We start from the raw sequence: 1,137,345 nt of genomic DNA, 5'->3' as shown, positions 1-1,137,345 counted from the left end.
AAGCACTTGACAAGTGTTGACTAATCCCTTCTTTGAAACTCTCTTCTCACGTAACCTCTTTGTCAATTCACTTTTCTGGCTGTTCTCTTGTCCCTTGGACCTGGTCCCTCTTTCTCCTCCCACCTGATAAACATGAGTCCTTCTGGAGTTAAGTTCTGGTCTTCCCTTCTGTTTTTATACTCTATCCTGACGGAACTCATGTACCCCCTCAGCATCACTTGAACTCATCTTTGTGTAAAGAACTCCTGGACCATATTTTTGTTCATGAGCATTCTACAGAGCTTCAGACTTACATTTCCACTTTCTTGAGCTATAAATCCACGTGGATATTCTATATGTTTGAAGACAATGGAATAATGTGGTGGTTTAAAACAAGAAAAAGCTTTGGGGTTAGATCTGTGTTGGGGTCCCATTTCCACTACTTAACTAGGTATTAGTAACTTAATCTACCTACACTGAGTTTCTTTCCATGCCCAAGAATATCTCCTGTGCTGGCCATTATCAAGATTAAAGGAGATAATGCATGTAAGGTGCCTAACACATGAGCTTAATGAATGGCTTCTTTCTTCTGCATTCTCCATCTCAGTTTATAATGTCCCAGTGCTCTCAGTCACTGATTTAACTACAACTTCCTCTTGCTGCCACCGCATCCAGTTGGTCACCAGATCCTACTGACTGTTCCTCTATAATATCTCTCCTCTAATCCCTCCCTGCCTTTTACTATTTCCTCTGCCACTGCCCAGCCTGGTCTCCTGCCAGGCTTATTACCCTATGTTTCTAACTACATCCTTGCCATGACAATCATTCTCCTCGAGTCCAGAGTTAATAATATTACTCCCCTGCTCCAAATCCCTAAATAGTTCCTCAGAACTTTAGAAAAAATTTATCTCATTGGTCTGGTATTTCGTGCCTTTCAAGCAATGAAACAAACTGGCCTTTCTATCTTCAGCCAGTACACCCCACAAACCCATGCATAAGCCACGCCAAGCAAACCCAATACATTGTCACCTGTCTTTGGTTTTGTTCATGCTATTTCCTAAGCTTGAAATGCCCATTCTCTGTCCCCACTTGACCTATCGAAATTTCTAACTCTCTCAAACAGATATTTGTACATCCATGTTTATAGCTGCATATTCACAATAGCCAAAAGGTGGAAACAGCACAAATGGCCATCAACAGATGAATAAACAAAATGTGGTGTATACGTGCAATGGGAATATTATGTAGCCTTATAAAAGGAAGGAAATTCTGACACATGCTATAATATGGGTGAATCTTGAAGACATTATGCTAAGTGAAATCAGCCAGTCACAAAAGGACAAATATCGTAGGATTACACTTATCTGAGGTACCCAGAGGAATCAAATTCCACAGAGACTGAAAGCAGAATGATGGTTGTCAGGGACTATGGGAGGGGAAAATTGGGAGTTGTCATTTAATGGTACAGTTTCAGTTTTGTAAGATGAAAAACGTTTTGGAGATGGATAGTGGTGACAGTTTTTTGGCAACAATGCAAATGTACTTAATGCCACATAACCGTACATTTATTTATTTATTTATTTATTTATTTTTAATTTTTTTTTGCGGTACGCGGGCCTCTCACTGTTGTGGCCTCTCCCATTGCGGAGCACAGGCTCTGGACACGCAGGCTCAGCGGCCATGGCTCACGGGCCTAGCCTCTCCGTGGCATGTGGGATCTTCCCGGACCAGGGCACGAACCCGTGTCCCCTGCATCGGCAGGCGGACTCTCAACCACTGCACCACCAGGGAAGCCCATTTGTATTTATTTATTTTTTTCCATACATTTAAAAATGGTTAAAATGGTCAATTTTATGTTATGTATATTTTACCTCAATTAAAATTTTTTCCTAACTCATCTTAAGTTACATATATTAAGTACCAGGGACTGTGCTAGGCACCTGGAATACAAACAAACAAACAGATAAATAATAAAGTGCTACCTGTCCCAGAAGGGCATATAATTGAGAAGGCCTCAAATTCTGCCTCTACCGTGAAAAACTCCAGGTCATTACACTTGAAATTTAAAGCTTTCTTCTGTCTCTACCTATTTTAGCACTTGTCACATCCATCCTGCTCTATATTATATCTGGTCCTCGTAAACGTTTGTCTCTCTTTTGAGATAATAAAATGCCCTAAGGTCAGGAGCTCTATCTTATCTATTCATTTTTTAAATCTATCATAGCACTTAATACAGTTCATTGCACATAACGGGGGCTCAATAAATACTTGTGGAGTAGAACAGAATGGAAGGGAAGTTAAATTCAGCCATCAGTGATGTTTCAGGCCGAAAAGGACACCATCTCATAGACAGGCCTTCCTCAAGAGGGGCATACTGACCAATAACATACTCTAACACGAAGATCAAAGGAGAGCCCTGCCTCTGTAACACAACTACATCACTCAGTACCAGGTACTTACAGCTGTTCTGGATTCCATTTATGATCCTCAGTAAAGGGGCTATCATCTCACATTTGAATGAATTTTCTAAAATTTCAAATTTAAAGCCATGGTTTAAACATAGATGGATGGACTTAGGCGCTGTCTGGCATGTTTACTGTCAGAACTGTGAACCGATCATTGAGAGTTTTGTGAAAAGAGGTATAGCCACTAACAGGTGGTTTCCCTTCCTGACCCACTGGAGTTTGGACGAGTCCATCTGACAGCTGGTTTGGTTTTGAGTAATGGCAATAATAATCAGCACAAACAGCACTTAGGAATCTACAACTTTCTATCTTCTGATAACCCTTGAATTATAAATCATCCAGGTAGCATCAGACACTTAAGGCTATTTTCTTGAGTACTAGGAAAATTTTCCCTTCATCAAGATGGGATTTCTCTTTTCATCTTCAGGAGCAGAGTTCTCTGTTTTACTGTCTAGATGAGACTTAGGTCCCCCGGTGCTTAATAATTATGCCTAATAATTTACTGAGTGGTTACTGTGTGCTAAGAACTGTGCAAGGCACTTTCCTTGTATTATCTCAGTCTTCTGGCAATGCTATGAGATAGCAAGGTGGGTTTCTTTTTTTGTGACTACCCCAGATTCTTTTCCTCTTCTTTCATTGATAGCACCAACTTTCCCTTTAGGGAGCTTGCAGACTCATTCCATGTGGCCTCATGTACCTGTCAAGTCCACCGCTTCCTAACACCAAGGAATGGGTGGGTGATGGAAATGAGGCCATTTAGACTCTGTCAGGAGTGTTGATTATTGATTCGTGGGCCGAGTGACAAGAGTAGCTGGCTGTACGTGAGTTATTTCAGAGTGCACTCCCCCAAATTCCTGAATATCCACAGAGTAGCCCCAGTGCCTGTTTTTCCCCAGGTCTGATCACTTAGCTTTTCCTTCAACTTTTCGACATACTAAATTTTGTTCTAATAAATTCTGCTTTTTAAAAAAATCTAATTTTAGCCAGAATCAGTTGTTGGTAACCTGAAAATCTGCCTCGTAAGTTAGTATATTTGTTTCTATTGCTGTGTAACAAAGTATACCACACTTAGGTGCTGACAAATACACACGTTTATGCTCTCACAGTATCTATGGGTCAGGGCTCCAGGCATAGCTAAACTGGGTCCTCAGCTCAGGGTCTCACAGGCTGCAGTCAAGGTGACAGCCAGGGCTAAGTTCTCATGTGAGGTTTGGAGGTTTCTTCAGAGCTCACGTGGTTGTTGGCAGAATTCTTCTCCTTGTGGTTGTAGGACTGAAGTCCCTTTTTCTTGCTGATTGTCTGCTGAGGCTGCCTATCGTCAACTCCAGAGGCCCCTGCAGTTCTTTGCCACATCCATAGACCTCTCACAACAGGAGAGTTTGCTTCTTCAATCCTGGCAAGATTAAAGAAGCAAACATTGAATATCTCTCTCACTTTGAATGTCTCCCTTCAGGGAGGCCCTGGACCCTCCTTTAAAAGGCTTACCTGATTAAGTCAGGTCCACCCAGGATAATCACCCTTTTGATTAACTCAAAGTCAGATGATTAAAACCTTAATTACATCTGAAAAATCCCTCTCTTTTGTCACGTAACATAATCTAATCACTAGAGTAAAATCCCACACATTCACCCCACAGTCAAGCAGAGGTGATTAGACAAAGAATACACACTAGCTGGGGGGAAACTTGGGGGCCAGCTTATAATTCTACCTAACACAGATACCTACTCTTATTATCCCCATTTTACAGATGAATAAACTAAGGTTTAGAGATGTAAGTCATTGGTCAAGATGACAAACTTCTAAATGTTAATGTCAAGTTTTGAACTAGGCTGATGGCCAGTGTTTAAGCTAACTCATGGTATTATTGAAATGATTTTTATTTCCTTCAACTAAATCTTCTTGTGCTTGCAAAAACTTTTCTGTATTTTTAAGAGTTTGTCTAGCTTTTTCCACCTTTTCTGAATACTCTCGTTCTCTACATCACATGTCTGAATAGACAATGGGGGCAAGTCACTACAGAGATACTAAGGCATTTGACATCTTTAGAACAATATCATATGTGAGTCATCATGCTAGACAGCATGAGAAAACCCAAGATGGACCCCCAAGAAACCCATTTTCTGTCAGAAGATACAAGATCAGTCAAAAAAGTATGAATACATGTGGGAAAATAGTAAAAGAGTGCACAGAAGAGGGAATAATGAATTCTAACTGGAATGAAAGGATGAGAGAAGTTTTATCAAAGAAAATGAATAGGATCTTGCCTTATAGGAAAGTGAGGAGGTGGCAGGGAACAGGGGGAAGAAGCTTCCTGAAGCTCCAACCTCTCATGAGTTCCTCCTCACTTGATCCTTGCTCAGGTAAGTAGACACAAAAGAAGTCTTTTCAGAATTAAAAATATGGTAATGTTACCCCACATCTTGAGATTCTGCTTTCTCTGGTTGACCTAAGGTAGTTTAGAAACCAAGGAAAATAAATCAATTTTGATCAAAATATAGGAAAATAATCTCACACTAAATAATATCATCTAAAGCATGTTTTCACTGGGCTATTAATGTCTATATTATACCAGCTTATTGACTGTACTTTTCTTATGTGATTTATCCTATTACTTTTTGGAGAATCCATTTTTTTCTCTTAGGCCCAAGGTGCCACTGATGGCCAATAAGGCAAATAGCACTAATATCACTAGGGAAGGTACAGAAAACAGAAGAGAAAATAGCATTCTAAATTACATCAAACCATAGTATATCTATACCAGAAATACTATGTGTATTTGTTTTGCTAGAAATTTTATATGAAACAGTAAAACAAATGATGTGAAAATAGGGCTGTTTAAAGTAGTTGCTAGGATACTGGGGACTTTTAAATTAAAATTTCCATATATCAAGAGCCCATATTTCAGCTAAATTTGTCCTTCTATTTATTGAACAAATATTTATTGAGTATCTACTATAAGCCAGGTAATATACTAGGTTCTGGGAGTAAAACACATTAAATAAAACAAATATCATCACTCTCCTTAGGATGTAAAATATAGTGGAGATGTTATCAATAAATGGGCAATTATAATACATCACAATATATTCTAGAGAAATACTAGTGGCAAAAGTACAAAAATAAAGAAATATTGTAGAGAGTACAAGATGCTTTGGGAATAGGAAGGAAAATAATTTTGTTGATTTTAAGGGAACCTTGTGAGGTTTTCTGGAAGAGGTGGCATTTAAGTTGATATGTGAAGATAAAATGGGAGAATATGGGACACCAGATAGTCAGCCAAAGATCAATGAGTACCAAAAAATTGTGAAGCTTATCTGGGGACAGGGAGGAGGTAACGAAGGACTTTCTTTAAATTTATTTGAAAATGTTAAGATTAAAAAAAATCCTCCTACACAAAGATGCTTCATTATATCACTTACCAGCCCAAATCTATGAGCTATACACACTTACCTGCAACATCTAGGCAAGAACTTATCTTGCTTCTCTGTAACAGTCTTTGCCTGGACTTCATCTCCACTAGGCTCTGAAATCTTGCTTCTGCAATGACGAGCACCATCTCCTTCACTGGCCACTGTGAACTTGGAATTTACAAATGCTGCAACCTTGTGCTCATTGGTGCAGTCAGTCCCAGCTGCTTCATGGCCTCCAGCAAAAGAACAAATCATTCCAACTATAGACCAAACAAATGCCAAAACTTATAACTTCTCCAAAATTACATCCATGATATAGAACATTTATGGACAATCAACAATATGCCTTATATATTACAATAGATTTTATAGCTTTCTTAATTTTTATTTTTTAAAGTCAATTTTTGCTCCAAAACTTGTAAATTACATGTATGTATGTATGTACATACCATTCAACTCTGCTATACTCGCCTGACCACAATGTACATATAACATTGATGTTCTCTATTTTCATAAAGCTGTAATAGATTACTATTAAAGATTACTTGCTTTTTTGGTTAAAAAAAAGCATGAGCTTATAAGTTTTGTAACATATATCAAAATTACATATGCACTTGAATATTTGGCCAGCATTTCTACTCTCTCCTACAGAGCTTCCCACATGTGTGTGGCATGACATAGGTACAAGGTTTTCATTGTGGCATCATCTCTAAGAACAAAATAACTAAAAATTCATCAATATAAGACTAGGTTTTAAAATTATGGCAAATTCTTACAAGGAGATAACATGTAGCCATAAAAAGAATATCTATATGTCCTGATAATGGAATGATTCTGAAGACATGTTGTTAAGTTCAGAAAGCAAGGTGCAGGATCAGTGAGCATAGGATGTTTTGTATAAGAACAGGAGAATACATAAAGAACATATATATATATATATATATATATATACATGTATATTTAATATATGTTGCTACAGATGGCATGTTAGTGTCCCCCTAAAAGTTATATGTTGATCCCCAGTATGATGGCATTAGGAGATGGGGCCTTAGGGAGGTGATTAGGTCCTGAGGGCAGAGCTCTCACGAATGAGATTAGTGACCTTAAAAATGAGACTCTGGGGAGCTCTCTTGCCCCTTCCATCATGTGAAAACACAGCAATAATGAACCCATTACATGGTAACAGAAATATCATATTTTTATTAAAAATAGCTGGGTTTTTCAAAATAAAAAGTTAAGAGTGGCATATTTTTGCAAATCTCTTGAATGTCTGGCTTACTAGAAGACATTTGGATTCTCATATCTGCTTCTGTATTCAATCTGTTGTGATATGTTGTTCTGGCTGAAGTATAAGAAGAAAATATGGTTTCACACAGTTAAGAGGTTGGAAAACAGAAGTATTTCAAAAGGCTTTTTAGATGATTGTAGCTATTCTTCTTTGCTATTACGCCAAAACTCAACAATAGTTTTTTAAAGGTTAACTGCAATGTAGTGTCTGAAACTATCAAAGAGCTATTCATACCCAGTTACATTAAAATCCACTGGTCTGCCTTGCACTTTGAATACTTCTTTTATCCCTGCATGAGTTTTTAAGATCATGCATTGGTCATTTGGGAAATATTGGTCCATTGAGTTATATATATCTTCTAAAGGCTAACACATCTCATTTTATAACAAACATCAAAAAATTGCATTTGCTGTATCACCACCAATTTCATCAGAAAAGTTTTTAGATACTGTGAAGTTATTGAGCTCACACTGGTGGATACAAGTTTTCCAAAATTCTAATTTTTAGTTAAAAGCTCAAATTTTATAATTTGCGGCTTATACTGTCATTTGCTTTTCTTGAATTAACTGGCACATTTTGTTCATTTGTAAGAAAATGTTTCCAAAACAATTGCATGAATCACCATAGTTTGCCTGTCATTCTCTCAAGTAAAAATGGTGTTCCATGAAAAATGCAGCTTTGGGTTTGCAACTCAAACGACCATGCAAGTGCATTCCCTTGAGACAACCTGGTACTTTGGTATGCAGAGAAAGTGTTTCATGTGTACTTCCCTTTGCATCAGACAGAATATTAAAAAGGCACTCAAGAGTCAAGATTTAATAAAATTATTAGCTTTTCCCTGCTTCGTCAAGGACATTCTTAAGTGAAATTTGAATGTTTTTAGCTGTGAATACATGGTAGGGAAGAATACAATGACTCCTAGTACAGTTTAGTGCTACTGTCTTGACTCATGTCAAGGTGCCAGTGGTCTTATCCACCACTGCTTTTCCATCACCGGGGAAAATGTCAACAGTAAACATGGCAAATGTGCCTCATTATCATTATAAAAATAGTTCTGATCTCACAGACCCTCAATGCACCTTGGAAACCCACAGGGGTCAGTGGATCACAGTTTGAAAAATATTAGCATAAGCAATTTCTGGATTAATAAATTAGAAACTGGTAACATTATTTTCCTTCATTGAGGAGCATTGTATAATTGGGGGACAGGTGTGGGTGGAAGACGTTTCACTGTATACCCTTTTTACTTTCTGAATTTGAACCAAGGGAATGTATTAGTCATTCCAAGATAAATGTAGAAATGATTTTAAAGAGCATAAGAAACTTGAAAGCTGGACAAAGGAAAGTAAGGTGACAACTTGTATTTATACAAGGATAATATTCCGCATGGCTGCATACCTGCAAAGCATCTGGCTGGTATAAAACTCAGATGATTTTAGAACCATGGCTCACAAGGAGGCTTAGCCTAGAGTCATTGGTTAGGCTCACAAACTGCTAATCGGCCCAGTAGTTCAGGCATGGAGAGTAAGCAGAGGACTTGAATAAATCACATTATAATTTTATAATAATAAAACTCAGGGAGAAAAGTCAGAAAGCTATATGTTACTGCAAAAATTAAGGACATTTGGGGCTTCCTTGGTGGCGCAGTGGTTGAGAGTCCGCCTGCTGATGCAGGGGATGCGGGTTCGTGCCCCGGTCTGGGAAGATCCCACATGCCGCGGAGCGGCTGGGCCCGTGAGCCATGGCCGCTGAGCCTGCACGTCCGGAGCCTGTGCTCCGCAACGAGAGAGGCCACAACAGTGAGAGGCCCACGTATCGCAAAAAAAAAAAAAAAAAAAAAAAAAAAATTAAGGACATTCAATAGTCCCTGATTACCATTGACTTCTTTCCCCAGCAGTCCCATCCCTACTCCTAAGCAATAAGTCTACATGACAAAGGTAAGTGCTGGTCACGTGGAAGGAGCGGCCCTTTTCTATAAACTAACCATCATGTTTACGTGTATCCTAATCTTGGCCTACCCAACCCACCTTGCCCTTCTATCATCTAAAGCAACAGTCATACACTCAGATGCCCAGAGGTTCCCAACAGGTAATGAGTCAGGCAGGCCAAGAAGAAGAAATCCACTGCCCTCTGTCTTGTACATTTCCACTTCTGGTAGGAAATGTTCCTCTTGACTCTACGATATGAAAAACAAAAGTTCAGGTATGACAGCACATGGGAACCAACAGCTGGCCTCCGTGTCGGGAGGATGATAACTGGCGGGACCCTGGTGAAGCGGAGCGCACGGGCCTGTGTCAAGAGGACGCCTGCTGCCCGGCTCTTCTTAGCAGCTTTGGATCTGGTGTTGCCATTGGACATATACACTTGGTGTGATTGTCATCTCTCTCATTTTACAAGAAAAGAGAAAAATCTGGATGCTTTATGGGATATTTTCTAAGTTTTGAAAATAGGGAACTAACTGAAAAAAATCTTTTAAATGACTGCATGCAGGCAAAGAGCATCTTGGCCAAAGAAAATGTGCCTGTGGGCTGATTTCATAATATAGGCTTATAGCTTATATCTCTGATCTAAATTAACTTTCTAATATCTTTGTGAATGCCATCTGGGCCCAAAGAAGGTTCCATTGCAGCTGATCTGTTTCTCTTCATCAGGCAGCTCATTCTAGCTAAGGGTAACTCCCCAGTGAAGGGAAAAAAAAAAAAAAACTACCGACAAAGACAGTTTGGTGGTACACTAAATTAAAAAGGCTCAACATCCTGATAGGTTTGCATCTCACCTGAGTGATCTTGAGAACTCTACTTGCATCAGAGGAGCGGAGCTCCATTTTGCTATCTGTGTCGCTAATGAGAGATAAGAGCTCAGACAGCCACACAGATACACTGCTCTGTAGGCACAATACTAGCCCATCACAAGAAATATTCCTATATAAAAACCCTGATCTTTCAGTCTCAGTCAGTGTTAAGGAAGGCTATCCTAGGGAAGTCAACCAATGCCTAGAGGCCCAGCACTTGGTCAGTATCCAGGGCTCCCAGCAGTGTGGTCCAGTGATAGGAGAGAGACTTCTTAACCAAAACAATTTGATATATATCTTGGCATGAGATGCATACCCACAAATTCTGTGCTTCTGCATCTGGGGTCACTGTGGCCCACTAAAAACATTTAAAATAATCTTCTGGAATTTCTGATGACTGTACCTTTGGCATATTAACATCCAAAACACAAACACTGACGTCATGTGCATATATGCAGGGTAGATTTAACGGTCCAGAATAATTGTTTCAAGTCCTCTTGACAACCCCCTCCAAGCACCTCTGGGATAACATCATCATGTCTTTTATCATTGGCTGCTCTCCTTTTCCTTACTAAGGTACAAAATTGTCTTGGTGGAAGTATATGCCCTCACCAAAATGACATGTATTATCTTTACATGAGAGGACAATGCAGAAGTATTTTACCTACACAGACTGTCAACTACTTCATCTATCTATTCTAGAAAGAAAATTCTGTTCAAACCCTTCCATCCGTATGTATCTATCTATCTACAGCAAATCACAGACCATTAGCCAGGCAGAAGAAATCTTACAAAACTCATCTTCCTAACAATATATCTGGTCTACCACACTTGCTCTGTGCAGAACTCTTTACAACTCTCCACCAAAAGCACTCTCCTCCACAGTAACAATTTCTACTCCTGTTACTTCCTTACCTCACCATCTTTCCAGCAACTGCTGAGTGCATGAAATCACTCCAAGCCACCCAAGAAGAGGTACAAGACTTGCTGGAACATGAGAAGGAACAAAACCCAAAAGCAATGGACCTAGAAGACAAAATCAGAATCAGAGATACCATCTGGCAATCTTCTTAATGCATTCATACTCCCTGGCTTTATAGACTTGCTAGAAGACTGTTTCTCAGGACTGCCAAAGTAAGGAAAGCAATGATCACACCTCAAATTCTGATGAGAATAATTACATAAGGAAGTCTCAGCCCTGGGAAACTTCTGATTTATTTGTTGAACTTGAAAGTATAAAAATGAATAGTCTAATATCGAGGCAAAAAACCAAATCACGTACAAAAGAAAAAAAAGAAACAGGTTGGCATCACATTCTTTTCCACAGCAGTACTCAATGCCAAAGAAATGATAGAGAAATGTGAAAAAGAGTTCTGAAGTAAAGAAAGTAGGACCGAAGAACATTTTCCCAGGCACGGTGTCATGTAAGTGAAAACAAACATACTTTAAAAAGAAAGAGCACAGGGAATATAACACACTGAGATTTTCTTGTAAAGTAAAATATATTTGACGACAAAAATCCAGCTGATTAAGAAATGAATCAAAATTAAAAACTGGGGGGCTTCCCTGGTGGCGCAGTGGTTGAGAGTCCACCTGCCGATGCAGGGGACGCGGGTTCGTGCCCCAGTCCGGGAAGATCCCATGTGCCGTGGAGCGGCTGGGCCCGTGAGCCATGGCTGCTGAGCCTGCGCGTCCGGAGCCTGTGCTCCACAATAGGAGAGGCCACAACAGTGAGAGGCCCGCGTACCACACACACACACACAAAATTTAAAACTGGGAAATGGATAAGTGGTAGCAAAAATAAAAAAACAAACACATGAGCAATTAAGCCATTTCCAAATAGACTACTAGAAAATACAGAATACAACTGTAATAAATCTTGACAGTATAAAAATAAAACAACTCAAACAAGGCAAAATTGAGAGGGGTATGAGACAACAAGCATAAGAGGGCTGCAGTTCTCATCTTTCATAGCAGTGAGTCAACTGACACTGTCTAAAACCAAAACATTCGATTGAAACAAGGAACACAACAATTTCAATCTCTTATTTTTTAACAAATTCGTTTTTAACCTAAGAGAGTCTTTTTTAAAAAAGGAAATAATGTATTTTGTGATGAAGAAACATATTTGAAGTCCACAAATTCCTTTATTTTTTTCTCTCAATGAAAATTAAAGCTATTATTTTTATTTTTAAAATGAGATCATTTAACAAAAGTCCATTCATCCATCCATCCAATCAATTATCCTTATCACATGCATTCTGGATGAATGTTGATATCTTGAGTGGTGCAATGTGGCAGCCCAGATGCTTTCATCTGTATACATGTGTATATATTTTCTACACATCTACCATGTGTGGAACGACGGTTAGAATGATGTCCTCCCTAGTGTTAACGGTATTTCTTGGGGGTAGGACTTGAAGTGATTGTTTCAACTTTCTCTTTTGCATTTTTCAATATTGCTGAAAAATTTTAAAGCATCTATTCTTTTTACAAAAAAAATCTTTCTTTAAATAAAAACAAAGAAATACAATTTGAAGCGAACAATTAACCTTGAATACTTCCCCATGTAAAGCAATCATTCAGAACCTATGTTTGTTTTCACCCCCTTGCTTCAATTTGATCTCCCCAGCTACAAACTTTTGACCCTGCAGTACCAATTTTGAGCCCACCACTCTCCTCTCTATCCCCCTTATTTGGAACCTAACTTTCTCCTCTGGATTCCTATTCATTCTCCAAGTGTCCTGGAGGAAGTATGCTGCGGTTTTTGCTGCCTAAAGACTTCTGCAAGTCTGATATCACAGTATGTAGTGAATGTTGTTATTTTACTCAGAAATTAAGAGGGCCCTAGGATTTTAATTAATTCTTACCATTTTGTAATATTACATAAAATTAGAAAGTTTTATTTTAAATTGGCTATCCAGGATCTGAACTCCTGCCTTTATGTGGGAAGTTCTCCAAGCTATGATCCTCTGTTCCATGTGCACATGGATGCTGAGAAGTCCAGAGCGTGCTCTCACAGCACCTCCATCTCACACACACCCAGACGTACATTCTTCCAGTCATTTGAACCAGCCTGAGACTTCAGTGGGGTGAGTAAGGCAATGAAACAGGGTGAGTGGAGAATTTATTTTAGCGACAGCAGCCACAGCAACAGTCACTAGAAGCAGCATCGATTGCAGCATCGTGCCTTGTGCTGGTGGAGACAGGTGGGTGAGCTGCAGCCTCCATTGTTCAGCCGTGGCCGTGATTCTAGCTGCTTAGCCTTCCTGTGTTCCTGCCTGTTTTCAAAGCCTGGCATTTTAGTCTTCCTGGAAATTCTCTGGGCTTTCCAACAACCTTTCAATAGATTCCTTTTCTGTTCCAATCAGCCTGTGTCTGTGTCTATCACCTGCAATTAAAAACTTTGACCTATGCTGTACTTACACTATGATTCTACGTACTTGTATTTTTTTTTTTTTTTTTTTTTTGGTACGCGGGCCTCTCACTGTTGTGGCCTCTCCCGTTGAGGAGCACAGGCTCCGGACGCGCAGGCTCAGTGGCCATGGCTCACGGGCCCAGCCGCTCCGCGGCATGTGGGATCTTCTCGGACCAGGACACGAACAAGTGTCCCCTGCATCGGCAGGCAGACTCTCAACCACTGCGCCACCAGGGAAGCCCACGTACTTGTATTTTAAATTATTGATATGGGACCTCCAGACTTAAATTCAAATTTGGATACTCGTCTGTATTGCTAATTCTACCTAGGCTCTTGACAACCCTGTTTATTTAACAAGGGACTCCTCCGTTTTCATTTCCTAGTAATACGTTCAACAGATAGTCATTATGCTTAACATTGTGCTGAAATCTGGGGATTAAAAAGAAAAACAAGACAGTATGTTTACCATCAAGGAATTCAAAGTCTAATACGGAAGCTAGACAAGAAAATGACAAGGTGGTAAATAGTGGAACAGGGAAAGGCACAGGGTGTTATAGAAATACAAAAGAGGAGCCCAGGAGAGTAGTACCGGAAGAGTCAGCAAACTCTATCCCATGAAGGTATCCTGAGGGAAAAATAGAAGGGAGCCAGCTGAAAGGGCACAGGCAAATGACAGTAAAGATATGACACCATGTAGTTTATTCAAGAAGCCTCACGCTATTTGGCTTTCTAAAATGATAGGTGTTCGGGGTGTGTCTGTGGGCTATGTTTCTGGGTGTGTCTGTGGGTTATGTTTCTCAATCTTGCGTGATCAGAAGAATCACCCAGGGCTTGTTAAATATTGGATATCTAGCCTCTTCCTCCAGGGAATCTGATTTAGTAGGTCTGGAGTGGGGCCCCAGGTGACTCACATAAAAGGGAAGCTTTGTCAGGAGGAATGAGGCTGGAGGCAAAACTCATGGGACTTTGTATGCTTGAAAGTTTGAATTTTATCCTAATGGCAAAGTGAAGCCACTAAAAGATTTTAAGCAGAGTGGTGATAAGATCATATTTGCACTTTAGAAAGTTCATTCAAGCAGCAGTAAAGAACTGGAAGAAAGCTGAGATTAGCAGTCAGGAAATTCGTGGCAAGAAGACCAGTTAGGTTATTAAAAGTACTCTGGTTGAGAGATAATATGGATCTGAACGAAGGCTGTCATCTGTAAAGCAGAAAGAATCAATAGCATACAGTTTAGTGTAGCTGACTTAGTTGCTGTTGGCTGTGGGTGTGGGTCAAACATGGTGTCTAGGCTTGGGACTTGTATACTTATATAGGTAGGGGTGAAGTTCACCTGGATGAGACAGAGAAGAGAAACCCAAAAAATTAAAAATTGATGAGTTCAGTTTTGGCCATGTTGAATTTGAAGTGCACATGGCATGACAGCCAAATATCTTTGGGATCTTATGTACACGAGTCTGGATCACAGAACATGGATAGGAAGAGAAGGTATAGATTGGCTGTCCGTCAGACATAGGTGGAAGTTATGTCATGGTGCCATTAAAAAAAACTGGTATGAAGCCACTGGTAATCTGGCCATAAAGGCCCACTTCAAGTTGCACACATGGCAGGGAATTGATCTCAATATTCCATTCATCTGGAGACTTAAAAGAAGTGAAGACTCCTGGGTCCCAGTGGCTGAGGTCTAAGGTAGAACCCCCAAATCTGCATTTTTGTAAAGAAGCTTCCTAAGTGATTCCCATGAGTAACTGGGTGTGAGAACGACTATACAGGGCAGTAGTTCCCAAATTTACTGTGCATTAGAATAATGTGGTGAGCTTTTTAAAGTCCCACCCTCGTACCAATTAAATCAGCATGTCTGGGTGGGGACCAGGTGACAAGATTTTTTAAGATCCCTAGGTGACTCAATGTGTTGTAAAATCTGGGAACTACTGATATAGATTACTGATAACTAGATTGGGCCAGATGAAGTGTTTGTACATAGTAGTCAAAAGCAGGGCAGTCATAGGTCTAGGCATGAATACAGTCAAGGAGCAGAGTCCAGATCAGAGCTGAAGTCAGGACCAATCATTGGGTCTGCCGAGAAGAGGAGATAAGTCGACCCATGTGACCTTCTCAGAAATGGGTTTAGAGCCCTAGTTCTAACTTTAATGAGGTTCTATGAATAAAAACAGTGAAATAAAGAGATCCAGGTCCTCTTATTTCTGTGAACTGACAGTTGAAAGATTCTAAGTAAATTTATTTGAGATTTTAGGTAGCAACAGAAGGAGAATTAAAGAATGCTGAGCAAACCTTGAGGAACATGGTCCCTTAACAGGCAAGCAAAGGAGCAGATAGTACTACTTAAGGGGAATGGGAAGGCAAGTCAGAGGCGTAGGAGGAAAATCAGTAAGAGTAATAATGCAGAAGTTGATGGCAGAGAGGACTTCAAGGAGGGAATAATCAACAGTGTGGAATGCTACAGAAAGAAGTGTTAGGAAAACTGGAAAATGGCAATTGGACGTATCTCTCCATTCATCTTTGAAAACTACTGGAGGGTAGGATGCTATTTCTCTTGCAACCTGATTGATAGCCACTATCCTAACCTCATGACTGCTGCATTCTTGAGCTAGGAAGGGAAAAGTACTCTTCCAGTGCAAAGCTCATTATCATCATCCTTTCTCAAGCCCACATTGCACAAGAAGGATCTCATTTCTAACAGAAGCATCTCGAAACAGGCCTCTAAAATAATCCAAAGGAAAGGAATAAAAGGCTGCCTGTGAGCTCTGACTAAAAGGAGTAAAGTGCTTTAGAGAGGTGAAGGCTGAGAGGGCTGTGATTGAGGCATCCGATTAGTCATCAAGTCTTTCTCTATTCTACCTCTGCACCGCATCTCATTTCCATAAACTTATTCCCTGCTCACTTCCATTAGCCTTGTCCAGTCCCCCGTATACAGCTCGCTTACTGGTCACTGTGCTTCCAGAGTCTGGCTCATCCAATCCATCCCTCACACTGACCGCACTCACGCAGCTCTCTCCTCTTCAGGTGCCCTTTCCTCATCCTATTCCTTCCCACAACAAACCAGCCATGGACTTGGGCTCTGAGATTGCCTTGGTTTGTGTCCCTGTTCTGCCACTTATCTGTCACTGTGACCTTAAGCAAATAACTTAAGCCCTCTGTGCCTTATTTTTATCACCTGTAACAGGGGTAATAGTAGTTCTTACTTCACAGGAACGTTATGAGAATTAAAAGAGCTGTGCATGTACGGTGTATGGTTAACAGCTGTGTAACATTATTAATCTTGCTCAGATTCTGATTTCTTATCTATAAAATGTCTGTGAAAATCTTATCTACCTCAATAGTTACAGAGATTAAATTAGAAAATGCACTTAAGGTAAATCAGCATAGTTCCTGGTACCATCAACAAATGGTAGCTGTTATGGTTTTTAAATCCCAAGTAAAATGGCACCTGTACCATGAAGGTTTCCATAATCCCAGGGGAAATAAATCATTTCTTCCTCCATGCTCTGCTCTTTATTTTAATTTTTTTTTTTTTTTAAATAAATTTATTTATTTATTTTTGGCTGTGTTGGGTCTTCGTTTCTGTGCAAGGGCTTTCTCTAATTGTGGCAAGCGGGGGCCACTCTTCATTGCAGTGCGCGGGCCTCTCACTATCGCAGCCTCTGTTGTTGCAGAGCACAGGCTCCAGACGCGCAGGCTCAGTAGTTGTGGCTCACGGGCCTAGTTGCTCCGCGGCATGTGGGATCTTCCCAGACCAGGGCTCGAACCCGTGTCCCCTGCATTAGCAGGCATATTCTCAACCACTGCGCCACCAGGGAAGCCCTATTTTAATTTTAGCATGGCAATTATTTCCCTCTCTTTTGTGCTCTTTTTCTTTTCTATTCTTTCCTGTATTGTTATCACTTATTTACATCTTCCTCCTTCCCCCCACCAGATTATTAGACTGAGGGCAGAGACTAAGAACCATCTCTGTAATTGTTGTGTAATACCATGTAATACCATGCCATGATTTTCAAATTCACATAGTAGGCTCTAATTTACTGGTAGCTGAATGACTTTACTGACATTTTTATATTGGGCTTTTTTTTTCTTTTAAATATATATAGTAAATTTTAATGAGACTTGGTACAGATGCAATGAAAATATGGGAAAACTGTAAATTGGAGTGTAAATTGGAGCAATCTTTTGGAAGAAAATATGGCAACCAGAGTTTCCAAAAATAGGGTACTGGATAGAGTATACTGATACAATGGAATAATGTGGAATATTATCAAAGCTATATTAAAAATGTGTATCTATACATATACATATTTGCTAAAGATCACTAAAATGTATCATAAACATTAAAAAGGTATAAAACTATGTAAATTGTATGCTCTCTTTTGTGTAAAATTAAAATAAAGATAGATGTGAATTTATGCAGATTTATGCTTTTTAAAATTAGGAAGTATAATAAGCAATTGTTCACTTGGAGAGTGATGGTAGGGGAAAGACGGAAATGAGGTCTTTCACTTTTCGTTTTGTGACTTTCTGCACTGTTTAAATTTTATAACCTCATACATGCATTATTCCTTATTAAAGTGTTGATGAGAAGGGAGATTAGGGTCTACCCCTTTTTGGTTGTTTTATTCTTTGTACTTCAGTGTATTTTTTAAAATGTATTGCAAAAATTTCCTCCATATTAAGTGTTTTTCAAACCGTACTTTAATAGTTGTGTGACACTCCAGCATGTGATATATATCATGATTCATTAACCCTTTCAGTTGAGTATTTAAGTTGTTTATGTTTTGGCGGTTATAATACTCAAACGAGTATTTGATTATTCTTAGTTCTGGACACAGAACTGCTGAGGCGGTAGCAATATTTTGTCATTGACAACCCTTCTAGGGACAGTCGGTCTTAGGACACTCTCCAGGATGCCTTGAAGGGCTTACTATGCAATTCTGGAATTACCGATAGAAATTTAGAAGAGCTGAAGTGCTCCACACAATAGAGAAGAATTGTGAACCCCCAGAGGCAATGGCAGGTCAGGGAGAGGGGGTTGGGGACTGGGGGCAGAGAATAAGACAGAGAAATAAGATGTGAGACTGCGCTCCAAGGACACGACCCCTCCCTCTGAGTGGATTTCTTTTGGAGACTTGTGAAGAAGCCGAATTGTTGGAAAGAAACAAAGACAGCATACAAACACAGGAGCCTAAGGCCGATTATACTGCAGAGCATGAACCTGGGAATTAACAGGAACCATGGGAAGGACCTGAAGTTTCATCAGTCAGGGGACTGCGGATGGAGTCAAATATAACTAACTGGCTTTCTCAGTGGCAAGACTTTCCACCCCCTCTTTATAGCACACCCCCCTCCTCTGAGGACCTCTGTGTTATTGGCATAATAAAATCTTGTGATTCATAGAACCAAATTGCCTCCTGAAGAGGATGTACACGTTATGCTTTCACCAGATGTGGAGGAGTAGGCCTGATTCACCCCACCATCACCAACAGTGGGTATTATAGCTTATAAATCTTTAACAATTTAACAGAAAAAAAGGTGTTCTCATTGTTTTGTTTACATGACTTTGCCTTTTGGAAAGGTTAACTTTTTTTCATATTCATCCCATTTCTTGGATAAAATACAAACGATCAAACAGGACCTTCTTTATCATCCCACAATGATATAATCATAGCTACCACCTATACAGCACTTGGTAGGTGCCAGATATTCTTAAAGTGCTCTTATAAATGTTAGCTCACTTAAAATTCACAAATCTGGGCTTCCCTGGTGGCGCAGTGGTTGAGAGTCCGCCTGCCGATGCAGGGGACACGGGTTCGTGCCCGGGTCCGGGAAGATCCCACATGCCGCGGAGCAGCTGGACCCGTGAGCCATGGCCGCTGAGCCTGCGCGTCTGGAGCCTGTGCTCCAGGAGAGGCCACAACAGTGAGAGGCCCATGTACCAAAAAAAAAAAAAATTCACAAATCTATGACATAGGTAATACTTCCCATCCATTTCACAGATGAAGAAATTGAAGTCCAGAAAGCAGAATTTGATCAAGCTAGTAAGTGGAAGGAGTTGGATTTGAACCTGGTTTCATAGTCTGGCTTCTAAACTTTCCACCATACTACCTCTTTTTCCTTCATGCATCTTCTACAAACCTATCTGCATTGTCATCCTTCCACTGCTTTCAGCCTTTGAAAAGTGTCAGAGAACAACCTTCCATTCTCCTTTGGATTACATCACTCCTCACCATCTAAGAATTCTCATTCGTCAGTTCTCTCCTGTCTTGTTCATCTTCGACCTCCCTTCAGCCCTGATATTACTCATTCTAAAAAATAAAAATGGAAACAAAACAGTCACACTAAGAAGCAAGCAAACAACAAAACCTGGCAAGCCTATATTTCCTTTCAACTACCAGAGCTTTTTCTCTCTAATCTTGTCCACTCAGAGACTCAACGTTGCACCCTCCATTACTTCTCAGCACATTCCAACCTTGCTTCAACCAGCCCACTGAAACTACGTTTGCCAAGTGTAGCAGTAACGTTAGATTTTCCAAATCCTTCTTTCACTTAATCTGTATTTGATACAGTTAACCATCTCCCTCTTTGGGATATGCTACACTCTGGTTTTCATTCTATCTCTTCCATCTCTTCTGAGTCTTCTTTGTAAGCAACTCTTCCTATGCCTAATCTCTAAATCTTAACTTTCCTGAAAATTTAGACCTGTGATTTCTTTTCTTCTCACTGTACATACTATCTCAAGGTGACCACATCCAGTCTCGTGGTTTTAAATATTATCTCTCTGGTGATGTCTCTCTAACTTGTCTTACATGCCAGCTCCACTGGGATGTATATCAGGAATCTCTAATTTAACCTATCAAAATTGAATTTTTTATTTTCTTCCCAAATCAGAGAACTTCTTCCTTACCCTCTAAACCTGGTACATTCCATGAGGTCAGGGACCAAGACTGTTTTGATCATCACTTTATACTTAGAACTTGGCATAGCTATTTATACATAGAGGGTGCTCAAAAAATATTTAATGAGTGAATGAATAAAAATTTTGTTTTTGTTTGAGATGATAATTCAGAAACCAAACTTATTTACCTATAGGCCTATAACTGATTAATAATGTACATTCAGAATTAGTGGAAAAAAATAATATATGAATGAATGATTTTGAAAATCAGAAAAAAACTTTAGATATTTTTCCATACCTAGGTCTTAGAGTTGAAAGGAAATATAGTTCAAATCTCTTGCTCTGTAGATGAGGAAACTAACATAGTTTACTTGCCCAGTATGACATCAGTTTTGCCAGAGCTGAAGCAGGACCCTACAATCTTATTACCATGCAGAATACTGCAAGATGTTTCAAAATTGTGTATAAATTCACTATACTACATTTGTGTGTGTGTATATACATTCATACAATTAGTGTGTATATAAATATATATATATATATATATATCACTAACTAAAAACATTTTAGTTATTCCCTATCAACCCCCTCCCCAACAGTAACCCCAGAGACTAGAAAAGTGCCTGACACAATGGGTGGTCAATAGATATTGTTGACTAAGTGACCTGTGGTCTTTTAAACTTAGTGACAACTAAAATAAACCATATATTTTTTCCTTTATAAACACAGTCACCTATTTTTTTAACAAACATTCCAGAATGCATAGTATGAGAAGTATACATGAGATTATAGGTTCAATGGAACATTTGGAATTAGGCTTGTTTTTAAAAATCTAGGACCTGTGGGGCTTCCCTGGTGGCACAGTGGTTAAGAATCCACCTGCCAATGCAGGGCACACAGGTTCGATCCTTGGTCCGGGAAGATCCCACATGCCGCAGAGCAACTAAGCCTGTGTGCCACAACTACTGAAGCCTGCGCACCGAGCCCATGCTCTGCAACAAGAGAAGCCACCGCAATGAGAAGCCCGCTCACCGCAACCAGAGAAAGCCCTCACACAGAACAAAGACCCAACGCAGCCAAAAATAAAATAAATAAATTTATTTAAAAAAATCTAGGACCTGTGATTCTTCTATAAAAGGGGGCAACCATTTCTTTCCAGTTTCCTATCTGTGCCAGGTACTTTACACACCACGTCTTGTTTACTTCTGGCAGCCCAGCAAGACAGGTATTACAGCCATTTTAATGGCAGGAGAGAGCAACTCCAAAAGAACAAGGGATTTATCAAGAGATATATACTAAATATCAGATGGGATTTAAATCCAAATCTGAAGCCATGGCATAAGCTTTTTCCCTCTGATGAGCTATGTTTTCCAAAACAGTAAGAAGGAAGTGTTATTTTCCCAAGGACTAGACTACGGAGTTCAACCTAATTTTGTGTAGCACAGGGCAGAAGGAGGAGTAGAATTAAACTGATTTCTTTCTTTCAAAGTGAAAATATATATAAACATATACATATAAAAAAACTTAAAGTTCATATAACTAAATTCTAACTTATGTTGTAATGTTTTGATTCAAGTTTATTGAGGATAATTTACATGAAATAAAATGCATTCATCTTAAGTTTACAGTTTTAATGAGTTTGACAAATGTGCATACCTTTTAGTCATCACCCAAATCAAAAAATATAATATTTCTATCACACATAAAGTTTCATCACCTCTTACTTCCTGACCCCAGGCAACCACTGACATGCTTTCCGTCATTTTAGATTAGTTTTGCCTAGTCTAAAATTTTATATAAATGACATATTTTGTGTTTGGCTTTTATTACTCAGCAAAATGTTTTTGTATGTTTTATATGCATATATATTGCAGTTATCAGTAGTTCACTTCTTCTTAAAGGCAGGACCTAATTTTTTTTTTTTTGTCCGATCTGTCAGTATCTTTCTTTTAATTGGGGGTGCTTAGGCTCCAATTAACATTTTTTTAATTTAAATTTATTGATTTTCTTTTATTGATTTTATTTTTGGCTGCGTTGGGTCTTAGTTGCTACATGCAGGCTTTTCTCTGGTTGCAGAGAGCGGCGGCCACTCTCGTTGTGGTGCGCAGGCTTCTCATTGCAGTGGCTTCTCTTGTTATGGAGCATGGGCTCTAGACGCGTGGGCTTCAGTAGTTGTGGCTTGCAGGATCTAGAGCACAGGCTAAGTAGTTGTGGCACATGGGCTTAGCTGCTCCACTGTATGTGGGATCTTCCCAGACCAGGGCTTGAACCCGTGTCCCCTGCATTGGCAGGCAGATTCTTAACCACTGCACCACCAGGGAAGCCCTCCAATTAACATTTAATACAATTACTGATACAGATGGACTTAGTCAGCCAGCTTATTGTTTTCTGTTTCTTTTCTCACTGTTATTTTGTCCCGCTCTTCCCTCTTTCCTGCCTGATTTTGGATTATTTCACTATTTTTTTCAGTATTCCATTTTATCTACTGGTTTTTAAGACACACTTTTTTCATTTTTTTAAGGAATTGACCTAGGAATTACTCTATCTACTTATCTATCACCTTTCACAGTCTATCTAAAGCTAATATGACACTAACAGTTTCATGTAAAATATAAAAACCTTTCAACAATATAGACTGCTTACTCTCCCCCTGCCATCCTTATGTTAGAGATATCATTATATTCATATACATTGAAAACAATGCATGAGAATATTATAATTTTGCTTTAAAAAGTCGTATGTATTTTAAAACACTCAAGAGGGGAAAAAAGACTCATATTTATTCATATATTTAGCATTTCTGATGTTTGTTATTTGATCTGAAATCAAAATTTCCTTCTAGCACCATTCGCTTCAGCCTGGAGGCCTTCTTTTAGCATTTTTTATAGTGTAGGGCTGTTGGCAAGAAATTATTTTAGTTTTCTTTATATGAAAATGTCTTTATCTTGCCTTAATTCTGAGGGATATTTTGGCTGGATATAAAACTCTGGGTTGATAAATTTTTTCCTTTCAGCACTTCAAAGATGTTGTTTCACGTCATCTGGCCTCCATGGTTTCTGATGATAAATCTGCAGTCATTCAAATCATTGCTACTCTGTATGAGTCCTTTTTTTATAACTATTCTTAAGATTTAAAAAAAAATCTTTAGTCTTTCTGCAGTTTATGATTTGTCCAGCCATGGTTTTCATTTTTTTTTCTTTTTAAAAAAAATTATAGAGTTTTTAAAGGTTACTTTCCATTTGCAGTTATTACAAAACATTGGCTATATTCCCTGTGTTGTGCAATACATCCCTGAGACTACATTACATCCAAAAGTTTGTACCTGCCACTCCCCCACCCCTGTATTACATCCCCCATTGGTAACCACTAGTGTGTTCTCTGTATCTGTGAGCCTGCTTCTTTTTTGTTATACTCACTAGTTTGTTGTAGTTTTTAGATTCAACATATAAGTGATATCATACAGTATTTGCCTTTCTCTGACTATTTCACCCAGCATAATGCCCTCCAACTCCATCCATGTTGCTGCAAATGGCAAAATTTCATTCTTTTTTATGGCTGAGTAGTATTCCATCTTCTTTATCCATTCATCTGTTGATGGACACTTAGGTTGCTTCCATGTCTTGGCAATAATAAATAATGATTCTATGAACATTGGGTGCATATATCTTTTTGAATTAGTACTTTTGTGTTTTTTTGGATATATGCCCAGCATTGTTAGGTCATATGGTGGTTTTAGTTTTAGTTTTTTTGAGAAACCTCCATACTGTTTTCCACAGTGGCTGCACCAACTTACATTCTCACCAACAGTGTAGGAGTGTTCCCTTTTCTCCACATCATTGCCAATATTTGTTATTTTTGTTCTTAGCCATGATTTTCTTTGAAGTTATGCTGTTTGGAGTTCTCTGAGCTTCTTGAATCTGTTAATTTATCTCTTCCACAAAATTTACGTTATTTTTGACAATTATTGCTTCAAATATTTTTCTGTCCCAATCTTTTATTCTTCTTGGATTCCAATTACATGACATTAGACTGTGATATTTTCCCACAGTTTCCTGAAGCTCTTTCTTTTTAAACTTTTTTCTCTTTGTTCTTCATGTTAGAAAATTTCTATTGATCTGATTTAAAGTTCACTAGCTCTTTTTTTTTTTTTTTTGGTCATCTATATTCTGCTATTGAGTCTATCCAGTGAAAATTTTATTTCCATTGTTATATGTTTCAATTCTAAAACTTTCCATTTTATTATTTTTTGTAATATATTTCTCTACTGAGATTTTCTTTATTTCATTCATTTCAGGTGTGTTCATCTTTACCTCATTGAAAATTATAATAGCTATTAGTAAAGTCCTTATCTGATAACTTTGATAACTTGATAATTTTAAAGTTGGCATCTGTGGATTGTCTTTTCCCCTGAGCATGGTTCATATTTTCCTAGTTACTTTTATGACAAGTAATTTTGGATTGTATCCTGGATGTTGTAACTTGTATGATGTCTAGATTTGGGGTTCTATTATAATTCTCCGGGAAATATTGACGTTTTTGTTTTAGCAGGCAATTAACCCAGTTGGGTTCATGGTAACCTTTTTAATCTTCTTTGAGTGGTGGAACAAATCTCAATTTATTTCTCTGAGCTTCTGTGGTGAGGTTTTGAGTCTGTTCCATGTATACATGGTTCTGGGGATTGGCAGAGTCTTTGTGCATGTTCATAAGCAAAATTAGATGACTCCCTCTGCTCCAGCTCTCTCTTGTTTAAAAGTTTTCTTCACTCTGCAGCTTGCTTAGCCTACTTTCCATATTTCCTTTACCAAGAAGTATGTCAGGGTTTCTCTAGGAAATCCAGCTACTCACACTATTGCATGACTCTGAGTCTATCTTGGGAAAGCTGCAAACAACACCAATAACAAAAGCAACAATAACTGCAACTGCCACAGTAAACTCACCCCCAAAACCATAGTGAACTCCCCACCCCATGCCAGTCACTTCTGTAAGTTTGATTCTTCTCCATTATCTGCCTGCTTTTTTTATTCAGCTCTTCAGAGTTCTCAGACACTTGTTTTTAATATTTTGTTTATGTTTTATTATTATGGGAAGAATGGATTTTAAGGGAGCTTATATTGTCTTAGCAGAATTGGAAGTGATTTTAATGATGTTTTTTGAGGATCAGAAGATTTTAGTTTTAATGAAGTTTAAATTATTTTGTGGTTAGTGGGTTTTGTGTCATGTAAATGATACCTTTGCCTATCCCAAGATCATGAAGACTTTCACTTATGTTTTCCTTCATAAGTTTTATGCTTTTGGGTTTTCCTATGATCTATTCCAAGTTAATATCTGTGTGTGTTAGAAGATAAGATCAAGGTTAATATTTTTCCACCTGGATTTTCAATTTTTTCAACACCATTTCCTGAAAAGATTATTCTTTCTCCACTGAACTACTTTTAGGAACTACTTTAGGACCTTATCAAGTAATCAGATATGTACAGATCTCCTTCTGGACTCTATCTTCTGTTCTGCTAAACTATACCTCAAACGTTACACAAATCCTCCCTATTTTGATTAATTTAGCTATTAAATCTTGAAACCAGAAAGTAAAAACCCTTTATTTTTCTTTTTCATATTATTTTGGTTACTCTCAGTCCTTTGTATCTTCATACAAATTTTAGAATTAGCTTATCAAACTAATATATTATTGATCAACAATGGCAAGAGTGCAGAGCTTTGCCTTGTCCATGATTTTAGAAGAAAGGCATTCAGTCTTTTAGCATATTATATGCTACTAGCTGTAGCGTTTTTATGGGAACTTTTTATTAATTTTAAGAAGGTCCCTCTCATTTCTAACTTGCCAAGAGTTTTGTTTTTCCTAATAAAATGGGTGTTGAATTTTGCCAAATGCCTCTCTGCATCCATTGATCTGATCATATATTTTTTTTTCTTGTTTATTTTGTTAATGTGGTGAATTATCCTGACTGAATTTTGAATATTAAACCAGCCTTGCGTTCCTGAGATAACCTGTAATTTGTGAAGTGATGTATTATTATGTTATGTATTTTTTTTGACTTGCTAATATTTTTACTAAAGATTTTAATTCTTATTTTTTGGCTTATGCTTACTAGGAATATCAGTGTGTAGTTTTCTTTTCTGATAATATCTTTGGTTCAGTGTCAGGGAAATGCTGTGCTCATAATATGAGTTGAGATGTGGTCCTTCCTCTTTGTTTATTGAAAAACTTTGTCTACAATTATATTATTTCTTTTTAAATGTTTAAATATTTGATAGGATTTACCAGTGAAGCTATCTGGCCCAGAGTTTTTGCTGAAAATTTTGAAATTATTGTTTGATATCTTTAACAAATAGGGAACTCTTTAGAATTTCTATTTCTTCTTGAGTCAGATTTGGCAATTTGTATTTTTCATGGAATTCATTCATTGTATGTCATTATTAAATTTATTCTCTTAAGATTGCTCATAATATTCCCTTAAGATTTTTAAAATATCTGTGGGATCTGTAATGATTTTCTCTCTTTTATTTCTGATATTGGTAATTTTAATTTATATTGTGATTTCTCTTATTTTCTTGTTCAGTCTAAGTAGCTGTTTATAAATTTTATTGGTCTTTTTAAAGTACTAACTTTTGTTTCATTAATTTTCTTTGTTGTTTGATCACTGGTGTCTGCTCTGATCATGACTGATATTCCTTCCTGCTAATTTACTCTTGATTTAATTGACTCTTCCTCTAGTTTTTCAGGATAAAAGCTTAGATAATCAATACTAGAGCTTTTTTTCTTTTCTGGCATGTGCTTTTAACGTTATTTCTCTCTTTCTAAGCACCATTTTAGCTGCATTCTTTAAATCTTGTTTGTTGTATTTACATTTAAAAAATTCAGTTAAAATATATTTTAATTTCTCTTGTGATTTATTTTTGACCATGGGTTATTTGTGCGTTATTTCCAAAAATTTGGAATTTTCAACACATTTCTGTTACTGGTTTCTAATTTAATCTCATTACTGTTAGAGAACATATCATGTATGCTTTTTAAAAATTTTTTATTGAGATATAATTGACATATAACATTGTGTAAGTTTAAGGTTTACAGCATGTTGATGTGATAAACATATATTGCAAAGTGATTACCATTACCACCATAGTGTTAGTTAACATACTATGTATGTTCTCAGTCTATTTAAATATATAGAAACTTTTTTTTTTTTTTTTTTTTTGCGGTATGCGGGCCTCTCACTGCTGTGGCCTCTCCCATTGCGGAGCACAGGCTCCGGACGCGCAGGCTCAGCGGCCATGGCTCACGGGCCCAACCGCTCTGTGGCATGTGGGATCCTCCCAGACCAGGGCATGAACCCGTGTCCCCTGCATTGGCAGGCGGACTCTCAGCCACTGCGCCACCAGGGAAGCCCCTAGAAACTTTTTTTTAATGTGTGTATACACTAAACTTTTTTAGTGTATCATCTATTTTAATAAGTATTTCTTGGGCTTTTACTTTATCATTTAGGAACACTGAAAATGAGAAAAGGACTTTTATATTTATTGGCAAATTCACAATTTCTATTGCTCTTCATTCCTTTGTATAAGTTTTCTTTGGTGTTAAATAAATATTCTAAGTTGCTATCTCCTTTACTTAGCTGTCTTTTTCTCAAATCCTTTGTCCATTTAAAAACTTGAGTTGATTACCTTTTTATTATTACTTGTAAATGTTATTTATAGATGCTGACTATCAATCTTTTATATGCTTTGCAAATATTTTTCCCCCAGTTTGTTACTTGCCTATTTATTTTTACAATGTCTTTTGACAAACAGTAATTTTTAACTTGGTCATTTTTTTCTTTTATGCTTATTGCTTCCTATGGCCTAATAAAACTTTGTGTACCACCAAATCACAAAGATATTGTTATATGTTTTCCTCTAAAAGCATTATGGATTTGATTTTTATGTGTAGGTCTATGACCCATCTTGAGTTCATTTTTGTATATGGTGTGAGATTGATGACTAGTTTTAATTTTGCTTATATTTTTAATTTCTAGAAATTCTATTTGTCCTTCTTTGAATCTGAAATATCATTTATTATAACTTTATCTTCTTTATTCATACTCTAAGCCTTTTAAAAATTTCTTTAAGCATAGTGAGCATTGTTATTTTATACTGTGTGATAATTCTAATATCTGAAGTCTTTGTGCATCTGTTTCTGTTGTTTGTTTTTTCTGTTGGTTCTCAGTCACAGAGCTTCATTTCCTTATATTCCTCTTTATTATTTATTATGTGTTGAACATTATATTTGCAAAATCTTTGTGGAAATAATCTGAGACCTGTACCTTCTTCTAGAGGATTTACATTTGCTTCTATCAGACACTTGGGGGCACTGCCAGACTAGGGCTGTATTCAACCACTTCGAGTAATTTTAATTTGAGCTTGAAGTCTATTTCAGAGTTTTGTTTTGTTTTGTTTTAATTTCTGGTTCACCCTTACCTTGATGGTGTAGCCCCGTGAAGTGCCAGCTTATTGTAGGAAGAACGCCTATCTTGGATGAGTTATAGGTTTTGATTTCCTTTCCCCTCACCCTATGAGTTGTCAAAACTAAGCTTCTACCTTCAAGAATCAGAAAATGCCCTAAAGGCCAAGGCACTTTTGAGTTAATGGGACTAATCTTGGTTCTTATTTCTTTCAGTTTGGGCCTAGAAATTTTTTACTGTCTCATCATGTCTTCTATGCTTTCAGGGAGATATTTTTTACATTTTATCCAAGCTCTTTAGTTATTTCCATCAGGAGTTGATCCGGGTTCATCTGAATAGCACATTCTGCAATTGCTAGCTGACAAAATATTTTCCCCCAAATGATTAACCACTTAGTCAATAACATTTGTTGAAAAATGTATCCTTTCCACACAGGTTTCAAATGTCACATTTATGTTTTACTCAACAAACACATTGGTCTATTTCTGACCCTTTTCTCTGTTCCAATCGTTTCTCAGTATTCCCAGTGGAGACATGACAAGGTGTCTCCTATCCCAACTTCCTTTCTTGGCCTTCTTTAACTAATAGACTAGATTTTTCAGGTGATAGAAAAGTACTTGCCTCAAATATTGGTCTAAGACACGCTCATGTATTCCTCAGGGGAATGCAAAATAGTACAAGCTTTGTAGAGGAGAATCTGGCCTCATCTAAAAAATCAAAAACAAAAACAACTTCTTATGCATTTCTGCTTTGATGCAGAAATACCATTTCTAGGAATTTACCCCAAAGTTACACCTCAAAATATCAAAAATTTATGAGTACAATATTACTTGTTGCAACACTGTCTGTAATTGGAAAATACTGAAATGACCTAAATGACCATACAGAGAAAATGGTTGAATAAACTATCATACATCCACACAATGGAGAACTGTGAAGCTGTAAAGAAGAGTGAGGAAGAGCCCTATGAACCTATATAAATTTCTATGAAACACAGTTAAATGAAAAATGCAAAGTGCAAGAGAGTTTGTATAGTATACTACCTTTTGTATAAGAAGAAAAATAACATACATATATCTGCTTATTTTTTCAACAAGAAACACTGAAAGAATAAACCATAAACTTATAAAATTGGTTTTCTTTAGAGGTTGATAGGAATAGGGTAAGCCATTCAATATTTTAAATATTCAAAAGATAAAATTAAACTTAAAAGGACAAAAAAGTAAATCCCTAATTAGTATGTAAACAGAAACAAATAAGCCTAAATATAAACCAAAATAATAAAATAATCACACAGAAAAAACCCCCATAATTCAAGTAACTTTGAACACAGTACTCTATACATCTTCAATAGGACATGGTCTATTGAAAAAAGGACTGTAAAGAATTTTAGAACTTTACTCAGTAACTAGTTTGTTACTGTTAGTGGCATTAGTGTGTCAATTATAAAACTACATTGCATGTATTTATAAGATACAGCAAATAAGTAAAGATATTCATTTTGTTGGTTACCAGGGTTCTCACTGTGGGAGGAGGGAGATATAAAGAATGATATTGGGGAAGGGGAGAAACAGGATAAGTACACCGTCTCAGAGTATTTCCCCATAGAATACTTATTAATTACAAAGGGGAGGAATAATAACTTTACATGGAGAAACTGACAGATACCACTTTAAGAGATCAAAGTCCACATCACCAATATCAGGAGAAACTGATACCATGTGCCCTATGATACAAAGCACTGGAAAGAAGATAATATAATTTCTGTGATATTTCTGTCAAGAATGTCTAACCTTCATCTAATAATAAGGAAACATCAGACATACTCAAATTGAGGAACAATGTATAAAACAACTAATGCATATTCTTCAAAAATATCAGTGTTGTGAAATATAAAGAGAGATGGAAAGCCCGCTCCAGATTAAAGAATAAAGAGACATTATAACCAAATACCATTCATGATCCTATATCAGATCCTGGGTAAGGGGAAAAAAACTGGACTAATTAAATACTGACTGTATATTACAAAATGAAATTTATTTCTGTTAAATTTCCTCTATTTTATAAACAAACTGAACCATGATAATAGATGATATTGTTCTTGTTTTTAAGTTATGCAAATTGAAATATTTAGGGGTAAAGGGGTATGATATCTGTATCTTACTCTCAAATGATTCCAATAATAATAATAAACTGTGTATAATATATATGTATATATTCATATAATGCATATATAAATGTACATACAGACATATATGGAAAGTGTACATGTGCTACAGCAAATGTGAGAAAATGTTAACATGGGAAGCTGAGGTTTTTAAAATGTAGGCATAAGAATCTGAGAGTTTGGCATGGCAATCAGATTTGGGCTTTGAATCTTTAGTTTATGAAGAAAATGCCTTACTGCTTCAAGGTAGTCTGTTAGCATACCATCTAGGGGATGATCACGTAGAACCCAGAGGAGGCAGACCTCTGGTTGGTATATGAAAGCATGGTACAGATATTATTTTAAGAGACTGGTCAAAACGGGCTTATGATCAGGAAAAAAACATATTAAATCTTCAAGGATATATAATTTCAAACTCATCAAATGGGCAATCATTAAAAATCTTCAATTCAAAGGACTGAGGAAATGAAAACTCGTAAAATGGTAAATTGGTATAATTTCCAATGGTGACTTGGAAATTAAACTAGTTATTCATCGTATGTATCATTCTGAGTCAAAACAGGGTACCGAAACCACATAAATATTTGAACAGGAGAAGTTTAATATAAAGAATTGCTACTCCGAGATTGGTTCAAGATGGTGGAGTAGAAGGAGGTGTGGGCACTTCCTCTTGCGAGAGCACCAGAAGCACAACTAACTGCTTAACAATCATCAACAGGAAGACACTGGAACTCACCAGAAAAGATATCCCCCATTCAAAGACAAAGGAGAAGCTGCAATGAGATGGTAGGAGGGGCGCAATCACAATAAAATCAAATCCCATAACCGCTAGGTGGGTGACTCACAAACTGGAGAACACTTATACCACAGAAGTCCACCCACTGGAGTGAAGGTTCTGAACCCCACATCAGGCTTCCCAACCTGGGGGTCCGGCAATGGGAGGAGGAATTCCCAGAGAATCAGACTTTGAAGGCTAACAGGATTTGATTGCAGGACTTCGACAGGACTAGGGAAACAGAGACTCCACTCTTGGAGGGCACACACAAAGTAGTGTGTGCATCAGGACCCAGGGGAAGGAGCAGTGACCCCATAGGAGACTGATCCAGACCTACCTGCTAGTGCTGGAGGGTCTACTGCAGAGGCAGGGGGTGGCTGTGGCTCAGCACAGGGACATGGACACTGGTAGCAGAAGTTCTGGGAAGTACCCCTTGGCATGAGCCCTCCCAGAGTCTGCCATTAGCCCCACCAAAGAGCCAGGTAGGCCACAGTGCTGGGTCACCTCAGGACAAACAACCAACAGGGAGGGAACCCAGCCCCACCCATCAGCAGACAAGCATATTAAAGTTTTACTGAGCTCTGCCCACCAGAGCAACACCCAGCTCTACCCACCACCAGTCCCTCCCATCAGGGAACTTGAACAAGCTGCTTAGATAGCCTCATCCACCAGAGGGCAGACAGCAGAAGCAAGAAGAACTACAATGTGTAGCCTATGGAATGAAAACCACATTCACAGAAAGATACACAAAATCAAAAGGCAGAGGACTATGTACCAGATGAAGGAACAAGATTAAACTCCAGAAAAACAACTAAATGAAGTGGAGATAGGTAAGCTTCCAGAAAAAGAATTCAGAATAATGATAGTGAAGATGATCTAGGACCTCGGAAAAAGAATGGAGACAAAGATCAAGAAGATGCAAGAAATGTTTAACAAACACTTAGAAGAATTAAAGAACAAACACCTAGCAGAATTAAAGAACAAACAAACAGAGATGAACAAAATAATAACTGAAATGAAAAATACACTAGAAGGAATCAATAGCAGAATAACTGAGGCAGAAGAACGGATAAGTGACCTGGAAGACAGAATGGTGAAATTCACTGCTGCAGAATAGAATAAAGAAAAAAGAATGAAAAGAAATGAAGACAGCCTAAGAGACCTCTGGGACAATATTAAATGCACCAAGATTTGCATTACAGGGGTGCCAGAAGGAGAAGAGAGACAGAAAGGACCCAAGAAAATATTTGAAGATATTATAGTTGAAAACTTCCCTAACATGGGAAAGGAAATAGCCACCCAGGAAGCGCAGAGAGCCCCAGGCAGGATAAACCCAAGGAGAAACACGCCGAGACACATAGTAATCAAATTGACAAAACTTAAAGACAAAGAAAAATTATTGAAAGCAACAAGGGAAAAATGACAAGTAACATACAAGGGAACTCCCATAAGGTTAACAGCTGATTTCTCAGCAGAAACTCTACAAGCCGGAAGGGAGTGGCACAATATATATAAGGTGATGAAAGGGAAGAACCTACAACCAAGATTATTCTACCTGGCAAGGATCCCATTCAGATTTGACAGAGAAATCAAAAGCTTTACAGACAAGCTAAAGCTATGAGAATTCAGCACCACCAAACCAGCTCTACAACAAATGCTAAAGGAACTTCACTAAGTGGGAAACCCAAGAGAAGAAAAGGACCTACAAAAAGAAACCCAAAACAATTAAGAAAATGGTACTAGGAACATACATATTGATAATCACTTTAAATGTAAATGGATTAAATGCTCCAACCAAAAGACACAGACTGGCTGAATGGATACAAAAGCAAGACCCATATATATGCTGTCTACAAGAGACCCACTTCAGACTTAGGAACACATACAGACTGAAAGTGAAGGGATGGAAAAAGATATTCCATGCAAATCAAAAGAAAGCTGAAGTAGCAATATTCATATCAGATAAAATAGACTCTTTGACATAAATCACAGCAAGATCTTTTTTGACCCACCTCCTAGAGTAATGGAAATAAAAACAGAAATAAACAAATGGGACTGAATGAAACTTAAAAGCTTTTGCACAGCAAAGGAGACTACAAATAAGACGAAAAGACAACCCGCAGAATGGGAGAAAATATTTGCCAACGAATCAATGGACAAAGGATTAATCTCCAAAATATATAAACAGCTCATGTAGCTCACTATTAAAAAGCAAGCAGCCCAATCATAAAATGGGTAGAAGACCTAAATAGACATCTCTCTAAAGAAGACATACAGATGGCCAAGATGCACATGAAAAGCTGCTCAACATCACTAATTATTAGAAAAATGCAAATCAAAACTGCAGTGAGGTATCACCTCACACCAGTTAGAATGGGCATCATCAGAAAATCTACAAACAACAAATGCTAGAGAGGGTGTGGAGAAAAGGGAACCCTCTTGCACTGTTGGTGGGAATGTAAATTGATACAGCCACTATGGAGAACAGTATGGAAGTTCCTTAAAAAACTAAAAATAGAATTACCATATGATCCAGTAATCCTACTACTGGGTATATACCCAGAGAAAACCATAATTCAAAAAGACACATGCACCCCAATGTTCATTGCAGCGCTATTTACAATAGCCAGGTCATGGAAGCAACCTAAATGCCCATCAACAAAGGAATGGATAAAGAAGATGTGGTACATATATACAATGGAATATTACTCAGCCATAAAAAGGAACGAAATTGGGTCATTTGTAGAGATGTGGATGGACCTAAAGACTGTCATACAGAGTGAAGTAAGTCAGAGAGAGAGAAACAAATATCGTATATTAACGCATATATGTGGAATCTAGAAAAATGGTACAGATGAACCGGTTTGCAAGGCAGAAAGAGACACAGATGTAGAGAACAAACGTATGGACACCAAGGGGGGAAAGTAGGTGGGGGTTGAACTGGGAGATTGGGATTGACATATATACATTAATATGTATAAGCTACTTAACTAATTTTTTGAAAAAAGAATTGTTACTCCAATTCTCTGTTAGAATTAATAAGGGATTGGTAGTGAGTCTAAGGAACACAGGGAGAGCAGATGTAAGGAGTAGCCACTACCCTTGGGGCTGAGACACATGCCCAAGGGAGAGCTCACACCCCTTAAAGCTGAGATCTAGACCATGTTGGAGAGGGCTCAGCATGGCTGACTGGATGGATGAGAACTCACATGATGCCAGGCCAGTGGAACTTGCTGGAAACTCGCCCTCTGGAACTTGCCAGAAATCCACCCTTGAGAGTGCTGAGGAAAGCTGGTCATAGGAAAGTGTCTCACCAGAGGCACTTTGCAGCAAAACCACCTGAGGGGTCTTCCAGGGGCAGCTGCTGGCCACTAGGTGCTGCAGGCTCCCATGCATTGCAAAAGTCTGGTGCGGGAGAAGCTCTGCACGCTGCAGAAGCCACGCGCTGCGGAAGCTGCCCGTGCTTTAGGAAGCTGTCCACACAGTAGCAGCTTGCGAAGCTGTCACACCAGAACCAGGAAGCAAACCCCTTTCCTCCTGCAATGCCTCTCCATCATGCTCCTCTGACATAACATTGTAGCACCTGGCAAAGGAAGGGTATTTAAAGGGCCTGGCTCCATTTTCACGGAGCTGGCAAAAAGGATGAATTTGGAGTTACACGATAATAAATAAGCTGACAAGATTATACCTAGAAGTGTTTCACGTGTGTATGTCATACTATTAGGAAAGAATTCTACAGAAAGGAATGATCTCATCTGCTTGCTGGGTCTGGTTAGCAGGAACTATGGGACAGTCTCTTCAGGGCACCAATGTATGAGAAATTGGCATCATAAGTCCTTAAGTTACTTCACCCAAGAGCCAAACTCCTGGGAGAGAATGGCCTAGCTTGAGTCAGGTGCCTACCTTTTGGTCAGGGTATCATGATATTCATGGTCCCACCAAAATTGCAATAAATGGGCCAAGAGCAAGTTTCCCCCAACTGTCTCCCCCTCCCCCAACCAGTCGGAGGTGTAGTTATGGGAAAATGCCATAGATGCTGGGTAATGAAAACAGGTGCCTTCAAGAGCAGGGGCTGGCAAACTACAGCCTATGTGTCATATCTGGTTTGCCACATATTTTTGTATGACCTGTGAGCTAAGAAGGGTTTCCACATTTTTAAATGGCTGAAAAAAAAACTCCAAAAGAATGACAATATTTTGTGACATACGAAAATTATATATATTCAAATTTTAGTGTCCATAAGTCCAGGCATACCTCATTTTACTTAGTTTCACTTTATCGCATTTCACAGATACTGTGGGGTTTTTTTGTTTGTTTTGTTTTGTTGATACTGTGTTTTTTTATAAAGTAAAGGTTTGTGGCAACCGTGCACTGTCTGATGACAGTTAACATTTTTTAGCAATAAAGCTTTTTTTTTTTGCGGTACGCGGGCCTCTCACTGTTGTGGCCTCTCCCATTGCGGAGCACAGGCTCCGGACGCGCAGGCTCAGCGGCCATGGCTCACGGGCCCAGCCACTCCGCGGCACGTGGGATCTTCCCGGACTGGGGCACGAACCCTTGTCCCGTGCATCGGCAGGCGGACTCCCAACCACTGCGCCACCAGGGAAGCCCTAAACATAACTTTTATATGTACTGGGAGACCAAAAATTTTGTGTGACTCACTTTATTGAGATATTCACTTTATTGCAATGGCCTTGGTGGTCTGGAACCGAACCCGCAATATCTCTGAGGTATACCTGTGAAGTTTTATTGGAACATAGGTGTATTTCTTTAAGTATTATCTATGGCTTTGTGCTTTCATGTTACAACGGCAGAGTTGTGTAGCCATGACAGCCCCTGTACGGCCCCCCGAGCCTAAAATATTTATAGTCTGGTCCTTTATAGAAAAATTTCCACACGTTACTCTAGTGTCTTTCTACTCAAAGTGTGATGTGGAAACTGGTATGCAGAGTATCAGGTCACACTCCAGATCCACTCAGTCGAAATCCACACTCTTACAGGATTCCCAGGTGATACGTATGCACACTGAAGTCAGAGAAGCACTGCCTTAGAGAAGATAAATTTGATTTTGGGGTGGGGCCTGTTTTGTTACTGTGTTTGTTATTGTGTTTATCAATAGCCAATATATGTGAGGGCTTGTGCTTCACAGTCATTGTTAATTAGGCTCTTTTCTATTTTCACACATCACCAATATGTTAAATCTACCCTAGATAATAGAGGTTTATGGTAAGGATACCCAGGAAGCAAGGAAGAGCAAGATACTAGTTCACCTGGCCTCAGGAAGATCTGCGGGAGCCATTCACTAGAGTTAAAGATCCAACAGTAGCCCTAGTGGTCACAGGAAGCTCTGGCGATCGAAAAGCTGTCGCAGATTGACAAGATGCTTAAGCCTCAACTACTCCATCACCCTCTCGACCTTTGGGTTTCTGCTTACTCAGAATTTCTACAATCTTTTACTTCTGACCATCTGTAGGGGTCCCAGAGGGGTCTAGGTATTTTAAGTAATAGAATAGAATTGGATAGAAAATAGTATGTATTATATATAAAAAGAATAAGATAAGGACTAGTTTCATGGAATTTTGCCGGTGTGTGTGTGTGTCTGTGTGTGTGTGTGTGTTCTGGGTCACCAGGTAAAACATATTTCTACTATAGTCAAGATGTTTGAAAGCCCTAAGAGACCATCAAGACTAATTCCAAAAGGCTCTACATCTCATCACACAGCCAAGCTCTTGAGATCATCCCTTATTTTTTCTGGGATTCTTACCTACATACAACGCTCTATTTGGTCCAGTTTTGCACCCCCTTGCAGGTCCACCGACCCATTTTACCCTCCAATACCCATAGCATGTCATCAGTTAAGTACTGTATGTCTTTGAACTCTTCTCTGAACCTTCTTTCTATCACTGTAGCCTGACTCTTCCTTGAGGACTCAGATTCCCCAAAAACCCTAAAACAAGTGATGATTGTTTATTCTCCTGTATTCCACAGATCATGTGGTCTTGAGGTAGGGTCAAGCATCCCACATCCTTGCTTCCCACTGCCATTTCTGGAAAAAAAAAAAAAAAACCTGTTCCTTAAAACAAATAAGCAGAAATACCCAAAAAAGCCTATTTTGGGCGAGACATATGCCATCTGATTCAGGGTTATTATACAGTGTTGTGCAGACAGAACCTACACAAGGCTGGAGGACGATGGCTATGGCCAGAGGAAGGGCACCATTTTTAATTTGCACAGAGACATAAACCATTTGCTAAGCCCAGTTTCAGCAAAGCCGCATTTATCAACAGGGTGATTTTCTAATTTCTGTGAAGGCACCCACTATATGGACTAGCAGCCATCCTGATAGACCACATCAGCTCATTATTGTAGACATCTATAGTATTTCCTTCACTCACTGGAAATTTTATCCCTGAATTATTACCTTTCTCACTACCAATACTGTAGTCATCATTCTTAGTAATATCAGTACCCATATAGGAAACAACTACCCATAATGTGACCACTTCCAAAATTTCAATTTCAGATATCTTGCTGTTAAACCACTCCCTGACACCTTTCTAGACCACACCCTTTGGTATGTCTATTTCAACAATTCTTCAAGCCCACCAAGATCTCCCTTCAGTATCCACACCTTGGATAAAACCTCAATTCCTAGTGAAATCTGATTTTCTGTTTTTTTCTTGTTTTTCATCCTAGATGCTGAAAGTGGCTAAAGGAAAACTGAGTGACTATACAGACTGTTGGCACGTTGTATCATATCTCAAAAAATTCAAATATTCTCCCAATATGATTTTGCAATGTTATTACATTTCCTTGATCTCTTTACTCCCTAAGACATCTATTTCATGCCTTCTCTTCTGTCTTTAAACCTCCAAAATATCTTCCCCATTTTCATCCTTAGCCTATGACTTTGCTTTATGTTTTATCCAGCAGGTATGTCCTCATTATCCCTTCACCAACCTACATTTCAAGGACTGTGGATGGTCTGAGATCTTACTCTACTTGTAAGCTAACAAGTTAGCTTACCACAGTGCCATGAACATCAGCAGAAGACACATGACTCCTCGTCAGAGACAAAGAGCTTTATTACTCATAGCATGGCAAACAACATGTGCATCAGCATATTTACTCTCAGTTCCCTCTGTCCCATGTCCCTCACACATGAGCCCAGATGGATGCTTGTGCATGCTATTGGTTGTGTTACAGGAGAGGAGCCCTCAGACTAGGGACCCATATCTTTTATAATAGGCAGGAAGCTGGCCTACGTTTTTCTCCAGAGGCAGACAATATCACTATTTTCCAAGGCTGTTCATTATACCAACACCCTTGAAAAGATATCTGGAAACAAACAAGTCAGTGCCTCTGTCTGCAAAATGTGCAAAACCATGAGCAACTCATGAATTGTCTCCTAATACTACTTAGTTCTGGACCATAGTCACTTTCCTGTCTATGCTCTCTAAAGCTTCTCTACAAGTTCTCCCCTTACAGAGGGAATCCCATCTCTTTTGCCTGCTCCTTGAGGTCTCTCTTTCAAGTCCTTTTCTCTACAGGATCATTCACATCAACTAAATGACGTAATAATTCCTATAATTTTTTAAAAAAGAGAAAGAAAAAAAAACAACTCTTGACTTCATGTCTTCCTCCAACATCTGCCTCGTTTCTCTTCTCTTCCTCAAAAAGTCATATATACTATCTCTTTCCTCAGTCTCATTTTCTTCACCTTCCACCTCTCATTTTATATTGAATCTACCCTAGTCAAGTTGTGCTCCCACCTCTCCACTGAAACTGTTCTTGTCAAAGCCATCAATGAGGGACTTTCCTGGTGGCACAGTGGTTAAGAATCTGCTTTCCAATGCAGGGGACACAGGCTCGATCCCTGGTCCAGGAAGATCCCACCTGCCATGGAGCAACTAAGCCCGTGTGCCACAACTACTGAGCCTGTGCTCTAGAGCCCAAGAGCCACAACTACTGAGCCTGTGTGACACAACTACTGAAGCCCGTGCTCCCCAACAAAAGAGAAGCCATCACAATGAGAAGCCCACACACTGCAACGTAGAGTAGCCCCCGCTCACTGCAACTAGAGAAAGCCTGTGCGCAGCAATGAAGACCCAACCCAGCCAAAAATAAATAAATTAAATAAATAAATATTTTTTTTAAAAAGCCATCAATGACCTCCACATTGCTTAATCCAATGGTCAATTCTGAAGTCTTATTTTAACTGACCTCTCAGCAACATTTGACACAGCTAATTAGTCTTGGTCTTCTTGAAACACTTTCTTCACTAATCCTCCTAATTTACCCTCCACATCACTGTCCGTCTGCCTCTCTTTAGTCTCCTTTATTCACTCCCATTGTGATCTCATCCTATGTGATGACTTTAAATACCATCCATACTCTGATGACTCCTAAGTGTATTTCTACTGCCTTACTCTCTTCCCAACCAAATATTCTTATATATGACTGTGTACTTACCTTTTTCTCTTAGATGCTTAAGTTTAACAGGTTCAAAAGTCAAAATTTTAATCTACTAATTCCCTCCCTGACACGCTCTATAGATCTTAATTCTCCTACAGTCTTGCCTATTTCAATAAGGTCACCACCATTGACAAGGTGTTCCCACCAAAAACCTTGGAGCCTTCCCTGATTCCTTCTTTTCCTCACATCCCCATATATAATCCATCAACAAATCCTATGGATTTTACCTCCTAAATGTATTCAAAATCCACCATCTCCACAAACATTCTATTACAAGCCGCCGTCATGTCTTCCATGAATCGACTTCTAACTTGCCCCCTATTCTATTCTCCATGCAGTATTCAGAGTGATAAAAATCCCCAGTGGCTTTCCATCACATTTAGAATAAACCCCAGGTCCTTGCCATGGTCTACAAGGACTTCCGTAACGTACACCCCACCAGCACCTCTCTGACTTCACTCTCCCCCTTCCTCACTACTTTCCAGCTACATAAAACTCTCCCGGATTCCTCAAACACTTCACACATGCTCTCCACATAGAACCTTCGCTTTTGAAGTTCCTTTAATGTGGAAAAGCCCTCCCCTGGATAACTGCATGACTCACTTTCTCACTTCTTTCAGATTTCTGCTCAAACGTCTCTTTAATAGAAAGCACTTCCTTGAACACCACATCCCAAAATAGCATAATCTGCCCATTACTCTCTATCCCCTCATCTGCTTTATTTCTCTTTGTGGCACTTAGCACTGACATTATATAGCTACTGAATTTCAGTGACTCTGAGATGTTATCAGTTGAAACATGTGCCATTATTTTATATACCCATCGAGAAAGAGAAGTTCTGACAAATAAAATCACATCATCTTTCTTATCACTTAGAATTTTTGTTTTATACTCATTGGAAATGATCTTTTAGACTTATTTAGACATGTTTCGTTTTTTAAAAAATCATATATCCTTTATACACGGAAAGGAAACTATAAGCAAAATAAATCAATTAAATTATATCTAAGACATCTTTACATTCAGAATTTAATATTCTGATATATTCTTCAACTCATACTCAATGTCACTGTTTTTCCACACACTATCTCACTAATAAAATGCAACACAGCTTCATCCACTTGTGGGTGTCTTCCTTTCCTAGGACCCATAAAGTAAGAAATATGGAATTGTGGTCATCCTTCAAATAATGTTACTTGCTTCTCTAATATCAAATTTATGTCTCATTGCTCTATTCCTGAGCCTGGCTGTCTACACAATAACTTTTCTTTTTCAGCTATATAAGAATACCACATTTTGAAGACATTTTCAGTATTTAAAGTACGTACATACAGTACCAACAATGCACATAATTCAGTTGTGTTTATAGTTCTAAACAGGTAACTAAGTTCACACAGGAAAACGACTCTGTGACTGCTCTCTGTCCAACTGTGGTTATAAGATGCCAATGACTGTAAAACGCATTCCATTTTCAGAAATTTTAAAATTTGACAAAAATACATGTCTTCAAATCAATTAAATATAACACATGTTTGTCTCTCCCACCAGAATATGAGTACGAGGAGGGCAGGAAATAGTTTGGTGTTGTTCACTGATTACATTCTCATCATCTAGAAGAGTATTTAGAAAATAGCAGAAGCTCGAGAAGTGTCTGTTGAATAAATGGATAAACTTCTGCCTCCACTACTAAAAAAGGTAGTATTTTACATTTAAAATCCCCAAGACAGAGGATTCAATTGACTTAGTCACCATCCAACCTCAGGTACCCCTGCTGGGGGGACATCTACTTCTAGGCACCTCACAGATCGCTGATGAACCATCTAGTCATTCACATATGTAGATGGCCATCACTGACACAGTCACCCACCTTAGAACCTTGTCTGCATTAACCATGGCTTGCAGCGGAAACCTAGAAAAAGACAGAAAATTCAGCCCTTAGAAATTTGTGAGATTTCATTACAACTGTGAAGCCTCCCATAAGGTCCATGTAAGGCAAGTACTTCAAAGCCTCAAAGAAAAGTACAGAACAGCTGGAAAGCACCTCATCTGGTCTGCCTGATGACATTTGTTTTTTCATTTAATCCCCACAACAACCATCTGAAGGAAAATTCTTTTCAACATTTTAGAGATAAGAAAATTAAATTAATAAAATGAATAGGCCTCTTATTCAAAGCCGCACAGTGGCATATTTAATGCAGCGTGTGTGTATTTCTACTTCGTGATGCATCTTCCAGGTGCCAAGCATTGGGCTGAGGGATTTAATGGTGAATAAAAGCAACTGTGGATCCTGAGCTCATGGAACTTAGAGACATTGATCAAGGGAAACTCAGTCCCCATACTCCATGTGCAACAAATACCAGAGTTCTCTAAATCTACTTAATTCTGACTGCAAGCATCTAGCCTACATTTCAGTGTCTCTTTTCCTGCCTACACACACTCATAGCCTAAGCTGTACAAAGGTGTTGGGGAATAAGGTTACACCAAAGCATGTGGAAGCCCTTGCGGTCATCAGACTGTACTGGTTTTTGTTCAAGATATTCATTATCCCTTGTTCATATGGTCCTCTTCTGTCCAAAAGTTCTACATTTATCAAAGTGGAAGCACAGGGATCTTTGTCTAAGCTAGAAACCCATGCCTGGATCCCTCCTCCTGAGGTATAACATGCAGCCACCCTTCTTCAGACCCTCACCACCCCTGACACTGTCAGGGACCCACAGCCCCTCTCTCATTCACAATCTATAGAACTCCCTCTTCTTCTTGTCAGTCTCTCAAAATCACTTTTCTCCCCTGTAGCCACACTGCAAAAGCCTTTCACTGGGCATTACCAAAAAAATGTCGACCTCAGGCATCTTTTGCCAAAATCTCTGATCAAGGAATTAAAAAGCCTGGCTACTTGCATGAAGTAGTGTAAGAGAATACAGGTGAACAAATAAATTGGCAGTATATTGGCAAGACATTATTCTGCCTGTCTTCTCACCCAGTTGTCTCCCAAGATATGACCCAGGTCCCTGTTCCAAATTGGGTTCTTCACATTGTCATGCACAAAGTGACACTTGCCTTGAGACTAAGCACTTGATTTTATTCCTAGCTGCTCAGGGACTATGCCTCCCCTGTCCGGCTGTTTTACTTTCCTGTAGAGTGCAGGTATCTCCAGGCCCAGAGTTATGTAATAATGTGAGAGGAGGAAGGCCAGAGGTACAAGGATTATCTGTGACTTCCTATAATTCTCAAATATTAAATTATGTTTACTATAAGCCTTATAAAGGTGGAAAATGACATATATTTTCATTTCATTTAATTTATATACAGTAGTTCCCGCCTTATCTGTAGGGCATACTTTCTAAGACCCCCAGTGGATGCCTGAAACTGCAGATAGTACTGAAAACTCTCTATATACTATGTTTTTTCCTTTACATACATACATACCTATGATAAAGTTTAGTTTATAATTAGTCACAGAAAGAGATTAACAATAATAACTTAAAATAGAACAATTATAACAATATACTGTAATGACGGTTATGTGAATGTTGGGTGGTCTCTCTTTCAAAAAATCTTATTGTACAAATTTAATGCCTTTTCCATCTTAAATAAGCACTTGTTACTCACTGTGGCCATTTCTTTTGCAGTTTGAGATATGACAGCAAAACTAGCAGTAATTTCTTTTACCTTCTTCACCATTTCACGGATAGAAGATTCATTCTTACTGTAGAGTTCAGCAATCTCAGCAAAAGATTTCTTTTCTTTCCTTATAAAGTCAAGAACTGTCACCTTTTCACTTAAAGGAAGCACCTTATGCCTTCTCTTTGGCGTATCTGAATTGCCAGCATCACTACTCTTGGGTTTTGGGGCCGTTATTAAGTACAATAAGGGTGACTTGAACACAAGCACTGTTGATACCAAGACAGCTGAACTGGTAACGGAGGTGGAGGTGGCTACTACGGGACTAACAGGAGGAACACGCCGGACTAAAGGGTGATTCGCTTCCTGGGCGGGACATAGCAAGACCGCGCGAGATTTCAGCACGCTATTCAGAACGGCGCGCAGTTTAAGACTCATGAGTTGTTCATTTCTGCAGTTTTCCATTTCATATTTTCAGACTGCAGTTGACCGTGGGTAAATGAAATCGTGGAAAGCGGAACAGCAGATAAGGAGGGACTTCTCTACTGCCTGATTCCAAGAGGAATGTAAGGCAGCTAAGGAATCTAAGGAAGATATTTAATGACAAACGTTGAAACAAAAGGGGTTGCTCCTTAACCTGAAAATTCAGTTTAGCAGAGTGGTTCATTCAAAATGTTCCAGTTAGGCAAGACTTAATTATGTTTGTATTTACTAATACAACATTTGCTCTTACTCATGCAGTGAAGAGAGTTCTTGAATGATTTGTCAAGCTAGAGAGAAAAAAAGGTTTTGTTTTTGGTGTTTTTTTTTGCAACAAGGTAATTTGTGTTTTCCAGTTACTTTTCTAAATTTTCAGACATTTACTAAGACACAAAAACTATGAGTGGAGAGGGAAGGTAGGCAATGTAAGTAACATGTTTTAAAATATATTATCTGGGCCGTCTTTTAGAACAATATAAACTAAAACACTCTACTTCATGTGGAGAGAATTGGTGCTAACAAGTTTTTTAAAAAGTCTTAGTTTTGGCTGAGGTAACAGACCAACAACAAAACAGTGGTTTCTAAAATCTTTGATGTTCTAAGGAAGGGGAGGTGCTAGACCACCCCTATAAAAACAGATTACTTAAACCCCTATTTCATTACCCACCAGAAGGCATAAACTTCTTGAAGTTAAAGATGCAAAGAGAGGGCTTTCCTGGTGGCACAGTGGTTGAGAGTCCGCCTGCCGATGCAGGAGACATGGGTTCGTGCCCCGGTCTGGGAGGATCCCACTTGCTGCGGAGCGGCTGGGCCCGTGAGCCATGGCCGCTGGGCCTGCGCGTCCGGAGCCTGTGCTCTGCAGCGGTAGAGGCCACAGCAATGAGAGGCCCGTGTACCGCTAAAAAAAAAAAAAAAAAAAAAAAAAAAAAGGGAAGATGCAAAGAGAGAGAGAGAGAATTTCTTTGGAGAATGTTGTTTCAATCTTTGGGGTTTCCCTGATCACACCTTGTGAGAGAGGGAAATGGTGCCTTGTCATTCTCCTGTTACCTTTAGCCAAGCTAAAGAGGGGGCTTTAAGGGAACCACTCAGAGAAGCTGACCTATGCTTTCCGAAGGTGAGGAGCATGAAGGCTGGTGGAGAAGGTGTACCTAGAGCAGCCCAAGCTGGCCAAGAAAGAGGGGGAAAGAGCTGTACTGGGAATTTCCTGTTTTTTCAGCAATAGTGGACACGGATTCATAAGTGGACTACATTTAGGCCATGTGGGAGGAAGCTAGCTTAGACACTTGTTGAATCAGTTTCAATAGCACTGCCTGGAAAGGAGTTCTGGTGATATGCTGGGACTAATGGACGAAGCATATGTAGCCTACAGGATTAGAGGCACTGCCTGTATCTGGGTGACTGCAGGGGAGGCCTCCAGTAAGAAGTGTCTTCAAGGAATCCAGGGAATCACCCCATTAGAAGATGTTGTGGTTTGAATGTTTGTGTCCACCCTGAAATTTATATGTTGAAATCCTTATGCACACCGTGTTGATATTAAAAGGTGGGACATTTGGGAGGTGCTAGGTCCTGAGAGTAGAGTATTCATGAATGGAATTAGTGCCCTTATGAAAGAAACCCCCTCAGAGCTCCCTAGCCAGGTTTATCCACGTTGTTGCATGCGGCAGAATGTACTCTCGTTTTTGAGGGTGCCAAATAATATTTCATCATATATACCACATTTTCTTTACCTCTTCATCTGTCGATAGACAGTTGTGTGCTTTTCATAAATTGCTTACTGTGAATAGTGCTGCAATGAACATGAAATTGCAGATATCTCTTTGAGATCCTGATTTCAGTTCTTTTGGATAGATGCCCAGGAATAGGATTGTTGAATCATATGGTAGTTCTATTTTTAATTTTTGGAGGAATCTCTATACTGTTTCTGTAGTTGCTGCACCATTTTACATTCTCACCAACAGTGCAAGAGGGTTCTAGTTTCTCCACATCCTCACCAGCACCTTTTTGTTTTTTACAATAGCCATGCTAACATTTTGCTAAGAGAAATAAGCCACATATATAATGACAAATATTGCATGATTCCATTTATATGAGGAAGCTAAAATAGGCAAATTCATAGAAGCAGAGAATAGAAAGTGCCTGTAGTGAACATACTGTATTGTGCACTAAAAATTGGCTAAGTGGGTAGATCTCATGTTAGGTGTTCTTACCCCCCCACCACACACACACAGCATGAGGGGGGGATGAGAAAACTTTTTCAGGTGATGAATATGTTTATTACCTTTATTGTGGTATATGCATATATCCAAACTCCTCAAATTGTACATATTAAATATGTCTGGGGGCTTTGTATATCAATTAGAACTCAATAAAGATATTTTTTTTAAAAAAGAGGCATACTTAGTGTGAACTCTGCAGACTAATAGGTCACATCCTAATCCCATGCTCCTTTTCATTCATACCAGAGATCTGACATTATCTCCTGGAAACAATGTCAAAGAGCCTTGAATGACAATGTAACTGTATAATTACTTTCCTTTGTCCTTTTTCCAAGTTAAATGTTTTAGGAGGCTTAGGCTTTTTCCTACACGTATTTCTGTCTTTTGTAGTCCCCATCTTCATACCGTTTGCCACCACAACCTAAAATTTAGATAAATTGTGTTTTTTAAAAAATTCTTTAGTTTTTAGAGCAGTTTTAGGGTCACGGTAAAATTGAGCAGAGAGTGCCCGTATACTCCCTGAGAATAATACATATATAATTTTGTTATGTGTGTGTGTGTGTGTGTGTGTGTGTGTGTGTATATATGTATATATATATATATATGTATATATATATATATATAATTTTGTTATGTATACTTTACCACTATGGTACAGTACAAAACAAAAGTTACAATTTTAAGCATTTTTAGGTGTACAGTTCAGTGGCATTAAGTACATTCACATTGTTGTGCAAACTGTCACCATCATACATCTCCAGCATTTTCCATCATCCATCTCCAGCATTTTCCATCATCCTAAACTGAAACTCTGCCCATTAAACAACTCCCCATTCTCTCCTCCCCCCAGTCATGGTAACCACTATCCTACTTTCTATCTGTATTAGTTTGACTACTCTAGGTATCTCATATAAGTGGAATTATACAATATTTGTCCTCTTGTGTCTGGCTTTTTCACTTAGTACAATGTTTTCAAGATTCATCTGTGTTGTAGCATGTGTCAGAATTTCCTTCTTTTTTAAGGCTGAATAATATACCATTATGTATATGTGCCACATTTTGTTTATAAATTCATCTGACGGTAGACATTTGGGTTTTTTCCACCTTTGGGCTGTTGTGAATAAATTTTGTCACTTTGAGAGTCTTCCACTGACTACTTCCTTCCAAATAACACCTTCCTTAACACTTTCATCCCTCACTATGCCTATTACTGGGCTAGCTTTGGGCTTACTTTGGAATACTTATCACCACGTGACACTTATTAGCTCTTTATTCAGAAACTTTCAATGTTTTCTTAGCTCATCCAGAGTAAAAAATCCAAAGCTTTACTTTCCCCATAAGACTGTCCACGGTGGGATTTCAGAAGAAAGTTAATGTGTCCACAATGACAGCCATCCAAAGTTTCCCTTTATTCTTCATTGTCTGGAAAGGAGTTGTTTGCTACTTTTTAATGACAGAAAGATTCTTCTCTGCCTCACACCCTTTGATGGTTTCTCCTGCTTCTTAGATCTCACAGCCTGATCAGCATGAGTGCTGAGGAAACCCAAGACCACAATCAAGGAAACAACTCACTGTAGGGTACGTTTACTGTTGAGAATCAAATTAGTAGTGCAGAAAATCTACTGGGAAAATGTGTCAGAACACAGAGCAAAATACAAAGAGGTGGAATTAATGAGGGAAAAAAAAACCAGGAGGACAGATCCAGGAAACCCAATAAAGGATTAATTCAACATGTGGGACTTCTGGAACTCAGAAGGAGGCAAATTGGAAGTAGAAATTAAATTATGAGATAAAATTTCCCTGAGCAGCAAGAGACTGGAGGTACAAATTAACAAGGTTTACCAAATTTTAGGAATTTGGTAAACCTTTCACTTCTAACCATGTTGGATTCAGAGGAACTATGTTTACCTTCTCACATTAAATAACTAGAAAACCAGACAATGTATATGCAAACATTATCACTGAGAAAAAAGGAATCAAATGACATGAGCTCTATAAATGTCCCCACTTACATAGTCTGAATATCATATTGAAATTCCTGGAATTTAAGAACAAACAATTACAAGAGAGAGAACAGAACATGTGGGAGAGTGAGAAAATAAAAGCATTCTAATTCCCAGGTATGGGAAGGAGATAAATAAATAAACAAAATATATAGGATTAGAGAGAGTTGTTATATTCTCATGATCGGTAAATATGGATTTAGCTATAGGCTTAATCACCAGCAGAATTTAAAGAAGAGAAGAAATTCTAAATTACCAAATTTGAAAAAGCAATAAAGAAAATTGTGGGGCTTCCCTAGTGGCACAGTGGTTGGGAGTCCGCCTGCCGATGCAGGGGTCATGGGTTCGTGACCCGGTCTGGGAAGATCCCACATGCTGCAGAGCGGCTGGGCCCGTGAGCCATGGCCGCTGAGCCTGCGCATATGGAGCCTGTGCTCCGCAACGGGAGAGGCCACAACAGTGAGAGGCCCGCGTACCGCAAAAAAAAAAAAAAAAAAGAAGATTGTGACATTGTCAGACTAGGTAATAAAGAGAGGAAACAATGACAACAATGTAAAATATCCAGAAAATGTATAATATAATGGAAGGAACACCAATTCTCACTAAATTTTTTATCATGGCCATATTAAAAATAATTTTAAAATGAAACTCATCTAAAACAGTTGCAAAGAAACATTGAAAATGAAAATTAAGATATGTGCAAAGATATAGCAGGTAAATACAAACAGAATGCAGGTGTGAAAATATCAATATACAACAAAACCAAAAACATTAAACATAAATGAGTCATTATTTTTTTTCTTAAACATCTTTAATGGAGTATAATTGCTTTATAATGGTGTGTTAGTTTCTGCTTTATAACAAAGTGAATCAGCTATACATATACATATATCCCCATATCTCCTCCCTCTTGCATCTCCCTCCCACCCTCCGTATCCCACCCCTCTAGGTGGTCACAAAGCACCGAGCTGATCTCCCTGTGCTATGTGGCTGCTTCCCACTAGCTAGCTGTTTTACATTTGGTAGTGTATATATGTCCATGCCACTCTCTCACTTTGTCCCAGCTTACCCTTCCCCCCCCGTGTCCTCAAGTCCATTCTCTACATCTATGTCTTTATTCCTGTCCTGCCCCTAGGTTCTTCAGAAGCTTTTTTTTTTTTTTTTTAGATTCCATATATATGTGTTAGCATACGGTATTTGTGAGTCATTATTTAATGGTGAGAGATACAATTCACCTAGACTCAGGAAAGTTTTGTCCCATAATTTATGCATAATTTATGCACAAAATAACATATCCATCAATACATAAAAAGGTTTTTAAGTACAACTAGATATTTAAAGAAATATAGTGGAAGAATTTAATATACCTTTTCTAGAATGTGATGGTTCAAGTAGATAAATAATAAGTAAAGACATAGATTATTTTAATAATACAATCAACAAGCTATAAAAAAACGATGTCTTACATCAGAGAACATATATTCTCTGCTTAGATCCATGGAATATGTATAAAAATTAATCATGTTCTTGGCCACAAAGGAAACAATAAATTCTATAAAGTAGAGATTATATAGACTACATTTTCCGATAATAATTTAACACAGAGAAAATAATAAATCATCATCAAAAAATTTAACTCCTTGGAAATGAAAATGTGTTATTTAAAAAAAAAAAAACCCTAAATAAAAGAGGAAATCTTAACCAAGGGGGAAGAAAATGATCTAAAAAGAAAAGAAAATGAGAACCCATAATACCAAAACCTATAGAACACAGTTAAGACAAAAGAAATGTTATAGTCTTAGAGGCTTTTATTAAAAATAAAAAGAAAGATTAAAAATAAATAAGAAAAGCATCCAACTTATATGAGAACAACAAAAGAGCCTGAAAGAAAGCAGGAGGATTCCAAATTCCATGAGAGCAGGAACTTTCTTTTGCTTATTTCCACAAAATGTTCACTTACTTAGAATAGCACTCAGTAATTATCTGTGATATCAATAGAAAGAATAAATAAAAACAAAAGCTTGTGTTTTGTAAAAACCAGTCAATAAATAGTAGGTAAGTGCAAATTAGGACAAAAGGGATAAAATAAATTGTGCAAAATTAAGAATGACAAAGAAGATATAATTAGATAGGGATACAATTTAAATGATTATAAAAGAATATTATGTGCAATTCTTTGGTAATGAACTTGAAAATCTAGAGAAACTAGATGATTTCCTGGAAAAAATATAACTACAGAAATAGCAGAAAGAGGCTTATTTTTTATGCTTTCTTCATGGGCACTGAGACTTCTTGTTATTAGGTTGAGACCATAAGACTGAGATCCAGTCAAAGGAGTGAGAACACAAGTGAGGTAAGCACTTTCAGGGTCTGGCACCTAAAAATATCCTGCTCATTCCTCTAGTCCTTTTATCTGATGATTTTAGAAGACACATATTCCATATAGCATAGCTGCAAGCTGAAAGATGGCTCTCTGCCGTCTCAAACTATGATGTGAGCCAGAATAAACTTTTAGCATGTTAAGCTTCTGATATTTAGTGTTTTGTTACTGCAGTGTACCATAGCCTATTCTGACTAATACATTTACCATACTTGACCAAGAAGTAATAGAAACTTGAACAGAAGAAAACCCTTGTAAGCATTTGGAAAGATAATAAAACTTAACCACTTGAAAAAGCACTGGATCCATATTGATTTTCAACTAATAGTAACAGTTAATAAAACAAATATTTAATCTTAATACTAATAATTATTTTGGTATTAATACGATTTAATTTACTTAATATTTATTTTAATATTAGCATTCGTAAGTACAGGCATATCTCGTTTTATTGCACTTCGCTTTATTGCACTTCACAGATACTGCAGTTTTTACAAACTGAAGGCTTGTGGCTACCCTGCCTCGAGCAAATCTATTGGTGCCATTCTTTCAACAGCTTTTGCTCACTTTGTGTCTCTGTCTCACATTTTGGTAATTCTCGAAATATTTCACACTTTTGCATTATTATTGTATTTGTTATGGTGATCTGTAATCAGTGATCCTTGATGCTACTACTATGATTCATGGAAGGCTCAGATAATGCTTAGCATCTTTTAGCAATAAAGTATTTCTTAACCAGGGTACTTTTTTTTAAGACATAATGCTATTTCACACTTAATAGAGTATGGTAGAGTGTAAGCATAACTTTTATATGTACTGGTAAACCAAAACATTTGTGTGACTCACTTTATTGCAATATTTGCTCTATTGTGGTGGTCTGGAACAGAACCCATGATATCTCGGAGGTATGCCTGTACTAATCTTTTTTATTTTTAAATTTAATTTAATGTTTAAATTTTTAAATTAATTTTATTAGAGTACAGTTGATTTACAGTATCATGCTAGCCTCTGGTGCACAGCTAAGTGAACCAGCCATACACATACATATATCCACCCTTTCTCAGATTCTCTTCCCACATATGTGACCACAGAGTATTGAGTATAGTTCCCTGTGCTATACAGTAGGTCCTTGTTGGTTATCTATTTTAAATATAGTAGTGTGTATATTTCAATCCCAATCTCCCAATTTACTCCTTCCCCCACCCCCCTGCCTGTACTAATCTTATTTTAACAATGCCAACTCATATAAAGGAAAGCTTCTCAGTTCATTTTATGAAACTAATTTAAGCTTAACACCAATACCCAATACAGATAATAGAGCAACAGGAACAAAAGTCATATAGGCCAAATTTATTAATGAATGTCGATGCAAATTTTCTAAATAAATGATTAACAAATGAAACAGCAGAACATCAAAAAGAATGCTACACAACCAAGCAGTTTGTTCCAGGAATGTGTGAATGATTCAAAACGAAATTTTTCAGTATAATCACTACATCAATACATCAATAACTTAAAGGAGAAAAGCCATGAATACATCACAGATGCTAAAAGTGTTTTAATAAAGAACTTCCTAATTTTAAGTGTAAAGTGGGAATTTTTAAAGTTACTGAAATATTATAAAGGTTACTTACCAAAACAAACACGACTGTCATCTTAATCATGAAATATTGATGGTAGTTGAAAAAATTGGCAATATTGTAGAAATAATCTTAATCCAAAGGCCAGTTCCTCCATAATCAATAAATAGTCTCTAAAAGTTAAAAAGCTCAACTAGCAAAGATTCTTAATGTGGTACTCCCTAGGACAAAGACTATGCATACTTTATATATCCTAAATGTATTACTTTTACAGCTTTCAAACATATGTAATTTGTATCCCCTTCAAATTGCCTTTTTCAAATTTCCTAACTTTTGGTAAGGTCCATCTTCCCTGTCCCTTGGGAGCTTTAGGCATTTATCACATGTTATCACATGAAACTGTTGAGTCAGGCTTGATTCCTTGACATATACAAAACATCATTTTCATATTCCAGCTTAATTGAGAAATACAAAACAGCTTAATACATTAATAGCTAAAATACACAGCCTCTATTTTATAAATAAAGGATTGAGAAGATTAGCATAAATAAAGACACAATTTAATTCTCTCATTATTTTTCATTGCTCTAGACATTTTAGTTGTTGGATCTCTCGTACGAATGTATTTAAACAAATGGGCTCCATGACTATTTTTGTGAGTTCCACAGGAGACAAATGGAATTTTATGAGTAAAACACAACATGTGAACAGAAGTTATTTATTATACTTTTGTTTTCCTAGATTAATAAAAATATTTAATCATGGTCCTACAAGTGTTTTTAGAGAAGTATAAAATCATATAGAGTATCTGACCTAAAAGGGAATGGAGATATACCCAATATTTTTCTGATAACAGTAAGAAAAGAAAATATGCACTTGCTTCAGAGTAAAATTTCTTAGAGCAATCCTCAGGCCTTCTCTGAGCTAGAAACATGGAAGTTTCACTACATTCACTACAATGTTCTTCAGGCAAGCTCAGTCATATCTAAATCTCAGTGATAGAAACACTTAATCTTACACTGACACCATCACAATCTACACACAAAACACAAAAGAGAAAAATTGAAATCACCTATAACAGTAAGCACCAATAACATTTGGGTTTATTTTCTTTGGATACACACACACACACACACACACACACACACAATGAGTTTCCTCAAACTACCCCAATCTGGGGTTGAATATAGGATCACTTCAGCAGTGTTACCTCTGTTTTGCTGCCTTGTGAAAGAGCAAGACCCCAGACCCTTGGAAAATCTTGCCTTGGTCCCAGTGTGTGTCTATGGTTTCCAGAGGGTGTCACACAGGTGTCCAGCTGCCTGCCCAGGCAGCTCCCACATGGCAGGCCCCAGGCCTCAGTGCTGTTTCTGCGGTGCCTAGCTGCTTTTTACTATCAAGAATTGCCCTGACACACTGAAGCCTTCAAAACTCCAAGCCAGGTGCAGGCCAGTAGAAAGGCATTAAAGAAAGCGCCCTTCACATTTTATCTTACCTCTGTTGTGGGCACACTGAAAGTGCCTCGGGTGCTCCCCAATCTTCGCAAGGTCTTTACTTAAGAAGATCCTCCCACCTTTGCATAGAGTCCTCTGTCTCCCAAGACAAGCTCCAAGTCCATGGAGATGGAACTTGGGCAGATACAAGGCAGACACCCCTGGGCTCAGAATTACTGAAGCCTCTCACCCCAAGGCTTTGTCTTACAGTCAAATATGTTTTTCACAACTCCCTTTTCACTTAGAATGAATTATTTTCTAGGAGGTTCCTTCATTCCCCCAAGCAAACTGAAAGAAGCCCAGAAGGCCACCCACCAGTTCCTTAAGCCTGCCTAGACTTGCTTACATCTCAGAAGGTGACACACAATCCTGGACCAAAACAGCCCTCATACTGCATTCACGCTCAGATTCCATTTATTGTTTTTAAAAGTGGGATCATGCTTATATGCACAGTCTTTACCTTGCTTTTTAAAATTTAATACTATGTGACCCATGTTTTCTATGTCATTAAAAATTTTTTCAGTTCTACATAGAATTCTGTTTTATGAACAAGCCATCATACATTTAACTAAATTCCAATTGCGAGACATGGAAGTTTCCAGTTTTCCTGTAAAATGTAATTGCAATGAGCATCCTTTAATAAAAATTCTTTGTGTTTCTGTGTGGTTATTTCTACAGAATAAACAGCAACAAATGGAAATATTTTGTCTTGATCTGTACACCTAGTTGCCTTCCAGAAAGTTTGAAATAATTTTTATTTCCAGAAGTGTGAAAGAGTATCTAATACACTATGCTTTAGCCAACACTGATCACTATGTTTAATTAATTAATTAATTTAATTAATGTTTTAATTTTTTCCAATGTGCTAGAAAAAAGTATCTTCTCTAAATTTATATTTCTTTTAATGTTGAAACTTTTAAAAACAAGTTTCAACATTTTCCCGTGTAGGTATTGGTCAGTTTTATTTTTTTCTTTTGTTAAAAAACATGTGGGGCTTCCCTGGTGGTGCAGTGGTTGAGAGTCCGCCTGCCGATGCAGGGGACACGGGTTCGTGCCCCGGTCCGGGAGGATCCCACATGCCGCGGAGCAGCTGGGCCCGTGAGCCATGGCCGCTGAGCTTGCGCATCCGGAGCCTGTGCTCCGCAACGGGAGAGGCCACAACAGTGAGAGGCCCGCGTACCGCAAAACAAAAAAAAACCATGTTTTTGCACTTTTTAAAAAAACATTGTCTCCAATTTCTCCATTGTTCTCCAGAACAGTTAAAAAAATTATTTAAATATAAGGGAAAATAAAGATGCACATAATTAAGTAAAGACTATCTTATTCACCCGTTTATGCTTTACCTGGTTTAAGAAATAAAAAATTAACAGTAGAGTTATGTCCTCATGAACCCCTCTTGATCACATTCCTCTCCTTCTTGACCCCTCACCCCAACCCAGAGGTAGGGTTTACACACACACACACACACATACACACACACACACATGTGGATACATGCCCCAAATTCATACATTTACATATTCATGTAACATATTTTAAATATTATCATTTTCATAAACAGTATTGCACCTTATATATTCTTCTTGTTATTGAAAATTTCAAATAGCATATAAAGGTTGTTAGAATAAGGAGCCCATCATGCCTCTTCAACAATTATCAAGTCATTACAAATTTTACTTCAGTTATACCCCCGAACCACCCACCCCTCCCCTGGATTATTCTGAAGCAAATCTCAGACATCTGCAAATGTCTCACAATGTATCTTTAAAACGTAAGGACTCTTTCAAAAACACACATACAATATCACTGTCATACATAAAAAAGTCAACAATAATTTTTTTTTTTTTAAGTTTATTTATTCATTTTTTTAATTAGTTTCTGCTTTATAACAAAGTGAATCAGTCATACATATACATCTGTTCCCACATCCCTTCCCTCATGCATCTCCCTCCCTCCCACCCTCCCCATCCCACCCCTCCAGGCGGTCACAAAGCACCGAGCTGATCTCCCTGTGCTCTGCGGCTGCTTCCCACTATCTATCTACCTGACGTTTGGTAGTGTATACACGTCCATGCCTCTCTTTCGCCTTGTCACAGCCCACCCTTCCCCCTCCCCATATCCTCAAGTCCATTCTCAAGTAGGTCTGCGTCTTCATTCCCGTTTTGCCCCTAGGTTCTTCATGACATTTTTTTTTTAAATTCCGTATATATGTGTTAGCATACGGTATTTGTCTTTCTCTTTCTGACTAACTTCACTCTGTATGACAGACTCTAGGTCTATCCACCTCATTACAAATAGCTCAGTTTCGTTTCTTTTTATGGCTGAGTAATATTCCATTGTATATATGTGCCACATCTTCTTTATCCATTCATCCGATGATGGACACTTAGGTTGTTTCCAGCTCCGGGCTATTGTGAATAGAGCTGCAATGAACATTTTGGTACATGTCTCTTTTGGAATTATGGTTTTCTCAGGGTATATGCCCAGTAGTGGGATTGCTGGGTCATATGGTAGTTCTATTTGTAGTTTTTTAAGGAACCTCCATACCGTTCTCCATAGTGGCTGTACCAATTCACATTCCCACCAGCAGTGCAAGAGTGTTCCCTTTTCTCCACACCCTCTCCAGCATTTATTGTTTCTAGATTTCTCTTTTTTTTTTTTTTTAATTAGTTTCTGCTTTATAACAAAGTGAATCAGTCATACATATACATCTGTTCCCACATCCCTTCCCTCATGCATCTCCCTCCCTCCCACCCTTCCCATCCCACCCCTCCAGGCGGTCACAAAGCACCGAGCTGATCTCCCTGTGCTCTGCGGCTGCTTCCCACTATCTATCTACCTTACGTTTGGTAGTGTATATATGTCCATGCCTCTCTTTCGCTTTGTCACAGCTTACCCTTCCCCCTCCCCATATCCTCAAGTCCATTCTCAAGTAGGTCTGTGTCTTTATTCTCGTTTTGCCCCTAGGTTCTTCATGACATTTTTTTTTTAAATTCCGTATATATGTGTTAGCATACGGTATTTGTCTTTCTCTTTCTGACTAACTTCACTCTGTATGACAGACTCTAGGTCTATCCACCTCATTACAAATAGCTCAGTTTCGTTTCTTTTTATGGCTGAGTAATATTCCATTGTATATATGTGCCACATCTTCTTTATCCATTCATCCGATGATGGACACTTAGGTTGTTTCCAGCTCCGGGCTATTGTGAATAGAGCTGCAATGAACATTTTGGTACATGTCTCTTTTGGAATTATGGTTTTCTCAGGGTATATGCCCAGTAGTGGGATTGCTGGGTCATATGGTAGTTCTATTTGTAGTTTTTTAAGGAACCTCCATACCGTTCTCCATAGTGGCTGTACCAATTCACATTCCCACCAGCAGTGCAAGAGTGTTCCCTTTTCTCCACACCCTCTCCAGCATTTATTGTTTCTAGATTCCTTGATGATGGCCATTCTGACTGGTGTGAGATGATATCTCATTGTAGTTTTGATTTGCATTTCTCTAATGATTAATGATGTTGAGCATTCTTTCATGTGTTTGTTGGCAGTCTGTATATCTTCTTTGGAGAAATGCCTATTTAAGTCTTCTGCCCATTTTTGGATTGGGTTGTCTGTTTTTTTGCTATTGAGCTGCATGAGCTGTTTATAAATTTTGGAGATTAATCCTTTGTCAGTTGCTTCATTTGCAAATATTTTCTCCCATTCTGAGGGTTGCCTTTTGGTCTTCTTTATGGTTTCCTTTGCTGTGCAAAAGCTTTGAAGTTTCATTAGGTCCCATTTGTTTATCTTTGTTTTTATTTCCATTTCTCTAGGAGGTGGGTCCAAAAGGATCTTGCTGTGATTTATGTCATAGAGTGTTCTACCTATGTTTTCCTCTAAGAGTTTGATAGTTTCTGGCCTTACATTTAAGTCTTTAATCCATTTTGAGCTTATTTTTGTGTATGGTGCTAGGGAATGATCTAATCTCAAACTTTTACATGTCCCTGTCCAGTTTTCCCAGCACCACTTATTGAAGAGGCTGTCCTTTCTCCACTGTACATTCCTGCCTCCTTTATCAAAGATAAGTTGGCCATATGTGCGTGGGTTTATCTCTGGGCTTTCTATCCTGATCCACTGATCTATCTTTCTGTTTTTATGCCAGTACCACACTGTCTTCATTACTGTAGCTTTGTAGTATAGTCTGAAGTCAGGGAGCCTGATTCCTCCAGCTCCGTTTTTCGTTCTCAAGATTGCTTTAGCTATTCGGGGCCTTTTGTTTTTCCAAACAAATTTTGAAATTTTTTGTTCTAGTTCTGTGAAAAATGCCATTGGTAGTTTGATAGGGATTGCATTGAATCTGTAGATTGCTTTCGGTAGTAGAGTCATTTTCACAATATTGATTCTTCCAATCCAGGAGCATGGTATATCTCTCCATCTATTTGTATCATCTTTAATTTCTTTCATCAGTGTCTTATAGTTTTCTGCATACAGGTCTTTTGTCTCCTTAGGTAGGTTTATTCCTAGATATTTTATTCTTTTTGTTGCGATGGTAAATGGGAGTGTTTTCTTGATTTCATTTTCAGATTTTTCATCATTAGTGTATAGGAATGCCAGAGATTTCTGTACATTAATTTTATATCCTGCTACTTTACCAAATTCATTGATTAGCTCTAGTAGTTTTTCGGTAGCATCTTTAGGATTCTCTATGTATAGTATCATGTCATCTGCAAACAGTGACAGCTTTACTTCTTCCTTTCCAATTTGGATTCCTTTTATTTCCTTTTCTTCTCTGATTGCTGTGGCTAAAACTTCCAAAACTATGTTGAATAAGAGTGGTGAGAGTGGGCAGCCTTGTCTTGTTCCTGATCTTAGTGGAAATGGTTTCAGTTTTTCACCATTGAGGACAATGTTGGCTGTGGGTTTGTCATATATGGCCTTTATTATGTTGAGGAAAGATCCCTCTATACCTACTTTCTGCAGGGTTTTTATCATAAATGGGTGTTGAATTTTGTCGAAAGCTTTCTCTGCATCTATTGAGATGATCATATGGTTTTTCTCCTTCAACTTGTTAATATGGTGTATTACATTGATTGATTTGCGTATATTGAAGAATCCTTGCATTCCTGGGATAAACCCCACTTGATCATGGTGTATGATCCTTTTAATGTGCTCTTGGATTCTGTTTGCTAGTATTTTGTTGAGGATTTTTGCATCTATGTTCATCAGTGATATTGGCCTGTAGTTTTCTTTCTTTGTGACATCCTTGCCTGGTTTTGGTATCAAGGTGATGTCGGCCTCGTAGAATGAGTTTGGGAGTGTTCCTCCCTCTGCTATATTTTGGAAGAGTTTGAGAAGGATAGGTGTTAGCTCTTCTCTAAATGTTTGATAGAATTCACCTGTGAAGCCATCTGGTCCTGGGCTTTTGTTTGATGGAAGATTTTTAATCACAGTTTCAATTTCAGTGCTTGTGATTGGTCTATTCATATTTTCTGTTTCTTCCTGATTCAGTCTTGGCAGGTTGTGCATTTCTAAGAATGTGTCCATTTCTTCCAGGTTGTCCATTTTATTGGAATAGAGTTGCTTATAGTAATCTCTCATAATCTTTTGTATTTCTGCAGTGTCAGTTGTTACTTCTCCTTTTTCATTTCTAATTCTATTGATTTGAGTCTTCTCCCTTTTTTTCTTGATGAGTCTGGCTAATGGTTTGTCAATTTTGTTTATCTTCTCAAAGAACCAGCTTTTAGTTTGGTTGATCTTTGCTATCGTTTCCTTCATTTCTTTTTCATTTATTTCTGATCTGATCTTTATGATTTCTTTCCTTCTGCTAGCTTTGGGGTATTTTTGTTCTTCTTTCTCTAATTGCTTTAGGTGCAGGGTCAGGTTGTTTACTCGAAATGCTTCCTGTTTCTTAAGGTGGGATTGTATTGCTATAAACTTCCCCCTTAGAACTGCTTTTGCTGCATCCCATAGGTTTTGGGTCGTCGTGTCTCCATTGTCATTTGTTTCTAGGTATTTTTTAATTTCCTCTTTGATTTCTTCAGTGATCACTTCGTTATTGAGTAGTGTATTGTTTAGCCTCCATGTGTTTGTATTTTTTACACATCTTTTCCTGTAATTGATGTCTAGTCTCATAGCATTGTGGTCGGAGAAGATACTTGATACAATTTCAATTTTCTTAAAATTACCGAGGCTTGATTTGTGACCCAAGATATGATCTATCCTGGAGAATGTTCCATGAGCACTTGAGAAAAATGTGTATTCTGTTGTTTTTGGATGGAATGTCCTATAAATATCAACTAAGTCCATCTCGTTTAATGTATCATTTAAAGCTTGTGTTTCCTTATTTATTTTCATTTTGGATGATCTGTCCATTGGTGAAAGTGGGGTGTTAAAGTCCCCTACTATGAGTGTGTTACTGTCGATTTCCCCTTTTATGGCTGTTAGTATTTGCCTTATGTATTGAGGTGCTCCTATGTTGGGTGCATAAATATTTACAATTGTTATATCTTCTTCTTGGATCGATCCCTTTATCGTTATGTAGTGTCCTTCCTTGTCTCTTCTAATAGTCTTTATTTTAAAGTCTATTTTGTCTGATATAAGAATTGCTACTCCAGCTTTCTTTTGATTTCCATTTGCATGGAATATCTTTTTCCATCCCTTTACTTTCAATCTGTATGTGTCTCTAGGTCTGAAGTGGGTCTCTTGTAGACAGCATATATATGGGTCTTGTTTTTGTATCCATTCAGCCACTCTGTGTCTTTTGGTGGGAGCATTTAGTCCATTTACATTTAAGGTAATTATTGATATGTATGTTCCTATTCCCATTTCCTTAATTGCTTTGGGTTCGTTATTGTAGGTATATTCCTTCTGTTGTGTTTCTTGCCTAGAGAAGTTCCTTTAGCATTTGTTGTAAAGCTGGTTTGGTGGTGCTGAACTCTCTCAGCTTTTGCTTGTCTGTAAAGGTTTTAATTTCTCCATCAAATCTGAATGAGATCCTTGCTGGGTAGAGTAATCTAGGTTGCAGGTTTCTCTCCTTCATCACTTTAATTATGTCCTGCCACTCCCTTCTGGCTTGTAGGGTTTCTGCTGAGAGATCAGCTGTTAACCTTATGGGGATTCCCTTGTGTGTTATTTGTTGTTTTTGCCTTGCTGCTTTTAATATGATTTCTTTGTGTTTAATTTTTGACAGTTTGATTAATATGTGTCTTGGTGTATTTCTCCTTGGATTTATTCTGTATGGGACTCTCTGTGCCTCCTGGACTTGATTAACTATTTCCTTTCCCAAATTAGGGAAGTTTTCAACTATAATCTCTTCAAATATTTTCTCAGTCCCTTTCTTTTTCTCTTCTTCTTCTGGAACCCCTATAATTCGAATGTTGGTGCGTTTAATGTTGTCCCAGAGATCTCTGAGACTCTCCTCTGTTCTTTTCATTCTTTTTTCTTTATTTTGCTCTGCATCAGTTATTTCCACTATTTTATCTTCCACCTCACTTATCCGTTCTTCTGCCTCAGTTATTCTGCTATTGATCCCATCTAGAGTATTTTTCATTTCATTTATTGTGTTTTTAATCGATGCTTGATTCATCTTTAGTTCTTCTAGGTCCTTGTTAACTGTTTCTTGCATGTTGTCTATTCTATTTCCAAGATTATGGATCATGGAAATAGAATCTTGGATCAGCTTTACTATCATTATTCTGAATTCTTTTTCAGGTAGACTGCCTATTACCTCTTCATTTGTTAGGTCTGGTAGGTGTTTATCTTGCTCCTTCACCTGCTGTGTGTTTTTCTGCCTTCTCATTTTGCTTATGTTACTGTGTTTGGGGTCTCCTTTTTGCCGGCTGCAGATTCGTAGTTCCCGTTGTTTTTGGTGTCTGACCCCAGTGGCTAAGGTTGTTTCAGTAGGTTGGGTAGGCTTCCTGGTGGGGGGGACTAATTCCTGTGCTCTGGTGGTTGAGGCTCGATCTTGTCTTTCTGGTGGACAGGTCCACGTCTGGTGGTGTGTTTTGGGGTGCCTATGGCCTTATTATGTTTTTAGGTAGCCTCTCTGCTAATGAGTGGGGTTGTGTTCCTGCCTTGCTAGTTGCTTGGCATAGGGTGACCTGCACTGTAGCTTGCTGGTCGTTGACTGAAGCTGGGTGCTGGTGTTGGGATGGAGATCTCTGGGAGATTTTCGCTGCTTGATATTATGTGGAGCTGGGAGGTCTGTTGTGGACCCGTGTCCTGAAGTTGGCTCTCCCACTTCAGAGGCACAGCACTGGCTCCTGGCTGCAGCACCAAGAGCCTTTCATCCACCCGGCTCAGAGTAACAGGGAGAAAAAGTAGAAAGAAAGAATTAGTAGAAGAAAGAAAGAGAGAGGGAAAGAAAGGAAGAAGGGAAGAAAGGAAGGAAGGAAGGAAGGAAGGAAGAAAGGAGGGAGGGAGGGAGGGAGGAAGGATGGAAAGAAAGGAGGGAGGGAGGGAGAAAGGAAAGGAAGAAAGACAGGAGGGAGGGAGGAAGGAAAGAAAAAGAAAGTGGAAAGAAGAAGGGTGGGAGGGAGGAAAGAAAAAGAAAGAAGGAAAGGAGGAGCGGAGGGAGGGAGGGAGGAAGGGAGAGTAGGAAAAAAAGAAAGAGCAGGTAAAGTAAAATAGAATAAAGTATGAAATATAGTAGCGTTATTAAAATTAGAAAGTAATTATTGAAAAAAAAAAAAAAAAACCGGACCGATAGAACCCTGAGACATATGGTGGAAGCAAAGCTATACAGAGAGAATCTTACACAGAAGATTACACATACACATTCACAAAAAGAGAGCAGGGGGAAAAATCAAAAATCTTGCTCTCCAAGTCCACCTCCTCAATTTGGGATAATTCGTTGTAAAAAGAGGAAAAGGGCGAGAAGTCTGAAATCTTGCTCTCTAAGTCCACCTCCTTAATTTGGAATAATTCGTTGTAAAAAGAGGAAAAGGGGGGAAAGTCTTAAATCTTGTCCTCAAAGTCCACTTCCTCAATTTGGGATGATTCGCTGTCCATTCATGCACTCCACAGACGCAGGGCACATCAAATGGACCGTGGAGCTTTAATCCGCTGCCTCCGAGGCTGCACAGAATTTCCCTGCCTCTGCTCTCACAGCTCCCGGGTCTCAGCCTTGGACCTGGCCCCGCCTCTGCGCGTAGGTCGCCGGAGGGCGTCCGTTCTTCGCTCAGACAGGACGGGTTTAAAGGAGCCGCTGATTCGGGGGCTCTGGCTCACTCAGGCAGAGGGGAGGGAGGGGCGCGCAGTGTGGGGCGGGCCTGCGGCGGCAGAGGCCGGCGTGACGTTGCAGCAGCCCGTGGCGCTCCGTGCGCTTTCCCGGGAAAGCCGTCCCCGGGTCTCGGGGACCCCAGCAGTGGCGGGGTGCACAGGCCCCCCGGAAGGCGGGGCGGACAGTGACCCGCGCTCGCACACAGGCCCCGCGGCGGCGGCGGCGGCGGCGGCGGCGGCGGCCCACGCCCGTCTCCGAGGTCCGTGCCTTACCCGCGGCTCGTGCCTGTCACCGGCGCTTCCCCAAGCAGCCCTCTTAATGCCCTCTCCTCGCGCACCAGGAAACAAAAGGGAAAAAAGTCTCTTGCCTCTTCAGCAGCTCCAGACCCTTTCCCCGGACTCCCTCCGGGCTAGCCGTGGTGCACTAACTCCTTCAGGCTCTCTTCCTGCCGCCAGCCCCAGTCCTCTCCCTGCGCTCCGACTGAAAGCCGATACCCGAGCCTCAGCTCCCAGCCCCGCCCGCCACGGCGGCCGAGCAGACAAGCCTCTCGGGCTGGTGTGTGCCTGAGGGCACCGGTCCTCTGTGCCAGAATCTCTCCGCTTTGCCCTCCGCACCCCTGTTGCTGTGCTCTCCTCCGCTACTCCGAAGCTTTCCCCCTCCGCCACCTGCAGTCTCCGCCCGCGAAGGGGCTTGTAGTGTGTAGAAACCTTCCCCCCTTCACGGCTCCCTCCCACTGGTGCAGGTCCCGTCCCTATCCTATTGTCTCTGTTTATTCTTTTTTTCTTTTGCCCTACCCAGGTATGTGGGGAGCTTCTTGCCTTTTGGGGGGTCTGAGGTCTTCTGTCAGCGTTCAGTAGGTGTTCTGTAGGAGTTGTTCCACGTGTAGATGAATTTCTGATGTATCTGTGGGGAGGAAGGTGATCTCCGCGTCTTACTCTTCCGCCATCTTCCTCCGGGGTCCTGAAGCATGTCCTTGCCTCCTATCACACTGGAATCCCATCAAGCCTTCAGGCTTCCTACCAGCTTACAGGATGGAATCTGCTGGCGTCTCCCCGCTTTTCCCCTCCATTAATGGCAGGGTCCCAATGTGTACTTGCGACCCATGCTTTTCTCAAACCAGTGCTTCTCCCGTTTAGCGCGCGCCAACCCCCCTCGCGGGCTCCTTGCCAACAATAATTATTTTTATCAGAAAACATCAAGTATTCCAATTTCCAGTTACCTTATACTTCTTTTTTTTTAGTTTCTTTATTGGAATCAAGATCAAGATAAAATCCACACATTGTGATTGGTTTCATTCATATTCTTTTATTCATTTTTATATTGGTGTTTTAATCCTTTTCATTGATTTTTAAGAATTGCTTATATAGTACACATATTTCCCTGCTACACTGTTAATACTAATGTGCTGTTTGCCTTTACATTTCCTTAAGTTTTTGATTTGTAGAAGTTATTTTAAAACTTTTGATGGTCAACTCAACTTCTCCCTTTTTGAGGTGTTTCTTAGGAAGACCCTTTTCACCCCAATATCAGATTTTCATCTATGCTTTGTGCTGATATTTTAATTTTTGTTTGTACATTTAACTCTATATCCAGAACTTAAAATTATGTTTAGTATATTATGAATTAGTGCTGCAACAGGACGATTTCCAAAATAGCATCTTTGTAGGGACATCCTCAATTTTCAGATGAGGAAACTGAATCTCGGAGGTATTTTTTACAGAGCCAAATAAAACCTACTCCAGCTTTCTTTTGATTTCCATTTGCATGGAATATCTTTTTTCCATCCCCTCACTTTCAGTCTGTTTGTGTCCCTAGGTCTGAAGTGGGTCTCCTGTAGACAGCATATATACAGGTCTTGTTTTTGTATCCATTCAGCCAGTCTATGTCTTTTGGTTGGAGCATTTAATCCATTTACATTTAAGGTAGTTATCGGTATGTATGCTCCTATTACCATTTTTTTAATTGTTTTGGGTTTGTTTTTGTAGGTCTTTTCCTTCTCTTGTGTTTCCTGCCTAGAGAAATTCCTTTACCATTTGTTGTAAAGCTCTGAGCTATAGTGATTTCAAAAGCAATTTGCTTGAGGTGAACCTCAAACACTCCATCCCAGAAGAAAAGATTATTTTCCAGAACAAGAATATAGTTTTTATCCAGAAAACTGAAGGAATATTCCTGTGTTCTATATCAGGGTTTGTAATAGAGACAAATACAAAACACATAACTTTTTTCCACTATTTGGTAAAACAGAAGAAAAGTCTCTCAAAAATGTAGTTAATAATACTAAGCCTAACTCTTAGTGCTTACAACATGCCAAGTACTATTCTGAGGGTTTACAAGCACTAATTCACCAGAGTCTCACAGAGCCTCACAGTACCTCTGTGATGTATGTTTTCTTTGAAATCCCCAATTTACAGGTGAGGAAACTGAAGCATGGAGAAAATAAGTAACTTACACAAGGTTTATTAAGAGATGGCAAGCAGTAGAGCTAGGATTTAAATTTTGGCAGCCTGGTTTTAGAATCTGCACAACCTGCTTATTATAGTAATTGTAATATGTGGTCCCAAGGCAGTGGTCACAGGTGCTAATCTGGCAGGAATAGTCTTTGGAGCAATCTTGAGTTCTCCATGCCTGGCAGACGTATTTAGTGGTACCAGCCAGGAAGGCATATTCTGATTTCAAACAATGCTATGTCCTCCAACTGCCTGACTGTCTACACCCACACCCTTGACTCTTAGAACATATATATATATATATATATATATATATATATATATATATATATATATATATATATATATAATTCAAGGACACATCTGACAACCTCTAGAGAAAGTAGATCTCTAAAGAAAACAATTAGAACATGAGACCTTTAGCTACAAGAGTAGTTAAATAATGAGAGCAAGAGTGAGCGAGAAAGAGAAGAGAGAGTAACACATGAAGTTGACAGTTTTATTGTTACCCCTAGGATACAAGGCTTATTATAGGCAATGAACTATATTGGCTTACAGTTTGAATTTTAGTTTGATCAAAAGCAGATATTTTCTCAAGCAACCCCAGCCACAGCCTTTTTGGCGGAAAGACCAAATGGCTGGCTACTCATGTACCGTTGAATGTCTGAGTATGTTTGGACAACTGAGTGCAATAGGAAAAAAGTCACAAGTCAGCCTTTTTTGCTCCTGTATCAGCAGAAGAAATGAGCTTACATAATGCGCCCTTGAGATCGATAGGAAGAGCCCAAGTTACAAAGCTGCAGCCCAAGGCCCCATTTTGCATTGTCCCTCTATGGAGCTGCTAGACTTAAAAAAAGAGAGAGAGAGATTAGTCACCAAGAGGAGAGAGAAAGCAGTTATATTTTGTAGAATGTTCTAACCACGGATGCCAGGTAGTGCCCACTGAGTTTCAAGTTTGGACTAAATTACACATTTCAGAAGGACCCTCTTCCCTCCCAAGCCTGTGGCTTAATTATCTGGAGGAAGCTATGGCTGCTAAAAGCCACAGAGACTGTGATCCATTTATGCATCAAATTCCAACCTGCCATTTCATATTGAGGTAGCAAAGCAGTTTCAATGCTGGGACCTCCACAATTTTGTGCACAAATATAGCCAGATATAAGGTGAAGGTAGTGGGGGAGGGATATGGCATCAGATAGCATCTTATCCTTTTTATAAGAGTGTTCTGGGAAACTTGAGGAAACCACTTAATTTCTCTGGGTCTTGGCTCCTTACACACACACACAGGATAGTTTAACGAGACGTTAATTCATGTCTAGTCTCACTGATGTAGAATATTCAAAGGAATAAATGGGTAATTTCCAAGTACTTAATGCCAACATTTTGTGTTCTGAGTTTGTTGCACAAGGAGAAATAAATAGCTTTTCTATGTCTTAGAAGTCTTCCTAAAAATATCTCCACTTGGATCTTTGGTGGGAGGTAGTTGGTTCTGCCCAAAATATGGGAGTTGTGGTGGGTGGGAAAGGATGGGCTCTAATGCTTGGACATGAGGGCAATGGATGGTTGGGGGAATGACTCAGTCCTGGGGCAGGGTTGGATTCCCAGAGACTTAGAAGGTAGAGGAGTAGTGACACCTCAAAGTGGCGAAGATCCGTATTCTGTCACTACATGGCCCAGGATGTAGCAGAGCCAGCATGTTGATTCCTGGGCCTGAACACTAACGGCTGTGCCTTCAGGACCAAAGCAAGCACCACAGTGGTTAGGGGCAGCATAGAGGGAGAGGATGTGGAGAGCAGCAGAATGATCCAATTTTGATACAACATATGGTCAGTGAATATCTTAAAGGGTTATTAATCAGGTATTAATCAGGTTTCTCCAGGGGGCAGTGAAACACACACACACACACACACACACTCATATGATTATAGTGGCTGGAAAGTTTGAAATCTGTAGAGCAATACAACAACCCGGAAATTCAGGGAAGACTTGGTGTTGCAGTCTTGAGTCAGAAATCTTCAGTCTGGAAACTCAGACAGGATTCCTATGTTGCAGTCTTTATAGGCACAGTTACTGCTTCTTCAGGAAACCTCAGTTATTGTTCAGCTGATTGGATGAGGCCCACCGACATTTTGGAGAGTGATCTGCTTTACTCAAAGTTTACTGATTTATATATTAATCACATCTAAAAAAAAAAAACGCTTTGTAGCAAGATCTATTCTGGTGCTTGGCAAAACAACTGGGCATCATAGCTTAGCCAGATTGACAAAGTAACCATCACATGGAAGATTATGATGGAAGGCCAGAAGTCCTCCCCCAATGTTCCCTGTTCTGTGTGTGACCCTGAATCAAGGAAGGGGTCAGCACTCCAAATGATAAAGAATAGATTTTCAACAATCCTAACAGGTTTAGGGCTTAGAAAGATTTGATTGGACTTGGAAAAATTAAGAAATTTTATTTTTTTCTTATGTACAAGGGTCATGGAGCAAATCCACAATAGTTATACACGTATGATGGAACTGAAAGATCTTCAAGGTAACTTCCATCTATAAACATCCCATGATTTCATGATGTTATGCTGCTCTGACAAGCCTGAGATATTCTATTAGGTTGTTCTGCTTTCTGTAGCAGTATTTTCCATTTAAATTGGAATTACATATCCTATTTTCAAGAAAATAGTTGTTCATTTTTTCAGGCACAACCATTCTAAGTAGAGACTGGTGAAAGCCAATTCTTAAAATAATTTAAAATGTTATTGGCAGCTCTTTACTTAATATGAAGTAGATATATTCAATTTTGTCAGAACGTGCAACCTGAAAACACTCCAGATTTCTCATAATAGTAAGAGGAAATTACTGCATATATCAATTAAAATTTTATTCATAAGATAATAAGCCTTTTCATGAACAATCTCAGTAGGGCCTTATTTATATCATGTGATGTGGTAATAATCCATTAATTCCCATTCTGTGGTAACAATCACCTTCATATTAATCTGCAAAAAGAAAGTTAAGCACAAACTTCTAACTCACAAAATTTATATCTATAGTTTATGTTACAAGAAAATAAGAAAACATGAATTACAACAAAAGCAAACAAAAATATTTTTGCTAAGTCCAGGTTATCATCCACATAAGGCATATAAATAGCACAATCCTTGGCAAGACAAATAATATGTATTTACCTATGGTCAGATGTTGGTGAACAAATGGATTCAGCTATTAGGTTCAAAGATCCGTGGTTATTATTTTGCTGGAACAAAATAGAAAAGGACAATTTTACCCTTCTGTGGAAAGAAACAATCTTGTTCTAGGAAACCAGTGGCTTGCCAATTCACAGTTCTCCTCAACTCTGACGTTAAATTTTAAAACAACAAACAAACAAGCCCTACACACCTACACACTCCACCAATCCACACACCCACACACAGAGTCTAATCAACATCTCTTTCCTTTGGAAAAGCACTAAAGGCCAGAAATGCTAATAAAGTTTACAACATAATGGTATGATCTGCGCTTCAGTTTATTACTCTAATAAGGGACACAAGAGCAAAGGAAGGAGGGGTGAAGCTATTCAAGCTGGTGCCCTAGAGTGGTAATGTAAGAAGAGATGCTTATGTTAGTTGTGAGACAGGGTGACAGTTTCTGCCATTGTCAACTAAAATCAGACTTCTTTCCACTTGCCTTTGTCTAAGCGATTGGAAGAACAGCATTAACAAGGGAAACCCCTTGTCTTAGTCTTGCCTCTGTCTGTGTCAATCTGCACCTAATGCTCCTCCTAATCCTCTTGAATCTCTGTATTTTTGGTTTGTGTGTAAAATAATTTATTCAGGTCTCCATTTAACCGATGTTTCTAGAATGTTTACTGTGATGGAGGCGATGCTATGTACTAGGGAAACAAACAGCACATAGAGGGACACCCTCTTTTTTCTCACAAACAGTGACTTCAACAACAGTAACTCAGGTTTAACTACTGAAACAATAGAGGAAATGCAGAGTGACATGAGAGTCTAATTCATTCCTTATTTTGTTCATCAAGTTATTTACTTATTGAAACTATCCTCTTTAGTTCAGTGTAAACAAATTTAAAAGTAGAGACAGGCGAAAAATGGTGGAAGAGTGCACGTGTATACCTTCTTCCTCACTCCCAATCCCTTAAGGAAATGACAGAAAAGATTTCATTTGTTTGTTTCTCAAGAATAAATCTATATCAGTGCTGGAAAATGAGAAAGGATGTCCAGAAAAATTAAAGTTCTAGGAAGATAAATAGAAACAAAATGGAATCAGGTTGATGAAGAAACAAGGTTAGAGGAAACCTCAGGCTAAAACACGGGGAAGAGAATATTTTACAGTGTTGAAGGAATTTCAGTGATTTTTCCATGCTCAGAGTCAACACATTCTTGAAATAGCTAGGCTAGTTGGGCACCTTCTTTCTCTCTCCCTTCCCACTTATTCTGAGTGGCAGGGATTAGCAGTGTTTGTCCCTGGATAAAATCAGAAAAACTCTCTCTGGAGGATGAATAATCTGCCACAGGAGGACAAGCGTTTCTCAGAGAATTGCCTGCCTCAGAGAAGCCGAGCAGAGCTTGGGGGACTCCTTTGGAACTTTACCACAGATGCAAAGGGAAGAAAAAGGAAACGTGTCTAATGACGCTCATGGGACCCACCCTAAATTAAATCTCTCTTAATTTTGGTAACAGGAAGGGAGAGCTCATCAGCTTCCCTAGCTTCTTCTTGCCTAGAATGACACATGGCAGTTGGAGTGCCCTGCCAACTTCACACAGAACACAAGTCTCCTCTTTGGAGAAGGACTTATAGTTGGGGAAGTAAAGCAACGCAATGCAGAGGGGATCTTAGCCAGTTGCTTAGTTACTAGTTAACAAATCTTTGTCATGTCTGATTAAGACAAAAGTGAAAAGACAAAATTACCAACATAAGAAATGAGTAAGGATGACTTTTATACAGTAAATTTGAAAATCTAGATCAAAGGGAAGGTTTTCTAGAAAATACAAATGGTTATATTGGACTGGAGAGGAAGTAGAAAACCTGGACAGACCAATAACCATAGAAGAAATTGGAAGGAGTCAAAGATCAATCTTAGAAAGGCACCAGTCTCAGATGGTTTTACAGGTGAGTTTTTCCAATCCTACTATGGGCATTTTTCCACATTTATCTCTACATTTAATACAATTCCATTAAAAATTCCTACAGAAAGTTGGAAGAAAATTAGGAAAACATCCAAAAAGATTCCTTATGTAATTTAACTGAAGATATTTAAATTTATCTGTAACAGAAAATTTGAAAAGGGAAAAATTGAAAAAAGAACAGACATATCAAAACATAATGTAAAGTTATGGTAGGTGAAACAGTATAGCATTATCAAAATAATAGAAAGGGGTGAGTAGAAAACAAGATCTGGGAACAGACCAATTAGGTATAAGAATTTAACTTATAGGAAAGATAGATTTTCAAATCAGTGGGTAATTATTAATCAATTCCATAATTGATAGGACAATTGGTTATTCATAATAGAGCTAGCTCTCAACATACAACATAGACATATACAAATAATTCTAGATGGTTTTAAAAGTTAAACCTTTAAAAATATATCAATGTATTTATAAAGCAGATAATTTTTTTATAGTCTTGGTGTGGTAAAGAACTTCCAAAACAATGCACAATATCTAGAAGCCATAAAGGAAAAGACTAACAGTGTTGACTGCTTAAAAATTAAAACTTCATATGATAGATAAAGATGCCATGACTAAAGTTAAATCTGGGAGTTATCTGCAAAATGTATAATGACAGATGAATAAATTGCTCCTACAAATTGATTTTTTAAAATAGGGTAAAACCTCCAAGAGAAAAAAAAAGAAATATAAATGACAAATGAACAAATAAAGAGATGCCCATGCTCACTAATGAGGAGGGAAACACAAATTACAACAAGAAAAAGAATTTTTTTTTTTACTTTTCACATTGGCAAAAATTAAAAAGGATTATTGATATCCAGGGTTGGCAAGGTTGTGTGGAAACAAACATTGCATGTGGAATGGAGTTAAATTATTGCAGCTTTTTCTGAAGGACTCTTTTGTAATATTTCTGTTTCTTTAATATAGAAAAAATATCCTCACATGAGCATGAAGAAATATATACAGATATATTCATTGCAATATTTTTTAATAGTGAAAAGACTGTAAATAAAAATTTACCAATAGTTCAATTATGATACATCTATAATATGGAATGCTACACAGAACTTGATAAGTCTGTATGTAGTGATGTGGAACTATTTGTAACATATATCTGTAAATTGAAAAAAGTAAAGTTCCATTTAATCCTTACACTTTGATCCCAATTATGTTAAAAGAAAAAAATCCCAACCTATATATTTCTGTATGAATGTGTATATGTACATAGAAAAAAAATCCAGAAAGATATGTAACACGTTGTTAATGGTAATTTTGAGAAAGCAAGTTGGATTGTGATAGCAGGAGGGTGTTGAAAGGGTATTCTATTTTTTTTTCACTGTGCATATATATTTTTAAATAATGTTTTGTTAATTAATATATTTTTAAATAATGAGTATACATTTATGCATTAATTCAAGTTGCAAAGCAATATATATAACCATGATACTAGTAAAATAAAAAATAATAATTCAGGAGTTGTGTGAAACAGAACTTTGACTTTTTCATCCATATGATCTGTATTACTAGAATTTTTTTACAATAAAAATGCATTCATGTATTACTTGTATACTTTTAAAACTTAACTCATTAAAATATATAACCTTAATATATCAATACAAGATATATAGTTAAGTGACAGAACAAAAACAAATTGCAGAACAATACTTAACAGTAAGATTTCCCCAAAGGAAAAGTTCTGCAAGTTTATACATCAGATACAAGGAAAATGTATTTGTGCACTATTATCATAATTCTCAAAAAAGAAGAAAAATAGTAAAAAGAAAATCATACTTTGTACAAATTCAGAACCTATTGTTTAGCTACCTGGTTGCAGTGGGCAAAATTATAAGCATCGTCTAGCCCCTGCCCCAGTAATCAGAGGGGATTCAGAGCTTTTTCCAAGTTGACTCTGTACCCTGGTCACAGCTGATGGGCACAGAATTTGGGACCTGAGTCAAGCTGAGACAATTACCTAGTGTTTCAGTCAGTTTGGCCTGTTATAACAAAATATCATAGGGTAGGTGGCTGAAACAACAAACATTTATTTCCCTCAGTTTTGGAGGCTGAGAAGTCCAAGATCAAGGAACCAGCAGATCCCATGTCTGGTGAGAGTCCGCTTCCTGGTTTGCAAATGGCCATCTTCTCATTGTATCCTCTCAAGGCTGAGAGCAGAGGCAAGCTCCATGGTGTCTCTTCATATAAGGGCACTAATGCCATATGAGGGCTCCACCCTCATGACCTATTCACCTCCCAAAGGCCCCATCTCCAAATACTATCACAATGGGGACTAGAGTTTTGAGTTATGAATTTTGGGGGCACACAAACATTCAGTCCCTAGCACCTGATGAATGGGACTGAGAGAGAATCCACTTCTCCATGTGGCTGAACCTGTGTGTATTTTCCTGTGGGTTTTGGAGCTGCAGGCATCATCCATCTTCTCTCACCCTGTGGACTGTGGAGCAGAGGTTGCTCAGTGGAGAAAGAAGCACGAATCAGGTGGCAGAGAGATGCTGAAATGAGACTTCTGGGAAAGACGAGGACTTCCTACATTTCCACAAATCTTCGCAGTTCTGGTTTCCAAAGTTCTTGGTCCTCAACTGCATTTCTCCTCTTGGGTTGAGGTCTTTGCTAACTTATTGTAAATTTCTCTTCCTCGCTGCTATTTGCAATCAGAGGAAGGCAATGTCATCATTTCCCTGTCTGACCATTTACATTCCAGTAAATTGGGTTTGTCAGATTTTCTGGTCCCTATGCTGTATCTATCCTATATAGATATAATCTGCTATTTGATACTATTTCAAAGTCGAAATAATGGAATCAGAGATATATTTAAAATGAAAAATGTCCATGTGCAGGGCATTTTCTGGCTATCATTTTCTTCCTTGTGTGCCAAAGTATTAAACAATATTTAAAATTTTACACTATAGTCTTCCTGGGAGATTACTATAAATGCTGAAATACAAGGCAATGTCCCTCCCCCGCTAAGGTCTCTTTCAGAAGTTAGCTGTTTTATGATTGAGTTTCTACAAGAGTTCTCAGTTACACTATTCTAGACACACACACACAAAACGTGTTTGGTGAGGGTGAATTAGTCTGAAACATTGATCAATCAATTTTGGATGCTTATAGAAATCACCTGATAAAATCAGTAAAAAAGGACATAAAGAAATTTAACATTCTTTTAGTCATTATTTTCTGAGCAGGGGGTGGAGTGTGACTTCACAGTTGCAAGTTTTAGGTTAATGTGGACAAGACTTTAAAAAAATAACTTAAACAGGAAGTATGTGATTACATTGTGGATGCCATTGCAAACCTACTACTTACAAAACAAATTTAAAAACTAATTAATGACATGGGAAAAAATAAAAAATAAAGGATACAAAATTAAATTTATAATCTGATACAAAATTTTAAAAACATTTAAAAATAAAACTTACAAGAAAGATTGCAAATATTAGTCTGCAAACAAATATTAATTAATCTGAAATTAATTCTTCTTTAGATTTTTTCAATTTATTTACAGAAAGCATGTATTGCTTTTGTAATCAGCAGTTAATTATAAAGCATTAACATAAACTTCTTGAAAATATGATTCTAATGGAGATTTCTGTGTACCTGATGGGATTAATGTATAACTTTCATACAGCTACAAACATGCTTTTATTTATGAATTTGAATTAAATATTGAAAGTTATCTGCTTTATCTTCTGTTAGATATCTCCTGTTACCATGGGAACATTCAGGTTAATAGCAATGTTACAGAAAAATAATCTGTCCTAAAAATAATAATAATAATAATAATAATCTGTACTTAATCCACATGTTAAGCTTCATTTTTTAAGAAGATTGACATAGTATTTAAAATGTTTCAGCATACTTTGCAATTCTATACAACACAAAGTATTATTATTAAAATTGAGTCATCACTGGTATTTTCAGAAGTTATGGCATACTAAGTGAATGCTTAATAACTTAATTGGTCAGCAACTTGTTTGTATTTGTATGCCTAATGTAATTGTATTTTTCAAAATAAACTGAGTAGTTTATCTGTATTTAATTCAGATTAAGGTGATTTCAAAAATAAATAGAAAAAACTAATTTCTTTCTGAATTACTTATTTCATATTAAAGTGGTTTAAAAATTAAGTAAAACAAATTTGAGGGGAAACCATATAGGCTTAAAATCAAACCAGATTTTTGAAATTGGTTTAGGGATCAGATATATTTTGTTGTTGTCACTTAATGGAAGGAAAAAAAAAAAAGACTGAATCATGTTCTAGATCAACTGTGTCCTCTCCAAAATGATGGGGACAATGTGGTGAAGCATACAGTAGATGCTCAATAGAGGCTGGGTAGTGAGCAACCTGAAATGTCTATAGGTTGCTGCGATCATCCATTCAGTTCTCATGACTGTGTCTATGTTCATAGTGGCCCTTCAGCCTGGAATACCTTCTCCCACCTTCTTGCCCCTCCTCCAAGTTACCCCCATCTCTCAATTCCTCTAGATCACTTCTTTATTCTCCAGGAGGTCCTCTCCCTTTGAAGGTCCCTTCTTCTAAAACCCTATGCTTACCTTTTCCCTGATACTTAGGTCATGTGATAATTTTAATACAGCTATTTCAACCCCCCAAGGGACAGTGGGCACAGAGGAGAACACAGTATAAGATCTTGGTCCCATTATGCATGGGAGTGTCAAGAGAGCAACTTCTATGTGCTCCAGGTATCTGACCTTTCAATGGGGATGTCTTGACAGTCATTTTGATGCAGCCATTTTGAGGCAGCCACTAGGATGCAGCGGTTTTGACTTCAGTCTTTGAAACAGTCCCTTGGGTGCAATGTGTTCCAAGCCAGGAACATTTTGATGAGACATTTAGATGAAGCTTTATCTCAGTTTTTTCTTTTTAACAATCTGTGTTACTAGGTAATGATAAAAATAAGCCACTTCATGCTATCCTTGTAAAAACTCATCTCATTTTTCCCTCTACGATAGGGCATAGTCTGTGATGGAGGAAGGCCAGAGATGAAAGGGGAACTGGGCTGGGACCGCTGGCGGAAGCACGGTCACACAGTCTTGTTTCCTGCACTCGCTCATCTCAGAAAAGACCATCAATCATTCCAAGCAATGTGTCTACTCATCTCTGAGAATTCCCTTGCATCTTGAATGAGCTGCATAAAATGTTCTCATCTCTCCCTTAAAGTTAAAGACATCAGGGAGAAGAGTATTTGGTCCACATATATGATCCTCATTCTTTGGACTGGACAGCACAATAATGCTCAATTTCTGACATTCCTCTCAGTAATACTAATAAAGCATAATTTCTATTGTAACAATTTATTATTAATCATAAATTTGCATTATTATTTCCTTAGAAGTTAACCCAATTCTATCATATTATAGGGAAAAAATTTTTTTCATTTATCAAAATAATACAAACGGGCTTCCCTGGTGGCACAGTGGTTGAGAGTCCGCCTGCCCAAGCAGGAGACACGGGTTCGTGTCCCGGTCCAGGAAGATCCCACATGCCATGGAGCAGCTGGGCCCGTGAACCATGGCCGCTGAGCCTGCGCGTCCAGAGCCTGTGCTCTGAAACGGGAGAGGCCACAACAGTGAGAGGCCCGCGTACCACAAAAATAAATAAAGTAAGAAAGAAAGAAAGTAATACAAACCTGTAAACATTCAAATTATACTCAATGAAGTGGAAAACGTAAATCTCATAATCTTGGTGAGCCTCGGGAGCAGAGTAAGGTTTAGGGGTGTTACATGCACTGCTTGGAAAAACAAACAACAAGCAACAAAACCATGATTTCATAGCTCTTCTAGGGCCAACCAAAAGTGTCCTCTGAATCAAAGCAACCTTTAAGCTGTATCAACATATCCAGCTTCATGAACAGTTCCCATGAAGATTCTAGACTCTTCTCTTGCTGCACTCCGCCCGTCCCCCTATACCTCTGCCCTTTGTCATTGTCCTTGGCTTCTGAAGTTACCAGGGTATGTCTCACCTTAGGGCAGCTGGTGTCCCAGATGAGAACAATGGTGTCAATGTTGAGATGCTACCTTTCAGGGCTCCCGACTCCATCTCAAGGAGCATTGCTGGGTTCCCTCTCCCAGACACCAGGTCACCTGTGGCCACTCAAAGGACCTAAGAAGCCCTGTGTGTGCTCCCCATTCCTTCCTTCTTCACTGCTTCTACTTGTCTCACAGAGCCCTTTAGAAAAACAGCTTCTTCGGCTTCTGACTGCTGTTCCTCTCTCCTTAAGACTCCAGAAAGAGTGCAGATAATCATTACAGAGAGAGAGGGGCTCTGGAGCATACTGCATGGGCTTACATCCTGGCTATGACACTTGGGGCTGTGTGATCTTAGTTAAGTTCATTAATCTCTCTGTGCTTCTGCTTCCTCGTCTGCAAGATGGAAATAGGAGTTACAGCGCCGGCTGCAACCACAGAGTCTGTCTCAGTGTGCTAGTTGTTGGGATGGGCTCTTGTGAAAAATAAACCAATTAAGACCACACAGAGTCCCTAGAACAGTGTCCAGACGTGGGCAAACACTTAATAAATGTGAATTAATATTTTATTATTATTATTTATTATTATTATTTTTGTGGTACGTGGGCCTCTCACCGTTGTGCCCTCTCCCGCTGGGGAGCACAGGCTCCGGATGCGCAGGCTCAGCGGCCATGGCTCACGGGCCCAGCCACTCCACGGCATGTGGGATCCTCCCGGACTGGGGCACGAACCCGTGTCCCCTGCATTGGCAGGCGGACTCTCAACCACTGCACCACCAGGGAAGCCCGTTAATTATTATTTTAAAAGGAAAAAAAGAAAGAAGCTAGTGACCAGCGACAAGACTCCAGGTTGTCCCAGTTCTCACCTATCAAATTTGTTGTGCACCTGCGCACAACACGTGGTCCCAACAGGCTACCTTATATAATGAGACATCAGCCCGGATCCAGGTTTTATGTTTTCCTCTCCTCAACCAGGGCCATCCTGATACATTATTCAGTTTCTTTTTATATCTCCCCTGCTAATCACCGAAAGTGCAATCTACCTTTCCCATCCATGTTTCCCCAGCACCGCGGTGGCAATGGACACATAGCAGTGCTGAAAAGTAGATGAATGAATGGGTGGATGGATGGTGGTGGTGGTGTTTATATCGAAGCCATGAGTGCTGCCTCATATACCTTCATCCAAGACTGCTCTGTTCCTGAAGTATATTTACATGAATTTCATTTTACGAAAATTGTACTGAATCTAGAGTAGAATTAAAATAAAACATACAAGAGAATCTTCTTTTAAATGAGAAACTGGAAGGAGGAATATAAGGAAGATAAAGAATAAAAATGCACATGTTTTCCCCAGAAAGACTGAACACCCAATGAATACTTTTTCCTCTTTACGGTTTTGTTTCAACGTCATTATCCCACCATTTAGAGGATATGATGACTTATGGTCTTAAAATGAAACAGTATATCACTTAAGTCTTATTTTCATGAAGATATTTTCTTCTAATTAAATTCAATACCATCCACTAGAAGAATAGTTATTCAACATGATACATAGAAACGCTTTTCCATGTAACAGAGAGCTCAGATAAAGGGTTCATGTTTTTACTGTGAATCAAGGAAAAACACACTCTGGTTTTATAGGCTTTCTATAGGCAAGCATCTTCTCTTAAATGAACAGTTTGGGCCTTATTTCACCAAGTGGAAGAGAAGCCTAAATCTGATTAGTTTACCATGGCTCATGATGAAACATAATCAGAGGGATGAAAATGGTTTTCAGTGAAAAAGATAGCGACCACCGTTCTTTTAATTAGCGGCACTGAAGCCCTCCCAAACAAAGCAGGCAAATTAAATAAATAAATAAATAAATGAAAAAGAAAAAACCCTTAGACACGCTTAAATTATTGATGGTAGGCCTCAACATGTTCTAGGAGTCTCTTTAATTTATTCAGCTAACGTTTAGGAAACCCGTGGATTGTGTCACGCACAAGCTAAGCCCTGGAAATGTAAAGATGTTGGAGAGAACACACAGGTGCTACTTTCAAGCAAATCACAGTCTAGTAATTTTGGCACATTTCTTCTAGAAATGTGATCCAATAAGAAACCTAAAGGGAAACACCTGTATGCAAATATACACATAGCTCTGTTTACTCACTACAGAAACGTATCTGTCGGCTGCTGATTTAGTCAAAAGTAACGTAGTGAGAAAAATTGCATACGTAATTTATAATTTTTTCTCCAGAAAGCTTCTATCCTGAATTCGTATCTGAGAGTGACAAACTCTACAGATAGTGATGGAGTAGTGTTAACAGTAGCAATCATCTAAAACAATAGTTAGCCAGAGTGAAACAAGTCTTGTTATCCAAACTCATCCTTAAATTTTCAAAGCTTTTTAAAAAATCATCTCAATTTTAAGATGATTAAGACATGGAGAAGGAACTATTTATGTAAAAACATATAGAGGAAAGATTCAAAGATTCAAAGATTGGGATTGACATATATACACTACTGATCCTATGTATAAAATAGATAACTAATGAGAACCTACTGTATAGCACAGGGAACTCTACTCAATGCTCTGTGGTGATCTAAATGAGAAGGAAATCCCAAAAAATGGGATATATGTATATGTGTAGCTGATTCACTTTGCTGTACAGTGTAAACTAACACAATATTGTAAAGCAACTATACTCCAATTTAAAAAAAAACAGAAAAAAGTCATCTCAATTTTAAGATGATTAAGACATGGAGAGGAACTATTTATGTAAAAACATATAGAGAAAAGATTCAAAGTCAAAAAAAGTCACATCTAGTGCCCAGATCTTGGTTTCTAATAACTTTCTCTAATTTAAAGGACCAGGAACTCCTGGGAGAGATGGCTGATTCTAACACCGGGGCAGGAAATATACAGGATGAACTTGGAGCATGTTGTAGTGCCAGAAAGTAAGGAAGTGTTTCAGAAAAATAAAAAAATGTTTTTTTTGTGTGTCAAAGAGACACAGAAGCCAACCTGAAGGCACTCGCAATGGCCAAAACTGGAACAATGCGAGCATCAGAATAGATAACAAAGTATTGGATTATAACCCAAATATAAAATAAATACCCATGAGTCCCTATGAAATAAATAAATGTCTGACAAATAAACAAATGGAAGAGAATAGACAAACATCTCATATAGAAGAATTCCAAATAATTTGTGTTCATAATTACCACTTAAACAGGCTAAGTATTAACTCCCTACCCTGTAAGTATGGGCTCTGCATGGTGACTTCCTTCCAAAGAATACTGTACGGAAAGAGAGGGAAAGTATAACTTTACAGTGAAGAAATCTGTTAAACACCACTTTGGCCAGGTGATCAAGGTCAACATCAACAGTGATAAGTTATGTGGATAGTATGTACCCTTGATGTGATATTATGAGGATGACACTTTCCCTTTGTTGTCTTCCTCTCAAAAAACCATAACCTCATTTTAATCATGAGAAAAACATCAGACAAACCCAAATTGAGGAACGGTTAACAAGATACCTAACCAGGGGCTTCCCTGGTGGTGCAGTGGTTGAGAGTCCGCCTGCCAATGCAGGGGACACGGGTTCGTGCCCCGGTCCGGGAGGATCCCACATGCCGCGGAGTGGCTGGGCCCGTGAGCCATGGCCGCTGGGCCTGCGCGTCCGGGGCCTGTGCTCCACAACGGGAGAGGCCACAGCAGTGAGAGGCCCGCGTACCACAAAAAAAAAAATAAATAAAATAAAAAAAGATACCTAACCAGTATTCTTTAAAACCATCAAAGTCTTCAAAAACAAGGGAAATGTGAGAAATTGTCACAGCCAAGAGGAGCGTAAAAAGATGTGATGTCTCAATGTAATATGAAGTCCTGGATGGGATCCTGGAACAGAAAAAGGACATTAGGTGAAAACTAAGGAAACTTGCATAAGGTATGGACTTTAGTTAGTAATAATGTATCAGTGTTTGCTTTTAGATTCTGACAAATGTACCAGAGTAAAGCAAGATATTAATGGAGGAAGCTGAATACAGGGTACATGGGAATACTCTGTCCTATCTTTGCAACTTTCCTGTGAATCTGAAACTATTCTAAAATTTTAAATGTACCGTAAAATAAAAATCAAATACCTAAAGTCAGTAAAGAGTTGACACAATTATTTTCAATCAATAGTAATAGATCCATAAGTGCTAGAACAAGTAATAAAAATTGACATTATCCTTTATTCTATTTACCATCTCATTACTGGATTGTGTAATGTGCTTCAGTTTAGCGTACGTCCCAAATATTTTGAAAACTAAATGATAATACAGAATTCTAATACAGTGACTTGTATCTTTGTACCTAAGTCTTCCCCCCATTTTTCTGGTCCCCCCCCTCCCGATTTCAGGGACTTTAGACATTTTGAAAAAGTTCTCTAGTCATATAGATGCTAAAGCTACTGAATATCTTAATTTAAAATACACTTTCATAGCATGAATAATTTTCTCTGATTATTGTATTTTTTCCCTGTTTTCTCATGTGATTGACTACTATGGTATGGTATAGAAAGAATGTTAGAGGTCAAAACCACTCTGACTATAAAGAATGTGGTCACATTTTATGCAGACTTGAAATAGTGCAGAATAAGCACGTTAATGAGGTGCCAATTCATGTGCAAAATTTGAAATGATGTTAATTCCTCAGATTAGAAATCGATGAAGAATCATAATTCGAAAGCTGATGAATCAAATGCATTTTAAACTGTGTTTACATTACTCCCACATGGTGGCGCCACATCAGCAGGTGTAAAGCCTTGGCAAACCCTGAATTAGTCTTGAACTGACCGACTTTTGAGTTACATGACTTCATCAGGAACACAGCCTATAATCTAATTCTAGCCTTCATTTTTACAAATGAGATAACTAGAGTCCAGAAAGGCAAATTACTCCCCCAAGTTCGCACAGCTGTATACTACTGAGCCGGGAATAGAATAGAATGTACTTTCCATTACTTGGTTCTGTATCATGTATACATATATTCACCTGCAGATTAATTTCTACAACAAAATTTTGTGGGGGAAATGTACTTCTTAATGTCATTATAAAGTACATGCATGTAAATAAATGTCCAAAATATATTTACTAAAATCTTGACTAAGTACCATTATACTTCTTTAGGTTCCTGAAAGTTTCTATACTGTGGCTTTTGCTTAGCAAAGCTTTTGCTAATGCAAGGTAATTTAGGAGCCACTAAAAGAATGAATTAGAACTATGCAAACTAACTTGGAGAGATTTTCTCAAAGTATTGTCAAATGAAAATATTAAAAAAATATATTAGCTTAATCCTACTTTTATAAACCAAATAATAATAAAAATTAAAATACCTCATATGGTATGTATATAAATATACATGTCTGAAAATTATGTCGGTATAGAATTATTTGAATACAGTGAAAAATGTGGATGCTATATAAAGTCTTTAATATGAATTACCTTTGCAGGGAAAAGAAAGTGACTCACATGAGGGGAAAGTAGAAGAGAATGAAGAGAACATCAAACAAAAACAAAAAAAAATTTAGCACAAAATTCTTATATATGGTCACATTTATGCATTTATATAAAATTATATTTATGTGAATATACGTATAAATATATACACTTAAATACTTTGTTTTAGAATAAACAAAAGTTACTTTAAATAAGGAAAAAGAAAAATGAACATCTGGAAAAACTTTTATGATAAAAATGACAGCTAAGATAGCTAATATCCTAAAAAATAAAATAAAAAACCTCCTACAAAGCATGAAAAATAAAACAAAAACAATACCCGAATAGAAAAGTTGATAACCTAATACCTAAGACCACAAGAAAGCCATTTACATAAAAGAAAAATACAAATGCTTTTACATAAAAATGCTTATTCCCATTTGTAATCAGGGAAATGCAAATGAAAACCACAATGAAATTTTGGTTCAAATTCATCATATTGGCAAAAAATTTATATATCCTAATGCCACATTTTGGCAAGAATGAAAAACAACAGGAACTCTTCTATACTGCTGATGGGAGTATAAATTGGGGCAATCACTTCCAAAGCAATCTGGCAACGTGTAAAGTTGCAGATGCCAAACACTATGGCAGATCCACTCCCAGGTCTGTATATGCCGTTACATGTGGATGAAGAGACATTTACAAGAATGGTTATAGCAGGATTGTCTGAAAGAGCAACAACTGGAGAAAAATGTAAATGAACATCAATAGTAAAATAAATTGTGATGTATTTATTCAATGGAGTACTAAGCACGAAGATAAATGAATGGATTTGAGCTCCATAGATGTCATGAATGCTTTCTCACAAAATAATGTTGAGGATAAAAAACACACTGCAGGGGACTACATGCAGATAATACTGTATGACATTTAAAAACATGCAAACAAATTATATACACATACATGTAGTTTGGGAGCACATAAATGAGTTGTAAGACATTAAAAACACTAAATTCAGGGCAGCAAATGCTGCTGAAAAGAAGAAATAGGGAAATTCATCTAGAGAAAGGCACACAGTGGTCTTCATCTGATTGATGATGTATTTTTTAAAGCCAAATGGGATGTGCTTATGTTATTTTTTATTATCATTATATTTATATTTCTTATGTTTATAAGTATTTTACTAATCATATTCATATTACTTATTAATATTACTTCACAGTATTTTTAGTACTCAACTCCCTCATAAGAGGCGTACTTATTAAGATGACACTGAGAAACTATTTTTCACTTATCACAATAATAAAAATAAGCATTTTGATAATACATTGTCCTGGAAAGGGTGCAGGGGCACTAGTACTTTCAGGAACTGTTGGGAGAATACATTTGTAAAACTTCTATCTGTGAAACAATTTGACAATATTTAGCAAAATTAAGGGCATATACATACCATTTGACCTAACTCATTCACTGTTAGGAATGTATTCTTTAGATACACTCAGGAAAGTACACAAGGACATGTACACAGAGCTATCCATTGCCTCACTGTGACAGCAAATGGCTAGAGACAACCCGAACAACCTTCAGAAGAGGCTGGTTAGAAAAAATGATTCATCTAAACAAAGGATATTATGCAGGAGATGAAAAAGAATGAGGAACCACTGTATAAACTGATGTGGAATAGTGCCTAGGATAAATAGTAATGGGGTGGGGGGAAGAGAAGTAAAGAACATCTCTCTGGTAATCTACCTTTTGGTAACACTGGTGGTCTCTACTACTTGAAACTGGGGCTTGGGGACAGACAGGAGACACGGATTTTTCAATATTTCCATTCGTGTTTTGAATCTTGCATCTCACGTGTGTATTACCATCAAACTTCAAAAGGTTCAGAAGCACAAAATTTTTTTAAAAAGATTAAAAATGAAAGTAAAAACAAGAGACACCACTCATCCACTTCATTTCAAAGACAGCAATGGCACTTAAATTTTAATACTATAATGAAGGGGCATCACATGTTTTATATCCAAGGCCTAAGGCTTCAATTAATTTAGAGTAAATAAGTAACAAAAGGAGGAAAGCTTCCTTAAAAAGTGGCATTGGTTGGCAAGCACCAGGCCCAAGGGAGGAATCTCTTACAAAAACAGCAGACTTTCAACTCCTTCTCAGAAGGGAGTAGGGATCATAACTTTAATAATTCAGGCATAAACTTTAGTAATTTGAGGTCCTGCTATCGGAGTTTTAGAACCAATTAATTAAGCTAAATATCTGCTGTTTTGAAAAGACTTAACATCAACTTACAAATAAGCACAAAATACACCATGATTCAGTGAATTAAAAATATGTAAGAAAATGAGGCATATATACATGTATTTTTTAAAACTTTAAAAATATTTATTTCTATACCATTTTAGAGGTTACTTTCCACTTACTAAAAAATATTGGCTATCTTCCCTGTGTTGTACAACACATCCGTGAGCCTATCTTACACCCAACACTTTGTACCTCTCACTCCCCTACCCCTATATTGCCCCACACACACTGGGTAACCATTAGTGTGTTCTCTGTATCTGTGAGTCTGCTTCTTTTATGCTATATTCACTAGTTTGTTATATTTTTTAGAGTCCACATATAAGTGATATCATACAGTATTTGTCTTTCTCTGTCCGACTTATTTCACTTAGTATAATGCCCTCAAGTCCATCCATGTTGCTGCAAATGGCAAAATTTCATTGTTTTTTTATGCCTTAGTATTCCACTGTGTGTGTATATATATATCATATATGTATGTGATATATATATACACACATATATATATGTATATATCACATTTTCTTTATCCATTCATTTTTTGATGGACACTTGGGTTGCTTCCATGTCTTGGCTATTGTAAATAATGCTGCTATGAACATTGGGGTGTATGTATCTTATCGAATTAGTGTTTTTGGTATTTTCAGATATATACCCAGGAGTGGAATGGCCAGGTCATATGGTAGTTCTATTTTTATTATTCTTTTATTTCTTCTTATAGTTCTTGTTCATTTTTCAAGGTGATTCTTCCCAAGAATATTTTTCACTTTAAAAGAATCACAGCTTTAAAATAAAAAGCTTTAGAAATAAATGCATTAAGAAACAGAGAGAATAATAGAAATATTAAGTAAATCTAAAAGTTGATTATTTGGAAGCAAGAAAAGAAAACAATAAAATAAAGAGGACATTAGCTAATACAACTAAGATAAGGGGAGAAATACACCATTAGGAAAGAAAATGGGAAAGTAATTCAAATAACTGTAAGGAGTTATTTTGCTCAGCTGTATGAAAAATAATTTGAAAACCTCTGAGAGACAGATTAATCTATAGGAAAATATAAATTATTAAAACTAACCACAGAAGAGGTAGAAAATATAAATAAAAACAGAAAATGTAAAAAGAGCCATCTTCTTCTCACTCTCCTCCCCCAAATCGTGCAAGGCCCAGGTATTTCATCAGGGTATTTTCTGAAACTTTAAAGAACAGAGAACTCCAATCTAATTAAACTGTTCCAGAATACAGACAAATTGGGAAAACTTCAAAATTCTTTACAAGAAACAAGGATACTATTATGGCCAAAACCTGACAGAGATACTAATGGAAAACAACAGATCTATTTCACTTATCAGAACTGATTTTTTTTAATTCTAAAAAGTTAGTAAGTAAAATTGATCATTTTAAAAAATAGTAGTAGATCTTGACTAAATATGAATCACATCAGAAACATAAGAATGTTTCAGTATGAGCAAATCTAATAATATATTTCATTATATTGATAAATCAAATGAGAAAAATAATATACTCATCTTCACAGATGCTGAAAAAATATTTGATAAAATGTTAACATTTGTGATAAAAAATTCTTAATAAAATAAGATGATACATTAATTATTTTTTACTTGATAATAAGATAATTCAGCAAAGTCCCTGGGACATATCCTTTCTATAGACAAAGAGTAACCAGTTTGAAAATGTAATAGATAAAATGCAATAGCAACAAAAACATAGAACAGAATACTTGAGAATAGACTTAATAAGAAATGTGCAAAACTCTGTAAGGGCAAGTTTAAAATGCTACTAAAGGACCAAAAAGGCAGAAAGATGCACAAAGTGTACTCTAGTCTTAAAGAGAAAGACATATTATAAATATCACTATTGTGTTGAAAGTAATCTATCATTTTTTCATGATCTCAATTATATACCAATAAATCTTTTTAACTAAACAAGCTATTAAACATCATATGTGAAGATAAGTATATGAAAATAATTAGGAAAATTTTGTGAAAAAAAAATCAGCCTTGGGGTAAGATTACCTACCAATTATAGTAATTAAAATAGTGTTGTACTGCCACATGTACACACAAAGAGACCAATGAATCCCCAAATAAAATTCAGTAAGTGATAGGAGGTGAGAATTCACATCACTGGGGAAAATTAGAATGTTCAATAAATAATTCTGGGATAACTGATATTTGAAAAAATGTAGTTGAATTTTCACCCCACCCCTTACATCAAAATAAATTTCAAAATGGGTCAAATATTCATAAATTAAAATAAAACTGTGACATTATTATAAGAAAATGGGAGGCATTTTATGTAAACTCAGAGAAGAGAAAAACCTGCATGTCAAAATTTCTTTAGCCAAAATTCAAAGATATATACAAACTAGGAGAAAATACTTGTGTCATGTTATAGACAGAACGTTAATAGCTTCACATTTAAAAAGTTGCTACAAATGAATCATTTAAAAAGACCTTTAAACACACAAGAAAACAGAAACAGTCCAGTAATGAAAAAGAAAATACTTACAACTATTAAAATGTGAAAAGAAGTTCAATACCACCAAAAGAAACTTGCCAGTTGAAATGAACGTGAGCTGTTTCTCATCATATTTCACCCTTATTCTGTGCAAGATCAACATATTTGATAATACACAGTTTTGGCAAGCGTGTGGAGAAACCCATACACTGTTGTACAGACTCTCTGGAGGCTCTAGCATCCATTAAAATAAAAAATTTGCATGCTCCTTGGTACATAATTTTCATTTCCAATAATTATTTTTACAGGTATATTTGCATATGGGGACAAAGAAATATGTAAAAAGATAGTCACTGCAGCATTGTTTTTATCAGCAAAAGTCTGGAAACAGCCAAAATGTCTAACACAGGTGGACTGTTCAATAAATTGTGATACCAGAGTTCAATGAATATTTTAACAGAATGAGGCAACTCTATGTTCGTTATGAAATGGTCCACAAAATACATTGTTACAATTTGTGTTGAAAAAAGTTTAATTCATATATGTAAATAAATTTGTATAGGAGATCATATACTCCTAGACTACCTCTGGAAGTCTTCAAAAGAAACTGGTATCAGTCATAGCCTTTGGAGGAATTTTGAGAGGCCAGGGGTTCGTGTCAGATGGAGAATTGTCTTTTATATATTATTTGGTATCTTTTGAATTTTGTACTATGTGTATGAATTGCATATTCAAAAATTAATGAACAGTAGATTTTTCAACGTACTCAAGACCAGATAGGATTAGTATTGATTAGTAGAAGATTTTTTTCTAATCTCCTTATATCAAAGCACACATGGTTTACTGTCTACTTTATTTAGATCCTGAGGAGTTAGTATCAGGAATAAGACTAGAATTATAGTACAAATAAGCATTGGGGAAAAATGTCAACTAGGAAAGGGCTTTGGAAATTCTGGAGATCCGCACATTGTTAGCTGTCATTATCGCCATTATCCTTCTTTAATAAAATACTTGATGGCTTTTATTATGTAACTTTAAAAAAGGAAACCCGTTCCCATGTTTTCTGAACTCTTGAGTTATCTGATTCCAGGCAATTGTGGTTTTAAGTGCTAACTGAATTTTCTTCCTCAGACCACATTAAGAAATCAGCAAAACCAGTCATCAGTAGATTCAGAAGGCTAGGAAGATAGTGGGGCATCTAAAAATCATGTCAGATGAGAAATGACTGAAGAAAATTACTTTTTTTCTGTATAGTTTTAGAGGAAAGAACTAGGATCAGTGAGTGTGGTTATAGGAAGCTGACTCTGACTTACTGTAAGATAGACATTTCCAGTGATGAGAACAATTTGAAAATATACTGGGCTCTTTTATCATTACTTGAGTTCGTTCCCTCTCTAGAAATGCTCAGACAACATTATAGCAAGAAATCCCATGCACTTTATCAGTATCGCCAGTCCACAATACAATTGTGTCTTTGAGCAAGACTTTAAAAAGAAAGTCCACTCCCTGCCCAATGTTTCTTACTCTATTACCTCATTTTCCAGGTCAAGGTATCCAGAATTATGACAGTTCAGCAATGAAGCAAATGTTTATCTCTTGTAAATTTAATTTACTCCTTTGACCTAAAAGATGCCTGGATAATGCTGTTATTGACACCCTAGAAGTTCAAAGATGTGGTCAGCACTATTTGTTATTTTTATGCTATGACCAAACTTCCTGAGGTTAATGGGCTTAGAAGACAGGGCATCATTTACCTAAACTTATTTAGCAAAAATAAGAAAGAAAAAAGTGGGGGTGTTAAAGTTTATTCCCATTTGAAATTTGTTTAATAGATAATCTTTTCATTCACTGTTTAGCTACACTCACAAAGGAAGAATGTCCCGAAGGTCCACATTTATAACTTAGTCTTGCCTCAGGTATGATCTCTATCTACTTACAAGAAAATCCAGACAGAATATCTTCACATTATTCTCTGAAGATCAATAACCTGACTCACCATATCTCATAAAACTGTCTCTCCTATGTACTTTACTTATTTTGGCTATGACATCACTTTTCTTCCAGATGTCTAGGCTTTAAATCTAAACTTCCATATAGCCAGTTGTCAAGCTAACGATGAACCACAATTGATAAGATATATTTTGAGGCATCTGACGCTTTCCCCCCAATCCATCACAACTACCATGATCCCTATCCTGTACCTGTTACTGATTCCTAGTCCACCCTGGCACTGACCTCAGTTGTTTAGAGAGACGTGGCCCACCCTCATCAAGGACAGCCCAGGCACAGATTAGCCAGAGATGTGGGGAGAAAAAAACATCTGGGCCAATCAGCCATCACTTGCAGGAATTTTAGAACTAGAAAACCAACAGACTATTGCCAATTAGCTAGGGAAGCAGCAGCTGAGGGCTCACATGGAAGAGTTAGGGCTGTAGAATTCTGAGGCGTACGTGCAAGTTAAAGTTATTAGCTGGAAAACTCTGGGCAAGTACAGGAAGATGATCAAAAAGGCTGGAGAAGGAAGCAGACCTGCAGAGAGATGCAGAGGCAAGCAATGAGGTATCTCTTCAGACCCATGAAGAGCAGCCTTGGGACAAAGGTGGGTTTCCAACTCTAACTTCTAGAAGACCTATCTGAATTAATTATAGCTCTCGGCCCCCGGAGGAAGATGGCGGAAGAGTAAGACGCGGAGATCACCTTCCTCCCCACAGATACATCAGAAATTCATCTACACGTGGAACAACTCCTACAGAACACCTACTGAACGCTGACAGAAGACCTCAGACCCCCCAAAAGGGAAGAAGCTCCCCACATACCTGGGTAGGGCAAAAGAAAAAAAGAATAAACAGAGACAATAGGATAGGGACGGGACCTGCACCAGTGGGAGGGAGCCGTGAAGGGGGGAAGGTTTCTACACACTACAAGCCCCTTCGCGGGCGGAGACTGCAGGTGGCGGAGGGGGAAAGCTTCGGAGTAGCGGAGGAGAGCACAGCAACAGGGGTGCGGAGGGCAAAGCGGAGAGATTCTGGCACAGAGGACCGGTGCCCTCAGGCACACACCAGCCCGAGAGGCTTGTCTGCTCGGCCGCCGTGGCGGGCGGGGCTGGGAGCTGAGGCTCGGGTATCGGCTTTCAGTCGGAGCGCAGGGAGAGGACTGGGGCTGGCGGCAGGAAGAGAGCCTGAAGGGGTTAGTGCACCACGGCTAGCCCGGAGGGAGTCCGGGGAAAGGGTCTGGAGCTGCTGAAGAGGCAAGAGACTTTTTTCCCTTTTGTTTCCTGGTGCGCGAGGAGAGGGCATTAAGAGGGCTGCTTGGGGAAGCGCCGGAGACAAGCACGAGCCGCGGGTAAGGCACGGACCTCGGAGACGGGCGTGGGCCGCCGCCGCCGCCGCCGCCGCCGCCGCCACCGCCGCCCGCCGCGGCCCGCCGCCGCCGCCGCTGCCGCCGCCGCCGCGGGGCCTGTGTGCGAGCGCGGGTCACTGTCCGCCCCGCCTTCCGGGGGGCCTGTGCACCCCGCCACTGCCGGGGTCCCCGAGACCCGGGGACGGCGTTCCCCGGAAAGCGCACGGAGCGCCACGGGCTGCTGCAACGTCACGCCGGCCTCTGCCGCCGCAGGCCCGCCCCACACTGCGCGCCCCTCCCTCCCCTCTGCCTGAGTGAGCCAGAGCCCCCGAATCAGCGGCTCCTTTAAACCCGTCCTGTCTGAGCGAAGAACGGACGCCCTCCGGCGACCTACGCGCAGAGGCGGGGCCAGGTCCAAGGCTGAGACCCGGGAGCTGTGAGAGCAGGGGCAGGGAAATCTCTCTGTGCAGCCTCGGAGGCAGCGGATTAAAGCTCCACGGTCCATTTGATGTGCCCTGCGTCTGTGGAGTGCATGAATGGACAGCGAATCATCCCAAATTGAGGAAGGGGACTTTGAGGACAAGATTTAAGACTTTCCCCCCTTTTCCTCTTTTTACAACGAATTATTCCAAATTAAGGAGGTGGACTTAGCAAGATTTCAGACTTCTCGCCCTTTTCCTCTTTTTACAACGAATTATCCCAAATTGAGGAGGTGGACTTGGAGAGCAAGATTTTTGATTTTTCCCCCTGCTCTCTTTTTGTGAATGTGTATGTGTAATCTTCTGTGTAAGATTCTCTCTGTATAGCTTTGCTTCCACCATATGTCCCAGGGTTCTATCGGTCCGTTTTTTTTTTTTTTCAATAATTACTTTCTAATTTTAATAACGCTACTATATTTCATACTTTATTCTATTTTACTTTACCTGCTCTTTCTTTTTTTCCTACTCTCCCTTCCTCCCTCCCTCCCTCCGCTCCTCCTTTCCTTCTTTCTTTTTCTTTCCTCCTTCCCACCCTTCTTCTTTCCACTTTCTTTTTCTTTCCTTCCTCCCTCCCTCCTGTCTTTCTTCCTTTCCTTCCTCCCTCCCTCCCTCCTTTCTTTCCTTCTTTCTTTCCATCCTTCCTCCCTCCCTCCCTCCTTTCTTTCTTCCTTCCTTCCTTCCTTCCTTTCTTCCCTTCTTCCTTTCTTTCCCTCTCTCTTTCTTTCTTCTACTAATTCTTTCTTTCTACTTTTTCTCCCTGTTATTCTGAGCCGGGTGGATGAAAGGCTCTTGGTGCTGCAGCCAGGAGCCAGTGCTGTGCCTCTGAAGTGGGAGAGCCAACTTCAGGACACGGGTCCACAAGAGACCTCCCAGCTCCACATAATATCAAGCAGCGAAAATCTCCCAGAGATCTCCATCCCAACACCAGCACCCAGCTTCAGTCAACGACCAGCAAGCTACAGTGCGGGTCACCCTATGCCAAGCAACTAGCAAGGCAGGAACACAACCCCACCCATTAGCAGAGAGGCTACCTAAAAACATAATAAGGCCATAGGCACCCCAAAACACACCACCAGACGTGGACCTGTCCACCAGAAAGACAAGATCGAGCCTCAACCACCAGAGCACAGGAATTAGTCCCCCCCACCAGGAAGCCTACACAACCTACTGAAACAACCTTAGCCACTGGGGTCAGACACCAAAAACAACGGGAACTACGAATCTGCAGCCGGCAAAAAGGAGACCCCAAACACAGTAACATAAGCAAAATGAGAAGGCAGAAAAACACACAGCAGGTGAAGGAGCAAGATAAACACCTACCAGACCTAACAAATGAAGAGGTAATAGGCAGTCTACCTGAAAAAGAATTCAGAATAATGATAGTAAAGCTGATCCAAGATTCTATTTCCAAGATCCATAATCTTGGAAATAGAATAGACAACATGCAAGAAACAGTTAACAAGGACCTAGAAGAACTAAAGATGAATCAAGCATCGATTAAAAACACAATAAATGAAATGAAAAATACTCTAGATGGGATCAGTAGCAGAATAACTGAGGCAGAAGAACGGATAAGTGAGGTGGAAGATAAAATAGTGGAAATAACTGATGCAGAGCAAAATAAAGAAAAAAGAATGAAAAGAACAGAGGACAGTCTCAGAGACCTCTGGGACAACATTAAACGCACCAACATTCGAATTATAGGGGTTCCAGAAGAAGAAGAGAAAAAGAAAGGGACTGAGAAAATATTTGAAGAGATTATAGTTGAAAACTTCCCCAATATGGGAAAGGAAATAGTTAATCAAGTCCAGGAGGCACAGAGAGTCCCATACAGAATAAATCCAAGGAGAAATACACCAAGACACATATTAATCAAACTGTCAAAAATTAAACACAAAGAAATCATATTAAAAGCAGCAAGGCAAAAACAACAAATAACACACAAGGGAATCCCCATCAGGTTAACAGCTGATCTCTCAGCAGAAACCCTACAAGCCAGAAGGGAGTGGCAGGACATAATTAAAGTGATGAAGGAGAGAAACCTGCAACCTAGATTACTCTACCCAGCAAGGATCTCATTCAGATTTGATGGAGAAATTAAAACCTTTACAGACAAGCAAAAGCTGAGAGAGTTCAGCACCACCAAACCAGCTTTACAACAAATGCTAAAGGAACTTCTCTAGGCAAGAAACACAACAGAAGGAATATACCTACAATAACGAACCCAAAGCAATTAAGGAAATGGGAATAGGAACATACATATCAATAATTACCTTAAATGTAAATGGACTAAATGCTCCCACCAAAAGACACAGAGTGGCTGAATGGATACAAAAACAAGACCCATATATATGCTGTCTACAAGAGACACACTTCAGACCTAGAGACACATACAGATTGAAAGTAAAGGGATGGAAAAAGATATTCCATGCAAATGGAAATCAAAAGAAAGCTGGAGTAGCAATTCTTATATCAGACAAAATAGACTTTAAAATAAAGACTATTAGAAGAGACAAGGAAGGACACTACATAACAATAAAGGGATCGATCCAAGAAGAAGATATAACAATTGTAAATATTTATGCACCCAACATAGGAGCACCTCAATACATAAGGCAAATACTAACAGCCATAAAAGGGGAAATCGACAGTAACACACTCATAGTAGGGGACTTTAACACCCCACTTTCACCAATGGACAGATCATCCAAAATGAAAATAAATAAGGAAACACAAGCTTTAAATGATACATTAAACGAGATGGACTTAGTTGATATTTATAGGACATTCCATCCAAAAACAACAGAATACACATTTTTCTCAAGTGCTCATGGAACATTCTCCAGGATAGATCATATCTTGGGTCACAAATCAAGCCTCGGTAATTTTAAGAAAATTGAAATTGTATCAAGTATCTTCTCCGACCACAATGCTATGAGACTAGACATCAATTACAGGAAAAGATGTGTAAAAAATACAAACACATGGAGGCTAAACAATACACTACTCAATAACGAAGTGATCACTGAAGAAATCAAAGAGGAAATTAAAAAATACCTAGAAACAAATGACAATGGAGACACGACGACCCAAAACCTATGGGATGCAGCAAAAGCAGTTCTAAGGGGGAAGTTTATAGCAATACAATCCCACCTTAAGAAACAGGAAGCATTTCGAGTAAACAACCTGACCCTGCACCTAAAGCAATTAGAGAAAGAAGAACAAAAATACCCCAAAGCTAGCAGAAGGAAAGAAATCATAAAGATCAGATCAGAAATAAATGAAAAAGAAATGAAGGAAACGATAGCAAAGATCAACCAAACTAAAAGCTGGTTCTTTGAGAAGATAAACAAAATTGACAAACCATTAGCCAGACTCATCAAGAAAAAAAGGGAGAAGACTCAAATCAATAGAATTAGAAATGAAAAAGGAGAAGTAACAACTGACACTGCAGAAATACAAAAGATTATGAGAGATTACTATAAGCAACTCTATTCCAATAAAATGGACAACCTGGAAGAAATGGACACATTCTTAGAAATGCACAACCTGCCAAGACTGACTCAGGAAGAAATAGAAAATATGAATAGACCAATCACAAGCACTGAAATTGAAACTGTGATTAAAAATCTTCCATCAAACAAAAGCCCAGGACCAGATGGCTTCACAGGTGAATTCTATCAAACATTTAGAGAAGAGCTAACACCTATCCTTCTCAAACTCTTCCAAAATATAGCAGAGGGAGGAACACTCCCAAACTCATTCTACGAGGCCGACATCACCTTGATACCAAAACCAGGCAAGGATGTCACAAAGAAAGAAAACTACAGGCCAATATCACTGATGAACATAGATGCAAAAATCCTCAACAAAATACTAGCAAACAGAATCCAACAGCACATTAAAAGGATCATACACCATGATCAAGTGGGGTTTATCCCAGGAATGCAAGGATTCTTCAATATACGCAAATCAATCAATGTAATACACCATATTAACAAGTTGAAGGAGAAAAACCATATGATCATCTCAATAGATGCAGAGAAAGCTTTCGACAAAATTCAATACCCATTTATGATAAAAACCCTGCAGAAAGTAGGTATAGAGGGATCTTTCCTCAACAAAATAAAGGCCATATATGACAAACCCACAGCCAACATTGTCCTCAATGGTGAAAAACTGAAACCATTTCCACTAAGATCAGGAACAAGACAAGGCTGCCCACTCTCACCACTCTTATTCAACATAGTTTTGGAAGTTTTAGCCACAGCAATCAGAGAAGAAAAGGAAATAAAAGGAATCCAAATTGGAAAAGAAGAAGTAAAGCTGTCACTGTTTGCTGATGACATGATACTATACATAGAGAATCCTAAAGATGCTACCGAAAAACTACTAGAGCTAATCAATGAATTTGGTAAAGTAGCAGGATATAAAATTAATGTACAGAAATCTCTGGCATTCCTGTACACTAATGATGAAAAATCTGAAAATGAAATCAAGAAAACACTCCCATTTACCATCGCAACAAAAAGAATAAAATATCTAGGAATAAACCTACCTAAGGAGACAAAAGACCTGTATGCAGAAAACTATAAGACACTGATGAAAGAAATTAAAGATGATACAAATAGATGGAGAGATATACCATGCTCCTGGATTGGAAGAATCAATATTGTGAAAATGACTCTACTACCCAAAGCAATCTACAGATTCAATGCAATCCCTATCAAACTACCAATGGCATTTTTCACAGAACTAGAACAAAAAATTTCAAAATTTGTTTGGAAAAACAAAAGGCCCCGAATAGCTAAAGCAATCTTGAGAACGAAAAACGGAGCTGGAGGAACCAGGCTCCCAGACTTCAGACTATACTACAAAGCTACAGTAATTAAGACAGTCTGGTACTGGCATAAAAACAGAAAGATAGATCAGTGGATCAGGATAGAAAGCCCAGAGATAAACCCACGCACATATGGCCAACTTATCTTTGATAAAGGAGCCAGGAATGTACAGTGGAGAAAGGACAGCCTCTTCAATAAGTGGTGCTGGGAAAACTGGACAGGGACATGTAAAAGTTTGAGATTAGATCATTCCCTAGCACCATACACAAAAATAAGCTCAAAATGGATTCGACTTAAATGTAAGGCCAGAAACTATCAAACTCTTAGAGGAAAACATAGGTAGAACACTCTATGACATAAATCACAGCAAGATCCTTTTGGACCCACCTCCTAGAGAAATGGAAATAAAAACAAAGATAAACAAGTGGGACCTAATGAAACTTCAAAGCTTTTGCACAGCAAAGGAAACCATAAACAAGACCAAAAGACAACCCTCAGAATGGGAGAAAATATTTGCAAATGAAGCAACTGACAAAGGATTAATCTCCAAAATTTATAAACAGCTCATGCAGCTCAATAGCAAAAAAACAGACAACCCAATCCAAAAATGGGCAGAAGACTTAAATAGGCATTTCTCCAAAGAAGATATACAGACTGCCAACAAACACATGAAAGAATACTCAACATCATTAATCATTAGAGAAATGCAAATCAAAACTACAATGAGATATCATCTCACACCAGTCAGAATGGCCATCATCAAGAAATCTAGAAACAATAAATGCTGGAGAGGGTGTGGAGAAAAGGGAACACTCTTGCACTGCTGGTGGGAATGTGAATTGGTACAGCCACTATGGAGAACGGTATGGAGGTTCCTTAAAAAACTACAAATAGAACTACCATATGACCCAGCAATCCCACTACTGGGCATATACCCTGAGAAAACCATAATTCCAAAAGAGACATGTACCAAAATGTTCATTGCAGCTCTATTCACAATAGCCCGGAGCTGGAAACAACCTAAGTGTCCATCATCGGATGAATGGATAAAGAAGATGTGGCACATATATACAATGGAATATTACTCAGCCATAAAAAGAAACGAAACTGAGCTATTTGTAATGAGGTGGATAGACCTAGAGTCTGTCATACAGAGTGAAGTTAGTCAGAAAGAGAAAGACAAATACCGTATGCTAACACATATATACGGAATTTAAAAAAAAAAAATGTCATGAAGAACCTAGGGGCAAAACGGGAATAAAGACACAGACCTACTTGAGAATGGACTTGAGGATATGGGGAGGGGGAAGGGTCAGCTGTGACAAAGCGAAAGAGAGGCATGGACATATATACACTACCAAACGTAAGGTAGATAGAGAGTGGGAAGCAGCCGCAGAGCGCGGGGAGGTCAGCTCGGTGCTTTGTGACCGCCGGGAGGGGTGGGATGGGGAGGGTTGGAGGGAGGGAGATGCATGAGGGAAGGGATGTGGGAACAGATGTATATGTATGACTGATTCACTTTGTTATAAAGCAGAAACTAATTAAAAATTAAATAAATAAACTTTACTTTAAAAAAAAAATTATAGCTCTCTTCTTGAATTCTCAGCAAATGTTTGTATGCCTTCAAATACTCCTGCCCACCTTTGTTTTGGCTAGCTTAAATGGCTCTCTCCTCCTAGCAACCCAAAGAGTCCTAATTAAAACAATTTCTTTCACAGCTATCCCAACATTTCCTTTCTATGGCCATCACTCTAAGCCATCATGATCTTTTGTTTCACCAAAACTATTGTAATAACCTCAACACTATTCTCCTAAAGACTAACAAAACTTTTTGCATCCATTTCCCTGTTTCCCACCTCCAGGTTGATCTTCTAAAAGCCCAATTCCAATCACATCACTCCCTTGATCAGAAACCTTCCATGACTCTGTAGCACCTAGCAAATGAAGCAGAAAATACTATTATTAGCTGTCCCATCTGTAGTTTTGTCTTCCACTACTTGTTAATACTCTTTCCTGCTCTCATTTGATTATCTGTTTTTGGTGTCTGGACAACGAAAGTACACTATTGTGGGTCTGGTCCACTTTATAAGATATACATCTGTTCATTGTGTTCCATGGCCTACAGAAGTCTCTCATATTATTCTCTGCTTTTCAAGAGTACAGTGATATATTTCATGATTTCAAATGGCATAATATTTACATATCTTCTGTCTAAGTCACTGCTCTTAAAAAGAAGTGCCCAAAATCTTTAAGTAACACTTGACTAGAAAATAATAAAATCTTTTTTGATTAGCTATTTGAAAGTTATCTGTCAGTAAAATCCATCCTAAATTTTGCCTTTTCTTTGAGATTTTCCAGATTCATGAAGTTATGAAGTTGGATTTCTCTATCTACTAAATTCCAGTGTCTCTTCATCTCCTATGACACATTCCTCCTTACCTTATGCTTATTTTCACACTCATCCTAGCTTTCTTCTTAGATTGTAACCTCTTTGAAGGCAGGCCTTTTGTTTAATTCACATTAGTGGCCCCCAAAGTACCTAACATAGTTCTTTGTCCATAATAGTAGTTCAATAAATAATTTGTGTTTAATTTTTTTAAACCTACACTGATCAAATAAATATAAGTCTGAGGAGTACACAGTCAGTAACAAAGTTGATGCATCTACATCTCTAGGGATTAAAATCTACTACTTAACAGAATGAACACACCAACTAATGTCAATTAGAGCACAGTGTTTTCTAAGTATGGCCAAGCCTTTAAATGGTATGGAGAAAAATTATTTGGCTTATCAAATCATTTTAATCATATTCTTCAAAGCATTGTAGAGTACTTGAGGGCAGGACAGAGATTCCTTCTGCCATCAGATGTCTTTCTGCTTGACTGAACTGCACCTGTGGTCCTTGAAGAATACCTTACACATTGGGGATTCTTCTAAAATGAGAGTAAACGAATTACTATAAAAAAGGTATACAGCACTGGAGCCTGCAGGCTATTTGGTGGGGCTAATGGCAGACTCTGGGAGGGCTTACACCAAGGAGTACTTCCCAGAACTTCTATTGCCAATGTCCCTGTCCCCACAGTGAGCCACAGCTGTCCCCCACTTCTGCAGGAGAACTTCCAACACCAGCAGCTATGTGACTGACAGGGGTTTGTTGCTCCAGCCTGGTGTCAGGCCTGAGCTTCCAAGGTAGGAGTGCTGTGTCAGGACATTGGACCCCCAGAGACCTCCTGGCCCCATGTAATATCAATAGGTGAGAGCTCTCCCAGAGATCTCTGTCTCAACACAAAGATGCAGCTCCACCCAAAGGCCAGCAAGCTCCAGGGCTGGACGCCCCATGCCAAACAACTAGCAAGACAGGAACACAACCTAACCCATTAGCAGAGATGCTGCCTAAAATCATGATAAGGTCACAGACACCCCAAAACATACCACTGGATGTGGCCCTGCCCACCAGAAAGATAAGATCCAGCCCCACCCACCAGAACACAAGCTCCAGTCTCTTCCACCAGGAAGCCTACACAAGCCACTGAACCAACTTCACCCACTGGGGGCAGACACCATAAACAATGGGAACTACGAATCTGCAGCCTGTGAATAGGAGACCCCAAACACAGTAGGTTTAAAAAAATGAGAAGACAAAGAAATATGCAGAGGAAGGAGCAAGGTAAAAACCCACCAGAACAAACAAATGAAGAGGAAATATGCAGTCTACCAGAAAAAGAATTCAGAGTAGTGATAGTAAAGATGATCTGGAATCTTGGAAATAGAAGGGAGAAAATACAAGAAATGTTTAACAAGGACCTAGAAGAGCTAAAGAGCAAACAAACAATGACAAACAACATAATAAATGAAATTAAAAATTCTCTAGAAGGAATCAATGGCAGAAAAACTGAAGCAGAAGAATGGATAAGTAACCTGGAGGATAAAATAGTGGAGATAACTACCGCAGATCAGAATAAAGAAAAAAGAATGGAAAGAATTGAGGACAGTTTCAGAGACCTCTGGGACAACATAAAATGCACCAACATTCCAATTATAGGGGCCCCAGAAGAAGAGAAAAAGAAAGGGTCTGAGAAAATATTTGAAGAGATTATACTTGAAAACTTCCCTAACATGGGAAAGGAAATAGCAAATCAAATCCAGGAAGTGCAGAGAGTCCCATATAGGATAAGTGCAAGGAGAAACACGCCAAGACACATATTAATCAAACTACCAAAAATTAAGTACAAAGAAAAAATATTAAAAGCAGTAAGGGGGGGCTTCACTGGTGGCGCAGTGGTTGAGAGTCCACCTGCCGATGCAGGGGACATGGGTTCATGCCCCAGTCCGGGAAGATCCTACATGGCGCGGAGCAGCTGGGCCTGTGAGCCATGGCTGCTGAGCCTGCAAGTCCGGAGCCTGTGCTCCACAATGGGAGAGGCCACAACAGTGAGAGGTCCGTGTACCGCAAAAAAAAAAAAAAAAAAAAAAAAAGCAGTAAGGGAATAACATACAAGGGAATCCCCATAAGATTAACAGCTAATCTTTCAGCAGAAACTGCAAGCCAGAATGGAGTGGAAGGACATATGTAAAGTGATGAAAGGGAAAAACCTACAACCAAGATTGATTACTCTACCTAGCAAGCATCTCATTCAGATTCAACAGAGGAATTAAAACCTTTACAGACAAACACAAATTAAGAGAATTCAGCACCACCACACCAGTTGTACAACAAGTGCTAAAGGAACTTCCCTAGGCAGGAAACACAAGAGAAGGAAAAGACCTACAAAAACAAACCCAAACCAATTAAGAAAATGGTAATAGGAACATACATATCAATAATTACCTTAAATGTAAATGGATTAAATGCTCCAACCAAAAGATATAGACTGTCTGAATGGATACAAAAAAAAGACCCATAAATATGCTGTCTACAATGACCCACTTCAGACCCAGGGACACACAGAAACTGAAAGTGAGGGGATGGAAAAAGATATTCCAAGCAAATGGATATCAAAAGAAAGTTGGAGTAGCAATTCTCATATCAGACAAAATAGACTTTAAAATAAAGACTATTACAAGAGACAAAGAAGGACACTACATAATGATCAAAGGATCAATCCAAGAAGAAGATATAACAATTGTAAATCTTTATGCACCTAACATAGGAGCACCTCAATATGTAAGGCAAATGCTAACAGCCATAAAAGGGGAATTCGACAGTAACACAGTCATAGTAGGGGACTTTTACAGCCCACTTTCACCAGTGGACAGATCATCCAAAATGAACATCAATCAGAAAACCCAAGCTTTAAATGACACATTAGACAAGATGGACTTAATTGATATTTATAGGACATTCCATCCATAAAAAACAGAATATACTTTCTTCTCAAGTGCTCATGGAACATTCTCTAGAATAGATCATATCATGGGTCACATATCAAAAGCCCAGGACCAGATGGCTTCACAGAAGAATTCTATCCAACATTTAGAGAAGAGCTAACACCTATCCTTCTCAAACTCTTCCAAAATATAGCACAAGGAGGAACACTCCCACACTCATTCTACAAGGCCACCATCATCCTGATACCAAAACCAAAGATGTCACAAAGAAAGAAAACTACAGGCCAATATCACTGATTAACATGCAGGCGAAAATCCTCAACAAAATACTAGCAAACAGAATCCAACAGCACATTAAAAGGATCATACACCATGAGCAAGTGGGATTTATCCCAGGAATGCAAGGATTCTTCAATATATGCAAATCAATCAATGTGATACACCATATTAACAAATTGAAGGATACAAACCATATGATCATCTCAACAGATGCAGAAAAAGCTTTCGACAAAATTCAACACCCATATATGATAAAAGCCTTCCAGAAAGTAGGCATAGAGGGAACCTACCTCAACATAATAAAGGCCATATATGACAAACCCACAGCCAACATCATTCACAATGGTGAAAATCCGAAACCATTTCCCCTAGATCAGGAACAAAATAAGGTTGCCCACTCTTAGCACTATTATTCAACATACTTTTGGAAGTTTTAGTAATCAGAGAAGAAAAGAAGAAAAAGAAATAAAAGGAATCCAAGTTGGAAAAGAAGTAAAACTGTCACTGTTTGCAGATGACATGATACTATACATACAGAGTCCTAAAGACCCTACCAGAAAACTACTAGAGCTAATCAATGAATTTGGTTAAGTAGCAGGATACAAAATTAATGCACAGAAATCTCTTGCATTCCTATACACTAATGATGAAAAATCTGAAAGTGAAATTAAGGAAACACTCCCATTTACCACTGCAACAAAAATTATAAAATACCTAGGAATAAACCTACCTAGGGAGAGAAAAGACCTGTATGCAGAAAACTATAAGACACTGATGAAAGAAATTAAAGATGATACAAACAGATGGAAAGATATACCATGTTCTTGGATTGGAAGAATCAACATTGTGAAAATGACTATACTACCCAAAGCAATCTACAGATTCAATGCAATGACTATCAAACTACCAATGGCATTTTTTACAGAACTAGAACAAAAAATTTCACAATTTGTATGGAAACACAAAAGACCCCAAATAGCCAAAGCAATCTTGAAAAAGAAAAACGGAGCTGGAGGAATCAGGCTCCCAGATTTCAGACTATACTATAATGCTACCAAGACAGCATGGTACTGGCACAAAAACAGAAATATAGATCAAGGGAACAAGATAGAAAACCCACAGATAAACCCACGTACCTATGGTTACCTTATTTTTGATAAAGGAGGCAAGAATATACCATGGAGAAAAGACAGCCTCTTCAATAAGTGGTGCTGGGAAAACTAGACAGCTACATGTAAAAGAATGAAATTAGAACACTCCCTAACACCATACACAAACATAAACTCAAAATGGATTAAAAACCTAAATGTAATGCCAGACACTCTAAAACTCTTAGAGGAAAACATAGGCAGAACACTCTATGACATAACTCACAGCAAGAGCCTTTTTGACCCACTTCCTAGAGAAATGGAAATAAAACCAAAAATAAGCAAATGGGACCTAATGAAACTTAAAACATTTTGCACAGCAAAGAAACCATAAAAGAGACAAAAAGACAACCCTCAGAATGGGAGAGAATATTTAAAACGAAGCAAATGACAAAGGATTAATCTCCAAAATTTACAAGCAGCTCATGCATCTCAATATCAATAAAACAAAACAACCCAATCCAAAAATGGGCAGAAGACCTAGAGAGACGTTTCTCCAAAGAAAGCATACAGATTGCCAACAAACACATGAAAGAATGCTCAACATAACTAATCATTAGAGAAATGCAAATCAAAACTACAATGAGGTATCACCTCACACCAGTCAGAATGGCTATCATCAAAAAATCTACAAACAGTAAATGCTGGAGATGGTGTGGCGAAATGGGAACCCTCTTGCAGTGTTGGTGGGAATGTAAATTGATATAGCCACTATGGAGAACAGTATGGAGGTTCCTCAAAAAACTACAAATAGAATTACCATATGACACAGCAATCCCACTACTGGGCATATACCCTGAGAAAACCATAATTCAAAAAGAGTCATGCACCATAATGTTCATTGCAGCTCTATTTACAATAGCCAGGACATGGAAGCAATGTAAGTGTCCATTGACAGATAGATGAATGGATAAAAAGATGTGGCACATATATACAACGGAATATTACTCAGCCATAAAAAGAGATAAAATTGAGCTATTTGTAGTGAGGTGGATGGACCTAGGGACTGTCATACAGAGTGAAGTCAGAAAGAGAAAAACAAATACCATATGCTAAAACATATATATGGAACCTAAAAAAGAAAAAGTTTTAATGAACCTAGTGGCAGTGCAGGAATAAAGACGCAGACGCATAGAATGGACTTGAAGATGGGGAGGGGGAAGGGGAACATGGGGAGGGGGAAGGGTAAGCTGGGACAAAGTGAGAGAGTAGCATTGACATATGTACACTACCAAATGTAAAATAGATAGCTAGTCGGAAGCAGCCCCATAGCACAGGGAGATCAGCTCGGTGCTGTGTGACGATCTAGAGGGGTGGGATAGGGAGGGTGGGAGGGAGACACTAGAGAGAGGGGATATGGGGATATATATATACACATATAGCTGATTCACTTTGTTATACAGCAGAAACTAACACAACATTGTAAAGCAATTATACTACAGTAAAGATGTTTGAAAAAGAAAAAGCATAGTAACTGTCAGGAAATGCGTATAGTAGATTTCAAAGAATATGATCTGATCAACAGAGCTAAAGATAAGTTCCGTATCTCCACTCAAACCTTTGCAGAAAGTGCCCTCGTTCACCGACTCCAGAATATTTGCATTTTGCATGCCAACAGACCCCTTTCTTTTGTGCCTGCCAATTAGAACAGTGACTTCTTGGCCATAGAAATATTTGTAATTTTGCACCATTTAAAAATATTTATTACCTAGCAACTGTTTACAAAGCATTGGGTTAGATCCTGTGCAGAATACAAAACATTCAAGATATCTGCTGTGTGCTGAAGAAAGGTGGAGTCTAATTGGGGAAACCAAATATAGGGAGCTGAAAAGATTGTATTATAACATAGCTGTATGATTGTTCTACCTATCTATTACTGCAAAATAAACCACCTGTTATATGAATAAGCCAAAGACGACCCCTGTATATTGGCCCCTATGTTGTTTACTTCCTCACAGTAGGCTGACCATTAGCTCAAAGCCTGCTGGCACTAAACTCAAATTTTACACATCAATTAAAAATGATGTAGCCCAAATGAGCATAGTTTTAGCCATTTAGAGCCTGCTGATTGGCATAAAATCCATGAACTGCACCCAATATCCGCTAACCATATATAAGACAAGGCAAGGGGCTATAAAAGAGCCCAAGCTATTACTGCCCTTGTGAGCAGCTCACAACATTACTTAAAAGTGTAAGCCTGCTCTCTGATTTCCCTGTCCCCTAGAATTTCCTGTGTCCTCTTTTCCTTCTGAGTGGTGGCTTCATACCAGCTGCCAGTGGAAGGTCCCCTGCCCTGAGGGACTTACACCACAGTTTGTCAAAACACTCCCCCCACTCCAAATAAAGCTTGTGTGTGCTATTGCCACCACATGGTCTTGTTTCCTTCTTGATGAGCCCTGAAATTCTCAAACGCACTACACTACCCCAAAATGCAATGGTTTAAAAGAACAACATTTGACTCAATCTGCAACTTGGATACAGTGTAGTGGGGTGGCTTCTCCCTGACATACTTGGCACCAACTGGAGGCTGCCAACCACAGGTCCCCTTGCAAGATGGATTCTTAATTCACATGATTCTGTTCTTCTCTCTCTTTTTCTACATGTTGTAGCTCATCCTCTAGTGCTCTGCCACGTGGATTGGGCTACTTTACCTCAGGGCAGTCTCAGGATCGTCAGTCTTGTTACATGGTGGCTGGCTTCCCTAAAACAAGCGCTGGAAGAGGCCCAGGAGAAAGCTACAAGGCTTCTTCGGACCCGGCCTCGGGATTCCCAGAATGACACTCAAGCACATTCTGTTTGTCAAACAAGTCATTAAGGACACCTCCAAATCAAGGAGAGGAGAATTAGACTCTACTTCTCAAAGGAAGAAGTAGCAAAGAATTTGCTGCCATCTTGAGTCCACCACTGATTATTTATGTATTAATGTACAGTAATACAAACAAGAATTGCTTACATTCGTACCCATTCCTACACAGCCTGTGGGCCAAATCTGGCCCATTTTGCTTGTTTTTATAAGTAAAGTTTTATTGGGACACATCCACACTCATTTGTTTACATATTCTCTATGGCTGTTTTTGTGCTACAGCCACATAGTTGAGTAGTCCAAATCAAGACCCTGAAACTTGCACAGTCTGAGATCTAGGCCTTCACAGGATTGCTAACTCTTATTTTAACATGTAGTTATGTCCTGCTAATGCATGGTTTGAATTGTCTTTTTTTTTTTTTCAGGCTGCACCGTGTGGCATGAAGGATCTTAATTCCCCAACCAGGGATGGAACCCGTGCCCCCTGCATTGGGAGTGTGGAGTCTTAACCACTGGACCACCAGGTAAGTCCCTGAATTGCTTTTTAAAAGTGTACTTGTTACTTACAGAAACTCCTTAGGAAAGGTCAATGACAAACCTGTAACTTCCACACTGCCGGAGGTGCACACAGAGCTACTGTCTGGGAAAGCAGTGAGTCAGTTTTATCTGTCATCAACAGATAGTGTCAACAGTTGTGCTTGTCCCTTTAGTCTTGACTACTCTCCTTGTGAGTTTACTGTGTGTTTGCTGAATGTTTGTTTAAAATGTTTTCAATCAGCATTTACCATATCATGATCAATGAGCGCAAAAAAGAATTGTGTTAAAAGTGTAAGTAACAAGCTGTACACCAGAAATTAATACAACATTGTAAATCAACTATACTCCAATAAAAAATTTTTTAAAAAGTGTAAGTAACAAAAGTGACATGTTTAGGACAAAAAGTAAAAATAATTTTAAAAGGAAAAGTGATATGAAAATGCATTTGCTATCTGTGCATATGGAATAAATCATTAGAAAGATATATTCTGAGGAAATAAGAGTGAATATTGCAACATGCGAAAAGTGTGTTGCTCTGTGATTGGCAATAACCAGCAGGCAAAGTGTAAGGATGGCACAATGAAAAAACACAGGTGAGGCTAAAGGAGCCATCTCGGAGCCTTGTATCTGTTAGCCTAAAGTTTATTCTGGACATGATTTCTAGAGTTTGAAAATTTGAAGGCCAGCTAAGCACAGTGAAAAGAATGGTCTTCAAACTTTGATGAAAGATATATTCCCATAGGTGCAAACCCCCACTGAAATCTGCACAATGTCAAAGTGAGGAGAGGGGTGAACATCACAAAAGCAATTCCCTACATTGGCAGAGATCAACAAAGGGGAAAGTTTCCCACTTCAGCAGACTTTCTGGGTATTCAAAACTGTTTTTTTTTTTTTTTTTTAAAGCTATCTGACAGTATGAATGGGGTCAAGGAGGAAGAAAGAATGCCTACTTTCAAGCTACGAAGAAGCAACCAGCTCTCGTTTGGTGAAAATCTTTCCATGAACTAAGATGCTTTTTAGGACAAACCTGATATTCAATATTTTGAAAATATTTTCTGAATTTCATGTCCTGTAGTTGAAACAAACAAGGAAACAGACAAGCAAAACAGCACCCACACTCAAATGTATGATATATCACATTTTGACCCAGTGACTTCTAAACACATTAACTTTCACTGCAAACTTTGGAGTAAATTTTTGATATAATTTGTGATTTGTTGTAATTTTATTTTTTTTAGGCTCTTTGCTTTCTTTCTTTTTTAACATCTTTATTGGAGTATTATTGCTTTACAATGGTGTGTAAGTTTCTGCTTTATAACAAAGTGAATCAGCTATACATATACATATATCCCCATATACCCTCCCTCTTGCATCTCCCTTCCACCCTCCATATCCCACCCCTCTAGGTGGTCACAAAGCATGAAGCTGATCTCCCTGGGTTAGGTAGCTGCTTCCCACTAACTATCTATTTTACATTTGGTAGTGTATATGTGTCTATGCCACTATCTCACTTCATCTCAGGTTACCCTTCCCCCTCACCATGTCCTCAAGTCCATTCTCTACATTTGTGTCTTTATTGCCATCCTGGGCCTAGGTTCTTCAGAAGCTTTTTTTTTTTTTTCAATTCCATAAATACGTGTTAGCATATGGTATTTGTTTTTCTCTTTCTGACTTACTTCACTCTGTATGACAGTCTCTAGGCCCATCCACCTCACTAGAAATAATTCAATTTCATTTCTTTTTATGGCTGAGTAATATTCCATTGTATATATGTGCCACATCTTCTTTATCCATTCATCTATCGATGGACACTTAGGTTGCTTCTATGTCCTGGCTACTGTAAATAGAGCTGCAATGAACACTGTGGTACATGACTCTTTTTGAATTATGGTTTTCTCAGGGTATATGCCCAGGGTATATGCCCAGTAGTGCGATTGCTGGGTTGTATGGTAGTTCTATTTTGAATTTTTTGAGGAACCTCTATACTGTTCTCCATAGTGACTGTATCAATTTACATTCCCACCAACACTGCAAGAGGGTTCCCATTTCTCCACACCATCTCCAGCATTTATTGTTTGTAGATTTTTGGATGACGGCCATTCTGACTGGTGTGAGGTGATACCTCATTGTAGTTTTGACTTGCATTTCTCTAATGATTAGACATGTTGAGCATTCTTTCATGTGTTTGCTGGCAATCTGCATATCTTCTTTGGAGAAATGTCTGTTTAGGTCTTCTGACCATTTTTGGATTGGGTTGTTTGTTTTTTTGCTATTAACCTGCATGAACTCCTTGTAAATTTTGGAGATTAAATCCTTTGTCAGTTGCTTCATTTGCAAATATTTTATCCCATTCTGAGGGTTATCTTTACGTTTCTTTTATGGTTTCCTTTGATGTGTAAAAGCTTTTAAGTTTCATTAGGTCCCATATGTTTATTTTTGTTTTTATTTCCATTTCTGTAGGAGGTGGGTCAAAAAGGCTCTTGCTGTGATTTATGTCATAGAGTGTTCTGCCTATGTTTTCCTCTAAGAGTTTTAGAGTGTCTGGCTTTACGTTTAGGTCCTTAATCCATTTTGACTTTATGTTTGTGTATGGTGTTAGGGAGTGTTCTAATTTCATTCTTTTGCATGTAGCTGTCCAGTTTTCCCAGCACCACTTATTGAAGACACTGTCTTTTCTCCATTGTATATTCTTGCCTCCTTTATCAAAAATAAGGTAACCATAGGCACATGGGTTTGTCTGTGGGCTTTCTATCTTGTTCCATTGATCTATATTTCTGTTTCTGTGCCAGTACCATGCTGTCTTGATTACTGTAGCTTTATAGTATAGTCTGAAGTCTGGGAGCCTGATTCCTCCAGCTCCATTTTCCTTTCTCAGGATTGCTTTGGCTATTTGGGGTCTTTTGTGTTTCCATACAGATTGTGAAATTTTCTCTTCTAGTTCTGTAAAAAATGCCATTGGTGTTTGATAGGGATTGCATTGAAGCTGTAGATTGCTTTGGGTAGTATAGTCATTTTCACAATGTTGATTCTTCCAATCCAAAAACATGGTGTATCTCTCCATCTGTTTGTATCATCTTTAATTTAATTCATCAGTGTCTTATAGTTTTCTGCATACAGGTCTTTTGTTTCCCTAGGTAGGTTTATTCCTAGGTATTTTATTCTTTTTGTTGCAGTGGTAAATGGGAGTGTTTCCTTAATTTCACTTTCAGATTTTTCATCATTAGTGTATAGGAATGCAAGAGATTTCTGTGCATTAATTTTGTATCCTGCTACTTCACCAAATTCATTGATTAGCTCTAGTAGTTTTCTGGTAGAGTCTTTAGGACTTTGTATGTATAGTATCATGTCATCTGCAAACAGTGACAGTTTTACTTCTTCTTTTCCGACTTGGATTCCTTTTATTTCTTTTTCTTCTCTGATTACTGTGGCTAAAACTTCCAAAAGTATGTTGAAGAGTGGGCAACCTTATTTTGTTCCTGATCTAGGGGAAATGGTTTCGGATTTTCACCATTGTGAATGATGTTGGCTGTGGGTTTGTCATATATGGCCTTTATTATGTTGAGGTAGGTTCCCTCTATGCCTACTTTCTGGAGGGTTTTTATCATAAATGGGTGTTGAATTTTGTTGAAAGCTTCTTCTGCATCTATTGAGTTGATCGTATGGTTTGTATCCTTCAATTTGTTAATATGGTGTATCACATTGATTGATTTGCATATATTGAAGAATACTTGCATTCCTGAGATAAACCCCACTCGATCATGGTGTATGATCCTTTTAATGTGCTGTTGGATTCTGTTTGCTAGTATTTTGTTGAGGATTTTCGCCTGCATGTTAATCAGTGATATTGGCCTGTAGTTTTCTTTCTTTGTGACATCTTTGTCTGGTTTTGGTATTAGGGTGATGGTGACCTCATAGAATGAGTGTGGGAGTGTTCCTTCTTCTGCTATATTTTGGAAGAGTTTGAGAAGGATAGGTGTTAGCTCTTCTCTAAATGTTGGATAGAATTCTTCTGTGAAGCCATCTGGTCCTGGGCTTTTGTTTGTTGGAAGAAATTTAATCACAGTTTCAATTTCACTGCTTGTGATTGGTCTGTTTGTATTTTCTATTTCTTCCTGGTTCAGTCTTGGAAGGTTGTGCTTTTCTAAAAATTTATCCATTTCTTCCAGGTTGTCCATTTTATTGGCATACAGTTGTTTGTAGTAATCTCTCAAGATCCTTTGTATTTCTGTAGTGTCAGTTGTTACTTCTCCTTTTTCATTTCTAGTTCTATTGATTTGAGTCTTCTCCCTTATTTTCTTGATGAGTCTGGCTAGTGGTTTATCAATTTTGTTTATCTTCTCAAAGAACCAGCTTTTAGTTTGATTGATCTTTGCTATTGTGTCCTTCACGTCTCTTTTATTTATTTGATATGATTTTTATGATTTCTTTCCTTCTGCTAACTTTGGGTGTTTTTTGTTCTTCTTTCTCTAATTGCTTTAGGTGTATGGTTAGATTGTTTGTTTGAGATGTTTCTTGTTTCTTGAGGTAGGGCTGTATTGCTATAAACTTCCCTCTTAGAACTGCTTTTCCTGCATCCCATAGGTTTTGGGTCATCGTGTTTTCATTGTCCTTTTTTTCTAGGTATTTTTTGATTTCCTCTTTGATTTCTTCAGTGATCTCTTGGTTATTAAGTAGTGTGTTGTTTAGCCTCCATGTGTTTGTATTTTTTACAAAAAAATGTGTTTGTATTTTTTTTCCCTGTAATTGACATCAAGTCTCATAGGGTTGTGGTTGGAAAATATACTTGATACGATTTCGATTTTCTTAAATTTACCAAGGCTTGATTTGTCACCCAAGATATGATCTATCCTGGAGAATGTTCCATGAGCACTTGAGAAGAAAGTGTATTCTGCTGTTTGGGGATGGAATGTCCTAAAAATATCAATTAAATCCATCTTTTTTAATGTATCATTTAAAGCTTGAGTTTCCTTATTTATTTTCATTTTGGATGATCTGTCTGTTAGTGAAAGTGGTGTGTTGAAGTCCCATACTATGATTGTGTTACTGTCAATTTCCCCTTTTATGGCTGTTAGTATTTGCCTTATGTATTGAGGTGCTCCTATGTTGGGTGATTAAATATTTACAATTGTTATATCTTCTTCTTGGATTGATCCCTTGATCATTATGTAGTGTCCTTCTTTGCTTCTTGTAATAGTCTTTATTTTAAAGTCTATTTTGTCTCATATGAGAACTGCTACTCATATGAGAATTGCTACTTTCTTTTGATTTCCATTTGCATGGAATATCTTTTTCCATCCCCACACTTTCAGTCTGTATGTGTCCCTAGGTCTGAAGTGGGCCTCTTGTAGATAGCATATATACAGGTCGCCAGTCGTCTTTTGGTTGGACCATTTAATGCTTTTACATTTAAGGTAATTATCTATATGTATCTTCCTATTTCCATTTTCTTAATTGTTTTGGGTTTGTTTTTGTAGGTCTTTTCCTTCTCTTGTGTTTCCTGCCTAGAGAAGTCCTTTTCGTATTTGTTGTAAAGCTGGTTTGGTGGTGCTTTTGCTTGTCTGTAAAGGTTTTAAATTCTCTGTCAAATCTCAATCAGATCCTTGCTGGGTAGAGTAATCTTCGTTGTAGGTTTTTCCCTTTCATCACTTTAAATATGTCCTGCCACTCCCTTCTGGCTTGCAGAGTTTTTGCTGAAAGCCAGCTGTTAACCTTATGTGGATTCCCTTGTATGTAATTTGTTGCTTTTCCCTTGCTGCTTTTAATATTTTTTCTTTGTATTTAACTTTTGATAGTTGGATTAACATGTGTCTTGGCGTGTTTCTCCTTAGATTTATCCTGTATGGCACTCTCTGAGCTTCCTGGACTTGATTAACTATTTCCTTTCCCATATTAGGGAAGTTTTCAACTATAATCTCTTCAAATATTTTCTCAGTCCCTTTCTTTTTCTCTTCTTCTTCTGGAACCCCTATAATTTGAATGTTGGTGCATTTAATGTTGTCCCAGAGATCTCTGAGACTGTCCTCAATTCTTTCCATTATTTTTTTCTTTATTCTGCTCTGCAGTAGTTATCTCCACTATTTTATCCTCCAGGTCACTTATCCATTCTTCTGCCTCAGTTATTCTGCCATTGATTCCTTCTAGAGAATTTTTAATTTTATTTATTGTGTTGTTCGTCATTGTCTGTTTGCTCTTTAGTTCTTCTAGGTCCCTGTTAAACGTTTCTTGTATTTTTTTCAATTCTATTTCCAAGATTTTGGATCATCTTTACTATCATTACTCTGAATTCTTTTGCAGGTAGACTGCCTATTTCCTCTTCATTTGTTTGGTCTGGTGGGTTTTTACCTTGCGTCTTCATCTGCTGTGTCTTTCTCTGTCTTCTCATTTTTTTTAACTTACTGTGTTTTGGGTCTCCTTTTCACAAGCTGCACGTTCATAGTTCCCATTGTTTTTGGTGTCTGCCCCCAGTGGCTAAGGTTGGTTCAGTGGGTTGTGTAGGCTTCCTGGTAGAGGGGACTAGTGCCTGTGCTCTGGTGGATGAGGCTGGATCTTGTCTTTCTGGTGGGCAGGACCGCATCTGGTGGTGTGTTTTCAGGTGTCTGTGACCTTATTATGATTTTAGGCAGCCTCTCTGCTAATGGGTGGGGTTGTGTTACTGTGTTCCTAGTTGTTTGGCATAGGGTGTCCAGCACTGTAGCTTGCTGATTGTTGAGTGGAGCTGGGTCTTAGCATTGAGATGGAGATCTCTGAGAGATTTTCACTGTTTGATATTATGTGGAGCTGGGAGGTCTCTGGTGGACCAATGTCCTGAATTTGGCTCTCCCACCTCAGAGGCATAGGCCTGACACCTGGCCAGAGCACCAAAACCCTGTCAGCCACACGGCTCAGAAGAAAAAGGAGAAAAAAAGGAAGAAAGAAAAATATAAAAGTTATTAAAATAAAAAATATTAAAAATTTAAAAATTAAAATGTAATAAAAAAATGAAAAGAAAGAAGGAGCAGCCAATCCAAAAAACAAATCCACAAATGATAACAAGTGGTAAAAACTATACTTAAAAAAAAAAAAAAAAAAAAGGGAAAAGGAAAAAACGGACAGGCAGAACCCTAGGACAAATGGTAAAAGCAAAGCTATACAGACAAAATCACACAAAGAGGCGTACACATACACACTCACAAAAAGAGAAAAAGGAAAAAAAAAAAATATATATATATATATATATATATATCATTGCTCCCAAAGTCCACCTCCTCAATTTGATATGATTCGTTGTCTATTCAGGTATTCCACAGATGCAGGGAACCTGAGGTTGATTGTGGAGATTTAATCCGCTGCTCCTGAGGCTGCTGGGAGAGATTTCCCTTTCTCTTCTTTGTTCGCACAGCTCCCGGGGCTCAGCTTTGGATTTGGCTCCGCCTCCGCGTGTAGGTTGCCTGAGGGCATCTGTTCTTCGCTCAGAAAGGATGGGGTTAAAGGAGCAGCTGATTCGGGGGCTCTGGCTCACTCAGGCCGGGGGGAGGGAAGGGTACGGATGCGGGGCGAGCCTGCGGCGGCAGCGGCCGGCGTGACGTTGCACCAGCCCGAGGCGCGCCGTGCGCCCTCCCGGGGAAGTTTTCCCTGGATCCCGGGACCCTGGCAGTGACAGGCTGCACAGGCTCCCGGGAGGGGAGGTGTGGATAGTGACCTGTGCTTGCACATAGGCTTCTTGGTGGCGGCAGCAGCAACCTTAGCGTCTCATGCCCGTCTCTGGGATCCATGCTGATAGCCTCAGCTCACGCCCGTCTCTGTAGCTCGTTTAGACGGTGCTCTGAATCCCCTCTCCTTGTGCACCCTGAAACAATGGTCTCTTGCCTCTTCGGCAGGTCCAGACCTTTTCCTGGACTCCCTCCCGGCTAGTTGTGGCGCACTAGCCCCTTCAGGCTGTGATCACACAGCCAACCCCAGTCCTCTCCCTGGGGTCCGACTTCCGAAGCCCAAGCCTTAGCTCCCAGCCCCCGCCCGTCCTGGCGGGTGAGCAGACAAGCCTCTCGGGCTGGTGAGTGCCGGTCGGCACCGATCCTCTGTGCGGCAATCTCTCCGCTTTGCCCTCCGCACCCCTGTGGCTGCGCTCGCCTCCGCGGCTCCGAAGCTTCCCCCCGCCACTCCCCGTCTCCTCCAGTGAAGGGGCTTCCTAGTGTGTGGAAACTTTTCCTCCTTCACAGCTCCCTGCCAGTGGTACAGGTCCCGTCTGTATTCTTTTTTTTTTTTTAATTTTTTTTTTAATGTATTTATTTATTTTGGCTGTGTTGGGTCTTTGTTGCTGCGCACAGGCTCTCTCTCGTTGAGGCGAGCGGGGGCCACTCTTCGTTGAGGTTTGTAGGCTTCTCACTGCAGTGGCTTCTCTTGCTATGGAGCACGGGCTCTAGGCGCGCAGGCTCCAGTAGTTGTGGCACATGGGCTTAGTTGCTCCATGGCATGTGGGATCTCCCCAGACCAGGGCTTAAACCCGTGTCCCTTGCATTAGCAGGCGGATTCTTAACCACTGCGCCACCAGGGAAGCCCCCGTCTGTATTCTTTTGCCTGTTTCTTCTTTTTTCTTTTGCTCTACCCAGGTACATGGGGAACTTCTTGCCTTTTGGGAAGTCTGAGGTCTTCTGCCAGCATTCAGTAGGTGTTCTGTAGGCATTGTTCCAAAAGTAGATGTATTTCTGATGTATTTGTGGAGAGGAAGGAGATCTCCACGTCTTACTCTTCTGCCATCTTGAAGGTCTCTCAATTCGTTGTTATTAAAAAGACTTTTATTAACAGAATCTACCTTTTTTTATATAAATTGACATTTTTCTCGGTTTGATGCAACCAAAATAAACTACAGAAATATTTTGAAATCTGAAGACTTTCAGTGTCAACCATAACACTCAGACTTTCTTTTTGTGTGCATCAAAATAGCCTCATGGTTTTTTTTGAATGACTTTACCATAAGTTCTCATAAAATATTATCATTATCTTTTTTTTAACATGGGGATTCCACATAATGTTTCCTTTGGGGAAAAGGTGTTCTACTATTTAAAGGCTTAAAAATCATGACTACAAATTACAGAAACTGTTGAAGATTTTTGAGCAGGAAAGTTACATAATGAAAGTGGTGTTTTGGGAATATATTAATCTGGTTCTATGTCAGATGGATTGCCCAGAGACCAGTTAAAAAGATACTGTGAACAGCGTCCTGTGAAAATAACCATTATAATACAATAGAAAATTGAACTGAGACCTTTTATATCTATTGGAAATCATGAGAGGAATAAAACAAAGTGGTTGAAATATTATGTTTACATACCAAATAGGCATACTGAAAGGCTTTTTCACCCTTAAGCTCTATGACTTCCTTTATTTTTACTTCAAATAAAAAATGTAAAGCAAGGAAAGAATTATACTGCAGAAAGTGTTCAGATAGATTCCTAATAAAGGGAAAAAGGACTTAGCAATTGTTACCCTACTTCATCTAAAATGCCTCCGGTTGGTTGAAGAGCCCTGACTAGATATGAGAGCTTCTTTGAACTTTTTCCTTTTTTTATACAGCAGGTTCTTATTAGTCATCCATTTTATACACATCAGTGTATACATGTCAATCCCAATCGCCCAATTCATCACACCACCATCCCCACCCCCTGCCGCTTTCCGCCCTTGTTGTTCATACATTTGTTCTCTAACATCTGTGTCTCAATTTCTGCCCTGCAAACCGGTACATCTGTACCATTTTTCTAGGCTCCACATATATGCATTAATATACGATATTTGTTTTTCTCCAGATATGAGAGCTTCTTTGAACTTTTAACAATGAAATTCTCCCCGGCTCCATTTTTAACCTCAAAAGTATTTTTTCTTGACTTTATAAAATTATTTTCAAAAATAATAAATATTCAAATATTCGATGTAGAAAAATTATAGAAATACATAGAAGCAAGCAAAAAATAAAATTACTTGTAAATTTACAGTCTAGATAGGATGGGTTTGGAAACCTATATGCTTTTTAGTATATAGTCTTTTCAATATTATTCTATATAAATACATATGAATAAGGAAATAAGGTTCAAGTAAAATAGGATTATACTCTACGTTCTGCTAAATGTTCCAGGGAAACAATTGGCAACCAGGGAATAATTATTTGATAATTATCAATGCACACAAATCTAACGTGATTTTAAGCAGACTATCTTGGAATTTAAATTTAGCTCAAATTATTGTCATAAGATGTGTATGATCTCCAAAATAAAATAAATTTCATTTGTAACTAATCATAGATTTTGAAGTTAAGTGTTTACAAACACCAATCCCTTTTTAACCTCAACACTGGCTTGGCCCCAATGTAACCAGAATTTGGTATCACAGGGTCCATCTGAGCATCTCACCACAGTGGAACGGAAATGGAGTTCCAATAGAGTATGTCTGTTTCCTCCCCCCAGATCATCACTAGTCCGTATTTCCAATTGCTGGTTTCAGCCAGGCATATTTTTGCTGTCTCAAATCGGTGTCTTCTCCCACATTGCCCCCTCCTTGGTCACAGTAATCAAAACTTTGTTTCTCTCCATCCCATTATTCTGATTACCGATACTCCTACCACATGAAGCTACTGAACTCCTAGTGATTCAGTGACTGGCTCAAAGCACATGATCAGTTACTGGCAGATCCAGGGCTTGACTCCTTGCTCCTGCATCTTTCTCCTGGCGTATGTTCAAGGGCTCTCACCACCACACCAATACCTTATATACTAAAGGGCCAACAATACAAATCCTGGAAATCCTCATTAACACAGTTCCACCTACAGCACTGATTTTGTGACATAAGACCTGATGACTGTGTGTGGCAAAGATACAGATTACATTAAAAAAATACCAAAGCTCTTTTGCGTGATTCAAAATAGCACATTATCTCTGTGAATTAAAACCAGACTATACTAGCCAACATCATTTTTTCAATCATCAGCTTGGCAATAATCAAAAAGTTGAACAACATTCTGCTTCCTAGGCTATGGGGTGATAGGTATTTTCATACACTGCTAGCTGAAGGACACAAGATACAACCCCCATAAAGGACATTTTGACAGTATTTTTAATAGTTACAAATGTATTTACCCTTTGACCCAGCAATCTTACTTCTGGGAATGTATCTTACTGACACATCTGCACACATCAAAATGATTTATGTCCAAGGTTATTCAATATTGCTTTGTTTGTAAAAGGAAAAGATTGGAAACAACCCAAGTTATCTATCAGCAGAGGAATGGTTAATTAAACTATGGCACACACACACAATGGAATATTAGGTATCTGTAAAAAACAACGAGGAAGGAGGAGATGCACTGGTAAAGAAAGATATCCAGGAGATATTGTTAAGTGTAAAACTCAAGGTACAGAAGAGGGCCACATTTTATATAAGAAATGGAAGAAATAATATCAGCAGTTGATACAGGTAGTTAACCATGGGGGTGGGGGGGCACTGGGGGGTAGAGTGTGAGGCAGATGATAAGGTGGTAAAAAATCTCAGCGTACACTTTGTTAAACTTTTCTTTCTTCATTTTTAAAACTCATTTGAATGTATTACCTATTAAAAATAAAAACTAAACACATTTTTGGTTTCATTGTTTTAGTTCAATGCAAGATCAGGAAGAGTCCCCTAATTTTTTTCTGGTTTAATCACTTTGAATAAGAACATTGAGGTATCTTCTTAGGTGAGCTTTCCTGGTACAAGAAAAAGGTAAAGAAAAGTATTAAATCAATGTACTGATAAATTCCCATGAAAATCATTTAGTAGTTTGCTGCTTTATGACATTAAGAATCTAAGAAAATCCTAAGCTACTCTTGACTTTTCTCACTTTTCTGTCTTTTCTGAAAAGAGTGGTAGGTCATCAAAGCTTCCCTACTCCAAATACACCTATGTTATGTCTTAAAAGGAGAAGGCAAAACTATTTAAACTTTGATATGGATAATCATTATTTTAGCAAATACCACAAAATAAGCAGGAAACTGTGACGTGATTAAGCTGAGATGCAGAGAATTGTCAGATATATAAGAATTTGTTTCTAAAAAGCTTGTTTATGCATCAGAGTAAAGTAGTAGCAATTTGAATAAAATAGATGGTTCAGATAAAACAGACATAATTCATTAACCCGACAGGATAATTTTCAAATTGACATTTTACATGTGACTACATTGATATGTTTTGCCTCTCACGGTAAGATTTTTCTAGTAGAATTATGAGTCCTGCTTCAAAGTAAGATTTCTATAATAAAATTGAAGCAGGGAAACACAGAGACATTAGACTGGAGATAGCATTAATGTTATATTTTCAGAATTATACATTATTATTAGACATATTATTATTTAAAAATGAAATGGAATGACCTATATGCAAAAAGAATCTAGCCCGGAGATGGAAGCAACCTAACTGTCCATCATCGGATGAATGGATAAAGAAGATGTGGCACATATATACAATGGAATATTACTCAGCCATAAAAAGAAATGAAATTGAGCTATTTGTAATGAGGTGGATAGACCTAGAGTCTGTCATACAGAGTGAAGTAAGTCAGAAAGAGAAAGACAAATACTGTATGCTAACACATATATATGGAATTTAAGAAAAAAATGTCATGAAGAACATAGGGGTAAGACAGGAATAAAGACACAGACCTACTAGAGAATGGACTTGAGGATATGAGGAGGGGGAAGGGTAAGCTGTGACAAAGTGAAAGAGCGGCATGGACATATATACACTACCAAACGTAAGGTAGATAGCTAGTGGGAAGCAGCTGCATAGCACAGGGAGATCAGCTCGGTGCTTTGCGACCACCTGGAGGGGTGGGATAGGGAGGGTGGGAGGGAGACGCAAAAGGGAGGGGATATGGAAACATATGTATATGTATAACTGATTAAATTTGTTATAAAGCAAAAAATTAAAAAAAATTGAAAAAAAATCTTTATTGATATAAAAGTTTAAAAGAAAAAAAAAGAATCTAAAAAAGAGTGGATATATGTATATGAATAACTGATTCACTTTGCTGTACAGCAGAAAGTAACACAACCTTGTATATCAACTATACTCCAACAAAAAAATGAACACTAGCTGTGTAATTCTTCAAAGGTCACTTAACCATCTCTGAGCCTCAGTTTCCTTACTTGTTCATGGGATGATAGTAACACTTTGTTCATAGGGTGCTGTAAGGAATAAATGAGATAATGTATTTGAAGTGGTGCTCAGACCATGCCTGCCTGGCATACTGTAAGTGCTCACTAAGTGGGAGCTATTATTTTCATCTTATTTGAATGTCAACAATCCTATAAGATGGAATGTATTAGTTTTTACCATTTAGTCATATGTACGTATTACTAAACATATATGTATATATATATATAATTTATGATATCATGACATTATTGTTCTAATAACATAGAATAATACTTATAATTTGATAATTGTAAGATCAGGATATGAAATTTAATGAATACTATGATAAAAATGCCTAATAAAATAACAGCAAGAAATATATAAGCATATGAACAGTGGAAATATTAGAGTAAAAACTATTAGTTATTATCCTTTTATTTTCTCTACTTCCTAAGTGTTTTGTAACATTTTTATAACTTTATAATGACAATAAAGGTAAACACAATGAAGTTGGTGGGGGCAGAAATAAAGAAAATAAATTGTCAGAAAAAGAAATACCTTGATTCAGGTTATAACTGAGTGTCAAAACTCCACCCCACCCCAAAACAAATATCCTACATATACTACCACAGCTGAGAGTAAACCCTTTAGGTTTGGGTACATAAAATGTACTTCTAGGGCGAGAGAGTGACTACATCAGAAAATGCAAGGGAATATATAGTAGGAAGAAAGAAAAAAATTTACTATGTGTCAGATACTGCCAGTTGCCTACCCAACCTCTTCTCTTTAGTGATAGAACCCCAATTATGTCATGATGGCAATGTAGTGTTAAAAAATACCTGCCTAGATTCCCTTGCAGCAAGGGCTGGCCATGTGTCTCACTTTATACAATGAAGTATAATCAGAAGTCATTTGGAGAGACTCAGTGAGCCTGCTCTCTTGGCTTTCTGCCCCCTCCTCCTTCATCCCGCTGGCTATGCAGATATGTTGCCTGGTCACAGCAATCATTTTGCAATTGTGTTTATTAAAGTTACAAGCTAAGTATGGCAGGACAAAACGTTTAAGTTTGGGTCCCTGTCAGCCTCATCAAGCAATTGTACCTTCCTGGACCAACCTTCTTGTTAGGTGAGAAAACTGAGTTCCTGAATGTGAAAGCTACCACGAGAATGTCCTGCTTTTTGCAGACAAATAAATACTAATTGATACACATGAATTTCCAAGGATCAGAGGGAAAGACATCCTTTTGGGGGCGGGGCATAGTTGCTTTACAATTTTATGTTAGTTTCTGCTGTACAACGAAATGAATCAAATATATGTATACATATATCCCCTCCCTCTTGAAACTTCCTCCCACCCCACCCCCCATCCTACCCATCTAGGTCACCACAGAGCATCGAGCTGAGCTCCCTGTGCTGTACGGCAGGTTCCCACTAGCTATCTATTTTACACGTGGTAGTGTATATATGTCAATCCTAATCTCCCAATTCACCCTCCTCCCGTGTCCACACATCTGTTTTCTAGGTCTGCGTCTTTATTCCTGCCCTCCAAATTGGCTCATCAGTATCATTTTTCTAGATTCCACATAAATGCGTTAACATACAATATTTGTTTTTCTCTTTCTGACTTACTTCACTCTGTATGACAGACTCTAGGTCCATCCACATCTTTGCAAATGACCCAATTTCGTTCCTTTTTATGGCTGCAAACCCTCTTGCACTATTGGTGGGAATGTATATCGATACAGCCACTATGGAGAACAGTATGGAGGTTCCTTTGAAAACTAAAAGTAGAACTACCATATGACCCAGCAATCCCACTTCTGGGCATATACCCAGAGAAAACCATAATTCAAAAAGACACATGCACCCCAATGTTCATTGCAGCACTATTCACAATAGCCAGGACATGGAAGCAACCTAAATATCATGGACAGATGAATGGATAAAGGAGATGTGGTACATTATGCAATGGAAGACATCCTTTTTTGAACCATGGCTTACAAGAGGCAGAGTCAGAATTCAGATGAAACTTGAAATAGGCAACACTACCTCTACTTTTTCAACAGGCAGCCTTTCAGGTGTGTGTGGGCTGTTTCTGCAATGTCATCCAGGACCCACTGTATTTGTGATCTTTTTTTTTTAATGTAGAAAAGCATACGTTAGAAAGGCCCTTATGTGACATACATTCTTTAACACCCTGAGTCTTGGTTTCAGTGCAGCCCTTGGATTGTGTGTGTGAATGTTAATCAGCCATGACTTGGGTTGCTTCAGGCAGAGGATGGTGTTCCACGGTGTAACACAGGAAGTAACACAGAATCAGTGATTTTTGCCAACAGGAAGACATACTTTCAAGGAATATTCTACCTGGAAGCTTTCTTCTTCCCCCCAAAATTTAGACTGGGCTATCAACACCCCCCACTACAACAGAACAGAGGTAGCTCAAAGAAAACCCCCAAAGAAAGAAGTCATTCCTGAATATAAGGAAACTGTGACCCACCTGTTACAGAGGGACATCCTTCTGTTTCAGTAGAGTTAGCATTAGTGTTGGTGTGAGGCTGTTGTGAGCAATTACGTGGTAAGTGAGAGTTAGAACTCACTCACATCCAGGTGTACCTGACTCCCATGCTCCCACCACTATACACCATGGCTTCATTCTCCAACTGTTGACTAGGTTAAGGGTGAATCTCAAGCAGTTGTAGATAACAGATGAAGAATTGTTGGCCCAGCAATAGGATATGGCCATCCAACACAGACCTGAGGTCTAGAACACCCTCCCTTCAGCACAGCAGAGCACATAGAGAACCAAGGTGTCACACAGAGTCATATCCAGACCAGTGGATAATGAAGGACCACAAACTGCATTAGGAGAAATCTCACGCATCAGAGCTGCCCTGTCTCCCCCCTCTTCCCATAGGTATGCATTCTCTGAGTTTGATCAAGTCATGATTGCTTAGCAAGAGAGACAAGAACGAGAATAACAAGCACAATCCTTTGCACAGAAATAAATGAACATGCACAGACAGCTCAACTGGAGAGGCATCATCTGATGTGGTAATGGGGGAGCCTCACATCATTTACCAGTCAGGGTCCTGGCAGGTAATAGATCGCACAATCACACTGAGTCATTTGCAGAGAGTTTAATAAAGGGACTATAGGCAAAGATGTGGGCAAGGTTTAGGAAAAACAGGAAGGGATGGAACAACGGCCTGAAACTTAAAGAAATCAGGAGCCTTCCACATTCCAGGTCTAAAGGGACAAGGGGAGACAGTACTCTGGACGTAAGTGTGAACTTCCTGACAGGACCTAACTCCTTTGGGGGGAGAAAGGCACTTGTTTGAGACAACCTGGTAGCTAGCAACTTGAGACAACTTAGTAGCTAGAGACAGGGAATAAATACCATGATTTCCCTTTTCTCTTACTCTTGATTTCCTGCTGTTATTTCCAGCTTCTTGGGGCACAAAACATGGTGGAGAAAGGTGGAGTGTTATTCTTGAAGGACAAGCAGAAGACATCTGGTATATTCCAAATGGTTCTAATGAAGAGACTTTTAATTAGAACAATTACAGAGATTTCAGCAAGGTTAAGAGACATAAGACAGATGTTAGAGCAGCCAGGAACCAGCAACATTACCACCCCTAGAACTGAAGAAAACTTTTCCACAGTCACATAAACACACACTCCAATTTCCCTTGGTTTCATATCTCTCTCCAGCTATGGCTATCTCTTTTTGCCCCTTCCCATCAAACTTCTTAAGAACGTTTTCTTTACCCCCAGTTTCCATTTCCTTTGCCACCACTCACTCCTTAATGCTTTCACCCATAAAATTGATCAATACTCTTCTTGCTAATATCTTTATGTCACAAATGCAGAGGACACCCATTAATCTCAGGGTTTGGGGTTACTATATGGCTGTAGTGATTGATCCTGACTATCAAGGACTGCTCTACTACACCACAGATGTAACAAAGAGTATGTCTAGAATGCAGGAGATCCTCCAGGGATGCCTCTTAGTACTTCCATATCCTGTGATTAAGTCAATGGAAAACTACATTGACCCACAATACAGGCTGGGCTACTGATGGCCCAGACCCTTTAGGAATGAAGGTTTGAGTCACTCTGCCAGGCAAGGAGCCATGCCCATCCGAGGTGCTTGCTGAGGGCAAAAGGGAGAGAGAATGGGTATCAGAAGAAGGTAGTTATACCTACCAGCCACGACCATGTGACAGGTGCAGAAACAAGGATTGTAGTAGTTTTAAGTATTTCTTCCTTACTTTAATTTTTTTCTTTCCCTGTAGCACTCCCCTGTCATCTAAAATAAGATGTGTTGATAGTAATTAAGCTTACATCTCAGTACTAAATTATAGAATTTCAAAGGGAGGGTGTGGCTCAGCTAGAAGAGGTATGAGTATCACTGAAAGAGGGAGAAAGGGCTCTGCATCAACTTTTGGGAAAAAGAGCCCACATGTCTTTTTGTTGCATGGAGAATATTTGCATCAGGTTAGTCAGAAGCATGGTTTTGTTATTGTCTTTATTTGTAAGATAAGTATGATAAAACGAGATATGTATGTATGCCACTTTGGTAAAGGGTAGATTGTGGTAGCTTTGTACACTTTTTTTTTTTTTTTATGGCTGTGTTGGGTCTTCGTTTCTGTGCGAGGGCTTTCTCTAGTTGTGGCAAGCGGGGGCCGCTCTTCATTGCGGTGCGCGGGCCTCTCACTGTCGCTGCCTCTCTTGTAACGGAGCACAGGCTCCAGAGGCGCAGGCTCAGTAATTGTGGCTCATGGGCCCAGTTGTTCCGCGGCATGTGGGATCTTCCCAGACCAGGGCTTGAACCCGTGCCCCCTGCATTGGCAGGCAGATTCTCACCACTGTGCCAACAGGGAAGCCCGCTTTGTACACTTTTAACTACATTTCTCAGAATTCCCTTTTTTGTGTGGTTCTGATTTAGCATTGTCCATAAGAAGACCTTGCATGAGATTTGGAGGGTAGATGTGAAGTTGCAGCTATTTGTAAGGTCCGTGGTGCTGGGTAACAGGCATTGTGGCAATTCACACACATTGTTACTGCTCTGCTAACTCACCTTGTTGGTATAAGACAACACTTGGACCTGTTGCCCTTTCATCTCCTGCCAGCTCTCCTCCTTCATCATCTCCAAGTCCTAGCCAAATGCATGTACAGCTCCATGGTGAAGGGGCTAGCTTCTCTTGCTGGTCTCCCATCATACTGAGATTGGAGGTGGTAAGAAACAGACTCAGGTTCTGGTTTGCTACTGTCCATATCTTTCTTTCCTGATTGCTGGACTGGCTGACCTAAAACAATTTTTGGCTTAATACTAGACCCAGAGGCAATGGCCTGCAATTATGGGAGCTCTACCAGCTCCCATAATTGCATAAGACATAATCCCCATAATAAATCACTCAGAGTGGCTCTGATTCTCTGGTGAAGCCTAGAACCATATACCCTATATACTTGGGCATTTTAAAAAAATTCAGAAACAATCATTCAAAGTATTTAGTTGACATGTATCTTTATTTATTTATTATTTATATATTTATTTATTTATGGCTGCGTTGGGTCTTCATTGCTGTGCATGGGCTTCTCATTGTGGTGGCTTCTCTTGTTGTGGAGCACGGGCTCCAGGCACACGGGCTTCAGTAGTTGTGGCGTGCAGGCTCAGTAGTTGTGGCTTACAGGCTCTAGAGCACAGGCTCAGTAGTTGTGGCGCACAGGCTGTTGCTCCACAGCATGTGGGATCTTCCCAGACCAGGGATCAAACTTGTGTCCCCTGAATTGGCAGGTGGATTCTTAACCACTGCATCACCAGGGAAGTCCCAACAAGTATCTTTAGTCTCATCAGTCTAAAGCAGCAGTTCTCCAGTTCTCTTTTTTTATTTTGGTCTTTCATGATATTGACATTTTTGAAGAACGTGGGCCAACTGTTTTGTAAATCTTTAACTTGGTTAGGTTATTCTTTCCTCATGAGTAGATTTTGGTTAAAGTTTTTGGCAGATGTACTGGATGAAAGGTACTGTTCTCTGCTCAGTGCTCACCTCAGGACACACTTGATCTGATGTCTCATTATTGATGATGTTAAGTTTGATTGCCTCATTAAGGTGATGTCTGCCAGATTTCACCTTTGAAAAGGTACCTTTTTCCTTCGAAATTAATAAATAACCTAGTGGATGACATTATAAGATTGTATGAACAACCTGTTCCCTATAATCTTTCACCTAATGATTTTAGCATCCATTAATGATCAATTATTACTATAGAGGTTGCAAAACAGTGATTTGAAATTCCATCATTCATTTTTTATTAGGTGGCATTCTTTTGTGAAGAGCTTTCCATTCTCCCCATCCTCCTTTTAATGTTTTTGCTATCAGCATGAACTCATGGATTCTTTTTTTTTTAATGCCATCCATTATAGTCCATTATGTCATTTTTCATTTTGTGCTCAAATTATCAAAAATTTAACCAGTAGGTGTTCCTTCAGGAAGCAGTTGTGTTCAATGATGTTCTAAAAGTTTCTTTGAGAGAGTGTATACATCTTTTAATATATTTAATTCTAAATACTTCCATTTTTGTATTATTTAAGTGATATATTTTAATTTCACTTTGGTATGATTATTGCAGATATATAGTTATATAGCACACAATTTTGCATATATATTCATCATTCTACATTCTATTATTAATTTTAATAATTTGTATCCAGATGATTTTGACTTTCTGTTTACCCAACTATATTTTCTGAAAATGACAGTGATGTTAGTTCTTTCTAATACTTATACATTTAATTTCATTTTTGTCTACTTGTACTGGTTAAGATCTCTAATAAAATGCTGAAAAGAAGTGCTAGCAGGCATTCTCATCGAATTTCCAATATTAAAGAGAAAGATATTAACCTTCCATGATTAGGAATTTTTGCTGTAGGGTTTGGTAGATACCCTCTGTTGGATTAGTGATTTTCACTTCTATTACTAGTTTGTCAGGACAATATTTTTTTAAATTAAAAATGGATGTTGAATTTAATTAAACATTTTTAATCTGTTGAAATGGTCATGAGATTTTTATCCTTCAATCTGTTGTTTGTGATAAATTGCATTAATTTACTTCCTAGTGTTAAACAAGTCCAACTTTAGTGGGTTAAGCCTAACTTATTCATATCTGTTACCTTTTTAAAGATTTTGTAACTATGTTCGTGAGCGGAATTGACCTTTAATTTTCCTTTCTGGTAGTGTGCTGGTCTGGTTTTTCTATGAAGGTTATGTTAGCCTACTAAAATGATTTGGGGAATCTTTTTCATACATAAAATTATGTTTAAGAAGATAAGGACTTTGAATATTTGATAGAACTCACATTTGGAGTCATACAGATCTGGGGATTTTTTGGTGTGGAAAATTCTTTAGTGATTCAAATTCCTTAGAAGAACTATATGAGAACTATTTTAGTTTTCTATTTCTTCTCTAGTCAATTTTGATAAGATGCATTTTTTCTAGGAATTTGTCTAAAATTTCAAATTTATCAGCATAAAATTGTTTATATTTTCTTATTAACCTTTTAATACATCTAGTAATATGTCCCTCTTCATTCCTGATAGTAATAATTTTGTTTTTTGTTTTTTGTTTTGTTTTGTTTTGTTTTTGCGGTACGCGGGCCTCTCACTGTTGTGGCCTCTCCTGCTGCGGAGCATAGGCTCCGGATGCGCAGGCCCAGTGGCCATGGTTCATGGGCCCAGCCACCCCGCGGCATGTGGGATCTTCCTGGACTGGGGCACGAACCCGTGTCCCCTGCATCGGCAGGCGGACTCCCAACCACTGTGCCACCAGGGAAGCCCCATTCCTGATAGTAATAATTTAATTCCCTCTCTCTTTCTGTCACACACACACACACACACACACACACACACACACACACACATTCAGTAATAACCGAATTTTGACAGTTTAATTAAACTTCTTGAAGAAACAACTTTTGGCAGAGTTTGTCCTCTTTATTGCATTTTCTATTTAATTAATTTCTGATCTTATCTTTATTATTTTCTTCCTCTTTTGAATTTATTTTGCTGGGTTTTTTCTATCTTCTTGTAATAGATTCTTAATTCATTAAATTTCAGCCCCTATTTTTCTAATATACACATTTAATGATGTTATACATTTTCTTCTAAGAACTACTTTACATTCTATAAGAATTAATTAGAAGTGACCCATGGGTTTGTTTGAAGCATATTTCTTAATTTATAAGCATGGGAATATTTCAAATACTCTTTAAAAAATGATTCCTAGTTTAACTGGATGTGATCAGAAAATGTACTTTTAATTATTTCAGTCCTTTGAAATGCGATGAAACTTATTTATGGCTCAATATATGGTCAATTTTTGAAAATATTTCATTTGTTCTTAAAAAGACTGTATTAAACAATGGTTGAATTTGTGTCTTAGGTCAATTTTACTAATCTTATGTTCCAAGTCTTATATAATCATATTTGTATTTTTTATCAATTGCTGAGAGAAGTGTGTTAAAATCATATGGTATAATTGTTGATTTCTCTTTTTATTTCATTTAGTTATTGTTTTTGAATAATAGAGTTTGAAGCACTATTATTAGGTGAAGACAAATATAAAATTGTTATATCATCCTGGTAAGTGAAACCTCTTAATAAATATGAAGTAGTGATCTTTTCTCTAGTTTTGCTTTAAAATTTGTATTATAAATGCTTCCATGGTATTTCTTTTTGCATCCCTTCATTTTCAATCTTTTGTATACATATGAGTTATGTTTTTTACCAACATCATGCACTTGTATTTTTTATTCTTTCTGACAATCTCTGTCCTTTAAATGGCTCACGTAGTCTACTTACATTTGATATAACTACTGTAGATATACCTGGTATAAACTTAGCATCTTATTTTGTACTTTCTATTTGTCTCACATATTGTGTTTACTTTCCTTTTCTCTGTTTTCTTGAAATTGATTGTGTGGGAATGTGTATTTAAATCACTTTGTACTCTTTTTTGTAACTTGAGATTTATTCACCCTTTTCTTTTAGTGGTTACCTCAGAAATTTTAAACTGTGTATTTAAAATCAACAAAAAAGTAATCACTATTTTTACCCTCCTTACAGACAATATAAGATCCTTAGAACATTTTAAACTCAGTTTACTTCATCCTGATTCACATATTTCAGTTGTCATTTTTTTTACATTTACCTTTAGAAATTCCACTATTATTATTATTATTACAGTTATACTTTCAATGCTCATGTAGATTTATTCACATATTTACCATTATCTACATTCTTCATTCTTTTCAGTACCTAGGCCTACTTTCCTTATGCTGAAGTACATCCTTTAGAATTTTCTTTAGCAAATGTATACTGGTAGCAAGCTTGCACTGCATTTGTCTGAAAATGAACTTATTTTGCCTTTGCTCTTAAAAATCTATTTTCATTGGGCTTAAGTTGGTAGTCACTTTCTTTCAGCATATTGAAAATATCATTTCAATATTTTTCAGCTTCTGTTAATACTATTGAAAAATCAGTCTACCATTGATCTTTTGAAAATAACCTAACTGTATTGGGTTTAATGGTGTTTCTTAAAGGTTCATGTTCATCCAGAACCTCAAAATCTGACCTTATTTGGAAAGACTGTTTTGCAGTTGTAATAAATTCAGGATCTCAAGACAAAATCATCCTATATTTGGGATGGACCCTAAATCTGGTGACTTTTGCCCTTAGAAGAAGAGGAGAGGACACACAGAGCCACAGAGAGGCAGATGCCATGTGAAGCAGGAGGCAAAGATTGGAGTGATGCAGCTCCAAGCCAAGGAATGCCACAAATTGCTAGCTACCTCAGGGAGCTAGGAGAAGGGCACCAAACAACTTCTTTCTTGGTGCTTCGAGAAAAAAGTCAACCCTGCCAACACCTTAATTTCAGACTTCTGGTCTCCAGAATTTTTGGAACTGTGATGGAATAAATTTTTGTTGTTTTAAGCCACTCAGTTTGTGTCAATGTGTTATGGCAGCCCTAAGAAAACTAATATGCTTTTATCTTTATGATTGCTTTAAGAATTATTTTTCTTTGTCTTCGGTATTCTGCAGCTTCACTGTGTTATATCTAACTGTGGGCTTCTTTTGATTTATCCTGCTTGGAATTTATTGAGTTACTTCTCAGGGTTCCCATTTTTTATTTGGTTTTGGTCTGGAAGTTTCGTATTCAGTTATTGTCCTTTCAGCTTTAAAGAGATTTTAAAAGATTTTTTTTTCTAGATGTTTTGACTGTTTTTAGTGGGAGATTTGGTGTAATTATGGAAGAAAAGTCTGCCAGAGTGATATTTTAATAACCAAATCAGATCATGTCAATATTCTGCTTAATAGTCTCTAATGGCTACTTATTATGTTTATGCTCAAACCCCAAATCCCACCCCAGACCCTGGTGATCATGGTGGGGTCAAGTTCTTCCTTCTCCTCCTGGAACATTCTCTCCCCGGCAAGCTCTGCTCCCTGCCATGTTCCTGCAATATCTGCAGTGTGGCTGCAGAGGCTGTTCCCACTGTAGGGAATCATTTCTGTTCTCTCTGTTATTATTTTCCCAGCTAAATCTTAATCATATTTCATTTTTTAATATTAGGATTCCAGGAAAAACAAAAGCTTTTATCAAAGGAATTAAGAATAACTGGTAGAGTTAATATCACTTCAGAAAAGTTTCTCTATCTCTCACATCATGCCATGCAAATATAATTGTTTCTACCTCATTCAGTAAGTTAATTTCAACACATATTTATTGAGCACCTCTATATAACAAGTATTGTGCAGGACCTGGGGGTTCAAAGATGAATACAAAATGATTCTTTCATTTCAAGGGCTTCACAGTTTGTTGGGAAAGACAGATGATAAGCAAATAATTTTAATAACTTTTTGTTTGATAAAGGTCTGCAGAGAGAGTTATGGATGCCCAGGAGAGGGGAAATTAGCCAAGCTTGGAGTTTTAGGGAAGAATTTCTCAATACCTTTCCACTAGGTCCTGTGCAGTCAACATCCCTGGAGTCTAGAGAAGAGTTTGTTCTGACTATACTGGGTAGCAGGAAAGGTAATTTTAGAACTAAAGATGGTTTTCTCCTTTGGCAAGAACATAATCATTTATATTACTTAATTTAGCCAAGAGCTTTCTTTTTACACACAATAACTAATGAGTTGTCCATCCTGTCTCAACAGAGCAACTTGTAAAATAATGATATTATTAGGTCTATTGACTGGAAAGCAGACTTTGAGAAACTTGTAAAGCAAAGTCCCCTCCATCTATCTCAGAAAAGAATTACTCTGCTGACAATAGACCACTGATCTTCAAATTGGAGTTTGTGTGCACCTGGGAGCACCTGGAAACTTTCCAAGGCCCAGGAATAGAACTGTGATTTTTAAGGAAATCAGTTTCCAGATCTTCAACTTCCATATGTATGCTCTCCAAAAACTCTGCTAAAACTGTCTTCTGTGCTTTCCCATTTTCCATGTCTCCTTTTATCATCCCCTTCTCACACTTTCTGAAAGAAAAGGACTTAACCTTTCCTGAATTGAATTTTGCTCTATTTTATTTTTCTTGGCTGAAAAACTTCACCAATAGAAAAGGAAGGGACAATTCCAAATATTGGTGAAAAGGTGAATAACTCAAATTATTGGTTAACAAATCTGTCTAAATAGGAGTTTCCTTAAAAATTTTGTTTCATCAAAATTAAATGAGACTCTAACAGAGTTCCTAATCAATAGATCATTAAAAAGTAATTTTTGATGATAGATCACTATGGATACAGTATTTGTTATGTAACTCACAAGTTCAAAGAATTGAATAACAGGGCCATAACAAATTCCCTTCCAGTTCTGTCTACTTACTTAACTGAACTGTGTTTCTCAGTGCTTACATCTATAAAAATGAAAACTGGAAATATAAATTTTCTGTTTTAATAATAAGTAATATTCATACATATATATGACCTCATTTATCTCATTAAAAGATGTATTTCTGATAAATTTTTAATGTTTAATGCATATTTATCAAAATTTATAGTAAATGTTGTTTTGATCATTTGAACACTAATAATCAGAATTATAACTCAATCCAGATGGAATTTTTAACACTTAGAGTTTCTGTTCACAAAATTTTAAAATACTAACTGTACACATAAAGTGTTATAGACTAATAAAAGGATTCCAAGTATAAATATGCATCATAAATATATATGTTAAAGTTCTCATGAGGGAATTAGAAATATGTTTTGGAAGAGAAAAAGGAAAAATAACTAGATCTCTTACATTTAAGGAACACTTGTTTATTTTTTTTACATTTATATGGGTAGACAAAATTGCTTTGGTAAAAAATATTCCAATTAAAAGAGCAAAGTAACTGTTTTATTTTAAAAGGTTAGTGATCTCATATGAATACTATATCCTCTGCACTTCTGAAAAACTTTTTTTTTAAATTATTTTATTTATTTTTGGCTACATTGGGTCTTTGTTGCTGCACACGGGCTTTCTCTAGTTGTGGCAAGCAGGGGCCACTCTTCGTTCAGTGCGCGGTCCTATTGTGGTGGCTCCTCTTGTTGCAGAGCACAGGCTCTAGGTACGCGGGCTCAGTAGTTGTGGCTCGCGGGCTCTATAGCACAGGCTCAGCAGTTGTGGCACACGGGCTGAGTTGCTCCGTGGCATGTGGGATCTTCCCGGACCCGGGCTTGAACCCATGTCCCCTGCATTGGCAGGCAGATTCTTAACCACTGAGCCACCAGGGAAGCCCTGTCTTGTACATTTGAAAGTAGCTAAGAGAGTAGATCTTAAAAGTTCTCATCACAAGAAAAAAAAATTGTTAACAATGTATGGTGATGGATGTTAGCTAGACTTACTGTGGTGATCATTTTACCATACATACAAATATTGAATCATTATGTTGTACACTTGAAACCATAATGTTGTATGTCAATTATATCTCAGTTAAAAATGAAAATAAAAATAAAGTAGAAGAAAAACTGAAAAAAAGAGAGGAGGGAGAAAATGTTCACTCTCTTGATAGTGTTTATGGTTTTTAGCAGGATATGCACATGGGGAAACTTGTCAAAATGGATACTTTAAGTATACACAGTTTATTGTATGACAATTATATCTCCATAAAGCTGCTAAAAAGAAAACTAAATAAAAACTTATTGACTAAATAAATAAATGTGGTTGAGAGGATAGAAATATTTTCAAAATTGGCTAAGGACGTCCATGAGCAAAATCTTTGAAGTCCCTGGAGTAAAGGATGCCTCCTGACATGTTCCCTGCTTCACCTTGAGAAATTCAAGCTTTCCAGGTACTGAAACTAGGTGCTGTATACAGTTCTCATCTTTTTAATATCTGAAAGCTCTTTCGGTTAATAAAATGAAGTGTTTCTGCTTGTCTTTATACTAAGTATCAAATCCTGGAGGAAACAGACAGGAAGGTCAAGGGAACCATTTTTTCGAGAACGTGTAACTCAGATCGAGTTTATATTTTAGTATGTGCTTATTTCTGTGACTTAGAAATAAAAGACAATCAATACGTTCTTTAAATCTACTCTATTGTTCTAGGCTGAAAATATTTAATGCTACAAATATATCTGCACTTTAAATTACTCTTAGTGGTAATGCAGGTAAGACCTCACAAATATCAGTGTTTAAGGGAAATAGAAATTTAAAATGGAGCAAAGGATTATTTGGAGAAATGTCTATTTATGTCTTCTGCCCATTTTTTGATTGGGTTGTTTGTTTTTTTGTTATTGAGTCTAATAATTCATTTTTATTGTATTTCCTGAAAGTATTAGCCCATGACCCATTAGGGGGAAAAACACACCAAAAAGAAGGTCCTTAGCCCCAAATGATTTGAGAATCACTGAATTAAGAGATTTTCTGAGCCTCAGTCTCCTCTCCTATGAAATAGGAATCTCAATACTTTAGAAATATATTGTATGATTAAATAAAATCATAAGTAAAACCTTCTTAGACTATAGTAGTCATTCAATAAATGAAAGCTCTTTTTGTACATACATTTAGACTATTTTAATAATGATATCTAACCACTATGATGCAATGTACTGTTCTATATTCCTTATATTTATTAACTCATTTAATTCTCCAAGCCCTATGAGAAGGGTAATGTTATTGGCTTATAGGTGAAGAGACTGAGGCCCAAAGTCATTGTAATAGTCGGTTTTCACTAGGTAATGCTGTGATAACAAACAACCTCAAAATTTCAGTAGCTTAAACAATACCTACTTATATCTCACTAATATTATATTCTGCCAGAATATAGCCATTTTCCTTAGCTCTTTTTATGAGTCTTCTCAGTCCAGACCCTAGGCTGAAGGAGTAGCCAGTTCTTACTGAGGACACATCATTTTCTTGGTAGAGGGAAAGATCAAGAGAAATGGTGGAAACCTACAACAGCTTTTAAAGCTGCTTGCTAGATATGGTATATATCATGTTTCCTCACATTCATGGTCAATCCCAAGATCAACAGTGTGAGGAATATATTATCCTCTTACAGGAAGGGGAAATTATTATTTGGGAAGAATAATACAATCTACCACAAGTTATACAACTTGTAGGCAGTTGTGCTAATATCCAAACCTGACAGTCTAGCACCAGAGTCTGCATTCTTCAGCATAACATATTTCTTATTTCTAAGAGGGTCAAATCAAATGGAAAAATAAAAACCCTAGGAGCACTTTTCTCCTTCTATATTCAACATGTTATAGAAACTGATAACCATATAGAATACATGAAGCCAGACAAGAAGCCCTAAGACAAGTTCAAGGTCACTCAGGGCTATAGTGTTTTATCATCAATGTATCTTCAACCATAGAGAAGTGCCTTACTTGGAGAGCACAGATAAGGTAACAGTATACGTCCATGTGCCAATTCTGCAACAATGACAAATGTTAGGTTTTAAGACCAAATATCTGCTATCTTCATTGTTCAAAAAAAAAAAGATTTCACTTAAGACAAAAGTAAGCTCAATGTCTCACCAAGTGCATTTGTCACTCTTTGTACCATTAGGCTTATGCTTCCTTAATACATAGATGATATTGTATTAACCAGATATTTTGCAGTCTAGTGTAATATGCATATATGATATAGTATATTTATAATTTTCTCTTTTGTATAATTCTATGTGTAGATTGTTTGCCACCTCGTGGCAGTTGTTTTCAATTCAAACATTAATATTCATGGCCAATTTTAATTAGTTGGGCAATGTGCTTTTTTTTTTTTAAGGAAAGATCTCAAAGTCATAAAATGCTTAAAAATGTTGACAATGACATTATTCTGCTCTAGCAAACTTTAAAAAATACCTTGCAAATTTGGTTCATATTTAATCCTTGACAATGACAGATGAGGCAGTGTATTCAGAAGTCATTTCCTGTTGCAAGAAGAATGTAGAGAATGATAAAATGAACATTTCAATTTCTAATAAATAATACTAAGATGTTCTTTGGACGTGGTGGTTTTCTGTTTTGCATTCAACATTGCTTAGCAAAATATACACACACAGTTGCAAAATTCATTGATTTATCACATGCACATTTTGGCCTATGTAACTCTAAGGATTTAATCATTGCTCCTGGTGGTCATGTTTAAACTTTTAATATATTATTAAAAGTTTTTATGCAGTCAAAATCTCATACAATCCTGGGCATCAGGGTTAGAATAATTTTCAAAAAATTGCAAATAAACATAAGATATTAATTCACATCAATCAGACTAGCAAAAGTTAGTATCTGGTTAGTGAAAAATGTTGGTCATTGCTGGTAGAAATGAGGATCAGTGCAGACATTCAAGCCAGCAATATGACAACACTTAAGTATATGTTTATTCTAGCTTTTGCACAGCAAAGGAAACCATAAACAAAAAGAAAAAAAAACCCTACAGACCCTAAGAAAATGTTTGTAAACAATGTGACTGACAAGGGATTTCCAAAATATACAAACAGCTCATAAACTCAATAACAAAACAACCCAATCAAAAAATGGGCAGAAGACCTAAATAGACATTTCTCCAAAAAAGACATCCAGATGGCCAATAAGCACATGAAAAGATGCTCAACATCACTATTAGAGAAATGCAAATCAAAACTACAATGAAGTATTACCTCATACGAGTCAAAATGGCCATCATTGAAAAGTCTACAAACAATAAATGCCAGAGAGGATATGAAGCAAAGGGAATCCTCCTACACTGTTGGTAGACATATAAATTGATGCAGCCACTATGGAAAACAGTACAGAGGCTCCTTCAAAAACTAAAAATAGAGTTACCATGTGATCCAGCAATCCCATTCCTGGGCATATATCCAGAGAAAATTCTGACTCAGTAAGATACATGCACCCCAATGATCATAGCAGCACTATTGACAATAACCAAGACATGGAAGCAACCTAAATGTCCATCGACAAATGAATGGATGAAGATGATGTGGCATATATATGCAATGGAATACTACTTAGCCATAAAAAGAATGAACTAATGCCATTTGCAGCAACGTGGATGGACCTAAAGATTTTCATACTAAGTGAAGTCAGACAGAGAAAGACAAGTAAATACCATATGACACCGTTTAAATGTGCAATCTCAAATATGATACAAATGAACTTATTCACAAAACAGGAACATACTCACAGACATAGAAAACAAATTTATGGTTACCAAAGGGGAAAGGGGGTGGAGGAGGGATAAATTAGGAGTTTGGGATTAGCAGATACAGACTACTACATATAAAATAGATAAACAACAAGGTCCTACTATATAGCACAGAGAACTGCATTTAATCTATTTAAGTAGAATAGAATAGCTGGGAAAGGAGATGGAATTGGGAAATGGATATAAAAGGGAACAGGTGAAGGGATGAATTAATAACTCAACTAATAGGAAAGGGCTTGCAGGGATCAGTGATGATAATGTGCCTTAAACTGAGAACAAGTGATGATGAAGATCAACTCAGTCTCTGAACATGAGGTCAAAATAATAATGATGCTTGTGTCAAATTTAAGATCAAATTTAAAAGTAGTTGTTTAAAAAACAAAATTTTCTCTTCTAAGCCAAGGAGATATTTCTCTCAAGTAGAAGTGATATTTATTTTGGCTGGATGATTTTTGTTTTGGGTTAATTGTAGACACCTGAAGCTATTTATATTTTAAGTTCACTGGGCATTGAGATTTTGAATATAGTTATTAAATGAACAAAGTTTTGAGCTTAAGGGTAACAGTCTGATACAAACACTTGGTGGGGTACAGTGGGAAGAGAATAAAAGGGAACAGAGATAAAAAATAGAGATATTTAAGGAGAGAAATAGTTTAGGTCAGCATTTCTCAAAATTTGAGAGTCCTCTCTCAAGTGGAAAACCAATGCTGGGCTCACTCTATAGAAAAAGATGGTGTTGTCAGAACTGCATTTACTCTCCGCTTTGCAGACTCACAGGGAACAGGAGCACATTAAAGCTGCAAAGACATCCTGTGTCAAACAAATAAACCTGTTGACTTCACCTAACTTAGTGCTTCTCAGACCTACTTGACTAAGTCATCTCTGTTTCTACGAAAGAAAGCCATTAACATCTGCCAAATGTGCCTTTCATGGCCACTTGGGAAAACACTAGCTTAAGCAAACTCCTTACCACTATCCCTTCATTTTAACCTATATTTTCCATTTCACCAGTCTTTGTAATGCTTGTAACTTATACCGGTTTCCTTAAAAATACACACACACAATGGTAAAAGTACATGCTTATTGAAAAATGTTAAACAATAGAGAAGTAGATTTTGTCTCAAAAATGAGATCATACCATACATCCGGAGCTGTATTTCCCTTTTTCCGTTCAGTAGTAGATCCTTGCCAGTATATTCACACCACGTATTTGTGCTTTTTTAACAGCCACAGAATATTCCAGAGTAGGGATGTAAATGACCCGAGGGCAGGTTTTAGTACCACGACGGGGAAACGGGGCAAACCCAGCTCACACAGATAGCCCTTTAGGGTAGAGACCCGGCGAAAGCTGCATCAGGCTAAGGGACATGTGGCCCTGGACAGCGAGAGAGAGTCACGAGGCAGCTTTAAACAGGAGACGGGGGGAGGGTAAAGCTGTGAAAAAGGCTGTGAAATGAGAAGCCATGGATGTTAGGAGTAGACCAGGGAGGAAAATGATACATGTATAGAAGCAAAACAATATTAAATATAGTTTTTGAATATTTGCAATATACCAGGTACTAGGCTAGGTGCTTTACATATATATTTTTTCTTCAATCTTCAGCACTACCCCCTCAACCACATCTTGTGAGATAGGTATTAATATCTCCATTATACCTGTGAGGAAACCAAAGATTCGAAAATTCAAGCAAGTTGGTGGAGGTCGTGATGCTAGCAAATGGCAGGCAGAGGTGACTCCCGAGTCTGTCCGACTTGAGCAGGCAGGACCCCACTTGTTACCGCATAGCTCAGCACACACACCAGGGGAGAGAGGCTTTGACTGCTCCTTCTTGGTGGGGAGGGACTGGAGCCACCGCTCAGGACCGAACACAAGATGCGGGTGAGGGGTGTTAATATCAAGGTGGGAAAAATGCCTCGATGCCTCTTTTCCTGCGCCTAGAGGTGGTTTTCTAATCTCTTTCCTTCCAGAGCCAGCTGAAGAATGTTACAAAACCACATGGCTTGAAACTCTTTATACTCACATTATTCCAGTGTCTTCTCTACACTCCCTCACCAGCTTTCTCACCCTTACGCAGAAAATAGTCACCGGCCCTCTACTTCAGGAGGGGACTTTCCCTTCTCTAGCTTCCCACCGCGTGGAGCTCTCTCAGCTGCACCATCGGGACGGCCTCTAAGCATCTTCATCTCATTAAACGGTGAGTTCCTGGAGAGCAGAAAGAGCGACCTACTTTCTGCACATAGGTGCAGTGCTTCACCTTGCCCGGCTTGGCACAGTGAGTGGCACAAGGGCAGGGGCTCAGAAATGATTGTTGAATGGACGGTAAGACACCCGGCCACATTCAAGGGGGGAGGGGAAACAGGTGTGTGACATGCGCTTCCTTGGTTTCCATGGGAATGACATGAATGGCAAAGGCAAAATGATAGGAATGGACATAATGCTAAGATGATTCTCCAGGAAAGCAGCTAGAACGTGTGCAGCTCACTTTACAAAGTGAAAGAAAAATAACTGAATTTGTCTATTTTCAAATGTTTTACTCAATGTTAGCCATCAATAGGTCAGGTATAAAGTAAAAGTGCAACCATATATCCTTTATATATACATATACATAACATGCATTTGTACACATATACACATACAAATACATATGCATATACATTTAATCTTACAAATGTAATAACTATATATAAATATCCATATGTAGGGCTTCCCTGGTGGCGCAGTGGTTGAGAGTCCGCCTGCCAATGCGGGGGGACACAGGTTCGTGCCCCGGTCCGGGAGGATCCCACATGCCACGGAACGGCTGGGCCCGTGAGCCATGGCTGCTGAGCCTGCGCGTCTGGAGCCTGTGCTCCGCAATGGGAAAGGCCACAACAGAGAGGGGCCCGCGTACCGCAAAAAAAAAAAAAAAAAAAAAAAAAAAATCTATATGTAAACATCTATATAAAATATACTTTATAGGCCTCTAAGAAGCTTAATCATCTGTGTAGAAAAATCTAGCTCTAACTAGTATATACAGTTATAGTCATTGACATATCATGGTTTTATTTTATGAAACACTTCATCAAAAATTAGTCCCTTCCATATTGAGGGAAGATTTCCCACATTGGTGACTCATGCTACTTTGGTTTTATAACCTTTTGAGTAATATGATAATAGTAATGCTTACTTTGTATGTGCCTCTACAGACCTCTGAAAATCACCTAGGCAGTGTGGAACAGCAAATAGAGGCTTTTGAATTTTAATTCCAGCTATACTACTTCTGAAGTATGTGCATTTGGGTAAGTGCTAAGCTTTCATCTCTCTCTGTGTAAAGTATCTACCTTAAAACAGCCATTTTGAGGATTAAAGCAGGTAATCAACCAAAGAACCATACTACGCTCTCAAATGTTAGAGGTATTTCTATCCTCCTGCTTTTCTTCTCAATGACAATGAAAGTGTTAGGAACTAGGCATTGACATTCAATTAAGTTAAACCACATGGATTCATATATTTTGGCCTATTTTTATTGATTAGCAAAGTGAAGCTAAGATCGGTTGCCCAATTAGATGGTCTGTGTTGAAGTCAAGACTTGAATTCGTGTTTATTGTCGAGGGTCTTCTGTGCTGTATACTCTGACATTCAGCCTGCCCTGTGAGGAGAGGCGAGGAGAGATGAAAGCAAGAAGCATTTTGAGCCTTGACATCTCACAACATCTTTGGGGGTAGATCATATTGTGTAGATGATAAAAGCGAGGCACAGAGAAGTCAAGTTAACTTGCCCGAGATTATAACAAAGTTGGAAAGCACAGTGGATAAAATTGGAAAGCCAGTTTTTTATATTCCAGAACTCTCTGTGACTTCCTGTTATTGTTGTGACTTGTTTGACTTCCTATGGTTTGTATGCTGTAGCGATTTGCAACAATCCAGGGAAGATAAATTGAAGGCCTATCTGTGCCAACCTCCAAATATTTCAATTCAACCAACACTTCCTGAGCCCAAACAGCAAATGTTAACTCTCATTGTTTCCTCCATTCTACTCAATGTTCCCCTTACTCTTCTTCCTGATTACTGAAAATCTACCACTGGAAATTTAAACTTTGGATTAATGGTTAGCTCCTTGTTAAAATGCAGACATTTTTTCCCACATCAGTATCTATGTTTTTTTCCCACCGTATCAGTAAATTTGTGCCTTAAAGTGAATTAGCTTGCCAGATCCTTGCCTGCATTTTTATAATGACAAGAAAGGAATGCCACAGGCCAGTAAAAAATGAAAAGGAAGGTTGTGGAAACATTGTACAGGTCTGCCTCAAAGGACACCCTGACTTGATTCTCTGCTCAACTAGGCCTGTGTCCCATAAAACATTTCGGGAAAGGATGTGGTGTGTGTACTTGGTAGAACATTGTGCAGTTGTTAAAATCATATTTTCAAAGAAAATTTAATGAAATGATAGAACACTCCTAATTATCTCATTAACTGAAAAGAATAGAAACAAAAAATTGTGTTTACCACATGATCGTAATTTTGTAACATATGTGCATGTGTGTGCACATGTGTGTCTGGGCATGTGAGTGTATGTGAACATGTGTGTGTGTGTGTGTGTTAGTATTTTGGCTGAGTCAGAGATGAGACGATGTGAGCTTGGCTTGCAGTGTTCAACCCACCAACACCTGGCAGAAGTCCTCTGTGAGTTCAGGGCAAACCAGTCTTCTGCCTGTCATGAAATCTTCCAGGAGCTGTTGCTGATGAAATAGGAATAAAAGAACTCAAAACTGTGCAGATGGGTGAAGATTAAAGGGCTCTGAGACCATCTACCTCCTTTCCATATCCCAGAGGTAAACTCAACATTTCTTGGGGTGGCTTCCAGAAATGTATCCTCATGCAAGTATGGATCCCACCCCTATCATTTTTTTTAGATATATGGAATTATACTGTTCTGCATCATTTTACTTTCTACTACATGGACTCATGGACTTTAATTTTTCATATCAGTATTTGTTTTACTTCACAAAAATTTATATAATGCTTTCCATGTGCCAAGCCATCACCTAAGCAGTTTGCAAACACTGAATCATTTAATCCTCATAACAACCTATGAGATGGGTACTGTTCTTGTGTCCATTTCACAGACAAGCAAAGTGAGACATATAGAGATTATGATACCTGCTATAGATAACTTCAGCTGTAAGTGGTGGGGCCAGGTTTCAAACCCAGGTATGGTTCCAGAGTCTGCACTGAGGCTCCAGAATCTATTTCTAATCACTAAGCTAAGCCTCTGTTTGGTATGCACAGTGTATATAAATCTTGGTGTATATATAGATGTCATCCTTCTTAACAACTGGGTGATATTTCATTGCATGAACAACCACAATCTATAAATCTAATCTCCTATTTATAAGTAGTTGAGTTGTTTTCAGATTTTTATTATTATAAAAAGTGTTACCAAAAAATCATTGCATTTATCATCTATCTCTGTATAAACGTGCAACATAGCCTCAGGATAAATCGTTGGCAATGATGTTACAAAATCAAAAGGCAAATTGCTTAAACATTTGATAAATAATGCCAAATTATTTCAGAAAAATTTGTTATCAATCTTTCTCTTATTAACAGTCTATGAGGGACTTCCCTGGTGGCGCAGTGGTTAAGAATCCGCCTGCCAATGCAGGGGACACGGGTTTGAGCCCTGGTCCAGGAAGATCCCACATGCCGTGGAGCAACTAAGCCTGTGCGCCACAACTACTGAGTCTGCGCTCTAGAGCTTGAGAACCAAAACTACTCAGCCCATGTGCCACAACTACTGGAGCCCGCGTGCCTAGAGCCTGTGCTCCGCAACAAAGAGAAGCCACTGCACCGCAACAAATAGTCCTCATGTGACGCAACTAGAGAAAGCCCGCGTGCAGCAACGAAGACCCAACACAGCCAAAAATAAATTAATAAATAAATAAATTTATTTTAAAAAATTCTATGAGAATGCTTATTTTCTTCTCACCCAAATGCTTTGGTTGCCAGTTTATCAACAAGGAAGGTGGAAGCTGAGATTGGTTTCTCACTATTTGTACTTGCATTTAAAAAATTACAAGTGAGCTGGGCATATTTTGTATGTTTATTGAACAGATAATATTTTTCTTTCTATGAACTGCCTTTTATGCATTTTATCCTTTGCCAATTTCTCCAGTAAGTTCTTTTCTTATTGAGTATCAACTGCTTTTTGTTTTTGAAGGCTATTAGCCTTTGTCTGTCATACATAGTGCATATATATTTACCCAGGTTGGAGGAAATCAGTGTCAGCCAAGTGAACATTGTGGAATTAGTAGTTTGAACACTTCCAGCAACATGGCATCAAGATGGGCAGTAACACATAATGAAGAAGTCATGGTGGCCCCCAGCATGTAAAAGTGCAGAGCTGAATATGTGCAGCAAGGCATCATGCCCAACCCTCCCAGAAATTCCCAGAGGGGCTATGTCAGAGGTTCATCTCAGGAAAAGATTGAGTTTCCAACTAATCAAGTACGTTGAAAGAGGTTTACGTACACTGAACATAGAAGGGTTTCTAATAAATGTGAAACTTGTTCTCAATGGTAGCACAGAGCAGTGGCAAGACACATACTTTCAAGTCAGTCTGCCTAGGCTGAAACAAGAGCTTAAATATTATTAGCTCTGGGCCAGTTATATAGTCTCTCTGTGTCTGTTTCTTCACTCATGGTGGGTGGGCGGAGGGTAGTTCCCACCCCTAGATGTGAAGATGATGTGATAGTGTATGGGAACTGCCCAGGTCAGGGCCTGTACCTTGGGAGTACTCAGTAAAGGATGGCAGATGGCAGCAGGGGAGGCCAAGAGGTCCATCTGATGCATATTCTTCATGGAGACAAGGTATTAAGGAGAATGACACCAAAAGGTTAAAAGCAGGTGTCTCCGGCTACTGGGATTGTAGGAATTCCATTTTCTTTTTTTTAACTTGTCTGCATTTTCATTAATGAATAAACACATACTTTTATCATCTGCATAAAATATTACTTTTAATAACCTTTTCCCTCCCAGTAGACTTTGTTTATTGATGACAATCAACTCTGATTCCTACCATGTTCCTCAGATTTATCAATCATATCTAGCTAGCTAGCTGCCTCTCCAGCCATGACTTTTGTCTACAAATAATTTATTAAATTCTAAACTGAAAACAGGTCCAGGGGAGGAAATAAGAGAATACAATGAAAAATACATGTAAGTATGTCCTAAGATCCAACAGAGCTGTTATATTTTGAGAACAGTTTTGGCTCGGAGCTTCCAGGAAGACAAAGCAAAAAAGAAAAAAAGAAAAAGATTTTATTGTCTTTAGAGGAGAAAAAAAAAAAAAAGTTCCCTGGGGAACTTTTCCCAGTTGAAGAGGTAGTAGGAGATAAAGCAGTCACTATTTTCAGAAATGGCAGTTCATACTAGTATTTCTTGAAATGTCTCTCAGTGGAAAGCAAAGTAACAACAAAACCCAGTTAAGACCATTTTGTAAGTCAATAAAATAGCATGGCCCAAGAACATGGCTTTTGGATAGTCAGAAATGATTAGAATTAGACTATATAGTGACATGGAGACATTGCTTGTCCTTCAAAGAAACCCACATAATTAGCATATTGCAACTCCTTCACTAGAATGCTCTCATCTTTCTACTCTTGAGATATTGGCTTGAACCATAAATTTCATATATGTATGAATTATCTTGAGAACAAAATTATATTTTCTATTTTTGTTTTGTTATACCACACATAATACATTCAGCAATTTATATCTCACAAACTGCTTTGATCCAGCATCATATATATATATTCCTTTTCATCTTTAGCTGTTGATATATGAATTTCAAACATAGTTTATTTTTAAATTTACTTTTGATAGAATCAATTTGACGGTTTGAATCACATAAAGCTTTATGAGAAAATGTTACAGGTAAGGTCCTTTTATTGCATGAAATTCAGAAACGCTTTACTATCAAAAATTGGGATTGAAATGTTCCTTTAACTTACGTCTTTTAATCACTTTGCATATTTAGAAAACACTTCAAATTGATGAGGTGCTGTCCTCATCAGATGTTTGATGTTAAAATTTAGTCATTGCTCTGATTTCCCTACATTGTGTGTTTTAAATCTGAAATTTAAAATAATCCCCAAGTTTACTTAGATATGATAAGAAGGGAGTTAAAAATACACAAAATCACCCCTTTTTACTTCCAGTTTGAAGCAAATAATCGTAAATTACAACTACTTCAGTAACTCACCTAAATAATGAACATTACAATATTTTGAAGAAAAATCTATTCTTTCCTAACCAAGTAGGGGCAGGGAGGATTGATTTTTTTCCAGGAATGGTTTTATTTTTTTATCTTGTTGATATAAATCCAAGAAAGACCACAACTTCCTAAAATACCGCAAATTTGGGAGAGTGACAGATTTATCTTTTTATCTCTGGTATAATTAGATAGATAATGATAGAAGATAGATAGAGGTGAAAGAAAGATGAAAGAAAGAAAGAGAAAGAAAGAAAGAAAGAAAGAAAGAAAGAAAGAAAGAAAGAAAGAAAGAAAGAAAGAAAGGAAGAAAGAAAGAAAAAACAGATTTCTTTTGTATCTATTTTATTAGTTGCCACTCTTCCAACAACTCGAATAATGGAGCCTTTTAACGCCTTATGTTACGGTTTTCTTTTTTTCCAAATAGGTCTTTAACCTGCTCTCTAAAATGTAGAAAGAAAGTTACAACAATGTACTACACCTAGTAAATACTTATTAGGTTTGTTAGTGCCTTGTATTGTTTTAACGTATTTCCTCTTGACGTGGAAGACTATTCGACCATCAAAATACTATAACCTGTGCAGGGCCATATCTGAATTTATATTGACAGCTTGTTATTTAAGTTGACTTTTATCACATGAGAACTGAAGTAATTTAAGATGTGGCATTAAATGTTAGATACTAATACAAGTTCTTTTTACATTAATAAAATTTCTTTTTACACTAAAGCCTTGCTTCTTAGTCCAAGTGCCCTCTGAGAACAGCTGAGGGACCCCTTCAGGGTGAATCATGTTGTAATGAGGCTTCTCTGCCTTTCTGACAACTAACCTCCCTTGGAGGCTGACCCAAATGTAGTCACATAATATTAAATTTCACTGTAGTAGATTGTGTAGTCTAAATTGTTATTAACAAAATGTCTGATATGAATCAAAGTAATTTTTTAAAACTAAGGTACAAATTTTAGGCTCTCCTGAAATTTGAAGCATATTTTAAAAGCTAATTGAATAGTTGTATCATTAATACAACCAACTTTTCAGTGTTTTTCTGAAAGCAGCTCTGAAACAAAACAAAGATGAAATGAAGGCCTCTCTAAGTAGAAAAAGTTAGAAAATGAAGCAAATTTAACGAGACATAAACAAATCATTACTGCTAGTAAAGATACCAAGCTAGACTAAATAGCGCTCAACTAGATGCAATAAAAACATTAGTCCAAATAATTCCTAAACTAGATGGATTGAAGGGTCTTATATAATAAATTTCTACCACACTATGATGAGTATATACTATTGACAGCTAACGGTTAGTGGGTGCTTGCCAGATGACACACAAGAACCATATCATTGAATTCTCACGTAAACTCTCAGAGGTAGATGCTATTATATTCATGTTTTACGGGTGAGGAGACTGACATACAGAGAGGTTAAGCAAATTTCCCAAAGTTATGTGGTTATTAAGTGGTATACAGCCAGGATTTGAACCTGTAATCAGGCATCGTCGTCAAATATCTTAATCACCATATAGGCTAACCTGGCTCCTATCTATATTAATTAGTGGTATTTGCTTGCTGTAAACATAAGTTACTACATGACAAACTAAGTAACTGTGGACCAGAAAGGTTAAGGGAATCATCCCAAGTCTTTTGATTAGTTAGTAGCAAAGCCAAGCATCCTGGTTTCCCTGTTCAGTGTGTTCCTCAAAACTGTGCTGCCTCCCAGTTATATGATATGTGAAGAAAGCCAGAAAGTAAATTTAGAAAGATAATCTGTAAAATGACCACAGAATAATTAAACATCACCAAAGTGATTCAATCGTTTCAATTTACATTGGCTGTCTGGGTGCTTCCCCACGCCCACCAATCCGCACCCCGGTTTTCTATTCATCAGGGCATTTTTAAAAGTCTCAAGATACTGATATGACTGAATTTCTTAGACATGTGTAATTCTGCCACAGTCCTGAGTTATGGCCATGGAGCGGACACAGTTGCAGCTCACTCCTGAATGATTTTATTAGAAGCATGTTATTGTTTGGATCACAGATTAAGAAGGTAGGAGGAGCCTTCTGAGCTATTCATCTGACATCTTTTATTAATTTTAAATTAACCTAGAAATTAAAGTGAGTTGCTCTTATTAGAAAGAAAAATTGGTTTAGTAATTATCTGAATAGTCACTGGCTTGTGTTTTATTCTCAGATCATGGCTTGCGTTGCTTATATAACCTTCAGAAAGTCGATAAATCTCTCCCGGTCTAAAGATAAAAATTATGAAGCTTAATTTCATCCTGCTTTCTGCCACTTAGCACTGCCCAACAGTTCTCCTGTGTGTAATGTGTTCCCCTTATCAGATGATATGGGATAAGCAGAGAAATCTGAGGAAGCATGATTGCACACAAGTTTAGCTGGGCTTTCCCTTTCCACCCCAAATTCTAGGCCTTGGGTACTGTCCCTTTAAGACCCACTGAGGCACAATTACAAACAATGGGGCTGAGACCTTGAAAAAAGACCCACCTTGCTACATTGCTGGTTATCAGTCACATAATCTTTCTATGATTATATGATTATGATCTAGATTTAAATGTGCAAACCCATAGGCCTAGCAATTCCACTTTTAGTAAGTCACCATATACAAAGATTTATTCACAATCATAAAAGAATTCATATCACAGCACCACTTAAAATAGTACAAGAGCAACAATTCCAACCAAATCTGTATATGGTAAAAGTCTAGCAATAAAGGATTTAAGTAAAATGATACTTACATACTATGCAGTATTTTATAGTCATTTTAAATATAGTTGTTGGCACATGAAAATGGCAATAAATAGTTCACAAAATATCATCTCTATTTTTAAAAATGTTATATTAATACTCTGAAATTTAATGAAGATTACAGTTGAGGGGTAAAATTATTGGTAGACTTTACTTCCTTCTTTGTGAATTTCCATATTCCCTTAATTTTCCTAAGTGAATTTGACATATTTCCCACTCTCATCTCTAAGTACTAACTGAGTTACCACTAAATTCGGTTCACTTCTTGTCTAGATTCCCATCCTGGCCAGGTGCTACTGCCACGACATCTGTCATAGGTAATGGTGACCCATCACTCTTTCCTGCTCTCAGTTTGGCTTGTTTTGTTTGGGTTTGGTTTTGGTTGCCATTGTTTTGTCAATGTTCTCTTGGTAAGGTCTACGGGAAGGCCTGATTGAAAGCTTTTTTCCTTTCAGTAATTCTTGAGCATCTTACTCACCACTGTGAGTTAAGTGATTAATAATTTATCCAAAGCAAAACTTTGGAGTAACAGAAAACAGGAGAAATCTTTCTCAATCAATATTACTAATGTTATGTATGTCAGAGTACATCATGTCACAGGGATGATCAGGCCTGTGAATGAATATTTATATAAATATTGACAAAGAAAGCGGTGTGTATAACATGATGACTTTCTCCGAAGTCTCCTTCTTACATAATAAATGTGCTCCCCAAACTAAGCAAGCATAAACAACAAATTGTGACCTTGTAATTGCAAGAAGGGACAAAAAGCTTCTTACAAGACAAATATCCATTTGTAAAGTTTCTGACTGATAAGTTGAAGTCTCACATATACTAAACATTTAATGTCTTAGAGAAGGGTATAGGAGAGCTCTCTTGGAGGAAACTGTTTATCTGAAGAGCTTCAGTTTTGCATGGGTTCAGTTTCATGCAATCAGGTTTCACTTCCTGTAATAGATTGTTATTTTTTTAACCCATGATGAAAAAACTATGTCAGTTTATATCATAGCAATTTGTTCAAGCTAGCCTAATTTAATTAACATGTCAGACCTGATCACACCTGGGGTTTTTATGCAGAACTTCAGATCATCCAGGAATGTCATTGCTATGTGCAAACATAAATGTCCTGTGTTGGCACAAAACTTTCTATGTAAATTTGTATATAGTCAACTGTGCTCAAGAGCTATTATGATTGAATTTCACAAGAACACCAGGCTGGAAATGCAAATACAGAACTTGTGGACTTATTTATGGAACACCTGTCTGCAATGTGGCTGTCTCCAACAGTATTATTGAATGGTTCTTTTCATAAATTTTGAATATGCTCAACTCTGTAAGATAGTATCTATTATAAATTCAGTAGTAATTTGGGCTCATTTATTTCCAGGTAGTTTTCAAATGCTTCAAATTTGGTAAAACTCAAAAGAACTTCACCAAACATCCCCTACTCCCACCCATCTGGAAATACTCTTACCTCGAAGGGTAACTGAATCCTTCTACAGATACTTGCTAAATTTGTAATCAAGTTATCAGGGTGTTGTTTTATCTGCACTATTTAATTTCTAAGAAGCTGCAGAACTTATTTCTCAAACTGCTGCTGCTGTTTCTCCTCCTCTTCTTCTTTCAAATTACTGGAAAGATGTTCTCCCCAGTGCTAGGCAAAGCAAAATCTGGAGAGATCTGGAAAATTTGCTTTATTCCAAACTTAGATTCCATGAGGCTTTAAATGGGCCTAAATTTGGTCAAACCTGTTCTCTCATTCCTACCGTCAGCTTGTTTCAGAGTCATCTGGACTTGATTTTCAGAGAAGAACCTGGAGATCAAAGTTCAGCTGCACAACTAATGGTCAACCCAGTGCTTTACAGGGTTGAGCATATGCATGTGTGGGGTGTGTGTGTGTGTGTGTGTGTGTGTGTGTACATGCTAGGATGTGTCTTTAAATCAAAAACAAACTATACATTAAAACTAGTGATTATTCAAATCAAGTTTTAAGGCTCCTATCCCACCTTCCCTACTAACTCTGGGTTTGTACTGGAAGGAACAGTGGAAAACTGTCAGGAAATGGGTCTAAATGTTCCAAAAGTTTTTTTGGAACTATTTTTTAAGGCAGCAATCTATGCAGAGTCATTCCTTTCTGTAATTTCTTGGTCAAAGCACCAATACCTTTACTGGCCTAAGTTACTTTTGAAAAGAGGATGACAAAAATCATTTTTTCACAGCTGCTTTTGCAGTACTATGTATATAGCAGTTATTCAAGAAATTTTAGTAAAATGAATGCTTGGCTAAATGAATGAATGATCTTGTCTAAAAAGATACTTGGAATTTTTTGTGATTAGTACAATTTTGTATTCTTGTATATAATTAGACATTTTCATTTTAAAAATAAAATTTTATTTAAAATTTTGAAAAATTATACAAAATATTTTCCAAATTATATTACTGATTGCTACAAGTGATTCATTTTCCTTAACTTTAGTCATGGAAAATATGTTTTTTGGTCCTTGGGCATCCTCTAAGCATATTATCTACCCAAAATGCTAATATTTAATGATATTTGCATTAGCAAGCCTCCAAAATGGCCCACAATCATCCACATCCTCTGGTATTCACATCCTTGGGTCCTCTTCTCTTACAGTGAATCCAGGCTGGCCCTGTATCACCAACAGAGTTCAGAAGTGACAGTGTATAACTCTCAAGGTTGTCTGATCTCTTGGATCACTCACTCTGGGGGAAGCTAGCCACATATTATGAGGACACCAAAGCAGCCCTGTGGAGAGGCCCATATGGAGAGGAACTAAAGCACCTGATCAACTTGTCACACCTGTGAGGGAGTCACCTTGGAAGTAGGCCCTCAAGCCACAGTCAAGCCTTCAGATGACTGTTGCCCCAATCTGACTCCAGTTACAAAAGAGCTCTAAGTGAGGTCTAACCAACAGTGCCTTTCTTGAATTACTGACCTAGAATTTGTGAGCATAATAAATCATTATTTTATGCCATTAACTTTTGTGGTAATCTGTTATACTGTCATAGTAACTGGAACAATATTTAAATGTATACATAGTCAGCAAATTTATAGATTTTTTTTCTCACTTTTAAGAGTATAGAAAATCAATAGAAATTCTAAGATCAAGCACGCACTTTAATCTTCCAACAATCTTCTATCAAATTTCCTTCTTAGAAAAGTTTCTATAGGAAATGTATTCAATTCTGGACCATTTAAATTCCTGGATGGGCTTTTCTAACCTTTAACTGCTTTGGTGGACTTGTATCTTATCCCTCTCTGAAGACATGCCCCTTTTTCCATCAATATCTATTGACGTCCTTGGGTTTGATGAACTACATCTATTGAGTGAATGAATAAACAGATTAGTGGATAATGGGTGATAATATATAAACCAATGAGCAGATTTGGGTTCCTAATATGTGTCAGGTACTGTGTTAAATGTTTCACATATTATGTTCCATGTTTCCACTTCCATTACCCTTTTGTATATGTGCAGTCATTTTTGCAGTATTTCACATGCATTTTACCTTTCCAATAATCCAATGTATTCAGGGAACAAAAAGGACTCTCATGGACAAAGGGAGTTTGTTAGCATTTAGAATCTCCCTGACATGATTTTCTTTTTAAGGATGTAATCAGCTTTTGGTTTGTGGAAAGAAAATCTGAGAACTACCCATTAACCAATAGCTTCCACTTCCCCAAGAGACACAGGCTCCTTCTCTCAAAGAGCTTCATGCTTATGAGGAGACTGACAATCAACAACCAAAAGGAAAATTAGTACAGAGCGATGACTTCCATGCAGAGATGCAAAAGAAGAGAGATGGCTGCGTTAGAGGACGGATAGCCTAAGATCTGAAAAAAAATGTTGGCATTAGTGACAAAAAGCATGGATCTTTTTAAAGTGATATCTTGAGACAAAGATGGATATAATTAAGCATGCTGAAAGCAACAAGTTTTAGCCTCAATGGTTTCTCAATGAAATCTAAAGCAGTCAACGGTGTATTCAACATTGAGAATACAAGAAAATTAAAGATTGTATAAAATGGATTAATGTACTGTTGAAAATTCCTTCCGAGAAAAAAGAGGAAAAGAAAACATTACAGGCAGAAGGAGCACAGGCCACAAGGTAGGAAAGAGCTTGGCATATTGGGGACAAAATGAAGACCAACAGGAAAGAGAAGAGTGCACAAGGATGGTGTAAGATGAGGTCAGAGAGGTAGACTGGCCCAGTCAGGGAGGCCTTTGTGCAACAGAATAAGAAATCAGAATCTTTTTTCTAAAAACAATGAAAAGCCAATGAGGACATTTAAGCCAATGACATATTTCTAAAATATCCTTCTGGCTGCTCTGTGGTAAATGGGATACTCTGCCGGGGGGGGGGTAAAAATCAAAGCAGGGGTTGTTAGGAGACTCATACAGCAGGATTGGGAGGGATGATGGTGGCTTGACCGTGGAGGCTGTAACACAGAGGAAAAGAAGTTGATCTATGCGAGGCATGCTTTGGAAGAAGATTCTGAGGAACTAGCTGATGGATTGCATGTGGGGGTCTACTGCTGCCTGCCAAACCTCAGCTGTTTTGGCACCGTCACCTTACTGGCCTCTACAGCACTGTTTGTACAATCATTTAAAGCTTCACTGACCTTTCCCTTATTATTTTATAAAATAAAAATTGGAAAAAATGAAAAATGTTGCTATTACTGATAAAAAGCATGCATCTTTTTAATGTGATATCTCAAGATCAAGATGGATATCATTAGGCATGCTGACAGTAAAAAGTTTTACTCTCAACTGGTTTCTCAATGAAACCTAAAGCAGTCAACAGTGTATTCAACGGTGAGGAATACAAAAAAATTAAAGATTTTATGAAGTGGATTAATGTATTGTTGAAAATTGTTTCCAAAAGAAAAGGGACACTTGTACTTTTTTGACCTCTCTATCATGTTTAAGTCTATTGCTCAACATTTGTACATTCTTGATAGCATTCATGTTCTCATGCTTTCAAATGTATATAGCCCTTTAGTAAATATCACATCCTAGTAAAAGACTATATATATTGACTATTACCCAAATACATTTATTCATGTATTAAAACATACTGAGCTTCTGCCTTGTCCTGGGCACTTTTCTATGTACTTCAGTTATAGAAATGAATAAACGAGGTCAAACACAGTCTTTGCCTTCATGGGGCTTGTAATCTATAGGATATAAAAATAAGTAAACAGGCAATCACAATGGAAAGTGACAAGAGCCATGATGGGCAATGTTCAGGTTGCCGTAGGAACACAGGTAGAAGCACAAACTAAGAAGGTGGGCAACTTGGGGTAGGAGACAGTATTGGAAAATCCCCCTAGAGGAGGTGACCTCCAGGCTGAAACCCCAGTTCTCATCAGTAAGAACTAGTCACCTCCCTAAGAATGAGCCCAGCCATTCATTCAGCAGCCACAACTCAATGTAGCATCTTCTCTTCCCTTAACATGGCACATGCAGGAAATCATGTTAGACACTTCTAACATGGGAAAGAGACAAAAATTGTATTTATTTTTAAAAACAGGCCCTGGAAAGAAAGTCAATTGTCAAGGCTAAAGATGGAGATGCAGATGAAGCAAACTGGTATAAGAAATTCATGGCTTTTAGCCAAGACAGAGAAATCTCTGCTATATTGAAAAGTGGTATATTGGGGTTCACAATGGCTCTGCTCTACAAGGCAACTGAGTTTCCTGTTGCACTCTACATGGAAACACATAAAAGCAGACTGTAAAACAGATTCAGAAAGTACCAGAAACAGTAAAATGTACTTATCAAGTGAGAGAGATAAATCTCTATGTGTCTGAAAAGGTACATAGATGTTCACTTGTGGGTTTGCTTTTGTTTTGTGGGAAAATAGTATATTATGGTAGAATTTGCAAATTTTGACATTCACAGAGGGCTCAGGCTCTCCTCCTTGGAACCAAAAGGCCTTTATCCTCTTCAACTGGATATGATATTTTCTCTAAAGAAAGACTTATAGAAACCCAGCATTTGCATCTTTGGTCTCTCTTCCATCTTCTGAGGGAATCTACCTACTTTTGCATTGTTTGTCATCTCCAAGTTCCCCTTCCCTGCATATGATATGATATTACTAGAGCTAAGAAGCCAGAGGGACTGACTTTCAAATATGTCAAATGTTATTTATACAACTAATTTAGTTTCCCTAAGTAATAATGTACACACCCAGCAGGATCTGCTCTGTAAATGACTCCCCAGTTCACGTTGGATCCCACTTAAAAGCTGCCCTTATTACTAGCTTATTAGTCAGAAAGTGAAGAGCTTATGATAGATTTTATTATGCTCACAAGAGCTTTCCTTCTGGGGAGTTAGAACCCATCTGCAAAGTAAGAAAAAGTGAGTGTACTTACCCGGGGTCAAGAGCAAATCTGGAGGAAGTAAAGGTTTCTAATGTCCTTGCTTGTTTCCATGGTGTAAATTTAAATTTTAGGTCCGTGGATTAAATACTACAAAGATTATCATCCTTTCTGGTCTCCATATCCATAAAAGCTCTCACTATGCATTCTATTCCTCTTCTTTACCTCTCTTTACAACTAAACATTGAATATTTAGAAAATGTCTGTCTTTATATAGTAGTTACTTCTTAAGCTATTATATGAATGTAGTTATTGAACAGGATCTTATATGAGTCCTGTATGAATGGGATGTTAGGATTTGATCCTCCAGAAAAAGGCATGGGGAAAAAAATGTTACACTAAGAACTTTGATAAGGCTGAAAAATATTTAATACAATGAAAACAACAGAACTGAGATTTTGTAATGTATTTTCCTCGTAAATCATTTTGTTGATGACTTTAAATGCTTATAAAGCAACTTGACGCTTATTCTGACTTGTTAAAGTGCCAAAGTTTATATAAATCTGGCTCTGTCTTACCTGATATTAGAAGTGCCAGAAGGCTCTTAACAGCGACCTCAGCCACAGAGTATCAGTTTACCGACATGCTGTGTAAGAAAAAACCAAAAAAAACCAAATAAACAAAAAGCTAGTAATGCATACAAACAGGCATTACTGTGTGTTTTTCTTAAAATAATATTTTAGTCATTGTTGTTGTGGTTCTTAATTTCCTTTAGGTGAGTGAGAAAAATGGCCAGCAAATAACACATTCCCTCCACAGCCTCAGCTTGTGCTCTGGCTATATCTGTGGGCCTAGAGCATTTGTAGTCTGCAGAACTATTGCTCCTGTTTGATTGAGATTTGTTCTTAAACACCCATAGCCTGATCTCTTAAAAAGCTGGTGCTTATCTGCAGAGCTTGCTAGTTGCTGTACAAGCAGTATCCCATGTCTTCGTTAAATTACAGTTAGGTCATTTTTTTTCTTTCCTTTTCTTTTTTTTTTATAGTAGTGCAGTTTATAAAAATGAAAGAATTTGGCACTGTTTTGTGTCTACCAAAGCACCTCAGATTATTTCTCGAATGTTTTTGGTTGGATAAAATCTCAAATGTATCTTGCCAAGTGCCCTTTTCTCCATGACTTCCAAATTCATGCAAATTTCAGGGAAAATTTAATCCGTATGTTTCTGATTCATTCACTCTTAACTCATCATACTGTTGTTTTCAAAAAACAATTTTATGTCCAAGAAACTCTAGGGGCATTTTTTTTATATATATAATCTGTTTTTAGTCAAATTTCTCCCCAATTGGAGCGTGGAAGTTGTGTATTTTCAAGTATTAAGTATTGAACTTGAACTTCCATCCACTCCTATTTTAACTTCAAATTATTCTTGTAAGAGGTAAGTTGCAATCAGAATATGGAGAATGTGAAATGACTGCACATTTCTGCCAGCAGCTGCCTTGCCAGAACCGAGGCTGACTCAATCAGCCAGAGCCTGCTGAACAAAGCCAAGTTCACCCCTTAAGTCTCAGGCGAACTTCCCTCTGCTGAGTCACCCCTTAAAGAGTTGCACTTGTGGATCTGAACCTGCCATTTTGTAAAAAGTGCAAGCTTAGGCACGTCTGAACCCTTTTGGAACAATGGAGTATCACACTTGGTAACCATTATCTCTGGAAGGGGGAAAAAGTCTTTCTATAAATCATGTACTCTGCATCTACCACAGTATTGTTTGTTTACTTTTTTACACACCATTTTAGGGTCATCAAATCACACTACAGAGGACTTTAGGTTTCATGCAAAAACACCAAAATGCTGAACACATTAACAAGTAAATAACAAATACATGTTTATGCATTGGCTTCTAGTTGAAGCAATCTGGTTGGCATTTTCTCAAGGGAGTTATTTAAATTTTAAATGGAACAACATTTCATTTAGATTTCTGCAAATATGCGAGGGCACAGAAGTAATTTATATGTACATGAAACTCTTCACTGAAGCACCTGGGTACTTGACAATAATTAAAATACAAAGTAGACTTATTAACTTTTCCTTTTAACTTTCTACCTTTTTGCTTCTTCGGGGAGAGTGAAAGGAAATTTCTAGAGTAATCTGTCAAGTACCTAGAGGTCCTTTTTCCTACCACCACATAATGCCTGATGGCAATTTGCTCCTACATCTCTTTCTGTTGCATCCTTCAAAAGCCCTGCTCTGATCTTCCCTTATACACTCATTGTCTATTTTCAGAATCAGGGTTTTTATTTCTTAAGCTATCAGTCCCTTTTCCCCAACTGCCAGAGACTGAACATTTATTTCACTTTAATGTCAGCAATATAATTAAGGAAACAGATGATAGAGGGTATAAAAATGATGGAAAGTGCTATAAATAGAAATTTCCACAACATAGTTTTAACAATGACCCGGGCATGGATAATTCCCATACTTATATTGTTGGCCTCAGACCTCCACCCTTACCTCCATCATCATTAATTGCCTATGAGGACATGACTTACATAAGTGGTTCTCAAAGTGCAGTACCCAGAAACACAAACACTGGGTTCATCCCCAACCTGTGGAATCAGAAACTCTGGGAGTGGGTCCCGGCAATCTGTGTTTTATTAGCAAGACTTCCATGTGATTCTGAAGCTTGCTGAAGTCTGAACTGGCCCTGAAACTTAATGTGTTGAATCCAACAGTTTGCTTCTCATCTCCTATTTTCTTAACCTCACCATTTTTATCAATAGTACCACAATCACCTTAATTTGTTGCCATCAAAATCTTGAAGTCATTTTTACTTTTTCATTTTGCCTTCTTTTCTAGTCCTCTATCATGAAGACGGCCCGCTTCTGTACCCAAGGTGTTTTTAAAAATCTATTCCTTCTCACTTATTCTAGGCCCACAAAAATCAAATCCCAAGCCTTCTCCAACAAGCTAACCAACATCCTCTGTGGTCTTTTACTCTATAGTGCTATTAAAATAATCTTCCTCAGATGATGATTTCATCTGTCACATCACTGCTCAAGAACACGGCTATTTTATTTTGAACCCAAATACAATTCTCTTGTCTGTCTTTTGAGGGCTCCACCAATAAGCGGTCCTCCACTACCTTAGTCTCATTGCTCAGTTTCTAGCAAAGCAGATCTCACTGGCTTGTTCTCACTTCCCTTGTGCTTTACATTTCTCTTATCTGGAATGCTCTCCCTCTCTTTCCCACCACTCTGTGCTCTGTTCGTATTGGAAATCCAATTCGCATTCTTTGAAACAGGACCCTAACTTTATCATTCAGTGTTTATTTTTACTCTGTGATCATTGTGTTAAATTTGCCCTAACTTGTATGTTTCTTTCCCAGGCATTGCTTCAAATTGATATGATGTATATACTCTTCAGCTCTTTTCTATAACCTCTTCATGTTTTTCCACCCTGTACTGCTCATTTCAGGCCCAGAACTGTGGCTAACTGGATTAAAAGTAGGTAAAGTGAGATACTAAAACTCAAGTGTCCACATTTGCAGTTATTAGTAGCCCTGGCTTAGGTTCATGGGAGGGAGCATGAAAGTTACCATCTAATAAGGGTTTAAATATTCATAACTAATTGCCCATGCCAACTGTTTTTGATTCTGTGCCATTACTGTTTAGATGTACTGTCCCTTATTGTGACTTTATCTTTCAAGACACAATTTATTACTCCATAAATCTGAAACAATGAAATCAGTGTGTACTTATATGTGTAGATATATATTTTCTTTTCAACATGGACCCAAACCTAAAGGAAACTCCATTAAGGCTATAAACAGAAAAAATTCACCTCAGTTTTGATGGGTATTTCCATGGCTTCCTGAAATAAAATAGAGCCTGTTTGTTCTTAATATTTTTTATGATTTAGTGATATCCTGTAGAGTACTATATTTTAATTTCAAAGAGGCAGTGAACAACAGATGTGGTAGAAGGCCAGGAAAGGGATAAATGGGTTAAAAGAAGCAGTCAAAACTAAAAATATACAGCACCGGGCTTCCAAAGCAAAGCCAACTATAATAAGAGGAACAGAAAGCATTAGTGGGAACCGGTTTCATTCAACCCTGGCACAAGAGGCAAAGAATTTTACTTTTTACTTCTTACAGATAATTTGACTTTGTTAAAGCACACCTTTATCTTCATATCATTTAAAATTTTATTTGGAGTTCTATCATCAACACCAATCTTCAGATTCTTATGATTAAATTTGTACATCTCCGTAGTTTGTTAGCTATAGATCCAAAAATCTAAAATGTTCTGAAAGCTAATTATTTTTCCAACTCTTACGGTGGTAGAAAATTACCTGACCTGAATTAATTTGGTGGCAAAACCTTACCTGAACTGACATAAAATTATTTACTTTTTATTTATCCCGCTTGAAGTGAATATTCATACATTTTGCTGCTCAAACAATGCATTTGAATACAGAGTGAAGTTCCAGTCCTCTTGGGAGTGTGATGTAATATATTATATGGATACTATTATCTGCCTAAAATTCAAATTTTTCTAGATTTGGAAACATATCTGGCCCCAGAGACTTAGGATTGGTGATTGCGGACCTGAACTAATTTTCTCTTCTGAATTTCTCCTCTGATTTTCTCAGGAAGAAGTTTTAAATTATTTACTATTATCTTGAGAATATCTCTTTAATACCTTGGTTTTTTTTTAATGTCTCTGCTATGAAGGAAGTAGCTAAATTAAGTTTTAACAAAGAAGAACTCTGGATACAAGTTATACAAAGGGACTAAAAACACTTTAAAACAAGATCAAATGACAAGGGGCACAATTTAGAACCCAAGAGTGTAAAGAGTTTTCCATATTTTATTTCTTAACTTCCATATGGGTGTGCTGAATGAAAAGAAATATACATATGCAGATGTACATATATACACACATACATATACACATACAATAGATACACATGCATATATTTTATCAATCTAATGGCAAACTTGAAAAACAGAATTAGAGCTATTAAATGTGTGTGTATGTGCATCTATATAATGCCATATTCTCACAATAGATCGTATCAGTAGTTCAAATAAAAGATATTTATTGTTGCAAATGCAACCACACACACACACACTTTCCATACAATGTACTCTATTGGTCACTTAATTTTTCTAGTATAGTTGTAAAAAATTAGTACTTTTCAATATTTTATCCAGTGGGATGGTTATAATAAAATTAGTATTGGCTCCCAATGTATAGTGCCAACTTCCTGAGGGGATAGGTTTGGGGTGGATACTACTGAACTAAATAATTCCGATGGAGTCTGAGTTGTACACAAAACATTCTGAATGTGTTGGGAGAAGAGCAAGTGAGCACAGGGCCTTTGCTCTGCACTGGGTTATGACTCCCTGCCCTCTTTAGGGAGAAAGGCTGGCCCGCTGCTGTTACAAACAGGGCAAAGCTCTGGATTCAAAGAGTGAATCAACATTTACTGAAGGTCCACCATTTGTCAAAATCTGAAGCAGACACTGGGAGCTGTTACAAAGTTACCAGCAGGCAGAAGAGCCTTTCTCTGCAAGAACTCACAATGTATGTAGAGATGCAGGGCAGCCACATATTAAAGGAATTACCTAAGGCATATTAATAAGAGAGCACTGATAGTGTTATTAATATGCATTACGAGAGTCAAACTTGAAACATTTCCAGAAGAAAAATATCAAGTACTGGGCTTGCTAAAGATCCTCTTTTCACCTTTACCAGAACCATACCCTTATGTATGGGGATACGTATTGCATAATGTGTCTATACAGAGGTTAAGAAGATACCGTAATGGGAAAAAAGACTACAGAACACAGTTGAATTCCCATCTACAAGTGAGCGCCAATCAAAAGATGGGGGGATGAAACGTGGTAAATGCAGGACTGGTCCTGGAGCTTTGGGGAACAGAGAGACATAGAGTTCCAGTACTGACTGCATCTTGGCAGTTCTTAAAAACATTTCACTGACTGTATAAAAGCCATTATTTTGGAGCATAAAAATCCTTCTGCTCCCAACAGAAAGTGAGAATTTTTATACTGCTTTGTCATGATGTGAAAGGGAGTAATGATTTCTTTCTCCATCAGTCTCTGATCTTTGCAAATGAAACAGAGAGGACAGGTCATGCTTTAACATGGATGGCAGCAGCCGCCTCTGGAATCAACCTCAGGACTTCCTAAGTGAAAAGCCAAGTCTCTAAGTATGAGACAGTAATTACTCTCACGGCCAGGGAGAATTTCAAGTCCCTACGTATTTGCAGCACTGTCTAAAAACAATCGACTCCCCTTTCAAACTCGACCAAACTACTAATGGTATGAGAACTCAGTCGCCTAATAAAGATGTTCATTTCGGCACTCAGCAGCTTATGCGTGGCTCACAGATGGCTTCTGTCTCATTTTTTGTGTAATCCAATCATCCTGAACTACTGAGTCTCACAGTCTTCAGGAGTAATTGCAAAGCTCACCGTGACAACTGTCTCTTCTTCCAGATGTCGTCGATGTAAGGAGTGTGGCTTTCACCACCTCTTTGACATAGAATGTGTACATGGCTCTCCAGGTCAGAGTGGCACCCAGCAAGGTAAAGAGAAATGACTTCTTTGCATTGCCTTTGAGTTACTGCCTAACGCTGGTATGAGCAAATATGTTCTATAAATGGCCTCTCTGTCTGTAGGCAACTTGTTTCACTTTTGGCTGGGTACCATGCAGAAAACATTCTGCAGTACTGCTCGCATTGTGTGGTAATGGTGGCAATATAGAGGCACCGATGCCCAAGAAAAAATTCAAAAACATTTAAATAGGGGCTGTTTCGGAGGTACCAGTTTACTCACAGGCAAACTTTCTAGTATTAACACCTGCACTTCTGCTATCATTTTCTGAAATCATGACAGTTTGTCCTCAGTCTTTTTTTGGCAGGGGTTGGCTTTTACTTTTCCAACTTCTAAAGGATACAAGATTTTAAAGGCAAAATATTAAAACATTTTAAGCTGTAGGTTTGTAATTTTCTTTTTCCCTTGAGGCTGGTGTTAATAGTTGTGTTTTATTTCAGTATAAAAATGCCCCTTTAAAACAAAATCAAAGCACCTAAAACAAGGAAATATGCAAAGCCTCAAAACAGCTGTGTAAATTCACATAGGCTTTGGGCCTATAAACATTCAGCCTTAAGGGAATGACACTCTGGAAAGTCTGATTTTTACTTAAAAATTGAATTATGATTATGAATTAGTGCTACATTCATTTTAGTAAAATATCAGCACTGTGTGTATTTCCTTAAGCTTTTTCTGCTTACTGCCATCATCATAACATAGATCATCAGTAAGAAATGTTAAGTGTGGCAACAGCTAAGAAAAATTTTCTACATCAGTAAAAACAATATTTTAGGCAAAGTATTTTTTAAAAACTTATTTTAAGAGGATTTTAAACTGTTCATAATTTATGCATAGTTTTGGATTTGAACTAGCCATAATAACTGCTGTAGAGATAAAAATTAAGACAATATCCTTTCCCTTAAGTAGCTTACATAAAGAATGAAGACTCTATATTTAGTCTGGGCTTACACACACACACACACACACACACACACTCTCTCTCTCTCTCTCTCTCTCTCTCTCTCTCTCTCCAGTGGAAATATCCAGGTAATTGCTGCAGTTCTTCACTCTTTTAGAATCCCAAAGCTTTATATGTAGAATCACGGCCTTAGAACATTAAACCAATAGTGAATACGTTCAAAATGGGAGAGTTGTTGAAAATCCGAATTCTCATGATAGATTCCTGTAAATTATGAGTTAACTTTTCTTAAGTCCTTGTTCACTGTCAATATTATCAGCACAGGAATTACTGATATGCTCATAAATTAATAGTAATAGCAAAAGTGACCTTCATCTAAAGAGAATTCCAAATCTCAACAGACATTTATGGAGTGCATGCAATGTGCCAAGCATTGGGCTAATTAAATCCCTCCTATCTCTACACTTTAAATGAGAGAAAAGCTGACTCAAGGGAAAGAGTTATGGCCAAAGGCCATTTAATTAATTTGCTGTCTGGGGAAATAGCACAGGAACTGGGAAGAAAGCCCAGGTATGAGAACTGCTAAGTTGTTGTTCAGGATACAACACATTGTTTTTCAGGACTCCAGTGGAAGACACATTTCAAAACTATATTCAGCTAATATAAAACTACAGTTCTAAAACAAATGTTGCACGTAAAAAATCTCAGAGGCACAACACATGCCTGCATTTCTTTATGGTTGTTGACCTCAATTGGAGAATTTCATCCCTACAGACATTTTCAGAGTGAACTACCATCAGTAGGCTGGATACTGTACTTTGATACTACAGGCAAGAGAGAAATCTCATGATTTCTCTAGGAATTTTCCAAAGAACCAAGCAGCAGGCTTTCACATGGGGACAAGTTATTACCTGTTGAGCACATATAGTACTTAATGCTAGGAATCTTACTTGTGTTCTGAATACAAAACCCCTATGAGATTTTACCTATATTTTACAGATGAGTAGAACAAAACAGAGTAACTGGAGTAACAATGTTACATACGTGCCAGTGAGAAACTGGAAAAGAACCCAGGTGTATTTGATCCTAGAGTCTACTGCTTCCCACTGAAGTGGGCTTTCACTGTTTTTCTTTTTTCCTTTTCTTCATTCATTATTATTCAAAATATATTTCTTGAACACTTACCAAGGGCTAAGCAATATTTTGTGGCTGAAGGATCAAACACGATTAAATTGGTGTCTCTGTCTTTGGGAGTCTAGAGACATGGTCACCTCCATAAATAAGTATGCTACAACACGTAATCAAGTCTGTAAGACATATGCATAATGCTATGAATGTAAAAGAAATAAGGAGGGGACTTCCCTGATGGCACCGTGGTTAAGAACCCGCCTGCCAATGCAGGGGCACGGGTTTGATCCCTGGTCCGGGAAGATCCCACATACTGCGGAGCAACTAAGCCCGTGCTCTACAGCTACTGAGCCTGCACTCTAGAGCCCGCAAGCCACAACTACTGAGCCCGTGTGCTTCAACTACTGAAGCCCGCGCACCTAGAGCCCATGCTCCCCAATAAGAGAAGCCACCGCAGTGAGAAGTCCGCGCACCACAACAAAGAGTAGCCCCTGCTCACCGCAACTGGAGAAAGCCCGCGCGCAGCAACAAAGACCCAATGCAGGAATGAAGACCCAACGCAGGCAAAAATAATAAATAAATAAATTTTAAAAAATAAATAAATAATTAAGGAGGGATTGATTCTGTCCTTGAGTGAAGGGTGGAGTGTGAATATGATATATGAGCGAGACCCTGAAGAATACATAAGACATTTGCTCTGTAAAGCTGTTAGTTGGTTGGAACATTCTGCTTTGCAGAATCACATAACATCTTCCAGTTTTCATAGAATAAATGGGGAAGGTTATTATAAAAGGACTAGGCCCAGTTTTCACAAGGGAATCCTCCTAAATCTGCAAAGATGGTATACTCTCAACTTACTTAAATTATTTCTGAGTATAGGAAAAGAAGAAAAGCCACAAGATAAACCTTATAAAGATAGCACAAAAAATAAACTATAGATCAATCTCACTTATGAGTATGGAAGTAAAAATCTAAATAACATATGAGCAAGTAGAATCCAAGAATTCATCATAAAAATTAAATAGCATGACCAGGTGATATTATTCCAAAAATCTAAGAGGAAAATCATATGATCATCTTCACAGATGTTAAAGTGGCCTTTGACAAAAATTAACAACCATTCCTGATTATCAAAACATTGAATAAAATGTTGAATACGAGCTGAACAATTTCTTTAGTGTTAATATATGATTATAATTACACACACACACACACACACACACACACACAATGTAGTCCTAAAGTCAGTATGTTACTTACTAGCGAAGACTAGAGGCATTCACATTAAGGCCAAAAACAAGGCATGGATACCCACTAACTCCACTACTATTTAAAAATACATTAGAGGTGGGGCTTCCCTGGTGGCGCAGTGGTTGAGAGTCTGCCTGCCGATGCAGGGGACAAGGGTTCGTGCCCCGGTCCAGGAGGATCCCACATGCCGCGGAGCAGCTGGGCCCGTGAGCCATGGCCGCTGAGCCTGCGCGTCCGGAGCCTGTGCTCCGCCACGGGAGAAGCCACAACAGTGAGAGGCCCGCGTACCGCAATAAATAAATAAATAAATAAAAATATATTAGAGGTGGCTGGTGTGTGTGTGTATGGCGGGGGCGGGGAATCAGTGCACCGCTTTGGTGGACACCCGAGCCCTGGGTGGGGCTGCTTCCCAGGCGGCTCGTAGGCTTCCAGCAAGGAAGGAGGAGGAAGAGAACAGGACCAACCTCTGCGCCTTTGTAGGAGCCGCGACTCCCGCCTGGCTGCGTGCTCTCTCGGCTCCGTTCCGACCCTCCTTCCTCCAGCGGCCTGAAGGCGGTGCCCTGGGCCTTGCGTACCTTTTACACGCGGTAAACAGACGCTCGGAGCGCAGGTCAGCCAAGGTCACGCCCCGACCAGGGCCAAACGAATGGGGAGTCCACTAAGCTTGAAGACCCCGCCCCGGTCCCGCACAGTGCACAGGGTGGGCGGGCTACCGTGAGCGGGAAGCTGGTGAGTGGGTGAGCTTCGGGCTGCCAGCCACTGGGACCCTCGTCCTACTAGCCTCCGGGCCCGGATGTAGAGGATGCTGTCGTCCTAGGACTTTTTGCCTTCCGCTCTCTCTGCCCTAGAGTTTGGGATACTGAGAGGTGAGTCATTCTTGGCCCTTGGTCCTCCTTAATCGAGACCAGGGATTGTGTGGAGCGCTTCTAATTTCTGGAACCGTACAGTAGGATGAGGTAAGGAAGGGTTTCCAGGCACAAGAACTAGCATGTGCCTATGCTTGGATAACCGCAAGTCTAACTGTGTCTCTTGGGACCACAGAGCAGGTGGGCGGGCATCAGCTGTGGAATGGCACCTGAGGAGCTGGGCCTTCTGAAGGTGGTGGGAGCCATAGAAAGTTTATTACTGAGGAGGGAGGGGGCCCAACTCAGGTCTTTACAGGCTCTCTCTGGCTGCAGAGAGGAAAACAGACTGTGGGAGTGAGAGCTGATTGTTTCCCTAGTGTGCACTCAGCCATTTTTTCCTCTAACAAAATTCAGTGATGCATATTTTATTTTTACTTTTTTCTGGATTTAATTTGCTATATATTTTGTTAAGAATTTTTTCACCTGTATTAATTAGGACTATAGTCCTGTAATTACTATTTTTTGATTTCATTAAAATTTTATATCAGTAAATAAATAATAATAAATAAAAGTGTAGTAGCGGCACTAGTCAATGCAATCAGACTCAAATAAACAATAGAGCCACGAGAATTGGAATAGAAGTGAAACTATCTCTATTTACACATGATATTGCAGTATATTTGGAAAAATACAAGACTGAAAACACTAATATAATTTTTAGAAAGTCAGTAAAAGTAACAGAATATTAAACTAAAAACAAACATCATAAGCCTTTTTATACACAAACAGTAGCTGATTAGGTGATGTAACAGAAGATAAACTTCAGTTTACATTAGTAGCAAAAAGAGAATTCATTTGAGAATAACTTAATAGAAAATGTGTAAAATCTATGTGAGGAAAAATTAAAATACTTTAGAAAAATATAAAAGAATTTGCATAAATTTGGGGATTTTTCTCGTTTTTGGATAGCATGAGTAAACATTATAAAGCTATCATTTATTCCCACCTTATTAATAAATCTAGCATGATCGTAATAAGAAAAACAAAAGATTACTTTATGTAGCTATTCAAGTAGATTTTTGAAGTTTATATGGAAAAATAAACATAAAAATAGCCATGAGAGCCCTAAAAAATGAACAATGAGGGATGAATTTATTAAAACATACTATCAGCTTCTGTAATTAAAACTGTGATAGTGATCCTTGAATAGATAGAAAGAGAAAGTAATGGGAAAGAACAGAAAGCTCACAGGCAGATGAAAAATCGCATGGAAATATAGTAATGAAAAAGGCAGTATCTCATTGGAATGTCAGATTGTGAGGGAAAGCAAAGAAGTACAAAGAAAATGATGGGGATACATAAAATGAACACTGGAGATATAGGTGCTCAAAGTGGTCAAATTTGGGACAATTTTAGCATCAACAAAAATCATGGTATTAATGCATTTTAACATACTGAAAATATAAAAAAGAACATGTTGCCAAAAATAGATGAATAATAAATACATAAGTTCAAGGGTAAGAAGGGAAATTACAGACAAGTGTGTACTAATATGTAGAGGAAAAAATAAAATGAGAAAATCACCATTTACAACACCAGTGTAAATAATTGATTCAGACAAGGTCTGTCAATGGATGTGAAAACCTAAGGGGTAAAAAGTTTTGAAGAAGCAGAGCATTCACATAGTCTCAAGTGCGGCCTTGCAGATGACTTATCAACTGCAAAAGATTAACTGTACAATTAAAATAGGGAGATCTGGCAGGCATCACCTTTACCAAGTGACCAAATTGACCACCACTAATAATGAGACAAAGCAATATTATGTATCTCCTCATGAGACACTTGGGAAATACACAATGTTACCTGTGTAGAATTCTTCCCCAGAGACTCTAATCATGAGGAAACTATCAGACAAATTCAGAATATGACACTAAAGAGCTATGGCAACCAAATGTAACATGTGAAAATTTAATTGATTCTAGGTTCTTCAGGTTTTGAGGACAATTGAAGAAAGTTCAATGTGGACTCTATATGAATCACATTTTGTATCCATGTAAAATTTCTTGTGTATGATAATAGTTTTGTGGCTACATAGGAAATGTCCTTGCTCATCTGAGAGTTTGGGAAAAAAATACTTAAATTCTTTGAAAATTTTATTTTTACTTTTTACCATTGAGAAATAAAAGTTCCAATTTCACTTTACCCTTTCATATTAGACCTAGTCATCTTTTTTTTTTTTTTTTGTGAGAGGCCAGGTATTTTTTCTTTATTTTTTTATTTTTATTTTATTTTATTTTTTTTATTAGTTTCTGCTTTATAACAAAGTGAATCAGTCATACATATACATCTGTTCCCACATCCCTTCCCCCATGCATCTCCCTCCCTCCCACCCTCCCCATCCCACCCCTCCCCTCCAGGCGGTCACAAAGCACCGAGCTGATCTCCCTGTGCTCTGCGGCTGCTTCCCACTATCTATCTACCTTACGTTTGGTAGTGTATATATGTCCATGCCTCTCTTTCGCTTTGTCACAGCTTATCCTTCCCACTCCCCATATCCTCAAGTCAATTCTCAAGTAAGTCTGTGTCTTTATTCCCGTTTTACCCCTAGGTTCTTCATGACATTTTTTTTTTAAATTCCGTATATATGTGTTAGCATACGGTATTTGTCTTTCTCTTTCTGACTTACTTCACTCTATATGACAGACTCTAGGTCTATCCACCTCATTACAAATAGCTCAGTTTCGTTTCTTTTTATGGCTGAGTAATATTCCATTGTATATATGTGCCACATCTTCTTTATCCATTCATCCGATGATGGACACTTAGGTTGTTTTCAGCTCCGGGCTATTGTGAATAGAGCTGCAATGAACATTTTGGTACGTGTCTCTTTTTGAATTATGGTCTTCTCAGGGTATATGCCTAGTAGTGGGATTGCTGGGTCATATGGTAGTTCTATTTGTAGTTTTTTAAGGAACCTCCATACTGTTCTCCATAGTGGCTGTACCAATTCACATTCCCACCAGCAGTGCAAGAGTGTTCCCTTTTCTCCACACCCTCTCCAGCATTTATTGTTTCTAGATTTCTTGATGATGGCCATTCTGACTGGTGTGAGATGATATCTCATTGTAGTTTTGATTTGCATTTCTCTAATGATTAATGATGTTGAGCATTCTTTCATGTGTTTGTTGGCAGTCTAGTCATCTTTTTTGCAAAGGCTGTAGTTAAGTTTTGAGCCATTTAAAGGGGAAAATATGAATATTAATATAAAAAAGATTTATTTTGAAAATATATTTTTGTGTGAAACACAAAATACCTTGGTATAATATAGTTTGAGATCTGTGTGCATAGTTGAATGTTGCGCTACACCCCAGTATCTATTGTTTAGCATCTGAAATATCCCTATCAGGAATCTGCACTTGAAGAGATTATCAGGCAGTTCAAAAATTACTATTAAAACCTATCCCAAAGACTTTGTTAATGAACATAAGAACAAGTTATTTTTTTCCACTGGTGAAATGAGTGTTGTCAAAATATGCAAAATTGAACAGGCCTCGCTATCCTTACCTGAACAAGGTAATGGAATCTGGGAAGCTCAGTAACCTAAATACCATCAGAGAAGCACCAAGATCTAGAGCTCCATGTTCTTGCATTGTACCCCTACTTCCTGGAGGAATCTGTCAACTGATCTGGCCAGGGTAGGTATTCTGGCTTCAAGATGTCACTGTGACTGCCTCAGAGTAAACCTGACAAACCCAGGGTGTTTGTCAAAAGAGACAGAGAGTGGAACTTCCCCAAGTTTTCAAAACAGGTTGCATAAATATTTTTTGTTTGTTTGCTAATAAATGCCAGTATATTTGGCACAGTTTTAAGAAGGACTTGATATTATTGTAACCTACAGAAATCTGTGTTTTTTCTTTCATTAGAAATTTATGAAATACAGAAAAGGGAGAAGGGAATACCCATGATTTCCACATCTAAAGACAAACACTATTAAGACATTCACGTTTCCTGGGCCTCCCTGGTGGCGCAGTGGTTGAGAGTCCGCCTGCCGATGCAGGGGATACGGGTTCGTGCCCCGGTCTGGGAGGATCCCATATGCCGCGGAGTGGCTGGGCCCGTGAGCCATGGCCGCTGGGCCTGCGCGTCCGGAGCCTGTGCTCCGCAACGGGAGAGGCCACAGCAGTGAGAGGCCCACATACCGCAAAAAGAAAAAAAAAAAAAAAAAGTCATTCACGTTTCCTATCAGATTTATAGTTTTTAGATACTGAATTGAGGATATGGGAGAGAGGCCTAAAGCCTCCACTGACTTCCAATCACTGTAAGCTACAGATGTTGACCAGAGGAACTGATAGCAATTTGTTGTTGAATAGCAATTTAACCTAGATTTGTTTGAATCATGAATTATGGGGGTTTTTTTGGTTTTTTTGCTTCATGTTATTGTTTTCCAAATTTTCCACAATGACTCTTAGGTTGACGGTCAGATTTGTTTATATTTTTACCAAATACTTTGGGGACTGCATTAATGAATGTATATTATTTAAATAATCGCTAGAATTTAGAAAATCAAAGAGGCAGCTGGGGCCTCTTTAGTATTTTAGAACTTTTTGAACTTTAGAAGCTAGGAAAGAAGTTGTGAAGGCCTGAATTGACTGAAAACTGCTAGCCAGTACATGAAAACAAGAGAATTTACTTCAGCTTCCCCTACACCCCCAGAACTACCTCAATCTTGATAACCAACACTATCATATAGTTTTTTAAAAGTCTATATCTAACCTTGTTTTCCAGATGTTTGTCTTACTAATAGTTTAACAGCAGCAAATACATGAGAGGCCTGCTGGTTACTCTGCCTATTTCTGGGAAGTATTCTAGGTACTGTCCCCATTTGTGGGGTACCTTTTACATAGGTTGCCAGGCTTCATATGACGTGAACTCTATAATTGGACATGCCTGTTTGCTTTAGAGAAGTTCATTTGACTCAAAGACAGCCCCATCCACAGCCCAGCCAACTACCCACTATCCGTCAGCACCTGCTGATAATGCTCAATCCAACCAGGCTGCCATATATCAGATAGTGATTGGTTTATCTAGTCAAATTCTCTCTCTCTTTTTTTTTTTTTTTGGTATTCATGAGAGGGAGTTGATTAGTTGAGAGAAGCGTTAAAAGGAAAAACACAGAGAGAAACAGAGACCAGAAGAGTTTAGTCCTAAGCATGTATTGGGTCTCCAGTGCCACTGTGTGCTTATCTTCTGAGTCGCTATAGGTCCTGAATGGTGGCAAAGTATAGTTGAGCAGCTACTAAAAGTTTTCTCAATTGATTCTGAAATTTTTTCAATTATCACCATTAAGAGGGCATGCTCTTTCTGTTCCCTACAACTAGAGAAAGAGCATAATGAACATATTGAAATTTGAAATATAATTTAAAATACTACCCTACAAATAATATTTATATAGCTTGCAGCATCTGCCGTAGTTGTTGATATGATGACTAGTCTGATGCTTTCTTTAGTTCTTCAGTGGGGATGGGGATGATCTCTCCCCTACAGAATTTTAAATGCACTTAAATGACGCCTGTATAGTTAAGAGTTAGAATTATCCTTCAAGATTAGGAATTCTTAATCTGGGATCCACAGTGGGCTTCTGAGGTTCTTAACAACATTGAATTTGCACACATTTTTGTGTGTGTATACGTGAGCATATCTATTTTTCTGTATAGTCCATAGTTTACATTAGCTCTTCAACAAGATAATGAGCAAAAAAGGGTTAAAAACACCACCACCTAATTTTACAGATAAAAATATCACTCTGAGTAATTTGCCACAATCTAGCAATCTGTAACTGCTAGAGACTAGGTTTCTTTCATTCTTTCATTTAAAATGTATAAAATACAGTAATAAAAGAAGAAATGTTTTTACCATGTAAAGACAAACACCATTCAGACTTTTTATTTCTTACCAGAAATATATATTTGGGCTCAGAATCACAGTATGTATTTTGAAAATACATATTGATATGTTGCTTTCTAATAGACTTGCACTAAATTCCACTCACATCAGCAGTCTAGAACAGTGAAGATTTTATTCACCAGAACAAGTTATTCTTTTTCAAAAAAGAAAACTATTTTGGCTGACTTGGTAGGAGCTCAGTATCGTCTCATTGTTTTAGTGTGCGTTTCTTTATTATTAGTGAAGTAAAAGATTTTATTCTTTTATTTCCATTGGAAATTTGTCTCTTGTCCATCTTGTCCATTTACCTCAGGAACCCAGTTTTCTTAGCTGTCCATCCAATTCCCATTAAGAAATCCTGCCTCAGGAGGAAACTACAGGAGAAAGCTAGGTTTCTATTTATCACCTGGACTCGTTCCTACGTCCTCAGTAGATCTTTGCATTGGGATCATCTGAGAGATTTGTTAAAATGCAAACACCTGGGTCCTATCCACTATCTACAGAAGCCGAATATATAAGGTATGGAGTATGAAGAATTTGTACTTTTCACGTGCAAACACTTTGTATTTCTCAAGAACAATAAAATTTGAGGACCACTTAAAGGACAGGTAGGCTGATATTAAATATGAAGAATGTGGACCATTATGATTCTTACAGTCTATATCTTTATGAAACCTAGGTTATCTCTCTTCTGTGAGGTAGTTTTCCCCTTATAATCATAACCATAAAGTTTAAAGTTTAATTTCTGCCTCAGAGTTAATAAACTTGGTATAAAATCGCAACTCTTGGGCTTCCCTGGTGGTACAGTGGTTGGGAGTCCGCCTGCCGATGCAGGGGACACGGGTTCGTGCCCCGGTCCAGGAAGATCCCACATGCCACAGAGTGGCTGGGCCCATGAGCCATGGCTGCTGAGCCTGCGCATCCGGAGCCTGTGCTCCGCAGCGGAAGAGGCCACAGCAGTGAGAGGCCTGCGTACCGCAAAAAAAAAAAAAAAAAATCGCAACTCTACCAGTGACCAGCTTTGTGAATATCCTTAATTTCTCTGAACCTCTCTTTATCTATAAGATTATAATCCTACCTCGTGTTTATTTTGAAGGGTGAGCTAATCTGTACAGTACAAGTATACTTTAAATGGTCATATAAATGTTGGATATATTTGCTTGTTCTAATTGTTTACTGTATGATAATTTTGTCTGCCTCACTTCCTTTGTAATGCCAGAATGTCTGAAACAGCTTTGGGCACAATATCAACACTTGATAATTATCTGCTGATTGATTACTATCTCGTTGTACTCAATGATTGCTGTTATACGAGGCGGTGTTCTTTGCGGTCTGGGCTCTGATTAATAATAATGGATACTCCTTAAACAACTCGTGTGCAGACTGAAAGTCAGCCATGTTTCTATTAACCCTAAGACAGTAATGAGTCATTCAGTTCATTTCCTTGAGTACCTACTATGTGCCAGGAACCATGGCAAACACTAAAAATACATTAATGAGCATAATGGACACATCCCTTCCCTCCCAATCCCTCCTAGATGAAATGGGGTATCGTAGAGCAATTAGGTATCATATCTTTTAGCAATTCCTTGAAGAAATTCCATAAAACAGCATGTGGAAGACATCCCATCAGAGTGTTATCAAATGAACAATAAGAGAAATTTAAGAGACAAATGAAGAGAAGAGTGAAAGGTGGCTATCAATCGGAAGGATGGAATGAGTAGGTTTTCTGTTTTGAATTATTCCCAGTCAAAGCAGTATAGGATCTGGCAAGACAGTTGAGTGAGTTATGCAGTTAGAGCACTCAGGCTCCACTAAAGTCCTCAGGGAGCCACCTGCACATACTCATACTCTGCCTGGTCCCAGTCTAGTCCTTACAAAGACACTGGTCCTGGCCTGGCAGGATTCTGAAACCTCAAATGAATACAACTTTCCTCTGATAAATCTCCAGTTACAATCAATTGCTACCCATATTCACACTAATGAGGGCTATGTTAGGGACAAAAGAGTGTTAGAGAGCACCCAACAGAGAAGAATAAGCCAGGGAAAGCTTTTTGGAGGAATTGACAAGATGAGTGGGAGTTAGCTTTCCAAAGAGAGGAGGAGTTAATTTTAGACAAGGGGATATCATTGGACTTCCCTAGGAACAGAAAGTATTAATACTTAAGTATGGCTAGAGTGCCAAAGAGGAGGTGAACATAAAGCAAACAGCAGTACCTAAGAGTGACCTTCACAAAGGTACAAGACAATATTGAGAAATGTGTGTGTGTATGTGTGTGTGTGTGTGTGTGTGAAACTGAAGAATTAGGTTTGCTGTAGTAGGAATGCAACCAAAAGGAAGATACAATGTTTAGCTAAATGCCTCCTCATTGCCTTGGAGAATCCAACAGAACGACATGCCCTCCAGTCCCTGGGACTTTGCTGAGTCTGTGGAACTGCCCAGTGACCCTCTTCCCCACGTCTCAATGGTCCAGAGTACATACTCATAAACCCCCTGAAACCGTGGTGTCCTTGACCCCAGAGGGGCACACAAGGCAAAGTGCCAGCATTTTCTTTCTTACCATAAATTATGGATAAGACTTCCTATTGGGCATTGTTGTTGTGAGGATTAAAGGAAACGAGGTTTGCAAAGCCGCTAGCTCGGCTCCTGGCACATATAGATATTAAACAAGGGTGACCTCCTACACCATCCCCTAGGGAACAGGGATGTTCCTCAAATTTTTTATTAATAAAATCATATTTTAAGAGTCTGTATAGGGCCTCCCTGGTGGCGCAGTGGTTGAGAGTCCGCCTGCCAATGCAGGGGACACGGGTTTGTGCCCCGGTCCGGGAAGATCCCACATGCCGCGGAGCGGCTGGGCCTGTGAGCCATGGCCGCTGAGCCTGCACGTCCGGAGCCTGTGCTCCGCAACGGGAGAGGCCACAACAGTGAGAGGCCCGCGTACCGCAAAAAAAAAAAAAAAAAAAAAAGTCTGTATAGATGTTCACTGGTTAAATAAATTTATTGAGAACTTTTTACAAAATTATTATTAAAAAATAAGTCTATTAATGCAAATGTAAAAATAGAATGAATTCCATTTATCCATCACCTAGCTTCACAATTATCAACCAAATTCAATCTCGTTACATCTACATCCCCACCTATTCTCCCATCTTTTACTTTGAGGCTAACTCGGAAATCATATTATTTCATCTGCAAGTATTTCTGTATATACCTCTAAAAATAAGGACTCAAAAAACAATCACAGGGCTTCCCTGGTGGCGCAGTGGTTTGGAGTCCGCCTGCCGATGCAGGGGACATGGGTTCGTGCCCCGGTCCGGGAAGATCCCACATGCCGCGGAGCAGCTGGGCCCATGAGCCATGGCCGCTGAGCCTGCGCGTCCGGAGCCTGTGCTCCGCAACGAGAGAGGCCACAACAGTGAGAGGCCCGCATACCGCAAAAAAAACCAAAAAAACAAAAAAAATAATCACAATACCATGATAACACCTTAAAATATTAACAAGAATTCTTTAACATTATCAAATATCCAGTCAACTTCAACTAGCCAAAAGTCACATAAATATATTTTTAATAGTTTGATTCAGGATCCAAATATATATTTTAAAAGAATAAATAAAAATTTTGGCACTAGCTATATATTGAGACTGCTACAAATTCTGGTTCTTATATATTGGATTTTCCTAAAGTGCACTAATAATATTTGTATCAGAATGAAGTTATGTGTTCAGTCATTTGGGCAGCACTATTAAGTGCCTTTCCTTTGGTAATTCAATACCATTTTTTCCCTAACCCACCTCTGGCACTAAATAATGGTATGACCTTGGGCCATTCACTCAACCTATCCAAGTCTCAGTTTCCATAATTTTAAAAAGAAAGTGTTGAACTAGAATTGATTATTCAACATGCTTTTATTTCAAGCCTACCATGTGGAAGGCAGGACAGCCCAGGGTGAAGAGAGTTCTGATATCCAGCAAATCTGGACTGGAGCCCTGACACATACAGGCTACATGAGCTGGGATAAATTTAACCTCTCTTTGCCTCAGTTTCTAAATCTGTGAAATACAGATGATAGTTACCCAAATCCATAATGGTGGGGTAGGGGGAGGGGTGGATAAAATGAGAAAATATGGGTACAGTGCTTGGCCCATAATAATCCCACAATAAATAGTAAGTGTAGTTAGACTCTCAAGTGTTTGGGGCAGGGTTGAGGGATAAGGCTGGAAGGAAAGGCAGTAGTTAGAGCCACATTGTCTAATACAGTTCCAACTGGCTACACATCGCTATGGAGCACTTGAAAAGTGACTAGTTCAAGTTGAGATGTGTTGTAAGTAAAATCCACTCCGGGATTCTAAGATGTACTGTGAACAAATAAATATCTCAATAATAACTTTTAATATTTAAAATATGTTGAAATTATATGTTGGATATATTGGGTTAAATAAAATGTTATTAAGATTAGTTCCATCCTTTTTTATTACTTTTATGAAAGTGGCTAATAGAAACATTTAAATGACATACATGTGGCTTGCATTGTAAATATCTATTTATTGATGGAATACGTATGATTTATTTATAGAAATCTGTTGGACAGAATGGGGCTAGATCCACTGCCCCTCTCCCTTAACCTCCACAACTTGTTAATTCTGTTTCCTCACTAGCTCGCACATTTGTCTTCTTCTCCATATCCACCCCCTGGCTTAGAGTATTACAAACACATTTACTTTATTTTATGTTTTGCATTTTTAATCGAGATATAATTGGCATACAACGCTGTGTTAGTTTAAGGGGCACAACAAGTTGATTTGATATATACTGCAATATGATTACCACCGGAGCATTAGCTAACACCTCTATCATGTCACAAAGTTACCATTTCTTTCAGTGCTTAATGGCTCCTCTCCAGTCTATACTGCTCCTTCTTAAATCTTTCACAGTCTCCCCTTGGCCTTCAGAGACATTGGAAATTCCTCATCACAGCATAAAATTCCCTTCATGATCTGACCCCAACTCTTTAAACTCTCTCCCTACCCTCCCCACCACCACCTCTTTGCAGTTACTTCTCCTGCCTCAAGCAAAACCCCTCACCCTCATCCCAGCATAATTGTGAAGCGTTAGAGAGCAGGCTTTGAATCCCAGCTCTGCAATTTACTGACAAACTTTGAAAAAGTAACTAGACCTCTCTGAGCCTCATGATTCTTCTCTCTCTAAAAAAAATAATAATAATAGACTTGAACTCAATGAATAGACTTGCCTTTCAGAATTTTTATTAGGATTACGTGAGAATGCATAGATGGTGCCAGGTACATAGCAAGCCCTCAATGAACGTTACTGCTGAACATTTTTTCCTTGAGAAGTATTCCTTGCCACCCCGCCTCCACACATACTAGTCTCTCCCTGGGGTTTCCACAGTACTCTGTACACTCCTCACCCCCCAACTTTTCTCTCAGTGTTTTAGCTGTTCACCATTCTTGCCTCTAGATCAGTGGTCCTCAAAGCTTCATCCTAGAAGCAGCAGCACTAGCATCCCCTGGGAAGTTGTTAGAAATGCAAATTCCTGGAGCTCACCCCAGAACTACCGACTCAGAAACTCTGGGGCTAGGGCCCAGAAATCTGTTTTGACAGGCCCTCAAGGTGAGTCTGATATTTATACATTTGAAAAACACTGCTACACTGGGTATGTATGCCTAGGACCACATCCAATTCATCTTACATTGCCACCCAGTCCAGTGACTATTTGTCAAATGAAAAAATGGATGAATGAATCCTGATGACAGGGTGAAGCCATCGAAGGATAGCCAGCAGGGGAATGTTATGGTCTGATTGCCTTTTAGAAAGTTACTTTTGTAGGCTGTGCAGAGTACAGATTATAGGCAGAAGTAACCAGAGGCAATTGAATTTGCTTATAGGAAAATTATGATTTGAAAATCTAGATTTATTATTCAGGCAGAAAAAATAATTATTTACAAAAAGAGTGCCTTGTTTTACAAAATATTCCTTTCAAAACAATTTTTAAATGCATTATTATATCATTCTATTTATATGTAGTGTTTTATAAATTTGTTGGGAAAAGTAGGTATATCTATATGTTGAATTTGTCAATAAATACGTTCTCCCACAAATTATGATTTCATTAAAAAAAATAGTTCCAAATATCTTACACATACTTAGTATTTGTGGGTTTTCAAAGTATGTAGCACAATCCTCTGCTTGGATTATGAAAGCAAAATTCTATAGCAAGTGAGTATATTTAAAAATTAAAATGTTATTTAAATTTCAGTATTAACATAGAAATAAGAATAGTTTCATGTTTGTTTGACCATATATTAGTATAGAGATTATGTATTATTTATCTTATTTTGCATGGAAATGCAGTAAGCAATCATCTAGAAATATTTCAACTAGAGGCTATTAATGCCCAAATTAAAAGAAAAACAAATTGATATTAATGTACAGAATAAAGAGTAAAGCAAACCAAAGACGTGTGACCCTCCAGAAAATTTTAAGGCTGCAAAAGACCCAAGGTTGCTCCCTGTCATAATACCATATTCCTTCAGCAGATTCTCATCTCAATAATTGGGCAGGAATTCATCCAACTTAAATATGGGCACAGTATCTGGACTTTCAACTCAGGTAAAGCTTTCATATTTTCTCTTGACCTCTAAATCATCTTCTCTACAGGTGAGGGCTTTTTGTTATTTCCATTTTGATTCCTCTGCCTGAAGGACACTGTTAGTTGCCCACCCCACAGCAGACCCCTCTCTTCTTTCTTCTTTGCTAAAAAAACTAATTTTTATTGTATTAAGGCAGTAGGTGCCTATCTCTGAGAGCAAAGTTCCCATGTTCGAAGCCTATCATGGTAAACTGCTTTTCTCTTTGCCTGTAGTAGTTCAGGAAGTGAGCACATGACGAAGTGGAGGTCACTGAGACATCATGGAACATCTGATGGGGGCTTCTAGGAAAGATTTTTTATCCTCTAATGAAAGAGAGCTGTGGGAAGAAGGTCTCCTTTACACTCATTCTTTTACGTCTTCCCTTAAAAAGCGTTGTGTCAGCTATCATGAAACCACAAGGCTATACAGGTCTTAAAAAATAAATGGGGTATTGTTTAAGGGTACACATTTACAGCTAATAGTAAATAAGTCCTAGAGATCTAATGTGCAGGATAGTGAATATAAAATCATATTGTATTATCATTGTCATACTTGAAGAGACCAGATATTAATTATTCCAGCAACACACACAGAACTGATAATTATCTAACATGATAGAGGTGCTAATTATCACTACAATGGCAATAACATTACAGTATAAAAGTGTATCAAATCAACACGTATACACCTTAAATGTACACACGGTTAAATGTCAAATATATTTCAAGAAAAATAATAGTAAAATAAATTTTAAAAGGAAAGAATGAGGATAAGAGGAGACTAAGGATCATGAGGGAGGAAGGAATAGGGACAAGGAGTGGGAAATACTAAAGAGCAAAGGGAGGATGAGAATGATGGGCAGAGAGAGAAGGGACTTGCTGAGCAAAGGGGAGTCTACAGGCAAAGGGTAGGAGGGGCTAAGAATGACGTGGGGATGGGGAGAGTGGGAGTGGGATTCTGAAGGTCTCAGAACCCTGGAGTCTGGGTTTCTTATGACCCTCTTAGGCCTAAGAGACAACCCATTTTTAGATAGTTGGAAGAAGTGAGTCCTTGGTAAATCTGTAAATTTAGTCCATTCAGCCAGTTGGTTGTGGTGTACTCTGTGCTAACTTTCTTCTCTTCTGGCCTTTAGTGGAGGGCTCCTTCTGTACCCCGGCCAATTAAAAGACTTGGTAAAGTTGGTAAATTGGTTATTCAGAGAAAATGAATAATCATAAAGTGTTGACTAAACAAGATGACTTTTTAAAAGATTCAAAAGGAAAAAGAATAAACGGAAAAATTCTGATGTGAAATGCTAACATATTATATTCACAAGACTGTATTTTAAAAGATTAATAGTGAGGTCCAGCACATTTTCAATTGCTCATTGGCTTTTAAAATGTTTATTCACATGAACTGCCTATTTATATACTTTGTCACTTTTTTCATTGGTTTGTCTTTTTTATATTCGTATGTGTTTATATATTGTATTGAATAGATAGCAGTCCTTTGCCTGTGATATATGTTGCAGATATTTTCTCCTGTTCTGCTTCTTGGCATTTAAGCCTTAAATTCTTTTGAGGTTTATTTTGCTGTCTCATGCAAGACTGGAATCTAATGGGATTTTCTATCTAGAAGTTAAACAATTTTCACAACACTATTTGTTGAATAATTCCTCCATTCCCCATTCATCTGCGAGGTCTCCTTCTTAAGTCTCATATGTGGTAAGATACATTTCAGGACCATCTATTGTGTTTTAGTCAATTACTCTGTAAATTCTTGCACAGGAGTTTAACTGTTGCTGTGTAATTTTATGTTTATACTTTTCAAAATTTCTTAGCCGTTCTCATATTTTTACTATCATGGCAGCTGAGAGTTAGAATCATTTGGTCAAGTAAAAATATAAATATTGGCACTTAGGAACTTTGTTGTGGTAGATGGAGAGCAGGTGGTGTGGATTTATGTACTGCATTAATCCTTGCTACAGATATGTACTATGCCAGCCTCTCCCATCAGCAACACTTTCATTGTGTACTTTGAAGTCCTTCCTACCCCGTGGGTCTCCAAGCAAAACAAGCCTAGCCAACGCTATCTAGCAGTCATTCATCGTCTTTTGTTTGTCAGACTCATTACCAACAACCATGTGAAAAAGCCCAGGCTCTTGGAGCTCACCCCTGTGTTCTTTTCAGGTTGTTTTGCAGAACCTTCTCATATGTGTCATCCTCTTCTACACTGTGTATTACGTGGCTCTGGGCATGTACTGGGTGATGCTCAAGTAAGTATCACATAGCCTTCAAGCAATTCAAAAGTTCAGATCCAATATGAAAGGAGTTCATACTGAATACTCAACATGTCTTTATAGAATAAATGATGCAAACTTTTTTAATGGTATATTTTCTTAATTTTTTTAAAGTAAAATAAGCAAATGTGTCACCTTTGAAAATGGTAAAAGTAACAATCATGAAATGGAGTGAATAGAACCAGGCAGGATTGTTCCTCTTACCTCTGGAGGATGATCATAGAAAGAAAGTGAAGCTATTACTCCCTGGGCTGATGTTGAATCAGAGGACGTTCGAACCAGAAGGGAATTTAGAGATAATCTACATCCAATTTAAATATTTTCTGATATATATTGGAAATAGCTTTGGACTGCGAGTCAAGAGATCTGCATTCCGGCCCAGGTTCTTACTAATTTCCTGGATTATCATGACTAAGCCAGAGAGCTTCTCTTACTTCAGTTATCTTCATTTGTCAAATGAAGGTAATAATCCAAAAGAGGGTTATCATGAGGACAAAGTAATATGTGTATTTTTAAAGATATTTTTATGTAAGTGTGAGGCATGTTTACAGGTAATTTTTCTTGTCTTGCTATGGTTGAATTTTATCTTTACAAATTTAGCTTGCCAATATGTTGATTTCCTTGCAATACATTATGTATAGCTTCAAAAAGTTTCCTAGAAGTCGATTGTTTATACAATTGAATTTTATTGTGTAAGCAAGGAATTGGGGCCTTTCAATTTCAATGTGCAAGTTAGGGCCCAGAAATGATGATACTGACTTTCGCAATGGGAATAATGTTATGAAGCTTGCTTGCAGGCAAACCCACTGAGGAGGAGTCTGGTTTTCACCCACAGTTTCAGCTATTGCCTGGGACTGGAGATGGCGAAGACAGTACCCGGAGCAGGGGGGGGGCTGAGAATATTCAGGGTTCTCTGAACATGGGATTTCAAGGGTTTGTAGTTAATGGGAATCAGAGGTGAGGAATTTGAAGTAATCAGGCCTTAAAGCTCCAGGAGGCAGCTGACTGACCAGCTGCATGCAACTACAAACTCAGGCAAAGTAGGAGATATGCAGTTTACAGATTCAGATTTAATTTTCATTTTCCTCCATTCTTAAATCGTTTTTTTTTAATTGAAGTATATAAAGTTGATTCACAATGTTGTGTTAGCTTCTTGTGTACAGCAAAGTGATTCAGATATTTTTTTTTCAAATACTTTTCCAATATAGGTTATGACAAGATATTGAATTTAGTTCCCTGTGCTATACAGTAGTAGGTCCTTGTTGTTTATTTTATATATAGTGTGTGTATCTGCTAATCCCAAGCTCCCAATTTATCCCTCCCCCACACTTTCCCCTTTGGTACCTATAAATTTGTTTTCTATGTCTGTGTAGACTCAGATTTTAGAAAAGGAAGGGATCTCAGAGATCAATTGCTTCAAGTTATAGATAAGAAACTGAAGCCCAGAGAGGTTAAGCAACCTGCCCAAGTTCATAGTTAACAGCACTGTCAGGATTAGAACCCGGGTCCTGTTGCTTCCCAGTCTATGCCCTCATCACAGTGTTAGTTTTTTTCTCCCACATTTGATAGAAGGTCCCTCCAAGACTACAGCTGAGACCTCAAATACAATGAAGTCCACTTGGAGAACAAAGTAGACTAAATTGGACAAAGAAGACAATGTGGATAAAAAGGTTATTTGGCTGCCATTCAGGTCGGCCAGTTTTCAAATGTGCCACAAAGTGATTAAAGCTGATGACTTACCCTTGTGTGGGAAGACTCGACGTGCAAAACCTTGACGTGCAAAGTTATGAACTGCCTCCTCCAGAGTAAACTATGTTCATTTGTAACATCTTCAGGGTGTATGAGTTGGATGTCCTGGCACCATCTGATTTCAAAACAAATTCCTCATGGCTCAACACAAATTATAAAGGTAATTGGTTTTAGTTTTTCATCTTTGTTAGTGAACTAAATGCCTCCAAAAATCAAAATAGTTTTTGTTTTATAAAAATTTTAAAAATATCAGGCCTTCTTCTCAGCCATCTGTATCCTATATCTGACTCCAAAAATGTGGAAATGTGCCATCAAAAATTTTTAAGTGACTATTCCTAAAAGATGGAATAGGATGAAATAAGTGGGTAGTTTTACTATATGAATTTTTATTTGGTGATATTATGGGTAAATTTTTGGTGCATTAAATATTTTTCAAAGGAAAGGAGGAAGAATGGCTTAATATACTGATGTAGAAAGATATTTGTGAGATATGAAATGGAAAATGAAGACAAGACAGTTCGTATAGTATAATTATTCATTTTTGTAGAGTAGAGTAAAATACATCATGTCAGTGGTAAGAAATCTGGAGAATTATGCAACAAACTGTTATCTCCCAGCTGGAATGACAGAGGACTTTCATTTTCTGCTTTGTATATTTCTGCTTAGTTTGTTTTTTTTTTTCCTTCCCCAAAATAGTATAAAACTTGTTGCAAAGGAAAAATGATAAGAAAGAATATACTAGGAAAAAATTAATCTCTTTTAAATTTACCATTTTTGTTGAAGAAATAATTATTCTTAACATTCCATTAAATTTCTTCCCACCTTTTTAAAAATAAATTGTGGATTCTTCAAACCGTGCAATTCTTTAGAAAACCACTGGGCATCATTTTTTGGAACAAATATACAAATATACAAAAATTGCCTGAAGCCAAATGTGACTTGTATAGGAAACTTGGTCAGCTAAACCTACTGAATTTAAATTAAAAGCTTCAGGACAGCCTCCTCAAATGGGTAACCTTGTTTTGTGCCATTATTGATTCAATTTGGGATAGACAAAGAGTATGTTAGGACAAGAAACTTTCATTCTAATGAGATACAAGAGTTCTAACATTCTATCTTAAATTCCTCTTCATGCATTTCCCTATTGAAGATTGAATTAACTTTTTTCTCTCAAGCCTATTCACAAATGATAAAGAAATAGTCACAGGAAAGAGTTAAGTATGGGCTGTGTGTGTGTTTGGGGTAGGGGGACAGATTTAAAATCCAACTGTTATTATTTAACTCTTGCCTTTGAGTCAGTCAATGAAAGATAGGACAATGACACAGGCTTATTGGAGAAAGCTGTGTTTTGACATAGCAGAGATTAGTGAAGATCCTCAGCATGCCTGGCGCAGTTTATGTGGTTCTTTCCTCTCTCAAAACAACTAAAATTTGTACAAAGATATCAATAAACCCTTAGCCTATTAGATCTTTAGTTTTGGGCTGGAAGAGATAAGTGCCATAACTCTTCAAAGTTATTACTTTGGGAATCCAGACTTGTTTAATCTTGGAGATAAAATGTAAGAGTAATCTCAAAGCCTTGGGCATGTATTGAGGGTCAGGGCTCTTGTCTGTTTCAACAATTTTGTTACCCAGGAAATCAGGCTTAGCAAGGACACTGGGAAGTATGAGTCCAGTGAAGACATTTGACTACTAATATCTTTCCCGTGCATCACAGAGAATAGATTAAAAACTGCTTTCATCTTAAAATAAAATCCTCTTGACAATTTTTTGAGGTAGATGAGATAGTACTCCATTTCCCAATGTATAGAGGAAGAATCAGACTAACCCAAAGGTTAAAATCCTGCTCAAGGTCATATCACTCTTAAGCTGTAAGGTGAGACTAGAACACTGGTGTCCTGACTTCAAATTTTGTACTATGTCCTTTAAATCATGCTGTCTCTCATATCATAGACAAAGCATAGTGCTTCTCTGTCAATATATGCAAATACAGCTTGTTCAAGACTTGTTCGCTATCTCTAAGCAGCTGCAAGTTAACCTATAAAATCTGTAAATACTGGTAAAAGAGGCATCTCTATTTCCCTATAATAACATGGAAGCTCTGTAAACCACTGGTGGAAGCAGGAGTGGAAATGTGAGGGGAAGAGCTGGTGTCGATATGATACCGCCATATAGTTCCTTCCACAGCCTTGATTTTAGAGGGCAGACATATTGAAATTGTATTTCCATACGGTAGAAAAGGAGCTAGTATGAGTTCTCCATTCAACTTTTGAAACCTGTTGAGTTGAGTTAAATAGAATTGAAGAGGAATAAGTGTGAGGTCTTGTAAATGGCTGGCACCTGACACATGCTTACTTGCTTCATGTCTTGCTCACCCACTAGGCAATTGCTGGCATGCCATTCATAAATTACTTATGCACAATAAAACATAATGTGACTATTTTACTTTTTGCTTGAAAAAATATGGAGTTTGCCTGCCTAGATTGATCAATTCCTAAATTATATGAACATACCAATCATTTGCTGTGTTTTAAAAGGAAAGAAAGGTAATTTTTATGGAAAGTGATATCATTATAAAGGGACCTTGGTGGTATATCACATATATTTGTCATTTTAAAGTTTGATGGATCTTATCTTTGGAACCACCATAGTCTTAAAGATCCATATCAAAGTACAGGACTCTTCACATGTTCAAGGCTCTTAGAGATCTGTGGCACTGACCTGTAAATAACTAACTCTTTATACATGTTCAGGGACGGCACTCTGAAACAACTGGTGGATTTAGAAGGGTACCTCCATTCACATGAGTCATTTATGAGACGTTCTTTCATCCGTGGTTATCCGTTATGTTTTCCAGATGACTATCTGAACATACCACTTTGTTACAAAGACACAAAGGAACTCATTTCCAATTTAGGCAATAACTGGTACCAAAGAAACGTTATTGTTCAATAAACTCTTAACATTTTTTTCTGAAAACCCAGAGCTGAATTTTTCATTAGTTTTTAATATATCTTCAAATGAGATTTGCAATCTAGTTACGGATCGGCATGCATTGATTACATTGTAACTTTTCTTTATTGTATTTTACCTTCTAAAATGCTAAGTATAAAGAATATAAAACAGAAATTATGTACTGTTATTTTTCTGTAAGTTCAACAATTATTCAGAGATGGAATATTTAAAAAGTTCTTATTCAAATATGAGGAATGTTAAGAGATGGAACATTAAACATTTCTTATGAAAATATTTTTGCAGAATAGGTTGTTGTGGTTCTGTTATTAATTGTATTCAGAATTATTAGTTGCTCTAATCCCAAATAATTCTATTCTTCCTTTTATTGAACTTCTTTTAGTCTCATCAGAGGTCACCTACTTTGTTTTTGCGGATTGCTTTTTGTTCTGGTGGTAGAAGAATGGGTTTGGGATTATGGTATTTCAGTAACTATTTTTCATGTTGCCATCACTTCAACTGGTAAGCAAAATAAAAGAAAGGAAACAAAATGTATTCAATCTGGATGTTATATCTAAATCGATTCATAAGAGTAGAAGTTTGTTGTATGCGTGTACTCAATCTGGATGTTGTACCTAAATCGATTCATAAGAGTAGAACTTTGTTGTATGCATAGTGTCCTCTGATGGCTAAGTAATAAAAACGAAAGATGAAAGTTCTTCACCTACTCCCCTCACTCCTTCTCCCCCACCAAGTTCTTCTACCATTTCCTCAGAGAGGTTTTAATTAGCTACATCTTCCAATTCAAAAGTGTACTGAAATGTAGCAGTTTACTATTCTCCTTTCTCATTCAACTCATCATCAGTTGTACAGGGTTTGCCTCTGTTAGAATACTTTCCCTCCAAATCCTTTCTTGAGGCAGAAATTGGCCAAAGACTGGGAACTGGGACCTGAGGAAACGTGTATTTACAGGCTTGCAAACTTCCCAACAACTATTTTAACAAGAATATCAGGTTCTAAGACTAAAGCATTTTTGTTTCTACTTGCGATCTTTGGAGTCAGAATAAGATGGATTCAAATTGCAGTCCTACTTTCTTTATCAGTTGTGTAGTCTAAGGCAAGGCACAGCATCCCTCCCATTAGTTACCTCCTCTACAAACTGAGGCATACCTAGTGAAGTTTCAGTGAGAGTGAGAAAGTGTCTGACACGGTGTCTAGCCTGTAATAATTACTGACTAACAGGTAGTTTCATCCATTCCTTTATCCATTTATTCAAAATTTACCCTTCTATTGTCACTTTTTCTCTCTTACTGAATTCCATTATTAAAAAAAAATACTAGTCAAACTATAGGTGGTAATCAAGCACAAGTTATAATTCAAAGTTATTATTTATTAACTACTTAAATATCACTCATATTTTCAGTGCCTTGATCTATTGATGGGTATAATCAGTCTCCAACTTAAGAACACACAGTTTTCAAATGAATTGCCACGTCTCAATATCAATGCTATTAGAAAATACTGGTGTATCAATCTCCTTAGCATCAATTTCCTCAGACGCAAACACTTTTAGTAGCTTGGAGAACCACTTAACCCCATCTCAAATTCTCTGTTTTACTTTGGGGCTTAAGTATTCCTGGGAGACAGCCATGGGATATTTGCAAAAAGGTTTGGGAGCCTACTGTGGCTCAGTCTTCAAGGTCAAGATAGGCAGTAGGTTTTCTGGGTCCAGAAAAGTTACAAGTTGGTCGTCTAACACCTGGCACATAGAAAACGCTTAACAAATATTGCTCAATAGATCTGATATCAGAGTGAAGTCGCTGAGAGCTCCAAAGAGAGCCAGGTACGGAGGATTCAGGGCGGTGTTAGGATTATTCCTGCTGCATGTTACTTCAAGTCGACTTTGTGAGCTGATCTGAGAACCTGACAATTCATGACCTCATTCCTAGGAGAGTAGTTTCAAATACCTGACTTAACAAATGACCTTTCCAGACAATGACTTAGGTACAACTTTGGATCTACTTGATTTCATGAATATGGGTAAGATTTCTCTTTGTTATGGAGATATGATTTGACCAAACATAAGTATTTCTTCATGAGTAAAACAATAATATATGTTTCGAAAACGAACAAGACTTTTTTTTCTATTGCAGTTATATTGGAATTCCCTTTGACATCACATTGGTGGGCTGCTTTAGGTATATATATATATATATATATATATATATATATATATGAGATCCATGTGTTATACATAAATATGTATATATGATACTTATTTAATATAAATATATATTTATATATAAACTGGGGGCATAAAAATATTTTTATGTGGGTCAGATAATTGGGCCAGAAGACTACTCAAGGGTTTTATCATTCTAAAATTATAGAGAATAAAACACTGGATATATATTTGTGACATATTCTTTTGGTTCTCTTTCTACATGAATAGTATTACTGTCTTTATAGTAGTACAAGAAGAAGGGAAACTATTTTATCTCATTAATTCTTTTCTGTCCACCAGTTGAACAACTGAATTCATCAATCACATATGTAGTAAGAAAATTAACCAAGTGAAAGTAGGCTTTTCTAAAGCTTTTTCTTTAGATTAAGCCAGACACTGACCACAAAATATTTTTAGATTTCCTCTTTTCAGTAAACTTGGCAGTAGTTTTTATCTAATTATTGTCATGCTTAGTAATGGAAATGTAGCACTTTACCACATTCTTTTCCTAAAGTCGAGTTATCTGTTTTTAGTACCAGTATTATTTATATTACTTACTAGCACCCTTCACTCGAGTTTAATTCTCCACTTACCTTGCATATTCATAATTCTCCAGTATTGTTTAGTGCCTACAGAAAACACTTGTGAAAGTAGATGTTTTATTTTGCATAAGCCTTCCCAAGAGGTTGACTTTTAATAAATCAGAAAAATGATACTAATGAAATGCTTTATGAGCCCAAGTGGAAATCATCTTTTCTCTATGAAAAACAAGAACTTCTCTCTTTTGAGTTTTATTTACAATACCACAAAATTTATTGAGGCCTAGCCAACTAAGTCACATATCAAATGCAACCCTGATGACAAGGCGAGTCAACTTTGGCATAATGAAATAGCTAATAGAATTTGCTAAAATAGTTGGGTAACAATTTCAGTTTCAATAATCAAGTTTGGATTCCTCAGAGGACAGTTGCCAAATGATATCTGAGGTAGCCGCCTTTGATTTTTTTTTGAGTTAACAATTTAAAAATAAGAGAATAGTGGCTAAACATCTTGGAAATTCTATCTTGTGGTCTCACATTGGATGTGCGTCTTTGTGTGAGGAAGTGGACCTGTCAGGCCTGATTCACTAAGGGCTCTTACCTCAGGGACTTTTATCTTTCATGGGAGTTATGCAGTTACTACCATGCAAGGAGCGACAGATTTATGGAAACCCTGTAAGTCCTGACTAATATTTTAAAGCAAACAAGAATCATTGGGCCAATGAAATCAGAGCTAAAGGCATTTTTATAAAACCAAATAGCTCAGGTAGGTGGAATTCTTGTTTTCAAAATCTTTTTGATACTCAAAAATATTTTCCACATTGGTAAGCATGTTTTCCTTTTATAATTAGAGGGGGAAAATACCTTATAAAGAATAATTTAAAATAGCAACAACACAAACAAATGGCAGGTCTCAGGAGCTAAAAGAATTGAAAATTGTAAATTCCTTGGCATGTGCTTTGACTCCTTGCCTTTGAATTTCTGAGTTTTAAGAGCTCCTTACTATTAATTTGAGAGAACCATGCACCTACTCCCGAAGGAAGTTTTGAATTTCAATAATTTACCAGCACAGAATATATACCTACTCTCTTTTGGCTGAATCTATAAACTCCTCTATTTCAAATGCTATGTCAGTTTCAGGAACATTATTTTAGTCATGACGATTGTTCTTATTCATAATCTCACCAATGAATTATTCATTATTAGTAGTTAACCAAAACTTCCCTTTCATTATTTGCAGGATTTGGCTTAATTTCAATGATATGTGGAGGCCAGACTTTAGCATACTCTTTGTCCAAAGATAATCTTATCTATCCAGATCTGGATGATATTTAACAGAAGAGCTGATTCTGTCTATGTTATACATACATTGTATCCAAGCTAAATTGTATTTTTTGTTCATACCTATATTCAAGGTTGAATTTATTCTGGATACTTTTTAACTATAAAGAGAAACAAGAGGAATTAATGGAGAGCAGAAGGATCCTAGTAAAGAATTCATGAGCAAAGTCATAAAATACAGTGTATCCCAAAGTGTGTTCCATAGAACCCTAGTTCTAAACAATGTTGGTAGTGCCATGTAAAGTAAAAGTTATATGTCTAAGTATTTTAGTAAAACAGACTTATTTATTTAGGACTTCTTAGAATCTTTAACATACTATTGTGAACGTGTCATCTCTGAGCAGTAGTATACCTCATGCGCCGTTTCTCAAAACATATTTGACCAGAGACACACTTTAGAAAATGGATGTATCGTGTAGAAACTATAACATAGAAAAGGGCAGATTCAAAACTACTGCAAACCCCTGTAACCAGAATTAGATTTTATTATTGTCCCAGAGTATTTGTTAGAGCATGTCTTATGAAATTATTGCCTTTTAAAAAATATTAGTATCTATGTCTTTCCTTATATTATGGTGTTTTAACATAGTATTTCTTAAAATTTAATGTGCACTCGAATCACCTGGGGACTTTGTTACAATGTGGATTTTGGTTTAGAAGGGCTGGAGTGGAGCCTGAAATGATGTATTTCTAACAGTTCCTGGGAAATGCCTGTGCTGCTGGTCCACGGACCACACTTTAACTAGCAAGGTCTAAGTGGTTGGAGTGATATATTTTTTAAGGTTGTATAGCTCTGTACTGCCAGTCCTATGTTTTTTATATCATGGTTATTCAATAAATGCCTGTTGAACGATGTTAAAACTGAGGTGAGTTAAATTTATATAACTGTCTTAAATATTTCCCACTTTTAAATATAGTTAAAATATCTCCAGATATAAAAGAAATGCACAGCATGGTTACAACTAAAATATAAGTATAGGAAAAACAACAGGAAAGTGCAACTCTCCCTTCCCCTCCCACCCTACACACAGACGTTCCCACAGAAATATTTTGGGAAACGGTTAGAAACTATCTCTAGAATTTTTTCCAAAATGAATCTTTTTATCCTAAAAGTCTATTTCTCCATAAAGACATGCATTCAACCACTAAGAAACATTATGCTAATTGTATGTATTCCAGGTAACCTTCCAAAAACTACTTTGTGTTGATCAGTTACTGGTTAGATAATTTAAGCTTCTCGTGCACATGTAAGTATGAAAATAATGGTGCTGTCTCCCTTGCTTCTGTCTCACATTTACTTATTCACACAGACTTTTGTTTTCCATCCATTATTCCCATTTTTCCTGTTAATTTCCTTCAAAATGTTTGGTTATAGAAGTATCAAAATCTGTAACTCATTTAAATCAGCCAAAGGACTGTAAATTTCAATTACCAGTAATGATTTTTTTCATCTTTAAAGGAAGGCAGGATAGGATAGCTAGGAAATGGTCAGCATTATGATATTTCATTCCCTGATTAGAAACCCATCGACAAGCGCAAAGAGTGTCTTGTTAGTGATACAAAAAACTGAATCTTGCTCTGTGAAAAATGCAAGTATCGAACAAACCACAAATACACTGATGAAAAAGACTGCCCCATATTAGCTCACACTTGGAAGAAATTTACAGAAACATTAAAACTGCCTAAGTAAATTTGATAATTAAAAAAGATTTGGTTGATTAAGCACTTTTTAATATAATGAGAATTAAGTTACACTAGTAAATTAGAATGAGAATGTCTCCAGATTCAGAGGACCTTAATATCTTGTCATTCTGTAGAGTAGCTTAATTAGCATGTTTATTTCTAGGATTAGGAATCCATCTGCTCAGGTAATTACTATTATATTAATCTTTCTCTCTTTTTTTTTCTCCTGATCACAAGAATAATCTGTGGTTTTCTTTTTTTACTCATTAAAATGATTCTCATTATCTATTTGACAACACCACTTAACACACAAAAATTAAAAATACAATTAGGATGCGTATTTTAGTTAAAAATACTAAATGCATCTGACATATCAACTAAATATTCACTTTAGTTTTTATTGCTTTATACTATATATAAATTTCTCAAAGGTCAAGAGTCATGCTCATTTACTTCTCCAGTGTTCCACATAGAATCATAAGTTGGTAGAATCCTATCTTATATTTTGATGCATATTTTTCAGGCAAGACTGATACTATTTTCATATTTTAAATGCAATATTTTCTTATAACATTTTCATAAATATGCTCTGAAGTTATACCATGGTGATATCTTATAAATTAATTCACATATTTTAAAATAATGTTTTACTTAAAAGAATTATTTCTTAAATGAATGAAACTATCTTTACTTTTGCTGACAGTGATCCCAAAATATATATGAGGACTAGTTTCACATCTGCAATCTAAAGATTAAACTCCTATCTAAAATTGTATGGGTTTTGTTCAACTGATTTACCTTAGTAGCTGAACTGATAAATTCAAAAGCTGTTTGGTATCACTGTAAAGCTGCAGAGATTATCCTATAGAAGTGAGAACACATATACTGTATGATAGAGAATTTTATAACAAACATCTTAAGGTAAAATAAGGGCACTTCCTAAAGTTGTTGCTTCATAAACTTTATATACCTGGATTGCCAGGTAAATAAATCTATAACAAAAGCATCCATAGATGCTTTTTGTAAAAATTATCAGAAAAGAGAGGAAATATAGTTTGGTTCATATGAAGATAATGTATTCTTCTATAGATTTCTACTGCAGAAAAAGGTCTCATAAAAGATGTAACATTGGGGAATATTCCACATTTTTAATAGAGGACAATACAGTTATAACTTTTCCAAGTACTATGCCTTAACTTAACGTTAGCTCTTTCGTTTCGATTTTCCTTTATTCTATTTAATAGAATTTTATGAGACTAGATATCAATTACAGGAAAAGATCTGTAACAAATACAAACACATGGAGGCTAAACAATACACTACTTAATAACGAAGTGATCACTGAAGAAATCAAAGAGGAAATCAAAAAATACCTAGAAACAAATGACAATGGAGACACGATGACCCAAAACCAATGGGATGCAGCAAAAGCAGTTCTAAGAGGGAAGTTTATAGCAATACAATCCCACCTTAAGAAACAGGAAACATCTCGAATAAACAACCTGACCTTGTACCTAAAGCAATTGGAGAAAGAAAAAAAAATCCCCAAAGTTAGCAGAAGGAAAGAAATCATAAAAATCAGATCAGAAATAAATGAAAAAGAAATGAAGGAAACGATAGCAAAGATCAATAAAACTAAAAGCTGGTTCTTTGAGATGATAAACAAAATTGATAAACCATTAGCCAGACTCATCAAGAAAAAAAGGGAGAAGACTCAAATCAACAGAATTAGAAATGAAAAAGGAGAAGTAACAACTGACACTGCAGAAATACAAAAGATCATGAGAGATTACTACAAGCAACTCTATGCCAATAAAATGGACAACCTGGAAGAAATGGACAAATTCTTAGAAATGCACAACCTGCCAAGACTGAATCAGGAAGAAATAGAAAATATGAACAGACCAATCACAAGCACTGAAATTGAAACTGTGATAAAAAATCTTCCAACAAACAAAAGCCCAGGACCAGATGGCTTCACAGGTGAATTCTATCAAGCATTTAGAGAAGAGCTAACACCTATCCTTCTCAAACTCTTCCAAAATATAGCAGAGGGAGGAACACTCCCAAACTCATTCTACGAGGCCACCATCACCTTGATACCAAAACCAGACAAGGATGTCACAAAGAAAGAAAACTACAGGCCAATATCACTGATGAACATAGATGCAAAAATCTTCAACAAAATACTAGCAAACAGAATCCAACAGCACATTAAAAGGATCATACACCATGATCAAGTGGGGTTTATTCCAGGAATGCAAGGATTCTTCAATATATGCAAATCAGTCAACGTGATACACCATATTAACAAATTGAAGGAGAAAAACCATATGATCATCTCAATAGATGCAGAGAAAGCTTTCGACAAAATTCAACACCCATTTATGATAAAAACCCTGCAGAAAGTAGGCATAGAGGGAACTTTCCTCAACATAATAAAGGCCATATATGACAAGCCCACAGCCAGCATCGTCCTCAGTGGTGAAAAACTGAAACCATTTCCACTAAGATCAGGAACAAGACAAGGTTGCCCACTCTCACCACTCTTATTCAACATAGTTTTGGAAGTTTTAGCCACAGCAATCAGAGAAGAAAAGGAAATAAAAGGAATCCAAATCGGAAAAGAAGAAGTAAAGCTGTCACTGTTTGCAGATGACATGATACTATACATAGAGAATCCTAAAGATGCTACCAGAAAACTAATAGAGCTAATCAATGAATTTGGTAAAGTCGCAGGATACAAAATTAATGCACAGAAATCTCTGGTATTCCTATATACTAATGATGAAAAATCTGAAAGTGAAATCAAGAAAACACTCCCATTTACCATTGCAACAAAAAGAATAAAATATCTAGGAATAAACCTATTCCACATTTTTAATAGAGGACAATACCGTTATAACTTTTCCAAGTACTATGCCTTAACTTAACGTTAGCTCTTTCGTTTCGATTTTCCTTTATTCTATTTAAATGTTACTGATAGTTTAGTAAAACTATCTCTAACCAAATCTTCTTTAAAAACAGAAATAATTACCATCTGACATTCTTCTTGGTGAAGAATATTCACCCTTCCCCATGTGCTCAATACTTCAAACAGGAAGGAAATATTATTCCAATAACTATCTTAAATGACAACTGCACAAAATATCGGTTTATTAATCTAGCCAGTATTTTCAGAGCTGGTATCATATTTGGTTGATTATCACAATAATATGTTTAAACATGTTGCTTATGGCTGTATATATCTCTATAATATAAATGCATTACAACTTATAACCATTTCTGTTTATTGATGCTTAAGTTTTGTATAATTTTTTCTCACATTAAGTAGGTAGACATTAGATAGCTCTTCAGATTCTCAGATAAAATGGATCACTAGAAGTGAAATTATTATGCCATATGGTATCAATATCTTTTAATTATTGAAAAATATTTCCAAATTGCTGTCTATAATGTTTGACCCAAAGTATTCACCCAACAAAAGTATGAGAGTACCCATTTTACCATACCCTCCAACACTAAGAACTATCATTTTTACACTATTAATATGCATCTATTAAAATGATAATTTTGTAGCACGTATCAACTCCTAGGCACTAGGAGTGTTCAAGTGTAACATAGGTAAAGCATCATACCTAGCAGTTGTTCTATCTCTAACTAGCTGTTGTTGGGTAGATGTTTCTGGGTAGGGCATTAAAGGGTAAGGGATTTAAGCTATTTGAAAGCAGGGATATGGTTTTGTTCAATGCTATATATCCAGCTCCTAGAACAGTGTCTGGGTTGTATCAGACATATCAGATGCACAATCAAATGAGGAGGAAAAGCAAATACATTTTTTTTTTCTTGCTTCAAAGCAGTTGGCTACACTCCTTCAAATTAGTCACACATCGGAAGACTCCCCTGGCACACCTGGAAAGGGATTGATTGTTGTACTGATCCAACCAAAGTCTTCAGTATCATAAGGAAAAGAGGAAGCATAGATTGCCCCTGGAGAAAGAGGATACCCAGTAACAAGGTAGTAAAATGTTAAACTGCATATAATTGGACACATTGTACCTTCGTCATACTCATGTTGAGAGCAGACTCAGCAAAAACATTTTCAACTCCCAAAGCACTGGTGAGTAATGCATATTTTACATGAGATTTTTAGTGGAGATAGAGGAGAGGGTTGCATTGCACTCACCACAGCACACTTATCTCCTTATCTCCTCACTAGACATCCTGGCTTTCTTCTCTAGCTGCTGCCACCAGCCGGGTCTCTGTTCTCTTCCTCACTTTCTCTCCAAACAGCCTCTAAAAATACCCTATATGTTCCCAGCAAATCAGATTCTGACCACAGCTAATATATACTAGTAATCTAAACAAAATCCTTAAATTGCCTGAAGGACACCCATTCTTTGTTCTCCAATTATGTCCCTTCAGGGTATCACCCTAACCTATCCCAAATGACTTTCCAAAAATATTTACCTCATCAAAAGATATCTAGTCTCTTCTCAGAGCTAAATTTTGCCACTGGAATGGAAATAACTTTTTGTATGTTCTAGAGCATTTCTATCCAATAGAACTTTCTGCAATGATGAAAGTGTTTTGTATCTGTGCTGTCCTATACAGTAGCCACTAGCTATATGTGGCTATTGAGCTCTTCAAATGTGGCTACCATGACTGAGGAACTGAATTTTAATTTAACGTTAATTAATTTAAATTTAAAACTAGCGGCTACTGTATTGGACAATAGGGGAGGATCTCATTCACCAGGGAAGAATGGTACCACCTGCAGTTATTATAATTCAGCCCATCAGGCTGAGTTCAAGGCTGAGTTACTTAGTGCAAAAAGATCCACCCTCAAGGAAAGGAAAAAGTGCATAGAAAACCCAGAGATTGTCATCCCGGCCATGATGCATAAAGGCTGTGTGTACATTGTCTAGTAATGCACAATGTGTTGGTGTCTTATTTTTTTCACATAAAAAAATGTAACTTCTATCTTAGAGCTATGACTGAAACTTGATTTATCTTCCCTTCACGAGTGTCTAGTATCAACAGATCTTAAATGTGAAAATGTGCTAGTCATGCTTTAAAAAAAAAAGAAAAGAAAATTTTAATCTTGAAACCTAGCCAAAATTTTGCTCATGGGACTCTGAGAGGGTACTTAGTAGTTGGATATGGCATTAGAATATTTAATTCATTAAAATGGACGATGAGTCATGAAGGTGTTTCACAGTGTAGGGTTTTTTTGTTTGTTTGTTTGTTTGCTTTTTTCAGTACGCAGGCCTCTCACTGCTGCGGCCTCTCCCGCTGCGGAGCACAGGTTCCGGACGCGCAGGCTCCGGACGCGCAGGCTCAGCGGCCATGGCTCACGGGCCCAGCCGCTCCGCGGCATGCGGGATCCTCTCAGACCGCGGCACGAACCCGCGTCCCCTGCATCGGCAGGCGGACCCCCAACCACTGCGCCACCAGGGAAGCCCCAGTGTAGGGTTTTAATAGAAATTAGCTAATAGAAGAATACTGAGGCAATTAGTGGCATAACAAATTATATTGCAGATACTATTTGGGGGACTTGTCAAAGATGGCTTGAGATTAGAAAATTTCAAGTTGAAAGTGCAGGTGACAATACTAAACGTTGTCAAGGATGTGGTGAAAAGAGATTGCTCAAACACTACTGATAGGAATTAAATAGGCACAACCTCTTTGGGAAGCAATATCTAGGAAGTGTGCCTGTGTGAGATCCAATAACCCGGCAAGTTAAGTTGCATGTGGATACCTAGAGAAACTCATGTACAAGAACAAGTGTACTAAATTATACACTGCAACATTGTTCATAATAAAGTAGAAGAAACATAAATGTCCATCAATGAGTATTGATTTTTTTTAAAAATTATTAAATGGTGAAATACTATGTAGCCCTTTAAAGAAACTAATAAGAGTTTGATAAGTGAACATGATAGATCTCAAAAATGTTTGTGAAAATAATAAAAATACATGTTGATTCCCTTGTATAGATTTTTAACATGCACACAAATATTACTACATATTATATATGGGTGCATATATATATATGACAGGAATGATGTAGTGATTCACATCAAATTCAGGATACCAATTGCCTGGACATAGGGTCATGGTGTCTAGGAATGGAACACAGAAAGATTAGTTTAAGTATTGGGCATGTTAATTTTGAGCTAAAAATAGGATTTTCAAGCAAAAATATTCATTTGGAAGTTGGACATATGAAACTCTCAGGCAGCCTATTCCAAAGAGCACTTCTAACATGTTGTGAACCTAAAGTTAATGAGTGATCAAACTGTTATAATAAAAAGACAATTTGCAGATGTCTATCATAATTTGAAAACTTACTAAGGTCATAAATTCATTGAAGATTCTAATCCTTAGGAATTTCAGTTCCAAATGTAGAAAATATTGTAGTACAAATAAGATAAATTATATATAATATTGTTTAAAATAAGCATAGGTGAGATTCATTTTCTGAAGTGCAAACATCATCACATGATTCTTTTTTGCTGTGAGGATTAATGCGCTGTTGACCAGTGTACTTTTTTCTATAAAGTCAGTCTTAAACACACTTCCAATTTTTACAGGATATTTTTGTATAATAAGAAGGTGTAATAATTTTTAAGCTCAGCTATTTTTCTTACCACTTATAAAATCCAAACAATCTGATTTGATAATTATGTGAAAGTTGAACTCACTGTGTTCATTTTTCTTTTTTGTGTTTTTATTTATATAGTGAAAAGGACAAGAAGTGGTGCAAAGTTTTGATTTTGTCATTTGGACCGGTAATTCATTTTTGTAGTTATTAACTGATGTTTTACCTACAAATGAGTCCTGCTAGTCACAAGGGAAATGGTCTCTGAGAAATATTGGACTAGCACCTGGTTGATGCTCAAAAAAGATTTTTTGAGTTGAGTGAGTGAATAAATTGTCATTTGTAGAAGACTACTAGAAAAATAAATCTAAGGCCATATTAATGGTAGTTCAGTTCTATAGTTTTTCTGTATGAATAACTATGTATCAGTGGCATTGTAGATGCTCAGTAAGTGTGTACTGAATGAATAAATGAATGGATACGTTGTGCTATGTTTATATTTTTCATAAAAGCTCAATTAATGATTTTTTAGCCCACCTCTTTACTACCAATGAGGTACATCAGATATATATAGCACTACCTAAATTATATCAGTTAGGACCTTTGATTGAAAATGACAGAAACTGATCTTAAGAATAAAGGCATTTATTGACTTATGTGTTTGAAAAATCCAGATCTATGTTGGTTTCAAGTGAGGTATAAAATGACAGCTCAAAATTTGGTTTGTTTCTATTTTCCAATCTGCTCCCTTGTATAGGTTTATTCCCAGCAGGTTTCACCTTTTGTTTGGTTGCTCATGTTCCTTGTTAGGCCCACTGGGAAAAAGCAAGGATGCCTCTTTCCCAGAAGCCTCCAGTCTTATTAGCTCACTCTGGGCCCTGAGCCAATCACTGTGGCCAGAGCAATGTGATGTACTGACTGGCCTGAGACAATCTGAGCTCTCCCTTTCTGGAGGGTAGGAGGGTGGAAGAGATTGCCAGCTTCCCTTGAAACTCATGAGCTACTTGAAGGAAGTAGAACATAAGAATAAAAATTGGGTTTCTGTCAGTAAGAAGCCTGAACAGCAAATGTGTACTCTACCTATCAAAAGGAGCTACTGTTTCAATAGTGGTGCTGGGAAGACTGGACAGCTACATGTAAAAGAATGAAATTAGAACACTACCTAACACCATACATAAAAATAAACTCCAAATGGATTGAAGACCCAAATGTAAGACCAGACACTGTAAAACTCTTAGAGGAAAACATAGGAAAAACACTCTTTGACATAAACCACAGCAAAATCTTTTCTGACCCACGTCCTAGAGTAATGAAAATAAAAACAAAAAGAATCAAATGGGACGTAATTAAACTAAAGAGCTTTTGCACAGCAAAGGAAACCATAAGACGAAAAGACAACCCTCAGAATGGGGGGAAATATTTGCAAGTGAAACAACAGACAAAGGATTAATCTCCAAAATATACAAACAGCTCATGGAGCTCAATATCAAAAAAACAAACAACCCAATTAAAAAGTGGGCAGAAGACCTAAATAGACATTTCACCAAAGAAGACATACAGATGGCCAAGAGGCACATGAAAAGATGCTCAACATCACTAATTATTAGAGAAATGCAAATCAAAACTACAATGAGGTATCACCTCACACTGGTCAGAATGACCATTATCTAAAAATCTAGAAACAATAAATGCTGGAAAGGATGTGGTGAAAAGAGAACCCTCCTGCACTGTTGGTGGGAATGTAAATTGATACAACCACTAAGGAGAACAGTATGGAGGTTCCTTAAAAAACTAAAAATAGAACTACCATATGACCCAGCAATCCCACTACTGGACATATTCCCTGAGGAAACCATAATTCAAAAAGAGACATGCACCCCAATGTTCATTGAAGCACTATTTACAATAGCCAAGGCATGGAAGCAACCTAAATGTCCGTCTACAGATGAATGGATAAAGAAGATGTGGCACATATATACAATGGAATATTACTCAGCCATAAAAAGAAATGAAATTGAGTTATTTGCAGTGAGGTGGATGGACCTAGAGTCTGTCATACAGGGTGAAGTAAGTCAGAAAGAGAAAAACAAATACCATATGCTAACACATATATATGGAATCTAAAAAAAAAAAAGGTCAGAAGAACCTAGGGGCAAGACAGGAATAAAGATGCAGACCTACTAGAGAATGGACTTGAGGATATGCGGAGGGGGAAGGGTAAGCTGGGACAAAGTGAGAGAGTGGCTTGGAGATATATACACTACCAAATGTAAAATAGCTAGCTAGTGGGAAGCAGCCGCATAGCACAGGGAGATCAGCTCGGTGCTTTGTGATGACCTAGAGGGGTGGGATAGAGAGGGTGGTAGTGAGGCTCAAGAGGGAGGGGATATGGGGATATATGTATGCATATGGCTGATTCACTTTGTTGTACAGCAGAAACTAACTCAACATTGTGAAGCAATTATACTCCAATAAAGATGTATTAAAAATATTCAGATCAAAGTTTTAAATTTTCTTAATAAAAAATTCTTAAATTATTTAAAAAAGGGGGCTTCCCTGGTGGCGCAGTGGTTGAGAGTCCGCCTGCCGATGCAGGGGACACAGGTTCGTGACCCGGTCCGGGAAGATCCCACATGCCGCGGGGCGGCTGGGCCCGTGAGCCATGGCCGCTGAGCCTGTGCATCCGGAGCCTGTGCATCTGGAGCCTGTGCTCCGCAACGGGAGAGGCCAAAACAGTGAGAGGCCCGCATACCAAAAAAAAAAAAAAAGAGCTACTGTTTATTTGTAAAGAAAAACATAAATGAAACAACGAATGGACAATATGGTATTATACAAAACAACACTACACATTGGTAATAATTATTTAATTATATACACAAAAAGAATAGAGGAACAGAAGGAAGTGCAAAAGAAACAAAAATTTATTGTGGCTTTGTATCACCAGAAACTGCCCCAAATATATATCAACTGTTCCCAGTTCTGTGCTGGGCTCGGTCACTTACTTGTGAAGTCATTGCCCTCTCTGACCTTAAGATGCAAATAACACCAATCTGTGTTCCCTAAAGAATCAAATTAATTCATATACGTAAAAGTGTCAACTGTATATCACTACTGTATATCATGAAATTAGTAAATTTTAAAATCATGAGCTTTAAATCTTTACGTATGCTCTTCCCTTTACCTGGAATATTTACTTCTTAGTTGAGTAAAATCCTATTCCTTATTTGAAACTGAACTAAAGGATAATTTCTATGAAACCTTCTTAGGTATCTGTCCCTTTTCCAATTGAGGCAGATTTATTTACCCATTCTGCCACACATTTTTTTCTTACCTAAATTGTAATAATTAACAAATAACTAGTGATGTGCTATTTGTAAAGCATTTCCAAGTCCATCAACTCAATTGATTTCACAACTTCCTGGGAAGGACATATTGTAACTGTTCTCATTCTATGCTAAAGAGCTGAAAATCACTATCAAAACTTCAGATATCACACGGTTCCAATGCTCCACTGTTAACATGTTACAGAGCACTGAAAATGAAGGAAAACATCCTAATAGTTTATGAAGCAAGTATAACAATACTTAACCCTGTTAAAGACTGTACAAAAGGGGAAAATTGCAGCTCAATGTCACTTATGAATATTGATACAAAAGTGGTACATATTAGCAAAAGAATCTATTCCACTTTTTATAGACTACAGCATGACCAAGTAAGATTTATTTCAGGAATGCAAGGTTACTTCAAAAGTAGAAAAATTAATTACTATAATATGCCATGTTAAAAACTGTAAGAAGAAAAATCGTATACATGATTATCTCCATCAATGCTGGGAAAAAATGCTCTTGAGAAAAGTCAACACCCTTTCCTGATAAAAATGCTTAAGATTATAATAACTGCTACTTTCTTAACATGACAAAATGTACATTCCTTAGTTCTAAAGCCAGTATCTTACTTAATGGCAAGACACTAAAGAAGAGGAACAAAGCAAAAGTTGGTCGTTGTTTCCATTACCATCAACATTGTACTGGCCATGTCACCAAGCAATTAGACAGAAGAAATCAGAGGCATAGGAACTGGAAAAGAAGAAGGAGAATTACCTCTATTTGCAGACGTTATGATCTTATACTTGGAAAGCCCTAGAGAATCGATGATAAAACTCAAACAAAGTATTGTAGCAGGCCTTAAAACTAACATGTAGAAATCAATAGCAGTTAGTTACAAAGTGATAACAGAGAACACAATGGTATAAAAAACCCCATTTACATTAGCAACAAAGAAGATAAAGTACCGGGAGTGGCCAAGCTGGCAGAGTGGGAAGACCCTGAGCTCCACATCCTCCCACAGGCACGCCAAAACTGCAATTATTTACAGAGTGACTAGTGATGAGAACAGCCTGAAGACTAGCCGAAAACATCCTCTACAACTAAGCATATAAAGAAGGAACTCCAATGAGATGGGTATGAGAAGAGAGATGAGGTACAGTCAAGACCCACGTCCCCGGGTGGGTGACCCACAAATGGGAGGATAGTTACAATCGCAGAGGTTCTCCCCAAGCAACAAGGGGTCTGAGCTCCGCATCAGCTTCCTCAGCCTGGGGGTACTGCACTGGAAAGATGAGCGCCCAGAGCGTTTGGCTTTGAAGGCAGTGGGGACTTACTTTCAGGAGAACCAGAGGGATGTAGGAAATGGAGACTCCACTTTTAAAGGGCTCACACAAAATCTCACACACTCTAAGACCTCGGGCAGATGCAGTAGTTTAAAAGGAGCCTGGGTCAGACCCACTTGCTGATCTGGGACACCCCCCCCCCCCCAGAGAGGCAGGAGGCAACTGGAACTCACCCTGGGGACACAGACAATGGTGGCAGCCATTTTGGGGAACTTGTTCTACCATTTTGGAATCCTCCCTCTAGCTTATTAGTGCCAGGATCTGGCCCTGCCCACTTTCCAGTTGGCAGCAGTTTTGGGATACCCCAGACCAAGTAGCTAAAGTAGCTAGCTGGACAGGGACCACCCATCAGCGGACCAGCTGCCCTGTTATCTCCTGAGCCCCCAGCCACCCCAGGACCCAGCCCCACCTACCAGTGGGCTGGCATTAGCCCTGGGACCCTGCTGCCAGCTTTTCGGACCTAGCCCTACCCACCATCAGGCTGATGCCAGCCCTGGGAACTCCAGACCCTGCAACCAGAGACCCCAGGACAAAGGTCCACTGACCAGTAGGCTGACAGTAGCCCCAGGACTCAGCTTCACCCACCAGTGGGTGGGCACCAGTCCTGGCACTACAGTGACCCACAGCTAGCCATTTTTCTATAAGTCTGGTATGTCAAAATAGAGAAAAATTATTTTTAAAAAAAGAGAGAGAGAGATGGAGAATCCGAGAATTTAAGTGACTTGTCCATACAAAAGAGGCAAAGAAGGTGTCTGGGGTTCAAACTCCTGCTGTTTTCACCACACCTCCCTCTCTCCATGATAACTTTTTCGCATTGTAGTAATGTATGTTTAGAAGAGGGAATGATTCCTAGAGAACTTTCTTGAACACTTCTATGAGTCCTGCTTGGATTCTAAGGCAACCAGCACAGGAGGCAGTCGAGTGGCCTGTACTAGAGACACTGTCTTGGCAGCATGACTTGGCATCTATGAACTTGTCTAGCTGTCCAAGATACAATGTCTAATAAGGAACAGTTGGACTGTCATTCTTCTCTCTAAGAACTCTGATCTGCTAGAAGTACCTACCTCTGATCAGGAGTAATATCCACTCATGGTCATGATGGTGGCAGTGCCTTGATTGAAGAAGAGTTCCAGATAATGGTTAGGGGTAGAATGACATGGTTCATCTGTAGGTAGAGAGGAATAGCAAAGATTGACAGGTTGGCAGGCAGTTTGAGCTCAGGCTGCGCCCCAGTGCTATTTGGGAACCAGAATACAAACCAAGAACCCCAGGCTGAGGAAGGTGTCCCCCTTCTGTGCTTCCTGTGCAATTTCTCATAATTGTACTTGCCACATTGCACTGCAGGTGTCAGTGTATACACTTGTCTTGTACACACGATTCAAGCAACTTAAAGGCAGAGTCTGTGTCGTTCATTGGACAAAAATCTATTGAGATCTGCACTGTGCCAGGCACTGTTTTCGGTGCTGGGAATAATACATCAATGAACAATTTTTAGACAAAAATCTGCATCCTTATGAAATGTACTTTCAACATCACATATCAGCACCTAGAACAGTACCTGGAACATAGTAGGTGCTCAGCAATAAACGAGAAGATGCTCAGTTATAATGGGAGTTGTGGTGCTTAGCATCATGGACATTTAGGGATCTGTGGATCTCAAATCGGACACCTTGGAAACTAGGCATAGGTCAGAAGACTAATTCCAGTCCCCACTCCGGAGGTGATGCAGTTCCTGGGTCTGATATACTTGTAATTGCCTCTGAATCTGGAAGCTGAGTGTCTAGAGAATGAAATTTTTACCACCAGTAGTTGGGCAGAGCTCCAAGAAAAAAGGAATTGAGGGACAGTACTCAATATATAATAGGATTGCTGTAGTTTGCAGAGTTGAATGTGAAGGACAGGAGGGGATTTTCAAAAACATATGGTCAGTCCTTTCCTCCTCCATTCCCCCCCGCCATGTTATTTTTTACTCTCCCTTGCAATAGCTGCTGTGTTCATTTCAGTCATACCTATGACAGGGATCTCACAATTTACTGATGCAAGCATTCCATTCTGAGGAGTTGTCATCATTAACAAATTCCTCCTAAACTCAAGCCAAACTTAATCTTCCTCTAGTTTCCTCATTGGTCCTGTTTCTGTCCTTGGAGACAACTCAAGAATTCTAATTGCTCTTTCTTATAATTTAGATATCAGAAAATCATTCTCTAATAGGTGAAGATGAGACTAAATTTTCTCTTTATGAAAACATAAATGTATCCATCCTTTCCTCCTTTCCTTCTCTTGTAATGGAGCAAGTTTCCTTTCCCACCTCTGTGGTTCACCCTTCCACTTTTCCTCTGAATTTCATCCCTTCCCACTGGACTCAGTTCCCAGTTATTTTTCAGCCTATTCAGGTCACACTTCCGCCCGCATCACACTCTTGAAACTAGTCTAGGGAAACTCAAGACCTCCTTCAGTCGTACACTCAAGAGACATTTTTAGTGATGGTTTTATTTCAGCCCTCCATGGCATGGCATGGCATAGTATGGCAGAGGCACTGCTGATCACGTCCTCACACTTGGCTGCCTTTTCTGTTCCTTCCCCAGCAGCTCCTCTTCAGCCTCATGGGGGCACCTCTTCTTTTAGTCCTTGCGTCAGTATTGACTTCTTCAGGGTCCTGTCCTACACCCTCTTCCCACTCTACACTCTCTCCCTGGGGGATTTTATTCTCTTGCCTCACTTTGCTTCACACTTAATGAGTATAAGCTAATGACTCATAAATATCTCTCTTCCAAATTACTTTCTGGGGCTCCAGATCTATTTATGCACCTATTTTTTAGACCTCTCCAAGAGAACACCCTACGAGTGCTCAAACTCAACACTTGCAAGATGGAAGCCTCCTGTGTTCCTTGTCAAGCCAGGAATCCAGGTGTCATTCTGGATTCCTCTCTCTTCTTGCCATCCCCTGCCCCACAGATCCACTCATCACCAGCCCTATCAAGCATGGGAGCTAAACATCTCGTCAGGCCATTCCACCACGATGGCTCTAGCTTTGATTCCTGCAATAGCCTCCAATGTTTTTTCTTCTCATTTGTCCTCCACTTTCTGTTACAGAGCAATTCTTGTAAATGTGAATGGGGCTTCACCCAAGACCTACTGGGGTGTCTCTGCCTGGACAGGAGAATAAAGAGAAAATGCCTTCCTAAGAACAGCAGTACCCCTTAAGACCTTCAGCCTCATTTCCTTCCATTTTTCCATAGCATTTTGTGCTTTATCCATGGTAGTTTCCCAAACGTATCCTAATGTCTCACTTCTAGGTCTTTAGAAATGATGTTCCTTCTACCAGAATGATTCTCAACAAGCCATGCCTCTTATCTTTACCCCACCCCTTCCTAGGCAGCTACGAAGGCTTCTCCTTACTCTGCTTGGTCTGAGCTTGGATGTTCCTTCAGAAAGATTTCTTTTATGCCCTCCTCATATCAGATCACTGACAGTATCCCTTCTGTGTATCCACACAGTTCCCTAGTCTTTTGCCATCAGAGCATCTGTCACATTCCGTTGGAAGTGGCTATTTTCCTTAGCATTCTATAACCTGTGAGGGCAGGAATAAGTCTTCCTTGTTTATAGCTGTGTTCTGGAGTCTAGTACATTAGTGACCTTAAATAGGTACTGATAATTACTACTAATTGAAAAATACATTTTTTAAAGATCCAATTTATGAACACATTCTCAAATCTCAGAGGAAAGCTTATTAAATTTTCTAAAGGAGTAGTTTTCAATTTACTTCTTGGAACACTGAGGTTTCCATGAAGATGCTTAAGGACTATGACAGTGGGAGAACAGGGGAGGTGGAGTGGCCAGCTCAACTTTTTACTGCTTTGTGTACTAAAGGATTTTTGGTTTTCTAAAGCTATGCTCTCATATATTCCAATACAGGGTATGTGCTTATATAGCTGAATCCTCATTTGGGATACGTGGTTGATGTATTAGTTTCCTGTTACTGCTGTAACAAATTACCAGAAACTTAGTGGTTTAAAACAACACAAATTCATTATCTTGGTTCTGGAGGTGAGAAGTCTGAGATGAGTCTCACTGGACATCTTTGGAGGGCCATTGTTCAGTCTATTATAGATGGACTTCCTCTAAATGGATATGCACACGTGCATCTTCTGGATTGTACATTGTCAGAAAGATGAAAGTCTACATCTTTCAGAAATTATCAAAGAAAGTCATGGGCCCTGCTAAAACATAAGTCACATCTCTAGTGAATTTAACTTAAAGAATCTATTTCAAATAATTTATTTACATACACGTTTTTCAGGACCATGTCCAAGTGCATAATATACTACTAGAGTAAATCAGTGTAAACTTTTGGGAAGGTAATTTGGAAAAAAGTATCAAAGTAGAAAACACATGTATACTTCAATTCAGAAATTCTACTGCTAGGACTTTTTCTTACAGACATAATACTAAAATCAAAAACTGCAAAAGAAGATCAGTTATATGACTCATAGTACACTTATACAATGAGACATGACAGTTATTATAAAGAATGAGGGTAATATATAGGTGTGCATAGAGAAAGACACTCAAGATAAGTTAAATGACAAAAGAGCAAGACAGGGTGCAAAGTCTGATCTGTCTGTGTAGTTTCAGAAAGGATTGTATATATTATGCTGGTTCCCAAACTAATCTGGAGGCAGAACACAAGAGAAACCATTAATAGAGAGGGGGGATGGCAGAGGCAAGGAAAGAAGGCTCTTCAATTTATGCTTCTCCACCAACTAAATTTTCTTTTGTGGGTATGTATTACTTTATTTCATAAAGGAAGGTCAGAGGCAGTTAATACTAATAAATGATAATAACAGTGGAATCAGTAATAATGTTGCCAAGCTTGTCTATGTGCTTCACACAGTTATAAGCGCCATACACAGATCATTTTATCTAATTCTCACACCTCTATGAGATAGGAATCATTATTATACCCACGTGGCAGATGAGGAAATTCAGGCTCATGCAGATTAAGAAAATTGTTCAATGTCACACAGCTAGTAAAGGGAGAGCTCAGACTGAACTGAGGTCTATACGATGTAAACCAGTGCTCTCAACTGTTGCCCCTGTTTTCACTTTCTTGCTTACAGTTTTTCATGTTAAAATAAAAATCCTATTAAGTATTATCACATATGTTTTAACACAGGTAAAAACTTTCTCAAATGTCAAAATTAAAAACTATCCTTTTCCCTAACATGTTGGACATCAAAACAGAAATCACTGTATCACAAAGACCCCAGATTTTTGAGGCTTAATTATGTTCAAAATGTGAAAAATATTTGAAAATTTTTAATAAGAAGCATTACTCAAAATGACAACATGGATAAACAGTTATAAGAAGGACAATACAAAGAAATAAAGAGGGGGAGAAATGTAAACAGGGAGAAGAATAGAAAAAGAATAAGAAAATTTAAGAGATTGTACTAACACTGGTGATTTACAGCTTTAAGGAAATGCGTTATAAAAGTAGTCTAGGCTATCATTTCTGACAGCTGTAATTTTTTTCCATTATATTCACTAAAGAAATACTCTATTTCCATTACAGACAGAATGAGGTTGGGGTGTTTTTCAATGAGAAGATGATGCCACTAAGTCGTAGACAGCATGCTTTATTACAATTGCTTCCACCCACCAGCACCACTATCACTTTTTAGGGAAAATAATAACGAAAATAAATAAGCAACTCATTACCACTCCAGATTTGCATATAATCAAAAATAATTTGCCCAAACCTTTTCCAGGTGAAATTTTTAACTATCTCTGCCCATTCTATTTAATGTTTCATGAAGTTTCCAGTGTGAGCCAGTGTTTAGAGATCATTTTACTTACATGTGCCCTTCCTTTCTGATTTCTTCTACCCTGGCTGAATCTCTTAGGTTAATTTGCTTGGATTGTTGCTTTCCAAATGATCCCAGCGGGGTTTTACGGGTGGTTATCAGGTAGTTCTCCGGAGTCCCTTGGTTAAATTAAGTCTACGGGTGGTTAAGTTAATGGGTTCTGATTTAACAGTTGTTGACTAGTCTCTAGTCTATGGTTAACTACTAAACAGTCTGTGGGAAGAAAACAAATGGTGACCCATATACCACATAACTCAACATTTAAACAATAAAATCTATCAAACTGTTAAATAAAATATGTTTATCCCCCATCTTGACAAAAATATCTTAACAATAAGATTTTTACAAACATGTGAAATGTGGTTTTTATATACCTGAAGAGAACAAGATTTCAAGAAAATGTAACTTTATTATTATTGTACAAGTTCGGGTGCTTCATTGATTGAACTGGTGATATTTCAGTGAGTAATGAAATGGAGATTCTCCATAATTATAAATTATTATATAATTATTCCATACAATTTATTTTTCATGTCTTTATTTCAGGAAGAAAAATGCCAATTATGTTGTTAAAATCAGGATTTTCTTACAATTTGTGTTCTCCTAACAGTAATGTCAAATTGAGTCACTGCAGTTCCATGACTACATTTAATTAATTTAAATTTGGAGAAACTACCCAGCTGAAAAGTAGCAAAAAAAAAAAAATTAATAAAATTTACAATATACATACTTAAGAATGAAACAAAAATATTATAAAATTTAAACATTATTAAAGAAAATTTTATGAAATATTTCATTTTCATCATATAACTTATGCAATGACTTTCACCATCTCTTATAGTAATATTTTCATTAAATCTTAATTTATATATAATTGCTGAGATTTTATTTGATTTGTTCAAAGTAAATCTAATAAAAAATAATTTTATTTCATTTTCAACATTTTGGTCAGTAATTAAATCTTTATTTAGTAAAGAATTTATAATGTCCTGTTTGCAAATTTTATGTGGGTCATTGCCAATAAAATCTCACTTTTATTTTGAGTTTTTAAAAATTTAAGCAATCTGCCTCTTTGAACATTTTCTTTTTTTATTATTTTTAAATTTGTTTTTGGCTGCATTGGGTCTTCATTGCTGCACACAGACTTTCTCCAGTTGTGGTGAGCAAGGACTACTCTTCGTTGCGGTGCGTGGGCTTATTGCGGTGGCTTCTCTTGTTGTGGAGCATGGGCTCTAGGCGCGTGGGCTTCAGTAGTTGTGGAGTGTGGGCTCAGTAGTTGTGGCTCACGGGCTCTAGAGCGCAGGCTCAGTAGTTGTGGCACATGGTCTTAGTTGCTCTGTGGCATGTGGGATCTCCCAGGCCCAGGGCTCAAACGTGTCTCCTGCATTGGCAGGCAGATTTTTAACCACTGCACCACCAGGGAAGTCCCTGAACATTTTCTATTTCTTTATGCTTTTCACCTTTTTCTCCCTAAGTTCTACTTTTGTATTTTCTATTTCTAGCATACTAGAAACATAAACTCATTCTCGCTAGCCTAAAGGATTAAGAAATAAAATGTCATTATATTCAAACTAAACTCAGCTTGACCTGTTTTCATTAAAAGTGGAAATTAAAATTTTGTCTATATGTTTTCAAAAATGTTATGTTATAAGGTATTCAAAATGGCATATAAAGACTAAAATGCAATATAAAATTATAATGATTAATACAAAGTTTAGTATAAAATTATTTAAATGAGCCTGAAATTATTTATTTGGGGGAAAATTAATAAAATCGCATTTAATACTTTCACAAAAACCAAATTATTTGCAATTTCAGCTTTTAATATTCAGCTAGTCATCATTTAAAAAATTTAGATTATGCTTTACTCATGTTCTGTCTAGACTTATGTATATGTAGATATAGATATGTACACAAACAAATATAAGAGTGATATCGACTGTTTAATACTGCAAAATGTTCCCTGGGTGCCACATGCAATAGCGAATGTAGAAGATGAGGAAAGCAAGAGCATGGATGCTTGATACCACTGGGAAAGGCTATTTCATTCTGCAAGAGTCTAATGAAATAATCTTATTTGAGAGGAAGGATTTAACAAATTGGTTAATTTGCCTTTTCTATTTTCTACCTGCTTCCACATACAAAATCCTCCCCGCACTCAGAAGCAGTGTCAACGACACGACCCACAAACTTTGACAGCATTCAGTGGTAGCCAGCATTTGTCTAGAGGATATAGGAAAAGAAATGTGCAGTGTTTCTCTGAGGATGAAAAGTGTTACTTCCAAGAGCAGATGTTTAGGATTATGGGTTCTACCATGTCAGCACTGAGTGCTGCACAGATGGCAAGTGACAGAAGTGCCCACGCGCTCGTTCACAGAAATTTGTGAAGTGCCAGGCCGAGGCCTTTCTTGCCCAAGTCCTAGGGGAGGATGGCTGGGAATCCTGTGCCCATGGGCTGACCCAACCGTCACTGTGTCCCTAGGGCCTTTGTCAGTGCTGCTGCCCCCAGAGGTACACCAATCATCACGTAGAAAGTGTTTAGTACCAGACGCGATGACATGAGTAGCTCTTTCATAGTGAAAAGGGCTTGACTGGGTTTACATGTGTCTCTGACACACCAGAAATCATGCTTTTTCTATTATGGTAACAGTCTGTCTGCTGTTTCCTGCTGAGAGACCTCGGACAAATTAGTAATGCTCCAGTCTTGGTTTCCTCAGCTATAAAATGAGTTCAGTAAAACTACTTCCTAGAGTTGTTGTGATTAGATTCGTTGATGAATAATAAATTGTCCATTGCCTCATTAATACCTATTTTTATTACTCCCAATATAGAATGTATCCCTCCACTCTCCACCCCACTGTTCACCCAATAAACTCCATCAATTCTCCCTGAAATACCCTCAGATAAGAAAACTAGATGGGTTATTTTCTAAAGAAAGAAATCCTATGCCCAAAAATGTCACTCGGTTTCTCCCAACTCTGTAGGAAACAGTGACTGCCATTCTATGTCAATCCTAGACAAACTCAGCTTTCCCTCCCTGCCTGCACCCATGCTATCCCCTCACTGCTTGAGCAACTTCTTCAACTCTGCAGGGTACACCCATTTAAATTCCTGGACACAACCTGATCTAGGCCCTCAAGCCCACCGAACAATCCAGTGTTATTTCATGTGCTAGCCCAGTGACTGTTTCAGGTCTTGCCTGCCTCACTCAAATGTTCCACATCTCCTATTCTCAGCAGATGACCCTGCTTCTCATTTCACAGTGAAAATAAATTCGTAAGATAGGAACTCTCTCAACCAAGCCTATAAAGTCAATTTCACTGTATCCATCGACATGGCCACCTTCTCTCTTCCTATTTAAGGGCACTTCTCCACTGTGCTCCTGATCCCATTTTCCTCAGTCCCTTGTGGATTTCCCATGATAAATTATTAGACTTCTCTACTTCAATTTCTCCCTTTTCACTAGGTTCTTTTCATCAGTATTTATTTATACTCATGCTTCTCTTTTCTTAAACTGAAAAAAGAAAAAGAAACTTTCCCTAGACCCGTGGCCTGGTAGCTTCTATGTGATCTCTCCTCTTCTACAAACTCTACTTCTTGAATGATTTGTCTCCATTTATTGTCTCAGTTTCTCCAACCCCCACACATTTTCCAAGCCATTTCTACCAGGTTTCACTTCACTAAAACTGCTCTCACCAACTTCTTCAAGGTCAGCCAACTTTTCAAGGTGTTGATTGACCTTGGGCAGTGTTAATATTGTGGATTCCTTTCTGCTTCTGGGAACACAGTCTTCTAGTGACTGTCATGGCTTTTCCTTTCCTTTTTTTTTTTTTTTTTTTCTCTATATACCCAACAGTTTCTTCTCTGTCTCCCCTGCTGGCTCCTCCTCTGCTCACAGTTGTGAGGCACGTAAGGTAACTCTTCTAGATACTTTCTCCATTTACCCCTCACACTCTGACATGGCAAACTTACCCACTTCCACTCACAAGACAGAACACTGTCAGGGGCAATCCAGACCATCTTAGGAAGGGAAATTATTGGCTCACATAAGTGGGGAATTCAGAGAATGAAACTTGGCTCAATCCAAGAAGGTGACTAATCATAGTAAGAATCTGTCCTGTTTTCTCTGTCCCTTAGCCCTGCTTTACACCATGTTGTCTTCATTCTCAGCCAGGCTCTCTCCCTGAACAGCCAAGAGAGCCACAGGCAGCTCCAGACTTTCCTGGCCCAGAATTCTAGAAGGAAAAAGATGAACATTCTTCTCATATCCATTCCCACTTTTTCTAAAAGGCGTCTGATAAACTCACCTCAGTTTACATGTTCATCCTGAACCAAGCACTGTGGCCATAGTGAGGGGGTGTTTAGAGGGTCAATCGGGGTCCCATCCTTGCAGTGGCAGTAGAGCAGAGTGAGTCCCAGCCAAGACACATGAATGTCCTCACAGGAACTCTGAGGAAGGGAAGGAGTTATTGGGCAAGGAAACAAAATACATATCCATGGCCTTATTTATCACTTTTTAATCAATTTTTTGGTCTATCATTCCTAGCTTAATTATGGGTCTTGAGCTCTAGAACTTCATACCTAACAACCTCTCAGGCCTACCTCTTTTGGGGAAATGTATAGGCAAATTAAACGAAACAGTTCTAAAAGTGAACTCAGTATTTTCTCCCCTAAAATTTGCTCCTCCCCCTCAATCCTCTCCTTCAGCAAATGGCACCACCATCTATCCACTCGCTCAAGCCAGATACCTAGTGTTCATCCTGGATGCCTCATGCTCTCCAGCTGGATATCCATATCTAGCTTATTTTCAGATGCTGTAACTTAAATAGTTTATCTGTTGAAATCATATCAAAGCATCTTTTCTGACCACAATGGCAGAAATCAATTAAATAGTTCATCTGTCCACTTCTTTCAATTTCCTCTACCATGATCCTGATTCAAGACATCATCATTTTTGCATAGACTTCAAAAAACGTTTTCTAAATGATATGCCATTTTTGGCTCCTTTTTACCCCCCGCCCTTTTTAAATTTAAAAAATGTTGAAGTTATACATGTACATAAAGTAGCAAAAGATTTCACAAAATTTGTTATGAAAAACAACACTAGTCCCCTACTCATCCTTCCTTCATTTCCCTAGAGGGAGCAACCAACAACAATTTTAGCTGATCATTTAGGTATTTACCTACTAAATAATAAGCTGTATTGCTACTTTTTGATGTTTTCAATTTTAGGCGTTTCCTACTGACTTTCCCCTGGAAACGGTGAGGACTTTCTTCCCTTCTCTCTCTCTCTCTCTCTCTCTCTCTCTCTCTCTCTCTCTCTCTCTCTATATATATATATATATATATATATATATATATATATATGTGCCTGTGTCATCCCCCTTTTATCCAGTATAGTTGTTTCATAATTTTGGCTTGATACGTTGGATTGACATTCAATGTTGTACATTATTAAAACTACATAAAACTATTCACAGCTGAAGATATTAATGATAGGGTTTTTTTTTCTTATTCCTACTTAATATAGCTCTTTCCTAAGTGGCTTCTTTCTGTTTTTCTTTTTTCTTTTCTTTCTTTTTTTTGGGGAGGGTCTATATCTTTCATAGTAGAGGCTCTTCTGAGATGCCTGTTAATGCCTGCTTGTCCATGCGTATTGAAAAGGGAGGGATGATTGGAAGCTCTGGGTCCGTGAGTGGGGCTTGTTATCTGTGAGATTCACTGTCAGGTGATCTGAGTGGGCCATTTAATTGTGGAGTCACTGATGTTGGTATTTTTAGGACTTTCCCCTGGGCCTGGGAATTTTCCCAAAGGAAACCATTCCGCTTTCCTGCCGTAGGAAGAAAGGCAGGCCTGGCTTTCAGCATCCTAGGAGTGGAGAATAAAGTCTCCAGGTTTCAGTATCCAGTCTGCTTACATCTTTTAATTGGCCCATTTTTTGTAGGTCAGGCCTTCTTCCAGACACCCATGCCTGGGTGTCTCCCAGTCAGAAAACTCTCCAGAGATCAAGCCTGTAGTCTTTTCCTGGGTGGGTGAGAAACAGTTGCCCAGCTACGTGAAGTGGAGGAGTGGATTTGATGGCCTCTTAAATAGATGTTAGACTAGTCCTTCAGTTTATTGAAGGAACAAATGCCACTTGCAGTTAGGGAAAGTACAGCAAAGGGCTAGCCTGAACTGGGAGGGGTAACCCTGAGGAGAACATAATAAATCAAGACAAACTTATGACAGCAAAATATAAAGGTGTGCCAAAGTTCTGAGTCAGGAGAGACGAAACTGATTGAGAAACACAGGGACAAAGTTACAGGATGAATAGCAAGTTTGTCAGATGGGGAGAGAGAATGTCCTAAGACTCAAGATGCAGAATGGGTTAAGTATTTGCATTCTGCTGCAAGAAGGGTCATATATCTACTTTGGAGGAGTATGTGATAGTTATAGATTGTGTCTACAGCCTGTTTTACATTCGGGGTTTTTAATAAATTGTAGTATTATATCATTTTTAGTTAAGATGTTACCCTATTCATATTTTTTTTTGGAAATGAGCATATTTTTATATTACAACCAAGAGGAACACATCTGGAAAGTATTTATGAAGGGAGATATGTGCTTCTGGAAACAGATACTAATAATACATTTTAGTGGGAACTCATGGACATCTGTATCTGAAATGAATCATGGTGCTTCTTTTCCTATGTGTTGTATCTCCATTGCAGATTCAAACCCCAGGCAGGGAAAGGCTAGATAGTTTGGGTTTCAGTGCCCACCAAAAAAAGGTAGTTCCCCAAATAATAATAATAATAACAACAACAACAAAAACAATAGTAATAGTAATCATAATATGCACCCTAATGCTCCATACATGGATTCACACCTAAAAATGTAACATCAATAAAATGTAAATAAAAAATAAAAATGTAAATTAAAAAAAAGTGCTACAACTGTGTTTTCTTTTAGATGGGAATTCTCTTAATTACTACTAGAAACTCTGAGTCATCTCAAGCCAGTGTTTCTGTGCTTTATTTGCAAGTCATATTCTAGATAATAGTTCTCAAGGGCCTGAAGGAAATGTATTTGTGAAATTCACTCTCCTTCCCTGATGTTACACGACATTAGATGGGAAGGACACCCTAAATGGTTTCCTAAGGCACCAGAAAACTCTCACCTGTAGGCGCAGGGAAATTCTTCACATAGGACCTTGCGCCACCTCAGTTTGAGGGCAATTTGTCTTTGGACTCATAGCCATAAAACATCGGTTGCTATTTTCTTATACTATATTACTTTAGCATGATGAGCCAATGCCTTCTTTACCATTTAGCACATAATGCCTTAATAAATAATTATCTTATTTCACCTACTTTAGAGAAGTTTATTTAAATATCTGTTAATGAATAGAAATGTGATAATTTTGTAAGTGTTCAATAAATCAGTTATAATACTTATTTCAGCCAAACAAAAAATCATAGAAGTCAAATTACATATTTTATTTTTAAAAGGAAAAATGCCAGGTCCTGATGGTGTTGAGGGCCAGTACACTATCTCCATTCTCGACTTTAGCTGCAATTGTTGTCATCTATATCTAAGTTCTACTCTTTTAAAATTTATATCAATTTTATTAATAAAAATAATTGGGTTTTACTGAATTTTATGAGTTTTTAATACATTTATTATACATTTCTGATTTTTACACCCAGACACCACTGACCCCTTCTATGAAAACAGAAGAAAGCTATATAATCAGGAATAGCATTCTTTTGTCAGACGATATAAATGTATTTTTAAGATCTTGTTACATATTTCCTTCTTAATCGTTAGAAAGATGGCACCCATTTACATTACCATCAGCCACAAAAGCATTTACCCTTTTCCTTGCAGCCCTGCCAACACTGAGCTAAATCATTTTTATGTCTCTAAGAAGTGATGAACAGTAAACATCCAGAACCATTAATTTACATAAAAGACCTTCAAATTTCTATGCCAGTTTTCTTGTTGGAATTAAGATCTCTTAATACAGGATTTTGCCTGAGAAGAATTCAAGTTATTTACACAATTATACCACTCTGACCATTTCTGTATTCACTGTTTTCTTTAAAAGAAACCATTTGCAAAAATTCTAGATTACTACATTGTTTATTAACATTTTCTCAGGTTTTTAGTCTTTTCACATGAACCATTTATTGGCCAAGTTGTATAATTTTGTCCTCATCTGAAGCTATTAAAATACCTTCAAGATTAATATCAAAATATTTTTAGAGTTTGCAAAGATGTGGACAAATTAATGTGCTTTAATACCACCTTAAAAAAGAAAAGGTTTTCTTAAAATAGGGCAGTAACTGAAAATCTTTTTGATACAAAATTATAGAAATGATAAATAAAAGATAGCAAACATCATTTTAACATACACAGCTATACCCACAAGAAAGTGAGGGAAGTCTCCAGAGGACAAAAAGGAAAGGAAGGAAACAATACAAAAAGAATGTAAGTTGATACTTCAGCTTTCTTAGAGGGATATGTGAATCCTGATGAACCAGAGGCTTGGAAATTAACTGAGCATAAATCCATGCTGATATGGCATGTAGGGAAGTGAGCCTACAAAAAGATAAGAAGTTAGAAATTATATACACATATGGGAAAGGGTAGACTAAAAGTTATCTGTCCCTAACATAGGTAGGTGACAATGAAAATTTTTGGTCTCAGCCAAGGCTCTAGTTGAAAATAGTTAATAATTCCTTGTAAATTTATAATCATGGACCTGATCACACAATTTTGAGGTTTAACTTGACATCATCTCTGTAGTCTGGGAACTACATACCAATAAATTAACATAAATATGCTCCTAGATTTGTTATAATCCTAGGATAACTGAAATCAAATCACATATGATTGCCATACATAAATCCTGGGAAGATAAGCTCACATTCTAAAATTATAAGACACACATGGGAAAAGTCTACCATGAAAAAGATCAGCAGAGAAAAAAGATATGACTAGACCTCACCCCCAAGAACAGGATTATCAGACACAAGAATAAAATAAACATGTTAAATGATTAAAGCAGTATAAACTAAACAAACAAGAACATGAGAAAGATATGTTACTATGAAAATTGCCAAGCAAATTTTGAAAATAAAAAATAAATTTGTAAAAAGAAATATGTAGTCACTAGAATTTAATAGTTATTGAATATATTAAACATAAGATTATATGAACATAGAATGTTAGTGAATTGGTAGATTTTAATAAGAAAATTATCCTGAGGGCAACACGATAAAAAATAATGTGAAAGAGAAATGAACAGACATGAAGGATAGAATGAGGAGGTTCAACATATGTGTAACTGGTACACCATGGGAAGACATTAGTGAGAATAGAAGAGAGGCAAATTTTTTAAATGATATGAACATGGAACCCTTTAGAATTTAATAAAGGTAGGAATCTAGATTCAAAGTCAAATCAAGTAATCAGGAGGATAACAAAACTACATACTTAAACTACTGAATCTCAGAAATAAAAAGAAGATATTAAGCAATGGGGCACAAAAAAACCCAGACTTATAAATAGCATCAATAACAGCAAGAAGACAATGGAATAATGTAGTCAAAATGTTCAGAAAAAAATAACTGAGAACCTAGATTTTATACCCAGATAAACTATCATTTAAATATGGTCTATTAGGATAATCAAGAGGAAATTTAGTTAACAAATACTGCTGAATGAACTATTAAGGAAAGTACTACAGGGAGAAGAGTAATTGCAGAAAGAAATGAGAGGCAAGAAGGAAAAAAACTTTTTTACATATTGGTAAATCTTAAAAAGTGGAGATTGAATATAAAAAAGAATAAGAAATATGATGACCAATTCGTAGCTATAAAACCAAGGTGATACGAATATACTGGGCAATATTAGCATGTAAGATATGAGGTGGATTGTTGTAGTTAAATCATTTTTCAGAAGGAGGAAAGAATAAGTTTTAAAAGTATTTTTAATATTTATTTTTAATTTACACAACAAATTCACTCTATTTGCTGTATATTATGAGTTTTGACAAACACACGGAGTCATGCAGCCAAACTACCATCAAGGTGGAACAGAAGATTTCCATTTCTCAAAAAATTCCATCATGACCCTCCTTTGTAGTCCATTCTTCCCCATACTTCTAAGCACTGGCAACCATAGATCTGTTCACCATCCCTGTAGTTTTGCCTCTTCCAGACTTCCATATAAATGGAATCACAGAGAATGTACCCTATTGAGTATGTAACATATACAATTGAGATTCATCCACATTGTTGCATACATCATTCTTCCAGTATTTTTTATTCCTGAGTAGTAGTTTTGATAATTCCAACATCTGGTTGACTCAGGGTTGGCATCTGTTGATTATCTTTTCCGTTAAGTATTGGTCATATTTTTCTGGTATTTTTTGTAAATTCAAATGTACCATGGGCATTTTGAATATTATGTTGTGAGAATTTGGGTCCTGTTAAAATACTGTGGAGAATGTTGACTGATGTTAGCAATCAGGCAACATTCAAACGGAAAGTTCTATCTTCCAATCAGTTGACTATGGTTGCATTGTCAGTTGAATTTTCAAAGCTTTGTTATGCTGTGTTGTATCTGAACTGCACATGCACCTCTCATGGGCCATTCTTGGAATTGTGTACTGTTTTATATTATAGTTAAGTTCTCAAACTCTTTGCCATGCTTCTTTTTCCTGTTCTGTACATGCACAGATCAGGTGTAAGCTTGGTTTGTGTCAGGTCACACATATAATTAGGGAGTCCCCTTCCCCAGCTCTCTCATTTCAGGGATTTCTCCCATATTCTCAGGCTCCTAAGGTCCCCCTCTCTCAGTTCCTTTGGCCAGAAAAGATGGCTCTACTAGGCTTCTACCAAGACAATCACATGTTTGTTTTATTTTTTGTCCTTTGAACTATTATTGGAATAAAACATATTTCATAATATTGACCTATTTTTGTATTCATCCAATGAACTCTACCTGGTCATAATATTTTATAGCATTAATACAGTTAAATTCTACATGTTAATATTTTCTTTAGGATTCTTGCATTAATATTTTCTCTCAATACACACACACAAATTGCTATGGATTGAAAATGCACCCCCAAAATTCATATGTCTAAGCACCAACTCTCAGTATGATGGTATTTGAAGATGAGGCCTTTGGAAAGTAATTAGGGTAGGGCCCTCATGATGAGATTAGTGCCCTTATAACAAGAGACACCAGAGAACTTGCTCTCTCTATCATGTGAGAACACAGTGAGAAGGTGGCCATCTGCAAGCTAGGATGAGAGCCCTCACCAAAACCTGACCATGCTGGCACCCTGATCTCTGCCTTCTAGCCTCCTGTTAGTTAAGCATCCAGTCTATGGTATTTTGTTATGGCAGTATGAGCTGACTAATATACACATCCTATTGGTTCTGTTTCTCTGGGGAACACTGACTGATACAGATGACTTCCTTCTTTCTCTATGCTCTGAAACAATTTAAATTACATTGAAATTCTCTGTGTTCTGAAAATTTGAAAAAAAAATCATCCAAAAAACCACTTTTTATTTGGGGTTTCTCTGATTACTTCTGGGGTTTCTTATGTGGCTGTTCATCTGTTTAGGTTTTATATCTCTTCTGGAGTCAATTATTTTTAAATTTCTGTAAAATCTATTTCACTCAGGTTTTCAAATTTGTTTGCATAGTTATGGAAAACATTGTCGTATAATATCTTATGCTTTCTTTTCAATTGTGGTTATTTCTGTCATTACTTTACCCCTTCAAAATGAGTGTATCACAGTGTGATTTCTAAATAATTTCAACTTGCATCTCTGTTCCTGCTCTTCATATCTTTGGTTTACCCCAGATGACATTTTTCAAACCTTAATGATGTTACTGTCCTTCCTCCAAGGCTGTTGGTATACTTTTTGCTATCGTTTAGTAATTTTTGTGTTTCAAATTAAGTTTTGTACCTCTGTTCCTATGCAGCTATATTTCTCCAGAAATTTCTTTTGTTTCCTTCATTTTTTCCCCATTTTTTTCATGTGTGTTTGTTTCTTAGCATATTAGCTACCAATTTGTTTTTTAAAGGTGAATGGTTTTCATCTTTTTAGCAGCCTATATATTCATTTAATAAAACAAGGTAATAGAACCTGTGAAGGCTGACCTTGATCCTCTAACCACTTAACATATTCAGAATAGTTAACACTACTTTATAGTCAATATTAATCAATATTATTATTATAGAATATTCAGCATATTCCTAAATAAAAAATAATTAAAATTTTTGCTTAGTATTAAATATCTCAGATTAGAGAATCTTTGTGTAGTAGAGACTGCTAACTTTCCCTCAGTATCTCTTCTTCCTTTTTTTAATAATAAAAACCCCTATCAGTTAGAGGTTACATGTCCCATTTTAACTTGCAGTAAATTGTGCCCACGTGACTATGTTTTAGCCAATGGGATTGAGTGGAAGTGCAACCTCAACATCATTTCCTGCAAAGGGAATTAATTACCCTCTGCTTTCTTCCTTTTTTTATGTGGGCTGGAACTGAGAGGTGCTGCTCAAGGCAAAACTAGCATAGAGTGTCTTTGTTGAAATTTAAAAAGATGACCACTCCAGGAAGATAAAGATGTCCTTGCTTTGCCATTGGATTTGATTAAAACACTCACTTTGGACAGATGATTCACAACTTCAGACAAACTCATGACCAAAGCTACCGTTTCTTCCCCTTATCCCTAAGCCAATGCTACAGCAGAGTTTGGGCTAAATTTTGCCAGTGAGCTGTCTTCTACCATGGGGACAAGAAGACACTCTAAGGAATGCCCAAGCAACAAGAAAGCAGAAAACTGAGTCCCTGGAAGACTTTATGAAGCAGAGCCTAACTCACAGATGTGACATGAGAAAGAAATCGATTTATATCTTTTTTGAGCCACTGTATTTTGGGGTCTTATTGTTGTAGTAGCTAAGCCTATACTTTATACTTTGATTTCTTTTCTTCATGAAGTATTGATTTGATACTTGATATCGACTAAATAAATTCATCTCTTTATTCAACTACCAAACTCATTCACCAAGAGATGAAATTCAGTCTTTGTCAGAATGTCACAGAAATGCATCTCGTGGATGCATAGTGAAGCACACACCTCCTGTTATGTATCCGAGTCGTTTTTATTTTGTTTTGTTTTTTCATTTTACTAAAATCTATGTGAAATGGGCATCATTCAGCTTACTAGGATAGTTGCTTTTTTTTTTCTCAATGTATTTCTGAGCAGAATATTCTTCCTCTCAAAAGAAGGGAGGATTTTTTGCCCTAGTGATTCATGGAGGATTTCCAGTCAGTCAACCCCAAGCAAAATTCCAAGGGACTACAAAAAGTTCATTTTTAGAAAATAGTGACTCTACAAATGTACAGTGTGTCAATTGCCACTGTTGCAATTTTCCTTCTTTGTGCAAATGATGAAAATAACAGAAATAACTCCCTTCATGCCAACTAAATTTGGGCACACCTAGGGCTTGCAGACCAAGTGAGTTCTTTCAGTTCAGGATGCAATAGTTATGTACATGCAGTACCACATTTTCATAAATGTTTGTTAAATACATAGTATGAGCCAAACACTATGCTACACATAAAATATAAAGATTACCCTTACCTTTGAAACACATATCATCTGCTAGTGGAAGAGATGAGTAAAGAGATAATTTTAATATAAAGTAGTTATTTTGACAAAAGCACTGTACCTGTCAGTTATTAATTTATTGCCTCTCGGCTCCAAATCCGTCGTTCTTTGCCTGCTTGTGATACTGAAATCTTTCTTTCCAGATGGCGTGATGTTAAGCTTTGTCAGTAGAGGGCGCTGGAGGGACACTGCAGGAGGTAGGGATGCCTCTTCCTGGTTCCTGTGTGCATTCCAGCATTCGTGCTCCTGCAATGCTCGGCTAACGTGCAGGATGTTCAGGGGAGCTCACCTTCAGTGAGTTTCAGCCACACCCCTGTAGAAGTCTTTTCAGTGAGTTCCAAAACTGCCCCAACAGGATTTCCAGCAGTAAGTGCAGCAGTACCCCCCAAGGCAGTTTGCAGGTGAGTTCTGGAGTCATCTTAGCTGAGTTCACACATCTTCCCATCTCCAGGCAGCAGCATCTGGAGAGTTCTACAGTCACTCCAGCTTCACATCAGTAAGTTCAGTGGCACATCCTCACGGCTGGATTCAGCTGGGTTCTGTGGGTGCCCAGAGAGTTCAACAAAACCTTTTTTTTTAAAAAAAAAACATTGTATTGGGGTATAATTGATATACAATGTTGTGTTAGTTTCAGGTGTACAGCAAAGTGAATCTGTTATACAAACACATATATCCACTCTTTTTTAGATTCTTTCAACAATACCTCTTGCACGTGACTCCCTGGCAAGTTTTCAGCGAGTCCAGCCAGCTTCCCAGCCAGTACAACAGCGGCTTCCACAGGCAGCCTCCCAGCAAATCTCATCAGCACCTCAGCAGGCAATGTCCTACCAACTAGCCTCAGCCCACTAGCATCACTGCAGAAGCCTTCTACCTTGTGAGTCACAGCCCTCCACAGTCCATGCCTGCAAGCCTCAGCTTGCTGACTGTGGACCAGTACTGTAAACTTCTCCACCATCCAGTGGGCAGCAACCACTTCAAAGAGGGCTGGGTCCCAGCCCTGGGGAGAGCCTCCTTCCTTGGATACTTCTTCAGCCTTGGGGTATTCTTTAGAGTTCTCTTTATTCCCTTTTGGTAGTTTTCTCTGAAAATAGTTAATAATTCTTTATATTAAGCTGTCTCTTTTCAAATTGCTCTGGGGTTTCCGTCTCCTTGCCGGGCTCTGACTTATAAACACTATTATTATATCTTACCCATAAATACACTGATTGACTCCAACAATGATACATAGCAATTCTTGCTGATACTGAATAAAGCTCATCTTTGCTGGAGAAATATCTGGCAGTCCGTTTGTTTTAGGTCAACACATATCACCTGAAAATGAATGCTGAGAAAATAGTGTATCATACAAGAGAAAATTATTTTCCCTGTCAAGAACTGAAGTACATTATAAATTTAACTCAAAAGCTTGATAATCCACTGGCCTTGGGGATTAAGTTTGTGGAAAATGGAGTATTAAACAGCCAATGCTCAACTTTACTGCCTGACACTGAAGTTTCAGAATAGAACTTCTGTGTGGAAACACACAGGCCCACAGGAGTGAGACGGAATTAATTCTTTTTAAAATTATTTTTTAAAAATTCTTTAAAAAATATGAATCATGGAATAGCACTTTACATCTTCCAGAAGCAAGTTCTCATGGAATTGAGGAGGGTATTATCCCTATTGCTTTTGTAAGGAGTTACTAATACAAAAGTTTGAGGTCACACATTCCAGAATTCAGCTCAGTAACACAGCAAATTTCCACTTGGATCCTACAATGTGAAACATACAGTGGGACACAAAGACGAATCCAATTCCTGCCTTTAAGGAGTTTATCATCAGCAAGGAAGAGACTCACGTATACGACAAATAGAACTTAGGAGAAAATGCAGGATGAAGGCAGAGTGGACTGTGGGATAGCAAAGGATATAGTTAGAGCAAGGAGTCCAGCTCAGCCAGAATGTAAAATGCATGGCAGAGTATAATGGGAGGCAAAGGTACAAACACAAATGGGTCAGGAGAAAGTTCTCAAGTGCTATGCTAAGACATTGAGTTAATTCATGGACTTCCCTGGTGGCACAGTGGTTAAGAATCTGCCTGCCAATGCAGGAGACAGGTTTAATCCCTGGTCCGGGAAGATCCCATATGCCAGCGGAGCATCTAAGCCCGTGCACCACAACTACTGAGCCTGCACTCTAGAGCCCGTGAACCACAACTACTGAGCCCATGTGCCACAACTACTGAAGCACGCGTGCCTAGAGCCCGTGCTCTGCAACAAGAGGAGCCACCGCAGTGAGAAGCCCACGCACCACAACAATGAATAGTCCCCGCTTGCCGCAACTAGAGAAAGCCTGCGTGCGGCAACGAAGACCCAGTGCAGCCAAAAATAAAATAATAAATAAATAAATTTATTTAAAAAAAGAAATTGAGTTAATTCTTAATCATTTTAACATTTTGATTAAGAAAGTGAAAAAAGCTTATCTCAAGAGGCTTTTGACTGCAAAGAAAACCCTATTTATTTATTTGCTGCATTGGGTCTTCGTTGCTGCACACGGGCTTTCTCTAGCTGTGGCGAGCAGGGACAACTCTTCGTTGCGGTGCTCGGCCTTCTCATTGTGGTGGCTTCTCTTGTTGCGGAGCACGGGCTCTAGAGTGCAGGCTCAGCAGTTGTGGCACACAGGCTTAGCTGCTTCGTGGCATGTGGGATCTTCCTGGACCAGGGATTTAACCCGTGTCCCTGCATTGGCAGGTGGATTCTTAACCACTGTGTCACCAGGAAAGTTCCAGGAAAACCCAATTTAAAGTGACTTTAATCAGGTTTCATTAGCTCACGTTCCAAAAAGTGAGGTAAGGTAGGCATCTCGGTAAATGCGTCAATTCAATGATATTCACCAAAGACCCAGGTTTTCCATCTCCGCTCCTCACTTTGTACAATGTTGGCTTTTTTTTTTTTTGCGCTACGCGGGCCTCTCACTGCCGTGGCCTTTCCCGTTGTGGAGCACAGGCTCCGGACACACAGACTCAGTGGCCATGGCTCACGGGCCCAGCCGCTCTGTGGCATGTAGCATCTTCCCGGACCGGGGCACGAACCCGTATTCCCTGAGTTGGCAGGCGGACTCTCAACCACTACGCCACCAGGGAAGCCCCAATGTTGGCTTCTTTAAAAGGCTGATCTTCTCAAGGTGGAGTCCTTCTGCTTCCTTTTGGGCTCTGCTATCTTAACAGGGCATGAGGCCTCCGGAGGAGTGGCTGAAATCTCCACTGGTGAAGCACTGATGAACTTTGACACTTGATGGTCAGACTTCAAACCTAGCTCCACCTATTAGCTCTATTATCTTGAGCTCTCAAAGCCTTGGTTTCATCATCAGACGTGATAATATTCTATCCATATCCATGACCAATTATTGTTTGTGCCTGTTTGTTTGTTTTTTTTTCTTTTTTTGCGGTACACGGGCCTCTCACTGTTGTGGCCTCTCCCGTTGCGGAGCACAGGCTCTGGACACACAGGCTCAGCAGCCATGGCTCACGGGCCCAGCTGCTCCGCGGCATGTGGGATCTTCCCAGAACAGGGCACAAACCGGTGTCCCCTGCATCGGCAGGCGGACTCTCAACCACTGCGCCACCAGGGAAGCCCTGTGCCTGTTTTCTTTTGATGTCAGCAAACGTATTATACACTGTAAATTCAAAGTATAAAATTGTGATAAGTGCTATTAAAAGATGCTTCCTGTGGCAATGAAATGCAGTGTGTGTAAAGAATTTAGCTGTGCCTGGCAGAGAATAAGGTGCCAAAGAAATGATAGCTATGATTTTGTCATCAAAACAGAAATTCTTGGCTTTGATGATTTGGACATCCTGGGTAACCTTTGAGAACCAGCTTTACTGCAATTAATGAATAGCAAAAATTTGTAGGAGGTGAATGAGGGCAATGGTATAAGGAATCTCTGCTATGAAATAAAATGAGTGGGTCCAAAGGGCCTATGGCAAGGGCAGATGTGCTTCCCTTTCTGTTTCTATTTCTATTCGGGACAGAGATGCAGGGATTAAAGACCGTCTGTTTGCTCCACCCTGATTATTTGTACTTATTTATACTTATCAGGTTTGTACGAAAAGGTCTGCATCTTCCTTGCCAGTCATGAAATATTTGATTTGGTTTTATTGAAAATTTTATTTTTCCATCTGGAATCACTTCCCCTAGGAAATGTCCCTAAATTAACTCCACCAATTTTCTAATTGGTCACTCCAATTAGGACTCCCACCTGTGCCTTAATCTAAACTGTAAACAAGTGAAAACCAGTAATTGTGCAGATGTATACAATTGTATAGCCACTGTTGTCTGTATGCTTAAGGAATTCACAGCTGGTGGTAGGTGGGACCTGATTTAGTTAAAGACAATCCAGAAAGTGTAATGATGAAAGTGTGCTCTGGAGAGGCATGGGGGAGGGGAGCCAGGAAGGGCTCTGGATTCCAGCAGCACCTGAGTCTTCAAGGGAGTGTGGAGGGTAGTCAGAGGATGGAGGAAGAGAGGGAGAGGAAGAGGAAGGGAAAGAGGGAGAGAGACAGATATGGGGTGCTGGGGAGAGAAAGAACTTTCCTGACCTAAGGGACTGGATCAACGGGCCAAGGTGGCACCTGGTAAGGATTCAAGAAACACCTGACTCGTAGCTCACCCATGTTTCCTGTCTGGACTCTCACAGGCCCAGCTTTCAGGCTATAACTCCATTTCAGCCATGAAATCCTCTTGGATTCATCCTCCACGGACTTGGGAGAATTGACTTGCTAGAAGTTTTTCAAAATGAAATAAGTGTGTTATCTGCAAACCATGGAGAGTCAGTGTCCCTGATTTCAACAGTAGCAGAGAGAACATGCTCTGGATTTGCCTCACCTTGGCAAAGAGCATCTTAGGAGGGCTGCAGGAGAGGAAAAGGGTATGGACACACACACAGCACACAAAAATGAAAATCCTATTTAAAAGCCAATTTGCTTACGCACTGGACACTTATGACAAAAAAGGAGCGTCATTGGGCCCCAAATGCAAAGCTGAGGTCAAGTTAGAATTAAGGTTCCTATCGTAATTCAAGAATTTCAGGCTTCCTGTAAATGCTATTTACAGATTAGCTAACAAACCCACAGTTCACTGTCACACGAGCATTTATGAGCACTTGCCATTCACCAAGCTCAGGAAGGATTTGGCTTTACGATTCACGAATAAGCAAGGTTCGTGCTTCCACTGAGCTTGCCATCTGAAAGATTTAAATTTCAAAATGTTATAATAATATAAGTTAACATTTAAAGTTTGAAAATTCCACAGTTTTATAAAAGACTTGTTTTTCTTAATTATCTCTAGGCGAATTTCACTTGTGTAGAGATCAATTAACTCATAGCACTTTGCTGGTCTTTCAAATATTGGCAAATCCATACCTAATTTTTGAGCTACAGCGATTTGCTGAGATTAAAACCCTTTCACTACCTAGACCACATACTTGACCCCAGAGTCAACTTAATTGTGCAGGGAGAGAGTTAAAGACGAAACATTACTGATAGCATTCAAACACCTCCATCAACCTATCAATCAAAAATATTTGCTAAGCGCAGTGCGATGTTCTTTTTTTTTTTTTTTTTTTGGAAGGGGGAAGGTGGGGAGGAGGTCATCTCCCTGTTCTAGAAATTACCTCCACTAAATCTCACCGTCGGCCCATCTCTCGGTTCTCCCTTTCTCAGATCAGGAAAACAAGTTACCACGTGCAAGGCCTAGTCGGAGCCTAGGCAGCAGAGCATGCTCAGTAGCTGGGACCGCTCTGCGCTCACAGCCGCGTTTGGCTCGCGCTGGGCTGGGGGAAGCGTGGGGGCTGTTGCCGCAGCTGATCCTTGCTCCTGGAAAGCTGACCTTCTCTGCCCAATAAAGTGCGGCTGTCCGAGCCTCAGCTGCGACCGCGCAGCCGCGGGCTCCCTGGGAGTCCTGGCCGCAGACGCTCTGCCGGCTCAGCAGCGCTGGTCTCGTGCTCCTGGTTCTTGTGCCCGCGCTTCAGCCCGATGCTTCTAGCAGCTGCTGGATGGTTGAGCAGAAATGACAGGCTGTGGTTCACGGTGAAGGGAGAGTGAGAGCTGCTTCCCTTCGGAGCCAGAGAGAGGAGGTGTGTCGGGGCACCAGCGCCCTGGGAAGATTCTCGCCGCGGCTCAACATCCTCGCTTCCTTTTACACTTCTTGCCATCCAGGCGTTCCGTGCTCTTGACCTGGGAAAGATGGTTATAATAGTAACGAAGCTGGTGCACTGCTTTCATCTCAGGTAAGGAGAGTAGCTTTTCTCTTTCCACTGCATTTAGTATTAGCTCCGAAACCCACAGCTGGGAAAGGTCTTTTAACTACTAGCCTTGTTCTTACGTTACAAGTTTGTTTTTAACGAAGTCTGGGAAAAAAGAGTTTTTGTGTGATTTAAAAAAATCTTTTCGGGTTGAGGTTGAAAATAAGCGTTAGTGTTCTTTCTTACCTCTGTTATTCTTGACCCTGTCCCTGACCTGTTGGTAAAATTTAAGCCTCTATTTGCAAGATGAGGTTAAGGGTACTTTTTTTTTTTCCTTTTAAAGGTGCCTGGGATATTCTAGGGAAGGGTACTTTCCATATAGGCAAACGGATATTTTAATTGGTAGTCTTTTCGGGATGATTATGATTTCAGTTACAGCCAAGAGAGAATAATTAATAATATTAAAATTGAACATCAACTTTGATCAGCATTGAACTTAAGCTGACTAGAGGAAATATTCATACTATGCACAGTCACCTGGTTATTTGTAAAAACAAAACAAGGGGTTTTGGGGTTTACGCTTGAGAAATAAATAGGAGCCACAAATTTAAAGAAAAACAAAAACTTAGCCCCCCTCCTATTTTTTGAGTGTTGAGCAGGAGAGCGTCTCTACAGAATCGTCAGTTCAAAAGTTAAGAAACGTTTTCAAAGTGTAGCTTTGTGGTTGCAAATTAACATTTTTGCTGGAAACCGTGGAGCCAACATCTTCAGATGGCTCTTCATATAAAGAAAAAATAGAGGAGGTTTTCAAATGTAAACCCAAAACATTCAAATGAATGTATTTAACTCAGTGCTACCAAAGAAAAACTATCCAAAATGCCATGTAATAATAGCTAGTTTCAATTTATGTTAATTTAGCTGGAGGTTTTGAGAGAAAGGATCACTTTTCCAAGTCAATCCCAAATAAGTTAATAGTAGGTCTACAAGTTTTGCCTAACATTTAGCAATTATAATCAAATTGGGCAGAAGAATGTTTTCCTTATAATCTGGTGTCAGATTTCTTTATTTCCTGCTTAATCTAAAGATAAACTTATTAATAACAATTCATTTAAAACAGTATATGCTATTTTTCTAAGACATCAAAGGGCTTTTTCTTATCAAAACTAAAACCCCCAAATTACAAATCTTGCAGTGATAAAGAGGAAGAAAAGACAAGGAAATACTTGATATTGAGTGGTAAATGCTTAACTGAAAAATAGTTGGAATCTCTGGACAGATTATTGCTTATAAAGTCTTCTTTTTAACATAGCTTAGCGTTTGTGATGCATTCCCTTGTGGGCCCACTTAACTTTGAACAAGTAAGCAGCCTCTAGGAAGAAAGGGTGAGGATTCAGGCTTGGGCAGAGCTAAAAATTTCTATTTCTAGTTTATTCTCTAGGGACACGAACTCAGCTGCATTCAGTCAACTGACTTTGTTCTGCAGATGGAACCAGGTTCTTTAAAGTCTCATTATGAGCCTGGGAGCTGGGAGAAATCCATTCCTTCCTCCCATTTTGGTGTGAATATCCTGACTGTATGCATTCCTAGCACCCCAAGTTCTGAGCTCTCAGCTGACCTGTGACAAGACATAATCTACCTGGGAACTCTGATGGTGATAGTCTGGTTTCTGACCTTTAGCTGTTCACGCTAGCTGAGTTTGCAGATCCTCAACCCAGGGGTCCCTCGGTGGAATTAACATAAGAAGCACCATTTTTAGAAGCTCCCAAGGACCCAGGATTTTACTGAGAAAAACTGTCTCCTAAGGCCTACCGCTGTTCTTGGTCTGTTTCAATGGATGGTTTCTGGGAAGTCCCCCCTCCCCCATTATCAGCAGTGACTAATCCTGTTTCAGTTACACATTTAAGTTTGTTCTAATGCTAAGAACCCCAATCAGCAGCTGCCTAGAATGATGCCTTAATGATCGAACACTTTGAAGAAGAAGAAAGCAGGAGAAAAGTCATTCCAACGTTTGGATTTTGAGGAATAAGGAGACAGTTCTGTTCCTTTCTCCGCTTCTCTCCCCTCGCATCCAATTATGACACACAATAAGGAGTAAAAGTCTCTTGAGTGCAAAGTGAGGATGGTGCTGGGGCCATGGCACCCTCTGTGTCTGTCACTATCCTGTCCCAGCCCCACTATCCACCGCTGGTGTTTCTTCATATGAGATAGAAAAAAAAAAAAATTGTGAGTTTTACAAACCGCCTTAGAGTGAGTTGGTCTGTGAAGCAAATGCTTGAAATAGAATAAATTTCATTTTCCCTTTTAACAGTTGAATAGTTCTAGAACTTCAGTCCTAATACGTATGTTTCCTTGTCTTTTCCTTTATTAAGGAAGAACATATGTCTGCCTCTGTTTCTACGACTGTTTTTGAGGTAGAATCAACTGGTGTTTAGGATTAGAGCATGGCTCAGCTGTAGTTCATTCTCAAAGCCTAGATCAGTATATACCCCACATGTTTTTCATTAGAGGGACTACATGATCAGAAATGTTTTATTTTAATAATAATACAGAACTTTTCCATCTATCCCCCATCAGATTTTTTGTAGCAGTCTAAAAAGAGCTAATCAACTATCTTGTATAGCATAAAAGGTGTTAGTCCTGGTCATTGGTTACTTTTGATTTAATAAATGAATTCCATTAATTAGGATGACTCTTAGCTTTGGTTTTAGCATCTTAAGGAGAGGAAAATAGTACCTATACAGAACTAGAAATACTCAAACATTAACTGGAGTCTGGGCAAGAAGCCAGAAATATCAAACTTCTGGAGTCGATATATTCGTGTCCAAAATTCCAGGGATTCTGTGTCGTCTTCAAGGGCATAGTTAGTTTTCAGCCCAGCCAGCAGCTTTCAGATTGTCACTTCTAGAAATTCAATTTCGGAACATAGGTACCTCCTAAGGTTTGAGGGTAATATTGTTTCTCTGTGACATATTTTTCTGCGGAGTTGCTCAGCAATGTGGGGGGAGGACGGGCAGGGAGGAGGTAAGCGGGGAGTCTCTGCTGATATCTTTGCAAAGGTGCAAGCCTAGTTGGCCTCTGAATATCTGCATTTCTTGGAACAAATCAGTCTATTTTCCACTCCTCCTCCATCTTTAAGTTGCTTATATTATTGTGTTTGAATGTCTTGGCTTTTATCAATTTTTAAAAAGTTGTAAGCTGTTGCAGAGTTAACCTGATGAACCTCTTAGAAACCTTCAGTTCTAAGAAGTCACCCAATAAAGGCATTCAAAAGAAGAGATGTAACTAAATCCCCATTTTCTGCTTCTACTACTGTATATCACACAAACTGGCAGTGGTGATGCCATGGCATGCTGAGAAGGAAAATGCACAATCTTAATCACTTCCTCAAGCACATTATAAAATAAACTTGAAGGCAATGTTCAGATAAAAACTTTCCAGCTGATAACTTTTTTCCCCTCCCTTACGAAAGGTTTATTGATCACCTATATGATGAGTGATACTCAAGATACTCACGTGATACTCATGTCCCCAAAGATAGTAAATCATAATCCCACCACCCAAACTTAATCACTTTAATATTTTTGGTATTTGTGCAATGGAAAACTTAGAAAATACAGGGACCTGTCCCCAGAAAAAATAAAATATTCCATAATCTTATCACTTAAATTTACAGATAATATTTTTGGTATCCTATGAACTCTTTTTGAAGCCAATATATTATTTTTAGAAAACTAGTTTATTCTGGATATGCTGGCAAAAACATCTCTTTGAGCAAATGTCTGCTTTAAGTCTGGATGGAAAAACAAGTTCACGTGCCACAGGGTCACCTTATTAATTCATTAAATATTTTCCTGCACATCAGGGACTGGGACTTTATGACCTGTGGTGTATGCTCTCTGAATAAACTGTCTCCTCCCACATCCCACATGTGTACCACTACATTCCTTGGGGTTAGCAAGGCTGCATTTGACCCTCCAACCTAATATGTGCATTGTATTATTCACTATACCTGCTTTTACAAAGACTTGGATACTAGATCTCTCTTGTGTCATTTTTGGAGTCTTTCACTAAGGATAGCCCAGTGAAAGGCTAAAACTGATAGGCTTGCCCTGGCCTGGAGAGGACCTAGAGAAACCCTGGGTCTGGGAGGACCAAACATTTATTTTTTCTAAGTTTTGCCCTTAGGCCTTCAACTTTACAGAGGTACTTATCAGTAAGGGAAGAACTGGGCTTCCTCCAGGCAGTGGACACATGAAAGGGAGAGATCTTGCAGTGGTCTCCAGTGGATCCCTGAGAAATGTGCTCATTGCACCTCTTACTCTGGTTTCAGAATACATTTTATAGGTGTGTCATATCTCGGTTATTAAAACTATTAGTACTTTTTGTTTGCATTGTATTTTCAAACTTTCAGAGTGCTGTCCTATAGGTTACTCTATTAAATAAACATTTGAGGACTATACTTCTTTATCTTATCCCAAACACCTGAAATTCAACATAGACACAACAGACTAATGTTTATCTTTTCATTCCAAGCTTGCTTCTCCTGCTGTAATTCCTGTCTTTATCTGGTCTAAAGTCTCCCGAATGAGAAAGGGGAGAATCTCCTTTAGCTCTTTCTTCTCCATCTGATTGGAAATAATGTCTAGGCAAGTTCAGAAAAGCCTCTCAAATCTTTTCCTCCCATCCATTCTACTGGTCTCTGTTTTGGTTCAGTCAACTCCTTCCATCTTTCCCTGGGTCTGTTAAGCATTCTCCTGTAATACTCCCCTCTTTGGTCCTCTGTGCAGCCAGAGTGATCTATTGGGGCTTTTTTAAAATGTAGGTGTTTGACCATGATGGTTTCCAGATTGTATGATACAGTGCTACATATCCGGATCATCTGTGAATTTCTCAGACATACAAGGTACATCTCAGTTTGCCTTTATTTTCTAAGTTTGTCTCCTTCCCTTTCTCATTGTTTTACCCCCATAGTCTGGCAATGTTGATCTTTTCTTTTGATTCTTTAATGTGTTAATCTTGAGCCTTATACCTCCGCACCTGCTGTGTTCTCTACTGCAGTATCTTTCTCCTTTCTCTCCAAGTGGTGTATCCTATTCATTCCTGAAGTTCCAGACCAGTTTATCTGTTTCTTAGCTTCTTCTGAAACATCTTAGCTTCTCCTGAAACAATCTGATTAATAGTAAAGCCGTTTCTTGTTTTTCAGTAGCCACTCAATTAATGGTAGTTTATTCATTTCGTGTTAATACATAATATATATTGTGTGCATTCCACTTGCCAGATACTACATAAGTTCTTGAAGATACAGGAATGAAAAAAGATATGGACTTGCTCTCCATGAATATACAGTCTAATGGCAAGACACCTCCGAAGTGAGAGACTCGACAGGGTCAAAGCAGGATGCTGTTTGGGGTCATTATTACTATTGTTGTTACAGAGTTTGGTCCTTCTTTAGACCGGGCTTCTTTCTTCAGCCCTGTAGGCAATTAGTCCACTTAATCCTGAAACCGTTTGCAGAGGTCAGTGAATTAAAGGGCCAGATAGTGTGACTTATTGGAATAGAACCATCATGATTGGAACAATATAGTATCAGATGTCTCACTGGCATTATTTTTACATTCTAAGATTGCTCAACCAGTAGTCCTATCAGATCTCTTTTCTCATTACCTGCATAGGGAATACTGTTTTTATTTATTTGTTTTAATAGACTTCCTTTTAGAGTACTTTTAGGTTCATAGCAAAATTGAGATGATGATACAGCCATTTATTTCCCATGTACTTCCTGCCCTGACACATACACAGCCTCTCCCATTATCAACATCCCCCATCAGAGTGATACATTTGTTACAATCGATGAACCTACATTGATACATCATAATCACCCAGAGTCCATACTTTACAACAGAGTTCACTCTTGGTGTTCTACTTTCTATGGGTTTGGACAATGTCTAATGACACATATCTTATTATGATATCATACAGATTATTTTTGCAACCCTAAAAGTACTCTGTGCTCTGCTTATTCATCCCTTTCTTCCCTCCCACCAACCCCTGGCAACCACTGATGCTTTTACTCTCTCCAGAATTTTGCCTCTTCCAGAATGTCATATAGTTGGAATCATATAGAATGTAGTCTTTTCAGATTGGCTTCTTTCATTTAGTCATATGCATTTGTTTCCCATTGTCTTTTCATGACCTAACAGCTCATTCTTTTTAGTGATGAATAATATTCCATTGTCTGGCTGTACCATAGTGCATTGTTTCTTTCTAATTATTTTTATTTTTTTCTTCTGTTGGACTTGAGTCTCTGGGGGCGAGGGCTTTGATGTTTGGTTCCAGGCACATAGTATGCACCTAATTAATGGTTACTGTGTGAATAAGTGATAAGCACAACACTTTCCTCTTTCTCTCCTTTTCCTCATAGTCTGTCCTTCACCTGAAAGCAGCTTTCAGACTGGATAAGTTTGTGTTCTTGGGAGAGAGTGCATTTCATTCTGTTTTTTCTCACCTAGTCTGCCATCACTTCTTAAACCCAGCAGTCAGCAAAGTACAGCTCTTGGGCCAAATCTGGCCTGACACCCGTTTTTGTAAATAAAGTTTTAATGAAACCCAACCACACCCATTCATTTGTGTATTGTGAATGGCAGAGGAGTGGTTGAGACAGAGACCATTTGACCTGCTGTGCAAAAAACACTTACTATCTGGCCTTTATAGCAAAAGTTCTCTGACCTCTGTGCTCACCCGGGAAGGAGCTGGTGGCTGAGATCAGGGTGGCAAAAGTGATTGCTTGTAGGAACTTTTCCAAAGTATCAGCTGTTAGATCTTCATATGGAGTACTATGTTTCTGAGATATATTTCGACTTGTGTGCTGAATGTAGAAACTGTTAAAGAAAAGAAGTCTGGTGATAGGTCTGGTAGCTTTTAGTAATCACAAGACAGGTGGTTTTGACCTAAGCAATTTTTGGATTAAACAGCTATCCTTAAACTTTAACATGAATCAGAATCACCTGGAGGGCTTGTTAAACTGCAGAGTGTTTCCCCTCCCCCAGTGAATTCCTAATTGAGTAGGTCTGGGTGATGTTCCAGAAACTGCGATGAAACAGGTGCCCAGATGTTGCTAATGCTGCTGGTCTGGGGACCATACTTGGAGAACCATTAGTTTAGAGCGATATGGTTCTGAGCCTTAGTTGCATCTCAGAACCACTTAGGGAGTTTAGAGATTTTTATCTTAAAAATAAAACATGCTTGGGCCTCACCCCAGACTTAGCAAGTCAGAATTTCCAGAGCTGGTCTGTATTTCAAAAAGAATAATTCTGAAGACTACTTAATCGTCTTTCTTTTAGAACTGTCACCTGGGCTTTGCTGGTTAAGGTGTACATGAGGTGTTTTGATAATAACATAAACTTATTTGACAGTAAGTTTAAAACAGCAATTAGGTATAGATGTTACATTCTTGGTTTTAAGTAAAACCATAAACTGGAATGTTGTATATGTATTACATTTGTCAGTGGACTGCAGAAAAACTATAGTCCAAAATGTACACTGAATTCAGCAAAATTCTTTTTTTCTTAGTAAATTTGGAAAGTATTTGTAAATTTTGTTTTTTCACTGTGTAAAATTAATTGTAATTCTATACTTGATAATCTCCCTTTTCACTTTTCTTAAAAGTGAGTGGGGATAACCAGCAAGGACCTACTGTATAGCACAGAGAACTATACTCAATATTTTAATAACCTATAAGGGAAAAGAATCTGAATATATATATATATATATATATGAAACACTTTGTATATAAAACTGAGTCACTTTGCTGTACACCTGAAACTAACACAACATTGTAAATCAACTAATACTTCAATTTTGCGTGGGGAGTCCTGAACAGCTCACATTCTGCCATTCATTCCATGGTTTCACCGTAGCAAATTTGAATGTTCAAGCGCCTTCTAAAAATGGCTAGAAAAAAGCACAAGAGAGGTCTCCTTTCCTGGCTTTTCCTCCTCTGTCTTCAGAGAGAAAACATCCCTTACCATCTAGGTAGGTATCTTTTAAACAAAATAAAGCCTTGTTGCTCTGTACGTGCTTTTGTTTAGAGATTTCGATTCCCGTCTACTGCCATTTCCGCATACTCTAGAGCTGTGTTCATTTTAATTTTGTTGATTGTTATTTGTAATGTTCTGAAGCTGAGTATTATGTCAGAATACAAATAAGGCAAAACAACCATGAAATAGTAAATGTCTAAGAACCACATCTTTGGCACTTTGGCTGCTAATGTAGTAGCCTCGACAATCAGGAGTCACACAAAGAACTCTTAAGCCCTGTGTTTAGGAAGGGCGAGCATTTCAGTCATGCTTTTGGCCTGCACTTAAAAAAAAAAAAATTCTTTGACCTTAAAAGGATAGGAATAAATACCAAGATTTGGATTTATAGATCCCCAAATACATACAACAAAATAGCCATCAACTTCATTTTTTTTAATTGAAGTATAGTTGATTCACAGTGTTGTACCAATTTCTGCTGTACAGCAAATTGACTCAGTTATACACATATATACATTCTTTTTTTTATTCTTTTCCATTACGGTTTATCACAGGATACTGAATACATTTTCCAGTGCTATACATTAGGACCTTGTTGTTTATCCATTCTAAATGTAATAGTTTGCATCTACCAACCCCAAACTCCCAGTCCATCCCTCTCCCTACTCGCCCCCTGGCAACCACAAGTCTGATCTCTATGTCTATGAGTTTGTTTCTGTTTTGTAGGTAGGTTCATTTGTGCCATATTTTAGATTCCACATATAAGTGATATCATATGGTATTTGTTTTTCTCGAAAGGGAAAGGGAAATAAAAGAAAATAATAAGTCAGAAATGACTTATTTCACTTAGTATGATAATCTCTAGTTGCATCCATGTTGCTGCAAATGGCATTATTTCATTTTTATGGCTGAGTGGTATTCCATTGTATGTGCATATATATATATATATATATATATATATATATACCCCACATCTTCTTTATCCATTCATCTGTCGATGAATGGATAAATAATTTTTTTCTGTTGATGGACATTTAGGTTGTTTCCATGTTTTGGCTATTGTGAACAGTGCTGCTATGAACATAAGGATGCATGTATCTTTTTTTTTTTTTTTTTTTTTTTTGCAGTATGTGGGCCTCTCACTGTTGTGGCCTCTCCCGTTGCGGAGCACAGGCTCCGAACGCGCAGGCTCAACGGCCATGGCTCATGGGCCCAGGCACTCCGCAGCATGTGGGATCTTCCTGGACTGGGGCACGAACCCGTGTCCCCTGCATCGGCAGGTGGACTCTCAACCACTGCGCCCCCAGGGAAGTCCCGCATGTATCTTTTTGAATTATAGTTTTGTCTGGGTGCAGTCAACTTCCTAAATTACATAATTCTATATTATGGAATCATGATGATTACTAACATGAAGTGTCAGAATATGAATTTGACAAATGGCTTAGCAAGAATCATGTTCTGAGGTATGGAAGAGCTCATTTATTAAGGGCATTTGGATTAATTCAAGTTTGAAGTCAACTGTCTTAAGTGAAAATTTTCACACTTCCTTTTTTCATTTCATTAGAAGATTAGGATACTTAGGAACCATTGTGAGTTGCGTAGAAATGAAGAATTTTTAGTCTTTCCTTTCCGTGAACCCATAGATGTCACTTGCTTATGCCTCAATCAGCTGTACAAAGCGGGCTTTTATTTGTAAGGACTCATTGTTACAGCCTCTAGTATCCAGGAAAACCCCAAAGTGATAAAGAATGTTAATTCATTATTCTGTGTTGTTCTTATTTAACCACAGTCATTGGAAGAACAAGGGCTAGTTATTCAACTAGAAAAGTTGATTGAAATAGAGACTCTTAATGATAATAACTTTTCTTAATGATGATGATTTTTTTATTACCTCATTACTTTTTGCCTTTTTGAACTTCATTTCTCAAGTGGAAATGTTCCAGATTCCTGCTTTATACGTAAGCAGAGCCACTGTCATGGGCGTAGCTGAGGGCTCTCCTTGTTTTGAGAGCAAAACAAAGTACTTCTTGTTGCTTTTTGTCCTTGTTCATAGGAACGTTGTTTAGGTCAGTCGGCTCCCAAAATGAACATGCTTTGCCCACGCTTCGATGGGCCCTGTGCTTGGTTTAATGCTCTGCTGTCACCGTCCTGAAGTGCTTCATATTTTCTGAGCAAGAGGCCCCATGTTTTTATTTTGCACTGGATCCCACAACTAACGTAGTCAGTCCTGGCAACAGGAACTGTATCTTATTCATCTTTTATTTCCTGCAGATTTTCAGCATTGTGCTGGATGCACAGATGAGTAAATGAATGAATGAATGAGTGCTCCCTTTGTTCTGAGAAGAAAACAAAGTAGTTCTTGTTCCTTTTTGCATTGCTGATAGGAATGTGGTTTAGGTAAGTCGGTTCCCAAAGTGAATCAGCTTCAGATGTTGTGAGGGGGATGTTTGAGGGGTTGGCAGAAGTGGCAGTAGTGAATAAACTTTTAAAGAATACAGATTCTCTGGCCTCACTCTTCATCTTCCTGAATCAAAATTTCCTGAGAATAAAGGCCAGGAATCTGTGCATTTAAAAAACTCCTCAGGTCCTCTCATACCTGGCCTGGGCTGTGCTCTTCTCCCAAGGCTCTGCAAGGCCTGTAGGTCTGTGCCCAGTCGTGGATGTGGGTTTCTGGTTTGTCAAGGCTGTCAAGAAAAAGGCCTGTTTCAAGTGACATCAAGTATCAGTACAATTTAGGAGACAGTGGAGGATAAACCAGGCTAAGAATTAGCATGACACACCTAAGCTCAGGATGATACTGTGTGATAGCAGCAGGGCTACCATTTGTCCCATTGCTTACTCCCCCACTGGAAGGGGCATGAGAGTCTGTGTAGTTTATGCTCACCAGCTCCCAAAGCATGAGGTGAAGGTTGGCATTACAAACCATGCCGTAGTGTAAAGGACCAGCCTGCTACAGCCTGCTGGCCTTCTCTCAGGTTTGGCAAGATGAGATCTACTTCCAAGTAGAGGTAACCAGGTGAATGCAGTATGGAAAGGCCAAAGAAATGGTCGGTCTAGTGCCTTCATGTGCAATTTGGACGTGGGCCTGCCCAGAAGTACTGTAGCTCTGGGGAAGGGGTTGTAGGGATGGAGCAGAGGGTGTCTAAAGGGAGCTGTGGATGTAGGCTGGTCCATCCCTCACAGTATTAAATGATTCCCAGGTTTTTATTGAGAAGGCAAGGCTTCAGTGCAAGAGTGCATCTTGTGGATGTCGTGATCAGAATGGGGCAGATGGGCTTCCCTGGTGGCGCAGTGGTTAAGAATCCACCAGCCAATGCAGGGGACACGGGTTCGAGCCCTGGTCCCAGAAGATCCCACATGCCACGGAGCAACTAAGCCCGTGCACCACAACTACTGAGCCCGTGTGCCCCAACTACTGAAGCCCATGCACCTAGAGCCCGTCCTCCACAACAAGAGAAGCCACCGCAATGAGAAATCCGCGCACGGCAACAGAGTAGACCCCGCTCGCCGCAACTAGAGAAAAGCTCGTGCGCAGCAGCAAAGACCTAACGCAGCCAAAAAATAAATAAGTAAATAAATTTAGAATGGGACAGATGATGTGCATCTCGTAATGAAAGATGAAGTTGCTTACAAGACACAAGTCTCTCAATACATAAAGAACCTTGTAACTCCAGACGTGATGGAGATGTACAAAGCTCATGTTGCTGAACGAGAACATCTAGTCTATGAAAACTCCTAAGAAAGAAGTTTCAAGAGGAGAGGTAAAAGGTGAAGTGTCTCCTGCCCAGGAGGAAAGTGGTGCCCTTTAAGAGCAAGAATCCTCAGAACTCAGGGGAGACCCTTAACAGCTCAACATCAAACCGTCCCTGTCTGCCCTTGACTATGAAGAGTTTTCAGATTAAGAGATACTTCTTAGCTGAGGCAGGAGGAGATTTGGTTATAGTGGGTGGAGCGGTGGACAAGACAACAACTAACAGCAAGGGATTAGGGATAAAAATTATCCAGAAAGAGAAAGTCATTTTTCAACTACCTGCATAATTTATTTTTATTACTTAGTAAGTATATTTTCCCAGCACCTATTTTGTGTCAGATACTATTTCAGGCACTAAGATACAGGAGTGAGAAGAAGGGTTAATTCTTGATGTCATGGAACCTGAATTTTGATGGGGTAAGAGAGACAGTTACTAAACATGTCAGCGTTATGAGTGCTGTAAAGAGCAAGTGAATGGTGTGGGTGGAAGCCTATGGACCTCACGATGGGTGGGCAGGGATGTGGGTGTGTCCTCCTCTCCCTTCCATGCCAAATGTAGCTGCTACACTAATGTGTTAACTTATCAAGAGCTCAGTTCCCTTATCTTAGGAACTAAGATGGAATTCGCCTTCAGGCCATTGAACAGTTTCGTTGTACAGGATGATTTATGGGGGTTTAGACTGACTTTAGTGCTGTCTTGTCATGTCAGTACTATGGTAACAAGTACCTTTCCAGTTGTTGGATGTGTGTTAATTGAGTGCTAAGAATGAAAAAGTGAACTAATATTACTGTCTTCCTTTTTCTAATAAATATGTCTGGCTGACTTGAGGAAAATAAAAACAAAATGCCAAGCAGGTGATGTTTTTGTCTGCTAATATTTAGGCTGACCTTTGGCAGATTTCTCTCGTTTTATACTTACTGAAATACAGAAATTGAGACTGGCCAATGAGTAAATAGTTAAAGTGATGACATTTTTAACATTAAATATTTAAGTATTATAGGCTAAGAGAAGAATATGTAGAATTAATCAACAAGCGAGTTTTATAATATTGGGTATTTTTGTTATAGATTTAAAACATTGTATACTTTTATTGAGAAGTTAGACCCCGTGGGATGATTTTTTTTCTTTACTCTAGACTTGTAGAAAATTTAAGCATCATTAAAATGACCAAATAAAATTAATAGGTACATAAGAAGAGATATTTTTTAGAGCTCTTGAATAGAGAATTAGATAATACCAAAGCAAACTTTTGTTTATATGTAGATAATTTACTTATAATTTTAAAAATTATAGATGATATGGATGATTTATAATTTTTAAAACACTAAATAATTAGAGAATCCAACAGAAAAATCATAAGTAGATGTATTTTAAATTTTTAAAAAATCCCTAGATTTACCAACAAGATTCATGAAGTGGAAATATTTGTTTTAAATTCTACAGTTTTTAGTATCTTAGACCATCTGATCTGATCTAATCACTCTCATTTTATATCTAGGGAAAGCTGAGACTTAGGTTAAACAATTTAGGATCTGGGGACTATTTCACTTTGAAGTGTTTACAGGACATGGTTTCAACCATTTGTAAGTGGAGAGGCCATTTAATATAGTAGTTATAAACATTCCTGGATTGGGATTCTGGTTATTGTTGTTGTTTTTTCATACATGCTAGCTCTGTGAACTTGGATAAGTTACTTAATTTCTCTAAGGCTTCAGTTCCTCATCTGTAGAGTTGGGAAAAATGGGGCATGCCCTCCTTCCTTGGGATTAGGTGACAGGACGACCACAAGCACACAGCACAGTACGGGGCTTAGAGAAAGAAATCAGGGGAAATTGTTGTTTTTGGTTAAACTAAAACAGAAATACTTTTATCCAAAAGGATCTTTCCGAAAGGTGACATTTTAAAACAATATATATTAGAAACACCTAAAATTAGACGTTTTCCTAGTTCTTTCTGATTAAGGAAATCAGCTGTTATATTGTAGCAATCTTTTTCTTGAAACTTTAGGTTTATTTGAATATCAGTTAGTAGATCTACAAGTGTTATTAGTACTCAGGCCAAGTGGTTGACTTTTGCTTTAAATTACAGCTAATACTTAAATAACAGAAATTATATGGCATTTGCTATGTGCCAGGTACATATATCAACATATTTAATCCCCACAAAGAAACCCCAATGAGATAGGTAATTATCACGATGCCTATGTGACAGATGTTGAAACTTCACCACAGAGAAGTCAAGCGGGAAGTCTAGGGTCACTGGGCTCTGTGTGGAGAAGCTGGGGTTTGAGCCCCACCTATTGGCACTAGAGTCACTACTCTCACCCATCACACTGTGAGCACATCACAGGAGGAGGATTGCTAGTAAGGAGAAAGCAAGGGTACTCCAGTTATTGTACAAATCTGTGTTTGATTTGCCCAGGTGGGTTCTTATCCAACCAAGTATTGACTTCCGAGAACTCCATTCTGTGGGGATACTCATACAGTGTTAAAAGTGGCTGCCATTAATTGACTGCTTACACAGATCATAAACTCTAATAGGGACTTTACATATTTCTTTTTTTAAATCCATAACAGCCCCCTGAGATAGATATGATGATGATACATGTGATGATGCCCATTTTACAGATGATGAAACAGAGTCTGAGTGAAGTATATAACTTTCTCCAAATCACAGCTATCTGTCTCACTCCAAAGCCACTGTAATACTTAAGTTTCCGTGATGAATATTGTGTATACCTCAGTTCTATGTCCCTAAAACTGTTAGTAAATGATGATGATTATGAACAGTAAATAGAGTAAGTCAACAGGGTGTTATGGAGAATGTCCCCCACTATCCCAGAATAATATATAATCCTATATCTAAGGATATTCAGTAATTATCTGTGTTACCTCCAGAAAGCAATGAGTCGGCTTCATATGAAAAATGAGGGCAGGGCTTTGGACTAGCCGATCTCTTTCCAGAGTAAGCCTTTCATCTTCCCAGCCAGGATGAGAATTTAGCTAAATATTCCCTTAAGTAACACTAGATGGCGCATGAGAACAAAAGAGTTGGGAGCCATTTATAGGATGCATGTAATCCTTGTTTTGAAATAGAACAGAATTTATTTTCTGAAGTGAATCATTGATGATTTCAGTCTACCGATACCTAATGTAAGGAACACCTGACCTGATATTCTGCCAATATAACACTCTACCTTGTCTACAATTTGGAGTAGAACTTTGATAAATCTAAGCAGAAAGCCAATTCTTTATTTTCGGCAGAACATTAACCAAACAGATCTCCTGGCATTATTTCTATAAAGTAATTCTGGCCCTACCATAGCAAATTAAAGTAAATTGAATATCTGAAAGAGATGATACACTCAAGGAATATTCCTATGAGCTCTATAAAATGAATTTTTATGCTTTCTTGGACATTGCAATGTATGTTACCAGGAATGCAGGTTTGTGACATTATGCAAGACACAAAGAAAATAGCCAAAAAGGGTGCACATTTATTCTCTAGAGGTATTTGTTTTTAGGTCAGGAAACTTCCATACTTTGGGCTCTATTAACTCAATTTATTTATTTTCAACTATTACTCATAATCTTTTTTTTTTAATTTCTTTTTCTGGTCATTGTGCTTTCTTTGAGGAGTTACAGAGCCTAGTGAGACAGAGTAAAGCAAAAGGTCGAAAACAAAGGAAAGAAACTACAAGGGTGGAGACAAAGGATTCAGTATTCAGATGAGAAGCTCTAATGCAACCCAGGTCAATATAATTTCACATCATTTTCTGAATGTCTCTGAAAAAATAAAGCATGGATAGATGTGTTAGTTTAAGCCCAGTACTTTCAAATTTAAAAAAAAAATTGAAAGCGACACACTAGCCGATGTTAATTTTTAAAAACAGCTTTCCAGGAGAGAAGAAAATAGCATCCTTAAGGAAATGCCTCATGAGTATCTTAGCTCTTCACAACTGCATAAACCATTAAGAGCTAACCAGCTGATGTAAAGACAGATCAGTTGTTTTGAAGCAAGTTTAAGAGTTAATTGATTGAGTGCTTACTGTGTGCTTAACATTTACTGCTGTTTATTTGTATTATCTCATTTAATTTTCCCAACTGTTCTTTGAGGGGGGATTCATTTATTATCCTCACTTTGGGGATGAAAAGACTGAGGCTTAAGGGGGTAAGGTAATAAGCCCAGGGTCTTGTGGTTACTGATGGGAGGAGCCTGGTCTGTCTGATTCTTAAGGTCCAACTTTGTGCTTCCCTGGGTGGTGCAGTGGTTAAGGATCCACCTGCCAATGCAGGGGACACGAGTTCGATCCCTGGTCCGGGAAGATCCCATGTGATGTGAAGCAACTAAGCCCATGCGCCACAACTACTGAGCCTGCGCGCCACAACTACTGAAGCCAGTGCGCCTAGAGCCCGTGCTCCACAACAAGAGGAGTCACCGCAACCAAGAGTAGCCCCCGCTCACCACAACTAGAGAAAGCCTGCACGCAACAAGGAAGACCCAACACAGCCAAAACTAAATAAATAAAATAAATAAATTTATATATATATAAAAATGATAGATACAAGTATATAAAATCAGTGCATGAACATGACTTGATAAATTAAGTAGACTTAATTTCAATATTGTAATAAGAGGGACCAATTCAAATTCTCACCATTTGTTTCATACTCACACTTCACGGGCATTTACGATCTCTCAAAACTAATCAGTTTTGTGCAAGTAAACCATGTTTCTTTTAAAAAGACTTGTGCACTTGCCCAGGCTCAAAGATACTAAAATCTAGCACATAAAGCCCATTAGTAGAGGTAGAAATATAGGCAATATGCTACTACAGCAACAACCATCAATTACAGTTAAGAATTTTTCTGTAACAACCAAATGGATAAATATTGTAACAACTCAAGTATTACTGAGCAAAGTGCATTTCTACAGTATTCAGTGTTGCTATTCAGTTTCTAACTTAAAACAGCCTATGGTAACTGGTAGCAAAGAAAGTCCTTGCAATAGACTGCCTCTGCTTGGGAACTTACGATGTAATTATTGCATGCTGCTAATATACCATCTAAACATGTTAGTATGGTCTTCCCTTGAGAATAGTGTGGCATGAGAGCCAGACTTAAGCCATATTGTGAATTAATTGAAATATTCTTTAGATATCCTCTCCATGTTCTCTTCTTTCTCAGTCATACTCCAGTGTCTGCACCACCCCCCCGGCACAGGCCCACTGTTTCCCAGAGAAGCTTGGGCACCATGGGTCACTTAAAAGCTATTTCACCAGTGATTATGACCCCTTGCAGGTAACATGATGCTTGAACTCAGGTTCTAATGTTACTAGCCAGATAAAGTGAACTTCCTTTTGATGTTTAGGGGCTGCTTTCTTGGATTTGAACACAGTTCATTTTATTTTATTTATTTTAAATGAAAGACTTATTTTATTTTATTATTTATTTATTTAATTTATTTTTGGCCGTGTTGGGTCTTCGTTGCTGAGCGCAGGCTTTCTCTGGCTGCAGCAAGCGGGGGCTACTCTTCATTGCGGTGGTGCACGGGCCTCTCATTGCGGTGGCTTCTCTTGTTGAGGAGCACGAGCTCTAGGGCGTGCGGGCTTCAGTAGTTGTGGTGTGCGGGCTCAGTAGTTGTGGGTCGGGGGCTTAGTTGCTCTGCGGCATGTGGGATCTTCCCAGATCAGGGCTCGAACCTGTGTCCCCTGCATTGGCAGGCGGATCCTTAACCACGGCGCCACCAGGGAAGCCCACACTGTTCATTTTATTCAACTCCAAAATTGTATGCAATTCTCATGTATTGGTGATTAACCTAATTTTGAGAGGATGAGATAAATATAAAAAATCTCAGGAAGGAAAATATATTTTGCTTAGGCTCCCAGATCACCCATGATATGGCAGCAGAGGCATGCCCACCAACATGCTGGCCTTGTGTCTAAGAAAGTTATCCATAAATTAAAGTTTTTTAGTAACTTAGGGGGTGAATGGGTGGAAGATTATTATGAAATATGTTATTTTGGCACAAGCTTAAGGGAGGCCTCGGAGAACAGGATGTGGTTCATTGTATGCTAAATCTGCTTTGAGATTAGCTAGGTGAAATCATGCAAGTCTCTCAACCTCTGTAGTCTCAGAACCTCGTCTGTAAAAGGTGAGATGTGGGGTTTGATGTGCTTAACATCTTTCTAAGCTCTAACCTTCTAGGATTTTTTTAGGCTCCACACTTGAAGAGAGTAATCAAAAGTAGGGCACGCGATTTTAATCAAAGCCCCAAATTATTTCAGGACAGTGTTGTTATAATTAATATTCAGAAGTTCTTAGAGATACTTAGATGAAAGCTCAAAAGGAAAAATGATCATGGTTTAGCAAATTCAATGAGTAATTAATTGCAGATGACTAACGCTCTCCCTCCCACTCTCCTTCCCCTTCAGGGGCACAGGAATAGGATAAGCAATAAAAGTGACTCAAATTCTTCCTGGCATGCCTGAAAGAGCCGAAGGAAATTTCTGACATGATTTAGCATGTGTAGTCTTCTATCCTTGTTAATTATTGTGAAATAGAATCTGCTTAATATCTAACAGTCCTTCTAACCTCATTTGTAATTCTGAACAGTCTAATAACATCCTTTGTCAACAGTGTCAAACAACCACAAATTTCATTTCACAGAGAAGTTGGTAGTACTCCATCTCTCCTGCTTCCTCAGTTCTTTATGGCGTCTGTATGATCTCACTTTTATGTGGAATCTAAAAAAGATGGAACTCATAGAAACAGACCAGATTTGTGGTTGTCGGAGGTGAGGGAAATGGGGGAAGGGGGTCAAAAGGTACTAACTTCCCGGTATAAGATAAGTAAGTCCTAGAGATGTAATGTGCAGTGTGGGGGCTATACTTAATAATACTGTATTGTATATTTTAAAGTTGCTAGGAGAGTAGATCTTAAAAGTTCTCATCTTAAGAAAAAAATTGTAACTGTGTGAGGCAGTGGATGTTAACTTATTATGGTGATCATTTACTGTATATACGTGTATCAAATCATTATGTTGTATACCGTAAACTAATACAATGTTGTATGTCGGTTCTATCTCAATAAAACCAGGGACAAATTAGAGCAGTTGTTTGCTCAGTCTGATAACAATGTGATCTTCTTTTTCTAATGGGGGTGCTAGACAATGACAACAAAAATTCACACTTAATGCCAGTAAATGTTTTAAGTAGAGCAGCATCGTCATAGGCCGGATCAGTGGGTCCAAAATGGAAACTAGAATGAGAGGGGATTGGACTAGAAGAGGTCTTAGCAGTTATTTGTTCATCTTTCTTTTCTTTTCACATATAAGGAAACTAAAACCAGAGAAGTTAGGCATTTGTTTATGGTCACATGAGGTTGGTGTTAGAGCCAGAACGAGAACCTGGGATTCCTGACACCAAAGCTGATAATTCCCCTTCCACACTATATTGACTGTCTTTGCAGTAACTGGATATAGAGAAGGAAAATGGAAAGCAGATGATTTGCAAACTGTTTAATCCTGCTGAACTAGATGATTTTCGTGTTTGATTGCTGCTTTCAAAACCATAAGACTTAAAGGTCTGGTTTTGTGCATTACAGTATGTATAGCATCTGAGTAATCTAATTATTACTTTCAGGAGAAACGATGTATGGAATTAACCATAGTTTCTTCCTCGTGAGAAATAATTGCATTTTTAGACTTAGAATACTTGATGTGGACATTAATATTAAATAGAGTAATAACTTCTAGTGATACATTTGTGTGGTATGTGTGTTTGTGTGTAAGTGAAAGTAAAACCAAATGAATTATTAAGACAGCATGAGGACAGCCATGAAGTGAGACAGGCAGCCTCAGTGTCAGGACTCTAGCATAAGCCAAAGGCAGCAGTGTTGAGATGCACTCCGATTTCTACCTCCAGGCAACTTTTAATAAAACAGGAAACAGCGTCCGTTATAGTCTGGTATGAACTATAGGACCACATGAGGAAGGTTTCTTCTTAAACACCATGTTTTTAACTCAGAGTGGATGGATGAGTTTTTGCAGTGGACCTGGTGAATTGGTGTCAGTCTGCAGTAGCGTGAGAATACTCTATTTTTATCTCTCAAATCATCCTGGGGAAATTTATAGACAAACAGTTCTAGATCCCAACCAAGGTGATGGAACCACTGCAAGGTAAACCTCATCTTATGGAATCTACCTTAAAGGTAGATTTTCATTAACTAAGCAATTAGCAAAAAATGGAAGATTGGAGGATTCATGTCCCTGTCTTGGACACATTGTACCTGCTCTTACCTGGAATCCAGGAGGTTCCAGATGTGTCTGAATTCCAGTTTTACCACTTACTCTCCTTATAGAAATACCCATGTGTTTGGTAACTTCTGTGAGCCTGAATTGCCCCTACGTATGGGTTAGCATTAGGTAGAGTACCTGATGCACACCATAAATGTAAACCTGTCTAATGAATAATTGAATTAGTAGAGAAGAAAGAATAGACTGTGTAGAGGATGGCCTTTTTTTTTTTTTTAAGCAGTACTGAAGTCTAAGGAATGAGCATTATTGGGAAAGGGAAAATGTTGGAAAAAATCATTCAAAAATATATGAATGTTCACCTCTCAAGATCTCCCAAGAATTGCTGGAACATAGTAAGAAGAGCTGGATTCTTTCAGGTCCCAGATCTTGTTGAATTATTAGTTTGCGCTGTAGCAAAGTTATAATTTCTTTTTCAAGAATTTGTTCCCTATGAAATTTTTCCTTACGTTAAGCAGACTTTCTTAAAAAATCAGGATTTCTTTAGGATTTTTTCCCCCTTGTATATTTGGGACTATATCATTGGAACTTAAAGTCCCCTAACCCTTGCAATTAACACCTTCCAAACTGATGTCCCCTATCTATGGAGAAACCAAAGGCTAATGTGTTGTCCTTACAAATAAACCATAACCTGTGACATGCATTGCTTGAATGAAGCACTGGCCCAGAGTTAAATATTGAAAATCCACCAGTAGGCAGGCTGACTAGGAATTATAAGTAGGTCTGCGGGACATAGATATATAAAAGGTGATGCTAATTTTCTATTAAAACAGTGCAGACAAAGATGGAGAAGAAAGTATGGAAGTAAGGCCAAGTGTTGCCAACTGAGAGTATGAGGTTTGAAAACAGCAGATCCTTTGACTCCCTGAAGAATGAAACTTTTGGTTATAGAAACTGGGTGGAGCACAGGTGTTTCACTGCAGTCACTCCCCTCTTGTGTAAGAGCAGGTCATCAAGGATCAAAAGTCATTTTCATGCAATGTCTAGTCATTGATTTTTCCCTAAAATTAGTCCCATGGTCTCTTTTCTCTTTTTAATAGTAAAAAAAATCCAAAATGAAAAAACTAGTTTCATTTTTCTTGTGATTATGTAAAATACTGCTCATTGTAAAATATTCAAACGTAAAGAAATGTATGAAAGCTAAATTTGTTTCAAGATAACCACCATTACTATTTGAATGACCATACTTTCATGATTCTCTTTATATCTGACGTTATTTGTTGTGTAACTTTTTTCTCATGGACAATCTTTTTTCCCTCACCTCTCCCCCAAGCCGTAACTGCTTTCGAAACAAAATAGTACAAAAACAGGAAACCCGTATTTACAACCTGCTGTGTACCTTTCCATATCTGTCGTCATGCTCATCTAATCATATAGAAACATAATGGGCATAATGTATTTTGAAGTGTATTATTTTATAAAAAATAAAAATCTTGTAATCCTAGAGCTTAAAACCTCTCCAGACATGAGTGTAGAATGCTAGATTTTTATACATTTCTCTCGAATTTTTTATAGTTGCCTCACTTGCACCCAATTCAACAGCATTTTTCTTGGCAATTTGCCTTTATAAAAGATTCCCAAGGCTTTCAACTTAGTTTTCATAGAAACAATTATTTTTGAACTCATATTTTGTCAGTTTGAATAATATATAGTTAAATTACTTAATATAATAGGTCCAATTAGCCTGAATAGCTTCCTTATTCTTAGTAAACATATATCATTCAAATGGTGAGAGAAGAGCTCCGTCAGCACAGACAGAAGCTTACAAGTTTCAAACATTCTGCTTCTACCAGTGGGTTTTACATAGACCTGGGAGAACTCCTATTCTCCCAACATGTTTGGCTTTTGCTGAAATGACAAGAGACCCTATATGCTATTCTGTGTCTCCCTCCTAACCCTCACCCCTCTGGTATTATCCAGAGGTTGTTTTAAATTTGTGATTATATGAACAAGATTTGTTGAGAACAACCAAACACACTCTATTTACTATTTTCACATACTTTAAATAATACAGTGTTCTTTAAATAATGTATAATGATCTGATACCAGTAACCAATTTCTCTTCACTTATGTTTTGATGATAAACCTTATTCAGTGGATCATATATTACAGTTGAATCTCTTGCATGTTTCATAATTTTCTAATAAGATCTAATCTTTCCCTTGGTGTATGTCACTCACTGAATCAGAGTCCTTATGATCTAGTCTGAGTCTTTGGCTATGGCAAATGAGCCTCTTCTCCTACCTCCCAAAATAGCTTGAAGCTTTACTGCAAAGTAACTTCATACCCATTATTTTGTGGATTATCCAGTCTAGAAATTACAATTAAAGTGGCAGGCCAGGGGTGCCAGTGTCTGGAATTGGGTCATCTAGAAGGTAGGCTGGTTGGTATCTAAATCTGGCATGTCAGAAGTGAAGTTCGGGGGAATTGGGCTAAGTTGTGAGGGACAGGCTGGGACACTGTCAACTCCAAGAAATCAACAGAAGGATGAGTCAGAAATTCGAGTTTAGAATCCTGTGGAGGGACAGTCATGGACCCAGGCAAAGAAAACTGCACAGTGAGGAAGCTAGACGATCATTTTAATGAGTCCATTTTGTCAGAATCTAAACACTCGGCCTTAGTAGTAAATCAAGTAGCAGCGAAATAACGGCATTTGGTCCTTTATTCATTTGGAGAAAATCATGCCCTCATAATGAATGACAGGGCATGGCAAATCATGCAGAATTGTTTAAATAGATTTTACTTTATACTCCTCTCCTTAGTCATTTAGGTACCAGCAGAATTTAGCTATTTGGTCCAAATCTTTACAGGAAAAGGAAGCAAGAAACGGAAGTGAGAGGTGTGTTGATGTCCGTTAATGTCTCTGTAGCTCGACTGTTTAGTAATTGCTCAGTGGGGTAAAGAGGAAGGAGCTGATGGCTGCTCAGCCCCACTCACTCATTCTAGATAAACTGGCTTCTTCTAATTTATGATCCTGGATTATCTGTCTACAAAAAGTAAGGGGAAAAAAAATAGATCCATTAACTCGGTGTAGCCTTTAACAGATCGTGGGGTAAAGTTTAAAAGTACAAAAATTCCTGGCCTTAGTTTCAATAAAAATAAGGTGATAGAAAATACTACATTTATTGTCTCCTGCCAAATCATGATAGTAAATGGATAATACTTTTTTCTTTATCTTTTTCACATTTGATTAACAAAAACAATAGCTATAAGATAAAAACAGAGAAAATTGTAGGAGGATTTTTTTGTGTTTGTTTTAGAAAGTTGTTATTAATGCTGTTTATGCTATGCTGTACCTGTTTCTAGGAAAGTATCTTTTCTGTTTTAGGTATTAATTTCTTCTTCTTTGATCATTTTTCATCATAGTTACATGCTGCCTTACTTACAAGGGAAACCTGGAAAATCTTAGTTAAGCCAATTAAAAAAATGCTTTAATTTTTAGGGTGAAAAAGATAAAAGTACCAGAATGTACTGGTCCATGTATTTATAAGTCATGTGAATGATGGATCAAGTTCAAATGTAATTGGTTGTTTGGCATATCTTATGAATACCAGAGCTTTTGATTGAGGATCTGGAATAAAGAAGCAGCTTGCCTATAAAGTTACGACAACAGATTATTCTAAAACAAACCAGAAATGTTGTCCCCTTTGAAGAAAATTTATGAGGAGTAAACGCCTTAGGGATCTGTTGTTACAAGCATCTCTCATGGATCAAAGTCCACTAGGAACCCCTCTACTGGGATATCTTTAGGAATAGGCTTATGAGCTACATAAAAACCTCTCTCTCACAGACAGTTCTTATGTGGTATGAGAATGTGTTTTATTGTAAAACCAGTTAACTAACTTTATAGTCACTTGTGAGCTGTAAGCTGTCCCTTGCAATTTAAGTGGTACTAATGGGGATGTAATTTGCAGCAATGCTTCTCTATTATCTCTAATTAAGGGGCTCTTTTTGTTTCAATTTCATAATGAGAACACGTGTCTTTTATAACTTTTTCACTTGCTTACTTTTTATTATGCTCAGTTTTGTTTTCAGTTTCAGCTCAGCACATTTTAAAATTGCTGGTCTGTTCAAAGAAATTGGTTAAAAACGATTGTAGGTACTGTATTACTCTACTGTGCCTCCCCCCACCCCCCAGCAATCAGAAAAAAAACAAACCTTCTAAATGTTTCTTGTTTCCATTTGCTTTTTTAAAATTGTGGCAAAATATACATAATATAATATTTATCATTTTAAACATTTTTAAGTGTACAATTCAGGGGCATTAAGTCCATTTGCTTTTTCACCTGGTAACAAATGGGGAAATCTGGAGTCATTCAGAAATACACTTTTAGTAAGAATTCTAATACCATAGATTTGTGGATAAAATAAGAAAATGGGTATCTTAATTTAATGGCTATTCCGTTTTGGCTCACCTCACTGAGAAGTGCTTATATTATTTATTCATTCATTTAATCATTATTTGTTAAGAATCTCCCATCTGCCAGTCTACCTTAGTGCAAGACCAAAAGGAAAAAGTCCTACCCTCCAGAGATCTCACTTAGACCTGTGTGTAGGGAGTCACAGAAGAAGACAATCATAATATATTGAGGAAACGTCTAGAATGGAGAAGGTTGGAATGTAAATAGAAGCCCTAGAGGCAGGTTTGCTCAAGCTTTCCCAGCAGAGCAGGTTTTACTCTAATGTAAAGAATGAGTAGGCACTGACCAGCTAGGGAGGCCAAAGACAGCAGGGTATTTATGCTGAGGAAATAGCATGTGCCACGGCATGGAGCCCGCAAGCCACCAGCATGTCTACGGGGATGGCAGTGGGCTTGCTGTGGTGGCAGACGGGTGTGTCTGTGGCAGAACGTAGACGTAGGATTACAGGGCTGATGGGGACCGTCATGAAGGGCGCTGATCAGCTGATCTGCTGGTGTTTCCAAAGAGTGGTCTTAGTTTGAGATGTTCTTAGTTGTTACTTGAGTTGAGAGTAGAAGGAGAGGGGCTTAGGTAGCTAAATCAGTTTGGGAAATGTTCAGTAAAAAACAAGGTTTTTGTTTTCCATTTTAGGACTTAGAGTATTACTTTACTATGTGAATTCTGATTTTCCTAGGGTAAGAAATGGCATGGCCTGTTTCCTAAATACACAGACCATAGAACAACTGACCTCTCCCCAACCCTTCATTGGGAAATGCTGCTGTAGTCCTTGGGGACCCATTAGAACACTTCATTAGTTAGACTGAATCTGTTTCCACCCCACTTTCTCTGTAAGGCTATGGATCCTTTATGTATTGACTGTTTCCAGAAACCAGTGACTAAAATCAGGGATGCTCAAGGCTAAACACACCCATCAGACTTAGTTATATTTTTCAATGTGATTGAAATGTACTTTATAATTGTTGCACAGATCCATATTCCCTTCATTTCTTGAAAAAAGTCATCAAAAAATGTCTCAGTTGAGTTTCTTGTTTTATTGTTCATTTTGTTTTTTAATGAAAGATGAATTGATTAGAATGGAATATTTTCTATGTTAAAGTGATCCTAGAATTTATGCTTAGAAACTCCTTGTTAAGTTGGACACAGCTCAGTAGTAGAACAAATGAGTTATTTAGCCAATATAAAAAGAAAATATTCTCTGTGGTTGGATTATGGATAATTAATTTTTTTGTGCTATTTGGAATTTCTACATTTTCTACAATGAACAGTTACTGCATGTGTATTAATACACATTAAGCTGTAATAAAAACTAGAAGTCAACAAGGAGTGTAGGGCTTCCCTGGTGGCGCAGTGCTTGGGAGTCCACCTGCCGATGTGGGGGACACGGGTTCGTGCCCCGGTCTGGGAAGATCCCGCGTGCCACGGAGCGGCTGGGCCCGTGAGCCATGGCCACTCAGTCTGCGCGTCCAGAGCCTGTGCTCCGCAACGGGAGAGGCCACAACAGTGAGAGGCCCGCATACCGCAAAAAAACAAAACAAAAGAAAACAAGGAGTGTATCTGCAAGGTTGCCATTCAGATTATGTCACTAGTCATATATTTTACTTTGATCAAAAGAAGTTTGCAATCACAGTATGTTATTCATTTTACTCTTTATCACACAGTGTTTTATTTACTGCTTTATCTTCAGTACCTGATAGTAGACTTTCTTACGAAAATGCTGCAGGTTTTTTTCCTTTAACTTTTTAAGGCATAATTTATCTATGGCAAAATGTAAATGTGTTAAGTGCACAGCTTGATGAATGTATACACATGTATACATACACCTGTGTACCCATCAATCTGGATCAAGATAAAGTATATACCCATCATCCCGGAAAGTTCCCCTGTGCCCTTTTCAGATCCTGGTCCCATATCCCTGCTATTCTGACTTCTATCGCCATATATTATTTTTGTCTATTATTAAACTTTATTTAAAATGAAATACACGTATGCTTTTGTGTCTGACTTGTTTTCTGTATCTGACTTTTTTTTGTTTTTTGTATCTGGCTGGTATATGTTGCTTTTGAGATTCACCTGTATTGTTTCATGTATCAATAGCTAAATTTTTTTTTTTTTTTTTTTTTTTTTTTTTTACTGTTCATCATATGGAAATACCACAGTTTGTCCATTTTTCTGTAACTGGGCATTTGGATGGTTTCCAGGTTTCGGCTTATATAAATAAAATGAGGGTCTCATCTAGATTTAGATTATTCAAGAAAGAAAAAAGACAATCAAAAGGAAATATCAGAGGCAAAATTTTTTTTCATTCACTCAGCTGATTTCTCAAGGATGAATGTAGTTTTAGAGGATATGGTTTTTTGGATACAAAGTGAATTATGTAATTTCAACAAATATTTTTTGAGAAACTATTTTCATACTGCATGAAAACTTTATACAAATTTATTGTCTAGTATAGATAAGGCTAGTATACCAAACATCCATAATGTAAAATGCATGATAAATGCAATAAAAGAAACATATTCCGTTAAGGATTTAGAGAAGGAAACAGTCATATTTCTTAAGAAAATGGTTATATCATTTACTAAGATAGTGAAATTGGGGGAAAATGGGGAATAGGGAGAAGATTATTAATTTGTTTTTATTATAAAATAGAGTGAGAAAGAGCAAGAGTGAGGTGGGGGAAGAAGAAAACATAAGAATAAGAATTGAGTAAACAGGAGTTAGTGAGCTAGAGGTGAGAACAGCATCATAGCACTTTCTGAAAGGTTGATCTCTGATTGGACTATCTGAAGCAGAGGTTCTTAGCATATGGTCCAGAAACCTGAACCCTTTAATGGATGGAATTCAGTGTGTCTGTGAACATGGACAGAAAAATTACAAATTTATTTTCACTAATGTCTCACTGAAATTGAATGATATTTTAAAATTTTATTTATTACTTTATATATTTTATTTTTGGCTGTGTTGTGTCTTCGTTGCTGCACGGGGGCTTTCTCTAGTTGCGGTGAGCGGGGGCTACTCTTCATTGTGGTGCGCGGGCTTGTCATTGCAGTGGCTTCTCTTGTTGCGGAGCACGGGCTCTAGGCATGCGGGCTTCAGTAGTTGTGGCGTATAGGCTCAGTAGTTGTGGCTCGTGGGCTCCAGAGCACAGGCTCAGTAGTTATGGCACACGGGCTTAGTTGCTCTGCGGCATGTGGGATCTTCCTGGACCAGGGCTCGAACCCGTGTCTCATGCATTGGCAGGTGGATTCTTAACCACTGCGCCACCAGGGAAGTCCGAATGATTCTTTTAATTAAGAATGGAAGTAATAAATTATAGTAGTGTTAGTAGAACCTATTATTTTGTCACCAGTAGATATGGCAGGTATTTTCATATCACATAACTGTTGCAAATATCTTAAAGCTTTTTGTGCTTATCATTACTTTTAAATTATGGAGATTGTAAGAACCATCATTAGATCTTGTTATTGAATGCACTGGTAAAGAAACAACTGTTACAATATCACAATTGTTTTTAACATTTTGATAATGATATTTTAAAGGGATTGATTTCATTTGTTATCCTGTTTATTTTATGTATTTGGAAACATTATTCTGAGACAGTATCCAGAGATTTCATCATACTGACAGAGGGGTTCAAGGGTACAAAGTTTGAGGACCTCTGATTCAGAGACCGTTCCTTGTGGGTCCTTAGAGGCCATTGTACTTTCAGAGCCTAATTTACTCTAAATGACACTCATGGAAGACTGAAGTAAAGATCAGAATGCTAGTTCATTAATTTGCAATAAGGGATAACTACCATGTAAAATTTACAGGGTTACAAGGAGAAATGGACAAATCTACAACCATTGTGGGAGATTTTAACCTATCTCTCTGGGTAACTAATAGAATAAGCAGAGAGAGAAAAAACAAAAACAAACCAGAAAACTGAGTAAAAATGTAGAGACTTTGAACAGCATGATTAACAAACCTGCCTGAATAAGCATATATGGTGCCCAGCAACAACAGCATACACCTTCTTCTCAGCATATGCAAAACATTTGTTAAAACTGACTATATACTGGGTAAAGGAGACGTTTCAACAAATTTCAAAGGATTGAAATCCTACAGAGTAAGTTCTCTGATCACAATTCAAATAAGCTAGAAATTAACAACAAGAAAGGGAACCCTCTTACACTGTTGGTGGGAATATAAATTGATATAGCCACTATGGAGAACAGTATGGAGGTTCCTTAAAAAACTAAAAATAGAATTACCGTATGATCTAGCAATCCCACTACTGGGCATATATCCAGAGAAAACCATAATTCAAAAAGATACATGCACCCCAGTGTTCATTGCATCACTATTTACAATAGCCAGGTCATGGAAGCAACCTAAATGCCCATCAGCAGACAAATAGATAAAGAAGTTGTGGTACATATGTACAATGGAATATTACTCAGGAATGAAATTGGGTCATTTGTAGAGACGTGGATGAATCTAGAGACTGTCATACAGAGTGAAGTAAGTCAGAAAGAGAAAAACAAATATCACATATTGACGCATGTATGTGGAACCTAGAAAACTGGTACAGTTGAACCGGTTTATAGGGCAGAAATTGAGACACAGATGTAGAGAACAAATGTATGGACACAAGTGGGGAAAGCAGCGGCAGGTGGTGGTGGTGGTGTGATGAACTGGGAGATTGGGATTGACATGTATGCACTGATGGGTATAAAATGGATGACTAATAAGAACCTGCTGTATAAAAAATAAATAAAATTAAATTGAAAAAACCTAGAAAAATCCCTATGGTTGGAAATAAATATACTTCTAATTAATTCTTGGATCTAATCTAAAATCAGGTAATACTTTGTACTGAATAATAATAAAAATACTGCATATTACTATTTGTGAGATGCAGTTAAACCTAAGGCCTGTTTAGAAGGCAACGTATGGCTTGGTATGCATATATTAGAAGAAAGTCTGAATTTCAATGAACTAAGCATCCCATGTGAGATACTGGAAAAAGACTAGCAAATTTAGCCTAAAAACATACAAGAAAAAATAGAGGATAGCAGAAATTAATGACATAAAATATAAAAATACAATAAAGAAAAATCATATATCCTAAAGCAGATTCTTTAAAGGACAAGTGAAATGGATAACCTCTTGGTGAGTCTAAGATTAAGAAAAGAGAAGGCACAAATAATCAATAGCAAAGAAAACATGACATAACTATAAATCTTAAAGGTATTATAAATATAAGGGGATATCATGAATAACAGTATACAAATTGAAAATTATACAAATTTGAAAATTTAGTTGAAATTAACATATTCCTAGTAAATGTAACTTCACAAAAGAAATAGGATATTGTCATCATCCTATAATTATTAAGTAAGTTGAATTTGCAACTAAAACCTTTACACAAAGTATACCTTTAGCCCAGATAGCTTCACTGATGAATTCTACAAAACACTAAGAACAATTCTCGTGTAATTTTTTTTCTTAACTCTTGCGACAGTAGAAAAGGAGGGAACACGATATTTTTTATTAGATCAGAATTACCTTGATATCAAATGCTGAGAAGTCTATTACAAGAAATTGATATGATAATTTCTTTGCTTTTCTTTGTAGAATTGCCACCTAAGCACATGTGATAGTTTTCTACTGTGACTGTAACTAATTACAATGAGTTTAGTGGCTTAAAACAATACAGATTTATTATCTTACAGTTCTGTAGGTTAGAAATCCAATACAGGTCTCACTAGCTTACAGTCAGTGTGTTAGTAGCTACATTGCTTTCCCAAGCTCTAGGGGAGAAACTGTATTTTCCAGCTTCTAGAGGCTGTCAGCATTCCTTAGCTCTTGGCCCTGTTCCTGCTCCTCCAAAGCCGGTCAACAACAGCAATAGAATCGTTATCCACTGGTCATTCTGACCTCCTCTTATGCCTCCTTCTTCCACTGTTAAGGACCTTTGTGGCTCCAGTGGGCCTACCTAGATAATCAAGGATATTCTCCGTATTTGAAGGTCAGCTGATTAGCAAATTTAATTCCATCTGCAGCCTTAATTTCCCTTTGCCGTGTAATGTAACATATTCCCAGATTCCAAAGATTAGGACACAGACTTGAGGAGGAAGACATTCTTCTACCCACCACCGCATACATTCTTATCTGATTTATGACATTCCATGCAAACATCCTTGACAAAAATGCTAGCACACCAAGTCTGGCAACATATGAAAAGGACAATGTGTAACAATCAAGTTGGGCTTACTCTAGAGATGTAACATTGGTTTACCATTTAAAAACAGTCAATCATTATAACTTACTACATTAACAGGAAAAAGGAGAAAAATTATTTGTCTATATTTGATAAAACTCAACTCTATGATTTTAAAAGTTTTTTTCACCTAGCAGAGTCCGGATGACTGACCATACCAAGTGTTGACAATAGTGTGGAACAGTGGGAACTCACCTGTACTGCTTAGGGAAGGTAGAGGTAGAAGACCTTCGGTGAACTGTTTGTTTGACATTATCTAAGTTGAAGATATGCATGTCCGTGACCCAGAAAAATATACAAAACAAAAATCTATTCCTCTGATTTATCACAATGCAAACATTCAAGTAACCACTGCCGTGGTTAATAAATAGGATACTGCCAGCCCCCAGAAACCCTGAGCCCTTTCCTTCTCACTCACCACCCGCTACTTGCTAAACTTATATGATAACCAATTCATTGCTTTTTTTGGGGGTAGAACTGCCATCTAAGCACACATCCTTAAAACCATGGTACAGTTTTACCTTTTCTTCTGAACTTTCTATGAATGTAAAGATGCAATATGTATTCTGTACTGCCTGGCTTTTTTTTTTTTTTTTTGCTTATCAGTTATGTTCACCAGATTCATCCACATTGTTCAAATAAGTGTAGTTTATTCATTTTCATTGATGTATAGTGTTCCATTTTATGGAGAAGCATAATTTATCCACTCTACTGTAAATAGAAGTTAGGGCTGTTTTCAATTTTTACCCATACAAATAATGTCTACGGATATTCTCGTATGTCTCCTGGTTCACTTGTGAACACATTTCAATTGAGTATATTTTTCTTCTTGTGTATTATATTTGACTTGTTACAGGAACTGGAGTTTTTAGTAGACATGATCAATTCATACTCTGTAAAGTCAACTCAGAAACCATTTAACTGGCATGTTATTAGGGATCAGTGACACAGAAATAGGAAATTCTTGAAAGTCTGATTAACACAGTATCTCCTGGTCAGACCAACATGTGAAGCCATGCGAAACGGTTCGTCAGCAAAAACAAGGGGTGCTAGAAGCATTAGGCTCGGGATGTCTCTCTATGTGATGAGGTCTAGCCAACCTCCATGGTCAGTTGGTAAGCCTCTAGGCCCCCTGAATATCATTTGGATAGAAACTGCCATTTCCTATGCATCTGTCAGCTCCACCTGCTTTGCTCAAGCCTCTCCTCTCTCACTGCTTTGATCATTCTTTAGATATGTTAATAGGATTATAAATTTGTCCCACTGGCAGGGTCCTGCTGTCCTGAGGTTACTTTGGATCAGCAGACTTCTTATTGCTGTCATTTTTTAAAGTCCTTTGAGATACCTTTCTGTAATCTACAAAGACTGATAGCATTGGCACATGGAGTTAAGATGTTGAAGGGATGCCCAAAAGAGATAGATATCCAGCAGTAGCCAGAATGCAAGACTGGCATATTAAAATGGAGAGAAATTGAGACTAGAAATCAAGACTGCATGTCATCTCTACAGAAGTGATGATTTAATTTTTAGAGTAGAATGGCTACAACATGGATTTTCTATCAGTGTCTTTAACTTTTTAAAATCATAATCTTAGTTTGACAGAAAAACAATTTGCCATCTAAAACTTTTATATTTGAGAATGGATTATTCTAATATTGTTTCCATGAAATTTTTTGTTGGTTATGGATGTTTTAAAACATTTTTCATTAACACTGTCAAATTATAGTGTAAACTGTTTGAAATCACTGAAATTATTTTAGTGTCTAGGGGACTCAGAATTTTACTAGTTCTTTTGAAGGACACTGCCTTGAATATGGGGAGGGGGGAGAAGACCGAAAGTACCCAGAGTATAATTTTAGAATTTTATTTTATTATAAAAGTTGAATTCTGAGTCTACTTTTGGCCCTACTCTACCATTAGTAATAGTATATCAAAATACAGCTAAAATGTTGATGTATTCCACATTGAATGAGTGAGTTTGAGATCTATGTTTTCATTCACATATTCTCTTATTCTGAAAATCTCCATTTTATTCTTGAGCAGTGCCAGAAAAATCCATATATTATAGACAGTCTCTCAGTAATCACATTCATTCTAGTTCTGTCATCTAGAGCAACACAAAATTCATTCTCTGTTCAATAAACTTTCAAATATTTGGAGTTATGTAATTTGAGCTATAAGAACATTTAGCGGTCGTCCCAACTCTTGTTTTGCAGATGACAGAAGAGTGATGCACTGAGATGATATTTTACCTAAAATCATATTCTCAGGTGGTGGCACCCAACTGCTGCCAGAACCCCAGCCTCTACAATAGAGGCTGGGCTGTAGTCTCTTACACTGAGGCCATTGTAGCAGACTGAATAAGGTGTTAGGCTTTAAATGTAAGGCAGACCTGCAGATTGGTTTTACCTTCCCCATTGTCAACTAATAATCTTGGGTGAGTATTTCCAGTCTTTGGTTTCTTTGTCTGTAAAATATAATATTACTTACCTCAAATGGTGGTTGTAAGGATTAAATGAGATAATGCACATAAATTATTTAGCACAATGCCTGGTGTATAATAAACATTTGGTAAATGCCATTATTATTTTTTTGTTTTATTGAGATATAATTGACATATAGCATTGTGGAAGTTTAAGGTGTACAGCGTAATGACTGCTGTTTCTGGATGTTTCTGTCCTTCTGAGGACAAGCATTCCTATTTCCTTCCACATTTTCTCGTATGATCTATTTTGGGAATTTCATACCATCCCAATCCTCTCTAGATACACATTTTTCTTGAAATGTGATATTAGAGCTTAAAACAAAAACAAATATTTAGCTCAGGGACAGAGCATGATGTATCTGTCTTTAAGTCTTTAAGCTACTAGCAATGATTTTAAAATATTTTAGAACAATGAAAATTATAACTCACTTGTAAAATTCTCTGGAGTCACCTACATTTCCCAGTGTATGCTTTTCCTTTCTCCACTTGCATTTTTCTTTTTCTTCTTTTCATGGTCCTCATAAAGGAAAACAAACACATCATGCTCTGGTCAAAAAAAAAAAAAAAAAAAGAAAGAAAGAAAAAGAAAAACATGGAGCCATACAAGTATTAATGTCCTGAGAAATGGAGTAAAAAGAATCAAAGAAAAAAAATTTGTCAACATTTTTTTAAGTCTATTCATGGGTGACATTAGCCATGATTTTGTGTCTTTCTCATTCTGGACAGGGTACTTTCCAGATCTGTCTATCTCATTATTCCCACTACCTTAGTGTCAATATTTTGTTTGATTAGTGGTAAATACTAGTTATATTTTCCAATTATGGCTGTTTTAGATGAATGTGAGATGTGCTTATTAAATAATGTGATTCCTCCTAAAACTTCTAGGTAAAACTTCATCTGAGGATAATGATTTTGTGTAGGTGTTAATTCCATGGGATGTATGGAGTGGATTGTAACTTGTGTATCTTTCCAATTGACTCCAGAATGTAAAACTGCCCTTCGAATTTGCCCCAGAAATTGATGATCATTCTAATTTGATAGACCATGTACATCCTGTAAATGGGAGTTCACATGCTTCTTCAGAGCATAGAGGCTGAGATGTCTAGTTAGTCACTCTCCTCACCTACAGAATTGTTACTTTGTGTCAGGCGTCTCTTGGAGGCTGGGCATCCAAGACAAGAAGAGGAGTTAGTTCAGAGATGGACAGGTCTGGAAGTAACTCAGAGCCTCTAAGCAGCCTCACTTGGAATATGCCCGCTCTGTAGTCATTGCTGCTACAGGTTCTGTTCCCAATAACCTGACCTTGAACTTCCTTAGGTGACACGGATGAATATTCTTTATGCTTGTTGTATTCTGTGTGCTTGATGTTGTATCATCATTGTTATTTTCAGAAGCAACATGATGGTAGTAGTTGAGAACTGGACTACTGGTTAGAGAGCAAGTTCCACTTCTGGCTACTTGACTGTGAAACATCTGATAAGTTAACTGACTTTTCTGTTCCTGCTCTTCTTTGAAATGAGGGCAATCATACTTCTCTTAGAGGCTGCACAGCCTGGTCTTTAAATATCTGAACTGTGGAGCAAAGTGCGTGGGTTTGAACACCACCAGTTTAATCACTTAAGAGATCTGTGTGGTTTTAGGCACATTGTTTACCCTTGCATGATGGATAAAAGGGAGATTAAAGAGACCAGTTATCTCATACCATTATATGAGGATTAAGCACTTTACGTATATTAACTAACTTAGAACAGTGTCTGGTACACAGTTATCACTCAAACACTAACCATTGTTCTTTTCAATGGTAGTGCCTCTCAGAGACAAAAGAAGATGGTGGATGAGAAAGGGGCTTTGAGTACTGAAGCTTTTGCTTTTATATTGGTATCTGGCCAACTAGATTGTGGGCTCCTTGAGGCCAGGAGCTGGGCTGTGTCTGTGCCACACGGGCACCCAGTACACTGGTGGCCATGAAGAGATGGGCACGCAGGTGAGCGTTTCCTAAATGGACCAAAGACAAATACCCAACCGTCCTTTATCAGATGTTTTTGCTTAAGGGCTGAATGTTTGAAATTTTAATGTAAAATGTATTATTTTTTTCTGAACCCCTGAAATTGCTTTTATTGATGGCTGTCACGGTATGCTCATTTTCCCTTATTTTGACTAATCATTGATGCGCTTCTTGCCAAATTTATGAAGTATTTATCTGGCTTGTCTCTGCGTAACTTGTGAACTACCAGCAAGGCTTTGTGACTCTCCTTGGTGAGTTGTAGCCCTGCTACTAAGCCTCAATCCCGCAGTCTCTTCTGTGCAGTGTAAGATTACTCGGACATACCATGGTTGAGAAGAATCGTGGAGTAATGGAAGGAGTATGCACTGATGATGATGAACCAGGTCTGGGTGAGACCTGGTTTTGAATTCATGGCCACCTTTTGGTTGTGGAGTCTGAAGCCAGTTAAAATGGTGTTACTGATATTTAGGCCAGTCACATTGTTTGGGGCTGATTAAATGTAATGGTAGGCTTCCCTGGTGGTGCAGTGGTTGAGAGTGCGCCTGCCGATGCAGGGGACGCGGGTTCGTGCCCCGGTCCGGGAAGATCCCACATGCCGTGGAGCGGCTAGGCCCGTCTGGAGCCTGTGCTCCGCAACGGGAGAGGCCACAACAGTGAGAGGCCTGCGTACCGCAAAAAAAAAAAAAAAAAGTAATGGTATATATGAAGTACCTAACGCAGTACCTGGCAAAAAACACACATTAAATACTATTTTCCTTCTGCTTTAGAACTTAACCTGATGTCACCCAAACTTGCTTTGCTGATGATAAAGAATTCATTTGTTTCCGTTTGTCCTTCTGTGCTTCCAAGCTTCCTGTGCTGCTGAGGGAAGATTTTTGTCTTTTAGCCAGCAGGTGGCAATCAAATTAAAGCTAAAAGTTCACCTCATTTTGGTAACTGGTAAGAATATTGCCTCTTCATATTAATGCTTAATGGAAATGACATGTGGATGGAAAACATTTGGCTCTGGAGTCACTCCTGGTGAAGGCATTTTTAACGCGAGGCCCCAGATCTACAAGAATCGTTTTCTTAAGGCTGCTTTTGATTTGAGTACCAGAGTACTACGGGCATACATCTCCTCAGAGGCTTGTCAGAGGAATCATCCAGATTTATGCAATATTGTGTTGAAAATAATGAATCTGTTCACTCGATTTGGCAGTTTAAAAAGCAGAGTAAAAAACAAAGCCATCAACTGATAAAATAGAGCGGTTGTAAGAAGTCTATTTCATTTTATTTTTAATCTAGTTTTATGTGAATTTTGGGGAGTTTGCCCACTGAATTTCTGTGATTTTTAAATAAAGCACACCTTTTGACTAAAAAGACATGAAAAGGTATAAGCAGGATAGAACCCTTTGTAAATCCTGCCTTTGGGTCTTTGTTTTGTTTTACCTATAAAGTGGGGGTAAAATTGTCATCACATATTGTTGGAAGGATTAAAGTAGAGGATGTATGAAAAGCGCTTAGTAGGGTGCATGGCACACAGTAAGCAAGCATAATAAGTGGTACTACTGGGAATTCCCTGGTGGTCCGGTGGTTAGGACTTGGTGCTTTCACTGCAGGGGCCCAGGTTTGATCTCTGGTCGGGAGTGAACTAAGATCCCGCAAACCTTGAAGCGTGGCCAAAAAAAAAGGTACTATTTAGATGATTTATGCCATTATCACAGAATCACTAAAGGTAGAAGGGATCTGCAGCCCCCTGTGATCTAACTAACCTCTTCTTTATACGGTGAGGAAACTGAGGCATAGAAAATGTACCATGCACAAAGTCACAGAGATAATTAGCATTAACATCAGTTCTGGAAACCAGATCTCCTGAAGGCACTGTTTTTAACACTGATCGCTAGGTGAGTCATTAGCTCGTTCCGCCTGGACATGGATGCTGTAGAGAATGGCTGTCTAGGATTAGTTACTTCTTTTCTAGGGATTGTGGGCAGGGTAGTGGGCATGGCAGATGCTGTGATGGACTGCCTTTAGAAGAGAGGTCATGATCAAAGCACTGTCACGTGATACATGCTGCTGCTATCCTTTGAGATAAAGTTGACTCTAAACAGTAAGATAAACCCCTAATACCAGCTTCCTTTTCCAAAGCAAGTCCCTGCTGTGCCCGCTTTCTCTCAACAGGAAGACCAGACGTACTGGCCATTGTCTTTGATGCATGTTCAGCATCCTGGGATTGTCAGGAATGTCTAAGTGTCACCACCACCACCTGTGCTCCAGGAAAAAGAGTTAGTAACACTAGTGGCTAAAGCTGCTATCCTGTGGCTCCCCTTAATGATTTGCAGTTTCCTGTAAAAGGTGTTTCAAGCAGTAGACAGAGGGGCAAGACATCTGCCCCTTTATTTAGCTTGCTGCTCGCCACTCTTAGCCATCTAGTATCTCTAGAGGTCAGGGATTTGGGGACACTGTGGCTTGAATCAGTTGGTAGCTGTCACCATCGTATCCGTGTAACCTGCCAATGTGGGAAGTGTGATCCGTCACACTGTCGGCGAAGTTCACGACATGATGGACCCTAGACCAGTCGTGTCGGGGCTGGAGGGAGCACAGAGGTCCCCACGTGCCATGCAACCCTTCGTTTTCTAAATCAGAAAATTCAGCAGGACTTCCCTGGGCTGTCACATCCAGAATGACTGCAATTGTTTCTCCTTCCTTTTTTTTTTTTTCCCACCAGTCCCTATGCCTGGCAAAGATAATACTTTGGGCATCTTAATTCTAGTTGGAGATGTTCAAAACCCAACCAAAACGTAAATGATGGTGCTTCAAAGCTGGCAGTAAGGGGCTTACGTACTCTGTCATGCACTTGGATATATTCTGTAGTGGACTTGTTTCTTCCTTTTCCCTGACACTTGTCCCATTTCAGGGCTGTCCCTCACTCAGGTTTTTGTTAAACTGACAGAGCTTGGATTTACCACATTTCCTGAGACCATTCACATCAAAAATCACACCAAGACCACAGGGGAACAATTAAAAGAAAATCTGAAACCCATGGGGATGTTACAGTTATAAGTAGAAGAGAGATTTGGGTGGGTAGCATACAGTTACCTTCTCAGAGATGCTCAACTCAGAATACCAAATGGATTGCTGCCCCTGATCCCTATAGACCTGAGGAGAGGATCCTGACTAGGGTAGTGTTTCTAGGCCAGATTCATGAGGCAAGAATGCATGAAGGATGTTTCTGGCTTGGGAATAATTTGAAATAGCTAAGTTAACAACATCTCTAATGTCTAGGCTTTATAAAGCAAAGGTCTTCTAAAATTAGATACTTGTAATTTATAATTAGGCTTAATTATAGTTGTTGATTAGTGATGCCAGTGGTAGTTTAGTGCTGTGGGGGAATTACAGACTTTGTGCTCTTCTCTTGATGCGTTTTTCTTATGTATCCCGTTGCTCAGTAAGATAAAGACAGATTGAGACTTGACAAATTAGTCAATTCTAGTATGATAGTGATTCTGGTTTCTTTAGGAAAGGGGAGGTGAAAGAACAGAGTGAAAATGATGATTTTTCCTTCCTATTTCAGAATGCGTAGTTGACACTGCTTCACAGGTGATATAGGGTTGTATTAACAATGATTGATTCAGTAGAATAGCTTATTCTCACCACAGCATCTGTCTTATCAGCCAAGAAACTGTTCTAGCAGGGATCCAGATCTACTGCATTTCTCAATTACACTGTTCCTAGGGTTTGCACTGACCTATCCATCCTCGTCTGTGGGGAAGCAGGACTCTTGAGGCTTTTGAGTCCTTAGCCAGACCAGTGGCTTTGACATGGGTACTTCGGCATATTCAGTCAATAAATACTAATGAGTGACTGTGTCCAGACATTATATTGAAAGTATAGAGATGTTTATAACTTTTTGCCCTCAAGGACCATATAATCTTATAGAGTCTTCGTGTGTGTTGCGTGTGTGTGTGTGTGTGTGTGTGTGTGTGTGTGTGTGTGTTGGGAGTGGGGGGAAAGGGGGAGTTACCAGGAATAACTTCAGTATAACAGGATGAGAGTTAGAATAGAGGACCAAGCATATTCTATGGGAACATGTTATTGGTGAAATTATCACATGTTGAAGTGTTGTTCATACTTTAGTAATTCAGCCTTTCTTTAGAATGTCCAAGGGAGATCTAAGTTAATGCCTAGAACTTCCTTGTGAGAAATAAAGGCTTTCACTCTTTAAAATGCTTGGCAAGTATGTGTCTTAATGGTACACATTTAACTAAAATGCCTGGAAAAAACAGCCTCAGATCCCTCTTATAGTGGGACGGGGTACAGAGAGTAAAGGAAAGTAAGCAAGTAGGGCAAATGCTTTGCTACATAGCGGACTCTGATCCAGGGGGATTTAGTTATTGGCACCAAGTATTATCTCACTGTAAGAGTAAGTCACCTTTGGAACAATGCTTTGTTATGAACCTAGAATTCATTATAATAAGATTCCAATGACTATATTATAACTTTAACACATACAAAGGCTGAGAAATATTAGTAGCTTAACTTTTCCCTGGAAAGAATAAGACTTGCTCGCTACAGAGGGAATGTGTACAGCACTTGTATGATGAAATATTGGACTATGGTATTTCTCTTTCCAATGAAAATAAATGTGAGGGCATCTTGTCTATTTAATTGTAAGACATAATAGTGTTCAGGGTACTATAGCTCTGGTACTATGCTCTGCTGCTAGTAACTTGTGCTCCAGGTTTCCATTAATGACACAACAATGCTCAAACTGACACAACACAAATCTGCTTGAGATTGGAACTTCTAACTGCACCATGATATTCCTTTTGGCAGATGCCATGAGCAATATGCCTTAGTATAAAAAGAGTGTGTGATTGATTTAAAGTCAGGAGACATGGGCTCAAATGTGAACCCTGGTGGTTTTCTCTCTTGTAAATTCCTTACTCTTCCTAACTAATCTTTCAGTTGCCTCATTTGTCAAACAGAGACAAAGAAATGAGGATTAAATGAGAAGGAGTAAAATAGCACAGAGCAGCATATAATTGGCATTTAATAAATGCATTTTTTTTTAGCTGGGGTAATCTAAGAATTTGCGCCCACTAGCTTTTTGTAAGTTCCTTATTTCATTCTTATTTATCAATTTATTACCATCAAGTACTACAGTGCCTGGCACTAGTAAGTGCATGGCAAAAGTATTTGCCAAATGAATAAACTGATGAATATCCAATGAATATAGTCTCACAGAAAAATAAACCAAGGAACTGACAATAATTTTGCCATGAGTGATCCTTTTTTTTTTCCATCCCCACCCCACCGGGGTTTTCCCCGCTTGGTGTCTATACGTTTGTTCTCTACATCTGTGTCTATTTCTGCCCTGCAAACTGGTTCATCTGTACCATTTTTCTAGGTTCCACATACATGCGTTAATATACGATATTTGTTTTTCTCTTTCTGACTTACTTCACTCTGTATGACAGTCTTTAGATCCATCCACGTCTCAACAAATGACCCAATTTCGTTCCTTTTTAAGGCTGAATAATATTCCATTGTATATATGTACCACATCTTCTTTATCCATTCATCTGTCGATGGGCATTTAGGTTGCTTCCATGACCTGGCTATTGTAAACAGTGCTGCAATGAACATTGGGGTGCATGTGTCTTTTTAAATTATGGTTTTCTCTGGGTATATGCCCAGTAGTGGGATTGCTGGGTCATATGGTAATTCTATTTTTAGTTTTCTAAGGAACCTCCATACTGTTCTCCATAGTGACTGTATCAATTTACATTCCCACCAACAGTGTAAGAGGGTTCCTTTTCTCCACAACCTCTCCAGCATTTGTTGTTTGTAGATTTTCTGATGATGCCCATTTTAACTGGTGTGAGGTGATACCTCATTGTAGTTTTGATTTGCATTTTCTCTGATAATTAGAGATGTTGAGCAGCTTTTCATGTGCTTCTTGGCCATCTGTATATCTTCTTTGGAAAAATGTCTGTTTAGGTCTTCTGCCCATTTTTGGATTGGGTTGTTTCTTTCTTTAATATTGAGCTGCATGAGCTGTTTATATGTATTGGAGATTAATCCTTTGTCTGTTGATTCGTTTGCAAATATTTTCTCCCATTCTGAGGGTTGTCTTTTCGTCTTGTTTATGGTTTCCTTTGCTGTGCAAAAGCTTTGAAGTTTCATTAGGTCCCATTTGTTTAGTTTTGTTTTTATTTCCATTACTCTAGGAGGTGGCTCAAAAAAGGTCTTGCTGTGATGTATGTCAAAGAGTGTTCTTCCTATGTTTTCCTCGAAGAGTTTTATAGTGTCCGGTCTTACATTTAGGTCTTGAATCCATTTTGAGTTTATTTTTGTGTATGGTGTTAGGGAGTGTTCTAATTTCATTCTTTTCCATGTAGCTGTCCAGTTTTCCCAGCATCACTTATTGAAGAGACTGTCTTTTCTCCATTGTATATCTTTGCCTCCTTTGTCATAGATTAGTTGACCATAGGTGCGTGGGTTTATCTCTGGGCTTTCTATCTTGTTCCATTGATCTATGTTTCTGTTTTTGTGCCAGTACCATATTGTCTTGATTACTGTAGCTTTGCAGTATAGTCTGAAGTCAGGGAGTCTGATTCCTCCAGGTCCGTTTTTTTCCCTCAAGACTGCTTTGGCTATTCGGGGTCTTTTGTGTCTCCATACAAATTTTAAGATGATTTGTTCTAGTTCTGTAAAAAAATGCCATTGGTAATTTGATAGGGATTACGTTGAATCTGTAGACTGATTTGGGTAGTATAGTCATTTTCACAATATTGATTCTTCCAATCCAAGAACATGGTATATCTCTCCATCTGTTGGTATCATCTTTAATTTCTTTCATCAGTGTCTTATAGTTTTCTGCATACAGGTCTTTTGTCTCCCTAGGTAGGTTTATTCCTAGGTATGTTATTCTTTTTGTTGCAGTGGCAAATGGGAGTGTTTCCATAATTTCTCTTTCAGATTTTTCATCATTAGTGTATAGGAATGCAAGAGATTTCTGTGCATTAATTTTGTATCCTGCAACTTTACCAAATTCATTGATTAGCTCTAGTAGTTTCCTGGTGGCATTTTTAGGATTCTCTATGTATAGTATCATGTCATCTGCAAACAGTGACAGTTTTACTTCTTCTTTTCCAAATTGTTTTCCTTTTTTTTTCTTTTTCTTCTCTGATTGCTGTGGCTAGGACTTCCAAAGCTATGTTGAATAATAGTGGTGAGAGTGGACATCCTTGTCTCGTTCCTGATCTTAGAGGAAATGCTTTCAGTTTTTCACCATTGAGAAGGAAGATTGCTGTGGGTTTGTCATATATGGCCTTTGTTATGTTGAGGTAGGTTCCCTCTATGCCCACTTTCTGGAGAGTTTTTATCATAAATGTGTGTTGAATTTTGTCAAAAGCTTTTTGTGCATCTATTGAGATGATCATATGGTTTTTATTCTTCAGTTTGTTAATATGGTGTATCACATTGCTTGATTTGCGAATATTGAAGAAGCCTTGCAACCCTGGGATAAATTCCACTTGATCATGGTGTATGATCCTTTTAATGTGTTGTTGGATTCTGTTTGCTAGTATTTCTTTGAGGATTTTTGCATCTATATTCATGAGTGATATTGGTCTGTAATTTTCTATTTTTGTAGTATCTTTTTCTGGTTTTTGTAACAGGGTGATCGTGGCCTCATAGAATGAGTTTGCAATTTTTGGAAGAGTTTGAGAAGGATGGGTGTTAGCTCTTCTCTAAATGTTTGATAGAATTCGCCTGTGAAGCCATCTGGTCCTGGACTTTTGTTTGTTGGAAGATTTTTAATCACAGTTTCAATTTCATTACTTGTGATTGGTCTGTTCATCTTTTCTGTTTCTTCCTGGTTCAGTCTTGGAAGTTTGTACGTTTCTAAGAATTTGTCCATTTCTTCCAGGTTGTCCATTTTATTGGCATAGAGTTGCTTGTAGTAGTCTCATAGGATGCTTTGTATTTCTGCCTTGTCTGTTGTAACTTCTCCTTTTTCACGTCTAATTTTATTGATTTGAGTCCTCCCCTCTTTTTCTTGATGAGTCTGGCTAATGGTTTATCAATTTTGTTTATCTTCTCAAAGAACCAGCTTTTAGTTTTATTGATCTTTGCTATTGTTTTCTTTGTTTCTATTTCATCTATTTCTGCTCTCATCTTTATGATTTCTTTCCTTCTGTTAACTTTGGGTTTTGTTTGTTCTTCTTTCTCTAGTTCCTTTAGGTGTAATGTTGGATTGTTTTTTTGAGTTTTTTTTTGTTTCTTGAGGTAGGCTTGTATAGCTGTGAACTTCCCTCTTAGAACTGCTTTTACTGCATCCCATAGGTTTTGGATCATCGTGTTTTCATTGTCATTTGTCTCTGGGTATTTTTTGATTTCCTCTTTGATTTCTTCAGTGATCTCTTGGTTATTTAGTAACGTATTGTTTAGCCTCCATGTGTTTGTGTTTTTTACATTTTTTTCCCTGTAATTGATTTCTAGTCTCATAGCGTTGTGGTCAGAAAAGATGCTTGATATGATATCAGTTTTCTTAAGTTTACTGTGGCTTGATTTGTGACCCAAGATGTGATCTATCCTGGAGAATGTTCCATGTGCATTTGAGAAGAAAGTGTAATCAGCCATTTTTGGATGGAATGTCCTATAAATATCAATTAAATCTATCTGGTCTATTGTGTCATTGAAAGCTTCTGTTTCCTTATTTATTCTCTGTTTGGATGATCTGTCCATTGGTGTAAGTGAGGTGTTAAAGTCCCACAGTATTATTGTGTTACTGTTGATTTCCTCTTTTATAGCTGTTAGCAGTTGCCTTATGTATTGTGGTTCTCCTATGTTGGGTGCATATATATTTATAATTGTTATATCTTCTTCTTGGATTGATCCCTTGATCATTATGTAGTGTCCTTCCTTGTCTCTTGTAACATTCTTTATTTTAAAGTCTTTTATCTGATATGAGTATAGCTACTCCCACTTTCTTTTGATTTCCATTTGCATGGAATATCTTTTTCCATCCCCTCACTTTCAGTCTGTATGTGTCCCTAGGTCTGAAGTGGGTCTCTTGTAGACAGCATATATATGGGTCTTGTTTTTGTATTCATTCAGCAAGCCTGTGTCTTTTGGTTGGAGCATTTAATCCATTCACGTTTAAGGTAATTATCGATATGTATGTTCCTATTACCAGTTTCTTAATTGTTTTGGGTTTTTTTGTAGGTCCTTTTCTTCTCTTGTGATTCCCACTTAGAGAAGTTCCTTTAGCATTTGTTGTTGAGCTGGTTTGGTGGTGCTGAATTCTCTTAGCTTTTGCTTGTCTGTAAAGCTTTTGATTTCTCCAAGGAATCTGAATGAGATCCTTGCTGGGTAGGGTAATCTTGGTTGTAGATTCTTCCCTTTCACCACTTTAAGTATATCATGCCACTCCCTTCTGGCTTGTAGAGTTTCTGCTGAGAAATCAGCTGTTAGCCTTATGGGAGTTCCCTTGTATGTTATTTGTCATTTTTCCATTGCTGCTTTCAGTAATTTTTCTTTGTCTTTAATTTTTTGCCAATTTGATTACGATGTGTCTCGGCGTGTTTCTCCTTGGGTTTATCCTGTATGGGACTCGCCGTGCCTCCTGGACTTGGGTGGCTATTTCCTTTCCCACGTTAGGGAAGTTTTCGACTACAATCTCTTCACATATTTTCTCTGGTCCTTTCTCTCTCTCTTCTCCTTCTGGAACCCCTACAATGCGAATGTTGTTGAGTTTAATGTTGTCCCAGAGGTCTCTTAGGCTGTCTTCATTTCTTTTCTTTCTTTTTTCTTTAGTCTGTTCTGCAGCAGTGAATTCCACCATTCTGTGTTCTAGGTCGCTTATCCGTTCTTCTGCCTCAGTTATTCTGCTATTGATTCCTTCTAGTGTATTTTTCATTTCAGTTATTATATTGTTCATCTCTGTGTGTTTGTTCTTTAATTCTTCTAGGTCTTGGTTAAACGTTTCTTGCATCTTCTCGATCTTTGCCTCCATTCTTTTTCCAAGCTCCTGGATCATCTTCACTATCATTATTCTGAATTCTTTTTCTGGATGGTTGCCTATCTCCACTTCATTTAGTTGTTTTTCTGGGGTTTTATCTTGTTCCCTCATCTGGTACATAGCCCTCTGCCTTTTCATCTTGTCTGTCTTTCTGTGAATGTGGTTTTTGTTCCACAGGCTGCAGGATTGTGCCATGAGTGATCTTTTAGGGCCAATCTAGTGACCCTGACATTAATTCAGGAAGTGAATAGTTAAGAGAGAATTCCGCAACTATCACAAGGTAGTTAGTTAGATTAAAAAAAATTAAATCTTTCCATTTGCAACAACATGGATGAACCTGGAGGGCATTATGCTAAGTGAAATAAGTCAGACAGAGAAAGACCAATACTGTATGTTATCATTTTTATGACAACATCTAAAAAACAAAACAAACAAATATAACAAAACCGAAATAGGCTCACAGATACAGAGAACAAAGTAGTGGTTCCAGGAGAGAGAGGGGGTAGAGGGAGGGGTGATGAAATAGGTGAAGGGGATTAAGAGGAACAAACTGCTATTTATAAAATAGATGAGTCACAAGGTTGTAATGTACAGCACAGGAAGTATAGCCAATAGTTTATCATAACTTTGGTGTATAATCAAAATATTGAATCACTATATTGTATACCTGAAACTAATATAATATTGTAAGTCAACTATACTTCAATTTAAAAAAAGGTAGTTAGGAATTTTCTTCTTATATTAATTAATTTAACGTTTGCTCTATCAATTAACAGGACAGGTAATTGACTTTGGTGTTAAGAAAGGAATGACTTTGTTTCTACCCAAAATCTGTCAGGCTACAATAAGTTCACTGGCTGGTTTGAAACGGAAATCTGAAAGGAAGTAAACGGTGTCCAGGACTTCCCTAGTGGTCCAGTTGTTAGCACTCAGTGCTTTCACTGTGGTGGCCTGGGTTCAATCCCTGGTTGGGGAACTAAGATTTGCAAGCCGCACAGTGCAGCCAAAAAAAAAAAAAAAAAGTTAGCTATGTCCTTGCCATATTACCCAGGGCACATCAGGTGGTTTCCAGGACTTCCCTGGGGGTTCATGCACACTCCTAGAGAACAGGGAACCTTGTTCCAACAGGACTGACTCAGTGACAATGCTGCGGTGTGGGTCAACCAAAAGATGATCCCAAAGCCTTTCCAGGAGCCCCAAAACCAAACCAGCAACATGATAGGTGTAGGAGGTGACATACAAAGTCTGGAAGACTCCAGGGCAGGTTGGGGCAGGTTCCAATTAAACCATGCCCCATTGCAAGGACTTCTGTGCCACTCTGAAAGGCCACAAGTCTTCTTTTTAAAGATGAAGAAGGATAAACAGATAACTCCGACTCTAGATTTCTTTATTTGGTTTTCATATTAAAGTTGGGAGCTTTGCATTTGAAGTCAGTCATTTGTAAGAGAGACAAGAGGTAACCACTGCAACTAACCAGCCTTTGTGTTCTGTAGAAGAGACTGAGGACTTGTCTCTGGAAGAACTGACTACTCCTTGCTTTGTGTTGCCTCCTGCCTTTGCAGTCTTCTGTCCTCATACCCAGAGCACTTACTTGATTGATATTTTTGTTGTTGTTGTTAACATTGATATTTTCTAGTAACACATTTGGTGACTTGATTGTTAGTTTTTGATAACATGGTCTTGAGAGTTGAGGCAGTGTTAAGCACATAGTAGTTAAATAAATATGTAATTTATTGACTGAATAATTGTTATCAGTATCATTAAAGTTTTGAAATACTTGGCAAATCTTAAAAGAATCAAATATGTGACCTTTTTGGTGTAATTAAAAAAATAGTTCTGTGAAGTTGGGTCATTTGTAAAGATGTGGATGGACCTAGAGACTGAGTGAAGTAAGCCAGAAAAAGAAAAACAAATATCGTATATTAACGCATATATGTGGAATCTAGAAAAGTGGTACAGATGAACCGGTTTACAAGGCAGAAATAGACACACAGATGTAGAGAACAAACGTATGGACACCAAGGGGGGAAAGTGGGCCGGGGGCAGGGGTTCGGTGGAGGGGGGGCAGTGGCAGGATTAAAAAAAAAAAGGAAAAATGGTTCTACTTGGTCGTTCTATTTCTGTACTTTATTCTAAGCTGTATATTTGTTTCATTTCATTCACATTTGAGTATCTCTGAAATTCTGATGCAGCTTACAATTGGTTTTCATAATATTATTGGCAGTTTTTTTCTTTACTAGTGATTTGCAAAATAATGAATGATGAATCTAAAAAGGAATATACTTCTTAGATTCAGTAAACTATAAAAATAATATATAAACTCACCTTAATAATGCATGTGCTGCCATATGCTCAAGATAGAATAATGGAAAAATGGGAAGAGTATGGATTTTATGTCAAAGGAATTTTATTGTGAATCCTGGCTTTGCCTTTTTAAAAAATCTGAGCAAAGAGTTTGCCCTGACATTAATCATTGAGTTGCAGTCTTCTCATCTGTGTGATGGGAGTAATGCATTCATAATTAAGGTTCTGTGCTAAATATATATTCAATGAGCAAATTTAGCAAATTCTTTCTTTTTTTCTCTCAACCTCCTCCACCAGCTTATTTGTGCTTTAGAACATCCCTGTCAGGTAGGAACATGTAACTTCCATTTAACTGGTTCAGAGACACAGGCTTAGCAGCATAAGTGAGTTAAAAGAAAGACCTTGGAGCCTTTGATTTCCCACTATCCCTCAGTGCTCCATCCGACTTCTCACAGGTGACTATCCACATAGGTGAGAGCTTAGCTACTTTTTTGATCAATTTCCTTAGACAGCCTGGGTAACAGTTTTTACACAATACCTTAATAACAATATCACACACAACTTCCTTTTTGGAAAGGATTTTACCTCTTACCCTCATCCTGTAAACAAGGATGGGCCTCTATTTAAATAAAAGGAAAAGGAAGAGGGAAAAGGATATTATATCACCTGGCCTAGCAATTTTTGAGCCAGATGTTTTCCTCATCTCATTGTTCACAGAAAATTGGTTCAAGATGGTATAAACCACATATGCAAAAATTCTGTGATTCATAAATCAATTCACAGTATTTTTTTGTTTGGATAGAGCAAACCTATGAGGATAGATTGAAATTAAAGATCAGTACTAGAACCTCAGGGCTTGGTGCAAAACCCAAAGCAAGTTATCAGGACTGTACTATGATAGACCAATAGACTAATAGCCAATGGATATTAGACCTTCAGGTCTTAAAGATCCAGGGTGGAATCACTGGTAGGTGCTGTGGAAATTGCTTTTATATTTTCTCAGTTTGGTCTGAAAAATTTCAGTTATAAGATTTTTTTTTTTAGCCTCAGCATTTCCTTTTCTATTTGGTTAATCACATTTTTAATTATGCCGCAAATGGATCAAATAACAAGGAAATTGACTTAGTTCAGTAATAAAATGTTATCAAACCAAAATGAAAAGAATGTTGTGAGTGCCTTTTGTTTGAAATTGCAGTCAGGTTTCTGAGTGAGCCTAGACTGCTTCCAGACTCTACCAAGGGCTAGCTCTGTGACTTGGGACACAGCTCTGATGCATCTTAAACTTTTAGTGCCCCTGTGTATAAGATGGCAGATTAAGAGAGAACATCTTTTTTTTTTTTTTTTTTTTTGTGGTATGCGGGCCTCTCACTGCTGTGTCCCCTCCCGTCGCGGAGCACAGGCTCACGGGCCCAGGTGCTCCGCGGCATGTGGGATCTTCCCGGACCAGGGCACAAACCCGTGTCCCCGGCATCAGCAGGCGGACTCTCAACCACTGCGCCACCAGGGAAGCCCAAGAGAGAACATATTTGAAAGGGCCTAACAAGTACCTGAAACTTGATAGTTGCTCAGAAAATTCACCTTTCCCATCTTTCTTCTTCTCTTCCTTTTTAATCCCTCACTCTTGATTGAAAACTTTCATTGTCTGAAACAGTTTTGAAGTTTAACGGAGCTAAGTGGACTCCCATTGTGGAAGCTGAGCATCATTGAGAAATGGGTAAATGCTGCTACTCACCAATGAGGCAGGCACAGGAAAAACCCTTTGGGCAACGAGGGGAGAGCGGGAGAGCTGGCCAGAGCCCCAAAACTTTCCCTCACCTCCCAGCTGCCACCAGGTACTTCATAATTGCATGTTACCCAAGGCCTTCCTGCTGTGGGGACATGTCAGAGCTGTCCTCTAAACAACTTTGTTTTTAACCATTTGTATCTAACATCTAGTCTCCATTCATCTAGACTAGAACCCATAGGGTAGTTTGGGACCCCTTCCTCTTCCATTCCCACTTCCACGTATCCACTGGTTCCTGATTCTACTGCTGCAGTATCTGTGCATTGCCACTGCTATAGGTGGAACGGGTTAAGAAAGAAGATAAAGAACGGATAGGTCTGCCACTGCTGTAATACTACAGCACCCTCCTAACTGATAAGCTCTGCTATAATGACCTAGTGGATCTCTCTCCATCTTTTTCTTCCCATTCCTGCTATTTACAGCTACCATAATGTTCTTCCTTCTAGTATAGGTGATTTCGATACTCTCAGTAAACTTTGATTAATCCCCACTGCCTATGGGATATAGACTAACTAGTTTCAAGGTACTGGAAGTCCCTAAACATCTGGTGGGAATTTATATATTTTTATGTTTAATCTTCCTATCCTGTCTCCCTTTTCCCATTTGCATTCTCTTCACAGCACTCGGGCTATGAACACACCTTGACTTTGTACAAGCAGCCATCCAGGACCTGTGCCTTCGCCTCTTTTGTTCTATCTCTTTGTAAAAAGCCATGTTTTAACCCACCCTAATTCATTGTTATTACCTGATGTGTGTTTAATACTATTTTCTTTGATTGTAAAATAATCAATGTTTAATAAAGAAAGCTTGGGGGAAAATTACATGTGCACATTAATTGTGCCCTCTTCTTTGAAACCTTAATATATCTTAGAATTATTTACCTCCTATGAGTTGTTCCCTTAGCATTTGGGTATGCTTTATTTTTGCATTTACTATACAGTACACATTTGTCCATCCTAGCTAAAAATGAACTCCTGGGGGCTGGGTTGTGTCTGACTCATTTATACCTCTCTTAGGTTATCTATTTGAAGGCAGCCAGTGTCTATGCAGTATAACCCCGCATGTGACTTTAGTGGTGAAACCATGGGCTGTTGGAGAATTACATTTCTTTTAGAGGCAGGCCTGCTAGTCTTCTTCAAAGTACCCCAGCAGGCCATTGCTGGTGTCTAGTACCTGCTCTTGGGACATTTGAGGAGTCTCTGTTGGGCTCATTTTGTGCCTCTAGTTCACATGGAGGTGGTAGAATGTCTGCTCTGGATTAAAACCTTTGAAAAAGTCTTTTTAAGTGTTTGATGGTACCTCTATCAAGTTTCTTTTTGTTATCCTCTAATATATGAATGCTTATAACAGACTGCATGGCAATCTCTCTTGAAAGAAGACAAATCCTAGAAGGCTCTAACCATTTCGCTTTGTTTTCTCTAAGTGTTTACTTGTTTACCACAGCTTTATTTTGATGATCTTTGCAGGTATTACTTTTTTTTTTTTTTTTTTTTTTTTTTTTCTTTTTGCGGTATGCGGGCCTCTCACTGTTGTGGCCTCTCCCGTTGCGGAGCACAGGCTCCGGATGCGCAGGCCCAGCGGCCATGGCTCACGGGCCCAGCCGCTCCGCGGCATATGGGATCCTCCCAGACCGGGGCACGAACCCGTATCCCCTGCATCGGCAGGCGGACTCTCAACCACTGCGCCACCAGGGAGGCCCCGCAGGTATTACTTTTGAGAGGGGTAGACTGGCAGTAAGGAGAATTCTGATACGTCTCATTTTTGTTACCAAAATGTGACTCTGTTGCCTCGACTTGAATGCTTGATAACTTACAGTGGTAGAAATTTCAAGAACATCACAGAGTGTGATTTAAACTCAAGTCTTGGAAGGTTATATTCAGCTCCTGGAAAAATAAAAAAAAAAATTACTTCTGTTTAAGAGGAAGAGGCAGTGTGATATAGGGTGTGTTAGAAAGAATAACCTACCTTTGTCACACTCTCTTCCTGCTTTTCTTCTGGCATGCCAATTTGTGATAAAAGCTGTTCTTCATGAATATATGCAGTCTACAGTGTTTGTGGGCATTTGATATATATGTAAAATGTATTGTGACATACTTGGAAGGATGATGACTGGAGGGAATTTTATTATATTTATTGTTACTTATTAATCCATAACTGCAGGAATGTGACATATCTAATATTAAACATATAATTTCACTTTTGGGAAAGAAAGAATATGTATCTTACATACTTTTAAAGAAAAATACAAAAATGAAATATACTTAGCAGGAAGACAGGTTGACGATGGAAAATAATGTCTTTTCTACTTTATGTAGTGGAATTCAAATTTTTTCACTATTTGAATTGTAGAGAACCTTCTGGATTTTGGGGGGTGGGCAGGTGGGATAGAAATTTTAAAGACATTATTTAGGAGTGATTCACAAGAACCAGATGTCAGTTCTTATAATCAACATTTTGATTGAGCCAGGAACTGTGTGTTGAGGCAGTATCTGAACTTGAGCAGTTTATACTGTAAGAAAGTACATATTCTGGTGGCAGGATATGGTGTTTTTCTCAATTGTTAGAGTCCTGAGTCTGTAACCATCTGCCTGACAGCTTTTGCCTAACCTTTTGTTCCATAGCAGCTGCTTTTATAACAGAAGTAGTTTGTAGTAGCTATAGATAACCTCTGGACAACCTCAACACTGTAATTTTGAGTCTGTTTTAAAATTTCAGAAAGCCCAAATCCCCATGATTATAGCTATGTTCTTTGAGCCTTTGTAACAAGTCAGCTAGCCAAATTATTAAATAGAATGAAGGCAAATAACTCTCTTAGATATTTTCAGAGCATATTTCAGGAGCACAAACAATTTGGGGCTAGGATATTATGTGAGTAGCGCTTTCTCAATTAGCATTTGGATGAAAATCATTTATAGTAATGTCTAGAGCAATGGTTCTTCATCTTTTTTGGAGGCATATTGAGAATTCTGGAGGCATATGGACTCTGGTTCCAAAAAAAAAAAAATCAGTATACACAATTATACTACAGTTGTTTTAAATAATTTACTTATTTCATTGGAAATTTATTCTTTCACAGCGAAATAAATTTCCAATGAAATAAGCAAATTATAACCAACGAAGCAAATTCATTAAACCCAATGAAGTCAGTATATTATACCATAATTTTGCAGAGACAGAATGCTTTATTTCAATGATTCTAGATTGCATTAAGTATAAAACAAATCAAGTTAATAGTTTTTTTCTTTTTTTTGGAAATAAATGTCTTGTCATCATATAAAAAGTCTGATTTCAAGGTAATACTAATTTAAAAAATGTTAAAATCTGTTCCTTAAAATTGAGGGAATATGGTCTAAACTTTTTTTAACCAGGAACTATGAGTCACTTATTTGAAAAAAAATTAATGGTTACTTCCATGAAGCAAAAACAAAATCGCAACTGGTCAAACAAGAAACAAAGCAAATTCTTTCCAAAATAAATTTTAATAAAAAGACTGCTTTTCTACAAAGTAATGCACATAATTTCTTTTATATATAATTCCTTTGATTTTATTTTGATAACAATTCCTGAAAACTCTGGTTCTCAAAGGCATGTGGTAGCAGCATAGAAAATTAGAATTCATATAACTTGCTTTGCTGGACACAGGCCTATCAAGACAGGCCTATCAAGAATCCTCTGAGACCCTGAGTTGAAGTCGTGTTAGGAAGTCAAGAATTGTTAACTCTCTGATTCATCTGAGTAGAAGTAACTTGAAAAAGAGTTCCCTGAGATTTTTGCTTGTAGAGAAATTGAGAAGTTGTTGTCCTTCTCTATATCAGCATTCAATTATGGCATTCAAAAATTTGTCTAGTATTTCAATTTCTGACTCTGTGGACATGGTGGCTACTTGTCCAAAACAGCTCTGCTTGTTCTACAGCTTTAAAAAGGAAAATATTTGCTCATTCAGCTGACCAGAAGTAATTACTTTTAAATGAGCCAAACTCCTTGACTAAATTCCTCTATGAGATTATCTTGAGGGTTTTCCTTTTCTCTTAAAACAAAACAAAACAAAGAAAAACTTCCCCATGAAATACAGTCAAACATATCTAGACATTTTGCGGAAAACTAGTGAAGCCCTGTGTAATCAAAAGGATGGTAATATTTTTCTATTATTTCTTGACACCCCCTTTTGAAAAGTTAGTGGGCAATGTCCACGCTCTGGTGATGTGGGCAATTTACATGGTTCTAGAATAGTTTTTGCCACCATTGTGTGCACATGTAGAGAGCACTAATCCATATTGACATATGAATCTAATTTCTTCACCCCAGAAAGCAAAACCAGGGGTGTTGCCCAACATTCTATGTGCTCCTTCTGTAAACTGATCAATAGGAGTTTTTTTTTTTTTTTTTTTTTGCGGTACACGGGCCTCACCCTGTTGTGGCCTCTCCCGTTGTGGAGCACAGGCTCCAGACGTGCAGGCTCAGCGGCCATGGTTCACGGGCCCAGCCGCTCCACGGCATGTGGGATCTTCCCGGACCGGGGCTCGAACCCGTGTCCCCTGCCTTGGCAGGTGGACTCTCAACCACTGTGCCACCACGGAAGCCCAGGACTTTTTTTTCCAGTAAAATTATGCTTTACCATTTTTGGAGATATTTCTAACCTTAGAAATTTCCCAAAGGGCTTACAAAATAGAAAATTCTTCTTGGATAGCATCTATCTGTGCAGTTTTAGCAAGTATTTTGGTCAATAAAGAGAATATAACTACTCCAGGACCTACTCTAAAACTTTAAGAAATAAAATTAAAACTTAGTAATTTTAGTTAAAATAAAAACTAAAACTTCAGTAGAACTATAGTGCTTTCCTTAGATATTCAGCTTCCCGAAGTCTTCCCCAATCATTAGGACTTCTTTTACTTGACAAGGAGATAAACATTCTTTGTAATCTACTTCAGGACAAGGCTTTTGTACTGGGGCAAGTCTAAGTACTGCTATACTTCTAGATATTTCAAATTGAGTCTTGTTAATAAGCAAAATACTACCTTGCCAGAGTGTACCTACCTCCAGAATACACTTCACTCTTCTTGACTTGGTGCTCCTAAATGCAAGTGTTTGCAACACGGGTCCCACTGTATTCAGTAATGAAGAGAAAACCAAAGGAAAGTTTAGGGTCATTGCTTTTACTTATTGTGGCTAATTTCCAGTTGAGGCTAGTTTTGACGTGAGGTGGATCTACCATGAAGCTAAATGAAGTTAAACCTCCAGTCCTGCCCTTGCAAACCCCCTTCCAAAGCCCCGTGTCTAAGAAATTCTATAACTTTAGGGCCTATAAACCTAGATCTGTCTTTGCCTTAAATAATTTATTTAATTAAAAGATAAAGGATGTTTATAATCATAACGGCCAGAGGACTTTCTATCAGCGGAAACAATTTTAGATATGATAGTATAATGGTGATGACCTTGTACGGTAGGATGTATACTGTGTCACAGTCCTCTAGTAATTTGGCATAAAAAAGAAGTTTCAAAGTACCAGGAAAAAACTAGTATGTTTGAGTCTGCCTGAACGTTCCTCTCCACAGCATTGCATTTACATCAGTATTCCATTTGGTTAAACACTTCACATGTGCTGTAGATGATTTTACCTGCTTAATTATCCATGTGGACTTTTTCATAAACAAAATAGAGTCAGTTCCAGGACACCTGTGACCTTTACAGTGTTTAAGCCCTCAGGCTCAATGGTCATATAAACTCAGGTTTACATGTCGTAGTTCGGCCACCTACTAGTGGGGTGACCTCACAGTTCTCATCTCTAAAGTGGGCAGAATTCTAATATTTATCTCTCAGGCTTGTTGTGACAATTAAATGAGAGACTGTGTGTACCACGTCTAGCAAAGAGCAAGCATTCGAGCGTTACGTGGTATTATTTATTGGTAGTAAACTCTTAACTGTAGGATCTTTTCCAGATGTTTGCCAAGAAGCCTAAATTAGCCTCTGGCAGTAGCAGTTAGAAATCATTCCAGGAATGGCTCGTATTTTCTCCCTGGAGGAATAGTTAAGAAAATAACTTTGAGAATAACGCAGAAATTTTTAGAGCTGTCCAGAGAGAGGGAAAAGGCTTTTTCCTTGTTGCTCCAGAGACAGAATTAGTAATAATAAAGGCAGTTTCCAAGGGAGTAAGTTTACATTCTGTGTACAGAATAATTCTCCGTCACAGCTCCTTAGTACAGAATTGGCTTCCTTGCAAGCTCATAGAATTATTCCTACAAAAGCTTGATATCACATCAGGTAGGAGGTATTAGAACACTCCCTCTTCATTAGTCAATGCTGCTGTATGAATCTAGGTTTTATCACCTATGTAAATCTTTAACTTCACAGTTGATGATTAAGTTATCCAAGTTCTTGTTATATTATTGTAAGTTGAGTTTAACTTGGCAGATTGAAAGGTCAGTTTTCACATTGCACTGTGTCCCTATACAGGCTTCCAATGATCTTATAGTGTTTGAGTATAAGCATTCGCCTTAGTTAATTCCATTTAAAGTGACAGAAACCAATTAAGAAAATATTAGATAAATATGTTCATCTGTTGCAGTTTTGGTACCCTGCAAATATGATTCCATACTACTAAGTAGGCTCCTAAATCAAAATATGAAAACTAGTTAATACATTCTGTGATACTACTAGCTCTGAGGCTAAGAATTTGTTTTCCATTATTTTTGAACATGGCTGTCAAATTATCTGAGGCTGCAGTGCTATCTCCATCCTATTTTTAACAACGGATTTGGGTATGTAAATTACAGCTTCCTTTTTCCTCCCTGGGTCGTCCAGTTAGTCCCATTTGAAGGGAATGAATGAAATGAATGTTTAAACTGTCTTGATGTTGTTAATTTCTTTGTGAGACGTTTCATAACAGGAAAGTCTTTGGCATGCAGTGAGGGGCTTGGAATATTAACATCTTCAAGGACATTAGGTTCTCAGTGTTTGTTTAAAGTGGTTGCAGAAGAGAGTAAAATAATACCTTTTTTTTTGTTTTTTTTCATAAAATGTATCTATGAGGAAGGGTATGAGGGACAGACTAGCAAATTCTTGGTAGGGTTTTAGGTTTGAAACAGGAGTAGCCTTTCAAGAAAGCACTTAAAAAATAAATTTAGATATTTTATTTAATTTTGGCTGCATTGGGTTTTTGTCACCGTGCGTGGGCTTTCTCTAGTTGCAGCGAGCGGGAGCTGCTCTTCGTTGCGGTGCACAGGCTTCTCATTGCAGTGGCTTCTCTTGTTGCGAAGCGCGGGCTCTAGGCGCACGGGCTTCAGTAGTTGTGGCTTGTGGGCTCAGTAGTTGTGGCTCGCAGGCTCTAGAGCTCAGGTTCAGTAGTTGTGGCGCACGGACTTAGTTGCACCGCGGCATGTGGGATCCTTCCGGACCAGGGCTCGAACCCGTGTTCCCTGCATTGGCAGGCGGACTCTTAACCACTGCGCCACCAGGGAAGACCCTCAAGAAAGCATTTTGGTAGTAAGGTTTGTGTCCGTGATGGTCATAAGAAAATTCTGAAAGTGGTTTTTCATCTATTGAATACTTGAGCCTATATTTGAAGCTAAGTACACCAGGGTACAAGCCTGCCAGCTGTCTCCCTGTGACAGGCAACATTCTCAGACCAGTAACAACTGGGCTTATTAGGAGGAAAGGAGGAGGAGTCCAGAGGATTTCCATGTACCTGAAAGTTAAATTAGCAGGATTCAAATTTTATGTACCAAGCTATGTAAATCAATTTGTGCCACATTTTATTTTATGCCTCACAAAAATTAAAAAGCTTGGCTACTATGAACCCAAATATTACTTTTTTTTTTTTTTTTTGCGGTATGCGGGCCTCTCACTGCTGTGGCCCCTCCCGCCGCGGAGCACAGGCTCCGGACGCGCAGGCCCAGCGGCCATGGCCCACGGGCCCAGCCGCTCCGCGGCATGTGGGATCCTCCCGGAGCGGGGCACGAACCCGTGTCCCCTGCATTGGCAGGCAGACTCTCAACCACTGCACCACCAGGGAAGCCCCCAAATATTACTTTGAGCTAGTAAAATAGTTTCATTTTGATTTACACATTGTGATTTGTTTGTTCTTAAACAAATGGAGAGACTATAGCAGGCAAAGATATAACTTAATCATCATTTTGGTTAAGACTGGACAAAAGCTCCCTGTATCATAAATTTGTCTCATGAGAGCTGGCAGTGCTCATGGCTGTCAATGGGCATGTGTGACACTGACTGAGGATATAGCAAAGGAAGAAGGAAAAATAGAAAAATAAAGAAGATAAAAAGGAAGTCCAGGGAAGTAAGGGAAAGGATGGTGGGATGGAGAGAAAAACAGAGAAGAGTTTTTAAAAGCTAGAATGTATGGCCTCCCAGTAATTGTAGAAGGTAGTGATTCTTGGTTTTGTTTTGTTTTTTTAAATCTCAGAGCAGCTACGTAAAAAAGAAGGGTGAATGTGAGAATATTAATCATTTTTCCACATAAAGACATTAAAAAGAAATCATACACTCCAGTCAACTTACCTTTTGCCTCTCTTCCTGTGCTTTTCATCTTGCCTGCACTGGTAAGCATCGCATCATAGGGTCATACTGGTATGTCCGTGGGGATCACTTGTCTAATGTTACCAATTTAACTAAAAAATAAATTACTGTACTTTCTAAGGACACATTAAATTCATTCAGTTCTTTACCAATCAGCATTCACTGAACACCCACTATGTGGAAGGTGAAGGTAAGTTAGATGTGGAAGGCCCAGAAAGGAATGACAGGGAGACCAGAGAGAATGGTGTCTGGCAGAAGAGATGGAGAGACTTGCGTGGGTAAGGGAGCCAGAATGTTCAGTACTGTACACAAAGGTTTGGAACTGGTTCTGTTAGCAGTGGGGAACCAGTGGAAGTTTTATGGGGAGACATCAGTAGGGCTGTGCTTGGGTGTGCTAATAATGTGCCATGTAATTTAGAGGAGGAAGCAAGAAAATGAGTTAAAGGGTTGTTGTAAGATTGGAGTTAAGATCTAATTACAGGGTACAGAGAGGATTTAGGTAGTGGGGACAGAAAGGAGACAGTGGGTAGAGCCCAGTGGAGGTATTAGTTGATACGCAAAGGTTGACCAACTAATTGTGGAGTGTGGAGGGAGGAAGCTGTAATAAACTCTTTTTTAGGAAGACTTGTAAATGGGAGTTCACAGCAGATACCAAAGGGGATTTAAAAAAAATAATTTTTTGATACTTTAAGAGTGTGTAAGTATGAATAAAGTCTTTATTTCTCATGATCATTTTAAATAATAAAAAAGTACAAACAGTATGTTTATGGAATGATGATGTTGAAAACTTATTTATGAGGAAATTTAGATACAAATACTGATAGACCGTAAAAACCAACAACAAAAACCACTTCCATTCAGGCTACTAGATACATAGAGGAGTGTAGAATTTTTTAGAGGAGAAAGGACAGAAACACCTCTTATATTTTTCTTAACTTTTGCACTTGTTTCCTTATCTACAGGACAAAGAACAGGATGGTGGTTAAAAAGAATGGAATTTAGCCTAGAATTCTGAGCAAATCTAGCTTCTGGCACAGAACAATTGTGTTATCTTAGACAAGGTACTTAATCTGCCCCTCAGCCTCACTTTCCTGCAGATGAGAATGATACCCGTGTTATAAGGTGTGTTTGTGTGTGAGAGAAACAGATGGAGGGGGGGGAGGGGGAGAGGAAGAAGGAGGGAAGAGGGAAGGAAGAGAGAGAGAGAGAGAATTGAACTGAATTGAATGAGACAATACATGTAAAACACCTGTCATAGAGACAGCCTGGCATATAGTAAGTGCTCAACAAATAATAGTAAGTACTTTTTTTTTTTTTAATTCTCAGCAGTGCCATTTAACGGTTTTGGTAGATGGGTCTCTTTTTGGTACTGAAGGGTATTCTGTTAAAACAAAAGGTAAACTTGGCATTTGCTATGTGAAAGAAGATGGTATTCTAGGTACACATCTTTTTCATGAAGACGTTTTAAACTCAACACAACAGGTAGCCTTTCTCTCTCTCTCTCTTTTTTTTTTTAAAAAAATATTTGTTTATTTAGGCTGTGCCGGGTCTTCCTTGCAGAACGCAGGCTTAGTTGTGGTATGTGGGATCTTAGTTCCCTGGCCAGGGATTGAACCTGGGCCCCTGGCCTTGGGAGCTCGGAGTTCTAACCACTGGACCACCAGGGAAGTCCCCAGGAAGCCTTTCTTGTCACCTGTATGGCACAATTTTGCTGGGCAGGTTGATTGGGTTTTGCTATGGTTAATTTTAACGCTGACCTTGAAGGGGCTAAGAAGAGCCCTTACTCCCGTTACATGAAGTAGCAGAAATTACCAGATGGAAACAGGAATTAAGAAGGGAAAAAAAGACTCTGCAGTAATTCATTGTTTCCTAACCAAGACGGCTTGTGCTTACAACGTTGAGAGGCGGCTACAACGTGGCTGTTTAATCAGATCAGAATAACTCGGGGGTGGGAGCAACTAGTACCCCCGCCACCCCCCACCCCTTAACTGCAGCCTTTCGGACTGGGGCTGTCCCCGGGCTGCGGCCACGTTCTGAGTCACCGGCCTCCCCCTTGGAGAGTCGGCGGCCCCGCCCCTCCCTTGTGAATCGCTGGCCTTGGTGGGAGGAGCCGGCCGATGCTAATGAGCCGAGTTGCCGGGAGAGCCAGGAACTTCTTTCCCCTCCTGTGTCAGGATCGCAGAAATTATGCCCCTTCTCTCACCATGAGCTGGCTCTCCAGTTCCCAGGGAGTTGTGCTCACTGCCTACCACCCCAGCGGCAAGGACCAGGCCCTGGGGGGGAACCATGGCAAGGGAGGGGAGGAAGCCACCACGAGGTAAGCCCGGGCACCTGAAAGCTAGAGAACAAAACAAAGCCCTCTTACCTGCTCCGGGGAAAAAAGTGACAGGGAAGTTAGTGTGGGGAGAAAGGAACCAAAAGCCACAGGTCGCGCCTAACCTCGTGCAGTAGCAGAAATCTTTGGCTGGGGTTTTCTGTACTTTGCACCTCACCTAACCCTGAAACCGCCTCTGCGATGATTGGTGAAGACTGGTGAAGACGGATAGGAAGGAACTGGGGCGATGGCTGTCAGGCTCCTTGCTCAGCAGGTGCATTTGCAAATGCTGAAAGATCAAATAACTATATTTGAAACACTTCCTGTGAGATGGAATTCTTGAATGGGCTCAAGGCCCAGCCACTGGAACTGCTGCTTGGGAACGGCGCCAACAAGCAGGAGGGCTGTTCGCTGTATTCTACAATCTGCTGTTGTTACAGTGTGATTCTTTCCCCCCTTCTTCTGGCTGAAAGCAAACTTCTTAGGCAGAAAGCCCAAGACACTGGCCTGGGGCAGTAGGTTTCACATTCTTTGGCGTATGGAGATTGTTTTGTTGGTGGGGGAGCTTTCAAAAAGGTTTTGTCAGGAAGTAGTACTCTGCTGCTAGAGTGACCTGTGGTTAATGCTAAATCACTTTATAGGCGGACAGGGCGAATGTTCTATAGACCACTGAGGCGCAAAGAGTACCGTCTATCTGTGTACTTTGTTCTGTTTTTCCAAGCCTTTTTTTTTTTTTTTTTTTTTACCCCCTTCCGTTCCTTAATGACCTTCTCACTAGCTGAACATTTTTACCTCCTGTCTTAGATGTAAATTGTAAATATTGGCCTAGAAGCTTGCAAACAGCAAATGCTAACCTAATAGGGTAGGATACTAAATTAGTTATCAGTAAGCACATTTCCTCCTTGATGTTTAATGTGATAATAAAACTTTCTTTGTTCTTTGTGACTTACGCTTATGCCTTAAGCTGGAATAATGCCTTCTTTCATTTGTTTTAAAATCCCCAGATGTGGAGGAGGGGAATAAAAATCAAAGGAATGGCTGTAATACTCTGCGCTAGATTCCCAGGCTGACCAGAATTTTTCCTCACATTGCAACCACCATATGTATTCCATTGACTTAATTCATTTCCAAAGATAAAAGGGATTTGCTGCTTGTGCTTTAGATGTGTTATTTTATTTTGTGTGAGAGGTCATAAAGTGTTTTCATCCATTTTTCTGTAGCACACTAATGAGATAGTAACCTTCAGCAGTAAGCAGACTGCAACGCCAACCCCTTACTGTCTGTAACTTGGACTCCACTTGATGGTCAAAATGGCCAGAATTGTGCAGGCTTAGCACATTCTCCAGAGACTTTACTCTGGGATGGCCTGAGGATCTGAGCTGAATTTTGGATCTTGATTGTGAGAGTGCAAAGAACCTTAGGGACTTTGAGTCCTGACCTCTCCTTTTTACCTTGAGGACTCAAACCCCAGGGATTAGGTTGCTGCAAGGTCTGTTGTCGTAGGGCTTTGCCTGGGTCTGCATATTGAGATGTGGAGCCTTTATCCGATGTTTGCGGTTTTGCAGCCTGTTGTGGGTGGCCTATACTTGAGTGGGTTGAGAGAACAAAAGAGAGGAACAGGTCATTCTCAACCTTGGCCAGAGCAGGATCATTCTCAACCTAGGCTAGCGCAAAATCGAGAGGGTGTAGGGTGGGCAGCTGCTCATACAGTGAGCGCACTCCATGGAGTGGTAGCGCCAGACCTGTTCCCAAGTGCCTCCCCCACTGGCTGCCATATTGCTTGCCCTACTGGCCTCAAATTCCTACCACTGAATTAGAGTCCTAGGCTGGAGAAGATGGGAGCCTTGGTTTGAGGGCTGGGGCGGAAGGAGAGAAAAGGGACAGTCCTTATTGGCTTTTACCCTTAAGCATGGAATCATTTATCAGATAAGCTTAGTGTTGCTTTGGGAGGCACCTTCTTTAGCCTGGAGAGGTTGAGATATTGCTATTGGGGTGGGAGGGGGATGGTGGTGGGAGGAGGGATTTGAGGGTGGGATGGGATCAGGAGCCATCCTTTAAAGATGGTGGTGAGGGGGCGGGGCACAGGGCTTTGGCTCTGGCCCGAGGTTGTCAGCTTGTACTTGAAGCATTGGCAAGCTGCCCTGAGGTGCAAGTTTTGGTGGTTGATGCCTATTTTAAAAAGCTCTTCAGAAGTCAAAACCAAACCAAAACAAACAAATTGTGAAAAAGAGACAAAAGTTAGACTCTTGTGTTCCCATCCACCTATTTAGCAGTTGTTGAAGGGAGCGCAGAAGTCTAATTTGGCTTACTGTAAGACTTTGTCTCCTAAATAATATGTACTTTGATGAACTACTTAATCAAGTGTTTAGTTCAATAAGATGAACTCAAGTATATGCCATTTGAAAAGTATAAAGGATTATGTATATGATTTAGGATATTTATAGAAAGCATTTGAGTTTTAGCCTTGTGTTACCAGGTCCTTTTTTTAATTGTTGTTTTGGTCTTTGGGGAAGCTGCGATAGTAGGGAATTAATATTTTTGTAGGTTATCTGTTAGTCTACAATTCCCTCCATTCCATTCCATTATCCCTCTTTATCAGGACACATTCATTGGATACCTGATTAAGGAATTCTTCCTACTCATGGTTAGACCCTCTCAAATATTTACAGAATTCTGTTTTCAATTTTTTTGGTTATATTTCTTCTTGAAAACATTAGGATTTGAAGAAATATGCTAACATTAGTTGCTCTGACTGACTTGTGCATAGTCAAATGTTTCCAGAGGAAACCACTTTTTATGAGTAGCTATATTTATAAGACTTTATTTACTTGTTAGTTTTCAAGTAGGTTTCTTACTGTTTGCTTTTGCAAAGCAGTTTTTCAAAGAATACTGCATTTTGTCTCTTCTTACTGTTTTCCCTTGACTTTCCGGTCATTTTAAGAAAAACTATTCTGTTTGCTTCCTATCAGTTTTTGCTAATATTTGATAAATATTAATGTCAAATGGTATTTTTCTTCTCATTAACCCTTTTAACTCTAGTTTCGTCTGAGCTGTTTTTATGTCTTCTATGAGTTAAATGTATAGCATTCATCCTGTAAGATCTTGTTTTGTTGACCCCATTTGCCATTGGTGTTGGGCAAGCAGAACCAAGAGGCTTGGTTTATGTCATGATGACATAAACCCTGAAAATCTGGGCTCGGGGGCCAGCCTGCGTGGGGTCACATCCCGATTGATTGTCCCACTCATTCTCAGTGTGGCCTTGGAAGGGTTATTTAAATCTCTACCTGTAAATTGAACTTCCTATTAGTGCTCACTTCACTGAGAGGATTAAGTGGGATGATCCATGTGAAGCCCATAGAACAGTGCCTGGTTTATGGCTAGCTGCTGCTTGCTCTCACACTACATACAGAAAAGGAAAACTTATCGAGCTTTGTGGCATATCACATGTTCTTCCTCATTCCAGAAGCCTTTTCACAAATATCATTTTGTCACGTGTTAAGAAACATGGGCATGATCCTTATGCTTAACTAAAAATGGCGTAACTGAAAATTAACCATTATGTAAAAGTTCAGGCCTGGAAGAGGGCTGCCATCTTCTAATGTCTTTCTTTTACGTGAATTTACAACATTAAAGAAAAAAACCTGTGTACTGTATCATGAATAGAGTTCTTTCCTTCTGAATTTGTGTGTTATCTGAAATTATATATATTTTTGGTGAAGGAAGGATGGCAAAGAGTTGTTATATTGCAATTATGTCATAAGTGAACGACTGTTTCTTTTTATTTTTGCTAGCCTTATCATTGAAGGCGTGATTCGTCGTTCTAATTTTGCAGGAGTTAGTGACCAAATGCATTTTTAACCTGTCCATATGGATAATTGTTTTCTAGATCAATCTAGTCCTCCATGTGCTGGCATAAGAGTACTTTCTAAAAACAGATTTTCTTTACCGTGTCGTTTAGAAGCCCTATTCATAATTTTCTCTTGAATTGTTAAAAGACACACCCAGTATTCTAACTGGGCAGGTCTTACCTTTATTTAGAGTTATGTGATATTTGCCTTTTAACCACCCTCATCTGTGAGGCGTGTGATTTTTGTGGGCCTGTTTAAAGTTATCTTCATGGGACTTATATTAGGTGTATGCCTTTCAAGTATAAGGATTTATAAATCTCAAGAACCCCACCTTCTTAAAAACCAAAAAACCTGCTGAAAACTTGCCTTGTCTTCCACAGTACACTTACTTCTTTTATCATCCACCTTTGTTTTTCTTTTCTAATGGGGGCTAATGCTTATTTGAAGGTTTATGATTGCTCTTTTGGTGTTTTAAGTTCTTAGTACTTGTCTTGTTTTTGAGAGTGTTGCAGCATGACGAACTCACAAAAATTGATGCGTTTAACAATGCACATGATGGCTTCTGGATTGCCTGGTAATTAGGCCTAAAGGGTTTTTAATAATTGGTCCACCAAAATGAATTATTTTTTTCTCTTGTTTTAAAATTCCTCATTATCTGTACACCTGAGTATCATTTACAGGCTAGAAAAAGGACCCAGCATCCTAGAGGCCAAGGCCACACTTGTGTCAAGTGGAAGTTCCCTGTGCTCCATGGTCATGGATCTGTGAGATCTCACTCCCTTTGGTGGCCTTTGCTCTCCTACATCTTCTTGATTTGAATGCTGCCCAAAGGTCCTGAGAAGCCTCTCTACTTGTCACCCTTGTGGTGTCCCTGTGAGAGAGCTTGGAACAGCAGAAACTTGAGGCCTCCAGGCTGTTGCTTGGGTGGTGATGGGGTAAAGGATGGGGGTGGGCGGAGTTAGCAGCATGGTCTCCAAGCTTGGTCTGGGGAAGCAGGTGTGCTAGGCCGGGTGTGATGCCAGTCCTTTCCTGAACTCTCGCCTTTAGGTGATTACTGTCCTGACCTAAACCTTTCATTTCATACAGATACTCCGAGATGAAATGGTGTGTTGTCAAAGTTTTAGTCAGTATTGATCTTTAATGACTTTGTTTTACTTTTGATAAGAGGAGACAGAAAATAAGAAGTTTTCTTATTTGAGGAGAGTGGGGATAAGTAAAGGTGTTGGGGGTGCATTAGGGCAGAGGGAGCAGAAGGGATGATGTCTGGATAATTCTGAAGACAAATTCTTTTTTTCTTTTTTTTTGGTGGTACGCGGGCCTCTCACTACTGTGGCCTCTCCCGTTGCGGAGCACGGGCTCCGGACGCGCAGGCTCAGCGGCCATGGCTCACGGGCCCAGCCGCTCCGCGGCATGTGGGATCTTCCCGGACCGGGGCACGAACCCGTGTCCCTTGCATTGGCAGGCGGGCTCTCAACCACTGCGCCACCAGGGAAGCCCAGACACATTCTTTTGACTTCTGTGTTTGTTTCTGTGAGCTGGCCAAGTTTATCCCTTTTTTTTTGCAAGAAGTAAACAGAAACCATGGAGATCTGTGTGGCCAGTTACTACATCTGGAGTCTTTACTCAAGCCTGCTAAGTGTCTGAATTTTTGTGTTGGAAAAAATTGTGAAACGTCATCCCTTTGACACATGCTCTTTCGGTAGTTGCTTTTGCAAAGAACACTTGTGTCTTTAGGGAAAATGAGGTTTATTACAGGCATCTGGGTCATAAGGAAAAGACCATATCCCCTGTCTTCTTCCCTCAGGACTGGTCACATGGCATGTTGCTCTCTTTTTGGGACTCTGTTCTTTTCTGTCCACTGGCTTTATAATCTCATTTCGAGCTTGAGCTTGGCTCTCAACGGATGCCCCACCCTTGTCGCCCTCTATCATCTTACATCTTATAGCAAACGGACGGACTAATTTCAAATTTTTGAAAGGGGATCAGGTTTGCCCAGTTAATTTTTTTGAACTGTCCCAGGAAGCCTATGATTTGACCCTTTGGGGTTTTTTTTAGAGAAGCAGATTCTGTAGGCAGGGCAGTTTCCCTCCAAAGGCAATGTGGCATCTTCGTTAAGCTCTTCAGAACTTATTTGATTCCTCATCTATGAAATGAGTGTAATAATGCTCAGCTTCACAAGGTAAATTTTAAAGATCCAATGTGTAGCTTTTGAAAGTATTCAAAAAAATGTGAACATCAGGCATATTATTACTAAATCCTTTTCAGTACCATATCTTACCTTTTCCCTGGACATCTTGCTGAACCAGGATTGTCACATCGGACTTTTGGGTTTAATTTGCGCTTTCCTTTTATGCTGCGCATTAAAATGTAAGTTCCTTGAGGATGGAGATCTTGCCTTAGTTTGTCTCTTTACCTGGGTTTAGCAAAGTGCTTGACCTACTCTAGGCAGGTAATAAAAGTTTGAATGAATGAGTGTGAGAGGGAGTAGGGTGCAGTGATTACACCTACTTTGTGTGATCACTTTGGAACTGGACTTTCTGGGTCAGAGTCCTGGTACTGTCATTTAATAGCTGTGTGATCTTGGGCAAGTTATTTAATGTCATAGAGCCTCAGTTTTTTCTTTTCCTTCTGCAAACTGGGCATAGTAATACCTAACTCAAGAGTTATTATGAGGATTGAATGAGCTAGTATATGTAACGTACTTAAAAAAGTGCTTGACATAAAGCACTGTGATTGTCTGTGATGATGCAGGGCCGTCAAAGACCTGTGGGCGAATTAATTTGGAAATACTGTTCGAAAGCATGTTTGAAATTGATTTGTAAGTGGTTCGGAAAAGAATGCTTGCTTTAATACACATGCAGTATAACTTCTTAATTTGAAAAATAATATTTGTGGAATAAGTTTAAGATATTTATAAAAATATCTCAGGTTGGGGCTTCCCTGGTGGTGCAGTGGTTGAGAGTCCGCCTGCCAATGCAGGGGACATGGGTTCGTGCCCTGGTCCGGGAAGATCCCACATGCCGCGGAGCGGCTGGGCCTGTGAGCCATGGCCGCTGAGCCTGCGCATCTGGAGCCCGTGCTCCGCAACGGGAGAGGCCACAGCAGTGAGAGGCCCACGTACTGCAAAAAACAAAAAACTCAGATTATATTAATGTTAATAACTATTAAGAATACCAAAACAGTATCTCAAAAAGGGCTTAAAGGTATTGAACCCCTGTTAGGCACAGGTGACTGTTTTAAACAGCTTTTTGTAGTTTGGGTGGATATAAATTTCTAAATCGTTTGTTACTCTTAATAAGATGGAAAAGTATCTTGTTTAGAGCAAGGAAAAGTTATTTGCTCGTGTTCCTCAAAGACCGAATTGACTTTAGGTTATTTGAATACTTGTAGGTAAAAGTACTAGTATATCACCATACCTAAAAATTTTTGAAGACAGCATAATTTTTACGCTTTTTCTCCCTTAAAATATATTTGTGTCGTTTCTGAACAACTCTCTCTCTCTTTTTTTTTTGCCCACGCACTGCAGCTTTTGGGATCTTAGTTCCCTGACCAGGGGTTGAAACTGGTTGGGAAACTGCCCCCTGCAGTGGAAGCGTGGAGTCCTAACCACTGGACAACCAGGGAAGTCCCTGAACATCTCTTGATCTTATAACCTAAAAGTGATGTTTCACGGAGCAGAGCTAAGCTGAGGGTGTGATATCCATGGTCCAGATCACCACCCAGTTCCCCCTGAGCCCCATCCCCTTTCTCATGTAGTGCACACATTTAAAGACTATACTGTTGGTTTTTCTCTTCATCTTTATTATACATAATACATTAACTTTAAATGCCTACTGTGCACTGGGCCTAGGCTAGGAAACTCTGTCCCCTTAGCCAGTTCTTCTCAAATCCCTCTCATACCTGCCTTTCAAATTGCTATTAGCTCAGTAGCTCCTGCTTATGAATGGCTCACAGGATCAGGCTGTTTTGCTTCCACCTCTAAGAGACTGGGGACTTTTTTGGTGGGAGTGGGAGTAACTGGAAGAAAGAAAGAGATAGTGAACTGGAAGGAGGAGGGAGATGTATGCCAGCGAGCAATGCAGAAGCCATTTTCCATAGAGGGAAAAACAGCATACGTGGTAATCAAATCCCAGAGAACTGTAAATTCTCCAGTCGTGCCATTCTCTGGATTCGCAGAGTTCTTTTCACCTGCTGGAAAACTCAAAGCACCATATATTTGTGGCATTGTTGTTATGGGAGAATGTGTCCTGAGTTCCCAGCAACAGGTTTTGAAATACATTTTTCAAACCTAAATAAAATTTTCAAGTAACTTGGGGGTGACTGTTCTCTGTTGCCTCTTAGGATCTTTGTGAATTGAGACGTGACAGTGATGCTGTTTTCTGCTGCCTTTAGTTTCGTCTTACTCTAGTACGGTGTCCTTCTCAAGGTACATGGGAGCCCTGCACATGCTGATACGATATGTCTTTCCACAGCCCCTGAACATGTGCCTGTCTTCCATTAGGCGGTATGCACTTGTCTAAGTTTGTCATTTATTTGGAAGATTTAGGAACATGGAAATTGATATATGTTCTTGTGACACTAGTTGAATTAGATTAGAACTGTAAAATGTAATTAACTTAATAAACTGGGAAATGCTTTAACATCATGCTGCTGTGAAACTGAAGCTGTGTAGAAAAATATTGGAATTCACACTAACAAGAATTTTTGAAGTTTGGGTGGGTTGGCTGTAGAGATCTGGTTTATCTCTGAATGCTAACGTCTGTCAGATATCATCTATATTTTGAGAAAAAGAGTAAGAATTATTTATTGTTGATGAGCAGCATAAAATTGAAATCCTACCTAAAACGAGATTTGGGTAACTCAGAAAGGCATTAAAAATATGTAAATGTAGAATGTCTTAAAATTTAAATTATTTAAAAGAATCCTAACATGTATTTTAATAAACAACTGTGAAGATTTTTTGCTGGGTGTATATGATAAGCCTAGAATAAAATAAATGTAAGGATTCCTGCCCTGAAGGAGCTTGCATTATAATACAGATGGATTCTGAAAGAATGTTTTCAGTATCATATTTAGGAAGCCATGGCATGGTTCCCTCTTTTGAGGTATAAAACTTTAAAATAATTTGTTATTGAATAATTAAGATTTGGTTTGAGTAAGAAAAGGTGAGCTGGCAACTGAAAGTTGAAAGGAACTTTGGCTATTTATAGGTGGTCTAGAAACATGTAACTCGATCAGCTTATTCTATAATTAATGTTTTGACTAGAGTTACTAAGTGTGTGTCTTTTCATTTCTCTCTGGTCCAAATAATACTGTCAAAGCTATGGCCCGTCATCTTGATAGAAGTTATTTAGATCAAGGTAGAAGTAAATTTGTATGATGTCTTTATTTATTTTTAAGTAAATCATTGATTGTTATTTTTAAAATTTATTATTGAAAATGGGGATATATATATATATGCTTCAGTATATCCAGGCTAAAATTCTTTTGATTTATGGCATTTTTGAATCATTCTGGATCATAGTGTAACTATATAATGTCATCAGACTGGATATATTTAGGTAATTGTATATGTGTATTAATCCCTTGCTCCCATTTTTTAGAGAAAGGTTTCTATACTTAAGGATCAATAGGAGCCTGGCAGGTTATATAATACGTGAAGTGGATGATGGGAAAGTGCAGGCCTCAGAAGAATGTGGGTTTTGTGAGAAAATGTTAGCTAGAATTTTAAAAATACTGAGTAAGCCCCCCCAAATCCTGTCTGCAAGTTCGATCTGGCCCAGGTACCACCATTTGTGACCCCTATCCTGAAGGTCAAGGTGATTGTTTCAGTTGGCTGTTGCTGTGTAACATACCACCCAAAACTTAGTGACTTAAAATAACAATTTTCTCTCTTGATTCTGGAGGATCACAGTCAAGTTCTTTCTTGGGGTCCATCAAGCAAGATGGGCTGAGGCATGGGGATCATCAGAGGCTTCTTCATGCACAGGTTTGACACCTGGGCTGGTGGGTCATCTTTCTCCTTGTGCAGCTTCGCCACATGACTAGCTTGGGCTTCCTCATAGCATGGCAGAATCACAGTAGTCAGACTTCCTATATTCGTGCTGGCTTACCCTGGAGCGAGCGTTCTAAGAAGTCTAGGTGGAACCTGCCAGGCTTCTTGGGGCTTGGCCTCAGAAGTTACTCAGTGCCACTTGGCCATACTCTGTTGGCCAGTTAATCATAGCCCAGCTCAAATTGAAGAGCATGGAGGAAAAGGCTTCACCTCTCAGTGAGGGAATGGCTTACACAGCTTGGTAAAGAGGTCATCTTTGGCAGTAAGCTACTCAGTTATCATTCCAGTCTCTCTGTATCTGGTCTTATTGCCAACTCCTGTATTCTGGTCTTATTGCCAACTCCTCTTAGACAGAAACCTCTCTTCCCTGGAGTTTGACTTTAAAATTCTCCACTAGTACGTGGACACATCCTATGTGCGTTTATCCTTCTGCCTTGCCTTATTAGACAAGTTTATATTGTAGAAATTTTTCTATTTACTAAGAACATAAATGCCTCAAGGGTGGGCTTGATTTTTTTTTTAATCCTAAGCACTAGATGGATTCATTCAATACCCTGTATATAATAGGAATTCAACTATATTTGTGCATTGATGGATATTTTATATTTTGGAACGGTTGGGTTTTATGTTTGCGGGACAATTTAGTATAGAGCCTTTTTTTCTTTCCACCAGAAACAAACAAAAAAAACTTGATTCTCAGAAACGTTTTTCACAAAAGTGCTAAATTTGAATTTGATTTTAGGCACAAGTGAATTTGAATTTGGAAAGAATAGAGTCCTGAGAAATTAGATCTTCCTTGTATAGAACATGTTCCCTCACTTCGATAGCAGCAGAGTTGCCAAAGGCCCTTGTTTGTTTACATCCAGTGATATTTACTCTAAGGGACTATTGGACACAGATGTAGTATTTTGGAGTACGTAATATTTTTGAGATCACATAGTACATACGGAAAACATCCCAGAGGCTATATAAAAATTAATTGCCAGTATTTGAGTTGCTTGCTTTTTCTACTCCCAGAACGTTAGTTAAATTTAGCAGTCGTCCAATAATTCTTATCATTGCGCCTTAGCATACCTAAATAGCATCACTGTAGGGTATCCTTTCTCTCTTGTTTAGAGACATTGCTTTACTATACCAATTACTTAAATGGATTTGTCTCTTGCCATACTTCCTTCAAAGCAAAGAGGAAAATAAGTGGCTAGGACACCCTCTGAACTCTGGGTGGAGGCGGGGGGAGTGTTTTTCCCTTAAAGGAGGGAAATTTTTTAAAAATAGTACTTGAAGATTAGAACATGTATATATTTCTTTAAAAATACTTTGTATCTCCAGCTTAGAGCTGCCACTGTTTTTGTGAGAACCTGCTGCATAAATTTTAGTTATTTGTCTATAGCAATGATGGTCATGTTTTATTCATCAGATCACTTAATTCCCAAGATTTTAAGGTCATTTAAGAAACACGTTTACATCAATTTTCCCGTCCCTATACTATTGATCGGAAATCATATCATCTCCATTTTGCAGGTAAAGGAAAGAGACTAATCCCTTTTGAGCTTAGTTTGAAGTTTGAAGCTTGAAAGCCAAGGCCAGGCTATGTGTCTTTAAAATGAAAGGCTTGTTCTAATAGCTTTTTACACATTTCAGGAGAGACTAATACTTTGTTAATCTGCCTAAAGCAAAAATTCTTTAATAAATAAGTCAAAGGAATAGAGCTCTATTTCCCAAATTGTGTGTGGAATATTGTTACTAGGTGTTCTGTTGAAAAGGAGTTTCGTGGTCTAATATTTTAGTGTAAATAAAGTTTACTGCAAGGCTCCTTGTAGCATATAGTATTTTAGCTAGTATTTATGAATTGCTAAAAAAAAACTGGTAGCAAGAAGCATATTTTAAATATTCTAAAGTTATTTGACCTAGGAGCCTTTTTTATTTTTTTAATAACACTTGTTACCAATGTTCCAGAGAACACAATTTGTGAAATCCCAAAATATTGCTGTTTCTTTAAAAGTGGAAAAATGTTCAAAAATTGTATACTTTGGAGTTAGGGACATATTTTGGGCTTTTTCTGTTGTGTTGGCAGTAGTGGTAGTAATAGGTTTTTAAAAATTACCCTTCTTCTGTGGCCACTATCTGTTTTATTGATACAAGCATACCTGTAAAAATCTCCCCTTGGTGAACATATTTCCACAGTAAGAATGTTTATTGCTTTTTAATACCCAAGCTTTATAGAATATACGTCTTTTAATACAACATTTTTTAACTCATGTTTTTATAGGGAAAATTTATACGTATGCCTCCAAACCCAATAACGACATTTTAAACACAAATGTGGGGGAAATAGCTCGAGTTCCATTTTTAGTATAATGCGGACATCTTGAAAAACATACCCAGTGTCAATCAAGAGGATATATGCCATGTCACTGCCTGGAAACAATACTTAATCTTACTAATGGTTTGATCTTCAGTAAACAGCACTTAAGCATTTTACATTCAACATGATAGTTTGTTACTTGTGTATTGGAGTATTGCTGTGTGTTTTGTTTTGGAAAACGGGTTGAGGGTCTGGGGTAGATGTGTTATATGTTATTTTTTCTACTTGAAAGAAGAGGACAACGCCAGTCTTTTTTTCAGGGAAGGATTGGTGCCGCTAAATTAGAGAGGCTATCTTAACTTATTTAACAACCCAAGCAGGTAGGTGATATTACTCCCAGTTTACAAATGGAGAAATGGAGGTGGGGAGTGGTAGAGAACCTCACTTGAGGGCCTAGAGCTAAGTGGCAGGACTGGGATTTGAACCTGGGCAATCTGCTATCAGGGTCTTCACCACTGTGCTGTTCATAGAAATTATTTGTTTCCAACTTTTGTAAGCTGAATATGGTTTCTAGAAGTATATGCAGAGCAAGTTAAATTACAACAGAATGTTTGGTTGTCTGGTAGTTTTTGTGTGTGTTTATATATATTTATATAACAAAACTCTGCTCTCTTCATATTGAGAGAAGCTTCTATGAATCTGGATTCTCAGCAATTCACTTAGGAGTAAAATAGGTACTTTGGGAGATAACCTTAACTACTTTCAAACCCCAAGATACCATTTACTGCAATGAAGTAGTAAATAGTTTTACTAAATTCTGCCACTTAAGCAGATAATTTTGTGTGGCCTTGAGGTATCTCCTGGCATTTTATGGTCAGCTATTCATGTAACTGGGGCAAATGGTATCACAGAGGAAAAGAAAAACAAATATTTATTGAGCACTCTCTGTGTTCAAAGCCCTTTAAAATGGACTTCGTTTAATCTTCATAAGGTGAGAATTACCATCCACATCTTAAGGAAGAGAAAGCTCACGTACACAGAATAACTGGTCTGAGATCATACAGCTTGTATGTAGATCAATTCTGATTTGAACCTTGGTCATTTTCATCCTACTGACTGGTATAGAATAAGGGCCATTATCATTTTTCTCCCTTCCAAACACATGTGTCTGAATGACAGTGGGGCCTCAGTTCAAGGGCAGGGTGTGTTCTGTGGCAGGCCCTGATCTGGGTCTTTCACAGCAGCAGTCTGGACATGCCATGATGCATGGGGGCTGCAGGAGCCATGGGGAAGTAAAGGAGAAAGCCCCAGGCCGGGACCTCTCTTCTCTCTCCATCAGTAGGCATTTGTAAACTGGAGACTCTCTTCACATGCATTGAAAATCTCCCAGCACCAGCATGACACAGTAATAAGATGTACCTTTAAAATACTACCACGAAGACTTCCTTGACGGTGCAGTGGTTAAGAATCTGCCTGCCAATGCAGGGGACACGGGTTCGAGCCCTTGTCCGGGAAGATCCCACATGCCACAGAGCAACTAAGCCCTTGTGCCGCAACTACCGAGCCTGCGTTCTAGAGCCCGTGAGCCACAACTACTGAGCCCGTGTGCCTAGAGCCCATGCTCCACAACAAGAGAAGCCGCCGCAATGAGAAGTCCGCACACCGCCACGAAGAGCAGCCCCCCACTTGCCGCAACTAGAGAAAGCTGGCGCGCAGCAACGAAGACCCAACGCAGCCAAAAATAAATAAATAAAAATTAAATTAAAAATAAGTGAGTTAATAAAATACAGCCACCATCACGACTGTCATTGCTATTAGGTGGTTGTATTTTTCTATAAGGGCTCAATAATCAGATTTTCCTTAGTGCTAGAAAAGTAAGACAGTAAGACAGCTGTGAGGCTACATTGTCTCCAGGTCTTCCCCAACAATCTAGGTGGTCTCAATACCCTTTCTGTCACATGAGAATTTTCCACTGAAATCCAAACGAGCCATTTTCTTTAGCTGGGAAAGTGTGGAAATGTCGCAGTTGCTAATGAACAGCTCCTTTTCACTTAGTAAAGTCATCCAAACACTTCAGGGGGCTGCAAGGACATTAAAGTCTTGGCCTACCACAGACCCAAAAGTCTCAAAATAAAATGACCTATTTGGTGTGTCAAAAGCGCTTTTGATTAAATTACTGGAAATAAGGTGGTGAGGGCTGGCTGACTGGACAGCATATACTTAGAACTACTAGCCATGGACATTTTTTGTAGGAAATAGATTTTCTTAGTTTATAACTACTAACCAAGTGATCAACGCAACCACAGCTCTTTCTGGAGCTTCTCCACGTTTAGGCAAAGTAATTTGAAACTTGTCTGAAAGCCAAAGGTTGGGGATTACCTTATTCTTGGTCCTAAACCTAGACCTGTTCTATAAATAGATTTTGATTTCCAGGCCAAGCTGTCCCTGCATGACATGTCCCCATAAATGTCCTGTTGCCACAAATTGCTAATCTTAGCAAAAACAGAATTCTTTGTCCACTCAGAGCTTTCCTAGGATGCCATCTCAGTGCTGCTTTACCACATAGGAAAGCATGCACACATCACCGAAAGAAATCGATTTGTCTCCTAAGATTCTCTGCCTTTTAAAGCTGTCAATACTTGACATTATACCCTTTCTCTGTACCCAGGCAAATGGTTTGCATGGAGCGGTCTTCCAAAGCAGCCAAGTCTGCAGACCCAGTGCAGGGAGGAGAGGGAAGGAAAATACGAACACTGTGCTGCTGAGGATACCAAGCATGATGGGATAGTCTTGAGAAAGGGGCCTGCTCAGGCAAGCTTAGCTCCATGGGCAACCTGCCTCTTTGGGGGAGAAGGAAGGAAGGAAGGGAGCATGCATTTTGAAAAGAGTAAACCATTTCACGGTGTGAAAATTTGACAGAGGAGCCCAGGCTGCCCAGCCCTTGTCTCAGGCTAGTGGGTCCAGAGGCCTCAGGCTAGCGAAGGAGGGGTGCCCTGGGTTTTAGGGTCAAGAACAGAAAACTGGGCCTAGGCCTGGAAGAGGAGGAGAGCAGTTATGGAAGTAAGGGGCGATTGCTCCTGGGGCCTTACAGAGGTGCTGACTGGCAATAGAGCTGGCCTGCAGGAGCAGCCAAGAACCCAGAAGGCCACGTGGGCTGACCAGGAGTGAGAGCATTAGGCTGCTGGGCAGAGCAGTTACCAGGGCTCTTGGCCACAGGGAAGTGTGTATGCAGCCTCTCAGCAGCCTTTTGGGCAGAAAACATTCGACAATGGGCAGGAGAAGATTCCTGCAGTGACATGGGCCAGGTATTCACCAGAGACTATTTATTTGTGCCTTTGTAGGGTAATTCACATCTCCTCAATTATGCTTCCTGGGGACGTGGCCAGGGAAGCGTCTCTTCAGGTATACCTTTTATTTTTAATTGATAGTACTGAAATTTTAAACTATGTCATAACATTTTGTTCTGTGAAACATTAGCCAGTCAGTTTTAAAGCTTGGAGAGAGTTGGTCTTTAAATTTCCACCTGGAATCCTAATAGTCCAAGCATCTTGAAGAAGTGATCGAAAGAGTGAATTTCATTAGGACAAACTAGCTTCCTGAGCAAAATGTTAAAATGCACAAAATTCATTGAAGGTTAGATAGATCTTTCCATGGAGATGGCTAAAGCAAAGATCTGCCTGACTGTATCTGCCCGCCCTGCTCACATCCCTATCTGCTTGCTCTTTAAGAGGAGTTCCCCAGGCTTCTAAGGACCCCATGCTGATAAGAGATGTGGCCGAAGTCTCTTTAAGGATGTAGTCCTTTGTCAAGGACTAGTTTAGGGAAAGTTTTAGTGTATTTGTATTGCAGGTGACCATTTCTGGGTCATGGACTCCCTCCTCTCTCCCTCACACACTCGCTACTTCTTTCCTCATCTCATTTTTATTAATGAACTAAATTAAGGATTAAATCACCTGTTAAATTGTGAGGATTTTGTGCACTGCTGTAACATGCCTTATGTTACTCATCAAAGAACAGCTTAAACTGAGCCCCATCTATAAATGACCAAGATGTAATGCAATTGTTACACTGCATTTTCGTGTACCGCTAGCATCTTTCTTCTGTCATTCAAGTAATTTGTATTGCAAAAATGATGATAGCATTGAAGTGAATTTACAATTTCAGAGATTTTAAGAAAATGTCCAAATATTGTGAAGCATATAAGATTTATTTGATCTCTCATGAATCTTCTAACTTGCAACGTATGTTTTTAAGCTCATGAAATAATAGCATGCAAAGTTTTCCTTCTTTTTCAGAGGAATATTAAATGCTACACATCTACATAATGCTGTGTTATTGATATATCTCCTGGGACTTCCCTGGGGTTCCGGGGTTAAGACCCTGAGCTTCCATTGGAGGGATGCGAGTTCGATCCCTGGTCAGGGAACTAAGATCCCAGATGTTGTGTGGCGTGGCCAAAAAAAAAAAAAAGAGAAAGAAAAGAAAGATATATATCCTCTTCTCTATGCATGAGCATTTTTTAAAATATATAGACTTATTTATTTATTTTTGGCTGCATTGGGTCTTCGTTGCTGCTTGTGGGCTTTCTCTAGCTGCGGCGAGCGGGGGCTACTCTTTGTTGCAGTGCGTGGGCTTCTCATTGCGGTGGCTTCTCTTGTTGCGGAGCACGGGCTGTAGGCATGCGGGCTCAGTAGTTGTGGCTGGTGGGCTCTAGAGTGCAGGCTCAGTAGTTGTGGTGCACAGGCTTAGTTGCTCCGCGGCACGTGAGATCTTCCTGGGCGAGGGCTCGAACCTGTGTCCCCTGCACTGGCAGGCAGATTCTTAACCAGTGTGCCACCAGGGAAGTCCCTATGCGTGAGCATTTTAAAGTGTTTATACTATTTAATATTTTATTTGCATTACATTGTGGATAAAAAGTAAATAAGGACTATATTAATTATTTGTTTGAAAGCAAACCTTATCTGTAGATTCTAAAATTATACTTGTGAGTAATGTAAACAATCAACTGTTTCTTTACTGTCTGAATTATCATCATTTTATTATATTTAGAACATGAATTCTTTTACACTTGGAGAATTTTATATGCTGTATGTAATGACAGGTGATTTGAGCCGAGGGTAAAATCTACCACTTTTGCTCAATCCACGGCAGATATTTAAGAGTTTTCCATTTTAAGTATAACATTTACAGGAATATATCTGATAAACATGTATTTAGTTCAGGAGTGATTGTATGCATTTTAATGGCATGTACCACTTTAGACATTGCACGTATATGAAGATAATATTAGTGTTTCATGAATTAATCATTTGGTTAATTTTTACTTATAATTTCCATATCAGTCATTTCACATACACACATACACATGGGTTTACGTGGGCAGGAAATTTGTATTGATTTTGTGATTAATAAAATGTTATTAGGGGTTTCCTTGGTGACACAGTGGTTAAGAATCCGCCTGCCAATGCAGGGAACACGGGTTTGAGCCCTGGTCCGGGAAGATCCCACATGCCGTGGAGCAACTAAGCCCATGTGCCACAACTACTGAGCCTGCACTCTAGAGCCCGCAACCCACAACTACTGAGCCCGCGTGCCGCAACTGCTGAAGCCCACCCGCCTAGAGCCTGTGTTCCACAACAAGAGAAGCCACCACAATGAGAAGCCCGCGCACCTTAATGAAGAGTAGCCCCCACTCACTGCAACTAGAGAAAACCTGTGGACAGCAACGAAGACCCAACGCAACCAAAAGTAAATAAATAAAATTTATTTTAAAAAAGTAAAAAAATAAATAAAATAAAATGTTACTAATTGGACTGTTTAGCCAAAGCAGTCTGGTATGTTTGCTTATTAGCATTAGATTCATAATTTAAACTTATGAAATTATTTTAAAAACAGAAATTAACTGGCCCCCTTTTAAAATTAAATGGCAAGTTGACTTAAATGGTCAAAACTTCTTTGTAGTTTCAGAATTCAGAATGAAAATATGAAGGCTGGGATGACAGGAGTGAGGGAGGTAGAAAAAGAATTGTTTTTCCAGGGATGCTGTTTTCTCAGGTCCTCACAAAAAGCAAATGGAAAAATGTATGCTTTTTCCAAGTGATGAAGAAGAGGAATAGAAAGATGTCTGTATGTATATATTTTGCCTTCACACTTGCACTGATTTCTGAAGTTACTCCAAAAGGACATCTTAATGCAAAATAATGTGTAAGTGGATTATCATTCCTGTATCTTTTATGGAAGTACTCTGGTGAACGTTTCAAATGCAAAAACAATAGCTGCCCATTTCTCCTTCCTGGGAGGAAGCTCCTATCTTCATCTGAGAGGAGACTTGTTGCCTTTCACTGCCAGGTTTCTCCTTGTCTTTCATGCTAGAGATTGATAAATTGGTCCTAAGCTGCTGATGAGGCCTCAGAGGTCTGGCTGGGGAGCTATCATTAGCGATAACAACTAATAATTCCTCTAGAAATTTAAAATTAGCCCCCTTGGTTGTGTTTGTTCAATAAATTTTAGACAAAGAAGGGTAACAGCAAGTATATTTTTGGATGTTGAAGAATTAGAACCTGCATCTTCTTGGCCTTGTGACATTGAGATCCTCAAGGAGATAGAAGGAAAATAGAAATTTTTATATTAGACAGTACTTAGATGCAGCACACTTAGAATCAGTTTCCTGAATCTCCAAAAGATGGAATCATTGTCACTGGTAGCAGCTCTGTTTGTTTTCATCACCCAGTGTAGCAGCTGTCCATGAGGAGACATCTTTAAAAACAAAAACAAAAATCCGTACTATGTTAACTCTTCTATGAAGTTTGTTGAGCAGGTACTGTGTTCTGTCCTATGCTGGGTACGCTGTGCTATTCAGAGATAAACCCCTGTTGCGGAGTTTTCAAATTTCTGCTAAGGATGACGAGCTGTGTCACATGTTACCATCCCTATAGGAAGTTACAATCACTATAATAGAGGTTAAAACAAACAAACAAACCAATAACCCTGCTATGGATGCCTGCAGAGGAAGGACATCTTACATTCAACTAAGGATGCAAGAGAGTTTCAGGTTTCATCTTGTTGGAGTGGTTGGGTAGGATTTGGCTTTGGGGGAAGATAGTAAATGTATTATGAGGAGAAGGAGGTTCCGATGGGCGATAGTTCTATGAGGATTCTAGTTTGGCTAGAGGACAGGAGGTGAAAGGAAAAGCAAGACAGGGAGGTTGAGGCCAATTTGTGGCAAGCCTTAAAGGTCAACCTTGACTGGGGAGCTGGGATTACTTTCAGTCAGTGGCTGTGTGTAACCTGCCCACTTTTCAGAATAGCCAACTGCTCCAATATGGCCCCTTGGTTCCCTTGAGCTGGGACAGATGTAATGGAATGGCATTGTGGTGAAAAGAGGGAGCTCTGGATTGTGAGACAGCGTGGTTTCATACCTGGAACCCATCCCTTACTAATTATGTGACCTTGGGCAAGTTAACTAAGCCTCGCTGTGTTTCACTGGCGGTATGAGGATTAGATGAGGTAAACCACAGAAAGCACACAGACTCATTGCAAGTAACTGGGAAAAAAAAAGAAAAAGTTTGGTCGCTACTGTACCTCTTATGGCATCTTAGACAGTCTCCTCTCCTGTCTGTCCTATTATGAGCGTAGCTCACAATAAGTCTGTCAGTGAATCCAGAGAGAGACAAAATATGATGAGGAGATGGGGAAATGGTCAACACAGGTAAGATGTAGGTAAGAAGAAAGTATGGCATTTTGTATGAACTATAAGTAGTTACCTTTAGGTTCATTTCCTGTAGTGAAGTCTGACTTCCTAGAACAAAGATGCTTGCCTGTCTCCTTCCCATATTCAGGGAAGAGAATGAAAGAAGTATCCTCAGGCTAGGGCTGCTTTGGTGGGCTTTGAGCTTGAGCTCAAAGGTCCTGGTGAGTCCTACTTGGTGCCTGAGTAGAAGATAGAGGTTATGGCTTGTCAGCCCTAGACAATCAGAAAACACTTTCTTGACTGTGGGATAAGGTCTCAGCTACAAGCTCTGTCAGTAGGTCCTCAGACCCCTAGTATTTCCAGAACTAACATTTGTAGTGTCTGTCGCTTGCAGTAACTTGGATAGTTGGAAACTGTGGTTGTTTAGAGTTTCTCTGAGATCCATGAACCGGAGTTGCAAGTCCTGAAGGTATGGTGTGTAGAAGCCAGGCTCTAACAAGAGTGGGGAATACCTGCCCGGCACCTGCAGCCAATTGTCCTGAAGTGATGAAGCTGTGTGCTTATAAAGAATAGTTTTTTAGGGAGGCAGTTTAGTGAAAGTTGACATGGTGACTCCCCTGACTTCTGAAAGAAATGTGAATATGGAGAAAGCCAGCAGCCTGTATAAATATTTCTGTGGTTGCAATTCTGAGGATTTTGGAAGCGTTCAGCTCATATCCAGGTGGTTGGCTTCCTTAGTATCCCAGGGAAGAGGCTGAGCTTGGAAGACACTAGCTCCCTGTGAGGGGCCAAGGGAATTCTGCATAAGCCTCTGGCACTTATTAGCTTAGCTGACAGGGAACCTGTGGCCTGGCGTCTTATTGGTGGAGTGCCAGGCTAGAAGCTACTGTCATTGGCCAGATTTTGAGGTGGGGTGGGCTTTCTAGGGCTCCCTGATAATCACGTGTGGACTGCTCAGGGAGCCTTGTGTGAATGGCTGAGAAGAGACAAGCTCACTAGGAGATGAGCAGGCCAGGCTGCAGAGGGCAAGTGCAAATGACAGACAGAACCAACCACTGGTAGTGGGGTTTGGCTCTAGTGGGAGTTAGTATTTCAGTTTGTGAGGGCACTTAATACACAAATGGACAAGATTCATTATCTAGAGAGGTGACTTGAAGAAATACTCAAGAGTTGAATTCTGAGTGGCTGCATTGCTCTGCAGGAGACCTAGTTATTATAGCTTTTTGTAAAATATATGTTTACTTAATTTTCCTTTAGCACAGACTTTTTTTTTTTTTTTTTTTTTAAACAGTGAGTCAACTTGTTTTTCATTTTGAAAGTTGTTGCCAGCATACTGGATTGTTGAGTCAAAGACGTTTCCTTGGTTTCCTAGGGAAAGGCTTGAGCAGGGAAGAGCATGAAACAGTGGGGAGGAAAACATCTCGGCCTCTCACTCTTGGGTTACTGTTATTTTTGAGGAACTCTAGTATGGGCTCTATTAATCTTTGTATATAGATCAGGGAGGGAATGAGAGGAAGTGGGAAGGAAAAAAGCAACTTTGTATTTTTGAATATGGCCTAACTGTATCAAAGGATCACCAACATGGTTAGCACAGTTTAAGGTTGCATATAAGTATAATTCTTGAGAAGGCTGAGCTTTTTCAACATATTTCAATAATATTTATTATGAAAAATGAATAATAGCGAACCTTCCCACGGTGCCCTGTGTTTGCCTAGTGCTGCCCTATCTACTTTACAATATCCTATATGTGAATGTTGACTCCTCTGTACTTCACAGTACTGTGAGGGTCTGTATAATTTTGTCTCTATTTTACAATGGAAGAAGCTGAGGCACAGAGGCTCAGAAACTTGCTCGAGATGACACGCTAGGAAAGTAGTAGAGCAGAGCTGGGTGCAAAACATCCTGGCAGTCTGCTTTCCAGAGTTTGTTCTCTTAGTGACTGCACGATGTCCAACTGTCCACAGACTGAGTTTGAGGCAGGAATGATGACTATTCTCTAGTCCCTTGCATACTGGGTTTGCCCAATTTACTTTGGAAGTACCCATTCTATTTCTTTATGACCATAAAGTGCCTTATTTAATACTAGAAAATCTTAGTGCTGATATCCTCTGTACTTCTAAGAAGTACTTTTTACAGATCTCAGTAAAAAATGCCTGTCAATAGTAGCTCTTGGCATTGGCAGGCATTAGGTTGAATATTAGGCTGACATTTCTTGGCTTTCATGATGAGCTTTGGCTGAAGTGAGACCAATCTATGTGATATATGTTAAATATGAAAGTCACCAGATGGCAGGATGATCCACCGTTGGGTATGTGAGTATGATGGGTGTGTGAGTGATAATTTGGAGTTCCCCTAGTATGCTAAAACCTCCATAATGCTTCAAGTAGGTGGACACGTTTTGTGTGTGTTGCATGTGTGGCCATGAAGCTTATAAAGTAACACAGTATGCTAACATGCTCAGTTACAAAACCTCAAAAATTCTTCCAACAAAATAGCATTCTCCTTAGAGGAAACTTGGAAAGATAAATAAGAGTGCAAAGAAGGAAATAAAGGTCACTTATACAAGTACTCCAGAGCCAGCCACTATTGAAACTTACTTTCCCTCTTTTTTTTCTTTTCCCCCTACACATGCATTCCTAGACATGCTCTCTTAAAGCAGCAGTTTGGGTCATTAACATGTTGTTATTCTCCCAGTTAAATTTTAACCAAGGTGTAGAACACAGGACGTTTCGCACATGCATTTTTGCCGGAGAAACCACAGCTATGTGACTATTTATAGTGTTTCTTAGCTAGCTCATGCATCATTTCCTCTGGTACTTCCTCAGTGTCTCTGGCAGTCCTGCTGCTGGTCTGTCTGTTCTCCACTCGTGACATCTGAGTCATCACTGACATCCCTCTCCCCAGGCTCCCTCATGGAGCCTGTTATTGAGCTTGGTTATTTTTCTTCTCCCTGAAATTTCTCAGATCTGTACTTTATTTTTCAACTGCAACCGTTTCAATGCTGTCCAGTGCCTGTTTCTTGGCCTCAAGCTGCTTCTCTTTTCAGTCCACACTTTAAAGTAATTTTCTCATGCTGTTTTCTCAGCATCCTGTTCTTAGCAAAACTCCCACATGATAACACCTCTCTATTAGTTTCTGGTTGTCTCTACATCGTTTCCAGATTCTCAGTGACATCCTCCTTCACCTCATCCACTCCGTGCCAGGTAAAGACACACCTTGGTCCTTTGTTATTGCATTCTTCAAGGTAAACTGTGCTGGCCCTAGTGAAAATTGTGAAATAAGCAGTTTTTGCCATTTCCAACCTCTATTCTCCATTACATTTCTGACCCACAAAGGTTTTTCTTTCCTCCTATTTGCCTTTTGGTTTTTCTTCTTGTTCTATAATTCACACTTCTAGTCAGATATGAAAGGATCTGATATTGGTGGTTGATACTTGAATGAATGTGATCACATATTCTTTTATGTGATCAAGTGTCTTTAATGAAATAAAGCTAGTGCAAGTAGATATAGTTTATTAAAAAAATGTCCTTGGCTAATAAAATTTTGCAACTCTGTGTTGATACTCTCCACCCCAAATTAAAAACAAAATTTTTTTTCTAGTATACAAGTCTGGGAATAGCTACTTTAAGCTATAGCAGTAAAAAAGAAAAGAAGCGGAAGGGGGAGAGATAAAGAAATAAGACAGCCAGTAAGAGATAATAATATTAGCAAGCTGTGTCCTTTGATAAAAGTGCATTATTATGAGTATGTTTTTCTTTGATAAAAATGCATGACGTGTTCTAATTAAAAAACACATTCTCTTTGTGTTTTATTGTGTAGTCCCTCATTTCTTTCTTTTTTTTTAAACATCTTTATTGGAGTATAATTGCTTTACAATGGTCCTTTCTTCTCAGCTACATGTGTATATTTATTGTATCCATCTTAGAATAATAACCATAACAGCATTGAGTCTGTTTTCTTTATCCCTGAATATCAACGTCTAGTTAAGGCCAGGCATTCTGTGTACAGTCAATAAATGATTGCTGATTATACGACAGTGTTTTGGGACAAAATAATCTTTCTTTGTATCTCCAGTGTTTTAGTTTATTTTTACCCAACAGAATGAAAGGATTTGACTCTGTAACACCCGTATCAGAAATCCGTGTTTCAACAACTACCTACAAAAAATGACACCCAGTTGATCACGAGGAGATTTCATTTGCAACCTGTATTGGCAGCAGCTAGGGGTTGATCCCTCTTGTTCTGATACTTGACTTTAAGACCTCATCTTTTGCTTTGGGGACTGGGCTTAAAAGGGAGCTAGCCTGAGACCAGATGACATGTGCTTCAGCGACTATGTCAGTATGCTGGCTTGGCAAAGAGAAATTGCATGGGTGGCTTTATATTCCAAAGCTGGAGCTATCTCTTCTGTGTCCCTGGCATGCCTTCATACTCATAGACACCAATATTGTCCTTTCCTTGGTTCAGCCAAAACTGGGGAAGTGGGGAGAGGGGTGGAAGGACTTTTGTTTAGAAAGTATGTTGGGGGTTGAGGCAATGTCTGCTTTCAAATCCTGGATCTTCAGTGACCCTTTCTTTTAAACATTCTACAATTCTATAATTATGGTGTGCTCTATCGGTACAATTGTTGCATTATACATTTAATAAGTTAAAATGATTTCTATAAGAGAATATAGGTTTTTCATTGTAGTGGAAGGAGATTGTATGATAAGACAGTGGAGGAGAAACAATAGATGTATTATGTAGCTGCCTGGAACATCTACTTCCTGAAGGCAAGCCAGTAAATGAGGAAGGATAACAGATTGCCAACCCATGGGCTTGCCCACTATGCTCTTGGAAAACAAGAAGGTGAAATTCAATATTTTATGTCTTTGGATTGTCCCACAGTGATTGCCCTGCATCAGACAACACTTGACTAATAAATATCCTCTGGGTTTTAGTTTGTTATTCATTTTACATTTGCTTTCATGTTGTTGTATTTTAAGCCAGTGCAACAATGAAATGAATTGTTTTATTTATTCTGTTTATAAAAGCAATGTTAATAGCTCAAATAAAATGAAAATATGTTTGTAATGGCATCATAGCCTATAAGGTGGTGTTTTTATTTTTGCTCCAGAGGCTAAGGATTGTATTTATACACTAGTGCAGATCTGGAGTGAGAAGCAAGTAGGTGGAGCTTGTATATAAGCAATTGTGGTTCATGTTAAATTTTCTACATCAGGATGTTTTCATTTTTAGAGGCCACCCTTATTTATTAACAGTATTAAGAAATACTTCTGAAGAAAAAAAATAACAAAGCAAAACAGAAAATATAAAAACAAACAAAAAGAAATACTTATGAGTAAGAATTTTAGCTAAGGATCACTGCTTAGCGGACTCTGGAAGAGTAGAAATTCTCCATATCCAGGTCACTAGAGAATGAGACAAGTCAGGATTATGATGGTCTATCATATGGTTCTACTCAAATAGCTTGGTCAGGAAAGCAATGATGTGGCCTGTCTGTTATTGCAACTGCTGAAGTGCAAAAGGCAGAAAGGTTCCTCAGTGATTTGACTGGAAATCTTCAGTTTCTCTGGACCATTCTTCTTGTCCATACAGTTTTGGCCTTAGACTTCTCAGCGTCCCTAGTCAAGACTTACTTTTGTAATTAGGGAAAAGTTACAAAGTAGATTGTCCCCAGAGTGAATTGCCATGCCACTTTTCCCATTCTAGAGACTAGAAAGGTTCCAGCTCCAGAGTTCCACCAGACCAGGCTTTGGCTTTGCCCAGGTTCACCTCTGGTCCTACAGACTCCTGAGAACCGGCCCTGTGTTGGGTTGCCTTACTGAACTTTTTTGGGCTCTTTCTTCCCATACTCAATGTAGTGAAAAATCAAGCCAGGTCCTGAAATGGGTAAGTGAAAGGTACAGGAGCTGTTTTGTAAGGATATTTGAGGTTATGGCTGAGGAGGCAGAAGAGAGGAAAAACACACTAATATTACTTTCGATTTGTATGGTGCTTTCTAATCTGATTTAATTAAATTCTCACCATACACACATAGATGTAGCAGAAGAGTAAACCATCTTCATTTAAGGACCTGTACAGAAGCAGGTAAACTTGTTATCTAGATGTGTTTGGAGCAGATCTGTAAATGCTCTGGTTTAGTCAAGTTGGCTTTGTTTCTTGTTGTGCTTTTTCACTCTTAGGCTTTCTAGGTAGGTGTGGTAGTCTGATAATGGCTCCTGAAGATTTATGGTCTTAATTTCTGGAATCTGTGAATTTTTAAAAAAATATTTATTTATTTATTTGGCTGCACCAGGTCTTAGTTGTGGCAGGTGGGCTCCTTAGTTGCAGCAGGCAGGCTCCTTAGTTGCGGCACATGGGCTCCTTAGTTGTGGCATGCATGTGGGATCTAGTTCCCTGACCAGGGATTGAACCCGGGCCCCCTGCATTGGGAGTGTGGAGTCTTAACCACTGTGCCACCAGGGAAGTCCCAGGAATCTGTGAATCTTAATCTGTGAATCTTCTTTAGGAAAAGGGTCTTTGCAGATGCAATTAAGTGAAGGATCTTGAGATGGGAGATTATCCCAGATTATTCAGTTGGGCCCCAAATGCAATCACAGTCATCCTTATGAAAGACAGAGGGAGATTTCATGCACACACACACACACACACACACACACACACACACACACGGCATGTGAAAATGGAGGCAGAGATTGGAGTCAACAAGGCCACGAGCAAAGGAATGCTTGTCCCAACAGATGCTGGAAGAGGGGAGGAATGGATCCCCTAGAGGCTCTGGTGGGAGTTCGTCTCCATTGACACCTTGACCCCAGTGATCCTGATTTTGAACTTCTAGCCTCTAGAATTATGAGAGAATAAATTGCTATTACTTTAAGCCACCAAGTTTGTAGTAATTAGCAGCCACAAGAAACTAATACAGTAGGGAAAGGACATAAAAATGAAATGGAAAGCAACTCGGTCAGGACTATACCATCAAATTTAATTTTTAGAAAGGATCCCCTTTTATTACTTATGCATAATATACACTTTGAATGCAAACCTGGTCTAGTTTATTTTAATCCTGCTCATCCAATTAGCTTTGCAAAAGCAGTGCCCTAATTGTGTCATGCTTGCTCGTCTGTATTCCCAACATGACTATCAATTTGGGATCCTCTTTGGCTTGTTTATAATTATTTCCACATTGCTTAACACATAGTAGTTTCTTAGTAAATATTTTCCAAATGAGTACATGCTTAAGTATGAGTATTTTTCTAATTAGGGCTCCAGTCTTTTCTGGCTATATTTCTCCACCTCCTTCCCTCTCTCCTTCTCTCTCTCTCCCCCCCCCCGGATATGTGTGTGTGTGTGTGTTGTGTGTGTTGTGTGTATTCTTACCAGGAAAAAAAAAAAGCAAGTTGGGGAGATATAAATAATGAATAATAACTACAGTTTCCCTTATGAATAATAACTGTCCAGATGACAGATGGCACTGGAATAGACTGATTGTACAATATTAATTGGAACGTTTTGTTTCATCTTTAGGAGAAGGAGGCAAATTAGGACAAATCAAATGTATATTAAGGATTTATTTTTAAAATATACTTTAAAGTATATTTTTAGGACCAGTATAGGTAAAACCCCATGTATCCTATGCCTGCAGCATTCTGCATAAGCAATGAATATTCAGAATAATGTCAGTGAGGCACTGTTCTTTCCAAGATAGGATGGTTTTAAAACATTTAAAAATAAGCATTGAAACAAAGGTTTAGAGTAAAACTGTTGTACTAAGTTGAAATTAAAAATTAACTTGGTGAATTCTGAAACATTGCCCATCATCTGAAAATAGTTTTCTGCTTATAAATTGTTGAATTTCATACTCAGGACCACATCCTGTCTAAGATGATCAAGTGGACTAGATGATTGATTTTGTTTCCTCAAATTTTATTGCAAAAAATTTAAGCACTTAGAACTGTTTTAAAATGGATGAGGATACACATAAATCTTACATCCGGATTCAAAGTTTTAATTTAAAAAAGTTTAAAATTCCAAAGCTCAGGCCGCACTCCAGACTAATTAAATCTCAATCCCTGGATGGCTCAGAGATGCCAATAATTTTTTTTTTTAAGCTCCCAGGTGATTCCAATGTGCAGACAAGTTTGAAAACTACTGTAAGATAATTATAGTCTAATATATGATCTACATTAAGGTTTCCACAGTGTTTCCCTGGATGCCCTGTTAAGCTGTTTTTGTTTCTAAACTATGATGTATTTGGTTTCAGTGTCTCTGCAAGGACAGGAATTTTTGTCTGTTCTGTTCATTGTATCCCCAGTGCCTGGAAGGAAGACTGGGCAGAATAGGTCATTGAGAAATATTTGTAGATTGCATGAGCTTAATCCATGGCTCCTGTGTTTGGCTGGGCATCCGTTGAGTGTGTTGTATATGACGGAGCGATGTCTTTACCTGTCTGGTTTTGCTTGAGCAAAAATGTGTCACACTGGATTTAGAAAAAGATTAATGGACCCATCTGGGTCCCTGGGGTTCAGTGGGGCACAGTTTGAAAAAAACCCCAGCTGCCCCTCCGTCAGGGTGAGTTCATATCCTTGTATGCACACAATCACCTTTCTTTCTTTCTTTTTCTTTTTTTCCTGTACCAATGGGTTTAATTCATCTTTGTGAAAACTTGAAGCAAACATGGTAAAGAAAACATGGATGGCACTCAGTACCCAAGTTTTATTTTTGACCTTTCAGCTATTGCTATCTTGCATTCCCTTTTCCCTTCACGCATTAAAATTACTCATAGATTTGATGGTGGTAGTATTACTGTGTGGGAAGCTTAAATTCTGGCTGATGGTAAAAGTGGTGAAATTTGGAAGCATAGGGTTTTGCAAGGGCAGGGAGAACATGATGATACTTGGAAGAAGCTACTTGTGAATGGCATTAATAACAGACAAGAAGATCGGGGATGTGTGTCCAGGGAAAAAGCCAGTGAACTTTTTAATGTACTCCTAGTGGTAACAAAATTCTAAGAAATATTTTTTAACCATTGTTATTTGTGTCTGCTATGGTGTGTTCCCCAAGCATCAGCGTTCAATTTTAGGACAGCTCCGGGAGTTTGACAAATAGCACATCAAAGTCTAATCTAACCAAGAGGTAGAATCTAACTGGCTTGAAAATGGTACCTTATTTCTTTTAGAGCCAGAATTCTAAGTTGTCATGCTTCACGAAAGTAAGAGTTCACCAAGCTGCCTAAAACTAGCTACTTATAATCATAAGCAAGTATGATTTTTATGAACAACACCCAAAAAGCAGTGAAGACTATATGTCAACAAAAGTAACTTTTTATTTGAACTTGAGCTTTGGCACTAGGACCCTGACACTCTCTTAATTTGCAGTTTTATTTTATTTTATTTTTTGCCCACAACTAGCGGCACGTGGGAATCTTAGTTCCCTGACCATGGATTGAACCCATGCCCTCTGCACTGGAAGTGCGTGGTCTTAATCACTGGACCACCGGGGAAGTCCCTTAATTTGCAGTTTTAGATCTTGCCTTGAGATTTACTTATTTAGGTTCAACAATATAAAAATTCAATGGTGTTATTCTCTCTGAATATCCTGTTTTCCTTTTTTTTTTTTTTGGAAAAATGTATAAGCAACTCTTCATCTGTTTTCAGATAAATCACTGATTCTTAGATGATTGTCGAGAATAATACTTTTACCTTGTAATCACAGATTTTTGTGTTTAAGGGAATTCAGGTGTCATTTGGTCTAAACTCTTTCTTTTACACATGAGGAGATGGAGGTCAGGAGAGGTAAACCCGCAGCCAGCTGGTGATGGAACCAAGAACAGAACCTAGAATCACTGATGGATGTTCAGTGGATGCTGAAGGTTTCCAGCTGATGGTGGAAGGAACAGAGCCTGGAATCCCTGATGAACTTTGTTAAGTGCCTGCTGCAAGCACTTTGTTTCCCATGCGTTTGAAAGAGTATTATTGCAACAGTCTAATATTGAAGTTCTACAAAGTGTAGCATTTATATTGTAGCATTTATATATGGATGGGTAGAATGTTTCCATTCCATCTTCATGAAGGATGGAAAAGGAATGTTTTTAGTGTGAGCTCTAACAGTAGAGATGCTAAGGGTATGGAAGGTCATAAACCGTGCAGTGTGCATGGCACACACACCCCTTCTTAGAGGGTCATTGGTTGGTTTTGGATAGTTTGGTGGTTTCATATACTTGTGAAAATTCAATGACTAATACCTTTAGCTGTATTTAATGGATTACTCAGTGATGTAGGTGCTATGGTGTTATTTGACCTGTTGCCCCCTCTGCAGTTCATGGGGGTCATTTAACCTTTATGAGTGGTCAAAAAGCAAAAGTAACAGTCCTTACCACTTTCACTTGTAAGAAGACGTTGACTGCGGTTGCCACAGATTTATTACTTTCCTCTCTACTACCGGGACACTGACCAACTGCGTCAGATGTGAGGACGTTTGGCCACATCTGCTCTCCCCATTCTCTCCCACTTTTCTTACCATTCTGTAGCCTCTTCTGGAAGATAGCCAGGAAAGAGTCAGAGTTGAGTACTTGATGTTGTAGGTCAAGTGCTTGATCCCAATGACACTAACCAGGGTTTTTTCAGTGGCTCTGCTTTACATTTTCTGCAGAAATAAGAGCTGGCATTTAAAATGATCCCTGGCCACTTATTGGTCAGTCCTTCCACGGGATCCAGTTGCTCCTCTGGTTGTGGGCAGGCATGAGCAGAGTGGGGTGGAGTAGGGCGATGTGAGGTGACTCTTGGTTGAAGGTGGAGTGGGAGTTGGGCTGGAATTGAGAGCTGTTGGATTGGCAGCATGGGTAGGCAAGGGACAGAGGGAGGGGAATTGATTACATTGCCTTGTCCAAGGAACAAGGGGTGGGGAAAAGCAGCTGAGTCTCTGTTTCTTATTCTTTCTGAAATACTTTCTCATATCTCTTATGGCTTTGAACCAAGGCTGTTTCCTTGGTTATAGATTGATTTCTGAGAAGTAGGACAGAGGGCAGGTGATTGTGCTATAAGAGATGCTCCAGAGAGAAATGCCAGTCTTTTTAGATGTCTGTGTAAAATATTTGTGTGGATTTTCTAGATTATAACACCAGATATCGGAATGCCAAAGCTGCTCGAACAGCCATTCTCATGGTAGATGTGGAAAGTGAGTTCCAGAAGAATGTATCTGGTTAGTGTCAGACTGAACGAACCTTCATTGTGCCACTCAGCCTCTTACTTAGAGGTTGTAAGGTGAAGGTGTTAGCCACCCGAGTGAGCCGAAGGTGGGTTGCCTGGCATCCAGATCCAGCTCCCCAACCTGTGGTGTCATCTTGTCAAGTTACTTAGCCGCTTTGTCCCTGTGTTTCTCAACTGACAAATCAGTAGCTAAGGTTGTTGTGAGGAGTAAATGCACAAACACCTGTGCAGATGTTTAAACAAGTTCCTGGCTGATGGTGTTGGCTCAGTGAGTGCGAGCTACTGGGATTGTTGTTACTGTTATTCCTTATTGGCTATTTGGCTCTCTTACTAGCAATTTTGTCACCATTTTAAAAATGAAAAGTAGAAGCGACATCTTATGAAAATAAAACTTATGAATTATTTATAGATTCAGTTGGCCACACATAATATGTGATAATGAGCCAATGTTATAAACAAAAAGGATTCATAGTTTAGGTCTAGGCAGTGCCTCTACTGAGGGCCAGCTATGTGTGTGTGTGTGTATACACATATATGTATGTATGTATATGTATATATACATATATAAATGTGTGTGTATATATATATGTACACACACATATGTATGTGTATGTATATATACATATATAAATACATATATTTAAGAAGAATATTTTCTTCATTTAGGCATGTTATAGAAAAATGTCAATATTTTTCTTTTGTAATTTCCTAGAACCATAAGACTTAAAAACTTAAACAGATACTTTGTTCACATTCTCTACTCCCTTGATTTACAAGGAAGGAAGTAGGCCAGAGACAGATGTGCCATATTCAAGATTACATAGTTAATAATACAGGCAGGCAGGCAGTTTCTGGCCTCTCTCCTTTAAGTCATAGACATGTGTTACAGATCTTCATGTGTATCACTTGCCTAGCTAATATCTTACACTGCTTCCATATTGAATGGTTGTAATAATGAGAATTTTACTGAACACTTTTCATAGAGATAAAAACAATTAATTGAAATTTTTGGACAGTTTATAAAATACTTCAATAAGGTATATTTCCTTAATGATGAAGGAGAGATGAAAAGCTTGAGGCAGAGTTGGGAACAAGCTAAAAACAGACCAGTGACTAACAGCTTTTTCAAAGAGAGGAATGTGTGTGTGTGTGTGTGTGTGTGTGTGAATTACTCTATGGGTCTAGAGATTAAGACACTGAGCCAGTATCTTTGAAACCTTTCCCTATTTTGTCATTCAGGTGAATGGCTTTGGGAGAATATCTGCTTCCTCTTTCCACATTTTGATTGTGTTTAAAATAGAGTATAAAGTAATTTCAAAGGACAGAAGTTTTTCAAAGGATAGAAACATCAGATTTTCAAGGCTGATGAAGTGCATTCAGTACAGTAGTGTGTACCTGCAGGTGTGAAATGAGTTGGTATTCTGGATTCTGACTCGGTCTTCTCTTCAGATACCATTAAAAAGAGTCAAAGATAACATTAAAAAGAGTCAACTGGTGGTACATTAATGTAAATGAAGCAGATAGTAAAAATAAGTGTATGAAAAGAATATAAATAATCTAATCTGATGATTTAAGACATTTACCACCCAAAAGTGAATTTACCACCTAAATGATTGAGGACTGAGAAATTGCAGGACGACAGATAACATGAATCTGAAGACTGTGTGAATCATTGCTGACTAATTAACAGTAGTTCAGACATATAAGGCACACTTCAGAAGTGTAAGAAATGATTTCAAATTAAATATTGTGATTTTTAGTTACTCTGTCCTTTTATATAGTCATAAAAAAAATGAAAACCACTTGTAAAGTACACCTGATTTGAAACCGAAATGCTATAAAACTTAAAAAGCTTCATTTGAGATGTTTATTTGGTTGCCCCATTTAAGGCTTTTTGGCGGGGCTAGAAAGCAAACTGGAGATGGTTATTGACTGAAAAAAACCTGAAATGAACAAGGGAAATAGGAACTGGATATTTGCATTAAATTTCCATTTAGTATGAAAATATGTTGCAAATAAAACATTTTCATTTTTAAGTACTGAATGAATGACAATATGAAGCATAGTAGAATTATCCTTCTAACATTTGTCCAAGAGCATGTTTTTCAATATTATCAAAAGCATGTTTGTAAATATTATCAAATTACTCACTGGACAGGAAGGGAGAGGCCTGAGTTGCAGCCTTGTCTGTAACCAGTTACATGACCAGAGACTCTTTCCTTGCTTCTCTGAATTTCAGTTCGTTCATCTGTAAAGTAAAATGATTTGGCTAGGTCATCTAAATATGTCTTTCATTTCTGTAAATCTATCATTGTTAATAATTTGAGAATTCAAAGATCAATATGGGCCAAGAGCTTGAAAGCTTTGCTGAGGATATTAACAGGAACCAGATTTTGGAGGAAAGATAAAACTTGGTTTTTCAGAAAGAAGGCAGTCCACTTGGACATGCAGCATGAACAGAGACGTGATTGGAAGGGGCATCTTCATAATTTACTGCCTGATTATTATAAAAGCAGAATAGGTGGATTGAATCAAGGATTGACTCAGCAGATTTGGAGCAGCCATTGAAAGAACTTTTTAAGCAGCTAGAAGAAACTACATTGAATAGAATTATATTGTAGCTGATGAATATGAAATAACACAGGTCTGCTTAGATATGGAATTTAACATACTTACACTTCTGTGCAGCAAGGATTAAGGAAAAAGCTGACAGTGGGGCATTAAACCAAGACTTAACAGATGTGTGATGGGCAGTGCTGAGGGAGCAGTGTCGAAAATGTTCTGGTTGCTGAGAGAATGAGGTGTGTGGATGGAGGGACTGACATAATGGGCTGGTTGGGAACTGGAAGGTCCCAAAGACAGTCAGGAGGTTGGTTATGGTCAAAGAAGGGGAACACTGAGCATGTTCCTTGTGATGTGAGTTAATAAGACTCAGACTGTGACCATGCTAATGAGACTTGATGTGCACTGGGAAAAAGCATACACGATTTAGGAAGAATGCAAGAGGTGTGGGGTCAGAGTAACACAGATGTTTCAATTCTAAGGGTGATGATTGCAGAGGGCAGGGGTGAAAAATCTGAGCTAGGAGTGTCAGCGGCAGGGGTTTTGTGTGTGTGTGTGTGTGTGTGTGTGTATTATGAGTCTCATTTCTTTTTTTTAAATTATTTTTTCTTATTAGTCATCAATTTTATACACATCAGTGTATACATGTCAATCCCAATCTCCCAATTCATCCCACCACCACCACAACCACCACCCCCTACCGCTTTCCCCGCTTGGTGTCTATACGTTTGTTCTCTACATCTGTGTCTATTTCTGCCCTGCAAACCGGATCATCTGTACGATTTTTCTAGGTTCCACATATATACGTTAATATACGATATTTGTTTTTCTCTTTCTGACTTACTTCACTCTGTATGACAGTCTCTAGATGCATCCACGTCTCTACAAATGACCCAAGTTTATTCCTGTTTATGGCTGAGTAATATTCCATTGTATATATGTACCACATCTTCTTTATCCATTCGTCTGTCAATGGGCATTTAGGTTGCTTCCATGTCCTGGCTATTGTAAATATTGCTGCAATGAACATTGGGGTGCATGTGTCTCTTTGAATTATGGTTTTCTCTGGGTATATGCCCAGTAATGGGATTGCTGGGTCATATGGTAATTCTATTTTTAGTTCTTTAAGGAACCTCCATACTGTTCTCCATAGTGGCTGTATCAATTTACATTCCCACCAACAGTGCAAGAGGGTTCCCTTTTCTCCACACCCTCTCTAGCATTTGTTGTTTGGAGATTTTCTGATGATGCCCATTCTAACTGGTGTGAGGTGATACCTCATTGTAGTTTTGATTTCCATTTCTCTAATAATTAGTGATGTTGAGCAGCTTTTCATGTGCATCTTGGCCATCTGTATGTCTTCTTTGGAAAAATGTCTATTTAGGTCTTCTGCCCATTTTTGGATTGGGTTGTTTCTTTCTTTAATATTGAGCTGCATGAGCTGTTTATATGTTTTAGAGATTAATCCTTTGTCTGATGATTCATTTGCAAATATTTTCTCCCATTCTGAGGGCTGTCTTTTGGTCTTGTTTATGGTTTCCTTTGCTGTGCAAAAGCTTTGAAGTTTCATTAGGTCCCATTTTTTAATTTTTGTTTTTATTTCCATTACTCTAGGAGGTGGATCAAAACAGATTTGCTGTGATTTATGTCAAAGAGTGTTCTTCCTATGTTTTCCTCTAAGAGTTTTATAGCGCCCGGTCTTAAATTTAGGTCTTGAATCCATTTTGAGTTTATTTTTGTGTATGGAGTTAGGGAGTGTAGCTGTCCAGTTTTCCCAGCACCATTTATTGAAGAGACTGTCTTTTCTCCATTGTATATCCTTGCCTCCTTTGTCATAGATTACTTGACCATAGGTGCATGTATTTATCTCTGGGCTTTCTGTCCTGTTCCACTGATCTATATTTCTGTTTTTGTTCCAGTACCATATTGTCTTGATTTTGTAGTATAGTCTGAAGTCAGGGAGTCTGATTCCTCCAGCTCTGTTTTTTTTTCCCTCAAGACTGATTTTGACTCTTCGGGATCTTTTGTGTCCCCATACAAATTTAAAAATTTTTTGTTCTAGTTCTGTAAAAACTGCCATTGGTAATTTGATAGGGATTGTGTTGAATCTGTAGATTGCTTTGGGTAGTAGAGTCATTTTCGCTATATTGATTCTTCCAATCCAAGAACATGGTATATCTCTCCATCTGTTGGTATCATCTTTAATTTCTTTCATCAGTGTCTTATAGTTTTCTGCATACAGGTCCTTTGTCTCCCTAGGTAGGCTTATTCCTAGGTATTTTATTCTTTTTGTTGCAGTGATAAATGGGAGTGTTTCCTTAGTTTCTCTTTTAGATTTTTCATCATTAGTTTATAGGAATACAAGAGATTTCTGTGCATTAATTTTGTATCCTGCAACTTTACCAAATTCATTGACTAGCTCTAGTACTTTTCTGGTATCATCTTTAGGATTCTGTATGTATAGTATCGTGTCATCAGCAAACAGTGACAGCTTTACTTCTTCTTTTCCAATTTGTATTCCTTTTATTTCTTTTTCTTCTCTGATTGCCATGGCTAGGACTTCCAAAACTATGTTGAATAATAGTGGTGAGAGTGGGCATCCTTGTCTCATTCCTGATCTTAGAGGAAATGCTTTCAGTTTTTCACCATTGAGAAGGAAGATTGCTGTGGGTTTGTCATATATGGCCTTTGTTATGTTGAAGTAGTTTCCCTCTATGCCCATTTTCTGGAGAGTTTTTATCATAAATGGGTGTTGAATTTTGTTCAAAAGCTTTTTCTGCATCTATTGAGATGATCATATGGTTTTTATTCTTCCATTTGTTAATATGGTTTATCACATTGATTGATTTGCATATATTGAAGAATCCTTGCATCTCTGGGATAAATCCCACTTGATCATGGTGTATGATCCTTTTAATGTGCTGTTGGATTCTGTTTGCTAGTATTTCATTGAGGATTTTTGCATCTATATTCATGAGTGATATTGGTCTGTAATTTTCTATTTTTGTAGTATCTTTTTCTGGTTTTTGTAACAGGGTGATCGTGGCCTCATAGAATGAGTTTGCAATTTTTGGAAGAGTTTGAGAAGGATGGGTGTTAGCTCTTCTCTCAATGTTTGATAGAATTCGCCTGTGAAGCCATCTGGTCCTGGACTTTTGTTTGTTGGAAGATTTTTAATCACAGTTTCAATTTCATTACTTGTGATTGGTCTGTTCATCTTTTCTGTTTCTTCCTGGTTCAGTCTTGGAAGGTTATACGTTTCTAAGAATTTGTCCATTTCTTCCAGGTTGTCCATTTTATTGGCATAGAGTTGCTTGTAGTAGTCTCATAGGATGCTTTGTATTTCTGCCTTGTCTGTTGTAACTTCTCCTTTTTCACGTCTAATTTTATTGATTTGAGTCCTCCCCTCTTTTTCTTGATGAGTCTGGCTAATGGTTTATCAATTTTGTTTATCTTCTCAAAGAACCAGCTTTTAGTTTTATTGATCTTTGCTATTGTTTTCTTTGTTTCTATTTCATCTATTTCTGCTCTCATCTTTATGATTTCTTTCCTTCTGTTAACTTTGGGTTTTGTTTGTTCTTCTTTCTCTAGTTCCTTTAGGTGTAATGTTAGATTGTTTTTTTGAGTTTTTTTTTTTGTTTCTTGAGGTAGGCTTGTATAGCTGTGAACTTCCCTCTTAGAACTGCTTTTACTGCATCCCATAGGTTTTGGATCATCGTGTTTTCATTGTCATTTGTCTCTGGGTATTTTTTGATTTCCTCTTTGATTTCTTCAGTGATCTCTTGGTTATTTAGTAACGTATTGTTTAGCCTCCATGTGTTTGTGTTTTTTACATTTTTTTCCCTGTAATTGATTTCTAGTCTCATAGCGTTGTGGTCAGAAAAGATGCTTGATATGATATCAGTTTTCTTAAGTTTACTGTGGCTTGATTTGTGACCCAAGATGTGATCTATCCTGGAGAATGTTCCATGCGCATTTGAGAAGAAAGTGTAATCAGCCGTTTTTGGATGGAATGTCCTATAAATATCAATTAAATCTATCTGGTCTATTGTGTCATTGAAAGCTTCTGTTTCCTTATTTATTTTCTGTTTGGATGATCTGTCCATTGGTGTAAGTGAGGTGTTAAAGTCCCCCACTATTATTGTGTTACTGTTGATTTCCTCTTTTATAGCTGTTAGCAGTTGCCTTATGTATTGAGGTTCTCCTGTGTTGGGTGCATATATATTTATAATTGTTATATCTTCTTCTTGGATTGATCCCTTGATCATTACATAATGTCCTTCCTTGTCTCTTGTAACATTCTTTATTTTAAAGTCTATTTTATATGGTATGAGTATTGCTATTCCAGCTTTCTTTTGATCTCCATTTGCGCGGAATATCTTTTTCCATCCCCTCACTTTCAGTCTGTATATGTCCCTAGGTCTGAAGTGGGTCTCTTGTAGACAGCATATATATGGGTCTTGTTTTTGTATCCATTCAGTAAGCCTGTGTCTTTTGGAGCATTTAATCCATTCACGTTTAAGGTAATTATTGATATGTATGTTCCTATTAACATTTTCTTAATTGTTTGGGGTTTGTTTTTGTAGGTTCTTTTCTTCTCTTGTGATTCCCACCTAGAGAAGTTCCTTTAGCATTTGTTGTTGAGCTGGTTTGGTGGTGCTGAATTCTCTTAGCTTTTGCTTGTCTGCAAAGCTTTTGATTTCTCCAAGGAATCTGAATGAGATCCTTGCTGGGTAGGGTAATCTTGTTTGTAGGTTCTTCCCTTTCATCACTTTAGGTATATCATGCCACTCCCTTCTGGCTTGTAGAGTTTCTGCTGAGAAATCAGCCATTAACCTTGTGGGAGTTCCCTTGTGTTTTAGTTGTCATTTTTCCCTTGCTACTTTCAATAATTTTTCTTTGTCTTTAATTTTTGCCAATTTGATTACTGTGTGTTTCGGCGTGTTTCTCCTTGGGTTTATCCTGTATGGGACTCACTGTGCTTCCTGGACTTGGGTGGCTATTTCCTTTCCCATGTTAGGGAAGTTTTCAACTATAATCTCTTCAAATATTTTCTTGGGTCCTTTCTCTCTCTTCTCCTTCTGGGACCCCTATAATGTGAATGTTGTTGCATTTAATGTTGTCCCAGAGGTCTCTTAGGCCGTCTTCATTTCTTTTCATTCTTTTTTCTTTATTCCATTCTGCAGCAGTGAATTCTACCATTGTGTCTTCCAGGTCAGTTTTCTGTTCTTCTGCCTGAGTTATTCTGCTGTTGATTCCTTCCAGTGTATTTTTCATTTCAGTTATTGCGTTGTTCATCTGTGTTTGTTCTTTAATTCTTCTAGATCTTTGTTAAACATTTCTCGCGTCTTCTCGATCTTTGCCTCCATTATTTTTCCGAGGTCCTGGATCATCTTCACTCTCATTATTCTGAATTCTTTTTCTGGAAGATTGCCTATCTCCATTTCATTTAGTTGTTTTACTGGGGTTTTATCTTGTTCCTTCATCTGGTATATAGCTCTCTGCCTTTTCATCTTGTCTGTCTTTCTGTGAATGTGGTTTTTGTTCAACAGGCTGCACGATTGTAGTTCTTCTTGCTTCTGCTGATGAGTCTCATTTCTGAAACCAGCTTTGTCATTGTCAGTAACCTGCTGGGAGTGTAATCACTTAACCTCTCAGGGCCTCTGTATTGTCAAAGGCAAAATGAGGGGGAACAGTAGAACTGCGTCAGTACTTCTCAGTGGGGGCAGTATTGCCCTCTTAAGGGCATTTTGCAGGTTTGTGAGGGTGTTTTATGTTGTCTCATTGTTTGTGGGGCAGATTCCAGTTGTGTCAGACGTCATACAGTTTCAGGACAGTCCTACCAAACGAGGAATTATGTGGTGTCTGTCATTCCTTTAGAATGACCCAGTTGGCGTTTCTGAAGGATGTCATGTAAAAAAGTCTCATCTCTGCTTATCTTAGAAGAGTGAGTGGCTTAGTAGTCCACAGCAGAGTGGAGCAGTGGGGGGAGGGCATGAAAAAGTAGAAATTATAACTTCACACTCATTGTTTCTAGCTGCATCTGGATGATCCTCCTTTTGATGGGAAGTAGGTGGTATAGGAGGCTTTTCAAACAATTTAGCTACCCACCAATGTGTCCCTCTCTTCTAGAAGTTTATTTTGTTATAAAATTATGACATAGTGCCTTCACCCATCATTCGTGTGAAGGTCCTCTATCAGAACACAAGAAAAATTGACCCATGATGCGCAGCCTTCCTTTTTATTTCAATGAGTGCAATGTTGCCACTTCAGTTTTTAATTGGAGAGTAGCTCTATCTTCCACTTGTAAGCTTGTCTAATATATTAAAGCATATAGAAAATATTAAAACTGAAGTGATTATAGACATCTGCCATATGAGAAAATATGAATGTCAAAATAGTGAGACATCCTTTAAAATGTAATGTGGGATTTCTTAGGTTTACATATTTTTAAAAATTTTTTTAAAGTTGGTTTTAGACCAGAGAAAGTTTGAATTTAACGTCCAATATTAATGCTCGCTATGGGCACAAATGAAATTCTGAGGGCATATTTTGGAGTCAAATTGAAGGGGAATTTTAATAAAAACTGTCCTTATTTCAGCCTAGAAAAAGGTGCTTTATTGGAAGCATTATTGCTTAAGGAGAAAAATTAGACAAAGTTTGAAAGAGAGATGTAAAATCAAGTGAAAAATCAAGTTGTTAATGTCACTTCTATTTGTGGTGCGTAATGGGGATTGAGACTAAAATTTTGGTGAGATATTGAATACGTTTGGTATAACTTTAATAATATTTGTTCAGTCTAGAAATTTTAGTTAATATTGGAAAACACAAATAAAAAAGCCCAATAAATTGCCTGTGAAACCAGTGCCTGAAGATAGTTACGGTAACATTTTGGTGCATATTATTTTAGTCGTTTTTTTTTTTATTGCTATTTATAAACTGCCAGTAAACATGAAGCCCAGTAGATGGGCTCCCAGGGGAGAGGAAAGATTGGACCCTGCTCTCCAGGAGCCCACAGCTTGTACTGCAGCCCCTAGTGTGATTGCTTTATTACTCTGGACTTGAGACACTCGCAGTGGTGGTGGTGGTGGTGGTGGTGATGCTATTTGTGGAATCATAGTCGTCATTTCTTGAGTATCTACTCTGTAGTATTCGGCCCTTTATGTAAGTTATTTCCAATCCTTATAATCGTCCTGCAAAGTAGGTATTGTTATTTCATTTTACAGATAAGGAAAGGGATGTTCCAAAAGGTTAGGTGGTTTGGCCAAGGCTCTACATGCAGTGAGTGGCAGGGTTTAGACTCAAAGCCTTCATTTGTCTCTGCAGTGCCAGACTCTCAGGGCAGGGGTCCCATCAGAGTTGAGTACTGCATTATTTGCTGCTGGGCCTTAGGGAAGGTAGGGAGGGTGTGAGGTTGGGTGGGGACTATGCAGATGAGGCTCTTGGGGCGGGAAAGGTGCCTGGGCTGAGGTGGGCTTGGCAAGCCAGTACTGTTCGGATGGGTTGGGTCCTTGATGACAGAAGTGGGAGATGGGCCTGAGGCCAGGTGGGGAAGACAGATGCGGCAGAGCTCAGAGGGTCTTGAGTGACAGTCTGGAGGGCCTGGGGACCTGATGAACCGGGCTGCTCCTGTACTGACTGATTTTATGGTTTACAAAGAGATTTAAAGGAGAATTTGGAGGTGATGAGACCTGTTGAATTCACAGAAGGTTTTTGTTTATTTATTGGTGAATATTTGGATAAAGTGATGGTTGGGGACTAATGGATAAAGGTGCTGCTAGATTTACACTTGCACATGCAGTGATAACCTTCTTCAGTAAAAAAGGTGGTTCTGAAATAAATGACCGCTGAAAACAGTGGGTTGATACCACGTCCTGGCTTGGGAAGCACGATTCTCTGTTTCTAGTAAAAGACTGTTAGAATGAGGGAAAATGAATAGAAGGAAAACCAAGTAAGCTTGTCACACAATGATAATTCCAAAAGGAAGGAAGGTAGTGACAAGGGAACTTTAAATATCTGTGGTATTCGTAAGTTGTGGACTTGCTTGAATTCCTAGGGTGCATATGAAGTACATTGGAGAAAAGAGATGGGCACTGTTCTGAGCCTCTTTCGTCATATTTCGTTTTTACTTCTTTTTGATAGATGTGCATGCCCTTCATTCGTCTTGATGGAAAGGATACCCCTGACGCTTTTCCATTGTTTCCATTGTTCTATCATCTCACCACCCTCCTCTCCCTTCTTGTTTCCAACTCGTTCACACTCGCATATTTCTGACTGCCTGCTAACCTTCCTTCTCTTGGCTGAGAGCCCAGGCAGCATTATCAGCCTCCCCGGCTTCGCCAGGAGCCTGCCGGGAACCACTGAGGTTCTTGTCAGCTTCTCTTGCCCTTCACATATGTATTGCCTTCTGCTTGGCTGATCCTGACCAGGGGATAACAGCCTATACCGTGCTAGATACTCTGGATCTCAATAACTGTTTCCTGAAGGAGTTCATTACTCACTGGGAGAAGAGAACCCTTCATGGGAGGACTTCCTCTTTAGGTATCTCTGGATTCAAAAAAATATCTATATATGTATATTTTTCATTTCTTTTTCTGTAGAGCTGGTTGATGCCTGACTCAATATTGTAGGCTTATAATTATTTTAAATTTATAAGTGTTCTGTGCAGAAAGCATTTGTTAAAAGACATATTAAGACTTTCGGCTTATGGGCCAAATAGGGTTGTAGTTCAATTCTGTCTATCCCTGAACAGTATTAAGAGATATTAGAGTTCTGGGCTTCCCTGGTGGCACAGTGGTTAAGAATCCGCCTGCCAGTGCAGGGGACATGGGTTCGAGCCCTGGTCCACGAAGATCCCACATGCTGTGGAGCAACTAAGTCTGTGCTCCACAGCTGCTGAGCCTGTGCTCTAGAGCCCACAAGCCACAACTACTGAGCCCATGCACCTAGAGCTGGTGCTCCACCACAAGAGAAGCCACTGCAGTGAGAAGCCCGTGCACCGCAATGAAGAGTAGCTGCTGCTCACCACGACTAGAGAAAGCCCGTGCGCAGCAACGAAGACCCAATGCAGTCAAAAATAAATAAATAAAATAAATTAAGAAAAAACAAAAAAGGAGATATCAGAGCTCTGAAAACGTCACCATGAGTTTTGAAAACACTGAGCAGTAGTGCCCACAAGATGGGGATGTTATTCCATGGCGGTGGCGGGGGGGTGGGGGGTGAAACAGCTTTTATTTTTTCTTGGTAAAATTGGGGTAGTGTGGGATTCCCCACTTTTTGAAATAGGAAGATAGTGGGTTTTTTTAAATCTGAAAATAAGGAACAATAATGATTCTATAAGATGATTATTTTAATTTGTAAGTGCTTCAATATTTTGTGAAATTTGTTGGCACTGGTAACTTTCCCCATTCTATATGGGAGTTTGAATCTGTTTTTCTTAACAAAGGAATATTTGTAGATGAATTAGGTATTTGACCTGCAATATAAAAACTATGTGTCATCCCAGATTTAAGGGAAAAGGTATTAAGCATTGGCAAAGAACAGGAAATAGGCTTCTAACAGGTAGGGGAGAAAAGGATGGTGTTCCCTGTCAACAAGGAATTATAACCCCATTTGTGGGTTGAGATATACACACATGAAATGATTAGTGAACCAGGCAGTGTTATTTATAACCGTATATGCATTTGTTTTTAATCTCTACCCTGTGGATTCCGCAAAGGATTTGTGTCTGTTTGTATATGAGTATGTATAGACAGTGTGTAAATCAGTTGTAATGAGGTAGGTGTCTTGTAAGAGAATTAGCGGGAGAAGGGAGGAAGCAGGCATTGGAGTCGGTGGGGAGGCTTCCCAGAGCAGGGAGCTCCCAGGATGGGGCTGAACTGCCTAGAGAGGGCTGGGGCCTTCTTGGTGAGGGAAGACACATGAGCAAGCTAGTAGATGCTCCAACAGATATATATACAGGTGACCCTTGAACAACACAAGTTTGAATTGTGTGGGTGGATTTTTTCAGTGGTAAATACTACCTGATCTGCAGTTGGTTGAATCCAAAGAAACAGAACCATGGTTACGGAGGAACCACAGATATGGAGGGCTGACTATAAGCTGTACACAGATTTTTGATTGCACGGAGGATCGGCAGCCCTAACCCCTGCTGTTGTTCAAGGGTCAACTGTACAGTAGTAGTGGTGCGGTTGGACACCTGTCATTCTTTTGGCTGCCTGGCATCTGAGTTCCTGTCTGGTTTGGGAAATTCTTTGCTTTCTGAGCTTTGCTTGGAGGCAGAGCCCTCCTCTCACTGAAAAATAGGGCAGTGCCTAGTGCTGCAGGCCTTGGTGGTGTGAGCTGCGTGGTCTGTTCTTGCACAGTGTCCCTGGGCCACTCCATGGCATGATTTGGGGCATTATTCCTGGCTGTTGGTCATTCTGGGAGCCACCTACTGGGTGACTTTTAATAAAATTCTCTTCTGCTTTGTCAGAGTTGATGTCTGTAACTTGCAATCGGAAGCCCAGATAGAAATATGCACACATCATTGGGCACTTCCCTTTGTGCCAAGAGAGTTTCATGTGTTTTATGGACATTCAAGTCTCACCACAACTCTGGAAGGAGATAATGTTGGTCCCCAATTATAGCTGAAAAATTTGAGATTCAGAGAGGCTAAGTAACTTGACCAAGGTCACAAGTCAAGGTAACAAGCAGAGAGCTGGGATGTGATCCAGGCTTTTCTGACACAGAGACAGATCTCAACCTTTGTGATCTGTCTCCCACCCTCTGAGGAAAGCAGATCATAACCACTAACTACCTGTATGTATTTTGGAGTACTCTGTTATGAAAAGATTTTCCTCAAAGCACAGTTGAGGAAGGATTTGTCTCTCTTACCTGAGTATCAAAAATAGGATTTGACAGGTATGGATTATCATTGGTTAGAACATGGGATTAGAAGTGAGGTTTTCTCACCCTTGGTCTGCTTTGCTTTGAGATGTTTGGGCAGAGGGCAGACAGGAGATCCTGAAGAGCACACATGTTTGGAGGAGGGACATAGGGAGGGAAGGGGTGGAAAGGACAGAAGCTTATCTCAAAGACTCTGTTAGGAGTACTGCTTGTCACATCTTTAAATTTTTATAACTGCTGGATATTCTGCTGGAACAACCTATACCCAGATATCTGCATGGCTAAACCTCCTCTACCCCCCACTTATTTCAGGTCTCTGTTCAAGTGTCTTATCAGAGAGATCTTTTCCTCCCATCTCTAATAATCTGACCTCCCCTCCCTCATCCTTTTAACCCACTTAATTTATTTTCATAGCACTTCTCATCACCTGGCAGATTACACATATTTTTATTTTCTTTCTCCTAACTGCTAAAATGTAAACTCCATGAGAGCAGGGTCTTTGTTTTGCTCACTGCTGGATCTCCAGAATTTAGAAGGTACCTGACATATAGTAGGTGCTCAATAAATCATTTTGAGTAAATGAATGAATGTGAGGAAACTGAGGCTTTGAGAGCTTTATATAACTGACCTAGGATCTCATGGAAAATGATGGAACCGTGTATTAAATTCTCGTCTGTGTGACTCCTGAAATCCCTCATGTTCCTTCGTTTGCTAATGACTTTTGCTAATCTGGGAAGATGCCTATATTTGTACATGATTGAGGAAAGAGACATTGCACAGGATTTTGTAGTTAGCAAAGAAAATCTTAAGTAGGTAGCCAACTTTCCTTTTTACAAATGAAGAAATGACCATGATCCATTGAGAGTTGGTGACATGATCAAAGTAATTCCACTATTTACTGATGGAGAAAGACCAGAATCAAGATACCCAATCTCCTTGTTCAGTCCTATCCCCCTACACCCGCCTGCAGCATTCACTTTCTTTTTGATAAAGTGAGCCCTATCTTGATGCAAAATTCAGATATCATTCATTGGTGATGGGTGTGAAATAGTGGGTCATGTTAATATAATGCCATAATATTAACGCAGTAAAGCAGATACCCACAGGGACCAGCAGAAAGCATAACAGTCAAGTGGGACCGGTGGGAACTATGGCAAACTGCCTGCCCAGAGAAACATGTTATAAGAGAAAAAGGTGGTGAACCAATCTAAACATGTTTGAAACACCCTGCTGGCCAAACAAAACATTTCTGCCAGCCAGATCTAGCCTGCAGGCTCCCGGTTTGTGACTGCTGAAGTTTTAGCGTAAGCAGCTCTTTTCTTTCCAAAGGAGTAAGTTTCAATAAGTGGGGCGATGTCGGAGAATATGTGAAGTGGTGTCACTGTGGTTAATTGTTCTCTAGCCTAGCCAAAGGATCAGTGGGTTGGGCCGTCAAAGTTCACAGAGGGAAAATAATTATCAATAAAGGAGTAGTTATGGCCCGTCTTTATTACCCTGGTGATAAAGTTGAAGAGTAATGTGTTTTCTCTGTCATAATACCATCTGTCCTAATGGAAGGTACTTGGTTATGCTATTTACTGATTGAGAATCAGGAAATCTTCTTAGTGATTTGGCAGGGCTGTGAACTAGTAGCTGTATGTCACTGGGCAGATCACCCAGTTTTCTACTTTTTCTATTCAGTATTCATGTCTGAATAATTAAGGGCTGGACTTTATAAGGCCTAGGAAACAAAGAATTCAGAAGATTTCATGCAGGACTTCAACGCAGTTCTTTATCTTTGTCTCTAAAACAAACAAAAAACAACAACAGCAACAAAAACCAGTGTTGTCAGAGAGAAGAGAGACGAGAGACAGGGATTGGATGGTTTGTATATATCGCTTATGTCTTTAAGCACACTGATAACAGCAGGGGATTTGCTGTGGTTCCTCTCACTTGCCAGGTGTGAAGCTCAAACAGGTTGAGAATGATATGACTTGGTGATCTGTAGGATCATTTCAGCTCTAAACTCCATCATAACTTGAATTAATGTTCCTGAGGACAGGTTTCAAAGGCTTCTACCATGTAGAGCATGGGTTCTGGAGCCACATGGCCTAGGTTGCAATTTCTCTAAGCCTCAGTTTCCTCATCCTTAAAACGGGGATAATGTGATTACCTCATAGTCTTGCTGTTGTGATCATTGTTCTGGCAAATTATCAAATGCTCCTTTTATTCTTACCATGGAGCAACTGTATGGTGTAGATAATAAAAATCAAATTTAATTAACATTTACATTTGAAATAAAGCATAAGAATTTCCCCCTTGGGGTTTTCCTGGTGGCGCAGTGGTTGAGAGTCCTCCTGCTGATGCAGGGGACACGGGTTCGTGCCCCGGTCCGGGAGGATCCCACATGCTGTGGAGCGGCTGTGTCCGTGGGCCGTGGCCGCTGAGGCTGTGCGTCCAGAGCCTGTGCTCCACAATGGGAGAGGCCACAACAGTGAGAGGCCCGAAAAAAAAAAAAAAAAAAGAATTTCCCCCTTTTCCCAGCAGATTTAGGGCTTTTACATTTCTTGGTAGAAACTGAGATGTGTTGGAATTAAAAGTTGGCAAGGTTATTTGAACCTTGATATGAGGGCAGTGTGGGTATGAGCTCCCGGTATTCGATTGGTACCCATTGATTAAGGCGCAGGTAAAGATGAATGAATCTTGTATAAGATGGGTGTAGGTCCTGATGTTAACAAAAGAGTTAACTTTTGGACGTGTGGCTGGGTAGATGTGCCTGTGACCCCTTGTACAGTGAAACGGAAAGAAGGCTTGCACATGTGGATTTGGTATCCATCACAAAGGAGATCATCTGATGCAACTTTGCAGTGAAGGGATGAGTTTATTACAGGAGAAGATGTTTTAGTAGCTTTCACGTGCTAATGTGAAGGGCCTCTGCACTGGAAGAACAAATACACCTCTCCAGATCCATACTGGAGCGTAATTAAGGCAAGAAGATGACAATAGACAAATTGCCTCTACTTCAAAAGGAGAGTGTGGGTTTACACTGAGTATTTGTTCCACGGAGCCAAGAAGCAGGCATCGTGCCCTGAGGGTCCTTCACATCGGGCTGCCCTGGCTACTGAAAGAGCATCCTGTCCTCATCTGCTGCACTTTCATCTTCTGCCATGTTTGTATTCATGTGCACCGTCCCCCACGTAAAAGCACAGCTTGTTATTCCCGGCTTTGCTTCTGTGACCTGAGGTAAAACCAGATTAGAAAAATATATATATTTGTAAGGCTTTTATGTGGAATGGTAGTTATGCACCCTGGTTTTGAATCGTTTGGCATCTAGCAAGAAGCCTTCAGAGGGTCTTCCGCCTCGGAGCAGCAGCCTGAACTGGGTTTGAGAGGGACTCTCTTTGGTTGCGGGCCTGGGTATGTGGCAACACCAGGCAGCGACGTCAGCGTCGCCTGGGAAACAGAGGACACAGCAGACCACGTGGTGGACTTGAAATCAGCTCTAAACAGCTGTTGGATTCTGAACAAAACTTCAGGAAACTTGTTTGCTGGGTGAGCTGGTGGGATGAGGCAGTTGGCATGGGCGGAGGGTGGGGAACGGAGCGTTCCTCATCCTGTTGTCAGGGAGTGCTTGGAAGCAACCAATGAATCTCACCTTCCTACTTAGCCAGGCACAGCTGGAAAGCTCCTTGGAAAAGAGTAGCTTATTCTCAAGCCCCCTCATTACACAGCTGAGGAGACCGTGGCAAGTAGAGGGGAGATGCCCTGCCTGGTGTGAGGCCAGCCTAGAATCCAGGCCTTCTGCTCTGTCCCAGGTTCCGGTTACCTCTGCCCCGGCAAGCAGTGGCCCCAAAGTTTCCAGTGAATTCTGCTTCCACTCACGTCAAATTTGTTTCGCAACATCCCTGAATATTAAGGAACATCAGTGCGAATTTATCTGAATCATACATAGAAGTTCTTTATAGCTTTACTGTGGATTCACCATTGCGGATCTTTCGTTGTTTTTAAAGGTTTTGTTTCCTTTTTCTCTTCTTCCTCTTCTTCTTGAAGGTTCAGTTTTTATTTAATGTACTTAACAAGAGAGAACCATTGTTTACCTTTATGGTAATTATTTTAATTCCAAATGTACAGCGTCATCCTCACCACACAGGACTCTTATCCTGTTTAAAGTTCTTTGTTTTCTGAGAGTAAAGCTCTCTTTCACTCCCATAGTCTAACTCTCATCTGTATGCTGATGACTTCTAAAATTATCCTGCCTTCAGTCAGTACCTCTTTCATGAGCTACTAATCTAGATTTTCAAATACTTTCAGCAGTTCTCTTCTAATTTGAATGTGCAAAAGGGTCACCTGGGAACCTTGGTAAAATGTGCATTGGGATTCAGCAGGCCTGGGATAGGGTCTGAGATTCTGCCTTTCCGACAAGCTTGATGCCACTGCTGCTAGTCCCAGGAACACACTTTATACCCAAAGGGTCATTGATTCAGGCACAGAGGTAAAGACAAATGAATCTTGTATAAGGTGGGTGTGAGCTCTAGGTATACAATGTCACCCAAGGGTCTCTAACATAGTTCAGATTTAGCAGGTCCAAACTGAACTCATCACATTTTCTGTCCAACCTGCTCTGTGTTCTCTATTCCCGCCCTCAGTTAATGATTGTCATCTGTCCATCCAAGAACAAACTGTAGAATCATCTTGGTTTCTCCTTTGTCCTCCATCCTCTTTATCTGACTGGTCACCAAGGTCATTTGAGTCTACTTGAGAAAAGCTTCTTAAATTTGTCCTTTGGCTTCTGTTTCTATCAGTGCCCTCTGGATTCAGAGCCTTATCATCTCTTGGAATCCCCTCACTCCAGAGCATCACAGCTTCAGGCTGTCTTACTATTTATTCTTCTTAAAAGTATGTTTCTGGGCTTCCCTGGTGGTGCAGTGGTTGAGAGTCCGCCTGCCGATGCAGGGGACACTAGTTCGTGCCCCGGTCCGGGAAGATCCCACATGCCGCGGAGCGGCTGGGCCCGTGAGCCATGGCCGCTGAGCCATGAGAGGCCTGCGTACCGCAAAAAAAAAAGTATGTTTCTTCAACACTAATTTGGAGTGACATTTGCTTGTTTAAAACCTTCCCCTGTCGCATTCCAAGTGGTTCAATATGACAGGCAAGGTCCAGCACAGTTTGGTTCCCTGCAATGTCTACCACCATCTCCCCCTGCCCCGAGCTGGTGGCAGTTCCCTGGAAGTCAATATAATCTGTCTATATCAATCCACTCACAGTCCCCCAGGCTCACTGTGTATCTTTGCTCATATGGTTGCCACTGCCTTGAATGCCTTTCTCATCGCGATCTACCTAGCAGAATCCTGCTCAGCCTTCAAGCTCCAGCTCTTACCACTCTTCTATGAAGTCTTGACCAAGTCTCCTCCTTAGAGCTTGTGACTTTTCTGATCTCTGCTTCCATAGCAGTTACCACTTGAAATATTGTTTTGGAGTACATTGCACAGGTCTTTGTTGCCTACTAAGTCCTAGGCCTACCTTGTCTGAAATACATCTACATTCCATAGTTTAACATAGTGTGGAATAAAATAGGTTTTCCCTAAATGTTTGCTGAGTCACTGAAAAAGCAAATATCCTGTAGACAGACATGAAATTTTGCATGTTGGAAGTAGGAGGGAATTACATCACTCATACATATTGGGCTGTTTGAGGAGAACCTGCCTGATGCCTCATTCTTCTGTAGCTGTGCTGTCAGTACAGTAGCCACCAGCCATCTGTGGCGACTGAGCACTTGAAATGTGGTTGGTCCAAACTGAGCTGTGATACAGGCATAAGTTACAGGATTTTGAAGACTTAGAATGAAAAAAAAGCAAAAGATCTCATTAACAGTTTTTATGTTGATTACATGTTGCAATGATAATATTTTGGGTATATTGGGTTAAATAAAGTATACCATTAAAATTATTTTTACCTGTTTCTTTTTGCTTTTTTAATGTGGCCACTAGAAAAATTTAAACTACCACTGCGGCTTGCCTTTTATTTCAATTAGATAGCACTGTTGTAAAATAACAATCTATTGTCGCATTCAGAACAGCTCAGGAAGGTTTCCTGCCGCCCCCTCCCCCCGATTGTGCTTTTTATTTTTTATTTTTTTTAAACATCTTTATTGGAGTATAATTGCTTTACAATGGTGTGTTAGGTTCTGCTTTATAGCAAAGTGAATCAGCTATACATATACATATATCCCCATATCTCCTCCCTCTTGCGTCTTTAAATATTAAAAAGCACCAATTGTGCTTTTTAATATTCTGTCAAGTATTTAATATTTATGGTTAAGTTTTCAATTATGAATTATTGATTTAAAAATAAAATCTTTTTTATGAAACTACTACCACTGAGTTCAGTTTTCCAAGTTGTAGTGTCTTTTGAGATGATTCTTTTGATTCTTACTGAGCTACTAAACTTAACCTCAGCAACTTTACCATATCTCACCTATGTTAATGTCACCAATCAATAAAAACTCAGAATGTTTATTTATTTATTTACCATGATCTATGGAGTAATAAGAAGTGGAAAATGAGAAAGTTTATTATAAAATTTGTAATCCTCGTCTTTAACCCTACTGCCTGCATAGTTTCTCAATACTTTTGCTGGTTCAAAATCACATCCCTTACCATCATAAAAACCTTCTGCTTAATTAATTTTTCAGTGTTTAAAGCTTAAGGATTCCATAAAAAATTTTTTTTTTTAACTTGAGATGCCTAAAGCACTTGTTTTTCTAATTTTCTGTAGCCATAGAATCCTTTTCTAGTACATTCTTAAATGGATCTCCAAATAACGTATTTATCAAAGTTTCTATGGTTGAGGGGAGGGGTAACTGGGGAAACCGGAGAGGCCCTTTTCCATCACCTTAGTTTCTCCTTCTTTAAAAAAATGCAACTCTGGAATTTCCCTGGTGGTCTAGTGGTTAGGATTTGGCACTTTCACTCGGGTTCAATCCCTGGTCAGCAAACTGAGATCCCGCAAGCTGCAAGGTGTGGCCAAAAAAACAAACAAACAAAAAAAAGGCAACTCCAAGGCAAAGTGGCTGGCTAAATTAAGACATTATACATGAAAAAGCGGTGTGAACAGATGAATAGATTAAAATTATGTAATTTTAAGAATTGGAAGAGATGAGGTATTCTTCTTGTTATAGGGTGAATTTTATGTGATGCTTACACAGTGAACAGTAGGGCTGGAGATAGGCCAACTTCTTCTGTCTTCCAATAGAATCTCCTTTTCTATGCTACCCTGTGATAATAACCTAAGAAATACTCATTCCTGGGACATTAGTATGGCCAAACAGTGATGATAGCACCTGAGGTGGAGGGTAGGAACCTGTTGGAGATAAAGTGAGGGCATATATACCATGATTTCATGGAGCGGTAGCCCAAAGTGAGGATTAGGTGACCGCTTAGGAGGTAGCTGGTAAATGTCAGTCTCTCTTCCCTCTGTACTCATTCCATAGCTTCTTGCAATTCACTGATTAGCGTTTAAAATGGAGCAATGAATTATGCAAAAGCTGTTTCTGCAGGAGGGACTGTCTTGCAGCCTAATGCAGCACAGATGGAAAGATCCTCTTTTAATCATTGTTCCCACAACACTTGGAAGCTTTTTGAGGAATAAGGACTCAGAAGTGGAAGTGAATGGGCTTCAACAGTAAATGAATTCCTTCTGCAGAGAGGAACTGAAATGTATTTATGATGCAGAAGGTTGCCCTGTGTTTGGATGCTCATCCTTGTCATCTGAGATTCATGCTTAGAAGCCAAACGTCTCTTGAAATACTTGGGTTCGAGATGCTTCCACTGGAGGAATTACTTCTGCCCAGGCTGGCCCAACATGTATTATTATTTTTCTTCAGAAATGGTGGCGAGTATTTAAATGCCAATTCACTCCGTTCATGAAAATATGCAAATTACCTCTCTTTTTTCTGATCCTTAGTTACTACCGAAGAGACTGAATTAGTTAGCATCCCCTTACTTTTATTAGCATAATATTAATGCAAATCATTAGCAAAGGCTTTTTTAAAAAGAAAGCAAAACCATCCATGGGAAGCAATTCACATGTAAAGCAACAGTGTTTAAGTCCTCAGTGAGGAAGAAGAAACATTTATGATTAGGTTTCTAACTTTGGTTCTGTGCCAGGGGCCACCCACTGCAGCCCAAACAGGTACTTGCTTCTAAAATCAGCATCACCTTGGAGGTTTCACTTGCAGAGCAAGAACCAATTGGAAAAAGCCCAAAGGGAAAATTTCAGAACAAAGGTGATGCACAGTTACCTGTATTATGATTCAGATGCCATTAAGAATGTGTACTATAGAGTATATTTCTAAGACACTGCTTTTTAACATATAGGAGGAAAAAGTAAATGAATGTTTTTCATTGGCCAATTCAAGATATGGTAAAAGACCGACTTAAAACTATTCCCAGCAAAGGGGTTAATATAAAGAGGACACTGATTAATTCCTTTGCTCAGAGGAAATGGGCTTAAATTAGAGGGAAGTAAAGTTGAATCAAATAACAGGAAGACATTGTTTGCTCTGGGGAGAGCTTTATAAAATTAGAATGAGGTATAGCAAGAGCCTGGACTCTCCCTTCTTACCTCCTCTTACTGTGTTACAAACATTTTGTACACTCTCTGGCAACTGTGTCTCCCTGTGTCTAACTGGAGTGAGCACTACAGCACCTGCTGTCTGCACCAGTCATTTGCATGGAGCCAGTGCTGCCCTAGATTGTTGATTTCCTACGTGTTTTACCTCTTCTCATACCATGTAAACTCTCAGGGATCAGAGTTGAGGCCCTGTGCTGCTTTGGATACCAACATGTATAGTACCTTGCAATTAATGAGGAGCCAGTATTTGTTGAATGAATATATGAATCACAACTTGGTTATCTGTTTATTATTTTCAAGCAAGAACCTAAGCTCTGTAGCATCATTCCACCAAAACACTGAAGTGTTGACTTCATCCCAATTCCACTGTTTTTTCCAGTGTCCACTTCATTACTTGAAATGGAAAAACATACCTCATTATGTAGGTTAATTTCATTGTTAAACTATAACCACAATGATTTTTTAAAAACTAAAATTTAAGTAGGAAATTCTGCCCAATATCGTAATGAAGACTGAGGATTAAATGTAGACACTGTTGTTCAGTGGAACTTTCTATTCACAAAGCTATTGGATTAAGAAATTTATATTCCTGTATTAGATTGGTTGGCATATGCTTAGAGTTTCACAATATTTCTAATAAAAGCGGCATATTTTACTTTATTGAACCAGCTTCAGCAAAACTAAAGTCCTTTATGAGGTGGGAACCCTTAAGAGTTGGCCCTCAAACACCTGAGTTGAAAAAGAAAAACAAAGAACAAGAAAAAGTTCTAAGTCTTGGATCTTTACTGTGGAGTATCTGACAACCTAGGTCTTTCTGACAACTTACCCTGACAAGATAGTAAAGGAAGTTCATCTTTTTTAAAACAATTTTTTATTATTTTATTATTTTTAAAAACATCTTTATTGGAGTATAATTGCTTTACAGTGTTGTGTTAGTTTCTGCTGTATAGCAAATAAAGGAAGTTCATCTTTGATCCCACCATCCTGCGTGGCTACCATGCCCTTGGTGCCCTGAACAAATACCACCTTCTGCCTTAGGGGCACTACATCCTCTTAGTCCTTTCATCTTCTCCTTGTAGTACTTACTCAGATGCTGCTCTGGTCTCAAGAGGCTCTGTTCTCTAGTCAGTGGCCCAATGGCTAATCTCTTCTGCAGTGTTAGCTTCCTGAGACAACAACTCTTTCTTCCACCTCTTCTTTCCTGGCAAGGAAGGGCATGGGTAACACACTTGGCTGGGATGTGAGTTCCTGGGAGCCTTGGCCAGTTCAGAATGTGGGAGTCAGGAAGGCAACTCAGCAGGTGACCTTTGGGAAAGAATTAGATATCACTCTGTCTGGATTGTTTCTTTGTTGGGACTGGGCAGAAAGGAGAATCCATGTAGAGCAGTGGGGATAGCAGTAGAGAGCAAGAGGGATGGCAGTGGAAAACTGGAGGTGGACGTCCTTGAGCTGGACCTTGATTTAGCATCAGCTTTTTATAGAGAGCCAACAGCCTGGGTCGTGGCTAGGGAGGGAACTCTCAGGGACACTGGCTTCTTGTGGACTTCTTAGCTTGTTTCAAATTCCCACATGGAATGGCATTTTGGAACCGGATGTTATATTGCTTTTGGCTAAGGGCTAATATTGCTGCCCCATGTAAATAACAGGTCAGTAGTAGGCTAGCATAAGCTTGGTGATAAGCTGGAGACTCAGGAACTTCCTAAGAGGACCAAGATAGGAAATTCAACTAGGAAAGGTTCATAAACTTCCAGTTTGAAGGATTTAATCCAGAATTTGATGTCCTGTGGTTGGCATTTACCAGAGCTCAGTGTGCCCATAACTATGCCAGATGATGTGGTAATGCTAAGGAATAGCATTAGTTATGTTTTCTTATTAATATGTTTTCTTTCCCTTCTGCATTTCCTCCCCTCATTGCCTGTATGTTCCCATAATTCCTTCCCATAAAGCCCTTGCCCATCCCTCATGGTCACCTTAGGTCTCTCTGCCCTCTGAGACCTGTGCCTGTCCTCCAAACAGAGCTTGGTGGCTTTGAGTGAAGACACTTGTTTTTGTGGGATTTTTGTTTTGTTTTGTTTTTCCCTCAAAAGTTAAGTTTAAAGCCCCCACCCCCAGGCCGTACTTTACCATTGGAAATTGCCTTTAGTTTCCCATGTTTTATTTTACATTTCATGTCTCTTTTAGGCTACTTACGTTCATATCTGACTTGTGTTGGGTCAGCTCAGATTCTAAAGCATACTAAGAAAAAAGAGGTCTCAGATAATCTCATTTAAAAAGGAAAATTTATCCTGTAATATTCACATAGTCTACTTTGTAACTGACTTCTGAAGACATTTAGTGGAAAATGTTACAGATGGATTGTTTCTAAGCTTGGCTAAGTTATTTGAAAAGCCGGAAATTATATCTTCACCACCCCCCTCCATCTCCTCAGTAGAGCTGACTTTTAGGACCTGACTTATAAAAGTACTTCCTGGCCTTCAGTACTTATCGGTGGAGCATTATAGTCTTTGAAGGTCATTTGGAACTATCCATAAAATTACACTTTGCAGCCGAAGTGAAGCAGCTTTCTTTTTCCTACCCAGGTATTTGCCACACTGTTGCTGCTGTTTTAAATTGTTCTGCTATTACTACTCACCAGCATTACTTTGAAATGATGTAGAAGTATGTATCCTCTCCCTTTTCATTGTGTAACATAAACACAGACATCCTTTCACTTTTAACATTTTTTCCAGTGTTTGTCTGTAGCATTCCTTATGCTGTCTGGTGGAAGCTTGGTTTCATGCCCCTGTAGCCCCACTGAGATAGATGATTTCTCTACCTTATTGTAACAAATAATCACAAAGAACCAAAAAGAGTTTAATAATAATGCCCGCATCTTTTCCAAAGTATATGCCCATGCATTTAGCTTCAGTTATTATCAAAAGGTCTTTTTTTTAAATCCAACTTCGCCTTGTGTCCACGTTTTCATTGGCATAGGAAAATTGATGTTACTATGTATATAAAGTCTTACAGAAGGGCAAGAGGTTGGCCCATAGAAATAAGTAAAACCAATATTTTATTCAATACTATTCCAATATTAAATTTAAAAAATATTAATGTTCATAGTTTTGTGTTTTATTGACAGATATTTTGTTAGTGTCTATATGATGGTAGGTATTATGAATCAATAGCAACCTGCTTTATGAATTGGAGGGGGATATCAGAAAACTGTAATTTGTCAATCTTTAGTCAGTCAGCGCCCAGAATGAGATTCCTGGCCAACAGTTAAACATCTATCCTGGATCCCGATCCTGAAGTATATTGTTATGTCTTGTATGTGAGAGTGTTGCACATTGATGACAATTTGTCTGTTTGTATTAATGTATTTTTAAAGCATATTGGTGAACTGTAATGCCGAGATTCTAAGCTAATAGAAGGCATGATGGGGACTTCTGAATGACGAGTTCAAGCATATTAGAGAAGATGGGAAGACTTTTGGTCTTCATTAGTGAATCCCTTTCTTCATTTCACCTCTGAAAATGTGTTGAGAACTTGATGGATTCTTCAGAAAGAAAAAAGCACAGCCCTGAAACCAAAAAGACAAAAATTTGATTTGTCAAAAAAAAAAAAGGATAAAATGTTAATGACAATTTTGGGTGCTGATAGCTACCTTTGAAGCCTCGTGACTGTTGTGAAACAAGAACCAGGCATTAGACTATTGCGATGAGAAAGCTAGACTCCATCTCAGGAAAGAACAGCCTCAGTTTTGGACCAGTGAGCGAGCTGCAGACAAATCCAGGAGGACTGTGACAAACAGTCACGGGGAGAAGGAGGGATCTCAGGATTGGCTGTGGAGGTAACCTCAAATTGTTGAGCTGAATCTATGGAAATGGTTGTTTGGGTGGAGGGTGAGCTGGAGCTGAGTGGGTAGTGACAGAGAAGAAAGGAAATTCTTTCTGAGGAAGGAATGGTGAGCCACAGCAGGGCCCAAAGAGTGTTAGAGACAATGCTAAAGCATAGGTCATGACCCAGAGGCCCATGCTGGAGAGTTGTCTGGGCTGCTGGTTCAGTGAGGAACTGGAAAATTCCACGCATGCCTAGTTTCAGTGTCATTTATAATCTATTTCAAGATAAAGGCTTGAGTAGGTTGGTTGAACAGACATCTCTGATAAGGTGCCCAACATACACCAGGCATTCAATAAATATTTTCAAATTTATTTTAGAGATTAAGTTGACAGGATGAAACCAGGGAAAGTGGTGTGCTTAACAAACTGTATGCCAGTGCTTGTTTGTGACTTAATATTAGGTACAGTATGATATGAAATAGGCCCTTTCTTTTGTACGTTTTTATTCCCTCATAAGGAAGACTGCTTTCAAATTAAACACCCAAGAGTTACAGAGGCATAGAACAATTACCTATTAATTACCTTTTAGGGTTTCCTGATGACTGATTTCTTTACTCTCTACTTTTCATGTCCCTGTTTTATTCCTTTGTAGTTTTGTGCAATTAAATGAGAAACACCTTAGAAATTAAAAGGATGTTGTTGTTTCAGAAGCAGCCATAAATCAGTAATTAATAATTGAACAGTTCCCAATCATCTGCTATGGCAAATGGATGGCTAAACTCAGGGATACCCAGATGAAAAAACAAACAAACAAAAACCCCCAAACAAACAAACAAAAAACTCTGCAGATCCTTGCAGCAAGGAACATACAGTATAGTGGTAGAGATACAAGCATGAGTATCACAGTGCAGGATGTGGTCAGGATTGTGGGGAGACTGAAGGAGCGTGGAAATGTCTTTCTTTATTCCAACCCCCATGGAGAAAGACACCAAGATATGAAATTGAGTAATGACAGCTGGAAAACAGATCCAGCTGGAGAGCCTATGCTCCGAATGCAAAGTGGCTGCTGGTGTTGAGTCTCCAGATGGCTTGAAACTAACCAGAACAAGGAAAGGAGAGAGTTCTGGAGAAGAGCTATGTCAGGTACATCCAAGTGTCAGGTAGATACAAGTCCTGGTGATGGAGAATTGAGTGGAGTGCATATTCAAACTCAGTTCGATATGCTTTGAACCAGTCTTCCAAGATCTTGATATTTCATGTCAAGTCCCACTGCTGACCTCTTTTTTTTTTTTTTTTTTAAAGAAGATGTTGGGGGTAGGAGTTTACTAATTAATTAATTTATTTTTGCTGTGTTTTGTCTTCTTTTCTGTGTGAGGGCTTTCTCTAGTTGTGGCAAGTGGGGGCTACTCTTCATCATGGTGCGCGGGCCTCTCACTATCATGGCCTCTCTTGTTGCGGAGCACAGGCTCCAGACGTACAGGCTCAGCGGCCATGGCTCACGGGCCTAGTTGCTCTGTGGCATGTGGGATCCTCCCAGACCAGGGCTCGAACCCGTGTCCCCTGCATTAGCAGGCAGATTCTCAACCACTGTGCCACCAGGGAAGCCCGTACTGCTGACCTCTTTACCCTCGTCTTGGAAAATGACTTAGACATTCAGATCCCTGGCTACCATTTGGCTACTTGTTGTTGAGTCTTGTTGCCAATGGAGGAGGAAAAACTGCCTCCTGAGAGAGATTGGGGGAGCTCAGAACAAAGAGGCTCTCAGTTCTACCCAGAACTAACACTTGAAAATAAGAAAGACCTATGTCTGGTGGCCAGTGTTAGCCCATAACTTCCCCTTTACATACCCTACGTCTATACTTAAAAGGGAAGGGAGTTTTTCCAGTTTGCTTTGGCTGCCTCATGACTCTCCCACATGCCCTTCTGTCTTCTGCCTTTTCTCCTTTCTTTCTACTAGACTTGGTGGTAGTCGCTGCTGCCTATACCCCTATTCTTTTTTTTTTTTTTAACATCTTTATTGGAGTATAATTGCTTTACAATGGTGTGTTAGTTTCTGCTTTATAACAAAGTGAATCAGTTATACATATACATATGTTCCCATACCTCTTCCCTCTTGCATCTCCCTCCCTCCCTCCCACCCTCCCTATCCCACCCCTCTAGGTGGTCACAAACCACCTAGCTGATCTCCCTGTGCTATGTGGCTGCTTCCCACTAGCTATCTATTTTACGTTTGGTAGTGTATATATGTCCATGCCTCTCTCTCGCTTTGTCACAGCTTACCCTTCCCTCTCCCCATATCCTCAAGTCCATGCTCTAGTAGGTCTGTGTCTTTATTCCCCTTTTACCCCTAGGTACTTCATGACTTTTTTTTTTTTTCTTAGATTCCATATATATGTGTTAGCATACGGTATTTGTTTTTCTCTTTCTGACTTCACTCTGTATGACAGACTCTAGGTCCATCCACCTCACTACAGATAACTCAATTTTGTTTCTTTTTATGGCTGAGTAATATTCCATTGTATATATGTGCCACATCTTCTTTATCCATTCATCTGTTGATGGACACTTGGGTTGCTTTCATGTCCTGGCTATTGTAAATAGAGCTGCAATGAACATTTTGGTACATGGCTTTTTTTTTTTTTTAAACATTTATTTATTTATTTATTTGTGGCTGTATTGGGTCTTCATTTCTGTGCGAGGGCTTTCTCCAGTTGTGGCAGGTGGGGGCCACTCTTCATTGTGGTGCGCGGGCCTCTCACTATTGCGGCCTCTCTTGTTGCGGAGCACAGGCTTCAGAGGCGCAGGCTCAGTAGTTGTGGCTCACGGGCCTAGTTGCTCCGCGGCATGTGGGATCTTCCCAGACCAGGGCTCGAACCTGTGTCCCCTGCATTAGCAGGCAGATTCTCAACCACTGCGCCACCAGGGAAGCCCCATGGCTCTTTTTGAATTATGGTTTTCTCCGGGTATATGCCCAGTAGTGGGATTGCTGGGTCATATGGTAGCTCTATTTGTAGTTTTTTAAGGAACCTACATACTGTTTTCCATAGTGGCTGTATCAATTTACATTCCCACCAACAGTGCAAGAGTGTTCCCTCCCCTATTCTCTTAGTGATGTTCACATATGAATTGGTTCTACCATAGTTTTCTGTAAAAGTGAGAAAGCCAAGTTTTCAAAGCTCTGTCTCAGCAGCGTCACTAATGGGCTTCTCTTCTCAGCTTGACTTAGGCAAAGTTAAGTAAATAGAGCATCATCAGTTCATTTGCTCATTGTTTTGCTGTGTGTCAAAATTGGGCGGAGGCTCTGTGAAGACTAAAGCAATGTGCTAGACGTATGTTAAGTGATGTTTATTTTTAAAGAAAAAGAAAGCTGAAAGAAATAATGGGTAAGTTTTATCCTTCCCCCACATGAAAGGGGTAAAATATGCAAAGCGTAAAAGTAAGTTTACTTGAAATGTGAAAACTAACTATTTTAAAAATAATAGCAATTGGGTCAGGTAGAAGATGTGAGGAATCCTTTCCCAGGGCTCTGAAGGCTGCCTGGGAGTGGGGAGAGGCCAGTGTGGGATTGCTTTCCAATCAACTTCTTACTGCCTTAAGGCACTGTCAGTGTTCTTTCTTTCTGGTGTCAGAGCCACTTCTAATAATTACTGCTTTCAGCTAAACAATAGTAGGCATTCACTTCCCAGGGAAAAATGACTTGGGTCATTCATAGGCTGCAGCTCTTCATAGTCAATCAAATTAAGTGTAGTCTTATGGACAGGCCATTAGGAGTATTAATAGCTTCACCATCTCATGATGGCAGTGATTACTTCTTTAATATCACTGACAAAATAAAAGAGAAAGATCTACATATCAGAAACAGTTTTTTTACCCCCAGCCTAGAGATAATGTAGCTGGAGAGACAGAGTGAATTTTTAAAACATTTAAAAAATTTTAAACATCTTCAAAACAAAGCTTTTTAAAAAATGGGTATATTTGAAGTCATGCCCCAGCGTGGCACAAACCACTCTTTATAAAATGCATTGGAAAAGAATTCTCATGCATTTTAAAGAGGTATGATTTGACTGTTAAATGTATTTTTCTCTAGATAAGTGTAGTGGTCATTTTAAAATGTTAATTATAGACTGTGTGAACGAGATCACTCTTGGTTTTGCTATGTGCAATATAAACTCACAAAAACTGGAGCATCAGAAGTGAAAAAAGTAAATTCTACCTGTTCCAGTCTATTTGGTATAATAGACCGAAGAAGAAATGAGGACACTAATTTTGGTTCAACCATCACTTTGCTGAGATTTTGAAGAAGACTTAACCCTGGCGCCTCATTACCTCATCTAGAAAATGATGGGATAGGTTTAAATCTCTAAGGTCCAATACCATTCTAAAGTTTACACTTCAGTAAATATGGCTTTATCTAAAATATACTTGGTCATTATGGTTGATGATAAGTCGTGATCTCAATGAGAATTTTTTTTGGCACATTAAAAACAGAACAAAAAAACAAAACAAAAATAACCTTATTCTCTTATATCTCTCAACCCAGTCACTTCTTTTCCTGTGTTGGAAGTAAAAGTAGAATAAGGAGCATGAAAGAGAGTGTACTTGTAAGGATCTTGTAAGAAAAGAAAACAAATAAACAAAACCAAGTCCTAGCATCAGAGGACTTCACGAAAGCAGGCTTTGGGCCACAAAAATGCCCTGAAAGGAGCAGGACCAGGAGACAGACTGAATATAAGTGTAGCAATATGATTCTTGATGGGGTAGGGTACAAAAAGTAGAGATTGGATCAGATAGTTAAATATGAGTTCAAAGAAATGTCCTAGTTCCAAATAAATGTCTTGAGATAATTGTAGGAAGAGGTACAGATGGATGACAAAGGAGCATTAAAGAAAATACACATTTTCATATAACACCGGGCAAAAGGGGAAGCTTAGAGAGGATTTCTGCCCATTGTACATGGCGGATAAAAGCAAATGACGGGGGACTTCCCTGGTGGTGCAGTGCTTAAGAATCTGCCTGCCAACTCAGGAGACACATGTTCGAGCCCTGGTCTGGGAAGATCCCACATGCTGCAGAACAACTAAACCCGTGTGCCACAACTATTGAGCCCACATGCCACAACTACTGAAGCCTGGGCACCTAGAGCCCGTGCTCCGCAACAAGAGAAGCCACTGCAGTGGGAAGCCCGCGCACCGCAACGAAGAGTAGCCCCCGCTCGCCGCAACTAGGGAAAGCCCGCACACAGCAACAAAGACCCAACGCAGCCAAAGATAAATAAATAAAATAAATAAATTTATTTAAAAAAAAAAAGCAAATGATGGAAGACATTGGCAAGGTAGGGGTTTTTAAATAATGCTTTTATTCTTTGTCACTGTAGTATGAATTAAATATGGATATATCATTGGAATAAGTCCCAGTCTTGATGAAAGGCTGTAAAACTAAACTAAAATAAACAAAAAAGTAGGTCAAAGGTCACTAGGAAAGCATGTCTGTTTCTTTCAGTAAGGCTTTCTGGAGTGTTGCCCACAGAATTGAAAAGTGCTTTTTCAGATCCATTCGGTGTTTTTGAGAAATCCTGGAGCAGTGTTTTCAAAGTGTGGTCGTGGAACACCTGAGGCTCTTGAGACCCTTTCAGGGGTCTGGGAGATCAGAACTATTTTCATAATAACACCAAGATGTTACTGGCCTTTTTCATTCTCATTCTCTCCTGAGAATACAGTAGAGTTTCCCAGAAACCACATGACTTACAATATCTCAGAAGAGTAAATGCAGAGGCAGATGTGAGAATCCAGATGTTTTCTATTAAGCCAGACATTAAAGACAGTTTCAAAAATGTAAAACAATGCTACTTATCTCACTGTTTTTTTTTCTTGGTTTGGAAAATATAGGGCTTCCCCCCTGCCCCAAATGTTATTTAAGATATTTATTCTTCTTATTCTTAAATTAATTAGTGTTTACATTGTTTTTGGTTTTAATATCTAATAGTGTCCATATCAGTGGATATAAGCTATCTCAAGAACACTCTGGAAGCCCTTGAAAATTTTTAAGTGTGTAAAGGAAGTCTGAGACCAAAGGTTTAAGAATGACTGTCCCTAGTGGATAAGTAATTTCTCTGAACCTTAGAAGAGGGCAAAGGTGACCTTACTAAACTATGGGAGTGGCAGTTATCTGTAGTTAGCAGTTACACAAATGTTAGCAATGACGCTCACTTGAGTGCCTTCTTCTTGGTTACCTCTGAGACACTTTAATAGGAATTCTTCTTTGATAACTCACAACAAACAAAGCAGTCAAGGCTGTTGGCATTCTTTCCATTTTATAGATAGGAAAATGTTAGAATCAGAGAAGTGATTTTCCAAGGATCATGAAAAAAAGTTGAGCTGGAACCATTTGGTACTTATGAATCCTAGTCCTATGTGTTTTCCTGTTGTTTCACTGACTGCATTGGTACTAGGGCGAAGCAAGCAATTTTCTTCTAGTGGACCACAGCATGGTGCATGGCAAACTCTTAACTCCTTGTGGAGGACAGCTTGTGTCAGATCACTTTAAGATCCTCTAGGACAAAAAAAATAACAGGTATCACTAACACCCTGATGATATCAGTACATTTGAAATTCACTGGCCAGGTGGAAAAAATATTACAGAAAAATGGGATAAAATATACCTGGGGAAAATATAAGGAAACAAAACTCCAGTTTTTATCAACACAGCACGAGCACATGTCAGCAAGATAACACACCATGAAGGCCCATGGGGAGTCTGTAAAGTTGAGTATTTGCTGGTGATGCTACTATAGTGCCCATGGGAAAAAAGCCCAAGTGATAATACTGTGATGTATTAGAGCAAGACTTGTACAGTGGACTAGGAAGCACCTTCTCTTAGAGGACAGTGTCTAGTTGTGTAGTTATAGTTGTAAAAGGTGAGAAATGGGGGAGTTTTGGAAGGGTGGTCATGGATGTTTAGCACATGGGAATCTGGATGGGGAGTGAGGAAAAGCGAACAGAGAACCATCACTTGCCGGTAAGTCAGGCGGAGGTAATTAGTAGTTAGTTGCCTGTGGGGCAAAGCGTGTGTTTCTCTGATTTGAGCACCACGTGTTGCCTGGGATCTTTTGGAAATACAGAATATTTCTGCTCCATACTTCATTATGTCTAGCAGATGTTGCTTTTATGTTTTTGAGCCCAATTTGCAGAATGAACATGGTGTCGTAAAACATACTCCTAAAAACAGAAGAGAGGAAACCAGTTAACTGGCCTCTTACCAGGACAGTTTTAAGAAGGGCCAGACTTTTATCCGTGGCCTGTCTGGAGTACAAAAGTGAGACTATTCTAAGAAGAAAAGCAGTGTCATGACATGTTTATTGATGTAAACTGTGAATAAAGAATGTTCAGTCACATTTTTAGAGAAAATATAAACTATTGGGCAGCTGACTAAGGAGGGGACTATCACTGGACAGTTGCCTCCTACCTACACTCCATCCCCTAATATTTTTTTTTTTTTTTTTTTTTTTTTTTTTTTTTTTTGCTGTACGCGGGCCTCTCACTGCTGTGGCCTCTCCCGTTGCGGAGCACAGGCTCCGGACACACAGGCTCCGCGGCCATGGCTCGCGGGCCCAGCCGCTGCGCGGCATGTGGGATCTTCCGGGATAGGGGCACGAACCCGTGTCCCCTGCATCGGCAGGCGGACTCTCAACCACTGCGCCACCAGGGAAGCCCCATCCCCTAATATTTAAAAATATTGTTTTCTTGCAACATTTGCCAGTGATCCAAAAATAGAAAAAAAAAATCCTCCTTTTTATGACTCAGTATCTTCAGGTTGTTACAACAAACCTGTTCAGCTTTTGAATCTTGTTAAAGTCAAAATATTGAGTCAATTCATCAGCACTAAGCGATTAGATTTTCACTTTATGTGTGTTTTGAAAGCAGGGCTTGCTATAGAAGGTATATTTACATAACAACACTGTTGCTCAATGCCCTTGCATTTTTCTGCACATGCTCTTATCTTAATGGAAATTTACTGGAAAATTCTTGCCAGAATAAACACATTCCTTCAGGAATGAAAGGCTTAATGTACTTTTCGTTCAACGGCACCATTTTCCTATGAGCAGATAAACCAAATTATTTGGCATTAGTCATTATACTTCACACATTCCACAGTTCTCATCATGATCTCCCGTGGGGCTAAGGGTTGTCAAAAATAGCAATAAAGTAGACAGCCTTACATTATAATGAGAGGTAAAACAAAAGCAAGGACGGGCGTCTATATATTTGACATGAAATAAACCAAAAATGAATCCAGCAAACACTGTAAATTAGCTTTAGCTATCCTGATAAAGCAGGATTAAGGAATATGAACCAGAGATCAGTTGAGCTTGCGATCACAGAAATAAAAAATATAATTTACTTTTCATTTTTAAGAGAAAAGAGAGCTTTCTCATTCACATTGTAATTTAAGAATCAGGAGTGTAAACCCTAAACTGAGAACACCGATGGTATCATGGCCACAGGGTGGGATACAAGGATGTAAACAGGAGTTGGGGCAGGGAGGGAGGAAGTGTCCTTTGAATTAAGGGATGGGGGCGGCAAACAATGGACAATGGAGGCTAGAGGAAAGAGATTCACACAAACATGTCTAGACTTCCTCCTGCTGGCCCTCACTCTAACGCCCACCCATCACCATGCCAGGGTTGCTGCTGGGGTGAGATTATAGGGATTGTTCCCTCATTCATGCAACCAGCATTAATAAAGTATGTAATCAAGGCAGAGAGAACCATCTTTAAAGGGATAAAACTGGCCGATTAGCACATTACAGTTAAGTAGTCAGTTATATTGCATTTATTTGCAGCAATAGGTAATTAAGTTATTTGACTTTTACTAAGTCAGTTGGAATTAAACTGCTGGATAGATTAGACCAGAGTTGAGTGACCTTCTTCCTTATGCTGTATTAAATCCTACCATTTTAAATAACTATGGGAAAGGCTACTTTAAATGTGAAAATGTTCACACACTATTAAAGAATTCTGTTTTGTCGCATTTCTTTTTATTTTCTCTATGTGCAGTAAGTAAAACCAGTCTAGCAGAGTATTACTTCCTAATGTCTTCTTGGGAGATAAAAAAGCAATTTGATATTAGAATAACAAAACACTCATTCACCAGTTATTGTCTCCACTCAAATTGTATTTCTGAAAAATTATTGAATATAAAGGGGAAAAACCATAGCAGAAGAATTTCCTTCTTCAAGTAATAAGGCTTTTCCCTCTCTATCTCAATATAAACAATAATGAAACAATTTAATATTTCTATTCTATATGGTTTTTTTTTATTATTAGGCCCTTTAATTCAATGTTAGTAGTAGGTAGGATATGACTTATAAAGAAAAAAATATAGTTGAAGTCATTAAAAAATTTATTCACTTATCCTTTTCTTCATAGATTATATTTAACCAAATGTTTACAAGGTAATTCCTAACTACTTATTCAGAATTGCCAATAAATACAATTTTTTACCATGTTTTAAAATATATGTAAGTAATAGGTACATTTATAAGTGTAAATATTAAAAGTTGCTTTCTAAAATAGAGTGTAACAGCAAACTTAATATACCATCCTTCTATTCATGTTTTGGTTACAAAAAACAAAATGAAAATTCAAATGGTACCTCATTCATTGATTGCAGATATTTGCTATGTAAGGGTTGATTGAGTTTGATTTATAGGTATCAATGATAAATATGAAATACTGTGTAAAATTCAATCCCAATTTAATTAACCTCTAATCAAGATTTAACCTGTTGCTTTCTAAGAACAAATTTTCAAGTTTAAAGAAGCCTTAAAATAATTTAAGCAAAATGGAAAAGGAAAAATATTTATCACATGGCTGTTTGTTCTTTGCCATGCTTTTCCATAGAGGATAAAACTGTTCATTCTACAAGCGTATTATAATCAGTAGCCTCTCAAGGTAAACAGTTTCAAAATATACATCTCTTTGGTTTTGTTAAGGAGAACTTGAGTTTCCAAATTCTCCAGCTCAGTACTATGATATTTTAGAAATTGTACTACTTCCTCATGTACTATGATGAACCGTGTTTTCTTTTGAATTTATAGTCGCAGATATGGCCAGTATACTATGAACCAGGAAATCACCAAAGTTATAGAAAGGCCTCCATTTGATCGATCAAGTTCCCAGGATTCTTTGGATGAACTATCTATGGAAGATTATTGGACCGAACTAGAAAATATCAAGAAATCCAGTGAGAACAGACAAGATGATCAAGAGGTGGTGGTTGTCAAAGAGCCTGATGGTAATAATGAAGTTAATAAAACTTTTTTTTCTTTTTCTCTCTGTCTCTTTTTAAATATGTATTGATGGGAAATGAATACATGGAAAGGAAGAGGAGGAAAAAAAATTAAAGCTAGGAAAACCAGAAAAAGATAAATGGTAGCTGCCTTTCAACTTGAAAATGACTTAATTGTGGCAGATTTATAGATGCAACTGACAAATATAAATGGCATAAGTAAATTCACTTAGGTTTGGATGTGGCTAGAATCTTGTTGGCTAAGCTTGCTGTATCATAGACTCTTAGAGTTAGACTAGAATTTTGAAATCATCTAAGCTTTATTTAAATTCCTTCTGTGGTATCCTAGCCACATGGCCATTTGGCCTCTAGTGAGTATAGATGCTGATGCTTTTCCGTCAGCTTGAGCTGTTTCAGTGTTCTTTATTTTATTGATTTACAATCTGCTCTACACTACCTTTTACTCACTTATTGTAGATCTGCCTTCTGGAAGATCAGAACAAGTCTGTTTTATTTTTTGCATGATAGCCTTTCAAATGGTTGAGGATAGTTGTCTTGTTACTAGCCAAGTGACTTTTTTCTAGAAGGAAAGATTCACATAAATCAATCCTTGTTGGTGGTTTGCAGACCTATCCCAGTCCTGGTCATCTTATCTTTCAAAGTATCATCCTCCAGATTGGCAGCAGTGCCACAGTTTAGCCAGCTAAGCTCAGGGTACAGATTTGGACAGTGGAAGATTGTATTAACATTCTTAGCCTCCATATTTACTTCTTGTATTTGGTTCATAATTTCATGCAAGTCTCTTTCTAGCTGCATTTCCCACAGTCTCCACTACTGTATTTAATATTCTGGAAGAAACATGTAAAACTTCACTTTTTTTCCCCCTTAAATTTCATGCTTTTTTTTTTTTTGGCTAACCTATTAAATTAAAGTAGACACTAGGTTTCTGATGCCCAACTCTGGCATCTATTATATTAGCATTATTTCTATGCCTTGTGCCATCTATAAGTTTGTAAGTAAGTCTTTGGTATATAAGTTGATACAAATGCCAAGAAAGTAAGAGCCACAGTTAGTACCTTGGGACCCACTGCTAGTAGTGACCTGTTTTTCAACAGAAGACTTCTTTTTTTCTATATATAAATTTATTTATTTTTGACTGTGTTGGGTCTTTGTTGCTACGTGCGGGTTTCCTCTAGTTGCGGGAGTCGGGACTATTCTTCATTGCGGTCGTGGGCTTCTCACTGTGGTGGCTTCTCTTGTTGTGGAGCACGGGCTCTAGGCGCGCGGGCTTCAGTAGTTGTGGCTCGCGGGCTCTAGAGCACAGGCTCAGTAGTTGTGGCGCACGGGCTTAATTGCTCTGCGGCATGTGGGATCTTCCCAGACCAGGGCTCGAACCCCGGTCCCCTGCATTGGCAGAAGGATTCTTAACCACTGCACCACCAGGGAGGCTCTCAACAGAAGACTTCTTAATGATGCTAAATGAATTAGCATCAAGTTGTTTAGTACTGAAATCTATCCATACATAAATAGGCTTTTCTCCTTTGCTATAACATTTGTTGAAAAAAAGCAACCAATAATACTTGAAAAAGAAAAGTTAGAGATTTCCCTTAATTTAACCCTGATTTGTAAAAGAAAATTATAACCAACTCATTGTTTTATTTGGGTTCTCTTTCATTTTACTCTCATTCTTTCTCACTTTACCAATCCAGTTGAGTTTTTTTGTGGTAATAGTGTCTCCCAACCTTTCTGTCTCAAAGTTTCAAGATGGCAGCAGCATACCAGTGGCCTGCCGCGTAAGGAGAAAACATTCTGCAGAAAGCAGCACTCAAGCCTGATACATAGCCATGTGTCCTTAGCTGTTTCGTAATTCTTCAAGACTAAAATGGATTCGTAGAGTGTTGTTCATGATGTGATTATCGAGAAGAATTAGGACTGTTTCTATACACCCGTGCCTTTTCTTTGACTTTAAATTGTTTGAATTTTACCTCTACTTTTTAATGGAACAAGTGACTCTATTTTGTAATCTTGTTTACTTCCCTTATCATGGCAATATCCGCTTTTTTCTGGCCATTTGGTTTTATACACGTATACTGAGTTCTACCTTAACAACATTAATAATCATGGCTGACTTTTTATGTCAGTAAACAGTTTTTGTTGCCTGGCATGCAGAATGCCTGGCACTGCCTTATGTTTCTTGAAGCCAAGGATATTAATACTTTATTTCTGCCCTCATGGAGTTTAGATAGTAGAGAAGGATAGATGGGCACACTAGTCAGTGCTCCATCATGTGATATGGACTATACTAGAGCTCTGCAAAGTTCTTCCCATGTGATATTCTCACATTTGGTTATGAGGCACCAGGGCAGCTGTGGTTTAGTTTACAGATGAGAAAACAGAGTCAGCTTGAGGCTAAGTGACTCGGCCAAAGTGACATGGCCATCACGGTGCAGAAATGGGGTATGGACACAGGTCTTTTGTGTCTCAAGTCCTTGGTCTTTCAATTTCCTCTATAAACATGGAACTTGGAGTGAATCTATTCTAGTTATCATTCAGTTTTTCTGTTAATCATCAACAGATCTTCCTTTTTTTTTTTTGGCCACGCCGCCTGGCATGTGGGATCTTAGTTCCCTGATCAGGGATCGAACCAGTGCCCCTGCAGTGGGAGCACAGAGTCTTAACCACTGGACTGCCAGGGAAGTCCCGAATCATCAATAGATCGTATACAACATTTGCTTTACTGTTTACTTCCTTTCAGTGTTTTGAATGTATTCAGTTGTTTAATTAGTTTCCTATAATAAGCTATTTTGGTCTTTTTGCTGAAAATAGTGTGCTTTTAAAAAAATTTGTAAAAAACATGACTTTGATATGCTGACCTTGGGGGTTAAAAAAATTAATTTGAAATTGATTAGTTCCTGATGTCCAGATGCTCTTTGCTTCTTTGCCACACTCCCTGTCAGCTACAGCGAGCAGAGAAAACAAGCCTTTCTATCAGTTAGGGTTGGACTCGGGTAGTGCTAAATTTAAGCCAAGAAACAGGGCTTTAATAGCCATCCCCAGCATCGACTTCCTTCTGTAACTTGATGGAAGTAAGTTATCTTTTCATGGCTTGCTCATCTCTGTAAAGGGAACAGTATTATCTTCCCCTAGTTAATCTGCAGGGAAGTTATAGAGGTTAATCACATGTGAAGTCATTTAAAAGTTTTAATTGAGTATATATGAAATGGATCTAAAATTTGATATCTTTATGGCTGGAGTTTATGGCAGTTGTCCAAGTTTCAGATAATGATTCTTAGCACTGCGGTTTGGTTGTGATATAAGAGTTTCAGTAAGAGTTTTTAAACAGCTTAAAAAAATGTAAAAGTTCTCATATTTTGTGATTTAAATACCATTTTTCTCTGTTGTCTTAGAGGGAGAACTGGAAGAAGAATGGCTTAAGGAGGCCGGTTTGTCCAATCTCTTTGGAGAGACTGCTGGAGATCCCCAAGAAAGCATGGTGTTTTTATCAACACTGACCCGGACGCAGGCAGCAGCTGTTCAGAAACGAGTAGAGACTGTCTCCCAGACCTTGAGGAAAAAAAACAAACAGTACCAGGTTCCTGACGTCAGAGACATATTTGCTCAACAGAGAGGGTCAAAAGAAAGTGAGGTAGGTTTTCTTTTTTGATAAAGCAAAGGAATAATTGCTTAGAATCAATTGAACCCATCTAGTTTGATTCAGATCATTAAAAACTTAATGGGCATGTATATGCAAGGGGCTAAAGCTCCATGCTCTCCATAATCAAGAGGGACTTGATCCCTGTCCTTCTAGAAGTTATACTGATGGGGCAGAAAATGAAACAAGTTACATTTCTCTGTGACAATACCTGTGTTAGGTGTCCTTGGAGCTTTAGGAATGGCCCCAACCCCCTAGACAATGTGACTGCTAATTGTTACTTACAGAGAAGTCAGAGGTGGAGGATTCTTCCTTCTATATTAACTCTTGTAGGAAAATTTGCTTTTTTTCTAGACTCATGTGGGGATGAATGGAAATGGAATGTGAGGGAGTAAATGTAGCTGAATTATAAAACAGGAACCCTGAACATGAAATAACTTCCCCTTTGCATCTAGCACCTAGCACGGTGCCTAGCACATAGAAGATTTGAGTAGATATTTGCTAAGATGATGAATTTATTAGTGGAAGCTGTTGAAGTCTGGTAGAGACTTTGGGGCTGATGGCTATCAGGGAAGGCATGGTACAAATAGGAGATCTGTATGGCGTAGAACAGTGCTGCTCAGTACAGCCAGTTGGTAGGCTGCTTGTGGCTCATCCAGGAGGACCTCAAGAGCTTGCACAAAATGTAAATTAATATCATCTGCTCCTTCAACAAGGAAGTCTTGCTACAACGAGGAAAAAGAAGGTCAGCTGAACTTAATGATGTTCTTAGGGTCAAAGTTGATTTATACTCTGGACTGTTCTCAGATGAAGTTGGAATAGCTCTCTGGTCTAGAAGACCCAGTTGGATGATTGGAGTGAGAACAGACAGAACGGATGTTGGACGATGATTGCGGTGATAATAATAGCAGTTATATTTGCTGCTGCCACTACTGACCACCTACTGTGCCGACTACTTTCCATGCCATATCCCATTTCATCCTTAGAGCTGTCCTGTGAGTGAGGTATCATCGTTTCGATTCCACAGGCTCATCGACTTTAAGTCACTTGCTCAGTGGTCCTGTAGATAGTAAACCCAGATTTGTCAGACTCTAAATAAGTGCTTTTAACCACTGTGCATCCTGCTACATTTGGGTTTACATATATGATTCTGATATTAAGTAGTCTCAGTAAATACATGAGATGTATTTACACTATAAATAAAGGGTAACAAAAATCTTTTTAAAAAATGAGGGACTAAATAGACTTACATTTAAGGTATCTTTCTGTCATATAGAGGTTTTTTGCTTTTTGTAGTCATTTCATTCTTCCAAGAAATCCTTTATAGCTGCAGCTTCCTGCTCTATTTGCATGGTCAATTGTAGATCAAATCCAGTCCATTTTATAGGAGTTTTGGGGTGACTGGCTTGCTCCAGGTAGGTCTCTGGCTGCTGTGAGGCAGTTCCGCGCTTGCATACCACCCAGTCGTTATTTGGGCCATCCACTGGGGTTGAAGGACTGGACTTGGTTTCTAGCTGTAGAAAAATGAATAGTAAGGAAATATAGTATTATGACATTTCCTTCCCAATTAAAGAGCCCTCCCTGAGGGAGTTAAGAGGAAACAAAAGGTGGGGGGGTGCAGAGAGCTGAGCCTAAGCAAACCATATACTGTGGGATTCCTGCCAGTCTCTAAGAGGATGTTGCTACTCAATGCTTCAAGCAACGTTTTCCAGCAAATTCTTGGTGATGTCTAAACCACATGGTTTGAGTTCAAGGTAATTGGTGAGTTGTATCATCTGATGGATTCAATAAGAGAGAAATAGCACAAGTAAATCAAAATAATGTTAACTTGCTTACACTTTATGCCTTTAATCGAAACACTGCCACCCATTAGAAATATGTCCCCCATCCCTCAAGCAAACATGGGCCAGCTGTCTTTACTTGCAGTTCTTCTATTCTCAAATAAGTACAGTGGGCCCTCCATATCCCTGGGTTCTGCACCTGTGGATATGGAGGGCCGACTATACTATGCCATTTTTTATAAGGGATTTGAGCATCCTCCAACGTTGGTATCCGCAAGGGCAGGGGTGGGGGTGTCCTGGAACCAGTCTCTCACAGATACTGAGAGATGACTGTCCATATTCAACTCTTCCGTTTCAAATGCTTCCTCATGAAGCCCTTGCTGACACTGGGAAATATAATACAGAAATGAATACCATCTGCACTGTTATCTTCAATTGCTTAGGAAAACAATTCCAACCACATGCTCCAAAATATGTGTTCATATGTAAGATTAGAATTACTCACTGTGTGCCCTGTGCCATGGAGTGCAGGCTCGTGGGCAGAGGGAGGAGGATGGTATTGCCCTGCCTGAGGGGGACTGAAGTAGTGCCACGACTCTTGTACCACTTCTGTGATGGGTAATCGCTCTACACTGACCTGGGTACCTCTAACCTCTAAGTAGAGCACCTCTGCGTACCTGCCCCCGTGCCTTTCTAGACTCTTCTTGGATTGCAGGTGGAGGGGGGAGTTCTCCTCTGCTAACACCTGAGTTGAAGTATGTGGGGAGGGGACTACAAAGGCTATCTTCTTTTGTATAGAGAGGAAAATCCAATGGAATGAGTATTTTAAAGACAGTTCATTCAAATAGACCTTTGTGTATGATTGACCTAGACTCCTCTTCCTGACTCCTGAATTCCTCCTGAAGTCTTACTTGGAAAGGAGGAAGTACGGCCTGGACCCACTTACTGGTGAGAGGAGCCAGCCATGTTTTCCTGTGTCCATAAACCCTTGGAGGGCTGCATTCTTCAGGTGTCACTTCCCCAACCCCTCGAAAAAGGAGTTCCTTTGAATATCTAAGCTCTTATTACCTGCTTGGCAATGTAGTTTTAGTTGATCTCACATTTATTACTAGCTTTTTAAAAAAATATGAAGAATTCTATTTTATTACCTACATGTCAACTTATAATTTTATTTTATAACAGCGTTATTGAGAGATAATTCACCAAGTCGCCCACTTAAAGTTTACGATTCAGAGATTTTTTGTGTAGTCACAGATTCGCAACCATCCTCACAATCCATTTTAACACCTTTTCATCATCTCCAGAAGAAAACCCATACCCATGAGCAGTCATTCCTCATATTCCTCTCCTTACCCCCTAGGCAACCACTAATTTACTTTCTGTCTCTATGACTTTCCTATTCGGAAGATTTCGTTGAAATGAAATCACACAATATGTGGTCCTTGTGCCTGATTCCTTTCACTTAGAATGTTTTCAAGGTTCATCCATGTTGTAGCATGTACCTGTACTTTGTTTCCTTTTATTGCAGAATAATATTTCATTGTGTGGGTAGCTCACATTTTGTTTATCTACTCATCTGTTAATGGATATTGTTAACTTTTTGATATGTTTTCTTTTCCCTTCAATTTATGGCGGCATTCTTGCTGGCAGGGACACTCTTGATGTTGCCCTTATTCCCCACAGGGCTTAGTAGTGTGTCTTACAAGTTGTGGGTGATCACATGTTTATTGGATGATTGCTTGTTGATTATACCTGTAGTCCTTTTTTTCTGTGATTGATATCATTCTGAGTGCATTTCTTGTACCCTGAAGGTTAGTAATAGAGTTATTTCACAGTACTGTTTCTCTGGTTGTGAGGTGGAGATGACTAAATGGCCCATGTTCTATCTTTAGCCTCCAGATGGTACAGAATCACAATCAGTCAGAACAGACGAAAACAAATACCAAGGAAAAGATGGTAAGTTGGATCCGTTCTCTTGTATTTTCTCATTTATTAGTATAACAAACAGATAAGACCTTTTGAAACATTCGTCTTCAATTCTGGTAAGCAAATTCTATTCAGATACTCATATAAAGAACCCACATAGATAATTACATAAGACTGAGCATATAGTTGGCCTTTGATTTTTATAAAATACTTGTCTATCTCTATCTGTTCTAACATCTCTGTACATAGTCAGTTTTCCCAAATGCTTACCATGTGCCAGGTACTCTGCAGAGATATTTACCTAATTTAATATACTCAGGAACTCTATGTAGTAAATATTGTTCTTAACCCATTCTACAAATGAGAGAAGTGAGGTTTAGAGATGTAAAGTTACTTTCCCAAGGCCACACAGCTAGTAAGGGGAGCCAGTGAATTTGGAACCTCATTTTCAGATCTGAAGTTCTTAGCTCATAAATGGATTGCTTTTCAGAAAGTTTAGAAAAACTTTTTAAGTTAAAATTTTTTTGGGGGGGGCATTGATTACAACTCTCCTTTTCATTCCTTTTTCTGTATCTGTTATTTCAGAAATGGATTAGAAATTCAAGGCATGGATGAAAATAAATAGTAAGACTTTATTAGTACTTACCAAGAAAGAATTTAAAGCTATTTCATGGATTTACAAAAAGGAAAAATTTCTAAATTAAGGTCACAGATTTAATCCTCAGTGTGCTGTTACTTAAAAACTGTAGCAAAGGTTGTTGGTGGCTGCTTGAGTCCCGCTTGGGACTTTTCTTTTGTTTATGTCCTTAAGACCTGGCACCTGGAGTGTTCATGGCATTGCTAGTGTTGTGTTTGGATTGGAAGTAGTGGAGGAAGAGTATCAGGTAGACTGTGGAGGCCTGGGAAGTGTTCCCAACCTTCCTATAAAAATCAAAGGTTAGTCCAAAATTACTGTATACGGGACATTTTGGAGTCTTGGAGCATCTAGTATCTTTATCCTTCCTTCCGTACTTTTCTCAGAACTTCTCTCCTGCACCCCTGCCTTAAAATGTTTACACACACACGTATGTGCATATATAAGTGTGTGCATGCATGTGTATAGACACATACGTGTCTATATATTTATGTCTATAAAAGCACTTGCTTTTTTACTGTTCTGTGGAGATTTCTTTAGTTACATGTTTTATATCAGAATGAAATTACTGGGTGTTTCCCTAAGTCTGTGTGCCAGTAGACACTGAAGTGGCAAGCAGGCTGGAATAGCCAGTGCAGGCCGGCTAGAGAGCTGGGTCGTTAAGAGAGACAGATGAACCTTTTGTGCCAATATCAATATGCTTTGGGCTTTGGGGAAGAGCGACTGGCAATTGCTAAATGAATACTGAGGGAAACATTGTCCTTTCTTGGTGTTTTCCTCCTTTGCCAGAGATGGTGATGTAGGCTATATAAACAGAAGTTCTGGAAGACAAGTTCATTATAGCAGTCCCTTCCAGCCTAGCTTGCGGCAGCGGAGTGGAATGTGACAAACTTGGTGCCTGATTTACATCTGCTTTTGCTGGAATGCTATGAAGTGGGCATAGAGCCTCCAGACAGAATAATAAGAGAATGTGTATAACGCCATCCAAGTCACTGAGTATTTACTACTGCACCTGTTCTGGGCAATGCCATGCTCTTTTGCTAGCCAGTGAATTAACCAGTGTTATGCAAACATTGAAAGGTTCTGAATGAAATGCATGGAAAATATTGTCTGGAGTTCAGAAGTGGAGCTCTTTCCATTTGAAATCTGTAAGTGTGAGCTACGTAGTCTATATTAAATGTTTTCCCTACACTTAGGCTTTTATGCATGTTCAATCAAAGTTACTTACTCTAAATGAAAAATAAAATTTTAATGTTGCAAGCATTGTTGCATTTCAAATTAATTAATCTACTGCTAAGTATCAATCTTAACTTTTCATCAAATTATACAACTCTGTGTATATGAAAGGCCAGTGTTTAATACATACATTTAGAAATTACTAATAATGCCCAAATAATTTTTAAAACTTTTGTGTTATGTATATTTTCTTTTCCGAGTTCTAAGGAGGAGGGGAAATTATTTTTAAAAATAAAGATATGGATTATTTTGGACAATTGAAAAACTTTGAGTTTTGTAAAATATTTGTAACTCAGTGCTATTATCCACTTAAAAACCAAAGGAGAATAGATTAAATAAATTATATTATTTACACTTTTGGGCTTTAAGAGCCAAAAGGTTTATCTCAGCATTCTCTGTTAATGTTTCTCTTTGAGAGTAGATAATTGATTCATAGATACTTTTATTAGTCAGTTAACTATCTATTTCTTTTAGCAGTGCTCCTTTATCACCCTGAAACTGTTTTTCCTGCTATCTGCCTTAACTGGAGTTACCATTTGATCCTTAAGCCTTTTCTATATTGTGTTATTTATTTTTGCCAATTTTTGGAGGAGATTCATATGTTTAAAATGTATTCTAACTTAATTATAATTCTTCTCAGTTTTGAATTCAGCACAGAACATTTGTTTGTGTGTGTGGGGAGGTGTTGTTTATTGTAGCTCTGACATGGGGCTGTTAAGGAGAAAAGGGAGTCGTTTTAACATTCTTGTCCATAAACACTCAGCTTTTAGAAAGGTAGCTTCTAATTTAAGAAAATGGCTAATCAGTTTTTTCCTCTTAGAATGGTTTCCTAGGAAACCAACATACATATTCACAGTAAAACATAAAGCAGTGTAAACCAGTGGGAATATAAAACTCAAATTGTGCTTTGACATTTAAGTTAATACTTTAAAAATTAATCGGAGAGAGGTCTAGTTATCCTAATTAAAAAAAAATTGTCACAAGCTGTTGGAAAAGCATAATGTGGCATAGATGGCAGCAGATAAATACAGTCAAAAGCTTTAAATTTTCTCTTATTTTTTGAATTCACGTGGGTCCATTTTACTTACTTTCTTAACTGTGAGATGTGACCAGGGCCAGCTATGTAATTTGCAAGGCCCAGTGAAAACTGAAAATGTAGGGCTTCTTGTTCAAATTGCGAGACGGCAACAGTAGAGCATTAAACCCAGCTTGGGGCCCCGCTGAGCACTACCCAAGTCCTACAACCAAGAAGCCCTCACTTCTTATTGAATGAGAGTGAAAAAGGCTAGATTTAGATTTATCTGTATTTTCTTTTGAGTAAAACAATTTTTCTGTGTGTTTTTGATTTAAATGACTATAAGTATAGAAAATACATAGAAGATAATACAAATACATTTTCTGAAGGCATCAGACTTTTAATAATATACGTATATATGACATATTTATTAAATTTTAAAATTAACTTTACCCTCCATCACCTTGGTGTGTTAGTATATAAGCATTTGAATGTACTATGTAAGCTTACTGATGTAATCCAGAGCTGCCCACCATGATTTAATGGTCTGCAATGAGAAAATAACAGTAATCCTGTCATTGATTCCAGGTTTTTTTCTAGTGTGAGTTGTGTTAAAAACCAAAAACTTATCAAATAGCCAAATTTAGAAGTATTTTCTTCCAAGCTTAAAGCTGATATTTTCAGCAAATAAGTTTTCAGGTGTTAAGTTTTTTCCTGGAGGATTAACAACCAACAAACCAAGAAAAAAATGTTAAATTTATTATAAACTGTTGATGTAAATACATGGAACTTATTTCATTAGATTTATAGTGTAAGAGAGCTGTTATAATCTTTGTAATAATCTGGTGCAAAACCTGTTGGTTCTGGTACCAGGTACCTCCAGACCTGACTCCCACAGTGCACGTTGTTTGTGCTAACTTTTGTTTTGGAATTTTTACTATGATAGGTAGGTAACATTCCAGAAAGGACATGCAGGGCATGGAAGAAATCTTTCTCAGGAATCTGTTCCACTGTGAGGAAATTAAATGGTATATCATAGTTTTAAGAGAGAGTAAAGCTAACCTCCTTCTCTCCTTTTTTTGCTTTTACTCTCCCAGTATAAAATAAAGCAATGATTAAGTCTACTAAATTTTTGTGAGGTTTTTCATTCAGAGCTTGAGATCACCCATCAATGTTTTGGAACTGGACTCAGTCTAAGAATTGTGACCTCAGAGAAAGATTCCACAATTCAACTCTGGCTTTCTAGTCACCACCTTCCCTCCTCTATGCCCCTATGCACCATTGGTAGAATTCCTTGAGTATACTTTTTACTATTAAAATAACCGTTAATTATTGCTTATAGTAAATAGTATTTTTCCCAAAGGTTTATATGGTTGATGTATTAGAAGTTAAAAAAAGAAGTAGCCAAAGCACATGAATTGAATCTTTTGTCTTTTTCCCAGATCAGGCATCTAGCCTAGTTGTTGGCGAAAAGGAGCTGACCCCACTGGTGCCTGAAGAGGCACCTGCCTCTGAAACAGATATCAACCTGGAGGTATCATTTGCAGAGCAAGCTGTCAATCAGAAAGAGAGCTCCAGAGAGAAAATCCAGAGGAGCAAAGGGGACGATGCCCTGTTACCTGTACGTAATACACTCTTCAGATGTCATTATCAGAGTATATTTTTCATCAGCTTTTTATTTGGAAAATTTTAAGTCTTTAGAAAAGTTGAAAGAATAGTATAGCATACACTCCTACAGCCTTCCTGTAGATCCATTTAACATTGTACAACCTTTACTTTCTTTCTACATATATCTATCTATGTATAGGTTATACTGAAGACATATACTCACTTTTTTTTTTTAGCCTAACAAGGGCATACAAAACAAAACACAGTTATAATGCTTAAGAAATTGAACATTAAAACAATAATTATATTTTAATATATGATCATATTAAAATGTTCCCAATTGTCACAGTATTGTCCTTAATATCAATAGCTTCTCCCTTACTCCCACCTGGGATTCAAACGAGGGTCATGTGTTGTGTTTAATGTCATATTTTTTTGATTTCTTAAATCTAGATCAGATCCCTTGATTTTTCTTTAATATTTTGAAGAGTCCAAATCAAATTTCTGATCTTGTCTGTCCTTGGTGACTGAATTCACATTAAACTTTTTTTTTTTTTTTTGGTGGTACTCGGGCCTCTCACTGTTGTGGCCTCTCCTGTTGCGGAGCACAGGCTCCGGACGTGCAGGCTCAGCGGCCATGGCTCATGCGCCCAGCCGCTCCACAGCATGTGGGATCTTCCCGGACCGGGGCACGAACCCGTGTCCCCTGCATTGGCAGGCGGACTCTCAACCACTGCGCCACCAGGAAAGCCCACATTAACATTTTTGGTCACATTACTGCCTAGGTGATGTTTATGCCTCTCATTGCATCATCAGAAGAGGGGCATGACATCAGATGATCCCTTTACTGGAGATGGAATTTTGACCACTTGGTTAAGGAGACGTTCACTGGATCTCTCCATCATAAAGCTACCTTTTCCTATGTACAATTAATACTAATTTGCGATCCTTGAGACCGAGGGAATATCCTATCTGTCAGTAATAACCTACCACCCAGTGGCTTCACCATGCATTTGTAATCCTTGCCTGAAACAATAATTAGACTAGTGTTTGAGAAATGGTGATTTTCTCATTCTATTATTTCTTCTATATTGATTGGCTGGCAATCTTCCATAATAGTGCTTTTCCTCCCTTTCCTCTTTTTGTTTTTGAATAGCACTATTCAAAAACTTCCTTTTTTGATTCAATGTTTTATAACTCATTATTGTTTTTCTTTGATGTTTAAATTTACTCAGATTTGACAAAGGGGAGCCCTTCAAGCTGGTTCCTATGCCATTTTAACATGTCCTCATTCTTTTACTCCTTTGCTTTCTAGTACAAGATGTTCCAGGCTCACCTTGTACTTTTCTCCCCTCAGATTCGAAGGAATCTGTTTCTTCAAGGAGTCCTTATTTTTTCAGTAGCAGGTTGTGTTTCAAAACCAACCTCTGTACTGAGTGTTCTCATTGCTACTGAATGTCTTATATTTTTAAAAAACACATTTACTGGTATAGATGAACCGGTTTGCAGGGCAGAAATTGAGACACAGATGTAGAGAACAAACGTATGGACACCACGGGGGGAAAGCGGCGGGGGGTGGGGGTGGGGGTGTGATGAATTGGGAGATAGGGATTGACATGTATACACTGATGTGTATTAAATGGATGACTAATAAGAAAAAAAATACATTTATTTTGTAGGATTTCACCACACAAAAGTTAAAAAGCATAGTATAATGAACTCCCCAATACTCACCACCTAGCCTCAACATTCATTTTCCCATGACTAGTCCTGTCCTGTACATACCCCCAACCAGTTCCCTACTCTGTGGGTTTTTTTTTTTTTTTTTTGGCTGTACGTGGGCCTCTCACTGCTGTTGGCCTCTCCCGTTGCAGAGCACAGGCTCTGGACACGCAGGCTCAGCGGCCATGGCTCACGGGACCAGCCGCTCCGTGGCATGTGGGATCCTCCCGGAATGGGGCACGAACCCGTGTCCCCTGCATCGGCAGATGGACTCTCAACCACTGTGCCACCAGGGAAGCCCCTGTGTTATTTTGAAACACATCTCTGAATTATATTTTGCCATCTATAAATATTTCAGTATGTGTTTCAAAAAGATAAAGAGGGTTTTTTAAAAAAACACATATCCAGGGCTTCCCTGGTGGCACAGTGGTTAAGAATCCGCCTGCAAATGCAAGGGACATGGGTTCAAGCCCTGGTCCGGGAAGATCCCACATGCCGCGGAGCAGCTAAGCCTGTGTGCCACAACTACTGAGCCTGTGCTCTAGAGCCTGCGAGCCACAGCTACTGAGCCCGTGTGCCACAACTACTGAAGCCAGCATGCCTAGAGCCCGTGCTCCTCAAAAAGAGAAGCCACTGCAATGAGAAGCCCATGCACCGCAATGAAGAGTAGCCCCCGCTCGCCGCAACTAGAGAGAGCCCGTGTGCAGAAACAAAGACCCAACGCAGCCAAAAATAAATAAATAAAATAAATGAAAACAAAAGAAACCCCAAATACATATCCATATTACTATTATTGTACCTTAAAAATTTCTAATAATTCTTAATTTCAAATATCTAATCAGTGTTCAAATTTCAAATTGAATCACAAATTTCATGTTTTTTTTGTTTTTTGCTTGTTTTTTTTTTTACAGTTTGTTTGAATCAGGATCCAGATAAGGTTCATACATTGCAGTTGGTTGATAATGCCTTTCAAGACTTGTAATCCCTTCCTCCCTCCCTCCTTCTGTCTCTGTGTGTGTGTCTCTCTCTGCCTCCTTCCCTTCCCCCTCTCCCTTATTTCATTACTCTCCCTCTTTTTCCTTATCCTTTCTTCCATTCCTCCCTTTCTCCCTCCCTCAAAATTTGTTTGTTGAAGAAACCTGGTTATTAAGTTTCTTGTTCTGTCCCCATGTTCTTCTGCTGCTTGTAAATTGGTTGACTCTAGATTGATCAGACTCAGGCTCATTTTTTGGTCAAGACTACTTCATATGTGATCACGTATCAAGAGGTTAAAAATATCTGGTTGTCTTTTGTGAAATTAGCAGCTGCTGCTGATCAATGCTTGGATCCATTTGTTTATTGATGGTTACAAAATGATGTTCTAATTTCTTTTTTTTCCTTTATTAATTTGAATAATTCTATTAAGAAAAATGTTCTCAAATGGGTTACTTCTTACTTTCATTTACCAGTTTTCAAATTTTTGTTGTTGTTGTTCCCTAGCATCTTTCATCAGTGACCAATTAGTGTTGTTTCATTTTAATTTTCTTATAAAAATAGTATCTTAACTCATGGATGTAGACATATAAGACAGGACCCTAGAGAAAGTTTCTCATATGTTTCTGGTATATTTTCTGCTTTAGACCTAGAATTGCCTGTTTCTGCAAGAAACTCTGATTCCATTTAGTAGAAATATACTTTTGTGACTATGTTCAAGACACTAGGAATGTTCATTTCTCTGAGTTGGTCATTGCTTAAAGCCTTTTCAGAGGACAGAAATACATCTGTGTCTTCTTTCTTCCATGCTGAGAATAGTGGTTTTCAGGATACAGCAGATAATATAATTAGAACGTCACATAATTCTTTATGTGTTTTATCCTCCGTTAATGCACAGCATATCAACAATGTGATTACTAAAAAACAGCTTAAGCTTGTTTTTCTTTTCCTCAGTTGGTTGTATCCTTGGGATACATCCCAAAAGGACGGTAATAATCAAATTACTCTGCTTTAGGTGTTTAGGATAGTGATTCTCCATATGGTTATGCCACCAACTGCATACCTGGTTGGGTTAATTAGTTTCATTTCATATTCAATGTTTAGGGATTGCTGTTTTGAAACTTAATTTTATTTTGTAAACATGTAAATTATTTAAGTGGTCCAAAAGTCAGAATGAAAAACAAGGTATATAAGTAGTCTCACTTCTATACTTGAGCCATCACCCTCTTTCCTCCCTTCCCTTTACAGGTAAATTTAGCTTACAGGTAAATTTCTTTTAATTTTATGGTTTATCCTTCCATTCTTAGATAAATGGCAGCCCGCTATACACACTTGATTATTTACTTGTTTATATTTGACTTAGCAGTATGTCTTGGAGATCACTCCATAGTAGTAGAGAGAAATATTTCTTATTCTTTTTTATTTATACATTGTACCCTGCTGTGAGGATGTATCACAATTTATTTAACCAGCCACCTGATGGTGGACATCTAGGTTGTTTCTAGGCTTTATCATATATTTTTAAGAATCTGTTTTTATGCCTAGTGGGTAAAGTAAAGGAGTGTGCATGCATCATGTGGCCTAAAGAGATGATCCAGGCTCCAGCCCATCCTTAGCAAAAGTATCTTTTAAAAGTGATGGTCTTCTATATCTCAACAGATGGAAGGGGGTTTAAGTGAAGGATGGTAGAGTCTAATTAAACAATATGAAGACTTTGTTGACTTCTAAGTTGTTGATTCAAACAGTGGAATAAACTAGGAATTTAGTTCAGAAACTTAAAGACAAAACTTCCTCTCTCATTTTATTCTCTAACAAACTAAATTTTGCTCACCTACTTTCTAGATTTTATTCACGTTGTGCCCCAAGCTTAAAATGACCTTCCCATTTCTATCCTTCTGTTGTTCCGTGTTTATCAAGGAAGCCTTATCCCATCCTTTGGGGTCTAGCTCAGTATCTAGCTTTACTGTTAGCACTTTCCTGTTTGTGAACTTACATTAGATAAAATTTATAAAATCATTCTTTAAACTGTAAAGAATGATTGGCTGTGTTGGGTCTTCGTTGCTGTGCACGGGCTTTCTGTAGTTGTGGCAAGCAGGGGCTACTCTTCGTTGTGGTGTGCAGGCTTCTCATTGTGGTGGCCTCGCTTGTTGCGGAGCACAGGCTCTAGGCGTGCAGGCTTTAGTAGTTGTGGCATGCCGGCTCAGTAGTTGTGGTGCACGGGCTTAGTTGCTCTGTGGTATGTGGGATCTTCCCAGACCAGGGCTCGAACCCATGTCTCCTGCATTGGCAGGTGGATTGTTAGCCACTGTACCACCAGGGAAGCCCCTCCATGTATTTATTTATGCATATGTGCTTCAGTTCATCTATACAACCATTTATTTATTTGTATATCTTCTAGAAGACATGCACGTACTGTAAGCTTTCTACAGGTCATCAGCAAGATTGGTGAAGTAAATATTTATATTTGTCACTCTGAGGTGAGAGTCTAAGCAGATAAAACCTCAAATTCCATTTCTACTCCATGCTCTCCTGCTTCTGTAAGTAAGCAGTAGGCTTTATGTAATACATTGTTCTCTGTTGACCTCATATTACATTCACTTCCTTTCTCTTATGGCATTGAGCAATCTTTGTTAATTCTTTATGATCTCTCACAGCAGATTCACATTTCTCCTCTTAAATTTGGAGGTCAGGTTTTATAACCTTTAATGTGTGTTAAGATGAAAATTGAGCTGTTACTTATTGTTTTCTGTGTACCTATGATATCTTAGAAAGTATGCTCTGTAATTATTTCGTTCATTTATAAAATGATCTCTATGAGGTAGATATTATGATTCTTTTTCATACAAAAAAAACAGGTTAGAGAGATGACATGGCATGCTAAGGCTTGGCTTCAGTGACTAAGCTTTTGAAGCTGGAGTTTTTTCTGGAAGATCATGATGACATGTGCCCGCAAGGTATATGTGCATTTAATTTAGGTGTGAGTTTAAGTGTCCTTGTATTGTTGCTACTGACAACTTCTTCAGGATATCTTGGGATGTTATACAATAAGATTCTGGTTTGTTGAGTCCTTCATATACAATAGAAATTTATTAGCACTCCTTTATCCTATCTTGGGAGACTAAAAACAGTAAGGCTTTATTTAGCAATTTTTAAGATCATAGCTTTGAAATGATAACTGTGGTGAAGCCTATATTCTAGATGCATGCCTATATTTTCTTAAGTCTTTATTTAGTGTCTTTTGGATTCTTACTGAATTATGTTTAATTCAAGTAAATTCATGTTTTATGGCAACTTTGGTTGTCTGGTAACAAAGATCAGTGCATACTGAAGGCTAAAAACTTGCATGGAGGCTCAAGTTGGGAGTTTGTTAGAAAATGGAACATCTCTGGAGGAAGCAGAAGGACAGTAAAAGAAATGTTAGTTCGGGATAGGGTGAGGAGACTGAAAACCTAAGGCAGACACACATTTGTACACAATGCAAAAATAGGTGTGTAGGATCATGATCCCGAATTGTCATGAAAAGTTTAAATTATGATTATTACTCTCCATTTAAAAAAATAAAGAAATTTTTAAAACTGTGAATTTGAAGTTTTCTAAAACTTCATTTATCTAGAAAAGTGTTCATTCCCTAGGATGACAATGACTGAAACACTGTAATAAAATCACATTTTTACACATGGAAGAATCTTAGATAAGAAATGAATTTCCTAGCAGATGATAAGAAGTCATCTGTGGAAATTGACCAAGTAAGAGTAGATTCTCTTGCTTTCTGAATTGAAGCTAGAGTGACTTGATGAGTGAAAAAGTCAAGTCCGTCGTTACGGATAAAGTGTCTAACGGGCCCCTCATACCTCAAGGCCGACAGAAGAGGGGTGCAGCCTGGGTGAGATGCCTGATTAATTTATGGTAATGCATGGGAGCCAAGGACCTTATATTTTTTGAAAATTTTTATTTCATTCCTTTTTTAAAGCCCATTTTTCAAAAGGTGAAGAGCTTTTCTTTTGCTGAAATCGCATTGCCTTCTCTTAGCCAACGAACTGAACCATCCAGTCTATTAACTAAACAAAAACGACGTGAAACTTCATAAATATTTAAAGCTGCTGCTATGAATTAAACATTGGGATAAAGAACTAACTCCTTTCATTAATCACAATGTTAAATAAATAAATAAATAAAGCTCATGACATATTGCTAGGTACATCCAATGTTTGAACTAATAATATTTCAGGTTTCTTTACACATTTACTTTGGGTAATGCTTTAAATAATTATATTACATGTATTTGGTTTATTACAACAAAAGCAACTGATTTTAATGAAACATTTAGGGCTTTTTTAAAATTAGTAAATGGTTGGTAAATGGGATTGGTTCAGCCCTTCAGAAAACAAAGCAATTAGCAGAACTCTGGGGCCAGGCGAGAAAAAAATGGGAAGAGTTTTGTGTGATTTTAAAAGTGAAGCTCAGTACAAATCACAAAAAATTGGGGGACCATCAAGCCACTAACCCTGTACCTCACTGAGCTTGATTCTGTGCTTTTCTCCCTGTCTGGTGTGTGTCTTCATTCATTGAATACACTGGGACAGGACACCCGCAGTGTGTCAGGGCTGTGGTATAACAGGGATAGAGCGGTGATTAAGACATGGTTCCTGTCCTTGCGGGGTTCACAGTCCTACATCAACACTGATCAACCTAGATTCCTCCCTGCCTGCTGTGGGGGGCAGGGAAAATGGAGCAGAGCAGAATGGCCACTGATTTTAGGATTTAGAAGGTCTGAATTTGCCTTCTTATATCACTGGCTATGTGGACATTTCTAGTCTCTTAAAGAACCTCAGTTTCCCAACCTAGAATATGCTGTAATAATTTTTATCCTGTTGGAACTTCTGCGGAATAGAATGACAAACCATTTATCAAAGATGAGTATTGTTTTTGTCTTACCTTGCAGTAATAGTTAAAAGTCAAAACTGTGACATCTGGCTGCACCTTCTCGTTCTCAACCCCTATGCACTGTACCATTAATGCTGGAAATTTTGCTGGAAATTCACTTTGGCTGCATGTTAATGATATCTACTGCTGTTCTTTTAATATTCTCATAGGGAAAAATATATTACAAAAAGTTAAAGATTTCTTTTCTCCTATAGTGGACTCTCTTGAGACTATAGCAGATTCCAAAGAAGGTTCTGTAGGAAGTTCTGTGGAGAACTTTAGAAGGTTCTCTCTTGGAGCTGAGTTTGCTTGAAAGGAATTAGCTGCTCAACTGCCAAAAGTTGTAGGTTTTAGGAAATGCTCTAGGACAGTGAGTCTCAAACATTTTGGCCCTATAACCCCTTTAGGCTCTTAAAAATTATTGAGGACCTCAAAAAGCTTTTGTCTTATAAGTCAGGAAGGATGTCGGTGTTGAGAATAACTACCACAGCTTCCAGTGCTCTGATGAAACCTCAGACGCATGGCCTTCTGGCCAAGAATCTGTGATTTCATACTGTTGGAGCATTCGCTGTCTCCCTGGGGACTGCAGCTCTTGCTGACCCAAGAAAGAAGGCATACACAGATTTCTACGGAGGCTATGATCCCATGGAAGATTTTGAGGAGACGAAGAAGGCTGGTACAAAGTGATTTTGGAATGTAAAGAATTTCCTTGGATTGAGTCCCATGGAAGTTGGTCACTGACCTGTGTTCCTGAGCTATGAAACATGAATAAGTAGGCTAAGGAAAAGTTTCTCTTGATAAATAATTAAAAATACTGTGTATGTGAGGGGGGAGAGTTTTTCTTTTTTTTTTTTTTTTGCGTTACGTGGGCCTCTCACTGCTGTGGCCTCTCCCGTTGCGGAGCACAGGCTCCAGACGCGCAGGCTCAGCGGCCATGGCTCACGGGCCCAGCCGCTCCACGGCACGCGGGATCCTCCCGGACCAGGGCACGAACCCGCGTCCCCTGCATCGGCAGGCGGACTCTCAACCACTGCGCCACCAGGGAAGCCCGAGAGCTTTTCTTTATGTCAGTTATATCCATGGATATTTACCATATTAGAAATTAAAATTGAAAAAATTTTAAACTATTAACCCATTTAAAATATATTAGTATTATTGTGAACATAAATAACATTTTTATGCAAAATAGGCATATTTTCTAAAACAAATTATTAAGAAGTGTGCCATGGTTTTTCATTTTAGCAACTCTGATGTCTGGCTTGAGTTGACGTTAGTTGGATTCTCATATCTACTTCTGTGTTCAGTCTGTTGGCAATAACATGTCTTGTAAAAACTCTGGAAAACTCCACTGTGCATCATAAGGGAATGAGAGTGAAAAAGGCAAATAATGTCTTAGTATTAATTATTAAAATAATGTTGACCTCTTAGACTTCTTGAAAAAAGTGTTGGGCACCTCTCTGGCTCCCTGGAGCACACCTTGAGAACTGCTACTTTAGGACACGTCTTTTGCAATATTTTTTAGACTATGAAGTGTTAATGATATGGCACAAAAATGAGCAAAGTAAAGGGAATAAAAGGGAATCAGTTGAATATTCTTGGCTATTAAATTAGGAAATCAAGGGCAAACCCAAGAGATATAACCTTCCTAATAAGATTTTTATCAAATTATTAGAGAATGATCATTGGTAGGCTCTGAAGTCCTGCTTTTAGTCTCCCCTCTGCTCTCCCCCTCTCCCCAGTGCTATACAGCCCTTTTTCAGTACCTGCCTTATTTGGATTTTTATGACAATATTACTATATATATCATATATCTGCATATATAATACTGTATATATAATGCCATATATTGCATATATAACAATAAATAATAATGTATATAAAGGGTACCTGGCACACACTAGTGGTTGCTCCTACTCTTTCTCAACTCCCACCTCCTCTCCCTCTTCCTCCTCATGGTTTGCCTTGACTTCTAATCTTTCTTGGCTCTTGAAGGTCAGTTAACTCGAGTTTTTCTTTTCTCCTTTGGTTTTTACTGTCTCTTGTTCTCTTGGCCACTGGTATTCACACTCCTAGTACATGGTCTGGTTCGTTGTCTGTCAGACTTCACCTATTGACTCCCTGCAGGTTTGGGATCATCATTACAACAGGATTGTTCTTCATTCTGACTGGAGAAATTCTGCCAATTTCATTGTCACCACTCTGAGAATAACTTCTTTCTGTAGTTACAATTTTGTTGTGTTTCATTAAAAAACGGGTTAGATACTGTAAATCCTTCCTATATTAATGGCATTTATTTTAGAGTTTCAGATTGCCAAAAGACAAAACAGGCACCACCAAGATTGGTGACCTGGCACCCCAGGACATGAAGAAAGTTTGCCATTTAGCCTTAATTGAGCTGACCGCCCTCTATGATGTATTGGGTGTTGAACTGAAACAACTAAAAGCTGTGAAAATCAAAACAAAAGGTAATTTTGAAATGAAAAACAGTTGGATTTACTCCTGAAGTAGTAAGAATGAGCTTGGCTTTTTAGAAGTATCCTTCTGGGGAGTGGGAAACGCCTACAAAATAAACCAACACATGAATACATCTAAAGTTCAGAGTCTAAAACATTCCCTTCAGAATTTTTGTAACTTGATAAAAATGCACTATCTCCTTGATTATAGAAAATAAAGACATAATCAGATATTTAATTATCATAGAAGGAAATTAGAAGGAAATTCTGAATCAAGGATTCTTAACTCAAATGCTCCCTCCTCTGAAAACTGTATTTAAAAACATCTGGTACATATACTTACTTATTTCTAAAACTGGATCTTGAAAAATGACTTTAAGATGGTTAATCCTGATCAATTACTTTTGTTTATTTATTTGATGGCAAATACATAGGCAGTTAGTAGTCTGTCTCTTTGTTCATTTACATTCTACTTTTAACTATTCTGCAAAAAATATTCTTCCCTCTATTAAGAAAACAATGCGACTGTGGCACACAATATCACTAAATTGTGCTTCTCACAGGTATGTGTAGTTTTTTTCCTTTGTAAGCAACTTGCTTTACCCATTATATAAATAGACTTTATTTTTTATAATATGATAGAGAACAGACACCTCCTTGGTTTCTGATTTTTCCAAGATGTTATATGTCTGGAAATCCAGATAATTTTCTATTGACAAAGCTTTTCTGTTTAGGAATCTCTGACATCTCATTTAACTTTAAAGGTATCTCTTAAAGAGAAACCAAGAATGGGGATTATTGAGTTGCTATGGTAACAATAGCAAAGACAAGTATTCACCTGATTTAAGTTTTAGAGGCAATTTCTCTGTAGGATTGAAGTGTACCTTCCCTTCAGGTCCCCTCTCCCATGCTGGGCCCCAGAAGACCTCATTCTGTGTTCTGTTCCTTTGAGTGAGTATTTTAGCTTAAGGCTTGTGATGGTGAATTTCTGAGTCAAACAGTTCTCCTGGTTTTCCACAAGTCCGTTATAGATAATGAAGACTTAAGATGCTTTTTCAGAAGCTCATCACAAAGTCTTCTCCAGATACAAAATAGAAATATAATTTAAATAGTTGTGACTCAGTGTTCAAGACTTTAAAAGTGGCTTAAAGAGGTCTTTTAATTTTATGTTTTAGAATTGCCTCCTAGCAGAGAGAGAAATATTAAGCCATTCTCATTAAAAGTATCACTATTAATATAATAGATTTTCTTTCCATCATTTTTATATTTTTGTATTTTATCTAAGATATTTATCTTATAAACTAGACTTTTGACATTCTTAAAGATCACATTTTTCTTAGTTCCTAAACTAAAAGTTATTTACTGGGTTACTAGCATTCTGCTGAATGTCATCTCTATTGAGTGTCACAGTTTCCAGTGTCTGTTTTCACATCACAGGATAATCCCCCGTTCCATGTTCACAAATGATTTATATCTCCCCTGATAATGTGTGTTACACTTCTGAGCTAACTATTCACTCAGTGATGGGAGTGGGGTAGGAGGTTCTGGGGAGAAGTTATGCTCACATCAGACTGAAGGTATATAATTTTAATTTAGAAAAATTATACATTATTACCTGTCATTTCTTCTGGAGTTATTACCAAATATATAAAACTACAAATTTAAATACACAAAGACAAAGTATATACTATATTTTCTAAAGGAAAACATTTGTAGAACAAGCTCATGATGTTGGCTGATTTCTCAAAAAGCAAATATTTATATTTTGCTGTATTGTATTCAATAGAATGTTGAATGTCAGTTAAGTATGGAAGAGATGAGTGATATTTGTTTTAAGCCAGAACTTTTAATTTGATTACATTTAGTAAATTATTTGCATATTTTGCATACTCCCACAGCACTCTATTTCTCATATGTAACAGTTTATACTTTTCTAATTATTTTGGTGATGATTTGTAATCATTTGTTTAGTTGTCTTTACTTGCTAGATTGCTTTATAAGGCAGGGCCAGAATTTTCCAATTAGGTTGTGTTCACCTAATTGGTAGACAGTGTCACTCAGTCATTCACTTTGGTGCTCAATAAATAGTTGTTGGATCGAGTGACAATATCAGGAATCTGAAGCCTTAACATTTTTGCATTAATATTTTATAGGTTGATGAAAGTGAAGAAATTTTATTTTTCTGTTGCAGATTCTGGCCTTTTTGGTGTTCCATTGACAGTACTGTTAGAACAAGATCAGAAGAAAGTACCAGGAACTCGAATACCCTTGATATTTCAAAAAGTAAGTAGGCCTGAATGGGTCAGCATAGAGAGAACATACTTGAGCTAATAGTGTTTTGTTTTTGTTCTTTTTGCATTCATACTATTATAATATAGTTTTCCAGTTGATATGCTCTTTTATTTTATACTTTGATTTTTCTATTCAGGAAACAAATTTGATTCAAGGGCTTATAATTTTTATTTCATGGTGATGGTTTCAGTGTTATTACTTGTACCTGTGATTACCTGGCATCATTTTTCTGTCTTATATTAACTGGCTTTGTATAATTGAGATTTCAGTTCTATAATACATAGGAGTGGGAACTGCTGGTAAATTTCTAGGGAATTGAATCCTCATGAATATTTCACACCTGTATGTATTTTCTAAGCTTTCCTGTTTACAATGAGGATGTCCAATTTAATTTACTAGTGCCTACTTCAAAAGTAGACAAAGAAACCATAAAGTAGAATTAGAAAATGATTGCTAAACTATGAATTCACTTGTGTAGGCAGCACTCAGTTATTCATAAGACAGTTATCTATGACAATGTAAAAACTTCAGTCTAACCTCTGAGCCATCACTGTTTAGAAACACAAATTACATTTGATAAAAGACAGAGAATGCCCATGAGGAAGGTAGGTCAGATCAGTTATGGGCTACCCAAGATGCGGATTTTTGCAACAGCCCAGACATCTCACAGTTCCTGAAAGTTCTGGGGTAGCAAGAGTGGCAGTGGGAACTTTCACAGTTGTTTGGCTCAACAAACTCATTCAGTACTCAAGCTCAATCTACCTGACACTAATTCTTCCATTATTCCAAGACAGTCATTTACTGCCTTACCTACTAAGCTCTGACTTCTTCGTTCCTCATATTCACCATTACATCCAAACCTGTGTCTCAGTGTTTCTCCTGATGGACTTTGTTCTACACAGCTTGTTCTACTCACAGGCTTCTGCCAGTCATTGCCTGCAGAACCTGTGTCTGTGTGGATAGTTGTCAGCGGTGTCTGTGAAAACAGAGAGATGCTAACAAACGTAGGCCATATATTCAAATTCTTTTAATGGCAGTAAAAGGTGCGAGTTACTTATACACATGGACAAAGCAGGGATCTCAGCGGGATCTTTTCCAAGTGTATTTGGGTTCTCCAGAGAAACAGAGCCAATAGGAGATTTTATCTCTGTCTGTCTATCTATCTATCTGTCTAGAAAGATTTATCTTAAAGAATTGAGTTCTGTAGTTGTGGGACCTGGCAAGTCTGAATTATGTAGAGCAGGCCAGCAGGCTGGAAACATGGGCAAGGGTTAATGTTTCAGTGTCGAGTCCAGAACCTGCAGGCTGGAAACTCCTGTAGGGTTTCTGTGTTACAGTCTTGAGGCAGAATTGCTTCTTCTTTGGGGAACCTCAGTCTGTGTTCTTACAGCCTTCAGCTGACTGGGTGAGGCCCACCGACATTATGGAAAGTAGTTTGCTTTACTCAAAGTCTACTGATTAAATGTTAATCACATCTAAAAATACCTTCACAGCAACATCTAGACTGGTGTTTGACTGGTATTTGACAATCGGGCACTGTAGTCCAGCCAAGTTGACACATCAGATTCACTATCACTACAGCGAAGAGTAAGCTTTGGTCTTAACAGAAGTCAATGTTGCCTCCTGATCAGGCCCAGGATTGCATCCAGCCCATTATCATTTTCTCTTGAAATTGTTTTCGTATTTATTTATTTATTTAGTTAGTTATTTTACATTTTTGGTCGCTTCAACATTCTGGAGACTCAGACTGCCCACCAGTTTGAAGTCATTGGATAAGAGCCTTAAAGGTTTTTGGCTCATATAAAAAATAAAAGGGAACATACAGAGTTTTCTATTAGATAACACTCATCTGTTTGCATTCCCTCTGAATTATAAGCAAGAAAAATCAGTGATTTATCATGAAAAATATTTTTTGATTTATCAGCTGACAACTCATTTAGGTATTTCGTTAATTTTGTAGAAAGGAAAGAATTGGAAACCACTGATCTGCAAAAATTCTTATTACCATTCTTCAGAGGATTACATTTTCTCCATTATTGAGAAATATACCTCAAAAGGACTTTAACAAAGCTTATCTAATATCTGTAAATTGTATCTGTTTCTTTTTTTCCCTACTTAGAGGTACATTGTTTAAACCATATTCTCAGAAAGGGTTGGGGAAATAGAAATATTCTTAATTTTTATCTATGGCAAAATTCTGCCAAATTAGCAAATCCTATTTTCACCATCGAACTAATCAGCCAAATCAAAGATACTTTGTATCAAAAATGTCTGACTTCATATTCATTAGTTCATAAATTCATATAAATGTATTATCTATTTGGGGAAAGCCTATGAACATTACTGTTAAATTTTACACTGTATCTTATAAGATAAATTACTAAAAGCAGCATGATTAAGATATATAGATCATTATAGTTATTCTCCATTTTTAAGTCTTGAAAATAAAAGGAAAGCTGTAAAGCATTATTTATATTTTAACAGTGGCAATATAATGTGGTAGCAAAAAATATGTTATTTTCAAAGTGAGAAATATGAGAAAATACCTGGCATTCCTTCAGACTGTGTGTGTGTGTGTGTGTGTATTGAATGCTGGTATTCAGCATTAGAGAATAATAAAAAGAATTCAAATATAAGAATGCAGAAATTACTCTCATTCAGTTATTTAGAAATCATCAAATTTTCCTGTGTATTTAATAAAAGCAAAATTCATATACTGCTAAAAACTAATTTGGTCCAGCTGCTAGCTAGCATACAATTTTATTTTTTGTTAATAGAACATTTTAAGCATTTTATAAGATGAAATAAAACAAAAATTACATGTACATTGAATAAATGTTGCTTGGTATTTTTTGATCAATTTGGTTTTAAATACTTTATTAAATAATGCTCGTCTAATCTAAAATAATTCATGTAAAGATTTTTGCTGTGGGTTTTTATCCAGTGTAACTTGAAAAATGTCTTAGAAATCATTCCAATTGAATATTTTAAAATCATGTACTGCTTTGGTCAAAGATGCTTCTTTTTTCAGTTAATAATAAATCTTTGGGAGAATTTTGAGACTACTCTTTGCTTTATTCTTACCTGACTCCCTCAAGATCAGTGCATTCTTTGGCCATAATCCAGGGATAGAAGAGGTGGGGTCATTAAAGAAAAATTGCCCTGTCTTCCAGTGCCTACATGCTGGAAGAGCCTTGGTAAATCATTAAAGGAGGTTTCCCTGAAAAAAAAAAAATTAAAATTTTACATTATTTTGGCACTCTGGAAGATTTTATGCCTTAGAATATGCAGAGAGTATTATAGTAAGTTTGGGGCTGAGTGAAGAGTAGGTTTGTCTTTCTGAAGAAGGCGATTGTGAAAGGAGGGGAATGGGTGATAGGAAGGAAAACCTACATGATGCTAGGAAATGCTGTATTTAAACTGAGGACAAAGAAATTGATTTCTTTAAAATAGTGGAGTGCCCCCTATAAAGCCTTTGTGTACTGCCCAGGGAATGCACATTCCAGTTGGAAGTCTGCCAAGAAACTGACCACTTCTTTTATTATCTTCCTGGCATCCAGTGTTATGTCATTGTAGTTTCTCCATTTGCCTCTTCTTGTATGTTTCTGCTTTATTTTAAAACAAACAAACAAACAACCTTTGTTATTTTAATGGGATTCTGGAGATAGAGAGATCTGTATGTATTCATCAGGCATTGGCTATGATTTAGAAGCCCTATACAAGAACTGGTTTTTTAAGTTTACCACCAAAAGCTTAAAGCCTAAAAGGAATATTTGCAAGCGGTTTTTTCCTTCATGTCATAAATAATTCTTTCTTTGAACAAACTAAAAAAGGGATGTAAATATGCAAATACTAGAATTTCATAAGATTTATTTGATTGCAGAACGTGTGTTTCTGAAAAAGCAGAAGAAATGCATGGTCTTAGTTGCTTTGAAACAATGAACGTGGGTCAGTGTCTGTTTGGAATAGCACAGCTGTTGTGTGAAATTATATACTTTTCTTCCAAAGGACCCAACTTTTTCTAAATTTCGACTAAAGTGTTGGGATGCATTGGCTTAAAGAATGGGTAGTGGTAGTGCAATAGCATTCAAAACTTTGTGAAATCCAGTTTACATGTCACTGTAATCAGTTTTCCTTAATTATATATGAAATAGATGTTAAATTTGGGATTGTACCTGTTAAGAATGCCAAACTCAGAACGTTCTTCTGTTTATACACAGCTCATTTCTCGCATTGAAGAGGGAGGTTTGGAAACAGAAGGCCTCTTAAGGATACCTGGAGCTGCCGTTCGAATCAAGGTAATTTCTTGGTTCTACTCATCTAAAACTTGTTTGTTTAATTATATTTTTGTATTTTAAAAGATAACTTGTCCTCCCTGCCCCTTCTTCGCATTTTAGAAGACAAAATAGACCAAAACCCTCTTAACATTCAGTTTATATTTAGTTTTTCTACAGGCTCTTCTGATTTTTGTAAGTTTTGATTTTTTTTTCAAAATCACCCTATTACCTGTAATATTACTGTGATAAATAAAGAGACAAATGATTTTAATCTCTCTACTGTGCAGACGTAAAATAGGAACGAAAGTAAACAAGCAAAAGACAAGGGTGGTTCTGTCCTTCTGATGAAAAGAGAACATGGTGAGTCAAAATGTTAAGAGCAGGCTGGTGACAGATTTAGTCAGCACGAGTGACAGCAATTGAGTTGTTGTTTTTTAAGGGCAGGATGATACACTCCACCAGGTGAGCAGAGTAGGAGACTTGACATTAGTTCCCCTACATTATCAGTCTTAGTGAGCTGGCAAAATGAGACTGTCTAAACCACTCTCCTGACTGCTACAGTTCTTTGGCTCACTGGATCCAAGGGTAGCCTGAGTCCGGCTTGAGAAAGAGGCAAGGGGATTCCCAGCCTTCCCAGTTGGAGTCCCCTATCTCCCTCCCCTGCTTTCTTTTCTCTCAAGATGACATTTCCTTCCCACTGCCCATGGATGCTGTGTACCTTCCTCCTTTCTCTGCTCCCCAACTCCTGTGCTAGGGAATAAGGTATCCAATAAATGCATGGTACAAGTAGAATTACCCTACAGATGATGCATACTTCGTACACCTCCACAGGGTTTTGCATTGTACAGGGGCCGCATATTTGGAATTGTAGCTCTATCTGGAAAATTTATCCAGGGAAAATTTTTGGTTAATGGTCATTAATAACCTCCTTTACCCTTATCCTCCAAATTCAGCTCCAGGTCTAAAAAGATAACACTCATTGCTGCCCACATCCAATATTTCGTCATCCTGAATTTGTAAATCCAAGAAAAAATAGGATGGGGGAAGAGATATTCTCTGTTGATTTCCTGAAGATATATTGTGTATGACATCTTTAGAGCTGGATCGGGAAGAAATGACTCTTGGTGGTTGTACACTCTCCTTGCCTGTGACTGTGGCTGTGATGCGTCCAGGACAGGATTACTGTTCATAGGTTCCACAGTTTGCATCACCTGCTGATTTCAATAAGCTTCCTCAATTTAGGCAGACAGTTTCAGCCTACTTGCCTCTTACTACAGGTAGCTTGGCAGAGGGATGAGTTCAACTATATGTACTTTCTTAGAAGGTCAATTAAGTGGATTCATCTGGCTCAACTCTTCAACACAGCCTCTTGTCACAGACTGAATGATGCAGCAGCTGGTCTGTTATAAATAATTTAAAGATAATGTGTAAAATTTTGGGTTGTCTTTCTTCCCCCCTCCCCACCACGTTTCTTGGACTCTCCTGCCTCCCTCCCCCTCTCCCCTCCACCTCTGTCCTCCTGTCCTTCCCCTTCCCTTCTCTTTCCTCTTTTCCCTCTCCTTCCTTCTCTCTCCCCGTTTCCCCTTCTCCCTCTTCCTCAGGCCTTCTCTCCTTTCCTTTCTTCCTTCCCTCCCTCCCCCTGCACCTTCTCGCATCCCTCTCTCCTTCCACCTTTCTTTCCCCTACCGCAATTTCTGGGTTCACCTTCTGTATTTCACCAATTACAGAAGTAATTGGGGTAGTGGATGGAATTGTGCTGGGAAGGGAAAGCCTAATAAATGTACCTGACAGGAAAAACAGAGTGTTCCTTGGGAGAACAGTTTCAAATATTAGAAGGAAGTGACAGAAACTTGGAAGGATTTCTAACATAATAGGATTTCTGCCACAGTGAAAAAGCATATAGAAGATAGTAATTATGAAACTAAATTGATTTATTATTAATAATTTGTCTGGCAAATTTTGTAGAGTCCTCGAGGTAAATGAACTAGGTATTTCTAATTCTGCAAGGACTCCAGCTGCTTTTGGCAGCTGGCAGCAGCATGGCTGGGTCACTGACAGCCTGTGCATTTAAGACAGGTATACTGATGTATTTTCATGCCTCATTAGCTATAGAATTTGGTTTTCCATTTCCCAGAGGTGACTAATAAGAGGTGGCCTTCTGCTTTAGGTCCAGAGATTGATTGTGTATTTTGCTATGTAACATACTTCTAAATAATTTAAAACATAGACTTGTTTTCTTAATGATTTTTTTAAAGTTGGTGAAAAATTATAGTATCTAAGTAAAGCCCGCAAATGTAAAGGCTATTTTAACTAATCTTTTAACTCAGCCTTTGCTGCTTAAGGTTTGTTGCATGTCCAGGAAAATGTGTAAAGTTTCAGAATTTTGGGCCAATGTAAAGGCTATTTTAACTAATCTTTTAACTCAGCCTTTACTGCTTAAGGTTTGTTGCATGTCCAGGAAAATGTGTAAAGTTTCAGAATTTTGGGCCTTAGGTATCATTTTCATTGGTGAAGTACACTTGGGGTGGGAGGAGTAGTATTTTTCTGAGTAATAGAGAAGTGTTGGCCTTTAGTATAGAATCTCTTATAAAGTGGGAAGTATATCAGTCTCAGAAGGAAAAAAAAAACATGCACTTACGGGTAGTTTTTTTTTTTCTCTCTCTCTTCTGCCTTTCAGAATCTTTGCCAAGAACTGGAAGCAAAGTTTTATGAAGGGACTTTTAATTGGGAAAGTGTTAAGCAGCATGATGCCGCCAGCCTGCTGAAGCTCTTCATCCGGGAGCTGCCCCAGCCACTGCTCAGCGTAGAATATCTCAAAGCCTTTCAGGCTGTCCAGGGTAAGTGCCATCCCTCTTTGAAGCAGTCCTTGTGCTGGTGCCATCCATATTAATTGCTTTAATGATATTTTGCATTGCAAAGATATATTTGGATAGACATATTTACTAACTGATGTCAGCGAGTACTCAAATGCCACGTGATGTTTTTCTTTTCTTTTATAAATATACATCTCTGAGTAAATAGATAAAGAAGATGTGGCACATATATACAATGGAATATTACTCAGCCATAAAAAGAAACAAAATTGAGTTATTTGTAGTGAGGTGGATGGACCTAGAGTCTGTCATACAGAGTGAAATAAGTCAGAAAGAGAAAGACAAATACCGTATGCTAACACATATATATGGAATTTAAGAAAAAAAAATGTCATGAAGAACCTAGGGGTAAGACAGGAATAAAGACAGAGACCTACTAGAGAATGGACTTGAGGATATGGGGAGCGGGAAGGGTAAGCTGTGACAAAGCGAGAGAGAGGCATGGACATATATACACTACCAAACGTAAGGTAGCTAGCTAGTGGGAAGCAGCCGCATAGCACAGGGAGATCAGCTTGGTGCTTTGTGACTGCCTGGAGGGGTGGGATAGGGAGGGTGGTAGGGAGGCAGACGCAAGAGGGAAGAGATATGGGGATATATGTATATGTATAGCTGATTCACTTTGCTATAAAGCAGAAACTAACACACCATTGTAAAGCAATTATACTCCAATAAAGATGTAAAAATAAATAAATAAATAAATAGAATAAAAGTCTTTCCCTACCTCAAAAGCATGAAAAAAAAAAGATAATAGAATGTTCTCTTTGGGTATGGATTAATTGCATGCCCTTTAAGCAATACAATGTACATATTTTCGTGTTAAAACCTGGAAACTTCACACTTCTTTTTTAATAGAATGAATCACGTAAGCTCTGTGATACATTTTTCTTTCCAAGTGTTAAAAGCAACACTTACTGGAGAAGCTGTGGATTAACAGTTATCATAAAAGCACAAGGAGGTATGGCAGAGTCTGTGATTATTTCCTGAAAAATTAACTTCTGCAATTGTCATGCAGAAACATGGAACAAATCATTTGGCTGCCTCATTGGTCAGGGGGCAACAAATTTCTCATGTCTTTCCATTTTGTGGTCTTAGGCAAGCTCCAGATTAATGTCTCGAGTAGTTCTCAATTCCTTTCCAGTGAACAGAGAGAGCTGACGAGGTTCTTGTACTGGCATAATTATACCTTTTAGTCAGAGAGACCGTCAAAAAAGGAAAAATGCTGTCACCACATTCTAGTGACCAAACCATACTTTAAGTTCCAAATTGGAACACTTTTGAGAGTAAAAGGGAGGCACTATTAATGATTATGTTGAACTAAAGTGTCAACCAGAACTGTTCCAGGCTATTCTTTTATTTTTAACTGAGGTATAATTGACATACAATATTATATTAGTTTCATATGTACAATGTAATGATTCGATATTTGTATATATTGCAAAATGATCATCTTAATATGTCTACTCAACATCTGTCACCATACATAATTACAGAAAAATTTTTGCTTGTGATGAGAACTTTTAAGATCTACTCTTAGTAGCTTTCAAATATGCAATATAGTGTTATAAACTATAGTTGCCATGCTGTACATTATTTCCCCAGGACTTATTTATTTTATAACTGGAAGTTTGTACCTTTTGACTCCCTTCACCCATTCCCCCCCGATCCCCACTACCTATGGTGGTTCAGGTTGTCCCACCAATCTATTCTCTGTATCTATGAGCTGTTTTGTTTTTGTCTTTGTTTTTGTTTTTGTTTTAGATTCCACATATAAGTGATCATAGGGTATTTGTCTTTCTCCATCGTATTTCACTTAGCATAATCCACTCAAGTTTCATCCATGTTGTTGCAGATGGCAAGATTTCATTTTTTTTAAATAGCTGAATGTTATTCCATTATGTTCCAGGCTATTCTTAAAGCATGTCGTATTGAGATGTTTCCCATGAGTTACCTCATATCATAGCATTTATTCAGAATTTTTAGGGAAACATGACTGAAATCATGTGTTTAAAATATATTTTTTAATGGTTAAGTTGTGCTATTTTGCATATATATATATTCCTTGGATGTGGATCAAAGGACCAAATTTATACCTGAAAAACAAATGCCAGAATGATTGCAGATATCCATGAGTATTACCTAATGGGGTAAGGGCTACTGAAAATAAGAAGTATCAATGAAAATAATGTACCTCTTCAACTCTTTCATTGCTGGTTGGTCTTCTAGTTCATTCCACAAACATTTTTTGAACACCTATTGTGTTCTAGGCTCTGTTTTACATATTCGTGCTGGAATCGATGGACTCTTACCATGTACACCACGTAATTTGTTAACTCACGATTATACCAAACAAACTTCACTGTTGCGGGTCCACCCTGACACCATATCATAGAAGGTCTGATCTCCTATGTCTTTACACTGGGGAATAATTATCACGCAGAAGTTAAAATTATTTCCAAAGCACTGTTGTGTGTCTGCAAACATAAAGCTGCCCCTCATACACTCATAGTTGGAAGTGAGCATTCTGAGAGAGAGAAAGCTCTATAGCAACAGCTGCTTCTCCTGATCTCCCCCAGACACGATCCCAACAAGGCTTGCTGCTCAGGCATTGTGTCTCACATTTCACAGTGATGTTTATGCCAAAAAACTTTTTTCTTACAAAACGGAAAAAGAAAGTAAAGAGAAATGTTTGGTAAAGACAAACGTTCAGATGTATTTAATCTGTCTGCAGATCTTCCAACCAAGAAGCAACAACTACAGGCTTTGAACCTTCTGGTCATCCTCCTGCCCGATGCAAACAGAGACACACTCAAGGTCAGCTGGATTCATTTATGTTAAATATCCCTCAGAACTAAACAGAGTAATTTTTCATTATTTGTGGCAAAACAAAATGATGTTATCGTGGAGACGTTAGTAGTTGTCTATAAGGAAAAGACCTATTTTTAAGGGTAGATGGTGAAAGTCTTTAACTCTATTAATTTATTAATCAGGTTAGTCATGTTAATAGTATCATAAGGCATTTTTAAAATTTTTTTTCAATTATAACATTTCTTCTACCAAAACAGGTGATTGAGGTTCATTTGTTAATAAAAACATGGGTGCCTTTTGGTTTTTTCTTCTTTCTATTTTCCTGCATTTTCCAAATTTTATCTGGTGAGCATATACTAGTAAGGTGAAAATTGAATGTTTAAAAAGAAAATCCTAAGGCTCATCAAATATAGCCCACTGTTGCCTAAAAAGGTTACATTTGTTTGTAGTTCCAAGCAGTAGAGTTTGAAATGTTATAATGATGATTTTGAAATGTTCGGTTAGCCAAAAGATAGACCAACTCAAATAAATTCTAGTTATTTCTCTAATGGATTACCCTGAGTTTCTGATTTATATCATCATTTCGAAGTGATTTGGTCTGATATTCATATGATTAAATACCATTGACTATGTATTGTCAGAGGCTTTCATAATAATCAGTGGATTGTTCCACATTGATTAATTTTCCTTAATGAAACCATTTATAGAGTAGTTAGAAAAGGTTTAATTATAAACTTTTATAAAAGAAAAAGAGAAATTTAAAAAATATAATTTAGAAAGAGCATCTCCCTTATGTTTTGTTGTTGCCGTAAAAAAATTTTTTTTTTACAGGTAAGGGTGAAACCCTTGCCCATTTACCCCCTATGGTTCTTTCTATTTAAAAAGAAAAAAATCATGTCAAAAAATTTCCTGTCAAAAAGCAAAACCACCAGTTGGTAACTCTTGGAAATGTCTTTCTGTACCTCATTAAGACTCCCTGAACTGAAGCTAGGTGAGCAAATTCCATGCCTGTGGAATGAATGTTAATACTCAACTTTTCTGGCTGAAGCAGTTGATGAGGATTGCTGGAATAAAAACACTGCATTGCTGCAGGAGAACTTCCAGAGAGTTAGTTAGTCCCTTTACTAAGTCAGAAAATAATCTTTCGCTTCACTGATTAACTGAATGAATAACTGAGAAGGCAGGTTATGTTTGGTTTGGTTTGGTTTTCGAGACAGAAGCCAACTCCAGAAAGGGTTGCATTCAAACACTGTGTGACCAGGGCTGCTGGGTATGGGTGTGTAAACTGTGGCTGAAATAAGGACATCTGGCCCAGGATGAAGCGGGGACCGATTTTCAGTCTGTTCTCTGCTTGCCAGCTGTGCCCTTGACACAGGGCATCAACTACCTAGAAAGAGGAATTTAATCCATCTTTTTCTTTTTCACATAAAGGTGCCTGTCTGTGTGATTGGCCCTGTGAATGACCAATATAAGACAGAAACTGAAAGACATGATTTACTTAAAATATGCCTGCATTCAAATGAGTTCAAATAATTGTGGGAGGAAACGCTTATTTCGATATGGTGACTCTTGGGCATGGTTGGTCTAGAACTTGTTCTTGGATTTTGCCTTTAAAGTCCCAGGCACATTCTTTTAAGACAAAATCTGTTTAAAAGTGTACTTTTAAAAATTTTAAAGTAGTTTTAATTTTAGCATATAAGGTTACTGGGAGCACAATTGTATAAATAAGGTGGAAAATACTTTCTTAGGGTAAAAAATAGGAAAATGCCAAACAAGTAATTTTACTAATTTACTTAAGCTTTAGTAGCTTAATTAGCCAGCTCTGATGAAGGTTTCAAACGAGATTTCTAATAACAGAAACACCAAGACAAGTATACCATATGTAAGAGAATAAACCATCTAAATTTAGTTCTCTAAAAGAGAAGGGAAACCTCATCACAAGGTAATTTCAGGAAGCTTAATGTGAACTTCCTCAATTTTCCCAGTCCTATTGCCACTTTTTCCGTTGCCATTTGGAGGGACGGGATCGTGTGCATAACTTGGGTAGACTATTTCTACAGCATATCTAAGGGTTTGGAGGGACCATGTTAAATCCCATGTCTTGGTTTGAGTCTAGAGCAACAGGTGTCTTTAGGCAAGTTGCTTGACCAAGATTTTTTTTAACCTTGGGTTATCGTGCATTTGGACCAATGATCATACCTACCCTTGACTTGGAGGAATAACAAAGACTAATGTTAAGATATCAGTGGGGAATTCATGTTACTATAATTATTGGCATGTGTTTATCCTTTTTGAAGTTTTAGGAAGTTCATTGTATACATTTTCTTGCTTAATCCTGGCAGGCTAGGAGATTAGTATTCCCATTTTATGAATGAGAAGACTTTAAAGAACCGGGATGCCAAAAGGTTTATCCCAAGATCACACATAGCTAATAAGTAACTGTGCTAAGACTCAAACTGAGTTTTCAGAGAGTGGGTCCAGTGATACTTACATAACACCAGACTGGTGATAGATACTTTTTTTTTGGCCACACCTCGTGGCACGTGGGATCTTAGTTCCCCAACCAGGGATCAAACCCGTGCCCCCTGCATTGGAAGCACAGAGTCTTAACCACTGGACCACCAGGGAAGTCCTGGTGATAGATATTTTTAAGAAAGGACAGTGCTTATAGATCAGATGAAGAGACAACATATCTGAAGATGAAGTTCTTTCAGCAAAGGCTAGGTTAACATTTTATTAGTTTCATATCTACATATACACACACATATTCTAATATCCTGATAGTAATATTTTGAATAACTTTATTGTATTATGTACCCCACATTTAAGTGGTTTATTACCTAATCTCTGCAATTTATGCTTGTAAAGAAAGAGATACGCTGGCCCCTGAATAATTATTCTGGTCTCTGGAACAAAATTAAATCTTTTTTCCAAACCTTACCAATTAATCTTTTGTCCTCATTTGAGAAGGTGTTGTTTCTATTTAACCTTATGCTTGGATTACAGTTTAACTTTGTGAGCACTGGACCAGAAATTAGATACATAAATCTCATTGTTAAATAGTAAGGCTATGCCTTTAGTTTGTTTCAAACTTCGAGGGTCTATATAGTAGCTAAACTGGACTCAAGATCAAGCTGTTAGAGCTTATAGGAATATTTTTTCCCCCGAAACCCTGTGAGAGATGAACACAGTTTTTTTTTTGTTTTTGTTTTGTTTTTCCATTTTGGCATAGTTTATTTGAAATTTTTCAGGTAGGAATTTTAGGCTAAGTATGATAACATGCTTCTTTTAATAGTTAAGAGTTCAGAAACAAAGCCAGATAGACAGGCAATTAAATTCCATCTCCACCATGTGCTTGCTCTGTGACCTCTGGTAAGTTACATCCATTCTCTTAGATGCTGTTTTCTCATCTGTATGATGGGGATCATTATGGCATCTATTTCCAATCAGGATTAAGTGAGGTGATCTCCATGAAGTTCTTAAAACAATGCCTCACCTGTAGAGATCATTGAATATCTGTGCAGTTATTGTTGTTAATGTTTTGGGCCAAAATTGATTCAAGAAAGAAGGCAAAAGAAGAACTTAAAGCTTTATGCCCTAGCAGAAGGAGGGTGATCTAAGCTGCTGTGGCTTTTGTGGAGGGGTGCTCAGAGGACACATAAGTGTTGTCCATGGAGTTGGGAAGTGGGGGGCATCAAACTGAGCATAAACTAGCCTGTTCTGCTGAAAAGCTTCTTTTCGTTCATTCATTTTTTTGAAAAAAGTTCTCTTCTCTTTGTCTCTGTTTCCCCTTCTCCCCATCCCAGTCTCCATTCTTTTTGGATTCCAAGTCAGCCAGCTATTGAGTCCCTTAAAACAAACGCAACTGGGATTGAACGAGCCTTTTTAATGGATTTTTTTTTTAATATTTAGAGATAAAAGTACAGCACTTCCTGCAGCAAGTGAATACTCGTTTAATATTTTAAACTATTTTTCAGTGCTCCATGGCTTTGATAGGCAGGCGGTCTGACACTTCTCCATCCCTCTCCCCACCGCCCCGCTCAGATGTGTGTCCTCTTGCCTCATTCCCCAGGGCCATAGTCCACAGCAGAAACACAGCACCAGCTCCGGGTGTGTTAAGCAATGGAGCAGCTTTGAGGACAAGGCCCACTGGATGTGGCTGACTAACTGTGGTTATGCACAACTTATTATTTTTTTTAATAAATAAAAATCCCATATGTTGCAGTGCCTTAATCTCTTATCTTCATGTATAACACAGATCTCAAAGCATTATTTCTGTTTCAGGCCCTGCTTGAATTTCTCCAAAGAGTCGTGGACAATAAAGAGAAAAATAAGATGACAGTCATGAATATAGCAATGGTCATGGCCCCAAATCTCTTCATGTATCATACATTGGGTTTGAAGTCCAGTGAACAGCGAGAATTTGTAATGGCAGCTGGGATAGCTAATATCATGCACTTATTGATTAAGTATCAAAAACTTCTGTGGACAGTAAGTATATATTTTCAAGTTCTGTTAATGAGTGATGATATCTAAATTCTGAAGTCTTTTTATTGTTATAGTCTCTATAAAAAGGTAACCAATATAGGTGATTTCAAATGCAGTTAAAAAAATTGATATCTACTTTTAAAAATCTCAGTTTTTAAAATGCCTCCATGATTAAGTGTTTCAATTTGGTAACTTCTAAAATATTTTATTTTTGCTAATGGAATTTCTGAGGATTATTTTTTCCTGGATTATTGCTAGGTACCTGTCAGCTCTTGTTTATTGGTGAGTTTTTCTTTCTCTTTTGACAGGAGAGGCTAGCTGGTTATTAGAAGGGTATAGGTTAGTTGGAGGCTAGGTTGTAGATAGGTGGCTGCTAAAGGGACCAACTGCTGAGTTCGTGGTGCCTAATGCCTGTCACCTCAGGCAGTCTCCAGTCCTGGCGTAGAAGACGGTCACTTGTCCTTGAACTTCACCAAACCTCTTTTTAAAAATTAATTAATTAATTAATATTTTGGTTGTGTTGGGTCTTCATTGCTGCGTGTGGGCTTTCCCTAGTTGCGGCGAGCAGGGGCTACTCTTCATTGTGGTGTGCAGGCTTTTCTCTTGTTGCAGAGCACGGGCTCTAGGTGCACGGGCTTCAGTAGCTGCAGCACGCAGGCTCCCTAGTTGTGGCTCACAGGCTCTAGGGTGCAGGCTCAGTAGCTGTGGTGCACGGGCTTAGCTGCTCTGTGGCATGTGAGATCTTCCCGGACCAGGGCTCGAACCTGTGTTCCCTGCATTGGCAGGCGGATTCTTAACCACTGCACCACCAGGCAAGTCCCCAAGCTTCTTTTGGAACCTTACCCAGTGTGTGGTAATTTTCATCACCTGGATGCTCTGTACACATGGTAGGTAATATGATGAATTTTTTTCCCACAGATTTAATGAACAGCATAGTCTTATCAAATAGAGACTTTACTTCTCTCCAAATATAAGAAACAAAGATAATTATTTCTATAGTTTAAAATGGTACTACTTCTTTTTCCTCTCCAAACTTAATTTCATTTCTCCATAGATTCCCAAGTTTATTGTCAACCAAGTGAGGAAACAAAACACTGAAAATCATAGAAAAGATAAAAAAGCCATGAAGAAATTGCTGAAGAAAATGGCCTATGACCGGGAAAAATATGAAAAGCAAGATAAGAGTGCAAATGATGTAAGAAACACTTGAAGATATGTGTAGTTATACAGATTGCAGTACTGTTTTTAATATCTTATATACAACAAAGAGTTTTGAATGTTTTTGTAGGATGAATTTCTACACACTTAGTAGGCTCTGGTACTGTATATAAGTTAAAGGCATCAATAATGGTAGCTATGCTCCTATTAGTACTAATGATGAATACGGATAGCTGCACAGGTCTTGGTGACTCAGCATGTGAGCTGTTGTTAAGGAACAAAAGAAGATAATAAGACAGGAATGTCTCAGCACACACCCACCCACACATAAACACACAGAGGACTCTGTGGAGATTCCAGTTGCCCACTGAATGTGTAATGTTTAGTAATTAAAGAGTCCCTTGTGTGAACCATTGACCTTTTTTCCTTCACTTTTCTCATCTGTAAAATGGGGGAAAAAACTAACCCAGATAAACAAAATGGTTAATATTGGTGTAGTGCCTGAGATCTTTCCTAGACTTCAGTAAGTCCTTAAAGTGTCTTAATTGGAACTTAAGAATTTGGAGAGAGTTATGTTGGAATGCAGAAAATTAAAATATTTCAAAAAAGCGATATTTAACTCTTAGTATTCATAAACTTCTGTAAGAGGATAGTAAGAACTGGGTTTAAAATAATGAAATATACATGAAAACACGTTCAGAAGAAGTGAGTTACCAAAGCTCTAACTTAAGACCATGAAATGCAAGGGTTTCTATTGTTCTATTTATGGTGAAGACACCCCTCCACCACCATCACCACCATAGAGGTTCCTCAGTTACATGCTGACATCTTGTGGAATAATGTGGAAATGCAATTATCAGCCTTTGATTTTTTCTGCTTTGGCCTACTTGGGGATCCAGTAAATTTTTTTCTCCTTTATTTATTTATAGCTCTCACTCTTACAAAATGGCATTTTCCTGGCATTAAACTTTTGTTGGTCAATTTCAAAGTATCCTTAAAAGCATAAAATTTAATAAGTGGGAATTGTACATAGTGTTTATATTTTTTGAGAAATGCTATACAGGTTAGAAAGGGTTTTTGAGATATCATTCTTGTTTAACTGAGAATGTTCTATTACCTCTAAAGATTATGAATACGTGAACCTCTTCTCTTTTGTAGCCCTGATTATTCACATTAACTTAGGTGACTTTATATCCTTGTCTTTTTAATTAAGACCGTTATAATGTGATACTCTGAGGAACAGTGTGTATCTAAGAAAACAAAATTTGTGCTGTACCTTTTTAATAATAAGTCCTTAGACAAAAATTAAAATGTTAATTTTTTTTGGAGATGGAACGTTTAAATAATTTCGTCATTTATAGAAAAATAGGATTAACTTGGATTTCTTTAGTTTGTACTTTGGGTTAAATAGAGGAGAGCTGGTCTGAGAATTATGTCTGGACTAGTTAGAAGCTGTATTGTCAGTTTAAGGCTTGGGATTTAAGCCTGGATTTAACTCTCAGTTTCATCATGTATTAGGTGTCACTTAGTCTTCGAGTTTTGGTGTTCCCTTCTGAGAAATTCAGCGATTATTCTGACAAAATACTAGTAAGTGCCTCCTTGGTGCTGAAGCCTCACTTCCTATTAGGTCTTCAGAGGAGATGGGGCTGCTGCTCCCCTACAGGGAGCCAGAGAGGGATGTAGCAGGGTTGAGCTCAGAAGTGCTAGAGGTGTGTGATGGGGCCTGACCTGGGGACCCTGGGCTATCAGACAGGAAGTGGGCATCAGAGGGGCTTCACCAGAGAGTAGAGCGGAGGTGTGAGAAACACATGTCAGGTGTTAAGTCTCCCTAGCAGAGGAGCTTCCTGGTAGAGTGGTCACCATGGGTGATGGTGGCCCACAGTGGAGGTCATGTAGCTTGTCATTTCGGTTGAAAAAGTTTCATCAATTGCCAGAGGTTTTTTGCAAGCTGCTATCATTTTCTTAGGGAGAAAAAATATACCCAGGAAACAATTACAGAACAACAAAGAAAGTAGAAGATAATGTCAGATACTATGGTTATGTGGTGAGTCACCAAGTAATCAGTTTTCTACATAGGCTTCCATCAGTTGCCAGAATGTTAACTCGAGAAGATTTCACATGAAAGTCTGGACTTCCATCTTGACTTGACAGTTTGGAGGTGGGAGCATCCTCATGTCCCCTTGCCATAGGGGACCTGTTTCCTGCAGGGTAATAATTGCCTGGATCCAAGTAGCAGCTCTTCCCTTTGGGTGGAACATGAGCCATCTACATTTCGATAAACTATCCCCTCCCACACTGTCCCCACATTTTTCTTTTTGGTTTGTGTTTCTTGACTCTCCCCACAAATCATTTGAATGAAACTGGCATGTTTTTTATTTGTTAAACAACTCTTTGATGTGTGGAATTGACACTTAGGGAAGATCATAATTTCAACCTAGGGCCTGTTGAGCATGAGGTGTGTGTTGGATATCTAAGTGAGGAGGACCGAGGGTGCTTGGAGGGAAAATTCGGTCATCCTGGCCAGTGAGGTACATGGAGGGACAGAGGCAGAAGGAAGGCGGGAATGGGGCTCAGCGGGGAGCCTGGCTTCTCTTCTGTATGTGACAGGGAACTGCTGAAAGCTGTGACCCCAGCAGTTACGTGATTATATTTGCATTTTAGAACAGCTGTTATGATGGCAGGTGAGGGATACGTTGGAGGAGTGTGAGAGAGGTTTGGTTGGAGACTCCAGCTAATTTCACTGTTGATGGGAATATATAAACTGGTAGAATCCCTCTGGAGAGCAGTTGGCATGTGGCAAAATCTTGAAAGCCATGCTCCTCATTGGACTTAGAAATTCCTTCAGAGGGGATAATCAGATGAGCATGCAAATAGTTATGCTTAAGTTCATTGCCATTTTCTGTATACTGGCCAAAATTAGAAATAATCCAGAAGGATAGAGGTGGTTAGTTAAATATGTTATGGCGTATCTAGATAACGAAATACCATGAAAATGGACAAGTGTATGTAGTGGCATTGGAAGATACTTGTAATATGTTGAAAGAAGAAGTTACAAATCAGTGAACAGTTCATTGCTGTATTTGTAAGGGATAATAATTATCGTTATTTTGAATGCTCACCAGAGGTCAGGTATGCTGCTAAACATTTTACCAACATTTTATTTAATATTCATAGTAGTTTAGTTGGAGTTTATTATTAAAATAGTCTCCTTTTTTTTTTTTTTTTTTTTTTTTTTTTTTTTTACAGATCAGGAAAGTGAGGCTCAGCAATGTTAAGTAACTTACTTAAGGTTATCTAGATAGGAAGTGGTGGAGCTGTAATTTGAAACCAAGTCTATAGGACTTTACATCCAGGTCTCTCTACTGTTATCTTCTCTTTCCCCATAGAGCACAGAAAAACTCCATCCCCAAATCCTGGGCTTATGTATAGTAATAAAATTGAACATGTATTACTGCCATTATTAGATATGTTTAATATATAGCTTTAAAAACAGTTCTGGGTTGAGCTAAGGCCCAGCAATGGGAATGGAAAGAAGTGTTGAACGTGAGCCAGTAAGACCCGTATCAGTGAGATGGTGAAACTGATTAGATGTAAGGAATGTGCAAGAAGAAGGAATCTAGAATGACTTGCTGATTTTACCTTGGGTGATTTTATCATCAAGATAAAACATCCAACAAAAGGAACAGACTTTGATGAGGTAGTCAGTTTTTGGCCCTTGGGGTTGACATGCCTTTGTGAAAGTTGGCTACCTGGGCCTGAAGCTCAGAGGGTGGCCAGAGCTGGAGGTGTGCATTTGGGACCAACATAGAGATTGTAGTTGAAGGCACAGACTGGTTCCTGTTACACAAGTGGATACATGGGGTAAGAAATCAAAAAGGCAAAAACACCAATATTTAAGTAGTGGGCCATGGAAACGGAACTGGTAGAAGAGGCCAAGAAATAATAGGAAGTAAGAGAAAGTTGAAGATTGTAGTGTCTTAGCCCCCCAGGGGGAAGAATAAAGTAATGGAGCTTGATCAGTGTACCAAATGCTACAGAGAGGTTGAGTAAGGTTAGCCTTGGATAAGAGATCCTCTAGATTTTGCATTTGAAAGGTTAGTTGTGACTTTCTCCAAAGCATTGTCTGTGACTGTTGATGGAAGAAACCATGGTTTCTAGGGATTGAAATGTGAAAGACGAGATTATAGATCATGAGAATTCATCAAGCAATATTTTTAAAGCCCTCTGTATGCTATTAATGCTAACTATATATAATTGGGCATTCATGTTATTAAGACATGCTTGACTAGGTAAATTAATAGTTTGAATCAGGTTGTAAGGGACACAATCTATTTAACAAGACCAATGTTTATAATGACTGCAGCATATTAATTATTTGGTACAAATGTGAATTTCTTAAGTACTAATGAGACATCTATTAATTACAGCAAGAGGAAACACTTGGTGAAAAATAACATAATTGTAGACTATTTGAAAATAACCATTTTCTGATAGGCTTCAACTTGTAGTTGGGAATGATATCAAACACACACACACACACACACACACACGTATATACACATATGACATCAAACACCAGGAGTCATTTGGCTTGATATAGCCCTAGCTTTGCCATTAACGAGACATTAATGGCAAATCATTTTCTCTCTCTGGGTCTCAGTTTCTTCTATAAAATGAGAGTAAGACCAGATTAATGTTGTTTAACCAGAAGTATACAATAGGGGCTTCTGTGGTATTATTTTAAAAAACAAAAAGCAAAAAACCATGCCTGGGCTGCTTCCCAGACCCACTGAATCAGAATCTCCCAGAGCAGTACCTGCACATGTGTATTGTATAAAAGCTGTCAGGGTAATTTTTTCCCCATTTGCTGTGTATGTGTTTGTGTGCACATATATTTAATTTTATTATGGAATTTTTCTAACATACACAAAAATAGAATAGTATATGAACCTCCATAAACCCATCACCAGCAATCACCCATATTTTTTTTCATCCTGTTCCATCTTGTCTTTCACACCTTTTTTCTTTTTAGTATTTTTAAGGAAATCACAGACCTTTCATCATTTCACCCGTAATTACCTCAGACTGCACCCCTGTCTAAAAAGGGTCTAGGGCAGCTTTGATGAGCATCTGGTTATGAATTGCTGAATTGTGCAGGTTTCAAGTCCATTGTGGACTTAGATCTGGGTGAGTTTTCTTCTGTCTTTTAAGCTTACCTCTGAAAGTAAAAGGAAGCTGTACATTTATGAGAGAGTGTGAGCACAAAGTGGGGCTCTGTGAGATTCTGTGAAATAAGCCAAGCTGCTCACCACATCTGCCCTCATTGTAGAGGGAACAAAAGTTCTCTCTTCCTAAGGTGAGCTTCCGTGTTAACTCAGGATGATCTGCTGGTCACACCCTTAATTAACAGTTGAGAGCTTGAGCTTTAGAGAGCTTACATGACTCGCTAGAAGTTCCAAAATGATCTGGTAACATTTTTAGGGTTTTGGACATGGAAAAGAAATCTGTTTCTCTCATCTTCTGCCATTCTCCAGAAGAATCCTGGAGTTGGCAGCAGTGTGGTGTAGACTCTGGGTTGTTTGTGGCCGAGGTTGTGTGTCTAGTCACAGCTCTGTTCAGAATTCCATCTCTGGTTTCACTTAACAGCTCTGACCCAGAGCATTGTCGCAGGTACAGTTTCAAGCATCTGCTTTAGGTCTGGAAACAGTGTCTGGATCTACTTGGGGACTCGTGGAAAATCAAATTACAATATCAAGCACAAAATCTTGTTTCTTTTTCAGACATTCTCTGATTCTTTTTTATAGTACTTAAAAAATACCATATTAAAAGAGAAAAATATCAGAACTTATTTCATTATCAATTAAGTGATTATTAATTTTGGAAGTTACTTCAGGCCCTTCTTTAAAATTCTCTGAATCTGTAAGTTGGATAAAAGTTTAAGCATTTGGATAACAAAAGCCCAGTAATAGTCAGAGCAGACAGTTCAAGACAACAGAGAACGACTTTTGTATCTCCACCTCCAAGTGATGAATATGCCATTTTAGTTTAAGATACCCTGCTAAAATGTCCTTGTTAAATTTTCTAAAATGTGTGTTATATCTGGCCTTTATTTGAGGAAGTTATATGTCCAATTTGCCCTTTTGAAGATAAAAGGTTTTTTTGTAGTATTAAAAATGTCAGCTTTAGGGCTTCCGTGGTGGCGCGGTGGTTGAGAGTCCGCCTGCCGATGCGGGGGACGTGGGTTCGTGCCCCGGTCCGGGAGGATCCCGCATGCCGCGGAGCGGCTGGGCCCGTGAGCCATGGCCGCTGAGCCTGCACGTCCGGAGCCTGTGCTCCGCAACGGGAGAGGCCACAACAGTGAGAGGCCCGCGTACCGCAAAAAAAAATATATATATATATATCAGCTTTACATTTAAATTAACTTTTCATTTAAAAGAAGAAATTAACATTTCTCCTAAGGGTCTGACATTAAATTTATGATCTCTAGAGTGTAAAAATATGAGCAACACAGTATTTATCTACACCTTTTGAGAAAATACTAAAATCATTGTTTATTTTACCAGATAGTAAGAACTAAAATCCCATTTTTAAAAATATACTTTAGTTCAATGTGTAAAACATGTGAGGGCCGTATGAGATCATTTTCTCTATTTTAACAGTCTTTGCATGCATAAGAAATTAACTAACATTTTGTAAGTTGTAAAATCCTTTGTGACTAATTTTTAATGGCATGTTAGTCAAATACTGCTCTTCTCCAGCCCTGCTGTACATCATAAAACGTCAGCTCACAAGCACACCAAAGAAATTTAAAAGTAAGGGACAGAGTCACAGCTGTTAAGGCAAAAAAAAAAAAAAAAAGTGAAATAGGAAGGTTACAAAGATTATACTACTCACAGACTTAGTTATTTTTATGGCTCAAGCTAAGAACAGACGGTTTGGCTTAATGATCAGGCATGTTGTGTCTATTCAAAGCTTGGCAGCCCAGTGTAATTAGCATACTAATAGCTTTAGTACTTGATACACCATGATCCTGAGCTTAATAGTAGTTGTCATACACTATTTAAATGAGAGCTTTGACGTCATTTATTGTTTATCATCTTTAGTAAATATCATTTGACCACCCTTGTCAAGAAATCCAGGGAAAACTATCCAGAAACAACTTTTAAACGCTTCATCTTTAACCATTACACGTTACCAGTTAAACTAATTCCTCCTCCAACAGCAAAGGGCAGGGTAGATTCAAGTTGAGTCAGGCTGTTAATTTTTTTATTGTTATGATAATTTAGATGGGATGTATTACCACAGAAATAAACACTCTGAGAATTGTTACTGTCTCTCACACACACACACAAACACACACACATACACATGCACTGAGGGGAAGGGTGTGGGAAATGTTTAATTTCATAGCCATAAGAAACCTGTACACACGCCACTCCCCATATGCTGGCAAAAGCCAAAATACAGCAATTACCTGACTTTTCACATACGCATGAGAACTATCAAGTGCCCACAGAAGCTGGTACCTGGGCCTCTTCCTTCTAAACTAAAAATCAGAGAGACTCTGGATTCCTGTGTCAGATGGGGTGCTATTGGGTACAACCGCTGACACCACTCTGATTTCAATGTTGTGTTTTACAAGAAATCATGGCCATACTCTCCAAAGTATGATCCCTGACCTCATTTAGAAAGTATAGGCCATGGTCATATTGTTAGGGGTCTTTAGTTGTTCATGAGATGCCTTGGGGGAAAAGTGGCTGCATCCCCAAGCAGGTGCATGCTAATGTTGGTTACTCTCTGCAAGACCAAATGACTGAGTTATCCCTTGTAACATCTTTAATTCCTTTCTTCTGTTCTCTTTCCCTCCCTGTCTTTTCCCAGTAGCAAGGGGAATAGTAGTACCATGTGGTAGATAGAAGCAACTTAACTTGTTTCTTTCAGACAATATTCCTAAGACTATTTTCTGCTATTAAGGAAAATACTCATTGGTATAGTTTATTTTATTCTGGAGAAATTTTGCTTTTATTAGCATACCATTTTTAGAGAGAAATTATATACATATACATATACATATATTTATTTTTTTAATTAATTTATTTTTTTTGCCGTGCCATGCCATGCAGCATGCGGGATCTAGTTCCCCAACCTGGGATTGAACCCATGCCCCCAGCATTGGGAGTGCAGAGTCTTAACCACTGGACCGCCAGGGAAGTCCCCAGTGAGAAATATTTTTGAGTGACTCATGTAATCAGGAGACATTGATAGATGGCTACAGATGTGACTCAGACATGCAGCATGTAACTAGAATACAGGTGTCATATATTAGGATCTCCATCATAAAAGAGACTCAGTGGAAGGAGGAAATTCCTCTTGATTCTATGGAGTCAGAAACCCTCCATGGAGTGTTTCATGCGGTTTGAGGTGTGTGAGCTGGGCCTTGAAAAGTGGATAGGTAGCAGGGGATATTTCAGAAGGGGAGGAGAACATATGTAAGGATAGGGAAGCATGGTGTTTGTAGTGAATTTTGACTGTCCTTTTTTATCCAAAGAATGGAATATGCCACAAGGAATAGTGGGGGAGGCAGGGAGCAGAGGAAGGTTGCTATATTCCTGAACTCTTTATGGCAACATATTATTTTTCTGGATCATTTTGCTTGTATAACTCATTTATGGTAGACCTTCTATATATAAAAACTTAATCATATCAACTTACTTCACTTTAAATGTCAGCATACGTTTGCCTGCCTTTTTTGATATTCTAGGGTTGTATAAGATGTAATTATGGAAACAGATCTTGCTGCTATTACTTTCACCAAAGAAAGCCTCTATGTAAGGATATTTGGCATTTGGCACTATGACTTGAGCAGAATTTCCTGACTTTTAAATCAGCATAAAGTAGATGTCGATCTGCAAACCCCAACCTGCTGTTTAGGACCCTCCTATAGTATAGTAATAACAGTAGACTAACAGAATCCAAAATACTGATACTTGTTTCCCTGAGTAGGCAAGGTGGATTGGATTTTATGAATACAGACTCAGTTCTTCCACTGTTGCTATTACAATTTTTGCGCCACCGTTCGAGTTGTCAGGCCCAGCTTATTGTTTTTCACCTCCTATGAGGAAACAGTTGAGGCCAGGACAGCAGGCAGAATGGCCACAGCAGGATATAAGCTAGAGATGAACCCCAAGGGAGAAGTGCATGTAGCGTAATCCCTGAGTTATAAGATACTTCATTGATTGAATAAATGCTTTGGAAAAAGGTAACAACACTACCACGTGAAATACCCCATCCCTTGTAAGAAGCAGCTCATTTTTCAAAATGCTACAAATGAAAATAAAATCTGTCTTAGAATCAAGGGAAAAGGCAAATTAGACCTGTAAACTAGAGGCGAGGTGGACTAGATAAGGTATCAGGCCAAACTACAAGCCCCAGAAATTGGAAGTCAACAAACCAAGCCAAGGGTCCAGGCTGGATGGGAGAGATAGAGCAGGAATTGAGGGGTCTGGGCACAGGTTGGGATCAGGATGTCCTTTAGGGATTGGCTTGAGCTCAGTATTCCCAGGGAGAGGAGTCATACGAGGCTGATAGGAATGCAGTCCCTCGTCTAATCTAGCAGGATGGTGAGCGGGCAGCACCCATGCTTTGTCTTTGTCTGGCTTGGAGTGAGTGCACCCTTTGGGGCTCCACCGAGTGGTCAGGTGAGGGTGCAGCCTGTCTCTACAGGTTGAGTATGTGTTTGTAGCCTTCAGGGAACGAAGCCATTGTCGTATGCAGTCCTTTTCTCCCCCCCTTTTTTTTTGCGGTACGCAGACCTCTCACTGTTGTGGCCTCTCCCATTGCGGAGCACAGGCTCCGGACGTGCAGGCTCAGCGGCCGTGGCTCACGGGCCCAGCCGCTCCGCGGCATGTGGGATCCTCCCAGACCGGGGCACGAACCCGCGTCCCCTGCATCGGCAGGCGGACTCTCAACCACTGCGCCACCAGGGAAGCCCCTTTTCTCCCTTGATAGTCCTATGCAGTATCGCTTTTCTTTGTTATTCCCGCACTACATCTCAGATGTTACTGAGAAGTAGTCTTGTATCTTTTGGCACCTGCGTTTTTATGCAGCCCGATCTAAAAATCATCTTATTTTTGTTAAACGTTGAAAAGAATCACCTTAATTCCATCTGTGATATATTTATACTTTGTTTTTAAAAAAAATTCAAGACCATATACATTTAAAAATGATATTATGAGCACAAAAATAATATTGTGCAGCAAAGGACTTGTGTCTTATTTGTTTACTAGGTAAGTAGACTTAGCACAATGCCTGGTACTCAGTAGATGCTTAGTAAATTTTGGTTGAATTAAACAGGGTGTTTGTAGTGTTTAAAGCATTATGTTTAAACATAATTTGTGCATGCTGTTTGGTCTAAGATCTGTTCAAGAACATATGGTTATAAATAATAAATTAGTATTTATTTTAGCAGAACCGTTAGGACTTAATTAAGCCTAATATTTTGAATGCCATAGTTGATATTTTGATATTACAACCCTCAAAATCTTTCTCTGATAACCCTCCAAACATATAAAATGTTCTTAACGTCTGTGGGCAAAGGATTTAGAATGGGTCATCTCAAGTTCAAAGTATGTGGTCACAGTGTATGCTCATCAGCCAAGTGAGAAGCAGACGCAATACAAATGTATTAGAAAAGTATGTTCCATTTATTTTAATACTCTCAGGGACAAAAATTTTTGTGAAATTTGTGAATGTGCAGACATGTTTTTTAAAATGCTTACATTGCAGTAGCATGCAAAGTAACTTCTTTCTGATTCAATTTCATAAATTGCTACATGAGGAAGCACCCTCTAGTAGATAACACTCAGAAATCAGCACTTAATATGGCAGTAATGGTTATTGCTGTCATTCTTTACATCTTTAAGAAGAATTAAGCATTACTGCACAGGCATTATGAAGTTCCCCTATCACCATTAAGAGGATATTTGAGGTTTGATGTAATTTAGCAAATTACATTATAGTAGTTAAGGTTTTTATGTAGTGAAGTAAAAGGCGTAGTAGTTAAGCACACTTACTGTATAATGCATTGTACAGAGTTACATGTTCCAGCTGCTGCCAGCTTTGTTCCAGTGTCATTATTGCTTTGCAGGCTGACGTTCCTCAGGGAGTGATTCGAGTGCAAGCTCCCCATCTTTCGAAAGTTTCCATGGCAATACAGCTAACTGAAGAACTCAGAGCCAGTGATGTACTTGCCAGGTTTCTCAGCCAAGAAAGGTAGAGGCCTGTTTTGTTTTAATTATTCCATGGTATAATTCACTTGCTCTCTCTTTCCCTCCCCCCGCCTTTATTATTTTTTTAAAACTATGGCTGGTGTGAGGGCTTAAAAATGTTGTCTTCCCGGCAGAAAACAAAAGCAGACTTAACAATTAGACTGTTGGAATGAGTTGAGTTCATTGGGTGTAGTTTGTGTTCAAGTGGAGCCTGTTTCAAGCAGGAGGTCTGCGCACTCCTTCACTGTGCCTGCTGTGGGCTTGGTACATGACGCCACTCGATACTCTCTCCAGAATGTGGTGATTGGAGGTTAATTACTGTGTGTAGGCTGTTAGGAAAATCACTAATTAGGATACAGTGAGATTAAAAAAAAACAAAAGATACAACTTCTTCTAGGAAATGTAATGAATACAAAGAAATGCTTAAATTTTAAAACAGAGGGTATAACGAATTGAGAGGGGACAGCCGGTCCCTGGAGCTCTGAAGTCAGCAGGACAAAGCACACTATCCTCAGTAGGAACGACCAAGCCTTCCCCTCTGTGTGCAGCTGGTGGGGCAGGAGTAGTCCTCTGAAGGTCATTGGCATCCCTCCCATGTACACTTTCAGAGACATTTTGCGATATCTTTTCTTGAATTTTAGGGGTTCGAGCAGGGTATAGGCATTTCAGTGTTCAAATTCTTATTTTTAGCTAAAATTATATTTTAATGCTTCCCCCCCTCAGTTCCACTCATTGAAATAAACAAATCTAATTTTTTTTTTCTTTTAAAGACAGGAACATCAGAGACATTGGCCTCTTAGCTTCTGTATACTCTGTCTCCCATAGAATTTCACCTCGTCAGTCTAACATTCAACTTTTCTGCCAGAACTTCTCCAATTTTAATACAGAACCACATGTATTTAATACGTGTCTGCTCTGTCTACGGCTCTCTGCTAGATGTTGGAAGGGTTATAAAAAATACTTTAAGCTGTCTTCCCTCAGGGTTTGTAAATTGGGAGAAGAGATGAGCCCGTGCAGTTAACAGATGGTGATGAAATAAAAGAGTGTCTTATTGCTAATTCTGGGCTTTCAGTAAGCCAGCATAAACTTCCCTCTCAACCATGCTCTGAAGGAAGGTGTTATCTTACTTCTGTTATACTGATAAGAAAACCAAGACTTTGCAAGGTCATGCATTACATAGGTGGTAGTGTAGAGCTGAGTTCTAAATCTGTGGTTTCTGTCCCCCAAGGAGGTCCTTTAACCCCTCTCGATACTGGCTCGAGCACCTAGAGGCTATCATGAATCTGGGGGCCATTAGTGCAGACTCTGGGACTAGATGGACTTTGGGGGGATTAAAGTCCTGGGCCGGTTGGAATTTTGGGGGATTAAGTTCTGGGAGCAGTTAGAATGTCTTTGCTCCCTAAAAGTTCTCTCTACTTCAAGGGAGTCAGTCCACTTCCTCTCTACTACCTGTGGCGACCAAGTAGTTGCCATTCTTCCCACCGGGGATGACTTCCCACCCTCTCCCAAAGGGTGTACTTGAAGACCTGGCCAGACTTCAGAAATAAGCAGCTCTTCCAGGCTAGACATGGTTTAATTTACGCAGCGTTTACTTGCAGGACCCAAGTGCTCAATTTAATCTGTACTTGTGTTCCTCTACTTGTAGAGGATACAAGGTGTGACTCTGAAGGTATATGATATATTCCACTCTGACTTCAGTATTTAGGGCAGAGTAGGATAATAGTAGGCATACTCTTATAAGAAAGCACCAGTTTTGTGACCATTGCCATTTGCATATTTGGATTTTCTGCTTGTGGTGCTCTGCTACCCCCTTAAGTGGAATCCCTTCTTCTACCTCCCCTCTTCTTGCCATCCTGCTCCACCCAGAGGGAAGTCCGGTAAGCATCTTGGTCCATTTGCCCTTTCCCCCCCAAGTCCTCAGCCCTTCCCCTTATGCTTGGGGATGCCAGAAGCAGATGATCTGACTCCAAATACCAGCTTTTCCTGAATCATCTTAGACTAGTTTTTATAATCTCTATAAGTCTCAGATTCCTCATTGTAAAAGTGGGCCTACATTATAGCCTTGTGTTAATTAACTGGGAAAATGACCGTGAAGCACATAGCATGATCTGTCTGGGCCATCTAATAAGTGAAATTCTCAGTAAGTGTTTATATGTATCTTCTTTCACCACTTTCCCCTCCTCCCATTTGCATTCCACTTGTACAGTGACAGTGGGAAACACTTCTTCCCTCCATCCTTTTCTTCCCCTTCTTTCTCTACTGAAGCCAAGAACACATGAATGACATAAAATAAATGCCCAATGTGTTCACCAGGCTTTGATAATGACTGTTGTCTTTTCTATATGGATTTGTTGATTAGTATTAAGTGAAAGCTCAGGTATACCAGGAAATCCAGTTCAGGTTTCTTTAAAGTGGAATAAGAACATAGATACTCAAGAAGCAATCTGAGAGCAGTATCTGACTAGAATTTTTTTTTAGTTTGCCAAAACATTCCACTTGGTTTTCATGAAATAATGACTCTTTTTATACTCATAGTTTATTGGGTTATGTACTCTATTAAAAATGAAAATATAATTATTACATTATTTAATTTCAAAAATAAGCATACGCCAGTTTGAAAACAAAGTGAACTGTCTCTTGGTCAGGATACAGCTTAGCAGGGTGGATCTTAAGTATGAGGACTCCCATAGCCCTGAGCAGTCAGTGTGTCATGGACAGCAGTGTAGATGGAGCTGGATAACCAGATGAGCCATTAAATGGTTGCTTAGGAAAGCCTCTACATACTTTTCTTTTTCTAGTGGTTTGGATAAAAGTCAGACCTGGTTTTCTCTTCTCAATTCCAGGGAGTTTGTCCTCAGGGTCTTCTGTCAGTGGTTCACAAATCTTTCTGTGCATCAGAGTCCCACTAGAGAGCATTTAAAAACCACATTCTCGGACTTCATGTAGACATATTAAATCAGAGTTTCTAGAGCCCTGGATCTGATTTTTAGCAGGTTTCCCAGATATAGAGATTTTTGTAAACCACTGAATCTTACCCATTTTTATTGTTTGAACCTAATGTTCTGGAGAGTTTATTCTTTGAAGAGTATAAACCTGTACATGCATCCTACTTGTAAAGTCTTCATATTGAGTATTTGCTTCTATTTTGAGTGTATGTACCTCCCGTATTTGGACGGTCAGCACAGGGAGGTTTATGAACCATGTCCTAGTCTTTATATTCATCTTGCAGACTATTAGAGTGGTCAGCACAGCAAACCCATGATAAATACCTATTGAATAAATACAATGTGAAAACTAAGGTGGAAACGTTACTTCTTAGAGTTTTATGAGGACCTTTTTGGCCCCTATGCAAAATAGATGACCATATTAGTAATTTTATTGGCAGCTAAAATGTTGTTACTTTTCTTTTTAACTTTACGAATTTAGGTACTGATTTATTATTTTACCTTCAGATGTACAATTCCATTTGTTTATTTTAATTTACAGGTGTGACATTTTTATTACCTATTCAGCACATTTAACAGATGGGAAAATACAAACGTGTAGATAATTACAGTATGTCTAAGTTATGAATTTTCCATACAAGCTAGAATTCCCCAAGGACATTAAAGTGATTTACTTGCAAGCTGTCTGATGATTCAACTAATCAGTTTGTTTTATCCCTAGTAGTGGGGTTGCCCAGACTCTCAAGGATGGGGAAGTTTTTTTGTATGAAATTGGAGGAAATATTGGTAAGCACTTTTTTGTTGTTGCTATTTATTTATTATTTTATTTATTTTTGGCTGCATTGGGTCTTCGTTGCTGTGTGCGGGCTTTCTCTAGTTGCAGCGAGCAGGGGCCACTCTTCGTTGCGGTGCGCCGGCTTCTCATTGCAGTGGCTTCTCTTGCTGTGGAGCACGCACTCTAGGTGCCTGGGCTTCCGTAGTTGCAGCATGTGGGCTCAGTAGTTGCTGCACGCAGGCCCTAAAGCTCACGGGCTTCAGTAGCTGTGGTGCACGGGCTTAGTTGCTCCACGGCATGTGGGATCTTCCTGGACCAGGGATTGAACCTGTGTCCCCTGCACTGGCAGGTGGATTCTTAACCACTGCACCACCAGGGAAATCCCGGTAAGCACATTTTTAAAATCTTGCATTCCATATGCTGTTTTGACATTGCCAGTGGTTATTATTTATGTCTTTGGGAGAGAAAAAGAAATTAGAAGTAAAATATAGCAAGCTGTAGATAGTTGATGAATATTGTGGATTTATTTTTGGTGGTCTCACCTTTCTGTTCTGGCTCTTTAGAGCTTCTTTGCACAAATGCCCACCTATGTGGAACCTGAGCCAAAAGCAGGTTCCCTAAAATAGGAATAACTTCTAAAATGGTTAATGCAGTTTTTCAAAACCTTTTTCTTTTTTATACACTGATGGCACATCTTAATAAAGAAAGTAATTGAGCTCATTTAAGACCAAGATGACACTTTTATTATGATACAGTACTAGATATATTTAGTGAAAGCAGAAGTTATTTTTGCCATTGTTGATTGCCTACTAAATAATATACATATGCATACATAAACATATTGTTAGCTTATGAAATAGAAATAAGATATATGGATTAGTTTTGACCATGTCCCATATTTTATTTTCCCATGTGTAATTATCAATGGGTTGTACTCATCTTATTAAAATGCAAAATAAACTTTTTCTCTTATTTTGACCTTTAAAAAGGTAAGAGTGAAATTGTCAACAAATAAATGAAATAGTGTTTAATTCAAAATAGTAATTGAAAATATTTTAAGATAAGTTTTTAGATTTTTTTTCTAGGACGTAAAAGTTTTAGTAAATATTGAAAGTTGAATACAAGAATGTGAAGACTCCTAAAAATTTAAATAAACCACAACTCCACTAGAACTCTGTATTGTTACCTGTATTAATCAAGATTAATTATTAGAAAAAAAAGAAAAGATTAAGTATTAGTATATTTGATTTTGCATTTTGCTATTAGATATTGGGAATTAAGCATGGTTTCTTACTTAGGTCAAGTCAAAACTGTTGCCACTCTTAATAAAGGTGAATAAGCTTTTAAGGAACCATTTAAAAGCCCATCACAGAATTTTCAACTTCCTAAATTAATTTGAAACCTGCACATTTAGAGAACTACTCAATCAACTTTTCCAATATTTGGCCAAGCCTTATAATATTATGGGAGACAGGAAAAAATGAGAACTATTTCGAAGCGTAAGACTTGAGTTAAACCACTAGGCTTAAAGTTAAAATTGCATCCCTATCTCCCCACTGTATTAAACTGATGCAACATCTCTTTACTAGGGGAACGCTGCCTCGATGACGACACTTACATGAAGGACTTATATCAGCTCAACCCCAATGCTGAATGGGTTATAAAGTCAAAGCCATCATAGAAGTCTTAACGCTGCAAATAACCGCAAGGACTCCCTTAGTCATATTTGCTGGGTCAAGAGTGTAAATAAAAGAAACAGTGGGACACTTTTATTATTCAAATGTACCTGACTCTTGAATAGTGACACACTCAAGCTTTAAAAAGTTATAGATTTGTGCTGCTGCCAGATTATGTTAATTATTATTATTCATATTATTATTAGAAAACATCTCCGGAGTGAGAAGAAAGGGGCTTATTTAGCTTGGAGGCTATTTTCATACACTCTGTGGAATGTGTCCAGAAGTGACATCATTTTTTTTAATGTGAAAATATACTCTCCTCCCTCTCTTTTTTTCTCCTCAAATAATACATACAGTAATATATGCTTTTTCACCTTTCTCTCCTCCTGACATCTGCCTTCCCCCAAATGGGTTTACTTTTCAACCAAAAAGGTAACAAATACCAGGTATGGCAAGTTGTAAAGACAGTACCTCTTAAACCAGACTGAATTCAACAGTATTCCTGTCTCTACTGAATGTTAATATTTATCTCTTTGAATCATTTGTTCAAACAATAGCATCCCACTTCTTCCCGCTGTATCACATGAAGTGATCTGCATTTTTTTCAGTTTATCTGACATATGTGCGCAAAACTGTATCCACTATCAAGAAAATAGAACTGTCAGAAACTGCCAATTATTACTGCACCATTTAAGACTTACATACTCAGAAGAAATAAAAAATATCCACGTGGAATAACTGGATTATGGATAACAAGAGAGTGAAAGCCAGATCACTTCACATATGCTGTAGTCTTCTAAATGAAACTTAAAAAGTCATAGCTGGCTTTACCTGTTGTCATATTAACAGTACAAATATGCATGATTGTATGAACCAGTAATTGCTGAGAATGTATTCTGCTGAAAGAGGGATTTTTTTTTTTTTTTACTCATAAATAGGTCAACAGTAAGAGTTATTCTTCTGGGTATGACACAGTCATATGAACAAGCTTTTGTTTGTGTCCTTATTTTAAATAATCAGAGCAAATTTATTAAAATGCGGTAGAAAGGACTATTCCCAGGGATTTTAATGCACAAACCATATTGTGAAAAGAGATGAGCCTCTGTACTGTAAATAAGAGGAATGAAGTGAGAGAGAAATGTTCGATATTTTTTGAGTTTAGAGTGTAGTAAATAAAAGGTGATGTAAATAAATATTGCACAACTGTGTTTATGATACTTTTATTAGGACTTTAGGAAAAATTGCACATTCTCAGAAGCTCTTGATGTCACTCTAATTAGGAGGGGAAAATGCTGCTAATGAGAACAGTCGCAAATTTTAATTACAAGAGCAGCCTGTGGATATGATCACTTAAATATCTTTGTGGTGATTTGTGCCATTGCTTTTTTATTTAAAACTTTTTTATAATTAAATGCATTTTTCTAAATTATCTTCTCTTGGAATTATTACTTTTAACCCTATCCGTTCATGAGTGTAATAATGGACTATTTTTGTTTTTGTTGAAAGCCATTTCTACTCTTTTACTGTTCCTATTTATTGTTCCTGTGTAATTTTTAAAGTGGGAAGACACGTGGGAGATTTAAATTTGTTTCCTTTCTTTTTTTTTCCTTATGCAAATTTCTATTCTTTAAGATTTTTCAAAACACACTGTATTCTATTTCTGATTTTGACAATATATATTAATTTCTCAGTTAGTAAAATGTTTTATTAATATTTTCATTTAATGAAGACAGTTAACAATATAAAAGCAAAATCAAGTGCTTAAAGCATTTTAGGGGTGCCCAACTTAAATAAAAGACAGGGGTGAATATGATTTAGATAAATGGCTGCCTAAAGCATGTGTCAACTAATTGTCACCACATTTACTGCTCACAGCAGGGAGTGGGGAGACACAAGAGGCTTTTGATAATGAAAAAGTAGCAGATCTTGGTAAATAAACATGAAAATGCCATTTTATCTGAGTCCTTCTTAGAACTCATGACCTGCGTTTTTTGACATTGAACAGTAAGTACTGCATTTAAATAACCAAGAAAAACGTCTATCTACACTTATAAAAGAGGAGAAACTTTATAGTGTATAGTCTTAAATATAAATGCCCTTGCATTTTCCCAAATGCCTTTTCTGTAATTTTCTTTTTTTCTACTGAATTTTAAATCTCTGGGTAGATTAGTTTTTATTCGTTTGTATGTGAAGGAAAATAAAAACAACAAATATATTTGCTTTGCCTCTCAAATATCCTAATTCTTAAGTTGCTGGTGAAAAACAGAAAGCTGGTATTTATAGAAAACTGGTTGCCTTGTTAATGTTTTGGAAGTGCTTCCTCTTTTCTGAAGGGGGTTATTATGAGTCTTTACAATTGCACAATATTTGCTTACTGCTGCTATAGAATTCAGTGTAAACTCCTTGCTAGCACTCTTTGGGAAAAGCAGTTTGTTTTACTGACTTTATGGGATTTTTCATTACTATGTTTTCCTACTTTTCAGATTAAACTGGTTTGTACTTTCTTCCTCACTGTCCTGATTTCTCACCTGTTGATCAGTAGATGGCACTATTGGTCAGGAATTCCTTCACAGCTAAACTTGGAAGTTTTGAAAGAAAACCTGAGTTCAGAGTATGCAGTTAAGACTCAGTGCCAGGCATCTCCAAGACAATTAGGTAAGAACAGCATGGATCTCCCTCTCAGATCACTGATTGTGAAAATTGTAAATAATAATTCCAAGGTTTCTATGTTCAGTCTGTTAGTCTGCTTTTATCCTTAACTTGTTGAGGGGAGAGGGAGGGTGGGAGGAGGGTTTTCTGAGGCACAATTAAATGCTTTTTTTTAATTAATTAATTAATTATTTTTGGGCTACATTGGGTCTTCGTTGCTGCACGGGCTTTCTCTAGTTGCAGCGAGCGGAGGTTACTCTTCATCGCAGTGCACGGGCTTCTCATTGCAGTGGCTTCTCTTGTTGTGGATCACCGGCTCTAGGCGCACGGGCTTCAGTAGTTGTGAAGCGTGGGCTCAGTAGTTGTGGCTTGCGGGCTCTAGAGTGCAGGCTCAGTAGTTGTGGTGCACGGGCCTAGTTGCTCTGAGGCATGTGGGATCTTCCCGGACCAGGGCTCAAACCCATGTCCCCTGCATTGGCAGGCAGATTCTTAACCACTGCACCACCAGCGAAGTCCCACACAATTAAATGTTTTGGCAATGTCTATTTCAAGCAGAAGGATCATGATAAGAGGAAGACAGTGAACGAGGAAATTAAAAAGAGAGATGTCTAAGAGGACATAATAACCTCTGTCTTTAGTGTATATGTGCTTGTTTCTTCATTCAACAAATATTTATTGGGTACCTACATGTAGGTACCTCAGTGAGGAAAAGAGCTCTGCTCTTACATTCCAGTGGAGGGAGACAAATAATTAAATAAAATGAATTAATAAGTACAGTCAGCCCTCCATATCCAGAGGTTTCAAGGATGAAAAATATTTGGATGTTTTCTTGAATCCTCTAGATGTTTGAGTCAGGAGAAGGCAGGGAGGCAACTACGAGAAATCTGCCCTTTTTTATTCAGCATCTGAGGACTGCAGCTGCAGAGGGAAATTACTCAGTAAGGCAGAGGGCGTGTCCTGGCTTAGTAATAAAACAGTTTAGTAGTAAAGGCTCAGATATTCCATACATAAAATAGTCCAAGCAAGCTTAATGGGCAAGTGTAGACTCATTCAGCAGTGGACTGTGACTCAGGGCTAAAGGATGAAGATTTGATCCAAATGAGAACAGATTCAGTTATTACAGGTATGAAAGCCTCAGGAAATTATCTTTTTGCAAAAGAAATAGTAAATGATTTAGCAGTCCCCATATATGTTAATGTTGCAAATGTATTTGTATCATAATATATAACATAATTGTGTAACAAAAATATCTACAATAAATCTTTCAGTATTAAACAAATATGTATTTGGGAAAAAAAAAGAATCCAGAAGTTCCAAAAAGCAAAATAAATTTGTATACTCTGGCAACTATTTACATAGCATTTTTATTGTAGTAGGCATTTTAAGTAATCTGGAGATGATTCAAAGTATATGGGAGGATGTGCATAGGTTATATGCAAATGCTGCACCATTTTATATCAGGTACTTGAGCATCCATGGGTTTTAGTATCTGCCAGGGTCCTGGAACCGATCCCCCGCTGATACAAAGGGATGACTGTAAATAAAATTATGTGGTATGTTGAAAGGATGGAAATACAGTGGAGACAGAAAAAGGATGAGCAGGGAATGTGACAAATAATGGAGGGATAGGCTCATTCCAGTAGTAAATGGGGGGGTCTCACTGAACATCTAGAAACTGAGCAAAAACTTGAAGGAACTTGCCACATGGATATCTGGAAGAAAGCATTCCAGACAGGGAATAACCAGAACAAGGACCCAAAGGCAGAAGTGTGCCTGGCTCACCAAAGATTAGCAAGGATGCCATCATGGCCGGAGTGGAGTGAGAGCCTGTGAAAGTAATGGATGAGGTCAGAGAGGGAACACTGGGGTGAGCATGGGCGTGAGACCATGGAGGGCCTTGTAGTAGGGCGACCATAATTTATTCAAATCAAAACATTTTTGAGAGTGAAACAGGGCACTGTTGGTGAGGGCAGTAGCTGTGGAGTGATGAGAAGTGATCAGATTCTGCATGTATTTTTGAAGGTAGAACGTGCCGGCTTTCTAGTAGGAGAGAGAAGGAGGATGCATTTTCAATCGAGAATAACCACAAGATTTTTGACACGAGCAGTTGGAAGGATGGAGTTTCCAACAACAGAAATGGGGAAGAAGAGGGTACATCAGGTGTTCTGAGGGAAGAGGGATTCAGAAGTTCATCGTGGATGTATTGAATTTGGGTGCCTATTGGACATTCAAGCAGCAATGTCAAGTAGGCAGTTATCTGCGCAGAAACTCAGGAGAGAGGTCTGGGCTGGAGTTACTGGCTTGTAAATGGACTTGAACCATGAGCTTGTGTGAGATCACCAAGGGAATGAGTGTGCATAAGGTAGAAAAAATAACCGGGAGCGGAGCCTTGGAGCTACCCAACATTAGAGGTGAGAAAAAGGAGAAGGAACCAGGAAAAGGATTGAAAAGAAGAGACCGTTGAGATAACCAAGAGACTGTGATGTGCCAGCAGCCAAGTGAAGAAAAGCTATTGAGGAAAGGGGGTGATGGTGATGTCAGAGGCTACTTATGGCTCAGGTGCAATAAAAGCTGGGAAGAGACTCCTGGACTTACCTATGTGAAGATCACTGTTGACCTTGCTGTGCAGTTTAGGTAAAGTGATGGGGATGAAAGACTGATTAAAGTGGCGTTGAGACAGAGCAGCCGCAGAAGAATCAGAGCCTGTGAGTATGGACAGCTCTTACCAGGAGTCTGCTACATAGAAACAAATAAATGAGATACTAGCAAGCAGAAGAAGTAAGAGGTGGTATAGAGAGGGCCTCGAATGCTGGGCTAAATGGTTTGCGGAATTGAGGCAGTTAAATACTGTTTGAAGAGGTGACATAGATACTGGAGCCAACCTACCTGGGTTAACGAATGTGACCTAAGTAAGACAAGCTCCTTCCTTCTGCCTCATTTTCTACTTTGTATAATGAGAATAAAAGGAATGTTTACTTCTTAGAAGCTTCCTAGAATAAGTCAATCGATGTAAAAGGGCTCAGCAGTGTATTTTTGCCTGATAGTGAGTATTCAATGAACTTGTATTTTTATTAGTGGTATTATGATCAGCTGTCAGTCTCCTTTGGGGTTATTGGTTCCAATGTCATAAAAGTTTTCCACCTGGAAACCCCTGGCAGTAACTCTTCCTCAGGGTATATAGGGCACTGTAAAGGGCACAGAAATAACTCCAGAGCATCTTTTCTCTACTTGAAGTGAGTTCAGCTCCATTTTAAATATGATTTGTTTCATTTAAGGTAAATAAACTGGCATAAGGGACAGAGTTCTCTCCCTGCATCTGAGACCTAGATGCCCAGGAAGAAAACAGACCCTTAACTGGTTTATTTTCCATACTTGATACCTTTTTCACTCCTGCGATGGTCCTGGGCATCTTCAGTTGGTGTTCACTGTTCCTGCAGAAGAGGTCCCGCTACATTTTCTTGGCTTTTCTGAGTCTGTGATTTCTCAAATTTCATATTTAATAAATATAGCAATAAGAATTTTCCTTCCATTCCAGTTGGCCTCACATCTTAGAATCTGGATTTGGCATCTAGTTGGTTTGTTTTGTTTTGTTTTTTCCACTCTGGCCTAAAGTATTGCATGGGGTAACTTGGCTCTGCTAGAAAGGGTTTCATATGAAACACTAGAACCCCCTCCCTCCATGTAATCATTTCTTAAACTCCTTAAGATGTCTTTGAAAGTTTCCATGGGCTATTTTTGCACGTAGCTGCGTACTGTATAAGAGAAGCAGATTGGCTGCAAGAAAAGCTTCTTCCATGATCTTTCCGACTAAAGCCAACGTGCACTGGCTTTGTCACAAGCAAGCTTTTTATCTTGAGATTTCCAGTCTTGATTTCTCAACCAAAGGAGTTCAGATAAGCCTCAGATAAAGCAGCCCCACTCTCTTCCATCTTTACTCCTCCTTTAATGTTCACCCCTTGTTGCACCAAAGCAGCTCAGTTCTGTCTCCTGTTGCATCTCCTATAACCTTTACAAAATTATGGCTTTCATGTAATCTCTGCCTTAAGTCACTACCCCCTCCAGCCAGGGCCGAAGTGAGCAAGGAATTTCCCAGGAAGGCAAGTTCATAAGGAGACTCCCAGAGAGTGGCCTAATTCTGAATAGTCAGTTAAATTTTTTTCTCTTTCATGGGACAGTCGCCTTGTCACAAATTCAAAAAAAAAAAAAGGAAGTGATTTAATCATTACTTGTTCCTTTAAAATGCTCATTTCAATGGGAGAAATCTTGGGGCATCTTAGCTTTGGTAGCTTGTATCACCCAGTTTGTATTCAGCAATGCTACTGAGAATTCTACTGAGAACAAGAAGAATTAATCAACTATTGAGAGATTGTGCATCACTTTTGTCCAAGAATCTTGAAACACATTCTAGGGACATGCATCATTCATCCTCATTCTTGTCTTCATGTTAAGGCGAGGGAAGGAATTCACATTCTTCATCATTAAAAAATTATTAGACATTACTAGATAATGCCTTAAAGCATACTGTGAGTTCATTAGAAGATGTTATTATGATAAGGAATACTTTAAAGTTTCAGAAAGAAATGTAACTATCTATTTGTTCCTCTTTCTTCTCCTTTCCTTTGCTTTCCAAGCATTGTAGTGCTTGCTCTTGCTGCACTGTGGTTTATATTGTGGTAATGTGAAAACCAATCACACGGTATGATGCATTTTCCCAGGAGATTACGTTTAGATCTGTGGGGAGCATTGATACAGGCTGGTGATAGGGAAGGTATTCTCAGCAAATGAATCTCTGATCTGAGGGAGGCAGAAATGGATGCAACTAACTATATATTTTATTTATAGATAAAATATACTGGGGAGCATAGAGAAAGGGCACCGTTAATTGGGTAATTGTTAATGGAGGTCATGGTATTTAAGCTGGAAGCCCAGTTAGGATACCAAGGATTAGACCAGGCCTGAAAGGATGAGATTCAGAATTAGGCCTATGGCAATGAAAATGCGTGAGAATGGGTTATATTGATGTTGCAGAGTTGGGGTCAAGAGAACTGGATGATTCCATTGGATGGGGAGGAGATAGCTTTCCTAAAGACCCCTAGGAGTGTTCTAATTTCATTCTTTTACATGTAGCTGTCCAGTTTTCCCAGCACCACTTATGAAGAGGCTGTCTTTTCTCCATAGTATATTCTTGCCTCCTTTGTCATAGATTAGATGACTATAGGTGCATGGCTTTATCTCTGGGCTTTCTATCCTGTTCCATTGATCTATATTTCTGTTTTTGTGCCATTACCATACTGTCCTGGTTACTGTAGTTTGTAGTATAGTCTGAAGTCAGGGAGCCTGATTCCTCCATCCCTGTTTTTCTTTCTCAATATTGCTTTGGCTATTTGGGGTCTTTTGTGTTTCCATACAAATTGTAAAAACTTTTTGTCCTAATTCTGTAAAAAATGCCATTGGTAATTTGATAGGGATTACATTGAACCTGTAGATTGCTTTGGGTAGTATAGTCATTTTCACAATATTGATTCTTCCAATCCAGGAACATGGTATATCTCTCCATCTGTTTGTGTCATCTTTGATTTCTTTTATCAGTATCTTAAAGTTTTCTGAGTACAGGTCTTTTGCCTCCTTAGGTAGGTTTACTCCTAGGTATTTTATTCTTTTGTTGCAGTGGTAAATGGGATACATCATACACAAAAATAAACTCAAAATGGATTAAAGACCTAAATATAAGGCCGGACACTATAAAACTCTTAGAGGAAAACATAGGCAGAACACTCTTTGATGTAAATCACAACAAGATCTTTTTTGACCTACCTCCTAGAGTAATAAAAAAAAAAAGCAGGACCTAATGAAACTTAAAAGCTTTTACACAACAAAGGAAACCATAAACAAGAGGAAAAAAACCTCAGAATGGGAAAAAAATATTTGGAAATGAAGCAACTGACAAGGGATTAACCTCCAAAATATACAAACAGCTCATGCAGCTCAATATCAAAAAAAACAACACAATCAAAAAATGGGCAGAAGACCTAAATAGACATTTCTCCAAAGAAGACATACAGATGGCCAAGAGGCACATGAAATTACTAATTAGTAGAGAAACGCAAGTCAAAACTACAATGACGTATCACCTCACACCAGTCAGAATGGCCATCATCAAAAAATCTACAAACAATAAATGCTGGAGAGGGTGTGGAGAAAAAGGAACCCTCTTACACTGTTGGTGGGAATGTAAATTGATACAGCCACTATGGAGAACAGTATCGAGGTTCCTTAAAAAACTAAAAATAGAACTACCATATGACCCAGCAATCCCACTCCTGGGCATATATCCAGAGAAAACCATAATTCCAAAAGGTATATGCACCCCAGTGTTCATTGCAGCACTATTTACAATAACCAGGACATGGAAGCAACCTAAATGCACATCGACAGACGAATGGATAAAGAAGATGTGGTACCTATATACAATGGAATATTACTCAGCCATAAAAAGGAACGAAATTGGGTCATTTGCTGAGATGTGGATGGATCTAGAGACTGTCATACAGAGTGAAGTAAGTCAGAAAGAGAGAAACAAATATGGTATGTTAACGCATGTATGTGGAATCTAGAAAAATGGTACAGATGAACCTATTTGCAAAGCAGAAATAGAGACACAGATGTAGAGAACAAATGTATGGACACCAAGGTGGGAAGGGGAGGGTGGGATGAATTGGGAGATTGGGATTGACATATATACACTACTATGTATAAAATAGATAACAAGAACCTACTGTATAGCACAGGGAACTCTACTCAGTGCTCTGTGGTGACCTAAACAGGAAGGAAATCCAAAAAGGAGCAGATATAAGTATACATATAGCTGATTAACTTTGCTATACAGACAAACTAACACAACATTGTAAAGCAACTATACTCCAATTAAAAAAAAAAAAAAAGACACCTAGGAGGAAATGGTGGTGCTTTGCATTGAGTCCTAGAAGAAGGTAAGTACTGGTTTGGGATGAAGAGATTGGGGCAAGAGAGAGGTGTGTATTATGGGTGTAGAAGGGAGAGAAAATGAGGATATGTTGAGGTGTGTGAAGAGCCTAAACAGTTGGAAATGAAACATCTTTTAGGTAAGATGTCTTTAAAAGGTGTATATTTAGAAAATGTGTGCATCAAGATGATAGTTCAAGCCATTGGAGTGTACAATCCTGAGGGCATAGGGCCAAGAGAGGGCTAAGAACAACTTTGGGGTATAATCTCCTTCCACTTAAAGGATCGTAAAGGAAGAGATGCTTTGGAAGGAGCAGTTCAAACCATAGTAGTAGTGCCAGAAGATCATTGGCATCAGGGAAGACAACAGGTCTAACAAGGAGGAAATGGTCAACTATGTCAAATAATTGAGAGAAGTAAACCAGATGAAGATTGATTAGAGACAAAGATTGGAGCTGAAGTTTACAAGTTCAAGGCTGACCTTCTAGAGGGCAGGTAGTTTTGAAGTGATGGGAACAGAAGCCTACTGGAGTAGGCCAAGATGTAAATAGGAGTTGGAAGCTATGAGTTTAGTTGGGATTATTGAGGGGAAGGGAAAAAGGAAGACATTTTATCCAAGTTTTTTTTTTCTCCTTTAATATTTTGCAGAGGGGAAACTTGATCATAAAATAGTTTTCACATAATTTTCTAATATCTGATATTATCTGTATTTCTATACTTAGTTAATTCAAAAGCTTCTTGGTCCCTGTTATTGAAAATATTGCTCAAGTAATTGAATAACTTTTGAAGAAAACTGTACTAAAGGTGGAAAATTCCCCAAGGACTTTGCCAGTCCTTGGGAGAGATTATTTTTATTTAATTTTGATGATTTTTAAATTTAAGACTCTTTCCCAAGTTTAAAATCAAATGATGTTAAAGTAAGCATGTTTGGAAGCTCTTGTTAAAGGGGCTGATAACTCTGATATATTAAAGCTTGTTCCACATTAACAGCTCTGTCAAAAGTGCCCTTGAGGGCTTCCCCGGTGGCACAGTGGTTAAGAATCCGCCTGCCAATGCAGGGGACATGGGTTCGATCTCTGGTCTGGGAAGATCCCACATGCCGCGGAGCAGCTGGGCCCGTGAGCCATGGCCGCTGAGCCTTCGCATCCAGAGCCTGTGCTCCGCAAAGGGAGAGGCCACAGCAGTGAGAGGCCCGCGTACCGCAAAAAAAAAAAAAAAAAGCATAAAAGCGCTACATTAATAGTAAGATATTTTAAATTGTTCTGTTTTTTCCTTGAACTTCTATTTCCATTGTACTTTCTCCTTATAAATTTATCCTAAAGTAACCTATTCAGTGGTACAGATTAATTCCATTTCTCTGCAGCAAAAAAGTATATATATACTGACGTTATAGTTGATCAAACAACAAAAATATATCACAGATTTCGAGTTAATAAATACAAAATTTAAGTTTTATTGAAAATGGGGTTCTTAATGAGAAAAGGATTTTTAGTTTTTTTCTGTTTAATTATCTATGAATAGATATTACTTATTCCTAATAAATTTAGCATCTTCTATTTTTCAAATATATATATATATGCACACTGAGAAACTTGTTCACATACAAATGTAAATTGGAATGAAAAAAATTCATTATAGCAGTGACAGTTTTTTAACTCCTTTAAAAGTTTATCACATGACAAAAATCATAACGATCTATCAGCAAAATTATTTGTAATGATCCACCAGCTAATAGGTCCTTCTTTATATTTATTGAAAACAAACAATTTGAAATAATCTGACTTGTGTATGGATTTGTTACCCAGCTATTATGGTAATTCATTCTGTCAATTTCTGAGAAATATGCCAGAAAAATTATTACTGAATCAAAAGAGTATAAGAATATTTAAAGCTCTTGTTGCACATATTGTCAAAGTGAGGATGAAGAGGCATTTGGGTAGAAGTAAACTTGTATATGTATTTGAGATGTAAAAGGAGTTTCTCAAACTTTTACACCAAATATATGTAAGTACGAGATATATCTAAGTGTAATTTTTATGGAACTGTCAGTCATTTGGCTAGGAAATAATAAAGAGTAAGAAAAATTAACTCATCTAGGTAGAGAAATGCAATGACTAAGATTCCAGAGATATATGGTTAGTAAAAAAAACCCTCCCAAATCTTTCAGTCCCAGGACAACATACAGTCAGCCTAGAAGGATCCTTTGGCATCTGACCTCAGACTGTAAGAAGGACTTGCAAATTTCTGAATGGGTGCAAAGGTGGCAGATGACTTTCAAGGATGGTAAGTACAAAGCCAAGGATTTGGGAGAAACATTAAATTCAAATTTAAGACATAAAATATATTACTAGAATGTACTACTCTAGGTCTGAACCTATAGTAGAAGCTTGGTAGACATTTTGTAGGTTGTTCCATGAAGACAAAGACCTAGTGACCTGTTGTGACCAAAAAGCATACTGAGCATGTAGGCTTATCAAAAGAGATGCTAAGAAACAACAGACTACACCCTATGGAGCTTTAGTAAACTAACCTGTATGAGAAGTCTGGATACAGTAAATGAGGTAAGTTATAGGAACAAACTCTTTAAAGTGTACCCATCATTTTGTGAATATTAGTTATGATGATGGCAATGGTGTTTTAATGGAACCAGAGCAAGTCCGGAGTAGGACTCGCAGTGATGGCCTATGGGATGCTGTCAGTTGGAAAAGATTATGATTCTCCAGTGTGAATGCATAGACTGAGAAGTGAAATCATTATAGTCATAAAGTTGTAGATATTGTGGATTTGTGAACATGAAGTGAGCATCAAACTAAGGGTTAAATTAGATAATGTGTCCAGGAATGAGATTGTCTACACATTGAGAACAGAGTATTTTCTCATCTGGTATCTGCAGTGTTTAATGTAGTAATTCACACATGGTAGGTGCCCAGTGAATGTTCATGATTGTTGATCTAAAACCAATAGACTGCCAGTTATTTCTCCAGCAAAAATGGGTTTATTCGTGGTCAACAAAGAATTGTAATTCAGGGTTTGCAATCATGGTGAGCCCCATGCAAGTTCCTAATGAAAATGGAAAGGAGAACTCTTTTAAAGAGGGGAGAAATAAGTTGGGAGGGTTACAACAAACAGAGTCCATTGAGGAATTGAGGGTTGGAAGTACAGTGGCTTTTTATTGGCTGAGTTGTGACAGTTTCTCATTGGCTGAGCTCTTGCCAGCAAGAGGACATCTTTCTTCTTCCTGTTGGGCCCTTCTATTGTCCTTGGGTGTGAGAGCTCCCCTTTCTGGTGGCCTTACTCTATTTTAATTGAGGTTTTGTTTATTAATTTTTACGTGACTCACAAACACTTAGAGATTACACGTATGTAATATAGGAGAATTCTAAAAGGATTCAAAGAAGGCAGGCAAGTTTAGCCATGGCAGAGGCATAATTAACTAAAAGATGCTGGTATCTTTGTCATGTTTCAAGTTGTTGGTGAAGATGTCCATGTCATCCCGTTAGGCATTTGACAGGACTCTGGACCTGGTGGCTGGAGGCATTGTCCTGGAGTAGCCATTTTCTATTTAATTTATTTATTGTTCTTAGATATAAGCAATATACTCAAGTATGTAAGATACAGTCTGTTTCTTCGAGAAATAATAGTGATGTTATTAGCCTTTATTGGGTAGTTACTTTGTACCTGGCAATATATTATCTGTTTTATATAGAGTGCAATCTAATTTTCACACCACACCTAAAAGTGATATTTTTATAGCCTATTTTACCAGTGAGGAACCTTCTCCACCAGGTCAATTAAGTGGCTGTACAAGGATTCAAACTGACCACAAAGCACATATCACTCACAGTGTGCAAAACGTTCCCAATCTGATCCAGGAGGTGAAACCAAATGCTCTGGGAATGAGAGAGAGGGATATATTACATTACCTGGAAGGGTAAGAAAGATTCCTCATGAGATGGCGCTGAGTTGGGTCAGTGGTGAGGCAAAGCCTGTCATGCTCAGTACCTGCAGGCCCTGTAGCTCTGCAGATAAGTGATCACTCATGACTACTTGCCTTTCTGCGACTACATGCTTGAGGCTTAGTTGATACGTCAGCTGGGATTAATTCAACAATATAGCTGTGATGTTGTGATTTATGGTAAGAAATATACATTTGGTCTTCATTCCCATTTCTGGCACAGAGCTCCTAAAAACCCTGGAATTCCCTAATGATGAGAGCCATCAAGATGTCTTTTGTTATGTTAATGAGGTGAATTGGAAAGCAGCAAGGGAGGGTGCTGGTAGCCAAGGGAATCAATCCTAATTAGAGGATTGGAACTTTCAGTCCCACCTCCAGCCTCCAGGTTGGAGAGCGAAGCTAGGGATTCAGTTCAATCACCAATGGCCAACGATTTTATCAATCATACCTATGTAATGGATCCTCCATGAAAACCCAAAAGGAAGTGGTTTGGAGAGCTTCCAGGTCGATGAACTGGAAGGCTTTCCTGTGCCACTGTGACAGGCCCCAAATTCCATGGGGACAGAATCCCCTTTGTTCAGGACCTCACCCTATGAATCTCTTCATCTGGCTGTTGATTTGTCCTCTTTAATATCCTTTGTAATAAGCAGGTAATCTAGTCAGTAAACTGCTTTCATGGTTTCACTCTAGCAAGTTAATCAAACCCAAGGAGGGGGTCTTAGGAACCTCTAATTTATAGCCAGTTGGTCAAAAGCATAGGTAACAACCTGAACTTGCAGTTGGCATCTGAAGTAGGAGTGGGGAGCAGTCTTGTAGGACTGAGCCCTTAACTGTGGGATCTGATGCTGTCTCCAGGTAGGCACTGTCAGAAGTAAACTGAATTGTAGGACACCCCGCTGGTGTCAGAGAATTGCACAGTGGTATTGGAAAACCTATACATTGGAACTGGAGTTAGAATAATAATAGTATTGGTGATCTTTTTAAGGCAATAGTGCTATGATTTCAAAGTGACTGGCTGAGGTTGAAAGAGACTCAAAATATCACAGTACCAGGCTTCTGTGACATATGCCAACATTCATACATGTTCCCTGGTAAGGAATGAGCACAGACCAGAGTCTGAATATCCCCAACTTGATGTCATCTTGTAACCTTTACTAAGACCAATGCCCTTTAAACTTACCATAGTAAAATATAATTTGTTTAAGATCTATGAATCAGCGTGAATTCTGAACAGTCTTCAAACCCAATCCTTGAAGGTTGTGTTTGATTTCTTTTTCTAACCGGTAGATCTCTAGAAAAAGGGCATTCTACCCTGAGGAAAATCACAAGGAAACCCAGAGGAAGGATGTGGAAGAAATGGCAAACTGATTAATGTGTCTGAGTCTAGGGCACAGAAAATGAAGAGAGGGGCAAGGCAGACTGGACACACTTCTGACATGTTTGTAATGTATGACCTGTCATGTCTAATTGGACCAAGGGTGGACACTTGAGATGGACAATCAGTTTTCCTGGGAATTTAGAATTTGAACTGAGTGTTCTCTTGTTAATCTCCACACCCAGGTGGGATTGCATCTGGGACATTCAGAGTTTCCTTATCCCATCATGGGGACTGAGCAGAGAAAGGGAAGGTTTTCCAAAATCAGGAGAAGAGTATGTAATTGGTAGGCAGTAGAGAGCCACTGAGATCTTTTTTATTTGAGAATGACCTGTAATCAATCATCTAGTCTGCCAGAGACATCTAATACTTCTTAGTTCTGAAAATTGCTAAATTCACTGTGTGAAAGCTATTCTAAGGGCCTGCTCTAGTGTACTTTGCTGAGATGAAACCTAAATACTTCTTTTCCACGGGAACTCAGCCTGAGTTCATGGGGCATCCAAAGGGAAGAATGACAGCCATGTGACTCTCCTACTTCCCTCCCTTCTGAAAAGGCTCAGTCATTTAAACACCTCTTCATTTGCTTATCCTGGACCTGGACTTACCCCTTGGCTTTCGGAAAATTATATTATTTCTTTGTTTTTTTCTTGACCATATGCAGCTTACAAACCGTGGCTGTCCAAATCCATTGGAAAGCTCAACAACGTGGGCCCTCTTAGTCTTGATGATATCTGAGATTGCCTTCAGAGTTTTATTGTTGACAACAGCAGTCTTCATACACTGACAATGCCTTCTGGAGAAGGTTGCAAACAGCTTCTTACCACCTTTCATATAAAGAGGGTTAATATGCCTTTGTTTTTGCAGAGAGGCCAGCTGCAGCCCAGAGAGCATGGCCAGTGTTCTCATTTATCCTCTTCCTCCTAGTGTGCTTTCAGATTTCTGATGAGAGTGAGCCCAGCTCTCCAGGAGATGAGCTTCTCCTGGCGCATAGGTACTGTCCTTCTCTCTCCCCTTGGCTCCTCCTTACTTCTTCCCTTACCTGCTCTTAGCCTGCTCATTGTAAACACACTTCAGTCCTTGCTTGATTAAGATTACTTGGTATTGACCCTAACATCCCCTGTACTGTTTCCTTGCTGGCCTCTTGCCTGCTTCCCTCACCTTTTAAGATGCTATTTGCAATTCCTTGAAAGTTATTGAACTGATAAACATATAAGGAAAAAAGGCTGTAACCATTAATAACATTAATAATAACAATAGCAACCATTTGGGTACTTAATCTGTGCCATGAACTGTGTTAGCACTTTGTAAACATTGTCTCATTAAATTCTGACTAAGGCTCCCAAGTGAGGTATTTCTATAATTATCTCGATTTTCAGAAAGAGTAGCTGAGACTCAGTGAGTTTAAGTGACTTTCCTAATGGTAAACCTAGTAAGTGACAAAGCCAGGACTTGAATCTACTTGTCCTGCCCAAGTCTGTGCTTCTATACACAATACTATTATAACTCATCGCTTGGTGATACTAAATCATTTCTGAGAACCCTCAACATTGTTCATTTTCATAATATTTAGTCTTCGGCAGCCAAAATTCCCAGTGGTGATTTTGTTTCTCCTTGTTTTACTGTTATTGAAATCTGGGATCCAAGTTCTCTCCAAGCTCATGGTCATCTCTTACTTCCTTCACCAGGAGGTATTTACAGACATGTTTTCTTTACCTAATCCGGCAGTGCAGAGGCCAGCTCCTTATCCCAGTGTGATTATGTCAATGTTTTATTGGTTTTTAAATACCTTGTGTTAGATGTAATCGAAACCTTCCTTCCTTTTTTTTTTTTTTAAGAAGATGTGGGGGGTAGGAGTTTATTAATTAATTAATTAAATTTTTTTTTGCTGTGTTGGGTCTTCGTTGCTGTGCGAGGGCTTTCTCTAGTTGTGGCAAGCGGGAGCCACTCTTCATCGCGGTGTGCGGGCCTCTCACTGTCGCGGCCTCTCTTGTTGCGGAGCACAGGCTCCAGATGTGCAGGCTCAGTAGTTGTGGCTCATGGGCCTAGTTGCTCTGCGGCATATGGCATCCTCCCAGACCAGGGCTCGAACCCGTGTCCCCTTGCATTAGCAGGCAGATTCTCAACCACTACGCCACCAGGGAAGCCCGAAACCTTACTTCCTTTTAAGCAGCATCAGTGTAATTTTGTGTTAGGACTGGATAGCTAAAATCTGATTCAGAGTTACGACGCCAGCACAGTTTATATGCTCATTGCAGTGGTTTATGTGTATTCTCATTGATTCATTGCAATAGCCAGGTGAGGTTGAAAACAATTATGAGCTTCATTTTGCAGAGAAGAAACTAAGACTCAATATAGTAGCAAGCCACTATCATCTAGATTACTGCATCATTTTCCCAACTTGTCTTTTCACATATCCTCTTGCTCTCCCACTTTTTTCCCACATTATGTTTTAAAATTATAAATCTGATCAGGCCACTTCCCTATGTAAGTCCCCTCAGTGGTCTCCAATTTCCCTTAGAATCCAGTCCGAAATCCTTAATGTGGCTTAAGAGAATTTCCATGTCTCACCCCCTCACCAAGTTCTCAGCCGCATACTCACCTCTTTGCTCAAAGCTTATCTGACCCAATACTACTGGTTTTTATTCCATCTCCAGTATGTCCCTATTTAACAGAAGTTGTCTGTCTGTCTCCCGAGTTATCTGAACAAAGCTTGATCTCCTATTGGCATACTGGCAAATACAGTAGTTTCATCTCTTCAATTGTTGCCTAGTTGTGCTATGCTTCACATACTCCACCCACAAAACTGTTTTCTGCATGAGGTAGGCTGAATTATGGCCTCCCAAAGATGTCTGTGTCCTAATCCTCAGGACCTGTGAATGTTAGTTTATATAGCAAAAGGGACTTTACAGATGTGATTAAGTGAAGGATCTTGAGATGGGAAGATTGTCCTGGTTTATCTGGGTTGTCCTGATGTAATCACAAGGGTCTTCATAAGAGGAGGAAGGAGATTGAAGCAAGTAGTAGATGTGACAAGAGAAGCAAGAGTTTGGAGTAATGAGAGGAAGGGGCCATGAGCCAAGGAAAGTAGACAACCTCTAAAGGCTAAAAAAGGCAAGGAAACAAATTCTCCCTGAAGCCTCCAGAAAGAACACACCCTGCTGACACCTTGATTTTAGACTTCTGACCTCCAGAACTATAAGCGAATCAGTTTGTGTTGTGCCACTAAGTTTGTTGTAATTTGTTAAAGTAGCAACAGAAAACTAACACACCAAGTAACCCAAATTTCAAGATTCTGCATAACTGAGAGACTGAAATTATTCACTCAACAAACATCCATTCAGTGCCAGACACTCTTAACTAGGCTAATGCCCTTGTGGTCTTTATATTCTAATAGAGGTAGACAGAAAACAAAGAATAAATATCACACTGAACTGATAAGTGCTATGTATTTAGAGAGAAAAAAAAAAGAACAGGAAAGCGCAATTTTAAATAACGGGGTCAGTGTGGTCCTCACTGAGAAAATGAGTAATGTGAAGGAGTTAGATATTTGGACTTAGGGAAGGGCATTCCCCAGGCAGATAGACAAAACAGTACAAAGACCACTCGAAGGGAATGCTCTTGGCATGTGCGTGGATGGGTAAAAAAAGCCAGTGTGGCTGAGGTGGAGTGAGCCAGAGAAGAGTTGTAGGATGATGAGGTCAGAGAGATAATAGTGGAGCCAGTTCATGTAAGGCTTTTCCTTGAATAATATATGTTAGTCTTGGAGGGTTTTGAACAGAGCCATAAGATGCATTAATGTAGGTTTTAAAAGAATCACTGTTGCTTTTTTTTTTTTTTTTTTTGTGGTACACGGGCCTCTCACTGTTGTGGCCTCTCCCGTTGCGGGGCACAGACTATGAAAGCGCAGGCTCAGCGGCCATGGCTCACGGGCCCAGCCGCTCCGCTGCATGTGGGATCTTCCCGGACCGGGGCACGAACCTGTGTCCCCTGCATCGACAGGCGGACTCCCAACCACTGCGCCACCAGGGAAGCCCTCTGTTGCTGTTTTGAAAATAAATTCAGAGCTGGGGGGTAAGGATGGGGATAACAAGAATGAAAATGAAGATCAGTGAGAAGGCTGTTGAAATAAGCTAGGCAAGAGATACTGTTGGCTCAGACCAAAATAGTAGCATGGGACCAGTGAGAATTGGTCAGATTCTGGACGTATTTTGAAAGGTAGGGCCAATGAGATTTCCTGACAGAATGGATGTGGAAATGCAGCTACAAGATTTTTGGTCTAATCAAAGGGAGAATGGAATAGTCATTAACAAGGATGGGGAAAACTATGTGTACAGCAATATTGAGAGCCAAGATCAGGAGTTCAGTTTGGGGCATGTTAATTTTGAGTCATGTTAACATCTAAGTGGAGGTGATGAGTGGCAGTTGGATATTAAAATCTGTCCATCAGGAGAGGTATGGGCTGGAGATACTTGTTTGGGAGATGACAGCATGTGGATAGCATTTTTTTTTTTTTTTTTGCGGTACGCGGGCCTCTCACTGTTGTGGCCTCTCCTGTTGCGGAGCACAGGCTCTGGACGCGCAGGCCCAGCGGCCATGGCTCACGGGCCCAGCCGCTCCGCGGCACGCGGGATCCTCCCGGACCGGGGCACGAACCCCCGTCCCCTGCATCGGCAGGCGGACTCCCAACCACTGAGCCACCAGGGAAGCCCTGGATAGCATTTTAAATGATGAAGCAAAAGAGAATCCTAGGAGATGGAGGCAGGATAAGGGATATGCAGAGGCCTCACCATAGGGATTGGAGTACAAGAAACAAAGGGTAACTGGGAAGTGTGAATTAGAAATGATTGCAACGTGTGTTGGGGAAAATCTATGTATATTACCTTAGGAAAATTAGTTGGCTATTTTCACATAGAGGGAGCTATTGATTCTCTATGAGAAAAAAACACAGTTTTGCATCAAATCTTTTGGTCCCTTTTCTGATTAACTCTACCAAATGCAATATAAGGAGTCCACTTAGGTATCAGTATTTGCATTTCTTACGTGTACGGCAGTAATATCATTTTCCAGAGCCCCATAAATCTCCACACATTGTATTTGAAGATATCTATTCATTAAGTGAAAAATCAGTACAGTGACTTGAAACAAGGGTAATTTTGTGGTTCGGGGAATGGAATTCCTAAGTGCACATTTTGTAGTCTCCCTCCTCATCCAACAGGTTGTTCTACTCTGCTCTTTTGCTGGAATTGGATGACAGCACTTACCTTGTGTTTGGCACTTTATATATTATGAAAGTTTTTCATGTATACTCTCATTTATTCCTCCCAACAGTCTTAAGAAGAAAATAATACTATTTTTATTTAGAGATGAGGAAACTTAGGCTCAGAGAGGCAAAGCAATTTACCCAAGGTCATTGAGCAACTTTTGGACTTGACTCAAACTTAGAACCACCAGTTCTTTTCCTACTTCATTAAGATACATGAGAATCTTTCAATTTATTAGCTTTTTAAAAATTTTCAGTTCAGAGTAAGAAAGAGGGCAAAGGACATTTTCTGGGCTTGTTAGAAATGGGTTCTACTAGCCATTTAAAAGCTACGTGAGGTTGTATAAAATGTAATCTAAAGATAATTAAGCTATTATAAATTTCTTCTAGGAAATTACTCTTTCTTAGTTCTTGTGTGCTTCTCTCTTGCACAGATTAGTTAGCATATAGGACATAACTTTTCCTTGATTGTTCCCAAGCTGCCTTGAGATTGGTTGAAATTGGAAAGCATCATGAAAGGAGAAGGAAGCCAGTGAAGAAGACTAGGTGTGTGCCCCAGTTCACTGAAATGGGGCTTGCTAATGGTCTCCATTTTGTCCAGAAGTTTCCATTACTCTTATCTCTTATGTTTGCTAAAGTCTGTACTGTGTGAATTCCTCAAAGAGAACTAAAAAGCAATATCTTAAGTATTCTTGGATACGTTTTCCGAGTATTGCTGATAAGGAGAGAGAACAGTAGGTAAGGAGAGAGAACAGTACCAGAAGTGAGTGATAACCATTTTTGTTATAAACAAGTTGCCATGGGGGCAGGTTTCCAACTTGATTATTTGCTGCCATGGATGAGAAGTTTGGCTTCATGAGGAAGAAGTGTGGGACTAATTTAGAGTATGAAAAAAAGGAGGGGGCTTTGGGGAGCAAAAGGGACAGGATAGATAAAGCTAGTCCTGATGGTTGGGAACACTGTATGTGGAAAACATTAAAGGATGACTCCAGAAGGAGGTGGGGATATGGAAATGATACATTTATTAATAAGGTACACATGTAAGTGGAGATGAAACAATATATCCCAAATGACAGCATCTGAGTATATTTAGTTAGATGCTTCCATGTAAAAGGAATGAGATGTCAAGAGAGTTTGGTGATGGCATGACTCAGGAATAACCATTACAGAGAACAACTTGATAAAAATGGGCTGGTGGAGGGGGAACATTTAGAAACTCAGAGAGAGTTAAATTGAATATGGTCAACTTCCTATCCCAACTTCCACTCCCCAGTTGTGTAAAGTTGTATATGAGGTATTTATGGTTTTGGAGAATATCATTGGTTTAGTGTAACCAATATGCCCAACTGAAATAAAGTAGGATATTCCTGAAATAATTAAGTGGGCATTCCATGGCACTTATAGTCACCAAGGAGCCTACACCTCTTTTACTATGTTTCCTAGGTTTATCTATGACTGAAAATAATGGAAAACTGATATTTATTATACTTAGGTTAAGTTGAAAGATAGTGGAAGAAGATAATGGTAGCAATTAAAATTTCCATAAAATTTTTTTCTATTATAAGAAATAGGAAACCAAAGCTTAAGCTTTAGATCTAATATTTGGGAGAACACTGACTTAGAAATTAGAAGACAGCTTACTCCTAATTATTAGTTTGATGATATTGACCAAATCATTGAGTCTTACTTTTGTTATCAGTAAAATGAGGATAATAAGCCTGTGTCAGTGAGTCAACCTGTTCAACAAACATCTCCTGGGCAAGCAGTGTGTGCCAGGCCCTGTGTTACCCTTTGGGGATGCAAAGCAGTCTCTGCCCACAAGGACTTCAGGATCCTCTGAATGATAGGATTGCTGTAAAGAGTAAACAGGTTTAATGATATACATATAACAACACTGTGCACATGGTGAGCTTCTGTGTAAATATAAGATAGTAGTATTTGTGTCGATGAGCCTTCATTAAGATTGAATGTGATAGATCGTGTTCAGAACATAATGTTAAACCATTACATGAGATCTTTGTTTCTAATTTTTCTTCCCGTTAAGTGTTTGTGTTTCCAAGCATAACTTCCTTGAAAACAAAGACATTCTGAAAAGCAATTAGAGTTTCATGCCCACGTCATGCTCTCTCTCTTTTTCTGTTATTTTGAAAATACTCACACTGAAGGAGAGAAACTGCCAGGAGGAAGCGCCAGGCAAACATCACAGCTGCCACGTACACAATGGCAGAAATTCACAGGCAAAATGCAACTCTGGGTATATTTTGAAGGTAGAACAAAAAGGATTTTCTGATGGATTGGATATGAAGTGTGAGGGAAATATAAGATTCAAGGATGGTTCCAAAGATTTTGGCTTGAGAATCTAGAAGGATATGTTTGCCACCATTTAAGATGGGGAAGACTTCAGAGAGAGAAGGTTGGGAATAGAGAGTGGTAGAGATCATATGTTTCCCTTTGGGATATGTTAGATTTGAGATGTCTGCTGGCTTCCAAGGGGAGACGTTAGTTAGGCAGTTAAGACAAGCACATCTGAAGTTCAGGAGAGAGGTCTGGGTTGGAGTTTTAACTTGAGAGTCACAGCATCTTTATAGGCAGGAGACTGCGTGTGATCACAAGAAGTATGAACATGGATTTAAAAGAGAGGGGAGGGGCTTCCCTCGTGGCGCAATGGTTGAGAGTCTGCCTGCCGATGCAGGGGACATGGGTTCGTGCCCCGGTCCAGGAAGATCCCACATGCCGCGGAGCGGCTGGGCCTATGAGCCATGGCCGCTGAGCCTGTGAGTCCGGAGCCTGTGCTTTGCAACGGGAGAGGCCACAGCAGTGAGAGGCCCACGTACCGCAAAAAAAAAAAGAGGGGGGAGCCAGAAACAGAACCAGTGCGCTCCAGCTTTTAAGAAGTCAAGGAAAAGAGGAAAATGGAACCAAGAGATAGGAGGGAAACCCAGAGTGTGGCATCCAAAAGCCAAGTGAAAAAGTATATCAGGTAGGAGGGAACCACCAGCTGTATCACCCTATCAGATAGAAGCTATCAAATAAGAGGACTGGCAGTTGATCATTGAATTCAGCAACATAGATTTCACTGGGGATCTTGAGGAGAGCGGATTTGATAGAATGGCAGGGGGAAAGTAGGGTTGAAGAGGGTTTAAGAGAGATGGGGAGGAGAATTGGAGAAAATACATGAAAACACTTTCAGAGAGTTTTGCTTATAAAGAAGAGCAGAGACATGGCTTAATAGCTGACAGGAGAAGTGGCGTCAAGGGAAGGTTGTTTTCCTTTTGTTTTTTAAACATGGGAGAAATTTCAGAATGGAAATGATCCAGTAAAGGGGAAATGGATGTCGCAGGTAAGGGGAGAATGGCTGGAGACATATTCTCCAGCAGTGAGATGAGATGTATTAAAGTAATCAAACAAGGAGCATATTAGACTGAGGGGGCTGTAATGCTTTGGTAGCTTAGGTGAGCAAACCAACACCTAAGCCAGAGTCAACTCCTGGAAATGCTTCAAGGTTAAGAACAACCAATTACAAACAGCCAACTGGGCTTTCCCATGTAATGCAACCTCTTAAGCTACAGCCAGTCGAATAATTTTCTTGTTTTGGTTCCTTGTCTTCTCTATAAAAACCTTGCCCCTAGCTCCTGTCAGGAATGCTCCTAACCACTTCCAGTTTGGTGCTGCCCGATTGGAATCAATGTTTGCCCAGATAAACTCCTAAAAATTTTAGTATGCCTTGGTGTATCTTTTAACAGAAGGGATGGGGTGTAGTTCACAAAATGAGGAACTGGCTTTTGAGAGGTACATGGGTGTGCGTGTGGGTAGAAGAACAGGTGTACCTCTGTAGTCCTAGGAGGGACGTCCACGGACATGAGTGCAGATGCTGGCAAATGTAGGTGGTGGTAGGAAGCTGGGAAGTTCTTTTCTGGATGCTTCCATTTTCTCAGTGAAGTAGGAATCGGGTCATCAGTTGAGAATGAGGGTGAGGAGGAAGTGTAGGAGGTTTAAGAAGTGAGTACGTGTGAAAAAGTCATTCAGGGGAGTAGACAGTGAATGGACTAGGGAAATACAGAGTGATCACAGGGTCCTATCAAGAGCCTGTTTCTGCTAGGATGACCAATTGTTCCAGTTTGCTCTGGTTTCAGGGGTTTTCTGGGACCTGGATTTCAATGCTGAAACTGGGGTAGTCCTGGGCAAACCAGGGTGGTTGGTCAAACTGTTTCTTAGTCACGAACTGAGAGAAGTTGATGTGGTTGGTTGTTTTTCGGCAGCTATGAACAGCTGCATGAGTGCAGGTTAAATTAGGGAGAGAGAGAGATTGAGATTTGATGGGAGTTACAGTTTCCAGAGAGTACATCAAACAATATAATTCACCAGTTGTACTTCTAGATATATACCCAAAGAATAGAAAGCGGAGTCTTGAAGAGAGATTTGTACACCCATGTTCATAGTGGCGTTATTCACAAAGCCAAAAGGTAGAAGCAACCCAAGTGTCCTTGGACAGATAACTGGATAAATAAAATAAGATGTATACATACAGCGGAGTATTATTCAGCCTTAACAAGGAAGGAAATTCTGACACATGGTACATCATGGATGAGCCTGAGGATACCGAGGTAAGTGAAACAAGCCAGTTGCAAAGACAGATACTGTATGATTCCACTTAAATGAGGTGGAATCTAGAATAGTCAAATAGCCCTAGAATAGTCGAATTCATAGAGACAGAACGTAGAATGGTGGTTGCCAGGGACTGGGGGAAGGAAGAAATGTGGAATTATTATTATTATTTTATTTTTATTTTTATTTTTTTACATCTTTATTGGAGTATAATTGCTTTACAATGGTGTGTTAGTTTCTGCTTTATAACAAAGTGAATCAGTTATACATATCTTCCCATATCTCTTCCCTCTTGCGTCTCCCTCCCTCCCACCCTCCCTATCCCATCCCTCTAGGTGGTCACAAAGCACCGAGCTATCTCCCTGTGCTCTGAGGCTGCTTCCCACTAGCTACCTATGTTACGTTTGGTAGTGTATATATGTCCATGCCACTCTCTCACTTTGTCACAGCTTACCCTTCCCCCTCCCCATATTCTCAAGTCCATTCTCTAGTAAGTCTGTGTCTTTATTCCCGTCTTACCCCTAGGTTCTTCATGACATTTTTTTTTTCTTAGATTCCATATATATGTGTTAGCATACGGTATTTGTCTTTCTCTTTCTGACTTACTTCACTCTGTATGACAGACTCTAGGTCCATCCACCTCACTACAAATAACTCAATTTCCTTTCTTTTTATGGCTGAGTAATATTCCATTGTATAGAACTACCATATGACCCAGCAATCCCACTACTGGGCATATACCCTGAGAAAACCATAATTCAAAGAGTCATGTACCAGAATGTTCATTGCAGCACTATTTACAATAGCCATGACATGGAAGCATCCTAAGTGTCCATCATCGGATGAATGGATAAAGAAGATGTGGCACATATATACAATGGAATTATTATTGAATGGGTACAGATGTTAGGTCAGCTGCACCAGAGAACTGGGAAGTTGTGATACAAGAGAGTAAATTTTTGAGAAAAGCAGGAAAGAACAAACCAGGCCTCAGGAAGAAGTGCCCCTTTGATCAGAGGCTCTGATCTTGGTGAGCTGCTGTACCTTTTCCCACTCCCCATGCTGGGAGAAAGGTCATCCACTGAGAGGACCATGGAGTGGCTGCTTCTCACAGCTCTGCCTGGAAGGGGGAGGGGATTAGACAAGCTAACCAAACAATGCTGTTCAAAGGCTCTTATGGAAATGGAGTCTTGGGTGTAGAAAACTGGATGATTAACAAGAGGAGGAACATAGACCCGTCCATTGGAAATCTGAGTCTGAATGAGATTATTCAGAGGGCCAAAAAATAAGGGAGTATCCAGTCTGCATTTCTTAAGTGAATTTACATGAGGAACCAGAGCAGAGCCTCATCTCTCCTTACCTTTCCCAGCAACAGCTGCTTCCTCCCTCTCGGGTCCTTGCCTAAAATCCGAGTCATTTCCAGCTTGTCCCTTTTGCCTTCAGTTACCATCATCCCCTCTGTGAGACTACCATAGTCTCTCTGCAACTCCACGGCACTCGTGTGTCCTCTGTGAATGGTGTACTTTGCAATTGTATCAGGTGGGATGCTGCATTGTGAGCCCTTGGGCAGTTGAGGTTACACAAGGGACCGGCTGTGCTAAGGTAAACTGAATCGGGGATCGACGAGAATACAAGGGACAGTAAAAACAAAACTTGTGTTTCCAAGCACTGCCAAGGCTGAGCCTCAGCACAGTATCTGTACTGACTTCAGGAACTGCATTTTATGCCATACTCTTATGAAATGAATGCATCTGAAATACAAAAACGTGGCTTTGCACCTTTTGCAGCATGCTTGTGGAACAGAATCTGGCCATGCATTTCTGCTATTCAACAAGAATCCATTATTTCTTTCATATTTTATGTTCGGATTTTAATTTTTCAGATGAATCACTCTTTTTGCTGAGATTAAAGTTACCTACAGCTAGAGGAATAATTGGAGCCTGTTTCTATTGGGAACAAGAGGTTAAAAGTCAGTAGAAAAATCAGATCAAAGAAATAACTAGTGCTCATTCCAGATCCTCTAACTTTAATGTCTAATCTATCTATAGGTTACTACACTAGACTAGCGTCTTAAACTGCATTTCCTTTATTTATGGTCATCATGGGAAGTCAATTTGTCACTACTCTGATCATGCACTGGAAAATTATATAATGACACTGATTTTCTGTGTGCCATGGTGGAGGTGGATTATAGTGTCAAAATCAGGCCACTGATTTTGGTTGTGATACTGTCCAATGCAATTCAGAAATTCCTGATTGACCTTCACGTGATGAACTAATTTGGGGACTTTCACTAATTTGGCAATTTGAAGGATTGATCAAGTTAGAGTTCTATTCAAGTATCTGCTACAAAATAGCAACTTGTGAATTTTTTTTTAAAGATTAAGGTACAGCTTTTACCATAGTACACTTTATATAGAAATTAAAGTGACTCTTTTTACTTACCCCCCTTAGAAGTGCCTAAGATGGCCAGAGATTTGGGAAAACTCTGGGAGTGAGGGAGGTGGAGCCTTTAAAGGGCCAGCATTGGGTTTCCCTGGTGGCGCAGTGGTTGGGAGTCCGCCTGCCGATGCAGGGGACGCGGGTTCGTGCCCCGGTCCGGGAGGATCCCACATGCCGCGGAGCGGCCGGCCCCGTGAGCCATGGCCGCTGAGCCTGTGTGTCCGGAGCCTGTGCTCCGCAATGGGAGAGGCCACAACGGTGAGACGCCCGCGTACCGCAAAAAAAATAAAAAATAAAAAATAAAGGGCCAGCATTCAGTGGGTTTAAGCCAACGATCACCATATGCAGAGAGCAGCCAGTGGCGGCAAGAGTGTTGTTAGGAAGATGGGCATGTGAGGCAGAAAAGTCAGGGATGAAGCAGCTCTTCTTTATGTGAAGCTCTGAGAACCTCTCTCTCTTCCTTCCCACTGAGGGGCTGTGTCAGGTATTGGTCCAACAGCAGACAGAAAACACACCAAAAAATTGAATAGAGGAAGTTTAATATAAAGAATTACCAGGGGCTTTTGGGAATGAGGCATTGACTAATTCAAGCCACGAGAATGCTAACAAATGCAAGAATAGCAGATATAGTAGCAGACATTGCCCCTGGTGCTGAGATGGGGCACCCCAGGAGGTGCTGGGTCTCGGAAGTCTGCAGGCGGCGGGGGCCTGGGATGCCATAAAAGAGGAGATGCCAGGCCCAGCAACTCTTCACGGAAAGGTACTAAACAGTGGCCCTCCCCTAGGAAGCTCTCGGTGGTGGGGGCTTGGTGTGTTGAGAAGCCAGCCTCAGAGATGATGGCTCAGACACACCATCCTGGATCCTCAGCTGGGACATCTCCTGAAGGCCGTATGCTGGGGAAGCTGCCACAGATAGGAGTCACTTGCTGCTGGCTGCTAGATATTGCTGAAAAAAAATCACACACTCTGCAGGAGTTCAACAAGCTGAACATGGCGGACCAGGCAGAGAAACCTCGTCCTCTTCTCCTGACAGCGTTGAACACCAGGCTCCCGGCAATGGAGAGAGATTTGCAGAATTCAGCCCTGATATTGCAGAGCATGGCAGGAAAAGTGAATCTGGAGCTGAGAGGTAATAAATCGATAGCTAACACTGCACTCCAGATATCTCCCCATTACCTCTCATCCACTGAATGAGGGTAGCCCTGTGCTCTTTGCTTTCTGAGGAAACTATTTAAATGAAAACATTTGCTGCAAGGTGCCTCTCATAGTGCTCAAAGCCTACTATGAGATTCAAAGTCTCTTAAGGAAGAAAAAGTCTTAGTGCACAGCCTAACATGCCCTGAACATAAAACAATTCCAGCTCTGTGCCAGATGTCTTTACTTTGGACAAGCCCTCACAACAATACCTAGAGGTTGAGCTGAGGCTCTGGTAGAGAACAGCAAGAAAGCAATTTAGAAAAGCAATGATAAAATGGATGGTAGCAGCCAAAGTCTATTCACAGGGAATTACCTTAAATATATTTGCCATTTTAGTTTTCTGGAGTGTTTTCTTTGTAATTACATGGAGGTCTCTAAGGACCTCTAGTTTCTTTATCGCTCCTTCAAATTACATCTGTAGAAGACAAGGCGAATAATTATTTAGGTCAGCATAGGTTTCGTATTTATTTTCTGCGTATATTTCTTAACAAACAACATGAAAGAAAAGGCGCTTAGTCTTAACACAGAAAAGCTGAAATCTAGTTTTTAAAATCGGATTCTAGGCAATTGAAATCAAACCAGAACCTACACTTCTTCATCTACTTGGGAAAGAGATGACTTCTTTGGCAGAATTGGTAGATTTGCTGGTTTGTTATTTTCTGAGCTAAAGGTTCCTGCTCTCTGCACCCTGTTCCAGCACATTTACATGCCCACAAAAGAGTACAGCTATCGTAGTAACTACCCCAACAAGAAACCTGCACAAGCAGACAGAGTTCAGGCACTGTGTAGTTCAGTGCCCAGAAAGGATAGCAAGGAGGCAGTCAGAGCTGGAGATCTTAGTTCTACATGCATTGGGATTCTCTGTTCTACACACAATGATTCACTTGTCCACACCCCTTGCTTTCACTACTCCTGAAGAGGATAAAGAAGATAATCCAGAATGAAGGCAGAAGAAGCAATTTCCTCTTTGTTTAGAAGGGAATTTGGCTAGCATCTTTCAAACATGAAATAGGACCCATAAGGGAGTTGTTCAAAATAATCAGCATGTAGCAATGGACAAACGGTAGTCTTTAGCAACTAAAAGAATGGTAAATTTGATGTTATATATATTTTACAAAAAAAAAACAATCAAAATGTAGGCAGCTAAAAAAAAAAGTGATTTCCAGGCAGTTAATAATAATGTTACTTTTCTGGAGTTTGTGATGTTTGTGGTCTTGTCAGCATCTTTTAATCTGTAATGATTTCTCTTCTCATTCTAAATATTCACTTTATTAAGAGAAAGTATGGATTAAACACCACCCAGAAACTAAGAAACAGATTTTCCTTATATGAATAAATGAATATAAAGTGAAAATAAAATGAAAGTTTGGAATGAGGGTGGTTTTGGAGACATGAAAGGGACATCGCAAGAGTGAAGACAACCAAAAGAGAAGTCTGGTAGGTTTTACAGCCATTTTTTCTTTAAGGCAATTATATAAAGGGGAATACAACAAATTCTAGAATTTATATATACACACAGGAGACCTGTGTGTAACATTTTGAGTCATTGAATAAAAGAATCAAGTCTTTAGTGCCCATTAAGCTTATCTCTAGGGAGATAATTCATTTAATAGATACTATCGTCTCAGATATCCACTTGGATAACATCCTTCAAGAGCTTTTGAGAGATGACTAATCTGATACTATATCTCTTATCACGTCTTATTTTGCTAGGAATTAGAGTGTGCTGATTTTTAAAAGCTCATTGTATATAAGACTTTTATAATAATAATAATTATTATTACTATTATTATTTGGCATAGAATGACAGGACTGCTTCAGGAACTAATAATCAACTGAATTACTTTTAAGATTGCCTGGTACAAACATTCCCAGGCTGGTAGTGACCAAAGCCCATTACTATTGAACAGTTGTACAATAGACCACCATATTTATGTTTCCCTAGACTCAAGCCTGAAACAGGAAGAATTTTCTGCCTTGGGAGCCGCCTCTCTCTGATCCTTAACTTTTCCATAATTGTTTGCTTTTTCCCTAGCTACCTCTAATTTTTGTTGTTTTGCTAAAGTCCTGCTGTGCTATCATTACATGTGCCATGAAACTTGATCACTTAGCAGAGTTGGTTATAGCATACTCGGTACTAGGAGAGAAGGCATAATCAGAAACGTGTTGAATCAGAAATGTGTGGAATCAGCTTCCCCTACTGCATAAGCTGTTCCCCCAAAGGGAGTTAGACTCATTGGGAGCCTGTAATAATCCAGACCACCAGGGTACTACTTCATAAATTCCTATTTCTTCATGGTAAGCTTTTCTCTTTGGTTGCAATTTCCGGGGCTGCTAGTGGTGACTGCTTGCAGTATCCAAAAAAGAGAGAAAGTGGGGCAATGATAGGGAAATAATAGAAGCAGGATCCAGAGCTTGAAATAGCTTTAGGACAGCATTGCTGACTGTAAAACATGGTCTACTGAGTGGAGTAATGTTAGATCTTTTATCCATCCATCCATCTGTTCACCCAGATGGCAGAATAAATAGTCTAAAAAAAACCTTGGCCATTATGGAAGGAAAGTTGTAAGATTAAATGTAAAAGGGATATATGTATATATACCCTAAATTTAGGTGTAAAAATTAATCATACAGTTACAGTATGGAGCACCCTACCTTAAGCAAATATGTGTGTGTATAAATAACAGGTGATTAAAAGCTCGACATTACTCAAATAGCTGTTAAAAAGCTCTGTGATCATGTAAACAGAATTAGAATCTCTATCTCAGTGGTTTAAGAGTCATGTTTTCCTCAGTGATGTTTGATTTACATCAGGCCACTTGGTTCTGAAACCACATTTAAGAGGAGCATTGTACAGTGGAATTCTCAAGCTGAAATTGTTCAGAAAGCTGTTGGAATGTGATACTGGGAGCTCTTGGTGTGGCTATCTTTCCAGTTTATGGAGATACTTTTCTGCAATATGAAAGACTAAAGCTGATAAATATAGAGACAGATATGGCTAGTCAGTCTTTGAAGTACCTTCATCAGGAATCCACACTGTTACAGGTGGATGTTTAGCATTTCCAATATTATCAAAATCTTCATCCAAGAGATTGTTATTAGTTTAAGAGCCATTGGAAACACTTTCTTGGTGAAATGCATCATGTTCAAGATAGATGTTTGGTTAGGAACATTGTACATACAGGTTCAAGGTACAGAAGTCCAGGTATCTCAGAAGACTTCTGCAATTACTATTGTGCTTGAGTTCTACAGCGCCACTGGACCTGTGTTCCTCTAGTTCATGAGGAACCCAACCATCTGAACTGGTGATAAGTCTAGGTAGTTTTGCCATGAGAATACTGTTTCTGTACTGGAGCAAGGTTTTCACGCAAGGTGCTGTGAGTCAAAGACCGCAGCATGCAGTTAGAAAGTTCTTGCCAATAAATGTTTGCCTTCTCTTCTGTGGGAGACTGGTGAGCAGCATTTGGCTCATGACTTCCTTTCTTTGTGATACAGCATCTGTTATTGAGGTTATATCTGTGTGGTATATGTGCTTATGTGTGGTATCAGCTGCTACCTACCTCAAGCCACAGGAAGATAACATTTACCCCCCAAATCTGCTATTTGCTGGATGATCAAATTGACCCACATCGTTTGGCAACAAGGGGATGGGGTTTTAATACCAGGAACAGAGATGGTGTTGAGGCTGCAGGCGCCCTGCGTGGCAGGGTGCCAGACCTAGGCTCTGTTCATAAAGGTAAATGGGAAACTGCCCCAAGGGGATGCCTTCCTAAACCAGGTCACATAAGACTCTCACCATGGTAAGCACTCAATCAAAAACTACAAAACAGGGCTTCCCTGGTGGCGCAGTGGTTGAGAGTCCGCCTGCCGATGCAGGGAACGTGGGTTCGTGCCCCGGTCCGGGAGGATCCCACATGCCGCGGAGCGGCTGGGCCCGTGGGCCATGGCTGCTGAGCCTGCGCGTCCGGAGCCTGTGCTCCACAACGGGAGAGGCCACAACAGTGAGAGGCCCGCGTACCGCAAAAACAAACAAACAAACAAACAAAAAAAACTACAAAACACTCAAGGCACTCTACCACCCTGAGATTGTTAGCTGGCACATAAATTGGGAGCATTCCTCTTAAAGAATTATAGATAATAGAGAAACTTAGAGTAAATTAAAATATGTGTCTTTAAAATGCTTAGAGATTCAGAAGAAGTTGAATACATAAAACAAGAAGAGGATATTATTTTTTTAATTACAGGAAGATGTGATAAACAACAAAATAAAAATTTCAGAAATAAAAAGGCATTGAAATGAAAAATCAACAGATGGGATAAATGGTAGACTAACTTCACTGAAAAGAAAATTCATGAAACACAAAATAGAAGCTGAAGGAATCAGAATACAGTGGAAAGAAATAAAGAAATGGGACAGGTACAGACAGATTTACCAGATTTATAAGGAAATAAAGGGCTTATGTCTAGGCCCTTGCCCCTTCCAACAATATGCCCCTCTTTAGCAATGTGTTCATTTTAGTATATCTTTGTATAAAGTTTGCAAAAGTGAGATTTTAAACTGCAATTGGTTAATACTGCTATATCTTTCCATTCCAATTAGCCTCTCTCACACTTTCCTCATGTTGGGTAGCATTGGAGTAGTTATGTACATTTTTGGGAAAGTTGACTTGGGAATATTTGGCTTGTGTTTGGTGGGATACACTTGTGTAGTTTGCAGCAACTTCTCTGTGTAGCTGAGTTACTGCAGGCATTCCTAGTTCCAGGATTACTCCTGCCACCACTGTGCCAAAATACCTAGCATCGTGTCACTGAGAAACAGGGCCAGAGGTGATTTCACGATAGAAAAAGGTCCTCTAGCCCCTGGCACTGGGACAGTAAGGATAATTAAGAAGAAACAAGATTTGATATATATGGAGTCAGAATGTGGTCTTCCAGTTTATATAGGAAGGAAACGTGCTAGCAGTTTTCCCTATATTTGACAACAATCCTAGACACAGATACTACTAATGATAAGTTGTGGCACTACAAGAAAACTGCTTAAAAACAAATTATCAACAATAAGAATCAAACTAGAGAACAGCAGACCAAAATATCCTTGTATTCCTTCAACTGAAAAAGATATTACATAATCATTGTCATAAAAGAATATGCAACCAAAAATGAAGGAGAAAAAATTATTATGGAGGTATTCCAGCAGTTAATATACAAATTATATTTTTCTAGAGTTTATTATGTTTGTAGTATTTGTTTGTTTTGTTTCGATTTATAATTTGTGTGATTTATTTTTTTCATTATAAAGAAATATTCACTTCATGTTCAATATTCTGTTCATACTTTGTATTCTTTTTCAAAAAAAAGACTCCCAGATTGTGGAAATTGCAGGTCCCCAAAACCTGGATCTGTCCATGTAAGTATGAAAGACTGGTTGAGCTGTGGAAGATAAAATGAGAAATTCCAGTATAAGTGGGATTCAAATGGAGAGAATAGGAGAATTTGGAAGAGGCAATATTTAAAGAGAAATGTTGAGAATTTCCTCAAATTGCAAGAAAACTTAAGGCTTGTATTAAAAGGTACATTAAGTTCTGAACAGCATGAAGAAACCAAATCTTTACCTAAGTACGTTACAGTGAAACTACAGAATATCTTCAAAACTATCAGAGAGGGGGACTTCCCTGGTGGTACAGTGGTTAAGAATCCGCCTGCCAATGCAGGGGACACTGGTTCATGCTCTGGTCCGGGAAGATCCCACATGCTGTGGAGCAACTAAGCCCTTGCACCACAACTATTGAACCTGCACCCTAGAGCCCATGAGCCACAACTACTGAGCCCGTGTGCCACAACTACTGAAGCCCATGCTCTTAGAGCCTGTGCTCTGCAACGAGAAGCCACAGCAATGAGAAGCCTGTGCACCGCAACAAAGAGTAGCCCCCGCTCGCTGCAACTAGAGAAAGCCCGTGCACAGCAATGAAGACCCAACGCAGCCATAAATAAATAAATAAATAAATAAATAAATAAATAAATAAATAATAAAACTATCAGAGAGAACAGAAAGAAAACTTACAAAGATGTCAATCAGAATAAAAACAGACTTCCCATCAGTGATAATTGATACAGAAGGACAATGAAATTGTATCTTCAAAGTGCTAAGGGAAAATGTTAACCCAGAATTCTGTACCCCAAACTATCATTCAGTATTAAGAGTGAAAGAAAAACATTTCCAGACATTTAAAAACAAAGAGGTTTACTTTCACTGAGCTACTTAAATAATATTCCTCAGCAAGAAAAACAAACAAAAGAATCCAGAATGAAAAGGTGAAAGCCACGAAGAAATGGTAAACAAAAGTTTTTAAACTAACGTATTTATTAAAAAAACAAACCCAAAACAACAACAGAAAAACAGCAACAACAAATTTTGATGGATTTAAAAGCAAAATGGAAGTAAAACACTATACAAAAGTAACATAAAGGTGGAAAGGATGAAGATGGAACATTCCAAGTTCTTTTAGACTGCTTTTTTTTATAAATTAAATTTAGATTTTGAGTTGAATATATTAAGGTTAAAGAATTAACCTTACATTTTAAAAATAAGAAAATAAATGAGAAAGTATAATTGCAAAACCAGTGGGAAATAAGAGAATTATTTATTCAACATAATGCAGGAAAAAAGGAGGGAAAGATGCAAAACCAAAGTCTGTGTGTCAGGTAAGCAGAAGGTATTATTTTTATTTAGAAATGAGACAAATGAGGCTCAAAGAGTTTAAATGATTCATCTAATATCAGACACCTAAGTGGTAGAAACCAGACTCTCATCTTCTGCCTTTTAGGTAGATTACAGTTCTGTCTCACTAAGCTATGTCTCTCCTTCACTTCTAAGAAGAGCACACTCTGTAATATCTCTGACACATGGTTATATTTGAATATTTCCAAAATAGCCCTCAGAGCAAATGTTTCCATCAAATATTTTCTTTCCACCCAATCATCTCATCTCACACTTGTTGGTTTTGGTTGACACAGCCTTCTGAATACTTCACATGAAGCAGGAAATTTGTCCATTGTCCCTGTATCCTAACCTGCCCCAAATACAACTCTCATCTCCTGACCTTAGTAAATTACCTTACCATTGAAGCAAAACAAGGAGGAATTGAAATGATGTCAAGTAAGGCCTTTGCTTATAAACTCAATTTTATTTATGCTTTTTGGGTTTACCCAAAGAAATTTTTGTTGGATTTTGTGGTCATGTTGGAGTTTCCTAAGAATAGAGCCCCCCAGAATTCAACTGTCAGGTGTTCTTTCCGGTAGAAGCTCAGCTTGCAAAACAGTGTCAGTGGCCTTTCCCCTTTCTGCAGCCACCTGGTCTTAAAGGGCGCTTGCTGCTCACCTTTGTGTCTGTGGTGTGCCGGGGAGAGGAGAGAGGTGGCAGGAGGCTGTGGTTAGCAGTGCTGGTGCTTTGCACCTTATTCAGCTTGCTCCTTTTGTCTGCTTGATTCTATTACATTATCTATATTTTTATCTTTTACTTTGAGATTTTATCTTGCTTGCTTTTATTCTACTCTATTACATGTACAAAGTTTTATTACTTATTGATGGCTGGAGAGTGATTTATTTTAACTGAATTATTTAAGCTCTAGAAGTCTGGAAACATTCTGCTTTCTTTTAATTCCCAAATTGCACTCTGGCTAAGAGTACTTGGGTAAGAGGGCATATGTGATCTGATTAGTTAATGATCTCTCAGTTACTGGAGCTGCATCTCTCTGAGAACCAGTGCCTTTTTTGGAGTCATATAAGCTTGTTTAATGGACCAGTATCTTTTATTGAAATTGTGTGTGCACACCTGTGTTCAAATAGTTTAATGATCTTTCATTCTACTCCTTTGGTGTGAGTGAGGCAAATTTATATGCAAGCCATTGGGCTGACACAAAATAATCCCTTTACAGAAAAATAGGAAATACTTAATGTCTGTAAATGCTCTCTTTAATTCTTTGTTTCTCCTTCACTGTTGAAACCACTTCTTCCTTCACCAGTCTACAGAAATAGCTTTTGTTGAGGTCATCACGTTGTCTACCAAAAGACTATCTTCTTTATCTTTCCAAAAACACATTCAGCACATCTCGAAACAATCTCCTCTCTTGTCTTTTCTGACATCACATTTTTAAAATTAATTAATTAATTTATTTATTTGGCTGTGTTGGGTCTTTGTTGCTGTGCGCGGGCTTTCTCTAGTTGCCACCAGCGGGGGCTACTCTTTGTTGTGGTGCGCGGTCTCCTCATTGCAGTGGCTTCTCTTGTTGTGGAGCACGGGCTCTAGGTGCACGGGCTTCAGTAGTTGTGGCTCACGGGTTTAGTTGCTCCGTGGCACATGGGATCTTCCTGGACCAGGGATCGAACCTGTCTTCCCTGCATTGGCAGGCGGATTCTTAACCACTGTGCCACCAGGGAAGTCCCATTTTTCTTTAATTTTTAGTTTTTATTTTTTTGGCCATGCCTCGTGGCTTGTGGGATCTTAGCTCCCCAACCAGGGATTGAACCCGGGCCTTTGGCAGTAAGAGCATGGAGTCCTAAGCACTGGACCATCAGGGGGTTCCCTCTGACACCACATTTTCCTGAAATCTTTTTCTGCTCCTGCTCATTCTACTTTGTTGACATCACCACTTCTGTGTCCAGCCTCTAAATGTGTTGGTTCTTCAAGCCTGGTCCTGAGTATCTCTCTGTCTCTGTTTCTCTCTCTCTCTCTCTCTACTCTCTGCCTAGGAGATCTTACTAATCTCCATAGATCCTTGAGTCCTTGCCTGTCAAATTCATATATCTTGCCCAGATCTTTTTTTTAAGTGTAAGATTCACACATCTAACTGCCAATCTGACATACTCATGTGATGCTTCATATCTCAAATTCAACATGTTCATAAAGGAACATAGTTATTTTCCTCACCCATTATAGATACTGTTAGCCACTCATACATCTCTATCTTATATTTCCTACTGGCAGAACGCTGACTTTATTTTAACGGACAATTTTTAGAGCAATTTTAGGTTTACAGCAAGATTGAGTAGGAAGTACAAAGAATTCCCATTATGTCTTCTTCCCCTGATCCCACCCTCCTCACCCCATACTGCCACACAATTTCCCCTATGATGCACATCTTGCATTAGAGTGGTACACTTGTAACAGTTGACATAATGATATTAATAAATGATTATTAACTGAAGTACATAGGTTACATTAATGTTTATATTTGTGTTGGCTTTGACCAATGTATAATGTCATTTATTTTATTTTATTGCATTACTTACCTCTTTCTCCCCAAAGAATGAAAGAGACAAGGGATTCCATCCATATTATTCAACATAGGGTCTCCAGCACCTAGCAATGTGTTACATATAGGAGGCACTCAGTAGTAGGTGCTAGATGAAAGAGGAGCAATAAACTTTACTTTTTCTTATTTTTAATAGTCATGTCCATTGATCTTAATTTGGCATTCACCAAGATTAGTTTTTTAAATGAAAGGGTGACATAGTGGAAAGGCAGAGAAAGGGGGAGAATCAGAGAAAGAGAAAAGGGTGGAAGAGGCATTTAATAATTTATCACACTATGAATATTACTACCTCATTTTAGAATGTTTGATCTAGAAAGCATAAATGAAGGTTGTTATATGAGTTTTACAATTTTTATTCCATTTGGGAAAACAATCTACTTTAATTCAGTAGAGATGACTGTGGGTCCCGTGACCATACCCACTTGTATGTGTTCATAAAGTGTTTGCTGATAATGAGAAAGAGGTTACTGGGTTACTCTTCACTCTTTTTTTTTTAAATTTATTTATTTATTCATTTTTGGCTGGTTGGGTCTTCTTTGCTGCGCAGTGGCTTTCTCTAATTGAGGCTAGCGGGGGCTACTCTTCGTTGTGGTGTGTGGCCTTCTCATTGGCGGTGGCTTCTCGTTGCAGAGCATGGCCTCTAGGCGTGTGGGCTTCAGTAGCTGTGGCACATGGACTCAGTAGTTGTGGCTCGCGGTCTCTACAGCAGACCTCAGTAGTTGTGGTGCACAGGGTTAGTTGCTCCGCGGCATGTGGGATCTTCCCGGACCAGGGCTTGAACCCGTGTCCCCTGCATTGGCAGGCGGATTCTTAACCACTGTGCCACCAGGGAAGTCCCTACTCTTCACTCTTGAGAGATGTTTTTATTTAATATCTGTCTTACTGCCATGAGGAAAAGTAGCTTTATTAATTTTTCAGAAATACATTAGATTGAGTCAATTATAGATGTTCCGTTAAGTAAATTAGTTTTTTTTTCATATTTGCACTGTGTGGACTGCAATAAACACAAACCAAACATTTTGAGTAAACCTTTAAGTTATGGAGCAATTTAGATTGATTTATTTGGCAGGGAGGTTCTTTAAAAGCAGGGGGAGATAGGATTTTAAAAACTCATTATCATATAATCAGTGACTAAATATTTTTTGGTTGTGGTGATAAAACTTTCATTTCTTTCATATATCATCTGTTTTTTGGAAGGATTCTATGAGACACTGCATAAATCTTATAATTTCTTTGGAAATATCAAAAAAATGATAGTTTGGGGCTTCCCTGGTGGTGCAGCAGTTGAGATTCCGCCTGCCGATGCAGGGGACATGGGTTCGTGCCCCAGTCCGGGAAGATCCCACATGCCGCAGGGCGGCTGGGCCTGTGAGCCATGGCCACTGAGCCTGCGTGTCCGGAGCCTGTGCTCTGCAACAGGAGAGGCCACAACAGTGAGAGGCCCGCGTACTGCAAAAAAAAAAAAAAAAAAAAAAAAGTGGTAGTTTTAACATGCCAGTTTTTTTTTTCCAGTGTCTGTTTCTGTTGTTAGATATTTTATCAAAATATGATCCTTTCATTCATCAGATCACATTCTGTAGGAGTCCAGGTTTCAGATCTCCCTGTTTGGATTACCTTTCCTTCTCTGAAAATCCCTTAAGGCCAAGTTCAAGTCTGTGATACAGTGATTTACCAATATTTACATATTTGGTCTTTGTCCATTTCTGGCACAGAGCTCCTAAAACCCTTGGAATTTCCCAGTTGTGAGAGCAATAAAATTGTCCTTTGTTATGTTAATGAGGTGACTTTTGGAAAGCACCTAGGGATGGGGGCTGGTTGCCCAGAGAAACAAACATGTGATCTGAGGGTTGAAAGTTCCAGTCCCATATCCACCATCCTCACACCCCACCTCTGGGTTGGAGAGAGGAGATGAGGTTGTATCATTGGCCAATGGCCAGCGATTTAATCATTCATGACTATGTGATGAAGCTTCTTTCAAAACCTAAATGATGGGGTTCAGAGAACTTACAGGCTGATGAACTCTTGGAGATTTGGGGAGAGTGGCATGATCAGAGAGCATGGAGGCTTCACACCTCTTACCCCATACCTTGCCCTATGCATCTCTCCCATCCGTCTGTTCCTGAGTTAAATCCTTTTATAATAAACTGGTAATCTAGTAAGTAAAAGATTTCTCTGAGTTCTGTGAGTTGCTCTAGCAAATTAATTGAACCCAAGGAAGAGGTGGTTGGAACCTCTGAATCACAGGTGACAGCCTGGAATTGCGATTGCCATTTGAAGGGGATTGGGGTAGTTGTGCGCCACTGAGCCTTTAACCTGTGGGATCTGACTCTATCTCTAGGTAGATAGTGTTAGAACTAGTTAAATTGTAGGACACCCAGCTGGTGATATGGGGGAAAAACCCACACATTGGAGTTGGGTGCTGAGTCGAAGTTGGTGATCAGAAGTTGGATCAGAGTCAGAATTCCACCAGGGACTCAAAGCCTCTCCTAGCAGCCCCACAGAACCCCTTCTCACCTGAACTTCTATGTACTTTAAATTTAGCACTGACTTTGTCTTGCTGCTGTGTGATAGTTGAACAGTTTTTTGAGTTTCTATGTAGTCAGTCTCCCTGTTCTCTGGGATCACTCCTGCCTCTCAACCACTGGGGAGGGTTATAAACAGGTATATTTGTCCTATCTGATTCTTCCCATGGCCACACTGATTTGATCATAAGCGGTCAACACTGGGTTCATGCTCAGCCAAAAATGCTTTCTGTTTAGAGAATTTAAAATTTGGATCAAGAGCATCTAGTCCTTCTCTGTGGGGTCCTTGAAAATGACTTTTGTAATCAGAAGTTGTCTATTTACAGGCAGCCATAGCAGGGTATCCCATCTGGAAATAGGGAAGAATGAAGCAGCGACCCAGTGGGAAGCAGAGATGGAGACAGAATAGCTGCTGGGGAACCTGAGGGTTTTCAGTCCTTGACTGCATATCCTTATGTGGGGTCAGGCTTCTGTTGCTTCCTTGGTTTCCACGAAAACCCCTGATATTGTGATAATACACACCCTTGTGTTGCTTTGGCTGGTTTATTGATTATTTACATGCTAAAGAAACTTGGATAAGATATATGCTTCTCATCTCAACAGTGCCTGTATATTTTAGGAGTTAAAAATTTCTGTGGAAAGAAAGATCTGGAATGATAGCTTTTCTGTCTCTTCTCAATGCGAACACCCCTAGGCTCACAATAACTACTTTTCAACTTAATTCGGCAAGTTCTATTTTTTAAAAGGTAATATAAGTGTAAGAAAATAATAATCTATGACTTTGCTTTCAGAAAGTATTGAATCTAATATGAATATTTTCAATATAAAATCAGTGGTTCCAGGACTTCCTGGCTGGGTGACTTTGGATGTCACTTAATTATTTTAAGCCTCTGTCTTTTTCGTATCTAAAATGGGGATGATGACAGCACTGCCATGAAGGGCTGCTGAGAAGACTAATTTGGAGATTGTGTTGTGCCCAGCATGTAGATGACGTGTCTGTTAGAACCGATTGTTCCAAGTGAGAGAAAACTCTGATAATTGTCTTTAACAACAGAAAACTATTGTGCCACACGTAGTTGAAAAGACTAGAGTTATGACAACCTTCAGATGAGGTTTTACTCACTGACGATATGGTTTCTCCACTCTCCTTTTTGCAATACCAGTCTCATCCTCAGATTCCATCCTGTGATCCCTTGGCAGATCTGGGCTCTCCTTTCATGTTAGCAAATTGAATGCAACAGTCCCAGCTATCACAGCCTTGTGCACACTATGCCTTAGCTCAAGAGAGAGGTTGTATATTTTCAAATGGGCCTAACAGAAAACTCATTGATTCTCAGTGGATTTCTTATCATCCCAGTCAATGTAAGCAGGAGAATGGGATGCGATTCACTGATGAATCACCCAAAACTGGCACCTATTTCTTCAGTAGGGATAGTGGGAAGGGTACGTCCTCAAAAGTAAGAGGGATAGATTTGAGGCAGATGTCTTCTACAACTCAGCACATTCAGTAAATGTACCTTTTTTTTTTTTTCACCTTCAAAAGGATTTTAAAAACCTACACAAAATAGACCATATTATCTTCCCTTTGTATGAGTTCTCACAATTGTGTAACTTTCATTAGTTTGTATCTCAGTGTGGTTTTTAGAAAGGCATCCTAAGAAATATTCTTAATTGAAAGGTTGATCTGAACAACTTATTATTTGGCCTTTTTAACAATTTCAATAGGGTTTCTACTTTTCAGAGTCTTCTAAGGAAATGGGATTTTTGCAATTTTAAAAAAAAATAAATTTATTTATTTATTTTTGGCTGTGTTGGGTCTTCGTTTCTGTGCGAGGGCTTTCTCTAGTTGCAGCAAGCGGGGGCCACTCTTCATCGCGGTGCGCGGGCCTCTCTCTGTCGCGGCCTCTCTTGCTGCGGAGCACAGGCTCCAGATGCGCAGGCTCAGTAGTTGTGGCTCATGGGCCCAGTTGCTCCGTGGCATGTGGGATCCTCCCAGACCAGGGCTCGAACCCGTGCCCCCTGCATTGGCAGGCAGATTCTCAACCACTGCGCCACCAGGGAAGCCCTTTGCAATGTTTTAATTTAAAAAAAAATAACTCTTCATATTAATGTGCTGGATCCTAATGTCGTTGGTTCCTGTTATATTCCTGTTCAATTATTCCTTCAAGCACTTTGTTCTCCCATGACTCTTCCTTTTTGTTACCACATCTTTTCAGAGGTGAGCTTCTGGATACAACTGAACCTCTTGGTATCTGGTAGAGTCAGAGCAATCACATCTGGGAAGCTATTTATTAAGCTACACTTTTAAATATTCTAATGTAGTTTAAGAATTCAGTTTAATAGTGTACATTACATTGGTTTAAACCGATATAATTTGGAGTAGTACCTCATTTTTACAAATTTGTTATTCTAATCTCCCTGAAAAAAAATTCCTTATCCCCATTCTTCTCTTCCCATTTTATCCTCCTATTTTATTGTTTCTGATCATCTCTACTTCAATTTTTTAAGCTTGTAACCTACAGAAATAAATACATTTTACATATACTTTACATTATGACCCAGCATATATACATATTCACACATACATATGTAAAACAAGTTTTACAAAACAATACTTACCCGTACAATGCAACTTGATGTTGTCTATTTTGTTCTGTTCTATTCCATTCAACTTTATTTTATAAGTTGCTCCTTTATATTCCTGTTATTTGACCTCATGATCCACTGATGTGTCTCAACAATATAACTTGAAAATTATTGCTAAAGCAGTACTTCCTCACTGGGAGACTTTTACCCCACAGGGTTTTTATGATTGTACTCAAAGGAATTTTGTCTCATAAAGGCAAAATAGCAAATATTTCTATTTCCACTTAAAAGGGCATTATACAAAATAAAATAATTATTGAAATGTTTTCCTTAACTACACAGTTGAAAGCCCACTGGAGCACATCAAGTGACAGTACATGCCAGTAAATGAAAACCAGATAAACATTATAATGATTTAGTTACAGAGTTGTTTTGCTACCCAACAGAGCAATTCTGGGTACCTTGATGTTTTGACTATTATGAAGTTAATTTTGGCAAATTTGCATCATCAGATGCATGATTTATATTCATCTGATGAAAACTTTTATGTGATGCATTGTAATTGTCTCTAATATATTAGAAACCAGTTTATGAGTGAAAATAAATTATTAAATCATCTCATTTATTTTTTATTTACTGGGACTAAACTATTCACAGTAACAATGTGTTATTTTTGAGAAGTGCCTGCATGGAGTAGTGTAAAAATTCCTCTTTTGATTGTCATTGAGAAACAAAAAATAAAAAATATCAAAATTAACCAATTGATATTTTAAAACACAAAAATATAAGAATTGCAAACATCAGATCATAGTTTTGACCCATTTTTGATGCTGTAACACATTACTAAAATTTCAAAGTATTTGTGTGCATTCTGTATATTGAGACCAAACAAAAGGAATTTATCAACAAATTTGCTGTTACTTATATATTTATTTATTTTTTGTTTCTTTTTTGTTCACTAGGTTGTTGTATTTTTTAGATTCCACATATAAGTTATATCATACAGTATCTGTCTTTCCCTGTCTGACTCATTTCACTTAGCATAATACCCTCCAAGTCCATCCAAGTTGTTGCAAATGGCAAAACTTCATTCTTTTTTGTGGCTGAGTAGTATTCCCCTGGATATATATATATATATATATATATATATATATATATATATATATATATATATATGTGTATATATATATATATATGTGTATATATATATATATGTGTATATATATATATATATACACTACATCTTTATCTACTATCTGTTGATGGACATTTAGGTTGCGTCCATATCTTGGCTATTGTGTTGAATATAATGCTGCTATGAACATTGGGGTGTATGTATCTTTTCAAATTAGTGGTTTTGGTTTTTTTGGATATATACCCAGGAGTGGAATTGCTGGGTCATATGGTAGTTCTATTTTTAGTTTTTTGAGAAAATTACGTGCTGTTTTCCACAGTGGCTACACTAATTTACATTCTTACCAACAGTGTGCAAGTGTTTCCTTTTCTCCACATCCTTGCCAACATTTCTTATTTCACAAGAAATGTAGCAATGGAAGCATAGGGTTAGGGAATTAAGAAAATTCAATTATAAACGAACAAATTGTGTGACCTGGACTTTTTAAATTAAGCTGGTTCCTCCTCCCCTGCTACAGTAGAGTTTTCAAAAGGTTAAATATTCATGACCCTCAGGCAAATATAATGTGAACCCACGTCAAAGATTTTATTTAATTCATTAATTAATGAGGAAACCAGTGAGATGTTAAAACTGGTCTAAAGAGCATTTGAGAAGCTACAAACACCCACATAAGCAAAGGAATATTAGGATAAGATTTTTCAGTTAGATACAAAATTGTTACCTTTGGGGTTATCTCTGCCACCAAACAAAACAAATTATTTACATCTCTACTAGACAAAAATCTGCAAGAAATCTTTGACCCTATAGAGTTGTAAAGCCTAGTCAAAAGAAAGTCGAGCCTGGTTCTGCACTGAAAGAACACTTAGCAATTTCTTTTGCCTATTTTCAAGTTCTGAATAATTTTTCTGACACCTCTTCTCTCAATATTTTTAATGTTGGAGTGTCCATAATCCTCTGTCTATACTCACTCCCTTAGTGATCTCAGTCAGTCTAGTGGTTTTAAATTATATAAACATTTGGATGACTTCCATAGTTATATCTAAGTATAAATATTTAGACCTCTTTCCTCAACTCCAGACTTGTATATTCAACTGCCTGTAGTACAGTGCTCTTTGATATCTAATGGACAGCTTAAATTCAACACATCTAAAACTAAACTCCTGGTTTTCCTTTCTATAAAAAGGCTATTACACCTATATCCCCTGTCCCCCAATATTGGCTACTCTGACTTTCAGATAAGCAGAAGTTATCAGTACCTTATTTTCTCACATTCTATAGGCAATCCTTCAGGAAATACCAATCCACCTTCAAAATATATCAGAATCTACTTCTCACCACCTCCACTGCCACCACCTCATATAGCATTAGGTATGTCCCTGCAGAAGGGCTGAGCTCCAGGGAGACAACTTTCCCCAATAAAGCAAAGCTTTGATTTGTTCAAGGGCAAATGAATAGTTCTCTAAACCTGAATATACAAACTGGCTCTCCAGAAAACCTATTCTCCTGAAAAGTTCAGTAAGTGGTGTTATTGAGTAGAACATTATTTCTTTGATTTATAATTGCTATCTAGCTATTCCTAATATCCCCAAGCATGTATAAAGCAACTTCCTCTATTTAAGTATGTTGTGAAAATTCTTTTATATTTTTTTTAAGTCTCGATTTTTTTTTTCTATTCACTTACGTAAGTGATAATAGTCACTATTCAAAACAATTGATTTCCCTGATGTACAGGGAACCTGAAATGTGCAGATGCTTTAGGTATGTACTTGTGTATCTGTGCAGAAAGGCTCTGTGATAGCTTTCTGGGACTACCATAGCAAAGTACCACAGACTGGCTGGCTTAAACAACAGATATTAATTTTCTCACAATCCTAGAGACTAGAAGTCTCAGTTCAAGATGTCAGCAGGGCTGTTTTTTCCCTAGAGGCCTCTCTCCTTGGCTTGTAGATGGCCCTCTTTTCTCTGTGTCTTCACATGGTCTTCTCTCTAGTCCTGTCTGTGTCCTAATCTCTCCTTATAAGGACATCAGTCATGTTGGATTGTGGCCCACCCATTTGACTTCATCTTACCTTAATTACCTCTTGAAAGAACCCATTTCGAAATACAGTCACATTCTGAGGTACTGGCGGTTAGAACTTCAACACATGAATTTTGGAGGGAGATAATTCATGCCACACTTTCACTTCAGTAATGGGCAGAGGTGTCATGTTAACTTAGATAACTGGCACAAATGCAAAAGAGTGATCTGAGATCTGAGTCACCAGCTTGTGTGTCAAGATTCCAAAATAATGGAATTCAGGGCCCAGCCTGGGTCATCCCTTACCTTCATGTGCCCTTTGGTTTGAGGTATCTACTAATCTCAGGTCCAGCAAATGAGTACAGTATATTTGTTTGTATTTCTGTCTTGACTCAACACAGATGAAAAGATTGAAAAACAGAGATTAAAAAGTTGCATCAGTAACAAGTCATATTCTTTGCAAATGGTAGTGGAAAAGAAGACTACTTTCTGTACTTATGAAGACTGAGTATTGTGTTTTGTTTTCACATTAATTGTAGATACCAATTTTATATACAAAATACTTCACTAAATAACTCACATAAAATCAAGGGATTTGAAAATTTGTCAAAGTAGTCTTTTTCTCTGTTGTTAAGCAGAAAATGTAGAAGAGGTCTGTAGTTGGAGACAATAGGCTAAATCAAGGAAGGAGAAAATAGTTATGATTTTTAAAACCACTGAAGCTTTAAGTGTCTGCCAGTGTTCTGGTGATTTGGGGCTGAAATCTGCTCTGTTCCTTACTTTCCTTTGTCAGCAGTGTTCACCATGGCAACTTCAATAAAACTCCCCTCACAAATGTTTTTCTTCTAGAGTGCAAAGCACCTTTTTAAAGAAGGCCGACAACCTGGTAGGAATGGGTGTTCAGAAAAAATCAAATGAAAAGTATTCTGCTTTCTCCATGATTGCTGTAGGTGGCAGGAGGTGAGGACATTATACAGGGGATAAAGTTGGGTGAAAAAAACATTTTACCTTGTTTTGAAAACAAAATTAATCTGTGTTTTTTTTGAGGTATAAAATTAGTTTAAAATATGTTAGAGAAACTTTTCCCTTTCATAACATTTCTTTATTTCTCATCTTAGAATTTGGACAAGCTTTGTCCATACAAATTCGTGAGCCACTTTTGAATGTGGATTTTGTATGGACAACTTTAGCCAATTACCTGATTTAGTGAAAGCTGCTTGGGTCCAGATCCATTTCTTGGGACTACTTTGGTAAACTTAACTAATGTGGGATTTTGAGCACACCATTAAATCTCCCTGGGTTCCTTTTAGGCCCTCCCCATAAAATGTGGAGGCAGTAGAAGCCCAGGAGTTCTCAGCCTTAGAATCACATTAGAATCAAGTGGAAATGTTTCGAAAATGCCAATGCTAGGGCCTTACCCAGAGATTATATTTTAAGGTCTAGGTGATACTCAGATGTAAGATTTTTTCTTTTTTCTTTTTAAGTACCCAAGGCAATTTTAATGTCTAGCTAGACTTAAGAATCACTGTATTTATTGATCTCAAAGAATCCTTCCAACTACACCTTTCTAAGGCACTGATGTACAAGTTGACTCCAGCAGGGCTTGACTCTGATAGGAGTGCTGATTAAGTACCTTTGCTTTCAAATTTATGTATCTTTTGTTTCAAGATTAAGGAAAGAATGGCATTAGCTTTTAATTTAGTAGCCTAGCATCTTTATTCCTGCTTATCTATTCATTATCCAGAATAAGCCCAAAAGTCATGTCAGTGTCCAGTGCAGAAGTAATATCTTCACTTTCAAAACACATTGGTTTTCAAAGAATTTTATTGCTTAGAGGTTGGTGAAAAGGCATTAACTAGATACAGTATTACATTATTTTTTTCTGTGTGTGAAAATGGCCAAGACAAATTTAACAGCAGATTTTTCAAATGACTCCATAATTTTTTGTTTCCATAGTGGATAACTTTTCTCTTTAGAACACTGGGTCTCAATCCTGCTGGCACTTCAGAATTGCCTGGGAAGCTTTTTAAAAATCTTCATGCTTAGGCTATCAGAATCGCTGGACCAGGCACCAGTTCTTTGAAAGCTTGCCTGGTAATTACAAAATGGAGCCAGGGCTGAGAACCACTTGCTCTAGAATGAAGTTGTGTGGACAAATTGGGTCAAGCAACTGGCCAGTGATGAAATGCTAAGAGTGTGTTAGCCATCTCCTTGATTAGAAACAGCACCTCCTTTTCCCCTGTGGATAACATTGTCAGAGATGATTATTCTTCTTTTGCTAAAATTACCATTGTGAGGAAAATCTATTCCTTTAAATGTTCAGCATTATTAGACTACAACTATTTCTACTGAAGGTGGCAAATGAAACGTTTCCTTAAGTTGATGAATAAAATCTAGGCCTGTCTTCTCACAGATCCCTTGAATATGACTGAAATAGTGCGTAAAAGAAGGACAAAACACAGCAATTTTTTAGGAAATTAATTTGTTAGGTTAAATTGCAACTCAAAAAGACCCAATGGTGTATGCCTTTTAAGTTTCAGCTTTGTTGTTTCCTCATAGGTAAAAACTGCATTTCAGCATTATTCCTCTGTGATTTTCCTCTGTAAATTGTGATAGTCACTGGAAACTTAGAGTCCAGAGCCTCAATACTGTAGTATCAAATGTGTGCTAAATTGTCATTCTGGAGCTTGGTTCTGGTGTCTCCCCAAAGCCTATAAATCATCATCAAACAAGCAAATCAAGTAATTAAGCTCTCTGGCCTGAATCTGATCTATACTCTCCACCTTAAGCCTAAAAAGGTATCCGTTCATGTAGCTAGTTAAATCCTCCAATAATGAATCTGTATCAGGGAAATGATTTGCTAATGCTTTTCGCAAACATGGGGAAAGGGAGCTCATTTCCTCCCATCACACACCCCAAACCCACTGTGTTTTCAGTGGCCCCACAGAAAGCCAAAGCTGACGTACATGGAAAAAGGATGACAGAAGTATTAATAGGAGTTAGTAAAAAAAGTGTTGCCTTCACAAATTACATCTGAGCTCTTCTTGAGATGACTCTAGGGCATGTTGCAAATTCAACAGTTTATAATCAGTTACCTTTTATCCTTAAAATCACGCAAAACAAGCAATTATTTAGAATGCAGTAAATGGTTTAATATTTATGGACTTGAGAAAGAACTTGAATTAAAATTCAGTCTGGGATCTGAATTAGCACCATCAGAATATAGAAGGAATTTAATATGCATGCACAAATTAGTTTTAATAACATACATAAGTAAAATACATTTGTTTTACTTGATACGGTTGTTTTGGAGGACCCTTCTTGGAGTTGAACTTATTTTTATTAGTTGGCTGGGCATGATACAGGTTGAATACCCCTTAGTTCCAGGGCCTTAGCAAAATTCACCTCCAATGGCTTTCCCGTGCCTTTGGTGAGCCTTAGGGATCGGATGCAACCTCGGAAACGAATGTTGGTTGTCAGGCCAAACTGGTTGAGGCCCTCTGAAAAACCAAGCAAGGAGGGCTCAGTTTTGAAATTCAGCTACTATGTTAAGAGCATGCTTCAAAGTCAGCTGTTAGCTTAAGATGCAATTGGAATGCTATTTTATGTAAAGTAGTGATTTTGTTCTTAGCTTTACTAACAGTTAAACTGGTAGAGAAACATCAACTTTTTTATAGTTATGTATTATGAAATATGGAGACATCTATAATTACACATTTGAAGACATCAAAGAATTTGGTTTGGAAGGGACAAGTTTACAGTGAATTAAAATTATTAAATTTTATTTAATGAACCAAAGTAACTGATCAAATACTTTAAGTACTGAATTAGGACATGACCTTATTACTTTCTTCCATTGTAAAAATAAATCCCAAATGGTTAAGTTTGTTGTGAACTCACACAAAATCTTTCTCTTCTTAAGGAGAGAGTCCCTTCTTTTAGCAGGCCTACTAGGTGCTAAGATCCCATTTCATAGACTGTAAATGGAGAAGTATATTATCGCCTTCATAATACCTTGGGGTTTGTCCTAATTGAAGCAGAAGGAGATATTTTCTTTTTTTTTTGTCCCCGAAAAAAAATTTTTTTTTTTTTTTGGCTGCACCATGAGGCATGCAGGATCCTAGTTCTCCGACCCACTAGGGATCGAATCCATGCCCTCTACAGTGGAAGCACAGAGTCCTAACCACTGGACTGCCAGGGAATTCCCAGAAGGAGGTATTTTCAAAAACCCAGGAGCAATTTTGGAAAGAGGAACTCAGAATTGGTCCCCATGGCTTCTGTATCTTTTCCATCATCAACTGCTGCTGAATATACATTTTGCTTGTTTTGTTAAGGAGAGGAGCTCTATATAAATGGGGACAAGGGTTTCTCTTGCCAAAATACTGAAACACCATTCCAGGAGTCTGCGTTACTACAGTATTTATTAAGAGGCTCTTGGCTTACTTCTTATCAAGTTGGGCACTCTTGTTTATAGGCACTTTAGGTAACTCTCTGTGGTTCACATGCTATATGAACATGGAGAGGTATTTTTGAATGCAGATTTATTGCTTGGGTTTCTTTGTAATATAAGCTCTATAATAGCCTAAGGTGGAGATTAGCTATGTTTAACCCAATGATTTCCAGAACTTGAGGAAATAAGTTCCATAACATTTTATGATTCCTCTGGTATGTTAATTTTTAAAAAATGAGAAAGAACACCAATTCTGGCCCTGATTGCTGTTAAATGCCTCATATCTTTTATAAGCCAAATTCATTTCCTCTAGCCTCCATCTCCCCACGAATGAAATTTTGGAGGCAATCATGAAAAGTTCAGTCCCATGTGGTTTATATAAGTAAAATGCTCATTTTACACACTAGAAATGTCAGATAATGTATTATTTATTGGAGCAGATTCTAAAGCTAGGAAGCAAGTATACTTAAGCACACATTCTTGAACGTATTTGTAGAATATAGATAGATGTGTTCAAAACCACTAACAAAACAGAGCAAAGATATTCTTGCTGGGGTAGGCAACACTCACCTGGGAACCCTCCAACAAACACAGGGTCATTTGTATCAGCGGATGTAGATGCTCGATTTGGGCTCTGGGCTTCCACCTGGTTCCCATCTACTGTCAGCTCGATTCGGTGCTTGACCTTGTTGGCCGTGACTTTATGCCACTGTCCGTCACACAAATGCCCTGGGATCCCAGCATCATAGACGGCAGTGAATCGGCCGGCGCCATTGTCCACATGAAACATAAGCTAGAAAGCAGGAAATTGAACAGCCAGAGATGGTTTCATTGGAAGGGTGTCATGGTGGTTGACAAAGTAAAAATTATCTCTAGAAAAGTCATTAGCTGAAATAGTTTGAAATGAATAACTTAGGCATATTAAATTTTTAAAAAACAGAAATTAAAATGCAGATTTAATGACCAGGAGTCACAAATTATGCTCTTTACTTTCGGACACTGTTGGGCAATAGGCAAGACGTATGAGGCTGGTAATAACTCTGCTTTCAGAAAATGTGAAATACAATTGGAGGCCAGGTGACAAAAAAGGATGTAGTATATACACTGGGAAAAATTCTACCACAGATCTTTCTTAGAGTGTGGGAGTTCTTAGGAATCTGGTTTACAAATTCATTTGAAAGGATGATTTTTTTTTTAATTTAAGATTTTGATGTTTTAATTGTATATTTTTTCCTTCACTGAATCTATTTTATATATAGGATTGAGAGTTACATAAATTACATTTTGGGGCAAGTTTCATGTCACAGTTACCAAAGACTTTGAGCCAGAAGGCCAGTTCAATTCTTAACAATGAAGAACTTAGACTAGGAGTTCTTGTCTAAATGAGAAAAATCTGTTTTTAGTAACACAGAATGGGCCCTGAAACTTGAGATTGCAGAATTCTTTTGAAGCTGATGAAGAAAAGAAACATATTGAAACATTAAAAACAGTCAATTTGGCAAAACATTTGACAAGGTAAAAGAAAAGAAATAGGGGTTTTAAAAAGAAGATTAAAAGTGCAAGTAAATAGGTGAAAAGTTTGTAAACTATACAGTGATGTAAATATTAGTTAAGATTTTACTGTATGCGGTGACATTTGTAACAAGGGAATTTGGCATATAAAAAGAGCTTGGTGAGAAATCCATATGCATTGTGATGGAACTTGACACCCTGACAAGTTGCAGGGAACTGTGGTTATAATCAGGTGCAGAGCAACACTGACAAGATGCAGTGAAACTGTGTGTTGAAAATCTGGCAGAACTATTAAGTGTTTGTTGCTTATTCCCCCTTTTTGTCTCTGTGCTCCTGGATCTTTTTGCTTTACTGCCTTTGAGGATGGTTTGAAGACTGAGAGGAAGGAGGGAAGAGGATAAGGAAAGCGTATTTTAGGTCAGTGTGTGGTTTTTCTTCTTGGGAGGCAACGGCACCCTAGGAGTGTAAATGTGAACAGAGCTGAAGTATGATTCCTGTTGAAAAGGCAAATAGGAAACTTGTGAAATTTCTTGTTTTGCCTTCTTCTTTTTACCTGTGCCCTATAGTACAAAGTACATGAAAACTGGTTATCTCACTGCTGGTTGCTGCTCATAAGCAGGTAGGGACAGAAAAGGCAGTTAGAATTAGATTATCCATTGTGAGCAAACTGGCACAATACTTTATATTCTACTAATATAACTTTATTATAAATTTGTTCTATTGTGCAATGGTATGTGGATGCCTTTAAATAAATTGAGAAATCAATATGTCAGCTAGACATCTTCATTTCTGAGAGGTGTCTACCCTGTTATAAGAGGCAAAGACTGATTTTAGACAATCTAAGCCCTTTTTTTCCCACTGGAATTGATAGCTTCATAGAGCATGTATTCATAAAGAGGAGAATAACTTTCCTTTTAGCCACACAGTAACTAGCTTGAGATCCAAAACCACTTAGGCCATTATTAGCACAGTTGGCTTACCGTAGAATTAGCACATTTAAAGTTTACACTGGTCTACAGAATAAGTGTGTTGAAAACACACAAGAATTGAGATAATCCAGAAGGATGAAAAGATCCAATCTAGCTTTCTCCCAACAAAGACAAGAGCAAGGCTTCAAAATAGAGCAGATGTAGAGAATGGACTTGAGGACAGGGGAGGGGGAAGGGTAAGCTGGGACGAGCTAGTGGGAAGCAGCCGCATAGCACAGGGAGATCAGCTCAGTGCTTTGTGTCCACCTAGAGGGGTGGGAGGGAGGGAGATGCAAGAGGGAGGAGATATGGGGGTATATGTATACATATAGCTGATTCACTTTGTTATAAAGCAGAAACTAACGCAACATTGTAAAGCAATTATACTCCAATAAAGATGTTAAAAAAAATAGAGCTTTCTACATGTAAACAACAGTATCGTGAAGAGAGCAGAAATATTTAGACTGCTGATGCTCACCTTTTCAGCAATCATTTCAATACCCATTCCATCCATTTTCTGGCTGCTGATTCCCAGAAGAACTCCAGTGGTTCTAGTTGTGCGGAATTCAAATTCTACAAGAAGGTCCAATCCTACTTTGAACCCATCAACTGTAAAATGAAAACATTTTTTAAAAATTGTGGATTCGAGTTCAGGAACTGTTCATTCAAATTTGTACAATGCAATGGTTTTATTAGCTTTCAATTCATGTGTTAGACAACTATAAGTTCCAGACTTTCATATGGCCGACACCTCCACCATTTATGGTTATTGCTTATTTTCTTGACTGCCTTCCTTCCTAGAATATAAATTCTGTGAGGGCAAGGACTTTGCCTATATTGCTCACCATTTTATTTCTGTGCTCACCAAAGTATCTGACACATGGTGGAGGTTGAATATATATTTGTTGAATGAATGAATGAATGAATGAACACAGACTAAGATGGACTTAAAGAATCTCACAGCCAGGTGTGATTGTCAGAAGTCTTGCTGCTGGATGAAGTCAAGCATTTCAGTGATTATTCAGTAAAATTTTACTGGGGCACTCTAAATGGTACCACAATGATCTGAAAGGGCTCAAATATCCCCAAACATTTTATTTATAAAGAAAGGAATTACAAATACAATTTTGAAGGATAAGATTCTGGGACATAAATAGACTTTTCTAGTTCATCAAGTTAAGTCTTTATAATTTTTCCATATTTGATTCATTGGTTTACTTAATCTTTTAGCAAGTATTTAAGACACACTTCTTAGAAACAAAGTGATCCATTAAGATCAGGCTAGACTAGACTTGCATGAAATATTAGAGGAAAACTCATGGAAATTTTTTCCAGGTCTCCTATTTATTAAGCAAGAAATAAATGCTATGTGTAACCACAACTATCTCCAATAAGGGAGGCAGCTGTTATGTGAAAGACTTTTTTCTTCTACTGAGAACCTTGATGAGTTGAATGGACAAAGACGGGCTTAGGGCAGATTTTAAGAATGAGGGGTAGAAGAAGCTGGAGTTTTCTGCAAAATAAAACAATGATTTTGTTTCTGTTCCTGAAAGGAGGATAAGGAAAAGAGAGAAATAACATGAAGCCATTCAGAAGAGGATAGGGGGACTGAAGAAGCTATTAAACCCCCAGAAACTGGGTAGCTGGAAAGTTTTTAAGGACAAAGGTATCAGAGGTTTAAATTGAAGTCGTATATTTTCCAGTAATGTAACCTCCTCTGACCACCCAAGTCTTACACAGATTGTATTACACTGTGTGTTGAGGTGATGGCAGGAGTTATTGGAAACTGGGGAAGTGGCTAATTTTCTGGTCCAGTTTGATCTCAAACCAAAAAAGCCCAGGCAGGATGGTAAGTTAATCTGTTAACTGCATTGGTTGAAGCTGAAGCTTGCCATCAATTTGACGAAGCTAATGCCAGCTATCTGAATTTGCAGAAAACTTGAGAAAAGCTTTGGGCTTTCACAGAACATGGAATTTGGGGTTCAACATAACCTCCAACATTTCAGTATTTAACATATCCTGTGTTTCTCTGTTTTCTGCTTCTGCACAGGGGAAATTTCCCACATATCCCCTGTTGGAGGGCCCTGCTCTTCCATCTCCAACCTTTGCATGTGTGTTCAACTCATCTTTTAAACCCACCTCAAATGTCAATTCCTCCATAAAAACTTTCCTGATTTCCCCAAATTAATGTTTCCGTAAAATATCCACAGAAACTTGCCTGTGTGTCTTCTATAGTTTCTAGTTATTTTTTACTTGTCTTCTTGTGATTTCTGAGCATAAAGAATCTTATCTATTGATAGCATGTTCTTGAAGGAAGGGAATTACATCTTATTTACTTCTGTTTCCCATGTTAACTTCTACATATTACATTAATTTTTTTCTAACGAGCAAATGCATGTTCCTATGGTAACCATAGGACTGATTCTATCTTAAAGTATGTTAATGTCAGATTGTTTTGTTATTATGTACAAGTTATTTCATATTTTTCTTTCCAAATTGTACATTCACTGTCAGTGATCCGGACCTGCACTGAAAATACCCACTGGAACGAGGGGAGATACTTAAAGAAAGTCAGGGAAAGGTGCCAGTCATCATCACCATCAGCAAGAAATGGGCACCAGTATGTGTGCATTGTGTGTGTGAGGGGAGAGCATGAAATGGAGCCTTGCAAGGAATTGAAGAGAGGAAGAAAGGAAAATGCGATCTCATCTCCAGAAAGAAAGGTAGATGGGGAAAACTAGAAAGTAGATACATTACATAATATAAACATAGGAACCTGCTTGTAGAATTACATTTATTTTGCTATTATTGGTCTCCAGGGAAGGAGATGGAATAAACTCGCCAGATAGCCTTTTACTTTATTTCTTCTATTAGTTCTTATCAGAATCGGACACATTAATCTTTAAGAGGCATTTTTTATTACTTCTAAACGTTTTTATTTCTGGTTTAAACAAAGGATGCTAGTTTCAGACCCCAGGGACTTTTATTTTCCCACACAAACAAGAAGTCAATATTTGGACCTAGTTAATATTCAACAGAAAGGACATGGAAGCACCTCACCTGCTTTGGCAAAACCCGTTCCATCAAAATATGTTCCTTTCTGAGCATTTGCAAAACACGTCCCGACACGGTAGCTGGAGGTTGGCTGTTTGAGATCAGCAGGGGCTTCTGCCATCTGAAGATTCCTGATGCAGCCATCAATGCTGTAGGTCACCTAGACATTCAGGTCAGAAGAAACACATATGGGTTTTAGCAGAAGTTTGCCTTTATGTGGAATGCAATCATTGGTAGGCTGTTCTGTGTGTATAAACATCTGCCGATTGTCCTAGGCCATCTCCAAAACTGCCTGGTTCGGCACCATCACCCCAGGCTTCAGAGCACAGGTGCAGAGATTCCGGTGTTGTGCTTCGCAACTAAGACAGCGGTCCCCATCCCCGGGGCGGCGGACTGGCCTGTTAGGAACCTGGCCGCACAGCAGGAGGTGAGGGGCGGGCGAACGAGCGAAGCTTCATCTTTATTACAGCTGTTCCACATCGCTCGCATTACCACCTGAGCTCCGTGTCCTGTCAGCATTATGGTGAGTTGTATAATTATTTCATCATATATTACAATGTAATAATAATAGAAATAAAGTGCACAATAAATGTAATGCGCTTGAATCATCCCCAAACCATCTCCCCTGCCCCACGGTCTGTGGAAAAATTGTCTTCCACGAAACTGGTCCCTGGTGCCAAAAAGGTTGGGGACCACTGAACTAGGATGTATCTAGCCTGGAATATGATTGTTTTGATATTCTAAATACTGCACACTACGTCTCTAGTGGGACCACTGGTTTGACAGAACTCTGGGCCCCTATGGAAATTATAACTTTTAATTAGTCTCTTATGTTTCTATTTCATGTTTCTAGTAACAGTTTATTAACCTTACTATATATACATTTTTTTCACAATCTATGTTCAAATTCTACTTGAAAAGATAATTAGGTTTGGTTCAGTGCTTCTTCCTTATGAAAATCTAAGGAAAGCAGTGGATACTTTCCTAAGAAAATGCACATACACATGAAACTTGAAAGCTTGCATGAAACATTCAAAGTTTAGGGACTTTAGAAATAAATCAATCATACTCTGCTTCGTTATATTTCATCTGGGTTAAGGGATGCAAGTTAATCACTCTTGACACTCTCTGTTCAGAGACTCTCACTTTGATTGGCCTACATAGCATAGCCAATAGCTGTGAAGGGGAAGTCATACTGATCATCCACAAGAGGAGCCAAATACTGAGAATTGTAACCATCATGAACAATTGTCTTTGATGAAGAACGAGGCTGCATCATCACGTGTTCTAATTTGAGCATAGAAATGAACCACACTTGTGTGTAGTGCATTTTCTAAAAACACTAATCCCCTGTGCTTCTTTTTTTTTCTTTACACCTTTATTGGAGTATAATTGCTTTACAATGGTGTGTTAGTTTCTGCTTTATAACAAAGTGAATCAGTTATACATATACATATGTCCCCATATCTCTTCCCTCTTGCGTCTCCCTCCCTCCCTATCCCACCCCTCTAGGTGGTCACAAAGCACCAAGCTGATCTCCCTGTACTATGCGGCTGCTTCCCACTAGCTATCTATTTTAGGTTTGGTACTGTATATATGTCCATGCCACTCTCTCACTTTGTCACAGCTTACCCTTCCCCCTCCCCATATCCTCAAGTCCATTCTCTAGTAGGTCTGTGCCTTTATTCCTGTCTTACCCCTAGGTTCTTCATGACCTTTTTTTTTTCTTAAATTCCATATATATGTGTTAGCATATGGTATTTGTCTTTCTCTTTCTGACTTACTTCACTCTGTATGACAGACTCTAGGTCCATCCACCTCATTACAAATAGCTCAATTTCGTTTCTTTTTATGGCTGGGTAATATTCCATTGTATATATGTGCCACATCTTCTTTATCCATTCATCCGATGATGGACACTTAGGTTGTTTCCATCTCCTGGCTATTGTAAATAGAGCTGCAATGAACATTTTATTACATGACTCTTTTTGAATTATGGTTTGCTCTGGGTATATGCCCAGTAGTGGGATTGCTGGGTCATATGGTAGTTCTATTTGTAGTTCTTTAAGGAACATCCAAACTGTTCTCCATAGTGGCTGTACCAATTCACATACCCACCAGCAGTGCAACAGTGTTCCCTTTTCTCCACACCCTCTACAGCATTTCTTGTTTCTAGATTTTTTTGATGATGGCCATTCTGCCTGGTGTGAGATGATATCTCATTGTAGTTTTGATTTGCATTTCTCTAATGATTAATGATGTTGAGCATTCTTTCATGTGTTTGTTGGCAGTCTATGTCTTCTTTGGAGGAATGTCTATTTAGGTCTTCTGCCCATTTTTGGATTGGGTTGTTTGTTTTTTTGTTATTGAGCTGCATGAGCTGCTTGTAAATTTTGGAGATTAATCCTTTGTCAGTTGCTTCATTTGCAAATATTTTCTCCCATTCTGAGGGTTGTCTTTTGGTCTTGTTTATGGTTTCCTTTGCTGTGCAAAAGCTTTTAAGTTTCATTAGGTCTCATTTGTTTATTTATGTTTTTATTTCCATTTCTCTAGGAGATGGGTCAAAAAGGATCTTGCTGTGACCTGTGTCATAGAGTGTTCTGCCTATGTTTTCCTCTAAGAGTTTGATAATTTCTGGCCTTACATTGAGGTCTTTAATCCATTTTGAGCTTATTTTTGTGTATGGTGTTAGGAAGTGATCTAATCTCATACTTTTACATGTCCCTGTCCAGTTTTCCCAGCACCACTTATTGAAGAGGCTGTCCTTTCTCCACTGTACATTCCTGCCTCCTTTATCAAAGATAAGGTGACAATATGTGTGTGGTTTTATCTCTGGGCTTTCTATCCTGTTCCATTGATCTATCTTTCTGTTTTTGTGCCAGTACCATACTGTCTTGATTACTGTAGTTTGTAGTATAGTCTGAAGTCAGGGAGCCTGATTCCTCAAGCTCCATTTTTCATTCTCAAGATTGCTTTGGTTATTCAGGGTCTTTTGTTTTTCCAAACAAATTGTGAAATTTTTTGTTCTAGTTCTGTGAAAAATGCCAGTGGTAGTTTGATAGGGATTGCACTGAATCTGTAGATTGCTTTGGGTAGTAGAGTCATTTTCACAATATTGATTCTTCCAATCCAGGAACATGGTATATCTCTCCATCTATTTGTATCATCTTTAATTTCTTTCATCAGTGTCTTATAATTTTCTGCATACAGGTCTTTTGTCTCTTTAGGTAGGTTTATTCCTAGATATTTCATTCTTTTTGTTGCAATGGTAAATGGGAGTGTTTTCTTGATTTCACTTTCAGATTTTTCATCATTAGTGTATAGGAATGCTAGAGATTTCTGTGCATTAATTTTGTATCCTGCTACTTTACCAAATTCGTTTATTAGCTCTAGTAGTTTGCTGGTAGCATCTTTAGGATTCTCTCTATATAGTATCATGTCATCTGCAAACAGTGACAGCTTTCCTTCTTCTTTTCCAATGTGGATTCCTTTTATTTCCTTTTCTTCTCTGATTGCTGTGGCTAAAACTTCCAACACTATGTTGAATAAGAGTGGTGAGAATGGGCAGCCTTGTCTTGTTCCTGATCTTAGTGGAAATGGTTTCAGTTTTTTGCCATTGAGGACGATGTTGGCTGTGGGTTTCTCATATATGGCCTTTATTATGTTGAGGAAAGTTCCATCAATGCCTTCTTTCTGCAGGGTTTTTATCATAAATGGGTGTTGAATTTTGTTGAAAGCTTTCTCTGCATCTATTGAGATGATCATAAGGTTTTTCTCCTTCAATTTGTTAATATGGTATATCACGTTGATTGATTTGCATATATTGAAGAATCCTTGCATTCCTGGAATAAACCCCACTTGATCATGATGTATGATCCTTTTAATGTGCTGTTGCATTCTGTTTGCTAGTATTTTGTTGAGGATTTTTGCATCTATGTTCATCAGTGATATTGGCCTGTAGTTTTCTTTCTTTGTGACATCCTTGTCTGGTTTTGTTATCAGGGTGATGGTGGCCTCGTAGAATGAGTTTGGGATTGTTCCTCCCTCTGCTATATTTTGGAAGAGTTTGAGAAGGATAGGTGTTAGCTCTTCTCTAAATGTTGGGTAGAATTCGCCTGTGAAGCCATCTGGTCCTGCGCTTTGGTTTGTTGGAAGATTTTTAATCACAATTTCAATTTCAGTGCTTGTGATTGGTCTATTCATATTTTCTATTTCTTCATGATTCAGTCTTGACAGGTTGTGCATTTCTAAGAATTTGTCCATTTCTTCCAGGTTGTCCATTTTATTGGCATAGAGTTGCTTGTAGTAATCTCTCATGATCTTTTGTATTTCTGCAGTGTCAGTTGTTACTTCTCCTTTTTCATTTCTAATTCTGTTGATTTGAGTCTTCTCCCTTTTTTTCTTGATGAGTCTGGCTAATGGTTTATCAATTTTGTTTATCTTCTCAAAGAACCAGCTTTTAGTTTTATTGATCTTTGCTATCGTTTCCTTCATTTCTTTTTCATTTATTTCTGATCTGATTTTTATGATTTCTTTCCTTCTGCTAACTTTGGGGATTTTTTGTTCTTTCTCTAATTGCTTTAGGTACAAGGTCAGGTTGTTTATTCGAGATGTTTCCTGTTTCTTAAGGTGGGATTGTATTGCTATAAACTTCCCTCTTAGAACTGCTTTTGCTGCATCCCATTGGTTTTGGGTCATCGTGTCTCCATTGTCATTTGTTTCTAGGTATTTTTTGATTTCCTCTTTGATTTCTTCAGTGATCACTTCGTTATTGAGTAGTGTATTGTTTAACCTCCATGTGTTTGTATTTGTTACAGATCTTTTCCTGTAATTGATACCTAGTCTCATAGCGTTGTGGTCGGAAAAGATACTTGATACAATTTCAATTTTCTTAAATTTACCAAGGCTTGATTTGTGACCCAAGATATGATCTATCCTGGAGAATGTTCCATGAGCACTTGAGAATAATGTGTATTCTGTTGTTTTTGGATGGAATGTCCTATAAATATCAATTAAACCCATCTTGTTTAATGCATCATTTAAAGCTTGTGTTTTCTTATTTATTTTCATTTTGGATGATCTGTCCATTGGTGAAAGTGGGGTGTTAATGTCCCCTACTATGAATGTGTTACTGTCGATTTCCACTTCTATGGCTGTTAGTAGTTGCCTTCTGTACTGAGGTGCTCCTGTGTTGGGTGCATAAATATTTACAATTGTTATATCTTCTTCTTGGATCGATCCCTTGATCATTATGTAGTGTCCTTCTTTGTCTCTTCTAATAGACTTTATTTTAAAGTCTATTTTGTCTGATATGAGAATTGCTACTCCAGCTTTCTTTTGATTTCCATTTGCATGGAATGTCTTTTTCCATTCCCTCACTTTCAGTCTGTATGTGTCCCTAGGTCTTAAGTGGGTCTCTTGTAGACAGCATATATATGGGCCTTGTTTTTGTATCCATTCAGCCAGTCTGTGTCTTTTGGCTGGAGCATTTATTCCATTTACATTTAAGGTAATTATTGATATGTGTGTTCCTATTCCCATTTTCTTAATTGTTTTGGGTTTGTTATTATAGGTCTTTTCCTTCTCTTGTGTTTCTTGCCTAGAGAAGTTCCTTTAGCATTTGTTGTAAAGCTGGTTTGGTGGTGCTGAACTCTCTCAGCTTTTCCTTGTCTGTAAACATTTTAATTTCTCCATCAAATCTGAATGAGATCCTTGCTGGGTAGAGTAATCTTGGTTGTAGGTTTTTCTCCTTCATCACTTTAAATATGTCCTGCCAGTCCATTCTGGCTTGCAGAGTTTCTGCTGAAAGATCAGTTACTAACCTTATGGGGATTCCCTTGTTTGCTATTTGTTGTTTTCCCTTGCTACTTTTAATATGTTTTCTTTGTATTTAATTTTTGACAGTTTGATTAATATGTGTCTTGGCATGTTTCTCCTTGGATTTATCCTCTATGGGACTCTCTGTGCTTCCTGGACTTGATTAACTGTTTCCTTTCCCATTAGGGAAGTTTTCAACTATAATCTCCTCAAATATTTTCTCAGTCCCTTTCTTTTTCTCTTCTTCTTCTGGAACGCCTATAATTCTAATGTTGGTGCATCTAATGTTGTCCCAGAGGTCTCTGAGACTGTCCTCAGTTCTTTTCATTCTTTTTTCTTTATTCTGCTCTTCAGTAGTTATTTCCACTACTTTATCTTCCAGGTCACTTATCCGTTCTTCTGCCTCAGTTAGTTATTCTTCTATTGATCCCATCTAGAGTATTTTTAATTTCATTTATTGTGTTGTTCACCATTGCTTGTTTCATCTTTAGTTCTTCTAGGTCCTTGTTAAATGTTTCTTGCATTTTCTCTGTTCTATTTCCAAGATTTTGGATCATTTTTACTATCATTATTCTGAATTCTTTTTCAGGTAGACTGCCTATTTCCTCTTCATTTGTTAGGTCTGGTGGGTTTTTATCTTGCTCCTTCATCTGCTGTGTGTTTTTCTGTCTTCTCATTTTGCTTATCTTACTGTGTTTGGGGTCTCCTTTTTGCAGGCTGCAGGTTTGTAGTTCCCGTTGTTTTTGGTGTCTGTCCCCAGTGGCTAAAGTTGGTTCAGTGGGTTGTGTAGGCTTCCTGGTGGAGGGGACTAGTGCCTGTGTTCTGGTGGATGAGGCCGGATCTTGTATTTCTGGTGGGCAGGTCCATGTCTGGTGGTGTGTTTTGGGGTGTCTGTGGACTTATTATGATTTTAGGCAGCCTCTCTGCTAATGGGTGGGGTTTTGTTCCTGTCTTGCTAGTTGTTTGGCATAGGGTGTCCAGCACTCTAGCTTGCTGGTCGTTGAGTGAAGCTGGGTGTTGTTGTTGAGATGGAGATCTCTGGGAGATTTTCGCCATTTGATATTACGTGGAGCTGGGAGGTCCCTTGTGGACCAGTGTCCTGAAGTTGGCTCTCCCACCTCAGAGGCAGAGCACTGACTCCTGGCTGGAGCACCAAGAACCTTTCATCCACACGGCTCAGAATAACAGGGAGAAAAATTAGAACGAGAGAAAGAAAGAAAGAGAGAGACAGAGACAGAGAGATAGGGAAGGAGGGAGAGAGAGAGAAAGAAAGAAAGAGGGCGAGAAAGAAAGGAAGGAAGGAAGAAAATAAAAGGTAAAATAAAATAATCAAAATAAAAAAATAATTATAAAAAAAATACGGACGGATAGAACCCTAGTACAAATGGTGAAAGCAAAGCTATACAGACAAAATCTCACACAGACGCATACACATACACACTCACAAAAAGAGGAAAGGGGGAAAAAATCATAAATCTTGCTCTCAAAGTCCACCTCCTCAATTTGAGATGATTCATTGTCTATTCAGGTATTCCACAGATGCAGGGTACATCAAGTTGATTGTGGAGATTTAATCCACTGCTCCTGAGGCTGCTGGGAGAGATTTCCCTTTCTCTTCTTTATTCTCACAGCTCCCGGGTCTCAGCTTTGGATTTGGCCCCGCCTCTGCGTGTAGGTCGCCGGAGGGCGTCTGCTCTTCGCTCAGACAGGACGAGGTTAAAGGAGCCGCTGATTCGGGGACTCTGGCTCACTCAGGCCAGGGGGAGGGAGGGGTATGGAGTGCGGGGCGAGCCTGCGGCGGCAGAGGCCAGCGTGACACTGCACCAGCCCGAGGCGCGCTGTGTGTTCTCCCGGGGAAGTTGTCCCTGGATCCTGGGACCCCGGCAGTGGCAGGCTGCACAGGCTCCCTGGAGGGGAGGTGTGGGTAGTGACCTGTGCTCGCACACAGGCTTCTTCGTGGCGGCAGCAGCAGCCTTAGCGTCCCACGCCCGTCTCCGGGGTCCGCGCTGTTAGCCGCGGCTCGCGCCCGTCTCTGGGGCTCCTTTAAGCAGCGCTCTTAATCCCCTCTCCTCCCGCACCAGGAAGCAAAGAGGGAAGAAAAAGTCTCTTGCCTCTTCGGCAGCTCCAGATCCTTTTCCCGGACTCCCTCCGGGCTAGCCGTGGCGCACTAACCCCTTCAGGCTCTCTTCCTGCCGCCAGCCCCAGTCCTCTCCCTGCGCTCCGACTGAAAGCCGATACCCGAGCCTCAGCTCCCAGCCCCGCCCGCCCCGGCGGCCGAGCAGACAAGCCTCTCGGGCTGGTGAGTGCCGGTCGGGACCGATCCTCTGTGCGGGAATCTCTCCGCTTTGCCCTCCGTACCCCTGTTGCTGTGCTCTCCTCCATGGCTCCGAAGCTCCCCACCTCCACTACCCGCAGTCTCCGCCCGCGAAGGGGCTTCCTAGTGTGTGGAAACCTTTCCTCCTTCACGGCTCCCTCCCACTGGTGCAGGTCCCGTCCCTATTCTTTTGTCTCTGTTTTTTCTTTTTGCTTTTGCCCTACCCAGGTACGTGGGGAGTTTCTTGACGTTTGGGAGGTCTGAGGTCTTCTGCCAGCGTTCAGTAGGTGTTCTGTAGGAGTTGTTCCACGTGTAGATGTATTTCTGATGTATCTGTGGGGAGGAAGATGATCTCCGCATCTTACTCTGCCGCCATCTTCCCCCTCTCTCTCTCTCAGGCACCTTGATGGAAACCTTTCAATTATCGGAAGCATCACACTCCTCTTCTGCCACGATTCCTTCCCAGCATCACCTCCGTCAAAAGAGTGCCTCTAACTCTCCAGTGTGCCTCATAATGGCCCTTCAATATGTGGCCTGCATCTTCTCTTCTCCTGGTTTATTCATTCAACATTCTTTCAAAAAATTTTTACTGCTAGTGTTGGAGGGTCTCCTGCAGAGGCATGGGGGTGGCTGTGGCTCACCGTGGGGACAAGGACACTGGCAGCAGAATTTCTGGGAAGTGCTCCTTGGCGAGAGCCCTCCCAGAGTCTGCCATTAGCCCCACCAAAGAGCCCAGGTAGCCCCTGTGCTTCTTAAAAGAATGCTTTCCAAAGCCAACCAGGACACATGGTCTGACAAAAAATTATTTTGTGAATACTGATTCACAAAACTTGTGAGGACTTTAAATTCTGACTCCAGTATTGGATAACAGTACTCTAGATCAGGGATTCCCAATCCCCACGGTACTGGTCCGTGGCCTGTTAGGAACTGGGCCGCACAGCAGGAGGTGAGGGGTGGGAGAGTGAGTGAAGCTTCATCTGTATTTACAGCCGCTCCCCATCGCTTGCATTTCTGCCTGAGCTCCGCCTCCTGTCAAATCAGTGGTGGCATTAGATTCTCACAGGAGCGTGAACCCTACTGCGAACTGTGCATGCAAGGGATCTAGGTTGCACGTTCCTTAAGAGAATCTAATGCCTGATGATCTGAGATGGAGCTGAGGCAGTGATGCTAGTGCTGGGGAGCGGCTGCAAATACAGGTTATCATTAGCAGAGAGGTCTGACTGCACAGAGACCATAATAAATCGGTTGTTTGCAGACTCATAGCAAAGCCCTAACAGTGAGTGGCAAGTGACAATGAAGCTGCATCTTACGGAGTAGACTGGACATAAGCAACACGCTTCGGGTGTCACTGTCTCCCGTCACCCCCAGATGGGGCCATCTAGTTGCAGGAAAACAAGCTCAGGGCTCCCACTGATTCTGCATTATGGTGAGTTGTATAACTATTTCATTATATATTACAATGTAATAATAATAGAAATAAAGTGCACAATAAATGTAATGCACTTGAATCATCCCAAAACAACCCTGTGCCACTCCACCTGCCCGCCCCGGGTCTGTGGAAAAACTGTCTTCCACAGAACTGGTCCCTGGTGCCAAAAAGGTTGGGGATCACTGCTCTAGATACTGCATCTCTCAATATTTGCTAAATCTCTAGTCCTGAAACAATACCATCAATATCATCATTATCATCTTCCTTGTTGTCTTGGTGCTTTCTATATACTTGGTATTTTTCCAAGCACTTTAAATATATTACCTCATTTAATCTTTCCAGCAACCTTGCTTGTTTGGTATTATTATTAAACTATTTTACAAAAGAGGGACCTTTGTCAAAAAAAAATTAAGTAACCTGCTCAAGATCACACAGCTACTTAACAGTTAAGCACGTATTCAAACCAAGGGAGTCTGCCTCCAGGGTCCACACTCTGATTTGCAATATTGCCTCTCATAGTCAGATCTGTCTAGAAAATTTGTCACTTCTCAGAAAAGATGATTTCCTATTCATCTATAATTGGTCATGGGCCAATGTGACCTAATAATTCAAAATACATTCATGACTCAGGCAGCTATTTAGGCCACAAAGAAACAAATTAGACACTTACTGGACCAATTCTTCGGGTAGTGTAGTTAATGGGCAGCCCGCCAATATACAGCATTCCCACAACATCCAGAATGTCAGCTTTCTTGGGACTGATGGTTCTGTTGGAGGCACCGTCTACATAAATAATTCCTTCTTGCTTAATTCGAGTAATCTTAATCTACCAAAAGAAGAGGTGTCATTAACACCAATCATAGATAAATTTCAAATATGCAGAGTATAAGCATAAGAACTTTTAGGATATTCCTTAGGAAAAAGTGAAACAACTTACTGAGTGCCTAATATGTGCTAAACCCATAATATAAGTGAAATTAAATCTGTTTACAGAATGTCTCAAAGTCTGTCTTTTCCATTAGTACCATCTCCAAAGGAGGAGAAAATCTTCCTGGGTGAGTTTTAGATTGAAGACTCTTCTATAGTTGCCAAGTGAGCATCTGTATCAAGAGGTATGCTTGTTGTAAGGAAACTTGCAGATTGAGAGCCCTGTCATGAATTAAGTGGGCTGCAAAATTCATGTCCAATTTCAAAAGTTCATTGGTTTGACTGAGCAAAGCCTGATCTTCCCAGCACAATTGCAGATATGCTACATCCCTCTGCTTAAGAGGCACTTCTTGTGCAGAATTGCAGGAATGCAGTGCATCCGGGCTGCACTGCCATTTCTGCAGCAGCTGATTAGTACAAAGTCAGGGAGGAAGATGGAAGGCTGACTGGGCTGAAATGACAGGAGTGGATTGAATTATTTTCTGCGGCAGAGTGAAATAAAAAGTGTGGAGACTAGCTTGAGCATAAAATCCTTGAGTCTGAATTTAGGAAAAGGAGCATGTAACCTTGTGAAATGCTGGAGTACAATAATGGTTTAAAAACGAATCTACATCAGGATTAGAGTAATGTAAGACCTTATTTACACTGATCTATTCTGGTTTCGGAAATAACTTTCTAAAAACCTGCAAGGATAAAATCCCTCCTTAATTTGGCTACTTAGCGTAATCCCTGCCTCACTGTAGCCCAACAATATGTCTTTTTCTCAAGTGTCATATTTATTATGCTATTAGCCAGAGATGAGAATAAACCTTAATGAGAGCTCCTGCATAAAGTATTTGCTAGTCATAAGCTCCCTAGAAAATTTCTTATTTCTAGATAACAAATTAGTTGACTTTGCGTTTATATTATATTTTTTTCAGGTTCCTTGGCTTTCTATATGATACAAGTCCAAATATGTTAATATATAAAATCCAATATATAATAATATCTTACTCTAAAAATTAAACATTTAATTGGTTCACCTAGGGAAGCTTTACTTGATAGGTTACCACAGGTGCAGAGACAAATTCTGAGTTTTCGTTTTAATCAGGCAGTATATTATCTACCTGCAGTCATGCCAAAGAGGACAGTAAGCTGGCAGGTGAACCTTCTGTGCCCATAATAGTACCAGCTTCTGGGTGTAAGGCCAACATTTAAAAAGTTGTTCCAAATGACTGTTTGTGGAAATGATACCCCAGAGGCCTTTAAACATGAGGTAGCAGATTCTCAGACTCTTGGTGTGCTCAGACCACTGTGGGATTGGGAGAGGGGGGAAAGGCTGCCATAGGGCCCATTTTAGTGTTGCCAGCTTTTAAGTTGGTCAAATATTATTTCATAAAGAGAGGTTATTTTAGCACTTTAAAAATAGGAAATATAATCTTAGAATAAATATTATTCCTTTAAATTGAATACATAGAACTTTATGATTAACACAGTCCATTGTCCCATAATAATAATAATAATACTTACTTAGAGTATTGGAAATGTCTTCAATTGCCTGGCCCTAGTTTGTGGACAGATGTTTGGGAACCACAGATGTACAGCAATGATGGAATCTTATAGTACCATGATGAGGTATGTAGGTGGTCAACTATAAACCTACCCAGGTTTGATCACATTTTCCAAGGTTGGGCAGTCATATATGGCACTTACTTTATTTTTAGCCTCGGCCACATTCCAGTGGTGCCAGAGTCAGTGTCTGCACTGGCAAGATAATACTGGCACCAGGGGAATGCCGATAGCTGCCACCCAGTAACCCCCTCGTAGGGCACTGCCAACATCCTGGGGACTATTACCTTGTGCCAATGGCCATCATTGATTTTGGTGGGGATCATGGTGTTGGTGTCACCACTTCCCAAGTCATAACTGAAGTAGGGCAATCCATTTCTCAGCTGAACTGTAGCAAAATCAGCATGATTGATCCGGGCCATGTAAAAGAGCAAGCCTGATTCAGCTTCAGTTCGCACTTCAAATTCAATGGTGAGACTGTGAAATAAAAGTATGCAAAGTAAAACAGAAGAATAAGAACGTTCTTATTCTAGGATAGAGTGGCATCTGATCATGGTGCTTTTTCATAAAGGATAGCAAAACCTTTTCCAAGGTGAGGACTATCCAGGTCTGCTGAGTTCCTAAACTGGCTTCTCAGGCTCAGACAAATATTGATATAATTCTATTCTTTACGGTACTCAGTGAACTAAAAAAGCTCACCTCATTTATTAATAAATATAGTTAATTAAACTTGAATAAACAAATACTTAGTACTTCCATTTATCGGTTCTTGTCTAATATCTCAGAATAAATCATACCGGTTTTTAACTTTGGTGTCATCAAATGCAATTGCAATGTGACTGTTTCTCGAAAGCCCAAACTGTTTGCTCCCTATCAGGAGAGCTGGTTCCGATTCTGCAGCACAAGGACCCTGTAAAATACCAAGGAGAAAAGGAACAGAGATTTTGGACTCCACTCTTTAAAAATGTAATGCTGCTGTCTAATGGTTTCTTATATTTTAGTTTAATGTTCTCACAAAATCTCGTTTAAGCGCCTTAGAAATGAAAGCTGTCTCTTATTTGTCTCTGTACTCTACTACATAGTAGGTACTTACTATTTATACTGCACCTTTGCATTGCCAAAGGAATGGTGCTCAAAAATATTCATTGATTAATGCATGTTTTCATTATCCTTTAAGGAAATCTATTATTTATATTTCTGAGAAAACTGGAATTTCCTTCTCACTCTTACTTCATTTATGAAGAGTTATATCGTTAGAAGATTGAACAGGGAAAATGACAAGCTTGCCACTGGGTTACAAGAGTAGAAAAATGTGTCCTTCTTGTCCTCCCCATTTCTCTCTCCCACCGTCTTACTTTTTCTTGAAAATTATCCGTGCTAGAAGGTTTCCATGAATTTAGACTTTCAAGCTGGTGTATCTCAACTTGCAAGTCAGCCCATTCAGGCTTAGCCCGTTGCTAGGCAACCCAGCACACTTTTTAATGTAACCTGCCATACACCATTTCAACTGCCACTGTTCAAAGATCAACTTCCTAGGGTGCTTACAAGGTAGAGCTCGCTGCAGGGCTAGCTTCAGAGGCAGGCTTCCTGTGTAGTCACTGAGCTTAATGCTCTGCCGTCACCATTTTGAAATTCTTAATAATTTTTGAACAAGGTACCCTGCATTTTCACTTGGCTCTGGGGCCTGCCAATTACATAGCCAGACCTGACTGGGTAGACCTTACTTGGCTACTGTCACCCTCAGCTCAATAGTTAATCAAGGCTCCTCAAATTACCAAAACCACAGTTCCTTTCCTTGGTCTCTATTTTCACAAAATAGCTCCAAGTACAAGCTGCTTAAGAAGTCTTTTACAGCACAAAGTACATGAGAAAATAAATAACCTGCCTGCTCTCAACAACACATCTGTTTTGAAAGATCTGCACTTAATAGCTCTGGATGGGCCACTGCCCCAGTGCGCGCTGACTCAGCAGAGGTTCCCAAACAGCCCAAGGCAGGCTTTTGATGCAGCATGCTCTTCCCTGGGTGTACCTTGGAGATGACTCATCAGTGCACAGGAAATTTCTACTTGATGAGGAAAAGCCTTGCCCTCTTTTCTCTGGAGCTTAGTCAAATGGAGCACTCTGCCACAGCAGGTAAAAAGCTTTAAGTGTTTTGAAATGCTGTAAAATTGGGCTTTATGGAAGTATTTCCCTTCTTGCTTCCCAGGAGATGGTCAGTTGCAAAGAGCAGACTGTGGCTGAAATTCATACAGATATGCAAAAACCCAGCGGGTAGAAGAGGAGCATGCTATTTATTCACACAGCTGAATGGCCTCTCTTGGAATCAACATGTAGCACCTTTCTTATTACCCTGACTGCAAAAAGAGCCCAAATGGAAAGGCCTTGGTAGCTTAATGTCTCAGCCTTCGATGATGCTATTAATAGACCTGGGATCATTTATCAACCTCTCACAATATTTCCTGTAGCGAGGACCATCACAACACACGTAAGTAGCCTGCCATCTTCCTCAGAAATCTCGAAGAGACTCCAACCTGCTGGGAGTCCATCAGGGGCAGAATTTAGCTAAAATATCTCTAAACCCTCAGCTCTGAAAACTGAGGGATTGAAAAGGTCACTGGATGTGGAGGAATTAGGGAACTATAATGCGTAGCCTAAAAGGAAACCACCAGCAGGTTATTTCCGTGTTATTGTTAACATTGTCTAGTGGCTACAAATATATGTTAATATAAAACAACTTTTCTAATGTAATTTTTAAAATTATCAAAGTGGCTATTGTAAAGAGTAGGTCTTTTATTGGTAGCAGCTATTTGTCGTGGAGACCTTTTGTCTTTACATGTTTAGGGCATTGTGGCCTGAACACCATGCTAACCTTGCTTGCTGGTAGACTGGACACGTGATTTCCAACACTGGTCTTGAGCTGAGCAGCTCTGCTACATGTTATCAGATTTTCTAGATGAAAAAGGCCCTGCTTACATTGTTTTAGAAAAACCTTTGACTTTGGAAGGGTCCTGTTTAGAAGTGTTACATGGTACATACACCCACCTGAAATTTAGGAAGAATAGTGTTACCCGGAGAGGCTCCTGCTTCACTTTTACAACAGGTGGATCCTGAGAAGCAGGTGGAAACAGTGGCTAATAAAACTGTGTTCTCAGATTGGCCAGTTTTATAGAAGAAAGTGATAACAAATGCATCACTCTGTTAGGTAAACTCAAAGTATAAAGCCGTTATGTAAGTTCATTGTTCTTTAAGGACATCCGAGTTGACATTTACTGTCATCGATTTGCAATGGGATGGATATTAGGGAAACAGTTTAAATAAACTATCACCTTCCTTTATAAAACTGGCAGTTGACAGAGGACAGAGAGGTTCCAGTGTAAGAGGATTTTCTGTGTATCTACTTTAGGATTCAAATGGGAAGACAATTCTCCAACAGTCTCTAATCTGGTAATGTTTTTGGTGAAAGCCTAGATGTCTCCTCTCACTTGGTTAAGGGGAGGCGGGATGGATTGTGCCTCTTCCTTGTCCCTCACACCCCACAGAGGGTGGAGCTCCTCACCTGGCCACTCAAGCAGCTCTTTTACTTCTAATAGCATTTTAAAGAGGGACCATGTGAGGGCTTCCCTGGTGGCACAGTGGTTGGGAGTCTGCCTGCCGATGAAGGGGACACAGGTTCGTGCCCCAGTCCGGGAAGATCCCACATGCCGCGGAGCAGCTGGGCCCGTGAGCCATGGCCGCTGAGCCTGCGCATCCGGAGCCTGTGCTCCGCAACGGGAGAGACCACAACAGTGAGAGGCCCGCGTACCGCAAAAAAAAAAAAAAGAGGGACCATGTGAGATGGAATAGATAATGCCCCAAGGTTTGCACGAGAATAAAATGGTCTTGTCATTAAGGACATTTTCAACCCTGCTACCCATAGAAATCTAAGGTAAGAGGAAGGGTCTTCTAATGAGGTAATTTTAAGGAACCTTTAAAGAATGGCTGTTGAAAGATGAATCGTCCTCCTCCAAGCCAGTGTGAGCTCGAGGGGGGGGCATCATCTTTATGGATGTGATACATTACCTGTGTTATTTTGGAAACACTGATCTCTGAAATGTGTTAAAACAATAATACAAATAGCAGTGGCTCATCAATCTCAGCATGTTACAATCCTGCCACCTTGTGGGGACTCTTTAAAGTACATATGGGGGAAAATAGGGGACAGGATGTGCTTGCTCCTTATTTGTCTCTGCTTGGCAGGTGACAAGATGTGGGCAGACAAGACTTCGGTGGAGAGTCTAAATGTGGCCCTGCACCTGTTGGTGAGAACAGGGACACAGCTGGAGAGGATTCTGAAGGAAGCCATGCTGCCCATAGCCATGTTTACGCAAGTGGGTAGAGCCGCAGGTTAGTAATGGAGCTTAACATTTTCACCTTCATATTGTTAATTAATTTCAGATCAGAATAAAGCATGGTCATTTCCGACTGAAGATTGTTGGCTGACATTTGGAAATGAGTTATTGGATTCAGGATGGCATATGATTGGTGGATAAGCATTCCTTGACTCTAGATTGGTGCAGAGTAGAGACTTCAGTTGCATTGATCAAAACTGCCATCTCTGTTCTTGAAAGCACCAAATGATGAATGATATAAAAATTGCATCATTGGAGTATAATCTGCAAAAAATACTGGTTCACTATGCTGTACACCTGAAAATAATGTAATATTGTAACTCAACTATACTTCAGTACAAAATTAATTTAAAATAGCATCATTTTCTTCTTTCATGAGTCAAAAATCCTCTAACAAATGTGGGCTAAAATGACATTTGCGAAGTTGGTTGCTTCTTTGTGATGCTTATCTTTTGTCATGAATACTAAGCGGAAGATACATTTTACAGCACTGACTTTAATATTCTGAAATACAAAATCCCTATTCAAGCTGTTTACTGAGAAACTGAGTTATGTTAACTCCCTGCACATAAGCTTTTTTGCTAAGTAGTGGGCATTTGCTAACACCCTGCATATAATCTTTTTTGCTAAGTAGTGGGCATTTGCGGCACTATTTACACACTAATGCCTGAACAGTAATTCTTTGCAGTATGGAAAGTGTATGTTTCCCCTTTAAATACATATCAGTATCCAATTGATTTATTCTTTGGCCGGGACTGTACTTAGCTTTTAAAATCACAGCATTCAATCTGCTGGAGGAAGAGCTTTCTTTTGCTCTATTCTTTCCTTCTCTGCTCACTTCTTTCCCCCAACTCCCCAAGAGCCCCGAACAGCACAGGGACTCTTCATGGCTGTTTATGCTGCTCTTCTTAGTTATTCACATTTTAAAATTTAAAGTTCAAAGTTCAACTTTCCAATAAACTTCAAGTAAAAAAACCCAAAAAACATGCAGCCAGCTTACTGTATACAAATCCACACAGGCCATGCTGCTTGTAAAGACTTGGTATAAACGCCATATATACCTGCTGAGAACCTGTCACAGTTTGACAATTTTCTGTAATACTAGAAGTCCACACTCTTAATCCCTCCCATCCTCCACGAGAAATAGCCACAAATATAACATGTAGAAATGTTTTATCCAGCTCTAAATGGGCTGAAGAATAAAAGTATAAAGAAAAGACAGGCTATCACACTATCAAATGAGATAATACGCATAAAATATGCTCTCTGATCTATGATGTTCTGGCATGTATTAATAATAGGATTGACATAATCCATTTCACAGGGCAGGGCTTTCTCAAGATACTCTTAAATTGCCTTGGAGGAGAGTGAATGTCATCCTGTTGCTGTAAGTTGCTGATGGGGAGGGGTTCGATGGCATAAAGAAGAAAACTAAAGGAACTGAGAATAGGAGAGGGTTTCTGTCAACTGTGCTAGAACAAATAAGAAACATATAGGTAGGTAGTTCCCACTTCTGGAATTAATGTGTAAGTCATAATGCTTAAATTCTTAAAATTCTGAATTCTGATTTTAAAACACGAAAAGAAAATGGTGAGAATTGAAAATGATAGGAGACTTGAGAGATCATAACCATATCGTGTTGGAGTTTGTTTAAAAAGGAATGCTCACCCTCCTTTTCCTAGCACTTGATCTCACCCTAACAGCGTGAACTCACTAGTTCCCTTAGAGGAATGATGGAGTGTTGCTGTGAGCCAGGCATGGTGCTGGGTGCTTTGCACACAGTGTATAATTTAGTCCATGATAATCCTCAGGATAGATATTATCCTCATTTTTCAGTGAGCTTACTTAAATTTAGAGAGGACAGGAAGTTATTCAGTGAGCCCCACTGAGTTCACTGAGTAAAGGTAGGTGGGCTCTACCAAGACAGGCAGGCAGACCCGTATCATGGATAACTTGGATTAAAGACCCAGTTTATTTCCTCAGTGACTCTCAACGCAAAGTAGCTGAGAGGGGATCACGTACCATGTCCCTCTTCCCCAGTGAAGAAATCAGCTATATACCTGGATGTTGTGGAGGAATCAAGGTTGAAAGACCACTGCTTTTAATTTATCTTTTTAAATATTTATGAAAGCAAAACACATTTAAGAATGTTTTTTTGAAATGATGAAGATCATCTCTGGACCATATACCTCTGCTGTTAGCATCTGATGCATTTCTTGGAAAGGTTTTTCTTATGCATTTTTCTAGCTATTGATATAGACATGATTATGCAGTATACAGAGTTTTATATCCTGCTTTCCCTACTAAACATAATGTCATAAGTATGTCATCCTCATTTTATATTGTTTCAATTGAAAGATTTTAAGTATAAGAGGATGGTGGCATATTAAAATTTGCATTTTATGGACCTGTTTTCACACTTCTAGGTACCACTACCCATTTTGTTTGGATGGAGTTTAACGGTGTCCCCTGCCATGCTTCTAATTTTCAGTCTTGGAAGCTAGCAGGTTGTGTTTGCAGCCCATACTGGCATTTATCCTGACTGACCTCTACACATATTTGCTTACTGTGTTATTTATGTTAATGTCTACTTCCTCAAATATGTCTCTCAGTTTCTCTTTCTCTGGTAGGCTCTTAATAAATATTTGTCATAAAATAAATGTCATAACTGTCTTATTCATCTTTGCATTTAGTAGCCTTTTAATAAATATTTGTCATGAAATAAATTGTCAAACCTTTAAGTAGCCTTTAAAAAGCTGACACTTCTCTCTACATACACAAAAAATAAAGAATGAAGACAAGGGAAAGAAATCAGATTAAAGGAGGAGATATGTATGGTTTCATGATCTGAAACCCTGAAAATACAGTACAGCCCAATAGAGATGAAAAATTCTAAAATATGTAATTTTGACCATATAGTCATAAATAATTATAATGTGCAAGATCTGATGTTCTATGAGTCTTTCTGTAGCAATGCACGGGACTGCTACTCAACCTCTCTTTTGCTTTTGTCTTATCTACTAAGTGGAATGCTCTTTTTTGGAGAAGTTAAAACATATACTGCTGAGAGAAAATGGAAACTGGAATAAGAACAGAAGGTTACAAGAAAACTTAAATGAGTTAAAAATCTCCAGTCCAGATGGGAAAGTACCTTTGTTTTCAGAAAAAGGGAAAAAATGTGATCTCTAGAAACCACAGAAGGATATGCTTGAGACTTCCTATAAAACAAAGTTTTTTGTTTTTTTTTTTTTTTTTTTTTTTTTTTTTTTTTTGTGCTGTACGTGGGCCTCTCACTGTTGTGGCCTCTCCCGTTGCGGAGCGCAGGCTCAACGGCCATGGCTCACGGGCCCAACCGCTCCGCGGCATGTGGGATCTTCCCAGACCGGGGCACGAACCCGTGTCCCCTGCATCGGCAGGCGGACTCTCAACCACTGCGCCACCAGGGAAGCCCCAAAACAAAGTTTGTGTTTTAGAAACATAACTAAGAAAAGAAAGGTGATCACTGAGGACCAGCAGTGTTAGTCACCAATAAACCAGACCAATTCAATGTGGACTGGCTGAGGGACCTGATTCAAGAGAAGTTCAAGTGATACAAAGGCCCTCAAGGTTTTGGTTGACCGAATATGGTACCTAATGATGAACTAATGGCATGTTCCATCCGTGTAAAACATTAAAACATTCCCAGGTGTGTTAGTAGAATATGATGACAGACCAGTGAAAGGAGGAACTCTGCTGTTCTCTGAACTGGGCACTCCATTTTGAGTAGTATGGTCTATTCTAGGTGCCATATTTTGAAAGAGATATTTCAAATGTAAGAATATTATCAGTGTATATGGAGAACAGTATGGAGGTTCCTTAAAAAACGACAAATAGAACTACCACGTGACCCAGCAATCCCACTACTGGGCACATACCCTGAGAAAACCATAATTCAAAAAGAGTCATGTACCAAAATGTTCATTGCAGCTCTATTTACAATAGCCAGGAGATGGAAGCAACCTAAGTGTCCATCATCGGATGAATGGATAAAGAAGATGTGGCACATATATACAATGGAATATTACTCAGCCATAAAAAGAAATGAAATTGAGCTATTTGTAATGAGGTGGATGGACCTAGAGTCTGTCATGCAGAGTGAAGTAATTCAGAAAGAGAAAGACAAATACCGTATGCTAGCACATGTATATGGAATTTAAGAAAAAAAATATCATGAAGAACCTAGGGGTAAGACAGGAATAAAGACACAGACCTACTAGAGAATGGACTTGAGGATATGGGGAGGGGAGGGTAAGCTGTGACAAAGCGAGAGAGTGGCATGGACATATATACACTACCAAACCTAAAATAGATAGATAGCTAGTGGGAAGCAGCCACATAGCACAGGGAGATAGCTCGATGCTTTGTGACCACCTAGAGGGGTGGGATAGGGAGGGAGGGAGACGCAAGAGGGAAGAGATATGGGGACATATGTATATGTATAACTGATTCACTTTGTTATAAAGCAGAAACTAACACACCATTGTAAAGCAATTATACTCCAATAAAGATGTAAAAAAAAAGAATATTATCAGTGTGAATATGGGAATTAGAAAGTAAGAATTAAGAAGAATGCTTGAGATAATGGAATATTCAGTCTGGGAAAGGAGAACACTTAGCTGTTTTTCAAATGCTTGAAGGGGTGTTAGAGAAGATATAACGTGTTTGGCTACAGAAACACAATCATTACGTAGAGGTTATAGGGATGCAGTTTTACTTCATTATAACCAATGGCTTTCTAACACCTAGAGCCTGCCTCATCATAACACTGGAAAATCCTTGTCAATGGACTGTTCAAGCAAAGGCTGTAAGTCCACATCAAGTATCATATAAAAAGGTTCATGTATTAAGATGGTGATTGGACCAGCTGGTCTCTAGGGCTTCTGCTAATTACTATTTATAATTCTAAGTCAGTTGTTCAGAATTTAGGATCCACTGTCCTATAGAATCCAAATGGACATTTGGATCCAAGGTCAAAAACGTTTATTTTAACCATGGTGTTTTTAAATTCTTCAGCTGAAAACACTTTCCTGAGTCCAGGGAACAGACACGAGGGATAACAGTCTAGAGAACAGTACATGAGGCAGAAGGGAGGGAGGATCATTAGCCTTCCCTTTGCTGGGGGAAATCGAGCATAAGGCCACGTTATGAAAGAGCTAAGGAAAGGCCACGTTATGAAAGAGCTAAGGAAACATTCTAAAGTCCATGTGGCAGATCTCAGTGAGGCCTTAGGAGAAAATCAACTCCTTGAACTAATCCCCAAATGACTGACAGCCTTTCACTTGCTAGCTGTGCTGTGTGATTGTAGGTATTTTCTTCTGTGAACTGGGGCTAATAATACTTCCAATGATATAAATAAACATAAATAAAACAAGTAATAGCTTGTGAGAATCAAATGAAATAATGGATATACAGTGCCCGGCAGAATACTGGACACATACTATACAGTTACTTAGTAAATGCAGGGATTCCTCACAGTATCTATGTGTGTGTGCTTCTTCCACTTTTCAAAGAACTTCCACGCACATTACCTCATTTGATTCTTACAATAATCCCATCAGCAGGCAAGGTAGGTGTAATATCCACATTTTACAGAGGAGGAAATGATGCTTGGAATAAATGGCCAGTTTTCCTAAAAGATGATTATTTGGCTTCACAAAGTGTTGCAGTGATAAGGAACCAGATTGTATAATCAGACCCACTGGATCAAAATTCCTATCCTATCACTTACTGGCTGTGTCTGGGTGTATTACTTTGGCTAGCTAATTCTTATTAACTCAACTAAAAATGGGATGATGGTATATAGGTATATATTTTACACAGCTGTTAGGAAAATTACAATAATATTGAAGAGAAATTGTTAAAAAGCAGTCATTATGATCATTACTGTATAGTAATTATGCCATTTATTAAATGCTTAGTATATGCTAGGGGTTTAATAAACATTTTTTTAAATCCTCATAATGACTCTTTGATATATGTGTTGTTAGTATACTCATTGTACAGATGAGGAAACTGAGGGGAATAGATTAGCCAAGTAGCTTTCCCACATTCATAAAGACGGTAGGTTAGAGTGCTGGGATTTGAACCCAGGCAGTCTGACTCTGGAACCCACGCTCTAATCAAGGATATACTACCTCCCGTGCTATGAAGTATTTTGTGTGTGTCTCTCTGTCACACAAACACATATACACATACACATGTAATCATATTAGATATGCACATGTGCATGATGTTTAGAAATGATTTTAATTATGTATTACTGGTTTTAAAAAACAGAATACCAAATTGTATGCATGATGCGATCTACTATGCAAAATGCAAATAAAAGGGGCTGAAAATCCATATGGTTGCCTCTGTGTGGTGCTATGGTAGGTGGGTTTTATTCTTGATTCTGTAGACATTTCTGTGCTAACTTTTCAACTGAAAACACATGCCATTTTATAAACAGGAAAATTAAAGGAGAACAGATATATAAAAGAAAGTAATCCAAGGAAGATGTAAGGAGAAAAGGTTTTCATAGACAGGTGACCCTTCCTCTAATTCTAGCAGTAGAGTATACTAGATATCCTGAATAACCTTTGTTCTGAAAATGACTAAAAACCCAGGGTTAAAATAAGAAAGCAATGGGATGTAAACACTTACATGTGCCAGAAATGGGGTGGGTGCAGGTACGGCTGGGGTGGGAACTGGCTCTGGCTGGAGAACTGTTTCAGCTGGAACTGCTCCATCTTCATCCTCAGGTGGTTTCTGATGGGCACAGCGACCGATGTCTGCATTTTTGAAGGATACAGACTGTGCAAAGTCCATAGGGCTAAGGGAATATAATTAAAATTCAATACTTTCTCCTATTTTTCATTATCCTGCTTCCTTACCATGACATCAAATTTCCCCTTTCCCATTTTAAAGGTCATCAGTGCAATTAAAAAAAAAAAATCTAACTTGAAGTTCTTCACTGTTTCCTCCCCCCTATGGTTTTAGATAGTGTAGATGCAACAGTGATGTTCATACCAAAAAAAAAAAAAAAATTAGTAACAAGGAGATTCACTTACACAGAGTTTATAACAAGGTTCCATATACAGCCTTCAAAAGGAGGAATATTTCTGAGTGGGGAAGGTTGAAATTCAGGTGGAGCACCCCCGACGAAAAGCTTTTTAACTTCTATCGCCTGTTCTACTGTCAGATTTTGCACATGCCTTCTGTCTTCATCAACTTGAACAGTAAAGATGCTGATAAACATAGAAAATAAACAAGTATAAAACACACAACGTCCAACACAACCGGAAATCCAACTCTTTCCTGCCACCCCGCACCCCTCCTTCCTGAAGCTGTTAAGAGAGCCAAGTTTGATGATTAGGGATTCGACACTAAGCAAACAGTACTGTTTCTCAGGATCTCGTCCCTCTGCCTCCCTTGTAAACTCTCCCTCAGAGTGTCCGGAAACAAGGCAATGGTGCAGCTGCAACACTAGCCTCTGGTGGTGGTTGACAACAGCGGCCTTACACGTGAGCCTGTGGAGCAGAGGCTTCTGTAAGGGGTAGTAATGTCTAATCGCAGGAGGCTCAGTCGGTTTAGCACAGCATGGGGTCACATTTTGTTTAGCTCTTTATTTCTTGCTTTGTGCTAGCTCCTATCGTCTTGCTAGGGAACAAACTGTACTCCTGAGAGCTTAGATTGCAGGAATCAACAGCAAACACTTATAGGATGTTTTATAAAGAATGTAGCTGCTGGCTTTTGAATAGAAGAGGCAGGCCAGAATACCATGCTAACTGTTCTCAGCAATGATTTTCCTTAGCGGCTGTTTCATTAATTTCCCTAATTTGCTTATGAGAGACAACTCACACATTACTAATTGAGCACCTCATGCTACTTATTCACTCTGTGGATTCTGGGGCAGAGAATCAGGAGACAAAGAATTCTGCTGATGAAAATGACCAAAGGCATTTTCTCTTTTGTTCTAGAAGCAGATTTTAAACTTTAGTCCCAGTAGTCAGCATGGGGCTCTTAGTCATAAGGGTTAGTCAATAGCCCGAGGATCACAAATGTATTACTGAAAACTTATTTCACATCTGAGGAGAAAATCCTAAGTACTTAGGTGGAAAACTCAGTTCTAAAATGCCATTTTACTTGATTTTAGAAAGAAGAAAAACCACATGTAGAATTAGAAACAATGAACTAGGGCAAAGATGCTCTGAAATGGCACTGAACAACTGGCCCACTTTGGGACAATTCAAATGTAAGAGAATAAGACAAAGAATAGATATTGTTGTGGCTCAAAATGTCATTATTCAGGAGGTATAGAGGGAGCAGATTGGGTTTAGTTTCAAAGGCAAAATAGGGGAAATGATACATTGATGTTCTGCCAGACTCTGGGCCAAGGACCATAGCAATGGTCCTTTCTTACTGGATCATAGGGTGGAGATGTAGAATGAGCCTGAGCTTTCAGAAGGAACAGACTGGAATTAAGCACTAGTATGGAAGCTTACTAGCTGTGTGACCTTGGGCCAGTTATTTAATCTTGCTCAGTCTCATTTCATTCATTTATAAAATGAGGATAAGAACACCTATTTCGAACCATGGAAAGCCTTAACTAAGGCATTGTGCTGAGTCTGTATTACTCAATAAGGGAATTGCTAGAAGACTATAGCTGAATCCAGTTTGTATTTTACATCCTAGGAGCATCAAATCTAGGTCATTGATTTAGTTCTTTGTAAATAGGGATATTACTTACATGTCCTCTCTGATTCTGGTGCATTTCCTTTTTAAAAAGTATCTATTCAAAAACTCTTTACTGTGGACCTAGTATGTGCAAAAAGCATTATAAGAATCATTACATTACTGTTAGTATTGTGATAGGTCAGCTGAATTTCCTTAAAATTTCAATAGTTGATTCTTGAAGTTTTATAATTAAATATTTTATTACTTAAATTCTATTTATTTGTATGGAATATTGATCTAAGATTTTTTTCAAACCACCACCAAATGAACTGCGTACCTGGTAAAAGATATTAAGAGAAGTGCCCTGGTATTTGCAATTTACATGAGAAACAAAATCTGAAAATTTTTAAGTTGATGGTAAGAAAGAAATATTTGGGTTGCAGTGTCCAAACCATGATCCCTTTCTGGAAACCTCAAATTACTCCTGAAATATTTGCTACAACTTTGTGGTCTTCAGCCTAATTCTGTACCTGTGTGAAGAATGCTTTCATGTAGGAGAATACCTACTTGCCTAAACGTCTACCCCAGGCTCTTAGGGTTTACTGTTTTCATCCAGTTAGAACTACTGGCCACTGAGGTGGACTCCAGGTGGAAGATCAGAGGGCCAAGCAGTTATAAAAGGCAGAGGTCACTGGAGTACTGGGAAATTAGATACCAAAGTGAAGGGAGTGAAATTTTTGCAGAGGAAGGGATAGAAAAGGAGAGAGAATGTGGGAGGACGGGTAAAGAGAGCCAGAGAGGGAGAGAAAAGGGCAAGAGTAATATTGAAAAGTTTGCCTCTCTATTTGGTAAAAATCTATTGATTTTATGAGGTGGTATTAATGGTATTAAAATTGCCATCTTATCCAGAGTTTTAAGAAAAGAAATAACAATCGACATTTATGGTCTAAATAGTGTTGGAAGAAAGCAAATATTTCCAAGTTAATAGGAGTATCATGATCAACATGAAGTAATACAAATCTCTGAGGTCACAAAAAGGGTAACAATAAATAGCAGGTGAGCACAGATGGGGGTGTTAAAGTCAAGTATATCTGGGTTTAAATCCTGCCTCTGTTATTTACTAGCTATGTGATTTGGGGCAAATTAGTTAATATATCCTCATCTGTGATGAAAGGATATTAATACAGATCTCACACACATTTAGAATGACTAAAGGACATAATCTTTGTTTGGTATTTGACACACAGCATGCCATAGAATTGATATGAAGCATTAAAATATGTTTCTGGGAGATGTTCTTAGGGTCATTAGTGATCTCTAGTTAATCAGTTAATTGAAGTGCTCGCCTAAAGGATAGGTGATGATTGTTTTTTGACCTCAGAGTGCTGAATGAGACATTACGGTGCAAATGAATTCTTGCTTTGCCACAGACTGCAGTGACAACCCACTAATATGTCCAATACATTATCCTTTAATTAACAGTGAATAGTAAAACTGTTTGTTTATATGGCCAATTAACTGAATGACCAGTTTTCAGGGGATGCACTATACACTGAGCTTAATCAAATAAAGGTTGGATTGATGGCCAACAGCTGTGAAGCTGGCATAATAAAATACCCTTCTTGAAGAGACACACCTGTTAAAAGGACACCTTAGCATAACATCATAATGCACTTGAGAATGTCAGAATTCTTTCTCTACAAAATAACATATTTGGATGATTTTTTTGTCAACTATATTTATCAGATCCGCATTTGCTTCTTGAAGTTATTTAAAATTTAAAGACTTTAGAAAGTATTTCCTACAATGAGAAGGACTAATATAGGACCTGAAATCTAGTCTAGAAGACATGTAAAATCAGTATTCTAGAGCATTCCCTAAGATTCAAATGAGAAAATTCAGTTTGCATTTCTCTTCAGAGACCATGACTGCAATATGTGCCTATAAGATTAGTAAAAGTTCTTAGTTTGTCCAAATATTGATCCCTCATTTGTCTTAATCATGGTTTCTAAACATCTCAGAAGATACTCTGTAAGAAGGCTTAGTATCAATTCATCCCACAACCTAATGCTCTATGTAATAGAAAAACATGAACCAAGGAGAGCTTCATCACTTACTTAGAAGAAAAGGCATTCTTATTACTTATTTAAACTGTTATCCACACAAGAGGATGATTAGAAAATGGAAGTCTTTAAGTACAGAATAACATCTGTTTACTTGAACTTTTGCTACACATTCATACTGTTGTTGTGTTTAAAAGTATTCTCTGTGTTTTGAGTTTTCATCAGATTTGATTTCCAGTTCTCTTCTATGTCTTCAGTCTAATAAAATGGATTGTGGGTCTGGAGGTCTGAAGTCTCTGGGTTTCTGTTTTCTTTTTCTCTAATTGTTCTTCTAAGTTCATTACCTCTCTGAGTTGTCATACAACATTTTGATGAAAAAAAAAAAACCAAATGACTTCCCCAATAAAGTAAGTATGAAATACTATAGCATGCTGAAGAAATGATAAATCAGCTTATAACACTAATAAGCAATTCCCTGACTCAGGGCTGGGAAGCAGGTGCTCTGGTGGATCTGCAGAAAGGCAGCCACCGTGCATGGATGGCAGGACAGCAGCCTTCTCCCCCTTCTCCCTTCCCTCTCTCAACTCTGTTCCCTCACGGAGCCGTCCAGCAGGGACCCAGAACCCCTTGGCGGGGGGTAGGGGGGTGAGGGCCGGGGACGAGGCATGCGCAGAACCGTGCTCCGTGGGTCCTGCAGCCGCGGCCGCGCTCTGTATCTGTGACAGATTTCTAAGCAGTTGCCATAACTGCTTTGGAACCTGAATGAAACAGCAGCTGCCAAAGGCTGGTGGCTCCAGCTGAGCTGTTCTGTGCGTTTCACCATGCGCATGCCCTACTTGAGGAGAGAGTATTTGAGAGGTGAGGAGGGAGAGAGTTTTCTTATCTACGCTTCAGAAGATGCATTTGGTTTTTCCAAAGGTGGAGAGGAGAACCACCTAGCATAAAAACGTTAAGAACAAAACTCCTAAGGGTCAAGGGAAATGAGGTTCCCGAAGTATGAAATATAAAGAAGATGAAATTAAACTACTTGATAGTTTTGCAATGCATCGTATGTCCATACACACACAAAGGTCCAGTAAAGGACTAAGGCAAGCAAAGGAGTTCGCGTTAGTTATGACAGTACAGTCAGTCGTTAGGACTATTGTTACCCTCTAGTTCTCTCTACATGAACAGAATGTTCTCTCCCGTCGTGAAACAGACTCGGCTCTGGTTTGACGGCAATTTTCCTCATTGTTCGTGCCCCTGTGGAGAGATGCACTTCCAGACGACCCTTGTTCAGGAATATCGCATAATAGGCCTGCAATAGCAAATGGTCATTGAAGATTAAAGAGGAGTCTCAGCTTAGTTCCCTGACAGAACTGTGTATTCATCCGCTCTGAGATCTTACCTGAGAAGTTAAGACTCAGTATTTTCTTAAAAAGAGTATTTAAAGCAGCTGGAAATAGCTTTTTAATCATTTACCATTTTTGCTTGTTAGATGATGTGGAAAGTGGAGATAGTAACATAGCAGTCTCTGCAAAGCAGATTTGCAATGCTGAAAGGAACAGTTGTGCTGGCACTGGGCTTCTAACTCACAAAACCCATCAGAAAATAAAGAGTGTCAATAAAATCCCTCTCCCTTGTATTCACAAACAGACAGCTAGCTTCTGGGAATGAGGTCTGACTCCCAACCTCACGGCATTTTGAGTGTTTAGATTTCAATTCGTTCTCCAGACTGGTGGAATAGATTGCTATCAACATGTAACTTGTCTCCCACATTTAGAAAGAAGGAAGACAATTTTTCATCTACAAACAGGACTGCTTTCTTTTTGCCACTGTTACTATAGAAACAGTATGGTTTTGAGATCAGTTCATGAACCCCAGGGAGCTTGAATGCAGTCCTTGTCCCCAAAGCTGACGCCACGCTTGCTCCCTTTCTTGTGGAGCAGGGGGGTGGCACCTGATACACGGTGATCACTTGGTCCTCTGCGAGTCACCTGAGGTAGTGGAGATGGTTTCATTCAAACATCATAACGTCTCCAATAACTTACAAAATCGTCTATGCCGCGTTGTGTCCACCACAAAATGGCCAGAGGATCTGGATTAGTGCTTGCCATTCATCAAAAGGGGCAACTGCCATCTACTCAATTAAAATTTTTTTAGCTGACTGAGTTCTCAAACCCCTTTAGCAGAACATAATCACAAATGACCCTATGGGTATCAAAACTGGTAGCTTTGAAAAATAAAGTATGTCATTTAAACAGTATTGATTCTACAACAGACATGAACTGTTTAACATTGTTTCCTCTTTCAGATAGCATTGACAATGAGATTTTAAAAACTAGATACTCATTATCATTAAAACGTTGAAACATTAACATGTTATTTCTAATTTACTTTGTACTATAGTGCTTAATATTTTCTCATTTTAATTGTTTTAATGGGAACATGTTTTATTTTAAGAACTATCCTGAAAGCTGATGACTCAAGTCCATTTATTTAGTTCTGATGAGGAGAAATCTGAAAACGATGGCTGGTGCTTAATTATTTGACTGTGACCTAGGAAACACATATCCTTTAGTGAAACCTGTTTCAGAATGTTTGATCTGGCCCTCTTATTATAACTAGCTTATCATTTGTAGCAGTGAGAAAATAATTTTATTTTTATGATTAAAACATAAAGGCTTTAAGAGAACAGTTATATTTTATATTTATTCAGTACTTATGCATAGTAAAAAATGAGATAAAATACCACATTTTCTCCCTCTACTCTTCAAAAAATATTTTTTGGTTTTTTTTCTTCCCAAAGAAAGCCTTTTCTTCCCTAAGATCAAAGGTTATCCTTTTATATTTTCTTCTAAACTTTAAAAACTTTTTTCCTTTCATATGTAAGGCTTTAATTCATGGAATTTATTTTTATGTCTGGCATGAAGTAGAAATTAGTTCATTTTTTTCTGTATGGATAACCAATTGCCCCAGAATCAGTCACTGAAAGGGCCACTTTTTCCCTAATGATGTGCAATGCCACCTATTGGCAAATGTTGTTTCCATGTATACTTGGCTCTCTGTTCTGTTCCACTGACACAGAGTTATCCATGAATTAACACCATACTCCCATGATTCAAAACTCTAGCTTCTAATGTGCTGATATCTGCTAGGACAGTCCACCAACTTATTCTTCTATTTCAGGAGTTCCCTGGGCTTTCGATCTTTGATATAAATTTTAGAATTAGCTTGTCCTGATTTACAGAAAGATAAGGTGGTATTTTCATTGAAGGTGAATCTACATATCACTTTGTGGAGAACTGATATATTTTTAACACTGAGTTTTTCCATTAACATAATAAGTAGTCTGATGTAATTTTTCAATAAGTTTTGTAATTTTTTCCATATAGGTCTTACATTTGTTTTGTTATATTTATTCTTAAATTATATACTTGTTCTTGTACTATATTTACTTGTTCTTTTGTTATCGTATTGGCTAAGACCGATACAGTGATAATATTCGTCTTTTCTTGGGCTTGATTTCATAGAAAATGTTTATAGTGTTTTCCTATCAAGAAGCCCCATCCTGGGGGCTTCCCTGGTGGCGCAGTGGTTCGGAGTCTGCCTGCCAATGCAGGGGACACGGGTTCGAGCCCTGGTCTGGGAAGATCCCACATGCCGCGGAGCGACTAAGCCCGTGTGCCGCAACTACTGAGCCTGTGCGTCTGGAGCCTGTGCTCCGCAACAGGAGAGGCCGTGACAGTGAGAGGCCCGCGCACCGCGATGAAGAGTGGCCCCCGCTCGCCGCAACTGGAGAAAGCCCTCGCACAGAAACGAAGACTCAACACAGCCAAAAAATAAATAAATAAATTTATAAAAAAAAAAAAGAAGCCCCATCCTGTTCTTAGTTTATCAAGTCATTTTTTGTTGTTTTTAATCAGGAATGGTTGTTAAGTTTTACCAAAAGTTTTCTCTGCACTTATCAAAATGATTATATGATTTTAGATTTTCTAAAATCAAGCCACCTTTGTATTCCTGAGATATTGCAAATTACTCATGGTAATGCATCTTTGGATTTTATTTACCAATACAGCTGACCTTTGAACAACACGGGGCGCTGACCCTCCGAAGTCAAAAATCTGAGTATAAATTATAGTCAGCCCTCGTTATATGCAGTTCCTCGTATCAGATGTTCTGCATCCTCAGTTTCAACCAACCTCGGATTGTGTGGTACTGTTATATTTACTATTGAATAAAACCCGTGTATATCTGGACCTGTGCACTTCCAATTTGTGTTGTCCAAGGGTCAACCATATTTTGTTTAGTGTTTATTTTTTTGCGTGGGAGAAGAAAATAGTATTATTATATGACTACCCATTACTAAATTTTAAATGCTAAAAGTGATTTTAGAAAACATATAATTACAAACAACACAACCTGATTTACAAGAATGCATGCATATTTAAGGCTATATTTGTAAATCAGTCTGTGCTTTGGCCATGGCATACTGGTAATTCCTAAGAATGCTTTCACTGAGAAAAATGAGATTAAATGGAAAAATGTATATCTTTAAAAATGTGATTGAAAGTATTGGAGGAATATCCATGCAGTAAAGAGTTTTGGGACAACTAAGAGACGGCTTTTAACAGAATCAAATGGCTAGGGGGTATGAAAACTAAAGCTCACAACTCTACAAAGCAGACACTGTGTAGGCTTTATTTTAATGTCACTAGTGTCCATGCCTGTGTTGATTGTGTTCTCTTCACCTTCTCCTGCCCAGGTCTATTCTCTGCCTTCTCTCTGTCCAGAGAGGGTGCAGCAGGTTAGGATCCAACAGACTGCATCACATTAGCTAGTGAAAATGGGAAGCTGATCCTAAAAAAAATTAAATTTAAATTTAAATGTAAGGGACTCCATCTGGTTATCTACAGATCTGGTAGGAAATTGGACTTAGAGAGAAGATTAACACAATGTGAATGTATTTTAAGCTTTCTCTCTTTATATATGCAAAACCCATATGAAATATGGATGTAAATACAGGTGTGTCTGCACCTAGAACTGACCAACAGGAAAATCCTAGTGGAGATAATTGTCCTAAGAAGATGATAGTGGAAATAAATGATGCAAATCAAAAAATATAAAAACAATTCATAAACTGTAAATGCTTCACCTGAGTCTCTATAAGATAATTATTTTATATAAGCATTAGGGAAAATGCATTATTAGCTAAGTGTGAGGGTACCTGTCCAGTTTGCCTTCGTTTTCTCCTAGGTGGCGCTGGTGTCCCTCCACTTCCCAAGAGAATAATACCAGACTCATTCTTGGTGCTGAAGGACAGGTTGATTTCTGTTCCTACATCAATAGGCACAGGCGACAGCTCTACAAAACCAGGCTTCGGGAAGCTAACTGTGTAAACGTTCTTTGGGTAAAAGGAAAAAGGGAAGAAAGCATTAGAAATGAACATTTAAATTAATTTCTCCATCTCACTCACCCTCCTCAATGCACTCAAAGTTACTAATGAAATACAGTGTCATTTTAGAACACACAAAAACCCACAGTTACATGGAGAGCTTAAGAGCAACCAAAGAAATATTATTCCTAGCTGTAACTGAATTTTCTGAGCAGTTTGAGTTAAAATAAAAATTTGGGCCTCTGCTTTTTTCTAGAACTTTTGATTTGAAATATAAAAGATTATCACTGACAGGTAACATTTTCTTTTGGTTTAAATCTGTCATGCTAAGTCTCCCTTGAAAACTCTCTAACTGATCCCTGGAATACCATATACCAACTAACTGCTGATGTTTTATAGCTGAGTCTGACCATGGTCTCTGTCTGCATTCTTCCTCAGTGAAGAGCCCAAGGTAAAGATGTTTGCTGCTCTCAAGTATATAAAGACACTCTAACGGAACTTAAAAAAAATCAGATGCAATCTATATCTTAAAAATAAATAAACCAAATATTTCTTAGTCTAGTTTTCTTCTCAAAATGAAAGTAGTATCATTGTCCTTGCTGATAATAAAATTAAAACAGTAACATTTTAAACGGTAACAGTGCAAAAGGGAGAAAGTAAAAATCACCCCCATTCCAAAGCTGTGTAGAAGCATATAGCTTTTTCTAATCCATTCATGCATGCATGCATGTTTTCATTCACTCACTTTATCTTTTACACCTTGCCCTCTTCCTCTCTCCTCCTGTCTATATTTAAACTGAATCATGACAGGCACGTTCATTTGTAACTTCTCTTTCTCACTTCACATGTGGAGGATATCTCTCTGTCAGTAAACACAGATCTCATCAACACTTTTAATAGCAGGAGGTCATTCCATTGTATGAATGTGCTAGGACTTATTCAAGCACGGCTATGGAGTCGGGCATTTAGAGTGCTTAAAACATTCATTTAAAAAGTCCTGCATTTGGCTGGAGTGAAAACAAGGGATCCTTTAATGCAGGTTATTTTCCTCCACAGTGTTTAAGGCCCAGTTAAATGTGTTGTAAAAATGTATAATCTGTTTTTGATTCCAATTTTCAAATCATAGAATTTTCGATACTTCAAATAAAACTACTGTGCAGACTTTTCAATATTTATCAAATATTGAACTTTCTGCATCATCTTTTATTTGCAAAGAATTCCCAGTTATTGAAAAGTGCCTTTACAGAGTCATCATTTCCACACATACAAGCTATTCATTTTCTGGACAGTTTTCCATCCTCATGTATATATCTTTTGCATGTGGATGAGAGTTAGGCTTTGGAAGGTTAAAACTCTGAGTAAAAAGAGGCTAGTATGGATTCTTAGAGATTCGATTCTGTATGTACTTCCTTTTTCCTCATTCCCAAGCTTCTCAGGATGGATGTCTATGGCTAATCCCAACTTGGAGACTGTAACTAGGTACAGTGAAGACCCTGAAAGTTCTGTTTCAGTCTTTAACCTCATGGCTCAGTGGTGATTTACTTTTCTTTTTCCCCAAATCCCTTCATCTCCTATCACAATGCTTTAACATAATCTTAATTGGACGAAGCAGCTAAAATGAATAGCTGTGTCACATCAGGATAATGAAAACTTTGTAAGTATGATATATTTAACATTTTCTTTTTAAAACAAACTCATCACTTTTAGAATTCCCATAAAACTTTTACTAATATTTGCTGATGACTGTTGGATCTTGTTTACAGATATAATAAGAGAGCAGGGCTGTGACCTGTGTTCCTCTCTCCTACGGGTCAGCCTCTACTGAAGAATCAGTGCAAAATAGTCAAGTGGTATCAGGAAGCTTCTGGGCTGCTTTGGCAATAAAGAAAAGATACTGAAGATACCTGATAACAGGGGACTTTGCAGTCCCGTCAAACCAAGTCTTTGTAGATGGTTCCCACTATGTGCCATTTTCAAAGAAAAGGAGGTTTGACTTCTAAGCTGTGAATAAGATTCTATGCACTAATGATCATGGTTTAAACTGTTACTTGTTATTTGTGTAAACTCCTAACACATTTCAGAAAAAATAATTTAAGGCTGCTAATAAAGCTATATAAAATACATGAAGATAAACTAAATCTAATATAGATGACAAAAATGAGGAAAAGAGGTAAGTAGTGTGGGAAAGGAAGAAGGAACCAGAGAAGAGATTAGTATTAAAAATACATGCTATGAAGTGCTGTACATGTGGGAAACTTGTTCACAGTTTGGGGTCTCTATAATACTGTTTTCCTAAGTTCAGTTGATCATGAAAACTTATAGAAGTACTTCAATCTTGCTTTATCATTTATGCATAGCTAAGACTAGGGTAGGTAGGAATTTAAAATATATTAACAAGGACTGGTCCCTGTAATAGACCCAACCTAAGTAAGTGAAATCTGACATGAATGTATTTAGGAAGTCATTAAGAAGAGACCAACCTCCAGTGAACAGCCTTTGGTTACACCAACATAATCAGGGCTGCTAAGTATATTATATGGAGTTCTTGAAATTTCAATATCTTTGAGGCAGCCAGAATATTTCTTCAAATTTACTTCCGGCCTGTTGAAAAGTTAAATGGAAAACAAAAGCAATATCATTAGGGCAATGGCGGTATAGTGTGTGTGCCTAGTGGATGAAAGCCATATGGAGCAAAGTGGCACATCTCTCAGACTATGCACACATGCACACATGTACCCAGCAAACTATGCTTCCCAAATTGCTGCACAGGCAGGCACGTCTCTCAGACTGTGCACACATGCACACACGCACCCAGCAAACTATGCTTCCCAAATTGCTGCACAGGCAGGCACGTCTCTCAGACTGTGCACACGCGCACACACGCACCCAGCAAACTATGCTTCCCAAATTGCTGCACAGGCAGGCACGTCTCTCAGACTGTGCACACATGCACACACGCACCCAGCAAACTATGTTTCCCAAATTGCTGCACAGGCAGGCACGTCTCTCAGACTGTGCACACGTGCACACACATGCACCCAGCAAACTATGCTTCCATTAGCTACTGATTGGATAAGTGGATATGAGCACCATCCTGCACAAGGAGTCTTTACATAGTTCTTCTTCCTCTCCTTTAAAAAAATAATCTCACCTATTGCATTTAAATACAAGGTACAGGAATTAACTGACTTCTTATGAAGTGCTTCATATACATAATGAAATGTGTTTCTTTTTTTCCAACAAAGGGCAGAACTTGTATGGGACAGCATAATCAAACTACATACCGACAAAGTTAAATAAAATCTTGCTCAAAATTTAAAAAATATCTGGAAACACTGATTTTGAAAAGATAACATTTTCACTGAGACTTTTTTTTGGGGGGTGGTTAGCTGAAGAATAAGATAATGTCATATTTCTCTTTAAAGATTTTAAGTCAAATAAAACCTGAGAAACATTCTTTTGGATTACATAGTCTATAAAAAAGATACTTTAAGATTAAGTTTACAGATTGACCCTAAATTCCTTATTCTGTATTGCAGCAGTAACAAAATAAAGCAACCAGAGTCACAAAACATACATTTAATTTTTCCAATAAGGTTGAAAATGGCTTCAGTACCCAAATGACACTTGAATCTTTACTTTTTGCTCACTATGTCTTAAAAAGGGATAAACATGCTAGCATGTAGTAAGTGCTCAATAAACATAAGCTAGCAGGATGTTAATGATGACGACACCTCTTTCATCTATAGCAGCACTGTCCAGTAGAACTTTCTGTGATGATGGAAATATTCTTTTCTGCACTGTCCAAATCAGTAATTAGTAGCCATATATGGCTGCTGGCACTTGAAAAGTAGCTTGTGCCAATGAGAAACTGAATTTATTTATTTGTTTGTTTGTTTGGCGGCACCATGCAGCATGCAGGACCTTAGTTCCCCGACCCGGGATCAAACTGGTGCTCCCTGCATTGGGAGTATGGAGTCTTAACCACTGGACCACCAGGGAAGTTCCATTAAATTTTTTTTTTCTTTAATTTAAATTTAAATAGCCACTGTGGCTAGTGGTTACCATATTGAAATAATGCAGGTCAACAACAATAGAAAAAGTAATACTTTTTTTGATGTTAATAAGCAACTCTAAAAGCTGTCCAATCAACACCAAGATATTATATTTATTTGGATAATGATTAATTCTCTCCTCACTGTCCCATGATGGCAGGATTCATTTTTTTGTCTTAATAAAAAACACATGACATGAGGACAAACATGTAGGAAAGCAAATCAGACCCTGGGAGTGTGTATCAGGTGATTTATGTCATGCTGGGTATTTGTTCTATTTGTTTCTCTCTCTCTGGGACTGTTTTATTTTCTTTGATCATTTCCACTTGTTCCCAAGGTCTTCCCCTTCTGTTCAGTCAGCTGGTTACTACAAAACACATGCCAACTGGAGAGTGAGAATCTTGCTTATATTCTTCTTGTATAAAGTAAAGGAAATGGGTGGACTTCATTCTCAGTGTTCATTTGCTTCCATGTTCGCTTAGAGGAAGACTGATTTATCACAAGTTTCTCAGAGGTCTTATCAATAAAATAAATCACTCCTACAAGTTATACACTTCATTGTTTCAGGGAAATACAAAGAATCATTTCAAAACACAATGATTTAGCAAGCTCGACATTATGAAAATCACAGGGTATAACTAATCACATATGATGATCAGATTCCTAATGAAAACCACAGGCCACTGTTTCCTCTGTTTGCCTCAGAGGCAAAATTACAAAGCTACACAATGTCATTTCAGAGTTTTATTAGCATATATTTTCACTGAAAGCCAGCCTCTGCTTTTCAGCCACCTCAGCAAACAGCACTTGATTGGTCTTATAACTGTATCGTGATTAAACAACTTGGATTGTTTTTTTCACACTTTCATTTCTATATAGTCTAGTTTCTGGTATTAAAAGTCTAGCCTTTGCTTTAAAAATTTCTTGGATCAGCTCAGCTTCATTATGTCCTTTCGGGAAATTTGGCACCATTAGGTTTTGAAATACCAAAACACTCAGCTGTAGCTCTAGCCAGAGTTTGATGAGCCACTTACAGAGGCCTGCTGCTTACAACTTCCACGCTAAAACCTCCTGCCTACAAATAGGAACTTAAATGCTCCTGAGAAGCTAGGATGACTGTCCGCAAGCTTCCTCGTCATTAATGCAAACACTTGTTTTACATGTAGTATTTCCAGAGAAATACTGACTCCGTAGCTAAATTCTAAATAAACATGGCAAGAAAGAAGCAGCTTTGTCAAGAGGTGCAAGGGCCACGTTAACGCTTGCATATTTGCAGGCTTGCAAAAAAACAACCAGGCAGTAGTACGCATTTGGGAGCACAGGTTGTTTGTTCAGCAGACAGTACGGTACCTGGGAGACCAGAGTCTGAGGTTCAACCCAAGAGACGAGTTTGTTCCCCAGAACTAGATTTCACCCATAAACCTGGCCAGCTGCCCTTAGCATGTGCTGCTGCATGTGTGCACCTGGTGGCGCTGTGCGTGGGCGGTTGAACAAATAAGCAGAGCAACTTTGTCATCACAGCTGGTGAACAAGTCAAATTGCAGTGATGGTGGGTAAGCAGTAGCATTTTTATAAGCAAAGGGCAGCATGAGAACTATCTCAGAATGCATTACTTGTTCGTGAAATGTACTGTGAATAAAGCTGCATAGGTGTCACTCTGCTTCTGCATCACTGCTTTATCTAAGAAGCCACATTTACCCAACCCATGCACTTGAAGAAGGCATGCATAAATTTAAATTTTACCTTGCTTTCATACTAGGTCAAAGGGAAGAGAAAAAAAAATGATTTACTTATAATTGCATTTTCATTTAGTAAAACAATAAACTTTAATCATAAATCTTTTTAAAAAAGGAAGCATTCCATAGAGATCTACAAAGGAAAGGAATATAAAACAGCAACAGAAAAGAAAACAGACATATACCCTTGACTACAGTGAAAATAGAGTCCAACGGTGACCATCTCCCACACTATTCTCTTGGAAAATTTTAATTTTGGAATTGAATTTAAAGCACTCATATTTATCATTCTTACAAATGGGAAAATGCACATGTGTTGCTATGCTGTAGTGTTCATGAGTAGCTTGAAAGGAGAGCTTATTGCCTCTTTGAACTTAATATACATAAAAATAATTCATGTTCATCACATCTTTTGCACTTTATCATATTAAGACCTTGTTTGTAGGCAAAATTATAGCTAACTATGAATGCATGGCTCCTTGACTAGTCACAAATATATGTCTAAAGGCTGTTTTGAAATAATGTGCCATGCCATAGAAATATTATAATTATGAAATGCTGTACTGTGAGAGTAAAAATATCTTGGCAGTAAAGACTCATCGGGTATGTAGTCTGCAAACTAATACATAAACCCATCTCAATGAAGTTAACATAAACACTTTTGTAGATAATTCCTAAAAATCACTTTATGGTAATTAAAGCTACATTATCACAAGAATAAATGAAGCCACCTTTGGATGGCCTTATTTTGGGTACAATTAGTTCACTCCTAGAGAATTTAGTTAGTGATCTTGCAAAGTAAATCTTAGCCTGGAACAATGTGCTGGATCCCTAGTATTTAAATAGTACTTGAAACATAGTAGTGACAGATGCTCATCAAACACCTGTTGAATGGATAACTGGACTTTGGAGTAATAACTATGCCACTATTCAAATACATTTAATCTGCAATGATTTTTCTGACCAGACACTTTAAATCTATATTCCTAATACAAATGCAATATCATGTAGACGAATGCAGAGCCAGTTTATCTGCACCATTAAAGCTTATCAACTTATACCCTTGATAGACTGGTAACTGGACAGGTGCCTGGTTTACGAGTTTAGATACAGAGAACAGCAAACCTCTGTCTGCATACTCACTATCATAAAATGAGACTGAATTTCCACTGCTCATTTGAGAAATATGAAAATAATTGACCACTGTACTTTTCAGTTATTCTGAGACCTTCCTATTGTAATGTGTCTTTTTAGAGTAGAAACACCTAGACAGGACTTTTGCAACCATCAAAAGCTAACAAACTAAACAAAACAAAAATTAAAAACATGGTGGTCTCTATTTATAGTAAACTCTTACAGGTTAGCCAGATCAATTCATCCCATTCTAATTAGATTTAATTAACATTTATTGAGCACCAAATACTCTATAACTTGTATTTCTTATAAGTTGTTTTATAACAAGAAGCAAACTAATTAAATACCACATGAAATATTTTCTGACACTTTTTAGTTACTTCTATTAATTTTTTGAACTAGTTAAACTGCGAGCTAAATATATCTCCCTATCTGCTCTCTAAAAAACATACGTGAAATTTTAAAAAATGTTGACATGGGCACGAGAATAACTAACACCACTTTAGCATCAGGCATATGGAAAAGTTCCAATACTATTATCATGCTTGTGTTTAGCCATAAAATAGGTTATACTCACAGTGCCCTGGAACACTGACTAATTTTCAGAACACTAAGCAATGTCAGTGCACCATTATCTCCAGTGAATGTGCAAGGAGAAAGGCAATTACATTCAACTCCAGTTTCCACCTTAAATAACTTTTATAATTCTTTTCATCCAGTGACTGTAAGGGAAACAGTAACTCCCATCCATCTCTTCAACAAAGATATCAAATTAATCTTTAGTTTTTAAATCCTGGTGTTATTGTAACATGCAACATGAATTTTTAGATTAGGCCTTTCTGCAACTAGAGGTTATGACATTCCTGTTGTAATTAAACTTCAGAACTCTAGTGAGCATAGTGGCCGTTTAATTAAAACTTAATCCTTAGCTCTAAATATACACCAAATTACCTCAAATTTCTCAGTGTTGGCAGACCACCAAAATATATTTTGTCATCTGCTTTCAAGTCAAGACCGAAGTTGTTTCCAGGAGATGAAGTTGCTATGTTCTCCTCCTGGTTAGTATCTATATCTACAATTGATATGTTGGCTGCAAAGGAAAGAGGAAGTTTCACTTTTTATTTGTGCAATACCAACCACATCTATATCATCACTGTTCCTTCAGGATAAATTTACTTTAATTCTCAAATTAACATTGACTTTCTCAAGCACATATACTATATACAGCTATTTAATAATTGTAGAAATGACAATAACATCAATAAATACATTGTTAAACAATCCACAAAGAAAGCACAAAAAATAACAGCCTGAACACCAGTGAAGGCAAACTAATCAAGATAAAAGAAAGAAGTGTAGATGGACAGCAGAGAACCAGTTGACATAGTTTTCCATAATATAGATAGGTAGTTAGAAAATAGAGTAAGATAATTAACTAATGCTAAGATAAGTATCTAATTAAAAATTAGATTATTAATTAGAAATATACAGAATTTGTGGTTCCTTCTGAAAATTTCAGTATGCACAGAAGTACTGGGGTTTAAGCTCAGCCACAGAGTGATGTTGATAAGATGGCTATGCATGGAAGTGGAGAGATGGGAAGGTTTGTTTTGCAAGATGATGGGATCCACATCCATTGTAAATTACATTTTATTTGGGGGATGCTGCGTGTTTTGAGAGAGGTACAGTCTTCATGCCTTATTGCTTTCTCTCAGGTCTCTAAAGGTTCTTCCAGTATGATGAGGATAAGAATTCAGAAATAGAAAGGAAAAAGGAAAAAAGAGGGCTCTTCTCTGTTTAAACTGCTTTGTTCAGAGAGCAGATGGTAATACTTTATCTCATTGATTTTACCCTCTTCATTCTTAAGAGTCAAGCTAGGCTCCTTCTGAATTATGTGCTTTCTCACCATAATATTTGCCTAGGCCCAGCCTTTAACTGCTAAATATATTTTGGATCCTTGATTCATATTGAGGCATTGGTTCATTAACATGACAAATTTGGCCTCTAAATCTTTGCCTGATTTAAGATCTGAATTAGCAAGCATATAAAAATGGCCACTTGAACCAATGGATTATAAGGGCATTTCTAAATGTTTATTCTTTGGAACACTAGTTTCTTGGATGTTTCTGGGTCAAATAAATGACAATCACTGGGTTAAGCAAAATTAAACATATGTCTTAATTTTATAGCTGCCCATATCTTTCAACATTCTAATGTGTAATGTGATGCTCCAAAAGAGGGACACAGAGCACGAAGTATTTCCCAAATTTGTTTGACCCTGGAACATTATTATTTTCTCTCAACTCATCATCTTTTAGAAGAGTGTTCTTTGAAAAATTAAAGAACTATCAAACCTGAAAATTCCATTGTAATCTGTAGTCCTTCCATTTCAAAAGAAGTATTTTCAATAAAACCAAACATAATTGCCTTATAAAAAATGTCCAAAATAAAATACCTAAACCTATTAACACCTCCAATCCTCAAAGCAGAATTTTATAAAAATAAACAAACAAAAAACACCTCAAAAATAAGTTCCCAATTCAAAAAATATTCAGCAAGTTAAGACTTAAAAAATAAATTACTTTCTAGCACATATTAATTTCATACACACGTATCTTTTTGACCAGACTGGTGGCTGAAATAAAAAAGATTTATAAAACTGTTTTCCAAACTTTTTCATACATATTCTTTTCTTTCCAGATCAGCAAAGAAGTTTTCATATAGGGCTGTTGACTGGAACATGAAAATAGCCTTTTTTCCTACAGACCTGGTATGTATTTTCATGGTGTCTGTGAAAATGAGATTCTCTCTCTATCACAGGCAAGCCAGAGACTGGAGGTAGATTTCCTTCTTATCCCTGAGTGAATATATGCATTTTTAGAAATGATTCTAAGAAAAACTGATTAAAAAGCAGAAACACAATTGAACTGAAACTCAGTGGCCCAAGTGTTAGCTTTGATAGAGAGACAGAGGATGGCATATTTTTACTGATTTAAAGGAAAGACTCTACCCTATCCTTTATGAGTGATAGCAATGAAGTGGGTTCTGCTATGGAATGCTAACACTTGCTTTTATTTCTTGCCCTATTTCTTTCCCTTATAGAATAGTCATTAACATAAAATTTTAGAGTTGATGAGTTCAGACGTCATTTATGGGTAAGCAGGGAAATAAGGGTTTTATTAAATACTAGACACAGAGTAGGGGCTTAACAAGTATTTTATAATCAATGCTATAAAGGAGTTGTTATAAAGGAATTGTTTTTACTTTGGTAATTCTTTTCTTCTCTCAGTCCACTGAAAATCTAAATGATCAATCTTGCATCCATATCAATGCACTTGCGGGGATAGGGAGCACTTCTATTAGTGACTGTGGTTCCACTAACTGTCTCTCAGGGAAGGTGGGGAACCCCTCCTGAAGGAGTGTATTTGAATTTCAAGGGACAGTGGCTTTTACAAACTAGCTGAGAATAAAGCAACTAATCTGGTATCTGAAAAGGAGCAATGGCCTTACTTGAATTCCTACCCCACTCTTCCATGGATTCTGATATTGCTAAAATCCACAGTGCCCTCCCTACAACCAAACCCAATGGAGTCCTTTGATCCTTATCTTAATCCATATCTATGCAATATGTGAGGTTAAAATTTCCATCCTCCTAGAATTTTCCTCTTTGACTTCCATAATGCCAACTTCTCCAAGCTTCTCTTGCCTTTCCAACCTCATTCTCAGTCTCCTTCCCCAGGACCTGTTTCTCTGAACACTTCTGAAATGCTGATGTTCCCTAATGTGCTTTCATTTGGCCACTTGTCAGGTTTCAGCTCTCTGGGTAGCTCAAGTTTATATTTACTTACCATATGTTGACAACTCAGAAATATATATGCCTGGACCTGATTTTTGCCTAAAAATCCACATTCAACAGGTGAGTCACTATATACATCCCCAGCTGATATTCCAAATTAAAATGGTTCTCTTTTTCCTCCCAGATCTGTATTATTTATTTTATTTGGTGGCGCTAAGACTCCAACCCAATCTCCTATATTAGAGTCATCCTTTCTCCTCACCATTCCACATCTTACCAATCAACAGCCCTACTAATTTCATCTCCTAAATAACTCTAATATCTGTCCTTTTAAAAAATTTTTTAATCTATTTTTTCTAATCTTTAATTTTTATTTTATTTTTGGCCACGCTGCATGGCTTGAAAGATCTCAGTTCCCCGACCAGGGATCGAACACAGCCATGGCAGCGAAAGCCTGGAATCCTAACCACTAGGTCACCAGGGAACTCCCTCTGTCCTTTTTTTAAAAAACACTTTTATCGAAGTAAAATTGACATAGTATAATTTGCCCATATTTAAAATGTACAATTTGACAAGTTTTGAGATCTCTATACATCCATGAAATGATCACAGTCAAGAAATGAACATATCCGGGCTTCCCTGGTGGCGCTGTGTTTGAGAGTCCAGCTGCCGATGCAGGGGACACGGGTTCGTGCCCCGGTCTGGGAGGATCCCACATGCCGCAGAGCGGCTGGCCCCGTGAGCCATGGCCACTGAGCCTGCGCGTCCGGAGCCTGTGCTCCGCAACGGGAGAGGCCACAACAGTGAGAGGCCTGTGTACCGCAAAAAAAAAAAAAAAAAAAAAAAAGAAATGAACATATCCAACACCCCAAAAGTTTCCTTTTGCCTTTTTGTCATCCTTCCTTCCAGCCCCTCCCTACAAAACCCAGTCAACAAATATCCTCTTTTGGCTTTCTGTGACCATATGTTAGTTTGTGTTTTCTATATAATTTCACATAAATGTACTTTTTTCTCTGCCTTCTTTTACTCAGAAAAATAATTTTGTTATTAATCCATTTTGTATGCAAATTAATAGTTCATTTTTTTTTAACCACTAAATACTATTCCATTGTGTGGATGTACAACAATTTGTATATCCATTCACCTGCTGATGGATGTTTATTTTTTGTTTTTTGAGTATCACAAATAAAGGTGCTATGAACCTTCTGGTACAAGTCTCTGTATGGATATATGCTTTCACATATCTTAGGTGAATACTTAGGAGTGGAATGGTTATTTCATATGACAGGTCTATATTAAACTTTTTAAGAAACTGCCAACCTGTTTTCCAATGTGGCTGTACCAATTTACATCCTCGTCAGCAGTGTATAAGAATTCCACTTGCTTGACATCCTTGCCAGCCCTGGGTATGTTCAGTCTTTTCAATTTTAGACATTCTAGTAACCGTATACTGGTATCACATGTGGATTCATTTTGCATTTCCTTACTGTCAAATCCCACTGCAACTCTTATTTCAAGCCATCATTCATCTGTCTGAACTACTATTGTACCTAATTGGTCACCCTGTTTCCAGTTTAATCTGAAAATTTCCATTTCTTATTTCTCCTTTCTCTGATTATTTCCTTATAGCTCCCTTTGTGGGCTCTTCCTTTACTATACTGCTTCAATATTGCTGTTTGCTCAAGGGCTTTGGGTCACCTTATTCTAGATATGACTTGTTTTTCTCATCTCTATTAAGGTACAATGATTTAAAACATGAGGATGCTTTGTAGCTATCCATCTCTGTCCCACAACTCTGCTAATCCTCAGATATGCATAACTAATTGCCTGTCAATTACACAGCTTCCCTAGGTTGCTAAGGATACTAAGAGTACCTTTAATACAGCACATCCAAAATAGAACTCAACATCTTTTCTAAAAACCTATGCTGCATTTTTCCTGTATCCAATAGCTTGGTAAATGGCACTGACATACTCTTTGTTATTTTAAGAAAAAAAAAGGAATCGTTTTTGATCTCCTTTTTAAAAAAATCTTACTCTCTGCATTGAGTATATCATAAAGCTCCTCAATTTTAAGATGCTTAATATCTTTCAACTCCATTCTTTCCTATCCATTCTCATGGTTCCCTTTTCCTTGCTCCTCCCCTGGTTTTCCTGCAGACTGCAGGAGCATCTGAAATTGTCACCATCTACCCTCCAGGTTGCTGCTAAAGAAACTTTATTAAAACACAAATCTGATGGTGTCACATTCTTGATTAAAACTCTTAGTAGTTCCCTGTTGATTTCAGGAAGAGTTGAAACTCATTAGTTTAGCTCATAAGGCCCTTTATAAACTAACTCTGTATTCTCTCCAGCTTCATCTGATAATTTTCTGCCAACATTCATCCTGTTAGCCTAAAGCATTTCCCAAAGTGTGTTCAGCCAAATGCTAGTATGGCATGGAAGGATTCTGGTGATCAAAGAAGTTTGGGAAGTGTTGGATCAAACAGAGTTAAACATTCTTCTTAACTACTGTGCCGAGCCTCTAACACGCAAATGTAACTTACTCGGGAACAATGTATACCGACAACAGTATTCCAATTTATTTTACGAGAGCAAAACCAGTTTTTGTCCAAACTGAGGAGTTTCTCCAGCGTTTCCTGTTCCAAGGAAAAGCAGTTGGAAAAAGATGTATGATGATGTATTGTGCTCACTGAGCCCTTGAGGCTTTCATACAATGTTCACCTCTCTGAATTGTCCAAAGCTGCTTTTCACCCAGAGTACTCCTCAGTCCCTGCTCATGCCTCAGGGCGCTCCTTTGGGGGCTGACCTCTGGGTTTGACTTTGACATTTCTCTCTTCTGAGATTCCTAGCCTGCTATGTAGATCTCTACATGGCAATTAGATTTCTACTCTCTACCCATTGACTGACTTGTCTATCTCCCCCATTAGACTGCAAGTTCCATAAAGACAAGGACTTATCATAGACTTCACTTAGTTCTTGCAGAGTATTTACTTGGTTCTTGGCAGATATTTGTTAAGTGCAGGTATGAAAGATGGTGCAAAGTTATACCTAAATTTTCATGAAATGTCACACTGGCATGTTCAAAATGAATTAAGTCTAATTATATAAACAGAAGAATCTAAGTTTCATTTGCAGATATTGGTAATGCCATAGTACATAGAATTAGCGGAACTATACTAAGCAGCCCACAAAGACCTAATAGGCTTGGATTTCTGTCTTGGTTGTGAGATCTTATGTATATATGTCTGGGACCACATATAAGTTGGAGTCTACACTTTCCTTTCTGTAAACCAGAACAAAATACCTGCTTCATGAGCAAATGAAATAATGTTTGTGAAAGTGTTTTGAAAATGTCCTGGAATCATAAAAATGTTAGATTATTATTAATTATTAACTTGCACACATACAAATTTTTGGCACTTTCAAAAAATAAAGAACTGGTAGCTGTGCTCTATCACCCCTACAAATTCTACCTGTGGGCCACTCTAAAGGAAACATCTTGGCAAAATGGGAAGAAAAGGAAAGCACACAAGTTTTTCAAGTCTACTACAGGATATAATTTCACAAGTTGTAAGACAGTTTTATGCTTTCAAATTAAGCTCTCGGTTTCAAAAGAAAATGACAGAGAACCATTTGGCTCTTCAATCAGTCATGTCTAACCCAAACCACCTATAAGCTAAGCCAAAGAAATGACTGTAACAATTTTTCACAGAATTCGTGAGTACCTAAAATAACAGACAGGGTCTTCCTCATGATTAGGTACGTGGGAGCTTTGGATAGCATTATTAAGGCTCTGAGTGCATTATCACTATAGAAACTCACCTTGTTTTTGAATTCTTGACAAGGTGAATGATTTCCATTTCCCATCATTATGGTTTTGATTGCTGACAACAGAAGCCATTCCTGAACCCAGATCATAGCTGACTTTTATGTGCCCATCGGTGAGCTCTACACTCATGAAATCTTTCTATTAAGAGAGTAAAAACACACCAGTGATTAGATACACAGAGAAATATATGGGTATTTATTTTCTTTGTGGAGTTTATAATAGGGCTTTATGGCTAAATTACTGACTGTGTTGATCTGTAATTGAAATCCATTTTTGGATACAGAATTGGTGTTACTATTTTGTGAATGTCTGTGGGTGTGATATTATGGTGCAAATGGTCACAACCAAATTACTAGGATGTATTCTTTTATGACAGGAGTAAAAGTGGGTTCCTTTGAAAACATATTAAGCAAACTAAAGAGTACATTTCCTGAAAGAATTTACTAAGAAATATTGACCTGGAAAAAATAATGAGGCTATTTAGAACCACCTTTCGACTTAGGTCTCTAGAAGAAGACTAAGGAAGTAATTTTTCTTCTGCATGTCTCCATACCAGGGGAATCTTTACTGGGTGCTTCTCTTAAAGGATTATAAGGAAGTTATACTGAAAATAAATAAAAATTAAATTGTATCTGTAATTAAAGTTACTGATGGAAATATATAAACACTATGGACCATTCTTGGCTATTACACAGCCATCCCAGACTCCTTTGAACAATAACTGATAATTCAACAAAACTGATAACTGCATTGGAACCTTACAAAAAAGAAGCAAACATATTTTCAGCCATGAAAGATCAGCTGTGCAAATCTTTACCAGGTCTCGTGTGGCAAGGTACATCAGGAGAGCATTTGAAGAAAATGTCCTGAACTTGAATATGACAGTAGAGATGTTGGGGTACCAACGAATGGGGCGGCTGACTAATGCATAGCCTTCTCCATCAAACTGAATAGTCCCCTCACTATCTTCTACCTGCGGACTGAAGAGAGACATTTCACATGAATCAGACGATGTCTACTTGGTCCATCAGTATTCAATACATCACACTGTCTTCTGAGACTGGACTGTAGGCTGTTGTAGGGCAGGATCCATCCCAGATATATCTTCCATCCTTCCCCTTCTCTCCAGCTCTACTGCCACCATCAGACCAAGTAACCACCATCTCTCACCTGACTTCATTAGGTGTTCAATAACTAGGTCATTGATGTTTTAAATACTTTTGCTGAAGTGCTTGGTGGCTAGTTATATTAGTGTTTAAGTGTATTTTAGTGGTGTGAACTAGTGGGATTTTGGAATGGGCTGAGAATACATTATTACGTTTCCCCAATACATAACATAATAGGGAGTAGGGGTTGGCTGAAGAGTGAAGGTGGTTGAAACGTACTAACTTAAAGTTGTAAGAAAAAAAAAGCCATACCAGGATATAGGCTTCTATTCTCTGAACTCTTGCTATGCAGTAGGTTTTTCTGGGACAGATTAGATTCAGATAATGAAGGGTTCCTCTAACTATGTGTGTTTGTTGATCTGTCTTCTTCACCAGGATGTAAGCTCTATGAAACCAAGTAGAGATTATGGGCCAGGCTCTATGCCAGGCACAAACTCAGCATCTAGTGTGGTACTTGACTAACAACAGAATCTGGTAGATATTTGTGGAATGAAAAGGATATTAGTAAAGCAAATTGCCTCACAGAGAGTATATGTTCAATCAATATTGGTTGAATAATTAATGAATATCTAAGATAAGTCTTGTAAATATAACATTTAAAAAGATTTTTTTCAAATGAAAAGTTATCATCTATCTATCTTATCTAATTGATGTTAACAGAGTAAGTTTTGATTGTGGAGATATTTTTAAACTTTAAATATCCGCGTATTAGCTTATATTTGAATCTGTGAAATTGGAGTGTTGTATTAACTTGAGAAGAGAGGAGATATGAGAAATATTATAGTAATCTCATAAAATAACAAGAGGTTAGGATAGTATTTGCATGCAATCTTGGCTAATGAGAAAAATAATAGGGTATAAACATTAATGGCCTTGAGGAGGAGGAACTGTTACTCATTTTAGACAAGTTGGCTTTCTCTCTATTTCTGGAAAAGGAGAAATAAAACTCTGAAGACAAAAGGAAGGGAAGAGTCTTAACTATGCATTTCACAGTCAGGTTTTTGTAAATTTAAGATATATCTAAATAGGTATAAGATCAGATGATACCATATATATTTTTTTCTAATGTACACTTAAAAGATGCTTTTTCAATATTCATGAAAAGTGTTCACTGAAAGGTTGAGGGACTAAATCAGCATATTAACAATATAATTTGTGTGAATAAATCAGCTGAATAATTTTGGCCTTCTTTCATCATTATAACAAATCCATTAAAATCTAGAGCACCACATTTGAGATAAGAAAATGTAATGTAGCATCTACTAAGGAGAATTTCCATGAGGTTCTCAAATCCTAGGATTTTGCATTATATACTGCCATGCTACCAGTGACAATAGGGTGCGAGAGTCACCACTGACACTTTCCCGAGTGCTTTGGCCCAGTGCGTTGTTACTCACAACTTGAAGAGAAAAAAACACAAAAATTCCTATATAATGTCAAGAGAGGCACTGGAATAAAAAAATGTATATCACATTTTATTTTCCTTTTACGGAAACCCTGGGATATTTGTATCCTGGTGTTCTTATGCCCTTAATCTATTAATTTCCTCAACACACAATGGAAAAAATAGCAGAGTAGATGGCAGGTACCCTGGAGTCTGACGTGGAATCTCAGAAGTCACTTTAACACCTCAGGTTTCAGTGTCTCCACTCTGAGACGAAAGGGTTAGATCTACTCCAACCCTATTAGAGCTTCTTCTATTCAAGCAACAGGCAAATCATCGAGCAAGAGTTTTGTACAAGAATAGCAAAACATACAGGTGTAAATCAGCCTACTTCATTTAATTAATTAGCTAAAACCAGTAAATCTGGCTTCAAATTGTTGACTTTGAGGTGGGGGAAAAATGAATCTTTCCAGGTATAGACTCAATATTTCAACATCTAACATTATACTAGAGTTTTCCTATTCATTTTCAATACATTTACCAGGAAGAGTGACACTTCTTTTCTAATTAATAAATGCTAAGCTTCTTAACTTGCCTTTTGTTTCTCTTTTGAACCTGGATTTCTGGTCAAGTTAGTAAAGATTAATTATGCTATTTGGAGCAGCCATGCTCTTCCATGTAAAACTTGTTAACCATAGAACTAGATGAATATTGAAGTTTAGTATATTAATATTTCATCACTGTTTCAATGTTCAGCTAAATACATTTTACTAGTAGCAGTTTTTTTCCCTATTTTTCAAGAAAAATAAGATACACTTTTTTTATAGCCCTGACAGATAATCCTTTCTAAAACATTACAAAAATTATATCCTTTCTACTGACTACTGAATAAATGCAAATTCCTAAAACTCACATTCCAAGATCTTCTACAAAATATTCTTAGTCTATGTCTTGTAGCCTTGTCTATTTCATCTCCCCCATTTTATCATTTCTGCTCTAAAAGTGCAACCATTAATTTTATGTTAAAATGTGTTATATGTTCTCCTGAAAAGAAAACAAACACCAGGAGTTCTAAAATATTTTTCCTAAAATTACCAAGGCTTATGGAAAAATAGGGCTAGGGCAAGCCACTCAAAACATATGTGACTTTGTAATCAGAGCACTCACAAAAACAGTAACATTCTTGATCAAAATATTAGTATAATTCAAAAAGGCATATTAGGAATTTTTAAAATAAGGAATTATTTCAGTAAATGTAGAACTTTAGCCTATTATAATTATATTAATTCATATAACACTTTATATAATGAAGGCCTAAGATCTTTGCAGAATTGACAATTAGTGATGCTACAGTCTTAACACATAATATGCACTGCTGAAAGGACATTTAAATACTTTAGACGTTTGTTTGATAATAAGCTTTGGAAAATCCTACTTAGAAATTTACCAAAGAAATGTTTACGGAAAAGTTGGTGTTGATTTGTGAGTAGCAGAATATTAATGTAGACCTCATTGTCCTTGTATTGAAAGAATTTGACAGACAACATTCTATATTAGATTTTATTGAAGATTATTAACAAAACCACTTTAAACTATGAATGGATCAGGCTTTCAAACTGTCCTCAATGCCATACTGAAAAGTCCATGATGACAAAAAAAAGTAGAAAGATGAAAGGTAAAACTTTTGGAGAGGGAATATTTTTGGGCTACTTTCTTCTATAAAACTCCAGAGATGTTGAGAAGAAAATGTGAAGTATACTCTGCTACATTAATGGAGAATTTAGGACCTAACAATGTACATGTTCCCTTTATACTAGAAATAAAAAATATAAACTCCTTAGCACCTAATGATGTTAGAGTTACTATGTATATATATTAATCTTCCAGGTATTTAATTTAAATTTTATAGCTTTAACTAATTAAAATTGTTGTAGGCTCAGATGATCAGTGGGCTTTAAGTTTTTTATGCAGAGAAATCCTCTATTTCTTCTTAATTGTTTTACATCCTCTATTCAGGTTTATATAAGAATATTTATATATGCTTTTTAAGTATTTTTGAATTCCAACATTCTAACCTCTATCTTATAATTAATGATGTTTATTATGAAACTTTCTCCTGGCTTATCTTGACCTCTGCTTCTTAAGCAGAACCTTCAAGTCCCATGGGTTTCCACTTGAAACTCTTACATGATGCTATGTGTCATTTGAAAAATCCTGTAGGAGATAAAACCTGCAGTATCGTTCTATATTTTGTTGTAAACACAAGCAGAGTGAATCCAGGCTCTGAGAGGCCTAAAGCTTAATCAGTTTAGGGAACCTCTCCTTAAGTAAAAATAAACGATGACTACAGAATAGCCACAGACACAAAACACCTCTTGAACATGAAGGTAAGCTGGAGTGGAAGGAGACAGTAGTCTTAACTGATTGTGGCTAAAATATCTTGCCTTTGCAAATTTTACAAAAACATATGACCAGGTCAAAGTACTAGGATACTTCCCAAATCATTGGAAAGTGCCTGCACAAGTGAGGGAGGGGACTTAAAATTTCTTAGCTTCCTGGTAAATCCACCTCTGAACACAATCACTTCAAATTGTTGTATATCATCTACATGATAATAGAACACTGCAATAAAATTAAAGCTTTTGTGATACACAGGCCTGATAGACGTTGGAAGAGTCCTCCTCTCAACTAACCTGACGGTACATCCTTTGCAGTCACCTTCTATGTCTCGGAAATTCCACAACCCTATAGGTTTGCTGTCAAAGTATGCTTCTCCCATACAGCCAGTGAATGTAATCACACGTACAGCATCAGCCTTCTGAAGAGAGAAACATATTTGTTAGAATTTAGAATTTCACAAAAAAATTGAGTACCCATGAGAGTTATTATATGAGCAGCAGAATCTGGAGTAGTTATTATCCACCTTTGTGAAAGTCTTGGTTGTGTACGTATCCATCTTTTAACCATATAAATCCTCATGGATCCTGGTTATTCTGTGCTTTACCAGTTTATCACCATTAGTAAATAAACACTCCAAGCTTCTAACCTTAGGTAAACTGCTTATTCTGAGATTCTATTTTTTTATTGGTCCGTAACATGAGATTATTAGGAGAATTAACTAAGGGAATTTATTTATGGTACCACATTCAGTGCCTGGCACAGATAAGGTGTTTAATAAAAGTAAGTGCTCCTATCCACTAAGGAGATTTACGAGAAAGGGTACATACTGATTACACAAAGGGGAAAAAAGCTTGCATATTGATTAGCCTATGATACTGCTGTCCCCAATTTTTCATTTCCTTTTACACCCAAGTAGGTTTCTAGGGCAGGAGAATGAAGGGAGAGAGAAAATTTTTAAGAGAAGGGACCCTGTTGTTGTTGTTTGTGGGCATATACAGCACAGAGCCCGACATCTAATAGGGGAACAATAAATATTTGTTGAATGACAACTCTGGTGTCATTCTCACAGGGAAACGTCTTTTATAAATTTTTATTTTATATTGGAGCATAGTTGATTAACAATGTTGTGTTAGTTTCAGGTGTACAGCAAAGTGATTCAGTTATACATATACATTTATTCCTTTTCAAATTTTTTCCCATTTAGGTTATTACAGAATACTGAGCAGCGTTCCCTGTGTTATATAGTAGGTCCTGTTGGTCATCTATTTTAAATATAGCAGTGTGTACATGTCAGTTCTGGGTATTTAGCAGTCAAGAAGGAGGGGAACGATCCGATCCACTCTAGAGAACCTTGCTGTAATTTAAACAACTATTCCTTTTAGCGTCAATATATTACAATTCTACAAATTTAGAAGCACATTTATCTCTCTTACTTAGATTCCTTAACTATAAAATGAGGAGGATATTATCTGCATTTTGGGGTTGTTATGAAAATTGTTAATTCATGTAAATTACTTAGAACATTACTTAGCAAATAGTAAGGGTTATATAAATGTTATAAAAGTTTATTATTGTACCCTACAATATGCAAGCAAGGTAGATATTTTTAATCTCCCTTTCTAGTTAAGGAAACTGAAGCCCAAGAGGTTAAGTGACTTGCCTAAGGTCATATTTTAGTAAGTGATAGATAAGGGAATTCAACCTGGATTTAATTTCAAAATTCATGTTTTTTTTTGTATTACTCGGTGCTATCCTTATATTTATCTTTCTGAGGAGGAAATAAAGTTGGCAATATGACTATATATTACTATGTACCATATATATCTATATGCAGCTCTAAGAAATGAGGATGATTTTAGTGTGTAGCTGTGGAATCCATTCCAATACTTTAGAGTCACATCTCATACACAAAGCAAATAAAACAACCTCACTCTATATGAAGGTTGAGTTCTCATAAATTTGGGGTCACCCTGGCTTTTCACATTTTCTGACTAATCTCATCCCAGGATGATTCTGCCAGACCCAGGATTATGCATTGTACTTGGTTGTGCTCTTACATCTCATCCACAGGTCATTTTCCAACACCTAACTCCATTTAATCAACATGAGCTTCTTTAAAATGTAGGCACTTTGCAATCTGAAATGCACAAGGACTTGTCACAAAGCAATTATGAATATTAAGTGCATTACTCGATAAGAATGAGAAGAGCAACTTGAAAACTTTAAAAGTCGGATCATGATCTGAAGGCTTATGGCTCCTGTGATATTTCCCAAGGTATTCATAAATCTTTCAATTAGATGTGAGATTGAACTTTATAGCACTTTATATCAATAAATCATAAATTGATTATCTTTAAAAAACACTTTGCTCTTGAGGCAACTAAAATATCAAAAAATTGATGCCACAGATTAGGGCAAAACAACAACTGTTTAAGTAAACACACATAGGTTTAAAAAGACTGTGCTTCCAGATTGGATATTCAAGAAAGAAAATTCTTACTCAAAGTATATTCATGTTTTCATAAAAACAAATTAAGTAAAAAGTGGTCAAGTTTTTGCAGTGCTTTATCATGTCTTTGCCCAAAGTCATCATGCCAGGAATTGTCTGCAGAGATTAAATAAACAGAATGGGGAAGAACAACACATTACCTTCAATTTCCCAGTCAAGCCACCAACAAACAGCATTGCATTTGCGTCCACATCTAAAATAGTGTACCCTGGAGGTGACGCTGAATGGTATGTACTGGGCATAATGCTGGCTTTGGGTCCATCCAGAGCTCTCACGGAAATTGTTCCATTTCTCCCAGTTCTTCCAGGGTACGTGTTGAAATGAAATGAAAGAAAATAGAGAAAATGAAGTATGTATTACATTTCTGGTCACTTCAGATTTAAGAGATATAAAATGTAGAGATTTGTTTTGGAATATTTAAGAGATAGCTGGGTGTTTAGCTTCAAACATTCCAGATTCATTAAGCTGAAAATCAAAACCCAGAATCTGCTCTCTGCTATACGTTTACCATCATATTCAACCAGGACCACTGAACAATCTACCCTGATTCTGAATGTGTCCAGTGATAGGAAATGACACAGCAACAATTAGCTGATGGAATTGCTATTGGTTAAATGGAAAGTCTTTTTCCTCTTGCTTTACAAAACAATGTGCTATTTACCTACATGGACTATTTAAACAAGTTTATATTACTTCATTCAGTCTAATTTAATTCAGCAAGTGAACCCCAAATAAGCCACCCTTCTGCAATATAAGCTGAATAATTGCTCCTAAAATCCCTCATTATCTTGGATCCAAATTTGCTGAAGTAGTCTTCCTGGAATCATGCATCATTTATTGTTTGGCACACCATCTTAATGTGTACACTATAAAATCCAGGCTACAGAGTTGTGTATACAAATTGTACAGAAGAACTTCACATTTAGATTCTATTAATAGACTTTTGGAAGCTATTATTATTGTATTTCATTTTCTTTTTTTAAGTGATTGGTTCCCATGAGTTATTAAACATGAAAATCTGATCTTTTTCCAGAGACAAGCAGTCATAACAAAACTTTGTCATATTTCTCTCCCTACTGTCTCATTTTGGTAATCTTTTTATCTTTGAGGGTGCAGTATTAACTGAAATACGTAGAAACAATAGAATGAATTTATAAATAAGGTTCTTTTTTAACAGAGTACATCTCTTCTAATAGAAGAACTGTACTTTGCAAATATAAGTATTCTTAAGCCCAATAAAGTACTTAATCCCTCCCCCACCATCACACATGTAAGCATTTTATCTGTTGCTCTCTCCTCTCTCTCCCTCACACACACACGTGCCTTTATTTAAGATATTAAAAAGGAATTGAAGATATTTCTTTTCATTAAGTTTCTTTTAAACTTTTAATTGTGAAAAACTTAAACATATACACACATAGAATGAAATTCTATGTATCTATCACCTAGATTCAACAATCACCAGATCTTCAAGTCTTCTTTACCCATCTCTGATCAACTTCCCTTGGCCTTTAACAAAACCTCTTGACTGTTAGCTGCTTTGTGTTTAGTAGGTAGTTGGGAATTAGAAAAAGAAGAGGAGAAAATGAAGAGGAAGTATTGAGGACAAGAATGGATTCTACAAGTAATCTGTACACTGTTAGAAGTTAATTAAATTAAAGCATCAAGGATAGAATTAATCAATTTCCTATTCCCTCCCACAAGTAGTGTGGACCTGACATATTTCATATTCATGCCAGCATTTAGATACTGCACCCTCCTGTAGCCAAGACTGCTGTGTAGACTAGAAGAGGTGTTTTGCACCAAAGACAGATACCAATGGCACCTCTTATGCTCTGGATTGTACTGAATAAGGGCAACGGAAAACAACTTAACCTCAAAGTTTCTACAGGACAACTAGATGAGGAGGCCAAAAAGGACTAGTCATTCTGTTCAATACCTTGAAGATTTGTCATTTCCTAACACGTTCTACAAAGGTACCATTCACACATACTTATACATGTGTATAATATATAACATTCGTATACATGTGTGTGTGTACTTATATAGCTACCTTCTTGAAACAGAAATAAAAATTTTCTTATAAACTAAAATTCTGTCAATGATCTTAATCTCTTTTGAGATAGTTACCTTGATGCTTCAATACGGTACCAATATGAGTCATCAATAGTCAAATCTGGATATTCGACACGTCCAACTCCGGATCCAACATCCCAGAGGAAGCTTACTTTGCCTTTACGCATTTCTATAGCCAGAAAGTCAATCTAGTGCAGAGAAACACAAAAACAGTAGATATTAGATGTGAGGCACCCTGAAAGAGGAAGCCAGCCGAGTCTTTTCAACAGGTGCCATTTACAGATATATGAAATAATCAGAAGCCTCACAATAAAGATTCCCAAATAATATGATCTATTATTTCTATGATTAAATAATACTTTATTCTTGTATCTTTACAATACAATGTCCATACACATGTTCATAGTGCTGAGGCAAATGTGTTAATTCAACCAATTCTAATTAGGTCTAACATTGAGACAAATGTCTTTTCTTGCACTGATACTTGTGGCAGAGATAAAAGCAAATATTTGGGTTTAGAATTCATTGTTTTCACCATGGGCACTGATGTTTTTGAGGGGCTAGGTATGCTGTTTCACCCAAGGTGGTCCAAAATTTCTCACCTGATTTCCAAGTATTGATTTATGTGATAAGTGGTCTGTTGAAAAGTCTTATTCATTTTGGAAGGTCTCCATGTGTATAAAGTCAAATGGGTCAAATGAAAGGAATTAGAAGTTTGAGGTGAGCTCTTTTAGATACAATTTCTGTTATTTCAGTTTGAGTCATTAATTCAACATGAATCAGAAGAGTTTTCATTGGTAAGAAATAGTACACAATTTTCAGTTTCATTTCACATGAAAGTTCACTGTAATTTCTTACAGAAAAATTTTAAAAAAGCCTTATTCCTATTAATCTTTCTTCTTAAATAGCTGGATCTGAAAATATAATTCAAAAATAAATGCTGGTATACTCACAAATGAAAGCAGATATGCCTAAACACTGTAAAAAGTTTTCATTTCATTTGCCTTCTTACTTAATTTGACACTTCAGAACTTGGTGAGGTAAGATTCTGAGGTTTTTGAATCTGAAAGTCTACCTTATTCAATTTTGGGATCATTATATTAGACTTTGTACATTTCCCACACTACCAGGATTAACCTCTGACTATACACATACACAGTAGGCCAAAGAAAGGCTGAATGTTAGACTTACAAATTTGGCACTTCCAAGATAAAAAAGGAGGTTATCCGCGACAGCCGTCTTTACGTTGACAATGATATTATTGTAGCTTCCTTTCTTGATTTCTGGCTTATATGTTCGAATGCAGTCACCTCCCGAAGACACAGATACTTTGATCTTCAAGAAAAACGAGGTACAAAGAACCAAGACTAAATCTCTCAGAAAGTTTGAAGTAGCTCCCAATCACAAAGCCATCATCATCTCTTCTTTGAAGTTATTTTTCCATCAGCAAATGGTATCATTAAATGCCCATATGCAGACCCCATTATACTCATTAATGAAGGCACAGAAGAGCACCTTTCCACCAGTATTTTGACAATGAGCTGTTCACAGTCCCATGGCTTGTTAGCACGCCACTACTTTTTGAAGCATACAACTAACAAATTCTTGCCTTCATAACTTACTCCTTTATGAATAGGGGAACATTCTCAAGAGATGATTTTATATGAAGCTAATGGTACAGATCTTCATTCAGGTTGTTTAATGAAATTTTACAATTCAGATTTCAGTGATTTTGGTATCACTTAAAGTAGAAAACCATTTTTCTTTTAGTTTTTGAGAGGAGATTACCTACCCTGCCATGTTCTTACAGTTGAAAGAGGCCAACTAGATTTTGTTCCAGATGGTCTAACAATAAGAAGAATAGTAATCATTCTACTCAGAACATACATTTCAGAATAAATTATACCTTTTTTATTAAGTCACCAGGAAAAGGAACAGAAACAATTTCCAGTGGCTATCATTACTAATGTATTTAACAGCTCCTTTTTCTTTTGACTAGTACTTTAAAAATTACTATAAATTGCTAAGATAGAAATTCCTATGTGACTCGAGCTGACACTGTTTGTACCAATTTGTACTTACATTTAGGGAGCCTTTCTTCAATCACAAATAACACTAGTTGATTATTCCATTTAATTTTCTTTGGTTCATGTATACTATCAAAAAGGTACTTTCAGGACAGCAATGTTGTTGTTTGGACTCAGAGAGATTCTGTTACTTTGTTAGTGATAGTGCTCAAAGTAGGAGGCAGAGACACATACAAAACTTCTCTCTGTCACTGATTCAAATTCCTGGCTTCAGGCTTCAGGAAGCCTCTTGGTCCTCACTCGGGGTGAATTTCCATATTCTCATCACTTATAGCACTTTGCACACTTTGGAGAAAGCCAACGGCTATTACTGTTACCTCCATAAAAGGGCTGTGCAAACTCCAAACAAGATAGCCTAGGACACTAAACCCATCTCCATCTTACGGTGAGACAAGGAGGTGTCTTGAAGAGTCTAATGAGAGAGTAAGTGTTAGGCAGCACCAGCACCCCTCTCCAAGGGTGGTACAGACTACACAGAGGACGTGCTGGATTCAAAATTGGCTGGATTCAAAAGAGAAAGCTAAGGAGAGATTTTTGGTTCTGACAAATATGTAAATTCATCTATGTTTGAGAACTCCCAGGGATATAACAGATCTGTTGAATCTCCTGCGGATCCTGTGTAAGTCATATACTTGTACTGTTTCCTCACCTAATCTGCTATCCAAATTGCATTTCCAAGCAAAGAAAACAGTGTGCTGGAAAGAAATAGGGGCTCACCCACATGGAGTTCTGTGTGGGGCTGGGGCTGGAATAATCTAGGAAGACTGCTGCTTAGACTGCTCTCCCTGTCCTTTCCTTCCCTCTAAGGGTGGGACCCAGACTGCCAACTGAGGAGCACAGTACTGGTCACCAGAGTGTTTGCTCTCTGTCCTGGACAGTTAGTCTTCCTGCTTGTGTGGTTTTCAGTTAAGAAGGTAGCTCTTTGTTCCACAAAGATAAGATAGGATTTCCCTTCTACATAAAATGTTAAGAGTAGATGAATCAAAATGACTTGCAGTCATCCAAAAAGAACACAGATCAAGTCCAGAAGCCTTGACAACAGATTTTTATCAAGGATTTTTTCCCCCTAGTCTTAATGAATGTTATTAGAAGGAATAATCTCAAACTAGAACTGATAATGGTTAAAATGTCACAAAATGTACAATTCGTTAGAGATTTTTAAAAAGATCAAACTGCCTTAATAAAATTTATTTATTTATTTTTAACAGGAAAAAAAATGACTTGCAGAGAAACAGAACTGGGAAAGGTATAACTCATTTTTGTTATTTGTGATTAAACTAGCCATCATATGTTATTTTGGTTATTTCTTTTGTTATTACAAATAACTCGTATGTGTTATAAAGAACACAATGTAGTAATACTCCTCTGTTACTGTTTAGAGAAGAAGTGACTGAATATGGGTGGAATGCATGACTGATCAGGATGTTTCTGCCCTTGCTTGGGTATACCTGGTAAAAATGGTAGGAGATTACATGACTGGAGTGTTGAAAGCGGGGTTCTCAAAGCGTTGTAGACAGAGCACCAGTACTGAAGCCTAATTCAACTGATGAGACTCCATTGGAGGACTGAAAGTCTGAGTAGCTATTTTAGAACTAAGGGTGTTTAACATCTCTAGGAGTTAAAATTACTCTGCCTTATGGCATACTTTACATACCAAAAATATATGGATCTCTGAACAACATGGCATTGTTATACCCAATACGCCAGGAATTAATCTTGTAAAGTAACCTACTGCTCAACTCTTACACATTTTTATAAAAACCCCTCTAGATTTTCTGTTCTCTGGCTTACAGTTTTGAATATATCCTCAGTATCTGAAATATTCAAGCAGACCAAACCATTAGTAACCAGTCAATAACTATTAATCTCTCTGTTTAAGTACCTTGTGTTTTGTTTTCCAATTATAGATATTTTTTATATACCTTAAGACAAGTAAATCAAAGGACAATATTTATAAATTTCTCTAGAAGAAATCTCTGACATATATCCCTCTCATAAGAGTGGAGAGATTTCTGAAATACAAACATCCTCTTAAGATATTTGTTGCTATCAATTATTGTTATTTCTTTTTTGTGTGTGAATTTTTGAATTTTATTTTATTTATTTTTTGATACAGCAGGTTCTTATTAGTTATCCATTATATACATATTAGTGTATATATGTCAATCCCAATCTCCCAATTCATCACACCCCCCCCACCACTAATTATTGTTATTTCTAATGTGAGCCCTTAGTAAGACTTCTAAATAAAAATCACTATGAAGTAGGTCTCTCTGAGGCATTTCTCATATACCACATTATTTACCAATTCGTCATCATGAACTCAAACATTATTGAGGATCTCATTATTATATCTATTGAATTTTCACTGCATTTTTTCATCCAGTTAACTAGGTCATTCATTTAAAAAGAGTATCAGCCACTCAATTTCAGAGTCAACAAACAAGGAGAAATCTACTTTAAAATAAATGTCTTTAATTTCTTGGTCATATTGAATATGTGTTAGGGCCACATCCAGACACTCATGCCAGATTACAAATATATTTCTAAAATCGGGCAAATGTAATCTTCAATTAGTACAAAACCCATTTGAAAAAAAACGTTGGCTGCTTACAAATTTATAACATCTTACAAAAAAACAAAGCACTTTGTTGTAACTTCCATTTCCAAAGGTAGTTACAAATTTCCTTAAAAGGCATGGACAGTGATTGTTTTTTCAAGCATGACTTTTATACCTTTCTTTCATTTTGTATTTTGAGACAGGTTTTATATATTTACATGCCAGAATTTTATCTTTCTTTCCGGGGGGTGGGGGTGGGATGAGGAAGCATTTATAACTGATGAATATATAGGCATATTTTTAGATTTCTTTACAATGAAGAAATAATGAAAATGTACAAATTTCCCTGCTTGGTAACTAAGGCAGAAAATGTGGCTAAGTGTGGGATTCACAAGAGAACAGTTACTGTTACTGCTTCTTCAAACTTAACATGGCAAAATACAGGAGGGATACATCAATCCCTTTCTTTCTCTTACCACTGCCACTGCTACAGTTGGGTCACTTATTAAATTTGCTTCCTTCTTTCTAGATTCTCTCATCTATCCCACAAACTACTTCTGGATTCATATTAAAAGAAGCACCGTTCTGTTTATATTGCATTTCATGTTCAAGAACTTTCAGCTTCTCCTCACCAATGAGGTTTATCTCAGGTACAACTGTGGCTAAAAGAAACTGTTTAACTTACCATTCAACTTACCTGAGAAAATCTGGCCTCTGTTGAATTTTCTAGTTTAATGTTCACTCTAACAATAGTCTTGGCAAATTAGACTGTTCTGTCATGAAATGACCCTGAAACCTCCTTTTCTCGCTGCCTTGGCTGAAGTCATTCCCTCTCCTCAGAATGTTCTCCTTCTTCACCTCTCATCCCATGTCCAGCACTATCCCATTTCAGAGCCTGGCTCAAATCCTTCCCTTCAGGAAACCTTCCCGCCCCGACTAGAGGTGATCTTTCCTTTCAGAAACTTAATAGCACTTCCCAGCGCTCATGGAATGTAGCACAATATTCTGCATTATCTTAGAGTTATTTGTGTACATATCTTATTTCTTCTATGGCGTTGTAAACTGTTCGAGTGGAAGAACATGCCTCACAGCATGTAACCTTGTGCATAGGGGATGCTTTTTCTGCATTGGTTAAATCTTAAATAAAAATCCAAACCTTGGAGTAACATCTGATTTCTTTTCACCTTGTTTTCATATTGTAGTTCAACGTATGTCTTCTCAACCCTATCTGCTTCTTTTACTCTGAGTTTATGTATTTCATCTTCACTAATCTTTCTGTCATTTTCTAGGTTTCTCTTCAATTAGTCATGAATTCCTTTTCAAGGTTCACCCTGAACTTATTGTCTTGACCTGGTTTAAAGATATCAGGTATGTATAAGGAGGGAGAAGAATATACTGTCACTTGGGCATCATATTCTTGGCCATTTACTAAAAAAATAAGTTTATGGATTAAGAAAGGTTATTTCTGGTCATTTTAGCTTCACAGTTGTTTAAAAATAGAATTTTTTAGAACTACCATATGATCCAGCAATTCCACTCCTGGGTATATATCCGAAGAAAATGAAAACATTAATTTGAAAAGATACATGCACCCCAGTGTTCAGAACAGCATTATTTACAATAGCTAAGATTTGGAAGCAACCTACGTGTAAAGAAGATGTGATATATATATTCGATGGATTATTACTCAGCCATAAAAACAAATGAAATTCTGCCATTTGCAACAATGTGGATGGCCCTAGAGAATATTATACTTACTGAAATCAGACAGAAAAAGACAAATACTCCATGTTATCACTTATATGTGGAATCCAAAAACTAAAACAAATGAATGTATATAACAAAACAGAAACAGACTCACAGATATAGAAAACAAACTAATGGTTACCAGTGGGGAGAAGAAAGGGGAAGGGGCAAGATAGGGGTATGGGATTAAGAGATAAAAACTACTATGTATAAAATAAATAAGCTACAAGGATATATTATACAGCCCAGGGAAATATAGCCATTATTTGTAATAACTTTAAATGGAGTATAGTCTATAAAAATATTGAATCACAATGTTGTACACCTGAAACTAATATAATACTGCCAATCAACTATATGTCAATAAAAATAAATAAATAAATTTTAAAAATGGAATTTTTAAGATTGAAGTACAGTTGATTTACAATGTTGTATTAGTTTCTGATGTACAGCAAAGTGATTCAGTTATATATGTGTATATATATATATACATATATATATATTCTTTTTCAGATCCTTTTCCATAATAGGTTATTACAAGATATTGAATATAGTTCCCTGTGCTATAGAGTAGGATCCTGTTGTTTATCTATAATACATAAAATCATGTATATCTGTAATTCCCAAGCTCCTAATTTATCCCCCCCTTCCCCTTTGGTAACCATTAAGTTTGTTTTCTATGTTTGTGAGTCTGTTTCTGTTTTGTAAATAAGTTCATTTGTATCAAAAAATGGAATTTTTGAGATGGAAGGCTTGGGTATCTAAAAAGATTTCAGTTTAAGCCTGATAACATGAAAACTGTTATTTTTTTTCATTCTACTTCTAAAAAGACCATAAGATGGCTTCACAAGGCTAAAGTTTCATATTGGCATTTACAGTTCTGTTCTGGTTCATTAAGATGCTACCTTCTAGGAAGTTTTGCCTCTATCCATATAGTCTTCTAACTGGGTTAATAAAGAGCAAAATTTTGAGACAAGTGAAGTATTTCCTATTCTTGCTCCAAAAAATTGTAGAAATTGTAAGCAAAATAATTTTTGGTTGCTTGTACTCAAAAGAATATATAGAAAATAATAGTTCCTCTATGCTATTATTCCTTATAACCTTGTCCGTTCATTCCTTCTACAGCCTCACTGGTTGGCCTGTTTTGCTTTCATTAAGAGCAAGGCACTCTCATGCATGCCTTTTTAGTACACAAAAATCAGGCTTTCATTCTTACAGTTTGTATGAACTCTATTCAAACAATAATAAAATACATCAGAACTTTCATTTCTAAAACAATAAGTAGTAATTATTCTTCTCAAGAAATGTCTTTTGAAATTTATGGGAAAAATATCTAATCTTCCATTCCCCACCTCACCTGCAAATAGCTTCAAATTAAAGGAAAAGAACCAGAGATCATTCAACAGGATACACTGAAGGAAGGTATTCCTTCTGGGAATAATACAAAAAATTACAATCATGTACTGGTAACTGAAAGCAGAAAGAGCTTACAGAATTGGCCTGCTTCCGGGCTTGGTTTATCAGTTCTTTTATCTCAGAGATGTTTTTCTTCAGGTTATCCTCAAGTTCCTTGATGGGTTTGAGCTTATCTATCAGTCGATCAGCTTCTTGTTCTAGATTTTTTACAGTGGCATCTGCATCTGCAACTGCATAGAACAAGATTAGCGCATACCATGCACTCACACTCATACACACACACAGACACAGACACACATGAACATGCATGCACACACAGACACACATACACAGAAATGAAAATAGCAGTATGCTTAAGTAAATAATGGAAAAGATTTCATCTCATCCACACGACAAAAGCAAGGCCATGACAGTTGAAGCAGTTTGTGATGGCAAATGGAAATATTTTAGTTGGGACTCAAGCAGACCAGAGATGTTAGAGAAAGAAGGCCAGCACTTTGGTTTTGTGATTGAGGTGAAAATTTGCATTGAAGATTGAGAATATGATGAACTTAATTCAATGCTTAATTTCTAGCTTCAGCCCCAAAGCTAACCTTTATAGCATAGAACTTTAGTCATAGAATCAAGGAATTGGAGAAGCATCTTTAAAATGTCACCTAGTCTGTCCAAGCCAGAACTGTATTTAAATCAGGGTTCTCACACAAAATTGGTTTTCCTTCTTTTTCTCACTGTCTTTCTTTTTGCATCTTAACGAGAAAAGCTATAAAAATGTCTTCTGAAAAACATCTCAATGTTGAACCATCCTTCGACTGAAGGCCTATGTTATACTTTAATTAAATCTTTCATGCTGCAGTTCATTTTCATTTTGAAGAATAGTTGATTCTCCTGCTCTTTACATTAGGTTGAACCACATTAAACTGTCACTTTTGTAGTTAACATTTAAAGAAGGTTGAATATTGACAATTTTAAAAGGGGTTTAACCTTAAAATAATTTAAGGTTATCACTGATCCTTAGACTTCCAGCTTGTGCTTTTCATAGGAGGGCAAATGACACATGGAAAATCAATTATTCTGTCCTTAAGATGCTGACAGTCTTATCCAAACTATGTCATTAATTATCTGATCAAGTGTATATTGTTCTGTTTTCTGTCATTGCCACCCTGATGAAAAAGAGAAACTGCTTAAGGTCCAAGGCTTTTGGCCCTGATGAACTATGAATGATCTGGGAATTAATCCTTAGGAATGAATCAGATGTGCTTGAAAGGAAGTAAGTTATTTTAAAACTCGGTTTTGAAGTAAGTATTTTGAACTCATGCTCATAAATATGAGTTATATTGTTAGTGATGTTTAAAAAGAACTTGGTCTATTATTTTATTTTATTTTTATAAATTTATTTATTTTATTTATTTATTTTTGGCTGCATTGGGTATTCGTTGCTGGGCGCAGGCTTTCTCTAGTTGCAGGAAGCAGGAGCTACTCTTCATTGCAGTGTGCGAGCTTCTCATTGCGGTGGATCCTCTTGCTGCAGAGTATGGGCTCTAGGTGTGCGGGCTTCAGTAGTTGTGGTGCAGGGGCCTAGTTGCTCCACGGCATGTGGGATCCTCCTGGACCAGGGCTCAAACCCGTGTCCCCTGCACTGGCAGGCAGATTCTTAACTACTGCGCCACCAGGGAAGGCCCATGGTCTATTATTAACTTCAACTAATAGAGTTGCTAGATCAAGAAATGACTCTTCTGAAATGCAGGTTATTGAGGTCAAAGCTCTTGTTACATAATTGTATAGGTATTCAACATAAAGACAGTTACCCCTCCGTTTTTACACTTTAAATAAACCATTTATCCATTTTCTCCCTTCCTTTAATATTCCCCAATATTACTCTGATATTCTGAAAGTTATTCTAGAAGTGAGAAAAAGTGATTTAGATTTAGATTCATGAGAATGAAAAAAGGGCTATGCAGGGACTACTTAGACAAGTAATGAATCCTTTTCTTCTAGAGCTCCCAGAAGCTTTTATCAAATGGTTCAAAATGGAACCTGGAGGTCCCCCATCCCCTACTTTTTCCCCCCCCTCTATCTTCTGTAGCAGTCGAAGTCATATGGAAATTATCTTCTTGAGGTTTTAAAAATAACCTGTCATATTGAGTCTGATGTTCTCTTGTGCAGTAGTTTTTGAAAACTTCTCACTTTCTTCCATAATTATTTGTGTGGATTTTAAAATCATTGCTGAAGACAGATTTTAATAACAATGTTTTACTAGAGAATTATCTATCTCTTTTAGCCTTTACAATTTATTAGCCTAGAGTTTTGCCAAGTCTTCTCTTACCTGCTAAATTTCTTCCCTTATCTTGTTATATCTCCTTCAGAACTTTGCCTATTTGTGCTTTATTTTTCTTTATTAAGCCTGTCAGGCCTCTAAAATTTTTAATCTTTACATTCCTAAAGATATACCACTTGAATTTATCACATCTATTATTTTCTGTCTTCTAATTCATTACTTTTTTATCGTCTTTCTTTTAGTTAATTTTATTTTGTCTGACTTATAGAGTTGATTGCCTAAATTGTTTATTTCAATGCTTTTAAGTAATATTGCATTCAGTTTCCACTGAGGACTGCCTTCATTGTATTTCTCAGGTTTTGATATGCTGGATTTTATTATTACTATTTTCTATTTTTCAGTTTTATTTTTGACTTGGAATTTAAACTATGAAATTTTTTAAGACAGAATATTTTTATATCCCAGTGACTGCTCACTTGTTAAGGTCTGATTTTATTAATTTTGTTTTATGTGTCTCCAAATATAATGCTCTTGAAGTTGAGAATAATTACTTGTAAGGGGGGGAGTGAGCTTCGGGGGGACAGCAACAACAGCAATGTAGATTTTAATCTATTTTAATCCTGCTAGAAGGAAGTCATTTGGACTTCAGTGGCTGCATATATGTTATCAGAAGCATCATAATTTAGTTGAATCTGTGGGAGAATTCAATTTTCTACTTTTATATGGATAACAGATATTTCACTAACTTTTCAAACACACAATTAAAATATTTATGTCAAATATATTCACATACTAATTTTTTGTAAGGGAAGATTCCTTTATTAATCCAGCATTAATACTGTGACACTGGAAAGAATAGCTATCTGATGTTTAAAGCAGTACTAAAACATGGAAACATGCAAAGCTGAAGCTTTCTGCAATAGTCAACCAAGCATAAAAATTACTAAAAGGTATGCAAGTAAACATATACATACTGATTTCTTCAGGTAATTTCATATGGAAGTAAAACAGAAAAATAGAAAATTCATGAGAAAATATTTTTAATAGGTATTATAAAGTAGTGATTATCAAAAAAATAGAACTTTTCACAACAGGTGCTAATTACAAATTCACCCCATTTTAAGTCAAACTAGTGTTATCAAGTAAAAGTCCACAAAAACATGGCATTTAGCAGCCATTGTTCATATTAAAAGGAGCTTTATTATAATGTTCTAATAAGATAGAAACAGACCCAGTTTAATTAGTGTTTATAGATATTAACTATTTCTTTTGATGATAGAATCATAAGCGAGATAAATAGTATAAAAAGGCCACTCTCAGCTGAGAATCAATCTGAAAATGAATGAAATGATACCTTAATTTACAGAATAAAAGAGAGAGTGACACTTACTTTAAAACTTATTTTCATTCATTTCTTGGGGGGAAATATTGTGATTTGGCATGAGTCTGAACCAGTTATTCAGATGGTATCTTTGAACTACAGGGGTAAACTAACTCTGGGCTTACATAAGAAATAAATTTAAAACTATATATCTCTTCTTTTTCTTCCCTGAAGAAGTGATGAGGAGTGAAATCCTTCTCCCTAGCTCCGAAGTGCATGTCAGCTGTGTTTGTACTCTTCCTTGCTCAGGAAGGAGTCATGCTAGTTGTATCTGTTATTTCATAGCATCATTAGCCTTTGATCTGAGGCAAAGGTGCTGAAAAATCAGGCTCCACTCCCTCCGTCGAATGGCATCTGGATTATACAGTGTATAAGGTCAATAACTGTGTTTTTGTTATTACACTCTACAAATGTTTTAATTCCCAGTAAATATATTGGTGCCATATAAAGCAGGCTAATCTCTTGAGACTGACAAGTACAAAGAATCAAGCATCTCCTTTGGTGAAATCACATACTAAAATAACATTTTATCACTTGAAAGAATAAAAAATATTAGAAATCATAATGTTTATTGAGTATAATTAATAAATTATTATTTTTAGTTCTCCCACATTTTCTTGTAAATCCTTGTTAACTCAATATAGTTTAATACAATATACAAAAGATGTAACGAAATATTCTTCTTGATAAACTAGATAAAATTTTAATTTCCTGATAATGTTAACTAACCAGAATCTAAGTAATAAATATTAATATTTTCCAATTTGAATGCATTTCAAGTTGATCCTATTTAATATCCTGTTCTAACAGGCCTGCTAATAAGACTGCTCCTTGATCTCTAGGTTCTATGGAATTTCACCAACTCCGAGGATATAATTTCCCAAGTATAACTGTATTTTCAATTACTCTAAAGGATTTAAAAATATTTGGCATCGCTATACCAAATATCATGTAGATTTGAGAGTTCCTAATTTCCTCTCAATTGTATGAAATTTGAATAAGATAAGCTCTAGTGCAGAGCTGGGAGTCTTGGATTCTGTTTCTGGAGCTGCACACACTCAATTCCTGAGCCCAGTCTATGAAGGGTGGAGGGCAGACTACACCACTACGAGGGTCCCTTCCTGCTCTAACAGTTATGAGTCTAGGATACTTTTATAGTGTGAAGAAATAAATGACATAATCAAAGTGAAAAAGCACATCTTACTGTTCTTTGAAGGATCTTTTACCATGGCATTTGTTTTGGCTACGCTGTCTGCCAGTTGATTGTAATTTTTCTTCAGGCCATCAAGATTCTGGTGGAGATCTTTAATCTGTGCCAGTACATCTTTAGCTGTGTCGTTGGCTTGTCTTGCTTTGTCCTTAACAGCTTGCAGTTTAGCGGCTGTGTCTGTCAGCAGAAGACGGTATGAGAAACTAAACAAAGGGTCTGGAGTTAGTGGCTTAATCTATGCTTGTCAAAGCGAGGCTGTGGCTGGCTGACCTCAGGGACACGGGCACAGAGGGAAAGGCTGAACTTTGTCTCATTCAGTCATAGCAAATGAAGTACATTTTTAGCTAAATTGAATTTTCTCAGGGACTTTGGCTATGAATACCTGATTAGCTCTTAAAATAGCAATGTGATTGTTCTAAGTGTTCATTGTGTAAGGGTATATTGTGATTTGCTGCTGAATATATTAAAGAGAGAAGTTTATCCACATGAATCAAGCAGCTTCATCAAAAGTAGGTTTAAGATTTAATCTGCATTTCTGAGGCAGGGGGGAAGGGAATGAATGTGTTTCAATTTTAGTATAAAGAGACTTTTTCAGATATATTAGACCTTGTGTTTGTGTATTTATATTTGTTTTCGGCATTGGAAATTTTCTATGTACATCTTTACTACTGAAGGGGTGACATGAAAATCGGGAAAATTACTTAGGATTTTTAATGTTAAAAAAGTAAAAATCATTAAGGTTTTAATATTTCCTGTTTTGTATAGATGGATGTGTTTCCTTCACCATAATTTGTATAAAAAACATATATATGTGCCTAGTAGTATGTTGTAGATTAGTGGTTAAGACCACAGCCTCTGAAGTTAAACTGCGAGGTTCAAATCATATATGCCTCTTTTAACAATGGCCCTTAGTATCCCTAAGTTTGTCCCCTATAAACTGGAGATAACAATGCTATTTACCTTGTAGGATTAGTATGAGGATTACATACACTTAACATAAACATATTGAATAAGCACTCAAAAAATGTTAGCAACCCTTGCTATTGTTATATCATGCTACTAAAATATAAAAATAGTATCCCTAAAAGAATAGTGCTTTCAGGAACTAATACAAAACATTAACTCCAAGTACGTGTAATAGGTAGAAAGATATTACAGACATGGTTCAATTCTTAATGTTTTTGAAAGCTAAAACATTTAAGTAACAGAACTTTGCCAGTAAAGATATGCTGAAAGGCAGTGGGCTCTACCTATTACTGTAGGTACTGTAATAAGCTGCAATTGTGTACATCAACATTGTAGAGAACAGTGTCTGTATGATTTTATTTTTCCCACCAATATAAGATTTCCTGGGCCAAAACATGGAAGGACAATACAATCATAAGGTGTCTATATTTTCCTTTTTTTTTTTTTTTTTTTTTGCAGTACGCGGGCCTCTCACTGTTGTGGCCTCTCCCGTTGCGGAGCACAGGCTCCAGACGCGCAGGCTCAGCGGCCATGGCTCACGGGCCCAGCCGCTCCGCGGCATGTGGGATCTTCCCGGACCGGGGCACGAACCCGTGTCCCCTGCATCGGCAGGCAGACTCTCAACCACTGCGCCACCAGGGAAGCCCTATATTTTCCTTTTTGTAATTTATTCCAGCGAATGTCAGCTAGGGTAACAAATGATAAATATCACAGTGTAAAGTATGATTTAGTTTCTCATTCTCACAAAGAAGAATTCATAAGTAAGAAAACTGTTATCTAATAGCCTGACAATGGTACAAATGTAGTGTTAGGAAAAAAAAGCAGAAGTTAGAACCTTCTTTAAGAGTTCATATCCACTGGCACGGTTTGCAGTGTCCTGAATGCTTACCATTTGGAATGGCTGATAACTTTTCCAAAGTGTCATTCAAAGCTCTCAGGAGATCCCTGTTTCTGACATTGGCATTGTCTAATCTGGTTGTCAAGCCATTCAGATGTTCCTCATTTTCTGTGAACAGAAAACAAAAAAGGATGAAATAATTTTAATCATCTCTGAACTGATACATGGATATAAAATTTCAGGTTATTTTAATAAAAATTTAGTTAAAAGCAAGAAATTGATTTACTTTATTGCCATGAGTCCATAAATATATTTCAGACCAGAATATAAAATATGTGTTTATATGACCATTTGACACTTCAACATGTTCAACAATTACATTTTCTTCTAGGTATCTGATCTTTATTTGACTTAATTTGATGGTTTTCTATGGAGAAAAAACTTTGACAGATTTGGTCTTTTATGGCATTTATAATGATGCCCTCTTGACATCACTTCCACTATGTCATTATTTTAAAAATTTTATTACCAAAATGAATCATTGAATTAGCTTTTAAAAATCTCAAATAGATATGATTGTTAAGCAGAATCTCCCAACTTTACTAAATATCACTTATTAATATTTATTTGAAAAAAAACAAAAATCAAAAGAATGAATAATGTGCTTCTAGCACATTTCCAATTTTTTATAGAGAAAATAATATTTTACAAATTACTTCAAGTAGGCTTTATATAGGGTTTTTCTTGGTACTTTAGCATGCTTACTTTAAAATTAAAATATATTATTTACTATTATTAATGTAATATTACTACTGTAAATTTTCCAGCTTCTCTCTACTAATTTTTAACATGTCTGAATTTTAAGTTAGTTTGTATATAATATTGTATTTTATAGCAGATAAAAACTAGGAATGGAACAAGTAAGGCAGTTAATGATGGTGTGAGCGACAGTGTACTAAAACCTTTCATTTTATACCTGGTTGTGCTGGTTAAATCGTTTTCTCTGTGCAAATATTTTTGCTTTTTTTTATCTAAAACAGTAAAATAAATAAGCAACTTGGACTGGGGAAGACCGTTATTTGCCAACACCGAGACTGTTGTTTTCGTCACTTTCCTGGTACCCAGAGTGGGCAGACCAGGAGAGACTACATCTCACAGAACAAAGCCAGAACAGTCTTGATTTGATTGTGTGTCCACCCTTGTAGAGGCAGTGCATCTGGCTTCTTGCAAGAACCAAACAATCCACTGGCAGCTTAGGGAACAATGCTTGCCTTTATTGTCCTTCATCTGGGAAGAATAGCAAAGGGAAGGGAATATAGATGGAGGATTCTTAACTGTCAGCGTACTGGGTGTGAAAAAGAGTACTGAACATATTAATTAATGATCCACTCCATTTCATATCAGGGTTTTATAGGTGGACGAATTACACCACTGTTATACTGCAGTAATATAAGTACATAATATTGTTTGAGGCATCTGCTTTTAGGTTCCAAGCCAAAGGCCTAACAGCACTGAAAAACAAAGCATAAAGTATTCCAGCAAAACATGGCTCTAAAATATCAATATGTCCATTTCAGTCACTAAGATATTATTATTTTCAATTCTAGTCCTTCAAAATATACTTTCCAAGTAATTAGATTTTCTCCTCTGTCAATCACAATTCACTTTTCTTATAGTACTTCTGTTACTTTCACTGCACTAAAGTAAAATCTTTGACTAGGTTATGGAAAGAATACTTTCTGAAATAAAGACAGTCTGATTTTGACTGTGATAGCTATATGAATTCCCTGAGAATAGTTAAAGGCTGCTCTTTTGATATTAATTTAGAAGTCTTCATCAATTAAGGAAATAGAATGGTACAAATTTCATTTCTTAGTTTCTTGATTGTATTTGACTTTTTAAATAATGAAACATTTAAAATGTTCTGGCAAGCAAGATATACATGTACAGTTGCAAAAATCATTAATTTAAAGGGCATCACTTGGTGTACACTATTTTATGAATTCTGATAGCAAATACTGGCAGAATAATCAGGCCAATTATTCAGAAGAACGACTGATCTGAAGAACACTGTTACTGCCGTCCCTCAAGTTTCAAAGCAGTGATTTTGTTCCTCTGCTTTCTGTACTAGAAAGTCAAGATGTGAATATTCTGAGCCTGTTCTGATTTCTTTGTTTCAGCTATTTGACTCTATTTTCTTGTTAATTTATCCTTTCTTACACTCTGGTCATTTTTTTCTGAAGTACTTTTTGGAATTTCTCAAACCAAGTCTCAACACTTTATAGCTTTGTCAGTCTAATTCTTTAGATGAATAGAAGTTGTATGCAGAAAAGAATTACAGATTTTAAAATGGAAAACTTACAAAATATTAGCCATGAAAACCTAGAAAAATAAGCACTCCAAGGCTGGCTTTAAATGCAAAGATATATGAGGCAGAGGTATCTATAATCAAAATGTAAGGAAGAACGCATGTGGTCCAGTTAGAATGGTAACATGGCCAAAGAAACAGAATTATTGGTAGTTAAAAAAAATATCTAACCCAATTCTTTACTTGTAATTTTGGAGAACAAGAAAAGGATCCAAATTATAATCATAGTGCATTTTCTGCCCCTTATTTCTTCAGTATTCATACTCATTAGCTGTAGCCAAGTCATTTATCTTCTCTCTAGATATCACACCCAACGAACCTCAAAGGCTACACACATGCTCCAGCTTTGGCTCTCCCTTTCTCATTCTCTCCTCCCACATCAGAAGACAAATGTCCAGGAATGGGTTCATCAGAGACAGAGCTCATAAAGTGAGGGAAAGAAGCAGAACAGCCAGGGTAGACTGTGAACATTCCTGAAAATATCATTCCCCTTGGTTGCATAGCCATTGACATTGAACCAGGTAGACATATTCAGAATGAAAATCACTAGACAGAGCTGTATGTTACTTCCATTAATAATATGCATTTACTTATGTTGACCTCATTCCTGGTACTGTGCTAAACATATTAGAGTTTAGTTTACTTGGAACTGCTAACACTGAACTATGCTATGTAATATCTCAAAATAAAGCTATTACAAGTAAATCAGTTATACAGCAGAAACTAACACAACATTGTAAATCAACTAGATTTCAATAAAAATTAAAAAAATAAAATAAAGCTATTACAAGTATATCTTTGATCATTAATAATGCATTCTTTTACAAATTCTAGCCATTAGAGAAATGAAATTATTACAGGACATGGAGCTGGGATTTGTGGGTTCAAATGTCATTTCTACCCCTTTTTACATGTGTAAAATGAAGATAACAACTTCCTTCATATGACTGATATGAGAAATCAATTGAAGGATGTATGAGAAAGTACTGGATTTATCACAGGCAGTTACTAAATAGTAACAAATAATTCATGTTGTTTGATAATTTACATTGGCCTGATAATTGCCCTGGTACGTTTGCCAGTTTTCAATAATATTATTTATGATTTGCTTTCTTCTTTGTTTAAACCACATCATCCAGAAACTAAAGTTGTTAAATTTTCTATTATACTTTTTTAATATATGTATATAGCTCTCATTTTCAACTAAATATAAGAATGATTTTTATAGATTTTAATAGGAATGTTCTATTTTGACTGTTCACACTCATCTAGTTAAGTTCCTCAAATACAATTTTTAATTTTTATTAATATGAACAAAGCATAAATAAATACCTTGAGAGAATCCCTCATTCACAAGGGTGAAGTTTGTAGAAATGTTTTTAATTTTGAAGGGATCTAGTTAAATAGAATCTACTGCAAAATTACCATATAGATAACATTTTGCAAGCAAAATTTTCATTACCATGACATTTGTCTTATGAGCTACTACTTGTACTCAATATCACTTCTGACTTGCTCCTTTACCAAAAAATGGAGAAGTATCCTCTCTTTAAGATTTCTTTGTAAAAAAATTTTACAAGGCTACAAATCTGTTTCATCTTTTGTTCTAGAGGCTCCTTCTGAATTAGAGAACAGGTTAATCTCTGCAGAGCTTCTATCTGCAGTTCCGAAGCAGCAAGTTTGGAATAGGTAAGGGATCTGTATGAAGTCAGGTGGAAACCTTGATTTTGACCTTTCTGGTAATGAGAGATTCCTGCTACTCTCTTCCATTCACTCATTCTTTATCAAATATTTGTTAGGGCCATGAGTTTTAATGTGTCACCTCTGCACCATGGCAAAAGCCCAGCGTTTTTGTCCAGCAGTGGTTAAAAGCATCAGCTTTGAAGCCTGACTAACTTGTTAAATTGTTGGCTCCACTATATTTATGAAGTTTATTCAATCTGTTAGTATTTCTTCGACTTAAATGATTTTGCTTTAAATATCAAAGGTGGTCAACTGTACTAAATTATATAATATATGATTGCTCTGTACAATTTATTAATTTTATTACATTGCATTATGGGTTTTTTTTTTTGTTGTTGTTGTTGTTTTTGCAGTACGTGGGCCTCTCACTGTTGTGGCCTCTCCCGTTGCGGAGCACAGGCTCCAGACGCGCAGGCTCAGCAGCCATGGCTCACGGGCCCAGCCGCTCCGCGGCACGTGGGATCTTCCCGGACCAGGGCACGAACCCGCGCCCCCTGCATCGGCAGGCGGACTCTCAACCACTGCACCACCAGGGAAGCCCCTGCATTATGTTTATACCTTTGGATATTTTAAGAACATAAGAAGTACAATTTCCATCAAGTTACTTTACTATAATTTTTCATCCACTTATATAGTCCTTTGTCTTCTTAATATTGAGATTTCTAAGAACCTGCCCCTAGGTCAACCCCATGACTGAGTACAGGATCCCAACGCCTGTGCAGGAAGAGCAGCTGTTTAAGGAAGAAAGCTGGGTGAAATTCAGAACACTATTCCTGCCCCTAGCATCCTGTTAATTGATTTGATGAGGTTGCTACACCCAGTCTTTCCACTTTGGGGTACACCTAGCCTTCTTTCATGACATTATTATCCTATGCTTCCCTTTCGCCTGTTGCTGTCACAAGTTTGCAAAGTGTCCTATCTCTGATTGCCTCTTTTGTCCAGACATGTACCAGTGACTGTGTATGGGAACTTCTAAGATCACTTAATGGAACCTGTGTTTATAGGAAGGCATATTACCGATAAACTTTGCCCTGATCTAAAAGTGCCAAGTCAGCTCTTGTTCAGCATGGGCACTGTGCTTTCTAGGTCCTCAACAGCTGTTAGCTGCAACTGCACAGGCTCTTCTACCCCACTACACGGTTGTAGTAGAAGCCCAAGGAGAGGAGGAAGGGGAATTTGCCTGGTGGCAAGATCTCCAAAGACTTAAAAGATATCAGGATAGAGGGAATCCTCTCTTCAGCCAGTGGAATGAGAAATCAAAATGACCAGACATCAAAAACTCCATGTGGCTCCTTTAGGGCAAGCTCTAAAGCCTGACTGTGGGCTTGTAGGCTTGTTTTGTTTTGGCCAGCAAGATATTCTAAAAGAAATGTACTTTAAACAACTTTAAGTAAGACAAGTACTCTCTCTGGTTCTAATAGTTCCTGCCCTTCTATGTTTGGCCACTATTTTGCCCCTTTTCCTTTTAACTCCTAAACCAAGCCCAACTCGGTTTCAATTTCTCAATTTTCTATATTCACAAGGTTAAGGAGGAACAAAAACTCTGTATGAGGAATCAGCAATTTCTACAGGAAAAGATTGCTTTGTTCTTCAGACTACAGTAGGCTAGGGGATCCAGGCTTGGTTTTGTCCATTTAGTCCAAAATTATTTTTTGTCAATGGAATGGATTTTGTTTCTCTTTCATATGCCTACCTATGGGAAGGCTGATTCTGGCAAATGGTAGTATGCAAATTCAAAAAGAATATATATATGTATACTTTTGGCTGCACCACACGGCTTCTGGGATATAGTTCCCCGACCAGGGATTGAATCCGCACCCTCGGCGCTGAAAGCATGAAGCCCTAACCACTGGATCCCAGGGAATTCCCAAAAAGAGTATATTTTTAATAATATAAAAATGCTTTATTTACTTTTGGGGGGGGCAGGGAATAGTGACTTTATTTGGAAAGCCAGCAGACTATGAAGACTAGTGTCCCACAATATTTAACTCCTGAGTCATACTTTGGCTTAACATCACTGCAATATTCCTGTTTATTCTCTTTTTTCTAATCTGAGATAATAACATAGATTCTTAACAGGTTAGTAATTGCAAGTGTTATTATATTCATGATCGCAAAACCATTCTGATACACTTGTCTGGACTTAATGACTCAGTGTCTGGAGAATCATAGTACAGAAGAAAAGTATGGATTAATTTGATTAAAGTAAATGTTTGGAATAATTCTGGCACTGTTCCATATTTTGGACAGCATCATATGTCATACAATTCACTGACTCCATATTCTTGGGCTTGGAAATAGATCTTTTTATTCCATATGCATGTCGTCCATTTTACAGAAATGTTATCTATTTGTTCATAAGTAATTAAATAGTTTCACTTATTTTGGGCAAAGATGAAAAGTAGGGATAAATTAAGAAGTAAAATAAAGTTGAAAAGTTACTCTATATAAGATCAGGTATATAATTATAGAATCTTAGTATTTTCAGACTTATAATATACCATCCTCAGCTTCATTCCTTGCCCTATACACATTCCATGAGAACCTCAACCAGCCATTTTATTGACAAAAATGTTTCGTCAATCTACAAAGTAGTATTAATTCACCCAGTGGCATTAATTTATCTTCTAACTCTTTCAATCATCAATTTGTACCAAACCCCATATCCTTCAACAAAACAATTTTTATCTCCATGGATGTTCAATCAATTCAGTGTAGAATGGCTTCAAGTCTCAAATGCACAGAAGGGCAAATTTACTTTTAACAAATGTATATTCAAAAATTAAAAAGCAAAACAAATTGCTCCTGGCAAGTTCAGGTTCCCTCAAGGCAAGGACAGCATAAAAATGGCAGGGGGAAGCTCTAAGTCATTCATGACTAAAGCTCATGAGCTAACTGGATTGTACTGAATCGAACCAAGGAACAACTTAGAAATATGGAGTGTATACTGGCCTCACCATTTTTATTCCTTCTAAGTCCAGGCACCATAGAGAGAGAAATGGCTAAATCTCTATTTTTAATAGCTGCTGTAAAGTATTCTGCTCTGTAGGGCCTATTTCAGCAGTTCCTGGTGGTAATATATGGCATTTCCCTGATTAACAGCCATTTTATAACTTGTGTAATTGGCCACAAATCAGGGGAATGTCATAATGTAGCAAGAAAACATTCCTGTCTCCATCAGAGCCTTGGCTTGGATTTCTGGAGGAATTATTACTTGAGTAGTTTGTGGGTTTTCATTACTTTAAATAATGTACTACCTGAAGTACAAAAAAAGACATTTAAACTAATGAACATTTCTGTCACCTAACCCCTTCTACCATGCCTGTCCTTAGATTTCTTTCTCCCTTGGAAAAAATTTCTTAAAAATCAGATTCTATTTTCATTTTTATAACACCAGTATTTGTGGGGAAATAGAGGCAAGGGCAGGGCTGGAAGTAGGGTGAGGTGACTCAGGCACTCCCCTCAGGTGTGAAATTCAAAGGGGCACCCAAAAACTCAGTGATCAAGGTAAAAATGTTTTAATGCAGTATTTTTTTAAATCAAAAAAGATCAATGATGAGCAAATATTAACATTTAAAATAAAAACAGGATCTAACTCTGCACTTGCATGGCTCAACCTCTCTCACCTCACCCTGATCCCAGCTCCGGGCAAGGACATTGGAGATGAAGGAGTGATGGCAAACTAATGAGATCAACTCAACTTGCCCAATAGGAAAATAGGGTTGACTCTATAGTTACTGTTCAGGTTGTAATACGTGCAGTCTCCTGCATAGGATTTTATATATATATAAGGGGTTGTATTTCACCTGTGATATGTAATCCAAAGCATTTACTATCAGAGTGCCATCTATAATGGAGAAAGATCGTGTAATTCCATACTGGCCTCTACTGGAGACTCTTCGTTTAAAGGATGACAAGTATAAATGATGATAAAATCTCTTTTCTTTCTAAGGTTAGTAAAGACCAACACCATTCTTTTACTTAAAAAATATGCTTATTTCCTGATTTGAGATAGTCATTGTGATACTATACACTAGAAATACAAAGTTAAAAAGAAGACCCTGTGACTGTCCTCAAGAAGATGGAAGCTAAGTCCATGGCTGCAGTGATTTGATAAGTCTATGAGAAAGGGATGCACAGAGAAGAGGCAAGTAATTCAGATGGGGTGCTAGGTTTCCCAGAGAAGATGACATTTGAGCTAAATCCTGAAGGTCTGGTAGAAGGCAGTTGGATGAAAAAGAAAGAAGGATGGTGAGAAGTTCCAAAGAGAAGAATGAACACTGTGGAATGTGGAGGCTTGAAATGGTAGCATGTTTTCAGAGGACATGAATGTTTCAGTAAGGTTGCAGAGCTGGATGCAAGCCAGAAAAGGGTGAGTGAGACTGAAGATAGAAACAGGAGGCAATTAAATGAGAACAGGAGATATTTGAATGAAATAAAAATATAATAGCTTATCTAGAGTGTGGCTGTATTGAATAATACATTTTTAATGCAAAACCCATAATATATCAGGGTAGATATATTATGCACTTTGATCCTTGAATTAGGAATAAAATACATAAAAGTGTATTTAAAAGGTGAAAACTTTTCAAGACGTGCCCCACTAAATTGAGAGTTTCACAAGGATATTTATACTACATCTGCCTGATTGATTCCTTTGTGACTATGATTTCTAAAGTCAAAAAAAAAAAGGTGGGGTTTGGTGCTCTTTAAAATTTATCATACTTTAAAAGTTCCTGTACTCTAGATACAGATGAAATGATGCTATAGAAATTAGGTTTAAAACTTATGAAGTATTGTCCAGTGCAAAGTGAGGTGTGAAGGCAAAATATTGATGAGAGAGTTTACTTGCACTAAATCTAGATAGTAAAAATAATCATAAAAATTATGCTGCAACAATTATACTTTTCCAATAATGTGATAAAATATCCTACCAATTACAACTACAATTAAACAGAAAATAATAATAAAAAGTGGTCACACTAACCTTTTACATCATTTGCTAACTTCTTGGCTTCATTAAGAAACCTGAAGCTTTTCTGAAGAGAGCCTTTGGCATCTTCCTGTAATGAACCCTGAGGACCTGTTGCCTGTGGACAGAAAAAGAAGTGTCACATATCTAAAACAAAAGAATTATGGAGTAGACATATCTAGCAGGCAATTGGTACACAGAGTTTACCTTCAGGAAAGCATTCTGGGCTACATATGCAGAATAATAAATTATCAGCACATATTTGTGACTAAAGTCAGGAGACTGTTTATTGGGAGATGAGAAGAAAGCCTAAATAGAACCCTTAGGAATCCCAACATTTAAAGGCAGGTACAGAAGGCTGGGTTGGCAAGGTGATTGAGATTCCAGAAAGGACAAAGAGAACCTAGGAGAGCATGATATTATGGAAATCAAGAGATACAGAAGTGGCTCAGAGTATGATGACTGGCTATGTTGCAAGGTCAAAACCGGTCAGCACTATCAAGTGCTGTCAAATGGTCAAGCAAATTAAGAACTAAGCACATCCTTGACTTTATCCCTAAGCACATTTCATTCAAGTTGTGGGGTAAGTGGGGGAGAATTTTCTGTACCCTAGGTGTTGAATTGAGGAAGAACACTGCTCCTTTTTTGAAATGCATCTCAGAGTACTAGGGCAAAACAAAATCTTCTAAATGACAATCTCTGAGCCACAATCATCTCCTAGCAAAGATGCATTTGTTGAGCCTTGGACTAAAAAAGGTGACACAAAGATAATAGAGTGATATGGGAAAACGATCATTTAAATTGAACGTTTAGTTATCCATTTTAATAGTGTTTGCTCTTCAAGAATCATTACATAGTACATTAATACCAAAAGATAAATCAAATAGGATCTTACCTGTAAATTTTAAATTGGAAGAGTATTTCAGGGTGCAAGATGAGCTAGAGAATGCTAAATACTTACTGTTGAAGTTATAGATCTGAACTCAGGTCAGCCCAGACAGAATACTCTTCAAATACATCTCCAGTGCCTTAATAACATTTTTTATCAGTCATATGATTTAAACATTAAACTAGGAGAGATTTCAGAACTTGCTACTGTAGTGGCAAAATTTATTTTAAAGTGTTATTCCAACAGTTTTAAATAATCTATTGTTCATAGAACAGATTGATTATATAATACTATGACATCTACAAAAGGACATATAGGAAACATCTACATAAACAAAAAGAGACATTGTGCATTTATATCTAGCACTTGCAAAAAGAGCTGTCTGACAACCCTGACAAATTATTCTATGGGAAATGGACACTCTCTTCAACTGAGAACACAGAAATTCTTAGTTCTGCAGTTTTCTGTGGGAAATTAGGTACAGTGACACCACATAAGTGTAATTTATTTTGAAAAAAAAGGAAGAGTGTCAATATAAATGGCACAAATCCAATGTACCTTACTCAAAAAAAATAAGCCTCCATTACCCACTCAGGTTCTATATTTGTTCCAAATTTATATGCCGTTCTTATTCCCTTGGTTATAGGTTTCCTGAATCAAAACAGATTAGAGAAAGGAAATTACAAAGAAAGAAGGATGAAGATTCTCTAAATAGGCACAGGAAAACAGCTGAAGTGACAGCTGACAATCTGTCTGACAATGAGGAAAGAAAAAACTAACAACTAGAGAGAAGAGTTTTTAAATCTCAGAAATCCAAATCGATAAGAATGAAATAGGTTTCAATAGATGCCAATATTATTGTAGCAAAATAACTAATGTTGATAATGATGATCCTGAGCCATCAGGATAACACGGGTCATTCATAGTACAAGATGAAACCAGACAAAGCAAGCTTTCCCCATAGCCTTAACGTGTGAATTCCTCTCTACAAGAACATAATCTGGTATCTAACAACCAACATATTACAGCTAATCTTGGATATGCAAAGTGAGGCATGGGAGTAAAGGAGGGAGAGAGAGTTGACTTGCTGTCCATAAGAAAATTAAAGAAATGAGGTAAGAGAGGAGGGCCAGACAACATGTAAAGAGGCTAAAGTCTGAGCCGTGGAAATTGTGGAGGGATTAGGAACAGCGATGGGCAATATTTATTTTTTTCTACTTTCTTACACTTTTCAGCAGTTTTATTGAGGTATAAAAAACTTCACATATTTAAAATTTACAATTTGATAAGTTTTGACATTTATACACCCATGAAACTGCCAAACAATCAAGGTAGAGAACATACCCATCATTTCTTTTCAATCCTTCCCTTCCACCCCTCCTTGTCTTCCCCCGTCTCCACACAAACACTGATCTGCTTTCCATCACTATTAGTTTGCATTTTATAGAATTTTATACAAATAGAATCATCCAGTATGTACTCTTCTTTTTGTCTGGCTTCTTTCATTCAGTGTAATTATTTTGATGTTTATCCATGTTGTGTGTGTATCAACATGTGATCCCTTTTATATTTACATGGATATGCCCCAATCTATTTATTCATTCATCTCTTGATGGACATTTGGATGATTTCCAGCTTTGGCTATTCTAAATAGAGTTGCTATGAACATTTGTGTACACATCTTTGTATGAACATATGCTGATTTCTCTTGGAGTGGAAACCTCTAAGTGGAGTGGCTAGATTATCTGGCAGATGTATGTTTACATTTTTTAGAAACTATCAACATGTTTTCTAAATTATTTGTACTATTTTAAAATCTCACCAGCAGTGTATGAGAGTTACGTTTGCCTACATCCTTGTCACTACTTGATATAGTCAGTCTTTTAAAATTTTAGACATTCTAATAGGTGTGTACATCATTTGGTTTTAATTTGCATTTTCCTTGTGACTAATAATGTTGAGCATCTTTTCATGTGCTTATTTATTTATTCTTTGGCTAAGTGTTCAAATTTTTTGTCCAAGTTTTAACTGAGTTTTTTGTTCTTATTGAGTTTTGAAAGATATTTATGCATAGTATGAATACAAATCTTTCATCAGATATGTAATTTGCAAATATGCTCTTCTAGTTTGTACCTTATCTTAATAAATGGCTGGATTTGATTTGTTTTAACATTGTCCATAATTTTTACATCTATGTTCATGAGGGATATTGGTCTATAATTTTCTCATTTTTTGTAATGTTTTTGTCTGGTTTGTATCATAGTAATACTTGGCCTCTTAGAATGAGGTGGGACATATTTTCTCCTCTTCAATTCTCTGAAGAATTTATTACTTCTTTCTTAAATATTTGGTAGAATTCACCAGTGAAGTCATTTGGAACTGAATTGTGTGTGTGTGTGTGTGCACGTGCATGTGTGTGCATGTATGTGAGGGTTTTAAAATACAAATATAATTCCTTAATGAGTATAGGGCTATTCAAGTTATTTATTTATGGATGAGTTTCAGTAGTTTGTGATTTTCAAAGAATTTGCCCATTTCATTCAAAATGTCTAATTTTTGGCATAAAGTTGTTCATAATTTTCTCTTATTATCCTTTACTGTATGCAGAAGTTGCTGTGATTTCACCTCTTTTATTCCTGATATTGAATATTGGTGGCCTTTCTCAATTTTTCTGATGAGGCTGACTAGATGATTATCAGTTCAATGATCTTCCATTGGACCTTTGCACCATCATCCAGCAACATGACTGAATCCTGACTGAAGTTCATCTGCTGATAAACTTCCCTGCTGCCAATTTCTTATCTTGCATTTATGAGTGTTGCCTGCCTTTTGTTTCCAGACATCTTGTTTTTCCTGTTTTTCAGGTAGCCAGTGATTTCTTCCTGGATCCTTAGTCAACTACTCCTTGCTCAGATGTAAAGAGATGGGCAGTATATATGGGGGTGTAGGAGATATTGTAGCAACAAGGTAAGGAAAGACAAGGAGACAGGGAATTTTGATGTGTGGATGGGGGAGCAAGTATTTTGGTTGCAAAGCACTGTAGATTTTATGAAGGGCAGTGTTAAGAAGTAAGGCTGTTAGGTAGTTTGGAGTCAGTTTCTGGAAAGTTTGAATGTTAGACTAAGGAAACCGGACAATAAGCAATATGGAGCCGTTAAAAGTTTCTGAGTAGGAATGTATGCTCAGAGCAATAGTCCAGGAAGAGGAATTGGGCAGCTGTGTGGGAGGAAAAAGAGATATCAGTTGTCTATTGTAATAGTATGAGCCAGAGAAAATAGAGTTGTAACCTTAGGCAAGGGCGTTGGAAATGAGAGGTTTGGGTTCAAGAGATGTGGAGGAATAAGACAAGTTTCAATGTTTCAAGAAGCACTTCAAAATATTAAAGTAAAGAGATGATGGAGTACAATTGTCAGCTATAAGCAGTGTACTAACAATCCAGGTTTAAAAGACAAGTCTTTCATATGATAACAGAATGGAAAACACTAACACGTTATGGATGAACAGAACTGTTTCAATTCATTGGAATTTGGAGAGTTTATTTTCCAACATTGCTTAGTAAGTCACTGAAGCACATCAGCAGTATCAGGACAGGTGATGAAGCAGCATTTTCCAAGCTAATTATACTTCATGCATATTTATAAGCATCACATCTGAGTTTCTGGGCTGTGTCTACAGCATATGTGAAATATAAATGAGGTTCTTAGACTTGCAAGATATTTTGTTACTTGATTTTTAGAGATTGTATTTTTATAAATAATAAGTTCTTCTCTGGGTATATATACATATATGTATTTATAAATTATCTAAAACCTTTTATTATATCACACAATATAGGATCTATTATTACATGTAGGTTGCTATATGTTTTATTAGCTAATAATCATTTATAGAAAATGTGAGATAATTTAAAACATCAGAGAAGGAAAGATACAGGAAAAAATAAAATGATAAAGTCTACAAAGATTTAACAGAGGCTTGGCACTTAATTGGCTTTTAATATATGTTAGTTTTCTTCTTCCTACTATTTGTTAAGTATTCATAGTGACTCGTTTAGGCATCATGTCATTGATTAATAGATGAATGAATTGACTGATTTACCCAATAAAAGTTTTTGGCTCTCTCAAGCACCAGAGTAAGCTCTGATTATTCAAAGATCGAAAGACTCTGCCTTCTCTAATGGAACTGAAGTGGAGTGGAGAGACAAACCAAAAAATCCTTATAAAGAAAATGATGACTGCCATAATGGAATATGGAAATATCTAAGTGTTTTGTTGTCAGAGGAGGGTCTCTTAGGGGGAGGAGATGTGCAGGTGAGACCTAAAGTTAAGTTTATCAGGATGGTTTACGCACACCTCACTGATGTATTATTTAAATAAGCAAATTTAAAAGTTATTGTTTATATTTCTTTCTATATTATATTTTTTATTATTTTTCTAAATGTTCCTGTACTAACTTCTTTATTAGAGGTAAATTTTCTGAATTCATTGAAAAAGTTGGTGCTAAGGAGAGATGCATAATTGTTTTTGTTTATTTTTGTTTTCTAAAGAAAGTACTAGCTGAAAATTCATCAGCGTGGTTTATAGCCTATTCCATTACTTCCTCTTTATGAAATAATTTATTTTAGAAGACAAGTGCTGCACATTTCCAAAGGGGATAATGTGTCAAGATAATATGTGACTTAGATGATTTTAAATTCAAAATCTTTTTAATAAAGAAAACTGTTCAAAATGTGCAGAGGTATATGTAAGGGCTGATAATTAGCTGCAGTGTGTTTATGTAAAATATTTATCAGAAGAAATTTATATTTGGGCATGTTAGGCTGTTGTTAAAAATCGGGGAAAAATTTCTTACTATAATAAAATAAATTCTTAGAAGAAATCGTGGTATCTAGCACTATATACATTTTAAAAGACATAACTTTTGAGAACACTGAAAAATGTGCAAGTGATGTTACTAGATATATTAAGCTACAAAACAGTTATGTAAAAATTACCCATTTGTACAAAAGCTATTTGCACAGGAAAAGGTATGGACAAATAAACATTATAAACGTCATTATTTGTGGTTGGTGAGATTACACACATTTTAGATTTTCTCCCTCTTGCTTGTCTGTATTTCCTATTTTGTTTTATAATGGACCTGAACTGCTTTTGTAACAATTAAAAAGATCATACACAATTTTTTAAAAAGGAAATCACTGTGTATTGATTTTAAAGGTGTTTTAATATAACCCATATTTTAAAAATCTACAGGATACTAAAATGAAATTGTGAATCAAAAAAATGAGTTCAGAAACAACCCAAAGAATGACTTTGGTCAGAAATCTGGTGAAAGAAAGGTTGTAGATCCTAGCATTGCATAATATCCTAAAATGGGACAGGGGTTAGATGAGTCTCTGGAGGACTGGAAGCAACTGAGCACACAAAGGAGACCAAGGGATGAAACAGAAAATCTCCAAAACTACTCATGAGAATTTAGAATTCATGACTGTGAAGTTGCAGCTTGAGAACACCAAGAAAGACAATTGAGAGAGGATTTAAAAGTATATAACTAGGGCTTCCCTGGTGGCTCAGTGATTGAGAGTCCGCCTGCCAATGGAGGGGACACGGGTTCGTGCCCCGGTCCGGGAAGATCCCACATGCCACGGAGCGGCTGGGTCCGTGAGCCATGGCCGCTGAGCTTGCGCATCCGGAGCCTGTGCTCCGCAACGGGAGAGGCCACAACAGTGAGAGGCCCGCATACCGCAAAAAAAAAAAAAAAAGTATATAACTAATTGAGAACAGGTTTTCACCAGTCACAGCATGAGAGCCACTGCTCCATCACCCTTGGGTGCCACTGGCTTGCTGCTGACAAACTGTTGAGGGTAGGATGGGTGGGTACCACAAGGAGTCTTGATTTTGAGTACAGACAATGGATAAAGGTCTATTGAGTTAGAAAACCTCCTCAGAGGGCTTACTGCTTTCTTTCCAGTTAATATCCAGAATCAAACTCAACACGGCAATTTCACTTCTTGATTATTCACATATTTATTATTGTATTTATTCCTACTGGTGGAAATCTCAAATACCAGGTCTGAGAGCATTGCTGCCTTGAATAAAATTAGTTTAAATTTATATTGCATTATAGCATCACCCCAAAGAGTTTCTGTGTTGCTGACTGATGTAACAAACTCTTTGATTTCCTTTTTAACACTTTATGCCCTCAATTTTTAAATATGCCAAATTCTGGGTAATCAAATAGAAGTTTGTTATTCTGCTTCCAATAGATTGTCTTAAAGTTATTGACGCAAATGAGTGTATCATGTACAAAGAAAATCAGTAAAGTCAGCTGGCTTGATGAATACCATTTTCACACACAGATTCAATATATTTCTATGTAACTTAGATCCTCACTGACTTTTTCGTATTTGTTCTTGTGTGACTCAGTTCTTAGATAAGTTGCTGAATTGCTGATGGAGAAAAAATGCTCATCAGTTTTACTGACAGATTCAATTGTCATGCTTATTATGGATTATACTATTTTTCCATTAACACTACACTGGTACAAACTTTAAATCCCGATGATTATAGATATAAATAAGAAGTGAAAATTACTGTTTGAATGACTCCTAAGTAATCACTGGCAGAATAAAATACAAGGTATATGCGAGCTAAAGTTTAAAACTTGACTGACACTATATTATATTGGGCCTTTTGAATGCAATGTGTATTCTGCCAATATTTGCACACTTCTTTATGTAGGAAATAAAAACTCAAAATGACCTTGCAAGTATTCTTTATGTATTTTGATTCATCCAATTACACAAAGCAAATATTAAATAAGACAGACTGAAAAGACGATATGACCACATTTCTAAAGAGATACTCATTAGAAATACCTTAATGTTTAATTCTATTGTAAGATTCACAGTGTTTAACTCTGTGATGTATTGACCAATAGCAGTGATATCAAAAGATTCTGGCTACAGATTAGGAACCAAGATGGCAGAGTAGAAGGACGTGTTCTCACTCCCTCTTGTGAGAACACCAGAATCACAACTAGCTGCTGGACAGTCACTGACAGGAAGACACTGGAACTCACCAAAAAAGATACCCAATCCAAAAGAGAAGCCACAATGAGGTGATAGGAGGGGCACAATCACAGTAAAATCAAATCCCATAACTGTTGGGTGAGTGAGTCACAGACTGGAGAACACTTATACCACAGAAGTCCACCCACTGGAGTGAAGGTTCTGAGTCCCATGTCAGGTTCCCAACCTGGGGATCCGGCAATGGGGGGAGGAATTCCTAGAGAACCAGACATTGAAGACAAGTGGGATTTGATTGTAGGATTTTGACAGGACTGGGGGAAACAGAGACTCCACTCTTGGAGGGCACACACAAAGTAGTGTGCACACTGGGACCCAGGGGAAGGAACAGTGACCCCAGGGGAGACTGAACCAGACCTACCTGCTAGTGTTGGAGGGTCTCCTGCAGAGGCGGGCAGTGGCTGTGTCTGACCATGGGGACAAGGACACTGGCAGCAGAAGTTCTGGGAAGTACTCCTTGGTGTGAGCCCTCCCAGAGTCCACCATTAGCCCCACCAAAGAGCCCAGGTAGGCTCCAGTGTTGGGTTGCCTCAGGACAAACAACCAACAGGGAGGGAACCCAGCTCCACCCATCAGCAGTCAAGGGGATTAAACTTTTACTGAGCTTTGTCCACCAGAGCAACAGTCAGCTCTACCCACCACCAGTTCCTCCCATCAGGAACCCTGCATAAGCCTCTTAGATAGCCTCATCCAACAGAGGGCAGACAGCAGAAGCAAGAAGAACTACAATCCTGCAGCCTGTGGAACAAAAACCACATTCACAGAGAGATAAGATGAAAAGGCAGAAGGCTATGTACCAGATGAAGGAACAAGATAAAATCCCAGAAAAACAACTAACTGAAGTGGAGATAGGCAACCTTCCAGAAAAAGAACTCAGAATAATGATAGTGAAGATGATCCAGGACCTCGGAAAAAGAATAGAGGCAAAGATCAAGAAAATGCAAGAAATGTTCAACAAAGACCTAGAAGAATTAAAGAACAAACAAACAGGGCTTTCCTGGTGGTGCAGTGGTTGAGGGTCCACCTGCCGATGCAGTGCACACGGGTTCGTGCCCCGGTCCGGGAGGATCCCACATGCCGCGGAGCGGCTGAGCCCGTGAGCCATGGTCGCTGAGCCTGCGCGTCTGGAGCCTGTGCTCCACGACGGGAGAGGCCACAACAGTGAGAGGCCCACATACAACAAAAATAAATAAATAAATAAAATAAATTTAAAAAGGTTTTAAAAAATTTATAGAAAAAATTGAAAATGTGAACATGCTTAACACCTAATGTCAATAAATAGTTCAGAAACACCTATTATAAGTACCACAACTGCATCAAGGAAGGATAGTTGGAGACTGAATATTAAACCAGATTAAAAAATAAGTTTTAAGCTTTGGGGATGATATACTATCGGCATTAAGCCAAGAGAGGGATCCGAATAGACTGCACAAAGTTTCTTAAAAAGCTATTACTTTAGCTGACACAACTCAGTACATGGACAGAATGCACTCAACTTGGAGACAAATCTTCTATCCTCAAATTCTGACCTGCTATCTTCTTTCCACAGCCTGATTAGGAAATTCTGGCACACCACTTGAACCTAATTCTAATCAATAAAAAAATCCTACAAGGCATCTACATTCAAATAAATATTCATAGGTGATCTCAAACTAAGTAGGGAAAGAAAGTAATTTTATTTTTTCTTTGAAACTTCCTTCTCTATTCAACTTTCCTATCTCTCTTGGCAGTATATATATCTTGTTCATTCTGAAAATCTGGAGCATCCTAGCCTTTCTAGATTCCTAGTATCAATGTTTGGAGATGGGAGGGGGCAATTTACATTTAGGGATCAGCTACTATATACCAAGTATTACCTATATGAAAATCATGGAATATTACTTGTGAAATAGTGCAAATGAAATTCTCACAGAGTTATTCATGCTTCTGTCCCCTCGAGGTCTATTTTCAGCTTAAATTTTAATTCTGGAGACATTATTTTCTGGTAAAAGGAAGTAGGAAGAGGAAAACACCACAGTCACTAAGCTGTGAAGTGGTGGCAGCAGGCCATGGGAGCAGAATGCCCAGAGTAGAAAGCAGGCAGAGATGCAACATCTTTCAAAGCCCCGGATGCTGCGGCTGTGCAGTTGGCGTCTGACCCAAAGCCTTTTCTCCCTAATTATTTTAAGATTTTGTTTTCTTTTCCTCTTTAGTTTCTGTAGTTTAACAATGACCTTTCCAGGTGTGGACTTATTTTATTTATTGTGATAGGCTTCCTTAACTTGAGAAATCATATCATATCCTTCACCAGCACTTGAAAAATTTCAGTATCTCTTTTACTATTACTATTCCCCGTTCTCACCCTTTTCAACTTCTGGAACTCCTAATAGATTTGCATTTCATTTTTACAATCTATATTCCTTGTTTCTTACACGCCTTTTATGTTTTACCATACTTGTTGCATTCTGGGTAATGTATTCATCTCTTTCTATTAACTCATTCTCTTTTCCTATATATTTTATTTTTAGAAATTTTATTTGCTTCTGTTGCAAATTTCCGTAATCTTCTGTATTTTCTCTTTTTATCGCTCTTTTCTATTCTTTTTAACATTTCAATACTTTTAAACATGTTTATTGTATATTCTCTTTCAGATTTTTGAATAACTTTAGGATCATGTTACATACTTTGCCTGCCTACCCTCTTTCCTACTTGATTATTTAGAGTGTATCTAAACAGACCACTTTTCTGTTTCCTTCTAGATGCTCTAGAGGTTCCAAGAGCCAGGATCAGTTCCCCTCCTCTCCCCATTAAATTTTTAGCTTGGAAAGTCTTGTACCATATGGACTTTAATCCATATATAAATATATATGGTATAAATTTGGACTTCAATCCACAGGCTTATGGTTTTAGCAACTTATGAGAGACATTTTTCACAACTGGAGGCATGAAAAGTAACAAGGCTCCTTGGCATGTTCTGGGCTAGAAGGAGTGTTTGTTGATGAGAACAATTGTTTCCAAGTCTCACGGTTTTGCATACTTTCGATTAGTCAAAAAAGACTCCCTCTTTTGTAGGTTTAGGATGATATCTGTGATGTCTTCTCTCCCGGCCTGGGCTTTAAAATCCCAGTCCCTAGACATATGATCTATATTTATGTTCCAAATTCATTGAGTCACCAAGCTGCCAGCTCTAGAATGTGCTATTCTGTTTTACTCTCATTTTTATTTTTAGATTTTCTTTTGTTTCCTCTTTTTTTTTCTTTTTTTGCGGTGCACGGGCCTCTCACTGTTGTGGCCTCTCCTGTTGCAGAGCACAGACTCTGGACATGCAGGCTCAGCAGCCATGGCTCACGGGCCCAGCCGCTCCGCAGCATGTGGGATCTTCCCGGACCGAGGCACGAACCCGTGTCCCCTGCATCGGCAGGCGGACTCTCAACCACTGTGCCACCAGGGAAGCCCCTTGTTTCCTCTTTATAAAATAAAGTATGTGTTAAACTTTGGGGAGTTAGAATTTACCTAGCAGTTCTGTGAATTTCTCACATTAGGATGGATCTGAATTATCTCAGACTGCCATGTTATCAGAGCTCCCTGACTTTGCTTTCTAGTATCCTTATTTTCTATCAGGCTTTTTCTCCCCACTGATCTGTCACATAAGAGTGAATTTACAAAAATCCAGTTTATTCTGTAGACTCAACCCTAAAGCAAGAAAAACTCCTTCAAGTTTCAAGTTTTTTAAAGAAAAAACTGCGAGTTTCTATGGATTTTTACTCTCCTCATACTAAGGAATCAACAGTGGGAAGTCACTTACCACAGCAGTTCACATATTTTTAGGATCAGGTGTCTAAGGCTTTAAACTTACTTAATTTTAGGTATATTTTCCTCCTGTATAATATTTTTTCAGAATTTCCCCCCTCTCTTTAGTTCATCTAAAGCCTACATATCACTTACACAGCACTGTTCTTTACTAACTCCCACTATTATTGTTTCTATGAGAAAATGCATTACTTACAAATTGCGCTCACTTTCTTCTGTATTTTATATTATTTTTTCCTAGATGCGCCTGAGAAAGATCATGCTGAAGATATTTAGACTTATGGCTCCCAGGAGTGTTGGGTAACTGTAGCAAGTGACAGAACTTGAATTTGGAGAATAAAGAGGAAGACCACATTGTGTACTGGTGTTGAAAGCAAGTATAAATTCTTCCCAATTTCTAGTGCTGATTCTTAGTGAAGATCAGACTAAACACTGAGACTGAGACTAATTGAGAAAGAGGATTCTGGATTAGAGGGTATTAAGGAATTTTGTTGGTGTGTGTTGGGGGGTGGAGAGAGAGAGAGAGAGAGAGAGAGAGAGAGAGAGAGAGAGAGAGAGAGAGAGAGAGATTCAGACAATAACAATGATTGCAGTGTAAAGAAGAGGGTATAGAAGAAAAAAGAAATCTTCAGTTGCTGGGGGAAGTGAAAAAGTGATTCTTTTTTTTTAAATGGAAGATACCTAGGGAAGGTGAGGACTGCCTACATTTTCTACACTGAAGTATGTATCACAGAGCACATTCCATTCACCTTGAGAAAGGGAGAGAGGGAGAAAAGAAAGGAAGGAAGGAAGGAGGACAACATTTCAGAATAGATGGAGATTGTGTGATTATTGTTGTGTGATGATTCTTCAGGATCTTAAAGAACCAGATCTAAGGAATCCATTCTACATTAGACTTCCTTTTTGTTCCTTCCTTTTGTTTGCTGTTTGGATATACCAGATTCAAGTGCAGAGCATCTAAGAACTTCCCAGTGAAAAGGGCAGAGGGTCTCATTTCCCAGTGCTACTGACACCGTGCCTATTGCCTCTGATGGTCATCCCAAGGATCCAGCAGCATATGAAGTCTACTTTTCTTCTACTTCCAAAATCTGATCTGCTTGATAACATAGGTTTTAAGTTCACCTATGATCTGGAAAAATATTTTAAAAGGTTTAATTCTCTGTTATTTTAGAGTCTGAGGACTTTTTATAGCATCAAAGCAGTAAAGATTACAAAAAAATTACTGGATCTTCATATTCTATTTTATAAATGGTGACATATTTCCTTTCTCTTTCTCCTTATGCCCACCAATGAGAGGTACAAAATGAAGTGTTATCTTGGAGATCATGTGTAGGGAAAACAATCTTTTGTACCAATAATATAATGATAGTATTTTTCTGCCTAGCACTAATAGAAATATAGTGTGTTTTTCATAATGTCTGTTCCTAAAATAATATTTCACTTTGATATTTAAATAAATTATATATACAAGGGGCTGTTACTCTTCACATAGGAACTATACTACAACCTTGAATTGTTTATAACCTCCACCTGCTTATTATTTAATTAAAATAAAGGATCAACTTTTTTCTCATTCATATTTTCCTTTCAATTCTATTGTTGATTATGTGTGCACTACAAATAGGTAGACTTAAGCAGATTTTTAAAAGTAAAGTGGTTTTACAAATGCTGTCAATTATGCTTTAAGACTATTCCATATTCATTTGTTTCTTTTCCTATGGTATTTTCAATGCTTTTTTCTTCTCACATTATCTTACGTCCATCTTCTTCACAGTAGTAATTGATTGCTTTATTGCTTGTCTAATATGTCTTTTTTCTCCTTGTATAAATTCCTGCTTTGTTTCTTTGTCTTTTGTTTCTAATTCATTGAAAACATTCTTCCTGCTTTGCAGGACTAGACTCAAATGACTCTTTCATACACAAATAATAAACTTACTCTTCTGTGTTTATCTATAGCTCTAGCAATAATACCAGCTCTAACATTTATGGAATGCTAGTACTATCTAGGTAATTGCTCAATTTAATGGCAAATATATTTCTTTTCCAGTATAATAGAACTATATTATAATGAATTATTAAAATTAAAACTTTATTTATTCTGTTCTTGAAACACGGTCCAACAAACTTTCTGGCCAGATCAGTCTTCTGTGTGTTTGTTTTTAGCCACTTAATAAATCAGTGATTCTCTTTAGCTTTTACTTTGTAATTTTTCAGACATTTAATTATTTTTCCATGGCTTATAGAGAAGGAATAACAATAAGAAGGGGACATGCTGTAATGCAGTAAAACTTGTCCTAGTTAAAACAAAAAACAACAAAAAACTTGTCTTAGCTCTATGTTTGAGTTTGGCTAGCCTATCATGTATAAGCATCAGTGTTGAGGAAAAGTGAATATTTCATGTTGACATGAATATGAGAGTCTCCTGAGTATAAAGTGATGGTATTAAATTTGGGTGAAAATAAACAGGTCTTTAACATAAAATGTTAGAAGTTCATAAAAATGAAGTAATGACAATAGTGAGGATTTTATTGGTACAAAATGTTGTAAATAGGCATGAAAAATGTCAATTAGAATGACATTCATTCATTTACTCACGAGTGTCTACTCTCTGTCAGGTACTGTGCTAAATCCTGAAAATGGTGATCCAATAAAACATGGGTCAGATGAAAATGGTGACCTTGAAGACTAGGATCTTCAAATAGATTTGAAAAATGGTTCATTTTGAAAGGATAATTGAACATAGGGAAGTTTCTGTAATAATTGTGTCATGATTTTGAATAAGAAATAAACAGAACATATGGTATTGGTAGAGCTCATTCCAGAGAAACCAAAACAGTACTAACTGCTGATGGAATATGATGCATCATTCACCATGACCATAAAATAAACCTGCTAAGAGTGTGGCAAATACCTTCAATATCCCTGAAATCCATGAAAGCATTGTGCTCAATACCAAAGCAAAGAAAATATGGATCTGTTTCTTCAACACCCACTATTTATGCATATTTCATTCACAGTCAAGTGTCCAATCAAATTCTTTTTCTCCTGAAATTCTGATGTATTTGGGGGATTCTGTGTGAAGCCAAAGGAGTAAGTGATGGTTCTGAACATTTTAACTCACCACGTGCTTCCTATGAAATGAAATTTGACCTAAAATAGTATTACCAAGGTTTATCACATAACTTGGTTACAAAATGTTGCTCTACATGTAAAGGAAAAAGACTTGTTACTATTGAAGATACTCAGATAATGTGCTATACTTAGAACCCAAAAACTTTAAAATATTAATTGCAAATTTATTTTGAACAGTGACAGCAGCCAAAAGTAGCTTTGAAGGTAAACATTTCAACTGATAAAAATAGTATAATAGTTTAGAAATATATGATCTGGTGTGTTTGTAAAATGTGCACCTTATAATCAAACTTTACATAGAATTAATCTGTATGTGACTATAAGCACTGGTGTTAATTTCCAAGGCACTTTCTTACTGAAGAATTATGGAATAATAGTGATAAATTTCCCTGTTCAGAGTCTTATGTTTGACTGTTTTTCCTTTGCGAGTTGGTGGCACAAACTATTTGGCATCTGCTATAATTTCAAGACCCTTATTAACAGTGGAAATTAGTGGGTGACTGAGAAAAGAGTTCTGCTATGACTGAGAATTTATTTCGGATAAAATTTAAAAGGAGCCTTTGAAAATAATACAAAACAAATATTCTAATTTACTAGCATTTTGCAGAGCTTTGAGAAATTTAGTTTAGGTACTTATTCAAACAGATTGACCTCCATTATCAGTACATAATGCTATTTGTTTCTTACCAGTTCTGTGGCTTCATGTGCAAGAACTTTGGCTTCTTTGGCAATTTTCTCAGCTTCATCAATATAGTCCTTAATATTGCTGTAAGCTTTGAAGGCTGCAGTGGCATTGAAGGAGATGTTTTTGGCCTCATCAAGGATTCTGTTGGGATTGTCCCAAAAAGGAACATCAGAGCAGTTGGTACTCAAATGAAGAACATCTTACTTATAACCAATATGGCTTCCAAACGATCATGGTCAGTATAATTATGTTAATTCCAAACCATGGTGAGGTATCTACTAATTGTATTATATTGTAGTTTTCAGTTTAAACTCATATTCCTAAATAATTAAGCAATGAAATACTACCAACGTATTTTTAAGTACCCATAGCATCCTCCAGAAGTTTCTGCAACCATGAGCACCATGCAAGTATGAGCAGTGAGATGATTCTTTATGTTATTTGTGAAGCACGCACAGGTTTCAGAGAACTTGTTCTATATTATTGGAATGAAGTTCACAAAATCTCTTTAGAGTAGGTGCACTTCTCAGATGAGGACAAATGAGTGTCGGTTAAATAGCTTGTCTCAGGTCACATGACCAACATGTCACTAATTAGCTAATTAAGGACTTGGAGACTACCTCTGTTGACTTCTAGCTTACTGCTCCATTTACCACCCTTCATGATAAATTAACAAAGTGTTAAAAAATGTTGTATACTTGTTATAAAATGAATTGTATGTACATTTTTTCCTAGGGTCTTCAAACATTAATATTTTCCTTTGTATCAAGAGTATTAAGTATTGAAACAGAACCTTACACATGTAGTATATTAAATACAGGTTCATTTAGGAAAATTATTCTTGAGGCTAATACACCTATTTTGTTATGACAACCCCGAATTTGTAGGGGAAGCACACCAGTTATACCTAGAAGGCTGTTTACTAGTCAAACACACCTCACCAGTTGCCCCTCCCTCACTGACCCGTATAAGAATCCCAGTTATAATGAGCTGTTATTTCACAGGGCAATATGTAATGTCTCCATGAAATTTGAAAGAAAAAACAAGACTTAAAGACTATGTATGGAGCCACATTTTCAAAAGCTACCCTTTAACAATAAATAGTTTGATTTCATTAAAAATATAAAACTGAAATTTGAAGCAGAATGTGTGTTTATACATTATTATTTAAAATGCTAATAAGGAAACTGCTGTGCTCTCCAATAAAGAACAGAAAATATTTTTTCTAAGTGTAGCCTAAGGCAATGTTCACTCCCCACCATGCCATATTTGAATCTACTTTTAACTCAGACTTTTGATGCTGCTCCAGTAGAGCTTTGCCCAGACCCTTCTAATTAGGCTTTTCCACAGAAAGGCCATGTAGCTCGTATGTGCATAATTACAAAAATCAAGATTTGAAAGCAACTCTCTACCATTTCTGCTAGTCAAAACTTTTGGAAAAGTGTCAAGATACATAGATACTTCCAACAACAAATGACATACCTATCAAGGACAGCAGATGAATCATTTAACTGAGCCGCATGGCTCTCAGCCTGGGACACCTTCTCAGCAAGCTTCCTGTCCTTTATTTCTTGGGAGAGGTCATCTATTTTATCTTTCAGATCCTCAGACAGGGGTGGCAATTTACTTTGAATGTCTTCAACATACTGATATGTAGAGAAAAGAAGGCATTTTAAGTAAGTGAATCCAAGCTTCCTCTCATTTACTAATTTCTCTTGGAAATCTAATTATACACGCTTAGGTTTTTATGAAACTTCAAATTTACTAACCTAGCAAAAAAGAATAGAAAATAAAAGCTATTATTTAATGATAGAGATTAGGAAATATATGAAGGCAATTTATACCAAGAAGAACCTGACAGTCTTTTTAAAAAAATGCTACTTTGTAGGTCTAAATGCATAAATGATAGTCATTGGGATCTTTTACACTATTTGCATTTCTATTACCATGCATCACCATATATCAGTATCTACTGCATTAGACAGTATGTTAAAAGTCTGTTTGTAGCTTTACATTTCTCTTTTAACTAATATTCTGTGAATATTGAAGCAGATTGTAAATGCTATCCTAGGAACAAGAAATGCCCTTCATCACTGTGAAAAAAATACAGGTTGGTGTGTGTGAGTACCCTCACCAGACATTCATGTCTACTGAGAGAATAATGTTAAGTTCTAATTGTTACCAATGGGTGAGTATGGTCACAATAGAATAAGGCAAAAACAACTTTATACCCACAAGAAAATAACAGTATTTGCTTATACTACTGAGATTTCTCATTGATTCTCATTTATGAGAGTTTGTATCATTATCATCTTTCTTTTAACTTTGGGTTTCACCAAATACTCACGTCTATGACTGAGTTGATTTCATCTGCAAGACGGTTGGCTTCATCAAGTATGTCAGTGCCTTCTTTTAAAGTGTCCTCAGTTTGTCGTTTGCCACTTTCAATAGCCTCCTTCTTTTTCTGTAGGACAGTATAAACAAAACATCAAAATGTCCTTTGGGGAAAACCCTATCCAGCCCTGTATTTCTGGCTTTCCTAAGCTGTCCAAACAAGGCTTTGCAAACAAGATATGTCATGTTGACTGTGAGACTACATGAGAGTGATATAGACTACCCAGCCAGCCCTCCAAGAGTTACTTTATTTAAATACCTGTACAGGTACTTTTTCCTCCTATTGTGAGAAAGTCATGCAAAAGAAGAAAAGTTATGTGATGGTAGCTGAGGAATTAAAAAAATATTTTTAAAGTGAGATGGACATCCATTTTAACTGAAATGTAAGTACTGAATATGCATTGCTGAGCAGGTGGTAGTACACTGAATTACATTGGAATGAGACATTAAATTCCAGAATCTATGTCCAAATGAATGTTCTGTGAGCATAAATGTAAGCAGATTTATTCTATGGGAGTTCTGTAAAAATTGGAAGAACTGGGATTTTATTTTTTTTATTTGTTATTTTTTTTAAAAAATAATTAATTAATTTTATTTTTGGCTGTGTTGGGTCTTCGTTGCTGCACGCAGGCTTTCTTTAGTTGTGGCGAGTGGGGGCTACTCTTCATTGCGGTGCATGGGCTTCTCGTTGCGGTGGCTTCTCTTGTTGCAGAGCATGGGCTCTAGGGGCACAGGCTTCAGTAGTTGTGGTGCACGAGCTTAGTTGCTCTGAGGCATGTGGGTGCTTCCCGGACCAGAGCTTGAACCCGTGTCCCCTGACTTGGCAGGCGGATTCTTAACCACTGTGCCACCAGGGAAGCCCAGAAGTGGGATTTCAAAGGAAACTTAGGGAAAGGACTTTCCAAAAACAGAGAGAAACTCTCACATGGAAGAATAAACTTGATGGACTGTTCCATAAAAAAGAGAGCAGGCTCTAATTTTTCTCTGAAACTGATAGTTTGTCTCAAACCACATGAAACTCATTCCTACTCTGGAAGAGTAAAATCAATGAGAAAGATATAGTGTTATTTCTCCGTTTGGAACATAAATTTGCCTTCTTTTTCTTTCTATTTCTGACTCATTCTTTCAATTACCTTTTTACCTGTGGATTTAACTGCATCAATTATAATTTTAAGCCTTTGCCATTTACACTTTTTATATAAATAATAATGCTAGTTTATATATTCATTTAGATTTCAGTATGTGCCAGGTAGTTATAAGCTTTCCTCATTTAATTCTATACTAACACATGTCCTGTGTTTATCACCTTTTAAATGAATAGAAAATTGAACAAGTTAAGTGATTTACCCAAGGTCACACAGTTAGTACAGTGTAGTTAAGATTTGAATCCCAGTCTACCTAACGATAGAGATTCGGTCTTGAGCTGTGAAAGCACTGACTTTCCAATTGTGGAAATCACACTTCTTATTTGCACACTTCACTTCTTCTTATTGTGCTAATTTCACACCCTACTTTCCCTACCTCTTCACCAACCACTTCAATCTGCTGCCAGTACACACATCTTATTCCTGCCTCTGAGCCTTTACAGTTGCAGTTGCCTTCACCACGTGCCCTTCCCCAGTTCCTTGCCTTGTTTCCTCCTCCATTTAGCTTCATGTAAAATGCTTATTCTCTCAATACTCAAAATAAGGCCCATTGACCAGCAGCATTGGCATCACTGGGAAGCTTCTTAGAAATGCACAATCTCAATGCCTTTTTGGGAACTACCAACTCAGAATCTGCATTTAACAAGAACCCTAAGTGATTGATATACACAATAAAATTAGAAAGAAATTGGTTTAGAACACAGCCTGGCACACAGTGAACACTACAGAATTGTTAACTATTATAATTATCTTATTTTCTTTTCCCTAGAACTAATTTATCTGAATTATATTTTATAGGGTGGCCATCGATTATAGAAACGTAGATAATATGATTTTATTTTTTGTATAGATTGAACCATCTTGATTGCTTCTTCTAAGAGTTGCTAAAAGCACAGGCTATTTAATGATAATCAGACACCAATTCATCACAAGATGCATGCATAGGGAGGAGAGGAAATGTACAGCCCATTGAGCTGGACCTAGTGGACGAAGGATAACATTTAATTCGTCAGGCAATATATTGAGAACAAGTCACTTATTAGGCATATTAGCCCATGCTCCAGACTTTATGGCCATATTATATTCTTATTTATTGGTTTAGTGACTATCTTTCTCACTATAATATAAATTCCATAAAACAGTCTTTGTATCACTTTATCTCTAGTACCTAGAAGAGTTTCCTCAATAAATAGTTCTGTTTGCACTGGTGACTCTTGGTTCATTCAACTACTCCCATGCCTGGCTAAATCAGAGAAATTTCATTCTCCCTTCATGAACAGTAAATGTAGAGGTAGTCCTGATGTTCCTGGTTATAAGGCATATCTTATTTTCCATAGGTCTGACACTCTTATATAACTATCAGTTTTAGCCCTTAGCTTTTGTATGAACTGATTTAAAATTGACCCTGGACAGACATTCAAGAAACTTTCTTTAGCATGGCTTGTTTGTATTTATGAATCAAGGTAACAAAATGCTGTATCAATAGGAGGGAGAATATTTCCACCTATATGTGAGGTGGAGAGCTACATTCATTTTGGTTTCAATTAAGCAGTGAGTTAGAATCTTTATAAAAGCTCTCTTTGAGTCACTTTAAGGAACCCATTTTTATGCAAAGGTCAAAATGTGCTTTTTTTTATCACACTGAAGCAGAAATGATCTAGGGATTAAAGAGATTTCAGTGGTGGCTAGTTTCAGATTAGACACTAATGAAATTTAGCTTTGAACCAAGGAAAGATGAAGATTTGGAGCTCCTAAATATTGATAAAAGCATCAATATAACATTTATTTGTGTTTGCTTTATAGTACTTTCTTCATTGAGAAAGAACATTTCTGTTCTATCTTTGTGCCAGGTACTATTCTCTGCCCTGGAGATACAGTGGGCCAGAAGACATGTTTCTAATGGCTTTCTGGAGGGAAAAAAATTGAATGAATATATTAATGTATATTTTTAATGATGAGTGCTATAAAAATAAATAAAGACAGGGAATGGATAGAGAAGGATGTAGGATATAAAATACTTAAAGATTGGAAGCTTTGAGGAACAAAAGGGGGGCTCATGTTTAAAGAGAATTATTCTCCAAGTGTATACCACAAGCATAATTGTTAAGTGATTCTGATTAGACACCAAAGTTGTTGTATTTCTACTTTTACCTTCTAATTAGATCTTAATTCATTCCAGAGCCTTGTAAGGTTAACACTTTTTTTTTTTTTTTTGCTGAGGGGGGTTGCTGGGGGTGGATTAAGAACTTACAAAAGTTATCTTCCTGTCTATCTTTATCTAGCAACTCATCCTTCCCTTTCTTCCAACTCCTTCCTGTTCAAGGTCATAATGGTAAATTTGGGGACAGACTGCTCAAAACACGTTACTTTGCTTAACTAAATTGCTCATCTTCTCTTTGCCCCTCAGCCCACAGTTTCCTCTGCCTTTTCTCCATTGCTGGAAATGGCATTCTAACCCTGTCCCGTTCTAGAAAGTAGCATTCAAAGCCTTCTGTGATCTGGCTCCAAAGGCCCATTTTCAGAGCCATCTTCTGCTACAGACTTATGTAGCTTATGAACAAGTGTCACTGCTCTATTCGACATTTCCTAAGATCATACCTTCAGAGTTCTGTGTTTCTGCTCATGCTGCTCCATCATTTCTATCAGCTTCTGTGATGTCATCATTTTGGTGTTTGATTCTCCCAGCCCATATTAATCACAGTGTTACATATAATGAAAGGTTAAAATGCCTGAATTTTCAGGAAATCGTAAGTTCTCTGAGGCCAGAAATCATTCCTATGCAGCCCCTAACACCCTGGTTACCAATAGCATCTTGATAATGGTAGGTGTCTAACAGACATCTGCATATTATTCCTGCCTGCTTTCCTAGCCTTATATCACACTATTTTCCAATACAAAACCAATCCTCCAGTTTACATGAACCACTCAGAAAGTCCCCAAAATATAATTTTAATCCATGACTACAATATTTCAATTGCTTCTGATAGATTTCAGGATAAAACCAAATTCCTCAGCTTCGTTCTCAGAATGCAGTTCTCTTATAACTCAAGGTCTGGACCCTCTCTGTCTTTGTTGGCTTTCTATCCCCTCACTAGTTCACAGGCAGTCTTTATTCCAATACTATCAAATCACTGACATTTCTCCAAAATGTCTGTATGTTTGCATGTTTTTGTCCCTATTTCTGGAATGTTCTTCCTCTTCTACTTTGACTCATTAGAGCTCATCCTTCAGGACTTAGCATATGTGTCAAGTCCTCTATGAAGCCCTTCCTAAATCCAGGGGTGATTCCGATGCCCTTCCTTTGCCTACCTGCATGATAACTCCTGTAGTGTACAGACTAGTTTACTTGTGTGAGCCTCCCACTAAATACAAGTCACCTGAAGTCATCAGAGGTGGTGTTTTATTTTTTATATCAATATCAGTGTCTTTAAAGCTTAAGGCTGCATCTGAATCATGGGTAGGATTTTTAAAACACAGGTTGTTGGGCTCCACTCCCAGTTTCTGAGTTGATAGGCTTGGGGGGGAACCTGAGAATTTGCATTATTAACAAGTGTCTAGGTGATGCTAATGCTGCTGTTCCAAGGACCACACCATGAGGACCAGTGTTTGATGTACTCAGTTTGTGTTTAGTACATTTCCTGAACTTAGTAGGGGTTTGATAAATGTTTTTAATAATAAACATTACATGCTTACTTCCTTAAATTAAAAAAAAATGTGTTGGGTCTTAATTATATCACCTTTTTGTGGGCACAGGCTCAATGGAGTCATTTATTTAAAGCACAACTAATTACTCAATCAAATGGATACAACATATCAGTTCTTTTAAAATCTATATGTACATCAGATTAACCCAGGGGATGTTTTAGAATATGGACCCTGGACCACACCACAGACCAGCTACCTCAGATTCTGGGTGCGAGCCCAGGGGATGCATCTCTTTAGCAAACTCTAAACAGGTGATGCTTTATTGACCAGTCTAGCATCAACCTTGGCAATCAACCTTAATCAGCCTTGGCAAGCAACCTTAAATAAGCTCTGCCTTATTCATATTAATTTAGTCCGTTTATCTATTTATTCTAGTAAGTTTTAAACAAGCCATTAGTTAAGCATCACGTGTAAAATGAAAATACAAGAAGGACAACTTACACTTCAACACTGACTACATAAGCTCCAGGCTTCTCTAGGGGTACCCAAGAATGATGGCTCTTGGTTTTAAACATCACTAAAATGAAGGAATAGCTAAAAGCACCACTTATTGTGCCACTACAACTCTTCTTGAAATACTTCCCAGATGCTTACTATACTTTCCACACAGGTAGTTTTAATTTCTTAAACTGTTGCCATAAAATGGAGTGGTGCACCTCCGGGTAAGTTACACCACTGGTGTGTCACCGAGCAAGATGAATCATGCGGGAGCCTGTGATATGAAGGCAGCCTAGCATCCTGCCTAACAAGACAGTGCTTTTTCTTTAATATTGCCAGCATGTCAGTAGATTCCAAATTGGTTAAGATTAGATACATCCATGAGTCTTCTCAGTCCTCTATCAAAATGACAAGGCTAAGTCCCAGGAGAGGGATCCAGAAAACAATTCTTTCAAAAAATTAATTCATCCTTTTACTTCTTAATCCAAAGGAGAATGGAAAGAAATGAATGGATTAAAAAATCCAGATTCTTTTTAGTCAACTGTCATTCCATGAACAGTTTTGAGAGCATAATATATGCCAGAGAGTGTTCAGTTATAGCTCCAGGTAAAATTTTATGTTAGAAGAGATAAAGGTCTGCCACTGTTTTCAGATCTGTTGGGGTCAAATACTTTGAAAAGAACAAAAGTAAGTTTGTTTCTGGTGAGGAAGTTTTGTGTTTTGTTTTTTTTTAAATGCTAAATACAGGTTTGTGCCATCATATGTGCTGAATTCACTGTAGGGAAAAGTGATCAGTTTTCCATGTTAAATATTAAGAAAAAAATGAGAGAGAGAGAGAGGGAGAGGAAGGAAGGAGAGAAGAAAAGAGGGGAAGTAGGAAGGAAGGGAGAAAGGAAGGAATGGATGGAAGGATCTGTTTTAGTTCTAGCTTCATTAGCACTCTAAAAAAGGCAGAAGCTGCCTATCATTTCTTGAGGAGAGAACTATCTCTTGTCTGAGAAAAAGGGGACAAAAATAACTCAGACTTGATCTGCTCATGTTAGTCTGTTGTAAAATATCATTTTCATAGAACATGTTGCAAAGAAGAAGAGAACCAAAATTTTCCCAGGCTCTGGTCTCTCAGTGAGCTGTTTCTTCTGTGCCCCAATTCCATTAGAAAATCCTTAGCACTTCTGTGATTTATGGCAGCCAGATGTCTAAACCATGGTTTGTGGATCAGGTTGGGTGGACTGTACAATCATATGGTATTAGTATTTGAAGAAACTCTAGATATGCCCCAGTATGATGCACTCATTGTATAGTTGAGAGACTGATGCTTTGAGACTTTGACTTGCTCACACTAGTACTTCCAGTTAGTGGTACAGTTGTCGTTAAGACCAAGGACCCCTGACTCCCAGTAAAGATCTCATTCCACTGTACCATTCTGCCCTTAAAAATCTTAAATAGTTTAAATTATCTAAATTTTATTTGATTATATGGGCAATGATCATTCATTAAAAAACAAAAAGAAGGATCATTCCCTGTTCTGCTTCTTAGAAGTCTCCTTTCAGAGTTGTCACACTTGACTTCATGCGTGTGCATCAACTTGCATCAACTTGACTTACTCCGCCATGGTCAAACTCCCACCCCGTGCTCCCAGATTCAGATGAAAGAGCCTCTAAGACTCACCTCCAAAGCAGTCATGTTTTTCTGGTTTTCTGCAGATAAGAGATTAGCTTCTTTGATTTTATCTGTGGCTTCTCTCAACAGGTCCCAAGCATCATCAACCTTGCTTTTGTAGTCTGCCAGTTTCTCCCGGAGATCCTTCTCCATTTCTTCATTTTTTCCTCGGGATTCTCCAAACAGCTTCTTCACTTTCTTCAGAAGGCCTTCTGCAGCTCTATAAACACCCCAGCCCAATAAGAGACAATAAGCCCTTGCCACTGCCTCAGGGTTTATTGGTATTAAACAGTGTTACAAAGAAATGCTAACATTAAAAGTATGGAAAAATTAAAAACAATATTTAAGGCAGATTGACTGTGTGCTAAACCTAGTTGAAAACTGCTAGCTGAAAAGTGGCAAGAGCATTTATAATTAAAACTAAAGAAGAAAAAAATCCACACATTTAAAATTGATTAATAATATAACATTTTCATTTGGAAAGGATCTCATGTTATTCTCATAATCTGGCTGATGAAATCAGTTTTATGATTTATTTCACACACCAAAAATAAAATCTACCTGATTAACCATGAGATATTTTCTCTGTTACTTTGAATATAAGATATGAATATTGATATGTTTGGTTAGAAACTGTGAATATCGCGCCATGCTGTTGACATGCTAGTATGATATAATTTTGACCTACTTTTCTTTTCCTTTGAACTGAGTGTTCTGGGAGTTTCCCGGATTCAACTTAATGGTTTTCCTAAGGTGATAATATCTGAGCCCTTTAAGGAAGGCTAAATATTTGAAGAACAGTAGTTCTCAAACTAAAAGGCATCATAATTCCCTGAAGAACTTGTCAAAACAGATTGCTGGGCCCCATCCCAAAAGTTTCTGATTCAGTAGGTCCAGGGTGGGGTTTGATAATTTGTATTTCTAACAAGTTCTTAGGTGTTGCTAATGTTGCTGATTTAGTATATACTATTTGATTATTAATAACACCATCACTTTGAAGTTAGCTGACTATGAATGTAAAAATGTATTTTTTTATTGAGTGTTTGGTCACAGGAATTCATTGGCATTAGTAAAATCACTATCATTAGTCACAACCTCAAATTCCCAAACTTTACTTCATAGTATTAGGCATGTATTAATTGACAATTCTTCTATTCAGTATTTCCTAAGATGACAAAATGTATAGGATGGCCTGTTAAATTCATAACTGTATTTACCCAAAGATATTTTTATTAAAACAAAAACAATTAATAGTTCTAAAGGCCCTAATAATGGAAATTAATAAAGCAAGACCATTAGCCTAATTGCAGACGGGAGAGCACCAAAAAAAGATCATTTACTTGATTATTTATATATAGGTATAAACATGCCTTGGATCCGTTTTAGAGCAAGACAAATTATACCTAAGTAGATGAAAAATAAATAAAGAACAAAGTATCTCCTACTGATATGTGAAGGAAAATTTAGAAATCTCTAAACAACAATTTGGAAAGCTCAGTTTATCAAATGAAAAAGTAATAGAGCTTCTACTCACACCAACTCATCTTCAGCAACTTCCTTTTGTGTGTCTAGATTTTTCCTCCTCAGTTCTGTCATCATCTTATCAACTTCATTCTGAAGCTCTTGCAAATTTCTCTCAAAGGCCTTGTCTTGAATTCCTAGAGTTTCATTTAGTTTTACAGCTTTTTCATTTACAGCTGCAGGGGGTAAAACAAATTTTGCAAATTAGTAAACTAAATGCCAAATGCAAAAATGGCACCCAGCATCTGCTCTTCCCCACCATCTCCAAGAGAAATGTTGTTTGTCATGGGTGTTCCTGCTGGGAAACAGAGAGGCAGTTGCTATAACAATCCATAATGAACAAGGGAATGTGACATATTTCTTCACATTATATTGCTTTTAGGGGGAAACAGTAATTAGAACACAGTGTTTCTACCCCAAAAGGAAGAAATAAAGTAAACAAATAGGTCAAACCATCTTCAGGCAAGTGGTAAAAAATGAGACGTAGCATAACACTTGGAAGCTGAAAATGCAAGGTCTGCATTGCTGACAAGACACAATCTTATTCAATTTTAAAACCCTGAGTATAGAAACACTATCAGTGATGAGATCTCTCAAAAGGAACCTGCCCTTGTACTTCCACACAGTTCTGTGTTGATCTGTGTAAAGGAATGAGGAAAGGAGCCCCTATCTATGGACAGGCATTATGCGTTAGGGCTCACAGATACCCTCCAGCAATAACAGCCATCCTAAGAGTCTGTGTTTATTATGCACTAAATATTATGCTCTTTGGAATCTTAGGATTCTCCAGGCGCTTAAAGTATTCTACAAATGATATCTATTCTGCCAAGAATCTGTTTTATAAGTTGGTGTTCTGGGCAAGATTTCATTTGAAAAAAGAATTCTATGTCAAATAATAGTTCAAAAAATTGGTGAACTGAAACATGTACACAGTTCTACCTTAGTTTTAGACCAACTTTTCCTGAAGTGTGTTCTATGGAGCATTAATTTAGCAAGATGAGGAGAGGTGTTTTTCTGAACTCTTTTGTCTTCTGAACACTATTTCTATTATATAATATTACCTATGAAAATCCTCAGAATAAAGGCTATGGGTTGGCCAAGAGACATTTTCTACCATTCAAAGCTGTATCCTAAGACCTCTTTAAGACCTAAAGAATTTTCAAAACTCATTTCTATTCTTGGAGAAACTTTTCTGATTAACACTGGTGGGAGCTGTTCTAAGGGTCGTATGAACAGAGCTCCTGAAAAAAACGCACATAATTAGGCAAAGTAGACCAGCCATGGGGATGTGATATGGTGGGTTAGTACAGTGGTTCTGAAATGTGGTCCCCAAATTAGCAACATCAGATCACCTGGGAACTTGCTAGAAATGTATATTCTCAGGTCCCATCACAGATCTATTGAGTCAAAAAGTCTGGGGTGTGGACCAGCAATTTGTGTTTTTAACAAACCCTCCAGGATCTTCTGATGCACCTAGAGTTTGAGATCTTGGGTTAGTAGAAGAAACTGAGTTTCAATCTCTAATTCTACCCTTTCCAAAATGCATCTTTCTAATTCTTTTTTAATGATAAATGTCTTTGGTTAGAAAATTGCTGCAGTCAACCTGTTATTTCTGATAACCATAGTTTAATCTGCAGAACAATCTAAATCAGGTCTTTTAAAGAACAAATATGGCTATTCTTAGCCCTGTGGTAGAAATTATTGCTCGGGTGCTATTCTTAGAAGTAGGTGAGGGTGCCTACTTTCTGGCTGACTACTTCATAGTCATCCGTTGACACATGCCAAAGAACCTTCTTAAGATTCCACCACTATGATTAGTAAGATATCACCTAGGCCATGTCATTCTTGTTAAGGAAACATGGTAACCATGGACTATTGATTGGAAAGCTCCTTGGTTCAGCAGACTATGGGGAAGCCATGCTAGAATGTTGATGATTAAATGTAAGAAGGTTTTTACTTTTTAGCTTTCAAGAAAGGTAGTAGTAGATTTGGCTCTACTGATGATACAGCCCCATCCTTTGGTCTGAGTGCATGCCTATCTGTACAGTTGATTTTAACCAATTATAGCATGTAAGTAACCAATGACATCATTTGTCTTCACATTTTCTTTTAAATGAAAGGGATAAGCCCCACTTTCCAACTTGACAAAGCTGTATGTTTTTTCATTATTAAATGAATACATAAATGAACTTTGCTTAAAGACGTTTTTGGAAATTTGATGGAATTTAGGTCCTGGGCCTAGGTGGTATTGAGAAAGGAAGGAATGTGAGATGCAACCTCACTATTTCTTTTGTGGTCTAATCTCACAGCTAAATTTCCACAGAGCAGAATTTGGTGGGAAAAGAATGATGGAGTGAGAAAAGGAAAAGATGGATTGTATCATTTCTTTAAAATTAAAGCAATATGTAAGCAACCAGAAGAAATTATTAGGGTACACAAAAACTGCCTTAGCAAAATGATGCTATATTAAGAAAGCAGCATTATTTTAATAGAAGAGGTCTGATTGCTCCTTTGGTTCTATACATGGAATTTGGAACTTCTCTGAGTACTTTTAAACTAAAGATAAATGTGTTATGTAGTCTATTATTCCAAGATATACTCTATCACTACAGTATGTTTTCAACAGTTTAAAAATACTTGCGGGCTTCCCTGGTGGCGCAGTGGTTGAGAGCCCACCTGCTGATGCAGAGGACATGGGTTCGTGCCCTGGTCCGGGAAGATCCCACATGCCGTGGAGCGGCTGGGCCCGTGAGCCATGGCCGCTGAGCCTGCACGTCTGGAGCCTGTGCTCCGCAACGGGAGAGGCCACAACAGTGAGAGGCCCGCGTACCGCAAAAAAAAAAAAAAAAAAAAAATCCCGTAGACATCCAAGCCTCGTTATATATATATAAACCCTTTACTATTTAACTCTGGCATATTCAAATTTGAATTTTCATGAAATTTTAATAGTTAGATTAATTCTGTCAAAGTTCTTTTACAAAGAGCTGTGGTTACCATTTTTGTTATCATTTACGTTAGTACCTGGTGGAAGAAGAGAGTAGTGTTCATATTGTCCTCGGGTATAGGATCACAGTTATTCACATGGCACTTCACATGAATTAGAAAAATGTGCCCCATTTGGACAGACACAGCCAGACCACCTGACTGATGCACAATGTAGGAAATGGGAGACACATTTGATGACATAACCCCTTTCTTTGATTGATAGATTGTGGATGGTGAGCCAAGCCTGGGTTAAATATCATCTCCACTCTGCCCCCTGCTGGTGCCTTTGTGGCACACACAAAGATGTAGATAAAGTAGGCAGTGCTGGTACTGGAGTCTATCGGAAACGTGTATTAGGATTTATTATGTAGCAACGTTTGATTGAAATGATCAAGATTAGTTCCTAGGATAGGCTGCTGGGTGTTAGTGTTTGAGACTGAGTTGGAAGGAAAAGGAAAGTCCCTGGAGTACTGACTAATGTCTTCAGGAATCCAGGTAGAGTGAATCTGCTCTATCTGCAATGGGATTTTTTTGGTGGGAGGAAGGGAGGGTAGACACTTTCAAATAACATTACTGGAAAATAAAAACAGGGAAAGGACAACAACTTCATCTAGCAGAGGAGAAACCACAATGAGTTAACTGAGATTTTTTTGGTAGGAGTAACTTCTGTTTCGGATCCTAACATGTCTTGCCTGAGATTATGACTCAGATTAAAACTCTGTTTCTTGCTGTGGGGAATCTTTGGGAGTTTCTCTCTCTTCTTGGCCAGTGATTCCTGAGACTGACCTGTCAGGATATGCCTTGAAGGTTCTCACGTCCTGATTTATTTGGCTGTATTAGAAAGCAAAGTATCTAAAATGTATAACATTATAGAGCAATAAAAATGTTTTATTTTTAAAGCAAAAACATTTTTTCCTATTTTCTCAACATGCATGCATGTTTATTATATATTAGTAGATATTTAAGAACTAATGTTTGTTGTTTTGTTTTTTGAGGGTTTTTTTTTTTTCCTTTTTGCATTATCTGTTTTCTCTGAGTTTCTTAATCTGGGCTTTTGTCTAAAAATGGCTTCCACTTTGATTCTCAAATCAGATTGGTAGATGCCAAGAACTAACTCCTTGAGAATTGTGGACTAAATGCAGTAGAGCTTCTGGTAAGGTAGCACATCCAAATCCCAAGCAACAGATGTTCATTAAAAACTGGTACCAAGTGTTTAAAAGCCATTTTGAGAAATTAAAGTGCTGCTTTAAGGTACTGAGCAGAACGATAAAGTTAACTTTTTTTTAAAAATCAAGGATCTTTTAAATAGTTCTGAATACAAAAACAGCACCATAGCAGAGGATAAGTTGCCCATTAACTAATTTAATCATATTTGATCACAATAGCCATTCCTCAAGGATCAGAGCATTCATAAAGGAATGCATTCAATTTACTGCTATTTTGTACTCATAATTCCTAATTCACTGACTTCTGTCACAAATTTAACACTGTAGGCTGTAGATTCTCAGTTGATAATGCCCTTGAATATCTTGATCAAAAAACTTTTTAAAAATTCAACCCTCAAATTTAAAAATGTCATCTCTTACTAGAGAAATTCCAGTCCTGTGCAGTCCTTTTTTTCTTTTCCTGTTAGGAGAAATAATGATTAAATTGTGACTTTTCTAATACCTTCTGCCTGCTGGGCCAGGTCCTTAATGAATTCTCCTAAAGAGTTTGCTCTCGTGTTGGTCCTCTCTGCATCCTGTCCAGTTTGCTCGCCATCTGCTGTCACTTTGGTAGCCTAATGAACCAAATTTGGGAAAAGCGTAATTAATAGAGATGATGAAGCTACAGCTAGATAAGCTCTCACCGGCTGCATTTTCTTTCAAATATTAGTTTGAGCCAAAGGAAATTGATGAATTATTGATCAGATGTACTGGAAATGATGCCCGTGCTCAAATATACAATTAAACTTTATTACGTCTTCCATTAAATGGAAATCAGAGAACTGTATTTGGTCTTTTTAAAACCCTCATTGTACGCAATGGCATAGTAGAAGCCATAAAGCAGAGTTATTTTTGAAATATTTTTAAGGTACTTTGCCAAAAGTCGTTAATGGATTCTTCAGCCTGCACATGTTGCAGTTTTGTCCATATTTTATTTACTGAAAAAGTGTGGAGTGTAGCAATGATCTCTAGAAAGAGGCACAGACAACCTGTCTCAATCAGCTTGATCCTATAGATTCGGTTTAGATCAATACATTAATTAAAGAAACAAAGAAAGGGAATGCCTAGCTACTAAGTAGTAAATGCTTGTTCTATAACACTGTAAAGATCTAGTAAAATGTTAAAGAAGAATAAATGTTAACTTTCCCCATACGACATCACCAAAAAAGATTCCAGTAATCACAGGACCATATATTACTGTCAACAGAATAGAACAGAACTCTACAACAGCCCCACCTCCCAAAGAACATCCTCATATTGTTTCACCCTTATTCACACTGAAAATATCATTTGACACAATGGAATCCATTTAATGTGTTCATAGTTAAGATATACCATATGTAATCAAATGGCATGTGTAACATTACAAGTTTCAGATACTACAAGGCTTAGAGCACCTTGTAATAGGTTTATACTTCATTTTTTAATGTGTATGCATATGCTAATAAATATGACTTCCTTTTCTAAAAAATAGGGATAATCTAACTACAGAAAATGAATCAAAGAATCGCAAACTGCCTCAATACAATTTAAATAAAGATTCAAGCTGGCAGAGTATTAATACTCCACAATCTCGTACCAGAGTGCTTGCATTTTAGACATGCCCAGAGAATCTAAATTGTTTTATACATAAATGGATTTTAAATAGAACTTAAGATTGAACTAAATGTCTGGCCAGCACAGAACATGGTTTCTCAACCTTCAAATGTTATCACCACAAATAAAAGAATGAAAGGGAAAGAATCCATGGGAGTTTAAAAAATTCCTCTTTATAGTTTCAGTATATATACAAAATGATTTGGCATGTGTTAATCAATATATTAGAATGCTCTGGATTAACTCTTCCAAAACATTAATATTGGAATTATTTTCACTTTTAAATTCGAGGTCCAGTTGGGTCAAGAAACTCTACACATAAACACCACACAAATGTATGCTCACATAATTTTTTAAATGTTGCTTTTGAATTACTAAGGTCAGCTGCTTAAGATGCTGGTCATCTAAACTGCTTTAGATGTTTGTCTAGTCTGGATTTACTGTGCTCTATAATATCTCTACTATTTTCACATATCACAGAATACTATAAGGGATTTGATCTACATTATTATAATCTTTTAATATACCACCAGCACTAGTATCACTTACTATACAGAAAATATACATTATAATTTGAAGTAACATTTATTTCTTGCTTCATCAGTATCTTATTTACATTACTAAAAGGTAATAATTCCCATAAATCTCATACCATCGAGCTTTCCAACTCTTGTATGCTCAAAGCATCTAATTTCTTGAAAATAAATGTATACTGATACACTCTCCTTTTAAAATTCTGGATGGTCAAGATAATATTCATTGCCTTGACTTCTACTTATCAAATTAATTTATACAAAAATGTGTAAGAGTCATTGTTAACACACTCAGTACCAATAACATGAGTACTCCAATATTAAGATGTGAAGAATTCTAAATGACCCATGGTAAGAAATAAGTCAAAAATGTTATAATTAAGACCCTATGCAATCAGCTTCCCTGGCTTTCTTTTATATGTAATATGCCAATCTCTTCCCTTCTTAGGGTCTTCTCATATTCCATTGTCTTTGCCTGGAATGAGCTTCTGCTCAACGCTTTAGTGGCTGGATCCTTGTCATCCATCAGCTTTCAGTTTAATAAGTATCTCTTCTTGGTGTGGCCATCCTCAGGGCACCTATCTAAGTTTCACGGCTTCCTGCAGAAGAATATTTCCTTCATAGCTCCATGCATTTTAGAATTACTATTTACGTGTTGGCATACCTATGTAATGGCTACCTGACTAAAAAGTAAGCTCTAAGAGGACAAAAACTTGGTCTGTTTGCTCAGCACTTTATATCCAGCCTCTAGTATGATATCTCACTTACAGCAAATATTGAATGAATGTTGTTAAATATATGACTAAACAATTTCCTAACGAATCTTGTCAACATTATTGCCATTCTTACTGCCTACCTTTCCAGAAAAAGCTTTGTTCATACTATTGCTCCCTAACTCCTTTCCAATTATCCAAAATAAATCCAGCTCCCAAGATGATTCGCTTCCAACTTCACCTTCTCTGTGAAGGCATCCCCAATGATTTTGACCCATATGCTCCCTTCTTAGATTTTCAAAAACAACTATCATTACCACTATTCATGACTGTTGTGGATAATTATTTTTTTAGGTGTTTCATCATATCTGTTGAATCGCAATCCTTGGGGGCTAGGGTTATGTCTTATCTCTTTTTTATTCCTCCGAGTGCCAGGCACAGTGCCTGGCAAACTGTAGGGGGTCAAGGATGTTGGGTGATTGACTGATGTAATAATAATCAAACAAACTATTCCTTTGAAGTTCTAAAGTCTGTTGGAGAAAGAAAAATCTCTTTCCATATGCCTTTCTGATACCATTCAAACTGGCCATATGCCTGGTGTTTTTCTTACCAGTGAATGTGGATGGCTGGGCATTTTTTTCTGGACATTTTTCACAGCCTTATAGGAAGCTGCTGCTGAAGGGCTACAGCTGAGTGCTTAGGAGGAGAGCCAGGCCTGAGTGCCTCTGGTCCCAACCACGCTGCATTCTAGTCACTGGCCTTCTGGTAATTCAAAACTAGCCTGAGATTGCACACCAAATACCACGCTGGTGGAGGTGAGTGGAGGTAGGGGCCGGGGGCGGGCAGAAATCTTTATGGCCAGCACAGTACTTACTAAGGGAGACGATATCCTTCCTTCTGCACAGACAAAAAGAGCTTCTTCTCTTGGCTGCACTCCGTGAGATTCCTGGACTAAAAGGCATTGACTTATGATATTAGCCCTCTAAGAGGTAGGTTACACAGTCAGTCTCTGCTGTACCGCAGATTGATATGTGTGTTCAGAGGGCTGACAATACTCTTGTGTTTCGTTTACCTGCCTTTAGAGATACATAGAGGGCATGATCCCTATTTTCACACTGGTGAGGATGAAGGTATGAAGGGGTTAAGTGACTTATCTGAACTCACACATATAGGAAATAGGGGACAAGACACACATTTTCTGTCTCACAGCCTTGTATGCTGTCTGTATTAAACATTAACTTATGTTTGGCTAACATTCAGGAGGACTGGGAAGATACTTGAAAAAGTTAAGCATTCTGGGTGGGAGGAGGGACACAGCTCCAGCTTTTATGTATTTTAAGTGCATAAGCTTTAGGTTTTAGTAAACATATTTAAAAATCCATATCAGAATATCATAGAGATACATTAAAAAAAATCATGTTCCTGGTGGTCCAGTGGTTAAGACTCTGCCTTCCAATGCAGGGGGCGCAGGTTTGATCCCTGGTTGGGGAATTAGGATCCCACATGCTGTGTGGTGCAGTAAAAAAAAAAAAAAATCCTGTATCATTACACAGTAATGAAGTTGAAGAGTCACCTTGGCAAAACCACCCAGGAGAGACTCCATAAAGGAAGGCAATTACAAATACACTATCACCTATGGGGAGTGGTGATAGATTGTAAAAAGTGAAATTTACAAAAATCAGTTTCATCCAGGATAGGTTACTGATAATGTTACAGATGAAGGCTAAACAGTACATGATAGGAGCTGTCTGCCTGATTCAGTTTGGCTCTTCTTGTATTTTATTAAATTGCTATCCCCATCCCTTAGTCAGCTTCCTTCTGACCCACTATTATCTTGTCCTTTGAGTATTTGACAAATGTCTTCTCATTTATCCTAATATGTTGTACAATCTTCCTTTCATTCTCTATCTTAGATTTTCTTACTTTTACTTTCTCTTACCTCTGTTCTACATATTTCCAGTGTTCCTTTGTAAATGATAGCTCACACACTGCTTTGCATGTATCTCTCTTACCTTTGATTATCTTTTTTTACATTCAAGTTCACTCAATTAGGTATTTTTTCCTTTTATTTTTCTTTTATTTTCTTTGTGGGTTTTTTTTGAGTATTTATATCTAGGCAGCACCCATTACCATTAGGCACACATTTACTTCTGAACAATGTAGTTGTTACTTTCTTACTTTAGCTCAAGCAGTTCTCACTGTGACTCTTGAAATCTGCACATAATTTTCTTGGTTGGATATTACTAGTGTCTTTCATTTTCCGCCTTCTTTATGTTAAAACTAGAATCGAATGGAGCAAATCTAACTACTGAGTAGACAACATTGCTTAGATGCCATCCACCTTTGCATTTGCAGAGGTTTTCTGCTGAATTTAAATTTGAGATCTAATCATTTACATGATATTCTTTAGGGTCATCTTCAAACACTACCGGTTCTGTATATCCAAGGGTCAGTGAAGTACTAGGACAAGCTACTAGGACAGACAGTGCACAAAGAGAGAGACAATCAACTGGACCTGGGGAATGATAATAAGTCAGTTCTATGTGAAATTTCTCCTTAAATATTTCAGGCGTCAGTTTTGAGATTTCCAAATAAACAAATGTGATTTGTTATACATTATCTCTCTCTCTTTTTAAAAAAATTATTTTATTTACTTATTTTTTATACAGCAACTTCTTATTATCTATTCTATACATATTAGTGTATACATGTCAATCCCAATCTCCCAATTCATCCCACCACCACCACCACCTCCACTTTCCCCCCTTGGTGTCCATACGTTTGTTCTCTACATCTGTGTGTCTATTTCTGCCTTGCAAAACAGTTCATCTCTACCATTTTTCTAGATTCCACATATATGAGTTAATATATGATATTTGTTTTTCTCTTTCTGACTTACTTCACTCTGTATGACAGTCTCTAGGTCTATCCACGTCTCTACAAATTCTCTCTCTTTTAAAATATAACAGCAGAAATGAAAAACATTGCTGGCAACTTAAACCTTTTAAAACTATAAATAAGGCATTGTAAATATATATATATGTGTGTGTGTTTATATATATGTAGTAGGCACTTAAATCATTTAAAAACTAGTTTCATCATTTTGGAGATGCCTCATCTTCATTTAAATTTGATTTTTAATATACAGTAAGAGACAAGGTAGATAAAGCAAAATTTTGATGTTTTATATAGTTCAGTCTATTACATTGCATTTACCCCTTATGAAATATAAACAGTTAAGAGATGTTTATCAAAGAAAACAAAATATTCAACTCAATATAATTATATGCCTGATTTTAGTGCGTTTTAGAGAAATTCAAAATTAATGCTTATTGTGGGTTTCTATACCTTTCATTTATTTTTATGCTATTTTTAAAATTATTCACAATTCGTTAATTAATTAATTAAACAAATATTGACTGAACACCTACTATATACATGATATTGGTGATACTGTGGTAAGGGGGAAAAAACCCACACTTCCTGCTCTTTTGGAGTTTATAGTCTGGTGGGATAGAGAGGTATTTGTTTAATGATCATGAAAATAAATTATAACCACAAACTGAAGCAAAAGCACAGTGGTATAACACAGTTATAAGAGAAATCACATCACACCTGGAATATCACAGAAGACTTGTGGTAGACTTCGAGGAGCTGAGCTTTAGAAAGTGAATTGGAATTAACGGAAGTTAACAAGATGTAGGAGGAAGTGATTTACTTCAAGGCTAAAGAAAACATGTCCGGAAAGGCTCTGTGGGACAAAGTAACTGAAGGATCTGTACTCCAGAGTACAGATGGTGTACAGATGGCCAGGGTCAAAGTGGTGTGAGATGCGGCCAAAGTGAGACTTTGGCCTTTATGTGAAGAGCAATGAGAAGCCAGGGGGATGAGTTTAAGCACTAGGGTGACATGTACAAATCTGGGGTAGCAGAAGTGCATTATGGTTATAGCTTGGAGAACAATTGAAGGAAAATAAGAATAAACGCTGGACTAGCTAGAAAGCTAATGTGGTAATCCCAGACTAAGGGCTGGATGAGAGTGGGTAGTGAAGATGAGATCTATACACAGAAGTGGAACCCACTGTATTTGGTAATGGGTTAAATAAGTGGGAGGATGAGAAGGAAGAAAGTGGCATCAAAGAAGATTTCTAGGTTTCTGGCTTATATGTTCAATACATCAGAATCCAGATAACCAGAACATGAGTTGGGGAAGAGATGAGGCTGAGGAATTAAGACCATGAGGAAAGAGCATCACATGTCAATGAACAAAATGGAGAATTTGAAGGAGGAGAGTGATGTGATCAGATCTGTGATTTAGCAAGTTCACTCTGCCATAGGAATAATAATTGTTTGGAGTTAGATAAAGCTTAGGAAGAGAGGTAATAGAAGACCTCTGAATTGGGTTGGGGTAGAATGAAGAGCAACCATTCAGTTCTATTTTGGGAGACTGGTAACTATTGGAGGATAAATCATTGAGGTGTTCTAAACAGAAGAAAGTATGGGTTTTAAGAGGAAGACGGTGAGTTTAATTTGAGATGTCCAGTTGATAGTTAGGTGCATAGGACTGAAACAGGAGAATTAAGGCTGTCTTGAGAATATGGACTTATTAATCATAAACATATATGTGGCGATCGAAGCCAAAAGAGAGAGTTTTTACAAAGTGAGAAGAGGTGTGGACTGAGGACTGGACCCCAAGAAAATCGACTTTTGAGGGATGGGCAAAGGAAGAGCTTGAAAATGAAAGGTCTGAGAATTAAGATAAAAGCAGAGAGGAGAGTATGTTAAGAAGGAAGATAGGATCAAAAGTGGCAACTGCTGTAGGAAGTTCAAGTAAAATAAAGTTTCTGGGCTTCCCTGGTGGCGCAGTGGTTGAGAGTCTGCCTGCCGATGCAGGAGACACGGGTTCGTGCCCCGGTCTGGGAGGATCCCACATGCCGCGCAGCGGCTGGACCCGTGAGCCATGGCCGCTGGGCCTGCACGTCCGGAGCCTGTGCTCCGCAACGGGAGAGGCCACGACAATGGGAGGCCCGTATACCGCAAAAATAAATAAATAAATAAATAAAGTTTCCACTGGATTTAGTGACCAGCTTGTCACTGATTACCTTGTTGAAATAGTTTTAGTAGCAGGCTGGGAGTGGAAATCTAGACTACAGTGGAGTGAGAAGTGAAAGCAGACCAAGTCTTTGAAAAAATTTGGCTGTGAAATGGAAGAGGGAGGTAAGGACAGTAGCTACAGAGGTATATGGAGCTGTCATCAAAAACATCTCAATATTCCACCCTAATCATAGTGTCTGACAGTATGAACATGTGACATATGATTGCCATATTCAAAAAACATATTCCAAGGGGGAAATGGAATGACAATAAATTAAAATACATTGAAAAAGATACATGATTAGGCAACATTTTGCTTATGTAATATTTGACATTAAATTATATAAAATAAATGTTTAAAATGTTAATCTGGGGGAGGAATATTATTCTCTTTACCAAGGGCTATTAGAGAACTAAATTGCTTCATGAAAAAGATAAGCACAAAATATACAAGCACTTGCAGGACAGAAGGCAGCTCACATCAGCTATGCAGGATCAGACTTGCCAGATGTTTTAACAAACATAAAGAATGTACTAGTCATAAAGTGACTCACCAGCTAACAAAGTAGAGAAAAGGATTCTCAAAAAGATTGGCTGTAGCAGTGAAAGCACTTGCCAGAGGAAAGGGAGCTGGAAGCACTGGGTACCTCTAGGCTCACCATAGTTTTCCATCTTGGCTGACATCAGAATCATTTGGAAGCTCTTGAAAGTCCCAGTGCTCATAATGTGCCTCAGACCAAATACATCACAACCTTTGGGGGTGAGACTGGGCACCACGTAACTCTAATGTGCACTCCTAGTTTAGGCACTATCTCCTCTAACGTAGCCATGGATAATAGGAAGTCATGGCCCCTGCACTTATACTCTGGGCCCAACTGCTGAATCATTCATGGCTGTGAGATAAAGGTACTGGGGGTCTCAGCCAATATTAGTGGATATTTATGTCATCTAGTCCTCTAGTTATGATTACATATGTATCAATACACCTTTTGATTATCACGCTGATTGACCACAGGCAAAGAAAGAATTGATCATTTTGACTTGAATAGTGAAGGTCTCCATGACAATCCTGTTTCTGGTGGGGACAAGGTTAATAAATAAGTGAGGATTTCCATTTCCTCCCCATCCTCACTTTATCAAGGAGATACTTACTTTTAGAAGTCTTATTTCTAGGCTTTTTATGTTACAAAATCTGAAGAATGGGCAGATAAAAATGGTATTGAAGTGTGAAAAGGGGGAAAAAGAGTAATTTTCCAGTGGAGAAATCTGGCAAATGCTACCTCAGTCAGGTGATCAAGATCAACGTCAACAGTAATAAGACATATTGATTGCATGGGTTCTTAATATGATGTGATAAAATGATACATTATCTCTGTGGTCTTCCCCACAGAAACCTATACGTCTATTCTAATCATGAGAAAAACATGGGGCAAACCCCAACTGAGGGACATCCTACAAAATACATGAACTTGTCAAAACTGTCAAAATCATCAAAAACAAGGAAAGTCTAAGAAACTGTCACATTCTAGAAGCCATAGCCTAAGAAGACATGATGACTTAATGTAATATCCTGGATAGGATCCTGAAACAATAAAAGGACATTAAGCAAAGCTGAAGAAAAAGCAGAGTCTTTAGTTAATAATAATAATCAATATTAGTGCATTTATTGTGATAGATATATCACACCAAGATATTAACAGTAGGGGAAAGTGGGTATGGAGTAGATGGGAAATCTCTGTACTATCTTTGCAACAACTTTTCTGTAAATCTAAAACTATTTTAAAATAAAAAAGTTTATTAAATAATAGTATTGGAATGAACTCTAATTGGATAATAGACCTAAATATAAAATGCAAATTATAAAACTCCAAGATAACATAGTATAAAATCCAGATGACTTTGGGTATGTTGATGACTTTTTAGTTATGACACCAAAGAAATTGATGAAAGGAATAATTGATAACTGGGCTTCATTAAAGTTAAAAACTCTGCATTGTGACAGACACTGTCAAGAGAATGAGAAGGCAAGTCACAGATTGGGGGAAAATATTTGCAAGACATAGCTAATAAAAACTGTTACAAAGAACACTTGATAATAATTTAAAAGACAACTCGATTAAAAAATGAGAAAAGTCTTAGTTCATTCAGGCTGCTATAGCAAAATACCACACACTAGGTGGCTGATAAATGACAGGAATTTATTTCTCACAGTTCTGGAGATTGGGAAGTACAAACTCACATCCCAGGCATCCCAGGTGTCTGTTGAGGGCCTGCTTCCTGGTTCAGAGGTAGTGTCTTTTCACTTTATGCTTACATGGCAAAAAGGGACAAAGGATCTCTCTGGGGTCCCTATTATAAGGGCACTAATTCCATTCATGAAGTCTCTGCCTTTATGACCTAATCACCTCCCAAAGGCCTCACCTCCTAATATCATCACCTGGGGGGTTAGGATTTCAACATAGGAATTGTGGAGAGGACACACACATTCATTCCATAGCAAGACCTGAACAGACATCTCACCGAAGAAGATATACAGATGGCAAATAAGCATATAAAAATGCTCAACATAGTATGTCACTAGGGAATTGTAAATTAAAACTAGAATGAGATACTACTACATACCTACTAGAATGGCCAAAATTCAGAACACTGACAACACCAAATGCTGGTGAGGATTTGGAGCAATAGGAACTCTTACTCATTGCTGTTGGGAATGCAAAATGGTATAGCCACTTTGGAGATTTCTTCCAAAACTAAACACACTCTTCCCATATGATCCAGCAATTGCACTCTGGTTTTCACACAAATGAACTGAAAACTTATATACTTGGACGTTTATAGCAGCTTTATTCATATCGCCAAAGCTTAAAAGCAACCAAGGTGTCCTTCAGTAGGTGAATGGATAAATAAACTTGGTACATCCAGAAAATGGAATACTACTCAGCACTAAAAAGAAATGAGCTATCAAGCCATCAAAAGACATTGAGGAAACATAAATGTATACTACTAAGTGAAAAAAGCCAATCTGAAAAGGTTACATACTGTATGACTCCAACTATATGATATATGATATATAGAGACAGTAAAAAGATCAGTGGTTGCCAGGGGTTCAGGAACAGGGAGAGGTGAATAGGCAGACCATGGAGGACTTTTAGGGCAGTGAAACCACTCTAAATGATACTATAAAGGTAGAGACATGTCATTAAACATTTGTCAAAATCTATAGAATATACAATACCAAGAGTGAACCCTAAAGTAAACTATAGGCTTTGAGCGATGATGATTCGTCAGCGTAGATTCATCTATTGGAACAAACGTATCACTCTGGTGGAGGATGTTGATAATGCGGGAGGCTGTGCTTGTCTTGGGGCAGGGGGCATATGGGAAATTTCGGTATTTTCCAATCAATTTTGTTTTAAACTTCTCAAAAATACAAAGTCCATTTAAAAAAATTTAGTATGTGAGAGTCTGCTGGAAAGATGATAGGATGCTGGTTAAGAAGTAATAAGGTAATAATAATAATAATAATAATAAAGGCTCAGATCATTTGGCTGTAATCAGCTCAGTGAGAGCAACAACAGTGTCAGTTTTGCTTATACCTGTTTTCCCAGTGTCTGTCATTCTGTTATAGTGTCTAGAACATATTGGACCCTTAGTAAGGATTAATTAAATGAATGAATGAATGAATGAAAGGTCTCTGTTCCATGGAATTTTCCCTAGTTACCCTTAACATTAAATTAATATTAAATTAATTCATTTGTGTGTATTTCTCAGGTACATTCCTTTATTTTATTTCATGCTGTGTTACATATTTACTTGCACTTGTCCCACATTACCCTCCACATACCTAAATACTTATATATCCCCCCCCCCCACACACACACTTGAGATTGCAACCTCCTTGAAGACAGACTGAGCCTCATTTTTATCTTTCATCTGCCAACACTTAGTGCTTGGGCTTTGTATGTGGTGAACATTCATATGTGCTGTTGAATTGAGATTACTTTGGCATGATCCGTTTAAAAATTCTTATTTAGTGTATTCACATAACCAATACAAAATTGTTAATTATTGAATTGACATGAAATAATTTGTACTCATTAATCTGATTAATATCTAACTACATTTGGCAAGAAACTCTGTTCTATATTTGTACATTCCACATTGCTGGTAGGAGATTCTGAAAAAGTGTTTAGTACACTATTTGTAACATCAGGGCCATTGTTTAGCATTACACACTCAGAATCCCATTTGATTTCCCTGTGGAAATTCTCCTAAGCCAGCGGCAGTTTAGGTAGAAATGGTACTGGGTCAGTGGGAATCTGGAATCTGGGTCCTTGAATTTGGTGAAGTACACGGCCATTGCTAATTCATTTCACTATCATGGCCTGAGGGATTTCTTCTTAAAAAAATGGACTAGACAATCTGTAAGAACCTTCTAGCTCCAATATTTTTTGTCATTTAAAGTTCTTTGATAATCAAACTGGATCCCTAAATTCTAGGCCAGTTTTCCAGTTCATGCATTTTTCTGGCCACAAGATGGCAGACTTTATGCTGTTTTCTTCATTCTGTATCAGGGAAAAGAACCTTAACCGTCTTGGAGTTTTGAAAATTTAAAACTCCCAATATCTTAAAAAGTCTGATAAACGCAACATGGACTTTACATTCTGACTCTAAAAACTGCCTTGAATGCTTTGGATTTTCATGATAAAGAAGATTTCCTCTTTTGTCGGGGGATAATGATTTAGGCTGTATTTCTATATAAACACAAAAATCTTATGATGAGATCAAAGAGACTACAAGTATTTTCATTTGTTTTTCTTTTTCCTTACATAGTCAGAGCCAGGACTTTGGGAATCCAGAATCGATAAAAGCTTTACCATGGAAGCTACAGGATAGAGGACTCAAGACATACCGTCATTCTGATATTTTTAGCCATTGTCCTTGACACTTCCCAAGTATGTATCCCAATCTTTTCTTGTGCTACTGGGTTCTCAGATTTTATCTGTGGCAGAAGTAGCAAGTCAAAAATACATCTATTTCATGCACCAAATTGGGATTTACGAAGAACAAGATTTGCATTTCAGAAATTTGAAGTAATTTTCCTTAATTATACATAATCTATCTGCTTTAAGAAGAAGCATGATTTTCCCAACTTACCCTGGTCAGAAGTTCATTCATTTCTGTCACCAGTGTGTTCAGATTGCCTTCTGCCAACTGAATGAGCCTCTCTGGGGCCCGCTGAGGTGAGAGCAAATGCTGAAAAAGATTTCATTCCATATGTTTTTTAGTACATGGTCTTGCAGCAATCATGGGTTGAACATTTAACAGAACACATTTTTTCTTTATATACAAAGAATTTAGCCTTCTCACCTTCAGAGAAGAGAGAAAGAAACTATTTCAGTTGGGCACTTACAAAGCAGCGTGCAGAATAATCTGGCAAATAATACAAACTGCTGCAATTTATTGAGATATTACTATGTTCCAGGTCTTTTTGTTTTGTTTTGTTTTTCATTTAGCTCTTACAACAGTTCTATGAGGTAAATGCTATTTCATTTTGTGTATAGAAAACTGTGGCTTAAAGAGACTTAAAAATGTATGCAAGATTGCACAGCCAGTAAGGGGTAGAGTCAAGATGAACCCTGTCTGAGTCTTTAAGGCTCCCATTCTAATCAACAGAGATACAGTTTACAGGTTTATTACCTCTGTCTTTGAGGACAGGAGCCCTGACAGAAGGACCTGGCCAGACACTAACCATCTGCATGGCATCAATGTTGTAGGAGCTGGCCTGGCACTCACACATGGGCCATTTTTCTCTCCTACTGAATATAAGCAATCTCACCAAACACTAACAGTAGACAGCATCACTCTGTGAGAGTGATGAACGAAACAAAAGTTGAGACCACTCCATAATCTTATCTAAATGCAGACGAAATCATGGTCTCTGTGCAGACCACAAAAGTACCTCAAATCCCATTTTCTGGCTAATGTGAGTGACCACTGCCTCCTTACTAACTGTAGCTTTAGCCTCCCTTTTCTTCCCTCCTTCTAGATAAGATTCATTAGAATACTTAATTATGGAATTATTCCCACTTCTGAATAGTACCCAGTCCACCACAAACCCCTGCTTCCTTGAATCTGCCCCCAAATTCCCTAGCACAAACCCCCAATACTCTAAGTGATTCCTAATGCCCTGTTATTGAGACAGCCCCAATTCCCCACACTGTGCAGTGCCCCTTGTTGCAACAAGTTAGTAAACCCAACTTTGTTCTATTACATGTGTGTTTCTGGTCATCTCTGGCTGGAACCCAGGGAGCACTGACATAGTTAAAGGAACTGAACAAAGAGGGCACATAACTGGCTTAAGGATTTAGAATATCAAAATGGGGTTCCAAATATCCAGATATTAAACAAATTATGGAAGAAGAACACAAACAGAATCAAGAAAGACTGGAATTTAAGGAAAATCAAGGTCATTCTGACCGATACCCAGCCATAAGGAAATAGGTGACTGAACCTCAGGCTTGGTTGATGTCCACAGATTGGAACCTCTTTCAGAGGGCCCTTCAGTACTTCATCCATTGCTTAAGTTATTACTTTAAAATTATTTTACGTCCTACTTAAGTATTTGCTTCTCTAGTTTAATTTTCTTTCTTTGTATTCCTTCCATACATGATAACTGGTCAGCATTTTCTTTATTAGACCTCTGCACTCCTGAATGCTGGGCCTACAAAGTAAACTCAGATTCCTCTGCCTGGCTTTCACGATTGTCCTTCATATCACCCAGCCCCACTGAAGTCTCCAGCCTTATCTTTCACTAGCAGGCCTGACTTCTAATGTCTGCTGGACAGACCTCGCTTATCCACACCTCTGCCTCTGTGCATGTGGCTCTCTTAGATTCAGTGGCAAGAGTATGTATGGATGGGCTGGGGGTCAAGGAGACCTTGCTACTGGTGGACTGAGCCCTTCTCTCTTTGAGCTGTGTGAAGGTAGTTTCATTCTCACAGGCCCTAAAGTTAAACTACCTCCTTCCAAGTCCCAGCTCTGTACCTAGTAGCCATGTGACCTTGTCTCTGGGCCTCAGTGTCCCTACCCGGCTATCTGAGACAAACATAGCTGATACAGTACTCCTTTCCTACTTCTTGGAGTTTCTGTAAAATCTATGTATGATAATTCACATAAGACTTTAGTCAATTGTCTAGCACAGAGATACTCATCAATAAATGTTATTCTTGCTATCATTATGATTGGTTTCTTCTTCTGGTAAATAAGGATACTAATACTGACTTTGAAGGCTGTGGTCTAAATTAAACAATATATTCCCTAGAAGAATGTCTGCCAGTGCCTAGTGGATAAATCTTAGGTTTCTTCCTCCAGTCTTCACCAATAATTCTCTGCCTATTGAAATTGTTTCTATCCTTCAAGTTCTAACACAAATTACACTTTCATTAATGATGTATTCTCTGGTTACTCTGGATCTTATCTATTTCTCCAATCTTTGAACTCTATTGTATGTCAAATGTCTATAAAGCATGTGGTAATTATGTATTTTTGCTAATTGTTTAATTATTGTTTAACTATTTTTAAACCACATAGACTCTAAGCTTCATAAAGGTAGTGACTGCATTATAGGGGTCATGAAACCCCTGGGGAACCAAGTGCAATATTGGGGCATTCCAGAGTTTCTTAATAAATATCCAGTAATTGACTGATAGTGTATAAGGAGTCACTTTTCATCTTTTTTTTTATTCAGGTGAAACAACTCCAATTTCCTTAACATTTCCTCTTTATCCCATTAACTACTGAAAGTTTTAACGATGTCTTAGAATAGTGTTTCTCTTACAACAAAATTAGTTCTTGTTGAAGTACTTTCAAAAGTCTCCTCATTCTCTAGTACAAAATTTTCACCTTGTGTTTTCATTTTGACAGTAAACTTAAATGTTAATGTAAGCATTTCTGGAACCCAGGCTGGGCACCTGAGAGCTGCACAAAGCCACTTGATCTTAGCACCTACATTTGCATGCCTGTTTGATCATATGGCAGATTGAGCACATAAATCACTTGTCAAGTGATGCCAAATGTCATTTCAGGACCCCTCACAAAGAGTTCTCTCGTTCAAATTGTGGAAAGGTAGGAGAACCGAGTTGCCACATGTCACATGCTGATGAAAGAACCTACGTGGAAGTAGTCAGTATGATATTCTTGTTGCAAGTAGCAATTTGCTTTCAGCAAAAATCATCTGGTTGTTTTTTTTTTTTTTTTTGCAGTACACGGGCCTCTCATTGTTGTGGCCTCTCCCGTTGCGGAGCACAGGCTCTGGACGCGCAGGCTCAGAGGCCATGGCTCACGGGCCCAGCCGCTCCGTGGCACGTGGGATCTTCCCAGATCGGGACACGAACCCGCGTCCCCTGAATCGGCAGGCGGACTCTCAACCACTGCGCCACCAGGGAAGCCCCCTGTTATTTTATATTAATGTTTTTAATTTGAATTTTATTGGTTTTTTAGGCTTTTGTAAAGATTAATTTGTTTTGATTTTATAGAGCTATTAGTATAAGGAGTTCATATCTGATTTTATGTTTGTACATATTTAAGGAACATAATAAAATTGATTTAGGCCAAACACTGGGGGTACATGAGCCTCTTTTTCCATAAGAGCAATCAGTAAATTATAGCTCTCAAGTTTGAAAAACACTGGTTTAGAAAGTCTTTGAATTTCCCTAATGGCTGCCTGCCTTGATTTGGGACAAAGGGAAGAGCATTTACCAATTACAGCAATTACCCCCTTGGAAGCTTCTGTCATTTTTTCCCTGGCTCTTGCTGTTACTGCTCCAACTTACCTTGAGTTCCTGAGTCATATTTTCAAGACCATACAGAATTTTATAAGGAGCGGGCAGTGGGCCAGTGAGGTTGATGCTCGTGGCCATCTGTTCCAGGCGAGCCAAGTCACCGAGAAGAAGGCCGGTGCATTCATCTCCACAAACTGTGAAAGGGAAACAGCAAAGAATATTTACTTCTGCTAAGCGTCCCAGGCAGATGTGCAAAGATTTCAGCTATGAAATATTTTATGGCCTAAGTATTATTCTGTGAAAGATGATGTTTCTCATCTCAGATAATTAATGCTTTTGAATGGATGACGGTTGATGAAAGATGAAAAGAACAACAAAAGAGCAGACATGCCTGTTGCCCAGAACCTGAAATATGGATGATGATATAAACTGAGGAACTAAAGAGGAGGAGCAAATGGATTTTGAGGGTAAACGAGTATATTGCCCAAGTACTAAAGGAGAGGTAAAACATGGACTATAACATTATAAATGCCCCAGAGAGTCCCACATGAACAATCTAGAGGAAATCTGTAATTGGCAATAAAATATGCTTTGGAATCTAAAAATGTATACATCGCCCTATTAGATTGCAATGTGGAGTGTCTATAGCAATTAGGTCTCTACGTGCTTCAGGTATTACATATTCAAAAACTGTATGACTCTTTAGCTTGACATCCATTGAGAAGAATATTTTTAAAAGTCAAAAGAACTCTTGTTTTTACAATTTTTTTCTCATGATGAAATGCATTTATTTATTACTTACTTGTTCACTTACTTACTTATGCATTTGCCAACTCTTCCTCTTTAACTATTCAGCACATTATCATTCATGATTAGATGCAGTCCCACAAATTCCTACTTTGATGATTAACCTAATCCTGTCTTATGGATTAAATAATTGCCAAAAGCCAGGAAAACTTTATTCTTGAAGTAGCCAAGAGTGCTAGTGTTCTACCTATATTCTTTAAATGATTAGAAAGAGGGACTATTCAAATTTAGTGGTGGTGGAAGGGGAATGGATGGTAGTAGGGTGGTGGAGAGAAACAATGATTTCTTCACCATTATCACATGAATCTCATAAATAGTAAAATTTCTAAAATTAAAAGATATTGATTCTTTTGGAGGCTTTATAAAATATACTTATTCAGTTTGGATTTTTAGTTCAAAATTTCTTTTTCACTCTTTGCATCAGAGTAATGAGATGTAGCTTCTCCATGCCAATAAGCACGTGCTACCATATTTATGATATGTGTTCATGCATACAGTTACAATTTCTAGCTTACATTCTGAAGATAGAGGTATAAAAACTATATGCGTTAGAAGAGAGGAAAATATATAACATGAAAAACACTGAGACTTAGAGCAGCTTTGGATCATGCCCCAAACTGGCAAGAATTCAATAGTTCTCTAAACAGGACTCCCTTGAGCTGCCTAATGGAGAGAAAACCATTAACTGAAGCTTGTAAACAAAGAGAAGTAGTACAGAGAGTGATTCTGTGATGGGACAGCAGCTAGAGGTGAGTTACAATATCCCTTCACAGGGATTAAACTGTCCCAGCAGGGTTTTTAATAAAACAGCTCCTTGCAGGTGACACCTGTAAGTGTTGAGTGTCACCTGCAGGGGAGCTGTAAGCTCCTGATGCCTTGCAAGCTGAGTGAACAAAGAGGCTTTGGGAGCTGGAGGTGGAATCTGAAACTAGAGCTGGATCACTTCCTCTTCTAGCCAGAACGAAAGAGAATTTGCTTTGCATGGAAACTAAGTAAAAGGAAGAGAATGCTGTGGCTTCAAACCCTCAGTTCAATGCAAGTGCTTGAGAAGCTTCAACAGACCTCTTGACATGAAGTAATTGTAGAAAACACAACCTGGAACACAATTAGGTACCAAATTGACTATGTCAACTCAACCTGGAACACAATTAGGTACCAAATTGACTATGTCTAAACACCAAGACCCAGTCTGATTCTCACACTTGAGTGGGTTTCAGAATAATCTGAGGGCTTTCTTAAATCACAGGAGGCTGGGCCATACCCCTAGCAGTTCTGATTCAAGAGGTGATGGAATCACCTGGTTTCTGATTATCTGAGCATGTGCTTTTCTAACAAACTCCCAGGTGAACACTAACACTCTGGTCTGAACACCACACTTTGAATAACTACTATATCAACAGCAATGGCATGACCTGGGAGCTTGTTAGAAATACATAATCTTGGGCTCTATCCTAGATCTAGTGAACCAGAATCTGTATTTTAGAAAGATTCCCATGTGACCTATGCATGTTAATGTTTGAAAAACACTACTGTAGGTCAATGGTTCTCCATCTTGGCTGCATACAAATCATGGCGATTTACAAAATACAGGTATCTAGGTGTTTCCCCTACCCACCTCCAGAGAATCTGATTTGATGGGTCTGTGGTGAGGCCCAGGCATCAGTATATTTAAGAGATTCCAGATGATCCTATCATATAGCCAGAGTTTAGAACCACTGGGCCAGATAACAAATTTTAGGGATGCTCTATCCTAAAGGGAGCAAGGATTTGGAAGAGGTCATTTTACTTGCTGTCTCCTCTGCCGAGAACACTTCTTTCTTCATCCTCACCCATGTGACTCCTGGAGTTCTAGGTCAAGCGCTTAAGTGTTACTTCCTCGGAGGAGAAGGCCCTGATGACTCTGAAATTACTGTCCCCACCAACCACTACTGTATTCCCTTTGTCTTTTTATCTTAACACTCATGCACGTATAGGCTATCTTTTCATTTATGTGTTTATATATTGTTTCTCTCTCCTCAGAGAGGGACCTTAATCAACTTTGGTCACAGTGCCTAAGAAAGTGTCTTGCACATAGTAAATAATCAATAAATATTTGCTTACTACTATCTTTGTGAAAGGAGAGCAAACAATATTTTGGAGAAGATCAGGGAGTTACAAGGAGAGGATTGAGAGAAGAATAGAGAGAGGGAGAGAAAGAGATAGAGAAATAGAGATAAAAATATTGGCCAAATAGAAAATGTCTGAATGTGAGAACATTATATGTGATACGAAATGAAGAATCACACAGATATGTGAGGAACAGAATAGTCTAAAAACAATGGCCAGAGAGAGAAAATTGTCTTTTGATTGGAGAGGCAGAAACTGACTGATGTCAAGGAGATGATTGCTATGATACCCGCATGAGGAAACAGTGGCACAGGAAAGGTATTGGAATGGAGGAATGGAGGGAAAGAAAATTAACAAAATGTTAATAAAAGAAATGACACAGTTGGGTTACTGGCCAGATAAAGATGATGCTCATTTCTGGGGAGGAGGAAGGGTTAAAAGTGTTTACCATTTCTTTGCTGCTCCTCCCATTAAGAGGTGGAGTCTATTCCCCCGCACATCCCCCTTTGAATTGGGGTTGGCTTTATGAAAATCTCTGACCATCAGAATGCTTCAGAGGGACACTGAGCCTTAGCTTCAAGGAGTTTCACAGTTTCTGCTTCCACACTTCTGGAATCCTGCTGCCTTGTGAAAAATCCCAGGCTAGCCTTCTTGAGGAAGAGAGGCAACATGAGCAAGAGAAAGGCAGATCCAACCATTCTAGCTGAGGTCCTACCATGTGAATAAGGCCTTCTAGGAACCCACCCCACCGCATGATAACAAAAGAACTATCCAAGGGGACCCTGTTCAAATTGGCAACCTACAGAATAGTGAGGATATATATAGTTGCTGTATATTATCAACAACTATTAAATTTTGGAGTAGTAGCAATAGGTAACTGATAAACTTTCTCAAGTTTTGCATGTGTGATTTAGGATGTGAATTCAGCTTAGAGACTTCAAGTTGCAATTCATAGGTTAAAAAGTATTAACAACAGTTCTTATTTTTATTAAAAATTAAGAAGAATGTGAAGGTTCTTTTCCCACTGAATCCAAGTTCATCACTACTTTAAAAGTTCCATTCAAAGCACTGCTCTTTTTTCACTTTCAAGATCTTGAAAGATACTTGATAACATGACATGTCACTATGCTTTTTAGGGTAGTGTACACTTCAGAAATACTTTGCTAGCTCTTTCTCTAATTTATCTATAATTCATAACCTACCCATTTCTAAGAGGAATTGAGTCAGCTCATTGATAATGGTATGGCTAGTGGCTCCTTACTGATGGTTCCAGAAATTTTCAGGGAAATGTTTTCTCAGTATTCTCAGTTTTCACTTCAGACAAGCAGAAATCAGGGACTGGAATGCAGAACTAGATGTGATTTACTGTAATACACTACAGAGTAAATTGGTGAGCTAAATTGATGCCAAAAGGCATGATGGATACAGATTTTTCTGTCATTTATTCTACCCCCTGCCCATCTGTTTTGGTTCCTCATCTTCAGTTGTTGAAATGAAAATGTACTTAATTGCTCTTTCAAGGACTCATAATTCCATTTTATGTCTCTGTGTCCAAAGGTCTATTATTATCCCATGTCTTATTGTCTCCATATCTGCTTTTGGGGGAACAAAGTACAAGCACATTTCCATAGATGAAAGGTAAGTTTTATAGTATGCTCCACATAATACACTAACATCTGTCTAAATGGGTCAGAAAGACTTATGAATTCGACAGCCATGGAATTTTTTCAAAGCTTCTGTACAAGTCTAGTTCATGCAGTTATAAGATAAACACATGGGGAAATGTGCCCTTTACATAATGGTTTGCTATTTTATCCTGACACAAAATATTTAACTTACACCACAAGCTACTTCTATTTGTCCTCAAAAAGTCGGAAATGTCTGGCAACAAACACTGGAAATGGGATGAAAATTAAAACCACGTTTAATTCACTATGATAGGGAAGATCTGAAGAGTGTATAGAGACAAGGAATATTCACATTATGGAAACAATTGTTCTTTGATAAGGGTGAAGTAACTGGTCAGTGTAAATTAACACCTATCTTATAATCAAGACCCCCAAGGAACCTCTCCACACCATTCTCCTATTCAGCAATAGAGATAAGGTTATAAAATGAGATTCTGCCTAAAATGCATGGGAGCAAAAGCAAATATTTCAAGACTATGATTATATTTTACATGACTAAATGTTTTTGAGGCTTTGCTTATAAAAGTGTCAGGATAAATTTGTGTCTAATACTAGCAAATGCAATACTACATTCAGGTTGTTATAGCTGGGCACATGTAAGGGGAAAATCATGCAGCTGATATTACAGATCTTTCCGTTAGCAATTAGTACAAAATACTGCATTTCTACCAGAGTCTCCCATGCATAATAACTACTGGCTTACCGTCACAAAAAATTCACACACTGCTTCCAAACCAAAGAAGCCAAAGCTGAAATGAGTGCATTGCATATCTTTAAAAAGGCCAAACCTATTAACCAATTTTAGGTAAAGATACATAAATTGTCTGCTCTAATCAAAAAGGGATAAAATGAGTAAATATACATTTCTAACAAAAGATAAAATTTGTGTGTTAATGTGTGTGTTTTAATTTAATTCTTCTACATTTAAGGCCATTGATAAATCCTTGGGTATGGATTGTATATTTCTCTTTCCTGTTTCTTCTTCAAGAAGAAAGTTTTAGATTAGCATTTATTTAAGGCTTATTAAAATGGATTCAGTTATTCCATATCATTTATAGATAAATATCTTCTAAAATAAAAATGTGGCTTCAGACTCATTAAAAAGTCTTTTTTTTTTTTTTCTTTTTTTGCCTGTTAGTTCTTTGAATAGAAGGAAAGACTTTCTGTAGGTTTAGGATGAGGCTGATGAATTTATTCATGTACCAAGTAGTTGTGATATATATATATATATATATAAACATTAAATAAAATTAGGTATATAAATATATTTAAAAAATAAGTTCGATACGGTTCAAGTATGGTATAGCTCTTCAAAAAACAAATGGAAGCTTTGAAAGTATTATAAGTAATATAGGGACAGTGGCTTTTATCTATACAATATTCACTACATTGAAGACAATATGTTGTGTCTTGCCTTCATTATCTCATCTAATGTTTACAGCAATTCTATGAGGTAAGTACTATTAATATCCTAATTTTAAACATGAGAAAAAGTTACAATCATAGTGTTTATGAATCTATAAATAATGTATTTGAAGAACTTTAAGAGAAGAGAAAAATGTAAGGTCACCATAAAAGGGGTTTTCAGTGACTTGGAAAGCCTAGAATTATATATATATATAAAAAAAAAAAACCCGCAGAATTTAGCTTAACCTAAGTATCTCATCAAAAATGAGGAGCGGAGGTGTCCAGAGCAGCCATTTCGCTGGAGGAACTCTGGTCTGAAGGGCCAGCAGGGTGCAAGGCCTCTGCGTGTGGCATCCTGCCAGCAAGTGAAACTAGAGGAAGCACAAAGAAAAAGAGGAAAAAAAACAAGCCTTCCATCCAATCAAAAATTTATGGGAGACAGGGAAGATGGCGGAAGAGTAAGATGTGGAGATCACCTTCCTCCCCACAGATACATCAGAAATACATCTACATGTGGAACAACTCCTACAGAACACCTACTGAACGCTGGCAGAAGACCTCAGACCTCCCAAAAGGCAAGAAACTCCCCACATACCTGGGTAGGGCAAAAGAAAAAAGAATAAACAGAGACAAAAGAATAGGGACGGGACCTGCACCAGTGGGAGGGAGCCGTGAAGGAGGAAAGGTTTCCACACACTACAAGCCCCTTCACGGGCGGAGACTGCGGGTGGCAGAGGGGGAAGCTTCGGAGCCACAGAGGACAGTGCAGCAACAGGGGTGCGGAGGGCAAAGCGGAGAAATTCCTGCACAGAGGATCGGTGCCGACCAGCACTCACCAGCCCGAGAGGCTTGTCTGCTCACCCACCGGGGCGGGCGGGGCTGCGAGCGGAGGCTCGGGCTTCGGTCGGAGCGCAGGGAGAGGACTGGGGGCTGGCGGCGTGAACACAGCCTGAAGGGGTTAGTGCACCACGGCTAGCCGGGAGGGAGTTCAGGGAAAAGTCTGGACCTGCCGAAGAGGCAAGAGACCTTTTCTTCCCTCTTTGTTTCCTGGTGCGGGAGGAGAGGGGATTAAGAGTGCTGCTTAAAGGAGCTCCAGAGGGGGGCGCGAGCCGCGGCTGAAAGCGCAGACCCCAGAGACGGGCATGAGATGCTAAGGCCGCTGCTGCTGCCACCAAGAAGCCTGTGTGCGAGCACATGTCACTATCCACACCTCCCTTCCAGGGAGCCTGTGCAGCCCGCCACTGCCACGGTCCCAGGATGCAGGGACAATGTGCCCGGGAGAATGCATGGTGCGCCTCAGGCTGGTGCAATGTCACGCTGGCCTCTACTGCCGCAGGCTCGTGCTGCATTGTGTCCCTCCCTCCCCCCGGCCTGAGTGAGCCAGAGCCCCCGAATCAGCTGCTCCTTTAACCCCGTCCTGTCCGAGCAAAGAACAGACGCCCTCCGGCGACCTACATGCAGAGGGGAGGCCAAATCCAAAACTGAAACCCTGGAGCTGTGCGAACAAAGAAGAGAAAGGGAAATCTCTCCCAGCAGGCTCAGGAGCAGCGGATTAAATCTCCACAATCAACTTGATGTACCCTGCATCTGTGGAATACCTGAAGAGACAACGAATCATCCCAAATTGAGGAGGTGGACTTTGAGAGCAAGATATATTATTTGTTCCCCTTTCCTCTTTTGGTGAGTGTGTATGTGTATGTTTCTGTGTGAGATTTTGTCTGTATAGCTTTGCTTTCACCATTTGCCCTAGGGTTCTGTCGGTCTGTTTTATTTGTTTGTTTGATTGGGTATTTTTTTTTTAACTTAAAATATTTTTTTCTTAATAATTATTTTTACTTTAATAACTTTATTTTATCTTACTTTATTTTATTTTATTTTATCCTCTTTCTTTCTTTCTACTTTTTCTCCCTTTTATTCTGAGCCATGTGGATGAAAGACCCTTGGTGCTCCAGCCAGGATTCAGTGCTGTGCCTCTGACGTGGGAAAGCCGACTTCAGGACACTGGTCCACAAGAGACATCTCAGCTCCACATAATATCAAAGGGCAAAAATCTCCCAGAGATCTCCATCTCAACACCAACACCCAGCTTCACTCAACGACCAGCAAGCTACAGTGCTGGACACCCTATGCCAAACAACTAGCAAGACAGGAACAAAACCCCACCCATTAGCAGAGAGGCTGCCTAAAATCATAATAAGGCCACCGACACCCCAAAACACACCACCAGACATGGACCTATCCACCAGAAAGACAAGATCCAGCCTCATCCACCAGAACACAGGCACTAGTCCCCGCTACCAGGAAGCCTACACAACCCACTGAACCAAGCTTAGCCACTGGGGACAGACACCAAAAACAACGGTAACTACGAACCAGCAGCCTGCAAAAAGGAGACCCCAAACATAGTAAGATAAGCAAAATGAGAAGACAGAAAAACACACAGCAGATGAAGGAGCAAGATAAAAACCCACCAGACCAAACAAATGAAGAGGAAATAGGCAGTCTACCTGAAAAAGAATTCAGAATAATGATAGTAAAGATGATCCAAAATCTTGGAAATAGAATAGACAAAATGCAAGAAACATTTTAAAAGGACCTAGAAGGACTAAAGAGGAAACAAGTAACAATGAACAACACAATAAAAGAAATTAAAAATACTCTAGAAGGCATCAATAGCAGAATAACTGAGGCAGGAAAAACGGATAACTGACCTGGAAGATAAAATAGTGGAAATAACTACTGCAGAGCAGAATAAAGAAAAAAGAATGAAAAGAACTGAGGACAGCCTCAGAGACCTCTGGGACAACATTAAAGGCACCAACATTCAAATTATAGGGGTCCCAGAAGAAGAGAAAGAGAAAGGATCTGAGAAAAAATTTGAAGAGATTATGGTTGAAAACTTCCCTAATATGGGAAAGGAAATAGTTAATCAAGTCCAGGAAGCACAGAGTCCCATACAGGTTAAATCCAAGGAGAAACACACCAAGACACATATTAATCAAACTATCAAAAATTAAATACAAAGAAAACATATTAAAAGCAGCAAGGGAAAAACAACAAATAACACACAAGGGAATACCCATAAGGTTAACAGCTGCTCTTTCAGCAGAAACTCTGCAAGCCAAAAGGGACTGGCAGGACATATTTAAAGTGGTGAAGGAGAAAAACCTACAACCAAGATTACTCTACCCAGCAAGGATCTCATTCAGATTTGATGGAGAAATTAAAACGTTTACAGACAAGCAAAAGCTGAGAAAGTTCAGCACCACCAAACCAGCTTTACAACAAATGCTAAATGAACTTCTCTAGGCAAGAAACACAAGAGAAGGAAAGGACCTAAAATAACAAACACAAAACAATTAAGAAAATGGGAATAGGAACATACATATCAATAATTACCTTAAATGTAAATGGATTAAATGTTCCAACCAAAAGACACAGACTGGCTGAATGGATACAAAAACAAGACCCATATATATGCTGTCTACAAGAGACCCACTTCAGACCTAGGGACACATATAGTCTGAAAGTGAGGGAATGGAAAAAGATAATCCATGCAAATGGAAATCAAAAGAAAGCTGGAGTAACAATTCTCATATCAGGCAAATTAGACTTTAAAATAAAGACTATGACAAGAGACAAAGAAGGACACTACATAATGATTACGGGATCAATCCAAGAAGAAGATATAACAATTGTAAATATTTATGCATCCAACATAGGAGCACTTCAATACATAAGGCAAATACTAACAGCCATAAAAGGAGAAATTGACAGTAACACACTCATAGTAGGAGACTTTAACACCCCACTTTCACCAATGGACAGCTCATCCAAAATGAAAATAAGGAAACACAAGCTTTAAATGATACATTAAACAAGATGGACTTAATTGATATTTATAGGACATTCCATCCAAACACAACAGAATACACATTTTTCTCAAGTACTCATAGAACATTCTCCAGGATAGATCATATCTTGGGTCACAAATCAAGCCTGGTAAATTTAAGAAAATTGAAATTGTATCAAGTATCTTTTCCAACCACAATGTTATGAGACTAGATATCAATTACAGGAAAAGATCTGTAAAAAAATACAAACACATGGTGGCTAAACAATACACTACTTAATAACAAAGTGATCAATGAAGAAATCAAAAAATACCTAGAAACAATTGACAATGGAGACACGACGACACAAAACCTATGGGATGCAGCAAAAGCAGTTCTAAGAGGGAAGTTTATAGCAATACAATCCTACCTTAAGAAACAGGAAACATCTCGAATAAACAACCTAACCTTGCACCTAAAGCAATTAGAGAGAGAATAACAAAAAAAATCCCAAAATTAGCAGAAGGAAAGAAATCATAAAGATCAGATCAGAAATAAATGAAAAAAAAATGAAGGAAACAATAGCAAAGATCAATAAAACTAAAAGCTGGTTCTTTGAGAAGATAAACAAAATTGATAAACCATTATCCAGACTTATCAAGAAGAAAAGGGAGAAGACTCAAATCAATAGAATTAGGAATGAAAAAGGAGAAGTAACAACTGACACTGCAGAAATACAAAAGATCATGAGAGATTACTACAAGCAACTCTATGCCAATAAAATGGACAACATGGAAGAAATGGACAAATTCTTAAAAATGCAAAACCTGCCAAGACTGAATCAGGAAGAAATAGAAAATATGAACAGACCAATCACAACGACTGAAATTGAAACTGTGATTAAACATCTTCCAACAAACAAAAGCCCAGGACCAGATGGCTTCAAAGGCAAATTCTATCTAAAATTTAGAAACAGCTAACACCTATCCTTCTCAAACTCTTCCAAAATATAGCAGAGGGAGGAACACTCCCAAACTCATTCTACGAGGCCACCATCACCCTGATAACAAAACCAGACAAGGATGTCACAAAGAAAGAAAACTACAGGCCAATATCACTGATGAACATAGATGTAAAATACTCAACAAAATATTAGCAAACAGACTCCAACACATTAAAAGGATCATACACCATAATCAAGTGGCGTTTATCCCAGGAATGCAACGATTCTTCAATATATGCAAATCAATCAATGTGATACACCATATTAACAAACTGAAGGAGAAGAACCATATGATCACCTCAGTAGATGCAGAGAAAGCTTTTGACAAAATTCAACACCCGTTTATGATAAAAACCCTGCAGAAAGTAGGCATAGAGGGAATTATCCTCAACATAATAAAGGCCATATATGACAAATCCACAGCCAACATTGTCCTCAATGGTGAAAAACTGAAAGCATTTCCACTAAGATCAGGAACAAGACAAGGTTGCCCACTCTCACCACTCTTATTCAACATAGTTTTGGAAGTTTTAGCCACAGCAAACAGAGGAGAGAAGGAAATAAAAGGAATCCGAATCGGAAAAGAAGAAGTAAAGTTGTCACTGTTTTCAGATGACGTGATACTATACATAGAGAATACAAAAGATGCTACCAGAAAACTACTAGAGCTAATCAATGAATTTGGTAAAGTATCAGGATACAAAATTAATGCACAGAAATCTCTGGCATTCCTGTACACTAATGATGAAAAATCTGAAAGTGAAAACAAGAAAACGCTCCCATTTACCACTGCAAGAAAAAGAATAAAATATCTAGGAATAAACCTACCTAAGGAGACAAAAGACCTGTATGCAGAAAATTTTAAGACACTGATGAAAGAAATTAAAGATGATACAAATAGATGGAGAGATATACCATGTTCCTGGATTGGAAGAATCAATATTGTGAAAATGACTCTATTACCCAAAGCAATCTACAGATTCAATGCAATCCCTATCAAACTACCACTGGCATTTTTCACAGAACTAGAACTAAAAATTTCACAATTTGTTTGGAAAAACAAAAGACCCCGAATAGCCAAAGCAATCTTGAGAATGAAAAACAGAGCTGGAGGAATCAGGCTCCCTGACTTCAGACTATACTACAAAGCTACAGTAATCAAGACAGTGTGGTACTGGCACAAAAACAGAAAGATAGATCAATGGAACAGGATAGAAAGCCCAGAGATAAACCCACACACATATGGTCACCTTATCTTTGATAATGGAGGCAAGAATGTACAGTGGAGAAAGGACAGCCTCTTCAATAAGTGTTGCTGAGAAAACTGGACAGGGACATGTAAAAGTATGAGATTAGATCACTTCCTAACACCATACACAAAAATAAGCTCAAAATGGATTAAAGACCTAAATGTAAGGCCAGAAACTATCAAACTCTTAGAGGAAAACATAGGCAGAACACACTATGACATAAATCACAGCAAGATCCTTTTTGACCCACGTCCTAGAGAAATGGCAATAAAAACAAAAATAAACAAATGGGACCTAAGGAAACTTCAAAGCTTTTGCACAGCAAAGGAAACCATAAAGAAGACCAAAAGACAACCCTCAGAATGGGAGAAAATATTTGCAAATGAAGCAACTGACAAAGGATTAATCTCCAAAATTTATAAGCAGCTCATGCATCTCAATATCAAAAAAACAAACAACCCAACCCAAAAATGGGCAGAAGACCTAAATAGACATTCCTCCAAAGAAGACATAGACTGCCAACAAACACATGAAAGAATGCTCAACATCATTAATCATTAGAGAAATGCAAATCAAAACTACAATGAGATATCATCTCACACTGGTCAGAATGGCCATCATCAAGAAATCTAGAAACAATAAATGCTGGCGATGGTGTGGAGAAAAGGGAACACTCATGCACTGCTGGTGGGAATGTGAGTTGGTACAGCCACTATGAAGGACAGTATGGAGGTTCCTTAAAAAACTACAAATAGAACTACCATATGACCCAGCAATCCCACTACTGGGCATATACCCTGAGAAAACCATAATTCAAAAAGAGACATGTACCAAAATGTTCATTGCAGCTCTATTTACAATAGTCAGGAGATGGAAGCAACCTAAGTGCTCATCATCGGATGAATGGATAAAGACGTGTCACATATATACAATGGAATATTACTCAGCCATAAAAAGAAATGAAATTGAGTTATTTGTAGTGAGGTGGATGGACCTAGAGTCTGTCATACAGAGTGAAGTAAGTCAGAAAGAGAAAGACAAATGCCAATGCTAACACATATATATGACATCTAAAAAAGAAATATGTCATGAAGAACGTAGGCATAAGATGGGAATAAAGACACAGACCTACTAGAGAATGGACTTGAGGACATGCAGAGGGGGAAGGGTGAGCTGTGACAAAGTGAGAGAGTGGCATGGATATATATACACTACCAAACGTAAAATAGATATCTAGTGGGAAGCAGCCGCATAGCACAGGGAGATCAGCTCAGTGCTTTGTGTCCACTTAGAGGGGTGGGATAGGGAGGGTGGGAGGGAAGGAGACACAAGAGGGAAGAGATATGGGAACATATGTATATGTATAACTGATTATTTTGTTATAAAGCAGAAACTAACACACCATTGTAAAGCAGTTATACTCCAATAAAGATGTAAAAAAAATTATGAATTTAGTCTTAATCATATATATGTGCCCAAAATTTTACTGTTATACTTTTGCCTGTTATTTTTCCAGTCAGTTCTTAACTTCAATTTGGAAGGGAAATATACTTGTTTAAATAGATTTGGCTCAATAAAATTATGCTTATGTTCAGAATTTGGAATTTAAGAAATAAAAATGTTAAAATATTAAAATTAAATAAGCATTAAACTAATCATCCTTATTATTGGTGAAACCGAGGGTAATCACAAGCTAGAGTCATTAAACTATAATTTTCTTAATAAATAATAAACTGTAACCTGCCTAAATTAAAAAAAAAAACAAAAACTGAGGAACTGCACAAAGCATCATGCTTTTGAAAAAAATGATCAAATAATAACCATGATGACAAGAACAGCTAAAATTTACTGAACATCTATTATGCTTAGACACCACCTAATGTACCTAGGATTTTATTTCCACTTTACGGATAATAAAGTGAGGTTTAGAAAAGTTAACTAATCGAATGTCACACAACTTTTATGTGGCCAGCCAGAATTCAAGGCTTCTATAGCCCCTTCACTATAGCATGCTTCCATGCATTAGGAGATGGTCTGTTTCAGGGACACCACCGATTAGAAGATGATTAGACTACCTCACTTATAAGACTTCCAACTTTAAGATGATGTGATCTATTTTTCTTCAAGGTTAATAAACTCCCTGGATTCTGCAGAATGCAAATTGCAATCAAGTAGAATTTACTCTCATAATAAAGCCTGACTGAAAAGAAAAGAAATAGTGATCAGCCTCTTCTATACAACAGTTCAACAGCACAACTCCTTAATCTATTAATGGAACAGCTTTCTCAATGTGATATACAAACCACTGAGACTGATGGCCAATAAGAAAATTACCTGGAATCAGAGTGATAGTTGCTGTTCTACAGCATTGCTAGCCTGGACCAAGGCCAAGAACGTTGCCAACAAGAAACTCAAAGCATCTTTCACTAACAAAATAGATGTGAAAAAGGTGTAAGGAGGGTGAACAGAAGTTACTTTTATAGCTATCCTGATGCCTGGATTTAAACAAAATGCCCCAGTTTAGAGTTGTAGAAAACTATAATAGCCATATTGGGCTTTGAATAGGAACTAGTACTTGGGGATTAAATGGGGACAGAGAGAGGATGGTGTTTAAGAGGTTAGGATGGAGTGTGATCACATGTCCAGCAGAGCCTCACTCATTAAATAGCAAATGGAGGTCAACTGAAGTTTTCCATCATCTTTTATTATAGAAAGTCCCATTTTCTTTACAGTAATCAACCACATTCCACTATTTTGTTCCTGCTCTCATATACAGGGGACAATAACTGCCATTAGTAATCATCTTTGATTATAAGAGTACTGCAGCATTCTAGTGATAATATATAAGGGCCTCTGCATTATTGTGATAGATCCTTGCTGGCAACTGGCTATTAAAAACAATAATCTATACAAAATAGATAACTAACAAGGACCTACTGTATAGCACAGGGAACTATACTCAGTATTTTGTAATAACCTATAAGGGAAAAAAATTTGAAAAAAAAATAAATCGGAATCACTGTGCTGTATACCTGAAACTATAAAGACACTGTAAATCAACTAGGGTTCAATAAAATTAAAAAAATAAAAATAAAAACAACAATCTAGACTGTGTCTCTGCAGGTCAGTATCAAGTCAGGGTAAAACTTCAAACCTTGGGTTTTATCAAGTGTCTAGAAAGAGCACATTTTACAGAGTTAGTGCATTACCACATTTAGTTAGGCTTACCTTAGGTTACAGGCAAAAAACCCCACAGTTCATGATTGCTTTTGCAACATTAGCAAGCAAAGCATCTTCTTTAATGTTATATTTTAGATAAATTGTGACTTTAAATAATAAAGCTGGTATATACCTAATATTTCATATGCTGAATAAAAATAGAAAGCATCAATATGATATTTATAAAATGATATTTCAGGCACTCTTTACAGAATGACATCCTGCCAACAGCTACTAATTTTAAATTCTGTTCTTTAGGAGAATAATATATTTTACTACACCACTCATAATCTATTTTAAACATTGTACAAGTTGTTCAGTGTTAATTACTAGTCTGTAGAAAAAAGGACATGAAAAAATCCAAGTTTTGTGCTTCCCAATACAAAACTTTACTATTAAATGAATAATGCTTTTCTTGCCAAGTCTCAGATTTCAGAAAGGCAGGTGGTTGTTCTCACTTTATAAAATGACGTGTAAATTATGAATGAGGGTTGAAAGAAGAAGTTGGATTTGTATTAACCTAACTTACTAAGAAGTCCTGATTTGGGAAATCCAATAAAATATCTACTCAGAACTCATCAACATCTGTAAAGAAAGAATGCATTGCAGAGCTCTCTACAATTATTTCCACAAGAAAAAAATGAAAAGGCTTTGGAGGAAATCTGAGCACCCAGTTAGTGTGTCTTCTTATCTGCACAGAGGACAGGACTCCACTTGACCACCTCTAATGAATAAGAATCTATCATAACTACCATAATGTTTTTTGGGTTTTTTTGGCTGCACCATGTGGCTCATGGGATCTCAGTTCCCCGACCAGGGATTGAACCTGGGCCACAGCAGTGAAAGCTCTGAATCCTAACCACTAGACCACCAGGGAGCCCCTGATAACTACCATAATGTTTTAAAACTTAGAGGAAAGAGTCTTAATGGTTAGCAGAGGAAAAAAATATATATGTACCTACTGACATTATACACATTAAAATGTTTTCATTTTTTTAAGCCCATTTTATCTTTCTTCTTCATAGAGGTAAGATGGGCTCTAAGCCCAGAAGAAGTAAATGAATTAAGAACTGAAATAATTAATGTTGAATATATTGGGAAAACCATGTTTGCTTTTTGTGTCTTGCATTAACAGTCAGCATAGAGGTTAAGAAAGTAAGATTTTCAAGACAGATCTAGGTTCAATCACAACTCTGTTGAAAAGTCAGGGTGAACCTTGGAAAGGTGACTGAAATCACCTAAATTCAGTTTTATTTATTTAAAATGTAAAATTTTTTGTTGGGGTATAGTTGATTTCAGGATTTTTTTTTTAAATCACACTGTGGACATAATAATGTATGGAGATGTGGCAAGAATTAAAAGAACAGCATATAAAGCTCTTAACATCATTTCTGACAAATGGAAGGCTCTCAACATGGGTGAGCCTTTAAAGAATTACTACTGTGATGAATCCTGTGTGGCGGAAGGGGCTGTAGGGGATGCCTGGGATTGAAAGCAGATACGTTGGTCAGGTGTGCCCAGGCACTGAGTTGGCTTGGCGTGGTTGATAACGTTGGTGGGTTGAATTTGGCTAACTATGAGAGACTCTTGTATCTAAATATTTCCTACTAAGGGCACAGACTATTTGTGTAAATTATTCATGATAATAATGGAATGCCCATGTATAAAAAGCCTGTGTCCTGCAAGAAATTCACTATTTTAGATCCAATAAAACCCTAGCTTGCTCTCTGGCAATTGTCCGTGGCAGCTATTAGTTTCTTTTAGAAATGTAGGTGGTCAAGAAAAGTTCTTTCATGCTTTCTGCATTTTCTCTGTGTCCTCTACAGCACAATTAAAAATTATTTGTTAAATAAATTAAGAGAATAAACTAACTATACAGGGAGACTCCTTCCACCAATATGCAGCTCACCTGAGATACTGCAATGATCACGCCTACATCATTTATCCTACATTTTTGGGGGGATATACATATCCATGATGTAGGCCAAATTAAACTGTGTTTTCTAGAGAATGAACCAAAGAGAGAAGAATTAACTGTACAATACATGCTCCAGGCTCCAAAGAAGCTTTTCTCTGAAGACATTTCTCTTACTACATAAATATTCTCTTGCCAGAACCAGGCTACTTTCATCCACTCCCACTCACGGGCATTGTAAAATTCTACTATAGGCACACGTGACAAAACAGGCCCTGCAGATCAAATGTGCTGGGTCAATCCATTCTTTGGTTTCTTGCTCTAAGTTAGCTTAAGGATATAGAAAGATAGAAGGAAAAGAAGAAGTAAAACTGTCACTGTTTGCAGATGACATGATGCTATATATAGAAAACCCTAAAGGCACTGCCCAAAAACTATTTGAACTCATCATTGAATTCAGTAAATTGGCAGGACACAAAATTAATATACAGAAATCTATTGTATTTTTATACACTAACAACAAACTATCAGAAAGAGAAATTAAGAAAACAATCCCACTTACAATTGCATCAAAAAGAATAAAATACCTAGGTATAAATCTAACTAAGGAGGTAAAAGACCTATACTTGTAAAACTGTAAGACACTGGTTAAAGAAATTGAAGACAACACAAACAAATGGAAGGATATACCGTGCTTATGGATTGGAAGAGTAAGTATTATTTAAATGACCATACTACCTAAAGCAATCTACAGATTTGATGCATTCTCTATCAAAATACAATGGCATTTTCCACAGAACTATAACAAATGCTTCTAAAATTTGTATGGAAAATAAAATACATGAAAGAGCCAAAACAATCTTGAGAAAGAAGAGCAGAGCTGGAGGAATCATGCTCCCTGACTTCAGACTCTATTACAAAGCTACAGTTACCAAAACAGTATGGTACTGGCATAATAATACACATATAGATTAATGGAACAGGATAGAAAGGCAAAAAACCAACAAACTCATAGAAAAAGAGATCAGAATTTTCTGATCTCACCTCTAGAAAATTAATTACTTTAAAGTTCAAGGTCCGTTAGATTAGGAATATCTATATATTATTTAGTTAAATATTTCCATATTAATAATTTAGTTTTAATAATAATATTAAAACTAGTTGGATTACATTGGAAGTCCATTTCAATTATCATTAAAATATGCCATTTTACTTGAGAAGAGTGAATATGTATATACCAATAACTGAATACGATAATGTAAATGTATATTACATATTACACTTCATCTCTCCCCTCCCATCAACCTTGACACTTATTTTTATTTTAAATGCAATACACTTTCATCAAAGATTGTTGAAATACATAGAAAAAAAGTTTAAAAAGTTATATTCCCAAACATACCCAGTCTTTACCTTTTGGCATATCTAAAAAGCCAGCCTTAGCTTTTGAGGTAACTCATCAAACTAGAGCACAAACAAAAATTCTAGTTAAAATGTTAAGCTTTAGACACACATAAGGTGTTAAAACCAGAAATACTGGCATGTGTAAATACATTAAAATAAATAAGTATTGAAATAAAAGATACTTAAATAATTTCCGTTTCTATTTGTTAGAAAGAATTAAGACCACTAATGTAAATTCCCTCAAGGAAAAGAATACCATAATATAACTGTCCTCTCTAAATTTATAAATAACTGTTTTAGATTAGAATTTATATGAGATCCAAGACTTCTATTTAACTACTGATATTCGATGTATGTTCAGTATGGCATTATTGAATCTAGAAGCAGTTATTAAAACAAAACAAAACATATGAGTAAAAACACTTGAGTTCATTGTCACTGCTTCCAGGTTCTGTAGGGCAAGAGAAAGTTATGAAGAAGGATGCCCATGGATTTCTGTAAAAACTTGGAAAAGAAAAGTCAGTTGTAATTCAAGCCTTAGAGTGTCTGTCCAGCTGATTACAAATTCAGGAGGATTCTAAAAAAGTTTAATAAACCCAGACCTTTAATCTGTCACAAAGGCAATGTCAGCTTTAGGTAAAACAGCAAACTCTGAGATGGGAAAAATAAAATAAAATCTGCCTCCGGGAGCTTTGCTGTAGGTCTTCAATGAACTGACTAAAGCATGCTGAGGATTTTCTCAGCTGTTCTTGGCTCAGCGGGATGGAGACAAAAACAGCAGGCAAACAGAAGAAGGTGGATAGATAGTGTCAGAGAGAATGAAGAGTAGCACTAGCTATTGCAGAATAAGAAAAAAAAGTCAGTCTTTCTCATTGGAAATGAGATAGAAATGGAACCAAGGCCCCCAGAACTAATAGCTAAGTTAGTATACGTACAAACACACTCCATGCCCTCGCGCGCATGCCAGTGTTTGCAGCCGTCACACTTCTGCCCCGTGGCTCCGGGTCGGCACGTGCAGGTCCCTGTGACAGGGTCACAGGGGACAGGCAGTGAGCCATAGGGGTCACACTCACATTCTTGGCAGGAGCCTCCGGGGCTGCTTGGGCTGCCGGTATAGCCAGGGGCACACCTGAATTTAAACAGTGACAAAGCAAAGGAGATTAATAGTAAGTCATGTCTCGAAATTGTTGTGTGTGTGTGTATTGTTTGAATGAAACAAAATTGATACCAAAAGTCAATAGATAAGGGATTAGCAAACTTTTCCAGTAAAGAACCAGACAGTAAATATTTTAGGCTTTGCAGGTCAAGAGGCAAAATCAAACTCGTGCAGTGAAAGAAAATTTCAAACACTGTTGGTTGATGGAATCCAAAACATAATAATAGAATATAAATTGTTTTATAATAATAATCTACTAATGGAAAACCAAACTAATAATGAGAAGAATGGGATTCTTGTTGAGGTATCAAATTTACTTAACTAGGGCTCAAATTTACTTAACTAGGGCTCAAATTTAGTGCTCTCTGTCATCAAAGTTTGCCCATAACCGCCATTCCCAGCTTGAGTGCCATATAGGATTAGGCAATGGGCCAAATTTTGTGGTCCATACTCTGCCCACTACTGCTCTAGATCATAAACTTTTTTTTGAAGGTTTCATTTTTAAATTAGAAACGAATAAAATTTTCTATTTACTCCTGGGCTTTCCTAGATGCACGCATTTTAGAGATCAAAATGACCAAGGAATTCAACCCATTAATTTTACTAATGAGCAAAAAGAAGCAAGTGGCGATAAACTACTACATTTTCTATTTAATTCAACTGGTCTTTCCTTTCTACCACATCTTCCTCAAGATGGATTTTTCAATGTGTATCTCTGGAAGTGGGGTAATGTTATGCAAATAAAATATGTAACACCGACTTGAGAAATTAGAAAGGAAATCCAACTGGATGAAGCCAAACTGCCATCCACTCTCTTCTACCCGTCTGTGCAACCATTCATCTAAGTATATACCACTGTCGGTTATGTTACTGGAAGTCTGATAACTTTACAAGATGCTGGCAAAACCATATGCTCTGGTTTACCCAGAATGGTCCCAGTTTGCCGGTTGTCCTGGCTGAAGTATTAAAAACATATTCTGTCTTTCCCTAGAGTATCCTGGATTGGAAAATAAATTATACACATAGTCAGCCTAAATATAATCAACAGTAAGAATTTTTGTTCAAGAGGAAAATATGGGAGGAAGCTGAGAGACCATAGGAAATTGAAGTCAAAAGTTGTAAACACTAGCCAAATAATCCTGGACCATCTTTAGTGGCCTGGGATTGTAGAAATTTGCAGGCTGACTGTGAAAGTTAGTTCATCCCATGCTGGCTAGAAAAAGCAAAGCAAGAAGAAAATTATCTGTAACGTTAGGTTTTTATACATTTATGGTTTTAATACTTTATTTCCAATGTACTATTACAAATGATCAATAAAAGTATCATTTAAATAAGCCCACTTAAATTGTTTCTTAACATTTTCAGGTGAAAGAATTCAATTCTAAGCAGGTTCAGAATGATTAAATGTTCAAAGAGTTTTACAAGAGTAATGTAGACAAAGCATGGGTAGGGGTTTCTACAATACAGCGACACTCAAGACATTTAAGCAGTTTTAGACCTGAGCTGATGAGTTTGGGCAGGTCATAAGGTGATTTAAGTGATTTAAGAAGCTCTCAGAAGTGAAACAAATTTATTTGGAAGGTTACAATAAAAATTTAAGCAAGACCTTTGGATTAATTTAGCTGAATAAAAGCAATTTTTCAGGGAAATATAACCTGATCATTCATATGTTAGAGATGATTAATGTGGAGCTGTAACAACATTTGAGAACTGCAAAAACAATTCAAGCCACCCCCATTTGATAGTGTATGACCCTGCTCATCTCTATGCTATATAAACTGTCACCTCTTATTGATTAAACATTTATGGATGTTAAAAAAGTAATTTTTCTATAATCACTCTGCCTTATGACAATAATTTTCATTTCAGTGTACCCTTCCAGTCTTTTCTATATACACACTTTTATAGATAGTGGAAACTCCAATTTACAAATGTAGCTATAGTATCAAACATTTTTTCATAAATTATGGCAGATAATCCCCTTGGCATCCAGGGATGTTTTAGTCATCATCCTACTGGTGTTTACAAGGGCATGAAATGAATATTAGCCTAAGTATGAACACTAAAGCATGCTGGCTGACATTAAAATATACATATTCAAATGATGTATGTATCTCCACAACAAATGGAAATGTTTTTGGATTTCATACTGCTTTTAGTTACCTAATTGTTACAAATCTCTGTTGGCATGGAAATTGTGAATGTACTGTTTTATATATATATGCAAGTAGTGGACATTGTGTTTAAAGTTACCACATATGGAATTATTTAGAAATATATTTTTCAAACTTATAGAAACAGAATTGGAATTTATAAAACGTGTTTAATTATTGTTACCTATTTATTTCCATTATTAACACAACCATTGCTGGTTATATTAAAAGACGATTCTTAAATTGATGATGATAAAATTAATATTAGTTTATATTTGCAAAGAGATTTGTAATTTAAGGAAGTGCTCCTAGAAGAATCCAGCAAAGGAGTGGGTGAAGCAGGAAATGGAAAAGAAAGAATCCAGGCAATGGTGTGATTCCAGGTGGAGTCCCAGTCTTAGCCTAAGTCCATGGAAATCTCTGGAGCATAAATAGCATCTCAAGATTTGTTCAGCTTTCGGGCAAAGGAGCTGGACTTTTGTACTCCCACACTAGCGAGTCATTAGATCTGGGCCACTGGAGGAAGGCGTGCGGGGTAAATTCTCAGGCTTTTTTGCCTCTCCTATGGGAGAGGAGACCTCTATGTAGGTACTCAGGCAGGGTATCCTCTATTTACCTGATCTTTATAATGTCAGAGGAAAGTAGGTAGAGTAACAGCTATTCTGATATAAAAGATAAAAATGAGACCCAGCAAAGTTTGTGGAGCTCAGCTATGTCCATGGGTCTTTATAGAACTTTACACTGTTATCAATTAAACTAAAATTATCATGTGTGCTTAATGTTAATAGTTAATATCAGTTGCTCTCCATTACCTTAGAAAAAATAAAAACCTACTAAAAATAGTGGTGATAAGCTTGAGTATCCAAGATACTGATCTTATAGGAAATATGTATCCAGAAAAATATAAATTTCAACCTTCCTAGACAGTCAGTCTAGAACTCTGTTTCTTAACTTACCATTTGTATCACATGTTAGCATTCAATTTAATAACTACATACATGCATTATCAGAATTTGTAAAAAATATGGTGAGAGGAGGCATTTAAATACTATTGTTTGCATGTTGAAAAGGAGAACCAAATAACACTTTAATGTTTGGTGGTTTTAATTAAGAATTCCTGATACCATTTATATTCTGAATTATGTGTATACTTGCTGATGTAGTGCCAGAGTGCTCAGAACAGTGATGTGAATGCAGTTAGTGCTAGCCAACAATTCCCAGTGAATTAAAATGAGAATTATGTGTGGCCAGCTTTTTATTATGGTTAACTACAGATAAGCTTTTGGAAATTGATTTATTTGTTCTTGTAAAATGCTCCCTCCCTCTGTCTCTCTCTCCCTCTCTAATCTATGTTGGAGTATATACATATATATATGCTAAAATATAAATTAGATAATTGTGAAATAATTTGGAATCTTAGAAAAAGTCTAAATAGATGGAAGTAAACAACTTTCTTTGGATAAAGTCTAAAGATATAAAAATACTTTTGAAAGCATATAAGCTACTAGAGAATATGAAAATAATGACACAAAAATAATGAATACTTTTCTACTATGATCTTTTACTATATGATCTCTATGCATCATTGCTCTCCATGTATCATGACTGTTCCTACCGTTCACAGTACTGGCCTTCATATCCTCGTGGGCAAGCTGTGCAGCGGTAATCATCCAGGCCTTCCGTGACACAAGAAGGGCTGAAACTGAATCAGAAAAGAAAGACTGCAAAAAATCTTTTGACTTATTTATTTTATAAATTTAAGCAATTCTATCTATTAACTAGATGATTGGAACTATTTTTTGATGGTTAGAAATGACATATTTATAAGTTTCTATTCAAGGGTAGGCTATCACAACTAAGTACTACTAATAATAGTCAGCAAATAAAGATGGCTGTTTTTTGGATGAATTAACAATGCATCTCACCGACCATGTTAAAACTTTGAAATTTTAATAATTATGTGACAACCAGGAAAATATTAAACACCCAGAAAAAGTGTACTATTTTTCATGAATCAAAAGAAAAACATGATGAGAATTCCTGCATATTTGTCAGATAGTAGAATAAGTATTATTGAATATCTTTTGCATTAAAAAAATGGGGACATCAAAGCTATATAATTTTTTTTCTAAAAAGCCCAAATTGCCACTGGCATTTCAATGCATGACGTGTGAATAGATGTTTCACTTAAAATAAGAGTGCCTTTTCTAATTTATACACAGATTTCAAGCTATATTTTACTTTAAACACAAAATAATGTGATCTAGTGTGAGGAAAGAAGAATGGAAATCTTTCTGTATGAAAATGAATAAGCTTTTCTGACAATTTTATAATCTCTTCTAGTAAGTAGGTTTCATATAACATGCCCTGTTTTCACTACAACACTGACAGACCACGGCTAGTCAGCCTTGCTCCAGGATTCTTGATCACCTTACCCCGCAAAAGAAATACTAGACAAGACTTGAAAACTAAACTATGCTAAAATGTAGTTTTGTGCTGTTACAAACTTCTCTCAAATACAAGTAGTGCTTCATTCCCACTGGACAAAATGCATGGTGCACTGGAAATTTAGGAAGAAAAGACACATATATTTGTTGCAAAATTGTGATGCTGCAAACACCATTTTCCTTTTTGTTGGTCTGCAAAAGCAGTTGATGCTGAAAAAGCAATAAAGTATATAGACCAGAGCTGCACCTCCTATTGGGCAGGTGCCATTAGGACACTATTTCAATTGTCTGTCTAATGCATTAAATCAATAGTACATGAATGAGTAATAAACTCTAACCTTTGCAAAATATGTGAACAAATTGATCAACTACTCACAACCTCATTATTCAACAAATTACTTTTTTTGTCTTCACAAAAATAGACCCACAAATACATAATTGACACATTCTTGCAAGCTTCTAGCTCTTTTAACTCAGCTTGATGCTGAGTTCATTTGCACGCACACACATACACATGCACACACAAACTCATATACATATATAGGCACTTGGAAACAGATTTTTAGACACTCAAGGGAAATTCTACAGAGCCAACATAATTAAATTATTTTCCTTTATAGTAACATATCTGTCTCAATTACTATGCAGGAATGTTATAATTCTGCTTGGATAGTAGATATTAACTCTTTTGAATTATGACATTATGGTGGACTAAACTTTTTCCTTACATCATATACAAGGACTTATGAAAGAGGAAGTAGGAATTATACCTTACTTGAGGTTAGAGTTTATTCTTTATGCTCCCAAGTCCCTCATCTCCTCTAAATTTTCATACTGTCTGCAGGACCACTCAGAAATCCGACTGTTTTTCCTCTTGTAGGCCATCTTTTACATTCCCTTAGATTTGTTAATTCCAAGGTTGCTTCAGCAGAATTTCTGAGATTTACAGTCTGCTACTCTGTGTCATCCCCTGTGGAGTCTACTGAAATGAATTGGCTTCCGGGATCCCACCCCCTTATCCCAGTTCACTGCTTGTTCCTTTTCAGTCTCTTTTGCTGGATCTACATCATGTCCTTGACCTCTTAATATGCTTCACAGTTCAGTCTTCAGGCTTCTCCTATCCTGTCCTGTCCTTTCTCCCCTAAATGATCTCATTCAGTATTAAAAGGTTCTAAATATTGCATCTATCCTAACAGATCTAAAACTGAGCTCTCGTCCTCCAAAAAATACCGCTAACCATTCTATCATTTTCCCTGTCTCTGTCAATGGCCATACTTTGCTTACTTTGCGTCCATTTGCTCTGTCATAAACCACAGAGTCACCTTTGTCTCCTTTCTCTCACATTCCACAGGTATTCTATCTGCAAATGCTGCTGGTGTTACCATAATTAACTCATTGCATTATCCTGTTCTAAGCCACCTCTTGCCACTGGCAGATTTTTAGCCTTCAGGACATTTAGTTACTCACTGGAGCTTCCCTGACTCCACCTCCTGTCACCCTTCCCCTGTCCCCATTCGCTCTGCTCCAGCTGCCCTGGATCCTTGCTGTCTACTATGTGTGGCCTGTCTCCAGGCCAGTGCACTTACTTTTTCCTCTGGCTGAGCTGCTCTTCCTCCAGATAGTCAGGTGACTCTCTCCATTACCTCATTCAAGGCTCTGAACAAGACTCACCTGTTTGTTTGTGAAGATCTTCATCAAGCACCCTAACTAAAAGGGTACCCCATTCACTCTAAATTCACTGAGGCTGCTCTATTTTTTCCTGGTGGCACTTTCACTATCTGATATTACATTATATATCTATTTGTGTTTTTTCAGCTTTATTAAAGTATAACTGGCAAATAAAATTGTAATATATTTAAAGTGTACACGTGATGATTTAATATACGTGTATGGTGTGAAAGCATTCCCACCATCGAGATAATTAACACATCTATCGCTTCATATATTTACTAATATTTACTATTTTTTGTGTGAGAATTCACAAGTTCTACTCTCCTAGTAAGTATCCATTATACAATAATGTATTATCAACTGTGGTCACTATGTTATATATTAGATCCTTAGACCTTATTCATTTTATAACTGAAAGTTTGCACAATTTTACCACCCTCTCCCAATTTCTCCCATTCCCTGCTCCCTGGCAACTACCATTGTACACTGTTTCCATGAGTTTGTTCGTTTTTAGATTACATCCATATGTGAAACATGCAGCTTTTTCTTTGTCTGGCAAAAACTGCTGAACACATTTGGAGAAGAAAAACTCCAAGAAACTCAAACTTGGCCTCATTGTAGAAGGGAGGAGAGGGCATTGAGCCTGGAAAGAGGGGTCAGATTGCAGAGGGTTTCTAATACTCTGCTAAAATATCTGAGCTTTCCTTGGTAGGCAGTGGAAAACCCTTGAGGGTATGTGAGCAATGCTGTACTGTCACAATGGTTAAAAGTTTATTGTATTTGTTTTGGTAAGAGATACTGGAGACTTGAACTAATATGTGGGTGAGTTAGTAATCACTTACTCACCATCCTCCATCTATGAAGAGGGATATCTCAGCCTCCTCCATCTATGTTTCAGAACCTTTTTTTCTTATGTCAGGGAGAAGTGCTTCTCTTCTCATCATACATAGGTCTTTACTTTGTTAATGAATGTTCCAAACTTTATGTGATGACTAGGGGGTCATGAAATCACTTTAGTGGATTTTGACTACAGTTTCTTTTAATAATGCAAGAAAATAAAATTGAATAAAAGTTACAGTATATATTATATATGTATAGCTAGCTAGCTAGCTAGCTAGATATCCACACACACATTTTTTGTGTTCTAGCTTATGATTAAAAAAAGGTTTTCTTACAGTGGTTGCAATCAATAAAGTTTGAAAGCCATTGAACTAGCCACTGTGATTTCATACTTGATTCTTACAGTGTCCTTTGTATAAAAATATACTTAAATTACATAAATCATATAAAACAAAAAATGAAACAAATAATGAAAACACTTTTTTGTTGATCCTGCCAATCAATCAAGGTAGTACTATTTCTTTCCCTTCTTCAAATTTCTTAGAGCTGTACACTCACACCCATGTGACCTAATGTCTGCTTCCACTCTTGATTGCCAAAATCCATCAAGGACCTGCACAGTTAATTGCCACTGTATGTACTTAGTCTCCCTTGGGAGAGCAGCATCCAATGCTCATTCGCTGCTGCTCTTTTCTCTCACTGTGTCAGTGGCAGTGTGGCCTCAGTTCCGTTGCCTCCCTCACAGCTCTTGTCTTGGCTCTTCTTTCTCTTCTGACTTCTCTAATGTACATAGTCTTGTCTTTCCTTCTTTCCATGTGCTCCCCTTGAGTAACATGACCCTGGGGAATCTTATCTATAATTCATTTATTAACATATCTCTTCCTTCATCTGCCCTCCCAATTTTCAGGTTTTGATTTCTTGTGGCTATTTGCATATTTCATTCAGATAGACCTTTCATATCAATTTAACTTATTTGAAACATAAATTGTCTTTCTTCTATAGCAGCTCTCTCCTGGTTTCTATTTCAGTTAATGACCCCACCATTTTGGGGCTCAACCTGGCTACAAATCCCTGGCTTAAAATCCTGCTTTGCTTAAACCTGTCGTATCTAATTAGTTATCAACCCTGTAGAGCTGCATTCAACAATTTTCTCACATCCATCTCCTTGTCTCTATTCTTGTTGCTATTACCTACTTTCAGGTTCTAATTATCTTTTGCCTAAGCTAGTGCAATAGCTTTTTAATCAGTCTCTTTGCTTCTCTTATTTTCCTGTTTCATTTCATTATACTCAATTCTATCATAATAGTCTTCCTAAAGTGTGGCTCTCATCACATTAATCATTTTTTTAATAAAAATTTGTAGTGTTTCCTCATTACATAGAAAATTAAATAGCAATTTCTTAGACTGGTGTTCACGGATTTCTACACTATGGTCTCCATTCTCTCATTCATTTTCTTCTGTAATTATGAAATTCTATTTGAACCCATGCTCCAAACTCTTAACAGTTCTTAAACATGATTTGTATTTTCTGCTGTTAAGCTTTTGCTCCTTAAATTTTCTACTATCTCCACCAGTAAAAACCCTTCAATCCACTGTAAATTTAATAATTTAAATACATTTAAAATTTATTATAAATACTCCTACTTCTTTAAATATGTTCTTTAAGTTTCCACAGTCAACTGTGGTACTTTGTGCCTCTGAATTATCTTTATATCTCAGTTGACCCCTCTGAAGACACCCATTTTACTGTGAGCCTCTCCAAGAGATGTTATGCTTCTTTTTTATATCTCCTGGAGCTTTTGCTATAGTCCGCCCAACAGGAAATTATCAATTAATTATTGAATTTTTCTAATCCAGATCATTTACATTTTAATAAACAATAAACAGCATTCTCTTGTTCAAAATCTGGTCATCAGAGGTAGATTAGGGAAAGGAAAATGATATTTTTCATACACCTACCACTTGGTGCTTGGATGAACAATAAGATCATGTATTTTATCCTCATCAATACATCACTTACCTAAAGATGTACATTTGAGACCCTATGCAAAACTTGTGACTCTGTTCAACCAAAAAGAGGTGCTTACAGAGGAATGGGAGACAATTACGTGAAAATGTTTTCAAAATGTAAACAAAGCCAGAGATGGAAAAAGAAACTTAGTGAGTATAGGTGGAAATAGTTCTTCATCTGAGTTGCTTCGTGTTTCTTATACACTCAAGATAAGGTGTCCAGGATTCTAATTCTGAACAAAGTGCCCTACATTCTTTTCAAAAGCAAGTTCTTAGAGAAATAAATGCCCTACAATGTAGAGATTGATGTCTATAAATCACTTAGCAGAAAGTATAGATAGCCTTAGCAAAAAGGTAAGTGAAAACACCTAGGGGTTTTCATCAATACATAAACAGTGCAGAATGTTCTCACAGCACTAAAATAAAATATGCCAGCGTTTGTTTCCCCTTATGGCTGTGTTTCCATGGTACCAAGCTCAGACTATCTTAACAGAGAGGGGGTTGTGATTCTGGGAGATACTGACTTACTCTGGAGTATAACAATAAGTCACCCTTCTTTAAAAACATTATTTTTAAATTCTTTACCAATCATGAATTAAACACATAAAATGAATGGAAACAGCTACAAAATTTATATAATATGCACCAAACAATCCTTCATAGCTGAATTTATGGCAGAACTATATGCAAACACTAGACCTTTCTAAAAATTTATAAAATTATGCACATTTGTACATATATTATTTATTTCATAAATATAAGTTAGTATTGGTATTTACATTTTAATTAATAAGCATTATTTACTTGGGACAGAGTTTTAAAAGAAAAATGAACCATAGAGTACTATGTGCTCACTTTTGTCATGTTTTTATATTGTTTAAAAACTCTACCTTAAATTGAGATTTTTGTCTACATGAAAAGAATAGCCAAATCATAGAAAGCCCATGTGCTACACAGATGGTGTTACTGATTGGGAAACATGGTAATATTTTGCAATCTTACTTGTTGCTGGAAGAAATCAGAGGGCAAGCACATTGCTGACAGTCATCTGGCAATCCATTGACAACGCCATAATATCCAAGAACACATTGTTCACAGAAGTCACCAGCAGTGTGATGTTGACAATTCTGTAAAGGAAGAGGGATGTTTGTTTTTAAATTAATGAAAGAATGTAATGTATCATACAGCTCCCCACCTATGAGTTTGTGTGCTCCAGTGAACACACATGCGCATGTGCACACACATATCACTGAGAGAGAACTCAGTTCTTAAACATATTGATACATATTTTTAAAGAAGCTCTTTGATTTGAGAAATGAATACTGGGCTGTTGTAGCTATACTGACAAGAGTTTCTCTTCTCTTTTCCCTACATCAATCTCTGCATTAATTTTTCTCTTACTCTAATCTGGGGAATAGACTTCACAAATTTCTAAAATTTATTGTATCATCTGGCTATTTACACTTCTGCTCTACAAGTTGTTAAAAAAGTGCTAAAAATCCTGGGCCCTTGGTGCATACCCATCAGTGGGCTTTTTGAAACCAAACCAAGGTGGAAAACATAAATATTTTAAGAGGCAGAAATAGCAAAAAAAAAAAAAAAAAAAAAAAAAGTCAGCCTAGTTACCACATTAAGAATGTTATTCACCTAATTCTTGCCAAATGTTGATCATTCTTTATAGATAGAGAGTACCCAACCTAAAACCAGGGATCTCAAGTCAATATTTTCTTTTTATGTTTGCATAGTAAGAGGCACTTGGGTAATATGCTTTAAGACACTTCCATAAGAAAATGAGAACAGTTTCAGAATATTGTGTAAACAGTTTTGAAATTAAAATTCTCACAAAGTGGAATTTTATTTAACAATATATTTAGCAATTATTCATGCAATAAGGACTTAGGAAGAGCTGCAAGCCAGGTACTGAGAAAGGCCCCGGGAGGAATCAAATGAGGGAACAGGTAAAATAACATTCTAACCTATAAGAATTTATTTCCACTTTTGGAAAAATTTTTTAAAAAGGCAAATAAAAAACATGGCAAATAAGAAATGTGTAACTTAGTGGAAATGGGACAGTTGACTTTAGGAGTTGAGAAAAAGGAAGAAATAGAAGGAATTTAGAGTTGGATTTTAGCTTGATTTTATAAAACCACATTTGGAATGGTCAGAAGGGTAATTTCTTATAAATAGTATTTTTTTAAAAGGTTAAGAAGCAAAAATGTCAGTAACAAAATAAATTTATATATATGCTAGTGAACCCATCTCCTGATCAGCTCAGCTGGAACCACATAGCCACCTGTGAGCTCTACAGTAAATTTTCCATATGCTGGGCTCTTTGCTTTATTCAATTAATCTAGAAGAACATATTTATTTTTCATGTGTCATCTAATGGCCAGTGTTTGGTATGGTATGTGTGGTCATTCACCACAAACAATAACTGAAGTCTCTTCCTCTGACTTTTTTTATGTTTATAAAAAACATAAACATTCTCTGGGGAGAAACCATGCCATTATCACAATGAATTTTAGAATACCATGGGATTTCTTTTTCATTCTTTGTTGTTATATTTGAAAATACATTGTGTTACTTACAGATAGATTTTATAATTCACTCTTAAATGGATCCAGTTTTCTATATGATAGGATGCAAATCTCAAATCTTCTAATTCTCCACCTCACTCTCAGCAGATGTTAGCCCTCTATTTTCAGGGAAAAGGAAGCCCTCATTGAGTGTTCCCTTAGCTTCCTGCCAAACAACACACCATCTTGTCTGCATTACTTTCCATCCCTTCGACATTTAGTTCTGTCCACAAGAAGTGGTGTGTTGTTCTCTGTCTAAAGCTTCTCTCTTCCTAAACTCTGGTTTAGGAAGAAGGCCCTCCTGTCTCCCATTTCCTCCAGCACCTGCATTTTCTCCTTCTTTGATGGCTTATTTCCATTGACAGTTGAGGTTGGTCAAGCTTTTCTTATCTTAAAAAAATCTCTGGGGTTTCTGGACAACTTTCATCCTATGTTTGATAGGCTTTCTAAAAGCATTGTTCACATTGCTGGTCTCTACTTCCTCATCTCCCTTTCACCTCTTCATTCTTTAAACAGTCTCTCTCTCTCTCTCTCTCTCTCTCTATATATATATATATATATATATATATATATATATATATATATATATATATATATATGTATATATTTATTATTTCCCATTATAGCTTATTACAAGATATTGAGTATAGTTCCCTGTGCTATATAGTAGGTCCTTTTTGTTTATCTATTTTATATATAGTAGTGTGTACATGTTCATTCCAGACTCCTAACTTGTCTATTCCCCTCCCCCAAACAGGCTTCTGATTTCACTATTGAAAGATAAGTCCAGACTCATGCATAAGATCTTTGTTGCTAAATCAAAATTTACTGACAATAATCAGTCTTCATGATAGATGAATTATCTGCAGCAGCTGATACTTCTGGCCACTCTTTCTTTGAAATTTCCTCTTCCTATGGGTTCTTTAATAGTACAGTATGTAGATTGTTTTCCTACCTCTATGGCTACTCTTTCTAACCCTCCTTCATTGATTCTTCTTCCCCTTTCTGTTGAGTAAGACTGGGATCCTTGATTCTAATTTTGGCTCTTATCTCTTTTCTTTCCTACATTTTCTACCTTGGTGATTTTAACTGTTACTAGAACTTCAGCTATCTTCTATGTACCCCAAACTCTAAATTTTATATATTCTGCTTAGATATCTATCTCTAATGAGTTCCACACTTACGTTTCTAATTGCTTCTTAGCTAGGTCTTATTGCATAATGCAAAAGCATTTGAATTTGAGATGTCAAAAATCAAGCTCATCTTTTTTAAAACCTGCTAATGCTCCTGCATTTCCCATTTCATTCACTATCATCTCTCCTGCATGGCAAGGAAGACCTTTATAATCTGACTTCTGTTTACCCCTCCAGCCTTCTGTCTAGTCACTGTAAACTTTGCACTCTATGCTAAACCCATATGCGGCCATCTGAAATTCTCAAATTGTGCAGTGCTCTCTCACCTCTAGGAATTTTCATATGCAAATCCCTTGCTCTGGAATGTTTTTCCTCCTCTTGCCTGGTTAACACCTATTCATTCAGCTCTCATTTTCACTGTTGCTTTCTCTAATAAACATTCCCTGATGCCCGAAGTCTGGGCTAAATGCTCCATCTAGCTCAACACAGTGACTGAAATATATTGACATTCAATGACTTTTTTTTTTTTTTTTTTTTTTTTTTTGTGGTACGCGGGCCTCTCACTGTTGTGGCCTCTCCCGTTGCGGAGCGCATGCTCCAGACTCACAGGCTCAGCGGCCATGGCTCATGGGCCCAGCCACTCCACAGCATGTGGGATCTTCCCCAACCAGGGCACGAACCCGTGTCCCCTGCATCGGCAGGCGGACTCTCAACCACTGTGCCACCAGGGAAGCCCTCAATGACTATTTTGAATGACTACATAAATGAATGCATGTTCTAGGTATTATAGAGGAAACTGGTCAGGCTTCTTAAGATGAAAAAGGCCAAGCTTCAAGTCTGATGACTTTGCAGAAAAGTGGTTAGTAGGGAAAGAGGATTTGTCATATTTGGATATTGATTTAAGTACCATAATCCTCTCTTATTCAATCATCCAAAGAAACCACTCTCTTTTAGCAATAAAATAGCCATTCCATATTTAACAGTAGCATGGTGAGTGATAATGGTTCCAAGATAAAATAATTATCTATGCATTGCAGTCTCAAATCTTTCAGCAAGGTGCCAAATGATGAATAAGTGTCAAATGGGGAGTGTTTTAAGAACATACTTTATAGTTACAGAAATGAACATGTGTCCCCAAATATATGGAATCTAAAACAATAATTGTCAGCTTTTGCCTTTGTAAAAAAGCTAACTGCATGAGTTATTTTATGTAACCTCCTATAACATTGACAACGGAATCAAAACAATAATGCTAATCATTTCTAAAAATACAGAGATTGAAAAATATGGTTTGCCTCTGAAAAATATGGTTTGCCTCTTTTATACCTACAACTCTGTATAATTTCTTCACAGAGAAAGCAAATATTTTAACTTTCTTTGGACAGTCAATCTTTCACAGGGTTGCTGACATACTAAACTTGGTTAACGGAATCAAATGTCCCTGTTAGGTCCACAAACACAGCACATAAATCATGATGCTATTTTTGAAACTTTTTGACATCGACCTTTCGTATGACTTTCCTGTCTGCTCTGAAATAGTGGACATAATATTTCTCTTGTATAGAAATTAATCTTTAGGAAAAAGTTTTAGATGCTTAATGAGAAGTTTAATTATCTCAAGATTAACATGTGCTACTATCTTTTCAATAGTAGATTAGAATATATGACATTTGTTTTTGTTTTTGTTTTTTGTACATGGGAAAACTGGTGGCATATATTCTTTCCACTAGATCAAATGAATATTATATTTATATTTGGTATCTTAAAACTAAGGTGAGAAGTTACTTAACCTTCTTTCCTTATAGGGATGCCTCTACACATTCCTTGACATATTATTAAATGCATGGATTCTTATAAGGCAGCCCTTTTCATTGTGTATAACTACAAGCTATAAAGTTTTTCCTTATGCTGAATGAAAACTTATTTCACTCTAATTTTTAGTCAGTGATCCAAATTCAGCCTTCTGAAGCTATGCAGATTAAGTCTAATTCCCATTTCCTGGGGAAAGTCCTCAAATATCTAAAGAACACTATTATTTCCTAAATCTTTTTTCAATCTAAATATCTTTTTCCCCCAAGCTAAACAGCTAACAACCCTGGTTACTCAGAATTTCCCTTAAAATAGAGATTATAAATTTTGCAAATATATTTAATGTACTTCCTTCCTTGATCTTGATCTCATACAAATGAATCTGTAGTCAAGTAAGAACTCCTATTTCACAGAAATTGCTACTATGTGTCATTTCCTTTGTTCTTTCCCTTAAACACTAGAATATAAACTCCTAGAGGGCAATGTTCACACATTCCTCATCATTATTTTCCCAGCACCCACCACAGTGCCTGAACTTTGGAAATACTTATTAACAAATGCCTCAAGGATGAATAAACAAGTGAGCCTACCTAAGTTCAAAACCTATTCTATTAATTTCATCTCGTTAATTGTAGCTCATAGTTCCACCTACCAGGCTCTTTTTGATTCTTGACCACCATTCAACACAGTAGGTATAACTTCTAGCTTTACGTCATCTGAATATTTGATAGGTCTCATCCAAATCACTGATAAAGATTTTGAAAATGACAGGGTCAAGAACAAATCCTATGCCTCATCATTGGAGACATCTCTAGAGCTTATTCGAGGTCAGGCTGTTCAGCAACTTCTAACTTCTGTTAACTGATTACCACTTGGACCATATTTTCAACCATGTTTGTGAGGATATAATGAAACATTCTATCAAATGCCTATTTAAACAAACCAGAGTTTGAACCATAGATCTAACCCTTATAGGCTTATGACTTAAGCAAATTATATAATTTCTCTCAGCATCAGTTCATCAACTGTATTAGAAGGAATAATCCTGTCTGTCTCATAAATTTACTGTAAGAATAAATGAGAAAAGATCTATCTACAGTGGCAAGCCCTGGTTCTGGTACATATATACGGTTGGACACATGGTAGCTGTTACCATTTTTACTAAATTTGACATATGATTTATCACACTCTGATGAATTTGAAATTATACTGAGATTCAGGGACCTAGAGTCTCAGATATTATATACATAGTAACTCTAGCAATTAGTTTGATATGTTTTGTTTTTGAGGGAACCTATTCTGATTCCTAATAAGCACTGTTTATGTTTCACTGGAGATCGAAATCAATGTTTCTCATATTCTACAATACTTTCCTTTATAAAACTTGGAATGGGGCTTCCCTGGTGGTGCAGTGGTTGAGAGTCCGCCTGCCGATGCAGGGGACACAGGTTCGTGCCCCGGTCCGGGAAGATCCCACATGCCGCGGAGCGGCTGGGTCCGTGAGCCATGGCCGCTGAGCCTGCGCATCCGGAGCCTGTGCTCCTCAACAGGAGAGGCCACAACAGTGAGAGGCCCACGTACCGCAAAACAAAAACCTGGAATGACATTTCACTGCTTTCCATCCTGTGACAAATTTCATATTTTCATGATTTTGCAAATATTTTTCATATATGGCTCTTAATCACACTGCAGATTCTATCAGTATTCTAGGGTATAATTCACCTGGACCTTCAAATCAAACTCATTTAATCAGCTAAAAGTGTGATTACTCTCTCTCACAATCTCCAGGTACCGTGTTGCAGTGGATTTGAAACCTGAGTCTAATGCTTTTTAGCCAAGGCTCTGTTAGTTAACTTTTTTTAGGATTAATTTTCAGAGTTATAATAAAATGCTAATGATTCCTATCTTGGTGAGAGGTCAGATAGATTAAATAAGATAAGGTTTATAAAACACCTTAAATACAGTAGATTATAGTTATGAGATTATTTACTGAGGATATAGCTAATTGATTAACCACAGATACTGAAATGTTACAGACAACAGGGCAGATCAATGATAAAGATTTATTTTATCCTTTTCATTTTAAAATAAGAATTGTGATAGAGTGAAAATATTTTCACAGACCATTTGGTCTTGAGAAGTTATTTGCACTAGCTGGGACTTCAATTTTTCCACGTAAAATATAGGGCAAATAATATTGACTATAGAGCTATAGTGATAATTAAATGAGAATATATATGTTTATAAATAAATATAGGCATAGATGTGTGTGTGTTATATAAACTCTGAAAACTCTATCTATCTATCTATGTGATTGTGTATGTGTGTACTGATTAGTATTAATTCACCTACCTCTTCTCCCCCTTCTGGCTTGGGGTTCAATATTATGTAGGTTTTACTCCTCCATTTTGAAGAAAATTTTCCTTAAGGGGTAATGGTCACTGAGCTATTGGTAATAACATGCCTATGTGTAGGAATTATTAGCATCTACAAAGAAGCAACAGCTCTCTTGTAAGTGTCATGAGGAATTATGAAGAGAAAAATGATGTGGGTTTTATTTAACAGTTGAAATGCCTAGGCTGTGAAGTTTTCTATAGTTTTGTTTCTTCTCTACCCCTTATTTTTGAAGAAAGGAATAAAGAAAAAAGAAAAACAAGTGAGAAAATCTAGTATAGCGCTGGATATAACAGTGGTTTTTATATTAATTTTTGATTATTTATCATCTGATTGGTTCTTAGACTATAAATAGTGGCTAACATGTATGGTAATGATCATCTTTATCATCAACAATCATCATAGCTATCACTTCCACTATAGAGCTTATCATGTGCTAATTAATGTTCTAAGCCTTTTATCTAGTATTTCACTGAATCCATAGAAAAACTCTATGAGTAGGTATTATTCTTATCTTCATTTTATAAGTGAGGAAATTAAGACACCACTGAGGCTAAATAAATTGACTAGGCCCACACAGCCCAAAAGGGATGAAGCCAGGATTTGAATCAAGGCAGTCTGATCAGAGTCATGCTTATAACCACTATACCAACATAGAGGGCATTGCACTGTGTAGTGGATATGATATTAAACTGGGAAACACAGTACAAATAGTAAAGAAATCAGTATGCTTCAGTTGCCTCAGTTATAGCATCGGAGTAATAATAGCTATTTTCTATTTGCCTCATGGGGCTGTTTCAAAGATAAACAAAGTTGTCTAAATTCAGAAGTTATAAGTTCCCTGAAGGAAAATATAAAAATTCAGAGCACAGCAATTTGTACTAGCTGTGCATGTTTGATGCACCTATGTATTTATTTTTTACTTCATCTAGGGATATCTCAGAAAATAGACCTCTAATTAGGATCCTTAAGGCACAAAAATAGATATAATAGGCTATTGGTCAAAACAGGACAATATAATGACAGCAACTTTTTATTCTAAATAAAAATGAAAGTAAACTGTATATTTTGTGAATGCTTCTAAATTATTCATATGGAGTGACATTACTATTAAAGATTCCAGCGACTATTGCATAAGAAAGAAAAATGCATTTAATTCCCACTTAAGAATGCATAAGTTAACCACCTCCCTGAAATTATCTATTGAATTTTACAAGACAGTAGATTGGTGAAAAAAATGCTACACTTAAACCAAATCATGATTATTTCAAGAATTCAAGGATGGGTAAGACCTTCACCTCCACTCCAGTCCTCACAAATAAGCATATGATAAATTTCCATACTCTGTCTTGATTGAAAGAAGATATATATAAGAAGTCAGGAATAAAAAGAAGTTTTCTTAACATGATAAAAAATATTTACCTTAAACTAATCACCAGCATCATACTTCGTGGTGAAAGACCTGAGGCTTTTGTATTAAAATCAGCAATAAGATAGGAAGCTGACTACCCTCCTATTTAACGTTTTTGGGGAGACTTAATCAATGCAAACAATGAAATTATTATACTAGATATAGCTCTGGCAAGGAAGACACAATTATAGTTATTGCAAGTATTATTGTTGTAAATATAAAAATAACTGAAAGAATCAAGCAAGAAACTTCTAGAACTAGAAAAAAAGTGGCTGGATATCAAACACATGTAAAAAATATATTTTGTCAATATTTACCAGTAATGACCAGTTAATAAATATACTGGAACAAAAAAAATGTAATGCTCACCATTAAAAAGAAAATGTTAGGTAAATGGCAATAATTTTAACATAACAAATGCACATCCCATATGGATAATATTAAAAACTGTGAGACATAAAATGTTTGAATAGAGAAGAGTATCATTCCTGGGTTTAGGGAGGAAAGCTGAATACTGTAAAGATAGCAATTCTTTACAAACAGGTTTAATGCATTTTCATTAAAAATTCCAGTAATATTTTTTGGGGAAGAGATTAAAATAGTGAATCAAAATGTCATTTGGAAGAATATATAAGTACATCAAGTTAAGAAAATTAGGCAAAGAAGAGTAGTAAAGGGTCTTACTTTACCAGAATTTATAACGTACTATAAAATGAAGGTAATCAGAACATTATAATAGGAAATAAAAGGTAAGCAGAAAAGAATAGATGATCCTTTAAACATATCTTAAAATGAACAAAACAAATGTGTATATATTCAGATACCATGATGTGTCAAGGAGAAAAGGAAATATTAACAAATAAATGTTTCTTTAAAGTAACATATTGAAGGAAAATTATCTCCCCACATTATAATAAATTCTGTAAAGATTAAAGAGTTGGATCTAAAATTTAATCATAGAAATAATGGTAAATATTGTGAGATCTCAGTATAGATATTGAAAGTCATTGCCTGGGTGAGATCACCATGAGAATGAGTGCAGTCAGACAAGCAAATTGCTCCAAGGATTGAATCCTAGGAGCACCAGTATATTGATTTCAGGTAATGAGGAGAAAACAGCAAAGAGGACTGAGAAGGAGCAGCCATCTAGCTTGAAAAACCCTAGAATATCATGCCCAGAAAAGCAAACTGAACAAAAGCTTCAAGAGGAATGGCTGCTTCAGAGGAGCAAATGCTGCTGATAAATCAAGTACAATGAAGAGCTGAACACTAGTAGTTGGTATGCATATAGTGGTGGAGGAAAAGCCTGATTTTAGTAGTTCAAGGGATAATGGTAGGAGAGAAATTGTAGACAAGAGTATAAACTCTTCTCTATGTGAAAGGAGAGGAATGAAGTGGTAAAAATCAAGAGGGGAAGTGAAGTCAAGAGAGATTTATTTATTTGTTTGTTTATTTATGTTTTTTTTTAAGATAGAAGAAGTACCAAAAAGTGATTCAGAAGGGAGGGGAGAATAGGCATGGCCAGAGTGATGTCCTTGAATCAGAGTGATGTCCTTGAGTGGGAGGGAGGGCTGGGATCTAGAGCATAGGTGGCGGAGTTGGTCTTTTCTACAAAGAGGAACAGTTCATCCAAATTGGTGGAAAAACCAGAGTAATTGTACACAGATGCAGAAAGGTAGATGCATGTATTAGTGGGAGCTTGGGTTAGTTCTCTTCTGATTGTTTATAATTTCTCAGTGAAATAAGAAGAAACAAGGCCATCAACTGAAAGTAAGGATGGAAATGGGTCTGGGAAGGGTTTGGGATTTGAAGAGAGATGAGAAGGTAGGAAATTATCATGCAGGAATGGGAGAGAGGCACTGGACTGGAGAAACGTGGCATGATGGAAGAGCAGAATAAAGGTTCCCTTTGAAGTGAGTGATAGTGAACATACAGTGAGACTAATCAGCATAGTCGACTATTTTCCAGAGCCACATTCAGATTAGAAGGCATAGGTATTGGAGGAGTAGGATTTAACCTATTCCTAAAGGAGTGGTAATAAGAGAAATGAACATTACAAAGCAGTGATATTAAAGAAGAGTCATGGGACTTCCCTGGTGGTGCAGTGCTTAAGAATCCGCCTGCCAATGCAGGGGACACGGGTTCGATCCCTGGTCCAGGAAGATCCCACATGCCACAGAGCAACTAAGCCCGTGTACCACAACTACTGAGCCTGTGCTCAAGAGCCCACAAGCCGCAACTACTGAACCTGTGTGCTGCAACTACTGAAGCCCACGCGCCTAGAGCCCGTGCTCTGCAACGAGAGGAGCCACCGCAATGAGAAGCCTGCACTCGCCGCAACTAGAGAAAGTCTGTGCACAGCAATGAAGATCCAACACAGCCAGAAAAAAAAAAGGGTCATGAATATTAAGCTGCTTAAGAAAGTGAGGGCATGAGAAACATAAGGAAAGATAAAGATGTGAGTGTCGATGACGAGACAAAATGTTGACACTGAAGTACTAAGAAGAAGTGAACTGGAAAGAAAAGAAACAGGGGTCAAAGAGAGAATAGTTGACATTGAGACTATAGAGGCACTCAGTTCCTGGTAATGACAAGTTCTCAGACAGGCTCATGGAGTGAGGACAAGACATGGGAAGAGTCCATTTTATGGGCATCAAAATCACCAGGAAGTATGATAGGAGTGGTGCTAGAGTGAACGGCAATGATACAAAGGAAAAATCTTCAAGGAATGAGGTGGGTGACCTGAGGGTTAGTAAATGGCTTCAACAAGCAGGTGTAGTGGGCAAATGGATGGAGACATGAGATTCAAAACTAGGTGTTGTTACAGAAGAGAAAACAAGGATGACCTGAAAGTGGCAGCAAGGAGCAGGGCCACTGCCCTGCCCTCAGGCTCAGGGAAATGAAGAGTGTGAGAAAAAACAGCGGCTTCCACTTGAGAGCACTGCCAAGGGAGTAGTGTGTTGGGAAACCAGGTTTCAGTTTGAGCAAATAAAGAGGACCTCAAAAGAAGAGGGAGATTACATAGGGGAGTTTGCTGATGTCTGGTCATGAGTTCCACAAAGGTCCATGAAAGAGTTTCAGGAGATGAGGAGAGGTGGAAAGTGAGTTCAGCAGAGGAGACACCCAGAGTTGCCTGGGGACTAGAGTCTGGGGACCCTAAGTGGTGACACAGGAAACCTGAATTTCTCCACAGTCCTGATTGTTCCAGGGGTGACAGAGTAGAGTGTTAGCAGGAACGTAATAACAACAACAAAAAAATAAGAGCAGTAAACTGTTTTAAAGAAATGGTTAAATTATGGGATATCAAATCAAAGATTGTAAAGGTTTTAGAGACTATTTAACAACATCATATGCTCATGATATGTACATTTTTTAAAATGCAGAACATAAAACTACACCTATGGTGTTATATAAATCTTCTTTATAAACACATACATAAAATTGGTGGGAAACACATAAAATATTAAATGTTTATCTTATGTTAAATTTTGGGTGACTTTCATTTTTTTCTTTAACACTTTTTTATGATTTCCAAATGTCTTACGAAGAGCTTATTTTTATTTATAATCAGAAAAAAACCCTCATGTGATTTTTAAATAAATCGTTATGTTGTCTGGTATTTGTCTATGATGCTGTTGATAATAATATACTATTTCTTGACATGAGCAGTGGTTTTTCCAGTTGTAACTTTTTAATTACTTTAAAAAATGCATAATATGGTAAATGTATTTTTTCCCACATTTTGTTTCACACACACACACACACACACACACACACACACACACATTCAGTTAAGTCCCCTGCAGGTTAGCTGACCTCTGCACTCAGTATATGGATATGTGTAAAGAGAAATAAGCACATGGGCTTTGTTCAAGAAAGGCTCAGATGAATACCTGGCATATGGAGGTTTCAGGGTCACACAGGCTGCTGTGTCCATGACACTGACATGGAACACAGGTGCCCAGGACTGGTCCAGGGGTATGGCTACCTGGCTCAGAACGCAGTCGATAAAATCCTGGCATGCATGCCTGAAAGAAAACGAAGCCAATTAGGACAGCCAACTTGGAAATCTTTCTTTAGCAACACTTGGGTTCTTCAGTAGTTAAAAAGAAGGATTTCTTTCCCCCCCATCAGCAGTAAAGACAACACCACTTAGAAACAATGAATGTCACTTTTGATTCCTAATGTGTATTCTGCCTGGTCCATAGAGTATACAAGCAGCATCTGTGTCATCAGACTTTAGCAAAGGAAAGCTGTCATTTGCAAATACCACTCAGCCTGGACAAACTTCAAATAGTCTTCTTTTTCTTGAAAAAGAAGTTTGTTTTTAAATAAAATTGTCATTTGGAGTAAAGAGAGAATTCCAATGTCTTTGACAACCTAAAATCTGCTTCCACTGTGCTTGATGGGTAACTAGGAAATGTCCAATGAGACTCAGAAAAAAATTAATTAAATAAAAAAGTGTCACGGTTGTGTTATTTATATCGGTATAATCTGAAGACTATAAAAGTAAGAAATTCAAAATAATAAAAGCTCTACATGTCTTGGGAATATTAGGCCACCAGTAAAATGTATCTTTCCTTGATCTAGTTTTTTCATTTTGCAATAAAAATCTGAGAGCAAACAGGAAACTGCTAGCAAAGCTGACATATGCAAAATCAAGACTTCCATCTTCATTCGGGTTTATTATGTAAATGTATCAAGAAACATCTCTGGCTTTTTGAAAGAAAGCCCATAGCTCTGAAGAGGGAATAAGAAGAGTCTTGTGTTTTGGGCTCAAATCTCTTGGTGTGCAAAGCTGCTGCATTTATTAGCCATTGTTTGATTTATGAGTAAGAGATAGGAGTTAGTTTTCCAGATTCCAGTGAAGGTTATAAAGGGATATTAGCTATGTAAAATTTTTTTCACAGGATATTTTGCTCCCATTGATGAGAAAAGTGATTGCTGAATAAGCAGGGGGAAAAATAGTGAATTAAGAACTTCTTAATGCCTTTGCATCCTTTTGGTTCTGGACTAGGTCATCCAGAGTGGAGTAAGTAGACGTTCCTTAGAAGAAAAACGATCAATAGTCAGCACTCTCCTTGTTTGTTTGGATTTGGATAATGTGAGAGTACTTCAGTTAAGCATTTAAGAGTCTCTCTGCTTTTATCTCAGCCTATAAGACATGCTAATGAGATTTAATAATATCCTGGATTTGAGCAAGCTGATAAAACTGGGAATAGTATTCAAAATATTTTGAGTCCTATTTGTCTTATAGTGGACCTAAGATATTTTAATAAGTTTATTCATATTCTTCAAAATAAAGGTTCAGTTTTGCCATTGTTACCAAATAAGGTCTGGAAATTATGGCTGAGGAATTCATTTAAGCATAACTGAAGAAACAATCCAAGGTGTGTTTAAAAATGTTACATAGTATGGGTTGTTCCAGTTCTGGTGTGTGCTGACTGTAGAATAAAATTGGATTTTCTTTATATAGATTTCATCGTTGGATACCTATATAATTATTGTTATTTTACTGGTATATTTGCTTGGTGTGTGTGTGTGTGTGTGCACGTGTGTGTGTGTCTTTAAAAATCACACAAATTGAGAGTTCCTAGCTCTACTTTTTATATCAAACAAAAGTTTAAAAAAAGTCTTAGAAGAAGAATAACATTAAGAAATGGTACTTTTCATTGAGGAATCATATGAAATTCAATGTTATGGACTGAAATCTGAAGGTGAGCACTGCAGGTAAAGTTTACACCCAGTTTCTCTTATTACTATGGCTCTTCTCTGGAAAGAGTAGGACAAAGTAGAAAAGTACTCCAGTGCGGGTAAAAGTCTGGGCTCCAAGTCAAGCCTGTGTGGAAGCTTTTAGGCCTATCTATGTGATTCTCAACCCTGGTCGCACATAGAATCGTCTGAGGAGCTTTAAATACGGATACCTGGCTCTGCCCCCAGAGATTCTAATATAATTGGTGGAGACTAGGGCCAGGGTTTGTTGTAAAACTCCCAGGAGGGTCTAATAAGCAGCCAGGATTGAGAGTCATTGGCACACTCCTCATTCCCTGCTGGGAATGTGTGTCTTTGAAGGGCGTACAGACTCTGGTACTGTAACATCAATGAATACGGAAGCCTTGATTTTACTAGTTAGTTTTGCCTGAGGGATACAGGCAAGTCGTTTGGTGTCATTGAGATGTGGTTTCCTCATCCCACAAATGAGCAGATGTATTAATTCAGTTGATTTCTGAAGTTTCTACAGTTCTAACACTCTAGATTAATTTTGCGTCCTTATAAACTTCTGAGTTAGAAAAAAAAAAAGAGAGAGAGTCTATTCCGCAACACAAGGATTAGAAACTTCAAACACACTTTGTAAAGGAATGAGACATATTTATTTCTCTTTAATCTCCTCCTTTCATGGACCCTGTATTTATTTTTTCCATTTTTCAAATATTTGAGGATGTTTTTCAAAATCAGATATTTTTCTTGTCAGTCAGCTGGGGCAAAATTCATGAGAATGATTATATTTGAGTTGGGAAAAAAGAGGAAAGATAATAGCTACTTTTTAAAGTCCCATCTAAAATTCTTGCTGGAACAAAATAAAGAATTACAGAAAAGCAAGTACATAAACACTGTCCTAATCTTATCCCTTTTTTTTTCCTAACTCAAACTTTTCCAAAGTTCTCTTCTTGCCTTGTGCTGAAATTATTCAGAGCTCAATTTCCTTCTGCTCTCCTTCCATCTTTACTTTGTTTTCATAATATGGTATCCCATCATAATGTTAGAATCAAATTGCACAAAAATGTGGGAGGGAGGAGAGAAGGGAATGGGAGACAAAGAGAGTAAGGAGTCAACATGCTCCAGGTGCCGGGTTACATAACGCAGAGTTTAACAACAACAACAAAAAAGATACTTGTGCTGTTGCCATTAAAAACACTATCTTGTATCTTTACATGGGTTTTGCAATCAGACAATCCTAGGTTTAATTCCTGTTTCACCACTTACTACATATGACTTATGCAGGTTTTAAATACTGTGGGCTGAAGCTTCCTCACGTGGAATGTAAGGATGGTGTATAACTTACTAGTTGACTTTTAATATAGCTAGGTTTTTTGAAACAGACTTAGGTAGGTTCAGATTGCTGTTTTGCTGTTTTCCAACTGTGTGATAAAGGTCAAGTTTCCGAACCTGCCTGAGCTTCCATTTCCTCACCCATAAAATGGGAATTATAATGTGCTTAATGATGTTGGTGTAAGTGTATTAGCGAATGCACTTGACATTGTGCAGGATACAGTAAGCACTCAATAAATGGTCAGTTTTGTGTGTGTTTTTTAATAGGGTTGTGAGGATTAAATGAGATGATGTGTGTGTAGTGCTTGAAATACAATAAATCAATATGGGTGCCTCTATTCCAGATAATTTTTTAGATATAGTCATCAAGAATACACTGAAAACAAAGGCAACAGTGATTGTTCTACACTGCATTGGGAAACAAAATGACAATGTATGCCACTTACCTATACCATGTTCTTTAATATTTTAATGTATATGAAAAGAGTCTTTGGGTCTTCCATGTGTTACTGAAGTGGTAAAGAGCATTCCTAGAAATGTTCATGTGTAAGAAAAAAAGTCTAGTCTCACTATTTTGTCGTTTGAGTTTTATGAGTTGATAATAGGTACTGTTTGAGGATTTTTGTTTGAGGATTTAAAAAATTATTGTTGATGGCCAATTGATGGCTTGTGAGTGGTGACCCAGTACACACTAGCCATTCAACTGTGAGCCAGAAGCCCTAATAAAACATGATGGAAAGGGGAAACAAGATGAAATGAGCAAAATATCATTAGGAGATCACCTGTGAATTTCTGACTTCCATGATCTTATTGCAGAGAACCACATATTCAGCACTGAATAGTTTCCATTTCTACCTACAACCTAACCTGAGTTTAGGTCTGTTTAGGCAACAGTGTTAACCGAGACAACATTGAGGAGTGAGTAGCTTAGGTAAAGTATGGTAAACTCAACGGCGCCCACACCAACAAGTGTGGTGAGGAAATTGGGTTCTTTGACTTCTAGAGGTAACCTAGTCTCTACTTCAAATCATAAATTATAATAAGTAGGCATTTCTAGAACTGACATTTTTAATGAACAGGGCTACAGTGTTATAACCCTACAGGTAATAGGCAAGGCTAAGTGTCTTTACAACTGGCTATATTTACAATGGTAACCAACACTTAATTTTGTTTCTTTGTAACCACATTTCTGGATAAAAACATGAAATGAGTAGCTTGTAAATGCAAATGTCTCTAGAATACCTTACATTTGGTGAAAATATTGTAAAGGAATTGCTTTGTGTATTCATGACCCAAAGCATATGTTACTAGAATGGGATGTATTATTTCAAAACTGTCCTTAGTTCTTGCTTTGATGATTAGATTTTATGCCTGAGTAATTACACTTTAGATTCAAGATGAATTATAAATAAGATGTATAATGGATTAGAGGCAATGAGTTGTGAAGAAAACCTCAGGTAGCTTATCATAAGAGAGAGGTCTTTATCCCCTAATCTCTCCTCTAAGATATTACTGTAATTATTGTCTGTTAACAGAAGCTTAAGTGAAATTCACAGGACATAGGTGAAGCCACCAATGCAGATAATAGTTTGTATGTGTTTCTAGTTTTTCTTGATTTTCTTCATATATCATTGGCTTCATTTGTATTTGTATTGGTTAATTTATATTTTCAGATAATGATGGAAAATTACTAAAATTAATAGGAAAGTATGTTTTAGAATTACTATTTAAAAAGCCTGATGATCATAATAAGATGAATTTTAACATTTCAAATCTGGAATGGAAGGTAGATTGCATTAAAATAATCTGCTACTCTGCTAATATTTTTGTTCATAAGTGAAGAGTATTCTTTAAATAAATGCAGAAAAATATAGCTGTAGTAACTTTCTCTTCAAGATATCTAAGGTCAATCTTGACTACTTAATATCTTGTATAGCAAAATAACATTGCAGAATTAGATAATGTTAGAACTTCAAAACCCAACCTGTAATTTTATAGACTGGATAACTATATAATAACTAAGGCCTATAGCAATTAAGGCATTGACCAAGGTTACACAGTGAGACAGCAGTATAGCCAAACACTCCCTGGGATAAATAAAATTCCACCTCTGGTCTAGAAAAATCTCAAATTCTATCTTTTATCTTTTTCATGCTCATTGGAAAGGTAGCATATTTTGTATGTGCCTCTGTCACTGCCTCATTTTTCACATCTACAATGTGTGTGCATATATATATTTCACGCATATTGGGTTGTGCATATAGGTACAATATATATACTTACTGGTGTATGTACAAATGTATACATGTGTATGTACGAGTTATGATTTAATAATGAGATGGATTATTTGGTCATTTATTAGATCAAAATAGATACATTCAAATAAATATTGCTGTTCAGAGCAGTCACAAAACTATAAAATTATTCCAAGGATATTTCACAGATATTTGCAGTTATTCTTATGAAATTTGTTTTCTGACCTGTGTGGAATTCATACAATGGCAACTAAGTTGAATGACATTTCAATTTACAAAGGAGCTTTTATATGTATGATTTCATTTAAATTAATCCTCATGATGATTCTATGGGTACAAAAACCCCAAAGTTCAGCAACAAAGAGCAAATGTCCTATTCAAGTGGAGAAGCTAGGGAGGATTCACCGAGACCAAACTCCTTCTTTCTTTTCATTATACCATGCCACCTCTCAAGAGAGTTATATTCATTGGTTTTAAGTGTACTTCACCTGCCTTGTGAGCCATACTTAATAAAACTTCTCAAATCCTATTTATAAAAGATATACAAGATTACAGTCCTCCCTCATTATCTGCCAGGAGATTAGTTCCATGAGTCTCTGTGGATGCTTAAGTCCCAGAGTCGGCACTCTCATATCCGCTGGTATGGCATTAGTAGATTCAACCAACCACGGATAGAATTTTTGATCTGCAGTTGGTTGGATCTATGTACTGGAAAACCGTGGAGGGTCCATTGTATATTTACTGAAAAAAACTCATACATAAGTGGACCCAGGCAGTTCAAACTCATGTTGTTCAAGGGTCAACTGTATTTATAAATAAATCAATAGTTAGATCTATAACTACTTATTCCATTAATAATATTATTAACCATATTGACTTTGGTATTATTATTATGACTACTACCAGGCACTGTGATAAGTGCTTAGGTTCTAGTTCATTTAGCCTTCATGTGATTCTTGGGCTGTAGGTACGGGAGATATTAAAAATATCTAACTAGTATGTAGTGGCCACCAACCAACCTGACTAAGGGGAAAGAATCCATGCTGTAGGGCTGCAGCAGGTCCTGGAGGCCCCTCCCAGGCCAGTCTTTATTTGTTGCACTGTGGAGAGGACTATAGGGTCTGCAGGAGAAGGGGTGAGTGTGGTGGCAGTTACTCAGGGGCTTGGAGATTTACCAGCTGAAGTTTAAGCAGGTTTACAAGCTGCACAAGGTCTCAGTTTTAGTATATGATGAAGTAGAGATTCAAATCCAGGCCACTTTTTCAGCAATTCCACCTCTCCCTAGATCATACTCTTCCTATTAAGATTTAATATTTGTAAAATTTAAATTGGTTCCAGAAAATAAAGATCTAGAAAATTTACCAATTCTGAAGATAGTCAAAGGAATATCCTAGAAAGTAAAAAATGCTTTTTTAAAATATAATGACTGAGTGACAGTGGCACTGTTGGAACAATTTATGTCCTTCTGAGAAGCCTATGTTAAAGGGAACAGTCTGATATTTATTGCCTAAGTTTTGTCATGTTCTATATAAAAACAATCTTTCAAATCCCAATATAATCTTGTCTCATAATCACTGCAGTTTAAATGTCTCTGTTCTGAAAAGGTGCCAAGAAAACAGATCAGATACAATAGAGGGGCCTTAAGAAAACATTCTTATTTCCTGACAGTTTCATATTTTTACAAATCTTTTAATTTTTATTAGCTATTCCCCTTGAGTTGTGATTCCTACTTCTAGGGAGCTATAACATCATCCTCTTCTTACTGCGTCTCATATTTTGAATGGAAGATCAGATAAAATAGGTTGAGGGTATGCCTGAAAGTAAAACTGATTGCAGTAAAGGTGGTCCTGGGAGTATTTCCATTTGGCTGGTTGAGTGGGGCTTGAGAAGGTTAGTTGGAGCCAGCTTACCTCACAGGACAAGCCAGAATAGCCCAGGGGACAATCACATCTTTCTATCAAGTGAGCTGGAGGAGTCATTGCTGTGATGCGTCCTTGTTCAGCTACCTCCACTGAGATTTCAGAAATCCTGGAACAGCGAGCAAATACTTAGATGGGGGTACCAGTAAATTAAGCTTACCTAGCAAACACTCAATCCTGAAAGAAGGGTCTTCTCAAAGTTTTGTCAACAACCACAAACTTGTTCTATTGTTTTGAAGCTGCTAAATTTCAGGGGCTCCGTGTGCCACATCTTATTCCAGCAACTTTGCTTCCTCAAAGGGTGAGATTACACATTAGCAAAATTTTCACATAAATCATAAAGCATTTAGGAAATCAGATGTCTGATGTCCTATTGAGAAGTTATTATAAAGAGTTTTCCTCCCACCTTTAAAAATGTGAGTGGCTTCAGGTAGACATGGCCAATTAGTTAGACATTTTCATTCTTTCAAACAGACAACCCAAGGTCATTCCCTGTTGGAAAATCTCCAGTCGTTACTAGTGAAATTGCTTTTAATTTGCAACTGGTCCCAATTTCTTGCTCTTGAATCTCTGAATGTCCTTTCAAGAACTTTAGAAAACCATCTAGGAAATGACTGAGCATAAGCTAGTAATATTGATAACTTTCTGAGGATAAAGAACCTCTCATATTAGTCTTTTGTTAACTTTATTGAATAAATCCTTCAAGTAACTTAACCCAACCTTCCTATTGGTGGAAAGGTCCTCATAATTGAAAATAATTATTCACAATAAAAATGTTGATACCCTTTGTAATAATTTGAAATTATACATTAAAAAATATACACAGTCCATAAACTCAGACTGTTTCATGACTAACTGGTAACATGAAATGTTCTGCAAATAAACTTTTAAACGAGACAATGAATAGTTTTGCTTCAATAAAATGCACCTCTAATAGCTTAAGGAGCTTGAATCATAAACTTTATAACAAGCATAGGTAGGTTTTATTGACACTGGATTATGAATGCACATTCTGACTTGGCTCCCATTGTAATCTACAATCTGAAGACCAGCCAGCCTTTATGAAACACATGTTCAGTTAAAATTCAGATTTCATGCTCCCTTCATTATAGGATGCACAGCAGTTGTGATCTGTAAATAAACCGCTCCCCTCCTACAAGAAAGACTCTGGGTTCTCTGAGGGAGTAGGAAGGTAACTCGGTGTTTGTTGCAAAGTCATCTCTGCTAGTATCTCATGGTATTTTATAACCTGAGGAGTTTCTAGCATCACCTTCCCTTCTCTGGCACATGCATGCACACAACAGACCAGTGAGTATTTAAAAACCAAGTGAAACCTGAATGGTGTTAGCAACAGACATTTCTGCAACATATCATTATTTTTCCTCAGGGAATCAGAGAGGAACTGTTTTGCTTGAATCAGGGATTTGGTCAAACTCAGGCATCTATTTAAATGAATACTGAAAAACAAAGTCGTTAAGTTCTTCAAATAAATGTAAGAGAGGACAAAAGCAAAGAAAAAAGAAAATTTCAGCATTGCAATATGTACAAAGTCAGAACCTCAAACCACATGTATAACAAACTCTCTGCTTCTGAGACTATTTAAATTTGTAACTGAATAAAGATGCAGCGTTATGTGCTAACCACTTTGAGAGGAAGACTCAAACATATCTCTGACCTTTGTCAAAATTCCACTGTCTTACAAAATCAAGTGCTGATCCACTGCTTTATTTGTTTTTATCGTTACTAGATGTTCACTCTAGTTTTTTTGAGCCTAGAAAAAGTGAAGCATTTACTTACTCTAGTGTTTAAAAAAAGGAACTCCTAAGCCAAAGGATATTATTTAGTGAGGTATATGAAATAAAGTGATAAGAGAAAGAGACTTATGGGGGAAAAAAATAACCTTACAGCAAAGAAAGGTGGAATTGGTGTGAGAGAGGCAAAGAAAGCATGATGAAAAATGCATGACAACACTGTTTCTACCAGATCCACTAACAAAATGTTCTGCGTACTACCAAACTTTTTTACTGAAGCACAGAACAATTTCAAAATAACATATTTTCACACTCACAAAGTCACCTGCTGTCTTCTAGGACATGCAAACCTGCTTTGGCTTCTGTCACCTAATTTACATTTGAAATTCTAAAATAATTAACAATATAACTGACAAGATATTTTGGTATATGTTTTTTAAAAATTATTTCATATAAAAGAATCTCCTGTTTGGGATTGACATGTACACACTGCTATATTTAAAATAGATAATGAACAAGGACCTACTGTAAAAAACAAAACAAAGAATCTCCTGTTAGAAATGAGAAATATGAAAAAAAATCAAAACAATATAGACTTAAAAGTAAATTTTGGTCCTTGATTTGGTCCTTACTTTTGGTACAATCAGAAGAGCAATATGGATCTTCTGCAACAAAGAAAGCATTTTCTGCTACATGTTTAACAGTGTAAACATTTGAAACATGTTTTTTTTTAAGGTATTTTATTTTATTTTCTTTATTTTTTAATTTTTAATTTTATTTTTTTAAGCATCTTTATTGGAGTATAATTGCTTTACAATGGTGCTTTTCTGCTTTTCTGCTTTATAACAAAGTGAATCAGCTATACATATACATATATCCCCATTCTCCTCCCTTTTGTATCTCCCTCCCACCCTCCCTATCCCACCCCTCTAGATGGTCACAAAGCACCAAGTTGATCTCCCTGTGCTATGCAGCTGCTTCCCACTAGCTATCTATTTTACATAATAGTATATATAAGTCCATGGCAGTATATGTAAGTCCATGCTGGGACGAAGTGAAACATGGTATTTTTATATTCATTGGTTTGTCAATGAGAGGGTTCATAATTTTGTTCTCTTTTGTTGTCCTGCACTGATCTACTATTTTGTTATATAAGATTATTTCTAAACATCTATTGATTTCATTTTCTTATAGACACAACAGAGAAGCTAATATGCCGGAGAAGTTGAGACTATGTGTATGAACTCAACTCAACTTTCTGCCTCCATGGCATACATTTAGCTACATCTGTGCAGTTCCTCATTTTATCTCATTAGATAAGTTTTCCCTTATACTTGAGGCACATAACCTCAAGTATACTCATGTATACTCATGACTTTGAAGAATCCTGGCTTCTCCATTATTTATTTTCTCTTTATTCTATCATTTTTAAATTTATATCTTGCTACTAATTCCTCCCCTTCCCCAGCCCCATGGTATATAAACATGCTTACTTCTCTCTCCGATTAAACAACCCTCCCTTGACCTTTGACACGGCCTCATTCCTCCCTTTTATGGTTTTGTTCATGGAGAACAATAGTCTACATTCATAGTATTAGGTTCATTGCACTCCATTCATTCCTCAAAACCTTGAGACTATTTCTGCCCCAGGACTTCACTAAAACTGGTATGAATGTCACCAGTGTGATCCTAAGTGTCAGTTTCAAAGAGCCTCCTTTTAATTGTCCTCTTTGGGTCATACGACCATACCTACTGCCTTATAGTATTCTCATCCGTTGGCTTTCATGACATTCATTCTTGTTCTTCTTCCGTGTACTTTCCTATTCAATGTGATTCCCAGTCTTTTCACATCATAAGGCACAGGGAAAATGGCAATATAGTATGGCACACTGGGGTGAACAGATGAGAATGCATATGGTTGGGAGAGACAGGACCAACTTGGCCCTGCCTGGTTCCCCTGACGGTTGAAGGAGGATACCTTCTCAGCAATCTTACAACCTATTTATAGCACAGCAGTGAATTCTCTCTACCCTGCAGGACATCTTCTCCTGAATTTCTACCTGACATCTAAAATTCACCATGTCAAAGATCAATTCAATATTTTTTCCCCTTAATCTTGCTTCTGACTCTGTTTCCCTTTTGGGGGGAATGGCAGTAATTTCCACCAGATGACCTGGATGCCATCCTTGACTAGTCTTCTATCATCACACTCCCAAACCAAACTTTTAAATCTTTGTTGATCTCTCTTATAGACTCTAGAATAAGAAATTAACTTGGATATTCATTATAATTTACCTGCTTTGTCTCATGATATTTCCATAGGTAGCCTTGATAAGAATATAATGGATATCATATAGCACATCCAAGAAGTCTTCACGGGTCACAGTTCTACTGATTCGAGGATCATCACCATAATATTTCCATTTTTTCTGTTAACAAGAAAAGAAACTACTTTGCCAAAACCGAGTGCAAATCCATTGGCATCCTGGCACCCAACAATTAACCACCTTACCTCTGTCATTTCAATTTCATGTCTTGTCAACTGGCCAATTAGAGGAGCAGCCATATGTCTGACGATAATTCTCACATGACTAGGAGTCCCACCTCGAATGATAACTTGTGGGTTATATGTAGAGAAACCTGTCTCTTCCCGAGCCTCAAAATAGATTGTGTACTTGAGTTTGCCACCATAGGCCATCAACTGATAAAACAGAATGAGGAATGATGAGTTAGAAAAATCTTCAAATAACATTATTCTAAAAACATATTTTATTTTGTTCTCATGTGACTTCAAAGTTCTCGTCCTTACCTTCTTTCCTTCAAATTGTTCTGGAAGTTTCCAATAAAAAGGTTCCAAATGGAGATCTTGTCTCACCAGATCCATGTGTGCAACAATCTCTGGATGTTGAAAAATGATGCCTCTGGTAGTTGTGTGCTGCAGCGCCTCATCCACCAGGGGCAGAATGGTCTGCTCAGGCTTCAGAGTCACCTGCATGGGATCAAAACACAGCAGGGGGCTGAGTTTAAGTCTTTGGAGGCCTGCTTTAAACTTAACCTCCAAAATTTACAAGCAGCTCATGCAACTCAATATCAGAAAAACAAACAACCCTATCCAAAAATGGGCAGAAGACCTAAATAGACATTTCTCCAAAGAAGACACACAGCTTGCCAACAAACACATGAAAGAATGCTCAACATCACTAATCATTAGAGAAGTGCAAATCAAAACTACAATGAGATATTACCTCACACCAGTCAGAATGGCCATCATCAAAAAATCTACAAACAGTAAATGCTGGAGAGGGTGTGGAGAAAAGGGAACCCTCTTGCACTGTTGGTGGGAATGTAAATTGATACAGCCACTATGGAGAACAGTATGGAGGTTCCTTAAAAAACTAAAAATAGAACTACCATGTGACCCAGCAATCCCACTACTGGGCATATATCCTGAGAAAACCATAATTCAAAGAGAGTCATGTGGCACAATATTCATTGCGGCTCTATTTACAATAGCCAGGACATGGAAGCAACCTAAGTGTCCATCGACAGATGAATGGATAAAGAAGATGTGATACGTATATACAATGGAATATTACTCAGCCATAAAAAGAAACGACATTGAGTTATTTGTAGTGATGTGGATGGATCTAGAGTCTGTCACACAGAGTGAAGTAAGTCAGAAGGAGAAAAACAAATACCATATGCTAACACATATATATGGAATCTAAAAAAAAAAAGTGGTTCTGAAGAACCTAGGGGAAGGACAGGAATAAAGACGCAGATGTAGAGAATGGACTTGAGGACACGGGAAAGCTGGGACGAAGTGAGAGCGTGGCATGGACTTATATATACTACCAAATGTAAAACAGACAGTCAGTGGGAAGCAGCCGCATAGTACAGGGAGATCAGCTCGGTGCTCTGTGACCACCTAGAGGGGTGGGATAGGGAGGGTAGGAGGGAGATACAAGAGGGAGGAGATAGGGGGATATATGTATGTGTATAGCTGATTCACTTTGTTATAAAGCAGAAACTAACACACCATTGTAAAGCAATTATACTCTAATAAAGATGTTAAAAAAATAAAAGAGTGATAGACTGCATGTCTATCTGCAGCCCCATCCCCTTCTGATGAACTGTTCTCATGAGAAACAGAACTCATGCACAATGAACAGGTAGGAGAGGGGATAAACCCTTCTGACTTGTTTGCATAGTGAAACCCACAACATCTGTGAAAACTGCTCTTTTACACTAACAATAAGTAGAGTTTAAAAGTAGGAAGAGTTAAAGGAAAATTAAGGCAAAAATGAACTTTTTTCCACCTTAAAGAGCGATGATTCTCTAAGCTTGGTTGGACTAAATGTGCAAGTTCTGGTTTTCATTACTGCATGAACACACATCTATCTTCCCACTCTGGTGCCCTTGCTCTTCAGAAGGCAGCTTCTTCCCATCCCCAAACATAACATTTCACTTATAATGTTTTCCTTTTTCACTCGACATCTATTTCCTTATCTGCAATAAATGAACTCTTTTAAAGGCAGGATAAAAACGATATTTACTCCAACTGTCTAATGGCACATGGCCCCTCTACCAGTTCTAAACATGCGCAGGGGAAAAGGTTACTTAAATGTTTTGCCATTTCCTCCTACCTGTCAGTGCCTGGCCAAAAGACGCCAGCAGGAACTAACATTATACCATTACATGGCTCAGCAGTTCCTTACTCACCCACGTATGGATCAGTCCTTTTGCTTCAGAGCACTGAGTAGTGGCGCCAAAGCAATAGCAGCTGCTGCAGCCAAGTGGGTTCTTGGCCTCAAGTCCAAATTTTCCAAGCCGGCACCTGTCACAGCGGATGCCTTCCACATTCACCTGAAGAAAGATGAGAGATCCCCAGAGTCCATACGGTGACATGGTGAGAGAAATAAACTCAAGAATGAATAACAGGAGCACATTTTAAAGACAATTAAACAAAAAATAAAAGAATGCTGAATATCAGACTCACATCTCAAATAGCATATGTAGTTAATCTCTTTGTTAGCATGGCATGGGTCTAAAAAAATGCTTTATTTATAAATACATGCATTACTAAGGATATTGTATGTTGTTTTTTAAATTTAGGCAGCACATTTCCCATTATTCCACTGTGAGGAATATGAAAGAGTCATGAGAATTTTGAAAGCAAAATAAAGCTGTAAAAAACAGGCAGGATGTTAAAATATAGATTTAAATAATTATTATTGAATTACACTGTATATATGCACATATAGCATGTATTAAGTATAATCATAATTATAATATGTAACAATGCAGCATCATACTTTGTGCTTTGTCTAGGACCTTTAATGACAGAACCTTCCATTTTCCTAAATTCTCAAGACTCTTTACAACCACTCCCTAGATTTCATCTTTCTGTTTCCTCTGACTCTCTTTGCATATACGCCAAGACACATATTAATCAAACTGTCAAAAATTAAACACAAAGAAATCATATTAAAAGCAGCAAGGGAAAAACAACAAATAACACACAAGGGAATCCCCATCAGGTTAACAGCTGATCTCTCAGCAGAAACTCTACAAGCCAGAAGGGAGTGGCAGAACATAATTAAAGTGATGAAGGAGAAAAACCTGCAACCAAGATTACTCTACCCAGCAAGGATCTCATTCAGATTTGAAAAGATACTTCTGATACAGTCTTTACTGCATTTATCCTGGGACTGATTTTCCAGAAATATCTAAGGGAGAAAAAAATCCTTCTTACCCTTTTTTAAAAAATTTTATTTTATTTTTATTTATTTTTGGCTGCGTTGGGTCTTTGTTGCTGCACGCAGGCTTTCTCTAGTTGCAGCGAGCAGGGGCTACCCTTCGTTGCAGTGCGCGGGCTTCTCATTGTGGTGGCTTCTCTTGTTGCAGAGCGTGGGCTCTAGGCTCGTGGGCTTCAGTAGTTGTGGCTCGTAGGCTCTAGAGCACAGGCTCAGTAGTTGTGGCGCACGGGCTTAGTTGCTCCACGGCATGTGGGATCTTTCCGGACCAGGGCTCGAACACATGTCCCCTGTGTTGGCAGGCGGATTCTTAACCACTGCACCACCAGGGAAGCCCTTCTTACCCTTTGTAATTGGCTGTTTTCCTACATCATTTAACAATATTAATGAGGACTGAAATTTGCATATAGTCACTGTTTGTAATGTCAGTGCTTATACGTGATGAAATTTTACTGAACTTCCACAGCAGTATATCTATTTTTCAGTGTACAGTGATTGCGGATTAATTTGAGGAGAAATTTTTTTTAAATAAACCTTATCATTTAGCTGTGATTTTCTCTGATGATGCTTAAGAGAACTTTTTCTCTCCCACATTATTCTTGTTGAAGCAAAGTGAATATGTAAAGACAAACTGAACTTTACTGTCGAAAATATATCATTTATACGTGCTAGAAAAATACGTTGGGTTTTGGTTGAAAATCAGTTCTTAAAAATCAATGCTTATCTGTATGCTAGAAAAAACTGTGTCTGGCAATGAATTTTCATTTGTCTGTCTGTCTGGCCTAATGATGCAGGAATAAATAACTGAATGAAGTTAAAGCTGAGCAATGGAAATAGAATTGAGTAAGGTTTTTCCTTACTGAATTTCGGCAGCACATACCTTACAAGTACACTGCCCAGTCTTATCGGTACAGGAGCATTTTTTAGTCTCTAAATCACAGGTTGAGTCATCAGTCCCTGGCAGGAAGCAGTCACAGGGATTGCAGTGAGGGTAGTTCCAGTGGCCTCGATTGCACTCTGTACATTTTGCACCAGAGAATTTGGGACGACAGTTGCATTGCCCCGTGTTTATATTGCATTGGAAATCCAAGGATCCCACCGAGCTGCAGTTACAAGGCTATGGAGGAGATAAAAACAGCAATGATTAACATCATTTCATGGGCAATATCTTTAAATTTTAATTCTAATGTTTCTATGCTTCCATTAAGCACATATTAATCATATGTCTGTTATATGCTTTGTACTGTTCTAGTTTAGTCGCTTGGGAAACATCAGTGAACATAATGTTAAAATTGCTTCATGCATTTACTAAAATATATGAGTGTCCAGAAACCATAAAGCTATTGAATAAGAAAGAAACTGTGTTTTCTCTGTCTTTGTGGTGAGCAGGAGTTAGGTATAGGTTTTCTTCAAATACTTCTTACTTCAGAGATCGAACTTTAGACAAAGCCATTTTACCTTATTATTTCATTTTTATAGCATTTATTGTATAGAGACATACCTTACAATCTAATGTAGGGAGAGAAGTAAATACATAAATATAACACAGTGGAATAAGCATGATATAATAGGGAAAACGCAAAATGCTATGAGAACGTATAAAAAGCACCAAACCAGATGTGGGGAAGCCAGGGAGAATTTAGAGGAGAAGTGATATCTAGGATGCTGTGTTTTAGAGTTAGGTTTGCAGAAAAGCCCAATCTGAGGTACTTTGCTGGTAACCTTTTTTCTTCTTCCTAGATATGCATAGGATTTTCTCTTTATATATGTAATTTGAAATTTTGCTAGAATTTTTTTTATGCTCATTCCAAACCTTTTATTTTAAACACTAAAAAAAAGGTAAAAGTTTAAGCAATTAAAAAGTGATGAGACCATTAAAAAATTCCTATTGCTAGGGTGATGAGAGGCCCTTGGAAAATTTTAACCTATACAAACAAATAAGACTGGGTTAAACACATTCCCGAGTATTGAAGCTATTAAGATTATTAGACTGTGAAATATGCTGCCAAGGAAGTGCCAGATCCACCACCTCTTGAGACACTTAAAACTCAACTAACAAAACAGTACAAAATGTATTTCCGGGAAAAGGAAACTAGCACAGAAGGGGATCAAGCTACTAATTCAAGATATCTTTTTGTTTTCCTTCTGATATTCATGTTTAAGCAGCTACTTTTTTTTTTAAGAGGGAGGAGATATGGGGTTATATGTATACATATAGCTGATTCACTTTTTTATAAAGCAGAAACTAATACACCATTGTAAAGCAATTATATTCCAAAAAGATGTTAAAAATATTAAAAACATAAAAAAATTGAAAAATAAAATAAAATGATTCCAAGTTTTGCTAGAATTTTTAAAAGCTTGAGTCTTTTTAAAAATTAATTTACTGGAACATGGTGAGTTCTTTCAGTTTGAGAATAAAATTGTTCTTTAATTCAGTGCTACTTCTTCAAATTTGTTTTTGATTTCTACTTCTGTTCTAATTTATCAATATTCTTCTTCAGGATCATTTATAATTCTTAAAGTACATCATTTTTGTCTGTCTGCCAAATCAATAATATACTACTGTTTTCTGTAGTCGTTTCCTTATTTGCCTCTCAAATTTGTTCTCCATTTTGTCCTTTCCATTCTACACCATGAAAATTCTGTTGTATGTATATACCACCAATACTTATTTTAAAAACACTGCTGCATTTTTAGCTTCTTTTCAATAATTTCTTTATCTCATCTCATCAACAATCTTCAATTGCTGCTCATCCACATTTCTCTTTGTCTCCTATTGCTTAAGGCTCTCTGTTTCTGATTTACAGCTCATAGTTCCTTGCATTTTAATTAAAATTCAAGTGGATTTCTAAATGTTATTTAAGGTCTTGGAATACATCATTTTCACAGATCAGCTGTGCCAGTGATTACTCTGCTGTCTCTGAGCTCTAAAGTCACTCCTCCTTGCCCTGCTTTGTGATACTGCAGTTAGACCCTGTGGACACTTCTCCCTGGCCAGGTAGCAGAACATTAGGCTTATTCATTAGAAGGCCATAGTGGTGGAAAGACATTTCTGTTCTGGGTTCTGGTTCTTCATTACTATTGCCATCATTATTATTTAATTATTTAGCATGGGAGCCCAGAGGCCCAGAAAGAATTCCAGCTATGCCATCAGGCCACTCTCTCCCCTAGGCTGCTTAGGTCTGCACACAAGTTTTGACCACAACAGGCTGCTTCTAAGTAGCTCCAGCATACCCATATCCTCCAGCAACGATGGGTAGCATCTATAGACAAACACTTGCCCACAAACTCTGGCAAGTTTTGTGTATTATTATTATTGTTTGTGTTTTACCACCAGCAGGCTATGCATTGCTGTGGTAGCCACATTCTTTTCAACTATGTCTGAACCTAAGCCTTGTTGGGAGTGGAGGGCAGTGGGGTGCCTTCCCCTAGCCCTTGGTTCCTTCACTGTCCACCACCCCTCACCCTGGAAGTAGTAGCTACTCTTTTGTACCTACTACTTCAGGACATTTTATATCCCTCTTTTATCCTTTTACCGGTTAACAATTCTTTATATTCTACTTTCCCTGTTTAAACAACTAGTGTGGTTTCTGTCTCCCAAGTGAGTACCACCTGTCTCTGTGTCTGAGTTTGCCACCATACAGGCTTTGTACTTAGTCTATGACCTCTTTTTTTTGGTGAGTTTCTATTAATTATCCTTCTCAGATCTACAGCTCTGTGGCATACTCATATGCAAAACAACTTGCCAAATTTCCAGATCCAAGTCTGGCTGGATCTCATTTTGCATTTCTCACACTGTCATTGCTCAGCTTAATTCTTATACCCACTACTACTAGGGCTATTCCTGCTTCTGCTCCTGCCAGCAGTTTACTTATGGGACAACACTTTCCAGGATGTGATGTCCAATCACCAGCTTTCCATCTATTATCTCTTCCCTGTTGAAATGTTTGGTGAAATATTTCCCCAGATTCTGATATTAAAATATCACCTGGCCTTACTTTTGGTGTCTTTCTGGTTCAGTATTTTTCTGTCTTCATTGCTATCCAGTAAAAAGGCCTGCAGTAGGGGATGCTCCTAAAAGGTATTTTAAACTCAAAGATCTAAAACGTGATTATTTATTATACTACAAACATGGCCATAGTTTCCAAAGCATAGAACAAACAATTGCCATCCCCCCAAGTAACTCATCCTTATAGAACATCAGATGTAGAATGAGAATTCAAAATAAGGATGACTGACTTATTCCTTTAAATAATTTTTCCTTGACTCATTTAAACAAAACTGACCATAATCAGAAAGAGAAAATTATATGTTATGGAAACTATAATCATGTAATAACTTTAAAAATTGTTTTATGAGATAGAGATACTTAACTAAAATAGATGTCTTAGACTTTATTAACTAAAATAACTGTATTTAGACTTTAACTAAAATATGAAATGTCTGCTACAAATTTATTATTATAAAACAAAGGCATTAATTCTTAAAGACTAGTCAACAGTACAGATAGACATTGGGACCTTTCCAAATCAGGGAGTTTATTCAGGAAGTTATAGTAGAGAATAAAAGAGACCATTAACCATATGTTTAGAGAGTACTATAGCCAACATGAAACGTAAATCATAATTAGATGTAATGTTTGCTTAGTAATAGAGGATTTATGCACTATTCCCCTGCTAGTGAAAGATGGCAGGCTTTGTATTCTAGTTCAATAAAAGCTCAGATGATGTGTGTGCTCACACCTCAGCAGAGAAATTATCCATGACACAAAGAAACAAAAGCTATAAATCTCAAATCACTGTTCATTTAGATTATAATCATCCAAGATTTTTAAATAGTAGGATTCATGCTTATAAATATTTGTGGGGGATGTATGAATTTTTTTGTAATTATTCAGAATGATGAAGTGTCTAGCTATTCAGAAATTTAGATTTTTAACAGTGGTTCAAAGTAATCAAAATATTTCGATCTACTTCAGTCAACATAATGTTTATTCAATGATCAGTAAATATAATGGTATCAAACATACAAATGCTTAAAAAAAAAAAAACTTGGTCTACATTCTATCCTGATTTACATCCTGAACATTAAGAATCAGCTTCAATTTCAGGAGTTTCATTAGAGTTTGGCCATATCATAGGATTTTGTAGATAACATGGAACCCTCTTAAGTTTATGTACAACTTATTCATGAGTCAAGCGATGGGGCAGATGCTTGGATTTGAGGTTGAAAATGCAAAATGTCAGTCACAGAAACTTAAAACATTGTTCATACTCATCAAAAATCTTTGGCACTCTTGAGAAATTTTTGTTTTGTTTCCAAAAAAATGTATCTCTATGGACCTTCAAACTTAATAGTGCTATTGACAATAGAAAAATGAGCATCCTGTCCAGTTTTTAATTTAATCACATGTCTAACTGAAGTCATGTGTCTGCGCTTCCTTGAACAGTCACCAATACTCTTGTTTTCCTCTAGATCAGTGTATTCTAGACGAATGTATTCAGATATTTTATCAAATATGTAATAATGGTTACAGTCTACATGTGTGCTAACTCAGTAGAAAATAATAGTTTACATCTCTATAGAGTACTACCATGGAGTCAAACAGGCCACACTTGTTCATTATGTTCCAGTATTTCTCAGTCCAATGTGATCAACTGGAATGACTCTCACTAACATCAAAAATGCCCTTATTTATTGCTCTTAAATTTAATGGACACAGTTCAGCCCTAATCTTACTTGAACTTTGTGTTGCACTAGGCACTAAAGAATATTCCTTCTTTTTAAACAGTCTCTTAGTTTTTAGAGCACTTGCATGGTTTATCTCCTCTCTTTTAATCCGTTAAACTACAAAACTAAAAACAAAACACATACACAAATAAAAACCAAGAAATAACTGTTTTCAAACATTGGATAACAGGAAGCGAAGGACTGTGATTTTTGAGAGAAGGAAAACAAATGAGTTAGAACATAAAGGCAGTCTAATCTGCAACCCAAAGAGGGGAAAACCAAATAAAGCCCAAAACTATAGCTGAATTGAGAAACAGCGTAGAGTTTGGAGAAGCTGAGGCAATTAGAATTTATGGAAGACAAGTAGAATATGTGTCCAAAAAGAAGGAAGTTAGAGAGAAAATTCCAGAGATATGCAGAAGGGTTCCCTTGAGTCATTGGCTAAGTACTGATCTGTGCATGCATGGAATGAAATTCTACATGGTTGGAGAAAAAAATAATTGGAAAGCCTGAGGCTGAAAAATTCCTAGGGTGCACAGAAAGCTTGGAATAATTCATATTCCCAATAGCCAGAGTGAACAGATAGTAATGCACTGGGTAGTGTTCTCAGTGTATTTGGCCCCTTAGTAGTAGGGTTAAGTGATTCCTAGATTAAAGGCTGCTCTGGACCTTCCTCAGTAAAATTTAAAAGCAAGCATCAAAAGGATTCAAGTGATCAGTGAGTAACTAACCTGATAGCCAGGATAAGTTCAACTCTCTTTAAAGGAATACAACAAATCTAATGTGCAACAATGAAAAAATGTACAACATCTGGCATCCAAATAAAAATCACCAGTCACGCAAAGAAGCAAGAAAGTATAGTTCATAATCAGGAAAAAAAATCAACCAGTAAGCATGATCTTGAAATAAAACAAATGATAGAATTAGCAGAAAACTACCTTACAAAAACCAATATTTATAAATATTATAAATAAATATTCTCAAGGATAAATGAAAAATGTGAATATAAGGAGGAGAGAAATGAAAGATATAAAGAGATCCACAAGGAAATTTAAAGATGAAAGATACATATTTGAAATGAAAAAAGACTAGCAACTGGATTAACAACAGATTAGATACTACAGAAGAAAAAAAAATCAGTCAATTTGAACACCTAACAATAGATACTAACAAAAATGAAGAATATAGAAAAAAGAAGAATGAAAGAATAAACAGAATTTCAGTGAGCTGTGGGAAAATATCAAGTGGTCCAACACATACATAATGAGTTCCAGAAGGAGACAATGGGGATGAAAAACAAACAAACAAAAATTTAAAGATATAATGGCTGGAAAATTTCCAACTTTGATTAAGTCTTCAATACCACAGATCCAAGTCCAACTAACCCCCTGAGAAATGAATATAAGGTGACTACAAAAAAAAAAAAGACAACATAATCAAATTGCTGAAAACAGGATTTAGGATTATATACTCTGAAACAATAACTTTGAAAAATGAAGGAAAAATAGAGACTTCTTGGTAACAAAAATTGAAAGAATCATTGTCAGCAGACCTGAAATACTAGAAATAATAATAATAATAATTAATAATAATAATAATAGAAATTTGGATGTACCCAAAGTAATAAAGAGCACTGGAATTGATATTTATATAGAAAAACAGAAAATAAGTTTTTTCTCCTTTTGAAAAAATAATTGATTATTTAAATCAAAATCATGAGATTATATTGTGGGATATATAATATATAGAAGTAAAATATATGACAAAAATAGCATAAAGATAAGAAAGAAAATTAGAGGTTTACCCTTGCAAGTTTCTTATGTTAAATGTAAAGTGGTAAAACATTATTTTAAGGTACATTATGAAAAGTTAAAGATGTATATCCCTAGACAAAGACAAAAATATAAAATAAATAAGTAGAGCTAAGAAGTCAAAGTGAATATAAAATGTAATTATAAAAAATTACTCAGTCCAAAGTGAGGTAGAAAAAGAAGAAAAATGAAGGTAAGAGCAGATAGGGCAAATATAAAGCAAATAACAAAATGTAGACTTAACCCATTCAGACTGATAATTACATTAAGTGGAAATGATTTAAATACTTGAATTAAGAGACTGAAGCATTAAGATAAGATAAACAACAGATTTAGATATATGCTACCTAAAAGAAACACATTAAACTATTTTTAAAAAGAGATGGAATAAATGATAATGTTTAAAAATGTATACGACCACAAAAACACCAATCAGAAGAAAGACAGAATAGCTATATGAATATCAGAAAAAAGTACACTTCAGAACAAGGAACATTATCATGGATAAACAGGGATGCTTCATAATGATAAAGGCATCAACTTTTCAAAAAGATAGATTCATCTTAAATGAGCATACACCTAACATCACTGCTACAAAATACATGAATCAAAACCCGAGAGAACTGAAAGAAGAAATAGATCACACGTATAGCTCAACACCCTCAGTTATTGAGAAAACATGCAGACATAAAAACATTAAAGATAAGTGACTTTTATAGAAGATTTTATCCAACGATGCCAGAACATAATACACCTTGTTTTCAAGGACACATGTTAATCAAAATGGATACGATTCTGAGACAAAAAAGAAACCTCTATATATCCAAAAGGACTAAAAAATACAAATTATGTTTTCAGACCAATACAGAACTAGATGACAATAACAGAAAGAGATATTGAAAACTCCCAAATATTTGCAAATTAAAGAACATACTTTTAAATAATCATTGGATTAAAAATAAAACAAGAATATGTGTGTGTATGTATATATATATATATATATATATATATATATACATATATATATATATATGTATATATATATATATATATATATATATATATATATATATATATATATTGCGGTATGCGGGCCTCTCACTGTTGTGGCCTCTCCCGTTGCGGAGCACAGGCTCAGCGGCCATGGCTCATAGGCCCAGCCGCTCCACAGCATATGGGATCCTCCCAGACCGGGGCATGAACCCGTGTCCCCTGCATCGACAGGCGGACTCTCAACCACTGTGCCACCAGGGAAGCCCAGTAAGAATATTTTAAACAATGAAAATTGAGACACAGCATATCATAATGTATGGGATACAATTAAAGTAGTGCCTGGAAGGAAATTTATAATATGAAGTGCTTATATTAGTAAAAAAGAAAGATCTCAAATCAATAATCTAAATTTTCACCTTAAGAAACATGAAACACAAGGGCAAATTAACTTCAAAGTAAGAAAAAAAAAGTGATGTTAAAATAAACCTTTGAAAATATTCCTCCATTCACTTCATTTAATATGTTATCAAATTTATTGTTTTAAGTTGTTCAGATTATTCCCATATTATTCTTTAAATGTCTATAGGATCTATAGTTATGTCCCCTTCTTTATTCATGATTTTATTTGTTTCTTCTCTCTTTTGTTCTTGATCAATCTTCTTAGAGTATTGTCAACTTTATTAATCTTTCCAAAGAATCAGTTTTGGGCTTCACTGACTTTTTTCTAGAGTATTTTTGTTTTCTATTTCATTGATTATGTAAACTCTTCAGGAATTATGTAATGGGAATACTTCCCAATCTATTTCATGAGGCTAGCAGTACCCCAATACCAAAACTGGAAAACAACACTACAAAAAATATAAACCAATATTCCTTATGAATATAGATCCAAAAACCATTTACAAAATGCTAGCAAACATAATCTAAAATAATTCTAAAAGAATAATCCCCCATGATCAAGCAGGGTTTATCTGAGGATTACAAAATTGGATCAACATTTGAAAATCAATCAATATGATTCACCATATTAACAGCTTAAAAAGAAAAATCATATGATCGTCTCAATAGCTGCAGAAATTCATTTGACAAAATTGAACACACATTACTGATAAAAGTTCTTAGCAACCTAGGAACATGAGAGACATCCTAAAACTGATAAAGAGCATCTATAAGTAAAATATAGCTAACATCATTCTTAATTATGTTTTAATTATAAAAGACTGAATGCTTTCTACTTAACATAAGGAATGAGGCAAAGATGTTTGCTCCAACTTCTTCTAGTCAACAATTTACTGCAGTAGGTCAAGAAAATGAAATAAAACTTATATGGATTGGAGAGGAAGAAGTAAAACTCAATTTGCAGATGACACTATTGTCTAGATAAAAAATCCTAATGAATCTACCAAAAAGCAAATAAAACTAATAAGCTTAGGAAGATTGCAGTATAGAAGGTCAATGTATAAAAATAATTGTATTTTTCTATTCTAGTAACAAACAATTAGAAACTGAAATGGAACAAATAATAGCATTTGCATCAAAAGTATGAAATACAACAGTAAATTTAATAATGCATGTGCAAGTCTTGCACACCAAAACCTATAAAACATTGTCGAGGAAAATGATAAATACTTAACTAAATGGAAAGTTATGCCATGTTCATACACTGGAAGATCTGATGTTCTTAAAATGTCAATTTTTCCCAAATTGACCTGTAGATTTAACATAATCCCAATGAAATCTTAGCAGGCTTTTTAGAAAGAAATTGGCAAGCTGAGTTGTCAATTTATATGGAAATGCAAAGGATTCAATGTAACCAAATGGTATGGGAAATGATGAACAAGGGTGGAGATCTTATACCACCTAATTTCATTCCTTGCTAGAAAGCTACAGTAATCAAGACAATGTACTGTCAGCATAAGGATAGACATAAATCAATTAAACAGAATAGAGTCCAGAAGTGTGTGAACGCATATATAGTCAGTTTATTTTGACAAAGGAATCAAAGTAATTCAATGGGGAAAATAAGATAGCCTTTTCAACAACTGGTGTTGGAAAAATTGGACATCCAGAAAAATAGTGAATTTTGACCTTTACTTCATACCGTATATAAAAATTAATATTGAAATTTTTTGAAAATTAAAATTAAAAAATTAAAATTTTATTGAAAATTAAAAATGGATCCAAATTTAAGACATAAAACTGCAAAACTTCTTGAAGAAAACACAGGAGAGATACTTTAGACCTTTAAGAAATATAAATTTACTTCCTAGATGGACCATAAAAAGCATGAACCATGAAAGAAAAATAACTAATTTTTATAAAAATTAAAGATATTTAGAGGAATTGAAAAGCAAGTCATATACTAGGAGAAAACAGTTGCAGAACTAGATGTATTAAAGGGCTAGTATCCTGAATATATAAAGACCTCTTTCAACTTATTACTAAGTAAACAAACAACCCCAAATAAAAATAGGCAAAAGATTTAAATAGGCACCCAGAAGATATATAACTGACAAATAAACAAAATTATTCCTAATATCATTGAAAAAAAAAAGAAATGCAAATATATGAATACACACCCAACTGAATGCTTAAAATAAAAAAAAAGACTTATCTTGAGTACGGGCAGGGATGTGGAGTGTTCTTGTGAAGAGGAATGAAATTGTGTCTACACACTTGCTTTTGCCATTTATACACTAATGGTCACAGCAAAATTATTCATAATAGGACCAAACTGGAAATGACCCAAGTCATAGCATAACAGACAATGAAAAATTATTAAACAATTAAAAAGAACTACTGATAAAATATAACAGATGGATGAATTACAAAAGCATTATACTAAGTAGAGGAAGCCAAACTAAAAATAATCCCCCAAAACAAACAAAAAAACCCTCCAAACAGCAACATGGAATATGACTCTATTTATGTGTTTGTAGAAATGGCAAAACTATAGTGATAGAATGAAAAGAGTAGTTTCCTGGTGCTGGTTGGGGGCGGGGGGGAGGGGAAGTAGACTGCAATGGAGCACAAGGGTTGGTTATACAACTGTAATCATTGATCCAAACTCATCACTTTAAATAGGTGAATTGTATTTTATTTAATTAAAGTCTCACAAAAAGCTGACAAAAAACCCCGAACTCATCACCTTTCCTTTTTGAACTTGCATCTCCTCCTATAATCCCTCTAGCAGTAAATGATACGATCACCTGTTGCAAAGCAAAACCTGGCAGGCATCCCTACACCTTCTCTTTCTCACCCCCCAAATACATGAGTTCAGCAGGCCATAACAGTCTAGGAATTCTATAACTTATCTTGCCGCCTAAATGCTGGTGGATAATTGACTGGGGCCAAACCTCTGTCAACTCTCACCAACATTTCTGCAAAGGCCTTACAAGCAGCCTTCTACCCTGAAGCTGTATAGATTTCTCTAAATGTGAGTCTGGTCACACCACTTTCTATGGTCCACTCATGGAAAAAAAAAATGGGTAGTTTTGTAAGCTAAAAGTTGTTTATATGACTCTTCAGAATCCTCTCACTTATTTCCTGAAAACTGACATCTAGGTATAAGTTGGGGGAAATTCTTATGGATTTTTGGCAAATTCTTTTAATTCGTTCTTAATTTCCTTGTACTTTGCAGATATATTCATTGTGCGTAGGTATCAAGTTATAGATGTTTCTGGTTTTATTTTAGAATTTTTGGTTCTTTTTCCTCCTTTTTTTTGTAAGTATCATGGATGAAGCTGCATAAATGTATATTTACTTTATCATCTTTCCCACAAGTAAAATGTAAGATACTGATCAATACCTGCAAGCATGTTATAGTGATAGATCTGTATTGTTTTGTAATATAATATTGACTTTTGAAATGCCAGACTACTGAGGTCTACCAAAATAGAAATCCTTAAAAGACATTATGAGATGAAATAAATCAATTCACTCACCTTACAACCAGTGGTAATGCTGTGGCCCCAGGTATTAGGTACACATTTAGAACATTTCTCTCCAATGGTATTGGGTGGGCAAATGCATCGACCAGTTTTTGGGTCACAATTATTACCCAGATGGGAACAGTCACAAGCTTCACAGGTGAAAGGATAAAAAAGAAAAAAATAATTTGATATAAAGTGTTTGTGTTGGTTTTTTTTTGCGATTTGTGTTGTCTTATTTGGTTAAAGATCCTCGAAAATAACTCACCTCATTCATCTTTTATATTATAGTACAGTGTATTTCAGAGGCGTTGTTCAATAAATATATACTGAATTCCATTTAACAATTTTAAATGGTAAAACATTTTTGCTTTTCGATTAAGGATAAAAAGAACCGATGTATCAGATTCCCTGTTAACTGTATTCCCTTATATCTAGATACTATCAAGGTTACAATTCTGTTTCTATATTTAAGTTCATAACTAATGTTTCTGTGCTATATAGATTAATATTTCCTTCCTCTTGATGACTCAGATTTGCAATAAAAACAATAAGCTTAATAAGCTTCCTAAATTCAGTATATCGTACATTTAATTAAAATAACATCAGGATATTTCAGCTTTGCAAATATTTTTAAATAGTTGAACTACAGAAATACATTTACATATAAAAATATTTTTTGAGTTTCATTTACCACCTGCATTACTTCTTTTCAATGGATTTTTCATTTTCCTAGCTATGACACGATATATGAAGAGTGCAAACATCCCTATCCATTGCACTTTCTCAAAGAATGCAAAAATAAGATCTGACGGAAAAAAAAAAAAGATTTGAGAAGATCTTCAAAGCCATTCAAGACAAGGAGTGCATGTCACTTATTAGCTATAGTTGACTCAGTTGCTGAGTATACTTTAGTGCAGCATTTCAGATCAAAAAAGTGAAAGAGAAAAATACCATCAAATACTCAGATTCAAATAGAAGACTAATGTTATGAGAAATCTTTAATTAGTTATATGATGATTAAATCTTTTTAAAAATACATTTAATTTATTTGATTAAGTTCGCTTTTCAAGGGATCACAATTATCATTGCTCACAGCATTCTATCCCACTGTGAAAAATGTTTAGCACGATGCTTGACATAAATGTTAGCTGTTGTTTTTATTATTGTTGTTGTTGCTAATTTTAAGCCAAAGGATTTACTTTATATATACCCTTTATTAAGAAGAAAAATATTTCACATTATGTTTAAACTTATGTGCTAAAGAATGCCTTGGGACAGTTACAATCTACTCGCAAGTAGAAATTCTCTAAGTAGTTCTTCAATGGAAGCACAACACTGAATAGGAAGACTTGAGTAATGAGCTAGTTTTCCCTACCAAAACAGAATGTTTATCACAGTTGATAATACTAATGAACAAAAATGATAATGATGATGATGATGATGATCACTTACATAGGCACTTTTAGTGACAGGCATTACTCTGAATCTTTTATAGCCATTAACTCAACTAGTTCTTACAAAACCCCAGTGAGGTAGATACTATTATTTTCCTGACTTAATAGATGAATTTTGCAGAGGGACAGTGAGGCCAGGTCACTCAGTCAAGGTCATATAACTAGTTGCTGGTGGAGTCACTAAACAAATCCAAGCTCTTTGGTGAGAGTCATGCTCTCAACCATAATGCTACCCTGCCTGTCCTGTGCTATATTTTTTTCTGTTCTGCTTCTCCGGGTTCGAATGCTACTAAGTTTGCATTTCTAAAATGTTATCACTGTCTCATAATTTAAAATAATTTTTTTGGTATTTATAATTTCTGGTAGTGGATATATTTGAATGTGTAGTACTTTTTCATCAATTCAGATTCAGTGAAAATGCTAGTGACAGTTGTGTTTATAAAGAGCAGAGTATATTTTAAAATGCAGCTCTATAAATTTTTTAGTATATACAGATATGGCTTAGAGTTCATACATAGATTCTTAGAGGATCTGTAATTATAATATTCAGAATAACTTATAATGGCTGAATTTATGATAAAACCTGTATACATCAGAAGTGGTTGAGAATATCTGAAAGTTATTGGCTTTTAAAAGAATTTTAAATATTATTCCTGCCACTTCTCACATAAATTTGCTACAGTAGTCAATAACAGTATCTTAAAATCTTGCCATGTATTTATCATGATGCTGTGAGTACCATCAATGTTGCATCAGTGAGTTTAGTAAACAAGGGTAATATTCAACCTAGTGATTGTTGGAAGAGGGGTCAATTCCAACTTAGTGGCATAAAATTAAGGCAAATGTTCAATCTTTACTTTCATCTGTAGTGTGCTAATTCCTATTTTCTTCATTCAGGATTTGTAGGAAGGCTGTGGCCAGACACAGGAGAACACTGCTTGAGGGAGCCATGGTTAGAAAACCTGGCTTGCAATTTCTCAGGAACTGACAAATATCTAGAGCCAATCTATTTCTCTCTCAGACATCACAGTTTTCAAGGCACCAGGAAGTAGATGAAAACATTTTTTTTTGTACCAGAGAAAGATATTAACTTCCCTGATCCTTGTACCAATTTTGCAATAGGAAGAGAAAAAGTTGAACTGTATTAGCCTGCGAGTAATGTTTAAACTAAGGTAACATTGGCACCAGAAAAATTGAACATCTGATTTTCAAGCTGCAGTAGCCTTTGAGTGACTGGCTGAATAGAGGTCACAGAAGGGGAGGGAGACAGCAGAATTGGGACCTGCTGATGGATTTTTATTGCAAGCACAGTTATTTATAGGGCAGTGTTTCAAACTGCAATGTATTTCATCTAATTTATTTAAGATATATATATATATGTTAGGTTAAATATTATTTGCATTATATATCAATACTTGCTTGTTGTCAAAGTGTATTTCCCTTAACTTTTAGGAATCTTGTAGAACCAACTGTTACAGATGCTTAAACACCAAAAGCAGATAATGAATGCATGGAGCTTAGTCTCATTTACAGACCTGTGCATCCTCCTTCTTGAAAGTTGAAATAGCCGTGGGCACAGCGATCACATTTCTTTCCTGTTACTCCAGGCTGGCACCAACATTGACCATTCTCTTCACAGTCAAATGATTTAGACCCAAAGGAATTGCAGTTGCAGGGAATACATCCCCTTGCTGATTGGAGGCCAAAGGTTTCAGGCTGGCATAGAAGAGGAAAGAGAAAAATTACATTTAAATCAATTAATTCACAATGGCACAAGATGCACGGTAAGATCGGGTGGGAAAAGAGGAGCCTGGGGTTATCCAGGTTCTTCAGTGATGTTATGACAACTGGGCTGTCATTTAATCTAATGGACCTTTTCTACAATGTCCAAGAGAAAAGTTCAATTACTATGAAATTCTATCGAGATTATTGGAAGAATTAAGGCACTATTATTGTCTGTTATATTTTCACCAGGGTTTCCCTACACCTCTCAAGATTCTAATGGAAATGTGGAAGTAAGCAAGGGTGGCATTTCTATTTAATTAAAAATTTTTCTTGTTTCATTCCTAATAATCTGAATTGATTATTTTCAGATCTTATTAAGTCCTTTTACTTGGTAAAAATATTTTCAATATTATTGGTCAGCAGCCTAAAGTTAAAATAAATCTTTTTTTCTCTCTTATATTTGATGTAATTTTTGTCATATATCCATAAATACTTCTAATCATCACTATAGGGCTCACATTATAAATATAACTCTTAGGTTATGCCTATACTGACAAAATAAGTGGTTTGACTGGTATCTAGTTTGTTGGGTTTCATTCTAACAATCAAAACTGATTTGTGAGATCACATATCAAAGTACCAGATTAGGTAGAAAAAGGGAAACTTTCATCCTCTGATGAGTGATTCATATGCATATCTCTTATATATTTATAACAAATAACCTTTCATGGTCAAGCATTACTAGCTTTGGCTGACTTTCTGGAAATACATGTTATCATACCTAGAGTGACTATGTTAGAAAATGCTGATGGATTAAAAATCACTCCTACCAGAAAAATGAAAAGCACATATCCTACTTAAAGTATGTCAGGGCTTTCCTTTAAATAGAAGTTTGTCACATTATTATGATATTTTTATCTGGAAAATTAGTCTCAGTAATTACTTCTTTGTAAAACTAATTCCTATTTTGGAAAATTAGAGTTAATAATTACTTCTTGGAAAAAATAAATCTTGCTCTTTAATGTGAGCCACCCAAAGAGAAATGAAGACGACTTATTATGTATTTTTGCCATTATTATTAACAATATTAAAAATAAGTCCTAGAAAACAAAATCACACTGAAAATTAGTCTCTTAAAATGACCGTTGCTAAGAATAGTTTTGTTTTTTAAATCTAAAATGGGTTATGTTTGATAATCATTTTAATCTTTATATTTCCTGCTGACTTTATTTTTATTTCTAGTTCTATTTCAGCTTTCACTATATAATTAAAGAAGGAAGTATGCATCACTACTAACAAATGACCTAACACTTGATTTTGAAGTTAAATTCAGTTATAAGAAAAAATGAAAACATATACTATTTTTATTCATAAAAAGCAATTCAATGTATCCTTCTAATATGTAATCAGAAATTAAGAAAATGGTTAAAGTACAAGCATGTCCATTACAATATTATTTATCATAGTGAGTAACTGTAGAGGCACTTAAATGTTCAACATTAGAGAAAAAGTTGAATAAATTAAATTGTGATACATTCATGTCATGAAATATATCCAATCATTAAAATCCTGTTTTGAAGCAGTTTTAATGATATGAATATATGTAGAATGTAGCATTAAGTAAAATTTATAAAGCAGAATACAAAATTATATACACACTATAATTCTAATTACATATCCATAAAGATACACATCCCATTCAGACACACACTAATAGAAACATATATACATAGAAATAAAAGACTAGAACATTACATATTAAAATTTTAAAAAGTTGTACTTCGCATTTGTCCTTATTTCCTGAATTTTCTTGACTTAGAATGTGAATTGTAGAGATAGTACTTTACATTCATCTTTATTTCCTAAGTTTGTTTTACTTAGCATATCTATCTATCTATCTTTAATGGATAAATCAATAAAATATTAAATAAACTTTCAAATCATTAGTTATTTTAAAAATTCCAAAGTTGATTGTATGAAGAAATATATCAGAAGTAATGTCCCTATCATACTTTTCTAATATTTAACTAATGTAATTTTAAAGCCTAGGTTATACCAAAACAAATACTACCAAATTTCAGTAATAAAATTTTAATAAATTGGTGATCAAAAATTTATTTCACAGACCAGGGAAAACCTTGTAGTAAACAACTTTAAGGAACAAATATTCGTAGTCAGTAATTGAGATTAATGAGGTAAAACATATATGGAAGAAAGTGCCTGCCCAATCTCAGCGGGGAGTTTGATGAGCTCCCATAAATTATTCTCATTTGGGGTAATAATAAAAACTATCACTTACGTATTGTGCTTGCTATGTGCCAAGCACTGTTCTAAAGCCCTTTAAAAATATGAATTCATTCAAAATCTCAAGGCAATCCTGGAAGATAGTTATTAGCATCAACTTTTTACAGAGTGGTGAAACTGAGGCATAGAAAGATCAAGTAATTTGGTTACCAGCTAACCAATTGTGGAGTCAGCCAAATCAACCAGACTGGCTTCAGAGTCTGTGCTCTTAACTCTCACACATACTGCCTCAAAGGAAAAATGGTCTCAGGACAAAACACCACTCCATCATACGTCAGTGCTGTAGGATATGTAGGAAAAGGGCATGTATCAGGGTTAAAATTCTGCTAAATTTATATTTTGGAGACATACTGATCAGTTATTGTCCTTTTCTTTCACTTTAAATGTATGCACTTATTTCGGAAAAACATAATCTCTTTTAAAGATTTCTTCATTTAATAACAATAGTAATAATAACAGTAATAATACCTAACATTTACTGAGAACTCTTCAGATGTGTGTCTTATGCACTCTTCTCATGACACATGGAAACAGCCAGGGAGGGGCCTGGATAGATCTCCCTTCAAGAGAGCCTGCAGTGGGAGTGTCACCGATTGACAAGCCCCAGCTTCCACTCTTGGATCTAGTGGAGAAGCTCACAGCAAGTCACACTTCTCCAAGTCAATGACTGGTACACTGAAGTACTAGAATCTTCCTGCCCAATCCAAGATTCCTCCAGTGGGCAAATTTTGCTGGGGCACTCCCTACTGGCCAGGCTAAGAATTTGAGATTTGGGCAGAATGCACCCAATGAGACTTTCCTACTCAATATTTCTTTCCCTCCCTCCTTTCACATGGTCAGACCTGCATTTCAGTAGAAGGCTCCCTGCATACTGCTCTCTCTTCCATCATCCTTCACTGGAGTTTCCCCCAGTAAATCTCTTGGCATTTGCTCCTTGGAGGATCTGAGCCAACACAAACTCTATGAAGTAGGTCCTACTATAGATGAAAAAGCTGAATTACAGAAAGATTTAAGAGACTCTTTTACAGTTTACAGGCAGTGTTGGAGTTAGGATTTGATCTGAGGCAGTCTGATATCAAAAGTAGTTTTTTAAAAATGTCAATAAAGAAATAAAATCATAAATTTGTTCTTCTTCCTCCCGGCCTTCCTCCTTCTCCTCCACCCTCCTCCTTCTCCATCTCCTTTTTCTATCCCCTACCCTTAGTTCTCCTGAGCTCTGATTCTACACTGGAAAGTCCTGTTTCCTGGTATTTTGCAACGTGGCCTTGGACCTATTCTTCCCTCTCCCTTCCTAACTTCGTTCCTCCCAACATTTGTTTTGTTTTGCCTTGTGAGAAGGGGGACCAAACTTTTGTAGTAGAAGACATGCTAACTTACTTTATGTATGCTGTACATTTATAGTGTGTGAAAGTGCATTTCTTGTGTTTGTTGTATATGTGAACAAAATTGTAATGTGGGAATGTAACAAAATCATTAATTATGATGAAAGGTCAGCCAAATGTCAGATCAATGGGCTAGATTTTCTTGGCTAGATCTCACTTTCTTTGCAAGATTTCCCTTCATTTATTCATTCGTGTGTTCCCTTCATTTGCTCCAAATGATGCCCGAGGTTCCTTCCCCTTCTAAGACTATAGGTTCCTACTGATCAATTTTCCTTTGTTTTCTACATATCCATGATCAATTGAAACTTTTATGAACATATGAACTTGAATAGGCTTTAAAAAAGATATTGATAGCTATTTTTAAAAGACAAGATTTCAATCAGGAATTGTCTAGTTTTCGCATTTGCAATTTGCACACTTAGCAACCGTTATTTGGTAAAATGGCACCAGAGCAGATCAGCAGCAGCACATGGAACACAACATGCTGAGGCACGAGCCATGCAGCGCCTCTGGGATTACCGGAGCTGGGGGCCGATAGGCTCCCCGAGGACATCCGCTGGAGCTGCTGACGCCCCACCTCTGGGGAGACCCCAGCACGGGCTGCGCTCTCTGTGGCTGCTCCTTCTGTCGGTGCACCTGCCTGCTGAGGTTGCATCGTTTCCCTATGAAGCCTGATTTACAGACACATCTTCCTATGATATCACACTGTGGTGTCACAGAGCCAATGGGATTGCAGCCACAGGACACACAGAATCGCTTCTCTGGGTCCCACCACATAGTGGGCTTTAAAAGCCAACAGAAAAATAAAACAAAGACAACAAAAAAAGAGCATATCATGTTATTCAAGAGATAGAGGCAAATGATATTTCCAAACTTCCTACAGACGGCCGGTTTGACACCGGAGAAATGCTTGGTTCTGCTTAACAGTGTTTATCACCAAAAAATTACATATATATGTGAAAGAGATAGTGCAAATCCATGTCCTCTTATGGAGGAATCTCAGGTGCTCACCATACTGAAGGCAGGGCAATACGTGCAGGAACAGAGGGCAACATATTTTGATTTTTGTTTCATTTTAGCAAAATGGTATCTAAAAAATATTTTGATTTACTTCTCTACTGAAAACTTTTGTTGAGTAGAGTGCTCACTGGAACTTCTAATTGATGGAACTAGTACAAAGTGTTTGATAAAAGCAAAGGGTGTGACACTTTTTTTTTATGCCAAAAACATAAAAGCAAAAGAAAGAATACATGACTCGCCATAGACTGGGATTAAATTTGTATGTTGTTTCAGAAGCAACTGAATTCCAGTAAATATTACACAAATTCACTACCAAGGAAATGTAGGTTGAGGGTCAAATGCTAGTGTATGGTAAATTTTGTTCTATTTTGAAAAAAACATTTCAATGATCACAGTAATTTTATATGTACAATGAGATATTCCTGAACTTGTCTTTCAATATGCTCAGGAGTAGGTCAGTGAAAGCCAATGAGAAGTTTGAAGGAAGAAGTAATCATGGTCAGCTCCTACTTCTTACCTTACATTCATCACACTGCCGCCCCTGCACGTTAGGTTTGCATTCACACTGTCCCGTCTGAGCATGGCAAACCTCAGAGAAGGAGCCATTGGCATTACAGTGGCAAGCTGCAAAGAGAAGAGAGATCTGTGATTGGGAAAAATGTTCTAATAGTCTTAATAGGTTTGTTAAATAGTAATATCCCCCAGGTGGTAACACTGGCCACGAAGTTTTAGAATAGAATGTTTTCTGATTGCTAGGGGTTCTGCTAAGCATTATATTATTTGATGTTTACATCCACTCTATAAGCTGTAGAGATATTTATGTAAAGCAACAGCACAGTTCCTGGCACATTCATATGCTGTGAAAATACTAATGTCACCATTACTATTCAAATTCTGAGAATGAAGACACTGAATTTCCACGTAGCCATAACTCAAACAATGCCACGTGATTAGTAGGTGATACAGTTGACTTCAGGTAAAATGTTCTTTCCATCAGTCCTCCAGCTGTTTTGCTTCTTCATAGATACACTGGGGTAGCATCTAAAATATAATCTCAATATAAGTAATGCATACTGACTCTAGAGCTGAAATAATTTTGAGAAATTATCAAAATTAATAGCACCCATGGCATATTAATTCTACAATTAATGAAGCAAAATTAATTATTTTTTTCCAATTTAATGATTATTTACAATATGCCAGTTTTCGTGTTAAGCTCAAAAAATGAGCTTGAGGGGAAATATATACATACCTTTAAGATTAGACAAGTATGTAAGACCGTAGAACCAAGTAGACATTTTTCTAAAGAGGATATCAAAGTGGCCAACAGGCACATGAAAAGAAGCTCAACATCACTAATCATCAGGGAAATGCAAATCAAAACCACAATGAGCTATCACCTCACACCTGTTAAAATGGCTGCCATCAAGAAGACAAGAGACAACAAGTGGTGGTGGGAATGTGATGAAAAGGGAACCATTACACACTGTTGGTGGGAGAGTAAACTGGTCCAACCACTATGGAAAACAATATGGAATTTCCTCAAAATGTTTAAAACATATCCACCATACAATCCAGCAATCCCATTTCTGGATATATACCCAAAGTAAATGAAAACAGTGTTTTGAAGAGATACATGCACTCCCATGTTTACTGCAGCATTATTCACAATAGCCAAGATATGGAAACATCCTAACTGCCCATCAGTGGGTGAATGGATAAAAAGATGTAATGTATATACATGATGGAATATTACTCAGACATGAGGAAGGAGGGTATCCTGCCATTTGGATGGACCTTGAGCACACTATGCTAAGTGAGACAAGTCAGATATAGAAAGACAAGTTCTGGGCTTCCCTGGTGGTGCAGTGGTTGAGAATCTGCCTGCTAATGCAGGGGACACGGGTTCAAGCCCTGGTCTGGGAAGATCCTACATGCCACAGAGCACAACTACTGAGCCTGTGCATCTGGAGCCTGTGCTCCACAACAAGAGAGGCAACGATAGTGAGAGGCCTGTGCACTGCGATGAAGAGTGGCCCCCGCTTGCCGCAACTAGAGGAAGCCCTCGCACAGAAACGAAGACCCAAAACAGCCAAAAATAAAAATAAAAAAAAGACAAGTACTGTATGATATCACTTATATGTGGAATCTAAATAAGTCAAACTCATTAAAAAAAACAGAGTAAAATAATCTTTACTATAGGATGGAGAATGGGGGGATAAAATTATTGCTGTTTAAGGGTAAACAATAGCAACAAGTAGTTAATAAGCTATAGTGATCTAATGCACAGTATAATGAATATAGACAACAATATTGTACTACAAATTATGTAACAGGATAAATATTGCTACAGTGGCAACCATGTTACAATATATAAATTTATTAAAGTAACACATTGTACACCTTAAATTTACACAATGTTATATGTCAAACATATTCAATAAAATGTATATAAGATAAAAATAACTTTTTCAAGTGTATTAGGAGTACAGTATTATAATTTTTACACTGAGGAAGATATATACTATCCTCAGTTTATATACTATAAACCTTATTACTATGATAGTATATATTATATACTATCTCCAAAGATAGAAAATGTATTTGGTTTAAGTAACCTTTTGTCATTTTTGCTACAAAGTTGTCTGATGTTATTCTGAAACATATAATAAATCAGTCTAAAAATTAAGAAGCTTTTTCACAAATAGAACAGTAATTAATGGTTCACTCTGTACTCTACAAGTGTATTTTTAATGGTACATATAATTGCATTGATACCAGAATAAAAATGTGAGGGGGAGATGACATGGGAATTTAGACTATTTGTAGATGGTTTTTGTAAATTTTGTACAATATTTCATGTCTCTGAATACTTTGATTTGAGCACAATTTATAAATACATTATAAATAGCTACTCCATCAGCCTGCACTATTTTTCTGTTCACGGGGCTGGAAGCACTACTTAGTTTTACTGCTTTCCTAAAAACTGCTTGATTTTTCTTCCAATAGTTTGGTCTTCAGTGTCTGCTAACTTGATACTTGTTGGGTGGCCATTTAAAAACTGGTCCCAGCCAGTTATCTTACTCAGGTAATAGCCTACGGATAGTCTATAGCTGGCGTGTGAGAAGAGGTTGAAGAAAATATTTTCTTTTAATATCCATTTCATTTGGCTACTAGAATTGTTATATATACTTTAAATTTCTTTATATATTTCATATATATATATATATATGATACATCGATTTTAAAAATCTCCAATAATTTATAAATTAAAAGCCACTTTTTCTTAGAGTGGGGAATACAAGATTAAATTTACTAAAAAGTCATCTTAAAAATAACAAAAGCAGGGCTTCCCTGGTGGCGCAGTGGTTGAGAGTCTGCCTGCCATTGCAGGGGACACGGGTTCGTGCCCCAGTCCGGGAGGATGCCACATGCCGCGGAGCGGCTGGGCCCGTGAGCCATGGCTGCTGAGCCTGTGTGTACGGAGCCTGTGCTCCGCAACGGGAGAGGCCACAACAGTGAGAGGCCCGCGTACTGCAAAAAAAAAAAAAAAAAAAGCAATAAAGAATTTTTAAGTGGCATTTTTAAATGAAATGTATGACACAAAAATATGTATATAAATTTAAAAAGCAAAATATATTTCTTAGTAGTGGTGTACTTTTCATGAACAGATACAGAGGCAACTAAAATAATAGTTTATTATGAATTTTCTTTTTGTAAAGGTTTACTAACTATGCATAGAAGAGCTATTATAACTATGAAAAGTTAAAAATAGATAATAAATGTGTTTTGGTATTTTTATATGCTAAAGAGCATTAAAAACATAATTATGTCTATACTTCATGGCAAGTGATATAAAAATTTGTGATGGTTCAAAAATGTTTCTATACCATATTCTTCTATGTGTTAAGACTTCATGCCACAGACCTTGAATTTACCACAATAAAAAGAGTGGAACTGTCTCTTCAACTTTATAGAGGGGGTTATTGGAAGATAGAAAATGAGGTCACGGGGCCCCGGAGGAAGATGGCGGAAGAGTAAGACGCGGAGATCACCTTCCTCCCCACAGATACATCAGAAATTCATCTACACGTGGAACAACTCCTACAGAACACCTACTGAACGCTGACAGAAGACCTCAGACCCCCCAAAAGGCAAGAAGCTCCCCACATACCTGGGTAGGGCAAAAGAAAAAAAGAATAAACAGAGACAATAGGATAGGGACGGGACCTGCACCAGTGGGAGGGAGCCGTGAAGGGGGGAAGGTTTCTACACACTACAAGCCCCTTCGCGGGCGGAGACTGCAGGTGGTGGAGGGGGAAAGCTTCGGAGTAGCGGAGGAGAGCACAGCAACAGGGGTGCGGAGGGCAAAGCGGAGAGATTCTGGCACAGAGGACCGGTGCCCTCAGGCACACACCAGCCCGAGAGGCTTGTCTGCTCGGCCGCCGTGGCGGGCGGGGCTGGGAGCTGAGGCTCGGGTATCGGCTTTCAGTCGGAGCGCAGGGAGAGGACTGGGGCTGGCGGCAGGAAGAGAGCCTGAAGGGGTTAGTGCACCACGGCTAGCTCGGAGGGAGTCCGGGGAAAGGGTCTGGAGCTGCTGAAGAGGCAAGAGACTTTTTTCCCTTTTGTTTCCTGGTGCGCGAGGAGAGGGCATTAAGAGGGCTGCTTGGGGAAGCGCCGGAGACAGGCACGAGCCGCGGGTAAGGCACGGACCTCGGAGACGGGCGTGGGCCGCCGCCGCCGCCGCCGCTGCCGCCGCCGCCGCCGCGGGGCCTGTGTGCGAGCGCGGGTCACTGTCCGCCCCGCCTTCCGGGGGGCCTGTGCACCCCGCCACTGCCGGGGTCCCCGAGACCCGGGGACGGCGTTCCCCGGAAAGCGCGCGGAGCGCCACAGGCTGCTGCAACGTCACGCCGGCCTCTGCCGCCACAGGCCCGCCCCACACTGCGCGCCCCTCCCTCCCCTCTGCCTAAGTGAGCCAGAGCCCCCGAATCAGCGGCTCCTTTAAACCCGTCCTGTCTGAGCGAAGAACGGACGCCCTCCGGCGACCTACGCGCAGAGGCGGGGCCAGGTCCAAGGCTGAGACCCCGGAGCTGTGAGAGCAGGGGCAGGGAAATCTCTCTGTGCAGCCTCGGAGGCAGCGGATTAAAGCTCCACGGTCCATTTGATGTGCCCTGCGTCTGTGGAGTGCATGAATGGACAGCGAATCATCCCAAATTGAGGAAGGGGACTTTGAGGACAAGATTTAAGACTTTCCCCCCTTTTCCTCTTTTTACAACGAATTATTCCAAATTAAGGAGGTGGACTTAGCAAGATTTCAGACTTCTCGCCCTTTTCCTCTTTTTACAACGAATTATCCCAAATTGAGGAGGTGGACTTGGAGAGCAAGATTTTTGATTTTTCCCCCTGCTCTCTTTTTGTGAATGTGTATGTGTAATCTTCTGTGTAAGATTCTCTCTGTATAGCTTTGCTTCCACCATATGTCCCAGGGTTCTATCGGTCCGTTTTTTTTTTTTTTTTTTCAATAATTACTTTCTAATTTTAATAACGCTACTATATTTCATACTTTATTCTATTTTACTTTACCTGCTCTTTCTTTTTTTCCTACTCTCCCTTCCTCCCTCTCTCCCTCCGCTCCTCCTTTCCTTCTTTCTTTTTCTTTCCTCCTTCCCACCCTTCTTCTTTCCACTTTCTTTTTCTTTCCTTCCTCCCTCCCTCCTGTCTTTCTTCCTTTCCTTCCTCCCTCCCTCCCTCCTTTCTTTCCTTCTTTCTTTCCATCCTTCCTCCCTCCCTCCCTCCTTTCTTTCTTCCTTCCTTCCTTCCTTGCTTTCTTCCCTTCTTCCTTTCTTTCCCTCTCTCTTTCTTTCTTCTACTAATTCTTTCTTTCTACTTTTTCTCCCTGTTATTCTGAGCCGGGTGGATGAAAGGCTCTTGGTGCTGCAGCCAGGAGCCAGTGCTGTGCCTCTGAAGTGGGAGAGCCAACTTCAGGACACGGGTCCACAAGAGACCTCCCAGCTCCACATAATATCAAGCAGCGAAAATCTCCCAGAGATCTCCATCCCAACACCAGCACCCAGCTTCAGTCAACGACCAGCAAGCTACAGTGCGGGTCACCCTATGCCAAGCAACTAGCAAGGCAGGAACACAACCCCACCCATTAGCAGAGAGGCTACCTAAAAACATAATAAGGCCATAGGCACCCCAAAACACACCACCAGACGTGGACCTGTCCACCAGAAAGACAAGATCGAGCCTCAACCACCAGAGCACAGGAATTAGTCCCCCCCACCAGGAAGCCTACACAACCTACTGAAACAACCTTAGCCACTGGGGTCAGACACCAAAAACAACGGGAACTACGAATCTGCAGCCGGCAAAAAGGAGACCCCAAACACAGTAACATAAGCAAAATGAGAAGGCAGAAAAACACACAGCAGGTGAAGGAGCAAGATAAACACCTACCAGACCTAACAAATGAAGAGGTAATAGGCAGTCTACCTGAAAAAGAATTCAGAATAATGATAGTAAAGCTGATCCAAGATTCTATTTCCAAGATCCATAATCTTTGAAATAGAATAGACAACATGCAAGAAACAGTTAACAAGGACCTAGAAGAACTAAAGATGAATCAAGCATCGATTAAAAACACAATAAATGAAATGAAAAATACTCTAGATGGGATCAATAGCATAATAACTGAGGCAGAAGAACGGATAAGTGAGGTGGAAGATAAAATAGTGGAAATAACTGATGCAGATCAAAATAAAGAAAAAAGAATGAAAAGAACAGAGGACAGTCTCAGAGACCTCTGGGACAACATTAAACGCACCAACATTCGAATTATAGGGGTTCCAGAAGAAGAAGAGAAAAAGAAAGGGACTGAGAAAATATTTGAAGAGATTATAGTTGAAAACTTCCCCAATATGGGAAAGGAAATAGTTAATCAAGTCCAGGAGGCACAGAGAGTCCCATACAGAATAAATCCAAGGAGAAATACACCAAGACACATATTAATCAAACTGTCAAAAATTAAACACAAAGAAATCATATTAAAAGCAGCAAGGCAAAAACAACAAATAACACACAAGGGAATCCCCATCAGGATAACAGCTGATCTCTCAGCAGAAACTCTACAAGCCAGAAGGGAGTGGCAGGACATAATTAAAGTGATGAAGGAGAGAAACCTGCAACCTAGATTACTCTACCCAGCAAGGATCTCATTCAGATTTGATGGAGAAATTAAAACGTTTACAGACAAGCAAAAGCTGAGAGAGTTCAGCACCACCAAACCAGCTTTACAACAAATGCTAAAGGAACTTCTCTAGGCAAGAAACACAACAGAAGGAATATACCTACAATAACGAACCCAAAGCAATTAAGGAAATGGGAATAGGAACATACATATCAATAATTACCTTAAATGTAAATGGACTAAATGCTCGCACCAAAAGACACAGAGTGGCTGAATGGATACAAAAACAAGACCCATATATATGCTGTCTACAAGAGACACACTTCAGATCTAGAGACACATACAGATTGAAAGTAAAGGGATGGAAAAAGATATTCCATGCAAATGGAAATCAAAAGAAAGCTGGAGTAGCAATTCTTATATCAGACAAAATAGACTTTAAAATAAAGACTATTAGAAGAGACAAGGAAGGACACTACATAACGATAAAGGGATCGATCCAAGAAGAAGATATAACAATTGTAAATATTTATGCACCCAACATAGGAGCACCTCAATACATAAGGCAAATACTAACAGCCATAAAAGGGGAAATCGACAGTAACACAATCATAGTAGGGGACTTTAACACCCCACTTTCACCAATGGACAGATCATCCAAAATGAAAATAAGGAAACACAAGCTTTAAATGATACATTAAACGAGATGGACTTAGTTGATATTTATAGGACATTCCATCCAAAAACAACAGAATACACATTTTTCTCAAGTGCTCATGGAACATTCTCCAGGATAGATCATATCTTGGGTCACAAATCAAGCCTCGGTAATTTTAAGAAAATTGAAATTGTATCAAGTATCTTCTCCGACCACAATGCTATGAGACTAGACATCAATTACAGGAAAAGATGTGTAAAAAATACAAACACATGGAGGCTAAACAATACACTACTCAATAACGAAGTGATCACTGAAGAAATCAAAGAGGAAATTTAAAAATACCTAGAAACAAATGACAATGGAGACACGACGACCCAAAACCTATGGGACGCAGCAAAAGCAGTTCTAAGGGGGAAGTTTATAGCAATACAATCCCACCTTAAGAAACAGGAAGCATTTCGAGTAAACAACCTGACCCTGCACCTAAAGCAATTAGAGAAAGAAGAACAAAAATACCCCAAAGCTAGCAGAAGGAAAGAAATCATAAAGATCAGATCAGAAATAAATGAAAAAGAAATGAAGGAAACGATAGCAAAGATCAACCAAACTAAAAGCTGGTTCTTTGAGAAGATAAACAAAATTGACAAACCATTAGCCAGACTCATCAAGAAAAAAAGGGAGAAGACTCAAATCAATAGAATTAGAAATGAAAAAGGAGAAGTAACAACTGACACTGCAGAAATACAAAAGATTATGAGAGATTACTATAAGCAACTCTATTCCAATAAAATGGACAACCTGCAAGAAATGGACACATTCTTAGAAATGCACAACCTGCCAAGACTGACTCAGGAAGAAATAGAAAATATGAACAGACCAATCACAAGCACTGAAATTGAAACTGTGATTAAAAATCTTCCATCAAACAAAAGCCCAGGACCAGATGGCTTCACAGGTGAATTCTATCAAACATTTAGAGAAGAGCTAACACCTATCCTTCTCAAACTCTTCCAAAATATAGCAGAGAGAGGAACACTCCCAAACTCATTCTACGAGGCCGACATCACCTTAATACCAAAACCAGGCAAGGATGTCACAAAGAAAGAAAACTACAGGCCAATATCACTGATGAACATAGATGCAAAAATCCTCAACAAAATACTAGCAAACAGAATCCAACAGCACATTAAAAGGATCATACACCATGATCAAGTGGGGTTTATCCCAGGAATGCAAGGATTCTTCAATATACGCAAATCAATCAATGTAATACACCATATTAACAAGTTGAAGGAGAAAAACCATATGATCATCTCAATAGATGCAGAGAAAGCTTTCGACAAAATTCAACACCCATTTATGATAAAAACCCTGCAGAAAGTAGGTATAGAGGGATCTTTCCTCAACATAATAAAGGCCATATATAACAAACCCACAGCCAACATTGTCCTCAATGGTGAAAAACTGAAACCATTTCCACTAAGATCAGGAACAAGACAAGGCTGCCCACTCTCACCACTCTTATTCAACATAGTTTTGGAAGTTTTAGCCACAGCAATCAGAGAAGAAAAGGAAATAAAAGGAATCCAAATTGGAAAAGAAGAAGTAAAGCTGTCACTGTTTGCTGATGACATGATACTATACATAGAGAATCCTAAAGATGCTACCGAAAAACTACTAGAGCTAATCAATGAATTTGGTAAAGTAGCAGGATATAAAATTAATGTACAGAAATCTCTGGCATCCCTGTACACTAATGATGAAAAATCTGAAAATGAAATCAAGAAAACACTCCCATTTACCATCGCAACAAAAAGAATAAAATATCTAGGAATAAACCTACCTAAGGAGACAAAAGACCTGTATGCAGAAAACTATAAGACACTGATGAAAGAAATTAAAGATGATACAAATAGATGGAGAGATATACCATGCTCCTGGATTGGAAGAATCAATATTGTGAAAATGACTCTACTACCCAAAGCAATCTACAGATTCAATGCAATCCCTATCAAACTACCAATGGCATTTTTCACAGAACTAGAACAAAAAATTTCAAAATTTGTTTGGAAAAACAAAAGGCCCCGAATAGCTAAAGCAATCTTGAGAACGAAAAACGGAGCTGGAGGAACCAGGCTCCCAGACTTCAGACTATACTACAAAGCTACAGTAATTAAGACAGTCTGGTACTGGCATAAAAACAGAAAGATAGATCAGTGGATCAGGATAGAAAGCCCAGAGATAAACCCACGCACATATGGCCAACTTATCTTTGATAAAGGAGCCAGGAATGTACAGTGGAGAAAGGACAGCCTCTTCAATAAGTGGTGCTGGGAAAACTGGACAGGGACATGTAAAAGTTTGAGATTAGATCATTCCCTAGCACCATACACAAAAATAAGCTCAAAATGGATTAAAGACTTAAATGTAAGGCCAGAAACTATCAAACTCTTAGAGGAAAACATAGGTAGAACACTCTATGACATAAATCACAGCAAGATCCTTTTGGACCCACCTCCTAGAGAAATGGAAATAAAAACAAAGATAAACAAATGGGACCTAATGAAACTTCAAAGCTTTTGCACAGCAAAGGAAACCATAAAGAAGACCAAAAGACAACCCTCAGAATGGGAGAAAATATTTGCAAATGAAGCAACTGACAAAGGATTAATCTCCAAAATTTATAAACAGCTCATGCAGCTCAATAGCAAAAAAACAGACAACCCAATCCAAAAATGGGCAGAAGACTTAAATAGGCATTTCTCCAAAGAAGATATACAGACTGCCAACAAACACATGAAAGAATGCTCAACATCATTAATCATTAGAGAAATGCAAATCAAAACTACAATGAGATATCATCTCACACCAGTCAGAATGGCCATCATCAAGAAATCTAGAAACAATAAATGCTGGAGAGGGTGTGGAGAAAAGGGAACACTCTTGCACTGCTGGTGGGAATGTGAATTGGTACAGCCACTATGGAGAACGGTATGGAGGTTCCTTAAAAAACTACAAATAGAACTACCATATGACCCAGCAATCCCACTACTGGGCATATACCCTGAGAAAACCATAATTCCAAAAGAGACATGTACCAAAATGTTCATTGCAGCTCTATTCACAATAGCCCGGAGCTGGAAACAACCTAAGTGTCCATCATCGGATGAATGGATAAAGAAGATGTGGCACATATATACAATGGAATATTACTCAGCCATAAAAAGAAACGAAACTGAGCTATTTGTAATGAGGTGGATAGACCTAGAGTCTGTCATACAGAGTGAAGTTAGTCAGAAAGAGAAAGACAAATACCGTATGCTAACACATATATACGGAATTAAAAAAGAAATGTCATGAAGAACCTAGGGGCAAAACGGGAATAAAGACACAGACCTACTTGAGAATGGACTTGAGGATATGGGGAGGGGGAAGGGTAAGCTGTGACAAAGCGAAAGAGAGGCATGGACATATATACACTACCAAACGTAAGGTAGATAGATAGTGGGAAGCAGCCGCAGAGCACAGGGAGATCAGCTCGGTGCTTTGTGACCGCCGGGAGGGGTGGGATGGGGAGGGTGGGAGGGAGGGAGATGCATGAGGGAAGGGATGTGGGAACAGATGTATATGTATGACTGATTCACTTTGTTATAAAGCAGAAACTAATTAAAAAAATAAATAAATAAACTTTACTTTAAAAAAAAAAAAAAAAGAAAATGAGGTCACTCAGTGAGTAACACAGCCTCAGAATTAGTGAGCATCTTTACCAAAGGAGACACCATGTGTGAGTATCCCACGCCCCAGGCAGCTCACTAGATACTCTCACGTGCTAGATCCTTTAATCCTCATTGAAAATTAGGACCCTTTATGTAAATTAGGAAACCGAATCTCAGTGAGGTCAAATGTCTTGCCCAGCATCAGATAGGTAGAAAGTGTAGATCCTAGATGATGAGTTTGAACTGGAGAATTTCTTAAGTTCCTTATGATTTTACACAGATGCCATAAACCCACAGTGTTTAAAGGTGCTTCTGAGCCTGGTGGAAATTTTGCTTTAAGAACAATTGAGAATTTACACGTGATATTAATAGCTACCAACTGTTCCAGAGAGTAGTTTGTTTTTGATTCAATAAATTGTCATTTTTAAATGACAAAAAGCTGGCACTTATCTTCCAAACCTGTGAGGAGAAAGACACATTTCTTATTGAAATGGGGGACTCTATCAGGTCTTTGGTGTTTACAGCAGAGATACTAACAGGCACATTTCCAGTGGTTTCTGTATTGTTGCAGGTCCTGGGACCCAACTGAGTGATTGGAAGAGTCCCTTCTTAGATAACGAAGTCTGCAGAAGTGAACTGTTGATCTGGTATCATAACCTTTCTGCCTAAAGATTATCACAGCAGGTGAAGTTGATGATGGCAGTGCCCAGCACTAACGTGGACTAACACGGATGCTCATTCCATTTAATTCTCCACAATGAGATCTCTCTTGCATAATATATTACCACTAATATAAAGCATTTGTAAATTCTATGCAACACCAAAAAAATACAGCCGAGGAGATCAAGATGAGGGTAGGAATGTACTGACTAATATGGGTGAAGTCCTACAATAGCTAATTTGTGGAAGTAAAACACAGAAATAGCATTCTGTGAGTAGTCCTAAGGTTAATACCTCAACAGTTACAAATGCCAGTGTGTAAGAATATTGGCAGAATTTTACACCTACTGAGAAATGCAAGAATGTAAAGTTTACATATGAAAGCATAACAGATTAATACTTACTGACAGGTACTAATGAAATAATACGGAGGGATAAATTTATTTCAAGAAAATGGTTAGAAATGTAATAAACAATAAGGATAAAGAGGGGCTACCTAATTTTCAAATTCTTCTTTCCTGTCATAGACAGAAACTTATTTAAAAATCTTCATCCCATGTGTAAACAGAGATTTGTGTATCATTTGAAAAATGATACTTCAACAATGTAGCAGTTTTGAAAGGATTTAATCTATTAGCACAAAGAAATGTATTAGAATATTCAGCCCCTGTGTATAGGCTGTGTATCTATCTATCTTATGCGTATTACACATAATTTGCTACCCTCCAATCCCCACTCAAGAACTCATCAGTTACTTTGAGGTGCAATGCATCAATTCTGTCAGGGGCATCAATAGTTCAGGACTTACGCTGACAGTTCTTTGCATCAACTGCGTCTCCAAAATATCCATCAGCACAAAGTTCACAGTACCGGCCTGTTGTACCTGGCTTACATATCAGACAGGAGCCAGACAAGCTGTCACAGCTGCCAGGGATGGAGAAGTCAAGGTTGTCATTGCACTGGCATGGCTGACATGATCCTCCAGGTAGAGAAGGTTGTCCAAAATAGCCTTCTGCACACCTAAGATGAAAAGTTTCATCAGTGAGTATTTGGGGAGAACTCATGAAACCCTTTGGGGGCAATGTTTATATATTTTTTCATTCTATCCCTCTCCCAGGATATGTTTTCCCTTTAAGCGCTCCTTTTCTCAAATGCAAGGTGATTAAAAGAATGTTTTTCTGTTACTGCAGTGTAGATACAAGATGAAATCCTGCCAGCCCCACGAGTAATTAGATTTCAGCCAGAAAAAAAAATCTTGTCACTGGCACTGAAGACGAGACCAAAGCATAATAAGAAATCTGACGCTGGCACTGCGGCAGGATCCAGGTCCATGCTGGAAAGCCTTTGCAGTACAACACATCATATGTACGCAGCTGGTTGTTTCCTGTACACATATGTAAGGTTCATACGTTTCTGTTGCTGCAGCAAGGGCTTGTTGTGGGGAAGCAGGCTCACAAGGCAACTCAGTAGTGAGAATTCAGAGTTTATTAAATAGAAAATCGAAAGAGCCTCATCATTTGCGTGAGGGCCGTATGTCTCCCTGACTAATAGGCTTTTATACATTTGCACATCCATATGGAGGCAGGTTTCCACTGAAGAGTCTTTACTGAGTAACAGGCCTGCTGCATATTATGGTAACATGACATAAGGCGAGGCTTAATGGTGCCCAGAACTCTTATTAGCAAACTCCAGTTCTTTTTTTTTTAAAGGACTAAACACTATTGTACATATTATTGGAAAAACAAAAGTTCATTTATTTATGAGGCATGGGAGAGAATTTTTTTCAATCATAGTATCAAATTTCCCTTTAACCACACCGTTATGTTTTACAATGCAACTTAATGTTACAGATGCACAGATACACCTTTATAGGAAGTACTTATTTATATTCTACTCTGTCTTCTCTTTCAGTTACATTTGCTTATGCTTCATATTAAAAACACCACTTGCCAAAGGAGAAATAAAACAGTACATCTGAAGTCTTATGGTCAGGCTAGCTCTGTTTTCTGTGCCATCTTAGCAAAATAGAAAGTCTTTTACAGCAAGGGTCAAAAATGAAGGGGAATATATCTCAAAAGTACACTATGTTTATGCTCATCTACTTACAGATACGTAGAGAAAAATGCTCTCTACTCTAGAAAGAGAAATGGTTTAAATACAGTGCATCATATAAGGATACTTTAATAATATCATGATTGTGGGGCAAAGTCATTAATTTGGTAAGATACATTGATTAGTCTAAGTTTTCTAGAACATTTATAGGTGACATAATAATCTTGTAGAATTAACCTTTTATCATAAATTTAATGAGATTACTAGTTTTAATTTTAACAAAATCTTTTATAAATTGTGAAAGTCATTGTATAAATATTGCTTGGAAGAATACTGCCACCCACAAATATTAATTATTAATTCTCTGTTGTAAAAATGAACTAATATTTTAGTGCATAAAATTCCCCCACAATCCCTTCAGGAGTGGTAGTCAATAAAGATAAGAAGAAAATCCTTTTGAATTTTAATCCGATTCTTCTTGCCTTACTTGATATTCAGAGCTCATGATCACATCCACATATATTCACATCTCATTTTGTTTACCATTAAGAAAGTGACTTTGCTCCACCAGAAAAACAACATACAATGATCATTATCACAGATAAGAAACCCCCATTATTTTCAGCTCCCTTTCCTTAAAATGACTTACTGCCCTCAGGAGAGATTGCATTATATAACAAGATCTGATATTTTTTTTTAATGTGGATACCAATTAAGTCCCAAATTCTCCCACAACAATTTAAAAAAACAACTCAATCCATGAGAAAATAATTACAGTTAAATAGAATAACTGAAGAGGCATCTGTCTTTTACTTTTTGTTGTAGGACATGTAAGGAGACTTAATGAATATATATGATACATCATTCATACGGCACTTTACTGAAAGTAAGCATTCAGATTTTATTAGGGGTGTGCAGGTGTGTGTGTTTCTATACATAGAACAGTATTCTTAGAGACTTACAGAAATGTTTCAATAGAAATTAAATTAATTTATTATTTATATATTTTTAATTTTTTAAATTTTTGGCTGCATCGGGTCTTAGTTGCGGTACACGGGATCTTCACTGAGGCATGCGGGCTCTTTGTTGTGGTGCGCGGGTTTCTCTCTAGTTGTGGCGTGCAGGTTTTCTCTTCTCTAGTTGTGGCGCACAGGCTCCAGAGCGCGTGGGCTCTGCAGTTTGTGGCACAGGGGCTCTAGCTGAGGCTCTCAAGCTCAGTAGTTGTGGCACGCGGGCTTAGTTGCCCTGCGGCATGTGGGATCTTGGTTCCCTGACCAGGGAGCGAATCCCCATCGCCTGCATTATAAGGCGGATTCTTTACCGCTGGACCACCAGGGAAGTCCCATCAATAGAAATTAAAAGGTAATTCTAGGGTCAGTGAATACAATAACGCTAATCATATAACTTGAATTAATAATAGTGTTTTATAGTCTGATCAAGTTGGATTCATCTAATTAACATTAGTGTAAATCACAGTCCTTTAGACCTTTCCAGCTTCTCAGGCTTTCACTCTACCAAAACAAAGTGTTAGTTGAAATCTAAAGTCCTCTCATTTTCATATGAAAGGCAGAAGGAAGACATTTGTAAACAGAGAGTTAATTGGATTTTTTTTTTGCTAGAGATGGACCTTAACGTGACAAAGTCCCTGCTCCTTTGCACATTTGCTAACTTTTTTTCAAATCGAATTGCAATATTTAGAAAGAGATTGTTTAAATATAGATAACACATGCAGTTATGTAAGATGACTTAGGAGCAATATTAAAGGAAGGTATATATCTATATCTATATCTATATATATCTATGTCTGTCTATCTATCTAAGTGAGAGCAAGAGCGAGAGGGAGGGAGGGAGAGAGAGAGAGGAAATGGCAGTGGAGAGAAACAATAATGAAAAGAAGAAAGGAAATTGGTGAGACTTTTCTCTATTTCATTCTGGTCCATCATTTTTCAACAACTTTTGGCTAAAATCTTTGGTCTACGTTCTTCCTATCTATAGGCTGAAAACAATGCTTCAGTCTAAGCAAGTTAGAAAAGCTCTTGCTTTTTTTCCCCTTCCACTCTTCCTTAAACATCTACTGAGCACTTGCACATGATACTAATATAAATAAGGAACAGCCTTTATACTACAGTCCATGGAGAAGAAAGATATAGAGTTAAACCTTGAACAACATGGGTTTGAACTGCGTGAGTCCACTTCTACACAGATTTTTGTCAATAAGTACTATAGTACTACGTGGTCCAAGGTTGGTTTAATGTGCGGATACCACACTGCAGACACAGAGGGCCAACTCTAAAGTTGTACACTGTTTTCAACCGCACAGGGGTCGGTGCCCCTAACTCCCATGTTTTTCTAGGGTCATCTACAGTTAAAAATGTAGCAGTGAACTATTAGAGATATGCAAATACTGTTAAAGAAGTATAGAAAAGGGCAACCAACTCGAACTAGGATTCATCAAGGACCCTTTCAGGATGACAGGCTGAATTTTAAGGGCGTAGCAGAGTTGGTCTCAGACAGAGGTGGGGGAAGGGTTGCAGTCTTCCAGGCAGAGGAAGCAGTATTGGCAAAGGCACAGGGGAGGGTGGCTGGAGTTTAAATGGGAATGGTTGTGGAACTGCACTGTATTCTTACTACCTCCCACTTGACTGAGTCAGCTGAAGACTGAGGAAGTGTGCCTGCTTATATGGTGCTTTCGGCAAATTAAAAAAAAAGATTCTCTCTGGGCAGATACAGAAAAATGAACAGAAGACAGTAGACATGGCTGGGCACCCAAGCACAGCACAGCTAGTGTATTGGCAAGAAGAGGGCACTAGTGTATTGGCAAGAAGAGGGCACACTGGATTCGAGCCCCCAGTCTCCCCCTTGGCTGAGTACTTTTGTGCAGTGTACGCACTGAACAACTGCAAATGAGCAGCCTTTTGAAACCTCACTTCCAGTCACAATTTTCCTAATGGCACTACCGAGTAAGCATAACTGTCTCTTGTCTCTAATTTCTGTAACCCCATGCTCTGCATACAGGACTCAGGGATCAAGGAGACTCAGCCATGAGTAGAAATTCTCACCAGCATAGTGATCAGATGACAATTAGACTTGGTTCAGAGTCAAGACGTTTCTGAAGCAGAGAATATCTAAATTGGATTTTGGAATTGAAATTAAAAAAAAAGGGAGGGCTTCTCTGACACTGAATATAAATCATGTGGATAAAACTGTAGGTAACTTTTCCAAATACTAAGCAATTGAATTCAAATACCTTCTGCATTCTCAGTGGCATTTGAGAAATTAAAGTTAACTTTGACTTCTCTCTCCTTACTTAGGGAGGACATAAAAAACTGCCCAGCTCAGGAGGGGACAGGGTTTAAGGGGTCCACATAGTTCATTAAGTTTCTTGTGGTCCTATGGATCTCATTGGATGAACCTGTCACAGTCTATTAAAATGTCTGTCTCCATGTAGTGTGATATGTTGCTGAGGCTACAAACTTATTCAGAAAGTAGCTTAGTATCCAGTAGAGCAGATGTCATCAGCATTTAGCTCACTTTTTTTTTCTCCATGTTCTTTTTAATTTCACTGATGCTCCGGCACTCATCCCTTTTTGCCCTTCAAAATACTGTCTCCTTGTTCTTCTATATTTTTCTCTTCTTGTCCAGATAATAAAAGCCTAGAATCTTAGCAAAGTGCCATGATGAATACCCAGTTCCCTCACCCATGGTTCTCTTCTCTTCATTTTGTTTAAAACAATCCCTAGTCAGAGGAAAGCAGTACTATCTCAAGGTATGTGTGCTTTGGCCCCAAGCAAAAGTTTCTGAAAACTGTAACCAGTGTCCTATGTGTGACAGACTATCAGTCCATATTTTGTCATATCTTGTTTTGCCATCCACTTGTTCACAATTTTTCTCCATTCCCTCAATTTAAGCAGCAAGACCACCTGTGCTGCTTGACTGAGTTAAGGGATCTGACAGGAAGGAAAGCAGAGACATAGGAGTCTTCTGGACTTTGGCTTTAAAGGTCACCATTTCTATGAATGTGGCACCTCCTCCTGCAATTCATCCCCAAATAGGAAATGGGATGGAGTTAGAAAGGCAGATGGAGGAGAAATGATGAGAGTAGGGATGCTGGTGGATCCCAGTTTGGAAAGAAGACAGCAGTATGTGTCCTGTGTGCCCACAAGTGGTAGGACAGTAGTGGGGAGAGTTATTAGACCTGAGGGGAAAGGTAATCAGGAGGACAGGAAACAGGAAGAGGTCAGCAGAAATGCATTTGGATGAATTACTCAGAACAGGTTGGCCCTACCATATGTGTACTACCCCAAACAGTCACACACACACACACACACACACACACACACACACACACTCATTCCAGCATTCAAGGCTCTTGGTACTATCAGTAAGCTTGTTAGAACTTTGGTTCCAACCAAAGCTAGAGGTGGAAAGTGGGGAGAAGAGAAATAAAGTTAAAAGAAATTTTAAAAACTGGAACATAATTGACATATAACACTGGGTAAGTTTAAAGTGTACTTGACTGAGATTATGTGTCCAAGCCCTCACAGCTCCTACATATAAAGAATTTGATCTCAAAGTAGAAATTAAACTGAGATAAAAATATAAAGTTATAATTCCCATCTCTCTGAGTCTGAGAGGCATTCTTGCTATATAATAAAAGTTCAGACCTAGGGACACATACAGACTGAAAGTGAGGGGATGGAAAAAGATATTCCATGCAAAAGGAAATCAAAAGAAAGCTGAAGTAGCAATTCTCATATTAGACAAAATAGACTTTAAAACAAAAACTGTTACAGGAGACAAAGAAGGACACTATATAATGATCAAGGGATCCATCCAAGTAGAAGATATAACAATTGTAAATATTTATGCACCCAACATAGGAGCATCTCAATACATAAGGCAAATACTAACAGCCATAAAAGGGGAAATCGACAGTAACACAATCATAGTAGGGGACTTTAACACCCCACTTTCACCAATGGACAGATCATCCAAAATGAAAATAAATAAGGAAACACAAGCTTTAAATGATACATTAAACAAGATGGACTTAATTGATATTTGTAGGACATTCCATCCAAAAACAACAGAATACACATTATTCTCAAGTGCTCATGGAACATTCTCCAGGATAGATCATATCTTGGGTCACAAATCAAGCCTTGGTAAATTTAAGAAAATTGAAATTGTATCAAGTATCTTTTCCGACCACAATGCTATGAGACTAGACATCAATTACAGGAAAAGATCTGTAAAAAATACAAATACATGGAGGCTAAACAATACACTACTCAATAACGAAGTGATCACTGAAGAAATCAAAGAGGAAATAAAAAAATACCTAGAAACAAATGACAATGGAGACACGACGACCCAAAACCTATGGGACGCAGCAAAAGCAGTTCTAAGGGGGAAGTTTATAGTAATACAATCCCACCTTAAGAAAGAGGCATTCTTGCTATATAATAAAAGTAGGGGATTTATGGTCACGTAAGATTAGAAAGTGATTAGTTAAACAAATTGAAGAGATTTTTTTTCACTCCAGGACTGGTCAGAACCTTTCACATGCTAATAGATGCTTCCCAAACGTAAGTGATCATAGAACTCTATTCCAAGAACATCTATAGCTTGGAAAACACAGCTTCAGTTTTTCAATGCTGATTTTGTGTAGATGATATGCATAACTGATTACACCAATCACTCACAGAATAGTTTTGATTACAGGATTTTCAGTACAACCCGTATCTCCTTCCTTCTCTGACCCTTATTCTCCCTCACACCCTGGTCTACTTCAGCCTGCACATCCCCAAAAATATCTCTCCTAATATTTTGGACCCATCTAATGGACTTCTTAGCTCCTACAAATGCAGAGAAATGATAGACTCTAAATATTCCTGTAAAACCCTAATCTGTATTCTGGCTAGAAAAATATAATATCACATCTTCTATATAATAATGGATTAAGGTTATTTTTGACTGAAAAACTTGAATTAGAGGTAAGATATGCCATTTGATGCATGTTTCTCTCTTCTTTTTGATCAGATTAATAAAGGTTTTAGACAGGAAATCATCCTTTCTGTCAGGTATTCCTTTCCTAGGTGAATTTTATTGTTCAGACCAGAATGTTCTCTAGAATATGTTCAAATATTCTCACCCCCATTAAAAATGTGAGCTGCTTGAGGGCAAGGATGGTAGGATACATCTGTTTAGAGCCTATGTCTAGCCCCATGCACAGCACATGGTAGTTGCCAAACAAATGTTTCTTAAATAAAATGTAGGATTTTAAATTGTAGATGGTTCAGAAACCATTGTCTAACGTATACAGAAAATACATATCATGGAGCAAAGCGGTATAAATACATCAGAGACTAAGTCCACTTAGATAAATGGATTTAATGGCCTTGTATGACAGAACAGCTGTCATTTTCCACTTGCTAAAAAAAAAAAGATTGCCTGAAGTGAGCCAGAGGGATTAGGCATTTGATGTAAATCTGTCTTGGCAATGATATGTTCTCCTATTACAGTAAGTAATATGCATGTGTCCTCCTTTAAAAAAAAAAAAAACACAATCAAAGACTTCTAGTTTCCCAACTGCAAATAAACCCTCCTTATTTCAGTTCTGTTCCTCCATTACTAAATTACAGATGCTGCCATACTCACAAGTAGTACTTGCTGCCACTAGGAGCTATCACTGGCATTGTGTCCACAGACTGCTAGCTGCTGGCTATGTTCTCTCTGGGTGATTGACTCTTGCTTCATTAACTTTATGCAGCCTGGTTGAAATAGGGTTGATGGCTGCTAAGGGGACAGGAAAGGATAGGCAGAAATAGCCCTCTGTGGTGTTAGCCTTGGTGATGCTGGGTGAAAGCAGGTACTTTCTCTGCCTCTCCCCCTACCTTGACCCCCACCCACCCTCTAGTGACAGAAACAAAAGGGGTTATTTTCAGTGCTACACCCAGAAGATGCTGTTGTGTTGTCAATGACATTATGGGAGAACTTTGTACCATTTTCAGTGAGACTGAAATACGGAAGAACCTTTTCCTCCACAAGATTTTAGGAGGAAAAATAATCACACAAATTACATAAAATAATATCCCTGGCTCCACTGCAAAACAACCTAGTAAAATCAACGGGAATTAAAATACTGGCTTAGAAGTAATTAGATGAGAATATAAATCATGATAATAAATTACATTTTGTTTCGATTTTCAAATATATTTAAGGTAAATTATGGACCACTTGCTGAATTATGAACTACACATTTAAGCTACATTTTAAGGACAAAAAGCTAATTATGAAAAATAAATGTTGCCAACGTAGACAGTAAGATAAATCTTAAAGTGCATGACTTTCCACTTGAACAATACTTTCTAGAAAGATTGCAGGTTAATGCTTAACCTTTAAGATTAAAACATTAATCAAACACTCTCTGAGTGAATGGAGATTTATAGAGCAATTTCTAGAGAATAAATAAACTATAAAAATACACTGCATTTGTTTGACGAGTGTGGTGAGAAACTATTTCACCTGAGTGTGGTGGCTTTTCTGGGATAGTGCAAAGGATGATAATGCCTGTGGTTTTATAACTCCCAAGGTGGAAATCACATTGAAAGACAGTGTAGTATGTGCTTACCTCTCACAGTGTGGTCCTGTGTACCCGACAGGGCATTCATCACAGATCAAGCCAAGACTTTGGTCCAAGTGGCACGTCGGGCTAAAGCTATGTTGATGTCATTGGAGAACAACGGCAACAAGGAAAAAGCATATAAACAAAGTCATTAGCAGCATATTTTCATTTCTCTTCTTCCAATGTTGCTGTGACAAAAGGGTATAGGCTGGTCATTCTCATCTCACAGACGGAGAGTAGGATCTGGCCAATCCAGGATAAAATGACATTGTTATTTCTGCAGATGTGAACACAGTCCAATGGAAAACAGTATCCCTGTGACATGCTATTAACTGATTTTTGACTGTTCTGGGTCCATGATCATCAGTAACAAGTGGGACTGTATAGCTGCTCTTGAGGGATTCCCCGGGCCTGGAAAAATACAGTCTCACATACTTTCTCTCTAGCCAAATCCTGATGAATTTGAAGCAACCCACAGAAATCTGTTAGAGATTTTGGAAAACTCAGTATGTGGTAGTGGAAGCTGTGGTAGTGGTGGTGGTGGTGATGGGGTTCCTCTGTCCAGTACTTCTGTCATCGGCGTGGATGTGTGTGTGTGTGTGCAGGCTGCTGCCCATGTATACTCAGGGTTACACTGTTTACACAGACGGAACCCTCAGAAAAGCTTTCAGATGAGATCAAGCATGCATATTCTGCCTAAATTTATAATAAAATGAAACAAACCAAAACAACCTTGCCATTTCATATCTTCTGGCATGTTCCAAAGTTTACCTCTCTCTTTGTACATATTTCCATCCTGGGTCTGAAGTCACGGAGTTGAACACCAAGTCAGGAGCTAGCAGAGTAATTATGTGCTAGCTTTAGCCTCATCAACCTGTTCGACTCTGGCCATACTTCTTTGCCTTGTGAGAGACACCCTTCATGCATGGACCGTTACCTCAGAAGTGACACAATGGCTCTCTGAAGAGCCATCAACTGTTTTGAATTCTGTGAGTTCTGCTCCTCTGCCATTTTCAAAGGAAATGCCCCCAACTACTCTTTCTCTCACTATGTTTTCCCTAAATAGATTTATTTTCTATTATATATGACAGAACAATTCAGTAGAGGTTTGCTTGATGGCTAAATGAATTAAAGAGAGAACAACAAATTAAACACTGAGCTCATTTTGCTCCTGACACTTGTATGACTTTGGAATACTTTCTTAACTTTTGTGCAGATCTGATCATACATACTATTTTTTTTTAATAATCTCCCTTTGGCTTAACTCATAGTAGTCCTGTAAAATAGTTAATAATTCTTTTATTTATTTATTTTTAACTGAAGTATAGAGTTGATTTACAAGATTGTGTTAATTTCGGGTGCACAGCAAGTGATTCAGTTACATATATATATATATATATATATATATATTTATATATATATATATATATATATATATAATTATTTTCCATGATAGGTTATTACAAGATATTGAATAGAGTTTCCTGTGTTATTTAGTAAATCCTTTTTGCTTACCTATTTTATGTATAGTAGTTTGTATTTGTTAATCCCGTATTCCTAATTTATCCCTCTCCCACTCCCTTTCCCCTTCAGTAACTGTAACTTTGTTTTCTATGTCTGTGAGTCTGTTTCTGTTCTGTGTATCAGTGATCCCCACCCTTTTTGGCACCAGGGACCAATTTTGTGGAAGACAATTTTTCTATGGACCAGGTGGTAATGCAAGCGATGGGGAGCAGCAGATGAAGCTTCCCTCGCTGCTCACCTCCTGCTGTGTGGCCTGGTCCCTAACAGGCCGTGGACCACTACCGGTACATGGCCCGGGTGTTGGGGACCTCTACTGTATACAGATTCATTTGTATTATTTTTTGGATTCCACATATAAGTGATATCATATATTATTTGTCTTTCTCTGTCTGACTTACTTCACTTAGTATGATATTCTCTAGGTCCATTCATGTTCCTGCAAATGACATTATTTTATTCTTTTTGTGGCTGAGTAATATTCTGTTTATATATATATATACCACATCCTCTTAAACAGTCTTCTATTGATGGGCACTTGGGTTGTTTCTATGTCTTGACTATTGTAAAAAGTGCTGCTATGAACATTGGGGTGCACATATCTTTTCAAATTAAGAGTTTTCATCTTTTCTGGATATATGCCCAAGAGTGGGATTGCTGGATCACATGGTAGCTCTATTTTTAGTGTTGTAAGGAACCTTCATACTGTTTTCCATAGTGGATGCACTAATTTAGATTCCCACCAACAGTGTACCCTCTCCAGGATTTATTATTTGTACACTTTTGATGATAGCCATTCTGACCAGTGTGAGGTGATACCTCATTGTGGTTTTGATTTACATTACTCTAATAGTTAGTGATGTTGAGCCTCTTTTCATGTGCCTATTGTCCATCTGTATGTCTTTGGAGAAATGTCTATTTAGGTCTTCTGCCCATTTTTTCATTGGTTTGTTTGTTTTTAAAGATTTAATAATTTTTATTTTTTGATAGTAGCAAGCTATTTGAACCAAGTAGTTCTATCATTTAAAAAAATTCAACTCAGTGGAACATTTAAATGAATCTGTTGAGGTAAGTGGGGAAAAGCCTGGTCTGGCGTATCTTGAGATTACAAATCTTACTCAGATAAAACATTTCACGTTAAGGGGTTCTGGTGGCTGCCACAAGCAGCAGAAGCAAGTTACACCCAGCCTATGGTCTGTGAGAGGGGACCCATCTTTCAGAGAGCAGCCTGTGGCTTGCCACCCATGATCCAAAGGGAGCTCACTAAGGGTGATCTTCTTGGCAGGAGTATGACTGCACTGAGGAGAAGAGGCACATGTAAAAATGGAAAGAAACAATTGTTTTTTCCTCCTCATGCCATGGTTTGCTATTGTTTTCAGACATAAAACGGAGGACTGGATTTTGACAAACCTCTGGAAAGCACGTATGTTTTCTTTTAAAACTGGCATTCCTTACCTCATCATCTACAGAGAAAGTGACTCTTAACTAGAAGCCCTAGGTTTCCCACCCATGTGGGACTACAATGATGGAAAGAAAACCATACCAATTGTTTATTGATCCTAAATTAGTTTACCATAAGTCATGTCAAAGGTTCTTGATAAGGCTTCTGACACTTTAAAACTATTTATAAAATAGATTTCAAATTCTTGAACATATTCATGCCTCAGTTAAGGCTGACAGAAGTAAAATAAAACACACTCACTGACAGAAATCAATGCTTTTTCAGAAAAATTTAAGCAATAGCAATATATCAGATTTGACTAGCTCTTTACATTTTTAGAGTACTTTTATGAATAATTCTATCACATTTTCACAAAATCCTATGAGCTGGTGGGGGAGGGCATAATTTTTCTTGCTCAAAGTCATATGCTAATTTCCAGGAGAATTTAGCACAGGATCCAAAACTTTTGATTTCTAACTTGATGCTCTCTTTTCCCTATAAGCATCCAGTATTCAGAATTAAGTGAATTTAAACTTCTAGTAATATAACTATTTGACATGATGCATCTAAATAAAAGCTCCTCATAAAATATATTTGTATTTGTGCTTCAATACTCCTTAAACAATGTAAACTGAGGGTTCACTGCCTTACTGCTGTAACTGCAGTTATAAGTATGGAGAAGATGGTATTCAAATACAAACATAAAATTTGAATGAGAAATAAACATGTGCAACAAAAAATGTCTATAGAATTTGGATTGGCAAATGCAGCAACTTGACACTGATTTTGGCAGATACAGGAAGCTAACCGTTCTGTGATAGAAAGAGGGAACTGTAAGATCTTTGTTGACTTCAAGTGATTCCAAGATTATGTCATCTAACTCTAGTTGGCTCGCTCTACACCAGCAGAGGCAATATTCGGCTTCCTGGATTATCCACTCCATGCTACAGAAGACACAAGAGATCAAGAATAGCAGGCTTTTTCCACAAACAGGGGGAGGAAGAGAAGCTATTGCTGGAATAAACAGTAAGGAACTACACATAGAAACAGTCTTTTTAAATGGCTGAATGTAAATTTTTATATTTATAATAATCCATTTATAAGTAAGTGTATATATGTACATACAAATGAATATGTATGTGAGCATATGTGTATGTATTTAGGTATGTGAATGTATAAATACAGATACAATTAGCTTTGTTCCAGAATGCATTTAATCTTACCTATCAAAATATGTACATTAAGATAAAATGATGCAATACGATTAAAGAGAAAAAAACTAAAAAATAAGATAAAATCAGGGGTATATTTAGAGTGCAGAATGTGTATTGTAAAAAATGCATATATATGTGTATATGTATATATTGTACAATATGTTCATTGGATAGTGACAGATCAACATATGGCTTTGAACTTTCTCACAGCCAATGCAAGAGGGAACTGAATTGCCTCTTGGTTTCTGTGATGTGACAGGAAATAATGAATTTTTTCATCACTGGCATAAATTTTCCATCATTAGGGGTTAGACAATCGGGACATGTTCTACGTGTGCATATAAAATAGGAGAGCAGGACTCCTTTTAACTAATTGTTACCTGGAACACTTGGGTAGGGGAAGACAGACCAGAAGGGATAAGATGCTGCAAAGTGTCGGTGAGTGAGGAAGCTAGGGCTAAGATGGTGTGACTGTCCACGAATAACCGCTAAATGAGCAGAGGACTGAGAGAAAGAGGAGAAAAATGAAGGGCAAACTCATCTTACTTCATGACTGTGGTTTGCGTCACACGAATTTTTGAAATTTCTCCTTAAGTTCTTTCTTCCTTCAGTCCAGTGATATCTGTTCTCTTTATTCTCAGGAGACCCATTTAACAAACATATTTCTTTAATTATCTTTAAATAATGTGAAATCTGATGTAATGTCCATAATTGGATTTTGTAATTAGAATTGGGTTATTTTCTGTGTTTCTCTAAACACGAGTTTCTCATTTAGCAAAATAGGAATGTGATCTGAGTAAAGCCTTCATGCTGATAAATTATGAAAGCAAATACTTAGCACAGTGCCACAATAAATTAAGTAATTAAACCTGCAGTTTTTCATCCTGTCTAGCTCCTTACATTTGAGTTAGCATAGCTGTTGCCAAACACTAGAGTCATTTTTTACAATGGACATTCATAGTTTGTTTAACATTAAGTTCTATTAATTTTTTTTTTTTTGCTTCTCTTCAATGTCTCTGTAATTGTTTCTATTTCTATAGTGCCATTGGAAGAATCACAGAGAGGTGAATCAGAATATACGGGTTCTAATATTGGTTCTGCCACAAGCAAGCTGTATGATCATGATCCAGGCACTTAATTTCTCTGGAGTTTAGTTTTCCCTCTGGTATATGGGACTAGTAAGATACACGATAATCACCTGTGTGTACATAAAACTATATGTGGGAAAGTGCTCTAAAATACCTATCACGCTCTAAAATTTCTAAATAAAGTTGTTGAAATGAACATGTCCTTAAATTTAAATTTTGTCTTAGAATATTTATATTTCTCTGTTATAAGTACTAATTTTAACAGCAATTCAATGTGGCCCCTTGAGTGAGTCCAAAAGTCAGCTCTAGAAGTGGTCCATCCTTTCAAAAATTTAGTCTAGCATTTCTGATGTGCATAAAGAAGTAGTATTCACAATGATATTAGTAGACAGAACTTATTAAGAGCCTACTCTCTGTTCAGCTTTGTGCCAAGATTATCTCCAATTTTTTTATATAACTGATGAAAATCTACAATGATTTCAATAATATTATTTATTCAAACACATCCTAAGTGTTCAAGGGCAGACAATCATGTGTCTCTTTCATATCATATTTAATCTATAAGCTGTGTGATGCCAGAAATTAATTATATAAACATTTGAAATATTTACATTTTTATTTGCATTATTACATAATGTAATAATAATTACATTATTATTCTCTAGAGATAAATTTCACTACCTAGTTACAATCTATAGCTAGAATATATACATCACCAAGATGAGATGGCTAAGCAAACAGTGGACACTGTAAATAGTTGATGAAGTGATATATATATATATATATATATATATAATTTAAATATTATATGCTTATCTGTATTCATACATAATAATTGTACTGATCTATCTCTATCTCCCTACACATTTGATTTATTTTGCCATATTATCTAAGAAATTTGGAGCCAAAATGCTTATGATCTATAAGATTTATGACTGGGGATTAAATAGATAAATCACCAAGGCAAAACTATCACTAAGCCTTACAATTCTAGATGAAGGTTGCAGCAATCTTTAGTTGAATTTTTTTTTTCTGAATAACTTATGAACATTCAAATCCCATCTTCTGAATAATATGTAACTAGTCAAGTTATTCCTCATAGTTTCTAACTCAGATTATAAGTGTAATGACTTTTTAAAAACTTTTTTAAAAGGGGAGTTTCTCTAAGTCATTAAGTGTCCCCATTATTTAGTGAATAAAAAAAATTCAGGTTATTAGATTAAAATGAATTTCTCATCACTATTGTGCAGCTTAACTATGTTAATTTTCAAAGTGTGTTAAATTCAAAAGACCTAATACCTCTGAAAACAAATTTTTTTTTTTTGAAAACAAATTTTTAAACAAAGTGCATCATCACTGTTCCCTCTTTCTACTTATAAAAATGCCACTTTTTTATTGAAGTATAGTTGATTTACAATATTGTTAGTTTCAGGTGTACAGCACAATGATTCAGGTTTTTTACAGATTATATTCCATTATAGGTTATTACAAGATACGGGGTATAATTCCCGGTAAAAATGTCACATTTAAAGCTGGCATTTAAAATTGGTTTTTGCCCTCTATTGTCAATTCTACTTCTAAAGTTAAAATTATTACTTAATAATTATTTAATATAAATGAAAGCACCTGAAATTAAGAATCTTTAAATAGTGGGTGTAACTTACATTGTTATTATCGAGTTGTCTTTATTTTAAAGAATCAAGATCTGCATAATGTACCGAACTGTAATATGATACTAAAGAATATTTTATCACTGGACACTGGGACCTCAATCCTTTTTACCACTGACGGATGGTATTTTAATGTTTGCTGACTTTCTCCTTTCAGGAACACGATTAGAATCCATTTTAAAGTAGAGGCACAGTAAACAGAGAAGAATGGGTCATGAATGCCTATAATTACCCAAGCAAAGTTCTCTCCCTAATGGCTCTTCTGCATTTATAGTAATTGGTAATTAGTTGGTCTAATTTGAGGATAAATTCATAAGGTCTACATATTCACTAAATTACATAATTCTGCAAATGTATTAGGCTAGGATTCCCATGGTACTATTAATGGTCAGCTGTGCTGAATTGACAGCTGTGCTAATGCCATTGACATTTTGTCTGAGAAGGAGTGCAATGCAGATGAGTGTCCTGATGCTATCCCTTTGTTTTCCTCACCTCAGTGAAAGTTTTGTGTACGTTGGATGGTTCTGGAGAATTCCATTCAGCTACGTGAGTGAGTAGGTTCTCCATTGCTTGATCTGACCCTTCACAAGTACACCAGAGAGCAAGGTTTGTGTCATGTTATGACCAACATATTCATTATTTTCCAGATTTCCTTTTGCCTTCTTCCTCTTCTCTGACATCCCTGGTTACCAAAGGATCTTCAGTTTTGTAACCACCCAGGCTCATGCCCTAAATTCTGAAAATGTTCTGATCACTGATATAGTTACCCCATTTCCCATTTAAGTCTCTTAATGCTATCACTTAAAATGCAGTGTGTTTTTTAAAGAAGCCCTCAATGTAAAACTGTAGAGAAATGGAAAGCACATTGGACTTTAAACTTAAAATTCCAACTCTGATACTTTAATATTTTATGACTCTGAGCAAATTACTTAATAATGGTCAGTCCTTATATTAGGCTCACTGTGTTCAATCATTGTTTTAGGTGCTCTGTGTATTTTAATTTATGTAATTCTCACAAGAACCCTAGGAGAGGGTCCTATTATCACAACTAATGACAAGAGAATTGAGGCACAGAGAGTTTAAGTAACTTTCCCAGAGTCACACAGCTAGAAAGTATGAAACTCAGCATTTAAATCAAGGAATTCTCTGAGAATTGGCACTATAATGCTCTTTTCCCACTCGGAAACCCTTTTCTTAATCTATAAAATAAGAGTAATTATACCCACTTATTGAATAGTTTTTGAAGGTTAAATAATGCCAAATATAGTGCTTGAGCCTATGCCTAGAATGTAGTAGGCTGCTTTCATTAATCTTAGTTCTTTCTCTTCTTTTCCAGTGACTAGGATGGAAAATTCTGAGGGAGGAAGGTTGTCAGGAAAGAGGACAAGGATTTCATGTGAGATGAAGTGTAGGAAGCATAGTTCCTATGAGAACTTTTAAATTTAATGACAGAATTATTCTCAAAGTCTTTAGCTTGTAGTATTTATGGACTCTAGTAACAAAAGACCATTTCCATTAGGAATATCTTGGGTAGGACCTCAGAGTATGACCAACTTGATAACACCTTCACATTAAAAAACTGTAACTGACAGATTTCATTAAAAATCATTAAAAACTTTTGGTCTGCAAGCATTAATACAGCATTTAGAAACAGGTGGAAAGTACATAAAATAATATGAATTTTATTAAACACTAAGCTTGCCTTTAAGAAAAAGTTCTACAATTTCTTTGATTTAAAACTATAGTTATATTTAATTTTTACTAGTAAAAAGTATTGATTATTGTTCAACATAATATGTCCCATTAAAATAAAAAACATTTTTGGTTTCAGGATCTTGCTTACGTATTTGCTTAAGGGATGGCTGCTCTAAGGGGAAAGTGAATTAGAGCAGCTGAAATACAGTGTTCCCCTAAAGAGTAAAAGGAAGAGCAGACAAAATATATACTTTTAAAAGTTTGGTACAGAAAGAGAAAAACAAGTATCATATAATATCGCTTATATGTGGAATCTAGAAAAATGGTACAGATGAATTTATTTGCAAAGGTGAAACAGAGTCACAGATGTAGAGAACAAACTTATGGTTACCAGGGGGGAAGGGAGGGTGATGAATTGGGAGATTGGGATTGACATATATACACTACTATGTATGAAACAGAAAACTAATGAGAACCTGCTGTATAGCACAGGGAACTCTACTCAGTGTTCTGTGGTGACCTAAATGGGAAGGAAATCTAAAAAAGAGTAGACATATGTATATGTATGACTGATTCACTTTGTTGTACAGCAGGAAACTAATACAGCATTGTAAAGCAACTATATTCCAATAAAAACTGATAAAACAAAGCAAAACAAAAACAAAAGAAAATCAAAGTCTGTTACAAAAGGTTATTATTTTAGGTGAACAAACAGAAAATTTAAAAAAAAGACAGAAAGAAACATGGATGACTAGAAAAATTGTATGAAGTTTGCATTAAACTTTTTCAAGATGTAGTTTATGTAAAATAAGATGCAAATTATCACCCATATTTCAATATTTATATAATTTATCATATAATACAATTATAATTATTTCAATAAGATAAACATATATATATACATAATATGATATATGATAATATGATAAACTGTGCGCTGAGGGACAGAACTGGTGCTTAAAGGTCAACTAACTGATCTCTTATTTTACCTTTTTGAGGGGTTTATGAATTACCTAAGAGTTACAAATATTGTGTGACTGGGACCTAAATGAGCAGCATTTATATTAGTAGTCATTTTATTACAGTATGAAGATGTGTGTGTGTGTGTGTGTGCAAGTGCTTGCCTGTGGGCACATGTCTACGTTTGTATAATATATGTCTTCTGTTCTATGGAGTTGGTTTAGAAAATCTATTTGAGTTCTGTCTCTTAGATATTAAGTCCCCCAAACTAGAGCTAAAATACTAAAAATTCTGCGGAATAAATAGCCATAACTTTAAATATTTTATATTTGGAAAAACTCACAGTATCTTCTTGAGAAATTCATGCATAAATGTATTATTTTTTTATGTGTGACAAGAGAAAGGGTAAATTCTATATCAAAAATGCACTTGCAGAACTGGATTCCCAGCTCATGAGAGAGGTTAAGTTTGTTACTCACTTATTGGATGGGATATTGAGTGGACAGGCACAGGGCTGACAGTCATCAGAGGTTCCTTTAGTAGGATCACCATAGAAACCAGGAAGACATTTATTGCAATATAGGCCACCAGTGTGATCCTTACAGTTCTGAGGAAGAAATGCACATCAGAGTTTATTATCTCGGTCTCAAGCATCAACATGTTACCAAAAATACATCTACAGAGTCATTAGTCTATTTCCCGCCAGAAAGAATAATTTTCCACATTAAAATGGTCAATTTTACAGCTTGGAAAGAGCACTGAAAGTTAATTTAATATCCAACTTATAAACTACACACTAGTTTCAGCATATGCATACTTACAAAAAGATGACTGAAATTTATTATAAATTTTTTTCATTATGCAAACAGTATTTCCCTTTTTTGTTTTTTTTAAGGAAATACAAGTGATTGTGAGTGTGTGTATGTGTGTATAGTTATAGAGTCTTAATAATATATGTTTAATGGAAATTGTACCTGATTTGGGTAAAAATCAATTGTTCAACTTAAACTGCTGATTTAATGAGAACTATGGCTAATCCTACAAATCCTCTGACACAATGGCCTTTTACATCAGAGATTAATCTGGACCTCAGTAGGCTCTGATGATGTGGACAATGCACTAATGTATAACAGTTGCGAGGGCCTTGCTTCACTCATAATTTTAAAATGAGAATATTGAAAAATTAAAAAATGTATACCAATAAATAATAAAACCACAAGGCACATAACAATTTCCTTCACACATTGTTTTTTACTTTTTGTTTTTTTATTATTTTTTAACATCTTTATTAGAGTATAATTGCTTTACAATGGTGTGTCAGTTTCTGCTTTATAACAAAGTGAATCAGTTATACATATACATATGTCCCCATATCTCTTCCCTCTTGCATCTCCCTCCCTCCCACCCTCCCTATCCCACCCCTCTAGGTGGTCACAAAGCACTGACCTGATCTCCCTGTGTTACTGCGGCTGCTTCCCACTAGTTATCTATTTTACGTTTGGTAGTGTATATATGTCCATGCCACTCTCTCATTTTTTCCCAGCTTACCCTTCCCCTTCCCATATCCTCAAGTCCATTCTCTAGTAGGTCTGCATCTTTATTCCTGTCTTGCCCCTAGGTTCTTCTGACCATTTTCTTTTTTTTTTAGATTCCATATATATGTGTTAGCATATGGTATTTGTTTTTCTCTTTCTGACTTACTTCACTCTGTATGACAGTCTCTAGGTCCATCCACCTCACTACAAATAACTCAGTTTTGCTCCTTTTTATGGCTGAGTAATATTCCATTGTATATATGTGCCATATCTTCTTTATCCATTCATCTGTTGATGGACACTTAGGTTGCTTCCATGTCCTGCCTATTGTAAATAGAGCTTCAATGAACATTTTCGTACAGGACTATTTTTGAATTATGGTTTTCTCAGGGTATATGCCCAGTAGTGGGATTGCTGGGTCGTATGGTAGTTCTATTTGTAGTTTTTAAAGGAACCTCCATACTGTTCTCTATAGTGGCTGTATCAATTTACATTCCCACCAACAGTGCAAGAGGGTTCCCTTTTCTCCACACCCTCTCCAGCATTTATTGTTTGTAGATTTTTTGATGATGGCCATTCTGACTGATGTGAGATGATATCTCATTGTAGTTTTGATTTGCATTTCTCTAATGATTAATGATGTTGAGCATTCTTTCATGTGTTTGTTGGCAATCTGTATATCTTCTCTGGAGAAATGTCTATTTAGGTCTTCTGCCCAGTTTTGGATTGGGTTGTTTGTTTTTTTGATATTGAGCTCCATGAGTTTTTTGTATGTTTTGGAGATTAAACCTTTGTCAGTTGCTTCATTTGCAAATATTTTCTCCCATTCTGAGGGTTGTCTTTTGGTCTTGTTTATGGTTTCCTTTGCTGTGCAAAAGCTTTGAAGCTTCATTAGGTCCCATTTGTTTATTTTTGTTTTTATTTCCATTTCTCTAGGAGGTGGGTCAAAAAGGATCTTGCTGTGATTTATGTCATAGTGTGTTCTGCCTATGTTTCCCTCTAAGAGTTTGATAGTTTCTGGACTTACATTTAGGTCTTTAATCCATTTTGAGCTTATTTTTGTGTATGGTGTTAGGAGGTGATCTAATCTCATACTTTTACCTGTCCCTGTCCAGTTTTCCCAGCACCACTTATTGAAGAGGCTGTCCTTTCTCCACTGTACATTCCTGCCTCCTTTATCAAAGATAAGGTGACCATATGTGCGTGGGTTTATCTCTGGGCTTTCTATCCTGTTCCATTGATCTATCTTTCTGTTTTGGTGCCAGTACCATACTGTCTTGATTACTGTAGCCTTGTAGTGTAGTCTGAAGTCAGGGAGCCTGATTCCTCCAGCTCCTTTTTTCTTTCTCAAGATTGCTTTGGCTATTTGGGGTCTTTTGTGTTTCCATACAAATTGTGAAATATTTTGTTCTAGTTTCTGTGAAAAATGCCAGTGGTATTTTGATAAGGATTGCACTGAATCTGTAGATTGCTTTGGGTAGTAGAGTCATTTTCACAATGTTGATTCTTCCAGTCCAAGAACATGGTATATCTCTCCATCTATTTGTATCATCTTTAATTTCTTTCATCAGTTTCTTATAATTTTCTGCATACACACACTGTTTTTTAAAATTGAAATGGTATTTTTCTGTCAATTAGTATTTTTGAAACCATGTTCTTTTCAAAAATAAAAAAAATCAAAATAAAGTCATTTATATCTTGATTTCTTCATATTAATTAAAGTATATTCATAAACCCACTTTGTGTTCACAAAATTGATCAAGACTGGTAAAGGTGAACAATCAGATAATCAACAAATGAAACTGTCTATAAAGCATTGATAAGTTTTAATGATGTTCTGGCATCATGTAAACATAACTTCTTCAGTCTCCAATGATACAATAAAATGTATCTAATGCCTATTACCTATCATACAATATGGATTTATTATGACTGAAATACATTTTTAATTTTACAAGCATGTAAAATGCTATTTTTTTCTCATTTCAAAAGAATTCATCAGAGCTTGGAGTGCAAAACGTTTAATTTTATCATCAGTAACTAAATAAGTAGAGGAAATAGCTAATAGCCAAAATATAAATTCACTTTAAGCATAAAGTACAAGTTTATTAATCTGATTGACCAATGGGATAGCCAGTTTGATTCAATGAAAATTCTGAATTATTATTTCTTTTAGTTTTTTTTTTTTTTTTTTTATTGCGATATGTGGGCCTCTCACTGTTGTGGCCTCTCCCGTTGCGGAGCACAGGCTCTGGACGCACAGGCCCAGTGGCCATGGCTCACGGGCCTAGCCACTCCACGGCATGTGGGATTTTCCCGGACTGGAGCACGAACCTGTGTCCCCTGCATCGGCAGGTGGACTCTCACCCACTGCGCCACCAGGGAAGCCCTCTTTTAGTATATTTTTAAGAAGCTCAATTTTAGTTACACTTAGTAAATGGATTTAAGAAAAAAAACACCCATAAATAAACACCTCTGAACATAGCTTGTTAAATTCCTTGGGGAGAGGGACAGATTCTTTATTGTAGACAATGTTAAATGAAAATCCAGTAATCCACTTGCTTACATTTTGTAAATGTGGGAGTTAAGCTCAAAATATATGAAGTTTTCTAGCTCTGAAATCTCATGACAGTTTCATGACAGTGAGTAGGTAATTCTTTAGTATCTGGTGATACTTGAAAATAGGTTATTTAAAATTCTCAAATTTATTTAGCAACCCTCTATCAAAGTAGCAAAGGTGTTAACTTTATTATCCACATTTGTCTAAATAACAGCACATTGGGATGGAAGGTGCAAAACATGGATCAATTTGATGAAACGCTTTCCTCTTTGATTTCATCTTCATATTAGTTCCTTGCAGTTTTCAAGTTTAAAGCTGTCTCTTACTAAAAAAAAAGTATGTTTTTTGCAATATTCTTTACATATTGTCAGATTGACACAATCAAAATTATATCTTCAAAGACTTAGGGGCTTTAAAAAATAAGATTATAAAACTGATTATGTCTTAACCATGTTGAAAATGGTATTTCTAAAACTCAACTGAAAATCTTGCACAACCCAGAGACCCTGCTTTTCTTTACTGATTTGAAAGAAAAATAACATGTAGGAGTTTCTTACATTTCCTAATGTCATATTTCAGTTAATGTAAATAAAATTAATCTTAAACCTCAATTGTTTCTGCAGTTGAAACCATAAAACAATATTAGACAACAATACATTGGAAAACCCAAACTGAAAAAGATGAAAGGTTCGCTCTGATGGGCTGGTTATTTTTACAGGTGTCCTGCTACAAAAGTACTTTCCAAATGTCTATTCACATCGCTTATCACAAGAACAATGACAAGGAACAAGTATGCAATCTTCCCATGTGGCTTGAGTGTTTCCTAGGTCACTTCAAAAGTACTTTGAGGGCTTCCCTGGTGGCGCAGTGGTTGAGAGTCCGCCTGCCGATGCAGGGGACACGGGTTCGTGCCCCGGTCCGGGAAGATCCCACATGCCGCGGAGCGGCTGGGCCCGTGAGTCATGGCCGATAGGCCTGCGCGTCCGGAGCCTGTGCTCCGCAACGGGAGAGGCCACAACAGTGAGAGGCCCGCATACCGCAAAAAAAAAAAAAAAAAAAAAAAAAAAAAAAAAGTACTTTGAGTCAAAATGACCTTTTAATATACAATAAGTCTGCCCTATAACAGAGGTCTGGATTTTGGTCTAATATCAAAAAATATTTCAGTTAATTTCTAATTAGATTTCAAAGCCAAACTAAAAAGCAGTTTATCTGTAAGTTTTGTAAATTTTCTATCTAGTGCTGGTGGGGGGAAGCATAAATAATAAAAAAAAAAGGAAGCTAAAATGTGGGTCAACTGAACAGTAAGAATGTCTTTGATGTGCAACATTTAAATATTTTTCTCTTTGTGGATCACATTAGAATGAATACACTCAAAATGGAACAGCAGCATTTAGTTGTCAACACCATTTCAGATAAAGAGCGTTTGAAAGTCTCCAGAAATATCTTACATGATCACCTATTTACCAGCTACAGCAGAAAACTCAGAAAACACCCCAGATTCTATCTCTATCATCAAGATCTCTGTTGTTTCCCTAAGATTCATTGTGTTATTTGAAGTAGCCTATCCCCCTGTCCATGAAACAAAGTCAGTAAACTAGGCTTCATTAGTAGAAGGTCTCACATAATCATTGATCCCCTCCTTTCTTCCTCCCAAAATTATGCTGGATGAAACTATTTTATTCTAAAACAATGGGCTTTCATTCTTAGAAATATTACATAACCAAATGAATTAACAGCATGATTTTAGACTTAATGAATGCAACATGAAATATTATTATTGGGAACATTAAAAGTCTGGTATCATGAAATATTTATTTTTGTCTTTCTAGGTTTCAGTAAAGCAAATCTGTATCTGGTTTGGACTGAATATTTCCTATTGCATGTTAGTAAAGTGTTTAAAGGTAACTCAGTATTTTTTCCAAGGTACATTTTAAAAGACTTATTGTGTAATTAAAATGAAAATCACTTAGTCTTTCTATTCATAACAATGCCATTTGAAAAATCTACTGATCCACAAATTAAGGCTATCACGCTTTATACTGCAATACAATTAAACAAAATCTTCTATACAGAAAACAGAAAGAGCATCAATAAACCTAAATGCCAAATCACATTGAAACAAAAGCCCTGAGTTTTCATTTTGGATTTTTCCCAGAATCTTTTAAGTAGAAGAAAAAGGGTGGGGGATAAGAATGAGCAAGAGAAAGAGAGAACATTAAGAAATACAGATAACAGAGTCTGCCTTAAATTCTACAGGGAAATGAGAGTATGATATCTTCCTAAACTGGCACCATTTCAAATTGTGTTTCTGCAAGACTAATGAAATGAGAAGTGTTGTTTCAAGCTTCATGCCATGTCAGACAATATAAAACTAACATGCCCTTGAGTTAAACAGAATGGTCTATTCAGTGTAATTCTCTAATCCAAAAGCTTCTTAGCAGGATGGAAAGTACTTTGCCTTTTGCAGAGCTTTTTTTCTGGTTGAAGTATAGACTTAATTGTAAAAGGAGTAAGCAGCTCTGGTGAATATGTATTGCATATATTTATTATTTTTTAATCTATATATGATGCTTTGTATTTAGTTAAATGCTGACATTTGACAAGAAAAAAATATAGTATTCCCTCATTTTCAAAGTGAAAAAAACTGAATTATGCCTATTACAGAGGTTACATTTTATGCTTTTCATATTAGGAGCATATAAATTATTTCCTGTTACAGAAATACAGTCTATTTTTTGGTAGATTTATGGAAGGGATTGAAATCATATATTTGTTGTAGATAGGTATCCCAGTCATTAGTTATGTTTTATTATGATGTATCTGATCTTAATTCAATTCTTAGACTAATATGAATAAACACTTTCTAATGCTTGTTAGTCAGGGAGACCACATATGAAAGAACGTTCTCAGCTTCCAACTCAGTTCAATATAAAGAGTGCCATCAAATCACTTCCCGACTCAAGTATTTAAAGTCCCAAAGGTAGTAATTGAATTGCAGGACCTATTGAGCTGATTTCAGCCCTGTCAATCAGCATCTCCAAAGGAGAAAGCACTTACCAGGCATTCTCCAGTGATATCATCACAGGATTCCGCGTGACCAAAGCACTGACAGGGTTCACAGATGCCACCAAAAACAGTGCCATTAACTCGTCTGTGCCTAGGCCAACAAGACTGAAAGGAAGATAAGGCTTCAAGTTAGTCTCAGGGATTTTTTTAAAGTTTGCTTTTTGTCTTTACTGGATAAAGGAGAATATTTAGGTAGCAAACCCAGCAAATGTGCTTGTCAAAGCACTGTCATTATGGAAATATTGCTACAGAGCTATTCCTCCTGACATGGGAGCTTCGTACTAACCTTAGTGTTATTGGCAGGTATGAGATTAGAAGAAGCATTAGCTTGATGTCTCTTCTGAAATAGCAAAATAAAGCAGAGATATAAAGAACTGAAACATGACAGTCGCAAAGTATAAAGCACAGATAAGAAAATGGAAGAAAAAGTACTGAAAAAAAGCAGCCAACAGAAATGGACTCTTCAGAACCTTAGCCTAAGAGAGCACCTAATGTCATTCCAAGGAATGTAGATTCTCTGGAGTGACCTCCCTTTCCCACGTACAAACTGCCCATAACTCTGTCATTTTCAGAAAATCTTTGCAGTCATTTGGAAGAAAGGTAGCATCCGCTCTTAACATTTGATCACACACACATATATAATTTATACCTCTCATTCTCAACTTCTTCCATCCTATTATGCTTTCAAATTTACACAAAATAGTTTATGATTTATTTACCATATATTTATTCCATTGATATTTTATTTTATGGCATTATTCTACTAGAACTCTACTTATATCTATCATTTCCTTTTTAAGTGTGAAACACTTTACCATCCAAAAATAGAATTCTGATTAGAAAAAGGGTATTTGGGCCATACAGTATCTGTGTGTCTGTGCTGGCTTTCAGTTCACTGTCATGTTTAAGTTTATCTTCCGTGGGGGTCACTATAAATTGGACGGGATGCAAAATAAGGGGACAAACTTCATTGCCCTCTAGGAGGTTATGATCTCCATCAAGTTAAAATTGCATTTTGTGGGTTATTTACCATATTTCTGGATGGTTAACTACGACATAATATATCATGAAAAGGCCTTTTTTTCCCAGTTGAAAGTGGAATCAAGAGAGAAACCACTGAAGTAATAAAGAATATAGAACTGTGTATTGTTGGAAATCTTCCTTCTGCCTCAGGATGTGAGGACTCTTAAATGTGAACATCGATAGCAAACACATAAAAAAAAAAAGGATGAGCTGATATTTCATATCTGAAAGGAAAACAAAACAACTTTCCTCTTAATTTGCGCAGTACAGAAAAGGTGTCAATTTTCTAACCTCTTCTAATAATTTATCCTCATTAAAAATCTTGTCATCCTAGACCCATTATAGAAGAGATTTTGTAATGTAATATATATTTCTAAAAACTGGTGGAGCTACATATCCAGAAGGGGGTAGAAATTAAGGATGTTGATAACAAGGAGAGAACGGATTTACTCTTTTCAGGACAAATATTCATGGAATTGTCATTAAAAAGTGATATATATATATATCTGCAAATGTACTACTCATACCCCATCTTCTTTCTTCAAATTTCCCAACTCTTTACACCTCTCTCTTAGCCAGTAATTTCATCTCATTAGTCACAGAGAAAATTAAAGCCATTGGAAGCCAAATTTCCACTACCAAGTCCACAAGCATAAGTGTATATTTCCATTTGTCATATTCCCCTCTGGAACAGGCATGCAGGATTCCTCATCCTCTCAAAGGAATATCACTGCACTTGTAATCTGTATTCCATTATCTATTGTCTTCCCAGTATTTCCTCTCTGTGCTGCATCAGTAATAGCTTTCCTTTCTGTTGGATCATTACTATCAACTTGAAAATATGATCTAGTATCTCCATCAAAAATCAGCTAATAGAAAAAAAAGACAAAATTACTTCCTTAATATCTATAACTTTCAGTTACCTACCTGTTTTTCTTTTCAGTAAGACTGTGCTAAAAAGAATGGAGATATATATATATATATATATAAAACTGATTCACTTTGCTGTACACCTGAAACTTTCACAACATTGTAAATCAACTATACTCCAATAGAAGTTTAAAAAAAGAAAAAAACTTAAAAAAATAAAATGTCTTTTCTTCCTCACTTCCCTTTTATGCTTCATTCCATCCTAATCAGTCTTGTGCTATCACCACTTGATTAAAACTGCTCTTGTCCATGTCACCAAATTCCAGGGAGCCAAATCCAATAAACAATTCTACAATCAACACTTTATTGCTCTCTCATCAAGATATGGTTTAGTTGATTCCTATCTCCCTCAAAAGTCCTCTTCTCGAAACTTCCATGCTTTTACAGTCCCAAAGTTTCCACCCCATTTCTTTGCTGTCTCCTCTGCTTCAACCTACTTCTCATTGTCAGGAGCTCCTGGGGGCTTAGTCACTTTTCTTTTTCTTTCCACAGTTTCTCCCAGGTCATTTTATTTAGTCCCCTAGTTGATGATTCCTTCTAAATACATATCTATAGACCAGACAGATATTCTGAGTTCAGGACCTACATTGGACATGACAATACACTTCATAGCTCTTTCAAACCTAATATTTCCAAAATGGATCATTGATTTCATCCTCCCCATCACAGCTGTTCCTCTCCCAGTTTTCCTTAGCTCAGTAAATGGTACCACATCCAATTGCTCAAGCTCATCATCTGACTCATTCTTAAAATCTTTAGTTTTTTCAACTCTCCCATGGCATGTCTATCAGTAAGTCCTATTGGTTCTACTACCAAAATATATTTAGAATAAACACGTCTTTCTACATCCTCTGTCATTATACTAACAAACCACTATCATCATTGCATTCTACCACAGTAGCATATTAACCATTTTCCTTCCTACCACTCCTGCCATGTAAAATATGTTCTACACACTGTAGTTATAATGACTTTTTCAAAAAAATATAACTCAGATCATGGCATCACCCAGCTTAAAGCCTTCTTTCCATTGAATTTAGAATAAAACCACACGTTCTTATCATGCATGCAACGCTCTGAATGGCCAGCCTCCTTCAATCATACCTTGTGCCACTCTCTTACTTGCTTACTATAAGCTCCAGCCATACCTGCCCCCACTCAGCTCCTTGCCGACTCCAAACTCTGTTGCACTAACTCCTCAGCTCCTTTAACTAAGCTGACCCTAAACTCAGTTTAGATGCTACCGCCTCAGAAAACCTTCCTGACAACCTCTCATAAAGTAGTCCCTCCCATCTAATCTTCCTTTACCCATTCACAGTACCTCTATCAAGGCACCCTGTTTATTTTCTTCATGGAATTTATCATATTTATCTAAATTTTCTTAGTGGTATCATATAGAAGAGGGAACTGAGATTTGAATTTAAACAACTTTTTTTAGTACCCAACTTTGCTTTCACTTCCTCACCTGCTCCACTTGTCAAGTGAAATGAATTATGATGATACTAGGAAAGTATGAAAATATTTGAAAGATGAACTGTGGGGGGATTTATAAGAAGTAGAAATGAGAAAAAAAAGATTCTGAATCAACATTGTGGACCCAAACAAAACAGAAGAGAGTGATTCTATAATGGAGTTATGGCATGTGTTTTTGGTAAGCTAGATTTAAGAAATTAATAGTCTTTGGAGTTTACTCAGCTTTTAAAGGATCCAGTGATATTAGTGATAACAAAACTAGAGTGTCTGGCGTTAGGAACTCAATAAAAAAGCAAATGAATTTAGGAAAGGATAGGAATAGATAACAGTGAGTTTAAGAATAGGAAGTTTCAAAGAAAAGAAGGAATTATTAGAGAGTAGAAAAAACTAAGAAGCCAGAGAGAAACTCCAGAGTTCATTGTCTTCTGATTCAACTAAATTCTTTTATGGATTCCAAAGTAACTTTATTTATCAATTATCATGTGAGAGGCACAGGAAGGTTTTCTTATCCCTGCTCTGCTTCTTTGTTCTGACTCTCCCACACTCGCTTGCTTTTCTCTCTTTCTACCTAATTGTTACCATTATCTAGCATCCAATTTGAGGTTTTTCCACCCTAGGATACTTTCTGTGACATCTCTCTCCACTGGAATTGCTCACCTCTTTGAAAGATTATTGCACTTAAGTTCTGTACCACTTAACTGGTGCCTTAATTATATAGTGCTGTGATCCAATTTTTCACAGGTATTTGTTCTGTCTCCCTAAACAGACCGTTAGCTCTTTAAGAATAGGGATTGTGATGTAATCTTCTTGATAATCCCCTCAGCATCTAGGGCAGAATTTACCAAAGATTCTTAATAAATACTTTTGAAGAAAGAAAAGAAGAAACAAAATGCATAACCAATTAAATAATTCTAATATTCAGACAATTTTAGATTCAATGGGCATTTTAAATTTGTATAAAAGATGATGAAGAGCACTGAGAGTAATCAATGTGGGAATAAGGGTTAAACCAAGAATAGAATCAAGGTTATTTATTATTTCAGTTGAAATGAGAACATAAAGTTCAAAGAGAGCTTTCTGGTTTGAAATACAAACTGCTAGGCTCTTAATAAAAAATACTTTTCATCAAGTACAGTATTTATTTTACATGTAAAATCAAATTTAGGTTGACAGAGCTAATTCATTTCCATGATTATTTTTCTCTTCTCTATTTGAATTTTGGAAAAGTGACAGTGAATTACATTTAGTTTTATTTCTGGATAGGTGAATCTGAGCCCAGTTAAAGAAAACACATTTGTCACCAATATGACTCTAAGCCCTGAGTATCCTCTCATAGAATGCATTATTTTAAAGTACAAGAGAAACAACAAAGCAAGGCCTAGGGTATTTTTGTAAATGGCATAATGGGGTAGTGTGCTGAAGTGGAACATCTTGGTACAGTCAGATGATTCCTTAAAGGCACCATTTTTAAAGAATTTAAGTTCCCATTTGTCTGCAAGCCATGCCCTCTATAAAGGAAATGGTGTTTATATTTTTTTGACCAGATTTCAAGTAAAATCAATTTTCAAACTACCTAAAGAAAATACTTAAAAGTAAATAAAAATTATTACCTTAGAATGACACACTGTGATATTAAGTAAGGAACATTAATCTTATTATAAATCTAGAATATTGAGACAGCAATAAATATATCAAATTTTAGGTGCTAAACAAATCAAAGACCTATAGGAAATTTTCTAGATCAAGGTATTTCTTCCATATATTATGTTCTGGACATTTTAAAGATTGAGTCCTTCAGAAGATTGTGATTTGGTTGTATTCTTAGGAATAAAGTAGAGAAAGAATGTGGTACATAGGATTTAAAAATGTGGAAAGGGTGAAAAAGAAAAGAAATAGTGCTAAATTCCTCGTAAGTAATCAGGTGGAAATGAAAGAGAAATATTTTGAAATATTATTCCACCATCATTTATTCTATTTTACCAACAGTTTAAATCGAAAACAAACACCTAAAGAAACATCAGATTTTTAGCTATATGTCATAAGGCAAAATATCTCTACAAGAAACTTGATTTCAAGATGGCATTACATGAGTAACACTATTTGAAAGTCATGACTTTTTCGCAGACATTGGAGTTTCTTCTTTAACTAATAATATACTATCATTTGTGCAATCCTTGATGAAAAAACTAAGCTTATTTTAGAATAGTTTATGGAAAATAATGCTGAAGGAACTTAGAATGCACTGAAGCTATATTCTTGCAAACTTACTTCACAGGAGGAGCCAGTATACCCTGATGGACATTGACAAACTTCCACAGCTGCTGCAATGCTTCTGTCAGTAGGATAGGGGACAGCAGATTCAAGGCCAACAGAGCTCAGCCTGGAGCAGAAGGAAAAAGAAATGGTAAATAAGCAACAAACTCCTAGGTGTTACATCCCTTGAGGAATAGTACAGAAACAATGATGTAAATATAAGCAAAGTTTTATGTTGAAAAAGAAGGCAAATGAATATCCATAACTTGATGCTCTGGTCATTCATCATATTAGGCAAAGTCAGCCCAGTTAAAAGTGCTCACAACCAGTACCATAATCAAATGTTGAAAAGATATGACTATTCTTGCTCATTTCTTGGTTTTTGGCTATGTGTTTTGATTCCCCCACCCGCCTTTTTTTTTTTTTTTGAGATAAAGAGTTTAAAATCATAGTTGAAGGGACTTCCCTGGTGGTACAGTGGCTAAGAATCCACCTGCCAATGCAGGGGACATGGGTTCGATCCCTGGTCTGGGAAGATCCTACATGCTGTGGAGCAATTAAGGCCATGTGCCACAACTACTGAGCCTGTGCTCTAGAGCCAACGAGCCACAACTACTGAATCCGTGCACCCTAGAGCCTGCACACACTGCAACCACAGAGCCTGCGTGCTGCAACTACTGAAGCCTGCGCACCTAGAGCCTGTGCTCCCCAACAAGAGAAGCCACCACAATGAGAAGCCTGTGCACCACAACAAAGAGTAGCTCCCACTCACCACAACTAAAGAAAGCCCGTGCACAGCAACAAAGACTCAATGCAGCAAAAAAAAAAAAAAACATAGTTGAAGGAATTTTTAAAACAGAAAACATTCATATGACTGACTTATTTTTAATATTTAAACTAGAAAAGCAGAAGGACATAATATTAATATTCAGTCCAACAGTTTAAATTTAAAGAAAAAATGGAAGCAAAAAAAAGAAAAAGAAAGAAAAGAAAGATGGAAATTATTTTAGTTGCTTTTTCTCAGAGATAGATCTTCATATTGGTAGGTAAAAGTGAAACTTTTTCAAATGCTCAGTTGAATTAGTTAGAACTATTTTCCTAAATTGTTTGGGGCCTAAATTAAATTCACTGTTTTCTGTACTTCTGGGCTTCATTTTTTTGGTACTTCTGTACAATCTGGTGACTTTAGCACAGAGCTTTGGTATCATTCATTATTCCTAGGAAAAGCTGGTTTGGCCAAGTTGAAAAATGCTGTTACATAAGTGGTATATATGTATAGTGTTTGTATGTATTTCTTTCCAAATATGCAACGAATATACATTCACAATTTAAATAAATCTCATTAGTGTCTTATTGGCTTTTTCCTATTAAGAAAAACAAAATGTAAAATCTTCATTGTTAAGAACACAAACTCAGAAGTCAGACAGATCAAGATTCATATCCTGTCTCTGACATCTACCAGTCCCGTAGCCTAGGAAAAATTACTTAACATCTCTCAGCCTCAATATCATCATCTATGTAATGGAGATAAAACAAGAGTCCATACATGATGAGCTTGATTAAAGGATTAAATGAAATAATGAATGTAAAGTTCTTGATATAGTACATAACTCATATATGTGGTTATAAAATGCTAGGAATTTTATTACCATATATTGACTGCTGCAACAGGATCAAAATGACTAGATGAGTAGCACAAGAAATACTATTTCCATCCCCAAAACTAGATTTTTGTCATTTTAATGTATTAAAATAAATTTTAAATAAGCTCTAAGAGCACAAAATTAAATGACTGCTATTGATTCATAATGATAATTATTGTTTTTTAAAATGACTGATAGATCTCCATAACACATAATATGCCATTATTTAACCATAAAAAAGATGTAACTGATTCTTGCTAGGATATGCATTTTTAGTTGCTTTCTTAAGAGTGGTGGTAGATTTTTATTGTTTGGTGATTCCCAACCTCTGGCAACTGAGATCTGCTTCTGTTTCCATGGATTTACCTATTCTGGATATTTCATACAAATGGACATATATAATACATGACCTTTTGGGTCTGGCTTCTCTCTGTTAGCATAATGTTTTCAAGGTTCATCCATGTTATAACACATATCAGTATTTCATTCATTTTTATGGATGAGTAATATTCTATTGCATGAATATACCACACTTTCTTATTCCATTCATCTGTTCATGGATGGTTGGCTATTTCTACTTTTAGACTATTGTAAATATATTGCTATAAACATTTGTATACAACTATTTTTGAGTGCCTGCTTTTAATTCTTTGGGGTATATAAGTAGGAGTGAAATCCCTAGATCTGGCAATTTTTAACACAACATAAGGTTTTGGAGAGTTACTAAAATAAGGATAGTACTTGTTTATGCTAACATGAGTTTATGAGTACTCCTTAAGAACAGAGACCCTGTTGTGTCATCTCTCTACCTAGCCTGATCACATCAATACATGCTCAACACATTTTTGTTGGATGGATGAATCTCTGGATGGATAGAAGGATAGACAGATAGTGGGTAGATGAATAGATAGATGGATAAATGGATGGATACAAGACCAAATACATACATAAATGAATGAATAAATGGATAGATGAATGGAATGTAGTTATATTACAAACAATGTGTTGTAACATACTCCATAACAAATGATACACTGAAGCCAGGATCCACATTTCAGATGAATAAAATCAGATAAGTAGAAGAAAACTTACTTGTTTTATCTAACAAAGAAAATAAATTGAAAACTGCTAGCATTAGGACTTCAGGCCAGAGGCCAGAACTCATCTGAATTTATTGTGACATCTAATTGCCTGCAATTAATGGACTGTCACATGACAAACTTGTATTTCTGATCACTTTAATTTCAGAATTAGATGATTTCATGATTACTATACTAGCCGATTATCATACAAAGACTATCACACTTACTAAACAGCAGCCTGGTTAACTATATATAGATATAATCCCAGGATTTTCAGTATAAAATTAATGAGCAAAACATAAAGAAAGATTACTGGAATGTTTTAAAATAGAAAAATGAGTAATTGACTGCTTTAAGAAACAATTTAAAATAGAACAAAACAAAAACAAAAATATTTTCAATGAACTGCCAACCTTCATTTGTCTTTTGAAACAACAGATGTTCCTCTTCTTAATCTATGTAACCATTTTGAGCTATGAGAAATTTCATCACTCAAACATCTTTCCCAGCAATATTCCACATTAGTATTCACTGAGCAGTCCCAATGTGCATTAGGTTCTGCTATTTGTTAAACGGGATTTTAATGTGTTTAACAGTTTTTAGTGTTACTCATGAAGAAGGCTGCAGTTTATTCTTTTTCTCCCTTCAATATGGTCATTTTATTTTCTTGATACAGGCTGAATTCATTTAAATACATAATGCTGATAGTAATAAAGTACTAAAGTTTGGAGATGCATGAACTGTCAAAGATTTGTCAACTAAATCAAATGTTTTAGCTGGCTATTTCTCTTTATTATTATGAGTGGGAATACAGATAAGATGATGGATGAAGAGAAAAGATATAATTATATAAGCTAGTATTGAAAATATTGGAATCATATAAGAAACACTGTCCTGGAACTGTCTTAAAGATTGTTCTTAATATTTTTGTTTTCCTATATTTTCCACCAGAGTTAGCTATGTCATGCTTCACACACAAAAAAGAAAAAAACCCAAACTATCCTTTAAACAACAGGACACTTGATGTTAAAACTCTTTTAAATAATTATTTTTAATTCATCTTTTTTGTATAGAAGATATCTATTTAATTCTACTTAAACAAATGTTACTTCAGGTTGGTCACTACAGATAAAGATTTTATCACTGTTCAGGTGCTTTGTTCTATTTCATTTTTGACAAAACATAAGATGATGACTTAGAACTTCCTTTAGCCTCTGTCCTGTGGAAGTTCCACAAAGTACTACTCAATTAGTGAAGCCTGATCGTTTTTACTTCATTCCTAAAAAGGCAACAGAATCATTCACTAGGTCATTCAATGTCCGAGTGGGCCATCTGGGAACAAGCTAGACATTTTCTCCAAACATCTTCAATCCCAAACCAAGTAAGGAAAATAACTGACAGAATCTGCTATTGTTGCAGCCATTCATCAAAAATATATTAAATGCTAATATAAGAATTCATCTCTTCCTCCCTAGGTCCACCAGGATGCTCTATGCACACTTCCATTGCACTCTTTATTATACTACCATAAACGTTTCTACATGTCTGCCTTTCATACTTGACCATGCCTTCTTTGAATTCAATGATCCTTTATCCATCTTTGTATCCTCTTTCCTTAGCCTAGAACTATCACATAATAATTACTGTGTACTGAGTGTCTTCTGTGCACTATCATGGGAACTTGAGACATAGCTCCTTTAAATATCAATGAAACTAATGTGGTAATCATGTTTTTGTCCACATTTAAAAAGCCAGAACCTGAAGCTCAGAGAAGTAAAGTGCCTTGTCACTATGATACCATTAGCAAATGGTGCAGCACAGACTCAAACCCAAACCCAGTGGTTAGCCTGTTACTCGACATTGCCTCCCAACATATACTAGATAGCAGGTCAGATGTTTTGGATACATCATTTTCTCACCTTAGCATTCAATCTTGAAAGTTAGGTATTCTTTTTGCCAATTTACAGAAGAGAGAGCTGCGACTCAAATACACAGGGAAGGCACTCAGTAAATGCTGGCAGACTGAATGAATCCAATGTTACAGAATAGATTTGGGAGGTAGTCAAAGATAATGGGGAGAAAACACATGGCATAAACCCTGGCTGAACCTCTTCCCAAGAGCAAGTTACATAAATCTTTTTAAGAGCCTCAGAGCCCTTGTCATAATAATTTCTTCAATATGCGATTACCTGTATCATTAATTTCAAAAGGTAGAAGTATACTATCAACACTATTTCTACAAGCCTCAAAACACTCCTTTGTTTATAAGGATTTTTCTAGATTATTTATTACATAAATTCTGTGTAATATTTTTGATACCCATACCAAAAAATTTACTATTAAAAGTCATGTGAAAACATCTTGCCTTGGAGAAACTTCGTATTTCTTTTCAAGCAATAAAGACACATGGGTTGCATCATAATAAAGTCATGATGGGCTTAGTTATGCTGTGGTAACAGACAACTCCAAATTCTCAGTGGCTTAACAGAAAACAAAAGTTTACTCATGTGAAATCCTCTACAGGCCTGGGTAACTATTCCGGGTAGCTGACCTATGTGTGCTGTCAATATTTCAGGCTGTTTTGATCTTCTGGTAGCTAAGCAAGCTCCACAGAGTCTCAAACAGGCAATTCAATGCTTTTCCAGGGCTTGGGGGGAGGAGCAGAGGAATAATACATCATTTCAGCTCACATTTCATTGGCAAAACCAAGTCCTATGACCACATCTACCCTCAAAGAAAATGCAGTATTCCAAAAGGAGGAGATTAAAAATTTGATGAACTGTACTAATGTCTACTATAGGGTATAAGAAAAAATATCAAGTTAAATATCAAGGATGCTACTAAAAATAAGGTTTGGTGAATTTAAAGGAGAAAGATACACAGTTAGGTTAAGTTGGTTTCTCTTACATTCCTAAAGGAAGAATGAAAAATTTTCCATTTTTATCTTCATCTTATCAATGAGGACAATGAGAAGGAAATCAATTAATTTTATCGTATGGGCCTCTCAGCATTGTCAAAAAGAATGACAGCAAAAATGGTCTCAATTTTAAAAATATCAGTCCATGCTTATTCTAGATATCTCCAAGTCTTAACGGCACTTGGAAAAAATGGTATTCCCTGGAATGATGCAGGTCAGATAGAAATGCTTCGGATTTGTGTGCTGATTTGCCATTAGTAAAATGCTTTTGCAGCCCTCTAATTCCATTCTCATAGTGACTTTCTGACGTTGGCAAGCAATTGTCCTCATCCTTATTTTACAGACGAGGTGACTGAATCCAAAGAGGTCAAAATGACACTTATGTTTACAACTATTAAATAGCTAAGTTGAAAACAGAAGTCAAAATCCTGACCTGCAACCCACTTCTCCCTCCACTATTCAATTCCAGTTCCTCCATAATGGAAGGAACATAAGCCCATTTGCTGAGAGAACTACCCTGGAAATACATCTTCCTTAAGTAATTCTAAACATGAATTTCTGTTGAGATAGCTTCAATTTACTTGTGCTTGCACACAAGCTGTGTACCAAGTTGGAAGCCTACTGTGCAAGACAAGTTGAAATCAATTCAAATGATGTTTTACAAATATGACTCTATCTACTAGTAGATCAGAGATAAATAAAACATAACAAGCGTACTGACTCGGGATTCATGCTGACTTTCGGCTCACCTGAAGTGGGTAGGAGTTTCAAATATGATATGGCTTTCACTTCTTGAACCACAGTGCCTTACAAAATGTAGGCTGCAGAAAGCATCACCTACTTGGATTAGTTCCTGTGTCAGATCCCATACACACACTCTGTGAACACGTTGTTCGTGTATGGGAAAACCTCAGCAGGTTCAAAAGAAACTAGTGATTTTAAGATGGGTAGACACTAAAATTATCTGACATGAATCAGGGGGATTCATGTCTTTGGATTAACTTGTCTGAGAAACAATGCTGGCAAAAATAAATAAGTCCCCCAGCCACTTTTTGTCAATTTGCTTGTCATTTATTTTGAAATCCAGAGGACTCATCTCGTTGTACTTGTTAAACATCTTGGCAATCTCTATTTACTAAATGTGAAAAAACATAATTAATTCCTAAGTGCTGCTTCTCATCTTCATGGCATTTTAACCCAGCTTCTAGCAGAACTGACTCTGTAGAAGAGGTACATTGTTTGGCAGTGGTTCTGTTTATGAATCTGCGATACTCTCCTTTGGGAGATGGTAATGATGATTACACTTAGTTAAAGTACTACAAATGAAAGACAAACTAGGCCATGCAAGCAAATGAAGGAGGTAGGGGAGCATCAGTAATTAAAAAAAACCGTTTTGCAGATAAATCAGTATTGGAGACATTGCTTTGATTATGGGTAGGCCAAGTTGTCGGTTTGGGGTCACATTTGTTCATCTAATTAACCTGATTTAGGACAAAATTGCCAGGAGAGCTTGTGTTATTTACTATTAGAGTAGAAAAGGAGAATGGAAAAGAGCTCATTTAGACACAAAGTCAAAATTTTGTCAGAAAAATACATCATTGTTTTGTTTGTTTGTTTGTTTTTTTGCAGTGCACGGGCCTCTCACTGCTGTGTCCTCTCCCGTTGCGGAGCACAGGCTCTGGACGCGCAGGCTCAGTGGCCATGGCTCACGGGCCTAGCCCCTCTGTGGCATGTGGGATCTTCCCGGACCGGGGCACGAGCCCGTGTCCCCTGCACCGGCAGGCGGACTCTCAACCACTGTGCCACCAGGGAAGCCCCATCATTGTTTTAAAAATGGAAAGCACAGCAGCCTACAGTCAGCCCCTTATGGATGTTTGGCTCAAGTCAGGGAGCTCTCTCTTTAAGGAAAAAAATGGAGAACAGAAAGGAATAATCCTTTGAAAGCGTTCTAGGTAAAGAGCCCTTTACATAATTATCACATATAATTTTCACAACGACCCTGAAAGGTAGGCACTATTTTCTCCACTTCACATTTGAAGAAATCAAGTTTTCACAAGAACCAACCACTTGCCAAAGGTCACACATATAATAAGCAATAGAGCTAATTTAATTCCTAGTCAGGTTACCTCCGAAGCTCATACTTTCCTTTATATCATGCAGCCATTACAGTATTTTTTAAAAAAAACTTGTAGTTACTTAAATGAAGATGCTTATATTTCTCATCATAAACTATATACTACTAAGTCAGAGACGACTGAATTAATTAATGGAAGAAAATATTTTACAAACCACTTTCTGAATACGGGTATCCTGGAATTGTATCACTTTAGTTTTCCACTATCTGAGTCATCATAAAGGAGACTCTTTTCCAGTATAGCATTTCTCGGTATGGGAAGCATTCTTATTGCATGCTCTGGCAGAATTGAGAAAGAATCATCAATACTAAAAAAGGACTAAGACAAATTCATCTTGGGTATGCAAAATATTAAAGCTTAATAGAAACACTTTTCAGAAAACCAGTGCTCCATTCTTATCTACTATTTGAAGACAGCAAACATTAGGGATCTTCAGTCACTCAGCACATGCGTGTTTGCCCCAAGGTAAATGTGTGAACACTGGGAGATGCAGTTCTTGAGTTTACCTGAAGATGGCATCCATCCCAAGGCTGTATGTGATTTGTATAAGGACTCTCTTTAAATTCGCAAACACGGTCATAAACTCTTTCCTACTGACTGGGAAATTTGTGCCATGTATGGTAAATAAATCTTCTTTAAGTGACAACACATTAATATATTCTTCAGATGGTTGCAGATACACCTCATCTTGGGCTGTACTGATTCTCAAGTCATTTCCCTAAAGAGAAAAAGAAAGTATAAAAGGGTAAAACTGGGAAAAAAGGGATTCTCTGTGGATTATCCTCAGTAGGTTTTTAATTTCAGGTTAGCTTCCCCTGTCAGTCAGCATATTTCTAGTATGTATAAAAGGCAGAGAAAACAATTTAAATATTAGCCTTAACCAGATGCATCACAAATTATACGCTTCCTGGTTATGCATGACTTTGCTTCCCCCATTAAATAAAATAATAAATACCTGGCAACTCATGGATATATGTGATTACAAATGTCTCAGTTTTACAGAAGTGTACAAAAACTGAGTATTTCAAATATAGTGTTTTATGGTGAACGTGGGTTGTATAGGAAAATAGGGAAGAAAACTTAGAACAGTGTATGAAGCTATTGTTTTAAAGGACTCTTCTATCTGGGGGAAAAAAAACCCAAAACAAACAAGAAAAAAGCCTGCAGTTTAATGTTCACAATAGGATAATGGCATCATTACCATTTGAGTTAACATTTTATCTTAGTTCATTCGTATTAATAATATGTAACTTCTCAACATTTTACATTTAGAGAATCCCTTTTATCTCAAAGGAATTCTATGACATACTTCTAGTTTCATACACATACATATGTAATGATATATATCACCCAGATCACTTCATCTAATACTGGGAACATTCATTTTGGGGAAAGAATTTTTTTTATTGATTCTCATGCATGAAAGTTTCAAGACGAAAAACAACAAAGCCTCATGCTAAATCAACATAGATCCATTTGGACTCATAAATATGCATGAAATGTGTGCTTTTGTGTGACTTGAGGGGAGGAGGGCATGTATTATGTGAAAGGAAGAGTATGAGAAAGGATGGAAGACAGCCTTTGTGATAACTTTAGCCTTCTAGCATTTGGGAACTCCCTATGGCCCTCCAAATCCCGAAAGCAGTTTCTCCTATATTTTTCTTATCTAAATTAGGAGTTTTGAATTCGATTTAACTGCACCTAAATAAATGTTTCCTTTTCCATTTACTTGTACCTAATATAAACAAAGAAATAAACAATAAAATCTACTTGGAAGCAAGGAGAGATGGATAAAATACAACTATGTAAATCTGCCATTTGCCTAAATACTTTCAGTATCCTTATATTCTTGGGAAAATAGTCATTAAGTTTTAAATTTAAATTCCAAATCTGCTCTACAACTCCCATGTACCATTGGAACCCAATGCCTATGCTCAGTCTTTTAGCTATGTCTCGGAGTGAAACATAAGACTGGCATAAAAAACTCCCAAAATATGATATTTTTCTCTAGTAGTATGTAAATTAATGTTAAACTAGCCAAGTAAGGAATAACCTCCAATAACATAAGAGTGTAAAGCAGTTAAATATAAATGACACTTTCCATACTCTACCTCTACGATAACCATAAGCTGGAGTACATGTTCTGTATCTTCCTCCTCTTCTTCGAGGTCGTATGATATAGTAAATGTCAATTGTCCTCCAACTGCTGTGAGCTACAAGAGAGGAGATGCGTAATCATTACAGGACTGGAGATGGGTCATTAAATCATGTTTTACTTATTATTTTAAAATTATTATATTGTTCTAGAGGGCAGGATTTGGAAGAAGCAGAAATCATGAGCATGCAGAGTGAGAATGATAGACATTTCTTTAGGAGTAACCTTTATACGAACCTTACCCATCAACAGCAAGCCTGACACAAATATAAATTCATGTATTATTTTCCCTGGTATTGCAGGCTTGCTGAAATAGGTTAAGTTCCAGGGAACCAAACACAGCCCCTCCTGTCCTTCTCCTAGTGTGTAGCTTGAGCTTTAAAATTCCCAGAGAAGGATCTTTGTTAAAATTGGGAGATTTCTACCCATCCCTGAGGGTCACTCACTTTCTGTGGGTCTGAATGCTTTCAGCAAAGACATCACTCCATTTCACAGGCACTTTACCTAGACTATAAGCTAAGCTGGGAAATGTTGTTGGTCAAAGAAAAAGAAGTGTAGCAGCAAATTTTATATCATGATAAAATCCAATCAAAACTCCCAAAGAAGATACACTTTCCCCTGTGCAATCCAATATGCTTAGTTTGAATGAATGCTGTTATCCCTTTTCATTAAACAAACTTCTTTCCTTCCAACATGCATACCGAGCCCCATACAATGTATGCTTGAGGTTTACATCCTCTGACATTGACAGTAACCTTGCAGAAAGGATAAAAAAAATAGGAAAGCAAGATCATTTACAGGATAGGAACCAACACTGGAGCTTGAGTGACAGACTCGATGCAAATGCTGCAGTGCTTTTTAAAAAATTCCACCCCAGCATTGTAAATAGACACTCATAAAACAAAGCTGATGATTTGTATTCTGCAGTTTCCTCCATGCTGACAAACAGACGCAGCTTCGCAGCCCTAGGCTCTCTGTGGCTTCTCACAGCAGACCCTGACCACAAAGCAATTCCCGATGATGCTCTGGATTGAAGAGGAGGAACCCGGATTCCTCTCAGAGTTGTTCCATAGAGAATGGAACATAGCTCGCCATGGCTGATTAAACAGGGTTTTTAAATTGCAGCTCCTAATGTCTTCTAAGAGCTCATTACAGGGAGCTCTATAAGGAACTAAAATTCAGAAAACTTTTATTCCCCTGTTCCACTGAGAAATAGCCCTATTCTAATGTCTTTTCATATATAAAATAATAAATTTCTCTCTAGACTATAGCCTTTGGCATTATTGTGAGTAATGATGGGTGAATCTATGTAAAAGGTTTTTGGTTCTATTAAGATAAGCTTCCAAAATTTCACATAGCATGCTTGTTCAAAATCAGCCAGACATTTTCTCAATGACAGGAGCCTAGAAAGGCAGCAGAAAGAATGTTTCATATATTTCAAAGAGGACTTAACTATTCAGAATTTCCTAAATTAATAAAAATATTTAGTAGGAGGTAGGGATTGAGTTTGGGAAGGACATTGGGACATAGATCTCTAATGTAGCAAACTTTTGAGATTCCAAATGTATTTTGATTATTTAAAATTTGGATTACATGTTATTATTCTTCTGGGATATGTTTCTCTAAAAAAAAGATGAATGTAAATTAATTCTTAATTTCTTAAATCAATTGGAGAAACTTAGAATTAAAGGTAATTCCCACTTTGCCAATAAAAAGAGCCAAAGTGTCTGTAATTTGAGTATCCTAAATGTTAAGACTTAAGATGAAATACAAAAATGTTTGACCTGTTACAATATTTGACTTGTCAATGTATTTTCCATACCTGCTTATAATCAAGTCATATAGTATATGAGATAATATAATATGGGAGAGTAATGAGGGTGGAAACGAGGGAAAAAGAACAAATAACTACATAGAAAAAGAGAGGGGCCTTCTGTGGGTCAATGATAATATAAAACATGAACTAAGGAATATAATTAATTCAACCTATTTTCCTGAGGGCTTATAATAATAGTAGTAATAATAAGAATGAAAAATTGGTTTCACATTTCATAAAACAACTTTTTTTCCAAACTCTTTCACGCATATTTGATACCCATGCTTTGGCAACATTAGAACCAGTTTTTGAATCACCTAACAATTTTCATGAGTATCTATTTTGCGTCCACCTAAGTTGTGAAAAATAGGAAATTTTAAATAGATGCATGATACTGTTACCAGGTGTTTTTTCCCCAAACCACAAGTGTTCATTTCTATAATATTAAAATCACTGTCTACTTCATTCACCCTAAGGTATATATTTATGATCACCTCTATATAACTACTTAGTCAAGTACTTAGGTAATTTTTTAAAAGACTGTTTAAGATATCATCCTTCAATTTAGAGATTGTATCTCCTAGAAATAATTATTTATTCTCTGTTAAACTCCTTTGCCTCTATTTTTCCTTCAACTCCATAAAGTAATCTCTTCAAAAGCAATAAGACCAAGCACTTCCTGGTGGTGTTTCCAGCTAATGTGTCTTCCCCAAAGAGTACATACCATTGTAGGGTCTTTGTAATGATTCAATTGTAAGATAACACCTTGTTTTCTGAGGAATATTGTTTTTTGGGGGAAAAAGCTTTGCGAATACTCAGAATATAAGTTGTCCTTTCATATATGGCTTGGATGAGGAATTCTGTCTTTTCTCCATCAATGTACTGCTCCATATTCCAAATGCCATTTTTACTTGGCTCCGCCACATGCTTGCTTCTCCACTCTCCTATAATTCCTTCAGTATCCCAATCTTCACTCTCTCTATCAAATCAAATGTGCACAGGGCTGCAAGTCATCAATTAACTTTGTTGTCTCCTCTAGCTGTTATCTCTGGTTATTTGTTAGTTTTGCTGTCAAACTCTAAGATATGTGGTATTACACTCATTTTCTTTATTTCTACCCATCCACCCTTTATTTATTTTATCAAGCTGCAGCCTGCTTTCCACCCTTAGTACTTCACTACAAGTGCTTCTTGAAAGGTCATTTATCAGCTTTATCTAGCAACCACTAATGGGCTTTTGTCTAGTTCTATGTGTCATGTGATAATTCTTAAGATTCTTGACTCCTTGGTCTTCTAATACTTTAGACTTTTCTGATACTTCTTCCCCTGGAGTACGACAGAGGTCATACCTCTGTCTCTGTGATAGATACAGTTTTCTTTTATTCCATACTCAGTGTATGGATGTCTCCAAGACTTACTCTCTTTTGGTTATCCTTTCTTATTGACTTTCTATTCCTCTCTCATGGATTGAACTATGTTCATACCTGGTTTCTCAATCCATATCTTCTATCCTGTCCCATGTCTCTGTATTAATTTGCTCCTGGTGTCATAACAAAGGACCAGTGACTCGATAAACAACAGAAATCTGAGATCAAGATGTCAGCAGGGTTGGTTTTTCTTAGGCCTCTCACCTTGGCTTGTATTATAGATGGTCATCTTTTTCCTGTGTTCTTCCATGGTCTTCCTTCTGTGTTTGTCTCTGTCCTAATTTCCTCTTCTTATAAGCACACCAGTCATAGTGGATTAGGGACCACACTAAGAACCCCATTTTAACTTAATTAATTAATTGGAATAAAAGATCCTTTCTCCAAATACAGTCACATTTTTAGGTTCTGGGAGTTAGGACTTCAACATACAATTTTGGGGAACAATTCAGCCTGTAACAGTTCTGTACTGAATGATTGTTCAGTAATGTATCACACACTCAGCATACCCAAAGTTAATCTTATTATCTGGGTCTTCCCAGGAAACAACTATTTTCTTAACTTCCATGAAGCATGGGTCAAGCCAATTGCTTTGTTTCTCTACTGTAATTTGGAAACCATAGGTACCACATAATATTGTTTTCACTTTATTTTCTGTATCAGATTAGTGCCTCAATCCTATTCCTTGAAATGCTTCTTGTCTAACTTTCTGTTCCCATTGCTACATCCCACTCACTAGGTCCTCATCAAGCATTTGAATTCAATTCCCTGACTTCAGTGTTCTTTTTTGGGGAAAGTGTTATCAACAATTACTTCTGTTGTTGCACTTGCCTAATGAAGAACCTCTAGTGGCTCTGGGATCTATGATATCATTCAAGTTTCTATGCAGTTTCAGTACTCTGTAGGATCTATCTAGCCCTCTGTTCACAAAATCTGTGCAGAGATGTCCCAGGGCACTTCAGTAAACTCACAAAGGCACTGTGGGATGTTGTAAATGTTTGAAGGAAATACAGCAATACTATATAATGGTTGGACACCACACAAACAACTAGCTCTACGTAGTTCACAATTTTAACAGATAATGCTATATTCCTCTAGAGGATGTTCTCAAAATTTTGAGCTATGTTTTTGTTTACTTGCATTTTCGGCCATGTTATATCTTTGTTAAGCAAAGTTTTCAGTGGATGCTGTGATAAACAAAAACAAAAACAAGCATTGTACAAAAATCAATGTGAAACAGAAAATAAAGGCAGCAATGTCTGATCTGATTCTCAGTTTTCAGAACTTGAATATTACTCAGCAAGAAAGATCCCATTAGTAAGTAATTGTGGTAATTTATGAAGAAAAGAAATTATTATATTGTCTAAATTTATGTGCATTATTTTTTAATGACTGCTAAATTCAAATATTTGTTAAGTTGTTTAGCCCTAACTACTGCAGCATATTTCAGTTGATCTAGAAGGCATTGTGAGAAAAATATGGAGACACTAAGAATACCACAAATTGAAAAAGTTTCAGAACTCCCAATCTAGCCTCTGTATCTATCCATTCTGCTACTTATATGTGCTTAAAGTAATTTTCCTGCTGAAATTCTCATTCCTACAGCTCTCTGACCATTCAAATGCTGCTTTTCTTTCTTTGCCTGGTTGATGTCCCGCTGGACAGAAGACTGAGGGAAAAAAGTTCTTTCAGTGATATTCTTAAAGTCTACTGAGAAGTCAGTGGCAACCACAACTAGTAAAAGAGCTAAAAAACAGAAGAACAGGTAGAGTGCTGTATAAACCAACTCATCCAATAACATTAAAGAATTCTAACCATACATCATGTGACATTGGTAAGTTATATGTACTGTGCATAACTAACTTTCCACAATCTTGGACTCTGTAGACTCTACTAATTTTATATTTGAGGTTTTCATATTAGTCCTTTTTGGGGACAACATTGATTTCTCTAATCTTACAGAGCACTGCATACACAGCCAATAGAACATTTCATTTTCTCCTGCTATTTAGGAACTAAACTGTCATCATTCTATTGGCTAGAGAAATATGCTTTTCCACAGGTAGAAATAAGTGCAATTCCAGTTTGCTTTAGGGCCTTTCTTATATTTACTGGATGGATTAGACTATATCTACCAGAGATGAAAATTATATTCCTTTTCAATACAAAGAGAAAGTGAATTTAATGAAAATATTTCATTCCATAAGAGTTCCCAAAGACCTAGCCTTTTATCTTTCCCCTTATCTATTAAGCAAAATTCTCTTCGGGGAGATTCAGATATCAAATTTCGAAGGCACTGCAAGACAAAGGAGCAGAACCCATCCATTCCTGGAGATGGTTCAATGCTAAGTCCTTCACTCTCCTGATCCTCAAATTCACCCCATTAAGAAAAGAGCAATGCGAGTAGCTGTTTCCCTTGAATTCCTGTTTTAATTCTACCTTCAGGGGAAAGGAACAGCTTGATTGCAAGTAACATTATAGTCACTATGCAAAATATAACCTAATGTCACATTTAATAATGTAGTGTGCATACAGCACATTGCATTAAAGATCTAATGAGGCAGGAAAGTTTTTCCTCATGAGTAGAAAAGTCTAAAGTTAATTCATAAAACTAAGCTTTACAAAAGCATTTAGTATTAGGTTTTGTGTGTTCTAGTCTCTCTTCCCCCCCGCCCCAATTTAAGAAGTATGGATTGAGGGATGAAGGGTGGATGATCTATGGAGGACAATATATCTGCAAGGAAATTTTTCTCAGAAAAATAAGCCTGGAATATTTGGTCCTCTGATGTCAGAACATCATCACTCTTACTCCACAAAATGGGGTGTGAAACCTAATATTTGCTTTTCTTACCAGAGCAAATATTTCAGAAGGGATATACTAAAATCAAATGAGGAAAAGGCTTTGTAATATTGAGCAGGATAAGTGAAACAGAGCTGTCAATTTCAATTTAGTATCACAAAGTGGGCAGGCGATTCATCTTTCTAGATTCCAAAGCCCCAGAGTATTAAACTCTGAAAAGGTACCCTTCCATTTAAGTGTTTATTAATGTGTCTATTCATGAAGCTCTCTTTCAAAATGGAAAAAGTATTCCACTACAGGTTTTGTTATGTTCTTCTGTACATTTATAACATTGAGATAAAGTGCATGTTTCTCTCCTTTCAAAACTTGATAATTAGAATAGAACCGATGCAAGGGGATGTTGAATTAGAGAACAGGCAGAATTTACATGGGAGATCTTAAAGTTACATAATCTTTAATGCACAGAAAATGAACTAGGAGTTGTGGGTGCCAAATGGGGACAATACATTCTAGAAATGTGGCTTTGGAAGGCAAGAGGCTACTTTATGCAGTCAAGGAGATACAAAGAAAAAACTCTAGGAATTTTACTTTCTGCCTGCCTTACTCCCTTTCTTTTCTTCCTCGCTGCTTGCTTTTTCTGCCTTCCTTCCTTCCTTTTACACATCTCCTTCAAACCCTACCCCCACTCCCACCATCTCCTCTCTTCTTTCTTCTGATTTTTTTTTTCCTTTTAGACTTGGCCACTTCCAACCTGATAAGATAATTTTGCATCCCTCTGTACTTTGTATCATCTAAAGTTCATATGTATCCAAAGCAGTAATTAAAATCATGAATGCGTCAGGGCCAAGAACAGAGTTTTGTGGCAGCCCACCAAGGATACTCCCTCAGTGTAACACTCACTACCTGATCAGTCAGTTTCCTTACAGCCCAGTCCTCCAACTGCTTATGGAACTACTCACACATATTTATTCTTCCCAACTTTCACCATGTTTTTCCAAATTCTCACAACCTACCTCCTAGCTAGTATTCATATACAATGTTTCTTATTAATAATGCTAAGAGATATTCATTACAGCGTTTTGGTTGGCAGAGGGAAAACAAAGTAATTGTGAGAGATACATCTAGAGCAATTAAGAAGTCAATATGAGATTCCCATATGAATTTTTGTTAAATTAGTTGTTTATTCACTTGAGTAATGCCAACCTATCTCCAGCATAAGCTTTCTGGCTCCTGCGTAACAAAGTGAGGCCCAATTATACTTTCCCTATACTCAGTTATGATTCAAAGCAAATGGAATTATAAAGGTTTGATCAGGTAAGAATGTATCTGGTTGCAACTGAAAACCAGACAGTTAGTGGTTCTCATATAACAAGAAGTCCAAAGGTAGACAGATCAATTTTTTTTTTTTCTCGGTACGCGGGCCTCTCACTGTTGTGGACTCTCCCATTGTGGAGCACAGGCTCCGGACACGCAGGCTCAGCGGCCATGGCTCACGGGCCTAGCCGCTCCGCGGCATGTGGGATCTTCCGGGACCGGGGCACGAACCCGATGCAGGCATCGGCAGGCGGACTCTCAACCACTGCGCCACCAGAGAAGCCTGACGGATCAAATTTTTAAAAATTACAATGAATGGGTTAACCTTTTTCTATTTCATGTATTTTCTACAAACGCCTAGATCCTTCTGGGGGCACTTAAAAATATAAACATCTTATGAATAGATCTGCTAAACTTTACATAGATGACGAAGCACTTAGAAGTACAACATCCCATACATCAATTAGTATTTAGTGTTTTCTCTAAGTTCTCTGACTTAGAGAACTACTTGCTACCTTGTGACATGCACTGATCAAATATTGAGTTGAAACAGTACAGTCTCAACAGATGCGAGTAAATGGTAGCAGCCAAATTCTCCAAACTGTTTTTTGTTATCAAGCCCAGACTCAAAAATAGGATTTTTGCAACAGCTGTTTGTCTTCTGTTTACTTTTTATGTTTGGATGGAAGCTTCCATTAGTACTCTTTCTTTGGGTTGGATTAATTTATGAGTAAATATTTAGTACAAAAAATACATGTAGTATATTATTAAACATTGATCTAACCAAATAAACCATAAATTATGTTTTTATATATACATATGTTTCATATTGACTAGGGCTTAATTTTTTTCTTTAAGTTCTCTGCCAAGAAAACAGAAAACTATATCCTCATGATATACAACATTGATCTGATTAAAATAACAGGACCCATTTTAATCCAAGTTCCAGTAAGTTAAATAGAAACAGACTTACTATTTTCACATAAATGATGAATGAAAGCAAAATATACAATCCTTGTGGAAAATTTTAGAAAACACTGTAAAAAAGAGTTATCAGCCTTGCTATTTTCTATGTGAATGAGAATTTTACTTAACCTTTCTCTTACTGCTTAAGTATTTTATCTTATAAGTATATTCATTACTTTGGATAGTATATGGCTATTGTATAGCCTTTTCCCCTCACATTGCAAAAGTAACAACAACAGTGTAATAAACAGAGCTTTCCTCTTGCCCATAGGCAATTCTAACAGTTTGTATCTTTAGCAACACTAAATATGGTTGGAACTGCTGTATGTTTAAATAAGTTCAATTAATTTTAAGTTACATTATTTAGATAGAGCTTATTTTGAAATAGCAGTCAACTTATCTCCCTCAAAAGCAGAAGTCAGAACACATCGTGGAATACTATTCCGATTTGATGCTAAATTGATCTACCACTATTCTCTTTTGTTTCTTTCCACATTTGTGAACTCTGCAGGTGATTCTTTATTACAGCAGTAGAAGCTGATTATGAATTTTAGAAGAAAACATTCCCAAATGTGCAATGGAAACTAAGTCACATCCTAGAGGAGAATCAACAGGCTAATAAAATACATTTAAGTATCTTCTTCCAGAATGAACAGATAAAGGGCTGTGTTAGTTATCTGATGTCTATTAATACAGGGGTCAGATATAAATCACACCAAAGATCAAACCCATTCCTGGAGATTTTCCGGACCTAATTTCAGATCCTGGTTCTGTCTTTAAATTACTGTATGGCCCTTGGGAAAGTTATTTATGCCTTCAGAGTCTCAGTTAATTTTCACTAAAATGAGCTGAATTACACCTACCTCAGAATTTTGTTCTGAGTATGAAATGAGAAAATACAAGGTAAATTCCTCCCCTGGTACCTAGCATATAGTATATAAGTAAAAAATATTGTAAGTTATACTGTTTTAATATATTTTCAAAATTAAATATATACACACTTCACACAAAAATTCAAATCATAATAATATTTATTTCACAATTGTAAATGCACTTTAAAATCTTAGGTTTTCTGGAAGAGTCACAGTGATGGCAGGATTTAGATCTTATTCATGCTTTAATGTTTCCCTCTGGTACTCTGCATAAGTATCTCACAGATAGTAGATAGTACATAAATATCTGCTGAATTTTAATAAAATTCAACACCATATATCATTTCAATATATGATATTGAATAGATGGAGAAGGCATTAAAAAAGCTTGGAAAATTTGTACTACTCCATGAGATAACTTGCAGTTGTTATTAACGTAGGTCTTTATTGGTCTCTCTATTATTATCTTTATCAGTCCTAAAAACAAACCAAACTAGACATGTCTATTTGAGCTTTTTGGTGATTTGAGCTTACCACAGGAACTTACTGTACTGCTGACTGGCAAACTATAAATGCATTTGTTTTAAAATAAGGAAGTTTTAGCACCGGGAAGTTTGATCTGAAGTTGAAGGGAAAAAAATCAATATTTAAGTCATTTAGACATTTACACACATGAAGCAACTATATGCCATTACTTTTCACCAGCTTCTATGTGCTAGGATAATAGCACAATTTCCAGCACCCCCTAATACATATTTTATAAGTCATATGCACATTTTCAATACGTTCTGATACATTGGCGAACAATGTACTCTCTGTATTAAGAAGATACCTAGCATACAGATTAAAGGAAGCAATAATCCAACTGCAATCACAGCTAGTAAGAGCACATTCTTGATATCACCGTTTAAGAGAGTAGTTGACAAATTAGAGTTCATTCAAAGAGGAATGACCAGGACGTTGATGGCTCTAAAAGCTGAGCAAAAGGTTTAGAAAGGTAATGGGAATCTTTAATTTTAAAAAAGAAAAAACTTAGGGAAAACATGATCGTTTTCTCGAATGTTTGAGGCTCTAGCATGTATAATAGGAAAAAAACGTGCTCTGTTTGTAGCACAGAAATTGAGCCTATATAAGGAAGTGGGGAGAAGGAGTATTGTTTGGTCATGTGGAAAAATTAACTTCTCATATCTAGAACTGTTGAAAATGGAATGAAATACCTTGTAGAGTATCCGTATCCCTGAAGATATATGAATAGAGCTTCATCTGTCCAGGATGATGGCGGAGGAATGACTATATCAGCTGAAAGGTTGGACTAGATCTGAAACCACTGGGCAACTTGAAATTCCACCATGCTTTTTACAGCTTTATTATAGTTGGTGACTAAATATCAGGGTAACCTTCTGCAATTTCTATTGTAGAGCCCCAGGATAGTATCAGTTTTATATACATCTGCTTTCTGCTCTGTGATTTTGGGGATAAAGAATTTATAGGAAAGAGCAACACATTTTATTAAGAGAAAACTACTTGTATACACAAAGACAGAATGGCATAGTGGGAAAAAGAACATGTTCTGGAGCTAGACTTCTGGGGAAGAAATAGTCAGCTCTGCCACTTATTAATTGCTTATGACTAGAGTAAATTACTTAATCTCTCTTTGTCTCAAATCTTCATCTGAAACATGGATATGATACAACAGTACATGCTTTATAGGGCTGTTGTGAGAATTCAATTGAATAATCTAGAATAGTGCTTGACACTTTACAAGTGTTGAATAAAGGTTAGCTGTTATCACTGTTCTTGTTGCTATTATGTAAAACAATCTCCAAAAGTTTGTAACCATCCAGAGCAAGATTATCTGATTATCACATCATTTCAACAAATCAGTATGATCTGGGTATTTTTAAGTTTGAAAACAAACATTTGTCACATTTTTAAGCAATATATGCATAACATAAAATTACGGTAGGTCTCAAAAATTAAGGGACTCAATTACTGAGCCTTATATAATCAAGAAAACATTTATATAAAACTTTAGAATTTCAATAGCACTTTTGGCATCATTTTATTTACTCTTGAAAAATCTCGTAAGTATTATTGTTATTATATCATATCATATACAGGGGGAAATTAAGGTTCCAAAAGGTTAAATTGTTCAAGGTCACACTTTTACTTTAGTGATATCGAGATGCAGCCTTGATTTATGTTTACCTTTTTAAATTCAAGACTCTGTATCTCTCCCTTCTTCTCTCTCTTTCCCTCTCTCTCTCTCACACACACACACGCACGCACACACACACACACTCAGTGTGCATGGTATCTATAATTCAAAGATCCTGTACTCCAGAATAGGACTGACTCACTCTCCATTACACTTACTGTGTGACTTTGGACAAATTAATTTAATTCTATAGTATACATAGTGTTATGTCTAAAAGAGAATGAAAATACTTACATTGAAGTGTCTTTGTAAAATAATTCATGAGAGAAACTATGTAAAACCTATTCTTCATGTTCTATACCAGGCATATTGAATTTATTCAAACATAGTCTCATTTTCTCTTATAATTATTCTGGGAATTGAACAAGCTTAAAATAAGTTTCTTAATTTGAGTCTAAGTGTTCATGTAGAAAAGAAAATACTGCTGTTTCTTAAACATGAAAATATATTACCTTCATTAATAATGAGAAGAAAAAGTAAAACTTTGCTAAAATACCATTGCTCACTCACTGAATTGGTAAAGATCCAAAAGTTTGATAACATACTCTATTGGTGAAGGGCTTAGGGAAACAAGCACTTGCATGCATTGATGGTGTATGTATAAAATCTATGGGATTGAGTTGGTAATATCTAAAGTACAAATGCATATACACTTTGATATGGCAATTTTCTGGAAATTTATCCAACAGTTATACTTGCACATGTAAGATATAGCTAAGCACGTGATTATTCATTACAACAATGTTTGTACTAGAATAGCATTGAAAATAGACCCATGTCCATCAATAGTGATCATTATTAGACATATTAATAATGATAATAACGGAGATGGCAAATATTCTGCAATGTGGCTGTACATATATTAACTCATTTAACCCTCAAAATAATATTCGTACAGCCTTATGAGATAGGCATATTGTTATCATTGTTACATTTATTTTAAAGATGAGAAAACTGAAGCATTGAGTGATTACATAACTTGCTCAAGGTTATAAAGTTGGTAAGTGGTGAAACCAGGACTTGAACCTCATGACCTAGCACTAGAGTCAAAGTTTAACCTCTTTTATGACTGGTGAATGAATTTGGGTGCATCTATTCAACAAAATAAAATTAACCAAAAGTTATACATATAAGTATATATATATATATTTCTATACATGGAGGAGAAAAATCTTTATCCCTCAATATGGAATTATTTTCATCACATTAAATAAAAACTATAATGTGCTTTTATAATATGTATGTCATACTACCATTTACATAAAATGAGAAAAGTTATATATATGTATATATAATATATATATATACATAAAAAGTAATATAGAAATAGGGAAAATAAGAGTTAACCCCAAGATACATGGCAGTTACTATTTTTATGTTATTTATTCTTAATTTATCAGATGAAATAACTAATAGAATCAGCATCACTAGCTGGGATATCTGAGGAAGGTCAAATATTTGTGATTTAAGCACCTGTAAAATGGCCCTGGTAATCAGGGAGAAAGTGCATTTTATAAAGAATGCTTTGCAAATATATTTAGAGGGGTTTCTGGAATAGTGATACTGAGGAAATACAAAGAAAAGGGAGTCAGGAGACTTGAGTGTTAGCTAGCCCTGCTCAAACCAGATGTGTAATTTAAAAAATATTTGTTTCTGAAGAACAAAACCAAAACCAGGGGCTTCCCTGGTGGTGCAGTGGTTGAGAGTCCGCCTGCCGATGCAGGGGACACGGGTTCGTGCCCCAGTCTGGGGGGATCCCACATGCCGCGGAGCGGCTGGGCCCGTGAGCCGTAGCTGCTGAGCCTGTGTGTCCGGAGCCTGTGCTCCTCAACGCGAGAGGCCACAACAGTGAGAGGCCCGCGTACCGAAAAAAAAAAAAAAAAAAAAAAAACTAGACTCTGAATATGGAAGTGAAAAGAGCTGACATGATGTCTCAGCTTATGAGTATTTCACAGAAGTATGACTTCTGTTATACTTATATGAGATATTTATCTGAAAAGAGCTTTAAAATCATCACCTTTACTGTGCAAATTTCAGTGATTTTCCTGCTATTTTACTGTATTATTTTGAGATTTCTAATAAGTAATATTAGTATATTTTGGAGACTACATATATGTACATTTTTATTATTTGATATCTTTAGTTCTAAAATTCTCTGACTAAATGACAATAGAAATCTGATACATCAGACTTCTTCAATAGTGAAACTCTAATATTTAGAAATGATTGCATTCAAGTAAATATATTACACAGTATTTTAGATATGTCTTGCCCTCATTTCTTTTAAGTAGATAAATCATTACACTAAAATATCCCTACATGAATCTACAAATTTCGTCACTCATATATTAAAAGTACATCAGACTATGGACTCCTTAACCCAAAACAAAAACAAAAAAACAAAAACCCAGAAGTCAGCGAAAAACAATAGCCAAAATTTTAAGATAAAGCTTAGTACTTCTTGTAAGATATAGGAGAAAATTTGTGATTTTTCTAAGTCCCCCAATTCCCATAAATTGTAGGTACGCTTTTATAACAAAGGGAGTACAAATAGTGTTCCTTACTATTTTCTAAGAAAACAGAGTTTCTGCCATACAAAGGCAGACAGACCCTTAGGACACTCCATTCTGCTAAGAGTTCAAAAAGGCACGTAAAAGCAGCCCCATCAATCACAACATGAAACACACACTTTCTCACACTCTCACAGGGGTGCAAATATTTATGCAGCTTTGGACACTTATTTTCTTCATGCACTTTCACATCAGCATAGCCACTGTATACTTTTTTTGGGGGGGGAACATTTATGCAGTCTTTGAACTTTAGCATATTGCATTGAATTTTGTAGTACATACTTTATTTTATATACTATTTCTAAAGTTTTCAACATCTCTGTTATTTTTCTTTCTTCTCAGTCATAACTGAACATCCCTCCCACACAGACCAGCTGTTTCTCTATTTAAAAGAAGGCAAGTGATTTAACATCATAAATACCAAATTGCATCTCAAGGTCAGAGTCAAAAGCTTTTATGTCTCATTAAATTTTAGTCTCCTCATCAGTTTTTCTCGTTGAGCTACCATTTATATTTTTGTACGTGGAAAAGCATGGGACTTGTATTATCAGTTAAAACAGAAGGCTATCTCCAGCTACTAATGACTAATATAAAACATTTCCAATTAAATGTGTAGTACCTCATATACTTTGTAAATGGCAACAGCAAAACTTCATCAGCTTTCTGGTCCATTTAACAGCAACTTCCCTTCCCACTGAGGGAGAAGAAGGAAAACACCTCTTTGAATTAATCCATCCCCTAAGTGCTGAGACATAAAAATATGGACCTTTATCTCTCTCCTAAATCAAATCAGTTAGACCACTAATGTAATTCTTGGAAGTGATAGATTTAATTTTAAAATATTAGATTTTTTTTTTTTTTTTGGCGGTATGTGGGCCTCACTGTTGTGGCCTCACCCATTGCAGAGCACAGGCTCCGGACGCGCAGGCTCAGCGGCCATGGCTCACGGGCCCAGCCACTCCGCGGCATGTGGGATCTTCCCGGACCGGGGCACGAACCCGTGTCCCCTGCATCGGCAGGCGGACTCTCAATTTCTTAGAAATTTCTTAGAAATTCACTAAAAGTAGGTAATAAAGAAAACCTATATGCATCACTGTCTGATTTTAGCACTCATTTATTCAATGATAAATAAGCAGAAGTGTGATAACATGAAGAACCTCCCATCGTTTTAGAGTCTACAGCAGTATTTCTGAAAGTAATCATGTATGAAGAAGTTGATGGCAAATCAACTGACTTCATTTATTTCCCCACCTATAAAAGGAATTTTTTATGCCTTTTAGCCCCCAAACACTTATTTTATCATAAGGAAAACATCGGACCAGAGAAGATATGTGATCTGCCCAAAGCCAAAGTGTAAATAATGGCAGAGATTCTGGGACTTGGTTTCAGTTCTGCATCTCTACATGTGTTCATAGATACTATTTGCTTAGGACAACATGTTTTCTGTTCTATTTTATTTTGTTATAATTGTTTTAAAATACTGTCACAAATTTTTTGACACCCATTCCAGTGAGAGTCAATGGGGGTATCTGTCCTGTCTCTTGAATCTGAATGGGTTTGTGATGGCTTTGACCAATGGAATATCATGTGCAATTTCTGAGGTAAGGTCATAAATCATCATTAAGCTTTTGCCTTATTTTCTGGGTGCATATTCTATTGGAACTCTGCACTGCCATGAAGGTTCCTGCCACCCTAAGGCCACCATGCTTTGAGGAAGCCCAAACTACATATATTGGTCATGTGTGGGATGCCTGGTCTGTCTCAGTTGAGCTCAGCCTTTGGGCTATTGCATTCCAGGCAATAGCCATGTATGTGAAGAAGCTTCCAATGGTTCAATTCACTCACAACCATTCAAGTCTGCCCGCCTGAGCCTCAAGATATTACTGAGCAAAGAGTAGCCATCCCTGCAATACTCTCTTCAAATTCCTTACCTGCAAAATTTGTGAACATATTAAAATAGCTGTTTTACACTAATTTTGAGGTGGTTTGTCACTCGGCAATAGATAACTGGAAAACTCTTAGATTTTAGTTCTCTCCCATAGGGGTTAAGCACGCTGGTTATTTTGATACGTTTAGCTATTGCCAGTCAAAAGGTATACTGTTCTATAGCTTAGCTTTTCTTAAAGACCTTTCTTTAGAGCTATAATTCTGCCATCCTTTTACATATTATTTTTATGAGCATAGAATAGCACTTTTTTGGGTTAAATTTCTTTTTAAAATTTCATTCACTAAACATGTATTGAATATATAATCTATATTTTAAAAATTAATAGATTTCAAAGATATAGAGATGAACAGAATAAAATGATTGTTCTCCAGAGAGTGTGGGAAGAGAGAGCTGCTGTTTGATTTTTTTGTTCTTATTTTCCTCTTCCTCCTTTCTTTATTTTATAGTGAAAGCATTTAGGACTTTAGATTTACCCTGAATACTGCTTTTGCATCATCTGAGTTTTTTCTTAATCATACACTGTTTTCTAGATTATATATAATTGTAATTTAAATTTCTTTTTGCAGGATAGTTTATATAGCATGTTTCAAGATTTTAATTCATTTAATACTTTTAATTTATATTTGACCACATCATGATCAGAGACTGAAAACTAAACATTTTCTGGTTTTAGAATTTCTGAAAAGTGTGTGTGTACATAAGTATGCCTGTGTAGTCTGTCATGAGACTGATTTTTAAAATATTCCATCAGTATAGGCCCTATTTATGAATATAAAATTAACAAAGTGCTATTATTTATTTTTTAATCTTCAGTAAGATTTATCAATGTTTACATCCTCTCTCCTTACTTTTCAAAGATTGAGTCATGTATTAAAGTCTATCACTACTACAATTGTTTGCTTGCATATCAATAAAATAGTGTCAAGGAATATGCAGTGAGTATTCTTCAAACATAAGAAGAAATTCATGATATACTGGCATAGTTTGAATTCTAACAAAGAAAGCCTGGGGTAAACTAATGATATGTATAGTTTCATATCTATAGGACAACATTTGGGGCATTTCTAACTAGCAAGTAATTCTAAGAAAATATACTAACTATATAATTTATTTATTTAAAATTGTAAATTAAGAATCAAATAATTAAACATAAACAATAAATATCACTATTTCTAAAAATGTTATCAAATCTGAAAATATACTTTGAATGCATTAAGAAGTTCAAAAATGAGAAGAAAAAGAACATCCAGGCAAAGTATTTTTTATGCAAGGTAATTTGCATAATAAATTTATAACACATTAATGCCATAATAGACATTTTTAGAGTTACATTATATTTAGCTAATGAGAATTGAAATGTTAATGTGTATCATAATCATCAGGCAAGCACATTCATCATTTTATTAACTTTTTCTATCCTATTTTATACATCTGACATTCAAGAATATTTGATCATTTTTCTGGACCAAATAAAATTGTTATAATTTTAGTTATTATTAGGTAATTCAATAAGCATATTTTTACATATGGCTTGGTATTAAGCTTGGCCTTATGCAAAAGTATGTATAAATCTAAGCATATAGCAAAAAGAATCATGTATTTCTATTTTAGTTCAATTTACAAAATGTGAATCTTTTTTGATGTCAAGTTAGAAAGACAGAAAAGCCTGGTAGCCGTGTCAATGGATGAAAAAGGTGGGGTGAAGCAAAGTTTGCTCTTTTGGAGGAGTACTGATTATGCACAGCATGTGAGGGGAGAAATCAAGAGTACCAGGGGTCTTTGAGTCATCTTATTAAAGCTCATTTGTTCCTCACCATGGCTTGATAAGAGCAAAACAAAACAAACCCAAAGTGTGGATACTCTAGGAGCATAATAATTGTGAAGAACCCCCTTTTTTTTTTGTCCACAAACTCTATACACTGAAATAAATAATGTTTGTTTTCTTCCAGTTCAATTGGTTCTAAGCTTCCCAGTCCCTGGAATTTTCTTGCTTGTCAATCATGCCAATGTGAGCATTCAATTCTGAGTATAAAACATGCTCAGATGAGTCCATACGCCCATGTAAAGGCTGGAATTATGAAATTATCTTTTTAATATTTCACAAATGTGTTTGAAATTTTACTTCCAGCTTTTAAATCATACATTTTGTCTAAAATAAACTAGAATAAGATAAGATTAACTTAATGTACTGCATTTCGTTCACTCAAGCACACAGGCCACAATTTGTAGTAGGTTAATGAGATGAACTCACTTGAGTCCATTAACAAATTTCTCTTTTTTTCATATAGTTTCAGAAAGACCCAGAGTCAATTGTCAGTTTTATGCCTCCTAGTATTTGCCTAGGTTGTTTAACACTTGAATCCTTAAACACACATTCCATGTAACTGATTTTCTAAATTTCATGAAAGTATATACACAATTAATAATGAGCATATTAACTGATTTATTCACATCAATATGGCTTAATTTTAATAATGCAGTTTTGATTTTTCAACTTTTCATAAGTGTACCCTCCCAAATAAACATTTTTTTGGTTCAATAAAATTTACTCGTTCAATTTAAACTATATTCATGTTAATGGATTTCTTATCACAAAAATAGCTCCAACTTCCCTGGTGGTGCAGGGGTTAAGAACCCGCCTGCCGATGCAGGGGACATGGGTTCAAGCCCTGGTCCAGGAAGATCCCACGTGCTGTGGTGCAACTAAGCCCATGTGCCACAACTACTGAGCCTGCGCTCTAGAGCCCACAAGCCACAACTACTGAGCCCGTGTGTCGCAACTACTGAGCCCACGTACCGCAACTACTGAAGCCCATGTACAGCAACTACTGAAGCCTGTGCACCTTGAGCCAGTGCTCCACAACAAAAGAAGCCACCTCACTGAGAAGTCCACGCACCGCAATGAAGAGTAGCCCCTGCTTGCCGCAACTAGAGAAAGCCTGCACACAGCAACAAAGACCCAACGTGGCCATAAATTAATTAATTAATTTAAAAAATAGCTCCAGTACAACATGTGTATGGAGCAGAAATACCATTATTACATTCTTTCTTCAATTTAGCTCCCATTTTTGTTATACTTTGAACATCCTGACTCTGTGATATAAGTGAAAAACACAAAAGCAATAGGTGAGCTCTGAGGAGGTTCTACATAATAACAAACAGCTGGATTGGTAGAATTATTATGATAAATGATTCACTTTGGGGGTTTTAACCTAAATATGTGGCATTATACATCATTTAAAATGGCTGAATATTTGGACATTAATTACTTCAGGTTTTTCTAATGATAAATATAGTCTGTTTTACATGATGCCCATATTTCCAGACCTCACAAACGTATGGGTAGAAATGAGGTCTCACTGACATTGGGGTCCAGTAAAGATAGTCTCAGACCCCTTTCATTTCCAAAGGAAATCTTTTCTAGTTGCTCATCAAGACACCTCTTCATTAGGTGGCTGCTGGTGCCCATAGCAGGAACCCAGATTCACACAAATCTGCTCTTAGCTCTCAGGATATCAAATCTGCTTTTCATTAGATGTGGGGAAAATGGGCTTTTCCTCTGCTGTGTTTCACAAAATTTTCACAAAAATATCTTACTCATTTTCAGTCCTCCACCTTTTTCTATTGTAATGAGGATTCAAATACCAGTTTCTCATGGCCCTCCAAGAAGGTGAGAGGAGAAAAAGGAACAAAAACTATGACATCTTCCCTATTGATTTTTTTCATCCCATTATTTCCTCCTGGTCTTTTGCACAAAATAACACTCACCTCCTTCTGAACAAAGATACAAGCATCCATATATATTATATTAGTTTCCAATTGCTGTCAGAACAAACTTAGCAGCTGGAAACAATACAAAATTATTATGTCACAGCTCTGTAGGTGAGAATTGCAACACAGGTCTCACTGGGCTAAAATGGCTAAATCATGGTGTCAGCAGGACTGCATTAATTTCTGGAGGTTCTAGGGGAAAATCCATGTGCTTGCTCATCAGAGTATTGGCAGAATTCAGTTCTGTGGTTATAGAACTAAGGTTCCCATTTCCTTACTGGCTGTCAGCCAATGCCTATTCTCAGCTTCTAGAGGTCATCCACATTCCTTGGCTCATGGGCCCGTCCATTTTCAATGCCAGCAATAATGGACAGAATCTCTTTCATGCTTAGAATCTCTCCTTCCTCTTCTTCCATTGTCATATCACTCTGACCTTCTTTTCTGCCTTCCACTTCTAACTTTAAGGCCCCATATGATTAGATTGAGCCCACCTAGATAATCCAGGATAATCACCCCATCTCAAGTCCTTAAACTTAAGCACATTTGCAAAGAACTTTTTGTCATGTAAAGAAAATTTTATAGGTTCTGGGGATTAGGACGTGGACATATTTGGAGGGATCATTATTCAACCTACCACATATATCAGTGAATATAAAGAAATTCTTGAGGGGTCACTAGTCAACAGCTCTGTAAACAGATCCAGAATTCCAATTTGGAATCAAGAGCTGTGATATTGAAATAGTAAAAATAAAACGTGAAGGAGGGGAAATATGGAGAAAGAAAAAGGGACTTGCAATTATAGATTTTGTTCTAAGATACAGAATGGCTGCACAATATCCAGGGAGCAATAGGAGTTAACAGATTAAATCATAACACCCAGAAAAGGAAGGCTCACATTGAAAATTCTGACAGGCTTCTAACAACAGGACTGCAGCCCTAGCAGACACAGCTATAATAAGACCATATACTTTCCCTATGTATCTAATGACATTTTGCTGAGTTTCAAGCAGGAAGAAGCTGAGATCTCCTTAGAATATAAATCATGTCAAAAGTAAGAGTTAAACTCCAAAATAAATTAAGTAAAACTTAAAGTGACTTTTCTAAGCCTAGCACATATAGACACAAATTAGGACCATATTGTACATAAACTGTGTGATGACAATATTCTGACAAACATGAAAATGTCTTCTTTAAATAGACAGCTATATTTTTCAGGATATTCAGCTTAAAAGAAAGAACATTGTATAACGCAGTTTCAATCAAGGACGGCTTAGTGACCACTATTATTTCTATATCATTTTTCTGCAATGTATTTGGAAGTCTATATATAGTGTGTTGATACAGCGATGGTGACTACATTGAAGCAGAGGACATGTATTCATTTACAAGTAAATGTCACTAATATCTAATGACATGCCACTCCAGAAGCTGAACATTTTCTTTAAGCAGCTGAATCATTTTATGCTTAAGATGCTCTAAACAATATTTTGGAGGGCATATGTTCCATTGGCTTCTTTTTGTTTAAAAAAATTTAAGCTCTCCATTTTAATCATCAGTGTAAAAAGAAAGAGGAAGGAAGTGCATGGGCAGTTTGAGGAACTAAAGGACAAAGAATAAAGTGTGTTTATGCCTAGAAAAACGGGTGTACTCTACAGTGCTGCCTTAGCAGCCTGAAACTATTCAGTGTCAACACATACGAATGAAAAGTGAACAACCATACATAATATTGCAAAACATTCCTCCGTTCCCCAAGTAATAAGCACATTTTTATAGTTTACTACATAATAAGAATAATGATAATAGATACTTCAGAGCACTGTGTGAAGGTCAAATCAGATAATGTAGGTAAAACAATTGGCACTGTGTCATGTACACATGTGAACACGAAGTATTTCAGATATACACAAAATTACTCAATACATTTCAGTTATTGCTATTACTAATATAATTATGAAATATGACAGTTGGTTAAATAATTGGTAAACATTCTTGTGTGTATAGCAAAGTGTTACTTCAAGACATTAACCTATATTTTCCTTGTTGCCATATTTTGTACTGGATATAACAAATAGATGATTGGCTTGTTTTTTGTCTTTGCATAAGTATTTTAATATTATATAAACTAGGTTTGTTTTGGGGGGCATGTAGAAAAAGGCCCATTTCAAAAAAGAAGAAAAGACACTGAGGTTAAAAAACTGTTCATGATTACTTACTGTTCTCTTAATTTTGGTGAAGTGCTACTGATATTTAGTGTCTGGGGGGATCAACGATACTAAATATTTTATAATGCCTTGCATAATCCCATAAAACAAGGACTTATTTTACCTAAAATACCAATAACATTTTAAATTCTTTTTTTTAATTATTTATTTATTTTTTGCTGTGTTGGGTCTTCGTTGCTGAGTGCGGGCTTTCTCTACTTGTGGCGAGCGGGGGGTTACTCTTCATTGCAGTGCGCATGCTTCTCACTGCGGTGGCTTCTCTTGTTGCAGAGCACGAGCTCTAGGCACACGGGCTCAGTAGTTGTGGCTCTCGGGCTCTAGAGTATGGGCTCAGTAGTTGTGGCACACAGGCTTAGTTGCTTCGCGGCATGTGGGGTCTTCCAGGACTAGGGCTCGAACCCATGTCCCCTGCATTGGCAGGCAGATTCTTAACCACTATACCAACAGGGAAGCCCCCAATAGCATTTTAGAAGGAGGGGAAAATGAGAAAATGTTATGACCTGAGACTTTACCATCACCATCTTGAACTCTGTGGTCAAAAATTTTAATCTCTCAGGGCTTCCCTGGTGGCGCAGTGGTTGAGAGTCTGCCTGCCGATGCAGGGGACACGGGTTCATGCCCCGGTCCGGGACGATCCCACATGCCGTGGAGCGGCTAGGCCCGTGAGCCATGGCCGCTGAGCCTGCACGCCCGGAGCCTGTGCTCCACAACGGGAGAGGCCACAACAGTGAGAGGCCCGCATACCACAAAAAAAAAAAAAAAAAAAAAAAAATCTCTCCCTTCCATAAATCTCAACTCCCTTGCCCTTCTCTAGTTTCATTGTACTCCCTTGGCTAAACATACCCTAGTTAAATCCAACTCTCTACCTTCTTTGTATCTGCAACTGTTGAGCTGGACGTATTTGAAGAAACACATAACACCTTGTTGACTGACTTCACATCAAATTCATGATCACTAAACTCAGGTGACTCCTTAGTACTTCCTGGTCCATTTTTCCTCCTATGTTCTTGTTTGCTATTTCGTATTTTCTCCTTTCTTCTTAAAATTCCAAAATCCTCCTCCCATATCCTCATGCTCAACCATTTTCTACTTTTCTAAGAACATAAAAGCCAATAGAAGAAAACTTCAACCCTTCCCCTCACTTCAATTCATGTCCAAGCATATGTCTGTATTTTTTTCCGAGAAAGAGAGGTCTATCATTGCTGTCTCCAAATCCTTTCTCCTCATTCTCTCATAAATCCACTCCAGTCAAATTTTTATATCCATCACTCTACTGAAAGTGCACTTTCCAAGGTCACCAGTAGCACCCATTGCTAAATCCAATGGTCAATCCTCATTCTGTACCTTATTTGATCCATCAGTAGTATTTGACAGAGTTGTGCCCTCTTGATTAACTCAATTGGCTTTCAATACCTTCCTCTCCCGATTTTCCTTCTATCTTTCTGGCTATTCCTTCTTAGTCTCCTTTCTGGTTTCTCCTCACTTTCTTAATGTCTAAGCGTCGGAGTGTCCCAGGACTCAATCCTCAGATTTCTTCTCTTATCTCTTTTTTCTCGTCTTTGTGGTTTTCATATCTAGTCTCCTAGCTTAACCGACATCTGTATTAAAGATTAAAACATTTTTTAGAAATTTAGTCTAGATGCCCTCCCTTCCCTACACAGACAGACACAGACACACACAGACACACACACACACACACACACACACACACTGAACTTCAGACTTGTATGACAATTATCATCTTAACATCTCTCCTTGGATATCTAAAAGGCATTTCTAATTTAATAGAACCAGCTAGGCTGAGCTTCTGATCTTCCTCCCAAAATATGCTCTTCCCTGTCTTCCTCACTGAAGTAAACGGTAACTCTATTCCTTTAGGTGTTCAGATTCATAACTTTGAAGTCATCCTCAACTCTCCTCTTTCTCTAAAATGTTCCACAACCAAACTCTCAACACATCATTTTGGCTTTACCTTCAAAATAATCTGTAATCAAATCACTTTTCATTACCTCCACTGCTACCACTCTGGTCGAAGCCATCATATCTACTGATCTGATGATTACAAAGCCTCTGGTCTCCCTATTTCTGTCCTGTCCCTTCATTCTATTCTCGATGTAACAACCATATTGACCCTATTAAAACAGTTCAGATAATTATACTTTGTGCTCAAAGCACTCCAAAGACTTCCTATTTCATTGTGAGAAAAATCCAAAGACATTATAATGACCTAAAGGCCTACAACATTACCCCCATCCCCTTCTACATTCCCTCTCACTCACCACATACTGAATGATTTTTTTTTAACATTCCAGCCATATTTATGTTTTAGGGCATTTACAATTGCTTTACTTTTGCCTTAAGACCCTCTTGCCCAAGATATCCACATAGTTTGCTCCTATATCATTTTGAGTTCTTTGAATAAATATTCTATCTAAAATTATAGCATCATCAACCTACCATCACTCTTCCTATCATCTTCCTTGATCTATTTCTCTCATTAGCATTTTAAAAATTAATTTATTTTATTTTTATTTATTTTTGGCTGCATTGGGTCTTCATTGCTGTGTGCGGGCTTTCTCTAGTTGTGGTGAGCGGGGGCTACTCTTTGTTGCAGTACACGGGCTTCTCATGGCGGTGGCTTCTCTTGTTGCAGAGCACGGGCTCTAGGTGCATGGGATCCAGTAGTTGTGGTGCGTGGGCTCAGTATTTGTGGTGAATGGGCTTCATCGCTCCACGGCACGTGGGATCTTCCTGGACCAGGGCTCGAACCTGTGTCCCCTGAATTAGCAGGCAGATTCTTAACCACTGTGCCATCAGGGAAGCCCTCTCCTTAGCATTTATAACCACCTAACATACTGTATTTTATGTACTTAAACAATTTTCTCTTTTCTAACTAGAAATAAGCTCTAGGAGGGCAGAGTTTTTTCTGTTGTATTCACTGCTCAGAGACTAGAAAGTTCCTGATAAATGAATATATACATCAGTCATCAAATGGTAATTTGCAATGATAATTCTCTTAAGTGTCTCTCTTGAGTACTTAGATCCAAGTAATAGTATAATTAAGAGGAATAGAAGAATCCTAGATAACCATCAGGAGAATGGGGGCCACAGTTGGAAAGACATTAATTGTGCATGAAAGACAGACTTCATCTATTCCACAGATTTTTCTTAGGGCTAGATTTACTGCAGTACTCAGTTACCTAGAGCAGGGGTTGCCAGAATTGTTTTTACAATTTTAGCTACAAAAATGCTTTTTAGGGTATATATACACATATATATGAGAGTACATATATACATGCATGTTTACTGGGTTGGTCAAAAAGTTCTTTCGGGTTTTCCATAACATTTTACGAAAATCCCAAACAAACTTTTTTGGCCAATGCAATACATACATGTATATGTACACTCTCTTTTTTTTTAATTTAACAAATTTACTCAGTTATACATATACATATGTTCCCATATCCCCTCCCTTTTGCGTCTCCCTCCTACCCTCCCTATCCCACCCCTCCAGGTGGTCACAAAGCACCGAGCTGGTCTCCCTGTGCTATGCAGCTGCTTCCCACTAGCTATCTACCTTACGTTTGGTAGTGTATATATGTCCATGCCACTCATTTGCTTTGTCACAGCTTACCCTTCCCCCGCCCCATATCCTCAAGTCCATTCTCTAGTAGATCTGTGTCTTTATTCCTGTCTTACCCCTATGTTCTTCATGACATTTTTTTCCTTAAATTCCATATATATGTGTCAGCATACAGTATTTGTCTTTCTCTTTCTGACTTACCTCACTCTGTATGACAGACTCTAGGTCCATCCACCTCATTACAAATAGCTCAATTTCGTTTCTTTTTATTGCTGAGTAATATTCCATTGTATATATGTGCCACATCTTCTTTATCCATTCATCCGATGATGGACACTTAGGTTGTTTCCATCTCCGGGCTATTGTAAATAGGGCTGCTATGAACATTTTGGTACATGACTCTTTTTGAATTATGGTTTTTTCAGGGTATATGCCCAGTAGTGGGATTGCTGGGTCATATGGTAGTTCTATTTGTAGTTTTTTAAGGAACCTCCATACTGTTCTCCATAGTGGCTATACCAATTCATATTCCTACCAGCAGTGCAAGAGTGTTCCCTTTTTTCCACACCCTCTCCAGCATTTATTGTTTCTAGATTTTTTGATGATGGCCATTCTGACTGGTGTGAGATGATATCTCATTGTAGGTTTGATTTGCATTTCTCTAATGAGTAAAGATGTTGAGCATCCTTTCCTGTCTTTGTTGGCAGTCTATATACCTTCTGTGGAGAAATGTCTATTTAGGTCTTCTGGCCATTTTTGGATTGGGTTGTTTGTTTTTTTGTTATTGAGCTGCATGAGCTGCTTATACATTTTGGAGATTAATCCTTTGTCAGTTGCTTCATTTGCAAATATTTTCTCCCATTCTGAGGGTTGTCTTTTGGTCTTGTTTATGGTTTCCTTTGCTGTGCAAAAGTTTTTAAGTTTCATTAGGTCCCATGTGTTTATTTTTGTCTTTATTTCCATTACTCTAGGAGGTGGGTCAAAAAGGATCTTGCTGTGATTTATGTCATAGAGTGTTCTGCCTATGTTTTCCCCTAGGAGTTTGATAGTGTCTGGCCTTACATTTAGGTCTTTAATCCATTTTGAGCTTATTTTTGTGTATGGTGTTAGGGAGTGATCTAATCTCATACTTTTACATGTCCCTGTCCAGTTTTCTCAGCACCACTTATTGAAGAGGCTGTCCTTTCTCCACTGTACATTCTGGACTCCTTTATCAAAGACAAGGTGACTATATGTGCGTGGGTTTATCTCAGGGCTTTCTATCCTGTTCCATTGATCTATCTTTCTGTTTTTGTGCCAGTACCACACTATCTTGATTACTGTAGCTTTGTAGTATAGTCTGAAGTCAGGGAGCCTGATTCCTCCAGCTCCATTTTTCGTTCTCAAGATTGCTTTGGCTATTCGGGGTCTTTTGTGTTTCCATACAAATTGCGAAATTTTTTGTTCTAGTTCTGTGAAAAATGCCAGTGGTAGTTTGATAGGGATTGCATTGAATCTGTAGATTGCTTTGGGTAGTAGAGTCATTTTCACAATATTGATACTTCCAATCCAAGAACATGGTACGTCTCTCCATCTATTTGTATCATCTTTAATTTCTTTCATCAGTGTCTTATAATTTTCTGCATACAGGTCTTTTGTCTCCTTAGGTAGGTTTATTCCTAGATATTTTATTCTTTTTGTTGCAATGGTAAATGGGAGTGTTTCCTTGATTTCACTTTCAGATTTTTCATCATTAGTATATAGGAATGCCAGAGATTTCTGTGCATTAATTTTGTATCCTGCTACTTTACCAAATTCATTGATTAGCTCTAGTAGTTTTCTGATAGCATCTTTAAGATTCTCTATGTATAGTATCATGTCATCTGCAAACGGTGACAGCTTTACTTCTTCTTTTCCGATTTGGATTCCTTTTATTTCCTTTTCTTCTCTGATTGCTGTGGCTAAAACTTCCAAATCTATGTTGAATAAGAGTGGTGAGAGTGGGCAACCTTGTCTTGTTCCTGATCTTAGTGGAAATGCTTTCAGTTTTCCACCATTGAGGATGATGCTGGCTGTGGTTTTGTCATATATGGCCTTTATTATGTTGAGGAAAGTTCCCTCTATGCCTACTTTCTGCAGGGTTTTTATCATAAATGGGTGTTGAATTTTGTCGAAAGCTTTCTCTGCATCTATTGAGATGACTATATGGTTTTTCTCCTTCAATTTGTTAATATGGTGTGTCACGTTGATTGATTTGCGTATATTAAAGAATCCTTGCAATCCTGGAATAAACCCCACTTGATCATGGTGTATGATCCTTTTAATGTGCTGTTGGATTCTGTTTGCTAGTATTTTGTTGAGGATTTTTGCATCTATGTTCATCAGTGATATTGGCCTGTAGTTTTCTTTCTTTGTGACATCCTTGTCTGGTTTTGGTATCAAGGTGATGGTGGCCTCGTAGAATGAGTTTGGGAGTGTACACTCTCTTTTTATATGTCATGAACCTTATGGCAAAGAAAATTTGATGTTTCTAATATTTGAAAAAAAAACAAACTATGAACTCTGGTGAATTTTGGTGATGCGAGCCAAGAGCTTTTGGCATTGGGATTGTGCTGGTTGGCATACAAGTGCCAACTATCTCCTCCTCTGTGCATTTCTAAGAAGAGAGAAAGACTCTTCTTCACTTGACTAGGTTTACATAGAGTCTTCTGGAACACAAACTACTGGTTACTGGCCCAAATTTATTTTTCTCAAGGGATTTTTTGAAACATTTTTTGAAATGTGACAATATCTCTTTGCATCTGAGCTTCAGAACTAACTCTTCAAGTTATAGAGGCTTAACTGCCCCAAGCCCATAAATAGGAAGCTGTCTTTGTCTGTGAATGACAGTCTAGAATAGTTTACATCCTGAAGTTTTCAGAAACTCTGACATGTTTAAACTTGTCTTCATTTTTTTTTCTCAATGAAAAGGCTATCAACCAGATCTTTTTAACAATCTTATTTCAAAGTAGGAAACATGTCATGTTTTAATATGAACAGATTATTTTAAAAGAGGAAAGGTTTGAATTTATTCACAACTTGGTAACAGATGATCTCCGTGGAAAACACGATGGAAACGTTTGCAGGAGAAAGATTGTTGAGGTAAAGTAAGGTATAGTTCTCCATAGTATTATGGTAGTCTTACTGAAGGTAGTCTGTTAACATTCTTTTCTCTAGTTTAAAGGGAAGGCTGAATTCAACTCCAAGGGGAGTAGACAATTGCCAAAAAGATTTCTAAGACTGACCAAATGATTTGATATTCATGTGCATTCATGTAATTACAAACCTAATAGACAGAAACTGATTATAGAAAACAGATGTTGGGACTTGTATTTGAAAGGAAGTAACTAACTGATTTAAGATTCTAAAAATATGTATTTTTATTCAAAGCACACTCTTTGTACTTATCTACACTTTAAGAACACAATTACACAGCTTATTTTCCTGCTCCAAAATCTAATTTCAAAACAAAGGCCTTAACCCATGTTTAGGTACAATTTGTATTTCCAATAAGTACAATCTATACAAACTATTCTCAATAACTTTAAAGTATTTTATAATTTTGTGACAAAAATCATGCATCATAAATAGAATACTAAGAATGGCACTTTATATGAATGTTTTTTTATTATTTATTAAGTTAATAGTGTATTAATAAAGTGAAAAAATAATTTCCATTAAGAGTGAAAATGGATCTCTTATATCCCTCTATGTTTCAGTACTAACTAGCATTTATCATGATAATACCTGTAGTTGTAATGTAGATTATTATATAATCCGAAGAAAATGTCTTTTGTATTTCAACTATTAATTAATACCTACTTGTAACATAGCATTATTCATTACACATTCCAGAGAAGCAAAAGTCTACTTATTGCAAAACTACCTCAAGGCTCTTCAGATAACCATGTGTCTCCATCCTCATGTCAAGGAACATCATTTTAATTATAGGGATTACTTAATATTTATATAATGTGCCAGAATATGCTCAAGGCAGCCCTAATATATGAAAGGCATGTATTGCCCTAAAGGATATTCTCTTGTCCTCAAACTGACATGAAAACAAAGAGGAACAGTTTTGATAAATTATAAACAATAAAGTTTCTATCTCTACAATGGTGTTTATTCCATAGAATGTAGCTGCAGTTTACTGTAGTTGTACAACTAGAGACTCCATTTGCTAGATGATTTGTGGTTATCCATCATTTGTAAAACAGAATTTGCTTACTGATTCATGATTTCTGTCATATACTGAGCTCATTTTTGCTCTGCACAGTAGGGCATCGACAACCATTATTGCCCTTGTTCATCCTGAATCAGTAGGCAGCAATTTGTTTATGGTCACTGATTCTGTTTCTTCTCTAGATACTTTTTAAAAACCAAAGAGAAAAATAAGTGATAAGCCTCTTCCTCCAGATTCAGTTAGTCAACTGGAATCTATCATATAATTTTGCATATTAAATCAAATTATTTTTATGGGAATATCAAGGGAAACCAAAGGGATAAATAATAATCCAGTTCCTATTACATACCAGATGTTTTATGTATTATTAAATGAAATCATCATGATAATTCTATGCGGTAGCATTCACAATCTTCATTTTATAACTAAAGTGATGAAGGATATGAAGGGAAATAATTTTTCTAAAATCTCACAGCTAGTAAACGTTAGGTTTAAAAAACAAAATCAGGTCTGTTTGACTCCATCATTTTTGCTATTATACTACACAACCTTGAGAAATATATATGGGCTGGGTACCCTAGCATTCTCCAGAAATGCGTTATTGTGGCATGGAGTGGCAAAATGGTGTTTCTAGTTACTTCTTACTGAGGAAAAAAAAGACTTACGGATATGGGGAAGTGGTCTAAATCAGAAGCTTTGATATTGGGTTACATTTGCAGATAGCATACTGTACGTAACCCTTTATGAATCTATTGGGGAAAAAACCCTCTAATTTGGATAATCCCTTGGGGTCCTATTCAGTCTTTTACCTTCTGGAAGATAATACAGGAGACAATCTAGATGATCTTAGGTTTGGTAATGAGTTTTTAGATACAATACTATAGTTATGAAAGAAAAATAAATAAGTGGGACTTTATTAAAATTAAAAATGATCTGCTCTGCAAAAGACACCGTCAAGAGAATGAGAAGCAAGTCACAGTTTGGGAGAAAATATTTTCAAAAGACGTATCTGATAGAGAACTTATTATAAAACATACAAAGAACATTAAAATCTCAGCAATAAAAATATCAACAATCCAGTTTAAAAAATGGGCAAAAATATGAACAGACTACTCGCCAAAGATTTTATACAGATAGAAAGAAAGCATATGAAATGTTGCTCAGCATCATACATCATTAGAGAATCAAGAATTAAAACAATGAGATACCACCACACAGCAATTAAAATGCCTAATACCTATAATCTGACAACACCAAATACTGGCAAGAATGTGGAACAACAGGAACTCTCTTTCATTGTTGGTGGGAATGCAAAACAATACAGCTAAATTGGAAAGACACTGGCAGTTACATATACAACTAAACATTCTCTTCCAATAACCTAAAGAGATTGAAAACTTAAGCCCACAAAAAATTCTATATCCACAGTAAAACCTACCTGTGGATGATTGCAGCAGCTTTATTCATTTTTGCTAAAACGTGGAAGCAACCAAGATGTCCTTTAGTAAGTGAATAGATAAATAAGTTGTAGTGTAGCCCCAAAATGGAGTATTTCTCAGCGCTAAAAAGCAATGAACTATCAATTCACCAAAAGAAGTGAAGAAACCTTAAATGTATCTTATTAATTGAAAGAAACCCACCAGGAAAGGCTACATACTTATGACTCCAACTACATGACATTCTGAAAGACAAAACTATGGAGACAATAAAGAAGAAAATGGCCTATCGCATCTTTACCGCTTCTTTTAAAAAATACAGATTATGAAAGTAACACATATATTGTCAAACAGGTGCTGCCAAAGCAGTGTCATGTCTATTCAGGGGATGCAGAGAGATAGAAAGACAGCCAGACCTAGGACATCATAATAAACATTAAAAATGCTTTAAGGGCCTCCCTGGTGGCGCAGTGGTTGAGAGTCCGCCTGCCGATGCAGGGGATACGGGTTCGTGCCCCGGTCTGGGAGGATCCCATATGCCGCGGAGCGGCTGGGCCCGTGAGCCATGGCCGCTGGGCCTGCGCATCCGGAGCCTGTGCTCCGCAACGGGAGAGGCCACAACAGTGAGAGGCCCGCATACCGCAAAAAGAAAAAAAAAAAAAAAAATGCTTTAAAATGCATACACCTCTCTCCACGAGAATATTTTGGAAATCAGCAGACTAAACAGCACTAAGTCAAACATTTAAATTAAAAGCCACAGCTGACTAAATATTATTGTATCTGTTTATTTTATTATCTTGAAAGACAGCTGCTTCCTACGTGAAAGCAAATTAAACTTAGTTAACAAACTTCTTTAATTTGATGGCATGAACTCAAAATTGATGTTTCAAAACAAATGTCACAATTTTAACTTACCTTGACCATTATGTAAATAACCTGCCCTTTTTCATGTGTTGCATAGGAAAATGGAAAGAGATCTGCACGGAAGTCAGGGGGTCATAACTCTAACGTCAGCCTCGTCTCTGGAGAAGCTGTGTATCTTTGTTCAAGTGACTTCATCTCTCACAGCCTCAGCTTCCATTCCATGTACTCTCAACGTGCAAAATAGATAAATACAACTGGTCTAAGAAGGAAAGGGGCTCCCTGTCTGCTCCATGCCTCCTGTCACAGCACAGGAAGACCACACAGAACACAATGTGAAAACCATTTAATAGAATATGGCTCAAATGATTTCCAGTTCTGAAATTCTTTTTTTCTGTGTAAATATTCAAAACAGTATAACTCCCTCCTGATTCACAGAGAACAAGACTTTTACTCAAACAATGTTACTCAGGCTCATACAATTTGAGGGCTGGAAAAGAATTTGGCAGACTATTCAGGTCATCTGCCTGGCTCTGAGTGGATGTGGCCTTAAATGATCCCAGAATTATTTTTTTACAATATTTAGAAAATCCAGACAGGCACTTCTGAAGAAATCCCAAACAAGTTATTTTTCTACAGCCTCAAAACTTTTTTATTTAGGAGAATTCTACCTATATTTCCTCTTGTTCATCTTCTATGGAAACATAAATATTAACTATTCACATAGAGCATCTATTTATTCACTCTACAGGTGATTATTAAGCTCCTAAACAACACTAAGCAATCTCCTAAGTCCTAGAAGTACAAAGGGGAACAGAACCCAGTTGCATCCAGGAACTCACCGTTTAGCGAGGAATATTTTTGTATGCTGGGTGGTGGGAAGTCTCAGGGAAAGAGCACAAAGGAAGGCCTAACTCAGCCTGTCCTGGGAGATGGGGTCAGACAATTTTCCTATAGAAATCAATGCTTGAACTGCATTCTGAAGGATGAATACAAGTTAGTCACTCAGGAAAATGGTACAAGAGAATCTCAGACAAAAGGAAAATGGGAGATAGGAAAGTATGAGAGAGCATGGAATACACATGGGCATTTGAATGGCTGGACCACAGAGTTCCTTCCTGAGTACAAAGCCAGAATTGTCTCAGAGACCTCACTGTATCGTTAAGACAGTGCGGTGGACTGAGGCCATCAAATTTGAGTTTTATAAAGATCTTCCTCCATCAGGTATGTGAATAAAGTATTAGAATGGGAAGGCTGGAGGTAGAAAGTTAGATGGTGTTTTCTGTAATTTAGGTAAGAAATGATGTGGGCTCAACACTGACTGTTCAGTGTCTTAAATCATTTTAGTTGCTTTGCTCTGAAACCTCTCACATTTTCTATGGCTGGGTGTATGTATCATCAAGGCATCTGGATAGGGACAATAGCTCAGCTGAGAAACACTTGTTTTTTCAATTGATATCAAGTAGCCTCTTTACCATACTTTGTAGAGTTATTATTTCATTGTTAGTAGTCAGCTGATTGTATTATTCTGTTTGGTGTTAGAATCATAAAATTTTAAATCTTCAAGAGTATCTCTAATTCATTTGGTCTGTTTGTTTTCATACCATGTTTCTCCAAAACCTAGTTTTCTTTTGGGGAAATGACAGATGAGGCTATGGGATAAAATGCAGACAGAGCTCCTGGCCTTGTCACCCAGTATAACCAGGACTGGCCCTGCCAGTCATTGTAACCAGCACCGTTCCTGTCGCCCCTGGTAACCAGCACCAGCCCTATCACCCACTTGAACGATTTTTCTTGATTTTGTGTGTTCTAATTAAGATTTTATTTGCAAAACAGGATCTGTTGCTAAAGTTATAACCTCTCCCTAACTTCACCAATAAAAAATTCAAACACAATGAAGTTAAGGGCCTTGCTTGTGTTTATACTTAGCTAGTGAGCAGCAGAGCTCAAGTAGCAAAGCTGTTAACACATTCAGGAAGAGTTGGAACCTCTTCTAGAATCTGAAACTCTCCCTAATCCCCAAGTCATATTCTGATCTTGCCAAGCTTCCTCATTCCAGATATTAATGGCAGGGCATTTTAGACTTCCTGTTAAAAAAGAACACAGCTTATTTCTAAGAGTCATTTTCTTCCCATGTGAATATGTATGTTTGTGCGTATTGTGTGTGGGTGTTTCTGTTTGTAATGAGATGGATATATAGGTTTGGATTTACACATTTTGTGGTAGCTAAGAAAATATTATGATAGGGTTCCATTGCACAGGCTAAACTATTACTATTGGGTAAAAAAGTCAACCTCTGAATTCAGAGTAAAGCATGTGGCAGGATTTTTTTTTTTTTTTTTTAAGCTTTGGGAAGTTTCACTCTCTGGAATCATCTACAGATACTTAATTCATCAGCAGTAATTTTTAAAAGTAATCATAAAAGAGTGGCTCTCAAAATTTTATGTGGAAAGAATCACTTGGGGAGGTTGTTTAAAAATATAGATTTCCACACATTTCCTCCAGATCTCCTGACTGAGTGAATCTAAGATAGGGGTCAGTAATGCCCACTTTCAGTAAAGACCCCAGGTGACTCTGATGTGGGCCTGAGCACCACACTTGAGAGACTGATGTAGCTCTAACTACATTTTTAAAAGGGGTTGATGTAAATGGTTTTGCTGAACCCCTTAACCTGGCTTGTCTCTTTTAAGTAAAATTATCGTACCACACGAGTCAGGGACATGGAACCAAACCCATCCCTGCTAAGTCTTACAGGATCAAGTGGTCATAGGGTTCATTCCCAGCATAGTTTATATTTCCTTTAGCCTAAATATCTTTCACCAGGCACAAAGTTCATGTGTTTGGCACAATAGAAAGTTAGTTCTTGTTCCAAACACTTACTCTATCCTTCATCCTCCAAATATCTGCTAGACAGTGAGATCCATTAAACTGCTGTGTTGTTTCCTGTGTTAAAGTTTCAAGAGTTTCTCATCAAGAGCAGAATTAAGATTAGATATTAACATAATCAAATTTTATCTCTGCATGTGTTTTGAAAGAAAAGCAAAAAGTATTTTGACTTTTATAAAAAACATCACATCTTAATTTAAAATTATTTGATATAAGACAATGCCCCTATTCATTTTTTTTCCCCTGTGATGATAAGTAAAAATAAGCTTAAGGCAGTAAATGGCCTCGGAGACCTTCAATGGCCTGCCAAGCTTTGTGCTTGTGGGTTATTTCCAGTTCCATTTCATTATAAAGGACTTATTTCAAGGACACTGGGGCTGATAATCATGTCAAGCCCAGCCTCAGAAGAAAACTGGGGAAAAGGGTATTTACTCAAAGACCAAACCACCTCTTGATAGATTTGGACTAGAAGAGAGAGGTCCCAATAGATAGTTACTTTCTAAATCAAAACACCCTAAAAAATGAAATATATATGAGCAGTTCCTTTTCTGCTCTATTTCTCCCTTCCTTCCTTCTTTCCTTCCTTCCTTCCTTCCCTCCTTCCTCCCTCCTTTCCTTCCTCCGTCCCTTCCTTTTCTCTCCTGTCCTTTCCTTTCCTTCCTTTCTTTATGGGTAGTTTTTCTAAAATTTCAGTGAATAATGTCTGACCTCAAAATAGGCCCACTAATACTGAGTGCTTATTATTTATCAAGCAGTGTCTTAAGTGCTGTATATGTATTAAATCCTCAAAATAACTCTGCTGAAATGGGTATTAGTATTATCTCCACTTTACACATGAGGAAGCAGTGGCACAAAAAAACTAAGTAACTATATTATATGATCCCACAGCTATTGTCTGTAAGAACCAAAGTCAACATAATTCCCTATTCCTATGTTAAGGCTGGGAGCAAGCATAATTTCTAACTCCTATTGCTGAAATATTTATGATAAGAGCCCTGGGACTTGCTTCAGTGTGGTGGAGGGAGGGAGGTGTAGGGGAATAGGTGTCATTATAGTTGAAATAAGATCGTCCATGAGTAGATCATTGTTGAAGCTGGGTGGTAGGTTCATTATAATAGTCTCACTACCTTGTATGTGCTTGAAACATTTTATTATAAAAAGATTAAAATATATGGAAAACTAACTAACTAAATAATTCTGCAAACAAGCTCCAAGAAAACCTCATTCCTGGATTGTGATCTGTCTCAACCAGCTTACTTATATACTAATAGCATGCTCTTCAACACTTCAAGACACTTGTGACAAATCCAAAGCTATGGTATCATAAATTCTGCCCACTTGCCTGCAATGCAAGATGCACCCTGAAGTCAGCCAACCTTTCCCCTACTGCGATACTGCCCACGAGTATCCTCCTCTGATCTTTCCTTTCCTTTTGAGACACTACTAAGACTTTGTAAAGGTGGCTGGTGTTCTCCCTTACTGCAGTGACTTCATAAACTTAGTTTTGCTTGGTGAATACGTTTTTTCAGGATATATTTGGGAGGTTGGCAACTGACTGCTGTCTAATAATTATTAGGAATTAGAAGACTGTATTTTGTTATAGACATAATAAATAACCTGTTCTCCTCTAATTCTTCTCAAACTAGAGATATCACTACAGCAGAATAAGGAAATTGATATCAACCTTCAGTAACTGCTTAAAGAATTTTTGACATTTCCTTAAAATAGAAATCCAAAAACTAAAGTATTTATGCTTGTGTGATTCTTAAAGCAAAGAGCTTTACAAAAGTTCTCTACAAATAAAAAGAATTCTCTGACTAGTTTCCCTAACTCACATCAAATATAAATTGTGAGATTTAAATTGTGGGGATAAAATAATTAATTTTTAAAAAACAGTTGTTTGTATATTACAAACTTCTTTAATGTAAAAAAAATTGTTATTCTGAAATTTTACTCAATCAGGAGACCAAGACTGGGCAATTTAAACACCAAAAACAACAAACAGAAACTAAGACAAAAAACAACCGGAGAAAAACCTAGTTATCTCAGAATGATGTAGCTTTCCTGATAAAGGAAACGTCACATGGTAAATATTTCAGGTGTGAACATACAAGGCTCAAGGAGGTCCCATTTCTTTGGAAATAGCTGTAAATATATTCATCTGAGTAAAACAATCATCTGTGTCCAGTCATGCATGCTGTCTGCTCCTGTGGCTGTCACTGCTGTCGATCTGAACTTGAGAGGTAATGGACTCATGATTCAAGGAAACTGCTGAAGTGTGTACTCAGGCTTCAGTTGAAGAGATGGGTTCATTTATCATCATAATAAGTTATTACCATTGAGAGGTCACAACTCATTGAAGAGACAGTCAGTCTAATTGGATCAATTCCGTCAGCTTTCGACGTGCCTCAAGGAGATAAGCACTCTTTCACAGGTAATTTTCAATCACCCAACAAACTACCTGTTCAATAATTCATCACATTTCAGATTGGGATCTTATCACATAGCTCCTTTTTCCATGTGGCAAATGTTGAATTTTAACTACTTGGAATCTCTGACCTAGGTAATATAGGGAGAGCTTCAGAAAAAGTAAGGTGAGAGAGTGTCTGCTTTACTCAACTACTACTGTTGGAAGTGATGAGAAGACCTCAGTAATATAAATGTAAGCTTTATGCTTCCCCAAAATGCCCTGCTGACAATAACAGAATTTCCTGAAACTACCTGGTAAGATAAGAGTGCTACTGGAATCCTTGTGATTAAGCATGACAACAATTTTTAGCTTATAGAATTGAGGCACTTAAGTGATCACATCAAAGCAATAATCTTTACAACAAACTCTAGATTAGAAAATTAATAGGTTATAATAGATCAAAATAAAAACAGACTGTTACTTAAAATATCTTATTTTACAACTTTGACAATATTACAATATTGAGTGGGGCAGTAGATAGTCTCTGAGGCAAACGCACCTCAAATCAAATTCTGGCTGTGTCTTTAAATAGTTAAGTTACCTTATAATTACAAGCATATTATTTTTCTCCACTATTTTTTACACAAATGGTGGTCATATACACACTATTCTACTTCTAGGTTTAATTACTTAACCATATACCTTGGATTATTCCATATTCGTAGACAAGAACTTCTTTTCTTATTTATAGTTTTATAGTGTTTGACTGTGTGTATGTACCAAAATTCACTTAATCAGTCTCTCAGTGACAGACATTTTTGTGTTTATCACAAACATTTATGAATGAATAACTTTGCATTTCACACGTTTATATATACCAGTAGGAAAAAATTCCCAGAGGAGAAATATATAAGCACATGTGCATTTATAGCTTTGGTAAAGATTTCTAAATTAGTTTTCTTGGATTGCATCAATATGTATCTCCACTACCAATATTATAAGATCTTTGTCGTTTAAAAATCTTACTAATGCTGTGCTATCCATTTTGCCATTTTGCTCTCTTTTCCAAGATAAATGACAATTTCTCAGTGTAGTTGTATTATGAGTCAGGTTGTACATTGTTTCATATACCTAAGAGCCATGTGTATTCCTTTTCTATGAACGGTTCATTCATATCTGTTGCCCATTCCTTTATTGAACTGTTGGTCTTTCTTATCAATTTCTATAACTTCTTTAGATATTAGATTAGGCTTTTGTTTGCAATAAATTAAAACAAAATGAGAATTATCAAATTTTAAAAATAATTGATATTTTACTTGATTTGTTTGCTAAGGCTGCCACAATAAAACCATAAACTAAGTGTCTTAATAAACAGAAATTCATTGTCTCACAGTTCTAAAGGATACAAGTCCAAAATCAAGGTGTTGGCAGTGTTGGTTCCTTCTGAAGGCTGTGAGAAAAGGATCTGTTTTAGGCCTCTTTCCTTGGCTTGTAGATGGCTGTCTTCATGTTCACATGGCATTCTCCTTGTATGAGTATCTGTCTCCAAATTTTCCCTTTTTATAAGGATATCAGTCATATCGAGTTTGGGTCTACCTTAATGACCTCATTTTAACTTGGTACATTATAGCTGCAGGGTGTTGATGCTGTTTATAATGCCTATAAAATTAACTTCCCTAATCAGTTATTGATGGACAGAAATCTTAAATCCCTTTAAATACTTCAGTAAAGCAGGAATAGTTAGATACTTAATCACGTCATTTACTTGGAAAGACATGAAGCGATGCTTGTTTGATTTATTTTGGTACCTTCAAGATAAAGTGTAAAACACTCTGCTGGTTTCTCAAAAATCTAGATAACTGATTTAGTGTTTTTCACATTTCCATAAAGCTGCTGTTTAAGTTACATAATCTACTTACTTGCTAAAATCAACTCTCTGTGATTGTCCATTTTTATTTTTATTGCTACCTTATCTTTACCACCACCAGATGCTATATCAGATAACAATAATAAGCAAGGGACAAAGCGTTTTAACAAGTGTCTTATATTGATACAAAGATTACCTCTGTATAAATTACTGCAGCATACAACTACAGAAATTCTCAAAGCAATTGACATTCATGAACAGCTTCTGCATGCTAAGGGCATTTTTGAGGGCTTTGTACTATTCTGAGGAGGTGCTGGAACTCTCAATTTGCAGATATTGAAAGTAAGTCTCAACTAAATAATGGGATGTGTCAAGATTACAAAACTAATAAGGAAGAGATGCAGCATTTGAATCAGATCTGTGAAAGGCATAAGGATCAAAACACTGAAAATAACTTACCAGAGCCTCCCCATGCATAAATAATAGCTTTCAATCAAGAGCAAGATGGTGGGAAAGGATGGGACACAGGTATGTATAGAAAATGAAAATGAAGAAAGAAAATAACTACTCCTTTAGTAGTCCACAATCAAGATGTCAGCAGGATTGGTCTCTTCTGAGGGCTGTGAGAGAAGGAGCTGCTCCAGACCTCTCTCCTTGGCTTACAGATGGCCATCATCCTTCTATACATATCTGGATTCCATCCTTCTCCACCATCTTGCTCTTCTCCCACTACCAACAATTAAGCAGCATACACTGGGTTACCTACAAAAACCCAGTAGATAAAACACTCTGACCATGATAGGTTCAGAAAGGGCATAATACTGCCCCGCTAAACTACAACAGCAATAGTTAGTGGGTCTGATCTATTGCAAGTGGCAGAGGCCAGCACACTGGAGGTTTGTCCCACAAGGTCTTGGGCTAGTACATCAGAACCAGCAATCCACTGGTTCCCTATAGTTCTTCACTGAGCTGCACATGAAACACTGGTGTAAAAGTGTTATTGAAAAGGATATAGTAAAAATGTAACGTTTTCCATTAAGATTTGATTGAAACTTTCAAATTGATGGTGGTTTTGCTTTCTTTACTTTTGAGATAAGGAATGGGGGTTTCATGGTCTTCCATTTTACAATTCCAAATAAAAAATTATATAGAGTACCCAAATTTCTATTTTCACCTTGTGTGTTTTGTCGTTCATTTGATAACCATTGTGTTAAACCCTAAGGCTAAAGAGGTGACCAGCCTGAGGTCCCATGGTAGGTGGCAATCCGTGGAGAAAGCATTATTAAACTTTTGTGTTACTCTTAGTTTCTTTTTGTAGGGACAAATTTCATCTGCTATCATATTCCTTTTACTGGAAGAACTGTCTACATTTCTTCTAGTGATATGTTGGTGAAAATGTATCTCAGCCTTTATTTCTCTGGAATACTCTTTGTTTTGCCTTCCTTTTTCAAAGATATTTTGGCCTGGTAAAAAATTCTAGATTAATAATTTTTGTTTGTTTGCTGTTGTTTCTTCCCCCTCCCCCGATATTTTAAAATATCTCTGTACTATATTCTGGCTCTTGTGATGTCTAAGAATCTTCTATCTTATATTTGTTCTTCTGTTCATGTTGTGTCTTTCTTTCTCTGGCTGCTTTTAAGATCTTCTCTTTATCTTGATCACTGTTTGTTTTTCTAATAATTTGATTCTGATGTACTTTGACATTATTTCCTTATAATTTGGGGTCTGTTTCTGTTGACTGATTTTTCTCCTGGTTATGGCTCATATGCCCCTGCTTGTTTACATGCTTGGTCATTTTTTATTTGATGCCAGACATGTTAGATTTTACTTTGTTGGGTGTTGAATTTTGTTGTAATTAATTAAATAGTATTGGATTTTGTTCTGGTATGCAGTTTTGGAATAAAGTGGTTTCTTTTAAGGTCACTTTTAAGGTTTGTTAAGGTGGGTTAGAGCAGCCTGTAGTCTGGGGCTAATTTAGCCCTTCTACTAGGACAGTACTAAGTATTTTACTGGAGTCGTCTCTATTATGACACTGTTCCCCTTTAGGTCATGGGAAAATGAGCTAGGAATTTTTTCTCATTACTTTTTGGTAGTTCTTCCATCAACATTAGATAGGTAGTTTTCTGCCATCCAAGTCAATATTCAGCCAGGTTGTAAGTTTCCTTTACATCTTTACAGATATCTGGATTGATTCTCTCTTCTCTCTCTCATTTTCTCTCCACCTTCCTTTTCGCTAATATTCTGTCCCACAAGTTCTAGCTTCCTGGGCTTCCCTGAACTCCAATCTCCCTCTTTCAAACAATGTTGTTTGGGTTTTCCCTCAATGCATTTCACCTTGGAAACTACACCCAGGCAACAATCTTAGCAGCTGTTAAGCCTGAACTCATCTATTTCTTTTTTCTCAGGGATCACAGTCCTACACCATCTGCTGTCCAGTGTCTAAAAACTCTTGTTTGACACTTTTTCTCAAGTTTTCTTGTTGTTTAAGAAACGTTTATTCAATCATGGTCAGAAGCAAAAATCCAAGATATTGTCTTTGAAAAGCTTTTTTAGTATGATTTTTGAAATTGTAGTCTTTGATTCAATTAGAGTTTATTTTTATGTATAATATGAGGTAGAGATGGTTATTTTTTTCCTCTTTAGATAACCAGTGGTACCAGTAGCATTTATTATATGGTCTACCTTATTGTCATTGATCTGCAATATCTGTATTGTTAAAAATCAAGTATCCATATATGCATGGGATATTTCTGGGCTATTTTTTTCAGCTCTATTGAGCATTTTTAACCTATTTTCTCACCGACAGCACTTTGTCTCAGTCATTATTTCTTTTTTAAAATGAGTCCTAAGTCTTTATATCAGGTAAGTTTTGATTAATACTCCATTTCCAGCTTTCTTTAGGATTTCCTTCAATTATTTTTGGCCCTTTGGTTTTCTGTATAGATTCTATCCTTGGTACTTTTATTACTTATCGCTATTATAAAGCACTTCTTTTTTTGTTAAGTTTTTTTTTTAAATGGAGTACTGTTGCTTTACAATATTGTGTTAGTTTCTACTGCACAGCAAAGTGAATCAGCTATTCGTATACATATATCCCCTGTTTTCTGGATTTCCTTCCCATTTAGGTCACCACAGAACACTGAGTAGAGTTCCTTGTGCTATACAGTAGGTTCTCATTAGTTATCTATTTTATACATAGGATCAGTAATGTATATATGTCAATCCTAATCTCCCAATTCATCCCAACAGCCCCCCCCTTCCCCCTTGGTGTCCATACATTTGTTCTCTATGTCTGTGTCTCTATTTCTGCTTTGTAAATAAGATGGTCTACATAGAGGACTTATTTTTAAAGTGTTGTTTTAACTGATTTTTGCTGATGTAAAGAAACACAATCGACTTTTACATATTAACTTTGTATACAGACTTTCTTGATTCACCTATTAATAATTTATCTTCTGAGTTCACAAAGCAAATAATCATATCATCTACAAATGGCAGTTTTATTTCTTCCTTTTCAATCTCTGTATCTTTTATTTTTTATCTTACTGCACTCTCCAAATATTCTAGTACAATGTTAAATAAAAGTGGTCAGAGAGAAAATTGCTTGTGATCTTAAAGAATTCTTTCAACATAGATGCTATTCATTTTTGTGTAGATACTCTTCATCAGATGAAGAAGTGCCTTTCCAATCCTAGTCTGCAAAATTTTTAAAACATCATGAATCATTATTTAACTTTAACTATTTCTTTTTCTACCTCTATCGAAATATTTTTTCCCTCTCCTTTAATCAGTCAATATTGTCAATTACTTACACTGACTTTTTGATATTAAACCAACATTGAACTCCTATGATAAAAGTAACCTGGCCAATTTAGTTTTACCATTTTTATACATTATGGATTCTGATTGTTCATGTTTTGGTTAGGATGTTTGCATCTATTTTCATGAATGAGTTTGAACAGGGATTTCCTTTTTCATACCTCCCTGATATCCAGCATATTAAGCCACATAAAATTGCTTGAGGAGTAGTCCTCACTGTTCTGTTCTCTGGAAACCTTGTAAGATTGAAAAAAAATTTTAAGGTTTGAAATGTGATTGAACAAAATAAACAAAAGTAAACAAAATACTTGTTTTCTTTATGGGAAGAACTTTTTGACTACTGTTTCAATTGCTTTAATATTCATATCACTTTTCACATTTTTCCACTTGAGTCAGTCTTATTAATTTTCATTATTGTAGAAATTTGACTTTGAGTCCTCATAGGTAGGCTAATTTTGTATAGTAGACATTACCAGAACTATGGGCAATAAATGAGTTCTTGAGTTCTTTTGTTTGCTTTTTAATAATATGTTTCCTCATTTGCCCCTAACAATTCATTTGGTTTATTCTTGACAACAGATCTTCTTCTAGTACTACTCCACTACCAAATCATTTTTTATATGATCTCATTTATGGAATAAAAATTCAATCACAGTTGATTTATACTACTTACTTTTATGGCCCTACCGTTCACCACATACATAATACTTTCTTAATTAATCCATTTAATCTAAGACTTAAATTGAAGGATATTAAGGATGAGGGAGAGAGTTTGACCTTTACTTCTGAATAATTTTGAGGAATGTGGAGCAAAGAAGTCAGAAATACAAATTATGCTGCTAAAAGGAGAGTGGATCATGCTTATTAGCAAGTTTTTAGTTTTTTTTTTTTAACCAAGATTGAAATCATCTTTCAGTTCTAACTTAAATCCCAACTCAAGAGTCATTTCTGAGCCATCTAATGAAAACTATTCTGTTGTTGTTAAAAATGTAGCATTGATCACAAAATATTTGTGAAGTTCCTTTTATGTAACAAGGACTACCCTGTCCTGTAAACCTCAAACATCAATCTCCTTCAAATCCACAGCTTTAATTAGGGATCTGAGGGGTAGAACTGAAAGTCAAGGAAACACAGCAAAGAAATACCAGAGATTACTTTTAGAACCAGATCCTATTTTGTCTGCAGACTCATAATGTGCATCTTAAGCTAAACTGTAGGTATTCTTGGCAACTACATGAAACAATTTAAAAGTTTCTCTAAGCTAGAAACAGAAAAAGATAGTATAATGTTGTAGAAAATAAACATTGTTTTGTAAAGACCACATCACACAAGATTAATTTAATAACACTCAGAGAGAGATTTTCAAACCTTAATGGTAATGCGGGAACAGTAGATAGGCCAAGCCAGATTCTCAGGGAACTTTACAGATGGGAAGATAATTGCTTTTGGAAGATGCAGTATCTATTTCAGACCACTAGGGTAACCTTAATTAAATGACCATTTCAATGTTCCATTAGCACTTAGTTTACTAAAGCAGTAAATTATTCCAACTCTGAAATACCCAAACTGTTTATCAATAGCTGTAGCCTGTAGCAAATCAGCAGGACTATTTGTCCTCTAGCTCTTTCCATTCCTGCCTAGTTTCATGCTTAAACAACTGCCCTAAAACCAAGCATTAACATGTGCCAAGCATTTTGAAAATAAGCTGCTGCCTAGTAGAGCCCTGTGGGTGCCTGACTTAATTCTCTTTGAATATCTAGAATGGAGGAGGGCAGGGAATTAATACTCGATTGTGACAATTGTGTTAAATACTCACTCACATATGAGAAAACAAACATTTTCAAGATTGCTGTTGAGGAACTAACTCATAGTTGAGACTGTAATCCAGCAAGACCCTCTGGGGCCTTCTCAGGACAGACCCCTTCCCCCATGTCCTCTGCTGGCCTCTTGTTTGTAGAAAAGCTGTATGCTCCCAGGCCTCCCCTGAGTCACAAACCCTGGCTCAAGAATTAATGATTGAAAGGATGTGAACATGTAGTGACAAAAATAGCAGTTGGGCCAGGAGAACTGGTAAGAACTTAAACAATAAATCAGCCATATGACAGTCACAGAATCTTTAGTTCCTCCCTGAAGCACCTAGATAACTGTATCTGATGCACATTTCCTGAGTTGTTTTACAGATGCTAAAACCCCCACCAAATGGAAGAAGTTAACTACTTAATGACCATAAGCACTAGCCCACAGACCTATTGCACCTGAAGATTGATAATGTTAAGCCCTGTGACACTACCCTGTTATCTCGCCGTCAACCAATCAGAGAATTGTGCTCAGGCTGATCACACACCAGGCAACTTCCCTCCATCACTTTGCCTTTAAAATCACTTCAAGGATTTTGGGTCTTTTGAGCATGAGCCACCCCATTCTCCTTGCTTGGCCCTGCAATAAACCTTTCTCAGCTCCAACTCTGATGATTTGGTTTGTTTGGCTTCACTGTGTGTTGGGCACAAAAACTTGCAATTGACAACAAGATCATGGAAATTTTTTAAGTGGGTAGTATAAAAATGTGCTACCTTTTTCTATGCCTCATCCACCATCCACATACATAACTATATTCACTTATGTACTCCTCATTAGTCCAAAGAGGAACTGTAGTCAATAAAAATGTTTCTTAAGATGAAAAGTATTCCTTCACTAAATTGGCTAGTGCTCTTGAGTTTAATTATGATCAGGCAGGTTTCTATGTTAGCAAAGTGTATCCCAAGTGAGAATAGTTTTACTATTTGGGGTTAGGTTACCCAAAAAAAGGAAGACTGGCATGTGGCACCTTCATTATAACAATATGTACAACACATCTCCCTTCTGTTAGAAGTGGACTTATAACCAAGTAACTTGGAAAATGTTTAAAAATTGGTTATATAAATATTTAGGAAAAGCTAATAGCATCTCATAAATATATACATTTTTTGACTTAGGAATTAACAATAAAAAGGCAGAGGAGGGATCATGTACCCACAGCCCCCTGGTCATGGATGTAAATGAAATTCAGTATTTAAGCAGATGTACTAGTTTCTTGATATACTATTTCTGTCAGATGCAGGCAATGGCTCTGATTCCTACAGCAATTACTGGTAAAGAACTTAGCCTCAACTATTTAGAAAAGTGGCTTTACTGGATTTACAAACAAGGGCTTACAATTTTCCATTTCCTTAGCAAGATATCAAATCAACCAAGCTAAGCATGTCATCATGACTGTAATTTATGTGATATAACATGACAGTTAAGATGTACTGTGGTAATTTGTGAGAGTTGGCAGTATTATTGTAGTATCAAAAATTAATATGGTCCAGTTATTAAGGCGAATTATTTCATTCATACTGAGATATCTGACTGTAAACCACAGAGGGATTTCACATTACATTTAAAAATGTCTTCCATATTCAAACAATTTGTACACCCTGTTACGATTATTTTGTTCACTGAATGGAAACTGAAGCACAGGCAAGCACAGCTTTTTGATGTGAAAATGATGTGTGGGGGACATGAAGTACTTCGTTGTGGGTGGGTATAAGAAGCAGTTCAGCCAGGATAAGGGAAGTTATCTTTGGGAACCAACAACTATGAACAGGATGTCCAAATCCTTTGCTCTGATGCTATTTAATATTGCATTTGCTTGCTTTCCTTCTGTCAGTTTGATTTTCAGCCAACAGAAGGCAAAAGCATATGACCAAAGAAGAAATGATGGAAAATATGGTAAAGCATATACTATTTAAAAACTATCTGTAAGTAAATTTTTCCATTGTAAGAAAAGTAAGACCTCTGAAACTCATCCAATGACTCTTCACTAAACTCCTCAGAGCAATTAGAAAAAAGATAGTTTATGTATGTATTTATTTTTTTGGCAATTTTAAGCTATAGACATTCAAGTCGTATGTGCTATTTTATTCCTGTCAGGGATTCAGGAAGTTCCTAAATAGAATAGGATAGAATGACTTCTTGTTGGAAAGGGCTTTGAAGTAAAAGTTTAATTGCATTTTATTACAGATAGAAAATTTTATGCAATATGCACTGTCTCTTTAAAAATACATATTCAATGAAAAAGTGTTTTATTCATTTACACATTTTTCATAATGGTATTCAGAAGCTTGTAAAAATAAGAAACAAGCCACGAATTAAAATGTTTTCAGTCAGCTAAAACCACTAGTTCCCATTCATATGAACTAGTAAGGTTTTCTATCTCAATACTCACACGCCACTATTAATATATTTTAATTTATTTAATCAATGAAGATTTCTTCAAAAGTAATGCTATATTCTTATAGGTGAAAACTAGGCTTAAATAGCATCAACTTGCTAGCGAATTTTTCTCGGACTGTCACAATTTCTGGTGTGATTAGGTGACTTAACTATTAGCTGAAAAGGTATTAAGTTCCACAGACCAAGCAAATATTCCCACTTAGAATTACTATATCAAATTTTGTTTCCAACAAATTGTTAAGCAAAATAAAATAAAATAAAATGATAAAAGCCAAGGAACCTATCTAGATAAAGTTAATCCACAACAGGCCGGGATGGGGGGGGAACACCTGCATTTCTGAGATTGCTACATTTGTTTATCTGTGTGTGTTTTTATATGTGTGTGAGTGGGCTTGGAAACAAACATGTGCTTTCAGTCTGGCACTTCTCTTAGGATAGTTCTCTTCCTGAGCTCCAGGAAATATGGTGTTTATATAAGCTTCATGGCAAGCATTAAATTAGTTGTGTAATAAATTTCATTTCCAGTTAACATTCAGACAAGGTAGAAAAAGTAGCTCTCTTGAATATCAGTTTTGAAATGAAATATAGACGGATGAGAAAAACTTCAGTAAGTATTGCACCATAGACAACTCTAGAAAAACAACTATTTCAGGTAAACATAACACCGTCTCTTCCAATATCTATAATTTGTTTTGCAAAAAAGTATCCTAGAGGCTTCATTAATCTATTTGTAGATTCAAAATGTTGACACAGAACAGCAACTATGTAGAGTTGTGAAGTAGGGATGCTGTGGCCCACGGGGCAGGGTGGAAATGTCCAACTTAATCTGATTTAGCTGTTTCCAGCAATTCAATACAGTATACATTTGATTTTATCTGTCTCTAAAGAAAGACTAAATAAAACCCATTATTCTTATTGATCAGTTAAAGCAAAGTAGCATGAAGCAAGCACTATCTGGACTTACTTTGTTTCCCAGATACAGAGCTGGCGCACTCCAGTAGTAGCTCTGGGGCAGGGCTCGTCGGGCCTCCAAGCTGCTGATGCTGATCTGCTGATGTGGATCTAAGTCATCCTGCTGTGGAGTCACTCGAATGTGGCCAGAGATGTCAGTCAGATACCAGCCACTCATGTCTTGTATCTTAAAGAAAACACACAACCATCATTACTTAGGAAAAAAAACCCCACCCACTTCTTTTCTCTTTCATATTCCTGTAGTCTTCATTTTTTGAAAATTAAAAATGCAAGAACTATGAAAGTTTAGAAAAATATGAGAGCTGTGAGTATCATTAAACTTATCAGATGTACTCAACTCTAGGTACCAATTATTTTTTTGCTTGATGTTTCTAAGAGTTTGGATGGTACGATATAGTAACCTGCTTTTATTGATCCAATGTGCTTTTTTAAAATTATGATTACAAATACTTCTTTCTTAAAAATAGAAACTCATTCAAAATCACACGTAATGTTATATAAATTATCAAATAGTTGAACTTTGATTTTCATGTTTTTCACTCCACTAGTAATTTCCTGTTTCTTATAGAAAAATTTATTTCAAAAGGTGTTACGTATGTGTTTGTAAAGCAGAGGAAGAAAAAAGATATGAAAGGTAGCTTTTCATTTAATATTTCCTTCCTTTTCATATATTTATGAAATTTAAATTTAAACTTTGAGGCTCAAGGGCATTTGAATCTACCAGCTCACAATACTGTACCTATTCCTTCCCATGAGGTTGGAAGTGTTGTAGGAACTCCTAGCCTAGATCCTTGGCCCAGAGAAGGAAGGAGCCTTTAAGGGGGAATTAGGGAACACATGATGATTTGCTTTTCCATGTTTATACTCCAGCCATGGGTGGGCACACAGCTACAATTCAAAACCATCCAACCTCGTCAGGACAAAACACTGGATACTGGGGTTTGTGGCTACCAGGGGCCCACTAGATGTGGGTGAGCTGCTTGGTGTTGTAGGTGATGGGGAGCAGAATGGTAATGGTGATAATATGTGGATGAAATGTTTTTTAAAATTTCTTCGTGTAGAGGTCATTTGATTCTGCATCTCCCAAAGCTGTGGAATTGCTGGGACTGCCCTGGTCAAAGAAAGAGAGATTAAGTAAAAGCTTATGGGATAGACACACTACAAGATACATATTACTTCCTTCTCTTCCCTTTCCAACATCATCATCAGACATTCTAAGACAGCCCAGTGAGATTCAGAGAAGGTTCTTTCCAGAAGACCTACTGAAATGCAAATATCAATGGACCTAGTTTCTGAAGAACAAAGCTGAGTTCTACCTCTGTTCCTCTGCTAACCATAAAACTTTAGTACATTAATAGAACAGTCTAGAGGGTGAGGTGCGACTCTACAAACAAAAGAAAGAAGTTAGACTAGATGTTCATATGTTGTTGGTTCTACATAATCTGCTCCAAAAGCTATGCATTTGATAAAGTATGTATAGATTCAAATTTAGGTATGAGAGTACAATCAGAAACTACTCATAATATTTCAGACTTTAAAAGCAATACAGGCAGAGAAAATTTTCATAGTTGTGTTAAGGATTAGTTAGCTGACTGAAGTTGAAAGGCAAGAGTAGTGTTTGAAAGACAGTTTTATTAAAATAGTGATCTTTGTAAAACCCAACCCTAATCATAACAGTCTCCTGCTAAAATCCTCCAGTGACTCTCCAAGGATAAGAACTCAAATGCTCAGTAAACTCAGCCCTATATGGTATAGTTTCTCATTCACTCTGTAGGTTTCTTTTTCTTTCCCCAGCCTGTTTCTTGTTACTCTGTACTCTTAAGTGCTGCCACATAGGCTATTTGAAATTCCCAAAGGTCCTCTTTTATAAGGAGACAAATCGCTGTCTGTGAAGGGTTGAAAAGGCAGTGGGAGTATGATGAGCAGTGAAGGTGGGAAGGGAAACATGTTTATGTTTATGGTAGAGGTAGAATATCCCAGTAACTACTAAACAGGTAATAATTTGGACTTTTTCAAATCAATTAAGAATGAAGGTATTGTTCATATTCAGTGTCTCCTTTTAATGAAGAAACGGCTCTGGCAACATCAAATCACGACTAACGGCTGGTGGGTAATATGTACCATGTATATAGTGATTAAAGGAGTTTTTATTAATGGGTATCCCAAAAATACTGGTGAGTGAAATACATAATCTTTCATAGCACAATCTGATGTTTTCTCTGTTGAATCATCTGCCCTTGAGGCTAAAGCAACATTAATTCCGTTACTGCTTCACATAATAATCATGGACACCGGAAAGGCTAGTGTTGACTTATTCTAAGAGGTTCCAGTGTACACATCGGTACAAATAAAATCCTAAAGGCTTTGGTCAAAGAGGCACAACTAGCATTTGAAAGAAAATTCTATCACTTCTTCATGATAAGTTTAAGTAGAAGCTCACTACACGAAAAATAATTAATTTTTTATAGAAGGAAAACAACAACAATAGCAAGAAGCCCCGTGGAGCAGCACATAGGATTCAAAGGCTGTTGCTTACATTGCCATAGGTCCAGTAGGAGCTCTGACATCTGTCTGAAACCCCTGAACAGAAACACTCATCACAACCTTTATGATTATCCTCTTGCAAATTGAAGAAGCCGAATTTGCAACGACTACAGTCTCCTCCTTCGACATTTTCCTATAAATAGAGAGGTGGGTTAGCAACAGAGGTGCCCTTCAAAATGGAGCATTGTCTCTATTTTCATTTATGAAAAATATAAGCTTTCTATTCTTCATTTTACCTCTTAGCCTTATTTAAAGTATAATGATATTTTAAAAAATCTTCTCAAAAGCTTCTTATTAAGTTATATGCTGTCCTAACCACACTGATGGGAAATAATTTGGATTCTAATCTACAGCAGTAAGTTACAATTTGATCTTCATTTCTGTCAAGGGTATGGAGTAAATGTCATGATAAATATAGCAATAAGTTAGACATTTGGTTTACTATTTACTGTTCTATGCTGTTGAAGTACTTCCTCTTAGGAACACATGATATATGATAAAAATAAAAGACATTAAGCTAATACATGGATGTAGAATAGAACATTGAAATTATACAGATGGTAAAATACTTTTCACTCCACATATGAAAAATACATATATTTGAAACAAGCATAAGAATCTGACAGGTAGAGAAACTGGGGCAGATAGTTATACTATTTCCCTGATGAGATCCAGTAGGAAGGGAGGCAAATTTTCCCTGGTTAATTTTCAGTGTTTCTTTTAACCTGTTGGTATAGCCAGTTAAACATATAGTAACATTATGGGAAAAAATAGTTCCCATTCAGTGACTGCTCCCCAAATTGGTTTCATTAATCCTAGGCCAAATACACTGAAAAATTATTTGTTTATAGGTGGGATTCAAGCCAGGGAAAGCTGACTATATGATGAAAAACTGGGAAGGGTATAATCTCTCAATTTAAAGAATGGTTAATCTTGACTAATGTCTTCTCAATGAAAGTCCCCTGCTTTCCAGGAAACAGATTCTCAATATTCCCCACACACGAAATTGCTCCACATTTTCCCTCTTCCTTGAATTCCCTTATTACTTCAATTCTGAAGCTTTCCTTTTCCTTAGAGAACTAACTTCTCTCTCAAATGTGTTCCCACTGCCCCTTACACATTGCTCTATTCTAACCACAAAAATGTACTGCTGTATCTTCTAAGATTATTCTCTCCAGCTACATACCATAATCCGTTCAGAGGTAGAACCCTGTCTTACTTACTTCTATAGTACCAGAAAATGGCAGTGTTCCTGGTACAACACTGAGCACTAGCTTAATAAATTAAGTTTAAATAAGTCTCTTGGGGGTCATATTTTTCACCTAGTAGATGTTTCATAAAAACATTTTTGAATAAAGCAAGATTGGTCAGAAGATAGGATAATAAAATCTGAGAACATGGGGGAAAGACAGAAGAGGGAAGAACAATAGAGAAAAAAATAGACAAATTTATAAAAAATAAACAAAGAAGTTCTCCTTGTATCCAAGAGAATAATTTATTTGAAAGTAACTTTTGGGGTCAATTTCTATGAGCTATTTACCACCTCAACCATTTCTACATTGCCGGGAGCCTAAACAAAGAGGCATCTCTAGGCCCGTTTCATGTGTCAAATTTTAGCCTCCCAATATGTACACAGATTTAATGACTGCACTGATATTCTTGCTAGTTTTTGTTTCTAAGGTAAATTTCAGATTTTTTGAGATGGTAGATGCCAACAAAACTAATCAAACTAATTTCAGACCTAAGGTGACAAATAAATCCCCCAAACCCTGAAGTTGAGAGCATCTTCAGAAGAGTACACAGGCAGGAAAGATGAAACATATCTATAATCATAATTTAGCTTATCCTGTTGAAGACACAGTACAGCTGTTCTGTACACTGTGTTCTTACGTGGTTGGTCTAATCTACTTTCATTTACTCTAATTTGAAAGCTTGGAATACCACTTTTCTGAGATTCAGACTGAGTTCAACAATTAGAAACTTTTAGACATTAGTTACATTTTCTGTAGCTACATTTTCACCTGGCAATATGACCTTGAAAAGTAATGATTAAATAATAGCAATATTCAATTTAATTTAATAAACTGAAGCATCACATTACGGTAGACATTCTAGGGACTATAAAGATGGGTGAGTCAAGGTCTCTGTTTTTACAAGCCAGCATCTAGAGTTGGGTAAAAAGATACATTTACAATCAAACTTAATGCAAGGTGGAATATGAAAAGGTCATCTCAGAAATAAATTAACTTATGGAAACACAGAGGAGGAGGGGCTAGTTTCTGTTATGCAGGCCTGAGGAGGATTTATGAAGGAGTGGGATTTGACTTAAACTTTGGAGCATGGTTTAAAAATTCGACCTGTTGGAGGGGACAGAATAGAGGCCTATGTTAGTAAAGATATTAGGAATAAGAAATAATTCAAAGCTTAGTTTGACTTCTGGGGTTACTGGAGACTGAGTAAATAAGGCCAGTTATATGAGGACTCCATATCTACTTAATTGACCCCCAATAAAAACCCTGGACACCAAGACTTGGGTGAGTTCTCCTGGTTGGTAATACCTCACATATGTTGTTACATACTGTCGCTGGGAGAATTTTGTATGTATGATTTTACTGGGAGAGGATAACTGGAAGTTTGTTCTTGGTCTCTCCTTGATTCTTCCCTATGCACCTTTTGTCTTTGCTGATTTTAATCTGTATCCTTTTCACTTTAATAAACCACAAGTATAACAGCTTTTCAGAGTTCTGAATCCTTCTAGTGAATCACTGAAAATGAGTGTTGTCTTGAGTCCCCCAACACACCACGGTAAAGATAATAGGATGTCTACACCTATAAGAACAGGTTAGCCAACTGGTAGTTTTACTTTGTTTATTGTGACAAATCTTTGAGGCAAAATATTTTAGATCCTGCTACAGATCCTCAAGCTAATCCTATACTCAATTCACTTCAACCCTCTTCACAAGCAATTATCAACTCATAAATTTGCAAAGACCTTATATAATATTGTATAGCACCCCAGCTTGAAGCCACCACTTTAAGTTTCTAGACTTCTACTTTTTCAGTCCTGAGTCTATACCATACTTTTTCTTTATTTCATACTTTCTCTAGCTCCTAATCAGATTGAGCTAGACTCATTCAGTTGAGAAGTTCTTGGTTCTGACTTTTCTCTAGCTCTACTACAGTCCAATATTAAGCCAACACTAAATAGTAAATATGGTGGATATAGCACCTACTTATATGTGTGTCCTTATGGACTGGTTAAAGAGTCTCTTGAAGCTGGTAGGAAAATGAAGAATCAGGGAGAACATCTTTTTAGCTCCCTAGCACTCTGCTTTCTGGACATGTATAGAATTAATTAGTTATATCAAGTTCTACTTCCTTTTTAGTTTTTTAATCTCCCTTGAGAGAGTAATTTAAGGACTGTGTCTCCAGAGTTTTCTTTACAAAGATACTAGTTTTAAAACAGTGATTACTAGAGGACATTACAGTTTGATATTTAATAAATTTTAGATTTTTAGAGTGGCACAATTCAAACACAGAAGCATGGTGTTCCAGGACTTTTATTGCACCTTCATAGAGACAGAGGTTCCCCACTTTCTAGTAGTTTGCTAATACATGTGATCTTGGAAGCTTGGGTCTCAATTCTTTTTATGGGTTCCCAGGTGCATAATTGCTTTTTCAAAACTTCTTTATGACCCATCAACAACTGTCATCCATGAAGCAACCCCTGATTGTATTCCTAATTTATTTTAAGCTTGATGGGTAAGTTTTATGGGTAAGTTCGTTAAGCATTTTAATTTCCTTTGCTATCAATATCAAATTATTAATAAATGCTCTGTATATCACTTCTCACTGTTTCTTTATTCTCTGTTATTATTCATTCATCAAATCATAGCTGAGCTACTACATATAAGGCATTATATGAAATGCCAGAGGGAACATAAAAAATGCCCTCAAGACAATTATAGCAAAGGAAGTAAGAATGTGGACAAATAAGTATAATATAAGGCACAAGGGAGTTACTGCCCTAAGAGGAGTATTGAGTACGTACTCTGGATCTGACACCAGATTTATGACCAAAGTTCTCCAACCCCTGAAAGAAGAATAAGACAGAAAAGCCACAAGGCTGAAAGAAAAAGGTGTATCCCAAGGTTTGCATGATAGGAGTAAAATAGGCTACTGCAGCACTGTTCTCTTTAATTAGAATGTTAACAGATGTAAGAATGTCTATTGTAGGTCTTTTAAATCAATCAATCAGTCCAAACAGTAAAACCACTGTTTCTGTTCTTTTCTTGCCACTTATATTACTAAGATCTTCAAAGGCAAATACCTTATAATGTGTCACCATCCAACTCAGTTGCTAAAGCACGGATGTGAAAACAATTGATCCTGAATACCTAATAATGATGGTGAGAGTCTGTGACTTCTAGCCCAAATATTATTTTAGTCATTATGAGACTTCTCTTTCCTTTAGCTATTATCCTATCACTTCTTTGTACGGATCAACTTTAAAAAGAATTGTTAACATGTAATTTAATACAAATTTTAAAAGTTGTTTTAACTGTTTATCTAAACAAAATGGGGTCTAATCTATTCTCTCTCTCAGCATTTCAAATGGATAGCTCTTGTCAATCCAGTAAATGTATTTTAATATTTTATTTATTTAGAGTTCAATAGTGATTCTTTCTAATTTACAAATTTAATGGTTATTTTTATACCTAAACCTATGAAATAGGTAATTTCCAGAATGCTCCAGACTTAATTTCCAGAATGCTCAGACTTCCACTCTAGAGATTAACATTCCCTTATATGACCATATTTTCCTAAAAACAAATATTCTCATTTTTTCATTTCTAAACCATTACTCCAGTTGGTTATATTAACAAAAATTAAACAGGAACTAATGAGAGTTAATTATTTTTTCATTGTCAAATATTAGTCCACATAATAATATTTTTATTCTCTTACGTATCATGATAATAAAAAGCGTCACTTCAGACCAGTGGTTCTCAACCTAGTTTTTATTATCTTATCCCTAAGGATCCTCTTTAGTCATTTTTTTCATAATCATCTCTACCATGAAATTTTAATTCTACAGATATACTGCATGTGCTGATGTACTGTGTGAATATGTTTGCCTTATACATAAAATGGATATGATATTTTTGCCCCAAGAACAAATTTTCATCCCCTTAGAGAGAAATATGTGCTTTATTTACATATTTCTGTTGAACATATTTAGCTGAGTATCTAATTAGATATTTTGTGGCCTACCCTACAAAAAATATATGTAATAACTGTCCTTTTTGTCTTTAGTACTTTTTTTTTCCCTAAAAACAAAGTTGAATTAGAAAAATCTGACTAGGTTCTTTTTCTTGAAGTGAGATATTGTTGGGTTGACATCAGTTTTCTCTTTGCTATAGTTTCCTTAGCACAGTTTCTCTCTTGAGAAATATAGTCACAATAGTTTCCCTGTATTATTTCTTATGAAGCCACCTTCTTATAACTTAGGAACAACTTCAACAGTACATGTTTATCTGTGATTGTTAGCCAACTGGGAATTCTACTGACAAAGTTATCAGGAATATCTCCAGTGACATTTAAGTTATTTTTTGTGATAATTGCTTCGGAAATTTTGCAGTCATGCTTGTTTATTGGGGTGTTTGTAGTCAATTACAGATTTTCCTGTTATGGCCTTCATTCTAATGTATCCTAGTATTAAAAGAAGTTAACAAAAGAAGGATAATTAGATAATTAGCATTATTTCTTGAGTGTTTACTCATTAAATATACTGTTTCAAGGCTAAATAATAAATACTTGGTGGGTTAGAAAGAGACAGAGAAGAAAATAAATGAAAATTTAGTTCTCACTTTTATAACCTTAACTTTTAATATTAGAAAGAAACAATATTTTTGAACTGTAACTGTTGCAAGAGACAAATTCTGGTATATACCTTTTATGCTAAAAATTTTACGTCTGTAATTTAGATTTGGGATCAAATATATAAATCAAATGCTCTTGTAAAAATGCCCTGGGTTCGAGCCTAACAAGTTAAAGAGGTAATCATTCCTGTACATAAATGGAAAAGAGGAGGGAAACTCAAACCAATAAAAATATTAGCATACACCATAAAAATCTCATTGGGGAAAAGAATGGAAACTTATCTCTACTTGTAAAAAACAATATAAATAATAAAAAAATTAATCCAGCAGGTATTTATGATTATACTTTATATTTGTACAGGGCTTCAATGTTATAATTACACCTATTGAGAGCTGGGCAAGAAAGATTTAATATCATTTTATGGATTAAGAAATATGAATCAGACAGTTCAAGCAATTGTCAAAGCTTCACACGTTTTTTAGTTTTCTCCTTTCCTTCTTTTTAATGTATGAGCCACTGTGTTATCTTCTTATTTTTTAATGATGAAGAAAATATACAGAATTGATGCCATCACAGAGGTGCAATAGACATTAAATGGATTGCAAATTGTGAAAAGATCATAAAGGAAAAGAAAAAGGTGACAAGTGACTATGGCAGAAGAACGATTTATACCAGGGGATAAAGGATAGCTTTTCTGATAAGCGGAACTGAGCCTTGAAAAATGCCTAGGTAAGCAAAGGGAAAAGGTCAGAGTGAGGTTTTCCCAGCAGTCTGAATAGAATCTGTAAAATTACAGAGTTAGAAAGAGGTTGACGAGTCAAGAAATTTAAGCAAGGCTGGAAGACAGTGACTGAAGTGCAAGAATATTCTGGTGAGGTAAACCAAGGTCAGATCACATCATTTTGTGCATTAGTAAGAACTTAATGTAAAGTGCAATAAAAAACCCAAAGCAAAACAAGATGAAAATACAGATTTTGATTTCTAGTCTTTGACTTCACTATTTATCTTTCCATTATGACTTTGATAAAAATAAAAGCACATGTTCCTACCTAGATCAAGGTCTATTTATATTATTTATCAGATCCTGGAATCCAACTGACTTTGGATACATAATATAATACCAAACTTCAAAAGAGCCAATTTTTAGCATGTAGTACTTAAAATGAACAAATACCAAGAGTCAGAAGAGCATTTACATTTACTTGATTTGTCATATATCTGAGATTGTCTTATCTCTTGTAATTTACCAGAAGAGAGAGGAATTTTCAAAATTTTAATAATGCATAACAATTAGTAAATACTTTTGTGTTGCATTGTTTTCATATTTTGAAATATAATTAGGATGGGGTGCTCAGTAATACCATTATCTAAAGAAGGATATAACAGAAAATCTTATGTGTAGAGGTAATAGTATTTGACAATGTATTAAGCGAGAAATTTTGTTCACCTCTTTTTAAATCAGGAAATCCTTTTTTTCCTTCAATTAGAGAAAATTTAAATCTTGAATTATTTTAAAGCATTAGAAAAGTACATATAATATGATAATTATCCACTACCCACAACCTAGAGGTAAAAATATGAATATTTTCCCAAGTGTGCTTCAGCTAGTTTTAAAGAAATAAAGCTTAAGCACATTTGAATCTCACTTCTCTCACTGCACTTCAATCCTATTCCTTCCCTCTTTCTCTAGAGTTAACTATTATTCTGAAATTAGTACACATCATAACAGTGTATTTAAATTTTTAAAATTGATATTTGTGTGCTCATAGAATGTTTTATGTTTTACAACTTTACATAAATGATAACATAATGGCATTTTTTCCCTTCACTTCACTTGAAATTTATCAGTGTTTTTACACATAAGACCTATTTCACTCACTCGAGTTGTTTCTTGTACCAGATTACGTGAATATATTATAATTTATTTTTCTTCTTTATGGATATTTAGATTTTTCCTAATTTTCATTATAACAAGTAGGTCTATGTTGAACATCTTTTACATGCTTTTATATGCCTCTTTATACACGTTATATAAGATTCTTTTGGGGTAAACATCTAGATATTGAGTTGCTGGCTGACAGGTTTTTAATATCTTTAATGATACTAGATAATGCCATATTGGCCTCCTAAGTAGTGGTACTAATTCATCCTAATAACAGCATTTCCATTTCGCCAGATTTTCACCAGCACTTGATATTAGCAGCTATCTCCCCATTTTAAATATTACTTTATGGTCTTCAATAATCTTTTAAAAAACACCTGTACTTGAGAACATTTATTTCTAAGCACCACATAGTTTTGTTACTATTCTAAATGTTTTTATTACATTTCCTAATTGGTCATCACTAGTGTATAGAAATGCTACTGCTTTTTATAGACTGATTCTTGTATTCTTCAATCCAGTGGAACTCTTCTGGGTTCAAAATTCTTTGACTAAAGTACATATATTCTGAGAAGTTTTTTCAGTGAAGTTGAACTATTAGAGGGAAACACAATAATCTGATATTCGTCTCTAGTTTTAATATTTTTCTCTTTGTCTTGATTAGTGGGCAGGGTTTCTACTATAAGCCCTGCTGGTGGTCTTTTTTTATTTTTTATCTTCTTCAAAGGATGTACAATTTTCTTTAATTCTACATAATTCTTTACTCCTTCATTATTTCTTGAATATTGTTTCTCCCCAATTTCATCTAATATCTTCTTTGGCCAGTCCTGCTAAATTTTATGTTGTTTTTTATCATTCTATCAGCCATGCCACTTAGCATCTCATATTTTTATTTCTTTACCTCCCTAGGACAATTTACAAGTAATTTCCTCCATTCTGTATTTCTGATTCTCTATCCAGCAGCTTCTAACCTCTTGTTCAACCCATTCACCGAATTTTAAATTTCAATGACTACATATATTTTTATTTCTAGAAGTAAACTACAGTAACATTTCTCCACACCTGCTTATTCTTTGAATATAGTGCTCTATTTTGTGTTGTTTTTTCCTATTTTTTTCTTTGTTCTTTTATTTTCTAGTCATATTTTTATGACTGTACATTTTCTACATATTTTATTCTATTTATATTATAAAATTATGATTACATATTTTATGTTTATATACTTTTTTTAGACTATCCTATTTTTTTTTAGTTTTTAGTGTACAAATACTCTGAATTTTATGGCTTCTGATTCCCTTTTGTAGTTATTTTCCTTTTGTGCAGTATACTGCTTTCCAGTGAGCTCACTGTCAGTTAAGACTATACTTTCTTTCCTGTGGAAATACCATTTGCTTGACTTGTTGAAGAATTCTAGCACAGAAAGGGAGAATAAAACTGACCCCATTCCCATGTGGCACACAGGTTTGAGGATTTGACAATGCACCAATTTTACCCACCTAGAGCCCCAAAGGAAAGAGAATGTTTTCTAGTTGCCACACTTAGCTTGCAGGTGCAATTTTCTCGTGCCTGTTTGTTTCACTGCCAGGGGACATTTCTAGAGTCTAAGCTTAAGTGAATTCAGTTCCAATTTCCCGCAGTGAGTCCAAATCCTAGTGTCAAGTCTCAGAAAAGCCATTAAAACTCTAAACTTTAACTCCCATCTTAGGACTATGACCAGTCTCTCCCCCCCACCCCACCCCCATGACCTTAATTGCACAGTTTTGCTTGAGTTTATGCTTAACTTAGACTTCTCTCTTTGGTTTAACATCTAGGAAATTCCCTTTCTTTCCTGAATCTATGTGATTGCAAATTTATTTGCTCTGTTTTATCCAGAATTCTTGTGTTTGAAATGGCAGAAATGGGAAAAGCAGTGTCAACTTTTCTCAGTACTGCATTTTAATAGAATGTTAGTCATTTAAAATTTACAATAGAAATAAATTTAGGCCCAAGACTTTATGACAAAGTACTTTTTAAAAATGTTTACAAACTTCAGTAAATATTTTTTTCTAATGAAAATTATGGAAAACTGTTATATATTATAGTGAAAAAGAATAAATGTGCAAATGCTTACTGGTTAATACACATTTTGGAGATGAACTCTTTTATAGATATCACTTTACCTGAATTTAAGTCTCTAGTATCTTAGCTTCTCAATAATGTTTTACCTATTAAATAGCATTTGATATATGTTGTTTTGAATAATCAACTGACAATCCTATGTCGAATCATCTTTTTGTTAAACATGCATATAATTCATGACTTTTAAAATTATGTAGATATCTACTGAGACTTGCTTTCTCCAAGTTTTTATCCCAAAAAACATTTAGTTTATAAGAACTTATAGTAATCTATTTAAAATATCACATAGTTGAAGGGTAACTCTTTTCATGATGCTAGTTACTTAATTTTTCATTCTCTTTTATGATTTCTTAATTGCTACTTATTGTTGTGTTTTAATTGTCTATGTAGAGCTTCAAGTGACTTTGTAGAAGGCATTTTTCTTATTAGGATTATAATCACTCTTAGTGCAATATTGAGGCAGGCAGAGAGCAGGTGGTGGCTCAGGAAACTATCCCTCGGATCTCTGCTAATGGCAACAACTCTCCTGTTCTAGACTCTCTTGTTGTGGAGCATGGACTCTAGGTGCATGGGCTTCATTAGTTGTGGCACGTGGGCTCAGTAATTGTGGCTCATGTGTTCTAGAGTCCAGGCTCAGTAGTTGTGGTGCACAGGCTTAGTTGCACCACGGCATGTGGGATCTTCCCGGACCAGGGCTCGAACACGTGTCCCCTGCATTGGCAGGCGGATTCTTAACCACTGCGCCACCAGGGAAGCCCCCTTTCTTTTTTTTCCAGTTTGATTTCCTATATTCTAGAGACTCAGGAGGTTTCTCTTCCATTTTAAGCACAGCTGTGTCTGTACTTTATTTGAGCAAGTGATAAAGGTTAGAGATTTCTGTGGAGTTTTGGAAAAGGAATAAATCACACACAGGGAATATATTTGGTAAATATTAGAGAAGATGCATTAAGAGCCTCTAGGATTGCCCCAAAAGACATACAGGATGAAGATAGGTGGTGTCCTTTAAAAAGTGATCACCCAAAGACCACTCCAGTCTTGATCTACAAGTGTAAGTCTTCATTTCTGATAATATTAGAATAAAAGGTACTAAATCTAGTTAATTTACTATATTTCAGTACATGGCAACTCTTTACCATGGACTGTAGACTTTCTGCCTGTTTATATGGACAGGAGTTTTATTGTTTCAGTGGTCCAAGATAGGTACCTAAATTATCCTTGATAAAACATATACTTATTACATAACTATTATAGTATTTAGCTTCATATTTCAGACATTCCTGTCCCAATAAATGAACACTCAACATCAATACTAATATTTACTTCTTATTTTACGGTCTAACGTTTGTATACATATGCACATTCATATAACAACTATCAGCATATAATTTATAGCTGCCTAGAGAAGATTAATGAATTAATAAAGGAAAGATTCTTAATAAGATTCCACCTATGTTTGAGAACAAAGAAAAAAAGAAGTAATATTTATTTTTACATCAGTATGGAATGCTAACTTTTTCAATGGAGCGTTTATTCTCTCAGCTAATATAGCTAACACTGTCTGATCTGAACGTTTTGGAACTGATTACTATAGCTAAAGGAAATCAGTTTTATCATTTTAGACTTGGGCTTGCCTCTATGTTTCCCCTATGTGTATAAGCTCCAGGTGTAATATATCACTTGGTGTTAACACGATGAGCTATTATCTGAGTGTATACAACAAATAAAGTTGCATTTCTGAAAGTACTCTTGGGAGGAAATATTGAGAATTTCATCAATTCCACTAGGGTTTCTCACATTATTTGGTAATTAAACAGAGGATTTTTAACATGGTATTTTCAGACCTATCTGGGTTCAAATTCAGAAGATTATTTAAAAATCTAGAATAAAACCCTTGACAGAATTATTTTCAGAATTAGATACAAAGCTAAAGTAGTTTTGAGTGTACAGTAGATTTAAAGGATTGCTAGTTTTAGTGTTGTGTATTTTAAAATTAACAGACTAGATAGGTGGTGAGGGAAAACTGTTTTTGTTATAAAATAACACATTCCTAAGGTGACTTATCTTCTGTATTTGTAGGTTTTTAGACAAATGGCATATGTCTTGCTGCAGTGAACCTGGTTCTAAAGACACTTACAGGAATGCCACCAATAAAATAGAGAATAGAGATTTACAGAAGTTCCAATTGCTTAATGCCTGCAGATATATGAGAAAAACCAAGAAAAATGACCTTTGCTCTAAACAATGGGACATTACTCGAATAAACAACATACCTTACAGTTACAGGATCCAAAACAAGGGTCCTCATTTGTGCTCCCTGCACCACTGCAGTTACAGGGTTTGCAGTCTGGGTAGCCAGTGTAGCCTCTGGCACACCGATCGCAGCTCACCCCTCTGAAGCCAGGTTTGCAATGACAGGACCCAGGTGCCAGACCTAATGGTAGATGAGACACATATCAATATTTTCTAACTGACTCATAACCCCCCTCAGACTATCACAAGATGGGAAAGTGCCTTGGGCGTAAAAATATACTACTTGAAAAAAACACCTAACAACAATCATCTAAGTACAACATCACTAAGTACAAAAAAAAAAAAGACTAAGGGTGTTCAACCTAAATGTCTATCAACAAATGAATGGATAAAGAAGATGTGGTACATATATACAATGGAATATTACTCAAACATAAAAAAGAATGAAATAATGCCATTTGCAACAACATGGGTACAACTAGAGATTATCATACTAAGTGAAGTAAGTCAGAAAGAGAAAGACAAATACCATATGATATCACTTATATGTGGAATCTAAAATATGACATAAATGAACTTATCTACCAAATAGAAACAGACTCACAGACCTAGAGAACAGATTTGTGGTTGCCAAGCAACAGAGGGTTGGGGGAAGGATGGACTGGGAGCTTGGGATTAGCAGATGCAAACTATATACAGAATGGATAAACAACAAGGTCCTACTGTATAGCACAGGGAACTATATTTAATATCCTGTGATAAACCATAATATAAAGGAACATGAAAAGGAATGTATATATCTATATCTATATCTATATCTATATCTATATCTATATCTATAACTGAATCACTTGGCTGTGATTTACACAACATTGTAAATCAACTATACTTTAATAAAGTAAATTTTTAAAAGAGACTGAGGGTGTTCATGGGAATACATATTTGGGGGATAAAAAGGAATAGAGGAGGGAAATAATAGCCGTTTAAATTTGCTTTTTCATTTTAAATAGAGAAATGCAAAAGACAATTTTTATTCTTGTCTTTGATTAGAAAAATAGAAAAAAAACACATGAATGAATACAAGTTATTGACCTTCAAAATCTGGAAAAATATAAGAGCAAATCAGTAAAATATAGTCCACCCAAAAAACAAAAGAAGGGAGAAAAAAGCAAGGAAACATTATGCTGTGAAAACATAAAACAATGACAGAAAGAGTGCCAAACATACATACTAGCAATACATAAGTGAGTTAGTCTTACTCTTTCAATTAAAAATATGTGTGTGTAATGTTCACAAGAAATAGACAAAATGACAAGAAATATTAAAAATAAAAGAAGGTAAATATACATTAGGAAAGCATATAGAAAATTAAAAACAGTTGTAGTAGTATTAATGAGGGCCAAAATAGAATTCAATTAAAATAATTCAATAGAACAAGCTCTCTGTTTACATTATTAAAGGTACAATAAAAACATAATTTAAGTTATTATATTTATGCTCCAAATAAGCACTAATTAGAAGTACAAAAAATTATAGACAATGAAAGATATTGGAAATCAAAGAAAAATTGCCCCAAAATCAATGGCTGAGAATGACATTAACCTACCAACTTTAAATATTTACACATGAATTAGTAAAAAGCAAAACACAAAAATTTGAATAATCTAATAATGTTGAATTGTATATTAAATGGCATATAAATATTTATTGTAGCTTATCATTAACTAATCCACAAAAATGTTCAATTTCTCAAAGCAGAAATTATTTAAGGCTTCTTTTCTTTTCTTTTCTTTTTTTTTTTGCTGTATGCGGGCCTCTCACTGTTGTGGCCTCTCCCGTTGCGGAGCACAGGCTCCAGACGCACAGGCTCAGTGGCCATGGCTCACGGGCCCAGCCGCTCCGCGGCATGTGTTATCTTCCCGGACCAGGGCACGAACCCATGGCCCCTGCATTGGCAGGCAGACTCTCAACCACTGCGCCACCAGGGAAGCCCTTAAGGCTTATTTTCTTAACATAAATTGCTACTTCTATATTTGTACCAAATGCTACATTAAATTAGGATTAAATTAATTATGAATATCAAACATGAAGATAGAATTTTATGCAAAACTCAGACACTAAAAATTAATAAATATTTCTTCCTAATGACTCTTAGGTTAAAAAGAAAATCAAGACTTCAATTGCAGATCAAATAGTTTTTTAAATAGAATATAAAAGCAGTAAGAAAGTAACTTAACAATGTTCATTGGATGTTGAAAAACTGAAACCAAACTTTTAGGCTTAAATATTCCATTATTTTTAAAATTGTAAATAAATTAAAACTTAATTCATGTAATTATCAAAAAATTTAAAAAACCAAAATGAACACCTGGGAGAAAAGGTAGATTTGAAACATAAACAAAAAGAAAAGGAAGCAAAAAAAGGGAAACTTAGACAAAGCTAATTAAGGATATCAAAAGAGGTTAAATGATGAAAGAATTCCCACAAATATTTCAGTACCAGTTAATTTTTACAGTGTTTTCAAAGTTTGAAACTCTTATGGAGCATATAAAAAACAGAGAGGTACGTAATTCAGTTTATTAAGCTAGTGAATACATGATATAAAAATCTAACAAAGATAATACAAAATAAACATAACAAGTAATATTTAAATAGCATTTATTTTATGCTAGGCATTACACTTTGCTTACACACTACACATATGCTAATTGAGTTAACATTCAAAATAACAATATGAGGTAGACCCTATTATCTTCCCTGCTTTACAGATGAGGAAACTAAGACAGAAATTTAGTGATTTGCCAAGGTAGCACAGCTGGCAGGTGTCAGAGCCAGGAACAAGTTAACATATGAATCCAGATGAGAAAATCCTAAATAAAATAAACACCAAGCTGAACCCTAAAGTACTGTAAATTAAAAGGACCTTCCATGATGACCTAGTAGAATTTATTTTGGTAATATAAATACCTCATTTTATTTCACTTTGTTTTATTGTGCTCTGCAGATATTTTGTTTTTTACACATTGATGTTTTGCCCCTGCATTGAGCACATTTACTGGCACCATTTTTCCCACAGCATCTGCTTACTTTGTGTCTCTGTGCCACATTTGGATAATCCTCCCAATATTTCAAACTTTTTCATTATTATTATATTTGCTATGGTGATCTGCAATCAGAGCTTTGATGTTACTATTATGATTGTTTGGGGGCACCACTAACCACACACACATAAAACAGCAAACTTAATCTATAAATGTTGGTTGTGTTCTGACTGCTCACAGACTGGCCATTTCCTATCTCTCTCCCTCTCCTCAGGTCTCCCTGTTCCCTCAAACACAATATTTAAATTAGGCCAATTAATAACTCTACAATGGCCTCTAAGTGCTCAAGTGAAAGGAAGAGTTGCATGTCTCTCACTTTAAATCAAAAGCTAGAAATAATTAAGCTTAGTGAGAAAGGCATATCAAAAGCTGAAATAAGGTCTAAAGCTAGTCCTCTTTCACCAGTTAGCCAAGTTGTGAATGCAAAGGAAAAGTTCCTGAAGGAAACTAGAAGTGCTACTTCAGTGATCACACAAATGTTAAGAAAGTGAAACAGCCTTATTGCTGATATGGAGAAAGTTTTATTGGTCTGGATAGAAGATCAAACCAGCCACTACCTTCCCTTAAGCCAAAGACTAATCCAAAGCTAGGCCCTAACTCTCTTCAATTCTATAAAGGCTGAGAGAGGTGAGGAAGCTACAGAAAAGTTTGAAGCTAGCAGAAGTTGGTTCATGAGGCTTAAGGAAAGAAGCCATTTCCATAACATAAATGTGTCAGGTGAGGCAGCAAGTGCTGATGAAGAAGCTGCAGCAAGTTATACAGAATATCTAACTAAGATAATTCACGAAGGTGAGGACACTAAACAACAGATTTTCAGTGTAGATGAAACAGGCAACTGTTGGAAGAAGATGCCATCTAGGAGTTTTATAGCTAAAGAGGAGAAGTCAACACCTGGCTTCAAATCTTCAAAGGACAGACTGACTCTCTTATTAGGAGCTAATGCAGCTGATGACTTTAAGTTGAAGTCAATGCTCATTTACCATTCCAAAAATCCCAGGGCCCTTAAGAATTATACTAAATCTACCCTACTTGGATGATAGCACATCTGTTTAAGATGGTTTATTGAATATTTTAAGCCCACTGTTAAGAACTATTGCTCAAAAAAAAAGACTCATTTCAAAATATTACTGATCATCTTGACAATGAACCTGGTCACCCAAGAGCTCTGATGGAGATGTACAATGAAATTCATGTTTTTTTTTTCCTGCCTGCTAACACAAGATCTATCCTGTAGCCCATGGATCAAGAAGTAATTTTGACTTTCAAGTCTCATTATTTAAGAAATACATTTATAAGGCTACAGCTGCCATAGATAGTGATTCTGTTGATGGATCTGGGAAAAGTCAATTGAAAACCTTCTGGAAAGGATTCACCATTCTAGATGCCATTAAGAACAATTGAGATTCATGGGAAGAAGCCAAAATATCAACATTAACAGGAGTTGGAAAGGAGTTGATTCCAACCCTCATGGATAACTTTGAAGGGTTCAACACTTCAGTGCAGAAAGTCACTGCAGATGTGTTGGAAATAGCAAGAGAAATAGAATTAGAAGTGGAGCCTGAAGATGGAACTGGATTGCCACAATCTCATGTTATACTTTAATGAATGAGGAGTTACCTATTCTGGATGAGCAAAGAGATTCCTTGAGATGGATTCTACTCCTGGTAAAGATGCTGTGAAGACTATTGAACTGACAACAAAGAATTTTAAATATTACATAAACTTAGTTGATAAAGCAGCCACAGGGCTTAAGAAGATTGACTCCAAATTTGAAAGAAATTCTACTGTGTGTAAAATACTATCAAATAGCATTACATGCTACAGAGAAATCGTTCATGAAAGGAAGAATCAATCGATATGGCAAACTTCACTGGCGTCTTATATTAAGAAATTGCCACAGCCATCCCAGCCTTCGGCAGCCACCACCCTGATCTGTCAGCCGCCATTGACATCAAGGCAAGACCCTCCACCAGCAAAAAATTGCAACTCACTACAGGCTCAGATGATGGTTAGCATTTTTTAGCAAGGAAGTACTTTTTTAATTAAGGTACGGTGTTTTTAGACATAATGTTATTACACACTTAAGAGACTACAGTATAGTGTAAACATAACTTTTATATGCACTGGGTAACCAAAAATTAGTGTGACTTGCTTTATTACAGTGGTCTGGAACTGAACTTGCAAAATCTCTGAGGTATGCCTGTATCGTTTAACATTAATACATTTATTTTTTTAATCATATGTATAAGTCAAATGGAGAAGAAATCCGTTCATTAAAGGTTGCAGACGCATTCCCCCAAATTAATATTTGTTTCTGATGTTAAAATCTCCAGACCTTGAGACAAAATGCAGAAATACTGCAAGTAATAAACAATGTCTATTAATGTTTGTTTCTGGAAATATTATGAAGTGAATGTCCATAAAGACTTCCTTGTTCAGAATACTTGACTATGCAGGATGAAATTAAAGACAGACAGTTAGCAGAGAGAGAGATATATAAAATGGTTGTGCTGTTATGGAATAGAGAAACCCCTTGGAGATCAGAAACTAAAAGAATTACTTTCTAGAGTGGTAAGCCAGTCCTTAAACCAGTGTCTTTCCTGAAGTTGACTAATTCTGATTAACTAGTCTAGAGCATGGAGCATGGTTTTATGGAACAAAAGACAAATTCTAGGTACTACTCAAGTTAGGAGGACATATCAGAGAACTTTACATATAAACTCAAGACTCCTGAAAGGGTAAACTAGAAAATACACAGGTATGTGCACACACACTCTCTCTCTCTCACACACACACACTCTCTCTCTCACACACACACACACACACGCACAATCATGAAACACACAAGAAAACAAGGCCCTGATAAAGACTTAGCAGAAAAATCAAACTGCAGAATCAAATAGATAGCAGAGAATACTAGTAACAGATACAAATTATAAAGTAAACATAGAGCTGTCCTCTCTTATCTGCGGTTTCACTTTCTATGGTTTCAGTTAACCTGTGGTCAAACACAGTCGAAAATTATTAAATGGAAAATTCCAGAAACAGACAATTCATAGTTTAACATCAAGTACCATTCTGAGTACAGTGATGAAATCTTGCACCATCCCACTCTATCCTGCCCAGGATGTGAATCATTCCTTTTTGCAGCATATCTCATCCCACTGGTCACTTAGTAGCCATATTGGTTTTCAGATTGACTGTCAAGGTTTTGCAGTGCTTGCGTTCAAGTAACCCTTATTTTACTTAATAATGGCCCCAAAATATGAGTAGTGATACTGGCAATTCAGATATGCCAAAGAGAAGCCATGAAATGCTTCCTTTAAGTGAAAAGATGAAATTTTTCAACTTAAGAAAGACAAACTGTATGCTGAGGTTGTTAAGGTCTACCGTAAGAACAAATCATCTGTCTATGAAATTGTGAAGAAGGAAAAAGAAATTTGTGATAGTTTTGCTGTTGCACCTCAAATTGTAAAAGTTTTGACCACAGGGCATGATAAGTGTTTGGTTAAGATGAAAAAGGCATGGAATTTGTACAAAAAGATATTTTGAGAGAGAAAGACCACATTCACATAACTTTATTATAGTATATTGCTATAACTGTTTTATTTTATTATTAGTTGTTGTTATTCTTGCTGTGTCTAATTTATAAATTAAACTTTATCATAGGTATGCCTGTATAGTAAAAAAAAACACAGTATATACAGTGTTTGGTACCATCTGCAGTTTCAGGCATCCACTGGGAATCTTGAAACATACCCCCAGGGATACGGGGGACTGTATTTAATATGTTTAAAGAAACAAAAATAATATTAAATATAGGTGAATTAAAAGAGACTATTAGAAAAACAAAATGCAGTTAGAAACTTTTCTTATAAAATATACCAAAATAAATTCCAGATGGATTAAAGACTTAAGTATCATAAAAAGAAATCAAGTGGTCAAGATGAAAGTGGTCAAAGGTACAAACTTCCATTTATAAGATAAGTAAGTACAAGGGATGTAATGTACAACATGATTAATATAATGAACTCTGCTGTATGTTATACATGAAAGTTGTTAGCAGAGTAGATCCTAAGAGTTCTCATCACAAGGAAAAATTTTTTTCCTTTTTCTTTTATTTTGTATCTATACGAGATGATGAACGGTTCACTAAACTTATTGTGGTAATCATTTCATGAAGTATGAAAGTCAAATTATTATACTGAACACCTTAAACAGTGTTGTATGTCAATTATATTTCAATAAAACTGGAAGAATAATAGGAAATAAAAACTAAAGAAATAAACAATTTGTCTAAACTTGGAGTAGATAAGAATTTTAGGATTATAAAGGCATGTAAGAAATCCAATAGAAAAATATTACTATGCATAATAATTTTAGCATGTCATTATTATAGCTAAAGTGGGTTTTCTGAATTTTCATAGGTTATTACATAAAAATTGTTAAATTATATACATTAAAAATTATCTATAATAATGAGACACAAAGAAAATCTAGAAATTGTTCATAACAAATATGACATACTATTAGAGCTCTTACAAATCTATGGAGGAAAAAAACCCACCTTACACCAAAAAGAAAATTAAGGAAACAGAAAATTCACACACAAAATATTTGTTTTTCTCTAGCCATCAGGTTAATGTCAATGATATACTGAACATCATTTCTCACGATCTGGTTACTCATTCTGACTAAGAAATCCAAATCATTAGACTACATCTGAGACTGTTTCCTAAAGAGATCATCAGACTAAACAGGAAGAGAAAAATGTATCACGGTTATATGTCTAATTATTCAACTCAAGTCCATATTGAATAAAATAGATCTAATTATAACATTACAAATATTGATTATTGCTTCAATTTAAAATTAGAAAAATTAATTATTGGCCTGGAACCAAATATCTCTACACAATTTTTGAAAAGGTGAAGATGCAATTGACAGACACTGTCAAGTAGGTTGAAGATCAGGGGAGCATGTAAGGATGCTCTTTTTCTAAGTTTGTGTAGTATGACTTCAAGGGATAAAGCCCAACTTTAATAAATCAAAAACTAGGAATTTAAGCTTTTTATTTAACATGGTAAAAATACCGTAGAAGAAAAAAATTATAAAAAGATATGAATGGTAGAAAGAAGGAAGAAGGTGATATGAATGAAATGTTTGTGTTCCAAGATGGACAGTCAGTGGGCAATATTTAATGGTGATGAAAAATACTAAGAATATTGTTCAGATATTGTTTGAAAGATAAGTTCTTCCAAAAGAACTTAATAGGAGGAAAGGATCAGTGTGATTAAATTTGGAAATGAGACTAGGGGTGAATAAGTTGAAGAGGACACTTTGCTGTTTATTTTATTCCCTTCCCTACTGTTAAAATTTTATGTGACCATGTGTTGTTTTAATAATAATTGAAAAATCACTATTTTGTACAACTGTAACTTATATAATATTGTACATCAACTATACCACAATTTGGAAAAAAGAATTTAGAGCACAGAGGAAAAAAATAATTGAAAAATATTTATATCCAGAGATCTTCATTAAAGCATTGGTTAAAATACACAAAATTTAGAAACAATCTTAATATCTATTCAAAGTTGAGTACTCTATTCAGGAGCTAAAACCAGATTTCAGAGAAACGAACAGATATGGGGAAAAATTCATCATGTAAAGTTAACACACAAATGTTAATAACAGTACTATGCTGAATTACCACTGCATTGAATACTCATTTTTCTACTTTTCTATTTTTTTAGTCACTTTTTTCAACAACAAAATACCTATCATTTTAAACTCAGGGGATAAAATTAAATTACATTGCTCAAAATAATGCGATTTAGTTGCTACCATAAAAAGATAAGGGACCATAAAATGAAAAGTGACATCAATAATTCACCATTTGAGTTTTTAAATAATCATTTTTTTAATCTTTTAAGATTTAAGACTGTAAGGCTTAAACAGATAATAAAATAGTTTTGTAAAGAAAGCAGGTAAGCTAAACTGTGCCAAAGAAATATTGCCAGTCTTTTAAATAGAAGGTCTTTCGGGGAAAAAGCCTATAGCAGAGCCATGATTTATTTTAGTCTTTCCACAGAAGAGAAGAATCCAGTCTTAGAAATATAAAGAAACAGTTCCAGATATATTCAATGAATTTTCTACTTTGGCAAGCAACTTTCCTGGAAGTAGTTCCTAAACATTTTACATCAAAGAGTTAATTTGGCATTTGATTACTTAATGTTTGGAGTACATCGTGAATTTCAATCCTCAAAAAAGGTTTTGTCTTAAACTAATGTCAGCCTCTTTCCCTTCATTAACTCATTCCTACCGCCTTTTACAGTCCTTTATGTAGACTTCTCGCTTTCTGTATTATTAACTACATCTCAATCTGTGATCTCATCTATTCGCTCTTCCCACTGTAGCACACACATCCCTCAATGAACACTGTCATTTCACCCTAGAAATCATACATGCTATAAAGCAATATAATAAATAGCAAGACATCAAAAAATTACATACACCACAGATTTATAATAGACTAGAAGATATATATATATAGATATGTAAATATGTATATATGTGTATATATATGTATATACACATGTATACTAATGCAAAACAAATGATTCAACTTTTCTTGCTTTTAAAGTATAATTAAACAAACATAATTATTGAGATGAATTAAAAACTGCTTCCTGTAGGGGACATTGATAGCTGTAAAAATAAATTTATACTGAGCCCACATGCTCTGGGGCCCACGTGCCGCAACTACTGAGCCTGGATGCTTCAACTACTGAAGCCTGCGCACCTAGAGCCTGTGCTCCACAACAAGAGGAGCCACCGCAATGAGAAGCCTGTGCACCGCAACAAAGAATAGCCCCACTCACCGCACCTAGAGAAAAAAGCCTGCGCGGCAACAAAGACCGAACGCAGCCAAAAAAAAAAAAAAAGAATAAATTTATTACATGAATGAAATTTACTGCAACAGGTTCTTCTGAAAATAATCACACTTGGCTTTAGTTGTCCTTTCATCAGAACAATGGCCTTCTACTATAGCTCTCACCTCGTTGAGCACGTTTTTCATCCTTGACACAGACTTCATTTAAGGAACCAACTGGGTCACAATGGCATGGCTGGCATGGTCTTGGAAAATTTGGAGATATCTAAAAAAATATATTAAAATTCTGTTTTAAAAACACTAAATTTTTCAATTCAGCAAGCCTTTAAAGAACATTTTAATAAATGATAATAAATTATATTTAGAAAATGATAATATAAGAAATTTTCTTTATTATATGTTTGCATTTTCTAAAATCAATTTCATCTAAGTGGATACACAGAAATAAAGAGGATAGTATAATAAACTACTAAATATTTGTTACCTAGATTCAACAATTATCAAGATTTTGCTATATGATTCATCACGTTTTATTCTTTGCTGAAGTTTTTAAAGAAAATCCCAAATAAAGAGTCTTTTAATCCCTACACATTTCAGTATGCATCTCTTTCTTTTATAATCACAGTATCATTATCATTACAAACAAAAAGAACAATGTTTGCTTATATAGAGAACATTAGAATATTAGAGAAATATACATTCCATAGTAAAACCTTACTGTTTTATTACAACATAGTTCAAAATTAGTAATTTTTCCCCAAATTAATTTTTCAAAAACTTTTTACATTGATCGTGATATAGCTAATTAAATAGAAATTTATATTTGGTGCTTGAAAAAGATGTTAAATAGTTACGTTAAAAATTTGACTTTCTCAGGAGGCAGCATAATCTGGGGGGAAACAATGTAGGCTCTGTAATTAGGAAGGCTTGAGTTCATATCCCACTGTGTCCACTTACTGGCTTATGTGGCCTCCTGCAATTTACTTACTTCCTGATAATATGAGGATAATAGTAGAAACTTTAGTGATGTTATTAAATTAAAATTAAGAGGAATAACATATAAAGCATCTCATAAGATTCCTCACATACATTAAACAGTACAACTAGTAGTTTTTAATTAGAATATTTTAATTAAACACACCTAGACTGTGCTAATGTACCAAATATACAATATTTTCAAGATGCAATGAGAACAAAAAAAATCAACAAATTCTTTGCCTAGGAAATACTAATACTCTGAATATATACAAAAAATTGTGTATATAAGTATATATATATATGTTTCTCCCAAAAAATACAGTTTTATATGTATATATCTAGGTTTAATTGATAAATGAAAACCTCTTTGCTAATATAAATCAAAGTTTCACAAGTAGAGAAATATTTACATGTCTGATAGAATTCAATCAACTATATCCACAGATCAGTTTCAAAATCATCATTTGTTAAAGACCCATTCATTCACTTCCTATTATGAAGTAAGGACTTTGCAAAGCACAGATAAGCCCTGATTTCTGCCTTAAAGAAGCTTACAGGAATAGCAGACTTGAAAGATATTGATTAAATAGAATGTGCAAAGTGATAAAACAGACACACAGGCAGAGCGTTCTGGGGCAAAAGAAGAGAGAGTAAAAACACAATGAAGTCAAGCAATGTTTCACAGAAAAAGTGACATTTAGACTGGAGCTTGAAATATGAGTAGCAATTTGAGAGTGGAATTGGGAGAAGGGCTTTCTAACCAAGAGAAAACCAAGACATGAAGAAAAACAAAACAAAACAAAACTCTCTGTGGGCATATAGCAATAAATTTCTTTAGGATAAATTCTTAGCTCTTATAAATATGATTTATGATTCCAATGATGATCTTGAGTAAACCAAAGCCTCTTAATTTGTTATCCTTCTTTGTGGTAATTGGGAAAATCTGCCTGAATCAGACTGCTGATCAGGAACAAGTTCTAACATAAGAGATTTTATAAATTCATCTACTTTATACTTGATTTTTAATTTTATTCAAATAATCAGATTACTAATCAATCCTCAAAGTAAGCACCGCTATATATGTGTGTGTGTGTGTGTGTGTGTATTTTAACATTTAAATGTATGTATTTAGGAGATAAATCTAAAATTAGATTTTAAGGCAATAATTTTAAGAATATCATAGAGATACGTTATTTAGCTATAAAATTTGCAGTGCACAAAACTTTTCTTTCTATATCTTCATAAAAACACATGGATTTCTACCCTTAAGAACCTGAAAGATTTGAATTTTTAACACAATATAGCATACGTATTTTTATGTGTTAAAATACCAAAATCTAGGCTCAGATTCACTTAATAACTTGTAATAACAACTTGATCAAGCTTCCAGTTTTAATGATGGCACAGTGTCTTGTATAGGTCTAGCACACAAATGACAATTATGAATTCTGGACAAAATATAAAAATCAAACATTTGAGGACTTGGGATAATAATCAGAAGCAGGCAGAAATTAGAAGGATTTGAGATTTGAAAGAAGAAAATACAGTAGATGAGATCCATGTTCATATAAGGGTAACAACAAAATTTGCATATCAATACCCCTCAATTCTTAACTGATCCTTTAATTGTACATTAAATCAGGGGAATCCAAGGAGCCCAATGGATAGCAACAGCTAGAAAGCTAAATGATCTGAGTAAAATTTTCCATTCTACACACCATAAAGTGAACAGAAATGAGAGTTTATCAACAAAGTTGGAAAGGTTAGATAAACACCCTGAGCTTTTTATTAATCTGTCCTAACAAGGTATAAAAGCAAGCCTCCTCAGTTTAATAGTGATTAGTCAGTAAGTTGATTACCTATTAAAACAAAATTCACAAATCTTTGGAAGAAGACAACAAAATCTTTTCTCTACACTGTATCATCCTCAATGTCCTGTGTAAATCATAAATTGCTAGACACGAGGAGAAAAATATAGGTGTGGTCCTTATTCAAGAAACAGCAAGTCAATAAAAACAGACCCTGAGGTGTCCCAAGTATTGAAATTAGCAGACAAGGACAGGTCTGTATATATGCCCAAGAATATAAAGGAAATAATGTTCATAAGGAGTAAACACATGGATTATTTCAACAGAAAAATGGAAATAACAAAAAACACAATAAGTCAAAAAGCTGAAAACAAAATACCTCAACAAAAAAATTAACTGGATATGCTTAGCAGCAGGTAAGTGATGGCAGGGAGAAAGGTAGTATACCTAATTAGAGATAAATAGAATTTATCCAATCTGAAGAACAAAACAAATTTTAATTACCACAGACTCAGTAACCTATAGGACACAGTCCAGGAACCTGACCTGTATGCAGTTGGAGTCACAAAAGGGGAAGAGAGAGCATGGTTCAAAAAAAATTTTAAAGAAATAATGGCCTAAAATTTCCAAAATGTGGTATAAAAATCTCAATTTATAATTACAAGAAGCTCAGTAGCCAAGAAGGTAAGCACAAAGAAAGCCACATTTAGACACACATGGTCCAATTCTGAGATTGGAAAATTTTTTCTGTAACTAAAATTCTAGGCTTTGTAAGGCACATAAGGTTTGTTTCTTCTCTTCCTCCTCCTTCTCTCCTCCTCCTCTTCCACCTAGTTCTTGTTCATCTTGTTCTTCTTTTTCTTTTCCTTAATTTTTTTGTTGTTCTTTTCATTTTCGTTGCATCTCCTTTCCCTTCCTCTCCTTTTTCTCCTCCCTTACTTCTCCTCCGCCTCTTTCTTTTTTTTTTCTTTTAACAAACTTTTACAAATGTAAAAAAAAAATTATTTGTTTGCAGGCCATATAGATATAGGCCATGGGCCAAATTTGATCTAGAGGTCATAGTTTGCCAATACATGTTTTGGCTGCTAAAAGACAAATAAAAAGAGGATATCTTGAAATCAGTCAGAGAATTAAAGACACATTATATATAGAAGAAAAAAATGCAAATGATGGCTGCCTTCTCATTAGAATAAGTGAAATCCAGAAAATACTGTATCTTTATTTTTTAATAAATTTATTTATTTTATTTTTGTCTGTGTTGAGTCTCCATTGCTGCATGCAGGCTTCTCTCTAGTCATGGTGAGCAGGCTTCTCATTGTGGTGGCTTCTCTTGTTGTGGAGCACGGGCTCTAGGCACGTGGGCTTCAGTAGTTGTGGCACACAGGCTCAGTAGTTGTTTCTCATGGGATTAGTAGCTCCGAGGCCTGTGGGATCTTCCCGGCCCAGGGCTCAAACCTGTGCCCCCTGCATTGGCAGGCAGATTCTTAACCACTGCACCACCAGGGAAGCCCAAGAAAATACCATATCTTTAAAGTACTGAAAGAAAAACAAACATCTCTCTCCATGTAATGAAAATATACTTCAGTAATAAGGGTAGAATAAAGACATTTTCAGATGAAATAAACATGAGAGAAATTGTCACCATCAATTCTTGCCCTATTTAAAAAAAAAGCTAAAGGAAGTTCTTCAGGCAGAAGGAAATTATACAAAATTAACAAATTAACAAAACACATGCAAGATCTCTACACTGAAAACACTGATATGAATAATTAAAGAAGACAGAAATAAGGGAAGTGATATACTATATTCATTGACTGGAAGACTCAATATTGTTAAAGTGTTAGTTCTCTCCATATTTGCCTTTAGGTTCTATACAACAATCCCAACTAATATTTGTCATTGAGAAGTTGATTCTAAAATTTGTATGGAAATGTAAAGAAACTACTATAGCCAAAACAATCTTCAAAAGGAAGAATAAAGTTAGTGTACATATGTTTCTGAATTCTAGTTTTATTAAAGCTAAAGTCATCAGGCTTCCCTGGTGGCACAGTGGTTGGGAGTCCGCCTGCCGATGCAGGGGACACGGGTTCGTGCCCCGGTCTGGGAAGATCTCACCTGCCGTGGAGCGGCTGGGCCTGTGAGCCACGGCCACTGAGCCTGCGTGTCTGGAGCCTGTGCTCCGCAATGGGAGAGGCCACAACAGTGAGAGGCCCGCGTACCACAAAAAAAAATAAAAAACAACAAAAAAAAAACTAAAGTCATCAAGATAGTGTGCCATTAGCACAAATAAATCCATGGAACAGAACTGGGGCTCCAGATGTTGACACAAAAGATCAACTGATTTTCAAAAAATGCCTCAAAACAATTTAAAAGAGAAAAAGAAATATTTTTCCAAAAATGGTGCTGGAACAACAGATGAACCACATAGATCTCAATCATTATTTCATACCCTACACAAAGATTAACTTGAGATGGGCCATAGCCCTAAAAGTTAAAATTATAACATTTCTAGAATAAAAAAGAACAATTTCTTGACTTGAAGAAATACTTCACAAGAGAAGATATAGGAATAGCCAATAAACACTTAAAATAATAATTTAATCCATGGGATCTGCTGTAAAATTCATAATAGAAGATCTGCTGTAGCACCAAGCATTGATGGGAATGACTTAGTGATTGCCTAGTATCCACTTGCCATACCTACTACACCCACATCCACTAGAATGGCTAATTCAAAAAGATAGTCAAGACCAAATAATAGAGATAATATGGAAGAACGAGAACTTACATACATTTTTGGTGAACATGTAAAACAGTATTACTAACTTGACAAAATGTTGGCAGTATCTTATAAAGTCAAACATATATCTATCCTATGAAACAAGTACTCTACTCCTAGATATTTACACAAGGTTAATAACACATGACCACAAAAAGACTCATATAAAATTGTTTTATAGGAGCTAACCAAAAACTGAAAATGACCCAAATATCCACCAACAGGAGAATGGATTAAAAATCAAGATATGTACATGCAAAGGACTACTCCTTAGCAATTTTTTTAAAGAAATAACTACTGATGTGTACAACATGAATAAATTTTAACATGTTAAATTGAGTGAAAGGAAGACCAAAAATTTTATGTACTTTATGATTTCTTTTTTAGGAAATTCACTAAGAGGTAAAACAAATTTATGCTCTAAAAATCAGAACAGAGTTTGCCTGGGGGTGGTGACTGACTGGAATGAGGCACAATGGGACTTTCTAGAGAGATGGAAATATTTTATATCATATCCTGAAAGATTTATACAGTTTCTACTATGAAATATTTCTAGTCACCTTTGAGAATTTGAAGTCCAATTATTTAGAGAAGCTATCAAAATTATTTTTCCCCATAATACATCTCTGTCTGAAAAAGCCAAAATAACACTTAATGAAAGGAAAAAGCATACTTTACCCCTTTGGGTCTGAAGAAACCATCAATGCATGTCTCACAATTTATACCAGCAGTGTTTCGAGTACAGTTAATGCACACGCCCCCTCCAATGTACTTTCCATGTATATTTAAACTCAGATTTCTTCTGGCAACATTTTCATCATAATAGCATTCTTCAGCTTTCCCATGACAATTGCAGGCTGCATTAGGGAAAAATAAATTTATAAACATTAATTTCAGATATATTTTAAAATAATATTTTGTTACATAAGAGATTTTTATACCATATGGAAAATTATATTACATTATATATATATATATATAATCAATACAAAGGTATCTAGAAAGTACTTGGATTTATTAGACATATTAATAAATTTGCATGTTTTAATGGAACTGGAAATAGTTAAAACATAAATTAAGCTGAAGCATATGAAATTGCCAATATTTGACTGATTTTATCTTATAAAACTGATATTTCATATAATTCACCCTACAATTTCCTATTATGACAAACAAATTACTGAAGTATGGTACTGAATGATTAACATCCATGTAATCTGTAATGAATAATTATTATATGTGAACCTCTGTGTTAGATACTACGGGTAAAAAGGATGCTTAGTATATACACTTGACCCTTGAATAATGCAGGAGTTAAGGGCACCAATCCTTTGTGCAATGGAAAATTAGAGTATAACTTTGCAGCCAGCCCTCCCCGTCCTTGGTTTCTCATCCCCCAATTCAACCAACCATGGATTGTATAGTACTGTAGCACTGTTGTTTGCATTTAGTGAAAGAAAACCGCCTATAAGTGGACCCTTGCAATTCAAATCCATGCTGTTCAAGAGTCAAATGTTATTCTTTCTTTTACTACTAAACATAACTAAAACCTAGGGATGTTTTTATATGCCACATTCTGTTCTAAATGTTTTATATTTATTACCACTGATTTTAATTCTCAAGTAGTTTTGTGACTTACAGACTCTATTAACCTCTTTTCATATATTAGGAGCCTCAAGCACAGAGAAGTGAAGTAACTAGTAAAAGTTCACCAAATCAGTATTGTAAGCCAAACTCTGAAGTCAGGCTCCAGAGTCTGCAGGGCTAACCACTACCACAATCCCTTCAAGTTATCTGATAAGAAAAAGCTGCACGATAAGTGCCAAGGTATCAGGACAAGATGAGAGCTGGTTTGCTCAGTGGTGAGATCATGCTATTTTGTGCCAGTCTTGGATCTGGGTGTCCTCTTCACTCCTTAGTAGTCCTGTGAGGTAGGGAACTTCATTTCACTAAAGCTCAGTTTCCATATAAAACATCAAGTGGTCAGTAGTAATTACGAGGTAGGGATATTAAAAATGCATGTAAAATCATTAGCATAACACGCTATAAATAAGTTCCCAATTGATTTTCTCTGTTCCACTTCCTCTCATCTTCATCCTCTATGTTTTCGTAGCCCCGTTCTCTTCCTCTCCTTTTCTTTTTCATATCACACTACAGGAGTTCAGAGGAATGAAAAATCACTTCCCCAGGAAGAATTGGGTAAGGCTTTGAAAAATGGGTAGAATTTATTTTAGGATGGGAACTAGGCAAAAAATATACTATGCAGTGTCCTTCCTCATATGTTGAGTTTCTTAGGTGTCCTTGCATTGATTTCCACATCTATATGTGTGTGCGTATGTGTGCATGTGTATGCACGTGCACAGGCCTGTGTGCGGCACACAGCTCAATCTTTTTTTTAATTCCACAAAAGGGGACATTTATATACTGTTCTGAACTATATTTTTACTAACAGTAAATGGCATGGTTCCTTCTCTACTGGTATTATGTTTTCCCTAAGGCTACACTGGGTACTTCTTGATTAATTAGATGCCTAATAGTGGGCAGTTACATTGTTTCCAGATTTCTCCTTTATAACACTGAGTACCTACCAGGAGGGCAATGGAGGTGGGGGCAGGAGTGGGGGTCTGGTGTTAGATGGCTCCCCATTTGCCAGCTGAGTGACTTTGAGGAGAGAGTTCAAGTCTTAGCGTCATTTTGGTACTTAACTCTTAGGTTGTGGTGAGAATGCAGATCATCTAGCAGAATACCTGAGACAGTAAATACTCAGCCCTGTAAATGTCAGTAGCAGTGGTATTAGCAATTGGGTACTAAAGACAAGGATCATAAAATGTCCTGTACAGCTATCCAAGTCCATCTACAGATTAAATTCCTGCAAGTGCAATTTCTAGTCAAGGCGCATGGGAAATTTTAATTTTAAATAACTTGAAAAAATTCCCTCTGCAAATGCTGTCAGATTACTCTCCCTCCGATAGATAGGATAAAACTGTTTCCCCACAGTCTCACCAAAACTGTGTATTACCAACATTTTCCATTCGGTGAGCATTCAAACATATGTTGAGTGAATGAATGAACACTTTGGTAAGTTAAAAAAAAGTACTTTTATTGTTTTAATGGATACTTCCTTAATTATAAATAAGTGTGATCATTTCTTTATATGGTTATGTCATATTTTTTTCCTGAGAAATATCTGTTTTGATCTTTGCTCATTTTTAACAGGTTGTTTTGAATTTTTTTCTTATTGCTATGGAAGATCTCTTCATACAGTAAGGATATTATCTCCTTTTCTTGTTTGTTGCAAATATCTTCTTCAGCTTGTTGGCTTTTGATTTAAGATATAATACTCTTGCTATATTAATGGAGAGTTTTCAAAATGTATTCTAGGGGACATGTAGTCATAAATATAAATCACTAGGCATCATAAGCAGTTTTATACCTTTAGGACAATGCACAAGAATTCTCAAAAATCTTGTAAAAATATATTGCAAGAAATAGTCAAGATTTCTGCTACAAGTACAACTAGAGGGAAATACAGAGGGATACAAATTTATTCTCACATTATTTAGAACTAGTATTGCTGACTGTACTTATAACCATGAGCTAATGTAGGTAAAGACTGATGCCTGAGGAGCAGTCCTTTTCACACTCCATGTATGAGGGCCCTTTCCTACAGCCTTGGCTGCTGGTTGAAGGTCTTGGGCCTGAACAGCTTTTATCTATAGCCTTAGAGGACATGGATAGTATCTACTCACAAAGAGCCATTTTTCACTCTGTCATCAGAAGTTTGTTATTTCACAGAATGTCCAAGACACATGATAGAAACTGTCTGTTAGTAGAGGCTTAGCAATGGAATACATATCTTTTGCACTTTAGAGATATAACCTGCCTCAAATAAGCTAGATTGATAAAAGTCGAAATTAAATTCAAATGAATTAGAAGGCAGTTATTCATTTTATAGAGGGATTTGTCACGTTGCAGAAGGATTTTTCTAAATATTAAGAGGTGATTGGAACACAATTCAACTTGGAAAATAAAATTTTCATATAAGCTTTTACGAATGTATACATTGCCAAAAGCACAATATTTATACAAGGTTTTATGGTTAAGACCCCTATCTTTAATTTGTGGATTTCAAAAAAAAAATTATTTTTTCAGTTTGGAAATACAACCTCCCATCTCTTCCACAAAGAAACATAAATTGTTTTATAATAACACTATTTTATAAAAATGTATATAGCAGCAAGTGGAAATTTCCTTCTGTGTTGCTTTGTCCATCCCTATTGCTAATAAGTCTGATCCATCCTTTCTGTTTCCTTGTTTAAACACATACACACAAGTGGAGAGTGGTAAAGGATTCTGCAGATCCACTTAACGTTACATCATGATAACTTTGTGACAGAATGTCAGAGACATCAAGAAGAATCCCTACCCTCAAATGCTCAAAAGTTCCACGCATGACTGCTGATATTCCACAAGCAGAAGAGAAAGTAATTGTATTTAAGGAAGTTTGAGAAGAGATATTCATGGTGCCATTTAACTTAAATTCAGTCTTAGGAATGAACGTCTGCTCTTGTTGGGAGAAGCTGTGGAGATCCTGAGGGATCGTCAGGAATGGGGTTGGGGGTAGATGATAAAAAACAAGGGCTGGGCATCTGATACCCCCCCCCTTACAACACTGGGTAGTGGTGGCCCATTCCCTCAGATACATCTCAGTAACAATGAGTGATTTTTAAACCAAAATATCTTCACAAGCACGCAGACACAAATTAAAAGGCAAAAGAGATGTGTGCAGAAAATGAAGGGACTCAAGACATTGATAGGATAGGCAGAATCTTAAACTGAAAAGAAAATGTATTTTATGATTGGGGAATATTTTATGATTAAAGTCTGTTACAATTCAATAATTTTAAGGACCTATCTTGTCTGACACATGATACATGATAAATATTTTTATTCAATAAATATATAAGGTTGATACTGGCTTAAAATGTCTACCAAGCCTGTTTTGGTGACCACATACACCTATTGAACTGAAAAAATGTGATTAGAACTGATTCACTAAAATATTAATATTTGAATTCAATAGAATTGGGCTTTCTGGCTAGTTCGGATTTATAGTTCAGCAGAAGTCTTTGTTTTCAGGTCTCATCTTGGCCTGAACAGATCTCCAGAAACAGAAGTTTCTCTAGTTTCCCTGTCACTGTGTTGGGACAGTTGGCAATATTAGGCTACAAAGTCATCTGCTACCTTTCTTGGGTATTTCCCTTCAGGAAAAACTTCAAAAGTGATCATATTAAAGTATAAATGAGTATTTGTTGGCAAATGTTTGCATAGCCAGTTGTTTTATGGTTTTTCATTACCGGCTTTTTCTTGGTTGTCACTGTCCAATAATTACTATAGCGTAGTTTATGCTAATGATTGTCACTGATACCATTTCTAATAGTAGCATTTTATACTGTTATTAATGTGAAACCACACATTTAAAATATTAATGCTTATTATTAAAATAAATATTCTTTCTCCACAAATTTGACTTCTTGCCTTCTGTCTGTTATGTTTTACTCTCCTATACTTCCCAGCTACTGCCCGCAAACACTACCCTTTAATAAGTATTACTAATGAATCAGAGTCCTTTCTTTCCCAGATAATAAACTGACTCTAACCTGTAGGGTCTGATATCTCCCCTCTGGTTTTTCTCCATTTATTAGATGATGGGTATTCAAAAGCTATTTACTATTTACCTAAGCTATTTAGGGGAGGAACTACAAAGGGAACAGGCAGAAGGATCTGGAGCTATACTGGTTTCAGAACCATTTTATAAACATACGTGTTTAGAAGGGTAATCTCTATACCCTGTAGGTTTTACTGAATGTTTATTTACATTTGTATATATATATATATATATATATATATATATATATATATATATATATATATATATTATGCTATAATCTTCAGATTCACCCCTGATGACAGTAAGTGTATACTATGCTTTTATCTATTTCTCATTATTCTCACACAGTGGTAAATTCGTGGGTGTTTTGTAAATATTTGTCAAATTAAAAAAAAATGTGAAAACTCTAAAGCAGGAGGGTAAATGAGCTTACCAGCTACTGTCTTGGATAAAATATATGAACTGGAAGTATGCACTCACCTGAAATCAGTACATGTTTATAGCACCTGTGCCCCAGGAAAGGAAGAATTAATTACCCATGGTGCTGGCTTGTCAGGACATACCTTCACATTCAGTTTTGGTCAGAAAAGTGCCTGCTCTCCACGGTTTCTGATGAAATCCAGGACAGCACTGATCACAGCTATCACCACATGTGTTATGCTCACATTCACAGCGGGATTTCTAGTCAAAAAATGGGGAAAAAGCATACTTTCAGCATTCTTTGGAACCATAAATGAGGGGCTTCCCCTGAAAGGTAGAATGAAGAGAAAAGAAAACATCAAGACTATGTACCAAAATCTAAAACTCCCGTCAGTCTGGGAAGGAAGAGGTGCCAGCCTTGGGAGTGGGTATATTTGATCAACACCAGCTTAGGGAGGGAGATCCAGGCTGGCTCTGGAATCACTGGGCTCAGACGTAGAAGAGAGAAGAGACCCAGCTGGAAGTAGTCTAGAAGACTAGAATCCCTTCTCTGATTCCTGAAATCCACAGGTCTTCTGGGTGGGATGTATCCATTTTAAGGATTCCCTCAAAGTACAATTAACATTTGGTGTAGGAAGAGGGGAAAGAGTAGACTCCTAGGCATGGAGGGGCATGGATAGCATAGGTATCTAATACCCCAAGCCTGAATCTCCTGTCTGTGTTTTGAGTACAGTCTTATTTCATCATGTGGAACTGGCCCTCCAAAGCTGCCATGTGGTCTCTCAAAGCTTGGGAAATACTGCTCATCAATACCCCTGATAGACAGTGCCCACACTCTGAAGAAAGCAGGACCACAACCTTACCCAGAAAAATATGCCAGGGATTTGAATCTTCCTGAGGAGGTAATACTATGATGCATTAGTCAGAAAACTAATACTATTTGAGAAATACCATTTGCATTATAGTTTTAGTAGGAAAAAACATCTTTACATAGGTAGCTACATTCACAGATCTTACTATTGAATATATTTCTTCCATACACTATAAAGTGCATGATTTTCTTTTTCACCAGTTTATTTATGACTGAGAAAAACAGATGCTCATTCATCTTCTTTTTTTTTTTTTTTTTTGTGGTACGCAGGCCTCTCACTGCTGCGGCCTCTCCCGTTGCAGAGCGCAGGCTCAGCAGCCATGGCTCACAGGCCCAGCCACTCTGCAGCATGTGGGATCTTCCCGGACTGGGGCACGAACCCATAACCCCTGCATCGCCAGGCGGACTCTCAACCACTGCACCACCAGGGAAGCCCTCATCTTCCTTTTTAGGTTATGTTCATTTAGTCCATTGTCATTAATGAAAAATTCAACCCAAAACCACTCCAGCGTTTTCTGACCTGGTGGTTTCAAGCTCTCTTGAATACTCTCTTCCACCCCACTCCTTCCTGCCCCTGTCCTATCTCAGCCTCCGATTCCATGGTCATTTAGATTTACTTCCACGTACATTTTTCATTTGTTTGCATTAATTTTTTTGATGAAACTTCTTAAAAGAAACAGTCAGGGTGATTGATGACAGGCATTCTCTAAAGCTAAATCATACAGCTGGCTGTCATAGCTAGAAAGGTTTCAAAATATATAGACCAGTTTGGAGCCTTTTTGGAAGAAAACTAATCTGTTTTCTGATACTGTGATGGCTGCCTTCAAAGTCTATCATTCTACCTGCCAGCTCTATTTCACCCTGGCATGGCTTTCTGTTAAGTGGGGGCCTGACACCCATTCACAGCGTCCCTGTCAGCAAAGCTTCTCATGAAGCATGTTACAGTTCAGAGCTTCATTTTACCTAAGCATCCTATAAATATACATACATTTGTCACTGGATCAAGTGGACAAGCCCTGGCATGACCATAGCAGATGCACATCCCTCCAACCGAAATATCCTTGACCGAGTAGTAATACTGCAAAAAAGCAATCCAGAGAGAAATCCTATTAAGACTACTGCAAGGTGAAAGCAACAAAAGGGAACATTCAATTAAAAACTTGACTTTCTGCTTGTATCCTTAGTTTGAAGCACTAGAGAACAACAGGAGGTTCACAAAAGTATCCAGTAACTCCTCACATTGAAGTCATAGCCCAGGGACAGAATGCCTCTAATTTATGTTAGGTGGGCGTTTGAGAAATTTCTTTCTTACAGACAGTACAAAGTACTGCACAGTACAAACACACCATGTTGGAGTATTTATTATTGAGAGCAAATTGTTATGGGGTGGGGGAGCAAGGGCACATATTCTTCATAAAAGTTGAAAGAAAGAAAACCTCTTTTATTATCATTATAGGAACATTGGTGTCCATGAATCATATGCAGACTGTTTTACTTCATGGATTTGAAAAGAATCAACAAATTTAGGGAAATAGTGCTCATAATAACACATTTCTTAACCATATCAAGAAGAAAATGAAAATTAATTATAAGATTGATTTAACATAAAGTAAGAAGTAAACTAGATGTGAACACTTTTTTTTCATTATTATGTTAAAATATCCATGCAATTACTTTCCTATCTGAGTTAACAGGACTGTTTCTAATTATTTTCATCTACTCAGCTATTTTTTTATTTTTTTTTTTTTGCGGTACGTGGGCCTCTCACTGTTGTGGCCTCTCCCGTGGCGAAGCACAGGCTCCGGACGCACAGGCTCAGCGGCCATGGCTCATGGGCCCAGCCGCTCCGCGGCATGGGGGACCTTCCCGGACCGGGGCAGGAACCCGTGTCCCCTGCATCGGCAGGTGGACTCTCAAACACTACGCCACCAGGGAAGCCCATACTCAGCTATTTTTTTTTATTTTTTCTTTTTATTTTTTTTGCTTTATAACAAATTTAATCAGTTATACATATACATATGTTCCCATATCCCCTCCCTTTTGCATCTCCCTCCCACCCTCCCTATCCCACCCCTCCAGGCGGTCACAAAGCACCGAGCTGATCTCCCTGTGCTATGCGGCTGCTTCCCACTAGCTATCTACCTTATGTTTGGTAGTGTATATATGTCCATGCCGCTCTTTCACTTTGTCACAGCTTACCCTTCCCCCTCCCCATATTGTCAAGTCCATTCTCTAGTAGGTCTGTGTCTGTATTCCTGTCTTACCCCTATGTTCTTCATGACATTTTTTTTCTTAAATTCCATATATATGTGTCAGCATAGAGTATTTGTCTTTCTCTTTCTGACTTACTTCACTCTGTATGACAGACTCTAGGTCCATCCACCTCATTACAAATAGCTCAATTTCATTTCTTTTTATGGCTGAGTAATATTCCATTGTATATATGTGCCACATCTTCTTTACCCATTCATCCGATGATGGACACTTAGGTTGTTTCCATCTCCGGGCTATTGTAAATAGGGCTGCAATGAACATTTTGGTACATGTCTCTTTTTGAATTATGGTTTTCTCAGGGTATATGCCCAGTAGTGGGATTGCTGGGTCATATGGTAGTTCTATTTGTAGTTTTTTAATGAACCTCCATACCGTTCTCCATAGTGGCTGTACCAATTCACATTCCCACCAGCAGTGCAAGAGTGTTCCTTTTTTTCCACACCCTCTCCAGCATTTATTGTTTGTAGATTTTTTGATGATGGCCATTCTGACTGGTGTGAGGTGATATCTCATTGTAGTTTTGATTTGCATTTCTCTAATGAGTAAAGATGTTGAGCATCCTTTCATGTGTTTGTTGGCAGTCTGTATATCTTCTGTGGAGAAATGTCTATTTAGGTCTTCTGGCCATTTTTGGATTGGGTTGTTTGTTTTTTTGTTATTGAGCTACATGAGCTGCTTATAAATTTTGGAGATTAATCCTTTGTCAGTTGCTTCATTTACAAATATTTTCTCCCATTCCGAGGGCTGTCTTTTGGTCTTGATTATGGTTTCCTTTGCTGTGCAAAAGCTTTTAAGTTTCATTAGGTCCCATGTGTTTATTTTTGTCTTTATTTCCATTTCTCTAGGAGGTGGGTCAAAAAGGATCTTGCTGTGATTTATGTCATAGAGTGTTCTGCCTATGTTTTCCTCTAAGAGTTTGATAGTGTCTGGCCTTACATTTAGGTCTTTAATCCATTTTGAGCTTATTTTTGTGTATGGTGTTAGGGAGTGATCTAATCTCATACTTTTTCATGTCCCTATCCAGTTTTCCCAGCACCACTTATTGAAGAGACTGTCCTTTCTCCACTGTACATTCCTGCCTCCTTTATCAAAGATAAGGTGACCATATGTCCGTGGGTTTATCTCTGGGCTTTCTATCCTGTTCCATTGATCTTTCTGTTTTTGTGCCAGTACCATACTGTCTTGATTACTGTAGCTTTGTAGTATAGTCTGAAGTCAGGGAGCCTGATTCCTCCAGCTCCATTTTTCGTTCTCAAGATTGCTTTGGCTATTCGGGGTCTTTTGTGTTTCCATACAAATTGTGAAATTTTTTGCTCTAGTTCTGTGAAAAATGCCAGGGGTAGTTTGATAGGGATTGCAATGAATCTGTAGATTGCTTTGGGTAGTAGAGTCATTTTCACAATGTTGATTCTTCCAATCCAAGAACATGGTACATCTCTCCATCTATTTGTGTCATCTTTAATTTCTTTCATCAGTGTCTTATAAATTTCTGCATACAGGTCTTTTGTCTCCTTAGGTAGGTTTATTCCTAGATATTTTATTCTTTTTGTTGTAATGGTAAATGGGAGTATTTCCTTGATTTCACTTTCAGATTTTTCATCATTAGTATATAGGAATGCCAGAGATTTCTGTGCATTAATTTTGTATCCTGCAACTTTACCAAATTCATTGATTAGCTCTAGTTGTTTTCTGGTAGCATCTTTAGGATTCTCTATGTATAGTATCATGTCATCTCCAAACAGTGACAACTTTACTTCTTCTTTTCCAATTTGGATTCATTTTATTTCCTTTTCTTCTCTGATTGCTGTGGCTAAAACTTCCAAAACTATGTTGAATAAGAGTGGTGAGAGTGGGCAACCTTGTCTTGTTCCTGATCTTAGTGGAAATGGTTTCAGTTTTTCACCATTGAGGACGATGCTGGCTGTGGGTTTGTCATATATGGCCTTTATTATGTTGAGGATAAATCCCTCTATGCCTACTTTCTGCAGGGTTTTTATCAGAAATGGGTGTTGAATTTTGTCGAAAGCTTTCTCTGCATCTATTGAGATGATCATATGGTTTTTCTCCTTCAATTTGTTAATATGGTGTATCACGTTGATTGATTGTGTATATTGAAGAATCCTTGCATTCCTGGAATAAACCACACTTGATCATGGTGTATGATCCTTTTAATGTGCTGTTGGATTCTGTTTGCTAGTATTTTGTTGAGGATTTTTGCATCTATGTTCATCAGTGATATTGGCCTGTAGTTTTCTTTCTTTGTGACATCCTTGTCTGGTTTTGGTATCAAGGTGATGGTGGCCTCGTAGAATGAGTTTGGGAGTGTTCCTCCCTCTGCTATATTTTGGAAGAGTTTCAGAAGGATAGGTGTTAGCTCTTCTCTAAATGCTTGATAGAATTCACCTGTGAAGCCATCTGGTCCTGGGCTTTTGTTTGTTGGAAGATTTTTTATCACAGTTTCAATTTCAGTGCTTGTGATTGGTCTATTCATATTTTCTATTTCTTCCTGATTCAGTCTTGGCAGGTTGTGCATTTCTAAGAATTTGTCCATTTCTTCCAGGGTGTCCATTTTATTGACATAGAGTTGCTTGTAGTAATCTCTCATGATCTTTTGTATTTCTGCAGTGTCAGTTGTTACTTCTCCTTTTTCATTTCTAATTCTATTGATTTGAGTCTTCTCCCTTTTTTTCTTGATGAGTCTGGCTAATGGTTTATCAATTTTGTTTATCTTCTCAAAGAGCCAGCTTTTAGTTTTATTGATCTTTGCTATCGTTTCCTTCATTTCTTTTTCATTTATTTCTGATCTGATTTTTATGATTTCTTTCCTTCTGCTAACTTTGGGATGTTTTTGTTCTTCTTTCTCTAATTGCTTTAGGTGCAAGGTTAGGTTGTTTATTCGAGATGTTTCCTGTTTCTTAAGGTGGGATTGTATTGCTATAAACTTGCCTCTTAGAACTGCTTTTGCTGCATCCCATAGGTTTTGCGTCGTCGTGTTTCCATTGTCATTTGTTTCTAGGTATTTTTTAATTTCCCCTTTGATTTCTCCAGTGATCACTTTGTTATTAAGTAGTGTATTGTTTAGCCTCCATGTGTTTGTATTTTTTACAGCTCTTTTCCTGTAATTGATATCTAGTCGCATAGCATTGTGGTCGGAAAAGATACTTGATACAATTTCAATTTTCTTAAATTTACCAAGGCTTGATTTGTGACCCAAGATATGATCTATCCTGGAGAATGTTCCATGAGCACTTGAGAAAAATGTGTATTCTGTTGTTTTTGGATGGAATGTCCTATAAATATCAATTAAGTCCATCTTGTTTAATGTATCATTTAAAGCTTGTGTTTCCTTATTTATTTTCATTTTGGATGATCTGTCCATTGGTGAAAGTTGGGTGTTAAAGTCCCCTACTATGATTGTGTTACTGTTGATTTCTCCTTTTATGGCTGTTAGTATTTGCCTTATGTACTGAGGTGCTCCTATGTTGGGTGCATAAATATTTACAATTGTTATATCTTCTTCTTGGATCGATCCCTTGATCATTATGTAGTGTCCTTCTTTGTCTCTTCTAGTAGTCTTTATTTTAAAGTCTATTTTGTCTGATATGAGAATTGCTACTCCAGCTTTCTTTTGGTTTCCATTTGCATGGAATTTCTTTTTCTATCCCCTTACTTTCAGTCTGTATGTGTCTCTAGGTCTGAAGTGGGTCTCTTGTAGACAGCATATATATGGGTCTTGTTTTTGTATCCATTCAGGTAATCTGTATCTTTTGGTGGGAGCATTTAGTCCATTTACATTTAAGGTAATTATCGATATGTATGTTCCTATTCCCATTTTCTTAATTGTTTTGGGTTCGTTATTGTAGGTCTTTTCCTTCTGTTGTGCTTCTTGCCTAGAGAAGTTCCTTTAGCATTTGTTGTAAAGCTGGTTTGGTGGTGCTGAACTCTCTCAGCTTTTGCTTGTCTGTAAACGTTTTAATTTCTCCATCAAATCTGAATGAGATCCTTGCTGGGTAGAGTAATCTTGGTTGCAGGTTTCTCTCCTTCATCACTTTAATTATGTCCTGCCACTCCCTTCTGGCTTGTAGAGTTTCTGCTGAGAGGTCAGCTGTTATCCTGATGGGGATTCCCTTGTGTGTTATTTGTTGTTTTTGCCTTGCTGCTTTTAATATGATTTCTTTGTGTTTAATTTTTGACAGTTTGATTAATATGTGTCTTGGCGTATTTCTCCTTAGATTTATTCTGTATGGGACTCTCAGTGCCTCCTGGAGTTGATTAACTATTTCCTTTCCCATATTAGGGAAGTTTTCAACTATAATCTCTTCAAATATTTTCTCAGTCCCTTTCTTTTTCTCTTCTTCTTCTGGAACCCCTATAATTCGAATGTTGGTGCGTTTAATGTTGTCCCAGAGGTCTCTGAGACTGTCCTCTGTTCTTTTCATTCTTTTTTCTTTATTTTGCTCTGCAGCAGTTATTCCCACTATTTTATCTTCCACCTCATTTATCCGTTCTTCTGCCTCAGTTATTCTGCTATTGATCCCATCTAGAGTATTTTTTATTTCATTTATTGTGTTTTTAATCGATGCTTGATTCATCTTTAGTTCTTCTAGATCCTTGTTAACTGTTTCTTGCATTTTGTCTATTCTATTTCCAAGATTTTGGATCTGGGAAATAGAATCTTGGATCATCTTTACCATCATTATTCTGAATTCTTTTTCAGGTAGACTGCCTATTACCTCTTCATTTGTTAGGTCTGGTGGGTTTTTATCTTGCTCCTTCTCCTGCTGTGTGTTTTTCTGTCTTCTCATTTTGCTTATGTTACTGTGTTTGGGGTCTCCTTTTTGCAGGCTGCAGGTTCGTAGTTCCCGTTGTTTTTGGTGTCTGTCCCCAGTGGCTAAGGTTGGTTTAGTGGGTTGTGTAGGCTTCCTGGTGGAGGGGACTAGTGTCTGTGTTCTGGTGGATGAGGCTGGATCTTGTCTTTCTGGTGGGCAGGTCCACGTCTGGTGGTGTGTTTTGGGGTGTCTGCGGACTTTTTATGATTTTAGGCCACCTCTCTGCTAATGGGTGGCGTTGTGTTCCTGTCTTGCTAGTTGTTTGGCATAGGGTGTCCGGCACTGTAGCTTGCTGGTCGTTGAGTGAAGCTGGGTGCTGGTGTTGAGATGGAGATCTCTGGAAGATTTTCGCCGTTTGATATTATGTGGAGCTGGGAGGTCTCTTGTGGACCAGTGTCCTGAAGTTGGCTCTCCCACCTCAGAGGCACAGCACTGACTCCTGGCTCCTCAATTTGGGATGATTTGTTGTCTATTCATGTATTCCACAGATGCAGGGTACATCAAGTTGATTGTGGAGCTTTAACCCGCTGCTTCTGAGGCTGCTGGGAGAGGTTTCCCTTTCTCTTCTTTGTTCTCACAGCTCCTGGGTCTCAGCTTTGGATTTGGCCTCGCCTCTGCGTGTAGGTCGCCGGAGGGCGTCTGTTCTTCGCTCAGACAGGACAGGGTTAAAGGAGCAGCCTCTTCGGGGACTCTGGCTCACTCAGGCCGGGCGGGAGGGAGGGACACGGAGTGCGGGGCGAGCCTGCAGTGGCAGAGGTCGGCGTGATGTTGCACCAGCCCGAGGCGCGCCGTGCGTTCTCCCAGGGAAGCCGCCCCTGGATCCCGGGACCCCGGCAGTTTCGGGCTGCACAGGCTCCCGGAAGGGCGGTGTGGACAGTGACCTGCGCTCGCACACAGGCTTCTTGGCGGCGGCAGCAGCAGCCCCAGCGTCCCACGCCCGTCACTGGGCTCCGTGCTTTCAGTCGTGACTCGCGCCCGTCTGTGGAGCCCCTTTAAGCAGCGCTCTTAATCCCCTCTCCTCGCGCACCAGGAAACCAAGAGGGAAGAAAAAGTCTCTTGCCCCTTCGGCAGCTCCAGAGTTTTCCCGGACTCCCTGCCGGCTAGCTGTGGCTCATTAGCCCCCTTCAGGCTGAGTTCTCCCCGCCAGCCCCAGTCCTCTCCCTGTGCTCTGACCGAAGCCCGAGCCTCAGCTTCCAGCGCCGCCCGCCCCGGCAGGCGAGCAGACAAGCCCCTCGGGCTGGTGAGTGCCCCTCGGCACCGATCCTCTGTGCGGGAATCTCTCCGCTTTGCCCTACCCACGTATGTGGGGAGTTTCTTGCCTTTTGGGAGGTCTGGGGTCTTCTGCCAGCGTTCAGTAGGTGTTCTGTAGGAGTTGTTCCACGTGTAGCTGTATTTCTGGTGTATCCGTGGGGAGGAAGGTGATCTCCGCGTCTTACTCTTCCGCCCTCTTACCCGGAAGTCTCTACATAGCAGTTTTCTTATCTATCACCTTTTCTTCTGCTGGTCTCCGTGCTCTTTGTGGGTGCAGGCCGGCAGGCCCCTATGTCTCGCTCTTGCTACCTCTGCTGACAGCTTCTGTGTGTGACAACTGCTAGTGTTGGAGGGTCTCCTGCAGCGGGGGAGGGTGGCTGTGGCTCACCGTGGAGACAAGGACACTGGCAGCAGAAGTTCTGGGAACTACTCCTTGGCGTGAGAACTCCTCATACTCAGCTATTTTTAAAAGATTATTTGTAATTACAGAACATTACTATTTAAAAATTTTACTTAATTTGTATATAGCATTTTATAGTTGTGAGAGTACTTCATATTACCTTGTGGAATCCAAATAACCATCTTATGGTAGATAGTTCTATTATTCCAATTATTTACACTAAAAAAAAACCCCACACATTTAGTGTGAATAAGTAGGTGGACACAAAGTTCCCTGACTACAAATTCCCTTTTCCAATTTACTTCTTTTCTTTACTTCTTTTTAAAATTCTTTTTTTGTTTTTGCTATTTATGTATAGTGTCTTTTATAATATTTTTGTTACTTTATCTTACTTGATATACTTAGACCTCACACTATTGTAACTTGCAAGGAAGTTAGGTTTAGTTTAAACATAAAAAAGTCTGCTTTTCACTAACTTCATCACCTTATAATACAGATACAAACAGGGATAGTTGCTCAGAAAGCTGATACAGTAGTTTTGTAGGCATTTTTAAAATTGAGAAATTTGCTTTAAATATAAATGTGCAATGCTTCATTTCTGTGTCATGAAGAGGAGCTAAAATTCAATATCCTATTTTTATATATTTAAATTTATATGTAGTGTTTATAGAACTTGAGTACTTTCAAAAAACATATTTATATGTTGAATTTTACTGCACTATTTTAAAGGCTCATGTACAATGAAGTTATAAATAATACATGTGCACCCTAACCCCTCTCTGCTTTCTGCAAAAGATGATAAAAGGAACACATTTATTTCCATTGATTTTTTTTCTTTGATAGATATACTGTCAGGAAAGATTAAATTTCACTTCAAAATTATTCAATCTTCCTTGGTGTGTATTTTTAAGTCATGCCAAAATTATAATTAAAAATCTTTTTTTTAACAAGTGAAGAATCTAAACATTGGTGAAAAATAATGATTACTTCTGCATAAGACAATTTACAATATACTGAAATATAAGACAAGGTAAAATTATTTCAGTTTTGAAAATACAGGGCACTAAAACATCCAACACGTGTTACATGGGGACAATAAAACTTTAAAAGTTATTTTGCAATGATGGAGAGGTTAGGTGTGAGTAAGTTAAGTAATGAGAAGAGAAAATATGTGAAGGGTTCTCAGGAATTGTGAAAAGTACCACCCTTCAGTATTCAGCCTGCCAGTTCAGCAATTTGGTAATTTGTGGCAACCTTCTAACCTTAGTAGGGTCATTCTAGAACAATGCTTTTTCTCACAAACTCAGTTTCTCCCTACAATCCTCTTTTCTCCTCCACTGTTAGCATATATTTGTTCTATGGATTTACTGCTTAATTGACTCTCTTGATAATAGTGTCTTGGCTGTGTAGCAGCATATAAAGGAGGTGAGTAAACCAGTGAATACGGTGAGGCGTGGATAGGAGAAAGAACAGTTATCACTCACAGCAACTTGGGCTGATCATCTATGTCATAATCTCTCAAATTCCTGTTTAACACTGGAAAACAACACTTGTTAGCTCCTTCTTTCAATGATCTGTTGAAAGGATGCTATAACCATTTTTTCCTGATATTCAATTCATAAAGGAAAATAAAATAGTATATATAATCACTTTTTTCCTATAGCAGCGCTCTTTTGAACTAGCAGTGTCTTGTGATTCATTAATGAAGCATAAAACTAAATTATTTAATTAGACAAAATGGTCCACAGAACAGTGACATCCACATCACCTGGGAATTTATTAGAATTGCAGTTTCTCAGTTCTGCCCTAGACCTACTGAATCCGAATTTGCATTTCCACATCACCAGCTGATCTATGCACATTAAAGGTTATCAAGATGTCATGTGATGTGTGTGTGTGTGTTTGTGTGTTTGTGTACTGAGTCATGATATAAAATGTATTTCTTAGTGTGGGTTGCAACCAAAAATGTTTCAAAGCCCATTCCCTTCCTGTAGTAAGCCCCCCCACCAGAAGCCAATTATAATAGTAGTATGGATTACCCAAAGTGTCGAAAAACTAACTTAGGCCTCAAAATTAAGATAATGATCTAGGCATTACAATCTCCATCGTACCAAAGAGGAAATTAAAGTTTAGAAATATTAAAAAGTTTGATAAATGTTACACATCTAATAAGTGGCAGAGCTTAGATTTAAACAAAGGAAGGTCTGTGGCCTTTCAAAGTCTTTCACTTCTTCACTGAAAAATATCTTTTAAAACTATTTAACAGACAGTTAAAACGATGGCTGCAATATCATTCACAAGTTCCAGTATGATTCATTGTAACTTACTCTTCGTGTGACAATGGGGTCAATTTCTCTTGGGTCTTTGTGAGCAAACATCATCAAATCGGCATTCAAGGTGCGGATCCTCTGAAATCTCAGGCGAATATAGCGGGCAGAGGTAAATTCTAGCAGTTCAGGAGACAGATCATCAGCACTCGGTCTCCCATTGATCAAAGAGATGTGAATCTACATAAGGTGGGAAATCATTTGACAATTAAAGTTACCAAAAATTAAATATCTGGTTTTGCTTAATTTTTCTTAGAAAAATAAAGTTAAGTTCCCTTTCTCCCAGTTAGTCAGGCAGATACAGGTTCATATTTACTTACTGGAATGCAGTGAAGTAATTGAGGAATTTTATGAATGCTTTAGTACATATACATGCAATTTATTTGCTTATATTTCAGGTGTGTTTTATATACTGCTATTACCCATATTTCTCTGTTCCAAGGCAGTGCATCTACTTGACTTTCCTAGGATTTCTATAAATTCTTAAGTCAGTCATTCTTTTTCTGAAAATTATTGTGCCCTAACATTATTTAAGACTGTAGTATATAGTGGGAAACCAGAAAACTTGGTATAATAAAGTTACAAAATATCAGACAAAAGCAAGAAACCATCAGGAGCTTAATTTTTTTTATTCTGAACTTGAAAGTATCTAATTATATAGCCTTAATATATGGAGAGCATAAATGGACACATTACAAGAAAAACTACACAAATCTCCAAGCACAGTGAGAAATTTCAATAAGCTGGGTATTTTTTGTTGTTGTTGTTTGTTTGTTTTTTAGTAATTGATAGATCAAGAAGGCAAAAAATTTACCAAGGATATAACACATTCTATAAAAAATACACTCTGTGAAAATATTAAAACCTGGACAGGATGGCAATTTTTTCAGGAAAATAATTTAGCACAATTGACACCAGAAGAAATCAAATCTAACCATGCCATTTTCCATGTAAAAAATGGAGAAATGGTCAAGGAATTACCCTCCAAAGGTAATTTGGAGGCATGGGGCCCACATGTTCTAACAGGGATTTCATGAGAGCAGAGAATTCTAATGGGGAATAAACCATTTGATAAAATAAGAAGTACTTCTATCACAGATAAAGGAATTATTTTTCTAATACCTAAAGAACTCCTATAAATCAACAAGAAAAAATACCAACGACACAATAACAGAAGATGTAAGAGGACTATTCAAAGAAAGGGAAATATAAATGGCTATTAAACTTTTGATAAGATAGTGAACCTCACTCATAACAGAACCATTAATTAAAACAACTCGAAAAACCTTTTCCATTTTTTTCAGGTTGTCAGAATCCTAAAATATTGATAATACTCCCTGATGGCAAGACTAAAGAGGTACAGCAATCCTCACATACTTACAGGTGTGAGTGTAAAATGGCATAGGTCCTTATGAAGGTGAATTAAGCAATAACTGTAAAAATTACAAATGCACAGAATTTTTTACTTAGAAATTCCACTTCTGGGAAATCACCCTACAGATATATATATATATATATCTAACTAACATGTAATTAATGAAATGTAAAACTATATTGAATTCCCACCACATTTTTTGGTAATAGCAGAAGACTGGAAACAATCTAATATCCAGCAATGTGAGACTGGTTAAATAAATTATACATCTATACAGTGAATTATATGTACCTTACAAAAGAATAAGGAAACTCTCAATATAATGATAGGAAGAACTACTTTCACTTTTTTGTACTTTGTAAATGCATTATTACCTATGCAATAAATCAAATGAGATTAAAATTGTTAAAGAAACTGAAATTGAGTGGTAAGTTTTGGACTGAACACACACACACACACACACAGCTTGTGTATGCATACACAGGAGGCTAAGGAGCAAAGGAAACCATAAACAAGATGAACAACAACCCTCAGAATGGGAGAAAATATTTGCAAATGAATCAATGGACAAAGGATTAATCTCCAAAATATACAAACAGCTTATGCAGCTCAATATTAAAAAATGGGTGGAAGACCTAAATAGACATTTCTCCAGAGAAGATATACAGATTGTCAACAAACACGTGAAAGGATGCTCAACATCACTAATCATTAGAGAAAGGCAAATCAAAACTACAATGAGGTATCACCTCATACCAGTCAGAATGGCCATCATCAAATATTCTACAAACAATAAATGTTGGCGAGGGTGTGGAGAAAAGGGAACTCTCTTGCATTGTTGGTGGGAATATAAATTGATACAGCCACTATGGAGAACAGTATGGAGGTTCTTTAAAAAACTAAAAATAGAATTACCATATGACCCAGCAATCCCACTACTGGGCATATACCCTGAGAAAACCATAATTCAAAGAGTCGTGTACCAAAATGTTCATTGCAGCTCTATTTACAATAGCCCGGAGATGGAAACAACCTAAGTGTCCATCAACAGATAAATGGATAAAGAAGATGTTGCACATATATACAATGGAATATTACTCAGCCATAAAAAGAAACAAAATTGAGTTATTTGTAGTGAGGTGGATGAACCTAGAGTTTGTCATACAGAGTGAAGTAAGTCAGAAAGAGAAAAACAAATACAGTATAGAACACATATATATGGAATCTGAAAAAAAAAAGGTTCTGAAAATCCTAGGGGTAGGACACGAATAAAGATGCAGACGTAAAGAATGGACTTGAGGACATGGGGAGGGGGAAGGGTAAGCTGGGACGAAGTGAGAGAGTGGCATGGACATATATACACTACCAAATGTAAAACAGATAGCTATTGGGAAGCAGCCACATAGCACAAGGAGATCAGCGTGGTGCTTTGTGACCACCTTGAGGGGTGGGATAGGAAGGGTGGGATAGGGGTGGGATAGGAAGGGTGTGAGGGAGATATAAGAGGGAGGCAATATGGGGATATATGTACACGTATAGCTGATTCACTTTGTTATAAAGCAGAAACTAACACACCATTATAAAGCAATTATCTTCCAATAAAGATGTTAAAAATAAAATAAGAAAGAGAAGAAAGGAGTCCTGTGCTGGGCTGGGAGCTATTAAGGAACACAACAGTCTGTAAGTGCACTGGGAACTGTGACTTGAGGTCACCCACTGGAATTTTCATCCACTTTTGCAAGACAATATATCATTTGTGTTAATTACATTTTTTGACAGGAATGGCAATGTGTGTCTCCATTCCTAACATTCTGCATTTAGATAATCCCTGAGAGAATTTTACAAACTGACTGCCAATAAACTACTGACTCACTAGAGGAATAAATACAGCAAACTCTGAGATGAGAAACGAATTCTGATGCCACAAAGAATAGACTCGAAATGCTTCATGATAAAAATATGAAATGTCCCAGCTAATTGAACCTACCTTGGATATTTAGTAAAGAATAAATTCACTTAAATCAACTTTTGAGGATGATAAAATACAAGGTCTCCTAAATTAATAAATCTCTAAATACTGAATATCCCACCCCCCCCCGATGTAGAAAATTTTAAGAGTAAGACAGATCTTGTATATTCCACATTTCTGGCATCTAACAGGTGAGCCAGAAATGTGTTTAAAATCAAGTCATCTCTATTACTTAAGAAGGTATCCATTAAACGATTAAGAATGAATAAATAGATGTATGAAGCAATTAAAATGAATTCCCCTTAGAGATTAATTTTGGCATCCAAAAATTCACCAGTGCCCTTGAATTCATGCTAAATTTCTGTCTTATCAAGCTCTTACTCGACTGCTCCTAAAAATGCTATTTGAAGGGAGAAAATCAGACCATGTCTAGAATTAAGTTTTCCAAAAATTATTAAGGTTTATTTGGCGTTAATGCTATGGTGAACTGTATTTGTGCTATACATGGAATCAGTAAGTGCCTCATTTAAACATACAGGAACTTTAAAAAATGGTGAACATGTTCTCATTTACGTTAATAAACAATATGATAGAGAAAGAAAGCCTTCAGCAAAAGAATACTTCTCACAGCTTTTGTATTTTCATCAAGCTACTCCGCCAAGAGATCTTGTGAGTATAGTTAGTCCCAAGCTGTTTCTGAGACAGAAAACCAGACAGCTGTTTGGCCATGTTTTGTGCAGCTTACTTCCATCATTTTTTTTCCTTTTTAAAAAAACTCTCCTTCAAAATAAATCATAATATTGGATAAGATATTTCCACTGGAACCTCACTGTGTAATTCCAACTCCACTGGATAGTTTAGCATACTTCCTGATTTCCTGTGGGGTGACAACTGGAGGGTGTCTATCTTCAAAAAGATGAAAAGTATCATTCCTCAAGACCACCACTGTCTTGCTGCGAGGCTGTGGGAAGTCTGTGGCAGTCTAGTGTCTTCTGAAATGACTTCCATTACAGACATGTTAGTGGATACATGTTCATGCTGTCAAAGGAATTTATTCCAACTGAAAATATCAGCCTGATTAACCACTGTTTTTTTCGATTTTAAAATTACACTCTTCTTTGAAATTAACTTTCACAGATAAATAAAGGGGGAAAAAAAACTCATGAGAGATCATCTCTTTTTACGATCAAATGACTAAATCAATATTACACTCTACCCATCCAAATAAATTATTTTTATTAGTGTAAGGGTATTATATAAATCATGTTTCCCTTGCAGAAGGATAAGATTTGAGGGCCTCTATGGCATTTTTACTTTGATAATTAGAATATAATTTGAAGACATTTTATGCAGCAAATAATCAAAATTCTAGTATGGATAATGGCCCCTTATTATTATGTTTTTCTATTTATATTACTACATTTGCTTTAGATTACTGGAAAAGCTATATTCCTAACAGCCTCCCCAATGATAGAAGTTTACTGAGCGGATGGATGGGATGGATGGGAGAATGAAGGTTACTTAAGGATCATTAATAAGGATAAGAAACTTTGAAATGAGTAGTGGAAGTGGATGGAGTTGATAACTTGACGAACATTTTAAAATCCCCTTTATCGGTCTCTAAATGTGTCAATGAAATTGGTCTAACAATTTGAAAGTAAGGTGACACCAGGAGATAGAACAATAATTTTCACATGTATAGGATGAGATCAGCTATCTATAGGTGTGGTCAAAGAACATGTATGTAAATGAGTGGTTGAGACTTGTGGAACCTCTTAAATCTAATCATGATTAATGTGATATTAATTCAGAGAGGGAGAATAAGATCACAACGATAACTTTGAAAAATGAACTTAATCACTTGTATTTTACCCAGCATGGGAAAAAAAAGAAAAAGAAAGAAAGCATACGTTTGGAGAAAGGGGGTGATCTGTATGAAGCTTAGGAAAAGGTGACAGTGCAACAATTTGCCACTGTGTTTCTAGCACAGCACAAACAAAGGCTCTGACTCTGGCTCTGGGTGGTCGACAGGAGCCTCTAAATGATCAGTTTTCAGTCTCCACCATACTTGATCTATTAACAGCATTTGAAACAATTGATTACTCCATAGATTTCCAGGACACCACACTGTCTTTGTTTGCCTCCAGCGACCCATTCCCAATCTCTCTCTCTACTTACTACCTTCTCTCCTCCCTAACTTTCTAATATTGGAGTACCACGGTGCCCAGTCCTTGGCCTTGTCTTCTGTTCTATCCACACTCACTTAGTGATCCCACCAAAGCTCGCAGATTTAAATACCATCTATACTGATGCCTCCCACACTTATATATCCAGGCTTGATCTCTCCTAAGGTCCAGATGCAGAATCCAACTGCCTTCTTGATCCATTTATGTGACTGTCTAATAGGTACCTCAAACCTATGTCTCAAACTGAGTTCCCTTTCTTCACCCCCAGTGTTCCCAATCTCATTAAATAATTTTATCCTTTCAATTACCCAGGACCAACAACTTGGAGTCATGCTTGCCTACTCTTGTTTTCCTTCTTCCTACATCCAACTTTTCTGCAAATCTTGTTGGCTTTACCTTCAAAATATATCCAGCATCCAAACACTTCTCACCACCTCTACTAAAACCATCTTGGTCCAAGAGCTTTCATCATCTCGTGCCTGTGCATAGCAATAAGGATCTGAACAGGTCTTCCTGCTACAACTCTCACCTCCTTAGGGTCTATTTGCAACATAGCAGTTGTTGTTTTGTTTTTGTTTCTTAAGTTTTTAGTAAATGTTTCCATCAATTTATTCTCTGTATTCCTTAAAAACAAAAATCATAACTTTAATATTAATAATTTAAAATATTATGGACCAAACAAAGCCAACTCTCACTCATGCTGCAAGTTGGTTGGTGTTTTCTTTACTTCTGTTCGCCAGATGATCTTCAATAATTTCTGCCAAGTGACTCCTCTTCAATAGGTTACATGCAAGCAGTAAAAGCTGGCCATCAACTTTATGAAAATAGTGTAAACCATAACAAAAGAGGTCCATTCCCGTCTCAAACCCCATACCATAATCACATTCATCATTAGAAAACTATACAAAAGTCATTATTTCCTGAAGGTGAGCAAAAGCTTTTATTCTATCCTCATAATTTGGTGCCTCAAAAACTGGCTTGCAAATTTTGTCAAGGACAGCACATTTCAGGGAGCTCTCTAAATATTCCTTGAAAAATATAACTCTGGTCATGTCATGCTTTTCCTTAAGACCTTTCAATGCTTCTCTATTGCACTACCAATAAAAGCCAAAATTTTTACAATGAATTATGAGATCCTATACTATCTGCAATGTCACCACCCCACTCCTACCCCTTAATACTGCCAAAGGAGAAAACAATGACTTTTTCGAGCTCTTTTCCTACTTTCTCCCTCATCCACACTGCTCCAGCCAGGCTGCCATCTTTGTTTGGGCATGTGAGAAAGAATCTTACCTCAGGGCTTTTAAACTTGGGATCCCTTGCCTGGAATGTTATTCTCCCAGATATTACAATGCTCACTTTCTCATTTCTTTCAAACCTTGCTTAGACGAGGCCTTCTCAATGAGCCCTTCCATGACTATCTAATTACAGTGTGAACTTCATCCTGGCACTCACAATTTCCTCTATTTCCTTCATTTTTCTCCACGGTACTTTTCTTCTAACATACTGTGAATATGATTTATTTGCTTTGTTGATTATTCCTCTTCACTCTCTAGAACATAAGTCCCAAGGGTTCAGGGATTTTTTATCTTTTTTGTTAACTGACATAATCCCCAGAAAACAGGATAATATCTAAAAATAACTGAGTGCTAAGTAAAAATTTTTGAATAAAGAAACTCATATAAATTCTAAATATTTAGCATATTCAACTAGCTTCCTACCTGTAAAGCAATTTCACAGAATAATTACTCAGATTTTTCTGTTATTATATGAGTAAATCTTTGAGTATGGTATTTCCAGAGAATGAAATTAAAGTCAGTAATCCTTCATATCACTTTCTACCAAAGCATTTTGGGTTAAGTTGATTTACAGAAAATTAGGCATTAACAGTTGATCCACAATTTCCTTATATCTAGGTCTCCTACATTTGTTAATATTAGTTAAACATTAATTAACTTTAAGTTTCATTTTGACAGGCTATTTTCAGCTGATAAGGACATAGAAATGTCATAAGACATTGTATTTCAACTTAAGAACTATTCAACTTAATTTCAACCAGAGCAAAGTGGACCTTACCCATTGGTTAGTTCCTTCAATCATATTCTGACTATTTCATAATCCAACCAATAAATTGGATGTGCTATTAGTCACACAAGAGTCCATGACAACACAATAGAGTATATTTAAATTATAGAGTATATTCCTTAAACTCTATGGGCATGCAATAACTATTGATAAAGTTAATTAACAATTACAGAGTACATTGCTTCTACAAGAAAAGTTTTTACTAAATGTATTATCATCTTTATGGATTGTCATTAGTTTTATTATATGTAACTGAATAATTATTGAAAAATAACCTGCCTTACCTTATCAGAAAAGTTTCATTGTAGCTTTAAAAACCTTTCCAAATCAATGCAATATTTTTAAAGTCTTAAAAATATGAAAATACATGAATATATGAAAATTAATTCATGGGTAATAAAAATACACTAGATAAATAATAAAAGTTACCTAATATGTCATTTATAATACAAGTTGATAAAATATTTAAACATTTCAGACTAGAGATTTCCCTATCAAGAAACGTTAGGTTCTTAATGAGAAAATGGGGTATTATAAAATGAATCTTTTTCTAGTCCATTATTTCCAGTTATATCAGGCACAGTTTATTGAAGTCCGCTTTTCATTTTCCTTTTCCTCATATTTGGTTATTTCCTCCAACTAATGACTGTTGTTTTATGATTATTTTTATTAATTCAAATACTGTTCATTTGGGGCTTCCCTGGTGGTGCAGTGGTTGAGAGTCTGCCTGCCAATGCAGGGAACATGGGTTTGTGCCCCAGTCTGGGAAGATCCCACATGCTGCGGAGTAGCTGGGCCCATGAGCCATGGCCACTGAGCCTGTGCGTCTGGAGCTTGTGCTCCTCAATGGGAGAGGCCACAGCAGTGAGAGGCCCACGTACCACACACACACACAAAAAATACTGTTCATTTGTACATCCAGAAAATGAAATACTCTGAGGGCTTAAAACACATGCTTACAAAGCTTTATCTCTAGACTACCTCTTCATGCTTCAATATTTCTCATTCATTCATTTAGTCAGTCAGTCTCTCATTCATTCAAAAATATTTATTTGATGCTTACTACATTCCAGGTCACTGAATCATTTTCACTTTCCCTTCTGTATCATGATCTATCTCATCTTTGGGCCTTTTGCCAAACATGTTTTATGTCTCCCTACTGCTCCCATTAGCACAGATATACTTTATACCTTTCAGGTCTCAGCTAAGATGTCAATTCCTTCCTTCCATGAACACTTCCATGTCCTATCTAGGAGCTCTTCCTATGAATTCTCTGAGCTCCACTGTGATCACTGCCTGTTTACTTGCTTGTATCTGCTACTAGACTGTAAGCTCAATGAGAGTAGGAACTGTCTTATTTACAGTATAGTCTTTTTTTTTTTTTTTTTGGCGGTACACGGGCCTCTCACTGTTGCAGCTCCTCCCGCTGCAGAGCACAGGCTCCGGACACGCAGGCTCAGTGGCCATGGCTCACGGGCCCAGCCGCTCTGCAGCATGTGGGATCTTCCTGGACTAGGGCACGAACCTGTGTCCCCTGCATCGGCAGGCAGACTCTCAACCACTGCGCCACCAGGGAAGCCCTACAGTATAGTCTTAGTGATTAATATAGTGAGTAGCATATAGTTGATTCAATAATTATTTGTTGAATGAGTAAATCATTAACAGTGCCCAAATATTATAGACTGTGATAGAATTTCCAATGAATTAACTCTTTCTTCAAACATTCACAATTTTTGAATTGTGTATGTCATTTAAATTTTGACTTTGTATATATTTCACCTATATTTTTAACTGCATTTATTAAATGTACATCAAGAATTTTAGCATAAATTTTATTTGACATAATTCAATAAATCTCACTAGAGGTGTAATAATTCAAGTACCTAAAAAACATTACAGGTGGATTCCTGTTGCCCCAACATTTGGATAAATCATCCAAAAATTATTTAAGTCACTAATAGAGCCATTTTCAAATATAAAAATAATGCAATATACTTGTATATCCTTAGGTGCCTCAGTATTCCTACTTAACAGAACTGGAAAGATTTTCTTTTCATGCAGAGTGTAGTTTACTGAATTATCTTGGAAAGTCCTTAATAAACATCACACTATCATCAGAAGTTTATAAGCCCAACCAAAACAACTATACTTCCATGGTTGATGACTACTGTGCTGCTGGAAAAGTAATATTTTAACATATAAAATGTCAAAGACTGTGAATGACATTAACTTCCTTAACTAATCTATTCCAAGAATATAAGGAAATGTCAGCTTAATGAACTATTTAATAAATATGACTGTATCACTGACACCTGTACCCTGAGCTTAGTCTTAACAGGTCTTTCAGACTCCCATAAAATATCTCCTTTCTGACACCTACTTGGCTCCAATTGTCCCTGAAACTTAGACTGCTTTCCTCCTGTTCTTTAGAATTACAATTCTGGAATTTGTTATTCCTGGATGAAAACTGAAATATTTATACAGATTCATCACTGTCAAAGCAATGGTCATTAATAAACTACAGTAGAATAAGAAAATCAGTTTTCTTCAATGAGTACCTGTCATCTTATGTTTTTATTTTTCTCCTCTCTTAGTGAAACTAGTTAAAATATTGTGCTCCAAAGGTTGTGTAGCTTCTCTCTTGGTCAAAGAAGAGAACCCCTCTCTCTCTCTCTGTCTCTAACTCTCTGTATCAGAGTTATTCAGAGTTATTTATTTTTTGTACAAATACCAGATTTCATGTGGCAGTGCTTTTTAAATCCTATGGAATTAACATACAGAAAAGCTAAGTGGTTTGGAAAGATTAAAAATAGAAGTAAAGTCTTAGCTGCTTTAGGAGTTCCAATTTTCTCAAAGTTTCAAAATTGGTATGGTCCTTCTTTCAAAAAGCTTCTGGTGGTGTTCTTGCTTTGTACAAGTCAAAGCAATCCAGCAAAGCATTTAATTCTAAGCCCTTTGCTCTTAGATTAGTTTCATGTGAAACATGTCCAGATGAGTGACATGTAATCCATCATAATTGAATAGAAGAGCCCACTGGTCATGATGTATGAAAGAAACGATGACAATTAAGTTCCTGAAATTTTCAAAAAAAGGAAATAATTATTAAATGTAAATATCTTTTTTCCCTCAAAAAGGACCTTGACACATGACCTCATTTTACATCTATCTAAAAATTTATAATTATTTTCAAATAATAATTTTTAAAAGTACTCCAAGTTGTGAATTTTTCATTTATTGTTTGTGTTTTTCTTCCTCCCATTAAAGTATACAATATTTGCATGGATCAAAGAAGAGTTGTCAAAATAGGTTTTCTCAACCTCTTTTGGGACCATCTCATTTAAATTTTATCAAATGCAGGTATCATTACTAAATCTTTGTGCTGTCCAGCTAAGACTATATAGGGATATAGACATCATCTGAAATTCACAGCAAGAAAAGAATCTAAGAGGAGTCGCTTCAGAGCAGACCATGAAGGAAAAATCACCAGAAGAAAAATTCTTTCAACTCTCCTCAAACATTTCCATTGCTCCAAATTTTGTTCTGGGTGTGTCTCAACCAGAGATAGATTAAGAGAATAAATCATTAGTTACCTATTCCAACCTCATAGCTATTTCAGAAATTTATCTGCAATATACCAGAGTTTACTCATAAAAACGATAGTGATTATGATTCTGTACTTACTGGATACCAGACACTCTTGCATATAATCTCTGTGTACTAAGTCAAATAGTATTAACTCACTTAATGCTTACAACAACCTCATGAAATTGGTGCAACTATTATCTCCTTTTTTAAGAAAAGAAAATAGACATTGAAATTTTAACAAGGATGGCTAAGTTTGTATAGCCAAGATGTGTTCTGATTCTAGTCTGACTTCTTTGGCTGAGTTCCTCAGCTCACCATTTCACTACCTCAAAGAATAGGGGTTTAGTCAGCTTTTGTTGAATGAATAATAGCTGGTTATCTAGGCTCTATTTGAAGACTTCTAGCAACATTAAGCTCACCACTGGTGAGACAATCTTCTCCATACATGCTCTCCATTATTTATTTGCCTTACTTCCATTCCAAACCGGTCTGTGACTGACACCAGTATTTTAACTTCATTTTCTCTCTATTATCCTGCTCTTGCTCCTCTGGAATTATCTAGCTTGTTCAATTTCCCCACCTCTTGGTTTTTCTTCATGAATTTGTGTCAGGTTTATCCCACTAGTTTTATCTGTTCTAGACTTCCTTGGGTAAACTGTTTACCATGCCCCAGGTCACCACTCAGGACCCACCCCCAGGTCAGATGGTGTCCAGGTCTCCTGCAAAGGGGCAAGAATGAAGTATATTAAAGCACAGAGGATCACTAAGGCAAGGGATAGCCTCAGACCTCATCAACGTCTCCTGGCATTGATTCATATCAGTAGAGAACCTCCTGGTAAATGGAAGCAAAGCTCTACATTAATCAAAATCAGAACCAGAACCTGTCCAATAATCGAAGGCTAAAGAACCAATTGTTCTGAAAAGAACCCACCCCTAAGGTCTTACTAACATCATAATAAATGAAATTAGTTATGACAGGTTTAGTACTTAAGCATTTTAGTAAGTGAAAACCACACGCTTGTATGCAAAAAAATTAATTTAAACTTTATGGCAAATTCTACTAAGTAGGAAGTACTAAAATCTCAAGTTATAGAGGGAAGGGGAAAATAATGTGCTAATACCAAAAATAAATATCTGTGAAACTAACATGCTCTTCCTTATTGTGGAGAGCTGTTAGAGACAGTTCCGAATAGAAAAAAAGCAACTGAGGGTACAATGACCTACATTAGTAGGATAGAACAATCAGTACACTTGAAAGGCATTTAATAACAAAACAAAGGAAAACTTAAGCAACATTTTCCTGTTTTGTTTTCAGTCCCTGTGTGGGAACACTTGTTTAAAATTAAAATAAAATCTTGGAGCAAGAGGTCTAAATGCAGTGCCAGATCCTGTGTCATTCCATTGGAACAAAACCTAGATGTGTACTTGAAAAAGAAATGCAGTCTCTCATTCTCATTCTCTGACTCAAGAGTTCCTCAGAGAGAAGGGTGTGTGTATGTGTGTGTGTGTGTCTGTTGCAAGTATTTAAATGAAAGCTATAAAAACACACTAATTTGATTTTTCTCATTTATATAGAATAGCGTTTGGGGATGGTCATTGGCAATCTCAACTAATTTAACATTCAGAAATGTTCAACTTCAAACGACAGATTTTAAATGATCGAGACATACTAATATATCCTTAGAGAGGGGTCTGAACATAGCACAAGGTCCTCAAGATTGAGCATGCCCTCTAGGCTTGGTGTATTTCTGATATCCCTGACCTATGTGTGTGCAAGTTGACTGCCGTGTCCCCCACCCTCTGATATGTGTCCCCCGACTGCCTTCTTGAACCAATACAAGGACAGGCTCATTCTTTGAATGTTCCTTTCTTTTGCCACCTTTCTCTCTCTTCTTTTTTTGCTTTCACATTATTAATTTTTTGGTGTCTTCTTCATATCTTTTCTTATTCTCCACTCACCTCTTATGGTTTTTATTCTTGCCCTGCTTCATTTTATTTCATCTTTAGAGTGAAACTGTCCATCCACAGTTGATCAAGTTTCTATGCTTTCAAGTGAAAACATGTGTTCAATTACTTTAAATATGGCCTCTAGCCTAGCTTTGTAAGAAGAAACTGCAGGTTTTACCTCTTTAGTCCTAAGATTTTTCATTGCACAGAGTAAAAACAATTAATAAAATAAGTTGGTGTTTTTGTGGAACAAAATTTTATACTTAGATAACTGAGGGCTTTTTATTTCAGTGGGCTTGTAAATCTGAGTACCGATGAGTCTGTATGTAAGACTACAAAAATGTTTGTACATATATGCTTTTCTAATTTGGGCTAATACTGTTTCTGGTGCTTTGTATGATAGTATGTGTGGATGTGTGTTGTGTGTGTTCAGATAGTTAATGACAGTTGAAGACCATATATTTTGAAGCAGACTGCTTGGGATCAAAGTCTGGCTCTGCCACTTACTACTTGTGTGAATTTAGGCAATTGACTTAATATCTCTGTGCCTCAGTTTACTCTGTAAAAGGCAAGTAATAATAATAATACCTACTTATTATGCTGCTGCTAGATTAAAAAAGATCATTCATGCAACCTGAATAGAAAATGCCTGGCATACAGGAAAAACTAAGTGCTAATTGTTGTTACTCTTGAAAGAGTAAGAAAACTAACACAAACAGTTGTATGTCTCTTTGCTAAGCAGAATATGCTGTCCTCTTTACCTATCAGCAACCTGGGCAGCCTCAGAACAGTGGAAGTAGTAGTGATAAAGTTCCCACCCACAATGGAGAGGTGAATCTGGAAATACTAAGATTGTTGAACTTCAACGGGAGATTATGTGTCAAGAAGAAAGAGCAGGACCTCTTCCTGCATTTTGCTTCCTTGTTCATATCCAACTTCACACAAGAATTAAGAGAAAGAATGATCAGAGGACTTTCTAGCTCAAACCCCCTCCAGCTCCATGCTGGGACTGTTGCTTTGGGGATGGCTTATATTCCCATCCCCTGACATGACAACCTTTGGGCCTGAGGACAGAGTAGGTGACCAAGTGCCAACACATGGACAACAGGAAGAGGAGGCTGTAGAATTACCAACATCTGGGCAATAGTTTGTGAGAAGAGAAAGATGAAAAGGAAAAGGATCTGTCACAGGAAGGGACTCTCTATAAATGTGCAGTCATACTTAAAATTTCGTTGGAGCCACCAGGTTTGCAACTGATGTGCACAGATGACTAGATACCATTTGAAAATATCAAGGTTTTAAGGAAGTTTTTCATATAAGAGGTTAGGTGTTAATTTTATATGCTTTATTGAACAATAAGAACAAATATGATCCATGTCAAGAGTAGCCTAAGTTCAGGTTCTTACCATTATTCTGTACAGAATTGGACCATAATCATTTATTTACTAGGTTTATAAGACATTGGCTCCTTGCACCCCTGACATCTGTACAGCACCAACAGATCTCTAGTCCCTTCAAAGAAACAGAATGCACCAAGGGACCTCTCCTCCCACACAAACAGAAGATGAAGTTTTCTGTAGATTCACCGAGTACACAGTGTTCTTGTTCCTTTGCTGGACTCACACTAATAACTGACCACAGGAAGCTGCAGGGCCATGCCCTCAAAGAAGCTCAAATACAGCTCGTGTTGTGGTTAGCTGGTGGGGGTGGGGGGGTGCTGAAATTCAGGGTCTCATTTTCTGCAGGAACCCATGCAGAATAGCGAATATTCAGAAACATTCAAACTTGAGAAAGATGAATAAACGGCTGATTCGAGGTCACTGATCATTATCCTGTTATTTGTTTAAAGTGGATTTTGTTTTGCAACACTCCCTTTTCTCTCTCCTCTGACAAACATGGTGTGAATGAAAGGTAAAGGGAATAAAAAATTTAATCAATCATCTAGGCGCCAGGGCTGAATTGCTTTCTGTTACACATTTGCTGCCAAGTTCACAGAATCAGGTTTGTTTTTAATTATTTGTAATATGCTTTCCTAGAAGAATTTATAATAGGCTGTTTAGGCCCTGCCCCCCTTTCTATTAATGATAAAAATACAACTGTTCCTCCTTAGCAAAAAAGGAGTTAAATTAAGAAAACTGTTATGAATGTCACTGTTGGGCTTAAGAATTTTTTTGTTTGTTTGTTTCTCCAATGAGAAATGGCAACCAGACTGTTTCATTTATTTTTTCCTCTTACTATGTTTATTTCCAAAATAAAAAGCAACGATTAATCTTTTTTGAGATAGTTTATATAATAATACCTATAAAATATTTAAAATAAGCATATGTCATGATTATCTATTGATATGTTGCTTCTGTAGTTCTAACAGCTGTGAACTTCATTCCTTGAAATAAAAGTACACTGAAAATCCAGTGAATATTCACTGACCAGAATGCAATGATTCCAGTCTCTCCATTTCCAAAATTACCCTTTCTCTCTCATCACAGACTTCCCTGTATCTTTTCTCTAGGCCTCCTGTATCCTGACACTATCAGCATCCCTGCCATCTTCTGTCTGATCAAGTGCTTATTAAAGACAGACTCATTAATAGGAGATGTCATTCCTTATTAGTTGCCTAGGTATGGCAGTCTTTTGAGAGACACAAGTAAGAATCTATGAAATCCTATTTATAGGCATCCCGTTGGGCTGATTACCTATGTGGAAAGATGATGTACAGATTTTTCTTATCCCAGTCATCTCACTCCATTGCCCAGGCCCAGGGATCACAACGGCCATGCTCCAAAGCCCACCTTTATTCACAATGAACTAGAGCTGGTTTTGAAAAAATATGGGGCCTATGACTGCATAGTATGGACTGGGGTTTATTTGTAGATTTTTCTGAAAATCTGATCAATATTCATTCCTTTCTCTCCTGATAATCCACCTTCTTTTCTGTTTCTCTTTCTTCTCTATCATAATTAAGCTCTTTCACTGGTTTATCTCATGACCTTTCCATCCTCCAGTAATTTACTTTAGGAGAAATAGTCCTTCCTCTTAACTGCTGCATCTATACCCCAGCTTCTTTAAAGTCCCTTTAATGGGTCTTAAAAGTATGTCATATTTAAAATAAAATTGAACTAATTTTCAATTTTAATTTACTGCCTTGTTTTTACCTGAATCTCTTCCTGCACAATTATAAATCCCTATTTTCCTACCAGTAGTATATTTAAGAAATGATGGCACCAACAAAGAGAAAGGAAAACATTCTCTTATAAATATCATTATCAATTTATACAATGTCTACAGAAGTGCACATATACCACCAGCAATATCATTTCTTCTTCAAATAAAAATACAATATGTATGTAGGTCAACAAACTAGTGAATACTTTTAAAATAAGTATTCCAGAGTTCATACATTCAAATGAATGTTGCTCTTTCAAAATACCTATTTCGGAGTGTTCTATTTACAACAATAGTGCCTTCTCCTTAATCATTTTAATAGTCCTTGTGTTTTTCTTTATTCCTGAAATTTTTCTTTAAGTGGTAGGAGGAAGACTATTTCAAAAACAAAGGTTATTGGGGAAAAGAAAAATAAGTCACAAAAATTAAAGGTCAGGATAGAAATTAAAAATTAAAATTTGAAATAGAGAAAGGTACACCTAGCAAAGCCTATTCACATTTTTCCTCCACCACCCAGAATTGCAGGGCTCCTTACAGCTCTGGCATTCCTAAAGACTTAACAACAAAGGCTGTTGGGAAATATTAAACATTTAAGAAAGAAACTGGCAACTAAAGATAGTTTACTTGAGAAATCTTTTCACTTGTCAAGTCAAATACTTGTAGCCCATTGAAGACAAATAATCATTCATGATGGAAAGGATTTTACTATGTCAATGACCCTTATTAAAAAAAACTTAGAGTTAAAAGAAGAAAACCTGACAAAAATGTACACTATGCTTGAACCTTAAATGTAATTTATAATTCTGCCTGCTGCTGTTTTCAGTCATTAATATCATTAAAACACAACAGGTAAAATTAATTTCAACAATTATCATTTTAGTGTAAATTCTTTTATAAAATAATATACCTTATCGTTATACATCATTGGATGGATTATGTTAATAGTGTTTTTCTCTTTAACTCTGAGAAGAAAACAAACAATTATGGGTCATCTAAAATGTCCTTCCAGCTTGTAGAATGAGTTGTGTTTGTATTTCAATGAACATCTGTTTGACAAATTGTAACGCTAATTATGATTTATCATTTCCATGACACCAAATATCAAGGTAGTGATAAACACTGATGACTAACAATATTTTTCTGTTTCACCCAGATGTTTGGCATCACCAAACTTAGTTTAACAAAAAAAAAAAATTTCTTGAATTCTGGCACATTATGGTGGAGGGGAACTAATATGAATGACGTAGTGGGTGCTTTTTTTTTTTTTCTCAATATGTAAAATTTGACTGGCAAGGCTTGTAAGACACAGAAATGAAATTGTACTTAAGAATAAATGTCTTGGGGCTTCCCTGGTGGCATAGTGGTTAAGAATCTGCCTGCCAATGCAGGGGACACGTGTTCGAGACCTGGTCTGGGAAGATCTCGCATGCCGCAGAGCAACTAAGCCTGTGCGCCACAACTAGTGAACCTGAGCTCTAGAGGCCGTGAGCCACAACTGATGAACCCATGCGCCACAACTACTGAAGCCCGCACGCCTAGAGCCCGTGCTCCACAACAAGAGAAGCCACCGCAATGAGAAGCCTGCACACCTCAACGAAGAATAGCCCGGCTGGCCGTGACTAGAGAAAGCCCGTGCACAGCAATGAAGACCCAACACAGCCCAAAATAAATTTAAATAAATAAATAAATAAATAAACGCCTTTCAAAGTTTTACCAATGCAGCCAAAAGCCAGAATGACAAAATAATTAAATAATTTATATCATAAAAATTTTTCAAAGCAAGTCTCTAAATTCAGAACTTATCCTTTAGATCTTATTTCAAGAATGTACCATTGTGAGACATCTTAGAATATATGGCATATAAGATCTGATATGACAATTTGGAATGTGGAGCTTGAAGGACATAAAACAGTATACACTAGTTTGTTTGCTTTTGTTTCATGTATAGTAACGCTTGGGCTTTTCCACACCTTTCCTGGAAAACCCTAATCAAGTTCTCCTTTATAAGCCTGGAGCCCCTTCCCCTGATATTGTTTTTTTAATAATAAATAACATTTTAGTTTTAATAGTAATCAAATGGAATTAGCAAATAGTCCATTGTTTATTATATAAATCACACCAAGGTCTGAGTGCACATCGCCCAAAAGATTATTTTTACATCCTGCAACAAAGAGAATATGTAATGCTTGCAATATTCCTGTGAGAAAACTCTCTGTCCCAAACTGTGTGTTTGCTCTTTATTTTTGCTGGTTCTACCTCATCTCTCTGAACTCTAAAGGTGGAAATGCCTCAGGGCTCAGTTCTAGAGCTGTTTCTCTTCTTGGTCTTCATGTATTTCCTGGGTGATCTCGTGCAGTCTTACAGCTTTAAATCCTCGAATTCAGACATTTCGGCAGTATTTCTCATCTGAACTCTAGAATACTATTGAATATATACTGCCTATTCAACCTTGCCATAATGTCTAATAGACATTTCAAGTTTAACATACTCAAAACTGAACGCCTGTTCCTCCTCATCGAAACTTGCTATACCCACAGTCCTCCCTAACTCGCTTAACTGCAACTCAGCCCTTCCAGTCGCTCATGCCAAAAACTGTAGACTCATCCTTTACTCATCTCACTCTCTCACACCTAATGGAAAACCCATTTACCCCCTGGAGTACCACAAAAGTCTCTTGACTGCTCTCCTGCTTCCACCCTCCCCCTCATGTGTTAACCAACCCAACACAGCCGGGGAGAGGGGGAGAAGGACAGGAATAGGGAATGACTGTTGATGTGTATTAGGTTTCTTTTTGAGAATGTTCTACAATTAGATTCTGATGATGGTTGCACAACTCTGTGAAGACACTAAACACAACTGATGTGTACACTTTCAATTTTTGAATTTTGTGGTATGTGAATTATATCTTAATAAAGCTGTTAGTATAAACTGTGAAGGATCTGAGATTTTCGATTTTTACCTTATTTGCAAGGTAACAAGTTAGACTGACACAGTTTCCTGGATGCTGGTGGAACATATGAGACTCCAACAACAGGAAAAAGGGTCTTTATCACTCCGAGTACAGGAGGCAGCATGCGCATCAGCATATTTGATGCCAGTCCCTGAGCCTCACTTTGCCACACAAAGAGATACAATGAGAACCAGCTGATACTGGCGCTCCAGTGGGCTGTGTTACAGATGGAGAACTCTGAGGGTAAGGAATCCAAATCTTTTACTCTGGGGGGAGATACCACCCATATCTTTCAAGGCTATAAGCAAACCTGTCCTTGGATTCACAGGGAGATACTATCACTACTTTCCAAGGCTGTTCAGTCTATAAATAGCCTTGAAAAGATAGCCCGGAACAAAAATGATCAATGCTGCCGGTTTCAAAATATATAACCAATTTATCAAGGTGTGTCATCTGAATTTAGGCATAAATTTTTTTTTTTTTTTTTTTTTTTTTTTTAGCGGGCCTCTCACTGTTGTGGCCTCTCCCATTGCAGAGCACAGGCTCCAGACGTACAGCCTCAGTGGCCATGGCTCAAGGGCCCAGCCGCTCCACGGCATGTGGGATCTTCCCGGACCGGGGCACGAACCCATGTCCCCTGCATCAGCAGGTGGACTCTCAACCACTGCGCCACCAGGGAAGCCCTAGGCATAAGCTTTTAAATCTCAACTATTAACCAAAATATAACTATTATTTCAAGAAAACACCACATGAATTGGAAGGTTTTAAGTTGCAGTAATTTAAAAACGGGCATTTATATGCTGATTTTAACATTTAAGTTTATCTCTTTTAATTCTCAGGGTTAGGAAGGAATTACCATGTTCCTCATTTTTGCAGATGAAGAAACAGGCTCAGAGAGGTTACAGAACTTGCCCAAGAGCAAACAGGTTGGAAGTGACAGAGCTGGGACAGTCTGACAGTAAATGTGTGTGTGGTGGGGCTGTGTGGGTGAGCTGGAGCAGGTAACCCAAGCTGAACGCACCTGCCACAGACAAATCCTCTGCACAACTCCTGTCCTGCAAATCCAGAGATCGTTCAACACCCACAAAAACACAAGTTACAAATGTTCACATAAGCAACACTTTGGAAAAATCAGGCTGTAAACCTCATATATGAATTTGCTTTCCAACGTTCTGTCTAGTGCTACTGGGACTCCCAAAGATTTCCAAAGGCATGAAGCAAAGAATAGCATGAAGGCATTCTGAGTCCCATTTTCTTGCATTTTCACTTTGGACCACAAGTATTAATAAGGATGTGCTTGCAATAATGAGCACATTTTCCCACTGAAGCACCAGGGAATGAAATCCCGTTGCCTAGGGAAACACAGAAGTCTGTATTGGTACGACCTCAGGAAGGAACATCTGACAAATAGGGAAGCAATTCTGATATAAGATTTTTTCAAAACCACATTATAAATGTTGATTGTATAAATGTGATTAGGAGAAAAAAAAGTTTCCTTCAATATTCTGTTAATCATATATAAATTATCAGTTGATATGATGAAAGTATTGCATAGAGTTAAGCCTAAGTTTTCATAGAACATTTAGCTGTGTATTCAAGTAGAGATTAACTGGTTTAGGAAACTTGTAAATTATGTTTATGTGTTAAGGAGAGACCAAAACAACATTTAGTAATTTTTTTTCACACAATGTTGAGTTAACCATAATTTTGCAATAAACATAGGAATCAGTAATAATCACAAATTTGATTTTTTTCATGCTGGTCTAAGCAGTGAAGCAGCAAATAAGATATCTTTCCTTTATCTCAACTGAAATGATTACCTCAGAAAGATTTGAGATTTTAGGTAACTTATACATCTTTAATGGCTCAAGGCCTCAGAAAATTGACCCTAGTTAATTTTAATTATAATTTCAAAAAAAATTATTTACAATTTGCTACTACCTTCTAATTTCTTTGACCCACAGCCTTTTCCATAGTTTTCAGAGGTTCCAGATATAATTTTCTTAAAACTTATTTATAAATTTTTTAGAAGATTTAATCTAGAGCTTCACAAACAAGATGATTTTATTTTTCTAAAGCATACAATTTCCGGATTTGAGGATATCTGTTAGCACCTCCTTCCAGAGCTTTCAGCTTTTACTCCAGGTGTCATGAGGCTCTGTCAGGTCTAATGTGTAAAGTTCAGGGAGATCTTTGAAATAGCAGACACACCACTGAAAACACATAGAAGATACTGCTAGATAGAGCTAGGATGGAAAGTTGTTACTCTACAGGAATGACTCAGGCTAAATTAAAATATCAAAAGTAAGTAAAAATATATGGAAAACAACAGTATTAAGGAGGTTTGTAATAAAAAAATTGAAAGTATATTTGCAGAGGACTCTGAGGTCTTCAAAAAGATAGCAAATATTTTCATTAAATTGGCAAATCTCCCAATTTAACAGCCTGGTAGACAAATTTCCCAAAACGGAACAAGCACTGTGAAGAGATTGAGTCATTTGTTTTTATAAGTGCTCTGTAAGTAATTATTTCTGAAATCCCAGGCCCACCATTGGTGAGAGACAATGGGGAAGAAGGTTTTCATCTTGCACTCAGCAGGGGCCTCTAGACTAATATGTATACACACCCATGATTACCACAGCACAGTTTGTGCAATTTCACTTCAGATATTGTTAATCATTTCAACATTCAAAAATTCTCCTTGAAAAGTCCAGCTAAAGGAGCATACTGATTCACATGGCTGAAAAATATCCTTGCAATTCAGAAGCTATTTTTTATTAAAGGCAATAAGGAAGCAGCATGAGAAGATGTTAGGTGCATTTGAATTCTTCTAGAGTGCTCACTTCTACATTTCCCTGTATATTTTGCCTTTATTCTAAGTCACAGCAAATGCAATAGCTAAAGACTGTGGAGACACTTGAGAATACTAATTTCCTTGAAGAAGATTTCTCAACCAGTTGGAAAAGACATGCTGAAAGCCTTAGAAAGATCGCTTGATGGAGGATAAATAAGCCTTTAAATAAAATAGCACTAGAGACAAAAGTAAAGTCATCTGTGGAGAAAGGTCTGACTTTGAAGGTCATATAAATATCTAAAATCCAGATGTTATCTTTTCTTATCTTTTAGTAAACATTGTAAAACTGTTTCACTTTTCCTGATTTTTGAATCTGAAATCCCATAATTGATTTTATTTACAAAATAATTATACGTTTTTACTCAGTATGATTCTCATAAAATCTTGTCAGTTCAAAATTTTATTAGTCTAATCATATCAGTTTTTATGTGTGATGATGTTTCATGGCACAAAGCTTATTGTTTTACATCATTTGACATTTTTTTCCCCTTTTTTGGATAATAAATTTTGAAACTTTAAAAATGGTAACCCATTTATGGATTTTCACTAATTGGGTTCAGAAATCCCAAAACATTTAAAACTCAATTTTGAGCTTTACATTACTGTGTCAATGGTGACTCTCTTAAGAGAGAAGGAGAAGGGGAGAGAATGGAATTTTGGATATTTAAATAATTTCTTTTGATTTTTTTTGAATGTACAAAAATATGTATCTGAGAGACTCAGGCTCAGACATGCTGAAATCTGCTCTGACAACTTTAAAAAGGCTCTTGACATATTTGACTTTCCTGTGAACCTAGAAGTTTCTGGTTATAAATAGAACTTCTTTATGACATTAATATACGAGTACTGGAAATTATGTTTTAAAGTTTCTTAAGTTGGTCATATCACAGATATAATTAGAGCTAATATAAGTGATACTACTACTACTACTAATAATAATTAGCTAATATAAGCTAATATAACTTCTACATCCCCTAGAAATATCTTTTTATTGGTTATTCACTCAATTCTGTGCCAGTGCATATCAAAATAAAATGTGTATATCCTTTGACTAGTGATTCATCTTACTAGATTTATTTACAGAAATATTCATGGATGAATATAAACATCTTTGTACAAGATGTCCATTAGAGCATTGTTTATAATCATTAAAAGTTGGAAATAAAGAACCATCAATGAGGATATGATTAAATAGATTGTAGGGTACCTACTTTCCAATGAAGTACTGCATCACAATTAAAATAAACAAACAATGTAAATCTACCAGTACTGAAATGGAAAAAAACTGTCTACAACATCATAAGTGAAAAAGCTTATCACAAATACCATGCAGAGGATAATTCCACTTGTGAAAAAAGCAAGAACACATAATATATTTTGCACATGTTTTCATATATGCATTAAAAATAATGTCTAGGAAAGTGAAAGAGCGGCATGGACATATATACACTACCAAACGTAAGGTAGATAGCTAGTGGGAAGCAGCCGCATAGCACAGGGAGATCAGCTCGGTGCTTTGTGACCACCTGGAGGGGTGGGAAAGGGAGGGTGGGAGGGAGACGCAAAAGGGAGGGGATATGGGAACATATGTATATGTATAACTGATTAAATTTGTTATAAAGCAAAAAAACTAAAAAATAAAAAATAAAAAAATTTAAAAAATAAAAAATAAATAAAAATAAAAAATAATGTCTAGGAAGGATACATACCAAACCATTAATAGTTGTTAGCAGTGGAAGGAACAGTGGGGGAAGCGAGGACTCTCTCCTTCATCTTGGCCTATTGACCACAGTGCAATACTCCTCATATAATTACATTATATAATTTTGTTCTGTTTATTTTTAAATTAACATTTAAAAAGCATTAAAACAAAACTTTATGTATGTTATAAAACTTTTGACCCCTTAAGGAATCTTTAGGCTGGATCCCTCAGTCTTATGCATCACCCATAAGGAGCACATCAGTACCACTACTAGTCCTGGCTTCACTTCTTCCATTCTTGAGGGAAGTTGTGCAAAACAATAACATGCTTTTCACAGTTTTGGGAAGTCTCTCATCAGCTTTTGATTGTTAGAGACATTCTGACTCTATATACTTTTGGCATATATTCCAGTCTATTAAAGTTTCCTCAAAGACAGAATCAGAGTAGTTAAGAACAAATTTACAACAGAAGAAATTCCAACTTTAAATGCCATGAAATTGGCCTATAGATAAGCTGCTTGTCTTTTTTTTTTTTAACGCCTTAATTGGAATATACTTGCTTTACAATGGTGTGTTAGTTTCTGCTTTATAACAAACTGAATCAGTTATACATATACATATGTTCCCATATCTCTTCACTCTTGTGTCACCCTCCCTCCCACCCTCCCTATCCCACCTCTCTAGGTGGTCACAAACCACCTAGCTGATCTCCCTTGTGCTATGCGGCTGCTTCCCACTAGCTATCTACTTTACGTTTGGTAGTGTATATATGTCCATGCCACTCTCTCACTTTGTCACAGCTTACCCTTCCCCCTCCCCATATCCTCAAGTCCATGCTCTAGTAGGTCTGCGTCTTTATTCCCATCTTACCCCAGGTACTTCATGACCTTTTTTTCCCCTTAGATTCCATATGTATGTGTTAGCATACAGTATTTGTTTTTCTCTTTCTGACTTACTTCACTCTGTATGACAGACTCTAGGTCCATCCACTTCACTACAAATAACTCAATTTTGTTTCTTTTTATGGCTGAGTAATATTCCATTGTGTATATGTGCCAATTTTCTTTATCCATTCATCTGTTGATGGACACTTAGGTGGCTTCCAGGTCCTGGCTAATGTAAATAATGTTGCAATGAACATTGTGCTACATGACTTTTTTGAATTATGGTTTTCTCAGGGTATATGCCCAGTAGTGGGATTGCTGGGTCATATAGTAGTTCTATTTTTAGTTTTTTAAGAACCTCCATACTGTTCTCCATAGTGGCTGTATCAAATTACATTCCCACTAACAGTGCAAGAGGGTTCCCTTTTCTCCACACCCTCTCCAGCATTACTGTTTGTAGATATTTTGATGATGGCCATTCTGACCAGTATGAGGTGATACCTCATTGTAGTTTTGATTTGCCTTTCTCTAATGATTAGTGATGTTGAGCATTTTTTCATGTGTTTGTTGGCAATCAGTATACCTTCTTTGGAGAAATCTCTGTTTAGGTCTTCTGCCCATTTTTGGATTGGGCTGTTTGTTTTTTTGATGTTGAGCTTCATGAGCTGCTTTTATATTCTGGAGATTAATCCTTTGTTAGTCGCTTCATTTGCAAATATTTTCTCCCATTCTGAGGGTTGTCTTGTTGTCTTGTTTATGGTTTCCTTTGCTGTGCAAAAGCTTTGAAGTTTCATTAGGTCCCATTTGTTTATCTTTGTTTTTATTTCCATTTCTCTAGGAGGTGAGTCAAAAAGGATCTTGCTGTGATTTATGTCACAGAGTTCTGCCTAGGTTTTCCTCTAAGGGTTTTATAGTGTCTGGCCTTACATTTAGGTCTTTAATCCATTTTGAGTTTATTTTTGTGTATGGTGTTAGGAAGTGTTCTAATTTCATTCTTTTACATGTAGCTGTCCAGTTTTCCCAGCACCACTTACTTAAGAGGCTGTCTTTTCTCCATTGTATATTCTTGCCTCCTTTATCAAAAATAAGGTGACCATATGTGCGTGGGTTTATCTCTGGGCTTTCTATCCTGTTCCATTGATCTATATTTATGTTTTTGCTCCAGTAAAATACTGTCTTGATTACTGTAGCTTTGTAGTATAGTCTGAAGTCAGAGAGCCTGATACCTCCAGCTCCATTTTTCTTTCTCAACATTGTTTTGACTATTCGGGGTCTTTTGGGTTTCCATACAAATTGTGAAATTTTTTGTTCTAGCTCTGTGAAAAATGCCATTGGTAGTTTGAAAGAGATTGCATTGAATCTGTAGATTGCTTTGGGTAGTAGAGTCATTTTTGCAATGTTGATTCTTCCAATCCAAGAACATGGTATATCTCGCCATCTGTTTCTGTCATCTTTAATTTCTTTCATCAGTGTCTTATAGCTTTCTGCATACAGGTCTTTTGTCTCCTTAGGTAGGTTTATTCCTAGGTATTTTATTTTTTGAGGCAATGGTAAATGGAATTGTTTCCTTAATTTCTCTTTCAGATTTTTCATCATTAGTGTATAGGAATGCATGAGATTTCTGTGCATGAATTTTGTATCCTGCTACTTTACCAAATTCATTGATTAACTCAAGTAGTTTTCCTAACATCTTTAGGATTTTCTATGTGTAGTATCATGTCATCTGCAAACAGTGACAGCTTTACTTCTACTTTTCCTATTTGGATTCCTTTATTTTTTGTTCTTCTCTGCTGTGGCTAAAACTTACAAAACTATGTTGAATAATAGTGGTGAGAGTCGACAACCTTGTCTTGTTCCTGATCTTAGTGAAAATGGTTTCAGTTTTTCAGCACTGAAAATGATGTTGGCTGTGGGTACGTGATATATGGCCTTTATTATGTTGAAGTAAATTCCCTCTATGCCTACTTTCTGGAGGGTTTTATCATAAACGGGTGTTGAATTTTGTCAAAAGCTTTTTCTGCATCTATTGAGATAATCATATGGTTTTTCTCCTTCAGTTTGTTAATATGGTGTATCACATTGATTGATTTGCATAGACTGAAGAATCCTTTCATTCCTGGGATAAATGCCACTTGATTATCGTGTATGATCCTTTTAATGTGCTGTTGGAGTCGTTTTGCTAGAATTCTGTTGAGGATTTTTGCATCTATGTTCATCAGTGATGCTGGCCTGTAGTTTCCTTTTCTTGTGACATCTTTGTCTGATTTTGGTATCAGGGTGATGGTGGCCTTGTAGAAGGAGTTTGGGAGTGTTCCTCCCTCTTCTATATTTTGGAAGAGTTTGAGAAGGATAGGTGTTAGCTCTTGTCTAAGTGTTTGATAGAATTCACCCGTGAAGCTATCCAGTACTTGGCTTTAGCTTGTTGGAAGATTTTTAATCATAGTTTGAATTTCAGTGCTTGTGATTGGTCTGTTTATATTTTCTATTTCTTCCTGGTTCAGTCTTGGAAGGTTGTGCTTTTCTAAGAATTTGTCCACTTCTTCCAGGTTGTCCATTTTATTGGCATATAGTTACTTGTAGTAATCTCTCATGATCCTTTGTATTCCTGCAGTGTTAATTGTTACTTCTCCTTTTTCATTTCGAAGTCTGTTGATTTTAGTCTTTTCCCTTTTTTTCTTGATAAGTCTGACTAATGGGTTATCAATTTTGTTTATCTTCTCAAAGAACCAGCTTTTAGTTTTATTGATCTTTGCTATTATTTCCTTCATTTCTTCTTCATTTATTTCTGATATGATCTTTATGGTTTCTTTCCTTCTGCTAACTTTGAGGGTTCTTTGTTCTTCTTTCTCTAATTGCTTTAGGTATAATGTTAGGTTGTTTATTTGAGATGTTCCTTGTTTCTTTTTTGTGTGTGTGTGTGGTATGTGGGCCTCTCACTGTTGTGGCCTCTCCCATGTGGAGCACAGGCTCCAGACGCACAGGCTCGGTGGCCATGTCTCACGGGCCCAGCCGCTCCGTGGCAGGTGGGATCTTCCCGGACCGGGAAGGTTCGAGCCCTGATCTGGGAAGATCCCACATGCTGTGGAGCAACTAAGCCTGTATGCCACAACTACTGAGCCTGTGCTTTAGAGCCCATGAGCCACAACTACTGAGGCCCGCACACCTAGAGCCTGTGCTCTGCAACAAGAGAAGCAACCGCAATGAGACGTGTGCGCACCACAATGAAGAGTAGCCCTCCCTCGTCACAACCATAGAAAGCCCACAGGCAGCAACAAAAAAGACACAATGCAGCCAAAAATTAAATAAATAAATAATTAAATTAAAGAAAAAAAGCTTGTGTTTGTTTCTTTATTTTCATTTTGGATGATCTGTCCATTGGAGAAAGTGGGGTGTAAAGTCCCCTACTATGATTGTGTTACTGTCAATTTCCTCTTTTATGGCTATTAGCATTTGCCTTAGGTATTGAGATGCTCCTATGTTGGGTGCTTAAATATTTATAATTGTTATATGTTCTTCTTGAACTGATCTCTTGATTGTTATGTAGTGTCCTTCTTTGTGTCTTGTAAGAGTCTTTATTTTAAAGTCTATTTTGTTTGATATGAGAATTGCGATTCCAGCTTTCTTTTGATTTCCATTTGCATGGAATGTCTTTTTCCATCCCCTCACTTTCAATCTGTATGTGTCCCTTGGTCTGAAGTGGGTCTCTTGTAGACAACATATGTATAGGTCTTGTTTTTGTATCCATTCAACCAGTCTATATCTTTTGGTTGGAGCATTTAATCCATTTACATTTAAGGTAATTATCAATATGTGTGTTCCTATTACCATTTTCTGAATTGTTTTGGGTTTGTTATTGTAGGTGTTTTCCTTCTTTTTTGTTTCCTGCCTAGAGAAGTTCCTTTAGCATTTGCTGTAAAGCTGGTTGGTGGTGCTGAATTCTCTTAACTTTTTCTTGTCTGTAAAGGTTTTAATTTCTCCATCGAATCTAAATGATATCCTTGCTGGGTAGAGTAATCTTGGTTGTATGTTTTCCCCTTTCATCACTTTAAATATGTCATGCCACTCTCTTCTGGCTTGCAGAGTTTCTGCTGAAAGACCTGTTGTTAATCTTATGAGGATTTCCTTGAATGTTATTTGTTGCTTTTCCCTTGCTGCTTTTAATATTTTTTCTTTGTATTTAATTTTTGATAGTTTGATTAATATGTGTCTTGGCATATTTCTCCTTGGATTTATCCTGTATAGACTCTCTGCATTTCCTGGACTTGATTGACTATATCCTTTCCCATGTTAAGGAAGTTTTCAACTGTAATCTCTTCAAATATTTCCTCGGATGCTTTCGTTTTCTCTTCTTCTTCTGGGACCCCTGTAATTCGAATGTTGGTCTGTTTAATGTTGCCCCTGAAGTCTGTGAGACTGTCCTCAATTCTTTGCATTCTTTTTTCTTTATTCTGTTCTGTAGTAGTTATTTCCACTATTTTATCTTCCAGGTCACTTATCCATTCTTCTGCCTCAGTTATTCTGCTATTGATTCTTTCTGAAGAATTTTTAATTTCATTTATTTTGTTGTTCATCATTGTTTGCTCTTTAGTTCTTCTAGGTCCTTGTTAAACGTTTCTTGTATTTTCTCCATTGTATTTCCAAGATTTTGGATGATCTTTACTATCATTACTCTGAATTCTTTTTCACGTAGGTTGCCTATTTCCTCTTCATTTGTTTGGCCTGGTGGGCTTTTATCTTGCTCCTTCATCTGCTGCATATTTCTCTGTCTTCTCATTTTGTTTAAATTACTGTTTTGGGGTCTCCTTTTTGTAGGCTGCAGTTTCGTAGCTCCCGTTGTTTTTAGTCTCTGCCCCCAGTGGCTAAGGTTGGTTCAGTGGCTTGTGTAGGCTTCCTGGTGGAGGGGACTGGTGCCTGTGTTCTGGTGGGTGGGACTGTATCTTGCCTTTCTGGTGGGCAGGCCTGCGTCCGGTGGTGTGTTTTGGGGTATCTGTGAACTTAGTATGATTTTAGGCAGCCTCTCTGCTAATGGGTAGGGCTGTGTTCCTGTCTTTCTAGTTGTTTCGTATGGGGCATCCAGCACTGGAGCTTGCTGGCCGTTGGGTGGAGCTGGGTCTTAGCATGGAGACAGAGATCTCTGTGAGAGCTCTTACCAGTTGATGCTACATGGAGCCGGAAGGTGTCTGGTTGTCCAATGTCCTGGACTCAGCTCTCCCACCTCGGAGGCTCAAGTTTGACACCCAGCTGGAGCACCAAGACCCTGTCAGCCATACGGTTGTCTCTGCACTGCTCCCCTGCTGAAAGCAGCACAATATGGGGACAAACTCAGTCTCCAAGTTCCCTTCCTCAGGATGGGGATCTTCCAGGAGCCCCATCATCTCAGCAGCACGGCCCTCACACCTCACTCCACTCATGCCTGTGCACTCACTCCTCCACATATCATTATTGAGTGAAAATTTTAAGTCTGTATCCTTAATGTGGAAGAAATAAACAAATAATAGTACTAGTCATGCTTGCAGATCTTACACTTTCTTCTATCTGAAGTCTTTACATAAGGATTGCATTAAAATGTTCTCTGAGAATTCACTGCCAAGAAAATGTTTGTCTTGAAAATTTGGAAGCTGTCCTTTGTTAGACAAGGAAACTGTATAATTTAGCATTTTCTCCTTTTTTTTGCCCTAATTATCTGAAAATTCTGAATTAAGTGTTCAACTGCAATAACTAACTCATTGCAGATGAACAATAAATGTGCACTTTAATATTTTTCTGGTTGTTAAATTTTCTCTTTTTTTTTGTCAGTTTAAAGTTGTGTTTTGTTATGTATGCCACCTTGACACTTTTCTTGGAAGTAAGTGGAGGTACAAAAAGGAATGTCTTTAAAAATGATGGTAATATATTCATTTATTTTATCATCTGTTCATTCATTTGCTCATCTAGTATTATCTAGTATTATTGAGCACCAACCCTGCCAAGTATCTAGGAAAGAATGAAAAATTAGTCTGTAAACCTGTAGCATAAAAGCATGAGGAAGGAAATATTTAAGAAAATTATTGGGTTTTCAGATCATTGTGTGAAACCCATGTTATTAAAATCATTTCTCTGAACCTCTGTTAACTCATGCTCCTTTGAAAACTGCCTTCTAATCTGTGAATGTAAAATGAAGCTGCTAATTTTTTAACAAAGAGATCAAAAAAATCTTACAACTAAATGAATGAAAAACACTTTACATTAATTGCCTTGGTTCTACACATATCTCAACAGCACTCAAGAGATTTTTTGAACTCTTCAGAGCTGTGTTCAGAACCTTCAGTAGATTCCTTTGACTAACTTGATATTACAAAATTTTGTCTTTGAAGGTGAATAATGGGTGGGTGGGAATGAAGAAATGTCATTTGGAGTCAAGAGTGGTTAATGAAGTCATCAATATAAAAATAATAGACTCCAAGAAGATTTCCAAAACATTTTGAATAACATTTCACTCACGATTATGAATGTAAAACTATTTTTACCTCTTACCATAATAGCTTGAACTTAAAAGATTTTATTTTGGTATGTGAATTCCAAAGCACTGCTTAAAAATTCAAGTTACTTTGGAAGCATACATCATAGCCTGTGCTACAGAAGTTCAGAAAGGAAGTGTTCTCTGGTTTCCTCAATAATGCCTTTAGCTAGCTTGATTCCTTCCTTTTCTTTCCACTCAAAAGAGCAACTTGAAAAGATTTAGTCACAGTTCTCAAAAACCTGTACAAATTGCCAAACTGCTGATTATATACATAAAAGCCCTAGGAGGTCAGAAAAAGAAGAAATTCTAACTTGCATTCTGTAATACACACAAATAAATGGTAATAACAGCTCCCATTTATTGAGTCCCCAGCTTGGACCAGATAATCTATATAAATTGTCTCATTTACTACAACCAGTATTAGAAGACATGTATTTATACTTCTCCATTTTGAGATAAGGAAACTGAACTTCAAAGAGTTGCCCAAGGATACACAGCTCTTGGCTGCGAGACCAAGATTCCAAACCAGGCCTGATTTCAAATCCCATGTGCTCAAGGACACCACCTGTTACCATTCAAAACTCTTCCTTCTATACAGATCTCAACCATTTCTCCTATGGGAAAAGCTGGTAGGAGAGACAGTCAATTGTCAGGACTTTGTATTAAACATGCTTTGTGTTTCCTCAGGAATTTCAGAGGCTGTTACACTCACTTAACCATGTCTTTCTGGAATGAATAAACAGCAGCTGGGAAAATACATTTCTTACAGAAGTATTCTATATGCATCAGACAAGTAAAAAAAAAAAAAAAGACCCTCAATTCCAGATGTTAACATAAAATTATCCAGATGCTACAAAATGATCATCCAGAACACCAGAGGCAAAAGAAAACTGAAGTGGAAATTAATTTCAGAAGAGAAATCAAAGTGGAGTCACCAATTCGGTTTTGTGCTAAGTTACAGGAGACTGGCTATTTCTCTGCTTTTTAGAAATTACTCTCTTAAATGATGGAATAGGGTTGCAAAATTAAGTTTATTGATGAGTAATTAATGTACAGTATTCAAGATAACATTCTGGGGCCTCTGTAGCATTTTGCTTATGTGTTACTTTTGGATTGAAAAAGTATAGCTCTCTTAGGTACCCCCAAGAGATACAATACACAAAAGAAAAACTGTTATACAAATATATTTTACCTATTAATATTCCTATGTGAATGTTTAAATTTGAATCAAGAATAATTGATTATCTTTTTGTTCTTCATTTTCCTGGGAGTTTGATGTTGCTCTAGCACATAAAAGAATGACACATGCAAATACTACAAAATTCTAAGGTGTTACTTTCCTGCCACACTTTTGAAAGTTATGTGGTTCACTGGTCAAGACAGTCAAACTAAGTAAGTCAAGTTCCACTTTCTACTCCCAGGCAAGAATGATCCGATTTGGCTGTTGGTATGGAAGACCTTACACATATGTCTACATGATATAAACGGTGGAGTGGGAAAATGCAAAAAGGATTAAGTCATATTCCTCTCTCATGGAATTCAATAGCTTTTAGCAATGCTCGGAAAACAGCAGTATCTTTCAACTAACTACTTAATGATCTATGACAGTGGGAAAAGATTTTATGTTAAATGATCAGGTATAAAATACAGAGATACTTTTTAAAAGCAAATACAGAAAATATTTTTTACCTCATCTTCATTCTTGTTATCTGACTTAAAAACAAACAGATGAGCAAACGATATTTGTATTCCTATCTCTAGAAACATCCTTTTGTAGTTTTCCTTTAGGGAATTGTATACGAGGTAACTATATCACTGAGAACTAAGAAGAATTTTGTTGAGTTTTGAGTCTTTGGTTGTTCTTTAACCTTCCAGGCTTCTAATAGGATGACTTGTTTACTTCTGTTTCTGCAGCTGTGAATTCTGGACAGAGTTGTAGTGATGTTATTTTTCAAAGTAACCCCAAATCCTCATTCCAGACCAGAATATCAAAGTATTGTTTGGTTGGCATATATTTTACTGATTGCTCTTGACCTAATTATTTTATATCTTTTCAACCTTGATTTGCATTTATCTTATGCTTTACAAGCCCCCTCTTTTTAATGGATGAATATCCTATTTGTCATTATTTGATCTGTTTCCAATTTTAGAGTCTAAAGTGCCTGGAGATACTGTTTCTTTTATTATTTTAAAACAAATCTTTGTATATTCTAAGCTGATATCAGCTTCTCTCCATATTCTGCCTTTGTTTCCTCTTTTGATAAAAATCTCCTTTGGCTGAAAAGTCACCTGTGCTATTTTCAGAAATGAAAGTTAGGCACCAGCTGTGCTGTTTTTCCAGTGATAGAGATAAAATGCCCCAAACCATCTCTTCTCTCAGTACTAATGCTGAGCCTTAACCAGGGCAAGGCTGGGGGTGACTGATATCCTGGACTCCCCTCCCTGGGGAGCCTTGAAGACACTAGAGAGCCTTGGCAAACTTCAGCAGAGTGGCTCTGAGGGTAAGAAGGTGGGTATAAACACGTTACATGCCCCAGATACCATTTCCCCTCATTTTGCTACTGCCCTAATGATTTGGTTTCCTGAGAACACCGTTTGCAATCCTCAGTCCAAGTTTCAATACTCTATATGGTCACAGAGAGTTGTGACCATATAAAGAGGTGTGTTTTTGTTTGTTTGTTTGCCTACATTTAACATCATCTGTGTTAGCATTCAGTAAACATCAGACGCCTAATGGAATTAACTAGAAGAGACTATGTCACAGCACCCAGACAACACAATGTAAGATGTAAGTGCTGACAAAATGCGTTACAGTGGTCCTTCATATCTGCAGGGCACTGGTTCCAGGACCACCCCCATCCCTGATATCAAAATCAGCAGATGCTCAACTCCCTTTTATAAAATGGCACAGCCCAGTCAGAGCCCATGGATATGGAGTGCCAATTATAGTGCTTTGCTTTTGGCTTTTTTCCCTATAGTTCTATTAGTTCTATCTTTCTACCAGTTCTCTGATGCTTTCAGCTAACCATTCTCTCAAGAAACATGTAGACACTTTCCTTAGTGTGGAGCCCTGCTAAAGATGAGTACATCCATATTCTACCAACTGGACTGCTTCATCTGTGATGGTAAGTTAGAGGTTAAACATTACTCTGTGTTTGTTCCAGGAAATTATTAAAAAGTTACCTCCCGATGGAAAGGCTGATCAGAACACTGAGAAAAAATGAAGGACTAAAACATTACAACTCTCATAAAAGGTCCCTCATGCTAAAGGGCAAACCCCACATTACATGAGCCTTACTGGAAAAGAATTACAAAATAGGATACATTTTATAATCTAAAGCAAAGAAGTCAAATGCTTTCATTCCTTAGGCTGATAACATCCTTATTTTTTTGTAATTTAGCAAGCACTTAGCCATAATTATTGTACAGGGAAGAATTCTGCTCCCCTAAAATCCATTTCTCTGATATGTTTCGGCAAGGCGGGTGTTTGGTATTTTTTTCTGGGTGTGGGCTTAAAATCGAATTTTTTCATTCTGAAACTGTTTTACAGCTCAATACAGGCAGCCTTTCTATTCAATTTATTCAGATATGCAGTAGCTGAAATAATCACAGTGCGTCAAAGCAACTGCTATGAGCACAGCCTGTCTCCCATTATCCCCTCCCACATTTTCTATGTGGCACTATTCAGTTCCCTAGACAGGTCACTGCTATTCATTTTCTCTCTCTCTCTCTCTCTCTCTCTGTGTCTGTAACCAAGACTTTTCTGTGCTATGTATGCCTTTACCACCTTGTCCAAGCCTCCAAGGTGTTTTCCTTGATTTATTGAATCTCTTATCTTACCCTCACCCAAAATATAATGTCCTTTATCCCCTGCACCTAAGAGAGTGTTTGCAACATAGATGGTGATCAGTATTTGTTAATGGAAAAAAATAGCTAAATGTTGAGGATTACTCACTGGCTATATAAACCCATAACATTTATTCATAATATAAAATCATTTGGTGGTTGAACTGAAACTGCATCCTGGCCATATTTTTTTTGTCCTATCTTTTTTGGTAATGCTTTGGCTTTGTAGTGAATAATGTGTGAACTTCTCTACTGTAGCTAATTCACCACAAAATTTTATCTTGTTATAAGATTAATGGATGCAACATAACAAATTATAAAAAGGAAGAACAAAATGTTTTTTCATCTGCTGATAAAAAGAACAAGTGTAGAGATAAGAAAGAAAGCAAAATGGAAACATTGCTATGATTTTTTTCCCTTTAAGAACAAAGTGTTTCTTTTCCCTTTAACATAATCTTCAAGAATTTTCACAAATAATCTTACAATAAGGTAATTCATACTGAAGAGTGGATAACTGCTATAAGATGGATGCCAGTTTTTAAAATATTTGAAATGCCTCTAAGAAGGTTGCAGCCGTCACTCCTGATACGACTAACATCTATTTACATGATTATGCTGCACATATATGGGCACTGGAATGTTTATGTGTGTAAAAACACAGATATGCTTTACATTCTATGAACCAAAACTACTCAGCTCCCAAACTTATTCCCAGTAACCAATACACCTTCAACTCCCACGTGGTTCTCCATGGTACCCAATGTAATGCCTGATTATTCATATGAAAATGCTATTTGCTATTCTCCCATCCACCAAAAATTAAGAAACAAATGCAATACAACTCATTTTAGCTTAATATTTACCATATAACTAACACAGTAAAAAAAAATAAACTTCACAAACTATTATAAATTATTATACTTATAAATTGTCGTTTCAGTGAAGGGACTTGATTTCCTTTTAATGCTTTTGCTAAAATAAGGTGTACAAGTGAGGTTATGCTGAGGACAGTTTAAATTTCTGCAAATGTTTCTATTCATACTTTGGCGTATATTAGTTAAAACCATATGAAACTGCATATTTATTGTCTAAAAATAGCCAAATATTGGCAATTTCATATGGCTCAACATAAGAGTAAGCGTGGTTTTAGAAGGCACTTATCTGCCGAGTAAGAAAATAAATAATTCTTATTACTGAATGAAGCTGAAGAACAAATTTACCCAAGGGCAATATAATTTTCTTCTAACTTGTAGTCTTGCCAGGTTGCCATTCTTCTTTGCAAAATGAGTATCATGAGATTTTTGCTACCTATGATTAGAATTTAAATTGTGTGTCTCATCTGATTCCCAGGTAGCAGAATTCAGCAGTTACTCACTTAGGTATTTTCAATGAAGATATTTGGCTGCAGTCAGTCTACCACAGTGCAAACTAGTACACATCCTCAGGCTAGAATGCTTTGCAGTAGATTTTTCTCCAGTTTTTATTTCATAGCAGGAGACCTGGTAAAGCAGCTCCTGGTATCTTTTTAAGTTTGCCTGTAAAGTGTAATCATAACTATTCCACTCCTGAGTTACTTGTCTCAAGGACTTTTGATGATAGCTCTAGTATTGAAATAGTTTCCCCAAGGATCAGAAGCTTATTTTAATAGTCTCAAGATCCTTTGTTGTATTTTCAAGTATACTTCTGCAATAAAGATAATAGTACATTATCTTTCCTCTGTGAGACTGATTAACTGACACACCCTCAGGTCCTCAGGTTTTTCCCAGTAGAGATGGTGGATGGCATTTAAATACCACACAGTGTCACACGGCCCTTGTGACCAATGGTAAATGCACATTTAGAAGATGGCTGATTGGACTTAAGGGTTCAGTTTATGAAGTAGAAATATTATGAGATTTGCCATCAGAAGATTTGAACTGGACCTGAACCAGAGATTAAAGTTGAAAATTTACCATTATGTGACCACAAACAAGTTATTTAACCTCCATCAGTAAAATGAGAATGATAAATATTTTGGCTTCAAGTGTCTTCAAGGCTTTGATAAAGATCACATGGAAGAGTGTATGACAAGTGATTTGTAACCAGTGAAGCACTATATCCAAAATGGTCATTGCCAACATTATTGATAACAATAACAACAGTACCCACGAATCCTCTTCCTTCCCATGGGATTTACATTTTAACTGAAGACTTAGTCCCTACTTTGGTAACATGAAAAAAAAAATGCTGACACCATTAAGTATAGTATGACCTGCGATTCTCTCATGGAATGTTTGCTCAGGACTTCAGACTTGATTCTAAAAGCCACAAGGTGAGTTTCAATGGTCTCAAATGCTTCTTACAATGTCCAGTGCATTTAATAGTTCTTTTTTTCCTCTTTTTGTACACAACAAATACAATTCCGTTTCATAATTTTGTAATTTCAATACGCTTTAGAGCTGGGTCTCAAAATACTGAAAACACTTTCAGAGAATTTTAACATAAGTTTTTCTATTACAAGTTGCAATGAGTACAAAAAATGGAACTTGGTTTACCCAGTTTTCTTGAAATTCCTCTACAAGGTGCTCGCATAACTTAAAGCTTGTGTACTTGTCTCTACAATATTTATAGGGAAGAATAACATTATTGGATGTATAAGCTAAAGACTGCATATATAATAATAAATCTTATTTTATCCTTTGCAAATTTCCTTATATAATAGTGAGGCTAGCACTGACCAGTCATCTCACATTTAGAGGGGAGCTTAAGCCAATGTTACCTACTAAACTAGAGTATTTACATCCTAATATATAGGTTACAAGGAGGCATTACCATAAATGACTTAATTTGATCTTTATTATATTTATGTGAACTGGCTGGGGCATGAATAGGGTTGTTACTCATCCGCCCAAGCCCCATGGTTAATCAGTGACAGAGCTATATGTGAGAGCCATATCTAGCGAACACCCTTAAAGAGAGTAAGCTGTGCCTTTGTGCCCTCTACCACAACCCTGCACTTCCCTTCCCAGCTTAACAGAAGCCTACTCTTCTGTTCCATTTTAGTGAATACTGTAAGATCCTATTCTACAGTGCTGAGAAAACCAGGTCTTAAAAATTGGTGTTATCTCCTCAAGATTCCATTCTAGTTCAGTTGCTGTGGCCTTCATGATTTTTCAACAACACTGTATTAATTTAACAAGGATTTACTGATATTTTCTAGGCACCATATTGTGGGGAGGAGTCTATAAAATGACCAATAGAAAAGAGGAATATAATCTTCTTAATTTTGTATTTATTTAATTTCACAGGCATGTTTTTAAAATACAATGTTAATACCTTAAATGAATTATGGATTTTGGGGGGGTGGAGTCAAGATGGCATCCTAGGAGGATGTGGAAATTGCATCTCCTTACAACTAGGGCACCTACCAGGCACTGGTGGGGGACCATGGACACCCAAGGGGACAGGAGGAACCCCCAATGATGGGTAGAATGTGGGGCTTGGGGGAATGAAGGGAGAGGAGAAGTGGAGGTGGGACTGGACTGGCGCCCCTGAGGGGCGGCTGGGGGAGGGGAAGGGATCCCATGCCCGCAGGGGGAAATTGGGGAACCGCTGAGAGGGCAGAGGATCAAAAGGGAATGTGGCCAGGTTTCCCCTGCCCACTTGGACCACCAGGAACCTGTTGAGATCCCAGGCCTGATCCTCTGCCCACTGAGGTCCCCTCCAGCCTTGGGGGTCCTGAGGGAGTGGGAGGGAGGGAAGGGGGAGCAAAAGTAAAGGCCAGACCTCCCAGATGGTACCCTGAGGGGTGGCTGGGGGAGGGAAAGAGTTCCTAACCCAGCGGGATCCACCCACTAGGGGTCCAGCGGGGGCAGGGGAGACCCTGTGGGAGATGGTGGGAGAGGAGTGTGAAGGAACAGAAGGGAACGGGGCCAGTGCTTTCCCTGTCCACTTAGGCACAGGAGAGCCTGTTGGGCTCCCGGGCCTAATCCTCTGCCCTCAGAGCCTCCCTCCTGCTCTGAAGACCCCAAGCCCTGCCCTTACACCCACACCCAGGGCCCCATGTCTACATTCGGAGACCCCCTCCAACCAGTCTGGGCCTAAGCCCCACCCACACACCCTCACTCAGGGCCCTACCGCCAAACTCCGGAACTCCACACTCCAAAGGCCCACCTTTTGACATGCTGCCTTGCCCCTTCTGCGCAGGTCCTAAGCAGAGGCCCTGATCCATGCTTGAATGTCGCCCTGCCTAGGCCCCGCCCCATGCTCAAAAGTCCCCCCCAACCCGCCTAGGTCCTGCCCCACCCAAAAACCCACCCCTGCCAAAGTTCCACCCCCTACATAAATTCTGCTACCACAGCCAATGCTTTTCTTTTCTTTTCTTTTCTTTTTTCCTCTTTTAGATTGGGGTCCTGTTTTACCTTGATTCACTGTTGTTGATTCTTTTATATTTTTATTTTTCTAATAAATCTTTTATTTTTCAAATTTTAATTTATTCATATACTTTTCAGTGATCTCTCCTTTTGGCTTGCTTCCACCCCCACTTTTTCTTTTCTTTTCTTTTTTCAGTTATGGTTTTATTTTACTTTGTTGCAGTCATTTCACTTATAGTTTAATTTTTTCTAATATATTTTTTATCATTCTAATTTTATTTTGTTTTTTATTCTTTGATATTGTACTGCTCCTTTTTTTCTTTCTTTCTTCCTTTTTTTTTTTTTTTTTAAACACAACGAAGTTTGTGGGATCTTGGTTCCCAGGCCAGAGATTGGGCCCAAGCTCCTGAGGTGGGAGCTCTGAGTCCAAACTGCTGGACTAACAGACAACCTCAGCACAGTGAGGCTTCCTGGAGGTCCTCATCTCAGCACCAACTCCCAGCTCTATCCAGCTGCCTGAAAACTCCAGTGCTGGACGTCTCAGGCCTGACAGGAATACAGCACAACCCATCAGAAAAAAAAAAAAAAAAAAACGACAAGAAAACGGTAGAGATGGAGGAGAAAGGTTAAAAACCTACAAGACCAAATAAATGAAGACTAAATAGGCAACCTATCTGAGAAAGAAGTCAGAGTAATGATAGTAAAGATGACTCAAAATCTTGGAAACAGAAGGAGAAAATACAAGCAACATTTAACAAGGATATAGAACAACTAAAGAGCAAACAAACAGTGATGAACAACACAACTGCTGAAATTAAAAACATTCTAGAAGGAATCAATAACAGAATAACTGAGGCAGAAGAACAGATAAATGAGCTGGAAGATAAAATGGTGGAAATAACTGCCAGGAGCAGAATAAAGAAAAAAGAATGCAAAAAATTGAGGACAGTTTCAGAGAGTTCTGGGACAACATTAAAAGCATCAACATTCGAATTATAGGGGTCCCAGAAGAAGAACAGAAAAAGAAAGGGTCTGAGAAAATATTTGAAGAGATTATAGTCGAAAACTTCCCCAACATGGGAAAGGAAATAGTCAATCAAGTCCAGGAAGCACAGAGAGTACCATACAGGATAAACCCAAAGAGAAACATGCCAAGACAAATATTAATCAAACTAACAAAAATTAAATACAAAGAAAAAATATTGAAAGCAGAAAGGGAAAAGCAACAAACAACATACAACAGAATCGCCATAAGGTTAACAGCTGATCTTCCAGCAGAAATTCTGGAAGCAAGAAGGGAGTGGCAGGATATTTTTAAAGAGATGAAAGGGAAAAACCTACAACCAAGATTACTCTACCCAGCAAGGATCTCATTCACATTCGACAGAGAAATGAAAACCTATACAGATAAGCAGAAGTTAAGAGATTTCGACACCACCAAACCAGCTTTACAACAAACGCTAAAGGACCTTCTCTAGGCAGGAAACACAAGAGAAGGGAAACACCTACAATAACAAACCCAAAACAATTCAGAAAATGGTAATAGGAACACACATATCGATAACTACCTTAAATGTAAATTGATTAAATGCTCCAACCAAAAGACACAGACAAGCTGAATGGATACAAAAACAAAACCCAGGGCTTCGGTGGTGGCGCAGTGGTTGAGAGTCTGCCTGCTGATGCAGGGGACACGGGTTCATGCCCCGGTCTGGGAAGATCCCACATGCCGTGGAGCAGCTGGGCCCGTGAGCCAAGGCCACTGAGCCTGCACGCCTGGAGCGTGTGCTCCACAACGGGAGAGGCCACAACAGTGAGAGGCCTGCGTACTTCAAAAAAACAAAAAACAAAAGACAAAAAAACAAGACCCATACATATGTTGTCTACAAGAGACCCACTTCACACCTTGGGACACATACAGATTGAAAGTGAGGGTATGGAAAAAGAAATTTCATGCAAATGGAAATCAAAAGAAAGCCACAGTAGTAGTTCTTACATCAGACAAAATAGACTTTAAAATAAAGACTATTATAAGACACAAAGAAGGACACTACATAATGATCAAGGGATCAATCCAAGAATATATAACAATTGTAAATATTTATGCATCCAACATAGGAGCACGTCAACACATAAGGCAAATGCCAACAGCCATAAAAGGGGAAATCAACAGAAACACAATAATAGTAGGGGACTTTAACACCCCACTTTCACCAATGGACAGATCAACCAAAATGAAAATAAAAAAGGAAACACAAGCTTTAAATGACACATGAAGCAAGATGGATATAATTGATATTTATAGGACATTCCATCCAAAAACAACAGAATACACTTTCTTCTCAAGTGCTCATGGAACATTCTTTAGGATACACAATATCTTGGGTCACAAATCAAGCCTCGATGTTTAAGAAAACTGAAATCATATCAAGTATCTTTTCCGACCACAATGCTATGAGACTAGATATCAATTACAGGAAAAAATCTGTAAAAACTACGAACACATGGAGGCTAAACAATACACTACTGAATAACCAAGAGATCATGAAAGAAATCAAAGAGGAAATCAAAAAATACCTAGAAACAAAGGACAATGAAAACATGACGGCCCAAAACCTATGGGACGCAGCAAAAGCAGTTCTAACAGGGAAGTTTATAGCAATACAATCCTACCAGAAGAAACAAGAAACATCTCAAATAAACAAACTAATGTTACACCTAAAGCAATTAGAGAAACAAGAAAAAAAAAAAAACCCAAAGTTAACAGAAGGAAAGAAATCATAAAGATCAGGTCAGAAATAAATGAAAAAGAAATTAAGGAAATAATAGCAAAGACCAATAAAACTAAAAGCTGGTTCTTTGAGAAGATACACAAAATTGATAAACCATTAGCCAGAATCATAAAGAAAACAAGGGAAAAGACTCAAATCAACAGACTTCGAAAGGAAAAAGGAGAAGTAACAACTGACACTGCAAAAATACAAAGGATCATGAAAGATTACTACAAGCAACTATATGCCAATAAAATGGAAATCTGGAAGAAATGGACGTATTTTAGAAAAGCACAACCTTCCAAAACTGAACCAGGAAGAAACAGAAAATATAAACAGACCAATCACAAACACTGAAATTGAGACTGTGATTAAAAATCTTCCAACAAACAAAAGTCCAGGACCAGATGGCTTCACAGGCGAATTCTATCAAACATTTAGAGAAGAGCTAACACCCACCCTTCTCAAACTCTTCCAAAATATAGAAGAGGGAGAAACACTCCCAAACTCATTCTATGAGGCCACCACCACCCTGATACCAAAACCAGGCAAAGATGTCACAAAGAAAGAACACTACAGGCCAATATCACTGATGAACATAGATGCAAAAATCCTCAACAAAATACTACCAAACAGACTCCAAAAGCACATTAAAAGGATCATACACCATAATCAAGTGGCGTTTATCCCAGGAATGCAAGGATTCTTCAACATATGCAAATCAATCAATGTGATACACCATATTAACAAACTGAAGGAGAAAAACCATATGATCATCTCAATAGAGGCAGAAAAAGCTTTCAACAAAATTCGACACCCATTTATGAAAAAAATCCTCCAGAAATTAGGCATAGAGGGAACATGCCTCAACATAATAAAGGCCATATATGACATACCCAGAGCCAACATCATTCTGAATGCTTAAAAACTGAAACCATTTCCTTCAAGATCAGGCACAAGACAAGGTTGTCCACTCTCACCACTATTATTCAACATAGTTTTGTAAGTTTTAGCCACAGCAATCAGAGAAGAAAGAAAATAAAAGGAATCCAGATCAGAAAAGAAGAAGTAAAGCTGTCACTGTTTGCTGATGACATATTATACATAGAGAATCCTAAAGATGCTACCAGAAAACTACTTGAATTAATCAATGTATTTGGTAAAGTAGCAGGATACAAAATTAATGCACAGAAATCTCTTGCATTCCTATACACTAATGATGAAAAATCTGAAAGAAAAATTAAGGAAACACTCCCATTTACCATTGCAACACAAATAATAAAAGACCTAGGATAAAACCTACTTAAGGAGACAAAAGACCTGTATGCAGAAACTGTAAAACACTGATGAAAGAAATTAAAGATGATAGGAACAGATGGAGAGATATACCATGTTCTTGGATTGGAAGAATCAACCTTGTGAAAATGACTATACTACCCAAAGCAACCTACAGATTCAATGCAATCCCTATCAAACTACCAAATGGCATTTTTTAGAGAACTGGAACAAAAATTTTACAATTCGTGTGGAAACACAAAAGACCCCTAAGAGCCAAAGCAATCTTGAGAAATGGAGTTGGAGTAATCAGGCTCCCTGATTTCTGACTATTCTACAAAGCTACAGTAAGCAAGACAGTATGGTACTCGCACAAAAACAGAAATATAGATCAATGGAACAGACAGAAAGTCCAGAGATAAACCTAGGCCCATATCGTAACCTTACCTTTGATATGGGAAGCAAGACTATACAGTGGAGAAAAGACAGCCTCTTCAATAAGTGGTGCTGGGATAACTGGACAGCTACATGTAAAAGAGTGAAACTAGAACACTCCCTAACACCATACACAAAAATAAACTCAAAATGGATTAAAGACCTAAATGTAAGACCAGACACTATAAAACTCTTAGAAGAAAACACAGGCAGAACACTCTAAGACATAAATCACAGCAAGATCCTTTTTGACCCACCTCCTAGAGAAATGGAAATAAAAATAATAATAAACAAATGGGACCTAATGGAACCTAAAAGCTTTTGCACAGCAAAGGAAACCGTAAACAAGACGAAAAAACAACCCTCAGAATGGGAGAAAATATTTGCAAATGGAACACCTCTCAAAGGATTAATCTCCAGAATATCCAAGCAGCTCATGCAGCTCAATATTAAAAAAACAAACAACCCAATCCAGAAATGGGTGGTAGACCTAAATAGACATTTCTCCAAAGAAGATACACAGATTGCCAGCAAACACATGAAAGGATGCTCAACATCTCTAATTGTTAGAGAAAGGCAAATCAAAACTACAATGAGGTATCGCCTCACACCTATCAGAATGGCTATCATCAAAAAATCTAAACAATAAATGCTGGAGAGGGTGTGGAGAAAAGGGAACCCTCTTGCACTGTTGGTGGGAATGTAAATTGATACAGCCACTATGGAGTACAGTATGGAGGTTCTTTAAAAAAATAAAAATAGAACTACGATATGACCCAGCCATCCCATTACTGGGCACATACCCTGAGACAACCATGATTCAAAGAGTCATGTACCACAATGTTCATTGTAGCACTATTTACAATAGCCAGGACATGGAAGCAACCTACGTGTCCATCTACAGATGAATGGATAAAGAAGATGTGGCACATATATACAATGGAATATTACCCAGCCATAACATGAAAAGAAATTGAGTTATCTGTAGTGAGGTGGATGGACCTAGAGTCTGTTATTCAGAGTGAAGTAAGTCAAAAAGAGAAAAACAAATACTGTATGCTAACACATATATATGGAATCTAAAAAAGAAAATAAAAGATTCTGATGAACCTAGGGGCTGGACAGGAATTAAGACACAGACGTAGTTAATGGACTTGAGGTTATGGGGAGGGGCAAGGGTAAGCTGGGACGAAGTAAGAGAGTAGCAGTGACATGTATACACTGCCAAATTTAAAATAGATAGCTAGTGGGAAGCAGTTGCATGGCACAGGGAGATCAGCTCGGTGCTTTGTGACCACCTAGAGGGGTGGGATAGAGAGGGTGGGAGGGAGATGCAAGAGGGAGGAGATATGGGGATATATGTATATGTATAGCTGATTCACTTTGTTATAAAGCAGAAACTAACACACCATTGTAAAACAATTATACTCCAATAAAGATGTCAAAAAAAAGTGATCCAAATAAGGAAAAAAATGAATTATGGATTTTATGTGTGTGTAATTCCAATATATTTCAAGTGCTCCGTGTATTCCAAGTGGTCCGTATATTGAAATAAGCTGGGGGTATTTTTGGAGGAAGCCACATAAACCTCACTGTATTGAGGCACTTTCACCTTGTTGCTCCAGGTACTAACTGTCTCCATGTTGGTCAATGCAAGAACTATTTTTAGCGGAAGGAAATCTGAAACCCCCATAAATTATTTCCCTAAATCTCTATTCAAAACCAATACAAATTAGTGATACCCTGATGCTTCTCCTTAAGGGAGCAACTCCAAGGATAATTGAGAAAGGCTCGTTCCTCATTTCCATCCCTGCATTTCCACACAAACTCACACATGCAATCATGTCATACTGTGAACAATATCACATCAAAGAAGGTTCTCAGAAACTTTTTTTACACAGTGTTGGGTTTGTTTCTTCATTCTCCAGTATTTGCAATTCTAAGGATCACCATAATGTCAAGTGATATAAAGAGGGAGAAAAAATTCTGTCTGTATATATAAAATTCTGTCACATAGGAAATGAAAATAATATCAAAGCTCTACACACAGTTTAAAGGAAAAAAAGGTGTCTTCAAGAATTAATGATGGCTGCTCCAGGGAATTTATACAAGCCTGCCATGTTTCAAAAGCAGAATCAAAGTGAATCTAAGTTCCAACTGAGTTGCAGTCCCGAAGAGCTGGGAAGAGTTGTAGTAAAAATAAGAGGAAATCATATGTGAATAACTTAAAGGTCTCTGTATGAGGAAACTGAAGCAAAAAAATAATATGGTAACTATGAATATTATTTAGCAGTCTAGTGACAATCCAAAGAAATTAAAAGCAATAATCCCAGTCACAGAAAGGGAAGAGTCTCATATAACAGAAACACATTTACTACAATTTTAATTCTAGAACCCTAAAGCAGTGCCATCCATACAGCCCCATTCTTGTCAATATTATCAATGTGATTCTCCTCTCCCAGCTGCTCCTTTACCCATCTATAACTTAGTGACAGCTCAAAGTTTATTTACTAAACTCAAACTCACCCACAGATTCGGTCCACCAAAGTCAATCATATTTTCTGTCAGAAATGTAAGTCTCTACCTTCAGTTAGAAGGAGTTAGAATGTCTGATACACTTTCCCTAAATAACTAATGATCTGTTCTTCTCCAGGGTTTGGGAAAGCTGGAAATATCTGAACAATGAGCCAAAAGGAGGGGCATCAAAATCACCAGGAGTACTTGTTTAACATATACATAGAGCTTCCTGAGCCTTTCCCAAACCTACTGAATTAAAAACCCTGGTCCCAGAAATAACTATCTTTCAAATGTCCCCAGTGATTTTCAAGTAAAGCCAAGTTTGGGAGGAGCCATGGCTGCAATCATAGTTCACAGTGGTGCCTCCAAGTGGTGGTTCTTGTTAGCAGTTCTAAATAGCATCCAGGGGCAAGTGCTTTCAGCAGAGGCAGCACTTGGGCTGATAGCAGCTCTGGTTGGAATTGGCTCCCTCTGGCGCTGCTGGAGAGGTACATCTTTGCAGCTGTACCCACCAAAGTTTTTGTCTTTGGCTGCCCTCAAAGTAATGGAGGCCCCCTGCGGTCTGTTACTACATACTACACAACTATTCTGGAGCTTAGGATCATTCTCTCAAGACAAGGCAAGCAGGGTTCCTGCTGAGCCCTCTCTTGGCACTGCTGACACAAAATCGTCTTTCTAAAATGAAACTCTTGGAAAGTTTTGCTCCAAGTATCCTTCTGTTTACACCATGGATAACAACATACTAGGCCATACTATTATGACCATTGCCTCCATTGCCCTCTATTATTTTTCCTCTGCCAGTCCTGAGACTTGATTATCTCATAGCTCAGTAAATTTCTCTTCTCCCTTTGGGTGCAAGCCCAGGATGCTAGCCTGCAGGACTACTCTCCTTCTTGGATGCAGTTGAACCCAGTCATCTAGGGGACTGGGTATGTGCCCTATACTATGCTTCTGGTGAATCCACATGACTAACATTTGTTGATCTCTTGCAGGCAATGTGAGGTGGAGGACAGAGAATGGACCAAGCTAGAGGGTGGAGGCCAAAAAGTGGGGGTGGCTGTAGCAACAAATAAAACTGAAGAAATAAGCAGAGATGATGCTGTTAAGACTCAAATGGTCAGAAGGAAAGGCTAAATGGTCTCCAGTGATAATATGGACAGAGGAGAGTGCTGAAGTTTGGATATAGATGTCAAAGTCAAGGCTATGATATCCTTGAATTCCTAAGGTATTTACCTAAGGTATCTTTCAGCTCTAAAATGATGTACTTTTCACCTGAAATATGATATCTTGGAATGTTCCAAAAGTTATGGCACATGTCTCCAAAACTCTACAGACAAGTAACAATGTAATAAACCTTAGACTCAATAGATTTGATGTTAATCACAGAAGACTATTTTCTATTAATGTTCTATACCTATAACATAAACATTATTACTTAATTAGTGTGTTATAATTTAGACATGTTTATTTCATAATGTCTTGCTGCACAGGTGAGTCTTAAAAATACTCTGCTCTTATTTTTCTTATTCTCTGACTTAAATTTATATTTAAAGGGTATTGTGAAGATCTGGAAGCAAATGATCATTCAATGGTTAGTCAAAAATATACATTTCAAATCATGGTGAATATTTAGATATTATTGTCTAAAATAAAATCCTATCTAGAAGACAGTAAAACTTATAAACAAATAAGGAGGAAATAGGAGATGTGCATATAAAAATAAATGAGTGATGCAATAAGAAAGTTGTTTCACCTCTGCGGTATTCTTCCCCCAAACCCCGTAGCCCAGTCTAATCATGACTCAAAATGATTAACATGTTACAAAAAACTTGACCAGTACTCTTAAAAGTGATCAAGGCCAAGGAACACAAGAGAAGATTAAGAAATTGTCATGGATTAGAAGAGACTAAGGGGACACAATGATGCAATAAATGCAGTGTAGTATCCCAACTTGGATCCCAGAAGAGAGAAAAAAAAAAGCATTAATGATAACATGAATTAAATCTGAATAAATCTGTGGTTTAGGTAATAGAGTATCAATATTAATTTCTTATTTTGACAAATGAATTGTAATTATGTAAGATATTATCCTTAGTGGGAGCCGGGTAAAAGGGACATGCGGATTCTCTGTCCTCTTCTTACATTTATGTAAATTTAAAATGATTCCAGAATAAAAAGGTTTTAAACAGTGCATATGAAACTATGCTTCTGTTTATAGTAAATTATATAATTAGTGCTAACACTGTCAATGATAACAACTAGACCAACTGGACAAAATATATAAAAACATTTATGTAAAGCCATATGACAGCTATCAGGAAGATAAAGAATCAACTTCTCAATATCAAGGAGAAGATTGATGTCTATAGAGATAATTAGTGTATTGTGACAGCTTTTGTCCTGTGGGCATTTCCCTGTTCAGAAGACATGGCTCAGAGACTGAGCAGTGCTTTGACAGTCTTGCTGTACTAGGAGGACAAAAGTTGGATTCTGGAACTTGTATGGGTGAGACTTAGGTAAATTCCACACACTTTAGTTTGGACTTCAAAGACAGGAAGTGTAGGATGGGGATAAACTAGAATTAAATCAGCTGTCTTGGGAGTTCAGCACAGCTTTGAGGCATCTAAGTATCCCAGAAATTGGATTAAGATGATCCATATTCCCATTGCCTAGCAGAATCATCAGAAAATCCTCATAAGGTAAAGATAATTTATTAGGCCTAAATTATTTCTACACACACTTTTTTCAAATACAACTTCTGATATGCAAAAATAATCAAGAATGTGAGGATACAAGAGAGCATAAGAAAGAATCAGCAAATGAAACAGAAATAAAATATATTCACAAAGGCCAGATACTAGAATTATAAGAACTCAAATAATTGTTACTTTATGCTCAAGGAGATAAAAATATAATATTGAAAATTTGAATATAATTTTATTATTAAAAATTCAATAGGTATACAAAATTTTGATATAAAACTAGATACTAAACTATTTTAAATGAACCAAAGAGAAACTCTAGAACTGAAAAATATAATACATGAAATGAAGAATCTTATGATTGGTTTCAATAGTAGTTTTTACATAGCTGAAGAGATACATCATGAACTGGAAGTAAGCAAGAAGAAAATATCTAGAATGAAGGACAGAAAGCCAAAAGGATGACTATAAATAAAAGAGAGTGTAAGATGCATAGTGTATATTGTGAGAAGTTCCAAATTATTCTAAATCATATTTATAGAAGAGAGATAATGGGGAAGAAGCAATATTTGGAGAGTTAGTGGCTGAATTAGTTCTTGAACTGATGAAAGACATCACTCTGCAGATATACCAACCAAATAAATCCGAATCCAGAAAATAGAAAGCTATCATCTATAGCAACACTGCCCAATAGAACTTTAGGCAATGATAGAAATGATCTATTCTGTGCAATCCAGTGTGGTAGCTGCTAGTCACATGTGGCTATTGAGCACTTGAAGTGTGGCTGTGCAACTGAGAAACTGAATTTTAATTTCATTTGAATTAATTGAAATATAAATTTAATAACCACATATCTCTAATAAAGATTGTTTTGGGCAGTGCAGATCTGGAGCATCATAGTAAAACTAGTGAAAAACAAAGATAAAAATCTTTAAAGAAATAAAAGACTTCACAAAGGACAATTATTAAATAGTTACCTTTTCCACATAAACAATGGAAACCAGAAGACAATAAAATATGCCAAAAAACAATAAGAAACCTACAATTCTATAACCAATAAAAATATCCTTCAACAATGGAGGTGAACTCTTGTTATATGCCTAGTTTAACTCATAGGGCATATTGGACATGAATTTGCCTATTGCCTTTGAAACTTCTGAGATACTAAGAAACTTTTGTTTCTGTTTCCCTGTACTCTAAGAATTCAACTTCTCAATGTGGCTCCTTTGGCTCACCCAGAGGGACGTTACCACTTTCTGTACACACTTCTACTGTGGCATTTATACTATCATTTTGCATTTACTGGTTTACATATTTGGTTTTTACTTGAATGTCACTTCTCTGGGAAGTTCTGAACATAAGCACCTAGTAACTAGATTTCAGATGGTACTCAAAAGTGAATCATTTTAAAACTAAAATTTAATGAGAGTAAGATTTATTTCATAGTCACTTGTCTGGGAAATATTGGAGACAAGCATCCAAAAATTTAAAATATTCCCACGTTATATTGTAGTTGATATCCAAAACTATTACTTTAGAACTGAAAGATGCCTTAGGACAATTTATATTTAAAACTAATTCATGTATTAAAGAAATTCAAACTCAGAGATTAAGTGACCTGCCCAACATCCCACAAAAACTAGAGCCAGAAGAAGAGCCCAGTCTTCCAGTCCCATGTACATTCTTCTATATCATGATATCTCAGGATTAAGAATCTTTCTACTTTAATGGATACAGCATATCTATCTCTATATCTCTTCTAAACCAATATTTGAGTTTAGCTATTACCAACTTTTTAAAAAAAATCGACTTCCAGTCTTCAGTCTGAAAGAAACACTAACCTAGGAGTCAGGGGACCTGGATTCTTATCTCAGCTTTGTCACCAGTGGATCTGGGAGTCTTGGGAGAGCATCACCTACCTTTGCTGGACCTGTTCATTCCCAAAAGTAATAGGTTTCACAGCATAAAATATAAAATGAAGCAGATATTCTAGGAGAGGTCTGAATTTAATTCATATTCTTAAATACTATCATTCTACATCAAATATTTTGAATTGACTTTCTGTTCCTCACCTCATCCACTTTCTAATGAGAGAAAAATAGACTTAAAAAAGCATGTCACAGAGAAAATTGAATAAGTTGTTCTTAAAAGTCACCATCAATGGTTAGTTTTTAGTGAATGTCTAATACAACATAGCCAGTTAAACACAAACAAATAGAATGTCTGTTTGTTCCACGTTGGTAAGTTGACACAGTCTAAAGGATGGAGAACCACCATCATTGTAGGGAGAGCATGCTTCGGGGATATACATGTAACTTATATGTTACATATCTATCTGGGTACATTTTACATTGTGCAACAAATTTCTGAATTAGACCATTTTTTTAAAGGTAAAGAATAGCTTTATAAATATTAGATAATTATTGGTTCTGGGTAAACACTGGATCCAGGAGAAAAATAATACAAATTCAACTCAAATATAGTCTCTCTGCACTCCTCCTTACTCCCATATTCTCATGCCAATCTGGCCAGGACTTTGGATGCCTCTGGGCACAAAGCAGGTTGAACAGCTGTTTGACTCACTGTTTTTGACTCCTTGTCATTTGGCAGATTGGAATCTCTGCTGAGAGCACCACTTGGAATTTTTTTCGCCCAAAACTGATACTTTTGAACATGAAATTGAAATATAGTGAGGCAGTGGTATACATTCATAGAATAATAGTGCCAAAAGAGAGTGTGATAGATTTATTTCAAAACTAACTTGCCCCCAGAAGTGTTTAAAGAGATAACCCTAGATTAGTTGAGGTGGGCATGATAGTGTATGAATATGGATTTTCTGAAACTGTGAATATAAAAAATGATACCAGCTTTAGGTGTGTGAACTGGTGAGGAGAGAATATCAGACATGAATATAAATAGAGATGTATACAAACAGGGAGGAAAAAAAGAGCTAGACCGTATATACTGAAGGGAGACTGATTGGGGAAATATAACTAGAGAATCCAAAAGAATCACTAAGTCTAGGTTTGGGTATTTGAGAGGAGGCGACTACGACTACGACTACAACTACCAACAAAAACAACAATCTCAATAGTTGTTGTTGTTGTTGTTATTATTATTATTATAACAAGAGAAACAAAAATAGTTAATGCTTACAAAGCAATAGTGTATACGTCTGTCAGCACTGTTCTAATGTTTTAAACATAATAATTCATTTAATCTTCTTGACAATCATAAGAAATAAGAACTATTGTTATTGTTTCCAATTTATGGGAGATGAAACTAAGGCACAGAGAATTTAAGTCACTGATTCAAGATCACACAGCTAGTAGAGGTGAAGTCATGGTTTGGCTGTGGCTGAAAAGCAATGAATGAATCTAAAATCTTACCCATAGGAAAAAAATGCTATGGAGAAATTGAACGCTTTTGAATTAAGCATATAATAAGCAAAGCCTGAACAATGGAAAGAAACCCCACTGCAGCACTATGTGGTGACAGCAGAAAAACATACAAAAACTGACAAAATTTCCTTCTCTGTAGGTCCTTCAGGTGAATTATATTTCTTCCCAAATTTACCTCTTTTGTCCCCATCTTCAGACCAGAGTACACACAGATCTAGGCCTTCCTTTAAGCTCTCAATCCCCCTCCAATTACTAGCAAACCACAGTGTTAGAAAAGTCTCTTTATATTTAAAATTAATCACTGACTTTCCAACTTAAGCCCGTTTCCTCTTCTCTGATCGCTATTGGGAACGGGAGATAACACACTAGAGGAAGGCAGTTAAAATTCTCATCACTTTCAGTTTTTCCTTTTTATTTAATGTTATTTAAAATGCACTTCTGCTAAATCCTATTTTAAAATCTCCCTGACATTATGACTGATATATTCAAGTTTTTATGACAGGCCTATTTTGCCACCTTAAATACACTGAGGGTGAGTTTTCTCATCTTACCTCTCCGTTTTCTAAGGGGTGTATCTTGGAATAAAATGAAGTGCAGATGACCTCATCGTCTTTGGCGTATGATGGTGGTCCAGTGCGGGGATGAATATTGTAGAGTGTTAGGCACTCTGTGTCCGTCACAGCATGATACTGCCAGGGCTTATAATCAACATCATCAAGTGAGCGTTCCAAAATCCAGTTTCCAGGCCGAGGGGAATTAGCTGCTTTCACAATCACATATGCAATCTGGAACACCTGAGGAAGAGTGACAACAACAACATGTAACTCTGAATTCCAAAGCGTTCTCACTATTACATATCAAATTTAAGGCCACAATAGATTTTATTCAGATATTATTCCATAACCCTATGATGTTCTCTAAAAATATTTTTACTGTTACATATTCATATTTTACACCTTTTGGCTAAGAAGAGATGTTCCATTTTGTGGATTTTAGTTCTCTAATAACTCATTAACATCACTTCATGTAATTCTTGAAGTTCTATTATAATCACAATCAGTTAAAGCATTTATTACATACCAATTTACTCACCTTACTCTGTTGGAAATTATAATATATGAGTTAGAAATTCCATGTGTGGATAGTGCTTGATAGATTAGAAAACAGTTACTTATGTCACCTAATCCTCAGACAAGTACCATCCGTTACTGTGGTACAGCAAAAACAACATAGTGATTCAGAGGCACAATCTTGTATTCAAATTGTGGTCCCAGCATTTCTGTGACCTTGGTGTCAACTCCTAGCTCCCTTTTCTGCAAATTAGGGTCAATAATAAGTACATTAAGTACACTACTGAGAGACAATTTAGATTAAATGAGATAATGTATGCAAAATACCTAGCAAAAGGCTTGGCTATAAATACTCAATAAATGTCATTTCCTTTACATCCCCAGATAGAAAATAACGGAGAGGAAATTCTAGTACATGCAGACAACTGTTTGAAACTGGAATGTATTCAATGAAGGGTTTCTGTACCTTCTGTATAAGAGGTAAACATGTGTTAAAGAAAAGGAAAATAAAGCCATCAAGTGACTGTAAGTCAACAGAGTGACAATTGAGTGGAATATGGCAATCCTCTTTGTTCAAATCTACATAATATTTGAAGAGGCAAAAAATAAATATTCTGGATATTTTGTGATGGTCCATGTGTGTCTTTACCAATTCAATCCAAAAGTCCAAAAGAACAATGCACAAACATTACTGAATGAAATTTATTTGTAATGTCCTGGGTAGAAAGGTAGATACAAGCTAGTTTAAGTTATTGTCCCACCATCTATGAATTGATAATATATTATAATAATTAGATATATAATGAGTACACTAATAATAAAGCAGTGGTATATGTTCTTTTTAGTAAATTCAGCTAGGTACAAGGAGCTTGTCAACCCTAAGCTCTGGGTGATTGGGGTCATTGAAAGGATACAACTGGAGGACAAATCTTCTAAAATGTGATTAAGGGTCTGCTTAGAAGGGAGCTTGAAAGGAATATTCTGAAAATAAACCTTATCTGCTACATAGTTTTGATATGAGACTTTCAGGAATGCATCTACACTGTCTGTGGTACACTTTAAGGGACTGAATTTAAAAATATGAAAGGTTGATATATAAGACATAAGACAGGAGACCTTCAAGATGGCAGAGGAGTAAGACATGGAGATCACCTTCCTCCCGACAAATACATCAGAAATACAGCTACATGTGGAACAACTCCTACAGAACACCTACTGAACGCTGGCAGAAGACCTCAGACCTCACAAAAGGCAAGAAACTCCCCACGTACCTGGGTAGGGCAAAAGAAAAAAGAAAAAACAGAGACAAAAGAACAGGGATGGGACCTGAACCTCGAGGAGGGATCTGTGAAGGAGGAAAAGTTTCCACACACTAGTAAGCCCCTTCACTGGCGGAGACGGTGGGTGGCGGGGCAGGATGGGAAGTTTCGGAGACACAATGGAGAGCGCAGCTACAGGGGTGCAGAGGGCAAAGCGGAGAGATTCCCACACAGAGGATCAGTGCCGACCAGCACTCACCAGCCTGAGAGGCTCGTCTGCTCACCCGCCAGGACGGATGGGGGCTGGGAGCTGAGGCTCGGGCTTCGGAGGTCAGATCTCAGGAGAGGACTGGGGTTGGCTTCATGAACACAGCCTGAAGAGGGCTAGTGCGCCACAGCTAGCTGGGAGGGAGTCCAGAAAAAAGTCTGGAACTGCCTAAGAGACCACTGTTTCGGGGTACGCGAGGAGACTGGATTGAGAGTACCACCTAAATGAGCTCGAGACGGGCGCAAGCCGCGGCTATCAGCACAGACACCAGAGCTGGGAATGAAATGCTAAGGCTGCTGCTGCAGCCACCAAGAAGCCTGTGTGCAAGCACAGGTCACTATCCACACCTCCCCTCCTGGGAGCCTGTGCAGCCCGCCACTACCAGGGTCCCGTGATGCAGGGACAACTTCCCCGGGAGAACACACGGCACGCTTCACGCTGTTGCAACGTCATGCCAACATCTGCTACTGTAGGCTCACCCTGCACTCTGTACCCTTCCCTTCCCCCGGCCTGAGTGAGCCAGAGCCCCCGACTCAGCTTCTCTTTTAACCCCCACCTGTCTGGGTGGAAACAGATGCCCTCAGGTGACCTACATGCAGAGGCGGAGCCAAATCCAAAGCTGAACCCCAGGAGCTGTGTGAACGAAGAAGAGAACGGGAAATTTCTCCCAGCAGCCTCAGGAGCAGCTGATTAAATCTCCACAATCAACTTGATGTACCCTGCAACTGTGAAATACCTGAACAGACAATGAATCATCCCAAAATTGAGGCAGTTGCCTTTGAGAGCAACTGCAGACTTGGGGTTTTCTATATGCGACAGACTGGTTTCTGGTTTTATGTTTATCTTAGTTTAGTATTCAGAGTTTATTATCACTGGTAGTTTTGTTTACTGATTTGGTTGCTCTCTTCCTTTTTTTTTTAATGTATATATATATATATATATATATTTTCCTTTTTCTCTTTTTGTGAGTGTGTATGTGTATGCTTCATTGTGTGATTTTGTCTGTATAATTTGCTTTTACCATTTGTCCTAGGGTTATGTTTGTCCTTTGTTTTGTTTTGTATAGTTTTTAGCACTTGTTATCATTGGTGGATTTGCTTTTTGGTTTTGTTGCTCTCTTCTTTCTTTTTTTCTTTTTTTGTTACATTTTAATTTTTTAAATTTTTAATAATGAAAAAAATTATTTTATTTCTTTTTCTTTTATTTTCTCCCTTCCTTCCTTCCTTCCACCCTCCCTCCTTCCCTCCCTCCCTCCCTACCTCTCTCTCTCTCTCTTTCTTTCTTTCTTTTTCTTTCTTTCTTCTCCCTTTTCTTCTAAGCCATATGGCTGACGGGTCCTGGTGCTCCGCCTGGGTGTCAGGCATGTGCCTGAGGTGGGAGAGCTGAGTCCAGGACATGGGTCCACCTGAGACCTCCCAGCTCCATGTAATATCAAACGGCAAAAGCACTCCAAGAGATCTCCATCTCAATGCTAAGACCCAGCTCTGGGCTTCCCTGGTGGTGCAGTGGTTAAGAATCTGCCTGTCAATGCAGGGGACACGGGTTCAAGATCTGGTCCAGGAAAATCCCACATGCTGAGGAGCAACTAAGCTGACGCACCACAACTAATGAGCCTGCACTCTACAGCCCACAAGTCACAACTACTGAGCCTGTGTGCCAAAACTACTGAAGCCCATGTGCCTAGAGCACATGCTCTGCAACAAGAGAAGCCAGTGCAATTAGAAGACCACACACCACAATGAAGAGTAGTCCCCGCTCTCCACAACTAGAGAAAGCCCGAGCATGGAAATGAAGACCCAGTATAGACAAAAATAAATAAAATAAAAATATATTTTAAAAAAAGACCCAGCTCCACTCAATGACCAGCAAGTGACAGTGCTGGACACCCTATGCCAAACAACTAGAAAGGCAGGAACACAACGCCACCCATTGGCAGAGAGGCTGCCTAAAATCATACTAAGTTCACAGATACCCCAAAATACAACACCGGGCGTGGTCCTGCCCACCAGAGAGACAAGACACAGCCTCATCAACCAGAACAAAGGCACTAGTCCCCTCTACTAGGAAGCCTGCAAACCCACTGAACCAACCTTAGCCACTGGGGGCAGACACCAAAAACAACGGGAACTACAGACCTGCAGCCTGCAAAAAGGAGACATCAAACATAGTAAGTTAAGCAAAATGAGAAGACAGAGAAACACACAGCAGATGAATGAGCAAGGTAAAACCCCACCAGACCAAACTAACAAAAAGGAAATAGGCAGTCTACCTGAAAAAGAATTCAGAGTAATGATAGTAAAGATGATCCAAAATCTTGGACATAGAATGGAGAAAATACAACAAATGTTTAACAAGGATCTAGAAGAATGAAAGAGCAAACAAACAATGATGAACAACACAATAAATGAAATTAAATATGCTTTAGAAGGAATCAATAGCAGAATAACTGAGGCAGAAGAACAGATCAGTGAACTGGAAGACAAAATAGTGGAAATAACTACTGCAGAGTAGAATAAAGCAGAAAGAATGAAAAGAACTGGGGACAGTGGTAGAGACCTCTGGGACAACACTAAACCCACCAACATTCGAATTATAGGGGTCCCAGAAGAAGAAGAGAAAAAGAAAGGGAGTGAAAAAGTATCTGAAGAGATTGTAGTTGAAAACTTCCCTAATATGGGAAAGGAAATAGTCACTCAAGTCCAGGAAGCACAGAGATCCCATAGAGGATAAATCCAAGGAGAAACACGCCAATACACATAGTAATCAACCTATTAAAAATTAAATACAAAGAAAAAATATTAAAAGCAGCAAGGAAAAAGCAACAAATAACATAAAAGGGAATCCCCATAAGGTTAACAGCTGATCTTTCAAAAGAAACTCTGCAAGCCAGAAGGGAGTGGCAGGACATATTTAAAACAATGAAAGGGAAAAGCCTACAACCAAGATTACTCTACCCAGCAAGGATCTCATTCAGATTCGACAGAGAAATTAAAACCTTTACAGACAAGAAAAAGCTAAGAGAATTCAGTACTACCAAACCAGCTTTATAACAAATGCTAAAGGAACTTCTCTAGGCGGGAAACACAAGAAAATGAAAAGACCTACAAAATCAAACTTAAAACAATAGAATTCAAGACTCAAATAAATAGAATTAGAAATAAAAAAGGAGAAGTAACATCTGACACTGCAGAAGTACAAAGGATCATGAGACTATACTACAAGCAACTATATGCCAATAAAATGGACTACCTGGAACAAATGGACAAATTCTTAGAAAAGCACAACCTTCCAAAACTGAACCAGGAAGAAATAGAAAATATCAACAGACAAATCACAAGCACTGAAATTGAGACTGTGATTTTAAATCTTCCAACAAACAAAAGCTCAGGACCAGATGGCTTCACAGGTGAATTATATCAATCATTTAGAGAAGAGCTAACACCTATCTTTCTGAAACACTTCCAAAATACAGCAGAGGGAGGAACACTCCCAAACTCATTCTACGAGGCCACCATCACCCTGATACCAAAACCAGGCAAAGATGTCGCAAAGAAAGAAAACTACAGGTCAATATCACTGATGAATATAGATGCAAAAATCCTCAACAAAATACTAGCAAACAGAATCCAACAGTACATTAAAAGAATCAAACCAAACGATCAAGCGGGGTTTATCTCAGGAATGCAAGGATTCTTCAATATATGCAAATCAATCATAGTGATACAACATATTAATAAATTGAAGGAGAAAAACCATATGATCATCTCAATAGATGCGGAAAAAGCTTTAGACAAAATTCAACATCCATTTATGATTAAAAACCCTCCAGAAAGTAGGCATCGAGGTAACTTATCTCAACATAATAAAGGCCATATATGACAAACCCACAGCCAACATCATTCTCAATGGTGAAAAACTGAAACCATTTCCACTGAGATCAGGAACAAAACAAGGTTGTCCACTCTCACCACTATTATTCAACATAGTTTTGGTAATTCTAGCCACAGCAATCAGAGAAGAAAAAGAAATAAAAGGAATCCAAATCAGAAAACAAGAAGTAAAGCTGTCACTGTTTGCAGATGACATGATACTATACATAGAGAATCCTAAAGATGCTACAAGAAAACTAATAGAGCTAATCAATGAATTTGGTAAAGTAGCAGGATACAAAATTAATGCACAGAAATCTCTTGTATTCCTATACACTAATGAAAAAAATCTGAAAGACAAATTAAGGAAACACTCCATTTTACCATTGCAACACAAAGAATAAAATACTTAATAATAAACCTACCTAAGGAGACAGAAGACCTGTATGCAGAAAACTATAAGACACTGATGAAAGTAATTAAAGATGATAGAAACAGATGGAGAGATATACCATGTTCTTGGATTGGAAGAATCAACATTGAGAAAATGACTATACTACCCAAAGCAATATACAGATTCAATGCAATTGCTATCAAACTACCAATGGCATTTTTCAGAGAATTACAACAAAAAATTTCACAATTTGTATGGAAATACAAAAGCCCCTAATAGCCAAAGCAATCTTGAGAAAAGAAATGGAGCTGGAGGTATCAGGTTCCCAGACTTCAGACTATACTACAAAGCTACAGTAAGCAAGACAGTATGGTACTGGCACAAAAACAGAAATATAGATCAATGGAACAGGATAGAAATCTCAGAGATAACCCCACGCACATATGGTCACCTTATTTTTGATAAAGGAGGCAAGAAGATACAATGGAGAAAAACAGCCTCTTCAATAAGTGGTGCTGGGAAAACTGGACAGCTACATGTAAAAGAATGAAATTAGAACACTTCCCAACACCATACAGAAAAGCAAACTCAAAATGGATTAAAGACCTAAATGTAAGGCCAGACACTATAAAACTCTTAGAGGAAATCCTAGGCAGAATATTCTATGACATAAATCACAGCAAGATCTTTTTTGATCCACTTCCTAGAGAAATGGAAATAAACAAAAATAAACAAATGGGACCTAATGAAATTTAAAAGCTTTTGCACAGCAAAGGACACCACAAACAAGACAAAAAGAAAACCCTCAGAATGGGAGAAAATATTTGCAAATGAAGCAACTGACAAAGGATTAATCTCCAAAATTTACAAGCAGCTTATGCAGCTCAATATCAAGAAAACAAACAAGCCAATCCAAAAATGGGCAGAAGTCCTAAACAGACATTTCTCCAAAGAAGATATACAGACTGCCAACAAACACATGAAAGAATGCTCAACATCACTAATCATTAGAGAAATGCAAATCAAAACTACAATGAGGTATCACCTCACACCAGTCAGAATGGCCATCATCAAAAAATCTACAAACAATAAATGCTGGAGAGGGTGTGGAGAAAAGGGAACCCTCTTGCACTGTTGGTGGGAATGTAAATTGATACAGCCACTATGGAGAACAGTATGGAGGTTCCTTAAAAAACTAAAAATAGAAGCACCATACGACCCAGCAATCCCACTACTGGGCATATACCCTGAGAAAACCATAATTCAAAAAGAGTCATGTACCACAGTGTTCATTGCAGCTCTATTTACAATAGCCAGGACGTGGAAGCAACCTACGTGTCCATCGACAGATGAATGGATAAAGATGTGGCACATATATACAGTGGAATATTACTCAGCCATAAAAAGAAATGAAATTGCATTATTTGTAGTGAGGTGGATGGACCTAGAGACTGTCATACAGAGTGAAGTAAGTCAGAAAGAGAAAAATAAATACCATATGGAATCTAAAAAGAAAAAATGGTTATGAAGAACCTAGTGGCAGAACAGAAATAAAACTGCAGATGTAGAGAATGGACTTGAGAACACAGGGAGGGGGAAGGGTAAGCTGGGATGAAGTGAGAGAGTGGCATGGACATACATATACTACCAAATGTAAAATAGATAGCTAGTGGGAAGTAGCCACCTAGCACATGGAGATCAGGTGAGTGCTTTGTGACCACCTAGAGGGGTGAGATAGGGAGAGTGGGAGGGAGGTACAAGAGAGAGGAGATATGGGGATATATGTATATGTATAGCTGATTCACTTTGTTCTAAAGCAGAAACCAACACACCATTGTAAGGCAATTATATTCCAATAAAGATGTTAAAAAAAAAAACATAAGGCACGTGGCTCTGATGCTGGTCTTTTGAGATCTTTACTAGGATGTGAGCATTTCTATCTGTGTGCAGTAAGGGAAGAATCACGAGCCATCATATGACTGAAAGTAGGGATGGTATTTGTGTCTTAGGCACAGTTGTGGAAATACTGGTAATTAAAATACTGAAATACTTCTGTAGTTGGTAAATCACTGCTGCCCAAGCCTCCCCAATGCCTCCTCTCTCCTGAGATCATCTGGTTAACCTTGGGATAGCAAGGAACAGCCAAGACATTGTCTCTGATTAGTCTGGGCTTTGACCAATTCTAGTTTATTGACTATCACTCCAGGTGGGAAATATTATGAATTTATATTTACAAAGGTATATAGATAAGTGTAATTGCAGATATACACACATATATGCATATGTGTCTATAATTATTGGAATACACTTAGACATTTTGGGGAAGGGAAGATATGGACATCTTAAAGCTATGACCAATGGGGTTTGGCAATCAGGAGTCAAAGAGATAAGAAGAGCTTTTAAATTTCATCTAATAACCTGCTATATTAATTGCATTAACATAAATGTCTTGGTTTTTAATAAAATTATTTTTAAAATAAAGAAATATTTTTTAAAGTATTGAAGAAAGGACAAGAGTAGGAGTAAAATGGAATATACTCTAGCTATCATAATCTAAAGTATTTGCTACTTCTGCATTTTTTAGGTGTTATTCATAAGGAATTATTTCTCTTAGACACTCTGTATTCAATAACTCATAACATGGAAACTCTTTAAAAGGGAATTCACTGAAGGACAAACCTATTGAATAATCTGATAGAACAGAGAGATATTTGATTCTATTAAAAATCTGAATTACCCTGGTCCTAATTTCTGGTAATCCTAAATTATTCGTGACAAAGTCTATAAAATGATAAAGAATATGAATAGATAAATTGTGAGCTCCTAAAGAGCAGAGATGCTACAATCCTTATTATAATTCTTTTGAAATAGTGTACATTCAATATTTATTAGTTTTAACTGAATAACCAAAATCATTGTAACATGCTTCCATGTTACTTCTACTAGCTTAACACTTTCTTTTCTGTTTGTTAGAGCTTGAATTTCAGTCAACCAGTATATTTTGTCACTTGTAGGAACTAAGACATACATTGCTTGTATGTTCGTCCTATTACATCTCTATGAGTTGAAAAAATTTCTTAAACTCTTTTACCTTCTGTTTCCCAGTGTTTCTTTTCCAAAGTCAAAACCATGGAAAGATAATGAATATAAAATACTACATGGTCTTTGGAAAAAAGAATCTACATAAATATTTTAAATTAGCAAATTTCTATCCAGAAAAAAGAATGCACAGATATTTTCTTAGTGGAAAACCAAAAGAGAAATATCAAAGCATAATTAGAGATCACAAGTACAAATAAGAAAAATAAAGATACACTGATGTATGGATAAAGTACTTTGTTTAGAAACAACACAGCCAGCAAATATAGGAAAAGGCCAAATTGTCTTGGAGCTACAACATGGACTTATGACTTAGGAGCTTCTGTGCTGGCTCCGGAATAATAGATGAAATCCATAAAAAGAAGTTATACTAGAAACCACATAGACTTTTTCTATAATTCAACATAACAGCCTACATTAAGTGACATGGAAAAGCAGTCATTGCCTTCGAGAATATGTCACCCCATTTCAAAACAATATCCTTCTTTCATTTATCTTCTATGGATTTTTTCACATTTCATGCAAAATTAATTAAATTAGTTTACATGTAGTATTTTGAATAAACTTTTAAAAATGTGGTAGACAGCATTATTGGAAAACACAATGAATAGAAGTATTCTTTGAAGGCGTCAGGCAAAGACTGTGAAAATTCTAATAGTGATTTTCTAAGTATACCAAAATTTTAATGACTTGAATAGAATAATTCTCTAATGTACTCATGCTACTTTTATTAACTCTGTCTTGTGTTTTCAGTATAAAGGCTCTTCAAAATCAGTAGTTATAAAACCTTATTTCCAGATGGAAAAAAACCCAATCTGTATGGGGTACAACAAGGAAAGCAAACACCTCATTATAAGTACAAAAATGCTATGATGGCTAGGCTTCTATAAACCGTAGATATCAATACACAATACCCAAATTTTTGGAGGGCACATTTTACAAACTTGGTGGCTAAAAAAAAATCCCGAATAATTTTTGAAATAATACCAAATGTTTGACATTTTACTGTAAGAAAGAGAACTTTCTATTTCATATTCCATTTGTGTATCACCTAATAAAATATCATGTAATTATAATCATATGTCACTGAGGTAGCATTAAATTAGATGTTCCTAGAGTATTAGGAACCTGATCTCATTTAGGATGGAAATGAAGAATACAGTCTTTCTGAAGAATCCTTCAGTCCCAAAGTAACAAGTAACATGCAATGACCATCATTCACACTGATGCTTTCCCATCTTTTTCACATTATAAGAGGAGACCTCACAGCCTGAAGTAAACAGCCTAGGAACTTTGGCCACTCTAGATACTGTCCTAGGACGGGATATACATTAGCTCACCTGTAACCCATGTGGGTAAGTCTGACCTCCAGAACCAATTCTAGCACATGCATTGCTGGGTCTGAATTTTTGAAAAATATTATCTACTATGACTCTCAGGAACCTACTTTATCCCAGTTCTTTTGTCCTCAGAAGAATCATGGATCTAGGAAAATGCTATCAAAGAATATTGTGTTTTGGAGATTTTAGTGATACTTTTGAGTGTCACTGGCATACAGTTAAGAGAACCAGGCCAAAGTAGGACTCCTTAATGATGTAGCAAGGACAGAGGACCTCCGTTTCCTATAGGCTGATCCCCCGTGAAAGCCATGAAACTATTAATGAAGGTCACTCTCTGTGGAAAATGGTACTTCAACTTTCTCATAGAACTTGACCTGAATTACTCTCTTCTATTTCTTGTTTCCTAACTTGTCAAGAGAAAAACACACGGCCATCTAACTTCTGCCCACTGATAAGCTCTGCCTCCCTCCCACCATTGCTATCTGTCTGTGAACTTCCTATAGCAAATAGTTGTCCACATAACAAAATTGCTTCGTTGTGAAAGAGGCTTTGCAATATTCTACTACCTGCTCTTGCCAGTGTTATGGATTTAAACATTTCCACAAGCTGTGATGTCATCTCTAATATGTTTTGAACACTCCTGTGTATTCTTAGTTCTAGTATATGTTTGTCAAATACTCTTATTTATTCATATAGGTATGTTGGCTTTCAGAAAGCAATGAGAGTTATACAATATCAGACCTGAAAGGATCCTTGGAATCATGAGTTCCAAGCTTAGTACCCACTAGAATAATCAGGGAAGCCTTATAGAAATGTGTGCATGTCTCTGTGTTTGAGTTGATAGATGGAGTTCATGTGGTTACATAATCTTTCACCTGAGACCTAAAAAGAGGATAAAAAAATAAATAAGAAACCAATAACAACAAAGATAAGAGCATGAGGAGGGTTCAGTATTTTTCTGGAAGGTCAATGAGAGTCAGCTGAGGAGGGAGAGCAGAGATCATGGCCTGAAGTACTCAGTACTTTCCCTGGGTCAAGTCCAGCAGAAACTCACAAAGGTAGGTCTGACCAGAAGCAGGGATGAGAAGTGGGGCTGAATGTAGGAAATTCATCATAATTCTGAGTTTAATAGAGGCTTCACTCAAAGATGCACCCCATCCAACCACATGTAACCAAATTCTTACTCCCCAGCAAAAATTTCTGAGCAATCACAGAAAACAAGTGGCTCATTATAATCTTAAAAATTATCTGAAGAGATTATTATACTGATTTTGAAAATATTATTACTGGACATATTGGATCAAGTTCCAAAAACAAAAGCTTTTAAATGATACTTTAAACTTAAAAAAAATAACCTACAAATAACTCTAATTATTAATTTTTGAGTGAGTTTTATGTCCCTTGTAAATTTACACTTACTTCAATAAACCTAGAATAATGTGGTGGGGAGTCCTGAAGGATAGCCCCTTGCCTGCCTGTGCCTTCAGACAAATTCATTTACAATGATTTCAAAGACGGAAATGATTTGTGATTGTCACTCAGTTATAATGTGCAGTCCATTTATTCTCCTCCCCCCAAGTGTATACTACAATTGCTGAGTGTGAATTTAGGGAGTTTCAGGTAAGCAAATGTGCCATTTCACCGCAGGGTAAGTGGCTCCCGAGTCGCCAGAGGAACAGAAACACTCTGCCCTCAATTAAAACAGACTTTTTTATACTCACATTAAGCTCATATAAAGTTTATACATTTGAAAATGAATTACTCTACCACTCCAGAATTTCTAAGAAATAATAATCTACCTGAATGACTAATAATCCTTTGAAGATTAAATGTTCAATTATTTGTTGAAAAAAAATTTTAAAGGGTTTTTATCAATGTCTAACTACTTATGGGAAAGTATTTGAAGGACTGCTCCACCTCACTATGCAAGGAAGAAAATCTCAACTTATAGTTCTGAAAAGTAACAGGAGTTACTTTTCTGCTCTCTCTAAATTAATACATAAATCTAAAGCAATTTAATTTCTTATTAAAATATTAGGTTTATTTTCCCCCTAAAGCTGGACAAGTTGATTATAAAGTTGATTTGGAAAAATTAACAAGAAAGAATAGCCAAGAGAACCTGAAATGAAAGAACAACAGATGCAGGGATGTATTATTAAATGAAAAATAATCAACATAGAGAATATTCAGTTATACTGGATGCTGCTGTTTACTAAGAGGGCCTTTTTTGAAATGATGGATCTGTGGTGGGACTAATGGTCATCATGGCCACTAATGTCCCCAAAAGAGAGAACACAGCACCATCTATAAACACAGCACCATCTACGATTAATCGTGCCAGAAAAGTGAACCCAAATCTGAGTGGGTCTCTACATTTTTAACTATCAGTTTATAGGAAATGAGGTATCCAAGGAGCATGAAAACAGCACCACAGGAATACAATTAGCAAAATCCAGAATGTGAGAACCTTTACTAGACAAACCATATCGCTTCCTCCAAAAATAAATTGCAAGAAAATAAAAAATAATGAGGTAATAGATTAAGAAAACTTAAGAGATATCAAATAAATGCAGTATGTAACTTCAGCTGTTTAAAAAATTCAATCAGCTGTTTAAAAAATTTGGAGGCAAATGTGATGAATTTTGATACTGACTGAATATTTGCTAGTATTAAAGAAGTAGTAGTAATAGTATTAATTTTTAGGTGTGACAATGCTTTTGTTTACAAAAGAGCTGTATCCTTCAGAGATACATACTGAATTATAGAGGAAGTAATATGCATGGAATTTGCCTCCAAATAATCTGGTGGGTGGGGTGGGGTATGAAAATGTAGAATTGAAACAAGAAGGGACACAAGTTAATTCTTACAGGTGGGTGTTGGTTACATGTGGGTCTAGGGTATTCTTCTCCATACTTTTGTGTATGTTGGGAAATTTTCATAATGAGAATTTTTTAAAAGATTACTAATACATCTCATTTTAATAAACAAATGATTCTCTTTTACATAATGATTTTAACACTATTGGTAATTCAGTGCTTGCTCTTAAAAAGCAAATATTTAATGCATTTTCTTTATTATCTTGATAAATGGTTAACTCTGCTTCATGCTGTGAAGACACTGCATTCTGAGCTCAAGAAATATATCTTAATTCTTTCAAATTAATTATCAACTCTGATGGGCATTGCTGGTCCAAAATTTTAGTCCCATCTTAAGAAAACTAGGAACACGAATAAATGGAATCCAAATTGCAATGAGTAAGTTCCTCCCTCAGCTTATTAATGCATTTAGTACTCTATGCTTCATTAAGTTGCTATCATTTTTAACAATGTTAGCTGCAGGTAAAATTCAGACAAGCATTTTCCTTCTCTTTAGCACTGCCCTTGACATCTCTTCTCTCCTCACATATTTCTCTCTTATCCGAAACAATCTATGGTTTCAAAACATTGACCTGCCTCCTGTGAATGAGCCATTGGCACAGCATGGCTTTCACACCAGCTACTGGTAAAGAGCAGGTAGGCTGAGTCCCCCATAGAACATGACAGTCCTTTCAATGAAGCCATCACAGAGGACAATATTGGTGTGAATCACAGACAATCAGAAATGTGACAGTTTAAAGCTTGCCTTCTAAAAATTATCCACCCTGGAGAAATACCCAGGATTGCCTTTGTTTTTGTGCTTCTATAGTGATCAGGGTAAGAAGAACCTATACCTTCTCAAATTTATGACATTGCAGACATGAATGAATCACTCTAGTTCAAAGCATTTGGGGAATAATGGCAAAGATTTGTAGTGATGAGAAGAGTTAGAAATATAATGTTAACAGTGGAGAATAACAAATCAAAGACAGATGAAACTTTCTGATCTTGGTTCATGAATTCTTTCAACAGATCAGAGCCACTTAACACTCATTCAATTTTAGCCATTACAAATGAAATAGCATCAGCTATTTTCATGCTAATATATTGACCCACTTCCTTGTCCTTCTCTAGGGACTTTCTTAAGAGTAGTTTGTACCCTCTTTTGTTTATTACCTTAATACCTCCTCTCTGTTTAACCCTCTGCAGTTCATGCAACACTCACCACCCTACCTGAATCACTTTCAGAAGAGTTACAGCAACCCATTTGGAAAATTCATGTTTTTTTCCTCCATCTTCATCTTCTTTGAGATCTCCACAGCTTTTGACTATACTGTTCTCCCCGCCCCCATCTGAAACTTTCTTTATCTTTGGAAAAATGATATTTATTTATAATTTGGGGATTTTTTTAAAAAAAAGAGAAACATGTTTTCCTTATATGGCTTTTTACTTAAAATGGAAGGTAAACAATAGGAGAGAAGGGAGTGAAGACAAAAGGAATATTCAGAAGAGAGCACTGTGTGGGGTACGCCTGCTGTCGGTCTTTTTAATTCAAATTTCTTTAACAAAGGTGTGTCCCAATGTTTTATGTCCTAATAATCTTTTCTTGGGGAAAGGAGCATTTTACTTAGTGCTTAGTTTTTGCCAGGCACTTCAGCATGCAGAAGTTTGTTTCTGTTAACAAGAACCCTATGAGATAGGTAGGAACTGATTAGAAATTGAAATGAGAGAGTTACCCTAATTTGTGTGGTAGAAAGAATAATAGCTCCTCAAAAATGTCTATATCTTAATCCTTGGAACCTTTGAATACATTCTCTTATATGTCAAAAGGGATTTTGCAGATATGATTTAGTTAAAGACCTTGAGATGGAATGATAATTCTGGATTGTATGAATAGGTCCAATATAATCACAAGGATCCTTAAAAATAGAAGAGAGAAGCAAAAGAGGAGGCCAGAGAGATGGAACATGAGAAAGCTTCAACCCATGTCTGGCTTTGAAGATGGAAGAAAAGGCCACAAGACAAGGAACACAGGTAATCTCCAGAAGTTGGAAAAATCAAGGAAATGAATTCCCCTCAAGAACCTTCAGAAGGGAATGCAGCCTTCCCCACACCTGGATTTAAGCCAGTGAGGCTCATGTCAGACTTCTAACCTATTAAAATGTAAGATAATAAATTTGTGTGGCTTTAAGCCACTAAATCTGTGGTAATCTGTTATGACAGCAATGGAAAACTAGTACACTAGGTAACTTGTTCCATTTACATGACTAGTAAATTATGGAGCAAGTCTATAGATCCAGTTTTGTTTAATTTTGCTTTCTGCATAATACCTTCCATGTCTATGACTATTTCAACTAACTCCTTTATACAGATATGTCCCATATCTCAATTTCTAACCTAACCACATTCTCATGTCCCATTTTATATTTCAAACTAACAACTGAACAGCTCTATGACAATTTAATTTTGCTTTGTAAGAAATTAATTTTTCCCTCATTTTACCACCAAAACTAATATAAGTTACTAGCAGTAGAACCTGTAGAATACTCTATAGATGTTTTTTAATGCTTTACACATAATTATCAATTATTTTTTAAAATTCAATGGAATAGGTGATCAAAAATGGAATGCCACCTCTGAAACAATTTAAGGAACCTCAGAAGTAATTTCTACAAGCACCTAAAGTGTGAACCTACCTAGCTACCATTCAACATTTATAAGTACAGGTGACACATCCCTCATCATTTCTAATTTCCTTGGGAATTTCCACCAAGGTAACAATCTTAAATACGTCTAAATCACATATTCTTCCTCTGAAATGAAAATCTGCAAAAAAGAGAATTCTGACAAGGTTTGTCAAGCTGGCCTTTACCCCAAATTTTAAAGAGGTGACTTCACTTGCCAGTGAAGTGTGAACAGTGTAAATGAAATGAAAAATGAGAAAACTGCAGAGCCTGATATCATTCTGGCTAAGATTTTAAAATAAGGATAGGAGATGGCACTCATATAACTGTATAGACATTTTCTAAAGACTGAGTGCCAACAGTTATGACAAATATGCCTGAAAGGTGACCATTTCAAGAGGACATAGGATAAAGTTCTTACAAAACCACCCTACAAATTCTTTGTTCTTTGTATTCTGCCTAGATTTCTCCTGATTTTTTTATGAGTTCAAAACACACCAAATCATCATAGAACTTTGGTGATGTCAAGTCAAAAATGATTTATGAAGTGCTGAGCTGGATTTCTGAAGCTCCAAAAGGATCCATGGCACACAGATAACACTTAGGGAATTTTACTGTCTCCTTTATGCTGCCTTCACAAAATTGTGTTTTACTCTGTCAGCAAGTTTGACTGCTTGTGGATTTTCCAAACCTCTCCATGAAGGACTAATTAAGTGGTTGCACCAAAGCAAAAGTTTTTTTAAACCCTCACCCTTAGAGGAAAATCAAGGGTAATCAAATTAGGACTCAGCACAGGAAGGGGGGAAAAAAGCTTAAAAAGTGACTTAGAAAATAATTTTCTGACACTGAAATTCATCCAGTTAAGCAGGTTATGAATGTCACAAAAAGTCATGGTTATAGTTGTCCTGAAAAAGAGCAAATGTTTTTGGACATTTTCTGTAGTACTACATGTCCTGCTGTGAACCTTCTATCAGCCCTGAACATAATTAATTTATTTAAAAGCCTTCACTAGAAAAACCCTACACACATTTCTATTTAAATTATGACAAAATATCATTGTACTCTGATTCTGAAATTGCTATCCAATAGAACATTTGATCACAATGTCTAGAAACAAATTGTAAAGAACAATATATCTTTGGGTAACAGAAGTAGTATTTCATCAATATGGAATCAAGCTCTAACTCATTTATGATACCCAAGGCATAAAACAGAATCCATAGGGCTTCTTGAACAGTTTGATTGACTACAATTATTCAACATCAAATAATAAAGCTGCAAAATCATCAAGAGTAAAATCCGACACTATAAATTGAATCTGTCTAAACAGCAGAGAATGGATGACAGCAGAATATCCACACAACTCTACCATAAGCATATATGGAGGGATAGTTGTGAATAGAAACACTATAAACAACACTTTAATGAAGTGCTTCATTACTAAGCCAAGATTCTGTTAAACCTAAACATACAGTGGATTGTTGCAAAATAACTGCAGCTATTAGTAAAACGCTATGAAAGGTATGAAGGATGAAAACTTAACTTTTTCTTATTCCAGGCTTCATGTCTGCAGTGGGCATAAATATGGTATTACAAATAGTGACCATGAAAAGCAAGTAGTAAATAAAGTCACTTATTGAAAGCAGACTTTACCACATTTTGTGTGAAGGAGACCTTTTTTCCATTGCTTGCCTGTTCAGCAAAATACATTACCAAGTATCATCACAGACAGAAGTGAAGAATAGCTGTATGACTATTAACATTTTTTAGTCTAATCCTTTTTGTGTCTATGTCACTTTAAAATTATAGTACAAACCAAAAGAAAGTCATGATTTGAATTGTAGATGTTCTTGACATGAACAACATTTTAGACATACATCAAGTGCTTAAAGAACATAACATACTGGAATAACTTCAGATTCATTTTTCCAGACTAAACATAAATGAAATTATTTAAATATGAACAGAATAAATTTAAATGTCTATATTCTCAGTAATCTATTTAGGGAGGTTTAAAAGAATATATTCAAATGGGTATTGGAACAACTCCTTGATTAAGAAGGATGGGAAAGACAGTTATACCTGCAGTCAAATTCGCTTGAGCTAGTGTTACTCTCACCTTTTTGTTCCAAGATTCCTATTATGGATTCTAAAATTCTGTACTTCCATACATATTTTAAAGGCTCACATAGTAATATATTTAGTTCATTTATTCATTTATTCTCCAAATATTATTGAACAACAGATTATTTATTGTGCCAGCCCTTAACCTAAGTGTCGAAATATAGCAGTGAGGATAATAAAATTGCTCTTTCATGGAGATTATATTCTAGAAAAACAGAAAACACACCAGTAGTCTGCTGGAGCCAGCTTGCACTGACTTTCAAAAGCCAGTTTTGGCAAGGATGTGGAGAAAAGAGAATACTTGTACTCTGTTGGTGGAAATGTAAATTGGCACAGCCATTAAGAAAAACAACATGGAGGCTCCTCAAAAAATTAAAAATAGATCTAGCATATGATCTAGCAATTCCACTTCTGGTTGTACACCCAAAGGAACTGAAAATAGGATATCAAAGAGATATATACTCTCCCATGTTTATTGCAGAATTATTCACAATAGTCAAGATATAGAAACAACCTAAGTGCCCATCAATGGATAAATGCATAAAAAAGAGGTGATATATATATATATATATATATATATATATATATATATATATATATATATACATACAATGGAATATTATTTCACCATGAGAAAGAAGGATGTCCTGCCATTTGCAACAACATGGATGACCTTGAGCACATATATTATGCTAAGTTAGAAAAGTCATACAGAGACAGACAAGTACTATATGATATCATTTATATATAGAATCTAAAAAAGCCAAACTGGTGAAAACAGAGAGTAAAATGTTGGTTACTAGGGGCTGGGGAGGAAGGGAATAGGACAGATGTGGTTTCAGGGTACAAAATTGCAATGAGTGGCAAATATGTCCTAGAGATCTAATGCACAGTAGAGTGAACACAGACAATATAGTATTATAATCATAAAACTTGCAAAGAGACTAGAACTAATTATTACAACCATTAAAAATAAATGATAGCTATTAATATGATAGAGGTATTAATTATTGCTATAATGGCAATCATATTATATAAATGTATCAAATTAACATGTACATATCAAATTTATACAATGTTGTATATCAAATATATTTCAATTTTTTTAAAAGCCAATTGTGTTTATCTCTTCCCAATTACTTGTTCAGTGACATCATGTTGGTAGCTTGAAATCAATCCTGATATGAATATTTACACCACAAAATTGGCTAACACTACAAATCAGCACTTTTCTTTCACCCCCAGAGAATCAACTGTTAAACATCTGCCAGTACTCTACTGCAACAGACAAGACAAATGAATAAATAATGCAATTTTAGGTAGGGGTTTCTATAATAGATGGTAATCAGGGAAGAATTTTTATTTGAACAGAGACTTCAATGACATGACAGAGGAAGCCATGTCAAGATCTGGGGAAAAAACATTTAAGTCAAAGGAAATAGCAAATGTAAAGAGCCTGTTGCAGGAATGAACTTGGTTCGTCTCAAGAAGGCCAATGTGGCTAGAATAAAACAGCAGCTACAGATTGTTGTGAGCTATGATTTTGGAGAAGCACACAAAGGCCTGGTCTTGCAGGTTCTACAGGATGTGGCAAGAAGTGTGGATTCTGCCTTCTATATGTTAGGAAATCATTGTAGAATTTTGAGCAATGAGGTGATAGATCCAACATATATTTTTTAAAGAGTACTGTGGCTGCTGTTTGGTGAGTAGGTTATGAATAGGGGATGGGAAATCAGAGAGACTAGACAGGGAGCTATGCTAGTAATCTAGATGAGAGATGGTGGCTTAGATTAGGATTGTAAGGGAGCAGATAAGAAGTGGCCAAATTCAGGATACATTTTGTAGGTTGAGTTTTCAGAACTTCGATAAGGGGTATGAAGGGAAAAGAATAATCAAATATAATTCCCAAGGTTTTTGTTTGTGTTTATCTATTTGCCTGGAAAACTGAATTAAGAGTGGTACTATTACTGAGAAGGTACATGTTTGGATAAAGTAAATCATCAAGACCTCTGTTTTGAACTATAAAATATGTGATGCTTCATTAGACATTCAAGTGGAGTTGCTGGTTGAGAGACAGAGGCAGGGTAGTGTTAAATGGGCTATTGCCACTTGGGAAAGTTTCATAACCTTTCAGTGCCTCATTTTTTTCCATCTGGACAATGGGAATAATAGTACATTTCCATCATAAAGTTGTGAGGATTATAAAACATAATACACATAAAGTGCTACAGCACTGTCCAGCCCATGTTATACAGTCATTAAGTGTTAGCAATGCTTTCATCCATTTCCTAGCTGATACATAGGCTCTAAATTGTTATACTTTTTAGATAACCTTGAAAGGCAAAGAAACCTGCCTATAGAGTTGGCCAAAAATATCTATTTTAAAACTTTTAACTGAGACAGAGACACAGAGCCAAAGAGAAATTAGATTAGTTAATAAATATCTTCTAAGTGGAAGCCAAGTCTACCTTAGCCTTTACTCCTCTCTATCCTTATAATTCACATGCCAATAGGCATTTGGGTTTTGGTTATTTCTGTTTTGTTTTGTCTTGCTTTGGTTTTACTATTGTAATGAACAGAAAATGAAGAAAAGGGGTTGTAAATAATGCAATGGCAGAATACATTTTAAAATTTATTTTATTATTGAGATTTATTACTTGTTTTGAAAAGTCATATCATTTGCTCCAATGATATTGCAGGTAGCATAAAGTTTATGGTTTTCCTAAGATCTGGCTAGGTGTTCTGTCTCACTTACATCACCCTTGCATTCCAGGGAGTCCACAACTTCTAGGAGGTCTGGAAGCAGGAACATAGTCTATGAGACCATATATTTGCAATTTAATTTTTAAATAGCTAAATTTCAAAGACTACATAATTATATGAGGAAGATGTTCATAATATAATATCCAGTTGACAAAACACAGTTGAAAAGAGGATAAAACTTTATGTACAGTATGATACCAATTTAAAATTCATATGTATTTGTGTGTGCACATATGCATTGGTGTGTGTGTGTAGAAGTAAAAGAAAATAAAACCAAATGTTATTGCTATTAACTAACTTTTTATAATTCAATAAATCAGAATATATATCAAAAAGTTCATGAGAAAAAAAAAACTGTAAATATAGCTATGCATGCTATGAAACCTAGGTAAAAAAAATCCCAAGATGTATAAGGGAGAAACAATCAATAGGAAAGTACCCATGGAAAAAGAAAATGTTTCAAGAATAAAAGTTTAAAGTACTCATTTTTAACCATACCGGATTGGGAGATTGGGACTGACATATACACACTACTATATATAAAAGAGATAACTAAAAGAACCTACTGTATAGCACAGGGAATTCTACTCAATACTCTGTAATGGCCTATCTGGAAAAGAATCTAAAAAAAGAGTAGATATATGTCTATGTATAACTGATTCACTTTGCTGTACACCTGAAACTAATACAACATTGTAAATCAACTATACTCCAATAAAAATAAAAAATATATATACAGGAAATAGTAAAATGAAATGATTTTAAAGATATAAAGGAAAAGATGTTTGATGAAGTGTACTTTTATATGAGCATGTAGTTCACAAATTAATTAGGAATTCAAAGTTTTAATGAAAATCAAAAGAATTAAAGATAGTCAATACAGTCAGTATTCAGATAGGGAATAAAAATTATTCCTAGGAAATTGACAATATAGCCTAAATTAGAAAGGACTGTATATGGGTCCTCTTTTTTACAATTTACAGTATCATCTACTTTAAGTTTGTTCCCAAAACAGAATCTCCACATTACATAATCAATAGATACAAGTGTTTCTTGTTGAAACTGAACTCTTTTGGACACTTGAAAGCAGGCACCTACTAGAGAAGTCACATTATATCCTAAATTTATTGGGTGTTTAAAAGACTTAGATTACTGAAAAAATGTGTTAAGACTAAAAGACTGGATTAGCAATTTATGTTATTCTGGAGCAAGGAATCATTTATATAATCATATTATAAAGGAGTGATATAATATAATTAGAAAGTAATGTCATAGCAACACAAAGAAGAAAGTTCAGAGACAAGAAGATTCAGCAAAGCTATCCATTTATTCAACAGCTATTTATTGGGCACCTATTATATGTTAGTCACCAGTATCCACTGATGCTAGAAAAGTAATGAAAATCTGTAAATGAATTAGCAAGAACTCTTACATATTTCTACATCTAAATAGTATCATATGCAATTACAGTTTTTAAACCAATCATACATTATAAATTTTATTTCAAGTATAAAAAATTATTTTGTCAAAGGTATCATCATGTTTTTAGAAATATTTTGATTGAGATATATGACTTTAAAAACCCAGCTATTTGACATACAGATTCAGCAAGTTTATAATAAATCATTATTTCCTATCAAGTTGTTTTAGCACCTTAACCTTCATTTTCTACATTTGACAATGATATTAAAAAGCATGTAATTTTTTGTGTTTAAAAAACTTCTACTTATTTTCTATATCTTCAGAAATGCTTCTTTTGTAAAATTTAGAGTATGGGAGTCTATTTAATATCTATAAGTACTAAGAACTTTAAAAGCTATGTTGATATGTAAATATTCAGGCAGGCTTTCATTGTGATTACTGGAGAGAAGTTTAAAAGCCCTTCCTTAGGAAAATCAATGAATATCACTAAAAATTAAGAAATAAGGATTTAAACTTCTGGAAATCATTTTAACCAAATTGGATTAATGATAATTTTTCTCATATCTTCTAGCACAGTGTTTAGTTTATTGCAACTGTAACTGCCCAAATAATTTTATTATAGAGGCCCACAAATTCTGCATGATTCCTTAAAAGAGATATACTTAAACTGAGCAATGAATAGCATTTAGTAATGCAATAACTGTCTTCAAAACATTTTGAAAAGACCAAGGACACAGATATGCACTTAAATAGCCAACTGAATATTTCAAGTTATATCTATACATATATTACATGTTAGAGGTTAGTAGTATCCTGGTAAATCTTAAATTTGAGGTAGAGTTTTAAATTTTAATACTCTTTTATATTCATCTATTCTTGTTTTTAGCGAGATTATCGCAATTATTTGCATGTACACAAGCCATTATACATGCAAATGTATACGGTATACAGAGAAGTCCTATGCTCTTAATTACTCTAAGATTCAGGTAAGGAATTATACGTTGTATGAATGTCTATTGGGAGTAGAGAGGGCAGGCTCTGAAATCAGAGAGAACTGGGTTTGGACTCTGGCTCTATTGCTTGCCAGTTGTGAAATTTTGATGAAGTTGCTAAATCTCTCATCTTTCTAATAGAGTTGAAAAAACTCCATAAGATGATTCTTGTAAAACATTTTGCCCCATGTCTGGGAAAAAATAGGTTTACAAAAAGTGCCAGTTAAAACTCCCTAGAGATAAAAGTACCTCTGCTGTATTTCTTAACACAAGTACTCTACATATTATATTTATATTATCAAATTATTTATACTGTAAAAAACATAATTTACACAAATAAATTATGATAAGCAAAATGGTTGATTTCCTAACTGACTCAGAGTTATCACAGGGCTCTTTTTGATGACACATTTCTGTAAGCTGAGCAAAATTGCCCCGGATTTAACTTCCTTTCATATAGTTCTTTTATCTGTCATGTTTCAAGATTCTCACATTTTACATGGGCACTCTTTACTGCTATTCTTTCCAACAGCATATGGTCTAAAAGTTATTATATATCTCTCTGAATGATTTATCCCAAGTTATCTCAAGAAAGATTAAAAACTGTGAAAGAAAATCTGAACCACTACCACTTCACACCCATTAGGATGGCAACTATCAAAAAAATGCAGAAAATAACAAGGGTGGGCAAGGGTACGCAAACTGGGAAATTTCATGCACTGTTGGTGGGAATGTAAAATGGTGTAGCTGCTACAGAAAACTATGATATCTCCTCAGAAAGTTAAAAATAGAATTAGCGTATGATCTAGCAATTCCACTTCTGGGTATATACCCAAAAAAGAAACAAAAGCAAGAATTCAAAAAGATTTTTGTACATCTATGTTTATAAGCATTATTAGTAATAGCCAAAAGATGGAAGCAACAAAAGCCATACTTCCAGAATCATTAATTAGTTAAAGAAATTATTCTCAACACTGATGGATGGAAAAGCTTATCATTTAAAATGAATTAATTGAGGGAGGTGGCAGTAAGGATAATAATGAAGCAAACATGGAAACTGTATTTAAATATTATTACTGAGACGATGACATATTCCAGCCCACTACTGCAAGATTTTATCACAGAAATAGTAAATACTATGATGGCAGACTGCTAAATTAAGTATTTCCTCTGCATTTGCAAGAGTATTCATCTGTGCTTCCCAACCTGGCTTGTTAAATTAATATAATCATAATGACCCAATGCAGAGAGGCAACTGCTCATTAGGTTTGGGCTGATTTCCTTGGTTATACTACATTATGATGCTGATTTTTCTTTTAGTTGAGTTCATTGTTTCAGCTAATTAGAGATTAATCTACCATGACCTTCAACAGCAAACCTGGCTGAAATACCACATTAAAATATTTGTAAAAACAAACAGAACTGAGTATTTTGACAGGAAACATATTACTTTTAATATTTAGACTCAACCTGGCTAATAAGTAAAGGATGCTAAAATCTATTTTTTTCTGTACTGTTTTATTAGCTATCACCTTAATTTGAAAATTATACAATCAACACATGCATGTTTAAATAAGTAAACTGAACACTGATAGGTGTTGCTGTGGTGAAAGCTTCCAAATTAAATCTTGGTGTTTGGAGCCATTCACCCTGTATTAAAGTTTCTCTAATAAAAAAATATTGTCACTCACTGAAATTTAATATGGTGCTTTTCTTCTATATTCTGATATTTCCACTACCTGAGTGGTTTAACTCGTCCCTCTTAGCAGCTACATTGCCACAGTTTATCGTTCCCTCTTTCTTGATCTATTTTATCTTGGCTTCTCTGATTTTACCTTTCTCTTCTCCTTACTCCACTCACCACTAAATTTGAAGTGCCTAGGATTCAATTTCAGAACCTCCTTTTAACTCTATACTTTCTTTCTAGGTGATCTTAAACAGGGCCTTAGTATTAAATACAGTGTTCAAAAATCCAATCATGTCTTTTATGTTTCCACTTGGATGGTTACTATGCTTTTCAAACATAACACATTAAAACAGAGGCCTTATTTACCACCTAGTATCCCCATCCTGGTCTTTCTTGAGTCTGTAACTGTCTCAGTAAAATAATTTTTTTCAGGCCAAAATCATAGGAGTCAACATCTTTGCCTCACTCTCTCCATTCCACCATCAGATCTAGTCACATCATCCTCCACAGTAAATCCCAACCTACCACTTCTGTCCATCTGTGCTCCTACCACCACAGTCCAAGTCAACATCATCTCTTGGCTAGAGTATTTCAGTGGTTTCCTAACTGCCACCTAGTTTTTAACTCTTGTTTCACTACAATCATTCTCCATTTAGCAGGCACAATAAAATTTCTAACAAAATAAATGAAATCATATTATTCCTTTCTTAAATCCCACCGTAGGTCTCTCATTACACTCAGAATTAAATCTAGCGCCTTATGGTGATTGACAACTTCCTCCTACTGTAAGTAGACCTGGATATGTCCTAGACATCATCTCATAAAAACTTTGCTCTTCATCACTATGCTCTAGCCACACTGACCTTCTTTTAATTCCTCAGCCTACCAAGTTTATTCCTGCTTGGTATAAAATTTACTTAGCATTTTTCATGATTGGCACTTTCTGTTATGCAATTCTCAGCTCAAATATCACTTTCTTAAAAATACATAGAGACTTCCCTGGTGGTCCAGTGGTTAAGAATCCGCCTTCCAATGGAGGGGATGTGGGTTCAATCCCTGGTCGGGGAACTAAGATCCCACATGCTGTAGGGCAACTAAGCCCACGCTCCACAACTAGGGAGGAGCCCAAGAGCCACAGTGAAAGATCCTGCATGCCGCATCTAAGACCCAACGCAGCCAAAAATAAATAAATATATATATTTTTAAATCATAGATAAACCATACAAATAAAGTAGCACCTTTTATCACTCTCTATCATATTATCCTGTTTTGCTTTTTCCATGACATTTTCACTATTTTAAATGATTTATTTGATTTTCCATGCCCCTTCTCTCTCTGTAGCAACCCTCCCTGTCCCTGCAATTACAATGTAAAATCTTGGAAAACAAGAACTTCTGTCTCCTTCATGGCCAGACTTTCAGGCTTAGAACAGTGCCCATCAAGTAGTAGTTACTCAACAAATATTTTTCAAGTGTATTATTGTTAAATGATTTTCTTTATGTATTATTCAGGGCATATACCATAAGGGGCATGGTGCTTCCTACTGAGGATCACGTCCCTACTTTGATTAGTATTGCTTTAGATGACAATTTCATGCATCTCAGATTTTTCAGGATGATCTCAGTTTTAAATATGCTTTCTTGCTTTCTTCATAACCCATCAAAATATTCCAATATTTAGTATATTTTAATATTGAAACAATAATTGAAACTGTTCCTTAAATTCACCAAAAGAACCTCCCCAAAATTATCAGATAATATTCTCTGATTTTTTAACTATAAACAAAACAAATACACATTTTCTGTCAAATAGAAGAACTATAAAAGATGAATAAAATACTAAAAACAGCTGTTTGAAGGCATCAGAGAGCAAGCAAAGCAGCCAAACTTGATTAAAGAGATACAAATAAAGATGAGCTGGCCATTTTCCTCTCAGGGTATTCTTACAGGAAGTTACATCCTAGAGCTATCATCAGTCTCTCAGGATGAGAAGATGAATACTGAAGTTCATGGCTATGAAGTGAGCTAGGATGTGAAGGGCCATGAGCCACAGAGAAATGAATCCTACGTTCTGCTCAGCTTTTGACTTCAAGAGATTTGCCAAATTAAGTGGTGAAGGAGCCAGAAGATAAACACCATGCAAAAATTAACTCATAAGAAGTGAAAAGCTAAGCAGATCTTTGGTAAGTCTCACAGTGCTGAGAAGACAAAATTTAAAGTTCAGAGTCTGCCAAGAAAGAAAGAAAAGGCTTTCAGTTATGAACCCTGAAGGTCTACCCCTAGAAATAAGGGCAAACCAGAAATAGCCATCAGAATCCCTGATCAAGCCACAAAAATCTAAATAGCTCATTTAATCAAGGCAATCTGGTCCTACTCTAACTCTTGCCAGAATGAAAATAAATCCATTTAAGAGTATTTTTACAAATTTTCAGATATAATGTATATTATTTAATTAAAACAAAACAAAACAAAACAAAAAACTACCAAGCTTTCCATGAATCAGTAAACAAAGAAGGGGGAAAAAGAAAATAGAAACAGACTCACAGGTGTTTGAAATGTTAGTTATCAGGCATATAATTAAAAGAAACTGTGATTAATGTGTTCCAGATGACTAAATAAAGAAGTAGTCTGGAATCTATTTTTAAAAAGTATCAAATGGAAATTCTAGAACTGAAAAATAGAATTATTGAAATTAAGAGTTGAGTAAATGTGTTTAATAGAAGATTAGATCCAACAAAAGAAAGCATTAATATACTGAAAAATAGGTCACCCGAAAATGTATAGACTAAAGAAGCTTTGAGAGAGAGAGAGAAAAGAAGAAAATAAGGAAAAGCATAAAATATGTAACTGGAGTCCCAGAAATAGAAGAGAGAAAGTAGATAGGAACATTTGAGGAAATACTGGCTGGGAATTTTCCAAAACCAGTGAAATACATCAATCCATAGAATACAGAAGCTTTTGAATCCCAACCAGTATTTATACAAATAAAATCACTCCTAGACACAGGGTAGTAAATCTCTGAACACCAAAGACAAAGAAATAAAATCTTCAAAGGCAAAAAAGACACCTTACTTTCAAAGGAGAAGCAATGTCTTTCACTGACCTCACATAAATTATGAAAGCCAGGCAATAATGATATAAAATTGTTAAAGTGTTGGAAAAACTTCCAAATTAGAATTTTATTCCTAATGAAATATATAAATCAAAAAATAAAGGAAGAATAAACACTTCCAGGAAAAAATTGAGAGAATTTGTCACCAGCCAACTGTCATTGAAAAAAAAAAGTAAGAAGGGAAATTACCTTATACAGAAGTAACTAATAAAAGAATAAACAAAAAGCAACAGAAAAAGTAAAACGTGTTTAAAATTAAATGAATATGGCTTGTTTATGATGGTAATAGTTACTTCTTATGAAGCTTAATATATACATAGAATTAAACACACCAGAACTATGGGTGAAAATCTGACTGGGACAGGGGAGAGCGGGGGGTGGGTGGAGAGTATAGAGTTAAAATGTTATAAGGTCTTTTGCCTTGTCTGGGAAGTGATGAAAGTACTAATTTATAGCAAGTTCTGAAATCAAAAATACATGCTATAATATTTATGCTGTAATATTATAATTAATACAAGTAATAAAAGACTGCCCAGAACACACGTTAATGAAAGGAGAAATAGAATAATTAAATGGGGAAAAATCTTTAATAGCCCAAAGAACTAAAGTCGGAGGAAAAAATATAACAAAAAATAAGACAAATAGAAAACAAATGGGAATATGTCACTTTGAACCCAAATATTAATAGTGATATTCAACACAAATAAATAAATATCCAATTTAAAGACAATGATCAGCAGACTGGTTAAATAAACAATTCAACTACATACTGCTGAAAACAGGTACTCCTTAAATATAAAGACCCCAAAATAAACAGAAAAAGCAATATTATGTAAACACTAACAAAAAGGAAGCTCGTGAAGCTACAAAAGTAAATCTTAAAGATAGAATTACTGCTAGCAATGGTAGTATTAAAAAGAAGGGTTAATACAGCTCAAATCCTAAATTTGTATGCCCTAATAAAATAGCTTCAATATATATAAACAAAAACTTACTCACTGATATATTCATAAAACTGCAGCCAATGACTACAGAATCCATATTTTAGGCAGTCCTCTTCAGACTTTGCATAACAGAATCAGTATGATTTAAAAGTTTTAACAGATCTTTTCCCACAGATATTTGACCGATCTTTTCATTATGTATTAGTATTTCTATTTTTAAAAATTCTTGAATTTATTCTCTGGTTTCAAGAATCATTTTCCAGGGTAGTCATCTTGACACTATTTGAAATAGGATCTGCATCTCCAAAACATTTACAATTTCATGATGTTGCTAGAATTTAGTTTATTACCTAGTTATATAAAAAGACATAATATCTTTTGTCTAGAATCTTTAAACAGCATTCTGGCGGCACTTTCCCCCTTTTATACTTCTACTTTTTTCAACTGGGAAATTTTAAAATATCAATTAAAAAATTACAGTCCTAGACTTCTCTGTTACAAATGAAGAGTTAAATTGATTAAAATCTGTTTTTCCTAAATAAAGCTATAAATGTGGTAAAGCCACACAGAGAGTGACAAATATGACTGAAGTTTAGAACATATTTAGTAAAAGGATTAGTGAGAAAATTTACTTCATGCTATTTAACTGGAGACTTAAAGGAGAAACATAAATTTGAAAATTCATAGCATATATTATCATAAGAAATACAGCAAGAATATTTCTTCCTTTGTTTAATTTTCAGCTTTAATATGATTCTTACACTATGAATTGGTGTTCTGATTGTTTATTCATTCAATCATTTATTCATTTAATATAAATCTATAGAGTACTTCTTATATGCTGTGTATTATTCCAAGTGCTTAGAATGCGGCAATTCAAAAAAACCACAAATATCTCCACTCTCATGAAAATTGCATTTTAAAAGGGAGATAAACAACATTCAATACAAATACAGATGGTCTTGGACTTACTATGCTTCACTTCAAATTTTGAATTTGTATCTTTTCCAGGCTAGCAATATGTGGTATGATGCTCTCTTGTGATGCTGGGCAGTGGCCGTGAGCAGCAAGACGCAGTCAGCCACGGGATCAGGAAGGTAAGCAACTGATACACTTTCAACTACTTTGTACCCACACACCCATTCTGTTGTTCATTTTTAGTACAGCATTCAATAAATTACTGGTGAAATATTTAACACTTTATTATAAAGTATGCCTGTGTTAGGTGGTTTTGCCCAATTGTAGGCTAATGTAAGTGTTCTGAGCATGTTTAAGGTAGGCTAGGCTGAGCTATGATGTTTGGTTAGGTGTAATAAATGCATTTTTAACTTACAATATTTTCAATTTGTGATCAGTTTATTGGGATGTGATTCCATCATAAGTCGAGGAAGAGCTGTAGTAAAATATATGTAGTAAGTTAGACAGCCATGTACTTTATGGAGAAAAATAAAGCAGGGAAATGGGTTAGGAACTAGGGAGGGATTTGTAATTTTCAATAGGATTATCAAGGAGGTCCTTGCTATGAACATAACACTTGAATAAAAATCCAAAGGAAATGAAACAGACTGTATGGAAATTAGGGACAATAATTCCAACACAAGGAACAGAAAGTGCAAAGGACTTCAAGACTCAGTGAAGTAGCCAGTGGGGCAAGTGAAGAGGGGAGATTGAGGCCAGGGATGAAAGGGGGTGAGGTAAATCCTTGTGGGTAACTGTGCTTTTTCCACTGAGTGCCATTAGAGGGTTTTAGTGGAAGGAGTGATCTGATCCAATTTGGTACTAAAATCAATGTGAGTGCAGTGCTGAAAGTAGACTGAAGGGGAGAAAATTAAAACTAATGCTCTGCACAATACAGACACTAAAGCTGGTAGTCACCTTTATTAGTGATTAAAAGATCAGTACAAATTCATTTAGTGGGGGAGGTTACACTTTCTAATTAACCACAGATCCTACTTGTGACATTGAATCAATGATCTTAAAAAAAAAAACTAAAGCAGGTAAAGAACTGTGAATTTAATTATATTCTGCTATTCTAAACAAGACGTATCATGTAGGACATTTTGAACGTGTAGATTATAATCTCCACTATAGTTAGTTTTATATTCATCAATTTAGCAGTGACCCAAATAATACCAAGAAAAAATTCATTCTTTCATAAAATCTGCTGAGTTCCTGCTAGATGCTGAGTGACATGGTGGGTAGAAACAGTCTGAGAACTCTTCCTTCAAGAATGCTCAATCTAGAAGGACAACAGGGGAATACATCTAATCACCATGTCATGGGCTAAATCTTTCATAGAGATCTGTCTCCAGGAGACAGATCAAATAGACTGTATTGAACAGAACCATATTCAACCAGAACTATGTAAATCTTGTCTTGCTTTTTAATATATCACTTGTATCTTCCTTATTTAGATGATGGGATATTAAATGTAGGAATGTCATTTATACTTCTTTCTACCTGTTGAATATTTAATAATTAATTGTATCTATCAATTTTTTCATGCTTTATTATTATATAAGGGATTAATTATTACATTAACAGTTCAAGAAAAAATGGTTTTCTGCTATTCACACACATTCCAAAAGTATAGCAATATTTTAGAGAAATATTAATTCATCCTCCTCCAAAACCTAACTCCTATTTTAAACTGTTAACCTATCTCACTAGATATGTCTCTATAAGGTCAATGAATAAAACATTTAGGTCAAGACCATGTGGAACTTGATCTCTGTAGCTGTAAGACAATTTTTCTTGATAAATGCATTTTTAGTTTTGGGGGATAAACCAGGAAGAGAAGGGAATTATGTATGGAGATAAAGGAGATTCCTACACATGAGCATAACTAATTCCATGGTGTACCTGGATTATCCAGGAATGAATATGACTCAATGTACGTTTTTTAAAGGTCTATTAAAAAACTGCCCCTCTGTATTTTAACCCACTTGCCAATCAACTTTCTTCCTAAACAAATCAAAGGGCAAGCCTAAGGAAATGGCCAGATTTTAAAAAGTCATAAAATGAGATCATATATTATAATATATATTGTCATGAAAATCCGTTGGAAAGGGACTAAAATGGAATATTTTGGACATGCTATTAACCTTCAATTTCCTATTATTGTCTTTTAAATTTATGTATATTTTTCTTTACCATTATACTGGGGTTTTGCATACACATCATTGGAACAGCTAAGCTTCTCTTTGAGATTATACTGATAGTAGGTCTTTATGATAACTGTAATTGTCAGATGTAATTTAGTTGTTGCATTGCTATTATCATTATTTCAATTTCTTGCCATGATATTATAATATTTATTTTGCTAATCTAGAACTTGGGGCACAGCATGATTAAATTATTTGCTCAAGATATGCTGTGAGTAAATAGTAGTATTGGGAAAAGTTAATAATCCCTTAGTAATAAAATTCTAAAAACAATCTATAAAATAAGTACCTACTTTCTTCTCAATAAGTGTTATATTTTTCTAGGGCTCATCTTGAATGATAAAATGTAAAAGAAATTTCCCAGTGTAATCTGTAATGATTCAATCAAGGAAATTCAATGGTGACCTTTATTTAAAATAGTAACTTATTAAAAGTATTCCACAGGGCTTCCCTGGTGGCGCAGTGGTTGAGAGTCCGCCTGCTGATGCAGGGGACACGGGTTCGTGCCCCGGTCCGGGAAGATCCCACATGCCGCAGAGCGGCTGGGCCCGTGAGCCGTGGCCATTGAGCCTGCACGTCCAGAGCCTGTGCTCCGCAACGGGAGAGGCCACAACAGTGAGAGGCCCACATACCGCAAAAAAAAAAAAAAAAAAAAAAAAAAAAAAAAAGTATTCCACAGAGGACCCAAGTATATATCAACAATAAAAAACTGGCACTTGTTGAAATTCATGCACCTCAAAATAAAAAGGAGAACTAATAAATGGTCAAACCTCTTGCTGAATCAATGACAAACAAACATTTAGTGATATTTACCTATTCATTATGAAACTACTGCCCTTGCCTCCCAGCTGAATAATAGCTCATATTATGATGAAAAACCTATTAATCCTTCACGCTGTAGGTGAAAAAGACTGAAGTTATGCTGTTTTAGAGATATGGTAAAGTGTAGTAGAAAATGAGAGATCTAGTCCTTGTTTTATGACAAAACAGACTTTGGCTATATTCTCCTGTGTAAGCCAGGATATGATAACCCAGTATTCCTTAAACCCAAACAATGTATGGACGCCTTGAAATTATATACCAAAAATTCTCCCTAAGTTAGGTCTTCCAATCCCAGTTTAGGAAATACTGGCATAGCTTGGGGTCTGGATTCAGACAACTCCAGATGAAATCCCAGCCCTGCCCATAATAGACTTTAGTAAGAAGCCCAAGTCACTTAATTTTTCTAAGTCTTAGTGTTCTTCAACTATTAAAGAGGGGTAATAATACTAGCTGCCTTATCAGCTAATTGTAAGAAGTAAATGATATAATAAGGATGTCCACATTTTCTCTGTTGCCAATGCATTGTAACATGCCTTCCTGCAGCTTTGCCCCTTAATTGAATAGGTTTAAGAAGCTGTTCCACAGTTAGTTCCTCCAAAACCTGAGGTTAAATAAGAGGTCTAAATCCCCTTTCTGTCTGTGGAATTCCCTTATAAAATCTGATTACAAAATATGCTTAGCTTTTTACATTATTAAATCATTGACTAAATTAAAATCTTGAGACAAGTAGAAATAAGGATTTATTTTAATTTATAGGTTGTGTTCTGCTTCTCTTAAACACATGATGAGTTGATTTACAGGAGGTAAGAGAGGGCTGAAGTGAATAAGGGCATGGGTGTGTGCCATTTTGAGATATAAGACCATACGAGGACACATGTCTGTGCCACTTCCATGAGGTGTACCCCAGACTCTGGAGACAGGTAAACTGGTCTTATAAACAGATTCCTGCCACTTGTTATGAAGACTGAACTATAAAAGATGTCTTGAGTATTCACACCTCTGAAGGCCATTCAACTAAAAGGAAAGAGGAGAGAACAGGAAAACAAAGATACCATGGGGAATGGATGAGTGGGGATGCAAAGCAAATGGGAAAATATAAATGGTATAAATGGCTTCAATGAAAAATGGGTTTTCAGATGTACTCTTTGACCTGTGGAATTAATAATGATAGGTATGTTTAGTAAAAATGATTTAGTAAAAACCTGTGATTGTATCATCCAGTTGTAAATTAGAAGGAAAAAATGCTGCTATGTTTAATAACAAACGCAGGCATACCTTACAGACACTGCGGGCTCGATTCCAGACCACTGCAATAAGGCAAATATTGCAATAAAGTGAGTCTCATGAATATTTTTGGTTTCCCAGTGCATATAAAAGTTTTGTTTACACTACACTATAGCCTATTAAGTGTGCAACAACATTGTGTCTAGAAAAACAATGTACATCTTAATTTTTAAAATACTTTATTGCTAAAAATTGCTAAACATCACCTGAGCCTTCAGCCAGTCAAAATCGTTTTGCTGGTGGAGGGTCTTGCCTGGAAGTCGATGGCTGCTGAATGATCAGGGTGGTGGTTGCTGAAGGTTGGGGTGGCTATGTCAACCTCTTAAAATAAGACAACATTGCTGCATTGATTTACTCTTCTTTTCATGAACAATTTCTCTGTAATATGCAATACTGTTCAATAGCATTTTACCCAAATGCTTTCAAACTTGGAGTCAGTCTTTTCAAACCTGCTGCTGCTTTGCCAGCTAAGTTTATGTAATATTCTAAATCCTTTGTTGTCATTTCAACAGTCTTTATAGCACTGTCACCAGGAGTAGATTCCATCTCAGGGAACCACTTTCTTTGCTCATCCATAAGAAGCAACTCCCTATCTGTTAATCATGAGATTGCAGCGAGTCTGTCACATCTTCAGGCTTCATTCTAATTCCAGTACTTTTGCTATTTCCACCTCATCTGTAGTTACTTCCTCTTCTAAAGTCTTGAACCCCTCCAAATCATCCATTAGGGTTGGAATCAGCTTCTTCCAAACTCCCGTTAATGTTGATATTTTGACCTCTTCCCATGAGTCACGAATGTTCCTAATGCCATCTAGAATGGTGAATCCTTTCCAAAAAGTTTTCAATTTACTTTGCCCCAGTCCGTCAGAAGAATCACTATCTATGACACCTGTAGCCTTACAAAATGTGTATCTTAAATAATAATACTTAGAAGATGCAATTACTCCTTGATCCATGGACTGCATAATGGATCTTGTGTTAGCGGGCATGAAAACAACATGAATCTCCTTGTACATCTCCATCAGAGCTCTTGGGTGACCAGGTGCACTGTCAATGAGCAGTAATATTTTGAAAGGAATCTTTTTTTTTTTTTTGAGCAATAGTTCTCAACAGTGGGCTTAAAATATTCAATAAACCATCTTGTAAACAGATGTGCTGTCATCCAGGCTTTGCTGTTCCACAGCACAGGCAGAATAAATTTAGCATAATTCTTAAGGGCCCAGGGATTTGGGGAATGGTAAATGAGCATTGGCCTTAACGTCAAGTCACCAGCTGCATTAGCCCCTAACAAGAGAGTCAGTCTGTCCTTGGAAGATTTGAAGCCAGGCATTGACTGCTCCTCTCTAGCTATGAAAGTACTAGATGGCATCTTCTTCCAATAGAAGCCTGTTTCATCTATACTGAAAATCTGTTGTTTAGCCTCCCCACCTTCATGAATTATCTTAGTTAGACCTTCTGGATAACTTGCTGCAGCTTGCATCTGATCTGCATCAGTATTTGCTGCTTTACCTGGCACTTATATGTTATGAAGACAGCTTCTTTCCTTAAACTTCATGAATTAATCTCTACTGGCTTCAAACTTTTCTTCTGTAGCTTCCTCACCTCTCTCAGCCTTTGTAAAATTGAAGAGAGTTAGGGCCTAGCTCTGGATTAGTCTTTGCCTTAAGGGAAGGTTGTGGCTGGTTTGATCTTCTTTCCAGACCACTAAAACTTTCTCCATGTCAGCAATAATGCTATTCTGGTTTCTTATCATTTGTGTGTTCACTGGAGCATCACTTTTAGTTTCCTTCAAGAACTTTTCGTTTGCATTCACAACTTGGCTAACTGGTGCAAGAAGCCTAGCTTTTCGCCTGTCTCAGCTTTTGACATGCCTTCCTCACTAAGCTTAATTATTTCTAGCTTTTGATTTAAAGTGAGAGATGTGCAACTCTTCCTTTCACTTGAACACTTAGAGGCCATTGTAGGGTTATTCATTGTAGGGTTAATAATTTCAGTGTTGTGTGTCTCAGCGAAAAGGGAGGCCCAAAGAGAGGGAGAGAGATGGGGAAATGACTGGTTGGTGAGCAGTGAGAACACATGCAACAGTTATTAAGTTCACCTTCTTGTATGGGCATGGTTCGTGAACCCCAGAACAATTATAATAGCAACATCAAAGCTCACTGATCACTGATTACCATAACAAATATAATAATAATGAAAAAGTTTGAAATATTGCAAGAATTACCAAAATGTGACACAGAGACACAAAGTGAGCAAATCAGTTGGAAAAATGGTGCCAATAGACTTGCTGGCCACAGAGTTGCCAGAAACCTTCAATCTGTTTAAAAAAAAAATGCAATATCTGCAAAGCGTAATAAAACAAAGCATAGTAAAATGAGGTGTGCCTGTTAACATAGGGTTGGCCAAAAAGTTCGTTCAGGTTTTTCTATAAGATGTTACAGAAAAACCCAAATGAACAGTTTGGCCAACCCAATGCTATTGTGGTTGAGCTCAAAGAGTAGTATAAGTGACTTGTGCAAATTATATTAACAATTGAGTCTCCTGCTCCATGTGTGATTTAAAAGAATAGGCAGAGAGTAAACCAGAGCAATGAACCATCACTATTTATTGATTCTCTATCCCAGGAGATGACCCAAGGTAATAGACAGCAGACTCACTCCTGATTGGAAAGTTGGATTGCAGCTTTCAATGACCACATGATGGGGGACAACTGCTGTGACTGGCAAAGCACCAAGTTGTCTTTATCCAGAGAGGGATAAAGTCCATTTTGAGGCTAGGATTTTCAGGGAATTCATGCATAAGACTTCTCTGAACTAAAGCATAATTGATCAATGTAGTAGTTTGCCTGCCTTCCCCGATTGTGCTCTGAGATTTCCTGAGAAATACTGTTAACTCAAGGCTGACATTCAGCTGCCAGTATGGGTAGAAATAAATACATATCAGTTGGCAATTTAGCTGCAGCACTGAGTCCCTGCTGCTACCCTGTTGCTCAAGTCCTGAGGAGTCCCAAATGGGTGGAAAGAGTATCTGCTGTGAGACCCACCAACCAGCCCTTTGCAATTCCTGAATATGTGCACCCTGGCCTAAATGGGCCCCAAACCTGAAGTGGGTAGTTCGTATCTTATTGATGACAAACAGCATCCATTAGGGAAATGCCTGGTGCCTATCTGGCCTCCTGAGAAGGTGACAAACCCCCACTGGCTAGTGTTTTCCTCCACTGTGATCACATGTGGAAACACAAGCTCTGCAGTTATGGTATCTGTCATTAACTATTTTAGCCATATCCTCTCCACTAACCCCAAGCCCCTTTGCTGCTCTGCCTCTACTGGGTCAGGGAGGAATGCCTAAGTAACTTCCCTATGCTATGCCAGATAGTGAGAGAGGAACAGGTTGAGTTAAAAAAGTCATCTAAGTTCAACATTTCCAGTCTCAGCCTTCAATCAATCAAATAAACTTTTGTATTTGGAATAACAGTAAAATATGGGAACATTTTTCCAGACTCCATCTTATTTGCAAGCCTAAATAATTCTTGATGAATACTTTCCACCTGACCTGAATATTGTAAACAGAAAGAAGAAAAAATTAAGGTAGAAGGCACCTAGACCTATGTACCACAATCTCTAACAACTTCCAACATCAACTTTATACAACTACAAATACATTACTGGCCCAACTTTAAGAATCAACTGTCACATCTTGCTCAACTCCCAGTAATGAGAGGCAATGTACTCAAGAATCCTGTTATCCAAGAACCTTCTCGTACACCCACCATGAGCAGAGTGGCAGCACTCTATTATTTTAAAAGTTTAAATTATTATTTGTTTTAAACTTTTATATTATATAGGCACTATTATATTTTCTTTATGTAAGATTTCATTGATCAACATTTTTATCATTAACTCTCATTGGTCAAAACAGAGTCAGCTCCTAATTCAGTTCTAAACTTCTCATGCAAATTCATTTTATTGGGCTGGCCCAAAAGTGAGTTTGGGTTTTTCCGTAAGGTGTTATGGAAAAAACCAAATGAACTTCTGGGCCAACCCAAATAGTTGTGCTTTAGAAATAAATGCCAAATGTTTTTAAATAGCAATTTACTAAATGAATAAGGCCCTTTGCTCACTGTATCAAGAAAACAATGGAGGGTAATAAGAAAGAGTATCCTTTCACCCAAGAACTGCTAACTACACAAATAGCAAATCCAAGATCCAATTTCAAAGTGGAAAATGATAAAAAATAAAATGAAAAGTAAAAAAAAAAGGCATAATACCTGCTGTAAATCCAGTGTAATTGTCACATAATGGTATTCAATTCCATTCTTAATACTGGGACTCTGCCACCAAGTGTTCTTTCCATCAATAGCATTTGTAATCGGGTGTCTCACTATTGAATCAGCAGCAGCATGTGAAAGAAGAAAAGATCATATGAAGAATTTATAGCTGTTTTTTTAAAGTAAAAAGTAAAACTAAGTTAAAACCATCATCGTGTGAAGGTCAAACATTAAAACAACATAAAGAGAGAGCAATTCATATTTTTAACAGAATTTGGTTACGGTCGACTTTTTCACAGCACTCCGCAAGGCAGTGTGAAATGGTTAAAGACTATAAGAGAAGAAGCTGTGCAGCACTCTGGCCATCAACTAAAATGGGCAACTTTAAAGATAACTACAGAAATTAAGTGTGAAAAAGTGATACTGAAGTCTAATTGATGTGTCAGTCATTCAAAGAAGCAAAAACTCTACTGCTTGAGGCAGCTTTAGTATGACATCAACTTTTTGAACAGAAACATAAAATCCTGAATTGTGGTTGAAAGATTCTTGAAGATTTGCCCTTCTGACACATACATTATTACCAGGACTTTGGCAATTCAATATGTATCTGGTTTTAATAGAAAATGCGGTCAAATCCATCCTATGAGGCTTTTTGCAGTCAGTCCTCAATCTGCCAACTTTCTATTTAAACCACTATTTAAAAATATAATGAAAGATACTACAAATCTCCCATCCAGCGGTGCCTGTCCCCATAATCACTAACTCAGTGGAGGGGTCTGGACAATAAAAACAAGCAAAGAGAGCTCGGCACATGAAACTCCATCCTACTAACTAAACATGGATCTCCCCTTGTCTTTACTCCAGATACATGAGAACAGGACGTATTGTGAAAATTAAAAAGGAGATTGGCAATAAAAATAGGAGGTGTGGACGATCATTGCCACCTCCCCCCACAGTTCCTTCTTACAATCCTCAAAACTCACACATTCCTCATCTCCTCCCACTTAGTTCCATGCATCTCACAACAGCAACCATTTCCTCTGGAGTGCCAAAACTCTTGTTCCTTTTTGGATGCAGTCATTGGTTCTTATCTGCCATCTGTGCTTCTCATTTCCCAAGTAAGGAGGAACAGAACTTGTTCCTCCTCTGATCCGGTCCAGCTCAGGCACGGGTGAGGATGGCAGGAGGGCAGTTTGCTGGGGATGTTCCTATTTCTATTCCTAGGGCTGCAGTTAGAGTTCTTACTTCCTAACATCTCACTTGGAAGTCACCCTATTTGCCCACAGAAATGTAAACAAAGTGGAGGTTAGCTTCCCTGCTACTCTGGTTAATTATGCTTTGGAGTGTCAGTCGTGAGAACTTTTATAACACTAATTCCTTGGGAAGATGTTTCAAATGAATGGCCTAAGAATACCCTCTTATTAGAACATTATCTTTTTCTGCAAATTGAAGGAATATTTCAAATAATAAACAAGCCATATCACTATGAGGAACAATCATGGATTTGCAATCTGTGGACGTAATGTAGTAATCTAGCCAGGTGTTTTAATGATAATGGTGATGAAAGAGCATAAGATTTGAACCATGAAGTGCTGGAGTAGGAGCAGCTGGACAGCCTATCTGGACCCACCATTTAGCACTTAACTGACCACGGGCAAGTCACTTAAACTCTGTGTCATTCTTGAAGTGAGGATAACATAACTCCACTCATAGCACAGGTATCCAGAATCTTAACTCTCAGAAAAAAGTAAAAAAAAAAAAAAAAAAAAAAAAATTAAATGTGTATGAAAGAGATTTGTGGACTTGATACAGGAGTTCTAGCTCTTTATTTCTCAAAGTAATAGTAGCGTTCAGCCTACACTTGCTATCATTTAAAATATCACTTATTTCATAAAATGGAGGACATTTAAAAACAGCAAAAGTTTTAAAACAACATAATATTAAAATGAAGGATAACTCTTTAAAAGGTATTCATTTTATCTTCATAAAAAATTTGGAATTTTGTTTTCATTTTCTCATTTTGTCATGGACCAGTAATGGGATGGGAACTCTCAACTCACAGGGTTACCAGAGGGACATTAAAACCATTAATACTCTAGCCATTATTATGTATATACATAGAATTAATTATACATCTGTTCAAAATATGCAGGATTCTGAATCTTTACTGGGGACAAATTACATTTAATAAAATTTTTGAAGATAAAAACCAAGCAAAAAGAAGTCCTCAATGCAATAGGAGTCTGATAGTAAAGTAAAATCATCTTCAAAAAATTTACAAAAACTAAATATTCATTAAATTTGCCATTTTCAGATTGTGAACATTTTTATTACATATTAATTTATTAACATAGTCTGCTATAATCTGTTTAATTGAAAATATAAAGGCTTATATCTTTGATTTACTATGGTAACATGAGTATATAAGACAGGACAAAAATAATCTGTTTTTATTGGTAAATTACTTAATTCAGCTGAACATCTGGATGGGCTTTGTTTTGTACCAAGTTTTATCACATTAGAAGTCCACTGAGATGAGGCACCTTATCTCATTAATGAAAAGTAAAATTACTGACTAAATTTAATAATTAGCACTAGGTAACTTGTTCTGCTGAAGCTAGGGAAAGTGTTAGGTCTTTATAACATCAACAAATACAAGAAGCATAACTAAATATCAACTAAATGTCCTTGGTGGTATGAGTGGGTGCTGAAATTGGCACATTAGGAATCAGAACCATAAGTGAAATATCACTGGCACTGCTTCTGAAGAAAAATAAATATCACAGCAAACATTCCTTAAACATCCTCCTGAATCTTCTTCACAGATTGTGGGTTTAACATGTGAGAGAAAAACACACACAAAACCACATTTCCAAATCACACTTGTGGCTCATAAGGTAGTTGTGAGAGGAGCTATCTAATTGGAAATTTTGATATCTGTCACCTCAGGTCAAATTGATATGAGAATTAGTCATGAAAAGGAAGACTGGGAGATGAATCAACAATTAACCATAATCCCCATTATGAAATTTTAATCATAATTAATTTGAAAATACTGATTTATTGTTGGCATACTTCCCTTATTTAAAAAGAGACAGAAACTTATAACATCCTCAACAGGGATAGTGACTCAAGTCAATCCAAAGGCTAAGTGCATCTGAAAATTGGTGAGGGAATCATTGATGAAGTAAGCCTTTCAAACTGCTATTTAATTGGAAAGCACAATCTATTAACAGGAGGTTCAAATTTCCTTTTCTTCGTATGGTACTTAAGTACCAACCTTCCACATTAATTCTAGCTGTTCAGTGAATTTGTGGAATTTTATCATCTGTTGCTTCAACTTTTACTAAAATATATCCATGTTGATTATGGCTAGATTTTTTATTCTTGTGGGGTATTATTCTTTCTAAATTTTTGGTTCCAAAACAGGATTCTGAAATGTAATGAAGCTGGTAATTTGAAATTAAATTAATCAAAGTAAATGTAGGCTGTGATAAGTTTTAAAAACTTACCACAACTAAATAAAATGGGAAATACAAAACATACCTCATATGTGCCTTGCTTTACTAAAACAATTTATTCACTTTTTTGTCCCAAAGTGAAAATATGGGGTAGGATTTCCTAAATACAGATGTCGCCCACTGAAAGACCCTGAATACTGAACTCTGAAGAAGGGAGTGACAGCCACTCATAGACTTAAGTTGGTGAATACGTCTCACTGATTTTGCTACCAAGAGTGTCCACTCAATTATTTTCTACCTGAATCACTGTACCTTCCTTCCATCCTGTCTATTTACACATTTCCATCTTTTTCTCCTTTCCTGGAATGCTTTTCCTTCTTATCTCGGGTAATTCAGGTTTTTAGAGCCCTTCTGACTCTGACCACCTTCTTGGAACTTTCTCTTGCTACTTCAGTTCCCACTGATGTTTTCCTTCTTAGAAATTCTACATCATTGATAACATGTACCCTAAGGTATAGCCCTGAGTTTACTGCTTAGAATATCTGTTTGTCTTCTATATCCAATTTTATGCATATGTATATATAGATAACCATACACATACATATACATGTATATATGCACACACACACACAAACAAGCATACATACGATTTTCGTACTTTCTCTAACTCTCTTTCTCTGCCCAGCCCGTCCTAAACACACATAAACACACTCCCAACCACCCCCATCATTCCCTCCCTGCCATTCCATGTCTCCAGGCTTCCTCACATTCTCTGTGAAATCATCAAGGCCACCAATTATTGCAACAATGGCAATTTCTCCCTATCAGTCTTCATCTTCTTCTCTAACGAACCTAAAGCTCATAGTCCATCAATTCATTTATTTTTTAATTCATTTTATTTTCATTTATTTACCTCAATTTTCTTGCTTCTGATGTTTCCCCAGGGCTCCGACCTAGGTCTTTTGCCCTAAACGTTCTGTACAAGAACAGCAAACAGATAGGATGTGTTCCAATATTCCCGACTCCTACACCCATAACAATCTACACCATAGAAAATAACCAGAGCCATTTAACAGGCAAGGAAGGTTTCTGATGCTTGCCATCTTTGGTTTCTTAACCTTTTGTTTAACATTCTGTGATATACAAGACCAGCAATTGTATTCATAAAAGTCCCAGTTTTCCAAACATATTAACGTTTTCAGTATCTCTCAACTGTATAATAGAGAAGGGACTATGCATTCTCTCCTTTAACCAGCTCCAAGAAAGAATGCACAGTGCCTCCCAACTTTCTTTTGAGATTAAAAAATATAAACTGTGAGAGAAAGCTTTCTTCATTTTATGAGCATTACAACTTTGTTTAAAAAGAGAAGAAAAACTAAGTAAATTTTAAAATAGTATAATTCTGAAACTTTATTATAAAGCACCTCACTGACATTTTTCACTTTATTAATCTCCCCAATATTTGATGACTTCCCAATGTAGCAATATATTTATAAATCAACCCCCATCTCTAGAATTATCTCACACCATTCTCCCCTTCTCCATATAAATTCTTTACTCATTAAACCTAATTACTTATAGTTCTCTGAATAGATCATCGTGTTCCATGCCTTCAAGATTTATGTATTTTTTTAATATATATAATACTTTTCCCCTTTTCATCTTACTAACCCTTATTTTCTCAGTACATGGTCACTTTCTCCCAGGAATCTCTAGATATTCCCTTAATACTCAATTTAGTTTTGTTTCCCCTATTCCCCCCTCCAAGTCCTTTAAGTCAAGGACTATGTATGATTCAACACTCTGCTCCAGTAGAATGCATTTCTAGTAGCCGGTGTTCAAATGCTTGCTGAATAAATGCATGAATGAATCTGAGATATCAGTGTGGTTCCTAGAGGCCACCCAAGAGGGCTTTGTATGACACATCTCCTTGAAACACTCTTCTTGTGGTGTTTAAGAACCGTATAGTCTGATTCCAGCCCTGCACCAGACTCATCCCTACTCTCTGCCCTCTGACACTTTCAGTTGCAGCCATTCCTAACTACCTGTTAGTTCCCTGAGCAAGTACTGTCTTCCGTCTTATTTTGAAACCTCTTCCTGGCATTCCTTCTCTTCCCTCTGTCTCCCCTTTACCTGCTCAGCTCATATTTGTCCTTGGGTCTCAGTTTAGATGTCACTTCTGGCAAGCCTTCATCTACACTAGGACTAAATTTGTAAACCTCCCCTTTCTCCCTAAAGCCCCTATGCTCATTCTTTCCTTGGTACCTACCACATTACACAGCAATAATCTGCTTTTTGCCACTTCTTCAACTGAGCCAGGGGGCCACATCTTATTCCTGTTGGATCCCCAGCACAGTACCTGGCATATAGGTGACTACTGAATGACTAAAACCTGAATTAATAACCACATCTTCAGATAATCTTCTGCAAGTGATAAACTTAAGGACTGCCACAAGTCTTCAGCTAGAAAACTCTCCTCAAGCACCACACCCACTACACATAAAGAATTCCAATAACATCTGTTAAGTGACAGAGAGGGTCTGTAAGGTTCACAGTGGGAGTAAAGTTCTAGAAATTTGGGGGACCACAAACCCTTTTACTTTAATGCACTTTGGTCTCAACATCCTCAATTACAGCTCCTACCCAGTGCCACACAAATTCATCCTAAAATACATACAGTGTGGATTGCTGCTGTTTTGATGGCAGATCCGACATTGAGGGTTCCTCACGGGCTGCCCAGGGACGTGCTCTACCAATTTGCAATACATTTCAGGTCCTTTTTCTCCACATGTTGCATTTGTGGTAATGAGAGCACTGGAAGCAAGATTCAGGACAGCAGGGAATAAACCTAAAAAAGATGAACAAATGAAGGTGTGTGAGATGATTTTGCTGCATTTTAAAATGAAATTAAGATAAGATGTTTTCCAGAGCATTAAATTAAATGAAAACAGAATAATCAGTTATAATTAAATATCTGACTTAATTAAGTACACTACATAAGTAGCTTGTGTTATCAAGTGAACATTTTTTTTCTTTCTTGGTCTTAAATATGAACTCTAAAGCTATCTTCTTACTTTTTTTGTGTGTGTGTGATACACGGGCCTCTCACTGTTGTGGCCTCTCCCGTTGCGGAGCACAGGCTCCAGATGCGCAATCTCAGCGGCCATGGCTCACGGGCCCAGCCGCTCCACGGCATGTGGGATTCTCCCGGACCAGGGCACGAACCCGTGTACCCTGCATCGGCAGGCGGACTCTCAACCACTGCGCCACCAGGGAAGCCTTATGTTCTTAATTTTTAATCTCTAATACATATTTAGAAAATCCTGTCTCTAAAACATACTTTTAAAAATGTCTTCTGTTATCTTCATGTTATTGACACAAGTCTTATTGAAACCTCCATTCTACATTTCAGCCATTTTGTGAAATTTGTCAGGTTACAAATTTTAAAATAATTCAACCATCCCCAGAACATTACCTCTCTACCTTTAGACACTGTATTCTCTAGATTGGTACATGATTTATTATTAAATAAATAAGGTTTCTCTTCTGTCATTCATCATTATTTTCCACTTAGCTGTACAATTATTATTTCATAAAATACATGTTGAGCCAACCCAATCCAAAAATGGGCAGAAGACCTAAATAGACATTTCTCCAAAGAAGATATATAGATTGCTAACAAACACATGAAAGAATGCTCAACATCATTAATCATTAGAGAAATGCAAATCAAAACTACAATGAGATACCATCTCACACCGGTCAGAATGGCCATCATCAAAAAATCTACAAACAATAAATGCTGGAGAGGGTGTGGAGAAAAGGGAACCCTCTTGCACTGTTGGTGGGAATGTAAATTGATACAGCCACTATGGAGAACAGTATGGAGGTTCCTTAAAAAACTAAAAATAGAACTACAATATGACCCAGCAATCCCACTACTGGGCATATACCCTGAGAAAACCATAATTCAAAAAGAGTCATGTACCACAATGTTCATTGCAGCTCTATTTACAATAGCCCGGAGATGGAAACAACCTAAGTGTCCATCATCAGATAAATAGATAAAGAAGATGTGGCACATATATACAATGGAATATTACTCAGCCATAAAAGGAAACAACATTGAGTTATTTGTAGTGAGGTGGATGGACCTAGAGTCTGTCATACAGAGTGAAGTAAGTCAGAAAGAGAAAAACAAATACCATATGCTAACACATACATATGGAATCTAAGGGAAAAAAAAGGTCATGAAGTACCTGGGGTAAGATGGGAATAAAGACACAGACCTACTAGAGCATGGACTTGAGGATATGGGGAGGGGGAAGGGTAAGCTGGGACAAAGTGAGAGAGTGGCATGGACACATATACACTACCAAATGTAAAATAGATAGCTAGTGGGAAGCAGCCCCATAGCACAGGGAGATCAGTTGGGTGCTTTGTGACCACCTAGAGGGGTGGGATAGGGAGGGCGGGAGGGAGGGAGATGCAAGAGGGAAGAGATATGGGGATATATGTATATGTATAACCGATTCATCTTGTTATAAAGCAGAAACTAACACACCATTGTAAAGCAATTATACTCCAATAAGGATGATAAAAACAAACAAACAAACAAAAAAACGTGTTGAGCACATGCTATGCCAGATACCATAAAAGGTTTGGGCGTTTGGGAATGAAAATACTATTAAGATGGGCTTATTGTGGGAAGTGATCCTGATCTGAATCTTGGAGGAGAAATAGAAATGTATTTGATATAGAAAATGAAGAAGAAAAAAACAAACATACCAGGCAGAGGGAATATTATATGAGTATGGACTTTATTCTGAAAGCGTATGTGGATGCTGAGTGACTGACAAGAGGACTGAATTAGTAACTGTTCTAACCTGTTAGATTATGTGATCATATATAGATACAGATACGGATGTAGATACAGATATAGTATAGCTATCTACAGATTATACACAGAGTATACACAATGGTTCACATGTATATCAACCCAAACCATTACCTGTTTGTCATTGTTAGTAATTTTAGTGGGATTTTCTTCCAGGTCTTTAAAATTATAATTTATAGTATTAAAAAAATAGGTAATAGGAAGGAAGAAATATGCTGGGAATCCTGTTCTTAAGAGGTCAAAACACCTTGCTGGCCAGCAGGATGAAGTTAGATAGTTAAGTCCCTTCTAGCTTCTTCAAACAAAAGCCACTTTACTTACACAAAAGCCAGATCAGGCAAGAGCCAATATCTCTAAAACTGCCCCAGGACATTGTCAGTTTTACTCTGTGATCTTTTTCTCCCTTGCCTCTGGCTAGTCTTGACCTTGACCCTGTCTTGGGGTTCTGTTTTGTAAGTATGGGTGAGACACCCCATGCCCTGCTTTGGTACAGCCCTGTGAGACCTAATTGGAGTTGGGTAGGCCTGGACTTCCTTAGATCTGAGGAATCATGGGAGGGAGCCGAGATGGGAAGATGGCTGGTGAAAATTATTTTCCTGTATGTCGTATGTTCCAAAATATAGAATTGGATTACATCCCAAATTACCCACAGCATTAAATGAATAAAATGTGAGCAAAATGACATGGTTATAAAACGATTATGGGTATAGAAGTAACACTGATTAAGAAGCTATTTCATATTCATTAATATGATTTAATCACCAGTAACCCCATTATGTAGATTTTATTAGACCCATTTTACAAGTGAAGAAAATGCAGCTCAGAGAAAATAAACAATATGCACAAAGTTATGAATTACCAAGTTCAATAACTATTTGAACTCAGCTCTTTAACTCAGAAGGCTAATTCTCATCAGGGCATGAAGAAAAACCTGGTCCTTGGCAGAGCTTATCAATTTACATACTTAATAAAAGAAATAACTTACCCAGTCACCACCCCTTTGTTGTTTCATAGAGTTTTCCAATCATAAACTGAAGATGTTAATATAATTTACATTTATTTTCTTTCAGTTCTTTCCATTGATTTGTTTCTGTTACATTTATTGATCATGTGCTCAGAAGTAACCTTTTCATAATTTAATTGCCTTGCTTTGTGATCAGGGAACAGGTGCCTTTTGAAATTTTATTAGCAATTTTGTTGTTTATTTTAAAAAATCAGTAAAGTGTATTGGTCAGGGAAGTTCCCCAAGTAGTTTCTAATGACCAATTTGAAGAGTCATTCAATATCTGAGCTTCTACTGAATTTTCAGCAGGTTATATTATAGATTACAGCCCATTTTCATTATAAGTTAAATCTATTAGACTGTACCTATTTATTCCCATTCAAAAGCAGCAGAGCAATATTTATTGCTATATTCAATATGGGTTACTTGGTTAAGATTATATAAACATTGCAAGTGTAAATGAACTACAAATAGATGGTGAACATTTATAGAGTATTGACTTACAACCTCTTAATTAAATTCTTAATTTGAGGTCATGTAATGTTAATGACATAAAAGCCAGTCATCCTTACCCATACAATTATGTCTGACATTTTTTTTTTCTGAATAGTGTCTAGACTAAATAAATTTAGTTGGATTTGTGGCTTAAAGAACAAAGTCTAAACAAAAAACAAATAATATTTATTCTCCCTATACTATATATTTTATTGGAGATTAGAATATGTATACTATATAGAGAATAATATAATAAATTCTTTTCTATAATATATACATTTAGTAAATAGTCTAGAAAAATTTACATCATGGGAAAAATAGAAATTTTACTACAATATGGCAAACATTTAAAAATTCACCAACTTTTCACTGTTTTTATTTGAATGTTTTTAGACTATATTTGCTTACTCACATACTGTGCTCTATTCATGCAATTTTGCATGATTTTGATGATGTGCCTTAAAACCCCACAATTTGCTTTTAAATGGCAGAAGCATCTATAAAACCTGCATATGGAGGTTCTACTTTCAGTAATTGTGGAGTAGCTCCTATTAAATTAAGTCACTCACAGATAACAGCTATGAATTCTAAATAAAAAATATTTTTAAAAATCTCAAATACTTGAAGACATTGAAGAACAACTCAAAACAGTTAAACCAGGAGGATGTGTATTCTTAGAAGGAAGATAATGGATGTGCCTCAGACTGGCCATGCAAGGTGGCTAAAACTCAAGTGGAAACCCACAATTTCACTGTCTTTTTCTTTTTTTTTTTTTTTTTACTTAACTGTCTTGAAGAATCAGAAAACAGAACCAAGAACGATCACAGCTGCTGTAAAGTGAGGAAGAAATACTGGAAAAAAGAAAGCTACAGACAGGGAACCTCAAAATATGTGTATAAACTCTTCTCAAATCTCTCATCAATAACAGATATACAAATGCCCTAGGCAGACTCCAAGTACCCCAGATTGCACTAAACGAACAAAACAGTGATCATAGTTGCTGCATTCCATAAGAAAGACAAGAGTGTTTGAGTCCAGATAAGTTAACCAGTATAACACAAAACTATAAGATCGATAACTATTCTTCAGAAAATATCAGAATCCTAAGTTTTCTACCATGGATTGTTCACAACATCCAGAATGCAATTTTACAAAAAAATATTAGATAGACTTACAAGGAAACAATAAAATGCCACCAGTACTTAGAAGAAAAGCAGTGAACGGAGACAAACACTGATATCAACCAGATGTTGGAATTAGTACACAAATAATTTTAAGCAGCTTTCATAACTATGATTAAAGACACACACACAAAAATGCTTATAATAAAAAATAGAGAATAGAAACTACAAAAAATGTGAAATATACATTCTAGAACTGAAAAATGCAATATCTAGAATAAAAAATAAATATTACATGAGATCAGTAAAAAATTGGAGGACTTCCCTTGGTGGCGCAGTGGTTAAGAATCCACCTGCCAATGCAGGGGACATGGGTTCGACCCCTGGTCCGGGAAGATTCCACTTGCCGTGGAGCAGCTAAGCCCGTGCGCCATGACTACTGAGCCTGCACTCTAGAGCCCATGAGCCACAACTACTGAGCCCTCTTGCTACAGCTACTGAAACTTGTGCACCTAGAGCCCGTGCTCTGCAACAAGAGAAGCCAACTCAATGAGAAGCCCACACACCACAACGAAGAGTAGCCCCCCACTCGCCGTAACTAGAGAAAGCCCGCGCGCAGGAACAAAGATCCAATGCAGCCAAAAAGAAAAAAAAGAAATAGTATATATGTATAAGTATATACCTGTGTGTATAACCATACATACACATGTATGCTTATACACATATATGTATATATATGTATATATGATTCATGTCATTCTTTGGCTTTTACAAATTATCAATACCAGTAACAATAGAATTTTAATCTGACATTTCTCAAATCAAATGTGGAAAAACTGGTTAGATACTACAAAGGGAAACTGTTTCCAATCCTGTTCAGAATCAGAAGAATGGAGAGAAAGAAAACCCTGAATTAGCAAAACAGCTGAACGTCTTTCCAAGACACCTGCTGGCCAGCAAACAGCAGGTGAATTCATTTTCCTGTACAGCTTTCCAGGTCTTCCAGCTTTTATTTTATAAAAATGAAGAACTCTGACATAGCATCATATTTAATACATGTTTGTCTTTTGAATAACTACAAGTGAGTCACAGAGAAATGCATTTTATGTATGAGTAAGTGATCTACTGTGTGGCACAATTCAGACTCGTTCCTTAGGATTTAGGCAATGTTTCTCTAGGTGATGAGCCAGAGGGTTGTTATCCAGTAGGAAAAAGAAGACTATTTTGAATTTGAGTTTTACAAATGAGGAAAATAACTCCCAGAACCTAAATGGCACAGCTGGTTTTCAAACACAATTACTGTAATCCCAAATAAATTAGAATTAATTTTATCATTAAAGATCCACCCTGCCTCACTCCTCTTCCTGCTCTAAATGAAAATCCTTCTCACCTCCTACATCATTCCTGAGTTCTGTGTCATCCAGTTCTCCTTTTCCCTTCTATATGCACACCCACAGGCCAACTTCCATCGTAGTTTTACAAGTCCTATAATTTATTACCAAATTTTCCTTTTTAAGAAAGCACTCCTTCAACCTGCTTATTGTAATTGAAGCTTGGACTTCCTCTGAAAATGACACTTCATAGATATCCCCAGTGGATCCCTAGAAGCACTGGGAAACGAAACATAGCCTCCTTCTGGCTTCTAAATGCTACTTACAAATCAGTTCCTCTCATTGGCGCTCATAACTTCTTAAAAATTCCAAGTCATCCAAACTTTCCAAGTGCTCATCTCTGTTGACTGACTTCATGAAGACCATCTACAAAAATATTGGTAACTGATTCACAGTAATCTTCATCCCCCAAATCTCTGTCATTCTTACTAAATAGGTGAACATAAACCAGCATTAATAAAATTTTATTCCACAGAAACTAGAATATGTTTAAAAAAGGTACTTTAAGGACAAACATGTCTTACTTCTAATCTTAATTCTAAGATTTCTGCTTCCAATTAATTGTTTTATCTCCAGCTTAATGTTATCTACCTATTTATCTATCTATCTATCTATCTATCTATCTATCTATCTATCATCTATCTATACTTTCAGGTAAACGTATCCTATCTGATCTTACATCTAATGCAACAGCATCCATACTAGTCTTCCTTCATGACTCCACTTCTATTCATCTTCCAAACTGCTGGAGAAATTCTCTTCCTAACAATTAAGTCTGATCATATCACTTTCTTGTTTAAAACCTCTGTGAGTTGTCTGTTGCCTATAACATAGCAGCCAAATTTCTTGGTAATCTGAACATTTATAATCAGGCCCCTATCTACCTCTCTAAACTCATCTGTTTCCATCCTCTTTCATGCCTTCCTACACATCCAGAGTACTAACATCTTACTGTTTACAAATATATCAGGTGCTTTGAAAATTCTTTGTCATGACATTATGTTGTCCATAGAACATTTTCCTTTTTTGCTTACATGGTCATCTACTCATCTTTCATGACCCAGCTCAAATATCCACATCTCTGTGAAAGTGTTTCCTCGACTTTGCAACACAGAATTGGTTATTACCTTCTTGGTGCCTACATAGTACTTAGTTTATATTTTATTATAACCCTTATTACACTGAAACTTTAATATCTTTTACAGTGGATCTACAGTCTATAACATTTTTGAGTGTGGGGATAATACTAGCTAGCCTATAATAGCACTCAAATTTAAATTTATTGAATGAGAATAAATTCATGAACTTTGTTATACAGCAGAAACTAACACACCATTGCAAAGCAATTATACTCCAATAAAAATGTTTAAAAAAATTTTTTAAATTATGTTTTATGATGAAAGGTTCCTTCTAGCTTATTTTATTTGTTTGTTTCCATTGTGCTCTTTATCTTGATTATACTTAACTGTGTGACGTTTGGTGAACCACCATTTTAATATGACAGTGATATAACTCATATCTTAAAAGAAAATCTTCCTAATGTAGTTTGGCAAAAAGAATTCCTAAATATATTTTCTTGTTTTCATCAGTTAAAATATTAAACTAAATGAATATTGTCGAGGAGCTGTCTTCACTACCTGTGCCTAGCATACTATAATACTTTTTAATTAACATTCAGAGATATTGATAAACATGTTAAATATCAGTATATGTATTTTAATTCCTCAAATAATGTTTCTTGTTAACATCTACAGTCCAACTCACAAAGACCATCGTTAACATAATTGATAACAGACAGTACTTGGAGACTTGCTATGGGAAAGTCATCCAGTCAATGAATTCTCTCCAATATATTCAATTTTTAAATAACTTTTAAAAGTCATCACATATTTTTTACAATAATACAATACACATTTCTCCCCCCACCTCCTTCTGTCATCCTAGTCTTGATACACAATATTTCTCTTGCTCGCTTATGCCAAGCATCTCTCCCCTCTCAAATGAATAAGAGGAAACTGTCTGTTTGAATGTTTCTGACTTTCCATTTCAGTCTCTAGGTCTGTGGAGCATTTTTAAAAATTCTCATGCAGGCAAACAGAGCTGTTTGCAAGTAATTCAGCATTTGAAAGACAAAAGAGAACATGTCAATTTAAAATGTTCTAAGACGTGTCAAGGAAGAAAAGGAGATACTTGTCTGAAATCCTGAGCTATGCGGGTGTGTAGGAACACATTGGTATAAAACAAAAATGGGACAAAACAACATGTTGCCAAAGAGAATGATTTCCAGCTGTGCACTGCAGGAAGTAACTTAATGCTCCTGATCCATGATGCAGATGAAGAGTTTTACAGAACTAGAAAATCAGTCCAATTTGAACTACTAGCCATCCAGACACAACAATGTTTGTAAGCTGGAAAAAAAAAAAAAAAAAAAAACTGCTGAATCCAGTTGTTCAGAAGAAAAAAAAAAGGAGGGCATGTATTCTCATCCTAACAGGCCTTTCAAATATGTCTTGTACTCTTGCTCAGTTCTCCTCTTTTCAGCTTCCAAAATAAAAGGATATTTTTTGGAGGCTTAAGGGTTGATTTGGTCTCCTTTCTTCTTTTCTAATCAGAAAAAGTAGTACAATGCCTACTTAGTACATGTTAAAAATTGTTTACTTTGTTTATTCTAAACAAAGATGAAAATTTAAGTATTTTTATTATCATCAGAAACAAAATAAACCAGATGCAAACACACATATTCCAAAGGGTCTTAAGCAAGTTTTGCTTATGGAATATCAACTCTATGTACAGATATTCTGACTAAAATAAGGACTACAAGGGCCATAATGAACTCAAATGCCATCTTAGCCACTTGACACAACCAAGTGCTACAGGATTTTATTAAATTTCTGACAAAGCATACCATTAACCTTATTAAGACAGGATTATATCATGGATTTTCAATAACCTAAAATGATATATATATAAGAAAATAACTGTCATTATGACATGGATTTCTGGTAAGAACTCTAACAGATAACACCAGGAAGGACATGACAATACATCTCTATGACAATGACTCAAAATAAGGCATTTGTACTCAAAGTTCCTCAAACTCCTCAAAATATATATTTTTTAAACCAACTCTCTAACTACCATATGCTCATTAAATTGAAGTTGACCACACTATATTTGATCAATAAAGACTTCTTGAAATGGATAAATAAGTAAATTTCAGCAAAATATCATCTCTAGGGCTAGATTGAATACATTCTTTTTCAAACTTCAAATTTATATCCCCAAAATACAGATCCCCACTACTCCCACTTCCATTATTTGTTGAGGACCTGGTGGACATTGCCCTGGTCACAAAATTTCCATTCCTTTCAAATTGCATGGAAATCTCACCCAGTATCCATTTAAAATTAGTATCTACAAACCGCTTTGTTTTTATTTTTTTTATGTTCCACTTATAGAACAATCGTGAATCATCCTAGAAGTTTTCAAAATCATATGATAAAAAATAATTATTATAGCTGGGGCACTTATTTAGAATATTCTAACATAAGGGTACCCAAAATATTCATTGAGGGGGTGGCAGTTAGGGAGAAATAGATTGTTTCCCAGCTTCCTCCAATCTCACTTCATCCATACCAGCAGAGCATATGTTCAGTATCTGCTCTCTTCTCTCCTGCCTGGCTTCCAAAACCAAGCCCATAAACTAGATGTCTCTTTGGCAGGTCTGTCTGCAAACTCAAAATGAGAAGTAAAAAAGGCAAAGGAGAGGAAACGTGAAACAATTTTAAGTCACTGAAAACGAAATTTAGAGCCTTAAATTGGCAATTACCCCACGACAGAGGTGTTTGTAATATAGAAAACAAAATAAAAACTTTGTGTCTGTGTCTGCTGTTGACAATCCTAAGTAAAAAAATATAAAAAAGCTCTAAATTAATTGCTCTGCAAAGAGCGTGAGCTTATATTTATGGCCCTCAAACAAAAATATCAGAAGGGACTCAAGTAAGCTTTGGTGCATATAATGGCAGCAGGAAAGATGCTGTTCCCCATGGGTCCTGCTCTTTAAGGACTGCTAGACAATTTCTTATTTCTAATGATGAGACAGATATTTTTTAAAACAAAACAAAACACTATTCTACATTGTGCTTCCTCTGGCTTAAAAGATCTAGACAAAAGGAAACAGAAAAGTCACATTCATTTACTATGCTCTTTTTCATTTGTTTTTATCAGTAAGTATTAGACTTCCTCAGGGCTTGATCCTAGATCCTTTTCTTATTTCATTGCATCCCCAAATAATCTCCAAATAATCCGCAATAATCTCATCTACTTCTAAACCATTTACATACCATCTGCATAGTCAATGTGGAGTTATATCTCCAGGCCAGATATTTTTCTGAAGCTCCTGGTTTAATTATCCAAATACTACCTCCACTTAGATGTCTCACCAGCATCTCAAACTTAATCTACACAAAGCAGAGCTTGTGATTTCCAGTACTCAGGCACCACCACCATCCATCCCCACACAACCGCCCTGAATTAGCTACTCCTGAGTTATCTCTAGCTCAACACATTTTATTTTACCCACCCAGTGTCTCATACAGAAAGCTAGAAGTCATTGTTGATGCATTCCATCACCAAAAACTATTCTAACTCCAAAATTAATTTCAGATCTATACGCTTCTCCCCAGTGCCAAGGCCGAGTCACAGGCGTTTTTAACATCTGGATTTTTGCAATAGCTTCTTAAATGGACTTCTGACTACCCTTTGCCTTTCTTCAATCCATTTTTAACAAAATGGATTTTCTTAAGATGCAAATCTGATCAAGTCACTCTTAACATCTTTCAAGGGAATATCAGTGCACCTAGGTTAAAATTTAAAATTATTATCCTGTTTTATATAATATTCTCTCATCACATTCAAAGAATACTACCTTTAGTTAGTTTCTAGAACAAGGTCCTGTTTTTTCCTTCCTCAGGATTTTGCCTAGAAATCCCTGCCTCTTAACTTTCCTCCACTCTTTATACCTTCCTATCTTTCACAAATCTTTTTTCCTTATACCTTAATTCTTCTGAGATCTTTCCTAACTCTTTCTAAACAATTCCCCATTTTAATCCCTAAATATGCCATACTTTGCCCATGTGTAATTTTATTTAATGATTACTTATCCAAGGTCTATCTCCCATACTGGCACAGAAACTCCATGAAAGAAGAAACCATGTTTATTTTATTTACTTTGTTCCATGGTATTCTCAGGGCCTAGCGAGGGCTGGACACAAAAAGGTGCTCAAAAATATTCTCTAAGGAGAAATTCATCTTAGAACTTAGGGTATAATTGTATGCCTAGTCTGAAGAAGTGGAAAACTTCCTTTTGCCAAAATATAAAAGAATAAAACATGAAAGAAGCAAAACACAACAAAACCAACACACACACAAAAACCCTACAGATACATCTCTTTTATTGTTTTAGTGACTTGACAACGGAGACAATGTTAGTCTCCAAGGCTAAAACCATTATTTTCTTAAAGTTTATTGTGTTAATTGTCTTCTTAAACCCAAGTCCCTAATCTCTGGGTAGTTTCTTATCTTCTGTCTTAGAAAATAAAACTGTCTTTTGTGTTTTATGTGAGCAACTTTGAATTCTCTCTGGGATTAGATTGGTTTGGTTGATAAATCAGAAGGTGGATTTATTGATTGATGTATTTCCCCATACCCTGGTCTATGTCCATCCTCATCCCAAAGCCCCCCTACAAAAAAATTTTTTTTGGAAGATATAAATATATAAATGTATGGTTCTAATAAATACAATGTTAAAGTTATGCTCACCACTGGAACTTTATATTGTATCATCCCTTTCAAATTGTACCAGGTCTTAGCCTGATCCATAGGCTGAAGAATTAGAATGAGAGTTGTATGAAAAAATACTTCACAGCTGACTCAAGCATCTAATTCTAGTTTATGCTTTAAAAGCAAATTCTATGCAGCTTTAGTATATCTATGGAAATACTTGTTTTATGGACAAATTTTTTTCAAAGTGAGATTTGACAGTGTTTATAGCAAAACACTTTGTTCTCCAGCAGCTGTTTGAACACACATATAAATATGCAAAAAAACTCACAAATATTCTGTTTGCTCTTGTAAATACTTGAAGCAAAAAATCAGCATTTTACAGTCATTTAGCATAGTGTTGCTAATAATACTTTTCATTTACCAAGCACATATAAACTCTCATATACAATGAGGTTTTTGTCAGTTTTGCTTTTGCATTTTTACCAACATTCTTTGACCACTAAACTCTAAGTTCCTTGAGGGCAGAGACCATAATTCATGAATCATTTTATTCTCAGAGACAACTAGAGTCACTGACATCAAATAGATGCTCAGTTAATATTCACAATATTAATGAATATCAAAAGTGAATGAGATTCGGTGAATTGATTTCATCACATCAGTTCTAATTTCTTTTTAAAAATTCTGGAGTAAGTATATCTGTTCTAGTTTGAACTAAAACAAACAAAAACAAAACCAAGAACCATGAACTTTCCTTTGTCGCATGGTACGTACTGTTAACGTTTGTTTGAGTAATGCAATTCATTGATCATAATAAAAGAGTAGCATTGAATTTTACAAAGATTTTCATTTATCGCTTGACTCTCACAACAAAACTATAAGATAGATGGTATAGGCATTATTCACTCGATTATATAGATGAAATAATTGAACATCAGTAATGATAGGACATTTCCTAAATATAGAACTTGTGTTTTTCAAATCCAATCCCAGTTTTTCTTCGACTACATGTAACAAATTCATTGAATTCCTCCAACTCTCCAGGCACTCAGCTAGGCAGCGAATACATACAAGAATGAACAACACAGGCAAACCCTCCACCTTCAGAGAGCTTCAAACTAGTGCCAGAGAATTATATAATAGAATTTTTGCATAAATTGTATTAGAAACAATAAATGAAGGACTGGAAGTAGGGGGTGACAGCAGGCAGCAAGGAGAGAATTTCGAATATACACAAAGTAAGTCTGGCCAGAGGTCAAGCCCAGAGGGTGTCCTAAGGTAAATATGGCTATAAGGCCAAAGAAACCAGACTCAACTAATCTTCACCTTAAATACCTAGGCAAGGACTTGAAACCTAACTTTGGAGATGCAGAAATTAAAGCTATGGATCGATGAGAAGGGGTCTGACTCTGAGTCAGCTGCTTTCAAAGGGAAAACCTCTGTATTCTAACCTAAAGGCAGAGGTAGCCTTTGCAATGGGTAAAGGCAAGAAGGCTCTACAATTAGTTGTCTTAGAGATCTGAGGAAAAAGCAACCATGCCATTCCTAAAAAATCCACTTACGATTTTCAAAATTTGAAAATTTCTGAAAAACTACTGTCAAAATGTGACCCAAAATAGTTTAGCATTGCAGGCTAAAAACGTTTTCAAAAATGTCCTTTGGTCTTGTGGGGGCTTTTTCCTAGTTTTTCTCATGATTATTTGGAAGCATGTCTTTTTTCTCCAATTATTAGTAGACATTAAGATAATAACTCATCACCATCAACTTTATGTTCCTTAATAACTTCAGTCACTTCAAATGTTCTAATTTTCTGTAGAGTTCCTCCCAAATAAATACCACTGCAAGTATTTCAAAGATCTTCAAAAAGCATTTTTTTAACATCTTTATTGGAGTATAATTGCTTTACAATGGTGTTAGTTTCTGCTTTATAACAAAGTGAATCAGTTATACATATACATATGTCCCCATATCTCTTCCCTCTTGAATCTCCCTCCCTCCTGCCCTCCCTACTCTGTATGACAGACTCTAGGTCCATCCACCTCACTACAAATAACTCAATTTCATTTCTTTTTATGGCTGAGTAATATTCCATTGTATATATGTGTCACATCTTCTTTATCCATTCATCCATTGATGGACACTTAGGTTGCTTCCATGTCCTGGCTATTGTAAATAGAGCTGCAATGAACGTTGTGGTACATGACTCTTTTTGAATTATGGTTTTCTCAGGGTATATGCCCAGTAGTGGGATTGCTGGGTCATATGGTACTTCTATTTTTAGCTTTTTAAGGAACCTCCATACTGTTCTCCATAGTGGCTGTATCAATTTACATTCCCACCAAGAGTGCAAGAGGGTTCCCTTTTCTCCACACCCTCTCCAGCATTTACTGTTTGTAGATTTTTTGATGATGGCCATTCTGACTGGTGTGAGGTGATACCTCATTGTAGTTTTGATTTGCATTTCCTCTAATGATTAGTGATGTTGAGCATCCTTTCAGGAATTTGTTGGCAATCTGTATATCTTCTTTGGAGAAGTGTATATTCAGGTCTTCTGCCCATTTTTGGATTGGCTTGTTTGTTTTTTTGATATTGAGCTGCGTGAGCTGCTTGTAAATTTTAGAGATTAATCCTTTGTCAGTTGCTTCATTTGCAAATATTTTCTCCCATTCTGAGGGTTGTCTTTTCATCTTGTTTATGGTTTCCTTTGCTGTGCAAAAGTTTTTAAGTTTCATTAGGTCCCATTTGTTTAATTTTGTTTCTATTTCCATTTCTCTAGGAGGTGGGTCAAAAAGATCTTGCTGTAATTTATGTCATAGAGTGTTCTGCCTATGTTTTCCTCTAAGAGTTTGATAGTGTCTGGCCTTACATTTAGGTCTTTAATCCATTTTGAGTTTATTTCTGTGTGTGGTGTTAGGGAGTGTTCTAATTTCATTCTTTTACATGTAGCTATCCAAAAAGCGTTTTATCATCACTAGAATAAATGAGTTTAGGACACAGAGAAGAGACGAATAGGACTCTTTATAACTTGCAGTGGTTACTAGTTATCCGCGTTGAAACTTATTCAGTTCTCAATCTTGCTTGGCAATCAAGTTGACAGAGGGACGTTAATGGAGTATAGGATATATACTACTGGCCGTGAAAGAGAACATTCCAATCAGCATAGAGGATGTTGATGCATCTTTGGCGTATCGTTCTTACTATAAGTATGATATCCAAAATGAGACATTCTTGCTTGAAAGATATTACAGAAGTTGTCTGTGTAACTGTTCTCTAATTAAATATTCCTAATCAGTCTCCTTTTTCAAGAGTATCACTCTACTAAAATTCCATCCACTTCTAAATTTTTATATGCCACCACACATGATACACTCTTATTTATACTCTCTAGTATTTTAATTGCATGGTAGTTAGAGCTTTTCATTGCTGATGTATAATGAGCTCTCAGATCACTATGGTATCACAAGCTATTTTTTTCTCCACACTTGCACACAGTGTAATTTCTTCGTCATCTTGTTTTAGTGTCATGAGATTTTTGCTTACAAAGTAAATTGCTCTTCAGTTTTATATAAGAAACTTATGATTTCTGTCTGCCCACTTCTCTAACTTCTCTCCTTGTGTCTTTAATAATATTTAATCTATTTTTGCACTACTGGTTAATTTAATAATATACTACATCATCTAAAATCATATCTAGATAATATGTCCTGACTCACTTTGGAAGTGAGATATGTGTGTGTGTGTGTGTATTTGGTGGATTCAGTCATGTCAAGACAGCTAAGGGTTGGTTATCTTTTCCTTGTTGATACTGAATCTCACAATTGATACCAGATTGGCTTATGGCTAGAAGTTACTGGTCAGAGTAAAATAGTCCAAAAGGTAATTATTTTACTCCAAATGTTAAAATAATAACAATAAAGAGTTGATAATACAAAGAGATTAAACTTAGACACACATGGAAGATTAAACTTAAGGCTCCAAAATTTATTCAAAACTCAAGAAGGTCAACTTATTGAACGAAATGTTTTCAGTATATAGATTTATTCATTCACAAAACTGTAAACATTAACTGGTCCCAAGCATGTTGAAACAAGAGATTTAAACAACACTTTCAGAACACTATATATTTGCTTCGCTACAACAAACATGCCCAGTAAAATGTTATTCTTTAGAGATATATATTTTGTCTACCTTGTCAGTAATGAAGCAGGCTTGTAAATCATGCTCATGAAACTGACAGATGGATTTGGGGACTTAAGATTCTTAGGCATTCATAATAATATTTTTATATTGTCTCCATTCTTCTGAACTAAAGTGAAGACTTGTTTAACAATATATTGGTTTGGCCAAAAAGTTTGTTCGGGTTTTCCACGGGCTCTTATGGAAAACCCGAACGAATTTTTTGGCCACCCCAATATCTGCTTAATGTAATGCTGGACCCAAGAAAATATTCAAAAGAATATTTGATAAATAAATCAATGCATGAATTCAACATAAAAGGCTGTTTACAATATGAATTAAAATTGCATTGCAGAGAACAATACAAATAATTTACAGTTTAAATTTGACTGTGTGTCTGTATTTGCATTGTTTTAAAGTGATCTAAGACAAATTCTTCTCTTTCATCTTTGAATCATCAAATCTTATACTTATTTTTCAAAATATACTCAAAATTTACATTATCCTCCATCAGGACTGATGCAGCCTAAATCCCATTTTTGTTAGAAGCAGAGATTATAATCATGTGTTAGATTCCCGTGCATTATTGTTAAAATAAGCTCCATAGAAGTCCACTTTCTTCAAGTTCTTGCATCACTCCAGGTCCTATAATAACTGTCACTTGACTCTAACTATAACTGTTTCATCTAGATATTTCAAGTATTCCATAAACTCACTCTAATCCACCTTTCCTACCTAAATTCCCCTAAAATTATCTTCTATTATTCTCAATTAAAATTCCATGCTCAAGTAATTTCCTTATCTTATTCTGAAACCACTATCTCATTATCCACCTCACCTAGGTTGTATTCATTTCTCTACCTGAATTATTCTCCATGGGTCTAAATATAATATTTCCCTCAATATCTTGATTTAAAAAAATTATCCATCCTTTCCCAATCTTTTGCATTAAAAAATCAATCTTTATTAAACAATTTATCATTTTAAACAAATGTTCTTTACTTTATTCTTTTAATGCAAATGTACTTAGGAGATGAGAAAAAAAATGTTACATACTTGTTTAAATCCCTACTCTAGGAAGTGCATAGTCAGTGCTCAAAAGGTCTTATCAAACTTTCTTTCACTCACAGTATATAAACATACTTATCCCACACATACACATATATGTGTGCATGCATGCATCCCCATGTATTAAAACCTATAAGTTTCTGGGTGAAAATTTCTACAAATAAACAGATTATTACGTATGGATTCTAACTTGTTCATTCATTCATTCATTCAGCAAATATTAATGGAGGTCTTGCTGTATACAAGACAAGGTCAGCCTTTGGCTAAGTCACTGTCGAGTTATTCATTTCTGTAACTCCCTCTGTGTCTAGCTAGAGCCTTAACACACAATTAAATGAAACTTAATCAATAAGAAGATACGGCCTCTGTTCTAAAGGAGCTTATTTATTTTTCAGAGCTATTTATAAGACATTCACCTTAATATACGGGTTATTACTAAGCAAAAAATATATATTGCTTTTATTTTTAATATTGAGTGCTAGTTTTATGTTCTCTTATAGTCAAAACTACCTGGAATTTTCCACTTTGAAAAATGTTCAATTTTAGCTATGGCTGAATAGAGAAAGTAAGGCCTGAGCAGATGGCTGTCAAAACACCAATGACTACATACCATGGCTGAGAACTTGCACACAAAAATATGCAACTTGGTACACTGTAGACTTCTTCCATGTAAATACCAAGGGACAGCTGGCTTGAAAACTCTGCAAAATCAAGTTGATGCTATTCTATATTTGGTCTGTCTTCCACGAATATTAAATTATATCAGCATCTGCTAGAATCCCTGACAGGAAAGGCTGTGTCCCCAGAACCATTTCAAGCCCTAGTGTTTCACTTTCCAACATCAGAAAACAGCTGGAAGCTGAAATCTGTCTTATATGAAGTGTATTGCTTACATGAATGGAGTTACTTGGGAAATAGAATTCTTATGTTTGAAAGAATTACTGCATCCCTACTCTAGTGTTTCACTTTCAAGCTCTAGTGTTTCACTTTCAAGCCCTAGTGTTTCACTTTCCAACATCAGAAAACAGCTGGAAGCTGAAACCTGTCTTATATAAAGTGTATTGCTTACATGAATGGAGTTACTTGGAAAATAGAATTCTTATGTCTGAAAGAATTACTGCATCCCTACTCTCAAAGCACATGTATACTAATGGCTTCTAAACAGCTTTATTCTTGGAGTTTCTTTCTAAATCTGTCACCACTACCTTCATCTTTGCTGTTAGATTCAATTTTAGTGCACATTTATGCAACGGTCTTAATGCAAAACGTAAGTTATAGTTGATGGCTAAGTTTGACACACACTAATAAATATATAGAGAGCTGGTAAACTTTGACACGTGTGAGCATTTGTGCAGGTATGTGCACAGCAACACATCTATGACTGAATTTGCACTCCCCTTTAAGCGTAGCAAAATTAGAAAATGATTCTGAGATGAAAAAGAGCAAGTACTTTGTTCCACTAAAAAGAAATCACCGTAAATTTTCTTATGGCCTCATAATGTAGTCAGAACATTTCAAATGTAATTTCTTTAAAAGAGCAAAAGCTGCCATAGGTTTATTGTACCCTGCATCCACTCTGACAACAGAGCTCACATCACTGCTGTTCAGCAGCTATGAAATTTCCCATTTCCCATTTAAAATGCATGAATTTGCACATCATACTGAAAGAAGTAAAACTGGTTTCCTTGATTTAAATTTTTTCAATTTAATTTTAATTCTGATATGGTTCATCTTTTTCTCCATGGACCCTTCTTCTTAGGTATGATTTCTCCTTGACCTACTAACAAAGCTACTGATGAAAAGAGTAATCGTGGCTATATTAAAGCAAAATGTGATATTTCTACCTTTATAAAAGAGCAATAACTGTTGTCAGATCACTATTTTAAAAAAATCTTTAATAAAACAAAAGCTTTAATTTTTTAAAATGGTAGCATTGTCTGAATATGTATACTTTTCTTTTAAATGTTAAGACAATGTATTTGAATATTTTCACTTTTCTTAGACATTTATTTGCTACAGATAACAAGCTACCCAGAGAGAAGGGAGGCAAAAAAGACTTTTTTTTTCATAATTGGAAGTAAAAGATCTAATTTATGCAAAAAGAGCAGAAATATACAATTCATTTAATTTTTCACATTTTATAATACCTCAGTTCTCTCTTTTCCCAATGACTCAAACTAAATTACACTCCTCAATAAATTCACTCAGATATGGACATTTACTATGTGTAATTTTTGTCATTGCAAAATTATTTTCTATACACTGTGAACCCCAAAACTATTTAGCACTAAATTAATTTTTAAATTTTCAAAGTTAAAAGAAATTATTTCTTGTGGCACTTGACCTTTTATTTTGACTGACCTTAAGTACACTTCTGCCTAATCAAGAACTGGAAAGATATTTGGACATACCATTAACATCATAACATAACGTGAATTGGGTTAGACAGATCTACAACTATACAATATTTGGGCTGAATCTATTCCTTGGGCATATTATCATAGAAATTAGAAAATAAGTTTATCATACTTCCTAAATTTTTTCACATAATTTGACTTATTTATCTCATGTACTCTCTATATAATAAATACTTAAGTAGACTCAGCATTGAATTGTATTTAAGTTCTACATTAAATGTATGAATAACCCTGCTTTTAATACAGTCAACTTTTACAAATGCAAGGAAGAAATAGAAAACTTCTCCCAGACTGTTGCCGAAACAGCTGCTGAATGATCCTTCCAATTTCAGTGACTAGCTCTTATCCATGCCCCACTACTAACTCAGTCATTATCAACTGGCTTTGGAGAAGTGAGACTGTATTTATTCACATATCTATTTAGCATAAAAAGTTATTAAGTACTTATAACAAGTACTATGATATGGTATGAATGACAAAGACAAAAATAATATTAATATAGAATTGGTACATATGTTCATTGCAGCACTATTTACAATAGCCAGGACATGGAAGCAACCTAAGTGTCCATCAACAGATGAATGGATAAAGAAGACGTGGCACATATATACAGTGGAATATTACTCAGCCATAAAAAGAAACGAAATTGAGTTACTTGTAGTGAGGTGGATGGACCTAGAGTCTGTCATACAGAGTGAAGTAAGTCAGGAATAAGCTGGATAGGAATAAAGACACAGATGTAGAGAATGGACTTGAGGACACAGGGAGGGGGAAGGGTAAGCTGGGATGAAGTGAGAGAGTGTCATGGACATATGTATACTACCAAATGTAAAATAAATAGCTAGTGCAAAGCAGCCACATAGCACAGGTAGATCAGCTCAGTGCTTTGTGACCACCTAGAGGGGTGAGATAGGGAGGGTGGGAGGGAGATGCAAGAGGGAGGGGATATGGGGATACATGTATACGTATAGCTGATTCACTTTGTTATACAGCAACAACTAACACAACAATGTAAAGCAATTATACTCTAATGAAGATGTTAAAAAATATATAGAATTGGTACCTAATGAGCTAACAAAGAGCATGACTCATAAGTGAATAAGTAAAATCAAATATATAATAAAAATTGATGTGATATGATAAATGTTAAAAGAGAGGAAGATGAGAGGAATGGACTGCATGGGGTTGGCAAGACTAGATACAAGACAGCAAACTGGAGTGCTATTCTAGCAATGCAGGTGGGATATAACCCTGTCTGAAGGGTACTGACAATAGGGTACTGAGAAAAAAGCAACAACTGAAGAGACATTAAGAAAGCAAAATCAGTGAGATTGGTAATTCCTTAAATGCAGGGGTAGGAAAAAAGGAGGGCTCACTGGTGATCCCCAAGTTTCTTTGCTGGCACCCTGCGATGGTATACAGAAAGAACAACAGATCCGGTTGATGGTCTAGTCCTGAAAGTCTCCGATATACACTTGGAATGGATGCCAAGGAAATGTGTGCAGAGACACAGAGAAACTCTGTGGAACTGAAAAAATGCAGAACATCTGTATATAAGCATTATGCAGAGGAACCTACAGAGTGTCATCTCAGAAGTCAATGGAAGAGGGTTCTCAAAGAAAGAGGGAGTGCTCAGACATGTTAAATGTCACAAAGAATTCAGGGAAAATAAAAAAATAAATCTTCACTGGATTCAGAAATCCAGGGCTTATTGATGAATTTAATGAGAACTGCTTGTTAGAGAGATGGAAACAATGCAGACTGTCACCAGTCGAAGAGTGGATGGATATGAGACAGCAGGTGGTATGGACATGGACGCAGAGGGTAGCATATAAAATTTTTTTTGTTTCACATTTAAAAAGGGGGAAAAAAGCAAACAAAATGCTGCAGGGAAAGAAATAATAGGGTGGTATATTAAAAGTATAACTGAGAGTGAAGAAAAAAATGGATGGAGTGGGATCTGATTATGGGGAATATTCAAATTCAAGGAGTCGATCAATGTTGGCATGTAGATGCAAATAGTGTTCCCAAATATCTAAACTGTAAGCAGTAAACAATTTTAAAACTCACATGACTTTTAAGTATGAGAGTATTTTGAAGTTAGTGATTCTGTTTGTTTTGTTGAATTATTATTATTGTTTCAAAAAAGTCCTCTTTGAATAGAAAGCTGGCTAGATGCTTTCTAGTTATCAACACTGATGCTTCTTATTACTGAAAGGAAAAGTCTACAGTTGTGAGTTACCTTAGGAAAAGCTTTTGAAGTATGATGATTTTATGTGGGCACTCCTCATGTATCTATCTATCGATTTTGTCCACATTTATCAAAATCTAAGAACATGCTGACATTATGTGTCAAAGTACTATTTTTGCTAATCTTTTTGGGTAAAAGCGATTAAAGTACAATTTCTTAAGCCCCAAGAAAATTTTGCCACTGAGAATGAATTTATAACATGCATAGCACTGAACACTTAATTTGAGAGTAAGTGAGGGTTTCATGTTGTGATTAATACAAATGAGAGCTTGTCAATGGGCAGAATAAGCAAAAATGTGAAGCATTATAACATTCATTTTAGGTAAAGCAAAATTGATTCTCAGTCTTAAAAACCTCAAAACTGTATGATATTATCTTAAAGACTCCTGAAAGATTTCTTTTTTCTTTTCTTTTCTTGTCATTGCAAAGTTATATTTATATACTGAAAATCAACAAGCCAAGAAGTAAGCAAATATCCAGAACCATCCAGTCAACAAAACAACAACAAAGCGGCAACAAAACTACTTAGGTTCTACCCCCCAATAATTTCTTGCAAGAGAAATTTTACTAGCATAGTTGATTTTTTGCTGCTGTTTTCTTTCTAATACTGTTTAAAGCACTGGTGAACTCTCCAATGGATGAAATATCCTAGAACCTTGAAGTTCATAAAGCTGCCTGGCAGGCCTTATGACCTATTTTTGGTCCATGGCCTACTTAAAATCACATTCTAGAGGAGTCTTTTTCTTTTGGAAACAAAGGTAAGTAGCATCCCAAATTAGTCCTCATCTTTCTGTAAAACCTGTAGTCCCTAAAGAAATGACGTATATTTAAGTGGAGGAGCACAGCAAGCTTTTCTGGCTTTCTTCCCTTTGGCTATTTATGAGTCTCTTGTTTCCTTATCCACAAGTTCTTATCAGGGCAGGACACACTTCCAATTACAAAAAAGTCACTTACAGTTTCCTCCTGGGATAATAACACCTGTTCTTGACTGAGCTATTCAAAGGGATGCTCAGGGCATTCTTTCTCCTACCTTTTCTCTCCAAAACTGCTGCTAATTCTTGTGGCTACAGAACTAAATACACTATATATGTGTGTGAGTCTGTGTGTGTGCGTGTGTGTGTAGCAAGTGGAAGAAAAATAGCAAAGTAACAGGGAGAGATATTTAGCAGCTGAACATTTTTATTTCCAGAATTATGTGCATTTTCTGTATAATTTTAAGAAATAAGCTATGTTACATAAAACATATACTAATTCTCCCAGTTTATAAGTTACTTGAAATCAAGGAAAACGTAATTTCAGCATCTGAATAATTTGCCTTTCTAACATTATTTTAACTTTTATATAAAGAAAAGCCAACATAAAAGAGCAGTCAATTCACAGATGAAATATTTTGAATAAGTGATACAATGTGCTAAACAACTCAATATTTCGCTCAATGCATGAGATACTATAATTTAGCAACCAGGGCTCCCCATAATTAAGTGGACTATAATTCAAAAGCTGGGATTTTTCTCAGACACTAAGATTTAAGCCTACTATACATTGAAATGTGAATCCAAAAAGGAAAAACTTCAAAGAGTTACTGGGGAATTAAAGTTACGAAGTTTTCTTCAATGAATCAGTTATGTGAAATAAAAGTTATTCATAAGGTACCACAATGTTCATTGCAGCTCTATTTACAATAGCCAGGACATGGAAGCAACCTAAATGTCCGTCAACAGATGAATGGATAAAGAAGATGTGGCACATATATACGATGGAATATTACTCAGCCATAAAAAGAAACGACATTGAGTTACTTGCAGTGAGGTGGATGAACCTAGAGCCTGTCATACAGAGTGAAGTAAGTCAGAAAGAGAAAAACAAATACTGTATGCTAACACATATACATGGAATCTAAAAAAACAAATGGTTCTGAAGAACCTAGGGGCAGGACAGGAATAAGGACACAGACGAAGAGAATGGACTTGAGGACATGGGGAGGGGGAAGGGTAAGCTGGGATGAAGTGAGAGAGTGGCATGGACTTGTATATACTACCAAATGTAAAATAGATAGCTAGTGGGAAGCAGCCACATAGCACAGGGAGATCAGCTAGGTGCTTTGTGACCAGCTAGAGGGGTGGGATAGGGAGGGTGGGAGGGAGACACAAGAGGGAGGAGATACAGGGATATATGTATATGTATAGCTGATTCACTTTGTTATAAAGTAGAAACTAACACACCATTGTAAAGCAATTATACTCCAATAAAGATGTTAAAAAAAATCTTACTGGGGCACTAACCTGCCTACTGAAGAGTTAATTACCCGGGGCGGGGGGGGGGGGTTATTCATAAGATGTGATTCTCATAAGAGGTGTAATTTGACAAAAGTAATGGAAACTTTTCTCTATAGGTGAACACTTCTACTTGTGGCCAAGAACAGCTGTGGCCCCAAATACTCGTAGGTACTTCTCCCCCAGGAAAAAGAATGAAGGTTACCTCTCTGGAGAAATACGATCCCAGAGGAAAAAAACATATTCTTGCATTTGATGCTGCCTCCGCAGAAGAGCTAGCTCCCTGCCTAATCACGACCTGGGCCCTCAGTCCTCTCAATCAGCTCCTCAAGCAGATCATCTTAAGACCTCGCAGCACAATATTAATAGGGAATAAAGATAGGCAGTTTTTTTTTTAGTAAAGAGTACCTCATAGAAAAGAAGAACCAAGATTAAACAGTAAAAAAAACTGGAAGACAGAAGATTATACAAAGGACTGATAATACCATTTTTGAAAGAAAGAAAATTCTAATTAATATTCCTGGAGAGATTTGAGAAGAGAAAAAGAATACAGTAACATGAAAAAGTAATATTACAATTATTTATCGATAATAAAGTTTCAGTACGACTTTTGAAGATAGAGTTAAAGACATTGCCTATAAAAGAGAAACAAAAGGAAAACATTAAAAATAGGAAAGATGAAAAAGGCCAAATTTGAAGAAAAGGAGCTTCAAAAAATAAAATAGAGAAACTAGATAGAAGAATTTCTACTAAAAAAAAAACAGAGAAATTACTCAAACTTGAAAAAATTTTATATAATACAATGACTTAAATTTTATTAAAAGGACTCAAAAAGTTTAGTGTCCATGCAACATTTCTTAAGAAACTATTTGAGGATGTACTCCAGCAAAATGAGAAAGTAAACCAAAAAAGAGGAAGGTGTGAATTCCTAGACAAGGTGGACTCAATGTAGGACAAGATTTTACAGTAGATCTAGGGAACAATGAATCCAAGTTCAGGCAAAACACAGAGGACTTTGGGCAAAGAGATCTAAAGAAAAGTGGGACTGTTTAGAAAAAACTAATGTGCTGAAACACTTCTGAGAGGGGAAACAATATAATAGCAAGTAGTACAAGAAGTACAAGAAGAATTAGAAATCCAGGAAACATAAACAAATAAAAAATAACTCTCAAGACAGGCAAGAAAGATGGTGTGCAAGAAAGCTAAGTTGTGATTTATAAAAACAGAATGTCAATTGATAGTATATAAAATTGACAAATTTAGAAATATGAATAGAAGTCTATCAAAAAATATGAGATGAAATTGCCAGAAATTGTTAACTTTAGACACCTAAGAGGAAAATAACTGGAGAGGGATGAATAAATGTGTTTTCTTTTCTCTCAATCTTGTTAATATTACTTAACATTTTTTGTACTTATATATCTATATCTATATCTATATCTATATCTATATCTACATTTTTTTTTTTTTTTTGCAGTACTCGGGCCTCTCACTGTTGTGGCCTCTCCTGTTGTGGAGCACAGGCTCCGCATGCGCAGGCTCAGCGGCCATGGCTCACAGGCCCAGCTGCTCTGCGGCATGTGGGATCTTCCTGGACTGGGGCACAAACCCGTGTCCCCTGCACCCGCAGGCGGACTCTCAACCACTGTGCCACCAGGGAAGCCCTGTACTTATATTTTTTATTTTAAAAAACTCAAAATTTTATAATAATAAATCTCATCAATCTTTTCTTTTGAATTTTATATCACTTTTAACATATACCATCAATTCTTCCTTTTAAGACCCTAGTCATCGTTTCTTATTTTTCTCATGTATGCAAGTTTGCCTTCAGATTAATTTTCTGACATGCTCAACCCTCTCAGAGTTACTGCATATGCTTCTTAAAGCAACATAAAAGATCATCATGTCCTTTCTTTTAGTAGATCCTTTTCTAAAATACTTAATTTTTGTTTCTTAAAAGAAAATCTTTTATTCAGTGTGACGCTATTATTTCACAACCAATTCTAACTTGAAATAGCAAAAACACTTTACAACATCCAACACAGTCATTCATACTCGTTCCAAGGCAACTAGATTTGAAAAAGAAATATTCTCATTCTATTTTTTTTCCATGCAAAGTAGACTGGAAAATCCCTTTAAATTTTTCAGGTCATTGTAATGGAAAAAGATGTCATCAGTAATGAAACTGCTGGTTTCAGGATATTAGGTATTTCTGTGCATATATTTAGATCTACAAGATCTAAGGTAGGATAACTGCATTTACTTTTATCCTCCCTTGATGCTAACTTTTTAAAAGAATCTTTAAGTATCCTGGATAATAGCCATCAAATGATGGCATTCATCTTTAAAAATGGTCAATTTTCTCTTCAATAGTATAAGTGAAATAATAATTTTAGGAAAATCACTTCACCAAGTTTAAGGCAGAAAAAAATTCCTTGTTTAAATTAACTCTCTCTGGAAATATAGGTATCATATGTATTATCGGCCATAGCACTAAGTGCCCGGCACATGACATATGGCTGGGAAATAGCAGCTTAGTATCACCTTTATCGTCCTCTTAGATAATGCATCCCAAGAGATTATGAAAAGTAGTTTTTTTAAGTAATACATTATATATCTGAATAATAAAGTCTTGCTAGACTTTATACTACCAAGTTCAGCTTCCAGATGCCAGGCATGTTTACACAGATCTTCTACCTTTCAAAGTGCACTTTTTGAGCAGTCGATAACTAATCCAGAGATTCGCATATGTACTCACTTGCTGGAATCAACAGTACTCTTATGTATCAAATTTTCTAACTGGGATGCCACAATAGGAACATTTATTATATAAAAACCATAGTGCCTCCCATAGAGTAGGAGCAAAATAAAATGTTTTAACTTAAAATTGAAGTGAATTATTGAACTTGATGAAAATCAAGATGAATTCAACAGACTCTGAGTTACAAAAACTTTAACATCAAATCATGTTAAGTTTGCTTATAGTTAAGATACTTGAAGATTGTTAAGAAAGCAAAACAGTTTTCACTTTAATTTTTTAAGTGGCTAAGTGAAATAACTAAACTTAGTTCTGTTTCGTGACCCATCAGAAGCCTACATGCAGTTTTTGAATTGCTTATTTAGCATATTTTAACATATATATGCATACATGACTTGTACATAATTGAATTATCTCTAGCGAAAAGGAAATGAAGTATTTTTTATATCCTGAAATTTTTTTCTTCTTCTTTTTAAAGCATATTTAAAATTGGTACATGCTACATACCAACATATTATATATTATAAATGCCATGTATTTTATATATATGTATCAATATAAAAATATACACATGTATTATCTTTTCATAATTTAAATGTAAAATCTTAATGTCTTATACTAATATTATCAATGTACTATCATAAGTAAAAACCTACATAATGATTATCCAGGTCAAGACAATATTTCCCATGACTCTACCCTCTCAATCCCTGTATCCACCCTCCTTAAAGATAACTACTCTCCTAAGTTCTAACACGATAGTTCAGTTGTATCTATTTTTGAATGTTGTATAAATAGAATCATGCAGTAGATAGCCTTTTATGTCTAATTTCTTTTGCTCAACATTATGTTTAGGATTTACCCATGCTGTCAGGTATAGGTTCATTTTTACTGCTTTATAGTATCCCTTACATGACTATGCCAAAAAATAGTTATCCATGCTTATATTTATGTCATAGGTTAGTTCCAGCTTTAGATATTATTAATAGTGCTGTTACAAGCATTTTTGGATGTGTGTTTGGTGCACACATTTCTCTTGAATACATGCCTACTAGTTGAATTGCAACTTCACAGAGTATGCATTTATTAACTTCAGTAAATAATGCCAAGGAGTTTTCCAAAATGGTTTACACTACATACCTGCATACCTGTTTTTAAAATGTTTTTATGTCTAATCTGGATCTTAGAGAATTTTCTGGCTCTGTTTGGTATTCAGATAATGGTTCTTGGTCTACTATGCATAGTAATTTAAAATTTTATTTGGTTTTATTGTTACCCATCATCATAGAGGATACCTTAAACTCTTCTTCAGCTAGACAGAAGTTTTTGTGGCATGCAGCATTTAAGCCACAAAGGGCAAAAGAAAAATCTTTCTGTCAAATATTGTATTCTATGCAGATGACAGGACCTGGTTCTTCTAAACAAACTGAAAGAAAATCTCCTGCTGATTGAAGCATAGACAAGAGTGGGGGTTGTTCTCAGTTGGATGCAAGCTTATATATTGTACATCACAGTTCCTATTGTCTTCAATCCAAATTTCCACTACAGTCAAGAGTTAGAATACAAAATACAAATGGCAATTTTAAAATGCACACGATTGCAAAAATAAGCAAACTCAAGATGCATAAACAACTTGGAAGATAAAAAGCTGTATTTTTGTGCATCATTTCCATTTTCTTGTGCAGACTACATAAAAGAGATCTTTTGATTAGGAACAATGAGGAATACTATATTTATTTAAAGAAATACCTTCCTTTGACAGTCATAAGAAACCTTCAAAGACTTGAACAAGAATAAAATTCTGGAGTGTTAGGGTATTAAATTTCTTAATAAAGTTAGAGTTGACAAGAATATGGTCAATAAAAATAATTAGCAAAGATGGTACATTTAATATTATATACTTAAAATGTTTAGTGCTTTTTATGGTGAAATATTTGTGAATATTATTACACTAAGAAAAATATTTTTAAAAAATACCTCTACAATCCATAATACAGATAAACTGTAGGGAGAAGCAAAAGTGGTTGAGATGCTGCATATTTCCTTTTCCTTAGGGGTTCACAAGTGAGGCCCCCTCTTCTGCCTCTCATTTGTCACCAGTGCTTCTTAAATTAAACACATGACTTTGATGATCTCACAGCAAAGACAATCAGCCTAAATTTATACATGTGTTTTTAAGGGAAGTGGGGAAACCCTGGAGATTTGATATGATTAATTAAGATAACTTCTCCTTAATATCTGTTCTTGATTTGTATCTACAAATAAGATTACAGCAGTTTTTAAACTCTAAATTGGTATAATTTAGTTAGTATGTTTACATTTTTCATGATAAATGATCTATATTGAGTTCAATTTCAGACAAGAGTGTTCTCAGCTATTTTGAAAAGTGTTAATTAGTTACCTTGGAGTAAATTCTATTTAATTTCTTATTTGAAGAGATTCCTTAGTTCTATTTCAAAGCATTAAAGCTTGATAATTCTCCCTGACAGAATATAATACCTGATATACTCATGCTTGGTTAGAGTCTAATGACAATATTTTACACTTATTAGTTCATAAGCCTTATGTCCTTACTTGTTCATATTTATGTTCTGCTTTGTTAGCTGGATTTTATATTCCTTGTTTTAAAGATGGTAGGTTAAATAATTCCACCACAGTCAAACATCTAGAAAGTGTGCACAGGATGAGTGGTATTTTTCTTCTGTTTTGTACTCAGAAAACACAACTTTACAGAATCTTTATAAAACTAACGAGCCACCTGAAGGCAGGTTTTATATGGATTCTTCTGATGCAGCTTAAATCTAGACGATGGAATGATGAAAAACTTAAAGTTGGAATGATTAAATGCAGTATCTTGTACTCAATAAGTTGAAACTCAATAAATACTTGTGCATGAATGAATATTGACTGTAAGATGTAGAACCCAAAACCAGACCTGCCCACTGAAGTGGTAAAAGTGCACAGGGGACACACCCAGCTCCAGGTTTTGCTAGGTAGCCCAGGCCAATGTAAAAAGTACACAGGATCCAAATGTAAGATGACCAGAAAAGGCATAGCTGAGGCATCCATATCTTCTTGTTCTTCAAGTATACTAGGCTCCATCCTCCTCTGCCTTATTTTCCAATGTTGGTCTTGTCTCATACCCCTTCAAGAAATTAGAAGCAATGAGACAGAAACCTTCTCATGTTCACATCACCGTTGCTATAGAGGAAACGACACTCTTATCAAATACCAAGCTCTCCACATGTGGTCTATAAAGTCTGTATTACAACCTCTCCCACTTTCTCAAGGACCTTGCTCTATTTTGATGTCTAAAAGATGTCTCAAATTAAACTCTTTATTTCTCAGCTTTTCCTCCCTAAAAATCTTGCTCTTCTCCTAATCTATTCCAGCACTTTCAATGACATCATCATCCACGTAATTGCTCAAGACCAAAATCTAGGATCTATCCTTGATTTTCCTTTCCTAACTACCTTAATTAAACTTTCTCCTTTTCCCCTTATCACCTACATCCAATTCAGCAGAAAGTAGCATTTATTCCGCCTGCCAAAAATCCCATACACATCTTCTTTTTTCTCATTTCCATGAAATCCACCCTATACAAGCCCTCACACCTGGGTTCCTACAGCCTCTTAGTTCGTCTCCCTACTTCAGCTCTTGCATCCCAATAATAAATTCTCCATATGGTAGTCACATAAATCTTCCTAAAATATGTCAGAAGTAATACACATCTCTACTTACAATCTATTTAGAGTAAAATGCAAATGTTTCTCCTGGCTTACAAAGCCCTACATGTTTTGGCCCTGTCTACCTCTCTGACATTTCTTTCTAGAATAGGAATATTCTATTTCTCTAACCCATACCTTCTATGCTCCAGTCACACCAGCATTCTTTTGTTTCCTATAATGTGCAACTCTGGATTATTTTACTAGGTCTTCTCTGACCACCTTGATAACTATTTGGTTATTTGTTATCATATTAGCCTATTTATTCAAAAAAATAATAAATATCAATATACAAAAAAGTTGAAAGACTAATGATATTTGGCTATACTTGTTTTATTTTTTAAAGTGAGTTTCATATCATAGTCTGATAGCCATAGATAAGACTTCAAGAAGAGATGGGAATTTGTAATATGATTATGTTGAATGAGAAGGGGACATTACAGCACCTTCCTATTTAAGGTAAACATTTTATATCTTATCACATATAGATGGCACATTTGTCACTGACTCTAAATAAAGCCTTTAAGATGTAGATACCATAGACAAAAACATAATCAGTTTTTGGGCCAAGCGCAGCAGGTTTGAAAATGATTTTCTTTTTATTGTGCTTTAATTCATTTAATAAACTAAAATACATAACTAACATTGTCAATGGAACATTTATTTATTCTTTATGAACCATCACCTTGATGAACCAGAAAAACAATACAGTATTATTCTTGTCCTTCAGTGAGCAAGCATTATTTTCATAGTATCTTTCCACTAGGACAAAACCCCATTATCTTTAATGAAACTGCAATAATTTTGAGAGACATGTAAAAATGATAACTGGCTATTTCCAGTGAATAGCCAAGAAGAAGGAAGTATTCCAAAAATGAACGAAGTCTTCTTAATATCCAAAATAAGTGTGCATTTTATCCATAGGAGAATGGATAAATCCTTTTTTTCATAAATAATTATAACAACTTTAATAATTTTAATTCCAAATTACAGCCGTTTTAAGGAAACAGATTAAGGGTGGTAACAGTACTGGAGTCTGGGATTATTTGCAGATAGAGATAAACAGCTCTAAATAAATTTACAGTGTATAATGTTATCACTGTATTTAAATCAGAACTATAATTATAGTAATAGTGAATGAGTTACAAAAATCAGTAAATTTATCATCTACATTCTGTGTTTAAGAATGCAAATAAGTGCAAAATGTAGGTAAAGAAATTTTAAATGTCCCTGCCAGAAATAATAAAAAGATATATCCTAAGGGTCGTGGATGGCCGAGTTTTGAACTACAACGTTACCTTTGCTTTGTAGAAAGACAAGGTACAGTATGGAACTGTGTGAAATGACTAAAATTAATCCTGAAAGTCTATAGTTGGGCCCTGGGTTGGAGGAAGCAAAGGGAGAATATAAGCCATGGTCCAGGAGCCTAGGGCTGCATTTGCCCTCTTTCAATAAATTTTCTGTATTCAACAACATTAAACCTACTCATTTTTACAATTTTTGTATGCTACCAGATAAAATTTATGAAAAAAATAGGATCATAAAAGAGCCTTAGTTCATTTAGAATTCTATCTACTCATTATCTCCCTCCCTTTACACTTAAAATGAATTACCAGGCACATGTAAAAAAAATACCAAAAATAGTTTTGAAAAAGAACCAGATTTGTTGTAAAACTTCCCTCCTGACCCCAAAAGTCCTGAAGTAAACAGCGCTAGGAAAACCGTGTGTTCTCAGAACAGATTTCAAGAGTAATCTCTGAAGATCTTTTCTTTGCTCAGTCTTGATGCCGGGCACACTACTGCCACCTTTCATGTCTCGGAAAGACTCAGAGATGGATGAATCACCAGGCACAGAATAAGAGCAACTCCTCTCCATTAGGTAGAGCCTAACCTAATTACATAAATGCTCAAAAAGATATAAAAGACAAGTCACAGTAATTTCATAAATGTGCAAGGACATGGGGGTGGGCTCAAGGCTTCCAAATAGAACAATCAGCAGATCTCTTTTCTCCACACAAGGAGCTGGTGTAGCATTTCTTAACCCTGTTACCAAAAGAGCAGGGACCTGATTTTATAAAAGACTGGCGACTGTCAGGTTTGCCACCAAAATGACGTATGTGTTTAAGTTACTCTTCAGAAAGTGGTCTGCATGTCTTGCCTTAGTAGCTGAAGGCTCTATTAGTGAAGGATGAAAAGAAAGAGAAGAAGGGGTAAGAAGAATAGTGAGTGGGTTTACAAAGTACAATGAGCAAGGTGGGCTAGTCTCCACATAAATAAATGAGATTACGTATAAGTCTGCTTTTCTCACTAATAAAATTTGAATATGAAAAAACGAACACTTGAATTTTTGGCATATGGATGTACATGTATGCATAGATAAAGGCATAGATATAGGAAACAAATATATTAAATAAAAAGTCATATTACACTTGCTTTAGCTCTAGACCATTCACCTCTCTCACAGAACTCCTAAAACATCTTCTGAAATTTTTGAGACCTTACCTTAGGGAAAACACATATTTAGACAACCAGGAATGATGGACTGTATAAAGTATGTATTGTCATGAAAACTAATAAAGTAAACAACTACATTTCTCTCCTTCCTCTTCACCCATGAATGTTTCTCTCTATTTTGCCTTAATGTGAAATGTCATAATATACTAGGAAGGGAGAAGTCAATTCCACATTATGACCTTAGAGTCACTTTTCCTTATTCAGAATAGGAGAAAGATATGTTGAATTTAAATAGATCATGAAAGTTTTTAAATCCCTCTTTCTTGAGGAGAGCATTTTCTAGATTAGTGAAAATTGATTTCCTCAAATCCACTATGTCTGTGAACGCCTGCCATATGAAATTCTAATTATCAGAGCTGTATCCTCCATTTCACCTGAACCAAAGGGAAAAAATTTAAAGGAATATTGTAGCTTTCCCATCTTTTCAGGCATGTTTGGTAGAGATACTTTCAATGTTGCTGTATTTCTGGGAGAAAATTGTCCTGGCTTCGGTACATGTATAGTCATTAGCCAGATTTAGAAAGTATAACTTGGTCCCAAGATATATACAGGTTCATTCGGGTTCACCACTTAGAATTAACATCTTTGATTATAAAAAGACTTTTTAAAATCAATTCAGTAACCAGTTTAAATCTGATTTATTACTGTTGCCACATTGTTCCTGACAAAGAAACCTGCAATAATCCCCAACAGCTGCTGGCTAACAGGTGCTGCCGAATAACACTGAAACACTGAGCCATAAGCTAGAATCAATTTTGTCTCCTTCACTGTTACAATCAAGCAAGCAGAATGACTGGAGCATTTTTAATCTTACCTTTAATATCCTTCAAAAACAGAGGTGGGAAACAGGACCCCACCGCATAATCAAGAAAGCACATTCCCTGTCATGATAATTGTTCTACAGAGTCGTGCAATTTATGAGTTACATATAAAACTTATAGGGAAGGTCATCTTCTGAAATCAGAACACAGCTGGAAGGCAGTAAGAATCACACTGTATACATAAAAAACTCAGTGCCTGAGATATCACATTCAAGGGTTTAAATTTTAAGAAGTGCTCATTTTGCAATCTGTGAACATATATCAAGGCAATTTAAACTATTTTTGTCCTCTGGCCCCGAATCTACATTCATATCTTTTCCTTCTAACTGCTTCTTTCTGAAAATGGACATTTGAGAAGCCACAAAAGGTCAAATATTTAATTAATGACTCTATGCTTTTCAAAAAACTTATTCCTTCATTCTTCTGAAGACTCACTCTAATGTCTGTCTCCAGCCTGGATTTTTGGATTAAGCACGTTGTGATTTTTTAAAATAACTATCCCAATTATAAGAAGTTGTGGAATATTTGGCAAAATTTTGAGGTTTTTGAAAAACTAGTCACAACACAGTTTTTAAAGAATCTGAGCCGTAACGTTGACTCTAGTATTGAGTTTTTGTCATTCTTGGCAAGGCATTGTGACTCAATTTTACTATCTATGACACATAAATAACACCAGCATGCTTTATCTTCTGCAGTTGTGGTACCCTTGGAAATCTGTGTGAACCAAAGTTGGGAAAATAAAATTACAAGCTCTGAATATATTCGGGGAAAAAAATCAATAAGAAACTGTAAGATGAATCCTTCTGACAAGTGAATAATCCTTTTATACCCTATTTTAAAAAATAAATTCCAGTTTTAGTATTTTAAAAAATTTCAGCCATAACTCCAAACTCCTTGGAAGCAAAAAGAGAGAGAATTCCTAATAGTTGAGAGATTGTGGTCTGGGTAGGAAGATAATTAACTTATTTCTACATTGGCTCAAGCATTTTATAGGCAATTTTTATACTAAATGAGTCTTTATTTTACTAAAGAGTTAACGTCTATAATCTCCAAAGACACCCAGTGGAGAAGATTGTTTCCTCATCACCACCAGGTGAGATTTCAATGGCATATGTTTCTTAATTAATTGTAGTTGGTAGAGATACTGGTATGTTTAATATGAATGAAGATATTCTCTTGTAGGAAACTGTTTCATAGTAGAAGTGCTAAAATTAGCCATTTCTATCTAGGACTTTGGGTTATGCATACCCCTCCACAAAAAAAAATCACAGACCACACTGCAGTAAGCACTCTACATCCTGGGTACAATATGTATTTGTGGTCCCTACAATGTTTTCCAGGAGATTAAGTTCATTCTGTGTGAATCGTTTGGAAAATTCCTACAAGTGATTCTATCCAAAAAGTCATCTTTCCCTGCCAAAGGTCCTGGCAATATACAGATCTTGACTCTATCACTATTTAGGGAATACTTTAAGAGGTAGAAAAAATGAAAAGATAAGCTATCTTTGAATGCATATTTTTCTCAGCATTCCTTTACATGTGGAGATAGAATTTTTTTGAATCTAGATTGAACAAACAGCAAGACTTTAGTAAAACAACTGCTTTGTTAGGAGACTCTATATAGTACTAATTAAGGCTACATCTTTGGATTCTTGTAGACCTGGGACCAAATATGAGCAAAATTTTAGTTCTCATTGGTATAATAGGACTAATTATATTTCCACTCTCCCACTGTTATGATGAAATAAGATGATGGATGTAAATTCTTATGTGGCTTTGTAGTTAATTTTCAGTACTGGAAGAAAATGAGCATCTTTTACCTTCACTAACTTTGAAGTCTTTTTTTAAAGTTTGGCAGCCGTATATTACCTTATATCCCAAAGGAGTAATCTTAAGATCAAAAAGATGGACAGCAACACTTGCGTCAGTGAATGCATGCAGGGTTTCTGCAAGCTTTGGCAGAAAGATTAATGCCATCCTCTGAGACAGCATCAGTATCCCATCGTGCAGGTAATGACACCATGCGCAAGAACAAAATAAGCATGTTGTCACCGTCTTCCATTATTTCAGTCCTGAACTATCATGTGTTTTGTAACTTGGTTCTTTTCTTTCAAACTGTACAGCTACTAAAATGGTGAGGCAAGTTTCTTGAGGATGTATTTCATTAGATTTAAAACTGCCCATAAAATCTGACAATTTGTGTCAGTGTCGCTGCTAGGAAACCAATAAAGCCAGCACACCACGGCAGGTTGCGTGAAATGCCAGCAGCATCTCCATCACCTGATGAGTCAGCTATACCCCCAAAGACAAACTAATCAACACAGACCATTTTACTGACAGTACACTTGTGTTCCCGTATTTCAGAAAGGCAATTTGGGTATACTTGATGTGTAGCAGCTCTTAGGAAAAAATGGCAGCCTAAAATGAAGAAAGCTGGCTGTTAATATTTCTGATGTATTCCTCCATCAGAAAAGACCTGGCCAAAGCGATTCCTTTCACTAAATCTCCCTTAGTGAATAGAATGGTAGACTAGTTATTCGTGTGTGATTTACATACACGTGGCAACAATTTGGTAATCCTGTTTGAGCCCACATATCTTAATCAAATAGCATGGATCAGACATTCCATTTGGAAAAAAAGGATGTATTTTAAATAGATTCCAATGCTACAGAGAAATTACTTTTTGAAAGCAATTTAATATGGTTCCATGAATAGCATCTAGGACCCCCAATTCACTTAACATTTAAGAACCTACTATGTACCAGCAGACAATCTGTTTGCCAAACACCATGTGGTGCTCAGGGGACACACAGATCACAGACATAGCCCCAGTGTTCCAGGAGTTCACTCCATTGTGGAGGAAACTGCAGCGGTGGCACCAAGAGTTGCTTAGCATTCATCATACTTCGCCTTTCCTTGGTAATCTCCCTGAGTTTCCCTAAAACCATCACGAATCAATACAATATAAGTAAAACACTGTGCTGCCACTGCATCTTAGAGAAAAGTCTCCTTGGCCTCCTTCCAAGATTGCTTCCCCTGAGCTCTCCACAGAGTTACCTAAGCCCATGATGGGAAACAGCCACAAACCTTCAGTGGCAATATCATGTGATAAATAACATAAATACAAAGACCTCTGTAGCCCAGAGTGGTGACTGTTAAAAGATTAGGACATGAGGGGATAATTTTAGGAAATTCTTAAAAGGTGAGGACATGTTGCCCACTCAAATAATAGGAAGTTTAGGAGAAGGGAGGCATAAGGGGCAACCTTTGAGAAAGTGTATGCAAGTTCACTGTGCAATAACTACAAGGCAATCAGCATGACAAGAGCACAGTGTGTCAATGTGAGGCATGTCAAAGATTAGGTTGGGCTGATGAACAGGGACCAGATTATAAAGGAGATGCCTGTTTTATTAAAAGTTCCAATATAAACTTTAAATTGGAGACCATGGCATCCTTAGGAGAATATTAAGCAACAGAGATGTGAGAATGGGAGAAGGAAGAGAGGGTGGCAGATGACTAACTTAAGAGGCTGTTCAGAAATCAAAGGAAGAAATATTTAGATTTTGAATGAAGGTAATGGCTGTAGGACTGGAAAGAAGCAGAAGGCTTTTAGAAAGATGTCAGAGGCAATACCCACAGCACTTGGTGGCTGAGTGGATGGCAACTGTAAAAGCGGGCTCCATGGTATGGCTTGTGTTGTGGATAATGGGTGAATGGGGCTCTTCATCAAGATCAGGAATATAGAGGAAGAAATGAGAGGTCACAATGACTAGTGCCCAACCGCTATGATCGGAACAAGTATGTTTAAGGCAGCTAAAACAAAATAAGATTATCACCCATCTCTTCCTAAAAGAAATCTGTTAACACAAGTAGTAAAAAACACTAAACTCTTAGCAAAAAGCACTTTAAAATTTCACATTAAAATTCTACAAAAGTGTTATGCAGAGAACAAAACAATTTCCCATATATGATCATAACCACAAATGACATGTCTCTGGGTTTCAATAATCGAAGATCACATTTTAAACACTTTACAAGTTGGTTCTTACCTAGCCTGTGATATCTGCTGCCAATATTATATATTTAATTATAGACTGATTAAATACTGATTGTTAGGCATTTATGATAAATGTCTAACATTAGGCTTTGCCATCAGACACACTGATGGGCACTTTTCAATCTTAGGTTCTTTTTTTTTTTTTACCAAAACATAAGAATAATTATATCACACTTACATATCTTTTCTTTAAAAATACAATAAATCTCAAACAGATAGTTCTGAAGAAAAAGCATAAGAATAGGAAACACTTGAAAATAGGATCTCCCCTAACAAAAACTAGAAATATGGAGCTAATAGGTAGATAAATAAATATAAAAAGGGACAGAAGCACAAAAATTATACATATATACACAATTATATATAATATAGACATATTCTTTCCCTTGAGTTGAGGCATCTTTGGGTCAATCTACAGAGCTATAGAATAATTGGAAAACTTTTCTAGAATGAAACTATTGTAAGTATTCCTTCAACAACAATTTATTAGTGTCTGTGTATTTAGCATAGGGACTGGAATTAATTTAAATTGTACAATTACTATTAAATTATTGGAAATATTTTAAAGTAATGAGAAGTCGACAAGTTATCAATTACTCAAAAATTTAGTAAAATACCAGTATTAAAATGCTAAATAGCCAGGACATGGAAGCAACCTAAGTGTCCATCAACAGATGAATGGATAAAGAAGATGTGGCACATATATACAATGGAATATTACTCAGCCATAAAAAGAAACGAAATTGAGTTACTTGTAGTGAGGTGGATGGACCTAGAGTCTGTCATACAGAGTGAAGTAAGTCAGAAAGAGAAAAACAAATACTGTATGCTAACACATATATATGGAATCTAAGAAAAAAAACGGTCATGAAGAACCTAGGGGCAAGATGGGAATAAAGACACAGACCTACTAGATAATGGACTTGAGGATATGGGGAGGGGAAAGGGTAAGCTGGGACAAAGCGAGAGAGTGGCATGGACATATATACACTACCAAACGTAAAATAGATAGCTAGTGGGAAGCCGCCGCATAGTACAGGGAGGTCAGCTCGGTGGTTTATGACCACCTAGAGGCGTGAGATAGGGAGGGTGGGAGGGAGGGAGACAAAAGAGGGAAGAGATATGGGAACATATGTATATGTATAACTGATTCACTTTGTTATAAAGCAGAAACTAACACACCATTGTAAAGCAATTATACTCCAATAAAGATGTTTTAAAAAAAAGACTTGGTGCAGCCAAATAAACAAATATTAAAAATAAATAAATAAATAAAATGGTAAAAAAAATCATCAGGTAGGATAATCCTCACCTGTTCCTCCTTTTGGAGGGCAGATACAGAGTGAAGTAAGTCAGAAAGAGAAGAACAAATATTGTACAATATCGCTTATATATGGAATCTAGAAAAATGGTACAGATGAACTTATTTGCAAAGCAGAAACAGAGTCACAGATGTAGAGAACAAACTTACGGTTACCAAGGGGGGGAAGGGGGCAATGGGAATGAATTGGGAGATTGAGACTGACATATATACACTACTATGTATAAAATAGATAAGCAATTATACTCCAATAAAGTTGTAAAAATAAAAGAAATTAATAGGGATACAAATAATTGTACACTTGAAATGAGTGAATTTTTGATATGTAAATTATACTTAAATAAAGCTACTAAAAAGAAAAAAAATAGATAACTAATGAGAACCTACTGTATAGCACAGGAAACTCTACTCAATGCTCTGTGGTGACCTAAATGGAAAGGAAATCTAAAAAATAGTGGATATATGTATACTTATGACTGATTCACTTTGCTGTACAGCAAGAAACTAACACAACATTGTAAAGGCAATAAAAATTAATTAAAAAATTAAAAATAAAATGCTAAAAAAGCAAGTTTTCTTTATTTTATCTTATTATATAAAGCATAATAGGGCTTCCCTGATGGCACAGTGGTTAAGAATCCGCCTGCCAATGCAGGGGACATGGGTTTGAGCCCTGGTCCAAGAAGATCCCACATGCTGTGGAGCAACTAAGCCCACGCACCACAACTACTGAGCTTGCACTCTAGAGCCCATGAGCCGCAACTACTTAGCCCATAGGCTTCAACAACTGAAACCTGCACGCCTAGAGTCCATGTTCTGCAACAAGAAAAGCCACTGCAATGAGAAGCCCGAGCACTGCAACGAAAGAATAGCCCCTGCTCGCCACAACTAGAGAAACCCTGGCGCAGCAACAAAGACCCAAGGCAGCCAAAAATAAATTAATTAATTAAAAAAAAATCAGGCCTGACAGGAAAATGCTGCTGTTATGGCCATTAAAAAAAAAACAAAAAACCACAACAGATACCGTTAGTAAATCTTTTTTTTTAAATTTCAAGGCTGAGATATTTGAGTGGGCTAAGAATGGAGCAATCATTATCCCCTCCTCCTCCAAGAAAAATGTGAGATGTGTTATCTATAAAAATTAATGAAGAAGGAAGAAAACAAAGAAAGAAGGAAGGGGGGATGGGGAGAAAAATGAGGGAGAACTTAAACTCACTGCCTTACACAAACCTAACCTCAGCGGTCAACATAAACACCGAGAATAAACTCTGGGAAAGAAACCTTTGCATTTTTACACAAAAAGGATAGTAAATCATAACTTATAGAAGTTTTTATCCAAAAAAACACACATTAAAGTAGAATTTTCTTTCCAGTATATTTTTTCTTTCCAAAATAAATTTCTGACAACTCAGCAGATATTTTATAGAAGTTTTGAATGTTACTGAGGAATCTGATAATTCCTTAAGGTTTCACTTGAAAGTCTGGATCACATAAATTGAAACCAGGGTGAAATTTTGTCAACAAGCATTAACTATAAATATATCCTGAAATGAATTTAGTGGGAAATGTGTTAAATTCCATATAACAGAATATTAGGAAGCATCAAAAAGATATTAATTGTGTTTATAATTTGACAATAATTAGAACGTGTCAAAATATGAGCATATACTATAATAGAATATAAGAAAAAGAATTAGAAATAAAGCCAGAAAATAAGAAAAGTGCATTGTTCTTAATTTGCAAATTAAAATCAAAGTAAGAAAAACAAGAAACTCAGTTTACAATTTAGTCAATTAATTTTAGTCAAACTGTATTTACTAAGAGGACAATATGTTAGGCTCCGATGATTCAACAGTTCACAAAACAAACATGATCCCTGCTCTTACAGAAATACATCCTTGCTAAATTGTTCAGAAATACATATGGGTGTAAATCAGTGAGTATTGAGACATGACTGTATTTGACTGAAAATAACCACCATCATCCTACCTCTGATTCGGAAACTTATTTTTCTAAAATGTTTCAAGACGTAGCAGTAGTTTACATGTCCACCTTGCTCCTCTTTGCTGCTACTAGCAAATCAGTTTTCTCTTTCCCTCCAGAAATCTCAGCTTATTTGAAGCTTCTATCATCAAGCTATACCACCTACTACATCTCCCACTGCTTTCATAAAACCACCTTCCAGGCATTTTAAGGACATGGTTTCTGGTTCATCTTCCTTCCCACCTCTCCTTGTGTAATGGCAAAATCTACACATGTGACTCACCCAGTGTTCAGGTCCTTGATTTCCTCATCAACCTCTCTTGTGCCTCTCCATCTCCAGTACCCACCCTCAGGGCTCCTCCCTAGACCTGGAATTCACCACACCACTTCATCCTTTCAGCTCACTCACTCTTGTACCCCATTACAAGTCACGGTCCTTTCTCTTATCCATCCTCTCTTTCCTGCCATCATTCCCTCCTCCCTGGCTTAATGATTCCATGATCCATCATTAAAATCACTGCATTACAAACCTCCTTAACTCCATTTCTCTTTTAAGAAAGCTGCTTCATTGTTTTACTTAAAAATCACTGGAAAATTTGAACATCTTATCACAGGTATGAACTCTTGAATAGCCAGCTTGTACCTACAGTTCCAAACTTGACTCATATTATTCTTCCCCTCCCTTACTTTACCCTAACCACACTGGCCATTTCTTGAACCCACCAAACCCTTTCTTACTATTATGCCTATCCACTTTTTCATCATTCTGCCTTATGAGCTTATCTCCCCAACTCTTGACTTGCCAGCCTTTCTCATCCTTCTTCTCTCAGTTGCAATGTCACCTCCACATATAGTCTTCTCTGGCCATTTCATCTAAAATAACTTGACACAATGACTTTCTATTACATTGTCTTGTTTATTTCCTTCTTAGAAGTAACTGTATATATAGTTATATTGTTTAATTACTTACTGGCTATCTCCTGCATTAGACTTATAAGCTCCATAAGGACAAAAGCCCTTATCTGTTTTGTTCACTTTTATATTACATATTAGCAAATATTAAATTCATACACAAATTAATAGAATGAACAAAAGGGAAGTAATAGGAGAGTAAGGTTTGACTATATACATGTCAAAAATCTAAAAATAGTAAAAAAAAAAAAGGGGGGGGTGGAGTTGGATGAAGGCCATCAAAAGGTGCTAAAACTTCCAGTTATAAGATACATAAGTACTAGGAATGTAAACAACATGATAAATATAATTAACACTGCTGTATGTTAAACACAAAAGTTGTTAAGAGAATAAATCCTAATAGTTCTCATCACACACACAAAATTTTTTTCTATTTATTTAATTCTGTACTTATATGATATGATGGATGTTCACTAAATTTACTGTTATAATCATTTCATGATGTATGTGAGTCAAATTATTATGCTGTACACCTTAAAATTATACAGTGATATATATCAATTAAATATCAATATAAAGGAAGAGGGGCTTCCCTGGTGGTGCAGTGGTTGAGAGTCCGCCTGCCTATGCAGGGGACACGGGTTCGTGCCCCGGTCCGGGAAGATCCCACATACCGCGGAGCGGCTGGGCCCGTGAGCCATGGCCGCTGAGCCTGCACGTCCGGAGCCTGTGCTCCACAGCGGCAGAGGCCACAGCAGTGAGAGGCCCGCGTACTGCAAAAAAAAAAAAAATAATAATAAAGGAAGAAAAATAAATGAACAAATAAAAATTGATTTAGAAAGGAAAAAATATAGAAAAATAGTAAAAAAAAGAATTCAATATTTATTTAGCCATCTATACAAAAAAAATCAGTATACACCAAGTCTACTAATTATACTCTTATTTTGGTCAACATAACTAAGAGAAATTAAGCCATATAAATGTATTTTTATGTAAAAACTGGTAATAACTAACATAAAAATTCACTAATCAAAAAAAAGAAAAACCAGTCAAGTGGGTTGTTTGATAGCATATAATAAGGAAAATGATATCTGAATTCAATTTTTGAAAATTAAAATGAAAGCAGCATGAAAAATATAGATAGGTAGAACCCAGAAATTCATCTATAAGAGAATCAGATTTAAATTATGAAATAACAAATATATGCTAAATCATAATATTTACAATAAATTCTGAAATTCACAAATATTAAGTAATTGAATATGTCATTGATGAGTCACAAATCTAACAAATCATGGGATTTCTCTACCAAATATCAGGTTCTTATCAACCCTCTCAACTTCATCCGACAGAAATCTTATTTAACTATCCAGGTAAATACAGTATTATGCTAAGTATAATAGAATTATATTAAATACATATAGTATCTGACATAATATCTATGAGAAATTTCACTCAGAAAATAATTTCTATTGAATATATATAATTCAACGTGATAAATTTTACATGTTCTTTATTTTCTCTGCTTATAAAACTATACCCATGAGGATACTTTTTAACTATCTCTAAACTTCTATGGGGTAGAAGATTGTATTAGATATGTGATCAGGATTTGTATAATAAATGTAATTTTTAAAAGTAATCTTGGTAAAATATACAGTGGAACTTACATCCAATTTAATCTTCAGTTTCAAAGATAAAACTACATAGGTTTGATCAAATGGTAACAATACACATAAATAAACAAAAAGCACTCAGCTAAATGTTGATTCAAACTACCATAAGAAACTCAAAGTGTATCAGACTCTAAATAGATCAGATTCCATCCCTTTAGTATTCCTTTAGCATAGGTATTATAAACTCTGGCCTACTGTCCTAGAATGGTTCCATAACCTTGGTGTGATACACTAAAAACATCTTCATTCACAAATTTGGACCATTCAGCTAGTTGGAAACTGAGTAAACTAATAAGATAACGGACACCCCAAATCCTGGGAGTCTTCCTTGAAATAAAAATCCTTGGTATTCCTTGTTTTTCTCACCTGTCCTCCTCACAGTTACAGGTGTGTAATCATACGACAGAGATTCCTAATCTATCCTTTTGATTTGGACCATCAATTTTCAGCAGTTTCAGCTGTCACAACCATTATGCCCCATTCCTTAAAGCTCCTCTGTAATAAATATCTAATTCTCTGGTTCTTAGCATTGACATAGCATTAACTCTTAAAATTTGATTCACAAAACCACTCCAGTTCTCAAGTATAATACTCCCGCTTGAAATTAGGCTACCAGTTTATTAAACACCACAGAGTATTGCTCAGAAAGCCCAAGCTGATTAGTCTTTAATTAAAATAGCCACAGTTTGGACTTTTAATATCTCACTGGATTTAAACTTTCTATTAATTTTTCTCTGAGTCTATTAATCATAGTAATTAAATGAGAGGAACATGTGGAACAAAGACACTACTTTCTTTCATAGATTTCTTGTTTAAAAAACACTGCCTCCCTCCCCAGCACGAACACACACACACATTGTAAACTTTATGTTTTTTAAAAAACTATTATTTCTGCATCAAAAAAGCTACATATTTTCTTTCACGTAGCCAGAATAGTCAACCATAACAATGTATATATTAGGGCTATGTTAATTTTCAAAAAAAGTCGGGAGGAAGGACGCAGGTAAGAGTATCTTTCATGTATATGCTGAAAAGCTCACACAAAATAGAACAGAAATGTACAGCTAGCCTGTAATGATGTTTGTAATATATTCTCAATATAATATGTATAAAATCTAACATATAAATAAATTTTAGTGTAAATTTCCCATCCCCTTTTGAGTTGCCTAGCAACACGAAGGTACCCAGAACCACTGTCAGGACAATGTTACTGAAATTTGTGAGAAGTAACTGTTCACTCATTGTTAAGTCAGGCTCCATCTACATTATATCTAAACTCTTGGTGGATCATTTTCCAGTTTCTTCTGCTAGTAATGTTTTCATACGAAAAAGAGAGTACTTTTTCATTTTCTCTTCAGCTTTCCAGCCAGGATGTTTTTGGCACGATCGATATATGTGCATAAAAATGTGGCTGTTGTCATTTAAAATAAATAATCCATGGCACTCACTGCTGGGGTTCAGTGATTTCATCTGCAGAAAGATTTTGCAGTGTATCTCCAGGATGGGTCTCATTGACAGGTAGAGAAATTAAGTAGTGCCAGCGATGTATCTGGCATATGAAACCCAAAATATTTTTATTAAAAAAAAAACATTCTGCTATCTTAAATGAAATTTCCATTCTCCTTTTGGATAGCCTTGTACATAACTGAGAACTAGACCTTACTTTGACATTGTCCCAACTTTAGTTATAGTTTTCTCTTCACATCAGTAGATTCAATGAGGTGATGCACATGAAGTATCTACAACAAAACTGTCAACAAACAGTGAAGACAAAAAGGACAAAAGCCATGTGGAAACACTGAAATGTTACTGCACAAAATATACAATTGGTTTCTTCCTACCCTAACCTAGCTAGTCAGGAATTACACTCTTCCTACTCTTCACTAAACATAAATGTAATTGGATACTGTAGAATATAGACGTGTTATTTAAATTTAAATGTGAAATTATGATATGTGTGTATGTGTGTGTGTGTGTGTAGTTCTCCTTAAGTGACAATTCCTGACAATCTGGGTCTCATATCCAGATACCCTAAACTGAAAAAAAAAAAAAGATTTTTATCAAAGATGATAATTATTTGAATGCCTTATATTTGCAAACTATTTCTAATTTGCAACATTTCTCATTTAATGGAGGGCTACATCCCAACTCCTGAAATAATCTGATCACAGAACAAGAAATGTCTCTAACTTCAGTAAAACCATAACATTCTTGAGGGATATATCTTGGGATCACAAATCTCATAATACATAAAAAATTTAAATGACTAGAAGTTGAACTTCTTTTTAGGTACCACTTCCTGCTATGAAACAAAGTTTTGATTACTTTTTAAAAGTTAATATAAGGTGTTAATTAACTGACAACCACACTGCAATGTTGGTACTGTGTAGTCAGCTGGACTCACTTACTGGCTGCCAATAACTGAAGTCAGAGCAAAAATTACTGTCCTTAAAAATTTCAAAGTGTATTACACACCTTGGATATTTCTCACAAATATCTGAAACTGAAAGATTTGTGACTGTATATGGTAAATCTACAAATGCCAAGGCTCTATCACTGCATTAAAATTTTTAAACAGTTGATTATGTCAATTATTCTATACTATATGCTATAATATAAAAAGGGTTAAATAATTCACAATAAACGTGATCTGGCCATAGAATACAGTGGCAAATTCATGCTGTGATTTAAAATAGTGTGGACATAAAAGAAAATTACTAGACCATGAATGCATTTCTCAAGTTAATACTCAAATGAGCCTAATTCCAGGGTTTTGCTTTTGCTGGAAGTTAAACAGATGTACATATGTCAAGAGAACGCAGGAAATACTTTTGAAAATTAAAACTCAAATGGTCAGTTTGCTCAAATATTTCACCAATGAATTAAGTATGTAATTCCAATATCATTTTATTTTATCTTAAAATAGATTTCATAGCCAACCATAAGTTTCTCTTGAAGGGTTTCTTAAAGAAGTCAGCAACTGTCACAGACTTTTGTTTCCTAACAAAACAGGAAGAGTTTTTTAAAATCGTGCTTTTTGCTTCACTATTTAATATGAGAAGCAGATTGCTTTACCTTCTTCAATTTATTGTGAATAATTCTAAAATGAATTTTTATGTGATTATACAAACATGACTGTATTTTACTTTGAAAATTTTGTAAAGCAAATATGAAGATGTTTTTGTTTCCATAATAGATTGTAGCATTTTCATCCATTTACATTTTGGGGAGCACTAGTTTTACTAAAATATAGCAATAGAGTGTTTCATATTTCAGGACAGCAGAAGGAAAAAGGACTATGTCAATTGATACAAATTTCTGTTTGTAAACCAGTCATCATTGTTAGGGGAAAAAAAAAAGTAGAAGGAAGCAAACCTAGGAGAATAAAGTAAGCTTCCCAGCAGGAGGCTGCTCTCAGGAAAAAAAATAAACAAAAATCACAAGAAGGTGATTTTTCCCTTTGTATGGGATAGACTGTACAATACCCCAAATCCCAAGAATTTATTCTTTGAACCAAAATTCAACCTAAATGATCATCTCTATGTTTATACTTGTTTAAACTGATTGAATCACAATCTTCTACCCAACATTAAAGAAATAACAATGAAATTGTCCCCTTTATAATGATTAAAAAGCATTTTTAATACCTACATTCTTAGATCTGTAGACTAGTTCTTTCAACCTTTAAATACAGGAACCCATGCTGATTAAAATATCCTCTTTATGCATATATAGAAATATACAATATTGTGTGATTTATGTACTGACAAGTCCTCGCAGCTCAATTAAAAACTAATTTTAGCTCATTTGTTTTAGGTAACAAACAACACACAATGAAAGTATTTCAGATTAAAGCTTTCAACAATGAACTTTCTGATTAAGGCAAGATAAATAAGAGTCAAAGTGGCCTGCTTGAAAACAAAACAAAAATACAAACTAGTCTTTTACCATGTACTTGGCTTAAGGCAAACCAATAAATATTTAATAAGCTCACCACAAAGAAGTCAACTTCTTCCCAGACACAAAACTCTATTGGGTGTTATTACCTCTAGCTGTGGACCCAGAGCTTCCATTAGCAGGATCTATTATAATAGGAAGTTGAAGCACAGAACAACTTATTAGGAGCTCGGGCAGCCAGCCAGGCTCTAAATGCATGTTCATATTTGAAGATATATGTTTTCTTTGTTAGATACACATTTCTGAGATGTTTCACTTGCATCTCATTTGTTGTTGTTTTATTCCTATGAGTTACAATAAAATAGTCCCCAATTAAACCATCAATAATCAATAATTAGAATAATTACACCCTTCAGGGAACCAACAGGAAATAAAAAAGAGAATAATATTTTTTCTGAAAAGCACAGGCCGAGGAAGAGCTGAAAAACAAAAAAAGTTAACTACATATTGTGTGCTGTGGAAGACTGATAAACACTTCTCTGAAACAAAGCTACATGAGATATCCTGGCTTGTGCTAGAGCTTTGAGTTTAGTAATATTTCATCAGTGGCCATAATAAATAGAAAGCATTTAAAAATAATAAACATTTATAACTACTCTTAGTTCTATTCAGCAAATTATCTAGAAAACTGGCTTTTATAAATATCAATGAAGTTTGATGTGAAGTGAAAAACAGTAAGTTACATTTTATAAGCTCTTATTATGTGCCAGGTCCTTGTATGTATTATCCGTAATTCTTAGGACAGCTCTGTGAGGCAGAGATTTAATAGGCAGAGTACCTGAGGCATGAGAGGAAAATGTCTTGCTTTCTAGTAGCCAGCTAGAAAAGGTACAACAAGAATTTCAACACAAATTCAAAGGTCTATTCTTACATAGCCCATGCAGGCTATTTGAACGCTATTTTGTAAACTGATGTTTTATAAACTGAGCATAAATGAGCACCATGCATGATTTCACTCACTCAAAAGAAATTAAGTTCACATGATTCTTCTCTGAATTACTCCATCCTCATAATTTATATTTAATTTTTATAGTTTTTAAATTTTAGAACAAATGTTTCACATGTATATGCTTTACTACAATTCAGTGGCTAAAATTTTGAAGGATGGAGCCCTATTTCAGTAATTAAAAAATATATATATATAAAGTATCAACAAACTTGTTTAACTAAATATTATAAAATTCAAGAAGCCAGACTCACATAGTCATAATATCTTCTAGACAATCATTATTTTTAAGCAACTTACAACCACACATCACCACCACTGCCATTTTTTATAAAATGTTTTTGTGAAGACAATCCTTTCACTTCTAGAAACTCAATATTACTTTATAGAACAATTTTGTCCTGTTTTTCATTTAATTGACTAGGAAAGGATAATTTCATTTTTATTCCATATTCTATTAATTTGAAGTGAATCTAATAGACTTGATAAATGAACAACTTTAGCATGAAGAAATTTCTGAGTTTTCTAAATCAAATGCTTCAGTTTTAATTTATTTGGCTCAACTCAGATGAAACTTAACCTCCATCAACATAGAAAATAAATGTGGAGAACCAAATTTCTCTTAGTCCTATGATATCAGACTTAAAGAAAAAAATATATTTCTAATGTATTCTAAATTCTGAGAATTTATGAGAATACCAATCACTATTTAATTGTCCAGGCAATGCTTATGCAGTATTGGGGGTCCGTGCCTCCTGATCACTTCTCATGCCCATGGTAGCATATGTAATGTACATTATTCTAGTGCCTTAGTCTTAGGCTGGCCTAGCAGGTTTTGTTTAATACCTAAAACTCCTTTAGTAAAACATTTGTCCATACTTAATATGTTTATTTTTTATCAAAAAATGAATTTGATGGAGAAAATAAAATGTTACTTGCCCAGGATCACATTTTCATAGTCTGTGCATTGGTTTGGCACTAGCAAGCCTATTTCATTAACAAGTGGACACTTTATTTTTTTTCCACTAAATTTGCATTGTCATGCCCCCTTTTAAAACTCCTTCACTTGTCCAACGTGGTACACTCTCTAAATAGACTAACATTTCAAGTGCTGATTATCAGATCAAATGTTGAGCAGTACTTGCACAAATAAAAATTATAAAGTAAATAAGCAAAATAAAACCAAGCTATGACTAAACAACAAGGTCCTACTGTATAACACAGGGAACTATACTCAATATCCTGTGATAAACCATAATGGAAAAGAAAATGAAAAAGAATAATATGTATAACTGAATAACTTTGCGGTACAGCAGAAATTAACACAACATTGTAAATCAACTATACTTGAATAAAATGAATTTAAAAAAAACAAACTATGACTTTGGCTGACAAACAAGTTACCCTGGTTCCTGATTTTCCTTTAAAAAAACAAATATAGTGACATAATTTGAAAAAGGCATTTCCAGTTCAAGTTGGTGTCATTTTTCTCTGAAAAAAGAGGGCGAATTAATATGAATGTAAATATTTAGGTGAGTATTCAACTTAAGTGAGTACTCTGGTTAAGCTAACTTTATTTCCATCACAGTAGCAAGAGACCAATTAAGGGTCATTCATTTATCCAAAAAACATTAAGTGATCAGTTTGTGCCAAGCACTAATCTAAGCCCTGGGAATACATAGATTGTTAAAATGTGAGGAATCAGTGACCATCATGGAGAGCATCGTGCTCTTTTTCTTCTCTACAGCTTCAGGCTGAGCTCCACTAGAGACCAAGACTCTAAGGGGATGTTTATCACAGTTTCAGGCTGAATTAACCCCCAGGTACTATAAAGAAGTTAGCAGACCACCCACCAGGAGGGTGATGTTTTCAATGGTCTTTCTTTAATTTAGGAGAGAAGATTCTTCCACTAAACTCTTTGAACAACTATAACATTAAGCCACTTCACAAATTGCCTACAGGGTTATAGCCTCTTTTTACTCTAAGTAGGGTAACTTCTAAGAATGAAAGTTGGTGCTATTAGCAGTTGTATCAGGATATGAAGTGTAAACCGGCATGATCCTGGGCAAACAAGGATATATAGTCATACTATCTATAAGGCACTGAACTGGTTTTGATTTCTTGAACTGAACTTTTTCTTCCCTCAAACCCAAACATCCAAATACACACACACACACACACACACACACTCATGCACGTACACTTGCAGACTGTCAATTTCAAAAGTTGATTCAACCATAGTAGCTACATGAACTTGTGCAATCACTAAGCCTTTCTTACCCAGTTTACTTATCTGTCAAATGGGGTTAATCTCTATATTACAGAGTTTTGTGATAATTATAATTATATAATTTTTAATTCAGGAAAAATATTTGGCATGTAAGTTTTAAATGTAATACATATTTATTATTATTTTAATTATTGTTCAACATGGCCTTTGGCGGGGGCACTAGAGATTATCATAACATCTAGGATAGTGGTGATCCTAAAATCATTGGTCAGTAATAGATATCCCCTTTTCTGTTCTCATCAAAACACTGTTAGAAATTTCCAAATAGTTAAAAAAATCTCAATTGCTTTACATTTGAAAATTGCATGCTGAGTAACTACTATGATAAGGTATTCTATCATATATTTCATAATATCACCTCTGTCAAGTACAAACTGGAACTGGCCATCTACCTCTAAAAGGATTAAACTATGAGCCACTGCAGCTGCTGACCTTCAACACCCCCTGAAAGGGGTTCAGGGTGGAGATCAGTAGTGAGGCCCTCTCTGTGCTCTGGGAAAAACTGGCAGAACAGGTCTTCAGATAGTTAGATATATTCAGGAGATTTTTATAAGCCAAATTCTTGCATCTCCTTGAACCTAGAAAAGCACTAAACTCCTTCATGGTGACGTCTGCTCCTCGTGACTAGCAGTAATCTTCACGAGAGTAGCAGCAATCTTCTGCAAAAATGTGTGCTTGATTGCATGTACTCTCCTTTCACAAAAATCACATATATACTGACCTTCCCACCTGCCTCTTTGGAGCTGTTTCTCAGAGCTATCTGAAATGCTATCCCCCGGGCTATAGTCCTCATTTTGCCCCAAATAAAACTTAACTCACAACTCTCAAGTTGTGCATTTTTTTTTCAGTTGACACAATCTTCACCACAGATCTATGGAACAAATGAAAAGTTAACTAACCCATCTAAAGTCAAAAACGTAGTCATTGACAGGCCAGGAATTGAACCTGGATCTTTTAACTTCAAGTCCAGGACTGTTCCCTTCAAACTGAGTTTTCCCTTTTTCCTCTTCCCTAACTATCAGATGTACCCTCAGAAGCTTTGGAACATAAAGTTTAGACAAATGATTTGTTAGATAATCTGCAGGGAAAAATACACTATCATATACTGGTCTTGAGATTGGAAAATGGTCATACCCACACTGAGAGGAATTTGGCAATATCTAATTAATTTATATTCATGTTCATCCTTTGACTGAGTAATCACACTTTTAGGACTCTATTTAAATACATAGTGAAAAACATATAAAAGAGACATACACAAACAACTGCCTGCAGTCTACTTGTAGTAGCAAAAGACTGGAAAAAATACCCTTAAGTGGATTCTTTGTATAAACTATTTTGAGACATTCCCCTCAAAATGTAAAGATAATCCAAAACTAAAGAAAATGGTGACACATAAAGGGGAGAATAAACAGGATGGATAGACAGAGTCTAGTTTTCCCTGAACATACCTTTATTTCATAGATTTGACTTTGGAACTATGAAAAAGTTTTACATTTTTATGAAAAAAAACAAAACTTTAAAATTGTAATGCCAGGACTTCCTGGTGGCACAGTGGTTAAGAATCCACCTGCCAAGGCAGGGGACACAGATTCAATCCTTAGTCCGGGAAGATCCCACATGCCATGGAGCAACTAAGCCCGTGTGCCACAACTACTGAGCCTGAGCCCTAGAGCCTGTGCACCACAACTACTGAGCCCACCTGCCACAGCTACCAAAGCCCATGCACCTAGAGCCCGTGCTCCACAACAAGAGAAGCCACTGCAGGGAGAAGCCCGCATGCCACAACAAAGAGTAACCCCTGCTCACCACAACTAGAGAGAGCCCATGTGTAGCAACGAAGACCCAACACAGCCAAAAAAAAAAAAAAAATTGTAATGCCTTAAAGCAAACAATCACATAAAACAAATGAAGCTGTGATTAGAGTTGGTAGCTTAACCACAGGAAAATTTTTTCAGGTGAATTTTTTTTTAAGAAAGGTAATTTGACGGCACATGCCTAGTGGGATGTTTCAGAAGTACAAAATAATGACTAGGAATTCTTTTAAAATAATTTCAGTAACTATGTTGTATATGGTAATATTGGTATTATTCTAAAAGTACATACACAGACAGAGAGATAGCATGACAGGGCAAATAAATTATTAGGAATAAAAGCTTTCAGTAGATGAGAAAATAGATACAATATAAAATATAAAAAATTAAACATAGCCCCATTATTCTGAATGGACATACCAGCATGAACTCATGATGTATTTTCACTATCAAAAAATACATATTTCCCACATGAGCCATTGCAAGACCTACAAACTACCGACATATTAACAGTGAATTGCCCTACAGGCCTAGATGTGGCCTATAAATATCATTTCCCACTACAAAGACCAGAGTTCCTGCGTGAAATGACTGTTTCTAAGAGTAAGACACAAGCAAGACAATCCTGCAACATCTTCATATGCCAGACAGCACAAAAAATAGCAAAGAAAATTAGGCTGTAAAGAGTAAAAAAGCCAAGTTGAAAATACTCCCACCAGACAAAGGTGGGGCAATTTAAGCATTGACAGGGATAACTACAATGAATTGAAGGACATCAAATATGTTCAAAATCCATGAGTTCAAAAAGATACATGGAATCTACAAAAAAGGTACAAATGAACTCGTCTACGAAACGGAAATAGAGTTACAGATGTAGAAAACAAACATGGTTACCAGGGGGTAAGGGGCAGGGAGGGATAAATTGGAAGATTGGGATTGACATACACCCACCACTATATAAAAATAGATAACTAATAAGGACCTACTGTATAGCACAGGGAACTCTACTTAACACTCTGTAATGGCCTATATGGGAAAAGAATCTAAAAAAGAGTAGATATATGTATATGTATAATGGATTCACTTTGCTGTACACCTGAAACTAAAAGAACATTGTAAACTATACTGTAATAAAAAAAATTTTTTTAAAGATACTAAAAGCAAACTAGTCACCATTAAAGGTGATTAATGAACTGATTTTTCCAAAAACTTGGAAGGGAAAATATCAAGTATTTAATGTTTTCCTGTGTGAACTCTACCTGGGGTTAAAAAAATAGTTAATGATGGAAAGCTTTTCTTTATAGAAGTATTCCAGCAAATATATTAAAAAGGAATGTTAGATTATCACTATTTGATGATAAAACATAATTATTGTTTACTTTTTAGTGTATAATGATATTGAGATAATGTTTTTAAAAATAATCTTTGTCTTTTAGAGATGCATTCTTACATATTTGCAGATTACAGATTATATGATAAGATATCCAGGATTTCCTTCAAAAGAATCCAGTGAGGAAAGAGGATAGTCAGTAGGGTTTCAGATTAACAAAAAAGACTAGAAGAGTAAGCTGGGATGAAGTGAGAGAGTGGCATGGACATATATACACTACCAAATGTAAAATAGCTAGCTAGTGGCAAGCAGCCACATAGCACAGGGAGATAGCTCAGTGCTTTGTGACCACCTAGAGGGGTGGGATAGGGAGGGTGGGAGGGAGGGAGACACAAGAGGGAGGAGATATGGGGATATATGTACACGTATAGCTGATTCGCTTTGTTATACAGCAGAAACTAAAACACCATTGTAAAGCAATTATACCCCCATAAAGATGTTAAAAAAAAAAAAAAAGACTAGGTGATGAGTAGTGCTTATTGAAGTGACTAATGTGTACTTGAGGAGTTTTTTATACTATATTCTCTATTTTTTATGTTTGGAATTTTCCATAATAAAACATTTTTTAAATATTGGAGGATTAATGTCAGATTCTCCAGTGGGCTCCAAACCGAAGTTTTACTTTGTTTTTGTGTGCCATTTTGTTGACACTTCTAGATCTTGAGTCAAACTTTCTTATTAAAGTCAATCCCCTCCCCACAATCATCCAATGTTTTTGTCTTTATTTTTGCCTCACTTTCCAATAAAATGTCTACTCCTGTCCCAACATCAAAAAACCAGAATTTTGCCATAAGCACTGAATAGTTTAAAATTGCATAGTGGTTTGAAGTGTTCAGGCTGGTAACAGCACTGTAAACCTTGACTAATCCTTATTATAAAACATCACCCTTCAAAAAAGCCCAAGAAGCTATCAGTTTCTCCTCAATCTGCACAAGCAGCCATCTGACCCACTTTCCTTCAGAGAGACCCATTCCACATTCAGGACCATGAACATCATGAACATAAATCTGAAAAGAATGAGGCAGGCTATGAACAAGAGTTTTTTAAAAGCTGTACTTACAAGACACTATATTATGATTTATACCAAATGAAAAAAAAGTGATAGTCTTTGAATGCATAATAAAAATCATATATTTCAGACCTACTGACTAATTAATTTGTAGAAGATCTACACAGAAGAGCAAGTAAATGATAGTTTCTAATAAACTTTGAAATATTCATGAGTCTTTATTTTCCATCCCGATTCAATGCAGTCAAGTGATTCCCAAGGTGCATATAGGAAACTTATGTTGTTTTGTAATACAAACACAGCCCCCTGAAAACTACCCCCCTAAGTACTCCACCCCCGAAAACTAAGGAATCAAATAAAATTTAACTAAACCATGTCTGTCGCCATCTAAACTATCAAGATTAAATTACAGAGAAATTCAGATGGAAACCCCAGTAAGATTCGTGAGAAACGTCTCTCTTTCCCATTGCAAAAACTTCATTAAATTTTTCATCTCTACAAATAAACTTTGTTTCTTCCATAGAAAAATGGTTTTTACTCTGAGAAATTTGTAATTTGATCCTGCAGAATTTGTACGCACAGCATTTTTCCTTTAGAGGTGTCCAGAAAGTTGAAAGCCATGTTTTGAACAGAGAAAATGAGAAGTTTAGAGAAAAGGAGAGTAGCAGAGGGAGTTCACATCCAGATACTTGTTTCTAATGATCTTCATGTTTAAATACATATGAATGGGTCCTTAATGAGAGAAGTAAGTTTTCAAACATCTGCCAGGAATGAGGAGGCATTAGTCAAATTGGTTATACATAGTGACTACCACACAGCAAGAATGTGAGCAGCTGATGAACAGAAACAGATCATGTCCGACTAAACATGAGAATTTGCTAGTAGTTCTGAATTGTCCCAGCATCACAGCAGAAAACAAAATAAAACAAAACAGAATGATGCGGCAGTTAACCATATCGGGGCACGGGGAAATGAGAAGGACTGAAAGATAGGAAAGGAAAAGGTGAAATTGGCAAGAATAACCCCACTGCAAAATTCAGGTAGTCGTGCATGTATCTATTGTATTTATTCACTGTACACTTTTTTATGTATTAGCACTGGATATAAAATGATGAACATAGGACAATATTTAATAGGGTTTGATTACCTTAATTTTCAGTTTAATGAAGGAAAAATAACTATCAATGGTACATATTAAGTAAATGTCACAATTAATATTTGTATTATGTGCACAAAATACTTACGTGTGTACTTGATCCAAATCCCTGAAATTCAACTTCCTAAATAAATGGCAAGTGCAGTCATTTCTCTCCACTCCCTCTGCTCATTTCAGACAATTACCATTTCTTGTCTGGTCCACTGCAATATTTTTCGAAGCCCTTTTCTTGCTTCCCTACTGCCCTGACCTCCAAAGCATCCTTCAAAGCTCATTTTTTAAAAACCAGTTCTGAAGCTGTTGCTCTTCTAGTTAGAGTCCATCAATAAATTTCCATCAACAGATGATAAAATCCAAGCTTCTCAGCAGCGTGTTCTTCCATTTTCCTCACTGTCCTCTCCTTCTATCATTCTTTCACAATACAATGTTTACTGACCACACTGCCTGCCTATGCATAATAGAATACTCCCACTTCCTCAAGCCTGTGAACATTCACTTTTTCACTCTCTGAGGGGCGGAAAACATGAATTTACAGGAAATTCAGAGTCAGCAGCATCTGACGGACCAATGGGAAAAAGCTCAATCTGTTATTAATCAAAAAGGTAAATGAAGACCACAATGATATAGCATGTTCACTCATAAAATTGACAAAAATTAAAATTTAACATTCTACATCTTGACATATTCACTCAGTATTATGTTTTTGAGACCTATACATATGGGTATAATATTGAAATAAAATTGCAAGTAGTATCTTATGGCATGTAAAAATATAAATGTCAGTATTGACCATGTATATATAATACATATGTAAAAGTATTTTTAGTGGAAAGGAAAACGGTCACAAACCCATGATGGTGTTTTCCTATAAGAGAGGCAGAAGAGGAGTAGGATTTAGGGTAGAGATAGAGGTGAGTTGTATTTTGTTTTATTTCTTTGGTGAGAAAAAGAAAACATGACATGTCAAAAGTTGTGATTTCTAAGAGACAGAACTGTGGGTATTTCTTTTTTCTGTGTTTTTTAATTTTCTCAGTATAAAAAAAAATGAATAGACAAAGAAAACACAGTTAATATACTCAAAGAACAAAGCAGTGAAGAAGACAAGCAAGGAAAACCACAATTCTGATAGTGTGTGACATGCTGTTAGAGGGCTAGACTGTGCTGTGAGAGCAGAGAGGGTGGGCTGCCTAACTGACCAGGAATTACAGGATGTATTCCAGAAGGAGTGGCTTCCAGAAGGAGTCACTGCCAATTAAGAGATGAGTAGAAGTTGAGGAACTGGGAATTGGGGATTGTGTTTTTGTGTTGAAGGCAGGAAGAATAGCATTTACAATGGAAAGGCAGCAAGAGAGAATAGGATATTCTGAAGGAACTGGAAGTCATTTTTAATGCCTTGGGTTCAGATGGTGTACAGACAGGTAATGAGAATTGAGGCCAGAAAGGCAGGCAAGGGTGAGATCCTGAAAAGAAGTATTTCCAACTCTCAGGACTTCGAACTCTATCCTGATGGATGGGAAACCACCAAAGACTTTTAATCAGGGGAATGATAATACCAGGTGTAGATTACAGAAAGATCACTGCAGGGAGACTGAACATGACCTGCACTGGCAGAGAAACAATAGGGCAGAGGGAGGGGAATCAAGAAGTATTTCGGGACTAAAAACTACAGGACACACTTAATTACATGTGACTTTGAGGAGCAGAAAGAATAAGATGAAGCCAGGCTCTGGCTTAGCCATCTGGATGAATGGGATGTGTCTTCATCAAACAGGGGAATATGGGAAAGAGTATGTAGTTTGGTTTGGGGAAGTTGGAAGGATAAGAACTAAGACTTTCTAAATACTATCCTTTGTCCAATCCTACATTTGTTCAGTGATTGGTATCCCAAATTTATTTTCATGTTATTAGTACTGGTCCAAAGAAATCTTAAGATACACATACTAAAATCAAATCTACTTTTGTTGTTATTGAAGTTCTCAAGAAGAAAGTAAAAAATAAAATATCTACCCTAACTTTCTAAAACAGACACATAGTTCACTAAGTATTTGTGGAGGGAATATTAGAATAACAATCATGATATTTCAGCTGGTAGAAATATTTTTATACAAAAGTTTCGCTATCTCTCTGGCACCATGGAAAAATAAGCTTATTTATTTATAGATGTGAAATTCTTTTAACAGATATGTAGACAGCTTGATAAACACAAGTTTCCTAAACTTAACCTAATATGACCCATTATTCCATGAGAAATGTCCCTCAAAAAAAGAAGAGAATGGACTTGTTTGGTTAAAAAGAAAATTAAATACCAAAGAGAACCTCTTTAATCAATATGAAAATCTAGAACCTGGCATGTTATTCATATATGTGAAGTGTCATTTCAAGTGGGCTATAGTGTGGGAAGTCCGGGGATCTACAGGACAACCAACAAAAATATTTTAAAAGGTACAACAAATGTTACTGTGTATGACACCAATCTAGAAAAGTAAAATAACAATTTTTTCCCTCACAATGTTCTAATATATGATATCAGAAATGACTGTTGACATCAATTCATAAAATGTTTCTCCTAATAGCAGACAGACCTTTCATTGTTTTGTACCATAACAGCAGTGACAGCCTACATTTATTGGGACCAGACATGACACTAAAAATCCAATCAATTTCCTATTTGATACTCTTCCTATCATTTTATCATATCAGTTACATTGATAGCTTTTGCAAGTCATGACTGAGCTACTCTATCCCCCATGGTGTCAATACGAGTTTACTTTCTAGGGGGTTCCATATCCAGGATAAAACCCACACGGTTCCAAAGGGAATTCTCTACATATCTACATATAAATATTTAGACTTTTTAACTACCTCTGTCGAGATTATCTGTGGTAGAAAAAGTGGTGCCCTCCAAACATCCCACCTGCTCTTCCATGTTACTCAGATACCTTGCATTAGGTGAGGCCGTGTGATGGGGTTCTGGTCAGTGACCTACAGGTATAAGTGGTGCTTGTCATCCTGGCCAAGAAAGGAGGAGATGCATGGGATTCTCCAGGTGTCCCTACATCAGTCAAGTGCCCCGCAATTGTCCATACAGTGGAGCACCCATTAGTTTCAGCCCTAATGTGGCTATGTGAGCATAGTTCCTCTTTCTACCTCCCAAGTAAATGAAGTTGGACAAGTCATGTGAGAGAGAAGAAAAAACCTTGTTGTGTTAAGCCACCAAAACTGAGGGGTTGCTTATTATAGCAGAATAATCTTGATTAGCATGAACCAATAGAGTAAACCCCCAAGGTCAAATGTGCCACCATCTCAACTGTCTCCCGCTATTGTGGGGAAAAGGTGGATATTTTTTAAAAATTATCCTCAGTTCCTTCTAAACAGTATCTGTTTTAAAGAGAAACTTTAGGGCTATAATTTTCAATAGTGATTTTACATCTACTTCGAGGATAATATTACATAGAACTCACATTTCTGAAGACTCTGATGACAAAAAAGAGCACATTATCTTGCATGGTCTATTATCAAAGGGTTAGACTAGACAAAAGTCTTCATCCACTTACATATTTGTTGAGGCCCTCATCGTGCCAGGCAATGTTTTAAGACACTGAATGGAGGAAACTGAACAAAATCAATCACAGTCCCTGCTCTTATGTTGCTCCCTACCAAGTTGAAGAGATAAGCATTAATAAAACAATTATACAAGCAAATATAAAACTGTGTGTGATAGTCTTGAGTGCTGTTTGCCAAATACTCCCAGCTTTCCACTTTCTGGGCATACAGATGGTAAGGCTGTATACCCTGGCCCACTATGGGTGAGTGGGGGCCATTTAACTAGTTCTGGCCAAGGCATTGTGAGAAAAATTAATGAGTCACTTCTGGGCTAAATGTTTAATTGCTCCAGAGCTCTCTCTTTCCTTCCATCATGGCCACCAGCAACACTGAGATGATGACTGCTCCATTAGTGACTAAGATTAGTAGAGCCCTGTGCTGACTACAATGAACATATATTGTGAGTGACAAAAAAGTTGGTTGCTTACAGTCACTGAGATTTTGGGGTAGTTTGTCTTTGCAGCATAACCTAGCCCATCCTAAGTAATAAATTTCTTCTAAATTGTGCCTAGTGTTATAATTCCAAAATATATTAAATATGCTATGTAATTTTGACAAGGATTTTATGAACTGGTCACTTGAGCATAAAAAAGTTTTATGAAATTACTCTAAGAAGTTAGTACCATAGTTATAAGGAGAAGTCAAACCCATGTTTTTAAAGTCTTTTTAGCTTTTCCAGATTTCATCTGAACACATTTATGATAGTACATCATTCTCTACAGCATGAGCACTAAATTCAATACTTCTTAAGTAGAGAGTCTGTTGTCTATGGAGACCACAGGTGCTGAATATCAGACAAGCTGCAGCACAGCCTTGTAATACAGTTTGTTCTAGCAAGAGGCAAGTTAATGCATGCTTTGAACAAGTTCACCTCCCAAGCGATTTTTGCTTTTCAAGAAACATTTTTAACATTTTCTTAGCACTCATTCCCTCTAGTAACCCAGTTTCTGGCATTTTGTTTTGTCTTTTATGCTCTTTCTCTTGGCAGATGAACCAGGCTGTTACTTTTTTCTCATGACATGAGTTCAAAGGAAAATCAGAGAAGTCCAATTTTTTTTTTCTGAACCCAATTTTCAATGTATAAAGTACATTGCTGCTTGCTGACTATGCACTGTTAACGTCCCCCAAATACCCCTGTGCCACTTCCAGTGGAGAAATTTGGAAATAAGGCAGGAACTTTAGGATTTACCTAATTAGGGAGTATGCAAGATACTGCCCTTGATTCTTTTTTGTAAACAAAGTTTTATTGAAACACAGCCACACCCACTCATGCATGTGTTGTCTATGGCTGTTTCTTCCTTACAACAGCAGAGTTGAATAGCTGCCACCATATGTTTATTATCTGGCCCTACACAAAGTAAATTTGTCTACCCCTAACCTAAATGGTCAATATTATTTAATTAGGATATTGTACCAAATACTTAACGTAACCTTTAAAGCCTTTCTCTCTAAACACCTTCCTCAACCTGCTGCCCCAATTTGCCTAACTAGCTCCTACTCATACTCCAAGAGTCACTTCCTCAGAGAAGTGGCTTATGACTGCTGCCTGACCTGAAAATCAGGTTCTTTGGTGACACACCTTCGAGAACACCATTCCTTATCTTACTTCATGTTCTGTTAGCTTGATTATTTGATTATAGTCTGTTTCTCCCATAGGCTGCAAAGGTCTTTAAAGAAACGAGAGGTCTGGTTTTTGTTCAGTGTCTGTGCTTAAGACACAGAGTAGGTGTTCAGAAAAATAATTGCTGAAAGAATACTTGGATTCTTGGGATACACAGACCTAATATTTGAAGTTTCAACTATCTACAGACAGTTCCAATAATTTATTACAAATATTCATTGGTAGTTCCCCTCAGGTCCTGCTTTGAATCTCAAAATTGTTTGGTTAGGGCTTCCCTAGTGGCACAGTGGTTGAGAGTCTGCCTGCCGACGCAGGGGACACGAGTTCATGCCCCAGTCCGGGAAGATCCCACATGCCGTGGAGCGGCTGGGCCCGTGAGCCATGGCCGCTGAGCCTGCGTGTCCAGAGCCTGTGCTCTGCAACGGGAGAGGCCACAACAGTGAGAGGCCGGCGTACCGAAAAAAAAAAATTGTTTGGTTAATGTGTGAGTTCATTAGCTAGTCAGTGAAGCTGCTGGCACCCAGGATACTTATTTTATTGCAGGCTTGCTACTCCACATTCATCCTCTCTCCTAGAGTAAATCAGGAAATAATTGTTTTAATGGTTTCTTTTTATAAAAGAAGTTCTCCTTAAAAGAAAGTCAACTGACAGTGCTGAAGGTTCTTTTTTGTTTGTTTGTTTTTGGTTTTATTTATTTATTTTTGGCTGTGTTGGGTCTTCGTTGCTGCGCACGGGCTTTCTCTAGTTGCAGCGAGCGGGGGCTACTCTTCATTGCAGGGTACAGGCTTCTCACTGTGGTGGTTTCTCTTGTTGCAGAGCACGGGCTCTAGGCATACGGGCTTTAGTAGTCATGGCATGCAGGCTCAGAAGCAGTGGCTCGTGGGCTCTAGAGCGCAGGCTCAGTAGTTGTGGCACACAGGCTTAGTTGCTCCACGGCATGTGGGATGTTCCTGGACCAGGGCTTGAACCCGTGTCCCCTGCATTGGCAGGTGGATTCTTAACCACTGTGCCACCAGGGAAGGCCCATGCTGAAGGTTCTTAACTAGAATATATACATTTGGGATTCATGTAAAAGTAAAGCATTGATTTTGCAGTATTTCCAATCTGGAGAGGGAATGAATCAAACATATTCTCTGAGGCAAACAAGAAAAAATTTTCAAGGTCTTGAAATTGTTTCCATACGATTCCCTCTGCTATAAAACTATTTATCAAAATAGTGGTAAAACTAGATAGAGGTTGAAAATAAATTAACTTTGTGAAGTGAGGACACATTCAGAAAATACTCGTCTCAACAGAAACCTAAATCATGTGAAATGTAAAGTATATATTATCATTCCTCTGAAGCAAAAGAGGCTGAAAGCAGTATTGAAGCTAATGAACCAGCATTTATCATAAGTAAAATTTAGTTTGCATAGTTTAAGAATCTTTCTCTTTCAAAAAAAATTAAGATGAGAGGCTGAAAGGTGATCACATAGCCTTATGAAGTTCTTCCTAACCAAAGGTGATCATAGAGAAAAAGGTTATAGACCAGGAAAGGCATTCATCACAGATATCACCAGAATAAAATGCATCTGTGAACATATCTGAAGAGGAGAAATAACCAAATATGTCTTCTATTGGTAGCACATAGTGTTTTGCTATATTATACTGGGAACCCCAATTGGGGGTTATAAGAATAATAACTTATATCCATATATTGGCATTGGGTCACAAGGCTACTGTATGGATCAGTTTCATAAGTGCTATATTTGAAGAATATCTTGCAACACAACCATGAAACTTAACATCTCAGAATTTCTTTGTATTCAAATGTACTAAAATGACATTTACAGATTTGAAGGTCCCAAGACACATTCTTCATGAATGCTAACAGCATTCACATCATACACTCTTCATTAGTGAGATATCACTGTACAATATTCTGAAATATGGAAAAAATAATTTGTTATGATGCTCCTTCAGAAACATCAAAATGTAGAGTACACCCTCAAACAAAGCATCTTCCTCTCCCATGCTGATGTCTTTCAGTGTTCCTATCACTCCTTTTCACCCTACAAACTTGTCCTAGACAGCATCTCCCATTCCCCTGGGTTCCAGTGACTATTTACATGCTGAAATTTCCCAAATCATTATCATCAGCTAGAGTTCTCCCGTGAGCTTTGACTTTGTTTAACTGATGCTTAGATACTTGCCTGTGAGTATTTATCAGGCATGGGAAATAAAAAGGAAAAAAAAAAAAAACCCAAGTGGAAAACTCTTGTTTCCTTTTGAAATCTTTCTGTGTTTCTTTTAACCAACTTAGACATCTGAGGGTCATGCCTAACCCCTTCTTCTTCACACTCTACATCTAATCAGTTACCCAGTCTTTTTGAGTCAGACCACTAAGAAAAAAATTCTGCCAGTCCATTCATGCCTGTCCTACTCCACTGCCACCACTGTAGTTCGGGTCATTATCACCAATCCTTTCAATTACCTCAATAACGTCCTAATGAATTGTCCTGTCCTGACCCCTCTGATTCATTTTCCTCCTAGCTGCCATCAAAAGGATTTCCTGAAACTCTTTATCAAGGCTCATAAAGTGGTTCATGATCAGATCCTTTTGTATCACTCAACCTTCCCTCCCTCCACTCCCTCTGATCCTCACTTCCTCCTTCTTCTCCATCTTTGTCCCCACACTTAAATTCCAAGCATTCCAAATTTCTCTCTGTTCCTGGAAAAGTAAGTGCTAAATGAATTGCCTGAAACATTCTGCCCCGTCCTCCCACTCCCAACCTCACTGCAAATTCTTTTTACATGAACTTCTCCTGTTCATCCTTAAAAATCTCGGGTTAGTTGTTACTTCCTCTGGGAAATCTTCCCTAACTCTTCTGAAGACCTATTTTTCTTTTTTCTGTTATATGTTCCTACAGCATCTTGTTTAATTTACTGTTGTACTTTGCTCACCATATGCTATTTACATTAGAAATTGTTTCTCAATAGATTGTGTCACAAAGCAGAATTCCTGTTCAGTTAATTTTGATATTCAAAGTTAATAAAATATATTTAGTCCATAAGAGTGACTTGATAAATATGTACTGTGTGAATGAACGGATAGATAGATGGATGGATGGATGAAAAAATGAATCAGTGAATCCATAGGCTCATTTCCACTAGCTTTTTCTTATTGATTTATTCTGCAAATATTTCTCTGAAAATCAATGACAGTCTAGGACAACACTTCCCAAACTTTTTGAAGGCATTAATACTACTGGCAGAAGAGTCTGAATTAGTACCCCAGAAAATGTATTAATTTGGGGGGTTATCTGAAAACTGCATATGAACGTTCAGTTATATACCATAATATGTTTGAATATATCCTAATACAAAACAGTATTTTTCTTACCCCATACCTCAACAAAATCTTTAGGTGAAATTTATATTCCACAAGATGCTAGTACCATGTTCATGCTGTAGTTTTGGTTATCTGCTGGCATGCTGCTACATACCCCAATAGATATGAGTATTTGAGTTTAAGATCCTATCTACCTCCAGGATTGATTTTTCCACGAGTCATGAAGGCATGTCTTCTAGTGAAGACTGGATGTAGCAAATAATAGCAAATATTCTGTGATTTCAAGCAACAATTTCTGTAGAATGCCAGTATACTTTTTGTCCCATTGTGACCTCTTTGACAGTCTAGTCTATGCTTGATAAAGAAACTAGAGGGTCAACTGGTTAACTGGGCATAAATGGAGTACCCTGAATTACAGGAAAGGCCAGCCAGAGGACATACCATGCACAGCACGCTGGTGTCTGACTACTTACCTTGACTGAATTAGCCACTGTGTGATATATTCAGGCCTTTTAAATGGTGCACTAGGTCAGTGTTAATATGCAAACTTAAAAAACAGTTGAGGAGGGAAATGCATCTACTTGAAATGTAAGACTGCATTCGTGCTAGAAGGCAGTTCCCAGAACTGTTTATGGAAAGGGGCACCAGCTATAAGATCCCACGGCACTGTCCCCACAAAGCAAGAACTCCATCCACTCCCATGGTGGCTGACCATTTTTAGTGAGTCTCTTAGTTATTTATTCATGGGACAAGTAAAGAAATATGGTTAACCCTATACTTAAAGGGTCCTTTGTCTCAGTGACTTTCATCTCTTCTTGCAATTTGAAGCTGTGCTCAAAAAGGGAGTTTCTGTTCTTCCTCCACCCACCCCTCCATTTTCCCTCCTTCAACCTCAAATTCCCATGAAGCAAGTCAGGAAACTCTTATCATTAATACTGTCTAGAGATGATTAAACCAAATATTGAGTCATTTAGCTAGAGAAGTATATAGTGAGAAGGAGGATTTTAAAATCATGCCATAAATACTGATATGGCTTCAATATTTTTAATCAACAGTAGAGTTTTTAAGGGTGTTAGGAAAGAAAAAGGCAGAAAATACTATATTTTAAATTAAGCTTCTATTTTTAAATAATTTCCTTGTTATTTTTGATTCAAGAATTAGAAAGTGATGCTGGCAGAAGAAAAATTATAAAAATGTCAAACTCTATTATTATCAGTGTCCTTCTCCATACAGCTATGTCTTTGAGCCAAAGCCAGAAGTAGGAGTACTGCACAGTAAAGAAATCATGAATCTTGCTCTCAAATGAGCTCTAATGTCCTAGGCTCATTAGCAACTGAGCCAAGCTATTAAGAGGTCTGTAACTTCTTACAAGGACTTTGATTTAGGATTGCCCCACATAAAAATGACTTCACCTATTAGGGCAGCAATTGTTGAATTACCAGTCTTATTTTTCCACTGCAATATAGTAACTTACTGGTAACTACTTTTAAATTAATAAGCAAGTTGATTACATTGTAGCCCATTATTTTCCTATGTATTCTCAACTCTTGCACTCAGTTGAAATTTTATATCTCAACAACAAAAGGATATTAATACTAAACTGAAATACTGATATTGTAACTAAAACTATGCCAATACTTTTCATAGAATATTGGAAAGCTATTACAAGAGACATAGAGATCATTTGGAATCAGAGCTATTCTCGAGGTATTACTAAAATCATCTCATTATTAATATATTTTCCTTTGCAATGAATTTTATGGATGCTCTAACATATCAATAAACCATCCTTTTCAATATCACTTTTTTTTTCTAATTCAGCATAAAGATTTACTTTTCAATGATGAGGTCAGGGAGGTGCCCTATGACACAAAATTTAAGATGGCAGATGCCCAAGGCATCTCATTCCTTCATCCTGGTCACAGTCTTTGTCAATAATTCCCCAGAGAGAATCAACAATGGCCCAAAATACCCTGTATTGAAAGAGTAAAGTTTTACACACTTAGTAAAGCAATAAATGCCATTCGTTGAACATTTACTATGCACCAGGCACTCTGTTGAATGCTTCACATGGATTACTGTTTTAATACAACAAGCTTGAGGCAGACATGATTACCACATATTACAGATGGAATCTGAGGTTCAGCATGGTTCAGTAACTCACACAAACCATTTATACAGCAAGGAACAAAGCCAGAGTCTAAGTCCAGGTCTGTCTCACTGGATTGAAATCAAGTGCTCTTAATCAATAAACCTTCCTATCTGTAAGGAAGAGAATGATATGGATCTTTTACTAAGTGAGCTTTTTTAAAACTGTCATTTCTTCAAAATGCATAAAGGAGCAATAGCTGAAGTTTAATACAGTATTACCAATTAGAAGTCTTGACAAATCTGCATTAATGGATACTGACCAGTAGTCTGGTCTCATTTCCCACACCTAACACGCTATGCTCCCAACATTAATTTCCCCAGCATAGGCCATTCTGCTGATGCCATGCAGCCAGGGCAGGCTGTTAAAGGCTTGCGGCTGCGCCATTCCAGACACCTGCCCTATGCGGACGAGAGCTACCTGGCCTGCGACACCCAGCAAGTTACATCACTTGCATCAGCCTGACCCCTGGGCTGCAGCCAGTGGCTGACTGATATGGGGTGTATAATCCTGACACCTCATTCCGCAATGAGGAAACCCTTTCTGTGATGAACTTCTCTCTCTAGACCACACCGTGGGTCAGGTTGAGGCTCCGCTTCTCCTGAAATAACATCTGTCCAGTTTCTCCCCCATCCCTTTACGGCTTCCCTCCCTCTCACGGATTTCCTCTGAGAGCACTCCCTCAGTAGTTACTCACACTACAGTTCCTGCCTTGGGCTCTGTTTCTAGATACACTGCTTGGAAGACCTGCTGCTCTTCTCTCTCTAACCTTTCTCTTATTTAATCCCAACACATCCTCCAAGTCCCAGTACAAGTACACCTGTCCTAGAATGCTCTCTTTGTTTACTCACCTGGCAGTGATTCTCATCGTCCTCTATATTCTCAGATACCTATTTGCCTAAGTTCTCTCTGTTAGAGTTTAATTATAATTTCTTTTTTCTGTGAACACTCATTTCTTTTCCAATCCATAATATAGTTATGCAGTTGAAGCTTGAACAACACCACAGTTGGGGTGCCAAAAATCCATGAAGACCATGCAGCACTATACAGTTGACCCTTGAACACAGAAGTTTGAACTGTGAGGGTCCACTTATAGGAGGATTTTTTCAGCAGTAAATACTAGAGTACTACAAAGTCCATGGTTGGTTGAAACCGAGGATGCGGAGGCCCCTCAGATAAGGAGGGCGAACTATAAGTTGTATGTGGATTTTCAACTATTTGGAGGTCTGTGCCCCTAATCTGCACAACTCATTGTTCAAGGATCAACTACAGTATGTGCTTATTGAAAAAAATGCACGTGTAAGTGGACCCACATAGCTCAAACCCATGTCATTCAAGAATCAACAGTATGCTTTCTTGAGGGCAGGTAACCTACTTCATTTAAACCTACAACAACACTAAGCACATAAAAATATATTAATAATTGCCTGCTAAAAGAACGTGTTGAATGTTCAGTTATCAATAGAGGTATTATGTTAAATTATAAATATAGGTAACAAAATGCTTTAAAATGCTTTCTCCATATAAGAATTTTTTTCTTTAGTCTTCACTGTGCCTTTCCAGTGCCAGGTGAAGGAGAGCAAAGGAGGTGGGCTCTTGCGACTGCAAAAGGCTTGGGCACCCAAACACTCCTGAGTCAACTGAAAGACTGGTCAGAGCAAGAAAAGAGGATACCATTGCCAGGAAATGAGAGGAGTAGTTTGGGCTCCTATTCTTACCTTCCCACACAGTCACTAATAAAACCAGCCCTTCAGCAAATGAATCCTGCTTCAAGGGACATGCAAAAGAAAGCTAGCACCTCTCACCAGAGACACGTTTAGCTACCAAGGTTCACAGCTGTAGGCTACAGTCATTCTAAATTACAACTTAATTCACTGCACCAAAAGACAGCTCGCTAGTATAGACAAAACAATTGGGAATGATCAGCTTAGTGATGATAATTCTATCATTAATCAGCAAACACATTTTAAAAACAAGTATCCTAACAAGTTAAGAGAAATACATTATCAGAATAAGAATACAGTTTCTAACAACTGAATTTTCTATCATGAAACGAAAGTTTATTTATTGATATTCAGGAATAAATTTTAGAGAAAAGCTGTTTGAGCAAATTTTTAATAGACTGTTTTTCTTAATAAAAGTGTGTTTATGTCTGTTGAACCTTTGAACCTTATCCAACTTAAGTTATAAGCCCCAAATAAGCCATCTTCTTATCCGTACCCATAGGGGGTTGGTAAAATCAAAAGCAGCTGCAAAAACTCATACAGACTCTTAACACAGTAGGTCATGTAATATAGAAGAGAACTATTTAAAGTGACAGTATATTTGAAGGCTCATCACACTCTAATTTCCACCTTTACTTCTTGAATTCAAACTCTATAATATTCTATCCATACAGAAATTTTTAAAAATAACTTGTAGCATAATAAAAGTCACCATAAGTTTGCATTCTTTCAAGAACTGATTATTAAACAAAACAAAACAAAAAGACTTATGATGCGGGGAGGAGTCTAGATGGCCGTGTGGGAAGATGCAGAGTTTAACTAGGGCTCCTGCCGGACACTGGTGGGGAACCCTGACACCCAAGGAGACAGGAATAACCCCCAAGCGAACCAGTAGGACATTAGGGGACTGGGGGGGGGGAGGAGAAGTGGAGGTTGGACAAGACCAGTGCCCCTGAGGGGTGGCTGAGAGGGGGGAGGGGTTCCCACGCCTGGAGGAACCTTCGGGGGCTCAGATCAGGAGGGAGCAGGCCCAGCATTTCCCCTGCCCAATCGGCCAGGGAAGTCTGCCCAGCTCTTGGGCCGGGTCCTACGCCCTCAGAGGCCCCCTCCGGACTGGGTCAGTCCTGGGGCTATAGAAGGGAGACCAGGAGAGAACAGGAGAGGCACGCGGGAGGGGCCCTCCAGGACAAGAGGAGGAGCAGAGGGCATTTGCTCCGCCCACCAGTGCCCAGGGAGCCTGCTAAGCTCCCAGGCCATTCTCCCGCTCTCCAAAGCCCACTCCAGCCTGCATGGGCCCTGGGGGCATGGAAGGGAGGTCGGGGAGATCAGGAGAGGCACACAGGAGGGGCCTTCCAGGACAGGAGGAGCAGAGGTCACTTGCCTCTTCCAATCAAGCCCAGAAAGACTGCTAGGCTCCCAGGTGGAGTCCCCCACCCTCTGAGCCCAAAGGTGGGAGGCACCCCTGGGCCCCTTCTATTCCGTTGAGCCTAAGCGCCACCTCCCACACACCTCAGCCCTTTCCATCCCTGTGGGTACTAAGCATAGGCCCTGCACACCACCCAAACCTCACCCCTGCTTAGGCCCTACCCTCCACAGCCAAGGCCTTTTCCACCTTTTTTTTTTTCTCCTCCTCTTTTTTACTACTGTGGTTCTGTTTTATCTTCCAGTTGTTATTTCATCTATATTTTTTAAACTATTTTTTTCTAACACAGCTGTTAGTTTTCTAGTCCAATTTTATTTTACTTTATTTCTTTAGTTTTTGCACTACACAGGCCTCTCACTGTTGTGGCCTCTCCTGTTGTGGAGAACAGGCTCTGGACACGCAGGATCAGTGGCCATGGCTCACGGGCCTAGCTGCTCCGCGGCATGTGGGATCTTCCCAGACCGGGGCACGAACCCGTGTCCCCTGCATAGGTAGGCTGACTCTCAACCACTGTGCCACCAGGGAAGCCCTAGTCTAATTTTATTTTTTACTTTGTCATTGTCCTTTCCACCCCACCCCACCCCACACACTGCCGGATCTTGGTTCACAAGCCAGGGATCAGACCAAAGCTCCTGCAGTGGGAGCTCCAAGTCCGCACCACTGAACTAACAGAGAACCTCAGACCCCAGGGAATAGTCATTGGAGTGAGGTCTCCCAGAGGTCCTCCACTCAGCACCAAGACTCAGCTCTACACAACAGCCTACAGACTGCAGTGCTGGAAGCCTCAGGCCAAACAACCAGTAAGGCAGTAACACAATTCCACTCATAAAAAAAAAGAAGACCTAAATAGATATCTCTCCAAAGAAGATATACAGATTGCCAAGAAACACATGAAAGAATGCTCAACATCATTAATCATTAGAGAAATGCAAATCAAAACTACAATGAGATATCATCTCACACTGGTCAGAATGGCCATTTTCAAAAAATCTACAATTAATAAATGCTGGAGAGGGTGTGAAGAAAAGGGAACCCTCTTGCACTGTTGGTGGGAATGTAAATTGATACAGCCACTATGAAGAACAGTACGAAGGTTCCTTAAAAAACTAAAATTAGAACTACCATACCACCCAACAATCCCACTACTGGGCATATACCCTGAGAAAACCATAATTCAAAAAGAGTCATGTACCAAAATGTTCATAGCAGCCCGATTTACAATAGCCCGGAGATGGAAACAACCTAAGTGTCCATCATCGGATGAATGGATAAAGAAGATGTGGCACATATATACAATGGAATATTACTCAGCCATAAAAAGAAATGAAATTGACTTATTTGTAATGAGGTGGATGGACCTAGAGTCTGTCATACAGAGTGAAGTAAGTCAAAAAGAGAAAGACAAATACTGTATGCTGACACATATATATGGAATTTAAGGGAAAAAATGTCATGAAGAACATAGGGGTAAGAAAGGAATAAAGACACAGATCTACTAGAGAATGGACTTGAGGATATGGGGAGGGGGAAGGGTAAGCTGTGACAAAGTGAAAGAGCGGCATGGACATATATACACTACCAAACGTAAGGTAGATAGCTAGTGGGAAGCAACCGCATAGCACAGGGAGATCAGCTTGGTGCTTTGTGACCGCCTGGAGGGGTGGGATAGGGAGGGCGGGAGGGAGATGCAAAAGGGAGGAGATATGGGAACATATGTATATGTATAACTGATTAAATTTGTTAAATAAAAAAAAAGGAAAAAAAATTAGATGTCAAAAAAATGTCACAATGAAGGAGCAAGGTTAAAAGCTACAAGACCAAATAAATGAAGAGGAAATAGGCAATCTACCTGAAAAAAAATTCAGAGTAATGACAGTAAAGATGATCCAGAATGTCAGAAATAGAATGGAGGCACAGACTGAAAAAATGCAATGAATGTTTAACAAAGATCTAGAAGAACTAAAGAACAAACACAGATGAACAATACAATAATTGAAATGAAAAATACTCTAGAAGGAATCAATAACAGATAAACTGAGGCAGAAGAATGAATAATGAGCTGGAAGAGAAAATGGTGGAAATATCTGCCAAGAGCAGAATAAAGAAGAATGAAAAGAACTGAAGACTATCTCAGAGACCTCTAGGACAACACTAAACGCATCAACATTCACATTATAGGAGTCCCAGAAGAAGAAAAGAAAAAGAAACGGTATGAAAAATATCTGCAGAAATTATAATGGAAAAGTCCTTAACATGGGAAAGGAAATATTCACCCAAGTCCAGAAAGCACAGAGAGTCCCATACAGGATAAACCCTAGGAGAAACACACCAAGATACATATTAATAAAACTAACAAAAATTAAATTCAAAGAAAAAATATTAAAAGCAGCAAGGGAAAAACAAAAAATAACATACAAAGGAATCCCCATAAGATTATCAGCTGATTTTTCAGCAGAAACTCTGCAGGCCAGAAGGGAGTTGCATGATATATTTAAAGAGAAAAACTTACAACCAAGATTACTCTACCTGGCAAGGATCTCATTCAGATTCTATGGAGAAATCAAAAGGTTTTCAGACAAGCAAAAGCTAAGAGAATTCAGCACCACCAACCCAGCTTTACAACCAATGCTAAAGAAAGTTCTCTAGGTTGGAAACACAAGAAAAGAAAAAGACCCACAAAAACAAACCCAGAACAACTAAGAAAATGGTAACAGGAACTACATATCGATAATAACCTTGAATGTAAATGGATTAAATGCCCCAATCAAAAGACACAGAATGGTTTAATGGATACAAAAACAAGACCCATATGTATGCTGTCTACAAGAGACACACTTCAGACCTAGGGACACATGCAGACTGAAAGTGAAGGGATGGAAAAAGATACTCCATGCAAATGGAAATCAAAAGAAAGCTGGAGTAGCAACACTCGTATCAGATAAAATAGACTTTAAAATAAAGACTGTTACAGGAAATAAGGAAGGACACTACATAATGATCAAGGGATCAATCCAAGATGAAGATATAACAATTACAAATGTTTATGCACACAACACAGGAGCACCTCAATACCTAACACAAACGCTAACAACCATGAAAGGGGAAATCAACAGTAACACAATAATAGTAGGGGACTTTAACACCTCACTTACACCAATGGACAGATCATCCAAAATGAAAATAAATAAGGAAACACAAGCTTTAAATGGCATAATAGACCAGATAGGTTTAATTGATATTTATAGAACGTTCCACCCAAAAGTGGCAGAATACACTTTCTTCTCAAGTGCACATGGAACATTCCCCAGGACAGATCACATCTTGTGTCACATCAAGCCTCAGAAAATTTAAGAAAACTGAAATAGTAACAAGCATCTTTTCTGACCAAAATGCTATGAGATTGGAAATCAATTACAGGAAAAAAACTGTAAAAACCACAAATACATGGAGGCTAAACAGTGTGCTACTAAATAACCGAGATCACTGAAGAAATCAAAGAAAAAATTTAAAAAATACAAAGAAACAAATGACAATGAAAACACAATGACCTAAAACCTATGGGATGTAGCAAAAGCAGTTCTAAGAGGGAAGTCTATATTAATTCAATCTACCTCAAGAAACAAGAAAAATCTCAAATAAACAATCTAACCCTACACCTATCAAAGAAAACCCAAAGTCAGTAGAAGAAAAGAATTCATAAAGATCAGAGCAGAAATAAATGAAACAGAAACGAAAAAAACAATAGCAAAGATCAATAAAACTAAAAGATGGTTCTTCGAGAAGATAAACAAAATGGATAAACCATTAGTCAGACTCATCAAGAAAAAAAGGGAGAGGATGCAAATCAATAAAATTAGAAATGAAAATGGAGAAATCACAACCAACAATGCAGAAATACAAAGGATTATAAGAGACTACTAAAAACAACTATATGCCAATAAAATGGACAACCTGGAAGAAATGGACAAATTCTTGGAAAGGTACAATTTTCCAAGACTGAAACAGGAAGAATTAGAAAATATAAACAGACATATCACAAGTAATGACATTGAAACTGTAATTACAAATCTTCCAACAAACAAAGTCCAAGACCAGATGGCTTCACAGGTGAGTTCTAGTAAGCATTTAGAGAAGAGCTAACACCAATTCTTCTCAAATTCTTCCAAAAAATTGCAGAGGGAGGAACACTCCCAAATTCAATCTATGAAGCCACCATCACCCTGATACCAAAACCAGAAAATGATATCACAAAAAAAGAAAATTATAGGCCAATACCATTGATGAACACAGACACAAAAATCCCGAACAAAACACTAGCAAACAGAATACAACAACATATTAAAAGGATCATACACCATGATCAAGTGGGATTTATCCCAGGGATGAAAGATTTCTTCAATATATGCAAATCAATCAGTGTGATACACCATATCAACAAATTAAGGAATAAAAACTATATGATCATCTCAATAGATGCAGAAAAAGCTTTTCACAAAATTCAACACCCATTTATGATAAACACTCTCCAGAAAGTGGGCATAGAGGGAACCTACCTCAACATAATAAAGGCCATATATGACAAACGCACAGCAAACATCATTCTCAATGGTGAAAAACTGAAAGCATTTCCTCTAAGATCATGAACAAGACAAGGATGTCTACTCTCAACACTACTATTCAATGTAGTCTTGGAAGTCCTGGCCATGGCAATCAGAGAAGAAAAAGAAATAAAAGGAATACAAATTGGAAAAGAAGAAGTAAAACTGTCACTGTTTGCAGATGACATAATACTATACATAGAGAATACTAAAAATGCCGCCAGAAAACTACTAGAGCTAATCAATGAATTTGGTAAAGTTGCAGGATACAAAATTAATGCACAGAAATCTCTTGCATTCCTATACACTAATGATGAAAAATCTGAAAGAGAAATTAAGGAAAAACTCCCATTTACCATTGCAACAAAAAGAATAAAATACCTAGGAATAAACTTACCTAGGGAGACAAAAGACCTCTATGCAGAAAACTATAAGACACTGATGAAAGAAATTAAAGATGATACCAACAGATGGAGAGATATACCATGTTCTTGGATGGGAAGAATCAATATTGTGAAAATGACTATACTACCCAAAGCAATCTACAGATTCAATGCAATCCCTATCAAATTACCAATGGCATTTTTTAATGAACTAGAACAAATAATCTTAAAATTTGTATGGAGACACAAAAGACCCCGAATAGCAAAAGCAGTCTTGAGGGGAAAAAACGGAGCTGGAAGAATCAGACTCCCTGACTTCAGACTATACTACAAAGCTACAGTAATCAAGACAATATGGTACTGGCACAAAAACAGAAACATAGACCAATGGAACAAGATTGAAAGCCCAGATATAAACTCATGCACCTTTGGTCAACTAATCTATGACAAAGGAGGCAAAGATAGACAATGGAGAAAAGACAGTCTCTTCAATAAGTGGTGCTGGGAAAACTGGACAGCTACATGCAAAAGAATGAAATTAGAACACTCCTTAACACCATACACAAAAGTAAACTCAAAATGGATTCAAGACCTAAATGTAAGACCAGACACTATAAAACTCACAGAGGAAAACATAGGAAGAACACTCTTTGACATAAATCACAGCAAGATCTTTTTTGATCCACCTCCTAGAGTACTGGAAATAAAAACAAAAATAAACAAATGGGAACTAATGAAACTTCAAAGCTTTTGCACAGCAAAGGAAGCCATAAACAAGACTAAAAGACAACCCTCAGAATGGGAGAAAATATTTGCAAACAAATCAATGGACAAAGGATTAATTTCCAAAATATATAAACAACTCATGCAGCTCAATATTAAAAAAAACCCAATCCAAATATGGGCAGAAGACCTAAATAGACGTTTCTCCAAAGAAGACATACAGAGAGCCAAGAGCACACAAAAGCTGCTCAACATCACTAATAATTAGAGAAATGCAAATCAAAATTACAATGAAGTATCACCTCACACCAGTTAGAATGGGCATCATCAGAAAATCCACAAACAACAAATGCTGGAGAGGGTGTGGAGAAAAGGGAACCCTCTTGCACTGTTGGTGGGAATGTAAATTGATACAGCCACTATGAAGTACAGTATGGAGATTCTTTAAAACACTAAAAATAGAGCTTCCCTGCTGGCACAGTGGTTGAGAATCTGCTTGCTAATGCAGGGGACATGGGTTCGAGCCCTGGTCTGGGAGGATCCCACATGCCGTGGAGCATCTAGGCCCATGAGCCACAACTACTGAACCTGCGTGTCTGAAGCCTGTGCTCCACAACAAGAGAGGCCGTGATAGTGACAGGCCCGTGCACCGTGATGAAGAATGGCCCCTGCTTGCCACAACTAGAGGGAGCCCTCACACAGAAACAAAGACCCAACACAGCAAAAATAATTAAATAAATTACTAAACTCCTACCCCCAACATCTTAGGAAAAAAAAAAAAAACACTAAAAATATAGAATTACCATATGATCCAGCAATCCCACTACTGGGCATATACCCAGAGAAAACCATAATTCAAAAAGACACATGCACCTCAATGTTCACTGCAGCACTCTAAAATAGCCAGGTCATGGAAGCAACCTAAATGCACATTGACAGATGAATGGATAAAGAAGATGTGGTACATATATACAATGGAATATTACTCAGCCATAAAATAGAACGAAATTGGGTCATCTGTTGAGATGTGGATGGATCTAGAGACTGTTATACAGAGTGAAGTAAGTCAGAAACAGAAAAAACAAATATCGTATATTAACGCATGTATGTGGAGCCTAGAAAAATGGTACAGATGAATCAGTTTACAGGGCAGAAGTTGAGACACAGATGTAGAGAACGTATGGACAAAAAAAAAAAAAAAAAAAGAAAATCCTAAAGATGCCACCAGAAAACTACTAGAACTAATCAATGAATTTGGTAAGGTCGCAGAGTACAAAACTGATGCACAGAAATCTCTTGCATTCCTGTACACTAACAATAAAAAATCAGAAAGAGAAATTAAGGAAACAATCCCATTTACCATGGCAACAAAAAGGATAAAATACCTAGGAATAAACCTACCTAAGGAGGCGAAAGACTTGTACTCAGAAGACTATAAAACACTGATGAAAGAAACCAAAGATGACATAAAGAGATGGAGAAATATACCATGTTTTTGGAGTGGAAGAATCAATGTTTTGAAAATGACTATACTACCCAAAGCAGTCTACAGATTCAGTGCAATCCCTATCGATCTACCAATGGCATTCTTCACAGAATTAGAACAAAAAACTTTACAATTCGTATGGAAACACAAAAGACCCTGAATAGCTAAAGCAATCTTGAGAAAGAAAAACGAAGCCAGAGGAATCAGGCTCGCCTACTTCAAACTATACTACAAAGCTACAGTAATCAAGAGAGTATGGTACTGACACAAAAACAGAATATAGATCAATGGTACAAGATAGAAAGCCTAGAGATAAACCCACAAACCTATGTTCACCTAATCTATGACAAAGGATGAAAGCACATACAATGGAGAAAAGACAGTCCCTTCAATAAGTGGTGCTGGGAAAACTGGACAGCTACATGTAAAAGAATGAAATTAGAACACTACCTAATACCCTATACAAAAATAAACTCAAAGTGGATTAAAGACCTAAATGTAAGACCAGATACTATAAAACTCTTAGAGGAAAACACAGTAAAAACACTCTTTGACATAAACCACAGCAAGATATTTTCTGACCCACCTCTTAGAGTAATGGAAATAAAAATAAACAAATGGGAACTAATTAAACTTGAAAGCTTTTGCACAGCAAAGGAAACCATAAACAAGATGAAATGACAACCCTCAGAATGGGAGAAAATATTTGCAAATGAAACAACAGACAAAGGATTAATCTCCAAAATATATAAATAGCTCATGAAGCTCAATATCAAAAAAAGAAACAATTAAAAAATGGGCAGAAGAGCTGAATAGATATTTCACCAAAAAAGACATACAGATGGCCAAGAGACACATGAAAACATGCTCAACATTACTAATTATTAGAGAAATGCAAATCAAAACTACAATGAGATATCACATTGTATCAGTCAGAATGGCCATTATCAAAAAATCTAGAAACAATAAATGCTGGAAAGGCTGTAGTGAAAAAGGAGCCCTCCTGTACTGTTGGTGGGAATGGAAATTTATATAGCCACTAAGGAGAACAGTATGGAGGTTCCTTAAAAAACTAAAAAAAGAACTACCATATGACCCAGCAATCCCACTTGAGCATATACCCTGAGAAAACCATAATTCAAAAAGAGTCATGTACCAAAATGTTCACTGCAGCACTATTTACAATAGCCAGGACATGGAAGCAACCTAAATGTCCATCGACAGATGAATGGATAAGAAAGATATGACATATATATACAATGGAATATTAGCCATAAAAGAAACAAAATTGATTTTTTTGTAATGAGGTGGATGGACCTAGAGTCTCTCATACAGAGTGATTAAGTCAGAAAGAGAAAAACAAGTACCGTATGCTAACACATATATATGAAATCTAAAAAAAAAAAAAAAAAAAGTACTGATGAACCTAGTGGCAGGACAGGAATAAAGACGTAGACATAGAGAATGGACTTGAGGACACGGGAGGGGCAGGGGTAAGCTGGGGCGAAGTGAGAGTAGCATCGACATATATATACTACTGAATATAAAATAGATAGGTAGTGGGAAGCAGCAGCATAGCACAGGGAGATCAGCTCGATGCTTTGTGATGACCTAAATACATGGGATAGGGAGGGTGGGAGGGAGGCTCAAGTGGGAGGTGATTTGGGGATATATGTATGCATATAACTGATTCACTTTGTTGTACAATAGAAACTAACACAGCACTGTGAAGCAATTATACTCCAACGAAGATCTATTAAAAAAGCAAAAAAGCCTTGTGACTAAAATATGATGTGGGGCTAGAAGATTATTTCAATTTTCATAAGAATTAAACTTGGTAATTTTCAATCATAATAATGCTAGTGATTTGCAGCTTATAACTTATACATTTTAAGGAAAGTGATATCATACTTTCCCCTTAAAAGCCAAATTCTTTATTTCACTCGAGTTATTTAATCCTGAAAAAAAATTACTTCCACTTATTTTCAACCCAGATTCTAGCTGTTTATTATTCCTTTCTGGACCTCAAAATAACTGCAACACCAGCTGTAATTGTATTTGGTGTTGATCTTCACACAGCCTTAGACCTGAGCCTACCTCTAGGAACACCAATGTCATATCTTCCACTTATAGAGCACTTTTGATTTTCCTTGTCTATACAAATACTAACATTGTTGCTATGGTTTTTGTATGCAGAATATTAACTTGCTTTAAAAATAAAAATATATTAACCCAAGTATTTAAAACTACACAGGAAATTGTAATATAAAAATAAAGTATATTCTCAACGAACTGGGAATTCATGTGAACTGCCTTTAGAAATTGGAATGTCAGTGATAATTTAAGATTTCAAAACTTCTGTTAAATTGTACAAATGTGATTATTTTAAAGTGCTATTGCATCCTGTGGAGACCAAAGGAAAAGTTTGTTTGTTTTTTTAAAAAAAGGTTTCACTTTGTCATCTTCCCTATAGGTGCATTAACCCTATTGAACCGGCCAAGATGTGAGCCAGAACTAACAGCTGTAATTGGTCCCAAATTTCACCTGCTCAGTTGTCTTGACCTGTAACAAATGAGAGCAATGGAGGAAGAAGCCCTAGTGGTCTCCTTCAGAGTTTGGGAATTATAGGAACTGAACTTGGCAAAGTGTCCTCTGTAGTCTTTGACTAGAAGTATCACCTGCTTCCAACTCTTGTCTCCCTAGTCTATTTTCCAGAGAGCAGGCAGAGTATCATCGTATTAAACAAGCACAGTTTCAAAACCTTCTATTCGTTTCCCATGCACTTATAATAAGGCTCAAACAAAGCCCCACAGTTAAAAGGACCCTACAAGATCGATCTGGCCCCTGCATGTCTTCTGATTTTACCTCATACCACCCTTGCCCTGACTCACAGTACTGTAGCTTTTATGACTCACAGTACTGTAGCTTTTAGCTTTGTTTCTGTTCTTTAAACATAAGAAGTTCATCCCACATGAGACATTCATTCACGTCTCAGGATCTCTGAGTCTCTCTGTCCTTCTAGAGCCACCTGCACCTTAGATCTCTCATAGCTGGAAAGGCCTTCAGTTGAGCTTCAGCTAACACATTGCCTCTTTTAGCAGAGCCTTTCCTGACCTCCCAGTCAAATTGACTCCCACCCCATGAACTAGCACAACACCCTAGCAATGATGGACCTGAGGCTTGGAATCTTAATGGTCTTTAGACACTGAATAACTTAGAAACAACCTGTGATGCAAAGTTCAGACTCAAATTTGCTTTCCTCAGTAGAGAATGGGGTCTTCTTCCTAGAAGCCTATGCAAACCTTGTGCTCTTGATTGGCAGGGATTCCCCTACACTCTTGAACAGGAGGGATAGTTTTTTAAATGTCTGGCAAATATATTCATCAGGTATTCCTCAGTATAGATTCTGGTGGTCTCCTCAGTACAATATCAGACAGGAGTCACATGTACCGTGAAGAGTGGTGAGGAGTGTGTCTCCAAGCTTGACATATAGCAAGTGGGTATACAAGCAGAGCACATGAGGTCAATCTAACAGTGCCCACACAGATATTTTGCACAATGAATACTTAATTTAAAAAATTGATATCGATTGTTCTTTGTGTTGTTCTTTGGTACCTTTTAAAAAATATTTATTTGTTTTCTTTTCCTTCTAAAATTTATTTCGTTAATATTTCTATTTTTATTAATGTTTGATTTAGTATGTTTTGGGGAATGCTAGAGCACTTCAATCTATGGGTTCATTAGCAGTCAGTCAGACAAACCCCACTGGGCACAGGTGGTAATGAAAGCTTCCCTGATGCTGCTTTCTGTCTCAGTGCAAAGAGCCTAGCCCTGAAAGCTTTAAAGCAGCAAGAATGAATTGAGGCTGTTGACTCCTGGACACATCCCTGTTCCATATTCCCAATGATATTATGTAAGTTTCTCTAACAATCTGCATAAAATTTGTGAGCACATTTTCCCACCTACACTTGAGTTAGTCATTAAAATTTAGACCTTCACTAGTTGGGTAATGAGGAAGAATTTTGACCTTGAAATGTGTTTTATGCAATACTTCTACAGTGAAATTTAATTAATCAATTGTAGGTTCAAAACAAAAGGACAGTTTTCCTGTGTACAGTACTTTCATTATCCCAAGTACCTTATTTGCTGAGCTGATCTTTGCTCTTCTTAAAGAGCACAGAATTAACTATTTAATAAAGAAAAGCTCATTTCTCAGGACCTACTTTTTCCTTAATTTATCTCATTTTAAAATGTGAATGAATAGATACTTTTTATGAATATTTAGCATTGAGACAACAATTGAACCATTAATCAAAATAATAAGGATTTGTCGATCTATTCAGTTAAATGTGGCCTTTAAACACAATGCCTTTCTTTAAAAGAGCTGGCACATTCTCTGAGGCCTTGTCCAAGAAAATCCCTTGAGTTCAAATTAGTTTTCTTTTATTTTCAGTCTTTGTTCTCATGTATTGTTTTAGTTTATTTATTTGAGTTGAAAGGCCTATGTGTTAACCAGGAACAACAGAAGAGACCTCCAGAAGTTGTCCACAGAAGGTAAAAATTACAGAGGAGACTTGTATTTCCTAAAAAGAATTTAACTCAGATATTCAGTTGCTCTTAAACAAGGGTCTAACGTATAAACTTGTACAACTGAGCCTTGAATAACTCAGGGGTTAGGAGCACAGGGGCGCTGACCCTCCCCCCACCCCCACCCCACTTCAGTCAAAAATCTGCCTACTGCTATCTCTGCCTCAAAAACAAAAAAACTGATAAATGACTCCTTAGGGCAGGAAGCTGAAACAATTTGAATAGAATCAGGACTCAAACCCTAGTTTGATTCCACATATTGTGATCTCTAACTGAACACAAACTTTTCCCCACACTTAAAGGTCCTTAAAACAAAAATACAAGTACTATATTTATTGTAAACAAAATCCACATATAAGTGGATGCAGGCAGTTCAGGCCCGTGTTGTTCAAGGGTCAACTGTCCTAATAGAGAACATAACAACAGTTACATTTTAAAATCTATGAACAATTTCTGACCATTGTTTAGCAAAAAAGCAAATAAAAACATTTGCATTTCAGATACCAGGTTGAACCCAATGTGAAGTCCTACTAATTGAAAAGTTCTTCATAAAAAATCTAGTTCTGATCTATTACTATTTAAATATCAAACAAAGGTATTCAAACAAATGTTCTATTCCTGATAAGTTTATCTGCGGATTTCAATCTTTCTTATTGACAATTAATATTATCCTAAAAAAGTGTTTTAGACTAGACTATTCTAAGAATTTTTTTGAAAAGCTGGTTTATATATCTAATCTTCCAAAGAACAAGCTATATTCCAACAGAAATGAAGAACTATGGGAATAGAAGTATAGGCCATTGTTTACTATTTTGATGTATTGCCGATACGCTTAAAAAAGGGAACACTAGAATAATAGATGACTTTAAATGGATTCAAATATTGCTATACCAAGGGGGAAAAATATTGGCAGCCATTTTAAAGATTCTTTTTTTTTTTTTTTTTTTTTTTGCGGTACGCAGGCCTCTCACTGCTGTGGCCTCTCCTGTTGAGGAGCACAGGCTCTGGACACGCAGGCTCAGCGGCCATGGCTCATGGGCCCAGCCACTCCGCGGCATGTGGGATCTTCCCGGACTGGGGCACGAACCTGTGTCCCCTGCATCGGCAGGCAGACTCTCAACCACTGCACCACTAGGGAAGCCCTAAAGATTCATTTTTAAACATTATAAAACAAATGTAACTCAGGAGATACTTTAAAACTGTTTTAAAACAATTTTTAGATACCATAATAATGCCATTGTTATTATTTGTTTGTTTGCAAACACCCACACTCAGAAACCTATACACTTTAAATTACTTCTCATTTCCTTTAGAGAGCTTGGTCCCTCTGAGCTGGAAGAAGAAGAAATGAATGATTCAAATAAAGAAGAAACAAGATAGGAGTAAAATAAAAATTGACAAATCCCAATTTTCTTTCACAGTGTTATCTGTTATAGTTTGGTTGATGACCACATTATTAAATCTGATTCATATCTTGAGGCCAATTTTCCACTAAATATAATATAACAGAGTTGTGTTTTCCAACGTACAAACTAATATATCTGAAGAGTTTTACCTAACCTGTGCAAGAGAAAAATAAAATGATACTGGCACAGCCATCACTACACCCAAATGTCAAACAGAGCAAAATATTTCACTCAGAACAGAGATCACTGCCCTTCTTTATTTAGTTTTCTAATATACGGTCAGCTCAGTACTTCTAAAAAAATATAAACTCTTCCTCCCAATTGATATTTACAAATATATATATATATATATTTGGAGTAAGATTAATAAATCCTTGAAAGTATATTTTTTTCATGATTTAAAGGATCTTAACAACATACTAGTCACTGCAGCTGCTTGTGCTATTGCTGAACTTCATTTTATGATACTCTCACATAAATTGTTCATGAGGGGACTCCTCTTATAGACTCTTGAAACAAGAATGTATCCTGTACATTTATGTTACAGGTTTATTATGATAGATTGTTCTTGCCACAGAACTGGAAACCACCAAGCCAGTTTATAAAATCTGTTAATAAAAACAGTGCTCACACTAAAGCAAACATTTACCGAGCAACCCAAGCTTACCCAACATATATTCAATTTCCCAAATAAAATCAGAAATGTCCTGCTACGTGAGACATGTGTGTGTAATAAGAGCAAACATTTTTGATTTTTACTTTTCTTATTAAACTTAAATGAAGATGACTTTGATGAAGTACATGTTTTTTGAATTTCAGGTGATACACCTATGAAACACTAAATGTTGTATTTTTTTCAACATAATTGAAAGGGACATATGGTTTAGCTTACCAAGTGATTGAATGCCAACGTTCATCTACTCAGATTCAAACCTGTTCTTTAATATTTGCTTGAGCGTACTGAAATTTGAAAGTAGAGATTCTAAACATTGTAGAAATTCTGCCCATGATGAAGCAAATTGGAGCCAAACACAATGACAGCAGAGTACTCTGCAGTCCCCTGTCCTATAAAATTATGCCAACATTCACTATGGGAGAGGTGAATTGTATTTGACAACATATTCCCAGACACTATGTAATGAATCTTCAAACTTCAGTTAGAACCTATCAGAGAGAAAAACAAACACAATTTCACTAAGATGCTGCCTTCATAAGAAAAACAAGTCAGTTGGAAAATATAGCAAGTTCGACATCATTGGCTGCTCATCAGGCATTCCTTTCTGATGGCAGGTATTGCATAAATGCAGATTCTTTTAGTAACAAGAGAGATCACTCCCATTTTAAAAATACAGGGCATTCAACTCACTTGATACCCTTTCAATCAACAACAATTCTATAATCCAGTCTTTAATGATGGTTCTTTCCCACTACTTACACCAAAGATTTTTTTTTTTTAAGTGCACTGAATGGCACTGTTTATGAAAGGTGATCAGCATATTCAAAGCTCAAAAGGAAAAACACAACCTTCTGGGATACCATGCGTGGAACATATAAAACATCTACATGTTGGTTTAAATTAACCTAGACGAAGAATGTTGAAGGTTTCCCACCAGATGGGTTACATTCTTCAGGGATTTGGATTCAGACTATTCATATGATAAATTTCCCAGTGCTTCACACAGATAACATTTCAATAAATGTTTTGTCAGTTAAAATGAAATGGTTTGTCTGCTTTTAACCTCTTTCCTCGCCAGTGTTTACTAGTAATTTGCAGAATTTTGGCCGTGGGAAAAGCATTCATGAGAGGACCAAAGTGATGAGTCTAGTTAGCTTATAAACTGGGATAATAATGCTGCCTTTGCTAATGCATTAAGAGATGAATAGAGTGTTTGGTCGTTTTAAGGTTTCGCTGAGGTTCTTTTGATGAAACTTTTCCTTTGATGTAACATTTTAATTTAAGATCTTATGGCAGTAAACAAAGCACTTGGTAGAAAATAGTGAATTTTGCATAACACGGGGTCTAAAGATAGCCATATGTGAAAGATCTCAGTCATAAAAACACTATTTTAATTACATTTTGATAATTGGAAGTGATAACTAGGTAAGGAATAAGATTGTGTAAAAAATAGTCCATATCGGGCTTCCCTGGTGGAGCAGTGGTTGAGAGTCCACCTGTCGATGCAGGGGACACGGGTTCCTGCCCCAGTCCCGGAAGATCCCACATGCTGCGGAGCAGCTGGGCCCGTGAGCCATGGCCGCTGAGCCTGTGCGTCCGGAGCCTGTGCTCCGCAACGGGAGAGGCCACAACAGTGAGAGGCCCGCGTACCGCAAAAAAAAAAAAAAAAAAAGTCCATATCACCCCAGCATTTTCTACATACCTTTTTACAGTAATCATATGGTCATATGCTATTATTTATTTGTATGTTTGTCAATGATGTGCACCAACATTTTTACCCCTAGAATGTGAGCCAGTTGAAAGCAAGAGTCATTTATGTTAATATCAAAAAGAAAAGAAAGGCAAAATCACAGAAAGCAAGGGAGAATAGAAAGAAGGGGGCTTTACCAATCATCTAGTCCTACAGTTATCTGTGGTCACACATCAGGGACTAAATACATCAGTTAGTGAAAGAACTATACCTGAAAAAGGCCATCTATTTCTCAGGCCAATATTCTTCCCCCAACAGAACCATGTGGTTTTTTTTCTCCCCAAAGAAAAAGTAATAACAATAATAAGACAACAAAGCTACTAAAATAATTAGCATAATCTATCATCATTAGTTTGTCTTATTCAGTAGGAGGAAAAATACAGGTATTTGTTTGTTGCTCTTTCATTAATAAGGGATGTAGATGACAACTTTCTCTTTGCCATTCCAGAAGATTCTGTTGTTAAATTTAAAAAATAGAGCCATTGAACTTGAAATAATTTTTAACTGATTCTACCTCTGCCATCAGCTAAATAAATATATATAAATTTTTTTAAAGTTAAATCCAGACATAGTCTGGATTTATAGACATCTTCAGTAACCAGAGGCCCACATCACATGGATGATAAAGTCTTGGACTAAATCACTCAGGGTGCTTTTCTTTACAAACATGGGCTAAAGAGAAAATTTCCTTCATTGTTTAATATTTAAAAATTACTTCCTAATTTCTAACAAAACTTTTAATGTAGTTATACTAAATTTTCATTGTCCTTGTCACTATGGCAATGAAGAATAACTCATTAGCATCCTCCTCACCATAGTCATGCGATTGAAAATTCTAAGACACCATACACTTCTGTGCATTAATGAAATGCACATAGAATTAGCAAACAGTTGAACACTACTTGTATGTAATTTGATTGAAAACATAGGGTTCAGAATCATAGACTCTCAAAAGTAATGGGATAGGAAAAGCATATTCTGTTTGTGCTTCCCATTAAAATACCCATACCTGGGAGTTTGATTAAAGATGGCCACAAACACACACATTTAAATCCTACTTAACCTACAAAACCTTCCAGAGTAAGGGTAAAGTAATAAAAAGATATACAGTCACTAGATAACTAGACAGAAGATGACAGCAGAAGAGAAATTCACAGAGGATGGAAAGTTAGTGGATTGAGTAAGTGGTCCTAACTCAGAGCAGAGAAGGCTGGGGTGAGGATGTGTCTGGACGGGTAGGGGATGGGGAGGAATAGCAAGAAGGATAGTTTGATCCCCAGAAAGTCTCTGAAATGTGCGGCATCAAATAATTCATAAGGCAAGAGTAAAAACTGAGGTTACAAAATTTGTCTTTAAAAACTAGTTAGGTCCCCAAGTACCCTCACCAACCCCATAAAGTCTAGCTACAATCCCACTGCTGACCTGTCAGGATATAGGGGATTTATTCCCCAGAGAAATTAAATCAGAAAATCTCCATTCTCCACATAGTGGAGGATGTGGGTGAGGGTAGGTTTCTAAGGAAACCACTGGAGAGTGTTATTCACAGAAAGGTGAGAGTAAAGAGTTTCAGGATGATTGTTTCAGAAAAAAAAATTCAACCAATAGATTTTGAAGTGTTATTCAGTATACTGAGAGGAGATTTACAATTCCATCAAAGAGTATGGTTTAGAATTAAGGATGTGTCTATAGCAAACTAAGGATATAAAAAGAAAACAAGGCAATTACTAATGCTAGGACAAATATACAAGAAAGAAAACACAGGCATAGTGCATCACAGAACTCAGCTGTGAGTAATATTCAAATAGTTTTAATTATGTTAACACTAAATCTTTATCTTAAAATATAAGTATATATTGGAGAATATAGAAGTATGTGTACAGGTTGGATGAGAGAGTTCAATCTTTGTCTTCCACAGTATGAAAGGAAAACATAATATCTAAAACTTTAAAAATCAAGATATTTAAAAATTTGGAGTTAAATGTTAGAAGAAACAGCTAAGATAGATCAATCACGCCTCTCAGAGTGAAGAAGGGATAGACAAATTGTAATTTTTTGTTATTATAATTTTCAATATTATTTTTTTGGTTTAGCTGGTTTTACTTAGATATGATTAAACTGAATGAAAATACATATAACCTCTTTTAAATTTCATCCAGGGATTTCCCTGGTGGCACAGTGGTTAAAAATCTGCCTGCCAATGCAGGGGACATGGGTTCGAGCACTGCTCAGGGAAGATCCCACACGCCAGGGAGCAACTAAGCCTGTGCGCCACAACTACTGAGCCTGTGCTCTAGAGCCGGCGAGCCACAACTACTAAGCCCACGTGCCACAACTACTGACGTCCGTGTGCCTAGAGCCTGTGCTCCACAACAAGAGAAGCCACCACAATGAGAAGCCCACGCACTGCAACAAAGAGCAGCCCCCACTCGCCGCAACTAGAGAAAGCGCATGCACAGCAATGAAGACCCAACATAGCCATTAATTAATTAATTAATTAAAAAATAATAAAATTCATTCAACCTGCTTGGGCAAGAGGCAGGTCATGATTGGAGCACATCTATATTATCTGTTATTTCCAGATTACAAAATCTACTGTAAAGATGATGATGAGGGTGAATGTGAAGAATAAACATAAATACCATAATAATTAGTTCAAGTCACTCATGATCACAAATTATAAATTATGACCGTTTCCCTTGAGGAGAGGAGGATAGATGTGATGGTAGTACATAGTGGGCCTCCACTGCACTTGTAATACTTTATTTCTCATTTCTCAACAATGTAATAAACACATGGTACTCAAGAGTCTGCTATATCATTTTTCTGTCTTCAAAAGTTAATGTATAAAAAGATTAAAATGTACTCAACATAAAAACAGTAACTTTAAGAATTTTGCTTTAAGTCCAGAGACTTTAATAGTATCATCTGTAAGTCACAGAAAAATGTGTGCTACAGCTCAAGAAGACCAACTACTGTAAAATTAAACCCAAAATATATAAATAACTGTAATTATTAGAAAACACTGCCTTGACAATAAGCACAGATGTTTTTCTCATAACAATTAGGTATTTTTAAAGTTTGGAATAATTTGAATTGCTTACATAAAAATACAAGAAAATAACCTACCCAAAATGAAAATGCCAAAAGCATGATCTGTCTGAAGCTTATTGACAATTGTGTAACAATGAGAAAAACCAATAGTAAATTTTGGAAGGGGATCTGTTGATAAATTGTTTTAACTTTTACAAAGATTTTTTAAAAATTCACCAGGTACTTTTATAAAGATCACTTGATAATCTTGGAATAAAAGTAACATTCAGATAATAAAAAAATGTAGATGACAGATTGAAAGCCATGAAGAAAGAAATGCATATATAACATGGTAGGTACAGGTGATCACAAATATATAAAATGTATACTTGCAAATAGAAATAATATAACATATGCTAAATACTAGCATACATTATTTTTGATTGGTGAGGTAACTTGTTTCTGCTTTTATGAATTTTCCAAATTTTAATATAAATATATACTATTTTATAATCAGGAAAAGGAATACATGGCAAGTTTTAAAAAAAAAAGCAATAAATAGATTAGAAATAGGAAACAGAGAACAGATAAAAAGAACCAACTGAAGATGAGCTGAATTATCACCTGTATGGGCTAGGGGGATTTTCAAGTGAAACCTCAAACTTGCTGATGACACAGCTTTTCTTTTTTTTATTTTATTTTTATTTTTTATTTTTATTTTTATTTTTTTTTGCTTTATAACAAATTTAATCAGTTATACATATACATATGTTCCCATATCCCCTCCCTTTTGCATCTCCCTCCCACCCTCCCTTTCCCACCCCTCCAGGCGGTCACAAAGCACCAAGCTGATCTCCCTGTGCTATGCGGCTGCTTCCCACTAGCTATCTACCTTACGTTTGGTAGTGTATATATGCCCATGCCGCTCTTTCACTTTGTCACAGCTTACCCTTCCCCCTCCCCATATCCTCAAGTCCATTCTCTAGTAGGTCTGTGTCTTTATTCCTGTCCTACCCCTATGTTCTTCATGACATTTTTTTTTCTTAAATTCCATATATATGTGTCAGCATACAGTACTTGTCTTTCTCTTTCTGACTTACTTCACTCTGTATGACAGGCTCTAGGTCCATCCACCTCATTACAAATAGCTCAATTTCGTTTCTTTTTATGGCTGAGTAATATTCCATTGTATATATGTGCCACATCTTCTTTACCCATTCATCCGATGATGGACACTTAGGTTGTTTCCATCTCCGGGCTATTGTAAATAGGGCTGCTATGAACATTTTGGTACATGTCTCTTTTTGAATTATGGTTTTCTCAGGGTATATGCCCAGTAGTGGGATTGCTGGGTCATATGGTAGTTCTATTTTTAGTTTTTTAAGGAACGTCCATACTGTTCTCCATTGTGGCTGTATCTATTTACATTCCCACCAACAGTGCAAGAGGGTTCCCTTTTCTCCACACCCTCTCCAGAATTTATTGTTTGGAGGCTTTTTGATGATGGCCATTCTGACCCATGTGAGGTAATACCTCATTGTAGTTTTGATTTGCATTTCTCTAATGATTAGTGCTGTTGAGCAGCACAGCTTTTCTTGATAGCCAAATACACAGAAATACATTTCAGGAAAAAATGTAAATAAAATAGGCAGAAAATTGGCGTGAAATAGTACACCCTAGGGAAAATACAAACTCTACTTAAATGAAAACTGAGCTCTGTGCTCTCAGGGTCCTCGTCCACACTGTGTCAAATGCTCCTCAAAGATAACAGATCTAAGCCACTGAGACAGTCAGTAAGATCAATAAAACACCAGGCATCCTTGAGAAGGATATTACAAACAAAAGGAAAAGTATTATTCTACATTTGTTACCCAAAAAAGTGCCCCTCACACAGCTATAAGTAACCACAACTTTGAGAGGATATTGACGTAATGGAAGGTCCAGAAAAAGATAAAAGCAATTATTGCAATCCAGGGGCTGCTACAGAACAGATTTTACAAGATTATATACATTTGAGATCTGCAGAATGACGTAAAAGACACAGTATATCAAATGCCAACTGAGTACAGGCATACTTCATTTTTTTTCGCTTTGTAGATAGTGTGCTTTTTTTCCCAAATTGAAGGTTTATAGCAACCATGCTTTGAGCAAGTCTACTGGCACCACTTTTCCAACAGCATTTGCTCACCTGGTGTTGTGTCATATTTTGATAATTCTCATAATAGTTCAAACTTTTTCATTATTACTTTATGTATCATGGTGATCTGTGATCAGGGATCTCTGATGCTACTAGTGCAAAAAACAACTCACTTAAGGCCCAGGTGATGGTTAAGATTTTTTATCAATAAAGCATTTTATTTTTTAATTTTTTAATTTTTAAATTTTTTTGTCAGAATTATACTTCAGTTTAATTAAACACATAATTTTCTTATTAGTCATCTGTTTTATACATATTAGTGTATACATGTCAATCCCAATCTCCCAGTTCATCCCACCTCCCCCCCCACACACCCCACCGCTTTCCCCCTTGGTGTCCATGCATATGTTCTCAACATCCGTGTCTCTATTTTTGCCTGCAAACTGGTTCATCTGTATCATTTTTCTAGGATCCACATATATGTGTTAATATATGATATTCGTTTTTTTCTTTCTGACTTACTTCGTTCTGTATGACAGTCTGTAGATCCATCCACACCTCTACAAATGACCCAATTTTGTTCCTTTTTATGGCTAATATTCCATTGTATAAATGTGCCACATCATCTTTATCCACTCATCTGTCGATGGACATTTAGGTTGCTTCCACATCCTGGCTATTGTAAATAGTGCTGAAATGAACATTGGTGTGCATGTGTCATTTTGAATTATGATTATCTCTGGGTATATGCCCAATAGTGGGATTGCTGGGTCATATGGTAATTCTATTTTTAGTTTTTTAAAGGAACCTCAATACTGTTCTCCATAGTAGCTGTCTCAATGTACATTCCCACCAACAGTGCAAGAGGGTTCCCTTTTCTCCACACCCTCTCAAACATTTGTTGTTTGTAGATTTTCTGATGATGCCCATTCTAACAGTGTAAGGTAATACCTCATTGTAGTTTTGATTTGCATTTCTCTAATAATTAGTGATGCTGAGCAGCTTTCCATGTGCTTCTTGGCCATCTGTATGTCTTCTTTGGAGAAATGTCTATTTAGGTCTTCTGCCCATTTTTGGATTGGGTTGTTTGTTTTTTAATATTGAGTTGCATGAACTCTTTATATATTTTGAAGATTAATCCTTTGTCCATTGATTTCTTTGCAAATGTTTTCTCCCATTCTGAGGGTTGTCTTTTCATCTTGTTTTCTATTTTCTTAAACATCTTTATTAGAGTATAATTGCTTTGAAATGGTGTGTTAGTTTCTGCTTTATAACAAAGTGAATCCGTTATACATATACATCTGTCCCCATATCTCTTCCCTCTTGCGTCTCCCTCCCTCCCACCACTCTAGGTGGTCACAAAGCACTAAGCTGATCTCCCTGTGCTATGCGGCTGCTTTCCACTAGTATCTATTTTACATTTGGTAGTGTATATATGTCCATTCCACTCTCTCACTTTTTCCCAGCTTACCCTTACCCCTCCCCATATCCTCAAGTCAATTCTCTAGTAGGTCTGTGTCTTTATTCCTGTCTTGCCCCTAGGTTCTTCATGCCCTTTTTTTTAATTCCATATATATATATATGTTAGCATACAGTATTTGTTCTTCTCTTTCTGACTTACTTCACTCTACATGACAGACTCTAGGTCCATCCACCTCACTACAAATAACTCAATTTTGTTCCTTTTTATGGCTGAGTATATTCCATTGTATATATGTGCCACATCTTCTTTATCCATTCATCTGTTGATGGACACTTAGGTTGTTTCCATGTCCTGGGTATTGTAAATAGAGCTGCAATGAACATTTTGGTACATGACTATTTTTGAATTATGGTTTTCTCAGGGTATATGCCCAGTAGTGGGATTGCTGGGTGGTATGGTAGTTCTAATTTTAGTTTTTTAAGGAACCTCCATACTGTTCTTCATAGTGGCTGTATCAATTTACATTCCCACCAACAGTGCAAGAAGGTTCCCTTTTCTTCACACCCTCTCCAGCATTTGTTAATTGTAGATTTTTTGAAAATGGCCATTCTGACCAGTGTGAGATGATATCTCATTGTAGTTTTGATTTGCATTTCTCTAATGATTAATGATGTTGAGCATTCTTTCATGTGTTTCTTGGCAATCTATATATCTTCTTTGGAGAGATATCTATTTAGGTCTTCTGCCCATTTTTGGATTGGGTTGTTTGTTTTTTTGATATTGAGCTACATGAGCTGCTTGTATATTTTGCAGATTGATCTTTTGTCAGTTGCTTCATTTGCAAATATTTTCTCCCATTCTGAGGGTTGTCTTTTCCTCTTGTTTATGGTTTCCTTTGCTGTGCAAAAGCTTTGAAGTTTCATTAGTTCCCATTTGTTTATTTTTGTTTTTATTTCCATTTCTCTAGGAGGTGGATCAAAAAAGATCTTGCTGTGATTTATGTCAAAGAGTGTTCTTCCTATGCTTTCATCTAAGAGTTTTATAGTGTCTGGTCTTATATTTAGGTCTGTAATCCATTTTGAGTTTATTTTTCTGTATGGTATTAGGGAGTGTTCTAATTTCATTCTTTTACATGTAGCTGTCCAGTTTTCCCAGCACCACTTAATGAAGAGACTGTCTTTTCTCCATTGTATATCCTTGCCTCCTTTGTCATAGAGTAGTTAACCATAGGTGTGTGGGTTTATCTCTGGGCTTTCAATCTTTTTCCATTGATCTATATTTCTGTTTTTGTTCCAATACCATATTGTCTTGATTACTGTAGCTTCGTAGTATAGTCTGAAGCCAGAGAGTCTGATTCCTCCAGGTCCATTTATTTCCCTCAAGACTGTTTTGGCTAATCAGGGTCTTTGGTGACTCCGTACAAATTTTAAGATTTTTTGTTCTAGTTCTATAAAATTGCTACTGGTAATGTGATAGGGATTGCATTGAATCTGTAGATTGCTTTGGGTAGTATAGTCATTTTCACAATATTGATTCTTCCAATCCAAAAACATTGTATATCTCTCCATCTGTTTGTGTCATCTTTGATTTCTTGCATCAGTGTCTTATAGTTTTCTGAGTACAAGTCTTTCGCCTCCTTAGGTAGGCTTATTCATAGGTATTTTATTTTTTGTTGCAGTGGTGAAGGGGACTGTTTACTTAATTTCTCTTTCTGATCTTTTGTTGTTAGTGTATAGGAATGAAAGAGATTTCTGTTCATTAATTTTGTATCCTGCAACTTTACCAAATTCATTGATTAGCTCTAGTAGTTTTCTGCTGGTATCTTTAGGATTGTCTATGTATAGTATCATGTCATCTGCAAACAGTGACTGTTTTACTTCTTCTTTTCCAATTTGCATTCCTTTTATTTCTTTTTCTTCTCTGATTGCTGTGGTTAGGACCTCCAAAACTATGTTGAATAAGAGTGGTGAGAGTGGACATTCTTGTCTTGTTCCTGATCTTAGAGGAAATGCTTTCAGTTTTTCACCATTGAGAATGAGGTTTGATGTGGGTCTGTCATATATGGCCTTTATTATGTTGAGATAGGTTCCCTCTGTACCCACTTTCTGGAGAGTGTTTATCATAAATGGGTGTTGAATTTTGTCAAAAGGTTTTTCTGCATCTATTGAGATGATCATATGGTTTTTATTCTTCGATTTGTTAATATGGTGTATCACACTGTTTGATTTGCATATACTGAAGAATCCTTGTATCCCTGGGATAAATCTCACTTGATCATGATGTATGATCCTTTTAATGTGCTGTTGGATTCTGTTTGGTAGTGTTTTGTTGAGGATTTTTGCATCTATATATATCAGTGATATTGTTCTGTAAGTTTCTTTTTTGTAGTATCTTTGTCTGGTTTTGGTATCAGGGTGATGGTGGCCTCATAGAATGAGTTTGGGAGTGTTCTTTCCTCTGCAATTTTTTGGAAGAGTTTGAGAAGGATAGGTGTTAGCTCTTCTCTAAATGCTTGATAGAATTCATTTGTGAAGTCATCTGGTCCTGGACTTTTGTTTGTTGGAAGATTTTTAATCACAGTTTCAATTTCATTACTTGTGATTGGTCTGTTCATATTTTCTATTTCTTTCTGGTTGAGTCTTGGAAGGTTATACCTTTCTAAGTATTTGTCCATTTCTTCCAGGTTGTCCATTTTATTGGCATAGAGTTACTTGTAGTAGTAAAGCATTTTAAATTAAGGTATGTACATTGATTTTTTTAGACATAATGCTATTGCACTCTACAAGTGTGCAATGGACTACAGTATTGTATAAATGTAACTTTTAAATGCACTGAGAAACAAAAAATTTGTGTGACTTGCTTTATTGTGATATTTGCTTTATTGCAGTGGTCTGGAACTGAACCCACAAAATGTCAAAGCTGTATTTGAATTAACCACTTAAATTGTGTGGCAGGTAAACTTCAGAAAGAAAGGAATTCCAGGAATAAATCTACAGGATTTAATGGTTTATAAATTGACACAGACTAAAAATAAAAATAGGCTCAAATGGTTGCCAATGGGGGTAGTGGTGCACAAAAATGGATAAAGGGGATCAAAAAGTACAAGCTTTTACTTATAAGATAAATAAGTCCTGGGGATGTAATGTACAAGTACAGTGACTATAGTTAACAATATTGTATTGAATATTTGAAAGTTGCTAAGAGAGTAGATCTAAAGTTTTTACCACAAGAAAAAAATTTTATAACTATGTATGGTGACGGATGTTAACTAGACTCATTGTCGTGATCATTTCACAATATATACAAATATCAAATCATTACATCATAGACCTGGAACTAATATAATATTATTAGCCAATTATACCTCAATAAAAAAATATTATGACCTTACATAAAAAAAAATAGCCTCGAGAATAGTACTAGAATCCAAATACCTTTATATCCAACCAGCAATTAGGCTGGTGTCTGCCGCATAATAAACACTTATAATAAATACTCAATAACTTGAATGAATGTTCGGGAAAACATTCCTAATTTGATTAGACAGACATCATGAAGGCAAATCATTTCTTTTCCTGGAAAATCTTTTGGTTTCACAATCAAAAACAGAAGAGCAGCCTCCATCAAAAGGTTACCATCTTCTGAATGAAAGTATAACAATTTATGGAAGAACTGCACTGCTTTGCTTCTTCCATGCAGTATGTCTTATAGAGCATTTTAGTTTGAATTTCTCTTCATTCTACATACAGTCACACATAAAATCCAGCCACACCATCATCTGATTTCAGTGTTCCTTAAATTTTTAAAAAGTTCCATCATTGTGGCCTCCTGAAACAGTATTACTTGAGAAGTGAATTTCTCTGACATGACAAATAAAGTGGAAGTAGTAGATGATAATATTAGCACATGCTGTGATATCTTTACAGAGAACAACAGTAAAAATCTATTTAAAAAAGCAATAATTGCAAGGTGAAAATGATTACTCAATGCACATACTTTTCAATCCTATGCTATATAAAATAACATGTAACTTTAATTTGTATTTATTATATATTATTTGCTCTTTATTTTCTTTCACTAAATAAACTCTTCATCTATCCATCCTATTTGAGTAACATCGATCAGTACACATAAGGTATATAAAAATTTCCAGCACTGTGCTTCACCTTCACTCTCAGCTTCACAGTAAGTATCAAAAATTTACTAGCAATCTATGGAGAGAATAACTATGGAAAGCCTCATTATCTCAGTGCTTCTCAAACTTTTTTTCAAAATTTCCCACAAGGTAGAGAAGAATAAATTGGATATATCCTGGGGTCTGGTGGTATAGCCCCAGTTTAACAGCCACAACTCTGAAAATTTTTTTTGAAGAGTCAGACTGGATCTTTCAAAAATTCAAATAAATGTTGGTCTACTCATATATATTTTATTTAAATAAAAATAATGTTTCAAGTTGCTCTTGAATAAAATCGATGGCCCAAAAAGACATGCTATTTTCATGCTGTGGCTTTATGAACTCCACGGCATATCACTATGCCATGGATATCTTTAGTAGCTACTGCTCTCCACATGGCAAATTGTGTGAATTTTTTTCTCTAAAAATGGTAGTGAAATTTATAATAATATAAGAATTCTTAACTCATATGAATTCATGTATTTTTTTCAGATGAGCTTTTATTTTTTCCTTTCTGCCCCAAATTTTTTATTGAATTTTTTACACATTGGAGATTGTTTAGATATACTAATCAACCACATTACCTATTCTCATCTGAGAAGTAGAGGCATTTTAAATGTCTCTGAAATGATTAATTAATGGCTCTACTTAATGTTAAAACTTTGTATGGGTAGCTTGATTTTTGCTACTCAGATTAGACAAAACTTGCAAAGAGAGATACAGTGATACAATAGGTAGATGACAGATTTATTTATTTTAATAAAAACCAAATTTAGAAATCCAAACAGGATCAAAATGCTCATAATTAGAGTGGCAAAAGTAATATAAGGATGAAACTATTAAATGTGGGTTTTGTTCTATTCATTTTATTCTATTTTAAAAGTATTCCCAGTTTTGAGTGCCTCCACATATTCTGACCTTTTGTTTTCAAGTTTTGATAAAGCTAGGACTTATCTCTCTAACTCACTCGCTGTGGTCATAACTCACAGACTAGTGGTTGACAACACAGATTATACTACGTTTGTATATGTGCCCAAATCCTGGATCTGGCACTTAATAGCTGTGTGGCCTCACTAAAGTTATTTAACCTCTACCTCTATGACTTCATCTGTAAAACAGGAATAACAATAGTTCCTATCTCATAGCAGTTAGTGAGAAAATTAATAAATTATCTGTAAACACAAGATTTATCACTACTTTAAATAGAACAAATTCATTGACTGTCGGATTGAACTTTCTAGCTTTCTAAAGACAGTAGTTCTTATTTGTGTGGAAAAAATATTGTATGAAGTTTTCAATAATATTTTTTGTATATTGCTTTTATAATACAGCCTTGGAAGGAATAAAGAAAACAAAATCAAAATACACTCAGACAATTTTATCAATTTGGAATTTTTTTAGCTCTACTGAGGTATAATTGACAAATAAAATGGCATATATTTAAAACGTACAACTCGGTGTTTTGATAATACATATATACTGTAAAACTGGGATGACCCAGTGGGCTCTCTATGTGTTACTACCTACAACTGCACGTGAATTTACAATCGTCTAAGTAAAATTTTCAATTAAAAAAATCAAGGGGCTTCCCTGGTGGCACAGTGGTTGAGAGTCCGCCTGCCGATGCAGGGGACACGGGTTCATGCCCCGGTCCGGGGAGACCCCACATGCCGCAGAGCGGCTGGGCCCGTGAGCCATGGCTGCTGAGACTGTGTGTCCAGAGCCTGTGCTCTGCAAAGGGAAAGGCCACAACAGTAAGAGGCCCACGTACCGCAAAAAAAAAAAAAGAAAAAAATCAAAAGAAATATATTCTCAGACATTCTCACTACATTCCTGCACTATCACCAGGAAGGGAACTGAGATACATATTAGAAACATAATGTTTAGAAACATAATGCTGTTTGGACATTGGAATTCTATAAGGTCTTTCATGAAATAATCACATCTTACTGAAGTATAAACACATCTAAATTAAGCTCCTCCTCTGATCCTATAATATGAATGATTAAATAACTATTACCTGAAGATTTTTCCATCCAAAGCTCACACTTAGTGAAAAATGACAAAGTGACACTTAGTGGTTGAGAGTGGATGCCTTGAAGTTAGCACAACTTGAGTTAGAATATGGATGTCACCAGTGAAGAGATCTATGACCTCGTGCAAGGTCCTCACCATGAACTTTCTCTGAACCCCATGCCCACTGGCCACCCCACCACTACATTTCTCCAGCAATCTGTGCTTAGCTCTAACAGCACTCAGGATCCTGTTTCCAATTCCCTGTTCTCTTTCTTCTGATCTCCCCAAGATTATGCTTCATTTATTGTTGCATTAAATAATTTTATTAGTTATTACTTCCTTGTGAAGAGTGATTCCTACTCTTAGTACTTTCCTTGCTCACATCTGTTTCTTATAGGTTTATCTAGCTCATAAATCATAATCTTCTTCTGACACACTGAAGAATGCTTATTAATACAGCTGAAATTTAATTTCATGTGGAGAGTACTTAGAAAGATAAAGAAAATTAAGTTGGAACATGCATAGACATCTCACGCAATCTAGTGTTTGATGGTAGAATACTTCTGTGCTTTAAACCAAAGGATTGTTTAAAAAGCTCTTAAATATTTCCTCTTATATGATTTTGTAATTTTTTCACTCAAATGTGTCATATCTGGCTATGTACTTGAGAACAACAGAGCTTTGCCGTGGTATAGATTTATCCCATATGACAGGTCAGCACTGAGAGTAAAAATTACATCAAGGAATTGGTAATGTAAAATGCTAACAAAGCCCCCTTTCATAAAACAACTGTATGTGGTTAAGAAATATTAAATAAAATCAAATATGATGACTGTTAGCGATCTTTTGCTGATACAGATATTCCTTTAAAAGAGCTATAAAAACCAGAAACTTCTTTCACTCAGACACAAAGAACTTCCAGAGCTTGCAATTTCCTCCTGAAATAATATAATATAAAAAACACATCCTAATTTAAATATTCACGTCTTCACTTTATTTAATGGTATGGTACTCTTACTATAGATATTATATTTTAATGTTGCATGATGTTTCTTCCTGTTTTATAAAGCTAAAGAGCCACCTTCAAGAGTAATAAATCATCATTATGAAGTTCATATTTCTTTCTTTGAAAAATGTGTTCTGCTCCTAAAAATGACAACACACTGGCACTCAAAATAAAATCTTTAACATGCATACTACATGTTTTTTTTTTTGTTTTTTTTTTGGCGGTACGCGGGCCTCTCACTGTTGTGGCCTCTCCCGTTGCGGAGCACAGGCTCTGGACGCGCAGACCCAGCGGCCATGGCTCACGGGCCCAGGCGCTCCGCGGCATGTTGGATCCTCCCGGACCAGGGCACGAACCTGTGTCCCCTGCATCGGCAGGCAGACTCTCAACCACTGCGCCACCAGGGAGGCCCATACTACATTTTTTAAAACTAGGAAATAATCTACTGGTCTAGGAGACAGACTTCAGGATTCAAGTCTACTTCAAACAATCTTGATCTAACATTCCTGTAGAAATACAGCATTAGAGATGAAACATGAAATTTAGCAAAACAATAACAAAAAACCTGCAGGATATAATTTGGTCCCTGAACTTTTTGAAGATCAGGAAAAATCAGCTGGGATTCAACATTTAAAGGATACTACCAATAAAATATACCTAGAATAATGCAAATGTACTTTGCAGGTTTGTAATTTTGACTAGAAACATCTAAGAAATGAAATTCTTTTAAAATTGTCCTCAGAAAAGGTGGGGTGGCGGGGAGCAAGTTTATCTCCTTTAAACAGCACATCCCAAGTCATCCTTTTATCAGTTTGGAAGAAAGGAAAAAAGAAACATTCAACAAAATTATCATAGAACCTCAATAAGCTAATATCATACTTTTTCTCTCTTCTCCTTGTGCCTCTCATACATACCACAATGTATACATAATACTGACACACACACACATCCATCTGCATACACATTCATATGCACAAGCATACATACTACAGACACAGGTTTGTTGTGGAGTATTTTTTTAACAAGGGGCATACTTGGAGGTTGGGAAATGGATCATACAGACTGTCAAGTATGTCAGAATCCAGGAGGTATTAAATATTAAAGGATATTCTAATATTTTATAAAAACTATGTTTTTCTTCCTTAAAGATTAGATCTACTAGTGAAATCCACTCTGTGTAAAAGCTAGCTTCTTTGTGAGAAGAAAATATTACAGGGCCTTTTTATTGCTTTTATATGAAAACCAGAATAATACGTTTTCACACAAAATTAAAGAAACAAACCAGGAAACAGTCTCAATTGAAAAGTACTTTAAGCAGAGACAGGGTGATCTTTTGGAAGGAGCATGGATTCCAATCCCAGCTGATATTGACTAGTTCTGGAATACGTATCAGGCATTTTCACCTACCTGATACTCAGGGAAATGTGACCTAAGATGGCCAGGTATCTTGGCCCCTATGAACACATGGTTGGACATATGAACCATGTAAGCTAATCAGAGCCTGGAAGTAGGAAGACTTTCTCCTTCTGAGATTTAAAGTGCTGAGGACCACCTAACCCTATAACTTAGGCATCTTGTAGAGAGATCCCGAATGAAATTAAAGACAACAAAAAGGAAAACTGAAAGGTGAGAGGGGAGAGCCCCAATGAAGCAACTGAAAGCCCTCGTCAACAGGTGGTTAAGTCAGGTCTCCTTTGCACTCTCTGGACAAAATACCAAGAGTTGTCAATAGAGGCTAAATTTTTATTTGCATCACCTGCAACTGAAGACTAACATAAGAGAAACTACCTATCTTATATAATTCTAGCAATGAATAATCTAGGACAGTACGTAGAAGGTATCTGACAATGTTAAATATTATTATTACTATTAATATAAACGGGTAATTCTTTTTTCTTTTACAAAGGATGTACTCTGATTTTGCATTATAAAACTCAACAGCTATAAACATCTCCCTAACACAGGATAGATACCTAATCAAAGATTGATGAGCAAATGAATAAACAAAGTTGACGGGTTTGCATTTGGAAAAGCTATCTATGGTATAATGTTTTATTTTCCAGCTAGATAGCTAACAATTTAACAAGCCATAGAAGGTGAAGACCATTAAATTAATATTTCATGTTCATGAGGTAGGGGAAAATATAAATTATCATTCTATTTTACTTTTTTCCATGGATAAACAGTAAATCTCTCAACCTTAAGTAGTTTAATTTTTGTATCCAATGAGACATATTTATCAAATGTTAACAGAATTATTAGTAGGAAAATCTCAACTTTCAGCAGTTTACAACTTGAGAATTAAAAAGGCAATGTCAAAACTGGATGATAACTTGTAGATAAAGCAAAAAAACGAAGTATAATTATTCAAACTTTTCCATTCTGTTATCATTGAATCCTCTTTTAAATCAATAATTATAGAATAAATAAATAGAAGTTATATGTATTGTAAAGAAAATATTCAGTGTTTGAGTATGGGATTGTTGATTTGTAGTACTATCTTTTTAATCTTGATTTCTACTGCTGCATAATAAATTACCAAAAACCTCATAACTTAAAACAACATGCATTTACTATCACACAATTTCTGTGGGACAGGAGTTGTCATTGCTTAGATTGGTCCTCTGCTTAGGGTCTCACAAAGCTGCAATCCAGCTGTGGTTTCTTGCTGGTTATCAACCAGGGGCTGCTCTCAGCTCCTAGAGGCCCCCAAAGATCCCTGCCATGTGACCCTCTAACAACCGGGCTATTTGCTTCTTCAAGGCCAGCACAGGAATCTCTCTGACTTCTAGGTGCTCTTTTAAAAGCCCATTTGATCAGGTCAGGCCCTCTTCGGATAATCCCCCTTTTGATTAATTCAAAGTAATCTAGTTAGAGATCTGAAGTATATCTCAAATTGCCCCTTGTACTTTGTCATAAAATGGAACTTAATTATGAAATTCATATCCCATCATCTTCACAGGTCCCACTCACACACTCAAGAGGAAGTGATTATACAGGACATGCAACCCCAGGGTTGGGAACCTTGGTGCCCACCACACTAAAGAAACTAATTGTCCCAAAATATAATTGTATATACACAAAGCCCTCAGACATCCAGACCAGTCACTTAAAAAAACACAATTTAAGATTACCAACTCCAAATATTTAATCTACATTTCACTATTGAAATTTATACTCAACGTTTTCTTTTGTGGGAAATGAGTTGGGATTAGAGTTCAAGCTACCGTAAAAACTCTTTTTGGTAACATGCCTATTCCCGGTTATTAGCACCTGGATGCTATGACAGAAGGAGAAATGAAATAATAGCAGCAGCTTTTCTCCACTTGCTGCTGAATTAGTATGACATGGATCAAATGGATTAGCAGGCAAGCTGGTTGGTCAGTCTGATGGCAGTGATGCTGATTAAAAAGTCCAGAAGGGAGAAGCTTGCTGTAGTAAATGTATCTTACTGACATAAAATTTTTCATAGGTCTTGGTATTTAAAATTTGAAGAGACATTACAGGAAAAAGGCACAGTTAAATCTACTAAAATGCATTTTTAATTTTTTTATTCCATAAGTGTTTATTGAGAGCATTCCCAGCTTCACCACAAATACAATGAGTGAACATTATAAAATCATACCTCCTCCCTAAAGTCTTCAGTGAAAGGATCTAGGCTGAAACGATCTAGGTTTTTTTTTAAGGCTTTGCATCATCTTGCAGTTAATAAAAATTTTTAGGTAAGTGAGGCCCCCTTATGAATATACTTCTTCTTACTGATATTCTCTCAAATGTTTGAAGACAACTAGTATACTTTTTCTGAGCCTGCTCTGATATATGATAAATACTTGCCATCACCCCAGGCATTACTCATATGGGCCTTCATTCCAATATCCACTCTTTCCTCAAAAAGTAAACTTCTTTCCTATATGCCTCTGAGGTATGGCATCTGAAATTTATGTCTTCAGATTTAACTCAGCAAACAAAAGACAGATCAGAGCTATCACTTTTCTATTTTAAATCAGTGGGCTGCAAACTTAGGGGTACATATAAGGATTTTGGTAAACATGCAAATTACTGGACCCAAATCCAGAGATGCTGATTATTTCATTTAATCTGGGTAGGGTCCCTTGAATGTGCATATTCAAACCCTTGGTAATCTGGACTCAGGTGAATCATAAGCCACTACTGGAGAAAATTTATCTCTTGAAATCATATAAGATTCCATTAGCTATTGTGTAATCTTATCAGAGGACTGACACCTAATGAATTTCCTGTTCACTAAAACCCCTAAGATTTTATATATATGAGTTCCCATGCAATATAAAACTATCAAGTTCAGGGGACAAATCACAAGGGCTTTGACACAGTACTACAGAAGTCCATCATAATAGATGTATCACTCTAACCTTTGACAATCTTCCAAAATCTTGATTTCGTCATACATATATGTACCTAATGAACTTGCCACTGTAAATATATTTTATAAGTTGTCTCTCTAAATCTTTATTAAAGTCAGTGGCTCTTTCTTCACAAGGTGCCTCCTATCCAAAAAGCCTCTCATTTGACATACTCTCACAAGGTAGATATGCTTCTCCTCCTCTTCTTTATCTTTACCTTATAACTGTTTTCTTCTACATTATTCATGAGAAGTATTTGGTGATTTCTTTTTAATATTATTTCTATTTTCTATTTTAATAATATTTAATATTATTTCTATTTAATATTATTTCCACTAATTTTCTCTGATAAGTGAGTAGAAAAAAACTTATGAAACTCTCATTGTTTCCTAGTCATATGGAAAAATGTATTATATACAAGCCCACAGTGAAAATCATTGTCACTTCCAAAAAGTAGAAACTGTCCAAGACACATTCTCTGATCACACCAAAATAAAAACTATGCCTTAAAAATAAATAGTTTGCACCTAGAGGGGTGGGATAGGGAGGGTGGGAGGGAGATGCAAGAGGGAGGAGATATGGGGATATATGTATATGTATAGCTGATTCACTTTGTTATAAAGCAGAAACAAACACACCATTGTAAAGCAATTATACTCCAATAAAGATGTTAAAAATAAATAAATAAATCAACAGTTTCTGTTTAAAAAATATATATTAGCATGTGTAGAAATTCATGACAATGAGAGCCCTACAGAGCAGCTTGCACAACTGGCACTCTTCCTCTTCCAGTAAGCACACTGCCCACAGGTCTCTAGAATAGTCTTTCAGCCAACCTTGCAGTCAGTCCTGACACCCCAAGTGAGTTCCCTCTGATAAGTACTTGGGCTTAACTGCAACCAAGGCAGTTACCAATGTAACTGATATTTGTTCAATATGCTCCATAATATACAGGTAGAAAATATGTGATATTTTAAAAATGTTAATGTTAATGTTAAATCCAACAAGAAATTAAAAGGATCATACACCATGACCAAGTGGTATTTATCCCAGGGATTCAAGGATTCTTCAGTATATGCAAATCAATAAATGTGATACACCATATTAACAAATGGAAGAATAAAAACCAAATGATCATCTCAATAGATGCAGGAAAAGCTTTTCACAAAATTCAACACCCATTTATGATAAAAACTCTCCAGAAAGTGGGCATAGAGAGAACCTACCTCAACATAATAAAGGCCATATACGACAAACCCACAGCAAACATCATTCTCAATGGTGAAAAACTGAAAGCATTCCTCTAAGATCAGGAACAAGGAAGTCCACTTTTGCCACTATTATTCAACATAGTTTTGGAAGTCTCAGCCACAGCAATCAGAGAATAAAAAGAAATAAAAGGAATACAAATTGAAAAAGAAGCAGTAAAACTGTCACTGTTTGCAGATGACAAATACTATAGATAGAGAATCCTAAAGATGTGACCAGAAAACTACTAGAGCCAATCAATGAATTTGGTAAAGTTGCAGGATACAAAATTAATGCATAGAAATCTCTTGCATTCCTATACACTAATGACGAAAATCTGAAAGAGAAATTAAGGAAACACTCCCATTTACCATTGCAACAAAAAGAATAAAATACCTAGGAATAAACCTACCTAGGGAGACAAAAGACCTCTATGCAGAAAACTATAAGACACTGCTGAAAGAAATTAAAGATATCAACAGATGGAGAGATATACCATGTTCTTGGATTGGAAGAATTAATATTGTGAAAATGACTCTACTACCCAAAGCAATCTACAGATTCAATGCAATCCCTATCAAATTACCAATGGCATTTTTTACAGAACTAGAATAAAAAAATCTTAAAATTTGTCAGAGGCACAAAAGACCCTGAATAGCCAAAGCAGGCTTGAGAGAAAAAAACAGAGTTGGAGGAATCAGACTCCCTGACTTCAGACTGTACTATAAAGCTACAGTAATCAAGACAATATGGTACTGGCACAAAAACAGAAACATAGATCAATGGAACAAGATAGAAAGCCCAGAGATAAACCCACACACTTATGGTCAACTAATCTATGAAAAAGGAGGCAAGGATATACAATGGAGAAAAGACAGTCTCTTCAATAAGTGGTGCTGGGAAAACTGGACAGCTACATGTAAAAGAATGAAATTAGAACACTACCTAACACCATACACAAAAATAAACTCAAAATGGATTACAGACCTAAATATAAGACCAGACACTGTAAAACTCTTAGAGGAAAACATAGGAAGAACACTCTTTGACATAAATCACAGCAAGATCTTTTTTGATTCACCTCCTAGAGTAATGGAAATAAAAACAAATGGGACCTAATGAAACTTCAAAGCTTTTGCCCATCAAAGGAAACCATACACAAGAGGAAAAGACAACCCTCCGAATGGGAGGAAATACTGGCAAATGAATCAACAAAGGATTAATTTCCAAAATATATAAACAGCTCATGCACCTCAAAATTAAAAAACAAACAACCCAATCCAAAAATGGGCAGAAGACCTAAATAGACATTTCTCCAAAGAAGACATACAGATGGCCAAGAAGCACATGAAAAACTGCTCAACATCACTAATTATGAGAGAAATGCAAATGAAAACTACAATGGTATCACCTCACACCAGTTAGAATGGGCATCATCAGAAAATCTACAAACAACAAATGCTGGAGAGGGTGTGGAGGAAAGGGAGCCCTCTTGCACTGTTGGTGGGAAAGTAAATTGATACAGCCACTATGGGGAACAGTATGGAGGTTCCTTAAAAATCTAAAAATAGAATTACCATATGATCTTGCAATTGCACTACTTGGCATATACCCAGAGATAACCATAATTCAAAAAGACACATGCACCCCAATGTTCATTGCAGCACTATTTACAATAGCCAGGTCATGGAAGCAACCTAAATGCCCATCGACAGACAAATGGATAAAGAAGATGTGGCACATATATACAATGGAATATTACTCAGCCATAAAAAGGAACGAAATTGGTTCATTTGTTGAGATGTGGATGGATCTAGAGACTGTCATACAGAGTCAAATAAGTCAGAAAGAGAAAAACAAATATCATATATTAAAGCATATATGTGGAATCTAGAAAAATGGTGCAGATGATTTGGTTTCCAGGACAGTAATTGAGACACAGATGTAGAGAACAAACGTATGGACACCAAGCGGGGAAAGTGGCAGGGGGGTGGAAGTGGTGGTGTGATGAGTTAGGAGATTGGGATTGATATGTATACACTGATGTGTATAAAACTGATGACTAATAAGAATCTGCTGTATAAAAATATATATATTATTCAAGTCAAAAAAAAAAGAGACCAAAATAAAATAAAATAAAAGCACTTGAGTGAAAACCTTTGCTGATAAAGGTTGTTTTTCAAGTTTCTCCTAAAAGAAATCAATAAAAATCAAAGGGGAAAAATAGTAGATGGGATGGGTGAAAAACCACAAAAGTTATGGCTATGAAGAAAGCTTACTGTCCAAAACAGAACTTGAATAAGGAGCTGTGAAAGTAGAAGTCAAGGGAAGGTCACAGTATTTGTGCTTCAGTTGTTTGGTTTGCTCTTAATCATATATCTTTGAATTGTTTTCTGAGCTTGTTTTAATGAGATTGTTTTTGCTGCTCTTTTGTGGTGAAGATCTTTAAACACAGGTAAATTTGGATAGTGTTCTCTAGCAATAATCTTTTCAAGCTAAGATAAACATAGGCCAACAATCTCCTCCTTTATCTTTTGCCTCTGAACTTCTCAGTGACAGAGGTATATATAGGTTATGTGATGACCCCTAGCTACATGGTGTATTTGAAGAATCACTGTCAGTAGATTATAGCACACTGGGCACAGAGCGTAAAACTACCATCTACCACATGAGAATATGTTTGCTTTTAATGGTGTATCTTGTTAATGAAACTCATTATCATGTTTCTCACTTACATATTTATCATCTGGTTAATATTTTTTTTTTAGTTCTGATCTCATCTGTTTGTTCAGCATGTCATGAATTTTTTGTTTGTTTTGAATCTTATAAACTATATTTTTTAAATCTCTTAAAATGAATGTAAGAGACCCAAAGGATTAGTGAAATACAAAGTCAAATTTTACAGTCAAGGGAACCAAACTGAATGAGGATGCACAGAATATTCACAAAAAGCATGACTCATTTATTTGATTTATTGATTCATTCATTCATTCAACAAACTTCCTCGCTATCCCCAATCTGTCTCTCAAAACCTTTCAGATTAATCTCCTAACACAAACCTTGATGGTGTACTTTACTTTTCAAGAGCTCACAGTAAATCTCTCCCACCTCATTTTACTTTCCTCCATTTCTCTAGCACCTAATATTAAATGGCTGGTAACTAGTAGACATTAAGTCAGTGTTCATGGAAAGTTTGACATAAATTCATTCCATCTAAATTACTCTGAAGTTTTTCCATTTACTTGCTCCACTCCAAGCCTTATTTTCCGCCATCACCCAAAGAAAACCTTCTGCTCTGGCATCTTATCTTAAAAGCCCCAGTCTTATGCCATGTCATTGCCCTTGAATTCTTCCTTTATGGAATATGTGGTTCTATACCCCTGTAAGTACTACGTACCTCTCATTAAGATTTAAAATAGCATTCTGCATATCTAATATACCCTCTGTGTTTCCATGGCTTCTAGGTCATATTTTAGGATATGGCACTCCTAGATTTAGCCATGGAGTTAAACAAAATATTTACCACAAAAATGTGATACATTCTTTATTCATTCATGAATGCATTATCTGTTTATTCCCTCATTCAATATTGATTCATTCCAACAAACTTTTATCGGGTGTCTATCAGTGCCAAACAATATGCTAAGCATTAGAGAGAGAGACGGTAAGGAAAACAGAAATAGTCCTTTCCCTCTTAAAGTTTACAATAGAGAAAGAAGGGACACTCATCAACTCATTCAAAAAGTCGACAATTGGGCTTCCCTGGTGGCGCAGTGGTTGAGAGTCCACCTGCCGATGCGGGGGACACGGGTTCATGCCCCGGTCCGGGAAGATCCCACATGCCGCGGAGCGGCTGGGCCCATGAGCCATGGCCTCTGAGTCTGTGCTTCCAGAGCCTGTGCTCCGCAACGGGAGAGGCCACAACAGTGAGAGGCCCACGTACCGCAAAAAAAAAAAAAAAAAAAAAAAAAAAAAGTCGACAATTATAATCCATGAGGAGTGCTAAGACAGAAAAGCATAGGAAATGACAGCACCCCCAATAAAGGGAGTATGATCTACTTGGGAGGTAGGAAGCAACCTTAAAAAGACTTCTCTAAGGAAGTGATATTTGAACTGAAGTTTGAAAAATAAATAAGCTAGGTGGGGGCGATCTTCTAAAGCAGTAGGAAGGCTCAGAGATAAGGACTTTTAATTCAGTGAAGCGAACAGAACATATTTAAGAAATCAAAAGAGTCTAGTATGAACAGACACAACTTGACAAATAATGGCAAAACCTGCTAGAGGCAAGAATGGTGGAGACTTGTTTGGTGTTTCTTACAGGAACAATGGCAGATCACTTCACTATAACTTTAAAATAGGGGAATGACAAACATCTCTGGCTACTGTGAAGAGAACAGATTGGAGTGAACAAGAAGTGGGGAAGTCTTTTTAGAAAACAATGATGGGGACTTGCTCAGAGCATTCAGAGAGAATCAGGAAGGGCAGCTGAACCTGCATAGAAGAGACACTTGTTTCTCAGATGATGTGTGCTTGAGTTAATTATCTTGTGAGAAGTAGGAGTTGGTCAATAAGATAATGGAGGGATAGGTATTATAGCCTCTACTCAACCCGAGTGACCATTTCTTTTTTGTTGATCCTCCTGTTCCTCTCTGCTTTCAATTATGACCCTACACTTTGGACTCTGCTTTCCTACCTGTAACTATGATACCCATCTGCCATCTCTGAGTGAACTTTCTGGATACTGAAATCTTCTTCTCTGCCTTCCTCTAAAATAATTAGGCGTTTAACATTTGTTTATTCATATGTTTAAGGTTTGTACTGTGTATCAGATACTCTTCTAATTAGATGAATTAGAAGCAGTTGTGACTCATAAAACTCAAAGTCAAGTGAAGATGTTATAAATGGTTTCATGCTTTCACTCAGTGCCTATTTATTGAATAGCTACCATGTACCAAGCATAAGGATACAGAAGTGAAACAAGAAAATGCCTGATTTGGTGCTGCTTTCCTCAGGTGAGGAAGATAACATTTGTAACACATTATGCTAAGGGCTATTATAGAAACAGGAACAAAAAAGAAAACTGTTAATATTGAGAGGATAGAAGAGTGTCCATTTTCATGAAAAAGCAACATTTTTGTTGAGTCTTAAAAGACGAAAGGGAGTTTCCCAAGCATAATGGTAGAGGAAGGCCTCTCTAGACCAGGTGATGAGCGTGCGAAAAATCTGAGTGGGAATTGAGGAGAAATTAAAAGTTGCAGAACCTTTGTTTTTTTAAAAAATAGCTGGATTTAGGGTAGGGTGGAGGATTGCTTAAAATAAGGAAAGGCTAGCAGCAGGAAGATGAGTTGAAAGTCTGTAGTGAAAGTACAGGGAGAAAATACTGAAGTCTGGACTGTAAAGATGTAACAAGCTGCGCAGATGGAGAGAAAAGAGTGGGGTCGTTCTGAGGTTTCCGAATCAGGCAGCAGGACTCATTAACTGAGATTAAGACCACCGGACATGGAGTGCACTGGGGAGTCAAGCTGATAGAATTCTATCCTTTTGGCTGGCTCTTTTTCTTTTGCTTACTCTCAAATGTTGGTACCCTCAGGGATTTCCCTGTGGTATATAATAAAGCACAACAGATGTTTACAAATAAAGACAAACAAAAACAAGCAAAACACAAATAAGTAGGAGGAGGAATACTTCTGAAAAGGACATATTCTGCCAAGTTTGAGTTGGAAATTTTAATGTCCAGTGCCTTAATCCTTTCTCATTTCCATGGAATCCAGGCACTAAATGCATACACATCTGGGGAGGCAGATGTGGTGGTGAAGTGCTCAGCTTCCTGTGCTGGATGAAAAAACCTGAGGTTTGTATACCAGCTCTTCCATATGCTAACTGGCTTAACCTCTCCAAGTGTTTCTTCACCAAAAACATGGCACAACAAAACTTTCTTCATAAGATTGTGGTGAAGATCAAATGAAATAATCCATGTAAACAGTGCCTAGCACTGTAAAGTCCTCATAAAACATTAGTTTAAGTAATAATAATAAATATTGATATATACTGTGCACTGTTCCAACTACTTTTTCTTCCTACTACTTCATTTGATTCTCATAACATCTTAATGAGACAGGCATTATTATCATTATTATTATTATTATTATAATCATCCCATTTTTACAGATAAGGGAATTGAGGCACAGAATTCTAGTGATTGGTCTAAAGTCATATAGGTTGCAAGTGCTGAAGCTGTCATTTGAACATAAGCAGCCTGGCTTTGGAGTCAGAAATTTTAACTCCAGGAGATCCTGAAGTTCCCACAAGGTTCCAAGGATATCCTTGCCTGATCCCACAAGCTTTCTGCAAGTACTCACCTACTGACATCTGGCCTCCACGAAGGATTTCTCTCCCATAACATTCATGCTCCATATTGATTTCTCCTTTTACTCTTTCCACTTATAAGCTATACAGTACAATTTAAGACAATCATTTACTTGTACATTTCTCTATAATGTATGTGAGTCTTGTCTTGAACATAAGCCCTTGAGGCAGGGATTATATTCCATACTTGGTATTCTCTCTAGTAATAGCTTAAGGCCTGAGTATCACTAAGTTCTCAGTAAATTCTTTTTGAGTGATTGATTCTCAGGCTCCAAGGCATCATTACTGGAAGAAACAACAACTGGAGAGATTTGCATAAGGTCTGGTCATACCTACTAAAGATTTCACATTAGCAAAAGTGCAGTCCATGACACAGAGCTCCACTTGTGAGAATATTGCTAAAGGGCCCATAGCGAAGAGGCAAAGCTCTTGGAATTTGTATTGAAGAATGACTTAATCTTGTTCTTTTGTTTATTACTGTGAAGATTACTTTTACAGTATAATATAGAGGCATGTTTAAGTATGATTATGCAGAATAAAAATTTTTAGATTTTTTTCCTTTTAATAATTACAATTAGGGCAATATAGAAGAATATTCATTGGCTTAGGTCCATATATACTCAGAAAAAAATGGTTGGTGCATTTAAAGCAGTTTGAGAAAAAAATATAATGAACAATTGCTATTTTTTAAAATGAAGTAATAGATCTAAAATGAGTATGAACAGATTTTACAGTAACAGACCAAGTGCACTATTTAGAAAGTAACAGCTTGAAAATAAGTTCTCTAAAATAATTTTTATTTGTTTAAATTGTTTAAAAACTGGAGTCACAAAGAAATGCTTGAAAGTCAAATAAGTCAGACAAAAGAGTAAAAGTCAAAGTAGACCTTAGGAAAAAATATTTTTAAGAAGATCATTTGAAAGAAAATGACTATCATGGAATTTACATTTTTCTAACAAGAAATATTCATTGCAGCACTTGTCTCGTTGTTGCCAATACCACACGGTTTCTAAAGAGCAAAGTGGCAGTTTTAAATCAAATGTAAACTTAAGTTCATGTATTCATTTATTCAATTTTAAGATATTTACTAGGCACCATGCAAGAGAATTTGCAATAATATGGAAGTGAAAGAAGACCATTTCCTACCTGAAAATAACTAGAAATCTACTCAGAATGGTAAGTGCGGGTGTGAGAGCTATAATGGAGGTTCAAAGTCCTCTGGGAGATGTGGGAGTTATCTCTTGCCCCTTTTATGCAAGAGTCCAGAAAAGCCCTCATAGAAATGATGGCATTTGAACTGTTACTTAAGAATAGATAGGGGCAGGACAGGAATAAAGAAGCAGATGTAGAGAATGGACTTGAGGACATGGGGAGGGGGAAGGGTAAGCTGGGACGATGTGAGAGTGGCATGGACATATATACACTACCAAATGTAAAATAGATAGCTAGTGGGAAGCAGCCACATAGCACAGGGAGATCAACTCGGTGCTTTGTGACCACCTAGAGGGGTGGGATAGGGAGGGTGGGAGGGAGATGCAAGAGGGAGGAGATATGGGGATATATGTATAGCTGATTCACTTTATTATAAAGCAGAAACTAACACACCATTGTAAAGCAATTACATTCCAATAAAGATGTTAAAAAAAAAAGAATAGGTAGCACTTGGACAACACTAGAAGGGGATGGCATCCTGGATCAGAGGAACAGAGAAGCAAATGAGGTAGAAGGTGTTTGGTGTGTATGCATGTAGAGAAGCAGCAGTGTTGTTTAAAAGGAAGTTGAGATACATGTGATGTGAGGACCAGAGTGAAGATAACAGGAAATACTGAAATATTTTAGTAAGGAATTTATATAATTAGACATATTTTAGAAAGATTAATTTGACAGTGAGAGAATAATTGGAAGGGGCAGAGACTGAGTAGAGAAGTCAGTTAAGGTATACTATATCTCAGGACAGGTGGGATGTTGTATAAACAGAAATTCCCAAGGCTCCGTGGATTAAACTAACAGAGACTTATTCCCTGCTCCTGTTCCATGTGATGCAGGGGCCCATAGGGGCCATTGATACATATTTTCTGCACTCAAGCATCTATTTGGAAGATCATTTGTCTCTACAGCATGGTGAATTGTACACTGGATTTTAAAGGACTCAGTCTAGGAGTAACACATGCCACTTCTGTTCACATTGCATATGGCTATGCCTAACTTCAGGGGATGGGCAAGTACAATCCTGCTATGAATCCAGGAGAAGAATGGGAAATATCCACAAACAGCACCAGTGACTACCTCAAGACATGACTGCCATAGTTCAGATAAAAGGTAATAAGGATGCAAGCTATGGGAATTGTAAGAAGTAGAAGAGTAAAAGAAATACTCTAGAAATAGAGTCAAGGCCTTGTTGACTGATATAATATAGGAGGAAAAAAGGGATATAGTATGAGTCTAAGGGCTTACCTAGAAGACTAATGGTGTCCTTAGCAGAAATTAGAAAATAAGGAGAAAGGAGTTGATTTGAGGGGTGAAGAGTGGTATAGAGGATGGAGAACTTCAAAGAGAGAATGCTTAGTTGTTAAGTTTAGACTATGTTAAGTTATAAGTCCTTAATAACTTAATAAATAAATATCCTTATTTATACTTTGTAAATAAGGATATCCAAAGGACAGTTGAAAATTAGGAGCTGGAGTTCACAGAAGAGTTCAAATGTGGAAATAAGGATTTTAGACTCATTGACATAGAAGTAATGTGTAATGTTTAAATCTATGGGCTTAGATGAGACTACAAATTTTGCATCATTAGATTGACCTTACCACATTCTTGAGCTAACAGAGAGAATGTTGATCTTATTTTACTGGCTTCATACTCCTGAAGAAAATAAACTACTAATGATAAAAATAATGCAGACAGGAATTTGCAGTTGTTCTGGAGGAAGATACACTACTATTTTAAGTATTAAAATTGGTGATAGTGATGAATTTCAAATCTGTCAGGAGTCTTTTGTTAATACAATCTTACAACTTTTATATCTCATTCCTAGAAGGTCACAATGTAAATGAAAGTGAAGACTGCTAATCTCCACTGGGATAATTAATAAGCACATACTTAAAGATAATCCTCCTCATGGTGTTGTAACACTTATGCAATTTTTAAAAAGAGAACTTTCCTTTTCCTTTGCCTTAGCGTGCTCAGACATCAACATTTAGTAGAAAGCTAATAAGGTAAACCCTTTATAAAGAATTTCAAGCAAATTTCCTGAACAAAGCTTTGAGCTCACAGAAACATTTCACTTGTCTATGCAGGTAAATATGAAGTGATCCATTACTCAGTCAACACACATTCAATTACTCTCATAGTGAAGTCAAATATATAAAATGAAACATTCTAGGGAGGATTTTTCAAATTGATTTTACAATCTGTGAGTGGATATTTAAATCAAGTTAGTAGGTTAAACCTAGTATTAAAATAAAGAATATCGAGTTAAAATATTGGAGTGCACTGAATTTAATAAGTCTAAGTATTGCTTGAAGACACTTTATGACACTTTCATTGTGTGTGTGTGTATGTGTGTGTTAGACAGAGAGAACTGGTCATAATTTAAATGTTTTGTTTTTTTTTTTTTTACCAAGAAAGGAGTTTGAAGACCACTGCTCTACAGGAGTAAGGAGACAGGAGGGAGACTGGTGTATTAACCAGGAAATATATTTAGCCACTTTATTAATTACAGGAAAATACCAGCTATGGATCCCACTTCAATAGCCATAGAACATTCTCAGTCCCTTAAAATCCACCAGGTCTTTGTGTTCTGTTGCTTTCAACTTCACCGTTTTCTGCTTGGTTGATGATTTATACCCAAAACTACACCTTAGAGAATGAATGTATTCAAACTGTATGTCAACCTTAATCAGATTCAGCATATACATAATTATTCTCCATTTCATCTTTGTTAGCAGAGCTTAAGTGTACTGGGATTTGTTTCACAATCTTACCAGTAATACTATAACATTATATCTGTTGAATACTAAAATACCTTATCAACCCTGAACTTGACTACTATACTAAATATTTCTAATTGCCAAAGTGGTCTTTATCTACTTCAAAAGGAGTGAGGGGCTCAGAAGAAAGGTCAAATTTCCTGAACTTATCTCAGAAAATGATCACCAATTTTTAAAATGAGCATAAATATTCAAAATATCATCTATATTTTATTAATCAAAACACAATATTAGTATTAAATAAGGATTAGATATGGAGTATCTCACTGTTATTTGGAAATTTCCTTATGTTGAAAAAAGAAACAAGATTTAAGCTGTCTTTGTTTTTTAAGCATTTAGGTTTTGAAACTTTTCTTCCCAATCCTTCATCTTGGGTTCATCCTAAATACTCAGAACAAATAATAATATTATTGAAGTATAAAATATCTGAGTAACCTCTGAGAATTATAAATTCGGGGTATGATATGTTCTCAACCTTGAAATTGTGAATTGCTCATATCTAAAGATTAGAGACCTGAAGGAAAACTAATATTTGTACTCTAACCCCTACTGTCACCACCATCAAAAAGGTTTTTTACATAAATTCAGAATAGACTCAAGGCTAAGGCTATTTGAAGAGTTGTAAAAAGGTTTGATTTCACCTTTGAAGCTCAACATTCCACTCATACCCCTAGATGGATGGATAGATAGATAGATTCTATCTACGTAGATAGAGACACATAATCTTCAGTAGAAAAGGGAATTGGGGAGAAGCAATATGGAAATGGTAGAAGTTGAAGGTAGAAATCCCAGGTCTGGTGGGCCATGAAAAAGTCCATCAGAATGGCTCATTAGTGAAGGACTGATGGAGAGTCTCATTCTAATGAAATTAAGACCACAGGGAACATGGCAGAGAAGGGAGTAAGAGGTCACTTCAGTTTGGGCCCAGAAATTCTCTTCCGCCATCTCTCATAATAGGACTTAAACATTGTTGGACATGCAGAACAAGATTTGCAGTAAGATAGTATTTATGTGAAAAACAAAACTAATCAAAGAATAAACCATATATTGCTACATGAGAATATGTGTTTATGTAAAGGCATAAGAAAAACCTCACAACTGAAGAATAAAGACAGTGGTTTTCTCTGGGTAGAGCACTAGGAATGTGTGAACTTTTTTAATTGTGGTAAAATACACATAAAATTTGCTGTTTTAACCATTTTGAAGTGTAGAGTTCAGTAGTTTTTAAGTACATTCATATTGTTGTACAACCATCACCACCATCCATCTCCAAAACCCTTCTCATCTTGAAAAACTAAAACTCTGTACCATTAAACAATAACTTCTCTCTTCCCTCTGGTCCCGGCAATCACAATTCTATTTTCTATCTCTATGAATTTGATAACTTTAGGTACCTCATATAAGTGGAATCACACAGTATGTGTCTTTTATGATCGCCCTTTATCTCAGTGTCTCTCATCCTCTTCTTATAAAAACACCAATCATACTGGGTTAGGGCCCACCCTAACCCAGTATGATCTCAGCTCAACTTATTACATCTGCAAAACCCCTATTTCCAAATAAAGTCACATTTGTAGGTACCAGGGATTAAAACTTCAACATATCTTTTTGAAGGATACAATTCAACCCACAATAATAGCTTGCAAACAATAGCTTTCAACAATAGCTTACAAACAGCTTCCCACTTTCATTTTCTGGAAGTGAGTGCTATAAATTGGACTTAAACAGCCCTTACTTTTAGTCACCATTTCAGAAATCATTGTTTTTGTTTACTATAACTGTTACCAACTTTTAAAAGGAGAGATTATCATAGTACAATTCTTCCTCAAATTCAAACATAATTACTTTCTGCACTTACTGAAAATTATGTTATTATATATGATGCTCTAATAAGTTTGCACACTGCAGGCAAAATATAATGGGTTTCAGGCTTTTTAAGTGTCCCTACTAAGAAAAGCGGGAGCAGCAGGGCAGAGACAGGATCAGATGATCAGAAGTGGAACATACGTGTCCACCCAAATTGTCAGTTCAAAGCCTCTCCGTTTTTTTTCCATTTGTTCTTTTCTTGATACTCAAGACTTAGTCCCTTTTCTGTTCTCCCTTTCTCTTCTTCTCCTCGTTATAGTGTATGGTCTCTCAACATCTCTCTCATAAAATGTCAGGAGCAGGTGTCAAAGTGCAAAGTCACCCTAAAATTGTTTTGTCTCATATATTCATTCAGCACATATAAGTATATTTTTAGTAACATCTATGAACAATAAGCACTTATTAAGCCTGGGGGATACAATACTGAATAAACTGAGAGCCCTGTCTTGCCAGAACTAACACTCTGAAAGGAAGCACAGAAATCAGATAGAAACCTGGTTAAATGGGAAGAGGTTTTGACTGGGGTGTACAGAGCAAATATGAGTACAGAAAACCGGGGAATTCAAGCTGGTCTAGAGATCAGGAGGTGCTTCTAGCGATAAGTATATAAATGCAATCATGACAAACTGGCACAAATTAGGCTAACAGAGGGGTATTGCAGCCAGCGGCATCATCATGGGCCTGCACTCAGAACTGAGAGATGGCATGACATGTTCTATAAATTCAAAGGAGTTCAGGATGGTTACAGCTCCAACTGTAATCTAAAAAGTGGTGAGAGATGAGGCTGGAGAGAAATGCAGAGGCCAGTTCATAAGGTACCTTATAAATAAGGTGATCATACAATTCATCATCCAAACCAGGCCACTTGTGAGACTAAAAGGGGCGCCTTTAATAATTGAGCTGGGGCAGCAGGATAAACCAGGGCTGTCAGAGACTAACAGGGATGTATGGTTACATGACTTACAAGCTACATTAATGGAGCTTGGATTTTATACTAAGGTCAATCAGATGTCATTACAGAATTTTATACAGAAAAGTGGCTCAATACCATTAAATTTTATAAACCTTACTCTAGCTGAAGTATAACAAACAAATGGGAGAGGGTGAAATGAGAAGCAGGAAGATCCATTAAAAGACTGCTGTGATACTTCTAGTTGTGAGATGACAGTGGCCTGAATAATTGTAATGATTATGAGTCTGTAAGGAAATTGATGAAGTAATATTAGGTTGAACCACATGAAATTGCTGCCACTTACCATTTTTAATGTACAAAAGTGGCAGTTTCATAAGGTTCAACTAATAGATTTGCAGGAAATAGGCTAGATTGGACTTCTTTGGTGAGTGTGCACTAGACAAATTAACAATTTGAAACATTAATGTGTTCTGGTTTTTCTCCCATGTGACCAATACTGGCTGAATCTTAAACTATAAGGGCATCCTTTTCCCGGGAGGAGTCCGAGACTGGCAGCAAGAGGAGGAAAAGAACAATAAATAAAGATCTCAAATTTGTGGTTTCTGAACCTAAAAGGTCAGAATTCATGTGAAAATGAAATTTGCTCTCCACTGAACAAGTTCCTCCACAACCCTCCACCACCATCCCCTGGCTTCGATCAGCCCCTGGACCACTGAGGACAAAATAATTGGCAGAGATGAGAAGAGAAAAGTTAAACATATGGGTGTACCCCCCCGAATTTAGGAATCAACAGGGCAGACCCTAATGTCATATGACCTGGTTCTGCCACTTAAAATTTATTTAACCTTATGCCCCAAATTTCTCATCTACACAATGAGAACAATGTTATGTACATCATTATATTGTTTTGAGAATTAAATGAGTTAATATATTTCCAGCACTTATAATAGTACATGGCAAATCTTAATCACTATACATCTGTTACATGATTTTAGTAGTAATAGAAGTAGTATGAGTACTATTACCAGGATTGACTGACACCAACTGTATATTAATGTTTCAAACATAGAACACTCAAAATTGCTACCTCTAGATATTGGGAGAACAGCTGATGATATATGGCTCCTGCATAAACAGGCACAAGCAGGGAATCAATCTGGACAATCCCCACGAGTGCTCCATTGTTCTCAAGGGGGAGGGAGGAGAAAACCCCAACACTCTTGTGGGCCCATTAGTGAGAAAACTGAGGGGAGTCAGTTCATTTGCTAGAGATCACCAGAGTGCAGTGTAAAGTGACCGGCTTAGGAGAAAACCTTGGGCCAGATGGGATGTATGGTCGAAGTGAATATTGAAGTTACTATGGGAAAACTGAATCTGTATGAGGAGGGGTTCCTGAACTCCACTAGTTGAAGTAATCACAATATACTCTCTATATTGATACATCAAATCAGGATCCAAAACGCACTCCTCCCTGTCCTGACACTATGACACTATGAAGCTACATATGCTCCCCTCACCCCCCACCTAGATCTTATATCAGGACAAAGATCAGGAGGCTGACACTTGCAATGTGTCAGTTTTAAATTGAAAAGTGACCCCAAAAGTACCGGACTGAATTCACGTTACCTGAAAACACCTAGATTAAACTGCTTACCCTGAAAGCTCAGAGTTACAAATCAAGTCCTATACTAGAAATATTACATTTACATTTTTTTGCACAACACTGCTAAGTTTATCCCTGTTACAAGAGAATGTTGGGTATAATGGAGGGGAGGAAGAAAGTGAAGATTAGGAAGACAAAAGGTTTCCGGGTGGACAAGTTTGGGTGATAGTGCTTTTCTAGTGTTCAGTGTAGGAGAGCTGGAAGAGGAATAGAAGACGATAAATGTGCAAATTCTAACTTCCAACATTCTTCTATTTCTTTTTTTAACTCCCACCTCTCTTTAGATAATTCAGCATTATGTAGATTTTTATGATAAAAACATATTAAATTTTCAAACACAACCGTTACCGGAATGCAAATATACATACATTCATTCTAGCAAGTTTACTTAGATCTCGAAGTGTATGTTTCCAATATTTCTAGAATCAAGTACAGAATTCCTACTTCACTAAACTGAATTATAAGTTCAGAAAATTTACAGTAATGATACCAGTTTTTTGGTAAACATCATCAAGCTGGGGGAATCACTTTTGCTCCCAAACTTTCATTCACAAGAAAATAACAAAACTAACCTTTCTGTCACACTAGGTTGACTCAACCACTCTATAAAAATGAGGTTAAATGAAAGGGAACAAAGAGGACAAATAAGAGATATTAAGATAAAAAGGAAGACAGCTAGAAGGATATAGAATAAAATAAAGAGAAAAATAGATGTAAGAAAATGAAATAACATTCACCATTGTACACATTCAGTGAAGGGGTTGTGGTGGAATTAAAAATCCATGGGGAAGAACTAATGCTGATGTCAGGCTCTTCTCATTTCTTCTCATTTTCCACACCTCAAAAACTAAATACGGAAATATATAAATCCCGAAGCAAGCAAAAGGAGCCTCTTTCTCCACTGAAGTTAATAGGTCTTATACAAAGCAAATAAAATTTAATTTAGCTTTTGTGGCATGGAAAAGGAGGAAGGTGAAAGCAAAATAAAAGATAAAATGAATTTTTCAACTGAGAACACAATAAACTCTTAAATAGCTAAGAAAAACTAGGTAAATTATACTTCTCTCTAATTACAATTCTTCAGTGCTTTTGATTCATTTCTAGTTTGGAAAGATGGATTTTTTCTCTTTTTTGCTTATAGTTTCTAATTGTAATGAGTGAGCAATAAACATATATTACTTTTATTATCAGGTTTATTTTTTTTTAAGAGGGAGCTTCAATTTCATATTCCACCGCGGAAGGGGGAAGAAAAGGAGAGGCAATGAGATACCAAGGAATAGAGGAAATGGAAAGAAATCCAACACAGGAATAAAAGAAAGACAAGAATTTGGTGGGTTGAGTTAGAGAAGGGGGAATAGTGAACATAAATGTAAAGATAATGGGGTGGGGGAGGGGCGGTCAACACTCCTCACCTATCTTAAATCTAATGCTTAAAAGGTTCTACTTCCCAAATCTCCACCCCTTCAGATCCACTCTTATCATCTGCACAATAACTTACCCAAATCACTCCTATTAAAACAGAGAAAAGAGCCAGCTTGAGGACAAACAGGTCTACAATTTTAATGGAATACTTGACCCATCAGATGGAAAAGAAGTCGGGCAGGGAGACTTTGGATCACCTCTAGCTGTAAGTCATGGGCTGGTCTTACAGCCACTGTTGACAGGACACAACAGCTTCTCAGAGTTGTGTGAGAAACCCCATCTTATAAGGAATGGATCTTGGAGTTGCACGCAATCAGATTCTAACTTAAAAAGCAGTCGTTGAATAAAGACGAAGAAATCACAAGGGAAGGAAGAATTAAAATGCCAGTTATTTTACTGAAGCATGATCATAGTGGTGAAACTTTTCAGATTATATTGCTCAACTGCCATGCTCAATTATAACAGCATTGCATACACCATCTCACAAGTAGTCACATAACTAGTGAGGTATTTGTATATCAAAAACTCAGTGATTCAAATACCAACTATTTCAGTTGCTAAACTCAGTACCTACACTTAGTGTTCTCTCTGATCATTGCATTTATTCTGGAGTGCCTACCAACTCAATGAATAGAATACAAATTAATAGAATTGAAGTCTTTCAAAAATTTGCCAACGACTTTGAAAGTTTTGGCCTCCATTCCCATATCTCCATTAGGCAAACACACTCTTTGGTTACCTGGCTATTATTCTGCCCAGCTAGGACCATGAAATCACTACTAAAAATTGCCGTAAGAAGCAGGACTATCATCACCCAGGGAGATGGATGGTGACAACCAGCAGCAATTTGATAATAAATAAGAGCAGCAAAAGGTAGATAATCAGGTATTAGGTACATGTGCAATTAAATGTTTCAATTTCAACAAAATTATATTTAGACACTTAAAAACAACAGTGGCTTATTAATTATATTATACATCTTATTTTAGAAGTAAAGAACAGGGAAGTTATCTCTCATCATATATACTTGATGGACTATGGCCAAATGACTGAGTTTACAATATTTACCCACAAGAAACAATTATAGTTTTCGCTACAGATAAGGATTGGGGTTTTATATTGCGGCCTCAGAGGTCCATTTTTTAAACTACAAATAACTGGCAGACTATCCACCTGCATAAACATCACTCCAAATTGTGATACAGCTCTTGTCAGAAAATGTATTTCACACTGTTTAAGTAATACTCCCATTGAGTGGAGTTATATAAGACACTGCCAAGTTTACCTGCAGAGCAACACACTTCAATAGTTCTCACACAGCGTGAAGGCATTTATCATTATTTAAATATAGAAGAACAGGTTCCAATGTTTTTGACACTGTAACTGGCTTGTGGTAAACTGCAGTTAAGCAGTGTTCAGTGGGCTGTACTTATCCTACACAATTGGAAGAGACCTCTCATGCTGTTCCACAAAGTACTAAGGGAATCAGAAAAGCTCCAGGTAAAATGCCTTCCTTAGCTCTTACCCTGTGCTCCCATAACTCTTCAAAGTCAACCACAGACTAATCTGAAAAAAAGATTAGCAATTAAAAGGGGGAAATATTTATGTGAGTATGTATGTATGTGTGGTCTTTTTTTAAAGAAAATAAATACATTTTTTCCATTATCCTTTCTGTCTTGTTCATGTGAGTGTCCAAGTGGAATGTTTACAAAATGTTTTGACACAGGCAAATATATGCTGATCTTCAGCCCTTGGACAAATATTGAATACATAGCAATGGCACTCAGGCTAAGTTCCACGTAAAGCAAAGTACTTCGAATTAGACCAACTATCTCCCATCTTGACCTTATCTCTATCACCTAATAGGGTCTAGAAACAAACTGCTCCAAGTAGAACCATTCACAAATCGATCTAGCCATTTGTTTTAAGTGTTCTTACTATTACTCAAAATCAGTAATGTGTATTAAGTATAAAAACATTTGGGGGGAAATGTTTTTATCGTTGTTAGTAAAATAGAAAAATATTCAAAAGTACCATATATTATGAATATCCTATTGAATTTAGAAATTTGTAAAATACTAAACAATATGAATATCCTACCAAATTTAAGAACACATTTTCGATATTATAAATTAAAACATATTTAGGTTCAATAGTAATGAACTCAAGAATGACTAACCCATGTTCAATTATCAGTCTGTTTTAAAGAATATGCTATCTTCACCTTAAGGTTCAAGTAAAAGAATTATCTTAAGACTCTTGTAAATGGAAGTGTCCATGAAAGCTGACTTAGTTATCTAAATAGGTGGTACATCTTTAAAACTAAAACAAATAAAGTAAAATAAAAATAAAGCAAATTCTTCCTTTGAAGTGAGCATAGCTCTTTCAAAATTAGACATGCTTGAGACCAGACTGGAATATACAGGGCCCAGAAGCTATGGTGAATCGAAGCAAATATTATATACATATGCTATGGAGGATGACACAGCTAAATTACAAAGGTCAGCTCTTATCATCAGTAGTATTTCTCTGTCACTCACTTCACTTCTATTTGTTAATTTCAACATTCACGTTTCTAATAAACACGCATATAGTTTCTAAAGTGCAAAATCAAATGCACCTAAAGACTATTTAAGCAGCATTTGTCTCCCTATTTACACCAGGAAGGCGATGAACACAAACCACTGGTTTGAAGAATCTAATACAACATGCCCAAAACGTGGCTTTTGGGAGCTGTGACAGTTAAACAACGGAAACAAACCTTGAGCTATATACAGCTATTTTCTAAATAAAAGTAAAATCTCCATTTTTCTGTAACTATTAAGGTTGGAAATTATTTGGGCCAACAACCTTAAGAAAAGAAAGGATGAGGAAGTTAGTTGTCCTCTATTCTTCTAATTTTGTTTCTCTTCCATTTCCCCACAATCCCTTTTTTATTTTTCTAATTTTGGTCTAGCTTTGCCATATATCTGTACCCACAGCAGAAAAGCAGAGCCACATTTAACAGAACCTACGCTTACTCTCAGAGGATACCTAAAACTTTGGCTGTGATATTAAAAACATATATAGTCTATCTAACAGACAAATTTTCCCTTTTCCTGTGCACAAACCTCAATTATAAACTCTTTTAATTTAGATTAACCATGTGCTGAGGTAATCCCACTCATAAAAATATGTTTATGCCTGGTATCTTTTGACTATATTTTATTGTTAGTAAGCATGTCTAATCTTCTCTGAGAGCTTAACTCTGATTGATTTATTACTGCAGCTTTAAAATGTACTGTAGACAATGACCACAAATCAGATTCTGGAGGTAGAAGTATGTTGCAATAAGATACAAGTATACAACTGTTAAAGGAATTTTCTATTAAAACACCTCCAGTTAATAATAATAAGTTAAAAACCAAATTATTAAAGTCATCTAAACAATTGGGATAAAGAAATAGCTTAAGTTCCTGTGGATGTTTATCCAGTGTGAAAAGAAGCCTGAGTAGAATAAAACTGTTCTTTTTTTTCATAAGAATGTGTCATTAAAAGAAAAAGTACACCAGTCAAATAAACCATTGTAATAATTGGTTAAATCAATGATGGCGTGTCTTTTTCTCTGGCTAGAGTAATCAAATTTGAAAAGTTACTAAAAATGTGAAATTTGAAAGTCTGCAGCCACTTAAAAATGCTAACATAGTGATGACCTTTATCACACCTTCCACACTTCATTAAAGCCAATGCCTGGTGGCAGCATTTCATCTCAATAACATACAAGGAGACCTCACCTTTAATTTTCATAAGCTCTCTGAGTGGGAACATTTTCAAAATTTAATTCTGAGCTTTCCTTTCTCCCATTGAAAATGAACCTCTTTCCTTAGAAAATAATAAACCTAAACTTCATCCTTTGTTCTCCCAGTTCATCAACTCTGTTTAACTTATCTGCCTCTCTGATCAGCCATACCCCACAACACACCCTTCACTTTCCTGAACTGTTCTTTTCCCGATCTGCCTATTAAAATTCTTCTCTTCTGTTAGGCTCAGCCAAATTCCATCTTCTCTGTGAAACTGTCTCTACTCGTATGAGACGGAAATCTTTCTGCTTCACTAAGAATTTTACTTTATTTTTTATTGGAGTATAGTTGCTTTACAATGTTGTTTTAGTTTCTGCTGCACAACTAAGTGAATCAGCTATATGTATACATATATCCCCTCCCTCTTGGACTTCCTTCCCACCTCCCACCCCATCCCACCCATCTAGGTCATCACAGAGCACCGAGCTGAGATCCCTGTGCTGTACAGCAGGTTCCCACTAGCTACCTATTTCACACATGGTAGTGTATATATGTCAATCCTAATCTCCCAATTTGTCCCCCCCTCCCCTTCACGCCATGTCCACATTTCCATTCTCTATGTCTTCATCCCTACTCCTGCCCTGCAGATAGGCTCATCAGTACCGTTTTTCTAGATTCCACACGTGTTAATATACAATATTTGTTTTTCTCGTTCTGACTTACTTCACTCTGTATGAGAGACTCTAGGTCCAGTGACATCTCTACAAATGTCCCAATTTCATTCCTTTTAATGGCTGAGTAATAGTCCATTGTATATATGTACCACGTCTTCTTTATCCATTCATCTGTCAATGGACATTTAGGTTGTTTCCATGTCCTGGTTATTGTAAATAATGCTGCAATGAATATTGGGGTACATGTGTATTTTGGAATTATGCTTTTCTCAGGATATATGCCCAGTAGTAGGATTGCTGGGTCATATGATAGTTCTATTTTTAGTTTTTTAATGAACATCTATACCATTCTCCATAGTGGCTGTATCAATTTACATTCCCACCAACAGTGCAAGAGTGTTTCCTTTTCTCCACACTCTCTCCAGCATTTATTGTTTGTAGATTTTTTGATGATGGCCATTCTGATTGGTGTGAGGTGATACCACATTGTAGTTTTGATTTGCATTTCTCTAATAATTAGTGATGTTGAACATCTTTTCATGTGCTTCTTGGACATCTATATGTCTTCTCTGGAGAAATGTCTATTTAGGGCTTCTGCCCATTTCTGGAATGGGTTGTTTGTTTTCTTGATATTGAGCTACATGAGCTGTTTGTACATTTTGGAGATTAACGCCTTGTCAGTTGCTTCATTAGCAAATATTTTCTCCCATTCTGAGGGTTGTCTTTTCATCTTGTTTATGGTTTCCTTTGCTATGCAAAAGCTTTTAAGCTTCATCAGGTCCCATATGTTTATTTTTGTTTTTATCTTCTTTACTCTAGGAGGTGGGTTAAAAAAGATCTTGCTGTGATTTATGCCCAAGAGTGTTTTTCCTATGTTTTCCTCTAAGAGTTTTATAGTGTGTGATCTTACATTTAGGTCTTTAATCCATTTTGAGTTTATTTTTGTGTATGGTGTTAGGGAGTGTTCTAATTTCATTCTTTTACATGTAGCTGTCCAGTTTTCCCAGCACCACTTATTGAAGAGACTGTCTTTTCTCCCTTGTATATGCATGACTCCTTTGTCATAGATTAGGTGACCATATGTGCATGGGTTTATCTCTGGGCTTTCTATCCTGTACCACTGATCTATATTTCTGTTTTTGTGCCAGTACCATACTGTCTTGATTACTGTAGCTTTGTAGTATAGTCTGAAGTCAGGGAGCCTGATTCCTCCGGCTCTGTTTTTCTTTCTCAAGATTGCTTTGGCAATTCAGGGTCTTTTGTTTATCCATACAAATTGTAAAATTTTTGTTCTGATTACGTGAAAAATGCCACTGGTAATCTGATAGGGATTGCATGGAATGTGTAGATTGCTTTGGGTAGTACAGTCATTTTCACCACATTGATTCTTCTAATCCAAGAACATGGTATATCTCTCCATCTGTTTGTATCATCTTTGTTTTCTTTCATCAGTGTTTTATAGTTTTCTGAGCACAGGTCTTTTGCCTCCTTAGGCAGGTTTATTCCTAGGTATTTTATTCTTTTTGTTGTGATGGTAAATGGGATTGTTTCCTTAATTTCTCTTTCTGATCTTTAGTTGTTACTGTATATGAATGCAAGAGATTTCTGTGCATTAATTTTGTATCCTGCAACTTTACCAGATTCATTGGATTAGCTCTAGTAGTATTCTGGTGGCATTGTTAGGATATTCTATGTAGAGTATATTGTCATCTTCAAACAGTGACAATTTTACTTCTTCTTTTCCAGTTTGGATTCCTTTTATTTCTTTTTCTTCTCTGATTACCATGGCTAGAACTTCCAAAACTATGTTGAATAAGAGTGGTGAAAGTAGACATCCTTGCCTTCTTCCTGATCTTAGAGGAAATGCTTTCAGTTTTTCACCATTGAGAATGAGGTTTACTGTGTGTTTGTTGTATATGGCCTTTATTATGTTGAGGTAGGTTCCCTCTATGCACATTTTGTGGAGTTTTTATCATAAATGGGTGTTGAATTTTGTCGAAAGCTTTTTTTTTTTTTTTTTTTTTTGCGGTAGGCGGGCCTCTCACTGTTGTGGCCTCTCCCCTTGCGGAGCACAGGCTCCGGACGCGCAGGCTCAGCAGCCATGGCTCACGGGCCCAGCCGCTCTGCGGCATGTGGGATCTTCCCAGACCGGGGCACGATCCCGTGTCCCCTGCATCGGCAGGCGGACTCTCAACCACTGCGCCACCAGGGAAGCCCTGTCGAAAGCTTTTTCTGCATCTATTGAGATGCTCACATGTTTTTTATTCTTTAATTGGTTAATATGGTATATCACACTGATTGACTTGTGTATACTGAAGAATCCTTCCATCCTTGGTATAAATCCCACTTGATCATTGTGTATGATCCTTTTTTTTTGCGGTACATGGGTCTCTCACTGTTGTGGCCTCTCCCGTTGCGAAGCACAGGCTCCGGACATGCAGGCTCAGTGGCCATGGCTCACGGGCCCAGCCACTCCGCGGCATGTGGGATCTTCCCGAACCAGAGCACGAACCCGTGTCCCCTGCATCGGCAGGCGGACTCCCAACCACTGCGCCACCAGGGAAGCCGTGTTTGATCCTTTTAATGTGTTGTTGGATTCTGTTTGCTAGAATTTTGTTGAGGATTTTTGTTTCTATGTTCATCAGTGACATGGTCTGTAATTTTTTCTTGTGTGTGATATCTTTGCCTGATTTTGGTATCAGGGTGATGGTGGCCACGTAGAACAAGTTTGGAAGTATTTCTCCCTCTGCAATTTCTTGGAAGAGTTTGAGAAGGAAAGGTATTAGCTCTGCTCTATATGTTTGATAGAATTCACCTGTGAAGCCATCTGGTCCTGGACTTTTATTTGCTGGAAGATTTTTAATTACAGTTTCAATTTTATTACTTGTTATTAGTCTGTTTATATTTTCTAATTCTTCCTGGTTCAGTCTTGGAAAGTTGTACCTTTCCAAGAATTTGTCCATTTCTTCTGTTGTACATTTTATTGGCATATGGTTGCTTGTAGTAGTCCCTTATGATCTTTTGTATTTCTGTGGTGTCAGCTGTAATCTCTCCTTTTTCATTTCTAAATTTATTGATTTGAATCCTCTCCTTTTTTTTCTTGATGAGTCTACCTAAAGATTTATCAATTTTGTTTATCTTCTTAAGGAACCAACATTGATCTTTGCTATTATTTCCTTCATTTCTATTTCATTTATTTCTGCTCTGATCTTTATGATATTTTCCTTCAAGTAACTTTGAGGGTTTTTTTGTTCTTTCTCTAGTTGCTTTAGGTGTAAGGTTAAATTCTTTCTTTGAGATTTTTCTGGTTTTCTGAGGTGAAACTGAATTGTTATAAACTTACCTGTTAGAACTACTTTCGCTGTATCCCATAGGTTTTGGGTTGTCATGTTTTTGTTGGCATTTGTTTCTAGGTATTTTTTATTTCCTCTTTGATTTCTTCAGTGATCTCTTGGTTATTTAGTAGCATATTGTTTAGCCTCCATATGTTTTTGTTTCTTAGTTTTTTTTCCTGTAATTGATTTCTAACCTCATAGCATTGTGTTTGGAAAAGATGCTTGATACAATTTCAATTATTTTAAATTTTCTGACACTTGATTTGTGACCCAAGATGTGATCTGTCCTGGAGAATGTTCCATGTGCACTTGAGAAGAAAATGTATTCTGCCAATTTCAGGTGGAATGTCCTATAAATATCAATTAAATCTGCCTGGTCTATTGTGTCATTTAAAGCTGATGTTTCCTTATTTATTTTTTGTCTGGATGATCTGTCCACTGGTGTGAGTGGGGTGCTAAAGTCCCCCACTATTATTGTGTTACTGTTGATTTCCCCTTTTATGGCTGTTAGCATTTGCCTTATGTATTGAGGTGCTCCTATGTTGGGTGCAAATATATTTGTGATTGTTATCTTCTTCTTGGATTGATCCCATCCTTCCTTATCTCCTGTAACAGTCTTTATTTTAAAGTCTATTTTATTTGATATGAGTATTGCTTCTTCAGCTTTCTTTTGATTTCCATTTGCATGGAATATCTTTCTCCATCCCCTCACTTTCAGTCCATATGTGTCCCTAGGTCTGAAGTGGGTCTCTTGTAGACAACATATATGGGTCTTGTTTTTGGATCCATTCAGCCAGTCTGTGTCTTTTGGTTAGAGCATTTAATCCATTTACATTCAAGGTTATTATTGATATGTTTTTCTTATTACCAATGTCTTAATTGTTTTGGGTTTGTTTTTGTGGGTCTCTTTCTTCTTTTGTGTTTCCCTCCTAGAGAAGCTCCCTTAGCATTTGCTATAAAGCTGGTTTCGTCGTGCTGAATTCTCTTAGCTTTTGCGTATCTGTAAAGCTTTTGATTTCTCTGTCAAATCTGAATGAGATCCTTGCCGTGTAGAGTAACTTGGTTGTAGGTTTTTCCCTTTCATCACTTTAAATATATCCTGCCACTGCCTTCTGGCCTGCAGAGTTTCTGCTGAAAAATCAGATGATAACCTTATGAGGATTCCCTTGTATGTTATTTGTTGCTTTCCCCTTGCTGCTTTTTGAATTTAATTTTTGTTAGTTTGATTAATATATGTCTTGGTGTGTTTCTCTTAGGGTTTATCCTGTGTGGGACTCTCTGTGCTTCCTGGACTTGGGTGGCTATTTCCTTTCCCATGTTAGGGAAGTTTTGAACTATAATCTCTTCAAATTTTTTCTCAGACCCTTTCTCTTTCTCTTCTTCTGGGACACTTATAATTCATATGTTGGTACATTTAATGTTGTCCCACAGGTCTCTGAGACTGTCCTCATTTCTTTTCATTCTTTTTTCTTTATTCTGCTCCTCAGCAATTATTTCCACCATTCTATCTTCAGCTCACTTATTCATTCTCCTGCTTCAGTTATTCTGCTATTGATTCCTTCTAGTATATTTTTATTTCAGTTATTGTGTTGTCTATCACTGTTTGTTTGTTCTTTAGCTCTTCTAGGTCCTTGTTAAATATTTCTTGTATTTTCTCGATCCATGCCTCCATTCTATTTCTGAGATTTGGGGTCATCTTTACTATCATTACTCTGAATTCTTTTTCAGGTAGGTTCCCTATTTCCTCTTCATTTATTTGGTCTTGTAAGTTTTTACCTTGCTCCTTCATCTGTAATATATTTTTTTGTCATCTCTTTTTTTTTTTTTTTTTGATGAGTGGGGCTGTTTTCCTGTCTTACTGGTTGTTTGGCCTGAGGCATCCAGTACTGGAGTTTGCAGGCAGTTGGGTAGAGCTGGCTCTTGGTGTCAAGATAAGGAACTCCGGGAGACCTCACACCAATTAATATTACCTAGGGTCTGAACCCCTCCCCTCGCCCAGCTGCCCCTCAGGGGTGCCAGTCCCATCCCAACTCCACTTTTCTTCCCCTCCTTCTTCACCCCCACATCTTACCTGGTCATTCAGGGATTCCTCCCGTCCCTTTAGGTGTCTGGGGCCACCTACCAGTGCCCTGTAGTTGCCTAATTGTGAGAAGATGTGAACTCTGTGTCTTCCTACTCTGCCATTTTACTCTTCCACCTCACTAAGAATTTTAAAACATTTAAAATAATTTCATTAAATCCCTTTCCACATACATACTGCCTGTATTAATTTCATTGCATACATACATTTACGTTTTCCTCTACTTATATAATTCTGTAGGAAAAAAATTATGTCTTTCCCATCTTTGTATGTACAGTATAGAAAACTTTTTTTACTCATAGTACGTTCAACACACTTTTGTTTAATGAATAAATTGGAATTTTTTTCTTTTCCCATTAGTATTATTATTATTGCTTTACCCATGATCAGAGTACATGTAAAACAGTTAAATAAGATGACCAATAACCTACTTTAAAAGTTGAACAAAGCATATTTATTCTGCTTTGTATACCTATGTAGAATTTTAAGAAATCTTCAATTTACAAGAAAGCCTCTTGAAGAATAAAATCTTACTTTTTTTTTAATTTTCTAAAAAAAAGAGAGAAACAGAAAGAAAGGAGTAGAGAGAAAAATGGTCAATTGTCATATCATTCTTTATACCAAAATTTAGCTTATTAAACATTTATGGTGCTTGAAGTAAGTAAACATCACTAGATTAAGGTCATGTCTTTGTCTTGGAAAAGTAAAGCAGTACAATCACTTTGAAAAACAATTTTCCTATTTCTTATAAAGTTAAATGTATATTTACCATGCAACCCAGGAATTCTACTCCTAGATAAATATGAGAAGTGAAAACATGTCCATAGAAAGTCTTGTGCATGACTCATATACAGCAAATTTATTCACAACAGCTAAAAACTGAAAACTATCTAAAAATCATCAACAGGTGTTAAATTTAAAATTGACATATATTCATACATTGTTAATTCCTAGCAATTAAAAGGAACAAAATATTGATGAACACAAAAATATGGATGACTTTTACAGAAAAGTTGTTTAAAAAAATAGAGGTTGTGGGCTTCCCCAGTGGCGCAGTGTTTAAGAATCCACCTGCCATTGCAGGGGACATGGGTTCAAGCCCTGGTCTGGGAAGATCCCACATGCCACGGAGCAACTAAACCCGTGTGCCACAACTACTGAGCCTGTGTCCCTAGAGCCCGTGCTCCACAAACAAGAGAAGCCACTGCAGTGAGAAGCCCGTGCACCTCAGTGAAGAGTAGCCCTCACTCACCTCAAATAGAGAAAGCCAACTCACAGCAGTGAAGACCCAATGCAGCCAAATAAATTAATTTAATTTAATTTAAAATAACAGAGGTTGTGCCTTTATGTCATACTGTAAATATTTTACAGTCATATGAGCCTCATCTTCTCAGCCTGATTCTCTAGAATGGTAACCATAAAACTAGTCCTCAGGGATCTCAGAAATAGTAGAGACAAAGTGAATAAAACGCCTGACACATAATTGGTAGTATCCCTTCGGTAGAACAGGAAAATAGTGAAAGCTTGTGAAAGTTAAATGGAAATAGGTTTAAACTCAACATATATATTTCCCAAAGAAACCTCATTACACACATCTACATAAATGTGTTTAAAATAGATAATTATCAAAATACATATCAGAAAACAACAGTGTTTTAACTGCAAGATGTCATTTAGGCTAGGGTTCTAAATAATGGTTACCATGAAGGTTAATTTTGGAAATAGTGTTGCTTTATCTGGCTTAATAGTTGTACTACAGGAAACCATGCTCAGAATACAATGCACAGTATAGAAAGATATTGGAAGTTATATGGTTTCTAGAACTTTATAGCACCATTTAGTTGAGTACTTGTCAACCAGTTTCCAATTAAAATTATAAAATAGTTTATTATTTCATTTAGCTCATTAATTCCTTCATCAATTAAAATTTGCAAATAAGCAAAACATACACATCTCGGGAAAAAGATATTATTCTGTTAACTCCCACACATACACAAGAAAGTTAATCTTAAACAGCTGTCTTTTTCTTTAACTAAATTAACAATGCTTATTAGACTCTGGCTTCCAGATGCAGAACAACATTTCACGTTAATATGCCTAGTTTCTGACCTAGAAATAATGCTAAGGAACTCAGCAGGAAATCTGGCCTCCAGATACTCTTATCTTGGGAGATAGAGACAAAGGAACACGATTCTCTGAATTACTTTATTGTGGAGTTTTAAATGCTCATTAAAACATCATCAAGGGCATCTCTATTTCAAATATGTTACCTAAGTTTCAAACACGATGCCCCCAAACCAAGCTGGAAACCTAAGACTGTGGGTGGCATAATGATGAAATATAAAGCTGTCTTTTGAGGTGGTTACTAACTGTCCCCACAGAAAGAACAGACAGAAAGAAGAGGAGGTGTGGTAAGGTTTAAGCACGGACATAGCAGGTCATTTTGACCTGGATGAATTTCAAATGTTCCTCCCATCAAACTAGACTGAGAAGTATCCTCAGCCTTGGTAATCCCTGGGTCTCGGACCCTTGAGGAAATGGTTCTAGAATTAACGGCTTTAAGATTATTCTAGGGCAATTTCCCTTTTGTATATGGCACTCTAAGTGCCCCTCTGAGCCAAAAAAAGGGACTACCTGCAGCTGGATGCCTATGTCTGAGATTTTCTAGGGTGAAAGATGAGGAGGTCTCAACACGATCCCTCTTAAAACCAAAGTCCATTGTCTTAGTCACCTCCTTCAGCCCAGCCCCCTCCTTCTCCGGCCTCCACAGCAATCACTCTGCCATCTAATCCCAGAAACATGTATCCAGACAAAAGATCCTATTCTCACCAAGCTTTTTCCCCTGAGCTTGAGACAAAATAAATATTCTAATTTTACTCTTTAAAACAGAAAGCATTCTCAGCACTACATAAAATACTTAATTTTCTACAAGAGTTTTCATAATAAAGTATAGAATAAAAGAAAGTTACAAGAGAAAGCTACAATTACAGCTTAAGTTCCACAAAGGTTTTATAAAGACCTACTGTTAGAGAAAATTCATGCAAATATATTTATAATCCATAAGTTTTATCTCATTTTTATACAATAGTTGCAACTACACGAAGAAATATTTTTGAATGATTTCAGAAAGGAAAAAAAAAGCCACCATTAAATCAAGCAATGGAGTTTAACAGAATTCCTCTATACAACAACTATGTAAATCAACAGTAGTTTCTTTGAAACAGAACTGAAAGCACACATAATGCATTTTAATGCAGAGTGTACAAAGACACTAAGATCTGTAATTCTACTAAATGTCAACGATACTGTAACCCACTTATTGTGGAGTCAGATATAATGAAATTCCATTTATAGTGAAGTAGAATGGAAGTTTAAAATTACATCAATGGAATGTAACGCATAAAATATAATTCCAGTAATGGTGAATGTCTTATTAGAAAGAAATCTTAGTGAAATTATGATTTCACTATAAGTCTCCAATATCTCTCAAAGGTGATATTCAAAATAACGTTAGATTTTAACATCAATATTTTACTCAGTGAATTACAATAAATTCAGTTCATAATTCCCCAGTATATGAAACCATATACAAGTCTACCAAGAAAGACAGAAAATACATGTGTATTAATATAAAACAATACAGTATACATATTCTAAGTTGTGTCTGGTCATATTTATGAACAGAATGTAAAAAATGAATTAGCACTTCAATTAAGTTATGGAAGGAATAAGAATTATCTTAAACACACAGATAAAATGAATGGATGTTTCTCTCTGGAGAACATGAGAAACCACCATTTTTGACTGAATTTAAAAACCTGTTATAGAGTATCTATAGAGTCAGTTTTCAAAAATCTTAACCCTACCCTTCCTAAATATTGTTATAATGCTGCAATTTTCATATTAGCTTTCTCCTTTTAAAAATTGCTACTTTCCATACTAGAAAGAAGAATTTATATAGAACTGAAATGCACGTCTGGGATTTAGAAAATCTGGGATTCTATATCTCCATTCTTATTTTTATCAGGCTAAGTCGTTCATTTTAAGTATTGACCCCAATGTTACTCCAACTGTAGGAGTTCGCTGCTATATACAACAATACTCAAAAGCTTTGTGTGGAGGCACAGAAATGGTGGTGAAACAATAAAACATCCTAGACGCCAGATGCTACACAAATGTAAAGCATATGATAGCAGCATGGTGGAAAATGAGGCTGTAATTAAGGCTATCAGAAAGGATTTGACTTTATCTCTCCATGGAAATCATTATAACTATGTTATGCAGTTACTTAAATTTAGAAATTTCGTTTATAGGATCTGCTCTATCTTAAAGTTATACTAGCTAATCGCTGTACAGAAATTTTTAAAGTGTTTAATATTAATTCCCAGTTGTAGCAGAACACCCAACTTGAAAGAAATTCGGTAGTATGCTAATAATTCTATAGTTGACTGCAGAATTTTTTTATTATTTGATTTATAGTGTCTTTTCAGTCACTTTACTCTTTCTTCATCTATGAATAATACACACCAAGAGAATAAAAATTAGAGTGGCAAGCCTCTTTTCTAGTCCCTTTAAGTAATCTCAGCTGAAAATATTGCCCAGGCCTGGTGAGTTCACGTAGAATTCAATCACTAGCGCTTCAATTGGTATTACATAAAATGAAGAAAACACATCTAATTTCAACAGAAATTCCTACCCCTCCCACAGTCTCAGCTCATAAACACATAAATGAAGCAAGACAACTAAGAAAAACTTCACATACATAATATGATGAATATTTTTACACTATACGTAATGATATGTGGGACTAATGTTACAGAAGTGATCAGACACAGGTGGATTCATACCTGAGGACTTGGAGGAAATGAGCTTTTAACTCCGTTTTAAAAGTGCAAGAGAATGTAGGGTGTTCAAAAGCAGGGTGTGTGAGGAAAAAGAAAGGTCTTGATGGTTCAAAGAGCTTAGTACAGGCAGAGAGGGTGAGAATTACATTTTTGCAAAAATGGGTGAAAACAGATTAATTCGGAAAAAGTAAAAAAAGGAATCCTTTCTAAGCTTGGAAAGTGGAAGAGTTAGGAAGGAAAGTGGTGGGGAGCTTTGAATATTAGTGTCTATGATATATCTAAAATGATAGCTGGTAAACATTTTAATCCTTTGTATTATAATTCATCCAAAAAGACCTCACATATAGAAAAGTTCTGACTAAGCAAAGAAATATGCATTCTTCATCCAAAGCTTAAAAATTGCTCAGCTCTCACTGGAATATCCTTATGGGGAAAAAATATGCATCAAGAGCAAAATAAAGTATTCTAAAATATTTCTAAAATATTTCATTTATCACCTAAGTGGCATTGACAGCAATAACTTGTATCTGTACACACTGTGTTTCAGTATTTTTTGAAATGTATATCTTATAAAAATATTCATTTCAACTATGAAAGCATTAGGAAAAATAATACATGTACAAAAATTTTTAAAGGCAACTCTTTTAGTCTGTCCAAAAAGAGTGGCTTCTTCATTTTAGAAGTTTTATTGTGTGCCTACTATATACCAGACAAGAGACAGAGCAGTAAATAACAAGCCAAAAAGCCCTATTATTATGAAACTTAACATATTAATTTCTAACCATCACATAGCTGAAGATCTTGGAAGAGGAACTAGTTAATTATATGCCCTTCTAGCTTTCTGAAATAGCAATAGCTCTTGAAGTTTGTATAAGATTGGATTGGTCGTTCAACTTATTACATAGCTGAAAATCATAAAACAAGATGGATTAATTATATACGTGAACCAATTTTGACCTAACCTATGGAATTACGTTCAGAAGAGCCTGAATGCAGTCATTTGCTAATTCAAAAAAAAGGGGGGGGGCGGACTTCCCTGGTGGCACAGTGGTTAAGAATCCACTTGCCGGGCTTCCCTGGTGGCGCAGTGGTTGAGAGTCCGCCTGCCGATGAAGGGGACATGGGTTCGTGCCCCGGGCTGGGAAGATCCCACGTGCCGTGGAGTGGCTGGGCCCGTGAGCCATGGCCATTGAGCCTGCGTGTCCGGAGCCTGTGCGCCACAATGGGAGAGGCCACAACAGTGAGAGGCTCACATACCACAAAAAAAAAAAAAAAAGAATCCACTTGCCAATGCACGGGACACAGTCCGGGAAGACCCCACATGCCATGGAGCAACTAAGCCCAAGTGCCACAACTACTGAGCCTGTGATCTAGAGCCCGTGAGCTAGAACTACTGAGCCCACATGCCACAACTACTGAAGCCCGGGCGCCCCGAGTCCATGCTCCACAACAAAGAGAAGCCACTGCAATGAGAAGCCCGTGCACCATGATGAAGAGTAGCCCAGGGCTTCCCTGGTGGCACAGTGGTTGAGAGTCCGCCTGCTGATGCAGGGGACACGGGTTCATGCCCCAGTCCAGGAAGATCCCACATGCCGCAGAGTGGCTGGGCCCATGAGCCATGGCCGTTGAGCCTGCACGTCCGGAGCCTGTGCTCCACAATGGGAAAGGCCACAACAGTGAGAGGCCCTCGTAACGTGCCAAAAAAAAAAAAAAAAAGAGTAGCCCCTGCTTGCCGCAGCTAGAGAAAGCCCGTGTGCAGCAACGAAGACCCAAGGCAGCCAAAAATAAACTAATTAATTAATTAATTAATTTTTGAAAAGTAGGGATCTCCTAGAATATGGAAAATGATCTGAGAGGGCAATGTTTTGTCCAAAGGACCTAAAGTTAAAATTTCAGATCCTAGATGGATAGGAACTTTAGGTTAGTGTTGCTTTCTTAGCACATCTTAGGTAGCACATATTAGGAAGCCTGTGGATAAAATCAGTTCTTGAAAGTTGAGTGAAAAATATTTTATACCAGCTTGAGGAAGATAATAAAGAGAAATAAAAAGTATTTTGAAGAATTTTTAAACATATCATTGTCTGTATACAAAGTGCATCTATAGCTACTTGCAAAACCAATAAAGATAGGATATGTATTTTAAATATTTCCTTTCCATACCAATTTACTTTTTCTGTGTTACTGGGAGATACATCACAAAAAAAGAAAAAAAGAAGTAGAAGGAAGATGCACCACGGTTTTCAATACACAAGAACTAAGTGTATTAAGAGCTACTAGGGGGGAAAAAATCAAAGAAAGGGAGTGAAGAAAAACTTTATAAACCAACAATGCCTTTGACCAGACCTATCATTTATTATAATACAGAGTAGTAGCATTAATAATACTATTTGTATGGAACATTTTATTTAACTCTTATAACAACCCCATGAGATAGATTTGAACATTATGTTCTCATTTTTTTAGATGGAAATTGAGTTTCAGAATAGTTAAATGACTGAACTGTTGTTTAAGGTCACAGCTTTAGGAAGAGCTGGAAACAAAACCTGTATCCTGGAGTTCCAATTACAAATCCAGTGATTTTTCCAATTTACCACAGTGAAAAATTAAATAGTTGTACATTACATGTTAGGCATGATTGAAACTTTTTGAATAGGAAAAGGGCCTATAGGAAGTGTTTTGTCTGAATTAATTTTCAAAATCTGATATTCCCAAGTTTAAAAAGCAGGTTTCCCTAGAGATCTGTTGGGGTTACATGATTTCCTGAGGTAGTTTTGGGGTTTTTTTTTTAGTAATTTACCATTAGACTTAACACATAGGTAGACACACTAAAAATTCTCCCTATTCAGGTTGATATTAAATAATGTGTTCCAAGACTATTTTTCACCTTAGTGAATAGAGAGAGTCCAAATAAAGAGGGTCTATCTTGAGAGGTTTTCTACAATCCAATTAGACTTTGCATTGAAGACCATCCTGAAATTAATTTACATTGTGTGTCAAACATGCTGAATTGTCATCTCTACCCAAGCTGATGTTAATGAAGACAAGCTTCACAGGCTGAAAATAATAATTAATCTTTACGAAGCCCTTATTATGTGCCATACATTTTTCTAACACATTACATATATTAAGTCTTTAAAAAGTAGTTTATCAATCCCTAATAAATTCATGTCCAGAATTGAGAAGTTCCTTTAAAAAGTTTATTATATCATATTTGAAATATAAAAAGCCACAAAGTACTGCTAAAATTTCCATTCTGTTGCCTGTTTAAATCACTTCTTACATTCAGCTACTAACATAACTATTAGCTAATTATAGGACCTTGTGTTTCTTCCTATCTCTATTACTGACTTGTTGTGTGACCTTGATAGAATTCTTCAGTCACCCTGCAGTGACATAAATAGTTTACCATCTATAACCTCTTAGGGTCTACTCAACGAAGCTTTTAGAATATTTTGCTCTTCTTAAGCTAAAGGGGTGTCATCTGCACTGCAAATATCATTTTGAGCTTTGTGATCAAATAAGAAGAAGGAACTAGCTAATATTTACTGATTAACTGCCAAGTATTTTCACAAATATTATCTAGCTTAATTCTATTTTACTAATAGGAAATTTAAACTCTGTTGACTCAGGTTTTTGGTCTCAGTAAGAAAATACTTTCCATCTCCCAAGTTTACACTTCTTCTGCTATTCAAAGTTATCTTCAAAGCAGAGGAATGTATATGGAAATTGAAGACATAAAGAAATATATGTTATAAAGAACAGACTTGTGGTTGCCAAGGGGGAGAGGGGTGGGGGAGAGATGGAGTGGGAGTTAGAAGATGCAAACTAGTATACATAGAATGGATGAATAACAAGGTTCTATTGTGTAGCACTGGGAGCTATATTCAATAGCTGGTGATAAACCATAATGGAAAAGAATATAAAAAGAATGGGGCTTCCCTGGTGGCACAGTGGTTGAGAATCTGCCTGCCGATGCAGGGAACACGGGTTTGAGCCCTGGTCTGGGAGGATCCCACATGTCGCGGAGCAACTAGGTCCGTGAGCCACAACTACTGAGCCTGCGCGTCTGGAGCCTGTGCTCCGCAACAAGAGAGGCCGCGATAGTGAGAGGCCCACGCACCGCGATGAAGAGCGGCCCCCGCTCGCCGCAACTAGAGAAAGCCCTCGCACAGAAACGAAGACCCAACACAGCAAAAATAAATAAAATAAATTAATAAACTCCTATCCACAACATCGTCTTAAAAGAAAAAAGAATATAAAAAGAATGCATATATGCATAACTGAAGCACTTTGCTGTACAGCAGAAATTAACACAACATTGTAAATCAACTATACTAAAAAAAGAAGCATATGTTAATAAGAGTATTTTTGTAAGCTAAGCTATGAAGTTCAGAATAGCGAAATACTACAACACAAATTCCAATTAAAATTGAATTCATACATTTGTGTTTTCAAGTATATGAGCAAATACCTTCATTAACAACCTCAGCTGAGTTTGGTATACCACAGTATTGGAGAAAAAAAGTGCTGCTTTAAGCCAGAAGACACCATGACAATTTTTAGACTTAATTCATTTTTCTTGAGGCATTTTGAAAATTCACATTGATTGAGTCCCTACTAGATGCTCTATGTTTTATATACTCCTCACAACAAACCAATGAGATGAAGCAGCTACCTGAAATGACAATTGCATGACTTTGTGTTCTCCTTCATACTTTCAGCCTTATTCAGTAATTGAAAAAGGCATAGCAGGCAATAAGCCAGAAAACTGGGGTAGCTATACAGGCTTGTGGAAAAATATATCGGATGTGGCAAGCTCGACTAACCTTATTTCCTCTTTAGAATAGGACCTTATATGTTACAAGCAACTTAAAAAGAATTACCCTTAGAGTTTTAACAGTACAGCTACCAGACTGAAAAATATAATGATCCAATTTACAGTTTATTCTGTGGTCCACAATCATTTATCAAGGCAACTAGACTTTTCTGCAAATTCAGAATTTGGGAAATTTTTAGATTCCCTTATTCTATACTTTTGTTTATAAAACTGAAAATCTAATGATTTAAAAAAACAAATCACATTGGAATATACTAAATATATTAAGTACTGTGAGAGTGTTAAACTATAAATGGTACATACATGCACATCCTCTCAAAATCTAGGAGGTTTGCAAAATTTTCTCTCTTAACTGAGAGGTTCAACTTCAAATAGAACTCTTTAAATCTTTTTATGAAGATGCCAGTGTTCTATACTTTTTCAGAAGGAATTCTGAGATTCACTCTGCTCTGATTCTTAGGTGTATCTATTTGATTCTTGCTCTTTTCATTCACAGACATACACAGTGACTATATTTTAAAGAATCTTTTGTATAATAAATATCATTATGTTTCTAGCCTGCTGAAGTAATTTCTGTAAGGTAACTCCAGAAAAGCCAATAATCAATTAATACTTTCTCACAGTCTAGTGCCCAATAATCCAAATCCTAAGAATTTAAAGACTAAACTTTGATGAATACTTTTAAATTTATGCATAGTTTTGAGTAATGTGTGTGTGTATTTCTGCATAGTTTTAAGTAGTGTGTATGTGTGTTTAAATGAAAATGAGTTTTGAAGATTACCCATTTTATTTTTCTTATTCTTACATAATACCTAGTGAATCTCCAGTTTCAGATTAGACTACTAACGTAACTTAGAAATGAAAATACAATTTTTGAGGTATTTTATAAAAGATAAGAAAGGATCTAAAACTCCAAAAGAGCTGACAACTTAGGATCCATAAAATCAGGAACAGGAACATATTCTAATTTCTAATTCTAAAGCTAACATTGGAACTTGTGTTTGTCCTTGACAAATTTCTCCTTCTTTAAAATGAGGATAATTATATTAACCTACTAAAAATTTTTGCTATGTAAATGAATGTGTTAACATTCACAATGCACTAGATACTATTCAACCAATCTAAAGCATCTGGCATTCAAGATGCAGTTAAACAAAGAGCCTCGGGAAATGGCACAGCCCAGTGGTCAGTTGAGAGGACCGTACAAGGAGAGACATAGTTAACATTGCACAAGGTGCCTTTCCCAAGTGCCAGGCACGAAATAGTTGCTCAGGTGTTCATCATTCAGAATTTGCACAGATGAACTTGCTATTTGTATTAGATTAGTCCTGTTACAGAAAGCGAGTGTTATGAGTAATAAACCACTAATAGACTACCCTCTATGATCTTTTTCTAAATGTCATGTGCCAAATAGGATAAAGCTCCCATATTAAAATCCACATTCAAGATGACTGGAAAAACACTATTTTTTATTCATATTATACATCTTTGGCAGGCAACCCCCTAGCTTTAACTCACCATGTAAGTTTAGATTATGTCTCAAAACTATCTTTAGATAGTAATTATCAGTGGCTTTTAATAAGAAGAAAGATTTAAGCAAAGTTTTGCCTTTCATATTTTCTAAAAAGTTACATTTGTTAGAATCATCTCTTTGAAAACCATATTGTATTCACAATCAGGGTACTATAGAAGAAAAGAAGGAAGGGAGAGAAGAAAGGAATGAGGGAGGAAAGGACAGGGAGAAGGAGAGAGATTAGAGAGAGAGAAAGAGAGGAAGGAGGGAGGAGGGAAGGAAGGGAGGGAGAGAAGCTATACAATTTTCTTCACTTAAGTTTGTTCTAAATGACAGAACTTAGTCAGGCCAAAATTGTGTTACTTTATTCCAAAGGTTACTACAAGACTTACAGAGACCCTTAGAGAAGTTATAAAAATTGAAACAGAGCGTAGAATAAGTTTCTGATTGTAAAAATAGGTAACATTTCAAAGTCCATTTCATAAAAGTCATCAGATCAATACATCATTGTGTCATTTTTAACAATAGTATCTAAACTTTAGCTCTGATACTGAAATGAATAATAAAAAAGAGAACTCCAAGGTACACATATATCCACGTAGGATTGTGGATAATTTTTGTTTTAACGTGCACATTAGTTAAAAATACTCTAAGAAACCTATGAAATCTTTCTAAGAACACTAGGACAAAATAAAAGGATATGTAGAAATTCCTTGCACTTGAGTAGTTTTGAGGTATTGATATTCTTTTAATCATGGAATGGAAGTGAGATGCCAACAGCAAAAAAAAAAAAAAAAAACAGAAAAAAGAAAAAGAAACTTTACAAAGACACATCTGAGCTTCCCAATGGTAAGATTGTTGAGGTGGAATACTCTGAAATGGAGTCACTTAAATATGCTCTATGAATAAAAGGTTTGGGGCAGGAGATGAATTTAAAATAATCCTACATTTATACTACTGGTCTAGTCCAATGGATAAGAGTCTGCTTGAGATGAAAAATATTAATTATTATTTCATTCATTCATTTAATTCTACTCAAAACTCTTCAATACCACCCATCTGACTTAGATTAAAAGGCAAAATCTTTACAATGATCTAGCCTCCTGTTACTTCTCTGTCCCTTCTAATTGTGCCTTTAGACCTTTATAAGCCTGTTCCCTGTACCCAGAGTACCCTTCAAGCTGATATCTGTATGAATCACTCCCACATCAGTTTCAAGTGTTTGCTCAAGTGTGCCCTTCTCAGTGAGGTCAACCTTTATCACTATTTAAAAATAGCAACCATCCTTCACTCCTAGAACTCCTGACTCCTCTTACCCTGCTGTATTTGTCCAGAATCCATCACCCTCTACATTCTACACAATATAGGTATTCATTTTATTACTTATTCATTATATATTCATATTTCTGTCTCCTCAACTAGAATATAAACTCCATAAAAGCAGGGATACGTGTGTGGGTTTTTTTGTTTTGTCTTTGGCTCTCTTTTACTCACTGAACATATTCATTCATTAATCAATGAAAGAATATACATAGGCCCAACCCCACCAATTTCCTGCTCAAATTCTGACCTTTGAACTCAGTCTTACCAATGGGTACAGCCCAGAATCTGTCTTCTTTCTGTCTGCCTGGTATACAGTGAGCCTGGCATGAGTCTTGAGAACCATGTGCCAATTGATGCCATCTTTCTCTAACCTCTACCTTGTTTTCTCATTCACTGCAACTAGGCTTCTGCCTTAGTTCCCGCTTAGCTACCCATTTCAAAGTTGTGACTCTACACAAATCCTAAACCCCAATCTTCTATATTAGAAACTAAACAATTTTGCCATTGACATTTTCTTCCTGATCTTTTCCACTGGGTCTCCAGGTGCTAAATAAGGACCTACTGCAAACTAGACAGATGACCTGGAGTCACCTTTTTTTGTTGTTTTAATTATCCTCTTGGAAACTCTTCCAGACATGTTCCACCCACATGACAGAATCCTACTGGATAGCTAATGCTGACCGGACTCAAGTGTGCATTTGATACATCCTTTGGACTCTACAACTTAGACAGCTAGCCGCCCCACAAGTCTTGTTATGCATAAGCTAGGTGGAAGTTAGTTTTCCCTATTCTGGACCCCAATAGACCTCTATTCCTCCTCTTCCATTGTTGCCCACAATTGTAGTTCCATAATTCTAAAACAGATTATGAAAGAAGATATGAGACCTCATATAAAGTTTAAGTGAATTTCTTTTTATATTTCACTGCTAAATATATTTGGATTAAAAGAAAGAACAATGATTCAGTCTCAGAGGTCCACATTGAAAAGTCTAGCACATTAGTCACTATGAATAAGCAGTATTTATTAAATGTATGAATAGAAAAATAGTGGCAGTGATCTGCTTTAGATAAATGGGAATGGAGAAAATACTAGGATGTGAAATCTACCAAAAAGTAAACTTTTTTGAGTAGTAGCTATTACAATATAATTGTAAGGTGTCAAAATTCCAAATACTACTTCAGAAATTCTTATTTAAATAAATCCGTCCCATAAAAAAACAAATTCATGTTTTTCTTACAGCAGTCATATCTGGGTAGAACTCTTGGGATATCTATTTGAGCTGTTAAATAATTATATCTGAAGAAGGTGAAGAGTGTAGTTATTACAGTGAGGTGACAGTTATCCCATCTCTCAGGAGCTACAGTAACTGAAGTATACTAAGAAAGAATTGGCAGAGCAGGCACAGTTCTTTCATAATCCCTAGCAACTCTTGATACAGATTCAGTTCATCACTCTGCAAGAAATCTTAGAAGAAAAATATTTTAGGAATAAGATATATCAGCAATTTGCACACACTGATATATCAGATTTCTGAAATATAATATCTAATATATGTCATTTAAAAAAATTCTAACCCATCCATAATATAATAGTCGATGTTGAATATGTTCTTATTCTTAGCCATACATTTATCTATTATTAATCATTTTTACCAAACTAGTAGGCCAGTATGTAGTGAACAAGCCAACAAGTTACATGTGTAGCAAAAGAAAATATCAAAAAAAAAAAATCAATTCCAGCTTTACTGCCACAATAAATCCCCTGAAAAGTTCTCTGGTAATTTATAAAGTGTTCTCACATTTTATAGCATGGGATGTTTTAGAACTGTGCAATTTATGGTGATGTGGAAGTTCCATATTAAATTTTTAAGTATTCTTGCCAAACGTGAGTGAGGATCGTCTCAAACATGTTTTTATTTTAAATCCCAGAAGACATTTAAAAACACATTTATATTCATTTAATACTTTCTTGACTTTTTTTAAGAATTCAGAAGTTCAAATACAAGTATGCATTCTGAAAACAATAGAATGTAATACTAGAATCTTGGACTTGAAAAAGGACTTGGAGACTTGATGAGTCTTAACTTCCTCTCTGTAGAGGCATTCAGTCCCAAATCATCTCTGACAAGCTGCACATCTGATCACTGCATGGACATTTCCAGAAGCTGGGTGCTCCAGCACAACCCAGTTATTTCTGAAGAGCTCAGAATACGGAAGGGAGAGGAGAGGGAAGAGGTTTCCTCCCATTTTATTTAACTCAAACATTCCTCTTTGTCACACTCTTCTATGGATCCAAGTTCAGGCTTTAGAAAGAATATTTTAGTCTCTCTTCCAAATAACAACCTTTCTAAACATTCAAAGATATATCTTATGATTTCCTAAGTCTTTCTTTCTCCAAATTAACAGTCTTTACTTGGAATAATTCTCCTCTGAAAATCTTTTCAGACTTCTAACCATTCTACTCTCCCTTCTCTGAATTTACATCCATTTGTCAATGAAGCACCCAAATGTATATTAAACAAACAAACCTATCCGCTTCTGAGTTTTTTATAAAAGTGAGTTAATTTTTCTGTCACTATATCATACTATATGTTCTTACTGAACTTGCTGCAATTCAGACTGCCTTTCTCATCCTGTCTTTGTACTCATTCCTGTACATATAAAGGAGAAAACAAATTTCCAGAAGACAAAATGAAATTAACATCTGGATACAAATAATAAAACCAACTCCATGTAGGTTCTATTCATGGACCAGGCTATAGAGACATTTATAGATTCCTGAATCTGATATTCACCAGCTTAGCTACCTGAATCAATTTTGGACCACCTGCAGTTGTCATATGTTTGGATTTTATTTTCCATCAAGCCATTACCAAAACAAATGAACATAAGGAAACCTCTGTCACAGCCCTAAAAACTTCTTTCTGAATTGACCGTGATCCACCATGCAATAGTCTTTGGAAACTGTTTTCAATCAGTGGCAATTTACCTACTATTACATTTCCATTTCCACATATTATTTACAGATGTGAGGAAAAGATTTTTTCTGCTGCCTTGCTGAAATACAGAACTACTTTGACTACATCGTTTTCCCATTTTGTCAATCTTCAATTTAGTTAAGGAATTTCCTTGGAATATCTTTCTTGCTGAGTCAATGCTATTCATACCACAATACAGTGTGTTCTAGAAACTACACAAGGTTTCAAATAAAATAATTTTTTAAAAATCTGATTAAGTTTCTAACTTAGTTACAACATCTGAAAAAGTTTGCTTCGTGTCAACATTCTTAGTAAACTGGCACCATACTATAAGGGAAAACAGAACTCATTCTAAACAATTAATTCTTGGTCAGGAAGGTCAGTGCTAGTATAACTGAAAAGAGAAAATTGATGACAGCCGAGAAAACACCTCTTCAATCAAACTCATATTCAATGATCTTCACTGAGAGCTTGCTTTAACAGACCGGCATTGAAAAGGAAACATGGTCTCAAAAATTAAATGGAAAGAAACTTTGGTACTATAAAAAGGGAACTTTAGCATAAAGTTCCTTATAAAGTTCCCTTTAGCATAAAGCAATACTAGAAGTCCTCTTAGTTGTTAAAAATTAAGTTATTATCATTTGCATGAACTTAAGAGACAGCTACTCAAAGCCCCAGGTTCTAAATTTGTCCAACAGTAATAAATAATGGCTGGAGGTGAAATAATCTCATGTATATAAGGCATTTTAAAATTATAAAGCACTATACAAATTTAAGGCAATATGAAATATATTTTATGTAGACTTTTAATATTAACAGGTTTTAACCATTTATCCAGGCTCTAAACATATTGCAAATAATCTATAAAATACACAATAATTGATGGCAGAATATAGCAGTGTATAGTAGACTCTGCGCTATAGTTATTTTGCATAGAATTCCTTATTGAGTATAATGTTCAAGTTATCACTCAACAGAATGGCAGTATAAATTCTCCCTTCTGAATTCACTTCATCTTGTGCCTGGACCATAGAAATCGCAGTTAATTTTACCTCAAATAAACCTGGGGAGGGGGGATGGGAAGGGAGAGAGAATAAGAGAAAAGGGGGATGGGGAGCACACTATGGAAAATTGTCAGGAACCCACTTGATCCCTACTCTGCATGCTTTGAGCTTCTGCCCACTCCAAGTGAACAGAGGATTGGTGATCTTGGTCTCTTCACTCCCAGCTGCCTAACATTATTAAAGTATTATGTATTGTTAAAACATATCACATAATTAAGTAAAGTTAATATTTAAAAGTAGTATTTTTCAAAACCAGCTGCCAAAGATATTCTCAAACTCACTCTCATAAATTCTGTTAATTAAGCCACATTGACCCCATTTTACTTCTCAAAGAAGGAAAAGCAAAAATAGAAGGAAAAAAGTTTATAGTGAACTTAAGGTCACTTTCATTCTAGGAATTTTAATCAAGAGGTTATTATTATAGCAAGGAGCCTAGAGTGCTTTTTCTACTCCTTTTAAAATAAAATAGTAATGTTAGACATGCTACATTACAAGCAGAAGACCTATCAGAACTGTTAGACATAGCTTTATTCCAGTTAACTAAAAGAGGGATAAGTATATTTCAAAATTTTGGCAGATTCAGCCTCATCAAAACTGTCAAAAGCACTAATCTCCAGATTTTGTACTCTTAGGGTAAATATTTTGATATTTGAAACCAAACCTTAAATATTTAATTTTTAAAATTTGATACATGTTTTCTAACTTACAGAAAAGATTTCTGAAATTTTGTATTATAAATTATTTTTGAAACGCTGCACATGTGTTTCTTTTAAAGTTCATGATCATAAAGTAACTCTTCAAAGTCTCCCAAGAGTTCCAGAAATGATATGCCTATAAACATTAAGGCGCTCTGAGGAGTATAATTTGAGTTACATTAAGCGCAGCTGTTTCCCGAAGTCCCGTGAAGGGTTTATCTGGTCACTGTGGTCTTAATTAAAATACTAATGACATAGAGGTCTCACCTGTATTTAAGCAAGCGGAGACATTTCACTATAATAAAATAGGATACCTAAAATAAGATATGGGTAAAGAAAAGGTGAGGCTGGAAGCAACACTGCCATGAAGGAAAAAAATCCACATGCTTAACGCCTTTACAAACCCCGTTCAAAGAGTTGGAAACAAAGTCCTTAAAAAAAAGATGTATCAGCTGTCCTCGCTTAAGTTCCAAGACGAACCACAGATTGGGAAAGCTCTCTATGTAGGGATGGAATCTAACTGGGAGAAACTTTTTAAAAACATTTAATTGGTTAAAAGTTTGCCTCTTAGAGAGATTTCGGAAATCAATTTGCAGGAGGTATAGTGATAGCAAGTCCGCTTAGAAACGAATGAAAGATGAAAAGCGCTTCGTGTTCTTTTGGGGGAGTTAGGCAGTTCCCCCTACACCGTGAACTCAGGGAGTTGAAAGTGAACTTGCATCAAGCTTAGCCGCTCTTGCCCCAAAGAGCACTCCTCAAGGGCAAAGCAAGAAAGCGGTCCCTCGCCTGCAACTGTGAAAAGAAGGGACCCGTGAGGGGCCGCGGGCCCCGGCAAAGGGTGTTATCTGGAGCCCGTGCCTCGACTGTACCTCTTTGCTGATGCGCCGGTGGCTGCTGCCGCTGCTGCTGCTGCGGACGCTGCGCCTGGCCGTCCCCGAGGCCTCCGCTGAGCAGCAGGACCAGGAGGACCCCGGCGGCTCCAGGCATTGCGGCGGCCCCGAGCAGATCCACTTCTCAGGAGCCGGAGTCGCTGCCGCCCGCTCCCCTGGCCAGAGCTTGTGAGCCGAATGAGCCGCAGCTGCTGGGTAAGGGAAGGAGACAGCCCCCGCCGGCCTCGGGCTCGGCCGGCGCCGGAGCGTGGGGGGAGAAAGAGGACACTCCCCCTCCCTCCCCCTTCCCGGGCCCTTGCCCCACGGACTTCCCGGCCCAGGCCCTTAAAGGGTCCTCCGTGAAAAAGGCCTTTCCTACGGCGGTCCTTCCCTCTGAGAAAGGATTGGCTTCATCTGTTAGCTGAACTTCAAGTTAAAGAAAGTAATTGATATGAGGGCAGTTTGTGATCTTTAAAATCCCTCCACAGGGAAGGCATTACTTGTGGGAAATCTGCACAGCTAGGGTCTTTACCGAAGCTGAGTAGATGTACCTCCTGAGAAAGGCCTGGCAAAGCCGTGTGCGAGCACTGTGGAGCCAGGTGATCCACGTTGGTGGTAAGACTATCCAAAGGCCCCGTTGACTGCGAAGTTACCAGGAGGCAGAAGGTGGTCCCCGGGATGCTGCAATCAGGCCAGGAGACTTACTGCTCGGTAGACTGCTGGCAAGGCAGCAAAGGGAGGACAAAATAAAACAAGACCCCTTCATCCACTGCAATGTTTATGACCAATATAAAGGGAAAAATTAAGGTTTTCCGTTCAGTCAGGAAACATTTATTTAAAGAGGACAAAAGGTCTTTTCATTTGTTTCCCTTCAGACTCAAAATTTCATGTTTCCAGTCCCCATTCCTTCCCTTTAACTCAACAGAATTTCTGCAAGTCTTTCTAACACCCCATGTTCAGATGACAGTTCCTTACTAGTTTTTTGTTTCTTTGTGTGTTTGTTTTTTTATGGTCTGTGGTTCTCATAAGGTTTGGAACAGCTCCTTACTGGGGTTTTATGAGAATGGCAGGATGTCTTTTGGTGTACTCAGTGACTAGGGGTACTACTGGCATCAGTATACAGTGAGGTCAGAGAGCTAGTTGTCCCACAATAGGTGGGACAGGCCCACACCATAAATTGTCCCCCATGCAGGTCTGAAAGGGCCGCTGGACATTCATGTATGTAAAAACCCTTGCATTATATTTGAAGCCCAATTTAAGTCTGTTTTGCACTCAAGCAAAATTTTTCACACAGTTTTTATTTTCCTGGATGCATCTATTATGTAAATTGAGGAAAGAATATGTCTGTGTTTTTTAACCTTATCAAGATTTGTTTAACCATTTCAGAAAATCACATTACTGGTAACAGTTCTGCTCATGGTATTGACTACAGGACAATAACAATACCCCACCTGTCACATTGATGGTGGCTCTGGGAATAGGTTCACGCATCTGTTTCATTTTGCCTGCTAAGGTAGTTTTACCCAAGCATTTACACATTGAAATACATATTGTTTTATATAGGTAACATTTTTCCCCTTTATTTTTATATTAAGATTTTACATTGATTTTTTAAAATATTATATTGAAGTTAGGTGATATTATCTATGGATTTCCTTTCACTAAAATAAAGGAGGTATTGTTCCTAATAGGATTGATTGAGACCCATTGGCCAAATGGTACTGAAGTGAATGAATATCCCTCAATGTTACCCATCTTTCTGAGTTTTATTAATATTAGTGCTAGGAAACTTTAAAATCAATTTTTCTTTATTGTAGAAGCAAAATGGAAAATGGCCCACACCTTGAGAATAAGACTGTGATCTCTGCTGTCAACTTTACTTGTTTGATTCAACACAGGGAAAAAAAATACAAAATTATTTAACCAAAATTAAGATACAAAACCAGTACTATTAGAGCTATAATTTTTTTTCAGATAAACCTAATTGAGATACAATTTACACAAAATAAATGCATCCATTTGATATGTTTAAAAATGTAAGCAACCGTTTGACAACTACTCAATTAATATAGCCTATTTCTATCTTTCCCCCAAAGTTTTATTTTCTGCCCTTTTGCAATAATTTCCCCAACCAGCATCCCTAGAAACAGGCAACCACTGATCTGATTTCTGTCACTATATATTATTTTAGCTCTTCACAAATTTTATATAAATGGGATAATAAAATAATAATCTTTTGTGTCTGTTTTTTTCACTCAGTACAGTGTTCTGGAGGTATAGCCATGTTGTTACTTTATGTCAGTAGCGTTCTCCTTTTCATTGCTGAATAGTATTCTATTGTATGGATATATCAAAATTTGTTTATACATTTACCTGTTGAAGTACATTTGGACTGTTCCAGTTTTGAGCTATTAAATATAAAGCTGCTATGAATATTTGAATACAGTGTTTGTGTGGACATATGCTTATATTCCTCAATTCCTGAGAGTGATATTATTGGGGGTTTTGGTAGGTATATAATTGAAATTATGAAACTGTTTTACAGTATGGCTGTATCATTTTAAATTCCTCCAGTAGTATATGAGAGTTCCAGATTATCTGCATTTTTGCCAACACCAATAATTAAAATTATTTAATTTTACTGACTAGTATCTCACTGGCCTTGTAATGTGCATTTCTCTGGTAATGTTGAAAATGTTTTCAGGGCTTACTGGGCATTCCTATGACTTTCTTTTGGGAAATGTCTATTCAGATCTTTTGTTCATTTTTCTAATTGTTTAATTTGCCATACTATTATTAAGTGATAAGATTTAAATATAAATTCAGGAGAAAAGTCCTTTGTCAAATATACTTAATGTAGTGCATATTGTTCTCAGTATGTGGCTTGACTTTTCAATTTCTCGACTACTGTTGGAGGAGGTCATCGGGAGGACGTGACAGCCGGTTGAGCCGGGCAATTGCAGGCTCCTCTCCCCCTTCCCTATCCTTGGAAAGCGCATTAATGCTGCCTGCCTTCCCTCCACTAGAAGCTGCCTCTAGGACACACCCTTGAAACAGTAATGTGTTGTTGAGATCATCTGGACGGTATATGTGACTGAAGCCAGCTAAGGCCTCCATATAAACTTTAAGATTCCAGCGGGCTGGTATGAAGATCTATGCATCTTGCAGTTGCACAAGACAAGCCTCCCTTGCTTGTTAAATCTGCCACCTACAAATCCTCAGTGGTTTGCCTCTTCTGTCTCCTCTTGCCCTCCTTGTACTGGGGCCAGTTTGTGAGGCTACAACTGCTTTAGCAGAAGTAGTTAATTGTAAATTCCATTTATTAAGCCTTTTCATTTATGCTTAATAGTTTTTGTGTCCTATTTCAGAAATCTTTGCTTTCTCTATTTTTCCCTAGAAATTTTACAGTCTTGGGTTTATGATTTATTAGTGTTTGCTATGAAGTAAATGCCTTAGGAAAGGGCTTTTTTTTTAATGCAAATATCCATTCATTTTAGTACTGTTTGTTGAGAGAATTATTATTTTCCCATCTGATTACCTTGGCCCTTTTTTTAGAAGTCAATTGATCAAATGTGGGTCTAATTTTAGACTCTCTTTTCATATATCCAAATATATATATATGATAGTTTATGCCAATATCATAGTCTTTATTAGTGTAGCTTTATAGAAACCTCGAAGTTAAGTAATGTAAATCCTACAATTTTGTTTTACAAACAAAACTCTTTTGTCTATTCTAGGTCCTTTGCATTTCCATACAATTATTGAAGTCAGCTTGTCAATTTCCATCCCCAAAAAATAGTGTTGTAGGGAGTTTGATGGCATTTGGGTGGAATCTATAGCTAAATTTGGGGGGAAACTGATATTTTAGCAATACTGTGCCTTCCAATCCATGAACATAACATGTTTCCACTTATTCACATCTTCAGTATTATAAGCAGAGCTTTTTAGTTTTCAATTTATGTCTTCAACATACTTCCTAAAATTTACCTCTAAACATTCATGTTTTGGGATGCTATCATAAGCAGTATTTTTAAATTTAATTTTTCATACTAATGGTAATACAAGTGATTTTGGTTATATACATTGGATCCAGCAAAATTGTTAAAATAACTTCAAGTAGCTTATATGTAGATGCCTTAGAATACCTCATGTACAGGATCTCCAAAATAAAAGCAATTTTCCTTCTTCCTTTTCAATCTGTAGGTCTTTTATATTTTTTCCTTGCCATATTGCCCTGGATGTGATCTCCAGTAAAAAGTTGAATAAAGTGTTGAGAGTGGATGTTTTTTGCCTTATTTCTGATCAGAGGGGAAAGCAGTCATTCATTCACCATTATGGTGATGGTTATTGGTTTTCAGTAGGTGCTTGTTATGAAGTTGAAGGAAATTCCACTCTTCTACTGAAAGTTTTTGGGACAAAAGAGTATTAAATTTGGGCAATGGTTTTCTGCATCTATTTAAAAAAACATATTTTTCTCTATTTGGTGAATTACAGTAACTGATTTTCAATGTTAATCAAACACAGTCCTGGCATAAACCCCAATTTGTCATGAGAGATTATCCCTATTATATGTTGCTGGTTTCGATTTACTAGTATTTGATTAAGTATTTTTATGTCTGTGTTCATGAGGGTTATTAGTCTATAGTAATTTTTCTTGTAATATTTATATCTGGTTTTGGTATCAGAGTAATGCTGGCCTTATATAATTAGTTGGAATATCATCCTTCCTGAAAGAGTTTGTATAGAATTTATACAATTTCTTCCCTAAGTGTTTTATACTAGTGAAACCATCTGAGTCCACGCTTCTTTTTTTTTGAAGATTTTTTTGTTACAAATTCTATGTTTTATGTAGGTATAGAATGATTCAAATTTTGTTTTATCTTGAATCAGTTTTTTTTTTTTTTTTTTTTTTTGCGGTACACGGGCCTCTCACTGTTGTGGCCTCTCCCGTTGCGGAGCACAGGCTGCAGACGCGCAGACTCAGCGGCCATGGCTCATGGGTCCAGCCGCTCTGTGGCACGTGGGATCTTCCCAGACCGGGGCACGAACCCGTGTCCCCTGCATTGGCAGGCGGACTCTCAACCACTGCGCCACCAGGGAAGCCCTTGAATCAACTTTGATAATTTGTATCTTTTAAGTAATGTATCTATTTGGCTAAGTCGTCAAATTTATTGGCATAAATTATTCTTAATATTTCTTTATTACCTTTTTAATGTCTACGGCATCTGTAGTAAATGACACCTTTTTCCCGATATTGGTAATTTGCACCTCTATTTTTTTTAAATAAATTTATTTATTTATTTTTGGCTGCATTGGGTCTTCACTGCTGCACGTGGGCTTTCTCTAGTTGTGGCAAGTGGGAGCTGCTCTTTGTTACAGTGCATGGGCTTCTTATTGCGGTGGCTTCTCTTGTTGCGGAGCATGGGTTCTAGGCGGGTGGGCTTTAGTAGTTGTAGCATGTGGGCTCAGTAGTTGTGGCTTGCAGGCTCTAGAGCGCAGGCTCAGTAGTTGTGACACACGGGCTTAGTTGCTCCGCGGCATGTGGGATCTTCCCAGACCAGGGCTCAAGCCTGTGTCCCCGCATCAGCAGGCGGATTCTTAACCACTAAGCCACCAGGGAAGTCCCTCCTCTATTTTTTTATATCAGCCTTTTTTCATAGAGGCTTGTCAATTTTATTCATTCTTTCAAAGAATGAACTTCTGGTTTCAGTGATTTTTTTTTTTTATTGTTTGTCAATTTTCTGTTTCATTCATTTTTCCTTGTATCTTTAAATTTTCCTTCCTTCTATTTATTTTAGGTTTACTTCACTCTTCTTTTTAGTTTCTTATGGTGGAAACTTAGATCACTAATTATAGACCTTTCTTCTTATATAACTTATATCACTATTATAACTTTATATTAATATTTATTAAAAGACTCTTAAAGCTCTGAATTTTTCACTAAGTAGAGCCTTAGCTACAAATAACAAATTTGGAATTTAAAAATTTTTTAATTCAATTCAAAATATTTTTAAAATTTTCTTTTGTGATTTATTTGACATATTTTATTTCGAAGTGTGTTGTTGCTATGGTCTCAATGTTTGTATCTCCCCAAGATTTATATGTTGAAATTCTAATGCCTAATATGATGGTATTAGGAGGTGAGGCCCTTGGAATGTGATCAGGTCATGAGGACTGAGCCTCATGAATAGGATTAGTACCCTTATGAAAGAGACTTGAGAGCTCCCTTGCCCCCCTTTCACCATATGAGGACACAACAAAAAGACATGGAAACAGGTCCTCACCAGACACCAAATGTGCTGACACCTGGATCTTGTACTTCTCAGTCTCCAAAACTGTGAGAAATAAATGTCTGTTCTTTATAAGCTACCCAGTCTATGATATTTTGTTATAGCAGCTGAAATGGATTAAGACAGTTGTTAATATCCAATTTTTGGAGGTCTTTCTAGATATTTTATTGTCATTAATTTCTAGTTTCAGTCTGTTATGGTCAGAGGTTATATTTAAATACTTTTAAATATATTGAGACTTGTTCTTAATACTAGCACATTGTCTATCTTAATGAATGTTCCATATTCAATTGAAAACAATGGCATTCTGCTGTTCTGGGGTGGAAAGTTCTATAACGGTTAATTAGGTCAAACTGGTTGATAGTGGGTTTTTTTATACTTATTCATTTGCTTTTTGGTCTATCAATTACTAAGAGATAAATATTGAAATCTCCCACTGTAATTATTAATATTTCTATTTTACCTTTCGAGTCATATTATCTAGTGCTTCATAACAAATTATGCCCACATTTGGAAGCTTAAAATAATAAACATTTATTATCTCAAAGTTACTATGGATCAGGAATTCAGAACCATTTATTTTGTGGTTTTCTTCACTTGGGTGAAGAAAGGAAGGAGGAATCTACAATGCTATTTATGACCTAGTCGCAGAAATCACATACCATCTCTTTTGTCAAATTTTATTCAATAGAAGCAGGATAAGTATAAATCACACTCAAGGAATGGGGAATTAGCCTCCACCTTTTGAAGAAAGAGTATCAGAAAATTTGTGGGTATGTTTTAAAACAACCACAATCCTGTAAGATTTTGCTTTGTGAAATAAGAAGCTCAGTGTATACACACTAGTATTGTTATGTCTTCCTCAAAATTTAATCTGTTATCACTATGAAATCTCTTCTTATCTCTATTAATATTTTTCATCTAAAATCCATTTTCTTATTATTCATATATCTACTCCATATTTCTGATAATTAATGTTTGCTTAGCATATTTTTTCCATCCTTTACTTTTCAATCTGAATCTTCATATATGCAGAGTGTCTCTTACAGCCAATATATAATTGAATCTTGCTTTTTCATCTAGATTGATAACTACTGCCTTCTTATTGGAGTGTTTAGACCTACACTATCTAATGCAGTAACCACTAACCACATATGGCTGTTTAAATTTAAACTTAAATAAATTAAAATAAAATAAATTAAAAATTCCAATCTTCACTCACCCTAGGCATAGTTCAAATGTTCAAAAGCCACATGTGGACAATATAGGCTATATGTGGAAAAGGAATATTTCTTTTATAACTGAAAGTTCTATCATGCAGTTCTTGTTTAGACACTTTACACTTAATATAATTATTGATATGATTGGGTTAAATATACCAGTTTTTATGTTTTCTATTTCCTCCATCTATTCTTTATTCTTTTTTTCTTTTTCTCCTTTCTTTATGAATAATTATTTTTTAGTATTCTATTTATACCTGCAATATTGTACTATTGTGTATATACGTGATATATACACATATATGTCTAGTACATATATACATTGATATAATAACACTATTATACATCATAATATACATTATTATAATGGTCTACATATATGTACATATATTGTGTGTATATATAAATGGCATGCAATATACAACTTTTAGATGTTGCATTATATTCTAGATTGCATAATTTCTGATGACAAGTCTGTAATTATTATTTTGTTTCTCTTTATTCAGGCTGATTTTAAGATTATTATATAATCCTTGGTTTGGTAAATTTTTTTATTATGTACCTTGATATGGATTTCTTTGATGTTTATACTGCTTAGGGATCATTGAGCTTCTTGGAACTGTGAGCTTAGAGTTTTCATAAAATTTAAGTAATTTCTTCTATAATCTCTTATGTCCTTTCCCACCCCCACCCCTGTCTGCCTCTACTTCTGAGATCAGTTCTCATTCTATTCATTTTTTTAAATTCCTTTTTCTCTTTGTGCTTCAGTTTGGTTACTTTCTATTGCTGTATCTATGTGTCTTTGTTTAGGCTGCTATAACAAATTATCATAGACTTGGTGGCTTATAAACAACAGAAATTTATTTCTCGGAGTTCTTGAGGCTAGGAAGTCCAAGATCAAGAGGCTGGCAGATCCAGTGTATGGTGACAGTTTATTTCCTGGTTCATAGACCACATGGCAGATGGGTAAGGGAGCTCTCTGGGGTCTCTCTTATAAGAGCACTAATTTCACTCATGAGGTCTCTACCCTCATGACCTAATCACCTCCCAAAGGCACCACCTCCAAATACCATCACATTAGAGATTAGGTTTTATCACATGATTTTTGAAAGGACATAAACATTCAGTCTATAGCACTATGTGTTATCGTTTCTTCTTCAGCATCTAATCTGCTTTCAAGCCCATTTACAGCACATTTTTTCTGTTTTATATTGCATTTTTTAAGTAAACAAATTGTTAGTTTTAATTTTATGCTTCCCTTTTCTATTCTTCTTGTGTTCAAATTTAACTTTTAACTTTTTGAAAATATTTACAATGGATGTTTTGAAGTTCTTATCTGCTTATTCAAACATCTCTGTTATTTCTGATTCTGTTTCTATCAATGTATTTTTTAATGTATTTTTTTTACCATGGATCATATATTTCTGCTTCTTTGTGTATCTAGTAATTATTGACTGACTGTTAAAGTGATGAAGTATTATAAATTCTATGTTGTTGAGTGTCTGGACTTTGATTTCTTCCTTTGAAGAATAATGTTTTTTGTTTTGTGGATTAATCACTTCTTGGCCTTTTGGCTAAGATTAAGTGTTTTGTAGATCAGCATGATCCTTTCAGTGTTAGTTTTTAAGATTTTTTAGGGTATAAATATGGTAGCCTTCACTTTAGGTCTAGTTTAGCTCTCCTATTAATGCATCACTCCTCTAAGTTCAGTACGGGATTATAGAATTGTTAAGTAATATCTCTTCATTGTGGCTGGCTGAAAATGACATGTCTTCCAGTCCTGTGTGTTCAACTACAACTCCCTTGTAATTCTTTGCATGGTTTCATAGAGTTTCAACTTTTGCTGGAGAAACGACATTCAGTCAAAAATACAAGGGGACCCACAAAGAGATTCCTGGAGCTTTATCCCTCAAAATCACTCTTCTCCAGTACTCTGCTTTGCGAATTTAAGTTGCCTCCCCAAACTCTGATCTCTATCTCTGCAATTCAGTGGGACTGCTATAGGTCATAAACTGTCTCCAGCAGAAAGTTGGTTTAATCACTGGCACTATCTAGTGTGTTTCTTTTTTCTCAAGACATACAGATTTGCACTGCCTATCATCTAGTGTCTTAAAACAGCATGTTTATATTTTCCCCAGTTGTTCACATTTTTCCCTAGTTGTTTATATATAGAAAATTCAGTACCTATTAGTCCTTCATGGCTAGGAGTAAATGACTCAAAGTTACACTCTTTAAATATTTTTTTAAAAAGACTAGATACAAATAATCATAATTCATCCTAATGATTTAAGAAATGTAATGAGCAGAACAATTTTGATGATCATAGCCTGAGACTATTTTATTACTCTTCATATTAATAATATGACCTTTGAAATGGCTCACAGTGTTTAAAAGTTTTTACAAATTATACTTAACAGCTCCTCACAAGCTGTACTTTAAGAAAACATGAGAAGATCAAGAACAGGAAAAATAATTGTGGTTAACCTAATTAACATTTCTTACAAATCTGTAAAATTATGTCAGACTATTTGTTGAATTTATCCATATTAAATAATGGGGAAGTCATAGCACTATTTATTAATAAGCTGAAGACTTATTTACCAAAATATATTCTCTAAGTAATTAATCACAAAATATCAGATTGGCAATAAATGTGGGAACATTTTACCCTACAAAGTAGTATTGAAGGTCAGGAAATTAAAGAGTTGATTTACAAAGTAGGAATTTTTTTATCAAAAAGAGTGTTTTATCTATATACAGTTGACCCTTGGATAATACAAGTTTGAACTATGTGAGTCCGATTATGCATGGATTCTTTTTTTAATAGTAAATACAGTACTACATGATCCACGGCTGGTTGAATCTGAGGATGCAGGACTGCAGAAACAGAAGAACCATATATGTAAAGGAACCATGAATATGGAGGGTCAATTATAAGTTATACATGGATTTTTGACTGAACAGAGAGTTGCCACCCCTAACCCCCACATTGTTCAAGGGTCAACTGTAATTTAAAAGACTAACTTAAAAAGAAAAATGTATAAGTAAAAACAGCATAGATCTGAAAGGAACAAAGTATAAATTCAAGATAAAATTGTTAAAATACTCTGCAAACAAAAAAACATAGAAATACTATTTTATATTTTACTTTGAAGGAATTGATTAAATCATACCATTAAATTGTAAGGAAATAAATTTAGTAGTAAAAAAAATCCCCTATATATTGTAGGACAAATATGATATAGAAAACTATTAAAAATGAATTATATGGCCAATACACACTTTTAATGTCAAATATGTATGATTTTTAAATTATTTTTATTTAAAGAGGACGAGATATTAAAATGTAAATTTTTAGTAATTGCCACACACAAACATATAATCTGCAAAGAGATAATGGCATAAGACAAATCAACCCCACAGGCTAATCACAAAATACAATTATTTTATGTGTAATTTCTATAGCTCTATCTAGAAAAAGATAGTGTTTAACTGTTAAGATTCTAAAATATAGAAAAAAGCTAACAATTGAAATTTTAAAATAGAAAAATAAAGGAAACATATGGAAAAGAGAAAAAATAAAACTTAATCTATGTAAAAAATTAAGTCAAAAACATCTGTGAAGGAAGGATAAGGGTGGGATAGGGAGGGTGGAGGGAGACGCAAGAGGGAGAAGATATGGGGATATATGTATATATATAGCTGATTCACTTTGTTATACAGAAGAAACTAACACCCCATTGCAAAGCAATTATACTCCAATAAAGATGTTTAAAAAAAAGGATAAAATCTATACAAATTCATGAGCTTTTTTAAATTCCAAAACTATAATCATGTTTTTTAAATGCATAATTTAAGACCAAATATGAACTTTAAGATTTTGACCTAGTACTGTACATTCAATTCTACTTAAAGCCTCATTTAAAGTACATTAAAAGTACTTCTAATTTTAGTTTTTTGAGAAACTGCCATACTGTTTTTCACAGTGGCCGGACCAATCTACATTCCTATCAACAGTGTACAAGGGTTCCCTTTTCTCCACATCCTCGCCAACATTTGTAATTTGTGGTCTTTTTGATGACAGCCATTCTGACAGGAGTGAAGTTACATCTAATTGTGGTTTTCATTTGCATCTCCCTGATGATTAGTGATGTTGAGCATCTTTTCATGTGCCTGTTTGTCTTCTGTATTTCCTCTTTGGAAAAAATGTCAGCTCTTCTGTTTATTCTTTTAATCAGGTTCGGTTTTTTTGTGTTTTTTTTTTTTTGATGTTGAGTTGTATGAGCTGTTAATATATGTTGGATATTAATCCCTTATTGGTCGTGGCATTTGCAAATATTTTCTCCCAATCAGTAGGTTGTCTTTTTGTTTTGTTGATGGTTTCCTTTGCTGTGCAAAAGCTTTTGAGTTTAATGAAGTCACATTTGCTTATTTTTGTTTTTATTTCTGTTATTCTAGGAGATAGATCCAAAAAATTATTGCCATGATTTATGTCAAAGAGTGTTCTGCCTATGTTTTCCTCTGGGAATTTTATGGTATCCAGTCTTACATTTAGGTCTTTAATCCATTTTGGGTTTATTTTTGTATATGGTGCTCTAATGTTCTAATTTCATTCTTTTACATGTAGTTATCCAGTTTTCCCAGCACCACTTGTTGAAGAGACTGTCATTTCTCCATTGTATATTCTTGCCTCCTTTATCATAGATTAATTGACTATAAGTGCATGGTTTTATTTCTGGGCTTTTTATCCTGTTCCATTGATCTAATTCTATTTTCATGCCAGCAGCATCCTGTTTTGATTATTGTAGCATTATAGTATAGTCTGAAGTCAGAGAGCATGATTCCTCCAGCTATGTTCTTCTTTCTCAAGATTGTTTTGGTTATTCGGGGCCATATTTCCTTACAAATTTTAAATTACTTTTTTCTAGTTCTGTGAAAAATGCCATTGGTATTTTCACAGGGATTGCACTGAATCTGCATATTGCCTTGGGTCGTATGGTCATTTTAATAATATTTATTCGTCCAATCCAAGAACATGGTATATCTTTCCATCTGTTTGTGTTGTCTTCAATTTCTTTCATCAGTGTCCTATACTTTTCAGAGTACAAGTCTTTTGCCTCCTTAGGTAGGTTTATTCCTACGTTTTTTATTCATTTTGATGCAATGATAAATGGGATTGTTTCCTTCATTTCTCTGCCATAAGACCCATTAATTCCACCACTGGGTATATATCCCCCAAAAAACAAAAACACTAATTCAAAAAGATACATACACCCCAATGTTCATAGCATCATTATTTACAATTGCCAAGATATGGAAGCAACCTAAGTGTCCATCAAGAGATGAATGGATAAAGAAGATGCAGTACATATATATAATGGAATACTACTCAGCCATAAAAAAGAACAAAATTTGCCATTTGTGGCAACATGGATGGACTTGGAGGGCATTATGCTAAGTGAAATATGTCATATAGAGAAAGACAAATACTGTATAATATCACTTACACATGGAATCTAAAAAATACAACAAAGTAGTGAATATAACAAAAAATGAAGCATATTCACAGATAAAGAGAACAAAATCATGGTTCCCAGTTTGGGGTGGAGGGAAGGGGCAGTGGGAGGCAAAAACTACTGGATATAAAATAAGCTACAAGCAGCTGCACAGCACAGGGAGATCAGCTCCATGCTTTGTGACCACCTAGAGGGATGGGATAGGGAGGATGGGAAGGAGACGCAAGAGGGAGGGGATCTGGGAATATATATATAGATATAGCTGATTCACTTTGTTATACAGCAGAAACTAACACAACATTGTAAAGCAATTATACTCCAACAGAGATGTTAAAAAAAAAATAGGCTACAAGGATGTATTGTACAACACAGAGGATAATAGCCAACGTTTTCTAATAACTGTAAATGGAAAGTAATGTTTAAAAATTGTATAAAAATTTTAAAAGATATACCAAATTCCAAAAAAAATTGCTGTTTTCCTGTTAAAAAAAATAGGATAGGGCTTCCCTGGTGGCGCAGTGGTTGAGAATCTGCCTGCTAATTCAGGGGACGCGGGTTCGAGCCCTGGTCTGGGAAGATCCCACATGCCGCGGAGCAACTGGGCCCGTGAGCCACAACTACTGAGCTTGCGCGTCTGGAGCCTGTGTTCTGCAACAAGAGAGGCCGCGATAGTGAGAGGCCCGTGCACTGCGATGAAGAGTGGCCCCCGCTTGCCACAACTAGAGAAAGCTCTCGCACAGAAACGAAGACCCAACACAGCAAAAATAAATAAATAAGTTAATAAACTCCTACCCCCAACATCTTCAAAAAAAAAAAAAAATAGGATAAAAGTAATTTTACCACTTTTTATAGGCTGTGGAAATTGATGTCTATCTTGTACTTACGAAGATAAAGAAAGTTTTTAAACTGGGAAATAACGTGATCAGATCTCTGTTTTTGATAAACAATTCTATCAGGGTGGAGGGTTGATTAGAAGAGATGAGTAAGGAAAGTGGAATCAAATGACCCTAATAGAAAGCAATGTGTTCTTCATTCATTCATTCTTGTAACAAATCTTTATAAAGTGCCTCCTATGAGCTAGAAACTAGACATTGTGACTACTACAGAAAACAAGATAGGCAAGGCCCTACTGTCATAGCACTTACATTCCAATGAAGAAACAAATAATTAGTAAAAAGTTTTAAATGTCATTATAATTTGTTATAACACTATGAAGGAAATAAACAGGGTGATATAACTGTAACTGTAAAGTGAAGACTCTTTAAAGAGGGTGTCAGGAGAGCCCCTCTGAGGATGTGACACTTAAGCTGAGACTTGACAGAGCACAGGACTCTGATGAATGCAGGGTCAGTAGGGAGAAGAGAAAATATTTTGGAGATGTTCGAGCAAGTGCATTAACAAGACGTGCTAACCAACCGGATATGGGGATTTAAGGATCATTCTAAAGTTTCAGGTTGGAGCAACTGGCTGTCTGGCAGTGTTAATACTGAGATAGGAAATACAGGAAGACCGCCAGGTGTGAGTTAGAAATGTTGAGGTGACTGCCATTGGAGATATCCAGTTGGTTATTTTTAGTTCTTCTATCACATTTCAGTCATCCCATGAACAGACCACACATTCAAGGGAATAGATTTCTCTATGAAGTTGAGGAGTGGGTGTGAAGGGAATAATTAGAAGACATAGCTAGTCTAGAAACAAATGTAAGGATACAAAATAACTTAGAATAAACATTTGCACTCAATGTTCTACTAGAAAACAAACTCTGAAGGAAACATATTTCTGCTAATGTTTTATTGGGAAGTACAATCCCAGGGAAGCATGAACACTGGGAAAATGGAGTAGAGCAGGGGATGAGATAGAACAAAATAAGGCAGAGTGTTATGGACCAGGACATGGCTTTATGCAAACTGATGGCTGGGTCATGCAAGCCATTCTCAGGGAGATCACACAAAGCTACTCTGCCTTTAAAGAGAGGAAGAAGAAAGAATTTATCCACTCACTCCCATCCCCCTTCAGTCAAAGTTCATCTTTTAGGAATTAGCCCCTCCGACTTCCAAGCAGCACATGTGTGGTGCTTAGTGAAACGGATAGCTGCTGCCCGTGTCTTGAAAACCCGTGGCAACATGGAACATAGAAACAGGAAGCAAGACGGGTTATACCCAGACTTTAAAGGGGGATCAGGAGCAGCAGGCACAGTGGCAGCGTCAGTCTAAAGCAAAAGCAGCTGCCATAGCAGCAATCTGGCTCCAGGCCTGTGGGACACAGCAAGCCACTACTCTAAGTAGAAAGCAAGGCAAAGTGCACAAGTCAGGGGTTGAGTATAAACTGAAGCCAATGCACAGTGGAAGATGGTGAGGGACAGAGGAAGGGGTAGACAAAGTGGTAAGTGACAGGTAGGTGGTGATGGGGCCAGATCATTTTAGCCTTTTTAAGGACATTGGTTTCACTCTGAGTGAAAAGGGCAGCTATTGCTATATTGCTTTTTAAAAAGATGTCTCTGGTTGTTTTGTTGAAAGTAGCCTGTCATGAGCAAGTATATGCATACGACGATGAGTTAGCTGGCTACTGCAGAAATCCAAAACTTGTGAAGATGGCTTGAACCAGAGGAGTAGCTGGGGTGGAGAGAAGTGACAGATTTTGGATATATTTTAAAGGTACAGCCCACAGGATTTCCTTGCTTCACACTTTTCACAAAATCAAATTTCCAGTGGATTAAGAAGCTAGCTTTTAAAACTGTTAAAAATAAAATCATAAAATCATTAGAAGGAAATGCAGTCAAAGGGAAGACAACATTCTAAAATTCAAAATTCATAAATAGTATCAACATTAAAATAAATAAAATGAACAGATAAACAACAGACAAGTAGAAAATATGTGTAATGTATAAGAGATTAGAGTTTAGTACCTAGAATATATAAAATACCTTTATAAATTCAACAAGAAAAAGGCAAATTGAAAAGTGGGCAAAGAATATATGGAGGATATTCACAGAAAGTAAAACGTGAATAGCAATACACAAACAGAAAAGCACTCATCCTTCTTAGTAGGAAAACACAACTTAAAACAATGAAATGACAGTTGTCAACTATTAGGTTGGCAAAAATAAGTCAAAACTTTCAAAGGTTGGACAAAACATGATAATGGGGTGCTCATATACTGTCCAGGGAAGTGAAATAAATTGATCACAAAATTTAAAGGTTAATTTTACCTAGTGCTGGTGAAAATAATAGGAAAATAGACTTCCTCATACTCTGTGGTCAGAAATTCTTATTATGCTTTTGAGGAACAATTTGACAGAATCCACACATTTGAAACATACATTGCCTTTGACCCAATTATTCCTCTTGCAGAAACATATATTTCATAAACACAGTCTGTCTTTACCTCAGCCCATGTTTCTCTAATTTGAATTACTCATACTTGATTCATAAGTAAGGGAGTAGATGCAGAAACACAGATGCTATGTAGATTTATACATTATTTTTTCCAGGCAAAGGAAGCAGACAAAGCAAAAGTAAAAATATAACCTTAAGCAGAAAAGGAAAAAGCCCATAGCTGGGCTGATGATACAGTAGAATCAGAACTCCATTCAGCTTTATTTTTAAAAATTAAAAATCAGTGCCTGAGCCCAGGCCTCTCCCATGATTGCTCACCCTCAGCCTTATGTCGCTTTCATCTTTGGCAATTTGTATTGCCACCTTCATGGCATTCATCCAATTTATGGCTACACTTAATCTGTACACCTTCAGCACCACCAGCCCTACTCTTATCAGCATTTTAAGTTAGTAATTTTGTACATTTTTAGTATCCACTGTGACAGTCCCCCCGGCACACAAAGCTCTCTTGCCCTGACTGTCCACATGATCTTCCTAAGTATCAATTTGGTTTTGTGGTGGTGCTCTAGTTTCAAATGTGCATAGGTAATGAGTAGTCTGCCACAACTCTATTTTATGTCCTGGTATTTTAATTGCACTATTTTGAAGAACATGAGGTTTTTAGGAGCTCATACATAGCTGTAGGAAGAAAGCCTATAGTTGCACAAGTGAGCAAATAAATATGGGTACACAGATGATCATTGCAGGAGTGATTGCAATGGTACATAATTGGAAACCTAAAGTCTATTCATTGAGAACTGGTTAGATAAATTACGATCTGTCTTTTCTATAGAATCCCATGCATTTATCAAAACAAGGCATGGAAATTTTACCAAGATGTATTGTTTAAAAAGCCTCTAAGCAATATGTATTTTTACATTAAAATCAGGAATATAAAACTATCTACATGTACCAAATTGTTCTCAGTGATTACATATAAGGATGCAAGTGTTGTTAATGGAGAATTTTCAAGTTTTAGTAAATATGTTTCTGTATGATTTAAAGCTTTTTAAAACAATATGCATATATTCACAGATCATCTTTGTAGTGATCTTAAATAACCTACTTTAAATTCAAACACTAAAAATCTACAAGAAAATGTTCAGCTCTTAGAAGAGAGGGGGATAGAAATGAAAACAGATTAAAAAAGACAAATAACCTTTATTAGTAAATTTCATATGTTTATTTTCTCAAAAATTATAAATAAAATGAAAATATAAACACAAACATGAAAAATACATGCAAAAGATATAACTGATATAAGTCAATATCTTCATTAACTTAGGAGCACATCAAAAAATATGTGTTTTTCTGAAAATATAGATGCCCTTCTCCACCCCCAGAAATTCCAATTCAATCTGGCAAAGAGGAAGAGGAAAGCTGGAAAAAATAACATGGTATTGTAAAGTTGTTAATCCGAAGATGTAAGCAAAGTGTAGGAGTGGTTAAAAGAGGGATAGATGGTTAGGGTTTGAAGAACAGCGATTTTTTTCCTTGCCTGAATTCAGAATCAATTAAAAGTTAGACAAAGAAGTCAGGCAGAGGAGTAATGGAAAATCAGTATAACATGATAGTACTGTTGGAGAATGTAGCTTAATTGTGTAGCCACAAGTCCTTAAGCCCCAACCCCAAAGTTAGTCAGATACTTATCCACCTACTGACAGTCAACTTGGGGGACCAACAAGCACTCCCATGGAGCCCACCCAAATAAAACTTTGTTATGGGGCTGAGAACCTGAGCAGGCAGGTGAACACCAAAAGCAGAAAGCCTAGGCTTCACATACCCAATTCCCACTCTGTAGTTATCAACCAGATAGCTCTCTCCTCCTCCCATGGAGAAGACAGAGTGAGGAGACTGAGAGGCAGGAATGTCAATCCACATCCCTCACGGAGAACAAGAAGGCAAGTGAAAGGAAGGCCCATCCCTTCTTACAGAGACCAGAAGAGAAAGCAGAGATTTAAATGAGTAATTAGGGGACGTCTACCACAGAAGAGATGAAAAGTTTCAAAGAATAATTCTTATGGCTATTAATGTAAATTATAAAGCATACTATAAAACAGTTTCTACTATTTTAGAGGAAATTTGCTCCTTTCAGGGTTTTTTATGTAACTTATGCCGCAGATAAGCTTAAAACCCTTATATGAAACATAAAATGCATCATTAACCTTGACTTAGAATTTTAAAAATATAGAATGATCCCTGAATCAACATTCTTCTGAGGAGAAAAAATAGGGTTGAAATTTATATTTTAATGTCAAATAATGTTCTTTAGGATTAAATGTCCCACCAGCCTATTTTGCCTCACATTGTATCACAGTTTGAGAGCAAAATATTTCCATGATCTACATGAAGGCAAAAATTATAAAAAAGGAATATATAAAGAATGACAAAGTACTTGTAGGTTTATTATACCTAGTGTAGTATTACAGAAATTTTCCACTGAAAGAACACTTACATCAAAAGAGGTATTCAGGGGCTTCCCTGGTGGCACAGTGGTTGAGAGTCCACCTGCCGATGCAGGGGACGCGGGTTCGTGCCCCGGTCCAGAAGATCCCACATGCCGCAAAGCAGCTAGGCCCGTGAGCCATGGTCGCTGAGCCTGCGCGTCTGTAGCCTGTGCTCCACAACGGGAGAGGCCACAACAGTGAGAGGCCCGCGTAGCAAAAAAAAAAAAGAGGTATTCAGAAAGAAAAAGATTTGACAGACTCTTAATTTTCAGTTAGTGAGCAAGATGCCCTTACAAAATTCAAACACCCTGTTCTTGTCAGGACACATAGTCTCAGAACACTCTTAATCAGAGTAATTTGGGAATGGCTAGAGGTGATATTCAGGATAAAAGGTCAATTTTAACTTTCTTACTTCTTTTTTTTTTAACGTCTTTATTGGAGTATAATTGCTTTACAATGTTGTGTTAGTTTTAACTTTCTTACTTCTTATTTGATCTTTTCTACCTCTTCCCACACTAGAGAAATAACCAACTTACAACTAAAAGTCTTCTCTCCTTACATATTTCTGATGCAAGTCTACAGGGCTTTGCCAAGACCTCTTTTAGTTGTATTTGTGACAAGTGCTGCAAAACATACTGACCCTACCCATGGGGGGATTACACCTCCCCACTGTGTTGAACTCAGGCTTGCTGTGTGACTTGCTTTGGCCAGTGAAATGGGAAATGTGGTATTTGTCATTCTGTGCTTCACTATGCTTCTCTCCCACTCCCTCATGAGGACTAGCAATGCTCCAAATAAGCCAGGACCACCGGCCTGGGTTTTAAAGTGACATGTAGTGTAAGTGAGATATAAACATTTGCTGTTATAAGACCCTGACAGTTGGGAATTGCTGTTGACCGCATTAGAGCATATCTATCCCTAGGTACCAAGAATCATCCAAGAGAATAGAGAAAAAAAGCCTTCAGTATACTTTCCTCTTCTGGATTAAAAATAAATAAAAATCACTCATGTTAAAATTCATCTTTAAGTCCCTGAATTGACTGATTAAAACAGAAAAACGATCACTTGGTCTAGTAATCTATAGACTTAATCCCTTACCATCTTTATTTCTGTAAAAACTGGTAACTTCTTACTAAATATAGAGGTTTATTTTAGTCCTGCTTTAAAAAAATTTTTCATCTGATAACTGATCTGGAATGAAAAGAAAAGAATTAAATTAAATTAAAAGAAAACAAAATAATACCAACTTTTTCCTGTTAGGAGAAAAATGCATTATTCTCTAATTTCTGAGTCAAACAAACTTCTATTTATTTTTACTGTGAATAAGCATAGTTTAAATTAATAAGAGAAAAAAATAATGATGGTGCTTTTAGAAAATTATGTAATTTTCAAATGAAAAACAGTAATCTTAACACTTTCGTGGGCAAAGAAGATTATGCTACTAAAGAGAGCTTGATACTTTCAATAAAAAAATTATTGAAGAGAGTCACTACCACCTTTACTTGAATAGTACCTCTGTTGCAAGAGAAAAGCTGCCTAATGTGGCTAGAATTGATTCATAAGGAGAATAGTTGCTTCCTACTAATTTTAATCTTTTTACAGCTTTGCCTCTCATGGGATAAACATGAGGACTATGTGGCTTTATAATCAAATCTGAATCTAACCATTCCCTTGCCAGCAGCCAATGAGGTGCAAACACAAATTAAACTAGATTGAGGATTATATTGCTTGGCTGTTTGAAATTTTATATTACTTGCAAAGCACACAGGCAAAGAGTAGCAGATGGGCAGTACTGAGCAAAACTTTCTTTCTGGATATTGCCCATCTGTTTTCCTTCTTTGCATTTCTACTTCAAACTATTCTAGATGTCCTAATTTTCCTGTCTTTCTTTCTCTCTTTCTTTTTTCATGGTTTCATAAATTAGTTACTTGAATTCTCAGTGGTCAAACAAGTAACAAAGAGTTGATGATTTCAACATAAGCAATAATAATAATTACTAATTTATATGTGTTCTTACTAGATTCCAGTCAGTCTGCTAAAGATTTTAAATGTCTTACCATTTTGCCATAACCACTAAGTATATACATCTATTATCTCCATTTTACAGATGAGGAAATTGAAGAATAAGAAGTTCAAGACAATTATCCAGTTCACAGTGTTAGGAAATGGTAGAATAGGGACTCAATGCTGTTTTAAAATATCAAGCCTTGTAAGAAATAAAAAAAAGTTTTTGCTCTAAAGTTAAATGTACTATCTATTATTAACATTTAAATTTTGTATTTATAATCAAACTTAAAATACATTTTATTTAATTTCTCTCAAATTCATCAAAGAATATAAACAAAATACTTCAAACAATTATTTCAAATAATTGGTAGGATGTTATAAGTGGTGAGATTTTAAGTACCAAGCCATTGAATTTCAGATTTGGAATGGACACAAAACATCATCTTATCTAGTGCTTCTCAAAAGTCTTTGTGCAATGGAATCCTTTCTTTAAATAAAATATGAGATGAAAATTGAACATAGAGAACAAGTAAAGTTAATCTAATATATAGAACCAGATCAAAGTACCTGAATACAATTGGGAGTGGGGAAGAAGGAGTTGCCATGGGAAGGAAGAGGGATGAGACTTGGAGCCCTGCCGCCTCAACAGTTCTCTGTCCTTGTCCCTCTTTTCCCCTTGCACTGGTCCCCAGCACTCCATTTTGGACCTCTAGCGCATCATGTATTCCTGAATAAAACTAACAAAACTCTCTAATGATGATAACTGCCTAATGAGAAGATAATGTTTATTTTACAGGTCTCAGTTTAACTAGAACTCAACTCACAAAAAATCTCAAAATGTAACCACTTACTTTATCCACTGCCTCCATCCTCAGAAGCCAATCTGTGATACCAAAGGAATCTCCAGAAAAGCCTTCAAGTTTTTCAAGGGATCTATGTATTTAGAAATGGAAAAAAGAAGGACCTGTAGAAAGCAGAACAGCTTTGGTGAACCAACCTTGGGAGCAAATATATAGGCAGAGCAGCCTACCAACATGGTGTTTCATCCACCCGAATTGAATGCCTTCTCACTTTTTGTATGCAAATACAGTGCTATAAATACTAGTGTAAATTAATTTTTAAAAAGTAGATAATCTTGGAACAAGGATCCCTTTAGATCATGTAGTAAGGTTGGGTCAGCGCTACACTTCAATAACTAGGTTAGCAACTCAAGTTCAGTCAAGGAAGTAAAAGTACAAAAGGATCAATAAGCAAGATGGGAAAATCTGTTTTGTTCTGATTTGGTTTGGTTTTTAAGAACTAAAGACAGCAGAAGACTCTTCTTTCTTCTACTGCATTTCATGGCTGTTTTTTCACAGGGCCTAAAATCTACATCTTACTATCATAATGTATCTGTACTATAATGGGACTAAGTTGGCCTTTGTGGGCTGGCCTAGTAACTAACATGATTAAGAATACAATATGTTTTTGGAGGAGCTTCAAGATGGCGGAAGAGTAAGACGTGGTGATCACCTTCCTCCCCACAAATACATCAGAAATACATCTACATGTGGAACAAGCCCTACAGAACACCCACTGAACCCTGGCAGAAGACCTCAGACCTCCCAAAAGGCAAGAAAGTCCCCACGTACCTGGGTAGGGCAAAAGAAAAAAGAAGAAACAGAGAAAAAAGGATAGGGACGGGACCTGCACCAATGGGAGGGAACTGTGAAGGAGGAAAGGTTTCCACACACTAGAAGCCCCTTCGCGGGCAGAGACTGCAAGTGGCGGAGCGGGGAAGCTTCGGAGCCGCAGAGGAGAGCGTGGCAACAGGGGTGCGGAGGGCAAAGCGGAGAGATTCCCGCACAGAGGATCGCTGCTGACCAGCCCGAGAGGCTTCTCTTCTCACCCGCAGGGGCGGGTGGGGGGCTGGGAGCTGAGGCTCGGGCTTTGGAGGTCGGATCCCAGGGAGAGGAGTGGGGTTGGCGGCGTGAACACAGCCTGAAGGGGGCTAGTGTGCCACAGCTGGCCGGGAGGGAGTCTGGGAAAAAGTCTGGAGCTGCCAAAGAGGCAAGATACTTTTTCTTGCCTCTTTGTTTCCTGGTGCGTGAGGAGAGGGGATTAAGAGTGCCGCTTAGGGCTTCCCTGGTGGCGCAGTGGTTGAGAGTCCTCCTGCCGATGCAGGGGACACGGGTTCATGCCCCGGTCCAGGAAGATCCCACATGCCGCGGAGTGGCTGGGCCCGTGAGCCATGGCCTCTGAGCCTGCGCGTCCGGAGCCTGTGCTCCGCAATGGGAGAGGCCACAACAGTGAGAGGCCCGCGTACCGCAAAAAAAAAAAAAAAAAAGAGTGCCGCTTAAAGGAGCTCCAGAGATGGGCATTAGCCGCGGCTACCAGCACAGACCCCAGAGACGGGAATGAGACGCTAAGGCTACTGCTGCCGCCACCAAGCAGCCTACGTGCAAGCAAAGGTCACTATCCACACCGCCCCTCGTGGAAGCCTGTGCAGCCCGCCACTGCCAGGATCCCGTGATCCAGGGACAACTTCCCCGGGAGAACACACGGCACACCTCAGGCTGGTACAACATCACGCCGGCCTCTGCCGCTGCAGGCTTGCCCCGCATCTGTACCCCTCCCTCCACCTGGCCTGAGTGAGCCAGAGACCCCGAATCAGCTGTTCCTTTAACCCTGTCCTGTTTGATCAAAGAACAGACGACCTCAGGTGACCTACACGCAGAGGCGGGTCCAAATCCACAGCTGAACCCCGGGAGCTGTGCGAACAAAGAAGCGAAAGGGAAATCTCTCCCAGAAGCCTCAGGAGCAGTGGATTAAATCTCCACAATCAATTTGATGTACCCTGCATCAGTGGAATACCTGAACAGACAAAGAATCATCCTAAATTGAGGAGGTAGACTTTGGGAGCAACGATATATATATATATGTTTTCCCTTTCTCTCTTTTTGTGAGTGTGTATGTGTATGCTTCTGTGTGTGATTTAGTCTGTATAGCTTTGCTTTTACCATTTGACCTAGGATGCTATCTCTCCCTTTTTTTTTCTGTTTTGTTTTGTTTCTAATTTTTTTTCTTAATAATTATTTTTTATTTTAATAATTTTATTTTACTTTATTTTATCTTCTTCTTTCCTTTTTTCTCCCTTTTATTCTGAGCCGTTTGGAGGAAAGGCTTTTGGTGCTCCAGCCAGGTGTCAGGGCTGTGCCACTGAGGTGGGAGAGCCAAGTTCAGGACTCTGGTCCACAAGAGACCTCCCAGCTCCACATAATATCAAACGGTGAAAATCTCCCAGAGATCTCCATCTCAACGCCAAAACCCAGCTCCACTCAAAGATGAGCAAGCTACAGTGCAGGATGCCCCATGCCAAACAACTAGCAAGACAGGAACACAACCCCATCCATTAGCAGAGAGGCTGCCTAAAATCATAATAAGGCCACAGACACTGCAAAACACACCACCAGATGTGGACCTGCCCAGCAGAAAGACAAGATCCAGCCTCATCCACCAGAACACAGGCACCAGTCCCCTCCACCAGGAAGCCAACACAACCCACTGAACCAACCTTAGCCACTGGGGACAGACACCAAAAACAATGGAAACTACGACCCTGCAGCCTGCAAAAAGGAGACCCCAAACACAGTAAGTTAAGCAAACTGAGAAGACAGGGAAACACACAACAGATGAAAGAGCAAGGCAAACACCCACCAGAACTAACAAATGAAGAGGAAATAGGCAGTCTACCTGAAAAAGAATACAGAATAATGATAGTAAAGATGATACAAAATCTTGGAAATACAATGGAGAAAATACAAGAAACATTTAAAAAGGACCTAGAAGAACTAAAGAGCAAACAGTGATGAACAACAAAATAAATGAAATTAAAAATTCTCTAGAAGGGAGGAATAGGAGAATAACTGAGGCAGAAGAACAGATAAGTGACCTGGAAGATAAAATAGTGGAAATAACTACTGCAGAGCAAAATAAAGAAAAAAGAATGAAAAGAACTGAGGACAGTCTCAGAGACCTCTGGGACATTAAACGCACCAACATTCGAATTATAGGGGTCCCAGAAGAAGAAGAGAAAAAAGAAACGGGCTGAGAAAATATTTGAAGAGATTATAGCTGAAAACTTCCCTAATATGGAAAAGGAAATAGTTAATCAAGTCCAGGAAGCACAGAGAGTCCCATACAGGATAAATCCAAAGAGAAACACGCCAAGACACATATTAATCAAACGATCAAAAATTAAATACGAAGAACAAATATTAAAAGCAGCAAGGGAAAAACAACAATTAACACATAAGGGAATCCCCATAAGGTTAACAGCTGATCTTTCAGCAGAAACTCTGCAAGCCAGAAGGGAGTGGAAGGACATATGTAAAGTGATGAAGAAGAAAAACCTACAAACAAGATTACTCTAACCAGAAAGGATCTCATTCAGATTTAATGGAGAATTAAAAGCTTTACAGTCAAGCAAAAGCTAAGAGAATTCAGCACCATCAAACCAGCTTTACAACAAATGCTAAAGGAACTTCTCTAGGCAGGAAACACAAGAGAAGGAAAGGACCTACAATAATAAACCCCCCAAAATTAAGAAAATGGTAATAGAAACTTACATATCGATAATTACCTTAAATGTAAATGGATTAAATGCTCCAACCAAAAGACAAAGACTGGCTGAATGGATACAAAAACAAGACCCATATATATGCTGTCTACAAGAGACCCACTTCAGATCTAGGGACACATACAGACTGAAAGTGAGGGGATAGAAAAAGATACTCCACGCAAAAGGAAATCAAAAGAAAGCTGGAGTAGCAATTCTCATATCAGACAAAATAGACTTTAAAACAAAAACTATTACAAGAGACAAAGAAGGACACTATATAATGATCAAGGGATCAATCCAAGTAGCAGATATAACAATTGTAAATATTTATGCACCCAACATAGGAGCACCTCAATACATAAGGCAAATACTAACAGCCATAAAAGGGGAAATCGACAGTAACACAATCATAGTAGGGGACTTTAACATCCCACTTTCACCAATGGACAGATCATCCAAAATAAAAATAAATAAGGAAATACAACCTTTAAATGATACATTAAACAAGCTGGACTTAATTGATATTGATAGGACATTCCATCCAAAAACAACAGAATACACTTTCTTCTCAAGTGCGCATGGAACATTCTCCAGGATAGATTATATCTTGGGTCACAAATCAAGCCTTGGTAAATTTAAGAAAATTGAAATCATATCAAGTATCTTTTACGACCACAACACTATGAGAGTAGATATCAATTACAGTAAAAAAATCTGTAAGAAATACAAACATATGGAGGCTAAAAAACACACTTCTTAATAACCAAGAGATCACTGAAGAAATCAAAGAGGAAATCAAAAAATACCTAGAAACAAATGACAATGAAAACCCAATGACCCAAAACCTATGGGATGCAGCAAAAGCAGTTCTAAGAGGGAAGTTTATAGCTATATGAGCCTACCTTAAGAAACAAGAAACATCTCAAATAAACAACCTAACCTTACACCTAAAGCAATCAGAGAAAGAAGAAAAAAAAAACCCCAAAGTTAGCAGAAGGAAAGAAATCATAAAGATCAGATCAGAAATGAAGGAAACGATAGCAAAGATCAATAAAACTAAAAGCTGGTTCTTTGAGCAGATAAACAAAATTGATAAACCATTAGCCAGACTTGCTAAGAAAAAAGGGAGAAGACTCAAATCAATAGAATTAGAAATGAAAAAGGAGAAGTAACAACTGACACTGCAGAAATACCAAGGATCATGAGAGATTACTACAAGCAACTATATGCCAATAAAATGGACAATTTGGAAGAAATGGACAATTTCTTAGAAAAGCACAACCTTCCAAAACTGAACCAGGAAGAAATAGAAAATATGAACAGACCAATCACAAGCACTGAAATTGAAACTGTGATTTAAAATCTTCCAACAAACAAAAGCCCAGGACCAGATGGCTTCACAAGCAAATTCTATCAAACATTTAGAGAAGAGCTAACACCTATCCTTCTCAAACTCTTCCAAAATATAGCAGAGAGAGGAACACTCCCAAATTCATTCTACAAGGCCACCATCACTCTGATACCAAAACCAGACAAAGATGCCACAAAGAAAGAAAACTACAGGCCAATATCACTGATGAATATAGATTCAAAAATCCTCAACAAAATACTAGCAAACAGAATCCAACAGCACATTAAAAGGATCATACACCAGGACCAAGTGGGGTATATCCCAGGAATGCAAGGATTCTTCAATATACACATATCAATCAATGTGATACACCATATTAACAAATTGAAGGAGAAAAAACATATAATCTCAATAGATGCAGAAAAAGCTTTCCACAAAATTCAACATGAATTTCTGATAAAAACCCTCCAGAAAGTAGGCATAGAGGGAACTTTCCTCAACATAATAAAGCCCATACAGGACAAACCCACAGCCAACATCGTCCTCAATGGTGAAAAACTGAAACCATTTCCACTAAGATCAGGAACAAGACAAGGTTGCCCACTCTTACCACTATTATTCAACATAGTTTTGGAAGTTTTAGCCACACTAATCAGAGAAGAAAAGGAAACAAAAGGAATCTAAATTGGAAAAGAAGAAGTAAAGCTGTCACTGTTTGCAGTTGACATGATACTATACATAGAGAATCCTAAAGATGCTACCAGAAAATTACTAGAGCTAATCAATGAATTTGGTAAAGTAGCAGGATACAAAATTAATGCACAGAAATCTCTTGCATTCCTATACACTAATGATGAAAAATCTGAAAGTGAAATTAAGAAGACACTCCCATATACCATTGCAACAAAAAGAATAAAATATCTTGGAGTAAACCTACCTAAGGAGACAAAATACCTGTATGTAGAAAATTATAAGATATTGATGAAAGAAATTAAAGATGATACAAAGAGATGGAGATATATACCATGTTCTTGGATTGGAAGAATCAACATTGTGAAAATGACTCTACTACCCAAAACAATCTACAGATTCATTGCAATCCCTATCAAACTACCACTGACGCTTTTCACAGAACTAGAACAAAAAATTTTACAATTTGGATGGAAACACAAAAGACCCCGAATAGCCAAAACAATCTTGAGAAAGAAAAACGGAGCTAGAGGAATCTGGCTCCCTGACTTCCGACTATACCACAAAGCTACAGTAATCAAGACAGTATGGTACTGGCACAAAAACAGACATATAGATCAATGGAACAGGATAGAAAGCCCAGAGATAGACCCACGCACATATGGTCACCTTATCTTTGATAAAGGAGGCAAGACTATACAGTGGAGAAAAGACAGCCTCTTCAATAAGTGGTGCTGGGAAAACTGGACAGCTACATGTAAAAGAATGAAATTAGAACATTCCCTAACACCATACACAAAAATAAACTCAAAATGGATTAAGGACCTAAATGTAAGGCCAGACACCATCAAAGTCGTATAGGAAAACATAGGCAGAACACTCTATGACATAAGTCACAGCAAGATCCTTTCTGACCCACCTCCTACAGAAATGGAAATAAAAACAAAAAAACAAACAAAAAAACAAATGGGACCTAATGAAACTTAAAAGCTTTTGCACAGCAAAGGAAACCATAAACAAGACACAATCCTAGAAAAGACAACCCTCTGAATGGGAGAAAATATTTGCAGAGGAGCAACTGACAAAGGATTAATCTACAAAACATACAAGTAATTCATGCAGCTCAATATCAAAAAAACAAACAACCCAGTCCAAAAATGGGCAGAACACCTAAGTAGACATCTCTTCAAAGAAGATATATAGATTGCCAACAAACACATGAAAGAATGCTCAACATCATTAATCATTAGAAAAATGCAAGTTAAAACTACAATGAAATATCATCTCACACTGGTCAGAATGGCCATCATCAAAAAATCTACAAACAATAAATGATGGAGAGGGTGTGGAGAAAAGGGAACCCTCTTGCACTGTTGCTGGGAATGTAAAGTGATACAGCCACTATGGAGAACAGTATGGAGGTTCCTTAAAAAACTGAAAGTAGAACTACCATACAAACCAGCAATCCCACTACTGGGCATATACCCTGAGAAAACCATAATTCAAAAAGAGTCATGTACCACAATGTTCACTGCAGCTCTATTTACAATACCCAGGACATGGAAACAGCCTAAGTGTCCATCGACAGATGAATGGATAAAGAAGATGTGGCACATATATACAATGGAATATTACTCAGCCATAAAAAGGAATGAAACTGAGTTATTTGTAGTGAGGTGGATGGACCTAGAGTCTGTCATACAGAGTGAAGTAAGTCAGAAAGAAAAAAACAAATACCGTATGCTAACACATATAGATGGAATCCAAAAAAAAAAAAAGTCAGAAGAACCTAGGGGCAAGACGGAAATAAAGATGCAGACCTACTAGAGAATGGACTTGAGGGTATGGGGAGGGGGAGGGGTAAGCTGGGACAAAGTGAGAGCGTGGCATGGACATACATACACTACCAAACGTAAAATAGATACTAGTGGGAAGCAGCCGCATGGCACAGGAAGATAGGCTCTGTGCTTTGTGACCACCTAGAGGGGTGGGATAGGGAGGGTGGGAGGGAGGGAGATGCAAGAGGGAAGAGATATGGGGACATATGTATATGTATAACTGATTCACTTTGTTATAAAGCAGAAACTAACACACCATTGTAAAGCAATTATACTCTAATAAAGATGTAAAAAAAAAAAGAAGCCTGCACACTGCAGCGAAGAGTAGCCCCCACTTGCCGCAACTAGAGAAAGCCCGCAAGCAGCAGCAGAGACCCAACGCAGCCCAAATTGAATAAATAAATAAATAAAATCTATTAAAAAAAAGAAAAAAAAGAATACAATATGTTTTTATTTAGGAATAATCCAAAGCCCATGTAACCAACTATACAGGAATTGTTAGAAATAAATCTCTTTCTATACTAGAGTTGTCCTTGCACACACACACATACACATGGTGAACTGTGATTAATCAGGCTCTCAAATCTAAAAAACAATTAAGGACACTGATCTGATTCTTGGCATATACATTTGCAATCTTGTCCCTCATCTATGTTCATTCTCTCACACATGCTCTATCACAATGTAGCTTGAGGGGACCTGGAACATCTAGACATTCCACAGAACAGGATAATGTTTTCCTATATATCAATGACAGCATCCTAAAGGGGTCACATAAGCAATAAGAGGCAACTAAATCGGAAGCCCTGATAACACAAATGAGCTCCCAAAGGGGAGAAATAAACTACTAAAATTCAGGGATCTCAGTGTTAGTGAAATTTGGGGGACATGCCAGTAGATCCTTTTGAAAGGACAGGACAAATCATTGTATCTTACATCTCCCAACATTAAAAAGGAAGCATGGTGCCTTGGTGGGCTTCCTGGGGTCCTTTCAAGTCTTTGATGATGGTATTAATTTCCCCCAGGGAGAGGGTGTTGCTTTCAAGTTATTACCTTGCTAGGAAGGGAAAGCTCCAGGGCATTTAATTTGGCCATCCTTACTATAGTAACCTATATTTCATGGTTCAGATGGGTAAATAGGAGGTGTTGCTAGTTATTAAATACATGTATTCTACTAATACACTCAAGATCTGGTAAAATAAATATGGCATGTTGTGGCAGAGTTTATTGTTTGATAACTTAACATCCATGCCCCACTTCATCCTTGCTAATGTCCTTATTTTAATTCAGGGGAGCAATAAGCCCAGCCCAACTGAATGTATCATGACAAACCTTCCTTGTTTTTCCTATACTTTCTTATTGTCAGGGTGAATACATACTACACAATCCTAGAAATGATCTCTTAGCAGAGTCAAACTGATGTTATTTCTTGGAAAATCATTTGCTTTATAAAAGGGGAAATAGGCAGAAGGTTAGCCTTTTTTCCTTACCTTGACCTTGTCTTGAACATGAATGTAGAGGTAGGAACTGCAGGGGCTGTCCTTTGACATGAGGGAATGGCAAAGGGAAACAGAGCCATAACCTCTGACACCACAGAACTATTCAACTCATTGATATCTGCTACCTCCACACCTCTTGGGATAAGTGTAACATGAATGCTTGCTTATTTAAATCACACTAGTTGGGCTATTCTATTATTTGCAGGCATACACAATCCTAATGAATATAGATGGATTTATCTGAGCCTAATGGGAGGTATGCATGGGTCAGAATTCTATTTATCAATAACTTCCTTAAATCTTAACTCTTCCCAGTGGCTCATCAGCATACTTAGTCCCCTAAAACCAGTGTTATTCAGGCTGTGGTCCAATCATTCCTGATTCATGTGGGAATTTCTCTTTCCACAGAGCACAATTATCCTGGTTAATGGTATTCTGTGTATTGGGCTGTTACTAAGAGGTCCTCCTTCCACAGACCTAACCTCCCTTAATCCAGAGACTGAGAACCTGTAAATAGACTCAGGTCTTATGAGTTCAAGTTGGGCCTCTGTTCTTCAGACCCAGAGTTTTTGGTACATATAAATCAAGTAGGGCCTTAAAGAATTGTCCATCTCCTAGGGGCAAAACGGGAATAAAGACACAGACCTACTTGAGAATGGACTTGAGGATATGGGGAGGGGGAAGGGTAAGCTGTGACAAAGCGAAAGAGAGGCATGGACATATATACACTACCAAACGTAAGGTAGATAGATAGTGGGAAGCAGCCACAGAGCACAGGGAGATCAGCTCGGTGCTCTGTGACCGCCTGGAGGGGTGGGATGGGGAGGGTGGGAGGGAGGGAGATGCATGAGGGAAGGGATGTGGGAACAGATGTATATGTATGACTGATTCACTTTGTTATAAAGCAGAAACTAATTTAAAAAATTAAAATAATAATAATAATAAAAAAAAATTTAAAAAAAAAAAAAAAAAAAAAAAGAATTGTCCATCTCTTCAGTGCTAGAAATTCCATGGTCAATTAGCCACTTCAAAACAACAACAAAAGCACCACCACAACACCTGTGTGTATGACCAATACAATTTCTAAGATAGTCCTACTACCTTTTATGGTAACCATCCCCATTTTGCCTCGGAAAATGAAATATTCCTACAGGCTTCTGTAGATTTACATGGGTGGAGGACGTGACAGATTAGGGAGGAAGTGAGTGCTTCATATACTCTAAATCCACTCCAAAATGCCCAACATCCTCAATACTGAGACTGTTTTTTCTGCTCTATCATACTGGAGGAATTTCTGGCACCTAACATAATGTAGAGTCTGTCACTATTGAGTCTAATGAAAAACAGAAGTTAAAAATTCAGATTACTTCCAACAGCTCAAGCAGCACATTGGCTCCAGAATTGCTAGTGTGGCCAACCCAAGTCAATAAGTCCAGGCTGATTCAAAACTTTGTTCTCTTCTCTTGGCTTAAACAGGGGGTCAGCAGACTTTTTCTGGAAACGTCTAGATAGTAAAGATTTTTGGCTTTTCAGGTGGGACAGTCTCCATCAGGACAATTAAACTCTGCTATTATAATGATCAAGCAGCCATAAACAATATGTAATTGAAAGAGTAAAGTTGTGTTCCAATAAAATTTTCTTTATAAACACAGTTAGTTGAGCAGATTTTGTCTACAGGTCACTTCTAATCTAAACCCTCAGAAAACAATCCCACATATGTTCATTAGAATTTTACTACACAAAGTTGCAAGTTCTTACAACTCTTCATGTGTTTGTGTGTGTCTGTGTGTGTGCATGCATGTATGCACAAAGCTTTGTAAGATCTGAGTTTGTAATTGTGCCCCAAAGCATGGTGGGATCTAACTTTTCTGATTGATTTAAAGATGAGGGAACTATTGGGATAGGGACATGAGTAGAATTGGCTTCCTCCTGTCAATTCCTTCATTCATCTCTTAGGTGAGATAAGCAAGAGAGGGGCAACCACATCAAAACAGAGGAGTGGTAGCTTTCTGCAGGCAAAGGAGGCTCAGAAAGCATTGGAGGCCCAGGTTTCTCTGAATTTTCCAAACATCTCAATTCCAATGTTCATGGGCACATTTTTTTTCAAACAGTGCTCTTTCATCCAAGAAAGTCAGTGGAACAATGAATTCACCCAATGTAATTCAGCAATGCACAGACTCAAACTTTTGTTTAGTTTTCAATATATTAGCTCTGTGCAACAAAAGATTATAGGGTTTCTTTTTTATTTTAACACAGACATAAAGATTTTCTTATTTACAGACTGTGCCTTAAGCCAAGAATTTTGAAAATGAGCAAGCCATTCACTTTTTTTAAGATGTCCATGCATTTAGGGAAAAAAGTTTCTCATACTCATTGAATTGCCCTTCATACTTCACTGTAATAGCCACTGGTGCCTCACAGCCTTGCTTTGAATTGTTATTTTATAGTAGATAACCCCGAGGGATAATTTAATTAGTGGTTCAGGTACCACATGCCACTGGCCACTAGAGTTCTACCCTTTAATATTTGCTAGAATTTTTCTGCCCTTAGGCCAGTTAACAAATCTCAGACATTTCAATGTGCATGTGTTCATGTGCTCTTTTCCCACCCCACCCCCTATTTTCCCTTAAGCTTGTTGACTGCAAACATTTCTGGTCCTAATTTTATATGAGGGCTCTTCACTGAAGCAGCAAACACTGACACTGGCTGATTCAAGATAAAAGAATGTTTTGAAAGAAATGCCAAGGGGGCTGGAGAACAGACTCAGAGGCCAAACAACATGAGCAGCAGCCAAATCATACCCTAGAAACTGGCCACTTCTTGTGCCGCTATTGTCACTGTTGAACCTTCCAAGCCAGAAGAACCACCGACAATTCTGGAAGTCACTGTCAGGCAGGACCCCTGCTACTGCCCTGGAAGGTGGCTGTTGCTGCTACAGTTGTCTTGGTCTTCTACAGAATAGATTCACTTCTGTGTATATTTCTTTGCATCATTATCTCATAATTTAAAATGTTGGCTACATGCATCTGGCTTCTAAGCCTAAGTACAAAGGAGGCTAGATATTCAAGCATCATAAATACTTGCCATTTAAACTTCTATATAAGACAGTTGACTCTCCCTCTTCCCAAGGAGTTTTAGATGGGGAACTCCCTATGTATAGGAAGATGGTCTGTATGATAGACAAACAAGAAGAAAGGCAAATATTCAATATAAATTGTTAACATTTATCAGGTTCTTATCATTGCCAGGAACTGTTATGAGCTTTCTATCTGTTAATTTATTTAGTTCTTACATTACTCCATTTTCCCCATTTTCAGAGAGGAAACTAAAATACAGTGAGTTTAAATAGCTTATCTGAAGTCACAGCTAATAAGTACCAGGAAAAAAATTCTATTTCAGGTCTGTCAGATGCTAAATCCACCCTCTTAGCTGTTATGGACATTGTTTATAATTGCAATAATAAACTTCTCACAAGGTCCAAAAGTATATTGTAATTTTGACATATAATATTGCTTTTTTGGAGAAAACTGATAAGGTGCTAAAGAAAAGTCATATGAAAGAAGAAGAATATAAGATTGTGATTGAATTTAAAACCTGACGCATTAGATTAAGACAGTTGCCATAGGCATAAAATTTCTTAGGATTGTGAAATTGGGTCAGAAGTCTCTAGCTGCAAAATTAGACTTTAGAATATATTGTAAACCTCTGAGAAGACCTTAGCAGACATTTTTTTCTGCTTTAGTACAAGGAGTAAATATTCTGCTTTCTGGATAACATCAGCAGAGATAATAAAGAAAGTGATATTGCCAGAGGTACTTTTCCCTTTACTGGACAACAAAATAGCAAAATAATAGATTCTGACACTGATAGCAGCTATATGTTATAGAGGAATACTTACTTTCACAACAATTTTTAACTTAATTTTGTCTTTGTTTATGAGTATTTTTATATTTTAGATTGATGGTATTGTTTATATGCATTTTGAGGTAGCTTGGTCAAAAAATTAGAATAAAAAGACTGACATAAGGTTATAGATTTGTATTACTTCTCAGATATAATGGTCTCAGTCCTGCTCAATATAGAACATGAAACATAATAGGTTTACTTGTTTATTGATTGAAGAATGCCAGTACTTTGACTCATCACTAATTATCTATCTACACTAGTCTAATCAGGTTTTCCAAGTCTCTTTTCCACGTCATTCAAGCTTAAAGTTTTCTTGTCCCTTTATCTCAACAGTTAATTTCCTCTTGTAGTTTATTAAAACAAGAAAGAGCAACTAACATGAACTCTTAATATTCTTCTCCTTTTCAATTTTTTCCCTTTTACTTCTTCTTCTTCTTCCCCCTCCCCCAATTTATAGAACAGGAAACTGAGGCACAGAGTGGATAAGCAACTTATCCAAGGTCAGACTGCCAGGACATAGATAGAATTTTAACTCAGGTGGTCTGACAGCTGGGTCAAGAATCTTTGCCACTTCACATGTTAACTCCAACATTTCTGGGAATGGTTTGAAAGATAAATTATAAATGGAAACCCGAAAGCAACAGAACTCTATAAGAGGTAATACCAAATGACCAGACAACAGATGATGAAATTCTATGATTATGAAAAAAGGAGTTGGGATGAATAGTTGAGACCCACTTTTGCAGTAAAAAGCATAGAAACTTGATGAACAACTAAATGAAAAATAAGAGGTAGAGGGTAGAGTTAAGGACAATTCCAAACTTTCTTACATGGATATCCATGTTAGTGGTGTTACTGAGATAGTGAAGTTGAAAGAATACATTTGCATCCATAAACAATAACAAGTTCTTTTAATATTAATTAATCCATGCATCCTACTAACAGGAGCAAGCAGAATCCCAGTGTTCAGAAATGAAAAGGTGAGAGGTAGATTGGTGGTCATGGTGACGATGCTGAGCTTCAACCTACCAAAAGAGCAATCCTTACTCTTTCTTCCCTTATGGTTAAACCGGATCTAGAGCAAAGTTAATGGAGGTACTGACTGTGAGAAAAGAAAAATTGCAGAGCCTGAAGAATCAGTCCAACCCTGACAACCAGTTTAATACTCTAAAATAATACCATTAAAGATGTATGTGTCCTTTAGCAATTCCACAGAAAACAAGATCCATTTTACTTCATGTCTGTTGTTCCAGACAAGGTTCTTGGTTCAATATGTGAAACTAACATTTCTATTATAAGCAGAACAAAGAATATATTGAAAGGCCATTGTATAGCCTTTCATATACTTGAAATTTATGCTACCAAAAAATTTCTACTTAAAATCATCAAAAAACATCAGAACGAGGGCAATAGTAGTCATTTATGCCAACCTATCAAAGACATTCCATGTCTTTCTCATAAGTGAACACTTCTGAAATCTATGAGCCTTAAGCAATCTGAAGAATTACTTTCTAAAGTTTTCCAAATGTAATGCTATCCTCCCACGTTATAAAAAAAAGACCTCTGAGTATTCCTTTATGCATTTAATTCTTCACATTTCAGGCAATCAAACTAATCTCTAAACTTAAAGTAAGAAACTGACTATCATTTACACAACTGATGTTAGAAGTAACTGCCACGGAAACAACGTAGGAGGGACACAACTCTTAAAATACACGGTGTAAATAAAATATACCATTCTTTGCCTTAAGATTCATTAATCATCTTTGTTTTTGCTTATTTGATTGTTTGTTTAGTTTTTTAAGATCATAGAGTTAAGAAATAGGCTATTGTCTGCATCCCTTACTAGTATGAAATAATCTTAACAGCAATACTTCAAATATCACTGGATTATGATTCCATCTGTCTATGAAAAATACTCAACATCCCCACCCAGTTGCCCACCTCTTGTTGTTTGTCTCATATATGCTCACAAATAAGTTTCAGGTCTTAGTCCAACATTTCCCTGAAGTTTGCTGTCTACCACGGCTCTCTGAGTGGGCCCCCTCACGCTGCTTCTGCTGTCTGTGCCCTTCATGAAAGTATTATTTCAGGATAAGGGTAGCTTCTCTTGTTGCTTATAAAGCTACAGAACCACTAGAGAACAAAATGATACTGCATTTACTTCACTCTTCACTGTGTCTGCTTCATGCTGTGTTGCTCTGAAAAATGAACAAGTGGAATGTGCCTCTCTAGATACATTTTAAACCAAAGCACTGAATGGCTTTGACGGAGCCACCCTTGGTTTGTGGGGTATTTTATAAGAAGAGTCCATAGGTCTATCTCTGCACAGCTTCACACTACCACCCAACCAGGCACAAACCACCTCTAAGTCCTTTCTCCTTCATGTAAATAAATTAATGAATGGCCTGACTGGGCAGTAATTCATTTAACATATAGTACACAGTATCTTGACTATTGGGTTGTTGGCTGAGCCTTTAAGAGAACTTAAAGTATCTGTCAACTTTTAACACAAACCATCCTTAACTTGTACTGCAATATTCGCCTAGTGATCTCAAGTTTGTTCCAACTGGAGCTTTGCCTCAGCTCACCTGAAGTGATTTGCTAAAACCAAAAAGACAGAAAAAAGAATGTTAACTCTTTTTTCCCTCTTCGGACACAGCTGTCAGTCCTGGAAGTCAATTTGAAATAAGGCGGTGTGGTTATTGCTAGCATCAGAGAAATTGGAGATAGAAAACCATCTATAACTTTGATGTAGCATTTTTAAATCGTTCATTATTTAATCAGATCTATAAAGGCAGTATTTCTCATGCTTCCAGATGAAAAAGTGTCTGAACTGTGCATGATGGAACCACATGACAAGTGTCTTCCAGATGCCATCGAGAGCAAGTTACCGGGAGGTATATTTTCAAAACAAGTGTTCAGTTCCCATATCTGACAATGTTCTTGGTTGGGACACATTACTCAGTACTCACAGGCACAGTCATTTAAGACACCTGGATCTCCAGGTCCATAAACTTCAACAAAATCTACATAGAAAAATAAATAAAATTCCTGGGAATAGAGGTTCTATTTAAGAAAAAAAAAAGTTGGGCTTCCCTGGTGGCGCAGTGGTTGAGAGTCTGCCTGCCGATGCAGGGGACACGGGTTTGTGCCCCGGTCCGGGAGGGTCCCGAGTGCCGTGGAGCGGCTGGGCCCGTGAGCCATGTCCGCTGAGCCTGCGCGTCCAGAGCCTGTGCTCCGCAGCGGGAGAGGCCACAACAGTGATAGACCCGCGTACCGCAAAAAAAAAAAAAGAAAAAGAAAAAAGGAAAAAAAAACGTTAAGGGATTACTGTAATAACTGTAGATATGTTCTTTACATGTGCTTTTATTTATTTCTACAAGTAATGTAAGATGTATAGTTATATTTAGAAAATCCCCAAGATTAGTTTTTATGATTTTTGTCATTCTTTTTGCTGACTTTGATCAAAGTGCCTGCAGCGGATTTGCCGGTCACCTAGTCAGCATCTATTGGCTCCTTTATCTTTCCTAAAGGCTTTTTAAATTTCAGTTTGGGTATCTACAATTTCACTATGCAGCCCATATGTTCTGGGGAAAGTTAAATATGATAGAGTAGCATTTGATCGACCTAAGCCAATCAGCACTTTTCAGCACATTTCCATTCTCTTGCATAGTGATTGGTTCAGACATATGTGACCTTAGCCAATCCAAGCAGAAACTGAATTTTTTGTTTGTTTCTGGTTTTTGTTTTTTGGTTTTTTTGGCTGTGCCACGCAGCATGCGGCATCTTCTTTCCCCGACCAGGGATCGAACTCGTGCCCCCTGCATTGGAAGCAAGGAGTCTTAACCATAGGACCACAAGAGAAGTCCCAGAAACCAAATTTTAAAAAGTAAATTTTAGGACTCTGGCTTAGAACCCTAAGAAAGAAACACTCCTATTTCTGGAGGATGTGTGTTTATAAAGACTGGAACTGCTGGAGCTATTTTGTTAATATGAGGAAACTTCTAAGGTGAACTTGACAATGGAAGGAAGAAGGAAAAAACAGGGGTCTTTAAAGATATCTTTAAGTTGCTGAATCAAAATGAATTCAGCATGCTTCCAGATTTATATATTTATGAAAGCCAATACATCCTCTTTAATATTTAAACCACATTCATTGGGATTTTTTTTTTTAGTTACATGAAACATTAAAAAAAATACAAAACTAAAGTATCATATAGTGTAGTATAGTATAGTATAGAGAAGACAAGATATATTAGCTATGGAAATGAATTGCTGGTCTCTAGAAATTTCTTTTCCTGGAGGTTCTACTTTTAAAATATGGCATTAGGCACAAACGGTTTTAATCCTCTGTCATTGTTATGTGATAAAAGATAAAATAAATATCAGTTACTTTAATTACTTATCTTATATTTTTAAAATATTTCTGCAAATGGAAATAGCAATAATTTCTTTTAAACTTACATTAGACTTATTGAAAGCCCACATGATTTTTGCTTTACCTTGGAGATTACATATACCACCTGCTTCACTAGTGATGGAAAGAGCAGATGGAGATGTTAATATGTTAAAATATTTTAGAATTTGACTAGAGGCAAATCCTAACATTTAGGAATTTTTTTCTCCAAAATCTCACCCAAATTTTTAACTTATTGTGTGTTTTGATAAGATGAACTTCTTAATATTAAAACCTTATTTCTCAAAAGTCAATAATAAATTACTTTAAAAAATCAATAATTACAAAAGATAAATATCAAATCTTTAAAATATTTAATTTACTGTTATTCTTAGGAATGTCATACATTAAATTATGTAACTATGTCATATTTTAAAGTATGAGAATGTATATTGTATCATGATTGATAATATTAAATTACATAAATATCAAGAGGTTTGATACTTATAAATGCTTAAATCCTTTAATAGTTAGATATTTTAAATGTTTATAATTCGAGCTGTTTGTACTAATAACAATAATAATTTAAATTTTTAAATTGCTGCTTAATCAGGAATACATTCTCATATATTCCTCATAATAATTCTTGGAGGTTATTATTCCTTATTTACAAATTAAGAAGCTAAGGTTTATAGAAGTTCAATAACTTGGTTAAGGTAAACAGCTGGCAAACAGAGAGCCAAAGCTGAAATCCATGGAATCCAACTTCAAGCCTATGGGATTACTCACTGAATGATTCTTCCCAGGATATCAGAACTTTTTCAATTTAAAGTTTAGCAATATAAAGATTTTTTAATTACTACAAATATATAAGAAACAGATGATAGGCAACTAAAGAATAGACTTAAATCTAAAAATTTTTTAAAGTAATTATTTTCAGTAGTGACGTATATTTTGTGCAAATGATACACCAAGGAAATAATGAGTTACAAAGTTTGCATGTTCACGTAGATTAAACCTAGAAATATTTGTTTGAGGGGATGAAGTTTTAGAAACTACTTAAAAGATGTATTTTCTTGTTAGTCATAATATACTGCATTTTAGAAAGCCAAGAATCTATGCAGAGATGGGTGTAAAGTAATCAGATAGTGGATTTCTTATTTACAAGTGTTCCCTTTATTTTGATAAATGATGTGAAAATATTTTAAAAACTATTTGTAGTTTTTGTTGTTTTGTGTTCATAAGTACTTGGTGACTTCCTATCATTCTACCAGGACTCATCTACCTTATCACTTAATACATTTCATGCTCACACAGTGTCCTAAAAATACTATCTAATTATGTTGAATCCAAGTACCATCCAGCTACTTTAGCAGTTTCTGAAATTATACAACTCTTTCCAAAGACAGAAAGATGTTGTCACCCCAGGAATACTGCCAAGATTTTACCTTCAAAGCCTTCTCAAAGAAATAGATTCCAGTAGGGCATATTCACTGCACAGATTGAAAAAAATATCTTACATCAGCTATGGAATTGCCATGACTCTGAGTACAAGCTTCGGAAAAAATTAGGCCACCGTTAAATAAATGGGTCAATTGATCAAAATTGATTTTTGATAAAATGTAAGTTTGTGACACCCAGTGATCTTTCTCTCTGCCTGAGCCTCCACTTTTGGTAAATGACTTAGCTCATGACTGTTTACTGTTCTTTATAGCTCTGTGATTTTTTGCATATGTTACTTAGTCTTCTCCATAATTTGATTTCAAATGCAAAATATAAACTTTATTTCATAACAATAGAGCTGACATACAAATATTCTTGTTTGTAGATAATGTGTTAGAATGGCTGTTCTAACTATAATCTTGGGCCCTCTGCAGCCTCTATGCTGGTGATTTGCTATTTCCCCTGGACCTCTCCTCTCCCCATCTATTCTTCTCTTTCTCTGCTAGTCCCAGTAGACTACATCACTCAAGTTCCCTCATTGTTTGACTTCCTGTAGGATTTGGACAAAGGAAAGCACCATCAAAATAGAGAGCAGGAGAGAAACTAAGATGTTTTATTCTAACCACTTCTTTACTTCCTTACTTTGGGCCATATTTCTGTCAGCTCCCACTGTGTGTCCCTTCCTTAATGATTTCTCTACTTGCTGGGCTCCATCCAGTACCAGGAATTCCTTACTTGGACCCTTCAGACCTAGGGATGGTAATGGCTAGGGCTCTGAGAATCTCAATATACCTTGTTTGTTTCTTCAACCTTGCCTACACCTGGCTAAGTAGTTCTTTTTAGAAGAACCTTCTTTGTAGTCATTTGGGGTAAAATTGTTTCCTGATAAGACCATTTGGTGTCCAAAACAGTTCTCTCCACTATTGCTATGGATAGCTTGATTTCCTTCTGCTATTGCACTTTCACTTTTCAATTGCCTCCTAGACCACAAGCTCCACTGAAGTGTCTTTCTTACTCAGTCCTGTATTTTAAGCTCTCAGAAAGTACCTTGAACACAAAGTCCAGTAAATGTTTGTTGTAGAATGGATGGAAGTTGCTGCTAAACATCAAGGAAGAACCTGCTTGCTGCTGTGATTAAAATCGTCCTCATTTTACCACTTGCATCAAGAAAATCTAAATTATATTTAGTCTAAATTGGAATTAGTTTATGTTTGAGTTATACAGTAGTTCAACTTCATCATAGATTAAATAGACTCTTTGAATTCTTCTAGGAAACTGACCTTCTGCCAAAATATTGTTTCTTAAAGATTATGCATCATAATTTGCAAATAGACAAATTTACAAATAAACATGTAGAAATAACCTTCAAAATTGAAGACAAAATAAGCTTTCTTTATTCCTTTTGCTCCCACTATAGTCCTGGAAATGAAGCCTCTTAATATTTGGTTATATAGGGGCTGATTGTGGGGAAAAGATGATGCTTTAGATACAAACTCAGGGAGAACAATTTTAAAGTTGTATCTTCAAAGGTATGTTTTCTTGTAACAACTGTGAGCATCTTTAATGGGACGAAATGTGTCCACTTAAAATTCATATTTTGAATTCCCAATCCCCAGTACCCCAGAATGTAACCATATTAGGGGACAGGCCTTCAAAAAAGTGGTTTTGTTGAAACAAGGCTTATAGGGTGGTACCCTAATCCAATATGACTGGTGTCTTTATAAGAACCAGGAATGCTCAGGTACTGAGAAAAGGCCATGTGAGGATGCAGTGTGACGAAGGCCATCTGCAAGTCAAGAAGAGAGGACTCACAAGAAACCAACCTTTCTAACACCTTGATCTTGGACTTCCAGCCTCCAGAACTGTGAGAAATAATTTTTGTTGTTTAAGCTGTGATATTTTGTTATGGCAGCCCTAGTGAACTTAGTATCTCAATCTACTATGTATAAGATCTTCAAAGCTACCTTGTTTTTCAGATTTACTGAGGTGGCTTTAAGTTTGATCTATCACATTTTATTTTAGGTCAAATTGTCTTAAGCTGTTAAAGAAAATACTGATTCATTCCCTATAGAAAAAACATTGAGTGAGGTAACCATAATGTGGAAACATGAAATTGCAAGTAGAAGCTAAACACTGGCAATTATTTTGCAATATGAAGTGAACATGAACACCTCAGGATAATTTCCTCCAGTAAAGAAAATGTAACTTCTCTACCTTTTTATTCCCAGATTTTACCACATAGTACTCAAATTTTTATAGAATGGTTGAATTGATAACTGAATAAATTCATATCATATTTCATAGTAGAGGTTCTTAAAGTGTGGTCCCTGGGCCATCAGTTTCAATGCCACCTAAGAACATCTTAGGAACAATCCTGAATCCAACTCTAGACTTACTGAATCAGAAACTCTGAGGCCCTGCAATCTGAGTTTTAAAGGCCTTCAAGAGATTCTGATACAGGGTAACATTTCAGAACCACTCCTTGTCACCACATAAATCCAAGTGTCTCAACAATAAATGAATGATTTTGAAAATGTGTGCGGGGAGAAAGCATTCCTTATCTTATAAACAAATAGAATTATTTCTTCCAGATATTATTTTAATAACAATTGATGTTTATTAAAAGGGAAAGTGTTTTGATAATTATTTGGATTCCAAATCTTGTAATATTGCAAGTAACTCATTAGTATAATATTAAATATTGACAATATAGTAATAAATTATAACTTCTTAAAAATCTAAATTTTAAGTAACATTTAAAATATTTATGATGGTCTTTCAAAAAATACACAATGTAATATGTCGCACTTATACAGTGTACCATTAGTAGCATTTGTCAAACATTAGTAGTACTCCTAGTTCATCCAGTATTATTCACCTAACAATTACATGGTAGGAAAGACTTAAACAAAACATGAATCCCTAATGTTTTCATGTCACCTGTAATTTAATGAATAATTCTCAACAAATTAAGAACTTTTATAAATCTTCAAATAAAATAGTAAAAAGGAATTATCTCTAACAAAGGTAATATCTTTTGCTTCTCTTTATTTTCTTCATCTCCAAGTGAAGCAATGATTTTTAACTGACTTAGATTTGTCAAAAGAAATAAATTAGAATCCACTTCAACACAAACACTTCTAAGAATCTTTCACATATATAAACAGCCTCCCCGTAATCAAGTTTCACTACTATTTTTTCAGCATGGGAATGTTTTCATTTCATAATACAGTGTTCAAAGGGAGCAGAAAAAAGAAAACCAAAAGAAATATCTTTGTTACTCACAGACTTTAGAACCAGTGAAGAATCCACTACCTAATCTGCTTGTAGTCATAATAAATTACATTAAATAGCAAATACTGTATTTACCTCAATGATAAAATGTTTTAAAATTGCTCACTCTTTAATTATAGCTTTTGCACTCATTTGTGTTACAAAAGGCTACTGTATTTTTGTAACACAGAGTGAGAATTGAGAATTCTCATGTGGCTTTTTAAGGTCACTATGTCATCACTGAATAATTACTAGCTCCAGGTTTGACCCTTAGTTGGCCAGCCAGGTTTGTGGACAAGAAGACTGTGATTAATTGGAGTCTAGTGGAGTATCTAATAACTACAGTAAAATTTTAAAGTAATCATGAAGGAAAATAATATTTCAAGGTTTCTAAAACAACTGTAATATAATATGGACATAAAAATTTCTATTTATGACAAATAGAAATAAAAATCTATATAGTAGTGCTAATACTTCTGTGGTTTGTTGCCCATATTCAACATGAAAGAAATGCTAAATTTCTGTTAAACATTAGTGAATATAAAGATGTCTTTTTCCTAACCCATGTCATAGAATCACTGAATTCTATGGATTTGAGACCCTCAGGTTAAGAACTCTGGTGTGGAGGAGTATTACAGAATGCTATGAAGTTATCATCAGTCAAAGGCAAAGTATGGGAAATTCCACAGAACATAACATCCAGTTACTTCAATAAATATTGTGTGTGTGCATATATATATATGATTTTTAAAAAGACAAATATAACAGATTTTTTTTAAACTTAAGGGACATTCAATCAAATGCAATGTTAAGATTGTAATTCAGATAAACCAATTATAAAACACATTTGGAAAATGTCAGGTAAAAATGAACGTGGACTGGGTATTCAACTGAGTTTATTTTGCTAAGTATAAAAATGGTATTATGATTAGGTTTAAAAATTCTTATTTCATTTAGATATATACTGAAGTTATTGTGGATGAAAATTAATATGTCACCTTGACTTTGTTTTAAAAACACAAAGAAAAAAGAGAGAAGGTATTGATGAAATAAGAGTAGCAGATGCCAACAAACACATGAAAGAATGCTCAACATCATTAATCATTAGAGAAATGCAAATCAAAACTACAATGAGATATCATCTCACACCAGTCAGAATGGCCATCATCAAGAAATCTAGAAACAATAAATGCTGGAGAGGGTGTGGAGAAAAGAGAACACTCTTGCACTGCTGGTGGGAATGTGAATTGGTACAGCCACTATGGAGAACAGTATGGAGGTTCCTTAAAAAACTAAAAATAGAACTACCATATGACCCAGCAATCCCACTTCTAGGCATATACCCTGAGAAAACCATAATTCAAAAAGAGACATGTACCAAAATGTTCATTGCAGCTCTATTCACAATAGTCCGGAGCTGGAAACAACCTAAGTGTCCATCATCGGATGAATGGATAAAGAAGATGTGGCACATATATACAATGGAATATTACTCAGCCATAAAAAGAAACGAAACTGAGCTATTTGTAATAAGGTGGATAGACCTAGAGTCTGTCATACAGAGTGAAGTTAGTCAGAAAGAGAAAGACAAATACCGTATGCTAACACATATATATGGAATTAAAAAAAAATGTCATGAAGAACCTAGGGGTAAAACGGGAATAAAGACACAGACCTACTTGAGAATGGACATGAGGATATGGGGAGGGGGCAGGGTAATCTGTGACAAAGCGAAAGAGAGGCATGGACATATATACACTACGAAACGTAAGGTAGATAGATAGTGGGAAGCAGCCGCATAGCACAGGGAGATCAGCTCGGTGCTTTGTGACCACCTGGAGAGGTGGGATGGGGAGGGTGGGAGGGAGGGAGATGCATGAGGGAAGGGATGTAGGAACAGATGTATATGTATGACTGATTCACTTTGTTATAAAGCAGAAACTAATTTAAAAAAAAGAGTAGCAGAATATCAGTAGGTTTTTTATTGAATTTTTGAATTTTATTTTATTTTTTTATAGAGCAGGTTCTTATTAGTCATCCATTTTATACACATCAGTGTATACATGTCAATCCCAATCTCCCAATTCATCCCACCACCACCCCCACCTGCCGCTGCTTTCCCCCCTTGGTGTCCATAGGTTTGTTCTCTACATCTGTGTCTCAATTTCTGCCCTGGAAACCAATTCATCTGTACCATTTTTCTAAGTTCCACATATATGCGTAAATATATGATATTTGTTTTTTTCTTTCTGACTTACCTCACTCTGTATGACAGTCTCTAGATCCATCCACATCTCTACAAATGACCTAATTTCGTTCCTTTTTATGACTGAGTAGTATTGCATTGTATATATGTACCACATCTTCTTTATCCATTTGTCTGTCGATGGGCATTTAGGTTGCTTCCATGTCCTGGCTATTGTAAATAGTGCTGCAATGAACACTGGGGTTCATGTGTCTTTCTGAATCATGGTTTTCTCTGGGTATATGCCCAGTAGTGGGATTGCTGGGTCATATGGTAATTCTATTTTTAGTTTTTTGAGGAAGCTCTATACTGTTCCCCATAGTGGCTGTATCAATTTACATTCCCACCAACAGTGCAAGAGGGTTCCCTTTTCTCCACACCCTCTCCAGCATTTATTGTTTCTAGATTTTCTGATGATGCTCATTCTAACTGGTGTGAGGTGATACCTCATGGTAGTTTTGATTTGCATTTCTCTAATAATTAGTGATATTGAGCAGCTTTTCATGTGCTTCTTGGCCATCTGTATGTCTTCTTTGGAGAAATGTCTATTTAGGTCTTCTGCCCATTTTTGGATTAGGTTGTTTTTTTTTTAATATTGAGCTGCATGAGCTGTTTATATATTTTGGAGATAAATTCTTTGTCCATTGATTCGTTTGCAAATATTTTCTCCCATTCTGAGGGTTGTCTTTTCATCGTTTATGGTTTCCTTTGCTGTGCAAAAGCTTTTAAGTGTCATTAGGTCCCATTTGCTTATTTTTGTTTTTATTTCCATTACTCTAGTAGGTGGATCAAAAAAGATCTTTCTGTGATTTATGCCAAAGAGTGTTCTTCCTATGATTTCCTCTAAGAGTTTTATAGAGCCCAGTCTTACATTTAGGTCTCTAATCCATTTTGAGTTTATTTTTGTGTGTGGTATTAGGGAGTGTTCTAATTTCATTCCTTTACATGTAGCTGTCCAGTTTTCCCAGCATTACTTAATGAAGAGACTGTCCTTTCTCCATTATATATCCTTGCCTCCTTTGTCATAGATTAGTTGACCACAGGTGTGTGGGTTTATCTCTGGGCTTTCAATCCTGTTCCATTGTCTATATTTCTGTTTTTGTGCCAGTACCATATTGTCTTGATTACTGTAGCTTTGTAGTATAGTCTGAAGTCAGAGAGTCTGATTCCTCCAGCTCCATTTTTGTCCCTCAAGACTGCTTTGGCTATTCAGGGTCTTTTGTGTCTCCATACAACTTTTAAGATTTTTTGTTCTCATTCTATAAAAAATGCCACTGGTAATTTGATAGGGATTGCATTGAATCCCTAGTTTTTAAAGCTGGATCCATGGGGTTCTATTACACCATCCATGATAATTTTGTTGATTTTAGAATTTCCTTAATAAATAGATGCTTAATGATGAAAAATTGCCAGAAGCCCTTAAGATGAAAGAAATTTAACCTAACTTGATAGGAAATGAAGCTCCTAGAGGGGTTACATCTGACACATCCTTCCACACCTCCCATCCACTACAACCAACTTTTTATTGCAGCTGTTGTTGCAGCTGCCAGCTGTGCAGAGGTTGACACCTGCATGTTACTTCAGGTGGTCCTCATCTCTCTCACTTTCTAGCAAGAGGATGATTCTCTGCTATCCCACAGTTGAGTTTTCAGTAGGAGTCTATTCAGCCATTCTGATACATAGGCAAATCTGGTAATGTAAGGGAGTTAACACCCCAAGGGCATCCCTTGACCAGTGAAAGACTGGGGCTGATGAAAATTACTCCCCTTTTGCATTTCTCCAGGAGACAATTCTGAAGCCTCCCCACTGGTCTTTAGTGGAACTTAGTCCCAGTAGCTCTCAATGGTCATCCTAACTACCTTTGGATTATCTGTTTCACTCTGTCCACTGCCCCATCCTTGTTCCCTAGAATAATTTAGCAAAATAAGCTGTCTGGACATAAGTTCTTGTCTAAAGCTCTGCTTCATAGGGAACTTAAGGAGTAAAAGGGTAATTAGATTATAAACTATGGTGAATTTTTTAAGCATTAAACAAAGCAGTTAAAATATTATGTCAGTTAAGTGCCCTGGGAAGTCATCTCTGAAATAAAAGGCTTTGTTGAGCTATAATGCCTATAAAAGATAAAAGTTGGAGGAAGCAGAATCTTGTAGAGAAAGACTTGAGGTCATGATAGTGAAAACCTGACACTTATGAAAGGAAAAGGAAGCTATAAGAAAGATTGGACAAGGAGATATTCTAACAGTGACGTAGGTCTAACAAAATCTCAGCCAACCAGTTGGGAGCTCTGAAGCAAAGACTGTCTCATAGTAGAGTTCTGTATGTATTGAACAGATATGCCAGGACCAGCACCTGTAGCAGGCTCAGTCATGACTATGGGCTGGCTGGGAATAGCATGGATTGGCTCAAAGGCTAAGACAGAGACTGCAATTCTTCCAGCTGTAGATTATGAGATCACTATATTAACTACAGTTGAACAAAATGTATTGATACTTTCTTGGAGGAAGATTCAAGCAGCCCACCTCCATGGCTGCCAAAGGTACCTTAAAAAAATTAATTCGTATATTTGATTACCCCTCTTTTTTCTAACCTTAGTGAAAAGTACTACATGAAGCTGAAGTTAAAATGCAGTAATCATTGAGAAATATAATTATACATTGTTAGTCACTTGTGCTGAAATCAATGAAGAAAATCTCACCAACTCTGTGATCTTGTAAAGCAGTCTGTGGCAGTGTTCAGAGATGAGGGAAATAGTGAGTGAGAAAAAGAAGTTTGAATATTCTAAAGGTAGACATGAGGGGTGTGCACTCAGAGTCCTGCAGGAGCTTCTCAATGGTAGTGGAAACAGTCACCATAGTAAAAGATTACAAGGGCTCCCAAAGAATGGGAAATTGAAAACATAAGTACATGAACCATATCAGCACCAATGTATTTCTCACAGACTGTGATCCTCCTTTGAAAAAGTCTCTTTTCTGGACACTTTGAATCCATAAACAGGAAGTCGGCCATTAGAAAGACAATGTGATTACACATTAAAAAGAAGGACCAATCCATAGCTATTGAAGAGTTAAGTATTAACAGTTACAAAGCATGTGTAAGTGCACCACAAAGATGTCTAGACATAAACCTCACATCATCCCATTTGCCATTGCAAAAAACCAACAATCAAAACCAGTACTACATGTCTATCATATTGAATCTTTTTCCTTTTAGAGTTCTGCTTCACCTTATCATATCTAATCAACTTTAAATAACACTTAGGAAGCATATAACCGGTCACTCTTTTTTTTTTTTTTTTTTTTTTTGCGTGGGCTTCTCACTGTCGTGGCCTCTCTTGTTGCGGAGCACAGGCTCCAGACGCACAGGCTCAGTAGTTGTGGCTCACCGGCCCAGTTGCTCCGCGGCATGTGGGATCCTCCCAGACCAGGGCTCGAACCTGTGTCCCCCGCATTGGCAGGCAGATTCTCAACCACTGCGCCACCAGGGAAGCCCTATAACTGGTCACTCTTAAATTGATCTCACCAAGTATTTCCAAACAGTCTTTCTAGTATTAATTTCTAACGCTATTCAATTTCAAGATAAGAATCAGTTGAAAGGTATTGAGGGAGCATAGCTGAGGCATTAGACCTGAAGTGCTGTAGCAATGCCCATGGGAAAGGCTTCATTTGCTCACAACTCTCCATGGTTTACGAGAGACTGCTTTTTGTCTTTGAGAAAGCTTATAACTGGAGAAGAGGACCCTTAGGCAATTTCTCATGGGAATAACAATCACAGATATTCTTAGAGAAAAAATGACTGTCTCTCCTTCTCTGTCACAACTCGGGGAGAAAACTTTTGTTATGGTCAATAGAAGTAAAAACACAGCCCTGTCTGAAGAAAAAATGCAGAAAATATATCATCTTGCCTTTCCTAATATTATCAGTTACTCATTAGAAAAATACTACCATAATTCATTTAACCAAATTGCCAATTAATTATTTACATGATTCTCATTTGCTATTTAGAATAACTTAGAAAATTATTATTCAGAAAGCTCTGTAGTGCTCGCTTCAGCAGCACATATACTAAAATTGGAACGATACAGAGAAGATTAGCATGGCCCCTGCACAAGGATGACACGCAAATTTGTGAAGCATTCCATATTTTTATAAATGGATAAAGAAGATGTGGCACACATATACAATGGAATATTATTCAGCCATAAAAAGAAACGAAATTGAGTTATTTGTAGTGAGGTGGATAGACCTAGAGTCTGTCATACAGAGTGAAGTAAGTCAGAAAGAGAAAGACAAATACCATATGCTAACACATATATATGGAATCTAAGAGAAAAAAAAGTCATGAAGAACCTAGGGATAAGACGGGAATAAAGACACAGACCTACTAGAGAATGGACATGAGGATATGGGGAGGGGGAAGGGTAAGCTGTGACAAAGTGAGATAGTGGCATGGACATATATACACTACCAAACGTAAAATAGAAAACTAGTGGGAAGCAGCCGCATAGCACAGGGAGATCATCAGCTCGGTGCTTTGTGACCACATAGAGCGGTGGGATAGGGAGGGTGGGAGGAAGGGAGACGCAAGAGGGAAGAGATATGGGAACATATGTATATGTATAACTGATTCACTTTGTTATAAAGCAGAAACTAACACACCATTGTAAAGCAATTATATTGCAATAAAGATGTTAAAAAAAAAAGCTCTGTAATAAGGATATTGAGAGGGATAACAATTTTATATCAGCAGTCCAATTTACTATACCGATTTTGTGCAATATTAGTAACGTTCATAAATGTCCTAATGTTCTTGATTATTTTAATCTTTTAGAGCATAAAAAGAAAAGCTCAACCAAGCATTACTCCATTTTTTATTTATATAGCAGCAAAATCTGTAGGTATCTAATAACCGGTTGACTAACCCAGAGACACTGGAGATAGGTCTATAATTAGTTGTTACATTTATATATAACAGAGCAAAATACAAGCAGCTATTTATGGTTACTGCTTCACCGATTCTGAGAATAAATTTGTAAAGTCATGTGTGCATGGTGTAACCGTTCCGTTTTTGTTGTGTTCAATAATATACACAGAACATTCCAGTGATTAGGGGATTGCCATATCACATTACCCCGTGATGAGCAACATCTCTTATTCAGTGATATTCAACAAATTCTTTCCATGCTTACCTCATGTAATTTTATAATTATAAATATCTCATAGATGGCAGAGCCGAGCAAATTGTTGATGGCAGAAGGAAAATAGTAGAACGACAAAAGGAAGGTCATAAATATGTCTGACAAGGAAGAGACGTGGAAGAGGCGCTTGCCAACACTGAATAATCCGCTAACCACTCCCTGTTAGGAAAGATCCAAGTGTTTGTATTGTCCAGAGGTTCAAGAATCCTTCCTCCACCCACACAAAACCTTTCTTTAAGTCAGTAAGCACAAGCACTTAATGAACATCTGCCATGTTCTTACCTTGGAATTTGCACTACGTGGGATTCAAATACACATCAAGTCCTGACAGGCAAGGAGTTTACAATCTATTTGTGATGCTGTAGCTAACACACAAAATCATTAAGGCCTAATGAGTGGGACTCATCTAAAGGAAATAGTAGACTGAATCCAAACAAACTCAGTAGGGCTGGGGGTATCTTCATGGAGTAGGTAGGGCCTGTGATGAGGCTTAAGGGTTGGCCATGATTTTGTGAAACTAAAGGAAAAACACTTTCAAGCACTGGAAATAAACACATAGGGTTAAGTTGATGTTAGGTATCCTGATAGAAATAATCCTCTGATTTCTAATGGAGTTGATTAACGTGGTTATTAGAGAGAATGTGGGGAAGCATCTTAGGGTACAGGAAAAACAGAAATAAAAATTGTCTATACAAAAGAAAAGAAAAAGATCAAACACTAAATGAGAGGTTCACTGATACAGAGCAGTGAGAGAGAAATAAATACTTGTGATGACTGAAGTACTCAGTGATATAGGGCAGAGGAGACAAAGGCAACTAATATTTATGCACGACTTCTATGCCCAAGAAATGTGCTAAGTGTCTTATTAAGCTGTAACCAAATTAGGTATCAATGGCTTTATTGCAGTGTCCTCCAGATATCCCTGATGGTATCCCCAATATTCCACAGTCAACCAGGATCAGGTTATAACTTTGGACGTGACTCTGCCTAAAGACTGGGTGATAATGGAAGAGAATTCTTGAACAGTAAGTAACTTATACTGTGATATAGATTAGCCCAAGCTCTAGGAGCTATTTACCTTGGCCTGCCTGCCCATGTCCATAGGCATCTCAGACTTCACCCCCAAAAACTCTCCTGGCACCTCCAAGTCTCAGAAATGTCTCTGCCCTGATTGAGGTACCCATTCATACCTGTCTAAACCAGATTTTAAGAAGTGTTGAAGGGCTTCCCTGGTGGCGCAGTGGTTGAGAGTCCGCCTGCCAATGCAGGGGACACGGGTTCGTGCCCTGGTCCGGGAAGATCCCACATGCCGCAGAGCGGCTGGGCCCGTGAGCCATGGCCGCTGAGCCTGCACATCCGGAGCCTGTGTTCCGCAACGGGAGAGGCCACAACAGTGAGAGGCCAGCGTACTGCAAAAAAAAAAAAAAAAGTGTTGAAACTCATTTCCTTCAAGAAGAAAATTTTTTTTCTTCCAAAGTCTCCATTTTTCTCCATCTTCCATTTTTCTCCATCTTCGTTTTGCTTCCATTATCTCAGCAAATATCCATATCAAATCCTCCACATTTCTGATCCATCTAATGCAATGAATGCTGCCTGCCTCTCCAGGCTCTTCAGACTTTAGAGACTTCATCTCTTCCTACAAGGTTGACAGCCACTACTGGCTGTTGACCAATCAGGCTGCTTCTGTGCCATTGGGCATATTGGTATGTTGTTTGCCTGCCTTTTCTAAAGAATCATTACCTCCATTGTGAAATCTAGCCTAACTCCCCAAGGCAGATTTAATTTTTTTTTATTGTTTTAAAAAACTTCTGAGTACTCTTCTATGCCAATCACTATTCTAGGAACTGGAAATGTAATGTTGAACAAAACAGGTAAGGTCTCTGCTCTTACAAGTTGAGCATCCAATTCTGAGAATTTGAGACATTAGAGCTTTTTCATCAACATTTCATGTATATACCAAGCATACCTCTCCAAAGTACATGGTAATGTATTTTCTTGTTTCCTTGTCTCTTTCTCATTATAAGAAGCTTAATAGCAAGTACTGGGACTGTCACCTGAGGGTCTCTGGTGCCTAGCAAAGCACCCGGAAAATAGTTCTGCTATTCAGCCCTCAAGGGAGCATTGTCATCAGTCAATGTCAGTGGAATCATGGAATCACGTTTAATAAACTGAACTTTTCACATAACAAAAGGCTTTTTAACATTATTATTATTATTATTATTATTATTATTATTATTATTATTTATGATAGCAGCTTTTCAAAAAACAGCTCTTGCTATTTTCCAAATTTGGATGAAAAGTATCCCCTAAGCCCAATACCAAAGAGTTTATTATTTTTCTTCTAAGGATACATTCCCTCTAAAAATACTACAAGAATTGTATAAATATCATAAACCTATTGCTAAATGATTTCTTATTTAATAAACATCAATAAATGTTTATTTATTGATTAGTTTCAATTTTGCCCTCCTCAAGTGTTTTTCTTCATAAGTACATTGAGTTGTTATTGTTGTTGTTTGGAGGGGGGCTGTTGGTGGTGGGTTTTTGCTTTTGCCATCGTTTTGCTTACTATCTAATACATCTGTCCTCCATCTCTGGAAACTGGGAACTGACTGAGAGGAAACAAAGAACATCAGTAATCCTAAAACATGTTCATTCTTTATCTTTTTTATTTTTCACTCTAAGTCAACAGTTTCTGTTTAGCTCTCCTCTAAGGTTTAGATCTTTAGGCTTCGCAAACTTCTGTTTCTTAGTTTATATACTATAACTTCTGAAAGAAAAAAATGACTCTTATTTATCCAATTGTATCTCCACCAATTTTCTATAACTTAAGCTGTCACTTTCAGCTGCTGAGTCAAAAATATTCTACGGGGAAGCTAGCAGCTTCTGCTCATCACCTTTTCTCTCTCACAGATGGAGGCCAAATGTGCAAAATATACAGAAAGATTTTAGGACATTATTTTTCTGAGGCAACATGACTGATGTCACTTTGTATTCTTTCCATTAACTTACTATCTTTATATTGAAATATATGTTTACTATTTTTTTATATTCCATTATATGGTTATGACATAATTCCTTAACTAAAAATCAGCACTTCCTGTCTAACACGCCTTTTACTTTCTAAAGTCTCAAAAATGAGTCTTTATCTCCTTCTCAAATATCATCCTCTCATTGTTTAGACATCTCACTGTACCTTCTAGCTTCCCAGAGTTGCTCCTACTGTATTTAATATAAACTACCAAACATTTAATATTAGAGCCATCTTGTACCAGTCAAAATGCAGCTGTCCTGGGTCAAATTCTCCAAATATTAGACTAGTTAACTACTTGAACTACTAATTTGCATTCAAGATTCCATTTGTAATTTTTACTGGTAAAACTTCGGCAAATTAATCTGACTTGTCACTGTCATATGGTTGTCTTCATTGCACACTAGTTTCAAATTTTATTTTTACTTTGAAGCAACTTCATTTATTTAACTTGAATATCAATACAGTATTTCTTTATATGACATAAATATAATTTCTTGTCCTCTCCTTTACCCAGCCAAGTATTGCTGTGCTTTTTTTTCCCTTCATGTAACCTGAAGGCACACTCAGAGGCTTTCCTAAATTTTCATTTTAAAATATTTCAGGGATGCCAATCCTCTCAACAACCATATTAAGGAATTACAGGGAAAGCGGTTGTCTTGCCACTTTAAATAGGGAGAAGCTGGACTGCAAATAAAAGTGTGCACTTTTTACATAAGTAAGTCAGTTGTTGGTCTGGGAAAGGAGCCCAGGAAACTTGCCTCTTATGTTAGCATATCAGTAAATAGACTAATTTTTATTTTCACTTAAGATAAAATCATAAGACTGGAAGGGACTGGTTTCAGTTATAGCCTAGGCAGAATTCTATCAATGCTCTGCCAGAAGAAAGGTTAATTTCACATATATTTATAGAATTCTTTGTAATATGCTTCCATGATTTTTTTTTCTGAAATGATAGTCAGAGAACTGTAACTCTGCGTCTCAAATTAGAAGCCAGACTAACCAAGAAAAATGGCATGCAATTATTCTTGAAGAAAACAATAGCATCACTGTGATATTCATAAATGCTTTTTTTGAGCATGCTCTCTAACTCCAAAGCTATCTTGGTCTTAAGCTGTCATTTATTTATTAATTTGTTCAATAGTTATTTATAAATATTATATGCCTATCCCACCCCCCCACAAAAATAAGCCACAGTTCCTTCCTCACACAGCTTACAAGCTTTTAGAGATTATTTATAGTGTGCTAACTCTTACAGTTGTAAATGTACAAAGCACAGTAAAAGCACATGGTCAGGGCAACTCCATAAGATTTCAGGGCTCAATGAGGCTTTCTAAAGGAAGCAGCATCTTAAAATGAGGCTTGAAGGGTGAAAAAAAGGGACAACACAGTTAAATAGCAGGTAGGGTAGTTAAAGAATATTGTTAAGTAGAGCAAGTACAAAGCCACAGATGAAAGACAGCATAGCATATTAGATGATCTCTAAGAAATTTAACATGGGTAGAGTGCAAGAGTGGGAAATGACAGAGATGGGGGTGGTAAAATACCCAGGGCTAGTGTGGAAAACAAAATAGAGCAAGAGTTGACAAACTTTTTGTAAAGGGCCGGGTGGCAAATATTTTAGGATTTGCATGCAGTCTCTTGTCTCAACTACTCAAATCTGCTATTGCAGAGCTAAAGCAACCTTAGACAATATATAAATGAATGTAATCCAATTGCTATATAGATCAATTTGTGGAGGTCAAAATATAGAACAATATAGATCAAAATATTTAACAATATTTAGTCTTCTGATCCATGAACACAGTGCATCTCTTCATTTATTTAGCTGTATCATTTTACTGAGCAACATTTTGTAGTTTTCATTGTATAGGTCTTGCCCTCTTTTTTTTCAGATTTATTCGTTTTTCATATTTTAGATGCCATTGTAAGTAGCATTATTTTATTTAATTTTCCTATAGTTTGTTGGTAGTATGTAGAAATATAATAGATTTTTATATATTTATTTTGTATCCTGCAACATGTTTATATTCACTTATTAATTATAATAGCTTTTTTGTGGATTCCAAGGAATAGTCTACAAATCATCATGTTCTATACAAATGATGTGACTTTCTTTCGAATCTGGATTCCTTTTATTTCTTTTGCTTACCATATTGTACTGGCTGAAACCTACAATATAAGGTTGATTAGAAGTGGTAAGATTGAATATCTTTGCCTTTTCCTCATCTTAGGAAGATAGCATTAATCTTTCACCATAAATTTTCACTTACAAGATTTGCTGTAGGTTTTTCTTGGAAAGCGTTTATCGTGTTAAAGGCGGTTTCCTTCTGTGATGGCTAACTTTATGTAACAACTTTGCTAGGCTATGGCGCCCAGTTATGTCATCAAACACCAGTCTAGATTTGCTATGAAGATATTTCTTAGATGTGATTAACATTTAAATCAGTAGACACTGAGTAAAGCAGATCACTTGCCATAACGTGTGTGAGTCTCATCCAGTCAACTGAAAGTCTTAAGATAAAAGACTGAGATCCCTCAAAAAGGAAGGAATTCTGCCTCCAGATTGCCTTCGTACTCAAAGTTGCAATGTCAACTCCTCCCTGGGCTTATAGCCTGAGGGTCTGCCCTGCAGGTTCTAAATTTGCCAGCCCCCATAATTACATGAGCTAATTCCTTAAAATAAATACTTTCTTTTACCTCTCCCTTTCCCTCTTCCTTCCTTCTCTCCCTCCTTCAACCTCTCTCCCTTATCAACCCTCCCCTTTTCTCCAGGTAGATAGATAGATAGATAGATAATAGATAAATAGAAAGATAAAAATATAGATATCTTATTGGTTCTGTTTCTCTGGAGAATACTAATATACTTCTATTCCTAGTTCGCTGAATATTTTTAAAAGGAATAGAAGTTGGATTTTTATCAAATGTTTTTTCTGTATGTGTTGAGATGATCACATAATTTTTCTCCTTCAATTTTTTCATTTTTGAATAATATCTTTAATTTTCAAATGTTAAATCAAACCTGTATTAACCACATGAACCTTGGTCATAATACTTTATCATTTATATATATTGTACTTGATTGGCTAAAATTTCTTTAATAATTTTTGCTTCTGTGTTTATATGGGATATTAATTTATTTTTATTTCCTTGTAGTGCATCTGTTTGGTTTTGATGTCAGAATAAAGCTGGCCTCAAGGAAAGTATTCCTTCCTTTTCAATTTTCTATCTATTTATATATTTTCTAGAAGAGTTTGACAGTGCTAAATAAACTCATTAGATCTAGTAGGCTTTGTTTTTTGTTTTGTTTCCTTTAGTAAAATGAATAAACTTTATTAAGTACACATGTCATCCTTAAATAAAGTTTTACATTTTCTTTTCTAATTTTCCTTCTTGCTTTATTTTACTGGCTAGAAGTTTAATTTCAGTGTTGAATAAAAGTGGTGCGACCGATGTGTCTATCATTCCGCATAAGGAGACTTTTTAGTCTTTCACCATTATATGCACTGTTAATTGTAGTGTTTTCACAGATGTCCTCAGTGAGGATGGAACGTATCCTTGTTTTCTTGTTTTGGGAAAACTTTTTAAAAATCATGAATCAGTGTTGAATTTTGTCAAATGATATTTTTGCATCTATTGAGGTGATCATATTTTTTTCCTATGTTTATGCTCTCATTTTGTTCTGTTGAAATTACATTGATTGACTTCAAATATTAAACCAACCTTTCATTCAGGGAAACAAGTGAGCTTGGTCAAGACTTATTATCTTTGTAATATATTGTTGCATATGATTTGCTCATTGCTAGGGCCACCAAAAAGATGTACATGACTAAGTGGTTTGAAAAGAAATTTATTGTCTCACAGTTTTGGAATCTAGAACTTAGCAACATTTAAATGGTAAACTCTTTTGTTCCCGAGCAATGGTCAGCGACTAAAACCTCTTCTCATTTCTTTAACCTCCCACCTTCTGCTTTCCTTTTGGCTCTTTGGAGTCTTGTTAATCATATACACATTTTAGGAAGCACCTAAACAGTTGAAGGAAATATGTATGCAGAATTTGAGGGTGGGCATACTTTCCTTCTTTGCTTCCTCATTTCTGAGGTCTTCCCTAAATTTCCATCTGTTCATGTCTTTTTCAATCTCTGTCTCTTCAGTCCAGTAAGACTGCAAATTTTTATTTGAATTCTATTATTCTGTATGACTCAGGAAACTGGGGAGTGGCCTAGAGGGAAAACCAACTAAACAAGAATGTCATCATGTTTACTTCTTTTCTGTAGAAGATTGGGGTCCATAAATTTTCTGATGCTTTCGATTGCTTTTAATGTCAATAAAAATGTTTTTTTAATTCAGAGTTATAATAGTTATCAACAGGAGGATAAGTCTCATAAAAATTACTCACTATTTCTGGAATGCGAACTCTAATCAGTATTCTATTGGTTAAAAAAAGTTTCATAATGCAACTCCCTTCATGATTTCTATATATTAATTTACTTGCCCATTTTGGGATTGGGTTGTTGGTTTTCTTGATATTAAACTGCATGAGCTGCTTGTAAATTTTGGAGATTAATCCTTTGTCAGCTGCTTCATTTGGAAAAATTTTCTCCCATTCTGAGGGTTGTCTTTTCGTCTTGTTTATGGTTTCCTTTGTTGTGCAAAAGCTCTTAAGTTTCGGGCTTCCCTGGGGCCGCAGTGGTTGAGAGTCTGCCTGCCGATGCAGGGGACACCGGTTCATGCCCCAGTCCAGGAAGATCCTACATGCCATGGAGTGGCTGGGCCCGTGGGCCATGGACGCTGAACCTGCATGTCCAGAGCCTGTGCTCTGCAGTGGGAGAGGCCACAACAGTGAGAGGCCCGTGCACCGCAAAAAAAAAAAAAAAAAAAAAAAGAAAGCTCTTAAGTTTCACTAGGTCCCACTTGTTTATTTTTGTTTTTATTTCCATTTCTCTAGAGGTGGGTCAAAAAGGATCTTGCTGTGATTTATGTTATAGAGTGTTCTGCCTATGTTTTCCATGAAGAGATTTATAGTGTCTGGCCTTACCTTTAGGTCTTTAATCCATTTTGAGTTTGTTTTTGTGTATGATGTTAGCGAGTGTTCTAATTTCATTCCTTTACATGGAGCTGTCCAGTTTTCCCAGCACCACTTATTAAAGAGGATGTCTTTTCTCCATTGTATACCCTTGCTTCCTTTATCAAAGATAAGCTGACCATATGTACGTGGGTTTATCTCTGGGATTTCTATCCTATTCCATTGATCTATATTTCTGTTTTTGTACCAGTACCATACTGTCTTGATTACTGTAGCTTTGTAGTACAGTCTGAAGTCAGGGAGCCTGATTCCTCCAGCTCCATTTTTCTTTCTCAAGATTGCTTTGGCTATTCGGGGTCTTTTGTGTTTCCATACAAATTGTGAAATGTTTTGTTCTAGTTCTGTGAAAAATGACATTGGTAGTTTGATACTGACTGCATTGATTCTGTAGATTGCTTTGGGTACTATAGTCATCCTCACAATGTTGATTCTTCCAATCCAAGAACATGGTACATTTCACCATCTGTTTCTATCATTTAAATTTCTTTCATCAGTGTCTTATAGTTTTTTGTACATAGGTCTTTTGTCTCCTTAGGTAGGTTTATTCCTAGGTATTTTTTTCTGTGTGTTGTAGTTGTGAATGGGAGTGTTTTCTTAATTTCTCTTTCATATTTTTCATCGTTAGTTTATAGGAATGCAAGAGATTTCTGTGTATTAATTTTGTATCCTGCTACTTTACCAAATTCATTGATTAGCTCTAGTAGTTTTCTGGTAGCATCTTTAGGATTCTCTATGTACAGTATCATGTCATCTGCAAACAGTGACAGTTTTAGTTTTTCTTTTCTAATTTGGATTCCTTTCATTTCTTTTTCTTCTCTGACTGCCGTGGCTAAACCTTCCAAAACTATGTTGAATAACAGTGGTGAGATTGGGCAACCTTGTCTTATTCCTGATCTTAGTGGAAATGGTTTCAGTTTTTCACCACTGAGAACAATATTGGTTGTGGTTTTGTCATATATGGCCTTTATTATGTTGAAGTAGGTTTCCTCTATGCCTACTTTCAGGAGAGTTTTTATCATAAATGTGTGTTTAATTTTGTCAAAAGCTTTTTCTCCATCTATAGAGATGATCATATGGTTCTTATCTTTCAATTTCTTAATATGGTGTATCACATTTATTGATTTGCATATATTGAAGAATCCTTGCATTCCTGGGATAAACCCCACTTGATCATGTTGTATGATCCTTTTAATGTGCTGTTGGATTCTGTTTGCTAGTATTTTGTTGAGAATTTTTGCATCTATGTTCATCAGTAATATTGGCCTGTAGTTTTCTTTTTTGTGACATCTTTGTCTGGTTTTGTATCAGGGTGATGGTGGCCTCGTAGAATGGGTATGGGAGGGTACCTCCCTCTGCTATATTTTGGAAGAGTTTGAGAAGGAAAGGTGTTAACTCTTCTCTAAATGTTTGATAGAATTCACCCGTGAAGCCATCTGGTCATGGGCTTTTGTTTGTTGAAAGATTTTTAATCACAGGTTCAATTTTAGTGCTTGTGATTGGTCTGTTTATATTTTCTATTCCTTCCTGATTGAGTCTCAGAAGGTTGTGCTTTTCTAAGAATTTGTCCATTATTTCCAGGTTGTCCTTTTTTTTTTTTTTTTTTTTTGCGGTATGCGGGCCTCTCAGTGTTGTGGCCTTTCCCATTGCAGAGCACAGGCTCTGGACGCACAGGCTCAGCAGCCATGGCTCACGGGCCCAGCTGCTCCGTGGCAAGTGGGATCTTCCCGGACTGGGGCACGAACTCGTGTCCCCTGCATTGGCAGGTGGACTCTCAACCACTGCGCCACCAGGGAAGCCCCAGGTTGTCCATTTTATTGGCATATAGTTGCTTGTAGTAATCTCTCATGATCCTTTGTATTTCTTCAGTGTCACAATTGTTACCTCTCCTTTTTCATTTCCAATTATGTTGATTTGAGTCTTCTCCCTTTTTTTCTTGATGAGCCTGTCTAATGGTTTATCAATTTTGTTTATCTTCTTAAAGGGACAGGTTTTAATTTTATTGATCTTTGTTAACGTTTCCTTCATTTATTTTTCATTTATTTCTGATCTTATCTTTATGATTTCATTCTTCCAGCTATTTTGCGGTTATTTTGTTCTTCTTTCTCTAATTGTTTTAGGTGTAAGGTTAGGTTGTTTATTTGGAATTTTTCTTGTTTCTTGAGGTAGGATTGTATTGCTACAACACAATAACTTCCCTCTTAGAAATGCTTTTGCTGCATCCCATAGTTTTGGGGCCGTAGTGTTTTCACTGTCATTTGTTTCTAGGTATTTTTTGATTTCTTCTTTGACTTCTTCAATGATCTTTTGGTTATTTAGTAGTGTATTGTTTAGCCTCCATGTGTTTGTATTTTTTACAGATCTTTTCCTGTAATTGATATCTAGTCTCATATCATTGTGGTCGGAAAAGATACCTGATACAATTTCAATTTTCTTAAATTTACCAAGGCTTGATTTGTGACCCAAGATATGATCTATCCTGGAGAATGTTCCATGAGCACTTGACAAGAAACTGTATTCTGCTGTTTTGGGATAGAATGTCCTGTAAGTATCAATTAAGTCCATCTTGTTTAATGTACCATTTAAAGCTTGTGTTTCCTTATTTATTTTCAGTTTGGTTGATCTGTCCTTTGGTGAAAGTGGGGTGTTAATGTCCCCTACCATTATTTTGTTACTGTCAATTTCCCCTTTTATGGCTGTCAGCATTTGCCTTATGTATTGTGGTGTTCCTATGTTTGGTGCATAAATATTTATCATCGTTATATCTTCTTGGATTGACCCCTTAATCATTATGTAGTGTCCTTCTTTGTCTCCTCTAATAGTCTTTATTTTAAAGTCTATATTGTCTGCTATGAGAATTGCTACTCCAGCTTTCTTTTGATTTCCACTTGCATGGAATATCTTTTTCCACCCCCTCACTTTCAGTCTGTATGTGTCCCTAGGTCTAAAGTGGGTCTCTTGTAGACAGTATATATTCAGGTCTTGTTTTTGTATCCATTCAGCCAGTCTATGTCTTTTGGTTGGAGCATTTAATCCATTTACATTTAAGGTTATTATCAATATGTATGTTCCTATTACCATTTTCTTAATTGTTTTGGGTTTGTTTTGGGAGGTCTCTTCCTTCTCTTGTGTTTCCTGCCCAGAGAAGTTCCTTTAGGATTTGTTGTAAAGCTGGTTTGGTGGTGCTGAATTCTCTCAGCGTTTGCTTTTCTGTAAATGTTTTAATTTCTCCGTCAAATGTGAATGAGATCCTTGCTGGGTAGAGCTGTATTGGTTGTAGGTTTTTCCCTTTCATCACTTTAAATATGTCTTGTCACTCTCTTCTGGCTTGCAGAGTTTCTGCTGAAAGATCAGCTATTAACCTTATGAGAATTCCCTTGAATGTTATTTGTTGTTTTTCCCTTGCTTTTAATATTTTTTTTGTATTTAATTTTTGATAGTTTGATTAATATGTGTCTTGGCATGTTTCTCCTTGAACTTATTCTGCATGGCACTCTCTGTGCTTACTGTAATTGATTGACTATTTCCTTTCCCATGTTTCAGAAGTTTTCAACTATAATCTCCTCAAATATTTTCTCAGTCCCTTTCTTTTTCTCTTCTTCTTCTGGGACCCCTATAATTCAAATGTTGGTGCATTTAATGTTGTCCCAGAGGTCTCTGAGACTGTGCTCAATTCTTTTTTTTTTATTCTGCTCTGCAGTAGTTATTTCCACTATTTAATCTTCCAGGTCACTTATCCGTTTTTCTGTCTCAGTTATTCTGCTATTGATTCCTTCTAGAGAAATGTTAATTTCATTTATTGTGTCCATCAATGTTTGTTTTCTCTTTATTTCTTCTAGATCCCTGTTAAAGGTTTCTTGTATTTTCTCCATTCTATTTGCAAGATTTTGGATCATCTTTACCATCATTACTCTGAATTCTTTTTCAGGTAGACTGCCTATTTCCTCTGCATTTGTTTGGTCTGGTGGGTTTCTGCCTTGCTCCTTCATATTTCTCTGTCTTCTCATTTTGCTTAACTTACTGTGTTTGTGGTCTCCTTTTTGCAGGCTTCAAGTTTGTAGTCCCTAGTTTTTGGAGTCTGCCCCCAGTGGGTAAGGTTGGTTCAGTGGCTTGTGTAGGCTTCCTGGTGGAGGGGACTGGTGCCTGTGTTCTGGTGGATGAGGCTGGATCTTGTCTTTCTGGTGGGCAGGACCATGTCTGGTCCTGTGTTTGGGGATGTCTGTGAACTTACTATGATTTTAGGCAGCCTCTCTGCTAATGGTTGCGGTTGGTTCCTGTCTTGCTAGTTGTTTGGCATGGGGTGTCCAGCACTGGAGCTTGCTGGTCGTTGAGTGGAGCTGGGTCTTAGCGTTGAGACAGAGATCTCTGGGAGAGCTCTCACTGACTGATATTACGTGGGGCCGGGAGGTCTCTGGTGGTCCAGTCGTGAACTTGGCTCTCCCATCTCGGAGGCTCAGACCTGACACCCGGCCAGATCACCAAGATCCTGTCAGCCACACAGCAACTGAGGAACTTTCAGGCAGATGGGAATGTTAGAGAGACTTCTGAGCCTGATCCGCCATCAGCCACTGAGCTTCCTCTGCCACCACAGCCTCCCTTATCCTGTAGATATATTTTTGATGTATTTGTGGGGAGGAAGGTGATCTCTACATCTTACTCCTCTACCATCTTGAAGGTCCCCCCTACTATTTATTATAATAATAAATTTAATACATTTATTACTTATTTTAATCATTAAAATTTGATTTTATGAAGCTTTTAATTTTATAATATAATAAGCAAAAAGCACTTCTAAAAATAACATTCAACACTATTAGTGAGGCGCAAATATATATTCCTTATTTTTCAACATAATTCCATAATTTTTAAATTTTTAACATAATACTTTAAAATAACATATAAGCATAACTTAAAATATTATATGCAAGAAACTCCTTGGTCTGTCCATGTTTTTATCACCATTATTATCTCTTGTTTCTTTTCCCTGTTTTGTGCAGACAACATGGTAACATAATTATATTAGCCAAAATTTGATGTAATTAAGAGAGGTACAAAAATCATTCTGTGTATAGAATCATAAAAGACTAGAAATCAGCCCTGCGAGAAGGTGAAGGTAAAATGAGCTGCTTTTGAGCTAAATCCTATTCCCCCAAAAGAGAGACTTAACTAGTGACTACTGCACCTCTTTTCCTTCCCTCAATTTTTATTGGTCCTTTCAACTATTAAGTAGACTTATCTCAGACCCACAATACATAGGACATAGTTGACCACAAACGTAAGAAAAACGACCAAAGAAATGTTTCCTTTTAATATGTAGGACAATTAAATCTGTAAATGAGGGCTTCCCTGGTGGCACAGTTGTTGAGAGTCTGCCTGCTGATGCAGGGGACATGGGTTTGTACCCCAGTCCGGGAAGATCCCACATGCTGCAGAGTGGCTGGGCCCGTGAGCCATGGCCACTGAGCCTGTGTGTCCGGAGCCTGTGCTCCACACTGGGAGGGGCCACAGCAGTGAGAGGCCCTTGTACAAAAAAAAAAAAAAATCTGTAAATGATTAATTACACACTATTAATGTTTCCCCCTTTTTTTTAATGGGGGGGAACACAAAATTACAGAATGCTATTTTGACTTGCATAATACTGAGAATGATGTTCAGCATTGTATTCCCATAAAAACTTTTCAAGAGACTAATATGTTGCCACATTGTGTTGAGTATAGGAGATGTGAAAATGAGCTAGATGTAACCCTTACCTTGCAAAATATATGGTCATTCAATAACTCATCCTCCTTCCCAAAATCTCTCATGCCTATACCTGCCTCTCTGTTCTCATTGCTTAGTCTCTAATATACATTTTATAACCACACCTCTAAAATATAGCAATTTCCTATGAGGCAGAGCATTATGGTGCAAAAAACATGATCTTTGAAGGCAGAGAGACTTTTAGATTCAAATCTTAACATTAACACTCATGAAATATACGTTTCTGAAGAAGTTACTTCAACTCTCTTGGCTTAATTTCATCATTTGTAATATATGGGCATTAACACCTATATCAAAGTGTTTTTGCAGGGAGTAAATGAGATAACAGTTGTGCAAGTCTCCTCAGAAATTATCAAGTCTAAATAAGTCTTTATTTCCTATCTTCTACTGGAATTGAGAAAATGGATGTAAACATATTTTATAAACTGTAAATTAATCTAGTAATTTTAATTTTGTTTTGAATCCATCAATCATATTGCAGATAGACTAATTTCCTTAAATTTGCTTTAACACACAATATGCCTCAAAAATCTTGATCAGCTTTCCATTTTTTTCCTCAGGTAGTCTAGCTCCACCACCCAACTTTCAAGGTCACCAAAAGTTGTTCACATCATCCCTATCCAATCATTTCCCGGTTACTTCTTGAGGTCTACTGTAATTTCTAAATCTTCTCTGTACAATTTGAACAGGCATGAACATTCTCTCCCTTCTAGGCCTTGGATCTCACTTCTAGGACTCACTCCAGAACTACAAGATAATACATTCTGTTGTTTAAGCCACCCAGTCTGTAGTACTTTGTTAGGACAGTTTAGCAAACTAATACATGTCATTTTCAAATCTTTGTTAATGTTCCCATAAAACCAGATGGAACACTCAGGGTAGAAAAATCAAACACTGTGGAAAATAGGTAACGATACAAACCTCAAGAAAAATACCCAAACAGTTTTGTTGGTTGACTCTGCAGGAGGAAGTAGAGGACAGGCACAGGGACTTTTTAGAGCCATAAGAGCTAGATAACTCTCAAATTATCAAGCTCTGAAAAGCTTGGGAAGGAAATATGGGAACATCAACTGATTTGGAAAAGGACTTGACAGCTTCCAATTTGTGGGTACAATACAGGAAAACATTGTAAGATCACATGGTGTTGGAGTAGTCTGAACCCTCGAAACTCTATTTAAAAAACAAACGAAACAATCAAAACTCCTTCCAAAATCTGCTGGAGAGTAGAATGAGAAATAGGGGAGGGGCAAAGAAAGAAAAAGGTCATGTAATATTGGAGAGGGGAAAAAAGACATAAGATCTCAGAGAGTATGAAGACATATTTTCTCCAACACTTCATTAAACTAACAGAAGAGAGAGGTCTAGAACCATGAAGCTAGGAAATACAATTGTATCCACTTTTCTCTCCTAAGAATACAGGAAAATTAATCTGAAGCATTAGCAATGAAAAGGATTGCAGCCAAATCACAGATAAAATTATTGTAGCAAAACTGAAATTAAGGAGAAAGTTTATGTCCCTACAGACAATGAAAGTGCACTAGAAAGATATTCTCACAAAACAGTTACCTAATCATTAAATATTAGTCCAAAGAATTTAAGAAATTTTTACAAACTATGAATTAATAGCTTAACTAAAGAATTATACAAATTCATAAATGTGATGACTAGACAAAAGTATGATTTGAAAGACTGCTAAAAAACTTAGAAAGAATTCTAAATAAAAGAAAAAAATCACTTCAGAAATGAAGACTAAACTAGAAGGGATACACGCACATGTACACACACACACACACACACACGCACACCAGCATGATTAATGGCTTAAGAGAAAGAAAAGATGGAAAGGGCTTAATGTTTGAAAAGGAAAATAAAATAGAGATAAAAGGGGATTCAAAAGAAAATGATAAAGATCACTGGAAGTTAGGTAAGATCCAACATATGAAAACCATGACCATAAAACAGAACAAATACTAAAAACACAATTCAAAAACACTTTCTTGAAAAAAGAAAGGCTGAAAGTACATATTGTAAGGTACATTATATATGTGGACAAATGATCCAGAAGAGGATACATTCACTCACATTTAGGAAAACAAATGAATTTTTAAGAAAAAGGAAAAGGGGGCGGGGGGGGCTGTAGTTTGAGCAGTTAGGCAAAAACATCGAGATATCTAAAAGAGAAAGAAAATTAAATTGTTATTAGACTTTTTGACAGCAGCACTTTATGCCAGAAGACAACTGAAGAAACAGATTTGAGAAACACAATAAAAGAAAATGTAAGCCAATAATTTTTATATTCAGGCAAATTGCCATACATACATACAAGCATACTACATATACAAGCTGAAAAGCGTCCAACTCTTAGGAATATCAGGAGCCAGAGAATATTACTTCCATGAGCATTCTGAAGGAATCTATTAAAGAAAAAGTTTCAGGCAAGTTAAATAAATTGGGAGTCATCAGCAAGATGTCTGGAAGAAGCTTTAAGGATATATTTATCTGCAAAACTAAAAGTAAATGATGGTTATAAAGAAAATAGTATAGTCACAAATAACTACATTCTCTAAAAGTATAGTTACACTACAATTATTTTACACTGAGTTTGGGGAGCAATAACTGATACTAAATGAGGTAGTCTAACAGATGGCACCCCAAAGTAATTTAAACCTAATTTTAAGTTTCTACATATAAATTCCTGTCTATAGGTAATACTGTAGATAAACAAGTTAAATGATACCACAGAAAGAAAGGTGTCAAACCCAGAATTCCTCAGGACACCTGACCCAGGTTCTTCAACAAGTCAATGGCAT

General features: G+C 37.1%; 3 protein-coding genes and 1 long non-coding RNA gene across 5 annotated transcripts; 3 read left to right on the top strand and 1 right to left on the bottom strand.

The window, feature by feature from the left end:
- Positions 1-159,502: 159,502 nt before the first annotated feature.
- TMEM244 (transmembrane protein 244) lies at positions 159,503-187,357 on the top strand (the record flags this gene model as incomplete). The annotated part of the gene is given in 7 exon segments (XM_081250494.1): positions 159,503-159,535; positions 178,449-178,534; positions 180,394-180,467; positions 183,654-183,688; positions 183,691-183,781; positions 185,413-185,457; positions 187,263-187,357. Coding segments are annotated over 7 exon segments (459 nt in total).
- A 98,757-nt stretch (positions 187,358-286,114) lies between these two features.
- ARHGAP18 (Rho GTPase activating protein 18) lies at positions 286,115-411,483 on the top strand. 2 transcript variants are annotated; one of them, XM_081251373.1, is made up of 15 exons: positions 286,115-286,302; positions 353,380-353,576; positions 356,978-357,216; positions 360,896-360,959; positions 365,257-365,435; positions 375,339-375,504; positions 377,684-377,775; positions 382,005-382,082; positions 384,739-384,898; positions 387,666-387,748; positions 392,027-392,233; positions 393,285-393,425; positions 404,535-404,659; positions 408,322-408,386; positions 409,965-411,483. In XM_081251373.1, exons 1-15 carry the CDS (start codon positions 286,190-286,192, stop codon positions 410,054-410,056), a joined length of 2,001 nt encoding a protein of 666 aa, XP_081107499.1. In that variant the 5' UTR covers positions 286,115-286,189; the 3' UTR covers positions 410,057-411,483. The 2 variants fall into 2 exon arrangements, with proteins under 2 accessions (XP_081107499.1, XP_081107500.1); XM_081251374.1 differs by having other exon boundaries at positions 286,137-286,302; positions 408,325-408,386.
- Positions 411,484-457,905: 46,422 nt separating this feature from the next.
- On the bottom strand, positions 457,906-1,069,605 carry LAMA2 (laminin subunit alpha 2). The gene is made up of 64 exons (XM_081251375.1): positions 1,069,370-1,069,605; positions 919,756-919,926; positions 913,618-913,730; positions 874,752-874,994; positions 821,705-821,884; positions 811,612-811,701; positions 809,896-810,013; positions 804,340-804,518; positions 798,262-798,361; positions 788,121-788,281; positions 775,960-776,100; positions 773,416-773,589; positions 725,171-725,272; positions 723,566-723,777; positions 715,298-715,409; positions 709,595-709,708; positions 702,922-703,049; positions 692,860-692,946; positions 683,983-684,194; positions 671,466-671,572; positions 666,053-666,233; positions 663,076-663,212; positions 651,475-651,711; positions 649,561-649,704; positions 647,648-647,827; positions 647,351-647,539; positions 647,134-647,267; positions 643,079-643,196; positions 635,757-635,891; positions 623,543-623,667; positions 617,188-617,274; positions 613,199-613,392; positions 593,683-593,825; positions 590,006-590,104; positions 577,374-577,485; positions 572,734-572,896; positions 571,209-571,419; positions 564,206-564,322; positions 563,341-563,504; positions 561,861-561,999; positions 546,292-546,394; positions 537,245-537,361; positions 535,384-535,566; positions 530,599-530,753; positions 523,906-524,049; positions 522,769-522,902; positions 520,779-520,938; positions 518,423-518,547; positions 513,997-514,159; positions 513,173-513,317; positions 506,504-506,642; positions 504,426-504,437; positions 501,108-501,228; positions 498,460-498,636; positions 494,402-494,550; positions 489,585-489,761; positions 489,178-489,346; positions 478,906-479,018; positions 478,396-478,585; positions 476,304-476,459; positions 466,080-466,233; positions 463,498-463,628; positions 461,110-461,332; positions 457,906-459,589 (listed from the first exon to the last, which is right to left on the bottom strand). The coding sequence occupies exons 1-64, from the start codon at positions 1,069,485-1,069,487 to the stop codon at positions 459,432-459,434; spliced, it is 9,369 nt and encodes a 3,122-aa protein (XP_081107501.1). The 5' UTR covers positions 1,069,488-1,069,605; the 3' UTR covers positions 457,906-459,431.
- On the top strand, positions 481,809-496,800 carry LOC308626399. The gene is made up of 3 exons (XR_014017239.1): positions 481,809-482,033; positions 482,345-482,491; positions 496,766-496,800. It is a non-coding gene; the product is annotated as an uncharacterized lncRNA (long non-coding RNA).
- Positions 1,069,606-1,137,345: the final 67,740 nt, after the last annotated feature.

Source organism: Mesoplodon bidens (assembly GCF_964165515.1).
Source record: "Mesoplodon bidens genome assembly, chromosome: 12".
Taxonomy (NCBI): domain Eukaryota; kingdom Metazoa; phylum Chordata; class Mammalia; order Artiodactyla; family Ziphiidae; genus Mesoplodon; species Mesoplodon bidens.
The sequence above is the reverse complement of the archived record's forward strand: the minus strand, read 5'-3'. Positions and strand labels throughout refer to the sequence as shown.

Excerpts from the sequence above, each read along its gene's own strand:
- ARHGAP18 (XM_081251373.1), top strand. The coding sequence starts at position 286,190 with ATGAGCTGGCTCTCCAGTTCCCAGGGAGTTGTGCTCACTGCCTACCAC. Across the intron at positions 382,083-384,738 it reads GAGCTGCCGTTCGAATCAAG|AATCTTTGCCAAGAACTGGA; the intron begins GTAATTTCTTGG and ends TCTGCCTTTCAG. Across the intron at positions 408,387-409,964 it reads TGAAATTGGAGGAAATATTG|GGGAACGCTGCCTCGATGAC; the intron begins GTAAGCACTTTT and ends TCTCTTTACTAG.
- LAMA2 (XM_081251375.1), bottom strand. The coding sequence starts at position 1,069,487 with ATGCCTGGAGCCGCCGGGGTCCTCCTGGTCCTGCTGCTCAGCGGAGGC. Across the intron at positions 788,282-798,261 it reads TGAAAAACGTGCTCAACGAG|GTCTGGCACCTGGGTCCTGT; the intron begins GTGAGAGCTATA and ends ATCTACCATTAG. Across the intron at positions 647,268-647,350 it reads ATGAAATTGAAATGACAGAG|AAAAAATGGAAATATTATGG; the intron begins GTAAGGTGGTTA and ends TCTTGTTAACAG.